Source organism: Narcine bancroftii, chromosome 3, assembly GCF_036971445.1.
Source record: "Narcine bancroftii isolate sNarBan1 chromosome 3, sNarBan1.hap1, whole genome shotgun sequence".
In the NCBI taxonomy this organism is placed as follows: domain Eukaryota; kingdom Metazoa; phylum Chordata; class Chondrichthyes; order Torpediniformes; family Narcinidae; genus Narcine; species Narcine bancroftii.
This window is the reverse complement of record NC_091471.1, coordinates 370,734,685-371,888,117: the sequence shown is the minus strand read 5'-3', so window position 1 is coordinate 371,888,117 and position 1,153,433 is coordinate 370,734,685. Positions and strand designations below refer to the sequence as shown.

General features: G+C 48.9%; 5 protein-coding genes and 3 long non-coding RNA genes across 19 annotated transcripts; 4 read left to right on the top strand and 4 right to left on the bottom strand.

The window, feature by feature from the left end:
- Positions 1–645,446: 645,446 nt before the first annotated feature.
- On the bottom strand, positions 645,447–694,077 carry narf (nuclear prelamin A recognition factor). 2 transcript variants are annotated; one of them, XM_069930329.1, is made up of 12 exons: positions 693,607–694,077; positions 693,137–693,234; positions 679,295–679,378; positions 679,060–679,200; positions 676,227–676,359; positions 669,614–669,748; positions 663,515–663,633; positions 660,448–660,577; positions 657,518–657,590; positions 657,296–657,433; positions 650,401–650,558; positions 645,447–645,873 (listed from the first exon to the last, which is right to left on the bottom strand). In XM_069930329.1, exons 2-12 carry the CDS (start codon positions 693,161–693,163, stop codon positions 645,632–645,634), a joined length of 1,380 nt encoding a protein of 459 aa, XP_069786430.1. In that variant the 5' UTR covers positions 693,164–693,234; positions 693,607–694,077; the 3' UTR covers positions 645,447–645,631. The 2 variants fall into 2 exon arrangements, with proteins under 2 accessions (XP_069786430.1, XP_069786428.1); XM_069930327.1 differs by having other exon boundaries at positions 693,726–694,077.
- LOC138759609 (uncharacterized) lies at positions 664,002–676,133 on the top strand. Its single transcript, XR_011354991.1, has 4 exons — positions 664,002–664,071; positions 667,878–668,042; positions 671,773–671,884; positions 675,717–676,133. It is a non-coding gene; the product is annotated as an uncharacterized lncRNA (long non-coding RNA).
- Positions 692,942–701,105, top strand: cybc1 (cytochrome b-245 chaperone 1). 3 transcript variants are annotated; one of them, XM_069930331.1, is made up of 7 exons: positions 692,942–693,028; positions 697,922–698,072; positions 698,407–698,448; positions 699,192–699,265; positions 699,345–699,441; positions 700,046–700,190; positions 700,775–701,105. In XM_069930331.1, exons 2-7 carry the CDS (start codon positions 697,985–697,987, stop codon positions 700,884–700,886), a joined length of 558 nt encoding a protein of 185 aa, XP_069786432.1. In that variant the 5' UTR covers positions 692,942–693,028; positions 697,922–697,984; the 3' UTR covers positions 700,887–701,105. The 3 variants fall into 3 exon arrangements, with proteins under 3 accessions (XP_069786432.1, XP_069786431.1, XP_069786433.1); XM_069930330.1 differs by lacking the exon at positions 692,942–693,028 and adding an exon at positions 693,620–694,091; XM_069930332.1 differs by lacking the exon at positions 692,942–693,028 and adding an exon at positions 694,111–694,193.
- A 2,092-nt stretch (positions 701,106–703,197) lies between these two features.
- Positions 703,198–762,601, bottom strand: LOC138759604 (hexosaminidase D-like). 6 transcript variants are annotated; one of them, XM_069930323.1, is made up of 13 exons: positions 762,425–762,601; positions 760,209–760,357; positions 733,120–733,229; positions 725,239–725,326; positions 724,359–724,523; positions 722,500–722,683; positions 721,116–721,187; positions 716,739–716,940; positions 713,227–713,309; positions 711,093–711,168; positions 708,996–709,100; positions 704,267–704,356; positions 703,198–704,047 (listed from the first exon to the last, which is right to left on the bottom strand). In XM_069930323.1, the coding sequence occupies exons 2-13, from the start codon at positions 760,326–760,328 to the stop codon at positions 704,014–704,016; spliced, it is 1,329 nt and encodes a 442-aa protein (XP_069786424.1). In that variant the 5' UTR covers positions 760,329–760,357; positions 762,425–762,601; the 3' UTR covers positions 703,198–704,013. The 6 variants fall into 6 exon arrangements, with proteins under 6 accessions (XP_069786424.1, XP_069786422.1, XP_069786423.1 ...); XM_069930321.1 differs by having other exon boundaries at positions 703,198–704,115; positions 762,425–762,600; XM_069930322.1 differs by lacking the exon at positions 762,425–762,601 and adding an exon at positions 753,771–753,871 and having other exon boundaries at positions 703,198–704,115; positions 760,209–760,298.
- LOC138759603 (uncharacterized) lies at positions 762,309–1,137,200 on the top strand. 3 transcript variants are annotated; one of them, XM_069930320.1, is made up of 18 exons: positions 762,309–762,444; positions 767,412–767,626; positions 771,856–771,931; positions 781,096–781,138; positions 791,721–791,785; positions 795,099–795,155; positions 807,796–807,949; positions 821,815–821,938; positions 846,305–846,387; positions 852,271–852,364; positions 900,106–900,153; positions 1,025,953–1,026,021; positions 1,103,937–1,104,020; positions 1,104,106–1,104,423; positions 1,105,620–1,105,874; positions 1,111,977–1,112,117; positions 1,136,898–1,136,979; positions 1,137,069–1,137,200. In XM_069930320.1, the coding sequence occupies exons 1-18, from the start codon at positions 762,362–762,364 to the stop codon at positions 1,137,112–1,137,114; spliced, it is 2,037 nt and encodes a 678-aa protein (XP_069786421.1). In that variant the 5' UTR covers positions 762,309–762,361; the 3' UTR covers positions 1,137,115–1,137,200. The 3 variants fall into 3 exon arrangements, with proteins under 3 accessions (XP_069786421.1, XP_069786420.1, XP_069786418.1); XM_069930319.1 differs by having other exon boundaries at positions 1,136,895–1,136,979; XM_069930317.1 differs by lacking the exons at positions 1,136,898–1,136,979; positions 1,137,069–1,137,200 and adding an exon at positions 1,114,274–1,115,667.
- On the bottom strand, positions 846,249–883,070 carry LOC138759610 (uncharacterized). Its single transcript, XR_011354992.1, has 3 exons — positions 883,009–883,070; positions 873,180–873,279; positions 846,249–846,483 (listed from the first exon to the last, which is right to left on the bottom strand). It is a non-coding gene; the product is annotated as an uncharacterized lncRNA (long non-coding RNA).
- LOC138759602 (urotensin-2 receptor) lies at positions 1,000,349–1,011,600 on the bottom strand. Of its 2 annotated transcripts, none has more exons than XM_069930315.1 (2): positions 1,009,815–1,011,600; positions 1,000,349–1,004,381 (listed from the first exon to the last, which is right to left on the bottom strand). In XM_069930315.1, the coding sequence occupies exons 1-2, from the start codon at positions 1,011,027–1,011,029 to the stop codon at positions 1,004,373–1,004,375; spliced, it is 1,224 nt and encodes a 407-aa protein (XP_069786416.1). In that variant the 5' UTR covers positions 1,011,030–1,011,600; the 3' UTR covers positions 1,000,349–1,004,372. The 2 variants fall into 2 exon arrangements, with proteins under 2 accessions (XP_069786416.1, XP_069786417.1); XM_069930316.1 differs by having other exon boundaries at positions 1,009,923–1,011,594.
- LOC138759608 (uncharacterized) lies at positions 1,053,188–1,064,866 on the top strand. The gene is made up of 3 exons (XR_011354990.1): positions 1,053,188–1,053,541; positions 1,059,205–1,059,395; positions 1,064,571–1,064,866. It is a non-coding gene; the product is annotated as an uncharacterized lncRNA (long non-coding RNA).
- Positions 1,137,201–1,153,433: the final 16,233 nt, after the last annotated feature.

Here is a 1,153,433-nt window from a genome sequence, read left to right as displayed (position 1 = left end):
CAGAGGCGGGTAAACATAGGCGGAAAAATAGAGGCGGGGAAAGTGATGGGTGAAACATAGTTGTTGGAACTTGTGTGTTGAAAATGAGGTACACAGAACAGATCAAACAGAGTTGTTGAAATTGAGGGAGGGAAAGAGAGGCGCGGAAAGAGTGTAGGGGAAAAAGCGGAGGCGAAAGAGAGGCATACAGACAGAGGTGGGGAATCAGAGGCGGGGAAACAGAGGCGGGGAATCAGAGACGGGCAATCAGTGGCAGGCAATCAGAGGTGGGGAATCAGAGGCGGGGAATAAGAGGCCTGGAATCAGAGGCAGGGAATCAGAGGCGGGGAATCAGAGGCGGGGAATCAGCGGGAGGAAAAGAGATGTGGGGAAAGAGAGGCAGAGAAAGAGGCGCGGAAATAGAGGCAGGGAAAGAGAGGCGGGGAATGAAAGGTGGGGAATCAGAGGCGGGGAATCAGAGGCGGGCTATCAGAGACACGGAAAGAGAAGCGTGGAATCAGAGGCGCGGAATCAGAGCCGGCGAATCTGAGCCGGGAAATAAGAGGCAGAGAAACAGAGGCTGTGAACCATTGGTGAGGAATCGGAGGCGGGGTATCAGAGGCGGGGAATCGGAGACAGGGAATCTGAGGCAGGGAATCTGAGGCAGGGAATCTGAGGCAGGGAATCTGAGGCAGGGAATCTGAGGCGGGGAATCTGAGGCGGTAAATCTGAGTCGGGGAATCTGAGGCGGGGAATCTGAGGCGGGGAATCTGAGGCAGGGAATCTGAGGCGGGGAATCTGAGGCATGGAATCTCAGGCAGGGAATCAGAGCCGGGGAATCTGAGGCGGGGAATCAGACGTGGGGAATCAGAGGCGGGGAAACAGAGGCAGGGAATCTGAGGCAAGGAATCTGAGGCAGGGAATCTGAGGCAGGGAATCAGAGGCGGGGATTCAGAGGTGGGGAATCAGAGGCGGGGAATCAGAGGCATGGAGTCAGAGGCGGGTTATCAGAGGGGGCAAATGAGATGTGGGAAACTAGATGCAGAGAAAGAGGCACCGAAATAGAGGCAGGCAAAGAGAGGCAGGGTATCAGAGGCAGGGAATCAGAGGCGGGGAATCAGAGATACGGAAAGAGAGGCGTGGAATCAGAGGCGCGGAATCGGAGGCAGGGAATCAGAGGCAGGGAATCAGAGGCAGGCAATCAGAGGCAGAGAATCTGAGGCGGGGAATCTGAGGCGGGGAATCTGAGGCGGGGAATCTGAGGCGGGGAATCTGAGGCGGGGAATCAGAGGCGGGGAATCAGAGGCGGGGAAACAGAGGCAGGGAATCAGAGGCGGGGAATCAGAGGCTGGGAATCAGAGGCGGGGAATAAGAGGCGTGGAATCAAAGGCAGGGAATCAGAGGCAGGGAATCTGAGGCAGGGAATCTGAGGCAGGGAATCTGAGGCAGGAATCAGAGGCGGGGAATCAGAGGCAGGGAATCAGAGGCGGGGAATCAGACGCAGGGAATCTGAGGCAGGGAATCTAATGCAGGGAATCAGACCCGGGGAATCTGAGGCAGGGAATCAGATGCGGGGAATCAGATGCGGGGAATCAAAGGCGGGGAATAAGAGGCGGGGAATCAGAGGCGAGGAATCAGAGGCAGGGAATCTGAGGCAGGGAATCTGAGGCAGGGAATCTGAGGCAGGGAATCAGAGGCGGCGAATCAGAGGCAGGGAATCAGAGGCATGGAATCAGAGGCGGGTTATCAGAGGGGGCAAATGAGATGTGGGAAACTAGATGCAGAGAAAGAGGCACCGAAATTGAGGAAGGCAAAGAGAGGCAGGGTATCAGAGGCAGGGAATTAGAGGCGGGGAATCAGAGCTACGGAAAGAGAGGCGTGGAATCAGAGGCGCGGAATCAGAGGCAGGGAATCAGAGGCAGGGAATCAGAGGCAGGGAATCAGAGGCAGGGAATCAGAGGCAGGGAATCAGAGGCAGGGAATCAGAGGCAGGGATTCAGAGGCAGGGAATCTGAGGCGGGGAATCTGAGGCGGGGAATCTGAGGCAGGGAATCTGAGGCGGGGAATCTGAGGCGGGGAATCTGAGGCGGGGAAGCTGAGGCGGGGAATCTGAGGCGGATAATCTGAGGCGGGGAATCGGAGGCGGGGAGTCAGAGGCATGGAATCAGAGGCGGGTTATCAGAGGGGGCAAATGAGATGTGGGAAACTAGATGCAGAGAAAGAGGCACCGAAATAGAGGCAGGCAAAGAGAGGCAGGGTATCAGAGGCAGGGAATCAGAGGCGGGGAATCAGAGATACGGAAAGAGAGGCGTGGAATCAGAGGCACGGAATCAGAGGCAGGGAATCAGAGGCAGGGAATCAGAGGCAGGGAATCAGAGGCAGGGAATCAGAGGCAGGGAATCAGAGGCAGGGAATCTGAGGCGGGGAATCTGAGGCAGGGAATCTGAGGCGGGGAATCTGAGGCGGGGAATCTGAGGCTGGAAAGCTGAGGCGGGGAATCTGAGGCGGATAATCTGAGGCGGGGAATCTGAGGCGGGGAATCTGAGGCGGGGAATCTGAGGCGGGGAATCTGAGGCGGGGAATCTGAGGCGGGGAATCTGAGGCGGGGAATCTGAGGAGGGGAATCTGAGGCGGGGAATGTGAGGCGGGGAATCTGAGGCGGGGAATCTGAGGCGGGGAATCTGAGGCGGGGAATCAGAGGCGGGGAATCGGAGGCGGGGAAACAGAGGCAGGGAATCAGAGGCGGGGAATCAGAGGCTGGGAATCAGAGGCGGGGAATAAGAGGCGGGGAATCAAAGGCTGGGAATCAGAGGCAGGGAATCTGAGGCAGGGAATCTGAGGCAGGGAATCTGAGGCAGGAATCAGAGGCGGGGAATCAGAGGCAGGGAATCAGAGGCGGGGAATCAGAGGCAGGGAATCTGAGGCAGGGAATCTAATGCAGGGAATCAGACCCGGGGAATCTGAGGCAGGGAATCAGATGCGGGGAATCAGAGGCGGGGAATCAGAGGCGGGGAATAAGAGGCGGGGATTCAGAGGTGGGGAATCAGAGGCAGGGAATCTCAGGCAGGGAATCTGAGGCAGGGAATCTGAGGCAGGGAATCAGAGGCGGGGAATCAGAGGCAGGGAATCAGAGGCATGGAATCAGAGGCGGGTTATCAGAGGGGGCAAATGAGATGTGGGAAACTAGATGCAGAGAAAGAGGCACCGAAATTGAGGAAGGCAAAGAGAGGCAGGGTATCAGAGGCAGGGAATTAGAGGCGGGGAATCAGAGATACGGAAAGAGAGGCGTGGAATCAGAGGCGCCGAATCAGAGGCAGGGAATCAGAGGCAGGGAATCTGAGGCGGGGAATCAGAGGCGGTGAATCAGAGGTGGGGAAACAGAGGCAGGGAATCAGAGGCGGGGAATCAGAGGCGGGGAATCAGAGGCGGGGAATAAGAGGCAGGGAATCTGAGGCAGGGAATCTGAGGCAGAGAATCAGAGGCAGGGAATCAGAGGCGGGGAATCAGAGGCGGGGAATCAGAGGCGGGGAATAAGAGGCAGGGAATCTGAGGCAGGGAATCTGAGGCAGAGAATCAGAGGCGGGGAATCAGAGGCAGGGAATCAGAGGCGGGGAATCAGAGGCGGGGAATCAGCTGGAGGAAAAGAGATGTGGGGAAAGAGAGGCAGAGAAAGAGGTGCGGAAATAGAGGCAGGGAAAGAGAGGCGGGAAATGAAAGGTGGGGAATCAGAGGCGGGGAAACAGGCGGGTAAACAGTGGCAGGTAAACATAGGTGGATAAATAGAGGCGGGGAAAGAGGCGGGCAAAACATAGTGGTTGGAACTTGTGTGTTTAAAATGAGGTACACAAAACAGATCAAACAGTGTTGTTGAAATTGAGGGAGGGAAACACAGGCACGGAATGAGTGGAGGGGAAAGAGTGGAGGCGAAAGAGTGGCGTAGAGACAGAGGTGGGGAATCAGAGGCGGGGAATCAGAGGCGGTGAAACAGGTGGGTAAACAGAGGCGGGTAAACATAGGCGGATAAATAGAGGCGGGGAAAGAGATGAGTGAAACATAGTGGTTGGAACATGTGTGTTGAAAATGAGGTACACAGAACAGATCAAACAGAGTTGTTGAAATTGAGGGAGGGAAAGAGAGGCGCGGAAAGAGTGGAGGGGAAAAAGCGGAGGCGAAAGAGAGGCATACAGACAGAGGTGGGGAATCAGAGGCGGGGAATCAGAGGTGGGGAATCAGAGGCGGGCAATCAGTGGCAGGCAATCAGAGGCGGGGAATCAGAGGTGGGGAATAAGAGGCCTGGAATCAGATGCAGTGAATCAGAGGCAGGGAATCTAAGGCAGGGAATCTGAGCCAGAGAATCAGAGCCAGGGAATCTGAGGCGGGGAATCAGAGGTGGGGAATCAGAGGCAGGGAATCAGAGGCAGGAATCAGATGAAGGGAATCAGATGAAGGGAATCTGAGGCAGGGAATCTGAGGCAGGGAAACTGAGGCGGGGAATCTGAGGCGGGGAATCTGAGGTGGGGAATCTGAGGCGGGGAATCTGAGGCGGGGAATCTGAGGCGGGGAATCTGACGCGGGGAATCTGAGGCGGGGAATCTGAGGCGGGGAATCTGAGGCAGGGAATCTGAGGCGGGGAATCTGAGGCATGGAATCTCAGGCAGGGAATCAGAGCCGGGGAATATGAGGCGGGGAATCAGACGTGGGGAATCAGAGGCGGGGAAACAGAGGCAGGGAATCTGAGGCAAGGAATCTGAGGCAGGGAATCTGAGTCGGGGATTCAGAGGTGGGGAATCAGAGGCGGGGAATCAGAGGCATGGAATCAGAGGCGGGTTATCAGAGGGGGCAAATGAGATGTGGGAAACTAGATGCAGAGAAAGAGGCACCGAAATAGAGGCAGGCAAAGAGAGGCAGGGTATCAGAGGCAGGGAATCAGAGGCGGGGAATCAGAGATACGGAAAGAGAGGCGTGGAATCAGAGGCGTGGAATCAGAGGCAGGGAATCAGAGGCAGGGAATCAGAGGCAGGCAATCAGAGGCAGAGTATCTGAGGCGGGGAATCTGAGGCGGGGAATCTGAGGCGGGGAATCTGAGGCGGGGAATCTGAGGCGGGGAATCTGAGGCGGGGAATCTGAGGCGGGGAATCTGAGGCGGGGAATCTGAGGCGGGGAATCAGAGGCGGGGAATCAGAGGCAGGGAATCAGAGGCGGGGTATCAGAGGCTGGGAATCAGAGGCGGGGAATAAGAGGCGTGGAATCAAAGGCAGGGAATCAGAGGCAGGGAATCTGAGGCAGGGAATCTGAGGCAGGGAATCTGAGGCAGGAATCAGAGGCGGGGAATCAGAGGCAGGGAATCAGAGGCGGGGAATCAGAGGCAGGGAATCTGAGGCAGGGAATCTAATGCAGGGAATCAGACCCGGGGAATCTGAGGCAGGGAATCAGATGCGGGGAATCAGATGCGGGGAATCAAAGGCGGGGAATAAGAGGCGGGGAATCAGAGGCGAGGAATCAGAGGCAGGGAATCTGAGGCAGGGAATCTGAGGCAGGGAATCAGAGGCGGCGAATCAGAGGCAGGGAATCAGAGGCATGGAATCAGAGGCGGGTTATCAGAGGGGGCAAATGAGATGTGGGAAACTAGATGCAGAGAAAGAGGCACCGAAATTGAGGAAGGCAAAGAGAGGCAGGGTATCAGAGGCAGGGAATTAGAGGCGGGGAATCAGAGCTACGGAAAGAGAGGCGTGGAATCAGAGGCGCGGAATCAGAGGCAGGGAATCAGAGGCAGGGAATCAGAGGCAGGGAATCAGAGGCAGGGAATCAGAGGCAGGGAATCAGAGGCAGGGATTCAGAGGCGGGGAATCAGAGGCGGGGAATCTGAGGCGGGGAATCTGAGGCGGGGAATCTGAGGCGGGGAATCTGAGGCGGGGAATCTGAGGCGGGGAAACTGAGGCGGGGAATCTGAGGGGGGGAAACTGAGGCAGGGAATCTGAGGCAGGAATCAGAGGCGGGGAATCAGAGGCAGGGAATCAGAGGCGGGGAATCAGAGGCAGGGAATCTGAGGCAGGGAATCTAATGCAGGGAATCAGACCCGGGGAATCTGAGGCAGGGAATCAGATGCGGGGAATCAGAGGTGGGGAATCAGAGGCGGGGAATAAGAGGCGGGGATTCAGAGGCGGGGAATCAGAGGCAGGGAATCTGAGGCAGGGAATCTGAGGCAGGGAATCTGAGGCAGGGAATCAGAGGCGGGGAATCAGAGGTAGGGAATCAGAGGCATGGAATCAGAGGCGGGTTATCAGAGGGGGCAAATGAGATGTGGGGAAACTAGATGCAGAGAAAGAGGCACCGAAATTGAGGAAGGCAAAGAGAGGCAGGGTATCAGAGGCAGGGAATTAGAGGCGTGGAATCAGAGATACGGAAAGAGAGGCGTGGAATCAGAGGCGCGGAATCAGAGGCAGGGAATCAGAGGCAGGGAATCTGAGGCGGGGAATCAGAGGCGGGAAATCAGAGGTGGGGAAACAGAGGCAGGGAATCAGAGGCGGGGAATCAGAGGCGGGGAATCAGAGGCGGGGAATAAGAGGCGGGGAATCAGAGGCAGGGAATCTGAGGCAGGGAATCTGAGGCAGGGAATCTGAGGCAGAGAATCAGAGGCGGGGAATCAGAGGCAGGGAATCAGAGGCGGGGAATCAGAGGTGGGGAATCAGCTGGAGGAAAAGAGATGTGGGGAAAGAGAGGCAGAGAAAGAGGTGCGGAAATAGAGGCAGGGAAAGAGAGGCGGGGAATGAAAGGTGGGGAATCAGAGGCGGGGAAACAGGCGGGTAAACAGTGGCAGTTAAACATAGGTGGATAAATAGAGGCGGGGAAAGAGGCGGGCAAAACATAGTGGTTGGAACTTGTGTGTTTAAAATGAGGTACACAAAACAGATCAAACAGTGTTGTTGAAATTGAGGGAGGGAAAGACAGGCACGGAATGAGTGGAGGGGAAAGAGTGGAGGCGAAAGAGAGGCGTTGAGACAGAGGTGGGGAATCAGAGGCGGGGAATCAGAGGTGGTGAAACAGGTGGGTAAACAGAGGCGGGTAAACATAGGCGGATAAATAGAGGCGGGGAAAGAGAGTGGTGAAACATAGTGGTTGGAACTTGTGTGTTGAAAATGAGGTACACAGAACAGATCAAACAGAGTTGTTGAAATTGAGGGAGGGAAAGAGAGGTGCGGAAAGAGTGGAGGGGAAAAAGCGGAGGCGAAAGAGAGGCATACAGACAGAGGTGGGGAATCAGAGGCGGGGAATCAGAGGTGGGGAATCAGAGGCGGGCAATCAGTGGCAGGCAATCAGAGGCGGGGAATCAGAGGTGGGGAATAAGAGGCCTGGAATCAGATGCAGGGAATCAGAGGCAGGGAATCTAAGGCAGGGAATCTGAGCCAGAGAATCAGAGCCAGGGAATCTGAGGCGGGGAATCAGAGGTGGGGAATCAGAGGCAGGGAATCAGAGGCAGGGAATCAGATGAAGGGAATCAGATGAAGGGAATCTGAGGCAGGGAATCTGAGGCAGGGAAACTGAGGCGGGGAATCTGAGGCGGGGAATCTGAGGCGGGGAATCTGAGGCGGGGAATCTGAGGCGGGGAATCTGAGGCGGGGAATCTGAGGTGGGGAATCTGAGGCGGGGAATCTGAGGCAGGGAATCTGAGGCGGGGAATCTGAGGCATGGAATCTCAGGCAGGGAATCAGAGGCGGGGAATCAGAGGCAGGGAATCAGAGGCAGGGAATCTGAGGCAGGGAATCAGAGGTGGGGAATCAGAGGTGGGGAATCAGAGGCGGGGAATCAGAGGCATGGAATCAGAGGCGGGTTATCAGAGGGGGCAAATGAGATGTGGGAAACTAGATGCAGAGAAAGAGGCACCGAAATAGAGGCAGGCAAAGAGAGGCAGGGTATCAGAGGCAGGGAATCAGAGGCGGGGAATCAGAGATACGGAAAGAGAGGCATGGAATCAGAGGCGCGGAATCAGAGGCAGGGAATCAGAGGCAGGGAATCAGAGGCAGGGAATCAGAGGCAGGGAATCAGAGGCAGGGAATCAGAGGCAGGGAATCAGAGGCAGGCAATCAGAGGCAGAGAATCTGAGGCGGGGAATCTGAGGCGGGGAATCTGAGGCGGGGAATCTGAGGCGGGGAATCTGAGGCGGGGAATCTGAGGCGGGGAATCTGAGGCGGGGAATCTGAGGCGGGGAATCTGAGGCGGGGAATCTGAGGCGGGGAATCAGAGGCGGGGAATCAGAGGCGGGGAAACAGAGGCAGGGAATCAGAGGCGGGGAATCAGAGGCTGGGAATCAGAGGCGGGGAATAAGAGGCGTGGAATCAAAGGCAGGGAATCAGAGGCAGGGAATCTGAGGCAGGGAATCTGAGGCAGGGAATCTGAGGCAGGAATCAGAGGCGGGGAATCAGAGGCAGGGAATCAGAGGCGGGGAATCAGAGGCAGGGAATCTGAGGCAGGGAATCTAATGCAGGGAATCAGACCCGGGGAATCTGAGGCAGGGAATCAGATGCGGGGAATCAGATGCGGGGAATCAGAGGCGGGGAATAAGAGGCGGGGAATCAGAGGCGGGGAATCAGAGGCAGGGGATCTGAGGCAGGGAATCTGAGGCAGGGAATCTGAGGCAGGGAATCAGAGGCGGGGAATCAGAGGCAGGGAATCAGAGGCATGGAATCAGAGGCGGGTTATCATAGGGGGCAAATGAGATGTGGGAAACTAGATGCAGAGAAAGAGGCACCGAAATTGAGGAAGGCAAAGAGAGGCAGGGTATCAGAGGCAGGGAATTAGAGGCGGGAAATCAGAGATACGGAAAGAGAGGCGTGGAATCAGAGGCGCGGAATCAGAGGCAGGGATCAGAGGCAGGGAATCAGAGGCAGGGAATCAGAGGCAGGGAATCAGAGGCAGGGAATCAGAGGCAGGGAATCAGAGGCAGGGAATCTGAGGCAGGGAATCAGAGGTGGGGAATCAGAGGTGGGGAATCAGAGGCGGGGAATCAGAGGCATGGAATCAGAGGCGGGTTATCAGAGGGGGCAAATGAGATGTGGGAAACTAGATGCAGAGAAAGAGGCACCGAAATAGAGGCAGGCAAAGAGAGGCAGGGTATCAGAGGCAGGGAATCAGAGGCGGGGAATCAGAGATACGGAAAGAGAGGCATGGAATCAGAGGCGCGGAATCAGAGGCAGGGAATCAGAGGCAGGGAATCAGAGGCAGGGAATCAGAGGCAGGGAATCAGAGGCAGGGAATCAGAGGCAGGGAATCAGAGGCAGGCAATCAGAGGCAGAGAATCTGAGGCGGGGAATCTGAGGCGGGGAATCTGAGGCGGGGAATCTGAGGCGGGGAATCTGAGGCGGGGAATCTGAGGCGGGGAATCTGAGGCGGGGAATCTGAGGCGGGGAATCTGAGGCGGGGAATCTGAGGCGGGGAATCAGAGGCGGGGAATCAGAGGCGGGGAAACAGAGGCAGGGAATCAGAGGCAGGGAATCAGAGGCAGGGAATCAGAGGCAGGGAATCAGAGGCGGGGTATCAGAGGCGGGGAATCTGAGGCAGGGAATCTGAGGCGGGGAATCTGAGGCGGGGAATCTGAGGCGGGGAATCTGAGGCGGGGAAACTGAGGCGGGGAATCTGAGGCGGGGAATCTGAGGCGGGGCATCTGAGGCGGGGAATCTGAGGCAGGGAATCTGAGGCGGGGAATCGGAGGCAGGGAATCTGAGGCGGGGAATCTGAGGCAGGGAATCTGAGGCGGGGAATCAGAGCCGGGGAATCTGAGGCGGGGAATCAGAGGCGGGGAATCAGAGGTGGGGAAACAGAGGCAGGGAATCAGAGGCGGGGAATCAGAGGCGGGGAATCAGTGGCGGAGAATAAGAGGCGGGGAATTAGAGTCGGGGAATCAGAGGCAGGGAATCTGAGGCAGGGAATCTGAGGCAGGGAATCTGAGGCAGGGAATCAGAGGCGGGGAATCAGAGGCAGGGAATCAGAGGCGGGGAATCAGAGGCGGGGAATCAGCGGTAGGAAAAGAGATGTGGGGAAAGAGAGGCAGAGAAAGAGGTGCGGAAATAAAGGCAGGGAAAGAGAGGCGGGGAATTAAAGGAGGGCAATCAGAGGCGGGGAAACAGGCGGGAGTAAAATAGATGTGGGAAACTAGATGCAGAGAAAGAGGCACGGAAATAGAGGCAGTCAAAGGGAGGCAGGGTATCTGAGGCAGGGAATATGAGGCGGGGAATCTGAGGCAGGGAATCTGAGGCGGGGAATCTGAGGCAGGGAATCTCAGGCAGGGAATCAGAGCCGGGGAATCTGACGCGGGGACTCAGAGACAGGGAATCATAGGCAGGGAATCTGAGGCAGGGAATCTCAGGCAGGGAATCAGAGCCGGGGAATCTGAGGCGGGGAATCAGAGGCGGAGAATCAGAGGCGGGGAAACAGAGGCAGGGAATCAGAGGCAGGGAATCAGAGGCGGGGAATCAGAGGCGGGGAATAAGAGGCGGGGAATCAGAGGCGGGGAATCAGACGCAGGGAATCTGAGGCAGGGAATCTGAGGCAGGGAATCTGAGGCAGGGAATCAGAGGCGGGGAATCAGAGGCGGGGAATCAGAGGCGGGGAATCAGAGGCGGGGAGTCAGAGGCATGGAATCAGAGGCGGGTTATCAGAGGGGGCAAATGAGATGTGGGAAACTAGATGCAGAGAAAGAGGCACCGAAATAGAGGCAGGCAAAGAGAGGCAGGGTATCAGAGGCAGGGAATCAGAGGCGGGGAATCAGAGATACGGAAAGAGAGGCGTGGAATCAGAGGCGCGGAATCAGAGGCAGGGAATCAGAGGCAGGGAATCAGAGGCAGGGAATCAGAGGCAGGGAATCAGAGGCAGGGAATCAGAGGCAGGGAATCTGAGGCAGGGAATCTGAGGCAGGGAATCTGAGGCGGGGAATCTGAGGCGGGGAGTCTGAAGCGGGGAATCTGAGGCGGGTAATCTGAGGCGGAGAATCTGAGGCGGGGAATCTGAGGCGGGGAATCTGAGGCGGGGTATCTGAGGTGGGGAATCTGAGGCGGGGAATCTGAGGCGGGGAATCTGAGGCGGGGAATCTGAGGCGGGGAATCTGAGGCGGGGAATCTGAGGCGGGGAATCTCAGGCGGGGAATCTGAGGCGGGGAATCTGAGGCAGCGAATCTGAGGCGGGGAATCTGAGGCGGGGAATCAGAGGCGTGGAATCAGAGGCGGGGAAACAGAGGCAGGGAATCAGAGGCGGGGAATCAGAGGCTGGGAATCAGAGGCGGGGAATAAGAGGCGGGGAATCAAAGGCAGGGAATCAGAGGCTGGGAATCTGAGGCAGGGAATCTGAGGCAGGGAATCTGAGGCAGGAATCAGAGGCGGGGAATCAGAGGCAGGGAATCAGAGGCGGGGAATCAGAGGCAGGGAATCTGAGGCAGGGAATCTAATGCAGGGAATCAGGCCCGGGGAATCTGAGGTAGGGAATCAGATGCGGGGAATTAGAGGCGGGGAATCAGAGGCGGGGAATAAGAGGCGGGGATTCAGAGGCGGGGAATCAGAGGCAGGGAATCTGAGGCAGGGAATCTGAGGCAGGGAATCTGAGGCAGGGAATCTGAGGCGGGGAATCTGAGGCAGGGAATCTCAGGCAGGGAATCAGAGCCGGGGAATCTGACGCGGGGACTCAGAGACAGGGAATCATAGGCAGGGAATCTGAGGCAGGGAATCTCAGGCAGGGAATCAGAGCCGGGGAATCTGAGGCGGGGAATCAGAGGCGGAGAATCAGAGGCGGGGAAACAGAGGCAGGGAATCAGAGGCAGGGAATCAGAGGCGGGGAATCAGAGGCGGGGAATAAGAGGCGGGGAATCAGAGGCGGGGAATCAGACGCAGGGAATCTGAGGCAGGGAATCTGAGGCAGGGAATCTGAGGCAGGGAATCAGAGGCGGGGAATCAGAGGCGGGGAATCAGAGGCGGGGAATCAGAGGCGGGGAGTCAGAGGCATGGAATCAGAGGCGGGTTATCAGAGGGGGCAAATGAGATGTGGGAAACTAGATGCAGAGAAAGAGGCACCGAAATAGAGGCAGGCAAAGAGAGGCAGGGTATCAGAGGCAGGGAATCAGAGGCGGGGAATCAGAGATACGGAAAGAGAGGCGTGGAATCAGAGGCGCGGAATCAGAGGCAGGGAATCAGAGGCAGGGAATCAGAGGCAGGGAATCAGAGGCAGGGAATCAGAGGCAGGGAATCAGAGGCAGGGAATCTGAGGCAGGGAATCTGAGGCAGGGAATCTGAGGCGGGGAATCTGAGGCGGGGAGTCTGAAGCGGGGAATCTGAGGCGGGTAATCTGAGGCGGAGAATCTGAGGCGGGGAATCTGAGGCGGGGAATCTGAGGCGGGGTATCTGAGGTGGGGAATCTGAGGCGGGGAATCTGAGGCGGGGAATCTGAGGCGGGGAATCTGAGGCGGGGAATCTGAGGCGGGGAATCTGAGGCGGGGAATCTCAGGCGGGGAATCTGAGGCGGGGAATCTGAGGCAGCGAATCTGAGGCGGGGAATCTGAGGCGGGGAATCAGAGGCGTGGAATCAGAGGCGGGGAAACAGAGGCAGGGAATCAGAGGCGGGGAATCAGAGGCTGGGAATCAGAGGCGGGGAATAAGAGGCGGGGAATCAAAGGCAGGGAATCAGAGGCTGGGAATCTGAGGCAGGGAATCTGAGGCAGGGAATCTGAGGCAGGAATCAGAGGCGGGGAATCAGAGGCAGGGAATCAGAGGCGGGGAATCAGAGGCAGGGAATCTGAGGCAGGGAATCTAATGCAGGGAATCAGGCCCGGGGAATCTGAGGTAGGGAATCAGATGCGGGGAATTAGAGGCGGGGAATCAGAGGCGGGGAATAAGAGGCGGGGATTCAGAGGCGGGGAATCAGAGGCAGGGAATCTGAGGCAGGGAATCTGAGGCAGGGAATCTGAGGCAGGGAATCAGAGGCGGGGAATCAGAGGCAGGGAATCAGAGGCATGGAATCAGAGGCGGGTTATCAGAGGGGGCAAATGAGATGTGGGAAACTAGATGCAGAGAAAGAGGCACCGAAATTGAGGAAGGCAAAGAGAGGCAGGGTATCAGAGGCAGGGAATTAGAGGCGGGGAATCAGAGATACGGAAAGAGAGGCGTGGAATCAGAGGCGCGGAATCAGAGGCAGGGAATCAGAGGCAGGGAATCTGAGGCGGGGAATCAGAGGAGGGGAATCAGAGGTGGGGAAACAGAGGCAGGGAATCAGAGGCGGGGAATCAGAGGCGGGGAATCAGAGGCGGGGAATAAGAGGCGGGGAATCAGAGTCGGGGAATCAGAGGCAGGGAATCTGAGGCAGGGAATCTGAGGCAGGGAATCTGAGGCAGAGAATCAGAGGCGGGGAATCAGAGGCAGGGAATCAGAGGCGGGGAATCAGAGGCGGGGAATCAGCTGGAGGAAAAGTGATGTGGGGAAAGAGAGGCAGAGAAAGAGGTGCGGAAATAGAGGCAGGGAAAGAGAGGCGGGGAATGAAAGGTGGGGAATCAGAGGCGGGGAAACAGGCGGGTAAACAGTGGCAGGTAAACATAGTTGGATAAATAGAGGCGGGGAAAGAGGCGGGCAAAATATAGTGGTTGGAACTTGTGTGTTTAAAATGAGGTACACAAAACAGATCAAACAGTGTTGTTGAAATTGAGGGAGGGAAAGACAGGCACGGAATGAGTGGAGGGGAAAGAGTGGAGGCGAAAGAGAGGCGTAGAGACAGAGGTGGGGAATCAGAGGCGGGGAATCAGAGGCGGTGAAACAGGTGGGTAAACAGAGGCGGGTAAACATAGGCGGATAAATAGAGGCGTGGAAAGAGATGGGTGAAACATAGTGGTTGGAACTTGTGTGTTGAAAATGAGGTACACAGAACAGATCAAACAGAGTTGTTGAAATTGAGGGAGGGAAAGAGAGGCGCGGAAAGAGTGGAGGGGAAAAAGCGGAGGCGAAAGAGAGGCATACAGACAGAGGTGGGGAATCAGAGGCGGGGAATCAGAGGTGGGGAATCAGAGGTGGGCAATCAGTGGCAGGCAATCAGAGGCGGGGAATCAGAGGTGGGGAATAAGAGGCCTGGAATAAGATGCAGGGAATCAGAGGCAGGGAATAAGAGCCAGGGAATCTGAGCCAGAGAATCAGAGCCAGGGAATCTGAGGCGGGGAATCAGAGGTGGGGAATCAGAGGCAGGGAATCAGAGGCAGGGAATCAGATGAAGGGAATCAGATGAAGGGAATCAGAGGCAGGCAATCAGAGGCAGAGAATCTGAGGCGGGGAATCTGAGGCGGGGAATCTGAGGCGGGGAATCTGAGGCGGGGAATCTGAGGCGGGGAATCTGAGGCGGGGAATCTGAGGCGGGGAATCTGAGGCGGGGAATCTGAGGCGGGGAATCTGAGGCAGGGAATCTGAGGCGGGGAATCTGAGGCATGGAATCTCAGGCAGGGAATCAGAGCCGGGGAATCTGAGGCGGGGAATCAGACATGGGGAATCAGAGGCGGGGAAACAGAGGCATGGAATCTGAGGCAAGGAATCTGAGGCAGGGAATCTGAGGCAGGGAATCAGAGGCGGGGAATCAGAGGTGGGGAATCAGAGGCGGGGAATCAGAGGCGGGGAATCAGAGGCGGGGAATCAGAGGCGGGGAGTCAGAGGCATGGAATCAGAGGCGGGTTATCAGAGGGGGCAAATGAGATGTGGGAAACTAGATGCAGAGAAAGAGGCACGGAAATAGAGGCAGGCAAATAGAGGCATGGAACCTGAGGCAGGGAATCTGAGGTGGGGAATCTGAGGCAGGGTATCTGAGGCGGGGAATCTGAGGCAGGGAATCTCAGGCAGGGAATCAGAGCCGGAGAATCTGACGCGGGGACTCAGAGGCAGGGAATCATAGGCAGGGAATCTGAGGCAGGGAATCTAAGGCAGGGAATCAGAGCCGGGGAATCTGAGGCGGGGAATCAGAGGCGGGGAATCAGAGGCGGGGAAACAGAGGCAGGGAATCAGAGGCAGGGAATCAGAGGAGGGGAATCAGAGGCGGGGAATAAGAGGCGGGGAATCAGGGCGGGGAATCAGATGCAGGGAATCTGAGGCAGGGAATCTGAGGCAGGGAATCTGAGGCAGGGAATCAGAGGCGGGGAATCAGAGGCGGGGAATCAGAGGCGGGGAATCAGAGGCGGGGAATCAGATGCATGGAATCAGAGGCGGGTTATCAGAGGGGGCAAATGAGATGTGGGAAACTAGATGCAGAGAAAGAGGCACCGAAATAGAGGCAGGCAAAGAGAGGCAGGGTATCAGAGGCAGGGAATCAGAGGCGCGGAATCAGAGGCAGGGAATCAGAGGCAGGGAATCAGAGGCATGGAATCAGAGGCAGGGAATCAGAGGCAGGGAATCAGAGGCAGGCAATCAGAGGCAGGGAATCTGAGGCGGGGAATCTGAGGTGGGGAATCTGAGGCGGGGAATCTGAGGTGGGTAATCTGAGGCGGGGAATCTGAGGTGGGGAATCTGAGGCGGGGAATCTGAGGCGGGGAATCTGAGGCGGGGAATCTGAGGCGGGGAATCTGAGGCGGGGAATCTGAGGCGGGGAATCTGAGGCGGGGAATCTCAGGTGGGGAACCTAATGCAGGGAAACTGAGGCAGGGATTCTGAGGCGGGGAATCAGAGGCGGGGAATCAGTGGCGGAGAAACAGAGGCAGGGAATCAGAGGCGGGGAATCAGAGGCTGGGAATCAGAGGCGGGGAATAAGAGGCGGGGAATCAAAGGCAGGGAATCAGAGGCAGGGAATCTGATGCAGGGAATCTGTGGCAGGGAATCTGAAGCAGAAATCAGAGGCGGGGAATCAGAGGCAGGGAATCAGAGGCGGGGAATCAGAGGCAGGGAATCTGAGGCAGGGAATCTAATGCAGGGAATCAGACCCGGGGAATCTGAGGCAGGGAATCAGATGCGGGGAATCAGAGGCGGGGAATCAGAGGCGGGGAATAAGAGGTGGGGAATCAAAGGCGGGGAATCTGAGGCAGGGAATCAGAGGCGGGGAATCAGAGGCAGGGAATCAGAGGCATTGAATCAGAGGCGGGTTATCAGAGGGGGAAAATGAGATGTGGGAAACTAGATGCAGAGAAAGAGGCACAGAAATTGAGGAAGGCAAAGAGAGGCAGGGTATCAGAGGCAGGGAATTAGAGGCGGGGAATCAGAGATACGAAAAGAGAGGCGTGGAATCAGATGCGCGGAATCAGAGGCAGGGAATCAGAGGCAGGGAATCAGAGGCAGGGAATCAGAGGCAGGGAATCAGAGGCAGGGAATCAGAGGCAGGGAATCAGAGGCGGGGAATCAGAGGCGGGGAATCTGAGGCGGGGAATCTGAGGTGGGGAATCTGAGGCGGGGAATCTGAGGCGGGGAATCTGAGGCGGGGAATCTGAGGCGGGGAATCTGAGGCGGGGAATCTGAGACGGGGAATCTGATGCGGGGAATCTGAGGCGGGGAATCTGAGGCGGGGAATCTGAGGCGGGAAATCTGAGGCGGGGAATCTCAGGCAGGGAATCTGAGGCGGGGAATCTCAGGCAGGGAATCTGAGACAGGGAATCAGAGCCGGGGAATCAGAGGCGGGGAATCAGAGGCGGGGTATCGGAGTCGGGGAATCAGAGGCAGGGAATCTGAGGCAGGGAATCTGAGGCAGGGAATCAGAGGCGGGGAGTCAGAGGCAGGGAATCAGAGGCGGGGAATCAGAGGCGGGGAATCAGCGGGAGGAAAAGAGATGTGGGGAAAGAGAGGCAGAGAAAGAAGTGCGGAAATAGAGGCAGGTAAAGAGAGGCGGGGAATGAAAGGTGGGGAATCAGAGGCGGGGAAACAGGCGGGTAAACAGTGGCAGGTAAACATAGGTGGATAAATAGAGGCGGGGAAAGAGGCGGGCAAAACATATTGGTTGGAACTTGTGTGTTTAAAATGAGGTACACAAAACAGATCAAACAGTGTTGTTGAAATTGAGGGAGGGAAAGACAGGCACGGAATGACTGGAGGGGAAAGAGTGGAGGCGAAAGAGAGGCGTAGAGACAGAGGTGGGGAATCAGAGGCGGGGAATCAGAGGCGGTGAAACAGGTGGGTAAACAGAGGCGGGTAAACATAGGCGGATAAATAGAGGCGGGGAAAGAGATGGGTGAAACATAGTGGTTGGAACTTGTGTGTTGAAAATGAGGTACACTGAACAGATCAAACAGAGTTGTTGAAATTGAGGGAGGCAAAGAGAGGTGCGGAAAGAGTGGAGGGGAAAAAGCGGAGGTGAAAGAGAGGCATACAGACAGAGGTGGGGAATCAGAGGCGGGGAATCAGAGGCGGGGAATCAGAGGTGGGGAATAAGAGGCCTGGAATCAGATGGAGGGAATCAGAGGCAGGGAATCAGAGCCAGGGAATCTGAGCCAGAGAATCAGAGCCAGGGAATCTGAGGCGGGGAATCAGAGGTGGGGAATCAGAGGCAGGGAATCAGAGGCAGGGAATCAGATGAAGGGAATCAGATGAAGGGAATCTGAGGCAGGGAATCTGAGGCAGGGAATCTGAGGCGGGGAATCTGAGGCGGGGAATCTGAGGCGGGGAATCTGAGGCGGGGAATCTGAGGCGGGGAATCTGAGGCGGGGAATCTGAGGCGGGGAATCTGAGGCGGGGAATCTGAGGCGGGGAATCTGAGGCATGGAATCTCAGGCAGGGAATCAGATCCGGGGAATCTGAGGCGGGGAATCAGACGTGGGGAATCAGAGGCGGGGAAACAGTGGCAGGGAATCTGAGGCAAGGAATCTGAGGCAGGGATTCTGAGGCAGGGAATCAGAGGCGGGGAATCAGAGGTGGGGAATCAGAGGCGGGGAATCAGAGGCATGGAATCAGAGGCGGGTTATCAGAGGGGGCAAATGAGATGTGGGAAACTAGATGCAGAGAAAGAGGCACGGAAATAGAGGCAGGCAAAGAGAGGCAGGGAACCTGAGGCAGGGAATCTGAGGTGGGGAATCTGAGGCAGGGAATCTGAGGTGGGGAATCAGAGGCTGGGAATCAGAGGCGGGGAATCAGTGGCGGAGAAACAGAGGCATGGAATCAGAGGCGGGGAATCAGAGGCTGGGAATCAGAGGCGGGGAATAAGAGGCGGGGAATCAAAGGCAGGGAATCAGAGGCAGGGAATCTGATGCAGGGAATCTGTGGCAGGGAATCTGAAGCAGAAATCAGAGGCGGGGAATCAGAGGCAGGGAATCAGAGGCGGGGAATCAGAGGCAGGGAATCTGAGGCATGGAATCTAATGCAGGGAATCAGACCCGGGGAATCTGAGGCAGGGAATCAGATGCGGGGAATCAGAGGCGGTGAATCAGAGGCGGGGAATAAGAGGTGGGGAATCAAAGGCGGGGAATCTGAGGCAGGGAATCAGAGGCGGGGAATCAGAGGGAGGGAATCAGAGGCATTGAATCAGAGGCGGGTTATCAGAGGGGGAAAATGAGATGTGGGAAACTAGATGCAGAGAAAGAGGCACAGAAATTGAGGAAGGCAAAGAGAGGCAGGGTATCAGAGGCAGGGAATTAGAGGCGGGGAATCAGAGATACGAAAAGAGAGGCGTGGAATCAGATGCGCGGAATCAGAGGCAGGGAATCAGAGGCAGGGAATCAGAGGCAGGGAATCAAGGGCAGGGAATCAGAGGCAGGGAATCAGAGGCAGGGAATCAGAGGCGGGAATCAGAGGCGGGGAATCTGAGGCGGGGAATCTGAGGTGGGGAATCTGAGGCGGGGAATCTGAGGCGGGGAATCTGAGGCGGGGAATCTGAGGCGGGGAATCTGAGGCGGGGAATCTGAGATGGGGAATCTGATGCGGGGAATCTGAGGCGGGGAATCTGAGGCGGGGAATCTGAGGCGGGAAATCTGAGGCGGGGAATCTCAGGCAGGGAATCTGAGGCGGGGAATCTCAGGCAGGGAATCTGAGACAGGGAATCAGAGCCGGGGAATCAGAGGCGGGGAATCAGAGGCGGGGAATAAGAGGCGGGGTATCGGAGTCGGGGAATCAGAGGCAGGGAATCTGAGGCAGGGAATCTGAGGCAGGGAATCTGAGGCAGGGAATCACAGGCGGGGAGTCAGAGGCAGGGAATCAGAGGCGGGGAATCAGAGGCGGGGAATCAGCGGGAGGAAAAGAGATGTGGGGAAAGAGAGGCAGAGAAAGAAGTGCGGAAATAGAGGCAGGTAAAGAGAGGCGGGGAATGAAAGGTGGGGAATCAGAGGCGGGGAAACAGGCGGGTAAACAGTGGCAGGTAAACATAGGTGGATAAATAGAGGCGGGGAAAGAGGCGGGCAAAACATATTGGTTGGAACTTGTGTGTTTAAAATGAGGTACACAAAACAGATCAAACAGTGTTGTTGAAATTGAGGGAGGGAAAGACAGGCACGGAATGACTGGAGGGGAAAGAGTGGAGGCGAAAGAGAGGCGTAGAGACAGAGGTGGGGAATCAGAGGCGGGGAATCAGAGGCGGTGAAACAGGTGGGTAAACAGAGGCGGGTAAACATAGGCGGATAAATAGAGGCGGGGAAAGAGATGGGTGAAACATAGTGGTTGGAACTTGTGTGTTGAAAATGAGGTACACTGAACAGATCAAACAGAGTTGTTGAAATTGAGGGAGGCAAAGAGAGGTGCGGAAAGAGTGGAGGGGAAAAAGCGGAGGTGAAAGAGAGGCATACAGACAGAGGTGGGGAATCAGAGGCGGGGAATCAGAGGCGGGGAATCTGAGACGGGGAATCTGATGCGGGAAATCTGAGGCGGGGAATCTGAGGCGGGGAATCTGAGGCGGGAAATCTGAGGCGGGGAATCTCAGGCAGGGAATCTGAGGCGGGGAATCTCAGGCAGGGAATCTGAGACAGGGAATCAGAGCCGGGGAATCAGAGGTGGGGAATCTGAGGCGGGGTATCGGAGTCGGGGAATCAGAGGCAGGGAATCTGAGGCAGGGAATCTGAGGCAGGGAATCAGAGGCGGGGAGTCAGAGGCAGGGAATCAGAGGCGGGGAATCAGAGGCGGGGAATCAGCGGGAGGAAAAGAGATGTGGGGAAAGAGAGGCAGAGAAAGAAGTGCGGAAATAGAGGCAGGTAAAGAGAGGCGGGGAATGAAAGGTGGGGAATCAGAGGCGGGGAAACAGGCGGGTAAACAGTGGCAGGTAAACATAGGTGGATAAATAGAGGCGGGGAAAGAGGCGGGCAAAACATATTGGTTGGAACTTGTGTGTTTAAAATGAGGTACACAAAACAGATCAAACAGTGTTGTTGAAATTGAGGGAGGGAAAGACAGGCACGGAATGACTGGAGGGGAAAGAGTGGAGGCGAAAGAGAGGCGTAGAGACAGAGGTGGGGAATCAGAGGCGGGGAATCAGAGGCGGTGAAACAGGTGGGTAAACAGAGGCGGGTAAACATAGGCGGATAAATAGAGGCGGGGAAAGAGATGGGTGAAACATAGTGGTTGGAACTTGTGTGTTGAAAATGAGGTACACTGAACAGATCAAACAGAGTTGTTGAAATTGAGGGAGGCAAAGAGAGGTGCGGAAAGAGTGGAGGGGAAAAAGCGGAGGTGAAAGAGAGGCATACAGACAGAGGTGGGGAATCAGAGGCGGGGAATCAGAGGCGGAGAATCAGAGGTGGGGAATAAGAGGCCTGGAATCAGATGGAGGGAATCAGAGGCAGGGAATCAGAGCCAGGGAATCTGAGCCAGAGAATCAGAGCCAGGGAATCTGAGGCGGGGAATCAGAGGTGGGGAATCAGAGGCAGGGAATCAGAGGCAGGGAATCAGATGAAGGGAATCAGATGAAGGGAATCTGAGGCAGGGAATCTGAGGCAGGGAATCTGAGGCGGGGAATCTGAGGCGGGGAATCTGAGGCGGGGAATCTGAGGCGGGGAATCTGAGGCGGGGAATCTGAGGCGGGGAATCTGAGGCGGGGAATCTGAGGCGGGGAATCTGAGGCGGGGAATCTGAGGCATGGAATCTCAGGCAGGGAATCAGATCCGGGGAATCTGAGGCGGGGAATCAGACGTGGGGAATCAGAGGCGGGGAAACAGTGGCAGGGAATCTGAGGCAAGGAATCTGAGGCAGGGATTCTGAGGCAGGGAATCAGAGGCGGGGAATCAGAGGTGGGGAATCAGAGGCGGGGAATCAGAGGCATGGAATCAGAGGCGGGTTATCAGAGGGGGCAAATGAGATGTGGGAAACTAGATGCAGAGAAAGAGGCACGGAAATAGAGGCAGGCAAAGAGAGGCAGGGAACCTGAGGCAGGGAATCTGAGGTGGGGAATCTGAGGCAGGGAATCTGAGGTGGGGAATCAGAGGCTGGGAATCAGAGGCGGGGAATCAGTGGCGGAGAAACAGAGGCAGGGAATCAGAGGCGGGGAATCAGAGGCTGGGAATCAGAGGCGGGGAATAAGAGGCGGGGAATCAAAGGCAGGGAATCAGAGGCAGGGAATCTGATGCAGGGAATCTGTGGCAGGGAATCTGAAGCAGAAATCAGAGGCGGGGAATCAGAGGCAGGGAATCAGAGGCGGGGAATCAGAGGCAGGGAATCTGAGGCATGGAATCTAATGCAGGGAATCAGACCCGGGGAATCTGAGGCAGGGAATCAGATGCGGGGAATCAGAGGCGGTGAATCAGAGGCGGGGAATAAGAGGTGGGGAATCAAAGGCGGGGAATCTGAGGCAGGGAATCAGAGGCGGGGAATCAGAGGGAGGGAATCAGAGGCATTGAATCAGAGGCGGGTTATCAGAGGGGGAAAATGAGATGTGGGAAACTAGATGCAGAGAAAGAGGCACAGAAATTGAGGAAGGCAAAGAGAGGCAGGGTATCAGAGGCAGGGAATTAGAGGCGGGGAATCAGAGATACGAAAAGAGAGGCGTGGAATCAGATGCGCGGAATCAGAGGCAGGGAATCAGAGGCAGGGAATCAGAGGCAGGGAATCAAGGGCAGGGAATCAGAGGCAGGGAATCAGAGGCAGGGAATCAGAGGCGGGGAATTAGAGGCGGGGAATCTGAGGCGGGGAATCTGAGGTGGGGAATCTGAGGCGGGGAATCTGAGGCGGGGAATCTGAGGTGGGGAATCTGAGGCGGGGAATCTGAGGCGGGGAATCTGAGACGGGGAATCTGATGCGGGGAATCTGAGGCGGGGAATCTGAGGCGGGGAATCTGAGGCGGGAAATCTGAGGCGGGGAATCTCAGGCAGGGAATCTGAGGCGGGGAATCTCAGGCAGGGAATCTGAGACAGGGAATCAGAGCCGGGGAATCAGAGGCGGGGAATCAGAGGCGGGGAATAAGAGGCGGGGTATCGGAGTCGGGGAATCAGAGGCAGGGAATCTGAGGCAGGGAATCTGAGGCAGGGAATCTGAGGCAGGGAATCACAGGCGGGGAGTCAGAGGCAGGGAATCAGAGGCGGGGAATCAGAGGCGGGGAATCAGCGGGAGGAAAAGAGATGTGGGGAAAGAGAGGCAGAGAAAGAAGTGCGGAAATAGAGGCAGGTAAAGAGAGGCGGGGAATGAAAGGTGGGGAATCAGAGGCGGGGAAACAGGCGGGTAAACAGTGGCAGGTAAACATAGGTGGATAAATAGAGGCGGGGAAAGAGGCGGGCAAAACATATTGGTTGGAACTTGTGTGTTTAAAATGAGGTACACAAAACAGATCAAACAGTGTTGTTGAAATTGAGGGAGGGAAAGACAGGCACGGAATGACTGGAGGGGAAAGAGTGGAGGCGAAAGAGAGGCGTAGAGACAGAGGTGGGGAATCAGAGGCGGGGAATCAGAGGCGGTGAAACAGGTGGGTAAACAGAGGCGGGTAAACATAGGCGGATAAATAGAGGCGGGGAAAGAGATGGGTGAAACATAGTGGTTGGAACTTGTGTGTTGAAAATGAGGTACACTGAACAGATCAAACAGAGTTGTTGAAATTGAGGGAGGCAAAGAGAGGTGCGGAAAGAGTGGAGGGGAAAAAGCGGAGGTGAAAGAGAGGCATACAGACAGAGGTGGGGAATCAGAGGCGGGGAATCAGAGGCGGGGAATCAGAGGTGGGGAATAAGAGGCCTGAAATCAGATGGAGGGAATCAGAGGCAGGGAATCAGAGCCAGGGAATCTGAGCCAGAGAATCAGAGCCAGGGAATCTGAGGCGGGGAATCAGAGGTGGGGAATCAGAGGCAGGGAATCAGAGGCAGGGAATCAGATGAAGGGAATCAGATGAAGGGAATCTGAGGCAGGGAATCTGAGGCAGGGAATCTGAGGCAGGGAATCTGAGGCGGGGAATCTGAGGCGGGGAATCTGAGGCGGGGAATCTGAGGTGGGGAATCTGAGGCGGGGAATCTGAGGCGGGGAATCTGAGGCGGGGAATCTGAGGCGGGGAATCTGAGGCATGGAATCTCAGGCAGGGAATCAGATCCGGGGAATCTGAGGTGGGGAATCAGACGTGGGGAATCAGAGGCGGGGAAACAGTGGCAGGGAATCTGAGGCAAGGAATCTGAGGCAGGGATTCTGAGGCAGGGAATCAGAGGCGGGGAATCAGAGGTGGGGAATCAGAGGCGGGGAATCAGAGGCATGGAATCAGAGGCGGGTTATCAGAGGGGGCAAATGAGATGTGGGAAACTAGATGCAGAGAAAGAGGCACGGAAATAGAGGCAGGCAAAGAGAGGCAGGGAACCTGAGGCAGGGAATCTGAGGTGGGGAATCTGAGGCAGGGAATCTGAGGCGGGGAATCTGAGGCAGGGAATCTCAGGCAGGGAATCAGAGCCGGGGAATCTGACGCGGGGACTCAGAGGCAGGGAATCATAGGCAGGGAATCTGAGGCAGGGAATCTCAGGCTGGGAATCTGAGGCAGGGAATCTGAGGCAGGGAATCTGAGGCAGGAATCAGAGGCGGGGAATCAGAGGCAGGGAATCAGAGGCGGGGAATCAGAGGCAGGGAATCTGAGGCAGGGAATCTAATGCAGGGAATCAGGCCCGGGGAATCTGAGGCAGGGAATTAGATGCGGGGAATCAGAGGCGGGGAATCAGAGGCGGGGAATAAGAGGCGGGGATTCAGAGGCGGGGAATCAGTGGCAGGGAATCTGAGGCAGGGAATCTGAGGCAGGGAATCTGAGGCAGGGAATCAGAGGCGGGGAATCAGAGGCAGGGAATCAGAGGCATGGAATCAGAGGCGGGTTATCAGAGGGGGCAAATGAGATGTGGGAAACTAGATGCAGAGAAAGAGGCACCGAAATTGAGGAAGGCAAAGAGAGGCAGGGTATCAGAGGCAGGGAATTAGAGGCGGGGAATCAGAGATACGGAAAGAGAGGCGTGGAATCAGAGGCGCGGAATCAGAGGAAGGGAATCAGAGGCAGGGAATCTGAGGCGGGGAATCAGAGGAGGGGAATCAGAGGTGGGGAAACAGAGGCAGGGAATCAGAGGCGGGGAATCAGAGGCGGGGAATCAGAGGCGGGGAATAAGAGGCGGGGAATCAGAGTCAGGGAATCAGAGGCAGCTAATCTGAGGCAGGGAATCTGAGGCAGGGAATCTGAGGCAGAGAATCAGAGGCGGGGAATCAGAGGCAGGGAATCAGAGGCGGGGAATCAGAGGCGGGGAAACAGGCGGGTAAACAGTGGCAGGTAAACATAGTTGGATAAATAGAGGCGGGGAAAGAGGCGGGCAAAATATAGTGGTTGGAACTTGTGTGTTTAAAATGAGGTACACAAAACAGATCAAACAGTGTTGTTGAAATTGAGGGAGGGAAAGACAGGCACGGAATGAGTGGAGGGGAAAGAGTGGAGGCGAAAGAGAGGCGTAGAGACAGAGGTGGGGAATCAGAGGCGGAGAATCAGAGGCGGTGAAACAGGTGGGTAAACAGAGGCGGGTAAACATAGGCGGATAAATAGAGGCGTGGAAAGAGATGGGTGAAACATAGTGGTTGGAACTTGTGTGTTGAAAATGAGGTACACAGAACAGATCAAACAGAGTTGTTGAAATTGAGGGAGGGAAAGAGAGGCGCGGAAAGAGTGGAGGGGAAAAAGCGGAGGCGAAAGAGAGGCATACAGACAGAGGTGGGGAATCAGAGGCGGGGAATCAGAGGTGGGGTATCAGAGGTGGGCAATCAGTGGCAGGCAATCAGAGGCGGGGAATCAGAGGTGGGGAATAAGAGGCCTGGAATCAGATGCAGGGAATCAGAGGCAGGGAATCAGAGCCAGGGAATCTGAGCCAGAGAATCAGAGCCAGGGAATCTGAGGCGGGGAATCAGAGGTGGGGAATCAGAGGCAGGGAATCAGAGGCAGGGAATCAGATGAAGGGAATCAGATGAAGGGAATCTGAGGCAGGGAATCTGAGGCAGGGAAACTGAGGCAGGGAATCTGAGGCGGGGAATCTGAGGCGGGGAATCTGAGGCGGGGAATCTGAGGCGGGGAATCATGAGGCGGGGAATCTGAGGCGGGGAATCTGAGGCGGGGAATCTGAGGCAGGGAATCTGAGGCGGGGAATCTGAGGCATGGAATCTCAGGCAGGGAATCAGAGCCGGGGAATCTGAGGCGGGGAATCAGACATGGGGAATCAGAGGCGGGGAAACAGAGGCAGGGAATCTGAGGCAAGGAATCTGAGGCAGGGAATCTGAGGCAGGGAATCAGAGGCGGGGAATCAGAGGTGGGGAATCAGAGGCGGGGAATCAGAGGCATGGAATCAGAGGCGGGTTATCAGAGGGGGCAAATGAGATGTGGGAAACTAGATGCAGAGAAAGAGGCACGGAAATAGAGGCAGGCAAAGAGAGGCATGGAACCTGAGGCAGGGAATCTGAGGTGGGGAATCTGAGGCAGGGAATCTTAGGCGGGGAATCTGAGGCAGGGAATCTCAGGCAGGGAATCAGAGCCGGGGAATCTGACGCGGGGACTCAGAGGCAGGGAATCATAGGCAGGGAATCTGAGGCAGGGAATCTCAGGCAGGGAATCAGAGCCGGGGAATCTGAGGCGGGGAATCAGAGGCGGGGAATCACAGGCGGGGAAACAGAGGCAGGGAATCAGAGGCAGGGAATCAGAGGCGGGGAATCAGAGGCGGGGAATAAGAGGCGGGGAATCAGGGCGGGGAATCAGATGCAGGGAATCTGAGGCAGGGAATCTGAGGCAGGGAATCTGAGGCAGGGAATCAGAGGCGGGGAATCAGAGGCGGGGAATCAGAGGCGGGGAATCAGAGGCGGGGAATCAGATGCATGGAATCAGAGGCGGGTTATCAGAGGGGGCAAATGAGATGTGGGAAACTAGATGCAGAGAAAGAGGCACCGAAATAGAGGCAGGCAAAGAGAGGCAGGGTATCAGAGGCAGGGAATCAGAGGCGGGGAATCAGAGATACGGAAAGAGAGGCGTGGAATCAGAGGCGCGGAATCAGAGGCAGGGAATCAGAGGCAGGGAATCAGAGGCAGGGAATCAGAGGCATGGTATCAGAGGCAGGGAATCAGAGGCAGGGAATCAGAGGCAGGCAATCAGAGGCAGGGAATCTGAGGCGGGGAATCTGAGGCGGGGAATCTCAGGCAGGGAATCAGAGCCGGGGAATCTGAGGCGGGGAATCAGAGGCGGGGAATCAGAGGCGGGGAAACAGAGGCAGGGAATCAGAGGCAGGGAATCAGAGGCGGGGAATCAGAGGCGGGGAATAAGAGGCGGGGAATCAGGGCGGGGAATCAGATGCAGGGAATCTGAGGCAGGGAATCTGAGGCAGGGAATCTGAGGCAGGGAATCAGAGGCGGGGAATCAGAGGCGGGGAATCAGAGGCGGGGAATCAGAGGCGGGGAATCAGATGCATGGAATCAGAGGCGGGTTATCAGAGGGGGCAAATGAGATGTGGGAAACTAGATGCAGAGAAAGAGGCACCGAAATAGAGGCAGGCAAAGAGAGGCAGGGTATCAGAGGCAGGGAATCAGAGGCGGGGAATCAGAGATACGGAAAGAGAGGCGTGGAATCAGAGGCGCGGAATCAGAGGCAGGGAATCAGAGGCAGGGAATCAGAGGCAGGGAATCAGAGGCATGGTATCAGAGGCAGGGAATCAGAGGCAGGGAATCAGAGGCAGGCAATCAGAGGCAGGGAATCTGAGGCGGGGAATCTGAGGCGGGGAATCTGAGGCGGGGAATCTGAGGCGGGGAATCTGAGGCGGGGAATCTGAGGCGGGGAATCTGAGGCGGGGAATCAGAGGCGGGGAATCTGAGGCGGGGAATCTGAGGCGGGGAATCTGAGGCGGGGAATCTGAGGCGGGGAATCTCAGGTGGGGAACCTGATGCAGGGAAAGTGAGGCAGGGAATCTGAGGCGGGGAATCAGAGGCGGGGAATCAGTGGCGGGGAAACAGAGGCAGGGAATCAGAGGCGGGGAATCAGAGGCTGGGAATCAGAGGCGGGGAATAAGAGGCGGGGAATCAAAGGCAGGGAATCAGAGGCAGGGAATCTGATGCAGGGAATCTGTGGCAGGGAATCTGAAGCAGAAATCAGAGGCGGGGAATCAGAGGCAGGGAATCAGAGGCGGGGAATCAGAGGCAGGGAATCTGAGGCAGGGAATCTAATGCAGGGAATCAGACCCGGGGAATCTGAGGCAGGGAATCAGATGCGGGGAATCAGAGGCGGGGAATCAGAGGCGGGGAATAAGAGGTGGGGAATCAGAGGCGGGGAATCTGAGGCAGGGAATCAGAAGCGGGGAATCAGAGGCAGGGAATCAGAGGCATTGAATCAGAGGCGGGTTATCAGAGGGGGAAAATGAGATGTGGGAAACTAGATGCAGAGAAAGAGGCACAGAAATTGAGGAAGGCAAAGAGATGCAGGGTATCAGAGGCAGGGAATTAGAGGCGGGGAATCAGAGATACGAAAAGAGAGGCGTGGAATCAGATGCGCGGAATCAGAGGCAGGGAATCAGAGGCAGGGAATCAGAGGCAGGGAATCAGAGGCAGGGAATCAGAGGCAGGGAATCAGAGGCAGGGAATCAGAGGCGGGGAATCAGAGGCGGGGAATCTGAGGCGGGGAAACAGGCGGGTAAACAGTGGCAGGTAAACATAGTTGGATAAATAGAGGCGGGGAAAGAGGCGGGCAAAATATAGTGGTTGGAACTTGTGTGTTTAAAATGAGGTACACAAAACAGATCAAACAGTGTTGTTGAAATTGAGGGAGGGAAAGACAGGCACGGAATGAGTGGAGGGGAAAGAGTGGAGGCGAAAGAGAGGCGTAGAGACAGAGGTGGGGAATCAGAGGCGGAGAATCAGAGGCGGTGAAACAGGTGGGTAAACATAGGCGGATAAATAGAGGCGTGGAAAGAGATGGGTGAAACATAGTGGTTGGAAATTGTGTGTTGAAAATGAGGTACACAGAACAGATCAAACAGAGTTGTTGAAATTGAGGGAGGGAAAGAGAGGCGCGGAAAGAGTGGAGGGGAAAAAGCGGAGGCGAAAGAGAGGCATACAGACAGAGGTGGGGAATCAGAGGCGGGGAATCAGAGGTGGGGAATCAGAGGTGGGCAATCAGTGGCAGGCAATCAGAGGCGGGGAATCAGAGGTGGGGAATAAGAGGCCTGGAATCAGATGCAGGGAATCAGAGGCAGGGAATCAGAGCCAGGGAATCTGAGCCAGAGAATCAGAGCCAGGGAATCTGAGGCGGGGAATCAGAGGTGGGGAATCAGAGGCAGGGAATCAGAGGCAGGGAATCAGATGAAGGGAATCAGATGAAGGGAATCTGAGTCAGGGAATCTGAGGCAGGGAAACTGAGGCAGGGAATCTGAGGCGGGGAATCTGAGGCGGGGAATCTGAGGCGGGGAATCTGAGGCGGGGAATCTGAGGCGGGGAATCTGAGGCGGGGAATCTGAGGCGGGGAATCTGAGGCAGGGAATCTGAGGCGGGGAATCTGAGGCATGGAATCTCAGGCAGGGAATCAGAGCCGGGGAATCTGAGGCGGGGAATCAGACATGGGGAATCAGAGGCGGGGAAACAGAGGCAGTGAATCTGAGGCAAGGAATCTGAGGCAGGGAATCTGAGGCAGGGAATCAGAGGCGGGGAATCAGAGGTGGGGAATCGGAGGCGGGGAATCAGAGGCATGGAATCAGAGGCGGGTTATCAGAGGGGGCAAATGAGATGTGGGAAACTAGATGCAGAGAAAGAGGCACGGAAATAGAGGCAGGCAAAGAGAGGCATGGAACCTGAGGCAGGGAATCTGAGGTGGGGAATCTGAGGCAGGGAATCTGAGGCGGGGAATCTGAGGCAGGGAATCTCAGGCAGGGAATCAGAGCCGGGGAATCTGACGCGGGGACTCAGAGGCAGGGAATCATAGGCAGGGAATCTGAGGCAGGGAATCTCAGGCAGAGAATCAGAGCCGGGGAATCTGAGGCGGGGAATCAGAGGCGGGGAATCAGAGGCGGGGAAACAGAGGCAGGGAATCAGAGGCAGGGAATCAGAGGCGGGGAATCAGAGGCGGGGAATAAGAGGCGGGGAATCAGGGCGGGGAATCAGATGCAGGGAATCTGAGGCAGGGAATCTGAGGCAGGGAATCTGAGGCAGGGAATCAGAGGCGGGGAATCAGAGGCGGGGAATCAGAGGCGGGGAATCAGAGGCGGGGAATCAGATGCATGGAATCAGAGGCGGGTTATCAGAGGGGGCAAATGAGATGTGGGAAACTAGATGCAGAGAAAGAGGCACCGAAATAGAGGCAGGCAAAGAGAGGCAGGGTATCAGAGGCAGGGAATCAGAGGCGGGGAATCAGAGATACGGAAAGAGAGGCGTGGAATCAGAGGCGCGGAATCAGAGGCAGGGAATCAGAGGCAGGGAATCAGAGGCAGGGAATCAGAGGCATGGTATCAGAGGCAGGGAATCAGAGGCAGGGAATCAGAGGCAGGCAATCAGAGGCAGGGAATCTGAGGCGGGGAATCTGAGGCGGGGAATCTGAGGCGGGGAATCTGAGGGGGTAATCTGAGGCGGGGAATCTGAGGCGGGGAATCTGAGGCGGGGAATCTGAGGCGGGGAGTCTGAGGCGGGGAATCTGAGGCGGGGAATCTGAGGCGGGGAATCTGAGGCGGGGAATCTGAGGCGGGGAATCTGAGGCGGGGAATCTCAGGTGGGGAACCTGATGCAGGGAAAGTGAGGCAGGGAATCTGAGGCGGGGAATCAGAGGCGGGGAATCAGTGGCGGGGAAACAGAGGCAGGGAATCAGAGGCGGGGAATCAGAGGCTGGGAATCAGAGGCGGGGAATAAGAGGCGGGGAATCAAAGGCAGGGAATCAGAGGCAGGGAATCTGATGCAGGGAATCTGTGGCAGGGAATCTGAAGCAGAAATCAGAGGCGGGGAATCAGAGGCAGGGAATCAGAGGCGGGGAATCAGAGGCAGGGAATCTGAGGCAGGGAATCTAATGCAGGGAATCAGACCCGGGGAATCTGAGGCAGGGAATCAGATGCGGGGAATCAGAGGCGGGGAATCAGAGGCGGGGAATAAGAGGTGGGGAATCAGAGGCGGGGAATCTGAGGCAGGGAATCAGAAGCGGGGAATCAGAGGCAGGGAATCAGAGGCATTGAATCAGAGGCGGGTTATCAGAGGGGGAAAATGAGATGTGGGAAACTAGATGCAGAGAAAGAGGCACAGAAATTGAGGAAGGCAAAGAGAGGCAGGGATTCAGAGGCAGGGAATTAGAGGCGGGGAATCAGAGATACGAAAAGAGAGGCGTGGAATTTGATGCGCGGAATCAGAGGCAGGGAATCAGAGGCAGGGAATCAGAGGCAGGGAATCAGAGGCAGGGAATCAGAGGCAGGGAATCAGAGGCAGGGAATCAGAGGCGGGGAATCAGAGGCGGGGAATCTGAGGCGGGGAATCTGAGGTGGGGAATCTGAGGCGGGGAATCTGAGGCGGGGAATCTGAGGCGGGGAATCTGAGGCGGGGAATCTGAGGCGGGGAATCTGAGGCGGGGAATCTGATGCGGGGAATCTGAGGCGGGGAATCTGAGGCGGGGAATCTGAGGCGGGAAATCTGAGGCGGGGAATCTGAGGCAGGGAATCTGAGGTGGGGAATCTCAGGCAGGGAATCTGAGACAGGGAATCAGAGCCGGGGAATCAGAGGCGGGGAATCAGAGGCGGGGAATAAGAGGCGGGGTATCGGAGTCGGGGAATCAGAGGCAGGGAATCTGAGGCAGGGAATCTGAGGCAGGGAATCTGAGGCAGGGAATCAGAGGCGGGGAGTCAGAGGCAGGGAATCAGAGGCGGGGAATCAGAGGCGGGGAATCAGCGGGAGGAAAAGAGATGTGGGGAAAGAGAGGCAGAGAAAGAAGTGCGGAAATAGAGGCAGGTAAAGAGAGGCGGGGAATGAAAGGTGGGGAATCAGAGGCGGCGTAACAGGCGGGTAAACAGTGGCAGGTAAACATAGGTGGATAAATAGAGGCGGGGAAAGAGGCGGGCAAAACATATTGGTTGGAACTTGTGTGTTTAAAATGAGGTACACAAAACAGATCAAACAGTGTTGTTGAAATTAAGGGAGGGAAAGACAGGCACGGAATGAGTGGAGGGGAAAGAGTGGAGGCGAAAGAGAGGCGTAGAGACAGAGGTGGGGAATCAGAGGCGGGGAATCAGAGGCGGTGAAACAGGTGGGTAAACAGAGGCGGGTAAACATAGGCGGATAAATAGAGGCGGGGAAAGAGATGGGTGAAACATAGTGGTTGGAACTTGTGTGTTGAAAATGAGGTACACTGAACAGATCAAACAGTGTTGTTGAAATTGAGGGAGGCAAAGAGAGGTGCGGAAAGAGTGGAGGGGAAAAAGCGGAGGTGAAAGAGAGGCATACAGACAGAGGTGGGGAATCAGAGGCGGGGAATCAGAGGCGGGGAATCAGAGGTGGGGAATAAGAGGCCTGGAATCAGATGGAAGGAATCAGAGGCAGGGAATCAGAGCCAGGGAATCTGAGCCAGAGAATCAGAGCCAGGGAATCTGAGGCGGGGAATCAGAGGTGGGGAATCAGAGGCAGGGAATCAGAGGCAGGGAATCAGATGAAGGGAATCAGAGGCAGGGAATCTGAGGCAGGGAAACTGAGGCAGGGAATCTGAGGCGGGGAATCTGAGGCGGGGAATCTGAGGCGGGGCATCTGAGGCGGGGAATCTGAGGCGGGGAATCTGAGTCGGGGAATCTGAGGCGGGGAATCTGAGGCGGGGAATCTGAGGCGGGGAATCTGAGGCATGGAATCTCAGGCAGGGAATCAGAGCCGGGGAATCTGAGGCGGGGAATCAGACGTGGGGAATCAGAGGCGGGGAAACAGAGGCAGGGAATCTGAGGCAAGGAATCTGAGGCAGGGAATCTGAGGCAGGGAATCAGAGGCGGGGAATCAGAGGTGGGGAATCAGAGGCGGGGAATCAGAGGCATGGAGTCAGAGGCGGGTTATCAGAGGGGGCAAATGAGATGTGGGAAACTAGATGCAGAGAAAGAGGCACGGAAATAGAGGCAGGCAAAGAGAGGCAGGGAAACTGAGGCAGGGAATCTGAGGTGGGGAATCTGAGGCAGGGAATCTGAGGCGGGGAATCTGAGGCAGGGAATCTCAGGCAGGGAATCAGAGCCGGGGAATCTGACGCGGGGACTCAGAGGCAGGGAATCATAGGCAGGGAATCTGAGGCAGGGAATCTCAGGCAGGGAATCAGAGCCAGGGAATCTGAGGCGGGGAATCAGAGGCGGGGAATCAGAGGCGGGGAAACAGAGGCAGGGAATCAGATGCAGGGAATCTGAGGCAGGGAATCTGAGGCAGGGAATCTGAGGCAGGGAATCAGAGGCGGGGAATCAGAGGCGGGGAATCAGAGGCGGGGAATCAGAGGCGGGGAATCAGATGCATGGAATCAGAGGCGGGTTATCAGAGGGGGCAAATGAGATGTGGGAAACTAGATGCAGAGAAAGAGGCACCGAAATAGAGGCAGGCAAAGAGAGGCAGGGTGTCAGAGGCAGGGAATCAGAGGCGGGGAATCAGAGATACGGAAAGAGAGGCGTGGAATCAGAGGCGCGGAATCAGAGGCAGGGAATCAGAGGCAGGGAATCAGAGTCAGGGAATCAGAGGCATGGAATCAGAGGCAGGGAATCAGAGGCAGGGAATCAGAGGCAGGCAATCAGAGGCAGGGAATCTGAGGCGGGGAATCTGAGGCGGTGAATCTGAGGCGGGGAATCTGAGGTGGGGAATCTGAGGCGGGGAATCTGAGGCGGGGAATCTGAGGCGGGGAATCTGAGGTGGGGAATCTGAGGCAGGGAATCTGAGGCAGGGAATCTCAGGCAGGGAATCAGAGCCAGGGAATCTGAGGCGGGGAATCAGAGGCGGGGAATCAGAGGCGGGGAAACAGAGGCAGGGAATCAGAGGCAGGGAATCAGAGGCGGGGAATCAGAGGCGGGGAATAAGAGGCGGGGAATCAGGGCGGGGAATCAGATGCAGGGAATCTGAGGCAGGGAATCTGAGGCAGGGAATCTGAGGCAGGGAATCAGAGGCGGGGATTCAGAGGCGGGGAATCAGAGGCGGGGAATCAGAGGCGGGGAATCAGATGCATGGAATCAGAGGCGGGTTATCAGAGGGGGCAAATGAGATGTGGGAAACTAGATGCAGAGAAAGAGGCACCGAAATAGAGGCAGGCAAAGAGAGGCAGGGTGTCAGAGGCAGGGAATCAGAGTCGGGGAATCAGAGATACGGAAAGAGAGGCGTGGAATCAGAGGCGCGGAATCAGAGGCAGGGAATCAGAGGCAGGGAATCAGAGGCAGGGAATCAGAGGCATGGAATCAGAGGCAGGGAATCAGAGGCAGGGAATCAGAGGCAGGCAATCAGAGGCAGGGAATCTGAGGCGGGGAATCTGAGGCGGGGAATCTGAGGCAGGGAATCTGAGGCGGGGAATCTGAGGCGGGGAATCTCAGGCGGGGAATCTCAGGCGGGGAACCTGATGCAGGGAAACTGAGGCAGGGAATCTGAGGCGGGGAATCAGAGGCGGGGAATCAGAGGCGGGGAAACAGAGGCAGGGAATCAGAGGCGGGGAATAAGAGGCGGGGAATCAAAGGCAGGGAATCAGAGGCAGGGAATCTGATGCAGGGAATCTGTGGCAGGGAATCTGAAGCAGAAATCAGAGGCGGGGAATCAGAGGCAGGGAATCAGAGGCGGGGAATCAGAGGCAGGGAATCTGAGGCAGGGAATCTAATGCAGGGAATCAGACCCGGGGAATCTGAGGCAGGGAATCAGATGCGGGGAATCAGAGGCGGGGAATCAGAGGCGGGGAATAAGAGGCGGGGAATCAGAGGTGGGGAATCAGAGGCAGGGAATCTGAGGCAGGGAATCTGAGGCAGGGTATCTGAGGCAGGGAATCAGAGGCGGGGAATCAGAGGCAGAGAATCAGAGGCATGGAATCAGAGGCGGGTTATCAGAGGGGGCAAATGAGATGTGGGAAACTAGATGCAGAGAAAGAGGCACAGAAATTGAGGAAGGCAAAGAGAGGCAGGGTATCAGAGGCAGGGAATTAGAGGCGGGGAATCAGAGATACGAAAAGTGAGGCGTGGAATCAGATGCGCGGAATCAGAGGCAGGGAATCAGAGGCAGGGAATCAGAGGCAGGGAATCAGAGGCAGGGAATCAGAGGCGGGGAATCAGAGGCGGGGAATCAGAGGCAGGGAATCAGAGGCAGGGAATCAGAGGCGGGGAATCAGAGATACGAAAAGTGAGGCGTGGAATCAGAGGCAGGGAATCAGAGGCAGGGAATCAGAGGCAGGGAATCAGAGGCAGGGAATCAGAGGCAGGGAATCAGAGGCGGGGAATCAGAGGCGGGGAATCTGAGGCGGGGAATCTGAGGTGGGGAATCTGAGGCGGGGAATCTGAGGCGGGGAATCTGAGGCGGGGAATCTGAGGCGGGGAATCTGAGGCGGGGAATCTGAGGCGGGGAATCTGATGAGGGGAATCTGAGGCGGGGAATCTGAGGCGGGGAATCTGAGGTGGGAAATCTGAGGCGGGGAATCTGAGGCAGGGAATCTGAGGCGGGGAATCTCAGGCAGGGAATCTGAGACAGGGAATCAGAGCCGGGGAATCAGAGGCGGGGAATCAGAGGCGGGGAATAAGAGGCGGGGTATCGGAGTCGGGGAATCAGAGGCAGGGAATCTGAGGCAGGGAATCTGTGGCAGGGAATCTGAGGCAGGGAATCAGAGGCGGGGAGTCAGAGGCAGGGAATCAGAGGCGGGGAATCAGAGGCGGGGAATCAGCGGGAGGAAAAGAGATGTGGGGAAAGAGAGGCAGAGAAAGAAGTGCGGAAATAGAGGCAGGTAAAGAGAGGCGGGGAATGAAAGGTGGGGTATCAGAGGCGGGGAAACAGGTGGGTAAACAGTGGCAGGTAAACATAGGTGGATAAATAGAGGCGGGGAAAGAGGCGGGCAAAACATATTGGTTGGAACTTGTGTGTTTAAAATGAGGTACACAAAACAGATCAAACAGTGTTGTTGAAATTGAGGGAGGGAAAGACAGGCACGGAATGAGTGGAGGGGAAAGAGTGGAGGCGAAAGAGAGGCGTAGAGACAGAGGTGGGGAATCAGAGGCGGGGAATCAGAGGCGGTGAAACAGGTGGGTAAACAGAGGTGGGTAAACATAGGCGTATAAATAGAGGCGGGGAAAGATATGGGTGAAACATAGTGGTTGGAACTTGTGTGTTGAAAATGAGGTACACTGAACAGATCAAACAGAGTTGTTGAAATTGAGGGAGGCAAAGAGAGGTGCGGAAAGAGTGGAGGGGAAAAAGCGGAGGCGAAAGAGAGGCATACAGACAGAGGTGGGGAATCAGAGGCGGGGAATCAGAGGCGAGGAATCAGAGGCGGGCAATCAGTGGCAGGCAATCAGAGGCGGGGAATCAGAGGTGGAGAATAAGAGGCCTGGAATCAGATGCAGGGAATCAGAGGCAGGGAATCTAAGGCAGGGAATCTGAGCCAGAGAATCAGAGCCAGGGAATCTAAGGCGGGGAATCAGAGGTGGGGAATCAGAGGCAGGGAATCAGAGGCAGGGAATTGATGAAGGGCATCAGATGAAGGGAATCTGAGGCAGGGAATCTGAGGCAGGGAATCTGAGGCGGGGAATCAGACGTGGGGAATCAGAGGCGGGGAAACAGAGGCAGGGAATCTGAGGCAAGGAATCTGAGGCAGGGAATCTGAGGCAGGGAATCAGAGGCGGGGAATCAGAGGTGGGGAATCAGAGGCGGGGAATCAGAGGCATGGAATCAGAGGCGGGTTATCAGAGGGGGCAAATGAGATGTGGGAAACTAGATGCAGAGAAAGAGGCACCGAAATAGAGGCAGGCAAAGAGAGGCAGGGTATCAGAGGCAGGGAATCAGAGGCGGGGAATCTGAGGCAGGGAATCTGAGGCGGGGAATCTGAGGCAGGGAATCTCAGGCAGGGAATCAGAGCCGGGGAATCTGACGCGGGAACTCAGAGGCAGGGAATCATAGGCATGGAATCTGAGGCAGGGAATCTCAGGCAGGGAATCAGAGCCGGGGAATCTGAGGCGGGGAATCAGAGGCGGGGAATCAGAGGCGGGGAAACAGAGGCAGGGAATCAGAGGCAGGGAATCAGAGGCGGGGAATCAGAGGCGGGGAATCAGAGGCGGGGAAACAGAGGCAGGGAATCAGAGGCAGGGAATCTGAGGCAGGGAATCTGAGGCAGGGAATCTGAGGCAGGGAATCTGAGGCAGGGAATCAGAGGCGGGGAATCAGAGGCAGGGAATCAGAGGCGGGGAATCAGAGGCGGGGAATCAGATGCATGGAATCAGAGGCGGGTTATCAGAGGGGGCAAATGAGATGTGGGAAACTAGATGCAGAGAAAGAGGCACCGAAATAGAGGCAGGCAAAGAGAGGCAGGGTATCAGAGGCAGGGAATCAGAGGCGGGGAATCAGAGATACGGAAAGAGAGGCGTGGAATTAGAGGCGCGGAATCAGAGGCAGGGAATCAGAGGCAGGGAATCAGAGGCATGGAATCAGAGGCAGGGAATCAGAGGCAGGGAATCTGAGGCGGGGATTCTGAGGCAGGGAATCTCAGGCAGGGAATCAGAGCCGGGGAATCTGACGTGGGGACTCAGAGGCAGGGAATCATAGGCAGGGAATCTGAGGCAGGGAATCTCAGGAAGGGAATCAGAGCCGGGGATCTGAGGCGGGGAATCAGAGGCATGGAATCAGAGGCGGTTTATCAGAGGGGGCAAATGAGATGTGGGAAACTAGATGCAGAGAATGAGGCACCAAAATAGTGGCAGGCAAAGAGAGGCAGGGTACCAGAGGCAGAGAATCAGAGGCGGGGAATCAGATATACGGAAAGAGAGGCGTGGAATCAGAGGCGCGGAATCAGAGGCAGGGAATCAGTGGCAGGGAATCAGAGGCAGGGAATCAGAGGCAGGGAATCAGAGGCAGGCAATCAGAGGCAGGGATTTAGAGGCGGGGAATCAGAGGCAGGGAATCTGAGGCAGGGAATCTGAGGCAGGCAATCTGAGGCAGGGAATCAGAGGCGGGGAATCAGAGGCAGGGAATCAGAGGCAGGGAATCAGAGGCAGGGAATCAGATGAAGGGAATCAGATGAAGGGAATCTGAGGCAGGGAATCTGAGACAGGGAATCTGAGGCAGGGAATCTGAGGCGGGGAATCTGAGGTGGGGAATGTGAGGCGGGGAATCTGAGCTGGGGAATCTGAGGCGGGGAATCTGAGGCGGGGAATCTGAGGCGGTGAATCTGAGGCAGGGAATCTGAGGCAGGGAATCTGAGGCATGGAATCTCAGGCTGGGAATCAGAGCCGGGGAATCTGAGGCGGGGAATCAGACGCGGGGAATCAGAGGCGGGGATACAGAGGCAGGGAATCAGAGGCGGGGAATCAGAGGCGGGGTATCAGAGGCGGGGAATAAGAGGCGGGGAATCAGAGGCGGGGAATCAGAGGCAGGGAATCTGAGGCAAGGAATCTGAGGCAGGGATTCTGAGGCAGGGAATCAGAGGCGGGGAATCAGAGGCGGGGAATCAGAGGTGGGTTATCAGAGGGGGCAAATGAGATGTGGGAAACTAGATGCAGAGAAAGAGGCACGGAAATAGAGGCAGGCAAAAAGAGGCAGGGTATGTGAGGCAGGGAATCTGAGGCGGGGAACCAGAGACACGGAAAGAGAGGCGGGGAATCAGAGGCGCGGAATCAGAGGAAGTGAATCAGAGGCAGGGATTTAGAGGCAAGGAATCAGAGGCAGGGAATCAGAGGCAGGCAATCAGAGGCAGGGAATCTGAGGCGGGGAATCTGAGGTGGGAATCTGAGGCGGGGAATCTGAGGCGGGGAATCTGAGGCGGGGAATCTGAGGCAGGGAATCTGACGCGGGGATTCTGAGGCAGGGAATCTCAGGCAGGGAATCAGTGCCGGGGAATCTGACGTGGGGACTCAGAGGCAGGGAATCATAGGCAGGGAATCTGAGGCAGGGAATCTCAGGCAGGGAATCAGAGCCGGGGAATCAGAGGCGGGGAATCAGAGATACGGAAAGAGAGGCGTGGAATCAGAGGCGCGGAATCAGAGGCAGGGAATCAGAGGCAGGGTATCAGAGGCAGGGAATCAGAGGCGGGGAATCAGAGATACGGAAAGAGAGGCGTGGAATCAGAGGCGCGGAATCAGAGGCAGGGAATCAGAGGCAGGGAATCAGAGGCAGGGAATCAGAGGCAGGGAATCAGATGCAGGGAATCAGAGGCATGGAATCAGAGGCAGGGAATCAGAGGCAGGGAATCAGAGGCAAGCAATCAGAGGCAGGGAATCTGAGGCGGGGAATCTGAGGCGGGGAATCTGAGGCGGGGAATCTGAGGTGGGGAATCTGAGGCGGGGAATCTGAGGCGGGGAATCTGAGGCGGGGAATCTGAGGCGGGGAATCTGAGGCGGGGAATCTGAGGCGGGGAATCTGAGGCGGGGAATCTGAGGCGGGGAATCTCAGGCGGGGAATCTGAGGCGGGGAATCTCAGGCGGGGAATCTCAGGCAGGGAATCTGAGGCGGGGAATCAGAGGCGGGGAATCAGAGGCGGGGAAACAGAGGCAGGGAATCAGAGGCGGGGAATCAGAGGCTGGGAATCAGAGGCGGGGAATAAGAGGCGGGAAATCAAAGGCAGGGAATCAGAGGCAGGGAATCTGATGCAGGGAATCTGTGGCAGGGAATCTGAAGCAGAAATCAGAGGCGGGGAATCAGAGGCAGGGAATCAGAGGCGGGGAATCAGAGGCAGGGAATCTGAGGCAGGGAATCTAATGCAGGGAATCAGAGGCAGGGAATCAGAGGCAGGGAATCAGAGGCAGGCAATCAGAGGCAGGGAATCTGAGGCTGGGAATCTGAGGCGGGGAATCTGAGGCGGGGAATCTGAGGTGGGGAATCTGAGGCGGGGAATCTGAGGCGGGGAATCTGAGGCGGGGAATCTGAGGCGGGGAATCTGAGGCGGGGAATCTGAGGCGGGGAATCTGAGGCGGGGAATCTGAGGCGGGGAATCTGAGGCGTGGAATCTCAGGCGGGGAACCTGATGCAGGGAAACTGAGGCAGGGAATCTGAGGCAGGGAATCTGAGGCGGGGATTCTGAGGCAGGGAATCTCAGGCAGGGAATCAGTGCCGGGGAATCTGACGTGGGGACTCAGAGGCAGGGAATCATAGGCAGGGAATCTGAGGCAGGGAATCTCAGGCAGGGAATCAGAGCCGGGGAATCAGAGGCGGGGAATCAGAGATACGGAAAGAGAGGCGTGGAATCAGAGGCGCGGAATCAGAAGCAGGGAATCAGAGGCAGGGTATCAGAGGCAGGGAATCAGAGGCGGGGAATCAGAGATACGGAAAGAGAGGCGTGGAATCAGAGGCGCGGAATCAGAGGCAGGGAATCAGAGGCAGGGAATCAGAGGCAGGGAATCAGAGGCAGGGAATCAGAGGCAGGGAATCAGAGGCATGGAATCAGAGGCAGGGAATCAGAGGCAGGGAATCAGAAGCAGGCAATCAGAGGCAGGGAATCTGAGGCGGGGAATCTGAGGCGGGGAATCTGAGGCGGGGAATCTGAGGTGGGGAATCTGAGGCGGGGAATCTGAGGCGGGGAATCTGAGGCGGGGAATCTGAGGCGGGGAATCTGAGGCGGGGAATCTGAGGCGGGGAATCTGAGGCGGGGAATCTGAGGCGGGGAATCTGAGGCGTGGAATCTCAGGCGGGGAACCTGATGCAGGGAAACTGAGGCAGGGAATCTGAGGCGGGGAATCAGAGGCGGGGAATCAGAGGCGGGGAAACAGAGGCGGGGAATCAGAGGCGCGGAATCAGAGGCAGGGATTTAGAGGCGGGGAATCAGAGGCAGGGAATCTGAGGCAGGAATTCTGAGGCAGGCAATCTGAGGCGGGGAATCAGAGGCGGGGAATCAGAGGCAGGGAATCTGAGGCAGGGAATCAGAGGCAGGGCATCAGATGAAGGGAATCTGAGGCGGGGAATCTGAGGTGGGGAATGTGAGGCGGGGAATCTGAGCTGGGGAATCTGAGGCGGGGATTCTGAGGCAGGGAATCTCAGGCAGGGAATCAGTGCCGGGGAATCTGACGTGGGGACTCAGAGGCAGGGAATCATAGGCAGGGAATCTGAGGCAGGGATTCTCAGGCAGGGAATCAGCGCCGGGGAATCAGAGGCGGGGAATCAGAGATACGGAAAGAGAGGCGTGGAATCAGAGGCGCGGAATCAGAGGCAGGGAATCAGAGGCAGGGTATCAGAGGCAGGGAATCAGAGCCAGGGAATCTGAGGCGGGGAATCAGAGGCGGGGAATCAGAGGCAGGGAAACAGAGGCAGGGAATCAGAGGCAGGGAATCAGAGGCGGGGAATCAGAGGCGGGGAATAAGAGGCGGGGAATCAGGGCGGGGAATCAGATGCAGGGAATCTGAGGCAGGGAATCTGAGGCAGGAAATCTGAGGCAGGGAATCAGAGGCGGGGAATCAGAGGCGGGGAATCAGAGGCGGGGAATCAGAGGCGGGGAATCAGATGCATGGAATCAGAGGCGGGTTATCAGAGGGGGCAAATGAGATGTGGGAAACTAGATGCAGAGAAAGAGGCACCGAAATAGAGGCAGGCAAAGAGAGGCAGGGTATCAGAGGCAGGGAATCAGAGGCAGGGAATCAGAGATACGGAAAGAGAGGCGTGGAATCAGAGGCGCGGAATCAGAGGCAGGGAATCAGAGGCAGGGAATCAGAGGCAGGGAATCAGAGGCATGGAATCAGAGGCAGGGAATCAGAGGCAGGGAATCAGAGGCAGGCAATCAGAGGCAGGGAATCTGAGGCGGGGAATCTGAGGCGGGGAATCTGAGGCGGGGAATCTGAGGTGGGGAATCTGAGGCGGGGAATCTGAGGCGGGGAATCTGAGGCGGGGAATCTGAGGCGGGGAATCTGAGGCGGGGAATCTGAGGCGGGGAATCTGAGGCGGGGAATCTGAGGCGGGGAATCTCAGGCGGGGAATCTCAGGCGGGGAACCTGATGCAGGGAATCTGAGGTGGGGAATCTCAGGCAGGGAATCTGAGACAGGGAATCAGAGCCGGGGAATCAGAGGCGGGGAATCAGAGGCGGGGAATAAGAGGCGGGGTATCGGAGTCGGGGAATCAGAGGCAGGGAATCTGAGGCAGGGAATCTGAGGCAGGGAATCTGAGGCAGGGAATCAGAGGCGGGGAGTCAGAGGCAGGGAATCAGAGGCGGGGAATCAGAGGCGGGGAATCAGCGGGAGGAAAAGAGATGTGGGGAAAGAGAGGCAGAGAAAGAAGTGCGGAAATAGAGGCAGGTAAAGAGAGGCGGGAATGAAAGGTGGGGAATCAGAGGCGGGGAAACAGGCGGGTAAACAGTGGCAGGTAAACATAGGTGGATAAATAGAGGCGGGGAAAGAGGCGGGCAAAACATATTGGTTGGAACTTGTGTGTTTAAAATGAGGTACACAAAACAGATCAAACAGTGTTGTTGAAATTGAGGGAGGGAAAGACAGGCACGGAATGAGTGGAGGGAAAAGAGTGGAGGCGAAAGAGAGGCGTAGAGACAGAGGTGGGGAATCAGAGGCGGGGAATCAGAGGCGGTGAAACAGGTGGGTAAACAGAGGCGGGTAAACATAGGCGGATAAATAGAGGCGGGGAAAGAGATGGGTGAAACATAGTGGTTGGAACTTGTGTGTTGAAAATGAGGTACACTGAACAGATCAAACAGAGTTGTTGAAATTGAGGGAGGCAAAGAGAGGTGCGGAAAGAGTGGAGGGGAAAAAGCGGAGGCGAAAGAGAGGCATACAGACAGAGGTGGGGAATCAGAGGCGGGGAATCAGAGGCGAGGAATCAGAGGCGGGCAATCAGTGGCAGGCAATCAGAGGCGGGGAATCAGAGGTGGGGAATAAGAGGCCTGGAATCAGATGCAGGGAATCAGAGGCAGGGAATCTAAGGCAGGGAATCTGAGCCAGAGAATCAGAGCCAGGGAATCTAAGGCGGGGAATCAGAGGTGGGGAATCAGAGGCAGGGAATCAGAGGCAGGGAATTGATGAAGGGCATCAGATGAAGGGAATCTAAGGCAGGGAATCTGAGGCAGGGAATCTGAGGCAGGGAATCTGAGGAAGGGAATCTGAGGCAGGGAAACTGAGGCTGTAAATCTGAGTCTGGGAATCTGAGGCAGGGAATCTGAGGCAGTGAATCAGAGGCATGGAATCAGAGGCGGGTTATCAGAGGGGGCAAATGAGATGTGGGAAACTAGATGCAGAGAAAGAGGCACGGAAATAGAGGCAGGCAAAGAGAGGCAGGGTATCAGAGGCAGGGACTCAGAGGCGGGGAATCAGAGACAAGGAAAGAAAGGCGTGGAATCAGAGGCGCGGAATCAGAGGCAGGGAATCAGAGGCAGGGAATCAGAGGCAGGGAATCAGAGGCAGGGAATCAGAGGCAGGGAATCAGAGGCAGGGAATCTTAGGCAGGGAATCTGAGGCAGGGAATCTGAGGCAGGGAATCAGAGGCAGGGAATCTGAGGCAGGGAATCTGAGGCAGGGAATCTGAGGCGGGGAATCAGAGGCAGGGAATCAGAGGCAGGGAATCAGATGAAGGGAATCAGATGAAGGGAATCTGAGGCAGGGAATCTGAGACAGGGAATCTGAGGCAGGGAATCTGAGGCGGGGAATCTGAGGCGGGGAATGTGAGGCGGGTAACTTGAGGCGGGGTATCTGAGGCGGGGAATCTGAGGCGGGGAATCTGAGGCGGTGAGTCTGAGGCAGGGAATCTGAGGCTGGAAATCTGAGGCATGGAATCTCAGGCAGGGAATCAGAGCCGGGGAATGTGAGGCGGGGAGTCAGACGTGGGGATTCAGAGGCGGGGATACAGAGGCAGGGAATCAGAGGCGGGGAATCAGAGGCGGGGAATCAGAGGCGGGGAATAGGAGGCGGGGAATCAGAGGCGGGGAATCAGAGGCAGGGAATCTGAGGCAAGGAATCTGAGGCAGGGATTCTGAGGCAGGGAATCAGAGGCGGGGAAGCAGAGGCGGGGAATCAGAGGCGGGCAATCAGAGGCATGGAATCAGAGGCGGGTTATCAGAGGGGGCAAATGAGATGTGGGAAACTAGATGCAGAGAAAGAGGCACGGAAATAGAGGCAGGCAAAGAGAGGCAGGGTATGTGAGGCAGGGAATCTGAGGCGGGGAATCAGAGACACAGAAAGAGAGGCGGGGAATCAGAGGCGCGGAATCAAAGGCAGGCAATCAGAGGCAGGGATTTAGAGGCGGGGAATCAGAGGCAGGGAATCTGAGGCAGGAATTCTGAGGCAGGCAATCTGAGGCGGGGAATCAGAGGCGGGGAATCAGAGGCAGGGAATCAGAGGCAGGGAATCAGAGGCAGGGCATCAGATGAAGGGAATCAGTTGAAGGGAATCTGAGGCAGGGAATCTGAGACAGGGAATCTGAGGCAGGGAATCTGAGGTGGGGAATCTGAGGCAGGGAATCTGAGGAAGGGAATCTGAGGCAGGGAATCTGAGGCTGTAAATCTGAGTCTGGGAATCTGAGGCAGGGAATCTGAGGCAGTGAATCAGAGGCATGGAATCAGAGGCGGGTTATCAGAGGGGGCAAATGAGATGTGGGAAACTAGATGCAGAGAAAGAGGCACGGAAATAGAGGCAGGCAAAGAGAGGCAGGGTATCAGAGGCAGCGACTCAGAGGCGGGGAATCAGAGACAAGGAAAGAAAGGCGTGGAATCAGAGGCGCGGAATCAGAGGCAGGGAATCAGAGGCAGGGAATCAGAGGCAGGGAATCAGAGGCAGGGAATCAGAGGCAGGGAATCTTAGGCAGGGAATCTGAGGCAGGGAATCTGAGGCAGGGAATCAGAGGCAGGGAATCTGAGGCAGGGAATCTGAGGCAGGGAATCTGAGGCAGGGAATCTGAGGCAGGGAATCTGAGGCGGGGAATCAGAGGCAGGGAATCAGAGGCAGGGAATCAGATGAAGGGAATCAGATGAAGGGAATCTGAGGCAGGGAATCTGAGACAGGGAATCTGAGGCAGGGAATCTGAGGCGGGGAATCTGAGGCGGGGAATGTGAGGCGGGTAATTTGAGGCGGGGTATCTGAGGCGGGGAATCTGAGGCGGGGAATCTGAGGCGGTGAGTCTGAGGCAGGGAATCTGAGGCTGGAAATCTGAGGCATGGAATCTCAGGCAGGGAATCAGAGCCGGGGAATGTGAGGCGGGGAGTCAGACGTGGGGATTCAGAGGCGGGGATACAGAGGAAGGGAATCAGAGGCGGGGAATCAGAGGCGGGGAATCAGAGGCGGGGAATAGGAGGCGGGGAATCAGAGACGGGGAATCAGAGGCAGGGAATCTGAGGCAAGGAATCTGAGGCAGGGATTCTGAGGCAGGGAATCAGAGGCGGGGAAGCAGAGGCGGGGAATCAGAGGCGGGCAATCAGAGGCATGGAATCAGAGGCGGGTTATCAGAGGGGGCAAATGAGATGTGGGAAACTAGATGCAGAGAAAGAGGCACGGAAATAGAGGCAGGCAAAGAGAGGCAGGGTATGTGAGGCAGGGAATCTGAGGCGGGGAATCAGAGACACGGAAAGAGAGGCGGGGAATCAGAGGCGCGGAATCAAAGGCAGGCAATCAGAGGCAGGGATTTAGAGGCGGGGAATCAGAGGCAGGGAATCTGAGGCAGGAATTCTGAGGCAGGCAATCTGAGGCGGGGAATCAGAGGCGGGGAATCAGAGGCAGGGAATCAGAGGCAGGGAATCAGAGGCAGGGCATCAGATGAAGGGAATCAGTTGAAGGGAATCTGAGGCAGGGAATCTGAGACAGGGAATCTGAGGCAGGGAATCTGAGGTGGGGAATCTGAGGTGGGGAATGTGAGGCGGGGAATCTGAGCTGGGGAATCTGAGGCGGGGAATCTGAGGCGGGGAATCTGAGGCGGTGAATCTGAGGCAGGGAATCTCAGGCAGGGAATCTGAGGCATGGAATCTCAGGCTGGGAATCAGAGCCAGGGAATCTGAGGCGGGGAATCAGACGCGGGGAATCAGAGGCGGGGATACAGAGGCAGGGAATCAGAGGCGGGGAATCAGAGGCGGGGTATCAGAGGCGGGGAATTAGAGGCGGGGAATCAGAGGCGGGGATTCAGAGGCAGGGAATCTGAGGCAAGGAATCTGAGGAAGGGAATCAGAGGCGGGGAATCAGAGGTGGGGAATCAGAGGCGGGGAATCAGAGACACGGAAAGAGAGGCGGGGAATCAGAAGCGCGGAATCAGAGGCAGTGAATCAGAGGCAGGGATTTAGAGGCAGGGAATCAGAGGCAGGGAATCAGAGGCAGGCAATCAGAGGCAGGGAATCTGAGGCGGGGAATCTGAGGTGGGGAATCTGAGGCGGGGAATCTGAGGCGGGGAATCTGAGGCGGGGAATCTGAGGCAGGGAATCTGAGGCGGGGATTCTGAGGCAGGGAATCTCAGGCAGGGAATCAGAGCCGGGGAATCTGACGTGGGGACTCAGAGGCAGGGAATCATAGGCAGGGAATCTGAGGCAGGGAATCTCAGGAAGGGAATCAGAGCCGGGGATCTGAGGCGGGGAATCAGAGGCATGGAATCAGAGGCGGTTTATCAGAGGGGGCAAATGAGATGTGGGAAACTAGATGCAGAGAAAGAGGCACCAAAATAGTGGCAGGCAAAGAGAGGCAGGGTACCAGAGGCAGAGAATCAGAGGCGGGGAATCAGATATACGGAAAGAGAGGCGTGGAATCAGAGGCGCGGAATCAGAGGCAGGGAATCATAGGCAGGGAATCAGAGGCAGGGAATCAGAGGCAGGGAATCAGAGGCAGGCAATCAGAGGCAGGGATTTAGAGGCGGGGAATCAGAGGCAGGGAATCTGAGGCAGGGAATCTGAGGCAGGCAATCTGAGGCAGGGAATCAGAGGCGGGGAATCAGAGGCAGGGAATCAGAGGCAGGGAATCAGAGGCAGGGAATCAGATGAAGGGAATCAGATGAAGGGAATCTGAGGCAGGGAATCTGAGACAGGGAATCTGAGGCAGGGAATCTGAGGCGGGGAATCTGAGGTGGGGAATGTGAGGCGGGGAATCTGAGCTGGGGAATCTGAGGCGGGGAATCTGAGGCGGGGAATCTGAGGCGGTGAATCTGAGGCAGGGAATCTGAGGCAGGGAATCTGAGGCATGGAATCTCAGGCTGGGAATCAGAGCCGGGGTATCTGAGGCGGGGAATCAGACGCGGGGAAGCAGAGGCGGGGATACAGAGGCAGGGAATCAGAGGCGGGGAATCTGAGGTGGGGAATCTGAGGCGGGGAATCTGAGGCGGGGAATCTGAGGCGGGGAATCTGAGGCGGGGAATCTGAGGCGGGGAATGTGAGGCGGGGAACCTGAGCTGGGGAATCTGAGGCGGGGATTCTGAGGCAGGGAATCTCAGGCAGGGAATCAGTGCCGGGGAATCTGACGTGGGGACTCAGAGGCAGGGAATCATAGGCAGGGAATCTGAGGCAGGGAATCTCAGGCAGGGAATCAGAGCCGGGGAATCAGAGGCGGGGAATCAGAGATACGGAAAGAGAGGCGTGGAATCAGAGGCGCGGAATCAGAGGCAGGGAATCAGAGGCAGGGTATCAGAGGCAGGGAATCAGAGCCAGGGAATCTGAGGCAGGAAATCTAAGGCAGGGAATCAGAGGCGGGGAATCAGAGGCGGGGAATCAGAGGCGGGGAATCAGAGGCGGGGAATCAGATGCATGGAATCAGAGGCGGGTTATCAGAGGGGGCAAATGAGATGTGGGAAACTAGATGCAGAGAAAGAGGCACCGAAATAGAGGCAGGCAAAGAGAGGCAGGGTATCAGAGGCAGGGAATCAGAGGCGGGGAATCAGAGATACGGAAAGAGAGGCGTGGAATCAGAGGCGCGGAATCAGAGGCAGGGAATCAGAGGCAGGGAATCAGAGGCAGGGAATCAGAGGCATGGAATCAGAGGCAGGGAATCAGAGGCAGGGAATCAGAGGCAGGCAATCAGAGGCAGGGAATCTGAGGCGGGGAATCTGAGGCGGGGAATCTGAGGCGGGGAATCTGAGGTGGGGAATCTGAGGCGGGGAATCTGAGGCGGGGAATCTGAGGCGGGGAATCTGAGGCGGGGAATCTGAGGCGGGGAATCTGAGGCGGGGAATCTGAGGCGGGGAATCTGAGGCGGGGAATCTCAGGCGGGGAATCTCAGGCGGGGAACCTGATGCAGGGAAACTGAGGCAGGGAATCTGAGGTGGGGAATCAGAGGCGGGGAATCAGAGGCGGGGAAACAGAGGCAGGGAATCAGAGGCGGGGAATCAGAGGCTGGGAATCAGAGGCGGGGAATAAGAGGCGGGGAATCAAAGGCAGGGAATCAGAGGCAGGGAATCTGATGCAGGGAATCTGTGGCAGGGAATCTGAAGCAGAAATCAGAGGCGGGGAATCAGAGGCAGGGAATCAGAGGCGGGGAATCAGAGGCAGGGAATCTGAGGCAGGGAATCTAATGCAGGGAATCATACCCGGGGAATCTGAGGCAGGGATTCAGATGCGGGGAATCAGAGGCGGGGAATCAGAGGCGGGGAATAAGAGGCGGGGAATCAGAGGCGGGGAATCAGAGGCAGGGAATCTGAGGCAGGGAATCTGAGGCAGGGAATCTGAGGCAGGGAATCAGAGGCGGGGAATCAGAGGCAGGGAATCAGAGGCATGGAATCAGAGGCGGGTTATCAGAGGGGGCAAATGAGATGTGGGAAACTAGATGCAGAGAAAGAGGCACAGAAATTGAGGAAGGCAAAGAGAGGAAGGGTATCAGAGGCAGGGAATTAGAGGCGGGAAATCAGAGATCGAAAAGAGAGGCGTGGAATCAGATGCGCGGAATCAGAGGCAGGGAATCAGAGGCGGGGAATCAGAGGCGGGGAATCTGAGGCGGGGAATCTGAGGTGGTGAATCTGAGGCGGGGAATCTGAGGCGGGGAATCTGAGGCGGGGAATCTGAGGCGGGGAATCTGAGGCGGGGAATCTGAGGCGGGGAATCTGATGCGGGGAATCTGAGGCGGGGAATCTGAGGCGGGGAATCAGAGGCGGGAAATCTGAGGCGGGGAATCTGAGGCAGGGAATCTGAGGCGGGGAATCTCAGGCAGGGAATCTGAGACAGGGAATCAGAGCCGGGGAATCAGAGGCGGGGAATCAGAGGCGGGGAATAAGAGGCGGGGTATCGGAGTCGGGGAATCAGAGGCAGGGAATCTGAGGCAGGGAATCTGAGGCAGGGAATCTGAGGCAGGGAATCAGAGGCGGGGAGTCAGAGGCAGGGAATCAGAGGCGGGGAATCAGAGGCGGGGAATCAGCGGGAGGAAAAGAGATGTGGGGAAAGAGAGGCAGAGAAAGAAGTGCGGAAATAGAGGCAGGTAAAGAGAGGCGGGGAATGAAAGGTGGGGAATCAGAGGCGGGGAAACAGGCGGGTAAACAGTGGCAGGTAAACATAGGTGGATAAATAGAGGCGGGGAAAGAGGCGGGCAAAACATATTGGTTGGAACTTGTGTGTTTAAAATGAGGTACACAAAACAGATCAAACAGTGTTGTTGAAATTGAGGGAGGGAAAGACAGGCACGGAATGAGTGGAGGGGAAAGAGTGGAGGCGAAAGAGAGGCGTAGAGACAGAGGTGGGGAATCAGAGGCGGGGAATCAGAGGCGGTGAAACAGGTGGGTAAACAGAGGCGGGTAAACATAGGCGGATAAATAGAGGCGGGGAAAGAGATGGGTGAAACATAGTGGTTGGAACTTGTGTGTTGAAAATGAGGTACACTGAACAGATCAAACAGAGTTGTTGAAATTGAGGGAGGCAAAGAGAGGTGCGGAAAGAGTGGAGGGGAAAAAGCGGAGGCGAAAGAGAGGCATACAGACAGAGGTGGGGAATCAGAGGCGGGGAATCAGAGGCGAGGAATCAGAGGCGGGCAATCAGTGGCAGGCAATCAGAGGCGGGGAATCAGAGGTGGGGAATAAGAGGCCTGGAATCAGATGCAGGGAATCAGAGGCAGGGAATCTAAGGCAGGGAATCTGAGCCAGAGAATCAGAGCCAGGGAATCTAAGGCGGGGAATCAGAGGTGGGGAATCAGAGGCAGGGAATCAGAGGCAGGGAATTGATGAAGGGCATCAGATGAAGGGAATCTGAGGCAGGGAATCTGAGGCAGGGAATCTGAGGCAGGGAATCTGAGGAAGGGAATCTGAGGCAGGGAATCTGAGGCTGTAAATCTGAGTCTGGGAATCTGAGGCAGGGAATCTGAGGCAGTGAATCAGAGGCATGGAATCAGAGGCGGGTTATCAGAGGGGGCAAATGAGATGTGGGAAACTAGATGCAGAGAAAGAGGCACGGAAATAGAGGCAGGCAAAGAGAGGCAGGGTATCAGAGGCAGGGACTCAGAGGCGGGGAATCAGAGACAAGGAAAGAAAGGCGTGGAATCAGAGGCGCGGAATCAGAGGCAGGGAATCAGAGGCAGGGAATCAGAGGCAGGGAATCAGAGGCAGGGAATCAGAGGCAGGGAATCTTAGGCAGGGAATCTGAGGCAGGGAATCTGAGGCAGGGAATCAGAGGCAGGGAATCTGAGGCAGGGAATCTGAGGCAGGGAATCTGAGGCGGGGAATCAGAGGCAGGGAATCAGAGGCGGGGAATCAGAGGCAGGGAATCAGAGGCAGGGAATCAGATGAAGGGAATCAGATGAAGGGAATCTGAGGCAGGGAATCTGAGACAGGGAATCTGAGGCAGGGAATCTGAGGCGGGGAATCTGAGGCGGGGAATGTGAGGCGGGTAATTTGAGGCGGGGTATCTGAGGCGGAGAATCTGAGGCGGGGAATCTGAGGCGGTGAGTCTGAGGCAGGGAATCTGAGGCTGGAAATCTGAGGCATGGAATCTCAGGCAGGGAATCAGAGCCGGGGAATGTGAGGCGGGGAGTCAGACGTGGGGATTCAGAGGCGGGAATACAGAGGCAGGGAATCAGAGGCGGGGAATCAGAGGCGGGGAATCAGAGGCGGGGAATCTGAGGCAAGGAATCTGAGGCAGGGATTCTGAGGCAGGGAATCAGAGGCGGGGAAGCAGAGGCGGGGAATCAGAGGCGGGCAATCAGAGGCATGGAATCAGAGGCGGGTTATCAGAGGGGGCAAATGAGATGTGGGAAACTAGATGCAGAGAAAGAGGCACGGAAATAGAGGCAGGCAAAGAGAGGCAGGGTATGTGAGGCAGGGAATCTGAGGCGGGGAATCAGAGACACGGAAAGAGAGGCGGGGAATCAGAGGCGCGGAATCAAAGGCAGGCAATCAGAGGCAGGGATTTAGAGGCGGGGAATCAGAGGCAGGGAATCTGAGGCAGGAATTCTGAGGCAGGCAATCTGAGGCGGGGAATCAGAGGCGGGGAATCAGAGGCAGGGAATCAGAGGCAGGGAATCAGAGGCAGGGCATCAGATGAAGGGAATCAGATGAAGGGAATCAGAGGCAGGGAATCAGATGAAGGGAATCAGATGAAGGGAATCTGAGGCAGGGAATCTGAGACAGGGAATCTGAGGCAGGGAATCTGAGGCGGGGAATCTGAGGTGGGGAATGTGAGGCGGGGAATCTGAGCTGGGGAATCTGAGGCGGGGAATCTGAGGCGGGGAATCTGAGGCGGTGAATCTGAGGCAGGGAATCTGAGGCAGGGAATCTGAGGCATGGAATCTCAGGCTGGGAATCAGAGCCGGGGTATCTGAGGCGGGGAATCAGACGCGGGGAAGCAGAGGCGGGGATACAGAGGCAGGGAATCAGAGGCGGGGAATCAGAGGCGGGGTATCAGAGGCGGGGAATAAGAGGCGGGGAATCAGAGGCGGGGAATCAGAGGCAGGGAATCTGAGGCAAGGAATCTGAGGCAGGGATTCTGAGGCAGGGAAACAGAGGCGGGGAATCAGAGGCGGGGAATCAGAGGTGGGTTATCAGAGGGGGCAAATGAGATGTGGGAAACTAGATGCAGAGAAAGAGGCACGGAAATAGAGGCAGGCAAAAAGAGGCAGGGAATGTGAGGCAGGGAATCTGAGGCGGGGAACCAGAGACACGGAAAGAGAGGCGGGGAATCAGAGGCGCGGAATCAGAGGAAGTGAATCAGAGGCAGGGATTTAGAGGCAGGGAATCAGAGGCAGGGAATCAGAGGCAGGCAATCAGAGGCAGGGAATCTGAGGCGGGGAATCTGAGGTGGGAAATCTGAGGCGGGGAATCTGAGGCGGGGAATCTGAGGTGGGGAATCTGAGGCATGGAATCTGAGGCGGGGATTCTGAGGCAGGGAATCTCAGGCAGGGAATCAGAGGCGGGGAATCAGAGGCAGGGAATCAGAGGCATGGAATCAGAGGCGGGTTATCAGAGGGGGCAAATGAGATGTGGGAAACTAGATGCTGAGAAAGAGGCACAGAAATTGAGGAAGGCAAAGAGAGGCAGGGTATCAGAGGCAGGGAATTAGAGGCGGGAAATCAGAGATACGAAAAGAGAGGCGTGGAATCAGATGCGCGGAATCAGAGGCAGGGAATCAGAGGCAGGGAATCAGAGGCAGGGAATCAGAGGCAGGGAATCAGAGGCAGGGAATCAGAGGCAGGGAATCAGAGGCGGGGAATCAGAGGCGGGGAATCTGAGGCGGGGAATCTGAGGTGGGGAATCTGAGGCGGGGAATCTGAGGCGGGGAATCTGAGGCGGGGAATCTGAGGCGGGGAATCTGAGGCGGGGAATCTGAGGCGGGGAATCTGATGCGGGGAATCTGAGGCGGGGAATCTGAGGCGGGGAATCTGAGGCGGGAAATCTGAGGCGGGGAATCTGAGGCAGGGAATCTGAGGCGGGGAATCTCAGGCAGGGAATCTGAGACAGGGAATCAGAGCCGGGGAATCAGAGGCGGGGAATCAGAGGCGGGGAATAAGAGGCGGGGTATCGGAGTCGGGGAATCAGAGGCAGGGAATCTGAGGCAGGGAATCTGAGGCAGGGAATCTGAGGCAGGGAATCAGAGGCGGGGAGTCAGAGGCAGGGAATCAGAGGCGGGGAATCAGAGGCGGGGAATCAGCGGGAGGAAAAGAGATGTGGGGAAAGAGAGGCAGAGAAAGAAGTGCGGAAATAGAGGCAGGTAAAGAGAGGCGGGGAATGAAAGGTGGGGAATCAGAGGCGGGGAAACAGGCGGGTAAACAGTGGCAGGTAAACATAGGTGGATAAATAGAGGCGGGGAAAGAGGCGGGCAAAACATATTGGTTGGAACTTGTGTGTTTAAAATGAGGTACACAAAACAGATCAAACAGTGTTGTTGAAATTGAGGGAGGGAAAGACAGGCACGGAATGAGTGGAGGGGAAAGAGTGGAGGCGAAAGAGAGGCGTAGAGACAGAGGTGGGGAATCAGAGGCGGGGAATCAGAGGCGGTGAAACAGGTGGGTAAACAGAGGCGGGTAAACATAGGCGGATAAATAGAGGCGGGGAAAGAGATGGGTGAAACATAGTGGTTGGAACTTGTGTGTTGAAAATGAGGTACACTGAACAGATCAAACAGAGTTGTTGAAATTGAGGGAGGCAAAGAGAGGTGCGGAAAGAGTGGAGGGGAAAAAGCGGAGGCGAAAGAGAGGCATACAGACAGAGGTGGGGAATCAGAGGCGGGGAATCAGAGGCGAGGAATCAGAGGCGGGCAATCAGTGGCAGGCAATCAGAGGCGGGGAATCAGAGGTGGGGAATAAGAGGCCTGGAATCAGATGCAGGGAATCAGAGGCAGGGAATCTAAGGCAGGGAATCTGAGCCAGAGAATCAGAGCCAGGGAATCTAAGGCGGGGAATCAGAGGTGGGGAATCAGAGGCAGGGAATCAGAGGCAGGGAATTGATGAAGGGCATCAGATGAAGGGAATCTGAGGCAGGGAATCTGAGGCAGGGAATCTGAGGCAGGGAATCTGAGGAAGGGAATCTGAGGCAGGGAATCTGAGGCTGTAAATCTGAGTCTGGGAATCTGAGGCAGGGAATCTGAGGCAGTGAATCAGAGGCATGGAATCAGAGGCGGGTTATCAGAGGGGGCAAATGAGATGTGGGAAACTAGATGCAGAGAAAGAGGCACGGAAATAGAGGCAGGCAAAGAGAGGCAGGGTATCAGAGGCAGGGACTCAGAGGCGGGGAATCAGAGACAAGGAAAGAAAGGCGTGGAATCAGAGGCGCGGAATCAGAGGCAGGGAATCAGAGGCAGGGAATCAGAGGCAGGGAATCAGAGGCAGGGAATCAGAGGCAGGGAATCAGAGGCAGGGAATCTTAGGCAGGGAATCTGAGGCAGGGAATCTGAGGCAGGGAATCAGAGGCAGGGAATTTGAGGCAGGGAATCTGAGGCAGGGAATCTGAGGCGGGGAATCAGAGGCAGGGAATCAGAGGCGGGGAATCAGAGGCAGGGAATCAGAGGCAGGGAATCAGATGAAGGGAATCAGATGAAGGGAATCTGAGGCAGGGAATCTGAGACAGGGAATCTGAGGCAGGGAATCTGAGGCGGGGAATCTGAGGCGGGGAATGTGAGGCGGGTAATTTGAGGCGGGGTATCTGATGCGGGGAATCTGAGGCGGGGAATCTGAGGTGGTGAGTCTGAGGCAGGGAATCTGAGGCTGGAAATCTGAGGCATGGAATCTCAGGCAGGGAATCAGAGCCGGGGAATGTGAGGCGGGGAGTCAGACGTGGGGATTCAGAGGCGGGGATACAGAGGCAGGGAATCAGAGGCGGGGAATCAGAGGCGGGGAATCAGAGGCGGGGAATCTGAGGCAAGGAATCTGAGGCAGGGATTCTGAGGCAGGGAATCAGAGGCGGGGAAGCAGAGGCGGGGAATCAGAGGCGGGCAATCAGAGGCATGGAATCAGAGGCGGGTTATCAGAGGGGGCAAATGAGATGTGGGAAACTAGATGCAGAGAAAGAGGCACGGAAATAGAGGCAGGCAAAGAGAGGCAGGGTATGTGAGGCAGGGAATCTGAGGCGGGGAATCAGAGACACGGAAAGAGAGGCGGGGAATCAGAGGCGCGGAATCAAAGGCAGGCAATCAGAGGCAGGGATTTAGAGGCGGGGAATCAGAGGCAGGGAATCTGAGGCAGGAATTCTGAGGCAGGCAATCTGAGGCGGGGAATCAGAGGCGGGGAATCAGAGGCAGGGAATCAGAGGCAGGGAATCAGAGGCAGGGCATCAGATGAAGGGAATCAGATGAAGGGAATCAGAGGCAGGGAATCAGATGAAGGGAATCAGATGAAGGGAATCTGAGGCAGGGAATCTGAGACAGGGAATCTGAGGCAGGGAATCTGAGGCGGGGAATCTGAGGTGGGGAATGTGAGGAGGGGAATCTGAGCTGGGGAATCTGAGGCGGGGAATCTGAGGCGGGGAATCTGAGGCGGTGAATCTGAGGCAGGGAATCTGAGGCAGGGAATCTGAGGCATGGAATCTCAGGCTGGGAATCAGAGCCGGGGTATCTGAGGCGGGGAATCAGACGCGGGGAAGCAGAGGCGGGGATACAGAGGCAGGGAATCAGAGGCGGGGAATCAGAGGCGGGGTATCAGAGGCGGGGAATAAGAGGCGGGGAATCAGAGGCGGGGAATCAGAGGCAGGGAATCTGAGGCAAGGAATCTGAGGCAGGGATTCTGAGGCAGGGAATCAGAGGCGGGGAATCAGAGGCGGGGAATCAGAGGTGGGTTATCAGAGGGGGCAAATGAGATGTGGGAAACTAGATGCAGAGAAAGAGGCACGGAAATAGAGGCAGGCAAAAAGAGGCAGGGAATGTGAGGCAGGGAATCTGAGGCGGGGAACCAGAGACATGGAAAGAGAGGCGGGGAATCAGAGGCGCGGAATCAGAGGAAGTGAATCAGAGGCAGGGATTTAGAGGCAGGGAATCAGAGGCAGGGAATCAGAGGCAGGCAATCAGAGGCAGGGAATCTGAGGCGGGGAATCTGAGGTGGGAAATCTGAGGCGGGGAATCTGAGGCGGGGAATCTGATGCGGGGAATCTGAGGCATGGAATCTGAGGCGGGGATTCTGAGGCAGGGAATCTCAGGCAGGGAATCAGTGCCGGGGAATCTGACGTGGGGACTCAGAGGCAGGGAATCATAGGCAGGGAATCTGAGGCAGGGAATCTCAGGCATGGAATCAGAGCCGGGGAATCAGAGGCGGGGAATCAGAGATACGGAAAGAGAGGCATGGAATCAGAGGCGCGGAATCAGAGGCAGGGAATCAGAGGCAGGGAATCAGAGGCAGGGAATCAGAGGCAGGGAATCAGAGGCAGGGAATCAGAGGCATGGAATCAGAGGCAGGGAATCTGAGGCAGGGAATCAGAGGCAGGCAATCAGAGGCAGGGAATCTGAGGCGGGGAATCTGAGGCGGGGAATCTGAGGCGGGGAATCTGAGGTGGGGAATCTGAGGCGGGGAATCTGAGGCGGGGAATCTGAGGCGGGGAATCTGAGGCGGGGAATCTCAGGCGGGGAATCTCAGGCGGGGAACCTGATGCAGGGAAACTGAGGCAGGGAATCTGAGGCGGGGAATCAGAGGCGGGGAATCAGAGGCGGGGAAATAGAGGCAGGGAATCAGAGGCGGGGAATCAGAGGCTGGGAATCAGAGGCGGGGAATAAGAGGCGGGGAATCAAAGGCAGGGAATCAGAGGCAGGGAATCTGATGCAGGGAATCTGTGGCAGGGAATCTGAAGCAGAAATCAGAGGCGGGGAATCAGAGGCAGGGAATCAGAGGCGGGGAATCAGAGGCAGGGAATCTGAGGCAGGGAATCTAATGCAGGGAATCAGAGGCAGGGAACCAGAGGCAGGGAATCAGAGGCAGGCAATCAGAGGCAGGGAATCTGAGGCTGGGAATCTGAGGCAGGGAATCTGAGGCGGGGAATCTGAGGTGGGGAATCTGAGGCGGGGAATCTGAGGCGGGGAATCTGAGGCGGGGAATCTGAGGCGGGGAATCTGAGGCGGGGAATCTGAGGCGGGGAATCTGAGGCGGGGAATCTGAGGCGGGGAATCTGAGGCGGGGAATCTCAGGCGGGGAACCTGATGCAGGGAAACTGAGGCAGGGAATCTGAGGCAGGGAATCTGAGGCGGGGATTCTGAGGCAGGGAATCTCAGGCAGGGAATCAGTGCCGGGGAATCTGACGTGGGGACTCAGAGGCAGGGAATCATAGGCAGGGAATCTGAGACAGGGAATCTCAGGCAGGGAATCAGAGCCGGGGAATCAGAGGCGGGGAATCGGAGATACGGAAAGAGAGGCGTGGAATCAGAGGCGCGGAATCAGAGGCAGGGAATCAGAGGCAGGGTATCAGAGGCAGGGAATCAGAGGCGGGGAATCAGAGATACGGAAAGAGAGGCGTGGAATCAGAGGCGCGGAATCAGAGGCAGGGAATCAGAGGCAGGGAATCAGAGGCAGGGAATCAGAGGCAGGGAATCAGAGGCAGGGAATCAGAGGCATGGAATCAGAGGCAGGGAATCAGAGGCAGGGAATCAGAGGCAGGCAATCAGAGGCAGGGAATCTGAGGCGGGGAATCTGAGGCGGGGAATCTGAGGCGGGGAATCTGAGGTGGGGAATCTGAGGCGGGGAATCTGAGGCGGGGAATCTGAGGCGGGGAATCTGAGGCGGGGAATCTGAGGCGGGGAATCTGAGGCGGGGAATCTGAGGCGGGGAATCTGAGGCGGGGAATCTGAGGCGTGGAATCTCAGGCGGGGAACCTGATGCAGGGAAACTGAGGCAGGGTATCTGAGGCGGGGAATCAGAGGCGGGGAATCAGAGGCGGGGAAACAGAGGCGGGGAATCAGAGGCGCGGAATCAAAGGCAGGCAATCAGAGGCATGGATTTAGAGGTGGGGAATCAGAGGCAGGGAATCTGAGGCAGGAATTCTGAGGCAGGCAATCTGAGGCGGGGAATCAGAGGCGGGGAATCAGAGGCAGGGAATCAGAGGCAGGGAATCAGAGGCAGGGCATCAGATGAAGGGAATCAGATGAAGGGAATCTGAGGCAGGGAATCTGAGACAGGGAATCTGAGGCAGGGAATCTGAGGCGGGGAATCTGAGGTGGGGAATGTGAGGCGGGGAATCTGAGCTGGGGAATCTGAGGCGGGGAATCTGAGGTGGTGAATCTGAGGCAGGGAATCTCAGGCAGGGAATCTGAGGCATGGAATCTCAGGCTGGGAATCAGAGCCAGGGAATCTGAGGCGGGGAATCAGACGCGGGGAATCAGAGGCGGGGATACAGAGGCAGGGAATCAGAGGCGGGGAATCAGAGGCGGGGTATCAGAGGCGGGGAATAAGAGGCGGGGAATCAGAGGCGGGGAATCAGAGGCAGGGAATCTGAGGCAAGGAATCTGAGGCAGGGATTCTGAGGAAGGGAATCAGAGGCGGGGAATCAGAGGCGGGGAATCAGAGGCGGGGAATCAGAGGCATGGAATCAGAGGCGGGTTATCAGAGGTGGCAAATGAGATGTGGGAAACTAGATGCAGAGAAAGAGGCACGGAAATAGAGGCAGGCAAAGAGAGGCAGGGTATGTGAGGCAGGGAATCTGAGGCGGGGAATCAGAGACACGGAAAGAGAGGCGGGGAATCAGAGGCGCGGAATCAGAGGCAGTGAATCAGAGGCAGGGATTTAGAGGCAGGGAATCAGAGGCAGGGAATCAGAGGCATGGAATCAGAGGCGGGTTATCAGAGGGGGCAAATGAGATGTGGGAAACTAGATGCAGAGAAAGAGGCACGGAAATAGAGGCAGGCAAAGAGAGGCAGGGTATGTGAGGCAGGGAATCTGAGGCGGAGAATCAGAGACACGGAAAGAGAGGCGGGGAATCAGAGGCGCGGAATCAAAGGCAGGCAATCAGAGGCAGGGATTTAGAGGCGGGGAATCAGAGGCAGGGAATCAGAGGCAGGGAATCAGAGGCAGGGAATCAGAGGCAGGGCATCAGATGAAGGGAATCTGATGAAGGGAATCTGAGGCAGGGAATCTGAGACAGGGAATCTGAGGCAGGGAATCTGAGGTGGGGAATCTGAGGTGGGGAATGTGAGGCGGGGAATCTGAGCTGGGGAATCTGAGGCGGGGAATCTGAGGCGGGGAATCTGAGGCGGTGAATCTGAGGCAGGGAATCTCAGGCAGGGAATCTGAGGCATGGAATCTCAGGCTGGGAATCAGAGCCAGGGAATCTGAGGCGGGGAATCAGACGCGGGGAATCAGAGGCGGGGATACAGAGGCAGGGAATCAGAGGCGGGGAATCAGAGGCGGGGTATCAGAGGCGGGGAATTAGAGGCGGGGAATCAGAGGCGGGGAATCAGAGGCAGGGAATCTGAGGCAAGGAATCTGAGGAAGGGAATCAGAGGCGGGGAATCAGAGGCGGGGAATCAGAGGCGGGGAATCAGAGGCATGGAATGAGAGGCGGGTTATCAGAGGTGGCAAATGAGATGTGGGAAACTAGATGCAGAGAAAGAGGCACGGAAATAGAGGCAGGCAAAGAGAGGCAGGGTATGTGAGGCAGGGAAACTGAGGCGGGGAATCAGAGACACGGAAAGAGAGGCGGGGAATCAGAAGCGCGGAATCAGAGGCAGTGAATCAGAGGCAGGGATTTAGAGGCAGGGAATCAGAGGCAGGGAATCAGAGGCAGGCAATCAGAGGCAGGGAATCTGAGGCGGGGAATCTGAGGTGGGGAATCTGAGGCGGGGAATCTGAGGTGGGGAATCTGAGGCGGGGAATCTGAGGCAGGGAATCTGAGGCGGGGATTCTGAGGCAGGGAATCTCAGGCAGGGAATCAGAGCCGGGGAATCTGACGTGGGGACTCAGAGGCAGGGAATCATAGGCAGGGAATCTGAGGCAGGGAATCAGAGGCAGGCAATCAGAGGCAGGGAATCTGAGGCGGGCAATCTGAGGCGGGGAATCTGAGGCGGGGAATCTGAGGTGGGGAATCTGAGGCGGGGAATCTGAGGCGGGGAATCTGAGGCGGGGAATCTGAGGCGGGGAATCTGAGGCGGGGAATGTGAGGCGGGGAATCTGAGGCGGGGAATCTGAGGCGGGGAATCTCAGGCGGGGAATCTCAGGCGGGGAACCTGATGCAGGGAAACTGAGGCAGGGAATCTGAGGCGGGGAATCAGAGGCGGGGAATCAGAGGCGGGGAAACAGAGGCAGGGAATCAGAGGCGGGGAATCAGAGGCTGGGAATCAGAGGTGGGGAATAAGAGGCGGGGAATCAAAGGCAGGGAATCAGAGGCAGGGAATCTGATGCAGGGAATCTCTGGCAGGGAATCTGAAGCAGAAATCAGAGGCGGGGAATCAGAGGCAGGGAATCAGAGGCGGGGAATCAGAGGCAGGGAATCTGAGGCAGGGAATCTAATGCAGGGAATCAGAGGCAGGGAATCAGAGGCAGGGAATCAGAGGCAGGCAATCAGAGGCAGGGAATCTGAGGCTGGGAATCTGAGGCGGGGAATCTGAGGCGGGGAATCTGAGGTGGGGAATCTGAGGCGGGGAATCTGAGGCGGGGAATCTGAGGCGGGGAATCTGAGGCGGGGAATCTGAGGCGGGGAATCTGAGGCGTGGAATCTCAGGCGGGGAACCTGATGCAGGGAAACTGAGGCAGGGTATCTGAGGCGGGGAATCAGAGGCGGGGAATCAGAGGCGGGGAAACAGAGGCGGGGAATCAGAGGCGCGGAATCAAAGGCAGGCAATCAGAGGCATGGATTTAGAGGTGGGGAATCAGAGGCAGGGAATCTGAGGCAGGAATTCTGAGGCAGGCAATCTGAGGCGGGGAATCAGAGGCGGGGAATCAGAGGCAGGGAATCAGAGGCAGGGAATCAGAGGCAGGGCATCAGATGAAGGGAATCAGATGAAGGGAATCTGAGGCAGGGAATCTGAGACAGGGAATCTGAGGCAGGGAATCTGAGGCGGGGAATCTGAGGTGGGGAATGTGAGGCGGGGAATCTGAGCTGGGGAATCTGAGGCGGGGAATCTGAGGTGGTGAATCTGAGGCAGGGAATCTCAGGCAGGGAATCTGAGGCATGGAATCTCAGGCTGGGAATCAGAGCCAGGGAATCTGAGGCGGGGAATCAGACGCGGGGAATCAGAGGCGGGGATACAGAGGCAGGGAATCAGAGGCGGGGAATCAGAGGCGGGGTATCAGAGGCGGGGAATAAGAGGCGGGGAATCAGAGGCGGGGAATCAGAGGCAGGGAATCTGAGGCAAGGAATCTGAGGCAGGGATTCTGAGGAAGGGAATCAGAGGCGGGGAATCAGAGGCGGGGAATCAGAGGCGGGGAATCAGAGGCATGGAATCAGAGGCGGGTTATCAGAGGTGGCAAATGAGATGTGGGAAACTAGATGCAGAGAAAGAGGCACGGAAATAGAGGCAGGCAAAGAGAGGCAGGGTATGTGAGGCAGGGAATCTGAGGCGGGGAATCAGAGACACGGAAAGAGAGGCGGGGAATCAGAGGCGCGGAATCAGAGGCAGTGAATCAGAGGCAGGGATTTAGAGGCAGGGAATCAGAGGCAGGGAATCAGAGGCATGGAATCAGAGGCGGGTTATCAGAGGGGGCAAATGAGATGTGGGAAACTAGATGCAGAGAAAGAGGCACGGAAATAGAGGCAGGCAAAGAGAGGCAGGGTATGTGAGGCAGGGAATCTGAGGCGGAGAATCAGAGACACGGAAAGAGAGGCGGGGAATCAGAGGCGCGGAATCAAAGGCAGGCAATCAGAGGCAGGGATTTAGAGGCGGGGAATCAGAGGCAGGGAATCAGAGGCAGGGAATCAGAGGCAGGGAATCAGAGGCAGGGCATCAGATGAAGGGAATCTGATGAAGGGAATCTGAGGCAGGGAATCTGAGACAGGGAATCTGAGGCAGGGAATCTGAGGTGGGGAATCTGAGGTGGGGAATGTGAGGCGGGGAATCTGAGCTGGGGAATCTGAGGCGGGGAATCTGAGGCGGGGAATCTGAGGCGGTGAATCTGAGGCAGGGAATCTCAGGCAGGGAATCTGAGGCATGGAATCTCAGGCTGGGAATCAGAGCCAGGGAATCTGAGGCGGGGAATCAGACGCGGGGAATCAGAGGCGGGGATACAGAGGCAGGGAATCAGAGGCGGGGAATCAGAGGCGGGGTATCAGAGGCGGGGAATTAGAGGCGGGGAATCAGAGGCGGGGAATCAGAGGCAGGGAATCTGAGGCAAGGAATCTGAGGAAGGGAATCAGAGGCGGGGAATCAGAGGCGGGGAATCAGAGGCGGGGAATCAGAGGCATGGAATGAGAGGCGGGTTATCAGAGGTGGCAAATGAGATGTGGGAAACTAGATGCAGAGAAAGAGGCACGGAAATAGAGGCAGGCAAAGAGAGGCAGGGTATGTGAGGCAGGGAAACTGAGGCGGGGAATCAGAGACACGGAAAGAGAGGCGGGGAATCAGAAGCGCGGAATCAGAGGCAGTGAATCAGAGGCAGGGATTTAGAGGCAGGGAATCAGAGGCAGGGAATCAGAGGCAGGCAATCAGAGGCAGGGAATCTGAGGCGGGGAATCTGAGGTGGGGAATCTGAGGCGGGGAATCTGAGGTGGGGAATCTGAGGCGGGGAATCTGAGGCAGGGAATCTGAGGCGGGGATTCTGAGGCAGGGAATCTCAGGCAGGGAATCAGAGCCGGGGAATCTGACGTGGGGACTCAGAGGCAGGGAATCATAGGCAGGGAATCTGAGGCAGGGAATCAGAGGCAGGCAATCAGAGGCAGGGAATCTGAGGCGGGCAATCTGAGGCGGGGAATCTGAGGCGGGGAATCTGAGGTGGGGAATCTGAGGCGGGGAATCTGAGGCGGGGAATCTGAGGCGGGGAATCTGAGGCGGGGAATCTGAGGCGGGGAATGTGAGGCGGGGAATCTGAGGCGGGGAATCTGAGGCGGGGAATCTCAGGCGGGGAATCTCAGGCGGGGAACCTGATGCAGGGAAACTGAGGCAGGGAATCTGAGGCGGGGAATCAGAGGCGGGGAATCAGAGGCGGGGAAACAGAGGCAGGGAATCAGAGGCGGGGAATCAGAGGCTGGGAATCAGAGGTGGGGAATAAGAGGCGGGGAATCAAAGGCAGGGAATCAGAGGCAGGGAATCTGATGCAGGGAATCTCTGGCAGGGAATCTGAAGCAGAAATCAGAGGCGGGGAATCAGAGGCAGGGAATCAGAGGCGGGGAATCAGAGGCAGGGAATCTGAGGCAGGGAATCTAATGCAGGGAATCAGAGGCAGGGAATCAGAGGCAGGGAATCAGAGGCAGGCAATCAGAGGCAGGGAATCTGAGGCTGGGAATCTGAGGCGGGGAATCTGAGGCGGGGAATCTGAGGTGGGGAATCTGAGGCGGGGAATCTGAGGCGGGGAATCTGAGGCGGGGAATCTGAGGCGGGGAATCTGAGGCGGGGAATCTGAGGCGGGGAATCTGAGGCGGGGAATCTGAGGCGGGGAATCTCAGGCGGGGAATCTCAGGCGGGGAACCTGATGCAGGGAAACTGAGGCAGGGAATCTGAGGCAGGGAATCTGAGGCGGGGATTCTGAGGCAGGGAATCTCAGGCAGGGAATCAGTGCCGGGGAATCTGACGTGGGGACTCAGAGGCAGGGAATCATAGGCAGGGAATCTGAGGCAGGGAATCTCAGGCAGGGAATCAGAGCCGGGGAATCAGAGGCGGGGAATCAGAGATACGGAAAGAGAGGCGTGGAATCAGAGGCGCGGAATCAGAGGCAGGGAATCAGAGGCAGGGTATCAGAGGCAGGGAATCAGAGGCGGGGAATCAGAGATACGGAAAGAGAGGCGTGGAATCAGAGGCGCGGAATCAGAGGCAGGGAATCAGAGGCAGGGAATCAGAGGCAGGGAATCAGAGGCAGGGAATCAGAGGCAGGGAATCAGAGGCATGGAATCAGAGGCAGGGAATCAGAGGCAGGGAATCAGAGGCAGGCAATCAGAGGCAGGGAATCTGAGGCGGGGAATCTGAGGCGGGGAATCTGAGGCGGGGAATCTGAGGTGGGGAATCTGAGGCGGGGAATCTGAGGCGGGGAATCTGAGGCGGGGAATCTGAGGCGGGGAATCTGAGGCGGGGAATCTGAGGCGGGGAATCTGAGGCGGGGAATCTGAGGCGGGGAATCTGAGGCGTGGAATCTCAGGCGGGGAACCTGATGCAGGGAAACTGAGGCAGGGTATCTGAGGCGGGGAATCAGAGGCGGGGAATCAGAGGCGGGGATACAGAGGCGGGGAATCAGAGGCGCGGAATCAAAGGCAGGCAATCAGAGGCAGGGATTTAGAGGCGGGGAATCAGAGGCAGGGAATCTGAGGCAGGAATTCTGAGGCAGGCAATCTGAGGCGGGGAATCAGAGGCGGGGAATCAGAGGCAGGGAATCAGAGGCAGGGAATCAGAGGCAGGGCATCAGATGAAGGGAATCAGATGAAGGGAATCTGAGGCAGGGAATCTGAGACAGGGAATCTGAGGCAGGGAATCTGAGGCGGGGAATCTGAGGTGGGGAATGTGAGGCGGGGAATCTGAGCTGGGGAATCTGAGGCGGGGAATCTGAGGCGGTGAATCTGAGGCAGGGAATCTCAGGCAGGGAATCAGAGGCGGGTTATCAGAGGGGGCAAATGAGATGTGGGAAACTAGATGCAGAGAAAGAGGCACGGAAATAGAGGCAGGCAAAGAGAGGCAGGGTATCTGAGGAGGGGAATCAGAGACACGGAAAGAGAGGCGGGGAATCAGAGGCGCAGAATCAGAGGCAGTGAATCAGAGGCAGGGATTTAGAGGCAGGGAATCAGAGGCAGGGAATCAGAGGCATGGAATCAGAGGCGGGTTATCAGAGGGGGCAAATGAGATGTGGGAAACTAGATGCAGAGAAAGAGGCACGGAAATAGAGGCAGGCAAAGAGAGGCAGGGTATGTGAGGCAGGGAATCTGAGGCGGAGAATCAGAGACACGGAAAGAGAGGCGGGGAATCAGAGGCGCAGAATCAGAGGCAGGCAATCAGAGGCAGGGCTTTAGAGGCGGGGAATCAGAGGCAGGGAATCAGAGGCAGGGAATCAGAGGCAGGGCATCAGATGAAGGGAATCAGATGAAGGGAATCTGAGGCAGGGAATCTGAGACAGGGAATCTGAGGCAGGGAATCTGAGGTGGGGAATCTGAGGTGGGGAATGTGAGGCGGGGAATCTGAGCTGGGGAATCTGAGGCGGGGAATCTGAGGCGGGGAATCTGAGGTGGTGAATCTGAGGCAGGGAATCTCAGGCAGGGAATCTGAGGCATGGAATCTCAGGCTGGGAATCAGAGCCAGGGAATCTGAGGCAGGGAATCAGACGCGGGGAATCAGAGGCGGGGATACAGAGGCAGGGAATCAGAGGCGGGGAATCAGAGGCGGGGTATCAGAGGCGGGGAATTAGAGGCGGGGAATCAGAGGCGGGGAATCAGAGGCAGGGAATCTGAGGCAAGGAATCTGAGGAAGGGAATCAGAGGCGGGGAATCAGAGGCGGGGAATCAGAGGCGGGGAATCAGAGGCATGGAATGAGAGGCGGGTTATCAGAGGTGGCAAATGAGATGTGGGAAACTAGATGCAGAGAAAGAGGCACGGAAATAGAGGCAGGCAAAGAGAGGCAGGGTATGTGAGGCAGGGAAACTGAGGCGGGGAATCAGAGACACGGAAAGAGAGGCGGGGAATCAGAAGCGCGGAATCAGAGGCAGTGAATCAGAGGCAGGGATTTAGAGGCAGGGAATCAGAGGCAGGGAATCAGAGGCAGGCAATCAGAGGCAGGGAATCTGAGGCGGGGAATCTGAGGTGGGGAATCTGAGGCGGGGAATCTGAGGCGGGGAATCTGAGGCGGGGAATCTGAAGCAGGGAATCTGAGGCGGGGATTCTGAGGCAGGGAATCTCAGGCAGGGAATCAGAGCCGGGGAATCTGACGTGGGGACTCAGAGGCAGGGAATCATAGGCAGGGAATCTGAGGCAGGGAATCTCAGGAAGGGAATCAGAGCCGGGGATCTGAGGCGGGGAATCAGAGGCATGGAATCAGAGGCGGTTTATCAGAGGGGGCAAATGAGATGTGGGAAACTAGATGCAGAGAAAGAGGCACCAAAATAGTGGCAGGCAGAGAGAGGCAGGGTACCAGAGGCAGAGAATCAGAGGCGGGGAATCAGACATACGGAAAGAGAGGCGTGGAATCAGAGGCGCGGAATCAGAGGCAGGGAATCAGAGGCAGGGAATCAGAGGCAGGGAATCAGAGGCAGGGAATCAGAGGCAGGCAATCAGAGGCAGGGATTTAGAGGCGGGGAATCAGAGGCAGGGAATCTGAGGCAGGGAATCTGAGGCAGGCAATCTGAGGCAGGGAATCAGAGGCGGGGAATCAGAGGCAGGGAATCAGAGGCAGGGAATCAGAGGCAGGGAATCAGATGAAGGGAATCAGATGAAGGGAATCTGAGGCAGGGAATCTGAGACAGGGAATCTGAGGCAGGGAATCTGAGGCGGGGAATCTGAGGTGGGGAATGTGAGGCGGGGAATCTGAGCTGGGGAATCTGAGGCGGGGAATCTGAGGTGGGGAATCTGAGGCGGTGAATCTGAGGCAGGGAATCTGAGGCAGGGAATCTGAGGCATGGAATCTCAGGCTGGGAATCAGAGCCGGGGTATCTGAGGCGGGGAATCAGACGCGGGGAAGCAGAGGCGGGGATACAGAGGCAGGGAATCAGAGGCGGGGAATCAGAGGCGGGGTATCAGAGGCGGGGAATAAGAGGCGGGGAATCAGAGGCGGGGAATCAGAGGCAGGGAATCTGAGGCAAGGAATCTGAGGCAGGGATTCTGAGGCAGGGAATCAGAGGCGGGGAATCAGAGGCGGGGAATCAGAGGTGGGTTATCAGAGGGGGCAAATGAGATGTGGGAAACTAGATGCAGAGAAAGAGGCACGGAAATAGAGGCAGGCAAAAAGAGGCAGGGTATGTGAGGCAGGGAATCTGAGGCGGGGAACCAGAGACACGGAAAGAGAGGCGGGGAATCAGAGGCGCGGAATCAGAGGAAGTGAATCAGAGGCAGGGATTTAGAGGCAGGGAATCAGAGGCAGGGAATCAGAGGCAGGCAATCAGAGGCAGGGAATCTGAGGCGGGGTATCTGAGGTGGGGAATCTGAGGCGGGGAATCTGAGGCGGGGAATCTGAGGCGGGGAATCTGAGGCATGGAATCTGAGGCGGGGATTCTGAGGCAGGGAATCTCAGGCAGGGAATCAGTGCCGGGGAATCTGACGTGGGGACTCAGAGGCAGGGAATCATAGGCAGGGAATCTGAGGCAGGGAATCTCAGGCATGGAATCAGAGCCGGGGAATCAGAGGCGGGGAATCAGAGATACGGAAAGAGAGGCATGGAATCAGAGGCGCGGAATCAGAGGCAGGGAATCAGAGGCAGGGAATCAGAGGCAGGGAATCAGAGGCAGGGAATCAGAGGCAGGGAATCAGAGGCATGGAATCAGAGGCAGGGAATCAGAGGCAGGGAATCAGAGGCAGGCAATCAGAGGCAGGGAATCTGAGGCGGGGAATCTGAGGCGGGGAATCTGAGGCGGGGAATCTGAGGCGGGGAATCTGAGGCGGGGAATCTGAGGCGGGGAATCTGAGGCGGGGAATCTGAGGCGGGGAATCTGAGGCGGGGAATCTGAGGCGGGGAATCTGAGGCGGGGAATCTCAGGCGGGGAATCTCAGGCGGGGAATCTCAGGCGGGGAACCTGATGCAGGGAAACTGAGGCAGGGAATCTGAGGCGGGGAATCAGAGGCGGGGAATCAGAGGCGGGGAAACAGAGGCAGGGAATCAGAGGCGGGGAATCAGAGGCTGGGAATCAGAGGCGGGGAATAAGAGGCGGGGAATCAAAGGCAGGGAATCAGAGGCAGGGAATCTGATGCAGGGAATCTGTGGCAGGGAATCTGAAGCAGAAATCAGAGGCGGGGAATCAGAGGCAGGGAATCAGAGGCGGGGAATCAGAGGCAGGGAATCTGAGGCAGGGAATCTAATGCAGGGAATCAGAGGCAGGGAATCAGAGGCAGGGAATCAGAGGCAGGCAATCAGAGGCAGGGAATCTGAGGCTGGGAATCTGAGGCGGGGAATCTGAGGCGGGGAATCTGAGGTGGGGAATCTGAGGCGGGGAATCTGAGGCGGGGAATCTGAGGCGGGGAATCTGAGGCGGGGAATCTGAGGCGGGGAATCTGAGGCGGGGAATCTGAGGCGGGGAATCTGAGGCGGGGAATCTGAGGCGGGGAATCTCAGGCGGGGAACCTGATGCAGGGAAACTGAGGCAGGGAATCTGAGGCAGGGAATCTGAGGCGGGGATTCTGAGGCAGGGAATCTCAGGCAGGGAATCAGTGCCGGGGAATCTGACGTGGGGACTCAGAAGCAGGGAATCATAGGCAGGGAATCTGAGGCAGGGAATCTCAGGCAGGGAATCAGAGCCGGGGAATCAGAGGCGGGGAATCAGAGATACGGAAAGAGAGGCGTGGAATCAGAGGCGCGGAATCAGAGGCAGGGAATCAGAGGCAGGGTATCAGAGGCAGGGAATCAGAGGCGGGGAATCAGAGATACGGAAAGAGAGGCGTGGAATCAGAGGCGCGGAATCAGAGGCAGGGAATCAGAGGCAGGGAATCAGAGGCAGGGAATCAGAGGCAGGGAATCAGAGGCAGGGAATCAGAGGCATGGAAGCAGAGGCAGGGAATCAGAGGCAGGGAATCAGAGGCAGGCAATCAGAGGCAGGGAATCTGAGGCGGGGAATCTGAGGCGGGGAATCTGAGGCGGGGAATCTGAGGTGGGGAATCTGAGGCGGGGAATCTGAGGCGGGGAATCTGAGGCGGGGAATCTGAGGCGGGGAATCTGAGGCGGGGAATCTGAGGCGGGGAGTCTGAGGCGGGGAATCTGAGGCGGGGAATCTGAGGCGTGGAATCTCAGGCAGGGAACCTGATGCAGGGAAACTGAGGCAGGGTATCTGAGGCGGGGAATCAGAGGCGGGGAATCAGAGGCGGGGAAACAGAGGCGGGGAATCAGAGGCGCAGAATCAAAGGCAGGCAATCAGAGGCAGGGATTTAGAGGCGGGGAATCAGAGGCAGGGAATCTGAGGCAGGAATTCTGAGGCAGGCAATCTGAGGCGGGGAATCAGAGGCGGGGAATCAGAGGCAGGGAATCAGAGGCAGGGAATCAGAGGCAGGGCATCAGATGAAGGGAATCAGATGAAGGGAATCTGAGGCAGGGAATCTGAGACAGGGAATCTGAGGCAGGGAATCTGAGGCGGGGAATCTGAGGTGGGGAATGTGAGGCGGGGAATCTGAGCTGGGGAATCTGAGGCGGGGAATCTGAGGCGGTGAATCTGAGGCAGGGAATCTCAGGCAGGGAATCTGAGGCATGGAATCTCAGGCTGGGAATCAGAGCCAGGGAATCTGAGGCGGGGAATCAGACGCGGGGAATCAGAGGCGGGGATACAGAGGCAGGGAATCAGAGGCGGGGAATCAGAGGCGGGGTATCAGAGGCGGGGAATTAGAGGCGGGGAATCAGAGGCGGGGAATCAGAGGCAGGGAATCTGAGGCAAGGAATCTGAGGCAGGGATTCTGAGGAAGGGAATCAGAGGCGGGGAATCAGAGGCGGGGAATCAGAGGCGGGGAATCAGAGGCATGGAATCAGAGGCGGGTTATCAGAGGTGGCAAATGAGATGTGGGAAACTAGATGCAGAGAAAGAGGCACGGAAATAGAGGCAGGCAAAGAGAGGCAGGGTATGTGAGGCAGGGAATCTGAGGCGGGGAATCAGAGACACGGAAAGAGAGGCGGGGAATCAGAGGCGCGGAATCAGAGGCAGTGAATCAGAGGCAGGGATTTAGAGGCAGGGAATCAGAGGCAGGGAATCAGAGGCAGGCAATCAGAGGCAGGGAATCTGAGGCGGGGAATCTGAGGTGGGGAATCTGAGGCGGGGAATCTGAGGCGGGGAATCTGAGGCGGGGAATCTGAGGCAGGGAATCTGAGGCGGGGATTCTGAGGCAGGGAATCTCAGGCAGGGAATCAGAGCCGGGGAATCTGACGTGGGGACTCAGAGGCAGGGAATCATAGGCAGGGAATCTGAGGCAGGGAATCTCAGGAAGGGAATCAGAGCCGGGGATCTGAGGCGGGGAATCAGAGGCATGGAATCAGAGGCGGTTTATCAGAGGGGGCAAATGAGATGTGGGAAACTAGATGCAGAGAAAGAGGCACCAAAATAGTGGCAGGCAAAGAGAGGCAGGGTACCAGGGGCAGAGAATCAGAGGCGAGGAATCAGATATACGGAAAGAGAGGCGTGGAATCAGAGGCGCGGAATCAGAGGCAGGGAATCAGAGGCAGGGAATCAGAGGCAGGGAATCAGAGGCAGGGAATCAGAGGCAGGGAATCAGAGGCAGGGATTTAGAGGCGGGGAATCAGAGGCAGGGAATCTGAGGCAGGGAATCTGAGGCAGGCAATCTGAGGCAGGGAATCAGAGGCGGGGAATCAGAGGCAGGGAATCAGAGGCAGGGAATCAGAGGCAGGGAATCAGATGAAGGGAATCAGATGAAGGGAATCTGAGGCAGGGAATCTGAGACAGGGAATCTGAGGCAGGGAATCTGAGGCGGGGAATCTGAGGTGGGGAATGTGAGGCGGGGAATCTGAGCTGGGGAATCTGAGGTGGGGAATCTGAGGCGGGGAATCTGAGGCGGTGAATCTAAGGCAGGGAATCTGAGGCAGGGAATCTGAGGCATGGAATCTCAGGCTGGGAATCAGAGCCGGGGAATCTGAGGCGGGGAATCAGACGCGGGGAATCAGAGGCGGGGATACAGAGGCAGGGAATCAGAGGCGGGGAATCAGAGGCGGGGTATCAGAGGCGGGGAATAAGAGGCGGGGAATCAGAGGCGGGGAATCAGAGGCAGGGAATCTAAGGCAAGGAATCTGAGGCAGGGATTCTGAGGCAGGGAATCAGAGGCGGGGAATCAGAGGCGGGGAATCAGAGGTGGGTTATCAGAGGGGGCAAATGAGATGTGGGAAACTAGATGCAGAGAAAGAGGCACGGAAATAGAGGCAGGCAAAAAGAGGCAGGGTATGTGAGGCAGGGAATCTGAGGCGGGGAACCAGAGACACGGAAAGAGAGGCGGGGAATCAGAGGCGCGGAATCAGAGGAAGTGAATCAGAGGCAGGGATTTAGAGGCAGGGAATCAGAGGCAGGGAATCAGAGGCAGGCAATCAGAGGCAGAGAATCTGAGGCGGGGAATCTGAGGTGGGGAATCTGAGGCGGGGAATCTGAGGCGGGGAATCTGATGCGGGGAATCTGAGGCAGGGAATCTGAGGCGGGGATTCTGAGGCAGGGAATCTCAGGCAGGGAATCAGTGCCGGGGAATCTGACGTTGGGACTCAGAGGCAGGGAATCATAGGCAGGGAATCTGAGGCAGGGAATCTCAGGCAGGGAATCAGAGCCGGGGAATCAGAGGCGGGGAATCAGAGATATGGAAAGAGAGGCGTGGAATCAGAGGCGCGGAATCAGAGGCAGGGAATCAGAGGCAGGGTATCAGAGGCAGGGAATCAGAGGCGGGGAATCAGAGATACGGAAAGAGAGGCGTGGAATCAGAGGCGCGGAATCAGAGGCAGGGAATCAGAGGCAGGGAATCAGAGGCAGGGAATCAGAGGCAGGGAATCAGAGGCATGGAATCAGAGGCAGGGAATCAGAGGCAGGGAATCAGAGGCAGGCAATCAGAGGCAGGGAATCTGAGGCGGGAAATCTGAGGCGGGGAATCTGAGGCGGGGAATCTGAGGCGGGGAATCTGAGGCGGGGAATCTGAGGCGGGGAATCTGAGGCGGGGAATCTGAGGCGGGGAATCTGAGGAGGGGAATCTCAGGCGGGGAATCTCAGGCGGGGAATCTCAGGCGGGGAACCTGATGCAGGGAAACTGAGGCAGGGAATCTGAGGCGGGGAATCAGAGGCGGGGAATCAGAGGCGGGGAAACAGAGGCAGGGAATCAGAGGCGGGGAATCAGAGGCTGGGAATCAGAGGCGGGGAATAAGAGGCGGGGAATCAAAGGCAGGGAATCAGAGGCAGGGAATCTGATGCAGGGAATCTGTGGCAGGGAATCTGAAGCAGAAATCAGAGGCGGGGAATCAGAGGCAGGGAATCAGAGGCGGGGAATCAGAGGCAGGGAATCTGAGGCAGGGAATCTAATGCAGGGAATCAGAGGCAGGGAATCAGAGGCAGGGAATCAGAGGCAGGCAATCAGAGGCAGGGAATCTGAGGCTGGGAATCTGAGGCGGGGAATCTGAGGCGGGGAATCTGAGGTGGGGAATCTGAGGCGGGGAATCAGAGGCAGGGAATCAGAGGCGGGGAATCAGAGGCGGGGAATAAGAGGCGGGGAATCAGGGCGGGGAATCAGATGCAGGGAATCTGAGGCAGGGAATCTGAGGCAGGGAATCAGAGGCGGGGAATCAGAGGCGGGGAATCAGAGGCGGGGAATCAGAGGCGGGGAATCAGATGCATGGAATCAGAGGCGGGTTATCAGAGGGGGCAAATGAGATGTGGGAAACTAGATGCAGAGAAAGAGGCACCGAAATAGAGGCAGGCAAAGAGAGGCAGGGTATCAGAGGCAGGGAATCAGAGGCGGGGAATCAGAGATACGGAAAGAGAGGCGTGGAATTAGAGGCGCGGAATCAGAGGCAGGGAATCAGAGGCAGGGAATCAGAGGCAGGGAATCAGAGGCATGGAATCAGAGGCAGGGAATCAGAGGCAGGGAATCAGAGGCAGGCAATCAGAGGCAGGGAATCTGAGGCGGGGAATCTGAGGCGGGGAATCTGAGGCGGGGAATCTGAGGTGGGGAATCTGAGGCGGGGAATCTGAGGCGGCGAATCTGAGGCGGGGAATCTGAGGCGGGGAATCTGAGGCGGGGAATCTGAGGCGGGGAATCTGAGGCGGGGAATCTGAGGCGGGGAATCTCGGGCGGGGAATCTCAGGCGGGGAATCTCAGGCGGGGAACCTGATGCAGGGAAACTGAGGCAGGGAATCTGAGGCGGGGAATCAGAGGCGGGGAATCAGAGGCGGGGAGACAGAGGCAGGGAATCAGAGGCGGGGAATCAGAGGCTGGGAATCAGAGGCGGGGAATCTGATGCAGGGAATCTGTGGCGGGGAATCTGAAGCAGAAATCAGAGGCGGGGAATCAGAGGCAGGGAATCTGATGCAGGGAATCTGTGGCAGGGAATCTGAAGCAGAAATCAGAGGCGGGGAATCAGAGGCAGGGAATCAGAGGCGGGGAATCAGAGGCAGGGAATCTGAGGCAGGGAATCTAATGCAGGGAATCAGACCCGGGGAATCTGAGGCAGGGAATCAGATGCGGGGAATCAGAGGCGGGGAATCAGAGGAGGGGAATAAGAGGTGGGGAATCAGAGGCGGGGAATCTGAGGCAGGGAATCAGAGGCGGGGAATCAGAGGCAGGGAATCAGAGGCATTGAATCAGAGGTGGGTTATCAGAGGGGGCAAATGAGATGTGGGAAACTAGATGCAGAGAAAGAGGCACAGAAATTGAGGAAGGCAAAGAGAGGCAGGGTATCAGAGGCAGGGAATTAGAGGCGGGGAATCAGAGATACGAAAAGAGAGGCGTGGAATCAGATGCGCGGAATCAGAGGCAGGGAATCAGAGGCATGGAATCAGAGGCAGGGAATCAGAGGCAGGGAATCAGAGGCAGGGAATCAGAGGCAGGGAATCAGAGGCAGGGAATCAGGGGCGGGGAATCTGAGGCAGGGAATCTGAGGTGGGGAATCTGAGGCGGGGAATCTGAGGCGGGGAATCTGAGGCGGGGAATCTGAGGCGGGGAATCTGAGGCGGGGAATCTGAGGCGGGGAATCTGATGCGGGGAATCTGAGGCGGGGAATCTGAGGCGGGGAATCTGAGGCGGGAAATCTGAGGCGGGGAATCTGAGGCAGGGAATCTGAGGCGGGGAATCTCAGGCAGGGAATCTGAGACAGGGAATCAGAGCCGGGGAATCAGAGGCGGGGAATCAGAGGCGGGGAATAAGAGGCGGGGTATCGGAGTCGGGGAATCAGAGGCAGGGAATCTGAGGCAGGGAATCTGAGGCAGGGAATCTGAGGCAGGGAATCAGAGGCGGGGAGTCAGAGGCAGGGAATCAGAGGCGGGGAATCAGAGGCGGGGAATCAGCGGGAGGAAAAGAGATGTGGGGAAAGAGAGGCAGAGAAAGAAGTGCGGAAATAGAGGCAGGTAAAGAGAGGCGGGGAATGAAAGGTGGGGAATCAGAGGCGGGGAAACAGGCGGGTAAACAGAGGCGGGTAAACATAGGTGGATAAATAGAGGCGGGGAAAGAGGCGGGAAAAACATATTGGTTGGAACTTGTGTGTTTAAAATGAGGTACACAAAACAGATCAAACAGTGTTGTTGAAATTGAGGGAGGGAAAGACAGGCACGGAATGAGTGGAGGGGAAAGAGTGGAGGCGAAAGAGAGGCGTAGAGACAGAGGTGGGGAATCAGAGGCGGGGAATCAGAGGCGGTGAAACAGGTGGGTAAACAGAGGCGGGTAAACATAGGCGGATAAATAGAGGCGTGGAAAGAGATGGGTGAAACATAGTGGTTGGAACTTGTGTGTTGAAAATGAGGTACACTGAACAGATCAAACAGAGTTGTTGAAATTGAGGGAGGCAAAGAGAGGTGCGGAAAGAGTGGAGGGGAAAAAGCGGAGGCGAAAGAGAGGCATACAGACAGAGGTGGGGAATCAGAGGCGGGGAATCAGAGGCGAGAAATCAGAGGCGGGCAATCAGTGGCAGGCAATCAGAGGCGGAGAATCAGAGGTGGGGAATAAGAGGCCTGGAATCAGATGCAGGGAATCAGAGGCAGGGAATCAAAGGCAGGGAATCTGAGTCAGAGAATCAGAGCCAGGGAATCTAAGGCGGGGAATCAGAGGTGGGGAATCAGAGGCAGGGAATCAGAGGCAGGGAATTGAAGAAGGGCATCAGATGAAGGGAATCTGAGGCAGGGAATCTGAGGCAGGGAATCTGAGGCAGGGAATCTGAGGAAGGGAATCTGAGGCAGGGAATCTGAGGCGGTAATTCTGAGTCTGGGAATCTGAGGCAGGGAATCTGAGGCAGTGAATCAGAGGCATGGAATCAGAGGCGGGTTATCAGAGGGGGCAAATGAGATGTGGGAAACTAGATGCAGAGAAAGAGGCACGGAAATAGAGGCAGGCAAAGAGAGGCAGGGTATCAGAGGCAGAGAATCAGAAGCGGTGAAACAGGTGTGTAAACAGAGGCGGGTAAACATAGGCAGAAAAATAGAGGCGGGGAAAGAGATGGGTGAAACATAGTGGTTGGAACTTGTGTGTTGAAAATGAGGTACACTGAACAGATCAAACAGAGTTGTTGAAATTGAGGGAGGCAAAGAGAGGTGCGGAAAGAGTGGAGGGGAAAAAGCGGAGGCGAAAGAGAGGCATACAGACAGAGGTGGGGAATCAGAGGCGGGGAATCAGAGGCGGGGAATCAGAGGTGGGGAATAAGAGGCCTGGAATCAGATGCAGGGAATCAGAGGCAGGGAATCTGAGCCAGAGAATCAGAGCCAGGGAATCTGAGGCGGGGAATCAGAGATGGGGAATCAGAGGCAGGGAATCAGAGGCAGGGAATCAGATGAAGGGAATCAGATGAAGGGAATCTGAAGCAGGGAATCTGAGGCAGGGAAACTGAAGCAGGGAATCTGAGGCGGGGAATCTGAGGCGGGGAATCTGAGGCGGGGAATCTGAGGCGGGGAATCTGAGGCGGGGAATCTGAGGCGGGGAATCTGAGGCGGGGAATCTGAGGCGGGGAATCTGAGGCAGGGAATCTGAGGCGGGGAACCTGAGGCATGGAATCTCAGGCAGGGATTCAGAGCCGGGGAATCTGAGGCGGGGAATCAGACGTGGGGAATCAGAGGCGGGGAAACAGAGGCAGGGAATCTGAGGCAAGGAATCTGAGGCAGGGAATCTCAGGCAGGGAATCAGAGCCAGGGAATCTGAGGCGGGGAATCAGAGGTGGGGAATCAGAGGCGGGGAAACAGAGGCAGGGAATCAGAGGCAGGGAATCAGATGCATGGAATCAGAGGCGGGTTATCAGAGGGGGCAAATGAGATGTGGGAAACTAGATGCAGAGAAAGAGGCACCGAAATAGAGGCAGGCAAAGAGAGGCAGGGTATCAGAGGCAGGGAATCAGAGGCAGGGAATCAGAGATACGGAAAGAGAGGCGTGGAATCAGAGGCGCGGAATCAGAGGCAGGGAATCAGAGGCAGGGAATCAGAGGCAGGGAATCAGAGGCATGGAATCAGAGGCAGGGAATCAGAGGCAGGGAATCAGAGGCAGGCAATCAGAGGCAGGGAATCTGAGGCGGGGAATCTGAGGCGGGGAATCTGAGGCGGGGAATCTGATGTGGGGAATCTGAGGCGGGGAATCTGAGGCGGGGAATCTGAGGCGGGGAATCTGAGGCGGGGAAACTGAGGCGTGGAATCTGAGGCGGGGAATCTGAGGCGGGGAATCTGAGGCGGGGAATCTCAGGCGGGGAATCTCAGGCGGGGAACCTGATGCAGGGAAACTGAGGCAGGGAATCTGAGGCGGGGAATCAGAGGCGGGGAATCAGAGGCGGGGAAACAGAGGCAGGGAATCAGAGGCGGGGAATCAGAGGCTGGGAATCAGAGGCGGGGAATAAGAGGCGGGGAATCAAAGGCATGGAATCAGAGGCAGGGAATCTGATGCAGGGAATCTGTGGCAGGGAATCTGAAGCAGAAATCAGAGGCGGGGAATCAGAGGCAGGGAATCAGAGGCGGGGAATCAGAGGCAGGGAATCTGAGGCAGGGAATCTAATGCAGGGAATCATACCCGGGGAATCTGAGGCAGGGAATCAGATGCGGGGAATCAGAGGCGGGGAATCAGAGGCGGGGAATAAGAGGCGGGGAATCAGAGGCGGGGAATCAGAGGGAGGGAATCTGAGGCAGGGAATCTGAGGCAGGGAATCTGAGGCAGGGAATCAGAGGCGGGGAATCAGAGGCAGGGAATCAGAGGCGGGTTATCAGAGGGGGCAAATGAGATGTGGGAAACTAGATGCAGAGAATGAGGCACAGAAATTGAGGAAGGCAAAGAGAGGCAGGGTATCAGAGGTAGGGAATTAGAGGCGGGGAATCAGAGATACGAAAAGAGAGGCGTGGAATCAGATGCGCGGAATCAGAGGCAGGGAATCAGATGCGGGGAATCAGAGGCGGGGAATCAGAGGCGGGGAATAAGAGGCGGGGAATCAGAGGCGGGGAATCAGAGGGAGGGAATCTGAGGCAGGGAATCTGAGGCAGGGAATCTGAGGCAGGGAATCAGAGGCGGGGAGTCAGAGGCAGGGAATCAGAGGCGGGGAATCAGAGGCGGGGAATCAGCGGGAGGAAAAGAGATGTGGGGAAAGAGAGGCAGAGAAAGAAGTGCGGAAATAGAGGCAGGTAAAGAGAGGCGGGGAATGAAAGGTGGGGAATCAGAGGCGGGGAAACAGGCGGGTAAACAGAGGCGGGTAAACATAGGTGGATAAATAGAGGCGGGGAAAGAGGCGGGAAAAACATATTGGTTGGAACTTGTGTGTTTAAAATGAGGTACACAAAACAGATCAAACAGTGTTGTTGAAATTGAGGGAGGGAAAGACAGGCACGGAATGAGTGGAGGGGAAAGAGTGGAGGCGAAAGAGAGGCGTAGAGACAGAGGTGGGGAATCAGAGGCGGGGAATCAGAGGCGGTGAAACAGGTGGGTAAACAGAGGCGGGTAAACATAGGCGGATAAATAGAGGCGTGGAAAGAGATGGGTGAAACATAGTGGTTGGAACTTGTGTGTTGAAAATGAGGTACACTGAACAGATCAAACAGAGTTGTTGAAATTGAGGGAGGCAAAGAGAGGTGCGGAAAGAGTGGAGGGGAAAAAGCGGAGGCGAAAGAGAGGCATACAGACAGAGGTGGGGAATCAGAGGCGGGGAATCAGAGGCGAGAAATCAGAGGCGGGCAATCAGTGGCAGGCAATCAGAGGCGGAGAATCAGAGGTGGGGAATAAGAGGCCTGGAATCAGATGCAGGGAATCAGAGGCAGGGAATCAAAGGCAGGGAATCTGAGTCAGAGAATCAGAGCCAGGGAATCTAAGGCGGGGAATCAGAGGTGGGGAATCAGAGGCAGGGAATCAGAGGCAGGGAATTGAAGAAGGGCATCAGATGAAGGGAATCTGAGGCAGGGAATCTGAGGCAGGGAATCTGAGGCAGGGAATCTGAGGAAGGGAATCTGAGGCAGGGAATCTGAGGCGGTAATTCTGAGTCTGGGAATCTGAGGCAGGGAATCTGAGGCAGTGAATCAGAGGCATGGAATCAGAGGCGGGTTATCAGAGGGGGCAAATGAGATGTGGGAAACTAGATGCAGAGAAAGAGGCACGGAAATAGAGGCAGGCAAAGAGAGGCAGGGTATCAGAGGCAGAGAATCAGAAGCGGTGAAACAGGTGTGTAAACAGAGGCGGGTAAACATAGGCAGAAAAATAGAGGCGGGGAAAGAGATGGGTGAAACATAGTGGTTGGAACTTGTGTGTTGAAAATGAGGTACACTGAACAGATCAAACAGAGTTGTTGAAATTGAGGGAGGCAAAGAGAGGTGCGGAAAGAGTGGAGGGGAAAAAGCGGAGGCGAAAGAGAGGCATACAGACAGAGGTGGGGAATCAGAGGCGGGGAATCAGAGGCGGGGAATCAGAGGTGGGGAATAAGAGGCCTGGAATCAGATGCAGGGAATCAGAGGCAGGGAATCTGAGCCAGAGAATCAGAGCCAGGGAATCTGAGGCGGGGAATCAGAGATGGGGAATCAGAGGCAGGGAATCAGAGGCAGGGAATCAGATGAAGGGAATCAGATGAAGGGAATCTGAAGCAGGGAATCTGAGGCAGGGAAACTGAAGCAGGGAATCTGAGGCGGGGAATCTGAGGCGGGGAATCTGAGGCGGGGAATCTGAGGCGGGGAATCTGAGGCGGGGAATCTGAGGCGGGGAATCTGAGGCGGGGAATCTGAGGCGGGGAATCTGAGGCAGGGAATCTGAGGCGGGGAACCTGAGGCATGGAATCTCAGGCAGGGATTCAGAGCCGGGGAATCTGAGGCGGGGAATCAGACGTGGGGAATCAGAGGCGGGGAAACAGAGGCAGGGAATCTGAGGCAAGGAATCTGAGGCAGGGAATCTCAGGCAGGGAATCAGAGCCAGGGAATCTGAGGCGGGGAATCAGAGGTGGGGAATCAGAGGCGGGGAAACAGAGGCAGGGAATCAGAGGCAGGGAATCAGATGCATGGAATCAGAGGCGGGTTATCAGAGGGGGCAAATGAGATGTGGGAAACTAGATGCAGAGAAAGAGGCACCGAAATAGAGGCAGGCAAAGAGAGGCAGGGTATCAGAGGCAGGGAATCAGAGGCAGGGAATCAGAGATACGGAAAGAGAGGCGTGGAATCAGAGGCGCGGAATCAGAGGCAGGGAATCAGAGGCAGGGAATCAGAGGCAGGGAATCAGAGGCATGGAATCAGAGGCAGGGAATCAGAGGCAGGGAATCAGAGGCAGGCAATCAGAGGCAGGGAATCTGAGGCGGGGAATCTGAGGCGGGGAATCTGAGGCGGGGAATCTGATGTGGGGAATCTGAGGCGGGGAATCTGAGGCGGGGAATCTGAGGCGGGGAATCTGAGGCGGGGAAACTGAGGCGTGGAATCTGAGGCGGGGAATCTGAGGCGGGGAATCTGAGGCGGGGAATCTCAGGCGGGGAATCTCAGGCGGGGAACCTGATGCAGGGAAACTGAGGCAGGGAATCTGAGGCGGGGAATCAGAGGCGGGGAATCAGAGGCGGGGAAACAGAGGCAGGGAATCAGAGGCGGGGAATCAGAGGCTGGGAATCAGAGGCGGGGAATAAGAGGCGGGGAATCAAAGGCATGGAATCAGAGGCAGGGAATCTGATGCAGGGAATCTGTGGCAGGGAATCTGAAGCAGAAATCAGAGGCGGGGAATCAGAGGCAGGGAATCAGAGGCGGGGAATCAGAGGCAGGGAATCTGAGGCAGGGAATCTAATGCAGGGAATCATACCCGGGGAATCTGAGGCAGGGAATCAGATGCGGGGAATCAGAGGCGGGGAATCAGAGGCGGGGAATAAGAGGCGGGGAATCAGAGGCGGGGAATCAGAGGGAGGGAATCTGAGGCAGGGAATCTGAGGCAGGGAATCTGAGGCAGGGAATCAGAGGCGGGGAATCAGAGGCAGGGAATCAGAGGCGGGTTATCAGAGGGGGCAAATGAGATGTGGGAAACTAGATGCAGAGAATGAGGCACAGAAATTGAGGAAGGCAAAGAGAGGCAGGGTATCAGAGGTAGGGAATTAGAGGCGGGGAATCAGAGATACGAAAAGAGAGGCGTGGAATCAGATGCGCGGAATCAGAGGCAGGGAATCAGAGGCAGGGAATCAGAGGCAGGGAATCAGAGGCAGGGAATCAGAGGCAGGGAATCAGAGGCAGGGAATCAGAGGCGGGGAATCAGAGGCGGGGAATCTGAGGCGGGGAATCTGAGGTGGGGAATCTGAGGCGGGGAATCTGAGGCGGGGAATCTGAGGCGGGGAATCTGAGGCGGGGAATATGAGGCGGGGAATCTGAGGCGGGGAATCTGAGGCGGGGAATCTGATGCGGGGAATCTGAGGCGGGGAATCTGAGGCGGGGAATCTGAGGCGGGAAATCTGAGGCGGGGAATCTGAGGCAGGGAATCTGAGGCGGGGAATCTCAGGCAGGGAATCTGAGACAGGGAATCAGAGCCGGGGAATCAGAGGCGGGGAATCAGAGGCGGGGAATAAGAGGCGGGGTATCGGAGTCGGGGAATCAGAGGCAGGGAATCTGAGGCAGGGAATCTGAGGCAGGGAATCTGAGGCAGGGAATCAGAGGCGGGGAGTCAGAGGCAGGGAATCAGAGGCGGGGAATCAGAGGCGGGGAATCAGCGGGAGGAAAAGAGATGTGGGGAAAGAGAGGCAGAGAAAGAAGTGCGGAAATAGAGGCAGGTAAAGAGAGGCGGGGAATGAAAGGTGGGGAATCAGAGGCGGGGAAACAGGCGGGTAAACAGTGGCAGGTAAACATAGGTGGATAAATAGAGGCGGGGAAAGAGGCGGGCAAAACATATTGGTTGGAACTTGTGTGTTTAAAATGAGGTACACAAAACAGATCAAACAGTGTTGTTGAAATTGAGGGAGGGAAAGACAGGCACGGAATGAGTGGAGGGGAAAGAGTGGAGGCGAAAGAGAGGCGTAGAGACAGAGGTGGGGAATCAGAGGCGGGGAATCAGAGGCGGTGAAACAGGTGGGTAAACAGAGGCGGGTAAACATAGGCGGATAAATAGAGGCGGGGAAAGAGATGGGTGAAACATAGTGGTTGGAACTTGTGTGTTGAAAATGAGGTACACTGAACAGATCAAACAGAGTTGTTGAAATTGAGGGAGGCAAAGAGAGGTGCGGAAAGAGTGGAGGGGAAAAAGCAGAGGCGAAAGAGAGGCATACAGACAGAGGTGGGGAATCAGAGGCAGGGAATCAGAGGCGAGGAATCAGAGGCGGGCAATCAGTGGCAGGCAATCAGAGGCGGGGAATCAGAGGTGGGGAATAAGAGGACTGGAATCAGATGCAGGGAATCAGAGGCAGGGAATCTAAGGCAGGGAATCTGAGCCAGAGAATCAGACCCAGGGAATCTAAGGCGGGGAATCAGAGGTGGGGAATCAGAGGCAGGGAATCGGAGGCAGGGAATTGATGAAGGGCATCAGATGAAGGGAATCTGAGGCAGGGAATCTGAGGCAGGGAATCTGAGGCAGGGAATCTGAGGAAGGGAATCTGAGGCAGGGAATCTGAGGCGGTAAATCTGAGTCTGGGAATCTGAGGCAGGGAATCTGAGGCAGTGAATCAGAGGCATGGAATCAGAGGCGGGTTATCAGAGGGGGCAAATGAGATGTGGGAAACTAGATGCAGAGAAAGAGGCACGGAAATAGAGGCAGGCAAAGAGAGGCAGGGTATCAGAGGCAGGGACTCAGAGGCGGGGAATCAGAGACAAGGAAAGAAAGGCGTGGAATCAGAGGCGCGGAATCAGAGGCAGGGAATCAGAGGCAGGGAATCAGAGGCAGGGAATCAGAGGCAGGGAATCAGAGGCAGGGAATCAGAGGCAGGGAATCTTAGGCAGGGAATCTGAGGCAGGGAATCTGAGGCAGGGAATCAGAGGCAGGGAATCTGAGGCAGGGAATCTGAGGCAGGGAATCTGAGGCGGGGAATCAGAGGCAGGGAATCAGAGGCGGGGAATCAGAGGCAGGGAATCAGAGGCAGGGAATCAGATGAAGGGAATCAGATGAAGGGAATATGAGGGAGGGAATCTGAAACAGGGAATCTGAGGCAGGGAATCTGAGGCGGGGAATCTGAGGCGGTGAATGTGAGGCGGGTAATTTGAGCGGGGTATCTGAGGCGGGGAATCTGAGGCGGGGAATCTGAGGCGGTGAGTCTGAGGCAGGGAATCTGAGGCTGGAAATCTGAGGCATGCAATCTCAGGCAGGGAATCAGAGCCGGGGAATGTGAGGCGGGGAGTCAGACGTGGGGAATCAGAGGCGGGGATACAGAGGCAGGGAATCAGAGGCGGGGAATCAGAGGCGGGGAATCAGAGGCGGGGTATAGGAGGCGGGGAATCAGAGGCGGGGTATCAGAGGCAGGGAATCTGAGGCAAGGAACCTGAGGCAGGGATTCTGAGGCAGGGAATCAGAGGCGGGGAAGCAGAGGCGGGGAATCAGAGGCGGGCAATCAGAGGCATGGAATCAGAGGCGGGTTATCAGAGGGGGCAAATGAGATGTGGGAAACTAGATGCAGAGAAAGAGGCACGGAAATAGAGGCAGGCAAAGAGAGGCAGGGTATGTGAGGCAGGGAATCTGAGGCGGGGAATCAGAGACACGGAAAGAGAGGCGGGGAATCAGAGGCGCGGAATCAAAGGCAGGCAATCAGAGGCAGGGATTTAGAGGCGGGGAATCAGAGGCAGGGAATCTGAGGCAGGAATTCTGAGGCAGGCAATCTGAGGCGGGGAATCAGAGGCGGGGAATCAGAGGCAGGGAATCAGAGGCAGGGAATCAGATGCAGGGCATCAGATGAAGGGAATCAGATGAAGGGAATCTGAGGCAGGGAATCTGACACAGGGAATCTGAGGCAGGGAATCTGAGGCGGGGAATCTGAGGTGGGGAATGTGAGGCGGGGAATCTGAGCTGGGGAATCTGAGGCGGGGAATCTGAGGCGGGGAATCTGAGGCGGTGAATCTGAGGCAGGGAATCTCAGGCAGGGAATCTGAGGCATGGAATCTCAGGCTGGGAATCAGAGCCAGGGAATCTGAGGCGGGGAATCAGACGCGGGGAATGAGAGGCGGGGATACAGAGGCAGGGAATCAGAGGCGGGGAATCAGAGGCGGGGTATCAGAGGCGGGGAATTAGAGGCGGGGAATCAGAGGCGGGGAATCAGAGGCAGGGAATCTGAGGCAAGGAATCTGAGGCAGGGATTCTGAGGAAGGGAATCAGAGGCGGGGAATCAGAGGCGGGGAATCAGAATCGGGGAATCAGAGGCATGGAATCAGAGGCGGGTTATCAGAGGGGGCAAATGAGATGTGGGAAACTAGATGCAGAGAAAGAGGCACGGAAATAGAGGCAGGCAAAGAGAGGCAGGGTATGTGAGGCAGGGAATCTGAGGCGGGGAATCAGAGACACGGAAAGAGAGGCGGGGAATCAGAGGCGCGGAAACAGAGGCAGTGAATCAGAGGCAGGGATTTAGAGGCAGGGAATCAGAGGCAGGGAATCTGAGGCAGGAATTCTGAGGCAGGCAATCTGAGGCGGGGAATCAGAGGCGGGGAATCAGAGGCAGGGATACAGAGGCAGGGAATCAGAGGCAGGGCATCAGATGAAGGGAATCAGATGCAGGGAATCTGAGGCAGGGAATCTGAGGCAGGAAATCAGAGGCAGGGAATCAGAGGCGGGGAATCTGAGGTGGGGAATCTGAGGCGGGGAATCTGAGGCGGGGAATCTGAGGCAGGGAATCTGAGGCAGGGAATCTGAGGCGGGGATTCTGAGGCAGGGAATCTCAGGCAGGGAATCAGAGCCGGGGAATCTGACGTGGGGACTCAGAGGCAGGGAATCATAGGCAGGGAATCTGAGGCAGGGAATCTCAGGAAGGGAATCAGAGCCAGGGATCTGAGGCGGGGAATCAGAGGCATGGAATCAGAGGCGGTTTATCAGAGGGGGCAAATGAGATGTGGGAAACTAGATGCAGAGAAAGAGGCACCAAAATAGTGGCAGGCAAAGAGAGGCAGGGTACCAGAGGCGCGGAATCAGAGGCAGGGAATCAGAGGCAGGGAATCAGAGGCAGGGAATCAGAGGCAGGGAATCAGAGGCAGGCAATCAGAGGCAGGGATTTAGAGGCGGGGAATCAGAGGCAGGGAATCTGAGGCAGGGAATCTGAGGCAGGCAATCTGAGGCAGGGAATCAGAGGCGGGGAATCAGAGGCAGGGAATCAGAGGCAGGGAATCAGAGGCAGGGAATCAGATGAAGGGAATCAGATGAAGGGAATCTGAGGCAGGGAATTTGAGACAGGGAATCTGAGGCAGTGAATCTGAGGCGGGGAATCTGAGGCGGGGAATCAGAGGTGGGTTATCAGAGGGGGCAAATGAGATGTGGGAAACTAGATGCAGAGAAAGAGGCACGGAAATAGAGGCAGGCAAAAAGAGGCAGGGTATGTGAGGCAGGGAATCTGAGGCGGGGAACCAGAGACACGGAAAGAGAGGCGGGGAATCAGAGGCGCGGAATCAGAGGCAGTGAATCAGAGGCAGGGATTTAGAGGCAGGGAATCAGAGGCAGGGAATCAGAGGCAGGCAATCAGAGGCAGGGAATCTGAGGCGGGGAATCTGAGGTGGGGAATCTGAGGCGGGGAATCTGAGGCGGGGAATCTGAGGCGGGGTATCTGAGGCAGGGAATCTGAGGCGGGGATTCTGAGGCAGGGAATCTCAGGCAGGGAATCAGTGCCGGGGAATCTGACGTGGGGACTCAGAGGCAGGGAATCATAGGCAGGGAATCTGAGGCAGGGAATCTCAGGCAGGGAATCAGAGCCGGGGAATCAGAGGCGGGGAATCAGAGATACGGAAAGAGAGGCGTGGAATCAGAGGCGCGAAATCAGAGGCAGGGAATCAGAGGCAGGGTATCAGAGGCAGGGAATCAGAGCCAGGGAATCTGAGGCGGGGAATCAGAGGCGGGGAATCAGAGGCGGGTAAACAGAGGCAGGGAATCAGAGGCAGGGAATCAGAGGAGGGGAATCAGAGGCGGGGAATAAGAGGCGGGGAATCAGGGCGGGGAATCAGATGCAGGGAATCTGAGGCAGGGAATCTGAGGCAGGAAATCTGAGGCAGGGAATCAGAGGCGGGGAATCAGAGGCGGGGAATCAGAGGCGGGGAATCAGAGGCGGGGAATCAGATGCATGGAATCAGAGGCGGGTTATCAGAGGGGGCAAATGAGATGTGGGAAACTAGATGCAGAGAAAGAGGCACCGAAATAGAGGCAGGCAAAGAGAGGCAGGGTATCAGAGGCAGGGAATCAGAGGCGGGGAATCAGAGATACGGAAAGAGAGGCGTGGAATCAGAGGCGCGGAATCAGAGGCAGGGAATCAGAGGCAGGGAATCAGAGGCAGGGAATCAGAGGCATGGAATCAGAGGCAGGGAATCAGAGGCAGGGAATCAGAGGCAGGCAATCAGAGGCAGGGAATCTGAGGCGGGGAATCTGAGGCGGGGAATCTGAGGCGGGGAATCTGATGTGGGGAATCTGAGGCGGGGAATCTGAGGCGGGGAATCTGAGGCGGGGAATCTGAGGCGGGGAAACTGAGGCGTGGAATCTGAGGCGGGGAATCTGAGGCGGGGAATCTGAGGCGGGGAATCTCAGGCGGGGAATCTCAGGCGGGGAACCTGATGCAGGGAAACTGAGGCAGGGAATCTGAGGCGGGGAATCAGAGGCGGGGAATCAGAGGCGGGGAAACAGAGGCAGGGAATCAGAGGCGGGGAATCAGAGGCTGGGAATCAGAGGCGGGGAATAAGAGGCGGGGAATCAAAGGCATGGAATCAGAGGCAGGGAATCTGATGCAGGGAATCTGTGGCAGGGAATCTGAAGCAGAAATCAGAGGCGGGGAATCAGAGGCAGGGAATCAGAGGCGGGGAATCAGAGGCAGGGAATCTGAGGCAGGGAATCTAATGCAGGGAATCATACCCGGGGAATCTGAGGCAGGGAATCAGATGCGGGGAATCAGAGGCGGGGAATCAGAGGCGGGGAATAAGAGGCGGGGAATCAGAGGCGGGGAATCAGAGGGAGGGAATCTGAGGCAGGGAATCTGAGGCAGGGAATCTGAGGCAGGGAATCAGAGGCGGGGAATCAGAGGCAGGGAATCAGAGGCGGGTTATCAGAGGGGGCAAATGAGATGTGGGAAACTAGATGCAGAGAAAGAGGCACAGAAATTGAGGAAGGCAAAGAGAGGCAGGGTATCAGAGGTAGGGAATTAGAGGCGGGGAATCAGAGATACGAAAAGAGAGGCGTGGAATCAGATGCGCGGAATCAGAGGCAGGGAATCAGAGGCAGGGAATCAGAGGCAGGGAATCAGAGGCAGGGAATCAGAGGCAGGGAATCAGAGGCAGGGAATCAGAGGCGGGGAATCAGAGGCGGGGAATCTGAGGCGGGGAATCTGAGGTGGGGAATCTGAGGCGGGGAATCTGAGGCGGGGAATCTGAGGCGGGGAATCTGAGGCGGGGAATATGAGGCGGGGAATCTGAGGCGGGGAATCTGAGGCGGGGAATCTGATGCGGGGAATCTGAGGCGGGGAATCTGAGGCAGGGAATCTGAGGCGGGAAATCTGAGGCGGGGAATCTGAGGCAGGGAATCTGAGGCGGGGAATCTCAGGCAGGGAATCTGAGACAGGGAATCAGAGCCGGGGAATCAGAGGCGGGGAATCAGAGGCGGGGAATAAGAGGCGGGGTATCGGAGTCGGGGAATCAGAGGCAGGGAATCTGAGGCAGGGAATCTGAGGCAGGGAATCTGAGGCAGGGAATCAGAGGCGGGGAGTCAGAGGCAGGGAATCAGAGGCGGGGAATCAGAGGCGGGGAATCAGCGGGAGGAAAAGAGATGTGGGGAAAGAGAGGCAGAGAAAGAAGTGCGGAAATAGAGGCAGGTAAAGAGAGGCGGGGAATGAAAGGTGGGGAATCAGAGGCGGGGAAACAGGCGGGTAAACAGTGGCAGGTAAACATAGGTGGATAAATAGAGGCGGGGAAAGAGGCGGGCAAAACATATTGGTTGGAACTTGTGTGTTTAAAATGAGGTACACAAAACAGATCAAACAGTGTTGTTGAAATTGAGGGAGGGAAAGACAGGCACGGAATGAGTGGAGGGGAAAGAGTGGAGGCGAAAGAGAGGCGTAGAGACAGAGGTGGGGAATCAGAGGCGGGGAATCAGAGGCGGTGAAACAGGTGGGTAAACAGAGGCGGGTAAACATAGGCGGATAAATAGAGGCGGGGAAAGAGATGGGTGAAACATAGTGGTTGGAACTTGTGTGTTGAAAATGAGGTACACTGAACAGATCAAACAGAGTTGTTGAAATTGAGGGAGGCAAAGAGAGGTGCGGAAAGAGTGGAGGGGAAAAAGCAGAGGCGAAAGAGAGGCATACAGACAGAGGTGGGGAATCAGAGGCAGGGAATCAGAGGCGAGGAATCAGAGGCGGGCAATCAGTGGCAGGCAATCAGAGGCGGGGAATCAGAGGTGGGGAATAAGAGGACTGGAATCAGATGCAGGGAATCAGAGGCAGGGAATCTAAGGCAGGGAATCTGAGCCAGAGAATCAGACCCAGGGAATCTAAGGCGGGGAATCAGAGGTGGGGAATCAGAGGCAGGGAATCGGAGGCAGGGAATTGATGAAGGGCATCAGATGAAGGGAATCTGAGGCAGGGAATCTGAGGCAGGGAATCTGAGGCAGGGAATCTGAGGAAGGGAATCTGAGGCAGGGAATCTGAGGCGGTAAATCTGAGTCTGGGAATCTGAGGCAGGGAATCTGAGGCAGTGAATCAGAGGCATGGAATCAGAGGCGGGTTATCAGAGGGGGCAAATGAGATGTGGGAAGCTAGATGCAGAGAAAGAGGCACGGAAATAGAGGCAGGCAAAGTGAGGCAGGGTATCAGAGGCAGGGACTCAGAGGCGGGGAATCAGAGACAAGGAAAGAAAGGCGTGGAATCAGAGGCGCGGAATCAGAGGCAGGGAATCAGAGGCAGGGAATCAGAGGCAGGGAATCAGAGGCAGGGAATCAGAGGCAGGGAATCAGAGGCAGGGAATCTTAGGCAGGGAATCTGAGGCAGGGAATCTGAGGCAGGGAATCAGAGGCAGGGAATCTGAGGCAGGGAATCTGAGGCAGGGAATCTGAGGCGGGGAATCAGAGGCAGGGAATCAGAGGCGGGGAATCAGAGGCAGGGAATCAGAGGCAGGGAATCAGATGAAGGGAATCAGATGAAGGGAATATGAGGCAGGGAATCTGAAACAGGGAATCTGAGGCAGGGAATCTGAGGCGGGGAATCTGAGGCGGTGAATGTGAGGCGGGTAATTTGAGCGGGGTATCTGAGGCGGGGAATCTGAGGCGGGGAATCTGAGGCGGTGAGTCTGAGGCAGGGAATCTGAGGCTGGAAATCTGAGGCATGGAATCTCAGGCAGGGAATCAGAGCCGGGGAATGTGAGGCGGGGAGTCAGACGTGGGGAATCAGAGGCGGGGATACAGAGGCAGGGAATCAGAGGCGGGGAATCAGAGGCGGGGAATCAGAGGCGGGGTATAGGAGGCGGGGAATCAGAGGCGGGGAATCAGAGGCAGGGAATCTGAGGCAAGGAACCTGAGGCAGGGATTCTGAGGCAGGGAATCAGAGGCGGGGAAGCAGAGGCGGGGAATCAGAGGCGGGCAATCAGAGGCATGGAATCAGAGGCGGGTTATCAGAGGGGGCAAATGAGATGTGGGAAACTAGATGCAGAGAAAGAGGCACGGAAATAGAGGCAGGCAAAGAGAGGCAGGGTATGTGAGGCAGGGAATCTGAGGCGGGGAATCAGAGACACGGAAAGAGAGGCGGGGAATCAGAGGCGCGGAATCAAAGGCAGGCAATCAGAGGCAGGGATTTAGAGGCGGGGAATCAGAGGCAGGGAATCTGAGGCAGGAATTCTGAGGCAGGCGATCTGAGGCGGGGAATCAGAGGCGGGGAATCAGAGGCAGGGAATCAGAGGCAGGGAATCAGATGCAGGGCATCAGATGAAGGGAATCAGATGAAGGGAATCTGAGGCAGGGAATCTGACACAGGGAATCTGAGGCAGGGAATCTGAGGCGGGGAATCTGAGGTGGGGAATGTGAGGCGGGGAATCTGAGCTGGGGAATCTGAGGCGGGGAATCTGAGGCGGGGAATCTGAGGCGGTGAATCTGAGGCAGGGAATCTCAGGCAGGGAATCTGAGGCATGAAATCTCAGGCTGGGAATCAGAGCCAGGGAATCTGAGGCGGGGAATCAGACGCGGGGAATGAGAGGCGGGGATACAGAGGCAGGGAATCAGAGGCGGGGAATCAGAGGCGGGGAATTAGAGGCGGGGAATCAGAGGCGGGGAATCAGAGGCAGGGAATCTGAGGCAAGGAATCTGAGGCAGGGATTCTGAGGAAGGGAATCAGAGGCGGGGAATCAGAGGCGGGGAATCAGAATCTGGGAATCAGAGGCATGGAATCAGAGGCGGGTTATCAGAGGGGGCAAATGAGATGTGGGAAACTAGATGCAGAGAAAGAGGCACGGAAATAGAGGCAGGCAAAGAGAGGCAGGGTATGTGAGGCAGGGAATCTGAGGCGGGGAATCAGAGACACGGAAAGAGAGGCGGGGAATCAGAGGCGCGGAAACAGAGGCAGTGAATCAGAGGCAGGGATTTAGAGGCAGGGAATCAGAGGCAGGGAATCTGAGGCAGGAATTCTGAGGCAGGCAATCTGAGGCGGGGAATCAGAGGCGGGGAATCAGAGGCAGGGATACAGAGGCAGGGAATCAGAGGCAGGGCATCAGATGAAGGGAATCAGATGCAGGGAATCTGAGGCAGGGAATCTGAGGCAGGAAATCAGAGGCAGGGAATCAGAGGCGGGGAATCTGAGGTGGGGAATCTGAGGCGGGGAATCTGAGGCGGGGAATCTGAGGCAGGGAATCTGAGGCAGGGAATCTGAGGCGGGGATTCTGAGGCAGGGAATCTCAGGCAGGGAATCAGAGCCGGGGAATCTGACGTGGGGACTCAGAGGCAGGGAATCATAGGCAGGGAATCTGAGGCAGGGAATCTCAGGAAGGGAATCAGAGCCAGGGATCTGAGGCGGGGAATCAGAGGCATGGAATCAGAGGCGGTTTATCAGAGGGGGCAAATGAGATGTGGGAAACTAGATGCAGAGAAAGAGGCACCAAAATAGTGGCAGGCAAAGAGAGGCAGGGTACCAGAGGCGCGGAATCAGAGGCAGGGAATCAGAGGCAGGGAATCAGAGGCAGGGAATCAGAGGCAGGGAATCAGAGGCAGGCAATCAGAGGCAGGGATTTAGAGGCGGGGAATCAGAGGCAGGGAATCTGAGGCAGGGAATCTGAGGCAGGCAATCTGAGGCAGGGAATCAGAGGCGGGGAATCAGAGGCAGGGAATCAGAGGCAGGGAATCAGAGGCAGGGAATCAGATGAAGGGAATCAGATGAAGGGAATCTGAGGCAGGGAATTTGAGACAGGGAATCTGAGGCAGTGAATCTGAGGCGGGGAATCTGAGGCGGGGAATCAGAGGTGGGTTATCAGAGGGGGCAAATGAGATGTGGGAAACTAGATGCAGAGAAAGAGGCACGGAAATAGAGGCAGGCAAAAAGAGGCAGGGTATGTGAGGCAGGGAATCTGAGGCGGGGAACCAGAGACACGGAAAGAGAGGCGGGGAATCAGAGGCGCGGAATCAGAGGCAGTGAATCAGAGGCAGGGATTTAGAGGCAGGGAATCAGAGGCAGGGAATCAGAGGCAGGCAATCAGAGGCAGGGAATCTGAGGCGGGGAATCTGAGGTGGGGAATCTGAGGCGGGGAATCTGAGGCGGGGAATCTGAGGCGGGGAATCTGAGGCAGGGAATCTGAGGCGGGGATTCTGAGGCAGGGAATCTCAGGCAGGGAATCAGTGCCGGGGAATCTGACGTGGGGACTCAGAGGCAGGGAATCATAGGCAGGGAATCTGAGGCAGGGAATCTCAGGCAGGGAATCAGAGCCGGGGAATCAGAGGCGGGGAATCAGAGATACGGAAAGAGAGGCGTGGAATCAGAGGCGCGAAATCAGAGGCAGGGAATCAGAGGCAGGGTATCAGAGGCAGGGAATCAGAGCCAGGGAATCTGAGGCGGGGAATCAGAGGCGGGGAATCAGAGGCGGGTAAACAGAGGCAGGGAATCAGAGGCAGGGAATCAGAGGAGGGGAATCAGAGGCGGGGAATAAGAGGCGGGGAATCAGGGCGGGGAATCAGATGCAGGGAATCTGAGGCAGGGAATCTGAGGCAGGAAATCTGAGGCAGGGAATCAGAGGCGGGGAATCAGAGGCGGGGAATCAGAGGCGGGGAATCAGAGGCGGGGAATCAGATGCATGGAATCAGAGGCGGGTTATCAGAGGGGGCAAATGAGATGTGGGAAACTAGATGCAGAGAAAGAGGCACCGAAATAGAGGCAGGCAAAGAGAGGCAGGGTATCAGAGGCAGGGAATCAGAGGCGGGGAATCAGAGATACGGAAAGAGAGGCGTGGAATCAGAGGCGCGGAATCAGAGGCAGGGAATCAGAGGCAGGGAATCAGAGGCAGGGAATCAGAGGCATGGAATCAGAGGAAGGGAATCAGAGGCAGGGAATCAGAGGCAGGCAATCAGAGGCAGGGAATCTGAGGCGGGGAATCTGAGGCGGGGAATCTGAGGCGGGGAATCTGAGGTGGGGAATCTGAGGCGGGGAATCTGAGGCGGGGAATCTGAGGCGGGGAATCTGAGGCGGGGAATCTGAGGCGGGGAATCTGAGGCGGGGAATCTGAGGCGGGGAATCTGAGGCGGGGAATCTGAGGCGGGGAATCTCAGGCGGGGAACCTGATGCAGGGAAACTGAGGCAGGGAATCTGAGGTGGGGAATCAGAGGCGGGGAATCAGAGGCGGGGAAACAGAGGCAGGGAATCAGAGGCGGGGAATCAGAGGCTGGGAATCAGAGGCGGGGAATAAGAGGTGGGGAATCAAAGGCAGGGAATCAGAGGCAGGGAATCTGATGCAGGGAATCTGTGGCAGGGAATCTGAAGCAGAAATCAGAGGCGGGGAATCAGAGGCAGGGAATCAGAGGCGGGGAATCAGAGGCAGGGAATCTGAGGCAGGGAATCTAATGCAGGGAATCATACCCGGGGAATCTGAGGCAGGGAATCAGATGCGGGGAATCAGAGGCGGGGAATCAGAGGCGGGGAATAAGAGGCGGGGAATCAGAGGCGGGGAATCAGAGGCAGGGAATCTGAGGCAGGGAATCTGAGGCAGGGAATCTGAGGCAGGGAATCAGAGGCGGGGAATCAGAGGCAGGGAATCAGAGGCATGGAATCAGAGGCGGGTTATCAGAGGGGGCAAATGAGATGTGGGAAACTAGATGCAGAGAAAGAGGCACAGAAATTGAGGAAGGCAAAGAGAGGCAGGGTATCAGAGGCAGGGAATTAGAGGTGGGGAATCAGAGATACGAAAAGAGAGGCGTGGAATCAGATGCGCGGAATCAGAGGCAGGGAATCAGAGGCAGGGAATCAGAGGCAGGGAATCAGAGGCAGGGAATCAGAGGCAGGGAATCAGAGGCAGGGAATCAGAGGCGGGGAATCAGAGGCGGGGAATCTGAGGCGAGGAATCTGAGGTGGGGAATCTGAGGCGGGGAATCTGAGGCGGGGAATCTGAGGCGGGGAATCTGAGGCGGGGAATCTGAGGCGGGGAATCTGAGGCGGGGAATCTGATGCGGGGAATCTGAGGCGGGGAATCTGAGGCAGGGAATCTGAGGCGGGAAATCTGAGGCGGGGAATCTGAGGCAGGGAATCTGAGGCGGGGAATCTCAGGCAGGGAATCTGAGACAGGGAATCAGAGCCGGGGAATCAGAGGCGGGGAATCAGAGGCGGGGAATAAGAGGCGGGGTATCGGAGTCGGGGAATCAGAGTCAGGGAATCTGAGGCAGGGAATCTGAGGCAGGGAATCTGAGGCAGGGAATCAGAGGCGGGGAGTCAGAGGCAGGGAATCAGAGGCGGGGAATCAGAGGCGGGGAATCAGCGGGAGGAAAAGAGATGTGGGGAAAGAGAGGCAGAGAAAGAAGTGCGGAAATAGAGGCAGGTAAAGAGAGGCGGGGAATGAAAGGTGGGGAATCAGAGGCGGGGAAACAGGCGGGTAAACAGTGGCAGGTAAACATAGGTGGATAAATAGAGGCGGGGAAAGAGGCGGGCAAAACATATTGGTTGGAACTTGTGTGTTTAAAATGAGGTACACAAAACAGATCAAACAGTGTTGTTGAAATTGAGGGAGGGAAAGACAGGCACGGAATGAGTGGAGGGGAAAGAGTGGAGGCGAAAGAGAGGCGTAGAGACAGAGGTGGGGAATCAGAGGCGGGGAATCAGAGGCGGTGAAACAGGTGGGTAAACAGAGGCAGGTAAACATAGGCGGATAAATAGAGGCGGGGAAAGAGATGGGTGAAACATAGTGGTTGGAACTTGTGTGTTGAAAATGAGGTACACTGAACAGATCAAACAGAGTTGTTGAAATTGAGGGAGGCAAAGAGAGGTGCGGAAAGAGTGGAGGGGAAAAAGCGGAGGCGAAAGAGAGGCATACAGACAGAGGTGGGGAATCAGAGGCGGGGAATCAGAGGCGAGGAATCAGAGGCGGGCAATCAGTGGCAGGCAATCAGAGGCGGGGAATCAGAGGTGGGGAATAAGAGGCCTGGAATCAGATGCAGGGAATCAGAGGCAGGGAATCTAAGGCAGGGAATCTGAGCCAGAGAATCAGAGCCAGGGAATCTAAGGCGGGGAATCAGAGGTGGGGAATCAGAGGCAGGGAATCAGAGGCAGGGAATTGATGAAGGGCATCAGATGAAGGGAATCTGAGGCAGGGAATCTGAGGCAGGGAATCTGAGGCAGGGAATCTGAGGAAGGGAATCTGAGGCAGGGAATCTGAGGTGGTAAATCTGAGTCTGGGAATCTGAGGCAGGGAATCTGAGGCAGTGAATCAGAGGCATGGAATCAGAGGCGGGTTATCAGAGGGGGCAAATGAGATGTGGGAAACTAGATGCAGAGAAAGAGGCACGGAAATAGAGGCAGGCAAAGAGAGGCAGGGTATCAGAGGCAGGGACTCAGAGGCGGGGAATCAGAGACAAGGAAAGAAAGGCGTGGAATCAGAGGCGCGGAATCAGAGGCAGGGAATCAGAGGCAGGGAATCAGAGGCAGGGAATCAGAGGCAGGGAATCAGAGGCAGGGAATCAGAGGCAGGGAATCTTAGGCAGGGAATCTGAGGCAGGGAATCTGAGGCAGGGAATCAGAGGCAGGGAATCTGAGGCAGGGAATCTGAGGCAGGGAATCTGAGGCGGGGAATCAGAGGCAGGGAATCAGAGGCGGGGAATCAGAGACAGGGAATCAGAGGCAGGGAATCAGATGAAGGGAATCAGATGAAGGGAATCTGAGGCAGGGAATCTGAGACAGGGAATCTGAGGCAGGGAATCTGAGGCGGGGAATCTGAGGCGGGGAATGTGAGGCGGGTAATTTGAGGCGGGGTATCTGAGGCGGGGAATCTGAGGCGGGGAATCTGAGGCGGTGAGTCTGAGGCAGGGAATCTGAGGCTGGAAATCTGAGGCATGGAATCTCAGGCAGGGAATCAGAGCCGGGGAATGTGAGGCGGGGAGTCAGACGTGGGGAATCAGAGGCGGGGATACAGAGGCAGGGAATCAGAGGCGGGGAATCTGAGGCGGGGAATCAGAGGCGGGGAATAGGAGGCGGGGAATCAGAGGCGGGGATCAGAGGCAGGGAATCTGAGGCAAGGAATCTGAGGCAGGGATTCTGAGGCAGGGAATCAGAGGCGGGGAAGCAGAGGCGGGGAATCAGAGGCGGGCAATCAGAGGCATGGAATCAGAGGCGGGTTATCAGAGGGGGCAAATGAGATGTGGGAAACTAGATGCAGAGAAAGAGGCACGGAAATAGAGGCAGGCAAAGAGAGGCAGGGTATGTGAGGCAGGGAATCTGAGGCGGGGAATCAGAGACACGGAAAGAGAGGCGGGGAATCAGAGGCGCGGAATCAAAGGCAGGCAATCAGAGGCAGGGATTTAGAGGCGGGGAATCAGAGGCAGGGAATCTGAGGCAGGAATTCTGAGGCAGGCAATCTGAGGCGGGGAATCAGAGGCGGGGAATCAGAGGCAGGGAATCAGAGGCAGGGAATCAGAGGCAGGGCATCAGATGAAGGGAATCAGATGAAGGGAATCTGAGGTAGGGAATCTGAGACAGGGAATCTGAGGCAGGGAATCTGAGGCGGGGAATCTGAGGTGGGGAATGTGAGGCGGGGAATCTGAGCTGGGGAATCTGAGGCGGGGAATCTGAGGCGGGGAATCTGAGGCGGTGAATCTGAGGCAGGGAATCTCAGGCAGGGAATCTGAGGCATGGAATCTCAGGCTGGGAATCAGAGCCTGGGAATCTGAGGCGGGGAATCAGACGCGGGGAATCAGAGGCGGGGATACAGAGGCAGGGAATCAGAGGCGGGGAATCAGAGGCATGGAATGAGAGGCGGGTTATCAGAGGTGGCAAATGAGATGTGGGAAACTAGATGCAGAGAAAGAGGCACGGAAATAGAGGCAGGCAAAGAGAGGCAGGGTATGTGAGGCAGGGAATCTGAGGCGGGGAATTAGAGACACGGAAAGAGAGGCGGGGAATCAGAGGCGCGGAATCAGAGGCAGTGAATCAGAGGCAGGGATTTAGAGGCAGGGAATCAGAGGCAGGGAATCAGAGGCAGGCAATCAGAGGCAGGGAATCTGAGGCGGGGAATCTGAGGTGGGGAATCTGAGGCGGGGAATCTGAGGCGGGGAATCTGAGGCGGGGAATCTGAGGCAGGGAATCTGAGGCGGGGATTCTGAGGCAGGGAATCTCAGGCAGGGAATCAGAGCCGGGGAATCTGACGTGGGGACTCAGAGGCAGGGAATCATAGGCAGGGAATCTGAGGCAGGGAATCTCAGGAAGGGAATCAGAGCCGGGGATCTGAGGCGGGGAATCAGAGGCATGGAATCAGAGGCGGTTTATCAGAGGGGGCAAATGAGATGTGGGAAACTAGATGCAGAGAAAGAGGCACCAAAATAGTGGCAGGCAAAGAGAGGCAGGGTACCAGAGGCAGAGAATCAGAGGCGGGGAATCAGATATACGGAAAGAGAGGCGTGGAATCAGAGGCGCGGAATCAGAGGCAGGGAATCAGAGGCAGGGAATCAGAGGCAGGGAATCAGAGGCAGGGAATCAGAGGCAGGCAATCAGAGGCAGGGATTTAGAGGCGGGGAATCAGAGGCAGGGAATCTGAGGCAGGGAATCTGAGGCAGGCAATCTGAGGCAGGGAATCAGAGGCGGGGAATCAGAGGCAGGGAATCAGAGGCAGGGAATCAGAGGCAGGGAATCAGATGAAGGGAATCAGATGAAGGGAATCTGAGGCAGGGAATCTGAGACAGGGAATCTGAGGCAGGGAATCTGAGGCGGGGAATCTGAGGTGGGGAATGTGAGGCGGGGAATCTGAGCTGGGGAATCTGAGGCGGGGAATCTGAGGCGGGGAATCTGAGGCGGTGAATCTGAGGCAGGGAATCTGAGGCAGGGAATCTGAGGCATGGAATCTCAGGCTGGGAATCAGAGCCGGGGAATCTGAGGCGGGGAATCAGACGCGGGGAATCAGAGGCGGGGATACAGAGGCAGGGAATCAGAGGCGGGGAATCGGAGGCGGGGTATCAGAGGCGGGGAATAAGAGGCGGGGAATCAGAGGCGGGGAATCAGAGGCAGGGAATCTGAGGCAAGGAATCTGAGGCAGGGATTCTGAGGCAGGGAATCAGAGGCGGGGAATCAGAGGCGGGGAATCAGAGGTGGGTTATCAGAGGGGGCAAATGAGATGTGGGAAACTAGATGCAGAGAAAGAGGCACGGAAATAGAGGCAGGCAAAAAGAGGCAGGGTATGTGAGGCAGGGAATCTGAGGTGGGGAACCAGAGACACGGAAAGAGAGGCGGGGAATCAGAGGCGCGGAATCAGAGGAAGTGAATCAGAGGCAGGGATTTAGAGGCAGGGAATCAGAGGCAGGGAATCAGAGGCAGGCAATCAGAGGCAGGGAATCTGAGGCGGGGAATCTGAGGTGGGGAATCTGAGGCGGGGAATCTGAGGTGGGGAATCTGAGGCGGGGAATCTGAGGCAGGGAATCTGAGGCGGGGATTCTGAGGCAGGGAATCTCAGGCAGGGAATCAGTGCCGGGGAATCTGACGTGGGGACTCAGAGGCAGGGAATCATAGGCAGGGAATCTGAGGCAGGGAATCTCAGGCAGGGAATCAGAGCCGGGGAATCAGAGGCGGGGAATCAGAGATACGGAAAGAGAGGCGTGGAATCAGAGGCGCGGAATCAGAGGCAGGGAATCAGAGGCAGGGAATCAGAGGCAGGGAATCAGAGGCAGGGAATCAGAGGCATGGAATCAGAGGCAGGGAATCAGAGGCAGGGAATCAGAGGCAGGCAATCAGAGGCAGGGAATCTGAGGCGGGGAATCTGAGGCGGGGAATCTGAGGCGGGGAATCTGAGGTGGGGAATCTGAGGCGGGGAATCTGAGGCGGGGAATCTGAGGCGGGGAATCTGAGGTGGGGAATCTGAGGCGGGGAATCTGAGGCGGGGAATCTGAGGCGGGGAATCTGAGGCGGGGAATCTGAGGCGGGGAATCTCAGGCGGGGAATCTCAGGCGGGGAACCTGATGCAGGGAAACTGAGGCAGGGAATCTGAGGCGGGGAATCAGAGGCGGGGAATCAGAGGCGGGGAAACAGAGGCAGGGAATCAGAGGCGGGGAATCAGAGGCTGGGAATCAGAGGCGGGGAATAAGAGGCGGGGAATCAAAGGCAGGGAATCAGAGGCAGGGAATCTGATGCAGGGAATCTGTGGCAGGGAATCTGAAGCAGAAATCTGAGGCGGGGAATCAGAGGCAGGGAATCAGAGGCGGGGAATCAGAGGCAGGAAATCTGAGGCAGGGAATCTAATGCAGGGAATCAGAGGCAGGGAATCAGAGGCAGGGAATCAGAGGCAGGCAATCAGAGGCAGGGAATCTGAGGCTGGGAATCTGAGGCGGGGAATCTGAGGCGGGGAATCTGAGGTGGGGAATCTGAGGCGGGGAATCTGAGGCGGGGAATCTGAGGCGGGGAATCTGAGGCGGGGAATCTGAGGCGGGGAATCTCAGGCGGGGAATCTGAGGCGGGGAATCTGAGGCGGGGAATCTGAGGCGGGGAATCTCAGGCGGGGAACCTGATGCAGGGAAACTGAGGCAGGGAATCTGAGGCAGGGAATCTGAGGCGGGGATTCTGAGGCAGGGAATCTCAGGCAGGGAATCAGTGCCGGGGAATCTGACGTGGGGACTCAGAGGCAGGGAATCATAGGCAGGGAATCTGAGGCAGGGAATCTCAGGCAGGGAATCAGAGCCGGGGAATCAGAGGCGGGGAATCAGAGATACGGAAAGAGAGGCGTGGAATCAGAGGCGCGGAATCAGAAGCAGGGAATCAGAGGCAGGGTATCAGAGGCAGGGAATCAGAGGCGGGGAATCAGAGATACGGAAAGAGAGGCGTGGAATCAGAGGCGCGGAATCAGAGGCAGGGAATCAGAGGCAGGGAATCAGAGGCAGGGAATCAGAGGCAGGGAATCAGAGGCAGGGAATCAGAGGCATGGAATCAGAGGCAGGGAATCAGAGGCAGGGAATCAGAAGCAGGCAATCAGAGGCAGGGAATCTGAGGCGGGGAATCTGAGGCGGGGAATCTGAGGCGGGGAATCTGAGGTGGGGAATCTGAGGCGGGGAATCTGAGGCGGGGAATCTGAGGCGGGGAATCTGAGGCGGGGAATCTGAGGCGGGGAATCTGAGGCGGGGAATCTGAGGCGGGGAATCTGAGGCGTGGAATCTCAGGCGGGGAACCTGATGCAGGGAAACTGAGGCAGGGAATCTGAGGCAGGGAATCAGAGGCGGGGAATCAGAGGCGGGGAAACAGAGGCGGGGAATCAGAGGCGCGGAATCAAAGGCAGGCAATCAGAGGCAGGGATTTAGAGGCGGGGAATCAGAGGCAGGGAATCTGAGGCAGGAATTCTGAGGCAGGCAATCTGAGGCGGGGAATCAGAGGCGGGGAATCAGAGGCAGGGAATCAGAGGCAGGGAATCAGAGGCAGGGCATCAGATGAAGGGAATCAGATGAAGGGAATCTGAGGCAGGGAATCTGAGGCGGGGAATCTGAGGTGGGGAATGTGAGGCGGGGAATCTGAGCTGGGGAATCTGAGGCGGGGATTCTGAGGCAGGGAATCTCAGGCAGGGAATCAGTGCCGGGGAATCTGACGTGGGGACTCAGAGGCAGGGAATCATAGGCAGGGAATCTGAGGCAGGGAATCTCAGGCAGGGAATCAGAGCCGGGGAATCAGAGGCGGGGAATCAGAGATACGGAAAGAGAGGCGTGGAATCAGAGGCGCGGAATCAGAGGCAGGGAATCAGAGGCAGGGTATCAGAGGCAGGGAATCAGAGCCAGGGAATCTGAGGCGGGGATTCAGAGGCGGGGAATCAGAGGCAGGGAAACAGAGGCAGGGAATCAGAGGCAGGGAATCAGAGGCAGGGAATCAGAGGCAGGCAATCAGAGGCAGGGAATCTGAGGCGGGGAATCTGAGGCGGGGAATCTGAGGCGGGGAATCAGAGACAGGGAATCAGAGGCAGGGAATCAGATGAAGGGAATCAGATGAAGGGAATCTGAGGCAGGGAATCTGAGACAGGGAATCTGAGGCAGGGAATCTGAGGCGGGGAATCTGAGGCGGGGAATGTGAGGCGGGTAATTTGAGGCGGGGTATCTGAGGCGGGGAATCTGAGGCGGGGAATCTGAGGCGGTGAGTCTGAGGCAGGGAATCTGAGGCTGGAAATCTGAGGCATGGAATCTCAGGCAGGGAATCAGAGCCGGGGAATGTGAGGCGGGGAGTCAGACGTGGGGAATCAGAGGCGGGGATACAGAGGCAGGGAATCAGAGGCGGGGAATCTGAGGCGGGGAATCAGAGGCGGGGAATAGGAGGCGGGGAATCAGAGGCGGGGATCAGAGGCAGGGAATCTGAGGCAAGGAATCTGAGGCAGGGATTCTGAGGCAGGGAATCAGAGGCGGGGAAGCAGAGGCGGGGAATCAGAGGCGGGCAATCAGAGGCATGGAATCAGAGGCGGGTTATCAGAGGGGGCAAATGAGATGTGGGAAACTAGATGCAGAGAAAGAGGCACGGAAATAGAGGCAGGCAAAGAGAGGCAGGGTATGTGAGGCAGGGAATCTGAGGCGGGGAATCAGAGACACGGAAAGAGAGGCGGGGAATCAGAGGCGCGGAATCAAAGGCAGGCAATCAGAGGCAGGGATTTAGAGGCGGGGAATCAGAGGCAGGGAATCTGAGGCAGGAATTCTGAGGCAGGCAATCTGAGGCGGGGAATCAGAGGCGGGGAATCAGAGGCAGGGAATCAGAGGCAGGGAATCAGAGGCAGGGCATCAGATGAAGGGAATCAGATGAAGGGAATCTGAGGTAGGGAATCTGAGACAGGGAATCTGAGGCAGGGAATCTGAGGCGGGGAATCTGAGGTGGGGAATGTGAGGCGGGGAATCTGAGCTGGGGAATCTGAGGCGGGGAATCTGAGGCGGGGAATCTGAGGCGGTGAATCTGAGGCAGGGAATCTCAGGCAGGGAATCTGAGGCATGGAATCTCAGGCTGGGAATCAGAGCCTGGGAATCTGAGGCGGGGAATCAGACGCGGGGAATCAGAGGCGGGGATACAGAGGCAGGGAATCAGAGGCGGGGAATCAGAGGCATGGAATGAGAGGCGGGTTATCAGAGGTGGCAAATGAGATGTGGGAAACTAGATGCAGAGAAAGAGGCACGGAAATAGAGGCAGGCAAAGAGAGGCAGGGTATGTGAGGCAGGGAATCTGAGGCGGGGAATTAGAGACACGGAAAGAGAGGCGGGGAATCAGAGGCGCGGAATCAGAGGCAGTGAATCAGAGGCAGGGATTTAGAGGCAGGGAATCAGAGGCAGGGAATCAGAGGCAGGCAATCAGAGGCAGGGAATCTGAGGCGGGGAATCTGAGGTGGGGAATCTGAGGCGGGGAATCTGAGGCGGGGAATCTGAGGCGGGGAATCTGAGGCAGGGAATCTGAGGCGGGGATTCTGAGGCAGGGAATCTCAGGCAGGGAATCAGAGCCGGGGAATCTGACGTGGGGACTCAGAGGCAGGGAATCATAGGCAGGGAATCTGAGGCAGGGAATCTCAGGAAGGGAATCAGAGCCGGGGATCTGAGGCGGGGAATCAGAGGCATGGAATCAGAGGCGGTTTATCAGAGGGGGCAAATGAGATGTGGGAAACTAGATGCAGAGAAAGAGGCACCAAAATAGTGGCAGGCAAAGAGAGGCAGGGTACCAGAGGCAGAGAATCAGAGGCGGGGAATCAGATATACGGAAAGAGAGGCGTGGAATCAGAGGCGCGGAATCAGAGGCAGGGAATCAGAGGCAGGGAATCAGAGGCAGGGAATCAGAGGCAGGGAATCAGAGGCAGGCAATCAGAGGCAGGGATTTAGAGGCGGGGAATCAGAGGCAGGGAATCTGAGGCAGGGAATCTGAGGCAGGCAATCTGAGGCAGGGAATCAGAGGCGGGGAATCAGAGGCAGGGAATCAGAGGCAGGGAATCAGAGGCAGGGAATCAGATGAAGGGAATCAGATGAAGGGAATCTGAGGCAGGGAATCTGAGACAGGGAATCTGAGGCAGGGAATCTGAGGCGGGGAATCTGAGGTGGGGAATGTGAGGCGGGGAATCTGAGCTGGGGAATCTGAGGCGGGGAATCTGAGGCGGGGAATCTGAGGCGGTGAATCTGAGGCAGGGAATCTGAGGCAGGGAATCTGAGGCATGGAATCTCAGGCTGGGAATCAGAGCCGGGGAATCTGAGGCGGGGAATCAGACGCGGGGAATCAGAGGCGGGGATACAGAGGCAGGGAATCAGAGGCGGGGAATCGGAGGCGGGGTATCAGAGGCGGGGAATAAGAGGCGGGGAATCAGAGGCGGGGAATCAGAGGCAGGGAATCTGAGGCAAGGAATCTGAGGCAGGGATTCTGAGGCAGGGAATCAGAGGCGGGGAATCAGAGGCGGGGAATCAGAGGTGGGTTATCAGAGGGGGCAAATGAGATGTGGGAAACTAGATGCAGAGAAAGAGGCACGGAAATAGAGGCAGGCAAAAAGAGGCAGGGTATGTGAGGCAGGGAATCTGAGGTGGGGAACCAGAGACACGGAAAGAGAGGCGGGGAATCAGAGGCGCGGAATCAGAGGAAGTGAATCAGAGGCAGGGATTTAGAGGCAGGGAATCAGAGGCAGGGAATCAGAGGCAGGCAATCAGAGGCAGGGAATCTGAGGCGGGGAATCTGAGGTGGGGAATCTGAGGCGGGGAATCTGAGGTGGGGAATCTGAGGCGGGGAATCTGAGGCAGGGAATCTGAGGCGGGGATTCTGAGGCAGGGAATCTCAGGCAGGGAATCAGTGCCGGGGAATCTGACGTGGGGACTCAGAGGCAGGGAATCATAGGCAGGGAATCTGAGGCAGGGAATCTCAGGCAGGGAATCAGAGCCGGGGAATCAGAGGCGGGGAATCAGAGATACGGAAAGAGAGGCGTGGAATCAGAGGCGCGGAATCAGAGGCAGGGAATCAGAGGCAGGGAATCAGAGGCAGGGAATCAGAGGCAGGGAATCAGAGGCATGGAATCAGAGGCAGGGAATCAGAGGCAGGGAATCAGAGGCAGGCAATCAGAGGCAGGGAATCTGAGGCGGGGAATCTGAGGCGGGGAATCTGAGGCGGGGAATCTGAGGTGGGGAATCTGAGGCGGGGAATCTGAGGCGGGGAATCTGAGGCGGGGAATCTGAGGTGGGGAATCTGAGGCGGGGAATCTGAGGCGGGGAATCTGAGGCGGGGAATCTGAGGCGGGGAATCTGAGGCGGGGAATCTCAGGCGGGGAATCTCAGGCGGGGAACCTGATGCAGGGAAACTGAGGCAGGGAATCTGAGGCGGGGAATCAGAGGCGGGGAATCAGAGGCGGGGAAACAGAGGCAGGGAATCAGAGGCGGGGAATCAGAGGCTGGGAATCAGAGGCGGGGAATAAGAGGCGGGGAATCAAAGGCAGGGAATCAGAGGCAGGGAATCTGATGCAGGGAATCTGTGGCAGGGAATCTGAAGCAGAAATCTGAGGCGGGGAATCAGAGGCAGGGAATCAGAGGCGGGGAATCAGAGGCAGGAAATCTGAGGCAGGGAATCTAATGCAGGGAATCAGAGGCAGGGAATCAGAGGCAGGGAATCAGAGGCAGGCAATCAGAGGCAGGGAATCTGAGGCTGGGAATCTGAGGCGGGGAATCTGAGGCGGGGAATCTGAGGTGGGGAATCTGAGGCGGGGAATCTGAGGCGGGGAATCTGAGGCGGGGAATCTGAGGCGGGGAATCTGAGGCGGGGAATCTGAGGCGGGGAATCTGAGGCGGGGAATCTGAGGCGGGGAATCTCAGGCGGGGAATCTCAGGCGGGGAACCTGATGCAGGGAAACTGAGGCAGGGAATCTGAGGCAGGGAATCTGAGGCGGGGATTCTGAGGCAGGGAATCTCAGGCAGGGAATCAGTGCCGGGGAATCTGACGTGGGGACTCAGAGGCAGGGAATCATAGGCAGGGAATCTGAGGCAGGGAATCTCAGGCAGGGAATCAGAGCCGGGGAATCAGAGGCGGGGAATCAGAGATACGGAAAGAGAGGCGTGGAATCAGAGGCGCGGAATCAGAAGCAGGGAATCAGAGGCAGGGTATCAGAGGCAGGGAATCAGAGGCGGGGAATCAGAGATACGGAAAGAGAGGCGTGGAATCAGAGGCGCGGAATCAGAGGCAGGGAATCAGAGGCAGGGAATCAGAGGCAGGGAATCAGAGGCAGGGAATCAGAGGCAGGGAATCAGAGGCATGGAATCAGAGGCAGGGAATCAGAGGCAGGGAATCAGAAGCAGGCAATCAGAGGCAGGGAATCTGAGGCGGGGAATCTGAGGCGGGGAATCTGAGGCGGGGAATCTGAGGTGGGGAATCTGAGGCGGGGAATCTGAGGCGGGGAATCTGAGGCGGGGAATCTGAGGCGGGGAATCTGAGGCGGGGAATCTGAGGCGGGGAATCTGAGGCGGGGAATCTGAGGCGTGGAATCTCAGGCGGGGAACCTGATGCAGGGAAACTGAGGCAGGGAATCTGAGGCAGGGAATCAGAGGCGGGGAATCAGAGGCGGGGAAACAGAGGCGGGGAATCAGAGGCGCGGAATCAAAGGCAGGCAATCAGAGGCAGGGATTTAGAGGCGGGGAATCAGAGGCAGGGAATCTGAGGCAGGAATTCTGAGGCAGGCAATCTGAGGCGGGGAATCAGAGGCGGGGAATCAGAGGCAGGGAATCAGAGGCAGGGAATCAGAGGCAGGGCATCAGATGAAGGGAATCAGATGAAGGGAATCTGAGGCAGGGAATCTGAGGCGGGGAATCTGAGGTGGGGAATGTGAGGCGGGGAATCTGAGCTGGGGAATCTGAGGCGGGGATTCTGAGGCAGGGAATCTCAGGCAGGGAATCAGTGCCGGGGAATCTGACGTGGGGACTCAGAGGCAGGGAATCATAGGCAGGGAATCTGAGGCAGGGAATCTCAGGCAGGGAATCAGAGCCGGGGAATCAGAGGCGGGGAATCAGAGATACGGAAAGAGAGGCGTGGAATCAGAGGCGCGGAATCAGAGGCAGGGAATCAGAGGCAGGGTATCAGAGGCAGGGAATCAGAGCCAGGGAATCTGAGGCGGGGATTCAGAGGCGGGGAATCAGAGGCAGGGAAACAGAGGCAGGGAATCAGAGGCAGGGAATCAGAGGCAGGGAATCAGAGGCAGGCAATCAGAGGCAGGGAATCTGAGGCGGGGAATCTGAGGCGGGGAATCTGAGGCGGGGAATCTGAGGCGGGGAATCTGAGGCGGGGAATCTGAGGCGGGGAATCTGAGGCGGAGAATCTGAGGCGGGGAATCTGAGGTGGGGAATCTGAGGCGGGGAATCTGAGGCGGGGAATCTGAGGCGGGGAATCTCAGGCGGGGAATCTCAGGCGGGGAACCTGATGCAGGGAAACTGAGGCAGGGAATCTGAGGTGGGGAATCAGAGGCGGGGAATCAGAGGCGGGGAAACAGAGGCAGGGAATCAGAGGCGGGGAATCAGAGGCTGGGAATCAGAGGTGGGGAATAAGAGGCGGGGAATCAAAGGCAGGGAATCAGAGGCAGGGAATCTGATGCAGGGAATCTGTGGCAGGGAATCTGAAGCAGAAATCAGAGGCGGGGAATCAGAGGCAGGGAATCAGAGGCGGGGAATCAGAGGCAGGGAATCTGAGGCAGGGAATCTAATGCAGGGAATCATACCCGGGGAATCTGAGGCAGGGAATCAGATGCGGGGAATCAGAGGCGGGGAATCAGAGGCGGGGAATAAGAGGCGGGGAATCAGAGGCGGGGAATCAGAGGCAGGGAATCTGAGGCAGGGAATCTGAGGCAGGGAATCTGAGGCAGGGAATCAGAGGCGGGGAATCAGAGGCAGGGAATCAGAGGCATGGAATCAGAGGCGGGTTATCAGAGGGGGCAAATGAGATGTGGGAAACTAGATGCAGAGAAAGAGGCACAGAAATTGAGGAAGGCAAAGAGAGGCAGGGTATCAGAGGCAGGGAATTAGAGGCGGGGAATCAGAGATACGAAAAGAGAGGCGTGGAATCAGATGCGCGGAATCAGAGGCAGGGAATCAGAGGCAGGGAATCAGAGGCAGGGAATCAGAGGCAGGGAATCAGAGGCAGGGAATCAGAGGCAGGGAATCAGAGGCGGGGAATCAGAGCCGGGGAATCTGAGGCGGGGAATCTGAGGTGGGGAATCTGAGGCGGGGAATCTGAGGCGGGGAATCTGAGGCGGGGAATCTGAGGCGGGGAATCTGAGGCGGGGAATCTGAGGCGGGGAATCTGATGCGGGGAATCTGAGGCGGGGAATCTGAGGCGGGGAATCTGAGGCGGGAAATCTGAGGCGGGGAATCTGAGGCAGGGAATCTGAGGCGGGGAATCTCAGGCAGGGAATCTGAGACAGGGAATCAGAGCCGGGGAATCAGAGGCGGGGAATCAGAGGCGGGGAATAAGAGGCGGGGTATCGGAGTCGGGGAATCAGAGGCAGGGAATCTGAGGCAGGGAATCTGAGGCAGGGAATCTGAGGCAGGGTATCAGAGGCGGGGAGTCAGAGGCAGGGAATCAGAGGCGGGGAATCAGAGGCGGGGAATCAGCGGGAGGAAAAGAGATGTGGGGAAAGAGAGGCAGAGCAAGAAGTGCGGAAATACAGGCAGGTAAAGAGAGGCGGGGAATGAAAGGTGGGGAATCAGAGGCGGGGAAACAGGCGGGTAAACAGTGGCAGGTAAACATAGGTGGATAAATAGAGGCGGGGAAAGAGGCGGGCAAAACATATTGGTTGGAACTTGTGTGTTTAAAATGAGGTACACAAAACAGATCAAACAGTGTTGTTGAAATTGAGGGAGGGAAAGACAGGCACGGAATGAGTGGAGGGGAAAGAGTGGAGGCGAAAGAGAGGCGTAGAGACAGAGGTGGGGAATCAGAGGCGGGGAATCAGAGGCGGTGAAACAGGTGGGTAAACAGAGGCGGGTAAACATAGGCGGATAAATAGAGGCGGGGAAAGAGATGGGTGAAACATAGTGGTTGGAACTTGTGTGTTGAAAATGAGGTACACTGAACAGATCAAACAGAGTTGTTGAAATTGAGGGAGGCAAAGAGAGGTGCGGAAAGAGTGGAGGGGAAAAAGCGGAGGCGAAAGAGAGGCATACAGACAGAGGTGGGGAATCAGAGGCGGGGAATCAGAGGCGAGGAATCAGAGGCGGGCAATCAGTGGCAGGCAATCAGAGGCGGGGAATCAGAGGTGGGGAATAAGAGGCCTGGAATCAGATGCAGGGAATCAGAGGCAGGGAATCTAAGGCAGGGAATCTGAGCCAGAGAATCAGAGCCAGGGAATCTAAGGCGGGGAATCAGAGGTGGGGAATCAGAGGCAGGGAATCAGAGGCAGGGAATTGATGAAGGGCATCAGATGAAGGGAATCTGAGGCAGGGAATCTGAGGCAGGGAATCTGAGGCAGGGAATCTGAGGAAGGGAATCTGTGGCAGGGAATCTGAGGCGGTAAATCTGAGTCTGGGAATCTGAGGCAGGGAATCTGAGGCAGTGAATCAGAGGCATGGAATCAGAGGCGGGTTATCAGAGGGGGCAAATGAGATGTGGGAAACTAGATGCAGAGAAAGAGGCACGGAAATAGAGGCAGGCAAAGAGAGGCAGGGTATCAGAGGCAGGGACTCAGAGGCGGGGAATCAGAGACAAGGAAAGAAAGGCGTGGAATCAGAGGCGCGGAATCAGAGGCAGGGAATCAGAGGCAGGGAATCAGAGGCAGGGAATCAGAGACAGGGAATCAGAGGCAGGGAATCAGAGGCAGGGAATCTTAGGCAGGGAATCTGATGCAGGGAATCTGAGGCGGGGAATCAGAGGCAGGGAATCAGAGGCGGGGAATCAGAGGCAGGGAATCAGAGGCAGGGAATCAGATGAAGGGAATCAGATGAAGGGAATCTGAGGCAGGGAATCTGAGGTGGGGAATCTGAGGCGGGGAATCTGAGGTGGGTAATTTGAGGCGGGGTATCTGAGGCGGGGAATCTGAGGTGGGGAATCTGAGGCGGTGAGTCTGAGGCAGGGAATCTGAGGCTGGAAATCTGAGGCATGGAATCTCAGGCAGGGAATCAGAGCCGGGGAATGTGAGGCGGGGAGTCAGACGTGGGGAATCAGAGGCGGGGATACAGAGGCAGGGAATCAGAGGCGGGGAATCAGAGGCGGGGAATCAGAGGCGGGGAATAGGAGGCGGGGAATCAGAGGCGGGGAATCAGAGGCAGGGAATCTGAGGCAAGGAATCTGAGGCAGGGATTCTGAGGCAGGGAATCAGAGGCGGGGAAGCAGAGGTGGGGAATCAGAGGCGGGCAATCAGAGGCATGGAATCAGAGGCGGGTTATCAGAGGGGGCAAATGAGATGTGGGAAACTAGATGCAGAGAAAGAGGCACGGAAATAGAGGCAGGCAAAGAGAGGCAGGGTATGTGAGGCAGGGAATCTGAGGCGGGGAATCAGAGACACGGAAAGAGAGGCGGGGAATCAGAGGCGCGGAATCAAAGGCAGGCAATCAGAGGCAGGGATTTAGAGGCGGGGAATCAGAGGCAGGGAATCTGAGGCAGGAATTCTGAGGCAGGCAATCTGAGGCGGGGAATCAGAGGCGGGGAATCAGAGGCAGGGAATCAGAGGCAGGGAATCAGAGGCAGGGCATCAGATGAAGGGAATCAGATGAAGGGAATCTGAGGCAGGGAATCTGAGACAGGGAATCTGAGGCAGGGAATCTGAGGCGGGGAATCTGAGGTGGGGAATGTGAGGCGGGGAATCTGAGCTGGGGAATCTGAGGCGGGGAATCTGAGGCAGGGAATCTGAGGCGGTGAATCTGAGGCAGGGAATCTCAGGCAGGGAATCTGAGGCATGGAATCTCAGGCTGGGAATCAGAGCCAGGGAATCTCAGGCGGGGAATCAGACGCGGGGAATCAGAGGTGGGGAATTAGAGGCGGGGAATCAGAGGCGGGGAATCAGAGGCAGGGAATCTGAGGCAAGGAATCTGAGGAAGGGAATCAGAGGCGGGGAATCAGAGGCGGGGAATCAGAGGCGGGGAATCAGAGGCATGGAATGAGAGGCGGGTTATCAGAGGTGGCAAATGAGATGTGGGAAACTAGATGCAGAGAGAGAGGCACGGAAATAGAGGCAGGCAAAGAGAGGCAGGGTATGTGAGGCAGGGAATCTGAGGCGGGGAATCAGAGACACGGAAAGAGAGGCGGGGAATCAGAGGCGCGGAATCAGAGGCAGTGAATCAGAGGCAGGGATTTAGAGGCAGGGAATCAGAGGCAGGGAATCAGAGGCAGGCAATCAGAGGCAGGGAATCTGAGGCGGGGAATCTGAGGTGGGGAATCTGAGGCGGGGAATCTGAGGCGGGGAATCTGAGGCGGGGAATCTGAGGCAGGGAATCTGAGGCGGGGATTCGGAGGCAGGGAATCTCAGGCAGGGAATCAGAGCCGGGGAATCTGACGTGGGGACTCAGAGGCAGGGAATCATAGGCAGGGAATCTGAGGCAGGGAATCTCAGGAAGGGAATCAGAGCCGGGGATCTGAGGCGGGGAATCAGAGGCATGGAATCAGAGGCGGTTTATCAGAGGGGGCAAATGAGATGTGGGAAACTAGATGCAGAGAAAGAGGCACCAAAATAGTGGCAGGCAAAGAGAGGCAGGGTACCAGAGGCAGAGAATCAGAGGCGGGGAATCAGAGGCGCGGAATCAGAGGCAGGGAATCAGAGGCAGGGAATCAGAGGCAGGGAATCAGAGGCAGGGAATCAGAGGCAGGCAATCTGAGGCAGGGAATCAGAGGCGGGGAATCAGAGGCAGGGAATCAGAGGCAGGGAATCAGAGGCAGGGAATCAGATGAAGGGAATCAGATGAAGGGAATCTGAGGCAGGGAATCTGAGACAGGGAATCTGAGGCAGGGAATCTGAGGCGGGGAATCTGAGGTGGGGAATGTGAGGCGGGGAATCTGAGCTGGGGAATCTGAGGCGGGGAATCTGAGGCGGGGAATCTGAGGCGGTGAATCTGAGGCAGGGAATCTGAGGCAGGGAATCTGAGGCATGGAATCTGATGCAGGGAAACTGAGGCAGGGAATCTGAGGCGGGGAATCAGAGGCGGGGAATCAGAGGCGGGGAGACAGAGGCAGGGAATCAGAGGCGGGGAATCAGAGGCTGGGAATCAGAGGCGGGGAATAAGAGGCGGGGAATCAAAGGCAGGGAATCAGAGGCAGGGAATCTGATGCAGGGAATCTGTGGCAGGGAATCTGAAGCAGAAATCAGAGGCGGGGAATCAGAGGCAGGGAATCAGAGGCGGGGAATCAGAGGCAGGGAATCTGAGGCAGGGAATCTAATGCAGGGAATCAGACCCGGGGAATCTGAGGCAGGGAATCAGATGCGGGGAATCAGAGGCGGGGAATCAGAGGCGGGGAATAAGAGGTGGGGAATCAGAGGCGGGGAATCTGAGGCAGGGAATCAGAGGCGGGGAATCAGAGGCAGGGAATCAGAGGCATTGAATCAGAGGTGGGTTATCAGAGGGGGCAAATGAGATGTGTGAAACTAGATGCAGAGAAAGAGGCACAGAAATTGAGGAAGGCAAAGAGAGGCAGGGTATCAGAGGCAGGGAATTAGAGGCGGGGAATCAGAGATACGAAAAGAGAGGCGTGGAATCAGATGCGCGGAATCAGAGGCAGGGAATCAGAGGCATGGAATCAGAGGCAGGGAATCAGAGGCAGGGAATCCGAGGCAGGGAATCAGAGGCAGGGAATCAGAGGCGGGGAATCAGAGGCGGGGAATCTGAGGCAGGGAATCTGAGGTGGGGAATCTGAGGCGGGGAATCTGAGGCGGGGAATCTGAGGCGGGGAATCTGAGGCGGGGAATCTGAGGCGGGGAATCTGAGGCGGGGAATCTGATGCGGGGAATCTGAGGCGGGGAATCTGAGGCGGGGAATCTGAGGCGGGAAATCTGAGGCGGGGAATCTGAGGCAGGGAATCTGAGGCGGGGAATCTCAGGCAGGGAATCTGAGACAGGGAATCAGAGCCGGGGAATCAGAGGCGGGGAATCAGAGGCGGGGAATAAGAGGCGGGGTATCGGAGTCGGGGAATCAGAGGCAGGGAATCTGAGGCAGGGAATCTGAGGCAGGGAATCTGAGGCAGGGAATCAGAGGCGGGGAGTCAGAGGCAGGGAATCAGAGGCGGGGAATCAGAGGCGGGGAATCAGCGGGAGGAAAAGAGATGTGGGGAAAGAGAGGCAGAGAAAGAAGTGCGGAAATAGAGGCAGGTAAAGAGAGGCGGGGAATGAAAGGTGGGGAATCAGAGGCGGGGAAACAGGTGGGTAAACAGTGGCAGGTAAACATAGGTGGATAAATAGAGGCGGGGAAAGAGGCGGGCAAAACATATTGGTTGGAACTTGTGTGTTTAAAATGAGGTACACAAAACAGATCAAACAGTGTTGTTGAAATTGAGGGAGGGAAAGACAGGCACGGAATGAGTGGAGGGGAAAGAGTGGAGGCGAAAGAGAGGCATAGAGACAGAGGTGGGGAATCAGAGGCGGGGAAACAGAGGCGAGGAATCAGAGGCGGGCAATCAGTGGCAGGCAATCAGAGGCGGAGAATCAGAGGTGGGGAATAAGAGGCCTGGAATCAGATGCAGGGAATCAGAGGCAGGGAATCTAAGGCAGGGAATCTGAGCCAGAGAATCAGAGCCAGGGAATCTAAGGCGGGGAATCAGAGGTGGGGAATCAGAGGCAGGGAATCAGAGGCAGGGAATTGATGAAGGGCATCAGATGAAGGGAATCTGAGGCAGGGAATCTGAGGCAGGGAATCTGAGGCAGGGAATCTGAGGAAGGGAATCTGAGGCAGGGAATCTGAGGCGGTAATTCTGAGTCTGGGAATCTGAGGCAGGGAATCTGAGGCAGTGAATCAGAGGCAGGGAATTGATGAAGGGCATCAGATGAAGGGAATCTGAGGCAGTGAATCAGAGGCATGGAATCAGAGGCGGGTTATCAGAGGGGGCAAATGAGATGTGGGAAACTAGATGCAGAGAAAGAGGCACGGAAATAGAGGCAGGCAAAGAGAGGCAGGGTATCAGAGGCAGAGAATCAGAGGCGGTGAAACAGGTGTGTAAACAGAGGCGGGTAAACATAGGCAGAAAAATAGAGGCGGGGAAAGAGATGGGTGAAACATAGTGGTTGGAACTTGTGTGTTGAAAATGAGGTACACTGAACAGATCAAACAGAGTTGTTGAAATTGAGGGAGGCAAAGAGAGGTGCGGAAAGAGTGGAGGGGAAAAAGCGGAGGCGAAAGAGAGGCATACAGACAGAGGTGGGGAATCAGAGGCGGGGAATCAGAGGCGGGGAATCAGAGGTGGGGAATAAGAGGCCTGGAATCAGATGCAGGGAATCAGAGGCAGGGAATCTGAGCCAGAGAATCAGAGCCAGGGAATCTGAGGCGGGGAATCAGAGGTGGGGAATCAGAGGCAGGGAATCAGAGGCAGGGAATCAGATGAAGGGAATCAGATGAAGGGAATCTGAGGCAGGGAATCTGAGGCAGGGAAACTGAGGCAGGGAATCTGAGGCGGGGAATCTGAGGCGGGGAATCTGAGGCGGGGAATCTGAGGCGGGGAATCTGAGGCGGGGAATCTGAGGCGGGGAATCTGAGGCGGGGAATCTGAGGCGGGGAATCTGAGGCAGGGAATCTGAGGCGGGGAACCTGAGGCATGGAATCTCAGGCAGGGATTCAGAGCCGGGGAATCTGAGGCGGGGAATCAGACGTGGGGAATCAGAGGCGGGGAAACAGAGGCAGGGAATCTGAGGCAAGGAATCTGAGGCAGGGAATCTGAGGCAGGGAATCAGAGGCGGGGAATCAGAGGTGGGGAATCAGAGGTGGGGAATCAGAGGCATGGAATCAGAGGCGGGTTATCAGAGGGGGCAAATGAGATGTGGGAAACTAGATGCAGAGAAAGAGGCACGGAAATAGAGGCAGGCAAAGAGAGGCAGGGAACCTGAGGCAGGGAATCTGAGGTGTGGAATCTGAGGCAGGGAATCTGAGGCGGGGAATCTGAGGCAGGGAATCTCAGGCAGGGAATCAGAGCCGGGGAATCTGACGCGGGGACTCAGAGGCAGGGAATCATAGGCAGGGAATCTGAGGCAGGGAATCTCAGGCAGGGAATCAGAGCCAGGGAATCTGAGGCGGGGAATCAGAGGCGGGGAATCAGAGGCGGGGAAACAGAGGCAGGGAATCAGAGGCAGGGAATCAGATGCATGGAATCAGAGGCGGGTTATCAGAGGGGGCAAATGAGATGTGGGAAACTAGATGCAGAGAAAGAGGCACCGAAATAGAGGCAGGCAAAGAGAGGCAGGGTATCAGAGGCAGGGAATCAGAGGCAGGGAATCAGAGATACGGAAAGAGAGGCGTGGAATCAGAGGCGCGGAATCAGAGGCAGGGAATCAGAGGCAGGGAATCAGAGGCAGGGAATCAGAGGCATGGAATCAGAGGCAGGGAATCAGAGGCAGGGAATCAGAGGCAGGCAATCAGAGGCAGGGAATCTGAGGCGGGGAATCTGAGGCGGGGAATCTGAGGCGGGGAATCTGAGGTGGGGAATCTGAGGCGGGGAATCTGAGGCGGGGAATCTGAGGCGGGGAATCTGAGGCGGGGAAACTGAGGCGGGGAATCTGAGGCGGGGAATCTGAGGCGGGGAATCTCAGGCGGGGAATCTCAGGCGGGGAATCTCAGGCGGGGAACCTGATGCAGGGAAACTGAGGCAGGGAATCTGAGGCGGGGAATCAGAGGCGGGGAATCAGAGGCGGGGAAACAGAGGCAGGGAATCAGAGGCGGGGAATCAGAGGCGGGGAATAAGAGGCGGGGAATCAAAGGCAGGGAATCAGAGGCAGGGAATCTGATGCAGGGAATCTGTGGCAGGGAATCTGAAGCAGAAATCAGAGGCGGGGAATCAGAGGCAGGGAATCAGAGGCGGGGAATCAGAGGCAGGGAATCTGAGGCAGGGAATCTAATGCAGGGAATCATACCCGGGGAATCTGAGGCAGGGAATCAGATGCGGGGAATCAGAGGCGGGGAATCAGAGGCGGGGAATAAGAGGCGGGGAATCAGAGGCGGGGAATCATAGGGAGGGAATCTGAGGCAGGGAATCTGAGGCAGGGAATCTGAGGCAGGGAATCAGAGGCGGGGAATCAGAGGCAGGGAATCAGAGGCGGGTTATCAGAGGGGGCAAATGAGATGTGGGAAACTAGATGCAGAGAAAGAGGCACAGAAATTGAGGAAGGCAAAGAGAGGCAGGGTATCAGAGGTAGGGAATTAGAGGCGGGGAATCAGAGATACGAAAAGAGAGGCGTGGAATCAGATGCGCGGAATCAGAGGCAGGGAATCAGAGGCAGGGAATCAGAGGCAGGGAATCAGAGGCAGGGAATCAGAGGCAGGGAATCAGAGGCAGGGAATCAGAGGCGGGGAATCAGAGGCGGGGAATCTGAGGCGGGGAATCTGAGGTGGGGAATCTGAGGCGGGGAATCTGAGGCGGGGAATCTGAGGCGGGGAATCTGAGGCGGGGAATATGAGGCGGGGAATCTGAGGCGGGGAATCTGAGGCGGGGAATCTGATGCGGGGAATCTGAGGCGGGGAATCTGAGGCGGGGAATCTGAGGCGGGAAATCTGAGGCGGGGAATCTGAGGCAGGGAATCTGAGGCGGGGAATCTCAGGCAGGGAATCTGAGACAGGGAATCAGAGCCGGGGAATCAGAGGCGGGGAATCAGAGGCGGGGAATAAGAGGCGGGGTATCGGAGTCGGGTTATCAGAGGCAGGGAATCTGAGGCAGGGAATCTGAGGCAGGGAATCTGAGGCAGGGAATCAGAGGCGGGGAGTCAGAGGCAGGGAATCAGAGGCGGGGAATCAGAGGCGGGGAATCAGCGGGAGGAAAAGAGATGTGGGGAAAGAGAGGCAGAGAAAGAAGTGCGGAAATAGAGGCAGGTAAAGAGAGGCGGGGAATGAAAGGTGGGGAATCAGAGGCGGGGAAACAGGCGGGTAAACAGTGGCAGGTAAACATAGGTGGATAAATAGAGGCGGGGAAAGAGGCGGGCAAAACATATTGGTTGGAACTTGTGTGTTTAAAATGAGGTACACAAAACAGATCAAACAGTGTTGTTGAAATTGAGGGAGGGAAAGACAGGCACGGAATGAGTGGAGGGGAAAGAGTGGAGGCGAAAGAGAGGCGTAGAGACAGAGGTGGGGAATCAGAGGCGGGGAATCAGAGGCGGTGAAACAGGTGGGTAAACAGAGGCGGGTAAACATAGGCGGATAAATAGAGGCGGGGAAAGAGATGGGTGAAACATAGTGGTTGGAACTTGTGTGTTGAAAATGAGGTACACTGAACAGATCAAACAGAGTTGTTGAAATTGAGGGAGGCAAAGAGAGGTGCGGAAAGAGTGGAGGGGAAAAAGCGGAGGCGAAAGAGAGGCATACAGACAGAGGTGGGGAATCAGAGGCGGGGAATCAGAGGCGAGGAATCAGAGGCGGGCAATCAGTGGCAGGCAATCAGAGGCGGGGAATCAGAGGTGGGGAATAAGAGGCCTGGAATCAGATGCAGGGAATCAGAGGCAGGGAATCTAAGGCAGGGAATCTGAGCCAGAGAATCAGAGCCAGGGAATCTAAGGCGGGGAATCAGAGGTGGGGAATCAGAGGCAGGGAATCAGAGGCAGGGAATTGATGAAGGGCATCAGATGAAGGGAATCTGAGGCAGGGAATCTGAGGCAGGGAATCTGAGGCAGGGAATCTGAGGAAGGGAATCTGAGGCAGGGAATCTGAGGTGGTAAATCTGAGTCTGGGAATCTGAGGCAGGGAATCTGAGGCAGTGAATCAGAGGCATGGAATCAGAGGCGGGTTATCAGAGGGGGCAAATGAGATGTGGGAAACTAGATGCAGAGAAAGAGGCACGGAAATAGAGGCAGGCAAAGAGAGGCAGGGTATCAGAGGCAGGGACTCAGAGGCGGGGAATCAGAGACAAGGAAAGAAAGGCGTGGAATCAGAGGCGCGGAATCAGAGGCAGGGAATCAGAGGCAGGGAATCAGAGGCAGGGAATCAGAGGCAGGGAATCAGAGGCAGGGAATCAGAGGCAGGGAATCTTAGGCAGGGAATCTGAGGCAGGGAATCTGAGGCAGGGAATCAGAGGCAGGGAATCTGAGGCAGGGAATCTGAGGCAGGGAATCTGAGGCGGGGAATCAGAGGCAGGGAATCAGAGGCGGGGAATCAGAGACAGGGAATCAGAGGCAGGGAATCAGATGAAGGGAATCAGATGAAGGGAATCTGAGGCAGGAAATCTGAGACAGGGAATCTGAGGCAGGGAATCTGAGGCGGGGAATCTGAGGCGGTGAATGTGAGGCGGGTAATTTGAGGCGGGGTATCTGAGGCGGGGAATCTGAGGCGGGGAATCTGAGGCGGTGAGTCTGAGGCAGGGAATCTGAGGCTGGAAATCTGAGGCATGGAATCTCAGGCAGGGAATCAGAGCCGGGGAATGTGAGGCGGGGAGTCAGACGTGGGGAATCAGAGGCAGGGAATCTGAGGCAAGGAATCTGAGGCAGGGATTCTGAGGCAGGGAATCAGAGGCGGGGAAGCAGAGGTGGGGAATCAGAGGCGGGCAATCAGAGGCATGGAATCAGAGGCGGGTTATCAGAGGGGGCAAATGAGATGTGGGAAACTAGATGCAGAGAAAGAGGCACGGAAATAGAGGCAGGCAAAGAGAGGCAGGGTATGTGAGGCAGGGAATCTGAGGCGGGGAATCAGAGACACGGAAAGAGAGGCGGGGAATCAGAGGCGCGGAATCAAAGGCAGGCAATCAGAGGCAGGGATTTAGAGGCGGGGAATCAGAGGCAGGGAATCTGAGGCAGGAATTCTGAGGCAGGCAATCTGAGGCGGGGAATCAGAGGCGGGGAATCAGAGGCAGGGAATCAGAGGCAGGGAATCAGAGGCAGGGCATCAGATGAAGGGAATCAGATGAAGGGAATCTGAGGCAGGGAATCTGAGACAGGGAATCTGAGGCAGGGAATCTGAGGCGGGGAATCTGAGGTGGGGAATGTGAGGCGGGGAATCTGAGCTGGGGAATCTGAGGCGGGGAATCTGAGGCAGGGAATCTGAGGCGGTGAATCTGAGGCAGGGAATCTCAGGCAGGGAATCTGAGGCATGGAATCTCAGGCTGGGAATCAGAGCCAGGGAATCTCAGGCGGGGAATCAGACGCGGGGAATCAGAGGTGGGGAATTAGAGGCGGGGAATCAGAGGCGGGGAATCAGAGGCAGGGAATCTGAGGCAAGGAATCTGAGGAAGGGAATCAGAGGCGGGGAATCAGAGGCGGGGAATCAGAGGCGGGGAATCAGAGGCATGGAATGAGAGGCGGGTTATCAGAGGTGGCAAATGAGATGTGGGAAACTAGATGCAGAGAGAGAGGCACGGAAATAGAGGCAGGCAAAGAGAGGCAGGGTATGTGAGGCAGGGAATCTGAGGCGGGGAATCAGAGACACGGAAAGAGAGGCGGGGAATCAGAGGCGCGGAATCAGAGGCAGTGAATCAGAGGCAGGGATTTAGAGGCAGGGAATCAGAGGCAGGGAATCAGAGGCAGGCAATCAGAGGCAGGGAATCTGAGGCGGGGAATCTGAGGTGGGGAATCTGAGGCGGGGAATCTGAGGCGGGGAATCTGAGGTGGGGAATCTGAGGCAGGGAATCTGAGGCGGGGATTCGGAGGCAGGGAATCTCAGGCAGGGAATCAGAGCCGGGAAATCTGACGTGGGGACTCAGAGGCAGGGAATCATAGGCAGGGAATCTGAGGCAGGGAATCTCAGGAAGGGAATCAGAGCCGGGGATCTGAGGCGGGGAATCAGAGGCATGGAATCAGAGGCGGTTTATCAGAGGGGGCAAATGAGATGTGGGAAACTAGATGCAGAGAAAGAGGCACCAAAATAGTGGCAGGCAAAGAGAGGCAGGGTACCAGAGGCAGAGAATCAGAGGCGGGGAATCAGATATACGGAAAGAGAGGCGTGGAATCAGAGGCGCGGAATCAGAGGCAGGGAATCAGAGGCAGGGAATCAGAGGCAGGGAATCAGAGGCAGGGAATCAGAGGCAGGCAATCTGAGGCAGGGAATCAGAGGCGGGGAATCAGAGGCAGGGAATCAGAGGCAGGGAATCAGAGGCAGGGAATCAGATGAAGGGAATCAGATGAAGGGAATCTGAGGCAGGGAATCTGAGACAGGGAATCTGAGGCAGGGAATCTGAGGCGGGGAATCTGAGGTGGGGAATGTGAGGCGGGGAATCTGAGCTGGGGAATCTGAGGCGGGGAATCTGAGGCGGGGAATCTGAGGCGGTGAATCTGAGGCAGGGAATCTGAGGCAGGGAATCTGAGGCATGGAATCTGATGCAGGGAAACTGAGGCAGGGAATCTGAGGCGGGGAATCAGAGGCGGGGAATCAGAGGCGGGGAGACAGAGGCAGGGAATCAGAGGCGGGGAATCAGAGGCTGGGAATCAGAGGCGGGGAATAAGAGGCGGGGAATCAAAGGCAGGGAATCAGAGGCAGGGAATCTGATGCAGGGAATCTGTGGCAGGGAATCTGAAGCAGAAATCAGAGGCGGGGAATCAGAGGCAGGGAATCAGAGGCGGGGAATCAGAGGCAGGGAATCTGAGGCAGGGAATCTAATGCAGGGAATCAGACCCGGGGAATCTAAGGCAGGGAATCAGATGCGGGGAATCAGAGGCGGGGAATCAGAGGCGGGGAATAAGAGGTGGGGAATCAGAGGCGGGGAATCTGAGGCAGGGAATCAGAGGCGGGGAATCAGAGGCAGGGAATCAGAGGCATTGAATCAGAGGTGGGTTATCAGAGGGGGCAAATGAGATGTGTGAAACTAGATGCAGAGAAAGAGGCACAGAAATTGAGGAAGGCAAAGAGAGGCAGGGTATCAGAGGCAGGGAATTAGAGGCGGGGAATCAGAGATACGAAAAGAGAGGCGTGGAATCAGATGCGCGGAATCAGAGGCAGGGAATCAGAGGCATGGAATCAGAGGCAGGGAATCAGAGGCAGGGAATCCGAGGCAGGGAATCAGAGGCAGGGAATCAGAGGCGGGGAATCAGAGGCGGGGAATCTGAGGCAGGGAATCTGAGGTGGGGAATCTGAGGCGGGGAATCTGAGGCGGGGAATCTGAGGCGGGGAATCTGAGGCGGGGAATCTGAGGCGGGGAATCTGAGGCGGGGAATCTGATGCGGGGAATCTGAGGCGGGGAATCTGAGGCGGGGAATCTGAGGCGGGAAATCTGAGGCGGGGAATCTGAGGCAGGGAATCTGAGGCGGGGAATCTCAGGCAGGGAATCTGAGACAGGGAATCAGAGCCGGGGAATCAGAGGCGGGGAATCAGAGGCGGGGAATAAGAGGCGGGGTATCGGAGTCGGGGAATCAGAGGCAGGGAATCTGAGGCAGGGAATCTGAGGCAGGGAATCTGAGGCAGGGAATCAGAGGCGGGGAGTCAGAGGCAGGGAATCAGAGGCGGGGAATCAGAGGCGGGGAATCAGCGGGAGGAAAAGAGATGTGGGGAAAGAGAGGCAGAGAAAGAAGTGCGGAAATAGAGGCAGGTAAAGAGAGGCGGGGAATGAAAGGTGGGGAATCAGAGGCGGGGAAACAGGCGGGTAAACAGTGGCAGGTAAACATAGGTGGATAAATAGAGGCGGGGAAAGAGGCGGGCAAAACATATTGGTTGGAACTTGTGTGTTTAAAATGAGGTACACAAAACAGATCAAACAGTGTTGTTGAAATTGAGGGAGGGAAAGACAGGCACGGAATGAGTGGAGGGGAAAGAGTGGAGGCGAAAGAGAGGCGTAGAGACAGAGGTGGGGAATCAGAGGCGGGGAATCAGAGGCGGTGAAACAGGTGGGTAAACAGAGGCAGGTAAACATAGGCGGATAAATAGAGGCGGGGAAAGAGATGGGTGAAACATAGTGGTTGGAACTTGTGTGTTGAAAATGAGGTACACTGAACAGATCAAACAGAGTTGTTGAAATTGAGGGAGGCAAAGAGAGGTGCGGAAAGAGTGGAGGGGAAAAAGCGGAGGCGAAAGAGAGGCATACAGACAGAGGTGGGGAATCAGAGGCGGGGAATCAGAGGCGAGGAATCAGAGGCGGGCAATCAGTGGCAGGCAATCAGAGGCGGGGAATCAGAGGTGGGGAATAAGAGGCCTGGAATCAGATGCAGGGAATCAGAGGCAGGGAATCTAAGGCAGGGAATCTGAGCCAGAGAATCAGAGCCAGGGAATCTAAGGCGGGGAATCAGAGGTGGGGAATCAGAGGCAGGGAATCAGAGGCAGGGAATTGATGAAGGGCATCAGATGAAGGGAATCTGAGGCAGGGAATCTGAGGCAGGGAATCTGAGGCAGGGAATCTGAGGAAGGGAATCTGAGGCAGGGAATCTGAGGTGGTAAATCTGAGTCTGGGAATCTGAGGCAGGGAATCTGAGGCAGTGAATCAGAGGCATGGAATCAGAGGCGGGTTATCAGAGGGGGCAAATGAGATGTGGGAAACTAGATGCAGAGAAAGAGGCACGGAAATAGAGGCAGGCAAAGAGAGGCAGGGTATCAGAGGCAGGGACTCAGAGGCGGGGAATCAGAGACAAGGAAAGAAAGGCGTGGAATCAGAGGCGCGGAATCAGAGGCAGGGAATCAGAGGCAGGGAATCAGAGGCAGGGAATCAGAGGCAGGGAATCAGAGGCAGGGAATCAGAGGCAGGGAATCTGAGGCAGGGAATCTGAGGCAGGGAATCTGAGGCAGGGAATCAGAGGCAGGGAATCTGAGGCAGGGAATCTGAGGCAGGGAATCTGAGGCGGGGAATCAGAGGCAGGGAATCAGAGGCGGGGAATCAGAGACAGGGAATCAGAGGCAGGGAATCAGATGAAGGGAATCAGATGAAGGGAATCTGAGGCAGGAAATCTGAGACAGGGAATCTGAGGCAGGGAATCTGAGGCGGGGAATCTGAGGCGGTGAATGTGAGGCGGGTAATTTGAGGCGGGGTATCTGAGGCGGGGAATCTGAGGCGGGGAATCTGAGGCGGTGAGTCTGAGGCAGGGAATCTGAGGCTGGAAATCTGAGGCATGGAATCTCAGGCAGGGAATCAGAGCCGGGGAATGTGAGGCGGGGAGTCAGACGTGGGGAATCAGAGGCGGGGATACAGAGCCAGGGAATCAGAGGCGGGGAATCTGAGGCGGGGAATCAGAGGCGGGGAATAGGAGGCGGGGAATCAGAGGCGGGGATCAGAGGCAGGGAATCTGAGGCAAGGAATCTGAGGCAGGGATTCTGAGGCAGGGAATCAGAGGCGGGGAAGCAGAGGCGGGGAATCAGAGGCGGGCAATCAGAGGCATGGAATCAGAGGCGGGTTATCAGAGGGGGCAAATGAGATGTGGGAAACTAGATGCAGAGAAAGAGGCACGGAAATAGAGGCAGGCAAAGAGAGGCAGGGTATGTGAGGCAGGGAATCTGAGGCGGGGAATCAGAGACACGGAAAGAGAGGCGGGGAATCAGAGGCGCGGAATCAAAGGCAGGCAATCAGAGGCAGGGATTTAGAGGCGGGGAATCAGAGGCAGGGAATCTGAGGCAGGAATTCTGAGGCAGGCAATCTGAGGCGGGGAATCAGAGGCGGGGAATCAGAGGCAGGGAATCAGAGGCAGGGAATCAGAGGCAGGGCATCAGATGAAGGGAATCAGATGAAGGGAATCTGAGGTAGGGAATCTGAGACAGGGAATCTGAGGCAGGGAATCTGAGGCGGGGAATCTGAGGTGGGGAATGTGAGGCGGGGAATCTGAGCTGGGGAATCTGAGGCGGGGAATCTGAGGCGGGGAATCTGAGGCGGTGAATCTGAGGCAGGGAATCTCAGGCAGGGAATCTGAGGCATGGAATCAGAGGCGGGTTATCAGAGGGGGCAAATGAGATGTGGGAAACTAGATGCAGAGAAAGAGGCACGGAAATAGAGGCAGGCAAAGAGAGGCAGGGTATCAGAGGCAGGGACTCAGAGGCGGGGAATCAGAGACAAGGAAAGAAAGGCGTGGAATCAGAGGTGCGGAATCAGAGGCAGGGAATCAGAGGCAGGGAATCAGAGGCAGGGAATCAGAGGCAGGGAATCAGAGGCAGGGAATCAGAGGCAGGGAATCTTAGGCAGGGAATCTGAGGCAGGGAATCTGAGGCAGGGAATCAGAGGCAGGGAATCTGAGGCAGGGAATCTGAGGCAGGGAATCTGAGGCGGGGAATCAGAGGCAGGGAATCAGAGGCGGGGAATCAGAGACAGGGAATCAGAGGCAGGGAATCAGATGAAGGGAATCAGATGAAGGGAATCTGAGGCGGGAAATCTGAGGCGGGGAATCTGAGGCAGGGAATCTGAGGCGGGGAATCTCAGGCAGGGAATCTGAGACAGGGAATCAGAGCCGGGGAATCAGAGGCGGGGAATCAGAGGCGGGGAATAAGAGGCGGGGTATCGGAGTCGGGGAATCAGAGGCAGGGAATCTGAGGCAGGGAATCTGAGGCAGGGAATCTGAGGCAGGGAATCAGAGGCGGGGAGTCAGAGGCAGGGAATCAGAGGCGGGGAATCAGAGGCGGGGAATCAGCGGGAGGAAAAGAGATGTGGGGAAAGAGAGGCAGAGAAAGAAGTGCGGAAATAGAGGCAGGTAAAGAGAGGCGGGGAATGAAAGGTGGGGAATCAGAGGCGGGGAAACAGGCGGGTAAACAGTGGCAGGTAAACATAGGTGGATAAATAGAGGCGGGGAAAGAGGCGGGCAAAACATATTGGTTGGAACTTGTGTATTTAAAATGAGGTACACAAAACAGATCAAACAGTGTTGTTGAAATTGAGGGAGGGAAAGACAGGCACGGAATGAGTGGAGGGGAAAGAGTGGAGGCGAAAGAGAGGCGTAGAGACAGAGGTGGGGAATCAGAGGCGGGGAATCAGAGGCGGTGAAACAGGTGGGTAAACAGAGGCAGGTAAACATAGGCGGATAAATAGAGGCGGGGAAAGAGATGGGTGAAACATAGTGGTTGGAACTTGTGTGTTGAAAATGAGGTACACTGAACAGATCAAACAGAGTTGTTGAAATTGAGGGAGGCAAAGAGAGGTGCGGAAAGAGTGGAGGGGAAAAAGCGGAGGCGAAAGAGAGGCATACAGACAGAGGTGGGGAATCAGAGGCGGGGAATCAGAGGCGAGGAATCAGAGGCGGGCAATCAGTGGCAGGCAATCAGAGGCGGGGAATCAGAGGTGGGGAATAAGAGGCCTGGAATCAGATGCAGGGAATCAGAGGCAGGGAATCTAAGGCAGGGAATCTGAGCCAGAGAATCAGAGCCAGGGAATCTAAGGCGGGGAATCAGAGGTGGGGAATCAGAGGCAGGGAATCAGAGGCAGGGAATTGATGAAGGGCATCAGATGAAGGGAATCTGAGGCAGGGAATCTGAGGCAGGGAATCTGAGGCAGGGAATCTGAGGAAGGGAATCTGAGGCAGGGAATCTGAGGTGGTAAATCTGAGTCTGGGAATCTGAGGCAGGGAATCTGAGGCAGTGAATCAGAGGCATGGAATCAGAGGCGGGTTATCAGAGGGGGCAAATGAGATGTGGGAAACTAGATGCAGAGAAAGAGGCACGGAAATAGAGGCAGGCAAAGAGAGGCAGGGTATCAGAGGCAGGGACTCAGAGGCGGGGAATCAGAGACAAGGAAAGAAAGGCGTGGAATCAGAGGCGCGGAATCAGAGGCAGGGAATCAGAGGCAGGGAATCAGAGGCAGGGAATCAGAGGCAGGGAATCAGAGGCAGGGAATCAGAGGCAGGGAATCTTAGGCAGGGAATCTGAGGCAGGGAATCTGAGGCAGGGAATCAGAGGCAGGGAATCTGAGGCAGGGAATCTGAGGCAGGGAATCTGAGGCGGGGAATCAGAGGCAGGGAATCAGAGGCGGGGAATCAGAGACAGGGAATCAGAGGCAGGGAATCAGATGAAGGGAATCAGATGAAGGGAATCTGAGGCAGGAAATCTGAGACAGGGAATCTGAGGCAGGGAATCTGAGGCGGGGAATCTGAGGCGGTGAATGTGAGGCGGGTAATTTGAGGCGGGGTATCTGAGGCGGGGAATCTGAGGCGGGGAATCTGAGGCGGTGAGTCTGAGGCAGGGAATCTGAGGCTGGAAATCTGAGGCATGGAATCTCAGGCAGGGAATCAGAGCCGGGGAATGTGAGGCGGGGAGTCAGACGTGGGGAATCAGAGGCGGGGATACAGAGCCAGGGAATCAGAGGCGGGGAATCTGAGGCGGGGAATCAGAGGCGGGGAATAGGAGGCGGGGAATCAGAGGCGGGGATCAGAGGAAGGGAATCTGAGGCAAGGAATCTGAGGCAGGGATTCTGAGGCAGGGAATCAGAGGCGGGGAAGCAGAGGCGGGGAATCAGAGGCGGGCAATCAGAGGCATGGAATCAGAGGCGGGTTATCAGAGGGGGCAAATGAGATGTGGGAAACTAGATGCAGAGAAAGAGGCACGGAAATAGAGGCAGGCAAAGAGAGGCAGGGTATGTGAGGCAGGGAATCTGAGGCGGGGAATCAGAGACACGGAAAGAGAGGCGGGGAATCAGAGGCGCGGAATCAAAGGCAGGCAATCAGAGGCAGGGATTTAGAGGCGGGGAATCAGAGGCAGGGAATCTGAGGCAGGAATTCTGAGGCAGGCAATCTGAGGCGGGGAATCAGAGGCGGGGAATCAGAGGCAGGGAATCAGAGGCAGGGAATCAGAGGCAGGGCATCAGATGAAGGGAATCAGATGAAGGGAATCTGAGGTAGGGAATCTGAGACAGGGAATCTGAGGCAGGGAATCTGAGGCGGGGAATCTGAGGTGGGGAATGTGAGGCGGGGAATCTGAGCTGGGGAATCTGAGGCGGGGAATCTGAGGCGGGGAATCTGAGGCGGTGAATCTGAGGCAGGGAATCTCAGGCAGGGAATCTGAGGCATGGAATCAGAGGCGGGTTATCAGAGGGGGCAAATGAGATGTGGGAAACTAGATGCAGAGAAAGAGGCACGGAAATAGAGGCAGGCAAAGAGAGGCAGGGTATCAGAGGCAGGGACTCAGAGGCGGGGAATCAGAGACAAGGAAAGAAAGGCGTGGAATCAGAGGCGCGGAATCAGAGGCAGGGAATCAGAGGCAGGGAATCAGAGGCAGGGAATCAGAGGCAGGGAATCAGAGGCAGGGAATCAGAGGCAGGGAATCTTAGGCAGGGAATCTGAGGCAGGGAATCTGAGGCAGGGAATCAGAGGCAGGGAATCTGAGGCAGGGAATCTGAGGCAGGGAATCTGAGGCGGGGAATCAGAGGCAGGGAATCAGAGGCGGGGAATCAGAGACAGGGAATCAGAGGCAGGGAATCAGATGAAGGGAATCAGATGAAGGGAATCTGAGGCAGGGAATCTGAGACAGGGAATCTGAGGCAGGGAATCTGAGGCGGGGAATCTGAGGCGGGGAATGTGAGGCGGGTAATTTGAGGCGGGGTATCTGAGGCGGGGAATCTGAGGCGGGGAATCTGAGGCGGTGAGTCTGAGGCAGGGAATCTGAGGCTGGAAATCTGAGGCATGGAATCTCAGGCAGGGAATCAGAGCCGGGGAATGTGAGGCGGGGAGTCAGACGTGGGGAATCAGAGGCGGGGATACAGAGCCAGGGAATCAGAGGCGGGGAATAGGAGGCGGGGAATCAGAGGCGGGGATCAGAGGCAGGGAATCTGAGGCAAGGAATCTGAGGCAGGGATTCTGAGGCAGGGAATCAGAGGCGGGGAAGCAGAGGCGGGGAATCAGAGGCGGGCAATCAGAGGCATGGAATCAGAGGCGGGTTATCAGAGGGGGCAAATGAGATGTGGGAAACTAGATGCAGAGAAAGAGGCACGGAAATAGAGGCAGGCAAAGAGAGGCAGGGTATGTGAGGCAGGGAATCTGAGGCGGGGAATCAGAGACACGGAAAGAGAGGCGGGGAATCAGAGGCGCGGAATCAAAGGCAGGCAATCAGAGGCAGGGATTTAGAGGCGGGGAATCAGAGGCAGGGAATCTGAGGCAGGAATTCTGAGGCAGGCAATCTGAGGCGGGGAATCAGAGGCGGGGAATCAGAGGCAGGGAATCAGAGGCAGGGAATCAGAGGCAGGGCATCAGATGAAGGGAATCAGATGAAGGGAATCTGAGGTAGGGAATCTGAGACAGGGAATCTGAGGCAGGGAATCTGAGGCGGGGAATCTGAGGTGGGGAATGTGAGGCGGGGAATCTGAGCTGGGGAATCTGAGGCGGGGAATCTGAGGCGGGGAATCTGAGGCGGTGAATCTGAGGCAGGGAATCTCAGGCAGGGAATCTGAGGCATGGAATCTCAGGCTGGGAATCAGAGCCTGGGAATCTGAGGCGGGGAATCAGACGCGGGGAATCAGACGCGGGGATACAGAGGCAGGGAATCAGAGGCGGGGAATCAGAGGCGGGGTATCAGAGGCGGGGAATTAGAGGCGGGGAATCAGAGGCGGGGAATCAGAGGCAGGGAATCTGAGGCAAGGAATCTGAGGCAGGGATTCTGAGGAAGGGAATCAGAGGCGGGGAATCAGAGGCGGGGAATCAGAGGCGGGGAATCAGAGGCATGGAATGAGAGGCGGGTTATCAGAGGTGGCAAATGAGATGTGGGAAACTAGATGCAGAGAAAGAGGCACGGAAATAGAGGCAGGCAAAGAGAGGCAGGGTATGTGAGGCAGGGAATCTGAGGCGGGGAATTAGAGACACGGAAAGAGAGGCGGGGAATCAGAGGCGCGGAATCAGAGGCAGTGAATCAGAGGCAGGGATTTAGAGGCAGGGAATCAGAGGCAGGGAATCAGAGGCAGGCAATCAGAGGCAGGGAATCTGAGGCGGGGAATCTGAGGTGGGGAATCTGAGGCGGGGAATCTGAGGCGGGGAATCTGAGGCGGGGAATCTGAGGCAGGGAATCTGAGGCGGGGATTCTGAGGCAGGGAATCTCAGGCAGGGAATCAGAGCCGGGGAATCTGACGTGGGGACTCAGAGGCAGGGAATCATATGCAGGGAATCTGAGGCAGGGAATCTCAGGAAGGGAATCAGAGCTGGGGATCTGAGGCGGGGAATCAGAGGCATGGAATCAGAGGCGGTTTATCAGAGGGGGCAAATGAGATGTGGGAAACTAGATGCAGAGAAAGAGGCACCAAAATAGTGGCAGGCAAAGAGAGGCAGGGTACCAGAGGCAGAGAATCAGAGGCGGGGAATCAGATATACGGAAAGAGAGGCGTGGAATCAGAGGCGCGGAATCAGAGGCAGGGAATCAGAGGCAGGGAATCAGAGGCAGGGAATCAGAGGCAGGGAATCAGAGGCAGGCAATCAGAGGCAGGGATTTAGAGGCGGGGAATCAGAGGCAGGGAATCTGAGGCAGGGAATCTGAGGCAGGCAATCTGAGGCAGGGAATCAGAGGCGGGGAATCAGAGGCAGGGAATCAGAGGCAGGGAATCAGAGGCAGGGAATCAGATGAAGGGAATCAGATGAAGGGAATCTGAGGCAGGGAATCTGAGACAGGGAATCTGAGGCAGGGAATCTGAGGCGGGGAATCTGAGGTGGGGAATGTGAGGCGGGGAATCTGAGCTGGGGAATCTGAGGCGGGGAATCTGAGGCGGGGAATCTGAGGCGGTGAATCTGAGGCAGGGAATCTGAGGCAGGGAATCTGAGGCATGGAATCTCAGGCTGGGAATCAGAGCCGGGGAATCTGAGGCGGGGAATCAGACGCGGGGAATCAGAGGCGGGGATACAGAGGCAGGGAATCAGAGGCGGGGAATCAGAGGCGGGGTATCAGAGGCGGGGAATAAGAGGCGGGGAATCAGAGGCGGGGAATCAGAGGCAGGGAATCTGAGGCAAGGAATCTGAGGCAGGGATTCTGAGGCAGGGAATCAGAGGCGGGGAATCAGAGGCGGGGAATCAGAGGTGGGTTATCAGAGGGGGCAAATGAGATGTGGGAAACTAGATGCAGAGAAAGAGGCACGGAAATAGAGGCAGGCAAAAAGAGGCAGGGTATGTGAGGCAGGGAATCTGAGGCGGGGAACCAGAGACACGGAAAGAGAGGCGGGGAATCAGAGGCGCGGAATCAGAGGAAGTGAATCAGAGGCAGGGATTTAGAGGCAGGGAATCAGAGGCAGGGAATCAGAGGCAGGCAATCAGAGGCAGGGAATCTGAGGCGGGGAATCTGAGGTGGGGAATCTGAGGCGGGGAATCTGAGGTGGGGAATCTGAGGCGGGGAATCTGAGGCAGGGAATCTGAGGCGGGGATTCTGAGGCAGGGAATCTCAGGCAGGGAATCAGTGCCGGGGAATCTGACGTGGGGACTCAGAGGCAGGGAATCATAGGCAGGGAATCTGAGGCAGGGAATCTCAGGCAGGGAATCAGAGCCGGGGAATCAGAGGCGGGGAATCAGAGATACGGAAAGAGAGGCGTGGAATCAGAGGCGCGGAATCAGAGGCAGGGAATCAGAGGCAGGGAATCAGAGGCAGGGAATCAGAGGCAGGGAATCAGAGGCAGGGAATCAGAGGCATGGAATCAGAGGCAGGGAATCAGAGGCAGGGAATCAGAGGCAGGCAATCAGAGGCAGGGAATCTGAGGCGGGGAATCTGAGGCGGGGAATCTGAGGCGGGGAATCTGAGGTGGGGAATCTGAGGCGGGGAATCTGAGGCGGGGAATCTGAGGCGGGGAATCTGAGGTGGGGAATCTGAGGCGGGGAATCTGAGGCGGGGAATCTGAGGCGGGGAATCTGAGGCGGGGAATCTGAGGCGGGGAATCTCAGGCGGGGAATCTCAGGCGGGGAACCTGATGCAGGGAAACTGAGGCAGGGAATCTGAGGCGGGGAATCAGAGGCGGGGAATCAGAGGCGGGGAAACAGAGGCAGGGAATCAGAGGCGGGGAATCAGAGGCTGGGAATCAGAGGCGGGGAATAAGAGGCGGGGAATCAAAGGCAGGGAATCAGAGGCAGGGAATCTGATGCAGGGAATCTGTGGCAGGGAATCTGAAGCAGAAATCTGAGGCGGGGAATCAGAGGCAGGGAATCAGAGGCGGGGAATCAGAGGCAGGAAATCTGAGGCAGGGAATCTAATGCAGGGAATCAGAGGCAGGGAATCAGAGGCAGGGAATCAGAGGCAGGCAATCAGAGGCAGGGAATCTGAGGCTGGGAATCTGAGGCGGGGAATCTGAGGCGGGGAATCTGAGGTGGGGAATCTGAGGCGGGGAATCTGAGGCGGGGAATCTGAGGCGGGGAATCTGAGGCGGGGAATCTGAGGCGGGGAATCTCAGGCGGGGAATCTGAGGCGGGGAATCTGAGGCGGGGAATCTCAGGCGGGGAATCTCAGGCGGGGAACCTGATGCAGGGAAACTGAGGCAGGGAATCTGAGGCAGGGAATCTGAGGCGGGGATTCTGAGGCAGGGAATCTCAGGCAGGGAATCAGTGCCGGGGAATCTGACGTGGGGACTCAGAGGCAGGGAATCATAGGCAGGGAATCTGAGGCAGGGAATCTCAGGCAGGGAATCAGAGCCGGGGAATCAGAGGCGGGGAATCAGAGATACGGAAAGAGAGGCGTGGAATCAGAGGCGCGGAATCAGAAGCAGGGAATCAGAGGCAGGGTATCAGAGGCAGGGAATCAGAGGCGGGGAATCAGAGATACGGAAAGAGAGGCGTGGAATCAGAGGCGCGGAATCAGAGGCAGGGAATCAGAGGCAGGGAATCAGAGGCAGGGAATCAGAGGCAGGGAATCAGAGGCAGGGAATCAGAGGCATGGAATCAGAGGCAGGGAATCAGAGGCAGGGAATCAGAGGCAGGCAATCAGAGGCAGGGTATCTGAGGCGGGGAATCTGAGGCGGGGAATCTGAGGCGGGGAATCTGAGGTGGGGAATCTGAGGCGGGGAATCTGAGGCGGGGAATCTGAGGCGGGGAATCTGAGGCGGGGAATCTGAGGCGGGGAATCTGAGGCGGGGAATCTGAGGCGGGGAATCTGAGGCGTGGAATCTCAGGCGGGGAACCTGATGCAGGGAAACTGAGGCAGGGAATCTGAGGCAGGGAATCAGAGGCGGGGAATCAGAGGCGGGGAAACAGAGGCGGGGAATCAGAGGCGCGGAATCAAAGGCAGGCAATCAGAGGCAGGGATTTAGAGGCGGGGAATCAGAGGCAGGGAATCTGAGGCAGGAATTCTGAGGCAGGCAATCTGAGGCGGGGAATCAGAGGCGGGGAATCAGAGGCAGGGAATCAGAGGCAGGGAATCAGAGGCAGGGCATCAGATGAAGGGAATCAGATGAAGGGAATCTGAGGCAGGGAATCTGAGACAGGGAATCTGAGGCAGGGAATCTGAGGCGGGGAATCTGAGGTGGGGAATGTGAGGCGGGGAATCTGAGCTGGGGAATCTGAGGCGGGGATTCTGAGGCAGGGAATCTCAGGCAGGGAATCAGTGCCGGGGAATCTGACGTGGGGACTCAGAGGCAGGGAATCATAGGCAGGGAATCTGAGGCAGGGAATCTCAGGCAGGGAATCAGAGCCGGGGAATCAGAGGCGGGGAATCAGAGATACGGAAAGAGAGGCGTGGAATCAGAGGCGCGGAATCAGAGGCAGGGAATCAGAGGCAGGGTATCAGAGGCAGGGAATCAGAGCCAGGGAATCTGAGGCGGGGATTCAGAGGCGGGGAATCAGAGGCAGGGAAACAGAGGCAGGGAATCAGAGGCAGGGAATCAGAGGCAGGGAATCAGAGGCAGGCAATCAGAGGCAGGGAATCTGAGGCGGGGAATCTGAGGCGGGGAATCTGAGGCGGGGAATCTGAGGCGGGGAATCTGAGGCGGGGAATCTGAGGCGGGGAATCTGAGGCGGAGAATCTGAGGCGGGGAATCTGAGGTGGGGAATCTGAGGCGGGGAATCTGAGGCGGGGAATCTGAGGCGGGGAAACTCAGGCGGGGAATCTCAGGCGGGGAACCTGATGCAGGGAAACTGAGGCAGGGAATCTGAGGTGGGGAATCAGAGGCGGGGAATCAGAGGCGGGGAAACAGAGGCAGGGAATCAGAGGCGGGGAATCAGAGGCTGGGAATCAGAGGTGGGGAATAAGAGGCGGGGAATCAAAGGCAGGGAATCAGAGGCAGGGAATCTGATGCAGGGAATCTGTGGCAGGGAATCTGAAGCAGAAATCAGAGGCGGGGAATCAGAGGCAGGGAATCAGAGGCGGGGAATCAGAGGCAGGGAATCTGAGGCAGGGAATCTAATGCAGGGAATCATACCCGGGGAATCTGAGGCAGTGAATCAGATGCGGGGAATCAGAGGCGGGGAATCAGAGGCGGGGAATAAGAGGCGGGGAATCAGAGGCGGGGAATCAGAGGCAGGGAATCTGAGGCAGGGAATCTGAGGCAGGGAATCTGAGGCAGGGAATCAGAGGCGGGGAATCAGAGGCAGGGAATCAGAGGCATGGAATCAGAGGCGGGTTATCAGAGGGGGCAAATGAGATGTGGGAAACTAGATGCAGAGAAAGAGGCACAGAAATTGAGGAAGGCAAAGAGAGGCAGGGTATCAGAGGCAGGGAATTAGAGGCGGGGAATCAGAGATACGAAAAGAGAGGCGTGGAATCAGATGCGCGGAATCAGAGGCAGGGAATCAGAGGCAGGGAATCAGAGGCAGGGAATCAGAGGCAGGGAATCAGAGGCAGGGAATCAGAGGCAGGGAATCAGAGGCGGGGAATCAGAGCCGGGGAATCTGAGGCGGGGAATCTGAGGTGGGGAATCTGAGGCGGGGAATCTGAGGCGGGGAATCTGAGGCGGGGAATCTGAGGCGGGGAATCTGAGGCGGGGAATCTGAGGCGGGGAATCTGATGCGGGGAATCTGAGGCGGGGAATCTGAGGCGGGGAATCTGAGGCGGGAAATCTGAGGCGGGGAATCTGAGGCAGGGAATCTGAGGCGGGGAATCTCAGGCAGGGAATCTGAGACAGGGAATCAGAGCCGGGGAATCAGAGGCGGGGAATCAGAGGCGGGGAATAAGAGGCGGGGTATCGGAGTCGGGGAATCAGAGGCAGGGAATCTGAGGCAGGGAATCTGAGGCAGGGAATCTGAGGCAGGGTATCAGAGGCGGGGAGTCAGAGGCAGGGAATCAGAGGCGGGGAATCAGAGGCGGGGAATCAGCGGGAGGAAAAGAGATGTGGGGAAAGAGAGGCAGAGATAGAAGTGCGGAAATACAGGCAGGTAAAGAGAGGCGGGGAATGAAAGGTGGGGAATCAGAGGCGGGGAAACAGGCGGGTAAACAGTGGCAGGTAAACATAGGTGGATAAATAGAGGCGGGGAAAGAGGCGGGCAAAACATATTGGTTGGAACTTGTGTGTTTAAAATGAGGTACACAAAACAGATCAAACAGTGTTGTTGAAATTGAGGGAGGGAAAGACAGGCACGGAATGAGTGGAGGGGAAAGAGTGGAGGCGAAAGAGAGGCGTAGAGACAGAGGTGGGGAATCAGAGGCGGGGAATCAGAGGCGGTGAAACAGGTGGGTAAACAGAGGCGGGTAAACATAGGCGGATAAATAGAGGCGGGGAAAGAGATGGGTGAAACATAGTGGTTGGAACTTGTGTGTTGAAAATGAGGTACACTGAACAGATCAAACAGAGTTGTTGAAATTGAGGGAGGCAAAGAGAGGTGCGGAAAGAGTGGAGGGGAAAAAGCGGAGGCGAAAGAGAGGCATACAGACAGAGGTGGGGAATCAGAGGCGGGGAATCAGAGGCGAGGAATCAGAGGCGGGCAATCAGTGGCAGGCAATCAGAGGCGGGGAATCAGAGGTGGGGAATAAGAGGCCTGGAATCAGATGCAGGGAATCAGAGGCAGGGAATCTAAGGCAGGGAATCTGAGCCAGAGAATCAGAGCCAGGGAATCTAAGGCGGGGAATCAGAGGTGGGGAATCAGAGGCAGGGAATCAGAGGCAGGGAATTGATGAAGGGCATCAGATGAAGGGAATCTGAGGCAGGGAATCTGAGGCAGGGAATCTGAGGCAGGGAATCTGAGGAAGGGAATCTGTGGCAGGGAATCTGAGGCGGTAAATCTGAGTCTGGGAATCTGAGGCAGGGAATCTGAGGCAGTGAATCAGAGGCATGGAATCAGAGGCGGGTTATCAGAGGGGGCAAATGAGATGTGGGAAACTAGATGCAGAGAAAGAGGCACGGAAATAGAGGCAGGCAAAGAGAGGCAGGGTATCAGAGGCAGGGACTCAGAGGCGGGGAATCAGAGACAAGGAAAGAAAGGCGTGGAATCAGAGGCGCGGAATCAGAGGCAGGGAATCAGAGGCAGGGAATCAGAGGCAGGGAATCAGAGACAGGGAATCAGAGGCAGGGAATCAGAGGCAGGGAATCTTAGGCAGGGAATCTGATGCAGGGAATCTGAGGCGGGGAATCAGAGGCAGGGAATCAGAGGCGGGGAATCAGAGGCAGGGAATCAGAGGCAGGGAATCAGATGAAGGGAATCAGATGAAGGGAATCTGAGGCAGGGAATCTGAGACAGGGAATCTGAGGCAGGGAATCTGAGGTGGGGAATCTGAGGCGGGGAATCTGAGGCGGGTAATTTGAGGCGGGGTATCTGAGGCGGGGAATCTGAGGTGGGGAATCTGAGGCGGTGAGTCTGAGGCAGGGAATCTGAGGCTGGAAATCTGAGGCATGGAATCTCAGGCAGGGAATCAGAGCCGGGGAATGTGAGGCGGGGAGTCAGACGTGGGGAATCAGAGGCGGGGATACAGAGGCAGGGAATCAGAGGCGGGGAATCAGAGGCGGGGAATCAGAGGCGGGGAATAGGAGGCGGGGAATCAGAGGCGGGGAATCAGAGGCAGGGAATCTGAGGCAAGGAATCTGAGGCAGGGATTCTGAGGCAGGGAATCAGAGGCGGGGAAGCAGAGGTGGGGAATCAGAGGCGGGCAATCAGAGGCATGGAATCAGAGGCGGGTTATCAGAGGGGGCAAATGAGATGTGGGAAACTAGATGCAGAGAAAGAGGCACGGAAATAGAGGCAGGCAAAGAGAGGCAGGGTATGTGAGGCAGGGAATCTGAGGCGGGGAATCAGAGACACGGAAAGAGAGGCGGGGAATCAGAGGCGCGGAATCAAAGGCAGGCAATCAGAGGCAGGGATTTAGAGGCGGGGAATCAGAGGCAGGGAATCTGAGGCAGGAATTCTGAGGCAGGCAATCTGAGGCGGGGAATCAGAGGCGGGGAATCAGAGGCAGGGAATCAGAGGCAGGGAATCAGAGGCAGGGCATCAGATGAAGGGAATCAGATGAAGGGAATCTGAGGCAGGGAATCTGAGACAGGGAATCTGAGGCAGGGAATCTGAGGCGGGGAATCTGAGGTGGGGAATGTGAGGCGGGGAATCTGAGCTGGGGAATCTGAGGCGGGGAATCTGAGGCAGGGAATCTGAGGCGGTGAATCTGAGGCAGGGAATCTCAGGCAGGGAATCTGAGGCATGGAATCTCAGGCTGGGAATCAGAGCCAGGGAATCTGAGGCGGGGAATCAGACGCGGGGAATCAGAGGTGGGGAATTAGAGGCGGGGAATCAGAGGCGGGGAATCAGAGGCAGGGAATCTGAGGCAAGGAATCTGAGGAAGGGAATCAGAGGCGGGGAATCAGAGGCGGGGAATCAGAGGCGGGGAATCAGAGGCATGGAATGAGAGGCGGGTTATCAGAGGTGGCAAATGAGATGTGGGAAACTAGATGCAGAGAAAGAGGCACGGAAATAGAGGCAGGCAAAGAGAGGCAGGGTATGTGAGGCAGGGAATCTGAGGCGGGGAATCAGAGACACGGAAAGAGAGGCGGGGAATCAGAGGCGCGGAATCAGAGGCAGTGAATCAGAGGCAGGGATTTAGAGGCAGGGAATCAGAGGCAGGGAATCAGAGGCAGGCAATCAGAGGCAGGGAATCTGAGGCGGGGAATCTGAGGTGGGGAATCTGAGGCGGGGAATCTGAGGCGGGGAATCTGAGGCGGGGAATCTGAGGCAGGGAATCTGAGGCGGGGATTCGGAGGCAGGGAATCTCAGGCAGGGAATCAGAGCCGGGGAATCTGACGTGGGGACTCAGAGGCAGGGAATCATAGGCAGGGAATCTGAGGCAGGGAATCTCAGGAAGGGAATCAGAGCCGGGCATCTGAGGCGGGGAATCAGAGGCATGGAATCAGAGGCGGTTTATCAGAGGGGGCAAATGAGATGTGGGAAACTAGATGCAGAGAAAGAGGCACCAAAATAGTGGCAGGCAAAGAGAGGCAGGGTACCAGAGGCAGAGAATCAGAGGCGGGGAATCAGATATACGGAAAGAGAGGCGTGGAATCAGAGGCGCGGAATCAGAGGCAGGGAATCAGAGGCAGGGAATCAGAGGCAGGGAATCAGAGGCAGGGAATCAGAGGCAGGCAATCAGAGGCAGGGATTTAGAGGCGGGGAATCAGAGGCAGGGAATCTGAGGCAGGGAATCTGAGGCAGGCAATCTGAGGCAGGGAATCAGAGGCGGGGAATCAGAGGCAGGGAATCAGAGGCAGGGAATCAGAGGCAGGGAATCAGATGAAGGGAATCAGATGAAGGGAATCTGAGGCAGGGAATCTGAGACAGGGAATCTGAGGCAGGGAATCTGAGGCGGGGAATCTGAGGTGGGGAATGTGAGGCGGGGAATCTGAGCTGGGGAATCTGAGGCGGGGAATCTGAGGCGGGGAATCTGAGGCGGTGAATCTGAGGCAGGGAATCTGAGGCAGGGAATCTGAGGCATGGAATCTGATGCAGGGAAACTGAGGCAGGGAATCTGAGGCGGGGAATCAGAGGCGGGGAATCAGAGGCGGGGAGACAGAGGCAGGGAATCAGAGGCGGGGAATCAGAGGCTGGGAATCAGAGGCGGGGAATAAGAGGCGGGGAATCAAAGGCAGGGAATCAGAGGCAGGGAATCTGATGCAGGGAATCTGTGGCAGGGAATCTGAAGCAGAAATCAGAGGCGGGGAATCAGAGGCAGGGAATCAGAGGCGGGGAATCAGAGGCAGGGAATCTGAGGCAGGGAATCTAATGCAGGGAATCAGACCCGGGGAATCTGAGGCAGGGAATCAGATGCGGGGAATCAGAGGCGGGGAATCAGAGGCGGGGAATAAGAGGTGGGGAATCAGAGGCGGGGAATCTGAGGCAGGGAATCAGAGGCGGGGAATCAGAGGCAGGGAATCAGAGGCATTGAATCAGAGGTGGGTTATCAGAGGGGGCAAATGAGATGTGTGAAACTAGATGCAGAGAAAGAGGCACAGAAATTGAGGAAGGCAAAGAGAGGCAGGGTATCAGAGGCAGGGAATTAGAGGCGGGGAATCAGAGATACGAAAAGAGAGGCGTGGAATCAGATGCGCGGAATCAGAGGCAGGGAATCAGAGGCATGGAATCAGAGGCAGGGAATCAGAGGCAGGGAATCCGAGGCAGGGAATCAGAGGCAGGGAATCAGAGGCGGGGAATCAGAGGCGGGGAATCTAAGGCAGGGAATCTGAGGTGGGGAATCTGAGGCGGGGAATCTGAGGCGGGGAATCTGAGGCGGGGAATCTGAGGCGGGGAATCTGAGGCGGGGAATCTGAGGCGGGGAATCTGATGCGGGGAATCTGAGGCGGGGAATCTGAGGCGGGGAATCTGAGGCGGGAAATCTGAGGCGGGGAATCTGAGGCAGGGAATCTGAGGCGGGGAATCTCAGGCAGGGAATCTGAGACAGGGAATCAGAGCCGGGGAATCAGAGGCGGGGAATCAGAGGCGGGGAATAAGAGGCGGGGTATCGGAGTCGGGGAATCAGAGGCAGGGAATCTGAGGCAGGGAATCTGAGGCAGGGAATCTGAGGCAGGGAATCAGAGGCGGGGAGTCAGAGGCAGGGAATCAGAGGCGGGGAATCAGAGGCGGGGAATCAGCGGGAGGAAAAGAGATGTGGGGAAAGAGAGGCAGAGAAAGAAGTGCGGAAATAGAGGCAGGTAAAGAGAGGCGGGGAATGAAAGGTGGGGAATCAGAGGCGGGGAAACAGGTGGGTAAACAGTGGCAGGTAAACATAGGTGGATAAATAGAGGCGGGGAAAGAGGCGGGCAAAACATATTGGTTGGAACTTGTGTGTTTAAAATGAGGTACACAAAACAGATCAAACAGTGTTGTTGAAATTGAGGGAGGGAAAGACAGGCACGGAATGAGTGGAGGGGAAAGAGTGGAGGCGAAAGAGAGGCGTAGAGACAGAGGTGGGGAATCAGAGGCGGGGAATCAGAGGCGGTGAAACAGGTGGGTAAACAGAGGCGGGTAAACATAGGCGGATAAATAGAGGCGTGGAAAGAGATGGGTGAAACATAGTGGTTGGAACTTGTGTGTTGAAAATGAGGTACACTGAACAGATCAAACAGAGTTGTTGAAATTGAGGGAGGCAAAGAGAGGTGCGGAAAGAGTGGAGGGGAAAAAGCGGAGGCGAAAGAGAGGCATACAGACAGAGGTGGGGAATCAGAGGCGGGGAAACAGAGGCGAGGAATCAGAGGCGGGCAATCAGTGGCAGGCAATCAGAGGCGGAGAATCAGAGGTGGGGAATAAGAGGCCTGGAATCAGATGCAGGGAATCAGAGGCAGGGAATCTAAGGCAGGGAATCTGAGCCAGAGAATCAGAGCCAGGGAATCTAAGGCGGGGAATCAGAGGTGGGGAATCAGAGGCAGGGAATCAGAGGCAGGGAATTGATGAAGGGCATCAGATGAAGGGAATCTGAGGCAGGGAATCTGAGGCAGGGAATCTGAGGCAGGGAATCTGAGGAAGGGAATCTGAGGCAGGGAATCTGAGGCGGTAATTCTGAGTCTGGGAATCTGAGGCAGGGAATCTGAGGCAGTGAATCAGAGGCAGGGAATTGATGAAGGGCATCAGATGAAGGGAATCTGAGGCAGTGAATCAGAGGCATGGAATCAGAGGCGGGTTATCAGAGGGGGCAAATGAGATGTGGGAAACTAGATGCAGAGAAAGAGGCACGGAAATAGAGGCAGGCAAAGAGAGGCAGGGTATCAGAGGCAGAGAATCAGAGGCGGTGAAACAGGTGTGTAAACAGAGGCGGGTAAACATAGGCAGAAAAATAGAGGCGGGGAAAGAGATGGGTGAAACATAGTGGTTGGAACTTGTGTGTTGAAAATGAGGTACACTGAACAGATCAAACAGAGTTGTTGAAATTGAGGGAGGCAAAGAGAGGTGCGGAAAGAGTGGAGGGGAAAAAGCGGAGGCGAAAGAGAGGCATACAGACAGAGGTGGGGAATCAGAGGCGGGGAATCAGAGGCGGGGAATCAGAGGTGGGGAATAAGAGGCCTGGAATCAGATGCAGGGAATCAGAGGCAGGGAATCTGAGCCAGAGAATCAGAGCCAGGGAATCTGAGGCGGGGAATCAGAGGTGGGGAATCAGAGGCAGGGAATCAGAGGCAGGGAATCAGATGAAGGGAATCAGATGAAGGGAATCTGAGGCAGGGAATCTGAGGCAGGGAAACTGAGGCAGGGAATCTGAGGCGGGGAATCTGAGGCGGGGAATCTGAGGCGGGGAATCTGAGGCGGGGAATCTGAGGCGGGGAATCTGAGGCGGGGAATCTGAGGCGGGGAATCTGAGGCGGGGAATCTGAGGCAGGGAATCTGAGGCGGGGAACCTGAGGCATGGAATCTCAGGCAGGGATTCAGAGCCGGGGAATCTGAGGCGGGGAATCAGACGTGGGGAATCAGAGGCGGGGAAACAGAGGCAGGGAATCTGAGGCAAGGAATCTGAGGCAGGGAATCTGAGGCAGGGAATCAGAGGCGGGGAATCAGAGGTGGGGAATCAGAGGTGGGGAATCAGAGGCATGGAATCAGAGGCGGGTTATCAGAGGGGGCAAATGAGATGTGGGAAACTAGATGCAGAGAAAGAGGCACGGAAATAGAGGCAGGCAAAGAGAGGCAGGGAACCTGAGGCAGGGAATCTGAGGTGTGGAATCTGAGGCAGGGAATCTGAGGCGGGGAATCTGAGGCAGGGAATCTCAGGCAGGGAATCAGAGCCGGGGAATCTGACGCGGGGACTCAGAGGCAGGGAATCATAGGCAGGGAATCTGAGGCGGGGAATCAGAGGCGGGGAAACAGAGGCAGGGAATCAGAGGCAGGGAATCAGATGCATGGAATCAGAGGCGGGTTATCAGAGGGGGCAAATGAGATGTGGGAAACTAGATGCAGAGAAAGAGGCACCGAAATAGAGGCAGGCAAAGAGAGGCAGGGTATCAGAGGCAGGGAATCAGAGGCAGGGAATCAGAGATACGGAAAGAGAGGCGTGGAATCAGAGGCGCGGAATCAGAGGCAGGGAATCAGAGGCAGGGAATCAGAGGCAGGGAATCAGAGGCATGGAATCAGAGGCAGGGAATCAGAGGCAGGGCATCAGAGGCAGGCAATCAGAGGCAGGGAATCTGAGGCGGGGAATCTGAGGCGGGGAATCTGAGGCGGGGAATCTGAGGTGGGGAATCTGAGGCGGGGAATCTGAGGCGGGGAATCTGAGGCGGGGAATCTGAGGCGGGGAAACTGAGGCGGGGAATCTGAGGCGGGGAATCTGAGGCGGGGAATCTCAGGCGGGGAATCTCAGGCGGGGAATCTCAGGCGGGGAACCTGATGCAGGGAAACTGAGGCAGGGAATCTGAGGCGGGGAATCAGAGGCGGGGAATCAGAGGCGGGGAAACAGAGGCAGGGAATCAGAGGCGGGGAATCAGAGGCGGGGAATAAGAGGCGGGGAATCAAAGGCAGGGAATCAGAGGCAGGGAATCTGATGCAGGGAATCTGTGGCAGGGAATCTGAAGCAGAAATCAGAGGCGGGGAATCAGAGGCAGGGAATCAGAGGCGGGGAATCAGAGGCAGGGAATCTGAGGCAGGGAATCTAATGCAGGGAATCATACCCGGGGAATCTGAGGCAGGGAATCAGATGCGGGGAATCAGAGGCGGGGAATCAGAGGCGGGGAATAAGAGGCGGGGAATCAGAGGCGGGGAATCATAGGGAGGGAATCTGAGGCAGGGAATCTGAGGCAGGGAATCTGAGGCAGGGAATCAGAGGCGGGGAATCAGAGGCAGGGAATCAGAGGCAGGTTATCAGAGGGGGCAAATGAGATGTGGGAAACTAGATGCAGAGAAAGAGGCACAGAAATTGAGGAAGGCAAAGAGAGGCAGGGTATCAGAGGTAGGGAATTAGAGGCGGGGAATCAGAGATACGAAAAGAGAGGCGTGGAATCAGATGCGCGGAATCAGAGGCAGGGAATCAGAGGCAGGGAATCAGAGGCAGGGAATCAGAGGCAGGGAATCAGAGGCAGGGAATCAGAGGCAGGGAATCAGAGGCGGGGAATCAGAGGCGGGGAATCTGAGGCGGGGAATCTGAGGTGGGGAATCTGAGGCGGGGAATCTGAGGCGGGGAATCTGAGGCGGGGAATCTGAGGCGGGGAATATGAGGCGGGGAATCTGAGGCGGGGAATCTGAGGCGGGGAATCTGATGCGGGGAATCTGAGGCGGGGAATCTGAGGCGGGGAATCTGAGGCGGGAAATCTGAGGCGGGGAATCTGAGGCAGGGAATCTGAGGCGGGGAATCTCAGGCAGGGAATCTGAGACAGGGAATCAGAGCCGGGGAATCAGAGGCGGGGAATCAGAGGCGGGGAATAAGAGGCGGGGTATCGGAGTCGGGGAATCAGAGGCAGGGAATCTGAGGCAGGGAATCTGAGGCAGGGAATCTGAGGCAGGGAATCAGAGGCGGGGAGTCAGAGGCAGGGAATCAGAGGCGGGGAATCAGAGGCGGGGAATCAGCGGGAGGAAAAGAGATGTGGGGAAAGAGAGGCAGAGAAAGAAGTGCGGAAATAGAGGCAGGTAAAGAGAGGCGGGGAATGAAAGGTGGGGAATCAGAGGCGGGGAAACAGGCGGGTAAACAGTGGCAGGTAAACATAGGTGGATAAATAGAGGCGGGGAAAGAGGCGGGCAAAACATATTGGTTGGAACTAGTGTGTTTAAAATGAGGTACACAAAACAGATCAAACAGTGTTGTTGAAATTGAGGGAGGGAAAGACAGGCACGGAATGAGTGGAGGGGAAAGAGTGGAGGCGAAAGAGAGGCGTAGAGACAGAGGTGGGGAATCAGAGGCGGGGAATCAGAGGCGGTGAAACAGGTGGGTAAACAGAGGCGGGTAAACATAGGCGGATAAATAGAGGCGGGGAAAGAGATGGGTGAAACATAGTGGTTGGAACTTGTGTGTTGAAAATGAGGTACACTGAACAGATCAAACAGAGTTGTTGAAATTGAGGGAGGCAAAGAGAGGTGCGGAAAGAGTGGAGGGGAAAAAGCAGAGGCGAAAGAGAGGCATACAGACAGAGGTGGGGAATCAGAGGCAGGGAATCAGAGGCGAGGAATCAGAGGCGGGCAATCAGTGGCAGGCAATCAGAGGCGGGGAATCAGAGGTGGGGAATAAGAGGACTGGAATCAGATGCAGGGAATCAGAGGCAGGGAATCTAAGGCAGGGAATCTGAGCCAGAGAATCAGACCCAGGGAATCTAAGGCGGGGAATCAGAGGTGGGGAATCAGAGGCAGGGAATCGGAGGCAGGGAATTGATGAAGGGCATCAGATGAAGGGAATCTGAGGCAGGGAATCTGAGGCAGGGAATCTGAGGCAGGGAATCTGAGGAAGGGAATCTGAGGCAGGGAATCTGAGGCGGTAAATCTGAGTCTGGGAATCTGAGGCAGGGAATCTGAGGCAGTGAATCAGAGGCATGGAATCAGAGGCGGGTTATCAGAGGGGGCAAATGAGATGTGGGAAACTAGATGCAGAGAAAGAGGCACGGAAATAGAGGCAGGCAAAGAGAGGCAGGATATCAGAGGCAGGGACTCAGAGGCGGGGAATCAGAGACAAGGAAAGAAAGGCGTGGAATCAGAGGCGCGGAATCAGAGGCAGGGAATCAGAGGCAGGGAATCAGAGGCAGGGAATCAGAGACAGGGAATCAGAGGCAGGGAATCAGAGGCAGGGAATCTTAGGCAGGGAATCTGATGCAGGGAATCTGAGGCGGGGAATCAGAGGCAGGGAATCAGAGGCGGGGAATCAGAGGCAGGGAATCAGAGGCAGGGAATCAGATGAAGGGAATCAGATGAAGGGAATCTGAGGCAGGGAATCTGAGACAGGGAATCTGAGGCAGGGAATCTGAGGTGGGGAATCTGAGGCGGGGAATCTGAGGCGGGTAATTTGAGGCGGGGTATCTGAGGCGGGGAATCTGAGGTGGGGAATCTGAGGCGGTGAGTCTGAGGCAGGGAATCTGAGGCTGGAAATCTGAGGCATGGAATCTCAGGCAGGGAATCAGAGCCGGGGAATGTGAGGCGGGGAGTCAGACGTGGGGAATCAGAGGCGGGGATACAGAGGCAGGGAATCAGAGGCAGGGAATCAGAGGCGGGGAATCAGAGGCGGGGAATAGGAGGCGGGGAATCAGAGGCGGGGAATCAGAGGCAGGGAATCTGAGGCAAGGAATCTGAGGCAGGGATTCTGAGGCAGGGAATCAGAGGCGGGGAAGCAGAGGTGGGGAATCAGAGGCGGGCAATCAGAGGCATGGAATCAGAGGCGGGTTATCAGAGGGGGCAAATGAGATGTGGGAAACTAGATGCAGAGAAAGAGGCACGGAAATAGAGGCAGGCAAAGAGAGGCAGGGTATGTGAGGCAGGGAATCTGAGGCGGGGAATCAGAGACACGGAAAGAGAGGCGGGGAATCAGAGGCGCGGAATCAAAGGCAGGCAATCAGAGGCAGGGATTTAGAGGCGGGGAATCAGAGGCAAGGAATCTGAGGCAGGAATTCTGAGGCAGGCAATCTGAGGCGGGGAATCAGAGGCGGGGAATCAGAGGCAGGGAATCAGAGGCAGGGAATCAGAGGCAGGGCATCAGATGAAGGGAATCAGATGAAGGGAATCTGAGGCAGGGAATCTGAGACAGGGAATCTGAGGCAGGGAATCTGAGGCGGGGAATCTGAGGTGGGGAATGTGAGGCGGGGAATCTGAGCTGGGGAATCTGAGGCGGGGAATCTGAGGCAGGGAATCTGAGGCGGTGAATCTGAGGCAGGGAATCTCAGGCAGGGAATCTGAGGCATGGAATCTCAGGCTGGGAATCAGAGCCAGGGAATCTGAGGCGGGGAATCAGACGTGGGGAATCAGAGGTGGGGAATTAGAGGCGGGGAATCAGAGGCGGGGAATCAGAGGCAGGGAATCTGAGGCAAGGAATCTGAGGAAGGGAATCAGAGGCGGGGAATCAGAGGCGGGGAATCAGAGGCGGGGAATCAGAGGCATGGAATGAGAGGCGGGTTATCAGAGGTGGCAAATGAGATGTGGGAAACTAGATGCAGAGAAAGAGGCACGGAAATAGAGGCAGGCAAAGAGAGGCAGGGTATGTGAGGCAGGGAATCTGAGGCGGGGAATCAGAGACACGGAAAGAGAGGCGGGGAATCAGAGGCGCGGAATCAGAGGCAGTGAATCAGAGGCAGGGATTTAGAGGCAGGGAATCAGAGGCAGGGAATCAGAGGCAGGCAATCAGAGGCAGGGAATCTGAGGCGGGGAATCTGAGGTGGGGAATCTGAGGCGGGGAATCTGAGGCGGGGAATCTGAGGCAGGGAATCTGAGGCGGGGATTCGGAGGCAGGGAATCTCAGGCAGGGAATCAGAGCCGGGGAATCTGACGTGGGGACTCAGAGGCAGGGAATCATAGGCAGGGAATCTGAGGCAGGGAATCTCAGGAAGGGAATCAGAGCCGGGGATCTGAGGCGGGGAATCAGAGGCAGAGAATCAGAGGCGGGGAATCAGATATACGGAAAGAGAGGCGTGGAATCAGAGGCGCGGAATCAGAGGCAGGGAATCTGAGGCAGGGAATCTGAGGCAGGCAATCTGAGGCAGGGAATCAGAGGCGGGGAATCAGAGGCAGGGAATCAGAGGCAGGGAATCAGAGGCAGGGAATCAGATGAAGGGAATCAGATGAAGGGAATCTGAGGCAGGGAATCTGAGACAGGGAATCTGAGGAAGGGAATCTGAGGCGGGGAATCTGAGGTGGGGAATGTGAGGCGGGGAATCTGAGCTGGGGAATCTGAGGCGGGGAATCTGAGGCGGGGAATCTGAGGCGGTGAATCTGAGGCAGGGAATCTGAGGCAGGGAATCTGAGGCATGGAATCTGATGCAGGGAAACTGAGGCAGGGAATCTGAGGCGGGGAATCAGAGGCGGGGAATCAGAGGCGGGGAGACAGAGGCAGGGAATCAGAGGCGGGGAATCAGAGGCTGGGAATCAGAGGCGGGGAATAAGAGGCGGGGAATCAAAGGCAGGGAATCAGAGGCAGGGAATCTGATGCAGGGAATCTGTGGCAGGGAATCTGAAGCAGAAATCAGAGGCGGGGAATCAGAGGCAGGGAATCAGAGGCGGGGAATCAGAGGCAGGGAATCTGAGGCAGGGAATCTAATGCAGGGAATCAGACCCGGGGAATCTGAGGCAGGGAATCAGATGCGGGGAATCAGAGGCGGGGAATCAGAGGCGGGGAATAAGAGGTGGGGAATCAGAGGCGGGGAATCTGAGGCAGGGAATCAGAGGCGGGGAATCAGAGGCAGGGAATCAGAGGCATTGAATCAGAGGTGGGTTATCAGAGGGGGCAAATGAGATGTGTGAAACTAGATGCAGAGAAAGAGGCACAGAAATTGAGGAAGGCAAAGAGAGGCAGGGTATCAGAGGCAGGGAATTAGAGGCGGGGAATCAGAGATACGAAAAGAGAGGCGTGGAATCAGATGCGCGGAATCAGAGGCAGGGAATCAGAGGCATGGAATCAGAGGCAGGGAATCAGAGGCAGGGAATCCGAGGCAGGGAATCAGAGGCAGGGAATCAGAGGCGGGGAATCAGAGGCGGGGAATCTAAGGCAGGGAATCTGAGGTGGGGAATCTGAGGCGGGGAATCTGAGGCGGGGAATCTGAGGCGGGGAATCTGAGGCGGGGAATCTGAGGCGGGGAATCTGAGGCGGGGAATCTGATGCGGGGAATCTGAGGCGGGGAATCTGAGGCGGGGAATCTGAGGCGGGAAATCTGAGGCGGGGAATCTGAGGCAGGGAATCTGAGGCGGGGAATCTCAGGCAGGGAATCTGAGACAGGGAATCAGAGCCGGGGAATCAGAGGCGGGGAATCAGAGGCGGGGAATAAGAGGCGGGGTATCGGAGTCGGGGAATCAGAGGCAGGGAATCTGAGGCAGGGAATCTGAGGCAGGGAATCTGAGGCAGGGAATCAGAGGCGGGGAGTCAGAGGCAGGGAATCAGAGGCGGGGAATCAGAGGCGGGGAATCAGCGGGAGGAAAAGAGATGTGGGGAAAGAGAGGCAGAGAAAGAAGTGCGGAAATAGAGGCAGGTAAAGAGAGGCGGGGAATGAAAGGTGGGGAATCAGAGGCGGGGAAACAGGTGGGTAAACAGTGGCAGGTAAACATAGGTGGATAAATAGAGGCGGGGAAAGAGGCGGGCAAAACATATTGGTTGGAACTTGTGTGTTTAAAATGAGGTACACAAAACAGATCAAACAGTGTTGTTGAAATTGAGGGAGGGAAAGACAGGCACAGAATGAGTGGAGGGGAAAGAGTGGAGGCGAAAGAGAGGCGTAGAGACAGAGGCGGGGAATCAGAGGCGGTGAAACAGGTGGGTAAACAGAGGCGGGTAAACATAGGCGGATAAATAGAGGCGTGGAAAGAGATGGGTGAAACATAGTGGTTGGAACTTGTGTGTTGAAAATGAGGTACACTGAACAGATCAAACAGAGTTGTTGAAATTGAGGGAGGCAAAGAGAGGTGCGGAAAGAGTGGAGGGGAAAAAGCGGAGGCGAAAGAGAGGCATACAGACAGAGGTGGGGAATCAGAGGCGGGGAAACAGAGGCGAGGAATCAGAGGCGGGCAATCAGTGGCAGGCAATCAGAGGCGGAGAATCAGAGGTGGGGAATAAGAGGCCTGGAATCAGATGCAGGGAATCAGAGGCAGGGAATCTAAGGCAGGGAATCTGAGCCAGAGAATCAGAGCCAGGGAATCTAAGGCGGGGAATCAGAGGTGGGGAATCAGAGGCAGGGAATCAGAGGCAGGGAATTGATGAAGGGCATCAGATGAAGGGAATCTGAGGCAGGGAATCTGAGGCAGGGAATCTGAGGCAGGGAATCTGAGGAAGGGAATCTGAGGCAGGGAATCTGAGGCGGTAATTCTGAGTCTGGGAATCTGAGGCAGGGAATCTGAGGCAGTGAATCAGAGGCAGGGAATTGATGAAGGGCATCAGATGAAGGGAATCTGAGGCAGTGAATCAGAGGCATGGAATCAGAGGCGGGTTATCAGAGGGGGCAAATGAGATGTGGGAAACTAGATGCAGAGAAAGAGGCACGGAAATAGAGGCAGGCAAAGAGAGGCAGGGTATCAGAGGCAGAGAATCAGAGGCGGTGAAACAGGTGTGTAAACAGAGGCGGGTAAACATAGGCAGAAAAATAGAGGCGGGGAAAGAGATGGGTGAAACATAGTGGTTGGAACTTGTGTGTTGAAAATGAGGTACACTGAACAGATCAAACAGAGTTGTTGAAATTGAGGGAGGCAAAGAGAGGTGCGGAAAGAGTGGAGGGGAAAAAGCGGAGGCGAAAGAGAGGCATACAGACAGAGGTGGGGAATCAGAGGCGGGGAATCAGAGGCGGGGAATCAGAGATGGGGAATAAGAGGCCTGGAATCAGATGCAGGGAATCAGAGGCAGGGAATCTGAGCCAGAGAATCAGAGCCAGGGAATCTGAGGCGGGGAATCAGAGGTGGGGAATCAGAGGCAGGGAATCAGAGGCAGGGAATCAGATGAAGGGAATCAGATGAAGGGAATCTGAGGCAGGGAATCTGAGGCAGGGAAACTGAGGCAGGGAATCTGAGGCGGGGAATCTGAGGCGGGGAATCTGAGGCGGGGAATCTGAGGCGGGGAATCTGAGGCGGGGAATCTGAGGCGGGGAATCTGAGGCGGGGAATCTGAGGCGGGGAATCTGAGGCAGGGAATCTGAGGCGGGGAACCTGAGGCATGGAATCTCAGGCAGGGATTCAGAGCCGGGGAATCTGAGGCGGGGAATCAGACGTGGGGAATCAGAGGCGGGGAAACTGAGGCAGGGAATCTGAGGCAAGGAATCTGAGGCAGGGAATCTGAGGCAGGGAATCAGAGGCGGGGAATCAGAGGTGGGGAATCAGAGGTGGGGAATCAGAGGCATGGAATCAGAGGCGGGTTATCAGAGGGGGCAAATGAGATGTGGGAAACTAGATGCAGAGAAAGAGGCACGGAAATAGAGGCAGGCAAAGAGAGGCAGGGAACCTGAGGCAGGGAATCTGAGGTGTGGAATCTGAGGCAGGGAATCTGAGGCGGGGAATCTGAGGCAGGGAATCTCAGGCAGGGAATCAGAGCCGGGGAATCTGACGCGGGGACTCAGAGGCAGGGAATCATAGGCAGGGAATCTGAGGCAGGGAATCTCAGGCAGGGAATCAGAGCCAGGGAACCTGAGGCGGGGAATCAGAGGCGGGGAATCAGAGGCGGGGAAACAGAGGCAGGGAATCAGAGGCAGGGAATCAGATGCATGGAATCAGAGGCGGGTTATCAGAGGGGGCAAATGAGATGTGGGAAACTAGATGCAGAGAAAGAGGCACCGAAATAGAGGCAGGCAAAGAGAGGCAGGGTATCAGAGGCAGGGAATCAGAGGCAGGGAATCAGAGATACGGAAAGAGAGGCGTGGAATGAGAGGCGCGGAATCAGAGGCAGGGAATCAGAGGCAGGGAATCAGAGGCAGGGAATCAGAGGCATGGAATCAGAGGCAGGGAATCAGAGGCAGGGCATCAGAGGCAGGCAATCAGAGGCAGGGAATCTGAGGCGGGGAATCTGAGGCGGGGAATCTGAGGCGGGGAATCTGAGGTGGGGAATCTGAGGCGGGGAATCTGAGGCGGGGAATCTGAGGCGGGGAATCTGAGGCGGGGAAACTGAGGCGGGGAATCTGAGGCGGGGAATCTGAGGCGGGGAATCTCAGGCGGGGAATCTCAGGCGGGGAATCTCAGGCGGGGAACCTGATGCAGGGAAACTGAGGCAGGGAATCTGAGGCGGGGAATCAGAGGCGGGGAATCAGAGGCGGGGAAACAGAGGCAGGGAATCAGAGGCGGGGAATCAGAGGCGGGGAATAAGAGGCGGGGAATCAAAGGCAGGGAATCAGAGGCAGGGAATCTGATGCAGGGAATCTGTGGCAGGGAATCTGAAGCAGAAATCAGAGGCGGGGAATCAGAGGCAGGGAATCAGAGGCGGGGAATCAGAGGCAGGGAATCTGAGGCAGGGAATCTAATGCAGGGAATCATACCCGGGGAATCTGAGGCAGGGAATCAGATGCGGGGAATCAGAGGCGGGGAATCAGAGGCGGGGAATAAGAGGCGGGGAATCAGAGGCGGGGAATCATAGGGAGGGAATCTGAGGCAGGGAATCTGAGGCAGGGAATCTGAGGCAGGGAATCAGAGGCGGGGAATCAGAGGCAGGGAATCAGAGGCGGGTTATCAGAGGGGGCAAATGAGATGTGGGAAACTAGATGCAGAGAAAGAGGCACAGAAATTGAGGAAGGCAAAGAGAGGCAGGGTATCAGAGGTAGGGAATTAGAGGCGGGGAATCAGAGATACGAAAAGAGAGGCGTGGAATCAGATGCGCGGAATCAGAGGCAGGGAATCAGAGGCAGGGAATCAGAGGCAGGGAATCAGAGGCAGGGAATCAGAGGCAGGGAATCAGAGGCAGGGAATCAGAGGCGGGGAATCAGAGGCGGGGAATCTGAGGCGGGGAATCTGAGGTGGGGAATCTGAGGCGGGGAATCTGAGGCGGGGAATCTGAGGCGGGGAATCTGAGGCGGGGAATATGAGGCGGGGAATCTGAGGCGGGGAATCTGAGGCGGGGAATCTGATGCGGGGAATCTGAGGCGGGGAATCTGAGGCGGGGAATCTGAGGCGGGAAATCTGAGGCGGGGAATCTGAGGCAGGGAATTTGAGGCGGGGAATCTCAGGCAGGGAATCTGAGACAGGGAATCAGAGCCGGGGAATCAGAGGCGGGGAATCAGAGGCGGGGAATAAGAGGCGGGGTATCGGAGTCGGGGAATCAGAGGCAGGGAATCTGAGGCAGGGAATCTGAGGCAGGGAATCTGAGGCAGGGAATCAGAGGCGGGGAGTCAGAGGCAGGGAATCAGAGGCGGGGAATCAGAGGCGGGGAATCAGCGGGAGGAAAAGAGATGTGGGGAAAGAGAGGCAGAGAAAGAAGTGCGGAAATAGAGGCAGGTAAAGAGAGGCGGGGAATGAAAGGTGGGGAATCAGAGGCGGGGAAACAGGCGGGTAAACAGTGGCAGGTAAACATAGGTGGATAAATAGAGGCGGGGAAAGAGGCGGGCAAAACATATTGGTTGGAACTAGTGTGTTTAAAATGAGGTACACAAAACAGATCAAACAGTGTTGTTGAAATTGAGGGAGGGAAAGACAGGCACGGAATGAGTGGAGGGGAAAGAGTGGAGGCGAAAGAGAGGCGTAGAGACAGAGGTGGGGAATCAGAGGCGGGGAATCAGAGGCGGTGAAACAGGTGGGTAAACAGAGGCGGGTAAACATAGGCGGATAAATAGAGGCGGGGAAAGAGATGGGTGAAACATAGTGGTTGGAACTTGTGTGTTGAAAATGAGGTACACTGAACAGATCAAACAGAGTTGTTGAAATTGAGGGAGGCAAAGAGAGGTGCGGAAAGAGTGGAGGGGAAAAAGCAGAGGCGAAAGAGAGGCATACAGACAGAGGTGGGGAATCAGAGGCAGGGAATCAGAGGCGAGGAATCAGAGGCGGGCAATCAGTGGCAGGCAATCAGAGGCGGGGAATCAGAGGTGGGGAATAAGAGGACTGGAATCAGATGCAGGGAATCAGAGGCAGGGAATCTAAGGCAGGGAATCTGAGCCAGAGAATCAGACCCAGGGAATCTAAGGCGGGGAATCAGAGGTGGGGAATCAGAGGCAGGGAATCGGAGGCAGGGAATTGATGAAGGGCATCAGATGAAGGGAATCTGAGGCAGGGAATCTGAGGCAGGGAATCTGAGGCAGGGAATCTGAGGAAGGGAATCTGAGGCAGGGAATCTGAGGCGGTAAATCTGAGTCTGGGAATCTGAGGCAGGGAATCTGAGGCAGTGAATCAGAGGCATGGAATCAGAGGCGGGTTATCAGAGGGGGCAAATGAGATGTGGGAAACTAGATGCAGAGAAAGAGGCACGGAAATAGAGGCAGGCAAAGAGAGGCAGGATATCAGAGGCAGGGACTCAGAGGCGGGGAATCAGAGACAAGGAAAGAAAGGCGTGGAATCAGAGGCGCGGAATCAGAGGCAGGGAATCAGAGGCAGGGAGTCAGAGGCAGGGAATCAGAGGCAGGGAATCAGAGGCAGGGAATCAGAGGCAGGGAATCTTAGGCAGGGAATCTGAGGCAGGGAATCAGAGGCAGGGAATCAGAGGCAGGGAATCTGAGGCAGGGAATCTGAGGCAGGGAATCTGAGGCGGGGAATCAGAGGCAGGGAATCAGAGGCGGGGAATCAGAGGCAGGGAATCAGAGGCAGGGAATCAGATGAAGGGAATCAGATGAAGGGAATATGAGGCAGGGAATCTGAAACAGGGAATCTGAGGCAGGGAATCTGAGGCGGGGAATCTGAGGCGGTGAATGTGAGGCGGGTAATTTGAGGCGGGGTATCTGAGGCGGGGAATCTGAGGCGGGGAATCTGAGGCGGTGAGTCTGAGGCAGGGAATCTGAGGCTGGAAATCTGAGGCATGGAATCTCAGGCAGGGAATCAGAGCCGGGGAATGTGAGGCGGGGAGTCAGACGTGGGGAATCAGAGGCGGGGATACAGAGGCAGGGAATCAGAGGCGGGGAATCAGAGGCGGGGAATCAGAGGCGGGGAATAGGAGGCGGGGAATCAGAGGCGGGGAATCAGAGGCAGGGAATCTGAGGCAAGGAACCTGAGGCAGGGATTCTGAGGCAGGGAATCAGAGGCGGGGAAGCAGAGGCGGGGAATCAGAGGCGGGCAATCAGAGTCATGGAATCAGAGGCGGGTTATCAGAGGGGGCAAATGAGATGTGGGAAACTAGATGCAGAGAAAGAGGCACGGAAATAGAGGCAGGCAAAGAGAGGCAGGGTATGTGAGGCAGGGAATCTGAGGCGGGGAATCAGAGACACGGAAAGAGAGGCGGGGAATCAGAGGCGCGGAATCAAAGGCAGGCAATCAGAGGCAGGGATTTAGAGGCGGGGAATCAGAGGCAGGGAATCTGAGGCAGGAATTCTGAGGCAGGCAATCTGAGGCGGGGAATCAGAGGCGGGGAATCAGAGGCAGGGAATCAGAGGCAGGGAATCAGAGGCAGGGCATCAGATGAAGGGAATCAGATGAAGGGAATCTGAGGCAGGGAATCTGAGACAGGGAATCTGAGGCAGGGAATCTGAGGCGGGGAATCTGAGGTGGGGAATGTGAGGCGGGGAATCTGAGCTGGGGAATCTGAGGCGGGGAATCTGAGGCGGGGAATCTGAGGCGGTGAATCTGAGGCAGGGAATCTCAGGCAGGGAATCTGAGGCATGGAATCTCAGGCTGGGAATCAGAGCCAGGGAATCTGAGGCGGGGAATCAGACGCGGGGAATGAGAGGCGGGGATACAGAGGCAGGGAATCAGAGGCGGGGAATCAGAGGCGGGGTATCAGAGGCGGGGAATTAGAGGCGGGGAATCAGAGGCGGGGAATCAGAGGCAGGGAATCTGAGGCAAGGAATCTGAGGCAGGGATTCTGAGGAAGGGAATCAGAGGCGGGGAATCAGAGGCGGGGAATCAGAATCGGGGAATCAGAGGCATGGAATCAGAGGCGGGTTATCAGAGGGGGCAAATGAGATGTGGGAAACTAGATGCAGAGAAAGAGGCACGGAAATAGAGGCAGGCAAAGAGAGGCAGGGTATGTGAGGAAGGGAATCTGAGGCGGGGAATCAGAGACACGGAAAGAGAGGCGGGGAATCAGAGGCGCGGAAACAGAGGCAGTGAATCAGAGGCAGGGATTTAGAGGCAGGGAATCAGAGGCAGGGAATCTGAGGCAGGAATTCTGAGGGAGGCAATCTGAGGTGGGGAATCAGAGGCGGGGAATCAGAGGCAGGGATTCAGAGGCAGGGAATCAGAGGCAGGGCATCAGATGAAGGGAATCAGATGCAGGGAATCTGAGGCAGGGAATCTGAGGCAGGAAATCAGAGGCAGGGAATCAGAGGCGGGGAATCTGAGGTGGGGAATCTGAGGCGGGGAATCTGAGGCGGGGAATCTGAGGCGGGGAATCTGAGGCAGGGAATCTGAGGCGGGGATTCTGAGGCAGGGAATCTCAGGCAGGGAATCAGAGCCGGGGAATCTGACGTGGGGACTCAGAGGCAGGGAATCATAGGCAGGGAATCTGAGGCAGGGAATCTCAGGAAGGGAATCAGAGCCAGGGATCTGAGGCGGGGAATCAGAGGCATGGAATCAGAGGCGGTTTATCAGAGGGGGCAAATGAGATGTGGGAAACTAGATGCAGAGAAAGAGGCACCAAAATAGTGGCAGGCAAAGAGAGGCAGGGTACCAGAGGCGCGGAATCAGAGGCAGGGAATCAGAGGCAGGGAATCAGAGGCAGGGAATCAGAGGCAGGGAATCAGAGGCAGGCAATCAGAGGCAGGGATTTAGAGGCGGGGAATCAGAGGCAGGGAATCTGAGGCAGGGAATCTGAGGCAGGCAATCTGAGGCAGGGAATCAGAGGCGGGGAATCAGAGGCAGGGAATCAGAGGCAGGGAATCAGAGGCAGGGAATCAGATGAAGGGAATCAGATGAAGGGAATCTGAGGCAGTGAATTTGAGACAGGGAATCTGAGGCAGTGAATCTGAGGCGGGGAATCTGAGGCGGGGAATCAGAGGTGGGTTATCAGAGGGGGCAAATGAGATGTGGGAAACTAGATGCAGAGAAAGAGGCACGGAAATAGAGGCAGGCAAAAAGAGGCAGGGTATGTGAGGCAGGGAATCTGAGGCGGGGAACCAGAGACACGGAAAGAGAGGCGGGGAATCAGAGGCGCGGAATCAGAGGCAGTGAATCAGAGGCAGGGATTTAGAGGCAGGGAATCAGAGGCAGGGAATCAGAGGCAGGCAATCAGAGGCAGGGAATCTGAGGCGGGGAATCTGAGGTGGGAAATCTGAGGCGGGGAATCTGAGGCAGGGAATCTGAGGCGGGGAATCTGAGGCAGGGAATCTCAGGCAGGGAATCAGTGCCGGGGAATCTGACGTGGGGACTCAGAGGCAGGGAATCATAGGCAGGGAATCTGAGGCAGGGAATCTCAGGCAGGGAATCAGAGCCGGGGAATCAGAGGCGGGGAATCAGAGATACGGAAAGAGAGGCGTGGAATCAGAGGCGCGGAATCAGAGGCAGGGAATCAGAGCCAGGGAATCTGAGGCGGGGAATCAGAGGCGGGGAATCAGAGGCGGGTAAACAGAGGCAGGGAATCAGAGGCAGGGAATCAGAGGCGGGGAATCAGAGGCGGGGAATAAGAGGCGGGGAATCAGGGCGGGGAATCAGATGCAGGGAATCTGAGGCAGGGAATCTGAGGCAGGAAATCTGAGGCAGGGAATCAGAGGCGGGGAATCAGAGGCGGGGAATCAGAGGCGGGGAATCAGAGGCGGGGAATCAGATGCATGGAATCAGAGGCGGGTTATCACAGGGGGCAAATGAGATGTGGGAAACTAGATGCAGAGAAAGAGGCACCGAAATAGAGGCAGGCAAAGAGAGGCAGGGTATCAGAGGCAGGGAATCACAGGCGGGGAATCAGAGATACGGAAAGAGAGGCGTGGAATCAGAGGCGCGGAATCAGAGGCAGGGAATCAGAGGCAGGGAATCAGAGGCAGGGAATCAGAGGCATGGAATCAGAGGAAGGGAATCAGAGGCAGGGAATCAGAGGCAGGCAATCAGAGGCAGGGAATCTGAGGCGGGGAATCTGAGGCGGGGAATCTGAGGCGGGGAATCTGAGGTGGGGAATCTGAGGCGGGGAATCTGAGGCGGGGAATCTGAGGCGGGGAATCTGAGGCGGGGAATCTGAGGCGGGGAATCTGAGGCAGGGAATCTGAGGCGGGGAATCTGAGGCGGGGAATCTGAGGCGGGGAATCTCAGGCGGGGAACCTGATGCAGGGAAACTGAGGCAGGGAATCTGAGGTGGGGAATCAGAGGCGGGGAATCAGAGGTGGGGAAACAGAGGCAGGGAATCAGAGGCGGGGAATCAGAGGCTGGGAATCAGAGGCGGGGAATAAGAGGTGGGGAATCAAAGGCAGGGAATCAGAGGCAGGGAATCTGATGCAGGGAATCTGTGGCAGGGAATCTGAAGCAGAAATCAGAGGCGGGGAATCAGAGGCAGGGAATCAGAGGCGGGGATTCAGAGGCAGGGAATCTGAGGCAGGGAATCTAATGCAGGGAATCATACCCGGGGAATCTGAGGCAGGGAATCAGATGCGGGGAATCAGAGGCGGGGAATCAGAGGCGGGGAATAAGAGGCGGGGAATCAGAGGCGGGGAATCAGAGGCAGGGAATCTGAGGCAGGGAATCTGAGGCAGGGAATCTGAGGCAGGGAATCAGAGGCGGGGAATCAGAGGCAGGGAATCAGAGGCATGGAATCAGAGGCGGGTTATCAGAGGGGGCAAATGAGATGTGGGAAACTAGATGCAGAGAAAGAGGCACAGAAATTGAGGAAGGCAAAGAGAGGCAGGGTATCAGAGGCAGGGAATTAGAGGTGGGGAATCAGAGATACGAAAAGAGAGGCGTGGAATCAGATGCGCGGAATCAGAGGCAGGGAATCAGAGGCAGGGAATCAGAGGCAGGGAATCAGAGGCAGGGAATCAGAGGCAGGGAATCAGAGGCAGGGAATCAGAGGCGGGGAATCAGAGGCGGGGAATCTGAGGCGGGGAATCTGAGGTGGGGAATCTGAGGCGGGGAATCTGAGGCGGGGAATCTGTGGCGGGGAATCTGAGGCGGGGAATCTGAGGCGGGGAATCTGAGGCGGGGAATCTGATGCGGGGAATCTGAGGCGGGGAATCTGAGGCAGGGAATCTGAGGCGGGAAATCTGAGGCGGGGAATCTGAGGCAGGGAATCTGAGGCGGGGAATCTCAGGCAGGGAATCTGAGACAGGGAATCAGAGCCGGGGAATCAGAGGCGGGGAATCAGAGGCGGGGAATAAGAGGTGGGGTATCGGAGTCGGGGAATCAGAGGCAGGGAATCTGAGGCAGGGAATCTGAGGCAGGGAATCTGAGGCAGGGAATCAGAGGCGGGGAGTCAGAGGCAGGGAATCAGAGGCGGGGAATCAGAGGCGGGGAATCAGCGGGAGGAAAAGAGATGTGGGGAAAGAGAGGCAGAGAAAGAAGTGCGGAAATAGAGGCAGGTAAAGAGAGGCGGGGAATGAAAGGTGGGGAATCAGAGGCGGGGAAACAGGCGGGTAAACAGTGGCAGGTAAACATAGGTGGATAAATAGAGGCGGGGAAAGAGGCGGGCAAAACATATTGGTTGGAACTTGTGTGTTTAAAATGAGGTACACAAAACAGATCAAACAGTGTTGTTGAAATTGAGGGAGGGAAAGACAGGCACGGAATGAGTGGAGGGGAAAGAGTGGAGGCGAAAGAGAGGCGTAGAGACAGAGGTGGGGAATCAGAGGCGGGGAATCAGAGGCGGTGAAACAGGTGGGTAAACAGAGGCGGGTAAACATAGGCGGATAAATAGAGGCGGGGAAAGAGATGGGTGAAACATAGTGGTTGGAACTTGTGTGTTGAAAATGAGGTACACTGAACAGATCAAACAGAGTTGTTGAAATTGAGGGAGGCAAAGAGAGGTGCGGAAAGAGTGGAGGGGAAAAAGCGGAGGCGAAAGAGAGGCATACAGACAGAGGTGGGGAATCAGAGGCGGGGAATCAGAGGCGAGGAATCAGAGGCGGGCAATCAGTGGCAGGCAATCAGAGGCGGGGAATAAGAGGCCTGGAATCAGATGCAGGGAATCAGAGGCAGGGAATCTAAGGCAGGGAATCTGAGCCAGAGAATCAGAGCCAGGGAATCTAAGGCGGGGAATCAGACGTGGGGAATCAGAGGCAGGGAATCAGAGGCAGGGAATTGATGAAGGGCATCAGATGAAGGGAATCTGAGGCAGGGAATCTGAGGCAGGGAATCTGAGGCAGGGAATCTGAGGAAGGGAATCTGAGGCAGGGAATCTGAGGTGGTAAATCTGAGTCTGGGAATCTGAGGCAGGGAATCTGAGGCAGTGAATCAGAGGCATGGAATCAGAGGCGGGTTATCAGAGGGGGCAAATGAGATGTGGGAAACTAGATGCAGAGAAAGAGGCACGGAAATAGAGGCAGGCAAAGAGAGGCAGGGTATCAGAGGCAGGGACTCAGAGGCGGGGAATCAGAGACAAGGAAAGAAAGGCGTGGAATCAGAGGCGCGGAATCAGAGGCAGGGAATCAGAGGCAGGGAATCAGAGGCAGGGAATCAGAGGCAGGGAATCAGAGGCAGGGAATCAGAGGCAGGGAATCTTAGGCAGGGAATCTGAGGCAGGGAATCTGAGGCAGGGAATCAGAGGCAGGGAATCTGAGGCAGGGAATCTGAGGCAGGGAATCTGAGGCGGGGAATCAGAGGCAGGGAATCAGAGGCGGGGAATCAGAGACAGGGAATCAGAGGCAGGGAATCAGATGAAGGGAATCAGATGAAGGGAATCTGAGGCAGGGAATCTGAGACAGGGAATCTGAGGCAGGGAATCTGAGGCGGGGAATCTGAGGCGGGGAATGTGAGGAGGGTAATTTGAGGCGGGGTATCTGAGGCGGGGAATCTGAGGCGGGGAATCTGAGGCGGTGAGTCTGAGGCAGGGAATCTGAGGCTGGAAATCTGAGGCATGGAATCTCAGGCAGGGAATCAGAGCCGGGGAATGTGAGGCGGGGAGTCAGACGTGGGGAATCAGAGGCGGGGATACAGAGGCAGGGAATCAGAGGCGGGGAATTCTGAGGCGGGGAATCAGAGGCGGGGAATAGGAGGCGGGGAATCAGAGGCGGGGATCAGAGGCAGGGAATCTGAGGCAAGGAATCTGAGGCAGGGATTCTGAGGCAGGGAATCAGAGGCGGGGAAGCAGAGGCGGGGAATCAGAGGCGGGCAATCAGAGGCATGGAATCAGAGGCGGGTTATCAGAGGGGGCAAATGAGATGTGGGAAACTAGATGCAGAGAAAGAGGCACGGAAATAGAGGCAGGCAAAGAGAGGCAGGGTATGTGAGGCAGGGAATCTGAGGCGGGGAATCAGAGACACGGAAAGAGAGGCGGGGAATCAGAGGCGCGGAATCAAAGGCAGGCAATCAGAGGCAGGGATTTAGAGGCGGGGAATCAGAGGCAGGGAATCTGAGGCAGGAATTCTGAGGCAGGCAATCTGAGGCGGGGAATCAGAGGCGGGGAATCAGAGGCAGGGAATCAGAGGCAGGGAATCAGAGGCAGGGCATCAGATGAAGGGAATCAGATGAAGGGAATCTGAGGCAGGGAATCTGAGACAGGGAATCTGAGGCAGGGAATCTGAGGCGGGGAATCTGAGGTGGGGAATGTGAGGCGGGGAATCTGAGCTGGGGAATCTGAGGCGGGGAATCTGAGGCGGGGAATCTGAGGCGGTGAATCTGAGGCAGGGATACGGAGGCAGGGAATCTGAGGCATGGAATCTCAGGCTGGGAATCAGAGCCTGGGAATCTGAGGCGGGGAATCAGACGCGGGGAATCAGAGGCGGGGATACGGAGGCAGGGAATCAGAGGCGGGGAATCAGAGGCGGGGTATCAGAGGCGGGGAATTAGAGGCGGGGAATCAGAGGCGGGGAATCAGAGGCAGGGAATCTGAGGCAAGGAATCTGAGGCAGGGATTCTGAGGAAGGGAATCAGAGGCGGGGAATCAGAGGCGGGGAATCAGAGGCGGGGAATCAGAGGCATGGAATGAGAGGCGGGTTATCAGAGGTGGCAAATGAGATGTGGGAAACTAGATGCAGAGAAAGAGGCACGGAAATAGAGGCAGGCAAAGAGAGGCAGGGTATGTGAGGCAGGGAATCTGAGGCGGGGAATTAGAGACACGGAAAGAGAGGCGGGGAATCAGAGGCGCGGAATCAGAGGCAGTGAATCAGAGGCAGGGATTTAGAGGCAGGGAATCAGAGGCAGGGAATCAGAGGCAGGCAATCAGAGGCAGGGAATCTGAGGCGGGGAATCTGAGGTGGGGAATCTGAGGCGGGGAATCTGAGGCGGGGAATCTGAGGCGGGGAATCTCAGGCAGGGAATCAGAGCCGGGGAATCTGACGTGGGGACTCAGAGGCAGGGAATCATAGGCAGGGAATCTGAGGCAGGGAATCTCAGGAAGGGAATCAGAGCCGGGGATCTGAGGCGGGGAATCAGAGGCATGGAATCAGAGGCGGTTTATCAGAGGGGGCAAATGAGATGTGGGAAACTAGATGCAGAGAAAGAGGCACCAAAATAGTGGCAGGCAAAGAGAGGCAGGGTACCAGAGGCAGAGAATCAGAGGCGGGGAATCAGATATACGGAAAGAGAGGCGTGGAATCAGAGGCGCGGAATCAGAGGCAGGGAATCAGAGGCAGGGAATCAGAGGCAGGGAATCAGAGGCAGGGAATCAGAGGCAGGCAATCAGAGGCAGGGATTTAGAGGCGGGGAATCAGAGGCAGGGAATCTGAGGCAGGGAATCTGAGGCAGGCAATCTGAGGCAGGGAATCAGAGGCGGGGAATCAGAGGCAGGGAATCAGAGGCAGGGAATCAGAGGCAGGGAATCAGATGAAGGGAATCAGATGAAGGGAATCTGAGGCAGGGAATCTGAGACAGGGAATCTGAGGCAGGGAATCTGAGGCGGGGAATCTGAGGTGGGGAATGTGAGGCGGGGAATCTGAGCTGGGGAATCTGAGGCGGGGAATCTGAGGCGGGGAATCTGAGGCGGTGAATCTGAGGCAGGGAATCTGAGGCAGGGAATCTGAGGCATGGAATCTCAGGCTGGGAATCAGAGCCGGGGAATCTGAGGCGGGGAATCAGACGCGGGGAATCAGAGGCGGGGATACAGAGGCAGGGAATCAGAGGCGGGGAATCAGAGGCGGGGTATCAGAGGCGGGGAATAAGAGGCGGGGAATCAGAGGCGGGGAATCAGAGGCAGGGAATCTGAGGCAAGGAATCTGAGGCAGGGATTCTGAGGCAGGGAATCAGAGGCGGGGAATCAGAGGCGGGGAATCAGAGGTGGGTTATCAGAGGGGGCAAATGAGATGTGTGAAACTAGATGCAGAGAAAGAGGCACGGAAATAGAGGCAGGCAAAAAGAGGCAGGGTATGTGAGGCAGGGAATCTGAGGCGGGGAACCAGAGACACGGAAAGAGAGGCGGGGAATCAGAGGCGCGGAATCAGAGGAAGTGAATCAGAGGCAGGGATTTAGAGGCAGGGAATCAGAGGCAGGGAATCAGAGGCAGGCAATCAGAGGCAGGGAATCTGAGGCGGGGAATCTGAGGTGGGGAATCTGAGGCGGGGAATCTGAGGCGAGGAATCTGAGGCGGGGAATCTGAGGCAGGGAATCTGAGGCGGGGATTCTGAGGCAGGGAATCTCAGGCAGGGAATCAGTGCCGGGGAATCTGACGTGGGGACTCAGAGGCAGGGAATCATAGGCAGGGAATCTGAGGCAGGGAATCTCAGGCAGGGAATCAGAGCCGGGGAATCAGAGGCGGGGAATCAGAGATACGGAAAGAGAGGCGTGGAATCAGAGGCGCGGAATCAAAGGCAGGGAATCAGAGGCAGGGTATCAGAGGCAGGGAATCAGAGGCGGGGAATCAGAGATACGGAAAGAGAGGCGTGGAATCAGAGGCGCGGAATCAGAGGCAGGGAATCAGAGGCAGGGAATCAGAGGCAGGGAATCAGAGGCAGGGAATCAGAGGCAGGGAATCAGAGGCATGGAATCAGAGGCAGGGAATCAGAGGCAGGGAATCAGAGGCAGGCAATCAGAGGCAGGGAATCTGAGGCGGGGAATCTGAGGCGGGGAATCTGAGGCGGGGAATCTGAGGTGGGGAATCTGAGTCGGGGAATCTGAGGCGGGGAATCTGAGGCGGGGAATCTGAGGTGGGGAATCTGAGGCGGGGAATCTGAGGCGGGGAATCTGAGGCGGGGAATCTGAGGCGGGGAATCTGAGGCGGGGAATCTCAGGCGGGGAATCTCAGGCGGGGAACCTGATGCACGGAAACTGAGGCAGGGAATCTGAGGCGGGGAATCAGAGGCGGGGAATCAGAGGCGGGGAAACAGAGGCAGGGAATCAGAGGCGGGGAATCAGAGGCTGGGAATCAGAGGCGGGGAATAAGAGGCGGGGAATCAAAGGCAGGGAATCAGAGGCAGGGAATCTGATGCAGGGAATCTGTGGCAGGGAATCTGAAGCAGAAATCAGAGGCGGGGAATCAGAGGCAGGGAATCAGAGGCGGGGAATCAGAGGCAGGAAATCTGAGGCAGGGAATCTAATGCAGGGAATCAGAGGCAGGGAATCAGAGGCATGGAATCAGAGGCAGGCAATCAGAGGCAGGGAATCTGAGGCTGGGAATCTGAGGCGGGGAATCTGAGGCGGGGAATCTGAGGTGGGGAATCTGAGGCGGGGAATCTGAGGCGGGGAATCTGAGGCGGGGAATCTGAGGCGGGGAATCTGAGGCGGGGAATCTGAGGCGGGGAATCTGAGGCGGGGAATCTGAGGCGGGGAATCTCAGGCGGGGAATCTCAGGCGGGGAACCTGATGCAGGGAAACTGAGGCAGGGAATCTGAGGCAGGGAATCTGAGGCGGGGATTCTGAGGCAGGGAATCTCAGGCAGGGAATCAGTGCCGGGGAATCTGACGTGGGGACTCAGAGGCAGGGAATCATAGGCAGGGAATCTGAGGCAGGGAATCTCAGGCAGGGAATCAGAGCCGGGGAATCAGAGGCGGGGAATCAGAGATACGGAAAGAGAGGCGTGGAATCAGAGGCGCGGAATCAAAGGCAGGGAATCAGAGGCAGGGTATCAGAGGCAGGGAATCAGAGGCGGGGAATCAGAGATACGGAAAGAGAGGCGTGGAATCAGAGGCGCGGAATCAGAGGCAGGGAATCAGAGGCAGGGAATCAGAGGCAGGGAATCAGAGGCAGGGAATCAGAGGCAGGGAATCAGAGGCATGGAATCAGAGGCAGGGAATCAGAGGCAGGGAATCAGAGGCAGGCAATCAGAGGCAGGGAATCTGAGGCGGGGAATCTGAGGCGGGGAATCTGAGGCGGGGAATCTGAGGTGGGGAATCTGAGTCGGGGAATCTGAGGCGGGGAATCTGAGGCGGGGAATCTGAGGTGGGGAATCTGAGGCGGGGAATCTGAGGCGGGGAATCTGAGGCGGGGAATCTGAGGCGGGGAATCTGAGGCGGGGAATCTCAGTCGGGGAATCTCAGGCGGGGAACCTGATGCACGGAAACTGAGGCAGGGAATCTGAGGCGGGGAATCAGAGGCGGGGAATCAGAGGCGGGGAAACAGAGGCAGGGAATCAGAGGCGGGGAATCAGAGGCTGGGAATCAGAGGCGGGGAATAAGAGGCGGGGAATCAAAGGCAGGGAATCAGAGGCAGGGAATCTGATGCAGGGAATCTGTGGCAGGGAATCTGAAGCAGAAATCAGAGGCGGGGAATCAGAGGCAGGGAATCAGAGGCGGGGAATCAGAGGCAGGAAATCTGAGGCAGGGAATCTAATGCAGGGAATCAGAGGCAGGGAATCAGAGGCATGGAATCAGAGGCAGGCAATCAGAGGCAGGGAATCTGAGGCTGGGAATCTGAGGCGGGGAATCTGAGGCGGGGAATCTGAGGTGGGGAATCTGAGGCGGGGAATCTGAGGCGGGGAATCTGAGGCGGGGAATCTGAGGCGGGGAATCTGAGGCGGGGAATCTGAGGCGGGGAATCTGAGGCGGGGAATCTGAGGCGGGGAATCTGAGGCGGGGAACCTGATGCAGGGAAACTGAGGCAGGGAATCTGAGGCAGGGAATCATAGGCAGGGAATCTGAGGCAGGGAATCTCAGGCAGGGAATCAGAGCCGGGGAATCAGAGGCGGGGAATCAGAGATACGGAAAGAGAGGCGTGGAATCAGAGGCGCGGAATCAGAGGCAGGGAATCAGAGGCAGGGAATCAGAGGCAGGGAATCAGAGGCAGGGAATCAGAGGCAGGGAATCAGAGGCATGGAATCAGAGGCAGGGAATCAGAGGCAGGGAATCAGAGGCAGGCAATCAGAGGCAGGGAATCTGAGGCGGGGAATCTGAGGCGGAAAATCTGAGGCGGGGAATCTGAGGTGGGGAATCTGAGGCGGGGAATCTGAGGCGGGGAATCTGAGGCGGGGAATCTGAGGCGGGGAATCTGAGGCGGGGAATCTGAGGCGGGGAATCTGAGGCGGGGAATCTGAGGCGGGGAATCTGAGGCGTGGAATCTCAGGTGGGGAACCTGATGCAGGGAAACTGAGGCAGGGAATCTGAGGCGGGGAATCAGAGGCGGGGAATCAGAGGCGGGGAAACAGAGGCGGGGAATCAGAGGCGCGGAATCAAAGGCAGGCAATCAGAGGCAGGGATTTAGAGGCGGGGAATCAGAGGCAGGGAATCTGAGGCAGGCAATCTGAGGCGGGGAATCAGAGGCGGGGAATCAGAGGCAGGGAATCAGAGGCAGGGAATCAGAGGCAGGGCATCAGATGAAGGGAATCAGATGAAGGGAATCTGAGGCAGGGAATCTGAGACAGGGAATCTGAGGCAGGGAATCTGAGGCGGGGAATCTGAGGTGGGGAATGTGAGGCGGGGAATCTGAGCTGGGGAATCTGAGGCGGGGATTCTGAGGCAGGGAATCTCAGGCAGGGAATCAGTGCCGGGGAATCTGACGTGGGGACTCAGAGGCAGGGAATCATAGGCAGGGAATCTGAGGCAGGGAATCTCAGGCAGGGAATCAGAGCCGGGGAATCAGAGGCGGGGAATCAGAGATACGGAAAGAGAGGCGTGGAATCAGAGGCGCGGAATCAGAGGCAGGGAATCAGAGGCAGGGTATCAGAGGCAGGGAATCAGAGCCAGGGAATCTGAGGCGGGGATTCAGAGGCGGGGAATCAGAGGCAGGGAAACAGAGGCAGGGAATCAGAGGCAGGGAATCAGAGGCGGGGAATCAGAGGCGGGGAATAAGAGGCGGGGAATCAGGGCGGGGAATCAGATGCAGGGAATCTGAGGCAGGGAATCTGAGGCAGGAAATCTGAGGCAGGGAATCAGAGGCGGGGAATCAGAGGCGGGGAATCAGAGGCGGGGAATCAGAGGCGGGGAATCAGATGCATGGAATCAGAGGCGGGTTATCAGAGGGGGCAAATGAGATGTGTGAAACTAGATTCAGAGAAAGAGGCACCGAAATAGAGGCAGGCAAAGAGAGGCAGGGTATCAGAGGCAGGGAATCAGAGGCGGGGAATCAGAGATACGGAAAGAGAGGCGTGGAATCAGAGGCGCGGAATCAGAGGCAGGGAATCAGAGGCAGGGAATCAGAGGCAGGGAATCAGAGGCATGGAATCAGAGGCAGGGAATCAGAGGCAGGGAATCAGTGGCAGGCAATCAGAGGCAGGGAATCTGAGGCGGGGAATCTGAGGCGGGGAATCTGAGGCGGGGAATCTGAGGCGGGGAATCTGAGGCGGGGAATCTGAGGCGGGGAATCTGAGGCGGGGAATCTCAGGCGGGGAATCTCAGGCGGGGAACCTGATGCAGGGAAACTGAGGCAGGGAATCTGAGGTGGGGAATCAGAGGCGGGGAATCAGAGGCGGGGAAACAGAGGCAGGGAATCAGAGGCGGGGAATCAGAGGCTGGGAATCAGAGGCGGGGAATAAGAGGCGGGGAATCAAAGGCAGGGAATCAGAGGCAGGGAATCTGATGCAGGGAATCTGTGGCAGGGAATCTGAAGCAGAAATCAGAGGCGGGGAATCAGAGGCAGGGAATCAGAGGCGGGGAATCAGAGGCAGGGAATCTGAGGCAGGGAATCTAATGCAGGGAATCATACCCGGGGAATCTGAGGCAGGGAATCAGATGCGGGGAATCAGAGGCGGGGAATCAGAGGCGGGGAATAAGAGGCGGGGAATCAGAGGCGGGGAATCAGAGGCAGGGAATCTGAGGCAGGGAATCTGAGGCAGGGAATCTGAGGCAGGGAATCAGAGGCGGGGAATCAGATGCAGGGAATCAGAGGCATGGAATCAGAGGCGGGTTATCAGAGGGGGCAAATGAGATGTGGGAAACTAGATGCAGAGAAAGAGGCACTGAAATTGAGGAAGGCAAAGAGAGGCAGGGTATCAGAGGAAGGGAATTAGAGGCGGGGAATCAGAGATACGAAAAGAGAGGCGTGGAATCAGATGCGCGGAATCAGAGGCAGGGAATCAGAGGCAGGGAATCAGAGGCAGGGAATCAGAGGCAGGGAATCAGAGGCAGGGAATCAGAGGCAGGGAATCAGAGGCGGGGAATCAGAGCCGGGGAATCTGAGGCGGGGAATCTGAGGTGGGGAATCTGAGGCGGGGAATCTGAGGCGGGGAATCTGAGGCGGGGAATCTGATGCGGGGAATCTGAGGCGGGGAATCTGAGGCGGGGAATCTGAGGCGGGAAATCTGAGGCGGGGAATCTGAGGCAGGGAATCTGAGGCGGGGAACCTGATGCAGGGAAACTGAGGCAGGGAATCTGAGGCAGGGAATCTGAGGCGGTGAGTCTGAGGCAGGGAATCTGAGGCTGGAAATCTGAGGCATGGAATCTCAGGCAGGGAATCAGAGCCGGGGAATGTGAGGCGGGGAGTCAGACGTGGGGAATCAGAGGCGGGGATACAGAGGCAGGGAATCAGAGGCGGGGAATCTGAGGCGGGGAATCAGAGGCGGGGAATAGGAGGCGGGGAATCTGATGCGGGGAATCTGAGGCGGGGAATCTGAGGCGGGGAATCTGAGGCGGGAAATCTGAGGCGGGGAATCTGAGGCGGGGAATCTCAGGCGGGGAACCTGATGCAGGGAAACTGAGGCAGGGAATCTGAGGCAGGGAATCTGAGGCGGTGAGTCTGAGGCAGGGAATCTGAGGCTGGAAATCTGAGGCATGGAATCTCAGGCAGGGAATCAGAGCCGGGGAATGTGAGGCGGGGAGTCAGACGTGGGGAATCAGAGGCGGGGATACAGAGGCAGGGAATCAGAGGCGGGGAATCTGAGGCGGGGAATCAGAGGCGGGGAATAGGAGGCGGGGAATCAGAGGCGGGGATCAGAGGCAGGGAATCTGAGGCAAGGAATCTGAGGCAGGGATTCTGAGGCAGGGAATCAGAGGCGGGGAAGCAGAGGCGGGGAATCAGAGGCGGGCAATCAGAGGCATGGAATCAGAGGCGGGTTATCAGAGGGGGCAAATGAGATGTGGGAAACTAGATGCAGAGAAAGAGGCACGGAAATAGAGGCAGGCAAAGAGAGGCAGGGTATGTGAGGCAGGGAATCTGAGGCGGGGAATCAGAGACACGGAAAGAGAGGCGGGGAATCAGAGGCGCGGAATCAAAGGCAGGCAATCAGAGGCAGGGATTTAGAGGCGGGGAATCAGAGGCAGGGAATCTGAGGCAGGAATTCTGAGGCAGGCAATCTGAGGCGGGGAATCAGAGGCGGGGAATCAGAGGCAGGGAATCAGAGGCAGGGAATCAGAGGCAGGGCATCAGATGAAGGGAATCAGATGAAGGGAATCTGAGGCAGGGAATCTGAGACAGGGAATCTGAGGCAGGGAATCTGAGGCGGGGAATCTGAGGTGGGGAATGTGAGGCGGGGAATCTGAGCTGGGGAATCTGAGGCGGGGAATCTGAGGCGGGGAATCTGAGGCGGTGAATCTGAGGCAGGGAATCTCAGGCAGGGAATCTGAGGCATGGAATCTCAGGCTGGGAATCAGAGCCTGGGAATCTGAGGCGGGGAATCAGACGCGGGGAATCAGAGGCGGGGATACGGAGGCAGGGAATCAGAGGCGGGGAATCAGAGGCGGGGTATCAGAGGCGGGGAATTAGAGGCGGGGAATCAGAGGCGGGGAATCAGAGGCAGGGAATCTGAGGCAAGGAATCTGAGGCAGGGATTCTGAGGAAGGGAATCAGAGGCGGGGAATCAGAGGCGGGGAATCAGAGGCGGGGAATCAGAGGCATGGAATGAGAGGCGGGTTATCAGAGGTGGCAAATGAGATGTGGGAAACTAGATGCAGAGAAAGAGGCACGGAAATAGAGGCAGGCAAAGAGAGGCAGGGTATGTGAGGCAGGGAATCTGAGGCGGGGAATTAGAGACACGGAAAGAGAGGCGGGGAATCAGAGGCGCGGAATCAGAGGCAGTGAATCAGAGGCAGGGATTTAGAGGCAGGGAATCAGAGGCAGGGAATCAGAGGCAGGCAATCAGAGGCAGGGAATCTGAGGCGGGGAATCTGAGGCGGGGAATCTGAGGCGGGGAATCTGAGGTGGGGAATCTGAGTCGGGGAATCTGAGGCGGGGAATCTGAGGCGGGGAATCTGAGGTGGGGAATCTGAGGCGCGGAATCTGAGGCGGGGAATCTGAGGCGGGGAATCTGAGGCGGGGAATCTGAGGCGGGGAATCTCAGGCGGGGAATCTCAGGCGGGGAACCTGATGCACGGAAACTGAGGCAGGGAATCTGAGGCGGGGAATCAGAGGCGGGGAATCAGAGGCGGGGAAACAGAGGCAGGGAATCAGAGGCGGGGAATCAGAGGCTGGGAATCAGAGGCGGGGAATAAGAGGCGGGGAATCAAAGGCAGGGAATCAGAGGCAGGGAATCTGATGCAGGGAATCTGTGGCAGGGAATCTGAAGCAGAAATCAGAGGCGGGGAATCAGAGGCAGGGAATCAGAGGCGGGGAATCAGAGGCAGGAAATCTGAGGCAGGGAATCTAATGCAGGGAATCAGAGGCAGGGAATCAGAGGCATGGAATCAGAGGCAGGCAATCAGAGGCAGGGAATCTGAGGCTGGGAATCTGAGGCGGGGAATCTGAGGCGGGGAATCTGAGGTGGGGAATCTGAGGCGGGGAATCTGAGGCGGGGAATCTGAGGCGGGGAATCTGAGGCGGGGAATCTGAGGCGGGGAATCTGAGGCGGGGAATCTGAGGCGGGGAATCTGAGGCGGGGAATCTGAGGCGGGGAACCTGATGCAGGGAAACTGAGGCAGGGAATCTGAGGCAGGGAATCATAGGCAGGGAATCTGAGGCAGGGAATCTCAGGCAGGGAATCAGAGCCGGGGAATCAGAGGCGGGGAATCAGAGATACGGAAAGAGAGGCGTGGAATCAGAGGCGCGGAATCAGAAGCAGGGATTCAGAGGCAGGGTATCAGAGGCAGGGAATCAGAGGCGGGGAATCAGAGATACGAAAAGAGAGGCGTGGAATCAGAGGCGCGGAATCAGAGGCAGGGAATCAGAGGCAGGGAATCAGAGGCAGGGAATCAGAGGCAGGGAATCAGAGGCAGGGAATCAGAGGCATGGAATCAGAGGCAGGGAATCAGAGGCAGGGAATCAGAGGCAGGCAATCAGAGGCAGGGAATCTGAGGCGGGGAATCTGAGGCGGAAAATCTGAGGCGGGGAATCTGAGGTGGGGAATCTGAGGCGGGGAATCTGAGGCGGGGAATCTGAGGCGGGGAATCTGAGGCGGGGAATCTGAGGCGGGGAATCTGAGGCGGGGAATCTGAGGCGGGGAATCTGAGGCGGGGAATCTGAGGCGTGGAATCTCAGGTGGGGAACCTGATGCAGGGAAACTGAGGCAGGGAATCTGAGGCGGGGAATCAGAGGCGGGGAATCAGAGGCGGGGAAACAGAGGCGGGGAATCAGAGGCGCGGAATCAAAGGCAGGCAATCAGAGGCAGGGATTTAGAGGCGGGGAATCAGAGGCAGGGAATCTGAGGCAGGAATTCTGAGGCAGGCAATCTGAGGCGGGGAATCAGAGGCGGGGAATCAGAGGCAGGGAATCAGAGGCAGGGAATCAGAGGCAGGGCATCAGATGAAGGGAATCAGATGAAGGGAATCTGAGGCAGGGAATCTGAGACAGGGAATCTGAGGCAGGGAATCTGAGGCGGGGAATCTGAGGTGGGGAATGTGAGGCGGGGAATCTGAGCTGGGGAATCTGAGGCGGGGATTCTGAGGCAGGGAATCTCAGGCAGGGAATCAGTGCCGGGGAATCTGACGTGGGGACTCAGAGGCAGGGAATCATAGGCAGGGAATCTGAGGCAGGGAATCTCAGGCAGGGAATCAGAGCCGGGGAATCAGAGGCGGGGAATCAGAGATACGGAAAGAGAGGCGTGGAATCAGAGGCGCGGAATCAGAGGCAGGGAATCAGAGGCAGGGTATCAGAGGCAGGGAATCAGAGCCAGGGAATCTGAGGCGGGGATTCAGAGGCGGGGAATCAGAGGCAGGGAAACAGAGGCAGGGAATCAGAGGCAGGGAATCAGAGGCGGGGAATCAGAGGCGGGGAATAAGAGGCGGGGAATCAGGGCGGGGAATCAGATGCAGGGAATCTGAGGCAGGGAATCTGAGGCAGGAAATCTGAGGCAGGGAATCAGAGGCGGGGAATCAGAGGCGGGGAATCAGAGGCGGGGAATCAGAGGCGGGGAATCAGATGCATGGAATCAGAGGCGGGTTATCAGAGGGGGCAAATGAGATGTGTGAAACTAGATTCAGAGAAAGAGGCACCGAAATAGAGGCAGGCAAAGAGAGGCAGGGTATCAGAGGCAGGGAATCAGAGGCGGGGAATCAGAGATACGGAAAGAGAGGCGTGGAATCAGAGGCGCGGAATCAGAGGCAGGGAATCAGAGGCAGGGAATCAGAGGCAGGGAATCAGAGGCATGGAATCAGAGGCAGGGAATCAGAGGCAGGGAATCAGTGGCAGGCAATCAGAGGCAGGGAATCTGAGGCGGGGAATCTGAGGCGGGGAATCTGAGGCGGGGAATCTGAGGCGGGGAATCTGAGGCGGGGAATCTGAGGCGGGGAATCTGAGGCGGGGAATCTGAGGCGGGGAATCTCAGGCGGGGAATCTCAGGCGGGGAACCTGATGCAGGGAAACTGAGGCAGGGAATCTGAGGTGGGGAATCAGAGGCGGGGAATCAGAGGCGGGGAAACAGAGGCAGGGAATCAGAGGCGGGGAATCAGAGGCTGGGAATCAGAGGCGGGGAATAAGAGGCGGGGAATCAAAGGCAGGGAATCAGAGGCAGGGAATCTGATGCAGGGAATCTGTGGCAGGGAATCTGAAGCAGAAATCAGAGGCGGGGAATCAGAGGCAGGGAATCAGAGGCGGGGAATCAGAGGCAGGGAATCTGAGGCAGGGAATCTAATGCAGGGAATCATACCCGGGGAATCTGAGGCAGGGAATCAGATGCGGGGAATCAGAGGCGGGGAATCAGAGGCGGGGAATAAGAGGCGGGGAATCAGAGGCGGGGAATCAGAGGCAGGGAATCTGAGGCAGGGAATCTGAGGCAGGGAATCTGAGGCAGGGAATCAGAGGCTGGGAATCAGATGCAGGGAATCAGAGGCATGGAATCAGAGGCGGGTTATCAGAGGGGGCAAATGAGATGTGGGAAACTAGATGCAGAGAAAGAGGCACTGAAATTGAGGAAGGCAAAGAGAGGCAGGGTATCAGAGGCAGGGAATTAGAGGCGGGGAATCAGAGATACGAAAAGAGAGGCGTGGAATCAGATGCGCGGAATCAGAGGCAGGGAATCAGAGGCAGGGAATCAGAGGCAGGGAATCAGAGGCAGGGAATCAGAGGCAGGGAATCAGAGGCAGGGAATCAGAGGCGGGGAATCAGAGCCGGGGAATCTGAGGCGGGGAATCTGAGGTGGGGAATCTGAGGCGGGGAATCTGAGGCGGGGAATCTGAGGCGGGGAATCTGATGCGGGGAATCTGAGGCGGGGAATCTGAGGCGGGGAATCTGAGGCGGGAAATCTGAGGCGGGGAATCTGAGGCAGGGAATCTGAGGCGGGGAACCTGATGCAGGGAAACTGAGGCAGGGAATCTGAGGCAGGGAATCTGAGGCGGTGAGTCTGAGGCAGGGAATCTGAGGCTGGAAATCTGAGGCATGGAATCTCAGGCAGGGAATCAGAGCCGGGGAATGTGAGGCGGGGAGTCAGACGTGGGGAATCAGAGGCGGGGATACAGAGGCAGGGAATCAGAGGCGGGGAATCTGAGGCGGGGAATCAGAGGCGGGGAATAGGAGGCGGGGAATCTGATGCGGGGAATCTGAGGCGGGGAATCTGAGGCGGGGAATCTGAGGCGGGAAATCTGAGGCGGGGAATCTGAGGCGGGGAATCTCAGGCGGGGAACCTGATGCAGGGAAACTGAGGCAGGGAATCTGAGGCAGGGAATCTGAGGCGGTGAGTCTGAGGCAGGGAATCTGAGGCTGGAAATCTGAGGCATGGAATCTCAGGCAGGGAATCAGAGCCGGGGAATGTGAGGCGGGGAGTCAGACGTGGGGAATCAGAGGCGGGGATACAGAGGCAGGGAATCAGAGGCGGGGAATCTGAGGCGGGGAATCAGAGGCGGGGAATAGGAGGCGGGGAATCAGAGGCGGGGATCAGAGGCAGGGAATCTGAGGCAAGGAATCTGAGGCAGGGATTCTGAGGCAGGGAATCAGAGGCGGGGAAGCAGAGGCGGGGAATCAGAGGCGGGCAATCAGAGGCATGGAATCAGAGGCGGGTTATCAGAGGGGGCAAATGAGATGTGGGAAACTAGATGCAGAGAAAGAGGCACGGAAATAGAGGCAGGCAAAGAGAGGCAGGGTATGTGAGGCAGGGAATCTGAGGCGGGGAATCAGAGACACGGAAAGAGAGGCGGGGAATCAGAGGCGCGGAATCAAAGGCAGGCAATCAGAGGCAGGGATTTAGAGGCGGGGAATCAGAGGCAGGGAATCTGAGGCAGGAATTCTGAGGCAGGCAATCTGAGGCGGGGAATCAGAGGCGGGGAATCAGAGGCAGGGAATCAGAGGCAGGGAATCAGAGGCAGGGCATCAGATGAAGGGAATCAGATGAAGGGAATCTGAGGCAGGGAATCTGAGACAGGGAATCTGAGGCAGGGAATCTGAGGCGGGGAATCTGAGGTGGGGAATGTGAGGCGGGGAATCTGAGCTGGGGAATCTGAGGCGGGGAATCTGAGGCGGGGAATCTGAGGCGGTGAATCTGAGGCAGGGAATCTCAGGCAGGGAATCTGAGGCATGGAATCTCAGGCTGGGAATCAGAGCCTGGGAATCTGAGGCGGGGAATCAGACGCGGGGAATCAGAGGCGGGGATACGGAGGCAGGGAATCAGAGGCGGGGAATCAGAGGCGGGGTATCAGAGGCGGGGAATTAGAGGCGGGGAATCAGAGGCGGGGAATCAGAGGCAGGGAATCTGAGGCAAGGAATCTGAGGCAGGGATTCTGAGGAAGGGAATCAGAGGCGGGGAATCAGAGGCGGGGAATCAGAGGCGGGGAATCAGAGGCATGGAATGAGAGGCGGGTTATCAGAGGTGGCAAATGAGATGTGGGAAACTAGATGCAGAGAAAGAGGCACGGAAATAGAGGCAGGCAAAGAGAGGCAGGGTATGTGAGGCAGGGAATCTGAGGCGGGGAATTAGAGACACGGAAAGAGAGGCGGGGAATCAGAGGCGCGGAATCAGAGGCAGTGAATCAGAGGCAGGGATTTAGAGGCAGGGAATCAGAGGCAGGGAATCAGAGGCAGGCAATCAGAGGCAGGGAATCTGAGGCGGGGAATCTGAGGTGGGGAATCTGAGGCGGGGAATCTGAGGCGGGGAATCTGAGGCGGGGAATCTCAGGCAGGGAATCAGAGCCGGGGAATCTGACGTGGGGACTCAGAGGCAGGGAATCATAGGCAGGGAATCTGAGGCAGGGAATCTCAGGAAGGGAATCAGAGCCGGGGATCTGAGGCGGGGAATCAGAGGCATGGAATCAGAGGCGGTTTATCAGAGGGGGCAAATGAGATGTGGGAAACTAGATGCAGAGAAAGAGGCACCAAAATAGTGGCAGGCAAAGAGAGGCAGGGTACCAGAGGCAGAGAATCAGAGGCGGGGAATCAGATATACGGAAAGAGAGGCGTGGAATCAGAGGCGCGGAATCAGAGGCAGGGAATCAGAGGCAGGGAATCAGAGGCAGGGAATCAGAGGCAGGGAATCAGAGGCAGGCAATCAGAGGCAGGGATTTAGAGGCGGGGAATCAGAGGCAGGGAATCTGAGGCAGGGAATCTGAGGCAGGCAATCTGAGGCAGGGAATCAGAGGCGGGGAATCAGAGGCAGGGAATCAGAGGCAGGGAATCAGAGGCAGGGAATCAGATGAAGGGAATCAGATGAAGGGAATCTGAGGCAGGGAATCTGAGACAGGGAATCTGAGGCAGGGAATCTGAGGCGGGGAATCTGAGGTGGGGAATGTGAGGCGGGGAATCTGAGCTGGGGAATCTGAGGCGGGGAATCTGAGGCGGGGAATCTGAGGCGGTGAATCTGAGGCAGGGAATCTGAGGCAGGGAATCTGAGGCATGGAATCTCAGGCTGGGAATCAGAGCCGGGGAATCTGAGGCGGGGAATCAGACGCGGGGAATCAGAGGCGGGGATACAGAGGCAGGGAATCAGAGGCGGGGAATCAGAGGCGGGGTATCAGAGGCGGGGAATAAGAGGCGGGGAATCAGAGGCGGGGAATCAGAGGCAGGGAATCTGAGGCAAGGAATCTGAGGCAGGGATTCTGAGGCAGGGAATCAGAGGCGGGGAATCAGAGGCGGGGAATCAGAGGTGGGTTATCAGAGGGGGCAAATGAGATGTGGGAAACTAGATGCAGAGAAAGAGGCACGGAAATAGAGGCAGGCAAAAAGAGGCAGGGTATGTGAGGCAGGGAATCTGAGGCGGGGAACCAGAGACACGGAAAGAGAGGCGGGGAATCAGAGGCGCGGAATCAGAGGAAGTGAATCAGAGGCAGGGATTTAGAGGCAGGGAATCAGAGGCAGGGAATCAGAGGCAGGCAATCAGAGGCAGGGAATCTGAGGCGGGGAATCTGAGGTGGGGAATCTGAGGCGGGGAATCTGAGGCGAGGAATCTGAGGCGGGGAATCTGAGGCAGGGAATCTGAGGCGGGGATTCTGAGGCAGGGAATCTCAGGCAGGGAATCAGTGCCGGGGAATCTGACGTGGGGACTCAGAGGCAGGGAATCATAGGCAGGGAATCTGAGGCAGGGAATCTCAGGCAGGGAATCAGAGCCGGGGAATCAGAGGCGGGGAATCAGAGATACGGAAAGAGAGGCGTGGAATCAGAGGCGCGGAATCAAAGGCAGGGAATCAGAGGCAGGGTATCAGAGGCAGGGAATCAGAGGCGGGGAATCAGAGATACGGAAAGAGAGGCGTGGAATCAGAGGCGCGGAATCAGAGGCAGGGAATCAGAGGCAGGGAATCAGAGGCAGGGAATCAGAGGCAGGCAATCAGAGGCAGGGAATCTGAGGCGGGGAATCTGAGGCGGGGAATCTGAGGCGGGGAATCTGAGGTGGGGAATCTGAGTCGGGGAATCTGAGGCGGGGAATCTGAGGCGGGGAATCTGAGGTGGGGAATCTGAGGCGGGGAATCTGAGGCGGGGAATCTGAGGCGGGGAATCTGAGGCGGGGAATCTGAGGCGGGGAATCTCAGGCGGGGAATCTGAGGCGGGGAATCTGATGCGGGGAATCTGAGGCGGGGAATCTGAGGCGGGGAATCTGAGGCGGGAAATCTGAGGCGGGGAATCTGAGGCAGGGAATCTGAGGCGGGGAACCTGATGCAGGGAAACTGAGGCAGGGAATCTGAGGCAGGGAATCTGAGGCGGTGAGTCTGAGGCTGGGAATCTGAGGCTGGAAATCTGAGGCATGGAATCTCAGGCAGGGAATCAGAGCCGGGGAATGTGAGGCGGGGAGTCAGACGTGGGGAATCAGAGGCGGGGATACAGAGGCAGGGAATCAGAGGCGGGGAATCTGAGGCGGGGAATCAGAGGCGGGGAATAGGAGGCGGGGAATCTGATGCGGGGAATCTGAGGCGGGGAATCTGAGGCGGGGAATCTGAGGCGGGAAATCTGAGGCGGGGAATCTGAGGCGGGGAATCTCAGGCGGGGAACCTGATGCAGGGAAACTGAGGCAGGGAATCTGAGGCAGGGAATCTGAGGCGGTGAGTCTGAGGCAGGGAATCTGAGGCTGGAAATCTGAGGCATGGAATCTCAGGCAGGGAATCAGAGCCGGGGAATGTGAGGCGGGGAGTCAGACGTGGGGAATCAGAGGCGGGGATACAGAGGCAGGGAATCAGAGGCGGGGAATCTGAGGCGGGGAATCAGAGGCGGGGAATAGGAGGCGGGGAATCAGAGGCGGGGATCAGAGGCAGGGAATCTGAGGCAAGGAATCTGAGGCAGGGATTCTGAGGCAGGGAATCAGAGGCGGGGAAGCAGAGGCGGGGAATCAGAGGCGGGCAATCAGAGGCATGGAATCAGAGGCGGGTTATCAGAGGGGGCAAATGAGATGTGGGAAACTAGATGCAGAGAAAGAGGCACGGAAATAGAGGCAGGCAAAGAGAGGCAGGGTATGTGAGGCAGGGAATCTGAGGCGGGGAATCAGAGACACGGAAAGAGAGGCGGGGAATCAGAGGCGCGGAATCAAAGGCAGGCAATCAGAGGCAGGGATTTAGAGGCGGGGAATCAGAGGCAGGGAATCTGAGGCAGGAATTCTGAGGCAGGCAATCTGAGGCGGGGAATCAGAGGCGGGGAATCAGAGGCAGGGAATCAGAGGCAGGGAATCAGAGGCAGGGCATCAGATGAAGGGAATCAGATGAAGGGAATCTGAGGCAGGGAATCTGAGACAGGGAATCTGAGGCAGGGAATCTGAGGCGGGGAATCTGAGGTGGGGAATGTGAGGCGGGGAATCTGAGCTGGGGAATCTGAGGCGGGGAATCTGAGGCGGGGAATCTGAGGCGGTGAATCTGAGGCAGGGAATCTCAGGCAGGGAATCTGAGGCATGGAATCTCAGGCTGGGAATCAGAGCCTGGGAATCTGAGGCGGGGAATCAGACGCGGGGAATCAGAGTCGGGGATACGGAGGCAGGGAATCAGAGGCGGGGAATCAGAGGCGGGGTATCAGAGGCGGGGAATTAGAGGCGGGGAATCAGAGGCGGGGAATCAGAGGCAGGGAATCTGAGGCAAGGAATCTGAGGCAGGGATTCTGAGGAAGGGAATCAGAGGCGGGGAATCAGAGGCGGGGAATCAGAGGCGGGGAATCAGAGGCATGGAATGAGAGGCGGGTTATCAGAGGTGGCAAATGAGATGTGGGAAACTAGATGCAGAGAAAGAGGCACGGAAATAGAGGCAGGCAAAGAGAGGCAGGGTATGTGAGGCAGGGAATCTGAGGCGGGGAATTAGAGACACGGAAAGAGAGGCGGGGAATCAGAGGCGCGGAATCAGAGGCAGTGAATCAGAGGCAGGGATTTAGAGGCAGGGAATCAGAGGCAGGGAATCAGAGGCAGGCAATCAGAGGCAGGGAATCTGAGGCGGGGAATCTGAGGTGGGGAATCTGAGGCGGGGAATCTGAGGCGGGGAATCTGAGGCGGGGAATCTCAGGCAGGGAATCAGAGCCGGGGAATCTGACGTGGGGACTCAGAGGCAGGGAATCATAGGCAGGGAATCTGAGGCAGGGAATCTCAGGAAGGGAATCAGAGCCGGGGATCTGAGGCGGGGAATCAGAGGCATGGAATCAGAGGCGGTTTATCAGAGGGGGCAAATGAGATGTGGGAAACTAGATGCAGAGAAAGAGGCACCAAAATAGTGGCAGGCAAAGAGAGGCAGGGTACCAGAGGCAGAGAATCAGAGGCGGGGAATCAGATATACGGAAAGAGAGGCGTGGAATCAGAGGCGCGGAATCAGAGGCAGGGAATCAGAGGCAGGGAATCAGAGGCAGGGAATCAGAGGCAGGGAATCAGAGGCAGGCAATCAGAGGCAGGGATTTAGAGGCGGGGAATCAGAGGCAGGGAATCTGAGGCAGGGAATCTGAGGCAGGCAATCTGAGGCAGGGAATCAGAGGCGGGGAATCAGAGGCAGGGAATCAGAGGCAGGGAATCAGAGGCAGGGAATCAGATGAAGGGAATCAGATGAAGGGAATCTGAGGCATGGAATCTGAGACAGGGAATCTGAGGCAGGGAATCTGAGGCGGGGAATCTGAGGTGGGGAATGTGAGGCGGGGAATCTGAGCTGGGGAATCTGAGGCGGGGAATCTGAGGCGGGGAATCTGAGGCGGTGAATCTGAGGCAGGGAATCTGAGGCAGGGAATCTGAGGCATGGAATCTCAGGCTGGGAATCAGAGCCGGGGAATCTGAGGCGGGGAATCAGACGCGGGGAATCAGAGGCGGGGATACAGAGGCAGGGAATCAGAGGCGGGGAATCAGAGGCGGGGTATCAGAGGCGGGGAATAAGAGGCGGGGAATCAGAGGCGGGGAATCAGAGGCAGGGAATCTGAGGCAAGGAATCTGAGGCAGGGATTCTGAGGCAGGGAATCAGAGGCGGGGAATCAGAGGCGGGGAATCAGAGGTGGGTTATCAGAGGGGGCAAATGAGATGTGGGAAACTAGATGCAGAGAAAGAGGCACGGAAATAGAGGCAGGCAAAAAGAGGCAGGGTATGTGAGGCAGGGAATCTGAGGCGGGGAACCAGAGACACGGAAAGAGAGGCGGGGAATCAGAGGCGCGGAATCAGAGGAAGTGAATCAGAGGCAGGGATTTAGAGGCAGGGAATCAGAGGCAGGGAATCAGAGGCAGGCAATCAGAGGCAGGGAATCTGAGGCGGGGAATCTGAGGTGGGGAATCTGAGGCGGGGAATCTGAGGCGAGGAATCTGAGGCGGGGAATCTGAGGCAGGGAATCTGAGGCGGGGATTCTGAGGCAGGGAATCTCAGGCAGGGAATCAGTGCCGGGGAATCTGACGTGGGGACTCAGAGGCAGGGAATCATAGGCAGGGAATCTGAGGCAGGGAATCTCAGGCAGGGAATCAGAGCCGGGGAATCAGAGGCGGGGAATCAGAGATACGGAAAGAGAGGCGTGGAATCAGAGGCGCGGAATCAAAGGCAGGGAATCAGAGGCAGGGTATCAGAGGCAGGGAATCAGAGGCGGGGAATCAGAGATACGGAAAGAGAGGCGTGGAATCAGAGGCGCGGAATCAGAGGCAGGGAATCAGAGGCAGGGAATCAGAGGCAGGGAATCAGAGGCAGGGAATCAGAGGCAGGGAATCAGAGGCATGGAATCAGAGGCAGGGAATCAGAGGCAGGGAATCAGAGGCAGGCAATCAGAGGCAGGGAATCTGAGGCGGGGAATCTGAGGCGGGGAATCTGAGGCGGGGAATCTGAGGTGGGGAATCTGAGTCGGGGAATCTGAGGCGGGGAATCTGAGGCGGGGAATCTGAGGTGGGGAATCTGAGGCGGGGAATCTGAGGCGGGGAATCTGAGGCGGGGAATCTGAGGCGGGGAATCTGAGGCGGGGAATCTCAGGCGGGGAATCTCAGGCGGGGAACCTGATGCACGGAAACTGAGGCAGGGAATCTGAGGCGGGGAATCAGAGGCGGGGAATCAGAGGCGGGGAAACAGAGGCAGGGAATCAGAGGCGGGGAATCAGAGGCTGGGAATCAGAGGCGGGGAATAAGAGGCGGGGAATCAAAGGCAGGGAATCAGAGGCAGGGAATCTGATGCAGGGAATCTGTGGCAGGGAATCTGAAGCAGAAATCAGAGGCGGGGAATCAGAGGCAGGGAATCAGAGGCGGGGAATCAGAGGCAGGAAATCTGAGGCAGGGAATCTAATGCAGGGAATCAGAGGCAGGGAATCAGAGGCATGGAATCAGAGGCAGGCAATCAGAGGCAGGGAATCTGAGGCTGGGAATCTGAGGCGGGGAATCTGAGGCGGGGAATCTGAGGTGGGGAATCTGAGGCGGGGAATCTGAGGCGGGGAATCTGAGGCGGGGAATCTGAGGCGGGGAATCTGAGGCGGGGAATCTGAGGCGGGGAATCTGAGGCGGGGAATCTGAGGCGGGGAATCTCAGGCGGGGAATCTCAGGCGGGGAACCTGATGCAGGGAAACTGAGGCAGGGAATCTGAGGCAGGGAATCTGAGGCGGGGATTCTGAGGCAGGGAATCTCAGGCAGGGAATCAGTGCCGGGGAATCTGACGTGGGGACTCAGAGGCAGGGAATCATAGGCAGGGAATCTGAGGCAGGGAATCTGAGGCAGGGAATCAGAGCCGGGGAATCAGAGGCGGGGAATCAGAGATACGGAAAGAGAGGCGTGGAATCAGAGGCGCGGAATCAAAGGCAGGGAATCAGAGGCAGGGTATCAGAGGCAGGGAATCAGAGGCGGGGAATCAGAGATACGGAAAGAGAGGCGTGGAATCAGAGGCGCGGAATCAGAGGCAGGGAATCAGAGGCAGGGAATCAGAGGCAGGGAATCAGAGGCAGGGAATCAGAGGCAGGGAATCAGAGGCATGGAATCAGAGGCAGGGAATCAGAGGCAGGGAATCAGAGGCAGGCAATCAGAGGCAGGGAATCTGAGGCGGGGAATCTGAGGCGGGGAATCTGAGGCGGGGAATCTGAGGTGGGGAATCTGAGTCGGGGAATCTGAGGCGGGGAATCTTAGGCGGGGAATCTGAGGTGGGGAATCTGAGGCGGGGAATCTGAGGCGGGGAATCTGAGGCGGGGAATCTGAGGCGGGGAATCTCAGGCGGGGAATCTCAGGCGGGGAATCTCAGGCGGGGAACCTGATGCACGGAAACTGAGGCAGGGAATCTGAGGCGGGGAATCAGAGGCGGGGAATCAGAGGCGGGGAAACAGAGGCAGGGAATCAGAGGCGGGGAATCAGAGGCTGGGAATCAGAGGCAGGGAATAAGAGGCGGGGAATCAAAGGCAGGGAATCAGAGGCAGGGAATCTGATGCAGGGAATCTGTGGCAGGGAATCTGAAGCAGAAATCAGAGGCGGGGAATCAGAGGCAGGGAATCAGAGGCGGGGAATCAGAGGCAGGAAATCTGAGGCAGGGAATCTAATGCAGGGAATCAGAGGCAGGGAATCAGAGGCATGGAATCAGAGGCAGGCAATCAGAGGCAGGGAATCTGAGGCTGGGAATCTGAGGCGGGGAATCTGAGGCGGGGAATCTGAGGTGGGGAATCTGAGGCGGGGAATCTGAGGCGGGGAATCTGAGGCGGGGAATCTGAGGCGGGGAATCTGAGGCGGGGAATCTGAGGCGGGGAATCTGAGGCGGGGAATCTGAGGCGGGGAATCTGAGGCGGGGAATCTCAGGCGGGGAACCTGATGCAGGGAAACTGAGGCAGGGAATCTGAGGCAGGGAATCTGAGGCGGGGATTCTGAGGCAGGGAATCTCAGGCAGGGAATCAGTGCCGGGGAATCTGACGTGGGGACTCAGAGGCAGGGAATCATAGGCAGGGAATCTGAGGCAGGGAATCTCAGGCAGGGAATCAGAGCCGGGGAATCAGAGGCGGGGAATCAGAGATACGGAAAGAGAGGCGTGGAATCAGAGGCGCGGAATCAGAAGCAGGGATTCAGAGGCAGGGTATCAGAGGCAGGGAATCAGAGGCAGGGAATCAGAGGCGGGGAATCAGAGGCAGGGAATCTGAGGCAGGGAATCTAATGCAGGGAATCATACCCGGGGAATCTGAGGCAGGGAATCAGATGCGGGGAATCAGAGGCGGGGAATCAGAGGCGGGGAATAAGAGGCGGGGAATCAGAGGCGGGGAATCAGAGGCAGGGAATCTGAGGCAGGGACTCTGAGGCAGGGAATCTGAGGCAGGGAATCAGAGGCGGGGAATCAGAGGCAGGGAATCAGAGGCATGGAATCAGAGGCGGGTTATCAGAGGGGGCAAATGAGATGTGGGAAACTAGATGCAGAGAAAGAGGCACAGAAATTGAGGAAGGCAAAGAGAGGCAGGGTATCAGAGGCAGGGAATTAGAGGTGGGGAATCAGAGATACGAAAAGAGAGGCGTGGAATCAGATGCGCGGAATCAGAGGCAGGGAATCAGAGGCAGGGAATCAGAGGCAGGGAATCAGAGGCAGGGAATCAGAGGCAGGGAATCAGAGGCGGGGAATCAGAGGCGGGGAATCTGAGGCGGGGAATCTGAGGTGGGGAATCTGAGGCGGGGAATCTGAGGCGGGGAATCTGAGGCGGGGAATCTGAGGCGGGGAATCTGAGGCGGGGAATCTGAGGCGGGGAATCTGATGCGGGGAATCTGAGGCGGGGAATCTGAGGCAGGGAATCTGAGGCGGGAAATCTGAGGCGGGGAATCTGAGGCAGGGAATCTGAGGCGGGGAATCTCAGGCAGGGAATCTGAGACAGGGAATCAGAGCCGGGGAATCAGAGGCGGGGAATCAGAGGCGGGGAATAAGAGGTGGGGTATCGGAGTCGGGGAATCAGAGGCAGGGAATCTGAGGCAGGGAATCTGAGGCAGGGAATCTGAGGCAGGGAATCAGAGGCGGGGAGTCAGAGGCAGGGAATCAGAGGCGGGGAATCAGAGGCGGGGAATCAGCGGGAGGAAAAGAGATGTGGGGAAAGAGAGGCAGAGAAAGAAGTGCGGAAATAGAGGCAGGTAAAGAGAGGCGGGGAATGAAAGGTGGGGAATCAGAGGCGGGGAAACAGGCGGGTAAACAGTGGCAGGTAAACATAGGTGGATAAATAGAGGCGGGGAAAGAGATGGGTGAAACATAGTGGTTGGAACTTGTGTGTTGAAAATGAGGTACACTGAACAGATCAAACAGAGTTGTTGAAATTGAGGGAGGCAAAGAGAGGTGCGGAAAGAGTGGAGGGGAAAAAGCGGAGGCGAAAGAGAGGCATACAGACAGAGGTGGGGAATCAGAGGCGGGGAATCAGAGGCGAGGAATCAGAGGCGGGCAATCAGTGGCAGGCAATCAGAGGCGGGGAATCAGAGGTGGGGAATAAGAGGCCTGGAATCAGATGCAGGGAATCAGAGGCAGGGAATCTAAGGCAGGGAATCTGAGCCAGAGAATCAGAGCCAGGGAATCTAAGGCGGGGAATCAGAGGTGGGGAATCAGAGGCAGGGAATCAGAGGCAGGGAATTGATGAAGGGCATCAGATGAAGGGAATCTGAGGCAGGGAATCTGAGGCAGGGAATCTGAGGCAGGGAATCTGAGGAAGGGAATCTGAGGCAGGGAATCTGAGGTGGTAAATCTGAGTCTGGGAATCTGAGGCAGGGAATCTGAGGCAGTGAATCAGAGGCATGGAATCAGAGGCGGGTTATCAGAGGGGGCAAATGAGATGTGGGAAACTAGATGCAGAGAAAGAGGCACGGAAATAGAGGCAGGCAAAGAGAGGCAGGGTATCAGAGGCAGGGACTCAGAGGCGGGGAATCAGAGACAAGGAAAGAAAGGCGTGGAATCAGAGGCGCGGAATCAGAGGCAGGGAATCAGAGGCAGGGAATCAGAGGCAGGGAATCAGAGGCAGGGAATCAGAGGCAGGGAATCAGAGGCAGGGAATCTTAGGCAGGGAATCTGAGGCAGGGAATCTGAGGCAGGGAATCAGAGGCAGGGAATCTGAGGCAGGGAATCTGAGGCAGGGAATCTGAGGCGGGGAATCAGAGGCAGGGAATCAGAGGCGGGGAATCAGAGACAGGGAATCAGAGGCAGGGAATCAGATGAAGGGAATCAGATGAAGGGAATCTGAGGCAGGGAATCTGAGACAGGGAATCTGAGGCAGGGAATCTGAGGCGGGGAATCTGAGGCGGGGAATGTGAGGCGGGTAATTTGAGGCGGGGTATCTGAGGCGGGGAATCTGAGGCGGGGAATCTGAGGCGGTGAGTCTGAGGCAGGGAATCTGAGGCTGGAAATCTGAGGCATGGAATCTCAGGCAGGGAATCAGAGCCGGGGAATGTGAGGCGGGGAGTCAGACGTGGGGAATCAGAGGCGGGGATACAGAGGCAGGGAATCAGAGGCGGGGAATCTGAGGCGGGGAATCAGAGGCGGGGAATAGGAGGCGGGGAATCAGAGGTGGGGATCAGAGGCAGGGAATCTGAGGCAAGGAATCTGAGGCAGGTATTCTGAGGCAGGGAATCAGAGGCGGGGAAGCAGAGGCGGGGAATCAGAGGCGGGCAATCAGAGGCATGGAATCAGAGGCGGGTTATCAGAGGGGGCAAATGAGATGTGGGAAACTAGATGCAGAGAAAGAGGCACGGAAATAGAGGCAGGCAAAGAGAGGCAGGGTATGTGAGGCAGGGAATCTGAGGCGGGGAATCAGAGACACGGAAAGAGAGGCGGGGAATCAGAGGCGCGGAATCAAAGGCAGGTAATCAGAGGCAGGGATTTAGAGGCGGGGAATCAGAGGCAGGGAATCTGAGGCAGGAATTCTGAGGCAGGCAATCTGAGGCGGGGAATCAGAGGCGGGGAATCAGAGGCAGGGAATCAGAGGCAGGGAATCAGAGGCAGGGCATCAGATGAAGGGAATCAGATGAAGGGAATCTGAGGCAGGGAATCTGAGACAGGGAATCTGAGGCAGGGAATCTGAGGCGGGGAATCTGAGGTGGGGAATGTGAGGCGGGGAATCTGAGCTGGGGAATCTGAGGCGGGGAATCTGAGGCGGGGAATCTGAGGCGGTGAATCTGAGGCAGGGAATCTCAGGCTGGGAATCTGAGGCATGGAATCTCAGGCTGGGAATCAGAGCCTGGGAATCTGAGGCGGGGAATCAGACGCGGGGAATCAGAGGCGGGGATACAGAGGCAGGGAATCAGAGGCGGGGAATCAGAGGCGGGGTATCAGAGGCGGGGAATTAGAGGCGGGGAATCAGAGGCGGGGAATCAGAGGCAGGGAATCTGAGGCAAGGAATCTGAGGCAGGGATTCTGAGGAAGGGAATCAGAGGTTTGGAATCAGAGGCGGGGAATCAGAGGCGGGGAATCAGAGGCATGGAATCAGAGGCGGGTTATCAGAGGTGGCAAATGAGATGTGGGAAACTAGATGCAGAGAAAGAGGCACGGAAATAGAGGCAGGCAAAGAGAGGCAGGGTATGTGAGGCAGGGAATCTGAGGCGGGGAATTAGAGACACGGAAAGAGAGGCGGGGAATCAGAGGCGCGGAATCAGAGGCAGTGAATCAGAGGCAGGGATTTAGAGGCAGGGAATCAGAGGCAGGGAATCAGAGGCAGGCAATCAGAGGCAGGGAATCTGAGGCGGGGAATCTGAGGTGGGGAATCTGAGGCGGGGAATCTGAGGTGGGGAATCTGAGGCGGGGAATCTGAGGCAGGGAATCTGAGGCGGGGATTCTGAGGCAGGGAATCTCAGGCAGGGAATCAGAGCCGGGGAATCTGACGTGGGGACTCAGAGGCAGGGAATCATAGGCAGGGAATCTGAGGCAGGGAATCTCAGGAAGGGAATCAGAGCCGGGGATCTGAGGCGGGGAATCAGAGGCATGGAATCAGAGGCGGTTTATCAGAGGGGGCAAATGAGATGTGGGAAACTAGATGCAGAGAAAGAGGCACCAAAATAGTGGCAGGCAAAGAGAGGCAGGGTACCAGAGGCAGAGAATCAGAGGCGGGGAATCAGATATACGGAAAGAGAGGCGTGGAATCAGAGGCGCGGAATCAGAGGCAGGGAATCAGAGGCAGGGAATCAGAGGCAGGGAATCAGAGGCAGGGAATCAGAGGCAGGCAATCAGAGGCAGGGATTTAGAGGCGGGGAATCAGAGGCAGGGAATCTGAGGCAGGGAATCTGAGGCAGGCAATCTGAGGCAGGGAATCAGAGGCGGGGAATCAGAGGCAGGGAATCAGAGGCAGGGAATCAGAGGCAGGGAATCAGATGAAGGGAATCAGATGAAGGGAATCTGAGGCAGGGAATCTGAGACAGGGAATCTGAGGCAGGGAATCTGAGGCGGGGAATCTGAGGTGGGGAATGTGAGGCGGGGAATCTGAGCTGGGGAATCTGAGGCGGGGAATCTGAGGCGGGGAATCTGAGGCGGTGAATCTGAGGCAGGGAATCTGAGGCAGGGAATCTGAGGCATGGAATCTCAGGCTGGGAATCAGAGCCGGGGAATCTGAGGCGGGGAATCAGACGCGGGGAATCAGAGGCGGGGATACAGAGGCAGGGAATCAGAGGCGGGGAATCAGAGGCGGGGTATCAGAGGCGGGGAATAAGAGGCGGGGAATCAGAGGCGGGGAATCAGAGGCAGGGAATCTGAGGCAAGGAATCTGAGGCAGGGATTCTGAGGCAGGGAATCAGAGGCGGGGAATCAGAGGCGGGGAATCAGAGGTGGGTTATCAGAGGGGGCAAATGAGATGTGGGAAACTAGATGCAGAGAAAGAGGCACGGAAATAGAGGCAGGCAAAAAGAGGCAGGGTATGTGAGGCAGGGAATCTGAGGCGGGGAACCAGAGACACGGAAAGAGAGGCGGGGAATCAGAGGCGCGGAATCAGAGGAAGTGAATCAGAGGCAGGGATTTAGAGGCAGGGAATCAGAGGCAGGGAATCAGAGGCAGGCAATCAGAGGCAGGGAATCTGAGGCGGGGAATCTGAGGTGGGGAATCTGAGGCGGGGAATCTGAGGCGGGGAATCTGAGGCGGGGAATCTGAGGCAGGGAATCTGAGGCGGGGATTCTGAGGCAGGGAATCTCAGGCAGGGAATCAGTGCCGGGGAATCTGACGTGGGGACTCAGAGGCAGGGAATCATAGGCAGGGAATCTGAGGCAGGGAATCTCAGGCAGGGAATCAGAGCCGGGGAATCAGAGGCGGGGAATCAGAGTTACGGAAAGAGAGGCGTGGAATCAGAGGCGCGGAATCAAAGGCAGGGAATCAGAGGCAGGGTATCAGAGGCAGGGAATCAGAGGCGGGGAATCAGAGATACGGAAAGAGAGGCGTGGAATCAGAGGCGCGGAATCAGAGGCAGGGAATCAGAGGCAGGGAATCAGAGGCAGGGAATCAGAGGCAGGGAATCAGAGGCAGGGAATCAGAGGCATGGAATCAGAGGCAGGGAATCAGAGGCAGGGAATCAGAGGCAGGCAATCAGATGCAGGGAATCTGAGGCGGGGAATCTGAGGCGGGGAATCTGAGGCGGGGAATCTGAGGTGGGGAATCTGAGGCGGGGAATCTGAGGCGGGGAATCTGAGGCGGGGAATCTGAGGTGGGGAATCTGAGGCGGGGAATCTGAGGCGGGGAATCTGAGGCGGGGAATCTGAGGCGGGGAATCTGAGGCGGGGAATCTCAGGCGGGGAATCTCAGGCGGGGAACCTGATGCAGGGAAACTGAGGCAGGGAATCTGAGGCGGGGAATCAGAGGCGGGGAATCAGAGGCGGGGAAACAGAGGCAGGGAATCAGAGGTGGGGAATCAGAGGCTGGGAATCAGAGGCGGGGAATAAGAGGCGGGGAATCAGAGGCGGGGTATCAGAGGCAGGAAATCTGAGGCAGGGAATCAGAGGCAGGGAATCAGAGGCAGGGAATCAGAGGCAGGGAATCAGAGGCGGGGAATCAGAGGCAGGAAATCTGAGGCAGGGAATCTAATGCAGGGAATCAGAGGCAGGGAATCAGAGGCAGGGAATCAGAGGCAGGCAATCAGAGGCAGGGAATCTGAGGCTGGGAATCTGAGGCGGGGAATCTGAGGCGGGGAATCTGAGGTGGGGAATCAGAGGCAGGGAATCAGAGGCAGGGAATCAGAGGCAGGGAATCAGAGGCAGGGAATCAGAGGCAGGGAATCAGAGGCATGGAATCAGAGGCAGGGAATCAGAGGCAGGGAATCAGAGGCAGGGAATCAGAGGCAGGGAATCAGAGGCATGGAATCAGAGGCAGGGAATCAGAGGCAGGGAATCAGAGGCAGGCAATCAGAGGCAGGGAATCTGAGGCGGGGAATCTGAGGCGGAAAATCTGAGGCGGGGAATCTGAGGTGGGGAATCTGAGGCGGGGAATCTGAGGCGGGGAATCTGAGGCGGGGAATCTGAGGCGGGGAATCTGAGGCGGGGAATCTGAGGCGGGGAATCTGAGGCGGGGAATCTGAGGCGTGGAATCTCAGGTGGGGAACCTGATGCAGGGAAACTGAGGCAGGGAATCTGAGGCGGGGAATCAGAGGCGGGGAATCAGAGGCGGGGAAACAGAGGCGGGGAATCAGAGGCGCGGAATCAAAGGCAGGCAATCAGAGGCAGGGATTTAGAGGCGGGGAATCAGAGGCAGGGAATCTGAGGCAGGAATTCTGAGGCAGGCAATCTGAGGCGGGGAATCAGAGGCGGGGAATCAGAGGCAGGGAATCAGAGGCAGGGAATCAGAGGCAGGGCATCAGATGAAGGGAATCAGATGAAGGGAATCTGAGGCAGGGAATCTGAGACAGGGAATCTGAGGCAGGGAATCTGAGGCGGGGAATCTGAGGTGGGGAATGTGAGGCGGGGAATCTGAGCTGGGGAATCTGAGGCGGGGATTCTGAGGCAGGGAATCTCAGGCAGGGAATCAGTGCCGGGGAATCTGACGTGGGGACTCAGAGGCAGGGAATCATAGGCAGGGAATCAGAGGCGGGGAATAGGAGGCGGGGAATCAGAGGCGGGGAATCAGAGGCAGGGAATCTGAGGCAAGGAATCTGAGGCAGGGATTCTGAGGCAGGGAATCAGAGGCGGGGAATTAGAGGTGGGGAATAAGAGGCGGGCAATCAGAGGCATGGAATCAGTGGCGGGTTATCAGAGGGGGCAAATGAGATGTGGGAAACTAGATGCAGAGAAAAAGGCACGGAAATAGAGGCAGGCAAAGAGAGGCAGGGTATGTGAGGCAGGGTATCTGAGGCGGGGAATCAGAGACACGGAAAGAGAGGCGGGGAATCAGAGGCGCGGAATCAAAGGCAGGCAATCAGAGGCAGGGATTTAGAGGCGGGGAATCAGAGGCAGGGAATCTGAGGCAGGAATTCTGAGGCAGGCAATCTGAGGCGGGGAATCAGAGGCGGGGAATCAGAGGCAGGGAATCAGAGGCAGGGAATCAGAGGCAGGGCATCAGATGAAGGGAATCAGATGAAGGGAATCTGAGGCAGGGAATCTGAGACAGGGAATCTGAGGCAGGGAATCTGAGGCGGGGAATCTGAGGTGGGGAATGTGAGGCGGGGAATCTGAGCTGGGGAATCTGAGGCGGGGAATCTGAGGCAGGGAATCTGAGGCGGTGAATCTGAGGCAGGGAATCTCAGGCAGGGAATCTGAGGCATGGAATCTCAGGCTGGGAATCAGAGCCAGGGAATCTGAGGCGGGGAATCAGACGCGGGGAATCAGAGGCGGGGATACAGAGGCAGGGAATCAGAGGCGGGGAATCAGAGGCGGGGTATCAGAGGTGGGGAATTAGTGGCGGGGAATCAGAGGCGGGGAATCAGAGGCAGGGAATCTGAGGCAAGGAATCTGAGGAAGGGAATCAGAGGCGGGGAATCAGAGGCGGGGAATCAGAGGCGGGGAATCAGAGGCATGGAATGAGAGGCGGGTTATCAGAGGTGGCAAATGAGATGTGGGAAACTAGATGCAGAGAAAGAGGCACGGAAATAGAGGCAGGCAAAGAGAGGCAGGGTATGTGAGGCAGGGAATCTGAGGCGGGGAATCAGAGACACGGAAAGAGAGGCGGGGAATCAGAGGCGCGGAATCAGAGGCAGTGAATCAGAGGCAGGGATTTAGAGGCAGGGAATCAGAGGCAGGGAATCAGAGGCAGGCAATCAGAGGCAGGGAATCTGAGGCGGGGAATCTGAGGTGGGGAATCTGAGGCGGGGAATCTGATGCGGGGAATCTGAGGCGGGGAATCTGAGGCAGGGAATCTGAGGCGGGGATTCTGAGGCAGGGAATCTCAGGCAGGGAATCAGAGCCGGGGAATCTGACGTGGGGACTCAGAGGCAGGGAATCATAGGCAGGGAATCTGAGGCAGGGAATCTCAGGAAGGGAATCAGAGCCGGGGATCTGAGGCGGGGAATCAGAGGCATGGAATCAGAGGCGGTTTATCAGAGGGGGCAAATGAGATGTGGGAAACTAGATGCAGAGAAAGAGGCACCAAAATAGTGGCAGGCAAAGAGAGGCAGGGTACCAGAGGCAGAGAATCAGAGGCGGGGAATCAGATATACGGAAAGAGAGGCGTGGAATCAGAGGCGCGGAATCAGAGGCAGGGAATCAGAGGCAGGGAATCAGAGGCAGGGAATCAGAGGCAGGGAATCAGAGGCAGGCAATCAGAGGCAGGGATTTAGAGGCGGGGAATCAGAGGCAGGGAATCTGAGGCAGGGAATCTGAGGCAGGCAATCTGAGGCAGGGAATCAGAGGCGGGGATTCAGAAGCAGGGAATCAGAGGCAGGGAATCAGAGGCAGGGAATCAGATGAAGGGAATCAGATGAAGGGAATCTGAGGCAGGGAATCTGAGACAGGGAATCTGAGGCAGGGAATCTGAGGCGGGGAATCTGAGGTGGGGAATGTGAGGCGGGGAATCTGAGCTGGGGAATCTGAGGCGGGGAATCTGAGGCGGGGAATCTGAGGCGGTGAATCTGAGGCAGGGAATCTGAGGCAGGGAATCTGAGGCATGGAATCTGATGCAGGGAAACTGAGGCAGGGAATCTGAGGCGGGGAATCAGAGGCGGGGAATCAGAGGTGGGGAGACAGAGGCAGGGAATCAGAGGCGGGGAATCAGAGGCTGGGAATCAGAGGCGGGGAATAAGAGGCGGGGAATCAAAGGCAGGGAATCAGAGGCAGGGAATCTGATGCAGGGAATCTGTGGCAGGGAATCTGAAGCAGAAATCAGAGGCGGGGAATCAGAGGCAGGGAATCAGAGGCGGGGAATCAGAGGCAGGGAATCTGAGGCAGGGAATCTAATGCAGGGAATCAGACCCGGGGAATCTGAGGCAGGGAATCAGATGCGGGGAATCAGAGGCGGGGAATCAGAGGCGGGGAATAAGAGGTGGGGAATCAGAGGCGGGGAATCTGAGGCAGGGAATCAGAGGCGGGGAATCAGAGGCAGGGAATCAGAGGCATTGAATCAGAGGTGGGTTATCAGAGGGGGCAAATGAGATGTGGGAAACTAGATGCAGAGAAAGAGGCACAGAAATTGAGGAAGGCAAAGAGAGGCAGGGTATCAGAGGCAGGGAATTGGAGGCGGGGAATCAGAGATACGAAAAGAGAGGCGTGGAATCAGATGCGCGGAATCAGAGGCAGGGAATCAGAGGCATGGAATCAGAGGCAGGGAATCAGAGGCAGGGAATCCGAGGCAGGGAATCAGAGGCAGGGAATCAGAGGCGGGGAATCAGAGGCGGGGAATCTGAGGCAGGGAATCTGAGGTGGGGAATCTGAGGCGGGGAATCTGAGGCGGGGAATCTGAGGCGGGGAATCTGAGGCGGGGAATCTGAGGCGGGGAATCTGAGGCGGGGAATCTGATGCGGGGAATCTGAGGCGGGGAATCTGAGGCGGGGAATCTGAGGCGGGAAATCTGAGGCGGGGAATCTGAGGCAGGGAATCTGAGGCGGGGAATCTCAGGCAGGGAATCTGAGACAGGGAATCAGAGCCGGGGAATCAGAGGCGGGGAATCAGAGGCGGGGAATAAGAGGCGGGGTATCGGAGTCGGGGAATCAGAGGCAGGGAATCTGAGGCAGGGAATCTGAGGCAGGGAATCTGAGGCAGGGAATCAGAGGCGGGGAGTCAGAGGCAGGGAATCAGAGGCGGGGAATCAGAGGCGGGGAATCAGCGGGAGGAAAAGAGATGTGGGGAAAGAGAGGCAGAGAAAGAAGTGCGGAAATAGAGGCAGGTAAAGAGAGGCGGGGAATGAAAGGTGGGGAATCAGAGGCGGGGAAACAGGCGGGTAAACAGTGGCAGGTAAACATAGGTGGATAAATAGAGGCGGGGAAAGAGGCGGGCAAAACATATTGGTTGGAACTTGTGTGTTTAAAATGAGGTACACAAAACAGATCAAACAGTGTTGTTGAAATTGAGGGAGGGAAAGACAGGCACGGAATGAGTGGAGGGGAAAGAGTGGAGGCGAAAGAGAGGCGTAGAGACAGAGGTGGGGAATCAGAGGCGGGGAATCAGAGGCGGTGAAACAGGTGGGTAAACAGAGGCGGGTAAACATAGGCGGATAAATAGAGGCGTGGAAAGAGATGGGTGAAACATAGTGGTTGGAACTTGTGTGTTGAAAATGAGGTACACTGAACAGATCAAACAGAGTTGTTGAAATTGAGGGAGGCAAAGAGAGGTGCGGAAAGAGTGGAGGGGAAAAAGCGGAGGCGAAAGAGAGGCATACAGACAGAGGTGGGGAATCAGAGGTGGGGAATCAGAGGCGGGGAATCAGAGGCAGGGAATCAGAGGCAGGGAATCAGATGAAGGGAATCAGATGAAGGGAATCTGAGGCAGGGAATCTGAGGCATGGAAACTGAGGCAGGGAATCTGAGGCGGGGAATCTGAGGCGGGGAATCTGAGGCGGGGAATCTGAGGAGGGGAATCTGAGGCGGGGAATCTGAGGTGGGGAATCTGAGGCGGGGAATCTGAGGCGGGGAATCTGAGGCAGGGAATCTGAGGCGGGGAACCTGAGGCATGGAATCTCAGGCAGGGATTCAGAGCCGGGGAATCTGAGGCGGGGAATCAGACGTGGGGAATCAGAGGCGGGGAAACAGAGGCAGGGAATCTGAGGCAAGGAATCTGAGGCAGGGAATCTGAGGCAGGGAATCAGAGGCGGGGAATCAGAGGTGGGGAATCAGAGGTGGGGAATCAGAGGCATGGAATCAGAGGCGGGTTATCAGAGGGGGCAAATGAGATGTGGGAAACTAGATGCAGAGAAAGAGGCACGGAAATAGAGGCAGGCAAAGAGAGGCAGGGAACCTGAGGCAGGGAATCTGAGGTGTGGAATCTGAGGCAGGGAATCTGAGGCGGGGAATCTGAGGCAGGGAATCTCAGGCAGGGAATCAGAGCCGGGGAATCTGACGCGGGGACTCAGAGGCAGGGAATCATAGGCAGGGAATCTGAGGCAGGGAATCTCAGGCAGGGAATCAGAGCCAGGGAATCTGAGGCGGGGAATCAGAGGCGGGGAATCAGAGGCGGGGAAACAGAGGCAGGGAATCAGAGGCAGGGAATCAGATGCATGGAACCAGAGGCGGGTTATCAGAGGGGGCAAATGAGATGTGGGAAACTAGATGCAGAGAAAGAGGCACCGAAATAGAGGCAGGCAAAGAGAGGCAGGGTATCAGAGGCAGGGAATCAGAGGCAGGGAATCAGAGATACGGAAAGAGAGGCGTGGAATCAGAGGCGCGGAATCAGAGGCAGGGAATCAGAGGCAGGGAATCAGAGGCAGGGAATCAGAGGCATGGAATCAGAGGCAGGGAATCAGAGGCAGGGAATCAGAGGCAGGCAATCAGAGGCAGGGAATCTGAGGCGGGGAATCTGAGGCGGGGAATCTGAGGCGGGGAATCTGAGGTGGGGAATCTGAGGCGGGGAATCTGAGGCGGGGAATCTGAGGCGGGGAATCTGAGGCGGGGAAACTGAGGCGGGGAATCTGAGGCGGGGAATCTGAGGCGGGGAATCTGAGGCGGGGAATCTCAGGCGGGGAATCTCAGGCGGGGAACCTGATGCAGGGAAACTGAGGCAGGGAATCTGAGGCGGGGAATCAGAGGCGGGGAATCAGAGGCGGGGAAACAGAGGCAGGGAATCAGAGGCGGGGAATCAGAGGCTGGGAATCAGAGGCGGGGAATAAGAGGCGGGGAATCAAAGGCAGGGAATCAGAGGCAGGGAATCTGATGCAGGGAATCTGTGGCAGGGAATCTGAAGCAGAAATCAGAGGCGGGGAATCAGAGGCAGGGAATCAGAGGCGGGGAATCAGAGGCAGGGAATCTGAGGCAGGGAATCTAATGCAGGGAATCATACCCGGGGAATCTGAGGCAGGGAATCAGATGCGGGGAATCAGAGGCGGGGAATCAGAGGCGGGGAATAAGAGGCGGGGAATCAGAGGCGGGGAATCAGAGGGAGGGAATCTGAGGCAGGGAATCTGAGGCAGGGAATCTGAGGCAGGGAATCAGAGGCGGGGAATCAGAGGCAGGGAATCAGAGGCGGGTTATCAGAGGGGGCAAATGAGATGTGGGAAACTAGATGCAGAGAAAGAGGCACAGAAATTGAGGAAGGCAAAGAGAGGCAGGGTATCAGAGGTAGGGAATTAGAGGCGGGGAATCAGAGATACGAAAAGAGAGGCGTGGAATCAGATGCGCGGAATCAGAGGCAGGGAATCAGAGGCAGGGAATCAGAGGCAGGGAATCAGAGGCAGGGAATCAGAGGCAGGGAATCAGAGGCAGGGAATCAGAGGCGGGGAATCAGAGGTGGGGAATCTGAGGCGGGGAATCTGAGGTGGGGAATCTGAGGCGGGGAATCTGAGGCGGGGAATCTGAGGCGGGGAATCTGAGGCGGGGAATATGAGGCGGGGAATCTGAGGCGGGGAATCTGAGGCGGGGAATCTGATGCGGGGAATCTGAGGCGGGGAATCTGAGGCGGGGAATCTGAGGCGGGAAATCTGAGGCGGGGAATCTGAGGCAGGGAATCTGAGGCGGGGAATCTCAGGCAGGGAATCTGAGACAGGGAATCAGAGCCGGGGAATCAGAGGCGGGGAATCAGAGGCGGGGAATAAGAGGCGGGGTATCGGAGTCGGGGAATCAGAGGCAGGGAATCTGAGGCAGGGAATCTGAGGCAGGGAATCTGAGGCAGGGAATCAGAGGCGGGGAGTCAGAGGCAGGGAATCAGAGGCGGGGAATCAGAGGCGGGGAATCAGCGGGAGGAAAAGAGATGTGGGGAAAGAGAGGCAGAGAAAGAAGTGCGGAAATAGAGGCAGGTAAAGAGAGGCGGGGAATGAAAGGTGGGGAATCAGAGGCGGGGAAACAGGCGGGTAAACAGTGGCAGGTAAACATAGGTGGATAAATAGAGGCGGGGAAAGAGGCGGGCAAAACATATTGGTTGGAACTTGTGTGTTTAAAATGAGGTACACAAAACAGATCAAACAGTGTTGTTGAAATTGAGGGAGGGAAAGACAGGCACGGAATGAGTGGAGGGGAAAGAGTGGAGGCGAAAGAGAGGCGTAGAGACAGAGGTGGGGAATCAGAGGCGGGGAATCAGAGGCGGTGAAACAGGTGGGTAAACAGAGGAGGGTAAACATAGGCGGATAAATAGAGGCGGGGAAAGAGATGGGTGAAACATAGTGATTGGAACTTGTGTGTTGAAAATGAGGTACACTGAACAGATCAAACAGAGTTGTTGAAATTGAGGGAGGCAAAGAGAGGTGCGGAAAGAGTGGAGGGGAAAAAGCAGAGGCGAAAGAGAGGCATACAGACAGAGGTGGGGAATCAGAGGCAGGGAATCAGAGGCGAGGAATCAGAGGCGGGCAATCAGTGGCAGGCAATCAGAGGCGGGGAATCAGAGGTGGGGAATAAGAGGACTGGAATCAGATGCAGGGAATCAGAGGCAGGGAATCTAAGGCAGGGAATCTGAGCCAGAGAATCAGACCCAGGGAATCTAAGGCGGGGAATCAGAGGTGGGGAATCAGAGGCAGGGATTCGGAGGCAGGGAATTGATGAAGGGCATCAGATGAAGGGAATCTGAGGCAGGGAATCTGAGGCAGGGAATCTGAGGCAGGGAATCTGAGGAAGGGAATCTGAGGCAGGGAATCTGAGGCGGTAAATCTGAGTCTGGGAATCTGAGGCAGGGAATCTGAGGCAGTGAATCAGAGGCATGGAATCAGAGGCGGGTTATCAGAGGGGGCAAATGAGATGTGGGAAACTAGATGCAGAGAAAGAGGCACGGAAATAGAGGCAGGCAAAGAGAGGCAGGGTATCAGAGGCAGGGACTCAGAGGCGGGGAATCAGAGACAAGGAAAGAAAGGCGTGGAATCAGAGGCGCGGAATCAGAGGCAGGGAATCAGAGGCAGGGAATCAGAGGCAGGGAATCAGAGGCAGGGAATCAGAGGCAGGGAATCAGAGGCAGGGAATCTTAGGCAGGGAATCTGAGGCAGGGAATCTGAGGCAGGGAATCAGAGGCAGGGAATCTGAGGCAGGGAATCTGAGGCAGGGAATCAGAGGCAGGGAATCAGATGAAGGGAATCAGATGAAGGGAATATGAGGCAGGGAATCTGAAACAGGGAATCTGAGGCAGGGAATCTGAGGCGGGGAATCTGAGGCGGTGAATGTGAGGCAGGTAATTTGAGGCGGGGTATCTGAGGCGGGGAATCTGAGGCGGGGAATCTGAGGCGGTGAGTCTGAGGCAGGGAATCTGAGGCTGGAAATCTGAGGCATGGAATCTCAGGCAGGGAATCAGAGCCGGGGAATGTGAGGCGGGGAGTCAGACGTGGGGAATCAGAGGCGGGGATACAGAGGCAGGGAATCAGAGGCGGGGAATCAGAGGCGGGGAATCAGAGGCGGGGAATAGGAGGCGGGGAATCAGAGGCGGGGAATCAGAGGCAGGGAATCTGAGGCAAGGAACCTGAGGCAGGGATTCTGAGGCAGGGAATCAGAGGCGGGGAAGCAGAGGCGGGGAATCAGAGGCGGGCAATCAGAGGCATGGAATCAGAGGCGGGTTATCAGAGGGGGCAAATGAGATGTGGGAAGCTAGATGCAGAGAAAGAGGCACCGAAATAGTGGCAGGCAAAGAGAGGCAGGGTACCAGAGGCGCGGAATCAGAGGCAGGGAATCAGAGGCAGGGAATCAGAGGCAGGGAATCAGAGGCAGGGAATCAGAGGCAGGCAATCAGAGGCAGGGATTTAGAGGCGGGGAATCAGAGGCAGGGAATCTGAGGCAGGGAATCTGAGGCAGGCAATCTGAGGCAGGGAATCAGAGGCGGGGAATCAGAGGCAGGGAATCAGAGGCAGGGAATCAGAGGCAGGGAATCAGATGAAGGGAATCAGATGAAGGGAATCTGAGGCAGGGAATTTGAGACAGGGAATCTGAGGCAGTGAATCTGAGGCGGGGAATCTGAGGCGGGGAATCAGAGGTGGGTTATCAGAGGGGGCAAATGAGATGTGGGAAACTAGATGCAGAGAAAGAGGCACGGAAATAGAGGCAGGCAAAAAGAGGCAGGGTATGTGAGGCAGGGAATCTGAGGCGGGGAACCAGAGACACAGAAAGAGAGGCGGGGAATCAGAAGCGCGGAATCAGAGGCAGTGAATCAGAGGCAGGTATTTAGAGGCAGGGAATCAGAGGCAGGGAATCAGAGGCAGGCAATCAGAGGCAGGGAATCTGAGGCGGGGAATCTGAGGTGGGGAATCTGAGGCGGGGAATCTGAGGCGGGGAATCTGAGGCGGGGAATCTGAGGCAGGGAATCTGAGGCGGGGATTCTGAGGCAGGGAATCTCAGGCAGGGAATCAGTGCCGGGGAATCTGACGTGGGGACTCAGAGGCAGGGAAACATAGGCAGGGAATCTGAGGCATGGAATCTCAGGCAGGGAATCAGAGCCGGGGAATCAGAGGCGGGGAATCAGAGATACGGAAAGAGAGGCGTGGAATCAGAGGCGCGGAATCAGAGGCAGGGAATCAGAGGCAGGGTATCAGAGGCAGGGAATCAGAGCCAGGGAATCTGAGGCGGGGAATCAGAGGCGGGGAATCAGAGGCGGGTAAACAGAGGCAGGGAATCAGAGGCAGGGAATCAGAGGCGGGGAATCAGAGGCGGGGAATAAGAGGCGGGGAATCAGGGCGGGGAATCAGATGCAGGGAATCTGAGGCAGGGAATCTGAGGCAGGAAATCTGAGGCAGGGAATCAGAGGCGGGGAATCAGAGGCGGGGAATCAGAGGCGGGGAATCAGAGGCGGGGAATCAGATGCATGGAATCAGAGGCGGGTTATCAGAGGGGGCAAATGAGATGTGGGAAACTAGATGCAGAGAAAGAGGCACCGAAATAGAGGCAGGCAAAGAGAGGCAGGGTATCAGAGGCAGGGAATCAGAGGCGGGGAATCAGAGATACGGAAAGAGAGGCGTGGAATCAGAGGCGCGGAATCAGAGGCAGGGAATCAGAGGCAGGGAATCAGAGGCAGGGAATCAGAGGCATGGAATCAGAGGAAGGGAATCAGAGGCAGGGAATCAGAGGCAGGCAATCAGAGGCAGGGAATCTGAGGCGGGGAATCTGAGGCGGGGAATCTGAGGCGGGGAATCTGAGGTGGGGAATCTGAGGCGTGGAATCTGAGGCGGGGAATCTGAGGCGGGGAATCTGAGGCGGGGAATCTGAGGCAGGGAATCTGAGGCGGGGAATCTGAGGCGGGGAATCTGAGGCGGGGAATCTGAGGCGGGGAATCTCAGGCGGGGAACCTGATGCAGGGAAACTGAGGCAGGGAATCTGAGGTGGGGAATCAGAGGCGGGGAATCAGAGGCGGGGAAACAGAGGCAGGGAATCAGAGGCGGGGAATCAGAGGCTGGGAATCAGAGGCGGGGAATAAGAGGTGGGGAATCAAAGGCAGGGAATCAGAGGCAGGGAATCTGATGCAGGGAATCTGTGGCAGGGAATCTGAAGCAGAAATCAGAGGCGGGGAATCAGAGGCAGGGAATCAGAGGCGGGGAATCAGAGGCAGGGAATCTGAGGCAGGGAATCTAATGCAGGGAATCATACCCGGGGAATCTGAGGCAGGGAATCAGATGCGGGGAATCAGAGGCGGGGAATCAGAGGCGGGGAATAAGAGGCGGGGAATCAGAGGCGGGGAATCAGAGGCAGGGAATCAGAGGCAGGGAATCTGAGGCAGGGAATCAGAGGCAGGGAATCAGAGGCAGGGAATCAGAGGCAGGGAATCAGAGGCAGGGAATCAGAGGCGGGGAATCAGAGGCGGGGAATCTGAGGCGGGGAATCTGAGGTGGGGAATCTGAGGCGGGGAATCTGAGGCGGGGAATCTGAGGCGGGGAATCTGAGGCGGGGAATCTGAGGCGGGGAATCTGAGGCGGGGAATCTGATGCGGGGAATCTGAGGCGGGGAATCTGAGGCAGGGAATCTGAGGCGGGAAATCTGAGGCGGGGAATCTGAGGCAGGGAATCTGAGGCGGGGAATCTCAGGCAGGGAATCTGAGACAGGGAATCAGAGCCGGGGAATCAGAGGCGGGGAATCAGAGGCGGGGAATAAGAGGTGGGGTATCGGAGTCGGGGAATCAGAGGCAGGGAATCTGAGGCAGGGAATCTGAGGCAGGGAATCTGAGGCAGGGAATCAGAGGCGGGGAGTCAGAGGCAGGGAATCAGAGGCGGGGAATCAGAGGCGGGGAATCAGCGGGAGGAAAAGAGATGTGGGGAAAGAGAGGCAGAGAAAGAAGTGCGGAAATAGAGGCAGGTAAAGAGAGGCGGGGAATGAAAGGTGGGGAATCAGAGGCGGGGAAACAGGCGGGTAAACAGTGGCAGGTAAACATAGGTGGATAAATAGAGGCGGGGAAAGAGGCGGGCAAAACATATTGGTTGGAACTTGTGTGTTTAAAATGAGGTACACAAAACAGATCAAACAGTGTTGTTGAAATTGAGGGAGGGAAAGACAGGCAATGAATGAGTGGAGGGGAAAGAGTGGAGGCGAAAGAGAGGCGTAGAGACAGAGGTGGGGAATCAGAGGCGGGGAATCAGAGGCGGTGAAGCAGGTGGGTAAACAGAGGCGGGTAAACATAGGCGGATAAATAGAGGCGGGGAAAGAGATGGGTGAAACATAGTGGTTGGAACTTGTGTGTTGAAAATGAGGTACACTGAACAGATCAAACAGAGTTGTTGAAATTGAGGGAGGCAAAGAGAGGTGCGGAAAGAGTGGAGGGGAAAAAGCGGAGGCGAAAGAGAGGCATACAGACAGAGGTGGGGAATCAGAGGCGGGGAATCAGAGGCGAGGAATCAGAGGCGGGCAATCAGTGGCAGGCAATCAGAGGCGGGGAATCAGAGGTGGGGAATAAGAGGCCTGGAATCAGATGCAGGGAATCAGAGGCAGGGAATCTAAGGCAGGGAATCTGAGCCAGAGAATCAGAGCCAGGGAATCTAAGGCGGGGAATCAGAGGTGGGGAATCAGAGGCAGGGAATCAGAGGCAGGGAATTGATGAAGGGCATCAGATGAAGGGAATCTGAGGCAGGGAATCTGAGGCAGGGAATCTGAGGCAGGGAATCTGAGGAAGGGAATCTGAGGCAGGGAATCTGAGGTGGTAAATCTGAGTCTGGGAATCTGAGGCAGGGAATCTGAGGCAGTGAATCAGAGGCATGGAATCAGAGGCGGGTTATCAGAGGGGGCAAATGAGATGTGGGAAACTAGATGCAGAGAAAGAGGCACGGAAATAGAGGCAGGCAAAGAGAGGCAGGGTATCAGAGGCAGGGACTCAGAGGCGGGGAATCAGAGACAAGGAAAGAAAGGCGTGGAATCAGAGGCGCGGAATCAGAGGCAGGGAATCAGAGGCAGGGAATCAGAGGCAGGGAATCAGAGGCAGGGAATCAGAGGCAGGGAATCAGAGGCAGGGAATCTTAGGCAGGGAATCTGAGGCAGGGAATCTGAGGCAGGGAATCAGAGGCAGGGAATCTGAGGCAGGGAATCTGAGGCAGGGAATCTGAGGCGGGGAATCAGAGGCAGGGAATCAGAGGCGGGGAATCAGAGACAGGGAATCAGAGGCAGGGAATCAGATGAAGGGAATCAGATGAAGGGAATCTGAGGCAGGGAATCTGAGACAGGGAATCTGAGGCAGGGAATCTGAGGCGGGGAATCTGAGGCGGGGAATGTGAGGCGGGTAATTTGAGGCGGGGTATCTGAGGCGGGGAATCTGAGGCGGGGAATCTGAGGCGGTGAGTCTGAGGCAGGGAATCTGAGGCTGGAAATCTGAGGCATGGAATCTCAGGCAGGGAATCAGAGCCGGGGAATGTGAGGCGGGGAGTCAGACGTGGGGAATCAGAGGCGGGGATACAGAGGCAGGGAATCAGAGGCGGGGAATCTGAGGCGGGGAATCAGAGGCGGGGAATAGGAGGCGGGGAATCAGAGGCGGGGATCAGAGGCAGGGAATCTGAGGCAAGGAATCTGAGGCAGGTATTCTGAGGCAGGGAATCAGAGGCGGGGAAGCAGAGGCGGGGAATCAGAGGCGGGCAATCAGAGGCATGGAATCAGAGGCGGGTTATCAGAGGGGGCAAATGAGATGTGGGAAACTAGATGCAGAGAAAGAGGCACGGAAATAGAGGCAGGCAAAGAGAGGCAGGGTATGTGAGGCAGGGAATCTGAGGCGGGGAATCAGAGACACGGAAAGAGAGGCGGGGAATCAGAGGCGCGGAATCAAAGGCAGGCAATCAGAGGCAGGGATTTAGAGGCGGGGAATCAGAGGCAGGGAATCTGAGGCAGGAATTCTGAGGCAGGCAATCTGAGGCGGGGAATCAGAGGCGGGGAATCAGAGGCAGGGAATCAGAGGCAGGGAATCAGAGGCAGGGCATCAGATGAAGGGAATCAGATGAAGGGAATCTGAGGCAGGGAATCTGAGACAGGGAATCTGAGGCAGGGAATCTGAGGCGGGGAATCTGAGGTGGGGAATGTGAGGCGGGGAATCTGAGCTGGGGAATCTGAGGCGGGGAATCTGAGGCGGGGAATCTGAGGCGGTGAATCTGAGGCAGGGAATCTCAGGCTGGGAATCTGAGGCATGGAATCTCAGGCTGGGAATCAGAGCCTGGGAATCTGAGGCGGGGAATCAGACGCGGGGAATCAGAGGCGGGGATACAGAGGCAGGGAATCAGAGGCGGGGAATCAGAGGCGGGGTATCAGAGGCGGGGAATTAGAGGCGGGGAATCAGATGCGGGGAATCAGAGGCAGGGAATCTGAGGCAAGGAATCTGAGGCAGGGATTCTGAGGAAGGGAATCAGAGGTTTGGAATCAGAGGCGGGGAATCAGAGGCGGGGAATCAGAGGCATGGAATCAGAGGCGGGTTATCAGAGGTGGCAAATGAGATGTGGGAAACTAGATGCAGAGAAAGAGGCACGGAAATAGAGGCAGGCAAAGAGAGGCAGGGTATGTGAGGCAGGGAATCTGAGGCGGGGAATTAGAGACACGGAAAGAGAGGCGGGGAATCAGAGGCGCGGAATCAGAGGCAGTGAATCAGAGGCAGGGATTTAGAGGCAGGGAATCAGAGGCAGGGAATCAGAGGCAGGCAATCAGAGGCAGGGAATCTGAGGCGGGGAATCTGAGGTGGGGAATCTGAGGCGGGGAATCTGAGGTGGGGAATCTGAGGCGGGGAATCTGAGGCAGGGAATCTGAGGCGGGGATTCTGAGGCAGGGAATCTCAGGCAGGGAATCAGAGCCGGGGAATCTGACGTGGGGACTCAGAGGCAGGGAATCATAGGCAGGGAATCTGAGGCAGGGAATCTCAGGAAGGGAATCAGAGCCGGGGATCTGAGGCGGGGAATCAGAGGCATGGAATCAGAGGCGGTTTATCAGAGGGGGCAAATGAGATGTGGGAAACTAGATGCAGAGAAAGAGGCACCAAAATAGTGGCAGGCAAAGAGAGGCAGGGTACCAGAGGCAGAGAATCAGAGGCGGGGAATCAGATATACGGAAAGAGAGGCGTGGAATCAGAGGCGCGGAATCAGAGGCAGGGAATCAGAGGCAGGGAATCAGAGGCAGGGAATCAGAGGCAGGGAATCAGAGGCAGGCAATCAGAGGCAGGGATTTAGAGGCGGGGAATCAGAGGCAGGGAATCTGAGGCAGGGAATCTGAGGCAGGCAATCTGAGGCAGGGAATCAGAGGCGGGGAATCAGAGGCAGGGAATCAGAGGCAGGGAATCAGAGGCAGGGAATCAGATGAAGGGAATCAGATGAAGGGAATCTGAGGCAGGGAATCTGAGACAGGGAATCTGAGGCAGGGAATCTGAGGCGGGGAATCTGAGGTGGGGAATGTGAGGCGGGGAATCTGAGCTGGGGAATCTGAGGCGGGGAATCTGAGGCGGGGAATCTGAGGCGGTGAATCTGAGGCAGGGAATCTGAGGCAGGGAATCTGAGGCATGGAATCTCAGGCTGGGAATCAGAGCCGGGGAATCTGAGGCGGGGAATCAGACGCGGGGAATCAGAGGCGGGGATACAGAGGCAGGGAATCAGAGGCGGGGAATCAGAGGCGGGGTATCAGAGGCGGGGAATAAGAGGCGGGGAATCAGAGGCGGGGAATCAGAGGCAGGGAATCTGAGGCAAGGAATCTGAGGCAGGGATTCTGAGGCAGGGAATCAGAGGCGGGGAATCAGAGGCGGGGAATCAGAGGTGGGTTATCAGAGGGGGCAAATGAGATGTGGGAAACTAGATGCAGAGAAAGAGGCACGGAAATAGAGGCAGGCAAAAAGAGGCAGGGTATGTGAGGCAGGGAATCTGAGGCGGGGAACCAGAGACACGGAAAGAGAGGCGGGGAATCAGAGGCGCGGAATCAGAGGAAGTGAATCAGAGGCAGGGATTTAGAGGCAGGGAATCAGAGGCAGGGAATCAGAGGCAGGCAATCAGAGGCAGGGAATCTGAGGCGGGGAATCTGAGGTGGGGAATCTGAGGCGGGGAATCTGAGGCGGGGAATCTGAGGCGGGGAATCTGAGGCAGGGAATCTGAGGCGGGGATTCTGAGGCAGGGAATCTCAGGCAGGGAATCAGTGCCGGGGAATCTGACGTGGGGAATCAGAGGCAGGGAATCATAGGCAGGGAATCTGAGGCAGGGAATCTCAGGCAGGGAATCAGAGCCGGGGAATCAGAGGCGGGGAATCAGAGTTACGGAAAGAGAGGCGTGGAATCAGAGGCGCGGAATCAAAGGCAGGGAATCAGAGGCAGGGTATCAGAGGCAGGGAATCAGAGGCGGGGAATCAGAGATACGGAAAGAGAGGCGTGGAATCAGAGGCGCGGAATCAGAGGCAGGGAATCAGAGGCAGGGAATCAGAGGCAGGGAATCAGAGGCAGGGAATCAGAGGCAGGGAATCAGAGGCATGGAATCAGAGGCAGGGAATCAGAGGCAGGGAATCAGAGGCAGGCAATCAGAGGCAGGGAATCTGAGGCGGGGAATCTGAGGCGGGGAATCTGAGGCGGGGAATCTGAGGTGGGGAATCTGAGGCGGGGAATCTGAGGCGGGGAATCTGAGGCGGGGAATCTGAGGTGGGGAATAAGAGGCGGGGAATCAGAGGCGGGGTATCAGAGGCAGGAAATCTGAGGCAGGGAATCAGAGGCAGGGAATCAGAGGCAGGGAATCAGAGGCAGGGAATCAGAGGCGGGGAATCAGAGGCAGGAAATCTGAGGCAGGGAATCTAATGCAGGGAATCAGAGGCAGGGAATCAGAGGCAGGGAATCAGAGGCAGGGAATCAGAGGCAGGCAATCAGAGGCAGGGAATCTGAGGCTGGGAATCTGAGGCGGGGAATCTGAGGCGGGGAATCTGAGGTGGGGAATCTGAGGCGGGGAATCTGAGGCGGGGAATCTGAGGCGGGGAATCTGAGGCGGGGAATCTGAGGCGGGGAATCTGAGGCGGGGAATCTGAGGCGGGGAATCTGAGGCGGGGAATCTGAGGCGGGGAATCTCAGGCGGGGAATCTCAGGCGGGGAACCTGATGCAGGGAAACTGAGGCAGGGAATCTGAGGCAGGGAATCTGAGGCGGGGATTCTGAGGCAGGGAATCTCAGGCAGGGAATCAATGCCGGGGAATCTGACGTGGGGACTCAGAGGCAGGGAATCATAGGCAGGGAATCTGAGGCAGGGAATCTCAGGCAGGGAATCAGAGCCGGGGAATCAGAGGCGGGGAATCAGAGATATGGAAAGAGAGGCGTGGAATCAGAGGCGCTAAATCAGAAGCAGGGAATCAGAGGCAGGGTATCAGAGGCAGGGAATCAGAGGCGGGGAATCAGAGATACGGAAAGAGAGGCGTGGAATCAGAGGCGCGGAATCAGAGGCAGGGAATCAGAGGCAGGGAATCAGAGGCAGGGAATCAGAGGCAGGGAATCAGAGGCAGGGAATCAGAGGCATGGAATCAGAGGCAGGGAATCAGAGGCAGGGAATCAGAGGCAGGCAATCAGAGGCAGGGAATCTGAGGCGGGGAATCTGAGGCGGGGAATCTGAGGCGGGGAATCTGAGGTGGGGAATCTGAGGCGGGGAATCTGAGGCGGGGAATCTGAGGCGGGGAATCTGAGGCGGGGAATCTGAGGCGGGGAATCTGAGGCGGGGAATCTGAGGCGGGGAATCTGAGGCGGGGAATCTGAGGCGTGGAATCTCAGGTGGGGAACCTGATGCAGGGAAACTGAGGCAGGGAATCTGAGGCGGGGAATCAGAGGCGGGGAATCAGAGGCGGGGAAACAGAGGCGGGGAATCAGAGGCGCGGAATCAAAGGCAGGCAATCAGAGGCAGGGATTTAGAGGCGGGGAATCAGAGGCAGGGAATCTGAGGCAGGAATTCTGAGGCAGGCAATCTGAGGCGGGGAATCAGAGGCGGGGAATCAGAGGCAGGGAATCAGAGGCAGGGAATCAGAGGCAGGGCATCAGATGAAGGGAATCAGATGAAGGGAATCTGAGGCAGGGAATCTGAGACAGGGAATCTGAGGCAGGGAATCTGAGGCGGGGAATCTGAGGTGGGGAATGTGAGGCGGGGAATCTGAGCTGGGGAATCTGAGGCGGGGATTCTGAGGCAGGGAATCTCAGGCAGGGAATCAGTGCCGGGGAATCTGACGTGGGGTCTCAGAGGCAGGGAATCATAGGCAGGGAATCTGAGGCAGGGAATCTCAGGCAGGGAATCAGAGCCGGGGAATCAGAGGCGGGGAATCAGAGATACGGAAAGAGAGGCGTGGAATCAGAGGCGCGGAATCAGAGGCAGGGAATCAGAGGCAGGGTATCAGAGGCAGGGAATCAGAGCCAGGGAATCTGAGGCGGGGATTCAGAGGCGGGGAATCAGAGGCAGGGAAACAGAGGCAGGGAATCAGAGGCAGGGAATCAGAGGCGGGGAATCAGAGGCGGGGAATAAGAGGCGGGGAATCAGGGCGGGGAATCAGATGCAGGGAATCTGAGGCAGGGAATCTGAGGCAGGAAATCTGAGGCAGGGAATCAGAGGCGGGGAATCAGAGGCGGGGAATCAGAGGCGGGGAATCAGAGGCGGGGAATCAGATGCATGGAATCAGAGGCGGGTTATCAGAGGGGGCAAATGAGATGTGGGAAACTAGATGCAGAGAAAGAGGCACCGAAATAGAGGCAGGCAAAGAGAGGCAGGGTATCAGAGGCAGGGAATCAGAGGCGGGGAATCAGAGATACGGAAAGAGAGGCGTGGAATCAGAGGCGCGGAATCAGAGGCAGGGAATCAGAGGCAGGGAATCAGAGGCAGGGAATCAGAGGCATGGAATCAGAGGCAGGGAATCAGAGGCAGGGAATCAGAGGCAGGCAATCAGAGGCAGGGAATCTGAGGCGGGGAATCTGAGGCGGGGAATCTGAGGCGGGGAATCTGAGGTGGGGAATCTGAGGCGGGGAATCTGAGGCGGGGAATCTGAGGCGGGGAATCTGAGGCGGGGAATCTGAGGCGGGGAATCTGAGGCGGGGAATCTGAGGCGGGGAATCTGAGGCGGGGAATCTCAGGCGGAGAATCTCAGGCGGGGAACCTGATGCAGGGAAACTGAGGCAGGGAATCTGAGGTGGGGAATCAGAGGCGGGGAATCAGAGGCGGGGAAACAGAGGCAGGGAATCAGAGGCGGGGAATCAGAGGCTGGGAATCAGAGGCGGGGAATAAGAGGCGGGGAATCAAAGGCAGGGAATCAGAGGCAGGGAATCTGATGCAGGGAATCTGTGGCAGGGAATCTGAAGCAGAAATCAGAGGCGGGGAATCAGAGGCAGGGAATCAGAGGCGGGGAATCAGAGGCAGGGAATCTGAGTCAGGGAATCTAATGCAGGGAATCATACCCGGGGAATCTGAGGCAGGGAATCAGATGCGGGGAATCAGAGGCGGGGAATCAGAGGCGGGGAATAAGAGGCGGGGAATCAGAGGCGGGGAATCAGAGGCAGGGAATCTGAGGCAGGGAATCTGAGGCAGGGAATCTGAGGCAGGGAATCAGAGGCGGGGAATCAGAGGCAGGGAATCAGAGGCATGGAATCAGAGGCGGGTTATCAGAGGGGGCAAATGAGATGTGGGAAACTAGATGCAGAGAAAGAGGCACAGAAATTGAGGAAGGCAAAGAGAGGCAGGGTATCAGAGGCAGGGAATTAGAGGCGGGGAATCAGAGATACGAAAAGAGAGGCGTGGAATCAGATGCGCGGAATCAGAGGCAGGGAATCAGAGGCAGGGAATCAGAGGCAGGGAATCAGAGGCAGGGAATCAGAGGCAGGGAATCAAAGGCAGGGAATCAGAGGCGGGGAATCAGAGCCGGGGAATCTGAAGCGGGGAATCTGAGGTGGGGAATCTGAGGCGGGGAATCTGAGGCGGGGAATCTGAGGCGGGGAATCTGAGGCGGGGAATCTGAGGCGGGGAATCTGAGGCGGGGAATCTGATGCGGGGAATCTGAGGCGGGGAATCTGAGGCGGGGAATCTGAGGCGGGAAATCTGAGGCGGGGAATCTGAGGCAGGGAATCTGAGGCGGGGAATCTCAGGCAGGGAATCTGAGACAGGGAATCAGAGCCGGGGAATCAGAGGCGGGGAATCAGAGGCGGGGAATAAGAGGCGGGGTATCGGAGTCGGGGAATCAGAGGCAGGGAATCTGAGGCAGGGAATCTGAGGCAGGGAATCTGAGGCAGGGTATCAGAGGCGGGGAGTCAGAGGCAGGGAATCAGAGGCGGGGAATCAGAGGCGGGGAATCAGCGGGAGGAAAAGAGATGTGGGGAAAGAGAGGCAGAGCAAGAAGTGCGGAAATACAGGCAGGTAAAGAGAGGCGGGGAATGAAAGGTGGGGAATCAGAGGCGGGGAAACAGGCGGGTAAACAGTGGCAGGTAAACATAGGTGGATAAATAGAGGCGGGGAAAGAGGCGGGCAAAACATATTGGTTGGAACTTGTGTGTTTAAAATGAGGTACACAAAACAGATCAAACAGTGTTGTTGAAATTGAGGGAGGGAAAGACAGGCACGGAATGAGTGGAGGGGAAAGAGTGGAGGCGAAAGAGAGGCGTAGAGACAGAGGTGGGGAATCAGAGGCGGGGAATCAGAGGCGGTGAAACAGGTGGGTAAACAGAGGCGGGTAAACATAGGCGGATAAATAGAGGCGGGGAAAGAGATGGGTGAAACATAGTGGTTGGAACTTGTGTGTTGAAAATGAGGTACACTGAACAGATCAAACAGAGTTGTTGAAATTGAGGGAGGCAAAGAGAGGTGCGGAAAGAGTGGAGGGGAAAAAGCGGAGGCGAAAGAGAGGCATACAGACAGAGGTGGGGAATCAGAGGCGGGGAATCAGAGGCGAGGAATCAGAGGCGGGCAATCAGTGGCAGGCAATCAGAGGCGGGGAATCAGAGGTGGGGAATAAGAGGCCTGGAATCAGATGCAGGGAATCAGAGGCAGGGAATCTAAGGCAGGGAATCTGAGCCAGAGAATCAGAGCCAGGGAATCTAAGGCGGGGAATCAGAGGTGGGGAATCAGAGGCAGGGAATCAGAGGCAGGGAATTGATGAAGGGCATCAGATGAAGGGAATCTGAGGCAGGGAATCTGAGGCAGGGAATCTGAGGCAGGGAATCTGAGGAAGGGAATCTGTGGCAGGGAATCTGAGGCGGTAAATCTGAGTCTGGGAATCTGAGGCAGGGAATCTGATGCAGTGAATCAGAGGCATGGAATCAGAGGCGGGTTATCAGAGGGGGCAAATGAGATGTGGGAAACTAGATGCAGAGAAAGAGGCACGGAAATAGAGGCAGGCAAAGAGAGGCAGGGTATCAGAGGCAGGGACTCAGAGGCGGGGAATCAGAGACAAGGAAAGAAAGGCGTGGAATCAGAGGCGCGGAATCAGAGGCAGGGAATCAGAGGCAGGGAATCAGAGGCAGGGAATCAGAGACAGGGAATCAGAGGCAGGGTATCAGAGGCAGGGAATCTTAGGCAGGGAATCTGAGGCAGGGAATCTGAGGCAGGGAATCAGAGGCAGGGAATCTGAGGCAGGGAATCTGAGGCAGGGAATCTGAGGCGGGGAATCAGAGGCAGGGAATCAGAGGCGGGGAATCAGAGGCAGGGAATCAGAGGCAGGGAATCAGATGAAGGGAATCAGATGAAGGGAATCTGAGGCAGGGAATCTGAGACAGGGAATCTGAGGCAGGGAATCTGAGGTGGGGAATCTGAGGCGGGGAATCTGAGGCGGGTAATTTGAGGCGGGGTATCTGAGGCGGGGAATCTGAGGTGGGGAATCTGAGGCGGTGAGTCTGAGGCAGGGAATCTGAGGCTGGAAATCTGAGGCATGGAATCTCAGGCAGGGAATCAGAGCCGGGGAATGTGAGGCGGGGAGTCAGACGTGGGGAATCAGAGGCGGGGATACAGAGGCAGGGAATCAGAGGCGGGGAATCAGAGGCGGGGAATCAGAGGCGGGGAATAGGAGGCGGGGAATCAGAGGCGGGGAATCAGAGGCAGGGAATCTGAGGCAAGGAATCTGAGGCAGGGATTCTGAGGCAGGGAATCAGAGGCGGGGAAGCAGAGGTGGGGAATCAGAGGCGGGCAATCAGAGGCATGGAATCAGAGGCGGGTTATCAGAGGGGGCAAATGAGATGTGGGAAACTAGATGCAGAGAAAGAGGCACGGAAATAGAGGCAGGCAAAGAGAGGCAGGGTATGTGAGGCAGGGAATCTGAGGCGGGGAATCAGAGACACGGAAAGAAAGGCGGGGAATCAGAGGCGCGGAATCAAAGGCAGGCAATCAGAGGCAGGGATTTAGAGGCGGGGAATCAGAGGCAGGGAATCTGAGGCAGGAATTCTGAGGCAGGCAATCTGAGGCGGGGAATCAGAGGCGGGGAATCAGAGGCAGGGAATCAGAGGCAGGGAATCAGAGGCAGGGCATCAGATGAAGGGAATCAGATGAAGGGAATCTGAGGCAGGGAATCTGAGACAGGGAATCTGAGGCAGGGAATCTGAGGCGGGGAATCTGAGGTGGGGAATGTGAGGCGGGGAATCTGAGCTGGGGAATCTGAGGCGGGGAATCTGAGGCAGGGAATCTGAGGCGGTGAATCTGAGGCAGGGAATCTCAGGCAGGGAATCTGAGGCATGGAATCTCAGGCTGGGAATCAGAGCCAGGGAATATGAGGCGGGGAATCAGACGCGGGGAATCAGAGGCGGGGATACAGAGGCAGGGAATCAGAGGCGGGGAATCAGAGGCGGGGTATCAGAGGTGGGGAATTAGAGGCGGGGAATCAGAGGCGGGGAATCAGAGGCAGGGAATCTGAGGCAAGGAATCTGAGGAAGGGAATCAGAGGCGGGGAATCAGAGGCGGGGAATCAGAGGCGGGGAATCAGAGGCATGGAATGAGAGGCGGGTTATCAGAGGTGGCAAATGAGATGTGGGAAACTAGATGCAGAGAAAGAGGCACGGAAATAGAGGCAGGCAAAGAGAGGCAGGGTATGTGAGGCAGGGAATCTGAGGCGGGGAATCAGAGACACGGAAAGAGAGGCGGGGAATCAGAGGCGCGGAATCAGAGGCAGTGAATCAGAGGCAGGGATTTAGAGGCAGGGAATCAGAGGCAGGGAATCAGAGGCAGGCAATCAGAGGCAGGGAATCTGAGGCGGGGAATCTGAGGTGGGGAATCTGAGGCGGGGAATCTGAGGCGGGGAATCTGAGGCGGGGAATCTGAGGCAGGGAATCTGAGGCGGGGATTCTGAGGCAGGGAATCTCAGGCAGGGAATCAGAGCCGGGGAATCTGACGTGGGGACTCAGAGGCAGGGAATCATAGGCAGGGAATCTGAGGCAGGGAATCTCAGGAAGGGAATCAGAGCCGGGGATCTGAGGCGGGGAATCAGAGGCATGGAATCAGAGGCGGTTTATCAGAGGGGGCAAATGAGATGTGGGAAACTAGATGCAGAGAAAGAGGCACCAAAATAGTGGCAGGCAAAGAGAGGCAGGGTACCAGAGGCAGAGAATCAGAGGCGGGGAATCAGATATACGGAAAGAGAGGCGTGGAATCAGAGGCGCGGAATCAGAGGCAGGGAATCAGAAGCAGGGAATCAGAGGCAGGGAATCAGAGGCAGGGAATCAGAGGCAGGCAATCAGAGGCAGGGATTTAGAGGTGGGGAATCAGAGGCAGGGAATCTGAGGCAGGGAATCTGAGGCAGGCAATCTGAGGCAGGGAATCAGATGAAGGGAATCAGATGAAGGGAATCTGAGGCAGGGAATCTGAGACAGGGAATCTGAGGCAGGGAATCTGAGGCGGGGAATCTGAGGTGGGGAATGTGAGGCAGGGAATCTGAGCTGGGGAATCTGAGGCGGGGAATCTGAGGCGGGGAATCTGAGGCGGTGAATCTGAGGCAGGGAATCTGAGGCAGGGAATCTGAGGCATGGAATCTCAGGCTGGGAATCAGAGCCGGGGTATCTGAGGCGGGGAATCAGACGCGGGGAAGCAGAGGCGGGGATACAGAGGCAGGGAATCAGAGGCGGGGAATCAGAGGCGGGGTATCAGAGGCGGGGAATAAGAGGCGGGGAATCAGAGGCGGGGAATCAGAGGCAGGCAATCAGAGGCAGGGAATCAGAGGCAGGCAATCAGAGGCAGGGAATCAGAGGCAGGCAATCAGAGGCAGGGAATCTGAGGCGGGGAATCTGAGGTGGGGAATCTGAGGCGGGGAATCTGAGGCGGGGAATCTGAGGCGGGGAATCTGAGGCATGGAATCTGAGGCGGGGATTCTGAGGCAGGGAATCTCAGGCAGGGAATCAGTGCCGGGGAATCTGACGTGGGGACTCAGAGGCAGGGAATCATAGGCAGGGAATCTGAGGCAGGGAATCTCAGGCATGGAATCAGAGCCGGGGAATCAGAGGCGGGGAATCAGAGATACGGAAAGAGAGGCGTGGAATCAGAGGCGCGGAATAAGAGGCAGGGAATCAGAGGCAGGGTATCAGAGGCAGGGAATCAGAGGCGGCGAATCAGAGATACGGAAAGAGAGGCGTGGAATCAGAGGCGCGGAATCAGAGGCAGGGAATCAGAGGCAGGGAATCAGAGGCAGGGAATCAGAGGCAGGGAATCAGAGGCAGGGAATCAGAGGCATGGAATCAGAGGCAGGGAATCAGAGGCAGGGAATCAGAGGCAGGCAATCAGAGGCAGGGAATCTGAGGCGGGGAATCTGAGGCGGGGAATCTGAGGCGGGGAATCTGAGGTGGGGAATCTGAGGCGGGGAATCTGAGGCGGGGAATCTGAGGCGGGGAATCTGAGGCGGGGAATCTGAGGCGGGGAATCTGAGGCGGGGAATCTGAGGCGGGGAATCTCAGGCGGGGAATCTCAGGCGGGGAATCTCAGGCGGGGAACCTGATGCAGGGAAACTGAGGCAGGGAATCTGAGGCGGGGAATCAGAGGCGGGGAATCAGAGGCGGGGAAACAGAGGCAGGGAATCAGAGGCGGGGAATCAGAGGCTGGGAATCAGAGGCGGGGAATAAGAGGCGGGGAATCAGAGGCAGGGAATCAGAGGCATGGAATCAGAGGCAGGGAATCAGAGGCAGGGAATCAGAGGCAGGCAATCAGAGGCAGGGAATCTGAGGCGGGGAATCTGAGGCGGGGAATCTGAGGCGGGGAATCTGAGGTGGGGAATCTGAGGCGGGGAATCTGAGGCGGGGAATCTGAGGCGGGGAATCTGAGGCGGGGAATCTGAGGCGGGGAATCTGAGGCGGGGAATCTGAGGCGGGGAATCTGAGGCGGGGAATCTGAGGCATGGAATCTCAGGCGGGGAACCTGATGCAGGGAAACTGAGGCAGGGAATCTGAGGCGGGGAATCAGAGGCGGGGAATCAGAGGCGGGGAAACAGAGGCGGGGAATCAGAGGCGCGGAATCAAAGGCAGGCAATCAGAGGCAGGGATTTAGAGGCGGGGAATCAGAGGCAGGGAATCTGAGGCAGGAATTCTGAGGCAGGCAATCTGAGGCGGGGAATCAGAGGCGGGGAATCAGAGGCAGGGAATCAGAGGCAGGGAATCAGAGGCAGGGCATCAGATGAAGGGAATCAGATGAAGGGAATCTGAGGCAGGGAATCTGAGACAGGGAATCTGAGGCAGGGAATCTGAGGCGGGGAATCTGAGGTGGGGAATGTGAGGCGGGGAATCTGAGCTGGGGAATCTGAGGCGGGGATTCTGAGGCAGGGAATCTCAGGCAGGGAATCAGTGCCGGGGAATCTGACGTGGGGACTCAGAGGCAGGGAATCATAGGCAGGGAATCTGAGGCAGGGAATCTCAGGCAGGGAATCAGAGCCGGGGAATCAGAGGCGGGGAATCAGAGATACGGAAAGAGAGGCGTGGAATCAGAGGCGCGGAATCAGAGGCAGGGAATCAGAGGCAGGGTATCAGAGGCAGGGAATCAGAGCCAGGGAATCTGAGGCGGGGAATCAGAGGCGGGGAATCAGAGGCAGGGAAACAGAGGCAGGGAATCAGAGGCAGGGAATCAGAGGCGGGGAATCAGAGGCGGGGAATAAGAGGCGGGGAATCAGGGCGGGGAATCAGATGCAGGGAATCTGAGGCAGGGAATCTGAGGCAGGAAATCTGAGGCAGGGAATCAGAGGCGGGGAATCAGAGGCGGGGAATCAGAGGCGGGGAATCAGAGGCGGGGAATCAGATGCATGGAATCAGAGGCGGGTTATCAGAGGGGGCAAATGAGATGTGGGAAACTAGATGCAGAGAAAGAGGCACCGAAATAGAGGCAGGTAAAGAGAGGCAGGGTATCAGAGGCAGGGAATCAGAGGCGGGGAATCAGAGAAAAGGAAAGAGAGGCGTGGAATCAGAGGCGCGGAATCAGAGGCAGGGAATCAGAGGCAGGGAATCAGAGGCAGGGAATCAGAGGCATGGAATCAGAGGCAGGGAATCAGAGGCAGGGAATCAGAGGCAGGCAATCAGAGGCAGGGAATCTGAGGCGGGGAATCTGAGGCGGGGAATCTGAGGCGGGGAATCTGAGGTGGGGAATCTGAGGCGGGGAATCTGAGGCGGGGAATCTGAGGCGGGGAATCTGAGGCGGGGAATCTGAGGTGGGGAATCTGAGGCGGGGAATCTGAGGCGGGGAATCTGAGGCGGGGAATCTGAGGCGGGGAATCTCAGGCGGGGAACCTGATGCAGGGAAACTGAGGCAGGGAATCTGAGGTGGGGAATCAGAGGCGGGGAATCAGAGGCGGGGAAACAGAGGCAGGGAATCAGAGGCGGGGAATCAGAGGCTGGGAATCAGAGGCGGGGAATAAGAGGCGGGGAATCAAAGGCAGGGAATCAGAGGCAGGGAATCTGATGCAGGGAATCTGTGGCAGGGAATCTGAAGCAGAAATTAGAGGCGGGGAATCAGAGGCAGGGAATCAGAGGCGGGGAATCAGAGGCAGGGAATCTGAGGCAGGGAATCTAATGCAAGGAATCATACCCGGGGAATCTGAGGCAGGGAATCAGATGCGGGGAATCAGAGGCGGGGAATCAGAGGCGGGGAATAAGAGGCGGGGAATCAGAGGCGGGGAATCAGAGGCAGGGAATCTGAGGCAGGGAATCTCAGGCAGGGAATCTGAGGCAGGGAATCAGAGGCGGGGAATCAGAGGCAGGGAATCAGAGGCATGGAATCAGAGGCGGGTTATCAGAGGGGGCAAATGAGATGTGGGAAACTAGATGCAGAGAAAGAGGCACAGAAATTGAGGAAGGCAAAGAGAGGCAGGGTATCAGAGGCAGGGAATTAGAGGCGGGGAATCAGAGATACGAAAAGAGAGGCGTGGAATCAGTTGCGCGGAATCAGAGGCAGGGAATCAGAGGCAGGGAATCAGAGGCAGGGAATCAGAGGCAGGGAATCAGAGGCAGGGAATCAGAGGCAGGGAATCAGAGGCGGGGAATCAGAGCCGGGGAATCTGAGGCGGGGAATCTGAGGTGAGGAATCTGAGGCGGGGAATCTGAGGCGGGGAATCTGAGGCGGGGAATCTGAGGCGGGGAATCTGAGGCGGGGAATCTGAGGCGGGGAATCTGATGCGGGGAATCTGAGGCGGGGAATCTGAGGCGGGGAATCTGAGGCGGGAAATCTGAGGCGGGGAATCTGAGGCAGGGAATCTGAGGCGGGGAATCTCAGGCAGGGAATCTGAGACAGGGAATCAGAGCCGGGGAATCAGAGGCGGGGAATCAGAGGCAGGGAATCTGAGGCAGGGAATCTGAGGCAGGGAATCTGAGGCAGGGAATCAGAGGCGGGGAGTCATAGGCAGGGAATCAGAGGCGGGGAATCAGAGGCGGGGAATCAGCGGGAGGAAAAGAGATGTGGGGAAAGAGAGGCAGAGCAAGAAGTGCGGAAATAGAGGCAGGTAAAGAGAGGCGGGGAATGAAAGGTGGGGAATCAGAGGCGGGGAAACAGGCGGTTAAACAGTGGCAGGTAAACATAGGTGGATAAATAGAGGCGGGGAAAGAGGCGGGCAAAACATATTGGTTGGAACTTGTGTGTTTAAAATGAGGTACACAAAACAGATCAAACAGTGTTGTTGAAATTGAGGGAGGGAAAGACAGGCACGGAATGAGTGGAGGGGAAAGAGTGGAGGCGAAAGAGAGGCGTAGAGACAGAGGTGGGGAATCAGAGGCGGGGAATCAGAGGCGGTGAAACAGGTGGGTAAACAGAGGCGGGTAAACATAGGCGGATAAATAGAGGCGGGGAAAGAGATGGGTGAAACATAGTGGTTGGAACTTGTGTGTTGAAAATGAGGTACACTGAACAGATCAAACAGAGTTGTTGAAATTGAGGGAGGCAAAGAGAGGTGCGGAAAGAGTGGAGGGGAAAAAGCGGAGGCGAAAGAGAGGCATACAGACAGAGGTGGGGAATCAGAGGCGGGGAATCAGAGGCGAGGAATCAGAGGCGGGCAATCAGTGGCAGGCAATCAGAGGCGGGGAATCAGAGGTGGGGAATAAGAGGCCTGGAATCAGATGCAGGGAATCAGAGGCAGGGAATCTAAGGCAGGGAATCTGAGACAGAGAATCAGAGCCAGGGAATCTAAGGCGCGGAATCAGAGGTGGGGAATCAGAGGCAGGGAATCAGAGGCAGGGAATTGATGAAGGGCATCAGATGAAGGGAATCTGAGGCAGGGAATCTGAGGCAGGGAATCTGAGGCAGGGATTCTGAGGAAGGGAATCTGAGGCAGGGAATCTGAGGCGGTAAATCTGAGTCTGGGAATCTGAGGCAGGGAATCTGAGGCAGTGAATCAGAGGCATGGAATCAGAGGCGGGTTATCAGAGGGGGCAAATGAGATGTGGGAAACTAGATGCAGAGAAAGAGGCACGGAAATAGAGGCAGGCAAAGAGAGGCAGGGTATCAGAGGCAGGGACTCAGAGGCGGGGAATCAGAGACAAGGAAAGAAAGGCGTGGAATCAGAGGCGCGGAATCAGAGGCAGGGAATCAGAGGCAGGGAATCAGAGGCAGGGAATCAGAGACAGGGAATCAGAGGCAGGGAATCAGAGGCAGGGAATCTTAGGCAGGGAATCTGAGGTAGGGAATCTGAGGCAGGGAATCAGAGGCAGGGAATCTGAGGCAGGGAATCTGAGGCAGGGAATCTGAGGCGGGGAATCAGAGGCAGGGAATCAGAGGCGGGGAATCAGAGGCAGGGAATCAGAGGCAGGGAATCAGATGAAGGGAATCAGATGAAGGGAATCTGAGGCAGGGAATCTGAGACAGGGAATCTGAGGCAGGGAATCTGAGGCGGGGAATCTGAGGCGGGGAATCTGAGGCGGGTAATTTGAGGCGGGGTATCTGAGGCGGGGAATCTGAGGCGGGGAATCTGAGGCGGTGAGTCTGAGGCAGGGAATCTGAGGCTGGAAATCTGAGGCATGGAATGTCAGGCAGGGAATCAGAGCCGGGGAATGTGAGGCGGGGAGTCAGACGTGGGGAATCAGAGGCGGGGATACATAGGCAGGGAATCAGAGGCGGGGAATCAGAGGCGGGGAATCAGAGGCGGGGAATAGGAGGCGGGGAATCAGAGGCGGGGAATCAGAGGCAGGGAATCTGAGGCAAGGAATCTGAGGCAGGGATTCTGAGGCAGGGAATCAGAGGCGGGGAAGCAGAGGCGGGGAATCAGAGGCGGGCAATCAGAGGCATGGAATCAGAGGCGGGTTATCGGAGGGGGCAAATGAGATGTGGGAAACTAGATGCAGAGAAAGAGGCACGGAAATAGAGGCAGGCAAAGAGAGGCAGGGTATGTGAGGCAGGGAATCTGAGGCGGGGAATCAGAGACACGGAAAGAGAGGCGGGGAATCAGAGGCGCGGAATCAAAGGCAGGCAATCAGAGGCAGGGATTTAGAGGCGGGGAATCAGAGGCAGGGAATCTGAGGCAGGAATTCTGAGGCAGGCAATCTGAGGCGGGGAATCAGAGGCGGGGAATCAGAAGCAGGGAATCAGAGGCAGGGAATCAGAGGCAGGGCATCAGATGAAGGGAATCAGATGAAGGGAATCTGAGGCAGGGAATCTGAGACAGGGAATCTGAGGCAGGGAATCTGAGGCGGGGAATCTGAGGTGGGGAATGTGAGGCGGGGAATCTGAGCTGGGGAATCTGAGGCGGGGAATCTGAGGCGGGGAATCTGAGGCGGTGAATCTGAGGCAGGGAATCTCAGGCAGGGAATCTGACGCATGGAATCTCAGGCTGGGAATCGGAGCCAGGGAATCTGAGGCGGGGAATCAGACGCGGGGAATCAGAGGCGGGGATACAGAGGCAGGGAATCAGAGGCGGGGAATCAGAGGCGGGGTATCAGAGGTGGGGAATTAGAGGCGGGGAATCAGAGGCGGGGAATCAGAGGCAGGGAATCTGAGGCAAGGAATCTGAGGAAGGGAATCAGAGGCGGGGAATCAGAGGCGGGGAATCAGAGGCGGGGAATCAGAGGCATGGAATGAGAGGCGGGTTATCAGAGGTGGCAAATGAGATGTGGGAAACTAGATGCAGAGAAAGAGGCACGGAAATAGAGGCAGGCAAAGAGAGGCAGGGTATGTGAGGCAGGGAATCTGAGGCGGGGAATCAGAGACACGGAAAGAGAGGCGGGGAATCAGAGGCGCGGAATCAGAGGCAGTGAATCAGAGGCAGGGATTTAGAGGCAGGGAATCAGAGGCAGGGAATCAGAGGCAGGCAATCAGAGGCAGGGAATCTGAGGCGGGGAATCTGAGGTGGGGAATCTGAGGCGGGGAATCTGAGGCGGGGAATCTGAGGCGGGGAATCTGAGGCAGGGAATCTGAGGCGGGGATTCTGAGGCAGGGAATCTCAGGCAGGGAATCAGAGCCGGGGAATCTGACGTGGGGACTCAGAGGCAGGGAATCATAGGCAGGGAATCTGAGGCAGGGAATCTCAGGAAGGGAATCAGAGCCGGGGATCTGAGGCGGGGAATCAGAGGCATGGAATCAGAGGCGGTTTATCAGAGGGGGCAAATGAGATGTGGGAAACTAGATGCAGAGAAAGAGGCACCAAAATAGTGGCAGGCAAAGAGAGGCAGGGTACCAGAGGCAGAGAATCAGAGGCGGGGAATCAGATATACGGAAAGAGAGGCGTGGAATCAGAGGCGCGGAATCAGAGGCAGGGAATCAGAGGCAGGGAATCAGAGGCAGGGAATCAGAGGCAGGGAATCAGAGGCAGGCAATCAGAGGCAGGGATTTAGAGGCGGGGAATCAGAGGCAGGGAATCTGAGGCAGGGAATCTGAGGCAGGCAATCTGAGGCAGGGAATCAGAGGCGGGGAATCAGAGGCAGGGAATCAGAGGCAGGGAATCAGAGGCAGGGAATCAGATGAAGGGAATCAGATGAAGGGAATCTGAGGCAGGGAATCTGAGACAGGGAATCTGAGGCAGGGAATCTGAGGCGGGGAATCTGAGGTGGGGAATGTGAGGCGGGGAATCTGAGCTGGGGAATCTGAGGCGGGGAATCTGAGGCGGGGAATCTGAGGCGGTGAATCTGAGGCAGGGAATCTGAGGCAGGGAATCTGAGGCATGGAATCTCAGGCTGGGAATCAGAGCCGGGGTATCTGAGGCGGGGAATCAGACGCGGGGAAGCAGAGGCGGGGATACAGAGGCAGGGAATCAGAGGCGGGGAATCAGAGGCGGGGTATCAGAGGCGGGGAATAAGAGGCGGGGAATCAAAGGCGGGGAATCAGAGGCAGGGAATCTGAGGCAAGGAATCTGAGGCAGGGATTCTGAGGCAGGGAATCAGAGGCGGGGAATCAGAGGCGGGGAATCAGAGGTGGGTTATCAGAGGGGGCAAATGAGATGTGGGAAACTAGATGCAGAGAAAGAGGCACGGAAATAGAGGCAGGCAAAAAGAGGCAGGGTATGTGAGGCAGGGAATCTGAGGCGGGGAACCAGAGACACGGAAAGAGAGGCGGGGAATCAGAGGCGCGGAATCAGAGGAAGTGAATCAGAGGCAGGGATTTAGAGGTAGGGAATCAGAGGCAGGGAATCAGAGGCAGGCAATCAGAGGCAGGGAATCTGAGGCGGGGAATCTGAGGTGGGGAATCTGAGGCGGGGAATCTGAGGCGGGGAATCTGAGGCGGGGAATCTGAGGCATGGAATCTGAGGCGGGGATTCTGAGGCAGGGAATCTCAGGCAGGGAATCAGTGCCGGGGAATCTGACGTGGGGACTCAGAGGCAGGGAATCATAGGCAGGGAATCTGAGGCAGGGAATCTCAGGCATGGAATCAGAGCCGGGGAATCAGAGGCGGGGAATCAGAGATACGGAAAGAGAGGCGTGGAATCAGAGGCGCGGAATCAGAGGCAGGGAATCAGAGGCAGGGTATCAGAGGCAGGGAATCAGAGGCGGGGAATCAGAGATACGGAAAGAGAGGCGTGGAATCAGAGGCGCGGAATCAGAGGCAGGGAATCAGAGGCAGGGAATCAGAGGCAGGGAATCAGAGGCAGGGAATCAGAGGCATGGAATCAGAGGCAGGGAATCAGAGGCAGGGATTCAGGGGCAGGCAATCAGAGGCAGGGAATCTGAGGCGGGGAATCTGAGGCGGGGTATCTGAGGCGGGGAATCTGAGGTGGGGAATCTGAGGCGGGGAATCTGAGGCGGGGAATCTGAGGCGGGGAATCTGATGCGGGGAATCTGAGGCGGGGAATCTGAGGCGGGGAATCTGAGGCGGGGAATCTCAGGCGGGGAATCTCAGGCGGGGAATCTCAGGCGGGGAACCTGATGCAGGGAAACTGAGGCAGGGAATCTGAGGCGGGGAATCAGAGGCGGGGAATCAGAGGCGGGGAAACAGAGGCAGGGAATCAGAGGCGGGGAATCAGAGGCTGGGAATCAGAGGTGGGGAATAAGAGGCGGGGAATCAAAGGCAGGGAATCAGAGGCAGGGAATCTGATGCAGGGAATCTGTGGCAGGGAATCTGAAGCAGAAATCAGAGGCGGGGAATCAGAGGCAGGGAATCAGAGGCGGGGAATCAGAGGCAGGGAATCTGAGGCAGGGAATCTAATGCAGGGAATCAGAGGCAGGGAATCAGAGGCAGGGAATCAGAGGCAGGCAATCAGAGGCATGGAATCTGAGGCTGGGAATCTGAGGCGGGGAATCTGAGGCGGGGAATCTGAGGTGGGGAATCTGAGGCGGGGAATCTGAGGCGGGGAATCTGAGGCGGGGAATCTGAGGCGGGGAATCTGAGGCGGGGAATCTGAGGCGGGGAATCTGAGGCGGGGAATCTGAGGCGGGGAATCTGAGGCGGGGAATCTCAGGCGGGGAACCTGATGCAGGGAAACTGAGGCAGGGAATCTGAGGCAGGGAATCTGAGGCGGGGATTCTGAGGCAGGGAATCTCAGGCAGGGAATCAGTGCCGGGGAATCTGACGTGGGGACTCAGAGGCAGGGAATCATAGGCAGGGAATCTGAGGCAGGGAATCTCAGGCAGGGAATCAGAGCCGGGGAATCAGAGGCGGGGAATCAGAGATACGGAAAGAGAGGCGTGGAATCAGAGGCGCGGAATCAGAGGCAGGGAATCAGAGGCAGGGAATCAGAGGCAGGGAATCAGAGGCAGGGAATCAGAGGCAGGGAATCAGAGGCATGGAATCAGAGGCAGGGAATCAGAGGCAGGGAATCAGAGGCAGGCAATCAGAGGCAGGGAATCTGAGGCGGGGAATCTGAGGCGGGGAATCTGAGGCGGGGAATCTGAGGTGGGGAATCTGAGGCGGGGAATCTGAGGCGGGGAATCTGAGGCGGGGAATCTGAGGCGGGGAATCTGAGGCGGGGAATCTGAGGCGGGGAATCTGAGGCGGGGAATCTGAGGCGGGGAATCTGAGGCGTGGAATCTCAGGCTGGGAACCTGATGCAGGGAAACTGAGGCAGGGTATCTGAGGCGGGGAATCAGAGGCGGGGAATCAGAGGCGGGGAAACAGAGGCGGGGAATCAGAGGCGCGGAATCAAAGGCAGGCAATCAGAGGCAGGGATTTAGAGGCGGGGAACCAGAGGCAGGGAATCTGAGGCAGGAATTCTGAGGCAGGCAATCTGAGGCGGGGAATCAGAGGCGGGGAATCAGAGGCAGGGAATCAGAGGCAGGGAATCAGAGGCAGGGCATCAGATGAAGGGAATCAGATGAAGGGAATCTGAGGCAGGGAATCTGAGACAGGGAATCTGAGGCAGGGAATCTGAGGCGGGGAATCTGAGGTGGGGAATGTGAGGCGGGGAATCTGAGCTGGGGAATCTGAGGCGGGGAATCTGAGGCGGGGAATCTGAGGCGGTGAATCTGAGGCAGGGAATCTCAGGCAGGGAATCTGAGGCATGGAATCTCAGGCTGGGAATCAGAGCCAGGGAATCTGAGGCGGGGAATCAGACGCGGGGAATCAGAGGAGGGGATACAGAGGCAGGGAATCAGAGGCGGGGAATCAGAGGCGGGGTATCAGAGGCGGGGAATTAGAGGCGGGGAATCAGAGGCGGGGAATCAGAGGCAGGGAATCTGAGGCAAGGAATCTGAGGCAGGGATTCTGAGGAAGGGAATCAGAGGCGGGGAATCAGAGGCGGGGAATCAGAGGCGGGGAATCAGAGGCATGGAATCAGAGGCGGGTTATCAGAGGTGGCAAATGAGATGTGGGAAACTAGATGCAGAGAAAGAGGCACGGAAATAGAGGCAGGCAAAGAGAGGCAGGGTATGTGAGGCAGGGAATCTGAGGCGGGGAATCAGAGACACGGAAAGAGAGGCGGGGAATCAGAGGCGCGGAATCAGAGGCAGTGAATCAGAGGCAGGGATTTAGAGGCAGGGAATCAGAGGCAGGGAATCAGAGGCAGGCAATCAGAGGCAGGGAATCTGAGGCGGGGAATCTGAGGTGGGGAATCTGAGGCGGGGAATCTGAGGCGGGGAATCTGAGGCGGGGAATCTGAGGCAGGGAATCTGAGGCGGGGATTCTGAGGCAGGGAATCTCAGGCAGGGAATCAGAGCCGGGGAATCTGACGTGGGGACTCAGAGGCAGGGAATCATAGGCAGGGAATCTGAGGCAGGGAATCTCAGGAAGGGAATCAGAGCCGGGGATCTGAGGCGGGGAATCAGAGGCATGGAATCAGAGGCGGTTTATCAGAGGGGGCAAATGAGATGTGGGAAACTAGATGCAGAGAAAGAGGCACCAAAATAGTGGCAGGCAAAGAGAGGCAGGGTACCAGGGGCAGAGAATCAGAGGCGGGGAATCAGATATACGGAAAGAGAGGCGTGGAATCAGAGGCGCGGAATCAGAGGCAGGGAATCAGAGGCAGGGAATCAGAGGCAGGGAATCAGAGGCAGGGAATCAGAGGCAGGGAATCAGAGGCAGGGAATCAGAGGCAGGCAATCAGAGGCAGGGAATCTGAGGCGGGGAAACTGAGGCGGGGAATCTGAGGCGGGGAATCTGAGGTGGGGAATCTGAGGCGGGGAATCTGAGGCGGGGAATCTGAGACGGGGAATCTGAGGCGGGGAATCTGAGGCGGGGAATCTGAGGCGGGGAATCTGAGGCGGGGAATCTCAGGCGGGGAATCTCAGGCGGGGAATCTCAGGCGGGGAACCTGATGCAGGGAAACTGAGGCAGGGAATCTGAGGTGGGGAATCAGAGGCGGGGAATCAGAGGCGGGGAAACAGAGGCAGGGAATCAGAGGCGGGGAATCAGAGGCTGGGAATCAGAGGCGGGGAATAAGAGGCGGGGAATCAAAGGCAGGGAATCAGAGGCAGGGAATCTGATGCAGGGAATCTGTGGCAGGGAATCTGAAGCAGAAATCAGAGGCGGGGAATCAGAGGCAGGGAATCAGAGGCGGGGAATCAGAGGCAGGGAATCTGAGGCAGGGAATCTAATGCAGGGAATCATACCCGGGGAATCTGAGGCAGGGAATCAGATGCGGGGAATCAGAGGCGGGGAATCAGAGGCGGGGAATAAGAGGCGGGGAATCAGAGGCGGGGAATCAGAGGCAGGGAATCTGAGGCAGGGAATCTGAGGCAGGGAATCTGAGGCAGGGAATCAGAGGCGGGGAATCAGAGGCAGGGAATCAGAGGCATGGAATCAGAGGCGGGTTATCAGAGGGGGCAAATGAGATGTGGGAAACTAGATGCAGAGAAAGAGGCACAGAAATTGAGGAAGGCAAAGAGAGGCAGGGTATCAGAGGCAGGGAATTAGAGGCGGGGAATCAGAGATACGAAAAGAGAGGCGTGGAATCAGATGCGCGGAATCAGAGGCAGGGAATCAGACGCAGGGAATCAGAGGCAGGGAATCAGAGGCAGGGAATCAGAGGCAGGGAATCAGAGGCAGGGAATCAGAGGCGGGGAATCAGAGGCGGGGAATCTGAGGCGGGGAATCTGAGGTGGGGAATCTGAGGCGGGGAATCTGAGGCGGGGAATCTGAGGCGGGGAATCTGAGGCGGGGAATCTGAGGCGGGGAATCTGAGGCGGGGAATCTGATGCGGGGAATCTGAGGCGGGGAATCTGAGGCGGGGAATCTGAGGCGGGAAATCTGAGGCGGGGAATCTGAGGCAGGGAATCTGAGGCGGGGAATCTCAGGCAGGGAATCTGAGACAGGGAATCAGAGCCGGGGAATCAGAGGCGGGGAATCAGAGGCGGGGAATAAGAGGCGGGGTATCGGAGTCGGGGAATCAGAGGCAGGGAATCTGAGGCAGGGAATCTGAGGCAGGGAATCTGAGGCAGGGAATCAGAGGCGGGGAGTCAGAGGCAGGGAATCAGAGGCGGGGAATCAGAGGCGGGGAATCAGCGGGAGGAAAAGAGATGTGGGGAAAGAGAGGCAGAGCAAGAAGTGCGGAAATAGAGGCAGGTAAAGAGAGGCGGGGAATGAAAGGTGGGGAATCAGAGGCGGGGAAACAGGCGGGTAAACAGTGGCTGGTAAACATAGGTGGATAAATAGAGGCGGGGAAAGAGGCGGGCAAAACATATTGGTTGGAACTTGTGTGTTTAAAATGAGGTACACAAAACAGATCAAACAGTGTTGTTGAAATTGAGGGAGGGAAAGACAGGCACGGAATGAGTGGAGGGGCAAGAGTGGAGGCGAAAGAGAGGCGTAGAGACAGAGGTGGGGAATCAGAGGCGGGGAATCAGAGGCAGTGAAACAGGTGGGTAAACAGAGGCGGGTAAACATAGGCGGATAAATAGAGGCGAGGAAAGAGATGGGTGAAACATAGTGGTTGGAACTTGTGTGTTGAAAATGAGGTACACTGAACAGATCAAACAGAGTTGTTGAAATTGAGGGAGGCAAAGAGAGGTGCGGAAAGAGTGGAGGGGAAAAAGCGGAGGCGAAAGAGAGGCATACAGACAGAGGTGGGGAATCAGAGGCGGGGAATCAGAGGCGAGGAATCAGAGGTGGGCAATCAGTGGCAGGCAATCAGAGGCGGGGAATCAGAGGTGGGGAATAAGAGGCGGAGAATCAGAGGCGGGGAATCAGAGGCAGGGAATCTAAGGCAGGGAATCTGAGACAGAGAATCAGAGCCAGGGAATCTAAGGCGGGGAATCAGAGGTGGGGAATCAGAGGCAGGGAATCAGAGGCAGGGAATTGATGAAGGGCATCAGATGAAGGGAATCTGAGGCAGGGAATCTGAGGCAGGGAATCTGAGGCAGGGAATCTGAGGAAGGGAATCTGAGGCAGGGAATCTGAGGCGGTAAATCTGAGTCTGGGAATCTGAGGCAGGGAATCTGAGGCAGTGAATCAGAGGCATGGAATCAGAGGCGGGTTATCAGAGGGGGCAAATGAGATGTGGGAAACTAGATGCAGAGAAAGAGGCACGGAAATAGAGGCAGGCAAAGAGAGGCAGTGTATCAGAGGCAGGGACTCAGAGGCGGTGAATCAGAGACAAGGAAAGAAAGGCGTGGAATCAGAGGCGCGGAATCAGAGGCAGGGAATTTGAGGCAGGGAATCAGAGGCAGGGAATCAGAGGCAGGGAATCAGAGGCAGGGAATCAGAGGCAGGGAATCTTAGGCAGGGAATCTGAGGCAGGGAATCTGAGGCAGGGAATCAGAGGCAGGGAATCTGAGGCAGGGAATCTGAGGCAGGGAATCTGAGGCGGGGAATCAGAGGCAGGGAATCAGAGGCGGGGAATCAGAGGCAGGGAATCAGAGGCAGGGAATCAGATGAAGGGAATCAGATTAAGGGAATCTGAGGCAGGGAATCTGAGACAGGGAATCTGAGGCAGGGAATCTGAGGCGGGGAATCTGAGGCGGGGAATGTGAGGCGGGTAATTTGAGGCGGGGTATCTGAGGCGGGGAATCTGAGGCGGGGAATCTGAGGCGGTGAGTCTGAGGCAGGGAATCTGAGGCTGGAAATCTGAGGCATGGAATCTCAGGCAGGGAATCAGAGCCGGGGAATGTGAGGCGGGGAGTCAGACGTGGGGAATCAGAGGCGGGGATACAGAGGCAGGGAATCAGAGGCGGGGAATCAGAGGCGGGGAATCAGAGGCGGGGAATAGGAGGCGGGGAATCAGAGGCGGGGAATCAGAGGCAGGGAATCTGAGGCAAGGAATCTGAGGCAGGGATTCTGAGGCAGGGAATCAGAGGCGGGGAAGCAGAGGCGGGGAATCAGAGGCGGGCAATCAGAGGCATGGAATCAGAGGCGGGTTATCAGAGGGGGCAAATGAGATGTGGGAAACTAGATGCAGAGAAAGAGGCACGGAAATAGAGGCAGGCAAAGAGAGGCAGGGTATGTGAGGCAGGGAATCTGAGGCGGGGAATCAGAGACACGGAAAGAGAGGCGGGGAATCAGAGGCGCGGAATCAAAGGCAGGCAATCAGAGGCAGGGATTTAGAGGCGGGGAATCAGAGGCAGGGAATCTGAGGCAGGAATTCTGAGGCAGGCAATCTGAGGCGGGGAATCAGAGGCGGGGAATCAGAGGCAGGGAATCAGAGGCAGGGAATCAGAGGCAGGGCATCAGATGAAGGGAATCAGATGAAGGGAATCTGAGGCAGGGAATCTGAGACAGGGAATCTGAGGCAGGGAATCTGAGGCGGGGAATCTGAGGTGGGGAATGTGAGGCGGGGAATCTGAGCTGGGGAATCTGAGGCGGGGAATCTGAGGCGGGGAATCTGAGGCGGTGAATCTGAGGCAGGGAATCTCAGGCAGGGAATCTGAGGCATGGAATCTCAGGCTGGGAATCAGAGCCAGGGAATCTGAGGCGGGGAATCAGACGCGGGGAATCAGAGGCGGGGATACAGAGGCAGGGAATCAGAGGCGGGGAATCAGAGGCGGGGTATCAGAGGCGGGGAATTAGAGGCGGGGAATCAGAGGCGGGGAATCAGAGGCAGGGAATCTGAGGCAAGGAATCTGAGGAAGGGAATCAGAGGCGGGGAATCAGAGGCGGGGAATCAGAGGCGGGGAATCAGAGGCATGGAATGAGAGGCGGGTTATCAGAGGTGGCAAATGAGATGTGGGAAACTAGATGCAGAGAAAGAGGCACGGAAATAGAGGCAGGCAAAGAGAGGCAGGGTATGTGAGGCAGGGAATCTGAGGCGGGGAATCAGAGACACGGAAAGAGAGGCGGGGAATCAGAAGCGCGGAATCAGAGGCAGAGAATCAGAGGCAGGGATTTAGAGGCAGGGAATCAGAGGCAGGGAATCAGAGGCAGGCAATCAGAGGCAGGGAATCTGAGGCGGGGAATCTGAGGTGGGGAATCTGAGGCGGGGAATCTGAGGCAGGGAATCTGAGGCGGGGAATCTGAGGCAGGGAATCTGAGGCGGGGATTCTGAGGCAGGGAATCTCAGGCAGGGAATCAGAGCCGGGGAATCTGACGTGGGGACTCAGAGGCAGGGAATCATAGGCAGGGAATCTGAGGCAGGGAATCTCAGGAAGGGAATCAGAGCTGGGGATCTGAGGCGGGGAATCAGAGGCATGGAATCAGAGGCGGTTTATCAGAGGGGGCAAATGAGATGTGGGAAACTAGATGCAGAGAAAGAGGCACCAAAATAGTGGCAGGCAAAGAGAGGCAGGGTACCAGAGGCAGAGAATCAGAGGCGGGGAATCAGATATACGGAAAGAGAGGCGTGGAATCAGAGGCGCGGAATTAGAGGCAGGGAATCAGAGGCAGGGAATCAGAGGCAGGGAATCAGAGGCATGGAATCAGAGGCAGGCAATCAGAGGCAGGGATTTAGAGGCGGGGAATCAGAGGCAGGGAATCTGAGGCAGGAAATCTGAGGCAGGCAATCTGAGGCAGGGAATCAGAGGCGGGGAATCAGAGGCAGGGAATCAGAGGCAGGGAATCAGAGGCAGGGAATCAGATGAAGGGAATCAGATGAAGGGAATCTGAGGCAGGGAATCTGAGACAGGGAATCTGAGGCAGGGAATCTGAGGCGGGGAATCTGAGCTGGGGAATGTGAGGCGGGGAATCTGAGCTGGGGAATCTGAGGCGGGGAATCTGAGGCGGGGAATCTGAGGCGGTGAATCTGAGGCAGGGAATCTGAGGCAGGGAATCTGAGGCATGGAATCTCAGGCTGGGAATCAGAGCCGGGGTATCTGAGGCGGGGAATCAGACGCGGGGAAGCAGAGGCGGGGATACAGAGGCAGGGAATCAGAGGCGGGGAATCAGAGGCGGGGTATCAGAGGCGGGGAATAAGAGGCGGGGAATCAGAGGCGGGGAATCAGAGGCAGGGAATCTGAGGCAAGGAATCTGAGGCAGGGATTCTGAGGCAGGGAATCAGAGGCGGGGAATCAGAGGCGGGGAATCAGAGGTGGGTTATCAGAGGGGGCAAATGAGATGTGGGAAACTAGATGCAGAGAAAGAGGCACGGAAATAGAGGCAGGCAAAAAGAGGCAGGGTATGTGAGGCACGGAATCTGAGGCGGGGAACCAGAGACACGGAAAGAGAGGCGGGGAATCAGAGGCGCGGAATCAGAGGAAGTGAATCAGAGGCAGGGATTTAGAGGCAGGGAATCAGAGGCAGGGAATCAGAGGCAGGCAATCAGAGGCAGGGAATCTGAGGCGGGGAATCTGAGGTGGGGAATCTGAGGCGGGGAATCTGAGGCGGGGAATCTGAGGCGGGGAATCTGAGGCATGGAATCTGAGGTGGGGATTCTGAGGCAGGGAATCTCAGGCAGGGAATCAGTGCCGGGGAATCTGACGTGGGGACTCAGAGGCAGGGAATCATAGGCAGGGAATCTGAGGCAGGGAATCTCAGGCATGGAATCAGAGCCGGGGAATCAGAGGCGGGGAATCAGAGATACGGAAAGAGAGGCGTGGAATCAGAGGTGCGGAATCAGAGGCAGGGAATCAGAGGCAGGGTATCAGAGGCAGGGAATCAGAGGCGGGGAATCAGAGATACGGAAAGAGAGGCGTGGAATCAGAGGCGCGGAATCAGAGGCAGGGAATCAGAGGCAGGGAATCAGAGGCAGGGAATCAGAGGCAGGGAATCAGAGGCAGGGAATCAGAGGCATGGAATCAGAGGCAGGGAATCAGAGGCAGGGAATCAGAGGCAGGCAATCAGAGGCAGGGAATCTGAGGCGGGGAATCTGAGGCGGGGAATCTGAGGCGGGGAATCTGAGGTGGGGAATCTGAGGCGGGGAATCTGAGGCGGGGAATCTGAGGCGGGGAATCTGAGGTGGGGAATCTGAGGCGGGGAATCTGAGGCGGGGAATCTGAGGCGGGGAATCTGAGGCGGGGAATCTCAGGCGGGGAATCTGAGGCGGGGAATCAGAGGCGGGGAATCAGAGGCAGGGAATCAGAGGCGGGGAATCAGAGGCGGGGAATCTGAGGCGGGGAATCTGAGGCGGGGAATCTGAGGCGGGGAATCTGAGGCGTGGAATCTCAGGCGGGGAACCTGATGCAGGGAAACTGAGGCAGGGTATCTGAGGCGGGGAATCAGAGGCGGGGAATCAGAGGCGGGGAAACAGAGGCGGGGAATCAGAGGCGCGGAATCAAATGCAGGCAATCAGAGGCAGGGATTTAGAGGCGGGGAATCAGAGGCAGGGAATCTGAGGCAGGAATTCTGAGGCAGGCAATCTGAGGCGGGGAATCAGAGGCGGGGAATCAGAGGCAGGGAATCAGAGGCAGGGAATCAGAGGCAGGGCATCAGATGAAGGGAATCAGATGAAGGGAATCTGAGGCAGGGAATCTGAGACAGGGAATCTGAGGCAGGGAATCTGAGGCGGGGAATCTGAGGTGGGGAATGTGAGGCGGGGAATCTGAGCTGGGGAATCTGAGGCGGGGAATCTGAGGCGGGGAATCTGAGGCGGTGAATCTGAGGCAGGGAATCTCAGGCAGGGAATCTGAGGCATGGAATCTCAGGCTGGGAATCAGAGCCAGGGAATCTGAGGCGGGGAATCAGACGCGGGGAATCAGAGGCAGGGATACAGAGGCAGGGAATCAGAGGCGGGGAATCAGAGGCGGGGAATCAGAGGCAGGGAATCTGAGGCAAGGAATCTGAGGCAGGGATTCTGAGGAAGGGAATCAGAGGCGGGGAATCAGAGGCGGGGAATCAGAGGCGGGGAATCAGAGGCATGGAATCAGAGGCGGGTTATCAGAGGTGGCAAATGAGATGTGGGAAACTGGATGCAGAGAAAGAGGCACGGAAATCGAGGCAGGCAAAGAGAGGCAGGGTATGTGAGGCAGGGAATCTGAGGCGGGGAATCAGAGACACGGAAAGAGAGGCGGGGAATCAGAGGCGCGGAATCAGAGGCAGTGAATCAGAGGCAGGGATTTAGAGGCAGGGAATCAGAGGCAGGGAATCAGAGGCAGGCAATCAGAGGCAGGGAATCTGAGGCGGGGAATCTGAGGTGGGGAATCTGAGGCGGGGAATCTGAGGCGGGGAATCTGAGGCGGGGAATCAGAGGCGGGGAATCAGAGGCAGGGAATCAGAGGCAGGGAATCAGAGGCAGGGCATCAGATGAAGGGAATCAGATGAAGGGAATCTGAGGCAGGGAATCTGAGACAGGGAATCTGAGGCAGGGAATCTGAGGCGGGGAATCTGAGGTGGGGAATGTGAGGCGGGGAATCTGAGCTGGGGAATCTGAGGCGGGGAATCTGAGGCGGGGAATCTGAGGCGGTGAATCTGAGGCAGGGAATCTCAGGCAGGGAATCTGAGGCATGGAATCTCAGGCTGGGAATCAGAGCCAGGGAATCTGAGGCGGGGAATCAGACGCGGGGAATCAGAGGCAGGGATACAGAGGCAGGGAATCAGAGGCGGGGAATCAGAGGCGGGGAATCAGAGGCAGGGAATCTGAGGCAAGGAATCTGAGGCAGGGATTCTGAGGAAGGGAATCAGAGGCGGGGAATCAGAGGCGGGGAATCAGAGGCGGGGAATCAGAGGCATGGAATCAGAGGCGGGTTATCAGAGGTGGCAAATGAGATGTGGGAAACTGGATGCAGAGAAAGAGGCACGGAAATCGAGGCAGGCAAAGAGAGGCAGGGTATGTGAGGCAGGGAATCTGAGGCGGGGAATCAGAGACACGGAAAGAGAGGCGGGGAATCAGAGGCGCGGAATCAGAGGCAGTGAATCAGAGGCAGGGATTTAGAGGCAGGGAATCAGAGGCAGGGAATCAGAGGCAGGCAATCAGAGGCAGGGAATCTGAGGCGGGGAATCTGAGGTGGGGAATCTGAGGCGGGGAATCTGAGGCGGGGAATCTGAGGCGGGGAATCAGAGGCGGGGAATCAGAGGCAGGGAATCAGAGGCAGGGATTCAGAGGCAGGGCATCAGATGAAGGGAATCAGATGATTGGAATCTGAGGCAGGGAATCTGAGACAGGGAATCTGAGGCAGGGAATCTGAGGCGGGGAATCTGAGGTGGGGAATGTGAGGCGGGGAATCTGAGCTGGGGAATCTGAGGCGGGGAATCTGAGGCGGGGAATCTGAGGCGGTGAATCTGAGGCAGGGAATCTCAGGCAGGGAATCTGAGGCATGGAATCTCAGGCTGGGAATCAGAGCCAGGGAATCTGAGGCGGGGAATCAGACGCGGGGAATCAGAGGCGGGGATACAGAGGCAGGGAATCAGAGGCGGGGAATCAGAGGCGGGGTATCAGAGGCGGGGAATTAGAGGCGGGGAATCAGAGGCGGGGAATCAGAGGCAGGGAATCTGAGGCAAGGAATCTGAGGAAGGGAATCAGAGGCGGGGAATCAGAGGCGGGGAATCAGAGGCGGGGAATCAGAGGCATGGAATGAGAGGCGGGTTATCAGAGGTGGCAAATGAGATGTGGGAAACTGGATGCAGAGAAAGAGGCACGGAAATAGAGGCAGGCAAAGAGAGGCAGGGTATCAGAGGCAGGGAATCTGAGGCGGGGAATCTGAGGCAGGGAATCTGAGGCGGGGAATCAGAGACACGGAAAGAGAGGCGGGGAATCAGAAGCGCGGAATCAGAGGCAGGGAATCAGAGGCAGGCAATCAGAGGCAGGGAATCTGAGGCGGGGAATCTGAGGTGGGGAATCTGAGGCGGGGAATCTGAGGTGGGGAATCTGAGGCGGGGAATCTGAGGCAGGGAATCTGAGGCGGGGATTCTGAGGCAGGGAATCTCAGGCAGGGAATCAGAGCCGGGGAATCTGACGTGGGGACTCAGAGGCAGGGAATCATAGGCAGGGAATCTGAGGCAGGGAATCTCAGGAAGGGAATCAGAGCCGGGGATCTGAGGCGGGGAATCAGAGGCATGGAATCAGAGGCGGTTTATCAGAGGGGGCAAATGAGATGTGGGAAACTAGATGCAGAGAAAGAGGCACCAAAATAGTGGCAGGCAAAGAGAGGCAGGGTGCCAGAGGCAGAGAATCAGAGGCGGGGAATCAGATATACGGAAAGAGAGGCGTGGAATCAGAGGCGCGGAATCAGAGGCAGGGAATCAGAGGCAGGGAATCAGAGGCAGGGAATCAGAGGCAGGGAATCAGAGGCAGGCAATCAGAGGCAGGGATTTAGAGGCGGGGAATCAGAGGCAGGGAATCTGAGGCAGGGAATCTGAGGCAGGCAATCTGAGGCAGGGAATCAGAGGCGGGGAATCAGAGGCAGGGAATCAGAGGCAGGGAATCAGAGGCAGGGAATCAGATGAAGGGAATCAGATGAAGGGAATCTGAGGCAGGGAATCTGAGACAGGGAATCTGAGGCAGGGAATCTGAGGCGGGGAATCTGAGGTGGGGAATGTGAGGCGGGGAATCTGAGCTGGGGAATCTGAGGCGGGGAATCTGAGGCGGGGAATCTGAGGCGGTGAATCTGAGGCAGGGAATCTGAGGCAGGGAATCTGAGGCATGGAATCTCAGGCTGGGAATCAGAGCCGGGGTATCTGAGGCGGGGAATCAGACGCGGGGAAGCAGAGGCGGGGATACAGAGGCAGGGAATCAGAGGCGGGGAATCAGAGGCGGGGTATCAGAGGCGGGGATTAAGAGGCGGGGAATCAGAGGCGGGGAATCAGAGGCAGGGAATCTGAGGCAAGGAATCTGTGGCAGGGATTCTGAGGCAGGGAATCAGAGGCGGGGAATCAGAGGCGGGGAATCAGAGGTGGGTTATCAGAGGGGGCAAATGAGATGTGGGAAACTAGATGCAGAGAAAGAGGCACGGAAATAGAGGCAGGCAAAAAGAGGCAGGGTATGTGAGGCAGGGAATCTGAGGCGGGGAACCAGAGACACGGAAAGAGAGGCGGGGAATCAGAGGCGCGGAATCAGAGGAAGTGAATCAGAGGCAGGGATTTAGAGGCAGGGAATCAGAGGCAGGGAATCAGAGGCAGGCAATCAGAGGCAGGGAATCTGAGGCGGGGAATCTGAGGTGGGGAATCTGAGGCGGGGAATCTGAGGAGGGGAATCTGAGGCGGGGAATCTGAGGCATGGAATCTGAGGCGGGGATTCTGAGGCAGGGAATCTCAGGCAGGGAATCAGTGCCGGGGAATCTGACGTGGGGACTCAGAGGCAGGGAATCATAGGCAGGGAATCTGAGGCAGGGAATCTCAGGCATGGAATCAGAGCCGGGGAATCAGAGGCGGGGAATCAGAGATACGGAAAGAGAGGCGTGGAATCAGAGGTGCGGAATCAGAGGCAGGGAATCAGAGGCAGGGTATCAGAGGCAGGGAATCAGAGGCGGGGAATCAGAGATACGGAAAGAGAGGCGTGGAATCAGAGGCGCGGAATCAGAGGCAGGGAATCAGAGGCAGGGAATCAGAGGCAGGGAATCAGAGGCAGGGAATCAGAGGCAGGGAATCAGAGGCATGGAATCAGAGGCAGGGAATCAGAGGCAGGGAATCAGAGGCAGGCAATCAGAGGCAGGGAATCTGAGGCGGGGAATCTGAGGCGGGGAATCTGAGGCGGGGAATCTGAGGTGGGGAATCTGAGGCGGGGAATCTGAGGCGGGGAATCTGAGGCGGGGAATCTGAGGCGGGGAATCTGAGGCGGGGAATCTGAGGCGGGGAATCTGAGGCGGGGAATCTGAGGCGGGGAATCTCATGCGGGGAATCTCAGGCGGGGAACCTGATGCAGCGAAACTGAGGCAGGGAATCTGAGGCGGGGAATCAGAGGCGGGGAATCAGAGGCGGGGAAACAGAGGCAGGGAATCAGAGGCGGGGAATCAGAGGCTGGGAATCAGAGGCGGGGAATAAGAGGCAGGGAATCTGAGGCAGGGAATCTAATGCAGGGAATCAGAGGCAGGGAATCTGATGCAGGGAATCTGAAGCAGAAATCAGAGGCGGGGAATCAGAGGCAGGGAATCAGAGGCGGGGAATCAGAGGCAGGGAATCTGAGGCAGGGAATCTAATGCAGGGAATCAGAGGCAGGGAATCAGAGGCAGGGAATCAGAGGCAGGCAATCAGAGGCAGGGAATCTGAGGCTGGGAATCTGAGGCGGGGAATCTGAGGCGGGGAAACTGAGGTGGGGAATCTGAGGCGGGGAATCTGAGGCGGGGAATCTGAGGCGGGGAATCTGAGGCGGGGAATCTGAGGCGGGGAATCTGAGGCGGGGAATCTGAGGCGGGGAATCTGAGGCGGGGAATCTGAGGCGGGGAATCTCAGGCGGGGAACCTGATGCAGGGAAACTGAGGCAGGGAATCTGAGGCAGGGAATCTGAGGCGGGGATTCTGAGGCAGGGAATCTCAGGCAGGGAATCAGTGCCGGGGAATCTGACGTGGGGACTCAGAGGCAGGGAATCATAGGCAGGGAATCTGAGGCAGGGAATCTCAGGCAGGGAATCAGAGCCGGGGAATCAGAGGCGGGGAATCAGAGATACGGAAAGAGAGGCGTGGAATCAGAGGCGCGGAATCAGAGGCAGGGAATCAGAGGCAGGGAATCAGAGGCAGGGAATCAGAGGCAGGGAATCAGAGGCAGGGAATCAGAGGCATGGAATCAGAGGCAGGGAATCAGAGGCAGGGAATCAGAGGCAGGCAATCAGAGGCGGGGAATCTGAGGCGGGGAATCTGAGGCGGGGAATCTGAGGCGGGGAATCTGAGGCGGGGAATCTGAGGCGGGGAATCTGAGGCGGGGAATCTGAGGCGGGGAATCTGAGGCGGGGAATCTGAGGCGGGGAATCTCAGGCGTGGAATCTCAGGCGGGGAACCTGATGCAGGGAAACTGAGGCAGGGTATCAGAGGCATGGAATCAGAGGCAGGGAATCAGAGGCAGGGAATCAGAGGCAGGCAATCAGAGGCGGGGAATCTGAGGTGGGGAATCTGAGGCGGGGAATCTGAGGCGGGGAATCTGAGGCGGGGAATCTGAGGCGGGGAATCTGAGGCGGGGAATCTGAGGCGGGGAATCTGAGGCGGGGAATCTGAGGCGGGGAATCTCAGGCGTGGAATCTCAGGCGGGGAACCTGATGCAGGGAAACTGAGGCAGGGTATCTGAGGCGGGGAATCAGAGGCGGGGAATCAGAGGCGGGGAAACAGAGGCGGGGAATCAGAGGCGCGGAATCAAAGGCAGGCAATCAGAGGCAGGGATTTAGAGGCGGGGAATCAGAGGCAGGGAATCTGAGGCAGGAATTCTGAGGCAGGCAATCTGAGGCGGGGAATCAGAGGCGGGGAATCAGAGGCAGGGAATCAGAGGCAGGGAATCAGAGGCAGGGCATCAGATGAAGGGAATCAGATGAAGGGAATCTGAGGCAGGGAATCTGAGACAGGGAATCTGAGGCAGGGAATCTGAGGCGGGGAATCTGAGGTGGGGAATGTGAGGCGGGGAATCTGAGCTGGGGAATCTGAGGCGGGGAATCTGAGGCAGGGAATCTGAGGCGGTAAATCTGAGGCAGGGAATCTCAGGCAGGGAATCTGAGGCATGGAATCTCAGGCTGGGAATCAGAGCCAGGGAATCTGAGGCGGGGAATCAGACGCGGGGAATCAGAGGCAGGGATACAGAGGCAGGGAATCAGAGGCGGGGAATCAGAGGCGGGGTATCAGAGGCGGGGAATTAGAGGCGGGGAATCAGAGGCGGGGAATCAGAGGCAGGGAATCTGAGGCAAGGAATCTGAGGCAGGGATTCTGAGGAAGGGAATCAGAGGCGGGGAATCAGAGGCGGGGAATCAGAGGCGGGGAATCAGAGGCATGGAATCAGAGGCGGGTTATCAGAGGTGGCAAATGAGATGTGGGAAACTGGATGCAGAGAAAGAGGCACGGAAATCGAGGCAGGCAAAGAGAGGCAGGGTATGTGAGGCAGGGAATCTGAGGCGGGGAATCAGAGACAAGGAAAGAGAGGCGGGGAATCAGAGGCGCGGAATCAGAGGCAGTGAATCAGAGGCAGGGATTTAGAGGCAGGGAATCAGAGGCAGGGAATCAGAGGCAGGCAATCAGAGGCAGGGAATCTGAGGCGGGGAATCTGAGGTGGGGAATCTGAGGCGGGGAATCTGAGGCGGGGAATCTGAGGCGGGGAATCTGAGGCAGGGAATCTGAGGCGGGGATTCTGAGGCAGGGAATCTCAGGCAGGGAATCAGAGCCGGGGAATCTGACGTGGGGACTCAGAGGCAGGGAATCATAGGCAGGGAATCTGAGGCAGGGAATCTCAGGAAGGGAATCAGAGCCGGGGATCTGAGGCGGGGAATCAGAGGCATGGAATCAGAGGCGGTTTATCAGAGGGGGCAAATGAGATGTGGGAAACTAGATGCAGAGAAAGAGGCACCAAAATAGTGGCAGGCAAAGAGAGGCAGGGTACCAGGGGCAGAGAATCAGAGGCGGGGAATCAAATATACGGAAAGAGAGGCGTGGAATCAGAGGCGCGGAATCAGAGGCAGGGAATCAGAGGCAGGGAATCAGAGGCAGGGAATCAGAGGCAGGGAATCAGAGGCAGGGAATCAGAGGCAGGGATTTAGAGGCGGGGAATCAGAGGCAGGGAATCTGAGGCTGGGAATCTGAGGCAGGCAATCTGAGGCAGGGAATCAGAGGCGGGGAATCAGAGGCAGGGAATCAGAGGCAGGGAATCAGAGGCAGGGAATCAGATGAAGGGAATCAGATGAAGGGAATCTGAGGCAGGGAATCTGAGACAGGGAATCTGAGGCAGGGAATCTGAGGCGGGGAATCTGAGGTGGGGAATGTGAGGCGGGGAATCTGAGCTGGGGAATCTGAGGTGGGGAATCTGAGGCGGGGAATCTGAGGCGGTGAATCTGAGGCAGGGAATCTGAGGCAGGGAATCTGAGGCATGGAATCTCAGGCTGGGAATCAGAGGCGGGGAATCAGAGGAGGGGATACAGAGGCAGGGAATCAGAGGCGGGGAATCAGAGGCGGGGTATCAGAGGCGGGGAATAAGAGGCGGGGAATCAGAGGCGGGGAATCAGAGGCAGGGAATCTAAGGCAAGGAATCTGAGGCAGGGATTCTGAGGCAGGGAATCAGAGGCGGGGAATCAGAGGCGGGGAATCAGAGGTGGGTTATCAGAGGGGGCAAATGAGATGTGGGAAACTAGATGCAGAGAAAGAGGCACGGAAATAGAGGCAGGCAAAAAGAGGCAGGGTATGTGAGGCAGGGAATCTGAGGCGGGGAACCAGAGACACGGAAAGAGAGGCGGGGAATCAGAGGCGCGGAATCAGAGGAAGTGAATCAGAGGCAGGGATTTAGAGGCAGGGAATCAGAGGCAGGGAATCAGAGGCAGGCAATCAGAGGCAGGGAATCTGAGGCGGGGAATCTGAGGTGGGGAATCTGAGGCGGGGAATCTGAGGCGGGGAATCTGAGGCGGGGAATCTGAGGCAGGGAATCTGAGGCGGGGATTCTGAGGCAGGGAATCTCAGGCAGGGAATCAGTGCCGGGGAATCTGACGTGGGGACTCAGAGGCAGGGAATCATAGGCAGGGAATCTGAGGCAGGGAATCTCAGGCAGGGAATCAGAGCCGGGGAATCAGAGGCGGGGAATCAGAGATACGGAAAGAGAGGCGTGGAATCAGAGGCGCGGAATCAGAGGCAGGGAATCAGAGGCAGGGTATCAGAGGCAGGGAATCAGAGGCGGGGAATCAGAGATACGGAAAGAGAGGCGTGGAATCAGAGGCGCGGAATCAGAGGCAGGGAATCAGAGGCAGGGAATCAGAGGCAGGGAATCAGAGGCAGGGAATCGGAGGCAGGGAATCAGAGGCATGGAATCAGAGGCAGGGAATCAGAGGCAGGGAATCAGAGGCAGGCAATCTGAGGCAGGGAATCTGAGGCGGGGAATCTGAGGCGGGGAATCTGAGGCGGGGAATCTGAGGTGGGGAATCTGAGGCGGGGAATCTGAGGCGGGGAATCTGAGGCGGGGAATCTGAGGTGGGGAATCTGAGGCGGGGAATCTGAGGCGGGGAATCTGAGGAGGGGAATCTCAGGCGGGGAATCTCAGGCGGGGAACCTCAGGCGGGGAACCTGATGCAGGGAAACTGAGGCAGGGAATCTGAGGCGGGGAATCAGAGGCGGGGAATCAGAGGCGGGGAAACAGAGGCAGGGAATCAGAGGCGGGGAATCAGAGGCTGGGAATCAGAGGCGGGGAATAAGAGGCGGGGAATCAAAGGCAGGGAATCAGAGGCAGGGAATCTGATGCAGGTAATCTGTGGCAGGGAATCTGAAGCAGAAATCAGAGGCGGGGAATCAGAGGCAGGGAATCAGAGGCGGGGAATCAGAGGCAGGGAATCTGAGGCAGGGAATCTAATGCAGGGAATCAGAGGCAGGGAATCAGAGGCAGGGAATCAGAGGCAGGCAATCAGAGGCAGGGAATCTGAGGCTGGGAATCTGAGGCGGGGAATCTGAGGCGGGAAATCTGAGGTGGGGAATCTGAGGCGGGGAATCTGAGGCGGGGAATCTGAGGCGGGGAATCTGAGGCGGGGAATCTGAGGCGGGGAATCTGAGGCGGGGAATCTGAGGCGGGGAATCTGAGGCGGGGAATCTCAGGCGGGGAATCTCAGGCGGGGAACCTGATGCAGGGAAACTGAGGCAGGGAATCTGAGGCAGGGAATCTGAGGCGGTGATTCTGAGGCAGGGAATCTCAGGCAGGGAATCAGTGCCGGGGAATCTGACGTGGGGACTCAGAGGCAGGGAATCATAGGCAGGGAATCTGAGGCAGGGAATCTCAGGCAGGGAATCAGAGCCGGGGAATCAGAGGCGGGGAATCAGAGATACGGAAAGAGAGGCGTGGAATCAGAGGCGCGGAATCAGAGGCAGGGAATCAGAGGCAGGGTATCAGAGGCAGGGAATCAGAGGCGGGGAATCAGGGATACGGAAAGAGAGGCGTGGAATCAGAGGCGCGGAATCAGAGGCAGGGAATCAGAGGCAGGGAATCAGAGGCAGGGAATCAGAGGCATGGAATCAGAGGCAGGGAATCAGAGGCAGGGAATCAGAGGCAGGCAATCAGAGGCAGGGAATCTGAGGCGGGGAATCTGAGGTGGGGAATCTGAGGCGGGGAATCTGAGGTGGGGAATCTGAGGCGGGGAATCTGAGGCGGGGAATCTGAGGCGGGGAATCAGAGGCGGGGAATCTGAGGCGGGGAATCTGAGGCGGGGAATCTGAGGCGGGGAATCTGAGGCGGGGAATCTGAGGCGTGGAATCTCAGGCGGGGAACCTGATGCAGGGAAACTGAGGCAGGGAATCTGAGGCGGGGAATCAGAGGCGGGGAATCAGAGGCGGGGAAACAGAGGAAGGGAATCAGAGGCTGGGAATCAGAGGCGGGGAATAAGAGGCGGGGAATCAAAGGCAGGGAATCAGAGGCAGGGAATCAGAGGCGGGGAATCAGAGGCAGGGAATCTGAGGCAGGGAATCTAATGCAGGGAATCAGACCCGGGGAATCTGAGGCAGGGAATCAGATGCGGGGAATCAGAGGCGGGGAATCAGAGGCGGGGAATAAGAGGCGGGGAATCAGAGGCGGGGAATCAGAGGCAGGGAATCTGAGGCAGGGAATCTGAGGCAGGGAATCTGAGGCAGGGAATCAGAGGCGGGGAATCAGAGGCAGGGAATCAGAGGCATGGAATCAGAGGCGGGTTATCAGAGGGGGCAAATGAGATGTGGGAAACTAGATGCAGAGAAAGAGGCACAGAAATTGAGGAAGGCAAAGAGAGGCAGGGAATCAGATGCGGGGAATCAGAGGCGGGGAATCAGAGGCGGGGAATAAGAGGTGGGGAATCAGAGGCAGGGAATCAGAGGCAGGCAATCAGAGGCGGGGAATCTGAGGCAGGGAATCAGAGGCAGGGAATCAGAGGCAGGCAATCAGAGGCGGGGAATCTGAGGTGGGGAATCTGAGGCGGGGAATCTGAGGCGGGGAATCTGAGGCGGGGAATCTGAGGCGGGGAATCTGAGGCGGGGAATCTGAGGCGGGGAATCTGAGGCGGGGAATCTGAGGCGGGGAATCTCAGGCGTGGAATCTCAGGCGGGGAACCTGATGCAGGGAAACTGAGGCAGGGTATCTGTGGCGGGGAATCAGAGGCGGGGAATCAGAGGCGGGGAAACAGAGGCGGGGAATCAGAGGCGCGGAATCAAAGGCAGGCAATCAGAGGCAGGGATTTAGAGGCGGGGAATCAGAGGCAGGGAATCTGAGGCAGGAATTCTGAGGCAGGCAATCTGAGGCGGGGAATCAGAGGCGGGGAATCAGAGGCAGGGAATCAGAGGCAGGGAATCAGAGGCAGGGCATCAGATGAAGGGAATCAGATGAAGGGAATCTGAGGCAGGGAATCTGAGACAGGGAATCTGAGGCAGGGAATCTGAGGCGGGGAATCTGAGGTGGGGAATGTGAGGCGGGGAATCTGAGCTGGGGAATCTGAGGCGGGGAATCTGAGGCAGGGAATCTGAGGCGGTAAATCTGAGGCAGGGAATCTCAGGCAGGGAATCTGAGGCATGGAATCTCAGGCTGGGAATCAGAGCCAGGGAATCTGAGGCGGGGAATCAGACGCGGGGAATCAGAGGCAGGGATACAGAGGCAGGGAATCAGAGGCGGGGAATCAGAGGCGGGGTATCAGAGGCGGGGAATTAGAGGCGGGGAATCAGAGGCGGGGAATCAGAGGCAGGGAATCTGAGGCAAGGAATCTGAGGCAGGGATTCTGAGGAAGGGAATCAGAGGCGGGGAATCAGAGGCGGGGAATCAGAGGCGGGGAATCAGAGGCATGGAATCAGAGGCGGGTTATCAGAGGTGGCAAATGAGATGTGGGAAACTGGATGCAGAGAAAGAGGCACGGAAATCGAGGCAGGCAAAGAGAGGCAGGGTATGTGAGGCAGGGAATCTGAGGCGGGGAATCAGAGACAAGGAAAGAGAGGCGGGGAATCAGAGGCGCGGAATCAGAGGCAGTGAATCAGAGGCAGGGATTTAGAGGCAGGGAATCAGAGGCAGGGAATCAGAGGCAGGCAATCAGAGGCAGGGAATCTGAGGCGGGGAATCTGAGGTGGGGAATCTGAAGCGGGGAATCTGAGGCGGGGAATCTGAGGCGGGGAATCTGAGGCAGGGAATCTGAGGCGGGGATTCTGAGGCAGGGAATCTCAGGCAGGGAATCAGAGCCGGGGAATCTGACGTGGGGTCTCAGAGGCAGGGAATCATAGGCAGGGAATCTGAGGCAGGGAATCTCAGGAAGGGAATCAGAGCCGGGGATCTGAGGCGGGGAATCAGAGGCATGGAATCAGAGGCGGTTTATCAGAGGGGGCAAATGAGATGTGGGAAACTAGATGCAGAGAAAGAGGCACCAAAATAGTGGCAGGCAAAGAGAGGCAGGGTACCAGGGGCAGAGAATCAGAGGCGGGGAATCAAATATACGGAAAGAGAGGCGTGGAATCAGAGGCGCGGAATCAGAGGCAGGGAATCAGAGGCAGGGAATCAGAGGCAGGGAATCAGAGGCAGGGAATCAGAGGCAGGGAATCAGAGGCAGGGATTTAGAGGCGGGGAATCAGAGGCAGGGAATCTGAGGCTGGGAATCTGAGGCAGGCAATCTGAGGCAGGGAATCAGAGGCGGGGAATCAGAGGCAGGGAATCAGAGGCAGGGAATCAGAGGCAGGGAATCAGATGAAGGGAATCAGATGAAGGGAATCTGAGGCAGGGAATCTGAGACAGGGAATCTGAGGCAGGGAATCTGAGGCGGGGAATCTGAGGTGGGGAATGTGAGGCGGGGAATCTGAGCTGGGGAATCTGAGGTGGGGAATCTGAGGCGGGGAATCTGAGGCGGTGAATCTGAGGCAGGGAATCTGAGGCAGGGAATCTGAGGCATGGAATCTCAGGCTGGGAATCAGAGGCGGGGAATCAGAGGAGGGGATACAGAGGCAGGGAATCAGAGGCGGGGAATCAGAGGCGGGGTATCAGAGGCGGGGAATAAGAGGCGGGGAATCAGAGGCGGGGAATCAGAGGCAGGGAATCTAAGGCAAGGAATCTGAGGCAGGGATTCTGAGGCAGGGAATCAGAGGCGGGGAATCAGAGGCGGGGAATCAGAGGTGGGTTATCAGAGGGGGCAAATGAGATGTGGGAAACTAGATGCAGAGAAAGAGGCACGGAAATAGAGGCAGGCAAAAAGAGGCAGGGTATGTGAGGCAGGGAATCTGAGGCGGGGAACCTGAGACACGGAAAGAGAGGCGGGGAATCAGAGGCGCGGAATCAGAGGAAGTGAATCAGAGGCAGGGATTTAGAGGCAGGGAATCAGAGGCAGGGAATCAGAGGCAGGCAATCAGAGGCAGGGAATCTGAGGCGGGGAATCTGAGGTGGGGAATCTGAGGCGGGGAATCTGAGGCGGGGAATCTGAGGCGGGGAATCTGAGGCAGGGAATCTGAGGCGGGGATTCTGAGGCAGGGAATCTCAGGCAGGGAATCAGTGCCGGGGAATCTGACGTGGGGACTCAGAGGCAGGGAATCATAGGCAGGGAATCTGAGGCAGGGAATCTCAGGCAGGGAATCAGAGCCGGGGAATCAGAGGCGGGGAATCAGAGATACGGAAAGAGAGGCGTGGAATCAGAGGCGCGGAATCAGAGGCAGGGAATCAGAGGCAGGGTATCAGAGGCAGGGAATCAGAGGCGGGGAATCAGAGATACGGAAAGAGAGGCGTGGAATCAGAGGCGCGGAATCAGAGGCAGGGAATCAGAGGCAGGGAATCAGAGGCAGGGAATCAGAGGCAGGGAATCGGAGGCAGGGAATCAGAGGCATGGAATCAGAGGCAGGGAATCAGAGGCAGGGAATCAGAGGCAGGCAATCTGAGGCAGGGAATCTGAGGCGGGGAATCTGAGGCGGGGAATCTGAGGCGGGGAATCTGAGGTGGGGAATCTGAGGCGGGGAATCTGAGGCGGGGAATCTGAGGCGGGGAATCTGAGGTGGGGAATCTGAGGCGGGGAATCTGAGGCGGGGAATCTGAGGAGGGGAATCTCAGGCGGGGAATCTCAGGCGGGGAACCTCAGGCGGGGAACCTGATGCAGGGAAACTGAGGCAGGGAATCTGAGGCGGGGAATCAGAGGCGGGGAATCAGAGGCGGGGAAACAGAGGCAGGGAATCAGAGGCGGGGAATCAGAGGCTGGGAATCAGAGGCGGGGAATAAGAGGCGGGGAATCAAAGGCAGGGAATCAGAGGCAGGGAATCTGATGCAGGTAATCTGTGGCAGGGAATCTGAAGCAGAAATCAGAGGCGGGGAATCAGAGGCAGGGAATCAGAGGCGGGGAATAAGAGGCAGGGAATCTGAGGCAGGGAATCTAATGCAGGGAATCAGAGGCAGGGAATCAGAGGCAGGGAATCAGAGGCAGGCAATCAGAGGCAGGGAATCTGAGGCTGGGAATCTGAGGCGGGGAATCTGAGGCGGGAAATCTGAGGTGGGGAATCTGAGGCGGGGAATCTGAGGCGGGGAATCTGAGGCGGGGAATCTGAGGCGGGGAATCTGAGGCGGGGAATCTGAGGCGGGGAATCTGAGGCGGGGAATCTGAGGCGGGGAATCTCAGGCGGGGAATCTCAGGCGGGGAACCTGATGCAGGGAAACTGAGGCAGGGAATCTGAGGCAGGGAATCTGAGGCGGTGATTCTGAGGCAGGGAATCTCAGGCAGGGAATCAGTGCCGGGGAATCTGACGTGGGGACTCAGAGGCAGGGAATCATAGGCAGGGAATCTGAGGCAGGGAATCTCAGGCAGGGAATCAGAGCCGGGGAATCAGAGGCGGGGAATCAGAGATACGGAAAGAGAGGCGTGGAATCAGAGGCGCGGAATCAGAGGCAGGGAATCAGAGGCAGGGTATCAGAGGCAGTGAATCAGAGGCGGGGAATCAGGGATACGGAAAGAGAGGCGTGGAATCAGAGGCGCGGAATCAGAGGCAGGGAATCAGAGGCAGGGAATCAGAGGCAGGGAATCAGAGGCATGGAATCAGAGGCAGGGAATCAGAGGCAGGGAATCAGAGGCAGGCAATCAGAGGCAGGGAATCTGAGGCGGGGAATCTGAGGTGGGGAATCTGAGGCGGGGAATCTGAGGTGGGGAATCTGAGGCGGGGAATCTGAGGCGGGGAATCTGAGGCGGGGAATCAGAGGCGGGGAATCTGAGGCGGGGAATCTGAGGCGGGGAATCTGAGGCGGGGAATCTGAGGCGGGGAATCTGAGGCGTGGAATCTCAGGCGGGGAACCTGATGCAGGGAAACTGAGGCAGGGAATCTGAGGCGGGGAATCAGAGGCGGGGAATCAGAGGCGGGGAAACAGAGGAAGGGAATCAGAGGCTGGGAATCAGAGGCGGGGAATAAGAGGCGGGGAATCAAAGGCAGGGAATCAGAGGCAGGGAATCAGAGGCGGGGAATCAGAGGCAGGGAATCTGAGGCAGGGAATCTAATGCAGGGAATCAGACCCGGGGAATCTGAGGCAGGGAATCAGATGCGGGGAATCAGAGGCGGGGAATCAGAGGCGGGGAATAAGAGGCGGGGAATCAGAGGCGGGGAATCAGAGGCAGGGAATCTGAGGCAGGGAATCTGAGGCAGGGAATCTGAGGCAGGGAATCAGAGGCGGGGAATCAGAGGCAGGGAATCAGAGGCATGGAATCAGAGGCGGGTTATCAGAGGGGGCAAATGAGATGTGGGAAACTAGATGCAGAGAAAGAGGCACAGAAATTGAGGAAGGCAAAGAGAGGCAGGGAATCAGATGCGGGGAATCAGAGGCGGGGAATCAGAGGCGGGGAATAAGAGGCGGGGAATCAGAGGCGTGGAATCAGAGGCAGGGAATCTGAGGCAGGGAATCAGAGGCAGGGAATCAGAGGCATGGAATCAGAGGCGGGTTATCAGAGGGGGCAAATGAGATGTGGGAAACTAGATGCAGAGAAAGAGGCACAGAAATTGAGATAGGCAAAGAGAGGCAGGGTATCAGAGGCAGGGAATTAGAGGCGGGGAATCAGAGGCAGGGAATCAGAGGCAGGCAATCAGAGGCGGGGAATCTGAGGCAGGGAATCAGAGGCAGGGAATCAGAGGCAGGCAATCAGAGGCGGGGAATCTGAGGTGGGGAATCTGAGGCGGGGAATCTGAGGCGGGGAATCTGAGGCGGGGAATCTGAGGCGGGGAATCTGAGGCGGGGAATCTGAGGCGGGGAATCTGAGGCGGGGAATCTGAGGCGGGGAATCTCAGGCGTGGAATCTCAGGCGGGGAACCTGATGCAGGGAAACTGAGGCAGGGTATCTGAGGCGGGGAATCAGAGGCGGGGAATCAGAGGCGGGGAAACAGAGGCGGGGAATCAGAGGCGCGGAATCAAAGGCAGGCAATCAGAGGCAGGGATTTAGAGGCGGGGAATCAGAGGCAGGGAATCTGAGGCAGGAATTCTGAGGCAGGCAATCTGAGGCGGGGAATCAGAGGCGGGGAATCAGAGGCAGGGAATCAGAGGCAGGGAATCAGAGGCAGGGCATCAGATGAAGGGAATCAGATGAAGGGAATCTGAGGCAGGGAATCTGAGACAGGGAATCTGAGGCAGGGAATCTGAGGCGGGGAATCTGAGGTGGGGAATGTGAGGCGGGGAATCTGAGCTGGGGAATCTGAGGCGGGGAATCTGAGGCAGGGAATCTGAGGCGGTAAATCTGAGGCAGGGAATCTCAGGCAGGGAATCTGAGGCATGGAATCTCAGGCTGGGAATCAGAGCCAGGGAATCTGAGGCGGGGAATCAGACGCGGGGAATCAGAGGCAGGGATACAGAGGCAGGGAATCAGAGGCGGGGAATCAGAGGCGGGGTATCAGAGGCGGGGAATTAGAGGCGGGGAATCAGAGGCGGGGAATCAGAGGCAGGGAATCTGAGGCAAGGAATCTGAGGCAGGGATTCTGAGGAAGGGAATCAGAGGCGGGGAATCAGAGGCGGGGAATCAGAGGCGGGGAATCAGAGGCATGGAATCAGAGGCGGGTTATCAGAGGTGGCAAATGAGATGTGGGAAACTGGATGCAGAGAAAGAGGCACGGAAATCGAGGCAGGCAAAGAGAGGCAGGGTATGTGAGGCAGGGAATCTGAGGCGGGGAATCAGAGACAAGGAAAGAGAGGCGGGGAATCAGAGGCGCGGAATCAGAGGCAGTGAATCAGAGGCAGGGATTTAGAGGCAGGGAATCAGAGGCAGGGAATCAGAGGCAGGCAATCAGAGGCAGGGAATCTGAGGCGGGGAATCTGAGGTGGGGAATCTGAGGCGGGGAATCTGAGGCGGGGAATCTGAGGCGGGGAATCTGAGGCAGGGAATCTGAGGCGGGGATTCTGAGGCAGGGAATCTCAGGCAGGGAATCAGAGCCGGGGAATCTGACGTGGGGACTCAGAGGCAGGGAATCATAGGCAGGGAATCTGAGGCAGGGAATCTCAGGAAGGGAATCAGAGCCGGGGATCTGAGGCGGGGAATCAGAGGCATGGAATCAGAGGCGGTTTATCAGAGGGGGCAAATGAGATGTGGGAAACTAGATGCAGAGAAAGAGGCACCAAAATAGTGGCAGGCAAAGAGAGGCAGGGTACCAGGGGCAGAGAATCAGAGGCGGGGAATCAAATATACGGAAAGAGAGGCGTGGAATCAGAGGCGCGGAATCAGAGGCAGGGAATCAGAGGCAGGGAATCAGAGGCAGGGAATCAGAGGCAGGGAATCAGAGGCAGGGAATCAGAGGCAGGGATTTAGAGGCGGGGAATCAGAGGCAGGGAATCTGAGGCTGGGAATCTGAGGCAGGCAATCTGAGGCAGGGAATCAGAGGCGGGGAATCAGAGGCAGGGAATCAGAGGCAGGGAATCAGAGGCAGGGAATCAGATGAAGGGAATCAGATGAAGGGAATCTGAAGCAGGGAATCTGAGACAGGGAATCTGAGGCAGGGAATCTGAGGCGGGGAATCTGAGGTGGGGAATGTGAGGCGGGGAATCTGAGCTGGGGAATCTGAGGTGGGGAATCTGAGGCGGGGAATCTGAGGCGGTGAATCTGAGGCAGGGAATCTGAGGCAGGGAATCTGAGGCATGGAATCTCAGGCTGGGAATCAGAGGCGGGGAATCAGAGGAGGGGATACAGAGGCAGGGAATCAGAGGCGGGGAATCAGAGGCGGGGTATCAGAGGCGGGGAATAAGAGGCGGGGAATCAGAGGCGGGGAATCAGAGGCAGGGAATCTAAGGCAAGGAATCTGAGGCAGGGATTCTGAGGCAGGGAATCAGAGGCGGGGAATCAGAGGCGGGGAATCAGAGGTGGGTTATCAGAGGGGGCAAATGAGATGTGGGAAACTAGATGCAGAGAAAGAGGCACGGAAATAGAGGCAGGCAAAAAGAGGCAGGGTATGTGAGGCAGGGAATCTGAGGCGGGGAACCAGAGACACGGAAAGAGAGGCGGGGAATCAGAGGCGCGGAATCAGAGGAAGTGAATCAGAGGCAGGGATTTAGAGGCAGGGAATCAGAGGCAGGGAATCAGAGGCAGGCAATCAGAGGCAGGGAATCTGAGGCGGGGAATCTGAGGTGGGGAATCTGAGGCGGGGAATCTGAGGCGGGGAATCTGAGGCGGGGAATCTGAGGCAGGGAATCTGAGGCGGGGATTCTGAGGCAGGGAATCTCAGGCAGGGAATCAGTGCCGGGGAATCTGACGTGGGGACTCAGAGGCAGGGAATCATAGGCAGGGAATCTGAGGCAGGGAATCTCAGGCAGGGAATCAGAGCCGGGGAATCAGAGGCGGGGAATCAGAGATACGGAAAGAGAGGCGTGGAATCAGAGGCGCGGAATCAGAGGCAGGGAATCAGAGGCAGGGTATCAGAGGCAGGGAATCAGAGGCGGGGAATCAGAGATACGGAAAGAGAGGCGTGGAATCAGAGGCGCGGAATCAGAGGCAGGGAATCAGAGGCAGGGAATCAGAGGCAGGGAATCAGAGGCAGGGAATCGGAGGCAGGGAATCAGAGGCATGGAATCAGAGGCAGGGAATCAGAGGCAGGGAATCAGAGGCAGGCAATCTGAGGCAGGGAATCTGAGGCGGGGAATCTGAGGCGGGGAATCTGAGGCGGGGAATCTGAGGTGGGGAATCTGAGGCGGGGAATCTGAGGCGGGGAATCTGAGGCGGGGAATCTGAGGTGGGGAATCTGAGGCGGGGAATCTGAGGCGGGGAATCTGAGGAGGGGAATCTCAGGCGGGGAATCTCAGGCGGGGAACCTCAGGCGGGGAACCTGATGCAGGGAAACTGAGGCAGGGAATCTGAGGCGGGGAATCAGAGGCGGGGAATCAGAGGCGGGGAAACAGAGGCAGGGAATCAGAGGCGGGGAATCAGAGGCTGGGAATCAGAGGCGGGGAATAAGAGGCGGGGAATCAAAGGCAGGGAATCAGAGGCGGGGAATCAGAGGCGGGGAATCAGAGGCAGGGAATCAGAGGCGGGGAATCAGAGGCAGGGAATCTGAGGCAGGGAATCTAATGCAGGGAATCAGAGGCAGGGAATCAGAGGCAGGGAATCAGAGGCAGGCAATCAGAGGCAGGGAATCTGAGGCTGGGAATCTGAGGCGGGGAATCTGAGGCGGGAAATCTGAGGTGGGGAATCTGAGGCGGGGAATCTGAGGCGGGGAATCTGAGGCGGGGAATCTGAGGCGGGGAATCTGAGGCGGGGAATCTGAGGCGGGGAATCTGAGGCGGGGAATCTGAGGCGGGGAATCTCAGGCGGGGAATCTCAGGCGGGGAACCTGATGCAGGGAAACTGAGGCAGGGAATCTGAGGCAGGGAATCTGAGGCGGTGATTCTGAGGCAGGGAATCTCAGGCAGGGAATCAGTGCCGGGGAATCTGACGTGGGGACTCAGAGGCAGGGAATCATAGGCAGGGAATCTGAGGCAGGGAATCTCAGGCAGGGAATCAGAGCCGGGGAATCAGAGGCGGGGAATCAGAGATACGGAAAGAGAGGCGTGGAATCAGAGGCGCGGAATCAGAGGCAGGGAATCAGAGGCAGGGTATCAGAGGCAGGGAATCAGAGGCGGGGAATCAGGGATACGGAAAGAGAGGCGTGGAATCAGAGGCGCGGAATCAGAGGCATGGAATCAGAGGCGGGGAATCAGAGGCGGGGAATCAGGGATACGGAAAGAGAGGCATGGAATCAGAGGCAGGGAATCAGAGGCAGGGTATCAGAGGCAGGGAATCAGAGGCGGGGAATCAGGGATACGGAAAGAGAGGCGTGGAATCTGAGGTGGGGAATCTGAGGCGGGGAATCTGAGGTGGGGAATCTGAGGCGGGGAATCTGAGGCGGGGAATCTGAGGCGGGGAATCAGAGGCGGGGAATCTGAGGCGGGGAATCTGAGGCGGGGAATCTGAGGCGGGGAATCTGAGGCGGGGAATCTGAGGCGTGGAATCTCAGGCGGGGAACCTGATGCAGGGAAACTGAGGCAGGGAATCTGAGGCGGGGAATCAGAGGCGGGGAATCAGAGGCGGGGAAACAGAGGAAGGGAATCAGAGGCTGGGAATCAGAGGCGGGGAATAAGAGGCGGGGAATCAAAGGCAGGGAATCAGAGGCAGGGAATCAGAGGCGGGGAATCAGAGGCAGGGAATCTGAGGCAGGGAATCTAATGCAGGGAATCAGACCCGGGGAATCTGAGGCAGGGAATCAGATGCGGGGAATCAGAGGCGGGGAATCAGAGGTGGGGAATAAGAGGCGGGGAATCAGAGGCGGGGAATCAGAGGCAGGGAATCTGAGGCAGGGAATCTGAGGCAGGGAATCTGAGGCAGGGAATCAGAGGCGGGGAATCAGAGGCAGGGAATCAGAGGCATGGAATCAGAGGCGGGTTATCAGAGGGGGCAAATGAGATGTGGGAAACTAGATGCAGAGAAAGAGGCACAGAAATTGAGGAAGGCAAAGAGAGGCAGGGAATCAGATGCGGGGAATCAGAGGCGGGGAATCAGAGGCGGGGAATAAGAGGCGGGGAATCAGAGGCGTGGAATCAGAGGCAGGGAATCTGAGGCAGGGAATCAGAGGCAGGGAATCAGAGGCATGGAATCAGAGGCGGGTTATCAGAGGGCGCAAATGAGATGTGGGAAACTAGATGCAGAGAAAGAGGCACAGAAATTGAGATAGGCAAAGAGAGGCAGGGTATCAGAGGCAGGGAATTAGAGGCGGGGAATCAGAGATACGAAAAGAGAGGCGTGGAATCAGATGCGCGGAATCAGAGGCAGGGAATCAGAGGCAGGGAATCAGAGGCAGGGAATCAGAGGCAGGGAATCAGACGCAGGGAATCTGAGGCGGGGAATCAGAGGCGGGGAATCAGAGGCGGGGAAACAGAGGCAGGGAATCAGAGGCGGGGAATCAGAGGCTGGGAATCAGAGGCGGGGAATAAGAGGCGGGGAATCAAAGGCAGGGAATCAGAGGCAGGGAATCAGAGGCGGGGAATCAGAGGCAGGGAATCTGAGGCAGAGAATCTAATGCAGGGAATCAGACCCGGGGAATCTGAGGCAGGGAATCAGATGCGGGGAATCAGAGGCGGGGAATCAGAGGCGGGGAATAAGAGGCGGGGAATCAGAGGCGGGGAATCAGAGGCAGGGAATCTGAGGCAGGGAATCTGAGGCAGGGAATCTGAGGCAGGGAATCAGAGGCGGGGAATCAGAGGCAGGGAATCAGAGGCATGGAATCAGAGGCGGGTTATCAGAGGGGGCAAATGAGATGTGGGAAACTAGATGCAGAGAAAGAGGCACAGAAATTGAGGAAGACAAAGAGAGGCAGGGTATCAGAGGCAGGGAATTAGAGGCGGGGAATCAGAGATACGAAAAGAGAGGCGTGGAATCAGATGCGCGGAATCAGAGGCAGGGAATCAGAGGCAGGGAATCAGAGGCAGGGAATCAGAAGCAGGGACTCAGAGGCAGGGAATCAGAGGCGGGGAATCAGAGGCGGGGAATCTGAGGCGGGGAATCTGAGGTGGGGAATCTGAGGCGGGGAATCTGAGGCGGGGAATCTGAGGCGGGGAATCTGAGGCGGGGAATCTGTGGCGGGGAATCTGAGGCGGGGAATCTGATGCGGGGAATCTGAGGCGGGGAATCTGAGGCGGGGAATCTGAGGCGGGAAATCTGAGGCGGGGAATCTGAGGCAGGGAATCTGAGGCGGGGAATCTCAGGCAGGGAATCAGAGCCGGGGAATCAGAGGCGGGGAATCAGAGATACGGAAAGAGAGGCGTGGAATCAGAGGCGCGGAATCAGAGGCGCGGAATCAGAGGCAGGGAATCAGAGGCAGGGTATCAGAGGCAGGGAATCAGAGGCGGGGAATCAGAGATACGGAAAGAGAGGCGTGGAATCAGAGGCGCGGAATCAGAGGCAGGGAATCAGAGGCAGGGAATCAGAGGCAGGGAATCAGAGGCAGGGAATCGGAGGCAGGGAATCAGAGGCATGGAATCAGAGGCAGGGAATCAGAGGCAGGGAATCAGAGGCAGGCAATCAGAGGCGGGGAATCTGAGGCGGGGAATCTGAGGTGGGGAATCTGAGGCGGGGAATCTGAGGCGGGGAATCTGAGGCGGGGAATCTGAGGCGGGGAATCTGAGGCGGGGAATCTGAGGCGGGGAATCTGATGCGGGGAATCTGAGGCGGGGAATCTGAGGCGGGGAATCTGAGGCGGGAAATCTGAGGCGGGGAATCTGAGGCAGGGAATCTGAGGCGGGGAATCTCAGGCAGGGAATCAGAGCCGGGGAATCAGAGATACGGAAAGAGAGGCGTGGAATCAGAGGCGCGGAATCAGAGGCGCGGAATCAGAGGCAGGGAATCAGAGGCGGGGAATCAGAGATACGGAAAGAGAGGCGTGGAATCAGAGGCACGGAATCAGAGGCAGGAAATCAGAGGCAGGGAATCAGAGGCAGGGAATCAGAGGCAGGGAATCAGAGGCATGGAATCAGAGGCAGGGAATCAGAGGCAGGGAATCAGAGGCAGGCAATCAGAGGCAGGGAATCTGAGGCGGGGAATCTGAGGTGGGGAATCTGAGGCGGGGAATCTGAGGTGGGGAATCTGAGGCGGGGAATCTGAGGCGGGGAATCTGAGGCGGGGAATCTGAGGCGGGGAATCTGAGGCGGGGTATCTGAGGCGGGGAATCTGAGGCGGGGAATCTGAGGCGGGGAATCTGAGGCGTGGAATCTCAGGCGGGGAACCTGATGCAGGGAAACTGAGGCAGGGAATCAGAGGCGGGGAATCAGAGGCTGGGAATCAGTGGCGGGGAATAAGAGGCGGGGAATCAAAGGCAGGGAATCAGAGGCAGGGAATCAGAGGCGGGGAATCAGAGGCAGGGAATCTGAGGCAGGGAATCTAATGCAGGGAATCAGACCCGGGGAATCTGAGGCAGGGAATCAGATGCGGGGAATCAGAGGCGGGGAATCAGAGGCGGGGAATAAGAGGCGGGGAATCAGAGGCGTGGAATCAGAGGCAGGGAATCTGAGGCAGGGAATCTGAGGCAGGGAATCTGAGGCAGGGAATCAGAGGCGGGGAATCAGAGGCAGGGAATCAGAGGCATGGAATCAGAGGCGGGTTATCAGAGGGGGCAAATGAGATGTGGGAAACTAGATGCAGAGAAAGAGGCACAGAAATTGAGGAAGGCAAAGAGAGGCAGGGTATCAGAGGCAGGGAATTAGAGGCGGGGAATCAGAGATACGAAAAGAGAGGCGTGGAATCAGATGCGCGGAATCAGAGGCAGGGAATCAGAGGCAGGGAATCAGAGGCAGGGAATCAGAGGCAGGGAATCAGAGGCAGGGAATCTGAGGCGGGGAATCAGAGGCGGGGAATCAGAGGCGGGGAAACAGAGGCAGGGAATCAGAGGCGGGGAATCAGAGGCTGGGAATCAGAGGCGGGGAATAAGAGGCGGGGAATCAAAGGCAGGGAATCAGAGGCAGGGAATCAGAGGCGGGGAATCAGAGGCAGGGAATCTGAGGCAGAGAATCTAATGCAGGGAATCAGACCCGGGGAATCTGAGGCAGGGAATCAGATGCGGGGAATCAGAGGCGGGGAATCAGAGGCGGGGAATAAGAGGCGGGGAATCAGAGGCGGGGAATCAGAGGCAGGGAATCTGAGGCAGGGAATCTGAGGCAGGGAATCTGAGGCAGGGAATCAGAGGCGGGGAATCAGAGGCAGGGAATCAGAGGCATGGAATCAGAGGCGGGTTATCAGAGGGGGCAAATGAGATGTGGGAAACTAGATGCAGAGAAAGAGGCACAGAAATTGAGGAAGACAAAGAGAGGCAGGGTATCAGAGGCAGGGAATTAGAGGCGGGGAATCAGAGATACGAAAAGAGAGGCGTGGAATCAGATGCGCGGAATCAGAGGCAGGGAATCAGAGGCAGGGAATCAGAGGCAGGGAATCAGAAGCAGGGACTCAGAGGCAGGGAATCAGAGGCGGGGAATCAGAGGCGGGGAATCTGAGGCGGGGAATCTGAGGTGGGGAATCTGAGGCGGGGAATCTGAGGCGGGGAATCTGAGGCGGGGAATCTGAGGCGGGGAATCTGTGGCGGGGAATCTGAGGCGGGGAATCTGATGCGGGGAATCTGAGGCGGGGAATCTGAGGCGGGGAATCTGAGGCGGGAAATCTGAGGCGGGGAATCTGAGGCAGGGAATCTGAGGCGGGGAATCTCAGGCAGGGAATCAGAGCCGGGGAATCAGAGGCGGGGAATCAGAGATACGGAAAGAGAGGCGTGGAATCAGAGGCGCGGAATCAGAGGCGCGGAATCAGAGGCGCGGAATCAGAGGCAGGGTATCAGAGGCAGGGAATCAGAGGCGGGGAATCAGAGATACGGAAAGAGAGGCGTGGAATCAGAGGCGCGGAATCAGAGGCAGGGAATCAGAGGCAGGGAATCAGAGGCAGGGAATCAGAGGCAGGGAATCGGAGGCAGGGAATCAGAGGCATGGAATCAGAGGCAGGGAATCAGAGGCAGGGAATCAGAGGCAGGCAATCAGAGGCAGGGAATCAGAGGCAGGGAATCTGAGACTGGGAATCTGAGGCGGGGAATCTAAGGCGGGAAATCTGAGGTAGGGAATCTGAGGCGGGGAATCTGAGGCGGGGAATCTGAGGCGGGGAATCTGAGGCGGGGAATCTGAGGCGGGGAATCTGAGGCGGGGAATCTGAGGCGGGGAATCTGAGGCGGGGAATCTGAGGCGGGGAATCTCAGGCGGGGAACCTGATGCAAGGAAACTGAGGCAGGGAATCTGAGGCAGGGAATCTGAGGCGGTGATTCTGAGGCAGGGAATCTCAGGCAGGGAATCAGTGCCGGGGAATCTGACGTGGGGACTCAGAGGCAGGGAATCATAGGCAGGGAATCTGAGGCAGGGAATCTCAGGCAGGGAATCAGAGCCGGGGAATCAGAGGCGGGGAATCAGAGATACGGAAAGAGAGGCGTGGAATCAGAGGCGCGGAATCAGAGGCAGGGAATCAGAGGCAGGGTATCAGAGGCAGGGAATCAGAGGCGGGGAATCAGGGATACTGAAAGTGAGGCGTGGAATCAGAGGCGCGGAATCAGAGGCAGGGAATCAGAGGCGGGGAAGCAGAGGAAGGGAATCAGAGGCGGGGAATCAGAGGCAGGGAATCTGAGGCAGGGAATCTGAGGCGTGGAATCTCAGGCGGGGAATCAGAGGCGGGGAATCAGAGGCGGGGAAGCAGAGGAAGGGAATCAGAGGCGGGGAATCAGAGGCTGGGAATCAGAGGCGGGGAATAAGAGGCGGGGAATCAAAGGCAGGGAATCAGAGGCAGGGAATCAGAGGCGGGGAATCAGAGGCAGGGAATCTGAGGCAGGGAATCTAATGCAGGGAATCAGACCCGGGGAATCTGAGGCAGGGAATCAGATGCGGGGAATCAGAGGCGGGGAATCAGAGGCGGGGAATAAGAGGCGGGGAATCAGAGGCGGGGAATCAGAGGCAGGGAATCTGAGGCAGGGAATCTGAGGCAGGGAATCTGAGGCAGGGAATCAGAGGCAGGGAATCAGAGGCAGGGAATCAGAGGCATGGAATCAGAGGCAGGGAATCAGAGGCAGGCAATCAGAGGCAGGGAATCTGAGGCGGGGAATCTGAGGCGGGGAATCTGAGGCGGTGATTCTGAGGCAGGGAATCTCAGGCAGGGAATCAGTGCCGGGGAATCTGACGTGGGGACTCAGAGGCAGGGAATCATAGGCAGGGAATCTGAGGCAGGGAATCTCAGGCAGGGAATCAGAGCCGGGGAATCAGAGGCGGGGAATCAGAGATACGGAAAGAGAGGCGTGGAATCAGAGGCGCGGAATCAGAGGCAGGGAATCAGAGGCAGGGTATCAGAGGCAGGGAATCAGAGGCGGGGAATCAGGGATACGGAAAGAGAGGCGTGGAATCAGAGGCGCGGAATCAGAGGCATGGAATCAGAGGCGGGGAATCAGAGGCGGGGAATCAGGGATACGGAAAGAGAGGCATGGAATCAGAGGCAGGGAATCAGAGGCAGGGTATCAGAGGCAGGGAATCAGAGGCGGGGAATCAGGGATACGGAAAGAGAGGCGTGGAATCTGAGGTGGGGAATCTGAGGCGGGGAATCTGAGGTGGGGAATCTGAGGCGGGGAATCTGAGGCGGGGAATCTGAGGCGGGGAATCAGAGGCGGGGAATCTGAGGCGGGGAATCTGAGGCGGGGAATCTGAGGCGGGGAATCTGAGGCGGGGAATCTGAGGCGTGGAATCTCAGGCGGGGAACCTGATGCAGGGAAACTGAGGCAGGGAATCTGAGGCGGGGAATCAGAGGCGGGGAATCAGAGGCGGGGAAACAGAGGAAGGGAATCAGAGGCTGGGAATCAGAGGCGGGGAATAAGAGGCGGGGAATCAAAGGCAGGGAATCAGAGGCAGGGAATCAGAGGCGGGGAATCAGAGGCAGGGAATCTGAGGCAGGGAATCTAATGCAGGGAATCAGACCCGGGGAATCTGAGGCAGGGAATCAGATGCGGGGAATCAGAGGCGGGGAATCAGAGGTGGGGAATAAGAGGCGGGGAATCAGAGGCGGGGAATCAGAGGCAGGGAATCTGAGGCAGGGAATCTGAGGCAGGGAATCTGAGGCAGGGAATCAGAGGCGGGGAATCAGAGGCAGGGAATCAGAGGCATGGAATCAGAGGCGGGTTATCAGAGGGGGCAAATGAGATGTGGGAAACTAGATGCAGAGAAAGAGGCACAGAAATTGAGGAAGGCAAAGAGAGGCAGGGAATCAGATGCGGGGAATCAGAGGCGGGGAATCAGAGGCGGGGAATAAGAGGCGGGGAATCAGAGGCGTGGAATCAGAGGCAGGGAATCTGAGGCAGGGAATCAGAGGCAGGGAATCAGAGGCATGGAATCAGAGGCGGGTTATCAGAGGGCGCAAATGAGATGTGGGAAACTAGATGCAGAGAAAGAGGCACAGAAATTGAGATAGGCAAAGAGAGGCAGGGTATCAGAGGCAGGGAATTAGAGGCGGGGAATCAGAGATACGAAAAGAGAGGCGTGGAATCAGATGCGCGGAATCAGAGGCAGGGAATCAGAGGCAGGGAATCAGAGGCAGGGAATCAGAGGCAGGGAATCAGACGCAGGGAATCTGAGGCGGGGAATCAGAGGCGGGGAATCAGAGGCGGGGAAACAGAGGCAGGGAATCAGAGGCGGGGAATCAGAGGCTGGGAATCAGAGGCGGGGAATAAGAGGCGGGGAATCAAAGGCAGGGAATCAGAGGCAGGGAATCAGAGGCGGGGAATCAGAGGCAGGGAATCTGAGGCAGAGAATCTAATGCAGGGAATCAGACCCGGGGAATCTGAGGCAGGGAATCAGATGCGGGGAATCAGAGGCGGGGAATCAGAGGCGGGGAATAAGAGGCGGGGAATCAGAGGCGGGGAATCAGAGGCAGGGAATCTGAGGCAGGGAATCTGAGGCAGGGAATCTGAGGCAGGGAATCAGAGGCGGGGAATCAGAGGCAGGGAATCAGAGGCATGGAATCAGAGGCGGGTTATCAGAGGGGGCAAATGAGATGTGGGAAACTAGATGCAGAGAAAGAGGCACAGAAATTGAGGAAGACAAAGAGAGGCAGGGTATCAGAGGCAGGGAATTAGAGGCGGGGAATCAGAGATACGAAAAGAGAGGCGTGGAATCAGATGCGCGGAATCAGAGGCAGGGAATCAGAGGCAGGGAATCAGAGGCAGGGAATCAGAAGCAGGGACTCAGAGGCAGGGAATCAGAGGCGGGGAATCAGAGGCGGGGAATCTGAGGCGGGGAATCTGAGGTGGGGAATCTGAGGCGGGGAATCTGAGGCGGGGAATCTGAGGCGGGGAATCTGAGGCGGGGAATCTGTGGCGGGGAATCTGAGGCGGGGAATCTGATGCGGGGAATCTGAGGCGGGGAATCTGAGGCGGGGAATCTGAGGCGGGAAATCTGAGGCGGGGAATCTGAGGCAGGGAATCTGAGGCGGGGAATCTCAGGCAGGGAATCAGAGCCGGGGAATCAGAGGCGGGGAATCAGAGATACGGAAAGAGAGGCGTGGAATCAGAGGCGCGGAATCAGAGGCGCGGAATCAGAGGCAGGGAATCAGAGGCAGGGTATCAGAGGCAGGGAATCAGAGGCGGGGAATCAGAGATACGGAAAGAGAGGCGTGGAATCAGAGGCGCGGAATCAGAGGCAGGGAATCAGAGGCAGGGAATCAGAGGCATGGAATCAGAGGCAGGGAATCAGAGGCAGGGAATCAGAGGCAGGCAATCAGAGGCAGGGAATCTGAGGCGGGGAATCTGAGGCGGGGAATCTGAGGCGGGGAATCTGAGGTGGGGAATCTGAGGCGGGGAATCTGAGGCGGGGAATCTGAGGCGGGGAATCTGAGGCGGGGAATCTGAGGCGGGGTATCTGAGGCGGGGAATCTGAGGCGGGGAATCTGAGGCGGGGAATCTGAGGCGTGGAATCTCAGGCGGGGAACCTGATGCAGGGAAACTGAGGCAGGGAATCAGAGGCGGGGAATCAGAGGCTGGGAATCAGTGGCGGGGAATAAGAGGCGGGGAATCAAAGGCAGGGAATCAGAGGCAGGGAATCAGAGGCGGGGAATCAGAGGCAGGGAATCTGAGGCAGGGAATCTAATGCAGGGAATCAGACCCGGGGAATCTGAGGCAGGGAATCAGATGCGGGGAATCAGAGGCGGGGAATCAGAGGCGGGGAATAAGAGGCGGGGAATCAGAGGCGTGGAATCAGAGGCAGGGAATCTGAGGCAGGGAATCTGAGGCAGGGAATCTGAGGCAGGGAATCAGAGGCGGGGAATCAGAGGCAGGGAATCAGAGGCATGGAATCAGAGGCGGGTTATCAGAGGGGGCAAATGAGATGTGGGAAACTAGATGCAGAGAAAGAGGGACAGAAATTGAGGAAGGCAAAGAGAGGCAGGGTATCAGAGGCAGGGAATTAGAGGCGGGGAATCAGAGATACGAAAAGAGAGGCGTGGAATCAGATGCGCGGAATCAGAGGCAGGGAATCAGAGGCAGGGAATCAGAGGCAGGGAATCAGAGGCAGGGAATCAGAGGCAGGGAATCTGAGGCGGGGAATCAGAGGCGGGGAATCAGAGGCGGGGAAACAGAGGCAGGGAATCAGAGGCGGGGAATCAGAGGCTGGGAATCAGAGGCGGGGAATAAGAGGCGGGGAATCAAAGGCAGGGAATCAGAGGCAGGGAATCAGAGGCGGGGAATCAGAGGCAGGGAATCTGAGGCAGAGAATCTAATGCAGGGAATCAGACCCGGGGAATCTGAGGCAGGGAATCAGATGCGGGGAATCAGAGGCGGGGAATCAGAGGCGGGGAATAAGAGGCGGGGAATCAGAGGCGGGGAATCAGAGGCAGGGAATCTGAGGCAGGGAATCTGAGGCAGGGAATCTGAGGCAGGGAATCAGAGGCGGGGAATCAGAGGCAGGGAATCAGAGGCATGGAATCAGAGGCGGGTTATCAGAGGGGGCAAATGAGATGTGGGAAACTAGATGCAGAGAAAGAGGCACAGAAATTGAGGAAGACAAAGAGAGGCAGGGTATCAGAGGCAGGGAATTAGAGGCGGGGAATCAGAGATACGAAAAGAGAGGCGTGGAATCAGATGCGCGGAATCAGAGGCAGGGAATCAGAGGCAGGGAATCAGAGGCAGGGAATCAGAAGCAGGGACTCAGAGGCAGGGAATCAGAGGCGGGGAATCAGAGGCGGGGAATCTGAGGCGGGGAATCTGAGGTGGGGAATCTGAGGCGGGGAATCTGAGGCGGGGAATCTGAGGCGGGGAATCTGAGGCGGGGAATCTGTGGCGGGGAATCTGAGGCGGGGAATCTGATGCGGGGAATCTGAGGCGGGGAATCTGAGGCGGGGAATCTGAGGCGGGAAATCTGAGGCGGGGAATCTGAGGCAGGGAATCTGAGGCGGGGAATCTCAGGCAGGGAATCAGAGCCGGGGAATCAGAGGCGGGGAATCAGAGATACGGAAAGAGAGGCGTGGAATCAGAGGCGCGGAATCAGAGGCGCGGAATCAGAGGCGCGGAATCAGAGGCAGGGTATCAGAGGCAGGGAATCAGAGGCGGGGAATCAGAGATACGGAAAGAGAGGCGTGGAATCAGAGGCGCGGAATCAGAGGCAGGGAATCAGAGGCAGGGAATCAGAGGCAGGGAATCAGAGGCAGGGAATCGGAGGCAGGGAATCAGAGGCATGGAATCAGAGGCAGGGAATCAGAGGCAGGGAATCAGAGGCAGGCAATCAGAGGCAGGGAATCAGAGGCAGGGAATCTGAGACTGGGAATCTGAGGCGGGGAATCTAAGGCGGGAAATCTGAGGTAGGGAATCTGAGGCGGGGAATCTGAGGCGGGGAATCTGAGGCGGGGAATCTGAGGCGGGGAATCTGAGGCGGGGAATCTGAGGCGGGGAATCTGAGGCGGGGAATCTGAGGCGGGGAATCTGAGGCGGGGAATCTCAGGCGGGGAACCTGATGCAAGGAAACTGAGGCAGGGAATCTGAGGCAGGGAATCTGAGGCGGTGATTCTGAGGCAGGGAATCTCAGGCAGGGAATCAGTGCCGGGGAATCTGACGTGGGGACTCAGAGGCAGGGAATCATAGGCAGGGAATCTGAGGCAGGGAATCTCAGGCAGGGAATCAGAGCCGGGGAATCAGAGGCGGGGAATCAGAGATACGGAAAGAGAGGCGTGGAATCAGAGGCGCGGAATCAGAGGCAGGGAATCAGAGGCAGGGCATCAGAGGCAGGGAATCAGAGGCGGGGAATCAGGGATACTGAAAGTGAGGCGTGGAATCAGAGGCGCGGAATCAGAGGCAGGGAATCAGAGGCGGGGAAGCAGAGGAAGGGAATCAGAGGCGGGGAATCAGAGGCAGGGAATCTGAGGCAGGGAATCTGAGGCGTGGAATCTCAGGCGGGGAATCAGAGGCGGGGAATCAGAGGCGGGGAAGCAGAGGAAGGGAATCAGAGGCGGGGAATCAGAGGCTGGGAATCAGAGGCGGGGAATAAGAGGCGGGGAATCAAAGGCAGGGAATCAGAGGCAGGGAATCAGAGGCGGGGAATCAGAGGCAGGGAATCTGAGGCAGGGAATCTAATGCAGGGAATCAGACCCGGGGAATCTGAGGCAGGGAATCAGATGCGGGGAATCAGAGGCGGGGAATCAGAGGCGGGGAATAAGAGGCGGGGAATCAGAGGCGGGGAATCAGAGGCAGGGAATCTGAGGCAGGGAATCTGAGGCAGGGAATCTGAGGCAGGGAATCAGAGGCAGGGAATCAGAGGCAGGGAATCAGAGGCATGGAATCAGAGGCAGGGAATCAGAGGCAGGCAATCAGAGGCAGGGAATCTGAGGCGGGGAATCTGAGGCGGGGAATCTGAGGCGGGGAATCTGAGGTGGGGAATCTGAGGCGGGGAATCTGAGGCGGGGAATCTGAGGCGGGGAATCTGAGGCGGGGAATCTGAGGCGGGGTATCTGAGGCGGGGAATCTGAGGCGGGGAATCTGAGGCGGGGAATCTGAGGCGTGGAATCTCAGGCGGGGAACCTGATGCAGGGAAACTGAGGCAGGGAATCTGAGGCGGGGAATCAGAGGCGGGGAATCAGAGGCGGGGAAACAGAGGCAGGGAATCAGAGGCGGGGAATCAGAGGCTGGGAATCAGTGGCGGGGAATAAGAGGCGGGGAATCAAAGGCAGGGAATCAGAGGCAGGGAATCAGAGGCGGGGAATCAGAGGCAGGGAATCTGAGGCAGGGAATCTAATGCAGGGAATCAGACCCGGGGAATCTGAGGCAGGGAATCAGATGCGGGGAATCAGAGGCGGGGAATCAGAGGCGGGGAATAAGAGGCGGGGAATCAGAGGCGTGGAATCAGAGGCAGGGAATCTGAGGCAGGGAATCTGAGGCAGGGAATCTGAGGCAGGGAATCAGAGGCGGGGAATCAGAGGCAGGGAATCAGAGGCATGGAATCAGAGGCGGGTTATCAGAGTGGGCAAATGAGATGTGGGAAACTAGATGCAGAGAAAGAGGCACAGAAATTGAGGAAGGCAAAGAGAGGCAGGGTATCAGAGGCAGGGAATTAGAGGCAGGGAATTAGAGGCAGGGAATCTGAGGCGGGGAATCAGAGGCGGGGAATCAGAGGCGGGGAAACAGAGGCAGGGAATCAGAGGCGGGGAATCAGAGGCTGGGAATCAGAGGCGGGGAATAAGAGGCGGGGAATCAAAGGCAGGGAATCAGAGGCAGGGAATCAGAGGCGGGGAATAAGAGGCGGGGAATCAGAGGCGGGGAATCAGAGGCAGGGAATCTGAGGCAGGGAATCTGAGGCAGGGAATCTGAGGCAGGGAATCAGAGGCGGGGAATCAGAGGCAGGGAATCAGAGGCATGGAATCAGAGGCGGGTTATCAGAGGGGGCAAATGAGATGTGGGAAACTAGATGCAGAGAAAGAGGCACAGAAATTGAGGAAGACAAAGAGAGGCAGGGTATCAGAGGCAGGGAATTAGAGGCGGGGAATCAGAGATACGAAAAGAGAGGCGTGGAATCAGATGCGCGGAATCAGAGGCAGGGAATCAGAGGCAGGGAATCAGAGGCAGGGAATCAGAGGCAGGGACTCAGAGGCAGGGAATCAGAGGCGGGGAATCAGAGGCGGGGAATCTGAGGCTGGGAATCTGAGGTGGGGAATCTGAGGCGGGGAATCTGAGGCGGGGAATCTGAGGCGGGGAATCTGAGGCGGGGAATCTGAGGCGGGGAATCTGAGGCGGGGAATCTGATGCGGGGAATCTGAGGCGGGGAATCTGAGGCGGGGAATCTGAGGCGGGAAATCTGAGGCGGGGAATCTGAGGCAGGGAATCTGAGGCGGGGAATCTCAGGCAGGGAATCAGAGCCGGGGAATCAGAGGCGGGGAATCAGAGATACGGAAAGAGAGGCGTGGAATCAGAGGCGCGGAATCAGAGGCGCGGAATCAGAGGCAGGGAATCAGAGGCAGGGTATCAGAGGCAGGGAATCAGAGGCGGGGAATCAGAGATACGGAAAGAGAGGCGTGGAATCAGAGGCGCGGAATCAGAGGCAGGGAATCAGAGGCAGGGAATCAGAGGCAGGGAATCAGAGGCAGGGAATCAGAGGCAGGGAATCAGAGGCATGGAATCAGAGGCAGGGAATCAGAGACAGGGAATCAGAGGCAGGCAATCAGAGGCAGGGAATCTGAGGCGGGGAATCTGAGGCGGGGAATCTGAGGCGGGGAATCTGAGGTGGGGAATCTGAGGCGGGGAATCTGAGGCGGGGAATCTGAGGCGGGGAATCTGAGGCGGGGAATCTGACGCTGGGAATCTGAGGCGGGGAATCTGAGGCGGGGAATCTGAGGCGGGGAATCTGAGGCGTGGAATCTCAGGCGGGGAACCTGATGCAGGGAAACTGAGGCAGGGAATCTGAGGCGGGGAATCAGAGGCGGGGAATCAGAGGCGGGGAAACAGAGGCAGGGAATCAGAGGCGGGGAATCAGAGGCTGGGAATCAGAGGCGGGGAATAAGAGGCGGGGAATCAAAGGCAGGGAATCAGAGGCAGGGAATCAAAGGCGGGGAATCAGAGGCAGGGAATCTGAGGCAGGGAATCTAATGCAGGGAATCAGACCCGGGGAATCTGAGGCAGGGAATCAGATGCGGGGAATCAGAGGCGGGGAATCAGAGGCGGGGAATAAGAGGCGGGGAATCAGAGGCGGGGAATCAGAGGCAGGGAATCTGAGGCAGGGAATCTGAGGCAGGGAATCTGAGGCAGGGAATCAGAGGCGGGGAATCAGAGGCAGGGAATCAGAGGCATGGAATCAGAGGCGGGTTATCAGAGGGGGCAAATGAGATGTGGGAAACTAGATGCAGAGAAAGAGGCACAGAAATTGAGGAAGGCAAAGAGAGGCAGGGTATCAGAGGCAGGGAATTAGAGGCGGGGAATCAGAGATACGAAAAGAGAGGCGTGGAATCAGATGCGCGGAATCAGAGGCAGGGAATCAGAGGCAGGGAATCAGAGGCAGGGAATCAGAGGCAGGGAATCAGAGGCGGGGAATCAGAGGCGGGGAATCAGAGGCGGGGAATCTGAGGCGGGAAATCTGAGGTGGGGAATCTGAGGCGGGGAATCTGAGGCGGGGAATCTGAGGCGGGGAATCTGAGGCGGGGAATCTGAGGCGGGGAATCTGAGGCGGGGAATCTGATGCGGGGAATCTGAGGCAGGGAATCTGAGGCGGGGAATCTGAGGCGGGAAATCTGAGGCGGGGAATCTGAGGCAGGGAATCTGAGGCGGGGAATCTCAGGCAGGGAATCAGAGCCGGGGAATCAGAGGCGGGGAATCAGAGATACGGAAAGAGAGGCGTGGAATCAGAGGCGCGGAATCAGAGGCAGGGAATCAGAGGCAGGGAATCAGAGGCAGGGAATCAGAGGCAGGGAATCAGAGGCAGGGAATCAGAGGCATGGAATCAGAGGCAGGGAATCAGAGGCAGGGAATCAGAGGCAGGCAATCAGAGGCAGGGAATCTGAGGCGGGGAATCTGAGGCGGGGAATCTGAGGCGGGGAATCTGAGGTTTGGAATCTGAGGCGGGGAATCTGAGGCGGGGAATCTGAGGCAGGGAATCTGAGGCGGGGAATCTGAGGCGGGGAATCTGAGGCGGGGAATCTGAGGCGGGGAATCTGAGGCGGGGAATCTCAGGCAGGGAATCTCAGGCGGGGAACCTGATGCAGGGAAACTGAGGCAGGGAATCTGAGGCGGGGAATCAGAGGCGGGGAATCAGAGGCGGGGAAACAGAGGCAGGGAATCAGAGGCGGGGAATCAGAGGCTGGGAATCAGATGCAGGGAATCTGTGGCAGGGAATCTGAAGCAGAAATCAGAGGCGGGGAATCAGAGGCAGGGAATCAGAGGCGGGGAATCAGAGGCAGGGAATCTGAGGCAGGGAATCTGATGCAGGGAATCTGTGGCAGGGAATCTGAAGCAGAAATCAGAGGCGGGGAATCAGATGCGGGGAATCAGAGGCGGGGAATCAGAGGCGGGGAATAAGAGGCGGGGAATCAGAGGCGGGGAATCAGAGGCAGGGAATCTGAGGCAGGGAATCTGAGGCAGGGAATCTGAGGCAGGGAATCAGAGGCGGGGAATCAGAGGCAGGGAATCAGAGGCATGGAATCAGAGGCGGGTTATCAGATGGGGCAAATGAGATGTGGGAAACTAGATGCAGAGAAAGAGGCACAGAAATTGAGGAAGGCAAAGAGAGGCAGGGTATCAGAGGCAGGGAATTAGAGGCGGGGAATCAGAGATACGAAAAGAGAGGCGTGGAATCAGATGCGCGGAATCAGAGGCAGGGAATCAGAGGCAGGGAATCAGAGGCAGGGAATCAGAGGCAGGGAATCAGAGGCAGGGAATCAGAGGCAGGGAATCAGAGGCGGGGAATCAGAGGCGGGGAATCTGAGGCAGGGAATCTGAGGTGGGGAATCTGAGGCGGGGAATCTGAGGCGGGGAATCTGAGGCGGGGAATCTGAGGCGGGGAATCTGAGGCGGGGAATCTGAGGCGGGGAATCTGAGGCGGGGAAGCTGAGGCGGGGAATCTGAGGCGGGAAATCTGAGGCGGGGAATCTGAGGCAGGGAATCTGAGGCGGGGAATCTCAGGCAGGGAATCTGAGACGGGGAATCAGAGCCGGGGAATCAGAGGCGGGGAATCAGAGGCGGGGAATAAGAGGCGGGGTATCGGAGTCGGGGAATCAGAGGCAGGGAATCTGAGGCAGGGAATCTGAGGCAGGGAATCTGAGGCAGGGAATCAGAGGCGGGGAGTCAGAGGAAGGGAATCAGAGGCGGGGAATCAGAGGCGGGGAATCATCGGGAGGAAAAGAGATGTGGTGAAAGAGAGGCAGAGAAAGAAGTGCGGAAATAGAGGCAGGTAAAGAGAGGCGGGGAATGAAAGGTGGGGAATCAGAGGCGGGGAAACAGGCGGGTAAACAGTGGCAGGTAAACATAGGTGGATAAATAGAGGCGGGGAAAGAGGCGGGCAAAACATATTGGTTGGAACTTGTGTGTTTAAAATGAGGTACACAAAACAGATCAAACAGTGTTGTTGAAATTGAGGGAGGGAAAGACAGGCACGGAATGAGTGGAGGGGAAAGAGTGGAGGCGAAAGAGAGGCGTAGAGACAGAGGTGGGGAATCAGAGGCGGGGAATCAGAGGCGGTGAAACAGGTGGGTAAACAGAGGCGGGTAAACAGGCGGATAAATAGAGGCGGGGAAAGAGATGGGTGAAACATAGTGGTTGGAACTTGTGTGTTGAAAATGAGGTACACTGAACAGATCAAACAGAGTTGTTGAAATTGAGGGAGGCAAAGAGAGGTGCGGAAAGAGTGGAGGGGAAAAAGCGGAGGCGAAAGAGAGGCATACAGACAGAGGCGGGGAATCAGAGGCGAGGAATCAGAGGCGGGCAATCAGTGGCAGGCAATCAGAGGCGGGGAATCAGAGGTGGGGAATAAGAGGCCTGGAATCAGATGCAGGGAATCAGAGGCAGGGAATCTAAGGCAGGGAATCTGAGCCAGAGAATCAGAGCCAGGGAATCTAAGGCGGGGAATCAGAGGTGGGGAATCAGAGGCAGGGAATCAGAGGCAGGGAATTGATGAAGGGCATCAGATGAATGGAATCTGAGGCAGGGAATCTGAGGCAGGGAATCTGAGGCAGGGAATCTGAGGAAGGGAATCTGAGGCAGGGAATCTGAGGCGGTAAATCTCAGTCTGGGAATCTGAGGCAGGGAATCTGAGGCAGTGAATCAGAGGCATGGAATCAGAGGCGGGTTATCAGAGGGGGCAAATGAGATGTGGGAAACTAGATGCAGAGAAAGAGGCACGGAAATAGAGGCAGGCAAAGAGAGGCAGGGTATCAGAGGCAGGGACTCAGAGGCGGGGAATCAGAGACAAGGAAAGAAAGGCGTGGAATCAGATGCGCGGAATCAGAGGCAGGGAATCAGAGGCAGGGAATCAGAGGCAGGGAATCAGAGGCAGGGACTCAGAGGCAGGGAATCAGAGGCGGGGAATCAGAGGCGGGGAATCTGAGGCTGGGAATCTGAGGTGGGGAATCTGAGGCGGGGAATCTGAGGCGGGGAATCTGAGGCGGGGAATCTGAGGCGGGGAATCTGAGGCGGGGAATCTGAGGCGGGGAATCTGATGCGGGGAATCTGAGGCGGGGAATCTGAGGCGGGGAATCTGAGGCGGGAAATCTGAGGCGGGGAATCTGAGGCAGGGAATCTGAGGCGGGGAATCTCAGGCAGGGAATCAGAGCCGGGGAATCAGAGGCGGGGAATCAGAGATACGGAAAGAGAGGCGTGGAATCAGAGGCGCGGAATCAGAGGCGCGGAATCAGAGGCAGGGAATCAGAGGCAGGGTATCAGAGGCAGGGAATCAGAGGCGGGGAATCAGAGATACGGAAAGAGAGGCGTGGAATCAGAGGCGCGGAATCAGAGGCAGGGAATCAGAGGCAGGGAATCAGAGGCAGGGAATCAGAGGCAGGGAATCAGAGGCAGGGAATCAGAGGCATGGAATCAGAGGCAGGGAATCAGAGGCAGGGAATCAGAGGCAGGCAATCAGAGGCAGGGAATCTGAGGCGGGGAATCTGAGGCGGGGAATCTGAGGCGGGGAATCTGAGGTGGGGAATCTGAGGCGGGGAATCTGAGGCGGGGAATCTGAGGCGGGGAATCTGAGGCGGGGAATCTGACGCGGGGAATCTGAGGCGGGGAATCTGAGGCGGGGAATCTGAGGCGGGGAATCTGAGGCGTGGAATCTCAGGCGGGGAACCTGATGCAGGGAAACTGAGGCAGGGAATCTGAGGCGGGGAATCAGAGGCGGGGAATCAGAGGCGGGGAAACAGAGGCAGGGAATCAGAGGCGTGGAATCAGAGGCTGGGAATCAGAGGCGGGGAATAAGAGGCGGGGAATCAAAGGCAGGGAATCAGAGGCAGGGAATCAGAGGCGGGGAATCAGAGGCAGGGAATCTGAGGCAGGGAATCTAATGCAGGGAATCAGACCCGGGGAATCTGAGGCAGGGAATCAGATGCGGGGAATCAGAGGCGGGGAATCAGAGGCGGGGAATAAGAGGCGGGGAATCAGAGGCGGGGAATCAGAGGCAGGGAATCTGAGGCAGGGAATCTGAGGCAGGGAATCTGAGGCAGGGAATCAGAGGCGGGGAATCAGAGGCAGGGAATCAGAGGCATGGAATCAGAGGCGGGTTATCAGAGGGGGCAAATGAGATGTGGGAAACTAGATGCAGAGAAAGAGGCACAGAAATTGAGGAAGGCAAAGAGAGGCAGGGTATCAGAGGCAGGGAATTAGAGGCGGGGAATCAGAGATACGAAAAGAGAGGCGTGGAATCAGATGCGCGGAATCAGAGGCAGGGAATCAGAGGCAGGGAATCAGAGGCAGGGAATCAGAGGCAGGGAATCAGAGGCGGGGAATCAGAGGCGGGGAATCAGAGGCGGGGAATCTGAGGCGGGAAATCTGAGGTGGGGAATCTGAGGCGGGGAATCTGAGGCGGGGAATCTGAGGCGGGGAATCTGAGGCGGGGAATCTGAGGCGGGGAATCTGAGGCGGGGAATCTGATGCGGGGAATCTGAGGCAGGGAATCTGAGGCGGGGAATCTGAGGCGGGAAATCTGAGGCGGGGAATCTGAGGCAGGGAATCTGAGGCGGGGAATCTCAGGCAGGGAATCAGAGCCGGGGAATCAGAGGCGGGGAATCAGAGATACGGAAAGAGAGGCGTGGAATCAGAGGCGCGGAATCAGAGGCAGGGAATCAGAGGCAGGGAATCAGAGGCAGGGAATCAGAGGCAGGGAATCAGAGGCAGGGAATCAGAGGCATGGAATCAGAGGCAGGGAATCAGAGGCAGGGAATCAGAGGCAGGCAATCAGAGGCAGGGCATCTGAGGCGGGGAATCTGAGGCGGGGAATCTGAGGCGGGGAATCTGAGGTTTGGAATCTGAGGCGGGGAATCTGAGGCGGGGAATCTGAGGCGGGGAATCTGAGGCGGGGAATCTGAGGCGGGGAATCTGAGGCGGGGAATCTGAGGCGGGGAATCTGAGGCGGGGAATCTCAGGCAGGGAATCTCAGGCGGGGAACCTGATGCAGGGAAACTGAGGCAGGGAATCTGAGGCGGGGAATCAGAGGCGGGGAATCAGAGGCGGGGAAACAGAGGCAGGGAATCAGAGGCGGGGAATCAGAGGCTGGGAATCAGATGCGGGGAATAAGAGGCGGGGAATCAAAGGCAGGGAATCAGAGGCAGAGAATCTGATGCAGGGAATCTGTGGCAGGGAATCTGAAGCAGAAATCAGAGGCGGGGAATCAGAGGCAGGGAATCAGAGGCGGGGAATCAGAGGCAGGGAATCTGAGGCAGGGAATCTAATGCAGGGAATCAGACCCGGGGAATCTGAGGCAGGGAATCAGATGCGGGGAATCAGAGGCGGGGAATCAGAGGCGGGGAATAAGAGGCGGGGAATCAGAGGCGGGGAATCAGAGGCAGGGAATCTGAGGCAGGGAATCTGAGGCAGGGAATCTGAGGCAGGGAATCAGAGGCGGGGAATCAGAGGCAGGGAATCAGAGGCATGGAATCAGAGGCGGGTTATCAGATGGGGCAAATGAGATGTGGGAAACTAGATGCAGAGAAAGAGGCACAGAAATTGAGGAAGGCAAAGAGAGGCAGGGTATCAGAGGCAGGGAATTAGAGGCGGGGAATCAGAGATACGAAAAGAGAGGCGTGGAATCAGATGCGCGGAATCAGAGGCAGGGAATCAGAGGCAGGGAATCAGAGGCAGGGAATCAGAGGCAGGGAATCAGAGGCAGGGAATCAGAGGCAGGGAATCAGAGGCGGGGAATCAGAGGCGGGGAATCTGAGGCAGGGAATCTGAGGTGGGGAATCTGAGGCGGGGAATCTGAGGCGGGGAATCTGAGGCGGGGAATCTGAGGCGGGGAATCTGAGGCGGGGAATCTGAGGCGGGGAATCTGAGGCGGGGAAGCTGAGGCGGGGAATCTGAGGCGGGAAATCTGAGGCGGGGAATCTGAGGCAGGGAATCTGAGGCGGGGAATCTCAGGCAGGGAATCTGAGACAGGGAATCAGAGCCGGGGAATCAGAGGCGGGGAATCAGAGGCGGGGAATAAGAGGCGGGGTATCGGAGTCGGGGAATCAGAGGCAGGGAATCTGAGGCAGGGAATCTGAGGCAGGGAATCTGAGGCAGGGAATCAGAGGCGGGGAGTCAGAGGAAGGGAATCAGAGGCGGGGAATCAGAGGCGGGGAATCATCGGGAGGAAAAGAGATGTGGTGAAAGAGAGGCAGAGAAAGAAGTGCGGAAATAGAGGCAGGTAAAGAGAGGCGGGGAATGAAAGGTGGGGAATCAGAGGCGGGGAAACAGGCGGGTAAACAGTGGCAGGTAAACATAGGTGGATAAATAGAGGCGGGGAAAGAGGCGGGCAAAACATATTGGTTGGAACTTGTGTGTTTAAAATGAGGTACACAAAACAGATCAAACAGTGTTGTTGAAATTGAGGGAGGGAAAGACAGGCACGGAATGAGTGGAGGGGAAAGAGTGGAGGCGAAAGAGAGGCGTAGAGACAGAGGTGGGGAATCAGAGGCGGGGAATCAGAGGCGGTGAAACAGGTGGGTAAACAGAGGCGGGTAAACAGGCGGATAAATAGAGGCGGGGAAAGTGATGGGTGAAACATAGTGGTTGGAACTTGTGTGTTGAAAATGAGGTACACTGAACAGATCAAACAGAGTTGTTGAAATTGAGGGAGGCAAAGAGAGGTGCGGAAAGAGTGGAGGGGAAAAAGCGGAGGCGAAAGAGAGGCATACAGACAGAGGCGGGGAATCAGAGGCGAGGAATCAGAGGCGGGCAATCAGTGGCAGGCAATCAGAGGCGGGGAATCAGAGGTGGGGAATAAGAGGCCTGGAATCAGATGCAGGGAATCAGAGGCAGGGAATCTAAGGCAGGGAATCTGAGCCAGAGAATCAGAGCCAGGGAATCTAAGGCGGGGAATCAGAGGTGGGGAATCAGAGGCAGGGAATCAGAGGCAGGGAATTGATGAAGGGCATCAGATGAATGGAATCTGAGGCAGGGAATCTGAGGCAGGGAATCTGAGGCAGGGAATCTGAGGAAGGGAATCTGAGGCAGGGAATCTGAGGCGGTAAATCTCAGTCTGGGAATCTGAGGCAGGGAATCTGAGGCAGTGAATCAGAGGCATGGAATCAGAGGCGGGTTATCAGAGGGGGCAAATGAGATGTGGGAAACTAGATGCAGAGAAAGAGGCACGGAAATAGAGGCAGGCAAAGAGAGGCAGGGTATCAGAGGCAGGGACTCAGAGGCGGGGAATCAGAGACAAGGAAAGAAAGGCGTGGAATCAGATGCGCGGAATCAGAGGCAGGGAATCAGAGGCAGGGAATCAGAGGCAGGGAATCAGAGGCAGGGACTCAGAGGCAGGGAATCAGAGGCGGGGAATCAGAGGCGGGGAATCTGAGGCTGGGAATCTGAGGTGGGGAATCTGAGGCGGGGAATCTGAGGCGGGGAATCTGAGGCGGGGAATCTGAGGCGGGGAATCTGAGGTGGGGAATCTGAGGCGGGGAATCTGATGCGGGGAATCTGAGGCGGGGAATCTGAGGCGGGGAATCTGAGGCGGGAAATCTGAGGCGGGGAATCTGAGGCAGGGAATCTGAGGCGGGGAATCTCAGGCAGGGAATCAGAGCCGGGGAATCAGAGGCGGGGAATCAGAGATACGGAAAGAGAGGCGTGGAATCAGAGGCGCGGAATCAGAGGCGCGGAATCAGAGGCAGGGAATCAGAGGCAGGGTATCAGAGGCAGGGAATCGGAGGCGGGGAATCAGAGATACGGAAAGAGAGGCGTGGAATCAGAGGCGCGGAATCAGAGGCAGGGAATCAGAGGCAGGGAATCAGAGGCAGGGAATCAGAGGCAGGGAATCAGAGGCAGGGAATCAGAGGCATGGAATCAGAGGCAGGGAATCAGAGGCAGGGAATCAGAGGCAGGCAATCAGAGGCAGGGAATCTGAGGCGGGGAATCTGAGGCGGGGAATCTGAGGCGGGGAATCTGAGGTGGGGAATCTGAGGCGGGGAATCTGAGGCGGGGAATCTGAGGCGGGGAATCTGAGGCGGGGAATCTGACGCGGGGAATCTGAGGCGGGGAATCTGAGGCGGGGAATCTGAGGCGGGGAATCTGAGGCGTGGAATCTCAGGCGGGGAACCTGATGCAGGGAAACTGAGGCAGGGAATCTGAGGCGGGGAATCAGAGGCGGGGAATCAGAGGCGGGGAAACAGAGGCAGGGAATCAGAGGCGGGGAATCAGAGGCTGGGAATCAGAGGCGGGGAATAAGAGGCGGGGAATCAAAGGCAGGGAATCAGAGGCAGGGAATCAGAGGCGGGGAATCAGAGGCAGGGAATCTGAGGCAGGGAATCTAATGCAGGGAATCAGACCCGGGGAATCTGAGGCAGGGAATCAGATGCGGGGAATCAGAGGCGGGGAATCAGAGGCGGGGAATAAGAGGCGGGGAATCAGAGGCGGGGAATCAGAGGCAGGGAATCTGAGGCAGGGAATCTGAGGCAGGGAATCTGAGGCAGGGAATCAGAGGCGGGGAATCAGAGGCAGGGAATCAGAGGCATGGAATCAGAGGCGGGTTATCAGAGGGGGCAAATGAGATGTGGGAAACTAGATGCAGAGAAAGAGGCACAGAAATTGAGGAAGGCAAAGAGAGGCAGGGTATCAGAGGCAGGGAATTAGAGGCGGGGAATCAGAGATACGAAAAGAGAGGCGTGGAATCAGATGCGCGGAATCAGAGGCAGGGAATCAGAGGCAGGGAATCAGAGGCAGGGAATCAGAGGCAGGGAATCAGAGGCGGGGAATCAGAGGCGGGGAATCAGAGGCGGGGAATCTGAGGCGGGAAATCTGAGGTGGGGAATCTGAGGCGGGGAATCTGAGGCGGGGAATCTGAGGCGGGGAATCTGAGGCGGGGAATCTGAGGCGGGGAATCTGAGGCGGGGAATCTGATGCGGGGAATCTGAGGCAGGGAATCTGAGGCGGGGAATCTGAGGCGGGAAATCTGAGGCGGGGAATCTGAGGCAGGGAATCTGAGGCGGGGAATCTCAGGCAGGGAATCAGAGCCGGGGAATCAGAGGCGGGGAATCAGAGATACGGAAAGAGAGGCGTGGAATCAGAGGCGCGGAATCAGAGGCAGGGAATCAGAGGCAGGGAATCAGAGGCAGGGAATCAGAGGCAGGGAATCAGAGGCAGGGAATCAGAGGCATGGAATCAGAGGCAGGGAATCAGAGGCAGGGAATCAGAGGCAGGCAATCAGAGGCAGGGAATCTGAGGCGGGGAATCTGAGGCGGGGAATCTGAGGCGGGGAATCTGAGGTTTGGAATCTGAGGCGGGGAATCTGAGGCGGGGAATCTGAGGCAGGGAATCTGAGGCGGGGAATCTGAGGCGGGGAATCTGAGGCGGGGAATCTGAGGCGGGGAATCTGAGGCGGGGAATCTCAGGCAGGGAATCTCAGGCGGGGAACCTGATGCAGGGAAACTGAGGCAGGGAATCTGAGGCGGGGAATCAGAGGCGGGGAATCAGAGGCGGGGAAACAGAGGCAGGGAATCAGAGGCGGGGAATCAGAGGCTGGGAATCAGATGCGGGGAATAAGAGGCGGGGAATCAAAGGCAGGGAATCAGAGGCAGGGAATCTGATGCAGGGAATCTGTGGCAGGGAATCTGAAGCAGAAATCAGAGGCGGGGAATCAGAGGCAGGGAATCAGAGGCGGGGAATCAGAGGCAGGGAATCTGAGGCAGGGAATCTAATGCAGGGAATCAGACCCGGGGAATCTGAGGCAGGGAATCAGATGCGGGGAATCAGAGGCGGGGAATCAGAGGCGGGGAATAAGAGGCGGGGAATCAGAGGCGGGGAATCAGAGGCAGGGAATCTGAGGCAGGGAATCTGAGGCAGGGAATCTGAGGCAGGGAATCAGAGGCGGGGAATCAGAGGCAGGAAATCAGAGGCATGGAATCAGAGGCGGGTTATCAGATGGGGCAAATGAGATGTGGGAAACTAGATGCAGAGAAAGAGGCACAGAAATTGAGGAAGGCAAAGAGAGGCAGGGTATCAGAGGCAGGGAATTAGATGCGGGGAATCAGAGATACGAAAAGAGAGGCGTGGAATCAGATGCGCGGAATCAGAGGCAGGGAATCAGAGGCAGGGAATCAGAGGCAGGGAATCAGAGGCAGGGAATCTGAGGTGGGGAATCAGAGGCGGGGAATCTGAGGCAGGGAATCTGAGGTGGGGAATCTGAGGCGGGGAATCTGAGGCGGGGAATCTGAGGCGGGGAATCTGAGGCGGGGAATCTGAGGCGGGGAATCTGAGGCGGGGAATCTGAGGCGGGGAAGCTGAGGCGGGGAATCTGAGGCGGGAAATCTGAGGCGGGGAATCTGAGGCAGGGAATCTGAGGCGGGGAATCTCAGGCAGGGAATCTGAGACAGGGAATCAGAGCCGGGGAATCAGAGGCGGGGAATCAGAGGCGGGGAATAAGAGGCGGGGTATCGGAGTCGGGGAATCAGAGGCAGGGAATCTGAGGCAGGGAATCTGAGGCAGGGAATCTGAGGCAGGGAATCAGAGGCGGGGAGTCAGAGGAAGGGAATCAGAGGCGGGGAATCAGAGGCGGGGAATCATCGGGAGGAAAAGAGATGTGGTGAAAGAGAGGCAGAGAAAGAAGTGCGGAAATAGAAGCAGGTAAAGAGAGGCGGGGAATGAAAGGTGGGGAATCAGAGGCGGGGAAACAGGCGGGTAAACAGTGGCAGGTAAACATAGGTGGATAAATAGAGGCGGGGAAAGAGGCGGGCAAAACATATTGGTTGGAACTTGTGTGTTTAAAATGAGGTACACAAAACAGATCAAACAGTGTTGTTGAAATTGAGGGAGGGAAAGACAGGCACGGAATGAGTGGAGGGGAAAGAGTGGAGGCGAAAGAGAGGCGTAGAGACAGAGGTGGGGAATCAGAGGCGGGGAATCAGAGGCGGTGAAACAGGTGGGTAAACAGAGGCGGGTAAACAGGCGGATAAATAGAGGCGGGGAAAGAGATGGGTGAAACATAGTGGTTGGAACTTGTGTGTTGAAAATGAGGTACACTGAACAGATCAAACAGAGTTGTTGAAATTGAGGGAGGCAAAGAGAGGTGCGGAAAGAGTGGAGGGGAAAAAGCGGAGGCGAAAGAGAGGCATACAGACAGAGGCGGGGAATCAGAGGCGAGGAATCAGAGGCGGGCAATCAGTGGCAGGCAATCAGAGGCGGGGAATCAGAGGTGGGGAATAAGAGGCCTGGAATCAGATGCAGGGAATCAGAGGCAGGGAATCTAAGGCAGGGAATCTGAGCCAGAGAATCAGAGCCAGGGAATCTAAGGCGGGGAATCAGAGGTGGGGAATCAGAGGCAGGAATCAGAGGCAGGGAATTGATGAAGGGCATCAGATGAATGGAATCTGAGGCAGGGAATCTCAGGCAGGGAATCTGAGGCAGGGAATCTGAGGAAGGGAATCTGAGGCAGGGAATCTGAGGCGGTAAATCTCAGTCTGGGAATCTGAGGCAGGGAATCTGAGGCAGTGAATCAGAGGCATGGAATCAGAGGCGGGTTATCAGAGGGGGCAAATGAGATGTGGGAAACTAGATGCAGAGAAAGAGGCACGGAAATAGAGGCAGGCAAAGAGAGGCAGGGTATCAGAGGCAGGGACTCAGAGGCGGGGAATCAGAGACAAGGAAAGAAAGGCGTGGAATCAGAGGCGCGGAATCAGAGGCAGGGAATCAGAGGCAGGGAATCAGAGGCAGGGAATCAGAGGCAGGGAATCAGAGGCAGGGAATCAGAGGCAGGGAATCTTAGGCAGGGAATCTGAGGCAGGGAATCTGAGGCAGGGAATCAGAGGCAGGGAATCTGAGGCAGGGAATCTGAGGCAGGGAATCTGAGGCGGGGAATCAGAGGCAGGGAATCAGAGGCGGGGAATCAGAGGCAGGGAATCAGAGGCAGGGAATCAGATGAATGGAATCAGATGAAGGGAATCTGAGGCAGGGAATCTGAGACAGGGAATCTGAGGCAGGGAATCTGAGGCGGGGAATCTGAGGCGGGGAATGTGAGGCGGGTAATTTGAGGCGGGGTATCTGAGGCGGGGAATCTGAGGCGGGGAATCTGAGGCGGTGAGTCTGAGGCAGGGAATCTGAGGCTGGAAATCTGAGGCATGGAATCTCAGGCAGGGAATCAGAGCCGGGGAATGTGAGGCGGGGAGTCAGACGTGGGGAATCAGAGGCGGGGATACAGAGGCAGGGAATCAGAGGCGGGGAATCAGAGGCGGGGAATCAGAGGCGGGGAATAGGATGCGGGGAATCAGAGGCGGGGAATCAGAGGCAGGGAATCTGAGGCAAGGAATCTGAGGCAGGGATTCTGAGGCAGGGAATCAGAGGCGGGGAAGCAGAGGCGGGGAATCAGAGGCGGGCAATCAGAGGCATGGAATCAGAGGCGGGTTATCAGAGGGGGCAACTGAGATGTGGGAAACTAGATGCAGAGAAAGAGGCACGGAAATAGAGGCAGGCAAAGAGAGGCAGGGTATGTGAGGCAGGGAATCTGAGGCGGGGAATCAGAGACACGGAAAGAGAGGCGGGGAATCAGAGGCGCTGAATCAGAGGCAGGCAATCAGAGGCAGGGATTTAGAGGCGGGGAATCAGAGGCAGGGAATCTGAGGCAGGAATTCTGAGGCAGGCAATCTGAGGCGGGGAATCAGAGGCGGGGAATCAGAGGCAGGGAATCAGAGGCAGGGAATCAGAGGCAGGGCATCAGATGAAGGGAATCAGATGAAGGGAATCTGAGGCAGGGAATCTGAGACAGGGAATCTGAGGCAGGCAATCTGAGGCGGGGAATCTGAGGTGGGGAATGTGAGGCGGGGAATCTGAGCTGGGGAATCTGAGGCGGGGAATCTGAGGCGGGGAATCTGAGGCGGTGAATCTGAGGCAGGGAATCTCAGGCAGGGAATCTGAGGCATGGAATCTCAGGCTGGGAATCAGAGCCAGGGAATCTGAGGCAGGGAATCAGACGCGGGGAATCAGAGGCGGGGATACAGAGGCAGGGAATCAGAGGCGGGGAATCAGAGGCGGGGTATCAGAGGCGGGGAATTAGAGGCGGGGAATCAGAGGCGGGGAATCAGAGGCAGGGAATCTGAGGCAAGGAATCTGAGGCAGGGATTCTGAGGAAGGGAATCAGAGGCGGGTAATCAGAGGTGGGGAATCAGAGGCGGGGAATCAGAGGCATGGAATCAGAGGCGGGTTATCAGAGGGGGCAAATGAGATGTGGGAAACTAGATGCAGAGAAAGAGGCACGGAAATAGAGGCAGGCAAAGAGAGGCAGGGTATGTGAGGTAGGGAATCTGAGGCGGGGAATCAGAGACACGGAAAGAGAGGCGGGGAATCAGAGGCGCGGAATCAGAGGCAGTGAATCAGAGGCAGGGATTTAGAGGCAGGGAATCTAAGGCAGGGAATCAGAGGCAGGCAATCAGAGGCAGGGAATCTGAGGCGGGGAATCTGAGGTGGGGAATCTGAGGCGGGGAATCTGAGGCGGGGAATCTGAGGCGGGGAATCTGAGGCAGGGAATCTGAGGCGGGGATTCTGAGGCAGGGAATCTCAGGCAGGGAATCAGAGCCGGGGAATCTGACGTGGGGAATCAGAGCCATGGAATCAGAGGCGGTTTATCAGAGGGGGCAAATGAGATGTGGGAAACTAGATGCAGAGAAAGAGGCACCAAAATAGTGGCAGGCAAAGAGAGGCAGGGTACCAGAGGCAGAGAATCAGAGGCGGGGAATCAGAGATACGGAAAGAGAGGCGTGGAATCAGAGGCGCGGAATCAGAGGCAGGGAATCAGAGGCAGGGAATCAGAGGCAGGGAATCAGAGGCAGGGAATCAGAGGCAGGCAATCAGAGGCAGGGATTTAGAGGCGGGGAATCAGAGGCAGGGAATCTGAGGCAGGGAATCTGAGGCAGGCAATCTGAGGCAGGGAATCAGAGGCGGGGAATCAGAGGCAGGGAATCAGAGGCAGGGAATCAGAGGCAGGGAATCAGATGAAGGGAATCAGATGAAGGGAATCTGAGGCAGGGAATCTGAGACAGGGAATCTGAGGCAGGGAATCTGAGGCGGGGAATCTGAGGTGGGGAATGTGAGGCGGGGAATCTGAGCTGGGGAATCTGAGGCAGGGAATCTGAGGCGGGGAATCTGAGGCGGTGAATCTGAGGCAGGGAATCAGAGGCAGGGAATCTGAGGCATGGAATCTCAGGCTGGGAATCAGAGCCGGGGAATCTGAGGCGGGGAATCAGACGCGGGGAATCAGAGGCGGGGATACAGAGGCAGGGAATCAGAGGCGGGGAATCAGAGGCGGGGTATCAGAGGCGGGGAATAAGAGGCGGGGAATCAGAGGCGGGGAATCAGAGGCAGGGAATCTGAGGCAAGGAATCTGAGGCAGGGATTCTGAGGCAGGGAATCAGAGGCGGGGAATCAGAGGCGGGGAATCAGTGGTGGGTTATCAGAGGGGGCAAATGAGATGTGGGAAACGAGATGCAGAGAAAGAGGCACGGAAATAGAGGCAAGCAAAAAGAGGCAGGGTATGTGAGGCAGGGAATCTGAGGCGGGGAACCAAAGACACGGAAAGAGAGGCGGGGAATCAGAGGCGCGGAATCAGAGGCAGTGAATCAGAGGCAGGGATTTAGAGGCAGGGAATCAGAGGCAGGGAATCAGAGGCAGGCAATCAGAGGCAGGGAATCTGAGGCGGGGAATCTGAGGTGGGGAATCTGAGGCGGGGAATCTGAGGCGGGGAATCTGAGGCGGGGAATCTGAGGCAGGGAATCTGAGGCGGGGATTCTGAGGCAGGGAATCTCAGGCAGGGAATCAGAGCCGGGGAATCTGACGTGGGGACTCAGAGGCAGGGAATCATAGGCAGGGAATCTGAGGCAGGGAATCTCAGGCAGGGAATCAGAGCCGGGGAATCAGAGGCGGGGAATCAGAGATACGGAAAGAGAGGCGTGGAATCAGAGGCGCGGAATCAGAGGCAGGGAATCAGAGGCAGGATATCAGAGGCAGGGAATCAGAGGCGGGGAATCAGAGATACGGAAAGAGAGGCGTGGAATCAGAGGCGCGGAATCAGAGGCAGGGAATCAGTGGCAGGGAATCAGAGGCAGGGAATCAGAGGCAGGGTATCAGAGGCAGGGAATCAGAAGCGGGGAATCAGAGATACGGAAAGAGAGGCGTGGAATCAGAGGTGCGGAATCAGAGGCAGGGAATCAGAGGCAGGGAATCAGAGGCAGGGAATCTGAGGTGGGGAATCTGAGGCGGGGAATCTGAGGCGGGGAATCTGAGGCGGGGAATCTGAGGCGGGGAATCTGAGGCGGGGAATCTGAGGCGGGGAATCTGATACGGGGAATCTGAGGCGGGGAATCTGAGGCGGGGAATCTGAGGCGGGAAATCTGAGGCGGGGAATCTGAGGCAGGGTATCTGAGGCGGGGAATCTCAGGCAGGGAATCTGAGACAGGGAATCAGAGCCGGGGAATCAGAGGCGGGGAATCAGAGGCGGGGAATAAGAGGCGGGGTATCGGAGTCGGGGAATCAGAGGCAGGGAATCTGAGGCAGGGAATCTGAGGCAGGGAATCTGAGGCAGGGAATCAGAGGCGGGGAGTCAGAGGCAGGGAATCAGAGGCGGGGAATCAGAGGCGGGGAATCAGCGGGAGGAAAAGAGATGTGGGGAAAGAGAGGCAGAGAAAGAAGTGCGGAAATAGAGGCAGGTAAAGAGAGGCGGGGAATGAAAGGTGGGGAATCAGAGGCGGGGAAACAGGCGGGTAAACAGTGGCAGGTAAACATAGGTGGATAAATAGAGGCGGGGAAAGAGGCGGGCAAAACATATTGGTTGGAACTTGTGTGTTTAAAATGAGGTACACAAAACAGATCAAACAGTGTTGTTGAAATTGAGGGAGGGAAAGACAGGCACGGAATGAGTGGAGGGGAAAGAGTGGAGGCGAAAGAGAGGCGTAGAGACAGAGGTGGGGAATCAGAGGCGGGGAATCAGAGGCGGTGAAACAGGTGGGTAAACAGAGGCGGGTAAACATAGGCGGATAAATAGAGGCGGGGAAAGAGATGGGTGAAACATAGTGGTTGGAACTTGTGTGTTGAAAATGAGGTACACTGAACAGATCAAACAGAGTTGTTGAAATTGAGGGAGGCAAAGAGAGGTGCGGAAAGAGTGGAGGGGAAAAAGCGGAGGCGAAAGAGAGGCATACAGACAGAGGTGGGGAATCAGAGGCGGGGAATCAGAGGCGAGGAATCAGAGGCGGGCAATCAGTGGCAGGCAATCAGAGGCGGGGAATCAGAGGTGGGGAATAAGAGGCCTGGAATCAGATGCAGGGAATCAGAGGCAGGGAATCTAAGGCAGGGAATCTGAGCCAGAGAATCAGAGCCAGGGAATCTAAGGCGGGGAATCAGAAGTGGGGAATCAGAGGCAGGGAATCCGAGGCAGGGAATTGATGAAGGGCATCAGATGAAGGGAATCTGAGGCAGGGAATCTGAGGCAGTAAATCTGAGGCAGGGAATCTGAGGAAGGGAATCTGAGGCAGGGAATCTGAGGTGGTAAATCTGAGTCTGGGAATCTGAGGCAGGGAATCTGAGGCAGTGAATCAGAGGCATGGAATCAGAGGCGGGTTATCAGAGGGGGCAAATGAGATGTGGGAATCTAGATGCAGAGAAAGAGGCACGGAAATAGAGGCAGGCAAAGAGAGGCAGGGTATGTGAGGCAGGGAATCTGAGGCGGGGAATCAGAGACACGGAAAGAGAGGCGGGGAATCAGAGGCGCGGAATCAGAGGCAGGCAATCAGAGGCAGGGAATCAGAGGCAGGGACTCAGAGGCGGGGAATCAGAGACAAGGAAAGAAAGGCGTGGAATCAGAGGCGCGGAAACAGAGGCAGGGAATCAGAGGCAGGGAATCAGAGTCAGGGAATCAGAGGCAGGGAATCAGAGGCAGGGAATCAGAGGCAGGGAATCTTAGGCAGGGAATCTGAGGCAGGGAATCTGAGGCAGGGAATCAGAGGCAGGGAATCTGAGGCAGGGAATCTGAAGCAGGGAATCTGAGGCGGGGAATCAGAGGCAGGGAATCAGAGGCGGGGAATCAGAGGCAGGGAATCAGAGGCAGGGAATCAGATGAAGGGAATCAGATGAAGGGAATCTGAGGCAGGGAATCTGAGACAGGGAATCTGAGGCAGGGAATCAGAGGCGGGGATACAGAGGCAGGGAATCAGAGGCGGGCAATCAGAGGCATGGAATCAGAGGCGGGTTATCAGAGGGGGCAAATGAGATGTGGGAAACTAGATGCAGAGAAAGAGGCACGGAAATAGAGGCAGGCAAAGAGAGGCAGGGTATGTGAGGCAGGGAATCTGAGGCGGGGAATCAGAGACACGGAAAGAGAGGCGGGGAATCTGAGGCGGGGAATCAGAGGCAGGGAATCAGAGGCGGGGAATCAGAGGCAGGGAATCAGAGGCAGGGAATCAGATGAAGGGAATCAGATGAAGGGAATCTGAGGCAGGGAATCTGAGACAGGGAATCTGAGGCGGGGAATGTGAGGCGGGTAATTTGAGGCGGGGTATCTGAGGCGGGGAATCTGAGGCGGGGAATCTGAGGCGGTGAGTCTGAGGCAGGGAATCTGAGGCTGGAAATCTGAGGCATGGAATCTCAGGCAGGGAATCAGAGCCGGGGAATGTGAGGCGGGGAGTCAGACGTGGGGAATCAGAGGCGGGGATACAGAGGCAGGGAATCAGAGGCGGGCAATCAGAGGCATGGAATCAGAGGCGGGTTATCAGAGGGGGCAAATGAGATGTGGGAAACTAGATGCAGAGAAAGAGGCACGGAAATAGAGGCAGGCAAAGAGAGGCAGGGTATGTGAGGCAGGGAATCTGAGGCGGGGAATCAGAGACACGGAAAGAGAGGCGGGGAATCAGAGGCGCGGAATCAGAGGCAGGCAATCAGAGGCAGGGATTTAGAGGCGGGGAATCAGAGGCAGGGAATCTGAGGCAGGAATTCTGAGGCAGGCAATCTGAGGCGGGGAATCAGAGGCGGGGAATCAGAGGCAGGGAATCAGAGGCAGGGAATCAGAGGCAGGGCATCAGATGAAGGGAATCAGATGAAGGGAATCTGAGGCAGGGAATCTGAGACAGGGAATCTGAGGCAGGGAATCTGAGGCGGGGAATCTGAGGTGGGGAATGTGAGGCGGGGAATCTGAGCTGGGGAATCTGAGGCGGGGAATCTGAGGCGGGGAATCTGAGGCGGTGAATCTGAGGCAGGGAATCTCAGGCAGGGAATCTGAGGCATGGAATCTCAGGCTGGGAATCAGAGCCAGGGAATCTGAGGCGGGGAATCAGACGCGGGGAATCAGAGGTGGGGATACAGAGGCAGGGAATCAGAGGCGGGGAATCAGAGGCGGGGTATCAGAGGCGGGGAATTAGAGGCGGGGAATAGGAGGCGGGGAATCAGAGGCAGGGAATCTGAGGCAAGGAATCTGAGGCAGGGATTCTGAAGAAGGGAATCAGAGGCGGGGAATCAGAGGCGGGGAATCAGAGGCGGGGAATCAGAGGCATGGAATCAGAGGCGGGTTATCAGAGGGGGCAAATGAGATGTGGGAAACTAGATGCAGAGAAAGAGGCACGGAAATAGAGGCAGGCAAAGAGAGGCAGGGTATGTGAGGCAGGGAATCTGAGGCGGGGAATCAGAGACACGGAAAGAGAGGCGGGGAATCAGAGGCACGGAATCAGAGGCAGTGAATCAGAGGCAGGGATTTAGAGGCAGGGAATCAGAGGCAGGGAATCAGAGGCAGGCAATCAGAGGCAGGGAATCTGAGGCGGGGAATCTGAGGTGGGGAATCTGAGGCGGGGAATCTGAGGCGGGGAATCTGAGGCGGGGAATCTGAGGCAGGGAATCTGAGGCGGGAATTCTGAGGCAGGGAATCTCAGGCAGGGAATCAGAGCCGGGGAATCTGACGTGGGGACTCAGAGGCAGGGAATCATAGGCAGGGAATCTGAGGCAGGGAATCTCAGGAAGGGAATCAGAGCCGGGGATCTGAGGCGGGGAATCAGAGGCATGGAATCAGAGGCGGTTTATCAGAGGGGGCAAATGAGATGTGGGAAACTAGATGCAGAGAAAGAGGCACCAAAATAGTGGCAGGCAAAGAGAGGCAGGGTACCAGAGGCAGAGAATCAGAGGCGGGGAATCAGAGGCGGGGAAACAGAGGCAGGGAATCAGAGGCGGGGAATCAGAGGCTGGGAATCAGAGGCGGGGAATAAGAGGCGTGGAATCAAAGGCAGGGAATCAGAGGCAGGGAATCAGAGGCAGGGAATCAGAGGCAGGGAATCAGAGGCAGGCAATCAGAGGCAGAGAATCTGAGGCGGGGAATCTGAGGCGGGGAATCTGAGGCGGGGAATCTGAGGCGGGGAATCTGAGGCGGGGAATCTGAGGCGGGGAATCTGAGGCGGGGAATCTGAGGCGGGGAATCTGAGGCGGGGAATCAGAGGCGGGGAATCAGAGGCGGGGAAACAGAGGCAGGGAATCAGAGGCGGGGAATCAGAGGCTGGGAATCAGAGGCGGGGAATAAGAGGCGTGGAATCAAAGGCAGGGAATCAGAGGCAGGGAATCTGAGGCAGGGAATCTAAGGCAGGGAATCTGAGGCAGGAATCAGAGGCGGGGAATCAGAGGCAGGGAATCAGAGGCGGGGAATCAGAGGTAGGGAATCTGAGGCTGGGAATCTAATGCAGGGAATCAGACCCGGGGAATCTGAGGCAGGGAATCAGATGCGGGGAATCAGAGGCAGGGAATCAGAGGCATGGAATCAGAGGCGGGTTATAAGAGGGGGCAAATGAGATGTGGGAAACTAGATGCAGAGAAAGAGGCACCGAAATTGAGGAAGGCAAAGAGAGGCAGGGTATCAGAGGCAGGGAATTAGAGGCGGGAAATCAGAGATACGGAAAGAGAGGCGTGGAATCAGAGGCGCGGAATCAGAGGCAGGGAATCAGAGGCAGGGAATCAGAGGCAGGGAATCAGAGGCAGGGAATCAGAGGCTGCGAATCAGAGACGGGGAATCAGAGGCGGGGTATCAGAGGCGGGGAATCTGAGGCGGGGAATCTGAGGCGGGGAATCTGAGGCGGGGAATCGGAGGCAGGGAATCTGAGGCGGGGAATCTGAGGCAGGGAATCTGAGGCGGGGAATCAGAGCCGGCGAATCTGAGGCGGGGTATCAGAGGCGGGGAATCAGAGGTGGGGAAACAGAGGCAGGTAATCAGAGGCGGGGAATCAGAGGCGGGGAATCAGAGGCGGAGAATAAGAGGCGGGGAATCAGAGTCGGGGAATCAGAGGCAGGGAATCTGAGGGAGGGAATCTGAGGCAGGGAATCTGAGGCAGGGAATCAGAGGCGGGGAATCAGAGGCGGGGAATCAGCGGGAGGAAAAGAGATGTGGGGAAAGAGAGGCAGAGAAAGAGGTGCGGAAATAAAGGCAGGGAAAGAGAGGCGGGGAATGAAAGGTGGGCAATCAGAGGCGGGGAAACAGGCGGGAGGAAAAGAGATGTGGGAAACTAGATGCAGAGAAAGAGGCACGGAAATAGAGGCAGTCAAAGGGAGGCAGGGTATCTGAGGCAGGGAATATGAGGCGGGGAATCTGAGGCAGGGAATCTGAGGCGGGGAATCTGAGGCAGGGAATCTCAGGCAGGGAATCAGAGCCGGGGAATCTGACGCGGGGACTCAGAGGCAGGGAATCATAGGCAGGGAATCTGAGGCAGGGAATCTCAGGCAGGGAATCAGAGCCGGGGAATCTGAGGCGGGGAATCAGAGGCGGAGAATCAGAGGCGGGGAAACAGAGGCAGTGAATTAGAGGCAGGGTATCAGAGGCGGGGAATAAGAGGCGGGGAATCAGAGGCGGGGAATCAGACGCAGGGAATCTGAGGCAGGGAATCTGAGGCAGGGAATCAGAGGCGGGGAATCAGAGGCGGGATATCAGAGGCGGGGAATCAGAGGCGGGGAGTCAGAGGCATGGAATCAGAGGCGGGTTATCAGAGGGGGCAAATGAGATGTGGGAAACAAGATGCAGAGAAAGAGGCACCGAAATAGAGGCAGGCAAAGAGAGGCAGGGTATCAGAGGCAGGGAATCAGAGGCGTGGAATCAGAGGCAGGGAATCTGAGGCGGGGAATCAGAGGCAGCGAATCAGAGGCAGGGAATCAGAGGCAGGGAATCAGAGGCAGGGAATCAGAGGCAGGGAATCTGAGGCGGGGAATCTGAGGCAGGGAATCTGAGGCGGGGAATCTGAGGCGGGGAGTCTGAAGCGGGGAATCTGAGGCGGGTAATCTGAGGCGGAGAATCTGAGGCGGGGAATCTGAGGCGGGGAATCTGAGGTGGGGATTCTGAGGCGGGGAATCTGAGGCGGGGAATCTGAGGCGGGGAATCTGAGGCGGGGAATCTGAGGCGGGGAATCTGAGGCGGGGAATCTCAGGCGGGGAATCTCAGGCGGGGAATCTGAGGCGGGGAATCTGAGGCAGGGAATCTGAGGCGGGGAATCTGAGGCGGGGAATCAGAGGCGTGGAATCAGAGGCGGGGATACAGAGGCAGGGAATCAGAGGCGGGGAATCAGAGGCTGGGAATCAGAGGCGGGGAATAAGAGGCGGGGAATCAAAGGCAGGGAATCAGAGGCGGGGAATAAGAGGCGTGGAATCAAAGGCAGGGAATCAGAGGCAGGGAATCAGAGGCAGGGAATCAGAGGCAGGGAATCAGAGGCGGGGAATCAGAGGCTGGGAATCAGAGGCGGGGAATAAGAGGCGTGGAATCAAAGGCAGGGAATCAGAGGCAGGGAATCAGAGGCAGGGAATCAGAGGCAGGGAATCAGAGGCAGGCAATCAGAGGCAGAGAATCTGAGGCGGGGAATCTGAGGCGGGGAATCTGAGGCGGGGAATCTGAGGCGGGGAATCTGAGGCGGGGAATCTGAGGCGGGGAATCTGAGGCGGGGAATCTGAGGCGGGGAATCTGAGGCGGGGAATCAGAGGCGGGGAATCAGAGGCGGGGAAACAGAGGCAGGGAATCAGAGGCGGGGAATCAGAGGCTGGGAATCAGAGGCGGGGAATAAGAGGCGTGGAATCAAAGGCAGGGAATCAGAGGCAGGGAATCTGAGGCAGGGAATCTAAGGCAGGGAATCTGAGGCAGGAATCAGAGGCGGGGAATCAGAGGCAGGGAATCAGAGGCGGGGAATCAGAGGTAGGGAATCTGAGGCTGGGAATCTAATGCAGGGAATCAGACCCGGGGAATCTGAGGCAGGGAATCAGATGCGGGGAATCAGAGGCAGGGAATCAGAGGCATGGAATCAGAGGCGGGTTATAAGAGGGGGCAAATGAGATGTGGGAAACTAGATGCAGAGAAAGAGGCACCGAAATTGAGGAAGGCAAAGAGAGGCAGGGTATCAGAGGCAGGGAATTAGAGGCGGGAAATCAGAGATACGGAAAGAGAGGCGTGGAATCAGAGGCGCGGAATCAGAGGCAGGGAATCAGAGGCAGGGAATCAGAGGCAGGGAATCAGAGGCAGGGAATCAGAGGCTGCGAATCAGAGACGGGGAATCAGAGGCGGGGTATCAGAGGCGGGGAATCTGAGGCGGGGAATCTGAGGCGGGGAATCTGAGGCGGGGAATCTGAGGCGGGGAATCTGAGGCGGGGAAACTGAGGCGGGGAATCTGAGGCGGGGAATCTGAGGCGGGGAATCTGAGGCGGGGAATCTGAGGCGGGGAATCTGAGGCGGGGAATCGGAGGCAGGGAATCTGAGGCGGGGAATCTGAGGCAGGGAATCTGAGGCGGGGAATCAGAGCCGGGGAATCTGAGGCGGGGTATCAGAGGCGGGGAATCAGAGGTGGGGAAACAGAGGCAGGTAATCAGAGGCGGGGAATCAGAGGCGGGGAATCAGAGGCGGAGAATAAGAGGCGGGGAATCAGAGTCGGGGAATCAGAGGCAGGGAATCTGAGGGAGGGAATCTGAGGCAGGGAATCTGAGGCAGGGAATCAGAGGCGGGGAATCAGAGGCGGGGAATCAGCGGGAGGAAAAGAGATGTGGGGAAAGAGAGGCAGAGAAAGAGGTGCGGAAATAAAGGCAGGGAAAGAGAGGCGGGGAATGAAAGGTGGGCAATCAGAGGCGGGGAAACAGGCGGGAGGAAAAGAGATGTGGGAAACTAGATGCAGAGAAAGAGGCACGGAAATAGAGGCAGTCAAAGGGAGGCAGGGTATCTGAGGCAGGGAATATGAGGCGGGGAATCTGAGGCAGGGAATCTGAGGCGGGGAATCTGAGGCAGGGAATCTCAGGCAGGGAATCAGAGCCGGGGAATCTGACGCGGGGACTCAGAGGCAGGGAATCATAGGCAGGGAATCTGAGGCAGGGAATCTCAGGCAGGGAATCAGAGCCGGGGAATCTGAGGCGGGGAATCAGAGGCGGAGAATCAGAGGCGGGGAAACAGAGGCAGGGAATTAGAGGCAGGGTATCAGAGGCGGGGAATAAGAGGCGGGGAATCAGAGGCGGGGAATCAGACGCAGGGAATCTGAGGCAGGGAATCTGAGGCAGGGAATCAGAGGCGGGGAATCAGAGGCGGGATATCAGAGGCGGGGAATCAGAGGCGGGGAGTCAGAGGCATGGAATCAGAGGCGGGTTATCAGAGGGGGCAAATGAGATGTGGGAAACAAGATGCAGAGAAAGAGGCACCGAAATAGAGGCAGGCAAAGAGAGGCAGGGTATCAGAGGCAGGGAATCAGAGGCGTGGAATCAGAAATACGGAAAGAGAGGCGTGGAATCAGAGGCGCAAAATCAGAGGCAGGGAATCAGAGGCAGCGAATCAGAGGCAGGGAATCAGAGGCAGGGAATCAGAGGCAGGGAATCAGAGGCAGGGAATCTGAGGCGGGGAATCTGAGGCAGGGAATCTGAGGCGGGGAATCTGAGGCGGGGAGTCTGAAGCGGGGAATCTGAGGCGGGTAATCTGAGGCGGAGAATCTGAGGCGGGGAATCTGAGGCGGGGAATCTGAGGTGGGGATTCTGAGGCGGGGAATCTGAGGCGGGGAATCTGAGGCGGGGAATCTGAGGCGGGGAATCTGAGGCGGGGAATCTGAGGCGGGGAATCTGAGGCGGGGAATCTCAGGCGGGGAATCTGAGGCGGGGAATCTGAGGCAGGGAATCTGAGGCGGGGAATCTGAGGCGGGGAATCAGAGGCGTGGAATCAGAGGCGGGGATACAGAGGCAGGGAATCAGAGGCGGGGAATCAGAGGCTGGGAATCAGAGGCGGGGAATAAGAGGCGGGGAATCAAAGGCAGGGAATCAGAGGCTGGGAATCTGAGGCAGGGAATCTGAGGCAGGGAATCTGAGGCAGGAATCAGAGGCGGGGAATCAGAGGCAGGGAATCAGAGGCGGGGAATCAGAGGCAGGGAATCTGAGGCAGGGAATCTAATGCAGGGAATCAGGCCCGGGGAATCTGAGGCAGGGAATCAGATGCGGGGAATCAGAGGCGGGGAATCAGAGGCGGGGAATAAGAGGCGGGGATTCAGAGGCGGGGAATCAGAGGCAGGGAATCTGAGGCAGGGAATCTGAGGCAGGGAATCTGAGGCAGGGAATCAGAGGCGGGGAATCAGAGGCAGGGAATCAGAGGCATGGAATCAGAGGCGGGTTATCAGAGGGGGCAAATGAGATGTGGGAAACTAGATGCAGAGAAAGAGGCACCGAAATTGAGGAAGGCAAAGAGAGGCAGGGTATCAGAGGCAGGGAATTGGAGGCGGGGAATCAGAGATACGGAAAGTGAGGCGTGGAATCAGAGGCGCAAAATCAGAGGCAGGGAATCAGAGGCAGGGAATCTGAGGCGGGGAATCAGAGGAGGGGAATCAGAGGTGGGGAAACAGAGGCAGGGAATCAGAGGCGGGGAATCAGAGGCGGGGAATCAGAGGCGGGGAATAAGAGGCGGGGAATCAGAGTCGGGGAATCAGAGGCAGCTAATCTTAGGCAGGGAATCTGAGGCAGGGAATCTGAGGCAGAGAATCAGAGGCGGGGAATCAGAGGCAGGGAATCAGAGGCGGGGAATCAGAGGCGGGGAATCAGCTGGAGGAAAAGTGATGTGGGGAAAGAGAGGCAGAGAAAGAGGTGCGGAAATAGAGGCAGGGAAAGAGAGGCGGGGAATGAAAGGTGGGGAATCAGAGGCGGGGAAACAGTCGGGTAAACAGTGGCAGGTAAACATAGTTGGATAAATAGAGGCGGGGAAAGAGGCGGGCAAAACATAGTGGTTGGAACTTGTGTGTTTAAAATGAGGTACACAAAGCAGATCAAACAGTGTTGTTGTTGAAATTGAGGGAGGGAAAGACAGGCACGGAATGAGTGGAGGGGAAAGAGTGGAGGCGAAAGAGAGGTGTAGAGACAGAGGTGGGGAATCAGAGGCGGGGAATCAGAGGCGGTGAAACAGGTGGGTAAACAGAGGCGGGTAAACATAGGCGGATAAATAGAGGCGTGGAAAGAGATGGGTGAAACATAGTGGTTGGAACTTGTGTGTTGAAAATGAGGTACACAGAACAGATCAAACAGAGTTGTTGAAATTGAGGGAGGGATAGAGAGGCGCGGAAAGAGTGGAGGGGAAAAAGCGGAGGCGAAAGAGAGGCATACAGACAGAGGTGGGTAATCAGAGGCGGGGAATCAGAGGTGGGGAATCAGAGGTGGGCAATCAGTGGCAGGCAATCAGAGGCGGGGAATCAGAGGTGGGGAACAAGAGGCCTGGAATCAGATGCAGGGAATCAGAGGCAGGGAATCAGAGCCAGGGAATCTGAGCCAGAGAATCAGAGCCAGGGAATCTGAGGCGGGGAATCAGAGGTGGGGAATCAGAGGCAGGGAATCAGAGGCAGGGAATCAGATGAAGGGAATCAGATGAAGGGAATCTGAGGCAGGGAATCTGAGGCAGGGAAACTGAGGCAGGGAATCTGAGGCGGGGAATCTGAGGCGGGGAATCTGAGGCGGGGAATCTGAGGCGGGGAATCTGAGGCGGGGAATCTGAGGCGGGGAATCTGAGGCGGGGAATCTGAGGCGGGGAATCTGAGGCAGGGAATCTGAGGCGGGGAATCTGAGGCATGGAATTTCAGGCAGGGAATCAGAGCCGGGGAATCTGAGGCGGGGAATCAGACATGGGGAATCAGAGGCGGGGAAACAGAGGCAGGGAATCTGAGGCAAGGAATCTGAGGCAGGGAATCTGAGGCAGGGAATCAGAGGCGGGGAATCAGAGGTGGGGAATCAGAGGCGGGGAATCAGAGGCATGCAATCAGAGGCGGGTTATCAGAGGGGGCAAATGAGATGTGGGAAACTAGATGCAGAGAAAGAGGCTCGGAAATAGAGGCAGGCAAAGAGAGGCAGGGAACCTGAGGCAGGGAATCTGAGGTGGGGAATCTGAGGCAGGGAATCTGAGGCGGGGAATCTGAGGCAGGGAATCTCAGGCAGGGAATCAGAGCCGGGTAATCTGACGCGGGGACTCAGAGGCAGGGAATCATAAGCAGAGAATCTGAGGCAGGGAATCTCAGGCAGGGAATCAGAGCCGGGGAATCTGAGGCGGGGAATCAGAGGCGGGGAATCAGAGGCGGGGAAACAGAGGCAGGGAATCAGAGGCAGGGAATCAGAGGCGGGGAATCAGAGGTGGGGAATAAGAGGCGGGGAATCAGGGCGGGGAATCAGATGCAGGGAATCTGAGGCAGGGAATCTGAGGCAGGGAATCTGAGGCAGGGAATCAGAGGCGGGGAATCAGAGGCGGGGAATCAGAGGCGGGGAATCAGAGGCGGGGAATCAGATGCATGGAATCAGAGGCGGGTTATCAGAGGGGGCAAATGAGATGTGGGAAACTAGATGCAGAGAAAGAGGAACCGAAATAGAGGCAGGCAAAGAGAGGCAGGGTATCAGAGGCAGGGAATCAGAGGCGGGGAATCAGAGATACGGAAAGAGAGGCGTGGAATCAGAGGCGCGGAATCAGAGGCAGGGAATCAGAGGCAGGGATTTAGAGGCGGGGAATCAGAGGCGGGGAATCTGAGGTGGGGAATGTGAGGCGGGGAATCTGAGGTGGGGAATGTGAGGCGGGGAATCTGAGCTGGGGAATCAGAGGCAGGGAATCAGAGGCAGGGAATCAGAGGCAGGGAATCAGAGGCAGGGAATCAGAGGCAGGCAATCAGAGGCAGGGATTTAGAGGCAGGGAATCAGAGGCAGGGAATCAGAGGCAGGGAATCAGAGGCAGGGAATCAGAGGCAGGGAATCAGAGGCAGGCAATCAGAGGCAGAGAATCTGAGGCGGGGAATCTGAGGCGGGGAATCTGAGGCGGGGAATCTGAGGCGGGGAATCTGAGGCGGGGAATCTGAGGCGGGGAATCTGAGGCGGGGAATCTGAGGCGGGGAATCTGAGGCGGGGAATCTGAGGCGGGGAATCAGAGGCGGGGAATCAGAGGCGGGGAAACAGAGGCAGGGAATCAGAGGTGGGGAATCAGAGGCTGGGAATCAGAGGCGGGGAATAAGAGGCGTGGAATCAAAGGCAGGGAATCAGAGGCAGGGAATCAGAGGCAGGGAATCAGAGGCAGGGAATCAGAGGCAGGCAATCAGAGGCAGAGAATCTGAGGCGGGGAATCTGAGGTGGGGAATCTGAGGCGGGGAATCTGAGGCGGGGAATCTGAGGCGGGGAATCTGAGGCGGGGAATCTGAGGCGGGGAATCTGAGGCGGGGAATCTGAGGCGGGGAATCTGAGGCGGGGAATCAGAGGCGGGGAATCAGAGGCGGGGAAACAGAGGCAGGGAATCAGAGGCGGAGAATCAGAGGCTGGGAATCAGAGGCGGGGAATAAGAGACGTGGAATCAGAGGCGGGGAAACAGAGGCAGGGAATCAGAGGCGGAGAATCAGAGGCGGGGAATCAGAGGCGGGGAATCTGAGGCGGGGAATCTGAGGCAGGGAATCTGAGGCAGGGAATCAGAGGCGGGGAATCAGAGGTGGGGAATCAGAGGCGGGGAATCAGAGGCATGCAATCAGAGGCGGGTTATCAGAGGGGGCAAATGAGATGTGGGAAACTAGATGCAGAGAAAGAGGCACGGAAATAGAGGCAGGCAAAGAGAGGCAGGGAACCTGAGGCAGGGAATCTGAGGTGGGGAATCTGAGGCAGGGAATCTGAGGCGGGGAATCTGAGGCAGGGAATCTCAGGCAGGGAATCAGAGGCGGGGAATCAGAGGCGGGGAAACAGAGGCAGGGAATCAGAGGCAGGGAATCAGAGGCGGGGAATCAGAGGTGGGGAATAAGAGGCGGGGAATCAGGGCGGGGAATCAGATGCAGGGAATCTGAGGCAGGGAATCTGAGGCAGGGAATCTGAGGCAGGGAATCAGAGGCGGGGAATCAGAGGCGGGGAATCAGAGGCGGGGAATCAGAGGCGGGGAATCAGATGCATGGAATCAGAGGCGGGTTATCAGAGGGGGCAAATGAGATGTGGGAAACTAGATGCAGAGAAAGAGGAACCGAAATAGAGGCAGGCAAAGAGAGGCAGGGTGTCAGAGGCAGGGAATCAGAGGCGGGGAATCAGAGATACAGAAAGAGAGGCGTGGAATCAGAGGCGCGGAATCAGAGGCAGGGATTTAGAGGCGGGGAATCAGAGGCAGGGAATCTGAGGCAGGGAATCTGAGGCAGGGAATCTGAGGCGGGGAATCAGAGGCAGGGAATCAGATGAAAGGAATCAGATGAAGGGAATCTGAGGCAGGGAATCTGAGACAGGGAATCTGAGGCAGGGAATCTGAGGCGGGGAATCTGAGGTGGGGAATGTGAGGCGGGGAATCTGAGCTGGGGAATCTGAGGCGGGGAATCTGAGGCAGGGAATCTGAGGCGGTGAATCTGAGGCAGGGAATCTGAGGCAGGGAATCTGAGGCATGGAATCTCAGGCTGGGAATCAGAGCCGGGGTATCTGAGGCGGGGAATCAGACGCGGGGAATCAGAGGCGGGAATACAGAGGCAGGAAATCAGAGGCGGGGATTCAGAGGCGGGGTATCAGAGGCGGGGAATAAGAGGCGGGGAATCAGAGGCGGGGAATCAGAGGCAGGGAATCTGAGGCAAGGAATCTGAGGCAGGGATTCTGAGGCAGGGAATCAGAGGCGGGGAATCAGAGGCGGGGAATCAGAGGTGGGTTATCAGAGGGGGCAAATGAGATGTGGGAAACTAGATGCAGAGAAAGAGGCACGGAAATAGAGGCAGGCAAAAAGAGGCAGGGTATGTGAGGCAGGGAATCTGAGGCGGGGAACGAGAGACACGGAAAGAGAGGCGGGGAATCAGAGGCGCGGAATCAGAGGCAGTGAATCAGAGGCAGGGATTTAGAGGCAGGGAATCAGAGGCAGGGAATCAGAGGCAGGGAATCAGAGGCAGGGAATCAGAGGCAGGGAATCAGAGGCAGGCAATCAGAGGCAGAGAATCTGAGGCGGGGAATCTGAGGCGGGGAATCTGAGGCGGGGAATCTGAGGCGGGGAATCTGAGGCGGGGAATCTGAGGCGGGGAATCTGAGGCGGGGAATCTGAGGCGGGGAATCTGAGGCGGGGAATCAGAGGCGGGGAATCAGAGGCGGGGAAACAGAGGCAGGGAATCAGAGGCGGGGAATCAGAGGCTGGGAATCAGAGGCGGGGAATAAGAGGCGTGGAATCAAAGGCAGGGAATCAGAGGCAGGGAATCAGAGGCAGGGAATCAGAGGCAGGGAATCAGAGGCAGGCAATCAGAGGCAGAGAATCTGAGGCGGGGAATCTGAGGCGGGGAATCTGAGGCGGGGAATCTGAGGCGGGGAATCTGAGGCGGGGAATCTGAGGCGGGGAATCTGAGGCGGGGAATCTGAGGCGGGGAATCTGAGGCGGACAATAAGAGGCGGGGAATCAGAGTCGGGGAATCAGAGGCAGGGAATCTGAGGGAGGGAATCTGAGGCAGGGAATCTGAGGCAGGGAATCAGAGGCGGGGAATCAGAGGCGGGGAATCAGCGGGAGGAAAAGAGATGTGGGGAAAGAGAGGCAGAGAAAGAGGTGCGGAAATAAAGGCAGGGAAAGAGAGGCGGGGAATGAAAGGTGGGCAATCAGAGGCGGGGAAACAGGCGGGAGGAAAAGAGATGTGGGAAACTAGATGCAGAGAAAGAGGCACGGAAATAGAGGCAGTCAAAGGGAGGCAGGGTATCTGAGGCAGGGAATATGAGGCGGGGAATCTGAGGCAGGGAATCTGAGGCGGGGAATCTGAGGCAGGGAATCTCAGGCAGGGAATCAGAGCCGGGGAATCTGACGCGGGGACTCAGAGGCAGGGAATCATAGGCAGGGAATCTGAGGCAGGGAATCTCAGGCAGGGAATCAGAGCCGGGGAATCTGAGGCGGGGAATCAGAGGCGGAGAATCAGAGGCGGGGAAACAGAGGCAGGGAATCAGAGGCAGGGAATCAGAGGCGGGGAATCAGAGGCGGGGAATAAGAGGCGGGGAATCAGAGGCGGCGAATCTGAGGCGGGGAATCAGAGGCGTGGAATCAGAGGCGGGGAAACAGAGGCAGGGAATCAGAGGCGGGGAATCAGAGGCTGGGAATCAGAGGCGGGGAATAAGAGGCGGGGAATCAAAGGCAGGGAATCTGAGGCAGGGAATCTGAGGCAGGGAATCTGAGGCAGGAATCAGAGGCGGGGAATCAGAGGCAGGGAATCAGAGGCGGGGAATCAGAGGCAGGGAATCTGAGGCAGGGAATCTAATGCAGGGAATCAGGCCCGGGGAATCTGAGGCAGGGAATCAGATGCGGGGAATCAGAGGCGGGGAATCAGAGGCGGGGAATAAGAGGCGGGGATTCAGAGGCGGGGAATCAGAGGCAGGGAATCTGAGGCAGGGAATCTGAGGCAGGGAATCTGAGGCAGGGAATCAGAGGCGGGGAATCAGAGGCAGGGAATCAGAGGCATGGAATCAGAGGCGGGTTATCAGAGGGGGCAAATGAGATGTGGGAAACTAGATGCAGAGAAAGAGGCACCGAAATTGAGGAAGGCAAAGAGAGGCAGGGTATCAGAGGCAGGGAATTAGAGGCGGGGAATCAGAGATACGGAAAGAGAGGCGTGGAATCAGAGGCGCAAAATCAGAGGCAGGGAATCAGAGGCAGGGAATCTGAGGCGGGGAATCAGAGGAGGGGAATCAGAGGTGGGGAAACAGAGGCAGGGAATCAGAGGCGGGGAATCAGAGGCGGAGAATCAGAGGCTGGGAATCAGAGGCAGGGAATCTGAGGCAGGGAATCTAAGGCAGGGAATTTGAGGCAGGAATCAGAGGCGGGGAATCAGAGGCAGGGAATCAGAGGCGGGGAATCAGAGGTAGGGAATCTGAGGCTGGGAATCTAATGCAGGGAATCAGACCCGGGGAATCTGAGGCACGGAATCAGATGCGGGGAATCAGATGCGGGGAATCAGAGGCGGGGAATAAGAGGCGGCGAATCAGAGGCGGGGAATCAGAGGCAGGGGATCTGAGGCAGGGAATCTGAGGCAGGGAATCTGAGGCAGGGAATCAGAGGCGGGGAATCAGAGGCAGGGAATCAGAGGCATGGAATCAGAGGCGGGTTATCAGAGGGGGCAAATGAGATGTGGGAAACTAGATGCAGAGAAAGAGGCACCGAAATTGAGGAAGGCAAAGAGAGGCAGGGTATCAGAGGCAGGGAATTAGAGGCGGGAAATCAGAGATACGGAAAGAGAGGCGTGGAATCAGAGGCGCGGAATCAGAGGCAGGGAATCAGAGGCAGGGAATCAGAAGCAGGGAATCAGAGGCAGGGAATCAGAGGCTGGGAATCAGAGGCAGGGAATCAGAGGCGGGGTATCAGAGGCGGGGAATCTGAGGCGGGGAAACTGAGGCGGGGAAACTGAGGCGGGGAATCTGAGGCGGGGAATCTGAGGCGGGGAATCTGAGGCGGAGAATCTGAGGCGGGGAATCTGAGGCGGGGAATCGGAGGCAGGGAATCTGAGGCGGGGAATCTGAGGCAGGGAATCTGAGGCGGGGAATCAGAGCCGGGGAATCTGAGGCGGGGTATCAGAGGCGGGGAATCAGAGGTGGGGAAACAGAGGCAGGGAATCAGAGGCGGGGAATCAGAGGCGGGGAATCAGAGGCGGACAATAAGAGGCGGGGAATCAGAGTCGGGGAATCAGAGGCAGGGAATCTGAGGGAGGGAATCTGAGGCAGGGAATCTGAGGCAGGGAATCAGAGGCGGGGAATCAGAGGCGGGGAATCAGCGGGAGGAAAAGAGATGTGGGGAAAGAGAGGCAGAGAAAGAGGTGCGGAAATAAAGGCAGGGAAAGAGAGGCGGGGAATGAAAGGTGGGCAATCAGAGGCGGGGAAACAGGCGGGAGGAAAAGAGATGTGGGAAACTAGATGCAGAGAAAGAGGCACGGAAATAGAGGCAGTCAAAGGGAGGCAGGGTATCTGAGGCAGGGAATATGAGGCGGGGAATCTGAGGCAGGGAATCTGAGGCGGGGAATCTGAGGCAGGGAATCTCAGGCAGGGAATCAGAGCCGGGGAATCTGACGCGGGGACTCAGAGGCAGGGAATCATAGGCAGGGAATCTGAGGCAGGGAATCTCAGGCGGGGAATCTCAGGCGGGGAATCTGAGGCGGGGAATCTGAGGCAGGGAATCTGAGGCGGGGAATCTGAGGCGGGGAATCAGAGGCGTGGAATCAGAGGCGGGGAAACAGAGGCAGGGAATCAGAGGCGGGGAATCAGAGGCTGGGAATCAGAGGCGGGGAATAAGAGGCGGGGAATCAAAGGCAGGGAATCTGAGGCAGGGAATCTGAGGCAGGGAATCTGAGGCAGGAATCAGAGGCGGGGAATCAGAGGCAGGGAATCAGAGGCGGGGAATCAGAGGCAGGGAATCTGAGGCAGGGAATCTAATGCAGGGAATCAGGCCCGGGGAATCTGAGGCAGGGAATCAGATGCGGGGAATCAGAGGCGGGGAATCAGAGGCGGGGAATAAGAGGCGGGGATTCAGAGGCGGGGAATCAGAGGCAGGGAATCTGAGGCAGGGAATCTGAGGCAGGGAATCTGAGGCAGGGAATCAGAGGCGGGGAATCAGAGGCAGGGAATCAGAGGCATGGAATCAGAGGCGGGTTATCAGAGGGGGCAAATGAGATGTGGGAAACTAGATGCAGAGAAAGAGGCACCGAAATTGAGGAAGGCAAAGAGAGGCAGGGTATCAGAGGCAGGGAATTAGAGGCGGGGAATCAGAGATACGGAAAGAGAGGCGTGGAATCAGAGGCGCAAAATCAGAGGCAGGGAATCAGAGGCAGGGAATCTGAGTCGGGGAATCAGAGGAGGGGAATCAGAGGTGGGGAAACAGAGGCAGGGAATCAGAGGCGGGGAATCAGAGGCGGGGAATCAGAGGCGGGGAATAAGAGGCGGGGAATCAGAGTCGGGGAATCAGAGGCAGCTAATCTGAGGCAGGGAATCTGAGGCAGGGAATCTGAGGCAGAGAATGAGAGGCGGGGAATCAGAGGCAGGGAATCTGAGGCAGAGAATCAGACGCGGGGAATCTGAGGCGGGGAATCTGAGGCGGGGAATCTGAGGCGGGGAAACTGAGGCGGGGAATCTGAGGCGGGGAATCTGCGGCGGGGAATCTGAGGCGGGGAATCTGAGGCGGGGAATCTGAGGCGGGGAATCGGAGGCAGGGAATCTGAGGCGGGGAATCTGAGGCAGGGAATCTGAGGCGGGGAATCAGAGCCGGGGAATCTGAGGCGGGGAATCAGAGGCAGGGAATCAGAGGTGGGGAAACAGAGGCAGGGAATCAGAGGCGGGGAATCAGAGGCGGGGAATCAGAGGCGGAGAATAAGAGGCGGGGAATCAGAGTCGGGGAATTAGAGTCGGGGAATCTGAGGCAGGGAATCTGAGGCAGGGAATCTGAGGCAGGGAATCAGAGGCGGGGAATCAGAGGCAGGGAATCAGAGGCGGGGAATCAGAGGCGGGGAATCAGCGGGAGGAAAAGAGATGTGGGGAAAGAGAGGCAGAGAAAGAGGTGCGGAAATAAAGGCAGGGAAAGAGAGGCGGGGAATGAAAGGTGGGCAATCAGAGGCGGGGAAACAGGCGGGAGGAAAAGAGATGTGGGAAACTAGATGCAGAGAAAGAGGCATGGAAATAGAGGCAGTCAAAGGGAGACAAGGTATCTGAGGCAGGGAATATGAGGCGGGGAATCTGAGGCAGGGAATCTGAGGCAGGGAATCAAAGGCGGGGAATCAGAGGCGGGGAGTCAGAGCCGGGGAATCTGACGCGGGGACTCAGAGGCAGGGAATCATAGGCAGGGAATCTGAGGCAGGGAATCTCAGGCAGGGAATCAGAGCCGGGGAATCTGAGGCGGGGAATCAGAGGCGGAGAATCAGAGGCGGGGAAACAGAGGCAGGGAATCAGAGGCAGGGAATCAGAGGCGGGGAATCAGAGGCGGGGAATAAGAGGCGGGGAATCAGAGGCGGGGAATCAGACGCAGGGAATCTGAGGCAGGGAATCTGAGGCAGGGAATCTGAGGCAGGGAATCAGAGGCGGGGAATCAGAGGCGGGGAATCAGAGGCGTGGAATCAGAGGCAGGGAGTCAGAGGCATGGAATCAGAGGCGGGTTATCAGAGGGGGCAAATGAGATGTGGGAAACAAGATGCAGAGAAAGAGGCACCGAAATAGAGGCAGGCAAAGAGAGGCAGGGTATCAGAGGCAGGGAATCAGAGGCGTGGAATCAGAGATACGGAAAGAGAGGCGTGGAATCAGAGGCGCGGAATCAGAGGCAGGGAATCAGAGGCAGCGAATCAGAGGCAGGGAATCAGAGGCAGGGAATCAGAGGCAGGGAATCAGAGGCAGGGAATCTGAGGCGGGGAATCTGAGGCAGGGAATCTGAGGTGGGGAATCTGAGGCGGGGAATCTGAGGCGGGGAGTCTGAAGCGGGGAATCTGAGGCGGGTAATCTGAGGCGGAGAATCTGAGGCGGGGAATCTGAGGCGGGGAATCTGAGGTTGGGAATCTGAGGCGGGGAATCTGAGGCGGGGAATCTGAGGCGGGGAATCTGAGGCGGGGAATCTGAGGCGGGGAATCTGAGGTGGGGAATCTCAGGCGGGGAATCTCAGGCGGGGAATCTGAGGCGGGGAATCTGAGGCAGGGAATCTGAGGCGGGGAATCTGAGGCGGGGAATCAGAGGCGTGGAATCAGAGGCGGGGAAACAGAGGCAGGGAATCAGAGGCGGGGAATCAGAGGCTGGGAATCAGAGGCGGGGAATAAGAGGCGGGGAATCAAAGGCAGGGAATCGGAGGCAGGGAATCTGAGGCAGGGAATCTGAGGCAGGAATCAGAGGCGGGGAATCAGAGGCAGGGAATCAGAGGCGGGGAATCAGAGGCAGGGAATCTGAGGCAGGGAATCTAATGCAGGGAATCAGGCCCGGGGAATCTGAGGCAGGGAATCAGATGCGGGGAATCAGAGGCGGGGAATCAGAGGCGGGGAATAAGAGGCGGGGATTCAGAGGCGGGGAATCAGAGGCAGGGAATCTGAGGCAGGGAATCTGAGGCAGGGAATCTGAGGCAGGGAATCAGAGGCGGGGAATCAGAGGCAGGGAATCAGAGGCATGGAATCAGAGGCGGGTTATCAGAGGGGCTAAATGAGATGTGGGAAACTAGATGCAGAGAAAGAGGCACCGAAATTGAGGAAGGCAAAGAGAGGCAGGGTATCAGAGGCAGGGAATTAGAGGCGGGGAATCAGAGATACGGAAAGAGAGGCGTGGAATCAGAGGCGCAAAATCAGAGGCAGGGAATCAGAGGCAGGGAATCTGAGGCGGGGAATCAGAGGAGGGGAATCAGAGGTGGGGAAACAGAGGCAGGGAATCAGAGGCGGGGAATCAGAGGCGGGGAATCAGAGGCGGGGAATAAGAGGCGGGGAATCAGAGTCGGGGAATCAGAGGCAGCTAATCTGAGGCAGGGAATCTGAGGCAGGGAATCTGAGGCAGAGAATCAGAGGCGGGGAATCAGAGGCAGGGAATCTGAGGCAGAGAATCAGACGCGGGGAATCTGAGGCGGGGAATCTGAGGCGGGGAATCTGAGGCGGGGAAACTGAGGCGGGGAATCTGAGGCGGGGAATCTGCGGCGGGGAATCTGAGGCGGGGAATCTGAGGCGGGGAATCTGAGGCGGGGAATCGGAGGCAGGGAATCTGAGGCGGGGAATCTGAGGCAGGGAATCTGAGGCGGGGAATCAGAGCCGGGGAATCTGAGGTGGGGAATCAGAGGCAGGGAATCAGAGGTGGGGAAACAGAGGCAGGGAATCAGAGGCGGGGAATCAGAGGCGGGGAATCAGAGGCGGAGAATAAGAGGCGGGGAATCAGAGTCGGGGAATTAGAGTCGGGGAATCTGAGGCAGGGAATCTGAGGCAGGGAATCTGAGGCAGGGAATCAGAGGCGGGGAATCAGAGGCAGGGAATCAGAGGCGGGGAATCAGAGGCGGGGAATCAGCGGGAGGAAAAGAGATGTGGGGAAAGAGAGGCAGAGAAAGAGGTGCGGAAATAAAGGCAGGGAAAGAGAGGCGGGGAATGAAAGGTGGGCAATCAGAGGCGGGGAAACAGGCGGGAGGAAAAGAGATGTGGGAAACTAGATGCAGAGAAAGAGGCATGGAAATAGAGGCAGTCAAAGGGAGACAGGGTATCTGAGGCAGGGAATATGAGGCGGGGAATCTGAGGCAGGGAATCTGAGGCGGGGAATCTGAGGCAGGGAATCTCAGGCAGAGAATCAGAGCCGGGGAATCAGACGCGGGGACTCAGAGGCAGGGAATCATAGGCAGGGAATCTGAGGCAGGGAATCTCAGGCAGGGAATCAGAGCCGGGGAATCTGAGGCGGGGAATCAGAGGCGGAGAATCAGAGGCGGGGAAACAGAGGCAGGGAATCAGAGGCAGGGAATCAGAGGCGGGGAATCAGAGGAAGGGGAATAAGAGGCGGGGAATCAGAGGCGGGGAATCAGACGCAGGGAATCTGAGGCAGGGAATTTGAGGCAGGGAATCTGAGGCAGGGAATCAAAGGCGGGGAATCAGAGGCGGGGAATCAGAGGCGGGGAATCAGAGGCGGGGAGTCAGAGGCATGGAATCAGAGGCGGGTTATCAGAGGGGGCAAATGAGATGTGGGAAACTAGATGCAGAGAAAGAGGCACCGAAATAGAGGCAGGCAAAGAGAGGCAGGATATCAGAGGCAGGGAATCAGAGGCGTGGAATCAGAGATACGGAAAGAGAGGCGTGGAATCAGAGGCGCGGAATCAGAGGCAGGGATTCAGAGGCAGGGAATCAGAGGCAGGGAATCAGAGGCAGGGAATCAGAGGCAGGGAATCTGAGGCGGGGAATCTGAGGCAGGGAATCTGAGGCGGGGAATCTGAGGCGGGGAATCTGAGGCGGGGAATCTGAGGCGGGGAGTCTGAAGCGGGGAATCTGAGGCGGAGAATCTGAGGCGGGGAATCTGAGGCGGGGTATCTGAGGTGGGGAATCTGAGGCGGGGAATCTGAGGCGGGGAATCTGAGGCGGGGAATCTGAGGCGGGGAATCTGAGGCGGGGAATCTGAGGCGGGGAATCTGAGGCGGGGAATCTCAGGCGGGGAATCTGAGGCGGGGAATCTGAGGCAGGGAATCTGAGGCGGGGAATCTGAGGCGGGGAATCAGAGGCGTGGAATCAGAGGCGGGGAAACAGAGGCAGGGAATCAGAGGCTGGGAATCAGAGGCGGGGAATAAGAGGCGGGGAATCAAAGGCAGGGAATCAGAGGCTGGGAATCTGAGGCAGGGAATCTGAGGCAGGGAATCTGAGGCAGGAATCAGAGGCGGGGAATCAGAGGCAGGGAATCAGAGGCGGGGAATCAGAGGCAGGGAATCTGTGGCAGGGAATCTAATGCAGGGAATCAGGACCGGGGAATCTGAGGCAGGGAATCAGATGCGGGGAATCAGAGGCGGGGAATCAGAGGCGGGGAATAAGAGGCGGGGATTCAGAGGCGGGGAATCAGAGGCAGGGAATCTGAGGCAGGGAATCTGAGGCAGGGAATCTGAGGCAGGGAATCAGAGGCGGGGAATCAGAGGCAGGGAATCAGAGGCATGGAATCAGAGGCGGGTTATCAGAGGGGGCAAATGAGATGTGGGAAACTAGATGCAGAGAAAGAGGCACCGAAATTGAGGAAGGCAAAGAGAGGCAGGGTATCAGAGGCAGGGAATTAGAGGCGGGGAATCAGAGATACGGAAAGAGGGCGTGGAATCAGAGGCGCGGAATCAGAGGCAGGGAATCAGAGGCAGGGAATCTGAGGCGGGGAATCAGAGGAGGGGAATCAGAGGTGCGGAAACAGAGGCAGGGAATCAGAGGCGGGGAATCAGAGGCGGGGAATCAGAGGCAGGGAATAAGAGGCGGGGAATCAGAAACGGGTAATCAGAGGCAGCTAATCTGAGGCAGGGAATCTGAGGCAGGGAATCTGAGGCAGAGAATCAGAGGCGGGGAATCAGAGGCAGGGAATCAGAGGCGGGGAATCAGAGGCGGGGAATCAGCTGGAGGAAAAGTGATGTGGGGAAAGAGAGGCAGAGAAAGAGGTGCGGAAATAGAGGCAGGGAAAGAGAGGCGGGGAATGAAAGGTGGGGAATCAGAGGCGGGGAAACAGGCGGGTAAACAGTGGCAGGTAAACATAGGTGGATAAATAGAGGCGGGGAAAGAGGCGGGCAAAACATATTGGTTGGAACTTGTGTGTTTAAAATGAGGTACACAAAACAGATCAAACAGTGTTGTTGAAATTGAGGGAGGGAAAGACAGGCACGGAATGAGTGGAGGGGAAAGAGTGGAGGCGAAAGAGAGGCGTAGAGACAGAGGTGGGGAATCAGAGGTGGGGAATCAGAGGCGGTGAAACAGGTGGGTAAACAGAGGTGGGTAAACATAGGCGGATAAATAGAGGCGGGGAAAGAGATGGGTGAAACATAGTGGTTGGAACTTGTGTGTTGAAAATGAGGTACACTGAACAGATCAAACAGAGTTGTTGAAATTGAGGGAGGCAAAGAGAGGTGCGGAAAGAGTTGAGGGGAAAAAGCGGAGGCGAAAGAGAGGCATACAGACAGAGGTGGGGAATCAGAGGCGGGGAATCAGAGGCAGGGAATCAGAGGCAGGGAATCAGAGGCAGGGAATCAGATGAAGGGAATCAGATGAAGGGAATCTGAGGCAGGGAATCTGAGACAGGGAATCTGAGGCAGGGAATCTGAGGCGGGGAATCTGAGGTGGGGAATGTGAGGCGGGGAATCTGAGCTGGGGAATCTGAGGCGGGGAATCTGAGGCGGGGAATCTGAGGCGGTGAATCTGAGGCAGGGAATCTGAGGCAGGGAATCTGAGGCATGGAATCTCAGGCTGGGAATCAGAGCCGGGGAATCTGAGGCGGGGAATCAGACGCGGGGAATATGAGGCGGGGATACAGAGGCAGGGAATATGAGGCGGGGAATCAGAGGCGGGGAATCAGAGGCAGGGAATCTGAGGCAAGGAATCTGAGGCAGGGATTCTGAGGCAGGGAATCAGAGGCGGGGAATCAGAGGCGGGGAATCAGAGATACGGAAAGAGAGGCGTGGAATCAGAGGCGCAGAATCAGAGGCAGGGAATCAGAGGCAGGGTATCAGAGGCAGGGAATCAGAGGCGGGGAATCAGAGATACGGAAAGAGAGGCGTGGAATCAGAGGCGCGGAATCAGAGGCAGGGAATCAGAGGCAAGGAATCAGAGGCAGGGAATCTGAGGTGGGGAATCTGAGGCGGGGAATCTGAGGCGGGGAATCTGAGGTGGGGAATCTGAGGCGGGGAATCTGAGGCGGGGAATCTGAGGCGGGGAATCTGATACGGGGATTCTGAGGCGGGGAATCTGAGGCGGGGAATCTGAGGCGGGAAATCTGAGGCGGGGAATCTGAGGCAGGGAATCTGAGGCGGGGAATCTCAGGCAGGGAATCTGAGACAGGGAATCAGAGCCGGGGAATCAGAGGCGGGGAATCAGAGGCGGGGAATAAGAGGCGGGGTATCGGAGTCGGGGAATCAGAGGCAGGGAATCTGAGGCAGGGAATCTGAGGCAGGGAATCTGAGGCAGGGAATCAGAGGCGGGGAGTCAGAGGCAGGGAATCAGAGGCGGGGAATCAGAGGCGGGGAATCAGCGGGAGGAAAAGAGATGTGGGGAAAGAGAGGCAGAGAAAGAAGTGCGGAAATAGAGGCAGGTAAAGAGAGGCGGGGAATGAAAGGTGGGGAATCAGAGGCGGGGAAACAGGCGGGTAAACAGTGGCAGGTAAACATAGGTGGATAAATAGAGGCGAGGAAAGAGGAGGGCAAAACATTTTGGTTGGAACTTGTGTGTTAAAAATGAGGTACACTGAACAGATCAAACAGAGTTGTTGAAATTGAGGGAGGCAAAGAGAGGTGCGGAAAGAGTGGAGGGGAAAAAGCGGAGGCGAAAGAGAGGCATACAGACAGAGGTGGGGAATCAGAGGCGGGGAATCAAAGGCGAGGAATCAGAGGCGGGCAATCAGTGGCAGGCAATCAGAGGCGGGGAATCAGAGGTGGGGAATAAGAGGCCTGGAATCAGATGCAGGGAATCAGAGGCAGGGAATCTAAGGCAGGGAATCTGAGCCAGAGAATCAGAGCCAGGGAATCTAAGGCGGGGAATCAGAGGTGGGGAATCAGAGGCAGGGAATCAGAGGCAGGGAATTGATGAAGGGCATCAGATGAAGGGAATCTGAGGCAGGGAATCTGAGGCAGGGAATCTGACGCAGGGAATCTGAGGAAGGGAATCTGAGGCAGGGAATCTGAGGCGGTAAATCTGAGTCTGGGAATCTGAGGCAGGGAATCTGAGGCAGTGAATCAGAGGCATGGAATCAGAGGCGGGTTATCAGAGGGGGCAAATGAGATGTGGGAAACTAGATGCAGGGAGAGAGGCACGGAAATAGAGGCAGGCAAAGAGAGGCAGGGTATCAGAGGCAGGGACTCAGAGGCGGGGAATCAGAGACAAGGAAAGAAAGGCGTGGAATCAGAGGCGCGGAATCAGAGGCAGGGAATCAGAGGCAGGGAATCAGAGGCAGGGAATCAGAGGCAGGGAATCAGAGGCAGGGAATCAGAGGCAGGGAATCTTAGGCAGGGAATCTGAGGCAGGGAATCTGAGGCAGGGAATCAGAGGCAGGGAATCTGAGGCAGGGAATCTGAGGCAGGGAATCTGAGGCGGGGAATCAGAGGCAGGGAATCAGAGGCGGGGAATCAGAGGCAGGGAATCAGAGGCAGGGAATCAGATGAAGGGAATCAGATGAAGGGAATCTGAGACAGGGAATCTGAGACAGGGAATCTGAGGCAGGGAATCTGAGGCGGGGAATCTGAGGCGGGGAATGTGAGGCGGGTAATTTGAGGCGGGGTATCTGAGGCGGGGAATCTGAGGCGGGGAATCTGAGGCGGTGAGTCTGAGGCAGGGAATCTGAGGCTGGAAATCTGAGGCATGGAATCTCAGGCAGGGAATCAGAGCCGGGGAATGTGAGGCGGGGAGTCAGACTGGGGAATCAGAGGCGGGGATACAGAGGCAGGGAATCAGAGGCGGGGAATCAGAGGCGGGGAATCAGAGGCGGGGAATAGGAGGCGGGGAATCAGAGGCGGGGAATCAGAGGCAGGGAATCTGAGGCAAGGAATCTGAGGCAGGGATTCTGAGGCAGGGAATCAGAGGCGGGGAAGCAGAGGCGGGCAATCAGAGGCATGGAATCAGAGGCGGGTTATCAGAGGGGGCAAATGAGATGTGGGAAACTAGATGCAGAGAAAGAGGCACGGAAATAGAGGCAGGCAAAGAGAGGCAGGGTATGTGAGGCAGGGAATCTGAGGCGGGGAATCAGAGACACGGAAAGAGAGGCGGGGAATCAGAGGCGCGGAATCAGAGGCAGGCAATCAGAGGCAGGGATTTAGAGGCGGGGAATCACAGGCAGGGAATCTGAGGCAGGAATTCTGAGGCAGGCAATCTGAGGCGGGGAATCAGAGGCGGGGAATCAGAGGCAGGGAATCAGAGGCAGGGAATCAGAGGCAGGGCATCAGATGAAGGGAATCAGATGAAGGGAATCTGAGGCAGGGAATCTGAGACAGGGAATCTGAGGCAGGGAATCTGAGGCGGGGAATCTGAGGTGGGGAATGTGAGGCGGGGAATCTGAGCTGGGGAATCTGAGGCGGGGAATCTGAGGCGGGGAATCTGAGGCGGTGAATCTGAGGCAGGGAATCTCAGGCAGGGAATCTGAGGCATGGAATCTCAGGCTGGGAATCAGAGCCAGGGAATCTGAGGCGGGGAATCAGACGCGGGGAATCAGAGGCGGGGATACAGAGGCAGGGAATCAGAGGCGGGGAATCAGAGGCGGGGAATCAGAGGCAGAGAATCTGAGGCAAGGAATCTGAGGCAGGGATTCTGAGGAAGGGAATCAGAGGCGGGGAATCAGAGGCGGGGAATCAGAGGCATGGAATCAGAGGCGGTTTATCAGAGGGGGCAAATGAGATGTGGGAAACCAGATGCAGAGAAAGAGGCACGGAAATAGAGGCAGGCAAAGAGAGGCAGGGTATGTGAGGCAGGGAATCTGAGGCGGGGAATCAGAGACACGGAAAGAGAGGCAGGGAATCAGAGGCGCGGAATCAGAGGCAGTGAATCAGAGGCAGGGATTTAGAGGCAGGGAATCAGAGGCAGGGAATCAGAGGCAGGCAATCAGAGGCAGGGAATCTGAGGCGGGGAATCTGAGGTGGGGAATCTGAGGCGGGGAATCTGAGGCGGGGAATCTGAGGCGGGGAATCTGAGGCAGGGAATCTGAGGCGGGGATTCTGAGGCAGGGAATCTCAGGCAGGGAATCAGAGCCGGGGAATCTGACGTGGGGACTCAGAGGCAGGGAATCATAGGCAGGGAATCTGAGGCAGGGAATCTCAGGAAGGGAATCAGAGCCGGGGATCTGAGGCGGGGAATCAGAGGCATGGAATCAGAGGCGGTTTATCAGAGGGGGCAAATGAGATGTGGGAAACTAGATGCAGAGAAAGAGGCACCAAAATAGTGGCAGGCAATGAGAGGCAGGGTATCAGAGGCAGGGTATCAGAGGCAGGGAATCAGAAGCAGGGAATCTGAGGCAGGGAATCAGAGGCGGGGAATCAGAGGCAGGGAATCAGAGGCAGGGAATCAGAGGCAGGGAATCAGATGAAAGGAATCAGATGAAGGGACTCTGAGGCAGGGAATCTGAGACAGGGAATCTGAGGCAGGGAATCTGAGGCGGGGAATCAGAGGTGGGGAATGTGAGGCAGGGAATCTGAGCTGGGGAAACTGAGGCGGGGAATCTGAGGCGGGGAATCTGAGGCGGTGAATCTGAGGCAGGGAATCTGAGGCAGGGAATCTGAGGCATGGAATCTCAGGCTGGGAATCAGAGCCGGGGAATCTGAGGTGGGGAATCAGACGCGGGGAATCAGAGGCGGGAATACAGAGGCAGGGAATCAGAGGCGGGGAATCAGAGGCGGGGTATCAGAGGCGGGGAATAAGAGGCGGGGAATCAGAGGCGGGGAATCAGAGGCAGGGAATCTGAGGCAAGGAATCTGAGGCAGGGATTCTGAGGCAGGGAATCAGATGCGGGGAATCAGAGGCGGGGAATCAGAGGTGGGTTATCAGAGGGGGCAAATGAGATGTGGGAAACTAGATGCAGAGAAAGAGGCACGGAAATAGAGGCAGGCAAAAAGAGGCAGGGTATGTGAGGCAGGGAATCTGAGGCGGGGAACCAGAGACACGGAAAGAGAGGCGGGGAATCAGAGGCGCGGAATCAGAGGCAGTGAATCAGAGGCAGGGATTTAGAGGCAGGGAATCAGAGGCAGGGAATCAGAGGCGGGGAATCTGAGGTGGGGAATCTGAGGCGGGGAATCTGAGGCGGGGAATCTGAGGTGGGGAATCTGAGGCAGGGAATCTGAGGCGGGGTTTCTGAGGCAGGGAAACTCAGGCAGGGAATCAGAGCCGGGGAATCTGACGTGGGGACTCAGAGGCAGGGAATCATAGGCAGGGAATCTGAGGCAGGGAATCTCAGGCAGGGAATCAGAGCCGGGGAATCAGAGGCGGGGAATCAGAGATACGGAAAGAGAGGCGTGGAATCAGAGGCGCAGAATCAGAGGCAGGGAATCAGAGGCAGGGTATCAGAGGCAGGGAATCAGAGGCGGGGAATCAGAGATACGGAAAGAGAGGCGTGGAATCAGAGGCAGGGAATCAGAGGCAGGGAATCAGAGGCAGGGAATCAGAGGCAGGGTATCAGAGGCAGGGAATCAGAGGCAGGGAATCAGAGGCAGGGAATCAGAGGCAGGCAATCAGAGGCAGAGAATCTGAGGCGGGGAATCTGAGGCGGGGAATCTGAGGTGGGGAATCTGAGGCGGGGAATCTGAGGCGGGGAATCTGAGGCGGGGAATCTGAGGCGGGGAATCTAAGGCGGGGAATCTGAGGCGGGGAATCTGAGGCGGGGAATCAGAGGCGGAGAATCAGAGGCGGGGAAACAGAGGCAGGGAATCAGAGGCGGGGAATAAGAGGCGTGGAATCAAAGGCAGGGAATCAGAGGCAGGGAATCTGAGGCAGGGAATCTGAGGCAGGGAATCTGAGGCAGGAATCAGAGGCGGGGAATCAGAGGCAGGGAATCAGAGGCGGGGAATCAGAGGTAGGGAATCTGAGGCAGGGAATCTAATGCAGGGAATCAGACCCGGGGAATCTGAGGCAGGGAATCAGATGCGGGGAATCAGATGCGGGGAATCAGAGGCGGGGAATAAGAGGCGGGGAATCAGAGGCGGGGAATCAGAGGCAGGGGATCTGAGGCAGGGAATCTGAGGCAGTGAATCTGAGGCAGGGAATCAGAGGCGGGGAATCAGAGGCAGGGAATCAGAGGCATGGAATCAGAGGCGGGTTATCAGAGGGGGCAAATGAGATGTGGGAAACTAGATGCAGAGAAAGAGGCACTGAAATTGAGGAAGGCAAAGAGAGGCAGGGTATCAGAGGCAGGGAATTAGAGGCGGGAAATCAGAGATACGGAAAGAGAGGCGTGGAATCAGAGGCGCGGAATCAGAGGCAGGGAATCAGAGGCAGGGAATCAGAGGCAGGGAATCAGAGGCAGGGAATCAGAGGCGGGGTATCAGAGGAGGGGAATCTGAGGTGGGGAATCTGAGGCGGGGAATCTGAGGCGGGGAATCTGAGGCGGGGAATCTGAGGCGGGGAAACTGAGGCGGGGAATCTGAGGCGGGGAATCTGCGGCGGGGAATCTGAGGCGGGGAATCTGAGGCGGGGAATCTGAGGCGGGGAATCGGAGGCAGGGAATCTGAGGCGGGGAATCTGAGGCAGGGAATCTGAGGCGGGGAATCAGAGGCGGGGTATCAGAGGCGGGGAATAAGAGGCGGGGAATCAGAGGCGGGGAATCAGAGGCAGGGAATCTGAGGCAAGGAATCTGAGGCAGGGATTCTGAGGCAGGGAATCAGATGCGGGGAATCAGAGGCGGGGAATCAGAGGTGGGTTATCAGAGGGGGCAAATGAGATGTGGGAAACTAGATGCAGAGAAAGAGGCACGGAAATAGAGGCAGGCAAAAAGAGGCAGGGTATGTGAGGCAGGGAATCTGAGGCGGGGAACCAGAGACACGGAAAGAGAGGCGGGGAATCAGAGGCGCGGAATCAGAGGCAGTGAATCAGAGGCAGGGATTTAGAGGCAGGGAATCAGAGGCAGGGAATCAGAGGCAGGCAATCAGAGGCAGGGAATCTGAGGCGGGGAATCTGAGGTGGGGAATCTGAGGCGGGGAATCTGAGGCGGGGAATCTGAGGCGGGGAATCTGAGGCAGGGAATCTGAGGCGGGGATTCTGAGGCAGGGAAACTCAGGCAGGGAATCAGAGCTGGGGAATCTGACGTGGGGACTCAGAGGCAGGTAATCATAGGCAGGGAATCTGAGGCAGGGAATCTCAGGCAGGGAATCAGAGCCGGGGAATCAGAGGCGGGGAATCAGAGATACGGAAAGAGAGGCGTGGAATCAGAGGCGCGGAATCAGAGGCAGGGAATCAGAGGCAGGGTATCAGAGGCAGGGAATCAGAGGCGGGGAATCAGAGATACGGAAAGAGAGGCGTGGAATCAGAGGCGCGGAATCAGAGGCAGGGAATCAGAGGCAGGGAATCAGAGGCAGGGTATCAGAGGCAGGGAATCAGAGGCGGGGAATCAGAGATACGGAAACAGAGGCGTGGAATCAGAGGCGCGGAATCAGAGGCAGGGAATCAGAGGCAGGGAATCTGAGGCGGGGAATCTGAGGTGGGGAATCTGAGGCGGGGAATCTGAGGCGGGGAATCTGAGGCGGGGAATCTGAGGCAGGGAATCTGAGGCGGGGATTCTGAGGCAGGGAAACTCAGGCAGGGAATCAGAGCTGGGGAATCTGACGTGGGGACTCAGAGGCAGGTAATCATAGGCAGGGAATCTGAGGCAGGGAATCTCAGGCAGGGAATCAGAGCCGGGGAATCAGAGGCGGGGAATCAGAGATACGGAAAGAGAGGCGTGGAATCAGAGGCGCGGAATCAGAGGCAGGGAATCAGAGGCAGGGTATCAGAGGCAGGGAATCAGAGGCGGGGAATCAGAGATACGGAAAGAGAGGCGTGGAATCAGAGGCGCGGAATCAGAGGCAGGGAATCAGAGGCAGGGAATCAGAGGCAGGGTATCAGAGGCAGGGAATCAGAGGCGCGGAATCAGAGGAGGGGAATCGGAGGTGGGGAAACAGAGGCAGGGAATCAGAGGCGGGGAATCAGAGGCAGGGAATCAGAGGCATGGAATCAGAGGCGGGTTATCAGAGGGGGCAAATGAGATGTGGGAAACTAGATGCAGAGAAAGAGGCACTGAAATTGAGGAAGGCAAAGAGAGGCAGGGTATCAGAGGCAGGGAATTAGAGGCGGGAAATCAGAGATACGGAAAGAGAGGCGTGGAATCAGAGGCGCGGAATCAGAGGCAGGGAATCAGAGGCAGGGAATCAGAGGCAGGGAATCAGAGGCAGGGAATCAGAGGCGGGGTATCAGAGGAGGGGAATCTGAGGTGGGGAATCTGAGGCGGGGAATCTGAGGCGGGGAATCTGAGGCGGGGAATCTGAGGCGGGGAAACTGAGGCGGGGAATCTGAGGCGGGGAATCTGCGGCGGGGAATCTGAGGCGGGGAATCTGAGGCGGGGAATCTGAGGCGGGGAATCGGAGGCAGGGAATCTGAGGCGGGGAATCTGAGGCAGGGAATCTGAGGCGGGGAATCAGAGCCGGGGAATCTGAGGCGGGGAATCAGAGGCAGGGAATCAGAGGTGGGGAAACAGAGGCAGGGAATCAGAGGCGGGGAATCAGAGGCGGGGAATCAGAGGCGGAGAATAAGAGGCGGGGAATCAGAGTCGGGGAATCAGAGTCGGGGAATCTGAGGCAGGGAATCTGAGGCAGGGAATCTGAGGCAGGGAATCAGAGGCGGGGAATCAGAGGCAGGGAATCAGAGGCGGGGAATCAGAGGCGGGGAATCAGCGGGAGGAAAAGAGATGTGGGGAAAGAGAGGCAGAGAAAGAGGTGCGGAAATAAAGGCAGGGAAAGAGAGGCGGGGAATGAAAGGTGGGCAATCAGAGGCGGGGAAACAGGCGGGAGGAAAAGAGATGTGGGAAACTAGATGCAGAGAAAGAGGCATGGAAATAGAGGCAGTCAAAGGGAGGCAGGGTATCTGAGGCAGGGAATATGAGGCGGGGAATCTGAGGCAGGGAATCTGAGGCGGGGAATCTGAGGCAGGGAATCTCAGGCAGAGAATCAGAGCCGGGGAATCTGACGCGGGGACTCAGAGGCAGGGAATCATAGGCAGGGAATCTGAGGCAGGGAATCTCAGGCAGGGAATCAGAGCCGGGGAATCTGAGGCGGGGAATCAGAGGCGGAGAATCAGAGGCGGGGAAACAGAGGCAGGGAATCAGAGGCAGGGAATCAGAGGCGGGGAATCAGAGGAAGGGGAATAAGAGGCGGGGAATCAGAGGCGGGGAATCAGACGCAGGGAATCTGAGGCAGGGAATTTGAGGCAGGGAATCTGAGGCAGGGAATCAAAGGCGGGGAATCAGAGGCGGGGAATCAGAGGCGGGGAATCAGAGGCGGGGAGTCAGAGGCATGGAATCAGAGGCGGGTTATCAGAGGGGGCAAATGAGATGTGGGAAACTAGATGCAGAGAAAGAGGCACCGAAATAGAGGCAGGCAAAGAGAGGCAGGATATCACAGGCAGCGAATCAGAGGCGTGGAATCAGAGATACGGAAAGAGAGGCGTGGAATCAGAGGCGCGGAATCAGAGGCAGGGATTCAGAGGCAGGGAATCAGAGGCAGGGAATCAGAGGCAGGGAATCAGAGGCAGGGAATCTGAGGCGGGGAATCTGAGGCAGGGAATCTGAGGCGGGGAATCTGAGGCGGGGAATCTGAGGCGGGGAATCTGAGGCGGGGAGTCTGAAGCGGGGAATCTGAGGCGGGTAATCTGAGGCGGAGAATCTGAGGCGGGGAATCTGAGGCGGGGTATCTGAGGTGGGGAATCTGAGGCGGGGAATCTGAGGCGGGGAATCTGAGGCGGGGAATCTGAGGCGGGGAATCTGAGGCGGGGAATCTGAGGCGGGGAATCTGAGGCGGGGAATCTCAGGCGGGGAATCTGAGGCGGGGAATCTGAGGCAGGGAATCTGAGGCGGGGAATCTGAGGCGGGGAATCAGAGGCGTGGAATCAGAGGCGGGGAAACAGAGGCAGGGAATCAGAGGCGGGGAATCAGAGGCTGGGAATCAGAGGCGGGGAATAAGAGGCGGGGAATCAAAGGCAGGGAATCAGAAGCTGGGAATCTGAGGCAGGGAATCTGAGGCAGGGAATCTGAGGCAGGAATCAGAGGCGGGGAATCAGAGGCAGGGAATCAGAGGCGGGGAATCAGAGGCAGTGAATCTGTGGCAGGGAATCTAATGCAGGGAATCAGGACCGGGGAATCTGAGGCAGGGAATCAGATGCGGGGAATCAGAGGCGGGGAATCAGAGGCGCGGAATAAGAGGCAGGGAATCTGAGGCAGGGAATCTGAGGCAGGGAATCTGAGGCAGGGAATCAGAGGCGGGGAATCAGAGGCAGGGAATCAGAGGCATGGAATCAGAGGCGGGTTATCAGAGGGGGCAAATGAGATGTGGGAAACTAGATGCAGAGAAAGAGGCACCGAAATTGAGGAAGGCAAAGAGAGGCAGGGTATCAGAGGCAGGGAATTAGAGGCGGGGAATCAGAGATACGGAAAGAGAGGCGTGGAATCAGAGGCGCGGAATCAGAGGCAGGGAATCAGAGGCAGGGAATCTGAGGCGGGGAATCAGAGGAGGGGAATCAGAGGTGCGGAAACAGAGGCAGGGAATCAGAGGCGGGGAATCAGAGGCGGGGAATCAGAGGCGGGGAATAAGAGGCGGGGAATCAGAGTCGGGTAATCAGAGGCAGCTAATCTGAGGCAGGGAATCTGAGGCAGGGAATCTGAGGCAGAGAATCAGAGGCGGGGAATCAGAGGCAGGGAATCAGAGGCGGGGAATCAGAGGCGGGGAATCAGCTGGAGGAAAAGTGATGTGGGGAAAGAGAGGCAGAGAAAGAGGTGCGGAAATAGAGGCAGGGAAAGAGAGGCGGGGAATGAAAGGTGGGGAATCAGAGGCGGGGAAACAGGCGGGTAAACAGTGGCAGGTAAACATAGTTGGATAAATAGAGGCGGGGAAAGAGGCGGGCAAAACATAGTGGTTGGAACTTGTGTGTTTAAAATGAGGTACACGAAACAGATCAAACAGTGTTGTTGAAATTGAGGGAGGGAAAGACAGGCACGGAATGAGTGGAGGGGAAAGAGTGGAGGCGAAAGAGAGGCGTAGAGACAGAGGTGGGGAATCTGAGGCGGGGAATCAGAGGCGGGGAATAGGAGGCGGGGAATCAGAGGCAGGGAATCAGAGGCGGGGAATCTGAGGCGGGGAATCAGAGGCGGGGAATAGGAGGCGGGGAAGCAGAGGCGGGTTATCAGAGGGGGCAAATGAGATGTGGGAAACTAGATGCAGAGAAAGAGGCACGGAAATAGAGGCAGGCAAAGAGAGGCAGGGTATGTGAGGCAGGGAATCTGAGGCGGGGAATCAGAGACACGGAAAGAGAGGCGGGGAATCAGAGGCGCGGAATCAGTGGCAGGCAATCAGAGGCAGGGATTTAGAGGCGGGGAATCAGAGGCAGGGAATCTGAGGCAGGAATTCTGAGGCAGGCAATCTGAGGCGGGGAATCAGAGGCGGGGAATCAGAGGCAGGGAATCAGAGGCAGGGAATCAGAGGCAGGGCATCAGATGAAGGGAATCAGATGAAGGGAATCTGAGGCAGGGAATCTGAGACAGGGAATCTGAGGCAGGGAATCTGAGGCGGGGAATCTGAGGTGGGGAATGTGAGGCGAGGAATCTGAGCTGGGGAATCTGAGGCGGGGAATCTGAGGCGGGGAATCTGAGGCGGTGAATCTGAGGCAGGGAATCTCAGGCAGGGAATCTGAGGCATGGAATCTCAGGCTGGGAATCAGAGGCAGGGAATCTGAGGCGGGGATACAGAGGCAGGGAATCAGAGGCGGGGAATCAGAGGTGGGGTATCAGAGGCGGGGAATTAGAGGCGGGGAATCAGAGGCGGGGAATCAGAGGCAGGGAATCTGAGGCAAGGAATCTGAGGCAGGGATTCTGAGGAAGGGAATCAGAGGCGGGGAATCAGAGGCGGGGAATCAGAGGCGGGGAATCAGAGGCATGGAATCAGAGGCGGTTTATCAGAGGGGGCAAATGAGATGTGGGAAACTAGATGCAGAGAAAGAGGCACGGAAATAGAGGCAGGCAAAGAGAGGCAGGGTATGTGAGGCAGGGAATCTGAGGCGGGGAATCAGAGACACGGAAAGAGAGGCAGGGAATCAGAGGCGCGGAATCAGAGGCAGTGAATCTCAGGCAGGGATTTAGAGGCGGGGAATCTGACGTGGGGACTCAGAGGCAGGGAATCATATGCAGGGAATCTGAGGCAGGGAATCTCAGGAAGGGAATCAGAGCCGGGGATCTGAGGCGGGGAATCAGAGGCATGGAATCAGAGGCAGGGAATCAGAGGCAGGGAATCAGATGAAAGGAATCAGATGAAGGGACTCTGAGGCAGGGAATCTGAGACAGGGAATCTGAGGCAGGGAACTGAGGCGGGGAATCTGAGGTGGGGAATGTGAGGCGGGGAATCTGAGCTGGGGAAACTGAGGCGGGGAATCTGAGGCAGGGAATCTGAGGCGGTGAATCTGAGGCAGGGAATCTGAGGCAGGGAATCTGAGGCATGGAATCTCAGGCTGGGAATCAGAGCCGGGGAATCTGAGGTGGGGAATCAGACGCGGGGAATCAGAGGCGGGAATACAGAGGCAGGGAATCAGAGGCGGGGAATCAGAGGCGGGGTATCAGAGGCGGGGAATAAGAGGCGGGGAATCAGAGGCGGGGAATCAGAGGCAGGGAATCTGAGGCAAGGAATCTGAGGCAGGGATTCTGAGGCAGGGAATCAGATGCGGGGAATCAGAGGCGGGGAATCAGAGGTGGGTTATCAGAGGGGGCAAATGAGATGTGGGAAACTAGATGCAGAGAAAGAGGCACGGAAATAGAGGCAGGCAAAAAGAGGCAGGGTATGTGAGGCAGGGAATCTGAGGCGGGGAACCAGAGACACGGAAAGAGAGGCGGGGAATCAGAGGCGCGGAATCAGAGGCAGTGAATCAGAGGCAGGGATTTAGAGGCAGGGAATCAGAGGCAGGGAATCAGAGGCAGGCAATCAGAGGCAGGGAATCTGAGGCGGGGAATCTGAGGTGGGGAATCTGAGGCGGGGAATCTGAGGCGGGGAATCTGAGGCGGGGAATCTGAGGCAGGGAATCTGAGGCGGGGATTCTGAGGCAGGGAAACTCAGGCAGGGAATCAGAGCTGGGGAATCTGACGTGGGGACTCAGAGGCAGGTAATCATAGGCAGGGAATCTGAGGCAGGGAATCTCAGGCAGGGAATCAGAGCCGGGGAATCAGAGGCGGGGAATCAGAGATACGGAAAGAGAGGCGTGGAATCAGAGGCGCGGAATCAGAGGCAGGGAATCAGAGGCAGGGTATCAGAGGCAGGGAATCAGAGGCGGGGAATCAGAGATACGGAAAGAGAGGCGTGGAATCAGAGGCGCGGAATCAGAGGCAGGGAATCAGAGGCAGGGAATCAGAGGCAGGGTATCAGAGGCAGGGAATCAGAGGCGGGGAATCAGAGATACGGAAACAGAGGCGTGGAATCAGAGGCGCGGAATCAGAGGCAGGGAATCAGAGGCAGGGAATCAGAGGCAGGGAATCAGAGGCAGGGAATCAGAGGGAGGGAATCAGAGGCAGGGAATCAGAGGCAGGCAATCAGAGGCTGAGAATCTGAGGCGGGGAATCTGAGGCGGGGAATCTGAGGCGGGGAATCTGAGGCGGGGTATCTGAGGCGGGGAATCTGAGGCGGGGAATCTGAGGCGGGGAATCTGAGGCGGGGAATCTGAGGCGGGGAATCTGAGGCGGGGAATCAGAGGCGGGGAATCAGAGGCGGGGAATCAGAGGCTAGGAATCAGAGGCGGGGAATAAGAGGCGTGGAATCAAAGGCAGGGAATCAGAGGCAGGGAATCTGAGGCAGGGAATCTGAGGCAGGGAATCTGAGGCAGGAATCAGAGGCGGGGAATCAGAGGCAGGGAATCAGAGGCGGGGAATCAGAGGTAGGGAATCTGAGGCAGGGAATCTAATGCAGGGAATCAGACCCGGGGAATCTGAGGCAGGGAATCAGATGCGGGGAATCAGATGCGGGGAATCAGAGGCGGGGAATAAGAGGCGGGGAATCAGAGGCGGGGAATCATAGGCAGGGGATCAGAGGCAGGGAATCAGAGGCAGGGAATCAGAGGCAGGGCATCAGATGAAGGGAATCAGATGAAGGGAATCTGAGGCAGGGAATCTGAGACAGGGAATCTGAGGCAGGGAATCTGAGGCGGGGAATCTGAGGTGGGGAATGTGAGGCGGGGAATCTGAGCTGGGGAATCTGAGGCGGGGAATCTGAGGCGGGGAATCTGAGGCGGTGAATCTGAGGCAGGGAATCTCAGGCAGGGAATCTGAGGCATGGAATCTCAGGCTGGGAATCAGAGGCAGGGAATCTGAGGCGGGGATACAGAGGCAGGGAATCAGAGGCGGGGAATCAGAGGTGGGGTATCAGAGGCGGGGAATTAGAGGCGGGGAATCAGAGGCGGGGAATCAGAGGCAGGGAATCTGAGGCAAGGAATCTGAGGCAGGGATTCTGAGGAAGGGAATCAGAGGCGGGGAATCAGAGGCGGGGAATCAGAGGCGGGGAATCAGAGGCATGGAATCAGAGGCGGTTTATCAGAGGGGGCAAATGAGATGTGGGAAACTAGATGCAGAGAAAGAGGCACGGAAATAGAGGCAGGCAAAGAGAGGCAGGGTATGTGAGGCAGGGAATCTGAGGCGGGGAATCAGAGACACGGAAAGAGAGGCAGGGAATCAGAGGCGCGGAATCAGAGGCAGTGAATCTCAGGCAGGGATTTAGAGGCGGGGAATCTGACGTGGGGACTCAGAGGCAGGGAATCATATGCAGGGAATCTGAGGCAGGGAATCTCAGGAAGGGAATCAGAGCCGGGGATCTGAGGCGGGGAATCAGAGGCATGGAATCAGAGGCAGGGAATCAGAGGCAGGGAATCAGATGAAAGGAATCAGATGAAGGGACTCTGAGGCAGGGAATCTGAGACAGGGAATCTGAGGCAGGGAATCTGAGGCGGGGAATCTGAGGTGGGGAATGTGAGGCGGGGAATCTGAGCTGGGGAAACTGAGGCGGGGAATCTGAGGCAGGGAATCTGAGGCGGTGAATCTGAGGCAGGGAATCTGAGGCAGGGAATCTGAGGCATGGAATCTCAGGCTGGGAATCAGAGCCGGGGAATCTGAGGTGGGGAATCAGACGCGGGGAATCAGAGGCGGGAATACAGAGGCAGGGAATCAGAGGCGGGGAATCAGAGGCGGGGTATCAGAGGCGGGGAATAAGAGGCGGGGAATCAGAGGCGGGGAATCAGAGGCAGGGAATCTGAGGCAAGGAATCTGAGGCAGGGATTCTGAGGCAGGGAATCAGATGCGGGGAATCAGAGGCGGGGAATCAGAGGTGGGTTATCAGAGGGGGCAAATGAGATGTGGGAAACTAGATGCAGAGAAAGAGGCACGGAAATAGAGGCAGGCAAAAAGAGGCAGGGTATGTGAGGCAGGGAATCTGAGGCGGGGAACCAGAGACACGGAAAGAGAGGCGGGGAATCAGAGGCGCGGAATCAGAGGCAGTGAATCAGAGGCAGGGATTTAGAGGCAGGGAATCAGAGGCAGGGAATCAGAGGCAGGCAATCAGAGGCAGGGAATCTGAGGCGGGGAATCTGAGGTGGGGAATCTGAGGCGGGGAATCTGAGGCGGGGATTCTGAGGCAGGAAAACTCAGGCAGGGAATCAGAGCTGGGGAATCTGACGTGGGGACTCAGAGGCAGGTAATCATAGGCAGGGAATCTGAGGCAGGGAATCTCAGGCAGGGAATCAGAGCCGGGGAATCAGAGGCGGGGAATCAGAGATACGGAAAGAGAGGCGTGGAATCAGAGGCGCGGAATCAGAGGCAGGGAATCAGAGGCAGGGTATCAGAGGCAGGGAATCAGAGGCGGGGAATCAGAGATACGGAAAGAGAGGCGTGGAATCAGAGGCGCGGAATCAGAGGCAGGGAATCAGAGGCAGGGAATCAGAGGCAGGGTATCAGAGGCAGGGAATCAGAGGCGGGGAATCAGAGATACGGAAACAGAGGCGTGGAATCAGAGGCGCGGAATCAGAGGCAGGGAATCAGAGGCAGGGAATCAGAGGCAGGGAATCAGAGGCAGGGAATCAGAGGGAGGGAATCAGAGGCAGGGAATCAGAGGCAGGCAATCAGAGGCAGAGAATCTGAGGCGGGGAATCTGAGGCGGGGAATCTGAGGCGGGGAATCTGAGGCGGGGTATCTGAGGCGGGGAATCTGAGGCGGGGAATCTGAGGCGGGGAATCTGAGGCGGGGAATCTGAGGCGGGGAATCTGAGGCGGGGAATCAGAGGCGGGGAATCAGAGGCGGGGAATCAGAGGCTAGGAATCAGAGGCGGGGAATAAGAGGCGTGGAATCAAAGGCAGGGAATCAGAGGCAGGGAATCTGAGGCAGGGAATCTGAGGCAGGGAATCTGAGGCAGGAATCAGAGGCGGGGAATCAGAGGCAGGGAATCAGAGGCGGGGAATCAGAGGTAGGGAATCTGAGGCAGGGAATCTAATGCAGGGAATCAGACCCGGGGAATCTGAGGCAGGGAATCAGATGCGGGGAATCAGATGCGGGGAATCAGAGGCGGGGAATAAGAGGCGGGGAATCAGAGGCGGGGAATCATAGGCAGGGGATCTGAGGCAGGGAATCTGAGGCAGTGAATCTGAGGCAGGGAATCAGAGGCGGGGAATCAGAGGCAGGGAATCAGAGGCATGGAATCAGAGGCGGGTTATCAGAGGGGGCAAATGAGATGTGGGAAACTAGATGCAGAGAAAGAGGCACCGAAATTGAGGAAGGCAAAGAGAGGCAGGGTATCAGAGGCAGGGAATTAGAGGCGGGAAATCAGAGATACGGAAAGAGAGGCGTGGAATCAGAGGCGCGGAATCAGAGGCAGGGAATCAGAGGCAGGGAATCAGAGGCAGGGAATCAGAGGCAGGGAATCAGAGGCAGGGAATCAGAGGCAGGGAATCAGAGGCGGGGTATCAGAGGCGGGGAATCTGAGGCGGGGAATCTGAGGCGGGGAATCTGAGGCGGGGAATCTGAGGCGGGGAATCTGAGGCGGGGAAACTGAGGCGGGGAATCTGAGGCGGGGAATCTGCGGCGGGGAATCTCAGGCGGGGAATCGGAGGCAGGGAATCTGAGGCGGGGAATCTGAGGCAGGGAATCTGAGGCAGGGAATCAGAGCCGGGGAATCTGAGGCGGGGAATCAGAGGCAGGGAATCAGAGGTGGTGAAACAGAGGCAGGGAATCAGAGGCGGGGAATCAGAGGCGGGGAATCAGAGGCGGAGAATAAGAGGCGGGGAATCAGAGTCGGGGAATCAGAGTCGGGGAATCTGAGGCAGGGAATCTGAGGCAGGGAATCTGAGGCAGGGAATCAGAGGCGGGGAATCAGAGGCAGGGAATCAGAGGCGGGGAATCAGAGGCGGGGAATCAGCGGGAGGAAAAGAGATGTGGGTAAGAGAGGCAGAGAAAGAGGTGCGGAAATAAAGGCAGGGAAAGAGAGGCGGGGAATGAAAGGTGGGCAATCAGAGGCGGGGAAACAGGCGGGAGGAAAAGAGATGTGGGAAACTAGATGCAGAGAAAGAGGCACAGAAATAGAGGCAGTCAAAGGGAGGCAGGGTATCTGAGGCAGGGAATATGAGGCGGGGAATCTGAGGCAGGGAATCTGAGGCGGGGAATCTGAGGCAGGGAATCTCAGGCAGGGAATCAGAGCCGGGGAATCTGACGCGGGGACTCAGAGGCAGGGAATCATAGGCAGGGAATCTGAGGCAGGGAATCTCAGGCAGGGAATCAGAGCCGGGGAATCTGAGGCGGGGAATCAGAGGCGGAGAATCAGAGGCGGGGAAACAGAGGCAGGGAATCAGAGGCAGGGAATCAGAGGCGGGGAATCAGAGGAAGGGGAATAAGAGGCGGGGAATCAGAGGCGGGGAATCAGACGCAGGGAATCTGAGGCAGGGAATTTGAGGCAGGGAATCTGAGGCAGGGAATCAGAGGCGGGGAATCAGAGGCGGGGAGTCAGAGGCGGGGAATCAGAGGCGGGGAGTCAGAGGCAGGGAATCAGAGGCGTGTTATCAGAGGGGGCAAATGAGATGTGGGAAACTAGATGCAGAGAAAGAGGCACCGAAATAGAGGCAGGCAAAGAGAGGCAGGATATCAGGGGCAGGGAATCAGAGGCGTGGAATCAGAGATACGGAAAGAGAGGCGTGGAATCAGAGGCGCGGAATCAGAGGCAGGGAATAAGAGGCAGGGAATCAGAGGCAGGGAATCAGAGGCAGGGAATCAGAGGCAGGGAATCTGAGGCGGGGAATCTGAGGCAGGGAATCTGAGGCTGGGAATCTGAGGCGGCGAGTCTGAAGCGGGGAATCTGAGGCGGGTAATCTGAGGCGGAGAATCTGAGGCGGGGAATCTGAGGCGGGGAATCTGAGGTGGGGAATCTGAGGCGGGGAATCTGAGGCGGGGAATCTGAGGCGGGGAATCTGAGGCGGGGAATCTGAGGCGGGGAATCTGAGGCGGGGAATCTGAGGCGGGGAATCTCAGGCGGGGAATCTGAGGCGGGGAATCTGAGGCAGGGAATCTGAGGCGGGGAATCTGAGGCGGGGAATCAGAGGCTTGGAATCAGAGGCGGGGAAACAGAGGCAGGGAATCAGAGGCGGGGAATCAGAGGCTGGGAATCAGAGGCGGGGAATAAGAGGCGGGGAATCAAAGGCAGGGAATCAGAGGCGGGGAATCAGAGGCAGGGAATCAGAGGCGGGGAATCAGAGGCAGGGAATCTGTGGCAGGGAATCTAATGCAGGGAATCAGGACCGTGGAATCTGAGGCAGGGAATCAGATGCGGGGAATCAGAGGCGGGGAATCAGAGGCGGGGAATAAGAGACGGGGATTCAGAGGCGGGGAATCAGAGGCAGGGAATCTGAGGCAGGGAATCAGAGGCGGGGAATCAGAGGCAGGGAATCAGAGGCATGGAATCAGAGGCGGGTTATCAGAGGGGGCAAATGAGATGTGGGAAACTAGATGCAGAGAAAGAGGCACCGAAATTGAGGAAGGCAAAGAGAGGCAGGGTATCAGAGGCAGGGAATTAGAGGCGGGGAATCAGAGATACGGAAAGAGAGGCGTGGAATCAGAGGCGCGGAATCAGAGGCAGGGAATCAGAGGCAGGGAATCTGAGGCGGGGAATCAGAGGAGGGGAATCAGAGGTGGGGAAACAGAGGCAGGGAATCAGAGGCGGGGAATCAGAGGCGGGGAATCAGAGGCGGGGAATAAGAGGCGGGGAATCAGAGTCGGGGAATCAGAGGCAGCTAATCTGAGGCAGGGAATCTGAGGCAGGGAATCTGAGGCAGAGAATCAGAGGCGGGGAATCAGAGGCGGGGAATCAGCTGGAGGAAAAGTGATGTGGGGAAAGAGAGGCAGAGAAAGAGGTGCGGAAATAGAGGCAGGGAAAGAGAGGCGGGGAATGAAAGGTGGGGAATCAGAGGCGGGGAAACAGGCGGGTAAACAGTGGCAGGTAAACATAGTTGGATAAATAGAGGCGGGGAAAGAGGCGGGCAAAACATAGTGGTTGGAACTTGTGTGTTTAAAATGAGGTACACGAAACAGATCAAACAGTGTTGTTGAAATTGAGGGAGGGAAAGACAGGCACGGAATGAGTGGAGGGGAAAGAGTGGAGGCGAAAGAGAGGCGTAGAGACAGAGGTGGGGAATCAGAGGCGGGGAATCAGAGGCGCGGAATCAGAGGCAGGGAATCAGAGGCAGGGAATCAGAGGCAGGGAATCAGAGGCAGGGAATCAGAGGCAGAGAATCAGAGGCAGGGAATCAGAGGCAGGCAATCAGAGGCAGAGAATCTGAGGCGGGGAATCTGAGGCGGGGAATCTGAGGCGGGGAATCTGAGGCGGGGAATCTGAGGCGGGGAATCTGAGGCGGGGAATCTGAGGCGGGGAATCTGAGGCGGGGAATCTGAGGCGGGGAATCTGAGGTGGGGAATCTGAGGCGGGGAATCAGAAGCGGGGAATCAGAGACGGGGAAACAGAGGCAGGGAATCAGAGGCGGGGAATCAGTGGCTGGGAATCAGAGGCGGGGAATAAGAGGCGTGGAATCAAAGGCAGGGAATCAGAGGCAGGGAATCTGAGGCAGGGAATCTGAGGCAGGGAATCTGAGGCAGGAATCAGAGGCGGGGAATCAGAGGCAGTGAATCAGAGGCGGGGAATCAGAGGTAGGGAATCTGAGGCAGGGAATCTAATGCAGGGAATCAGACCCGGGGAATCTGAGGCAGGGAATCAGATGCGGGGAATCAGATGCGGGGAATCAGAGGCGGGGAATAAGAGGCGGGGAATCAGAGATACGGAAAGAGAGGCGTGGAATCAGAGGCGCGGAATCAGAGGCAGGGAATCAGAGGCAGGGAATCAGAGGCAGGGAATCAGAGGCAGGGAATCAGAGGCAGGGAATCAGAGGCAGGGAATCAGAGGCGGGGTATCAGAGGCGGGGAATCTGAGGCGGGGAATCTGAGGCGGGGAAACTGAGGCGGGGAATCTGAGGCGGGGAATCTGCGGCGGGGAATCTGAGGCGGGGAATCTGCGGCGGGGAATCTGAGGCGGGGAATCTGAGGCGGGGAATCTGAGGCGGGGAATCTGAGGCGGGGAATCTGAGGCGGGGAAACTGAGGCGGGGAATCTGAGGCGGGGAATCTGCGGCGGGGAATCTGAGGCGGGGAATCTGAGGCGGGGAATCTGAGGCGGGGAATCGGAGGCAGGGAATCTGAGGCGGGGAATCTGAGGCAGGGAATCTGAGGAAGGGAATCAGAGCCGGGGAATCTGAGGCGGGGAATCAGAGGCAGGGAATCAGAGCCGGGGAATCTGAGGCGGGGAATCAGAGGCAGGGAATCAGAGGTGGTGAAACAGAGGCAGGGAATCAGAGGCGGGGAATCAGAGACGGGGAATCAGAGGCGGAGAATAAGAGGCGGGGAATCAGAGTCGGGGAATCAGAGTCGGGGAATCTGAGGCAGGGAATCTGAGGCAGGGAATCTGAGGCAGGGAATCAGAGGCGGGGAATCAGAGGCAGGGAATCAGAGGCGGGGATTCAGAGGCGGGGAATCAGCGGGAGGAAAAGAGATGTGGGTAAGAGAGGCAGAGAAAGAGGTGCGGAAATAAAGGCAGGGAAAGAGAGGTGGGGAATGAAAGGTGGGCAATCAGAGGCGGGGAAACAGGCGGGAGGAAAAGAGATGTGGGAAACTAGATGCAGAGAAAGAGGCACAGAAATAGAGGCAGTCAAAGGGAGGCAGGGTATCTGAGGCAGGGAATATGAGGCGGAGAATCAGAGGCAGGGAATCAGAGGCGGGGAATCAGAGGAAGGGGAATAAGAGGCGGGGAATCAGAGGCGGGGAATCAGACGCAGGGAATCTGAGGCAGGGAATTTGAGGCAGGGAATCTGAGGCAGGGAATCAGAGGCGGGGAATCAGAGGCGGGGAATCAGAGGCGGGGAATCAGAGGCGGGGAGTCAGAGGCATGGAATCAGAGGCGGGTTATCAGAGGGGGCAAATGAGATGTGGGAAACTAGATGCAGAGAAAGAGGCACCGAAATAGAGGCAGGCAAAGAGAGGCAGGATATCAGAGGCAGGGAATCAGAGGCGTGGAATCAGAGATACGGAAAGAGAGGCGTGGAATCAGAGGCGCGGAATCAGAGGCAGGGAATCAGAGGCAGGGAATCAGAGGCAGGGAATCAGAGGCAGGGAATCAGAGGCAGGGAATCTGAGGCGGGGAATCTGAGGCAGGGAATCTGAGGCGGGGAATCTGAGGCGGCGAGTCTGAAGCGGGGAATCTGAGGCGGGTAATCTGAGGCGGAGAATCTGAGGCGGGGAATCTGAGGCGGGGAATCTGAGGTGGGGAATCTGAGGCGGGGAATCTGAGGCGGGGAATCTGAGGTGGGTTATCAGAGGGGGCAAATGAGATGTGGGAAACTAGATGCAGAGAAAGAGGCACGGAAATAGAGGCAGGCAAAAAGAGGCAGGGTATGTGAGGCAGGGAATCTGAGGCGGGGAACCAGAGACACGGAAAGAGAGGCGGGGAATCAGAGGCGCGGAATCAGAGGCAGTGAATCAGAGGCAGGGATTTAGAGGCAGGGAATCAGAGGCAGGGAATCAGAGGCAGGCAATCAGAGGCAGGGAATCTGAGGCGGGGAATCTGAGGTGGGGAATCTGAGGCGGGGAATCTGAGGCGGGGAATCTGAGGCGGGGAATCTGAGGCAGGGAATCTGAGGCGGGGATTCTGAGGCAGGGAAACTCAGGCAGGGAATCAGAGCTGGGGAATCTGACGTGGGGACTCAGAGGCAGGTAATCATAGGCAGGGAATCTGAGGCAGGGAATCTCAGGCAGGGAATCAGAGCCGGGGAATCAGAGGCGGGGAATCAGAGATACGGAAAGAGAGGCGTGGAATCAGAGGCGTGGAATCAGAGGCAGGGAATCAGAGGCAGGGTATCAGAGGCAGGGAATCAGAGGCGGGGAATCAGAGATACGGAAAGAGAGGCGTGGAATCAGAGGCGCGGAATCAGAGGCAGGGAATCAGAGGCAGGGAATCAGAGGCAGGGTATCAGAGGCAGGGAATCAGAGGCGGGGAATCAGAGATACGGAAACAGAGGCGTGGAATCAGAGGCGCGGAATCAGAGGCAGGGAATCAGAGGCAGGGAATCAGAGGCAGGGAATCAGAGGCAGGGAATCAGAGGGAGGGAATCAGAGGCAGGGAATCAGAGGCAGGCAATCAGAGGCTGAGAATCTGAGGCGGGGAATCTGAGGCGGGGAATCTGAGGCGGGGAATCTGAGGCGGGGTATCTGAGGCGGGGAATCTGAGGCGGGGAATCTGAGGCGGGGAATCTGAGGCGGGGAATCTGAGGCGGGGAATCTGAGGCGGGGAATCAGAGGCGGGGAATCAGAGGCGGGGAATCAGAGGCTAGGAATCAGAGGCGGGGAATAAGAGGCGTGGAATCAAAGGCAGGGAATCAGAGGCAGGGAATCTGAGGCAGGGAATCTGAGGCAGGGAATCTGAGGCAGGAATCAGAGGCGGGGAATCAGAGGCAGGGAATCAGAGGCGGGGAATCAGAGGTAGGGAATCTGAGGCAGGGAATCTAATGCAGGGAATCAGACCCGGGGAATCTGAGGCAGGGAATCAGATGCGGGGAATCAGATGCGGGGAATCAGAGGCGGGGAATAAGAGGCGGGGAATCAGAGGCGGGGAATCATAGGCAGGGGATCAGAGGCAGGGAATCAGAGGCAGGGAATCAGAGGCAGGGCATCAGATGAAGGGAATCAGATGAAGGGAATCTGAGGCAGGGAATCTGAGACAGGGAATCTGAGGCAGGGAATCTGAGGCGGGGAATCTGAGGTGGGGAATGTGAGGCGGGGAATCTGAGCTCTTGAATCTGAGGCGGGGAATCTGAGGCGGGGAATCTGAGGCGGTGAATCTGAGGCAGGGAATCTCAGGCAGGGAATCTGAGGCATGGAATCTCAGGCTGGGAATCAGAGGCAGGGAATCTGAGGCGGGGATACAGAGGCAGGGAATCAGAGGCGGGGAATCAGAGGTGGGGTATCAGAGGCGGGGAATTAGAGGCGGGGAATCAGAGGCGGGGAATCAGAGGCAGGGAATCTGAGGCAAGGAATCTGAGGCAGGGATTCTGAGGAAGGGAATCAGAGGCGGGGAATCAGAGGCGGGGAATCAGAGGCGGGGAATCAGAGGCATGGAATCAGAGGCGGTTTATCAGAGGGGGCAAATGAGATGTGGGAAACTAGATGCAGAGAAAGAGGCACGGAAATAGAGGCAGGCAAAGAGAGGCAGGGTATGTGAGGCAGGGAATCTGAGGCGGGGAATCAGAGACACGGAAAGAGAGGCAGGGAATCAGAGGCGCGGAATCAGAGGCAGTGAATCTCAGGCAGGGATTTAGAGGCGGGGAATCTGACGTGGGGACTCAGAGGCAGGGAATCATATGCAGGGAATCTGAGGCAGGGAATCTCAGGAAGGGAATCAGAGCCGGGGATCTGAGGCGGGGAATCAGAGGCATGGAATCAGAGGCAGGGAATCAGAGGCAGGGAATCAGATGAAAGGAATCAGATGAAGGGACTCTGAGGCAGGGAATCTGAGACAGGGAATCTGAGGCAGGGAATCTGAGGCGGGGAATCTGAGGTGGGGAATGTGAGGCGGGGAATCTGAGCTGGGGAAACTGAGGCGGGGAATCTGAGGCAGGGAATCTGAGGCGGTGAATCTGAGGCAGGGAATCTGAGGCAGGGAATCTGAGGCATGGAATCTCAGGCTGGGAATCAGAGCCGGGGAATCTGAGGTGGGGAATCAGACGCGGGGAATCAGAGGCGGGAATACAGAGGCAGGGAATCAGAGGCGGGGAATCAGAGGCGGGGTATCAGAGGCGGGGAATAAGAGGCGGGGAATCAGAGGCGGGGAATCAGAGGCAGGGAATCTGAGGCAAGGAATCTGAGGCAGGGATTCTGAGGCAGGGAATCAGATGCGGGGAATCAGAGGCGGGGAATCAGAGGTGGGTTATCAGAGGGGGCAAATGAGATGTGGGAAACTAGATGCAGAGAAAGAGGCACGGAAATAGAGGCAGGCAAAAAGAGGCAGGGTATGTGAGGCAGGGAATCTGAGGCGGGGAACCAGAGACACGGAAAGAGAGGCGGGGAATCAGAGGCGCGGAATCAGAGGCAGTGAATCAGAGGCAGGGATTTAGAGGCAGGGAATCAGAGGCAGGGAATCAGAGGCAGGCAATCAGAGGCAGGGAATCTGAGGCGGGGAATCTGAGGTGGGGAATCTGAGGCGGGGAATCTGAGGCGGGGAATCTGAGGCGGGGAATCTGAGGCAGGGAATCTGAGGCGGGGATTCTGAGGCAGGAAAACTCAGGCAGGGAATCAGAGCTGGGGAATCTGACGTGGGGACTCAGAGGCAGGTAATCATAGGCAGGGAATCTGAGGCAGGGAATCTCAGGCAGGGAATCAGAGCCGGGGAATCAGAGGCGGGGAATCAGAGATACGGAAAGAGAGGCGTGGAATCAGAGGCGCGGAATCAGAGGCAGGGAATCAGAGGCAGGGTATCAGAGGCAGGGAATCAGAGGCGGGGAATCAGAGATACGGAAAGAGAGGCGTGGAATCAGAGGCGCGGAATCAGAGGCAGGGAATCAGAGGCAGGGAATCAGAGGCAGGGTATCAGAGGCAGGGAATCAGAGGCGGGGAATCAGAGATACGGAAACAGAGGCGTGGAATCAGAGGCGCGGAATCAGAGGCAGGGAATCAGAGGCAGGGAATCAGAGGCAGGGAATCAGAGGCAGGGAATCAGAGGGAGGGAATCAGAGGCAGGGAATCAGAGGCAGGCAATCAGAGGCAGAGAATCTGAGGCGGGGAATCTGAGGCGGGGAATCTGAGGCGGGGAATCTGAGGCGGGGTATCTGAGGCGGGGAATCTGAGGCGGGGAATCTGAGGCGGGGAATCTGAGGCGGGGAATCTGAGGCGGGGAATCTGAGGCGGGGAATCAGAGGCGGGGAATCAGAGGCGGGGAATCAGAGGCTAGGAATCAGAGGCGGGGAATAAGAGGCGTGGAATCAAAGGCAGGGAATCAGAGGCAGGGAATCTGAGGCAGGGAATCTGAGGCAGGGAATCTGAGGCAGGAATCAGAGGCGGGGAATCAGAGGCAGGGAATCTGAGGCAGGGAATCTAATGCAGGGAATCAGACCCAGGGAATCTGAGGCAGGGAATCAGATGCGGGGAATCAGATGCGGGGAATCAGAGGCGGGGAATAAGAGGCGGGGAATCAGAGGCGGGGAATCATAGGCAGGGGATCTGAGGCAGGGAATCTGAGGCAGTGAATCTGAGGCAGGGAATCAGAGGCGGGGAATCAGAGGCAGGGAATCAGAGGCATGGAATCAGAGGCGGGTTATCAGAGGGGGCAAATGAGATGTGGGAAACTAGATGCAGAGAAAGAGGCACCGAAATTGAGGAAGGCAAAGAGAGGCAGGGTATCAGAGGCAGGGAATTAGAGGCGGGAAATCAGAGATACGGAAAGAGAGGCGTGGAATCAGAGGCGCGGAATCAGAGGCAGGGAATCAGAGGCAGGGAATCAGAGGCAGGGAATCAGAGGCAGGGAATCAGAGGCAGGGAATCAGAGGCAGGGAATCAGAGGCGGGGTATCAGAGGCGGGGAATCTGAGGCGGGGAATCTGAGGCGGGGAATCTGAGGCGGGGAATCTGAGGCGGGGAATCTGAGGCGGGGAAACTGAGGCGGGGAATCTGAGGCGGGGAATCTGCGGCGGGGAATCTCAGGCGGGGAATCGGAGGCAGGGAATCTGAGGCGGGGAATCTGAGGCAGGGAATCTGAGGCAGGGAATCAGAGCCGGGGAATCTGAGGCGGGGAATCAGAGGCAGGGAATCAGAGGTGGTGAAACAGAGGCAGGGAATCAGAGGCGGGGAATCAGAGGCGGGGAATCAGAGGCGGAGAATAAGAGGCGGGGAATCAGAGTCGGGGAATCAGAGTCGGGGAATCTGAGGCAGGGAATCTGAGGCAGGGAATCTGAGGCAGGGAATCAGAGGCGGGGAATCAGAGGCAGGGAATCAGAGGCGGGGAATCAGAGGCGGGGAATCAGCGGGAGGAAAAGAGATGTGGGTAAGAGAGGCAGAGAAAGAGGTGCGGAAATAAAGGCAGGGAAAGAGAGGCGGGGAATGAAAGGTGGGCAATCAGAGGCGGGGAAACAGGCGGGAGGAAAAGAGATGTGGGAAACTAGATGCAGAGAAAGAGGCACAGAAATAGAGGCAGTCAAAGGGAGGCAGGATATCAGGGGCAGGGAATCAGAGGCGTGGAATCAGAGATACGGAAAGAGAGGCGTGGAATCAGAGGCGCGGAATCTGAGGCAGGGAATATGAGGCGGGGAATCTGAGGCAGGGAATCTGAGGCGGGGAATCTGAGGCAGGGAATCTCAGGCAGGGAATCAGAGCCGGGGAATCTGACGCGGGGACTCAGAGGCAGGGAATCATAGGCAGGGAATCTGAGGCAGGGAATCTCAGGCAGGGAATCAGAGCCGGGGAATCTGAGGCGGGGAATCAGAGGCGGAGAATCAGAGGCGGGGAAACAGAGGCAGGGAATCAGAGGCAGGGAATCAGAGGCGGGGAATCAGAGGAAGGGGAATAAGAGGCGGGGAATCAGAGGCGGGGAATCAGACGCAGGGAATCTGAGGCAGGGAATTTGAGGCAGGGAATCTGAGGCAGGGAATCAGAGGCGGGGAATCAGAGGCGGGGAGTCAGAGGCGGGGAATCAGAGGCGGGGAGTCAGAGGCAGGGAATCAGAGGCGTGTTATCAGAGGGGGCAAATGAGATGTGGGAAACTAGATGCAGAGAAAGAGGCACCGAAATAGAGGCAGGCAAAGAGAGGCAGGATATCAGGGGCAGGGAATCAGAGGCGTGGAATCAGAGATACGGAAAGAGAGGCGTGGAATCAGAGGCGCGGAATCAGAGGCAGGGAATAAGAGGCAGGGAATCAGAGGCAGGGAATCAGAGGCAGGGAATCAGAGGCAGGGAATCTGAGGCTGGGAATCTGAGGCGGCGAGTCTGAAGCGGGGAATCTGAGGCGGGTAATCTGAGGCGGAGAATCTGAGGCGGGGAATCTGAGGCGGGGAATCTGAGGTGGGGAATCTGAGGCGGGGAATCTGAGGCGGGGAATCTGAGGCGGGGAATCTGAGGCGGGGAATCTGAGGCGGGGAATCTGAGGCGGGGAATCTGAGGCGGGGAATCTCAGGCGGGGAATCTGAGGCGGGGAATCTGAGGCAGGGAATCTGAGGCGGGGAATCTGAGGCGGGGAATCAGAGGCTTGGAATCAGAGGCGGGGAAACAGAGGCAGGGAATCAGAGGCGGGGAATCAGAGGCTGGGAATCAGAGGCGGGGAATAAGAGGCGGGGAATCAAAGGCAGGGAATCAGAGGCGGGGAATCAGAGGCAGGGAATCAGAGGCGGGGAATCAGAGGCAGGGAATCTGTGGCAGGGAATCTAATGCAGGGAATCAGGACCGTGGAATCTGAGGCAGGGAATCAGATGCGGGGAATCAGAGGCGGGGAATCAGAGGCGGGGAATAAGAGACGGGGATTCAGAGGCGGGGAATCAGAGGCAGGGAATCTGAGGCAGGGAATCAGAGGCGGGGAATCAGAGGCAGGGAATCAGAGGCATGGAATCAGAGGCGGGTTATCAGAGGGGGCAAATGAGATGTGGGAAACTAGATGCAGAGAAAGAGGCACCGAAATTGAGGAAGGCAAAGAGAGGCAGGGTATCAGAGGCAGGGAATTAGAGGCGGGGAATCAGAGATACGGAAAGAGAGGCGTGGAATCAGAGGCGCGGAATCAGAGGCAGGGAATCAGAGGCAGGGAATCTGAGGCGGGGAATCAGAGGAGGGGAATCAGAGGTGGGGAAACAGAGGCAGGGAATCAGAGGCGGGGAATCAGAGGCGGGGAATCAGAGGCGGGGAATAAGAGGCGGGGAATCAGAGTCGGGGAATCAGAGGCAGCTAATCTGAGGCAGGGAATCTGAGGCAGGGAATCTGAGGCAGAGAATCAGAGGCGGGGAATCAGAGGCAGGGAATCAGAGGCGGGGAATCAGAGGCGGGGAATCAGCTGGAGGAAAAGTGATGTGGGGAAAGAGAGGCAGAGAAAGAGGTGCGGAAATAGAGGCAGGGAAAGAGAGGCGGGGAATGAAAGGTGGGGAATCAGAGGCGGGGAAACAGGCGGGTAAACAGTGGCAGGTAAACATAGTTGGATAAATAGAGGCGGGGAAAGAGGCGGGCAAAACATAGTGGTTGGAACTTGTGTGTTTAAAATGAGGTACACGAAACAGATCAAACAGTGTTGTTGAAATTGAGGGAGGGAAAGACAGGCACGGAATGAGTGGAGGGGAAAGAGTGGAGGCGAAAGAGAGGCGTAGAGACAGAGGTGGGGAATCAGAGGCGGGGAATCAGAGGCGCGGAATCAGAGGCAGGGAATCAGAGGCAGGGAATCAGAGGCAGGGAATCAGAGGCAGGGAATCAGAGGCAGAGAATCAGAGGCAGGGAATCAGAGGCAGGCAATCAGAGGCAGAGAATCTGAGGCGGGGAATCTGAGGCGGGGAATCTGAGGCGGGGAATCTGAGGCGGGGAATCTGAGGCGGGGAATCTGAGGCGGGGAATCTGAGGCGGGGAATCTGAGGCGGGGAATCTGAGGCGGGGAATCTGAGGTGGGGAATCTGAGGCGGGGAATCAGAAGCGGGGAATCAGAGACGGGGAAACAGAGGCAGGGAATCAGAGGCGGGGAATCAGTGGCTGGGAATCAGAGGCGGGGAATAAGAGGCGTGGAATCAAAGGCAGGGAATCAGAGGCAGGGAATCTGAGGCAGGGAATCTGAGGCAGGGAATCTGAGGCAGGAATCAGAGGCGGGGAATCAGAGGCAGTGAATCAGAGGCGGGGAATCAGAGGTAGGGAATCTGAGGCAGGGAATCTAATGCAGGGAATCAGACCCGGGGAATCTGAGGCAGGGAATCAGATGCGGGGAATCAGATGCGGGGAATCAGAGGCGGGGAATAAGAGGCGGGGAATCAGAGATACGGAAAGAGAGGCGTGGAATCAGAGGCGCGGAATCAGAGGCAGGGAATCAGAGGCAGGGAATCAGAGGCAGGGAATCAGAGGCAGGGAATCAGAGGCAGGGAATCAGAGGCAGGGAATCAGAGGCGGGGTATCAGAGGCGGGGAATCTGAGGCGGGGAATCTGAGGCGGGGAAACTGAGGCGGGGAATCTGAGGCGGGGAATCTGCGGCGGGGAATCTGAGGCGGGGAATCTGCGGCGGGGAATCTGAGGCGGGGAATCTGAGGCGGGGAATCTGAGGCGGGGAATCTGAGGCGGGGAATCTGAGGCGGGGAAACTGAGGCGGGGAATCTGAGGCGGGGAATCTGCGGCGGGGAATCTGAGGCGGGGAATCTGAGGCGGGGAATCTGAGGCGGGGAATCGGAGGCAGGGAATCTGAGGCGGGGAATCTGAGGCAGGGAATCTGAGGAAGGGAATCAGAGCCGGGGAATCTGAGGCGGGGAATCAGAGGCAGGGAATCAGAGCCGGGGAATCAGAGGCGGGGAATCAGAGACGGGGAATCAGAGGCGGAGAATAAGAGGCGGGGAATCAGAGTCGGGGAATCAGAGTCGGGGAATCTGAGGCAGGGAATCTGAGGCAGGGAATCTGAGGCAGGGAATCAGAGGCGGGGAATCAGAGGCAGGGAATCAGAGGCGGGGAATCAGAGGCGGGGAATCAGCGGGAGGAAAAGAGATGTGGGTAAGAGAGGCAGAGAAAGAGGTGCGGAAATAAAGGCAGGGAAAGAGAGGTGGGGAATGAAAGGTGGGCAATCAGAGGCGGGGAAACAGGCGGGAGGAAAAGAGATGTGGGAAACTAGATGCAGAGAAAGAGGCACAGAAATAGAGGCAGTCAAAGGGAGGCAGGGTATCTGAGGCAGGGAATATGAGGCGGGGAATCTGAGGCAGGGAATCTGAGGCGGGGAATCTGAGGCAGGGAATCTCAGGCAGGGAATCAGAGCCGGGGAATCTGACGCGGGGACTCAGAGGCAGGGAATCATAGGCAGGGAATCTGAGGCAGGGAATCTCAGGCAGGGAATCAGAGCCGGGGAATCTGAGGCGGGGAATCAGAGGCGGAGAATCAGAGGCGGGGAAACAGAGGCAGGGAATCAGAGGCAGGGAATCAGAGGCGGGGAATCAGAGGAAGGGGAATAAGAGGCGGGGAATCAGAGGCGGGGAATCAGACGCAGGGAATCTGAGGCAGGGAATTTGAGGCAGGGAATCTGAGGCAGGGAATCAGAGGCGGGGAATCAGAGGCGGGGAATCAGAGGCGGGGAATCAGAGGCGGGGAGTCAGAGGCATGGAATCAGAGGCGGGTTATCAGAGGGGGCAAATGAGATGTGGGAAACTAGATGCAGAGAAAGAGGCACCGAAATAGAGGCAGGCAAAGAGAGGCAGGATATCAGAGGCAGGGAATCAGAGGCGTGGAATCAGAGATACGGAAAGAGAGGCGTGGAATCAGAGGCGCGGAATCAGAGGCAGGGAATCAGAGGCAGGGAATCAGAGGCAGGGAATCAGAGGCAGGGAATCAGAGGCAGGGAATCTGAGGCGGGGAATCTGAGGCAGGGAATCTGAGGCGGGGAATCTGAGGCGGCGAGTCTGAAGCGGGGAATCTGAGGCGGGTAATCTGAGGCGGAGAATCTGAGGCGGGGAATCTGAGGCGGGGAATCTGAGGTGGGGAATCTGAGGCGGGGAATCTGAGGCGGGGAATCTGAGGCGGGGAATCTGAGGCGGGGAATCTGAGGCGGGGAATCTGAGGCGGGGAATCTGAGGCGGGGAATCTCAGGCGGGGAATCTGAGGCGGGGAATCTGAGGCAGGGAATCTGAGGCGGGGAATCTGAGGCGGGGAATCAGAGGCTTGGAATCAGAGGCGGGGAAACAGAGGCAGGGAATCAGAGGCGGGGAATCAGAGGCTGGGAATCAGAGGCGGGGAATAAGAGGCGGGGAATCAAAGGCAGGGAATCAGAGGCTGGGAATCTGAGGAAGGGAATCTGAGGCAGGGAATCTGAGGCAGGAATCAGAGGCGGGGAATCAGAGGCAGGGAATCTGTGGCAGGGAATCTAATGCAGGGAATCAGGACCGGGGAATCTGAGGCAGGGAATCAGATGCGGGGAATCAGAGGCGGGGAATCAGAGGCGGGGAATAAGAGGCGGGGATTCAGAGGCGGGGAATCAGAGGCAGGGAATCTGAGGCAGGGAATCTGAGGCAGGGAATCTGAGGCAGGGAATCAGAGGCGGGGAATCAGAGGCAGGGAATCAGAGGCATGGAATCAGAGGCGGGTTATCAGAGGGGGCAAATGAGATGTGGGAAACTAGATGCAGAGAAAGAGGCACCGAAATTGAGGAAGGCAAAGAGAGGCAGGGTATCAGAGGCAGGGAATTAGAGGCGGGGAATCAGAGATACGGAAAGAGAGGCGTGGAATCAGAGGCGCGGAATCAGAGGAGGGGAATCGGAGGTGGGGAAACAGAGGCAGGGAATCAGAGGCGGGGAATCAAAGGCGGGGAATCAGAGGCATGGAATCAGAGGCGGGTTATCAGAGGGGGCAAATGAGATGTGGGAAACTAGATGCAGAGAAAGAGGCACCGAAATTGAGGAAGGCAAAGAGAGGCAGGGTATCAGAGGCAGGGAATTAGAGGCGGGGAATCAGAGATACGGAAAGAGAGGCAGGGAATCTGAGGCGGGGAATCAGAGGAGGGGAATCGGAGGTGGGGAAACAGAGGCAGGGAATCAGAGGCGGGGAATCAGAGGCGGGGAATCAGAGTCGGGGAATCAGAGGCGGGGAATAAGAGGCGGGGAATCAGAGTCGGGGAATCAGAGGTGGGGAAACAGAGGCGGGGAATCAGAGGCGGGGAATAAGAGGCGGGGAATCAGAGTCGGGGAATCAGAGGCAGCTAATCTGAGGCAGGGAATCTGAGGCAGGGAATCTGAGGCAGAGAATCAGAGGCGGGGAATCAGAGGCAGGGAATCAGAGGCGGGGAATCAGAGGCGGGGAATCAGCTGGAGGAAAAGTGATGTGGGGAAAGAGAGGCAGAGAAAGAGGTGCGGAAATAGAGGCAGGGAAAGAGAGGCGGGGAATGAAAGGTGGGGAATCAGAGGCGGGGAAACAGGCGGGTAAACAGTGGCAGGTAAACATAGTTGGATAAATAGAGGCGGGGAAAGAGGCGGGCAAAACATAGTGGTTGGAACTCGTGTGTTTAAAATGAGGTACACGAAACAGATCAAACAGTGTTGTTGAAATTGAGGGAGGGAAAGACAGGCACGGAATGAGTGGAGGGGAAAGAGTGGAGGCGAAAGAGAGGCGTAGAGACAGAGGTGGGGAATCAGAGGCGGGGAATCGGAGGCGGTGAAACAGGTGGGTAAACAGAGGCGGGTAAACATAGGCAGATAAATAGAGGCGTGGAAAGAGATGGGTGAAACATAGTGGTTGGAACTTGTGTGTTGAAAATGAGGTACACAGAACAGATCAAACAGAGTTGTTGAAATTGAGGGAGGGAAAGAGAGGCGCGGAAAGAGTGGAGGGGAAAAAGCGGAGGCGAAAGAGAGGCATACAGACAGAGGTGGGGAATCAGAGGCGGGGAATCAGAGGTGGGGAATCAGAGGTGGGCAATCAGTGGCAGGCAATCAGAGGCGGGGAATCAGAGGTGGGGAATAAGAGGCCTGGAATCAGATGCAGGGAATCAGAGGTAGGGAATCAGAGCCAGGGAATCTGAGCCAGAGAATCAGAGCCAGGGAATCTGAGGCGGGGAATCAGAGGTGGGGAATCAGAGGCAGGGAATCAGAGGCAGGGAATCAGATGAAGGGAATCAGATGAAGGGAATCTGAGGCAGGGAAACTGAGGCAGGGAATCTGAGGCGGGGAATCTGAGGCGGGGAATCTGAGGCGGGGAATCTGAGGCGGGGAATCTGAGGCGGGGAAACTGAGGCGGGGAATCTGAGGCGGGGAATCTGAGGCGGGGAATCTGAGGCAGGGAATCTGAGGCGGGGAATCTGAGGCATGGAATCTCAGGCAGGGAATCAGAGCCGGGGAATCTGAGGCGGGGAATCAGACATGGGGAATCAGAGGCGGGGAAACAGAGGCAGGGAATCAGAGGCAGGGAATCTGAGGCGGGGAATCAGAGGAGGGGAATCAGAGGTGGGGAAACAGAGGCAGGGAATCAGAGGCGGGGAATCAGAGGCGGGGAATCAGAGGCGGGGAATAAGAGGCGGGGAATCAGAGTCGGGGAATCAGAGGCAGCTAATCTGAGGCAGGGAATCTGAGGCAGGGAATCTGAGGCAGAGAATCAGAGGCGGGGAATCAGAGGCAGGGAATCAGAGGCGGGGAATCAGAGGCGGGGAATCAGCTGGAGGAAAAGTGATGTGGGGAAAGAGAGGCAGAGAAAGAGGTGCGGAAATAGAGGCAGGGAAAGAGAGGCGGGGAATGAAAGGTGGGGAAACAGAGGCGGGGAAACAGGCGGGTAAACAGTGGCAGGTAAACATAGTTGGATAAATAGAGGCGGGGAAAGAGGCGGGCAAAACATAGTGGTTGGAACTTGTGTGTTTAAAATGAGGTACACGAAACAGATCAAACAGTGTTGTTGAAATTGAGGGAGGGAAAGACAGGCACGGAATGAGTGGAGGGGAAAGAGTGGAGGCGAAAGAGAGGCGTAGAGACAGAGGTGGGGAATCAGAGGCGGGGAATCGGAGGCGGTGAAACAGGTGGGTAAACAGAGGCGGGTAAACATAGGCGGATAAATAGAGGCGTGGAAAGAGATGGGTGAAACATAGTGGTTGGAACTTGTGTGTTGAAAATGAGGTACACAGAACAGATCAAACAGAGTTGTTGAAATTGAGGGAGGGAAAGAGAGGCGCGGAAAGAGTGGAGGGGAAAAAGCGGAGGCGAAAGAGAGGCATACAGACAGAGGTGGGGAATCAGAGGCGGGGAATCAGAGGTGGGGAATCAGAGGTGGGCAATCAGTGGCAGGCAATCAGAGGCGGGGAATCAGAGGTGGGGAATAAGAGGCCTGGAATCAGATGCAGGGAATCAGAGGTAGGGAATCAGAGCCAGGGAATCTGAGCCAGAGAATCAGAGCCAGGGAATCTGAGGCGGGGAATCAGAGGTGGGGAATCAGAGGCAGGGAATCAGAGGCAGGGAATCAGATGAAGGGAATCAGATGAAGGGAATCTGAGGCAGGGAAACTGAGGCAGGGAATCTGAGGCGGGGAATCTGAGGCGGGGAATCTGAGGCGGGGAATCTGAGGCGGGGAATCTGAGGCGGGGAAACTGAGGCGGGGAATCTGAGGCGGGGAATCTGAGGCGGGGAATCTGAGGCAGGGAATTTGAGGCGGGGAATCTGAGGCATGGAATCTCAGGCAGGGAATCAGAGCCGGGGAATCTGAGGCGGGGAATCAGACATGGGGAATCAGAGGCGGGGAAACAGAGGCAGGGAATCTGAGGCAAGGAATCTGAGGCAGGGAATCTGAGGCAGGGAATCAGAGGCGGGGAATCAGAGGTGGGGAATCAGAGGCGGGGAATCAGAGGCATGCAATCAGAGGCGGGTTATCAGAGGGGGCAAATGAGATGTGGGAAACTAGATGCAGAGAAAGAGGCACGGAAATAGAGGCAGGCAAAGAGAGGCAGGGAACCTGAGGCAGGGAATCTGAGGTGGGGAATCTGAGGCAGGGAATCATAGGCAGGGAATCTGAGGCAGGGAATCTCAGGCAGGGAATCAGAGCCGGGGAATCTGAGGCGGGGAATCAGAGGCGGGGAATCAGAGGCGGGTAAACAGAGGCAGGGAATCAGAGGCAGGGAATCAGAGGCGGGGAATCAGAGGCGGGGAATAAGAGGCGGGGAATCAGGGCGGGGAATCAGATGCAGGGAATCTGAGGCAGGGAATCTGAGGCAGGGAATCTGAGGCAGGGAATCAGAGGTGGGGAATCAGAGGCGGGGAATCAGAGGCGGGGAATCAGAGGCGGGGAATCAGATGCATGGAATCAGAGGCGGGTTATCAGAGGGGGCAAATGAGATGTGGGAAACTAGATGCAGAGAAAGAGGCACCGAAATAGAGGCAGGCAAAGAGAGGCAGGGTATCAGAGGCAGGGAATCAAAAGCGGGGAATCAGAGATACGGAAAGAGAGGCGTGGAATCAGAGGCGCGGAATCAGAGGCAGGGAATCAGAGGCAGGGAATCAGAGGCAGGGAATCAGAGGCATGGAATCAGAGGCAGGGAATCAGAGGCAGGGAATCTGAGGCGGGGAATCAGAGGCGGGGAATCAGAGGCGGGGAATCTGAGGTGGGTAATCTGAGGCGGGGAATCTGAGGCGGGGAATCTGAGGCGGGGAATCTGAGGCGGGGAATCTGAGGCGGGGAATCTGAGGCGGGGAATCTGAGGCGGGGAATCTGAGGCGGGGAATCTGAGGCGGGGAATCTCAGGCAGGGAACCTGATGCAGGGAAACTGAGGCAGGGAATCTGAGGCGGGGAATCAGAGGCGGGAAATCAGTGGCGGGGAAACAGAGGCAGGGAATCAGAGGCGGGGAATCAGAGGCTGGGAATCAGAGGCGGGGAATAAGAGGCCGGGAATCAAAGGCAGGGAATCAGAGGCAGGGAATCTGATGCAGGGAATCTGTGGCAGGGAATCTGAAGCAGAAATCAGAGGCGGGGAATCAGAGGCAGGGAATCAGAGGCGGGGAATCAGAGGCAGGGAATCTGAGGCAGGGAATCTAATGCAGGGAATCAGACCCGGGGAATCTGAGGCAGGGAATCAGATGCAGGGAATCAGAGGCGGGGAATCAGAGGCGGGGAATAAGAGGTGGGGAATCAGAGGCGGGGAATCTGAGGCAGGGAATCAGAGGCGGGGAATCAGAGGCAGGGAATCAGAGGCATTGAATCAGAGGCGGGTTATCAGAGGGGGCAAATGAGATGTGGGAAACTAGATGCAGAGAAAGAGGCACAGAAATTGAGGAAGGCAAAGAGAGGCAGGGTATCAGAGGCAGGGAATTAGAGGCGGGGAATCAGAGATACGAAAAGAGAGGCGTGGAATCAGATGCGCGGAATCAGAGGCAGGGAATGAGAGGCAGGGAATCAGAGGCAGGGAATCAGAGGCAGGGAATCAGAGGGAGGGAATCAGAGGCAGGGAATCAGAGGCGGGGAATCAGAGGCGGGGAATCTGAGGCGGGGAATCTGAGGTGGGGAATCTGAGGCGGGGAATCTGAGGCGGGGAATATGAGGCGGGGAATCTGAGGCGGGGAATCTGAGGCAGGGAATCTGAGGCGGGGAATCTGATGCGGGGAATCTGAGGCGGGGAATCTGAGGCGGGGAATCTGAGGCGGGAAATCTGAGGCGGGGAATCTGAGGCAGGGAATCTGAGACAGGGAATCAGAGCCGGGGAATCAGAGGCGGGGAATCAGAGGCGGGGAATAAGAGGCGGGGTATCGGAGTCGGGGAAACATGCGGGTAAACAGTGGCAGGTAAACATAGGTGGATAAATAGAGGCGGGGAAAGAGGCGGGCAAAACATATTGGTTGGAACTTGTGTGTTTAAAATGAGGTACACAAAACAGATCAAACAGTGTTGTTGAAATTGAGGGAGGGAAAGACAGGCACGGAATGAGTGGAGGGGAAAGAGTGGAGGCGAAAGAGAGGCGTAGAGACAGAGGTGGGGAATCAGAGGCGGGGAATCAGAGGCGGTGAAACAGGTGGGTAAACAGAGGCGGGTAAACATAGGCGGATAAATAGAGGCGGGGAAAGAGATGGGTGAAGCATAGTGGTTGGAACTTGTGTGTTGAAAATGAGGTACACTGAACAGATCAAACAGAGTTGTTGAAATTGAGGGAGGCAAAGAGAGGTGCGGAAAGAGTGGAGGGGAAAAAGCGGAGGCGAAAGAGAGGCATACAGACAGAGGTGGGGAATCAGAGGCGGGGAATCAGAGGCGAGGAATCAGAGGCGGGCAATCAGTGGCAGGCAATCAGAGGCGGGGAATCAGAGGCGGGGAATCAGAGGTGGGGAATAAGAGGCCTGGAATCAGATGGAGGGAATCAGAGGCAGGGAATCAGAGCCAGGGAATCTGAGCCAGAGAATCAGAGCCAGGGAATCTGAGGCGGGGAATCAGAGGTGGGGAATCAGAGGCAGGGAATCAGAGGCATGGAATCAGATGAAGGGAATCAGATGAAGGGTATCTGAGGCAGGGAATCTGAGGCAGGGAAACTGAGGCAGGGAATCTGAGGCGGGGAATCTGAGACGGGGAATCTGAGGCGGGGAATCTGAGGCGGGGAATCTGAGGTGGGGAATCTGAGGCGGGGAATCTGAGGCAGGGAATCTGAGGCGGGGAATCTGAGGCATGGAATCTCAGGCAGGGAATCAGAGCCGGGGAATCTGAGGCGGGGAATCAGATGTGGGGAATCAGAGGCGGGGAAACAGAGGCAGGGAATCTGAGGCAAGGAATCTGAGGCAGGGAATCTGAGGCAGGGAATCAGAGGCGGGGAATCAGAGGTGGGGAATCAGAGGTGGGGAATCAGAGGCATGGAATCAGAGGCGGGTTATCAGAGGGGGCAAATGAGATGTGGGAAACTAGATGCAGAGAAAGAGGCACGGAAATAGAGGCAGGCAAAGAGAGGCAGGGAACCTGAGGCAGGGAATCTGAGGTGGGGAATCTGAGGCAGGGAATCTGAGGCGGGGAATCTGAGGCAGGGAATCTCAGGCAGGGAATCAGAGCCGGGGAATCTGACGCGGGGACTCAGAGGCAGGGAATCATAGGCAGGGAATCTGAGGCAGGGAATCTCAGGCAGGGAATCAGAGCCAGGGAATCTGAGGCGGGGAATCAGAGGCGGGGAATCAGAGGCGGGGAAACAGAGGCAGGGAATCAGAGGCAGGGAATCAGAGGCGGGGAATCAGAGGCGGGGAATAAGAGGCGGGGAATCAGGGCGGGGAATCAGATGCAGGGAATCTGAGGCAGGGAATCTGAGGCAGGGAATCTGAGGCAGGGAATCAGAGGCGGGGAATCAGAGGCGGGGAATCAGAGGCGGGGAATCTGAGGCGGGGAATCTGAGGTTGGGAATCTGAGGCGGGGAATCTGAGGCGGGGAATCTGAGGCGGGGAATCTGAGGCGGGGAATCTGAGGCGGGGAATCTGAGGCGGGGAATCTCAGGCGGGGAACCTGATGCTGGGAAACTGAGGCAGGGAATCTGAGGCGGGGAATCAGAGGCGGGGAATCAGAGGCGGGGAAACAGAGGCAGGGAATCAGAGGCGGGGAATCAGAGGCTGGGAATCAGAGGCGGGGAATAAGAGGCGGGGAATCAAAGGCAGGGAATCAGAGGCAGGGAATCTGATGCAGGGAATCTGTGGCAGGGAATCTGAAGCAGAAATCAGAGGCGGGGAATCAGAGGCAGGGAATCAGAGGCGGGGAATCAGAAGCAGGGAATCTGAGGCAGGGAATCTAATGCAGGGAATCAGACCCAGGGAATCTGAGGCAGGGAATCAGATGCGGGGAATCAGAGGCGGGGAATCAGAGGCGGTGAATAAGAGGCGGGGAATCAGAGGCGGGGAATCAGAGGCAGGGAATCTGAGGCAGGGAATCTGAGGCAGGGAATCTGAGGCAGGGAATCAGAGGCGGGGAATCAGAGGCAGGGAATCAGAGGCATGGAATCAGAGGCGGGTTATCAGAGGGGGCAAATGAGATGTGGGAAACTAGATGCAGAGAAAGAGGCACAGAAATTGAGGAAGGCAAAGAGAGGCAGGGTATCAGAGGCAGGGAATTAGAGGCGGGGAATCAGAGATACGAAAAGAGAGGCGTGGAATCAGATGCGCGGAATCAGAGGCAGGGAATCAGAGGCAGGGAATCAGAGGCAGGGAATCAGAGGCAGGGAATCAGAGGCAGGGAATCAGAGGCAGGGAATAAGAGGCGGGGAATCAGAGGCGGGGAATCTGAGGCGGGGAATCTGAGGTGGGGAATCTGAGGCGGGGAATCTGAGGCGGGGAATCTGAGGCGGGGAATCTGAGGCGGGAATCTGAGGCGGGGAATCTGAGGCGGGGAATCTGATGCGGGGAATCTGAGGCGGGGAATCTGAGGCGGGGAATCTGAGGCGGGAAATCTGAGGCGGGGAATCTGAGGCAGGGAATCTGAGGCGGGGAATCTCAGGCAGGGAATCTGAGACAGGGAATCAGAGCCGGGGAATCAGAGGCGGGGAATCAGAGGCGGGGAATAAGAGGCGGGGTATCGGAGTCGGGGAATCAGAGGCAGGGAATCTGAGGCAGGGAATCTGAGGCAGGGAATCTGAGGCAGGGAATCAGAGGCGGGGAGTCAGAGGCAGGGAATCAGAGGCGGGGAATCAGAGGCGGGGAATCAGCGGGAGGAAAAGAGATGTGGGGAAAGAGAGGCAGAGAAAGAAGTGCGGAAATAGAGGCAGGTAAAGAGAGGCGGGGAATGAAAGGTGGGGAATCAGAGGCGGGGAAACAGGCGGGTAAACAATGGCAGGTAAACATAGGTGGATAAATAGAGGCGGGGAAAGAGGCGGGCAAAACATATTGGTTGGAACTTGTGTGTTTAAAATGAGGTACACAAAACAGATCAAACAGTGTTGTTGAAATTGAGGGAGGGAAAGACAGGCACGGAATGAGTGGAGGGGAAAGAGTGGAGGCGAAAGAGAGGCGTAGAGACAGAGGTGGGGAATCAGAGGCGGGGAATCAGAGGCGGTGAAACAGGTGGGTAAACAGAGGCGGGTAAACATAGGCGGATAAATAGAGGCGGGGAAAGAGATGGGTGAAACATAGTGGTTGGAACTTGTGTGTTGAAAATGAGGTACACTGAACAGATCAAACAGAGTTGTTGAAATTGAGGGAGGCAAAGAGAGGTGCGGAAAGAGTGGAGGGGAAAAAGCGGAGGCGAAAGAGAGGCATACAGACAGAGGTGGGGAATCAGAGGCGGGGAATCAGAGGCGAGGAATCAGAGGCGGGCAATCAGTGGCAGGCAATCAGAGGCGGGGAATCAGAGGTGGGGAATAAGAGGCCTGGAATCAGATGCAGGGAATCAGAGGCAGGGAATCTAAGGCAGGGAATCTGAGCCAGAGTATCAGAGCCAGGGAATCTAAGGCGGGGAATCAGAGGTGGGGAATCAGAGGCAGGGAATCAGAGGCAGGGAATTGATGAAGGGCATCAGATGAAGGGAATCTGAGGCAGGGAATCTGAGGCAGGGAATCTGAGGCAGGGAATCTGAGGAAGGGAATCTGAGGCGGGGAATCTGAGGCGGTAAATCTGAGTCTGGGAATCTGAGGCAGGGAATCTGAGGCAGTGAATCAGAGGCATGGAATCAGAGGCGGGTTATCAGAGGGGGAAAATGAGATGTGGGAAACTAGATGCAGAGAAAGAGGCACGGAAATAGAGGCAGGCAAAGAGAGGCAGGGTATCAGAGGCAGGGACTCAGAGGCGGGGAATCAGGGACAAGGAAAGAAAGGCGTGGAATCAGAGGCGCGGAATCAGAGGCAGGGAATCAGAGGCAGGGAATCAGAGGCAGGGAATCAGAGGCAGGGAATCAGAGGCAGGGAATCAGAGCCAGGGAATCTGAGCCAGAGAATCAGAGCCAGGGAATCTGAGGCGGGGAATCAGAGGTGGGGAATCAGAGGCAGGGAATCAGAGGCAGGGAATCAGATGAAGGGAATCAGATGAAGGGAATCAGAGGCAGGGAATCTGAGGCAGGGAAACTGAGGCAGGGAATCTGAGGCGGGGAATCTGAGGCGGGGAATCTGAGGCGGGGAATCTGAGGCGGGGAATCTGAGGCGGGGAATCTGAGGCGGGGAATCTGAGGCGGGGAATCTGAGGCAGGGAATCTGAGGCGGGGAATCTGAGGCATGGAATCTCAGGCAGGGAATCAGAGCCGGGGAATCTGAGGCGGGGAATCAGACGTGGGGAATCAGAGGCGGGGAAACAGAGGCAGGGATTCTGAGGCAAGGAATCTGAGGCAGGGAATCTGAGGCAGGGAATCAGAGGCGGGGAATCAGAGGTGGGGAATCAGAGGCGGGGAATCAGAGGCATGGAATCAGAGGCGGGTTATCAGAGGGGGCAAATGAGATGTGGGAAACTAGATGCAGAGAAAGAGGCACGGAAATAGAGGCAGGCAAAGAGAGGCAGGGAACCTGAGGCAGGGAATCTGAGGCGGGGAATCTGAGGCGGAGAATCTGAGGCGGGGAATCTGAGGCGGGGAATCTGAGGCGGGGAATCTGAGGCGGGGAATCTGAGGCAGGGAATCTGAGGCGGGGAATCTGAGGCATGGAATCTCAGGCAGGGAATCAGAGCCGGGGAATCTGAGGCGGGGAATCAGACGTGGGGAATCAGAGGCGGGGAAACAGAGGCAGGGAATCTGAGGCAAGAAATCTGAGGCAGGGAATCTGAGGCAGGGAATCAGAGGCGGGGAATCAGAGGCAGGGAATCAGAGGCAGGGAATCAGAGGCAGGGAATCAGAGCCAGGGAATCTGAGCCAGAGAATCAGAGCCAGGGAATCTGAGGCGGGGAATCAGAGGTGGGGAATCAGAGGCAGGGAATCAGAGGCAGGGAATCAGATGAAGGGAATCAGATGAAGGGAATCAGAGGCAGGGAATCTGAGGCAGGGAAACTGAGGCAGGGAATCTGAGGCGGGGAATCTGAGGCGGGGAATCTGAGGCGGGGAATCTGAGGCGGGGAATCTGAGGCGGGGAATCTGAGGCGGGGAATCTGAGGCGGGGAATCTGAGGCAGGGAATCTGAGGCGGGGAATCTGAGGCATGGAATCTCAGGCAGGGAATCAGAGCCGGGGAATCTGAGGCGGGGAATCAGACGTGGGAAATCAGAGGCGGGGAAACAGAGGCAGGGAATCAGATGAAGGGAATCAGATGAAGGGAATCAGAGGCAGGGAATCTGAGGCAGGGAAACTGAGGCAGGGAATCTGAGGCGGGGAATCTGAGGCGGGGAATCTGAGGCGGGGAATCTGAGGCGGGGAATCTGAGGCGGGGAATCTGAGGCGGGGAATCTGAGGCGGGGAATCTGACGCAGGGAATCTGAGGCGGGGAATCTGAGGCATGGAATCTCAGGCAGGGAATCAGAGCCGGGGAATCTGAGGCGGGGAATCAGACGTGGGGAATCAGAGGCGGGGAAACAGAGGCAGGGAATCTGAGGCAAGGAATCTGAGGCAGGGAATCAGAGCCAGAGAATCAGAGCCAGGGAATCTGAGGCGGGGAATCAGAGGTGGGGAATCAGAGGCAGGGAATCAGAGGCAGGGAATCAGATGAAGGGAATCAGATGAAGGGAATCAGAGGCAGGGAATCTGAGGCAGGGAAACTGAGGCAGGGAATCTGAGGCGGGGAATCTGAGGCGGGGAATCTGAGGCGGGGAATCTGAGGCGGGGAATCTGAGGCGGGGAATCTGAGGCGGGGAATCTGAGGCGGGGAATCTGAGGCAGGGAATCTGAGGCAGGGAATCTGAGGCATGGAATCTGAGGCAGGGAATCTGAGGTGGGGAATCTGAGGCAGGGAATCTCAGGCAGGGAATCAGAGCCGGGGAATCTGACGCGGGAACTCAGAGGCAGGGAATCATAGGCAGGGAATCTGAGGCAGGGAATCTCAGGCAGGGAATCAGAGCCGGGGAATCTGAGGCGGGGAATCAGAGGCGGGGAATCAGAGGCGGGGAAACAGAGGCAGGGAATCAGAGGCAGGGAATCAGAGGCGGGGAATCAGAGGCGGGGAATAAGAGGTGGGGAATCAGGGCGGGGAATCAGATGCAGGGAATCTGAGGCAGGGAATCTGAGGCAGGGAATCTGAGGCAGGGAATCAGAGGCGGGGAATCTGAGGTGGGGAATCTGAGGCGGGGAATCTGAGGCGGGGAATCTGAGGCGGGGAATCTGAGGCGGGGAATCTGAGGCGGGGAATCTAAGGCGGGGAATCTGAGGCGGGGAATCTCAGGCGGGGAATCTGAGGCGGGGAATCTGAGGCAGGGAATCTGAGGCGGGGAATCTGAGGCGGGAAATCAGAGGCTTGGAATCAGAGGCGGGGAAACAGAGGCAGGGAATCAGAGGCGGGGAATCAGAGGCTGGGAATCAGAGGCGGGGAATAAGAGGCGGGGAATCAAAGGCAGGGAATCAGAGGCTGGGAATCTGAGGAAGGGAATCTGAGGCAGGGAATCTGAGGCAGGAATCAGAGGCGGGGAATCAGAGGCAGGGAATCAGAGGCGGGGAATCTGAGGCAGGGAATCTGTGGCAGGGAATCTAATGCAGGGAATCAGGACCGGGGAATCTGAGGCAGGGAATCAGATGCGGGGAATCAGAGGCGGGGAATCAGAGGCGGGGAATAAGAGGCGGGGATTCAGAGGCGGGGAATCAGAGGCAGGGAATCTGAGGCAGGGAATCTGAGGCAGGGAATCTGAGGCAGGGAATCAGAGGCGGGGAATCAGAGGCTGGGAATCAGAGGCATGGAATCAGAGGCGGGTTATCAGAGGGGGCAAATGAGATGTGGGAAACTAGATGCAGAGAAAGAGGCACCGAAATTGAGGAAGGCAAAGAGAGGCAGGGTATCAGAGGCAGGGAATTAGAGGCGGGGAATCAGAGATACGGAAAGAGAGGCGTGGAATCAGAGGCGCGGAATCAGAGGCAGGGAATCAGAGGCAGGGAATCAGAGGCGGGGAATCAGAGGCGGGGAATCAGAGGCGGGGAATAAGAGGCGGGGAATCAGAGTCGGGGAATCAGAGGCAGCTAATCTGAGGCAGGGAATCTGAGGCAGGGAATCTGAGGCAGAGAATCAGAGGCGGGGAATCAGAGGCAGGGAATCAGAGGCGGGGAATCAGAGGCGGGAAATCAGCTGGAGGAAAAGTGATGTGGGGAAAGAGAGGCAGAGAAAGAGGTGCGGAAATAGAGGCAGGGAAAGAGAGGCGGGGAATGAAAGGTGGGGAATCAGAGGCGGGGAAACAGGCGGGTAAACAGTGGCAGGTAAACATAGTTGGATAAATAGAGGCGGGGAAAGAGCTGGGCAAAACATAGTGGTTGGAACTTGTGTGTTTAAAATGAGGTACACGAAACAGATCAAACAGTGTTGTTGAAATTGAGGGAGGGAAAGACAGGCACGGAATGAGTGGAGGGGAAAGAGTGGAGGCGAAAGAGAGGCGTAGAGACAGAGGTGGGGAATCAGAGGCGGGGAATCGGAGGCAGTGAAACAGGTGGGTAAACAGAGGCGGGTAAACATAGGCGGATAAATAGAGGCGTGGAAAGAGATGGGTGAAACATAGTGGTTGGAACTTGTGTGTTGAAAATGAGGTACACAGAACAGATCAAACAGAGTTGTTGAAATTGAGGGAGGGAAAGAGAGGCGCGGAAAGAGTGGAGGGGAAAAAGCGGAGGCGAAAGAGAGGCATACAGACAGAGGTGGGGAATCAGAGGCGGGGAATCAGAGGTGGGCAATCAGTGGCAGGCAATCAGAGGCGGGGAATCAGAGGCCTGGAATCAGATGCAGGGAATCAGAGGTAGGGAATCAGAGCCAGGGAATCTGAGCCAGAGAATCAGAGCCAGGGAATCTGAGGCGGGGAATCAGAGGTGGGGAATCAGAGGCAGGGAATCAGAGGCAGGGAATCAGATGAAGGGAATCAGATGAAGGGAATCTGAGGCAGGGAAACTGAGGCAGGGAATCTGAGGCGGGGAATCTGAGGCGGGGAATCTGAGGCGGGGAATCTGAGGCGGGGAATCTGAGGCGGGGAAACTGAGGCGGGGAATCTGAGGCGGGGAATCTGAGGCGGGGAATCTGAGGCAGGGAAACTGAGGCGGGGAATCTGAGGCATGGAATCTCAGGCAGGGAATCAGAGCCGGGGAATCTGAGGCGGGGAATCAGACATGGGGAATCAGAGGCGGGGAAACAGAGGCAGGGTATCTGAGGCAAGGAATCTGAGGCAGGGAATCTGAGGCAGGGAATCAGAGGCGGGGAATCAGAGGTGGGGAATCAGAGGCGGGGAATCAGAGGCATGCAATCAGAGGCGGGTTATCAGAGGGGGCAAATGAGATGTGGGAAACTAGATGCAGAGAAAGAGGCACGGAAATAGAGGCAGGCAAAGAGAGGCAGGGAACCTGAGGCAGGGAATCTGAGGTGGGGAATCTGAGGCAGGGAATCTGAGGCGGGGAATCTGAGGCAGGGAATCTCAGGCAGGGAATCAGAGCCGGGGAATCTGACGCGGGGACTCAGAGGCAGGGAATCATAGGCAGGGAATCTGAGGCAGGGAATCTCAGGCAGGGAATCAGAGCCGGGGAATCTGAGGCGGGGAATCAGAGGCGGGGAATCAGAGGCGGGTAAACAGAGGCAGGGAATCAGAGGCAGGGAATCAGAGGCGGGGAATCAGAGGCGGGGAATAAGAGGCGGGGAATCAGGGCGGGGAATCAGATGCAGGGAATCTGAGGCAGGGAATCTGAGGCAGGGAATCTGAGGCAGGGAATCAGAGGTGGGGAATCAGAGGCGGGGAATCAGAGGCGGGGAATCAGAGGCGGGGAATCAGATGCATGGAATCAGAGGCGGGTTATCAGAGGGGGCAAATGAGATGTGGGAAACTAGATGCAGAGAAAGAGGCACCGAAATAGAGGCAGGCAAAGAGAGGCAGGGTATCAGAGGCAGGGAATCAGAGGCGGGGAATCAGAGATACGGAAAGAGAGGCGTGGAATCAGAGGCGCGGAATCAGAGGCAGGGAATCAGAGGCAGGGAATCAGAGGCAGGGAATCAGAGGCATGGAATCAGAGGCAGGGAATCAGAGGCAGGGAATCTGAGGCGGGGAATCAGAGGCGGGGAATCAGAGGCGGGGAATCTGAGGTGGGTAATCTGAGGCGGGGAATCTGAGGCGGGGAATCTGAGGCGGGGAATCTGAGGCGGGGAATCTGAGGCGGGGAATCTGAGGCGGGGAATCTGAGGCGGGGAATCTGAGGCGGGGAATCTGAGGCGGGGAATCTCAGGCAGGGAACCTGATGCAGGGAAACTGACGCAGGGAATCTGAGGCGGGGAATCAGAGGCGGGGAATCAGTGGCGGGGAAACAGAGGCAGGGAATCAGAGGCGGGGAATCAGAGGCTGGGAATCAGAGGCGGGGAATAAGAGGCCGGGAATCAAAGGCAGGGAATCAGAGGCAGGGAATCTGATGCAGGGAATCTGTGGCAGGGAATCTGAAGCAGAAATCAGAGGCGGGGAATCAGAGGCAGGGAATCAGAGGCGGGGAATCAGAGGCAGGGAATCTGAGGCAGGGAATCTAATGCAGGGAATCAGAGGCGGGGAATCAGAGGCGGGGAATAAGAGGTGGGGAATCAGAGGCGGGGAATCTGAGGCAGGGAATCAGAGGCGGGGAATCAGAGGCAGGGAATCAGAGGCATGGAATCAGAGGCGGGTTATCAGAGGGGGAAAATGAGATGTGGGAAACTAGATGCAGAGAAAGAGGCACGGAAATAGAGGCAGGCAAAGAGAGGCAGGGTATCAGAGGCAGGGACTCAGAGGCGGGGAATCAGAGACAAGGAAAGAAAGGCGTGGAATCAGAGGCGCGGAATCAGAGGCTGGGAATCAGAGGCGGGGAATCAGAGGCAGGGAATCAGAGGCGGGGAATCAGAGGCTGGGAATCAGAGGCGGGGAATAAGAGGCGGGGAATCAAAGGCAGGGAATCAGAGGCAGGGAATCTGATGCAGGGAATCTGTGGCAGGGAATCTGAAGCAGAAATCAGAGGCGGGGAATCAGAGGCAGGGAATCAGAGGCGGGGAATCAGAGGCAGGGAATCTGAGGCAGGGAATCTAATGCAGGGAATCAGACCCAGGGAATCTGAGGCAGGGAATCAGATGCGGGGAATCAGAGGCGGGGAATCAGAGGCGGTGAATAAGAGGCGGGGAATCAGAGGCGGGGAATCAGAGGCAGGGAATCTGAGGCAGGGAATCTGAGGCAGGGAATCTGAGGCAGGGAATCAGAGGCGGGGAATCAGAGGCAGGGAATCAGAGGCATGGAATCAGAGGCGGGTTATCAGAGGGGGCAAATGAGATGTGGGAAACTAGATGCAGAGAAAGAGGCACAGAAATTGAGGAAGGCAAAGAGAGGCAGGGTATCAGAGGCAGGGAATTAGAGGCAGGGAATCAGAGGCAGGGAATCAGAGGCAGGGAATCAGAGGCAGGGAATCAGAGGCAGGGAATCAGAGGCAGGGAATCAGAGGCGGGGAATCAGAGGCGGGGAATCTGAGGCGGGGAATCTGAGGTGGGGAATCTGAGGCGGGGAATCTGAGGCGGGGAATCTGAGGCGGGGAATCTGAGGCGGGGAATCTGAGGCGGGGAATCTGAGGCGCGGAATCTGATGCGGGGAATCTGAGGCGGGGAATCTGAGGCGGGGAATCTGAGGCGGGAAATCTGAGGCGGGGAATCTGAGGCAGGGAATCTGAGGCGGGGAATCTCAGGCAGGGAATCTGAGACAGGGAATCAGAGCCGGGGAATCAGAGGCGGGGAATCAGAGGCGGGGAATAAGAGGCGGGGTATCGGAGTCGGGGAATCAGAGGCAGGGAATCTGAGGCAGGGAATCTGAGGCAGGGAATCAGAGGCGGGGAGTCAGAGGCAGGGAATCAGAGGCGGGGAATCAGAGGCGGGGAATCAGCGGGAGGAAAAGAGATGTGGGGAAAGAGAGGCAGAGAAAGAAGTGCGGAAATAGAGGCAGATAAAGAGAGGCGGGGAATGAAAGGTGGGGAATCAGAGGCGGGGAAACAGGCGGGTAAACAGTGGCAGGTAAACATAGGTGGATAAATAGAGGCGGGGAAAGAGGCGGGCAAAACATATTGGTTGGAACTTGTGTGTTTAAAATGAGGTACACAAAACAGATCAAACAGTGTTGTTGAAATTGAGGGAGGGAAAGACAGGCACGGAATGAGTGGAGGGGAAAGAGTGGAGGCGAAAGAGAGGCGTAGAGACAGAGGTGGGGAATCAGAGGCGGGGAATCAGAGGCGGTGAAACAGGTGGGTAAACAGAGGCGGGTAAACATAGGCGGATAAATAGAGGCGGGGAAAGAGATGGGTGAAACATAGTGGTTGGAACTTGTGTGTTGAAAATGAGGTACACTGAACAGATCAAACAGAGTTGTTGAAATTGAGGGAGGCAAAGAGAGGTGCGGAAAGAGTGGAGGGGAAAAAGCGGAGGCGAAAGAGAGGCATACAGACAGAGGTGGGGAATCAGAGGCGGGGAATCAGAGGCGAGGAATCAGAGGCGGGCAATCAGTGGCAGGCAATCAGAGGCGGGGAATCAGAGGTGGGGAATAAGAGGCCTGGAATCAGATGCAGGGAATCAGAGGCAGGGAATCTAAGGCAGGGAATCTGAGCCAGAGAATCAGAGCCAGGGAATCTAAGGCGGGGAATCAGAGGTGGGGAATCAGAGGCAGGGAATTGATGAAGGGCATCAGATGAAGGGAATCTGAGGCAGGGAATCTGAGGCAGGGAATCTGAGGCAGGGAATCTGAGGAAGGGAATCTGAGGCGGGGAATCTGAGGCGGTAAATCTGAGTCTGGGAATCTGAGGCAGGGAATCTGAGGCAGTGAATCAGAGGCATGGAATCAGAGGCGGGTTATCAGAGGGGGAAAATGAGATGTGGGAAACTAGATGCAGAGAAAGAGGCACGGAAATAGAGGCAGGCAAAGAGAGGCAGGGAACCTGAGGCAGGGAATCTGAGGCGGGGAATCTGAGGCGGGGAATCTGAGGCGGGGAATCTGAGGCGGGGAATCTGAGGCGGGGAATCTGAGGCGGGGAATCTGAGGCAGGGAATCTGAGGCGGGGAATCTGAGGCATGGAATCTCAGGCAGGGAATCAGAGCCGGGGAATCTGAGGCGGGAAATCAGACGTGGGGAATCAGAGGCGGGGAAACAGAGGCGGGGAATCTGAGGCAAGAAATCTGAGGCAGGGAATCTGAGGCAGGGAATCAGAGGCGGGGAATCAGAGGCAGGGAATCAGAGGCAGGGAATCAGAGGCAGGGAATCAGAGCCAGGGAATCTGAGCCAGAGAATCAGAGCCAGGGAATCTGAGGCGGGGAATCAGAGGTGGGGAATCAGAGGCAGGGAATCAGAGGCAGGGAATCAGATGAAGGGAATCAGATGAAGGGAATCAGAGGCAGGGAATCTGAGGCAGGGAAACTGAGGCAGGGAATCTGAGGCGGGGAATCTGAGGCGGGGAATCTGAGGCGGGGAATCTGAGGCGGGGAATCTGAGGCGGGGAATCTGAGGCGGGGAATCTGAGGCGGGGAATCTGAGGCGGGGAATCTGAGGCGGGGAATCTGAGGCGGGGAATCTGAGGCGGGGAATCTGAGGCGGGGAATCTGAGGCGGGGAATCTGAGGCGGGGAATCTGAGGCGGGGAATCTGAGGCAGGGAATCTGAGGCGGGGAATCTGAGGCATGGAATCTCAGGCAGGGAATCAGAGCCGGGGAATCTGAGGCGGGTAATCAGACGTGGGGAATCAGAGGCGGGGAAACAGAGGCAGGGAATCAGATGAAGGGAATCAGATGAAGGGAATCAGAGGCAGGGAATCTGAGGCAGGGAAACTGAGGCAGGGAATCTGAGGCGGGGAATCTGAGGCGGGGAATCTGAGGCGGGGAATCTGAGGCGGGGAATCTGAGGCGGGGAATCTGAGGCGGGGAATCTGAGGCGGGGAATCTGACGCAGGGAATCTGAGGCGGGGAATCTGAGGCATGGAATCTCACGCAGGGAATCAGAGCCGGGGAATCTGAGGCGGGGAATCAGACGTGGGGAATCAGAGGCGGGGAAACAGAGGCAGGGAATCTGAGGCAAGGAATCTGAGGCAGGGAATCAGAGCCAGAGAATCAGAGCCAGGGAATCTGAGGCGGGGAATCAGAGGTGGGGAATCAGAGGCAGGGAATCAGAGGCAGGGAATCAGATGAAGGGAATCAGATGAAGGGAATCAGAGGCAGGGAATCTGAGGCAGGGAAACTGAGGCAGGGAATCTGAGGCGGGGAATCTGAGGCGGGGAATCTGAGGCGGGGAATCTGAGGCGGGGAATCTGAGGCGGGGAATCTGAGGCGGGGAATCTGAGGCGGGGAATCTGAGGCAGGGAATCTGAGGCGGGGAATCTGAGGCATGGAATCTGAGGCAGGGAATCTGAGGTGGGGAATCTGAGGCAGGGAATCTCAGGCAGGGAGTCAGAGCCGGGGAATCTGACGCGGGAACTCAGAGGCAGGGAATCATAGGCAGGGAATCTGAGGCAGGGAATCTCAGGCAGGGAATCAGAGCCGGGGAATCTGAGGCGGGGAATCAGAGGCGGGGAATCAGAGGCGGGGAAACAGAGGCAGGGAATCAGAGGCAGGGAATCAGAGGCGGGGAATCAGAGGCGGGGAATAAGAGGTGGGGAATCAGGGCGGGGAATCAGATGCAGGGAATCTGAGGCAGGGAATCTGAGGCAGGGAATCTGAGGCAGGGAATCAGAGGCGGGGAATCAGAGGCGGGGAATCAGAGGCGGGGAATCAGAGGCGGGGAATCAGATGCATGGAATCAGAGGCGGGTTATCAGAGGGGGCAAATGAGATGTGGGAAACTAGATGCAGAGAAAGAGGCACCGAAATAGAGGCAGGCAAAGAGAGGCAGGGTATCAGAGGCAGGGAATCAGAGGCGGGGAATCAGAGATACGGAAAGAGAGGCGTGGAATTAGAGGCGCGGAATCAGAGGCAGGGAATCAGAGGCAGGGAATCAGAGGCAGGGAATCAGAGGAATGGAATCAGAGGCAGGGAATCAGAGGCAGGGAATCAGAGGCAGGGAATCTGAGGCGGGGAATCTGAGGCGGGGAATCTGAGGCGGGGAATCTGAGGCAGGGAATCTGAGGCGGGGAATCTGAGGCGGGGGATCTGAGGCGGGGAATCTGAGGCGGGGAATCTGAGGCGGGGAATCTGAGGCGGGGAATCTGAGGCGGGGAATCTGAGGCGGGGAATCTCAGGCGGGGAATCTCAGGCGGGGAACCTGATGCAGGGAAACTGAGGCAGGGAATCTGAGGCGGGGAATCAGAGGCGGTGAATCAGAGGCGGGGAAACAGAGGCAGGGAATCACAGGCCGGGAATCAGAGGCTGGGAATCAGAGGCGGGGAATAAGAGGCGGGGAATCAAAGGCAGGGAATCAGAGGCAGGGAATCTGATGCAGGGAATCTGTGGCAGGGAATGTGAAGCAGAAATCAGAGGCGGGGAATCAGAGGCAGGGAATCAGAGGCGGGGAATCAGAGGCGGGGAATCAGAGGCAGGGAATAAGAGGTGGGGAATCAGAGGCAGGGAATCTGAGGCAGGGAATCAGAGGCAGGGAATCTGAGGCAGGGAATCTAATGCAGGGAATCAGACCCGGGGAATCTGAGGCAGGGAATCAGATGCATGGAATCAGAGGCGGGTTATCAGAGGGGGCAAATGAGATGTGGGAAACTAGATGCAGAGAAAGAGGCACAGAAATTGAGGAAGGCAAAGAGAGGCAGGGTATCAGAGGCAGGGAATTAGAGGCGGGGAATCAGAGATACGAAAAGAGAGGCGTGGAATCAGATGCGCGGAATCAGAGGCAGGGAATCAGAGGCATGGAATCAGAGGCAGGGAATCAGAGGCAGGGAATCAGAGGCAGGGAATCAGAGGCAGGGAATCAGAGGCGGGGAATCAGAGGTGGGGAATCTGAGGCAGGGAATCTGAGGTGGGGAATCTGAGGCGGGGAATCTGAGGCGGGGAATCTGAGGCGGGGAATCTGAGGCGGGGAATCTGAGGCGGGGAATCTGAGGCGGGGAATCTGATGCGGGGAATCTGAGGCGGGGAATCTGAGGCGGGGAATCTGAGGCGGGAAATCTGAGGCGGGGAATCTGAGGCAGGGAATCTGAGGCGGGGAATCTCAGGCAGGGAATCTGAGACAGGGAATCAGAGCCGGGGAATCAGAGGCGGGGAATCAGAGGCGGGGAATAAGAGGCGGGGTATCGGAGTCGGGGAATCAGAGGCAGGGAATCTGAGGCAGGGAATCTGAGGCAGGGAATCTGAGGCAGGGAATCAGAGACAGGGAGTCAGAGGCAGGGAATCAGAGGTGGGGAATCAGAGGCGGGGAATCAGCGGGAGGAAAAGAGATGTGGGGAAAGAGAGGCAGAGAAAGAAGTGCGGAAATAGAGGCAGGTAAAGAGAGGCAGGGAATGAAAGGTGGGGAATCAGAGGCGGGGAAACAGGCGGGTAAACAGTTGCAGGTAAACATAGGTGGATAAATAGAGGCGGGGAAAGAGGCGGGCAAAACATATTGGTTGGAACTTGTGTGTTTAAAATGAGGTACACAAAACAGATCAAACAGTGTTGTTGAAATTGAGGGAGGGAAAGACAGGCACGGAATGAGTGGAGGGGAAAGAGTGGAGGCGAAAGAGAGGCGTAGAGACAGAGGTGGGGAATCAGAGGCGGGGAATCAGAGGCGGTGAAACAGGTGGGTAAACAGAGGCGGGTAAACATAGGCGGATAAATAGAGGCGGGGAAAGAGATGGGTGAAACATAGTGGTTGGAACTTGTGTGTTGAAAATGAGGTACACTGAACAGATCAAACAGAGTTGTTGAAATTGAGGGAGGCAAAGAGAGGTGCGGAAAGAGTGGAGAGGAAAAAGCGGAGGCGAAAGAGAGGCATACAGACAGAGGTGGGGAATCAGAGGCGGGGAATCAGAGGCGAGGAATCTGAGGCGGGGAATCTGAGGTGGGGAATCTGAGGCATGGAATCTCAGGCAGGGAATCAGAGCCGGGGAATCTGAGGCGGGGAATAAGACGTGGGGAATCAGAGGTGGGGAATCAGAGGCGGGGAATCTGAGGCGGGGAATCTGAGGCAGGGAATCTCAGGCAGGGAATCAGAGCCGGGGAATCTGACGCGGGGACTCAGAGGCAGGGAATCATAGGCAGGGAATCTTAGGCAGGGAATCTCAGGCAGGGAATCAGAGCCAGGGAATCTGAGGCGGGGAATCAGAGGCGGGGAATCAGAGGCAGGGAATCTGAGGCAGGGAATCTGAGGCGGGGAATCTGAGGTGGGGAATCTGAGGCGGGGAATCTGAGGCGGGGAATCTGAGGCGGGGAATCTGAGGCGGGGAATCTGAGGCGGGGAATCTGAGGCGGGGAATCTGAGGCAGGGAATCTGAGGTGGGGAATCTGAGGCATGGAATCTCAGGCAGGGAATCAGAGCCGGGGAATCTGAGGCGGGGAATAAGACGTGGGGAATCAGAGGTGGGGAATCAGAGGCGGGGAATCTGAGGCGGGGAATCTGAGGCAGGGAATCTCAGGCAGGGAATCAGAGCCGGGGAATCTGACGCGGGGACTCAGAGGCAGGGAATCATAGGCAGGGAATCTGAGGCAGGGAATCTCAGGCAGGGAATCAGAGCCAGGGAATCTGAGGCGGGGAATCAGAGGCGGGGAATCAGAGGCGGGGAAACAGAGGCAGGGAATCAGAGGCAGGGAATCAGAGGCGGGGAATCAGAGGCGGGGAATAAGAGGCGGGGAATCAGGGCGGGGAATCAGATGCAGGGAATCTGAGGCAGGGAATCTGAGGCAGGGAATCTGAGGCAGGGAATCAGAGGCGGGGAATCAGAGGCGGGGAATCAGAGGCGGGGAATCAGAGGCGGGGAATCTGAGGCGGTAAATCTGAGTCTGGGAATCTGAGGCAGGGAATCTGAGGCAGTGAATCAGAGGCATGGAATCAGAGGCGGGTTATCAGAGGGGGCAAATGAGATGTGGGAAACTAGATGCAGAGAAAGAGGCACGGAAATAGAGGCAGGCAAAGAGAGGCAGGGTATCAGAGGCAGGGACTCAGAGGCGGGGAATCAGAGACAAGGAAAGAAAGGCGTGGAATCAGAGGCGCGGAATCAGAGGCAGGGATTCAGAGGCAGGGAATCAGAGGCAGGGAATCAGAGGCAGGGAATCAGAGGCAGGGAATCAGAGGCAGGGAACCTTAGGCAGGGAATCTGAGGCAGGGAATCTGAGGCAGGGAATCTGAGGCGGGGAATCAGACGCGGGGAATCAGAGGCGGGGATACAGAGGCAGGGAATCAGAGGCGGGGAATCAGAGGCGGGGTATCAGAGGCGGGGAATTAGAGGCAGGGAATCAGAGGCAGGGAATCAGAGGCAGGGAATCAGAGGCAGGGAATCAGAGGCAGGGAATCAGAGGCAGGGAATCAGAGGCAGGGAATCAGAGGCAGGGAATCAGAGGCAGGGAACCTTAGGCAGGGAATCTGAGGCAGGGAATCTGAGGCAGGGAATCTGAGGCGGGGAATCAGACGCGGGGAATCAGAGGCGGGGATACAGAGGCAGGGAATCAGAGGCGGGGAATCAGAGGCAGGGAATCAGAGGCGGGGAATCAGAGGCAGGGAATCTGAGGCAAGGAATCTGAGGCAGGGATTCTGAGGCAGGGAATCAGAGGCGGGGAATCAGAGGCGGGGAATCAGAGGCGGGGAATCAGAGGCATGGAATCAGAGGCGGGTTATCAGAGGGGGCAAATGAGATGTGGGAAACTAGATGCAGAGAAAGAGGCACGGAAATAGAGGCAGGCAAAGAGAGGCAGGGTATGTGAGGCAGGGAATCTGAGGCGGGGAATCAGAGACACGGAAAGAGAGGCGGGGAATCAGAGGCGCGGAATCAGAGGCAGTGAATCAGAGGCAGGGAATCTGAGGCGGGGAATCTGAGGTGGGGAATCTGAGGCGGGGAATCTGAGGCGGGGAATCTGAGGCGGGGAATCTGAGGCAGGGAATCTGATGCGGGGATTCTGAGGCAGGGAATCTCAGGCAGGGAATCAGAGCCGGGGAATCTGACGTGGGGTCTCAGAGGCAGGGAATCATAGGCAGGGAATCTGAGGCAGGGAATCTCAGGAAGGGAATCAGAGCCGGGGATCTGACGCGGGGAATCAGAGGCATGGAATCAGAGGCGGTTTATCAGAGGGGGCAAATGAGATGTGGGAAACTAGATGCAGAGAAAGAGGCACCAAAATAGTGGCAGGCAAAGAGAGGCAGGGTACCAGAGGCAGAGAATCAGAGGCGGGCAAACAGAGATACGGAAAGAGAGGCGTGGAATCAGAGGCGCGGAATCAGAGGCAGGGAATCAGAGGCAGGGAATCAGAGGCAGGGAATCAGAGGCAGGGAATCAGAGGCAGGCAATCAGAGGCAGGGATTTAGAGGCGGGGAATCAGAGGCAGGGAATCTGAGGCAGGGAATCTGAGGCAGGCAATCTGTGGCAGGGAATCAGAGGCGGGGAATCAGAGGCAGGGAATCAGAGGCAGGGAATCAGAGGCAGGGAATCAGATGAAGGGAATCAGATGAAGGGAATCTGAGGCAGGGAATCTGAGACAGGGAATCTGAGGCAGGGAATCTGAGGCGGGGAATCTGAGGCGGTGAATCTGAGGCAGGGAATCTCAGGCAGGGAATCTGAGGCATGGAATCTCAGGCTGGGAATCAGAGCCAGGGAATCTGAGGCGGGGAATCAGACGCGGGGAATCAGAGGCGGGGATACAGAGGCAGGGAATCAGAGGCGGGGAATCAGAGGCGGGGTATCAGAGGCGGGGAATTAGAGGCGGGGAATCAGAGGCGGGGAATCAGAGGCAGGGAATCTGAGGCAAGGAATCTGAGGCAGGGATTCTGAGGCAGGGAATCAGAGGCGGGGAATCAGAGGCGGGGAATCAGAGGCGGGGAATCAGAGGCATGGAATCAGAGGCGGGTTATCAGAGGGGGCAAATGAGATGTGGGAAACTAGATGCAGAGAAAGAGGCACGGAAATAGAGGCAGGCAAAGAGAGGCAGGGTATGTGAGGCAGGGAATCTGAGGCGGGGAATCAGAGACACGGAAAGAGAGGCGGGGAATCAGAGGCGCGGAATCAGAGGCAGTGAATCAGAGGCAGGGATTTAGAGGCAGGGAATCAGAGGCAGGGAATCAGAGGCAGGCAATCAGAGGCAGGGAATCTGAGGCGGGGAATCTGAGGTGGGGAATCTGAGGCGGGGAATCTGAGGCTGGGAATCTGAGGCGGGGAATCAGAGGCAGGGAATCTGAGGCAGGAATTCTGAGGCAGGCAATCTGAGGCGGGGAATCAGAGGCGGGGAATCAGAGGCAGGGAATCAGAGGCAGGGAATCAGAGGCAGGGCATCAGATGAAGGGAAGCAGATGAAGGGAATCTGAGTCAGGGAATCTGAGACAGGGAACCTGAGGCAGGGAATCTGAGGCGGGGAATATGAGGTGGGGAATGTGAGGCGGGGAATCTGAGCTGGGGAATCTGAGGCGGGGAATCTGAGGCGGGGAATCTGAGGCGGTGAATCTGAGGCAGGGAATCTCAGGCAGGGAATCTGAGGCATGGAATCTCAGGCTGGGAATCAGAGCCAGGGAATCTGAGGCGGGGAATCAGACGCGGGGAATCAGAGGCGGGGATACAGAGGCAGGGAATCAGAGGCGGGGAATCAGAGGCGGGGTATCAGAGGCGGGGTATCAGAGGCGGGGAATCAGAGGCGGGTTATCAGAGGGGGCAAATGAGATGTGGGAAACTAGATGCAGAGAAAGAGGCACGGAAATAGAGGCAGGCAAAGAGAGGCAGGGTATGTGAGGCAGGGAATCTGAGGCGGGGAATCAGAGACACGGAAAGAGAGGCGGGGAATCAGAGGCGCGGAATCAGAGGCAGTGAATCAGAGGCAGGGATTTAGAGGCAGGGAATCAGAGGCAGGGAATCAGAGGCAGGGAATCTGAGGCAAGGAATCTGAGGCAGGGATTCTGAGGCGGGGAATCAGAGGCGGGGAATCAGAGGCGGGGAATCAGAGGCGGGGAATCAGAGGCATGGAATCAGAGGCGGGTTATCAGAGGGGGCAAATGAGATGTGGGAAACTAGATGCAGAGAAAGAGGCACGGAAATAGAGGCAGGCAAAGAGAGGCAGGGTATGTGAGGCAGGGAATCTGAGGCGGGGAATCAGAGACACGGAAAGAGAGGCGGGGAATCAGAGGCGCGGAATCAGAGGCAGTGAATCAGAGGCAGGGATTTAGAGGCAGGGAATCAGAGGCAGGGAATCAGAGGCAGGCAATCAGAGGCAGGGAATCTGAGGCGGGGAATCTGAGGTGGGGAATCTGAGGCGGGGAATCTGAGGTGGGGAATCTGAGGCGGGGAATCTGAGGCAGGGAATCTGAGGCGGGGATTCTGAGGCAGGGAATCTCAGGCAGGGAATCAGAGCCGGGGAATCTGACGTGGGGACTCAGAGGCAGGGAATCATAGGCAGGGAATCTGAGGCAGGGAATCTCAGGAAGGGAATCAGAGCCGGGGATCTGAGGCGGGGAATCAGAGGCATGGAATCAGAGGCGGTTTATCAGAGGGGGCAAATGAGATGTGGGAAACTAGATGCAGAGAAAGAGGCACCAAAATAGTGGCAGGCAAAGAGAGGCAGGGTACCAGAGGCAGAGAATCAGAGGCGGGCAAACAGAGATACGGAAAGAGAGGCGTGGAATCAGAGGCGCGGAATCAGAGGCAGGGAATCAGAGGCAGGGAATCAGAGGCAGGGAATCAGAGGCAGGGAATCAGAGGCAGGCAATCAGAGGCAGGGATTTAGAGGCGGGGAATCAGAGGCAGGGAATCTGAGGCAGGGAATCTGAGGCAGGGAATCTGAGGCAGGCAATCTGTGGCAGGGAATCAGAGGCGGGGAATCAGAGGCAGGGAATCAGATGAAGGGAATCAGATGAAGGGAATCTGAGGCAGGGAATCTGAGACAGGGAATCTGAGGCAGGGAATCTCAGGCTGGGAATCAGAGCCAGGGAATCTGAGGAGGGGAATCAGACGCGGGGAATCAGAGGCGGGGATACAGAGGCAGGGAATCAGAGGCGGGGAATCAGAGGCGGGGTATCAGAGGCGGGGAATTAGAGGCGGGGAATCAGAGGCGGGGAATCAGAGGCAGGGAATCTGAGGCAAGGAATCTGAGGCAGGAATTCTGAGGCAGGGAATCAGAGGCGGGGAATCAGAGGCGGGGAATCAGAGGCGGGGAATCAGAGGCATGGAATCAGAGGCGGGTTATCAGAGGGGGCAAATGAGATGTGGGAAACTAGATGCAGAGAAAGAGGCACGGAAATAGAGGCAGGCAAAGAGAGCCAGGGTATGTGAGGCAGGGAATCTGAGGCGGGGAATCAGAGACACGGAAAGAGAGGCGGGGAATCAGAGGCGCGGAATCAGAGGTGGGGAATCAGAGGCAGGGATTTAGAGGCAGGGAATCAGAGGCAGGGAATCAGAGGCAGGCAATCAGAGGCAGGGATTTAGAGGCGGGGAATCAGAGGCAGGGAATCTGAGGCAGGGAATCTGAGGCAGGCAATCTGAGGCAGGGAATCAGAGGCGGGGAATCAGAGGCAGGGAATCAGAGGCAGGGAATCAGATGAAGGGAATCAGATGAAGGGAATCTGAGGCAGGGAATCTGAGACAGGGAATCTGAGGCAGGGAATCTGAGGCGGGGAATCTGAGGTGGGGAATGTGAGGCGGGGAATCTGAGCTGGGGAATCTGAGGTGGGGAATCTGAGGCGGGGAATCTGAGGCGGTGAATCTGAGGCAGGGAATCTGAGGCAGGGAATCTGAGGCATGGAATCTCAGGATGGGAATCAGAGCCGGGGAATCTGAGGCGGGGAATCAGACGCGGGGAATCAGAGGCGGGGATACAGAGGCAGGGAATCAGAGGCGGGGAATCAGAGGCGGGGTATCAGAGGCGGGGAATAAGAGGCGGGGAATCAGAGGCGGGGAATCAGAGGCAGGGAATCTGAGGAAAGGAATCTGAGGCAGGGATTCTGAGGCAGGGAATCAGAGGCGGGGAATCAGAGGCGGGGAATCAGAGGTGGGTTATCAGAGGGGGCAAATCAGATGTGGGAAACTAGATGCAGAGAAAGAGGCACGGAAATAGAGGCAGGCAAAAAGAGGCAAGGTATGTGAGGCAGGGAATCTGAGGCGGGGAACCAGAGACACGGAAAGAGAGGCGGGGAATCAGAGGCGCGGAATCAGGGGCAGTGAATCAGAGGCAGGGATTTAGAGGCAGGGAATCAGAGGCAGGGAATCAGAGGCAGGCAATCAGAGGCAGGGAATCTGAGGCGGGGAATCTGAGGTGGGGAATCTGAGGCGGGGAATCTGAGGCGGGGATCTGAGGCGGGGAATCTGAGGCAGGGAATCTGAGGCGGGGATTCTGAGGCAGGGAATCTCAGGCAGGGAATCAGAGCCGGGGAATCTGACGTGGGGACTCAGAGGCAGGGAATCATAGGCAGGGAATATGAGGCAGGGAATCTCGGGCAGGGAATCAGAGCCGGGGAATCTGAGGCGGGGAATCAGAGGCGGGGAATCAGAGGCTGGGAAACAGAGGCAGGGAATCAGAGGCGGGGAATCAGAGGCAGGGAATCAGAGGCGGGGAATCAGATGCATGGAATCTGAGGCAGGGAATCTGAGGCAGGGAATCTGAGCAGGGAATCAGAGGTGGAGAATCAGAGGCATGGAATCAGAGGCGGGTTATCAGAGTGGGCAAATGAGATGTGGGAAACTAGATGCAGAGAAAGAGGCACCAAAATAGAGGCAGGCAAAGAGAGGCAGGGTATCAGAGGCAGAGAATCAGAGGCGGGGAATCAGAGATACGGAATCAGAGGCAGGGAATCAGAGGCAGGGAATCAGAGGCAGGGTATCAGAGGCAGGGAATCAGAGGCAGGGAATCAGAGGCAGGCAATCAGAGGCAGGCAATCAGAGGCAGGGAATCTGAGGCGGGGAAACTGAGGCGGGGAATCTGAGGCGGGGAATGTGAGGCGGGGAATCTGAGGCGGGGAATCTGAGGCGGGGAATCTGAGGCGGGGAATCTGAGGCGGGGAATCTGAGGCGGGGAATCTGAGGCGGGGAATCTGAGGCGGGGAATCTGAGGCGGGGAATCTGAGGCGGGGAATCTGATGCGGGGAATCTGAGGCGTGGAATCTGAGGCGGGGAATCTGAGGCGGGGAATCTGAGGCGGGGAATCTGAGGCGGGGAATCTCAGGCGGGGAATCTCAGGCAGGGAATCTGAGGCGGGGAATCTGAGGCGGGGAATCAGAGGCTGGGAATCAGAGGCGGGGATACAGAGGCAGGGAATCAGAGGCAGGGAATCAGAGGCGGGGAATTAGAGACAAGGAAAGAGAGGCGTGGAATCAGAGTTGCGGAATCAGAGGCAGGGAATCAGAGGCAGGGAATCAGAGGCAGGGAATCAGAGGCAGGGAATCAGAGGCAGGGAATCAGAGGCAGGGAATCAGAGGCAGGCAATCAGAGGCAGGGAATCTGAGGCAGGGAATCTGAGGCAGGGAATCTGAGGCAGGGAATCAGAGGCAGGGAATCTGACGCAGGGAATCTGGGGCAGGGAATCTGAGGCAGGGAATCTGAGGCAGGGAATCTGAGGCAGGGAATCTGAGGCAGGGAATCAGAGGCAGGGAATCTGAGGCAGGAATCAGAGGTGGGGAATCAGAGGCAGGGAATCAGAGGCGGGGAATCAGAGGCAGGGAATCTGAGGCAGGGAATCTGATGCAGGGAATCAGAGCCGGGGAATCTGAGGCAGGGAATCAGACACGGGGAATCAGAGGCGGGGAATCAGAAGCGGGGAATAAGAGGCGGGGAATCAGAGGCGGGGAATCAGAGGCAGGGAATCTGAGGCAGGGAATCTGAGGCAGGGAATCTGAGGCAGGGAATCAGAGGCGGGGAATCAGAGGCAGGGAATCAGAGGCGGGGAATCAGAGGCGGGGAATCAGCGGGAGGAAAAGCGTTGTGGGGAAAGAGAGGCAGAGAAAGAGGCGCGGAAATAGAGGCAGGGAAAGAGAGGCGGGGAATGAAAGGTGGGGAATCAGAGGTGGGGAAACAGGCTGGTGAACAGAGGCAGGTAAACATATGTGGATAAATAGAGGCGGGGAAAGAGGCGGGCAAAACATAGTGGTTGGAACTTGTGTGTTTAAAATCAGGTACACAAAACAGATCAAACAGTGTTGTTGAAATTGAGGGAGGGAAAGACAGGCACGGAAAGAGTGGAGTGGAAAGAGTGGAGGCGAAAGAGAGGCGTCGAGACAGAGGTGGGGAATCAGAGGCGGGGAATCAGAGGCGGTGAAACAGGTGTGTAAACAGAGGCGGGTAAACATAGGCAGAAAAATAGAGGCGGGGAAAGTGATGGGTGAAACATTGTGGTTGGAACTTGTGTGTTGAAAATGAGGTACACAGAACAGATCAAACAGAGTTGTTGAAATTGAGGGAGGGAAAGAGAGGCGCGGAAAGAGTGTAGGGGAAAAAGCTGAGGCACAAGAGAGGCATACAGACAGAGGTGGGGAATCAGAGGCGGGGAATCAGAGGCGGGGAATCAGAGGCGGGCAATCAGTGGCGGGCAATCAGAGGTGGGGAATCAGAGGCGGGGAATAAGAGGCCTGGAATCAGAGGCGGGGAATCAGAGGCGTGGAATCAGAGGAGGGGAATCAGAGGCGGGTAATCAGAGGCGGGGAAACAGAGGCGGGGAATCAGAGGCGGGGATTCAGAGGCGGGGATTCAGAGGCTGGGAATCAGAGACACGGAAAGAGAGGCGGGGAATCAGAGGCGGGGAATCAGAGGCGGGGAATCGGAGGCAGGGAATCTGAGGCAGGGAATCTGAGGCAGGGAATCTGAGGCATGGAATCTGAGGCAGGGAATCTGAGGCGGCGAATCTGAGGCGGTAAATCTGAGTCGGGGAATCTGAGGCATGGAATCTGAGGCAGTGAATCAGAGGCATGGAATCAGAGGCGGGTTATCAGTGGGGGCAAATGAGATGTGGGAAACTAGATGCAGAGAAAGAGGCACGGAAATAGAGGTAGGCAAAGAGAGGCAGGGTATCAGAGGCAGGGAATCAGAGGCGGGGAATCTGAGAAAAGGAAAGAGAGGCGTGGAATCAGAGGTGCGGAATTAGAGGCAGGGAATCAGAGGCAGGGAATCAGAGGCATGGAATCAGAGGCAGGGAATCAGAGGCAGGGAATCAGAGGCAGGGAATCAGAGGCAGGGAATCAGAGGCAGGCAATCAGAGGCAGGGAATCTGAGGCAGGGAATCTGAGGCAGGGAATCTGAGGCAGGGAATCAGAGGCAGGGAATATGAGGCAGGGAATCTGAGGCAGGGAATCTGAGGCGGGGAATCTGAGGCAGGGAATCTGAGGCAGGGAATCTGAGGCAGGGAATCTGAGGCAGGGAATCTGAGGCAGGGAATCAGAGGCAGGGAATCTGAGGCAGGGAATCTGAGGCAGGGAATCTGAGGCAGGGAATCTGAGGCAGGAATCAGAGGCGGGGAATCAGAGGCAGGGAATCTGAGGCAGGGAATCAGAGGCGGGGAATCAGAGGCAGGGAATCTGAGGCGGGGAATCTGAGGCGGTAAATCTGAGTCAGGGTATCTGAGGCAGGGGATCTGAGGCAGTGAATCAGAGGCATGGAATCAGAGGCGGGTTATCAGAGGCAGGGAATCAGAGGCAGGGAATCAGAGGCGGGGAATCAGAGGCGGGGAATCAGAGGCAGGGAATCAGAGGCGGGGAATCAGAGGCGGGGATTCAGCGGGAGGAAAAGCGTTGTGGGGAAAGAGAGGCAGAGAAAGAGGGGAGGAAATAGAGGCAGGGAAAGAGAGGCGGGGAATGAAAGGTCGGGAATCAGAGGTGGGGAAACAGGCGGGTGAACAGAGGCAGGTAAACATATGTGGATAAATAGAGGCGGGGAAAGAGGCGGGCAAAACATAGTGGTTGGAACTTGTGTGTTTAAAATCAGGTACACAAAACAGATCAAACAGTGTTGTTGAAATTGAGGGAGGGAAAGAGAGGCGCGGAAAGAGTGGAGGGGAAAAAGCGGAGGTGAAAGAGAGGCATACAGACAGAGGTGGGCAATCAGTGGCAGGCAATCAGAGGCGGGGAATCAGAGGTGGGGAATAAGAGGCCTGGAATCAGATGCAGGGAATCAGAGGCAGGGAATCTAAGGCAGGGAATCTGAGCCAGAGAATCAGAGCCAGGGAATCTAAGGCGGGGAATCAGAGGTGGGGAATCAGAGACAGGGAATCAGAGGCAGGGAATTGATGAAGGGCATCAGATGAAGGGAATCTGAGGCAGGGAATCTGAGGCAGGGAATCTGAGGCAGGGAATCTGAGGAAGGGAATCTGAGGCGGGGAATCTGAGGCGGTAAATCTGAGTCTGGGAATCTGAGGCAGGGAATCTGAGGCAGTGAATCAGAGGCATGGAATCAGAGGCGGGTTATCAGAGGGGGCAAATGAGATGTGGGAAACTAGATGCAGAGAAAGAGGCACGGAAATAGAGGCAGGCAAAGAGAGGCAGGGTATCAGAGGCAGGGACTCAGAGGCGGGGAATCAGAGACAAGGAAAGAAAGGCGTGGAATCAGATGCGCGGAATCAGAGGCAGGGAATCAGAGGCAGGGAATCAGAGGCAGGGAATCAGAGGCAGGGAATCAGAGGCAGGGAATCAGAGGCAGGGAATCTTAGGCAGGGAATCTGAGGCAGGGAATCTGAGGCAGGGAATCAGAGGCAGGGAATCTGAGGCAGGGAATCTGATCCAGGGAATCTGAGGCGGGGAATCAGAGGCAGGGAATCAGAGGCGGGGAATCAGAGGCAGGGAATCAGAGGCAGGGAATCAGATGAAGGGAATCAGATGAAGGGAATCTGAGGCAGGGAATCTGAGACAGGGAATCTGAGGCAGGGAATCTGAGGCGGGGAATCTGAGGCGGGGAATGTGAGGCGGGTAATGTGAGGCGGGGAATCTGAGGCGGGGAATCTGAGGCGGGGAATCTGAGGCGGTGAATCTGAGGCAGGGAATCTGAGGCGGGAAATCTGAGGCATGGAATCTCAGGCAGGGAATCAGAGCCGGGGAATGTGAGGCGGGGAATCAGACGTGGGGAATCAGAGGCGGGGAAACAGAGGCAGGGAATCAGAGGCGGGGAATCAGAAACGGGGAATCAGAGGCGGGGAATAGGAGGCGGGGATTCAGAGGCGGGGAATCAGAGGCAGGGAATCTGAGGCAAGGAATCTGAGGCAGGGATTCTGAGGCAGGGAATCAGAGGCGGGGAAGCAGAGGCGGGGAATCAGAGGCGGGCAATCAGAGGCATGGAATCAGAGGCGGGTTATCAGAGGGGGCAAATGAGATGTGGGAAACTAGATGCAGAGAAAGAGGCACGGAAATAGAGGCAGGCAAAGAGAGGCAGGGTATGTGAGGCAGGGAATCTGAGGCGGGGAATCAGAGACACGGAAAGAGAGGCGGGGAATCAGAGGCGCGGAATCAGAGGCAGGCAATCAGAGGCAGTGATTTAGAGGCGGGGAATCAGAGGCAGGGAATCTGAGGCAGGAATTCTGAGGCAGGCAATCTGAGGCGGGGAATCAGAGGCGGGGACTCAGAGGCAGGGAATCAGAGGCAGGGAATCAGAGGCAGGGAATCAGATGAAGGAAATCAGATGAAGGGAATCTGAGGCAGGGAATCTGAGACAGGGAATCTGAGGCAGGGAATCTGAGGTGGGGAATCTGAGGTGGGGAATGTGAGGCGGGGAATCTGAGCTGGGGAATCTGAGGCGGGGAATCTGAGGCAGGGAATCTGAGGCGGTGAATCTGAGGCAGGGAATCTCAGGCAGGGAATCTGAGGCATGGAATCTCAGGCTGGGAATCAGAGCCGGGGAATCTGAGGCGGGGAATCAGACGCGGGGAATCAGAGGCGGGGATACAGATGCAGGGAATCAGAGGCGGGGAATCAGAGGCGGGGTATCAGAGGCGGGGAATAAGAGGCGGGGAATCAGAGGCGGGGAATCAGAGGCAGGGAATCTGAGGCAAGGAATCTGAGGCAGGGATTCTGAGGCAGGGAATCAGAGGCGGGGAATCAGAGGCGGGGAATCAGAGGCGGGGAATCAGAGGCATGGAATCAGAGGCGGGTTATCAGAGGGGGCAAATGAGATGTGTAACTAGATGCAGAGAAAGAGGCACGGAAATAGAGGCAGGCAAAGAGAGGCAGGGTATGTGAGGCAGGGAATCTGAGGCGGGGAATCAGAGACACGGAAAGAGAGGCGGGGAATCAGAGGCGCGGAATCAGAGGCAGGGAATCTGAGGCGGGGAATCTGAGGTGGGGAATCAGAGGCGGTGAAACAGGTGTGTAAACAGAGGCGGGTAAACATAGGCAGAAAAATAGAGGCGGGGAAAGTGATGGGTGAAACATAGTGGTTGGAACTTGTGTGTTGAAAATGAGGTACACAGAACAGATCAAACAGAGTTGTTGAAATTGAGGGAGGGAAAGTGAGGCGCGGAAAGAGTGGAGGGGAAAAAGCGGAGGCGAAAGAGAGGCATACAGACAGAGGCGGGCAATCAGTGGCAGGCAATCAGAGGCAGGGAATCTAAGGCAGGGAATCTGAGCCAGAGAATCAGAGCCAGGGAATCTAAGGCGGGGAATCAGAGGTGGGGAATCAGAGGCAGGGCATCAGATGAAGGGAATCTGAGGCAGGGAATCTGAGGCAGGGAATCTGAGGCAGGGAATCTGAGGAAGGGAATCTGAGGCGGGGAATCTGAGGCGGTAAATCTGAGTCTGGGAATCTGAGGCAGGGAATCTGAGGCAGTGAATCAGAGGCATGGAATCAGAGACGGGTTATCAGAGGGGGCAAATGAGATGTGGGAAACTAGATGCAGAGAAAGAGGCACGGAAATAGAGGCAGGCAAAGAGAGGCAGGGTATCAGAGGCAGGGACTCAGAGGCGGGGAATCAGAGACAAGGAAAGAAAGGCGTGGAATCAGAGGCGCGGAATCAGAGGCAGGGAATCAGAGGCAGGGAATCAGAGGCAGGGAATCAGAGGCAGGGAATCAGAGGCCGGGAATCAGAGGCAGGGAATCTTAGGCAGGGAATCAGAGGCAGGGAATCTGAGGCAGGGAATCTGAGGCAGGGAATCTGAGGCGGGGAATCAGAGGCAGGGAATCAGAGGCGGGGAATCAGAGGCAGGGAATCAGAGGCAGGGCATCAGATGAAGGGAATCAGATGAAGGGAATCTGAGGCAGGGAATCTGAGACAGGGAATCTGAGGCAGGGAATCTGAGGCGGGGAATCTGAGGCGGGGAATGTGAGGCGGGTAATGTGAGGCGGGGAATCTGAGGCGGGGAATCTGAGGCGGGAAATCTGAGGCATGGAATCTCAGGCAGGGAATCAGAGCCGGGGAATGTGAGGCGGGGAATCAGACGTGGGGAATCAGAGGCAGGGAAACACAGGCAGGGAATCAGAGGCAGGGAATCAGAGGCGGGGAATCAGAGGCGGGGAATAGGAGGCAGGGAATCAGAGGCGGGGAATCAGAGGCAGGGAATCTGAGGCAAGGAATCTGAGACAGGGATTCTGAGGCAGGGAATCAGAGGCGGGGAAGCAGAGGCGGGGAATCAGAGGCGGGCAATCAGAGGCATGGAATCAGAGGCGGGTTATCAGAGGGGGCAAATGAGATGTGGGAAACTAGATGCAGAGAAAGAGGCACGGAAATAGAGGCAGGCAAAGAGAGGCAGGGTATGTGAGGCAGGGAATCTGAGGCGGGGAATCAGAGATACGGAAAGAGAGGCGGGGAATCAGAGGCGCGGAATCAGAGGCAGGCAATCAGAGGCAGGGATTTAGAGGCGGGGAATCAGAGGCAGGGAATCTGAGGCAGGAATTCTGAGGCAGGCAATCTGAGGCGGGGAATCAGAGGCGGGGAATCAGAGGCAGGGAATCAGAGGCAGGGAATCAGAGGCGCGGAATCAGAGGCAGGCAATCAGAGGCAGGGATTTAGAGGCGGGGAATCAGAGGCAGGGAATCTGAGGCAGGAATTCTGAGGCAGGCAATCTGAGGCGGGGAATCAGAGGTGGGGAATCAGAGGCAGGGAATCAGAGGCAGGGAATCAGAGGCAGGGAATCAGATGAAGGGAATCAGATGAAGGGAATCTGAGGCAGGGAATCTGAGACAGGGAATCTGAGGCAGGGAATCTGAGGCGGGGAATCTGAGGTGGGGAATGTGAGGCGGGGAATCTGAGCTGGGGAATCTGAGGCGGGGAATCTGAGGCGGGGAATCTGAGGCGGTGAATCTGAGGCAGGGAATCTCAGGCAGGGAATCTGAGGCATGGAATCTCAGGCTGGGAATCAGAGCCGGGGAATCTGATGCGGGGAATCAGAGGCGGGGAATCAGAGGCATGGAATCAGAGGCGGGTTATCAGAGGGGGCAAATGAGATGTGGGAAACTAGATGCAGAGAAAGAGGCACGGAAATAGAGGCAGGCAAAGAGAGGCAGGGTATGTGAGGCAGGGAATCTGAGGCGGGGTATCAGAGACACGGAAAGAGAGGCGGGGAATCAGAGGCGCGGAATCAGAGGCAGCGAATCAGAGGCAGGGATTTAGAGGCAGGGAATCAGAGGCAGGGAATCAGAGGCAGGCAATCAGAGGCAGGGAATCTGAGGCGGGGAATCTGAGGTGGGGAATCTGAGGCGGGGAATCTGAGGCGGGGAATCTGAGGCGGGGAATCTGAGGCAGGGAATCTGAGGCGGGGATTCTGAGGCAGGGAATCTCAGGCAGGGAATCAGAGCCGGGGAATCTGACGCGGGGACTCAGAGGCAGGGAATCATAGGCAGGGAATCTGAGGCAGGGAATCTCAGGAAGGGAATCAGAGCCGGGGAATCTGAGGCGGGGAATCATAGGCATGGAGTCAGAGGCGGTTTATCAGAGGGGGCAAATGAGATGTGGGAAACTAGATGCAGAGAAAGAGGCACCAAAATAGAGGCAGGCAAAGAGAGGCGGGGTATCTGAGGCAGAGAATCAGAGGCGCGGAATCAGAGGCAGGGAATCAGAGGCAGGGAATCAGAGGCAGGGAATCAGAGGCAGGGAATCAGAGGCAGGGAGTTAGAGGCGGGGAATCAGAGGCAGGGAATCTGAGGCAGGGAATCTGAGGCAGGGAATCAGAGGTGGGGAATCAGAGGCAGGGAATCAGAGGCGGGGAATCAGAGGCGGGGAATCAGCGGGAGGAAAAGCGTTGTGGGGAAAGAGAGGCAGAGAAAGAGGGGCGGAAATAGAGGCAGGGAAAGAGAGGCGGGGAATGAAAGGTGGGGAATCAGAGGTGGGGAAACAGGCGGGTGAACAGAGGCAGGTAAACATATGTGGATAAATAGAGGCGGGGAAAGAGGCGGGCAAAACATAGTGGTTGGAACTTGTGTGTTTAAAATCAGGTACACAAAACAGATCAAACAGTGTTGTTCTAATTGAGGGAGGGAAAGACAGGCACGGAAAGAGTGGAGTGGAAAGAGTGGAGGCGAAAGAGAGGCGTCGAGACAGAGGTGGGGAATCAGAGGCGGGGAATCAGAGGCGGTGAAACAGGTGTGTAAACAGAGGCGGGTAAACATAGGCAGAAAAATAGAGGCGGGGAAAGTGATGGGTGAAACATAGTGGTTGGAACTTGTGTGTTGAAAATGAGGTACACAGAACAGATCAAACAGAGTTGTTGAAATTGAGGGAGGGAAAGAGAGGCGCGGAAAGAGTGGAGGGGAAAAAGCGGAGGCGAAAGAGAGGCATACAGACAGAGGCGGGCAATCAGTGGCAGGCAATCAGAGGCAGGGAATCTAAGGCAGGGAATCTGAGCCAGAGAATCAGAGCCAGGGAATCTAAGGCGGGGAATCAGAGGTGGGGAATCAGAGGCAGGGCATCAGATGAAGGGAATCTGAGGCAGGGAATCTGAGGCAGGGAATCTGAGGCAGGGAATCTGAGGAAGGGAATCTGAGGCGGGGAATCTGAGGCGGTAAATCTGAGTCTGGGAATCTGAGGCAGGGAATCTGAGGCAGTGAATCAGAGGCATGGAATCAGAGACGGGTTATCAGAGGGGGCAAATGAGATGTGGGAAACTAGATGCAGAGAAAGAGGCACGGAAATAGAGGCAGGCAAAGAGAGGCAGGGTATCAGAGGCAGGGACTCAGAGGCGGGGAATCAGAGACAAGGAAAGAAAGGCGTGGAATCAGAGGCGCGGAATCAGAGGCAGGGAATCAGAGGCAGGGAATCAGAGGCAGGGAATCAGAGGCAGGGAATCAGAGGCCGGGAATCAGAGGCAGGGAATCTTAGGCAGGGAATCAGAGGCAGGGAATCTGAGGCAGGGAATCTGAGGCAGGGAATCTGAGGCGGGGAATCAGAGGCAGGGAATCAGAGGCGGGGAATCAGAGGCAGGGAATCAGAGGCAGGGCATCAGATGAAGGGAATCAGATGAAGGGAATCTGAGGCAGGGAATCTGAGACAGGGAATCTGAGGCAGGGAATCTGAGGCGGGGAATCTGAGGCGGGGAATGTGAGGCGGGGAATGTGAGGCGGGGAATCTGAGGCGGGGAATCTGAGGCGGGGAATCTGAGGCGGTGAATCTGAGGCAGGGAATCTGAGGCGGGAAATCTGAGGCATGGAATCTCAGGCAGGGAATCAGAGCCGGGGAATGTGAGGCGGGGAATCAGACGTGTGGAATCAGAGGCAGGGAAACAGAGGCAGGGAATCAGAGGCAGGGAATCAGAGGCGGGGAATCAGAGGCGGGGAATAGGAGGCAGGGAATCAGAGGCGGGGAATCAGAGGCAGGGAATCTGAGGCAAGGAATCTGAGACAGGGATTCTGAGGCAGGGAATCAGAGGCGGGGAAGCAGAGGCGGGGAATCAGAGGCGGGCAATCAGAGGCATGGAATCAGAGGCGGGTTATCAGAGGGGGCAAATGAGATGTGGGAAACTAGATGCAGAGAAAGAGGCACGGAAATAGAGGCAGGCAAAGAGAGGCAGGGTATGTGAGGCAGGGAATCTGAGGCGGGGAATCAGAGATACGGAAAGAGAGGCGGGGAATCAGAGGCGCGGAATCAGAGGCAGGCAATCAGAGGCAGGGATTTAGAGGCGGGGAATCAGAGGCAGGGAATCTGAGGCAGGAATTCTGAGGCAGGCAATCTGAGGCGGGGAATCAGAGGCGGGGAATCAGAGGCAGGGAATCAGAGGCAGGGAATCAGAGGCGCGGAATCAGAGGCAGGCAATCAGAGGCAGGGATTTAGAGGCGGGGAATCAGAGGCAGGGAATCTGAGGCAGGAATTCTGAGGCAGGCAATCTGAGGCAGGGAATCAGAGGTGGGGAATCAGAGGCAGGGAATCAGAGGCAGGGAATCAGAGGCAGGGAATCTGATGAAGGGAATCAGATGAAGGGAATCTGAGGCAGGGAATCTGAGACAGGGAATCTGAGGCAGGGAATCTGAGGCGGGGAATCTGAGGTGGGGAATGTGAGGCGGGGAATCTGAGCTGGGGAATCTGAGGCGGGGAATCTGAGGCGGGGAATCTGAGGCGGTGAATCTGAGGCAGGGAATCTCAGGCAGGGAATCTGAGGCATGGAATCTCAGGCTGGGAATCAGAGCCGGGGAATCTGATGCGGGGAATCAGAGGCGGGGAATCAGAGGCATGGAATCAGAGGCGGGTTATCAGAGGGGGCAAATGAGATGTGGGAAACTAGATGCAGAGAAAGAGGCACGGAAATAGAGGCAGGCAAAGAGAGGCAGGGTATGTGAGGCAGGGAATCTGAGGCGGGGTATCAGAGACACGGAAAGAGAGGCGGGGAATCAGAGGCGCGGAATCAGAGGCAGTGAATCAGAGGCAGGGATTTAGAGGCAGGGAATCAGAGGCAGGGAATCAGAGGCAGGCAATCAGAGGCAGGGAATCTGAGGCGGGGAATCTGAGGTGGGGAATCTGAGGCGGGGAATCTGAGGCGGGGAATCTGAGGCGGGGAATCTGAGGCAGGGAATCTGAGGCGGGGATTCTGAGGCAGGGAATCTCAGGCAGGGAATCAGAGCCGGGGAATCTGACGCGGGGACTCAGAGGCAGGGAATCATAGGCAGGGAATCTGAGGCAGGGAATCTCAGGAAGGGAATCAGAGCCGGGGAATCTGAGGCGGGGAATCATAGGCATGGAATCAGAGGCGGTTTATCAGAGGGGGCAAATGAGATGTGGGAAACTAGATGCAGAGAAAGAGGCACCAAAATAGAGGCAGGCAAAGAGAGGCAGGGTACCAGAGGCAGAGAATCAGAGGCGGGGAATCAGAGATACGGAAAGAGAGGCGTGGAATCAGAGGCGCGGAATCAGAGGCAGGGAATCAGAGGCAGGGAATCAGAGGCAGGGAATCAGAGGCAGGGAATCAGAGGCAGGGAGTTAGAGGCGGGGAATCAGAGGCAGGGAATCTGAGGCAGGGAATCTGAGGCAGGCAATCTGAGGCAGGGAATCAGAGGCGGGGAATCAGAGGCAGGGAATCAGAGGCAGGGAATCAGAGGCAGGGAATCAGATGAAGGGAATCAGATGAAGGGAATCTGAGGCGGGGAATCTGAGGTGGGGAATGTGAGGCGGGGAATCTGAGCTGGGGAATCTGAGGCGGGGAATCTGAGGCGGTGAATCTGAGGCGGTGAATCTGAGGCAGGGAATCTGAGGCAGGGAATCTGAGGCATGGAATCTCAGGCTGGGAATCAGAGCCGGGGAATCTGAGGCGGGGAATCAGACGCGGGGAATCAGAGGCGGGGATACAGAGGCAGGGAATCAGAGGCGGGGAATCAGAGGTGGGGTATCAGAGGCGGGGAATAAGAGGCGGGGAATCAGAGGCGGGGAATCAGAGGCAGGGAATCTGAGGCAAGGAATCTGAGGCAGGGATTCTGAGGCAGGGAATAAGAGGCGGGGAATCAGAGGCGGGGAATCAGAGGTGGGTTATCAGAGGGGGCAAATGAGATGTGGGAAACTAGATGCAGAGAAAGAGGCACGGAAATAGAGGCAGGGAAAGAGAGGCGGGGAATGAAAGGTGGGGAATCAGAGGTGGGGAAACAGGCGGGTGAACAGAGGCAGGTAAACATATGTGGATAAATAGAGGCGGGGAAAGAGGCGGGCAAAACATAGTGGTTGGAACTTGTGTGTTTAAAATCAGGTACACAAAACAGATCAAACAGTGTTGTTGAAATTGAGGGAGGGAAAGACAGGCACGGAAAGAGTGGAGTGGAAAGAGTGGAGGCGAAAGAGAGGCGTCGAGACAGAGGTGGGGAATCAGAGGCGGGGAATCAGAGGCGGTGAAACAGGTGTGTAAACAGAGGCGGGTAAACATAGGCGGAAAAATAGAGGCGGGGAAAGTGATGGGTGAAACATAGTGGTTGGAACTTGTGTGTTGAAAATGAGGTACAAAGAACAGATCAAACAGAGTTGTTGAAATTGAGGGAGGGAAAGAGAGGCGCGGAAAGAGTGGAGGGGAAAAAGCGGAGGCGAAAGAGAGGCATACAGACAGAGGTGGGGAATCAGAGGCGGGCAATCAGTGGCAGGCAATCAGAGGCGGGGAATCAGAGGTGGGGAATAAGAGGCCTGGAATCAGATGCAGGGAATCAGAGGCAGGGAATCTAAGGCAGGGAATCTGAGCCAGAGAATCAGAGCCAGGGAATCTAAGGCGGGGAATCAGAGGTGGGGAATCAGAGGCAGGGAATCTGAGGCAGGGAATCTGAGGCAGGGAATCTGAGGAAGGGAATCTGAGGCAGGGCATCAGATGAAGGGAATCTGAGGCAGGGAATCTGAGGCAGGGAATCTGAGGCAGGGAATCTGAGGAAGGGAATCTGAGGCGGGGAATCTGAGGCAGTAAATCTGAGTCTGGGAATCTGAGGCAGGGAATCTGAGGCAGTGAATCAGAGGCATGGAATCAGAGGCGGGTTATCAGAGGGGGCAAATGAGATGTGGGAAACTAGATGCAGAGAAAGAGGCACGGAAATAGAGGCAGGCAAAGAGACGCAGGGTATCAGAGGCAGGGACTCAGAGGCGGGGAATCAGAGACAAGGAAAGAAAGGCGTGGAATCAGAGGCGCGGAATCAGAGGCAGGGAATCAGAGGCAGGGAATCACAGGCAGGGAATCAGAGGCAGGGAATCAGAGGCAGGGAATCTTAGGCAGGGAATCTGAGGCAGGGAATCTGAGGCAGGGAATCAGAGGCAGGGAATCTGAGGCATGGAATCTCAGGCTGGGAATCAGAGCCGGGGAATCTGAGGCGGGGAATCAGACGCGGGGAATCAGAGGCGGGGATACAGAGGCAGGGAATCAGAGGCAGGGAATCACAGGCAGGGAATCAGAGGCAGGGAATCAGAGGCAGGGAATCTTAGGCAGGGAATCTGAGGCAGGGAATCTGAGGCAGGGAATCAGAGGCAGGGAATCTGAGGCAGGGAATCCGAGGCAGGGAATCTGAGGCGGGGAATCAGAGGCAGGGAATCAGAGGCGGGGAATCAGAGGCAGGGAATCAGAAGCAGGGAATCAGATGAAGGGAATCAGATGAAGGGAATCTGAGGCAGGGAATCTGAGACAGGGAATCTGAGGCAGGGAATCTGAGGCGGGGAATCTGAGGCGGGGAATGTGAGGCGGGTAATTTGAGGCGGGGAATCTGAGGCGGGGAATCTGAGGCGGGGAATCTGAGGCGGTGAATCTGAAGCAGGGAAACTGAGGCGGGAAATCTGAGGCATGGAATCTCAGGCAGGGAATCAGAGCCGGGGAATGTGAGGCGGGGAATCAGACGTGGGGAATCAGAGGCGGGGAAACAGAGGCAGGGAATCATAGGCGGGGAATCAGAGGCGGGGAATCAGAGGCGGGGAATAGGAGGCGGGGAATCAGAGGCGGGGAATCAGAGGCAGGGAATCTGAGGCAAGGAATCTGAGGCAGGGATTCTGAGGCAGGGAATCAGAGGCGGGGAAGCAGAGGCGGGGAATCAGAGGCGGGCAATCAGAGGCATGGAATCAGAGGCGGGTTATCAGAGGGGGCAAATGAGATGTGGGAAACTAGATGCAGAGAAAGAGGCACGGAAATAGAGGCAGGCAAAGAGAGGCAGGGTATGTGAGGCAGGGAATCTGAGGCAGGGAATCAGAGACACGGAAAGAGAGGCGGGGAATCAGAGGCGCGGAATCAGAGGCAGGCAATCAGAGGCAGGGATTTAGAGGCGGGGAATCAGAGGCAGGGAATCTGAGGCAGGAATTCTGAGGCAGGCAATCTGAGGCGGGGAATCAGAGGCGGGGAATCAGAGGCAGGGAATCAGAGGCAGGGAATCAGAGGCAGGGAATCAGTTGAAGGGAATCAGATGAAGGGAATCTGAGGCAGGGAATCTGAGACAGGGAATCTGAGGCAGGGAATCTGAGGCGGGGAATCTGAGGTGGGGAATGTGAGGCGGGGATTCTGAGCTGGGGAATCTGAGGCGGGGAATCTGAGGCGGGGAATCTGAGGCGGTGAATCTGAGGCAGGGAATCTCAGGCAGGGAATCTGAGGCATGGAATCTCAGGCTGGGAATCAGAGCCGGGGAATCTGAGGCGGGGAATCAGACGCGGGGAATCAGAGGCGGGGATACAGAGGCAGGGAATCAGAGGCGGGGAATCAGAGGCGGGGTAACAGAGGCGGGGAATAAGAGGCGGGGAATCAGAGGCGGGGAATCAGAGGCAGGGAATCTGAGGCAGGCAATCAGAGGCAGGGAATCTGAGGCGGGGAATCTGAGGTGGGGAATCTGAGGCGGGGAATCTGAGGCGGGGAATCTGAGGCGGGGAATCTGAGGCAGGGAATCTGAGGCGGGGATTCTGAGGCAGGGAATCTCAGGCAGGGAATCAGAGCCGGGGACTCTGACGCGGGGACTCAGAGGCAGGGAATCATAGGCAGGGAATCTGAGGCAGGGAATCTCAGGAAGGGAATCAGAGCCGGGGAATCTGAGGCGTGGAATCAGAGGCATGGAGTCAGAGGCGGTTTATCAGAGGGGGCAAATGAGATGTGGGAAACTAGATGCAGAGAAAGAGGCACCAAAATAGAGGCAGGCAAAGAGAGGCAGGGTACCAGAGGCAGAGAATCAGTGGCGGGGAATCAGAGATACGGAAAGAGAGGCGTGGAATCAGAGGCGCGGAATCAGAGGCAGGGAATCAGAGGCAGGGAATCAGAGGCAGGGAATCAGAGGCAGGGAATCAGAGGCAGGGAATCAGAGGCAGGGAATCAGAGGCAGGGAATCTGAGGCAGGCAATCTGAGGCAGGGAATCAGAGGCGGGGAATCAGAGGCAGGGAATCAGAGGCAGGGAATCAGAGGCAGGGAATCAGATGAAGGGAATCAGATGAAGGGAATCTGAGGCAGGGAATCTGAGACAGGGAATCTGAGGCAGGGAATCTGAGGCGGGGAATCTGAGGTGGGGAATGTGAGGCGGGGAATGTGAGGCAGGGAATCTGAGGCAGGGAATCTGAGGCAGGGAATCAGAGGCAGGGAATCTGAGGCAGGAATCAGAGGTGGGGAATCAGAGGCAGGGAATCAGAGGCGGGGAATCAGAGGCAGGGAATCTGAGGCAGGGAATCTGATGCAGGGAATCAGAGCCGGGGAATCTGAGGCAGGGAATCAGACACGGGGAATCAGAGGCGGGGAATCAGAGGCGGGGAATAAGAGGCGGGGAATCAGAGGCGGGGAATCAGAGGCAGGGAATCTGAGGCAGGGAATCTGAGGCAGGGAATCTGAGGCAGGGAATCAGAGGCGGGGAATCAGAGGCAGGGAATCAGAGGCGGGGAATCAGAGGCGGGGAATCAGCGGGAGGAAAAGCGTTGTGGGGAAAGAGAGGCAGAGAAAGAGGCGCGGAAATAGAGGCAGGGAAAGAGAGGCGGGGAATGAAAGGTGGGGAATCAGAGGTGGGGAAACAGGCGGGTGAACAGAGGCAGGTAAACATATGTGGATAAATAGAGACGGGGAAAGAGGCGGGCAAAACATAGTGGTTGGAACTTGTGTGTTTAATATCATGTACACAAAACTGATCAAACAGTGTTGTTGAAATTGAGGGAGGGAAAGACAGGCACGGAAAGAGTGGAGTGGAAAGAGTGGAGGCGAAACAGAGGCGTCGAGACAGAGGTGGGGAATCAGAGGCGGGGAATCAGAGGCGGTGAAACAGGTGTGTAAACAGAGGCGGGTAAACATAGGCAGAAAAATAGAGGCGGGGAAAGTGATGGGTGAAACATAGTGGTTGGAACTTGTGTGTTGAAAATGAGGTACACAGAACAGATCAGAGTTGTTGAAATTGAGGGAGGGAAAGAGAGGCGCGGAAAGAGTGTAGGGGAAAAAGCTGAGGCGCAAGAGAGGCATACAGACAGAGGTGGGGAATCAGAGGCGGGGAATCAGAGGCGGGGAATCAGAGGCGGGCAATCAGTGGCAGGCAATCAGAGGTGGGGAATCAGAGGCGGGGAATAAGAGGCCTGGAATCAGAGGCGGGGAATCAGAAGCGTGGAATCAGAGGAGGGGAATCAGAGGCGTGTAATCAGAGGTGGGGAAACAGAGGCGGGGAATCAGAGGCGGGGATTCAGAGGCGGGGATTCAGAGGCTGGGAATCAGAGGCGGGGAATCAGAGGCGGGGAATCAGAGGCGGGGAATCAGAGGCGGGGAATCAGAGGCAGGTAATCTGAGGCAAGGAATCTGAGGCAGGGATTCTGAGGCAGGGAATCAGAGGTGGGGAATCAGATGCGGGGAATCAGAGGCGGGGAATCAGAGGCATGGAATCAGAGGCGGGTTATCAGAGTGGGCAAATGAGATGTGGGAATCTAGATGCAGAGAAAGAGGCACGGAAATAGAGGCAGGCAAAGAGAGGCAGGGTATGTGAGGCAGGGAATCTGAGGCGGGGAATCAGAGACACGGAAAGAGAGGCGGGGAATCAGAGGCGCGGAATCAGAGGCAGTGAATCAGAGGCAGGGATTTAGAGGCAGGGAATCAGAGGCAGGGAATCAGAGGCAGGCAATCAGAGGCAGGGAATCTGAGGCGGGGAATCTGAGGTGGGGAATCTGAGGCGGGGAATCTGAGGCGGGGAATCTGAGGCAGGGAATCTGAGGCGGGGATTCTGAGGCAGGGAATCTCAGGCACGGATTCAGAGCCGGGGAATCTGACGCGGGGACTCAGAGGCAGGGAATCATAGGCAGGGAATCTGAGGCAGGGAATCTCAGGCAGGGAATCAGAGCCGGGGAATCTGAGGCGGGGAATCAGAGGCGGGGAATCAGAGGCTGGGAAACAGACGCAGGGAATCAGAGGCGGGGAATCAGAGGCGGGTAATCAGAGGCGGAGAATAAGAGGCGGGGAATCAGAGGCGGGGAATCAGATGCAGGGAATCTGAGGCAGGGAATCTGAGGCAGGGAATCTGAGGCAGGGAATCAGAGGCGGGGTATCAGAGGCGGGGAGTCAGAGGCAGGGAATCAGAGGTGGGGAATCAGAGGCATGGAATCAGAGGCGGGTTATCAGAGGGGGCAAATGAGATGTGGGAAACTAGATGCAGAGAAAGAGGCACCAAAATAGAGGCAGGCAAAGAGAGGCAGGGTATCACTGGCAGAGAATCAGAGGCACGGAATCAGAGGCAGGGAATCAGAGGCAGGGAATCAGAGGCAGGGAATCAGAGGCAGGGAATCAGAGGCAGGCAATCAGAGGCAGGCAATCAGAGGCAGGGAATCTGAGGCGGGGAATCTGAGGCGGGGAATCTGAGGCGGGGAATGTGAGGCGGGGAATCTGAGGTGGGGAATCTGAGGCGGGGAATCTGAGGCGGGGAATCTGAGGCGGGGAATCAGAGGCGGGGAAACAGAGGCAGGGAATCAGAGGCGGGGAATCAGAGGCGGGGAATCAGAGGCGGGGAATAAGAGGCGGGGAATCAAAGGCGGGAATTAAGAGGCAGGGAATCTGAGGCAGGGAATCTGAGGCAGGGAATCTGAGGCAGGGAATCAGAGGCGGGGAATCAGATGCAGGGAATCAGAGGCGGGGAATCAGAGGCAGGGAATCTGAGCAGGGAATCTGATGCAGGGAATCAGAGCCGGGGAATCTGAGGCAGGGAATCAGAGGCGGGGAATCAGAGGCGGGGAATCCGAGGCGGGGAATAAGAGGCGGGGAATCAGAGGCGGGGAATCAGAGGCAGGGAATCTGAGGCAGGGAATCAAAGGCAGGGAATCTGAGGCAGGGAATCAGAGGCGGGGAATCAGAGGCAGGGAATCAGAGGCGGGAAATCAGAGGCGGGGAATCAGCGGGAGGAAAAGAGATGTGGGGAAAGAGAGGCAGAGAAAGAGGTGCGGAAATAGAGGCAGGGAAAAGAGGCGGGGAATGAAAGGTGTGGAATCAGAGTCGGGGAAACAGGCGGGTAAACAGAGGCAGGTAAACATAGGTGGATAAATGGAGGCGGGGAAAGTGATGGCTGAAACATAGTGGTTGGAACTTGTGTGTTGAAAATGAGGTACACAAAACAGATCAAACAGAGTTGTTGAAATTGAGGGAGGGAAAGAGAGGCGCGGAAAGAGTGGAGGGGAAAAAGCGGAGGCGAAAGAGAGGCATACAGACAGAGGCGGGCAATCAGTGGCAGGCAATCAGAGGCAGGGAATCTAAGGCAGGGAATCTGAGCCAGAGAATCAGAGCCAGGGAATCTAAGGCGGGGAATCAGAGGTGGGGAATCAGAGGCAGGGCATCAGATGAAGGGAATCTGAGGCAGGGAATCTGAGGCAGGGAATCTGAGGCAGGGAATCTGAGGAAGGGAATCTGAGGCGGGGAATCTGAGGCGGTAAATCTGAGTCTGGGAATCTGAGGCAGGGAATCTGAGGCAGTGAATCAGAGGCATGGAATCAGAGACGGGTTATCAGAGGGGGCAAATGAGATGTGGGAAACTAGATGCAGAGAAAGAGGCACGGAAATAGAGGCAGGCAAAGAGAGGCAGGGTATCAGAGGCAGGGACTCAGAGGCGGGGAATCAGAGACAAGGAAAGAAAGGCGTGGAATCAGAGGCGCGGAATCAGAGGCAGGGAATCAGAGGCAGGGAATCAGAGGCAGGGAATCAGAGGCAGGGAATCAGAGGCCGGGAATCAGAGGCAGGGAATCTTAGGCAGGGAATCAGAGGCAGGGAATCTGAGGCAGGGAATCTGAGGCAGGGAATCTGAGGCGGGGAATCAGAGGCAGGGAATCAGAGGCGGGGAATCAGAGGCAGGGAATCAGAGGCAGGGCATCAGATGAAGGGAATCAGATGAAGGGAATCTGAGGCAGGGAATCTGAGACAGGGAATCTGAGGCAGGGAATCTGAGGCGGGGAATCTGAGGCGGGGAATGTGAGGCGGGGAATGTGAGGCGGGGAATCTGAGGCGGGGAATCTGAGGCGGGGAATCTGAGGCGGTGAATCTGAGGCAGGGAATCTGAGGCGGGAAATCTGAGGCATGGAATCTCAGGCAGGGAATCAGAGCCGGGGAATGTGAGGCGGGGAATCAGACGTGTGGAATCAGAGGCAGGGAAACAGAGGCAGGGAATCAGAGGCAGGGAATCAGAGGCGGGGAATCAGAGGCGGGGAATAGGAGGCAGGGAATCAGAGGCGGGGAATCAGAGGCAGGGAATCTGAGGCAAGGAATCTGAGACAGGGATTCTGAGGCAGGGAATCAGAGGCGGGGAAGCAGAGGCGGGGAATCAGAGGCGGGCAATCAGAGGCATGGAATCAGAGGCGGGTTATCAGAGGGGGCAAATGAGATGTGGGAAACTAGATGCAGAGAAAGAGGCACGGAAATAGAGGCAGGCAAAGAGAGGCAGGGTATGTGAGGCAGGGAATCTGAGGCGGGGAATCAGAGATACGGAAAGAGAGGCGGGGAATCAGAGGCGCGGAATCAGAGGCAGGCAATCAGAGGCAGGGATTTAGAGGCGGGGAATCAGAGGCAGGGAATCTGAGGCAGGAATTCTGAGGCAGGCAATCTGAGGCGGGGAATCAGAGGCGGGGAATCAGAGGCAGGGAATCAGAGGCAGGGAATCAGAGGCGCGGAATCAGAGGCAGGCAATCAGAGGCAGGGATTTAGAGGCGGGGAATCAGAGGCAGGGAATCTGAGGCAGGAATTCTGAGGCAGGCAATCTGAGGCAGGGAATCAGAGGTGGGGAATCAGAGGCAGGGAATCAGAGGCAGGGAATCAGAGGCAGGGAATCTGATGAAGGGAATCAGATGAAGGGAATCTGAGGCAGGGAATCTGAGACAGGGAATCTGAGGCAGGGAATCTGAGGCGGGGAATCTGAGGTGGGGAATGTGAGGCGGGGAATCTGAGCTGGGGAATCTGAGGCGGGGAATCTGAGGCGGGGAATCTGAGGCGGTGAATCTGAGGCAGGGAATCTCAGGCAGGGAATCTGAGGCATGGAATCTCAGGCTGGGAATCAGAGCCGGGGAATCTGATGCGGGGAATCAGAGGCGGGGAATCAGAGGCATGGAATCAGAGGCGGGTTATCAGAGGGGGCAAATGAGATGTGGGAAACTAGATGCAGAGAAAGAGGCACGGAAATAGAGGCAGGCAAAGAGAGGCAGGGTATGTGAGGCAGGGAATCTGAGGCGGGGTATCAGAGACACGGAAAGAGAGGCGGGGAATCAGAGGCGCGGAATCAGAGGCAGTGAATCAGAGGCAGGGATTTAGAGGCAGGGAATCAGAGGCAGGGAATCAGAGGCAGGCAATCAGAGGCAGGGAATCTGAGGCGGGGAATCTGAGGTGGGGAATCTGAGGCGGGGAATCTGAGGCGGGGAATCTGAGGCGGGGAATCTGAGGCAGGGAATCTGAGGCGGGGATTCTGAGGCAGGGAATCTCAGGCAGGGAATCAGAGCCGGGGAATCTGACGCGGGGACTCAGAGGCAGGGAATCATAGGCAGGGAATCTGAGGCAGGGAATCTCAGGAAGGGAATCAGAGCCGGGGAATCTGAGGCGGGGAATCATAGGCATGGAATCAGAGGCGGTTTATCAGAGGGGGCAAATGAGATGTGGGAAACTAGATGCAGAGAAAGAGGCACCAAAATAGAGGCAGGCAAAGAGAGGCAGGGTACCAGAGGCAGAGAATCAGAGGCGGGGAATCAGAGATACGGAAAGAGAGGCGTGGAATCAGAGGCGCGGAATCAGAGGCAGGGAATCAGAGGCAGGGAATCAGAGGCAGGGAATCAGAGGCAGGGAATCAGAGGCAGGGAGTTAGAGGCGGGGAATCAGAGGCAGGGAATCTGAGGCAGGGAATCTGAGGCAGGCAATCTGAGGCAGGGAATCAGAGGCGGGGAATCAGAGGCAGGGAATCAGAGGCAGGGAATCAGAGGCAGGGAATCAGATGAAGGGAATCAGATGAAGGGAATCTGAGGCGGGGAATCTGAGGTGGGGAATGTGAGGCGGGGAATCTGAGCTGGGGAATCTGAGGCGGGGAATCTGAGGCGGTGAATCTGAGGCGGTGAATCTGAGGCAGGGAATCTGAGGCAGGGAATCTGAGGCATGGAATCTCAGGCTGGGAATCAGAGCCGGGGAATCTGAGGCGGGGAATCAGACGCGGGGAATCAGAGGCGGGGATACAGAGGCAGGGAATCAGAGGCGGGGAATCAGAGGTGGGGTATCAGAGGCGGGGAATAAGAGGCGGGGAATCAGAGGCGGGGAATCAGAGGCAGGGAATCTGAGGCAAGGAATCTGAGGCAGGGATTCTGAGGCAGGGAATAAGAGGCGGGGAATCAGAGGCGGGGAATCAGAGGTGGGTTATCAGAGGGGGCAAATGAGATGTGGGAAACTAGATGCAGAGAAAGAGGCACGGAAATAGAGGCAGGGAAAGAGAGGCGGGGAATGAAAGGTGGGGAATCAGAGGTGGGGAAACAGGCGGGTGAACAGAGGCAGGTAAACATATGTGGATAAATAGAGGCGGGGAAAGAGGCGGGCAAAACATAGTGGTTGGAACTTGTGTGTTTAAAATCAGGTACACAAAACAGATCAAACAGTGTTGTTGAAATTGAGGGAGGGAAAGACAGGCACGGAAAGAGTGGAGTGGAAAGAGTGGAGGCGAAAGAGAGGCGTCGAGACAGAGGTGGGGAATCAGAGGCGGGGAATCAGAGGCGGTGAAACAGGTGTGTAAACAGAGGCGGGTAAACATAGGCGGAAAAATAGAGGCGGGGAAAGTGATGGGTGAAACATAGTGGTTGGAACTTGTGTGTTGAAAATGAGGTACAAAGAACAGATCAAACAGAGTTGTTGAAATTGAGGGAGGGAAAGAGAGGCGCGGAAAGAGTGGAGGGGAAAAAGCGGAGGCGAAAGAGAGGCATACAGACAGAGGTGGGGAATCAGAGGCGGGCAATCAGTGGCAGGCAATCAGAGGCGGGGAATCAGAGGTGGGGAATAAGAGGCCTGGAATCAGATGCAGGGAATCAGAGGCAGGGAATCTAAGGCAGGGAATCTGAGCCAGAGAATCAGAGCCAGGGAATCTAAGGCGGGGAATCAGAGGTGGGGAATCAGAGGCAGGGAATCTGAGGCAGGGAATCTGAGGCAGGGAATCTGAGGAAGGGAATCTGAGGCAGGGCATCAGATGAAGGGAATCTGAGGCAGGGAATCTGAGGCAGGGAATCTGAGGCAGGGAATCTGAGGAAGGGAATCTGAGGCGGGGAATCTGAGGCAGTAAATCTGAGTCTGGGAATCTGAGGCAGGGAATCTGAGGCAGTGAATCAGAGGCATGGAATCAGAGGCGGGTTATCAGAGGGGGCAAATGAGATGTGGGAAACTAGATGCAGAGAAAGAGGCACGGAAATAGAGGCAGGCAAAGAGACGCAGGGTATCAGAGGCAGGGACTCAGAGGCGGGGAATCAGAGACAAGGAAAGAAAGGCGTGGAATCAGAGGCGCGGAATCAGAGGCAGGGAATCAGAGGCAGGGAATCACAGGCAGGGAATCAGAGGCAGGGAATCAGAGGCAGGGAATCTTAGGCAGGGAATCTGAGGCAGGGAATCTGAGGCAGGGAATCAGAGGCAGGGAATCTGAGGCATGGAATCTCAGGCTGGGAATCAGAGCCGGGGAATCTGAGGCGGGGAATCAGACGCGGGGAATCAGAGGCGGGGATACAGAGGCAGGGAATCAGAGGCAGGGAATCACAGGCAGGGAATCAGAGGCAGGGAATCAGAGGCAGGGAATCTTAGGCAGGGAATCTGAGGCAGGGAATCTGAGGCAGGGAATCAGAGGCAGGGAATCTGAGGCAGGGAATCCGAGGCAGGGAATCTGAGGCGGGGAATCAGAGGCAGGGAATCAGAGGCGGGGAATCAGAGGCAGGGAATCAGAAGCAGGGAATCAGATGAAGGGAATCAGATGAAGGGAATCTGAGGCAGGGAATCTGAGACAGGGAATCTGAGGCAGGGAATCTGAGGCGGGGAATCTGAGGCGGGGAATGTGAGGCGGGTAATTTGAGGCGGGGAATCTGAGGCGGGGAATCTGAGGCGGGGAATCTGAGGCGGTGAATCTGAAGCAGGGAAACTGAGGCGGGAAATCTGAGGCATGGAATCTCAGGCAGGGAATCAGAGCCGGGGAATGTGAGGCGGGGAATCAGACGTGGGGAATCAGAGGCGGGGAAACAGAGGCAGGGAATCATAGGCGGGGAATCAGAGGCGGGGAATCAGAGGCGGGGAATAGGAGGCGGGGAATCAGAGGCGGGGAATCAGAGGCAGGGAATCTGAGGCAAGGAATCTGAGGCAGGGATTCTGAGGCAGGGAATCAGAGGCGGGGAAGCAGAGGCGGGGAATCAGAGGCGGGCAATCAGAGGCATGGAATCAGAGGCGGGTTATCAGAGGGGGCAAATGAGATGTGGGAAACTAGATGCAGAGAAAGAGGCACGGAAATAGAGGCAGGCAAAGAGAGGCAGGGTATGTGAGGCAGGGAATCTGAGGCAGGGAATCAGAGACACGGAAAGAGAGGCGGGGAATCAGAGGCGCGGAATCAGAGGCAGGCAATCAGAGGCAGGGATTTAGAGGCGGGGAATCAGAGGCAGGGAATCTGAGGCAGGAATTCTGAGGCAGGCAATCTGAGGCGGGGAATCAGAGGCGGGGAATCAGAGGCAGGGAATCAGAGGCAGGGAATCAGAGGCAGGGAATCAGTTGAAGGGAATCAGATGAAGGGAATCTGAGGCAGGGAATCTGAGACAGGGAATCTGAGGCAGGGAATCTGAGGCGGGGAATCTGAGGTGGGGAATGTGAGGCGGGGATTCTGAGCTGGGGAATCTGAGGCGGGGAATCTGAGGCGGGGAATCTGAGGCGGTGAATCTGAGGCAGGGAATCTCAGGCAGGGAATCTGAGGCATGGAATCTCAGGCTGGGAATCAGAGCCGGGGAATCTGAGGCGGGGAATCAGACGCGGGGAATCAGAGGCGGGGATACAGAGGCAGGGAATCAGAGGCGGGGAATCAGAGGCGGGGTAACAGAGGCGGGGAATAAGAGGCGGGGAATCAGAGGCGGGGAATCAGAGGCAGGGAATCTGAGGCAGGCAATCAGAGGCAGGGAATCTGAGGCGGGGAATCTGAGGTGGGGAATCTGAGGCGGGGAATCTGAGGCGGGGAATCTGAGGCGGGGAATCTGAGGCAGGGAATCTGAGGCGGGGATTCTGAGGCAGGGAATCTCAGGCAGGGAATCAGAGCCGGGGACTCTGACGCGGGGACTCAGAGGCAGGGAATCATAGGCAGGGAATCTGAGGCAGGGAATCTCAGGAAGGGAATCAGAGCCGGGGAATCTGAGGCGTGGAATCAGAGGCATGGAGTCAGAGGCGGTTTATCAGAGGGGGCAAATGAGATGTGGGAAACTAGATGCAGAGAAAGAGGCACCAAAATAGAGGCAGGCAAAGAGAGGCAGGGTACCAGAGGCAGAGAATCAGTGGCGGGGAATCAGAGATACGGAAAGAGAGGCGTGGAATCAGAGGCGCGGAATCAGAGGCAGGGAATCAGAGGCAGGGAATCAGAGGCAGGGAATCAGAGGCAGGGAATCAGAGGCAGGGAATCAGAGGCAGGGAATCAGAGGCAGGGAATCTGAGGCAGGCAATCTGAGGCAGGGAATCAGAGGCGGGGAATCAGAGGCAGGGAATCAGAGGCAGGGAATCAGAGGCAGGGAATCAGATGAAGGGAATCAGATGAAGGGAATCTGAGGCAGGGAATCTGAGACAGGGAATCTGAGGCAGGGAATCTGAGGCGGGGAATCTGAGGTGGGGAATGTGAGGCGGGGAATGTGAGGCAGGGAATCTGAGGCAGGGAATCTGAGGCAGGGAATCAGAGGCAGGGAATCTGAGGCAGGAATCAGAGGTGGGGAATCAGAGGCAGGGAATCAGAGGCGGGGAATCAGAGGCAGGGAATCTGAGGCAGGGAATCTGATGCAGGGAATCAGAGCCGGGGAATCTGAGGCAGGGAATCAGACACGGGGAATCAGAGGCGGGGAATCAGAGGCGGGGAATAAGAGGCGGGGAATCAGAGGCGGGGAATCAGAGGCAGGGAATCTGAGGCAGGGAATCTGAGGCAGGGAATCTGAGGCAGGGAATCAGAGGCGGGGAATCAGAGGCAGGGAATCAGAGGCGGGGAATCAGAGGCGGGGAATCAGCGGGAGGAAAAGCGTTGTGGGGAAAGAGAGGCAGAGAAAGAGGCGCGGAAATAGAGGCAGGGAAAGAGAGGCGGGGAATGAAAGGTGGGGAATCAGAGGTGGGGAAACAGGCGGGTGAACAGAGGCAGGTAAACATATGTGGATAAATAGAGACGGGGAAAGAGGCGGGCAAAACATAGTGGTTGGAACTTGTGTGTTTAATATCATGTACACAAAACTGATCAAACAGTGTTGTTGAAATTGAGGGAGGGAAAGACAGGCACGGAAAGAGTGGAGTGGAAAGAGTGGAGGCGAAACAGAGGCGTCGAGACAGAGGTGGGGAATCAGAGGCGGGGAATCAGAGGCGGTGAAACAGGTGTGTAAACAGAGGCGGGTAAACATAGGCAGAAAAATAGAGGCGGGGAAAGTGATGGGTGAAACATAGTGGTTGGAACTTGTGTGTTGAAAATGAGGTACACAGAACAGATCAGAGTTGTTGAAATTGAGGGAGGGAAAGAGAGGCGCGGAAAGAGTGTAGGGGAAAAAGCTGAGGCGCAAGAGAGGCATACAGACAGAGGTGGGGAATCAGAGGCGGGGAATCAGAGGCGGGGAATCAGAGGCGGGCAATCAGTGGCAGGCAATCAGAGGTGGGGAATCAGAGGCGGGGAATAAGAGGCCTGGAATCAGAGGCGGGGAATCAGAAGCGTGGAATCAGAGGAGGGGAATCAGAGGCGTGTAATCAGAGGTGGGGAAACAGAGGCGGGGAATCAGAGGCGGGGATTCAGAGGCGGGGATTCAGAGGCTGGGAATCAGAGGCGGGGAATCAGAGGCGGGGAATCAGAGGCGGGGAATCAGAGGCGGGGAATCAGAGGCAGGTAATCTGAGGCAAGGAATCTGAGGCAGGGATTCTGAGGCAGGGAATCAGAGGTGGGGAATCAGATGCGGGGAATCAGAGGCGGGGAATCAGAGGCATGGAATCAGAGGCGGGTTATCAGAGTGGGCAAATGAGATGTGGGAATCTAGATGCAGAGAAAGAGGCACGGAAATAGAGGCAGGCAAAGAGAGGCAGGGTATGTGAGGCAGGGAATCTGAGGCGGGGAATCAGAGACACGGAAAGAGAGGCGGGGAATCAGAGGCGCGGAATCAGAGGCAGTGAATCAGAGGCAGGGATTTAGAGGCAGGGAATCAGAGGCAGGGAATCAGAGGCAGGCAATCAGAGGCAGGGAATCTGAGGCGGGGAATCTGAGGTGGGGAATCTGAGGCGGGGAATCTGAGGCGGGGAATCTGAGGCAGGGAATCTGAGGCGGGGATTCTGAGGCAGGGAATCTCAGGCACGGATTCAGAGCCGGGGAATCTGACGCGGGGACTCAGAGGCAGGGAATCATAGGCAGGGAATCTGAGGCAGGGAATCTCAGGCAGGGAATCAGAGCCGGGGAATCTGAGGCGGGGAATCAGAGGCGGGGAATCAGAGGCTGGGAAACAGACGCAGGGAATCAGAGGCGGGGAATCAGAGGCGGGTAATCAGAGGCGGAGAATAAGAGGCGGGGAATCAGAGGCGGGGAATCAGATGCAGGGAATCTGAGGCAGGGAATCTGAGGCAGGGAATCTGAGGCAGGGAATCAGAGGCGGGGTATCAGAGGCGGGGAGTCAGAGGCAGGGAATCAGAGGTGGGGAATCAGAGGCATGGAATCAGAGGCGGGTTATCAGAGGGGGCAAATGAGATGTGGGAAACTAGATGCAGAGAAAGAGGCACCAAAATAGAGGCAGGCAAAGAGAGGCAGGGTATCACTGGCAGAGAATCAGAGGCACGGAATCAGAGGCAGGGAATCAGAGGCAGGGAATCAGAGGCAGGGAATCAGAGGCAGGGAATCAGAGGCAGGCAATCAGAGGCAGGCAATCAGAGGCAGGGAATCTGAGGCGGGGAATCTGAGGCGGGGAATCTGAGGCGGGGAATGTGAGGCGGGGAATCTGAGGTGGGGAATCTGAGGCGGGGAATCTGAGGCGGGGAATCTGAGGCGGGGAATCAGAGGCGGGGAAACAGAGGCAGGGAATCAGAGGCGGGGAATCAGAGGCGGGGAATCAGAGGCGGGGAATAAGAGGCGGGGAATCAAAGGCGGGAATTAAGAGGCAGGGAATCTGAGGCAGGGAATCTGAGGCAGGGAATCTGAGGCAGGGAATCAGAGGCGGGGAATCAGATGCAGGGAATCAGAGGCGGGGAATCAGAGGCAGGGAATCTGAGCAGGGAATCTGATGCAGGGAATCAGAGCCGGGGAATCTGAGGCAGGGAATCAGAGGCGGGGAATCAGAGGCGGGGAATCCGAGGCGGGGAATAAGAGGCGGGGAATCAGAGGCGGGGAATCAGAGGCAGGGAATCTGAGGCAGGGAATCAAAGGCAGGGAATCTGAGGCAGGGAATCAGAGGCGGGGAATCAGAGGCAGGGAATCAGAGGCGGGAAATCAGAGGCGGGGAATCAGCGGGAGGAAAAGAGATGTGGGGAAAGAGAGGCAGAGAAAGAGGTGCGGAAATAGAGGCAGGGAAAAGAGGCGGGGAATGAAAGGTGTGGAATCAGAGTCGGGGAAACAGGCGGGTAAACAGAGGCAGGTAAACATAGGTGGATAAATGGAGGCGGGGAAAGTGATGGCTGAAACATAGTGGTTGGAACTTGTGTGTTGAAAATGAGGTACACAAAACAGATCAAACAGTGTTGTTGAAATTGAGGGAGGGAAAGACAGGCACGGAAAGAGTGGAGGGGAAAGAGTGGAGGCGACAGAGAGGCGTCGAGACAGAGGTGGGGAATCAGAGGCGGGGAACCAGAGTCAGTGAAACAGGTGGGTAAACAGAGGCGGGTAAACATAGGTGGAAAAATAGAGGCGGGGAAAGTGATGGGTGAAACATAGTGGTTGGAACATGTGTGTTGAAAATGAGGTACACAGAACAGATCAAACAGAGTTGTTGAAATTGAGGGAGGGAAAGAGAGGCGCGGAAAGTGTGTAGGGGAAAAAGCGGAGGCAAAAGAGAGACATACAGACAGAGGTGGGGAATCAGAGGCGGGGAAACAGAGGCGGGGAATCAGAGGCGGGCAATCAGTGGCAGGCAATCAGAGGTGGGGAATCAGTGGCGGGGAATAAGAGGCCTGGAATCAGAGGCGGGGAATCAGAGGCGTGGAATCAGAGGCGGGGAATCAGAGGCGGGGAATCAGAGGCGGGGAAACAGAGGTGGGGAATCAGAGGCGGGGGTTCAGAGGCGTGGATTCAGAGGCTGGGAATCAGAGGCGGGGAATCAGAGGCGGGGAATCGGAGGCAGGGAATCTGAGGCAGGGAATCTGAGGCAGGGAATCTGAGGCAGGGAATCTGAGGCAGGGAATCTGAGGCGGGGAATCTGAGGCGATAAATCAGAGTCGGGGTATCTGAGGCAGGGGATCTGAGGCAGTGAATCAGAGGCATGGAATCAGAGGCGGGTTATCAGAGGGGGCAAATGAGATGTGGGAAACTAGATGCAGAGAAAGAGGCACGGAAATAGAGGCAGGCAAAGAGAGGCAGGGTATCAGAGGCAGGGAATCAGAGGCAGGGAATCAGAGACAAGGAAAGAGAGGCGTGGAATCAGAGGTGCGGAATCAGAGGCACGGAATCAGAGGCAGGGAATCAGAGGCAGGGAATCAGAGGCAGGGAATCAGAGGCGGGGAATCAGAGGCAGGGAATCAGAGGCAGGGAATCAGAGGCAGGGAAACAGATGAAGGGCATCAGATGAAGGGCATCTGAGGCTGGGAATCAGAGGCAGGGAATCAGAGGCAGGGAATCTGAGGCGGGGAATCTGACGCAGGGAATCTGAGGCGTGGAATCTGAGGCGGGGAATCTGAGGCAGGGAATCTGAGGCGGGGAATCTGAGGCGGGGAATCTGAGGCGGGGAATCTTAGGCAGGGAATCTGAGGCGGGGATTCTGAGGCATGGAATCTCAGGCAGGGAATCTGAGCCGGGGAATCTGAGGCGGGGAATCAGACGCGGGGAATCAGACACGGGGAAACAGAGGCAGGGAATCAGAGGCGGGGAATCAGAGGCGGGGAATCTGAGGCGGGGAATAAGAGGCGGGGAATCAGAGGCAGGGAATCTGAGGCAAGGAATCTGAGGCAGGGAATCTGAGGCAGGGAATCAGAGGCAGGGTATCAGAGGCAGGGAATCAGAGGCAGGGAATCAGAGGCAAGGAATCAGAGGCAGGGAATCAGAGGCGGGCAATCAGTGGCAGGCAATCAGAGGTGGGGAATCAGAGGCGGGGAATAAGAGGCCTGGAATCAGAGGCGGGGAATCAGAGGCGTGGAATCAGAGGAGGGGAATCAGAGGCGGGGAATCAGAGGCGGGGAAACAGAGGCGGGGAATCAGAGGCGGGGATTCAGAGGCGGGGATTCAGAGGCTGGGAATCAGAGGCGGGGAATCAGAGGCGGTGAATCAGAGGCGGGGAATCGGAGGCAGGGAATCTGAGGCAGGGAATCTGAGGCAGGGAATCTGAGGCATGGAATCTGAGGCAGGGAATCTGAGGCGGGGAATCTGAGGCACAGAATCTGAGGCAGTGAATCAGAGACAGGGAATCTGAGGCAGGGAATCTGAGGCGGGGAATCTGAGGCGGGGAATGTGAGGCGGGTAATTTGAGGCGGGGAATCTGAGGCGGGGAATCTGAGGCGGGGAATCTGAGGCGGTGAATCTGAAGCAGGGAAACTGAGGCGGGAAATCTGAGGCGGGAAATCTGAGGCATGGAATCTCAGGCAGGGAATCAGAGCCGGGGAATGTGAGGCGGGGAATCAGACGTGGGGAATCAGAGGCGGGGAAACAGAGGCAGGGAATCATAGGCGGGGAATCAGAGGCGGGGAATCAGAGGCGGGGAATAGGAGGCGGGGAATCAGAGGCGGGGAATCAGAGGCAGGGAATCTGAGGCAAGGAATCTGAGGCAGGGATTCTGAGGCAGGGAATCAGAGGCGGGGAAGCAGAGGCGGGGAATCAGAGGCGGGCAATCAGAGGCATGGAATCAGAGGCGGGTTATCAGAGGGGGCAAATGAGATGTGGGAAACTAGATGCAGAGAAAGAGGCACGGAAATAGAGGCAGGCAAAGAGAGGCAGGGTATGTGAGGCAGGGAATCTGAGGCAGGGAATCAGAGACACGGAAAGAGAGGCGGGGAATCAGAGGCGCGGAATCAGAGGCAGGCAATCAGAGGCAGGGATTTAGAGGCGGGGAATCAGAGGCAGGGAATCTGAGGCAGGAATTCTGAGGCAGGCAATCTGAGGCGGGGAATCAGAGGCGGGGAATCAGAGGCAGGGAATCAGAGGCAGGGAATCAGAGGCAGGGAATCAGATGAAGGGAATCAGATGAAGGGAATCTGAGGCAGGGAATCTGAGACAGGGAATCTGAGGCAGGGAATCTGAGGCGGGGAATCTGAGGTGGGGAATGTGAGGCGGGGATTCTGAGCTGGGGAATCTGAGGCGGGGAATCTGAGGCGGGGAATCTGAGGCGGTGAATCTGAGGCACGGAATCTCAGGCAGGGAATCTGAGGCATGGAATCTCAGGCTGGGAATCAGAGCCGGGGAATCTGAGGCGGGGAATCAGACGCGGGGAATCAGAGGCGGGGATACAGAGGCAGGGAATCAGAGGCGGGGAATCAGAGGCGGGGTAACAGAGGCGGGGAATAAGAGGCGGGGAATCAGAGGCGGGGAATCAGAGGCAGGGAATCTGAGGCAGGCAATCAGAGGCAGGGAATCTGAGGCGGGGAATCTGAGGTGGGGAATCTGAGGCGGGGAATCTGAGGCGGGGAATCTGAGGCGGGGAATCTGAGGCAGGGAATCTGAGGCGGGGATTCTGAGGCAGGGAATCTCAGGCAGGGAATCAGAGCCGGGGACTCTGACGCGGGGACTCAGAGGCAGGGAATCATAGGCAGGGAATCTGAGGCAGGGAATCTCAGGAAGGGAATCAGAGCCGGGGAATCTGAGGCGTGGAATCAGAGGCATGGAGTCAGAGGCGGTTTATCAGAGGGGGCAAATGAGATGTGGGAAACTAGATGCAGAGAAAGAGGCACCAAAATAGAGGCAGGCAAAGAGAGGCAGGGTACCAGAGGCAGAGAATCAGTGGCGGGGAATCAGAGATACGGAAAGAGAGGCGTGGAATCAGAGGCGCGGAATCAGAGGCAGGGAATCAGAGGCAGGGAATCAGAGGCAGGGAATCAGAGGCAGGGAATCAGAGGCAGGGAATCAGAGGCAGGGAATCAGAGGCAGGGAATCTGAGGCAGGCAATCTGAGGCAGGGAATCAGAGGCGGGGAATCAGAGGCAGGGAATCAGAGGCAGGGAATCAGAGGCAGGGAATCAGATGAAGGGAATCAGATGAAGGGAATCTGAGGCAGGGAATCTGAGACAGGGAATCTGAGGCAGGGAATCTGAGGCGGGGAATCTGAGGTGGGGAATGTGAGGCGGGGAATGTGAGGCAGGGAATCTGAGGCAGGGAATCTGAGGCAGGGAATCAGAGGCAGGGAATCTGAGGCAGGAATCAGAGGTGGGGAATCAGAGGCAGGGAATCAGAGGCGGGGAATCAGAGGCAGGGAATCTGAGGCAGGGAATCTGATGCAGGGAATCAGAGCCGGGGAATCTGAGGCAGGGAATCAGACACGGGGAATCAGAGGCGGGGAATCAGAGGCGGGGAATAAGAGGCGGGGAATCAGAGGCGGGGAATCAGAGGCAGGGAATCTGAGGCAGGGAATCTGAGGCAGGGAATCTGAGGCAGGGAATCAGAGGCGGGGAATCAGAGGCAGGGAATCAGAGGCGGGGAATCAAAGGCGGGGAATCAGCGGGAGGAAAAGCGTTGTGGGGAAAGAGAGGCAGAGAAAGAGGCGCGGAAATAGAGGCAGGGAAAGAGAGGCGGGGAATGAAAGGTGGGGAATCAGAGGTGGGGAAACAGGCGGGTGAACAGAGGCAGGTAAACATATGTGGATAAATAGAGACGGGGAAAGAGGCGGGCAAAACATAGTGGTTGGAACTTGTGTGTTTAATATCATGTACACAAAACTGATCAAACAGTGTTGTTGAAATTGAGGGAGGGAAAGACAGGCACGGAAAGAGTGGAGTGGAAAGAGTGGAGGCGAAACAGAGGCGTCGAGACAGAGGTGGGGAATCAGAGGCGGGGAATCAGAGGCGGTGAAACAGGTGTGTAAACAGAGGCGGGTAAACATAGGCAGAAAAATAGAGGCGGGGAAAGTGATGGGTGAAACATAGTGGTTGGAACTTGTGTGTTGAAAATGAGGTACACAGAACAGATCAGAGTTGTTGAAATTGAGGGAGGGAAAGAGAGGCGCGGAAAGAGTGTAGGGGAAAAAGCTGAGGCGCAAGAGAGGCATACAGACAGAGGTGGGGAATCAGAGGCGGGGAATCAGAGGCGGGGAATCAGAGGCGGGCAATCAGTGGCAGGCAATCAGAGGTGGGGAATCAGAGGCGGGGAATAAGAGGCCTGGAATCAGAGGCGGGGAATCAGAAGCGTGGAATCAGAGGAGGGGAATCAGAGGCGTGTAATCAGAGGTGGGGAAACAGAGGCGGGGAATCAGAGGCGGGGATTCAGAGGCGGGGATTCAGAGGCTGGGAATCAGAGGCGGGGAATCAGAGGCGGGGAATCAGAGGCGGGGAATCAGAGGCGGGGAATCAGAGGCAGGTAATCTGAGGCAAGGAATCTGAGGCAGGGATTCTGAGGCAGGGAATCAGAGGTGGGGAATCAGATGCGGGGAATCAGAGGCGGGGAATCAGAGGCATGGAATCAGAGGCGGGTTATCAGAGTGGGCAAATGAGATGTGGGAATCTAGATGCAGAGAAAGAGGCACGGAAATAGAGGCAGGCAAAGAGAGGCAGGGTATGTGAGGCAGGGAATCTGAGGCGGGGAATCAGAGACACGGAAAGAGAGGCGGGGAATCAGAGGCGCGGAATCAGAGGCAGTGAATCAGAGGCAGGGATTTAGAGGCAGGGAATCAGAGGCAGGGAATCAGAGGCAGGCAATCAGAGGCAGGGAATCTGAGGCGGGGAATCTGAGGTGGGGAATCTGAGGCGGGGAATCTGAGGCGGGGAATCTGAGGCAGGGAATCTGAGGCGGGGATTCTGAGGCAGGGAATCTCAGGCACGGATTCAGAGCCGGGGAATCTGACGCGGGGACTCAGAGGCAGGGAATCATAGGCAGGGAATCTGAGGCAGGGAATCTCAGGCAGGGAATCAGAGCCGGGGAATCTGAGGCGGGGAATCAGAGGCGGGGAATCAGAGGCTGGGAAACAGACGCAGGGAATCAGAGGCGGGGAATCAGAGGCGGGTAATCAGAGGCGGAGAATAAGAGGCGGGGAATCAGAGGCGGGGAATCAGATGCAGGGAATCTGAGGCAGGGAATCTGAGGCAGGGAATCTGAGGCAGGGAATCAGAGGCGGGGTATCAGAGGCGGGGAGTCAGAGGCAGGGAATCAGAGGTGGGGAATCAGAGGCATGGAATCAGAGGCGGGTTATCAGAGGGGGCAAATGAGATGTGGGAAACTAGATGCAGAGAAAGAGGCACCAAAATAGAGGCAGGCAAAGAGAGGCAGGGTATCACTGGCAGAGAATCAGAGGCAGGGAATCAGAGATACGGAAAGAGAGGCGTGGAATCAGAGGCACGGAATCAGAGGCAGGGAATCAGAGGCAGGGAATCAGAGGCAGGGAATCAGAGGCAGGGAATCAGAGGCAGGCAATCAGAGGCAGGCAATCAGAGGCAGGGAATCTGAGGCGGGGAATCTGAGGCGGGGAATCTGAGGCGGGGAATGTGAGGCGGGGAATCTGAGGTGGGGAATCTGAGGCGGGGAATCTGAGGCGGGGAATCTGAGGCGGGGAATCTGAGGCGGGGAATCTGAGGCGGGGAATCTGATGCGGGGAATCTGAGGCGTGGAATCTGAGGCGGGGAATCTGATGCGGGGAATCTGAGGCGGGGAATCTGAGGCGGGGAATCTCAGGCGGGGAATCTGAGGCAGGGAATCTGAGGCGGGGAATCTGAGGCGGGGAATCAGAGGCTGGGAATCAGAGGCGGGGAAACAGAGGCAGGTAATCAGAGGCGGGGAATCAGAGGCTGGGATTCAGAGGCGGTGAATAAGAGGCGGGGAATCAAACGCGGGGAATCAGAAGCAGTGAATCTGAGGCAGGGAATCTGAGGCAGGGAATCAGAGGCGGGGAATCAGAGGCGGGGAATCAGAGGCAGGGAATCTGAGGCAGGGAATCTGATGCAGGGAATCAGTGCCGGGGAATCTGAGGCAGGGAATCAGACACGGGGAATCAGAGGCGGGGAATCAGAGGCGGGGAATAAGAGGCGGGGAATCAGAGGCGGGGAATCAGAGGCAGGGAATCTGAGGCAGTGAATCTGAGGCAGGGAATCGGAGGCAGGGAATCAGAGGCGTGGAATCAGAGGCAGGGAATCAGAGGCGGGGAATCAGAGGCGGGGAATCAGCGGGAGGAAAAGCGTTGTGGGGAAAGAGAGGCAGAGAAAGAGGCGCGGAAATAGAGGCAGGGAAAGAGAGGCGGGGAATGAAAGGTGGGGAATCAGAGGTGGGGAAACAGGCGGGTAAACAGAGGCAGGTAAACATAGGTGGATAAATAGAGGCGGGGAAAGAGGCGGGCAAAACATAGTGGTTGGAACTTGTGTGTTTAAAATCAGGTACACAAAACACATCAAACAGTGTTGTTGAAATTGAGGGAGGGAAAGGCAGGCAAGGAAAGAGTGGAGTGGAAAGAGTGGAGGCGAAAGAGAGGCGTCGAGACAGAGGTGGGGAATCAGAGGCGGGGAAACAGAGGCTGTGAAACAGGTGTGTAAACAGAGGCGGGTAAACATAGGCGGAAAAATAGAGGCGGGGAAAGTCATGGGTGAAACATAGTGGTTGGAACTTGTGTGTTGAAAATGAGGTACACAGAACAGATCAAACAGAGTTGTTGAAATTGAGGGAGGGAAAGAGAGGCGCGGAAAGAGTGTAGGGGAAAAAGCGGAGGCGAAAGAGAGGCACACAGACAGAGGTGGGGAATCAGAGGCGGGGAATCAGAGGCGGGGAATCAGAGGCGGGCAATCAGTGGCAGGCAATCAGAGGCGGGGAATAAGAGGCCTGGAATCAGAGGCGGGGAATCAGAGGCGTGGAATCAGAGGAGGGGAATCAGAGGCGGTGAATCAGAGGCGGGGAAACAGAGGCGGGGAATCAGAGGCGGGGATTCAGAGGCGGGGATTCAGAGGCTGGGAATCAGAGGCGGGGAATCAGAGGCGGGGAATCAGAGGTGGGGAATCGGAGGCAGAGAATCTGAGGCAGGGAATCTGAGGCAGGGAATCTGAGGCATGGAATCTGAGGCAGGGAATCTGAGGCGGGGAATCTGAGGCGGTAAATCTGAGTCGGGGAATCTGAGGCACGGAATCTGAGGCAGTGAATCAGAGGCATGGAATCAGAGGCGGGTTATCAGAGGGGGCAAATGAGATGTGGGAAACTAGATGCAGAGAAAGAGGCACGGAAATAGAGGCAGGCAAAGTGAGGCAGGGTATCAGAGGCAGGGAATCAGAGGCGGGGAATTAGAGACAAGGAAAGAGAGGCGTGGAATCAGAGTTGCGGAATCAGAGGCAGGGAATCAGAGGCAGGGAATCAGAGGCAGGGAATCAGAGGCAGGGAATCAGAGGCAGGGAATCAGAGGCAGGGAATCAGAGTTGCGGAATCAGAGGCAGGGAATCTGAGGCAGGGAATCTGAGGCAGGGAATCTGAGGCAGGGAATCAGAGGCAGGGAATCTGAGGCAGGGAATCTGAGGCAGGGAATCTGAGGCAGGCAATCTGAGGCAGGGAATCTGAGGCAGGGAATCTGAGGCAGGGAATCTGAGGCAGGGAATCAGAGGCAGGGAATCTGAGGCAGGAATCAGAGGTGGGGAATCAGAGGCAGGGAATCAGAGGCGGGGAATCAGAGGCAGGGAATCTGAGGCAGGGAATCTGAGGCAGGGAATCTGAGGCAGGGAATCTGAGGCAGGGAATCAGAGGCAGGGAATCTGAGGCAGGGAATCAGAGGCAGGGAATCTGAGGAAGGAATCAGAGGTGGGGAATCAGAGGCAGGGAATCTGAGGCAGGGAATCTGAGGCATGGAATCTGAGGCAGGGAATCTGAGGCGGGGAATCTGAGGCGGGGAATCTGAGGCGGGGAATCTGAGGCGGGGAATCTGAGGCGGGGAATCTGAGGCGGGGTATCTGAGGCAGGGAATCTCAGGCAGGGAATCAGAGCCGGGGAATCTGAGGCGGGGAATCAGAGGCGGGGAATCAGAGGCGGGGAAACAGAGGCAGGGAATCAGAGGCGGGGAATCAGAGGCGGGGAATCAGAGGCGGGGAATAAGAGGCGGGGAATCAAAGGCGGGAATTAAGAGGCAGGGAATCTGAGGCAGGGAATCTGAGGCAGGGAATCTGAGGCAGGGAATCAGAGGCGGGGAATCAGATGCAGGGAATCAGAGGCGGGGAATCAGAGGCAGGGAATCTGAGCAGGGAATCTGATGCAGGGAATCAGAGCCGGGGAATCTGAGGCAGGGAATCAGAGGCGGGGAATCAGAGGCGGGGAATCCGAGGCGGGGAATAAGAGGCGGGGAATCAGAGGCGGGGAATCAGAGGCAGGGAATCTGAGGCAGGGAATCAAAGGCAGGGAATCTGAGGCAGGGAATCAGAGGCGGGGAATCAGAGGCAGGGAATCAGAGGCGGGAAATCAGAGGCGGGGAATCAGCGGGAGGAAAAGAGATGTGGGGAAAGAGAGGCAGAGAAAGAGGTGCGGAAATAGAGGCAGGGAAAAGAGGCGGGGAATGAAAGGTGTGGAATCAGAGTCGGGGAAACAGGCGGGTAAACAGAGGCAGGTAAACATAGGTGGATAAATGGAGGCGGGGAAAGTGATGGCTGAAACATAGTGGTTGGAACTTGTGTGTTGAAAATGAGGTACACAAAACAGATCAAACAGTGTTGTTGAAATTGAGGGAGGGAAAGACAGGCACGGAAAGAGTGGAGGGGAAAGAGTGGAGGCGACAGAGAGGCGTCGAGACAGAGGTGGGGAATCAGAGGCGGGGAACCAGAGTCAGTGAAACAGGTGGGTAAACAGAGGCGGGTAAACATAGGTGGAAAAATAGAAGCGGGGAAAGTGATGGGTGAAACATAGTGGTTGGAACATGTGTGTTGAAAATGAGGTACACAGAACAGATCAAACAGAGTTGTTGAAATTGAGGGAGGGAAAGAGAGGCGCGGAAAGTGTGTAGGGGAAAAAGCGGAGGCAAAAGAGAGACATACAGACAGAGGTGGGGAATCAGAGGCGGGGAAACAGAGGCGGGGAATCAGAGGCGGGCAATCAGTGGCAGGCAATCAGAGGTGGGGAATCAGTGGCGGGGAATAAGAGGCCTGGAATCAGAGGCGGGGAATCAGAGGCGTGGAATCAGAGGCGGGGAATCAGAGGCGGGGAATCAGAGGCGGGGAAACAGAGGTGGGGAATCAGAGGCGGGGGTTCAGAGGCGTGGATTCAGAGGCTGGGAATCAGAGGCGGGGAATCAGAGGCGGGGAATCAGAGGCGGGGAATCGGAGGCAGGGAATCTGAGGCAGGGAATCTGAGGCAGGGAATCTGAGGCAGGGAATCTGAGGCAGGGAATCTGAGGCGGGGAATCTGAGGCGATAAATCAGAGTCGGGGTATCTGAGGCAGGGGATCTGAGGCAGTGAATCAGAGGCATGGAATCAGAGGCGGGTTATCAGAGGGGGCAAATGAGATGTGGGAAACTAGATGCAGAGAAAGAGGCACGGAAATAGAGGCAGGCAAAGAGAGGCAGGGTATCAGAGGCAGGGAATCAGAGGCAGGGAATCAGAGACAAGGAAAGAGAGGCGTGGAATCAGAGGTGCGGAATCAGAGGCACGGAATCAGAGGCAGGGAATCAGAGGCAGGGAATCAGAGGCAGGGAATCAGAGGCGGGGAATCAGAGGCAGGGAATCAGAGGCAGGGAATCAGAGGCAGGGAAACAGATGAAGGGCATCAGATGAAGGGCATCTGAGGCTGGGAATCAGAGGCAGGGAATCAGAGGCAGGGAATCTGAGGCGGGGAATCTGACGCAGGGAATCTGAGGCGTGGAATCTGAGGCGGGGAATCTGAGGCAGGGAATCTGAGGCGGGGAATCTGAGGCGGGGAATCTGAGGCGGGGAATCTTAGGCAGGGAATCTGAGGCGGGGATTCTGAGGCATGGAATCTCAGGCAGGGAATCTGAGCCGGGGAATCTGAGGCGGGGAATCAGACGCGGGGAATCAGACACGGGGAAACAGAGGCAGGGAATCAGAGGCGGGGAATCAGAGGCGGGGAATCTGAGGCGGGGAATAAGAGGCGGGGAATCAGAGGCAGGGAATCTGAGGCAAGGAATCTGAGGCAGGGAATCTGAGGCAGGGAATCAGAGGCAGGGTATCAGAGGCAGGGAATCAGAGGCAGGGAATCAGAGGCAAGGAATCAGAGGCAGGGAATCAGAGGCGGGCAATCAGTGGCAGGCAATCAGAGGTGGGGAATCAGAGGCGGGGAATCAGAGGCGGGGAAACAGAGGTGGGGAATCAGAGGCGGGGGTTCAGAGGCGTGGATTCAGAGGCTGGGAATCAGAGGCGGGGAATCAGAGGCGGGGAATCAGAGGCGGGGAATCGGAGGCAGGGAATCTGAGGCAGGGAATCTGAGGCAGGGAATCTGAGGCAGGGAATCTGAGGCAGGGAATCTGAGGCGGGGAATCTGAGGCGATAAATCAGAGTCGGGGTATCTGAGGCAGGGGATCTGAGGCAGTGAATCAGAGGCATGGAATCAGAGGCGGGTTATCAGAGGGGGCAAATGAGATGTGGGAAACTAGATGCAGAGAAAGAGGCACGGAAATAGAGGCAGGCAAAGAGAGGCAGGGTATCAGAGGCAGGGAATCAGAGGCAGGGAATCAGAGACAAGGAAAGAGAGGCGTGGAATCAGAGGTGCGGAATCAGAGGCACGGAATCAGAGGCAGGGAATCAGAGGCAGGGAATCAGAGGCAGGGAATCAGAGGCGGGGAATCAGAGGCAGGGAATCAGAGGCAGGGAATCAGAGGCAGGGAAACAGATGAAGGGCATCAGATGAAGGGCATCTGAGGCTGGGAATCAGAGGCAGGGAATCAGAGGCAGGGAATCTGAGGCGGGGAATCTGACGCAGGGAATCTGAGGCGTGGAATCTGAGGCGGGGAATCTGAGGCAGGGAATCTGAGGCGGGGAATCTGAGGCGGGGAATCTGAGGCGGGGAATCTTAGGCAGGGAATCTGAGGCGGGGATTCTGAGGCATGGAATCTCAGGCAGGGAATCTGAGCCGGGGAATCTGAGGCGGGGAATCAGACGCGGGGAATCAGACACGGGGAAACAGAGGCAGGGAATCAGAGGCGGGGAATCAGAGGCGGGGAATCTGAGGCGGGGAATAAGAGGCGGGGAATCAGAGGCAGGGAATCTGAGGCAAGGAATCTGAGGCAGGGAATCTGAGGCAGGGAATCAGAGGCAGGGTATCAGAGGCAGGGAATCAGAGGCAGGGAATCAGAGGCAAGGAATCAGAGGCAGGGAATCAGAGGCGGGCAATCAGTGGCAGGCAATCAGAGGTGGGGAATCAGAGGCGGGGAATAAGAGGCCTGTAATCAGAGGCGGGGAATCAGAGGCGTGGAATCAGAGGAGGGGAATCAGAGGCGGGGAATCAGAGGCGGGGAAACAGAGGCGGGGAATCAGAGGCGGGGATTCAGAGGCGGGGATTCAGAGGCTGGGAATCAGAGGCGGGGAATCAGAGGCGGTGAATCAGAGGCGGGGAATCTGAGGCAGGGAATCTGAGGCAGGGAATCTGAGGCATGGAATCTGAGGCAGGGAATCTGAGGCGGGGAATCTGAGGCACAGAATCTGAGGCAGTGAATCAGAGGCATGGAATCAGAGGCGGGTTATCAGAGGGGGAAAATGAGATGTGGGAAACTAGATGCAGAGGAAGAGGCACGGAAATAGAGGCAGGCAAAGAGAGGCAGGGTATGTGAGGCAGGGAATCTGAGGCGGGGAATCAGAGACACGGAAAGAGAGGCGGGGAATCAGAGGCGCGGAATCAGAGGCAGGCAATCAGAGGCAGGGATTTAGAGGCGGGGAATCAGAGGCAGGGAATCTGAGGCAGGGAATCTGAGGCAGGCAATCTGAGGCGGGGAAACAGAGGCGGGGAATCAGAGGCAGGGAATCATTGGCAGGGAATCAGAGGCAGGGAATCAGATGAAGGGAATCAGATGAAGGGAATCTGAGGCAGGGAATCTGAGACAGGGAATCTGAGGCAGGCAATCTGAGGCGAGGAATCTGAGGTGGGGAATGTGAGGCGGGGAATCTGAGGTGGGGAATCTGAGGCGGGGAATCTGAGGCGGGGAATCTGAGGTGGTGAATCTGAGGCAGGGAATCTGAGGCAGGGAATCTGAGGCATGGAATCTCAGGCTGGGAATCAGAGCCGGGGAATCTGAGGCGGGGAATCAGATGCGGGGAATCAGAGGCGGGGATACAGAGGCAGGGAATCAGAGGCGGGGAATCAGAGGCGGGGTATCAGAGGCGGGGAATCAGAGGCATGGAATCAGAGGCGGGTTATCAGAGGGGGCAAATGAGATGTGGGAAACTAGATGCAGAGAAAGAGGCACGGAAATAGAGGCAGGCAAAGAGAGGGAGGGTATGTGAGGCAGGGAATCTGAGGCGGGGAATCAGAGACACGGAAAGAGAGGCGGGGAATCAGAGGCGTGGAATCAGAGGCAGTGAATCAGAGGCAGGGATTTAGAGGCAGGGAATCAGAGGCAGGGAATCAGAGGCAGGCAATCAGAGGCAGGGAATCTGAGGCGGGGAATATGAGGTGGGGAATCTGAGGCGGGGAATCTGAGGCGGGGAATCTGAGGCGGGGAATCTGAGGCGGGGAATCTGAGGCGGGGAATCTGAGGCGGGGAATCTGAGGCGGGGAATCAGAGGCAGGGAATCATAGGCAGGGAATCTGAGGCAGGGAATCTCAGGCAGGGAATCAGAGCCGGGGAATCTGAGGCGGGGAATCAGAGGCGGGGAATCAGAGGCTGGGAAACAGACGCAGGGAATCAGAGGCGGGGAATCAGAGGCGGGTAATCAGAGGCGGGGAATAAGAGGCGGGGAATCAGAGGCGGGGAATCAGATGCAGGGAATCTGAGGCAGGGAATCTGAGGCAGGGAATCTGAGGCAGGGAATCAGAGGCGGGCAATCAGAGGCACGGAATCAGAGGCAGGGAATCAGAGGCAGGGAATCAGAGGCAGGGAATCAGAGGCAGGGAATCAGAGGCAGGCAATCAGAGGCAGGCAATCAGAGGCAGGGAATCTGAGGCGGGGAATCTGAGGCGGGGAATCTGAGGCGGGGAATGTGAGGCGGGGAATCTGAGGCGGGGAATCTGAGGCGGGGAATCTGAGGCGGGGAATCTGAGGCGGGGAATCTGAGGCGGGGAATCTGAGGCGGGGAATCTGATGCGGGGAATCTGAGGCGTGGAATCTGAGGCGGGGAATCTGATGCGGGGAATCTGAGGCGGGGAATCTGAGGCGGGGAATCTCAGGCGGGGAATCTGAGGCAGGGAATCTGAGGCGGGGAATCTGAGGCGGGGAATCAGAGGCTGGGAATCAGAGGCGGGGAAACAGAGGCAGGTAATCAGAGGCGGGGAATCAGAGGCTGGGATTCAGAGGCGGTGAATAAGAGGCGGGGAATCAAAGGCGGGGAATCAGAAGCAGTGAATCTGAGGCAGGGAATCTGAGGCAGGGAATCAGAGGCAGGGAATCAGAGGCAGGGAATCAGAGGCAGGGAATCTGAGGCAGGGAATCTGATGCAGGGAATCAGTGCCGGGGAATCTGAGGCAGGGAATCAGACACGGGGAATCAGAGGCGGGGAATCAGAGGCGGGGAATAAGAGGCGGGGAATCAGAGGCGGGGAATCAGAGGCAGGGAATCTGAGGCAGTGAATCTGAGGCAGGGAATCGGAGGCAGGGAATCAGAGGCGTGGAATCAGAGGCAGGGAATCAGAGGCGGGGAATCAGAGGCGGGGAATCAGCGGGAGGAAAAGCGTTGTGGGGAAAGAGAGGCAGAGAAAGAGGCGCGGAAATAGAGGCAGGGAAAGAGAGGCGGGGAATGAAAGGTGGGGAATCAGAGGTGGGGAAACAGGCGGGTAAACAGAGGCAGGTAAACATAGGTGGATAAATAGAGGCGGGGAAAGAGGCGGGCAAAACATAGTGGTTGGAACTTGTGTGTTTAAAATCAGGTACACAAAACACATCAAACAGTGTTGTTGAAATTGAGGGAGGGAAAGGCAGGCAAGGAAAGAGTGGAGTGGAAAGAGTGGAGGCGAAAGAGAGGCGTCGAGACAGAGGTGGGGAATCAGAGGCGGGGAAACAGAGGCTGTGAAACAGGTGTGTAAACAGAGGCGGGTAAACATAGGTGGAAAAATAGAGGCGGGGAAAGTGATGGGTGAAACATAGTGGTTGGAACTTGTGTGTTGAAAATGAGGTACACAGAACAGATCAAACAGAGTTGTTGAAATTGAGGGAGGGAAAGAGAGGCGCGGAAAGAGTGTAGGGGAAAAAGCGGAGGCGAAAGAGAGACATACAGACAGAGGTGGGGAATCAGAGGCGGGGAATCAGAGGCGGGCAATCAGTGGCAGGCAATCAGAGGCGGGGAATAAGAGGCCTGGAATCAGAGGCGGGGAATCAGAGGCGTGGAATCAGAGGAGGGGAATCAGAGGCGGTGAATCAGAGGCGGGGAAACAGAGGCGGGGAATCAGAGGCGGGGATTCAGAGGCGGGGATTCAGAGGCTGGGAATCAGAGGCGGGGAATCAGAGGCGGGGAATCAGAGGCGGGGAATCGGAGGCAGGGAATCTGAGGCAGGGAATCTGAGGCAGGGAATCTGAGGCATGGAATCTGAGGCAGGGAATCTGAGGCGGGGAATCTGAGGCGGTAAATCTGAGTCGGGGAATCTGAGGCACGGAATCTGAGGCAGTGAATCAGAGGCATGGAATCAGAGGCGGGTTATCAGAGGGGGCAAATGAGATGTGGGAAACTAGATGCAGAGAAAGAGGCACGGAAATAGAGGCAGGCAAAGTGAGGCAGGGTATCAGAGGCAGGGAATCAGAGGCGGGGAATTAGAGACAAGGAAAGAGAGGCGTGGAATCAGAGTTGCGGAATCAGAGGCAGGGAATCAGAGGCAGGGAATCAGAGGCAGGGAATCAGAGGCAGGGAATCAGAGGCAGGGAATCAGAGGCAGGGAATCAGAGTTGCGGAATCAGAGGCAGGGAATCTGAGGCAGGGAATCTGAGGCAGGGAATCTGAGGCAGGGAATCAGAGGCAGGGAATCTGAGGCAGGGAATCTGAGGCAGGGAATCTGAGGCAGGGAATCTGAGGCAGGGAATCTGAGGCAGGGAATCTGAGGCAGGGAATCTGAGGCAGGGAATCAGAGGCAGGGAATCTGAGGCAGGAATCAGAGGTGGGGAATCAGAGGCAGGGAATCAGAGGCGGGGAATCAGAGGCAGGGAATCTGAGGCAGGGAATCTGAGGCAGGGAATCTGAGGCAGGGAATCTGAGGCAGGGAATCTGAGGCAGGGAATCTGAGGCAGGGAATCAGAGGCAGGGAATCTGAGGCAGGAATCAGAGGTGGGGAATCAGAGGCAGGGAATCTGAGGCAGGGAATCTGAGGCATGGAATCTGAGGCAGGGAATCTGAGGCGGGGAATCTGAGGCGGGGAATCTGAGGCGGGGAATCTGAGGCGGGGAATCTGAGGCGGGGAATCTGAGGCGGGGTATCTGAGGCAGGGAATCTCAGGCAGGGAATCAGAGCCGGGGAATCTGAGGCGGGGAATCAGAGGCGGGGAATCAGAGGCGGGGAAACAGAGGCAGGGAATCAGAAGCGGGGAATCAGAGGCGGGGAATCAGAGGCGGGGAATAAGAGGCGGGGAATCAAAGGCGGGAATTAAGAGGCAGGGAATCTGAGGCAGGGAATCTGAGGCAGGGAATCTGAGGCAGGGAATCAGAGGCGGGGAATCAGATGCAGGGAATCAGAGGCGGGGAATCAGAGGCAGGGAATCTGAGCAGGGAATCTGATGCAGGGAATCAGAGCCGGGGAATCTGAGGCAGGGAATCAGAGGCGGGGAATCAGAGGCGGGGAATCCGAGGCGGGGAATAAGAGGCGGGGAATCAGAGGCGGGGAATCAGAGGCAGGGAATCTGAGGCAGGGAATCAAAGGCAGGGAATCTGAGGCAGGGAATCAGAGGCGGGGAATCAGAGGCAGGGAATCAGAGGCGGGAAATCAGAGGCGGGGAATCAGCGGGAGGAAAAGAGATGTGGGGAAAGAGAGGCAGAGAAAGAGGTGCGGAAATAGAGGCAGGGAAAAGAGGCGGGGAATGAAAGGTGTGGAATCAGAGTCGGGGAAACAGATGAAGGGCATCAGATGAAGGGCATCTGAGGCTGGGAATCTGAGGCAGGGAATCTGAGGCAGGGAATCTGAGGCGGGGAATCTGACGCAGGGAATCTGAGGCGTGGAATCTGAGGCGGGGAATCTGAGGCAGGGAATCTGAGGCGGGGAATCTGAGGCGGGGAATCTGAGGCGGGGAATCTGACGCAGGGAATCTGAGGCGTGGAATCTGAGGCGGGGAATCTGAGGCAGGGAATCTGAGGCGGGGAATCTGAGGCGGGGAATCTGAGGCGGGGAATCTTAGGCAGGGAATCTGAGGCGGGGATTCTGAGGCATGGAATCTCAGGCAGGGAATCTGAGCCGGGGAATCTGAGGCGGGGAATCAGACGCGGGGAATCAGACACGGGGAAACAGAGGCAGGGAATCAGAGGCGGGGAATCAGAGGCGGGGAATCTGAGGCGGGGAATAAGAGGCGGGGAATCAGAGGCAGGGAATCTGAGGCAAGGAATCTGAGGCAGGGAATCTGAGGCAGGGAATCAGAGGCGGGGAATCAGAGGTGGGGAATCAGAGGCATGGAATCAGAGGTGGGTTATCAGAGGGGGCAATTGAGATGTGGGAAACTAGATGCAGAAGAAGAGGCACAGAAATAGAGGCAGGCAAAGAGAGGCAGGGTATCAGAGGCAGGGAATCAGAGGCGGGGAATCAGAGACACGGTCAGAGAGGAGTGGAATCAGCTTTGCGGAATCAGAGGCAGGGAATCGGAGGCAGGGAATCAGAGGCAAGGAATCAGAGGCAGGGAATCAGAGGCGGGCAATCAGTGGCAGGCAATCAGAGGTGGGGAATCAGAGGCGGGGAATAAGAGGCCTGGAATCAGAGGCGGGGAATCAGAGGCGTGGAATCAGAGGAGGGGAATCAGAGGCGGGGAATCAGAGGCGGGGAAACAGAGGCGGGGAATCAGAGGCGGGGATTCAGAGGCGGGGATTCAGAGGCTGGGAATCAGAGGCGGGGAATCAGAGGCGGTGAATCAGAGGCGGGGAATCGGAGGCAGGGAATCTGAGGCAGGGAATCTGAGGCAGGGAATCTGAGGCATGGAATCTGAGGCAGGGAATCTGAGGCGGGGAATCTGAGGCGGTAAATCTGAGTCGGGGAATCTGAGGCACAGAATCTGAGGCAGTGAATCAGAGGCATGGAATCAGAGGCGGGTTATCAGAGGGGGCAAATGAGATGTGGGAAACTAGATGCAGAGGAAGAGGCACGGAAATAGAGGCAGGCAATGTGAGGCAGGGTATCAGAGGCAGGGAATCAGAGGCGGGGAATCTGAGGCGGGGAATCTGAGGCGGGGAATCTGAGGCAGGGAATCTGAGGCGGGGATTCTGAGGCATGGAATCTCAGGCAGGGAATCAGAGCAGGGGAATCTGAGGCGGGGAATCAGACGTGGGGAATCAGACGCGGGGAAACAGAGGCAGGGAATCAGAGGCGGGGAATCAGAGGCGGGGAATAAGAGGCGGGGAATCAGAGGCAGGGAATCTGAGGCAAGGAATCTGAGGCAGGGAATCTGAGGCAGGGAATCAGAGGCGGGGAATCAGAGGTGGGGAATCAGAGGCATGGAATCAGAGGTGGGTTATCAGAGGGGGCAATTGAGATGTGGGAAACTAAATGCAGAGGAAGAGGCACGGAAATAGAGGCAGGCAAAGAGAGGCAGGGTGTCAGAGGCAGGGAATCAGAGGCGGGGAATCAGAGACACGGTCAGAGAGGCGTGGAATCAGCCGTGCGGAATCAGAGGCAGGGAATCAGAGGCAGGGAATCTGAGGCAGGGAATCAGAGGCAGGGAATCAGAGGCGGGGAATCAGAGGCGGGGAATCAGAGGCGGGGAATAGGAGGCGGGGAATCAGAGGCGGGGAATCAGAGGCAGGGAATCTGAGGCAAGGAATCTGAGGCAGGGATTCTGAGGCAGGGAATCAGAGGCGGGGAAGCAGAGGCGGGGAAATCAGAGGCGGGGAATCAGTGGCATGGAATCAGAGGCGGGTTATCAGAGGGGGCAAATGAGATGTGGGAAACTAGATGCAGAGAAAGAGGCACGGAAATAGAGGCAGGCAAAGAGAGGCAGGGTATGTGAGGCAGGGAATCTGAGGCGGGGAATCAGAGACACAGAAAGAGAGGCGGGGAATCAGAGGCGCGGAATCAGAGGCAGGCAATCAGAGGCAGGGATTTAGAGGCGGGGAATCAGAGGCAGGGAATCTGAGGCAGGGAATCTGAGGCAGGCAATCTGAGGCGGGGAAACAGAGGCGGGGAATCAGAGGCAGGGAATCATTGGCAGGGAATCAGAGGCAGGGAATCAGATGAAGGGAATCAGATGAAGGGAATCTGAGGCAGGGAATCTGAGACAGGGAATCTGAGGCAGGCAATCTGAGGCGGGGAATCTGAGGTGGGGAATGTGAGGCGGGGAATCTGAGGTGGGAAATCTGAGGCGGGGAATCTGAGGCGGGGAATCTGAGGTGGTGAATCTGAGGCAGGGAATCTGAGGCAGGGAATCTGAGGCATGGAATCTCAGGCTGGGAATCAGAGCCGGGGAATCTGAGGCGGGGAATCAGATGCGGGGAATCAGAGGCGGGGATACAGAGGCAGGGAATCAGAGGCGGGGAATCAGAGGCGGGGTATCAGAGGCGGGGAATCAGAGGCATGGAATCAGAGGCGGGTTATCAGAGGGGGCAAATGAGATGTGGGAAACTAGATGCAGAGAAAGAGGCACGGAAATAGAGGCAGGCAAAGAGAGGGAGGGTATGTGAGGCAGGGAATCTGAGGCGGGGAATCAGAGACACGGAAAGAGAGGCGGGGAATCAGAGGCGTGGAATCAGAGGCAGTGAATCAGAGGCAGGGATTTAGAGGCAGGGAATCAGAGGCAGGGAATCAGAGGCAGGCAATCAGAGGCAGGGAATCTGAGGCGGGGAATATGAGGTGGGGAATCTGAGGCGGGGAATCTGAGGCGGGGAATCTGAGGCGGGGAATCTGAGGCGGGGAATCTGAGGCGGGGAATCTGAGGCGGGGAATCTGAGGCGGGGAATCAGAGGCAGGGAATCTGAGGCGGGGATTCTGAGGCAGGGAATCTCAGGCAGGGAATCAGAGCCGGGGAATCTGAGGCGGGGAATCAGAGGCGGGGAATCAGAGGCTGGGAAACAGAGGCAGGGAATCAGAGGCGGGGAATCAGAGGCGGGTAATCAGAGGCGGGGAATAAGAGGCGGGGAATCAGAGGCGGGGAATCAGATGCAGGGAATCTGAGGCAGGGAATCTGAGGCAGGGAATCTGAGGCAGGGAATCAGAGGCGGGGTATCAGAGGCGGGGAATCAGAGGCAGGGAATCAGAGGTGGGGAATCAGAGGCATGGAATCAGAGGCGGGTTATCAGAGGGGGCAAATGAGATGTGGGAAACTAGATGCAGAGAAAGAGGCACCAAAATAGAGGCAGGCAAAGAGAGGCAGGGTATCAGAGGCAGAGAATCAGAGGCAAGGAATCAGAGGCAGGGAATCAGAGGCCGGGAATCAGAGGCGCGGAATCAGAGGCAGGGAATCAGAGGCCGGGAATCAGAGGCAGGAAATCAGAGGCAGGGAATCAGAGGCAGGGAATCAGAGGCAGGCAATCAGAGGCAGGCAATCAGAGGCAGGGAATCTGAGGCGGGGAATCTGAGGCGGGGAATCTGAGGCGGGGAATGTGAGGCGGGGAATCTGAGGCGGGGATTCTGAGGCGGGGAATCTGAGGCGGGGAATCTGAGGCGGGGAATCTGAGGCGGGGAATCTGAGGCGGGGAATCTGATGCGGGGAATCTGAGGCGTGGAATCTGAGGCGGGGAATCTGAGGCGGGGAATCTGAGGCGGGGAATCTCAGGCGGGGAATCTGAGGCAGGGAATCTGAGGCGGGGAATCTGAGGTGGGGAATCAGAGGCTGGGAATCAGAGGCGGGGAAACAGAGGCAGGTAATCGGAGGCGGGGAATGAGAGGCTGGGATTCAGAGGCGGGGAATAAGAGGCGGGGAATCAAAGGCGGGGAATCAGAAGCAGTGAATCTGAGGCAGGGAATCTGAGGCAGGGAATCTGAGGCAGGAATCAGAGGCGGGGAATCAGAGGCAGGGAATCAGAGGCAGGGAATCAGAGGCAGGGAATCTGAGGCAGGGAATCTGATGCAGGGAATCAGAGCCGGGGAATCTGAGGCAGGGAATCAGACACGGGGAATCAGAGGCGGGGAATCAGAGGCAGGGAATAAGAGGCGGGGAATCAGAGGCGGGGAATCAGAGGCAGGGAATCTGAGGCAGGGAATCTGAGGCAGGGAATCTGAGGCAGGGAATCAGAGGCGGGGAATCAGAGGCAGGGAATCAGAGGCGGGGAATCAAAGGCGGGGAATCACCGGGAGGAAAAGCGTTGTGGGGAAAGAGAGGCAGAGAAAGAGGCGCGGAAATAGAGGCAGGGAAAGAGAGGCGGGGAATGAAAGGTGGGGAATCAGAGGTGGGGAAACAGGCGGGTAAACAGAGGCAGGTAAACAGGTGGATAAATAGAGGCGGGGAAAGAGGCGGGCAAAACATAGTGGTTGGAACTTGTGTGTTTAAAATCAGGTACACAAAACAGATCAAACAGTGTTGTTGAAATTGAGGGAGGTAAAGACAGGCAAGGAAAGAGTGGAGTGGAAAGAGTGGAGGCGAAAGAGAGGCGTCGAGACAGAGGTGGGGAATCAGAGGCGGGGATTCAGAGGCGGTGAAACAGGTGTGTAAACAGAGGCGGGTAAACATAGGTGGAAAAATAGAGGCGGGGAAAGTGATGGGTGAAACATAGTGGTTGGAACTTGTGTGTTGAAAATGAGGTACACAGAACAGATCAAACAGAGTTGTTGAAATTGAGGGAGGGAAAGAGAGGCGCGGAAAGAGTGTAGGGGAAAAAGCGGAGGCAAAAGAGAGGCATACAGACAGAGGTGGGGAATCAGAGGCGGGGAATCAGAGGCGGGGAATCAGAGGCGGGCAATCAGTGGCAGGCAATCAGAGGCGCGGAATCTGAGGCAGTGAATCAGAGGCAGGGATTTAGAGGCAGGGAATCAGAGGCAGGGAATCAGAGGCAGGCAATCAGAGGCAGGGAATCTGAGGCGGGGAATCTGAGGTGGGGAATCTGAGGCGGGGAATCTGAGGCGGGGAATCTGAGGCGGGGAATCTGAGGCGGGGAATCTGAGGCGGGGAATCTGAGGCGGGGAATCTGAGGCTGGGAATCTGAGGCGGGGATTCTGAGGCAGGGAATCTCAGGCAGGGAATCAGAGCCAGGGAATCTGACGCGGGGACTCAGAGGCAGGGAATCATAGGCAGGGAATCTGAGGCAGGGAATCTCAGGCAGGGAATCAGAGCCGGGGAATCTGAGGCGGGGAATCAGAGGCGGGGAATCAGAGGCTGGGAAACAGAGGCAGGGAATCAGAGGCGGGGAATCAGAGGCGGGTAATCAGAGGCGGGGAATAAGAGGCGGGGAATCAGAGGCGGGGAATCAGATGCAGGGAATCTGAGGCAGGGAATGTGAGGCATGGAATCTGAGGCAGGGAATCAGAGGCGGGGTATCAGAGGCGGGGAATCAGAGGCAGGGAATCAGAGGTGGGGAATCAGAGGCATGGAATCAGAGGCGGGTTATCAGAGGGGGCAAATGAGATGTGGGAAACTAGATGCAGAGAAAGAGGCACCAAAATAGAGGCAGGCAAAGAGAGGCAGGGTATCAGACGCAGAGAATCAGAGGCGGGGAATCAGAGATACGGAAAGAGAGGTGTGGAATCAGAGGCGCGGAATCAGAGGCAGGGAATCAGAGGCAGGGAATCAGAGGCAGGGAATCAGAGGCAGGGAATCAGAGGCAGGCAATCAGAGGCAGGCAATCAGAGGCAGGGAATCTGAGGCGGGGAATGTGAGGCGGGGAATGTGAGGCGGGGAATCTGAGGCGGGGAATCAGAGGCAGGGAATCAGAGGCAGGGAATCAGAGGCAGGGAATCAGAGGCAGGGAATCAGAGGCAGGCAATCAGAGGCAGGCAATCAGAGGCAGGGAATCTGAGGCGGGGAATGTGAGGCGGGGAATGTGAGGCGGGGAATGTGAGGCGGGGAATCAGAGGCGGGGAATCAGAGATACGGAAAGAGAGGTGTGGAATCAGAGGCGCGGAATCAGAGGCAGGGAATCAGAGGCAGGGAATCAGAGGCAGGGAATCAGAGGCAGGGAATCAGAGGCAGGCAATCAGAGGCAGGCAATCAGAGGCGGGGAATCTGAGGCGGGGATTGTGAGGCGGGGAATCTGAGGCGGGGAATCTGAGGCGGGGAATCTGAGGCGGGGAATCTGAGGCGGGGAATCTGAGGCGGGGAATCTGAGGCGGGGAATCTGATGCGGGGAATCTGAGGCGTGGAATCTGAGGCGGGGAATCTGAGGCGGGGAATCTGAGGTGTGGAATCTGAGGCGGGGAATCTCAGGCGGGGAATCTGAGGCAGCGTATCTGAGGCGGGGAATCTGAGGCAGGGAATCAGAGGCTGGGAATCAGAGGCGGGGAAACAGAGGCAGGTAATCAGAGGCGGGGAATCAGAGGCTGGGATTCAGAGGCGTGGAATAAGAGGCGGGGAATCAAAGGCGGGGAATCAGAAGCAGTGAATCTGAGGCAGGGAATCTGAGGCAGGGAATCTGAGGCAGGAATCAGAGGCGGTGAATCAGAGGCAGGGAATCAGAGGCGGGGAATCAGAGGCAGGGAATCTGAGGCAGGGAATCTGATGCAGGGAATCAGAGCCGGGGAATCTGAGGCAGGGAATCAGACACGGGGAATCAGAGGCGGGGAATCAGAGGCGGGGAATAAGAGGCTGGGAATCAGAGGCAGGGAATCAGAGGCAGGGAATCTGAGGCAGGGAATCTGAGGCAGGGAATCTGAGGCAGGGAATCAGAGGCGGGGAATCAGAGGCAGGGAATCAGAGGCGGGGAATCAGAGGCGGGGAATCAGCGGGAGGAAAAGCGTTGTGGGGAAAGAGAGGCAGAGAAAGAGGCGCGGAAATAGAGGCAGGGAAAGAGAGGCGGGGAATGAAAGGTGGGGAATCAGAGGTGGGGAAACAGGCGGGTAAACAGAGGCAGGTAAACATAGGTGGATAAATAGAGGCGGGGAAAGAGGCGGGCAAAACATAGTGGTTGGAACTTGTGTGTTTAAAATCAGGTACACAAAACAGATCAAACAGTGTTGTTGAAATTGAGGGAGGGAAAGACAGGCAAGGAAAGAGTGGAGTGGAAAGAGTGGAGGCGAAAGAGAGGCGTCGAGACAGAGGTGGGGAATCAGAGGCGGGGAATCAGAGGCGGTGAAACAGGTGTGTAAACAGAGGTGGGTAAACATAGGCGGAAAAATAGAGGAGGGGAAAGTGATGGGTGAAACATAGTGGTTGGAACTTGTGTGTTGAAAATGAGGTAGACAGAACAGATCAAAGAGAGTTGTTGAAATTGAGGGAGGGAAAGAGAGGCGCGGAAAGAGTGTAGGGGAAAAAGCGGAGGCGAAAGAGAGGCATACATACAGAGGTGGGGAATCTGAGGCGGGGAATCTGAGGCGGGGAATCAGAGGCGGGGAATCAGAGGCTGGGAAACAGAGGCAGGGAATCAGAGGCGGGGAATCAGAGGCGGGTAATCAGAGGCGGGGAATAAGAGGCGGGGAATCAGAGGAGGGGAATCAGATGCAGGGAATCTGAGGCAGGGAATCTGAGGCAGGGAATCTGAGGCAGGGAATCAGAGGCGGGGTATCAGAGGCGGGGAATCAGAGGCAGGGAATCAGAGGTGGGGAATCAGAGGCATGGAATCAGAGGCGGGTTATCAGAGGGGGCAAATGAGATGTGGGAAACTAGATGCAGAGAAAGAGGCACCAAAATAGAGGCAGGCAAAGAGAGGCAGGGTATCAGAGGCAGAGAATCAGAGGCAAGGAATCAGAGGCAGGGAATCAGAGGCCGGGAATCAGAGGCGCGGAATCAGAGGCAGGGAATCAGAGGCCGGGAATCAGAGGCAGGAAATCAGAGGCAGGGAATCAGAGGCAGGGAATCAGAGGCAGGCAATCAGAGGCAGGCAATCAGAGGCAGGGAATCTGAGGCGGGGAATCTGAGGCGGGGAATCTGAGGCGGGGAATGTGAGGCGGGGAATCTGAGGCGGGGATTCTGAGGCGGGGAATCTGAGGCGGGGAATCTGAGGCGGGGAATCTGAGGCGGGGAATCTGAGGCGGGGAATCTGATGCGGGGAATCTGAGGCGTGGAATCTGAGGCGGGGAATCTGAGGCGGGGAATCTGAGGCGGGGAATCTCAGGCGGGGAATCTGAGGCAGGGAATCTGAGGCGGGGAATCTGAGGTGGGGAATCAGAGGCTGGGAATCAGAGGCGGGGAAACAGAGGCAGGTAATCGGAGGCGGGGAATGAGAGGCTGGGATTCAGAGGCGGGGAATAAGAGGCGGGGAATCAAAGGCGGGGAATCAGAAGCAGTGAATCTGAGGCAGGGAATCTGAGGCAGGGAATCTGAGGCAGGAATCAGAGGCGGGGAATCAGAGGCAGGGAATCAGAGGCAGGGAATCAGAGGCAGGGAATCTGAGGCAGGGAATCTGATGCAGGGAATCAGAGCCGGGGAATCTGAGGCAGGGAATCAGACACGGGGAATCAGAGGCGGAGAATCAGAGGCAGGGAATAAGAGGCGGGGAATCAGAGGCGGGGAATCAGAGGCAGGGAATCTGAGGCAGGGAATCTGAGGCAGGGAATCTGAGGCAGGGAATCAGAGGCGGGGAATCAGAGGCAGGGAATCAGAGGCGGGGAATCAAAGGCGGGGAATCACCGGGAGGAAAAGCGTTGTGGGGAAAGAGAGGCAGAGAAAGAGGCGCGGAAATAGAGGCAGGGAAAGAGAGGCGGGGAATGAAAGGTGGGGAATCAGAGGTGGGGAAACAGGCGGGTAAACAGAGGCAGGTAAACAGGTGGATAAATAGAGGCGGGGAAAGAGGCGGGCAAAACATAGTGGTTGGAACTTGTGTGTTTAAAATCAGGTACACAAAACAGATCAAACAGTGTTGTTGAAATTGAGGGAGGTAAAGACAGGCAAGGAAAGAGTGGAGTGGAAAGAGTGGAGGCGAAAGAGAGGCGTCGAGACAGAGGTGGGGAATCAGAGGCGGGGATTCAGAGGCGGTGAAACAGGTGTGTAAACAGAGGCGGGTAAACATAGGTGGAAAAATAGAGGCGGGGAAAGTGATGGGTGAAACATAGTGGTTGGAACTTGTGTGTTGAAAATGAGGTACACAGAACAGATCAAACAGAGTTGTTGAAATTGAGGGAGGGAAAGAGAGGCGCGGAAAGAGTGTAGGGGAAAAAGCGGAGGCAAAAGAGAGGCATACAGACAGAGGTGGGGAATCAGAGGCGGGGAATCAGAGGCGGGGAATCAGAGGCGGGCAATCAGTGGCAGGCAATCAGAGGCGCGGAATCTGAGGCAGTGAATCAGAGGCAGGGATTTAGAGGCAGGGAATCAGAGGCAGGGAATCAGAGGCAGGCAATCAGAGGCAGGGAATCTGAGGCGGGGAATCTGAGGTGGGGAATCTGAGGCGGGGAATCTGAGGCGGGGAATCTGAGGCGGGGAATCTGAGGCGGGGAATCTGAGGCGGGGAATCTGAGGCGGGGAATCTGAGGCTGGGAATCTGAGGCGGGGATTCTGAGGCAGGGAATCTCAGGCAGGGAATCAGAGCCAGGGAATCTGACGCGGGGACTCAGAGGCAGGGAATCATAGGCAGGGAATCTGAGGCAGGGAATCTCAGGCAGGGAATCAGAGCCGGGGAATCTGAGGCGGGGAATCAGAGGCGGGGAATCAGAGGCTGGGAAACAGAGGCAGGGAATCAGAGGCGGGGAATCAGAGGCGGGTAATCAGAGGCGGGGAATAAGAGGCGGGGAATCAGAGGCGGGGAATCAGATGCAGGGAATCTGAGGCAGGGAATGTGAGGCATGGAATCTGAGGCAGGGATTCAGAGGCGGGGTATCAGAGGCGGGGAATCAGAGGCAGGGAATCAGAGGTGGGGAATCAGAGGCATGGAATCAGAGGCGGGTTATCAGAGGGGGCAAATGAGATGTGGGAAACTAGATGCAGAGAAAGAGGCACCAAAATAGAGGCAGGCAAAGAGAGGCAGGGTATCAGACGCAGAGAATCAGAGGCGGGGAATCAGAGATACGGAAAGAGAGGTGTGGAATCAGAGGCGCGGAATCAGAGGCAGGGAATCAGAGGCAGGGAATCAGAGGCAGGGAATCAGAGGCAGGGAATCAGAGGCAGGCAATCAGAGGCAGGCAATCAGAGGCAGGGAATCTGAGGCGGGGAATGTGAGGCGGGGAATGTGAGGCGGGGAATCTGAGGCGGGGAATCAGAGGCAGGGAATCAGAGGCAGGGAATCAGAGGCAGGGAATCAGAGGCAGGGAATCAGAGGCAGGCAATCAGAGGCAGGCAATCAGAGGCAGGGAATCTGAGGCGGGGAATGTGAGGCGGGGAATGTGAGGCGGGGAATGTGAGGCGGGGAATCAGAGGCGGGGAATCAGAGATACGGAAAGAGAGGTGTGGAATCAGAGGCGCGGAATCAGAGGCAGGGAATCAGAGGCAGGGAATCAGAGGCAGGGAATCAGAGGCAGGGAATCAGAGGCAGGCAATCAGAGGCAGGCAATCAGAGGCGGGGAATCTGAGGCGGGGATTGTGAGGCGGGGAATCTGAGGCGGGGAATCTGAGGCGGGGAATCTGAGGCGGGGAATCTGAGGCGGGGAATCTGAGGCGGGGAATCTGAGGCGGGGAATCTGATGCGGGGAATCTGAGGCGTGGAATCTGAGGCGGGGAATCTGAGGCGGGGAATCTGAGGTGTGGAATCTGAGGCGGGGAATCTCAGGCGGGGAATCTGAGGCAGCGAATCTGAGGCGGGGAATCTGAGGCAGGGAATCAGAGGCTGGGAATCAGAGGCGGGGAAACAGAGGCAGGTAATCAGAGGCGGGGAATCAGAGGCTGGGATTCAGAGGCGTGGAATAAGAGGCGGGGAATCAAAGGCGGGGAATCAGAAGCAGTGAATCTGAGGCAGGGAATCTGAGGCAGGGAATCTGAGGCAGGAATCAGAGGCGGTGAATCAGAGGCAGGGAATCAGAGGCGGGGAATCAGAGGCAGGGAATCTGAGGCAGGGAATCTGATGCAGGGAATCAGAGCCGGGGAATCTGAGGCAGGGAATCAGACACGGGGAATCAGAGGCGGGGAATCAGAGGCGGGGAATAAGAGGCTGGGAATCAGAGGCAGGGAATCAGAGGCAGGGAATCTGAGGCAGGGAATCTGAGGCAGGGAATCTGAGGCAGGGAATCAGAGGCGGGGAATCAGAGGCAGGGAATCAGAGGCGGGGAATCAGAGGCGGGGAATCAGCGGGAGGAAAAGCGTTGTGGGGAAAGAGAGGCAGAGAAAGAGGCGCGGAAATAGAGGCAGGGAAAGAGAGGCGGGGAATGAAAGGTGGGGAATCAGAGGTGGGGAAACAGGCGGGTAAACAGAGGCAGGTAAACATAGGTGGATAAATAGAGGCGGGGAAAGAGGCGGGCAAAACATAGTGGTTGGAACTTGTGTGTTTAAAATCAGGTACACAAAACAGATCAAACAGTGTTGTTGAAATTGAGGGAGGGAAAGACAGGCAAGGAAAGAGTGGAGTGGAAAGAGTGGAGGCGAAAGAGAGGCGTCGAGACAGAGGTGGGGAATCAGAGGCGGGGAATCAGAGGCGGTGAAACAGGTGTGTAAACAGAGGCGGGTAAACATAGGCGGAAAAATAGAGGAGGGGAAAGTGATGGGTGAAACATAGTGGTTGGAACTTGTGTGTTGAAAATGAGGTAGACAGAACAGATCAAAGAGAGTTGTTGAAATTGAGGGAGGGAAAGAGAGGCGCGGAAAGAGTGTAGGGGAAAAAGCGGAGGCGAAAGAGAGGCATACATACAGAGGTGGGGAATCTGAGGCGGGGAATCAGAGGCGGGGAATCAGAGGCGGGCAATCAGTGGCAGGCAATCAGAGGTGGGGAATCAGAGGCGGGGAATAAGAGGCCTGGAATCAGAGGCGGGGAATCAGAGGCGTGGAATCAGAGGCGGGGAATCAGAGGCGGGGATTCAGAGGCGGGGATTCAGAGGCTGGGAATCAGAGGCGGGGAATCAGAGGCGGTGAATCAGAGGCGGGGAATCGGAGGCAGGGAATCTGAGGCAGGGAATCTGAGGCAGGGAATCTGAGGCATGGAATCTGAGGCAGGGAATCTGAGGCGGGGAATCTGAGGCGGTAAATCTGAGTCGGGGAATCTGAGGCACGGAATCTGAGGCAGTGAATCAGAGGCATGGAATCAGAGGCGGGTTATCAGAGGGGGCAAATGAGATGTGGGAAACTAGATGCAGAGAAAGAGGCACGGAAATAGAGGCAGGCAAAGTGAGGCAGGGTATCAGAGGCAGGGAATCAGAGGCGGGGAATCTGAGGCGGGGAATCTGAGGCGGGGAATCTGAGGCAGGGAATCTGAGGCGGGGATTCTGAGGCATGGAATCTCAGGCAGGGAATCAGAGCCGGGGAATCTGAGGCGGGGAATCAGACGCGGGGAATCAGACGCGGGGAAACAGAGGCAGGGAATCAGAGGCGGGGAATCAGAGGCGGGGAATCAGAGGCGGGGAATAAGAGGCGGGGAATCAGAGGCAGGGAATCTGAGGCAAGGAATCTGAGGCAGGGAATCTGAGGCAGGGAATCAGAGGCGGGGAATCAGAGGTGGGGAATCAGAGGCATGGAATCAGAGGTGGGTTATCAGAGGTGGCAATTGAGATGTGGGAAACTAGATGCAGAGGAAGAGGCACGGAAATAGAGGCAGGCAAAGAGAGGCAGGGTGTCAGAGGCAGGGAATCAGAGGCGGGGAATCAGAGACACGGTCAGAGAGGCGTGGAATCAGCCGTGCCGAATCAGAGGCAGGGAATCAGAGGCCGGGAATCAGAGGCAGGGAATCAGAGGCAGGGAATCAGAGGCAGGGAATCAGAGGCAGGCAATCAGATGCAGGCAATCAGAGGCAGGGAATCTGAGGCGGGGAATCTGAGGCGGGGAATCTGAGGCGGGGAATGTGAGGAGGGGAATCTGAGGCGGGGAATCTGAGGCGGGGAATCTGAGGCGGGGAATCTGAGGCGGGGAATCTGAGGCGGGGAATCTGAGGCGGGGAATCTGATGCGGGGAATCTGAGGCGTGGAATCTGAGGAGGGGAATCTGAGGCGGGGAATCTGAGGCGGGGAATCTCAGGCGGGGAATCTGAGGCAGGGAATCTGAGGCGGGGAATCTGAGGTGGTGAATCAGAGGCTGGGAATCAGAGGCGGGGAAACAGAGGCAGGTAATCAGAGGAGGGGAATGAGAGGCTGGGATTCAGAGGCGGGGAATAAGAGGCGGGGAATCAAAGGCGGGGAATCAGAAGCAGTGAATCTGAGGCAGGGAATCTGAGGCAGGGAATCTGAGGCAGGAATCAGAGGCGGGGAATCAGAGGCAGGGAATCAGAGGCAGGGAATCAGAGGCAGGGAATCTGAGGCAGGGAATCTGATGCAGGGAATCAGACACGGGGAATCAGAGGCGGGGAATCAGAGGCAGGGAATAAGAGGCGGGGATTCAGAGGCGGGGAATCAGAGGCAGGGAATCTGAGGCAGGGAATCTGAGGCAGGGAATCTGAGGCAGGGAATCAGAGGCGGGGAATCAGAGGCAGGGAATCAGAGGCGGGGAATCAAAGGCGGGGAATCAGCGGGAGGAAAAGCGTTGTGGGGAAAGAGAGGCAGAGAAAGAGGCGCGGAAATAGAGGCAGGGAAAGAGAGGCGGGGAATGAAAGGTGGGGAATCAGAGGTGGGGAAACAGGCGGGTAAACAGAGGCAGGTAAACAGGTGGATAAATAGAGGCGGGGAAAGAGGCGGGCAAAACATAGTGGTTGGAACTTGTGTGTTTAAAATCAGGTACACAAAACAGATCAAACAGTGTTGTTGAAATTGAGGGAGGTAAAGACAGGCAAGGAAAGAGTGGAGTGGAAAGAGTGGAGGCGAAAGAGAGGCGTCGAGACAGAGGTGGGGAATCAGAGGCGGGGATTCAGAGGCGGTGAAACAGGTGTGTAAACAGAGGCGGGTAAACATAGGTGGAAAAATAGAGGCGGGGAAAGTGATGGGTGAAACATAGTGGTTGGAACTTGTGTGTTGAAAATGAGGTACAAAGAACAGATCAAACAGAGTTGTTGAAATTGAGGGAGGGAAAGAGAGGCGCGGAAAGAGTGTAGGGGAAAATGCGGAGGCGAAAGAGAGGCATACAGACAGAGGTGGGGAATCAGAGGCGGGGAATCAGAGGCGGGGAATCAGAGGCGGGCAATCAGTGGCAGGCAATCAGAGGTGGGGATTCAGAGGTGGGGAATAAGAGGCCTGGAATCAGAGGCGGGGAATCAGAGGCGTGGAATCAGACGAGGGGAATCAGAGGCGGGGAATCAGAGGCGGGGAAACAGAGGCGGGGAATCAGAGGCGAGGATTCAGAGGCGGGGATTCAGAGGCTGGGAATCAGAGGCGGGGAATCAGAGGCGGGGAATCAGAGGCGGGGAATCGGAGGCAGGGAATCTGAGGCAGGGAATCTGAGGCAGGGAATCTGAGGCATGGAATCTGAGGCAGGGAATCTGAGGCGGGGAAACTGAGGCGGTAAATCTGAGTCGGGGAATCTGAGGCACGGAATCTGAGGCAGTGAATCAGAGGCATGGAATCAGAGGCGGGGAATCAGAGACAAGGAAAGAGAGGCGTGGAATCAGAGTTGCGGAATCAGAGGCAGGGAATCAGAGGCAGGGAATCAGAGGCAGGGAATCAGAGGCAGGGAATCTGAGGCAGGGAATCAGAGGCAGGGAATCTGAGGCAGGGAATCTGAGGCAGGGAATCTGAGGCAGGGAATCTGAGGCAGGAATCAGAGGCGGGGAATCAGAGGCAGGGAATCAGAGGCGGGGAATCAGACACGGGGAATCAGAGGCGGGGAATCAGAGGCGGGGAATAAGAGGCGGGGAATCAGAGGTGGGGAATCAGAGGCAGTGAATCTGAGGCAGGGAATCTGAGGCAGGGAATCTGAGGCAGGGAATCAGAGGCGGGGAATCAGAGGCAGGGAATCAGAGGCGGGGAATCAGAGGCGGGGAATAAGAGGCGGGGAATCAGAGGTGGGGAATCAGAGGCAGTGAATCTGAGGCAGGGAATCTGAGGCAGGGAATCTGAGGCAGGGAATCAGAGGCGGGGAATCAGAGGCAGGGAATCAGAGGCGGGGAATCAGAGGCAGGGAATAAGAGGCAGGGAATCAGATGCAGGGAATCAGATGAAGGGAATCAGATGAAGGGAAGCTGAGGCAGGGAATCTGAGGCAGGGAATCTGAGGCAGGGAATCTGAGGCGGGGAATCTGAGGCGGAGAATCTGAGGCGGGGAATCTGAGGCGGGGAATCTGAGGCGGGGAATCTGAGGCGGGGAATCTGAGGTGGGGAATCTGAGGCAGGGAATCTGAGGCAGGGAATCTGAGGCGGGGAATCTGAGGCATGGAATCTCAGGCAGGGAATCAGAGCCGGGGAATCTGAGGCGGGGAATCAGACGTGGGGAATCAGAGGCGGGCAAACTGAGGCAGGGAATCTGAGGAGAGGAATCTGAGGCAGGGTATCTGACGCAGGGAATCAGAGGCGGGGAATCAGAGGCGGGGAATCAGAGGCGGGGAATCAGAGGCATGGAATCAGAGGCGGGTTATCAGAGGGGGCAAATGAGATGTGGGAAACTAGATGCGGAGAAAGAGGCACGGAAATAGAGGCAGGCAAAGAGAGGCAGGGAATCTGAGGAGAGGAATCTGAGGCAGGGAATCTGAGGCGTGGAATCAGAGACACGGAAAGAGAGGCGGGGAATCAGAGGCGCGGAATCAGAGGCAGGGATTCAGAGGCAGGGATTTAGAGGCAGGGAATCAGAGGCAGGGAATCAGAGGCAGGGAATCAGAGGCAGGGAATCAGAGGCAGGGAATCAGAGGCAGGGAATCAGAGGCAGGGAATCAGAGGCAGGCAATCAGAGGCAGGGAATCTGAGGCAGGGAATCTGAGGCGGGGAATATGAGGCGGGGAATCTGAGGCGGGGAATCTGAGGCGGGGAATCTGATGCGGGGAATCTGAGGCGGGGTATCTGAGGCGGGGAATCTGAGGCGGGGAATCTGAGGCGGGGAATCTGAGGCGGGGAATCTGAGGCGGGGAATCTGAGGCGGGGAATCTGATGCGGGGAATCTGAGGCGGGGTATCTGAGGCGGGGAATCTGAGGCGGGGAATCTGAGGCGGGGAATCTGAGACGGGGAATCTGAGGCGGGGAATCTGAGGCGGGGAATCTGAGGCGGGGAATCTGAGGCGGGGAATCTGAGGCGGGGAATCTGAGGCGGGGTATCTGAGGCAGGGAATCTCAGGCAGGGAATCAGAGCCGGGGAATCTGAGGCGGGGAATCAGAGGCGGGGAATCAGAGGCGGGGAAACAGAGGCAGGGAATCAGAGGCGGGGAATCAGAGGCGGGGAATCAGAGGCGGGGAATAAGAGGCGGGGAATCAAAGGCAGGGAATCAGAGGCAGGGAATCTGAGGCAGGGAATCTGAGGCAGGGAATCTGAGGCAGGGAATCAGAGGCGGGGAATCAGAGGCAGGGAATCAGAGGCGGGGAATCAGAGGCAGGGAATCGGAGGCAGGGAATCTGATGCAGGGAATCAGAGCCGGGGAATCTGAGGCAGGGAATCAGAGGCGGGGAATCAGAGGCGGGGAATCCGAGGCGGGGAATAAGAGGCGGGGAATCAGAGGCGGGGAATCAGAGGCAGGGAATCTGAGGCAGGGAATCTGAGGCAGGGAATCTGAGGAAGGGAATCAGAGGCGGGGAATCTGAGGCAGGGAATCAGAGGCGGGGAATCAGAGGCGGGGAATCAGCGGGAGGAAAAGAGATGTGGGGAAAGAGAGGCAGAGAAAGAGGTGCAGAAATAGAGGCAGGGAAAGAGAGGCGGGGAATGAAAGGTGGGGAATCAGAGGCGGGGAAACAGGTGGGTAAACAGAGGCAGGTAAACATAGGTGGATAAATAGAGGCGGGGAAAGTGATGGCTGAAACATAGTGGTTGGAACTTGTGTGTTGAAAATGAGGTACACAAAACAGATCAAACAGTGTTGTTGAAATTGAGGGAGGGAAAGACAGGCACGGAAAGAGTGGAGGGGAAAGAGTGGAGGCGACAGAGAGGCGTCGAGACAGAGGTGGGGAATCAGAGGCGGGGAATCAGAGGTGGGGAATCAGAGGCATGGAATCAGAGGTGGGTTATCAGAGGGGGTAATTGAGATGTGGGAAACTAGATGCAGAGGAAGAGGCACGGAAATAGAGGCAGGCAAAGAGAGGCAGGGTGTCAGAGGCAGGGAATCAGAGGCGGGGAATCAGAGACACGGTCAGAGAGGCGTGGAATCAGCCGTGCCGAATCAGAGGCAGGGAATCAGAGGCAGGGAATCTGAGGCAGGGAATCAGAGGCAGGGAATCAGAGGGAGGGAATCAGAGGCAGGGAATCAGAGGAAGGCAATCAGAGGCGGGGAATCAGAGGCGGGGAATCAGAGGCGGGGAATAGGAGGCGGGGAATCAGAGGCGGGGAATCAGAGGCAGGGAATCTGAGGCAAGGAATCTGAGGCAGGGATTCTGAGGCAGGGAATCAGAGGCGGGGAAGCAGAGGCGGGGAAATCAGAGGCGGGGAATCAGTGGCATGGAATCAGAGGCGGGTTATCAGAGGGGGCAAATGAGATGTGGGAAACTAGATGCAGAGAAAGAGGCACGGAAATAGAGGCAGGCAAAGAGAGGCAGGGTATGTGAGGCAGCGAATCTGAGGCGGGGAATCAGAGACACGGAAAGAGAGGCGGGGAATCAGAGGCGCGGAATCAGAGGCAGGCAATCAGAGGCGGGGAAACAGAGGCGGGGAATCAGAGGCAGGGAATCAGAGGCAGGGAATCAGAGGCAGGGAATCAGATGAAGGGAATCAGATGAAGGGAATCTGAGGCAGGGAATCTGAGACAGGGAATCTGAGGCAGACAATCTGAGGCGGGGAATCTGAGGTGGGGAATGTGAGGAGGGGAATCTGAGGTGGGGAATCTGAGGCGGGGAATCTGAGGCGGGGAATCTGAGGCGGTGAATCTGAGGCAGGGAATCTGAGGCAGGGAATCTGAGGCATGGAATCTCAGGCTGGGAATCAGAGCCGGGGAATCTGAGGCGGGGAATCAGACGCGGGGAATCAGAGGCGGGGATACAGAGGCAGGGAATCAGAGGCGGGGAATCAGAGGCGTGGCATCAGAGGCGGGGAATAAGAGGCGGGGAATCAGAGGCGGGGAAACAGAGGCAGGGAATCTAAGGCAAGGAATCTGAGGCAGGGATTCTGAGGCAGGGAATCAGAGGCGGGGAATCAGAGGCGGGGAATCAGAGGCGGGGAATCAGAGGCATGGAATCAGAGGCGGGTTATCAGAGGGGGCAAATGAGATGTGGGAAACTAGATGCAGAGAAAGAGGCACGGAAATAGAGGCAGGCAAAGAGAGGGAGGGTATGTGAGGCAGGGACTCTGAGGCGGGGAATCAGAGACACGGAAAGAGAGGCGGGGAATCAGAGGCGTGGAATCAGAGGCAGTGAATCAGAGGCAGGGATTTAGAGGCAGGGAATCAGAGGCAGGGAATCAGAGGCAGGCAATCAGAGGCAGGGAATCTGAGGCGGGGAATCTGAGGTGGGGAATCTGAGGCGGGGAATCTGAGGCGGGGAATCTCAGGCGGGGAATCTGAGGCGGGGAATCTGAGGCGGGGAATCTGAGGCGGGGAATCTGAGGCAGGGAATCTGAGGCGGGGATTCTGAGGCAGGGAATCTCAGGCAGGGAATCTGAGGCAGGGAATCTCAGGCAGGGAATCAGAGCCGGGGAATCTGAGGCGGGGAATCAGAGGCGGGGAATCAGAGGCTGGGAAACAGAGGCAGGGAATCAGAGGCGGGGAATAAGAGGCGGGGAATCAGAGGCGGGGAATCAGATGCAGGGAATCTGAGGCAGGGAATCTGAGGCAGGGAATCTGAGGCAGGGAATCAGAGGCGGGGAATCAGAGGCAGGGAATCAGAGGTGGGGAATCAGAGGCATGGAATCAGAGGCGGGTTATCAGAGGGGGCAAATGAGATTTGGGAAACTAGATGCAGAGAAAGAGGCACCAAAATAGAGGCAGGCAAAGAGAGGCAGGGTATCAGAGGCAGAGAATCAGAGGCAAGGAATCAGAGATACGGAAAGAGAGGCGTGGAATCAGAGGCGCGGAATCAGAGGCAGGGAATCAGAGGCCGGGAATCAGAGGCAGGGAATCAGAGGCAGGGAATCAGAGGCAGGGAATAAGAGGCAGGCAATCAGATGCAGGCAATCAGAGGCAGGGAAACTGAGGCGGGGAATCTGAGGCGGGGAATCTGAGGCGGGGAATGTGAGGCGGGGAATCTGAGGCGGGGAATCTGAAGCGGGGAATCTGATGCGGGGTATCTGAGGTGGGGAATCTGAGGCGGGGAATCTGAGGCGGGGAATCTGATGCGGGGAATCTGAGGCGTGGAATCTGAGGCGGGGAATCTGAGGCGGGGAATCTGAGGCGGGGAATATCAGGCGGGGAATCTGAGGCAGGGAATCTGAGGCGGGGAATCTGAGGTGGGGAATCAGAGGCAGGTAATCAGAGGCGGGGAATGAGAGGCTGGGATTCAGAGGCGGGGAATAAGAGGCGGGGAATCAAAGGCGGGGAATCAGAAGCAGTGAATCTGAGGCAGGGAATCTAAGGCAGGGAATCTGAGGCAGGAATCAGAGGCGGGGAATCAGAGGCAGGGAATCAGAGGCAGGGAATCAGAGGCAGGGAATCTGAGGCAGGGAATCTGATGCAGGGAATCAGAGCCGGGGAATCTGAGGCAGGGAATCAGACACGGGGAATCAGAGGCGGGGAATCAGAGGCAGGGAATAAGAGGCGGGGATTCAGAGGCGGGGAATCAGAGGCAGGGAATCTGAGGCAGGGAATCTGAGGCAGGGAATCTGAGGCAGGGAATCAGAGGCGGGGAATCAGAGGCAGGGAATCAGAGGCGGGGAATCAAAGGCGGGGAATCAGCGGGAGGAAAAGCGTTGTGGGGAAAGAGAGGCAGAGAAAGAGGCGCGGAAATAGAGGCAGGGAAAGAGAGGCGGGGAATGAAAGGTGGGGAATCAGAGGTGGGGAAACAGGCGGGTAAACAGAGGCAGGTAAACAGGTGGATAAATAGAGGCGGGGAAAGAGGCGGGCAAAACATAGTGGTTGGAACTTGTGTGTTTAAAATGAGGTACACAGAATAGATCAAACAGTGTTGTTGAAATTGAGGGAGGGAAAGACAGGCAAGGAAAGAGTGGAGTGGAAAGAGTGGAGGCGAAAGAGAGGCGTCGAGACAGAGGTGGGGAATCAGAGGCGGGGATTCAGAGGCGGTGAAACAGGTGTGTAAACAGAGGCGGGTAAACATAGGTGGAAAAATAGAGGCGGGGAAAGTGATGGGTGAAACATAGTGGTTGGAACTTGTGTGTTGAAAATGAGGTACACAGAACAGATCAAACAGAGTTGTTGAAATTGAGGGAGGGAAAGAGAGGCGCGGAAAGAGTGTAGGGGAAAAAGCGGAGGCGAAAGAGAGGCATACAGACAGAGGTGGGGAATCAGAGGCGGGGAATCAGAGGCGGGGAATCAGAGGCGGGCAATCAGTGGCAGGCAATCAGAGGCGCGGAATCTGAGGCAGTGAATCAGAGGCAGGGATTTAGAGGCAGGGAATCAGAGGCAGGGAATCAGAGGCAGGCAATCAGAGGCAGGGAATCTGAGGCGGGGAATCTGAGGTGGGGAATCTGAGGCGGGGAATCTGAGGCGGGGAATCTGAGGCGGGGAATCTGAGGCGGGGAATCTGAGGCGGGGAATCTGAGGCGGGGAATCTGAGGCAGGGAATCTGAGGCGGGGATTCTGAGGCAGGAAATCTCAGGCAGGGAATCAGAGCCAGGGAATCTGACGCGGGGACTCAGAGGCAGGGAATCATAGGCAGGGAATCTGAGGCAGGGAATCTCAGGCAGGGAATCAGAGCCGGGGAATCTGAGGCGGGGAATCAGAGGCGGGGAATCAGAGGCTGGGAAACAGAGGCAGGGAATCAGATGCAGGGAATCTGAGGCAGGGAATCTGAGGCAGGGAATCTGAGGCAGGGAATCAGAGGCGGGGTATCAGAGGCGGGGAATCAGAGGCGGGGAATCAGAGGCGGGGAATCAGAGGCATGGAATCAGAGGCGGGTTATCAGAGGGGGCAAATGAGATGTGGGAAACTAGATGCAGAGAAAGAGGCACCGAAATAGAGGCAGGCAAAGAGAGGCATGGTATCAGAGGCAGGGAATCAGAGGCGGGGAATCAGAGATACGGAAAGAGAGGCGTGGAATCAGAGGCGCGGAATCAGAGGCAGGGAATCAGAGGCAGGGAATCAGAGGCAGGGAATCAGAGGCAGGGAATCAGAGGCAGGGAATCAGAGGCAGGGAATCAGAGGCAGGCAATCAGAGGCAGGGAATCTGAGGTGGGGAATCTGAGGCGGGGAATCTGAGGCGGGGAATGTGAGGCGGGGAATCTGAGGCGGGGAATCTGAGGCGGGGAATCTGAGGCGGGGAATCTGAGGCGGGGAATCTGAGGCGGGGAATCTGAGGCGGGGAATCTGATGCGGGGAATCTGAGGCGTGGAATCTGAGGCGGGGAATCTGAGGCGGGGAATCTGAGGTGTGGAATCTGAGGCGGGGAATCTCAGGCGGGGAATCTGAGGCAGGGAATCTGAGGCGGGGAATCTGAGGCGGGGAATCAGAGGCTGGGAATCAGAGGCGGGGAAACAGAGGCAGGTAATCAGAGGCGGGGAATCAAAGGCGGGGAATCAGAAGCAGTGAATCTGAGGCAGGGAATCTGAGGCAGGGAATCTGAGGCAGGAATCAGAGGCGGGGAATCAGAGGCAGGGAATCAGAGGCGGGGAATCAGAGGCAGGGAATCTGAGGCAGGGAATCTGATGCAGGGAATCAGAGCCGGGGAATCTGAGGCAGGGAATCAGACACGGGGAATCAGAGGCGGGGAATCAGAGGCGGGGAATAAGAGGCTGGGAATCAGAGGCAGGGAATCAGAGGCAGGGAATCAGAGGCAGGGAATCTGAGGCAGGGAATCTGAGGCAGGGAATCAGAGGCGGGGAATCAGAGGCAGGGAATCAGAGGCGGGGAATCAGAGGTGGGGAATCAGCGGGAGGAAAAGCGTTGTGGGGAAAGAGAGGCAGAGAAAGAGGCGCGGAAATAGAGGCAGGGAAAGAGAGGCGGGGAATGAAAGGTGGGGAATCAGAGGTGGGGAAACAGGCGGGTAAACAGAGGCAGGTAAACATAGGTGGATAAATAGAGGCGGGGAAAGAGGCGGGCAAAACATAGTGGTTGGAACTTGTGTGTTTAAAATCAGGTACACAAAACAGATCAAACAGTGTTGTTGAAATTGAGGGAGGGAAAGACAGGCAAGGAAAGAGTGGAGTGGAAAGAGTGGAGGCGAAAGAGAGGCGTCGAGACAGAGGTGGGGAATCAGAGGCGGTGAAACAGGTGTGTAAACAGAGGCGGGTAAACATAGGCGGAAAAATAGAGGCGGGGAAAGTGATGGGTGAAACATAGTGGTTGGAACTTGTGTGTTGAAAATGAGGTAGACAGAACAGATCAAACAGAGTTGTTGAAATTGAGGGAGGGAAAGAGAGGCGCGGAAAGAGTGTAGGGGAAAAAGCGGAGGCGAAAGAGAGGCATACAGACAGAGGTGGGGAATCTAAGGCGGGGAATCAGAGGCGGGGAATCAGAGGCGGGCAATCAGTGGCAGGCAATCAGAGGTGGGGAATCAGAGGCGGGGAATAAGAGGCCTGGAATCAGAGGCGGGGAATTAGAAGCGTGGAATCAGAGGAGGGGAATCAGAGGCGGGGAATCAGAGGCGGGGAATCAGAGGCGGGGATTCAGAGGCGGGGATTCAGAGGCTGGGAATCAGAGGCGGGGAATCAGAGGCGGTGAATCAGAGGCGGGGAATCGGAGGCAGGGAATCTGAGGCAGGGAATCTGAGGCAGGGAATCTGAGGCATGGAATCTGAGGCAGGGGATCTGAGGCGGGGAATCTGAGGCGGTAAATCTGAGTCGGGGAATCTGAGGCACGGAATCTGAGGCAGTGAATCAGAGGCATGGAATCAGAGGCGGGTTATCAGAGGGGGCAAATGAGATGTGGGAAACTAGATGCAGAGAAAGAGGCACGGAAATAGAGGCAGGCAAAGTGAGGCAGGGTATCAGAGGCAGGGAATAAGAGGCGGGGAATCTGAGGCGGGGAATCTGAGGCGGGGAATCTGAGGCAGGGAATCTGAGGCGGGGATTCTGAGGCATGGAATCTCAGGCAGGGAATCAGAGCCGGGGAATCTGAGGCGGGGAATCAGAGGCAGGGAATCAGAGGCGGGGAATCAGAGGCGGGGAATAAGAGGCGGGGAATCAGAGGCAGGGAATCTGAGGCAAGGAATCTGAGGCAGGGAATCTGAGGCAGGGAATCAGAGGCGGGGAATCAGAGGTGGGGAATCAGAGGCATGGAATCAGAGGTGGGTTATCAGAGGGGGCAATTGAGATGTGGGAAACTAGATGCAGAGGAAGAGGCACGGAAATAGAGGCAGGCAAAGAGAGGCAGGGTGTCAGAGGCAGGGAATCAGAGGCAGGGAATCTGAGGCAGGGAATCAGAGGCAGGGAATCAGAGGGAGGGAATCAGAGGCAGGGAATCAGAGGAAGGCAATCAGAGGCAGGGAATCTGAGGCAGGGAATCAGAGGCGGGGAATCAGAGGCGGGGAATAGGAGGCGGGGAATCAGAGGCGGGGAATCAGAGGCAGGGAATCTGAGGCAAGGAATCTGAGGCAGGGATTCTGAGGCAGGGAATCAGAGGCGGGGAAGCAGAGGCGGGGAAATCAGAGGCGGGGAATCAGTGGCATGGAATCAGAGGCGGGTTATCAGAGGGGGCAAATGAGATGTGGGAAACTAGATGCAGAGAAAGAGGCACGGAAATAGAGGCAGGCAAAGAGAGGCAGGGTATGTGAGGCAGCGAATCTGAGGCGGGGAATCAGAGACACGGAAAGAGAGGCGGGGAATCAGAGGCGCGGAAACAGAGGCAGGGAATCTGAGGCAGGCAATCTGAGGCGGGGAAACAGAGGCGGGGAATCAGAGGCAGGGAATCAGATGAAGGGAATCAGATGAAGGGAATCTGAGGCAGGGAATCTGAGACAGGGAATCTGAGGCAGGCAATCTGAGGCGGGGAATCTGAGGTGGGGAATGTGAGGCGGGGAATCTGAGGTGGGGAATCTGAGGCGGGGAATCTGAGGCGGGGAATCTGAGGCGGTGAATCTGAGGCAGGGAATCTGAGGCAGGGAATCTGAGGCATGGAATCTCAGGCTGGGAATCAGAGCCGGGGAATCTGAGGCGGGGAATCAGACGCGGGGAATCAGAGGCGGGGATACAGAGGCAGGGAATCAGAGGCGGGGAATCAGAGACGGGGTATCAGAGGCGGGGAATAAGAGGCGGGGAATCAGAGGCGGGGAAACAGAGGCAGGGAATCTGAGGCAAGGAATCTGAGGCAGGGATTCTGAGGCAGGGAATCAGAGGCGGGGAATCAGAGGCGGGGAATCAGAGGCGGGGAATCAGAGGCATGGAATCAGAGGCGGGTTATCATAGGGGGCAAATGAGATGTGGGAAACTAGATGCAGAGAAAGAGGCACGGAAATAGAGGCAGGCAAAGAGAGGGAGGGTATGTGAGGCAGGGACTCTGAGGCGGGGAATCAGAGACACGGAAAGAGAGGCGGGGAATCAGAGGCGTGGAATCAGAGGCAGTGAATCAGAGGCAGGGATTTAGAGGCAGGGAATCAGAGGCAGGGAATCAGAGGCAGGCAATCAGAGGCAGGGAATCTGAGGCGGGGAATCTGAGGTGGGGAATCTGAGGCGGGGAATCTCAGGCGGGGAATCTCAGGCGGGGAATCTGAGGCGGGGAAGCTGAGGCGGGGAATCTGAGGCGGGGAATCTGAGGCAGGGAATCTGAGGCGGGGATTCTGAGGCAGGGAATCTCAGGCAGGGAATCTGAGGCAGGGAATCTCAGGCAGGGAATCAGAGCCGGGGAATCTGAGGCGGGGAATCAGAGGCGGGGAATCAGAGGCTGGGAAACAGAGGCAGGGAATCAGAGGCGGGGAATCAGAGGCGGGTAATCAGAGGCGGGGAATAAGAGGCGGGGAATCAGAGGCGGGGAATCAGATGCAGGGAATCTGAGGCAGGGAATCTGAGGCAGGGAATCTGAGGCAGGGAATCAGAGGCGGGGTATCAGAGGCGGGGAATCAGAGGCAGGGAATCAGAGGTGGGGAATCAGAGGCATGGAATCAGAGGCGGGTTATCAGAGGGGGCAAATGAGATGTGGGAAACTAGATGCAGAGAAAGAGGCACCAAAATAGAGGCAGGCAAAGAGAGGCAGGGTATCAGAGGCAGAGAATCAGAGGCAAGGAATCAGAGAATCGGAAAGAGAGGCGTGGAATCAGAGTCGCGGAATCAGAGGCAGGGAATCAGAGGCCGGGAATCAGAGGCAGGGAATCAGAGGCAGGGAATCAGAGGCAGGGAATCAGAGGCGGGGAATCTGAGGCGGGGAATCTGAGGCGGGGAATGTGAGGCGGGGAATCTGAGGCGGGGAATCTGAGGCGGGGAATGTGAGGCGGGGAATCTGAGGCGGGGAATCTGAGGCGGGGAATCTGAGGCGGGGAATCTGATGCGGGGAATCTGAGGCGTGGAATCTGAGGCGGGGAATCTGAGGCGGGGAATCTGAGGCGGGGAATCTCAGGCGGGGAATCTCAGGCGGGGAATCAGAAGCAGTGAATCTGAGGCAGGGAATCTGAGGCAGGGAATCTGAGGCAGGAATCAGAGGCGGGGAATCAGAGGCAGGGAATCAGAGGCAGGGAATCAGAGGCAGGGAATCTGAGGCAGGGAATCTGATGCAGGGAATCAGAGCCGGGGAATCTGAGGCAGGGAATCAGACACGGGGAATCAGAGGCGGGGAATCAGAGGCGGGTAATCAGAGGCGGGGAATAAGAGGCGGGGAATCAGAGGCGGGGAATGAGATGCAGGGAATCTGAGGCAGGGAATCTGAGGCGGGGAATGTGAGGCGGGGAATCTGAGGCGGGGAATCTGAGGCGGGGAATCTGAGGCGGGGAATCTGAGGCGGGGAATCTGAGGCGGGGAATCTGAGGCGGGGAATCTGATGCGGGGAATCTGAGGCGTGGAATCTGAGGCGGGGAATCTGAGGCGGGGAATCTGAGGTGTGGAATCTGAGGCGGGGAATCTCAGGCGGGGAATCTGAGGCAGGGAATCTGAGGCGGGGAATCTGAGGCGGGGAATCTGAGGCGGGGAATCAGAGGCTGGGAATAAGAGGCGGGGAAACAGAGGCAGGTAATCAGAGGCGGGGAATCAGAGGCTGGGATTCAGAGGCGTGGAATAAGAGGCGGGGAATCAAAGGCGGGGAATCAGAAGCAGTGAATCTGAGGCAGGGAATCTGAGGCAGGGAATCTGAGGCAGGAATCAGAGGCGGGGACTCAGAGGCAGGGAATCAGAGGCGGGGAATCAGAGGCAGGGAATCTGAGGCAGGGAATCTGATGCAGGGAATCAGAGCCGGGGAATCTGAGGCAGGGAATCAGACACGGGGAATCAGAGGCGGGGATTCAGAGGCGTGGAATAAGAGGCTGGGAATCAGAGGCAGGGAATCAGAGGCAGGGAATCAGAGGCAGGGAATCTGAGGCAGGGAATCTGAGGCAGGGAATCAGAGGCGGGGAATCAGAGGCAGGGAATCAGAGGCGGGCAATCAGAGGCGGGGAATCAGAGGGAGGAAAAGCGTTGTGGGGAAAGAGAGGCAGAGAAAGAGGCGCGGAAATAGAGGCAGGGAAAGAGAGGCGGGGAATGAAAGGTGGGGAATCAGAGGTGGGGAAACATGCGGGTAAACAGAGGCAGGTAAACATAGGTGGATAAATAGAGGCGGGGAAAGAGGCGGGCAAAACATAGTGGTTGGAACTTGTGTGTTTAAAATCAGGTACACAAAACAGATCAAACAGTGTTGTTGAAATTGAGGGAGGGAAAGACAGGCAAGGAAAGAGTGGAGTGGAAAGAGTGGAGGCGAAAGAGAGGCGTCGAGACAGAGGTGGGGAATCAGAGGCGGGGAATCAGAGGCGGTGAAACAGATGTGTAAACAGAGGCGGGTAAACATAGGCGGAAAAATAGAGGCGGGGAAAGTGATGGGTGAAACATAGTGGTTGGAACTTGTGTGTTGAAAATGAGGTAGACAGAACAGATCAAACAGAGTTGTTGAAATTGAGGGAGGGAAAGAGAGGCGCGGAAAGAGTGTAGGGGAAAAAGCGGAGGCGAAAGAGAGGCATACATACAGAGGTGGGGAATCTGAGGCGGGGAATCAGAGGCGGGCAATCAGAGGCGGGCAATCAGTGGCAGGCAATCAGAGGTGGGGAATCAGAGGCGGGGAATAAGAGGCCTGGAATCAGAGGCAGGGAATCAGAGGCGTGGAATCAGAGGAGGGGAATCAGAGGCGGGGAATCAGAGGCGGGGAAACAGAGGCGGGGAATCAGAGGCGGGGATTCAGAGGCGGGGATTCAGAGGCTGGGAATCAGAGGCGGGGAATCAGAGGCGGTGAATCAGAGGCGGGGAATCGGAGGCAGGGAATCTGAGGCAGGGAATATGAGACAGGGAATCTGAGGCATGGAATCTGAGGAAGGGGATCTGAGGCGGGGAATCTGAGGCGGTAAATCTGAGTCGGGGAATCTGAGGCACGGAATCTGAGGCAGTGAATCAGAGGCATGGAATCAGAGGCGGGTTATCAGAGGGGGCAAATGAGATGTGGGAAACTAGATGCAGAGAAAGAGGCACCGAAATAGAGGCAGGCAAAGAGAGGCAGGGTATCAGAGGCAGGGAATCAGAGGCGGGGAATCTGAGGCGGGGAATCTGAGGCGGGGAATCTGAGGCAGGGAATCTGAGGCGGGGATTCTGAGGCATGGAATCTCAGGCAGGGAATCAGAGCCGGGGAATCTGAGGCGGGGAATCAGACGCGGGGAATCAGACGCGGGGAAACAGAGGCAGGGAATCAGAGGCGGGGAATCAGAGGCGGGGAATCAGAGGCGGGGAATAAGAGGCGGGGAATCAGAGGCAGGGAATCTGAGGCAAGGAATCTGAGGCAGGGAATCTGAGGCAGGGAATCAGAGGCGGGGAATAAGAGGCAGGGTGTCAGAGGCAGGGAATCAGAGGCGGGGAATCAGAGACACGGTCAGAGAGGCGTGGAATCAGCCGTGCCGAATCAGAGGCAGGGAATCAGAGGCAGGGAATCTGAGGCAGGGAATCAGAGGCAGGGAATCAGAGGGAGGGAATCAGAGGCAGGGAATCTGAGGCAGGGAATCAGAGGCGGGGAATCAGAGGCGGGGAATCAGAGGCGGGGAATAGGAGGCGGGGAATCAGAGGCGGGGAATCAGAGGCAGGGAATCTGAGGCAAGGAATCTGAGGCAGGGATTCTGAGGCAGGGAATCAGAGGCGGGGAAGCAGAGGCGGGGAAATCAGAGGCGGGGAATCAGTGGCATGGAATCAGAGGCGGGTTATCAGAGGGGGCAAATGAGATGTGGGAAACTAGATGCAGAGAAAGAGGCACGGAAATAGAGGCAGGCAAAGAGAGGCAGGGTATGTGAGGCAGCGAATCTGAGGCGGGGAATCAGAGACACGGAAAGAGAGGCGGGGAATCAGAGGCGCGGAAACAGAGGCAGGCAATCAGAGGCAGGGATTTAGAGGCGGGGAATCAGAGGCAGGGAATCTGAGGCAGGGAATCTGAGGCAGGGAATCAGAGGCAGGGAATCAGATGAAGGGAATCAGATGAAGGGAATCTGAGGCAGGGAATCTGAGACAGGGAATCTGAGGCAGGCAATCTGAGGCGGGGAATCTGAGGCGGGGAATCTGAGGCGGTGAATCTGAGGCAGGGAATCTGAGGCAGGGAATCTGAGGCATGGAATCTCAGGCTGGGAATCAGAGCCGGGGAATCTGAGGCGGGGAATCAGACGCGGGGAATCAGAGGCGGGGATACAGAGGCAGGGAATCAGAGGCGGGGAATCAGAGGCGGGGTATCAGAGGCGGGGAATAAGAGGCGGGGAATCAGAGGCGGGGAAACAGAGGCAGGGAATCTGAGGCAAGGAATCTGAGGCAGGGATTCTGAGGCAGGGAATCAGAGGCGGGGAATCAGAGGCGGGGAATCAGAGGCGGGGAATCAGAGGCATGGAATCAGAGGCGGGTTATCATAGGGGGCAAATGAGATGTGGGAAACTAGATGCAGAGAAAGAGGCACGGAAATAGAGGCAGGCAAAGAGAGGGAGGGTATGTGAGGCAGGGACTCTGAGGCGGGGAATCAGAGACACGGAAAGAGAGGCGGGGAATCAGAGGCGTGGAATCAGAGGCAGTGAATCAGAGGCAGGGATTTAGAGGCAGGGAATCAGAGGCAGGGAATCAGAGGCAGGCAATCAGAGGCAGGGAATCTGAGGCGGGGAATCTGAGGTGGGGAATCTGAGGCGGGGAATCTGAGGCGGGGAATCTCAGGCGGGGAATCTGAGGCGGGGAATCTGAGGCGGGGAATCTGAGGCGGGGAATCTGAGGCAGGGAATCTGAGGCGGGGATTCTGAGGCAGTGAATCTCAGGCAGGGAATCTGAGGCAGGGAATCTCAGGCAGGGAATCAGAGCCGGGGAATCTGAGGCGGGGAATCAGAGGCGGGGAATCAGAGGCTGGGAAACAGAGGCAGGGAATCAGAGGCGGGGAATAAGAGGCGGGGAATCAGAGGCGGGGAATCAGATGCAGGGAATCTGAGGCAGGGAATCTGAGGCAGGGAATCTGAGGCAGGGAATCAGAGGCGGGGTATCAGAGGCGGGGAATCAGAGGCAGGGAATCAGAGGTGGGGAATCAGAGGCATGGAATCAGAGGCGGGTTATCAGAGGGGGCAAATGAGATGTGGGAAACTAGATGCAGAGAAAGAGGCACCAAAATAGAGGCAGGCAAAGAGAGGCAGGGTATCAGAGGCAGAGAAGCAGAGGCGGGGAATCAGAGGCAGGGAATCAGAGGCAGGGAATCAGAGGCAGGCAATCAGAGGCAGGGAATCTGAGGCGGGGAATCTGAGGCGGGTAATCTGAGGCGGGGAATGTGAGGCGGGGAATCTGAGGCGGGGAATCTGAGGCGGGGAATCTGAGGCGGGGAATCTGAGGCGGGGAATCTGAGGCGGGGAATCTGAGGCGGGGAATCTGATGCGGGGAATCTGAGGCGTGGAATCTGAGGCGGGGAATCTGAGGTGGGGAATCAGAGGCTGTGAATCAGAGGCGGGGAAACAGAGGCAGGTAAGCAGAGGCGGGGAATGAGAGGCTGGGATTCAGAGGCGGGGAATAAGAGGCGGGGAATCAAAGGCGGGGAATCAGAAGCAGTGAATCTGAGGCAGGGAAACTGAGGCAGGGAATCTGATGCAGGGAATCAGAGCCGGGGAATCTGAGGCAGGGAATCAGACACGGGGAATCAGAGGCGGGGAATCAGAGGCGGGGAATCAGAGGCGGGGAATCAGAGGCAGGGAATAAGAGGTGGGGATTCAGAGGCGGGGAATCAGAGGCAGGGAATCTGAGGCAGGGAATCAGAGGCGGGGAATCAGAGGCAGGGAATCAGAGGCGGGGAATCAAAGGCGGGGAATCAGCGGGAGGAAAAGCGTTGTGGGGAAAGAGAGGCAGAGAAAGAGGCGCGGAAATAGACGCAGGGAAAGAGAGGCGGGGAATGAAAGGTGGGGAATCAGAGGTGGGGAAACAGGCGGGTAAACAGAGGCAGGTAAACAGGTGGATAAATAGAGGCGGGGAAAGAGGCGGGCAAAACATAGTGGTTGGAACTTGTGTGTTTAAAATCAGGTACACAAAACAGATCAAACAGTGTTGTTGAAATTGAGGGAGGGAAAGACAGGCAAGGAAAGAGTGGAGTGGAAAGAGTGGAGGCGAAAGAGAGGCGTCGAGACAGAGGTGGGGAATCAGAGGTGGGGATTCAGAGGCGGTGAAACAGGTGTGTAAACAGAGGCGGGTAAACATAGGTGGAAAAATAGAGGCGGGGAAAGTGATGGGTGAAACATAGTGGTTGGAACTTGTGTGTTGAAAATGAGGTACACAGAACAGATCAAACAGAGTTGTTGAAATTGAGGGAGGGAAAGAGAGGCGCGGAAAGAGTGTAGGGGAAAAAGCGGAGGCGAAAGAGAGGCATACAGACAGAGGTGGGGAATCAGAGGCGGGGAATCAGAGGCGGGGAATCAGAGGCGGGCAATCAGTGGCAGGCAATCAGAGGTAAGGAATCAGAGGTGGGGAATAAGAGGCCTGGAATCAGAGGCGGGGAATCAGAGGCGTGGAATCAGAGGAGGGGAATCAGAGGCGGGGAATCAGAGGCGGGGAAACAGAGGCGGGGAATCAGAGGCGAGGATTCAGAGGCGGGGATTCAGAGGCTGGGAATCAGAGGCGGGGAATCAGAGGCGGGGAATCAGAGGCGGGGAATCGGAGGCAGGGAATCTGAGGCAGGGAATCTGAGGCAGGGAATCTGAGGCATGGAATCTGAGGCAGGGAATCTGAGGCGGGGAATCTGAGGCGGTAAATCTGAGTTGGGGAATCTGAGGCACGGAATCTGAGGCAGTGAATCAGAGGCATGGAATCAGAGGCGGGTTATCAGAGGGTGCAAATGAGATGTGGGAAAATAGATGCAGAGAAAGAGGCACGGAAATAGAGGCAGGCAAAGTGAGGCAGGGTATCAGAGGCAGGGAATCAGAGGCGGGGAATCATAGACAAGGAAAGAGAGGCGTGGAATCAGAGTTGTGGAATCAGAGGCAGGGAATCAGAGGCGGGGAATCATAGACAAGGAAAGAGAGGCGTGGAATCAGAGTTGTGGAATCAGAGGCAGGGAATCAGAGGCAGGGAATCAGAGGCAGGGAATCAGAGGCAGGGAATCTGAGGCAGGGAATCAGAGGCAGGGAATCTGAGGCAGGGAATCTGAGGCAGGGAATCTGAGGCAGGGAATCTGACGCAGGAATCAGAGGCGGGGAATCAGTGGCAGGGAATCAGAGGCGGGGAATCAGAGGCAGGGAATCTGAGGCAGGGAATCTGATGCAGGGAATCAGAGCCGAGGAATCTGAGGCAGGGAATCAGACACGGGGAATCAGAGGCGGGGAATCAGAGGCGGGGAATAAGAGGCGGGGAATCAGAGGTGGGGAATCAGAGGCAGTGAATCTGAGGCAGGGAATCTGAGGCAGGGAATCTGAGGCAGGGAATCAGAGGCGGGGAATCAGAGGCAGGGAATCAGAGGTGGGGAATCAGAGGCAGGGAATAAGAGGCAGGGAATCAGAGGCAGGGAATCAGATGAAGGGAATCAGATGAAGGGAAGCTGAGGCAGGGAACCTGAGGCAGGGAATCTGAGGCAGGGAATCTGAGGTGGGGAATCTGAGGCGGAGAATCTGAGGCGGGGAATCTGAGGCGGGGAATCTGAGGCGGGGAATCTGAGGCGGGGAATCTGAGGTGGGGAATCTGAGGCGGGGAATCTGAGGCAGGGAATCTGAGGCGGGGAATCTGAGGCATGGAATCTCAGGCAGGGAATCAGAGCCGGGGAATCTGAGGTGGGGAATCAGACGTGGGGAATCAGAGGCGGGGAAACTGAGGCAGGGAATCTGAGGAGAGGAATCTGAGGCAGGGTATCTGACGCAGGGAATCAGAGGCGGGGAATCAGAGGCGGGGAATCAGAGGCGGGGAATCAGAGGCATGGAATCAGAGGCAGGGAATAAGAGGTGGGGAATCAGAGGCGGGGAATCAGAGGCGGGGAATCAGAGGCGGGGAATCAGAGGCATGGAATCAGAGGCGGGTTATCATAGGGGGCAAATGAGATGTGGGAAACTAGATGCAGAGAAAGAGGCACGGAAATAGAGGCAGGCAAAGAGAGGGAGGGTATGTGAGGCAGGGACTCTGAGGCGGGGAATCAGAGACACGGAAAGAGAGGCGGGGAATCAGAGGCGTGGAATCAGAGGCAGTGAATCAGAGGCAGGGATTTAGAGGCAGGGAATCAGAGGCAGGGAATCAGAGGCAGGCAATCAGAGGCAGGGAATCTGAGGCGGGGAATCTGAGGTGGGGAATCTGAGGCGGGGAATCTCAGGCGGGGAATCTCAGGCGGGGAATCTGAGGCGGGGAATCTGAGGCGGGGAATCTGAGGCGGGGAATCTGAGGCAGGGAATCTGAGGCGGGGATTCTGAGGCAGGGAATCTCAGGCAGGGAATCTGAGGCAGGGAATCTCAGGCAGGGAATCAGAGCCGGGGAATCTGAGGCGGGGAATCAGAGGCGGGGAATCAGAGGCTGGGAAACAGAGGCAGGGAATCAGAGGCGGGGAATCAGAGGCGGGTAATCAGAGGCGGGGAATAAGAGGCGGGGAATCAGAGGCGGGGAATCAGATGCAGGGAATCTGAGGCAGGGAATCTGAGGCAGGGAATCTGAGGCAGGGAATCAGAGGCGGGGTATCAGAGGCGGGGAATCAGAGGCAGGGAATCAGAGGTGGGGAATCAGAGGCATGGAATCAGAGGCGGGTTATCAGAGGGGGCAAATGAGATGTGGGAAACTAGATGCAGAGAAAGAGGCACCAAAATAGAGGCAGGCAAAGAGAGGCAGGGTATCAGAGGCAGAGAATCAGAGGCAAGGAATCAGAGAATCGGAAAGAGAGGCGTGGAATCAGAGTCGCGGAATCAGAGGCAGGGAATCAGAGGCCGGGAATCAGAGGCAGGGAATCAGAGGCAGGGAATCAGAGGCAGGGAATCAGAGGCGGGGAATCTGAGGCGGGGAATCTGAGGCGGGGAATGTGAGGCGGGGAATCTGAGGCGGGGAATCTGAGGCGGGGAATGTGAGGCGGGGAATCTGAGGCGGGGAATCTGAGGCGGGGAATCTGAGGCGGGGAATCTGAGGCGGGGAATCTGAGGCGGGGAATCTGAGGCGGGGAATCTCAGGCGGGGAATCAGAAGCAGTGAATCTGAGGCAGGGAATCTGAGGCAGGGAATCTGAGGCAGGAATCAGAGGCGGGGAATCAGAGGCAGGGAATCAGAGGCAGGGAATCAGAGGCAGGGAATCTGAGGCAGTGAATCTGAGGCAGGGAATCAGAGGCAGGGAATCTGAGGCAGGGAATCAGACACGGGGAATCAGAGGCGGGGAATCAGAGGCGGGTAATCAGAGGCGGGGAATAAGAGGCGGGGAATCAGAGGCGGGGAATGAGATGCAGGGAATCTGAGGCAGGGAATCTGAGGCGGGGAATGTGAGGCGGGGAATCTGAGGCGGGGAATCTGAGGCGGGGAATCTGAGGCGGGGAATCTGAGGCGGGGAATCTGAGGCGGGGAATCTGAGGCGGGGAATCTGATGCGGGGAATCTGAGGCGTGGAATCTGAGGCGGGGAATCTGAGGCGGGGAATCTGAGGTGTGGAATCTGAGGCGGGGAATCTCAGGCGGGGAATCTGAGGCAGGGAATCTGAGGCGGGGAATCTGAGGCGGGGAATCAGAGGCTGGGAATAAGAGGCGGGGAAACAGAGGCAGGTAATCAGAGGCGGGGAATCAGAGGCTGGGATTCAGAGGCGTGGAATAAGAGGCGGGGAATCAAAGGCGGGGAATCAGAAGCAGTGAATCTGAGGCAGGGAATCTGAGGCAGGGAATCTGAGGCAGGAATCAGAGGCGGGGACTCAGAGGCAGGGAATCAGAGGCGGGGAATCAGAGGCAGGGAATCTGAGGCAGGGAATCTGATGCAGGGAATCAGAGCCGGGGAATCTGAGGCAGGGAATCAGACACGGGGAATCAGAGGCGGGGATTCAGAGGCGTGGAATAAGAGGCTGGGAATCAGAGGCAGGGAATCAGAGGCAGGGAATCAGAGGCAGGGAATCTGAGGCAGGGAATCTGAGGCAGGGAATCAGAGGCGGGGAATCAGAGGCAGGGAATCAGAGGCGGGCAATCAGAGGCGGGGAATCAGAGGGAGGAAAAGCGTTGTGGGGAAAGAGAGGCAGAGAAAGAGGCGCGGAAATAGAGGCAGGGAAAGAGAGGCGGGGAATGAAAGGTGGGGAATCAGAGGTGGGGAAACATGCGGGTAAACAGAGGCAGGTAAACATAGGTGGATAAATAGAGGTGGGGAAAGAGGCGGGCAAAACATAGTGGTTGGAACTTGTGTGTTTAAAATCAGGTACACAAAACAGATCAAACAGTGTTGTTGAAATTGAGGGAGGGAAAGACAGGCAAGGAAAGAGTGGAGTGGAAAGAGTGGAGGCGAAAGAGAGGCGTCGAGACAGAGGTGGGGAATCAGAGGCGGGGAATCAGAGGCGGTGAAACAGGTGTGTAAACAGAGGCGGGTAAACATAGGCGGAAAAATAGAGGCGGGGAAAGTGATGGGTGAAACATAGTGGTTGGAACTTGTGTGTTGAAAATGAGGTAGACAGAACAGATCAAACAGAGTTGTTGAAATTGAGGGAGGGAAAGAGAGGCGCGGAAAGAGTGTAGGGGAAAAAGCGGAGGCGAAAGAGAGGCATACATACAGAGGTGGGGAATCTGAGGCGGGGAATCAGAGGCGGGCAATCAGAGGCGGGCAATCAGTGGCAGGCAATCAGAGGTGGGGAATCAGAGGCGGGGAATAAGAGGCCTGGAATCAGAGGCAGGGAATCAGAGGCGTGGAATCAGAGGAGGGGAATCAGAGGCGGGGAATCAGAGGCGGGGAAACAGAGGCGGGGAATCAGAGGCGGGGATTCAGAGGCGGGGATTCAGAGGCTGGGAATCAGAGGCGGGGAATCAGAGGCGGTGAATCAGAGGCGGGGAATCGGAGGCAGGGAATCTGAGGCAGGGAATATGAGACAGGGAATCTGAGGCATGGAATCTGAGGAAGGGGATCTGAGGCGGGGAATCTGAGGCGGTAAATCTGAGTCGGGGAATCTGAGGCACGGAATCTGAGGCAGTGAATCAGAGGCATGGAATCAGAGGCGGGTTATCAGAGGGGGCAAATGAGATGTGGGAAACTAGATGCAGAGAAAGAGGCACCGAAATAGAGGCAGGCAAAGAGAGGCAGGGTATCAGAGGCAGGGAATCAGAGGCGGGGAATCTGAGGCGGGGAATCTGAGGCGGGGAATCTGAGGCAGGGAATCTGAGGCGGGGATTCTGAGGCATGGAATCTCAGGCAGGGAATCAGAGCCGGGGAATCTGAGGCGGGGAATCAGACGCGGGGAATCAGACGCGGGGAAACAGAGGCAGGGAATCAGAGGCGGGGAATCAGAGGCGGGGAATCAGAGGCGGGGAATAAGAGGCGGGGAATCAGAGGCAGGGAATCTGAGGCAAGGAATCTGAGGCAGGGAATCTGAGGCAGGGAATCAGAGGCGGGGAATAAGAGGCAGGGTGTCAGAGGCAGGGAATCAGAGGCGGGGAATCAGAGACACGGTCAGAGAGGCGTGGAATCAGCCGTGCCGAATCAGAGGCAGGGAATCAGAGGCAGGGAATCTGAGGCAGGGAATCAGAGGCAGGGAATCAGAGGGAGGGAATCAGAGGCAGGGAATCTGAGGCAGGGAATCAGAGGCGGGGAATCAGAGGCGGGGAATCAGAGGCGGGGAATAGGAGGCGGGGAATCAGAGGCGGGGAATCAGAGGCAGGGAATCTGAGGCAAGGAATCTGAGGCAGGGAAGCAGAGGCGGGGAAATCAGAGGCGGGGAATCAGTGGCATGGAATCAGAGGCGGGTTATCAGAGGGGGCAAATGAGATGTGGGAAACTAGATGCAGAGAAAGAGGCACGGAAATAGAGGCAGGCAAAGAGAGGCAGGGTATGTGAGGCAGCGAATCTGAGGCGGGGAATCAGAGACACGGAAAGAGAGGCGGGGAATCAGAGGCGCGGAAACAGAGGCAGGCAATCAGAGGCAGGGATTTAGAGGCGGGGAATCAGAGGCAGGGAATCTGAGGCAGGGAATCTGAGGCAGGGAATCAGAGGCAGGGAATCAGATGAAGGGAATCAGATGAAGGGAATCTGAGGCAGGGAATCTGAGACAGGGAATCTGAGGCAGGCAATCTGAGGCGGGGAATCTGAGGCGGGGAATCTGAGGCGGTGAATCTGAGGCAGGGAATCTGAGGCAGGGAATCTGAGGCATGGAATCTCAGGCTGGGAATCAGAGCCGGGGAATCTGAGGCGGGGAATCAGACGCGGGGAATCAGAGGCGGGGATACAGAGGCAGGGAATCAGAGGCGGGGAATCAGAGGCGGGGTATCAGAGGCGGGGAATAAGAGGCGGGGAATCAGAGGCGGGGAAACAGAGGCAGGGAATCTGAGGCAAGGAATCTGAGGCAGGGATTCTGAGGCAGGGAATCAGAGGCGGGGAATCAGAGGCGGGGAATCAGAGGCGGGGAATCAGAGGCATGGAATCAGAGGCGGGTTATCATAGGGGGCAAATGAGATGTGGGAAACTAGATGCAGAGAAAGAGGCACGGAAATAGAGGCAGGCAAAGAGAGGGAGGGTATGTGAGGCAGGGACTCTGAGGCGGGGAATCAGAGACACGGAAAGAGAGGCGGGGAATCAGAGGCGTGGAATCAGAGGCAGTGAATCAGAGGCAGGGATTTAGAGGCAGGGAATCAGAGGCAGGGAATCAGAGGCAGGCAATCAGAGGCAGGGAATCTGAGGCGGGGAATCTGAGGTGGGGAATCTGAGGCGGGGAATCTGAGGCGGGGAATCTCAGGCGGGGAATCTGAGGCGGGGAATCTGAGGCGGGGAATCTGAGGCGGGGAATCTGAGGCAGGGAATCTGAGGCGGGGATTCTGAGGCAGTGAATCTCAGGCAGGGAATCTGAGGCAGGGAATCTCAGGCAGGGAATCAGAGCCGGGGAATCTGAGGCGGGGAATCAGAGGCGGGGAATCAGAGGCTGGGAAACAGAGGCAGGGAATCAGAGGCGGGGAATAAGAGGCGGGGAATCAGAGGCGGGGAATCAGATGCAGGGAATCTGAGGCAGGGAATCTGAGGCAGGGAATCTGAGGCAGGGAATCAGAGGCGGGGTATCAGAGGCGGGGAATCAGAGGCAGGGAATCAGAGGTGGGGAATCAGAGGCATGGAATCAGAGGCGGGTTATCAGAGGGGGCAAATGAGATGTGGGAAACTAGATGCAGAGAAAGAGGCACCAAAATAGAGGCAGGCAAAGAGAGGCAGGGTATCAGAGGCAGAGAAGCAGAGGCGGGGAATCAGAGGCAGGGAATCAGAGGCAGGGAATCAGAGGCAGGCAATCAGAGGCAGGGAATCTGAGGCGGGGAATCTGAGGCGGGTAATCTGAGGCGGGGAATGTGAGGCGGGGAATCTGAGGCGGGGAATCTGAGGCGGGGAATCTGAGGCGGGGAATCTGAGGCGGGGAATCTGAGGCGGGGAATCTGAGGCGGGGAATCTGATGCGGGGAATCTGAGGCGTGGAATCTGAGGCGGGGAATCTGAGGTGGGGAATCAGAGGCTGTGAATCAGAGGCGGGGAAACAGAGGCAGGTAAGCAGAGGCGGGGAATGAGAGGCTGGGATTCAGAGGCGGGGAATAAGAGGCGGGGAATCAAAGGCGGGGAATCAGAAGCAGTGAATCTGAGGCAGGGAAACTGAGGCAGGGAATCTGATGCAGGGAATCAGAGCCGGGGAATCTGAGGCAGGGAATCAGACACGGGGAATCAGAGGCGGGGAATCAGAGGCGGGGAATCAGAGGCGGGGAATCAGAGGCAGGGAATAAGAGGTGGGGATTCAGAGGCGGGGAATCAGAGGCAGGGAATCTGAGGCAGGGAATCAGAGGCGGGGAATCAGAGGCAGGGAATCAGAGGCGGGGAATCAAAGGCGGGGAATCAGCGGGAGGAAAAGCGTTGTGGGGAAAGAGAGGCAGAGAAAGAGGCGCGGAAATAGAGGCAGGGAAAGAGAGGCGGGGAATGAAAGGTGGGGAATCAGAGGTGGGGAAACAGGCGGGTAAACAGAGGCAGGTAAACAGGTGGATAAATAGAGGCGGGGAAAGAGGCGGGCAAAACATAGTGGTTGGAACTTGTGTGTTTAAAATCAGGTACACAAAACAGATCAAACAGTGTTGTTGAAATTGAGGGAGGGAAAGACAGGCAAGGAAAGAGTGGAGTGGAAAGAGTGGAGGCGAAAGAGAGGCGTCGAGACAGAGGTGGGGAATCAGAGGTGGGGATTCAGAGGCGGTGAAACAGGTGTGTAAACAGAGGCGGGTAAACATAGGTGGAAAAATAGAGGCGGGGAAAGTGATGGGTGAAACATAGTGGTTGGAACTTGTGTGTTGAAAATGAGGTACACAGAACAGATCAAACAGAGTTGTTGAAATTGAGGGAGGGAAAGAGAGGCGCGGAAAGAGTGTAGGGGAAAAAGCGGAGGCGAAAGAGAGGCATACAGACAGAGGTGGGGAATCAGAGGCGGGGAATCAGAGGCGGGGAATCAGAGGCGGGCAATCAGTGGCAGGCAATCAGAGGTAAGGAATCAGAGGTGGGGAATAAGAGGCCTGGAATCAGAGGCGGGGAATCAGAGGCGTGGAATCAGAGGAGGGGAATCAGAGGCGGGGAATCAGAGGCAGGGAAACAGAGGCGGGGAATCAGAGGCGAGGATTCAGAGGCGGGGATTCAGAGGCTGGGAATCAGAGGCGGGGAATCAGAGGCGGGGAATCAGAGGCGGGGAATCTGAGGCAGGGAATCTGAGGCGGGGAATCTGAGGCGGTAAATCTGAGTTGGGGAATCTGAGGCACGGAATCTGAGGCAGTGAATCAGAGGCATGGAATCAGAGGCGGGTTATCAGAGGGGGCAAATGAGATGTGGGAAACTAGATGCAGAGAAAGAGGCACGGAAATAGAGGCAGGCAAAGTGAGGCAGGGTATCAGAGGCAGGGAATCAGAGGCGGGGAATCATAGACAAGGAAAGAGAGTCGTGGAATCAGAGTTGTGGAATCAGAGGCAGGGAATCAGAGGCAGGGAATCAGAGGCAGGGAATCAGAGGCAGGGAATCTGAGGCAGGGAATCAGAGGCAGGGAATCTGAGGCAGGGAATCTGAGGCAGGGAATCTGACGCAGGAATCAGAGGCGGGGAATCAGTGGCAGGGAATCAGAGGCGGGGAATCAGAGGCAGGGAATCTGAGGCAGGGAATCTGATGCAGGGAATCAGAGCCGAGGAATCTGAGGCAGGGAATCAGACACGGGGAATCAGAGGCGGGGAATCAGAGGCGGGGAATAAGAGGCGGGGAATCAGAGGTGGGGAATCAGAGGCAGTGAATCTGAGGCAGGGAATCTGAGGCAGGGAATCTGAGGCAGGGAATCAGAGGCGGGGAATCAGAGGCAGGGAATCAGAGGTGGGGAATCAGAGGCAGGGAATAAGAGGCAGGGAATCAGAGGCAGGGAATCAGATGAAGGGAATCAGATGAAGGGAAGCTGAGGCAGGGAATCTGAGGCAGGGAATCTGAGGCAGGGAATCTGAGGTGGGGAATCTGAGGCGGAGAATCTGAGGCGGGGAATCTGAGGCGGGGAATCTGAGGCGGGGAATCTGAGGCGGGGAATCTGAGGTGGGGAATCTGAGGCGGGGAATCTGAGGCAGGGAATCTGAGGCGGGGAATCTGAGGCATGGAATCTCAGGCAGGGAATCAGAGCCGGGGAATCTGAGGTGGGGAATCAGACGTGGGGAATCAGAGGCGGGGAAACTGAGGCAGGGAATCTGAGGAGAGGAATCTGAGGCAGGGTATCTGACGCAGGGAATCAGAGGCGGGGAATCAGAGGCGGGGAATCAGAGGCGGGGAATCAGAGGCATGGAATCAGAGGCGGGTTATCAGAGGGGGCAAATGAGATGTGGGAAACTAGATGCGGAGAAAGAGGCACGGAAATAGAGGCAGGCAAAGAGAGGCAGGGTATCTGAGGCAGGGAATCTGAGGCGTGGAATCAGAGACACGGAAAGAGAGGCGGGGAATCAGAGGCGCGGAATCAGAGGCAGGGATTCAGAGGCAGGGAATCAGAGGCAGGGATTTAGAGGCAGGGAATCAGAGGCAGGGAATCAGAGGCAGGGAATCAGAGGCAGGGAATCAGAGGCAGGGAATCAGAGGCAGGGAATCAGAGGCAGGGAATCAGAGGCAGGCAATCAGAGGCAGGGAATCTGAGGCAGGGAATCTGAGGCGGGGAATCTGAGGCGGGGAATCTGAGGCGGGGAATCTGAGGCGGGGAATCTGATGCGGGGAATCTGAGGCGGGGTATCTGAGGCGGGGAATCTGAGGCGGGGAATCTGAGGCGGGGAATCTGAGACGGGGAATCTGAGGCGGGGAATCTGAGGCGGGGAATCTGAGGCGGGGAATCTGAGGCGGGGAATCTGAGGCGGGGAATCTGAGGCGGGGTATCTGAGGCAGGGAATCTCAGGCAGGGAATCAGAGCCGGGGAATCTGAGGCGGGGAATCAGAGGCGGGGAATCAGAGGCGGGGAAACAGAGGCAGGGAATCAGAGGCGGGGAATCAGAGGCGGGGAATCAGAGGCGGGGAATAAGAGGCGGGGAATCAAAGGCGGGGAATCAGAGGCAGGGAATCTGAGGCAGGGAATCTGAGGCAGGGAATCTGAGGCAGGGAATCAGAGGCGGGGAATCAGAGGCAGGGAATCAGAGGCGGGGAATCAGAGGCAGGGAATCGGAGGCAGGGAATCTGATGCAGGGAATCAGAGCCGGGGAATCTGAGGCAGGGAATCAGAGGCGGGGAATCAGAGGCGGGGAATCCGAGGCGGGGAATAAGAGGCGGGGAATCAGAGGCGGGGAATCAGAGGCAGGGAATCTGAGGCAGGGAATCTGAGGCAGGGAATCTGAGGCAGGGAATCAGAGGCGGGGAATCTGAGGCAGGGAATCAGAGGCCGGGAATCAGAGGCGGGGAATCAGCGGGAGGAAAAGAGATGTGGGGAAAGAGAGGCAGAGAAAGAGGTGCAGAAATAGAGGCAGGAAAAGAGAGGCGGGGAATGAAAGGTGGGAAATCAGAGGCGGGGAAACAGGTGGGTAAACAGAGGCAGGTAAACATAGGTGGATAAATAGAGGCGGGGAAAGTGATGGCTGAAACATAGTGGTTGGAACTTGTGTGTTGAAAATGAGGTACACAAAACAGATCAAACAGTGTTGTTGAAATTGAGGGAGGGAAAGACAGGCACGGAAAGAGTGGAGGGGAAAGAGTGGAGGCGACAGAGAGGCGTCGAGACAGAGGTGGGGAATCAGAGGCGGGGAATCAGAGGCAGTGAAACAGGTGGGTAAACAGAGGCGGGTAAACATAGGCGGAAAAATAGAGGCGGGGAAAGTGATGGGTGAAACATAGTGGTTGGAACTTGTGTGTTGAAAATGAGGTACACAGAACAGATCAAACAGAGTTGTTCAAATTGAGGGAGGGAAAGAGAGGCGCGGAAAGAGTGTAGGGGAAAAAGCGGAGGCGAAAGAGAGACATACAGACAGAGGTGGGGAATCAGAGGCGGGGAATCAGAGGCGGGGAATCAGAGGCGGGGAATAAGAGGCCTGGAATCAGAGGCGGGGAATCAGAGGCGTGGAATCAGAGGCGGGGAATCAGAGGCGTGGATTCAGAGGCTGGGAATCAGAGGCGGGGAATCAGAGGCGGGGAATCAGAGGCGGGGAATCGGAGGCAGGGAATCTGAGGCAGGGAATCTGAGGCATGGAATCTCAGGCTGGGAATCAGAGCCGGGGAATCTGAGGCGGGGAATCAGACGCGGGGAATCAGAGGCGGGGATACAGAGGCAGGGAATCAGAGGCGGGGAATCAGAGGCGGGGTATCAGAGGCGGGGAATAAGAGGCGGGGAATCAGAGGCGGGGAAACAGAGGCAGGGAATCTGAGGCAAGGAATCTGAGGCAGGGATTCTGAGGCAGGGAATCAGAGGCGGGGAATCAGAGGCGGGGAATCAGAGGCGGGGAATCAGAGGCATGGAATCAGAGGCGGGTTATCATAGGGGGCAAATGAGATGTGGGAAACTAGATGCAGAGAAAGAGGCACGGAAATAGAGGCAGGCAAAGAGAGGGAGGGTATGTGAGGCAGGGACTCTGAGGCGGGGAATCAGAGACACGGAAAGAGAGGCGGGGAATCAGAGGCGTGGAATCAGAGGCAGTGAATCAGAGGCAGGGATTTAGAGGCAGGGAATCAGAGGCAGGGAATCAGAGGCAGGCAATCAGAGGCAGGGAATCTGAGGCGGGGAATCTGAGGTCGGGAATCTGAGGCGGGGAATCTCAGGCGGGGAATCTCAGGCGGGGAATCTGAGGCGGGGAATCTGAGGCGGGGAATCTGAGGCGGGGAATCTGAGGCAGGGAATCTGAGGCGGGGATTCTGAGGCAGGGAATCTCAGGCAGGGAATCTGAGGCAGGGAATCTCAGGCAGGGAATCAGAGCCGGGGAATCTGAGGCGGGGAATCAGAGGCGGGGAATCAGAGGCTGGGAAACAGAGGCAGGGAATCAGAGGCGGGGAATCAGAGGCGGGTAATCAGAGGCGGGGAATAAGAGGCGGGGAATCAGAGGCGGGGAATCAGATGCAGGGAATCTGAGGCAGGGAATCTGAGGCAGGGAATCTGAGGCAGGGAATCAGAGGCGGGGTATCAGAGGCGGGGAATCAGAGGCAGGGAATCAGAGGTGGGGAATCAGAGGCATGGAATCAGAGGCGGGTTATCAGAGGGGGCAAATGAGATGTGGGAAACTAGATGCAGAGAAAGAGGCACCAAAATAGAGGCAGGCAAAGAGAGGCAGGGTATCAGAGGCAGAGAATCAGAGGCAAGGAATCAGAGAATCGGAAAGAGAGGCGTGGAATCAGAGTCGCGGAATCAGAGGCAGGGAATCAGAGGCCGGGAATCAGAGGCAGGGAATCAGAGGCAGGGAATCAGAGGCAGGGAATCAGAGGCAGGCAATCAGATGCAGGCAATCAGAGGCAGGGAATCTGAGGCGGGGAATCTGAGGCGGGGAATCTGAGGCGGGGAATGTGAGGCGGGGAATCTGAGGCGGGGAATCTGAGGCGGGGAATGTGAGGCGGGGAATCTGAGGCGGGGAATCTGAGGCGGGGAATCTGAGGCGGGGAATCTGATGCGGGGAATCTGAGGCGTGGAATCTGAGGCGGGGAATCTGAGGCGGGGAATCTGAGGCGGGGAATCTCAGGCGGGGAATCTGAGGCAGGGAATCTGAGGCGGGGAATCTGAGGTGGGGAATCAGAGGCTTGGAATCAGAGGCGGGGAAACAGAGGCAGGTAATCAGAGGCTGGGATTCAGAGGCGGGGTATAAGAGGCGGGGAATCAAAGGCGGGGAATCAGAAGCAGTGAATCTGAGGCAGGGAATCTGAGGCAGGGAATCTGAGGCAGGAATCAGAGGCGGGGAATCAGAGGCAGGGAATCAGAGGCAGGGAATCAGAGGCAGGGAATCTGAGGCAGGGAATCTGATGCAGGGAATCAGAGCCGGGGAATCTGAGGCAGGGAATCAGACACGGGGAATCAGAGGCGGGGAATCAGAGGCGGGTAATCAGAGGCGGGGAATAAGAGGCGGGGAATCAGAGGCGGGGAATGAGATGCAGGGAATCTGAGGCAGGGAATCTGAGGCGGGGAATGTGAGGCGGGGAATCTGAGGCGGGGAATCTGAGGCGGGGAATCTGAGGCGGGGAATCTGAGGCGGGGAATCTGAGGCGGGGAATCTGAGGCGGGGAATCTGATGCGGGGAATCTGAGGCGTGGAATCTGAGGCGGGGAATCTGAGGCGGGGAATCTGAGGTGTGGAATCTGAGGCGGGGAATCTCAGGCGGGGAATCTGAGGCAGGGAATCTGAGGCGGGGAATCTGAGGCGGGGAATCAGAGGCTGGGAATAAGAGGCGGGGAAACAGAGGCAGGTAATCAGAGGCGGGGAATCAGAGGCTGGGATTCAGAGGCGTGGAATAAGAGGCGGGGAATCAAAGGCGGGGAATCAGAAGCAGTGAATCTGAGGCAGGGAATCTGAGGCAGGGAATCTGAGGCAGGAATCAGAGGCGGGGACTCAGAGGCAGGGAATCAGAGGCGGGGAATCAGAGGCAGGGAATCTGAGGCAGGGAATCTGATGCAGGGAATCAGAGCCGGGGAATCTGAGGCAGGGAATCAGACACGGGGAATCAGAGGCGGGGATTCAGAGGCATGGAATAAGAGGCTGGGAATCAGAGGCAGGGAATCAGAGGCAGGGAATCAGAGGCAGGGAATCTGAGGCAGGGAATCTGAGGCAGGGAATCAGAGGCGGGGAATCAGAGGCAGGGAATCAGAGGCGGGCAATCAGAGGCGGGGAATCAGAGGGAGGAAAAGCGTTGTGGGGAAAGAGAGGCAGAGAAAGAGGCGCGGAAATAGAGGCAGGGAAAGAGAGGCGGGGAATGAAAGGTGGGGAATCAGAGGTGGGGAAACAGGCGGGTAAACAGAGGCAGGTAAACATAGGTGGATAAATAGAGGCGGGGAAAGAGGCGGGCAAAACATAGTGGTTGGAACTTGTGTGTTTAAAATCAGGTACACAAAACAGATCAAACAGTGTTGTTGAAATTGAGGGAGGGAAAGACAGGCAAGGAAAGAGTGGAGTGGAAAGAGTGGAGGCGAAAGAGAGGCGTCGAGACAGAGGTGGGGAATCAGAGGCGGGGAATCAGAGGCGGTGAAACAGGTGTGTAAACAGAGGCGGGTAAACATAGGCGGAAAAATAGAGGCGGGGAAAGTGATGGGTGAAACATAGTGGTTGGAACTTGTGTGTTGAAAATGAGGTAGACAGAACAGATCAAACAGAGTTGTTGAAATTGAGGGAGGGAAAGAGAGGCGCGGAAAGAGTGTAGGGGAAAAAGCGGAGGCGAAAGAGAGGCATACATACAGAGGTGGGGAATCTGAGGCGGGGAATCAGGGGCGGGGAATCTGAGGCGGGCAATCAGTGGCAGGCAATCAGAGGTGGGGAATCAGAGGCGGGGAATAAGAGGCCTGGAATCAGAGGCAGGGAATCAGAGGCGTGGAATCAGAGGAGGGGAATCAGAGGCGGGGAATCAGAGGCGGGGAAACAGAGGCGGGGAATCAGAGGCGGGGATTCAGAGGCGGGGATTCAGAGGCTGGGAATCAGAGGCGGGGAATCAGAGGCGGTGAATCAGAGGCGTGGAATCGGAGGCAGGGAATCTGAGGCAGGGAATATGAGACAGGGAATCTGAGGCATGGAATCTGAGGAAGGGGATCTGAGGCGGGGAATCTGAGGCGGTAAATCTGAGTCGGGGAATCTGAGGCACGGAATCTGAGGCAGTGAATCAGAGGCATGGAATCAGAGGCGGGTTATCAGAGGGGGCAAATGAGATGTGGGAAACTAGATGCAGAGAAAGAGGCACCGAAATAGAGGCAGGCAAAGAGAGGCAGGGTATCAGAGGCAGGGAATCAGAGGCGGGGAATCTGAGGCGGGGAATCTGAGGCGGGGAATCTGAGGCAGGGAATCTGAGGCGGGGATTCTGAGGCATGGAATCTCAGGCAGGGAATCAGAGCCGGGGAATCTGAGGCGGGGAATCAGACGCGGGGAATCAGACGCGGGGAAACAGAGGCAGGGAATCAGAGGCGGGGAATCAGAGGCGGGGAATCAGAGGCGGGGAATAAGAGGCGGGGAATCAGAGGCAGGGAATCTGAGGCAAGGAATCTGAGGCAGGGAATCTGAGGCAGGGAATCAGAGGCGGGGAATAAGAGGCAGGGTGTCAGAGGCAGGGAATCAGAGGCGGGGAATCAGAGACACGGTCAGAGAGGCGTGGAATCAGCCGTGCCGAATCAGAGGCAGGGAATCAGAGGCAGGGAATCTGAGGCAGGGAATCAGAGGCAGGGAATCAGAGGGAGGGAATCAGAGGCAGGGAATCTGAGGCAGGGAATCAGAGGCGGGGAATCAGAGGCGGGGAATCAGAGGCGGGGAATAGGAGGCGGGGAATCAGAGGCGGGGAATCAGAGGCAGGGAATCTGAGGCAAGGAATCTGAGGCAGGGATTCTGAGGCAGGGAATCAGAGGCGGGGAAGCAGAGGCGGGGAAATCAGAGGCGGGGAATCAGTGGCATGGAATCAGAGGCGGGTTATCAGAGGGGGCAAATGAGATGTGGGAAACTAGATGCAGAGAAAGAGGCACGGAAATAGAGGCAGGCAAAGAGAGGCAGGGTATGTGAGGCAGCGAATCTGAGGCGGGGAATCAGAGACACGGAAAGAGAGGCGGGGAATCAGAGGCGCGGAAACAGAGGCAGGCAATCAGAGGCAGGGATTTAGCGGCGGGGAATCAGAGGCAGGGAATCTGAGGCAGGGAATCTGAGGCAGGGAATCAGAGGCAGGGAATCAGATGAAGGGAATCAGATGAAGGGAATCTGAGGCAGGGAATCTGAGACAGGGAATCTGAGGCAGGCAATCTGAGGCGGGGAATCTGAGGCGGGGAATCTGAGGCGGTGAATCTGAGGCAGGGAATCTGAGGCAGGGAATCTGAGGCATGGAATCTCAGGCTGGGAATCAGAGCCGGGGAATCTGAGGCGGGGAATCAGACGCAGGGAATCAGAGGCGGGGTATCTGAGGCAGGGAATCAGAGGCGGGGAATCAGAGGCGGGGAATCAGAGGCGGGGAATCAGAGGCATGGAATCAGAGGCGGGTTATCATAGGGGGCAAATGAGATGTGGGAAACTAGATGCAGAGAAAGAGGCACGGAAATAGAGGCAGGCAAAGAGAGGGAGGGTATGTGAGGCAGGGACTCTGAGGCGGGGAATCAGAGACACGGAAAGAGAGGCGGGGAATCAGAGGCGTGGAATCAGAGGCAGTGAATCAGAGGCAGGGATTTAGAGGCAGGGAATCAGAGGCAGGGAATCAGAGGCAGGCAATCAGAGGCAGGGAATCTGAGGCGGGGAATCTGAGGTGGGGAATCTGAGGCGGGGAATCTGAGGCGGGGAATCTCAGGCGGGGAATCTGAGGCGGGGAATCTGAGGCGGGGAATCTGAGGCGGGGAATCTGAGGCAGGGAATCTGAGGCGGGGATTCTGAGGCAGTGAATCTCAGGCAGGGAATCTGAGGCAGGGAATCTCAGGCAGGGAATCAGAGCCGGGGAATCTGAGGCGGGGAATCAGAGGCGGGGAATCAGAGGCTGGGAAACAGAGGCAGGGAATCAGAGGCGGGGAATAAGAGGCGGGGAATCAGAGGCGGGGAATCAGATGCAGGGAATCTGAGGCAGGGAATCTGAGGCAGGGAATCTGAGGCAGGGAATCAGAGGCGGGGTATCAGAGGCGGGGAATCAGAGGCAGGGAATCAGAGGTGGGGAATCAGAGGCATGGAATCAGAGGCAGGTTATCAGAGGGGGCAAATGAGATGTGGGAAACTAGATGCAGAGAAAGAGGCACCAAAATAGAGGCAGGCAAAGAGAGGCAGGGTATCAGAGGCAGAGAAGCAGAGGCAAGGAATCAGAGATACGGAAAGAGAGGCGTGGAATCAGAGGCGCGGAATCAGAGGCAGGGAATCAGAGGCCGGGAATCAGAGGCAGGGAATCAGAGGCAGGGAATCAGAGGCAGGGAATCAGAGGCAGGCAATCAGAGGCAGGGAATCTGAGGCGGGGAATCTGAGGCGGGTAATCTGAGGCGGGGAATGTGAGGCGGGGAATCTGAGGCGGGGAATCTGAGGCGGGGAATCTGAGGCGGGGAATCTGAGGCGGGGAATCTGAGGCGGGGAATCTGAGGCGGGGAATCTGATGCGGGGAATCTGAGGCGTGGAATCTGAGGCGGGGAATCTGAGGTGGGGAATCAGAGGCTGTGGATCAGAGGCGGGGAAACAGAGGCAGGTAAGCAGAGGCGGGGAATGAGAGGCTGGGATTCAGAGGCGGGGAATAAGAGGCGGGGAATCAAAGGCGGGGAATCAGAAGCAGTGAATCTGAGGCAGGGAATCTGAGGCAGGGAATCTGATGCAGGGAATCAGAGCCGGGGAATCTGAGGCAGGGAATCAGACACGGGGAATCAGAGGCGGGGAATCAGAGGCGGGGAATAAGAGGCGGGGAATCAGAGGCAGGGAATAAGAGGTGGGGATTCAGAGGCGGGGAATCAGAGGCAGGGAATCTGAGGCAGGGAATCTGAGGCAGGGAATCTGAGGCAGGGAATCAGAGGCGGGGAATCAGAGGCAGGGAATCAGAGGCGGGGAATCAAAGGCGGGGAATCAGCGGGAGGAAAAGCGTTGTGGGGAAAGAGAGGCAGAGAAAGAGGCGCGGAAATAGAGGCAGGGAAAGAGAGGCGGGGAATGAAAGGTGGGGAATCAGAGGTGGGGAAACAGGCGGGTAAACAGAGGCAGGTAAACAGGTGGATAAATAGAGGCGGGGAAAGAGGCGGGCAAAACATAGTGGTTGGAACTTGTGTGTTTAAAATCAGGTACACAAAACAGATCAAACAGTGTTGTTGAAATTGAGGGAGGGAAAGACAGGCAAGGAAAGAGTGGAGTGGAAAGAGTGGAGGCGAAAGAGAGGCGTCGAGACAGAGGTGGGGAATCAGAGGTGGGGATTCAGAGGCGGTGAAACAGGTGTGTAAACAGAGGCGGGTAAACATAGGTGGAAAAATAGAGGCGGGGAAAGTGATGGGTGAAACATAGTGGTTGGAACTTGTGTGTTGAAAATGAGGTACACAGAACAGATCAAACAGAGTTGTTGAAATTGAGGGAGGGAAAGAGAGGCGCGGAAAGAGTGTAGGGGAAAAAGCGGAGGCGAAAGAGAGGCATACAGACAGAGGTGGGGAATCAGAGGCGGGGAATCAGAGGCGGGGAATCAGAGGCGGGCAATCAGTGGCAGGCAATCAGAGGTGGGGAATCAGAGGTGGGGAATAAGAGGCCTGGAATCAGAGGCGGGGAATCAGAGGCGTGGAATCAGAGGAGGGGAATCAGAGGCGGGGAATCAGAGGCGGGGAAACAGAGGCGGGGAATCAGAGGCGAGGATTCAGAGGCGGGGATTCAGAGGCTGGGAATCAGAGGCGGGGAATCAGAGGCGGGGAATCAGAGGCGGGGAATCGGAGGCAGGGAATCTGAGGCAGGGAATCTGAGGCAGGGAATCTGAGGCATGGAATCTGAGGCAGGGAATCTGAGGCGGGGAATCTGAGGCGGTAAATCTGAGTTGGGGAATCTGAGGCACGGAATCTGAGGCAGTGAATCAGAGGCATGGAATCAGAGGCGGGTTATCAGAGGGGGCAAATGAGATGTGGGAAACTAGATGCAGAGAAAGAGGCACGGAAATAGAGGCAGGCAAAGTGAGGCAGGGTATCAGAGGCAGGGAATCAGAGGCGGGGAATCATAGACAAGGAAAGAGAGGCGTGGAATCAGAGTTGTGGAATCAGAGGCAGGGAATCAGAGGCGGGGAATCATAGACAAGGAAAGAGAGGCGTGGAATCAGAGTTGTGGAATCAGAGGCAGGGAATCAGAGGCAGGGAATCAGAGGCAGGGAATCAGAGGCAGGGAATCTGAGGCAGGGAATCAGAGGCAGGGAATCTGAGGCAGGGAATCTGAGGCAGGGAATCTGAGGCAGGGAATCTGAGGCAGGAATCAGAGGCGGGGAATCAGTGGCAGGGAATCAGAGGCGGGGAATCAGAGGCAGGGAATCTGAGGCAGGGAATCTGATGCAGGGAATCAGAGCCGAGGAATCTGAGGCAGGGAATCAGACACGGGGAATCAGAGGCAGGGAATCAGAGGCGGGGAATAAGAGGCGGGGAATCAGAGGTGGGGAATCAGAGGCAGTGAATCTGAGGCAGGGAATCTGAGGCAGGGAATCTGAGGCAGGGAATCAGAGGCGGGGAATCAGAGGCAGGGAATCAGAGGTGGGGAATCAGAGGCAGGGAATAAGAGGCAGGGAATCAGAGGCAGGGAATCAGATGAAGGGAATCAGATGAAGGGAAGCTGAGGCAGGGAATCTGAGGCAGGGAATCTGAGGCAGGGAATCTGAGGTGGGGAATCTGAGGCGGAGAATCTGAGGCGGGGAATCTGAGGCGGGGAATCTGAGGCGGGGAATCTGAGGCGGGGAATCTGAGGTGGGGAATCTGAGGCGGGGAATCTGAGGCAGGGAATCTGAGGCGGGGAATCTGAGGCATGGAATCTCAGGCAGGGAATCAGAGCCGGGGAATCTGAGGTGGGGAATCAGACGTGGGGAATCAGAGGCGGGGAAACTGAGGCAGGGAATCTGAGGAGAGGAATCTGAGGCAGGGTATCTGACGCAGGGAATCAGAGGCGGGGAATCAGAGGCGGGGAATCAGAGGCGGGGAATCAGAGGCGTGGAATCAGAGGCGGGTTATCAGAGGGGGCAAATGAGATGTGGGAAACTAGATGCGGAGAAAGAGGCACGGAAATAGAGGCAGGCAAAGAGAGGCAGGGTATCTGAGGCAGGGAATCTGAGGCGTGGAATCAGAGACACGGAAAGAGAGGCGGGGAATCAGAGGCGCGGAATCAGAGGCAGGGATTCAGAGGCAGGGAATCAGAGGCAGGGATTTAGAGGCAGGGAATCAGAGGCAGGGAATCAGAGGCAGGGAATCAGAGGCAGGGAATCAGAGGCAGGGAATCAGAGGCAGGGAATCAGAGGCAGGGAATCAGAGGCAGGCAATCAGAGGCAGGGAATCTGAGGCAGGGAATCTGAGGCGGGGAATCTGAGGCGGGGAACCTGAGGCGGGGAATCTGAGGCGGGGAATCTGATGCGGGGAATCTGAGGCGGGGTATCTGAGGCGGGGAATCTGAGGCGGGGAATCTGAGGCGGGGAATCTGAGACGGGGAATCTGAGGCGGGGAATCTGAGGCGGGGAATCTGAGGCGGGGAATCTGAGGCGGGGAATCTGAGGCGGGGAATCTGAGGCGGGGTATCTGAGGCAGGGAATCTCAGGCAGGGAATCAGAGCCGGGGAATCTGAGGCGGGGAATCAGAGGCGGGGAATCAGAGGCGGGGAAACAGAGGCAGGGAATCAGAGGCGGGGAATCAGAGGCGGGGAATCAGAGGCGGGGAATAAGAGGCGGGGAATCAAAGGCGGGGAATCAGAGGCAGGGAATCTGAGGCAGGGAATCTGAGGCAGGGAATCTGAGGCAGGGAATCAGAGGCGGGGAATCAGAGGCAGGGAATCAGAGGCGGGGAATCAGAGGCAGGGAATCGGAGGCAGGGAATCTGATGCAGGGAATCAGAGCCGGGGAATCTGAGGCAGGGAATCAGAGGCGGGGAATCAGAGGCGGGGAATCCGAGGTGGGGAATAAGAGGCGGGGAATCAGAGGCGGGGAATCAGAGGCAGGGAATCTGAGGCAGGGAATCTGAGGCAGGGAATCTGAGGCAGGGAATCAGAGGCGGGGAATCTGAGGCAGGGAATCAGAGGCGGGGAATCAGAGGCGGGGAATCAGCGGGAGGAAAAGAGATGTGGGGAAAGAGAGGCAGAGAAAGAGGTGCAGAAATAGAGGCAGGGAAAGAGAGGCGGGGAATGAAAGGTGGGGAATCAGAGGCGGGGAAACAGGTGGGTAAACAGAGGCAGGTAAACATAGGTGGATAAATAGAGGCGGGGAAAGTGATGGCTGAAACATAGTGGTTGGAACTTGTGTGTTGAAAATGAGGTACACAAAACAGATCAAACAGTGTTGTTGAAATTGAGGGAGGGAAAGACAGGCACGGAAAGAGTGGAGGGGAAAGAGTGGAGGCGACAGAGAGGCGTCGAGACAGAGGTGGGGAATCAGAGGCGGGGAATCAGAGGCAGTGAAACAGGTGGGTAAACAGAGGCGGGTAAACATAGGCGGAAAAATAGAGGCGGGGAAAGTGATGGGTGAAACATAGTGGTTGGAACTTGTGTGTTGAAAATGAGGTACACAGAACAGATCAAACAGAGTTGTTCAAATTGAGGGAGGGAAAGAGAGGCGCGGAAAGAGTGTAGGGGAAAAAGCGGAGGCGAAAGAGAGACATACAGACAGAGGTGGGGAATCAGAGGCGGGGAATCAGAGGCGGGGAATCAGAGGCGGGGAATAAGAGGCCTGGAATCAGAGGCGGGGAATCAGAGGCGTGGAATCAGAGGCGGGGAATCAGAGGCGGGGAATCAGAGGCGGGGAAACAGAGGCGGGGATTCAGAGGCGGGGATTCAGAGGCGTGGATTCAGAGGCTGGGAATCAGAGGCGGGGAATCAGAGGCGGGGAATCAGAGGCGGGGAATCGGAGGCAGGGAATCTGAGGCAGGGAATCTGAGGCAGGGAATCTGAGGCAGGGAATCTGAGGCAGGGAATCTGAGGCGGGGTATCTGAGGCAGGGGATCTGAGACAGTGAATCAGAGGCATGGAATCAGAGGCGGGTTATCAGAGGGGGCAAATGAGATGTGGGAAACTAGATGCAGAGAAAGAGGCACGGAAATAGAGGCAGGCAAAGAGAGGCAGGGTATCAGAGGCAGGGAATCAGAGGCAGGGAATCAGAGGCAGGCAATTAGAGGAAGGGAATCAGAGGCGGGGAATCAGAGGCGGGGAATCAGAGGCAGGGAATCAGAGGCAGGGAATCAGAGGCAGGGAATCAGATGAAGGGAATCAGATGAAGGGAATCTGAGGCTGGGAATCTGAGGCAGGGAATCAGAGGCAGGGAATCTGAGGCGGGGAATCTGAGGCGGGGAATCTGAGGCGTGGAATCTGAGGCGGGGTATCTGAGGCAGGGAATCTGAGGCGGGGAATCTGAGGCGGGGAATCTGAGGCGGGGAATCTGAGGCAGGGAATCTGAGGCGGGGATTCTGAGGCATGGAAACTCAGACAGGGAATCAGAGCCGGGGAATCTGAGGCGGGGAATCAGACGCGGGGAATCAGACGCGGGGAAACAGAGGCAGGGAATCAGAGGCGGGGAATCAGAGGCAGGGAATCAGAGGCGGGGAATAAGAAGCGGGGAATCCGAGGCAGGGAATCTCAGGCAAGGAATCTGAGGCAGGGAATCTGACGCAGGGAATCAGAGGCGGGGAATCAGAGGCGGGGAATCAGAGGCATGGAATCAGAGGTGGGTTATCAGAGGGGGCAATTGAGATGTGGGAAACTAGATGCAGAGGAAGAGGCACGGAAATAGAGGCAGGCAAAGAGAGGCAGGGTATCAGAGGCAGGGAATCAGAGGCGGGGAATCAGAGACACGGTCAGAGAGGCGTGGAATCAGCCGTGCGGAATCAGAGGCAGGGAATCAGAGGCAGGGAATCAGAGGCAGGTAATCAGAGGCAGGGAATCAGAGGGAGGGAATCAGAGGAAGGCAATCAGAGGCAGGGAATCTGAGGCAGGGAATCTGAGGCAGGGAATCAGATGAAGGGAATCAGATGAAGGGAATCTGAGGCTGGGAATCTGAGGCAGGGAATCTGAGGCGGGGAATCTCAGGCAGGGAATCTCAGGCAGGGAATCAGAGCCGGGAAATCTGAGGCGGGGAATCAGAGGCGGGAAATCAGAGGCGGGGAAACAGAGGCAGGGAATCAGAGGCGGGGAATCAGAGGCGGGGAATCAGAGGCGGGGAATAAGAGGCGGGGAATCAGAGGCGGGGAATCAAAGGCAGGGAATCTGAGGCAGGGAATCTGAGGCAGGGAATCTGAGGCAGGGCATTAGAGGCAGGGAATCAAAGGCAGGGAATCAGAGGCGGGGAATCAAAGGCGGGGAATCAGAGGCATGGAAGCAGAGGCGGGTTATCAGAGGGGGCAAATGAGATGTGGGAAACTAGATGCAGAGAAAGAGGCACCGAAATAGAGGCAGGCAAAGAGAGGCAGGGTATCAGAGGCAGGGAATCAGAGGCGGGGAATCAGAGATACGGAAAGAGAGGCGTGGAATCAGAGGCGCGGAATCAGAGGCAGGGAATCAGAGGCAGGGAATCAGAGGCAGGGAATCAGAGGCAGGGAATCAGAGGCAGGGAATCAGAGGCAGGGAATCAGATGAAGGGAATCAGATGAAGGGAATCTGAGGCTGGGAATCTGAGGCAGGGAATCTGAGGCAGGGAATCTGAGGCGGGGAATCTGAGGCGGGGAATCTGAGGCGTGGAATCTGAGGCGGGGTATCTGAGGCAGGGAATCTGAGGCGGGGAATCTGAGGCGGGGAATCTGAGGCGGGGAATCTGAGGCAGGGAATCTGAGGCGGGGATTCTGAGGCATGGAAACTCAGGCAGGGAATCAGAGCCGGGGAATCTGAGGCGGGGAATCAGACGCAGGGAATCAGACGCGGGGAAACAGAGGCAGGGAATCAGAGGCGGGGAATCAGAGGCAGGGAATCAGAGGCGGGGAATAAGAAGCGGGGAATCCGAGACAGGGAATCTCAGGCAAGGAATCTGAGGCAGGGAATCGGAGGCAGGGAATCAGAGGCGGGGAATCAGAGGCGGGGAATCAGAGGCATGGAATCAGAGGTGGGTTATCAGAGGGGGCAATTGAGATGTGGGAAACTAGATGCAGAGGAAGAGGCACGGAAATAGAGGCAGGCAAAGAGAGGCAGGGTATCAGAGGCAGGGAATCAGAGGCGGGGAATCAGAGACACGGTCAGAGAGGCGTGGAATCAGCCGTGCGGAATCAGAGGCAGGGAATCAGAGGCAGGGAATCAGAGGCAGGTAATCAGAGGCAGGGAATCAGAGGGAGGGAATCAGAGGCAGGGAATCAGAGGAAGGCAATCAGAGGCAGGGAATCTGAGGCAGGGAATCTGAGGCAGGGAATCAGATGAAGGGAATCAGATGAAGGGAATCTGAGGCTGGGAATCTGAGGCAGAGAATCTGAGGCGGGGAATCTCAGGCAGGGAATCTCAGGCAGGGAATCAGAGCCGGGAAATCTGAGGCGGGGAATCAGAGGCGGGAAATCAGAGGCGGGGAAACAGAGGCAGGGAATCAGAGGCGGGGAATCAGAGGCGGGGAATCTGAGGCGGGGAATAAGAGGCGGGGAATCAGAGGCGGGGAATCAAAGGCAGGGAATCTGAGGCAGGGAATCTGAGGCAGGGAATCTGAGGCAGGGGATCTGAGGCAGGGCATTAGAGGCAGGGAATCAAAGGCAGGGAATCAGAGGCGGGGAATCTGAGGCGGGGAATCTGAGGCGGTGAATCTGAGGCGGGGAATCTGAGGCGGGGAATCTGAGGCGGGGAATCTGAGGCGGGGAATCTGAGGCGGGGTATCTGAGGCGGGGTATCTGAGGCAGGGAATCTCAGCCAGGGAATCAGAGTCGGGGAATCTGAGGCGGGGAATCAGAGGCGGGGAATCAGAGGCGGGGAAACAGAGGCAGGGAATCAGAGGCGGGGAATCAGAGGCGGGGAATCAGAGGCGGGGAATAAGAGGCGGGGAATCAAAGGCGGGGAATCAGAGGCGGGGAATCTAAGGCAGGGAATCTGAGGCAGGGAATCTGAGGCAGGGAATCAGAGGCGGGGAATCAGAGGCAGGGAATCAGAGGCGGGGAATCAGAGGCAGGGAATCTGAGGCAGGGAATCTGATGCAGGGAATCAGAGCCGGGGAATCTGAGGCAGGGAATCAGAGGCGGGGAATCAGAGGCGGGGAATCAGAGGCGGGGAATCAGAAGCAGGGAATCTGAGGCAGGGATTCTGAGGCAGGGAATCTGAGGCAGGGAATCAGAGGCGGGGAATCAGAGGCAGGGAATCAGAGGCGGGGAATCAGAGGCGGGGAATCAGCGGGAGGAAAAGAGATGTGGGGAAAGAGTGGCAGAGAAAGAGGCGCGGAAATAGAGGCAGGGAAATAGAGGCGGGGAATGAAAGGTGGGGAATCAGAGGCGGGGAAACAGGCGGGTAAACAGAGGCAGTTAAACATAGGTGGATAAATAGAGGCGGGGAAAGAGGCGGGCAAAACATAGTGGTTGGAACTTGTGTGTTTAAAATGAGGTACACAAAACAGATCAAACAATGTTGTTGAAATTGAGGGAGGGAAAGACAGGCACGGAAAGAGTGGAGGGGAAAGAGTGGAGGCGAAAGAGAGGCGTCGAGACAGAGGTGGGGATTCAGAGGCGGGGAATCAGAGGCGGTGAAACAGGTGAATAAACAGAGGCGGGTAAACATAGGCGGAAAAATAGAGGCGGGGAAAGTGATGGGTGAAACATAGTGGTTGGAACTTGTGTGTTGAAAATGAGGTACACAGAACAGATCAAACAGAGTTGTTGAAATTGAGGGAGGGAAAGAGAGGCGCGGAAAGAGTGTAGGGGAAAAAGCTGAGGCGAAAGAGAGGCATATAAACAGTGGTGGGGAATCAGAGGCGGGGAATCAGAGGCGGGGAATCAGAGGCGGGCAATCAGTGGCAGGCAATCAGAGGTGGGGAATCACAGGCGGGGAATAAGAGGCCTGGAATCAGTGGCGGGGAATTAGAGGCGTGGAATCAGAGGCGGGGAATTAGAGGCGGGGATTCAGAGGCGGGGAAACAGAGGCGGGGAATCAGAGGCGGGGATTCAGAGGTGGGGATTCAGAGGCTGGGTATCAGAGGCATGGAATCAGAGGCGGGGAATCAGAGGCGGGGAATCGGAGGCAGGGAATCTGAGGCAGGGAATCTGAGGCAGGGAATCTGAGGCAGGGAATCTGAGGCAGGGAATCTGAGGCAGGGAATCTGAGGCGGGGAATCTGAGGTGGTAAATCTGAGTCGGGGTATCTGAGGCAGGGAATCTGAGGCAGTGAATCAGAGGCATGGAATCAGAGGCGTGTTATCAGAGGGGGCAAATGAGATGTGGGAATCTAGATGCAGAGAAAGAGGCACGGAAATAGAGGCAGGCAAAGAGAGGCAGGGTATCAGAGGCAGGGAATCAGAGGCGGAGAATCAGAGACAAGGAAAGAGAGGCGTGGAATCAGAGGTGCGGAATCAGAAGCAGGGAATCAGAGGCAGGGAATCAGAGGCAGGGAATCAGAGGCAGGCAATAAGAGGCAGGGAATCAGAGGCAGGGAATCAGAGGCAGGCAATCAGAGGCAGGGAATCTGAGGCAGGGAATCTGAGGCAGGGAATCTGAGGCAGGGAATCAGAGGCAGGGAATCTGAGGCAGGGATTCTGAGGCAGGGAATCTGAGGCAGGGAATCAGAGGCGGGGAATCAGAGGCAGGGAATCAGAGGCGGGGAATCAGAGGCGGGGAATCAGCGGGAGGAAAAGAGATGTGGGGAAAGAGTGGCAGAGAAAGAGGCGCGGAAATAGAGGCAGGGAAATAGAGGCGGGGAATGAAAGGTGGGGAATCAGAGGCGGGGAAACAGGCGGGTAAACAGAGGCAGTTAAACATAGGTGGATAAATAGAGGCGGGGAAAGAGGCGGGCAAAACATAGTGGTTGGAACTTGTGTGTTTAAAATGAGGTACACAAAACAGATCAAACAATGTTGTTGAAATTGAGGGAGGGAAAGACAGGCACGGAAAGAGTGGAGGGGAAAGAGTGGAGGCGAAAGAGAGGCGTCGAGACAGAGGTGGGGATTCAGAGGCGGGGAATCAGAGGCGGTGAAACAGGTGAATAAACAGAGGCGGGTAAACATAGGCGGAAAAATAGAGGCGGGGAAAGTGATGGGTGAAACATAGTGGTTGGAACTTGTGTGTTGAAAATGAGGTACACAGAACAGATCAAACAGAGTTGTTGAAATTGAGGGAGGGAAAGAGAGGCGCGGAAAGAGTGTAGGGGAAAAAGCTGAGGCGAAAGAGAGGCATATAAACAGTGGTGGGGAATCAGAGGCGGGGAATCAGAGGCGGGGAATCAGAGGCGGGCAATCAGTGGCAGGCAATCAGAGGTGGGGAATCACAGGCGGGGAATAAGAGGCCTGGAATCAGTGGCGGGGAATTAGAGGCGTGGAATCAGAGGCGGGGAATTAGAGGCGGGGATTCAGAGGCGGGGAAACAGAGGCGGGGAATCAGAGGCGGGGATTCAGAGGTGGGGATTCAGAGGCTGGGTATCAGAGGCATGGAATCAGAGGCGGGGAATCAGAGGCGGGGAATCGGAGGCAGGGAATCTGAGGCAGGGAATCTGAGGCAGGGAATCTGAGGCAGGGAATCTGAGGCAGGGAATCTGAGGCAGGGAATCTGAGGCGGGGAATCTGAGGTGGTAAATCTGAGTCGGGGTATCTGAGGCAGGGAATCTGAGGCAGTGAATCAGAGGCATGGAATCAGAGGCGTGTTATCAGAGGGGGCAAATGAGATGTGGGAATCTAGATGCAGAGAAAGAGGCACGGAAATAGAGGCAGGCAAAGAGAGGCAGGGTATCAGAGGCAGGGAATCAGAGGCGGAGAATCAGAGACAAGGAAAGAGAGGCGTGGAATCAGAGGTGCGGAATCAGAAGCAGGGAATCAGAGGCAGGGAATCAGAGGCAGGGAATCAGAGGCAGGCAATAAGAGGCAGGGAATCAGAGGCAGGGAATCAGAGGCAGGCAATCAGAGGCAGGGAATCTGAGGCAGGGAATCTGAGGCAGGGAATCTGAGGCAGGGAATCAGAGGCAGGGAATCTGAGGCAGGGAATCTGAGGCAGGGAATCTGAGGCGGGGAATCAGAGGTGGGGAATCAGAGGCAGGAATCAGAGGCAGGAAATCAGAGGCAGGGAATCAGATGAAGGGAATCAGATGAAGGGAATCTGAGGCAGGGAATCTGAGGCAGGGAATCTGAGGCAGGGAATCTTAGGCGGGGAATCTGAGGCGGGGAATCTGAGGCGGGGAATCTGAGGCGGGGAATCTGAGGCGGGGAATCTGAGGCGGGGAATCTGAGGCGGGGAATCTGAGGCGGGGAATCTGAGGCAGGGAATCTGAGGCGGGGATTCTAAGGCATGGAATCTCAGGCAGGGAATCAGAGCCGGGGAATCTGAGGCGGGGAATCAGAGGCGGGAAATCAGAGGCGGGGAAACAGAGGCAGGGAATCAGAGGCGGGGAATCAGAGGCGGGGAATCAGAGGCGGGGAATAAGAGGCGGGGAATCAGAGGCGGGGAATCAAAGGCAGGGAATCTGAGGCAGGGAATCTGAGGCAGGGAATCGGAGGCAGGGGATCTGAGGCGGGGAATCAAAGGCGGGGAATCAGAGGCATGGAAGCAGAGGCGGGTTATCAGAGGGGGCAAATGAGATGTGGGAAACTAGATGCAGAGAAAGAGGCACCGAAATAGAGGCAGGCAAAGAGAGGCAGGGTATCAGAGGCAGGGAATCAGAGGCGGGGAATCAGAGATACGGAAAGAGAGGCGTGGAATCAGAGGCGCGGAATCAGAGGCAGGGAATCAGAGGCAGGGAATCAGAGGCAGGGAATCAGAGGCAGGGAATCAGAGGCAGGGAATCAGAGGCAGGGAATCAGAGGCAGGCAATCAGAGGCAGGGAATCTGAGGCGGGGACTCTGAGGCGGGGAATCTGAGGCGGGGAATCTGAGGCGGGGAATCTGAGGCGGGGAATCGGAGGCGGGGAATCTGAGGCGGGGAATCTGAGGCGGGGAATCTGAGGCGGGGAATCTGAGGCGGTGAATCTGAGGCGGGGAATCTGAGGCGGGGAATCTGAGGCGGGGAATCTGAGGCGGGGTATCTGAGGCGGGGTATCTGAGGCAGGGAATCTCAGCCAGGGAATCAGAGTCGGGGAATCTGAGGCGGGGAATCAGAGGCGGGGAATCAGAGGCGGGGAAACAGAGGCAGGGAATCAGAGGCGGGGAATCAGAGGCGGGGAATCAGAGGCGGGGAATAAGAGGCGGGGAATCAAAGGCGGGGAATCAGAGGCGGGGAATCTAAGGCAGGGAATCTGAGGCAGGGAATCTGAGGCAGGGAATCAGAGGCGGGGAATCAGAGGCAGGGAATCAGATGCGGGGAATCAGAGGCAGGGAATCTGAGGCAGGGAATCTGATGCAGGGAATCAGAGCCGGGGAATCTGAGGCAGGGAATCAGAGGCGGGGAATCAGAGGCGGGGAATCAGAGGTGGGGAATAAGAGGCGGGGAATCAGAGGCGGGGAATCAGAAGCAGGGAATCTGAGGCAGGGATTCTGAGGCAGGGAATCTGAGGCAGGGAATCAGAGGCGGGGAATCAGAGGCAGGGAATCAGAGGCGGGGAATCAGAGGCGGGGAATCAGCGGGAGGAAAAGTGATGTGGGGAAAGAGTGGCAGAGAAAGAGGCGCGGAAATAGAGGCAGGGAAATAGAGGCGGGGAATGAAAGGTGGGGAATCAGAGGCGGGGAAACAGGCGGGTAAACAGAGGCAGTTAAACATAGGTGGATAAATAGAGGCGGGGAAAGAGGCGGGCAAAACATAGTGGTTGGAACTTGTGTGTTTAAAATGAGGTACACAAAACAGATCAAACAATGTTGTTGAAATTGAGGGAGGGAAAGACAGGCACGGAAAGAGTGGAGGGGAAAGAGTGGAGGCGAAAGAGAGGCGTCGAGACAGAGGTGGGGATTCAGAGGCGGGGAATCAGAGGCGGTGAAACAGGTGAATAAACAGAGGCGGGTAAACATAGGCGGAAAAATAGAGGCGGGGAAAGTGATGGGTGAAACATAGTGGTTGGAACTTGTGTGTTGAAAATGAGGTACACAGAACAGATCAAACAGAGTTGTTGAAATTGAGGGAGGGAAAGAGAGGCGCGGAAAGAGTGTAGGGGAAAAAGCTGAGGCGAAAGAGAGGCATATAAACAGTGGTGGGGAATCAGAGGCGGGGAATCAGAGGCGGGGAATCAGAGGCGGGCAATCAGTGGCAGGCAATCAGAGGTGGGGAATCACAGGCGGGGAATAAGAGGCCTGGAATCAGTGGCGGGGAATTAGAGGCGTGGAATCAGAGGCGGGGAATTAGAGGCGGGGATTCAGAGGCGGGGAAACAGAGGCGGGGAATCAGAGGCGGGGATTCAGAGGTGGGGATTCAGAGGCTGGGTATCAGAGGCATGGAATCAGAGGCGGGGAATCAGAGGCGGGGAATCGGAGGCAGGGAATCTGAGGCAGGGAATCTGAGGCAGGGAATCTGAGGCAGGGAATCTGAGGCAGGGAATCTGAGGCAGGGAATCTGAGGCGGGGAATCTGAGGTGGTAAATCTGAGTCGGGGTATCTGAGGCAGGAAATCAGAGGCAGGGAATCAGATGAAGGGAATCAGATGAAGGGAATCTGAGGCAGGGAATCTGAGGCAGGGAATCTGAGGCAGGGAATCTTAGGCGGGGAATCTGAGGCGGGGAATCTGAGGCGGGGAATCTGAGGCGGGGAATCTGAGGCGGGGAATCTGAGGCGGGGAATCTGAGGCGGGGAATCTGAGGCGGGGAATCTGAGGCAGGGATTCAGAGGCAGGGAATCAGAGGCGGGGAATCAGAGACACGGAAAGAGAGGCGTGGAATCAGAGGTGCGGAATCAGAGGCAGGGAATTAGAGGCAGGGAATCAGAGGCAGGGAATCAGAGGCAGGGAATCAGAGGCAGGGAATCAGAGGCAGGGAATCAGAGGAAGGCAATCAGAGGCAGGGAATCTGAGGCAGGGAATCTGAGGCGGGGAATCTGAGGCGGGGAATCTGAGGCGGGGAATCTGAGATGGGGAATCTGAGGCGGGGAATATGAGGCGGGGAATCTGAGGTGGGGAATCTGAGGCAGGGAATCTGAGGCGGGGAATCTCAGGCAGGGAATCTCAGGCAGGGAATTAGAGCCGGGAAATCTGATGCGGGGATTCAGAGGCGGGGAATCAGAGGCGGGGAAACAGAGGCAGGGAATCAGAGGCGGGGAATCAGAGGCGGGGAATCAGAGGCGGGGAATAAGAGGCGGGGAATCAGAGGCGGGGAATCAGAGGCAGGGAATCTGAGGCAGGGAATCTGAGGCAGGGAATCTGAGGCAGGGAATCTGAGGCAGGGAATCAGAGGCGGGGAATCAGAGGCAGGGAATCAGAGGCGGGGAATCAGAGGCGGGGAATCAGAGGCATGGAATCAGAGGCGGGTTATCAGAGGGGGCAAATGAGATGTGGGAAACTAGATGCAGAGAAAGAGGCACCCAAATAGAGGCAGGCAAAGAGAGGCAGGGTATCAGAGGCAGGGATTTAGAGGCAGGGAATCTCAGCCAGGGAATCAGAGTCGGGGAATCTGAGGCGGGGAATCAGAGGCGGGGAATCAGAGGCGGGGAAACAGAGGCAGGGAATCAGAGGCGGGGAATCAGAGGCGGGGAATCAGAGGTGGGGAATAAGAGGTGGGAATCTGAGGCAGGGAATCAGAGGCGGGGAACCAGAGGCAGGGAAACAGAGGCGGGGAATCAGAGGCAGGGAATCTGAGGCAGGGAATCTGAGGCAGGGAATCTGAGGCAGGGAATCTGAGGCAGGGAATCTGAGGCGGGGAATCTGAGGTGGTAAATCTGAGTCGGGGTATCTGAGGCAGGGAATCTGAGGCAGTGAATCAGTGGCATGGAATCAGAGGCGTGTTATCAGAGGGGGCAAATGAGATGTGGGAAACTAGATGCAGAGAAAGAGGCACGGAAATAGAGGCAGGCAAAGAGAGGCAGGGTATCAGAGGCAGGGAATCAGAGGCGGGGAATCAGAGACAAGGAAAGAGAGGCGTGGAATCAGAGGTGCGGAATCAGAGGCAGGGAATCAGAGGCAGGGAATCAGAGGCAGGGAATCAGAGGCAGGGAATCTGAGGCAGGGAATCTGAGGCAGGGAATCTGAGGCAGGGAATCAGAGGCAGGGAATCTGAGGCAGGGAATCTGAGGCAGGGAATCTGAGGCGGGGAATCAGAGGTGGGGAATCAGAGGCAGGAAATCAGAGGCAGGGAATCAGAGGCAGGGAATCAGATGAAGGGAATCAGATGAAGGGAATCTGAGGCAGGGAATCTGAGGCTGGGAATCTGAGGCAGGGAATCTGAGGCGGGGAATCTGAGGCGGGGAATCTGAGGCGGGGAATCTGAGGCGGGGAATCTGAGGCAGGGAATCTGAGGCGGGGAATCTGAGGCGGGGAATCTGAGGCGGGGAATCTGAGGCAGGGAATCTGAGGCGGGGATTCTGAGGCATGGAATCTCAGGCAGGGAATCAGAGCCGGGGAATCAGAGGCGGGGAAACAGAGGCAGGGAATCAGAGGCGGGGAATCAGAGGCTGGGAATCAGAGACACGGAAAGAGAGGCGTGGAATCAGAGGTGCGGAATCAGAGGCAGGGAATTAGAGGCAGGGAATCAGAGGCAGGGAATCAGAGGCAGGGAATCAGAGGCAGGGAATCAGAGGCAGGGAATCAGAGGAAGGCAATCAGAGGCAGGGAATCTGAGGCAGGGAATCTGAGGCGGGGAATCTGAGGCGGGGAATCTGAGGCGGGGAATCTGAGATGGGGAATCTGAGGCGGGGAATATGAGGCGGGGAATCTGAGGCGGGGAATCTGAGGCAGGGAATCTGAGGCGGGGAATCTCAGGCAGGGAATCTAAGGCAGGGAATTAGAGCCGGGAAATCTGATGCGGGGAATCAGAGGCGGGGAAACAGAGGCAGGGAATCAGAGGCGGGGAATCAGAGGCGGGGAATCAGAGGCGGGGAATAAGAGGCGGGGAATCAGAGGCGGGGAATCAGAGGCAGGGAATCTGAGGCAGGGAATCTGAGGCAGGGAATCTGAGGCAGGGAATCTGAGGCAGGGAATCAGAGGCGGGGAATCAGAGGCATGGAATCAGAGGTGGGTTATCAGAGGGGGCAAATGAGATGTGGGAAACTAGATGCAGAGAAAGAGGCACCGAAATAGAGGCAGGCAAAGAGAAGCAGGGTATCAGAGGCAGGGAATCAGAGGCGGGGAATCAGAGATACGGAAAGAGAGGCGTGGAATCAGAGGCGCGGAATCAGAGGCGGGGAATCAGAGGCGGGGAATCAGAGCTGGGGAATCAGGGGCGCGGAATCAGAGGCTCGGAATCAGAGGCAGGGAATCACAGGCAGGGAATCAGAGGCAGGGAATAAGAGGCAGGGAATCAGAGGCAGGGAATCAGAGGCAGGGAATCAGTGGCAGGCAATCAGAGGCAGGGAATCTGAGGCAGGGAATCTGAGGCGGGGAATCTGAGGCGGGGAATCTGAGGCGGGGAATCTGAGGCGGAGAATCTGAGGCAGGGAATCTGAGGCGGGGAATCTGAGGCGGGGAATCTGAGGCGGGGAATCTGAGGCGGGGAATCTGAGGCGGGGAATCTGAGGCGGGGAATCTGAGGCGGGGAATCTGAGGCGGGGAATCTGAGGCGGGGTATGTGAGGCAGGGAATCTCAGGCCGGGAATCAGAGCCGGGGAATCTGAGGCGGGGAATCAGAGGCGGGGAATCAGAGGCGGGGAATCAGAAGCGGGGAAACAGAGGCAGGGAATCAGAGGCGGGGAATCTGAGGCAGGGAATCTGAGGCAGGGAATCTGAGGCAGGGAATCAGAGGCGGGGAATCAGAGGCAGGGAATCAGAGGCGGGGAATCAGAGGCAGGGAATCTGAGGCAGGGAATCTGATGCAGGGAATCAGAGCCGGGGAATCTGAGGCAGGGAATCAGAGGCGGGGAATCAGAGGCGGGGAATCAGAGGTGGGGAATAAGAGGCGGGGAATCAGAGGCGGGGAATCAGAAGCAGGGAATCTGAGGCAGGGAATCTGAGGCAGGGAATCTGAGGCAGGGAATCAGAGGTGGGGAATCAGAGGCAGGGAATCAGAGGCGGGGAATCAGAGGCGGGGAATCAGCGGGAGGAAAAGGGATGTGGGGAAAGAAGAGGCAGAGAAAGAGGCGCGGAAATAGAGGCAGGGAAATAGAGGCGGGGAATGAAAGGTGGGGAATCAGAGGTGGGGAAACAGGCGGGTAAACAGAGGCAGTTAAACATAGGTGGATAAATAGAGGCGGGGAAAGAGGCGGGCAAAACATAGTGGTTGGAACTTGTGTGTTTAAAATGAGGTACACAAAACAGATCAAACAGTGTTGTTGAAATTGAGGGAGGGAAAGACAGGCACAGAAAGAGTGGAGGGGAAAGAGTGGAGGCGAAAGAGAGGCGTCGAGACAGAGGTGGGGAATCAGAGGCAGGGAATCAGAGGCGGTGAAACAGGTGAATAAACAGAGGCGGGTAAACATAGGTGGAAAAATAGAGGCGGGGAAAGTGATGGGTGAAACATAGTGGTTGGAACTTGTGTGTTGAAAATGAGGTACACAGAACAGATCAAACAGAGTTGTTGAAATTGAGGGAGGGAAAGAGAGGCGCGGAAAGAGTGTAGGGGAAAAAGCTGAGGCGAAAGAGAGGCATATAGACAGTGGTGGGGAATCAGAGGCGGGGAATCAGAGGCGGGGAATCAGAGGCGGGCAATCAGTGGCAGGCAATCAGAGGTGGGGAATCAGAGGCGGGGAATAAGAGGCCTGGAATCAGAGGCGGGGAATTAGAGGCGTGGAATCAGAGGCGGGGAATTAGAGGCGGGGAATCAGAGGCGGGGAAACAGAGGCGGGGAATCAGAGGCGGGGATTCAGAGGCAGGGATTCGGAGGCTGGGTATCAGAGGCGTGGAATCAGAGGCGGGGAATCAGAGGCGGGGAATCGGAGGCAGGGAATCTGAGGCAGGGAATCTGAGGCAGGGAATCTGAGGCAGGGAATCTGAGGCAGGGAATCTGAGGCAGGGAATCTGAGGCGGGGAATCTGAGGTGGTAAATCTGAGTCGGGGTATCTGAGGCAGGGAATCTGAGGCAGTGAATCGGAGGCATGGAATCAGAGGCGTGTTATCAGAGGGGGCAAATGAGATGTGGGAAACTAGATGCAGAGAAAGAGGCACGGAAATAGAGGCAGGCAAAGAGAGGCAGGGTATCAGCGGCAGGGAATCAGAGGCGTGGAATCAGAGGTGCGGAATCAGAGGCAGGGAATCAGAGGCAGGGAATCAGAGGCAGGGAATCAGAGGCAGGCAATAAGAGGCAGGGAATCAGAGGCAGGGAATCAGAGGCAGGCAATCAGAGGCAGGGAATCTGAGGCAGGGAATCTGAGGCAGGGAATCTGAGGCAGGGAATCAGAGGCAGGGAATCTGAGGCAGGGAATCTGAGGCAGGGAATCTGAGGCGGGGAATCAGAGGTGGGGAATCAGAGGCAGGAAATCAGAGGCAGGGAATCAGAGCCGGGGAATCTGAGGCGGGGAATCAGACGCGGGGAATCAGAGGCGGGAAAACAGAGGCAGGGAATCAGAGGCGGGGAATCAGGCGGGGAATCGGAGGCGGGGAATAAGAGGTGGGGAATCAGAGGCGGGGAATCAGAGGCAGGCAAAGAGAGGCAAGGAATCTGAGGCAGGGAATCAGAGGCGGAGAGTCAGAGATACGGAAAGAGAGGTGTGGAATCAGAGGCTCGGAATCAGAGGCAGGGAATCAGAGGCAGGGAATAAGAGGCAGGGAATCAGAGGCAGGGAATCAGAGGCAGGGAATCTGAGATGGGGAATCTGAGGCGGGGAATATGAGGCAGGGAATCTGAGGCGGGGAATCTGAGGCAGGGAATCTGAGGCGGGGAATCTCAGGCAGGGAATCTCAGGCAGGGAATTAGAGCCGGGAAATCTGATGCGGGGAATCAGAGGCGGGGAAACAGAGGCAGGGAATCAGAAGCGGGGAATAAGAGGCGGGGAATCAGAGGCGCGGAATCAGAGGCAGGGAATCTGAGGCAGGGAATCTGAGGCAGGGAATCTGAGGCAGGGAATCTGAGGCAGGGAATCAGAGGCGGGGAATCAGAGGCAGGGAATCAGAGGCGGGGAATCAGAGGCGGGGAATCAGAGGCATGGAATCAGAGGCGGGTTATCAGAGGGGGCAAATGAGATGTGGGAAACTAGATGCAGAGAAAGAGGCACCGAAATAGAGGCAGGCAAAGAGAGGCAGGGTATCAGAGGCAGGGAATCAGAGGCAGGGATTTAGAGGCAGGGAATCAGAGGCAGGGAATCAGAGGCGGGGAATCTGAGGCGGGGTATCTGAGGCGGTGTATCTGAGGCAGGGAATCTCAGCCAGGGAATCAGAGTCGGGGAATCTGAGGCGGGGAATCAGAGGCGGGGAATCAGAGGCGGGGAAACAGAGGCAGGGAATCAGAGGCGGGGAATCAGAGGCGGGGAATCAGAGGTGGGGAATAAGAGGCGGGGAATCAAAGGCGGGGAATCAGAGGCGGGGAATCTGAGGCAGGGAATCTGAGGCAGGGAATCTGAGGCAGGGTATCAGAGGCGGGGAATCAGAGGCAGGGAATCAGAGGCGGGGAATCAGAGGCAGGGAATCTGAGGCAGGGAATCTGATGCAGGGAATCAGAGCCGGGGAATCTGAGGCAGGGAATCAGAGGTGGGGAATCAGAGGCGGGGAATCAGAAGCAGGGAATCAGAGGCGGGGAATCAGAAGCAGGGAATCAGAGGCGGGGAATCAGAGGCGGGGAATCAGCGGGAGGAAAAGAGATGTGGGGAAAGAGAGGCAGAGAAAGAGGCGCGGAAATAGAGGCAGGGAAAGAGAGGCGGGGAATGAAAGGTGGGGAATCAGAGGCGGGGAAACAGGCGGGTAAACAGAGGCAGTTAAACATAGGTGGATAAATAGAGGCGGGGAAAGAGGCGGGCAAAACATAGTGGTTGGAACTTGTGTGTTTAAAATGAGGTACACAAAACAGATCAAACAGTGTTGTTGAAATTGAGGGAGGGAAAGACAGGCACGGAAAGAGTGGAGGGGAAAGAGTGGAGGCGAAAGAGAGGTGTCGAGACAGAGGTGGGGAATCAGAGGCGGGGAATCAGAAGCGGTGAAACAGGTGAATAAACAGAGGCGTGTAAACATAGGCGGAAAAATAGAGGCGGGGAAAGTGATGGGTGAAACATAGTGGTTGGAACTTGTGTGTTGAAAATGAGGTACACAGAACAGATCAAACAGAGTTGTTGAAATTGAGGGAGGGAAAGAGAGGCACGGAAAGAGTGTAGGGGAAAAAGCTGAGGCGAAAGAGAGGCATATAGACAGTGGTGGGGAATCAGAGGCGGGGAATCAGAGGCGGGGAATCAGAGGCGGGCAATCAGTGGCAGGCAATCAGAGGTGGGGAATCAGAGGCGGGGAATAAGAGACCTGGAATCAGAGGCGGGGAATTCGAGGCGGGGATTCAGAGGCAGGGATTCAGAGGCTGGGTATCAGAGGCGGGGAATCAGAGGCGGGGAATCAGAGGCGGGGAATCGGAGGCAAGGAATCTGAGGCAGGGAATCTGAGGCAGGGAATCTGAGGCAGGGAATCTGAGGCAGGGAATCTGAGGCAGGGAATCTGAGGCGGGGAATCTGAGGCGGGGTATGTGAGGCAGGGAATCTCAGGCAGGGAATCAGAGCCGGGGAATCTGAGGCGGGGAATCAGAGACACGGAAAGAGAGGCGTGGAATCAGAGGTGCGGAATCAGAGGCAGGGAATTAGAGGCAGGGAATGAGAGGCAGGGAATCAGAGGCAGGGAATCAGAGGCAGGGAATCTGAGATGGGGAATCTGAGGCGGGGAATATGAGGCGGGGAATCTGAGGCGGGGAAGCTAAGGCAGGGAATCTGAGGCGGGGAATCTCAGGCAGGGAATCTCAGGCAGGGAATTAGAGACGGGAAATCTGATGCGGGGAATCAGAGGCGGGGAATCAGAGGCGGGGAAACAGAGGCAGGGAATCAGAGGCGGGGAATCAGAGGCGGGGAATCAGAGGCGGGGAATCAGAGGCGGGGAATCAGAGGCGGGGAATCAGAGGCAGGGAATCTGAGGCAGGGAATCTGAGGCAGGGAATCTGAGGCAGGGAATCTGAGGCAGGGAATCAGAGGCGGGGAATCAGAGGCAGGGAATCAGAGGCGGGGAATCAGAGGCGGGGAATCAGAGGCATGGAATCAGAGGCGGGTTATCAGAGGGGGCAAATGAGATGTGGGAAACTAGATGCAGAGAAAGAGGCACCGAAATAGAGGCAGGCAAAGAGAGGCAGGGTATCAGAGGCAGGGAATCAGAGGCGGGGAATCAGAGATACGGAAAGAGAGGCGTGGAATCAGAGGCTCGGAATCAGAGGCAGGGAATCAGAGGCAGGGAATCAGAGGCAGGGAATGAGAGGCAGGGAATCAGAGGCAGGGAATCAGAGGCAGGGAATCAGTGGCAGGCAATCAGAGGCAGGGAATCTGAGGCAGGGAATCTGAGGCGGGGAATCTGAGGCGGGGAATCTGAGGCGGGGAATCTGAGGCGGAGAATCTGAGGCGGGGAATCTGAGGCGGGGAATCTGAGGCGGGGAATCTGAGGCGGGGAATCTGAGGCGGGGAATCTGAGGCGGGGAATCTGAGGCGGGGAATCTGAGGCGGGGAATCTGAGGCGGGGAATCTGAGGCGCGGTATGTGAGGCAGGGAATCTCAAGCAGGGAATCAGAGCCGGGGAATCTGAGGCGGGAAATCAGAGGCGGGGAATCAGAGGCGGGGAAACAGAGGCAGGGAATATGAGGCGTGGAATCAGAGGCGGGGAATCAGAGGCAGGGAATCAGGGGCGGGGAATCAGAGGCAGGGAATCTGAGGCAGGGAATCTGATGCAGGGAATCAGAGCCGGGGAATCTGAGGCAGGGAATCAGAGGTGGGGAATCAGAGGAGGGGAATCAGAGGCGGGGAATAAGAGGCGGGGAATCAGAGGCGGGGAATCTGAGGCAGGGAATCTGAGGCAGGGAATCTGAGGCAGGGAATCTTAGGCAGGGAATCAGAGGCGGGGAATCAGAGGCAGGGAATCAGAGGCGGGGAATCAGAGGCGGGGAATCAGGGGGAGGAAAAGAGATGTGGGGAAAGAGAGGCAGAGAAAGAGAGGCAGGGAATGAAAGGTGGGGAATCAGAGGCGGGGAAACAGGCGGGTAAACAGAGGCTGGTAAACATAGGTGGATAAATAGAGGCGGGGAAAGAGGCGGGCAAAACATAGTGGTTGGAACTTGTGTGTTTAAAATGAGGTACACAAAACAGATCAAACAGTGTTGTTGAAATTGAGGGAGGGAAAGACAGGCACGGAAAGAGTGGAGGGGAAAGAGTGGAGGCGAAAGAGAGGCGTCGAGACAGAGGTGGGGAATCAGAGGCGGGGAATCATAGGCGGTGAAACAGGTGGGTAAACAGAGGCGGGTAAACATAGGCGGAAAAATAGAGGCGGGGAAAGTGATGGGTGAAACATAGTTGTTGGAACTTGTGTGTTGAAAATGAGGTACACAGAACAGATCAAACAGAGTTGTTGAAATTGAGGGAGGGAAAGAGAGGCGCGGAAAGAGTGTAGGGGAAAAAGCGGAGGCGAAAGAGAGGCATACAGACAGAGGTGGGGAATCAGAGGCGGGGAATCAGAGGCGGGGAATCAGAGGCGGGCAATCAGTGGCAGGCAATCAGAGGTGGGGAATCAGAGGCGGGGAATAGGAGGCCTGGAATCAGAGGCGGGGAATCAGAGGCATGGAATCAGAGGCGGGGAATCAGAGGCGGGGAATCAGAGGTGGGGAAACAGAGGCGGGGAATCAGAGGCGGGGATTCAGAGGCGAGGATTCAGAGGCTGGGAATCAGAGGCGGGGAATCAGAGGCGGGGAATCAGAGGCGGGGAATCAGAGGCGGGGAATCGGAGGCAGGGAATCTGAGGCAGGGAATCTGAGGCAGGGAATCTGAGGCAGGGAATCTGAGGCAGGGAATCTGAGGCGGGGAATCTGAGGCGGTAAATCTGAGTCAGGGTATCTGAGGCAGGGGATCTGAGGCAGTGAATCAGAGGCATGGAATCAGAGGCGGGTTATCAGAGGCAGGGAATCAGAGGCAGGGAATCAGAGGCGGGGAATCAGAGGCGGGGAATCAGAGACAAGGAAAGAGAGGCGTGGAATCAGAGGCGCGGAATCAGAGGCAGGGAATCAGAGGCAGGGAATCAGAGGCAGGGAATCAGAGGCAGGCAATCAGAGGCAGGGAATCAGAGGCAGGGAATCAGAGGCGGGGAATCAGAGGCAGGGAATCAGAAGCAGGGAATCAGAGGCACGGAATCAGATGAAGGGAATCAGATGAAGGGAATCTGAGGCAGGGAATCTGAGGCAGGGAATCTGACGCAGGGAATCTGAGGCGGGGAATCTGAGGCGGGAAATCTGAGGCGGGGAATCTGAGGCGGGGAATCTGAGGCAGGGAATCTGAGGTGAGGAATCTGAGGCGGGGAATCTGAGGCGGGGAATCTGAAGCAGGGAATCTGAGGCGGGGATTCTGAGGCATGGAATCTCAGGCAGGGAATCACAGCCGGGGAATCTGAGACGGGGAATCAGACGCGGGGAATCAGAGGCAGGGAAACAGAGGCAGGGAATCAGAGGCGGGGAATCAGAGGCGGGGAATCAGAGGCGGGGAATCAGACGCGGGGAATCAGAGGCAGGGAATCAGAGGCAGGGAATCAGAGGCGGGGAATCACAGCCGGGGAATCTGAGACGGGGAATCAGACGCGGGGAATCAGAGGCAGGGAAACAGAGGCAGGGAATCTGAGACGGGGAATCAGACGCGGGGAATCAGAGGCAGGGAAACAGAGGCAGGGTATCAGAGGCGGGGAATCAAAGGCAGGGAATCTGAGGCAAGGAATCTGAGGCAGGGAATCTGAGGCAGGGATTCAGAGGCGGGGAATCAGAGGAGGGGAATCAGAGGCATGGAATCAGAGGTGGGTTATCAGAGGGGGCAAATGAGATGTGGGAAACTAGATGCAGAGGAAGAGGCACGGAAGTAGAGGCAGGCAAAGAGAGGCAGGGTATCAGAGGCGGGGAATCAGAGACACGGTCAGAGAGGCGTGGAATCAGAGGTGCGGAATCAGAGGCAGGGAATCAGAGGCAGGGAATCAGAGGCAGGGAATCAGAGGCAGGGAATCAGAGGCAGGGAATCAGAGGCAGGGAATCAGAGGAAGGCAATCAGAGGCAGGGAACCTGAGGCAGGGAATCTAAGGCGGGGAATCTGAGGCAGGGAATCTGAGGCGGGGAATCTGAGACGGGGAATCTGAGGCTGGGAATCTGAGGCGGGGAATCTGAGGCGGGGAATCTGAGGCAGGGAATCTGATGCGGGGAATCTCAGGCAGGGAATCTCAGGCAGGGAATCAGAGCCGGGAAATCTGAGGCGGGGAATCAGAGGCGGGGAATCAGAGGCGGGGTAACAGAGGCAGGGAATCAGAGGCGGGGAATCAGAGGCGGGGAATCAGAGGCAGGGAATCTGAGGCAGGGAATCTGAGGCAGGGAATCTGAGGCAGGGAATCTGAGGCAGGGAATCAGAGGCGGGGAATCAAAGGCAGGGAATCAGAGGCATGGAATCAGAGGCGGGTTATCAGAGGGGGCAAATGAGATGTGGGAAACTAGATGCAGAGAAAGAGGCACCGAAATAGAGGCAGGCAAAGAGAGGCAGGGTATCAGAGGCAGGGAATCAGAGGCGGGGAATCAGAGATACGGAAAGAGAGGCGTGGAATCAGAGGCGCGGAATCAGAGGCAGGGAATCAGAGGCAGGGAATCAGAGGCAGGGAATCAGAGGCAGTGAATCAGAGGCAGGGAATCAGAGGCAGGGTATCAGAGGCAGGGAATCTGAGGCAGGGAATCTGAGGCGGGGAATCTGAGGTGGGGAATCTGAGGCGGGGAACCTGATGCGGGGAATCTGAGGTGGGGAATCTGAGGCGGGGATTCTGAGGCGGGGAATCTGAGGCGGGGATTCTGAGGTGGGGAATCTGAGGCGGGGAATCTGAGGCGTTTAATCTGAGGCGGGGTATCTCAGGCAGGGAATCAGAAGCGGGGAATCAGAGGCGGGGAAACAGAGACAGGGAATCAGAGGCCGGAATTCTGAGGCGGGGAATCTGAGGCAGGGAATCTGAGGCAGGGAATCTGAGGCAGGGAATCAGAGGCGGGGAATCTGAGGCAGGGAATCTGAGGCAGGGAATCTGAGGCAGGGAATCAGAGGCAGGGAATCAGAGGCAGGCAATAAGAGGCAGGGAATCAGAGGCAGGTAATCAGAGGCAGCCAATCAGAGGCAGGGAATCTGAGGCAGGGAATCTGAGGCAGGGAATCTGAGGCAGGGAATCGGAGGCAGGGAATCTGAGGCAGGGAATCTGAGGCAGGGAATCAGATGAAGGGAATCAGATGAAGGGAATCTGAGGCAGGGAATCTGAGGTAGGGAATATGAGGCAGGGAATCTGAGGCGGGGAATCTGAGGCGGGGAATCCAAGGTGGGGAATCTGAGGCGGGGAATCTGAGGCAGGGAATCTGAGGCGGGGAATCTGAGGCGGGGAATCTGAGGTGGGGAATCTGAGGCAGGGAATCTGAGGCGGGGATTCTGAGGCATGGAATCTCAGGCAGGGAATCAGAGCCGGGGAATCTGAGGCGGGGAATCAGACGCGGGGAATCAGAGGCGGGGAAACAGAGGCAGGGAATCAGAGGCGGGGAATCAGAGGCGGGGAATCAAAGGCGGGGAATAAGAGGTGGGGAATCAGAGGCGGGGAATCAGAGGCAGGGAATCTGAGGCAAGGAATCTGAGGCAGGGAATCTGAGGCAGGGAATCAGAGGCGGGGAATCAGAGGCGGGGAATCAGAGGCGGGGAATCAGAGGCATTGAATCAGAGGCGGGTTATCAGAGGGGGCAAATGAGATGTGGGAAACTAGATGCAGAGAAAGAGGCACGGAAATAGAGGCAGGCAAAGAGAGGCAGGGTATCAGAGGCAGGGAATCAGAGGCGGGTATCAGAGACACGGAAAGAGAGGCGTGGAATCAGAGGTGCGGAATCAGAGGCAGGGAATCAGAGGCAGGGAATCTGAGGCAGGGAACCTGAGGCGGGGAATCTGAGGCGGGGAATCTGAGGCGGGGAATCTGAGATGGGGAATCTGAGGCGGGGAATATGAGGCGGGGAATCTGAGGCGGGGAATCTGAGGCAGGGAATCTGAGGCGGGGAATCTCAGGCAGGGAATCTCAGGCAGGGAATTAGAGCCGGGAAATCTGATGCGGGGAATCAGAGGCGGGGAATCAGAGGCGGGGAAACAGAGGCAGGGAATCAGAGGCGGGGAATCAGAGGCGGGGAATCAGAGGCGGGGAATAAGAGGCGGGGAATCAGAGGCGGGGAATCAGAGGCAGGGAATCTGAGGCAGGGAATCTGAGGCAGGGAATCTGAGGCAGGGAATCTGAGGCAGGGAATCAGAGGCGGGGAATCAGAGGCAGGGAATCAGAGGCGGGGAATCAGAGGCGGGGAATCAGAGGCATGGAATCAGAGGCGGGTTATCAGAGGGGGCAAATGAGATGTGGGAAACTAGATGCAGAGAAAGAGGCACCGAAATAGAGGCAGGCAAAGAGAGGCAGGGTATCAGAGGCAGGGAATCAGAGGCGGGGAATCAGAGATACGGAAAGAGAGGCGTGGAATCAGAGGCTCGGAATCAGAGGCAGGGAATCAGAGGCAGGGAATCAGAGGCAGGGAATAAGAGGCAGGGAATCAGAGGCAGGGAATCAGAGGCAGGGAATCAGTGGCAGGCAATCAGAGGCAGGGAATCTGAGGCAGCGAATCTGAGGCGGGGAATCTGAGGCGGGGAATCTGAGGCGGGGAATCTGAGGTGGAGTATCTGAGGCGGGGAATCTGAGGCGGGGAATCTGAGGCGGGGAATCTGAGGCGGGGAATCTGAGGCGGGGAATCTGAGGCGGGGAATCTGAGGCGGGGAATCTGAGGCGGGGAATCTGAGGCGGGGAATCTGAGGCGGGGTATGTGAGGCATGGAATCTCAGGCAGGAAATCAGAGCCGGGGAATCTGAGGCGGGGAATCAGAGGCGGGGAATCAGAGGCGGGGAAACAGAGGCAGGGAATCAGAGGCACGGAATCAGAGGTGGGGAATCAGAGGCGGGGAATAAGAGGTGGGGAATCAAAGGCGGGGAATCACAGGCACGGAATCTGAGGCAGGGAATCTGAGGCAGGGAATCTGAGGCAGGGAATCAGAGGCGGGGAATCAGAGGCAGGGAATCAGGGGCAGGGAATCAGAGGCAGGGAATCTGAGGCAGGGAATCTGATGCAGGGAATCAGAGCCGGGGAATCTGAGGCAGGGAATCAGAGGTGGGGAATCAGAGGAGGGGAATCAGAGGCGGGGAATAAGAGGCGGGGAATCAGAGGCGGGGAATCTGAGGCAGGGAATCTGAGGCAGGGAATCTGAGGCAGGGAATCAGAGGCGGGGAATCAGAGGCAGGGAATCAGAGGCGGGGAATCAGAGACACGGAAAGAGAGGCGTGGAATCAGAGGTGCGGAATCAGAGGCAGGGAATTAGAGGCAGGGAATCAGAGGCAGGGAATCAGAGGCAGGGAATCAGAGGCTGGGAATCAGAGGCAGGGAATCAGAGGAAGGCAATCAGAGGCAGGGAATCTGAGGCAGGGAATCTGAGGCGGGGAATCTGAGGCGGGGAATCTGAGGCGGGGAATCTGAGATGGGGAATCTGAGGCGGGGAATATGAGGCGGGGAATCTGAGGCGGGGAAGCTGAGGCAGGGAATCTGAGGTGGGGAATCTCAGGCAGGGAATCTCAGGCAGGGAATTAGAGCCGGGAAATCTGATGCGGGGAATCAGAGGCGGGGAATCAGAGGCGGGGAAACAGAGGCGGGGAATCAGAGGCGTGGAATAAGAGGCGGGGAATCAGAGGCGGGGAATCAGAGGCAGGGAATCTGAGGCAGGGAATCTGAGGCAGGGAATCTGAGGCAGGGAATCTGAGGCAGGGAATCTGAGGCAGGGAATCAGAGGCGGGGAATCAGAGGCAGGGAATCAGAGGCGGGGAATCAGAGGCGGGGAATCAGAGGCATGGAATCAGAGGCGGGTTATCAGAGGGGGCAAATGTGATGTGGGAAACTAGATGCAGAGAAAGAGGCACCGAAATAGAGGCAGGCAAAGAGAGGCTGGGTATCAGAGGCAGGGAATCAGAGGCGGGGAATCAGAGATACGGAAAGAGAGGCGTGGAATCAGAGGATCGGAATCAGAGGCAGGGAATCAGAGGCAGGGAATCAGAGGCAGGGAATAAGAGGCAGGGAATCAGAGGCAGGGAATCAGAGGCAGGGAATCAGTGGCAGGCAATCAGAGGCAGGGAATCTGAGGCAGGGAATCAGAGGCGGGGAATCTGAGGCGGGGAATCTGAGGCGGGGAATCTGAGGCGGAGAATCTGAGGCGGGGAATCTGAGGCGGGGAATCTGAGGCGGGGAATCTGAGGCGGGGAATCTGAGGCGGGGAATCTGAGGCGGGGAATCTGAGGCGGGGTATGTGAGGCAGGGAATCTCAGGCAGGGAATCAGAGCCGGGGAATCTGAGGCGGGGAATCAGAGACACGGAAAGAGAGGCGTGGAATCAGAGGTGCGGAATCAGAGGCAGGGAATCAGAGGCAGGGAATCAGAGGCAGGGAATCAGAGGAAGGCAATCAGAGGCAGGGAATTTGAGGCAGGGAATCTGAGGCGGGGAATCTGAGGCGGGGAATCTGAGGCGGGGAATCTGAGATGGGGAATCTGAGGCGGGGAATATGAGGCGGGGAATCTGAGGCGGGGAAGCTAAGGCAGGAAATCTGAGGCGGGGAATCTCAGGCAGGGAATCTCAGGCAGGGAATTAGAGCCGGGAAATCTGATGCGGGAAATCAGAGGCGGGGAATCAGAGGCGGGGAAACAGAGGCAGGGAATCAGAGGCGTGGAATCAGAGGCTCGGAATCTGAGGCAGGGAATCTGAGGCATGGTATCAGAGGCGGGGAATCAGAGGCAGGGAATCAGGGGCGGGGAATCAGAGGCAGGGAATCTGAGGCAGGGAATCTGATGCAGGGAATCAGAGCCGGGGAATCTGAGGCAGGGAATCAGAGGTGGGGAATCAGAGGAGGGGAATCAGAGGCGGGGAATAAGAGGCGGGGAATCAGAGGCGGGGAATCTGAGGCAGGGAATCTGAGGCAGGGAATCTGAGGCAGGGAATCTTAGGCAGGGAATCAGAGGCGGGGAATCAGAGGCAGGGAATCAGAGGCGGGGAATCAGAGGCGGGGAATCAGGGGGAGGAAAAGAGATGTGGGGAAAGAGAGGCAGAGAAAGAGAGGCAGGGAATGAAAGGTGGGGAATCAGAGGCGGGGAAACAGGCGGGTAAACAGAGGCAGGTAAACATAGGTGGATAAATAGAGGCGGGGAAAGAGGCGGGCAAAACATAGTGGTTGGAACTTGTGTGTTTAAAATGAGGTACACAAAACAGATCAAACAGTGTTGTTGAAATTGAGGGAGGGAAAGACAGGCACGGAAAGAGTGGAGGGGAAAGAGTGGAGGCGAAAGAGAGGCGTCGAGACAGAGGTGGGGAATCAGAGGCGGGGAATCATAGGCGGTGAAACAGGTGGGTAAACAGAGGCGGGTAAACATAGGTGGAAAAATAGAGGCGGGGAAAGTGATGGGTGAAACATAGTTGTTGGAACCTGTGTGTTGAAAATGAGGTACACAGAACAGATCAAACAGAGTTGTTGAAATTGAGGGAGGGAAAGAGAGGCGCGGAAAGAGTGTAGGGGAAAAAGCGGAGGCGAAAGAGAGGCATACAGACAGAGGTGGGGAATCAGAGGCGGGGAATCAGAGGCGGGGAATCAGAGGCGGGCAATCAGTGGCAGGCAATCAGAGGTGGGGAATCAGAGGCGGGGAATAGGAGGCCTGGAATCAGAGGCGGGGAATCAGAGGCATGGAATCAGAGGCGGTGAATCAGAGGCGGGGAATCAGAGGCGGGGAAACAGAGGCGGGGAATCAGAGGCGGGGATTCAGAGGCGAGGATTCAGAGGCTGGGAATCAGAGGCGGGGAATCAGAGGCTGGGAATCAGAGGCGGGGAATCGGAGGCAGGGAATCTGAGGCAGGGAATCTGAGGCAGGGAATCTGAGGCAGGGAATCTGAGGCAGGGAATCTGAGGCGGGGAATCTGAGGCGGTAAATCTGAGTCAGGGTATCTGAGGCAGGGGATCTGAGGCAGTGAATCAGAGGCATGGAATCAGAGGCGGGTTATCAGAGGCAGGGAATCAGAGGCAGGGAATCAGAGGCGGGGAATCAGAGGCGGGGAATCAGAGGCAGGGAATCAGAGGCAGGGAATCAGAGGCAGGGAATCAGAGGCAGGCAATCAGAGGCAGGGAATCAGAGGCAGGGAATCAGAGGCGGGGAATCAGAGGCAGGGAATCAGAAGCAGGGAATCAGAGGCACGGAATCAGATGAAGGGAATCAGAAAAAGGGAATCTGAGGCAGGGAATCTGACGCAGGGAATCTGAGGCGGGGAATCTGAGGCGGGAAATCTGAGGCGGGGAATCTGAGGCAGGGAATCTGAGGCAGGGAATCTGAGGTGAGGAATCTGAGGCGGGGAACCTGAGGCGGGGAATCTGAAGCAGGGAATCTGAGGCGGGGATTCTGAGGCATGGAATCTCAGGCAGGGAATCACAGCCGGGGAATCTGAGACGGGGAATCAGACGCGGGGAATCAGAGGCAGGGAAACAGAGGCAGGGAATCAGAGGCGGGGAATCAGAGGCGGGGAATCAGAGGCGGGGAATAAGAGGCGGGGTATCAGAGGCGGGGAATCAGAGGCAGGGAATCTGAGGCAAGGAATCTGAGGCAGGGAATCTGAGGCAGGGATTCAGAGGCGGGGAATCAGAGGAGGGGAATCAGAGGCATGGAATCAGAGGTGGGTTATCAGAGGGGGCAAATGAGATGTGGGAAACTAGATGCAGAGGAAGAGGCACGGAAGTAGAGGCAGGCAAAGAGAGGCAGGGTATCAGAGGCAGGGAATCAGAGGCGGGGAATCAGAGACACGGTCAGAGAGGCGTGGAATCAGAGGTGCGGAATCAGAGGCAGGGAATCAGAGGCAGGGAATCAGAGGCAGGGAATCAGAGGCAGGGAATCAGAGGCAGGGAATCAGAGGCGGGGAATCAGAGGAAGGCAATCAGAGGCAGGGAACCTGAGGCAGGGAATCTAAGGCGGGGAATCTGAGGCGGGGAATCTGAGGCGGGGAATCTGAGACGGGGAATCTGAGGCGGGGAATCTGAGGCGGGGAATCTGAGGCGGGGAATCTGAGGCAGGGAATCAGAGGCAGGGAATCAGAGGCGGGGAATCAGAGGCAGGGAATCAGAGGCGGGGAAACAGAGGCAGGGAATCAGAGGCGGGGAATCAGAGGCGGGGAATCAGAGGCGGGGAATAAGAGGCGGGGAATCAGAGGCGGGGAATCAGAGGCAGGGAATCTGAGGCAGGGAATCTGAGGCAGGGAATCTGAGGCAGGGAATCTGAGGCAGGGAATCAGAGGCGGGGAATCAAAGGCAGGGAATCAGAGGTGGGGAATCAAAGGCGGGGAATCAGAGGCATGGAATCAGAGGCGGGTTATCAGAGGGGGCAAATGAGATGTGGGAAACTAGATGCAGAGAAAGAGGCACCGAAATAGAGGCAGGCAAAGAGAGGCAGGGTATCAGAGGCAGGGAATCAGAGGCAGGGAATCAGAGGCAGGGAATCAGAGGCGCGGAATCAGAGGCAGGGAATCAGAGGCAGGGAATCAGAGGCAGGGAATCAGAGGCAGTGAATCAGAGGCAGCGAATCAGAGGCAGGGTATCAGAGGCAGGGAATCTGAGGCAGGGAATCTGAGGCGGGGAATCTGAGGCGGGGAATCTGAGGTGGGGAATCTGAGGTGGGGAACCTGATGCGGGGAATCTGAGGTGGGGAATCTGAGGCGGGGATTCTGAGGCGGGGAATCTGAGGCGGGGAATCTGAGGCGGGGAATCTGAGGCGGGGAATCTGAGGCGTTTAATCTGAGGCGGGGTATCTCAGGCAGGGAATCAGAGCCGCGGAACCTGAGGCGGGGAATCAGAAGCGGGGAATCAGAGGCGGGGAAACAGAGACAGGGAATCAGAGGCCGGAATTCTGAGGCGGGGAATCTGAGGCAGGGAATCTGAGGCAGGGAATCTGAGGCAGGGAATCAGAGGCGGGGAATCTGAGGCAGGGAATCTGAGGCAGGGAATCTGAGGCAGGGAATCAGAGGCAGGGAATCAGAGGCAGGCAATAAGAGGCAGGGAATCAGAGGCAGGTAATCAGAGGCAGCCAATCAGAGGCAGGGAATCTGAGGCAGGGAATCTGAGGCAGGGAATCTGAGGCAGGGAATCGGAGGCAGGGAATCTGAGGCAGGGAATCTGAGGCAGGGAATCTGAGGCGGGGAATCAGAGGTGGGGAATCAGAGGCAGGAAATCAGAGGCAGGGAATCAGAGGCAGGGAATCTGAGGTAGGGAATCTGAGGCAGGGAATCTGAGGCGGGGAATCTGAGGCGGGGAATCCAAGGTGGGGAATCTGAGGCGGGGAATCTGAGGCAGGGAATCTGAGGCGGGGAATCTGAGGCGGGGAATCTGAGGCGGGGAATCTGAGGCAGGGAATCTGAGGCGGGGATTCTGAGGCATGGAATCTCAGGCAGGGAATCAGAGCCGTGGAATCTGAGGCGGGGAATCAGACGCGGGGAATCAGAGGCGGGGAAACAGAGGCAGGGAATCAGAGGCGGGGAATCAGAGGCGGGGAATCAAAGGCGGGGAATAAGAGGTGGGGAATCAGAGGCGGGGAATCAGAGGCAGGGAATCTGAGACAAGGAATCTGAGGCAGGGAATCTGAGGCAGGGAATCAGAGGCGGGGAATCAGAGGCGGGGAATCAGAGGCGGGGAATCAGAGGCATGGAATCAGAGGTGGGTTATCAGAGGGGGCAAATGAGATGTGGGAAACTAGATGCAGAGGAAGAGGCACGGAAGTAGAGGCAGGCAAAGAGAGGGAGGGTATCAGAGGCAGGGAATCAGAGGCGGGGAATCAGAGACACGGTCAGAGAGGCGTGGAATCAGAGGTGCGGAATCAGAGGCAGGGAATCAGAGGCAGGGAATCAGAGGCAGGGAATCTGAGGCGGGGAATCTGAGGCGGGGAATCTGAGGCGGGGAATCTGAGACGGGGAATCTGAGGCGGGGAATCTGAGGCGGGGAATCTGAGGCGGGGAATCTGAGGCAGGGAATCTGATGCGGGGAATCTCAGGCAGGGAATCTCAGGCAGGGAATCAGAGCCGGGAAATCTGAGGCGGGGAATCAGAGGCGGGGAATCAGAGGCGGGGAAACAGAGGCAGGGAATCAGAGGCGGGGAATCAGAGGCGGGGAATCAGAGGCGGGGAATCAGAGGCAGGGAATCTGAGGCAGGGAATCTGAGGCAGGGAATCAGAGGCGGGGAATCAAAGGCAGGGAATCAGAGGTGGGGAATCAAAGGCGGGGAATCAGAGGCATGGAATCAGAGGCGGGTTATCAGAGAGGGCAAATGAGATGTGGGAAACTAGATGCAGAGAAAGAGGCACCGAAATAGAGGCAGGCAAAGAGAGGCAGGGTATCAGAGGCAGGGAATCAGAGGCGGGGAATCAGAGATACGGAAAGAGAGGCGTGGAATCAGAGGCGCGGAATCAGAGGCAGGGAATCAGAGGCAGGGAATCAGAGGCAGGGAATCAGAGGCAGTGAATCAGAGGCAGGGAATCAGAGGCAGGGTATCAGAGGCAGGGAATCTGAGGCAGGGAATCTGAGGCGGGGAATCTGAGGCGGGGAATCTGAGGTGGGGAACCTGAGGCGGGGAACCTGATGCGGGGAATCTGAGTTGGGGAATCTGAGGCGGGGATTCTGAGGCGGGGAATCTGAGGCGGGGAATCTGAGGCGGGGAATCTGAGGCGGGGAATCTGAGGCGTTTAATCTGAGGCGGGGAATCTCAGGCAGGGAATCAGAGGCAGGGAATCTGAGGCAGGGAATCAGAGGCAGGGAATCAGAGGCAGGCAATAAGAGGCAGGGAATCAGAGGCAGGTAATCAGAGGCAGCCAATCAGAAGCAGGGAATCTGAGGCAGGGAATCGGAGGCAGGGAATCTGAGGCAGGGAATCTGAGGCAGGGAATCAGATGAAGGGAATCAGATGAAGGGAATCTGAGGCAGGGAATCTGAGGTAGGGAATCTGAGGCGGGGAATCCAAGGTGGGGAATCTGAGGCGGGGAATCTGAGGCAGGGAATCTGAGGAGGGGAATCTGAGGCGGGGAATCTGAGGCGGGGAATCTGAGGCAGGGAATCTGAGGCGGGGATTCTGAGGCATGGAATCTCAGGCAGGGAATCAGAGCCGGGGAATCTGAGGCGGGGAATCAGACGCGGGGAATCAGAGGCGGGGAAACAGAGGCAGGGAATCAGAGGCGGGGAATCTGAGGCGGGGAATCAAAGGCGGGGAATAAGAGGTGGGGAATCAGAGGCGGGGAATCAGAGGCAGGGAATCTGAGGCAAGGAATCTGAGGCAGGGAATCTGAGGCAGGGAATCAGAGGCGGGGAATCAGAGGCAGGGAATCAGAGGCGGGGAATCAGAGGCATGGAATCAGAGGCGGGTTATCAGAGGGGGCAAATGAGATGTGGGAAACTAGATGCAGAGAAAGAGGCACGGAAATAGAGGCAGGCAAAGAGAGGCAGGGTATCAGAGGCAGGGAATCAGAGGCGGGGAATCAGAGACACGGAAAGAGAGGCGTGGAATCAGAGGCAGGGAATTAGAGGCAGGGAATCAGAGGCAGGGAATCAGAGGCAGGGAATCAGAGGCAGGGAATCAGAGGAAGGCAATCAGAGGCAGGGAATCTGAGGCAGGGAATCTGAGGCGGGGAATCTGAGGCGGGGAATCTGAGGCGGGGAATCTGAGATGGGGAATCTGAGGCGGGGAATATGAGGCGGGGAATCTGAGGCGGGGAATCTGAGGCAGGGAATCTGAGGCGGGGAATCTCAGGCAGGGAATCTCAGGCAGGGAATTAGAGCCGGGAAATCTGATGCGGGGAATCAGAGGCGGGGAATCAGAGGCGGGGAAACAGAGGCAGGGAATCAGAGGCGGGGAATCAGAGGCGGGGAATCAGAGGCGGGGAATAAGAGGCGGGGAATCAGAGGCGGGGAATCAGAGGCAGGGAATCTGAGGCAGGGAATCTGAGGCAGGGAATCTGAGGCAGGGAATCTGAGGCAGGGAATCAGAGGCGGGGAATCAGAGGCAGGGAATCAGAGGCGGGGAATCAGAGGCGGGGAATCAGAGGCATGGAATCAGAGGCGGGTTATCAGAGGGGGCAAATGAGATGTGGGAAACTAGATGCAGAGAAAGAGGCACCGAAATAGAGGCAGGCAAAGAGAGGCAGGGTATCAGAGGCAGGGAATCAGAGGCGGGGAATCAGAGATACGGAAAGAGAGGCGTGGAATCAGAGGCTCGGAATCAGAGGCAGGGAATCAGAGGCAGGGAATCAGAGGCAGGGAATAAGAGGCAGGGAATCAGAGGCAGGCAATCAGAGGCAGGGAATCTGAGGCAGGGAATCTGAGGCGGGGAATCTGAGGCGGGGAATCTGAGGCGGGGAATCTGAGGCGGAGTATCTGAGGCGGGGAATCTGAGGCGGGGAATCTGAGGCGGGGAATCTGGGGCGGGGAATCTGAGGCGGGGAATCTGAGGCGGGGAATCTGAGGCGGGGAATCTGAGGCGGGGAATCTGAGGAGGGGAATCTGAGGCGGGGTATGTGAGGCATGGAATCTCAGGCAGGGAATCAGAGCCGGGGAATCTGAGGCGGGGAATCAGAGGCGGGGAATCAGAGGCGGGGAAACAGAGGCAGGGAATCAGAGGCACGGAATCAGAGGTGGGGAATCAGAGGCGGGGAATAAGAGGTGGGGAATCAAAGGCGGGGAATCACAGGCACGGAATCTGAGGCAGGGAATCTGAGGCAGGGAATCTGAGGCAGGGAATCAGAGGCGGGGAATCAGAGGCAGGGAATCAGGGGCGGGGAATCAGAGGCAGGGAATCTGAGGCAGGGAATCTGATGCAGGGAATCAGAGCCGGGGAATCTGAGGCAGGGAATCAGAGGTGGGGAATCAGAGGAGGGGAATCAGAGGCGGGGAATAAGAGGCGGGGAATCAGAGGCGGGGAATCTGAGGCAGGGAATCTGAGGCAGGGAATCTGAGGCAGGGAATCTGAGGCAGGGAATCAGAGGCGGGGAATCAGAGGCAGGGAATCAGAGGCGGGGAATCAGAGGCGGGGAATCAGGGGGAGGAAAAGAGATGTGGGGAAAGAGAGGCAGAGAAAGAGAGGCAGGGAATGAAAGGTGGGGAATCAGAGGCGGGGAAACAGGCGGGTAAACAGAGGCAGGTAAACATAGGTGGATAAATAGAGGCGGGGAAAGAGGCGGGCAAAACATCGTGGTTGGAACTTGTGTGTTTAAAATGAGGTACACAAAACAGATCAAACAGTGTTGTTGAAATTGAGGGAGGGAAAGACAGGCACGGAAAGAGTGGAGGGGAAAGAGTGGAGGCGAAAGAGAGGCGTCGAGACAGAGGTGGGGAATCAGAGGCGGGGAATCATAGGCGGGGAAACAGGTGGGTAAACAGAGGCGGGTAAACATAGGCGGAAAAATAGAGGCGGGGAAAGTGATGGGTGAAACATAGTTGTTGGAACTTGTGTGTTGAAAATGAGGTACACAGAACAGATCAAACAGAGTTGTTGAAATTGAGGGAGGGAAAGAGAGGCGCGGAAAGAGTGTAGGGGAAAAAGCGGAGGCGAAAGAGAGGCATACAGACAGAGGTGGGGAATCAGAGGTGGGGAATCAGAGGCGCGGAATAGGAGGCCTGGAATCAGAGGCGGGGAATCAGAGGCATGGAATCAGAGGCGGGGAATCAGAGGCGGGGAATCAGAGGCGGGGAAACAGAGGCGGGGAATCAGAGGCGGGGATTCAGAGGCGAGGATTCAGAGGCTGGGAATCAGAGGCGGGGAATCAGAGGCGGGGAATCAGAGGCGGGGAATCGGAGTCAGGGAATCTGAGGCAGGGAATCTGAGGCAGGGAATCTGAGGCAGGGAATCTGAGGCAGGGACTCTGAGGCGGGGAATCTGAGGCGGTAAATCTGAGTCGGGGTATCTGAGGCAGGGGATCTGAGGCAGTGAATCAGAGGCATGGAATCAGAGGCGGGTTATCAGAGGGGGCAAATGAAATGTGGGAAACTAGATGCAGAGAAAGAGGCACGGAAATAGAGGCAGGCAAAGAGAGGCTGGGTATCAGAGGCAGGGAATCAGAGGCGGGGAATCAGAGACAAGGGAAGAGAGGCGTGGAATCAGAGGCGCGGAATCAGAGGCAGGGAATCAGAGGCAGGGAATCAGAGGCAGGGAATCAGAGGCGGGGAATCAGAGGCAGGGAATCAGAGGCAGGGAATCAGAGGCAGGGAATCAGATAAAGGGAATCAGATGAAGGGAATCTGAGGCAGGGAATCTGAGGCAGGGAATCTGACGCAGGGAATCTGTGGCGGGGAATCTGAGGCGGGGAATCACAGCCGGGGAATCTGAGGCGGGGAATCAGACGCGGGGAATCAGAGGCAGGGAAACAGAGGCAGGGAATCAGAGGCGGGGAATCAGAGGCGGGGAATCAGAGGCGGGGAATAAGAGGCGGGGTATCAGAGGCGGGGAATCAGAGGCAGGGAATCTGAGGCAAGGAATCTGAGGCAGGGTATCTGAGGCAGGGAATCAGAGGCGGGGAATCAGAGGAGGGGAATCAGAGGCATGGAATCAGAGGTGGGTTATCAGAGGGGGCAAATGAGATGTGGGAAACTAGATGCAGAGGAAGAGGCACGGAAATAGAGGCAGGCAAAGAGAGGCAGGGTATCAGAGGCAGGGAATCAGAGGCGGGGAATCAGAGACACGGTCAGAGAGGCGTGGAATCAGAGGTGCGGAATCAGAGGCAGGGAATCAGAGGCAGTGAATCAGAGGCAGGGAATCAGAGGCAGGGAATCAGAGGCAGGGAATCAGAGGCAGGGAATCAGAGGAAGGCAATCAGAGGCAGGGAATCTGAGGCAGGGAATCTGAGGCGGGGAATCTGAGGCGGGGAATCTGAGGCGGGGAATCTGAGACGGGGAATCTGAGGCGGGGAATCTGAGGCGGGGAATCTGAGGCGGGGAATCTGAGGCAGGGAATCTGATGCGGGGAATCTCAGGCAGGGAATCTCAGGCAGGGAATCAGATCCGGGAAATCAGGGGCGGGGAATCAGAGGCAGGGAATCTGAGGCATGGAATCTGATGCAGGGAATCAGAGCCGGGGAATCTGAGGCAGGGAATCAGAGGTGGGGAATCAGAGGAGGGGAATCAGAGGCGGGGAATAAGAGGCGGGGAATCAGAGGCGGGGAATCTGAGGCAGGGAATCTGAGGCAGGGAATCTGAGGCAGGGAATCTGAGGCAGGGAATCAGAGGCGGGGAATCAGAGGCAGGGAATCAGAGGCGGGGAATCAGAGGCGGGGAATCAGGGGGAGGAAAAGAGATGTGGGGAAAGAGAGGCAGAGAAAGAGAGGCAGGGAATGAAAGTTGGGGAATCAGAGGCGGGGAAACAGGCGGGTAAACAGAGGCAGGTAAACATAGGTGGATAAATAGAGGCGGGGAAAGAGGCGGGCAAAACATAGTGGTTGGAACTTGTGTGTTTAAAATGAGGTACACAAAACAGATCAAACAGTGTTGTTGAAATTGAGGGAGGGAAAGACAGGCACGGAAAGAGTGGAGGGGAAAGAGTGGAGGCGAAAGAGAGGCGTCGAGACAGAGGTGGGGAATCAGAGGCGGGGAATCATAGGCGGTGAAACAGGTGGGTAAACAGAGGCGGGTAAACATAGGCGGAAAAATAGAGGCGGGGAAAGTGATGGGTGAAACATAGTTGTTGGAACTTGTGTGTTGAAAATGAGGTACACAGAACAGATCAAACAGAGTTGTTGAAATTGAGGGAGGGAAAGAGAGGCGCGGAAAGAGTGTAGGGGAAAAAGCGGAGGCGAAAGAGAGGCATACAAACAGAGGTGGGGAATCAGAGGCGGGGAATCAGAGGTGGGAAATCAGAGGCGGGCAATCAGTGGCAGGCAATCAGAGGTGGGGAATCAGAGGCGGGGAATAGGAGGCCTGGAATCAGAGGCGGGGAATCAGAGGCATGGAATCAGAGGCGGGGAATCAGAGGCGGGGAATCAGAGGCGGGGAAACAGAGGCGGGGAATCAGAGGCGGGGATTCAGAGGCGAGGATTCAGAGGCTGGGAATCAGAGGCGGGGAATCAGAGGCGGGGAATCAGAGGCGGGGAATCGGAGGCAGGGAATCTGAGGCAGGGAATCTGAGGCAGGGAATCTGAGGCAGGGAATCTGAGGCAGGGAATCTGAGGTGGGGAATCTGAGGCGGTAAATCTGAGTCGGGGTATCTGAGGCAGGGGATCTAAGGCAGTGAATCAGAGGCATGGAATCTGAGGCGGGTTATCAGAGGGGGCAAATGAGATGTGGGAAACTAGATGCAGAGAAAGAGGCACGGAAATAGAGGCAGGCAAAGAGAGGCTGGGTATCAGAGGCAGGGAATCAGAGGCGGGGAATCAGAGACAAGGAAAGAGAGGCGTGGGATCAGAGGCGCGGAATCAGAGGCAGGGAATCAGAGGCAGGGAATCAGAGGCAGGGAATCAGAGGCAGGCAATCAGAGGCAGGGAATCAGAGGCAGGGAATCAGAGGCGGGGAATCAGAGGCAGGGAATCAGAGGCAGGGAATCAGAGGCAGGGAATCAGATGAAGGGAATCAGATGAAGGGAATCTGAGGCAGGGAATCTGAGGCAGGGAATCTGACGCAGGGAATCTGATGCGGGGAATCTGAGGCGGGGAATCTGAGGCGGGGAATCTGAGGCGGGGAATCTGAGGCAGGGAATCTGGGGCGGGGAATCTGAGGCGGGGAATCTGAGGCGGGGAATCTGAGGCAGGGAATCTGAGGCGGGGATTCTGAGGCATGGAATCTCAGGCAGGGAATCACAGCCGGGGAATCTGAGGCGGGGAATCAGACGCGGGGAATCAGAGGCAGGGAAACAGAGGCAGGGAATCAGAGGCGGGGAATCAGAGTCGGGGAATCAGAGGCGGGGAATAAGAGGCGGGGTATCAGAGGCGGGGAATCAGAGGCAGGGAATCTGAGGCAAGGAATCTGAGGCAGGGTATCTGAGGCAGGGAATCAGAGGCGGGGATTCAGAGGAGGGGAATCAGAGGCATGGAATCAGAGGTGGGTTATCAGAGGGGGCAAATGAGATGTGGGAAACTAGATGCAGAGGAAGAGGCACGGAAATAGAGGCAGGCAAAGAGAGGCAGGGTATCAGAGGCAGGGAATCAGAGGCGGGGAATCAGAGACACGGTCAGAGAGGCGTGGAATCAGAGGTGCGGAATCAGAGGCAGGGAATCAGAGGCAGGGAATCAGAGGCAGGGAATCAGAGGCAGGGAATCAGAGGCAGGGAATCAGAGGCAGGGAATCAGAGGAAGGCAATCAGAGGCAGGGAATCTGAGGCAGGGAATCTGAGGCGGGGAATCTGAGGCGGGGAATCTGAGGCGGGGAATCTGAGACGGGGAATCTGAGGCGGGGAATCTGAGGCGGGGAATCTGAGGCGGGGAATCTGAGGCAGGGAATCTGATGCGGGGAATCTCAGGCAGGGAATCTCAGGCAGGGAATCAGATCCGGGAAATCTGAGGCGGGGAATCAGAGGCGGGGAAACAGAGGCAGGGAATCAGAGGCGGGGAATCAGAGTCGGGGAATCAGAGGCGGGGAATAAGAGGTGGGGTATCAGAGGCGGGGAATCAGAGGCAGGGAATCTGAGGCAAGGAATCTGAGGCAGGGTATCTGAGGCAGGGAATCAGAGGCGGGGATTCAGAGGAGGGGAATCAGAGGCATGGAATCAGAGGTGGGTTATAAGAGGGGCAAATAAGATGTGGGAAACTAGATGCAGAGGAAGAGGCACGGAAATAGAGGCAGGCAAAGAGAGGCAGGGTATAAGAGGCAGGGAATCTGAGGCAGGGAATCTGAGGCAGGGAATCAGAGGCGGGGAATCAAAGGCAGGGAATCAGAGGTGGGGAATCAAAGGCGGGGAATCAGAGGCATGGAATCAGAGGCGGGTTATCAGAGGGGGCAAATGAGATGTGGGAAACTAGATGCAGAGAAAGAGGCACCGAAATAGAGGCAGGCAAAGAGAGGCAGGGTATCAGAGGCAGGGAATCAGAGGCGCAGAATCAGAGGCAGGGAATCAGAGGCAGGGAATCAGAGGCAGGGAATCAGAGGCAGTGAATCAGAGGCAGGGAATCAGAGGCAGGGTATCAGAGGCAGGCAATCAGAGGCAGGGAATCTGAGGCAGGGAATCTGAGGCGGGGAATCTGAGGCGGGGAATCTGAGGCGGGGAATCTGAGGCGGGGAACCTGATGCGGGGAATCTGAGGCGGGGAATCTGAGGCGGGGAATCTGAGGTTGGGAATCTGAGACGGGGAATCTGAGGCGGGGAATCTGAGGCGGGGAATCTGAGGCGTTTAATCTGAGGCGGGGAATCTCAGGCAGGGAATCAGAGCCGGGGAATCTGAGGCGGGGAATCAGAGGCGGGGAATCAGAGGCGGGGAAACAGGTGGGTAAACAGAGGCGGGTAAACATAGGCGGAAAAATAGAGGCGGGGAAAGTGATGGGTGAAACATAGTGGTTGGAACTTGTGTGTTGAAAATGAGGTACAGAGAACAGATCAAACAGAGTTGTTGAAATTGAGGGAGGGAAAGAGAGGCGCGGAAAGAGTGTAGGGGAAAAAGCGGAGGCGAAAGAGAGGCATACAGACAGAGGTGGGGAATCAGAGGCGGGGAATCAGAGGCGGGGAATCAGAGGCGGGGAATCAGAGGCGGGGAATCAGAGGCGGGGAATCAGAGGCTGGGAATCAGAGGCGGGGAATCAGAGGCGGGGAATCAGAGGCGGGGAATCAGAGGCGGGGAATCAGAGGCGGGGAATCAGAGGCAGGGAATGAGAGGCAGGGAATCAGAGGCGGGGAATCAGAGGCGGGGAATAAGAGGTGGGGAATCAGAGGCGGGGAATCAGAGGCAGGTAATCTGAGGCAAGGAATCTGAGGCAGGGAATCAGAGGCGGGGAATCAGAGGCGGGGAATCAGAGGCGGGGAATCAGAGGCATGGAATCAGAGGCGGGTTATCAGTGGGGGCAAATGAGATGTGGGAAACTAGATGCAGAGAAAGAGGCACCGAAATAGAGGCAGGCAAAGAGAGGCAGGGGATCAGAGGCAGGGAATCAGAGGCGGTGAAACAGGTGAATAAACAGAGGCGGGTAAACATAGGCGGAAAAATAGAGGCGGGGAAAGTGATGGGTGAAACATAGTGGTTGGAACTTGTGTGTTGAAAATGAGGTACAGAGAACAGATCAAACAGAGTTGTTGAAATTGAGGGAGGGAAAGAGAGGCGCGGAAAGTGTGTAGGGGAAAAAGCGGAGGCGAAAGAGAGGCATACAGACAGAGGTGGGGAATCAGAGGCGGGTTATCAGAGGGGGGGAATCTGTGGCGGGGTGTCAGAGGCGGGGAATCAGAGGCGGGGAATCTGAGGCGGGGAATCAGTGGCAGGGAGTCAGAGCCGGGGAATCAGAGGCGGGGAATCAGAGGCAGGGAATCAGAGGCGGGGAATCAGAGGCAGGGAATCAGAGGCGTGGAAGCAGAGGCGGGGAAAGTGATGTGGGGAAACGGAGGCAGGGAACGTTGCGCAGAAAGGGAGGCGGGGAAATAGAGGCGGGGAATCAGAGGCGGGGAATTAGAGGCGGGGAATCAGAGGCGGGGATTCAGAGGCGGTGCATCAGAGGCGGGGAATCAGAAGCTGGGAATCAGAGGCAGGGAATCAGAGGCAGGGAATCAGAGGCAGGGAATCAGAGGCAGGGAATCAGAGGCGGGGAATCTGAGGAGGGGAATCAGAGGCGGGGAATCAGAGGCGGGGAATCAGAGGCGGGCAATCAGAGGCGGGGAATCAGAGGCAGGGAACCAGAGTCGGGGAACCAGAGGCGGGGAATCAGAGGCGGGGAATCAGAGGTGGGGAATCAGAGGCTGGGAATCAGAGGCGGGGAATATGAGGTGGGGAATCTGAGGCGGGGATTCAGAGGCATGGTATCAGAGGCGGGGAATCAGAGGGGGAATCTGAGGCGGGGTGTCAGAGGCGGGGAATCAGAGGCGGGGAATCTGAGGCGGGGAATATGAGGCGGGGAATCTGAGGCGGGGAATCAGAGCCGCAGAATCTGATGCGGGGAATCAGAGGCGGGGAATCAGAGGCGGGGAATCAGAGGCGGGGAATCAGAGGCGGGGAATCAGAGGCAGGGAATCAGAGGCAGGGAATCAGAGGCAGGGAATCAGAGACAGGGAATCAGAGGCGGGGAATCAGAGACAGGGAATCAGAGGCGGGGAATCAGAGGCGGGGAATCTGAGGCGGGGAATCTGAGGTGGGGAATCTGAGGTGGGGAATCAGAGGCACGGATTCAATGGTGGGGAATCAGAGGGGGGAAAAGAGTTGTGGGGAAAGAGAGGAGAGAAAGAGGCACACAAAAAAAGGCAGGGAAAGAGAGGAGGGGAATCAGAGGTGGATAATCAGACGCGGGGAATCGGAGGCGGGAAATCAGAGGCGGGGAATCAGAGGCAGGGAATCAGAGGCAGGGAATCAGAGGCAGGGAATCAGAGGCAGGGAATCAGAGGCAGGGAATCAGAGGCAGGGAATCTGAGGCGGGGAATCTGAGGCGCGGAATCGAAGGCATGGAATCAGAGGCGGGTTATCAGAGGGGGGAAATGAGATGTGGGAAACGAGATGCAGAGAAAGAGGCACGGAAATAGAGGCAGTGAAAGAGAGGCAGGGTATCAGAGGCGGACAATCAGAGGCGGGGAATCAGAGGCGGGGAATCAGAGGCGGGGAATCGGATGCAGTGAATCAGAGGCGGGGAATTAGAGGCATGGAATCAGAGGCGGGGAATCAGAGGCGGCGAATCAGAGCCGCGGAATCTGATGCAGCGAATCAGAGGCGGGGAATCAGAGGCGCGGAATCAGAGGCGGGGAATCAGAGGCGGGGAATCAGAGGCGGAGGATCAGAGGCGGGGAATCAGAGGCGGGGAATCTGAGGCGGGGAATCAGAGGCATGGAATCAGAGACGGGTTATCAGAGGGGCTAAATGAGATGTGGGACACGAGATGCAGAGAAAGAGGCACGGAAACAGAGGCAGGGAAAGAGAGGCAGGGAATCAGAGGCAGGGAATCAGAGGCAGGGAATCTGAGGCGGGGAATCTGAGGAGGGGAATCTGAGGTGGGGAATCAGAGGCGCGGATTCAGTGGCAGGGAATCAGAGGGGGGAAAAGAGATGTGGGAAACGAGATGCAGAGAAAGAGGCACGGAAATAGAGGCAGTGAAAAAGAGGCAGGGTATCAGAGGCGGGCAATCAGAGGCAGGGAATCAGAGGCGGGGAATCAGAGGCGGGGAATCTGAGGCGGGGAATCTGACGCGGGGAATCTGAGGCGGGGAATCAGAGGCGGGGAATCTGACGCGGGGAATCTGAGGCGGGGAATCAGAGGCATGGTATTAGAGGCATGGAATCAGAGGCGGGTTATCAGAGGGGGGAAATGAGATGTGGGAAACGAGATGCAGAGAAAGAGGCACGGAAATAGAGGCAGGGAAAGAGAGGCAGGGTATCAGAGGCGGGGAATCAGAGGCGGGGAATCAGAGGCAGGGAATCAGAGCCAGGGAATCAGAGGCAGGGAATCTGAGGCGGGGAATCTGAGGTGGGGAATCAGAAGCGGGGAAACAGGTGGGTTAACAGAGGCGGGTAAACATAGGCGGATAAATAGAGGCGGGGAAAGAGATGGGCGAAAGAGTGGTTGGAACTTCTGTGTTGAAAATGAGGTACACAGAACAGATCAAACAGAGTTGTTCAAATTGAGGGAGGGAAAGAGAGGTTCGGAAAGAGTGGAGGCGAAAGAGTGGAGGTGAAAGAGAGGCGTAGAGACAGAGGCGCGGAATCAGAGGCGGGGAATCAGAGGCGGGGAATCAGAGGCGGGGAATCAGTGGCAGGGAGTCAGAGCCGGGGAATCGGAGGCGGGGACTGAGAGGCGTGGAATCAGAGGCGGGGAAAGAGATGTGGGGTAACGGAGGCCGGGAAAGTTGCGCAAAAAGGGAGGCGGTGAATCAGAGGCGGGGAATCAGAGGCGGGGAATCAGAGGCGGGGAATCAGAGGCAGGGAATCAGAGGCGGGGAATCAGAGGCGGGCAATCAGAGCCAGGGAATCAGAGGCGTGGAATCAGAGGCGGGGAATGTGATGTGGGGAAACGGAGGCCGGGAACGTTGCGCAGAAAGGGAGGCAGGGAAATAGAGGCGGGGAATCAGAGGTGGGGTATCAGAGGCGGAGAATCAGAGGCGGGGAATCAGAGGCGGGAATCAGATGCGGGGAATCAGAGGCGGGGAATCAGAGGCGTGGAATCAGAGGCGGGGAATCAGAGACGGGGAATCAGAGGCGGGGAATCAGATGTGGGGAATCAGAGGCGGGGAATCAGAGGCGGGGAATCAGAGGTGGGGAATCAGAAGCTGGGAATCAGAGCCGGGGAATCTGAGGCAGGGAATCAGAGGTGGGGAATCAGAGGCAGGAAATCAGAGCCGGGGAATCTGAGGCAGGGAATCAGAGGCGGGGAATCAGAGGCGGGGAATCAGAGGCAGGAAATCAGAGGCGGGGAATCAGAGGCAGGGAATCAGATGCAGGGAATCTGACGCGGGGAATATGAGGCGGGGATTCTGAGGCGGGAAATCTGAGGCGGGGAATCAGAGGCACGGAATCAGAGGCGGGTTATCAGAGGGGGGAATCGGAGGCACGGAATCAGAGGCAGAGCAACATAGGCGGTGAAACACGGGTGCGGAAACGGAGGTGGGGAATCTGATGCGGGGAATCTGAGGCAGGGAATCAGAGGCAGGGAATCAGAGGCAGGGAATCAGAGGCAGGGAATCAGAGGCAGGGAATCAGAGGCAGGGAATCAGAGGCAGGGAATCAGAGGCAGGGAATCAGAGGCAGGGAATCAGAGGCGGGCAATCAGAGGCGGGGAATCTGAGGAGGGGAATCTGAGTCGGGGAATCTGAGGCGGGGATTCAGAGGCATGGTATCAGAGGCGATTTAACAGAGGGGGAAATGAGATGTCGGAGACGAGATGCAGAGAAAGAGGCACGGAAATAGAGGCAGGGAAAGAGAGGCAGGGTATCAGAGGCGGGGAATCAGAGGCGGGGAATCAGAGGCGGGGAATCAGAGGCGGGGAATCAGAGGCGGGGAATCAGAGGTGGGGAATCAGAGGCGGGGATTCAGAGGCGGGGAATCAGAGCCGGGGAATCTGAGGCGGGGAATCAGAGGCGGGGAATCAGAGGCGGGGAATCAGAGGCATGGTATTAGAGGCATGGAATCAGAGGCGGGTTATCAGAGGGGGGAAATGAGATGTGGGAAACGAGATGCAGAGAAAGAGGCACGGAAATAGAGGCAGGGAAAGAGAGGCAGGGTATCAGAGGCGGGGAATCAGAGGCGGGGAATCAGAGGCATGGTATTAGAGGCATGGAATCAGAGGCGGGTTATCAGAGGGGGGAAATGAGATGTGGGAAACGAGATGCAGAGAAAGAGGCACGGAAATAGAGGCAGGGAAAGAGAGGCAGGGTATCAGAGGCGGGGAATCAGAGGCGGGGAATCAGAGGCAGGGAATCAGAGCCAGGGAATCAGAGGCAGGGAATCTGAGGCGGGGAATCTGAGGTGGGGAATCAGAAGCGGGGAAACAGGTGGGTTAACAGAGGCGGGTAAACATAGGCGGATAAATAGAGGCGGGGAAAGAGATGGGCGAAAGAGTGGTTGGAACTTCTGTGTTGAAAATGAGGTACACAGAACAGATCAAACAGAGTTGTGCAAATTGAGGGAGGGAAAGAGAGGTTCGGAAAGAGTGGAGGCGAAAGAGTGGAGGTGAAAGAGAGGCGTAGAGACAGAGGCGCGGAATCAGAGGCGGGGAATCAGAGGCGGGGAATCAGAGGCGGGGACTGAGAGGCGTGGAATCAGAGGCGGGGAAAGAGATGTGGGGAAACGGAGGCCGGGAAAGTTGCGCAAAAAGGGAGGCGGTGAATCAGAGGCGGGGAATCAGAGGCGGGGAATCAGAGGCGGGGAATCAGAGGCAGGGAATCAGAGGCGGGGAATCAGAGGCGGGCAATCAGAGCCAGGGAATCAGAGGCGTGGAATCAGAGGCGGGGAATGTGATGTGGGGAAACGGAGGCCGGGAACGTTGCGCAGAAAGGGAGGTGGGGAAATAGAGGCGGGGAATCAGAGGTGGGGTATCAGAGGCGGGGAATCAGAAGCGGGGAATCAGAGGCGGGAATCAGAGGCGGGGAATCAGAGGCGGGGAATCAGAGGCGTGGAATCAGAGGCGGGGAATCAGAGACGGGGAATCAGAGGCGGGGAATCAGAGGTGGGGAATCAGAGGCGGGGAATCAGAGGCGGGGAATCAGAGGTGGGGAATCAGAGACGGGGAATCTGAGGCGGGGAATCAGAGGTGGGGAATCAGAGGCGGGGAATCAGAGGCGGGGAATCAGAGGCGGGGAATCAGAGGCAGGAAATCAGAGGCGGGGAATCAGAGGCAGGGAATCAGATGCAGGGAATCTGACGCGGGGAATATGAGGCGGGAATTCTGAGGCGGGGAATCTGAGGCGGGGAATCAGAGGCATGGTATTAGAGGCATGGAATCAGAGGCGGGTTATCAGAGGGGGGAAATGAGATGTGGGAAACGAGATGCAGAGAAAGAGGCACGGAAATAGAGGCAGGGAAAGAGAGGCAGGGTATCAGAGGCGGGGAATCAGAGGCGGGGAATCAGAGGCAGGGAATCAGAGCCAGGGAATCAGAGGCAGGGAATCTGAGGCGGGGAATCTGAGGTGGGGAATCAGAAGCGGGGAAACAGGCGGGTAAACATAGGCGGATAAATAGAGGCGGGGAAAGAGATGGGCGAAAGAGTGGTTGGAACTTCTGTGTTGAAAATGAGGTACACAGAACAGATCAAACAGAGTTGTTCAAATTGAGGGAGGGAAAGAGAGGTTCGGAAAGAGTGGAGGCGAAAGAGTGGAGGTGAAAGAGAGGCGTAGAGACAGAGGCGCGGAATCAGAGGCGGGGAATCAGAGGCGGGGAATCAGAGGCGGGGAATCAGTGGCAGGGAGTCAGAGCCGGGGAATCGGAGGCGGGGACTGAGAGGCGTGGAATCAGAGGCGGGGAAAGAGATGTGGGGTAACGGAGGCCGGGAAAGTTGCGCAAAAAGGGAGGCGGTGAATCAGAGGCGGGGAATCAGAGGCGGGGAATCAGAGGCGGGGAATCAGAGGCAGGGAATCAGAGGCGGGGAATCAGAGGCGGGCAATCAGAGCCAGGGAATCAGAGGCGTGGAATCAGAGGCGGGGAATGTGATGTGGGGAAACGGAGGCCGGGAACGTTGCGCAGAAAGGGAGGCGGGGAAATAGAGGCGGGGAATCAGAGGTGGGGTATCAGAGGCGGAGAATCAGAGGCGGGGAATCAGAGGCGGGAATCAGATGCGGGGAATCAGAGGCGGGGAATCAGAGGCGTGGAATCAGAGGCGGGGAATCAGAGACGGGGAATCAGAGGCGGGGAATCAGAGGTGGGGAATCAGAGGCGGGGAATCAGAGGCGGGGAATCAGAGGTGGGGAATCAGAAGCTGGGAATCAGAGCCGGGGAATCTGAGGCAGGGAATCAGAGGTGGGGAATCAGAGGCAGGAAATCAGAGGCAGGAAATCAGAGCCGGGGAATCTGAGGCAGGGAATCAGAGGCGGGGAATCAGAGGCGGGGAATCAGAGGCAGGAAATCAGAGGCGGGGAATCAGAGGCAGGGAATCAGATGCAGGGAATCTGACGCGGGGAATATGAGGCGGGGATTCTGAGGCGGGAAATCTGAGGCGGGGAATCAGAGGCACGGAATCAGAGGCGGGTTATCAGAGGGGGGAATCGGAGGCACGGAATCAGAGGCAGAGCAACATAGGCGGTGAAACACGGGTGCGGAAACGGAGGTGGGGAATCTGATGCGGGGAATCTGAGGCAGGGAATCAGAGGCAGGGAATCAGAGGCAGGGAATCAGAGGCAGGGAATCAGAGGCAGGGAATCAGAGGCAGGGAATCAGAGGCAGGGAATCAGAGGCAGGGAATCAGAGGCAGGGAATCAGAGGCGGGCAATCAGAGGCGGGGAATCTGAGGAGGGGAATCTGAGTCGGGGAATCTGAGGCGGGGATTCAGAGGCATGGTATCAGAGGCGATTTAACAGAGGGGGAAATGAGATGTCGGAGACGAGATGCAGAGAAAGAGGCACGGAAATAGAGGCAGGGAAAGAGAGGCAGGGTATCAGAGGCGGGGAATCAGAGGCGGGGAATCAGAGGCGGGGAATCAGAGGCGGGGAATCAGAGGCGGGGAATCAGAGGTGGGGAATCAGAGGCGGGGATTCAGAGGCGGGGAATCAGAGCCGGGGAATCTGAGGCGGGGAATCAGAGGCGGGGAATCAGAGGCGGGGAATCAGAGGCATGGTATTAGAGGCATGGAATCAGAGGCGGGTTATCAGAGGGGGGAAATGAGATGTGGGAAACGAGATGCAGAGAAAGAGGCACGGAAATAGAGGCAGGGAAAGAGAGGCAGGGTATCAGAGGCGGGGAATCAGAGGCGGGGAATCAGAGGCATGGTATTAGAGGCATGGAATCAGAGGCGGGTTATCAGAGGGGGGAAATGAGATGTGGGAAACGAGATGCAGAGAAAGAGGCACGGAAATAGAGGCAGGGAAAGAGAGGCAGGGTATCAGAGGCGGGGAATCAGAGGCGGGGAATCAGAGGCAGGGAATCAGAGCCAGGGAATCAGAGGCAGGGAATCTGAGGCGGGGAATCTGAGGTGGGGAATCAGAAGCGGGGAAACAGGTGGGTTAACAGAGGCGGGTAAACATAGGCGGATAAATAGAGGCGGGGAAAGAGATGGGCGAAAGAGTGGTTGGAACTTCTGTGTTGAAAATGAGGTACACAGAACAGATCAAACAGAGTTGTGCAAATTGAGGGAGGGAAAGAGAGGTTCGGAAAGAGTGGAGGCGAAAGAGTGGAGGTGAAAGAGAGGCGTAGAGACAGAGGCGCGGAATCAGAGGCGGGGAATCAGAGGCGGGGAATCAGAGGCGGGGACTGAGAGGCGTGGAATCAGAGGCGGGGAAAGAGATGTGGGGAAACGGAGGCCGGGAAAGTTGCGCAAAAAGGGAGGCGGTGAATCAGAGGCGGGGAATCAGAGGCGGGGAATCAGAGGCGGGGAATCAGAGGCAGGGAATCAGAGGTGGGGAATCAGAGGCGGGCAATCAGAGCCAGGGAATCAGAGGCGTGGAATCAGAGGCGGGGAATGTGATGTGGGGAAACGGAGGCCGGGAACGTTGCGCAGAAAGGGAGGTGGGGAAATAGAGGCGGGGAATCAGAGGTGGGGTATCAGAGGCGGGGAATCAGAAGCGGGGAATCAGAGGCGGGAATCAGAGGCGGGGAATCAGAGGCGGGGAATCAGAGGCGTGGAATCAGAGGCGGGGAATCAGAGACGGGGAATCAGAGGCGGGGAATCAGAGGTGGGGAATCAGAGGCGGGGAATCAGAGGCGGGGAATCAGAGGTGGGGAATCAGAGACGGGGAATCTGAGGCGGGGAATCAGAGGTGGGGAATCAGAGGCGGGGAATCAGAGGCGGGGAATCAGAGGCGGGGAATCAGAGGCAGGAAATCAGAGGCGGGGAATCAGAGGCAGGGAATCAGATGCAGGGAATCTGACGCGGGGAATATGAGGCGGGAATTCTGAGGCGGGAAATCTGAGGCGGGGAATCAGAGGCGGAGATTCAGAGGCGGGGAATCAGAGGTGGGGAATCAGAGGCGGGGAATCAGAGGCGGGGAATCAGAGGCGGGGAATCAGAGGCAGGAAATCAGAGGCGGGGAATCAGAGGCAAGGAATCAGATGCAGGGAATCTGACGCGGGGAATATGAGACGGGGATTCTGAGGCGGGAAATCTGAGGCGGGGAATCAGAGGCACGGAATCAGAGGCGGGTTATCAGAGGGGGGGAATCGGAGGCACGGAATCAGAGGCAGAGCAACATAGGCGGTGAAACACGGGTGCGGAAACGGAGGTGGGGAATCTGATGCGGGGAATCAGAGGCAGGGAATCAGAGGCAGGGAATCAGAGGCAGGGAATCAGAGGCAGGGAATCAGAGGCAGGGAATCAGAGACAGGGAATCAGAGGCAGGGAATCAGAGGCGGGCAATCAGAGGCGGGGAATCTGAGGAGGGGAATCTGAGTCGGGGAATCTGAGGCGGGGATTCAGAGGCATGGTATCAGAGGCGATTTAACAGAGGGGGAAATGAGATGTGGGAGACGAGATGCAGAGAAAGAGGCACGGAAATAGAGGCAGGGAAAGAGAGGCAGGGTATCAGAGGCGGGGAATCAGAGGCGGGGAATCAGAGGCGGGGAATCAGAGGCGGGGAATCAGAGGCGGGGAATCAGAGGTGGGGAATCAGAGGCGGGGATTCAGAGGCAGTGAAGCAGAGGCGGGGAATCAGAGGCAGGGAATCAGAGGCGGGGAATCAGAGGCGGGGAATCAGAGCCGGGGAATCTGAGGCGGGGAATCAGAGCCGGGGAATCTGAGGCGGGGAATCTAAGGCGGGGAATATGAGGCGGGGAATCAGAGCCGCAGAATCTGATGCGGCGAATCAGAGGCGGGGAATCAGAGGCGGGGAATCAGAGACGGCGAATCAGAGGCGGGGAATCAGAGGCGGGGAAACAGAGGCGGGGGCATCAGAGGTGGGGAATCACAGGCGGGGAATCAGAGGCGTGGAATCAGAGGCAGGCAATCAGAGGCGGGGAATCAGAGGCGGGGAATTAGAGGCGGGGAATCAGAGGCGGGGATTCATAGGCGGTGAATCAGAGGCGGGGAATCAGAGGCTGGGAATCAGATCCGGGGAATCTGAGGCGGGGAATCAGAGGCGGGGAATCAGAGGCAGGGAATCAGAGGAGGGGAATCATAGGCGGGGATTCTGAGGCGGGGAATCTGAGGCGGGGAATCGGACGCATGGAATCAGAGGCGGGTTATCAGAGGGGGGAAATGAGATGTGGGAAACGAGATGCAGAGAAAGAGGCACGGAAATAGAGGCAGTGAAAGAGAGGCGGGGAATCAGAGGCGGGGAATCAGACGCGGGGAATCAGAGGCTGGGAATCAGAGGTGGGGAATCAGAGGCGGGCAATCAGAGGCAGGGAAACAGTGGGTAAACAGAGGCGGGTAAACATAGGTGGATAAATAGAGGCGGGGAAAGAGATGGGCGAAAGAGTGGAGGCGAAAGAGTGGAGGTGAAAGAGAGGCGTAGAGACAGAGGCGCGGAATCAGAGGCGGGGAATCAGAGGCGCGGAATCAGAGGCGGGGAATCAGAGGCAGGGTATCAGAGGCGGGGAATCAGAGGCGGGGAATCAGAGGCAGGGAATCAGAGCCAGGGAATCAGAGGCAGGGAATCTGAGGCGGGGAATCTGAGGTGGGGAATCAGAAGCTGGGAAACAGGTGGGTTAACAGAGGCGGGTAAACATAGGCGGATAAATAGAGGCGGGGAAAGAGATGGGCGAAAGAGTGGTTGGAACTTCTGTGTTGAAAATGAGGTACACAGAACAGATCAAACAGAGTTGTGCAAATTGAGGGAGGGAAAGAGAGGTTCGGAAAGAGTGGAGGCGAAAGAGTGGAGGTGAAAGAGAGGCGTAGAGACAGAGGCGCGGAATCAGAGGCGGGGAATCAGAGGCGGGGAATCAGAGGCGGGGACTGAGAGGCGTGGAATCAGAGGCGGGGAAAGAGAGGCGGGGAATCAGAGGCGGGCAATCAGAGCCAGGGAATCAGAGGCGGGGAATCAGAGGCGGGCAATCAGAGCCAGGGAATCAGAGGCGTGGAATCAGAGGCGGGGAATGTGATGTGGGGAAACGGAGGCCGGGAACGTTGCGCAGAAAGGGAGGTGGGGAAATAGAGGCGGGGAATCAGAGGTGGGAATCAGAGGCGGGGAATCAGAGGCGGGGAATCAGAGGCGTGGAATCAGAGGCAGGGAATCAGAGACGGGGAATCAGAGGTGGGGAATCAGAAGCTGGGAATCATAGCCGGGGAATCTGAGGCGGGGAATCAGAGGCGGGGAATCAGAGGCGGGGAATCAGAGGCAGGAAATCAGAGGCGGGGAATCAGAGGCAGGGAATCAGATGCAGGGAATCTGACGCGGGGAATATGAGGCGGGGATTCTGAGGCGGGAAATCTGAGGCGGGGAATCAGAGGCGGGGATTCAGAGGCGGGGAATCAGAGGTGGGGAATCAGAGGCGGGGAATCAGAGGCGGGGAATCAGAGGCGGGGAATCAGAGGCAGGAAATCAGAGGCGGGGAATCAGAGGCAGGGAATCAGATGCAGGGAATCTGACGCGGGGAATATGAGGCGGGGATTCTGAGGCGGGAAATCTGAGGCGGGGAATCAGAGGCACGGAATCAGAGGCGGGTTATCAGAGGGGGGGAATCGGAGGCATGGAATCAGAGGCAGAGCAACATAGGCGGTGAAACACGGGTGCGGAAACGGAGGTGGGGAATCTGATGCGGGAAATCAGAGGCAGGGAATCAGAGGCAGGGAATCAGAGGCAGGGAATCAGAGGCAGGGAATCAGAGGCAGGGAATCAGAGGCAGGGAATCAGAGGCAGGGAATCAGAGGCAGGGAATCAGAGGAAGAGAATCATAGGCGGGCAATCAGAGGCGGGGAATCTGAGGCGGGGATTCAGAGGCATGGTATCAGAGGCGATTTAACAGAGGGGGAAATGAGATGTGGGAGACGAGATGCAGAGAAAGAGGCACGGAAATAGAGGCAGGGAAAGAGAGGCAGGGTATCAGAGGCGGGGAATCAGAGGCGGGGAATCAGAGGCGGGGAATCAGAGGCGGGGAATCAGAGGTGGGGAATCAGAGGCGGGGATTCAGAGGCAGTGAAGCAGAGGCGGGGAATCAGAGGCGGGGAATCAGAGCCGGGGAATCTGAGGCGGGGAATCAGAGGCGGGGATTCAGAGGGGGGGAATCTGAGGCGGGGTGTCAGAGGCGGGGAATAAGAGGCGGGGAATCTAAGGCGGGGAATATGAGGCAGGGAATCTGAGGCGGGGAATCAGAGCCGCAGAATCTGATGCGGCGAATCAGAGGCGGGGAATCAGAGGCGGGGAATCAGAGGAGGGAAATGAGATGTGGGAAACGAGATGCAGAGAAAGAGGCACGGAAATAGAGGCAGGGAAAGAGAGGCAGGGTATCAGAGGCGGGGAATCAGAGGCGGGGAATCAGAGGCAGGGAATCAGATCCGGGGAATCTGAGGCGGGGAATCAGAGGCGGGGAATCAGAGGCGGGGAATCAGAGGTGCGGAATCAGAGGCGGGGAATCAGAGGCGGGGAATCAGAGGCAGGCAATCAGAGGCGGGGAATCAGAGGCGGGGAATCAGAGGCGGGGAATCAGAGGTGGGGAATCAGAGGCGGGGAATCAGAGGTGCGGAATCAGAGGCGGGGAATCAGAGGCGGGCAATCAGAGGCTGGGAATCAGATCCGGGGAATCTGAGGCGGGGAATCAGAGGTGGGGAATCAGAGGCGGGGAATCAGAGGTGCGGAATCAGAGGCGGGGAATCAGAGGCGGGGAATCAGAGGCGGGGAATCAGAGGCGGGGAATCAGAGGCAGGGAATCAGAGGAGGGGAATCATAGGCGGGGATTCTGAGGCGTGGAATCTGAGGCGGGGAATCGGACGCATGGAATCAGAGGCGCGTTATCAGAGGGGGGAAATGAGATGTGGGAAACGAGATGCAGAGAAAGAGGCACGGAAATAGAGGCAGTGAAAGAGAGGCAGGGTATCAGAGGCGGGGAATCAGAGGCGGGGAATCAGACGCGGGGAATCAGAGGCTGGGAATCAGAGGTGGGGAATCAGAGGCAGGGAATCAGAGGCGTGTAATCAGAGGCGGGGAAAGTGATGTGGGGAAACGGAGGCCGGGAACGTTGCGCAGAAAGGGAGGAGGGGAATCAGAGGCGGGGAATCAGAGGCGGGGAATCAGAGGCGGGGAATCAGAGGCGGGGAATCAGAGGTGGGGAATCAGAGGCAGGGAATCAGAGGTGTGGAATCAGAGGCGGGGAATCAGAGGCGGGGAATCAGAGGCGGGGATTCAGAGGCGGGGAATCTGAGGCGGGGAATTAGAGGCGGGGAATCAGAGGCGGGGATTCACAGGCGGTGAATCAGAAGCGGGGAATCAGAGGCTGGGAATCAGATCCGGGGAATCTGAGGCGGGGAATCAGAGGCGGGGAATCAGAGGCGGGGAATCAGAGGCGGGGAATCAGAGGCGGGGATTCTGAGGCGGGGAATCTGAGGCGGGGAATCTGAGGCGGGGAATCTGACGCGGGGATTCAGAGGCATGGTATCAGAGGCGATTTAACAGAGGGGGAAATGAGATGTGGGAGACGAGATGCAGAGAAAGAGGCACGGAAATAGAGGCAGGGAAAGAGAGGCAGGGTATCAGAGGCGGGGAATCAGAGGCGGGGAATCAGAGGCGGGGAATCAGAGGTGGGGAATCAGAGGCGGGGATTCAGAGGCAGTGAAGCAGAGGCAGGAAATCTGAGGCAGGGAATCAGAGGCAGGGAATCAGAGGCAGGGAATCAGAGGCAGGGAATCAGAGGCAGGGAATCAGAGGCAGGGAATCAGAGGCAGGGAATCAGAGGCAGGGAATCAGAGGCAGGGAATCAGAGGCAGGGAATCAGAGGCAGGGAATCAGAGGCGGGGAATCAGAGGCGGGGAATCTGAGGTGGGAAATCTGAGGTGGGAAATCTGAGGCGGGGAATATGAGGCGGGGAATCAGAGGCGGGGAATCAGAGGCAGGGAATCAGAGGCGGGGAATCAGAGGCGGGGAATCAGAGGCGGGGAATCTGAGGTGGGAAATCTGAGGCGGGGAATATGAGGCGGGTTAACAGAGGGGGAAATGAGATGTGGGAGACGAGATGCAGAGAAAGAGGCACGGAAAGAGAGGCAGGGTATCAGAGGCGGGGAATCAGAGGCGGGGAATCAGAGGCAGGGAATCAGAGGCTGGGAATCAGAGACAGTGAATCAGAGGCAGGGAATCAGAGGCAGGGAATCAGAGGCAGGGAATCAGAGGCGGGGAATCAGAGGCAGGGAATCAGAGGCAGGGAATCAGAGGCAGGGAATCAGAGCCAGGGAATCAGAGCCAGGGAATCAGAGGCAGGGAATCAGAGGCAGGGAATCAGAGCCAGGGAATCAGAGGCAGGGAATCTGAGGCGGGGAATCTGAGGTGGGGAATCAGAAGCGGGGAAACAGTGGGTAAACAGAGGCGGGTAAACATAGGCAGATAAATAGAGGCGGGGAAAGAGATGGGCGAAAGAGTGGTTGGAACTTCTGTGTTGAAAATGAGGTACACAGAACAGATCAAACAGAGTAGTTCAAATTGAGGGAGGGAAAGAGAGGTTCGGAAAGAGTGGAGGCGAAAGACTGGAGGTGAAAGAGAGGCGTAGAGACAGAGGCGCGGAATCAGAGGCGGGGAATCAGAGGCGGGGAATCAGAGGCGGGGAATCAGTGGCGGGGATTCTGAGGCGGGGAATCTGCGGGGAATCTGAGGCGGGGACTGAGAGGCGTGGAATCAGAGGCGGGGAAAGAGATGTGGGGAAACGGAGGCCGGGAAAGTTGCGCAAAAAGGGAGGCGGTGAATCAGAGGCAGGGAATCAGAGGCAGGGAATCAGAGGCGGGGATTCTGAGGCGGGGAATCTGCGGGGAATCTGAGGCGGGGAATCGGAGTCATGGAATCAGAGGTGGGTTATCAGAGGGGAGAAATGAGATGTGGGAAACGAGATGCAGAGAAAAAGGCACGGAAATAGAGGCAGTGAAAGAGAGGCAGGGTATCAGAGGTGGGAAATCAGAGGTGGGGAATCTGAGGCGGGGAATCAGAGGTGAGGAATGAAGGGCAGGGAATCAGAGGCGGGGAATCAGAGGCGGGGTATCAGAGGCGGGGTATCAGTGGTGGGGAATCTGAGGCGGGGAAACTGAGGCGGGGAATCTGAGGCGGGGAATCTGACGCGGGGAATCTGAGGCGGGGAATCAGAGGAGGGAAATGAGATGTGGGAAACGAGATGCAGAGAAAGAGGCACGGAAATAGAGGCAGGGAAAGAGAGGCAGGGTATCAGAGGCGGGGAATCAGAGGCGGGGAATCAGAGGCAGGGAATCAGATCCGGGGAATCTGAGGCGGGGAATCAGAGGCGGGGAATCAGAGGCGGGGAATCAGAGGTGCGGAATCAGAGGCGGGGAATCAGAGGCGGGGAATCAGAGGCGGGGAATCAGAGGCTGGGAATCAGATCTGGGGAATCTGAGGCGGGGAATCAGAGGCGGGGAATCAGAGGCGGGGAATCAGAGGTGCGGAATCAGAGGCAGGGAATCAGAGCCAGGGAATCAGAGGCAGGGAATCTGAGGCGGGGAATCTGAGGTGGGGAATCAGAAGCGGGGAAACAGGTGGGTAAACAGAGGCGGGTAAACATAGGCGGATAAATAGAGGCGGGGAAAGAGATGGGCGAAAGAGTGGTTGGAACTTCTGTGTTGAAAATGAGGTACACAGAACAGATCAAACAGAGTTGTTCAAATTGAGGGAGGGAAAGAGAGGTTCGGAAAGAGTGGAGGCGAAAGAGTGGAGGTGAAAGAGAGGCGTAGAGACAGAGGCGCGGAATCAGAGGCGGGGAATCAGAGGCGGGGAATCAGAGGCGGGGACTGAGAGGCGTGGAATCAGAGGCGGGGAAAGAGATGTGGGGAAACGGAGGCCGGGAAAGTTGCGCAAAAAGGGAGGCGGTGAATCAGAGGCGGGGAATCAGAGGCGGGGAATCAGAGGCGGGGAATCAGAGGCAGGGAATCAGTGGCGGGGAATCAGAGGCGGGCAATCAGAGCCAGGGAATCAGAGGCGTGGAATCAGAGGCGGGGAATGTGATGTGGGGAAACGGAGGCCGGGAACGTTGCGCAGAAAGGGAGGCGGGGAAATAGAGGCGGGGAATCAGAGGTGGGGTATCAGAGGCGGGGAATCAGAGGCGGGGAATCAGAGGCGGGAATCAGATGCGGGGAATCAGAGGCGGGGAATCAGAGGCGTGGAATCAGAGGCGGGGAATCAGAGGCGGGGATTCAGAGGTGGGGAATCAGAGGCGGGGAATCAGAGGCGGGGAATCAGAGGTGGGGATTCAGAAGCTGGGAATCAGAGCCGGGGAATCTGAGGCAGGGAATCAGAGGTGGGGAATCAGAGGCAGGAAATCAGAGGCAGGAAATCAGAGCCGGGGAATCTGAGGCAGGGAATCAGAGGCGGGGAATCAGAGGCGGGGAATCAGAGGCAGGAAATCAGAGGCGGGGAATCAGAGGCAGGGAATCAGATGCAGGGAATCTGACGCGGGGAATATGAGGCGGGGATTCTGAGGCGGGAAATCTGAGGCGGGGAATCAGAGGCGGGGAATCAGAGGCGGGGAATCAGAGGTGGGGAATCAGAGGCGGGGAATCAGAGGCGGGGAATCAGAGGCGGGGAATCAGAGGCAGGAAATCAGAGGCGGGGAATCAGAGGCAGGGAATCAGATGCAGGGAATCTGACACGGGGAATATGAGGCGGGGATTCTGAGGCGGGAAATCTGAGGCGGGGAATCAGAAGCACGGAATCAGAGGCGGGTTATCAGAGGGGGGAATCGGAGGCACGGAATCAGAGGCAGAGCAACATAGGCGGTGAAACACGGGTGCGGAAACGGAAGTGGGGAATCTGATGCGGGGAATCAGAGGCAGGGAATCAGAGGCAGGGAATCAGAGGCAGGGAATCAGAGGCAGGGAATCAGAGGCAGGGAATCAGAGGCAGGGAATCAGAGGCAGGGAATCAGAGGCGGGCAATCAGAGGCGGGGAATCTGAGGAGGGGAATCTGAGTCGGGGAATCAGAGGCAGGGAATCAGAGGCGGGGATTCAGAGGCAGTGAAGCAGAGGCGGGGAATCAGAGGCGGGGAATCAGAGCCGGGGAATCTGAGGCGGGGAATCAGAGGCGGGGAATCAGAGGCGGGGAATCTGAGGCGGGGTGTCAGAGGTGGGGAATCAGAGGCGGGGAATCAGAGGCGTGGAATCAGAGGCGGGGAAACAGAGGCGGGGCATCAGAGGTGGGGAATCACAGGCGGGGAATCAGAGGCGTGGAATCAGAGGCGGGGAAACAGAGGCGGGGCATCAGAGGTGGGGAATCACAGGCGGGGAATCAGAGGCGGGGAATTAGAGGCGGGGAATCAGAGGCGGGGATTCATAGGCGGTGAATCAGAGGCGGGGAATCAGAGGCTGGGAATCAGATCCGGGGAATCTGAGGCGGGGAATCAGAGGCGGGGAATCAGAGGCGGGGAATCAGAGGTGCGGAATCAGAGGCGGGGAATCAGAGGCGGGGATTCTGAGGCGGGGAATCTGAGGCGGGGAATCTGAGGCGGGGTATCTGACGCGGGGAATCGGAGGCATGGAATCAGAGGCGGGTTATCAGAGGGGAGAAATGAGATGTGGGAAACGAGATGCAGAGAAAGAGGCACGGAAATAGAGGCAGTGAAAGAGAGGCAGGGTATCAGAGGCGGGGAATCAGAGGCGGGGAATCAGAGGTGAGGAATGAAGGGCAGGGAATCAGAGGCGGGGAATCAGAGGCGGGGTATCAGAGGTGGGGAATCAGAGGCGGGGAATCTGAGGAGGGGAATCAGAGGCGGGGAATCAGAGGCGGGGAATCAGAGGCGGGGAATCAGAGGTGGGGAATCAGAGGTGGGGAATCAGAGGCGGGGAATGAAAGGCGGGAAATCAGAGGCGGGGAATCAGAGGCGGGGAATTAGAGGCGGGGAATCAGAGGCGGGGAATCTGAGGTGGGAAATCTGAGGCGGGGAATATGAGGCAGGTTAACAGAGGGGGAAATGAGATGTGGGAGACGAGATGCAGAGAAAGAGGCACGGAAATAGAGGCAGGGAAAGAGAGGCAGGGTATCAGAGGCGGGGAATCAGAGGCGGGGAATCAGAGACACGGAAAGAGAGGCACGGAAAGAGAGGGACGGAAAGAGAGGCACAGAAATAGAGGCAGGGAATCAGAGTCAGAGAATCAGAGGCAGGGAATCAGAGGCTGGGAATCAGAGACAGGGAATCAGAGGCAGGGAATCAGAGGCAGGGAATCAGAGCCAGGGAATCAGAGCCAGGGAATCAGAGGCAGGGAATCAGAGGCAGGGAATCAGAGCCAGGGAATCAGAGGCAGGGAATCTGAGGCGGGGAATCAGAGGCGGGGAATCAGTGGCAGGGAGTCAGCGCCGGGGAATCAGAGGCGGGGACTAAGAGGCGTGGAATCAGAGGCGGGGAAAGAGATGTGGGGAAACGGAGGCCGGGAAAGTTGCGCAAAAAGGGAGGCGGTGAATCAGAGGCGGGGAATCAGAGGCGGGGAATCAGAGGCGGGGAATCAGAGGCAGGGAATCAGAGGCGGGGAATCAGAGGCGTGGAATCAGAGGCGGTGAAAGTGATGTGGGGAAACGGAGGCCGGGAACGTTGCGCAGAAAGGGAGGCGGGGAAATAGAGGCGGGGAATCAGAGACGGGGAATCAGAGGCGGGGAATTAGAGGCGGGGAATCAGAGGCGGGGATTCAGAGGCGGTGCATCAGAGGCGGGGAATCAGAAGCTGGGAATCAGAGGCGGGGAATCAGAGGTGGGGAATCAGAGGTGGGGAATCAGAGGCGGGGAATCAGAGGTGGGGAATCAGAGGCGGGGAATCAGAGGCGGGGAATCAGAGGCGGGGAATCAGAGGCGGGGAATTAGAGGCGGGGAATCAGAGGCGGGGATTCATAGGCGGTGAATCAGAGGCGGGGAATCAGAGGCGGGGAATCAGAGGCGGGGAATCAGAGGCGGGGAATCAGAGGCGGGGAATCAGAGGCGGGGAATCAGAGGTGCGGAATCAGAGGCGGGGAATCAGAGGCAGGGAATCAGAGGCGGGGAATCAGAGGCGGGGAATCAGAGGCGGGGAATCAGAGGCGGGGATTCATAGGCGGTGAATCAGAGGCGGGGAATCAGAGGCGGGGATTCTGAGGCGGGGAATCTGATGCGGGGAATCTGAGGCGGGGAATCTGAGGCTGGGAATCGGAGGCATGGAATCAGAGGTGGGTTATCAGAGGGGAGAAATGAGATGTGGGAAACGAGATGCAGAGAAAGAGGCACGGAAATAGAGGCAGTGAAAGAGAGGCAGGGTATCAGAGGCGGGCAATCAGAGGTGGGGAATCTGAGGCGGGGAATCAGAGGTGAGGAATGAAGGGCAGGGAATCAGAGGCGGGGAATCAGTGGTGGTGAATCTGAGGCGGGGAAACTGAGGCGGGGAATCTGAGGCGTTGAATCTGACGCGGGGAATCGGAGGCATGGAATCAGAGGCGGGTTATCAGAGGGGGGAAATGAGATGTGGGAAACGAGATGCAGAGAAAGAGGCACGGAAATAGAGGCAGGGAAAGAGAGGCAGGGTATCAGAGGCGGGGAATCAGAGGCGGGGAATCAGAGGCAGGGAATCAGAGCCAGGGAATCAGAGGCAGGGAATCTGAGGCGGGGAATCTGAGGTAGGGAATCAGAAGCGGGGAAACAGGTGGGTAAACAGAGGCGGGTAAACATAGGCGGATAAATAGAGGCGGGGAAAGAGATGGGCGAAAGAGTGGTTGGAACTTCTGTGTTGAAAATGAGGTACACAGAACAGATCAAACAGAGTTGTTCAAATTGAGGGAGGGAAAGAGAGGTTCGGAAAGAGTGGATGCGAAAGAGTGGAGGTGAAAGAGAGGCGTAGAGACAGAGGCGCGGAATCAGAGGCGGGGAATCAGAGGCGGGGAATCAGAGGCGGGGAATCAGTGGCAGGGAGTCAGAGCCGGGGAATCGGAGGCGGGGACTGAGAGGCGTGGAATCAGAGGCGGGGAAAGAGATGTGGGGAAACGGAGGCCGGGAAAGTTGCGCAAAAAGGGAGGCGGTGAATCAGAGGTGGGGAATCAGAGGCGGGGAATCAGAGGCGGGGAATCAGAGGCAGGGAATCAGAGGCGGGGAATCAGAGGCGGGCAATCAGAGCCAGGGAATCAGAGGCGTGGAATCAGAGGCAGAGCAACATAGGCGGTGAAACACGGGTGCGGAAACGGAGGTGGGGAATCTGATGCGGGGAATCAGAGGCAGGGAATCAGAGGCAGGGAATCAGAGGCAGGGAATCAGAGGCAGGGAATCAGAGGCAGGGAATCAGAGGCAGGGAATCAGAGGCAGGGAATCAGAGGCAGGGAATCAGAGGCAGGGAATCAGAGGCGGGCAATCAGAGGCGGGGAATCTGAGGAGGGGAATCTGAGTCGGGGAATCTGAGGCGGGGAATCAGAGGTGGGGAATCAGAGGCGGGGATTCAGAGGCAGTGAAGCAGAGGCGGGGAATCAGAGGCGGGGAATCAGAGCCGGGGAATCTGAGGCGGGGAATCAGAGGCGTGGAATCAGAGGCGGGGAATCAGAGGTGGGGAATCAGAGGCGGGGAATCAGAGGTGGGGAATCAGAGGCGGGGAATCAGAGGCGGGGAATCAGAGGCGGGGAATCAGAGGCGGGGAATCAGAGGTGGGGAATCAGAGGCGGGGATTCAGAGGCAGTGAAGCAGAGGCGGGGAATCAGAGGCGGGGAATCAGAGCCGGGGAATCTGAGGCGGGGAATCAGAGGCGGGGAATCAGAGGCGGGGAATCTGAGGCGGGGAATATGAGGCAGGGAATCTGAGGCGGGGAATCAGAGGCGGGGAATCAGAGGCGGGGAATCAGAGGCGGGGAATCTGAGGCGCGGAATCGGAGGCATGGAATCAGAGGCGGGTTATCAGAGGGGGGAAATGAGATGTGGGAAACGAGATGCAGAGAAAGAGGCACGGAAATAGAGGCAGGGAAAGAGAGGCAGGGTATCAGAGGCGGGGAATCAGAGGCGGGGAATCAGAGATGCGCAAAGAGACGCGCGAAATCAGAGGCGCGGAATCATAGGCAGGGAATCTGAGGCGGGGAATCTGATGCGGGGAATGAGAGGCAGGGAATCAGAGGCAGGGAATCAGAGGCAGGGAATCAGAGGCAGGGAATCAGAGGCAGGGAATCAGAGGCAGGCAATCAGAGGCGGGGAATCTGAGGAGGGGAATCAGAGGTGGGGAATCAGAGGCGGGGAATCAGAGGCGGGGAATCAGAGGCGGGGAATCTGAGGTGGGAAATCTGAGGCGGGGAATATGAGGCGGGTTAACAGAGGGGGAAATGAGATGTGGGAGACGAGATGCAGAGAAAGAGGCACGGAAATAGAGGCAGGGAAAGAGAGGCAGGGTATCAGAGGCGGGGAATCAGAGGCGGGGAATCAGAGACACGGAAAGAGAGGCACGGAAAGAGAGGCACGGAAAGAGAGGCACAGAAATAGAGGCAGGGAATCAGAGTCAGAGAATCAGAGGCAGGGAATCAGAGGCTGGGAATCAGAGACAGGGAATCAGAGGCAGGGAATCAGAGGCAGGGAATCAGAGGCGGGCAATCAGAGGCGGGGAATCTGAGGAGGGGAATCAGAGGCGGGGAATCAGAGGCGGGGAATCAGAGGCGGGCAATCAGAGGCGGGGAATCAGAGGCGGGGAATCAGAGGTGGGGAATCAGAGGTGGGGAATCAGAGGCGGGGAATGAAAGGCGGGGAATCAGAGGCGGGGAATCTGAGGTGGGAAATCTGAGGCGGGGAATATGAGGCGGGTTAACAGAGGGGGAAATGAGATGTGGGAGACGAGATGCAGAGAAAGAGGCACGGAAATAGAGGCAGGGAAAGAGAGGCAGGGTATCAGAGGCGGGGAATCAGAGGCGGGGAATCAGAGACACGGAAAGAGAGGCACGGAAAGAGAGGCACGGAAAGAGAGGCACAGAAATAGAGGCAGGGAATCAGAGTCAGAGAATCAGAGGCAGGGAATCAGAGGCTGGGAATCAGAGGCGGGGAATCAGAGGCAGGGAATCAGAGGCAGGGAATCAGAGGCAGGGAATCAGAGCCAGGGAATCAGAGCCAGGGAATCAGAGGCAGGGAATCAGAGGCAGGGAATCAGAGCCAGGGAATCAGAGGCAGGGAATCTGAGGCGGGGAATCAGAGGCGGGGAATCAGTGGCAGGGAGTCAGCGCCGGGGAATCAGAGGCGGGGACTAAGAGGCGTGGAATCAGAGGCGGGGAAAGAGATGTGGGGAAACGGAGGCCAGGAAAGTTGCGCAAAAAGGGAGGCGGTGAATCAGAGGCGGGGAATCAGAGGCGGGGAATCAGAGGCGGGGAATCAGAGGCAGGGAATCAGAGGCGGGGAATCAGAGGCGGGCAATCAGAGCCAGGGAATCAGAGGCGTGGAATCAGAGGCGGTGAAAGTGATGTGGGGAAACGGAGGCCGGGAACGTTGCGCAGAAAGGGAGGCGGGGAAATAGAGGCGGGGAATCAGAGGTGGGGTATCAGAGGCGGGGAATCAGAGGCGGGGAATCAGAGGCGGGAATCAGAGGCGGGGAATCAGAAGCTGGGAATCAGAGCCGGGGAATCAGAGGCAGGGAATCAGAGACACGGAAAGAGAGGCACGGAAAGAGAGGCACGGAAAGAGAGGCACAGAAATAGAGGCAGGGAATCAGAGTCAGAGAATCAGAGGCAGGGAATCAGAGGCTGGGAATCAGAGGCGGGGAATCAGAGGCAGGGAATCAGAGGCAGGGAATCAGAGGCAGGGAATCAGAGCCAGGGAATCAGAGCCAGGGAATCAGAGGCAGGGAATCAGAGGCAGGGAATCAGAGCCAGGGAATCAGAGGCAGGGAATCTGAGGCGGGGAATCAGAGGCGGGGAATCAGTGGCAGGGAGTCAGCGCCGGGGAATCAGAGGCGGGGACTAAGAGGCGTGGAATCAGAGGCGGGGAAAGAGATGTGGGGAAACGGAGGCCAGGAAAGTTGCGCAAAAAGGGAGGCGGTGAATCAGAGGCGGGGAATCAGAGGCGGGGAATCAGAGGCGGGGAATCAGAGGCAGGGAATCAGAGGCGGGGAATCAGAGGCGGGCAATCAGAGCCAGGGAATCAGAGGCGTGGAATCAGAGGCGGTGAAAGTGATGTGGGGAAACGGAGGCCGGGAACGTTGCGCAGAAAGGGAGGCGGGGAAATAGAGGCGGGGAATCAGAGGTGGGGTATCAGAGGCGGGGAATCAGAGGCGGGGAATCAGAGGCGGGGAATCAGAGGCGGGGAATCAGAGGCGGGGAATCAGAGGCGGGGAATCAGAGGCGGGGATTCTGAGGCGGGGAATCTGAGGCGGGGAATCTGAAGCGGGGAATCTGAGGCTGGGAATCGGAGGCATGGAATCAGAGGTGGGTTATCAGAGGGGAGAAATGAGATGTGGGAAACGAGATGCAGAGAAAGAGGCACGGAAATAGAGGCAGGGAAAGAGAGGCAGGGTATCAGAGGCGGGCAATCAGAGGCGGGGAATCAGAGGTGAGGAATGAAGGGCAGGGAATCAGAGGCGGGGTATCAGTGGTGGTGAATCTGAGGCGGGGAAACTGAGGCGGGGAATCTGAGGCGTTGAATCTGACGCGGGGAATCGGAGGCATGGAATCAGAGGCGGGTTATCAGAGGGGGGAAATGAGATGTGGGAAACGAGATGCAGAGAAAGAGGCACGGAAATAGAGGCAGGGAAAGAGAGGCAGGGTATCAGAGGCGGGGAATCAGAGGCGGGGAATCAGAGGCAGGGAATCAGAGCCAGGGAATCAGAGGCAGGGAATCTGAGGCGGGGAATCTGAGGTAGGGAATCAGAAGCGGGGAAACAGGTGGGTAAACAGAGGCGGGTAAACATAGGCGGATAAATAGAGGCGGGGAAAGAGATGGGCGAAAGAGTGGTTGGAACTTCTGTGTTGAAAATGAGGTACACAGAACAGATCAAACAGAGTTGTTCAAATTGAGGGAGGGAAAGAGAGGTTCGGAAAGAGTGGAGGCGAAAGAGTGGAGGTGAAAGAGAGGCGTAGAGACAGAGGCGCGGAATCAGAGGCGGGGAATCAGAGGCGGGGAATCAGAGGCGTGGAATCAGTGGCAGGGAGTCAGAGCCGGGGAATCGGAGGCGGGGACAGAGAGGCGTGGAATCAGAGGCGGGGAAAGAGATGTGGGGAAACGGAGGCCGGGAAAGTTGCGCAAAAAGGGAGGCGGTGAATCAGAGGCGGGGAATCAGAGGCGGGGAATCAGAGGCGGGGAATCAGAGGCAGGGAATCAGAGGCGGGGAATCAGAGGCGGGCAATCAGAGCCAGGGAATCAGAGGCGTGGAATCAGAGGCAGAGCAACATAGGCGGTGAAACACGGGTGCGGAAACGGAGGTGGGGAATCTGATGCGGGGAATCAGAGGCAGGGAATCAGAGGCAGGGAATCAGAGGCAGGGAATCAGAGGCAGGGAATCAGAGGCAGGGAATCAGAGGCAGGGAATCAGAGGCAGGGAATCAGAGGCAGGGAATCAGAGGCGGGGAATCAGAGGCGGGCAATCAGAGGCGGGGAATCTGAGGAGGGGAATCTGAGTCGGGGAATCTGAGGCGGGGAATCAGAGGTGGGGAATCAGAGGCGGGGATTCAGAGGCAGTGAAGCAGAGGCGGGGAATCAGAGGCGGCGAATCAGAGCCGGGGAATCCGAGGCGGGGAATCAGAGGCGGGGAATCAGAGGCGGGGAATCAGAGGTGGGGAATCAGAGGCGGGGAATCAGAGGTGGGGAATCAGAGGCGGGGAATCAGAGGCGGGGAATCAGAGGCGGGGAATCAGAGGCGGGGAATCAGAGGTGGGGAATCAGAGGCGGGGATTCAGAGGCAGTGAAGCAGAGGCGGGGAATCAGAGGCGGGGAATCAGAGCCGGGGAATCTGAGGCGGGGAATCAGAGGCGGGGAATCAGAGGCGGGGAATCTGAGGCGGGGTGTCAGAGGTGGGGAATCAGAGGCGGGGAATCTAAGGCGGGGAATATGAGGCAGGGAATCTGAGGCGGGGAATCAGAGCCGCAGAATCTGATGCGGCGAATCAGAGGCGGGGAATCAGAGGCGGAGAATCAGAGACGGGGAATCAGAGGCGGGGAATCAGAGGCGGGGAAACAGAGGCGGGGGCATCAGAGGTGGGGAATCACAGGCGGGGAATCAGAGGCGTGGAATCAGAGGCGGGGAAACAGAGGCGGGGCATCAGAGGTGGGGAATCACAGGCGGGGAATCAGAGGCGGGGAATTAGAGGCGGGGAATCAGAGGCGGGGATTCATAGGCGGTGAATCAGAGGCGGGGAATCAGAGGCTGGGAATCAGATCCGGGGAATCTGAGGCGGGGAATCAGAGGCGGGGAATTAGAGGCGGGGAATCAGAGGTGCGGAATCAGAGGCGGGGAATCAGAGGCGGGGATTCTGAGGCGGGGAATCTGAGGCGGGGAATCTGAGGCGGGGAATCTGAGGCGGGGATTCGGAGGCATGGAATCAGAGGTGGGTTATCAGAGGGGAGAAATGAGATGTGGGAAACGAGATGCAGACAAAGAGGCACGGAAATAGAGGCAGTGAAAGAGAGGCAGGGTATCAGAGGCGGGCAATCAGAGGTGGGGAATCTGAGGCGGGGAATCAGAGGTGAGGAATGAAGGGCAGGGAATCAGAGGCGGGGAATCAGAGGCGGGGAAACTGAGGCGGGGAATCTGAGGCGGGGAATCTGACGCGGGTAATCTGAGCCGGGGAATCAGAGGCAAGGTATTAGAGGCATGGAATCAGAGGCGGGTTATCAGAGGGGGGAAATGAGATGTGGGAAACGAGATGCAGAGAAAGAGGCACGGAAATAGAGGCAGGGAAAGAGAGGCAGGGTATCAGAGGCGGGGAATCAGAGGCGGGGAATCAGAGATGCGCAAAGAGACGCGCGAAATCAGAGGCGCGGAATCATAGGCAGGGAATCTGAGGCGGGGAATCTGATGCGGGGAATGAGAGGCAGGGAATCAGAGGCAGGGAATCAGAGGCAGGGAATCAGAGGCAGGGAATCAGAGGCAGGGAATCAGAGGCAGGCAATCAGAGGCAGGGAATCAGAGGCAGGGAATCAGAGGCGGGCAATCAGAGGCGGGGAATCTGAGGAGGGGAATCAGAGGCGGGGAATCAGAGGCGGGGAATCAGAGGCGGGGAATCAGAGGCGGGGAATCTGAGGTGGGAAATCTGAGGCGGGGAATATGAGGCGGGTTAACAGAGGGGGAAATGAGATGTGGGAGACGAGATGCAGAGAAAGAGGCACGGAAATAGAGGCAGGGAAAGAGAGGCAGGGTATCAGAGGCGGGGAATCAGAGGCGGGGAATCAGAGACACGGAAAGAGAGGCACGGAAAGAGAGGCACGGAAAGAGAGGCACAGAAATAGAGGCAGGGAATCAGAGTCAGAGAATCAGAGGCAGGGAATCAGAGGCTGGGAATCAGAGACAGGGAATCAGAGGCAGGGAATCAGAGGCAGGGAATCAGAGGCTGGGAATCAGAGACAGGGAATCAGAGGCGGGGAATCAGAGGCAGGGAATCAGAGGCAGGCAATCAGAGGCAGGGAATCAGAGGCAGGGAATCAGAGGCGGGCAATCAGAGGCGGGGAATCTGAGGAGGGGAATCAGAGGCGGGGAATCAGAGGCGGGGAATCAGAGGCGGGCAATCAGAGGCGGGGAATCAGAGGCGGGGAATCAGAGGTGGGGAATCTGAGGCGGGGAATCAGAGGCGGGGAATCAGTGGCAGGGAGTCAGCGCCGGGGAATCAGAGGCGGGGACTAAGAGGCGTGGAATCAGAGGCGGGGAAAGAGATGTGGGGAAACGGAGGCCGGGAAAGTTGCGCAAAAAGGGAGGCGGTGAATCAGAGGCGGGGAATCAGAGGCGGGGAATCAGAGGCGGGCAATCAGAGCCAGGGAATCAGAGGCGTGGAATCAGAGGCGGTGAAAGTGATGTGGGGAAACGGAGGCCGGGAACGTTGCGCAGAAAGGGAGGCGGGGAAATAGAGGCGGGGAATCAGAGGTGGGGTATCAGAGGCGGGGAATCAGAGGCGGGGAATCAGAGGCGGGAATCAGAGGCGGGGAATCAGAGGCGGGGAATCAGAGGCGTGGAATCAGAGGCGGGGAATCAGAGACGGGGAATCAGAGGCGGGGAATTAGAGGCGGGGAATCAGAGGCGGGGATTCAGAGGCGGTGCATCAGAGGCGGGGAATCAGAAGCTGGGAATCAGAGCCGGGGAATCTGAGGCAGGGAATCAGAGGTGGGGAATCAGAGGCGGGGAATCAGAGGCGGGGAATCAGAGGTGGGGAATCAGAGGCGGGGAATCAGAGGCGGGGAATCAGAGGCGGGGAATCAGAGGCGGGGAATTAGAGGCGGGGAATCAGAGGCGGGGATTCATAGGCGGTGAATCAGAGGCGGGGAATCAGAGGCTGGGAATCAGATCCGGGGAATCTGAGGCGGGGAATCAGAGGCGGGCAATCAGAGGCGGGGAATCAGAGGCGGGGAATCAGAGGCGGGGAATCAGAGGCGGGGAATCAGAGGCGGGGAATCAGAGGCGGGGAATCAGAGGCGGGGATTCTGAGGCGGGGAATCTGAGGCGGGGAATCTGAAGCGGGGAATCTGAGGCTGGGAATCGGAGGCATGGAATCAGAGGTGGGTTATCAGAGGGGAGAAATGAGATGTGGGAAACGAGATGCAGAGAAAGAGGCACGGAAATAGAGGCAGGGAAAGAGAGGCAGGGTATCAGAGGCGGGCAATCAGAGGCGGGGAATCAGAGGTGAGGAATGAAGGGCAGGGAATCAGAGGCGGGGTATCAGAGGCGGGGTATCAGTGGTGGTGAATCTGAGGCGGGGAAACTGAGGCGGGGAATCTGAGGCGTTGAATCTGACGCGGGGAATCGGAGGCATGGAATCAGAGGCGGGTTATCAGAGGGGGGAAATGAGATGTGGGAAACGAGATGCAGAGAAAGAGGCACGGAAATAGAGGCAGGGAAAGAGAGGCAGGGTATCAGAGGCGGGGAATCAGAGGCGGGGAATCAGAGGCAGGGAATCAGAGCCAGGGAATCAGAGGCAGGGAATCTGAGGCGGGGAATCTGAGGTAGGGAATCAGAAGCGGGGAAACAGGTGGGTAAACAGAGGCGGGTAAACATAGGCGGATAAATAGAGGCGGGGAAAGAGATGGGCGAAAGAGTGGTTGGAACTTCTGTGTTGAAAATGAGGTACACAGAACAGATCAAACAGAGTTGTTCAAATTGAGGGAGGGAAAGAGAGGTTCGGAAAGAGTGGAGGCGAAAGAGTGGAGGTGAAAGAGAGGCGTAGAGACAGAGGCGCGGAATCAGAGGCGGGGAATCAGAGGCGGGGAATCAGAGGCGGGGAATCAGTGGCAGGGAGTCAGAGCCGGGGAATCGGAGGCGGGGACTGAGAGGCGTGGAATCAGAGGCGGGGAAAGAGATGTGGGGAAACGGAGGCCGGGAAAGTTGCGCAAAAAGGGAGGCGGTGAATCAGAGGCGGGGAATCAGAGGCGGGGAATCAGAGGCGGGGAATCAGAGGCAGGGAATCAGAGGCGGGGAATCAGAGGCGGGCAATCAGAGCCAGGGAATCAGAGGCGTGGAATCAGAGGCGGGGAAAGTGATGTGGGGAAACGGAGGCCGGGAACGTTGCGCAGAAAGGGAGGCGGGGAAATAGAGGCGGGGAATCAGAGGTGGGGTATCAGAGGCGGGGAATCAGAGGCGGGGAATCAGAGGCGGGAATCAGAAGCGGGGAATCAGAGGCGGGGAATCAGAGGCGTGGAATCAGAGGCGGGGAATCAGAGACGGGGAATCAGAGGCGGGGAATCAGAGGTGGGGAATCAGAGGCGTGGAATCAGAGGCGGGGAATCAGAGGTGGGGAATCAGAAACTGGGAATCAGAGCCGGGGAATCTGAGGCAGGGAATCAGAGGTGGGGAATCAGAGGCGGGAATCAGAGGCAGGAAATCAGAGGCGGGGAATCAGAGGCAGGGAATCAGATGCAGGGAATCTGACGCGGGCAATATGAGGCGGGGATTCTGAGGCGGGAAATCTGAGGTGGGGAATCAGAGGCACGGAATCAGAGGCGGGTTATCAGAGGGGGGGAATCGGAGGCACGGAATCAGAGGCAGAGCAACATAGGCGGTGAAACACGGGTGCGGAAACGGAGGTGGGGAATCTGATGCGGGGAATCAGAGGCAGGGAATCAGAGGCAGGGAATCAGAGGCAGGGAATCAGAGGCAGGGAATCAGAGGCAGGGAATCAGAGGCAGGGAATCAGAGGCAGGGAATCAGAGGCAGGGAATCAGAGGCAGGGAATCAGAGGCGGGCAATCAGAGGCGGGGAATCTGAGGAGGGGAATCAGAGGCGGGGAATCAGAGGCGGGGAATCAGAGGCGGGCAATCAGAGGCGGGGAATCAGAGGCGGGGAATCAGAGGCAGGAAATCAGACGTGGGGAATCAGAGGCGGGGAATCAGAGGCGGGGAATCAGAGGCTGGGTATCTGAGGTGGGGAATCTAAGGCGGGGAATCTGAGGTGGGAAATCTGAGTCGGGGAATCTGAGGCAGGGATTCAGAGGCATGGTATCAGAGGCGGCTTAACAGAGGGGGAAATGAGATGTGGGAGACGAGATGCAGAGAAAGAGGCACGGAAATAGAGGCAGGGAAAGAGAGGCAGGGTATCAGAGGTGGGGAATCAGAGGCGGGGAATCAGAGGCGGGGAATCAGAGGCGGGGAATCAGAGGCGGGGAATCAGAGGCGGGGAATCAGAGGTGGTTAATCGGAGGCGGGGATTCAGAGGCAGTGAAGCAGAGGCAGGGAATCAGAGGCGGGGAATCAGAGGCGGGGAATCAGAGGGGGGGAATCTGAGGCGGGGTGTCAGAGGCGGGGAATCAGAGGCGGGGAATCTGAGGCGGGGAATCAGTGGCAGGCAGTCAGAGCCGGGGAATCAGAGGCGGGGACTAAGAGGCATGGAATCAGAGGCGGGGAAAGAGATGTGGGGAAACGGAGGCCGAGAAAGTTGCGCAAAAAGGGAGGTGGTGAATCAGAGGCGGGGAATCAGAGCCAGGGAATCAGAGGCGTGGAATCAGAGGCGGGGAAAGTGATGTGGGGAAACGGAGGCCGGGAACATTGCGCAGAAAGGGAGGCGGGGAAATAGAGGCGGGGAATCAGAGGTGGAGTATCAGAGGCGGGGAATCAGAGGCGGGGAATCAGAGGTGGGAATCAGAGGCGGGGAATAAGAGGCGGGGAATCAGAGGCGTGGAATCAGAGGCGGGGAATCAGAGACGGGGAATCAGAGGCGGGGAATTAGAGGCGGGGAATCTGAGGCAGGGAATCAGAGGCGGGGAATCAGAGTCGGGGAATCAGAGGGGGGGAATCAGAGGTGGGGAATCAGAGGCGGGGAATCAGAGGCGGGGAATCAGAGGCGGGGAATCAGAGGCGGAAAATCAGAGGCGGGGATTCAGAGGCAGGGAATCAGATGAAGGGAATCTGACGCGGGGAATATGAGGCGGGGATTCTGAGGCCGGAAATCTGAGGCGGAGAATCTGAGGCGGGGAATCAGAGGCGGGGATTCAGAGGCGGGGAATCAGAGGCGGGGAATTAGAGGCGGGGAGTCAGAGGCGGGGAATCAGAGGCGGGGAATCAGAGGCGGGGAATCAGAGGCGGGGAATCAGAGGCGGGGATTCAGAGGCAGTGAAGCAGAGGCGGGGAATCAGAGGCGGGGAATCAGAACCGGGGAATCTGAGGTGGGGAATCAGAGGCGGGGAATCAGAGGCGGGGAATCTGAGGCGGGGAATCTGAGGCGGGGAATCAGAGGCGGGGATTCAGAGGCGGGGAATCAGAGACAGGGAATCAGAGGCAGGGAATCAGAGGCAGGGAATCAGAGGCAGGGAATCAGAGGCGGGGAATCAGAGGCGGGGAATCTGAGGCGGGGAATCTGAGGTGGGGAATCAGAGGCACGGATTCAATGGTGGGAAATCAGAGGGGGGAAAAGAGTTGTGGGGAAAGAGAGGAGAGAAAGAGGCACACAAATAAAGCCAGGGAAAGAGAGGAGGGGAATCAGAGGTGGATAATCAGACGCGGGGAATCAGAGGCGGGGAATCAGAGGCGGGGAATCAGAGGCGGGGAATCAGAGGCGGGGAATCAGAGGCAGGGAATCAGATGAAGGGAATCTGAGGCAGGGAATATAAGGCGGTGAATTTGAGGTGGGAAATCGGAGGCAGAGCAACAGAGGCGGTGAAACATGGGTGCGGAATCGGAGGCGGGAAATCAGAGGCGGTGAATCAGAGGCAGGGAATCAGAGGCGGGGAATCTGAGGCGGGGAATCTGAGGTGGGGAATCAGAGGCGGGGAATCAGAGGCGGGGAATCAGAGGCGGGGAATCAGAGGCGGGGAATCAGAGGCGGGGAATCAGAGGCGGGCAATCAGAGGAGGGCAATCAGAGACGGGGAAGCAGAGGCGGGGAATCAGAGGCGGGGAATCAGAGGCGGGCAATCAGAGGCGGGGAATCAGAGGCGGGGATTCAGAGGCAGTGAAACAGACGCAGGGAATCAGAGGCGGGGAATCAGAGCCGGGGAATCTCAGGCGGGGAATCAGAGGCGGGGAATCAGAGGCGGGGAATCTGAGGCGGGGTGTCAGAGGCGGGGAATCAGAGGCGGGAATCTGAGGCGGGGAATCTGAGGCGGGTTATCAGAGGGGGGAAATGAGATGTGGGAAACGAGATGCAGAGAAAGAGGCACGGAAATAGAGGCAGTGAAAGAGAGGCAGGGTATCAGAGGCGGGCAATCAGAGGCGGGGAATCAGAGGCGGGGAATCAGAGGCGGGGAATCAGATGCGGTGAATCAGAGGCGGGGAATTAGAGGCATGGAATCAGAGGCGGCGAATCAGAGCCGCGGAATCTGATGCAGCGAATCAGAGGCGGGGAATCAGAGGCGGGGAATCAGAGGCGGGGAATCAGAGGCGGGGAATCAGAGGCGGGGAATCAGAGGCGGAGAATCAGAGGCGGGGAATCAGAGGCGGGGAATATGAGGCGGGGAATCTGAGGCGAGGAATCAGAGGCATGGAATCAGAGACGGGTTATCAGAGGGGGTAAATGAGATGTGGGACACGAGATGCAGAGAAAGAGGCACGGAAACAGAGGCAGGGAATCAGAGGCAGGGAATCCGAGGCGGGGAATCCGAGGCGGGGAATCCGAGGCGGGGAATCCGAGGTGGGGAATCCGAGGCGGGGAATCCGAGGCAGGGAATCAGAGGCAGGGAATCAGAGGCGGGGAATCAGAGGCAGTGAATCAGAGGCAGGGAATCAGAGGCAGGGAATCAGAGACAGGGAATCAGAGGCAGGGAATCAGAGGCGGGGAATCAGAGGCGGGGAATCAGAGGCGGGGAATCAGAGGCGGGGAATCAGAGGCGGGGAATCAGAGTTGGGGAATAAGAGGCGGGGAATCAGAGGCGGGGAATCAGAGGCGGGGAATCAGAGGCGGGGAATCAGAGGCGGGGAATCAGAGGCAGGGAATCAGAGGCAGGGAATCAGAGACAGGGAATCAGAGGCAGGGAATCAGAGGCGGGGAATCAGAGGCGGGGAATCAGAGGCGGGGAATCAGAGGCGGGGAATCAGAGGCGGGGAATCAGAGTTGGGGAATAAGAGGCGGGGAATCAGAGGAGGGGAATCAGAGGCGGGGAATCAGAGGCAGGGAATCAGAGGCAGGGAATCAGAGGCGGGGAATCAGAGGCAGTGAATCAGAGGCAGGGAATCAGAGGCAGGGAATCAGAGACAGGGAATCAGAGGCAGGGAATCAGAGGCGGGGAATCAGAGGCGGGGAATCAGAGGCGGGGAATCAGAGTTGGGGAATAAGAGGCGGGGAATCAGAGGCGGGGAATCAGAGGCGGGGAATCAGAGGCGGGGATTCAGAGGCAGTGAATCAGAGGCGGGGAATCAGAGGCGGGGAATCAGAGCCGGGGAATCTGAGGCGGGGAATCTGAGGCGGGGAATCTGAGGCGGGGAATCCGAGGCGGGGAATCCGAGGTGGGGAATCCAAGGCAGGAAATCAGAGGCGGGGAATCAGAGGCAGGGAATCAGATGCAGGGAATCTGACGCGGGGAATATGAGGCGGGGATTCTGAGGCGGGAAATCTGAGGCGGGGAATCAGAGGCACGGAATCAGAGGCGGGTTATCAGAGGGGGGAATCGGAGGCACGGAATCAGAGGCAGAGCAACATAGGCGGTGAAACACGGGTGCGGAAACGGAGGTGGGGAATCTGATGCGGGGAATCAGAGGCAGGGAATCAGAGGCAGGGAATCAGAGGCAGGGAATCAGAGGCAGGGAATCAGAGGCAGGGAATCAGAGGCAGGGAATCAGAGGCAGGGAATCAGAGGCAGGGAATCAGAGGCAGGGAATCAGAGGCGGGCAATCAGAGGCGGGGAATCTGAGGAGGGGAATCTGAGTCGGGGAATCTGAGGCGGGGATTCAGAGGTGGGGAATGAAGGGCAGGGAATCAGAGGCGGGGAATCAGAGGCAGGCAATCAGAGGTAGGGAATCAGAGGCAGGGAATCAGAGGCGGGCAATCAGAGGCGGGGAATCTGAGGAGGGGAATCAGAGGCGGGGAATCAGAGGCGGGGAATCAGAGGCGGGCAATCAGAGGCGGGGAATCAGAGGCGGGGAATGAAAGGCGGGGAATCAGAGGCGGGGAATCTGAGGTGGGAAATCAGAGGTGGGGAATCAGAGGCGGGGAATGAAAGGCGGGGAATCAGAGGCGGGGAATCTGAGGTGGGAAATCTGAGGCGGGGAATATGAGGCGGGTTAACAGAGGGGGAAATGAGATGTGGGAGACGAGATGCAGAGAAAGAGGCACGGAAATAGAGGCAGGGAAAGAGAGGCAGGGTATCAGAGGCGGGGAATCAGAGGCGGGGAATCAGAGACACGGAAAGAGAGGCACGGAAATAGAGGCAGGGAATCAGAGTCAGAGAATCAGAGGCAGGGAATCAGAGGCTGGGAATCAGAGACAGGGAATCAGAGGCAGGGAATCAGAGGCGGGGAATCAGAGGCAGGGAATCAGAGGCAGGGAATCAGAGGCAGGGAATCAGAGCCAGGGAATCAGAGGCAGGGAATCTGAGGCGGGGAATCTGAGGTGGGGAATCAGAAGCAGGGAAACAGTGGGTAAACAGAGGAAAGAGATGGGCGAAAGAGTGGTTGGAACTTCTGTGTTGAAAATGAGGTACACAGAACAGATCAAACAGAGTAGTTCAAATTGAGGGAGGGAAAGAGAGGTTCGGAAAGAGTGGAGGCGAAAGAGTGGAGGTGAAAGAGAGGCGGAGAGACAGAGGCGCGGAATCAGAGGCAGGGAATCAGAGGCGGGGAATCAGAGCCGGGGAATCAGAGGCGGGGACTAAGAGGCGTGGAATCAGAGCCAGGGAATCAGAGGCGTGGAATCAGAGGCGGTGAAAGTGATGTGGGGAAACGGAGGCCGGGAACGTTGCGCAGAAAGGGAGGCGGGGAAATAGAGGCGGGGAATCAGAGGTGGGGTATAAGAGGCGGGGAATCAGAGGCGGGGAATCAGAGGCGGGAATCAGAGGCGGGGAATCAGAGGCGGGGAATCAGAGGCGTGGAATCAGAGGCGGGGAATCAGAGACGGGGAATCAGAGGCGGGGAATTAGAGGCGGGGAATCAGAGGCGGGGATTCAGAGGCGGTGCATCAGAGGCGGGGAATCAGAAGCTGGGAATCAGAGCCGGGGAATCTGAGGCAGGGAATCAGAGGTGGGGAATCAGAGGTGGGGAATCAGAGGCGGGGAATCAGAGGCGGGGAATCAGAGGCGGGGAATCAGAGGCGGGGAATTAGAGGCGGGGAATCAGAGGCGGGGATTCATAGGCGGTGAATCAGAGGCGGGGAATCAGAGGCGGGGAATCAGAGGTGCGGAATCAGAGGCGGGGAATCAGAGGCAGGGAATCAGAGGCGGGGAATCAGAGGCGGGGAATCAGAGGCGGGGAATCAGAGGCGGGGAATCATAGGCGGTGAATCAGAGGCGGGGAATCAGAGGCTGGGAATCAGATCCGGGGAATCTGAGGCGGGGAATCAGAGGCGGGGAATCAGAGGCGGGGATTCTGAGGCGGGGAATCTGAGGCGGGGAATCTGAGGCGGGGAATCTGAGGCGGGGAATCAGAGGTGAGGAATGAAGGGCAGGGAATCAGAGGCGGGGAATCAGAGGCGGGGTATCAGAGGCGGGGTATCAGTGGTGGTGAATCTGAGGCGGGGAAACTGAGGCGGGGAATCTGAGGCGGGGAATCTGACGCGGGGAATCGGAGGCATGGAATCAGAGGCGGGTTATCAGAGGGGGGAAATGAGATGTGGGAAACGAGATGCAGAGAAAGAGGCACGGAAATAGAGGCAGGGAAAGAGAGGCAGGGTATCAGAGGCGGGGAATCAGAGGCGGGGAATCAGAGGCAGGGAATCAGAGCCAGGGAATCAGAGGCAGGGAATCTGAGGCGGGGAATCTGAGGTAGGGAATCAGAAGCGGGGAAACAGGTGGGTAAACAGAGGCGGGTAAACATAGGCGGATAAATAGAGGCGGGGAAAGAGATGGGCGAAAGAGTGGTTGGAACTTCTGTGTTGAAAATGAGGTACACAGAACAGATCAAACAGAGTTGTTCAAATTGAGGGAGGGAAAGAGAGGTTCGGAAAGAGTGGAGGTGAAAGAGTGGAGGTGAAAGAGAGGCGTAGAGACAGAGGCGCGGAATCAGAGGCGGGGAATCAGAGGCGGGGAATCAGAGGCGGGGAATCAGTGGCAGGGAGTCAGAGCCGGGGAATCGGAGGCGGGGACTGAGAGGCGTGGAATCAGAGGCGGTGAAAGAGATGTGGGGAAACGGAGGCCGGGAAAGTTGCGCAAAAAGGGAGGCGGTGAATCAGAGGCGGGGAATCAGAGGCGGGGAATCAGAGGCGGGGAATCAGAGGCAGGGAATCAGAGGCGGGGAATCAGAGGCGGGCAATCAGAGCCAGGGAATCAGAGGCGTGGAATCAGAGGCGGGGAAAGTGATGTGGGGAAACGGAGGCCGGGAACGTTGCGCAGAAAGGGAGGCGGGGAAATAGAGGCGGGGAATCAGAGGTGGGGTATCAGAGGCGGGGAATCAGAGGCATGGAATCAGAGGCGGGTTATCAGAGGCGGGGAATCAGAGGCGTGGAATCAGAGGCGGGAATCAGAGGCGGGGAATCAGAGGCGGGGAATCAGAGGCGTGGAATCAGAGGCGGGGAATCAGAGACGGGGAATCAGAGGCGGGGAATCAGAGGTGGGGAATCAGAGGCGTGGAATCAGAGGCGGGGAATCAGAGGTGGGGAATCAGAAGCTGGGAATCACAGCCGGGGAATCTGAGGCAGGGAATCAGAGGTGGGGAATCAGAGGCGGGAATCCGAGGCGGGGAATCCGAGGTGGGGAATCCAAGGCAGGAAATCAGAGGCGGGGAATCAGAGGCAGGGAATCAGATGCAGGGAATCTGACGCGGGGAATATGAGGCGGGGATTCTGAGGCGGGAAATCTGAGGCGGGGAATCGGAGGCACGGAATCAGAGGCAGAGCAACATAGGCGGTGAAACACGGGTGCGGAAACGGAGGTGGGGAATCTGATGCGGGGAATCAGAGGCAGGGAATCAGAGGCAGGGAATCAGAGGTGGGGAATCAGAGGTGGGGAATCAGAGGCGGGTAATGAAAGGCGGGGAATCAGAGGCGGGGAATCTGAGGTGGGAAATCTGAGGCGGGGAATATGAGGCGGGTTAACAGAGGGGGAAATGAGATGTGGGAGACGAGATGCAGAGAAAGAGGCACGGAAATAGAGGCAGGGAAAGAGAGGCAGGGTATCAGAGGCGGGGAATCAGAGGCGGGGAATCAGAGACACGGAAAGAGAGGCACGGAAAGAGAGGCACGGAAAGAGAGGCACAGAAATAGAGGCAGGGAATCAGAGTCAGAGAATCAGAGGCAGGGAATCAGAGGCTGGGAATCAGAGACAGGGAATCAGAGGCAGGGAATCAGAGGCGGGGAATCAGAGGCAGGGAATCAGAGGCAGGGAATCAGAGCCAGGGAATCAGAGCCAGGGAATCAGAGGCAGGGAATCAGAGGCAGGGAATCAGAGCCAGGGAATCAGAGGCAGGGAATCTGAGGCGGGGAATCTGAGGTGGGGAATCAGAGGTGGGGAATCAGAGGCGGGGAATCAGTGGCAGGGAGTCAGAGCCGGGGAATCAGAGGCGGGGACTAAGAGGCGTGGAATCAGAGGCGGGGAAAGAGATGTGGGGAAACGGAGGCCGGGAAAGTTGCGCAAAAAGGGAGGCGGTGAATCAGAGGCGGGGAATCAGAGGCAGGGAATCAGAGGCGGGGAATCAGAGGCGGGGAATCAGAGGCGGTGAAAGTGATGTGGGGAAACGGAGGCCGGGAACGTTGCGCAGAAAGGGAGGCGGGGAAATAGAGGCGGGGAATCAGAGGTGGGGTATAAGAGGCGGGGAATCAGAGGCGGGGAATCAGAGGCGGGAATCAGAGGCGGGGAATCAGAGGCGGGGAATCAGAGGCGTGGAATCAGAGGCGGGGAATCAGAGACGGGGAATCAGAGGCGGGGAATTAGAGGCGGGGAATCAGAGGCGGGGATTCAGAGGTGGGGAATCAGAGACGGGGAATCAGAGGCGTGGAATCAGAGACGGGGAATCAGAAGCTGGGAATAAGAGCCGGGGAATCTGAGGCAGGGAATCAGAGGTGGGGAATCAGAGGCGGGGAATCAGAGGCGGGGAATCAGAGGTGGGGAATCAGAGGCGGGGAATCAGAGGCGGGGAATCAGAGGCGGGGAATTAGAGGCGGGGAATCAGAGGCGGGGAATCAGAGGCGGGGATTCATAGGCGGTGAATCAGAGGCGGGGAATCAGAGGCGGGGATTCATAGGCGGTGAATCAGAGGCGGGGAATCAGAGGCGGGGATTCAGAGGCAGTGAATCAGAGGCGGGGAATCAGAGGCGGGGAATCAGAGCCGGGGAATCTGAGGCGGGGAATCAGAGGCGGGGAATCTGAGGCGGGGAATCTACGGCGGGGAGTCAGAGGCGGGGAATCTGAGGCGGGGAATCAGAGGCGGGGAATCAGAGGCTGGGAATCAGATCCGGGGAATCTGAGGCGGGGAATCAGAGGCGGGGAATCAGAGGCGGGGAATCAGAGGTGCGGAATCAGAGGCGGGGAATCAGAGGCAGGGAATCAGAGGCGGGGAATCAGAGGCGGGGAATCAGAGGCGGGGAATCAGAGGCGGGGAATCAGAGGCGGGGATTCATAGGCGGTGAATCAGAGGCGGGGAATCAGAGGCTGGGAATCAGATCCGGGGAATCTGAGGCGGGGAATCAGAGGCGGGGAATCAGAGGCGGGGATTCTGAGGCGGGGAATCTGAGGCGGGGAATCGGAGGCATGGAATCAGAGGCGGGGAATCAGAGGCGGGGTATCAGAGGCGGGTAATCAGAGGCTGGGAATCAGATCCGGGGAATCTGAGGCGGGGAATCAGAGGCGGGGAATCAGAGGCAGGGAATCAGAGGCAGGGAATCAGAGGCGGGGAGTCAGAGGCGGGGTATCAGAGGCGGGGTATCAGTGGTGGTGAATCTGAGGCGGGGAAACTGAGGCGGGGAATCTGAGGCGTTGAATCTGACGCGGGGAATCGGAGGCATGGAATCAGAGGCGGGTTATCAGAGGGGGGAAATGAGATGTGGGAAACGAGATGCAGAGAAAGAGGCACGGAAATAGAGGCAGGGAAAGAAAGGCAGGGTATCAGAGGCGGGGAATCAGAGGCGGGGAATCAGAGGCAGGGAATCAGAGCCAGGGAATCAGAGGCAGGGAATCAGAGGCGGGGAATCTGAGGTAGGGAATCAGAAGCGGGGAAACAGGTGGGTAAACAGAGGCGGGTAAACATAGGCAGATAAATAGAGGCGGGGAAAGAGATGGGCGAAAGAGTGGTTGGAACTTCTGTGTTGAAAATGAGGTACACAGAACAGATCAAACAGAGTTGTTCAAATTGAGGGAGGGAAAGAGAGGTTCGGAAAGAGTGGAGGTGAAAGAGAGGCGTAGAGACAGAGGCGCGGAATCAGAGGCGGGGAATCAGAGGCGGGGAATCAGAGGCGGGGAATCAGTGGCAGGGAGTCAGAGCCGGGGAATCGGAGGCGGGGACTGAGAGGCGTGGAATCAGAGGCGGGGAATCAGAGGTGGGGAATCAGAGGCGTGGAATCAGAGGCGGGGAATCAGAGGTGGGGAATCAGAAGCTGGGAATCAGAGGCGTGGAATCAGAGGCGGGGAAAGTGATGTGGGGAAACGGAGGCCGGGAACGTTGCGCAGAAAGGGAGGCGGTGAATCAGAGGCGGGGAATCAGAGGCGGGGAATCAGAGGCGGGCAATCAGAGCCAGGGAATCAGAGGCGTGGAATCAGAGGCGGGGAAAGTGATGTGGGGAAACGGAGGCCGGGAACGTTGCGCAGAAAGGGAGGCGGGGAAATAGAGGCGGGGAATCAGAGGTGGGGTATCAGAGGCGGGGAATCAGAGGCGGGGAATCAGAGGCGGGAATCAGAGGCGGGGAATCAGAGGCGGGGAATCAGAGGCGTGGAATCAGAGGCGGGGAATCAGAGACGGGGAATCAGAGGCGGGGAATCAGAGGTGGGGAATCAGAGGCGTGGAATCAGAGGCGGGGAATCAGAGGTGGGGAATCAGAAGCTGGGAATCAGAGCCGGGGAATCTGAGGCAGGGAATCAGAGGTGGGGAATCAGAGGCGGGAATCAGAGGCGGGGAATCAGAGGCGGGGAATCAGAGGCAGGAAATCAGAGGCGGGGAATCAGAGGCAGGGAATCAGATGCAGGGAATCTGACGCGGGGAATATGAGGCGGGGATTCTGAGGCGGGAAATCTGAGGCGGGGAATCAGAGGCGGGGAATCAGAGGCGGGGAATCAGAGGTGGGGAATCAGAGGCGGGGAATCAGAGGCGGGGAATCAGAGGCGGGGAATCAGAGGCAGGAAATCAGAGGCGGGGAATCAGAGGCAGGGAATCAGATGCAGGGAATCTGACGCGGGGAATATGAGGCGGGGAATCAGAGGCGGGGAATCAGAGGCGGGGAATTAGAGGCGGGGAATCAGAGGCGGGGATTCATAGGCGGTGAATCAGAGGCGGGGAATCAGAGGCGGGGAATCAGAGGTGCGGAATCAGAGGCGGGGAATCAGAGGCGGGGAATCAGAGGTGCGGAATCAGAGGCGGGGAATCAGAGGCGGGGAATCAGAGGCGGGGAATCAGAGGCGGGGAATCAGAGGCGGGGAATCAGAGGTGGGGAATCAGAGGCGGGGATTCAGAGGCAGTGAAGCAGAGGCGGGGAATCAGAGGCAGGGAATCAGAGGCGGGGAATCAGAGGCGGGGAATCAGAGGCGGGGAATCAGAGGCGGGGAATCAGAGGCGGGGAATCAGAGGCGGGGAATTAGAGGCGGGGAATCAGAGGCGGGGATTCATAGGCGGTGAATCAGAGGCGGGGAATCAGAGGCGGGGAATCAGAGGTGCGGAATCAGAGGCGGGGAATCAGAGGCAGGGAATCAGAGGCGGGGAATCAGAGGCGGGGAATCAGAGGCGGGGAATCAGAGGCGGGGAATCATAGGCGGTGAATCAGAGGCGGGGAATCAGAGGCTGGGAATCAGATCCGGGGAATCTGAGGCGGGGAATCAGAGGCGGGGAATCAGAGGCGGGGATTCTGAGGCGGGGAATCTGAGGCGGGGAATCTGAGGCGGGGAATCTGAGGCGGGGAATCAGAGGTGAGGAATGAAGGGCAGGGAATCAGAGGCGGGGAATCAGAGGCGGGGTATCAGAGGCGGGGTATCAGTGGTGGTGAATCTGAGGCGGGGAAACTGAGGCGGGGAATCTGAGGCGGGGAATCTGACGCGGGGAATCGGAGGCATGGAATCAGAGGCGGGTTATCAGAGGGGGGAAATGAGATGTGGGAAACGAGATGCAGAGAAAGAGGCACGGAAATAGAGGCAGGGAAAGAGAGGCAGGGTATCAGAGGCGGGGAATCAGAGGCGGGGAATCAGAGGCAGGGAATCAGAGCCAGGGAATCAGAGGCAGGGAATCTGAGGCGGGGAATCTGAGGTAGGGAATCAGAAGCGGGGAAACAGGTGGGTAAACAGAGGCGGGTAAACATAGGCGGATAAATAGAGGCGGGGAAAGAGATGGGCGAAAGAGTGGTTGGAACTTCTGTGTTGAAAATGAGGTACACAGAACAGATCAAACAGAGTTGTTCAAATTGAGGGAGGGAAAGAGAGGTTCGGAAAGAGTGGAGGCGAAAGAGTGGAGGTGAAAGAGAGGCGTAGAGACAGAGGCGCGGAATCAGAGGCGGGGAATCAGAGGCGGGGAATCAGAGGCGGGGAATCAGTGGCAGGGAGTCAGAGCCGGGGAATCGGAGGCGGGGACTGAGAGGCGTGGAATCAGAGGCGGTGAAAGAGATGTGGGGAAACGGAGGCCGGGAAAGTTGCGCAAAAAGGGAGGCGGTGAATCAGAGGCGGGGAATCAGAGGCGGGGAATCAGAGGCGGGGAATCAGAGGCAGGGAATCAGAGGCGGGGAATCAGAGGCGGGCAATCAGAGCCAGGGAATCAGAGGCGGGGATTCGGAGGAGGGGAATTGGAGGTGGGGAATCAGAGGCGGGGAAAGAGAGGCAGAGGAAAAGGCACGGAAATAGAGGCAGGGAAAGAGAGGCGGGGTATCAGATGCTGGTAATCCGAGTCGGGGAATCAGAGGCGGGGAAAGAGATGTGGGGAAAGAGAGGCGGGGAATCAGAGGCGGGGAATCAGAGGCGGGGAATCAGAGGCGGGGAATCAGAGGCGGGGAATCAGAGGTGGGGAATCAGAGGCGGGGAATCAGAGGCGGGGAATCAGAGGCAGGGAATCAGGGGCAGGGAATCAGAGGTGGGGAATCAGAGGCGGGGAATCAGAGGCGGGGAATCAGAGGCGGGGAAACAGGCGGGTAAACAGAGGCGGGTAAACATAGGCAGATAAACAGACGTGGGGAAAGCGATGGGCGAAACATAGTGGTTGGAACTTATGTGTTGAAAATGAGGGACACAGAACAGATAAAACAGAGTTGTTGAAATTGAGGGAGGGAAAGAGAAGCACGGAAAGAGAGGAGGGGAAAGAGAGGTGGGGACTCAGAGGCAGGGAATTGGAGGCGGGGATTCAGAGGCAGGGATTCAGAGGCGGGGAATCATAGGCGTGGAATCGTAGGCGGGGAATCAGAGGCGGGGAATCAGAGGTGGGGAAACAGAGGCGGGCAAACAGCCGGGTAAACATAGGCAGTTAAACAGAGGTGGGTGAACAGATGGGCGAAACATAGTGGTTGGAACTTATGTGTTGAAAATGAGGTACACGGAACAGATCAAACTGAGTTGTTGAAATTGAGGGAGGGAAAGAGAGGTGCGGAAAGAGTGGAGGCGAGAGAGTGGAGGCGAAAGAGAGGCGTAGAGACAGAGGCGCGGAATCAGAGGCGGGGAATCAGAGGCGGGGAATCAGAGGCAGGGAATCAGAGGCAGGGAATCAGAGGCGGGCAATCAGAGGAGGGCAATCAGAGACGGGGAATCAGAGGCGGGGAATCAGAGGCGGGGAATCAGAGGCGGGCAATCAGAGGCGGGGAATCAGAGGCGGGGATTCAGAGCCGGGGAATCTCAGGCGGGGAATCAGAGGCGGGGAATCAGAGGCGGGGAATCAGAGGCGGGGAATCAGAGGCGGGAATCTGAGGCGGGGAATCTGAGGCGGGTTATCAGAGGGGGGAAATGAGATGTGGGAAACGAGATGCAGAGAAAGAGGCACGGAAATAGAGGCAGTGAAAGAGAGGCAGGGTATCAGAGGTGGGCAATCAGAGGCGGGGAATCAGAGGCGGGGAATCAGAGGCGGGGAATCAGAGGCGGGGAATCAGAGGCGGGGAATCAGAGGCGGGGATTCAGAGGCGGGGAATCAGAGGCAGGGAATCAGAGGCGGGGAATCAGAGGCGGGGATTCAGAGGCGGGTTATCAGAGGGGGGGAATCAGAGGCAGAGCAACATAGGCGGTGAAACACGGGTGCGGAAACGGAGGTGGGGAATCTGATGCGGGAAATCAGAGGCAGGGAATCAGAGGCAGGGAATCAGAGGCAGGGAAAGAGAGGCAGGGTATCAGAGGCGGGGAATCATAGGCGGGGATTCAGAGGCGGGGAATCAGAGGCGGGGAATTAGAGGCGGGGAATCAGAGGCGGGGAATCAGAGGCGGGGAATCAGAGGCGGGGAATCAGAGGCGGGGATTCAGAGGCAGTGAAGCAGAGGCGGGGAATCAGAGGCGGGGAATCAGAACCGGGGAATCTGAGGCGGGGAATCAGAGGCGGGGAATCAGAGGCGGGGAATCTGAGGCGGGGAATCTGAGGCGGGGAATCAGAGGCGGGGATTCAGAGGCGGGGAATCAGAGACAGGGAATCAGAGGCAGGGAATCAGAGGCAGGGAATCAGAGGCAGGGAATCAGAGGCGGGGAATCTGAGGCGGGGAATCTGAGGTGGGGAATCAGAGGCACGGATTCAATGGTGGGGAATCAGAGGGGGGAAAAGAGTTGTGGGGAAAGAGAGGAGAGAAAGAGGCACACAAATAAAGCCAGGGAAAGAGAGGAGGGGAATCAGAGGTGGATAATCAGACGCGGGGAATCAGAGGCGGGGAATCAGAGGCGGGGAATTAGAGGCGGGGAATCAGAGGCGGGGAATCAGAGGCAGGGAATCAGAGGCGGGGAATCTGAGGCGGGGAATCAGAGGCAGGGAATCAGAGGCAGGGAATCAGAGACAGGGAATCAGAGGCAGGGAATCTGAGGCGGGGAATCTGAGGTGGGGAATCAGAGGCGGGGAATCAGAGGCGGGGAATCAGAGGCGGGGAATCAGAGGCGGGGAATCAGAGGCGGGGAATCAGAGGCGGGCAATCAGAGGAGGGCAATCAGAGACGGGGAATCAGAGGCGGGGAATCAGAGGCGGGGAATCAGAGGCGGGCAATCAGAGGCGGGGAATCAGAGGCGGGGATTCAGAGGCAGTGAAACAGACGCAGGGAATCAGAGGCGGGGAATCAGAGCCGGGGAATCTCAGGCGGGGAATCAGAGGCGGGGAATCAGAGGCGGGGAATCAGAGGCGGGAATCTGAGGCGGGGAATCTGAGGCGGGTTATCAGAGGGGGGAAATGAGATGTGGGAAACGAGATGCAGAGAAAGAGGCACGGAAATAGAGGCAGTGAAACAGACGCAGGGAATCAGAGGCGGGGAATCAGAGGCGGGGAATCAGAGGCGGGGAATCAGAGGCGGGGAATCAGAGGCGGGGAATCAGATGCGGTGAATCAGAGGCGGGGAATTAGAGGCATGGAATCAGAGGCGGGGAATATGAGGCGGGGAATCAGAGGCGGAGAATCAGAGGCGGGGAATCAGAGGCGGGGAATCAGAGGCGGGGAATCAGAGGCGGAGAATCAGAGGCGGGGAATCAGAGGCGGGGAATCAGAGGCGGGGAATCAGAGGCGGGGAATCAGAGGCGGAGAATCAGAGGCGGGGAATCAGAGGCGGGGAATATGAGGCGGGGAATCTGAGGCGAGGAATCTGAGGCGGGGAATCTGAGGCAGGGAATCAGAGGCATGGAATCTGAGGCGGGGAATCTGAGGAGGGGAATCTGAGGTGGGGAATCAGAGGCACGGATTCAGTGGCAGGGAATCAGAGGGGGGAAAAGAGATGTGGGGAAAGAGAGGCAGAGAAAGAGGCACACAAATAAAAGCAGGGAAAGAGAGGAGGGGAATCAGAGGTGGGGAATCCGAGGCGGGGAATCCGAGGCGGGGAATCCGAGGCGGGGAATCCGAGGTGGGGAATCCGAGGCGGGGAATCCGAGGCGGGTAATCAGAGGCGGGGAATCAGAAGCGGGGAATCAGAGGCAGGGAATCAGAGGCAGGGAAATAGAGGCAGTGAAAGAGAGGCAGGGTATCAGAGGCGGGAAATCAGAGGCGGGGAATCAGAGGTGGGGTATCAGAGGCAGTGAATCAGAGGGAGGGAATCAGAGGCAGGGAATCAGAGGCAGGGAATCAGAGGCGGGGAATCAGAGGCGGGGAATCAGAGGCGGGGAATCAGAGGCAGGGAATCAGAGGCGGGGAATCAGAGGCGGGGAATCAGAGGCGGGGAATCAGAGGCGGGGATTCAGAGGCAGTGAATCAGAGGCGGGGAATCAGAGGCGGGGAATCAGAGCCGGGGAATCTGAGGCGGGGAATCTGAGGCGGGGAATCTGAGGCGGGGAATATGAGGCGGGGAATCTGAGGCGCGGAATCGGAGGCATGGAATCAGAGGCGGGTTATCAGAGGGGGGAAATGAGATGTGGGAAACGAGATGCAGAGAAAGAGGCACGGAAATAGAGGCAGTGAAAAAGAGGCAGGGTATCAGAGGCGGGCAATCAGAGGTGGGGAATCAGAGGCGGGGAATCAGAGGCGGGGAATCAGAGGCTGGGATTCAGAGGCGGGGAATCCGAGGCGGGGATTCAGAGGCGGTGAATCAGAGGCGGGGAGTCAGAGGCAGGGAATCAGAGGCGGGGAATCAGAGGCGGGGATTCAGAGGCGGGGAATCCGAGGCGGGGAATCCGAGGCGGGGATTCAGAGGCGGGGAATCAGAGGCGGGGAATCAGAGGCGGGGAATCAGAGGCGGGGAATCAGAGGCGGGGAATCAGAGGCAGGGAATCAGAGGCGGGGAATCAGAGGCGGGGATTCAGAGGCAGGGAATCAGAGGCGGGGAATCTGAGGCGGGGATTCAGAGGCAGGGATTCAGAGGCGGGGAATCAGAGGCAGGGAATCAGGCAGGGAATCAGAGGCAGGGAATCAGAGGCGGGGAATCAGAGGCGGGGAATCTGAGGCGGGGAATTTGAGGTGGGGAATCTGAGGTGGGGAATCAGAGGCGGGGAATCAGAGGCGGGGAATCAGAGGCGGGGAATCAGAGGCGGGGAATCAGAGGCAGGGAATATGATGCAGGGAATCTGAGGCAGGGATTCTGAGGCAGGGAATCTGAGGCAGGGAATCTGAGGCAGGGAATCTGAGGCGGGGAATCTGAGGCGGGGAATCTGAGGCGGGGAATCAGAGGCAGGGAATCAGAGGCAGGGAATCAGAGACACGGAAAGTGAGGCGTCGAATGAGAGGCGTGGAATCAGAGGCAGGGAAACAGGTGGGTAAACAGAGGCGGGTAAACATATCCGGATAAAAAGAGGCGGGGAAAGAGATGTGCAAAACATAGTGGTTGGAACTTATGTGTTGAAAATGAGGGACACAGAACTGATGAAAAAGAGTTGTTGAAATAGAGGGAGGGAAAGAGAGGCTCTGATAGAGAGGAGGGTAAAGAGAGGAGGGGAAAGAGAGGCTGGGAAACAGATTGGTCGAAACGTAGTGGTTTGAACTGAGGTGTTCAAAATGACTTGGGGACTAAAAACAGATTAAACAGAGTTGTTTAAATTGAGGGAGGGAACGAGAGGCACGGAAAGATTGGAGGGGAAAGAGTGGAGGTGAAAGAGAGGAGGAGAGACAGAGGCAGCGAATCAGAGGTGGGGAATCAGAGGCGGGGAATCAGAGGCGGGGAATCAGAGGCGGGGAATCAGAGCCGGGGAATCAGAGCCGGGGAATCAGAGGCGGGGAATCAGAGGCGGGGAATCAGAGGTGGGGAATCAGAGGCGGGTAATCTGAGGCAGGGAATCAGAGGCGGGGATTCGGAGGAGGGGAATTGGAGGTGGGGAATCAGAGGCGGGGAAAGAGAGGCAGAGGAAAAGGCACGGAAATAGAGGCAGGGAAAGAGAGGCGGGGTATCAGATGCTGGTAATCCGAGTCGGGGAATCAGAGGCGGGGAAAGAGATGTGGGGAAAGAGAGGCGGGGAATCAGAGGCGGGGAATCAGAGGCGGGGAATCAGAGGCGGGGAATCAGAGGCGGGGAATCAGAGGTGGGGAATCAGAGGCGGGGAATCAGAGGCGGGGAATCAGAGGCAGGGAATCAGGGGCAGGGAATCAGAGGTGGGGAATCAGAGGCGGGGAATCAGAGGCGGGGAATCAGAGGCGGGGAAACAGGCGGGTAAACAGAGGCGGGTAAACATAGGCAGATAAACAGACGCGGGGAAAGCGATGGGCGAAACATAGTGGTTGGAACTTATGTGTTGAAAATGAGGGACACAGAACAGATAAAACAGAGTTGTTGAAATTGAGGGAGGGAAAGAGAAGCACGGAAAGAGAGGAGGGGAAAGAGAGGTGGGGACTCAGAGGCAGGGAATTGGAGGCGGGGATTCAGAGGCAGGGATTCAGAGGCGGGGAATCATAGGCGTGGAATCGTAGGCGGGGAATCAGAGGCGGGGAATCAGAGGTGGGGAAACAGAGGCGGGCAAACAGCCGGGTAAACATAGGCAGTTAAACAGAGGTGGGTGAACAGATGGGCGAAACATAGTGGTTGGAACTTATGTGTTGAAAATGAGGTACACGGAACAGATCAAACTGAGTTGTTGAAATTGAGGGAGGGAAAGAGAGGTGCGGAAAGAGTGGAGGCGAGAGAGTGGAGGCGAAAGAGAGGCGTAGAGACAGAGGCGCGGAATCAGAGGCGGGGAATCAGAGGCGGGGAATCAGAGGCAGGGAATCAGAGGCAGGGAATCAGAGGCGGGCAATCAGAGGAGGGCAATCAGAGACGGGGAATCAGAGGCGGGGAATCAGAGGCGGGGAATCAGAGGCGGGCAATCAGAGGCGGGGAATCAGAGGCGGGGATTCAGAGCCGGGGAATCTCAGGCGGGGAATCAGAGGCGGGGAATCAGAGGCGGGGAATCAGAGGCGGGGAATCAGAGGCGGGAATCTGAGGCGGGGAATCTGAGGCGGGTTATCAGAGGGGGGAAATGAGATGTGGGAAACGAGATGCAGAGAAAGAGGCACGGAAATAGAGGCAGTGAAAGAGAGGCAGGGTATCAGAGGTGGGCAATCAGAGGCGGGGAATCAGAGGCGGGGAATCAGAGGCGGGGAATCAGAGGCGGGGAATCAGAGGCGGCGAATCAGAGCCGCGGAATCTGATGCAGCGAATCAGAGGCGGGGAATCAGAGGCGGGGAATCAGAGGCGGGGAATCAGAGGCGGGGAATCAGAGGCGGGGAATCAGAGGTGGAGAATCAGAGGCATGGAATCTGAGGCGGGGAATCTGAGGAGGGGAATCTGAGGTGGGGAATCAGAGGCACGGATTCAGTGGCAGGGAATCAGAGGGGGGAAAAGAGATGTGGGGAAAGAGAGGCAGAGAAAGAGGCACACAAATAAAAGCAGGGAAAGAGAGGAGGGGAATCAGAGGTGGGGAATCCGAGGCGGGGAATCCGAGGCGGGGAATCCGAGGCGGGGAATCCGAGGTGGGGAATCCGAGGCGGGGAATCCGAGGTGGGTAATCAGAGGCGGGGAATCAGAAGCGGGGAATCAGAGGCAGGGAATCAGAGGCAGGGAATCAGAGGCAGGGAATCAGAGGCGGGGAATCAGAGGTGGGGAATCAGAGGCGGGGAATCCGAGGCGGGTAATCAGAGGCGGGCAATCAGAAGCGGGGAATCAGAGGCGGGGAATCAGAGGCGGGGAATCAGAGGCGGGGAATCAGAGGCGGGGAATCAGAGGCAGGGAATCAGAGGCGGGGAATCAGAGGCCGGGAATCAGAGGCGGGGAATCAGAGGCGGGGAATCAGAGGCGGGGAATCAGAGGCGGGGAATCAGAGGCAGTGAATCAGAGGCGGGGAATCAGAGGCGGGGAATCAGAGCCGGGGAATCTGAGGCGGGGAATCAGAGGCGGGGAATCTGAGGCGGGGAATCTAAGGCGGGGAGTCAGAGGCGGGGAATCAGAGGCGGGAATCTGAGGCGGGGAATCTGAGGCGGGGAATCTGATGCGGGGAATATGAGGCTGGGAATCTGAGGCGCAGAATCGGAGGCATGGAATCAGAGGCGGGTTATCAGAGGGGGGAAATGAGATGTGGGAAACGAGATGCAGAGAAAGAGGCACGGAAATAGAGGCAGTGAAAGAGAGGCAGGGTATCAGAGGCGGGAAATCAGAGGCGGGGAATCAGAGGTGGGGTATCAGAGGCAGTGAATCAGAGGGAGGGAATCAGACGCAGGGAATCAGAGACAGGGAATCAGAGGCAGGGAATCAGAGGCAGGGAATCAGAGGCGGGGAATCAGAGGCGGGGAATCAGAGGCGGGGAATCAGAGGCGGGGAATCAGAGGCAGGGAATCAGAGGCGGGGAATCAGAGGCGGGGAATCAGAGGCAGTGAATCTGAGGCGGGGAATCTGAGGCGGGGAATATGAGGCGGGGAATCTGAGGCGCGGAATCGGAGGCATGGAATCAGAGGCGGGTTATCAGAGGGGGGAAATGAGATGTGGGAAACGAGATGCAGAGAAAGAGGCACGGAAATAGAGGCAGTGAAAAAGAGGCAGGGTATCAGAGGCGGGCAATCAGAGGTGGGGAATCAGAGGCGGGGAATCAGAGGCGGGGAATCAGAGGCTGGGATTCAGAGGCGGGGTATCAGAGGCGGGGATTCAGAGGCGGTGAATCAGAGGCGGGGAATCAGAGGCAGGGAATCAGAGGCGGGGAATCCGAGGCGGGGATTCAGAGGCGGGGAATCAGAGGCGGGGAATCAGAGGCGGGGAATCAGAGGCGGGGAATCAGAGGCGGGGATTCAGAGGCGGGGAATCAGAGGCAGGGAATCAGAGGCGGGGAATCAGAGGCGGGGATTCAGAGGCAGGGAAACAGAGGCGGGGAATCAGAGGCGGGGATTCAGAGGCGGGGATTCAGAGGCGGGGAATCAGAGGCGGGGAATCAGAGGCCGGGAATCAGGCAGGGAATCAGAGGCAGGGAATCAGAGGCGGGGAATCAGAGGCGGGGAATCTGAGGCGGGGAATCTGAGGTGGGGAATCTGAGGTGGGGAATCAGAGGCACGGATTCAATGGTGGGGAATCAGAGGGGGGAAAAGAGTTGTGGGGAAAGAGAGGCAGAGAAAGGTGCACACAAATAAAGGCAGGGAAAGAGAGGAGGGGAATCAGAGGTGGAGAATCAGACGCGGGGAATCAGAGGCGGGGAATCAGAGGCGGGGAATCAGAGGCGGGAAATCAGAGGCGGGGAATCAGAGGCGGGTAATCAGAGGCAGGGAATATGATGCAGGGAATCTGAGGCAGGGAATCTGAGGCGGGGAATCAGAGGCAGGGAATCAGAGGCAGGGAATCAGAGACACGGAAAGTGAGGCGTCGAATGAGAGGCGTGGAATCAGAGGCGGGGAAACAGGCGGGTAAACAGAGGCGGGTAAACATATCCGGATAAAAAGAGGCGGGGAAAGAGATGTGCAAAACATAGTGGTTGGAACTTATGTGTTGAAAATGAGGGACACAGAACTGATGAAAAAGAGTTGTTGAAATAGAGGGAGGGAAAGAGAGGCTCTGATAGAGAGGAGGGTAAAGAGAGGAGGGGAAAGAGAGGCTGGGAAACAGATTGGTCGAAACGTAGTGGTTTGAACTGAGGTGTTCAAAATGACTTGGGGACTAAAAACAGATTAAACAGAGTTGTTTAAATTGAGGGAGGGAACGAGAGGCACGGAAAGATTGGAGGGGAAAGAGTGGAGGTGAAAGAGAGGAGGAGAGACAGAGGCAGCGAATCAGAGGTGGGGAATCAGAGGCGGGGAATCAGAGGCGGGGAATCAGAGGCGGGGAATCAGAGCCGGGGAATCAGAGCCGGGGAATCAGAGGCGGGGAATCAGAGGCGGGGAATCAGAGGTGGGGAATCAGAGGCGGGTAATCTGAGGCAGGGAATCAGAGGCGGGGAAAGAGAGGCAGAGGAAAAGGCACGGAAATAGAGGCAGGGAAAGAGAGGCGGGGTATCAGATGCTGGTAATCCGAGTCGGGGAATCAGAGGCGGGGAAAGAGATGTGGGGAAAGAGAGGCGGGGAATCAGAGGCGGGGAATCAGAGGCGGGGAATCAGAGGCGGGGAATCAGAGGCGGGGAATCAGAGGCGGGGAATCAGAGGCGGGGAATCAGAGGCGGGGAATCAGAGGCGGGGAATCAGAGGCGGGGAATCAGAGGCGGGGAATCAGAGGCGGGGTATCAGAGGCGGGGAATCAGAGGCGGGGAATCAGAGGCGGGGAAACAGGCGGGTAAACAGAGGCGGGTAAACATAGGCAGATAAACAGACGCGGGGAAAGCGATGGGCGAAACATAGTGGTTGGAACTTATGTGTTGAAAATGAGGGACACAGAACAGATAAAACAGAGTTGTTGAAATTGAGGGAGGGAAAGAGAAGCACGGAAAGAGAGGAGGGGAAAGAGAGGTGGGGACTCAGAGGCAGGGAATTGGAGGCGGGGATTCAGAGGCAGGGATTCAGAGGCGGGGAATCATAGGCGTGGAATCGTAGGCGGGGAATCAGAGGCGGGGAATCAGAGGTGGGGAAACAGAGGCGGGCAAACAGCCGGGTAAACATAGGCAGTTAAACAGAGGTGGGTGAACAGATGGGCGAAACATAGTGGTTGGAACTTATGTGTTGAAAATGAGGTACACGGAACAGATCAAACTGAGTTGTTGAAATTGAGGGAGGGAAAGAGAGGTGCGGAAAGAGTGGAGGCGAGAGAGTGGAGGCGAAAGAGAGGCGTAGAGACAGAGGCGCGGAATCAGAGGCAGGGAATCAGAGGCGGGGAATCAGAGGCGGGGAATCAGTGGCAGGGAATCAGAGCCGGGGAATCAGAGGCGGGGAATCAGAGGCGGGGACTAAGAGGCGTGGAATCAGAGGCGGGGAAAGAGATGTGGGGAAACGGAGGCCGGGAAGGTTGCGCAAAAAGGGAGGAAGGGAATGTAACACATCCCATCCTTGTGTTTCAGGGACAAAAGGTTCCTTATCTTTCTTGCATTCCTTTTCATTCAAAACCAGTTGATAAAACGATCCCCTGAGCCAGCAGGCTGCATATTCTCTGCTCTCAATATTATCTCTTTGATTTTGATAGAGCCAGTTGTTCATTGCCTGACACATCCAGTCATCCTCGGATCCGAGCTTTGGCCAATATACTGAATTCCCTTTTATCGGGTTTTTTTAACCCATTCCAGACAGCAATACCTGACCATGGTCTGTTTGTCTTTCCCACGGGTTTTCCCCGCACCCCAATCAGATAGCATTAATCCTAACGGACTTTGCTTATTTATCTGATTGTCCCGTCCTTCCTTAGGACTATTTCCCTTGCTACTCACACCTCCCATACTAACAGGTAAGTAAAATTTATCTTACCGGGATCCAGTAGCTATTCCTAGCGCGCTTCCTTAATATCCTCCCGTCGTTTGTTCTCAATGCCTCTTCTCGGATATCACTCGCTTCGTCCACTGACAAGTCACCCGCCATCCGTGAGTCCAACTGAATCAGCCGGGGTGCACCTACCCTCGTCGTCGGGCACTCTGTCAGTGGAGGGAGTGGGATCCCGGACGAGTCCCCATTTGTGAGAAACAGAAGTACCTTCACAGAATTTGCTCGAGACAAAAATTGAGAACAAAGAACTTTTATTATACTATTACAACAATGCAAAGTTGGGTGCTTCCCCTTACCCTGGGAATACACACATACACTGGGGCTCACCCAACTTTTATACATTTCATTTCAGTACAGAGATACCTTCCCCCCAACATTCTTCTGCCTCCTGGATTGGTTTAGCATTAGGTAATTCTGCCCACGTGGTTTCTAACTTCTTATCAGTTTATGTGTCTTCCTACAAACTTGTTAGCCAGAGAAGTATCATGTCTTTGTTCTTCACTCATTAATCAATCCCTAAGACTTGCTAAAGCTATCTACTTGTTATCCTGTTTTGAAGATCCTTAGTTTATTTCACTTTTACAACCCTTCCTCTCATTCCAGCATCCCTTCACCCTGATTTAACCCATAATACTTAATCTCTAATGAGCACTTGCTTGACTCCTCACATTCCAGTATCCCTTCACCTTAAGTTAACCCATAATACTTTATTCTTAATTGGCACTTGCTTGACTCCTAACATTCCAGTATCCCTTCACCTTAAGTTAACCCATAAAACTTTATTCTTAATTGGCACTTGCTTCCAGTATCTCTGGACTCCTAACATTCCAGTATCCCTCACAGGTGGAATCTAAGGTGGAGAAACAGAGGTGTGGAATTAGACTGGTTGAAAAAGAGAAGCAGAAAGAGGAGTAGAAACAGAGTTGGGGAAATGGAGGGGTGGAAACAGGTGTTAAAAATGAGGAAGGGAAAGAGAAGGCTGGTACAGGGTCAATAGTCAATTACTTGAAGGTGTGGATAAACAGAGGGACTTTGGGGTTCAAATCCAAACATCCCTCAACGTTGCTGCCGCACAGGTTAGTTATAGGATAGTCATGAAGGCCAATGAGCTTCATTAACTTTTCTACATGGTCGTGCGTCAAAATGATGCCATTTTGGTAAGAAAGCGCAGAAAATTACTATGATCACAGGAATGGCCTCCACGTGCATCCTCGAGCAATATCTACATGGTAATTTTATGGAAACAAGTGACAACGTGACCAAATATCCAATCATATTTATAAAAATAGCACTGGCCTTAGCGAAAGAATGGATCACGATGTCCGACTCCCCTCTACTTATAGCACGCTGGGCTGTGGAGATGAACAGCTGTTACCTATGGAAAAAAATCACATAAACATTACCCTTTGGTAAAGGTCTGTCAGCCATACCTGAACCACAAAAGGGGTCCAGACACAGTAATAAAAAGGAACAATAGAATTCTATAAAACATTTAAAGATTTATTAATTCCTCCCCTCCTGGAAGTAATCAACCAGATTGATAAAACACAAAGCTTACCAGATTCATGCAAAACAGCAATAATTACAGTAATACCAAAGACAGAGAAAGATCCACTCGCACCAGCGTCATATAGACCAATATCTTTACTTCACACAGATAGTAAGATAATAGCTAAACTATTAGCAAACAGATTAGCCGACTATGTACCAAAAATAGTAAATCTAGACCAAACTGGATTTATTAAAAAAAGATGAACAACAGACAATATTTGTAAATTTATTAACTTAATTCATGCAGAAGAAGGAAATAAAGCTCCATCAGTAGCAGTTGCTTTAGACGCAGAGAAGGCCTTTGACAGAGTAGAATGGAATTATTTATCCAAAGTACTACAAAAATTCAGTTTACCAGAGAAATATATTAATTGGATTAATATAAGGGGCCATTGGCAAAAGTGACAGTAAATGGATATATATCAAAGCAATTTAACTTAAGCAGATCAACAAGGCAGGGATGCCCACTATCACCCTTATTGTTCGCGTTAGCCATAGAACCACTAGCAGAATTGATAAGAACAGAAAATAAAATAAAAAGGATAAAAATAAAAGACAAGGAATATGAAATCAGTTTATTTGCAGATGACCTTATAGTATACTTAACAGAACCAGAAATATCAATAAAAGAATTACACAAGAAATTGAAGGAATATGGAGAAGTGTCGGGATACAACATTAACGCAAATAAAAGTGAAGCAATGCCAATGAATAATGCGGATTTCTCAAAATTTAAGAAAGAATCACCATTCAGATGGCAAATGCAAGCAATACGATACCTAGGTATACAAATAAAAAAAACCTCGGCCATCTATATAAACTCAATTATTATCCACTAATGAAAAAATTACAGGATGACTTAGAGCATTGGAAAGACTTACCACTAACACTAATAGGAAGGATAAACTGTATTAAAATGAACATTTTCCCAAGGATACAATACCTATTTCAGGCATTGCCAATACACTTGACGGAGAAATTCTTAAAGGAGTTAAAGAAAATAATAAGGAAATTTTTATGGAAAGGGGGGAAACCGAGGATAGCACTAGATAAATTAACAGAATGGTATAAACAAGGAGGCTTACAACTGCCAAACTTTAAAAATTATTATAGAGCCGCACAATTAAGATACCTATCAGATTTTTATCAAACAAGGGAAAAGCCAGATTGGACTAGATTAGAACTAGATAAAATATGGGAGAAGATACCCGAACATATATTATATAAATGGGATGAAAAATTGGTACAACGTAGAAATTCTCCAGTATTACATCATCTGCTCAATATTTGGAAGAAGATTCATGTAGAAAGGAATAAAACAAATTACCAACTACCAAAACTAATACTGATGCAAAATCAGCTAATCCCTTTTACAATAGATAACCTTTCCTTTAGAGAATGGGAGAAAAAAGGGATCAAAAGAATAGAAAATTCTTTGCAACTTGACAAGTATGACAAGTCTTACAAAATCTCTTTCCATCCTTTTCCAAATTAGGTCAGTAGAATTGTTTCATCATTTCCTTTACCCAAAGGTGCCCACCCAAATGTGTTTTATGAGCCATGTTCAAAATCTCATCTCTATAGGCTGTAGGATCTATAACCCAATGAACCTCTGCCCATTCTTCATTAGCCAATATCGCATTATATTTTCTCATCAATAAACCTCCTTTGAAATAATATCCAACTGGCCCTTTTTAATTCCTTCACCAGAGAATGATTTCTATCCATCTCCATTTTGTTTTTCTATCAATTTTCCTCGAAGTTCTGAAAAATCCTTTTACCAACTGCTGCTCACTGTCACAAACTTTAAAACCATTTTAGACATCACTGCCTTCACTGTCACAACTTTCAAATTTAAAATCAGAATCAGAATTCTGACTGAAGAAAATATTTAAAATGACTGGTGATTCACAGCTTGACTCTTTGATCTCTTAATTAGTTTGCTTCTGTACCTGACAGCTTGTTTCTTTCAGCTGCTGAATCTCTCAAGCTTTCTTGAAATCAATTGTCCAATATCTTCTTCACTGACCAAGGTTTTCAACATAACTGCCAACTTCCGTTGTTCAACTTTTAACCTCCAGAAGTTTCATCTCCTTAGCAATAAGCAACAACTCCTCCTTTTTCAGATCTGAAAAGTTTAGTGATTCCAAACACATTTTTAATTTCTATTTGGACAAGTTCACTTGGCCCACACTTAAGTTTTGTTTCCAAAACACACTCATCTGTACTTTGTGCAGAATCTCACTTCATATTGGGGTTTAAAACATTCACATTCTGCAGAAACTGACAAAGTTTCCACTTTCAAATCGACACAGATTGGAGTTGCCAAACATAGACCAAAATCCATCGCTGTACTTTAACCACACACACAATAAGCCTTTTAATGAGTTTACTAATAAATCACAAAAACTCCAAAGATTTCAGATCCCAAAACTCCAAATCGCAAGGACAAGCCCAAAATATGCTATGAACTAACAACCTTTTTAATTATTTTGGGACTAAAGGACCTTTTGACAAGAATGTGCTAAAAAGCATTTAAATCCATTTATGCCTCTGAGAAGTCTGCTTTCCTCAGAACTAAAATGGCCTGCATTTGTACAGGTGCTTCTGAACTAACACCTATTGTTTTCAATATCTCAAGAACATCATAAATCCTTTTCACCTTCTCCAAGAATGATGTGTGTTTAAAATGCTAATGCTTTGTCCTTGTGCCCCTGAAACATCAAAGCTAACTGATCAAGAATACAGGTACAATATTTTACCTCTGTGATTTACTTTACTAAGACATTTTTATATACGAGAAATATTAAATTAATATTAAAGGTTAACACAACTCCGTGACATATCTGAATAGTCAAGGTATTAAAGGTGAGTGGGAGAATGGATCAGTTCATGATGGAATGGACACAATGGGCCAAATGGCCTACTTCTGCTCCTGTATCTTATTGTCTCATATTTTACAAAGCACAGATGTTTTTTTCAACCCCAATTTGTAAATCACAGTTTTGGCTTTTGAAATGTAAATTGCACACATTTTTGCACAGCAAAGATGTCAGTTTTGACCCAAAAACAGGACATAGTTTGAAAAATACAACTTTTGTCTTTTTTTAACAAAACACTCCATACTTTCCTTCAAAACACAACCTTCAGTTTTTGTTTATTAGAACCTCCACTTCTCCCAAAACAACCATTGTACACAAATTCTCCAAAACACCACAACCATTCCTTAACTGGGGAACACTTCCCCTAAATATTGGCAACATTTATGCTGGCATTGCTCGGACGCCCTAATCAGAGTGACCCACAGTCGCCAGGAGTGGGTGCTGCCACGCGAGCCATCATTCAAGAAAATGGCTCACGAGACCATCTTGTGACTTGAAGTCAAGCTGGTGTAAATACGATCAATAATTCTCTCTGTTTTGTGCAAAGAATCTTGCATATAAGAACTAAAGAGAGTTGGGGTGTGGTTTGGTGAAACTCTGTGTTCTTCATTAATTCTCTGAGTCAACTCAAAGTGGGAGTTTGATTCCTCATCTACGTGTGCAGCCCAGACATTTTGGGCACAGTTACACCAGGTGTACACATTGCCCAAAGCCTTTGGGATCAGCATTGTGGTGCACACAATAATCACGTCAAATAGGATGGAGTGATTAAACACCTTCAATGACCAAAAACCTGAGCATTACTGATACACGACTGGGCCAGGTTCCTTGAACAGAAGCAAGAGGGGGCAAGTCCGGGAAATCCAGGGTGGAGCTAAGGGAGAAGTTGGAGAAGGTCAGGTAGATATGGACTGGCCAGTCCATACATCTATATCAAAGCCTTTCACCACTTCTTTGAGATAAAACCCAACGAGATGATGTGGCGACACAGAGCACATACTGTACTTTATGACATACATAGTTCATAGTGTCCATCACAGGTTCAGCCTGTCGGGTGGTCTTGTGATGCTCTGTGGCTTCCGAGGCACTGGGCCCTCCCAATTTTGTGCCAGCTCCCCTTCTCGCTTCAGTCTGTGTACGGACCTGAATCATTAACTGACCATCTCTCTCCATGGACACTGCCTAACCAGCTGAGTTCCTCCAGCTTCATTCTTTATTCCTCATTCTGGTGGTCCTTCACCTAAAGGCAGAATGGGCTCACGGGGAGAAACAGCCTCCTGCTCCTACTTTATTCTGTGTTGGGGAAAACCTATTCTAAATCCTCGTTCACTCCTTGAGGTGATCGGTCCTTGGCATCTGTTGGCCCTTGTACAGAACAAAGGCCACTCTTCTGCCTCTCACCCTGAAAGGACTCAGTTCAACCTTGTGCCATTTGGGGAATTAGTATTGGGGGAGTGTCAGGTATTGAAGGTTGGGGGTAAGACGTGGGTTTGTTGGGGGATCAGGGATAAGTTAAAGGTTATCTGCCCTCTCATTTCAACTGAATCCATACAGACCTGCATCATTCTGTGTCATATTAAGCCCTGACCACACAAATCCCCCCCATTCACTTTCCAATTTGATGAAGGGTGCAGAATATTAGCTGGATCTTGTTCTGATAATTGTGATGAAGACACCGTCACACAGATTTTGCCAGGAAGCTAGGAGAGAGAGTGACCAAGGACATTTCAGACAGGAATCAATTCTCAACTCCTCGACTTGAGTCTCATATCCTAATGCCTCCCTCATCTCTAAAACAATAGTGTGAATTGACTACAGATGGAGCCACTTTCAGGAGCATTCTACGTCAAGAATCAGTCTGCAGAAGCGGAAACAGCCCTGTGGAAAGTTCTTTCAGGTGGCAGCCTGAAAGGGACAGCTGCAGGAGAGGCGCCTCAGAGCGCACTCCAGTTCCTGTCAGCGCGGGATATCAGGGCAGGTGCGGCTAGCTCAGGATGTTGGGGCAGAGGAGGCTGTCAGGCAGCAGTGATGGGTGGTGTCGGGCGCGGTGATGGGGGCTCTCGGGTGAGGTGAATGGGGCTGTCGGACGCGGGAAGGGTGGGTTGTCGGGCATGAGGAGGGGGGCTGTCAGGCGCGGGGATTTGGGTCCCTGGCTGATTATCATCAGGCAGCTGCATTCAGGTTCCTCGGGGGAATTGCTCAGACACAGAGATTATACCTCCCGAAGGAAGATTGGTAAGTACTCCTCCGAGCCGCATCAGGCTCTTTCACATGGCCTCCATACAGCAGCATTCGGGTTGAATATGTGACTTTACATCGGTGGTATTCTGGCCACCTGAAGGAGGCTCATCGGGCCTGATCCAAAGGCTGCAAGAAGCCTTCAGCACCACTCAGTCCCAGAATGGCAGTTTCTGCTTTGAACTGTTAGCCACCATTGTCAACTTCAAGAATTTAAAATTACTAAGAAACTAGACATTTACATATGTAAATTGGAAACCAGAAATCAGACAGGCAGAGAATGATTACCAATGTGTACTGTGAGCAACCCTTCCAGATTTCTGTTGAAATTTTGTAGACCAGAAGGATGTTCTTAATTTTAACGGGCACATGAGATTAAATTGCCAACAACAAATCCTTTCTATGTCTTGAGGAAGAGGATGTGCAAAATGTAAAGCAGAAGCTGTACCAATACCTTCCAAGAAATGTTATCCAATTTGTTGGCAGGAAAATGTCTTAAAAGCTCTACCATGTGACTGTGTTCTTTAACTCCCGTTCAAACATTAATAGTGAGGTGAGTCTGTTCACCCACCACTGGTACCCCTCATTCTTGCTGGCATGACTCAATAAAGACTGTGTTTTAGAGTTTGTGGTTTGTTACTGTACCTTTTTGTACCTTGACAGGAACTTGACTTCAACAAGGGTGAGAAAAAAAAACACTCAAACCCCTTACATGGTGAGAGATTGAACCTGGGTCACTGTCACTAAGAACATTCTTCCAAACATGCCAAGATCAAAATTCAATTGATTGTCATGGTATAAAGTGCAATATTACACAAAATTCACTTCATTCAGACATAAAGCAGACAGGGTCACATTAGCAGGAAGTTAGACATAGTGTTCCTTGCAGTCAAGAGGAAAAGAGAATTCCCTGAGTCCCCTACAGCACCCAAACCCAGCCCTTACCCACAAACACCCAGCCCCCTGCCCCCAAAATCCAGAACAAACCATCAAATGCAGTTGCCTTGTTTAGAAAAGGTAATGGGGAGAATCTTGGGAATTATAGACCAGTATAGGATCTATGAGCATTTGCAGAAGTACAGACTTCTCAAGGACAGTCAGCATGGCTTTGTGATGGGAAGGTCACGCCTCATAATTCTAAATGAGTTTTATTTGAGGGGGGTAACAAAGGAAATGAATGAGGGTCGTGTGGTAGATGTGGTCTACATGGATTTTAGCAAGAATTTGACAAGACTCATCAGAAAGTAATTTGGCAAAGGATCAGGGTATCTTTGGCTGTGGATAAAAAAATTGTCTTGTTGGAAGAAAGCAGAGAGCAGTGGAGTGCCACAAAGATCTGTTCTGGGACCCCTGCACTTGGTGATTTTTATAAATGACCTGGATGGAGAGGCAGAAGATGGGTCAGTAAGTCTGCAGATGATGTGAAGATTGGAGGAGTTGTGGATGAAGCTGAAGGTTGTCGAAGGATACAAGAGGATACAGACAGGATGCAGATTTGGGCAGAAAAGTTGCAGATTGATTTCAATCCAGGTAAGTGTGAGGTGATGCATTTTGGAAGGACAAACCAGAAGGCTGGGTACAAGGTTACCAGTCGGTTACATGAGTGAGGATAAACAGAGGGACTTTGGGGTTCAAATCCAAACATCCCTCAAGGTTGCCGCTCAGGTTGATAGGATAGTTATGAAGGCCAATGGGATGATGAGCTTCATTAAACTTTTCTACGTGGTCATGCGTGAAAGTGAGGCCATTTTGGCAAGAAAGAACAGAAAAATTAACCACGATCACAGGAGTGGCCTCCACGTGAGACCTGGAGCAATATCTTCATGGAAACAAGCGACAACTTAACCAAATATCTAATCTCATTTATAAAAATAGCACTGGCCTTCGCGAAAAGATGTATCACGATCAACTGGATGTCCGATAGCACGCTGGGCTGTGGAAATGAACTGCTGTTACCTACGGGAAAAAAAAATCACATAAACGTGACCCTTTGGTAAAGGTCTGTCAGCTGTACCTGGACCACATAGGGGCCCAGACACTAATATAAATGAACAATAAAAGGGGATAAAAGTAACCATTATATAAACCAAAACCAAGTTTCCCCAACTGGACTCATCTACTTGTAATCTCTGAAAATGTGGATATGAAAACAAACTGCAATAGAGAGAGAAAAAATTCAAAGTGCAAAAGGAAGAGTCTTTAAATGAATCCCTGAATGTGTGTTGAGTCTGGTGGTGAAGGGGAAGCAGCTGTTCCTGAACCCAGCTATACCTCTTTCCTGATGGGAGCAGTGAGAACAGAGCGGGAGATGTGGATCCTTGATTGCTGCTGCTCTCTGACAGCAGCGTTCCCTGCAAATGTTCTCAATGGTGAAGGGTTTTTACCTGAGATGTCCTGGGCAGTGTCCATACTTTTGCAGAGCTTTTTGCTCAGGGGTATTGGTGTCACAAGACAACAGCTCAAACCTACTACAAACTGAACCTTTCACCCCTCACACCCGTAAACCCACTATTTTTCTTGCATCAATGTGCCTGTCTAAATGTTAACAGTCCCTATTATTCCAGACTCCACCATCCTGCCCGGCCATGCGCTCCAGGCAACTGCAGACTTCTGCACGTTCTCTTTCTACAAGTCCTTCAGCAGCCTTGTGTTTCCTCAGCACTGCCTGCTCCTCCACCAACCTCTGCCTCAAATCCATTCACTCTATGAGCTTTCTGCATCACTCCAGAGAAAAGCCCAAGGTTTCTCTCTCTGGATATTGCATTTACTTCATTCTGATGGGCTGAATTCCTGCAGCTTCCCAATCAAACATCTGCAATCGCCTTTAAATTGTGCACCTCTGCACAGATTTGTGCCACCTGCTTTTAAACAGGTTAAATCCTATGGGCATTCTGACAGTATCCTTCCACTCTCTCTCTCTCTCTCTCTCTCTCTCTACCGGTGGAACTAAATCCTTCTGCTCAAATTGTTGCTTGGTCTGGGCTTCCGTCCTTTTGCCTGGATTCTCATCCTCTGCTATTTCAGTCTGAACCTTGCCGTCAGCCCAAGGAATAAAAACGTGGGGATATGGATCGGAATTCTTTCTGGCTAGAGCATCTCAAACACTGCTCTCATCCTCGTGTGTGCACAGCTAGAGACAAGAACAAATCTTGTCCTTAGTCACTGTGAAATCCATCTCCAGGATGCTGGCACTTTATTCCTGTGTGTTTTTTTTGAACCTTGCTTAGTGCTAGGTGTTTGAATTAAGATTTTTCCATTAGTTTTTCCTTTTGAATTGAACATTACAATATATGTTAATGCACTTTCCAAATTGTTTTACAATGTCAACAATATTTTAAAGAAAAATCTGAAGACTTCACCATCTGAGATGCAGGAACTAATCTGTGGCTTGGGCGGGACCGCGCCCAGGGGTATTTGGATTATTTTCAACAGGACCGTCTTCCAATGTCTGCAGTGAAACTGGGAGAAAGAGGGTTGGGCTGTCGGTGTCATAGTTAATGACTTTAATTACAGAACTAAAAGCTTTCAGTCTGTGGTGAACTGATATTCCGCGGCCCCCCTCAGCATCTTGGGTATCCCTCCCCCTTCTGGGTCCTAATCCGCTCCCCCTTCTGGGTGCTCATTTCCCTTCCCTCACCCCTCTGGGTCCTGATCCCCCTCACCCCTCTGGGTCCTGATCCCCCTCACCCCTCTGGGTCCTGATCCCCCTCACCCCTCTGGGTCCTGATCCCCCTCACCCCTCTGGGTCCTGATCCCCCTCACCCCTCTGGGTCCTGATCCCCCTCACCCCTCTGGGTCCTGATCCCCCTCACCCCTCTGGGTCCTGATCCCCCTCACCCCTCTGGGTCCTGATCCCCCTCACCCCTCTGGGTCCTGATTCCCCTCACCCCTCTGGGTCCTGATCCCCCTCACCCCTCTGGCGGTCCCCCTCACCCCGCTGGCGGGTCCCCCTCACCCCTCTGGCGGGTCCCCCTCACCCCTCTGGCAGGTCCCCCTCACCCCTCTAGCGGGTCCCCCTCACCCCTCTGGTGGGTCCCCCTCACCCCTCTGGGTCCTCGTCCCCTCCCCCAGCAGCCTCACCATTCCCCTCCCCCCCTCACTCTTGCCGTTCCCCGACCCCCCCCCCTCAGCCTCGCGGGCCCCGACCCCCCTCAGCCTCTCGGGCCCCGACCCCCCTCAGCCTCTCAGGCCCCGACCCCCCTCAGCCTCTCGGGCCCCGACCCCCCTCAGCCTCTCGGGCCCCGACCCCCCTCAGACTCGCGGGCCCCGACCCCCCTCAGACTCGCGGGCCCCGACTACCACAAACCCTAATGTCACCCCGACACAAACTCCCTCACGGTTCCCCCCCCCCCACCTCACAACCATCTCCCCGCCCGTTCCCCTCCGAGCTCCGGCCACCCCAGACCCAAAGGGCGACCCGTGGAAACTCCCTCCTCCCTGGTCTCGCTCCCAAAATGCCCCGATTCCCACCCGTGAAGCACCGACACGAACCTCTCCCGCTCGCAACCAACTGCTCCAAAGGCGGGAAAGATCAACAACATGGCGGCCCCCAGGGGTCGCTCTCGCGAGAGCTTGGGCCACCCCTCCACGGGATCTCTTCGCCACCCCAGTCCCACCGGGGAAGGGTCCGAGAGCTGCCTCGGGCCTCCAGTCCATCTCCCCTTCAGGCTGCACATTTCCACACCAGGACCTGCCCCACATTCCCCCCCAAGATTCCAGTCCATCCCATCTCCACCACCTTGGCCCAAAGCTCATTCCACGCTCCCACCCCCCTCTGAGGGAATAAAATCCCCCTTCAATCTCAATCCATGTCCTCCTCTTTGAATCTCTCCCACTCTCCTTGGAAACAGCCTGTCCCCATGGACACGATCCGTCCCCCCTCACAATTTTCAAATCTTCCTCAATCTTCTACGGTCCAGGGAATAAAGTCCCAGCCTGTCCAACCTTCCCCTGGAACTCAAACCCCGAAAGACAGACCACCTTCTTGTCCCTCTCCTTGACGCGCTGTCTCATTCCTATCCTTCCTCTCCTCCGGCCACCCAAACGGCACACAACGTTCCCAAGTTGGCCTCACCCATGCCTCGTCCAACTTCCTCGTGGCCTCCCACCTCCTGCACTCAATCCTTTCATTTCTGAAGGCCAAAATATCAGAAGCTTTCTTCACTCCCCCCATCCCCCCCACCCCCCCATCTCTACATGGGACTCCACTTTCGGGCAGTTCTGTACCACAGTTCCTCAATCCCTTTGTTTGAGAACACTCCTCAATGGTCTGCCATTTAACATTCAAACTCTTACGTTTTAAGAATCAATTGCAGAGATGCATGGATGTGGGAAGTCAGGAGGGTTAGGGAGTGGCTGCAGGTCGATGAGACTGGCAGAATGATATTTCACCATGGACGAGACAAGCCGAAGGGTCTCTTTTCTTTGCTGTGGGGTTTCTAGGGTAGAGTTCACACCTTTTTCAGGAAGGAGGATGAGCAGACAGATGTCATGGTCCACGGGTAGGAAAGGTGATGAGATCCTGCCAGGAGAGATGAGGGAGTTAAGTGCGAAGGTGAAGGGCTCTACCAAGGGGTCTCTCTCTGTCTGTCTGTGTGTGTGTGTCACTACGACTGTGTGTGACTCTCTATGTCTGTGTGTCTCTCTGTGTCTATGTGTGTGTCTCTCTCTCTCTCTGTCTGTGTCTCTCTGTCTGTGTCTCCCTGTCTGTGTCTCCCTGTCTGTGTCTCTCTGTCTGTGTCTGTGTCTCTGTGTCTCTCTCTCTTTGTGTCACTCTGTGTGTCTCTCTGTCTGTGTGTGTCTGTCTGTGTGTCTCTATCTGTGTGTGTCTCGGTGTGTGTGTCTCGGTGTGTGTGTCTCGGTGTGTGTGTCTGTGTGTGTCTCTGTGTGTGTCTCTGTGTGTGTCTCTGTGTGTGTCTCTCTCTGTCTCTCTCACTGTCAGTGTCTCTCTCTCTGTCTCTGTCTGTGTGTGATTCTGTATGTGTGTGTGTGTCTGTGTATCTGTCTCTCTGTGTCTATGTGTGTGTTTGTCTCTCTGGGTATGTGTGTGTCTCTCTCTCGGTGTCTCTCCCTCTGTGTCTCAATGAGTGTCTCTGTGTCTGTATGTGTGTGTGTCTCTCTCTCTCTGTCTGTGTATCTGTGTGTGTCTCTGTATCTGCGTGTCTCTGTGTCTCTATGTGTGTCTCTCTGTGTGTCTGTGTGTGTGTGTCTCTGTCTGTGTGTGTGTCTGTCTCTGTCATGTGTGTATCTCTCTCTGTCTCTATGTGTGTCTCTCTGTCTCTGTGTGTGTCTCGCTCTCCGTCTGTGTGTGTCTCTCTCTCTATCTGTGTGTGTCTCTCTCTCCGTCTGTGTGTGTCTATCTGTCTGTGTGTGTCTGTGTGTGTCTCTGTCTGTGTGTGCCTCTATCTGTGTCTCTCTCTCGCTGTCAGTGTCTCCCTCTCTGTCTGTGTGTGTTTCTGTGTGTGTCTCTCTGTGTGTCTCTGTGTGCGTGTGTGTCTGTGTGTGTGTGTATCTGTCTCTCTGTGTCTGTGTGTGTGTGTCTGTCTGGGTATGTGTGTGTCTCTCTCTCGCTGTCTCTAATATTTGCTTATTCATTACCCACCATTGTCCATCCCTACTGGTGGTGCAGGCTTTGTTCCCCAAGGCGTCCATATTGGCTGTCCATAGACCATCTCTTCCCCAATGCATTCCTCAGTGTCACCTACATTAAAATCAAGATGGCATCAGCACCTTTTTGGGCACTTTTAGTCGTGTTTCCTCAGTTGTTCTGGCCAGTTTTGTGTTTCGTTCACACATTCCTGCTGCCTGGAGTTAATGGCACTCGTGGAAGATCGCCTGTTCCTGAAACAATTCATCATTTATCTTATTTGTAACATTTTTACATTTAATTTAACATATGCATTAAAAAACTTAAATTTCTTATTTGAAAATAAGATAAAATTAATACATAGTGATTTAAAAAGTAACCCCTCCCACAGCTGCCCAATAGAAAACAATAAAGAGAGAAAACATCTAGATAGTATTTATAAAAATTGACCAAAACTCTCAAATAAAATCTTGCTTTTCTTGGTTTTAGGAGTCAGAAAGTTCGTGTTGGGTGATTAAAACTTAATTCCTACAATTAGTAAATACACATCCCAAATCTTCAAAAGATCAGGAGCACTCAACATGGATTTGTGGGAGGAAGGTCATGTTTGACCAATCTGATTGAATTTTTTGAAGAGGTGACTAGGAATGTGGATGAGGGTAGCGCAGTGGATGTTGTCCATATAGACTTCAGTAAGGCCTTCGATAAGGTACCACATGGAAGGTTAGTTAGGAAGGTGCAGTCTTTAAGTATAAATTTTGAGATAGTCAAATGGATTGAACATTGGCTGAAAAGGAGAGGCCAGAGAGTGGTAGTGGATAATTGTCTGTCAGGTTGGAGGCCGGTGACCAGTGGTGTGCCTCAAGAATCTGTATTGGGCCCATTGTTGTTCGTTATATACATTAATGATCTAGATGATGGGGTGGTGAATTGGATTAGTAAATATGCAGACGATACTAAGATAGGTGGAATAGTGGATAATGAAGAAGGTTTTCTAGGATTGCAGAGGGATTTGGGCTGCTTAGAAAAGTGGGCTGAAAAATGGCAGATGGAATTTAATGCTGATAAGTGTGAGGTGCTTCATTTTGGTAAGAAGAATCAGAATAGGACATACGTGGTAAATGGGAGAGCATTGAGGAATACAGAAGAGCAGAAAGATTTAGGAGTAACGGTACATCGTTCCCTGAAGGTAGAAACTCACGTGAATAGGGTGGTGAAGAAGGCTTTTAGTATGCTGGCCTTTATCAATCATTGCATGGAATATAGGAGTTGGGAGGTGATGTTGAGATTGTATAAGACGTTGGTGCGGCCTAATTTGGAGTTCTGTGTGCAGTTCTGGTCGCCTAATTATAGGAAGGATATAAACAGAGTGGAGAGAGTGCAGAGAAGGTTTACCAGAATGTTACCTGGGTTAAAGCATCTAGAATATAGGGAGAGATTGGACAGATTAGGTCTTTATTCTTTGGAGCATAGAAGGTTGAGAGGGGATTTGTTAGAAGTATTTAAGATTATGAAAGGGATAGACAGAGTGGATGTGGATAGACTATTTCCGTTAAGAGGAGGAAAGATTAAAACAAGAGGACATGAGTTAAGAATTAAGGGGCAGAGGTTTAGAGGTAACATGAGGGGGAACTTCTTTACTCAGAGAGTGGTAGCCATGTGGAATGAGCTTCCAGGAGAAATAGTGGCGGCGGAGTCAATTGTATTATTTAAGAAAAGGTTGGACAGGTATATGGATGAGAAGAAGATGGAGGGTTATGGGCATTGTGCAGGGAGGTGGGACTAGAGAGCCGTGTTTGGTTCGGTGCAGACTAGAAGGGCCTAATGGCCTGTTTCGGTGCTGTAATTGTTATGTTATGTTATGTTATGAAATTCAAATTTGTTCCTGAATTCGATGTAATTATTTCAAGTGGGATACAACGGCTTATTTCAGTGTGGCCATCGACCCATTCCCAAATACGCATCGGACTTCCAAGTTACTGCCACATATTTTACCCCTATAACAATTACAGCACAGAAACAGGTCATTTGGCCCTTCTTGTCTGCACTGAACTAAATACTCTCCTCTCGTACCACCTCTCTGCATTCCCCTCCCCTCCAATTTTCCCTGAAATGACAAAATGGACCCAGCCGCCACTATTTCTCCCGGAAGCTCACTCCACTCAACCACCACTCTGAGTCAAGAAGTTCCCCCTCATGTTAATTACAAACTTTTGCCTCTTAACTCAATACCTCCTGTTTCAATCTCTGCTCCCTGCAATGAAAAAAGTCTATCCACATCAATTCGTTCTATCCTCCTAGTAATTTTAAAGACGTCGATCAAATCCCCTCTCAACCATCTACAATCCAAAGAATAAAGACTTCATTTGCTCAATCTTTCTTTGTAATCTAGTTGCTGATATCCAGGTAACATTGACGTAAATCTTCTCTGCACCCTCTCTACTTTGTTGATAGCTTTCCTCTCATTTGGTGACCAGAACTGCACACAGTACTCTCAACAGGGCCTCACCAATACCTTGTCTAGTCTCAACCTCACTGCCCGACTCCTGTATTCTATGCTATGGTTGCTCAAGGCCAGCTATTTGAACAGATTCTTTTCGAGGTACTCTCTGATTACCCTCCAATAATTAACCTATCACGGTCAGGCTCACCTGGTTGGCTTTTGAAGCCGTTTTTAAACAAAGGAACATTAGATTACATCCATTCCTCTGGCACCTCACCCGTGGATAAACAGGTTTTAAATATTTCTGTCAGAGCCCTTGCAATGTCTACTCTTCTTTCCCTCAAGGCCAAGGGAATATCATGTCAGACCTCCATCCACCAACAGACAAAAATAAGCCATCACAAGGTGAAGGCAGGACAGTCGTCCCACCTCTCCAGCACGAGTCACCCCAGGATCAAGTCAGCACTGACTGCAAGAAATTTCTACATCCTCTTGGTGTCTGTGTGGATTTCCTCCCACACTCCACAGCTCAAGGGGGCCGTAAGTTCATTGGCGATTTAGGAAGCTCAAGACCATGGGGTGGAAGTGCACATTCTGGTCCTGGGGGCATCAATTCAATTCAACAGCACAGATGAACCTTTGGGCACAACTTGATCTTTTTCTGGTTTCAGACTCATTATTTTTGAAAATTGTATGTGCACCTCTAAGGCAACACCACTGCTGCAAAACAGGCTTCATGATACATATCCATGACAAGAACTCGGGAGAATCTGATTTGGTTACTAGACTTTTGAACAGAACAGTGTCTGGACATTTTATCCCTAAACTGAAACTTTATAGACATACAGAACAAAAAGAGGGCAAAACAAGCTTGTGTCTCACCAATACCACAATTCACGGACACTTTTTAAGTTCTTAAGGGTGGCAGAAAACACAAAGAACAGACAAACTCCTTCCACACTGTCACTTTGAGAGCTTTGTTCTCACCATGATATAAATATTGCCAAGGCATCAATCTCTCTCCAAATTAATGACCAAAAGTACTGGCTGAGTGATGGATTTGAGACATTTTACCCGCTATGTAGCAATCAGGCACAAGGAAAATTGCTGCTTCCATTGTAAAGTATTTAGGGATCTCAGACCACAAACAACCTTCACCCCGAAAAACAAGCAATTCTCCACAATAAAACTAGGTTTCCTTCCTGTCTGCAAGCATCTGCTCTCTTGAGTCTGAATGGCACAACTGGGGAAACCGTTTCAAACCCATGACCTGAAACAGCATATTCTCTTCCCCTAATTGGAGCTGTCTTGCAATTGGCCACCACTGCCCGAGCAAGAATGAACTGGGAGATCTCACACTTGCTCCTTCACAGGTGAGACCTCCCTGTTCTTTGGAGCTCCATATTATCCATCTTGCTCTATTTTGTTAACCTTAATCAAGTCTCCTCTCATTCTCCAACACTCCCATGAAAAATAAAACTCATGTATCCTGTCGTTCGCGAGCCCGGACACCAGGTGGTGGTATTATACCTAGATCTCTCTCTTTCGCCCTCGCTTCATGCATGCAGTACTCGGTGTGAACAGGAGGTGGCAGCACTTTACAGCCCTTGCAATCTGCAGCTTGGACAGGAGATGGTTGGTTTGCACCTCATGGGCTCTTGCACCAAGATTGAAGATTTGGAGATTTCCCATTGATTGGCAGAGAACATACACGACATCACATCCAACCCTGAGATTCCCTTTTTCCTGCGGACACGGCCGAATTACCACGAATGGGTCGTGCAAAAATAAACGGTTCAGTGGAAACCTGGAAAGATAAAAGAATTGAAAACAAAGAAAATCAATAAAGTGCTGCAAGAGTCCTGAAATGAGTTCCTGATTGAGTTTGTTGTTGAGGAGTCTGAAGGTGGAGGGGGAGCAGCTGTTGCTGAACCTGGGGGTGTGAGTCTTGAGGCTCCTTGTGCTCCAATTGTTGCTTTGGTCTGGGCTTCTGTCCTTTTGACTGGATTCTCATCCTCTGCTATTTCAGTCTGAACCTTGCCATCAGCCCCAGGAATAAAAATGTGGAGATATGGATCGGAATTCTTTCTGGCTGGCTACACGTTGTAACACGCAGCCTGGAGCACCTCAAACACTGCTCTCATCCTCGTGTGTTCACGGCTAGAGACGAGAACAAATCTGGTCCTTAGCCACTGATAAATCCATCTCCAGGATGTTGGCACTTTATTCCTGTGTGTTTGATTTGAACCTTGCTTAGTGCTAGGGCTTTGAATTAAGATTTTTTCATTATTTTTTTCCTTTTGAATTGAACATTACTGTATATGTTAATGCACTTTTCAAATTGTTTTACAATGTAAACAAAATTTTAAAGAAAAATCTGTAGATTTCACCATCTGAGGTGGAGAAACTAAACTGTGGTTTCGGTGGGTCCACGCCCAGGGGTATTCGGATTATTTTAAACAGGACCGTCTTCCAATGAGTGCAGCGGAACTTGCAGAAAGAGGATTGGGCTGTCGGTGTCATTGTTAATGATGTCTCATTCCAGCACACAAGCCTTCCAGTCTGTGGTGAACTGATTTTCTCATCCCACTGACCAGCACCCATTTCATATCCCTTCATACCCCTCCCATCCATGCCCATATCCAAATGCTTTCTGCAGTTAAGCCATTTCTGAATCCACACATCCATAGATCCCAAGCCTTATGACTGAGTCTGTGGAGCCTATCAAATGCCTCACCAAAATGAAGACAAACCTCATCCTCTGCCAGAACTTCATCCATTCCTTTTAGTAACACTTGATGGTTGAGGTCAGGGGTCCCCAAACGGGTCAGACTGTCGACTGCCCTCATAGCATCCCTGATCCCTCATCGACCCCCACCCCTGGAATCCTGGTGCTGGATGGGGTGGGGGGAAAATCACTGCCGCATCTACTTGCGGAACAGAGAGTCCTGTGGAAAAGTGGAAGCTTTCTATTATTGGCCCCGACTACCCATCCCACTTGCAGGTCCCCATCCCCAGCCCCCTCACATCGATCACAAACTTCCCGCTCATTCCCATCCAAGGGTCCCCGACCCCCTCACCCTCACTGGTCCTCCACACCCTCACAGTTCCCAAACCCCCTCACCGTTCTGGGTCCTCAACACCCTGAGCTTCATAGGTCTGCCTCAGGCTCTCAGGTCCCCCTCACCCTTCTGGACCCCCTCCCTCCTCCCCACTCAGCCTCACGTGTCTCCGCTCCCCCTCACTTTTCTGGGTTCCGGACACCCCCCTCAGCCTCGAGAATCGCCGACCCCTCTCTCAGCCTCACAGGTCCCCAACCCCCCCTCATCCTTCTGGTTCCCCCTCACCCTTCTGGTTCCCCCTCACCCTTCTGGTTCCCCCTCACCCTTCTGGTTCCCCCTCACCCTTCTGGTTCCCCCTCACCCTTCTGGTTCCCCCTCACCCTTCTGGTTCCCCCTCACCCTTCTGGTTCCCCCTCACCCTTCTGGTTCCCCCTCACCCTTCTGGTTCCCCCTCCCTCCTCATCCTCACCAGTCCCTGAGGCCCCCTCACCTTTCTGGGTCCCTGTCCCCCCTCAGCCTCGCGGGTCCCCAACCCTCGTGAGCCTCGCGGGCCCCGACCCCCCTCAGCCTTGCAGGTCCCCCCCCTCAGCCTCATGGGTCCCCCCATCAGCCTCGCGGGACCCGACCCCCCTCAGCCTCACGGGCCCCGACCCCCCTCAGCCTCGTGGGTCCCCCTCCCCCCCACAGCCTCGCGGGCCCCGACCCAAACTCCCTCACGTTTCCCCGGCCCCACCTCACAACCATCCCCCTGCCCGTTCCCCTCCGAGCTCCAGCCGCCCCAGACCCAAAGGGCGACCCGTGGAAACTCCATCCTCCCTGGTCTCACTCCCAAAAGCCCCGATTCCCGCCCGTGAAGAACCGACACGAACCTCTCTCCCCCTCCCGCTCGCGACCAACTCCTCGAAAGGCGGGAAAGATCAACAACATGGCGGCCCCCAGGGGTCGCTCTCGCGAGAGCTTGGGCCACCCCTCCACGGGATCGCTTCTCCGCCACCCCGAGCCCCTGGATGGAGCCCCAGGGCTCGAGGTCCAGCCCTTTGGAGCCCCCTCTGTCCTGAGAACCTCGTCCCACTGGGGAAGGGTCCGAGAGTTGCCTCGGGCCTCCAGTCCATCTCCCCTTCAGGCTGCACATTTCCACACCAGGACCTGCCCCACATTCTCCCCAAGATTCCAGTCCATCCCACCTCCACCACCTTGGCCCAAAGCTCATTCCACGCTCCCACCCACCTCTGTGGGGAAAAAAAAATCCCCCTTCAATCTCAATCCATGTCCTCCTCTTTGAATCTCTCCCACTCTCCTTGGAAACAGCCTGTCCCCATGAACACGATCCGTAACCCCCTCACAATTTTCAAATCTTCCTCAATCTTCTATGCTCCAGGGAATAAAGTCCCAGCCTGTCCAACCTTCCCCTGGAACTCAAACCCCGAAAGCCAGACCACCTTCTTGTCCCTCTCCTTGACGCGCTGTCTCATTCCTATCCTTCCTCTCCTCCGGTCACCCAAACGGCACACAATGTTCCCAAGTTGGCCTCACCCATGCCTTGTCCAACTTCCTCGTGGCTTCCCACCTCCTGCACTCAATCCTCTCATTTCTGAAGGCCAAATACCATAAGCTTTCTTCACCCCACCCCCCCATCTCTACATGGGACTCCACTTTCGGGCAGTTCTGTACCACAGTTCCTCAATCCCTTTGTTTGACAACACTCCTCAATGGTCTGCCATTTAACATTCAAACTCTTACGTTTTAAGAATCAATTACAGAGATGCATGGATGTGGGAAGTCAGGAGGGTTAGCGACTGGGTGCAGGTCGATGAGACTGGCAGAATGATATTTCACCATGGACGAGACGAGCCGAAGGGTCTCTTTTCTTTGCTGTGGGGTTTCTAGGGTAGAGTTCACACCATTCTCAGGAAGGAGGATGAGCAGACAGATGTCATGGTCCACGGGTAGGAAAGGTGATGAGATCCTGCCAGGAGAGATGAGGGAGTTAAGTGCGAAGGTGAAGGGCACAAACAAGGGGTCTCTCTCTGTCTGTCTGTGTGAGTGTGTCACTACGTCTGTGTGTGTCTCTCTGTGTCGGTGTGTGTCTCTCTGTGTCGGTGTGTGTCTCTCTGTGTCAGTGTATGTCTCTCTGTGTCGGTGTGTGTCTCTCTGTGTCGGTGTGTCTCTCTCTGTCTGTGTCTCTCTCTGTGTCTGTGTCTCTCTCTCTGTCTGTGTCTCTCTCTCTCTCTGTCTCTCTCTGTGTCTCTCCTTCTGTGTGTGTCTCTGTGTCACCTTGTGTGTCTCTCTCTGTGTCTCTCCTTCTGTGTGTGTCTCTGTGTCACCTTGTGTGTCTCTGTGTCTGTGTCTCTCTCTCTCACTCTGTCACAATGTGTGTCTGTGTCTCTCTCTCTCACTCTGTCACAATGTGTGTCTGTGTGTCTCTCTCTCACTCTGTCACAATGTGTGTCTGTGTCTCTCTCTCTCACTCTGTCACAATGTGTGTCTGTGTCTCTCTCTCTCACTCTGTCACAATGTGTCTCTGTGTCTGTGTCTGCGTCTCTGTGTCTGTGTCTGCGTCTCTGTGTCTGTGTCTGCGTCTCTGTGTCTGCGTCTGCGCCTCTGTGCCTCTGCGCCTCTGTGCCTCTGTGCGTCTGTGCCTCTGCGCGTCTGTGCCTCTGCGCGTCTGTGTCTCTGTGCGTCTGTGTCTGCGTCTGTGTGTCTGTGCGTCTGTGTGTCTGTGCGTCTGTGTGTCTGTGCGTCTGTGTGTCTGTGTCTCTCTGTCTGTGTCTCTCTGTCTGTGCCTCTGCGCGTCTGTGCCTCTGCGCGTCTGTGTCTCTGTGCGTCTGTGTCTGCGTCTGTGTGTCTGTGCGTCTGTGTGTCTGTGCGTCTGTGTGTCTGTGCGTCTGTGTGTCTGTGTCTCTCTGTCTGTGTCTCTCTGTCTGTGTCTCTCTGTCTGTGTCCCTCTGTCTGTGTGTGTGTGTCTCTCTCTCTGTCTGTTTGTGTGTGTCTCTCTCTGTGTCTCTGTCTTTGTGTCTCTGTGTGTGTCTCTATATCTGTGTGTCTCTGTGTGTATGTGTCTCTGTATGTCTCTCTCTGTCTATGTTTGTGTGTGTGTATCTGTCTGTGTGTGTGTGTCTCTGTGTGTGTGTGTCTGTCTCTCTGTATCGTATGTTTGTCTCTGTCTCTGGGTGTGTGTGTGTCTGTCTGTGTGTGTGTCTCTCTGTCTCTTTCTGTGTGCGTGTCTCTCTCTCCGTCTGTGTGTGTGTCTGTCTGTGTGTGTGTGTCTCTCTCTCTGTCTGTCTCTTGGTCTGTGTGTGTCTCGCTGTGTCTGTGTGTGTCTCGCTGTGTCTCTGTGTCTCGATGTGTCTCTGTGTCTCGCTGTGTCGCTGTGTCTCGCTGTGTCGCTGTGTCTCGCTGTGTCTCTGTGTCTCGCTGTGTCTGTGTCTCTGTGTCTCGCTGTGTCTCTGTGTCTCGCTGTGTCTCTGTGTCTCGCTGTGTCTCTGTGTCTCGCTGTGTCTCTCTCTCTGTCTCTCTCTCTCTGTCTCTCTCTCTCTGTCTGTGTCCCTCTCTCTGTCTGTGTCCCTCTCTCTGCCTGTATCTCTCTCTCTGTCTGTGTCTCTCTCTCTCTGTCTGTGTCTCTCTCTCTGTCTGTGTGTCTCTCTCTGTCTGTGTCTCTCTCTCTGTTTGTGTCTCTCTCTGTCTCTCTCTCTCTATCTGTGTCTCTCTGGGTGTATCTCCTTCTGTGTGTGTGTCTGTGTGTCTCTGTCTGTGTCTCTTTGTGTGTCGCTGTCTGTGTGTGTGTCTCTCTCTCTCCCTCTGTGTCACAATGTGTGTCTCTCTGTGTCTGTATGAGTGTGCCTCTCTCTCTTTCTGTGTCTCTGTGTCTGTATGAGTGTGCCTCTCTCTCTTTCTGTGTCTCTGTGTCTGTATGAGTGTGCCTCTCTCTCTTTCTGTGTCTCTGTATCTGTGTGTGTCCCTGAGTCTGTCTGTGTGTGTGTGTCCCTGAGTCTGTCTGTGTATGTGTGTCCCTGAGTCTGTCTCTCTGTCTGTGTCTCTCTGTCTGTGTCTCTCTGTCTGTGTCTCTCTGTCTGTGTCTCTCTGTGTGTGTCTGTGTGTGTGTGTGTGTGTGTGTGTGTGTGTGTCTCTCTCCCTCTGTCTCTGTCTCTCTCTCTCTCTCTCTGTTTGTGTGTGTCTCTCTCTGTCTATGTCTGTGTGTGTGTGTGTCTCTGTGTGTGTGTCTGTCTCTCTGTATCGTGTGTTTGTCTCTGTCTCTGGGTGTGTGTGTGTGTCTGTCTGTGTGTGTCTGTCTCTGTGTCATGTGTGTGTCTCTCTGTCTCTTTCTGTGTGCGTGTCTCTCTCTCCGTCTGCGTGTGTGTCTCTCTGTCTGTCTGTGTCTGTCTGTCTGTGTGTGTCTCTGTGTCTCTCTCTCGCTGTTAGTGTCTATCTCTCTGTCTGTCTGTGTGTGTTTCTGTGTGTGTCTCTCTGTGTGTCTGTGTATCTGTCTCTCTGTGTCTGTGTGTGTGTGTGTGTCTGTCTGTCTGTCTGTCTGGGTATATGTGTGTCGCTCTCTCTCGGTGTCTCTAATATTTGCTTATTCATTACCCACCATCATCCATCCCTACTGGTGGTGCGGGCTTTGTTCCCCAAGGCGTCCGTATTGGCTGTCCATAGACCATCTCTGACCCAACGCATTCCTTGGTGTCACCTGCATCAAAATCAAGATGGCATCAGCACCTTTTTGGGCACTTTTACCCGTATTTCCTCAGTTGTTCTGGCCAGTTTTGTGTTTCGTTCACACATTCCTGCTGCCTGGGGTTCATGGCACTCGTGGAAGATCGCCAGTTCCTGAAACAATTCTTCATTTATCTTATTTGTAACATTTTTACATTTAATTTAACATATGCATTAAAAAACTTAAATTTCTTATTTGAAAATAAGATAAAATTAATGCATAGTGATTTAAAAAGTAACCCCTCCCACAGCTGCCCAATAGAAAACAATAAAGAGAGAAAACATCTAGATAGTATTTATAAAAATTGGCCAAAACTCTCAAATAATATCTTGCTTTTCTTGGTTTTAGGAGTCAGAAAGTTCGTGTTGGGTGATTAAAACTTAATTCCTACAATTGGTAAATACACATCCCAAATCTTCAAAAGAGAAATTCAAATTTGTTCCGTGAATTCGATGTCATTATTTCAAGTGGGAATCATTGGCCTATTTCAGTGTGGCCATCGACCGACCCATTCCCAAATACGCATCGGACTTCCAAGTTACTGCCACACATTTTAACCCTATAACAATTACAGCACAGAAACAGGTCACTTGGCCCTTCTTGTCTGCACTGAACTAAATACTCTCCTCTCGTACCACCTCTCTGCCTTCCCCTCCCCTCCCCTCCAATTTTCCCTGAAATGACAAAATGGACCCTGCCGCCACTACTTTTCCCGGAAGCTCACTCCACTCAGCCACCATTCTGAGTAAAGAAGTTCCCCCTCATGTTACTTCCAAACTTTTCCCTCCTGTTTCAATCTCTGCTCCCGCAATGAAAAAAGTCTATCCACATCAACTCGTTCTATCCTCCTAGTAATTTTAAAGACCTCGATTAAATCACCTCTCAACCATCTACAATCCAAAGAATAAAGACTTCATTTGCTCAATCTTTCTTTGTAATCTAGTTGCTGATATCCAGGTAACATTGACGTAAATCTTCTCTGCACCCTCTCTACTTTGTTGATAGCTTTCCTCTCATTTGGTGACCAGAACTGCACACAGTACTCTCAACAGGGCCTCACCAATACCTTGTCTAGTCTCAACCTCACTGCCCGACTCCTGTATTATATGCTATGGTTGATCAAGGCCAGCTATTTGAACAGATTCTTTTCGAGGTACTCTCTGATTACCCTCCAATAATTAACCTATCATGGTCAGGCTCACCTGGTTAGCTTTTGAAGCCGTTTTTATAACATAACATAACATAACAATTACAGCACGGAAACAGGCCATTAGGCCCTTCTAGTCCGCACCGAACCAAACTCCCCTTTTTAGTCCCACCTCCCTGCACAATGCCCATAACCCTCCATCTTCTTCTCATCCATATACCTGTCCAACCTTATCTTAAATAATACAATTGACTCCGCCGCCACTATTTCTCCTGGAAGCTCATTCCACACGGCTACCACTCTCTGAGTAAAGAAGTTCCCCCTCATGTTACCTCTAAACCTCTGCCCCTTAATTCTTAACTCATGTCCTCTTGTTTTAATCTTTCCTCCTCTTAACGGAAATAGTCTATCCACATCCACTCTGTCTATCCCTTTCATAATCTTAAATACTTCTATCAAATCCCCTCTCAACCTTCTACGCTCCAAAGAATAAAGACCTAATCTGTCCAATCTCTCCCTATACTCTAGATGCTTTAACCCAGGTAACATTCTGGTAAACCTTCTCTGCACTCTCTCCACTCTGTTTATTTCCTTCCTATAATTAGGCGACCAGAACTGCACACAGAACTCCAAATGAGGCCGCACCAATGTCTTATACAATCTCAACATCACCTCCCAACTCCTATATTCCATGCAATGATTGATAAAGGCCAGCATACTAAAAGCCTTCTTCACCACCCTATTCACGTGAGTTTCTACCTTCAGGGAACGATGTACCGTTACTCCTAAATCTTTCTGCTCTTCTGTATTCCTCAATGTTCTCCCATTTACCACGTATGTCCTATTCTGATTCTTCTTACCAAAATGAAGCCCCTCACACTTATCAGCATTAAATTCCATCTGCCATTTTTCAGCCCACCTAAGCAGGCCAAATCCCTCTGCAATCCTTGAAAACCTTCTTCATTATCCACTATTCCACCTATCTTAGTATCGTCTGCATATTTACTAATCCAATTCACCACCCCATCATCTAGATCATTAATGTATATAACGAACAACAATGGGCCCAATACAGATCCTTGAGGCACACCACTGGTCACCGGCCTCCAACCTGACAGACAATTATCCACTACCACTCTCTGGCCTCTCCCTTTCAGCCAATGTTCAATCCATTTGACTATCTTAAAATTTATACCTAAAGACTGCACCTTCCTAACTAACCTTCCATGTGGTACCTTATCGAAGGCCTTACTGAAGTCCATATAGACAACATCCACTGCGCTACCCTCATCCACATTCCTAGTCACCTCTTCAAAAAATTCAATCAGATTGGTCAAACATGACCTTCCTCCCACAAATCCATGTTGAGTGCTCCTGATCAGACCCTGTCTATCCAGATGTTTATAAGTACTATCTCTAAGAATTTTCTCCATTAATTTACCTACCACAGACATCAAACTTACAGGCCGATAGTTGCCAGGCTTCCTCCTTGAACCCTTTTTAAATAACGGAACCACATGCGCAATGCGCCAATCCTACGGCACGATCCCCATATCTAATGACATTTGGAAAATTACCGCCAGAGCCTCTGCTATTTCCTCCTTCACTTCTCTCAATGTCCTGGGGAAGATCCCGTCTGGTCCCGGAGACTTAGCCACCTTTATATTCTTCAAAAGCCTTAAAACTACACCTTTTGTAATCTCCATATTCCCCATATTTACCCAATTTGCTTTTTTTTATCTCACATCTCCCAATATCCTTCTCCTTAGTGAATACCGAAGAAAAGAAACTGTTCAATATCTCCCCCATTTCTCTAGGCTCCACACACAGTTTTCCGCTCTGATTTTCTAAGGGACCAATTTTGTCTCTACCTTTCCTCTTACCATTAACATATTTGTAGAACTCTTTTGGATTAGTTTTCACCCTGCTTGCCATAGTTTTCTCGTACTTTCTTTTAGCTTTCCTAATTCCTCTCTTAAGATTCCTCTTACATTCAATGTATCTTTCAAACATCTCCTTAACTCCATGCTTCTTATATCTAATGTACGCCTCCCTTTTTCTTCGAACCAAGTTTCCAATATTCCTTGAAAACCATGGCTCTCTCAAACCTTTTGCCCCTCCGTTTAACCTAACAGGAACATAAAGCTTTTGCACTCTCAAAATCTGATCTTTAAAAGACTTCCATCTCTCTACTACATCCTGCCCATAAAACAAATTGTCCCAATGCACACCCTGCAAGTCCTTTCGCATCTCCTCAAATCTAGCTTTTCCCAATCAAAAACCTCAACCCTTGGCCCTGACTTCTCTCTTTCCATCATGACATTGAAGCTGATGGCATTATGATCACTGGACCCGAAGTGCTCGCCAACACTAACCTCCGTCACTTGATCCATCCCATTTGCCAACAGTAGATCTAACACTGCTCCTTCTCTGGTCGGCACCTCTACATATTGTTGTAAAAAACTATCTTGCACACATTTCACAAACTCTAACCCATCCAGTCCTTTCACAGAATGTGTTTCCCAATCTATATGTGGAAAATTAAAATCTCCCATAATTACAACCCTGTGCTTATCACAAATATCCACCATCTCCCTACAGATTTGCTCCTCTAGGTCTCGGTCCCCTCCGGGTGGTCTATAATACACCCCTACAAGTGTAACCTCTCCTTTCCTACTCCTCAGTTCCACCCAAATAGCCTCCGTGGATGAGCCCTCTAATCTATCCTTCCTAGGCACCGCTGTAATATTTTCCCTGACCAGCAATGCAACCCCACCTCCTCTTGCCCCTCTGACTCTATCACACCTAAAGCAACGAAACCCAGGGATATTCAGCTGCCAATCACATTCCTCCTGCAACCATGTCTCACTAATCGCTACCACATCATACTTCCAAGTATCAATCCACACCTTCAGCTCATCCACCTTTTTTACAATACTCCTGGCATTAAAATATATGAATTTCAGGGATTTCCCAATTTTTAATCCCTGTTTTCCCTCATCTTTAAGAACAACATTATTTACTTTTCCTGCCAATTGCCCTTCATCTTCTTCCAGAGCATTTCCCTTCTCTATCACCTGCCCATCCATATTCAAATACTTACTCCAAACTTTCTTTGTTTGCATTCTAACCTTTTCCTTACTGCTCTGTACTATTTTGTTCCCTCCCCCCAACCATTCTAGTTTAAAGGATCCTGAGTAGACCTAGCAAATACCTCTGCCAGGATTCTGGTCCCCCTGGGATTTAAGTGTAACCCGTCCTTACTGTACAGGTCACATCTCCCCCAAAAAAGGTCCCAGTTATCCAGAAACTTAAAACCCTGCCCCTTACTCCACCCCTTCAGCCACGTGTTAATCCTCCACCTCATTCTATTTCTATTCACACTGTCACGTGGCACAGGGAATAATCCAGAGATTACCCCCTTTGCGGTCCTTCTTTTTAACTCCCTACCTAACTGCCTGTACTCACTTTTTAGGACCTCTTCTCTAGTTCTCCCTTTGTCATTGGTACCTACATATACCACGACCTCTGGCTCCTGTCCCTCCCACTTTAGGATATCCGGACACGAGCAGCAACATCCCGGACCCTGGCACCAGGGAGGCAAACCACCATCCGGTTCTCCTTGCTGCGTCCGCAGAATCCCCTATCCGTCCTCTTAACTATGGAGTCTCCTACCACTATTGCCCTCCTCTTCCTTTCCCTCCCTTTCTGAGCTACAGGGGCCGACCTCGTGCCGGAGGCACAGCCACTGTCGCTCCCCCCAACCTTGATGTCCCTCTCAACAGTGCTCAGAGGCGTACTTATTGCTGAGGGTTACATTCACAGGGCTCGTCTCCGGCACCTTACGTTCTTTTGTCCCTCTCCTAACAGTTACCCACCTTTCATCCTCCCGTGGCCCTGGTGTGACCACCTGGCTGTAACTCCTGTCTATGACTACCTCTGTTTCCCTAACCAGCCTGAGGTCATCGAGCTGCAGCTCTAGTTCCCTAACACGGTCCCTGACAATCTGCAGCTCGACACACCTAGTGCAGATATGGACATCCAGGAGTCTGGAAGACTCCAGGACCTCCCATATCCGGCACTCCCGACAACACACAGCCTTAACACTCATCCCTTACCCCAATGAAGTAGTAATAAAGACTATCTTAGCTTTCTCTCCGCCTGCTTTCGCCGAAGCCTGATGAGCCAAAGCCTGGAAGTCCCACTCCTTCACTGGGCCACTCACTTGCTGGGCCACTCGCTGTCCCTCTTATTTATTGGCCTTTTACCAATTAACCCATACACACTCTCCTGTATGCTCGCTCGACCAATGGCCGCCTCCGACGCCGACTCCTCCCCGCAGACCCTGGTAAGAGACTTTTTAAAAAGTTTCTTTTCTTTTCTGTCCTTCTCCTCTCTCCTCTCCTCTCCTCTCCTCTCCTCTCCCTACTGCTAGGCTCTGTCCCCAGTAAGAGTCTTTAAAAAGACCTTACCTTCCCGTCACACTCTCCTGTACGCTCGCTCGACCAATGGCCGCCTCCGACACCGACTCCTCCCCGCAGACCCTGGTAAGAGACTTTTTAAAAAGTTTTCTTACCTGCCCCGGACTCTTTCCTTTTCTGTCCTTCTCTCTCCTCTCCTCTCCTCTCCTCTCCCTACTAAACAAAGGAACATTAGATTACATCCATTCCTCTGGCACCTCACCCGTGGATAAACAGGTTTTAAATATTTCTGTCAGAGCCCTTGCAATTTCTACTCTTCTTTCCCTCAATGCCAAGGGAATATCATGTCAGACCTCCATCCACCAACAGACAAAAATCAGCCATCACAAGGTGAAGGCAGGACAGTAGTCCCACCTCTCCAGCACGAGTCACCCCAGGATCAAGTCAGCACTGACTGCAAGAAATTTCTACATCCTCTTGGTGTCTGTGTGGAGTTCCTCCCACACTCCACAGCTCAAGGGGGCCGTAAGTTCATTGGCGATTTAGGAAGCTCAAGACCATGGGGTGGAAGTGCACATTCTGGTCCTGGGGGCATCAATTCAATTCAACAGCACAGATGAACCTTTGGGCACAACCTGATCTTTTTCTGGTTTCAAACTCATTATTTTTGAAAATTGTATGTGCACCTCTAAGGCAACACCACTGCTGCAAAACAGGCTTCATGAGGCATATCCATGACAAGAACTCGGGAGAATCTGATTTGGTTACTAGACTTTTGAACAGAACAGTGTCTGGACATTTTATCCCTAAACTGAAACTTTATAGACATACAGAACAAAAAGAGGGCAAAACAAGCTTGTGTCTCACCAATACCACAATTCACGGACACTTTTTAAGTTCTCAAGGGTGGCAGAAAACACAAAGAACAGACAAACTCCTTCCACATTGTCACTTTGAGAGCTTTGGACTCACCATGCTATAAATATTGCCAAGCCATCACTTTCTCTCCAAATCAATGACCAAAAGTACTGGCTGAGCGATAGATTTGAGACATTTTACCCGCTATGTAGCAATCAGGCACAAGGAAAATTGCTGCTTCCATTGTAAAGTATTTAGGGATCTCAGACCACAAACAACCTTCACCCCGAAAAACAAGCAATTCTCCACAATAAAACTAGGTTTCCTTCCTGTCTGCAAGCATCTGCTCTCTTGAGTCTGAATGGCACAACTGGGGAAACAGTTTCAAACCCATGACCTGAAACAGCATATTCTCTTTTCTTTTTCAATCTTTTTATTATTATTATAATTTATAAACACATACAGTTCAAAGAGATATAAAAAATACATAGTAAGTAATGAATTAATACAGAAATATTAAACAATAATTTTACAGAATAAAAATATATCAAAAAAAATTTAGATCAGTTTAGGATGTGAACTATCTCTCTAAAAAAAATATATAATTAATAACAATATATGAAAAAAGAGAAAAAAAAACCCAAAAAAGAAGAAAAAACAAATCTGAATTAAAAAAACTTTAAAAAAAAACCTACAGATATAGCTAAACCATGCCGATCACTCCGATCTCATCTTACAGCCCAATTATCATACATAATCATAGAAAGAAATCAGAGCCAGATCAACTCACCACAAATGAAAATATTGAATAAATGGTCGCCAGGTTAACTCAAACTTAAAAGGGGATTCATAGACAGAGTTTCTAATTTTCTCTAAATTTAAACATAGTATAGTTTGGGTAAACCATTGGAAAACAGTGGGAGGATTAACCTCTTTCCAATTCAATAGTATAGATCTTCTAGCCATTAGTGTAAGAAAAGCAATCATACGATCCGCAGGAAGAGATAAATAAGTCAAATCTATCATAGGTAATCCAAAAATTGCAGTAATGGGATGTGGTTGTAAATAGCATATTCTATTCCCCTAATTGGAGCTGTCTTGAATTGGCCACCACTGCCCGAACAAGAATGAACTGGGAGATCTCACACTTGCTCCTTCACAGGTGAGACCTCCCTGTTCTTTGGAGCTCCATATTATCCATCTTCCTCTATTTTGTTAACCTTAATCAAGTCTCCTCTCATTCTCCAACACTCCCATGAACAATAAAAATCATGTATCCTGTAGTTCGCGAGTCCGGACACCAGGTGGTGGTATTATACCTAGATCTCTCTCTCTCTCTCTCTCTCTCTCGCCCTCGCTTCATGCATGCAGTACTCGGTGTGAACAGGCGGTGGCAGCACTTTACAGCCCTTGCAATCTGCAGCTTGGACAGGAGATGGTTGGTTTGCACCTGGTGGGCTCTTGCACCAAGATTGAAGATTTGGAGATTTCCCATTGATTGGCAGAGAACATACACGACATCACATCCAACCCTGAGATTCCTTTTTCCTGCGGACACGGCCGAATTACCGCGAATGGGTCGTGCAAAAATAAATGTTTCAGTGGAAACCTGGAAAGATAAAAGAATTTAAAACAAAGAAAATCAATAAAGTGCTGCAAGAGTCCTGAAATGAGTTCCTGATTGAGTTTGTTGTTGAGGAGTCTGAAGGTGGAGGGGGAGCAGCTGTTCCTGAACCTGGGGGTGTGAGTCTTGAGGCTCCTTGTGCTCCAATTGTTGTTTTGGTCTGGGCTTCTGTCCTTTTGCCTGGATTCTCATCCTCTGCTATTTCAGTCTGAACCTTGCCATCAGTCCCAGGAATAAAAACGTGGAGATATGGATCAGAATTCTTTCTGGCTGGGTACACGTTGTAACACGGAGCCTGGAGCACCTCAAACACTGCTCTCATCCTCGTGTGTTCACGGCTAGAGACGAGAACAAATCTGGTCCTTAGCCACTGATAAATCCATCTCCAGGATGTTGGCACTTTATTCCTGTGTGTTTGCTTTGAACCTTGCTTAGTGCTAGGGCTTTGAATTAAGATTATTTCATTATTTTTTTCCTTTTGAAATGAACATTACGATATATGTTAATGCACTTTTCAAATTGTTTTACAATGTAAACAAAATTTTAAAGAAAAATCTGTAGATTTCACCATCTGAGGTGGAGGAACTAAACTGTGGTTTCGGTGGGTCCACGCCTAGGGGTATTCGGATTATTTTAAACAGGACCGTCTTCCAATGTGTGCAGCGGAACTGGCAGAAAGAGGATTGGGCTGTCGGTGTCATTGTTAATGACGTCTCATTCCAGCACACAAACCTTCCAGTCTGTGGGGAACTGATTTTCTCATCCCACTGACCAGCACCCATTTCATATCCCTTCATACCCCTCCCATCCATGCCCATATCCAAATGCTTTCTGCAGTTAAGCCATTTCTGAATCCACACATCCATAGATCCCAAGCCTTATGACTGAGGCTGTGGAGCCTATCAAATGCCTCACCAAAATGAAGACAAACCTCATCCTCTGCCAGACCTTCATCCATTCCTTTTAGTAACACTTGATGGTTGAGGTCAGGGGTCCCCAAACGGGTCAGACTGTCGACTGCCCTCATAGCATCCCTGATCCCTCATCGACCACCACCCCTGGAATCCTGGCGCTGGATGGGGTGGGGGGAAAATCACTGCCGCATCTACTTGCGGAACAGAGAGTCCTGTGGAAAAGTGGAAGCTTTCTATTATTGGACCCGACCACCTGTCCCACTTGCAGGTCCCCATCCCCAGCCCCCTCACATCGATCACAAACTTCCCGCTCATTCCCATCCAAGGTCCCCGACCCCCTCACCCTCACTGGTCCTCCTCACCCTCGCAGTTCCCAAACCCCCTCAGCTTTCTGGGTCCTCAATCCCTTGAGCTTCACGGGTCTGCCTCAGGCTCTCAGGTTCCCCTCACCCTTCTGGGCCCCCCTCCTCCCCCATCAGCCTCACGTGTCTCCGATCCCCCCTCACCCTTTTGGGTTTCCGACAACCCCCTCAGCCTCAAGGATCGCCGACCCCCCTCTCAGCCTTGCAGGTCCCCAACTCCCCCTCACCCTTCTGGTTCCCCCTCACCCTTCTGGTTCCCCCTCACCCTTCTGGTTCCCCCTCACCCTTCTGGTTCCCCCTCACCCTTCTGGTTTCCCCTCACCCTTCTGGTTCCCCCTCACCCTTCTGGCTCCCCCTCACCCTTCTGGTTCCCCCTCACCCTTCTGGTTCCCCATCACCCTTCTGGTTCCCCCTCACCCTTCTGGTTCCCCCTCCCTCCTCAGCCTCACCAGTCCCTGATGCCCCCTCACCATTCTTGGTCCCTGACACCCCTCAGCCTCGCAGGTCACCGACCCCCCTCAGCCTCGCGGGTTCCCCTCCCCTTCAGCCTCGCGGGTCCCCGACCCCCCTCAGCCTCACGGGTCCCTGACCCCCCTCAGCCTCACGGGTCCCTGAACCCCCTCAGCCTCGCGGGCCCTAACCCAAAGTCGCTCACGGTTCCCCGGCCCCACCTCACAACCATCCCCCTGCCCGTTCCCCTCCGAGCTCCGGCCGCCCCAGACCCAAAGGGCGACCCGTGGAAACTCCCTCCTCCCTGGTCTCGCTCCCAAAATGCCCCGATTCCCGCCCGTGAAGCACCGACACGAACCTCTCTCCCCCTCCCGCTCGCGACCAACTGCTCCAAAGGCGGGAAAGATCAACAACATGGCGGCCCCCAGGGGTCGCTCTCGCAAGAGCTTGGGCCACCCCTCCACAGGATCTCCTCTCCACCACCCCGAACCCCTGGATGGAGCCCCAGGGCTCGAGGTCCAGCCCTTTGGAGCCCCCTCTGTCCTGAGAACCTCGTCCCACTGGGGAAGGGTCCGAGAGCTGCCTCGGGCTTCCAGTCCATCTCCCCTTCAGGCTGCACATTTCCACACCAAGACCTGCACCACATTCCCCCCCAAGATTCCAGTTCATCCCACCTCCACCACCTTGGCCCAAAGCTCATTCCACGCTCCCACCCCCCTCTGAGGGAAAAAAATCCCCCTTCAATCTCAATCCATGTCCTCCTCTTTGAATCTCTCCCACTCTCCTTCGAAATAACCTGTCCCCATGGACACGATCCGTCCCCCCTCACAATTTTCAAATCTTCCTCAATCTTCTACGCTCCAGGGAATAAAGTCCCAGCCTGTCCAACCTTCCCCTGGAACTCAAACCCCGAAAGCCAGACCACCTTCTTGTCCCTCTCCTCGACGCGCTGTCTCATTCCTATCCTTCCTCTCCTCCGGCCACCCAAATGGCACACAATGTTCCCAAGTTGGCCTCACCCATGACTTGTCCAACTTCCTCGTGGCCTCCCACCTCCTGCACTCAATCCTCTCATTTCTGAAGGTCAAAATACCAGAAGCTTTCTTCACTCCCCCCCACCCCCCCATCTCTACAAGGGACTCCACTTTCGGGCAGGTCGGTACCACAGTTCCTCAATCCCTTTGTTCAATGACAACTTCTCAATGGTCTGCCATTTAACATTCAAACTCTTACGTTTTAAGAATTAATTGCAGAGATCCATGGATGTGAGAAGTCAGGAGGGTTAGGGACTGGGTGCAGGTCGATGAGACTGGCAGAAAGATATTTCACCATGGACGAGAAGGGCCGAAGGGTCTCTTTTCTTTGCTGTGGTGTTTCTCGGTAGAGTTCACACCATTCTCAGGAAGGAGGATGAGCAGACAGATGTCATGGTCCACGGGTAGGAAAGGTGATGAGATCCTGCAAGGAGAGATGAGGGACTTAAGTGCGAAGATGAAGGGCACAACCAAGGGGTCTCTCTCTGTCTGTCTGTGTGAGTGTGTCACTACGTCTGTGTGTTTCTCTCTGTGTCTGTGTGTGTCTCTCTGTGTCTGTGTGTGTCTCTCTGTGTCTGTGTGTGTCTCTCTGTCTGTGTATGTCTCTCTGTCTGTGTGTGTCTCTCTCTGTCTGTGTCTCTCTCTCTGTCTGTGTCTCTCTCTCAGTCTGTGTCTCTCTGTCTGTGCATCTCTCTCTCTCTGTCTCTCTCTATGAGTATCTCCTTCTGTGTGTGTGTCTCTGAGACTCTTTGTGTGTCGCTGTCTGTGTGTGTGTGTCTCTCTCTCCCTCTATGTCACAATGTGTGTCTCTGTGTCTGTATGAGTGTGCCTCTCTCTCTGTCTGTGTCTCTGTATCTGTGTGTGTCTCTGAGTCTGTCTGTGTGTGTGTGTGTGTGTGTGTGTCTGTGTCTCTCTGTCTGTGTCTCTCTGTCTGTGTCTCTCTGTCTGTGTCTCTCTGTCTGTGTATGTGTGTCTCTCTGTGTGTGTCTGTGTGTGTGTGTGTCTGTCTCTCTGTATCGTGTGTTTGTCTCTGTCTCTGGGTGTGTGTGTATGTCTGTGTGTGTGTCTGTCTCTGTGTCGTGTGTGTGTCTCTGTCTCTTTCTGTGTGCGTGTCTCTCTCTCCGTCTGTGTGTGTGTCTCTCTGTCTGTCTGTGTCTGTCTGTCTGTGTGTGTCTCTGTCTGTCTCTCTCTCGCTGTCAGTGTCTCTCTCTCGCTGTCAGTGTCTCTCTCTCGCTGTCTCTGTCTGTGTGTCTTTCTGTGTGTGTCTCCCTGAGTGTCTGTGTATCTGTCTCTCTGTGTCTGTGTGTGTGTGTGTGTGTGTGTGTGTGTGTGTGTGTGTGTGTGTGTGTGTGTGTCTGTCTGTCTGTCTGTCTGGGTATGTGTGTGTCGCTCTCTCTCGGTGTCTCTAATATTTGCTTATTCATTACCCACCATTATCCATCCCTACTGGTGGTGTGGGCTTTGTTCCCCAAGACGTCCGTATTGGCTGTCCAGAGACCATCTCTGCCCCAACGCATTCCTCGGTGTCACCTGCATTAAAATCAAGATGGCATCAGCACCTTTTTGGGCACTTTTACCCGTGTTTCCTCAGTTGTTCTGGCCAGTTTTGTGTTTCGTTCACACATTCCTGCTGCCTGGGGTTCACGGCACTCGTGGAAGATCGCCAGTTCCTGAAACAATTCTTCATTTATCTTATTTGTAACATTTTTACATTTAATTTAACATATGCATTAAAAAACTTAAATTTCTTATTTGAAAATAAGATAAAATTAATGCATAGTGATTTAAAAAGTAACCCCTCCCACAGCTGCCCAATAGAAAACAAAAAAGAGTGAAAACATCTAGATAGTATTTATAAAAATTGACCAAAACTCTCAAATAAAATCTTGCTTTTCTTGGTTTTAGGAGTCAGAAAGTTCGTGTTGGGTGATTAAAACTTAATTCCTACAATTGGTAAATACACATCCCAAATCTTCAAAAGAGAAATTCAAATTTGTTCCGTGAATTCAATGTAATTATTTCAAGTGGGATACAACGGCCTATTTCAGTGTGGCCATCGACCCATTCCCAAATACGCATCGGACTTCCAAGTTACTGCCACACATTTGAACCCTATAACAATTACAGCACAGAAACAGGTCATTTGGCCCTTCTTGTCTGCACTGAACTAAATACTCTCCTCTCGTACCACCTCTCTGCCTTCCCCTCGCCTCCCCTCCAATTTTCCCTGAAATGACAAAATGGATCCTGGCGCCACTATTTTCCCCGGAAGCTCACTCCACTCAGCCACCACTCTGAGTAAAGAAGTTCCTCCTCATGTTACTTCCAAACTTTTACCTCCTGTTTCAATCTCTGCTCCCGCAATGAAAAAAGTCTATCCACATCAACTCGTTCTATCCTCCTAGTAATTTTAAAGACCTCGATCAAATCCCCTCTCAACCATCTACAATCCAAAGAATAAAGACTTCATTTGCTCAATCTTTCTTTGTAATCTAGTTGCTGATATCCAGGTAACATTGACGTAAATCTTCTCTGCACCCTCTCTACTTTGTTGATAGCTTTCCTCTCATTTGGTGACCAGAACTGCACACAGTACTCTCAACAGGGCCTCACCAATACCTTGTCTAGTCTCAACCTCACTGCCCGACTCCAGTATTCTATGCTATGGTTGATCAAGGCCAGCTATTTGAACAGATTCTTTTCGAGGTACTCTCTGATTACCCTCCAATAATTAACCTATCACTGTCAGGCTCACCTGGTTGGCTTTTGAAGCCGTTTTTAAACAAAGGAACATTAGATTACATCCATTCCTCTGGCACCTCACCCGTGGATAAACAGGTTTTAAATATTTCTGTCAGAGCCCTTGCAATTTCTACTCTTCTTTCCCTCAAGGCCAAGGGAATATCATGTCAGACCTCCATCCACCAACAGACAAAAATCAGCCATCACAAGGTGAAGGCAGGACAGTAGTCCCACCTCTCCAGCACGAGTCACCCCAGGATCAAGTCAGCACTGACTGCAAGAAGTTTCTACATCCTCTCGGTGTCTGTGTGGATTTCCTCCCACACTCCACAGCTCAAGGGGGCCGTAAGTTCATTGGCGATTTGGGAATCTCAAGACCATGGGGTGGAAGTGCACATTCTGGTCCTGGGGGCATCAATTCAATTCAACAGCACAGATGAACCTTTGGGCACAACTTGATCTTTTTCTGGTTTCAGACTCATTATTTTTGAAAATTGTATGTGCACCTCTAAGGCAACACCACTGCTGCAAAACAGGCTTCATGATACATATCCATGACAAGAACTCGGGAGAATCTGATTTGGTTACTAGACTTTTGAACAGAACAGTGTCTGGACATTTTATCCCTAAACTGAAACTTTATAGACATACAGAACAAAAAGAGGGCAAAACAAGCTTGTGTCTCACCAATACCACAATTCACGGACACTTTTTAAGTTCTCAAGGGTGGCAGAAAACACAAAGAACAGACAAACTCCTTCCACATTGTCACTTTGAGAGCTTTGGATTTACCATGCTGTAAATATTGCCAAGCCATCACTTTCTCTCCAAATCAATGACCAAAAGTACTGGCTGAGCGACAGATTTGAGACTTTTTACCCACTATGTAGCAATCAGGCACAAGGAAAATTGCTGCTTCCATTGTAAAGTATTTAGGGATCTCAGACCACAAACAACCTTCACCCCGAAAAACAAGCAATTCTCCACAATAAAACTAGGTTTCCTTCCTGTCTGCAAGCATCTGCTCTCTTGAGTCTGAATGGCACAACTGGGGAAACCGTTTCAAACCCATGACCTGAAACAGCATATTCTCTTCCCCTAATTGGAGCTGTCTTGAAATTGGCCACCACTGCCCGAGCAAGAATGAACTGGGAGATCTCACACTTGCTCCTTCACAGGTGAGACCTCCCTGTTCTTTGGAGCTCCATATTATCCATCTTGCTCTATTTTGTTAACCTTAATCAAGTCTCCTCTCATTCTCCAACACTCCCATGAAAAATAAAAATCATGTACCCTGTCGTTCGCAAGTCCAGACACCAGGTGGTGGTATTATACCTCTCTCTCTCTCTCTCTCTCTCTCTCTCTCTCTCTCCCTAGCTTCATGCATGCAGTACTCGGTGTGAACAGGCGGTGGCAGCACTTTACAGCCCTTGCAATCTGCAGCTTGGACAGAAGATGGTTGGTTTGCACCTCATGGGCTCTTGCACAAAGATTGAAGATTTGAAGATTTCCCATTGATTGGCAGAGAACATACACGACGTCACATCCAACCCTGAGATTCACCTTTTTCCTGTGGACACGGCCGAATTACCACGAATGGGTCGTGCAAAAATAAATGGTTCAGTGGAAACCTGGAAAGATAAAAGAATTTAAAACAAAGAAAATCAATAAAGTGCTGCAAGAGTCCTGAAATGAGTTCCTGATTGAGTTTGTTGTTGAGGAGTCTGAAGGTGGAGGGGGAGCAGCTGTTCCTGAACCTGGGGATGTGAGTCTTGAGGCTCCTTGTGCTCCAATTGTTGCTTTGGTCTGGGCTTCTGTCCTTTTGACTGGATTCTCATCCTCTGCTATTTCAGTCTGAACCTTGCCATCAGCCCCAGGAATAAAAACGTGGAGATATGGATCGGAATTCTTTCTGGCTGGCTACACGTTGTAACACGCAGCCTGGAGCACCTCAAACACTGCTCTCATCCTCGTGTGTTCACGGCTAGAGACGAGAACAAATCTGGTCCTTAGCCACTGATAAATCCATCTCCAGGATGTTGGCACTTTATTCCTGTGTGTTTGATTTGAACCTTGCTTAGTGCTAGGGCTTTGAATTAAGATTTTTTCATTATTTTTTTCCTTTTGAATTGAACATTACTGTATATGTTAATGCACTTTTCAAATTGTTTTACAATGTAAACAAAATTTTAAAGAAAAATCTGTAGATTTCACCATCTGAGGTGGAGGAACTAAACTGTGGTTTCGGTGGGTCCACGCCCAGGGGTATTCGGATTATTTTAAACAGGACCGTCTTCCAATGTGTGCAGCGGAACTTGCAGAAAGAGGATTGGGCTGTCGGTGTCATTGTTAATGATGTCTCATTCCAGCACACAAACCTTCCAGTCTGTGGTGAACTGATTTTCTCATCCCACTGACCAGCACCCATTTCATATCCCTTCATACCCCTCCCATCCATGCCCATATCCAAATGTTTTCTGCAGTTAAGCCATTTCTGAATCCACACATCCATAGATCCCAAGCCTTATGACTGAGTCTGTGGAGCCTATCAAATGCCTCACCAAAATGAAGACAAACCTCATCCTCTGCCAGACCTTTATCCATTCCTTTTAGTAACATGATGGTTGAGGTCAGGGGTCCCCAAACGGGTCAGACGTCGACTGCCCTCATAGCAACCCTGATCCCTCATCGACCTCCACCCCTGGAATCCTGGCGCTGGATGGGGTGGGGGGAACATCACTGCCGCATCTACTTGAGGAACAGAGAGTCCTGTGGAAAAGTGGAACCTTTCTAATATTGGCCTCGACCACATGTCCCACTTGCAGGTCCCCATCCCCAGCCCCCTCACATCGATCACAAACTTCCCGCTCATTCCCATCCAAGGTCCCCGACCCCCTCACCCTCACTTGTCCTCCTCACCCTCGCAGTTCCCAAACCCCTTCACCGTTCTGGGTCCACAATCCCCTGAGCTTCACGGGTCTGCCTCAGGCTCTCAGGTCCCCCTCACCCTTCTGGGACCCCTCCCTCCTCCCCCCTCAGCCTCACGTGTCTCCGATCCCCCCTCACCCTTCTGGGTTTCCGACACCCCCCTCAGCCTCAAGGATCGCCGACCCCCCTCTCAACCTCGCAGGTCCCAACCCCCCCCACCCTTCTGGTACCCCCTCACCCTTCTGGTTCCCCCTCGCCCTTCTGGTTCCCCCTCGCCCTTCTGGTTCCCCCTCACCCTTCTGGTTCCCCCTCACCCTTCTGGTTCCCCCTCACCCTTATGGTTCCCCCTCACCCTTCTGGTTCCCCCTCACCCTTCTGGTTCCCCCTCACCCTTCTGGTTCCCCCTCCCTCCTCAGCCTCACCGGTCCCTGATGCCCCCTCACCATTCTTGGTCCCTGACACCCCTCAGCCTCGCGGGTAACCGACCCCCCTCAGCCTCACGGGTTCCCCTCCACTTCAGCCTCACGGGTCTCCGACCCCCCTCAGCCTCACGGGGGTCCCTGACCCCCCTCAGCCTCACGGGTCCCTGACCCCCCCTCAGCCTCGTGGGCCCCGACCCAAAGTCGCTCACGGTTCCCCGGCCCCACCTCACAACCATCCCCCTGCCCGTTCCCCTCCGAGCTCCGGCCGCCCCAGACCCAAAGGGCGACCCGTGGAAACTCCGTCCTCCCTGGTCTCGCTCCCAAAAGCCCCGATTCCCGCCCGTGAAGAACCGACACGAACCTCTCTCCCCCTCCCGCTCGCGATCAACTGCTCCAAAGGCGGGAAAGATCAACAACATGGCGGCCCCCAGGGGTCGCTCTCGCGAGAGCTTGGGCCACCCCTCCACGGGATCGCTTCTCCGCCACCCCGAACCCCTGGATGGAGCCCCAGGGCTCGAGGTCCAGCCCTTTGGAGCCCCCTCTGTCCTGAGAACCTCGTTTCACTGGGGAAGGGTCCGAGAGCTGCCTCTGGCCTCCAGTCCATCTCCCCTTCAGGCTGCACATTTCCACACCAGGACCTGCCCCACATTCCCCCCCAAGATTCCAGTCCATCCCACCTCCACCACCTTGGCCCAAAGCTCATTCCACGCTCCCACCCCCCTCTGAGGGAAAAAAATCCCCCTTCAATCTCAATCCATGTCCTCCTCTTTGAATCTCTCCCACTCTCCTTCGAAATAACCTGTCCCCATGGACACGATCCATCCCCCCTCACAATTTTCAAATCTTCCTCAATCTTCTATGGTCCAGGGAATAAAGTCCCAGCCTGTCCAACCTTCCCCTGGAACTCAAACCCCGAAAGACAGACCACCTTCTTGTCCCTCTCCTCGACGCGCTGTCTCATTCCTATCCTTCCTCTCCTCCGGCCACCCAAACGGCACACAATGTTCCCAAGTTGGCCTCACCCATGACTTGTCCAACTTCCTCGTGGCCTCCCACCTCCTGCACTCAATCCTCTCATTTCTGAAGGCCAAATACCATAAGCTTTCTTCACCCCCCCCCCCCCATCTCTACATGGGACTCCACTTTCGGGCAGTTCTGTACCACAGTTCCTCAATCCCTTTGTTTGACAACACTCCTCAATGGTCTGCCATTTAACATTCAAACTCTTACGTTTTAAGAATCAATTACAGAGATGCATGGATGTGGGAAGTCAGGAGGGTTAGCGACTGGGTGCAGGTCGATGAGACTGGCAGAATGATATTTCACCATGGACGAGATGAGCCGAAGGGTCTCTTTTCTTTGCTGTGGGGTTTCTAGGGTAGAGTTCACACCATTCTCAGGAAGGAGGATGAGCAGACAGATGTCATGGTCCACGGGTCGGAAAGGTGATGAGATCCTGCCAGGAGAGATGAGGGAGTTAAGTGCGAAGGTGAAGGGCACAACCAAGGGGTCTCTCTCTGTCTGTCTGTGTGCGTGTGTCACTACGTCTGTGTGTGTCTCTCTGTGTCTGTGTGTGTCTCTCTGTGTCTGTCTCTCTGTGCCTGTGTGTCTCTCTGTTTCTGTGTGTCTCTCTGTGTCTGTGTTTCTCTCTGTGTCTGTGTGTCTCTCTGCGTCTCTCTCTCTCTCTCTGTGTCTCTCTCTCTGTCTGTCTCTCGGTCTGTGTGTGGCTCTGTGACTGTGTGTGTCTCTCTGTTTCTGTGTCTCTCTGTCTGTCTCTCTCTCTGTCTGTGTCTCTCTCTCTGTCTGTGTCTCTCTCTCTGCCTGTGTCTCTCTCTCTGTCTGTGTCTCTCTCTGTCTGTGTCTCTCTGTCTGTGTCTCTCTCTGTCTGTGTCTCTCTCTGTCTGTGTCTCTCTCTGTCTGTGTCTCTGTGTGTGTGTGTCTCTCTGTGTGTATCTCCCTCTGTGTGTGTGTCTCTGTGTCTGTTTGTGTGTCTCTGTCTGTGTCTCATTGTGTGTCGCTGTCTATGGGTGTCTCTACCCTGTGTCACAATGTGTGTCTCTCTGTGTCTGTATGTGTGTGTCTCTCTCTGTGTGTGTCTCTGTGTGTGTCTGTGTGTGTGTCTCTCTCTGTGTCTCTCTCTGTGTCTCTCTCTGTGTCTCTCTCTCTCTGTCTCTCTCTCTCTGTCTCTCTCTCTCTCTGTCTCTCTCTGTGTCTCTCTCTGTGTCTCTCTCTCTGTGTCTCTCTCTCTGTCTCTCTCTCTCTGTGTCTCTCTCTCTCTCTCTGTGTCTCTCTCTTTCTGTTTGTGTGTCTCTCTCTCTGTGTCTGTGTGTGTCGCTGTCTGTGTGTCTCTCTGTCTGTGTCTGTGTGTGTCTCTATATCTGTGTGTCTCTGTGTGTCTGTGTCTCTCTCTGTCTATGTCTGTGTGTGTGTATCTGTCTCTGTGTTGTGTGTGTCTGTCTCTCAGTGTCGTGTGTTTGTCTGTCTCTGGCTGTGTGTGTGTGTCTGTCTCTTTGTGTCGTGTGTGTGTCTCTCTGTCTCAATGTGTCTATGTCTCTTTCTGTGTGCGTGTCTCTCTCTCAGTCTGTGTGTCTCTCTCTATCTGTCTGTGTCTGTCTGTCTCTGTCTGTCTCTCTCACTGTCAGTGTCTCTCTCTCTGTCTCTGTCTGTGTGTGTTTCTGTGTGTGTGTGTGTGTGTGTGTGTGTGTGTGTGTGTGTATCTGTCTGTGTGTGTGTGTGTGTGTGTGTGTGTGTGTGTCTGTCTGTCTGTCTGTCTGTCTGTCTGTCTGTCTGGGTATGTGTGTGTCGTTCTCTCTCGGTGTCTCAAATATTTGCTTATTCATTACCCACCATTATCCATCCCTACTGGTGGTGTGGGCTTTGTTCCCAAAGGCATCCATATCTCTGCCCCAACGCATTCCTCGGTGTCACCTGCATTAAAATCAAGATGGCATCAGCACCTTTTTGGGCACTTTTACCCGTGTTTCCTCAGTTGTTCTGGCCAGTTTTGTGTTTCGTTCACACATTCCTGCTGCCTGGGGTTCATGGCACTCGTGGAAGATCGCCAGTTCCTGAAATTTATCTTATTTGTAACATTTTTACATTTAATTTAACATATGCATTAAAAAACTTGAATTTCTTCTTTGAAAATAAGATAAAATTAATACATAGTGATTTAAAAAGTAACCCCTCCCACAGCTGCCCAATAGAAAACAAAAAAGAGAGAAAACATCTAGATAGTATTTATAAAAATTGACCAAAACTCTCAAATAAAATCTTGCTTTTCTTGGTTTTAGGAGTCAGAAAGTTCGTGTTGGGTGATTAAAACTTAATTCCTACAATTGGTAAATACACATCCCAAATCTTCAAAAGAGAAATTCAAATTTGTTCCGTCAATTCGATGTCATTATTTCAAGTGGGAATCAACGGCCTATTTCAGTGTGGCCATCGACCCATTCCCAAATATGCATCGGACTTCCAAGTTACTGCCACACATTTTAACCCTATAACAATTACAGCACAGAAACAGGTCACTTGGCCCTTCTTGTCTGCACTGAACTAAATACTCTCCTCTCGTACCATCTCTCTGCCTTCCCCTCCCCTCCCCTCCAATTTTCCCTGAAATGACAAAATGGACCCTGCCGCCACTACTTTTCCCGGAAGCTCACTCCACTCAGCCACCACTCTGAGTAAAGAAGTTCCCCCTCATGTTACTTCCAAACTTTTACCTCCTGTTTCAATCTCTGCTCCCGCAATGAAAAAAGTCTATCCACATCAACTCGTTCTATCCTCCTAGTAATTTTAAAGACCTCGATCAAATCCCCTCTCAACCATCTACAATCCAAAGAATAAAGACTTCATTTGCTCAATCTTTCTTTGTAATCTAGTTGCTGATATCCAGGTAACATTGACGTAAATCTTCTCTGCACCCTCTCTACTTTGTTGATAGCTTTCCTCTCATTTGGTGACCAGAACTGCACACAGTACTCTCAACAGGGCCTCACCAATACCTTGTCTAGTCTCAACCTCACTGCCCGACTCCAGTATTCTATGCTATGGTTGATCAAGGCCAGCTATTTGAACAGATTCTTTTCGAGGTACTCTCTGATTACCCTCCAATAATTAACCTATCACTGTCAGGCTCACCTGGTTGGCTTTTGAAGCCGTTTTTAAACAAAGGAACATTAGATTACATCCATTCCTCTGGCACCTCACCCGTGGATAAACAGGTTTTAAATATTTCTGTCAGAGCCCTTGCAATTTCTACTCTTCTTTCCCTCAAGGCCAAGAGAATATCATGTCAGACCTCCATCCACCAACAGACAAAAATCAGCCATCACAAGGTGAAGGCAGGACAGTAGTCCCACCTCTCCAGCACGAGTCACCCCAGGATCAAGTCAGCACTGACTGCAAGAAGTTTCTACATCCTCTCGGTGTCTGTGTGGATTTCCTCCCACACTCCACAGCTCAAGGGGGCCGTAAGTTCATTGGTGATTTGGGAAGCTCAAGACCATGGGGTGGAAGTGCACATTCTGGACCTGGGGGCATCAATTCAATTCAACAGCACAGATGAACCTTTGGGCACGACCTGATCTTTTTCTAGTCTCAAACTCATTATTTTTGAAAATTGTATGTGCACCTCTAATGCAGCACCACTGCTGCAAAACAGGCTTCATGATACATATCCATGACAAGAACTCGGGAGAATCTGATTTGGTTACTAGACTTTTGAACAGAACAGTGTCTGGACATTTTATCCCTAAACTGAAACTTTATAGACATACAGAACAAAAAGAGGGCAAAACAAGCTTGTGTCTCACCAATACCACAATTCACGGACACTTTTTAAGTTCTCAAGGGTGGCAGAAAACACAAAGAACAGACAAACTCCTTCCACACTGTCACTTTGAGAGCTTTGGACTCACCATGCTATAAATATTGCCAAGCCATCACTCTCTCTCCAAATCAATGACCAAAAGTACTGGCTGAGTGATAGATTTGAGACATTTTACCCGCGATGTAGCAATCAGGCACAAGGAAAATTGCTGCTTCCATTGTAAAGTATTTAGGAATCTCAGACCACAAACAACCTTCACCCCGAAAAACAAGCAATTCTCCACAATAAAACTAGGTTTCCTTCCTGTCTGCAAGCATCTGCTCTCTTGAGTCTGAATGGCACAACTGGGGAAACCGTTTCAAACCCATGACCTGAAACAGCATATTCTCTTCCCCTAATTGGAGCTGTCTTGCATTTGGCCACCACTGCCCGAGCAAGAATGAACTGGGAGATCTAACCCTAACCCTAACCCTAACCCTAACCCTCCTTCACAGGTGAGACCTCCCTGTTCATTGGAGCTCCATATTATCCATCTTGCTCTATTTTGTCAACCTTAATCAAGTCTCCTCTCATTCTCCAACACTCCCATGAAAAAAAAATCATGTACCCTGTAGTTTGCGAGCCCGGACACCAGGTGGTGGTATTGTACCTATCTCTCTCTCTCTCTCTCTCTTTCTCTCTCTCTCTCTCTCCCCCTCGCTTCATGCATGCAGTACTGGGTGTGAACAGGCGGTGGCAGCACTTTACAGCCCTTGCAATCTGCAGCTTGGACAGGAGATGGTTGGTTTGCACCTCGTGGGCTCTTGCACCAAGATTGAAGATTTGGAGATTTCCCATTGATTGGCAGAGAACATACACGACATCACATCCAACCCTGAGATTCCCTTTTTCCTGCGGACACGGCCGAATTACCACGAATGGGTCGTGCAAAAATAAACGGTTCAGTGGAAACCTGGAAAGATAAAAGAATTGAAAACAAAGAAAATCATTAAAGTGCTGCAAGGGTCCTGAAATGAGTTCCTGATTGAGTTTGTTGTTGAGGAGTCTGAAGGTGGAGGGGGAGCAGCTGTTCCTAAACCTGAGGGTGTGAGTCTTGAGGCACCGAGACCTCTTTCCTGATGGCAGCAGTGAGAAGAGAAAGAGAGAGTGTGGATCCTTGATGATTGCTGATGTTTTCTGACAGCACCATTCCCTCTCGATAAACTCAATAGTGGGGAGAGTTTTGTCTGTGATGTCCTGGGCTGTGTCCACGACCTTTTGGAGGGCTTTATTCTCAGGGGTATTGGTGTCCCCATACCAGACCATGATGCAGCCAGTCAGCACACTTTCCACCACATCTCTGTCGAAATTTGCCTTTTCATGTCTTCAGGAGGAGGATATGCAAAATGTAAAACAAAAGCTGTAGCAATACCTTCCAAGAAATATTATCCAATTTGTTTGCAGGAAAAGGCCTTAAATGCTGTACCCTGTGACTGTGTTCTTTACCCGAGGTTCAAACAGAACAAGTGAGGTGAGTCTGTCCACCCACCACTGCTACCCCTCATTCCCGCTGCGTAACTCAATAAAGACTGTGTTTTGGACTTTGTGGTTCATTACTGAACCTTTTTTGTACCCTTAAAGAAGCTCAACTTTAACAAGGGTGGAAAAACAAACCCACACAAACTCCTTACACGGGGACAGATTTGAACCTGGGTTACTGTCACTGAGAACATTCTGCCAAACATGCCAAAATCAAAATTCAATTATCATGTTACAAAGTGCAATATTACACAAAATTCACTTAGTTCAGACATAAAACAGAGATACATGAGCAGAAAGTTAAATGAAGTGCTTCTTTCAGTCAGAAGAGAATTCCATGAGACCCTGAAGCCCCCAAACCCAGCCCTTGCCCACAAGCAGCCAGCCACTCCCCCCATGCCCCCCAATCCAGCCCAAACCATCAAATGCAGTCGCCTTGTTTAAAAAAGGTAATGGGGAGATTCTTGGGAATTATAGACCAGTATAGGATCTATGAGGATTTGGAGAGAAGTACAAACTACTCAAGGACAGTCAGCATGGCTTTGTGAAGGGAAGGTCATGCCTCATGAGTCTAAATGAGTTTTATTTGATGGGGGTATCAAAGGAAATCAATGAAGATAGGGTGGTAGATGTGGTCTGCATAGATTTTAGCAAGAATTTGACGAGACTCATCCAGAACGTGATTTGGCAAAGGATCAGAGTCATTTTGGCTGTGAATAAAAAATTGTCTTGTAGAAAGAAAGCAGAGAGCAGTGGAGTGCCACAGGGATCTGTTCTGGGATGCCTGCTCTTGGTGATTTTTATAAATGATGACCCTGGATGACAAGGAGACAGGATGCAGCGTTGGGCAGAAAAGTAGCAGATGGGCTTCAACCTGGCGAAGTGTGAGGTGATGCAGTTTGCAAGGACAAACCGGAAAGCTGGGTACAGGGTTAATGGTCAGTTACTTAAGAGTGTGGATGAACAAAGGTGCCTTGGGGTTCAAATCCAAACACCCCTCAACGTTGCCACACAGGCTGATAGAATATTTCAGGCCAATGTGACGCTAGGCATCATTAATCTTTCAATGTACTGCGTGGTCGTGCGTGAAAGTGTGGCCATTTTGGCCAAAAAAGTGCAGTAAAACTAACCGCGATCACAGGAGTGGCCTCCACAGGCGACCCGCAGCAATATCTTTGAGGTAATTTCATGGAAACAAACGACAACTTAAGCAAATATCAAATCTAATTTATAAAAATGGCACTGGCCTTGTCCTTTGACTGTTGGTTCCGTGATTAGTCAGGGATGACTAAAAAGTGGGTGGGGGGGGGGGGAAGAGAGTATTTGAAAACAATGAAATAACAAATGAAGGGCAGGGGAGTGCATGTGGGGTGTGTGGATTTTAGTGAGGCCTTTGACAGGGTTGCCCAGGGTAGATTCATTCTGATAGTCATGAGGCAAAGGATCTGTGGTACCTTGGTTGTGTGGATTCAGAATTAGTTTGCCTGCAGAAAGAGGTTCTCAACCATTATCTTCTCACTCACCTACCACCTTAAGTAATCTCTGAACATTAAGGGATTGCTTCATGTGGTAGGTGAGTGGGAAGGGAAGGTTGAGGATGACGGTTCTAGATTGTTCATATGATTATTTTAAAATAGGGTTTGAACTTTCTTTCCACCCACTTACCACTAAAAGTGGTATGTGAGTGCAAGGAAAAAGGTTGAGAACCATTGGTTTAGTACGTTATATTTCAGGAATGAATATATGGGCTAGAACAACATCAAGGCCTGAAGGGCCTGTACTGTGCGGTGTTCTCTGGACCTGCTGATCAATGGCCAGGGTTACCCATCCAGTATGGACACTGCAACTGAGTAAGGCAAGAGGAAACTTCTTCAGTATTTCCAGCCCATCTGTAACCATGACCTCAACGTCAATATTGGTCTCAGCTCAGAAAAGAACGGGGAGGCCACAACTACAATTCAGAGGTTCAGAGATTGTGGTGGATTGAGAGACAGGATCGCCCAATAGGAACTTCTCTTATTTTTGATCATTGAGCCCATGGTAAAACCTTCATTTCACTTCAAGTCACACTTTCCAAGAATGTGTCGACAACATTGAGGACCAGCTGTAGGCCCTGGTGGGTTCACCTTCAAGTCCCAGCAATATCCTAACCAATCTCTGCACTTCTTCAATCACATGGATTCTGAAATTTGGTGACTTGGTCCTCCAAATATGAAACAGCTAAAGCAACCTGTAAAAATCCCATTTAATCCAAATATTTTTAGTCTCTTCCAGGAAAAATATTCTAGGATCCATTGGGAGTGTTCAAAATTTTAATTTTGGACCAAAATGTATATATTTTGGACAAACCCAAGTAGAATATATAAACATAGAAAAATAGGTGCAGGATTCGGCCATTTAGCCCTTCAAACCTACCCTGCCATTCAATACAATCATGGCTGATCAGTACCCAGTTCCTGCCTTCTCTCCATACCTCCTGATCCCCTTAGCCACAAGGGCCAATTCTAACCTACTCTTGAACATTGACAAGGAACCAGCCTCAACTACTTTCTGTAGCAAAGAATTCCATAGATCCATCATCCTCCAAGAGAAGAAATCTTTCCTCATCTCGGTCCTAAAAACCTTCCCCCAATGCCTGAAGAGGGGGCATAAAATCAGTGAACTGGTGCGGACTCGAAAGGCCAACATGGCCTGTTTCCGCTCTGTAAATGGTTATATGCTTATAGTATGATTATCCTTAAACTGTAACCCCTGGTTCTGTTTTTCCCAGCATTGCAAACAACCTACCCGCATCTAGTCTGTCTAAACCCTTTAGAATTTTGTTTCTATAAGATCCCCCTTCAATTTCCTAAATTCCAGAGAACACAAGCCTAGTCTATCCAACCTTTCTTCATCTGCAAGTCCTTCCATCCCTGGTATCAGTCTAGTGAATCTTCTCTGCACCCACTCCATGGCGAGGATGTCCTTCCTTGGACTAAAGAGGCCAAAACGGCACGCAGTACTCCAGGTGTGGTCTCACCAAGGCCGTGTACGGCTGCAGCAGGATCTCTGTACTCAAATCCTCTTGCTATGAATGCCTTCCTCACCGCCTGTTGCACCTGCACGCCCACTTTCAACAACTGATACACTGCAACACCCAAGTCTCCCTGCATTTCCTGAACAGATACCGTTGAGATAATAGTCCTCTTTCCTGTTCTTGCCTCCAAAGTGGATCACCTCACATTTATCCACATAAAAGAACCTACTTTCTTACATCCAAGACAAATCTGATAATGTCAAATTAAATTTATTTAAATTGGGTGTCAAGTATAATCGATGTAAAAAAGATTATATTGTACCAGTCGCGACCTGACATTAATAATTATAGTTGTACTTAATGATTTTCATATTTTAACTTTCAAATCAGATTCCCATTTTAATCTTGATTTATGAATTTCTAATTTAGGAGCTTTTTTTCTGTACATTTCTGAAATAACTCCATTAGTGATCACAAAGGAACAGAATCAGGCCACTAGGCCCATCGAGTCTGTTCCATAAATCTATACTAAGCTACTCTACACTAGTTCTCATTTTTGGCCTTTTCCCCATAATCCCTTGATGCCCTCACTAATGAGATATTTGTCATTCTTTATAAAAAACTCCCAGCGATCTGGCTTCCACTGCCGTATGCCACAGTGAGTTCCACAGATCTCTTTTATATGGATAACATCTCATTTTCAGACTATGAATAGTATTCTGCCTGTTTAATATTTCCACTGGTAGACGAGGCTTGTATTATACGTTATCTTTTCTAATGGAATACAAGACCTCCTTTCTGAATGCCACCATTGAATACTCGTCATTTTCTAGCCACAGCTAAAGCCAATCTCAAAGAGCAATTTGTGACTCATCTAATTTTAATTCTAAACTCAATTTCTTCATATATCCCAATAAAAATACCTTAGGATCAAGTGAAAGTTTTAATTTTAATAAGTTCCTTGATTCTATCCCAGAAAGGTTTCACATAATCAAGTCGAGTGCAAGAAAGAGCCAACTTGCTTATGGCACCTAAAGCACCGATTTACGTGAAACTCCACGAGTTCCACCTACCTACTTCCCTTGCCCATGACCCTCCAACCCCCTCGCATCCATGTACTCATATAACCTCATCTTAAATGACAGAATTGATCCTGGCACAACTTCTTCCAGTAGATCATTCCACTCAGCCACCACTCTGAGTGAAGAAGCATCCTCTTGTATTACTTCGCAAGTTTTGCCCCTTAACTTATGACCCCTTGTTCCAATCTCTGCTCCCCTTAGGGGAAAGAGCCTATTCACAGCTACTCTATCTATTCCCTTGATAATTTTAAATACCTCTATCAAATCCCCGCTCAACCCTCTACGCTCCAATGAATGAAGTCCCAGTCTACTCAATCTTTCTACGTATTCAAAATACTGCAATCCAGGCAACATTTTCGTCAAACTTCTTTGCACTCTCTCTACCTTATTGATATCCTTCCTATAATTTGGAGACCAGAACGGCATACAATACTCCAAACTTGGCCTCACCAACACACTGAACATCACCTCCCCAGATCCTATATTCCATGCTATGATTTATAAAGGCCACCCAAAGCCTTCTATCTCCATGGGAATCCACCTTCAAATTTAAAACTAATTTGGCAGGGAGAAGGGAACAGGACTGATAGGGAAGCAGATAGGAGAGTGAATATAGGGGTGGTTCTGTTAGACGGTGAAACAATAAGGAAAAAGGGAACTAAAAGTGATAGGAGAGTAGGGGCAAGTGCATCGAGAACAAAGGTGGAGGGAGAAAGGAGATATGGTATCAAGGTATTGTATATGAATGCACGGAGTGTAAGGAATAAAATGGATGAGCTTGAGGCGCAAATGGCAATGGGAGGTTATGACATTGTCGGAGTTACGGAGACATGGCTGCGGGAAGGGCAGGATTGGGAAATCAATGTTCCTGGGTACATGTCCTATAGAAAAGACAGAAAGTTAGGAAGAGGAGGTGGGGGAACTCTGTTGGTAAGAAATGAAATTCAGGCGTTTGAAAGGAAAGACATTGAAACAGGTAGGTAGAGTCTGTTTGGATAGAATTAAGAAATTGTAAAGGCATGAGGACCATAATGGGGGTCATTTACAGGCCTCCAAAAAGTAGCTCAGATATCGGGAGAAGTATAAATCAGGAATTAAGAGTGGCATGTCAAAGTGGTAGCAATACGGTAGTTTTGGGGGACTTCAACATGAAGGTGGACTGGGATAATCAGACGGGGGCAGGAACACAAGAGAGTGAGTTTATTGAATGTCTACGAGATACTTTCTTGGAGTAGCTAGTGGGGGAACCTACCAGGGGGAAATCGATTCTGGACTTGGTGCTGTGCAGCGACGCAGAGTTAATAAGTGATCTCGATGTAGGGGAGCCACTAGGGAATAGTGACCATGGTATGGTTACTTTTGAGCTGCAATTAGAAAGGGAAAAAGAAAGGAAGTCGGAAGCATCTGTACTGCAGTTAAATAAAGGGGATTATGCAGCTATGAGGGAGGAGCTAGCCAAAATAAAATGGAAAGATACACTAGCTGGGAGGACAACTGGGGAAAAATGGCAGGTATTGTTGGACATTTTTCACAGGATTCAGGACAAATTTATTCCAAAGTGGAGGAAAGGCTCTAGGAGATGCAAATGGCATCCGTGGCTAACTAATGAAATCAAGTGCAATATCAAATCCAAAGGGTGTAAGTATAAGATAGCGAAGCGGAGTGGGAAGTTAGAGGATTGGGAAACCTTCAAAGAGCATCAGAGGGTAACTAAGAAAGTCATAAGAGAGGGGAAAATGAAGTACGAGAGGAAATTAGCAAATAATATAATGGAGGATAGCAAAAGCTTTTTTAAATATGTGAAGAGGAAGAAATTGGTTCGGTCTAAAATTGGTCCATTAAGAATGGAAAAGGCTGGAATTATAACCGGAAACAAGGAGATGGCTGAGGAATTTAACAAATACTTTGCATCTGTCTTCACCAAGGAGGATATAGGTTATGGTCAGTTAGGGGGTAGTGGTCATGCGGTATCAAGAGACTTGGGGAACTTTCCTGGGGAAGTAGGGGATCTAATGGATATCCGGATCCAGAAGCAGGAGGTTGTGAGTAAATTGTTGGGACTGAGGTCTGATAAATCCCCAGGGCCTGATGGGCTGCATCCCAGGGTGCTTGAAGAAGTTGCTATGGAAATTGTGGAGGCACTGGTCGACATTTTCCAAAGTTCCATAGATTCGGGGGAGGTCCCTGAGGATTGGAGAGTGGCTGATGTGGTGCCGATTTTTAAGAAGGGAGGGAGGGAGAAAACGGGAAATTATAGACCGGTCAGCTTGACGTCAGTGGTGGGGAAGATATTGGAATCTATCATAAAAGGAGTAATAGCAGAACACTTAGGCAGAAATAATAGTATAAGGGCTAGTCAGCATGGATTCCTTAAGGGTAAGTCATGCTTGACTAACCTTCTGGAATTTTTCGAGGATGTGACAAAGAGGGTGGACTTGGGAGAGCCAGTGGATGGGGTGTATTTGGACTTCCAGAAGGCCTTTGATAAGGCACCGTACGGGAAACTAGTGGGCAAGATCAGGGAGCATGGTATTGGAGGTAAGGTGCTGACATGGATAGGAAATTGGTTGAGAAATAGGAAACAAAGGGTTGGAGTAAGCGGGTCATTTTCAGGATGGCAGGATGTGACGGGTGGAGTGCCGCAGGGATCGGTATTGGGTCCTCAGTTGTTTGTAATTTATGTAAATGATTTGGATGAGGGGATTATTAATAACATGAGCAAATTTGCAGATGACACTAAACTGGGTGGCGGTGTGGGGTGTGAGGAGGATGTCAGGAAAATGCAGAGGGACTTGGACAGGTTGGGGGAGTGGGCTGCTGAATGGAAGATGACGTTCAATGTGAGCAAATGTGAGGTTATCCATTTTGGGGGCAATAATAGGAAAGCTGAGTATTATTTAAATGGAGACAAGCTAGGGAGTGGGGAGGTGCAAATGGATCTGGGTGTACTTGTTCACCGGTCACTGAAGGCTAACATGCAGGTTCAGAAAGCTGTGAAGAAGGCAAATGGCATGTTGGCTTTCATAAAGAGGGGATTGGAGTATAGGAACAGAGACGCCCTTCTGCAGTTGTACAGGGCCCTGGTGAGACCCCACCTGGAGTATTGCGTCCAGTTCTGGTCTCCAATTTTGAGGAAGGACATACTAGCTATAGAGGGTGTGCAGCGCAGATTTACAAGGTTAGTTCCAGGGATGGCGGGGTTGACATATGCTGAAAGGCTAGAAAAACTGGTATCCGATGGAGTTTAGAAGGATGAGGGGGGAGATGATTGAGGTATACAAAATCATCAGGGGGATAGACAGGGTGAAGTCGGATTACTTGTTCCCATTGATGGGGGAGACGAGGACTAGAGGGCATAGTTTAAGAATACAGGGTAGGCCCTTTAGGACGGAGATGAGAAAACATTGTTTTACCCAGAGAAGTGTGAATCTGTGGAATGCTCTGCCACAGAGGGTGGTCGAGGCAGATTCGCTGATTATGTTCAAAAGAGAGTTAGATAAGACTCTTGTGGGCAAAGGAGTTCAGGGTTATAGGGATAAGGCTGGAAAGGGGTACTGATAGTAGTGATCAGCCATGATCTGTAAAATGGCGGTCACTGAAGGCTCGACAGGCCGAAGGGCCTACTCCAGCTCCTATTGTCTATTGAACCATTCCTCCAAGATCCCTCTGTTCCTCAATGCCCTCCCCTTCACTGCACACGTCTTGTTATTCTTCCCAAAATAAAGCACCTCACACTTACCTCCATTAAACTCCATCTGCCATCTTTCCAAACAGTCCAAATCCTTTTGTAGTCCATGAAAACCCTCCTCACTCTCCACAACTCTTGAAAATAAGCAAAATGTATTACGTTATGTTAAGCTTCTCTTTGAAAATTTTAATTTCACATGCATTAAATGCGTACATAAATTTCTCATTCAAAGATAATGAAAAATTAATACATAGTATTTTTTTTAATTCCCCCTGCCCAACAACCCAATAGAAAAGAAAGATAACATCTGGAAAGTATTTATTAAAAAATTACTAAAAAACTATCAAATAAAATCTAACAAATTTTCTTGATTTTAGGAGTCAGAAGGTTCAGGTTGGGCGATTACAACTTAATTCCTACAGTTTATAAATAGGATTTCCAAATCTTTCCAAAAATTTCAAATTTGTTACAGAAATTACATGTAATTATTTCAAGTGTCAAGGGACTTGGGGGGTTCTCGTTCAGGAAAACATAGTGAGTGGGTAACCACCAGGTTGGATCGGCAGGAAAAGAAAGCAAATTCTATGTTGGCCTTTGTTTCAAGGGTAGGGAGGTGTTGATGGGGCATGGGAGAGACCTCATTTGGAGAACTGCGAAGTTTATCTTAAAAAGGATGTGCTGATGTTGGAGAGAGAGCAGAGATTTACCAGGATGATATATCTCCACTCTTCATTGGAGTATAGAAGAAGGAGAGGAGATCTCAGAAACCTTTCCAATGCTGAAAGGATTGGACAGTAGATGTGAATAATGTTTCCCTTGGATAAAAAGACATTGTCTTAGAATTAGAAGATACCTATTTAAAGCAGATGAGAAATTTATTTCACCAGAAGGTCATGGAATTTGTTGCTGGACTGTTGAGGGAGTTTAAGTTGGGGGGGGGGGGGCAGAATTAATAGATGTTTAATGAGTCAGGGTATCAAGGGATCAGGGGAAAAAGCCAGAACTTGGAACGAGAGGCGAGAACTGTTTAGATCAGGGGATAGCAGACACAGTGGGCTGAATGGCCAACTTCTGTTCTTTGTGATTTGACACCATTTTAACTAATGTACCTTTGAGAATTTTAACATCCATCCATATGTCCTCTGTATTTTGGATGTGAAACAACGGCTGTGCAGGAGAAGCCAATGAGTGACTGTGGCCAATTGCTCCTCAGACTGGAGGCCTGTGACGAGAGATGTGCCTCAGGGATAGGTGCTGGAACAATAATGTGGTGAATTGGATTAGCAAGTTTGCAGGTGACACCAAGAACGGTGGAGTTGTGGACAGCCAGGAAAGCTTGCAGAAGGATCTGGACCAGCTGGAGAAAGGGCAGATGGAATTTAATGCAGACAAGTGTGAGGTGTCACATTTTGAAGGGCAAACCAAGAAAAGATAGACTCGGTGAACGGTCGGGCACTGAGGAGTGAGGTTGAACAGAGGGACATGGTAAACGGGTGTCATTCCATGCAAGTGCTGTCACAGGTGGATTTGGGCGGGAATTGAAGATACCCAAGTTAACTAAAATTGAAAATTGTAAATGGGAGAAAAAAAGGGGTCTATTTCAGAAATGTTTGTGACAACAGAAAATGGCTAAACCATCTTTAGATTAAATGGGAGATTCTTCTTTAGAATTAACCCAAGAAGAACGGACTACTTACTATGTGTGAAGATGGTGGATTAAATTGATTAATGTGCGATATAATTGGGTGAATTATAATTTTTTTTTACATCAGTTGTATTTAACTCCAGGAAAAAAAGATAAGGATTTAGTCATTCAGATTTATGTTTTCATTGTGGGATTCAAATTAATACTTTTTTTTGTCTGTCTGGTTGTGTGATAAAGTTAAGCCTTTGAGGATTTATTTGAAACTACTTTAAAGAAACTCTTTTTATGTTCGATCCACTGCTTTTTCTAATGCGGTATCTCTTTGGCTTGGCTTCGCGGACGAAGATTTATGGAGGGGGTAAAAAGTCCACGTCAGCTGCAGGCTCGTTTGTGGCTGACAAGTCCGATGCGGGACAGGCAGACACGATTGCAGCGGTTGCAAGGGAAAATTGGTTGGTTGGGGTTGGGTGTTGGGTTTTTCCTCCTTTGCCTTTTGTTCGTGAGGTGGGCTCTGCGGTCTTCTTCAAAGGAGGTTGCTGCCCGCCAAACTGTGAGGCGCCAAGATGCACGGTTTGAGGCGTTATCAGCTCACTGGCGGTGGTCAATGTGGCAGGCACCAAGAGATTTCTTTAGGCAGTCCTTGTACCTTTTCTTTGGTGCACCTCTGTCACGGTGGCCAGTGGAGAGCTCGCCATATAACAGGATCTTGGGAAGGCGATGGTCCTCCATTCTGGAGACGTGACCCATCCAGCGCAGCTGGATCTTCAGCAGCGTCGACTCGATGCTGTCGACCTCTGCCATCTCGAGTACTTCGACGTTAGGGGTGTAAGCGCTCCAATGGATGTTGAGGATGGAGTGGAGACAACGCTGGTGGAAGCGTTCTAGGAGCCGTAGGTGGTGCCGGTAGATGACCCATGATTCGGAGCCGAACAGGAGTGTGGGTATGACAACGGCTCTGTATACGCTTATCTTTGTGAGGTTTTTCAGTTGGTTGTTTTTCCAGACTCTTTTGTGTAGTCTTCCAAAGGCGCTATTTGCCTTGGCGAGTCTGTTGTCTATCTCATTGTCGATCCTTGCATCTGATGAAATGGTGCAGCCGAGATAGGTAAACTGGTTGACCGTTTTGAGTTTTGTGTGCCCGATGGAGATGTGGGGGGGCTGGTAGTCATGGTGGGGAGCTGGTTGATGGAGGACCTCAGTTTTCTTCAGGCTGACTTCCAGGCCAAACATTTTGGCAGTTTCCGCAAAGCAGGACGTCAAGCGCTGAAGAGCTGGCTCTGAATGGGCAACTAAAGCGGCATCATCTGCAAAGAGTAGTTCACGGACAAGTTTCTCTTGTGTCTTGGTGTGAGCTTGCAGGCGCCTCAGATTGAAGAGACTGCCATCCGTGCGGTACCGGATGTAAAAATCTTCTACTAATGCGGTATATTACAACTTTAACAACGGGATTAAGAATGGATAAATCTCAAATTGAGTTTATTCAGTTAGTATTAGCAGTGGCCAGTAAATGCATTGCGATGACGTGGAAAATTAGGTTTGGTGTTTTCATTCTGCCGCAACAAATTGGTATGATTTTTCTCTCCCTCAGTCGAGGGAGTTTGGGGGGGGGAATTATGGGGAGGGGGGATGGAATATAGTTTTTTTGGGAGGTTGGTTTCTTTTGTTTACTATGTATTTTATATATTCATAAATAAAGTTTAAAAAAAGATACACAACCAGTGTTTCAGGCTTGAGCCCTTTATCAGGGCTACGAGTATCTGTGCTCTATAAAGGTTCACTGCTTGATCAGCTGAGCTTCTCCAGCATTTGTGTCCTTACAGAATTTGGTTGAGTTACTATATGTGGACATCAGGTCATTTTTTCACCCTTAAACTGTCCATCCACACAGACAGGAACTTGAAACATTTCTTTTTCACACAACTACCCCCATTTGGTGAAGTGTGTGGAATATTAGCTGTAGAATATCTTGTTCTGGGAATTATGATGAAGAAACCATCACACAGACTTTGCCAGAAAGCTGGGAAAGAGAGTTAAAAAGCACATTCCAGACAGGAATCAATTCTCACCTCCTCTACTGAGCCATACATATCCAAATGCCTGCCTGATCTTCAAAACAATGGTGCAAATTGTTAGACCTGATCCAAAGGCTGCAATAAGCCCCCAGCACCACTCAGACCCTAAATGGCATTGTTTCTGCTTTAAAGTTTTGAGAAACCAGTAACACTAATCATTGTGTGAGATCAGTATTACTGATCTAAAAGAAAAGTGAGGATTGTGAGAGATGAGAAAAACTGACATTGCAATATGAACATGAAGAAATGAAGAAAATAAAATTGATACATAAGTAAACGAATGAAGCCAGTGCAAACAACATGAGACATGGATATTAGAAGGCAGGAAGCTGACACTGTCGGAGTAAGATAAGAATCTCCTACAGCAGCAAGTTCACTGAATGAAGGAGAGAAGGACAGACAATTGAGAATAGAAGTAGAGTTAGTCTGAATGAGATAAGGGTCTCCAAGCCTCAGATAGAATTAGCAAGGCTTGCATAAATAATTAGAAGACCTTAGACAGTATTAGCCAGTTCTACATATATAATTAGTAAGCCATACACAGATTTATCAAGTTATGCATATTTAATTAGTAAACCTGAGACAAGATTAACGAACCCTGCAGATGAAGGGACTGTAGCTCTGAGAGTTGGAAAGGTGTGAATGGGGACAAGGGCAAGGTTGTGAATAGGACAATGGGGATAATGACATGAGAAGACACCGACAGGACACCCCCTGGTCCTCCAAGTGCACAGAAACAGCACGTAGGCAGGATTGCCTAATGCCAAATCTCTCCAGCAGGAGGCAGAAGAATGTAAGGGGGGGTTATTCCTATACTGAGATCAACTGTATAAAAGTTGGGTGAGCCCCAGTGTATGTGTGTATTCCCAGGGTAAGGGGAAGCACCCAACTTTGCATTGTTGTTTAATAAATGTTCTTTGTTCTCAATTTTTGTCTCGAGCAATTTCTTTAAAGGTAATTCTGTTTCTAACAAAGTGAACAATTTAAGACTGCTATGAAATTAAGACACTTGGGTAAATTGGAAATCAAAAATCAGGCAGGCAGAGAATAATTGCTAATGTGAACTGTGGGCAACTCTTCCAGACTCCTGTTGATTTTTTTGTGTTCCCTAACCCTAACTGGTACATGAGATTAGATGACCAACAAGAAGTCCTTTCCATGTCTTTAGGAAGAGGATATGCAAAATGTAAAATACAGTGGCAGATAGAACAGTAACAGGTCATAACAAACCCTGACCATCTGAAACAGGTCATGGGAATATAAATTTATTCAGTTGTTAGAAATTAAAGTACCTTTAAAGAAATTGCTCGAGACAAAAATTGAGAACAAAGAACATTTATTACTACAACAATGCAAAGTTGGGTGCTTCCCCTTACCCTGGGAATACACACACATACTGGGGCTCACCCAACTTTTATACAGTCAATTTCAGTATCAGAGTGCCCTCCCCCTTACATTCTTCTGCCCCCTGGATGGGTTTGGCATAGGCAATCCTTCCTGCCTACGTGCAGTTTCAGTATACTTGGAGGACCAGAGGGTATCCTGTCGGTGTTCCTTCATGTTATTGTCCTTATTCACACCTTCCTGATTCTCGGGGTTACAGTCTCTTGATATGCAGAGTTGACTCATTCTATCTAGGGTTGGCTAATTTCATATGTATAAATCTGTGTATGGATAGCTAATTAGATATGTAGGACTTGGTACTTCTGTCCAGGGCTAGGAGACCCTTATCTGATCCAGACTACCTCAACTTCCTACATTCTATTGTTCCTTACCACTCCTTATCTTAGTCTTATGGTCTTGTCACAAAGACTAGAAGATTCTTATGTTAATCGTGCTGACTCTGCTTTCCTGCATCCTCACCCCCAAGCTTATCCTGTTTGTACTGGTTACAGCCATTTACTGATGAACTGTAGTTTCTTCCATGTTCATAATTTTAGATCAATTTTCCCATCTCTCACAATCCTCACTTTTCTTTTAGATCAGTAATACTGATCTTTCACCATGATCAGTGTTACTGATCTTTGGCTACTAGTGTCAGTGTGACTGATCCCCCCCCCCCTCCTCACTTTTCTTTTAGATCAGTAATACTGATCTTTCAAGTGTAAGGTGTTGTTTTACCCAGCTGGTCAATAACCGAAATGTAACACCTGTGTAAAGTCTTTAGGTAGGGGAGCACCATGAAGGTCAGAGTAGCGAGTCCAGCTGCTTATTAGGGTTGCGAGTATCAGGCTCCAGTTCTCAGTAAAGAGTCTAGTCCATCCCACATCAGTCCGAAGTTGCCACGTCTGAACATGGGCATGGGCAGATTCACGTTGAAACATTGAAGCAGTGTCTTTTAACCACCCGACTTTTGTAAGCATTGTCCTGACGAAGTCTGTGAGAAACGCTGCCTTCAGCAGCGAACGAGTAGCAGTAGTCAGGCGGTTCCGTTGAATTGTGGCTAGTATCTGATGTCCTCTTCAGCCCCGAACCCTAGGGCCACCGATCTCCGAAGGTTGTCTGGAGCCTGATATTAAAGTGTCAAGCAGCTCACGTTGTTGGTAACTGGTGCTCCCCTTCACGGGGTGATGAAAAGAGACCAAGCTGGGGGGGGGATTGTTTCTTGTGATTTAACTGTGTGTTGCAGCTTGTCTGCTAACATTAGCATGGGTATCATTGAACTTGTGAGTTGCAGCCTGTCTGTGTACATTAGCATATATATTAACTCTCTCTCTCTGCGACATGTACAATCCTGACTACCATTCTGTCTGTCTTTGTCCCACCATGTCCTTTGTGCTATCGCTTTAAAACTCCTGTCTTTAATACCTGTGTAGGCTAAGATACAAATTAGATGTACTCCACTAAAGCTGTTCAGTTCCCCTGGTCCGTATTGGAATCCCTTGTTAACCCATATCCCACTATGACTATACATTAAATCTATGCCCTGTCTACATTCTAAAGGAGCACAATTGTAACCTCTGCTGCCCCTATTCCAGGAGGACTTAAAACATAGCGAGTAATGAAGTGACATAAACAGTTAACAAACAATACCCCAATAAATGAATAAACAGTTAAAAAAATAAACAGTTAAAAATACAACAATAAATGTATAAACAGTTAAAAAATACAACAATAAATGTAACATTACGGCACTTTGTCACGGCGCAGTGTAAGTTTCAGGTCTGAAGGATGAGGAACTGCACGCCAGGTTGAGGGTTGAATCTGTGTGTCGTGATGTTGTGGTTCAGAAGCTGGTTTAATTCTTTGAATGTGGGTCCAGCCTTTCTCTCTTGTTCTTACTGCGGTGTCTGTAATTAAAAGTACACAGAAGGGACCATCCCAGGCAGGTTTTAGTTGATCCTCTTGCCATGCTTTTACATATAACCAATCACTAGATTTTAATAAAATGAATAACAATCTAACTTTCCTTTGTGTTAGTGTAAAAATTGTAAAATGAAACACAAACCATATTTGCATGGGTTTTGAATATGTTAGACCTTATTAAAATGCAGTTGGAGCTGCTTGTCTGTATGGGGCACAACCCTCCAATTTGTTAGAGTACATAACAGACATTGTAGCACAAGAGCCTCTGCAAGAGAACTTGAAACATATTCAACCTTTAGTTCTGCCTTAAGTAAAATGCCTTGTGCCACAGCTCACAACCATATTCCATATAATAACCATATAGCAATAACAGTACGGAAACAGGCCATATTGGCCCTTCTAGTCCGCACCGATTTACATGAAACTCCAACTAGTTCCACCTACCTACTCCCTGCCCATAACCCTCCAACCCCCTCACATCCATGTACTCATCAGTGCCACTGTAATATAGTTGAACTAACCGCTGCAAGAGCCCATGCATTTTCTGACTAAAGGTCACAAGTGCAGCCAACAGACTACTTCAAGGCATTTTCAGCCTTGCTCCTCTGTGCAGCCATGTAATCTTTGAGAAGAGGCAAACATAACCAAGGGCATTAAGTGGGTAAAAATCTGGCAATTTTCTCTCCACAGAGAGCATTGGGGAGCCTGGAACCGATTGTTGATTTTGTAAAATGAAGTTGAACAGGCTTGTACACATTTTCAGACTGCTTGTGCAGTGAGTGCCATACACCATGGTCTTCTGATGCATTGGTGAGGAGGTGATCAGTAAGATGCAGCAGTGGAAGCGCTTGCTCAAAGGCTGGAGGAAAATTAGACTTAGACCTAGATTTGTCAGAATGATAAGAGTTTATCTAAAGCTGGCTTTAGATAGAAGAACATCACAGGTGCTCCTCAATTTACGATAGGGTTGCGTTCCAGCAGACCCAGCATAAGTTGAAAAAAAATCTTAATTGGAGACGTACCTTGTCTAACATTGACAGCACTGTATCAGTCCTCATACGGATCCCACTACCTTGCTCTCTCCCAACAGTCCCTGTAAGCTTTCCGAAAATGTGATTAACCAACGAGGAAATCAATGATGCTTGTGATGACCTTTAACACATTATATGAAAGTAAATGACAGTCATGCTATTGTGTCATCGTAAAATCATAAGTAGGGGAGCACCTGTATTACCTTTCATATTTTTCCAATGTTGATTGCACACACAATCATTTAAGTACCGGCTAGTTTCTATAATATTGCACTTAAAGTTTAGCTGCATGAATCCTGGAGCTTGTGGAGTCATTAGTGAATCAAGAAATATTGGTGCCATGGCAATTTCTCTGTACCATGCCAATTTCCCAGTCCTGAAGCCGGGACGTAGTGAATAGTTTCAGGTACAAGATCTGTGAGTAATTAATGCTATTATTATTCCTATGCGCCCAATTGTTCTGAACGATGCCACCAATTTAAATCATATTCCACCTATTGCAGTACTCACACACCACCATAGACCAGTTCGCAGGTTTATTTCTCCATTTAGCTGAATCCAGTTGCGCAGGGTTTACCTCTGTGATTATTTACAATGTAACTTCCGCACTACCAGATTTAAATATAAACCTGATGAATGGGGGAAAGTTATCATGAATTAAATAACAGCGGCAATACAGAGAAATTGTGCTGAGGCATTAATTTCACTCCAGAGGAAAATGCACCAGAGAAATGAATGATTAAACTTATGGGAATCCCCATAGGAATCCCCAGAGGTATCTTTATTCTCCAGAGGTGGGTGATCTTTAAACTCACAGACCTTGACTGCTGAATGTGTAGAAGAAATGTATTAAATGTGTTGATAGGGCTCCATACCTCTAACTGCAAGACAAGAGCCTGAAGCCTCAATTTCAAGTGCCACAGTGCACTTAAAGGGACATGCACACTCCCCCTTCAACTGGCTGATCCAGCCACTTTACACATCAGATCCTTTCTTTATCTTACATACACTTAAAATAAGACGTGTAGAACTTACCCTATTTGCGCAAACATTTCTCCCTGCAAATGTTATAACATCACAACTCTCAGGTACTCCCTGTGCAAAATCACATTTGAATACAATTTATTTCATAAATTGGAATTAACTGGTAGTTAAATTCGCTCATTCTACAGTATTGAAAAACGATCATTTATGACATTTAATTTTTAGCATGAATTTTAATCAATATTGGTCAGTGACTGAAGTGGGAAGTCGTGATTTATGAAATTATCTCTGGTCTCTACTCTCCCACTCCCTGCACTTCTCCCAACATTCAGGAGCTGGCACACAGTCCCTGCCTTTTTCATGTTACTCATCTACTATTCCTTTAACTGCTTGCATTAAAATTTTAGCCTTTGCTTTCTGCTTATCCTCAGATGTCTGGACAAATGCTTTTTGTGTGATCTGTAGAAGCTGGGTTATTCCCTGCTCATGCCAATTTTCTGTCTTTTGTAATTTTCTCCTAATGTCTGGGGCTGAGTTGGTAACAAAACCTGTTAGTACCAATTGTTCCCCTGCTGGGGATTCTATGTCGAGACCCCCATATTGTATATATATTTGGTCCCAAAAATTGGTCTAACTGTTCGGCACATCCCTGGGGATCTTCTATCAGGGAGGTCAGTTCTTTCTTAAAGTTACGCACTTCAGTACTGGTCAGGGGCACATTTACGAAACCGAGACCCTCTCCCATGGGAATTTCCCGCAGTGGTCTCATCCAATTGGTTTCTGGCTTATTAGGTCTGGGTTCCTGCTCCCTGGGAAATGAATCAAAGGGTTCTGCCCTTTCTTCCTGAAGAGTCTCACGCTGTTCTGAATTAAAGTTACCTCTCTCTCCTTCCAACAGAGGTGGTAATCGAGTGCTTTGTGAGCAAGTTATCATACCACTCCTGCTCTCTTCTCTCTTCTCTAGTGGTGGGGGAGGTGGGGAAGGTGCAGAAGGGTAGGTCATAGGAGGGGAAGGAAAGATAGGAGCCGGCATAGGAGGAACATAAGGTGGAGGGAGGGAATGTAACACATCCCAACCCTGTGATTCAGGGACAAAAGGTTCCTCCTCTCTCTTATCCCTGAATTCTTTCTCATTCAAAACCAGTTGTTCAATGGGTCCCTTGAGCCAGCAGGCTGCATATTCCCTGCTCTCAACATTGTCTTTCTGGTTTTGATAGAGCCATAGGTTCAAAGTTTGACACATCCATTCATCCTCGGATCCGAATTTTGGCCAGTACACGGAGCTCCCTTTAACCGGGTATTTAACCCATTCAATACAACAATACCTGACCATTGTCAGTTTGTCTTTCCCACGGGACTTTCCTGTGCCCCACTCAGATAACATCAACCCAAGCGGGCTGTACATCCTGAACCAGGACTACAACAATACCTGACCATTGTCAGTTTGTCTTTCCCACGGGTCTTTCCTGTGCCCCACTCAGATAACATCAACCCAAGCGGGCTGTACGTAGCTATCTGGTGTTCACATCCTGAACCAGGACTCTCTTCCTTGCTACTCATTATTCCCATACTTATAAACAAGTAAAATTACTCTTACCGAGTTCCAGTAGCAATTCTCTAGCGCGCTTCCTTCCGTCGTTTGTTCTCAATGCCTCTTCTCGGATATCACTCGCTTCTTCCACTGACCAGCCACCCGTCGCCCGTGAGTCCAGCTGAATCAGCCGGGGTGCACCTACTCTCGTCGTCGGGGTACTCTGTCAGTGGAGGGAGTGTGATCCCGGACGAGCCCCCATTTGTTAGAAATTAAAGTACCTTTAAAGAAATTGCTCGAGACAAAAATTGAGAACAAAGAACATTTATTACTACAACAATGCAAAGTTGGGTGCTTCCCCTTACCCTGGGAATACACACACATACTGGGGCTCACCCAACTTTTATACAGTCAATTTCAGTATCAGAGTGCCCTCCCCCTTACATTCTTCTGCCCCCTGGATGGGTTTGGCATAGGCAATCCTTCCTGCCTACGTGCAGTTTCAGTATACTTGGAGGACCAGGGGGTATCCTGTCGGTGTTCCTTCATGTTATTGTCCTTATTCACACCTTCCTGATTCTCGGGGCTACAGTCTCTTGATATGCAGAGTTGACTCATTCTATCTAGGGTTGGCTAATTTCATATTGTGAGAGATGGGAAAATTGATCTAAAATTATGAACATGGAAGAAACTAAAGTTCATCAGTAAATGGCTGTAACCAGTACAAACAGGATAAGCTTGGGGCTTAGGATGCAGGAAAGCAGAGTCAGCACGATTAACATAAGAATCTTCTAGTGTTTGTGACAAGACCATAAGACTAAGATAAGGAGTGGTAAGGAACAATAGAATGTAGGAAGCTGAGGTAGTCTGGATCAGATAAGGGTCTCCTAGCCCTGGACAGAAGTACCAAGTCCTACATATCTAATTAGCTAACTCCGTTGACAGGAGTTCATGGGGTGGAAACAGGAACCGATGCCCCCAGCTCGGGGAGGGTCGGAGGAGCCTCGACTCATGCCAGAGATCTCCTGGTTTTGGGGCTTGTCCTTGGACTGTTGCTTTGAAAGCCTTTCGTGGTCTATGACAGCTGAGAACTTCAACAAGACCCACTCGTTCCTCTCCTGATGGTCCGACAGCAGTTCAAACTTCTCCAATGCACCATTGGGTTGAATTTGAGCCCTTGGCTCTCCCAGTGCCTTGGAGCATTGATTTGGGGTGATGGCCTGGGAATATTTATGCCACAGGAGGTCGCGTTCGTGACCCTGGTTCAAATCTGGCCCCGTCTGCAAGGGGCTTGTTGTTCACCCCGTGCCAACATGGTTTTTGACCACTCTTCAAACGGCGTGGGGGTTGGTGGGGGGGTGGGGGGAGGGGGTGTCGGGGCATCTGGTTCATGGGCGTCTTGCCGTGGTGTGAGCTCTTTTGGGCCAATGACTCTGCTGTCTGTTTAAATGTAAAGATTCAGTCTGGGGTCTGTCACGTCAAGAGTCAGTCTGGGGTCTCTCTGTAGGGATGTAAAGTGACTGGGCAAAATCTCATGGCATGCATTAAAACCATAAAAAAAAACAACACGGATGAAACCCCATTTGGCCCTTCTCGTCTGCGCTGCAAACATCAGGCCACTGGTCCCACTGACCTGCACCCAGTCCATCGCCCACCTTCTCCAACCACGGATCTATCCAATTTATTCTTCAGACTGAAAACTGCCGGTGCCCACCACAGGAGATGCCAGCTCATTCCACACTCCCACGACTCACTGAGTGAAGAAGTTGCCCCTCAACGATTCCCCTTTCACCCTAAAGTTATGTCCTCTTGGATTGATCTCTCCTCATCAAAGTGGTAAGAGCCCGCTCGCCTTTTCTGTTTCTATCCCTCTCGTCGTTTTGCAAAGCTTGATCAAATCTCTCCTCATTCTTCTTTGATTCAAGGAAAAAAGTCCTAACTGGTTTAATCTATCCCTAGAACTCAACTCCTGAAGACACGGCCACCTCCTAGTCAATCCTCTCCGCACTCTTTCAATCTTCCTGATATCATTCTTGTCGTCGGGTGACCAGAACTGCACACACTACTCCAAATTGGGCCTCACCCATGTCTGACACAACCTCACCGTGACATCCCAGCTCCTGCACTCATTTCTTCGATTTCTGATGGCCAAGATGGCAAGGGCTTTCTTTACAAACCTGTGATGCCACTTTCAAGTGACAGGTACAAATTCTTTCACCCAAAATTCCATCCACCGAACATTTTCGGGTTGGGTGCCAAACATGACCGGATCCGACCCACCCTCAATTCGTGCACAAATTTCCCCTGTTGGCCACGCGGGGAACCCTAGGGACTCTTTACTTTATAGGTGCCAGTGGATAAAATAGAGTCCGGCACCACCAATTCACCGTCGATGGATGCCCAATTTGTTGTAGATGACCCGAGGCTGCCACCGCATTCTCGTGCCCCCAGCACCTTTGCTGCATTATCCCATATCCAGCACTGCCATCACCCTTCTTCCACCATTCCCCCCCCCCCCCCACCCCTGGTCCATAGACCCTTCTAGTTGGAGTGTGTCATTGTTTTGCTAAAATTTGAAATCAGCATAATCCAGGTACAAATTTATCATCCAACACCCTAGGGACCAGACACTGATCAGAATATTTTTCGATCATAGAATAGTAACAGCTTGAGCAGCTCCTGGAATGGGATGCTGCTCGGCAGTCGACTAGTTAAGCAAGTGACCTATGTTTGTGAGGTGATGAATTCAGCTCACATATGTGCTTGTGTGGCACATTTGGTCCAGGATATCTGGCCTAATGCCCTTGCCCTTATCTCTATTCCCAGCCCTGCCCCTCCTCCCCCACCCCCCTCAATATAACAAGGACAGAATTCTCCTGGTCATTGCCTCCCACCCCATATATTTTCCACCACTCCTACCATCAGACACCTCCTTCCTTTCTGTTGTGATTGCTCCACCAGTGATTCGCTCATTCCTTCCCATCAACTGTTCCCTTGGAACCTGACTCTATGAAGCAAAACTTCACTGATGAACCCGCAGGGTCCTCCACTGGATCTGTTGATCCTGACGTGGCCTCCTCTATGCTGGGTAGATTGGATGCAAACTGGAAAAATCATTTCATTGGTCACCTTCACTCTGGTGGCTCCAACAGCAGGATCTCCCAGGGGCAGACCATTTTAATTCCACATCCCATTCCCACTCAACATGGTTGTCCATGGCCTCAAGCATTGCCAAATCAAGGCCTAGTACAAATTCCATCTTGGAAGTCTCCAATCAGATAGCATCAATATCGACCTCCAAATTTCTGGTAAGACCTCTCCTCTGGTCTCTATTTCCCCACCTGCCTCCTTTCCTCTCATGTCCCTTTCCCTTCATTCTATCAGAGCTATGGTTCCCTGTCCTCTTTCCCCCCATTTTTCACTTCTACCCTCCCACCTGTATCCCCTTAACTGTTACTTTTTTGTCTTTTCCTCTCCCCTATCTTTTTATTCAGGTGTTTTCCTGCACTCCTGATGAAGGGCTCAGACTCCCCAAAAAAATCCCAACACTTCCTCTCAAAGCACCTGAACCCATGAATATGCCCAAATATCCACCATGTCCTTTTTAGTAACCCAAGATCGTGTTATATGGCGAGCTCTCCACTGGCCACTGTGACAGAGGTGCACCAAAGAAAAGGTACAAGGACTGCCTAAAGAAATCTCTTGGTGCCTGCCACATTGACCACCGCCAGTGGGCTGATAACGCCTCAAACCGTGCATCTTGGCGCCTCACAGTTTGGCGGGCAGCAACCTCCTTTGAAGAAGACCGCAGAGCCCACCTCACTGACAAAAGGCAAAGGAGGAAAAACCCAACACCCAACCCCAACCAACCAATTTTCCCCTGCAACCGCTGCAACCGTGTCTGCCTGTCCCGCATCGGACTTGTCAGCCACAAACGAGCCTGCAGCTGACGTGGACTTTTTACCCCCTCCATAAATCTTCGTCCGCGAAGCCAAGCCAAAGATGGAAAACACCCAGTCAGTACCACAACCACGTCCTCAGACTCCAAGCAACACTGTCACAGCCTCAGTGACCGGGTTTCAAATCTGGCGCTGTCCGTAAGGAGTTGGTACTTTCTCCTTGTGTCTGTGGGTTTCCTCTGGTTTCCTCACATGCTTCAAAACATACAGGGTTTGCCAATTCAATGGGGATTTGGGAAGCAGAGCCTGTAACTGTGCTTTATGTGTAATTTTTAAATTCCAAACTGACCTTGAGTGGTCCCATTCCCCCTCTGGTTTTCCATGAGGGTATAAAATGCATTGGGGCTCTCCCTACACCCACTCGCCAAGGACTCTTTTCACCTTCCCATTATGTGCTCCGCTTGAAATTTTTCCTGTAACCTTTATACAGCAGGATTTCATTCCATGGAGGGGAGACGTTCTTGGTCAGGATCTCATTTCATGGAGGGAGGACGTCCTTGGACAGGATCTCATTCCATAGAGGATAGATGTTCTTGGTCAGGTTCTCATTCCATGGAGGATAGACGTTCTTGGACAGGATCTCATTGCATGGAGGGAGGATGTCCTTGGACAGGATCTCATTCCATGAAGGGAGGATGTCCTTGGAAAGTACTTTGTGATGTCAAACAACATTTAACAAGAGCCTCAACCAGAAAAACGAGTTGCTGGTATTTATATCTGGGCACAAAGACACCACCAAATTTCTTAATGACCCAAACACTTCTAAAATTAAACATTGGAATAAAGAGTATTTTACAAATATTCAAGATTCAAAAAAACCTAAAAATGATTGAGTTAATTTTGGTGAATCAGTGAGGGTAGATGGAGATGTAGTTGAGAGAATTTGGGACCACACCGCCCTCCAGTGTCAAGATGGGCAAACTGCAAAGGTCCACATTAGGCTCAATATCTCCCCCTGGTGTCAGAATGAACTCACTGCATGATTAAACATTTTATTCAGTGGGGCAGAATTGGAGGGGCAGAGACAGATGAGAGGGCTCAAAACAGAGGGGTCAAAAGCAAGAGGAGTAGACGCCACATGGAGTCAGAGGTGTGGAAAAAGAAGGGTGGAAACAGAGATGTTGAAACCGAGATGCAACCAGAGGGCTGCAAACAGATGGATTCAAACAGAGGGGAGGGAAGAGAGGGTTGAAAACAGAGGGATGTAAAAAGAGGCGGGGAAACAAAAGGAGGAAACAGAAGATTGAATCAAGAGGCACAGAAACAGACGTTTGGAAACAAATGGGTGGAAACCCGAAGCCTCAGTGCCCAAGTGTTGGGGTACATCATTCACCAGCGTCCCAGGGAATGCATAAACCAATCGGGTGTGGCATATCATTAACCAGTGTCACATGCAAACCCTGAACCAATCAGGTGGGGAATATCATTAACCTGCGTTACAGGCACCTCACGAACCAATCGGGTCTGTCTGTGTGTCTCTCTCTCTCTCTCTCGCTCTCTCTCTCTCTCTCTCTCTCGGTGTCTCTAATATTTGCTTATTCATTACCCACCATTATCCATCCCTACTGGTGGTGTGGGCTTTGTTCCCCAAGGCGTCCGTATTGGCTGTCCATAGACCATCTCTGCCCCAACGCATTCCTCGGTGTCACCTGCATTAAAATCAAGATGGCATCAGCACCTTTTTGGGCACTTTTAGCCGTGTTTCCTCAGTTGTCCTGGCCAGTTTTGTGTTTCGTTCACACATTCCTGTTGCCTGGGGTTCACGGCACTCGTGGAAGATCGCCAGTTCCTGAAACAATTCTTCATTTATCTTATTTGTAACATTTTTACATTTAATTTAACATATACATTAAAAAACTTAAATTTCTTATTTGAAAATAAGATAAAATTAATGCATAGTGATTTAAAAAGTAACCCCTCCCACAGCTGCCCAATAGAAAACAATAAAGAGAGAAAACATCTAGATAGTATTTATAAAAATTGACCAAAACTCTCAAATAAAATCTTGGTTTTCTTGGGTTTAGGAGTCAGAAAGTTCATGTTGGGTGATTAAAACTTAATTCCTACAATTGGTAAATACACATCCAAAATCTTCAATAGAGAAATTCAAATTTGTTCCGTGAATTCGATGTAATTATTTCAAGTGGGATACAACGGCTTATTTCAGTGTGGCCATCGACCCATTCCCAAATACGCATCGGACTTCCAAGTTACTGCCACACATTTTACCCCTATGACAATTACAGCACAGAAACAGGTCATTTGGCCCTTCTTGTCTGTACTGAACTAAATATTCTCCTCTCGTACCACCTCTCTGCATTCCCCTCCCCTCCAATTTTCCATGAAATGACAAAATGGACCGTGCCGCCACTATTTTTCCCGGAAGCTCACTCCACTCAGCCACCATTCTGAGTAAAGAAGTTCCCCCTCATGTTACTTCCAAACTTTTACCTCCTGTTTCAATCTCTGCTCCCGCAATGAAAAAAGTCTATCCACATCAACTCGTTCTATCCTCCTAGTAATTTTAAAGACCTCGATCAAATCCCCTCTCAACCATCTACAATCCAAAGAATAAAGACATCATTTGCTCAATCTTTCTTTGTAATCTAGTTGCTGATATCCAGGTAACATTGACGTGAATCTTCTCAGCACCCTCTCTACTTCGTTGATAGCTTTCCTCTCATTTGGTGACCAGAACTGCACACAGTACTCTCAATAGGGCCTCACCAATACATTGTCTAATCTCACTGCCCGACTCCTGTATTCTATGCTATGGTTGATCAAGGCCAGCTATTTGAACAGATTCTTTTCGAGGTACTCTCTGATTACCCTCCAATAATTAACCTATCACTGTCAGGCTCACCTGGTTGGCTTTTGAAGCCGTTTTTAAACCAAGGAACATTAGATTACATCCATTCCTCTGGCACCTCACCCGTGGATAAACAGGTTTTAAATATTTCTGTCAGAGCCCTTGCAATTTCTACTCTTCTTTCCCTCAAGGCCAAGGGAATATCATGTCAATAGACAAAAATCAGCCATCACAAGGTGAAGGCAGGACAGTAGTCCCACCTCTCCAGCACGAGTCACCCCAGGATCAAGTCAGCACTGACTGCAAGAAGTTTCTACATTCTCTCGGTGTCTGTGTGGATTTCCTCCCACACTCCACAGCTCAAGGCGATTTGGGAAGCTCAGGACCATGGGGAGGAAGTGCACATGATGGTCCTGTGGGCATCAATTTAATTAAACAGCACAGATGAACCTTTGGGCACGACCTGATATTTTTTATGGTTTCAAACTCATTATTTTTGAAAATTGTATGTGCACCTCTAATGCAACACAACTGCTGCAAAACAGGCTTCATGATGCTTATCCATGACAAGAACTCAGGAGAATCTGATTTGGTTACTAGACTTTTGAACAGAACAGTGTCTGGACATTTTATCCCTAAACTGAAACTTTATAGACATACAGAACAAAAAGAGGGCAAAACAAGCTTGTGTCTCACCAATACCACAATTCACGGACACTTTTTAAGTTCTCAAGGGTGGCAGAAAACACAAAGAACATAGAAACTCCTTCCACACTGTCACTTTAAAAGCTTTGGATGAACCATGCGATAAATATTCCCAAGCTATCACTCCAAATCAATGACCAAAAGTACTGGCTGAGCGATAGATTTGAGACATTTTATCAGCTATGCAACAATCAGGCACAAGGAAAATTGCTGCTTCCATTGTGAAGCGTTTAGTAGAATTTAGGACTGAGATAAGGAAGAATTTTTTCACTCAGAGGGTGGTGAATTTATGGACTTCTCTGCCACAGGAAGTGATTGAGGCCGGTTCCATAGCTATATTTAAGAGAGAGTTAGATTTAGTACTTGTGACTAGGGGGATCTGGGGGTATGGAGCGAGAGCTGTAACAGGGGACTGAGTGGATGATCAGCCATGATCAAAATGAATGGCGGTGTAGGCTTGAAGGGCCAAATGGCCTACTCCTGGATCTATTTTCTATGTTTCCATTGAGGAATCTCAGACCACAAACAACTTTCACCGAGAAAAACAAGCAATTCTCCACAATAAAACTAGGTTTCCTTCCTGTCTGCAAACATCTGCTCTCTTGAGTCTGAATGGCACAACTGGGGAAACCGTTTCAAACCCATGACCTGAAACAGCATATTCTCTTCCCCTAATTGGAGCTGTCTTGCAATTGGCCACCACTGCCCAAGCAAGAATGAACTGGGAGATCTCACACTTGCTCCTTCACAGGTGAGACCTCCCTGTTCTTTGGAGCTCCATATTATCCATCTTGCTCTATTTTGTTAACCTTAATCAAGTCTCCACTCATTCTCCAACACTCCCATGAAAAATAAAAATCATGTATCCTGTAGTTCGGGATTCTGGACACCAGGTGGTGATATTATACCTCTCTCTCTCTCTCTCTCTCTCTCTCCCTAGCTTCATGCATGCAGTACTCGGTGTGAACAGGCAGTGGCAGCACTTTACAGCCCTTGCAATCTGCAGCTTGGACAGGAGATGGTTGGTTTGCACCTCGTGGGCTCTTGCACCAAGATTGAAGATTTGGAGATTTCCCATTGATTGGCAGAGAACATACACAACATCACATCCAACCCTGAGATTCCCTTTTTCCTGTGGACACGGCCGAATTCCCACGAATGGGTCGTGCAAAAATAAACGGATCAGTGGAAACCTGGAAAGATAAAAGAATTGAAAACAAAGAAAATCAATAAAGTGCTGCAAGAGTCCTGAAATGAGTTCCTGATTGAGTTTGTTGTTGAGGAGTCTGAAGGTGGAGGGGGAGCAGCTGTTCCTAAACCTGAGGGTGTGAGTCTTGAGGCACCGAGACCTCTTTCCTGATGGCAGCAGTGAGAAGAGAAAGAGAGAGTGTGGATCTTTGATGATTGCTGATGTTTTCTGACAGCACCATTCCCTCTCGATAAACTCAATAGTGGGGAGAGTTTTGTCTGTGATGTCCTGGGCTGTGTCCACGACCTTTTGGAGGGCTTTATTCTCAGGGGTATTGGTGTCCCCATACCAGACCATGATGCAGCCAGTCAGCACACTTTCCACCACATCTCTGTAGAAATTTGCCAGGGTTTCTGGTGTCATCCCAAACCTCCACAAACCCCTGAAGAAGTAGAGGTGCTGACGTGCTTTCTTCACGATGTCATTGGTGTTGCGTCCAGGAAGATTTTTTGAGATGGTGACTCCCAAGAACCTAAATTTGCTCACCCTCTCTACCCCTGATCCCCCAATGAACACTGGATTTTAAAACTCTGGCTTTCCTTTCCTGAAGTCAACAATCAACTCCTTGGTTTTGGTGACATTGAGTTGGAGGTTGTTGTTGATGCACCATTCAACTCGGTTTTCAAACTCCCTCTTGCATGTGGACTCATCCCCTTCCTTTATACAACCCACGACCATGGTATCATCAGCAAATTTGTAGGGGATATTATTGATATACCGAGCCACACAGTCGTGGGTGTAAAATGAGTAGAGTGGGGGCTAAGAACACAGCCCTGTGGTGCTCTGGTACTGATGGAGATCGTGGAGGGGATATTCTTACCAACCTTCACTGATTGTGGTCTGGAGGTGTTAACTCCCAGGTCTTGGAGTTTGCTGGTCAGTTTGGAGTGGATGATGGTGTTAAATGCTGATCTGTAGTTGATAAAGAGCATCTTTACTGTTCAGGTTCCCCAGGGCTTTGTGTAGGGCCAGTAAGACAACATCTGCTGTTATTATGAGAGGCAAACTGGAATGGATCCACATCACCACTCAGACAGGAGCCTTTTCAAACACTTCTTCACTGTTGATGCAGGTGCAACTGGTCGATAGTCATTCAGGCAGGTTATTACACTCTTCTTGGGCTCTGGTGTGATTGACACCTGTTGGAAACAGATGGGGACCGGGCAAGATGCTTTCCTTGAATTCTAGATGGCAGGAGGATGGAAACCATAATATGAGAGCAGAAGTTCAAAGCATGAGGGTACATGTTCTGAGTTTGTAAAAAAAAAGGACAGGCAGGGGAAAAAAACAGATGGAGTCAGTCAGAGGGTTTGAAATGTCTATTTCAATGCAAGGAATAAAGGGGATGAACTTTGAGCATGGATCAGTATGTACAACTTTGATGTGACTGTTACAGAGTCTTGGTTGGAGGAAGGGCAGGATTTGCTGATGCAGGTCCAAGGGTTTGGGTTTAAAAGGAATGGAGTGAGGGGTAGTGGGGTGGGGAGAATAACATTACTGGTCAGGGATAGTATCATGGCTATAGAAAGGGAGGTAACTGCAGAGGGGGTGTCCAGTGTGACAGTGTGGGTGGCAGTCAGAAACAGGGAATGTGCCAGAGGACCCCCAATAGTCCTTGGGGCACCAAGAGCAGATAAGCAGGCAGAGTTTGGAATGGTGCAGGAAACACAGTGTTGTAGTAATGGGAGACTTGAACTTCCCCTATATTGACTAGTACTTCCAGATTGCAAGAGGGATAAATGGGTCTGAATTTGCCAAGTGTTCAAGAAGCAGTCCTGACAGCCTGTGGACCAGCTGCGAGCAGGCACACTGGATCTAGGTCTGGGTAATGAACCTAGTCATGTGGCAGATTTTAGAGTGGTCAAGCATTTTGGTGAGAGTGACCACATCTCTGAACTTTCATATAGCTATGGATAAGGATAATTCAGACAAAATGGGAATCTGTTTAAGGTTCATGGATCTTAAATTTAAATGTAGGCATACAGCACAGTAACAGGCCCTTTCGGCCCACGAGCCCGTGCTGCCAAATTGGCCTCCTTTTGAAGGGTGGGAGGAAACCCACATTGACCAGGAGAACCTACAAACTGATGATGGCATGGGATTCAAACCCTTGGTCCCAATCACTGCTGCCGTGGTTGCATTGCATTAACCATGGTGCCCCATTCATCTGGGGTTTACAGATCACTTCATTCATCAGGGATTGAGTTCAAGAGCTGCAAGGTAATGTTACAGCTCTACAAAGCTCTGTGGAGACCACACTTTGAATATTATGTTCAGTTCTGGTCACCTCATTACAGGAAGGAGGTGGAAGCTTTGTAGAGGGTGCAGAGGAGATTTACCAGGAGTTGCCCAGATCAGACAACATCTTATGAGGCAAGATTAGGGGAGCTATTGGAGCTATTTCATTTGGGGAAAAAAAAGAGTCAATTTGAAAGGGTCTCAAAGATGATGAAAGTCCTTGATAGGTTGGGCAGCCTGCACATTTTTCCTGAGGCAACAGTAAAATGCCAGAGGACATCTGTTCAAGGTGAGGGGGAGCGGTGAGGAGACATTGGTAAGTTTTTTTATTTTACACATTAGTAGGGGATTGGAATGAATTGGGTGGGTGATGATGGAGGCTGCTACAATTGGGATATTTAAAAGACATGGATAGAAGAAGAGTAGTAGCCTGTATTGTCATTTAAAACCAGGACACAGTTTAAAAATGAAATGACAGCCTCCAGAAACTACAATGCTAACCAGCAAACCGTGATTCCACATCAGGCAACACAAGATGCCATTTCAACTCCAGACAAAAGATCAAAATTACACAGACTAAAATGTACCTACACAATGAGGAAGAAAAAGTGCCAACAATACAGTAAATGATGAAAGACTCGACAATAAGCACATTTCATATTTTAGAATGTGCAGTGACTTGAAAAGAAAAACCAGAGCACAGATCACGTCTAGACAAGCCCATCAGCTTCTGCACTGTAACTGTTGAGAGGACCCCACCCCGCCCCCCACGTTCTCCTCTCTGACTCCACTATCTGCCACAGGACCCCATGCTCTAAGATGGCACAGCCTCTGGAACCTCCAGGCCAGGCACATGACATGATCACTCCAGTCTCTGGGACACCTTCTCCGCAGATCAGACAGCCAGCCATACACCATTCACTCCAGGCATCCAGATGCAGATCTGCCACAGCATCTCCTCCTCGGCCACCTGCAGCACTCAATATATGGAAGCCTCAAACCCACAGCAGGAGCCCGACCACAGCAGATCAGGTCACGTGCGCTTCTTCCAGATCTTCACCTGACTTTGCGGTTCTTCTCACTTTCCCGTCTCCACAGTGCTATCTTCCAATCTTCATCCTTTCAAAATTGAGCACGGCACACTGCTTAGACCATTTCAGTAGCATTACGATCTGGGGAGGCCACTGCAGCTGTGCTGCGCCATCATCATCCAGAGGGATGTGGCTTTGCGGTAGGGAACGTTTAGGTTGTTGAGTACATATATATGGGTCAGGACAACATTTTGGGCCAAATAGCCTGCAGTGTATTATGATGTCCATATTCAACTCTGCAACAGATAAATATGTTTGATGAACAATACACACATCACACCTTGAGTCAGCTCTTTCCTGCCACAAATCTTTCTGCAGTTGTTGGACGTTCATCCACCAATAGAGACAAAACAAATCCGTGAATATCACAAGATAAGCACCCAGATTTGAAACTAAAGTTGGTTGTGTGACAGATTATAGAGACATTTTAAAGGAGATAAACTGGGGCAGAATTTTTAGTGTAGGGGTCATATACAAAGATTTCAAAACAGATCTCATTTAAAATATTGGAGCTCTGCTCAAGTCAGACAGGCTGGCTCCGAACACCTTTGCAACAGATGAAAGAACTCAGAGGAGTAGGTTCGGAGCCGCAGGCTGTCTGGGAGTGCTGCTTGCTGTTCTCAGTGGGCCATATGGTTTTGGAAGCAGAGAGGGAGTCAAATAGGCTTTTTTGTGTGAGTGAGAGAGAGAGAGAGAGAGAGAGAGAGAGAAGAGAGAGAGAGAGAGAGAGAGAAGAGAGAGAGAGAGAGAGAGAAAAGTTTTACAGTTCAGCAGCAGCTGGGACAAGAACAGGACAAGCTGCAAAGCTTGTGGAAAACCCCATTTTGAAGACTGGTTGTGAGTGTGCTTAGTTCAGCCTGGTCAAAGCCCTTGTGGTTCATACAAGGAGAGGACTGGCTGGGTAATGTTTCACTTGAAATAAGAGAACCAAAATGTTACTCTGTGGTAACCTGAAAGAAAGAGGTAATCATCTGGAAAACCCTGATGGGGCAAGTTTCTTCGGCAAGATACTGAAGTGGCTGACTATAAAGTATCAGTTGTGGGTGTCCAGTGTTGAACAAATTTCTCTCTAAAGACCAACAAGAACCTTCCTGAGCAGTAATCATTTTCCTTTCTGTGCACAGTACAAGAATTGCCTGCAACCAGTTAACTTGGAAGATTGAGAAGTGAGATTAAACAGTGATTTAAAGAAAATTTCTGAACTTCCATAAACGTACGCTTAAAATTAGAAGGGGGGGGGGGTTAAGTTAGGTTAGTTAATGGTGATAAGTTAAAATGTGATTCTGTTTTCATGTTTAAAGATAACTAAAAGCAACTTTTGTTTAAATAACCATTTGTCTTGGTGAATATCTATTGCTGATGGGTTTTGGGGTCCTCTGGGCTCATAACATTTTATACATCTTAAAACAGAACAATGTATTTCAATGCATTTTATGCATTGACTCTACATCCAGGCAGAATCCAGACCGAATCTTCAATGTTAACATCCCAAGCCATCAGTCCAAACCAATATCCAAAAGTACTGGCACAGCAAATGGTTTAAGTTGAAATATATTTGAGAAATTTTACAAACTGCATAACAATTGGCAACAAGGAAAATAAGAGCTTGCATTATTATTCAACACTCACAGACCACTACCAACAAGTACAATGATTTTTACTAACACCTGATGCCTTCCACACCAACTCAACCAACAAGGCCTGAAAACAAATGGCTTTCAACAATAAAACCAGGCTTCTTATCTTCCATCTGAATGCCACAACTGTGAAAACTCCCGTTTTAAACCCGTGAACTCCCGTCACCTGATAAACACCCTCCCTCCCATCCCCTTAATTGAGGGACAGGAGACCACCCTTGCTGGAATGTGGAGCAACAAATAGATTTCACAGGTGAAGGAGCATCAAACCCTTCAGCCCTTCTACTCTGTGCCAAACGACAACTCGGTCTCCTCCCACTGACTTGTGCCAAGACCATATCCCTCCAAACCTCTGTCAAAATTATTTACGATATGAAGTATGCTTTTGACCTGCTGAGTTTCTCCAGCATTGCGTTTTTTTTTTTGAATTGATGTCAAAATTTAGCACACAACCACCACTTCAGCTGGCAGCTCTTTCCACCCTCCCACCGATCACTGTGGGCAGAGGTTCCCCCTAATATTTTATTAAAACTCTCCCTTTTGGCCCTCAACTCATGGTAATTTTGTCCAAACCCCTGAAATCATCAAGGAAATCACAAGTTCTGTTACGTCCACACAAGAGAGGGGAATTGTGGAAAAATCATTCATTTGAAGAAACATTTCTCTGAAAATAACAAGAATTGGTGAATTTAAAGAATCTGAGTTTTGACACATGATTGGTAAGACTGAACTGTATTGGTTTGGGATCTGACACACACTTGCACATCGTGGAGTTCAATTTAAAATGAAGAAATGTTAGATTAATAAAAATGATTGCTTTGAAGATACCATTGTCTTGGTGAATTTCTATTGCCGCTGGTCTAGTTCGTAACACTTCATTCACCTGTGTAATAAGAATGTCCTCTGTATTGTGTGCACTGCCCTCCAGAGAAACTTGTATCAGGTTGTAAATGTACAAGTTATCTTTAAATTTAATTAGGACATACAGAATGGTATCAGGCCCTTTCAGACAATGAACATGTGTTTCCCAATTACACCCAAAAAGACCGACATCGCCTTATGTATCTTGAATAGTGGGAGGAAACTCGAGCACATAGGTACAAGGAAAACGTGCCAGATTTGAACCCGAGTCACAGGCACTGTGACAGAATGTGCTGACTGTCCCGCCGTGATTATAATCTTGAACAAGGTTGGAAAGGGTTAGATTAATGTTGGTTATTATGGACTAGCACGATATCATCAACTAATGTGCTCCAATATTCAGTGTTCCATGCCCACATTTTGGGTTGGGATCCTGCATCAAGAACCAGCACATTAGGGCAGAGTCGGAGTCAATCCAAAAGGAGTAATGGCGTTAACAAAGAGAAATGAGGCTAGGAAGAGATAGAGTTAGCAAGAATGCTCCTCTTGCTGGATGTGGGTTGTCAAGGAAGCCACTGATATCTCTGGTGACTTCATCTGTTAGAAATGAATTCAGATGAAGGTCCTGAAAAACCAAGTTAAGGATTGAGAGCTGGAGTTGGATAAACCTCAGAACATTTGGGAGGCAGAGGGAGCGATTGATAGGAGTTAAAGGGAAATTAACATACCTGGGAGGCAGGAGGAGGGTAGATGGGTGACATTCGGGAGAGTGAAAGGGAACAGGCACCCCTGTGGATATTCTTCTGAATAGCGAATATCCTACTTTGGATACAAGCCATGGCGATCAGATCTCTGGCATGGAATCTGGTCCTGTAGCTCAGAAGGGAAGGGGAGAGCAATTCCATAGTTTAGGGGGACAGATATGAGGTTCTGTGCAGGAAATTGAGTATCCTGGATGGTTATGTTCCCTCCCTGGTGCCAGGGTCCAAGATATCTCAGATCTTTCATAGCATTTTCAGGAAGGAGGGCGAGCAGCCTGATGTCATGGTTTGCATAGGAACCAATGACATGGGTAGGAAGGGCGAGGAGGTCCTGAGAGTTCATGGAGTTATGCACTAGGAGAGGACCTCCAACAATCTCAGGATTGCTACCCATGCCGAATGCTGTGGAGGTTAGAAATAGGAGGATAATGCATTTGAACATGTGGACATGGTGCATGTGGGAGAGGTTCCAGTTTCTTGATCTGGGTTTCCCAATCTTTTTCTTTACACTTTCATTTCCTGTGCCATAGGTGTTCTGTGAGAGAGGAAAGGAAAAGGTTGAAAACTGTTATTTTAATTGTACCTCATTGACCTGTTATGAACACGGTTTCATCACTCCAAAGGAAATGGGCCAATGTCAATTTTTCCAAAGCAAAATATCTCAGTAACAATTGGGTCCAGAGCAGGAATTGTCAACCTGTTTTTTGCACTCACATACCACCTTAAGTTATCCCTTACTCATCACAGAGCACCTATGGCACAGGGATTAGGGTTACTTGACGTCCTATTAGGAAACCAGACAGGTCAGGTGACAGGAGTATATGGAGGCAAATATTTTGTTTCAAGATGAGTTTTAAGTTAATGATGGATAAGGATAGGACTTTTCCTTGAGTTGAGATTAGAAATTGGAGAAAAACCAATTTTGTGGAAATGAGAACGAATCCAGAAAGAGTGGATTGGGATAAGTTGTTTTCTAACAAGGATGTGTTCAGTGAGCGGAACGGAAGGCCTTCAAAGGCGACATTTTGAGAGTGCAGAGTTTGCATGTTCCATCAGGATTAAAGGCAAAGATAAAAGGCAGAGGGAACCTGATTTTTAAGAAACATTGGTGATCGAGTTAAGAAGAGAGGGTCATAGAAAGCAGAGGCAACAAAGAGCTCCTCAGGTACTAGAAGAGTAAAGAAAATACTTAAGAAGGAAATTAAGAAGTAAAAATAAGGGATGCTCACTCTTAGGTTTTAATAAACTGGATAGATACATGGATGGGAGAGGTTTGGAGGGTGATAGAATAGGTACAGGTCAGTGGGACGAGCAGTATGATGTTTTCAGCACAGACAAGAAGGGCCATTTGGCCTGTGTTTCCTGTGTTGGAAAACAGAGAAGAGCTGGCAAGAGAATAGGAAGTACCACTCAAGGACAGTTTCTAATTGAAACAAAAATTATACAAACAGCACAGTAACAGGTCCTTCCGGCCCACGAGCTCATGCTGCCCAATTAACCAATGGATTGACAAAGAAAGAGTTCCACATAGTTCAGGAAGAAGAGATTTAAAAAAGTTTTCATGGGGCTTGGCACTTTAGCGGATCAAATCATAATTCATATTAGCAGGATCAAGTAAGTGAGGCGGGCATAATTGGAGCGGTCATTGTAGGAGCAGGCCATTGTGTGAGTGGCCCAGTTTAGGAGTGGGAATTTGAGACTTTTTCAGAGGCTTTGGAGTTGAGACAAGGCAAAAGAAAGGCAAGGTTAAAGTGGAGCGACCATTGTGTGACGAGTTCAGCATAGGACTGGGGATTTGGGCTGTGGCACCGGAGGTGATGGTGAGCAGTGACTGAAGTGGAGGTATAAGAATTGAGTCAAGGTAATATGTTTTTCTAAGTCTTTAATAGAGAGTGGGAATGGCAGCCAGGGTAGGGACATGTTCCTCTTGCAAAATGTAGATGGTCGGGGAAGCCAATATTATCCATGATGACTACATCTGGAAGAGGTACATCCAACTGCAGCTACTTACAGACCATATTAGGGAATTGGAGCTGGAGTTGGATGAACTCCAGGTTATATGGGAGGCTGAGGTGTGAAAGAAAGTTACAGAGATACGATCACACCTAGGAGAAAAGTAGTTGAGTGAGTCAGGAGAGGGATAGGGAATAGGCAGGCAGTGCAGGGTCCCCCTGTGGGTTTCCCCTCAGCAACACTTACCCTTTAGATACTGCGTTTGCATTTACAGTATTAATTTTGCAGTCTGAATTGGTCTTCTCCCACACAAACCTGCTGTATATTTTATAAAAATAATTTTCAAAAGACTATTCTATGAATAAAATTCCAAGTTACCGAAGGATCTCCGATATTTATGAGTGGGGAAAGCGTAACAGCCTTTCTAACCCACAGTTTGCATCCAGTGTCCCGGAAACACTCCGTGTACAATCACACAGTCAGCATACTGTGATCTTTACAGAGAATGTCATTCCAGACAAATTTACAAGCATTATTTATCCCAGTATGAGGCAGCATCATTTTCTTTATTTTTACATCCTTCATATTGATTCGCTTTGTAGAGAATCCAAAAGCAATAAAAACATACAAGGACCAGCCATAAAACAGTCAACATCTATCGGCATAACAGAAATTTAGGATTTAATTTTCCCAAAGGATCAATGGGTTTGGTGTCCAAGTACTGAAAGATTGACAGCACAAATGGAATTCAGCCATCACTGAGGACCTAGAACAGTTTTATGGAGATTGTTTCAATGTTTTTGTTTGGTTTTTTTTAAACCACAAACATTTCACATTCACATGTTGAATGTCAGACCAAATAAAGTTTTTTTTCCCAAAATTTGCTGTAAAAAAGTTATATTTACATGGTCCAAAGGAATCTCTTTCTCTGCACCAGACAAATAATTTATTCATACTCAAGACAGCTAAGACATTCCCCCATCAGGAACAGTTTAAAGGATATAGTGTTCACCAAAACAGACATCAAACAGTCTCAATACAACTGGATGGGATGAAAGAAACAGTGCCTTTTGTGCTGGTCGACAATAGGCTCCATTTCAAGGTATTTAATTACAGTCTCTACATTTTTCTTACCAACATCACTAACAATTACTTCAAGATAGACTTTTGTCATTAATGTAAAAGCCAGGAGGATTGTGAACTCTAATTCCAGTTTTATGTCAGACCAGCAGCTTTAAGATAAGTTGAACAAGGTTCAAATTAATCTCTCTCTTCCTCTAACTTGCGTGAAAACTGGAATGTAACTATACTGTTAATCTTAAATTTCCATCATTAAAGATGATTTAGGAAATCAAATCTCATGATCCAAGTTAATTTGATATTCTTTACACTTAGAAATAAAGATAGCTGCCATTCACAATGTTTGCCATTACTGTGATTAGACATTTAAACATTGAGACATGCCACAGAATTACTGTTGTGTTATATGTTTAAATTATTTTCTTTTTTTTGTTGTTTCCTAAAAGGATTGAAAAGCTTTAGCAAGTGAAACAAATCCTGGGCTCTATATTATGGTATCAGGTTTAAAAAGAACCATTAATAAAAGTTGTTAAAGTGACACGATGCCATTTTAATAGACTCTGACACATGTAACAAAGCTGCTGAAGCAAGTTGAAGCCAGGCATTGACAAGTTGGAGAAAATGTTTTCCAGATTTTACTGATGCGGTTGTAATTTTACTTTGACATAAAGCCTGTGGAAGCAAGCAAAAGGAATGCTCACTTACAAAGGGAATTCTGTGCTACAAAATATTCCCTGGTGTCTGCTTAAACTATGAGCCACTCTTCCATTCCAGTGAGCATCATGTGGAATGTGAGCACAGCCTTTATTAATATAAATGGTTGTAATGGAAGATTTAAACTGTGTTTTTACTTCTGCAGCTGCAAGGCTGAGAACCTGCTTGTTTTTTTAGAATCAGCAGACATAATCCAATTTACACCATGAGGCCCAGGATGCAGTTGAATCAGACATTATCTAATTTACACTATGGGCCCAGGGATGCATATGAATCAGTAGACATTATCCAACTTCCACCATGAAGCCCAGAGATGCAGCTTTCTTTTGTTGGTCGCAGACTGTCAGGAGACCTTGAAGATAATTAAGTCATTTGTTCAAAGAGATAAGATCTGAAGTGAGCAACTTTTGGGTAATATAAGCCATGGTCCCACTGCTGAAGTTTGAAACTCTCCAAGAGGTGGCAACATCTCTCAGCAAGAAGAACTTCAAGAGTCCAGCTAACGTCCCAGTCGAGGGAGGTGGAGAAGCTGCTACCGGTGGCCCGACAACAAGTGTGCAGTCATTCCCTCACTTCGGCAGTTGGGAACAGTCCAGGCATTGATAAGTATAATTGGGAAGGGCTTGCATATTGTAGTGTGAATTCAGCTTTCAATCTAGTAATAAAGACTTGTATAAACTGAACTGCTCTCGGTGTGTGTGTCTATTTTCTTTTGGTAGCTCAAACAATGTGACCAATCTTAAACGAACAAAGTGAGAGGTACAAGTTTACCCAAGACAATTGGCGCAGCGAGCAGGGTTGGTCTTAAGATGTTTCGCCGAAAGAAAGAGGTGAGCCCTGAGAAGTTCTTGATTCCGGGATGGACTTCCAAAGACGATGGGTTTGGCATGTTGGCCAATACCCTGTCTTTGTTGGGACCACCCATTAGTTGGGATGAGAAGTTAGACCCATCAAGTGCACCTCTGGGAGAGCGGGTTGCCACTCTCCTTCAAGAAAGTAAATTTTCTGGTAAAAAGGGGACACTGACGACGGTTTTTAGCTGCTGGCCACAGCCTTACGCCACTCCGTTCAGCGTGAAGCAGAATCAGTTCAGCGAGAAGTAGAATCTAAGCATAACAGAGAGCAACTAGAGGAGGAGCTAGAAGCCCTGCGACAACGCTGTTCCGTGATGAGTGAGATTGTTTGCGCCAGTCAGGACTGAGCCAAAGAATGGGAAGATAAGCATGTCCAAACGATCTGCCGTAATATTAAACTCTGGCAGCAGCTCTGTGCAGATAAAGAAAAGCATGGAGTAGAAGCCGATCCACATGATAAGGAATGGCGATGATCCTGATGTAATTGATGAATGGGATGGGAATATCTGGAATGATGACCATGGTAATAATGTAGATACTCCTCAGCATGTGCTTAACATACTCCCCTCTCCACCTGCTATTCACACCCTCCCCATAAGGCAGCAGACTTCCCAAACAGACGTTTTGGATGATGTAAGGGTAGAGATTGAAGGGATAGACACCCCGATCTCCCAAGCTGACCCAGGGGAAAATACCCAAACCTCTGCTTATGCTCTATGGCCTACCCCTCTACGGGATGGCCCAGGCCTCGTCCTGTCCACTGGGCAAAGGACCCTGTGGGGAAAAGTGGGAACAGAGGTCAAGATCAGTCAAGGATCCGTGACTTCTCTATAAAAGACCTGGCTTCCATTGGAGATCGATTTAGGCAAAAGGCAGGAGAAACTCTGGCAGCCTGGCTCCTGCGTGTTTGGGAGCAAGGAGGGGGCAATGTATATTTAACCCCTGAAGAATTGTTGGGATTAGGAACATTGTCTACTGATATCCGGGTCACTGCTGAGCTGCAGGGTAGAGGAAGAGAGGTGGATTACTTACTTGCCACTCTAGGGGATGCCCTGTTCAGTGGGGTAAACCATATGATTCGCTCAATCCAGCAGAACAAGAGGATGCCTGGTTTACTGATGGTAGCAGCCGGTGGGTGCAAGAAAAACAGAAGTGGAAGGCAGTGGCTTACCATCCCAGGTCAGGAACTCACTTATTGGAGGAGGGGGATGGTGGCTCCAATCAGTATACTGAGTTAAAGGCGGTCACTTTACCACTAGACCCCCCATGATCACCCTCTTTGCTTGTTTACTGATTCCTGGGCTGTGGCTAAAGGACTAGTGGTATGGATGTGTGATTGGCAAAAGAACGACTGGCTGATACATGACCGCCTAGTATGGGGCAAACAGTTGTGGCAGCTGTTGTGGGATGCTTCCCAGCATCGTGAGATATCGTATATCACGTTGACACCCATACCAATGCGACGACGAACATGACACAACATAATGCAGTAGCAGATCAGCTTGCCACTATCTGCCGCGCCGATACTGTCTCCCTGGCTCGATGGGTACATGAACAGAGTGGCCATTTGGAGGAGAAGGGATCAGCTATGTGGGCCTGTACACATGCCTTACCCATCCATCAGGACGATGTCTGCATGGTCGTGCGTACATGCCCAGCATGTGAAGTCTCGCACTGTTCCTCCTGGTCTGCATGGCTGAATAAGACGGGGTGCTCGCTCAGCTGCAGTCTGGCAAATTGATTACATAGGCCCCATGCCAGACTGTATGGGTAAACGTTACGTCCTAGTAATGGTTGACACCTTTTCGGGCCTGGTTTTTGCTTTTCCCACCAAGACGGCTGACCAAGCTAGCACTATCCATGGACTAAACCATTTAATTTCTCGTTGTGATGTACCAGAAGAAATTCAGTCTGATAATGGCTCACACTTCTCCGGGAAGGCAATCTGTGATTGGGCAACTGACAACAGTATCTTATGGGTCCACCATATTCCTTATTACCCACAGGCTGCTGGGTTAGTTGAACGAATGAATGACTTACTTTAGGAACAAATTCATTTGTTAACACCACTGGGGACCCTGAAGGGGTGGTGCCATGTGCTGCAGCAGGCAGTCGACAATTTGAATCATTGCTCTTTGAAAGGAGGTACACCTTTCCACCGACTTCTTCACGCTTCTGAACTACAGCCTATTCCAGAGGAAAAACAGTCATTGCCCCCCATTCCCGAGCTAGAGAATGCCGGACAAAAGGGATGGGTGGCACCACCAGGTAGTGGACCTCCTGTAAAAGGGGAAATAGTGACACTTGCCCAGGGTAACACTCGATGGGTAGCTATCGAGGGACAGGATGATTTAGTTTGTTTAAATACTGAACGCATACGGCATCGTGAGTATCATATGTCAGGCTTCTTTATTCCAGGTCCTCCATCTTGTGCTCCTGGTGATCTGGCTCAACAGCTGCTTTGGTGCTGTGAGAAACAGAAGTACCTTCACAGAAATTGCTCGAGACAAAAATTGAGAACAAAGAACATTTATTATACAACAATGCAAAGTTGGGTGCTTCCCCTTACCCTGGGAATACACACATACTGGGGCTCACCCAACTTTTATACAGTTCATTTCAGTGTAGAGGTATCCTCCCCCCCCAACATTCTTCTGCCTCCTGGATAAGTTTGGCATTAGGCAATCCTGTCTGCCTACGTGCTATTTCTGTGAACTTGGAGGACCAGGGGGTATCCTGTCTGTGTCCCATCATGTCATTGTCCTTATTCACCTGCCTTTGTCCTTATTCACACCTTCCCAACCCATATGCAGAACTTGCTGACTCTCTCTAATAGAAGACCCTTATCTTATTCAGACTAACTTTACTTCCTACATTCTATTATCTACCCTTATCCTATTCATACTGGCTTTATTCATTACATATATATCCATACTAGTTTTCTTCATCTTTCATATTTTCATATTAGTTTTACTCATCTCTCACACACCTAACCCCATTGACCTCCACGCGACCCATGACCCTTCATTCCTTTCCTCTCCATGAACATATCCATCTTCTCCTTAAGTGCTAATATTGAGCCTGTCTCCACCACTTCATCTGGAAGCTCGTTCCACACATCCACCACTCTCTGAGTGAAGGTTCCCCCCTCACATATCCTCTAAACCTTTGCCCCTTTCTCTCAATTCATGTCCTCTCATATTTATCTCCCCACGTCAATTCTGTCAATACCCCAATCATTTTAAATACCTCCACCAAATCCAACCTCAACCTTTTATATTCCACAGAATAAAAACCTTGCTTAACCTTTCCCTATGACTTAGACCAGTGGTCTAAACTGCCAGACTGCATGAGTTTTTCAAGCTCTGCTGGGACCAAGGAAAGCTGCCTCCAGACCTTCGTGATGCCATCATCATCACCCTGTACAAAAACAAAGGCGAGAAATCAGACTGCTCAAACTACAGGGGAATCACGCTGCTCTCCATTGCAAGCAAAATCTTCGCTAGGATTCTCCTAAATAGAATAATACCTAGTGTCGCCGAAAATGTTCTCCCAGAATCACAGTGTGGCTTTTGCGCAAACAGAGGAACTACTGACATGGTCTTTGCCCTCAGACAGCTCCAAGAAAAGTGCAGAGAACAAAACAAAGGACTCTACATCACCTTTGTTGACCTCACCAAAGCCTTCGACACCGTGAGTAGGAAAGGGCTTTGGCAAATACTAGAGTGCCTCGGATGCCCCCCAAAGTTCCTCAACATGGTTATCCAACTGCATGAAAACCAACAAGGTCGGGTCAGATACAGCAATGAGCTCTCTGAACCCTTCTCCATTAACAATGGCGTGAAGCAAGGCTGCGTTCTCACACCAACCCTCTTTTCAATCTTCTTCAGCATGATGCTGAAACAAGCCATGAAAGACCTCAACAATGTTTTCATCCGGTACCGCACGGATGGCAGTCTCTTCAATCTGAGGTGCCTGCAAGCTCAGACCAAGACACAAGAGCAACTTGTCCGTGAACTACTCTTTGCAGACGATGCTGCTTTAGTTGCCCATTCAGAGCCAGCTCTTCAGCGCTTGACGTCCTGTTTTGCGGAAACTGCCAAAATGTTTGGCCTGGAAATCAGCCTGAAGAAAACTGAGGTCCTCCATCAGCCAGCTCCCCACCATTACTACCAGCCCTCCCACATCTCCATCGGGCACACAAAACTCAAAACGGTCAACCAGTTTACCTATGGCTGCATCATTTCATCGGATGCAAGGATCGACAATGAGATAGACAACAGACTCGCCAAGGCAAATAGCGCCTTTGGAAGACTACACAAAAGAGTCTGGAAAAACAACCAACTGAAAAACCTCACAAAGATTAGCGTATACAGAGCCGTTGTCATACCCACACTCCTGTTCGGCTCCGAATCATGGGTCCTTTACCAGCATCACCTATGGCTCCTAGAACGCTTCCACCAGCGTTGTCTCCGCTCCATCCTCAACATTCATTGGAGTGACTTCATCTCCAACATCGAAGTACTCGAGATGGCAGAGGCCAACAGCATCGAATCCACGCTGCTGAAGATCCAACTGCACTGGGTAGGTCACGTCTCCAGAATGGAGGACCATCGCCTTCCCAAGATTGTGTTCTATGGCGAGCTCTCCACTGGCCACCGAGACAGAGGTGCACCAAAGAAGAGGTACAAGGACTGCCTAAAGAAAGCTCTTGGTGCCTGACTCATTGACCACCGCCAGTGGGCTGATATCGCCTCCAACCGTGCATCTTGGCATCTCACAGTTCGGCGGGCAGCAACCTCCTTTGAAGAAGACCGCAGAGCCCACCTCACTGACAAAAGACAAAGGAGGAAAAACCCAACACCCAACCCCAAACAACCAATTTTCCCTTGCAACCGCTGCAACCGTGTCTGCCTGTCCCACATCGGACTTGTCAGCCACCAACGAGCCTGCAGCTGACGTGGACTTTACCCTCCATAAATCTTCGTCCGTGAAGCCAAGCCAAAGAAAAGAAGACCAGTGGTTTTCAAACTGCTCCCAAACTCAAATTCCACCTGAAGCAATCCCTACACCAAAAGTGCTCTGTGATGAATAAGGGATTAATTCAGGTAGTACAGGATGGATTGCCAGAAATGTGTGCAAAGTTGAAGAAACTAAATTCCAAGACTGCTCTGCAGTGTTTTAACTTCACAAGTACAGCCCCTTTTCCACTCACACCCTGCCCTGGGAATTAACAGGGAATTTACTGAGACAGGATCCAGTGGAAAAGGGACAATGTTCAAACACCAGCGTCAAATTAAGTCATTTCACACCACCTCTACCCCATCTCATAACCCTGCCTTTTGCTGATGTCACCCTGCAGGTAAAACCAGTGGAACAGAAACAGCAGAGAATCACCTGCTTCCAGTCGAAGGCAGAACACTCCGATCCCTGGGAATGAGTTGTGTTCAGTGGAAAAGCAATCTGTGTCCCAGTTTAGGGTGGCCCGGTGGAAATGGCACAAAGGGCTTCCTGACCCAGGACACTGCACAGCCAATTAACTGGGATGACCGTAGAAAAAGGGCTTCAGACTGCTTTGTCAAATCTGCCTGCAGTGCTTCAACCAATAAAAAGCAACACTAACATCAGGCTGCTTTGTGCTGTGCTTGGCCAACTCCATGTGCAAAGTTTTAAAACAGTGCACAGAAAGGCCGCTTCTGAAATGTGAACGCACATCAAAAACAAGCCGCTTTGTAAAATGTGCAGAAAGCTTTCAAACTAAAATCCAAGCCGACATGTCAAAAAAGTTTATGAAAAATGCATAATAAAGCATTTTTGTTTCACAATATGTTCTGCAGAGTTTCAAACATGAAACTGCAACAAAGTCAGTTTTACAGATGGAGTACATGGGTTTAAAAAATCTTTTAAACATTAATATACATATCAAAATTTTCCATTTTTGCAATGGACATCACTTTTTTTTAACAAAACACAACAATCCCTTCCCTCCTTCCCAGTATAAACCTGTGCACTGTCAGGGCTTGCAATTTGGGTTCATAAAGAAAATTTTCATTGGTGAGGTCATTCATTTTTATAATAGAAGCACCTTTTTTACATTTGGGCCTATACGTAGTCCAGATATGGTCACCATATTTTATAAATATGTTATATTTGTTCTTTGGATTATTTGTGATTTTTTTCCCCATGGGTAAAAACTGTTCATCTCTGTCTTCCATCGTTCCAGGTGCAGAATGGAATCAGATTTCCAACACATTACTTAGCAACAGCTAAAGCTATTTTAACAAATGAAATTTGGGATTTAATTCGTTTGTTACTTATTTCAATAAAGTTGCGCAAAAGATAAAGCTCCAGGTTGTCTGCAAAGGTCACCCCTGTTCTCCTTGTTAATATTTCAGTAATATCCTGCCAGAAAGGTCTCACCTTCACACACGACCACATAGCATGTAAGAACCTTCCTATTTCGGTCCTACACCTCAAACACATCTCAGATATTTAAGATTTTGATTTAGGTAATTTCTGTGGTGTGAGGTATAATTGGTGTAGAAAATTATATTCCACTAATTGACATCATGCTGCCCAGTCACCAATCAGACCAGCAACCTTCCGTTATTGTGACTCCTAGATCTGACTCCCATCTCTCTCTCAATCTCTGTGAATCTGGCTTTGCACTTTCATTTTAGATATAAATATAGGTGTGTTCTAAGATGTGGATACATGTTCAAAACGAAGAAGCCCTAATGACACCAGGCTGCGATTTAACAAGATTGTCTGGAGTGTTTCAAACCTGACAAAGGCAGGGTTTTGCATGATGGTTTGAAGTGCTGTCGGGTGATTCACAGCATGAGACAGCACTCAGTCATTGCTTTCCAAAGATGCCCATGGCTGTGACTTGCAAAAAAGTGTCTCACTTTAAAAAAAAAACATGGGTGTTCTTTGCGAGTGGTCTGTTTGTAATAAACACCCAAAATGATGGAGGAATTCAGCTGGTCTTTACAACATCTGGAGGAGACAAATGCCCTTCTTCCACAAAAAACCCCGATTATTGGAAGTGCAAAAAAATCAGTCAATGAGCACATGCAGACAAATAAATGTGAACAAACTGTGGAATACAGAGAAAAAAAATCAATAAAGCGCAGAGGTAAATGAGTCCTGAGCCACTCTTACACAGCTGCAGTGTGAATGGGTCAAGATAAGATTTTTTACATGTGAATTCCATCCCATAATTTATCCACTGAGACCCTAAAAGTTTTTATGGAGCGGCTGCAGTGTAAAATAACTGCAGCCACTCTGTAAGAAACAGGCCAAATGATTACGACGTTCCCCCTCTGACAAACTCTGTAACACAGGAAGGCTGCATAAAAGTGTCCCTGTGTAAACAACCACATCGGGACATACCGGAGTTTAGTATCCAAATTTTTTTCAGAATAATTCCAATTTCTGTGTAAAAATGCCATCTGATTAAGTTTGTCGTTGAGTCTGATGGTGGAGGGGTAGCAGCTGTTCCTGTACCATGCGAGTTTTATGGCACCTACACCTCTCTCCTGATGGCAGCAGTGAGAACAGATCATGTGCTGGGTGATGTGGGTCTTTGATGTCAGACAGCAGTGTTCCCTGTAGATGTTCTTAATGGTCCTGGGCTGTGTCCACTATATTTTGTAGGGCCTTTTGCTCAGGGGTATTGGTGTCCCAATCAGGGTGGCCAGATGTCCAGTTTTGAGCCCTCTGTCCTCTGTGTGCTGCCACCTCGAGACAGACTTAATTTGATGCCAATGTGCTGATTAAGGAGCTTTCACAGTGGACTCTTAATTGGTAGATTGGCTGTCAATTACTGGGACAAGGCACCAGGGTGAAAAGGGGCTTCTGACTAGAAGAGGCGCTTCAGGTAATTTCTGCTAATGGCCAATCTGTCTGTTTTACAGCAGGCAAAAGCAATTTTATAAGAGGTTAGTTAGGAAGATTCAATGATTAGGTATTAATGTTGAAGTAGTGAAATGGATTCAACATTGGTTGAATGGAAGATGCCAGAGAGTAGTGGGGTGGTAAATTGGATTACTATGCAGTTGATACAAAGATTGGTGATGTCGTGGACAGGAAGGAAGGTTTTTGAAGCTTGAAGTGGGGTATAGGCCAGTTAGAAGAGTGGCCTGAAAGATGGCAGATCTAAGATCATCCACATTATATGGTAGACAATTGAGGAGTGCAGTAGAACTAAGGATTAAGGACTTCTAGTAAGGACTTTTGAAAGTGGAATCACATGTAGGTGAGGTGGGGATCGGGGGGGGGGGGGGAGTTGGTGTGTGAAGAAAACTTTTGGTATGTTGGCCTTTATTAATCAGAGTATTGAATACAGGAGTTGGGATGGCATGTTAAAGCTATATAAGGCATTGGTGAGGCCAAATTTGGAATATTGTGTGCAGTTTTGGTCTCTGAATTATAAGATGGACATCAACAAAATGTAGAGTGCAGAGATTTACAAGAATGTTGCCTGGGTTTCAGGGTTTGAGTTACAGGGAAAGGGTAAACAGGCTGGGACTTTTGTACTGCATCAATTTTCCTGCTGAACTGCTCATTTAAAATACACTTCACTATGTCCTTTGTACAATGATAGATTCTCCAAGAGTGTGGGCTTCTCCAGCAAAAGGGCAATTCGATAATTTACTCTGTAAGAAGCTTCAGTCACATTCTCATTCTCTATCTTTGCTTTCTTTCCAGTTTCCATCATAAAACCTTTACTGCCTCCAAGTGAATCTACTTTCCTTTTAAAAAAAGTTCACAACCTTATCTTTGTGCTGGGAATTTGTTTCCAGATGTCTTTTTAATTTTGTTGGGGCAAAGAACTGTTAGAATTTTACTACATAAAACACATTGGGCATCTGGTGCCTCTTTATTCCCGGCTGAAGTGAATCCAAACAACAAGTAATAGTCGTCATATTTTCATTTCTTTACGACACTTGTTTTTTCAGGTATAGGATTATTCGAAGATTCTTCATGAAAAAGCGGTGATACTTCAGTACGTTCTTTAGAGGAATTATCCTGTCTCTTAGTTTCTTTTTTAATCCATGGGTAAAACGTATTTGAAAAAAATTAACACTTTCAAGATACTATTCATAATATTGCACTTCAACTATAACCATATAACCATTTATGGAGCGGGAACAGGCCATGTCGGCCTTTCGAGTCCGCACAGGTTCACTAGAACAACTCCACTAACTCAAACCTCCTGCTCACTGCCAATAACCCTCCAACCCCCTCACCTCCAACCTTCTCTAATTTTAATAATCACATAAAAAGTGATATCAACACTGTAAACTTATCACTATGGGGAATGTCAACGTGGAATATCAGTAAAATATGGCTGGTTTCTTCGCTAGCTTCTTGTCAGTGCATGAAGAATTCGGATTCGCATTGGTTAAAAATGATACGCTGCTGATGTTAGGCCTCATGAGGCTTTTTTTTCTGGGGTGGGTGGGGAGTGTACAGTTTGCTGCCATCCTCTTTAAGAAACAAATAAAGGACAGAAAAAATAAATAAATAAAAAGAAGACAGGTATCACGTCACTACAAGCCTTTAATATTTTGAGTTTTACTCCCTTGTTCTTTAACGCGGAACCCAGTTTGGGAAACCCTGCTCTAGAAGTTTATTTCTTGTTACAGTTAACCTCTTTTTCAGGAAAAAGCAGCACCACTGCAACCTCATTGACAATTTAAATGTCTCAACTATAATCTTAGATGTTCATCTGAAATACCAGTGTGATATTTTTTCTATTTTTCAACTCGGATATTATTCCATGGCCTCTTGAATTAGAACACCGATTTTTGTGGTTACAATAAGGGAAATGACATTGACATTCATCTCAAAGCCCCTGACAGAACAATGCCTGTACAGCAAGTTTGAAATGCAACAAGCTGAATGATGAAAACCTTGCACCAAAGGCAATATTACTTTGCACTGGAGGAAGTGTGCAAACACACAATAGCCTAAAACAGGTCTGTCTTGCCACTGAGGATTCATGATTTTATAAAAACTCCGGAGCATTTATTTTTAAACTAATTTGTTCTGTTTTATGCCAACAAACTTCAAGCATATATTTTTCTAAGCAATTTTAAAAAATTATTTATTTTTACATTAAAGCCACACATGCACAAAATGGAGTGATTACAGATTTTTTTGTATACATAATCATTTTATGTAAAGTACATTAATTTGAAGCTCAAACTGTAACAATAGTTTCAAAATTTCCTTTGTCTGAATCACTTTCTCAACAGTAACACTGATGTAAACCTTCTATGTATCATCTCAAGTACAGAAAGGCTCATTTTTATAAAGAGGCAAGAAAATGTGGTAAATTATTATTCATTCATAATATATACAGAATAAGATGCAATTTTAGAATGATTCACTGGCATCTGCTGAGGATTCAAAATAGTCCTGGTGCTAATTGGGTAGTTATTATTTGTAATTAGGAAGGAATTTGACAAGGTCCCTCATGAGAGATTCATCTAGAAAGCCATGAATCATGTGATCAGCGGATAATTAGCTGTATGGATAAAAAATTTAGCTTGTAGGAAGAAACCAGAGAATGGTAATGGAGGGAAAGGATTCTGCCTGGAGGTCGGTGACTAGTGGAGGGGACGCAGGGATCTGTTCTGGGACCCCTGCTCTTTGTGATTTTTATAAATTACCTGTTTGAAGAGGCGGACGGATGGGTCAGTAAGTTTTCTGATGACACAAAGGTTGGAGGAGTTGTGGATGGAGCTGAAAGTTGTCAAAGGTTGCAAGAGGATATAGACAGGATGCAGAGATGGGCAGAAAAGTGACAGATGGATTTCAATCTGGATAAGTGTGAGGTGATGCAGTTTGGAAGGATTAACTAGAAGGCAGAGCCTTCAGTCGGTTACTTAAGAGTGCAGATGAACAGTGGGACCTTGGGGTGCAAATTCATACATCCCTCAAGGTCACCGGACAGGTTGAAAGGTTAGTTAAGAAGGGGTTATGGGATGCTGTGATTCATTAATGGGGGATTGAATTCAGTAGCGAAGTCATGTTAAAACTCTACAAATCTCTGGTAAGACCACACTTAAGAGTATTGTGTTCACTTCTAGTCACCTTATTCAAGGAAAGATGTGGAAGCTATGGAGAGGGTGCACAGGAGATTTACCAGAATGTTGCCTGAACTGGGAAACAACTCTGATGAGGCAAGATTAGCAGAGCTTGGACTTTTCACTTTGGAGCATAGAAAAATGAAAAGAGACTTGATAGAGGTCTACAAGATTATAAGAGGCAGATTATGGGCAGCCAGCACCTGTTTCCCAGGGCAGGATCAGCAAACAGCAGAGGACACATGTACAAAGTTAAGGGAGGGAGGTTTAGGGAAGACATCAGGGGTAAGTTTCTTTTTAAACACAGAGTTGTGGTTTCCTGGAATGCCTTATCAGGGATAGTCGTGAAAGCTGAAATATTGGGGGCATTTTGATGTTCAGACAGGCATATGGATGAAAGAAAAATAGAGGGTTACAGGGTAGGGAGGGTCTAGTACTTTTTATTTAAAAGGAAGGGAATATATAGGTCGGCACAACATTGAGGGTCGAAGGTCCTGTGCTGTATTGTTCTATGTTTTATATTCTAAGATTGGATTGTTTCTTAAGTTATAAATTAGGTAGGTTCTATAAATGAACAACATGAAAATAGATTTGATAATGATGAATAATTCACATTAAATTGCAAAGATGTGCAATCTTTTACTAATATCTGAATTTACTGATGCCATGTGCTTTCCATTTATTAATTTAGTATCAGTTGATGTGTATTTTGATTGGAACATTTTCATTCTTATCAATGAAATACCAGTTGGTGATCAACGAGCTCAGAAGCAATAATGTTCAAAACTTATAGTTAATGAATACAAAGCCACTTTTGTACTTACGGTACTAAATATGTTCGTTTTAAGCTTTTATCTAACAATTTTGAAGAGTTTAACAGCAAAGGTATAAAACTCCTTTCAATCGAGTCAGCAGTTATTTGCCACCAGGGTTACTGGTGAATTAAGTGCATATTTAAAATGAACAGATGACAGTAAAAGTTTATCTGATTTAAGAACTCACAGGACAAGTTGGAATCTTGTTTTGAGAGACCAAACTGAAAGTATAACTAACTTAAACTTCCACTAACTGAAAAATCCAGCAGATTTCCAGCAAGCATACCATAGATTTAAAATCAAAACAAGAGGTAGCCTTGTGGGTCCTCAATCTGAAGTGCCCCTTGTGCACAGTGTTGGATCTGAAAAGCACCAAGTTGTTGTTCATCAGAGATCGTAAATGACGTTCACTAATGACTAACCCTAACCCTTTCAAAGTACAATTCAGCTCTATAACAGTGAATTTTCTGTCTTTACTTGAAAGCATGACACAAAGAACAATAAAATAAAACAGAACGGAACCTACATGTTCTGGAATTGAACAGTAGTCGAGGAATTATTCTTTTCTTAGTGAAGGTCTGCTGCATTTCTGTACTTGTGAAAAGACTGACTTAGCTATGACCTTGTTTATGCAATATATTAATTTGAAACCAAGCATGAACAATGGAAATATTAAAGAGGCTTTGAAGACAAGCATCTCCCAGATTTATCTGATGTCTCAGATAATTAGTTTATTCAAGGTTATATTTTTTGCAAAGACAAAATGTCACATTTTAACGTGCAACTGGTCAAAGATTCGTCAGCCAAATTGCATCTTTATTAATTGACACTGCCAGTGTTCCTTGGAGACATTCAGAACTGAGGCTCCAAAACTTTGTGGCCTACCACTTGATGTCGACACCCGTCAGTGCCTCACTTAATACATGGTACTGTCTGTGTAGGACTTTGTGAACTTTGGTGGAATTTCTTCCTTCTAACCATTCCTGGTAGAGCATCTGCACATGCAGATTGGCTTCTGGCATACAAATAGGCAGAGCGCTATACATATCCTCCATCTGATGGAGCAAATCTTTGTCCATTTTCCTATCTTCAGTCATAGCTTGACCTTTTCCATTGAGGCAACCTTTTAAACCAACAAAAGAAACACAGTTTTGAGCTTGATCTTGAAATAACCAGTTCAAATGAAAGCAACACTAGATTGCATCTTGCAACCAAATTAATTAGTATTTTTGTTTCAATCTGTGTAATGACTGAAAACAAACTGATAACCAAGTTTCCATTCAAAAGGAGCAAAGTTTTGTGGCAGTCATGGAAATAGACATTGATTAAATTTTTAGTGAAATTGGAGATATCATTTATCTTTATTATTATCATTCTTTGATATTTTTATATTATTCATCTTTATAAAACCTGTACATACTTAGCAAAATTGATTAATTTTCTGTCACCCAGTAGCTGCAGATCAATGCATTTCAAATGATTAGCTGAGTGGTCTCATTTGCAAATGTCCATCTCAATCAGCAGGGGAAATCCACCTCTACTGGTATAAGTTAGATACTGACACATTTCGAATTATGTCAAACAGAGGAACTCTCAATGGAACTTCAACTTTTATATAATGCCAAGCAGGGCCAATCATCCCTCAAGTCCAAGCTGGCAACCAGAACAATCCCATTACTGGCATTCTCCCACTTACTTCACTGTTATCTAGTCATTTGCGCATGACCAAAATAAGAGCAAATTCATGTAATTGACTAATTGGTTGCACAGCTTGGCAAAAACCTCTTCCTTTGATCTGAATTTTTAAATCTAATTTTTAATGCTTTAAAAATGAAAAGCCAAACAGGAAACTGTATGGATCGGCACAACATCAAGTGTTCTATAAAATCATGCAAAAGAAGACTTTATGTCAGAATGCCATGACGTTACAAGAAAAATACAATTATATTGGATGTTGTGTTTACTTCTCTTCAGCAATACATTTCCTTTACATTTTACAGGGTGATCATTGCATTGTTTCCAATTGTAAACACTAATCACACAGATTATGATAAAAACATTCAAACAGCACAAACTAAATATTTTCATATTTGCAATAATAAACTATACAGCTTCAAGTCAATGAAGAATTGCATTAAAGTTAGCAAAATGGTTTTCTCTACTATGTAGAATCATCCATCTTACTTCTTCATGAGCTTTAAGTGCCTACTGGCAAAATAATCATTTATTGGGAAGAATGACACACATGGGGGCTTCTCAGGCTTATTTACATGTGCTGTGTAAAGAATAACGAGATGGAAATAAGCACCGTTGTGGAATTCACCACCCCAATTTGAGGCATTAAGGACAAAGTACCTCTGATTTCCAACTGGCCAAACTAACCAAGGCAGTAAAGATTGAGAATAAAGTATTGTTACATAGTCCTTAAACAAATGATACCATTTGCAATAAAGTCAAATCAAGAAGGCAGGAGAAACATTATTTTTTTCAAAAAATGTTAATACAAACTAAATTTGTCCTCTTCACCTGTTCTTATTGCCAGCCATCCACTGCCCTCAAATTGCTGATTTCAAAAAAAAAATCCACGACCTCTTTAATATTTCCAATGATCAGGCCTTCACAATAGTCCAGGACAGGCAATTCTAAAGATTCACCACCCTTTATGGGCTACTAATTTAACATTTTACAATATGACCTTCTCACCTCTCTTTTTCCTGTCTTCTTGCTCCTGGATCACATCAACCATATAGAATATTCTTTGACTTTGAATAACTGTACAATAATCAAACTTGATTTTTTTTTTAAATTTTTTATTTTTCACACCATAAATCACATTAGCCATGATATACACTATTTCTTTTTCACACATATACAGTGACTTTTTCTCCCCCCCACCCCCTTTCCTCCCAAACTACCCCCCCACCCCCCCATCTCATCCATTTTAGGTATACAATCTAGGTTGCATTAAGCCAGTCAGACAATGTTGTCATTCAACAAAATTACACCAGAAATTCTACTGAGTCCATTCTTTTCTTTCCTTCTCCTTCCATCAACTTAGGTAATGTTTGTCCCCGGTAGGTTTTCGCTATTGTATTTAATGTAAGGCTCCTATACTTGTTCGAATATTTCAATATTATTTTTTAACCTATATGTTATTTTTTTCTAATGGAATACATTTATTCATTTAAATTTAGTAGTTTCTTCCTTTTAATTTGGTTATGTATTCCATTAATATTTAAAGACATATAGTTCAGCGTAGCCCTTTTATATTTTGTTTATCTTCTCTTTCCGTTTTTCCATCATTACCTTTCCTCCTTTTCCATTTCTGTTTTCTTATTTTCAACTCTTTATAAGACAACATTCCTACAACATCCAACATTTTCCTTATTCTCCTATTTCTATCTTATTTATCCCCAATCTCCCCTTCATCTCCTGAGTTGTCCTTTATCCCTTGTCCGACAACCACATCTCCCCTCTCCATTTGGATTTGCGAATCCACTCGCGTCAACTGATTTTGCAGTGACCGCTATTTCCCCCCACCCCGCCTCCCCCAGAAAAGATTTCACTTTTCATATGTCACAAAGGTCACTCTTTTAATTCCCTCCTTATTCTCTCTATTCCTTTACCTTCCCTTATTAATTCTTGTCTATACTATCTATATTTTCCTTTAAGTACAGATACATTCATGTATGCTCATTGTCTCTATTCACTCTTATACCTCTTTACCCGCATACATATCAATCGTGATCATTTTTACTCTCATTACCCGTCTTCATCCCTCAGTCTATTTTTGTCTTTACCCACATACATATCAATCGTGATCATTTTAACTCTCATTACCCGTCTTCCTCCCTCAGTCTATTTTTGTAATTGTTCTGCAAATTTTCGTGCTTCTTCTGGATCCGAGAATAGTCTGTTTTGTTGTCCTGGAATAAATATTTTCAATACCGCTGGATGCTTTATTATAAATTTATACCCTTTCTTCCATAAAATCGCCTTTGCTGTATTGAACTCTTTTCTCTTCTTTAGGAGTTCAAAACTTATATCTGGATAAATGAAGATTTTTTGCCCTTTATACTCCAGTGGTTTGTTGCCCTCTCTTACTTTTTCCATTGTCTTCTCCAGTACCTTTTCTCTTGTAGTATATCTTAGGAATTTTACTACAATAGATCTTGGTTTTTGTTGTGGTTGTGGTTTAGAGGCCAATACTCTATGTGCCCTTTCTATTTCCATTTCTTGCTGTAGTTCTGGACATCCTAGGGTCTTAGGGATCCACTCTTTTATAAACTCCCTCATATTCTTGCCTTCTTCATCTTCCTTAAGGCCCACTATCTTTATGTTATTTCTTCTGTTATGGTTTTCAATTGTATCTATTTTTTGAGCTAACAGTTCTTGTGTCTCTTTAGTTTTTTTATTAGATTTCTCCAATTTCTTTTTTAAGTCTTCTACCTCCATTTCTGCTGCTACTGCCCGTTCTTCCATCTTGTCCATTTTCTTTCCCATTTCTGTTAAGGTCATCTCCATTTTATTTATTTTCTCTTCTGTGTTGTTTATTCTTTTTCTTAAATCCTTAAATTCCTGTGTTTGCCATTCTTTAAATGACTCCATGTATCCTTTAATAAGAGCAAGTATATCCTTTACCTTGCCTTTCTTTTCTTCTTCTATTTCACTGTACTCTTCCTCTTCTTCTTCCTCTGGGTTGATCATCTGTTGTTTCTTTGTTGCCCTTTCCTCCTCTTCTTTCTTGTTTCTATTGTCTTCTGTGGTCTCTTCTTGCTGCAGGTGTTCTGCAGCTGTCGTTGCCGGCTGTGGAGATCGACTCCCCAGCTGGTCCCCCCTCCCGTCGGTGTGTTTTTTTTCATTCGCATCGCGCATGCGCGGTTGCGCACTTTTACTCGGCTCTGCGAGCCATTTTTGTAGTCCATTATTTACCGACCTGAGGGAGCGGGTTTCTCTCTCCGCAGCGGGCCTCTTCGGACAGGTAAGGCCTTCACCTTTTTCCTCCTTTGTCTTCTCTTCCTCTCTTCTTACCGTTGCTTTCGATTTTTCTTTTTTTGTCGCCATCTTCTTTCCACCTTTATACTCACTTTTCTGTAACTTTTATTTCTGTGCCTTTGTGTTTTCTTTTGTTTTTCCCGACTTTTCTGGAGAGGGCTGGAGTTCACCGTCCGGCCACTACTCCATCACGTGACTCCTCATCAAACTTGATTTTTGAAAGAACTTTCTCCCACAGAAAATTATTCCACAGGAGGAGAAGCAGCACTTTCTCATCAAGGTGACCAGTACTGAGACGATTGCTTTCAACTTCCTTACTCTTGCAAATTTGTCTGGTTAACAAATTCCCGCTCTGCTCTCCCAATCCTCCAGTGCTCAATATGAGAAAAGGCTGAACATTTAAGAAGGGTGAAGACATTGTTCATTCCTCATCATTCAAAGCAGGCGTTTCAATCATACAATAAAAAGAAAAGGTTGGTGCCACAAGACAATCCTCTTTCTCCATTCAACGCTGATCGTGTCGTCCACACAAGCTTCATCTCCCAAAATATTTTTTTTGTTCAAAATAACAGTAAATAATTAAACAAGAGAAACTGAAATATGGTTCAGGTCACCGCAGCATCACATTAGAATGGTTGAAAGAGAAATACATTACCTCCTGGGCATGCAAGAACTTCAATGAAATGATAAGGAAACTTCCCTTTCTTCAACTTGTGAACCATATTCTGAATATTCCTGAATCCATAGGTGGCGGCGAATTGTAAAACAATCTCTCCATCTTTTTCCAAAGTAACCTCTTGAAAGTCTTTATTCCTAAACAAAAGTACAAACTTAATTAAAAAAATAACTAACAGCATGCAAAACCAACACCATCATTCAGGCCAATATCTTTCCTTTACTGTAAAAGCCATTTTCAGAGCACTGAAAAATAGCTTAAAAATGTAATAATTTGAAATCGTTTCATGTTTTCAGTGCTGAAATGCGTTCCTTTAATTTGAAAAATATTTTAAAATATTCTGTGAATTCTGGGAAAAAATCCTTGATCAGTTTTCAGCAAACATCCTGTTGACAGGGTTACCTCCACTGCAATGTGCATAAAAATGCCCAGAATTTTCCACATTCAGTCCTGACATCACCACAGTGTGCACCATCTCAAAAATGTCCTGTGGTTATTTGCCTCTGACTCAGACACCTCCCAAGTAAATGATGGGGTCTTGTCCTTCCAGCACTATAAAGATGCCATGTGTTCTTTGATCTCCCTCTTTGCCAGCTTGGGACCACCCTGCTTCACTCCAGGCCGAGAAATGTGGAAGGGCGCTTGAGAAACTGTTGGTAAGATCTGCACTGTTAAAAGGGTTGGGAGCATTTAATTAGTGTCCCTTGTAGCATAAGAGCTGTGGCTGCACTGAGTCAAGGGGTAGTGGGGCATCATCGTATGTACCAGTTCATGGTGTGTGTGCATGCACGCTCTGCATCAGGTGCCATTTTCCCACATTTGTCTTCTGTAAAAAAAATCCTTCCCTATAACAAAACTGTGTTCAGAGTCCTTGCCTTTGAGACCTACCAAACCTGCTTCTTCACTCACAATGGGGGGGGGGGGGGGTTAATTAGGACAGTATGGCGGCACTCATCTCTGTAAGTGAACCGGCCACATTTGTACTGCCACGCTGGCGGGGCAGCTACAGAAGATGGCGCCGTCAGGCCTTGTTCATTGCCTCGTGGCTTAGGCCACAGCTTGCGCTCTGGGCCATGTGATTATGTCACCACTGCGCAGGGCAGGACTCCCATTGGCTTTAAATGGGCACGAGCAAAATTCAAATAAACATTTCTACTGGAAACCCCAAGTCCGCTTGTGTTTTCTGTGTGTAGCAGTCGCTACAATGGTGACCCCGCAGAGCCCAAACGATAGTTGGTCTCCCAACATGGATTCATCGGCGATCAACGCTGTCTCTGTGAAGCTCCCCCACCCCTCACCCTTTGGACCCATCGGTCCTGCACATGGTTCGGGCAGGTGGAGGCGCAGTTTTGACTCCAGCAGATCACCTCGGAATCCAACATGTTCTACCACGTGGTGAGTGTCCTCATGAGGAAATGATGGCCAGAGTGGACGACCTGATCCACAATCCTCCTGAGGGCAAGTACGTCACCTTCAAAACCCTCCTCCTCAGCACATTCGGATTCTCCTGCTAGCAGCGCGTGGCCAGGCTGATGCACCTCGATGGCCTGGGAGATAGAGCTCCAACCGCCTTGATGGATGAGATGCTCGCACCAGCAGAAGGTCACAAACCCTGCCTGATGTTCGAGCAAGCCTTCCTTGAACAAATGCCAGAGGGTATCCAGCTCCTGCTAGTGGACAAGGACTTCTTAGACCCCAGGAAGGTCGCAGCGTTGTGCCGGATGATGCGAGAGAACTAGGCCATCATGAACCTTCAGCACATGGACTGTTCAGCTACTGTTGGAAGTTCCTACTGGCCACCATGCGAACTGCACTGTTAGCAGACTTCTTTCATGCGCAGTCTGTTAATCAACTTGAAGGGCAAAAGGCTCGTGCATGCCTGTACTTTCCAGACCCTCCGTCTCGAGCTGTCCAACGTGCACAGGCCAGGGATAGCAACTGTCTGCAAGCCCAGCGACAAGTACACACGCATCCTTGATTAATTCCCTGCCATCTTATGGCCACAGTCCATCCACAAGCACATCGCCACACAGGGCCCTCCACTCCACGCCAAGGCCAGACGACTGACGCCGGAGAAGCTGCAGTTAGTGAAGGAGGAGTTCTCCCGCCTCCAGGAGCTCAGCATAGTCCACTGGTCAGACAGCCCCGGGCATTTCCCCTGAACATTGTCCCCAAGGCCTCTGGGGGTTGGCGTCCGGGCGGGGACTACCGTCGGCTCAATGGCACGACTACGCCTAATCAATACCCCGTCCAGGACTTCACAGGCAAATTGAACAGTGCCAAGGTTTTCTCTAAGGTTGACTTAGTCAGGGGCTACCACCAGATCCCCAAATACACTAATGACATTGGCAAGACCGCCATCATCACCCCTTTTGGACTTTTCGAATTCCTTCGGATGCCTTTTGGCCTGAAGAACACAGCCCAAACCTTTCAGCAGCTCAGGGACGCAGTGGGCAGAGACTTGGACTTCGTGTTCATCTAACTCGATGACATCCTTATCGCCAGTCGAGATCACAATGAGTACAAGACCCATCTCCGCACACTGTTCGCCTGCCTGCCTGAATTCAGCCGCACCATCAACGTGGCCAAATGTCAGTTCGGGAAGGAGTCACTACAATTTTTGGGCGCACATCTCTGTGAGCAAACTGGCCCCGTTTGTACTGCCGCGCTGGCGGGGCAGCTGCAGAAGATGCTGCCGTCAGGGCTTGCTCATTGCTTAGGCCACAGCTCGTGCCCTGGGCCACGTGATGACGTCACCGCTGCGCGGAGATTCAAATAAACCGTTCTACTGGAAACCCCATCGAGTTCAGTGGTGTTTTCTGTAGTTTCATAATTTCATGTAGTGGTTTGCACAATGCTGTTTTAGTGCCAGTGCCCGGGGTTCAAATTTAAATTTTGTAAATTCCGGGAATTACCTGATTAAAGTGAATGTTACACAATTAAGGACTAAAATACTGATTTTTTTTTAGGTATTTTATATTTTGCAGTCTTTTGTCTTTTAAACTATTTATTCTTAATGCAGGTGTATTAGTTAGGCATTTGAAGAGTGTGTCTCAGGCAACCAGAAAATTTGCATATCTGGTATCTGCAATCCCCATAGGTGCCAGATACTGGTGATTTTACTGTACAGGTACACGATCCTTTATCCGGAACCCTTGGGGGACAGTGTTTTCCGAATTTTGGATTTTTCCGGATTTTGGAAAGTCCACCTGAATTTTGCTGCTGTATCCACCCCACCCCCTTCCAGTCCCTTGGCTGTCCTCCCCCAAACGCCGGTCCCTCGGCCGCCTCCCCCAAGCGCCGGCCGCCCGGCCGCCTCCCCCAAGCGCCGGCCGCCCGGCTTCCTCCCCCAAGCGCCGGCCGCCCGGCTTCCTCCACCAAGCGCCGGCCGCCCGGCTGCCTCCACCAAGCGCCGGCCGCCTTTCTCCCCATTAACCGGATTTTGGAGCTTTCTGGATTTTAGAAGTCCGGATAAAGGATTGTGTACCTGTACATAGAAACTTTGCCATCAACTAAGCCACACATCCACTGGCAGAACTGATAAGAACAGAAAATAAAATAAGAGGGATAAAAATAAAAGAGAAGGAATATAAAATCAGTCTGTTTGCAGATGACATCATAGTATACTTAACAGAACCAGAAATATCAATAAAATAATTACATAAGAAATTGAAAGAATATGGAGAAGTATCGGGGTACAAGATCAACGCAAATAAAAGTGAAGCAATGCCAATGAATAATGCGGATTTCACAAAGTTTAAGAAAGAATCACCATTTAAATGGCAAACACAAGCAATCCAATACCTAGGTATTCAACTAGATAATAATCTAGGCCATCTATACAAACTAAATTATCAGCCATTAATGAAGAAATTGCAAGACAACTGAGAATATTAGAAAGATTTACCACTAACACTGATAGGAAGGGTAAATTGCATTAAAATGAATAAAATGAATCATTACCAATTCACCTAACAGAGAAATTCTTCAAGGAGCTAAAGAAAATAATAAGGAAATCCTTAAGGGGGAAACCGAGGATAGTGCTAGATAAATTAACAGAATGGTACAAACAAGGGGGCTTACAGCGACCAAACTTTAAAAATTATTATAGAGCAGCACAATTAAGATAACTATCAAATTTTTATCAAACAAGGGAAAAACCAGATTTGACCAGATTAGAGCTAGATAAAATAGGGGAGAAGGTACCTGAACATATACTATATAAGTGGGATGAAAAGCTGGTGCAACATCGGAATTCACCAGTTCTGCACCATCTGCTCAACATTTGGAAGAAGATTCACGTAGAAAGGAATAAAACAAATTATCAACTACCAAAATTAATATTGATGCAAAATCAACTAATCCCTTTCACAATAAATAACCTTTCCTTTAGAGAATGGGAGAGAAAAGGGATAAAAAGAATAGAAAATTGTTTTTCGGGACATAAATTATTATCTTTTGAACAAATGAAGTACAAATATGGTATAACTCACGGTACAATGTTTTCATATCACCAACTGAAAACCTACTTGAAGGACAAATTGGGAAGCAGACTGAGGTTGCCAGAAGGAAGCAGTTTTGAATATGTGATTACAGACACAATGATAATTAAAAGATTTATAACAAACATGTACATCAGACTCCAAGAGAAAGAAAATGATGAAATAAGCTGTAAACCCAAACAAAAGTGGGAAAAAGATTTAAACATAAAGATAAAGAATGAAACATGGGAAAAGTTGTGCTCTGGAACTATGAGAAATACAATAAACACGAGGTTACTCATGATACAATATAATTGGTTATCATGCCCCAAAAGTTAAATAAATGGGATCCAACAGTATCAGACAGATGTTTTCACTGTAAGAAGGAAACGGGAACAACAGTACATGCAATTTGGGCATGTGAGAAAGTGGAAAAGTTTTGGGAAGATCTAAATCAGGTATTAAATAAAATCACAAAAAGAACATACCAAAACATCCAGAGATCTTTCTTCTAAGTAATACAAGAAGTAAAGGCCTCGACTTGGATGAGGCACAAAAAAGATTTATTATGATAGCCTTAGCTGTAGCAAAAAAATGTATAATGTCAACCTGGAAATCAGAAGAGAGCCTGAGAATACAGCAATGGTACAGGGAAATGAATAAATGTATTCCACTGGAAAAAATAACATAATTTAAGAAATAACATCACAGTATTCGAACAAATTTGTGAACCGTACATGGAACACATCAGAGAAGTCCTACCGCGGACCTCCACCCCCTAAAATGACAGGAGAAGAAGACAAAATGAATTGACCCAGTGTGTAAAAGTAGATGACACAATTTTCTTGTTTATTTTCATCGTGTGATGACATTGTTTAATGGGTTTAATTGTATTGTATATGTTAAACGTTGAGTGGGTGGGGAGGGGGGGTGAAGGAGGGAGGGAAGGGAGGGGGAAAAGGGGAGAAAATGACACTGCGTATATTCAGGAGGGAAATGTTTGTGTGTATTTTGGTCAGTATGGTTCATAGTGTGAAAAATAAAAAATTTAAAAAAAACTAAGCCACACATCCTAACTTGGAAATACTTGGGCATTCCTTCATCCTGGAAACCTCCCCAAAAACTTTTCAAGAATGCAGCTCACCAACATTTTTACCAAGAGAAATAAAAGTTGAGCAATTACTTTGGGCCTTGCCAGCAATGCTCAGGTCCTGAAATATGAATGAAAACGTGTGCACACTTGAGCTCGAAACCTTCTGGTATATACAGAAGAAAGCAAAGTTTCAAATTACTGTCATATACTCAGAAAATTTTAGCCTGCGAAAAAAAATGAGGCTAAATCTTCTGTAATGTGATAATAATGCACTCAATCAATGAAGTCAATAACTACTTTCAAACTGCAGCACCTGGTTTGCCCTCCGAGGACCCAAGTGCAATTACTGGGTCAAAGGTGCTGGAATCTACCCATTAAATCACCAACCCATGAAAAGTGATGCATACACACATGGAAACGATCGGCAGTCAGTCTCTCCCCCACGATCGTTGTCAGTCACCATCCCTACAACTTGCCGTCAGTCGCCCTCCCCACCGTCAGTCATTACCTCCACTGTCGGTCACCCTCCCTCCTGATTTGTCCTCCCCATCAATCACCACATCATGGTCCCCCACTCTCCCCCACTGCTGCAGCGAACTCTCTACCCCAGGCCCCGTGGCAGCGATCTCTCTCTTCTTCCCCCACTGCCGCGGCACCTCAGCCAGGGGTTTCCCTGTGACGCCAGCGTGCAGCACTGACGTCACCAGAGTAACCGGGTTGGCCACTTCCCCTTTCAAACCACTGGAGCAGGTCACCTGGGTAGGTTTTACTGGGTTCCCTGACCATCTCTGAGGTAGGTCAGGGACCTGGTTGGGTTCTGACTTGGTTGACCCAGTTGGACCTTTTCAAATCGCCATGTAACTGGGTTGCTAAACCATGCAAATTGCCTGGTTAACCACATTTTACATAGCAGTTTGAAAGGGCCTTCTGATACTGGATTTCAGAAACATAATGTTTTGTCAGAGTGTGCAATTACAGCATGTAACAGTAGGCAGAGCAGGTATTGTATTTCATGTCCAGATCACAGTAAAAATGAGATAAAATATTAAAGGCTGAAGGAAAAAAAAACTTATTTGGGTGGCCTTGGTGCAATTGGAAATAAACACATGTGAGTGGTTCAAAGCCACCCACAGGGGCAATCTCTCTCAAGTGGATCATTTGGGCAGCTTGACTGGTTCAGAGAGCAGTTTAATCTATGGAACTCAAAAAATAGGCAAAATTACTTTATTACAAGATTACACTTTATGGAAAATTGGAATTGTTTAACCATTTTAGAAAGCTTCTGCATGGATAAAATTACCTAAGTGTTTTGTAGATAATTTCTTTCACTTCAATGCCAAAGATTTCTTTAGCAGCATATTTGAAAATGTTTTCCAGGAAGCCATCAGATCCCCTTCCATCATGCCTCCCAATATCCACATCACCAATTTGTTCAAACCTGCAGCAAATAAAAAAATATAAAATGCTGATGTTTCTCAAATGGTCAGTAAAATGTCTCTGAGCAAAATCAATGACATCTTACAAATTGTCTGGAGGTGCCGGCTCCACATCTGTTATCTGGAAACCTTTCTGATCCATCATCTGAGCTATTTCACCTGAAATTATATTAAGATACTTAGAGATCAATTTCAACTTATCAATATACAGGTATTCACTGACTTACTGGGACTGAAGAACTGGTTGTATTTCAAAATGGACGCAAGTCAGAATTTTCCTTGTGTGCTTGGAGTACCAATGTCTTTAAGCCACCTTTTTAATCAAATTTTGTATTTGACAAACTATAACAGGAATACAGGATATGCAAGAGCCAAAATATGCATACTTACCTTTTTAGTTGCTGTCCCGGGTCTATAGACTGGGCACGGCCATCTTAATATTGAATTCGTGCCCTTAACTCTTGCGCAGGCGCCAACCGAACTCCAATACACAAACCCGCCATGCATGCGCCAACTGCAGGTGCACAGGAATCAAGATGGCCACACCCAGCCTATGGACTCCAGGACGCCGACTAACAGGGTAAGTATGCACACTTTGCCTCTTACATGCCCTGTATCCCTGTTATAATTTGTCAAATACAACATAAACCACATATATTTTATATTTTTTCTTTTTAAAACAAAAATTCAGATGCACGTGCAGATGGATGTAAGCTGCATAGGTCACAAGTCAGGGAGTATGAATAGAAGAAAATTACCAATAAATTCTTGACATTATATTCTGTTTTTTTTAAAATATTTTTCCAAAAAAGAACAGCATTTGGTGAGCTTCATTAAAAGCACAATAGCCAAAGTAAATCCTTCTAAAATACTTTCTCCATTTAATTTGGGAAACTGAACACAAGAAAAGAAAAAAAGAGGAGTCAGCCATCCAGCCCTGTCGAGCCTGATCCATCATTCAATAAGATCATGGGTGATCTGACCATGGACTCAGCTCAACCGATCTGCCTTTTCCCCAATACCCTCAATTCCCCTACACGTCAAAACTCAGTACAACATCAATATATTTAATGAGGTAGTCTCTACTGCATCCTTGGGCAAAGAATTCCACAGATTCACTACTTTCTTGGAAAAGCATTTCCTCCTCACGTCTGTCCTAAATCTACATCCTTAATTTTGAGGCAAGGTTTACATATATTTGTCCTACATTTATTCCATTGGAAATACCTCAAATATTTCAGTCTATATTTGAGACATGAACAATAGTGATGTAAAATACTGGTTAGCAGAGAATGTCAGATAAGCTGTGGAGAGAGATGGGATAGAGCAGTAGAGGATGGCAAGGCCTGTGGCTTGTGTTATTGATCTAGCAATCAGTTTGGACCTACAGCTGGAAGTAGAAACTGACAGATATATAATCGTTCAATCTCCAAAGAGGGTTTGGGAGAAAACAATAAAAACATCTTGTTATTCTCTGGCAGTTCCTGAGGATTGAAGATGACAACCTGCCTCTCCAGTTTTATGGGATTTGGGGTTAATATGCAAACTGCAGATTGTTCCACACATGGGGAACCAGGTGTCTGATGATGTAGACAAGAAGGCAGTTTGTAAGGTGTGGCACTCCTTTTGGTGTTTACACAAAGCTTCTGAGTCCTCCCATGGTAGGAGCTTGAAATTCTCGATGCTACCCCATGCTTTTTCCAATTTGAGTGGTCACGACTTAAGGCCCTTTCAAGCAGGGAAAACACCCATCTGTAAAGGTGGAGGTTCTTCGCTCTTTCTGAATGTGCTGTGGCCGGCTCAGAGGTGCCAATTCCAACCCTTTTCGGAGAAGGACAATCAGTGGAGCACTGAGCTCCACTGCCTGACCTGAATGTACAGCTGCTGCAAGCGGCTGGTTAGGGGCGAGCTGATGATGTTGTCAGCCTGTGAACCATCTCCCCACTTACCTCTCCCTCCATGACCCTCTCAAGGCAGGGGCAGCGGGCGGGAGCCATTGGGGCTGCAGGAGCTGGCGAGAGCCGTTGGAGCAGCAAGGTCCGTTGGGGCAACGGGAACCATCGGGAGCCGTCAGGGGGCAGCTGGTGCAGGCTGTTAACAGCCTCACTAGGACACTTCCCCTTCAGGGCTGCTCTCTACTGCACAAAACAGAGCAGAGCAATGGCAGTCTTCCCTACCCATAACCCCCCCCCCACGCAGCTGAACTGTTCTGGGAAACACAGAGCGGTTCTAGCTGCGTAGGAGATTATGGGTAGGGAAGACAGCCATTGCTCTGCTGTCTAACTATGGCACCAGTCGCCCCACTTCCATTGGCTCCGGAGGGCACTATAAGGGAGAAGGTGCTAACAAACATATGAACAAATGTATGAAACAGGAATAGACCACTCAGCCCTTTGACCTGTGGCACTATTCAACAGGATCATGGTTGAACCGACTGTAACCCCAATTTCATCTTCCTGCTTACACACTTACAGACCTAGCGATCTCTACCTTCAAAGTATTCTAAGATTTCATTTCCACTGTCCTCAAGAGTTTCAAATTTAATGCTCCGAGAGAAAAAACTGCATCAAACTGATTTTAAATGAGCAAAAAATTATTTTTAAACAGCAAGCACTGGTTTTAGCTTCCTTGCTTGCTGCTGAGTCAAATCCCAACAGCTTTGTGGATGCACCCATGTCCCAAACAATAAAACAGTTCAAGAAGGCAACTCACGTTACACCAGTGTTAAGAGTCCAAAGGCTCAACTCCCCAGCCTCCAAGTCGATCTATTCCTTTCAGTCCCATCATTCCTCATCCTCATTACCAGTCATCATCTTCACCATCTTCATCCATGTGAGTTGGTTTCTGATTCTACCCACACTTCTCTGCCACTATAAATTCCAACTGAGCTTGTGATCACAAATTAAATTTCTTTTCATTTGCCACATATTTTCCATACTGCACCTGCTTAGGAAATCTTCATCTGTAATGCTTTTCAGTTTTGATAAAGACACTTCCAAAGATATTGTGATATTACCTGAGGTTAGTACACAATCAACATCTTGTATCTTGTAAACAATGTTGTAAAAGTCTTCTCCTAGTGCCTCCAATTTTTTATCGTAGCAAGGAGTTATGACTAGATGGAAGATCTTCTCAGGAGGGAGGTGCTGAAAAACAAATTGCAACAAAGTAATACCAAAAGCCAAAATATCTTTACGGTTTCAGCATACAAAGAAAAAATGGAATTGTTTGTCTCATTCTTGCACTCCATCCTGGGCTGTATTATAACAAAATTACAAAAGGCAAACACAAAGTCATTTATAGATTTTTATACTTCAAAGGTTTCTATTATAAAAAAAACATTGAGAAATTAAATACTCTAATCTAATATGCATCTCAAATTTAAATACATGAACCTAATTTTGCAAGTCTACAGCACTGTACTGTTTTAATAACATCCCTGAAAAAAATGGTAATTTTGTTACATTTTCTTTCCTTTGTTTCATGCAGTAAAATAATTTCCATTAAATTTTGCAATAAGAACATGCAATTTCAGAATTTATTTTGCTTCTGTTCAAATTTAACGAATAATAAAGAAAAATGAACATGTATTGAGATGTAATTTATTGATTCGCTATTATCCATCTTTTAGATGAGTGGTGGACTAGCCTCACCAAGCGAACCCAGTTCAGCGCGGACATTGGCGACTTCAGGGGTTTCTACGAGGCTCTAAAGGCTGTGTACGGCCCCTCACCCCAAGTCCAAAGCCCGCTGCGCAGCTCAGACGGCAAAGTCCTCCTCAGCGACAAGATCTCCATCCTCAACCGATGGTCAGAACACTTACAATCTCTTTTCAGTGCCAACCGCTCAGTCCAAGATTCCGCCCTGCTCCAGCTCCCCACCAAGGATGAGACATATAAGGCAATCAAACAACTGAAAAGTGGCAAAGCAGCAGGTATGGATGGAATCCCCCCAGAGGTCTGGAAGGCTGGTGGCAAAACTCTGCATGTCAAACTGCATGAGTTTTTCAAGCTTTGTTGGGACCAAGGAAAACTGCCTCAGGACCTTCGTGATGCCACCATCATCACCCATTACAAAAACAAAGGCGAGAAATCAGACTGCTCAAACTACAGGGGAATCACGCTGCTCTCCATTGCAGGCAAAATCTTCGCTAGGATTCTCCTAAATAGAATAATACCTAGTGTCGCCGAGAATATTCTCCCAAAATCACAGTGCGGCTTTCGCGCAAACAGAGGAACTACTGACATGGTCTTTGCTCTCAGACAGCTCCAAGAAAAGTGCAGAGAACAAAACAAAGGACTCTACATCACCTTTGTTGACCTCACCAAAGCCTTCGACACCGTGAGCAGGAAAGGGCTTTGGCAAATACTAGAGCGCATCGGATGCCCCCCAAAGTTCCTCAACATGATTATCCAACTGCACGAAAACCAACAAGGTCAGGTCAGATACAGCAATGAGCTCTCTGAACCCTTCTCCATTAACAATGGCGTGAAGCAAGGCTGTGTTCTCGCACCAACCCTCTTTTCAATCTTCTTCAGCATGATGCTGAACCAAGCCATGAAAGACCTCAACAATGAAGACGCTGTTTACATCCGGTACCGCACGGATGGCAGTCTCTTCAATCTGAGGCACCTGCAAGCTCACACCAAGACACAAGAGAAACTTGTCCGTGAACTACTCTTTGCAGACGATGCCGCTTTAGTTCCCCATTCAGAGCCAGCTCTTCAGCTCTTGACGTCCTGTTTTGCGGAAGTTAGCCTGAAGAAAACGGAGGTCCTCCATCAGCCAGCTCCCCACCATGACTACCAGCCCCCCCACATCTCCATCGGGCACACAAAACTCAAAACGGTCAACCAGTTTACCTATCTCGGCTGCACCATTTCATCAGATGCAAGGATCGACAACGAGATAGACAACAGATTCGCCAAGGCAAATAGCGCCTTTGGAAGACTACACAAAAGAGTCTGGAAAAACAACCAACTGAAAAACCTCACAAAGATAAGCATATACAGAGCCGTTGTCATACCCACACTCCTGTTCGGCTCCGAATCATGGGTCCTCTACCGGCATCACCTACGGCTCCTAGAACGCTTCCACCAGCATTGTCTCCGCTCCATCCTCAACATTCATTGGAGCGCTTTCATCCCTAACGTCAAAGTACTCGAGATGGCAGAGGTCGACAGCATCGAGTCCACGCTGCTGAAGATCCAGCTGTGCTGGGTGGGTCACGTCTCCAGAATGGAGGACCATCGCCTTCCCAAGATCATGTTATATGGCGAGCTCTCCACTGGCCACCGTGACAGAGGTGCACCAAAGAAAAGGTACAAGGACTGCCTAAAGAAATCTCTTGGTGCCTGCCCCATTGACCACCGCCAGTGGGCTTATATCGCCTCAAACTGTGCATCTTGGCGCCTCACAGTTTGGCGGGCAGCAACCTCCTTTGAAGAAGACCGGAGAGCCCACCTCACTGACAAAAGGCAAAGGAGGAAAAACCCAACACCCAACCCCAACCAACCAATTTTCCCCTGCAACCGCTGCAACCGTGTCTGCCTGTCCCGCATCGGACTTGTCAGCCACAAACGAGCCTGCAGCTGACGTGGACATTTACTCCCTCCATAAATCTTCGTCCGCGAAGCCAAGACAAAGAAAGATGGTTATATCAGTGTTTAATTCTCAACACTGTGAACCATTACAGCAGAAATATTTTAAAATTTTGTGACAAGTGCCGCTGTTCTATCCTTCAGCAAGTTATGACCATTGCAAATAGTTGCCATCTGTGGCAGCAAGTGCATTTAGCAGTGCAAGTGAATGTTCGCAATGCTCTTGGGTATCAGAAGATATGCAGCATCAAGCACTTGGCTAAGAGAATGGGATGGGACCTTCAGTCACAAACTGGATCAAAATAATTCAAAATAATTTGATCTAACAACAGCAACAACCACCATTGTTTCTGGTCAAGCAAGTGACATTGGCTGGGAATGGAGGAATATTTCAAGGCCCTTCTCTGTGGTATTAGAAATTCTTACTGTGCAGCTGTCAAAAGAGGAGACATTTTTTAAATTATACAAAGTTCACCCACTTACCTGCTTTTTGGCAAAATAGTCCTTTATCAGAGATCCCATGACTTGTTGAGGGGATTTGGCAGTGCAGATGTGTGGAAGCACAAGGCTACCAAGGGCTTTTTCAGCATAACGAATCCAGCCTGCAATAGATCACCTCTGAATTGCATGATTAAAAATGGCACAACATTTTTACATTTATTTCATTTGTGGTAACAGCTTGGTATTAAATGAGCCATTTGTGAGTTATAAAAAAGGTGTTCCTTCAAATGTCAAGAGTTACCTCCTTACTGGAAAAAACTACTCACATTGATAGCAATGGATTTATGACTGGAATGACAACATATTTTGAGCCTTACTCATCCTGTGTTTTTAATATGTGTTACACCACATTTAGAAATATGAATGGCATTAAACCCAAGAACTTACAAGAACGACCAGGTGCTATTTAAACCTCCTGTAAAATGCAAAACAAATGAAAACAATGTAATCTGGTATCATTGTTTTGATTTGAGGTAATATTTCAGACATTGGATGGAACTGCTTTCCTGAACGAACTTTGTTGTTAAACTTGACCACAGGTAAATTTAATTTTATTCAACATTTTCCCCATTCCATACTTCATCGAAATATATCAAACGGAAGAGGGTGGCCAGAGTTAACATAGGACCCTTGGAGGATGAGAAAGGAAAACTGGTAGCAAGAAATGAGGAAATGGCCAAGGCATTGAACAAATATTTTGTGTCAGTCTTCATGGTGGAAGGCACGTCCAGCATGCCCAAGGGCGGAGTTAAGGATGCGAATGCTGGGGAGGGCCTTGATAAAATAGTTGTTACAAAGGAAGAAGTGATGGAGAAACTAATGGGACGAAAGCCAGACAAATCACCTGGTCCTGATGATATGCATCCAAGGGTTCTGAAGGAAATGGCACAAGTTAGAGTTGATGCATTGGTGGTCATAGACCAAAATTCCTTGGATTCTGGGCAGGTCCTGGCAGACTGGAAGACAGCAAATGTCACGCCACTTTTTAAGAAGGGATGTAGACAGAAGACTGGAAATTATCGGCCAATTAGCTTGACGTCTGTAGTTGGAAAAATGCTTGAAGCCGTCATTAAAGATGAAATAGTGAAACTTTTGGAACGTAAGGGTTCAATCAGGCAGACGCAGCATGGTTTTAGTAAGGCAAGATCTTGTTTGACAAACTTGTTAGGATTCTTTGAGGATATAATGGGTGCGGTGGATAGAGGGGAACAGGTTGATGTTGTCTATTTGGATTTCCAGAAAGCGTTTGATAAGGTGGCGCACAAGAGACTTCTCAGTAAGTTACAGGAAAGTGGAGTCCGGGGAAGTCTATTGGCCTGGATTGAAAATTGGTGGTCTGACAGGAGAGGCAGAGAGTCGGGATAAATGGGAGTTTTTCAGGTGGGCAGAGAGTGGTAAGTGGGGTGCCGCAGGGGTCTGTGTTAGGCCCACAACTGTTCATCATTTACATTGATGTCTTGGAGGGGGGGACAAAATGTGGCGTCGCCAAGTTTGCGGATGACACCAAATTGAGTGGACGAGCAAATTGTAATGAGGATGTGGAGAGTCTGCAGAGGGATAGAGTTAAGCTGGATGAGTGGGCAAAGGTCTGGCAGATGGAGTTCAATGTTAGTAAGAGTGAGGTTATCCACTTTGGCAAGAAAAATAAAAGAGCTGAATTTTATTTAAAGGGTGAAAAACTACAGCATGCTGTTGTGCAGAGGGACTTGGGAGGGCTTGTGCATGAATCGCAAAAAGTTAGGTTGCAGGTGCAGCAGGTCATTTAGAAGGCAAATGGAATGTTGGCCTTCATCGCTAGAGGAATTGAATTCAAGAGTAGGGAAGTAATGTTACAACTGTATAAAGTACTGGTGAGACCGCACCTGGAGTACTGTGTCCAGTTCTGGTCTCCATATTTGAGGAAGAATAGACTGGCTTTGGGGATGGTCCAGAGGAGGTTTACTGGGATGAAGGGGTTGACTTATGATGAAAGATTAAATCGTCTAGGATTGTATTCGCTCGAGTTCAGAAGAATGAGAGGAAATCTTATAGAAACATATAGGATTATGAAGGGTATGGATAGGATAGATGTAGGTTGAGCTGGCCGGGGAAACTAAAACTAAAAGGTTCGGGGGAGTAGATTTAGGACAGAGATGAGGAAAAATAGTTTTTCCCAGAGAGTAGTGAATGTTTGGAATTCTCTAACCAGGGAAGTGGTTGAGGCTGCTTCATTAAACATATTTAAAATTTGGTTAGATTAATTTTTACATGATAGAGGAATTAGGGGATATGGGGAGAAGGCAGGTAGGTGGAATTAGGTTATAAATTAGATCAGCCATGATCGTATTGAATGGCGGAGCAGGCTCGATGGGCCATTTTTGGCCTCCTCCTGTTCCTACTTCCTATGTTCCTATTACTAACTAAATGTATTTATTATAGTTGCAAAGAAGGGTCCAGTGACTGAAATAGCCAATTTGTACAAAAAGTACCAGATAAAACTATGTAAAGACCCCCATGCTGGAGAAACTCAGCAGGTCAAACAGTATACTTTATAGAGCAAAGGTACATACAACTTGATGAAGGGCTCAAACCCAAAACGTTGGTTATGTATCTTTACTCTTTCATGTACATTGTTTAACCAGCATGGGGTTTTTACTTAAATCACGGGATCTGCAGACGTTTGTGTTTTACTCTACCACCACATGGAACTATAGTGAATTTGATATATTCTTTACTTGTATCAGAAGAGGACATTGAAGACACCATTGGAAGAAGTTGTGCTCTTCTTGCAGCAGGTGCCATCTTATATAGTTGATAAAAAATCTGGCAGATGACACCCTCAGCTGTTAAACACCTTAAGTTATCCCGGAAAAATTTCACAGCACTCTTATCTACCAGCTTTTCAAGGAAAGGGTTGGGAAATAATTGTTGAGGTTGTCAACAATGCCACATACCACAAAAAAGATAATCTAAACTTATTTAATGCATCCGAATGCAAGGAACAACATGTGAATGTTTAGATCATAAACAGAACCTACTGCTAAATCCCTGTGTTACATAACAGATTATACAGTAATATGTATCAGCAAATACTTCTTAATGTAGAAAGCTTGGATAATTTAAGTAAACAGTATTTTTATACTCTGGAGAATATAAAAGGCAGACTTGAAATTTGTAACATTTTCAGATGTTAAAATGTACAAAAAAATGTCATTTCAATACATTCATAACACAAATTTCTTCAGACTACAAACACCTTGATAAAAATTTTATGCCAGGTTCCGAAAGAACCATCATAGATTAGCATTTTGTTCATGTCCGTCACAAGTTCCACTAGACAACTAACATTGAGGCACAGATCCTTCGGGATGCTCAATAATTTTGTACAAAGCTATTCATGCAGTGTATGTCAGTGAAAGTAGTTGGAAGAAACACAAAATTACAACCACCGTCCATTTTGGTTTTTTCCAAAATGATAATTTTAGATGACCTTCCCCGTAATTATGCACATTTACCACTCCATAAGACTGAACAAATTTACAAGAATTTGGTCCCACACAAACATTAACCCAAACATCCATCCAGTTTTAGAGTCAGGCTAATGATTAAGGGTTAACACAAAGTGCTTGTATTTAAATTGCAGAAAAAAAATAGTGAATCCAGTAACCCAGAGAGTTCCATGTGTGGGCATATTCTCACAACTTTGGTGCTCTCCACATTTTGTTTTCAAGTTTTTTTTTCCATTTTAATCATTTGCCAATATTACACAACAGGAAACATGTTTTCACGTGATCCTTGCAATTGCAAAATACTGGACTGATCACCAGTATCATTATCAATGTCTAACACCAACAGCAAGCAATTTTGTTGAGTAATTTTTTAAAAAGAAATACAACATGGGAACAAGTCCTTTCAGCCAATGAGTCTGTGCCGCCCAATTACACCCAATTGACTTACAAACCCCGGTATGGTTTTTATAAACAGAATTGGGTATTCAAGAGTTATTTTTAAATTTTATGTTCAGCAAGTTCATTCAAATAATTAAAAAAAGTTTTTGTTGTCAATAAATTTGCAATCTATAAAGGTGTTTAATTTTTCGTATGTTCCCTCTGAACCCTATCCACTCTTCAAGAAATTGTTGTTGTTTCAACTCTGAGCAAAGAAACAGATGAACACTTTGTCTCATACACCATGTATATTATTTAAGATGATGGGTTCCTTCAAGTTAATAGACAGACAAATGTGAATGCATCTTTGGCTGCTGAGATCAAGATGTAAATTTGTTTCTTGATACATTTAGTTTTGACTTTAAGTAATCAGAGAACATGTCCACATTTTTTAATTACCCTTTTGAAAATTTTCACAGGTTTCCACGCCATCACGTCTATCACTTGGCCAATACTATGGATGGTAGACAATAATTGTAGTGACTTCAGACATAGTGATTACTTCAACCAGAGAAGAGAAAGATGACGATTTAATGGAAATTCCTAAAAGGGAAAGGTCATTCCTTGGCTTTGGAGAATCCCAGGTGGGTCATTGTTAGGGAAGTTACTTTATCAGAGTTGTTACAACCATGGAATTGTTTGCTGAAATAGAAATGCCTTCACATTTGAAGGGATTACAGAAAGGAGAAAAAAAAGGGCTTTGGGAAGAGAGTTAGTTTTGGACTGTTGCAACAAGGCAAACAGACACAACAGGCTGAATGGGCTCCTTTTCTTCTGGAAGTTTACATTCTACTACCATGACATATGTAGATTGAATATTGGTCATAACTTATCAACTGCGCCCACAATGGCTTGGTTCCACGTTTCCCGGTATTTGTCACCTTGCATTAGAAAGCAACATTATAAAATGCCACCACATTTTAAATGCAGCTTACCTGACAATTTTCTTTAAGCACATTTTATAATAATACACATATGACATAATGTCAAAATATTGGAAGATGATCCGTAAGTAAACAAGAAGGATAAGAGAACAAGCATCGATTGGATTCCTCTAACATTGAGCATTCTTGATGAAGCTCACAGGACCATCCTGCTTGGAACTTACTACAACCATGAAATAACTAGAGAACTATCAGTTGAAAACATCGATAGAGGAACAGCAGAGAGATGTTTCATCTGGACTAGTGTGAGTTATTGCATTTTTGAAAGTTAAATGCAAGAGAAAAGTGTACAGTAAATGGCAGGAGCATCAATGTATCGAAAGTTCTTGAATCTAAGTCCATTGCTTCCTGTAAGTAGTACAAATGGACGTTGTGGCAAAGAGGGCACATGACATGCATGCTTTCATTGATCTGAGCATTCAATATAAAAGACAGGAAATAATGTTGCAGCTGTTTAAAACTTAGGTCATATTTGGGGAATTATGTACTGTTCTGGTCACCACATTATAGGAAAGATGTGAAGGCGTTGGAAAGGGTGCAGAAGAGGTTCCCCAGGATGTTGCTGGATTCGAGAGGTTGGATACACAAGAGTACTTTCTCTGGATCATTGGATATTGAGGGGAGACCTCATAATGAGAAACATAAATGGAATAAATGGTTTCACCCCTCCCCCGCAGCCCAAGGGGGGGTGGAAATGTCAAATAACAGAGGACGTAACATTAAGGTGAGAGGGGGAGAATTTAAAAGGAAATATGCAAGATGTTTTTTAAAAAACAGTGGCAGGTGCTGAAACGAGCTACTCAGGGAGATGGTGGAAGCAAATATGTTAGCAATATTTAGGAGATAGTCAGACAGGCACATGAACAGACACAGGCATTTGAATTTGGATAAATTTGACATTATGGTTAGGACAGATATTGTGGACCAAATGGTCTGTCCTGAACTGTACAATTCTATGTCCTACAGACTGTACTGATAACGCAGAGGGAGCATGTTATAAACTTCCTATGAATGACATTTACTTTACAATCATTCATTTATAACTAAAAGTTCAAAGATACGGTCATATTACAGATGGATTGTAGAATAAGATTATTTCAAAATATTATTTTGAAAAGAAAATTGGTTCCAAATGTAGCTTGGATGAAAACATTTGTCTGTTACCTCAGGAACATGTAAAAATTACTGTAATGCATTAAAGAATAAATTACCAGGGCAAGCAGAGGCAAACATTGGTAAAGCATGTTGGTTTTGACTTCTCTGGTAAAAGCGTTGAACAAACTCTCTTTGACTCTCAAGAAGGCTGAAATCAGCTGCCAATGCCATATTGAAGACATAATGGACCCCTAAAAAGAACAAATTGCATTAGTTATCAGCAAAGAGTCAACTTATCCTTCCACTGGAAAGTATATTGCAGAACTTAACTTCTTTTGAGGTATTCCAGCATCTGCTGTGACCTGATTTCATTACAGGGAGACTTCAGCATATCAGGATATTTTAAAAATCAACAGGATTTGACGGATGTAATGGAGAGGCAGCATCCACCACCGAGTAGCACTGCTGCACTCCTGTTCAGAGGACACAGTGCCTGCCAATCAAAGTCAAGGACTCATCCCAAGCCATCAAGGTGACCCTTACGATTGGCCCACCTAAATCACCAGGTGCTGCAGTCCAGGCAGCCCGCCCAAACTCAGCCCTGACCTTCACCAAATTGGCCCAGGTGAATCACCTCAGTTCATCCCTGCTGAGCCCCAGCACTTGGCTTTGAGCCTTTGGCCACAGCAACCAATGGGGCCCACACTGACCCTTACAATTGACCCCCCCCCCCCCAGCTTTGCCCCCAGAACTATGAAAGACCATGTGCCCCTTTGTTCTGTCTCTTTGGAGTCCTCATGGCACGCAAGTATCACCTTCCACACTGGGTTGGGGTGAGTCTAGAGGCGAGGTAGCTCGAGCCGTGTCTGTACTGGTCAAGGGGTGGGGGCACGTAATATCACCTTGATCTGATTGTTGAATATGCATGTTCTTGTAACTTACCCAGTTTCTGTCGGTTTCCCCCTCCTCATTCGAAAGTGTATATTTACCCCCTGCATATTGTGTCTGCGTAGAGGTTTGCTTAACATATTGACCCTGTTGTCCCATTTCCATTCCTGAAATAAATGTGTGCTTTGTACCTGCACTTTGCTCTGGTTCTTAACCCGTGGGACCCACACGAACCTGAACAACAATTGGCGCCGTGAGCAGGATCCCAAGGGTTTTGGCCAAGCACATATCAGGAGGGATAGAAACATAGAAGATAGGAGCAGGAGTAGGTCATTCGGCCCATCGAGCCTGCTCCACCATTCAACGAGATCATGGCTGATCTTAAAGTTCAGTACCCCGTCCCCGCCTTCTCTCCGTAACCCCTAATTCCCTTATACTGAAGAAATAGATCTAATTCCCTCTTAAATATATTCAATGAACCTGCCTCCACTGCTCTCTGTGGCAATGAATTCCACAGATTCACCACCCTCTGGGTAAAGAAATTCCTCCTCATCTCGGTCCTAAATGGTTTGCCTATTATCCTCAAACCATGGCCCCGGGTTCTGGATTTTCCCATTCTTGGAAACATCCCATCTACATCCATTCTGTCCAGTCCTGCCAGAATTTTATAGGTCTCTATGAGATCCCCTCTCAATCTTCTAAACTCCAGCGAGTACAATCCCAATTTGCGCAATCTTTCCTCATAAGTCATTCCTGCCATTCCAGGTATCAGCCAGGTGAATCGCCTCTGCACTCCCTCCATTGCAAGAACATCCTTCCTTAGATAAGGTGACCAAAACTGCACACAATACTCCAGGTGGGGTCTCACCAAGGCTCTGTACAACTGCAGTAAGGTATCCTTATTCCTAGACTCAAACCCTCTTGATATGAAGGCCAACAGACCATTTGCCTTTTTAACCGCCTGCTGTACCTGCATACTCGCCTTCAGAGACTGATGTACAAGTACCCCTAGGTCTCTCTGCACTTCCCCATCTCTTAATCTATTGCCATTCAAATAGTAATCTGCCCTCCGGTTTGTATTACCAAAGTGGATAACCTCACATTTATCCACATTGTAGTGCATTTGCCATGGATCTGCCCAGTCCCTCAATTTATCCAAATCACACTGGAGCTTCCTGACCCCCTCTTCCGTGCACACAACCCCTCCTAGCTTAGTGTCATCTGCAAATTTGGAGATATTCCATCCAATCCCCTCATCCAGATCATTACTGTAAATTGTGAACAGCTGGGGTCCCAGTACAGATCCCTGTGGCACCCCATTGGTCACCGCCTGCCACTCAGAAAACGAGCTGTTTATCCCAACTCTCTGTCTTCTATTTTGGAACAGGGCAAAGAAAGCCAGTACTGGCCCCAAAGACTGAATCCCTGGGTGGGCCGACAATTGTGAGGGATTTGGAAGTCTGACCAGCATGCTGACCAGCTGGACCCTCGTGGCATAGGTATGGGTCACCACATGCTAACCCTCCTTAAGGAGTCAGGATTTCTCAAGGCAAGGGGCAGTCAGAGGGGAGCCTGGTAGGGATCACCAAGCTGCAGACCCTCTCTGAGCAAAAGGACAGGGAGACAGAAGCCCTGGAATGGACCTCCAGTGGACTGCAGGAGGCCCTTTTTGCTGCCCAAGGCAGAGCAAGCAACCTAGAGACCACAGAGGTCGCCTGCCGACTGGTGCAGCTCCAGCAGGCTCAAGCAGCCTGTTGGTCGGTCTGGTGACCTGACCCGATTAAAGTTAGAATCTTGGTTATAAGGCTGGAAAGGGGTACTGATAGTAGTGATCAGCCATGATCTGTAAAATGGCAGTGCTGGCTCGACGGGCCGAAGGGCCTACTCCAGCTCCTATTGTCTATTGTCCAGTGAGGTGAGCAGCCAGACGCTTGGCTGGGGGATGGGGACATTTGGATGGAGACATCTGGATGAAGAATGAGGAGGACAGGACTCTTGGGGAACCAGAGTCCCGACACAACTGTCCTGCCCCCCCCCCCCCCACCCCACCACTGAGCCCTCACAAGCCCGACCTGTTACCACACAGTCCCAGGAGGGGAGGGGGGGGTGCTTGATGAGGGGGCAGCGGAACGCAGGCCAGGGAACCCTCAGAGATCACTGAGACATGGGACTACTTCCCCAAGGAGCTCACCCAGCTGGCAGAGTGACACTGCCAGTGAGCACTTTGCTGCTTGGCTTCTCGGGCTGTGGGACGAGGGGGGCGCAAATATTGTCATCTTCCATCAGGAGACCAGTGCCCTGGGGAATATCTCAGAGTCCCAGACCATTAACAATGCCCTGCGAGCACCACAGGAGGGGATTAGAAGTGGGTCATCCCTGTGGGAGCATGTAGTCACAGACGGTACCCCACCCGGCTGGAATGGGATCTCCAAGGGAGACTCCAGTGGGCCACAGTAGGGGAGGCACCTGGGTCATCAGGGAGAAGACACATCAATTGGGGGGGGGGGGGGGGGAGGGGGGAGGGGGGGGGGTGGTGGGCACCGACCAAAGGTACATTGAGAACACGAGGATGACCTGCGCACTCGTGGGACACCTTGTAACTACCACTGCCCCTGACCTCAGGTTGATCATTCTGCTGCTCATGGGGACTGCCACGGGGAGAACAGTACGGGACATCATCACCGTTCTGGATGCTACTGGAGGCGCCCACGCAAGTCCGCAGTGCTGAATCTAGAACCCGAGCCCCCTGGTTCCCCGCAGGCGGCTCTACTTGACCTGCTGCACGCAGGAGTGGACCCCACCAGCATTGTTAGGATCCCCACTCCTGCCCTGTATGCACACTGGAAGGAGCTGTGCAAGCAGGGGCACGGACGGGGGAAGGCAGGCGGCTGCCCCGCTGGCAAGCAGAACGCCGGGGGCACCCTCGACCCCCCCCCCCCAACCGTGCCACCCAACCAGCCCTCACTGTTGTCCCGACACCATCTCCCCAGCCCTTAAGGCTGAGATCTGGCAGCAGCTGCTGCAAGAAATGACTTCCCTCACCCTGTGTGAGCAGCCCATCAACAGTGCGTGGCACCCCCCCAATCCTCTCCCATCGGATGGAGGCTAGGGTCCCCAGTGCGTGCACTCCGCTGCTCTTTCCCACCCGGGGGACCTGAGGCCACACATCCCTGTAGCAGCACATTGGGGAAAGGGCCGTGTGCAGTGCTGGTTGGCGCTCGTGGACACAGGCGCACAGCACACCATCATCCCTGGCAACCCTGCGGGGTGGAGGGGGACCACTATGCAGATTGAGGAGGTGGGAGTCTCCCTCCAGCCTGCAAAGGAGGTCACCATCTGTCTGGCCATAGGGAACCAATCCCATGCATCCGCCATGGTCCTCAATACGCCCTCCCCTAAATGTATCTTGGCATCAGTTTATTGCGGGGACAGTCCCTCCATACCAACCAGGGCAGTTTCACCTTTGGGGTAGCATGGGTGACCGTGGTACTGGGGGCAGCTAAGTGGGAGCCTGTAGTCATACCCCTCCCTTCCAAAGTAACCAATCTGCATCGAAACTCCAGAACATGCCGATCAAGCACAAACCACTTACCCCCATCCTGCTGGACAACTCTCAGATGAACTACTTACTTAGACTCTTTGCTCCAGTGGGTTTTAGGTTGGCTGTAGGGGGTGGACCTAATGGCAGCCCACCACCCCTCACATGGGTGCTTCAGGAACTCATATTTCCCTGCCTTTAATTTGACCTCCACTCAAGTCCCGACCCTCCACATCATCCTACAGTTCCTCCATAGACCAAAGGAGTGTTGGTGCAGACTCCCCAACTTCCCAGTCAGTAACAGTGACTGTCTTCACAGATGGCACCCAGGATCCGCACTCACCACCTCCAACGGTGTCACCAAGCTGGGGGCCCTTCTGCATACCCACTGGGTATGCGGGCACCGTGTGTACCCCTAGCACCTTGCCACCTGGTACGGCTGCTGTTTCCCTGCATTTGTGGTGCCCTACATCCACTCTCTTGACGACCTGGGGGAGCACACAGCCTTTGGCGACCACCGCAACAAGAGGGCCATTACTGCGGCTGAATGGTTCTGGATGATCGCCTTCCCCTCTCCAATGAAATGATCCAGATTACTGCCCTCCTGGAGACAATAGCCAACGAGATGGCAGTGTCTCTCCACCATACACAGGGTGCTCAGACCTGGACAGCTGCGGAGCTGAAGGCGGAACGTATAGTGGCATTACAAAATCGTATGGCCCTGGACAACCTGCTGGTGGCAAAAGGTGGTACCTGTGCAGTCATTGGACAGGAGTGCTGCACCTACATTCCTGACGAATCCCCTAACATCATCCATCTGGCTGACCACATTTGGGACTCAGTGGCCAAAATTCAAATATCCAGGGACCACTTCCTCCAGCATCACTGCCTCATGGGGAGATTGGTGGCCATTTGGCTCCATAGGTGGTATTTAGGCAACTATCATTTACTGGGGATTGCCATTATTCTTGTTATCACTGTGAAAGCCATTCTATGTTGTGCTTGTCAATTTATATGTACCTCAGCATTGCCCCATTAGACCTCCTTATCACCTGTCACATTTTATTGGCGAGCAGTGTCTTCCGAAGGGGTGGATTGTAATTGACAGGCAGCGTCCACCATCAGGTGGCGCTGCTGCACTCCTGTTCGGAGGACACAGTGCCTGCCAATCAAGGTCAAGGACTCATCCCAGCCATCAAGGTGACCCTTACGATTGGCCCATCTAAATCACCAGGTGCTGCAGTCCAGACTCAGCCCTGACCTTCACCAAATTGACCCAGGTGAATCACCTCAGTTCATCCCTGCTGAGCCCCTGCACTTGGTTTTGAGCCATTGGCCACAGCAACCAACGGGGCCCACACTGACCCTTGCGACTGACCCCCAGCTTTGCCCCCAGAACTATAAAGGACCATGTGCCCTTTTGCCCTGTCTCTGGAGTCCTCGTGGCATGTAAGTATCACCTTCCCCACTGGGTTGGGGTGAGTCTCGAGGCTAGGTAGCTAGAGCCTTGTCCATACTGGTCAAGGGATGGGGGCACGTAATATTACCTTGATCTGATTGTTGAATGTGTATGTTCTTGTAACTTACCCAGTTTCTGTCAGATTCCCCCTCGTCATCCAAAAGTGTATATTTACCCCCTGCGTATTGTGTCTGTGTAGAGGCTTGCTTAACATATCGACCCTGTTGTTCCATTTCCATTCCTGAAGTAAATGTGTGCTTTGTACCTGCACTTTGGTCTGGTTCTTAACTTGTTCGAACCCGAACAACAATGGGAATGTGTTGTCTTTTTACAGATGCTGATTATAACTTCACCAATAAACACAAGAGAGTGGTTCAAAGAGCATCTAATTTCAGGTGGACAGACGAATGCACCTTTCTCAATGTAGGAATTAAATAATAATAAGAAAACATTTCACCTTAATCTGATTTTATTCCAGTCTCTCAAATCCCAAAGTATAAATCAATCCATCACTGCTATTAATATCTTGAACACTTCAGAATTTTGCAGTGAATTGTTTTAAAAGAATTTCCCTAGTATTTCTTTAAACAACAATACCAATGAATTGTCAGATCTTAATCTGATGTGGTAAGCTTGTGCTCAGAGTCAGAATGTTGTCCTATACGAACTTGAACTTCTCTGGATTTATTTCTTTGTCACAAAATTATATTTGAAAAACAGAAGCTGAATTAAATTTTCCACTTCAGAATTAAATTGTTTTAGCTAATATTTTCATGTTGTATATTAAAATGAATTTGATTTAAAACAAGAGAAATTAAATATTAAAATCAATACCATTACTTACCAAGGTTTTTCAAGAATCCAGAAAGTCTTTGGATTACATCATTAATACTTATACAGTGCTTAACAGCAAAATAAGGCACTGACTGAGGGGAAATTGAAACTACCAGCACTTTGTGTTTGGACTCATCACACCTCTGCAGAAAAAAAAGCAAGTCAAATAGTCCAACAGAAAAAGACTCTTCGGCACACCACATCCATGCCAACATTTACTCATTGACAAAAATCCCATTTGGGCCATCTCTTTTTATGCCATGACTATTTTAGCATGTCTAAATGCCTCTTAAACATGATGGAGATGCAGACATTTTCTAGGAAGTCAGGCCAATGGATGGATACAGTGCAGATTTGTATCAGATCTGTTCTAATTTGGTTGAAAAGAACCATTTTGGAAGAAATAGGCCAGGGACAGAGATCTGCTTATATTAAGTTCAAGAAAATGAGAGAGCAATAAGTACTTTGCTGAAATAAATTTGTGCTTCCCTTTTGAATCAAAGTCTCCACATCACTACACTTCGATAAAAAGTCTTTGTCGGGCCCAGTTTATCCTTTCAATAGGCTCTTAACTGAAAATAGCAGAATATTGTACTATTATCAATTCAAAACCTTTTTTAATTGTTCAAATGACATGAGTTTTCCCTGCTCATAACAATCCTCGATAAATCTGATCCCTTTTTGGGATCAGGTATCTAAAATCTTATTACCATTCTTAAGGGTATAAGTCTATTCTGAGTCAGGGGTGTTTCTGGAGATAGTTCCCCACTTATTCTCCACCTGATCATTTATTTTACTCCAAATATTAATTATATGTTTTAACAAGGGGGTTATTTTCTCACCAGACATTAATTTTGAGTCTTCTCTTCTGCTATCTTCTCACCCACTTTATACAGTTCTATTTTTACCCATGAAGACTGGTCTCCTCAAATAGGGAGGTGCCCCATCTCACCCAGGAGACCGACATTAGCATCCCCTCAAGATCCAGGTAAATTTTGAAAATGTGAACAGTCTATACAAGATGGGAATCTGACTTATATATAGGTATTGGTGATCAAAATTGGTCTCTCTTATGCTGGGACTGTATGACAAATACAATAAATGTAAGATACAGATTGGTGAAATATAATTTTTTGCACCAGCTATATCTCACACTGCAAAAGTTAAATAAATTCAAATCAGACATTTCGGATCAAGGCTTTAGATGCAGTGAGGAGATGGAACTTTTTTACATTCAACTTGGGCATGTTCCAAGGTAAGATCCTTTTGGGTAGATCCGGGGAAATTCTTAGAGCAAATTACAAGAGTTCAAATTCCACAAAACCTAGAATTATTCTTATTGGGGAATATTACTGGTATAAGACCCAAAATCAAACAATATTTGACAAGACTGCATTGGCAGTGGCCAGAAAATGTATAGCAGTTACTTGGTATAGCCCGTTGGAATGTGGAAATGCATAGCTGTGTTCCCCTTGAGAAGATTACTTATAACTTAAGAAATAAGCATGTTCTTACAAATACAGCAGCCATATTTACAACATATAGGTGAAAATCTTTAATTGTGCCCCATCTCACCCAGGAGACCTACACTAGCATCCCCTCAAGATCCAGGTAAATTTTGAAAATGTGAAATTTGTGGGTTAGGCAACAGACCCACGACAATCCCTATTTCTCTTTTCCTTTCTTCCTTTTTTTTCTTCTTCACTTCTTTCTTAGAGATGGATTTTACTAACTTTTCATGGGAGGGTGGGATGGGGGATTATAGCCATCATGTATCATAGGTATCTTTCTTAGGGATGGATTTTACTAACTTTTCATGGGAGGGTGGGATGGGGGATCATAGATTATCATTTTTATTCCTTATTGTTATTGTTGATTGTATGTTTGGCTTTAAAATTTTAAGTAAAATATTCAAAAAACAGAAAATGAGAGAGCCAGCGAAAACTTTAGAATTACATTTAACTGTATAACCATATAACCATTTACGGAGCGGAAACAGGCCACGTTGGCCTTTCGAGTCCGCACCGGTTCACTGATTTTGTGCGCCCTCTTCAGGCATTGGTCCCGGTAGATCTTCATTCAATAAGGATGAATGAATTCAATGCAGGTGGAATCAGTCGTAGAAATTCTCTGGCTTATCTTTGCTATATTTCTAGAAAAAAAATGCTGGTTTGGATGGTCTCAATGGATTAAATATAGGAATACTAAAAACTTGCACAGCATTGGGAAGAAAAAAAAGTTTGTGTCCCCATCCAGATTAGGTTAGTGATTGTGTCCATGTCCAATGCCAATATGGACGCAACTAGTTCACATGTGTCGTAGCCTCTATAGTTTTGCATAACCTCCTTCAAGGTTGACTTACCGAAATTAAAAATATTCTCTTCTGGAGAGAGGGAAAAATATTATCCTCAGGTGGCCAAACTGCAGCTTGTGAGCCACAAGCGGCTCTCTGACATAGAATGTGCGACTCGTGGAAATATGTTGGCTGAGACTGGAATTGTGTGAGTTTCTGCTCACAATTATAGTTTTAATGCTTGTGGCTTGTGATTATGTGATTGTTGCGGCTCTCAAACCTATGAAGTTTCTCATATGTGGCACTTAAATTAAGTAAGTTTGGCAACCCTTGTATTAGGCAATATCAATACATTAATACTTTGTTCTATTTATTACATGCACTATTATGGGGAATTAAATGGAGTTTGCAAGGTTCAATGACATGACTTGATGTATATATAACCAAACATTAATATGATAAAAGGAAATTCAAGCCACAAATTATAAGCACCAAACAACCTAAATCTCTAGTAGCCTTTCTTCCCTCATGAACCATGATATATTTTTACCTGATTGAGGTCAAGAACTGTGAAAAACTCCTGGCATTGCTGGGCAATCCGCAGGCTCTCTGTGGATGTCACGCAATTTTCACAGGCAAGACAGTCACTAAGGAATATTTTTGCATTTGCCAACTTATGAAATTCACTTTCCTTTAAATGAATAAAGCAAACAATCAGTAATACTGCATCATTCATTGACAATTGAAGTTTATACACACACACACACACACACACACACACTTACCTCATCTATGTCATTTGTCCCAGAGCTTTTTGTGTCGATGATCAGACTTTCGTTTTCATAATTTTTCCGTTTCTTACTACATTCCTGCATTAAAATGACAGCAATAGTCAACAATCAGTGAAGATTGCTAAGAACTTCTACAATCTCCACCAGTACCAGGGCACCACAGGGTTGTGTTCTTAGCCCCCTGCTCTACTCACTTCACACCTTAAACTGTGTGGTTCAGTATGACAATAACACCATCTAAAAATTTGCTGACGATACCACGGTAGTGGTTTGTATGAAGAATGCAGATGAGTCAGGGTACAGATGGAGCTTGAAAACCTGGCCGAATGGTGGACCAACAACAAAACTAAGGAACTGATTGTTGACTTCAGGAAAGATAAGCCAGAGGTATACAATCCAGTGATCATTGGGGGATCAGAGGTGGAGAGAGAGGGTGAGCAAATTTAGGTTCTTGGGAGTCACCATCTCGGACCCAACACACCAATGGCATTATGAAGAAAGCACGTCAGCGCCTCTACTTCCTTAGGAGTTCACGGAGGTTTGTTATGACAACAGAAACCATGGCAAATTTCTACAGAAGTGGTGGAAAGCATGCTGATCGGCTGCATTACGGCCTGGTATACGAACACCAATACCCCTGAGCGTAAAAGTAGTGAAGACAGCCCAGGACATTACAGACAAAACTCTCACCATGACTGAGTGCACTACGTGAAATGCTGTCGTCAGCAACACCCACATCACCCAGCACACACACTGCTTCTCACTGCTGCCATCATCAGGAAAGAAATAGGAGGCAACAAGACTCACACCACCAGGTTCAGGAACAGCTGCTATCCCTCTACCATCAGTCCTCAACCACAAAGTCAATCAGAGACTCATTTAGGACTCTTGTGTACTTTACTCAGTACTCCATCATGGCAAGATGGCAGCGCATGTTTATCGCGAGGCTGTGTCTTACATGATTTTGGAAAATAGCGTTAAAATACCTCTGCGTGCTTGCTTGATTTAGCTGTGTGAATTACATCGATATCAGACAGTTACTTCTGGTTGTTTATTACCATTGTAATAATACAGGTTTGGATCCTTTATTCAATTTCGACAAAATCCCTCTGGAGTTAGCAAGAACACCGCAGGCTCTTATTCAACTCACCCCACACCGGAAGGGTCTGGTGCCAGCGTTGAGACCGTAAGCAAAGGCGGGGAAGCGTGGAGGCCTGTGTACTAGGCTAAGACTAAATCCACTCCGGCCAGCGTTATCTAGTATTTCTCTCGCTAAGGTTCAGTCTTTGATGAACAAATTGGACGAATTAAGGATTTGGACCCTTTCACAAAGAAGGCTTATGGATTGCAATGTTATGTTTTTAAATGGAGACGTGGCTAAATAGCAAAGTACCAAACAACATGGTGGAACTGGAAGGGTGCACAGTCTTCAAGACTAACAGAATGGAAGTATGGAAGTAGTGACGGATGAAAGTAGAGGGGGTGGCTTATGCATCTATGTGAATGGATCATGGTGCTCTAACTCGACCATTACTGATACTTATTGGTCCGAGGATCTGGAAAACCTTCTTATTAAGTGTAGACCTTTTTAATCAACCACAAGAGTTTACATGTACCATTGCTGTCGCAGTTTATGTACCACCGGACACTAATGAAAGGCTGCTATCAGCAAGCTGCAGACATTGCATCCAGACGGAGCCTTTATTGTGGCTGGGACTTTAATCACTGCAATCTACGTACTGTGCTTTCAAGATTTTACCAAAATGTATCACGAGGGAAAATAAAACTTTAGATCAGGTTTATACAAATGTGGCTGATGCTTACAAACCACGACTCTCCCTCACCCGGAACAGTTCGACCATCTTTCACTGTTTCTGTTTCCCAAATATAGCCTAGTCATTAAACGTGTAAAATCCACAATGAAGACTATGAAGATCTGGCCTGAGGGTCCTGACTTTGTTCTTCAATAACACTTTCAAAATCCAGATTGGAGTGTGTTTGTTGCCCATGCTACTACAGATTTTCAGAATGATATCCATTTATATACCAACTTTGTCCTTTTTTTTTGTAATTCTTTATTTATCGCACTATGAACCATATCAACCAATATATTTACAGATGCATCTCTTTAATTATTCAATGACATTTTCTCTTTGTTCCCCCATCCCTCCCTTCCCCCTTCCCACCCCCTCCAAAAACAGTAAATATTGAACATATAAAATACAATAAAACAATATCTTTATACAAAAGGAATACAAACAAAAAAGACGTATCATCTTATTCACATTAAATCTGATCTTGTTTCTCATTTTAAGTGGTGGTGGTCCAAAGCCTGCATTTTCTGTTATGTTCCATATATGGTTCCCAGGTTTTTTCAAACATTGTAACTTTGTCTTTTAAATTATATGTGATTTTTTTTCCAATGGGAAACACTTAAACTGGGTTATAGATTCCGTTAATGTTGAAAGTCATATCGTGCAACATGGCCAACGTGTATCTTTATTTTCACTTCTTTTCCTCCTCTTCACCACCTCCATCCCTTTTTTCCATTACTGTTTTTTTGTTTTCCTTTTTAATCTCAATATATGACAACGCACTTAAGACATGACATACCCCAACAATCCCCACAAGCAATAACCCTTTAACCCCAAATGAACCTCCCCTCCTTGGATTGCCCCTTGTCCCTTGACGGCAACCACAACTCCCCTTTCCATTCGGTTTGCCAACTTACTCGCCAGCGTTAACCGATTTCGCAGTGACCGTTATTCTCCCCCCCCAGAGAACACTATTTACCTAAACTTATAACAAAGCTCTCTCTTTTTTCCCCTTCTCTTATCCATCTTTAAATCTTTGTATATACATATTTTTGCTTTAATTTGAAGAAACATTAATAGTAATACAAAATACATAACATAAAAGATTTTTATATGAATATATATTTAAAAAAGAAAAAAAATTAAATCAAATCCCCACCCACCCTCCCACCCCATCAGCCAGCTCTCTTAAGGAGAGCTAAAAATATAAAAACATAAACTAAAAGTATATAATAAATCAAAATATATCTAAATGCATATCTTCCAAACAGGATAACCACTTACTAACAAAAAAAAGAATAATTTTCATGCAGATTGTATGTAATTTTTTCCATAACAATAAAAGCTTTCAATTCATTTTGCCATCGCATTATATTAATCACTATCTTATCTTTCCATGGACTTTGCTGCACATTTTCAAGCTACAGACAATGCTAAATATATGAATGCAATTTGTAATTTATCCAACCCTCATCCTTTTAAAGGAATCATATAACCCACTAAAAAAATAGATGGATCTAATGGTAACTGAAAATTATATAATTTTTCCAAAATTAACTGAATTTCTTCCCAGAATGGTTGTACATGCACACAAGACCAAAGAGCATCTTAAAAAGTTCCAGTACAAACACATCTAAAACAAGAATCTGAATTACTCAAACCATATTTTTTTTCAATTTCTCTGGGGTTAAATACAACTGATGTAGAAAGTTATAATTAACCATTCCATAACCACACATTCGTCAATTTACTAACACTATCATGACACGTATCTGTCCAGGAGTCTTCAGGAAAAAAAGCTAAATCATTTTCCCATTTAAGCTTAGACTTCTCCCATTCCGGCCTATCCATATAGATTTTTTACATATTTTTGTATATTTTCTTGCAGGTCATCCTTCTTGTCACTCCTCCACCTCTCTTCTCCTGTCCTGCAAATGTTCAGCAAATTCTTGGGCTTTCTTTGGGTCCGAAAACAGTCTATTCCGTTCCCCAGGAATAAATACTTTGAGTACTGCTGGATGTCTTAATATAAAGTTATACCCTTTCTTCCATGAGATTGTTTTCGCCGTGTTGAATTTCTTCCTCTTCTTTTAAAAGTTTGAAGCTTATGTCCGGGTAAAAAAATATTTTCTGTCCCTTATATTTCAATGGCTTATTGTCCTCTCTAACCTTCTTGCTTGTCTGCTCCAGTATGTTTTCTCTTGTCGTATATCTTAGAAATTTTACCAATATGGTTCTCAGTTTTTGATGTGGTGGCGGTTTCGGTACTAGCACTCGATGCGCCTTTTCGATTTCTATTTCTTCATGTGAATCTGTCATTCCCAGCACCTTAGGGATCCATCCTTTTACAAATTCCTTTATATCTGACCCTTCTTTGCCTTCTTTCAGGCCCACAATTTTTATACTGCTTTGCCTTCTGTAGTTTTCCAATACATCAATTTTTTAATGACAATATATCTTGTGTCTTTAATTTTTTTTTTCCTCGCTCTCTTACCCTCGTAAATCATTTATCTCCATTTCTCCAGCAGCTTCTCGTTCCTCCACATTTTCTACTCTTCTCCTTCCTCCCGCTGCAGGTCGACCCGCTGCTGGGCCTCCCGCTGCAGGTCGACCCGCTGCTGGGCCTCCCGCTGCAGGTCGACCCGCTGCTGGGCCTCCCGCTGCACGTCGACCCGCTGCTGGGCCTCCCGCTGCACGTCGACCCGCTGCTGGGCCTCCCGCTGCACGTCGACCCGCTGCTGGGCCTCCCGCTGCACGTCGACCCGCTGCTGGGCCTCCCGCTGCACGTCGACCCGCTGCTGGGCCTCCCGCTGCACGTCGACCCGCTGCTGGGCCTCCCGCTGCACGTCGACCCGCTGCTGGGCCTCCCGCTGCACGTCGACCCGCTGCTGGGCCTCCCGCTGCACGTCGACCCGCTGCTGGGCCTCCCGCTGCACGTCGACCCGCTGCTGGGCCTCCCGCTGCACGTCGACCCGCTGCTGGGCCTCCCGCTGCACGTCGACCCGCTGCTGGGCCTCCCGCTGCACGTCGACCCGCTGCTGGGCCTCCCGCTGCACGTCGACCCGCTGCTGGGCCTCCCGCTGCACGTCGACCCGCTGCTGGGCCTCCCGCTGCACGTCGACCCGCTGCTGGGCCTCCCGCTGCACGTCGACCCGCTGCTGGGCCTCCCGCTGCACGTCGACCCGCTGCTGGGCCTCCCGCTGCACGTCGACCCGCTGCTGGGCCTCCCGCTGCACGTCGACCCGCTGCTGGGCCTCCCGCTGCACGTCGACCCGCTGCTGGGCCTCCCGCTGCACGTCGACCCGCTGCTGGGCCTCCCGCTGCACGTCGACCCGCTGCTGGGCCTCCCGCTGCACGTCGACCCGCTGCTGGGCCTCCCGCTGCACGTCGACCCGCTGCTGGGCCTCCCGCTGCTGGGCCTCCCGCTGCACGTCGACCCGCTGCTGGGCCTCCCGCTTCACGTCGACCCGCTGCACGTCGACCCGCTGCACGTCGACCCGCTGCACGTCGACCCGCTGCACGTCGACCCGCTGCACGTCGACCCGCTGCTGGGCCTCCCGCTGCAGGTCGACCCGCTGCTGGGCCTCCCGCTGCACGTCGACCCGCTGCTGGGCCTCCCGCTGCACGTCGACCCGCTGCTGGGCCTCCCGCTGCACGTCGACCCGCTGCTGGGCCTCCCGCTGCACGTCGACCCGCTGCTGGACTTCCTGCCACAGGTCGCCCCCCTGCCGCTCACCCTCTTCCAGCCCTTCATTCTGTTTCTCGCCACTCTTCTTTTATTCTTTCTTGCTTACTTCTCCCAGCTGAACACCCCGATACTGAGCATCTTTCAGCTGGCCGCTCCCCAGATGAATCTCCCTCCCGCCGATGTTAACTTTTCGTTTACTTGCGACCTGCGCACCTCTTCACGCATGCGCACCTCTTCTTGGCTCTGAGAGCCATTTTTGAAGTCCACCGGTCGGGAGGACACCACTCCTCAGGTGACTCACCAACATCGGAGATCGGCCGCTCCTCTCCACGGTGGCTCTCTGCTCCGATGTGCTGGAAATCTCCAGTGATTTTCCTTCTTCCCTTTTCTCTGTTATTCTTACTTTTTTCTCTTTTGGGTGTCATCTTCTATCTCTTCTCTGTAACTTTCTCTTTCTCTTCCTGTATTTTATGTTTACAGAGGTGTTTTTTTCCAGTTTTTTTTTCTTTTCTCTGGAGAGGGCTGGTTCCACTCGACCAGCCAGTGCTCCATCATGTGACTCCCCTCTACCAACTCTGTCCTTGAGTATATCAACAAGTGTGTGGATGGAGAGGCATCACAAAAACAAGTACAAATATTCACTAATCATAAACCATAGATGAACAGGGATTAAGCCTTCAAATCTGGAGACATGGCTCAGCCAGAGCCAACCTCAGGAGGGGAATTTCTCAGGCTAAACACACATACAAACAAAAGATTGAAGACCATTTCAATCTTTTACACCCCCAGCGCAAGGGGCATGGCATACAGATCATTATAGACTATAAACCATCTAATACTGTGCCCCTTTCCAGCTGTGCCTCCCTCTCTGAGGGGCTTAATTATTTCTATGCTCACTTTGACTGAGAGAACAAAGAGGTCACCTTCAAAATGGATCTTCCACCCGATGAACAGTCTCTCCCACTTCCATCTCTGATGTTTGAGTCACCCTGAGTAGGATGAATGTACAGAAGGCAGCTGGTCCGGATAGTATACCTGGCCATGTGCTTAGTCTGTGCAGAACAGTTGGCTGGGATTTTCAAGGGCATTTTCAATTTGTCCCTGACCCAAGGCAGTTCCCCGTCAGCTTTAAGATTGCCATCATCGTGCCAGGGCCGAAGTGTTCCACCACCACAAGTCTGTCTGAATAATTTCTGTCCAGTTCCATTCACCTCCATCATTGCAAAGTGCTTTGAGAGAATGGTTTTTTCACATTTGAAATTCTGTTTGCGCACCACCCTGGACGCCTATTGTATCAACGGGTCTACTGAGGGTGCCATTTCCATGGTGTTTCACTCTGCCGACCCACTTTTTTTAGCTCTAACTCATATGTTCATTGACTTTAGTCATTTTAATCACATTCAATACTGTCATTCCCTCCAAATTATCATCAAAACTACATCAGCTTGGTATCAGTGCATCCCTATGTAATTGGATTTTGGATTTTTTGACTAACAGACCCCAATCTATTAAGTTAGATATGTTACGAACTAACAACCCTTTCAATTATTTTTGAGACTAAAGGGACTTTGAAAATTCACCAGACAATGGTAAATTTAAAATAAGTTTTAAAAAATTATATTAACATAACATTTCTTACTTACCTCTAAACTTAATGTGCAAATATGAATGTATGTGTGTGTGTGTGTATAATTAAAGTCCCACTCTGAAAAGTCAAAAGTTCAGCATCAGTTTAGTCTTACTTGAAGGTCTTAAATTCTCAGTTCAGAAATAATGATAAGGTGCTTTTAAACATCACATTTTCTTCCATGATGAATTCACAAACCTAGATAAGGGTTAAACAAATGTGGTTATCTTCATCCACGATGAAGACACAAACCAGACAAGGGTTAAACGAGTGGCCACATTAAAATAGACCCAATAGAAATCTGTCCTCTTTTCCAAAGAGAGACCAAAATGGTCTTCCTTATTTCAAAAGCCGCTAATTCTGTATTCCCCCTTTCCCAGGAGTAACACTCAACAGCACCAATTCTGGTTACTGTATTCAACCCTGTCTTTAACAAGGTTTCAACCTCTGTGTCATAGTTTTGACTTCTGTATTCTCCAAACTGAACTCTTCCAAAAACTGAAACTCAAAATGTCTGAATTTGGTAAAATATTTCACCGAGGTGAGTCCCAATTCTTCGAAACCATATGACAATCAGTTTTATTTCAACCAAATTCTGTTCCTTTTTCAAAACCATTCCATATCCATAACAACCTCTGACCTCATCTCTGTTCAAGAGGCTTTGATTAAAAACAGAAGGCCCCTTGAATTCCATTAGCTCTGTCTGTCCAAGACACGTTGATTCTGAGAATGAACACTCTTCTCAGAAAACCATGGTTCTCGATAAATGTGCTGTGACCTGTGTGTGACCCTGTACCAACCCACAGCTAACTTACTAAGAATACAGATACAATATTTTAACTCCATAATTTACTCTACTAAGACATTTTTATAAAAGAAATAGTTTAACATTAAATTGAAGATTAACACATATCTATTACAGGCAATCTCCTGTATTCCCTTTTCAACTATGAATGTGTTCCTGTATATGGTTATAATTCCATAATCAAGTTTACAGACACCACGGTGGTTGGCCTGATCAGAGGGGATGATGAGACACCCTATAAGGACGAGGTGTGCCCACTCCAACTTGGCACCTAACACTCAGAAAACCAAGGAGATCATTATGGACCAGGCATGTTGGAAGCCACACTCATGCCCCTATTTACAACAATGGAGTTGGGTAGGAACGTGAATCAAGCTTCAAATTTCTTGGTGTCCACATTTCCAATGATCTAACCTGGCCCTCAAACTCCTCCATCCTGATCAAAAAGATGCAACAGCGCCTTTTTTTTCTCCTACGGGGCACGAAGAAAGTACATCTCTGTCCCAGGATATTGAAGGATTTTTACGGCTGTACCATTGAGAGCATAGTTACGTATGGCATCTCAGTAAGGTATGGAAACTGTCCTGTATCAGACAGTAAATCCCATTGCCCACCATTGAGAGCATCTATCAGGAATGCTGACTGGGCAGGGCAAAGTGCACCATCAAGGATGCATCTCACCCCAACGATGGACTTTTTACTCTTATCCCACCCAGTTGGTGCTGCAGGAAGGTTCGCTCTTGAACCAGCAGGATCAAGAAGAGCATTTTTCCTGAGGCTGTGCCCCTGCTGAATCCGAAATCCCAGCGCTGATTGGTCCTGCGCTCACATTGTACTGATCGTACTTATAGAATTGTTTGCTTGCTGAATGCACTTGTTTTTATTTGCATGTAGTTCTTTGTAGTGTTATAAGATGAAACCAGCAACCACAAAAAAGGCATATCACACAGGGATAAAAAGGAAAAATTACATTATTAACAAAAATTCACCTTCAAACTTGAATGCAAAATACCCCCTTTTATAACAATGCCCACTGGTGACTATGCAAATTCCTATAACTGTGTAAAACTAATAAATTCCTCAGCCGAAGAATCATATATGTAATTAAAGTCCAAGTTATATTTCCAACCAGCCCACAGAAAAACTTAAGACACAAAACTCACACAACTTCGATCTCAACTGAAGCAAAGGTCATAAACAAAATTCAGTTTGTTTGGTAAACTGAAGCCAAAAGATCTTTCAGAGAGAGCACAAAATTCAAAGTTGTCTTGTGTTGCTGCAGAGAGAGGAACAACGGGCTTGGCCCGGATCCTTTTGGCTGCCTTCAGAATGTTCATCCTTTTAGAAATCCCAACATTCTAAACTGTCCTCCGGACCATGGTGCTCTGGGCCTTCTTCCCTCTACTCCACAGCACCACCCCAGTGGTGGTTTATCGTCCAAATCCAGAAATTTTTAGATCATTTTCTGCACACGCTCAGTCTGTCTCCCACTCTCTCAGCAGTCCACCTTCACCATGGCTCTCTAAGGCAAACTGTCACTTGTCAACACAAAACCACACAGCACATAGGCCAATACCATATAAACCATATAACAATTACAGCACGGAAACAGGCCAATTTGGCCCTTCTAGAGCGCACTGATCACTTACCAGCACTCTGCCCATTTCCCTCCATCCCACTCCCATCCATATACTTATCCAAATCTTTCTTAAATGACAAAAATGGCCCTGCCTCCACCACCTTTCCCGGAAGCCCATTTCACACAGTAACCACTCTCTGAGTAAAGAAGTTCCCCCTCATGTTACTCCCAAACCTTTGCCCGTCAACTCTCAACCCATGACCTCTTGTATCCATCTCTCCTACTCTCAATGGGAAAAGCCTTTCCACATCAACTCTATCTATCCCTCTCATTATCTTAAACACCTCTATCAAATCTCCTCTCAGCCTTATTCCAAGGAATAAAGACCTAATTTGCTCAATCTTTCCTTGTATTCCAGATGCTGAAACCCTGGCAACATTTTTGTAAATATTCTCTGCACTCTCTCTATCTTGTTAAAATCCTTCCTATAAATCGGTGACCACAACTGCAGACAGTTCTCTAAATTTGGCCTCCCCAATGCCTTGTACAGTTTCATCATTACTTCCCAACTCCTAGATTCTATGCACTGATTTATATCGGCAAGACTACTAAAGGCCTTGGTCACCACCCTATCCACATGTGCTCCAACCTTCAGGGAACAATGCACTGTTATTCCTAGATCTTTCTGCTCCACTGCATACTTCAACGCCCTCCCATTGACCACATATGTCTTGCTTTGATTATTCTTTCCAAAATGAAGCACCTCACACTTATCAGCATTAAACTCCATCTACCATCTTTCTGCCCACTCCTCTAAGCAGTTTAAATCCCTCTGCAATCTTTGAAAACCCTCTTCATCATCCATAATTCCCCCCTATTTTAGTTTCATCTACATAGTTACTAATCCAATTTACTGCCCCATCCTCCAGATTATTCATATATATGACAAACAGCAACAGTCCCAATATCGAACCCTGAGGTACACCGCTTGTCACCGGCCTCTATCTGACAAACAATTATCTTCTACTGCCCTCTGGCACCTTCCTTCCAGCCACTGTCGAATCCATTTGACTATCACCAAATCAATTCCCAAGGACTTAGCCTTCCTAACTAACCTCCCATGCGGAATCTTATCGAAGGGTTTACTGAAGTCCATATAGACAACATCCATTGCTCTACCCTCATGAATATTCCTAGTCACCTCTTCAAAAAATTCAACAAGATTGGTCAAACACGACCTTACACGCACGAATCTGTGTTGAGTGTCCCCGATCAGACCCTCTCCCTCCATATACTATCTCTAAGGAAGCTTTCCATCAATTTACCTACCATATTTGTCAAACTTAAAGGCCGATAATTGCTAGGCTTGCTCCTCGAACCCTTTTTAAACAAAGGAACCACACGCGCAACACGCCAATCCTCCGGCACGATACCCGTCTCTAATGAAAAATCACTGCCGGATCCTCCACTATTTCCTCACTAACTTCTCTCAAGGTCCTGGGGAAAATCCTGTCAGGTCCTGGAGACTTATCCACCTTTATATGTTTCAAAAGCTCCAGTACTACCTCTTTCTTAATCACTCTAGCCTCCATATATACCCCCTTTGCTTCCTTTACCCTGCACAGTTCAATATCCTTCTCCTCAGTCAGTACTGAGGAAAAGAAATTGTTCAAGACCTCCCCCATCTCTTTTGGCTCCACACACATTTGTCCTTTCTGATTCTCTTTTGGACCAATTTTGTCTCTCACTTTCCTTTTGCTACTTACATATTTGTAGAAACCCGGCTTGCTGTCGCCACCTCGTACACAACAGAGAAATCTGTATCAGTAGGCAGTACTATTTTTTAACTTCTGACTTGATGCTTATTATATTTCATTGGCTTTGTATTTTACTGGCACAATGACAATAAAGTTGAATCTAATCTATTGATTGATCTTCTTTGATCTCTCTCCATTATAGGTTGTTTACATGTGTTATCTGTTTCCACTTCTATTATCTGTTTTCATGTCCGCGCTCTGTACCAATTCGTGGTAATTGGGTTAGGGTTAGGGTTAGAAAAAGGAATCTCAAGATTGTATGTGATGTCGTGTGTGTACTGTTACGAGCCCAGTGGCCTCAAAACCCAGCAGCAATAGATCTTCACTAAGACCTATGGTTATTTAAACAAAAGTTGCTTTTAACTATCTTTAAACATGAAAACAGAGTCACACTTTAACTTATCACTCTTGACTTCACTCACCTAACTTAACCTCCTTCTAATTCGAAGCGCACGTGCCTGTAAGGTGTGTGCAAGTTCAGAAAAGTTCATTGATTCACAGTCCAATCTCACTTCTCATTCCTCCAAGTTCACTGGTTGCAGGCCACTCTTATACTGGGCACAGAATTGAACATTTATAAAATTCACCAGGCTTTGGTGCTCGAAAGGTGAATGGTTACCACTCGGGAAGGTTCTTGTCAGTTTTCAGAGAGAGATTTGTTGTTCCGGGACATCCACAACTGATGTACTTCCGTCAGTCACTTCCGTGACTTGCTGGCGAAACTTTCCCCTTCAGGGTTCTCCAGATGATAACCTCTTGCTTTCAGGTCACTCCAGAGTTGCTTTTTGTTTCTCTTATTTCAAGTGAAACATTAAACAGCCAGTCCTCTCCTCATGCATGAGCCACCAGGGCTGAACTAAGCCCTCGCGACCCATCTTCCAAGTGGGGTTTTCCACAAGCTTGCCAGCTTGTCCTGCTCCAGTCCCAGCTGCTGCTGCTGACTGTAAAACTGCACAACTGATCTCCCTCTCTCTCCTTCTGAGAGAAAACCTGTTTGACTTGCAAAACCACATGACCCTCCTAGAACAGCAAGTTCCACTCCGCCCAGTCTGCGGCTCCGACGAGTTCTTTCATCTGTTGCCTTCTTGTAAACAACAATCCATGAGTGAAGTCTCTTGGGCACACTCCAAAACTTTTGCAAAGACTCTAGGCACTGACATGAGCTGAGCGCCAGTATTTTCAATAAGATCTGTTTGGTATGTGACCTCCACTAAAAAACCTGCCCCAATTTTTTATTTCCCCGAAACCTGGCCGATACACTCTTCGACTGTGCGCAACCACACACTCGATGGCCACACGAGGTATCCTCGAGACAACCACGTGATCTGTCACAGGGCTCTGATCATCAACCTGAATCTCATTCAGCTTGTTACAAACCGACCCACGCGATGATGGGTTGAAGACAGCTGGCCTTTTTATGGTGCAATCCCGCATGAAAGCCAGCTCAAGGGGAAAAAAAAGGTGAATGTACTTGTTCTGGTGACGGCCTCATCTGCGGATCCAGCGAGAGTTGGGAGCTGTCTTCTGGAGGGAGGGAGGGAGGGCGGGGCGGGCCGGGAGGGAGGGCCAGGGGTGCCCTCGTGACGTCCAACCTGTCCGAAATAAAACTTCTCACACATGAGTCTCTTTAAAACTGATGACACGACAAGCTTTATTTACAAGTCTGCAGAGTTGGACTCAACTGGCTTCTCAGCAGTTGAGCCCCGATACATACAGTGCATTGATTTTTATACCCTTGTTGTTTGCCCTTCCCCTTCTTATTAATACTGTTTTAATTGGTTAGTATTGCAAAAGCATTCTAAGTACAACTGCATTTTTAATGATCGCGTTCGTTACGTACGCTGCGAACTCTACACACACTAAATTCTGTTTCTCACCCTTCTTATCAATCTTTTGTCTCCTGCATGTCTCTCACTATGACCATGAAAAGATAGGTTTAAAAAAAAAACATATCCAGCTGAACTTTTTGTCCTTGGCTGCTAGTAAGCTCCCTGTCCGTTCTGGCTTCCCTTTTTAGGATTAATCATCACATTTTAACTTGAGCCATTTGAACCTAAGTTCTCTATCTCTAACACAACCCACGTGCCGGCAAGTGAGAAATCGACATGCCCTCCCTCCCAAAAGGACAAAACAAGTTAGCCATGACTCAGATCAAGGGGGTAATGAGCCTTTCGAGACCAATCACAGTGGCTCTTGTCCTGTATCTGGACACACTTTCAGATTTGAGCTGGAGGGGAGGGAGGGGAGGGGAGGGAGGGGAGGGAGGGGAGGGGAGGGAGGGTCCGCTCCACTTGCACGCGCTTTCAGTGGCGTTCCTTTTCTGAAGGAGGTGGAGCCCGGGGCGGCTGGAAGCTGGAGCGGCTTCGGCTGTGCACTGGCCTTCGGACCTTGATTGGGGGTCAGTGCAGTGGTGCCGAGACGGAGAAGCTTGGTCTCCCTGAAAAGCCCCAGAGAGACAGGGGGATTGCAGAAATACAGCAAGGACAAAGCCAGGAGCTTTACTTACGTTCTTCGTGCATTGATCACACTTCATGTCGTCTCCCTGTTCTTTTGCCCAAGAATGTCGAGCTCCGGAGTTGCCCTTGCAGTTCGAATTCGAGCAGCCTAGTAACACAAAGAGGCTGCTTTGAAGTTGAGGAGACGCCAGGCTCGGCGCTGAACGTCTCTCCCTCACGCCAGCTCAGACAAGCGGTCCAAGGCTCCCGTCGCATCTGCCGACCGATCAAGGAAGATTGGTCCACGACAGCAAGAGCCAAACCCGTCCGGGATCGTCCCTTGGCTCCGCGGGGGGGGGGGGGGGGGGGGGGCACTGTTCCAGGCGCCGGCTCGTGCGCTCGGGTCGGGAGAGGGAGGCAGGGACAGGCGGCGAACCCAGGCATTCAAGACCCCCCCCCCCGCCCGTCCGCCCGCCTGCCGCAAACACGCCCCGTCACTGAGCCGGAGCGGAGCCGCCTCCTGGCTCCGGACATTGCGAACCTGATTCACGGCACGTCTCTGGGAGGCAGCGCCGACGTGGAGCGCATCAGCCTCCCAATGCGCTGCTCTCCGACGCGGGCACACCTGCCCAGCTCGCCATCCCCAGCCTTTGGGTTCACCTTCGGCGGCTGCCAATCAACGCGCTCCAATCCCGTCGCCCGAAGCCGTTCTGCCGGCACCTCTCCGGCCCCACACGGTGCGACCGGCTTCCCTCCTTGCTTCGGCAGCGACGCCTTCTCATCGCACAAGCGGCTGGCGGAGGCGGAGCCCAGTCTCCGGCAGAAGGGAAGAGGAAGGAGTCCTGGCGAAAGCTCCTCCCCTTGGCGGCCGGCGACTCTCTGGGTTCAAGGAGAAGAGCAGCGGACCGGGCGGTAACGAGCAAAGATCAAGGGGGCACTTGGAACGGGTTCTTCCCCTCCAGGTGCCTCTCGGCTCCAGTGGCCGCTCCTTCTTCTGGTTCCGGCGCGAAACCTCGTCTTGCAAAGGTGCAAATCGAGTGGAAACTGCGCGGAGGAGAGAAATGACCGGGGCGGAGCCCGAGGGAAAGGAGAAGAGCGGGAACCCTCGGGCCGTCTCGACGCAGAGAGGCGAGGGCTCACGTCTCACTTCCAACACACTCGGCCATCACTGGGGTCGCTCGAGTTCGGGCTGGGCAAACGCTCAGCTCTCACGCATTGACCAGCTGCCCCGAGCCCACGTCCTCCCCGGTCGTGTCTCGAGCACGATCGTGCGACGACTGCGAAACCTCTTTGGAGCCACGACGCGGCGAACAGAATGGTCGCAGACCGTTCAACGCGAACGCGAGACGGGCATCCAAGAAGGAGGATTAGAAGGAAGGATAAATGACTTGTCGAGCATTCACGGGTCTTGGCAGACCAGCTGAATTCTGTTATATATATAGAATTTAGGTTAAAATGGCTTAAGTTAAAATGTGATGATTAATCATAAAAGGGGAAGCCAGAATAGACGGGGAGCTTACCATAAAAGTTCAGCTGGACAATGTTATAACAGACAGAGATCTTTCAGGGTCACAAAGAGACATGTAGGAGCCAAAGATTGTTAAAGGGGTGAAAAACAGAATTTAGTGTGTGCAGAGTTCGTAGTGGACTTGACTAACATGATCATTACAAATGCAAGTGTACTTAGAATGATTTTGCAAAAACTAACCAATTAAAACAGTGTTAAAGAGGAGGGGAAGGACAAGCAAAAAAGGTATAAAAATCAATGCACTGTATGTATCGGGGCTTGACTGGTGAGAAGCCAGTTGAGTCCAACTCTGCAGACTTGTAAATAAAGCTTGTCGTGTCATCAGTTTTAAAGAGACTCATGTGTGAGAAGTTTTATTTCGGACAAATTCCAAGGTTAAAGTCAAAAATTCGAGCTCTCAGAGTTGGGCGTGACACGAGTGAAGGGTCGCCTAATTGGTCCATCGGGAAAGGTTTGGTGGAGAGAATGAGATACTTTCCTTTGGGAGTAGAGTCAGGAAATGCCACAGCTTTGTCTCTGAATAGTTCAGTCCTTGTAAAATTATAAAGGATCTTGAAATACTTTATACAGGAGAAATGAAAGAAACTCCAGGCTGACATCATATGACAAAAGGTTGTGGTTGGATGGAAGAGGGCGAGCAAAAGGCCATGCAGTTGAGATAATGGGGCGGAACAAGAAAGTCTGCAGACCCTGCGATTGACCATGCAGTTGAGCGAATAAATGGTTGGTTCTGGTTCTCAGGACAAGAAGGAACTGCACGAGAGACCAGAGTCACCGAGGCCTGGGGCAAAGAACAGACCTTCAGAGCACCGACTCCGTGCTAAATCATTGAGCACCCATTTTAGACTCGTTCGACTCTTCCGGCATTCCCACGAGATGCCCCCGTATTTCTATCACTGATAGGAGGGGCGACGATGGCCAATTCGCCAATCGAGCTCCACTTCCCAGCCTGGGGTAAGAACTCAGAGCACTTCGGGTCAATGCACAGTCACAGGGAGAGCAAGCAAACGCCATCGGCCAGAGGTCAGGATTGAACCTGGGGAACTGAAGCTGTGAGACCGTCGTGGCACCACTGTGCTGGATGGACAGAACAAGGGGATCACGAGAAATGATGGTCATCTTGGAACAATCTTGGAGGTATTAAAGCTGGTTTATCAGAGAGTGTTCATGAGAAAAGTGTGGTGGAGGTGGTTGGCGTGTTAAAATTCCAATAATCTGGCACCCTTGGAACTTGGCAGATTTTACAAATTACTGAATGCATTAACACTCAAACCGATTTTATTTCACACCAGACTCGGACCACCCAATTCAGGAACAGCTGTTGCCCCTTCACCATTAGACTCCTCAACAACAACCTCAATCAAAGATTCATTTAAGGACTCTCACTTTTGCACTTTATGGATTTTTTTTCTCTCCCTGTGTTGCAGTTTGTTCACATTTATTGGACAGGATACTATTTCTAATTGAGCTCGTGAGTTTAAAGTGAACGGGAAATAGACCAACACACCAACCACAAAATGATGTCTGTTCCTGATCCCTGGTATTCTGAACTCCAATGCACACCTGTCCCATGGCCCTGGACACAACCTGGACTCCCAGGTTTGACCACATATCCCACTTGGACTCTGGCTCAGATTCTGGACTCGTGAGTAAGCCTGTTGCCAGACCATCAGGATTTGCAAACAACGGAATGTTGGACGATTGAAGTTTGATTGAGCAGTCTTCCAGAAGTTGTTTGATAAACTGCTCTCAAATGGGCTTGTCAATAAGGTTGAAGTCCTTGGAATTAAAGGGCAGGAATAACATGGATACAAGTTTGGATAATAGATAGGAACAATAAATTGGAAGAACAGTGGTCTTTTGGGCTGAAGGAAGTATCCAGTGGAATTCCCAAGGAGTCACTCCCAGTCCCACTGTTTTCATATCGCTCTAATTAATACTTCGACTTGCGTGCAGTTGACTCAAAACCTGCTGCTGTATTCAATTCAAAGGATAGCAATAGACTTTTGAGGACCTTTCGATAGGCTCGTGAAATAAATGAACACGTGACAGAGGAAATGCAGCGTTATATATCGTATGGAAGAATGAGAACAAAAATAAGAGGGCACCGTTTTGGTATAAGATATATCTAGGAACATAGGTGCATACCTTGTTTGAAAAATATCAAGGCAGTTTGAGGGAAAAAAAAAGGTGTACTGGCACCCAAGCACAGAGTACAAGATCAAGGAAATTGTGATAAACCTTTGAATAACTGATTGGCAATAGCTGGTGTATTGTGTTCAATCCTTGGCATAACACTTCAGGAAAAATGCAAATATTTTAGTGAAGGTTCAGAAGAGATTTTCGAAAGGACAAATTATGCCAATCAATTAGAGAAACTTTGGTAGTTTTCCTTGGAAGGTTCCAAGAGGTAGCAGTATTTCAAATGATGAAGTGTGTGGGCAGAGCAGAAAGCTCACAGAATGGCTAAGAATTTGGGGGCTGAAAATGGAAGCAAGTCCCACAAGTGACACAAGTGGGAAAGATCTGGAATTCACTGCTTGTGGTGATGTGGAGCATTCGAAAGTGAGCTGGATGAATGAATTTCCAGGTTGAGTGCACTGCAATTTAACTGGATACAGCGAGGTCAAAAAGCAGTTCTTAAAATAGGCCACGTGCATGTTTTTTCAGGAGATAAAGAATAAAAATAAGAGATGTACAGATCTTTGAACACATACGACTGTGAGTTGGTGACATTTTATATAATTGGGCCAGGAAGAAAGAGACAGTGAAACAACAGAGAACAAAAAAACTCAGGGACGTCTAATAGAAAAGTTAGGAAGTCAATGCTCAGTAGATTGACAGTTATAGGAAGGAAAGTAGATTTTCTGTATTTGTCAGAAAACAATGTCCCATTGATCTTTTGGTGCTTCTGTAAAGAGCTGTACAATAGTTTTTCTAAGCGAAAGTAAGATGATTTTGTCATTAAAACATATGACTCGATAATGCAGTTTTTAAATCTATCAGTGGCTGCATACAAAATGTATAAATGTGAATTTCAGAGATGTAAAGTATTATTTTTGAGAACATAATGATGTGTTGATGCATTGATTTTCCCCTAAGATGATAACATTTTAAGTCTGGATTTATTGGCATGGATGCTGCAAAATGATATACTGAAAGCACATACCACTCACCTCTCTAAATCCAATATCTATTGGATTATCTGATGCGAGTGCCAAAAGAGACTGTTGTTATCAGTGGGACGCCCTATCATACTTGCAAATGCTTTTTGCTGCATCTTATTTCCAATGATGTCTTATGCTGTTATTTTGTATTTCTATTACAGATCCATTTAAAAGCCATCACTTAAGAAACTTGCATTCTATATTGAGTATTATTGGTCATCAGAATGGCATACATGATTGTAGAGGAGAAAACAAATTCAGCCCTACGTCTTACAAGGTCTCCGGGTATTAGATCCTGGTCTGTGTTAGTTGGTAAGAGAATAGTAATCAAATCAGCTTGATTCAGATTGTAGCATTCTCATTTCAAACCCTTAGAATGTAGGTTTAAATTCAATGTTATTGTAGTCTAAAGGCACTTACTGAAAGTTATCTTCTGAGTGTACATTCGTATCTGCCGCATTTAGTGTTTCAGGTGAATACTAAAGATTATATGGGATTAATTATGAATTAATTAATTGAATGGAGTGCTTTTGACATGTTTCAACAATTAAAATAATTGTTTCAGACTATAGCAACAGTTGAGATTAACCCCATAAGGGCACCATTAGGGAATAATGATCAATTAAATACATTTTCTCTTCTACAGGAATTGGTTCTGTTGGTTTAGCAGCTGCCTACTACAGTACAGGTAAGAAAAAAAAAAACAGAATCTACACTCATTGGATATTGTTCTGATTGTTGTACTTTGAAATTGGGAAAACAAATATTTGCAATTTTTTTAAGGTCAACAGGAATCTAAAAAAAAATCAGTTCACAGGAATAAAAGATGGATATCAGAGATAAGTGTAATATATTAGCTTAGATTGATGCGCAATTTTTTCTGAAGTTTTTTGTTGGTTGTTAAATTATAGATTTAATATGAGAGTCGAGTAAAATGTAGGAATGAATACTGAAGAGAAATGAGTATTGAAGGATCTTCTGGCCCATCAATTCAAATAGAATATTGGACATATGTGCTTTGACATGTCTAATTTCCTGAGGTTTGATGTGTCTGTGTGATTTTGTGGTTAGATATAGACCCAGCAAAATCACCACCCAAATGTTTTTATATCGTCAAAATTGTTATGCCCAAGTATAAAGTTTTTGTGCAAAATAGGTGTCCAATAAGTCTGTGGGTTAAAAAAATTTTTGAACTTTGTTCTATTTCATCATGGGTACACAATTAATAGGAATATTAAATTAATGGATAATCTGGACCTGGATTAACATTGATCTCTGTGATGCTGCATTGTTGATAGCAGGTGTGAGTTCCAGACAAATAGACTGGATAGGAAATATAGTTGTGCAAAACATTACTTACTGTCATCAATGCAATTAAGATTATTTATGAAAGATAAGAACATCAAATAAATGTATATTTATTATTTGCAGACAGTTGGGCATGGAAATTGTTCTATGTGGCTGGGTGCTTTTTTGTGGCCATACAAAACTTGGAAGACTGGGAGGTAGGAAAGTACTTGTCTATTTAAAGTTTGCCTTAAGCTTTTCTATTTATTTAAAGCTGATACCTTTTCTGGTTTTCAGGAAGTTATGTTTGACAAGGTTAAAGGAACTGTAATTCTTAAAAACTTTAACCTTTATACAAGAATATTGACCATGTGGAGTAGCAGTCAAGAGCAAGGTGAGGAACTAACTGGTATCTCTTACTTCAAACAGCTTTTCAACTTTAGTGAAAAATTCTTTGAATGTCATGATAGAATTTCAAACATACGGCATAATAACAAGCCCTATCAGCCCACAAGCCCGTGCCGCCCAATTACACTCAATTGACTCACACCCCTGGAAACCAGAGCCCCCAGAGAAAATCCACGGGAACGTATCAACTTCTTAGACTGTGCCGGATTCAAACCCCGGTCACTGGCGCTGTAATTGGGTTGTGCTAACTGCTGCACTAACCGTGTTGGACTTGATCTTAAAAATATATTGAGGTGGAGGAATTAACTGCTCTTTTTGTTAATTGTGTTTAGTTCATATGCTTTGCAAGAAGTTGTATTCATATTTTTTAAACTATCTAAAATATTGAGGAAAGGTTAAAACAAAAATTGGGTCCTTAATATAGAGATGAACACCTTCATGCAAACTTTCACAGCAGACATCACCTTAACACAACTTGAGCCACCCCCCCCCCCCCCCCCCCCGTTATCATATTCAAAATAAATTTAGCCCCATAATTTTGTACTTTTTTGGTAAGTTCTATTTCATTGACTCACAGCCTCTATTTACAGTTGTGGCACAGCTTCATCATATTCGTGATGTGTCTGTAGAGGAAGAAAGAATCCGTTATTTGGGCAAAGGTTATGTTATAGTACTGAGATTTGCAACTGGGTTTTCACATCCCCTGACTCAAAGTGCAGTGCTAAGCAATCAAAGGTAAACTCTTCATGTTTCTTAAGACATTATGGATCGTGAACTTTATTAATCCAAGTGACACTAATTTCGTGTTGGAGAAATTAAAAAAAAGGTTTATATTGATACAATTTCACACCTCCTTGCTGAACTACTCACTTTTGTTCATCAAATTATTTTCCACAAAATGTAAGCATGCACAAAAAACTCCATAATTGCTGAAGGTTTCATGGTAATATTGACAATGAATAGCATCCCTGCCATTTAATCTTTCAATGTTGGGGATTTATTTTGTGAGCAATCCTTCAGCTCATTCCCCTTCCAGAGTTCTCCCTTTTTTCCCTCACATAATGAACTCTGAATGAAGTTTCTTCAAGCCCATATGAACTCTGTAAACGTTATGCCCAACTTGTATTCATTGTCCCAGAAAGTGACGAATGTCTGTCCCCATTTTCCAGTCAACTGAAAAGAAGACGTGTTGATTACAAGAATATGGTTTTCAGGGAGGTGTTGCAAAGATCAGTTGGCTGGGCTTGTGTTGCTGCTCCAAATGTACCATTCGACACAAATTTTGCATTTTTAATTTATTATAATTTTCTTCTTCTCAGTGATGTTGGTGCCATTGCAGAAATAATAATTACATTCCTAAACCTGAACAAATCTGCTCCTGATGAGAAACAAGAACTATCTCCAGACAGCAGTGATGGTAACTGGCAGTGACAATGAAAACAACTGAAGATAAAAGGCAGAAAGCTTTCATGGACATTAAGAACACAACCAAAGGCTTTTAGCATCTGACAGTGTTGTGAAACATTAAAAATGTATAAACACAAAAATTAAGAAACTGCACAGTGATCCATGAGTGTCTCATATTTAACAACCTGCAATAGAGCAAACCTATTTCTTGGCAAAATAAATTTTTAATTCTATTGTTGCTAATATGGACAACTTGCTTTGACAGTTTGTTGCTTTAATTCAGTGTATAGGTACTCCTGACTTGCAACCTATGTGACTTATGTCCATCTACACATACGTCCGAATTTTTAAAAGATATAGAGAAGAAAAAAATTAAAAATTTACGCCGTTTCTGTTGTATTTGACAAACTACAACAGGGATACTGGGCACGTAAGAGACAAAATGTGCATACTTGTTAGTTGGCGTCCTGGGGTCCATAGGCTGGATGCAGCCATCTGGATTCCTGGGTGCATGTGTGGAGAGTTCACGTATTGGAGTTTGGTTGGCGCACGCACTCGAGTTAAGTGCTAGGAAGTTGGGCCTGGGGAGAATGTGCGCCATAGCCCCGACTGGACACCAGGCAGGTACTGCTTCCTGTGGTAGGGACAGCAGCAGTTCCACACGTGGGCTTTGGTGGCCTAGCATTGCTCTTGGGCTACTAAATTTGCATGCTGGAGAAGCTCAGCAGGTCAAACAGTGTCCATTATCGAGGAAAGATCCAATCTGGGGTATCATTATCTGTGGACCCTGGGACGCCAACTAACAAGGTAAGTATGCACATTTTGTCTCTTACATACCCTATATCCCCGTTATAGTTGGTTTTAAGACTTCGGTGCTCCATGCACATGAGCAAAATTCTGACTTGTGTCCATTTTGAAATACTACAGTCCTTCAATCCCAATTACGGTGGTAAGAGAGTCCCTGAATGATAAAGAGTGCAAACTGTAAGAAATAACAGCCTCAGAGAATTGACATGAAGACACATGTTTGGTATTTAAGTTTGATTTTTACAGTTCAATAAGGCAGCACAATGGAGATGCAGAAAGTCACATGTTCCCCCTTTGACAATTGGGTATTCCCATTTCCTTCCACATGCAAACATTCAAAAGATCCTTGCTATGGCACTTGCATGTCTATTTAACTACAAATGGCTTGATCCAATGACATACATAGAAAATTTGAACACATTTTCAGGGTGCTTGGCTGCATATACATTAAAAGCGGGCACATTTTATCGCTATGTGTATGTACATTAGTACGCCTCCTAGTGATGTGAGGATGACATTGTGCTAATAGATTCATAATTTCTACACAGGCATCTCTCCCAACTTTAAAAAAATCGTATTATTGCTGCGCTGTATTTTCATGGCAAACAATGAGCAGCTGGAGGGACCCAACAGGTCATGCAGCCTCCATGGAGAGAAACAGTCAACTTTTCAGGTTGGGGTCCTTTCTTAAGTCAAAGGAAAGGGGAGATATTAGTGTGGGGGGGGGGGTGGGGGTGAAGGTAAAAATTAAGGTAAGAGAGGTGGAGTAAACAGGTAGGGGAAGAGACGACAGGGGTATTTAGTTGTGTAGAATTTTCCAACAATTTACATACATTCGCTATAGATCTGGCTGTTTTTTTTGGAATTACTGCAATATTTTGCCTGCACTTCTCTGAAATATCCTCATGTACAGTTACTGTCTCTGCGCAGATTAGTTGTGGAAGGGGCATTTAAAGGTCACAATCCAGCCAAAAACATGACCATCAGAGGAAACTGGCATTCTGTAAATGATAAAGATGCACTGAAAGGACTTAATTGTGGACCACTTTACAGACTATAAAGGTGTGCATTCAAGAAATAAATTTGCCATGCTTGCTATTTGCTCCTTTTGAATTGCTAGAGCAACAAGGTGAAAGAATTTCACGACAGGAGAATAGATGGATCCGACAAAAACAGATTTAACTTCTGACTGAAACAAGGAACAGTATGATAATCTGGGACCACACAAGAACCTCAGACCAACACTTGCAAGAAGTAATCTTAAATTCATGATTCAGAAAATGCAACATATCACAAGCCAAATGGAAAGTGCTATCTTCATGCCTTCATTGCATTGTACTTGCACTGTCTTTGCAATTAAAAGTCGGAATAAAGCATACATTTCTGCAGTTCCCAGTTGTGTTTCTCAAAAACAAGTGCAAATTAAGCGCAAAAGTGACCCTTCAAATTGCAGGAGTAATTTATGTGCACAGACTCAAATTTCAATGTGAAGACACAAGGTGAAAACCAAGGAAAACTAGTCCAACACTTGCATTCAAACAATTTATTAACAGTTATTCTTTCACATCAGGAAATTTTAACATTTGATTAAATTATAAGTCAAATTTAAATTGAATATTTAATAAGATAAATATGTGTTAACACCATTTTTAATATTATTAATTAAATCAGGTATGTTGAAACAATCATGTCTTGGAATTGTTATTACGCAGACATATTACAAACGTGTCCCTGTTACTTTATCACAGTCTTTAATCTTTGAGAAAAGTTTTTCAATTTTTCCATGTCTCAATATAACCAATTCTCTCCCTGGTATAGATTTTTTTTTAAAAGTTTGACTGTGTTTGACTGAAGTTATGCATTAAACAGAGCAGAATAATGGACTGAAGGTGATAGGTATGTTTCTGCTGAATCAATTCAACTGTTCACTGAAGCTGAATTGTGGTTATTGTAATTCCTTCTATCGGATTTTATGCATTTTTCCCCTTCAGCAGTTGAGATGGTGTCCATCTCACGATAGCTCAGTAGATCTCCCACTGCCTGACCTGAGCATCTGCAGTCTCCTGTGTGCCTCCAGGATTAACTCTATGTATTCTATTGGGCCTGGTAAATCTTGGTGATCTAAATGTACTCATTTCATGGTAATTTCTTGCCTATTAATTATGTGTAGGATAAACCTTGAATTTGGATTACTGTAACTCCACAAATTCAGACGTATTTAAATTAATTGAATCAATATACTGACTTTTTCTGGAGGAAAAAGAACAAACTTTATTTAATTGTCATTGATGCTAAGGTTTCATCCATATCTTGCACGAAGTTTTGCAATCTCATCAAAGCTGGGTTAACGTATTCTTCCATCCACTCTTCCACAGTATCTGGAAAATAGATTCTTTCCATTGCTTTTTGCAGGTTATTTACTGCTGTCTCCCAATGTGAACAGACACTAGAAGACATTGATTACCCATTATTATTTAGCGTAATGTTTCAGCTTAATTCAGATAACTGGTTAATTGCAGATCAATAAAGTTACATTTCAGGATTGTCAATGCATCTTAAATTGTGTAAACTAAAGGACAGACAAAATAAAATCATACCCTCTCACTTCTCCTTCAAAATTCTGAATTATACCGGGGTGGACATACTTTTTCTTTCTATGGTATTTACTGAACCATCCTTTGATATATCTAATGAATGAAAGAAGATGAGGATGTAACCAAAACAGTGACATAGTTTATAATCTACATGATTTTGTTTCAAATATCAAAAAACATCCCAGAAAAATCCAAATGCCTCTTGACTATTTGTTTACATTTTATCAAAATGTACTAATTTATATGATCTAATAATTGTGACTGCTGTATCATTTTATGATTCCATGTTAAGTTTTTTAAAAAGCCCAATGTCCTTGGGGGTTTGTTTGCTAGCGCTGTTGGGGAAAGGTTCAAACTAATGTGGCGAGGGATGGGAACCAGTCCAGAGAGTCAGAGGGGTGCAAAATGAGGAGAGAAGCAAAAGATAGCAAGGCAAAAAGCAATAATGAATGACAGGCAGGTAAGACCGGGGTGAAAATCAAAAAGAGATACTTATGTACATAATGGTAAAAGGGATAAGAGTGTGGCTCAAGTAAGTCTGAAGGTCTTGAGTCTCAATGAAAGGAGCATTCGTAATAAAGTAGATGAATTGAATGTGGAGATAGCTATTAATAACTATGATAGAGTGGGGATCACAGAGACGTGGCTTCAGGGGGACTGTGACTGGGAGCTGAACATTCAGGGTTACTCGACATTCAGGAGGGATAGACAGAATGGAAAAGGAGGTGGCGTAGTGTTGTTGGTTAGGGAAGAGGTGAATGTGATAGAAAGGAAGGACATTAGCTGGGAGGATGTGGAATTATGTGGGTAGAGCTGCGAAACACAAAGGGGCAGAAGACGCTAGTGGGACTTGTGTACAGGCCATCTAACACGAGCAGTGAGGTTAGGGAGGGGATTAGGAAGGAAATTAGTCATGCGTGCAACAAAGGGACAGCAGTTACAATGGGTGACTTTAATCTACATGTAGATTGGGTGAACCAAATGGGTAAGGGTAAGGAGGAAGAGGTTTTCTTTGAATGTAAGTGGGATTGTTTTCTAAATCAACATGTCAAGGAACCGACAAGAGAACAAGCCATCCTGGACTGGGTATTGAGTAATGGAGAAGGGTTAATTAACAATCTTGTTGTGAGGAACCCCTTGGGAAAAAGTGACCACAATATGGTGGAATTCTTCATTAGAATGGAATGTGACAGAGTTGATTCAGACACAAAGGTTCTGAACTTGAAGAGGGTATGAGATGTGATTTGGCTAAAATAGATTGGCAAATAGTACTTAAATAACTAATCTTCAGGAAATTGTTGAGGATTGGGATCTAATATGAGGGAGGGAATAAAGGAAATAATTTTAAGTCGAGAGGTTGTATTAGTTAAATTGCATGGATTAAAGGCAGATAAATCCCCAGGGCCGGATGGTCTGCATCCAAGAGTGCTGAAGGAAGTAGCCCTGGAAATAGTGGATGCATTAGTGATAATTTTTCAAACCTCCTTAGATACTGGATTAGTTCCTGAGGATTCTCTTCAAGAAGGGAGGGAGGGAGAGAGAAACCGGGAAACTACAGACCAGTTAGCCTGACGTCGGTAGTAGGGAAGATGCCATCGCAGTACATTTGGAAAGTAGTGGTATGATCGGATGGTTTTATGAGGGGAAAATCATGTCTGATTAAAAGAGTTTTTTGAGGATATAACCAGTAGAGTGGATAGGGGGGGTATCAGTGGATGTGGTATATATAGACTTAGTAAGGCATTTGATAAGGTTCCGCACAAAAGACTAGTATACAAACTTGAAAAACACGGTATAGGAGATATGGTATTAAGGTGGATAGAGAATTGGTTGAAGGACAGGAAGAAAAGAGTAAGAATAAATGGGTTCTTTTCGGAACGGCAGCCAGTGACTAGTGGGGTACTGCAGGGCTCTGTGCTGGGGCCACAATTGTTTACAATATGTATCAACAACTAAGATGTGGGAATAGATAGCAATATTTAAAAATTTGCAGACGTCACAAAGTTGGATAGTGGGATTAGCTGTGTGGAGGATGCTAGGAGGGTGCAGAGTGATTTGGACAAGTTAGGCGAGTGGGCTAGGATGTGGCAATATAATGTGGATAAATGCGACACTATCCATTTTGGAGGTAAGAACAGGAAAGACGACTATTATCTAAATGGTATCCGTTTATGAAAAGGGGAGATGCAGAGAGACTTGGGTGTTGCTGTGCATCAGTCATTGAAAGTGGGCGAGCAGGTGCAGCAGGCGGTGAGGAAGGCGAATGGAATGTTGGCATTCATAGCAAGAGGATTTGAGTACAGGAGTAGGGAGATCCTGCTGCAGCTGTACAGGGCCTTGGTGAGACCACACCTGGAGTACTGCGGGCAGTTTTGGTCTCCCTTATCTGAAGGACATCCTCACCATGGAGGGGATGCAGAGAAGGTTCACTGGACTGATACCAGGGATGGAAGGACTTGCATATGAAGAAAGGTTGGATAGACTAGGCTTGTATTTCTGGAAATATTTCTAGAGACCATATTTCTGGAGATTTATTATTTATGGAACAATTCAGACCCCCTATTTTCAGATCCAATACATTTTTTTATATCGGCTTCATGAGCCGTCACTTGACATTCTTAAAAAGAGAGCAATATTTCCAAAAGAAATGCCTATTTTATGTAGAGTCTTTCAGAGCAGGGCTTTATCTACATTCAATTATAATGCTTTTGTGGAGAATACAGCCTTGAGACTTTGTATTTAGATGATCAGAATATTAGAAGGATTAGGTGTTCCCCAATCAAAAGCTTTACATGAATCAGAGGACTCACAACCTGCTGAGGGTGAGATCAAGGCGAGTATTAGGCCAGGCATCTGGATCTCTACAAGAAGTCCAGGTATGACCTGCTGAAGGCGTCTCTGAAGCAAAGTTCAATTCCAGAGGAAGTTACAGACAGAGACAGGTACATCCCAGCAATGACAGAGAGTGCAAGCCATTACAGCCTACAAAGTGAGGGAGAACACTATAGATGGCTGTGATGCTTCATTATCCGATGAGATGAACATCTTCCATGCCCACTTTGAGAAGGAGAACCAAACAGTCACTACTAAAGTCCTTGCAAAGGTTGAAGACCCTGTGATATCTAGCCCTGAGGACAACATCTGAACATCATTCAACAGGGTGAACCCTCACAAGGAGTCAGGCCCTGATGGCATACCTGGCAGGAAACTAAAAATCTGTGCCAACTAACTAGCCAGAGTGTTCACAGACATTTTCAACCTCTAATTGCTGCAGTCAGAGGTTCCCATCGGCTTCAAAAGGGCATCAATCATCCCAGTGCCAAAAAAGAGTAGCGTGAGCTGCCTCAACGACTATCGCCCAGAAGCACTAACTTCTACTGTGATGAAATGCTTTGAGAGGCTGGTCATGGCCAGAATTAACACATACCTAAGCAAAGATCTGGACCCACTGCAATTTGTCTATCGTCACAATCGCTCTAGAGCAGATGCAATATCGCTGGCTCTCCACTCAGCTCTGGATTACCTCGAAAACAACAACTCATACATACAGCTACTCAACGTAGACGACAGCTCAGCCTTCAACCCATTATTCCCTCAGAGCTGGTCAAGAAGCTACAAACTCTGCGTCTCTGTACACCCCCCCCCCCCTCCCTCACTACAACTGGATTCTTGACTTTTTCATGGAAAGACCACAGACAGCACAAATTGAAAACATCTTCTCACTGATTATCAACACAGGCGTGCTCCAAGGATGTGTGCTTAGCCCAGTGCTCTCCTCACTTTACACCCATGACTGGTGCAGCTAGGCACAATTCCAATGCTATCTACAAATATGCTGATGACACCGCACTTGGCAGAATCATAAATAGTAACAAGGAAGTGTACAGAAGGGAGATAGATCAGCTTGTTGAGTGGACGCCAATAACCTTGCGCTCAACGTTAGCAAAACCAAGGAAATGATTGTGGACTTCAGGAGGAAGTCAAGGAAATACAACCCAGTCCTCATTGAGGACTCAGTAGTGAAGAGAGTCAAGAACTTCAAATTCCTGAATTCCTGAGGTTCTGTCCTGGAGCCTTTATGTTGATGTAATCACAAAGAAGGCACTCAAAAACTTCTATGAGCGTACCGCGGAGACCATTCTGGCTGGTTGCATCACTGTTTGGTGCAGAGGTGCCAACTCCCCGGACAAAAAAAAAACTCCAGACGGTTATTAACTCAGCCTGCGACATCACAGGCACCAGACTTCGCTCAATTGAGGACAACTACAAGACCCAGTGTCTTAAAAAAGCAGCCTCTACCTTCAAAGACCCCTCTCCACACTGCTACCATCGGGAAAAAGGTACAGGAGCCTAAGTACAAGCACTCAGCCGCTCAAGGACAGCTTCTTCCCCACTGCCATCAGATTCCTGAATAATCAATAAACCAAAGATAATGCCTTACTTTTCATGCACTTTTTAAAATTTATTGTGGTCAGGTGGTTTGCCCCGTGACGCTGCTGCAAAACACTGAATTTTGTGACTTGTTCATGACAATAAATTCTGATAAATATTCCCATAAATAAAAGCCAATTTCAAGTGGAACTTACAGATCCATCTTCCCTGGAGATGTTTACATTAAGAGAATTCAGAACCCTAAACGCTACAGTGGAATAGAATTCAGTATTTAAACCTTTCCCTGTAAATGTGTTAATTGCCAAAATGTGTTAATATTTAAAAAATATAGAATTCTTACATGTTTTCCTGAAGAAGTTTATCAACAGACTCCTGAAGGCAAGTGATAACTTGAGTTACATAGTCAAGGACTGCACTGCCTGGAAAATTGCCAGCATCTTCAATGCTGAAAAATAAGTACATTTTGATCTGTCAATTATAAAAACATTTATAGTAATTTTTTTAACATTAATTCTTTATTGAGAAATAGACATTCTGAAACTATATGGTAAGATCATTGATTCTCCCATTTCTGTTAAAATTCTTGGCTTTTATTAGATCGAAGAGATTTCAAAATATCCTAAATATCTTAAAGATAAATTATAACTAAACTTATTATTCATCATTCTTACAAGAATGAAATGAGTTTTAAATTTAAATTGGATAAATTTAAATTATAAATTTAGACATACAGCATGGTAACAGGCCCTTTCGACCTACAAGCCTGTGTCGCCCAATCACACTCAATGAAACTACAACCTCGATACATTTTGAAGGGTGGTAGAAAACTGGAGCACCCAGAAGAAACCCACACAGATATGGGGAAAATGTACAAACTCCTTACGGAGAGCATGGAATTCAAACCCTGGTCACGATCGCTGGGCTGTAACAGTGTTATGATAACTGCTCCACTAACCGTGCCTCCCCAGTGACTTTTGACACTGTCAAATTACAGCAGCGATAAACATTCTCTTTTGTTTCATGTGATTGACTTACAATTTGCATCTGCTTGGTCACATTTTACTGAACAGATGAAATATTCTATCAACATTTCTGACAATGACCCTTCATAAAGATGATTCCCTTTATCAGATTTTCTCTTAAAGGTTTTCTTATTACAAGAAAGAAAGCACCAACTTAAATTTATCCTTTTACCTCAGTAACATCCCGGCAATATACAATGCTCATTTCTCCACTTTGTTACATATTCTTCAGATTGTGAATGCCAGATTTAAATAGACTACTGCAGGATGTGCCAGAGTATACAGAAATGTTTTTGGGAGATAAATTGGGAAAGGTTTGTTAGAATAGGTCATATACAAACACTTTAAAACAGATCTTATTTGAAATAGTGGAGCTCTGTTAATGCTAGACATATCGTGGCCTCACAGCTTTTGCAAGAGCTTTAAAGAGTGCTTGAGACTTCACTAATGGATTGTTTATGAAAGGCAACAGATAAAAAAGCTTGTTGGAGCTGCATATTGTCTGGAGGAGAGCTTCCTGTTGTAAGAGTGTCATGTGGTTCTTCAAGCAGAGAGAGTCAAACAGGCTTTCTCTCAGAAAGAGAGAGGGAGACACAGAAATCACTTGTAGTGTTACAGCCAGCAGAAGTAGCTGGGACTGGAATAGGATAAGTTGGCAAGCTTATGGAAAGTCCCCTTTTGGAAGACGGCCTGGTCAAAGCCCTTGTGGTTCATGCAAGAGGAGAGGACTGGCTGTCTATTGTTTCACTTGGAATAAGAAAAACAAAAAGGAACTCTGTGATGACCTGAAATAAAGAGGTTATCATCTGGAGAACCCTGAGGGGGCAAGTTTCTTCGGCAAGACATTGAAGTGGCTGATTAAAAAGGAACCTGTTGTGGATGTTCGGCATACAACAAATCTCTCTCTGAAAACCGACAAGAACCTTACTGAGTGGTAACCATTTTCCTTTCAAGCACCAAAGCCTGGTGAATGTTATAAATGTTAAATTCTGAGCACAGTATAAGAATTGCCTGCACCAGTGAACTTGGAGGAAAGAGAAATGAGATTGAATTGTGAACCAAAGAACTTTTCTGAACACACACACACACTCATTACATCCACGTGCACTTAGAAATAGAAGGGGGTTAAGTTAGATGAAGTAAGTCAATCGTGATAAGTCAAAGTTTGATTCTATTTTCATGTTTAAAGCAACTTTTGTTTAAGTAACCATGTATCTTGGTGAATATTTATTGCTGCTGTGTTTTGGGGTCCTCTCGGTTCGTAACAAGGACAAAATTCCTTTTTGTATTTGTTTTCTCAATAACAATTGGAAGATATAAATTTTAAATAACAAAACTTCATGTAAGAATCTAATTCACCATATTTTGTTAGTGCCCTTGAAATACATCATGACAAATAGAATCTCACAAGTTACCTTGGAAAATTAATTCTCAAGCTTTTGCATCCAAGAGACTGTTTCACATATTTTTCTTCCTTTTCAGAGAACACACCTATTTAAAACACACAGTAACAGTAAGTTTTCAAATGAAGGGGAAACAATAATTTTTGATCAAGACATAGACAATTCATTTAAAATAAATTTCAAATTTGTGCCTGGGTTTATTATTTTCTCCCAAATTGACATTAGTAGAACAATTAGAGTGGAACAGAGATCTCCCAGTGAATCCATTCAAAGATAAGTGGAGATTATAGCCTTTGGTCAATCTAATTCTCAAAGAATATCATTTTGTGATTAAAGCAAGTGAAATTTCATTTCTATCAGACTTTCTATAATTGGGCTCATTCGATATTATTAAAATGATACACATAAAATATAACATTGATGTTATGGCAAATATATTTGGATGTATTAAATTAAAAATGATTCAAAACATTATCACAGCACTGATGCTGGCAGTTGGATGCATCACCCTCCCTGTTTATGATTTCCATTTATCTATCCCGCGATATTCCAAATCTCACAATTAAACATTAGTTTAAAACTAAAACTAAGTTTAATCTTATCACATCATGGAATAAAACCAATATATTCTCATTTGAGGGGCAAAGAATATTGAATTGAGAGTGTACTTTGTATATAAGTTATAATTTCTTAGGAGAATACTCAAATGCAAAGCACACTGGCTTCATTATTCGCTGCAACCGCATTGGCATTAACATAAAAGGAAGATTTAGGCTGTGGAAAAACACAAGAACTGCAGATGTTGAATCTTGAGTCAAAGAAATGGAGCTGGAGAGATTCAGCAGGCTGGACAGCATCAATGCTGAGAAATGGTCAATAAACATTTCGGGTCGGGACCCTTTGTTGAGACTGATGTAGAAAGGAGAATTTGCAAGGATGAAAAGCTAGGAGTGATGAGAATTCAATAAAAGAAGATTGGGAACATGGTCGGATAGGAACAGTGGAACTGGATTGGGTTGGGGTTTAACCAAACTTGGAAAACCTTTGGGTTCTAGGATACCCAAGAACAATATAATGTTGTTTCTTAAGTTTGGCCTCACCATGGCAGTGAACGAGGCCGATGACAGACACGATTGGATGGAATGGTGCATGGACTCAAGTGCCTGGCAACTAGAAGTTCTAGTTGCATCCAGCAGCAGAGTTGCTCTGTGATTTTGAGTAAGAATGATGAAGTATATGCTTTTCCTTTGATGTTAAGGCAGAGTCGGCAAATCCATTCATGAAAAAATTGAAACTATTGTTCTGAGTGAAATACATCCTTACTAAATATAATGGAAAGGAAACCTGTTGGAGAGATGTTTGGTATGTAACGTCGTGAGAAGATGATAAGCATGGTGGTAATAAGATGAACAAACGTAAAAATAAATGCTGGTTAATTTTCATGATATTTGGGAGAAGGAAACAATTATGAAAATATTTACAGAAAATGATTCTGTGCTGTATAACCCTCGGATTCTAAGCTAGGCAGGACTTCTATTCAACATAGTTGTTGATTGATTCCCACTGGTGGATGGGAATGGTAGCATGGTGGTTACATTATTCTACCAGTAATCTGGAGCTTTAGCCAATAGATTCTAACTGAAATAAATGCTGTTCTCTTCAGCCACAAGTCTGAGTTCAAGGTAATGTTGCCTGTATAACCCTAGTGCAGGGTTAATGGCATTTTGACTCACGAATATGTGGAGAATGGAGGGCTAAGAGTTATGTGCAGGCAGAAGAGATTTAGTTTATTTTGGTATCACGTTTTGTGCATCGAAGGGCCTGTTCCTGTGTTGATCCGTTGATGTTCTATTTTAAAATACACAGGGCAACTTCTGAATTCTCTTGGACAGGAAAGTTCTAAAACTAATCAAAGTATTTCCATGATGAAAAATAGTAATATTTCTAACCTCTCGCTGCTGCATGTCCACTCAACAGGTGGTCATGCTTTACCAATTCTAAGTAAATATCTAACAGATGTCTATACTTCAGAAACTATTCAGTCAATATATAAAAATCTCCAAACCAACAACAGATCAAATGTCTTCACAATTTGCTACTTTAGAAAGCCAAGAGGTATTTAAACGTCAATATTATTCAGACTTACCATGTCTCAAGGTCTGCAGACAGACTGCCAAAGATGGAATCCCCACAGGAAGTAATTCACACAAAACAGAGAAATGATCATATCTTGCAAAAGAGATAAATAGAAAAATAAATTGCTATTTATATTGTTTGCCTTGTAATTTGTTCGCAGCCTCTTCCAAAACTTGTTGGAGAATATTCAGTCTTCAGATTTAATCTTGCAACAAATTTGGAGGTCATTTCGACTTTCCAATTGAGATCAGGTTAAATTCTTATTAAATTGAATAAATAATGAGAGAAACAAAAAAAGGCAGTTTATACAAATATATGTTTCTATCTATTTTGTGTGTGCGCACACACACACACACACTCTCCGTCTTGGTGAATTTCTATTGCTGCTGGTCTAGGTTGTGACCCTCTAGATCTAGATCTAGATACATGTTTATTAGGGGAGCCCAGAGGCTCCAAAAACCAGCAGCAACAGAAATTCACCAAGACAATAGTTACTTCAACAGAATTGTCTTCAATTTTCTCCAAACATAATAAGATCAATATTTAACTTATAACTAGTAACTTAACTCCCTTCTAATTCCAAGCGCACATTCACGTAATGACTATGTATTCAGGAAATCTTGTTTCACTGTCCAATCATTCACTTTTCACTTCTCCAAATTCATTGGTATTAGACAGTTTAACATTTCTGATCTTCACCAGACTTTGGTGCTTTAACTTAAATTGTTACCACAAAGGAAGGTTTATGTTGGTTTCAGAGATATTCGTTGTACATTGGAAACACACACAAACTGATCTACTTCAATCAGCCACTTCAGTGACTTGCGGAAAAAACTTGTCCCCTCATAGGTTTTCTAAAAGATAATCTCTTCTTCCAGGTTACCACAGAGAGTTCTTTTCCCCCGATTTCTGGAGAAACACATTAACCAACCACATCCTCTTGCAATTGACGACAAGAGTTTTGAATAGGCTGAATTGACTACTCAAAGCCCATCTTCAAATGGGGTCTTATAACCGGTCTGCAAAAGGTGCAGTTTCCAAAACCAACTCCTGCTATAAATTGACTGTCTCTCTCTCTCTCTCTCTCTCCAAATAGCATGTTTTTGTCTCTCTCTATTTGCAAAACCACATGACCACTCTTAGAATAGGAAACTTTTCAACCAGACTTGGATCCTGGCTCAGTTTCTGAGTCTGGACATCTGTTCCTTTAAAGACAATAGTCCATTTCCATTCCACATCATCAATCCAATTAACACCAACTTGTGAAGTCTTCATTAAGCACTCTTCAAAGTCATTGTAGACTATGCTTAGGCCCAACTCTTGCATTTCAAATGAGATGTCTTTTTTGAAATGTTATGTCTCATGTGAATGTAAACTGAGATGTCTGTTTATGAAGTGTACCTAACTAATCTTTAAAATATACCCCCACAATCTATACCTTTTTAAGATATATTTTATCAGAATTTTATTAACCCATTCCATAACTCTGTTACCCCCTAGACCAGCAGTAATAGGAATTCACCAAGACAATAGTATCTTCAAAACAATATTTTTTTAATTAATAACTATAATAAAGTATCAGAGTGCAGGACCTGTGCAAATGTATGCGTGCGTGCGTGCGTATAGCAAAACCCAAACCATTACAGTTTAGGCACAATTCTGAAGAGATGATTTTAAAGTTTACACTCAAAAAGGTTTTGTGTTGAACCTCAAAAGTCTTTCCTGTTGTTCAAAAGTTCTCAAACTCACATATTCTTGTATGTTTGTTTTCAGAAAATTGCTTCTTCATTCAAATGATTTCCCTTTCTTGCATGGAGGTTTCAGAACTTCTGTTTTCTTCCACAATGATTTCACAAACCCCGGCAAGGGCTACATGAAGTGGCCATGTAAAAATGGACAGAGTGAAACTGTCCTCTTTTCAAAGAGGCAGCTGAAGTGGCTCTTCCTTACCACTGATTTGTGTATTTCCCATGGTACAATAAGAACTTATCACTGGAGGCTACTGCATTTCTGATTTCAGATGATTCTTGGTGCAATATTAAAGATGTCTTTCTGAAATGCCTTTATCATATGACATCACTGTCTTTTCAGTTTCTTCAAACCACTTCAGAAGTATATTATTCAAAAGCAAATTACTCCTTTCTGTCTTTTTAAAATATTTTTATTGAATTTAACATAATAATCTATATACATATTATTAATATAACAAAACAATATAACAGAGCATATAATTGGAGTAGATGCACAATACGACTAATTTCAAATTTCATGCCTAATTGCTAAATGTGATAGTTTGTTAAAATTATTATACATAAAGATCAGTTAAATAATATTATAATAAACCTCAATATACCTTAATATAGTACTGTATTAAAAAAATCATCTAGGATTATTATAATTAAACCCCATAAATCCGCTTAACAGAAAGAAAAACCTAAAACTTCTTCCCTCTACTCAAGGTGACAAGAAAAATTCAAAGATCAAGTCCAGAAGGCAGACGGATCAGCCCTTGAGCACCCACATCACCTCAAACTGGCAATTATGATCGTATTCTATAAATGGGCCCCATACCTTTTCAAACTGAAACTTTTTATCTTTAATATATCTAATTTTCTCTAAACTTTCCTCATGAGTTGGTGAGAGTTCATCCTTTTATTCCATTAAAATAACTTGTCTGGCTATCAACGTACTAAAAGCTGAAACTTTCTCTTCAGGTGCTGATAAAAGTTTATCCGGTTCATGTGAAAAACCAAAAAGGGCAATTAAAGAGCATGGATCTAATCTTAAAAATGGTTGGGATTGTGATCTTAATATATCTTTTTCAGACGACGATTGGTATTCTGCTTTTAGTTTGATCAGATTTTTCCTTTTGTGCAAGACAATTGAAGGCGGTACACAGAATACTATACGTCTAAACTCAAATTATCCCATTTCAATATGGACGTTGATCCATTTTGTGAAAAGTGTAAAATTCTTGAAGCCTCACTGATTTATGTTTGGGAAATGTTCTATATTAGGAGATATTGACTCCTCTCTGTCTACTGGCCATTGAATCAAAAGTACAGGTGCTTCTCCTTAGCAATCATTATTGTTCCAGCATTGAATGAACCATTCAATTCTAATTTTTATTGCTCTGTTTTCCAGATGCTGTATCTCTGAATGTGGCTTCTCTCTGTGTGTAATTGTGTGTGTCTGTATGTCCCTGTCCATCCCACAAAATCCCTTTACTAAGAAATACATATAATTTTAACCAAAGATTAAAATAACATTCTGTCACAATAGACCATGATGGATGGAGAGACATGATTGCCTACGCCAAACGGTAAGGCATTTGAACAAATCTTTCTAACTTAAGATGAAAATGATCAATCTTTATTAATGTTTAAAGATTGGCAAAATTAAGAAATGCAATAATTGCAGTTAACCCAAAGAATAATTTGTTCTACAAGTAATAACGAATAGTCAGCAAAACAGACAGGAAGATTGTTGTATGAACACTGCAAAATTAGGCTCCTTACATACCTCTGCCAACCAGTGACTGCTATCCCTTGTAAATGAATGGAATTCCTTGGCAGAGTCTGAGCTACATTCAGCCACTGCAGGTGGTTAGCTAAGTGATAGCTAATGGATGTCAAACATTGAGCTGCGCCTGTAGCTCCTTTAAAAGCACTTGCAAACCATATCTGTGAGAATCCTGCACCCTGATACTTTTGAATTTGACATACTGTGAAATAAATCAAATCAATAACACATTATGATATGTCCAATTATATTTAAATCACGTACATGTACAGTACACCATTACAGTTTAATACAAGTGCAAAATATGAGATTTTCATCACTGAGGAATTAATTTTTTTGGTGGCAAATTGATTATCATCAACATGTCTTTAAAAGCCATATACCCAAATGTTTCATTAGTAAATTATCTTAATTTTGGAATAGAGAGAGGTAAAGGTGTGAGAGATGAGTAAAACTAATATGAAAATATGAGGGATGAAGAAAGCTAGGATGGATATAGGTGTAATGAATAAAGCCAGTATGAATAGGATAAGGGGAGAGAATAGAATGTAGGAAGTAAAGTTAGTCTGAATAACATAAGGGTCTTCTAGCCTTAGAGAGAGTCAGCAAGTTCCACATATGTAATTAGTAAGCCTTAGACAGAATTAGCAAGTTCTGCATATAAGAGGTTGGGAAGGTATGAATAAGGACAAAGGCAGGTTTGTGAAAAAGGACAATAAGGACAATGACATGATGGGACACAGTCAGGATACCCCCTGGTCCTCCATGTTCACAGAAACAGCACGTAGGCAGACAGGATTGCCTAATGCCAAACTTATCCAGGAGGCAGAAGAATGTTGGGGGGGGGGGAGGGTACCTCTACACTGAAATGAACTGTATAAAAGTTGGGTCAGCCCCAGTGTGTGTGTGTGTGTGTGTATTCCCAGGGTAAGGGGAAGCACCCAACTTTGCATTGTTGTATAATAAATGTTCTTTGTTCTCAATTTTTGTCTCGAGCAAATTCTGTGAAGGTACCTCTGTTTCTCACAAAGGTGAACTCTATTCTGCCCATAAGGAGGTATTCATATTGGCATTGGCATGTTTCATTGGTTGGTATACCAGCATAATGACATTAAAGTGTATCACATCAAAGTGTATCACATTTCAATTCTGTTTCAATCCGATTTGGACAGTCATCTCTATTAATAAACTAACAATAACATATTCCTTATGTTTGTAGCCCAGTTGTAGAATTTAAAATTAGGTGACGACAGCCCTCCATCGTTTCTTGTGTTCTGAAGATAATTTTCCTTGCCATATAATGTCAAAGAAAGACTTAGAAATAAATATTGTTAATGATTGCAATAAATTTAAGCATTTTGGTAAAATATTCATTTTAACCAAGTTAATACGCCAAGTGGGGACCATCCAGAGAGTATTGTTTTAGTCTGATTAAATAAAACAGCAAAGTTTTCTTTAAAGAGATTTTTAAAATTCTTAGTTATTATAATACCTAGATATTGAAATTGTTCTAATTTTGGGATTTATATTTACCAGCCCTATCTTTTTAAACACCTATTTCAACCTGCTATTTTAGATGCAAGCTAATGAGGAATGGAATCGTTTTCAAGGATCTTTTTATCAAACAAAATTTTGCATCTTAACAACAAATGATGATGAAACTTTATCTGCCAAATAGACACTTTTTTAGGTACTAACAAATTAGACATTTTATTCATTCTGAACTTTAAGTATTTCCACACCTTCTGGATCCCAATTTCATGGACAAACCTTTTGAATTACAATTTGTACATAAAGGCATAATATCAATTTTATATTATAAAGTATTGAATCTAAAAATAGTTTTTTTAAAATCAGGATCAAAACTGAATGGGAGAATGATCTTAACACATCTCTTTCAGAAGAAGATTGGATTTCAATTTTGGCTCTTATCCATGATTCATCTCTGTGCTAGGCATAGTTTGATTCAATTTAAAGTGGTGCATAGAGTACATTTTTCTAAAGTTAAGCTCACTTGAATTTACCTCGTTATCAACTCAATGTGTGACAAATGTAAAAGTTTGAAGCCTCTTTGATACATATGTTTTGCTTTTCCCCAATTTGGAAGAATACTGGACTGATATTTGCAGAACCTTTTTGGCCATCTATGGGATCAATCTGGAACCATGTCCGTTAATTGCAATGTTTGGCTTTTCCAGAGATGTAAATGTATATTCCTTTGGCTTCGCGGACGAAGATTTATGGAGGGGGTAAATGTCCACGTCAGCTGCAGGCTCGTTTGTGGCTGACAAGTCCGATGCGGGACAGGCAGACACGGTTGCAGCGGTTGCAGGGGAAAATTGGTGGGTTGGGGTTGGGTTTTTCCTCCTTTGTCTTTTGTCAGTGAGGTGGGCTCTGCGGTCTTCTTCAAAGGAGGTTGCTGCCCGCCGAACTGTGAGGCGCCAAGATGCACGGTTTGAGGCGATATCAGCCCACTGGCGGTGGTCAATGTGGCAGGCACCAAGAGATTTCTTTAGGCAGTCCTTGTACCTCTTCTTTGGTGCACCTCTGTCACGGTGGCCAGTGGAGAGCTCGCCATATAGCATGATCTTGGGAAGGCGATGGTCCTCCATTCTGGAGACGTGACCCACCCAGCGCAGCTGGATCTTCAGCAGCGTGGACTCAATACTGTCGGCCTCTGCCATCTCGAGTACTTCGACGTTAGGGATGAAGGCGCTCCGAAGAATGTTGAGGATGGAACGGAGACAACGCTGGTGGAAGCCTTCTAGGAGCCGTAGGTGATGCCGGTAGAGGACCCATGATTCGGAGCCGAACAGGAGTGTGGGTATGACAACGACTCTGTATACGCTTATCTTTGTGAGGTTTTTCAGTTGGTTTTTTTTCCAGACTCTTTTGTGTAGTCTTCCAAAGGCGCTATTTGCCTTGGCGAGTCTGTTGTCTATCTCGTTGTCGATCCTTGCATCTGATTAAATGGTGCAGCCGAGATAGGTAAACTGGTTGACCGTTTTGAGTTTTGTGTGCCCGATGGAGATGTGGGGGGGCTGGTAGTCATGGTGGGGAGCTGGCTGATGGAGGACCTCAGTTTTCTTCAGGCTGACTTCCAGGCCAAACATTTTGGCAGTTTCCGCAAATCAGGACGTCAAGCGCTGAAGAGCTGGCTCTGAATGGGCAACTAAAGCGGCATCGTCTGCAAAGAGTAGTTCACGGACAAGTTTCTCTTGTGTCTTGGTGTGAGCTTGCAGGCGCCTCAGATTGAAGAGACTGCCATCCGTGCGGTACCGGATGTAAGCAGCGTCTTCATTGTTGAGGTCTTTCATGGCTTGGTTCAGCATCATGCTGAAGAAGTTGAAAAGAGGGTTGGTGCGAGAACACAGCCTTGCTTCACGCCATTGTTAATGGAGAAGGGTTCAGAGAGCTCATTGCTGTATCTGACCCGACCTTGTTGGTTTTCGTGCAGTTGGAAAACCATGTTGAGGAACTTTGGGGGGCATCCGATGCGCTCTAGTATTTGCCAAAGCCCTTTCCTGCTCACGGTGTCGAAGGCTTTGGTGAGGTCAACAAAGGTGATGTAGAGTCCTTTGTTTTGTTCTCTGCACTTTTCTTGGAGTTGTCTGACCAAAGACAGGTTTTAGCGATTTTCTACATGACTGGCTGGAAGAGGAATATTGCTGAAATGGAAAGAGGTCTTTCCACCCAGCCATACACATTGGCTACTGGATATTATGTCCTTTCTAAGTCTGGAAATGGTCAGATATAATGTCAAGAAGATTCAGATCTATTTTGATAAGATGAGGTCCATTTATGGCTTATTTTCACAAATGAAATGATCAAGGTGTGGGGATGCAGTAAATGGGTATGTATGGTCGGATCTCTGGAGGCTGTTGCTCAATTTCAACCTTGGTTGGTAGCTGGAGTCAGATTATTAGAATCAATCTTTTTTTTCTTTACTTATTCATTTTCTTCTTATACTACTCAATATATGTATGGATTGGAATACGAGACCATGTATTATTATTTCTATATAATATGATACCAATCTAAATGAATAATATATTTAATTTATATGTACTTATAATGTGTTTGTTTCATGATAAAAATTATTTTAAAAGAAGCAATATACCCATTGGCTCATTTTTAAAAATAGTAACACTATATTTCCAGCATGAGAATAATTTTTAAAATTCACTAAAGAAAATGGGTACCATTAATTAATTGTATCAAATTGGCAGCCACAACCTGTGATTATGGGAACATTATAGAAATTGCTCATTTATTTCTAGAGAAAATTATGTCAGCTTTGCAATACTCCATGAAGGCCTTTTAGTTATCAACATAATGATATGTCAAATGTAAAAGTGTCAAAATAATTTGACTCACACATTTTATGTACATCAAAATCAGCATTATATTCCCAGATCATTGGTTCAACCAGTTGACCCAACGTGGATCCTAGTGTGAGATAAGAGGAAAGCAAATTATTCATCAGCATATGCATCAAAAAGCAAAACCAAAATAAGTAGAAAACTTGTTCATAATGGCCTAAAACTTCCTTGATTTATTTTAAAAAAAGCCAAAGTTAATATAAATCTAGTGGCTCACTTCTCAATTCATAACTTTTTTATTTATTAATTCTTTACAATCACTTATTAAAGATATTGTCAGTCATTATCCTGGTATAAATATTATCATTCTATTTAGAGATATAAATTCTGAAGGAAAACACACTTTTAATAGCAGTTATCTGAAAAACTTAACTGATTGCAGCAAATATTTTTGAGGTGTTTCAACTTAATCATAGTTATTCTTGGAATAATGTTAAGCATTGAAATATAGATTATATCAAAAATTTAAAACTACAATTTTAAGAACAACCTGTCACATTAGTATTGGGAATCAACCCTTTAAACAACTGTAAATGATTTGTAATTTAAATGTTGTTTTAATGCTTATTTTAATTATGAATAAACCATTAATAATCATGAGATTGTAAATATTTTCTGATTTATTCTTATTTGAACATCAAAACAACGATAGTTCTTGGATAATTTTGTCACAATACCCTGGCACTGGTTGAGAGGATGCAATTGAAAATCACTAAAGAATATTATTTTGTGTAATCAAACAGCAAAAATGTGTAAAATAAGGAAACCGATCTGTTCTAGATGAGATGTACTATATCAGACAATTATCTGCATAGACCTGAAAGTTATATTAAAAATGTGAAATCTGAAATCTAAAATAAATGAAAAGTCAGTTTATTCCTACGAGGAGCAACACTGAGACCTTTCTTTACATGAACAAATTAAAATAAAGGATGAATAATATTCTTTTACAAAGAATTTATGTTTTTTTTTGTTCAAAATTTTTTTCCTATCTTCTGGAGTGGCCATTCACACACGAACAACCAAACCTTGAAATTTCTGTTCCCTTCCATGATTTTACACTGAATACTGAAAGTGCAGTAAGTAAAGAGGCAGGACTTGCAAATACATGCTATTCATTCCCCATTGTTGTGGACTACCTGCAGTTCAGTTTAGACTTCAGGCAGACTGCAAAAATGTCTAAAGATGCCGTAGGAAAAATTTCATAGTGGGAATGAGTCACTCATTTTCGTTCTGAACCTTTTACACAGCCTGCATTGCGGGAATTTTCCAAATATTTCCTGTTACTCAGCTACTGTGTAAAAACCATAAATGAAACCAACTATTTCTGGCTTTTCCATACCTTTACCTCAATACAGTCAATGAAAAATCAGATATACCTTGAAGTTTATCAAAACTGATATTTCGGAGCATGTCATCCCAAATGATAGGTTTCACACTTGAGTAAGTAGCGATGATGTAACTTGCAACTGCTTTCACATGAGATAGGAACAGACTATCTATATTTGTCTGACCTTGCTCAATCAATTTTTTGGATTCTTCACCTTCACCAAGATAATAAACCTAAAGGCAATATTGTAAATTAATCTTTTCAATTAAACTCATGTATTTAGGACAAAGCATCATAAAACTTTAAGTAAGTTAATTTCTTCTGCATCTGCTACTGTGGACATGTTGTCCAACACTGAAGAAAGCTATTTGCCTCACTGAATTAATTTCAAATAATTCCCATCAGTCCCAATCCCCCACTTGTTTTCCTGCAACCAATTCTCTTTCATACACCCATTACATGCGTGTGTCCTCTATCAGACATCTACAAAGATGTGCTCTTTGGAATGATGTAGAAAACCCAATCGTACCAGGGTTTCATATGTGAACTCAACACAAACAATACACCTATGTCATAATCATACCTAATCACTGGAACAGTGCAGCAGCAGTAGCCTAATGAATTAATGTCATTGGCATTTGTAAACAATATATCGGAGATTAATGAAACCATTCAAAACAGAATTGACATTAAAGGACTTTAAAGATAAAGCCATTCAAAAGGATCAAATTTTTTAACTAAGCTCAATTCAGAAAAAAAATTAACTCATTCTTTTCTTTTGCAGCTAATTCAGTGCATAGTATTACAGGCCCAGGGGACCCCAAAACCCAGCAGCAATAGAAATTCACCAAGAAAAATGGTAACTTAAACAAAAGTTACTTTTAATTTTCTTTAAACAGAAAAACAGGATCAAACTTTAACTTACTATTAACTTAACCCCCTTCTAATTCTAAAGTGCACGTGTTTGTAATGTGTATATGTTCAGAAAAGTTCTTTGATTCTCAGTTCAATCTCAGAGAGAAATTTGTTGCTCATTGGACACACACAAACTGATTTTCTTCCATCAGTTACTTCAGTGTCTTGCCGAAGAAACTTGCCCCATCAGGGCTTTCCAAATGATAACTTCTTCTTCCAGGTCACCACAGAATTCTTGTTTCCCTTATTTCAGGTGAAACACTTTAGTCAGCCATTTTCTCTTGTATAGATCACAAAGGTTTTCAACGGGCTGAACTCAAAACTCACAACCAGTTTTCCAAAATGGGGTTTAAACAAGCTTACAAAAGCCACTGCAGAAATCAGTTCTCTCTCTCTCTCTTAAAGAATGACTGTTTGGTCTTTTTTCTCTCTCTTCTTGCAAATCCACATGACCTTCTTCGAACAGCAAACTGCAAACAGACAGATTGTGGCACCGGACCCAAACTTCTGAGCTTGTTCATCCTGTTGCTTACAAAACAATATTTACACCTGCTTTTGAAATTCCTTAGCAAAGCATTTCCAAAATAGTTTCTTATTGTCTTTGCAAAGGCTCTCAGCGCCTCAATGTTTCACTTTCAGCAAAACTCTTGCATTTTAAATGAGATCTGGTTTGTGAAGTGTTTGTTTGTGACCTACTCTCTAACCCACCACAATCTATCTCCTTTAAAAACAGATATATCATATAAAATATATCTGTCACAATAGACCATCTACTGTAAGTGCTGGAAAACTAAATCAAGTTGACCATCTACTGAGTGTGCAAGTTAGAAATTCTTAGCATGCAATACAATGCAGGATACGGACTTCTAGGCTCATTTAGTAATCCCAAAGTTGGTCAAGTTTACATGGAGAAATGTTGGCAACCACTAACAACTTCCAGCCAGCCTATTTTTAAAACAAAACATTGAACCTTGTGAATAATCTTTGAATTACCTCATCTGATCCAATGTGTATCCATTTTATGTCATCATGTATGGCCATTATCTGGTCAATCATGGATTTTACTAATTCCAAAGACTCTTCTTTATGTGGATTGAGACTGTTAGGGAATGTTTTCATTTCACGAAGGTGAGAAAAGGCTTTATGTTTCAGTACAAACTATGAAAACAAATTTTAAAATAAAGAAAAAAAGGTCAGTTTACCATAAATAAAAAATATTCTGAAAGCATTTCTCTAATTTGAATCAAGTTCTTGTTTTTCTCAATGAGCAAGATCAACCTGGGTTGACCCCACTGTCTTGGATTTCCACTTGTGATCCTTGGTGTCTTAAATTTATCTCCGCTAGATGCAAATTCCTATCATGCTGGCATGATCCTATGTCACCTAATCTGCAGGCTCAGTATCCCAAATGAAATCAGATAGAAATTGGTCAGAGCACAATTTAAGACAATTCTCCACAGTTCAATAATAATGCAGTGTCAGACAGAGTTGAGCCATTCGATAAATCCAGAGTTACTCCACTTGAAAGCATGTACAGAAATACAGGGCGAAGAGGCAATGAAATGGTGAAACACCAGTCTTTCACATACAAATAGATCAAAGCCAATTCAGTACTTAGAAGGGATTCCACAATCTCGACTTAAAAGATTTGACTAATGTTGGTAAAATTGTGTGATATTTTATAAATATTTTATTTTGATTAGGAATTTAATTTTAAACAAGTACATGGCTGATTAAAGTTATACGTTAATAATGATCTATCTACATTTGTGTTCCTTGCTCATAATTTACAGTACATTTATTCAGAAATGATTTTCAGATTTTATGTGTTAGCTACATATGCTATTCCATTTTCTTTTGTTTGTAAACTCACCTCCATGTGGCCAAATGTTTGTACTAATGGAATTATTTCAAACTGATGTTTCCTGGCCAAATCCATAAGATCTTTTATGTATGAGGGGCTGCAATGCAGAATATACTTTGTTATTGAGCATCTACACATATTACATTTCAGTGCAAATCCTTGGTTCTTGTAGCCCATAGAGCTTAGAAATGAATGCTTTAAAAGCTGCATTGATTATTTTAAAAAACATCCAACTGAGAGAAATAGGTCACATAACTGATTTCCCCATTGGAGGCTTTGGAAGGAGTAAGGAAGAGACATCCAAGAATGGTGCTTGTGATGATACGAGTTACAAAAACATGTTGGACAAACTTGTATTGTCTTCAATGGTGCATCAAAGTCTGAGATGAGACCTGATAGAAGTTTTTCAAATTATGATAAGTGGCAATAGAATAATCAGTCATTTTTTCAGGGTAAAAATGACAAAAACCAGAGGTCATATATTTAAATTGAGGGCAAAAGTTTAAAGGAGATGTGTCAGGTGAGTTTTCTTTCAGAGCAGGAGGTGGCAGAGACAGGCTGTGAGCAATTGTGATGGAAATTAATACAGTAACAGCATTTGAGTGGCTTTTAGATAAGTCCGAAATTTGCAAGGAGTGGTATGCATCATGTACAGGTGGAAGAGATTTAGTTAAATTTGGTGTTGTGTTCAGCAATTGCCTCATGGGCTGAAGGTCATGTCCCAGTATTGTACTGTTCTAAACAGGAAAGACTTCATCTGAAGTTGCACCACACAAAAAGGCTGGAGAAATACACCATCCATGGAATGTAAAAGGCAGTCGACGTTTCGAGCCTGACCCCTGGTTCAGGAATGTCTCTCTGAAATGGTTGAATTTAGTCCCAAGCTGCAATATGCTGGTCATAAGAAGGGATATTTATTGTTCTTTGAGCAGGAAGTTGAGCATGGAGAGGTCTGAAGAGCTATGGGTTAGAAATTTCATGTGACATGCAACTGGATAGAACATAGAACAATACAGCACAGTACAGGACAGGACCTTCGGCCCTCGATGTTGTGCCATATATCCCTTCTTAAAGAAACTACTAAACCCTCCCTACCCCATAACCCTCTATTTTTCTATCATCCGTGTGTCTGAGTCCCTTAATGCCCCCAATGTTTAAGCTTCCACCATCATCCCCAGCAGTGCATTCTAGGCACCCACAATTCTCTGTTTAAAAAAACTTCCCTCCCTTCACTTTGTACAGCTGATCCTGCCCTGGGAAACAGGTGCTGGCTGTCCACCCTATCTATGCCTCTCATAATCTTGTAGTCCTCTATCAACTTTCCTCTCATTCTTCTATGCTCCAAAGTGAAAAGTCCCAGCTTTGCTAACCTGGCCTCATAAAGCTCCAGACAACATCGTGGTCAATCTCCTCTGCACTCTCTCCATAGGTTCCACAACCTTCCTATAATGAGGTGACCAGGACGAGAATTTATGCGTGGTGTTATGATGTGATAGCAATTTGTGAGACACGGTTGAAGGAAGGTTGTGACTGGCAGCTAAATATTCTACGATTTCGCTGCTTTAGATGTGACAAAATTGGCGGAAAACGAGGGGGAGATGTGGCGTTGCTTGTCAGGGAAGATATTACAGCAGTGCTGAGGCAAGAGACTGGAGAACATCTCGCGAGGCTCTGAACTAAAAAGTAAGAACGGTGAGGCTACAAATATAGGGGTATATTATAAGCCGCCAAAAGAGGATAGGGAAGAGCAAATGTGCAGGGAAATAGCTGAGATATGTAGTAGAAATAGGGTTGTGATAGTTGGGGATTTCAATTTTCCTAACATTGATTGGGAAACACAATCAATTAGAGGGCAGGATGGCTTAGTCTTTGTACAATGTCTTCAGGATTGCTTTTTACAGCAGTATGTTGCAGTATGAGGGGAGGCAGCATTAGATCTATTGTTAGGGAACGGAATAGGGCAGGTGTCAGAAGTGTGCATTGGTGAGAACTTTGAATACGTGATCATGGGTCCATTAGCTTCAACTTAAATATGGAAAGAGATAGGTCAGGTCCGAGGCTGAAGGTCTTCGAGTGGGGGAAGGCTAGATTTGAAAAAATGAGAAGGGATTTGCAGAAAATTATATGGGCTGATCTTTACGAGCCAGTCAGATCAAAAGGCAAGGCCAAAAGCCTAAGGGAACCGTGGTTTTCTGGAAAAATAAGGAAGTTGGTTCAGGATAAGAAGGGGAATTTACTAAGTTTAAGAAGCAAAAAAATGGATAAGATGTATGATTATTACATAGATTGCAGAAAAAACCTTAAGAAGGAAATTAGAAAGGCAAAAAGAAGGTATGAGGTGTCAATAGCTAATAAGGTAAAAGCGAATCTAAGGGTTTTTACAGATATGTGAATACTAAAAGGAGGGTTAAGGATAGAATAAGACCGCTGTAAAATTAAAGCAGTGAACTGTGTGAGGAACCGTATCAGATGGGAGAGATATTAAACGTTTTTTTCTCATCTGTGTTCACAAAGGAAAAGGACATTGGACTGTGTGAGATAAGTGAGGCAAATGGCTTAGTTATGGAAAAGATAGGGATTAGTAAAGAGAGGGTTTTGGAGCTTCTAGGGTCTGTAAAAGTGGATAAGACTCCGGTCCTGATGGGATTTTCCCCAGGATGTTAAAGGAGGTCAGGGACCAAATAGCAGAGGCAGTGTCAGTGATTTTTCAATGATCACTGGAGGAGAATGTGGTGCCGTGGGATTGGAGGGTTGCTAATGTAGTTCTGTTGTTTAAAAAAGGCACGATCTGTCGGCCAAGTAAGAATAGGCCTGTAAGTTTGACTTCAGTGATAGGGAAAGTTATGGAGGGTATTCTTAGAGATGGTGTGTATAAATATCTTGATAAGCAGGGATTGATCAGGAGCACCTAGCATGGGTTTGTGAAGGGGAAGTCATGTTTGACGGACCTTGCTGATTTTTTCGAAGTGACAAGGAAGGTGGTTGAAGGTCAGGCAGTTGACGTAGTCTATCTGGATTTTAGCAAAGGTTTTGATAAGGTTCTACATGAAAGGTTATTAAGGAAGGTTCAGTCACTACAGATTAATAGAGAAATAGTAAGATGGGTTCAGAGGTGGTCGAAGGAGAGACAGCAGAGGTTCATGGTGGACAACTATCTGTCAGGATGGAAGTCTGTGACGAGCAGAGTACCTCAAGGATCGGTGCTAGGTCCCCTGTTGTTCATAATTTATATTAATGATTTGGATGATGGGGTGGTTAATTGGGTAAGTAAATACGCAGATGATATGAAAATAGGGGGAGTGGTGGATAGTGAGGAAAGTTTTCAGGGATTACAGAAGGATTTGGTTAGTCTGGAGAGTTGGGCTGAAAGATGGCAGATGGAATTTAATGTAGAGAAGTGTGAGGTGCTTCATTTCGGTAAAAATAATCCAAATAGGACAAATGGAGTAAAGGGGAGGACATTGGAGAATGCACAAGAACAAAGAAATCTTGGAGTTATGGTGCAGCATTCTTTGAAGGTGGATTCCCATGTTGACAGGGTGGTTAAGAAGGCATTTGGTATGCTAGCCTTCATAAATCAATAGCATAGAATATCGGAGCTGGGAAGTAATGCTGCGAATGTTTTAGACATTGGTGAGGCCAGATTTGGAGTATTGTGTTCAGTCCTGGTCTCCAAATTATAGGAAGGATATAGATAAGGTGGAGAGGGTGCAGAGAAGATTTACAAGGATGTTGCCTGGCTTAAAATACAGAGAAAGATTGAAGAGGTTAGGACTTTATTCATTGGAACGTAGATGGTTGAGAGGGGATTTGATAGAGGTGTTTAAAATTATGAAGGGAATAGACAGACTAGATGCAAGTAGACTCTTCCCCCTGAGAGCAGGGGATGTTAAAACAAGAGGACACAAGTTGAGGGTAAGAGGGCAAAATTTTAGGAGAAACATTAAAGGATGCTTCTTCACTCAGAGAGTGGGGACTGAATGGAATAATTTTTCGGAGGAAATATTTGAGGCAGAGTCAATTCTTTCATTTAAGAGAAGACTGGCTATATACATGGATAAGAGTTAGAGGATTATGGGTGAATAGGTGTGGGGATCTAGTGGAGTTGTTTGAGTGAACTGGCGTGGACTTGTAGGGCCGAGATGGCCTGTTTCCATGCCATAAACTGCTTATACGGAGAAGTTACCTGACTGATAGGCTTTTATCATCATAAACAGAAGGCACATCTCACGTTGCTCGAGCTTGTTCTGGGGGAGGGGTTATGGCATTGCCACCTTTATTAGGGGAATCAAGGGGAGGAGCCACAGGTACAATCAGCAAGGGGCGGGCCAGCAACACACATACACCACAGAGTGGTCTTACCAAAGATTTGTAGTTGTAGCATGACCCCTCTACTCCTGAATTCAATTCCCCTATTAATCAATCCCAGCATCTCAACTATCTTAACTATCCTAACCACCTGTGTGGTGACCTTGAGAGATGTAATGGATTTATACCCTAAGATCCCTCTGTTCATCCACACTCTTAAGTAACCCACTATTAACCCTGTACTTGGCCTTCTGGTTTGTCCTTCCAAAATGCATCACCTCACATTTATCTGGATTGAACTCCATCTGCCACTTTTCTGCCCAATTCTGCATCCTGTCTTTATCATCTTGTAACCCTCGACAACCTTCAGCTCCATCCACAACTCCTCCAACCTTCGTGTCATCTGCAAACATATTGGCCCATCCATTCATATAATTTATAAAAAACAAAGAGCAGGGGTCCAATAACAGATCCCTGTGGCACTCCACTAGTCACCTACCTCCAGGAAGAATTCTTTTCTTTTACTCCTACCCTCAGCTTTCTTCCTACAAGCCACTTTATCCATGCAGCTAATTATCCATTGATCCCATGACTTTCTGACATGAGTTTCTTGTGGGGGGACCTTGTTAAATGCTCGCTAAAAGCTATGTAGACTACATCTACTGCCTACCCCAATCAATTTCTTTTGTTACTGCTCAAAAATTTAAATTAGACTCTTGAGGCACAACCTTCCCTTTAAAAAGCCATGCTTGAGTAGTCTGTACTTCTCTAAATGCTCATAGATCGTATCCTTAAGAATTCTCTCCATTAGTTTAAACACCATTGATGTAAGACTCACCAGTCTATAATTCCCTATTATCTTTTTTTAAGCAAAGGAACTACATTTGCCATTCTCCAATCCTCCAGGACCTCACCTGCAGCCAAAGAGGATTCAAAGATCATAGCTACTGCCTCAGCTATCTCTTTTCTCACTTCCCACAGCAGCCTGGGTATATCGCGTCTAGCTCCGGGGACTTAACAATCTTGATGTTTTTAAGAAGATCCAACACTTCCACTTCCTTAATTTCCACAATGTCCAGCCCACAGACCTGTTCAATTTCGACCTCATTATGATCCAGGCCCTTTTCTCTTGTGAATACTGACACAAAGTATTCTTTAGGAGCTCCCCAACCTTCTCCTCCAGGCACATGTTGCCTCCCTTATCCTTTAGCAGCCCCACCTTCTTCTTTTCATCCTTATGTTCTTCAGATACACATAGAACACCTTGGGGTTCTCCTTAATTCTACGTCAAGGCCTTCTCATGCCCCCTTCTAGTTCTCCTCAGTCATTTTTTAAGCTCCTTCCTGGTTACCATATACTTTTCATGAGCCCTTCCTGTTCATCCAACTCCAGCTCCAGGTCACTAACTCAGTTTGTCAGGAGCTTCAGCTGGATGCAACTTTTGCAGGTGTTGTCATCAGGAACAAACGTGCTGTCCATGACTTCCCACATCCTACAACTGTAGCACTGGACTGCCCTAACCACTCTCTCCATTACCCACTCCTAAGTTAATTAAATTTATTAAAGAAACTTAGCAGCTTTACCTCAGTGGGAGTAAGCTCTGCCTCTGCTCTCCAAAGCTTCTCAAGCCAAAGCCTCAGAGCTCCACTCCTTCACAAGACCACTCACACACCAGGCTGCTCCTCTTTAGTTATCCTTCCTTTTATTTGTCCCTGCTCATTATCTCAATTGCTCCCTCCCACAAATCACACTCTACTGAACCCTTCACTTGCCTAACTTTTTTTAAACACTAACCTTGACTTACCTCTCTGCCTCCCATCTGTACCTCCTCCTCTCCCGTGACTCAAATGGTGCTAGCTTCTGTTTCTAACTCTTTTTAAAGATTAACTTTGACTCATCTCTCTCTATCTTGTCTGTAGCTCCTCAACTCTTCTGTGAAGACTGGAGGGTGGCCAACGTAACTCCACTCTTTAAGAAGGGAGGGAGAGAGAGCGAATTCGGGAAACTATAGACCAGTTAGCCTGACATCGGTAGTAGGGACGGTGCTCGAATCTGTTATTAAAGATGCAACTGCAGTACATTTGGAAAGTAGTTGTATCATCACACAAAGTCAGCATGGTTTTGTGAAGGGGAACTCACGTCTGACAAATCTAATAAGAGTTTTTTGAGGATGTAACCAGTGGATGTGGTACATCTGGATTTTAGTAAGGCGTTTGATAAGGTTCCGCACAGAAGACTAATGTATAAACTTAAAGAGCACGGTATAGGAGGTATGGTATTAAGGTGGAGAGAGATTGGTTGAGGGACAGGAAGTAAAGAGTAGGAATAAATGGGTTCTTTTCAGAATGGCAGCCAGTGACTAGTGGGGTACCACAAGGCTCAGTGCTGGGGCCGCAGTTGTTTACGATATATATCGACTTAGATGTGGGAATAGATAGCAGTATCTCGAAATTTGCAGACGATACGATGTTGGGTGGCAGGGTTAGCTGTGTGGAGGATGCTACGAGAGTGCAGGGTGATTTGGACAAGTTAGGCGAGTGGGCCAGGACGTGACAGATGCAGTATGTGATAAATGTGAGGTTATCCACTTTAGAGGTAAGAACAGGAAAGAGGATTATTATTTAAATGGTATCTGTTTAAGAAAAGAGGAGATGAGTCGAGACTTGGGTTTTGCTGTGCATCAGTCGTTGAAAGTGGGCGTGCAGGTGCAGCAGGCGGTGAGGAGGGAAAATGGTATGTTGACGTTCATAGTGAGAGGATTTGAGTACAGGAGCAGGGAGATCCTGCTGCAGTTGTACAAGGCCTTGGTGAGACCACACCTGGAGTACTGCGTGCAGTTTTGGTCGCCTTATCTGAGGAAGGATATCCTTGCCTTGGAGGGGGTGCAGAGAAGGTTCACTAGGCTGATACCAGGGATGGAGGGACTTGCATGTGAAGAAAGGTTGGATAGACAAGGCTTGTATTCTCTGGAATTTAGAAGATTGAGGGGGGATCTTATAAAATTCTTAAGCGTTTAGACAGACTAGATGCAGGAAGGTTGTTTCCAATGCTGGGAAAAACCAGAAACAAAGGCCATAGTTTAAGGATAAGGGGGAAGTTTTTTAGGACTGAGATGAGGAAAAATTTCTTCTCTCAGAAAGTGGTAAATGTGTGGAATTCTTTGCAACAGGAAGTAGTTGAGGCCGGTTCCCTGTCAATATTTAAGTGTAGGTTAGATTTGGCCCTTGTGACCAAGGGGATGAGGGGTATGGGGAGAAGGCAGGAACCAGATACTGATCAGTCATGATCATAATGAATGGTGGTGTAGGCTTGAAGGGCCAAATGGCCTATTCCTACCCCGATTTTCTATGTGATTTAAATGGATACTCAAGGTCCCCATGACTAACTGATCAGACTTATTCTGAAAGGAGGTCATTCCATGTGGTTTTTTTTCAGGTGATGAGCATCAAATGCATGATCAAAATTAGAAAAAAAATGCTGCTTGAAGTGGAGGATTATTTGTACATGGAGATGAAAAGGAACAGAGGCTGCAATCTCTTGTCGTTGCATTGGAAAATGCCTTGGGAAAAGCACATAAGTTACCTGTAAGCATTTGGAGACTTTAATACTTGTAGATTTCCATCATAAGGAAACATATCTTCATACTCTAGGAGAATACCTTCTGCACCAAAATGTGCAAAGAGAGGAAAGATCTACAAAAAAAAGTCCTGTAATGAACCTCTTTCAATTTACATTAAGTCTTACATCAGAGCAGAGAGAAGCAACTTAATCAAATTGTTCGGATTTTGTTAAAAGATGGGCAATAACATGAGAAAATTCTGTTCAACAAATCTTTCCTGTAAGGTTACACCATCTTTAACTAATAGAAGAATAGAATAAGTTAAAGAACAGACATTTTAGCAATAAATGTAAAATAGTGTTTTAATAATTAGAAACAGAAAATGTGTAAGATTTCCGATCTAATAACAATACAATTCAAATTATATCAGAAAAAAATACAGTATCATTGAAATTTTTGATTTATTCATTGCTGTGAGAGCTAATATACAGTACAACTCCGATTATCCGAAGTCGGATTCTCCAAAATTCTCATTTATCCAAAAATTTTTCAGAGCCAAAATGACCTCACAGGTTGAAAAAAAATTCACGACATGAAATTAGAATGATAGTCCTCGTTTCAGGCAACTCCTTCACCTCTCTCTTTCCATTTCTTCTTTACCTTCCTCTATTGACTTTTCTCTCCAACTCTCCTTCTCAAACTGCATGCTGCAAGCGGTTGGAAGAATCCCTTATCCTCGCATCATCATGGAGAGCAGCCTCCTGGCAGGAGCAGGACCTCAGGCTCTGGGCAGGAGCGGGGATGTCGAGCTCCCAGGCAGGAGCGGTGGGGAGGTGTTAGTGATTAGCAGTGGCCAGCATTTTTTTTGCTGAGAATTAAACATTATTTTATTGCTTAAAAAGCCTTCCCTTGTTGTTTGTTGTTGTTTAAACACTGTTACAAGTGATTTGCTATTGCTACTGGGCTGTTTTTAAAAAAATGACCAGTTATCCAAGAAAACCATTTCAGATAATCCGAGTTATACTGTAGTTGGAATTGAACAATTAGGACAGGACTTTTGAGGAACAAGTCAAATTTACTATCTATTTAAAGTTACAATATTTCACTTTACAAATTTGATATGGTGACATGACTTACCTGAGGCTAATTGCAGGTCAGAAGTACTCGACCTTCACAGCAATTTTGTAAACACTCAAAAATTGCCTATCATAAATGTTGATAACCTTTTTTTCCCCATGACTGTGCAAAATTAAATCACTAGAATATCGCAAAATCATTGAGGTCCCTTTCTACCCTGCACACTGCATCTTTTAGCTGCTCCTGTCAGAAAAGAGATTAGTAGTATCAGAGCCCGGTTGAGGAACAGTTTCTTCCCAAGGGCAGTGAGAATGCTGAACGTCCAAAGGAACTGCTGAGACTAAACATCTGAGACTCTCATTGTCACAGAACAAAATTTATTTATTTATTTGTTTAGATAAATACTTGTCCTGAGTATGTATTATTTGTCTGCACATATGTTTTGTTGGGTTGTATGTCTGCATGTTACGCACCAAGGACTGGAAAACGCTGTTTTGTTGGATTATACTTGTACAATCAGATGACAATAAACTTGACTTGACTATGTTGAAGAGATCAACCAAGAACGTGACTCATGGTCAAATGTCCTTCTACTAATTTTTGTGTATTTAAAAACTTCCTTAATTTTTAAAAAATTTCACATTAACTCTTTCTATGAACTAAACCACTGAACCTGTTCCTCATTCTTTCAATGATGATCCAAACTATTCCTCAGGTTATTGAGCCACTGGATAGAGAACAATTAAACTACTTCTTGTTTCAAAATATTTTATTTTCCCGTTTATCAGTCAGAACATGAGAAACAAATAGGAATAGACTTCATATCTCCTTCAGCTGCAATTTGATTCTTTCATTATGGCTGTTCCTGTGTTCCATGTCCCCACCCAGTTCCCATGTCTCAGATTCTTCATGTCCAAAAATCTATTAATCTCAGCCACGAATGTTATCAATCAATTCACAAGACTCTGACATTTTGAATTCCAAAAATTTACTATTGTCTGTGTGAGGATTTCTTTTCTGTTCTCAATCTTGAATGCCTAAAGTCCTTTTCCTGTTACAAAATCCCACTGGTCTCAATCCTCCAACTCTTTAAAAACGTACATAGTTTGTAAGTTAATTGGTATATTTGGGTGGTAAAGGCTCGTGGGCCGGAAGGGCCTGTAACTGTGCTGTATGTCTAAATTTAAAATTAAAAAACTGCTTAAACAGCCATTTGTGGAAACTTCTGGTTGGCTGCTCATGGGGTAATGCTTCTAATTACTTTTCATTACTTCCATTTACTTAGCTCCTTATTTTACATCTAAAATCCTTGTTTGGTTATTCATAGAACATAAGAAAATAGGAGCAGGAGCAGGCCATCCGACCCATTGAGCCTACTCCACCATTCAATAAAATCGTGGCTGATCTGATCATTGCTACAACTCCACCTACCTGCCTTTACCCCATCTCTTTTAATTCTTTTTTTATGTAAAAATCTATCTAACTGAACTTTAAATATGCTAATGAGGTAGCCTCAACCACTTCCCTGGACAGAGAATTCCACAGATTCACTACTAGATGGGAAAAACAGTTTTTCCTCATCTCTGTCTCTTTTTTTTAAATAATTTTTTATTTTTCACACTATGAACCAAAATATGTACAAACGTTTCTCATTAAATTTACACAGTGGTCTTCTCCCCTTTCCCTCCCTCCCCTCAACCCACCCCCTTCCAAAACCCATAAATATTCAACATTTACAATACAATAAAACCATAAAATAATATCTTCACACAAAGGAAAATAAACAAGAAAAACACGTCATCTATTTATTACACACTGAATCTAGTCATTTTGTCTTCTTATCATTTTCATTCTCATTCTAGGGGATGGAGGTCGAGGGCAAGCTCTCTCTGTTATGTTCCATGTAGGGTTCCCAAATTTGTTCAAACATTGTGACTTTATTTTTTTAATTATATGTTATTTTTTCCAATGGAATACATTTATTCATTTCCATGTACCATTGCTGTATACTCAGGCTCTCTTCCATTTTCCAAGTTGACATTATACATTTTTTTGCTATCGCTAAGGCTATCATAATAAATTTTTTTTTTTCACTTTATCCAATTTGAGGCCTAATTCTCGACTTCTTATGTTACTTAAAAGAATTTTTTTGGTATGTTACTTTTTGTAATTTTATTTAGTATCTGATTTAGTTCTTCCCAAAAGGTATTTTCTTTTCTACATGCCCAAGTTGCATGTAGTGTTGTTCCCATTTCCTTCTTACAGTGAAAACATCTATCCGATAATGTTTAATCCCATTTTGTTTTATTTTTGAGGAGTAATATATACCCTGTGTAACCAATTATACTGTATCATGCGTAACCTTGTGTTTTTTGTATTCTTCATAGTTCAAGAACATAACTTTTCCCATACTTCATTTTGTATCTTTATGTTTAGATCCTTTTCCCACTTCTGCTTAGGTTTATAGTTTATTTCATTTTCCTTATCTTGCAGCATCTTGTACATGTTGGTTATAAATCTTTTAATTATCATTGTGTCTGTAATCATGTATTCAAAACTGCTTCCTTCAGGTAGTCTCAAGCTGTTTCCCAATTTATCCTTTAAATAAGCTTTATAGAACATGATATGCAAACATTGTACCACGAGTTATCCCATATTCATACCAACTGTTCAAAGGTTAATAAATTATTTCCCAAAAAAAATTTCTATTCTTTTGACTCCTTTTCTCTCCCATTCTCTAAAGAAAAGGTTGTCTATTGTAAAAGGGATTAGCGGATTCTGAGTCAATAGTAATTTTGGTATTTGATAATTCGTTCTTTTCCTTTCTAAGTAGATCTTCTTCCATGTATTAAGTAAATGATGCAGTACTGGTGAGTTTTTATATTGCACCAGGTTTTAATCCCACTTATAAAGTATATGTTCTGAAACCTTTTGCCCTATTTTATCTAGTTCTATCTTAGTCCAGGCTGGTTTTTCCCTTGTCTGGTAAAAATCTGATAAATACCTTAATTGTGCGGCTCTATAATAATTTCTAAAATTTGGTAACTCCAAACCACCTTGATTATATCTCTCTGCTAATTTATCTAACTTGGTTTCCTCCCTTTCCACAAGAATTTCCTTATTATTCTCTTTAGTTCCTTAAAGAATTTTTCTGTTAAAGGAATTGGTAACGATTGAAATAAGTAATGTATCCTTGGGAAAACATTAATTTTAATGCAATTTACCCTCCCTATCAACATTAACGGTAATTCTTTTCAATGTTCTAAGTCTTCCTGCAATTTCTTTATTAGTGACTGATAATTTAGTTTGTACAAGTGGCTTAAGTTATTATCTAACCTGATCCCTAGGTATCAGATTGCTTGTGCTTGCCATTTAAATGGTGATTCTTTTTTAAATTCATTATAGTCTGCATTACTCATTGGCATCACTTCACTTTTATTTGTGTTGATCTTGTACCCTGATATTTCTCCAGATTCCTTCAATTTCTTATGCAATTTTTTTACTGATACCTCTGGTTCTGTTAGGTACACTATGACATCATCTGCAAATAAGCTGATTTTATACTCCTCCTCCTTTATTTTTATCCCTTTTATTTTATTTTCTATTCTTATCAGTTCTGCCAAAGGTTCTATTGCTAAGGCGAACAATGAGGGGGATAGTGGACATCCCTGTCTAGTTGACCTACTTAATTTAAAGTGACTCGATACATATCCATTTACTGCTACCTTCGCCAAAGGTCCATTATACAATGCTTTAAACCAATTTATATATTTTTCTCGTAGATTGAACCTGTAATACTTTAAATAAGTTATTCCACTCTACTCTGTCAAAGGCTTTTTCTGTGTCTCGAACAACAGCCACTGTTGGTTTCTTATTTCCTTGAACTGCGTAGATTAGATTAATAAGTTTGCAGACATTGCCCGCTGTTCATCTTTTCTTAATAAATTTGATCTTGTTTTACTATTTTAGGTACACAATCGACCAATCTGTTTGCTAATAATTTTTGTGTTTCTTCTATCTGGTTCATTACTTCCAGGAGAGGAGGAATTCTTTGGCTTGGCTTCGCGGACGAAGATTTATGGAGGGGGTAAAAGTCCACGTCAGCTGCAGGCTCGTTTGTGGCTGACAAGTCCGATGCGGGACAGACAGACACGGTTGCAGCGGCTGCAGGGGAAAATTGGTTGGTTGGGGTTGGGTGTTGGGTTTTTCCTCCTTTGCCTTTTGTCAGTGAGGTGGGCTCTGCGGTCTTCTTCAAAGGAGGTTGCTGCCCGCCAAACTGTGAGGCGCCAAGATGCACGGTTTGAGGCGATATCAGCCTAACTCTTTAAATGTCCATACTCTCCTGATGTTTTATTGTTCGGCAGCTTTTTTATTTTATATCCTGTATTTTCTCTATTTCAAATGGCTTTATTAGTTCCTTTTCTTGCAATTTTGACAATTCAATTTTAGCTAAAAATTCCTCTATTTTGTCATCTTTCCCCTCGTTCTCAGTTTGATACAATTGTTCATAAAATTTCTTAAAATTTTGTAATTTGTTTGTCCTTTTTCCTTGATGCCAGTATCATTCTTTTAGCTTGTCCTGTTTTAAGTTGCTAGGCTAATATTTTATGTTTTTTCTCCCAGTTCATAATACTTTTGCTTTGTTTTCATTATGTTCTTCTCCACCTTGTACGTTTGTAATATTTTGTATTTAATTTTTTTGTCCACCAATTCTCTCCTTTTCGTTATATCACTCCTCTTTACTAATTCCTTTTCTGCACTTACTATCTCCCTTTCCAACTGTTCTATTTCCCAATTGTAATCCTTTTTCATCTTAGTCACATAACTTATTATCTTCCCTCTAATGAAGGCTGTCATTGTGTCCCATAATATAAATTTGTCTTTCATTGATCCTGTGTTTATTTCAAAATATGTTTTAATTTGGCATTCAATAAACTCCCTAAATTCCTGCCTTTTAAGTAGCATGGAGTTTAACCTCCATCTATATGTTCTTGGTGGGATGTCCTCCAGTTCTATTGCTAATAATAGGGGTGAATTATCTGATAGTAGTTAAAAGTAAGTTTACTCAGTTTTTCTGAGTCTCCCTTGAATATGGGCTGACAACAAAAACATATCAATCCTTGAGTAAGTTTTGTGCCTACTCGAATAATATGAAAATTCCTTCTCTCTTGGGTGTTGCCTCCTCCATATATCCATAAGTTTCATTTCCTGCATTGATTTAACCATAAATTTGGCTACTTTATTTTCTTACTTGTCTTTTGTTCAGTTTTATCCAACATTGGGTCCAAATTAAGGTTAAAATCCCCTCCTATCAATATATTTCCTTGTGTATCTGCAATCTTCAAAAAAAGAACCTCCTTGTTAGGTGCATATATATTGAGCAAATTCCAAAATTCTGAGTATATCTGACCCTTTATCATTGCATACCTCCCTGCCGGATCTATTATTTCCTCCTCTATTTTGAGTAATACATTTTTATAACTAGTATGGCTACACCTCTAGCTTTTGAATTAAATGATGCTGCCATTACATGTCCTACCCAGTCTCTCTTTAATTTGTTAAATTCCGCTTCAGTTAGATGCGATTCCTGCACAAATGCTATATCTATTTTCTCCTTCTTCAATAAATTTAGTAGCCTCTTCCTTTTAATTTGGTTATGTATTCCATTAATGTTTATAGTTATATAGTTCAACATGGCCATCTTATATTTTGCATACACCTCTTTTCTACCTCCATCCCCCTTTTCCCCATTTTCATCTCTTAGTTTTCTCTTATGACACTTAATGTACGATAACACATTTAAAACAAAGTATTCCTGCAATTTCCACATTCACTAATACCCCCTCACTGAGTTGCCCCATATCCCTTGCTGGGCAACCACAACTTCCCTTTTCATTTGGATTGCGATCTTGTTCGCAGCGTCAACTGATTTTGCAGTGATGGTTATTCCCCCTCTACCCAGCCCTCTCCAGAAAACACTTTTGTTTTAAAAACACATATAACAAAGTGCTCTTTCTCTTTTTTCCCCCCTTACTCACTTCCTTCCCTTCTCTCTCCCCTCTTTAGTTCTTTACATATACATTGTTTTTACATATTTATATATACTTTATCGCCATTCTTCATTCTTGTTACATCCCTTCATCTCTTCTCCTGTCCTGCAAACGTTCTGCGAATTCTTGCGGTTTCTCTGGATCCGAGAACAGTCTGTTTTGCACCCCGGGTATAAATATTTTAAGCACTGCTGGATGTCTTAATATGAATTTGTAACCTTTTTTCCATAAAATCAATTTCACTGTATTAAACTCCTTCGTCCTCTTTAAGAGTTCAAAACTTATGCCTGGGTAAAAAAATATTTTTTGACCCTTGTATTCCAATGGTTTATTATCTTCTCTAATTTTATTCCTTGCCCGCTCCAGTATATTTTCTCTTGTCGTGTATCTCAAAAATTTTACTAAGATGGATCTTGTGCCTGTGGTTTCAGAGTTAATGCTCTGTGTGCCCTTTCTATTTCCATTTCTTCCTGCATTTCTGTCATTCCCAGGACCTTTGGGATCCATCCTTTTATAAATTCCTTCATGTCTGTGCCTTCTTCACCCTCCTTTAGGCCCACTATTTTTATGTTGTTTCGCCTACTATAATTTTCCAACCTATCAATTTTCTGAGATAACAACTCTTGTGTCTCTTTAATTTTTTTGTCACTTTCTTCCAATTTTTCTCTTGTCATTTACTTCCATTTCTGCAGCCGTTTCCCACTCTTCCACATTCTCTACTCCCCTATTTCTGTCATTACCAGTTCTAACCTTTGCATTTTATCTTCTGTTCTTTTCATTTTCCTTTTAATTGCATTAAACTACAATGATCACCATTCTTTTACTGATCTCATTTGTTCTTCAAAAAATACTTTATCTATATTCTGTTCATCAGTTTTACCTTTTATTTCTCTTTGTCCATCAGTTTTACCTTCTATTTCTCTGTGAAGAACTTGGTCTTCTTCCTCTTCTTCTGTGTCTGTATCTGTGTTTGTGACTTCTTCTTCTCTTCTTTGTGTCTGTGTCTCTTCTGATGAGCTGCTTGTATCTCTTTGTTGAGCCTCTTGTTGCTGGTCCTCCCCTCCTGGGCTGCTCATCTGTTGTGCATTCTGACGTTGATCTTCTTGACGGTCATCCTTCGGTCTATCTCCCTCATCTTTTTCATCGCTCCCTCTTCTGCTGGCTTTCTCGTCCTCCAGCTGAGCGCCCTGGTGTTGGTCGTCCCTCAGCTGTTCGCTCTGTGACAGCCCACTCCTCTGCTGAGCCCTGCTCCCGCCGGTGTCCTCTTTCTCCTTTGATTGCGCACTTTTGTTTGGGTCCGAGAGCCATTTTTGTAGTGCACCGGCTGGTGGGTCGCGACTCCGCAGGGCAGGTACTGACCTCGAGGGTTGAGTGCTCCTCGCCACCACAGCGTCCTGTTCCTTCGTGCAGGTAAGGCCTTCTTCTATCTTCTCCGGCGACTTTTCTAATTCTTTTTTTCCAGTTGCTTTTACTTTCTCCTTTTTTGGAGCCATCTTCTTTCTCTTCTCTGTATCTTTACCTTTATCTTCTATTTCTTATATTTTATTTTTGTTATGCTTTTCTTTTTCCCAACTTTTTTCCCTATTTTCCTGGAGAGGACTGGTTTTCCCGACTGGCCACTACTCCATCACATGACTCCTCCCCTCATCTCCGTCTTAAGTCTACTCCCCTGAATCTTGAGTCTGTGTCCCCTAGTTTTGGTCTCACCTACCAGTGAAAACAATTTTCCTGCCTCTATCTTATCTATCCCTCTCATAATTTTATCTTTCTATAAGATCTCTCATTCTTCTGAATTCAATTTAGATTCTCCTTGTAGGTCAACCCCCTCATCTCCAGGATCAATTTGGTGTACCTCCTCTGGACTGCCTCCAAGGCCAGTATATCCTTCCCCAAGTATGGAGACCAGACTGCACACGGTACTCCAGGTGTGAATTCACCAGTATCTTGTACAGTTGCAGCATGACTCCCCTGCTCTTGAATTCAATTCCTCTAGCGATGAAGGCCAACATTCAATTTGCCTTCTTAATAACCTGTTGTACCTGCAACCCAACTTCTTGCAATTCATACACAAGCATTACCAAGTCCTTCTGCACCACAGCATGCTGCAGTTTTTCACTATTTAAATAGTAATCTGTTCTTCTAATTTTCCTATCAAAGTGGATGACCTCGCATTTACTAACATTGTACTTCATCTGCCAGACCTTTGTCCACTCATCTAACTTAACTATATCCTTCTGCGGCCTCTGTACAATTTGTTTTTCCACTCAATTTAGTATCATCTGCAAACATGGCTACACTACACTCTGTCCCCTCTTCCACATCATCAGTGTAAATGGTGAACAGTCAGAAAAACACCCATTTATCCCAACTCTCTGCCTTCTGTCAGTTCACCAATCCTCAATCCATGCTAACATACTTCCCCTGACTCCATTTATCTGTATCTTATTTCTAAGTCCCTTCTGCGACATCTTATCAAACACCTTCTGAAAATCCAAATATACAACATCATCCTGTTCCCCTCTATCTACTGCACCCATTATTTCCAGAAAGAACTCCAGCAAGTTTGTCAAACAAGACCTGCCCTTTCTGAATCCATCCTGAGTCTGCCTGATGGAACCCCTTTGTTCTAAATGTCTTGCTACTTCATGCTTAATGACAGCTTCAAGCATTTTCTGTCTAGACGTTAAGCTAACTGGCCAATAGTTACCCTTCTTCTGCCTACATCCCTTTTTAAAAAGTGATGTGACATTTGCTGTCTTCCAATCTGCCGGGACCTGCCCAGAATCCAGAAAATTTTGGTAAATGACTACCAATGTATTGACTATAACTCCTGCCATTTTCTTCAGTACCTGGGATGCATCCCATCAGAACCAGGGGATTTGTCTGCTTTCAGTCCTATTAGTTTACTTGTCACTATCTCTTTTGTAGCAATTATTTTATTGAGGTCCTCACCTTCATTCGCATCCCCTCTATCAACACTCTTTGGCATGCTGGACGTGTTTTCCACCATGAAGACTGATACAAAATATTTGTTCAATGCCTCGGCCATTTCCTCATTACTCAATATCAATCTCCTTTTCTCATCTTCCAAGGGATCAATGCTGAATCTAGTCAACCCTCTTCCGTTTTATATATTTATAACATTTTTTGCGATCTGTTTTTATATCTGTGCTACTTTTCCTTCATAATCCTTCTTCCCTTTCCTTATTTCCCATTTAGTTGTCCATTGTTGCCTTCAGTTTTCCACTACTTTGGCTACTTTGTATACACGAGCTTTTAATTTTATACTTTCCTTTATTTCCTTAGTTAACCAAGGTTGACTCTTCCCTCTCTTACTGCCCTTATTTTTAATGGGAATATATTTTTGTTGAGCAGTGAAAAATCTCTTTGAAAGTCTTCCACTGTTCCTCAAATTTTCTGCCAACTTGCCTGTGCTCTCAGTACATGCTGACCAATTCCTCCTTCATCCTGTTGTAGTCTCTCCTGTTCAAGCATAATAGACTAGTTTTAAATCTATTGCACCCTCCATCTGTATGAGAAATTCAATCATACTATGATCACTTTTTCCAAGAGGACCCCTAACTACTAGCTCGTTAATTTTACCTATCTCATTGCACAATACTAGATCTAAAATAGCATTCTCCCTTCTTGGTTCCTTAACATGCTGCTCAAGAAAGCCACCACAGATGCATTCTATGAAGTCATCCTCCAGACTCCCTCGACCAACTTGATTCTCCCAATCTACCTGGAGGTTAAAGTCCCCCATAACAAGTACCATTCCGTCCTTACATGCCTCAGTTATCTCTTGGGTAATTGCGCATGCCACTGTGCTATTGTTATTTGGTGGGCGAAAGACAATTCCCACCAGTATTTTTTTTTTCCTTTACTATCCTTAATCTCTACCCAGATGGACTCAACCTTCTGTTCCTGGGAGGGGGTGTACCACGTGATGATGTGGGGTTAGACTGATAATCCCTGCTCTCCTTGAAAGAGTTGAGAAAAAGTGATAAAAAAAGACTACAAAAGTTACAGAAACTATAAGGAAGAATTGTCTGAAGACATACAGAAGTCATTAATAATGCCTCCAAAGAAGGATAAAGGCCTTACTACAATACAAGAAATGGAGCAAGAAAAGGAAGAGAGGCCTACCTTGAGAAAGGATCCTGGAGCTGTCCGAAAGGTAACATCCAAAGGAGAGCGGCCAGAAGCCAGAGAGACCTTGGTTACTGCTACTCAAAGCATCCTCCGACAATGGCTGTTGACATTGACTGAAGAAGTGCGCAGAGCACATAAAATAAACGGAGGAAATTTTTAAAGATTCAAGATACCCACAGCTCCAGTAATCAAGAAGAGGACCTGGAAAAGCAAAGGAAAGATCAAGAAAAAAGCAGAAAAAGGTGCAGAGGCTTCTTTATCTTCTGGAGAAATGAAGCAATTTTTAGACTTTTTTCGACAATCTATGGAAGTATTAACTGATGAAGTAAGGAATAATGATGATAAGATAGAAAGATTAATTGCAACAAGTTGACACTAGATTTGAAATAGTGGATGGTAAAATTAAAGGGAATGAATTTAAAATTGAAAATCTCAAAGACCAAATGAAAAAAGTACAAACAGACGCTGCTGCAAAACATGATCAGATAATGCAAAAGATAGACGTTTTGGAAAACTTTAGCAGACGGAATAATATTAAGATTGTTGGACTTAAAAGAAGGGGATGAAGGTCAAGATTTGAAAAAATCTTTGGGTCAGGCTGAATTTCAAGGAGATCTGGAGATTGAACGAGCCCATAGGGCATTGAGACCTAAACCTCAGCCTGACCAAAGTTCCCGTCCAATACTTGTCAGATTCCTTCGATATGAAGTAAGAGAGAAGATATTGGGAGTTGGCAGCAAAGCCAGCTAAAGAAAGACAATCACCTTTGATTTATAATGGAAATAATTTTTTTTTATCCAGGCACAAGTTTTGAATTGCTGGAGAAGAGAGTTTAATCCGGTTAAAGATGTGTTATGCAAAAAAGGCTATGCCTATTGTTTTGAGATACCAAGCTGTATTGAAGATAATCGTCCCAGAAGGGAGGAATAGATTTTTTACTGAGCCTAATAAAGCAAAGGTATATGCCAATTCACTGCTTGCTAAAGACCAACAGATGGTTGTTGATACTTGAATTAATTGTACAATTGAAAGGTTTTTGGTGTAACTGAAAGTATATTGTGTTTCGACAGAGCTTAAAGGGGGAGGAAGGTTTAACTGATAAAGGGCGTGATCTACTATATTTAATAAGATTAATGGATTATAAGGTCTATTAAAGACTATTGTACGTGATGGTATGATTGGGGTATTTCGAATGAGTTAGTCGGGAATATAATGCTGACGACTGCGGAGTCATGGACACTAATATGATACTTTTTTTTTTATTTTATTTTTTTTAAATTTTTTATTTTTCTCACCATAAATCACAATAGCCATGATATACACTTTTTCTTTTCCACACATTTACAGTGACTTTTTCTCCCTCCCCCCTCCCTCCTCCCAAGCCACCCTCCCACCCCCCACCTCTCATCCATTTTAGGTATACAATCTAGGTTGCTTTAATTCAGTCAGACAATGTTGTCATTCAACAAAAATACACCAGAAATTCTACTGAGTCCATTCTTTTCTTTTCTTCTCCTTCCATCAACTCCAGCCCTCTCCAGAAAAGTCGAGAAAAACAAGAGAAAATACAAAGGCACAGAAATACAAGTTAAAGAAAAGTGAGTATAAAGGTGGAAAGAAGATGGAGACAAAAGGAGAAAAATCAAAATCAACGGAAAGAAGAGAGGAAGAGAAGACAACGGAGGAAAAAGGTGAAGGCCTTACCTGTCCGAAGAGGCCCGCTGTGGAGAGAGGACCCCACTACCTCAGGTCGGTAGAAAAAGAACTACAACAATGGCTCACAGAGCCGAGTAAAAGTGCGCAACCGCGCATGAAAAAAAACACACCGACGGGAGGGGGGACCAGCTGGGGAGTCGATCTCCACAGCCGGCAACGACAGCTGCAGAACACCTGCAGCAAGAAGAGACCACAGAAGACAATGGAAACAAGAAAGAAGAGGAGGAAAGGGCATCAAAGAAACAACAGATGGCCAACCCAGAGGAAGAAGAAGAGGAAGAATACAGTGAAATAGATAAAGGGAAAGGCAAGGTAAAGGATATACTTGCTCTTGTTAGAGGATACATGGAGTCATTTAAAGAATGGCAAACACAGGAATTCAATGATTTAAGAAAAAGAATAAACAACACAGAAAAGAAAATAAATAAAATGGATATGACCTTAACAGAAATGGGGAAAAAAATGGACAAGATGGAAGAACGGGCAATAGCAGCAGAAATGGAGGTAGAAGACTTAAAAAAGAAATTGGAGGAATCTAATAAAAAAACTAAAGAGACACAAGAATTACTAGCCCAAAAAATAGATATAATGGAAAATTATAACAGAAGAAATAACATAAAGATAGTGGGCCTTAAGGAAGATGAAGAAGGCAAGAATATGAGGGAGTTTATAAAAGAATGGATCCCTAAGGCCCTAGGATGTCCAGAACTACAGCAAGAAATGGAAATAGAAAGGGCACATAGAGCATTGGCCCCTAAACCACAACCACAACAAAAACCAAGATCTATTGTAGTAAAATTCCTAAGATATACTACAAGAGAAAAGGTACTGGAGAAGACAATGGAAAAAGTAAGAGTGGGCAACAAACCACTGGAGTATAAAGGGCAAAAAATCTTCATTTATCCAGATATAAGCTTTGAACTCCTAAAGAAGAGAAAAGAGTTCAATACAGCAAAAGCGATTTTATGGAAGAAAGGATATAAATTTACACTGAAGCATCCTGCGGTATTGAAAATATTTATTCCAGGACAACAAAACAGACTGTTCTCGGATCCAGAAGAAGCACGAAAATTTGCAGAACAATTACAAAAATAGACTGAGGGATGAAGACGGGTAATGAGAGCAAAAATGATCACGATTGATATGTATGTGGGTAAAGACAAAAATAGACTGAGGGATGAAGACGGGTAATGAGGGTAAAAATGACCACGATTGATATGTATGCGGGTAAAGAGGTATAAGAGTGAATAGGGACAATGGGCATACGTGAAAGTATCTGTAATTAGAGGAAAACATAGATAGTATAGACAAGAATTAATAAGGGAAGGTAATGGAATAGAGAGAATAAGGAGGGAATTAAAAGAGTGACCTTTGTGACATATAAAAAGTGAAATCTTTTCTGGGGGGGCTGGGTGGGGGAAAAGAGCGGTCACTGCAAAATCAGTTGACGCTTGCGAGTGGATTCGCAAATCCAAATGGAGAGGGGAGATGTGGTTGTCCGACAAGGAATAAAGGACAACTCAGGAGGGGAAGGGGAGGTTGGGGATAAAGATAGAAATAGGAGAATAAGGAAAATGTTGGATGTTGTAGGAATGTTGTCTGGTAAAGAGTTGAAAATAAGAAAACAGAAATGGAAAAGGAGGAAAGGTAATGATGGAAAAACGGAAAGAGAAGATAAACAAAATATAAAATGGCTACGCTGAACTATATGACTCTAAATATTAATGGAATACATAACCAAATTAAAAGGAAGAAACTACTAAATTTACTGAAAAAGGAAAAAATAGATATAGCATTTGTCCAAGAAACACACTTAACTGAATTGGAGCACAAGAAATTAAAGAGAGATTGGGTAGGACATGTAACAGCAGCATCGTATAATTCAAAAGCAAGAGGAGTGGCTATATTAATTAGCAAAAATGTGCCAGTTAAAATAGAAGAGGAAATAATAGATCCAGCAGGGAGATATGTTATGATAAAATGTCAGATATATTCGGAGCTTTGGAATCTACTTAATATATATTCACCTAACGAAGAAGATCAAAAGTTTATGCAAGATATCTTTTTGAAGGTAGCTAATACGCAAGGGAACATACTAATAGGAGGGGATTTCAATCTGAATTTGGATCCAAATATGGATAAAACGGGGAAAAAAATTAACAGGAAGAACAAAGTAACCAAATTTATAATTAAATCAATGCAAGAAATGAAACTTGTGGACATATGGAGGAAACAAAACCCAAAAGAAAAGGAATACTCATACTACTCGACTAGACATAAAACATACTCAAGGATAGACCTATTCCTGTTATCAGCCCACATTCAAGGGAGAGTTAGGAAAACAGAATATAAAGCTAGACTATTATCGGACCACTCACCCCTGTTATTGGCAATAGAGCTAGAGGACATCCCTCCAAGAATGTATAGATGGAGATTAAACCCCATGCTACTTAAAAGACAGGATTTTAGAGAATTTATTGAAAAACAATTAAAAATGTACTTTGAAGTAAATACGGAATCAGTGGAAGATAAGTTTATACTATGGGACGCAATGAAAGCATTCATTAGAGGACAAATAATAAGTTATGCAACCAAGATGAAGAAGGACTATAATCAGGAAACAGAGCAGTTGGAAAGGGAAATAATAAACATAGAAAAAAAATTAGCAATAAAGGAAGATACAACCAAAAGAAGAGAATTGGCGGATAAAAAAATAAAATATGAAACATTACAAACATATAAGGTGGAGAAGAATATAATGAAGACAAAACAGAAATATTATGAACTAGGTGAAAAAACACACAAAATCTTAGCATGGCAGCTTAAGACAGAGCAAACTAAGAAAATGGTATTGGCAACAAGGAAAAAAGACAAACAAATTACATATAATCCAAAAGAAATTAAGGAAAACTTCAGAGAATTCTATGAACAATTATACCGAACTGAAAACGAAGGGAAAGAAGGGAAAATAGATGAATTTTTGACTAAAATTGAACTACCAAAACTACAAATAGAGGAACAAAATAAATTAACAGAACCATTTGGAACAGTAGAAATACAAGAGATAATAAAAAATTTACCAAATAATAAGACACCAGGAGAGGATGGACTCCCAATAGAATTCTACAAAACATTTAAAGATCTAATAATACCGCCCCTCCTGGATGTAATCAACCAGATTGATGAGACACAAAACTTACCAGATTCATGTAAAACAGCAATAATTACAGTGATACTAAAACAAGGGAAAGATCCACTCTCACCAGCGTCATATAGACCAATATCTCTGCTAAACACAGATTATAAGATAATAGCTAAACTATTAGCAAACAGATTAGCAGAACAGGTACCGAAAATGGTAAATTTAGACCAAACTGGATTTATCAAAAAAAGACGCACAACAGACAATATTTGTAAATTTATTAACTTAATTCATGCAGTAGAAGGAAATAAAGCACCGGCAGTAGCAGTTGCTTTAGACGCAGAGAAGGCCTTCGACAGAATAGAATGGAATTACTTGTTCAAAGTATTGCAAAAATTCAGTTTACCGGAGAAGTATATTAATTGGATTAAAGCATTATATGAGGGACCGTTAGCGAAAGTGACAGTAAATGGACATGTATCAAAGCAATTTAACTTAAGCAGGTCAACGCGGCAGGGATGCCCACTATCACCATTATTGTTTGCGCTAGCTATAGAACCACTAGCAGAATCGATAAGAATAGATAATAATATAAAAGGAATAAAAATAAAAGACAGGGAATATAAAATCAGTCTATTTGCGGATGATGTGATAGTGTACTTAACAGAACCAGAACTATCAATAAAAGAACTATATAAGAAATTGAAGGAATATGGAGAAGTGTCGGGATACAAGATAAACGTAAATAAAAGTGAAGCAATGCCTATGAATAACGCGGATTTCTCAAAATTTAAGGAGGAATCCCCATTCAGATGGCAAATGCAGGCAATAAGATACCTAGGTGTGCAAATAAACAAAAATCTAGGCCAATTATATAAACTCAATTACAATCCACTAATGAAAAAATTACAGGACGATTTAGAGCATTGGAAAGAGCTACCACTGACACTAATATGATACTTCTTGCATCCCATATCAGGGGAGGAGAAACTCTTCAATTTCATGCGCCTCTGGGATTTTTCTTTATTTTTTTCTTCTCTTTTCCTTTCTCTATCTTTTCTTTTTTTTTGTTTTAAGCTTGGAATGTTTATATATGTAGATATTATATAGAGAGGGTTGTGGTGAGTAGGGAGGGGGAGGGGGAAGGGGACGCTAGATGGTCAAATGCTTTAATTTTGGTGTCTAATAGCAGGAAATTTGTCTTTTATTAGTATTAATATTAACAGAATTGAGAATCTGATAAAGAGAAAAAGGTTATTAAGCTATAAAGTAGATGTGGTTTTTTTTACAAGAAACTCATTTAACAAAAATAGAACATGCAAAATTAAAGAGAGACTAGGTAGGAATGGTATTGTCTTCTTCTTCATTTAATTTTAAAGATAGGGGAGTGGCAATATAAATTAAAAAAATTTACCATTTAAAATATTGGATGTTAATATTGAAAAAGTGGGAAGATAATGTGATGGTAAATTGTAAAATTTATTCTGAATGTTGGACTTTGATGAATATATATGCACCAAATATAGATGATTTTATGCAATTAGCTAATGCAAAGGGGAAAATAATTATGGGAGGAGACTTTTTTAATAAACTTTATTTATGAAGGGAGGAGACTTTAATTTTACTTTTGATTCGAAGTTGGATAGATCAGATGGAATTATGTAAAAAACAAGCTGGTTAAAGTTGTGAAGAATTTTATGAATGAAATGAAACTTGTGGAAAGTTAGAAGAGAATGCTGAGAGGGCAAATTATAGATATGTTTCTAATCTCTTTTCATCTGCAAGCTAGAGTTCAAAATATTCAATCTCAAGCAAGGATATGGTCTGATCATTCACCTTTGGTTATATCTATTTTGTTGGAGGAAGAGCAAAATATAAGTTATAGATGGAGGTTTCATGAATTACTTTGCCACAATTAAGTATAGAAGAGAAGGCTGAATTAAAAAAATCCTTTTACAGTAATAGAAGTATATGACATAGTGATGTCTTTACCAAATAATAAGGCTCCAGGCAAAGATGGTTTTTCTCCTGAGTTTTATAAAAAATATAAAGAGCTATTGATTCCTATATTTATGGGATTGTTAGACCAAATGGAAGATCTTTGTGATTTACCTGAGTCATTTAAAACTGCATTAATAAGTTATTCCAAAAAAAGGGAAGGACCCTTTGCGTCTATCTTCAGATAGGCCAATTTCATTAATGAATACAAATTATAAAATTTTGTCTGAACTAATGTTTACCTAAATTGATTAATATGGACCAAGCAGGTTTTATTAAGAATAGAAGATCAACTGACAATATTGTTAGGTTTTTAAGTATGTTAAATATGGCAGTAGCTTTGGCTTTAGATGTATAAAAACCATTTGATAGATTAGAATGGAATTATTTATGTAAAGTATTGAAGTTTTTTGGAATTCCAATACATTTTATAAATTGGATAAGAAAATTAGCCTAAAGGCTGGAGTGATTACAAATAGACAAATTTATTATCTTTCTTATTGGAAAGATCATCGAGACAAGGTTGTCCACTATTTCTTTTTTTTAATTTGCCTTGGCCATAGAATCTTTAGCAGAAGTGATTAGAAGAGATAATGAGATTGAAGGTTTTAAGATAAATGATAAAGAACATAAAATTAGCCTTTTTGCAGATGATGTAATATTATATATTACAAATCCTTAAAGTTTATTAAAAAAAGTAAATGTTCAATTGGAGGAGTAAGGGTAAATATTGATAAAAATGGAGTAATGCTATTGACTAAGATAGATTATACTCAAGTTAAGAAAATGACAAAATTTAAATAGCATAAGGAGATGGTGAAGTATCTAGGAATTCATATTGATAACAAATTTATCTAAATTAAATTACATTCCACTATTGAAGAAAATTAAAGAAATTTAACAAGATGGAAGGATTTGCCAATTTCTTTCATAGGAAGGATAAATTGTGTAAAGATGTATATTTTTTTCCTTGAACACAACTTATTTCAATCATTACCAATTTTTATATCAACAATGTTTTTTCAAGATTTAAATAAATGTAAAAGACGGTTCATTTGGCGAGACAAATGAGACAATGTGATGGCATTGGAAAAACGAACATGGAAATATGATCGGGGGTCTATGATTGCCCAATTTAAAAAATGACTATAGAGCATCTCAACTTAGATTTTTGTCCTCCTGTTATCAGATTGATGAAAAGACAGCACGACTACAAATTGAACTGAGTAAAATATGAGAAAATAATTCTGAGCATATTTTGTATAAATGGCATAAGACTGCTGAGAGGGCAAATTGATAGACCAATTTTAAAACATACACTTAAAATATGGAATGGAATACATGTAGAAAGGGGAATGAAGAATTATCAGTTGGCTAGAATGTTATTAAAGCAAAATCCTTTGATTTCTTTTATGGTTAATAATGTTTATTTTGACATTTTGTACAACTGCTGAATAAAAAGGATAAAGGATTGCTTTTTAGGTTCTTTTTTAACTTTTGACCAATTGAAAGATAAGAATAAAGTACCAAATAATACCATTTTTCTTATTATCAGCTTAAATCATATTTTTAAAAGTTAGGAATGAGTTTTAGACCACTGGATCAAAGTCAATTTGAATATTTAATAACAGATACGTTTATCAAAAGATTTATTACTATTATGTTTATAAAATTGCAAGAGACTATGCAGAAAAAGGATTTATTTAAATCTAAATTGAGATGGGAGAGAGATTTAAACATACAAATTCAAGAAGAAGTCTGCTCAAAATTATGTCATGAATGTATAACTAATACAATTAATGTTAGATACTAAATGGTACAATTTAATTTTTTACATCAATTATATTATACTCCATAGAAATTACATGGAATTAATTCAAATTGTTCTGATAAATGTTTTAGATGTAATAAAGAAGTAGGAACTTTTCTCCATGCAGTTTGGCAATGTGAAAAAGTAAGAATATTTTGGGAAGATATAAGTATTTTATTGGGACGGGTTATGAAGTCAGTGTAGCAATATCAATAGTAATGTATAGCCATAACATGGAAATTAGACAATAATGTGTGGGTTGAATAAATCGCAAACCGAATTATTAAATTGTATGACATTAGAGAAAATAATGTATAATTTACGGAATCAACCAGAAAATTTGATAAGATTTGGAAACCTCATATGGATTTTATTGCTATGACTTCATCTACTACATCCACCATTCCTGTTCCAACTCACCTTCATTAATTCAAGGTTCAAGGTCACTATGTAAATTTAAATTTAATGAATCAAGAGGTTATATGATTATTAGCCAGTCTTTTATTTATTTTCTTCTATCTTTCCTTTTTTGGGGAGGGAGGGGAAGGCTGGGGTGGAGAAAATATGAAATGATGTATTCTCTTTACATCGCTTTTTTAATTAATTTTCATGATTATAGATAAATACTTTTACCCCCTCCATAAATCTTCGTCCGCGAAGCCAAGCCAAAGAGAGAGAGAGATAAATACTATACTTGCATTGATGCAAATGAAAAATAGAACTTACCAAAAAGAACATTTTCTTCCTTAAATCTTGTATTGTCTCTCATTATTGCCCTGATCTCATCCTTGATTAAGAGTGCCACCCCACCAGCTTTACCATCTTGTCTATTGTGATAGAATATGTGATAGAATATGTGATAGATGTATTTGGGAGAAATTGGTAAAATTAGAGTAGGTTACATGCATACACACATTTTAAAACAAATCTTACTTGAAATACTGAAGAATTCATTTTCAGTGAACTTTACAGAAACCATGGAGAATGCTATGCTCATTCCACAAGTAGGTGCTAATTGAAATGATGTCATCAAATGAATTGACTGGAGACAGGTTGTCTGTGTTGAACATTTTTTGCAAGGCTTCTGACCTTTCTGCAAAGTGCACAGAAGGGTCACTCCTGAGAAGTTTGTTTCCCTAAAACAACAGATGGGAGCAGAAGGATAACTCCTATTGTTTGCTGGAGAAGGTCAAGGGTTTTGCAAGTGAGAGAGTCACATGGTCTTTCTAGCAGTTGGAAGATGAAGAGAGAGAGAGAGAGAGAGAGAGAGAGAGAGAGACTGAACAGTCACAGCTGAAGCAAGCAGGAAAAGCTTGTTGAAACTGAAATAGAAAGCTTCAGAGCAGCAGATGGCTGGAAGTGCTATCTGTCTGATGTTTCTCTTGGAATAAGAAGAACTCTGTGGTATCCTGAAAGAAAGAGATTATCATCTGGAGAACCATGATGGGGCAAGTTTCATCAGCAAGACACTGAGGTGACTAATGGTGGTACCTCAGTTGTGGAAATTCTGGAACAACAAATCTCTCTCTGAAAACCTCCAAAGAACCTTCCTGAGCAGTAAACATTTACCTTTCGAGCACCAAAGCCTGGGTGAACTTTATACATATTAAAATCTGTGGACAAAATAAGAATTGCCCGCAACCAGTGAACTTGGAAGAATGAGAAGTGAGATTGAACTGTGAACTAAAGATCTTTTCTTAAATTTATATACACTTAGAATTAGAAGGGGATTAATTTTGGTTAGTTAAGTTAATAGAGATAAGTTAAAGTTTGATTCTGTTTTCATGTTTAAAGATAATTAAAAACAACTTTTGTTTAAGTAACTACTTGTCTTGGTGAATATCTATTGCTGCTGGGTTTTGGGGTCCTTTGGGGTCGTAACACTATCTTTTCGTACTATTTGATACCAATAAAAGTTTAATTCCCAATCATGCCCATCTTGCAACCATGTTTCTGTGATGGCCACTAAATCATATGCCTGGGTACTGATTTGCACCTCAAGTTCACTAACCTTGTTTCTAATACTATGAGCATTCAGACAAAGTGCCCTTATACTCATTGTCCTTTTAGAATCGAGTGACCTCTGCATCCTTTGCTCTTGAGTTTCTGCCCTCTATTTTTCTTTTCTCTTTCCTAACTCTGTACCACCTTTCTTATTGTAGGTTCCCATCCCCCTGCCTCATTAGTTAAACCTTCCCCCACAGCACTAGCAAACAATCTCCCTAATACATTGATCCCAGACCTGCCCATATGTAGACCGTCCAAGTACTGGTCCCATCTTCCCCAGAACCAGTTCCAATGCCTCAAGAAACTGAAACCCTCCCTCCTGCACCAAGCCACATATTCATTCTAACTATTCTGCTATTTCTACTCTGACTAGCTTGTGGCACCCGGTGATAAACTGAGATTATTACTTTTGAGGTCCTACTCCTTAATTTCTCTCCAAGCTCCCTAAATTCAACTACATCTTTATCTGATTTGTGAAGCCTGTCGAAGAGAGACACTTGAATATTGAAGTCAACATATAAGAATTGTTGAAGATTACTGTCCTGGAGCCATGAAGCAGTGCAGAAAATATAAAGTAATGTTGCAACTATATAAACATGGTTTAAAGCCTTCCCTGTTATATCCTACACTTTCTAATGGTCAGAGGAAGCTGTTGCATTTTGCTAACAAGGGTCAGAAGAATCTATTACTACATTGTACCCCACGGGAACTTCTTTTTGAAGAATGAAGATGACTGACTATTATTAACTTTAAGGCTTTCCTACATTTATTACATAACATTTGATGGTCATGTATTGGTTGGTTCTTTCTGTCTGGGCATTTAAAAATTTTTTTTTCTGGATAATACACTTACTAGGGTTGTATTTATGTAAAAAATTAACCGTTTTTCTTTCTCCTTTTAATTAGTTATTGAATTATATTTGTTTCTGTTTCAGAACTAATGGCTTAATATTAATATTACTTAATATTTCTCCTGTCAAATTTATTGAATTATTTATTTTACAGGGAAAAGTACATGAGAAACTTGAAAGTAAATAGTGGTTGATGTGGTCAAAATAGATTTTTTTTGTATGGAAGAATAGTGTTTATTTACTTTTGTAGCAAAGGAGTTTTTGTCAACCAGCTGGGAGATAATTGGGTTTGGAATGGTTTGTTTGGGAAAGCGAGCTGCAAAATCTTTAGCAGGTGTCTGGTAATGCAGCAGGGGGGAATGGAGGTTGGATTTCTTCTTTTTTTCAAGGTTATTATGACTTTAGAAATGTATTAAACTTGGACTTAGAATGTAGCATATATATTTTACAAAATATTACCAGTTTCTTATTTTTACTTCAAGGTTGCGGTGGCTAGATATTAACTGTTTTAATCAATCTATATTAATAAGGGAAAATTATGCATAATTCTATTAACTTTATTAGTTGGAACTTAAAAGGTATGAATTATCTGGTGAAGCAGAAAAAAGTGTTCTTTCATTTAAAACAGCATAAAGCTAATACTGTCTTTTTACAAGAAACATATATTCGTAGTCGCAAAAATTCCCATCTCATGATAAAGTGGAAAGCATTTTCATTCCTTCTTCCAAACTAAAGTCGGGGGTGGGGATTCTATTCTTATTGATCAAAATATACCTCTTGTCCAACATAAAGTTATCTCAGATACAAATGGTCAATATATTATTGTTTCAGGAAAATTGAATAATAAAATGGTAGTTTTAGCTAATATTTATGCCCTTGATACAGATGATGTAGGGTTTTTTGAATGTTTTTTTTTCTTCTTTACCAGATCTGAGCTTATACTCTCTAGTACTTGGTGGGGATTTTAAGTGTTGTTTTCACCTTACTTTGAAAGGTTCTTCTCTTAAACCCACCATATTGAGTAAATCTTCCTCATTAATTTATTCTTTTTTTTAACCAGATTATAACATTTCTGATGTTTAACATTTTTTTATATCCAAGTAGTGGAAAGTATTCTTTCTTCTCACACGTTGATAGAACTTATTCGCAAATTGATTATTTTCTTATTGATAATCAATTGATCCCTTTGACTCGGCCCTGTAGATAGCAAACTATAGGAATTTCAGATCATGCCCTGATCGTGTTGACTATGACTTTTCCTGGCTTTCCTCTAAGAAGACACTGGCGTTTTATTTCAAGGTTACAAGTGGATAATGAATTTGTGAAATTTATAGAGAAGCAGATAACCTTTTTCTTCGATACACACAATTCATCGGAAATGTCCCGTCTGATTGTTTGGGATGCTATGAAAGCTTATCTGTAGGGAAAATGATCTCTTACACTGTGATTTTAAAAGGAAGGCCAATAAAGAAAGATTAAAATTAGTTAATCAAATTAAACAAATTGACAAAATGCTCAAACTAAAAATCCTGAATTGTATAAAAAAAAAGTTGAATTTCAAACTAAATTTTATCTTGTTTCTATATACCCAATTGAAAACCATCTGTTAAGGAGCAGAAGTCAGTTTTATACACGGTGATAAATCAGGTAACCTGTTAGCTGACGATCTGAGAGGTTTTGTAGCCAAGCGGCAAATTAAAAGAATTCAAATGGAGGATGGCAACTTTACTACGGATCATTCTGAGATAAATACTGTAATACATTCATGAAATAATACAAATTACTTTATAGCCCTGAATTCACAAATGATAGTAATTCGATGGAAAATTTCCTGGATTGTTTAAATATTCCTATGCTTTCTTTAGATAAATAAATGAGACTAGGTGAGCCTATATCCTATGAAGAAATAGTTACTGCTATTTCTTCATTACATTCAGAAGAGCTCCTGGACATGATGGGTTTCCTGTGGAGTTTTTCAAATCTTTTCTCATATAATTTCACCTCAGTTAAGTTCAGTGCTATCCAACTCGTTTAGGCAGGCTAATCTTCTGGCAACATTTAATTTTCACTTATTGCGCAAAAGGGTAAAGATCCAAAAGAGTGCTCCCCTTATAGGCCAACTTCTTTATTAAATGCTGATGTATAAATTTTGGCTAAAATTTTGGTCTGCAGATTGAAGAATATTTTACCATCTATCATCCTTGAAGACTAGTCCAGTTTTATTAAAAACTGATATTCTCATTTTAATATTTGTCTATTACATATTTTGTTTTTACCTTCAAGTCCGTTCCCGAATATGTTCTTTCCTTTTATGTAGAAAAAACATTTGACTGAGTTGAATGGAAATATTTATTCAGTTTTAGAAAAATTCAATTTCAGATAAGGTTTTATTTCATGGATTAAATTACTGTATTTATCCCCAATAGCTTCAATCCATAATTTTTCAACAATCACAACTTTCAATCTTCAACGGGGAACCCATCAAGGGTGTCCTCCAAGTCCATTATTGTTTGATTAGGTCTTAGAGCCATTAGCGATTGCATTTCGAGAGTGTGGTGATATTTCAGGGATTTGTAGAAATGGAATTGAACGTAAAGTTTCCCTTTCTGCAGATGATCTTTTGCTTTATTTACAAAACCCTGACACTTCTTTACTGTCCATGTTATTAACACTTTCCCAGTTTAGTAAGTTTTCAGGATATAGATTAAATCTGCATTAAAATGAACTTTGCCCTTTGAGCACACCTGCATCATTGTGTTCCAATTTCCCCATTAAGATTGAAGAAAACCAATTTAAATATCACGGTATTAAATATCATGAATACCATTTTAAAGCAAATTTTCTTACATTATTAAAGCAAGTGGAACAGTTGTATTAATTCTATTACAATGAATATCTTACCTAAATTTTTATACCTTTTTCAGTCCATACCAATTTTTATTCCTAAATCGTTTTTTGATTCACTTGATTCGATTATATTCTCCTATACATGGTACATGGAGGGGTTAGTGGCTTCATCTACACAAGGTTCATCTACAAAGACCTAAAAGGAACAGAGGCATGTCTCCACCAAATATTAGATTTTATTATTGGACAGTCAACATATGTAATTTATGTTTTGGTCGCATTTTCATAATCGAGTGGACAGTCCTGCATGGGAAGCAATGGAGTTGAATTCTGCATAAAACATTTCCTTTCCAGCACTTCTTGGATCCTCACTTCCCTTCTCTTTAAATAAATCAATTGATAATCCTATTGTCAGGCATGCCATTAGAGTTTAGGTGCAGTTTAGAAACATTTTGGACTTTATGGTTTTCTATTTCTAGTTCTATTCCATCAAATCATCTTTTTCAACCTTCCTTACAAGATTCTATTTTTCATGATTGGTTTAGATTAGATATTGGACGTTTTATATGTCATATTTGGTCTTTTGCATTTCTCTAAGATAGACATCCAACATTGTTTAGATGGAAGGATGCTGCCCCATCTACTCATGCTCAATGGCTCAGGGAAATTATGTACTGCTTAAATTTAGAAAAGATATGTTATTCAATTAATAATTCAAATATAAAGGTTCAAATGTTAAACGACTTTCATAATCTAAAGACCTTATTTTTTAAAAATTGTTATATTTGCCATTTTATTTTTTGAATGAAGTACATATTTTCTTTCATCATACACTTGCTTTAGGGAATAGGGCTTAGAATTACGCTGTACGTGGAAAAATCTTTTTTTCTCTTTTTGTAATACTTTTGAATTTTATGCTTTATAACTTGTTATTAAATTTGTCATTTGTTATTAATATTATGTTTTCCATATTTGTTTTGCATATGGAAGCTTACTTTTTAAAATTTTAATAAAAATATTTAAAAAGAAACAGCCATTTGTGATCTATTTGCTCATGGTTTTCAAATTTTGTTTTCTCAAAACGATCAACTCTAATTTTTTAAACTTGAGCGTTGACCAATCTACTCAATCTTTCCTCACAGGACATTTCCCTTACGTCAGTAATCAAATAAATCAACCTGCACTTCATTGACATCAAGGCACTGTCATAATTGAAATAAGATCCCCAAATCCAACAATTTATCCAAAATAAAAGTTAATCCTCAGTATGCATCCCTTCTAATCCTCTTCATGAAGACATGAAGCTCCTAAATACATTCAAAGCTTCAAATCATACCATTTCACCAATCAGATATCATTTGCTGGCAAAACATTATTAACAATAAATAACATTTTGAAGGTTAGAGTGATTTGTTGCATTGCACATTCAAGAATTCCATTATTCTATTTGACAAGTTACCTCTTGTAGATAGGAGATCTTTGGTGGGGCTCCTTTCAAATCCAGATGAACTAATTTCAATCCTATCTGTGGAGGTTTCACATCTTCCCTCATTGGTTTGTCGCCTTGACCGTCTGCCATTTTTCAAACAAGTTTAAGCAGTATACCCACTGAAGGAAAAAAAGATTTAAATTATTTTTGCACACTTGCATGTTTTCATCCAAATTGTAAATATTTCAAAAAATTCCCTTGAGCACAATTCATGAGAACAAAATATTTCAATGGCACTGTTAATCTTTAAAACTTTGAAATATTTAGATTTGTACCATTGTACCAATAATCTATGTGATAGATCTGCACTCAATTTGGAAAATAGTCTTTTATTGAATGCAGGGAGTATAAAAGTAGAGGGCATACATTTAAGGAGAGCAGGAAATGATTTAAAAGAGAGCTGAAGGTAACTTTTTCACAGAGGGTTGCAGCTATGTGTAACAAGCTGCCAGAGGAAGTGATAAAGACTAAAGAAAGATAATGTTTAAAGCCATTTAAGGAGGAACACTGATAGAAAAGGTTCAGAGGAATACAGCAAATAGGACGAGCTTTGGAAGACAACTTGGACCTACTGGGACAAGTGGCCTGTTTCTGTGCTGTAAAATTCTGATTCCAATGAAATATTATAAATTTAGAAATAGAAAATGGCAACAATTTTATCTGATAATGATCAAGTTAAATCACTTTGACGTATTTTCTGCATCCAAAATATTAAGGGGATTCACCCAGGTTTGATGCAAGATGACAAACCGAAATACCACTCAATTTGAGTGCAGGAAATCAGTGCATGCAGGTGTAACACACTCTTAAGAAGACTAATAGTATGAGTGCCTCAATTACAAGGGGCTGAAATACTGAATAAATTTATCTTGCCACATTTGTGCCAAGCTATTCCAAAACGACATCCATGTATATATGGTTCCTTTTTTTCTGAGATCTTTATTGCTGTAAAGACTGCAGCAATGTTTCACTGGATTGATGATGAGAATTTTCTGAAGATTAAGAGGCCTCAATGCATGAAGGGACTTGACAAGATATTTTTATTGGCTCTCTGTTCCAGAACCAATTCCTCTAGTTTTACAATAAGTTGGGGCAGTATTCCATTTTCATCCAATTTGTTAAACTGAAATTTATCCCAGATAAATCCCAGAGTTTGTGGGCTATATGATTGAGAATATTTAAGGTTCAGGTATGAGAAATCAGAAATGAAAGTAACAAGTCCTGATTTTGACAAAATGAAATGGGCCTGAGTTGATGCTTCACTTTACTCCTGGGGTTTGAAGCATCCATTGAGGATTGTACCATATTCCCACAGGATGCATTGATAATAGGGAGGTTCCAAAGGCCTGAGTTAATGTTCAGTGTGCAGGTTGTGGTGGTCACACGAGGGTTAGGGTCGTGTGTTGACACTTTGCCACCTCCTTTGATAGAGCAGGTGAGTAGCACATGAAACATGGGCCTCCCAGCCGAGGGAGGAGGGGCAGGCCTCAGGTTAAAAAAAGAGCCTTCCTCTGGCGGCCGGCCTGGTGCCTCAACTTCCAGCAAGCACAGTGAGAGCCACCTCCTCCCCCCTCCCTCCCCCCCCTCCTCCCTCCTCTCCCCCCCTCCCCTCCCTCCTCTCCCCCCCTCCCCCCCCCTCCCCCCTCCCTCCCCCCCTCCTCCCTCCCCCCCTCCCCCTCCTCCCCTCCCTCCCCCTCCTCCCCCTCCTCCCTCTCCCCCCCTCCCCCCCTCCCTCCCTCTCCCCTCCTCCCTCCCTCCCTCCCCCTCCTCCCCCCCTCCCTCCCCCTCCTCCCCCCCCTCCCCCCCCTCCTCCCTCCCTCCCTCCCCCTCCTCCCCCTCCTCCCTCCCCCTCCTCCCTCCCTCCCGCCCCCTCCCCCTCCTCCCTCCCTCCCGCCCCCTCCCCCTCCTCCCCCTCCCCTCCCCCCCCCTCCCCCTCCTCCCCCTCCCCTCCCCCCCTCCTCCCCCTCCTCCCTCCCCCCTCCCCCCCCTCCCCCCTCCCCCCCCTCTCCCCCCTCCCCCTCCCCCCTCCCCCCCCCTCCTCCCTCCCTCTCCGCCCCCTCCCCTCCCCTCCCTTGGCCGCGGTGCCTCGGTCCGGCCCCAAGGTGTCCCAACCCCGCCCCGTCATGTCTCCTCTGCGGAGAGCCAGCTCCAGAAAGGCCAGTGAGAAACAAGGCCACGACCCGCACCACCAGCAGCTCCGCTCCAGGTAGGCAGGTGGAAGAGCTTTTCCAATCGGCGGGTGCCCACAGGCTGCACGATGGCGGCGGCGCTCGGGTCGGTTCCCGGCCGTCGCTGCGCGCGTCCCCAGGCCGCTCCGAGCCCGTCCAGTGGGATCGCAACGCGCATGCGTGGCCCTGAGCTGGAGGCGTCCCGCCCGCGCACGTTCGGCTTGGGGAGATTGTGGCAGGGGCGGCAGCACTTCCACGTGCGGCCTTTAGCGGCAGGCTGGGGGGGGCCTGGGGGGCGCGGGCTGGGGGGGGGGGGTGAGGGGGGGGCTGGGTGAGGGGGGGGTGAGGGGGGGGGGCTGGGTGAGGGGGGGGGGGGCTGGGTGAGGGGGGGGTGAGGGGGGGGGCTGGCTAGGGGGGGGGGGCTGGCTGGGGGGGGGGGGCTGGCTGGGGGGGGGGGTGAGGGGGGGGGAATATCCTTAAAACTTATCCCTGCTTAAAGAGATAACATGTTAACTGTCCACTGCTGTAGATCCACTGGTGATGATAATTCACCTTGCTGCAGGCCACCATTACACCTGGACTGTTGGTAAATCAGACCTTGTACGTCAGTTTTGCAGGGATTTGAGAATTCTGCATTGCTGCAGAAAGAAGACTGCTGGAATGGCAGATTGACCAAGGAGAAATGTGCTTGTCTGTTAACTACTCCAAGGAATTGTTTTTCAGAGGAAACAATCAAATGATTTTCCCTTCAGATGTGCAACTTGAAAATGAGCATGTTGCCTAATGTTAGAAACAGAATTACCTTTAAAGAAATTGCTCGAGACAAAAATTGAGAACAAAGAACATTTATTAAACAACAATGCAAAGTTGGGTGCTTCCCCTTACCCTGGGAATACACACAGATACTGGGGCTCACCCAACTTTTATACAGTTGATCTCAGTATAGGAATAACTGCCCCCCCTTACATTCTTCTGCCTCCTGCTGGAGAGGTTTGGCATTAGGCAATCCTGCCTGCCTACGTGCTGTTTCTGTGCACTTGGAGGACCAGGGGGTGTCCTGTCGGTGTCTTCTCATGTCATTATCCCCATTGTCCTATTCACAACCTTGCCCTTGTCCCCATTCACACCTTTCCAACTCTCAGAGCTACAGTCCCTTCATCTGCAGGGTTCGTTAATCTTGTCTCAGGTTTACTAATTAAATATGCATAACTTGATAAATCTGTGTATGGCTTACTAATTATATATGTAGAACTGGCTAATACTGTCTAAGGTTTTCTAATTATTTATGCAAGCCTTGCTAATTCTATCTGGGGCTTGGAGACCCTTATCTCGTTCAGACTAACTCCTATCTTCAATTGTCTGTCCTTATCTCCTTCATTCAGTGAACTTGCTGCTTTTGTCTGAAGGGCTAGGAGATTCTTATCTTACTCAGAAAGTGTCAGCTTCCTGCCTTCTAATATCCATGTCTCATGTTTGTACTGGCTTCATTCATTTACTTATGTATCAATTTTATTTTCTTCATTTCTCATGTTCATATTGCAATATCAGTTTTTCTCATCTCTCACACTAGAAATGGGATAATTTGAGTTTAATGTGTATTCTTAAATTGTAAGAAAAAGTCATGCACAAAAGGAAGAATCCTTGATCAAACTAAGAGTAGAAAACCAATCCTCATCTGAAAAAGTTATATTAAGACCTCACTCCCAATCATTTTTAATCTTAGCCATTGGGGCTAGTTGTAAATCAAATAAATCAATATTAATTTGATAAATCAATCTGCTTTGAACAAATTGTAGATCAAAAAGTATATCCAGAATATTTGACTCTGGGAGCGCATCCAGGCAAAGGACCGAGACAGTCGTGTTTTGGTTGAGTCCTACATAAAGAGTGCTAAATAGATGGTGTGACAGAATAGATAGAAATATTTTTGGGAGATAAATTGGGAAAAGTACACACACTTTAAAAAAACATCTTATTTGAAATACTGGAGGATTCATATCCACAGTGACTGCAGAAATTGTGAAATGCCTTTGGAGACTTCACAAATAGGTGTTAATTGAAATGAAGTTGTGGAAGAATGGACAATTGTCTTTGAAGCAACAGCAAGAGACATACTGTTTTGTCTCCTGATACCTTTTTTTCAAGGCTTTTGAAGAGTGCTCGCAGGAAGGGTCATTGATGGGTTCTTGTTCCGAAAAACAACACATGGATCAGAAGATTGACTTCTATTGTATGCTGGAGAAGGTCATGTTTTGCAAACACAGGGGGTCCGGCAAGCAAGCTGGCAGTCTGTGAGTCAGAGAGAGAGAGAGAGAGAGAGAGAGAGGGGGGGGGTCAAGCAAGTTATCCTTCCCTCCCCAATGAAGATTTTCTTTTTAAACCCAATTGTAAGCCCTGCTGGTGTATGGATTTATACTGGAAAGTGGGAGGGAAGGGGTTGTTGTCTTTTGTTTTCATTTTGTAAAGGGGGAAAAAGAAAGTATATACATATATATTTTTGAAAATGGAATTAAAAAAAAAATATATATATTTATGGGGAAAAACAAAAAATATTTTAAAAAATGTTTGAGTTTGTTTGGTTTGTTTGAGTGCACTGGGTAAACTTTTATTGGCATTTCAAGAGAAAGTTTTAGCTTTCAGAAAGTTGATGGCCAGATGAGCAGTTTGAATGAAATGGAAGGATGAACTCTCACTGATTCATGCACAATGGCTACATGATTATCTAAGTTTAGAGAAAATTAGATATATTAAAGATAAAAAGTTTCAGTTTGAAAAGGTATGGGGCCCATTTATAGAATACGATCATAATTGCCAGTTTGAGGTGATGTGGGTGCTCAAGGGCTGATCTGTCTGCCTTCTGGACTTGATCTTTGAATTTTTCTTGTCACCTTGAGTAGAGAGGGGTGTTAGATTGGTATTAGTTTTAGATTTTTAAAAATTTTTGTTAATCAGATTTATGGGGCTAAATTATGGTAATCTTAAACTATTTTTTTAGTTATATCAAAGTATAACAAGTATTGGTATATATTATTTAACTGATCTATGTGCATCATCATTTTAACAATTATGAACAAAATTTAAAGTTTGTTGTATTGTGCATTTATTTTAATTATTTGATATTGCTTTGCTTTTTAAATGTATCTTGTATATGGGATTATTATGCTAAACTCGATAAAATATTTTAAAAAGAAAATTAACATGCTGTGAAAACAGAACACTTTCTGAATGACCCCAGTGGTTCAAACAGCATCTGTGGAGATGAATGGATGATTGACATTTTGGATCAATATCCTGCACTGGGACAGAGTGTGTAGAGGGAAGACAACTCTTGTAAAGGGATAAGAAGGAAGGTGAGATAGGAACTGGTAGATGAGGGGTAAAACCAGGTGAGGTGGTTGTTGATGGGCAGATGGAGCCAGCTGTAGGAGAAGGATGTTTTGAGACTGAGACAAATTGTGGGGGGGGGGGAGAGAGAATATTGGCAGATTAAACTGGGGTGGATGTAGAGACAGGCTGGCAGCTGATAAGTGGATCCAGATGAGGCAGGAATGAAGAGCAGATGGTATGTGTTCAAGCCCAAAGGACCCCAAAACCCAGCAGCAATAGACATTCACCAAGACAAGCAGTTACTGAAACAAAAGTTGTTTTTAATTATCTTTAAACATGAAAACAGAATCCAACTTTAACTTATCTCTATTTTTTAATTTACTTCACTTAACCCTCTTCTAATTCGAAGCGCACGTGGATGCAATGTGTGTGTAAATTTAGGAATGTTCTTTGGTTCACAGTCCAATCTCACTTCTCATTCTTCCAAGCTCACTGTTTGCAAGCAATTCTTATACTGTGCACAGAATTTAACATGTATAAAGTTCACCAGGCTTTGGTGCTCGAAAGGTAAATGGTTAGTGCTCAGGAAGGTTCTTGTTGGGTTTGCAGGGAGATTTGGTGTTCCAGGAATTCCACAACTGAGGTACCACCTCAATGTCTCGCTGATGATACTTGCCCCATCAGGGTTCTCTAGATGATAACGTCTTTCTTTCAGATTACTACAGAGTTCCTTTCTGTTCTACTTATTCCAAGAGAAACATCAGACAGATAGCACTTCCAGCCATCCGCCACTTGGAACCTTCTGTTTCCCACCAGCTTTTCCTGGCTTGTTTCAGCCGTGACTGTTCATTCTCTCATAGTGTCACACACACACTGGCAAACCACAGGAGTTCTGCTTCTTGAAATCTGCATTTCATTCAAAGTTCCTACAATGTTATTGAATATGAATTCCTCAGTATTTCAAATAAGTTCGGTTTATAATGTGTGTATGTATGTAACCCACTCTAATCTTACCAAATTCCTCCCAATATTTATCCATCCATTACACTAGATGGGGAGAGGATATGAAAGATGGATCAAGGGAGAAGAAACCTAGGTGGATAGGTGTTTGGGTGAGGTGAGCAGTGAATGGAACAAGGTGGAGAAGGGTAATGAATGTGGTTAATGGAATGATTGAACAAAAGGAGAGAGAACCAAGGTGTGCTGTTGAGTGTGAAAAAGGAACAGAAATGGTGTTCCTTGCCTGCAATTAGAAAAATCTAACTCTTAAATGTACTTAATGAGACAGCCTCTCCTACTTTCTTGCACAGAGATTTCCACAGATTCATTACTTTTTCTGTAGAATCAGTTCCCCTCATGTCTGAGCAAGCTTTTGATTATTTGGCCATGTAATTCCTCACATGTTCAATCCTGGTTATTTTGTTATCTTAAAATAATGTAGAGTTGCTTGATAAAAATGTAATAACTTGCTCCAAATGCAAATAAATGCTTCCGAACAATTGGTATGAAATTGATATTCTTTCAGTGTTATCTGTTTGGCAATTACGGTGGTTATTTAAGTTCAGAAAATATAATTGCAAGTGGAAAAGCAATTTGGTATCTTGCAAGTGCACTGTTGGTAATTGTTTTAGAATTTGTATCACCAATTATTAAGTTAATTTTTTAATTTTGCTTACAGTATCCAAAAGAACAGATCCAAGCAAGCAACCTGGTGGAAGCTGTTAACTGTTTTGATCTCAGTGGCTCTTTCTATTTTCTGTTTGGCTGTGCTTTGGGATTATGTTTTCAAGAATGATGTTCAAGAAGTGTTTGCTCGGCAGACTGATGTCTTTGAAGGAATTTTTTTCCAAATTCCATGTTCCAAAGATTATGAAAATTACAAACGATTTGCAGGTCAGTATTTTATTTCTTTAAAATAAAGCTGTTGCCCATATTTACAAACTGTTGGTATTAATGAATCTTGAACATACCCTTTCTCTTGTAGGTCTCTGAATATTTATGTTTAAAAGTATTGGAAAGTGAATTACACCTGTTTTGTGGTTTTCTTGTCCCTCTTTTGCTTTTTTTTTAAAGTTTGTTGAGGGATGCAGGGATTTATTGGAGGTTTTCCTTTCTTTTGTATTTACTTTTTTTCTTTTTATAAAATACCACATGTATTTGGATTAAGTTTGAAATATTGTGATATGTTTGCTAAGTGGTTTTATATTAAATAAAATATATTAAAAAAAGCTGTTTCTTCCAATTCAATTGATAGGCAGAATCAACACATCTGTAACTTCATAGCCATGTTGGTAATTAGTGGCAACTTAGTAAAGATGCAACACAGAACTGCATTAGTGTCAACAGTATAATGGACAGAATTAGACAGTCTTGCAACCGAAATTTCCAGAGCGGTGCATCCTGCCACATAGTGTGAATGATGATGGACTAATGAACAGGGAAAAGGAAGAGAAGGCACCAGTTGTGACTAGACTTGGATATGAGTGCTAAAGATGAAGCTGAGGCGAGATGACATCATGGTTATAATACTGGATCCATGCTTCACTCAGCTGAGCTTTTTGCTGGGCATTCCAGTTGAGTTAGAATACTGGCATCAACCTAACAATGAGGTTTTTTCCCCCAAAAACTAGACTTTATTCACAATAAATTATTTACAAAAATGTTCAAAATTTTCACAACCATAGTGTCGATCATATCTATCTATTCCCATCAATGAAGATTGTTACATTTGTTCTCTAAATACAACATTACCACCTCTGTGGCACCTTTATCGCTTCTCCCTTCTCTGTTGTTTGAGGCACTTGCCCTTGATTTCAGCCCCTCCGTGGGTAATCAGTGATGGGAGGAGTCAAAACTGGTTCTTCTCACATTGGCTGCACCAAGCCTCAGTACTTCCCTCAGCATGTACTGCAGCCTGGAATGTGCCAGCCGGAAGGATTTCTGGGCTGACATCTCAGAATGCTGAAAGACCAGCAGATTTCGGGCAGACAAAGAGCATCTTTTACTGAGTTGATAGTCTTCCAGCAGTTCTGGATGCCTGACTGTGTTTGTGTCCCTGAGAACAACCCGTTGATCTGTCATGCTGCTGCTGGGGATGAACTATGACCCTTGCAATACTCTCCAGGTTCTTTTTACAAATCTGCATTCGGAAAAGAGTTGGGCAGGTGTCGTGGGTTTAACCCAGATATGTCCTGTTCACAAAAAGCAGGGGAAATTCAATATGACTGATCACTCGATTGGTCTTCACTCACTGATCACCGAAGTGAAGGAAGCAGTCATAAACTGTGCTTTAAAGTGGCATTTACTCAGCAATAAATTCCTTCCCAATGCTTTGCCACTTGGCATTGTACCAATCAGCGAAGTGATGGAAGGTACTAGCAGCGGTTTACTGAGGGCTACATACAAATACTTTGCTGCTCAGTTCATGAATGAAATCTTGGTTCAACACCTTGTCAGTCATGGTCCAAATGTGAACTGTAAGGTAAAACATCATGAGATGGGAATGTGTAAGGAGTTACCCTGGGCAGGGCTGTAACAAGATGTGAATGCATCCTTGTACTTACAAGATAAGAGAGACATTGATGGATTGAGAGGCAGGAAGCTAGCAGGGAAAGGATAGCAACAGTTTTAGTCATTGGACAAGTAATGATATGATGATGTTCTAAGCACGTATCCAAGGGTATAAAAAATCACCATTTTGCTGATAACGGCAGAATGCATTCTCCGACTAACATTGTTAGTCGCAAGTGTTACAATCCAGTAATAAAGAACAAAGAACCCTGATTTCGACTCAGTCTGGTGTTTGTCTCACTCATTCATGAACAAAGCAGACCTAACAGAACCAAGAGCTAAATTCCAGAGTTGAGTTGAGGGAGAGTGCCCTTGACGTCAGACAGGATTTTACTGGTTGAGGCATCAAAAAAAACTTGAAAAACTGAACTCGAGTGGCATCGAAGGTAGAGCATTCAAGTGGTTGAAGTTGTTCTTCACTTACTTATTTTTTTTTCCCACTTGATTTTACGAATTCTATTTATAATTAATTCTCCATTCTTGTCAACTATTCTCTGATCTTTCTCCTGATTATTTTCAAAACTGAAGAATCATCAGATTCATTCCCATTTTTCTGAAAATCAGTTTTGTTTCCAAGTACAAAGTTAAAACTCCTTTGGTCAATGTTTCCTGGAATATCCAAAATTTCTAAGTCCCTTTTCAACATTTTGTACTCTGAAGGCAATTGCCCCATAATGTTAATGAAATGTTCCTTTATACCATCAGTGTTATTTTCTGTGATCGCCTGGTTTAAAATATACTGCAAGATCTTTTTCATTGATCTTCTTTACTGGTGCATCTGGGCTCTAAAAGCTACTTTCAGATTTGTTCCCAGACATTTGTTTCATTCCTGCTCCGGACTTCGCAGGAATAATCACCAGTATCTGCAGAATCTTTTAATACTCTCATTTTAATCTATTTTTGGTGAAAACAATTTCTTCTTTACAGGTTTAGATGCTCTTGATTTATTGTTATCAGGAAAATTTTCTAAGAACTGTGTTCTTTTGAAGGTTTTTAGTTGTATTGAGGCATTCAGGAAAGTCTGTCTTGAACAGATGTTTCAATGGTTTGTTGAGTTTCATGACATATTTTGACACTTGTTGTTGACTGCTTCTGAGCAATATAATTCTTTCTTTCTAATAGTCCATTGATTATTCATCCAAGCATAATTTTAATAGTGTAAGGACCATTTCTCACACCTGGTATTACTTATATTGGTTCCAGAACCTTTAGTACATTTCAATCAATTAGCATCTCCATCTCAGAGCTATCTTCTGGTATATAAACCTTCCTCAGATATGACCACAGATCCACATTTTGATGTTGGATGTCGTGGAAGACACAAGCATCGTCTTCTGTGTGTATATGCCTGGAATGTCACAAAAATGTTGTGTATTCCAGCATTCTCTAACCCTGAAACCATGCAATTTTCTACAAGCTTTTCTTGTCCCATGGTTTTCAATAGACTCCTTGATTTTTTTTTCCTTTAAAATTGAGCTTTTTGATAAATTTCACTGTGCAAGTGACGCGGTGCTACCTGGGTCAATAGATGCATGTGTACGTACTATTGCATTCCTGTTTTTGGCCTTGAGAATTCAATTATTTGAGAAGCATGATGCTCAGAAAAAAACTACATTGTGTATCTTATTCCATTGACTCGTGCTGGTGTCATCAGAAGACTGGAGCTTTGCTTAATGTTGAATTACATGAGGCAACAATTTTATTCAAAAAGTTTGCTTCCTGAAAAAAAATTGGGAATTATGATAGACCACTTGAAGATGAACACAAAGATAATTTCTGAATTGCTGCATCATGTATGAAGTTGGAGAAACATTAAATTAACTTTTATTAAATTTAGCTTGGAGTAACTGCACATGTAACACAACAAATGTGAGGAGCCCAGGGCTTGTTTATCACCAATTTTACTATTGACGTATAGTTCATAGACTTTATTAATAAGTACAGTCATGCTGTATCTTTGAGCCTGAATCATATACTTGCCGCAAATGTAGCAGAATGTATCTCATTTGTTGTGACATTGACGAGACATTTCTGCTGTATTGAATCTTCCTGAAGACAATAAATGTGGTTGTTAAGTACACTCACTGTGCTATTGCTTGAAAAACGTGTGCATCAACATGTGTTCAATCTATATTAATGTAATGCACAGCATCTATATATGTGAGCTGCTTTTATAGCCTGTCTGTACCTATCCTGGTGAAGCATGCCCAGGCTTAAGACAGAATTTGCATTGCATCTGCACTGAGTGCTTTCCCAGACAAACTTGGACTAACAAAAACAACTTGTTTTGTGGGAAATATACTCGAAAGCTTAAAATATGACAGGAAAAACAAAAATAGATTATATAGAATACAAAAAAAAGGTGTGTGATAGGAAAATGTTGAAGTGATTTTCATGATCAGCAACGCAATGTCCATGAAATATACCCAAAAGGGTTCAGTAAGCAACATTTTCATTGTCCAGTGGTATGCAAAATTTGCACAATCTTCTTAATTTGATAAGTTTGTTTTGACTTTAGATCTTTTGTTTTTAGTGATTTTTTTTCCCCACAGGTTGCACACCAACAAAATGTGGCAGGGCAGTCAAAGACACAGTGGTTAACCAAGAAGAAGCAGCAAAGATGCTACGGTACTTCTTTTAAATTAAAAAAAAGTTAACAATGTTTCAGTAATTCTGATTGAAAATGAGAAATAGACTTCAATGCTTGGTAATTTTGCTTGTTCACATGCATAATGTTTTGATGGGAACAAGGTACAATCACGTGAAATTTAGAATACTATGCAATCGGTCGATGAAGTGTTACAGAGTCACGTACATGATGCCATTAATTGGAAATGGGGAATCAACATCTTAATTCCCAATCCTCCTCCTGCAAGTGTACTGGCTCCAGTTAGTTCTGCTCTGCCTGATAGGTCACCTGAAGTCAGCAATTCAGTGGATGTCTGATCATCTTAGATTTCAGATTTGTTTTGTAGAGTACACACATGATCTCACACAACTCTGAGATTCTTTTTCCTTTGGGTGAGGCAGAATTACCATTTATTGTCTGAAAAAAAACTGATTCAAAGTACACATGTAAACAAAAAAATGTGAACAAACGAATACAAAGAGGAAAACAAAACTATGAAGTGCAAAAGTTAGAATCCTTAAATAAGGCCCTGATCGAGTTTGTTGTTGAGTGTGGTGGATCATGGTAATGCAGGTGGGGACCTCACTGTACTTCTCCCTGTAGTTTCCCAATAAAGGCTGAGAGCCCTAGTCTCCTCCCTAAAGACCAGCCTTGGATCCAGGCCAGAAGCATATAGTTTTGTGCTGGATGTTTCAGGACATTAAAGCCCTTGACCATGTACTTTGTGTCTGCTTGTGGTTATTGATTGTGCTACAAGGAGTCAGGTGGTGGAGGGGTAGGGGCTGTTCCTGAACCTGATGGGGTGAGTCATATGGCACCTGATGGTAGCAGTGGGTGGTGTGGATCCTTGATTGCTGCTGCCCTCCGATGGCAGCACTCCCTGTAGATGTTCTTGATGTTATCAGCAAACTCCATGAAAATAATGATAATTTAAAGAAGCTAGACAACTGTAAGGTGAAAATAAAAAATAAGAGGCTCATCGGCTACTCTTTGAAATTGTATGATCGTTGTAAGCTTCCAAATGAATAAATGTGCTTTTGAAAGTTTCTTGAAGTTGGACATGAAATTCAAATGGAAACTAATAACATATAACACGGACATCAGTACAGTAGTACTGGTTCTATTTTTGAATTTAGTTTAAATATTATGAGTTTGAGAAGTTTCCTGTTAAGATTATTCACTTACTCCTGAGTTGTATTTCTAATACTTGCATTATATTGATTAAAGTTGGCAGTAATATCTTTCAAAAACTTCAGGAAGCTTTTTGATGCTACAGGGAGTTCTCCAAAGACAGATTTAATTTGCTTCAATCAGAGTGTCTGCAGACTTTCGTGTTTCACTTCAAGGGTTAATTGAAAGCACTTTGGATATTTAAAATTCGGGCAGTGTAAATGAAGCTGTCTTTGGTTATGTTCTCTGATTTGAAACCTATTTACTTTTTTAATGGATTTGTATTTTGTTTACTTTGTGTTAGGATCTTTCATTAAAAGCCTGAGAGTAACTTCATGCCATGAATAACACCAATTAGTTGTAGTGTATTTGGGTAGGGGGAAGAGTAAGAAATAAAGTTAACTTGCAAATATGTGTCAGTGAATTACAGAGAAATATGAAACATGTTAAATATATTTTTAAGAATCAAAAATATCAGACATTATACAGGAAATATGAAACATCTGACGAAAATGGTGAAATTGTCAATATTTCAGTTTTATTTGAAACTTCTTGATTGTCTCCAGAATTACATCAGTTTCCATTGTTTTACTCCTATGAGGCCAGTTGACTTTTCCTTAGCTATTTCAATCCGAACCTTAGTCCAAAGTCCTGGAATTATATGCCATTAAGTCTTTTCATGTTGTCAATCTTCCTAGGAAAGATTTTGCCTATTTTTTTCAAAATTATAATGGTTCTGTTGGACATTTTGTGTGATCACAATCGATGAAAATGCTCTTTGAACACAGTGAAAGAACAGATAGATCAACTCTTTGAATGGTGTCACAACAACAACCTTGCGCTCAATGTTAGCAAAATCAAGGAGATGATGGTGGACTTCAGGAGGGAGTCAGGGGAACATGGTCCAGTCCTCATCGAGGACTCAGTAGTGGAGGTCCAAGAACTTCAAATTCCTGGTGTCAACATCACCGATTTTCTGTCCTCGAGCCTCCATGTTGATGCAATCACGAAGAAGGCCCACCAGTGGATATACTTTGTGAGGTGCTTGAGGAGATTCGATATGTCACTGAAGACTCTCATCAATTTCTACAGGTTTCCTGTGGAGAGCATTCTGGCTGGCTGCATCACTGCCTGGTACGGAGGCGCCAACTCTCAGGACAAGAATAAACTCCAGAGGGTTGTTAATTCGCCTGCGATACGAACCGGTGTCTTAAAAAAGCAGCCTCTATCCTCAAAGACCCCACCTCCCAAGCCATGCCCTCTTCAGTCTTACCATTGGGGAATAAGATACAGGAGCCTAAAGTTGAGCACTCAGCGGCAAAAGGACGGCTTCTTCCCCACTGCCATCAGATTCCTGAATGATCAATGAACCAAAGACACGGCCTTGCATTTGTGCACTATTATTTTTATTTTTTATAGTAATGTCGAAAGATGATTCTAATATGAATGTTTACACTGTGATGGTGTTGCAAAAACCCCGAATTTCATGACTTGTTCATGACAATAAATCCTGTTTCTGACTTAAAAAAGAATGTTGCTGAAGCTACTTCTTTGTCAGATTTCAAAAAGCAAGTTCCAATTATAAAATAACTGTACCTTCAGTTTAAACTTAAAAAGGTTGAGTTGTCAAAGAAGGATTTTAATGATCCATTTGTAACATATGTTTTTTGGGCTCACTCCTAAAATTTATTCTTTGACATCAGAGAGCGCTCTTCTGTAGCAGTTTCACAGTATGTGACGTCTAGCATGGTTAGTACAGGTAAGCAATCCTTTATCTGGACATCTAAAATCCAGAAAGCTCCAAAATCCGACATTTTTTTCCTGGTGCTGGTACAGCAGAGAGAGAGAGAGAGAGAGAGAGACAGCAGCGTGACTAGTTTGGGCGGGAGTGGGGGGGAGACAGGAGTGCGACTTGGGTGGGGGAGAGAGACGGCAGCGTGACTTGGGTGGGCGGGGGGAGGAGAGAGAGATGGCAGCGTGACTCGAGCGGGTGGGGGAGAGATATGACAGTACGACTCAGGTGGGTGGGTGGAGAGAGAGAGACAGCAGCGTGACTTGGGTGGGCAAGGGAGAGAGAAAGCAGCGACTCAGGCAGGGGGGTGAGAGAAGGCAGTGCAACTCGGGTGGGCGGAGAGAGAGACGGCAGAGCCATTTGGGTGGGCTTAAATCTGGGCAGCTGGCTTTTGTTCTGAAATCCGGAAAAATCCGAAATTTGGAACACACTGTTCGCTAAGGGTTCCGGATAAAGGATTGTGTACCTGCTATTAAAATATCAGCAACCCGGATTCGAATCCAGTGCTGTTTGTATGTTCTTCCTGTGTCTGTGTGGATTTCTTCCAAGTTGGTTGATTGTTTTCATGGGTGTATTTGGGCAGCGCAGGCTCGTGAGCCAAAGGCATGTTATCGTGCAGTAGCTCCGATTTTTAAAAAAAGTACAAATGCAAATTAAAAAAAATTAGTTTGGTACCTCAAACAAACCAATTTAGTCGATCATTTTCTCTATTTGCTTTGGTTTGTCCTCTCCAGATTATTTTTTAGTTTAACCTGACTTTTTTTTTAATACTGAGGTTGGTGGCAGTGGGGTGGGGTGGGGGTTGTGCAGGAAACTAAAAACCAATGTACTTTGAGAAGCTGGATGGACTCTATGGGTCAGGCAGCATCGGTGGACAGTCAAAGCTTTTGGTCTGGACCCTTTAAAGTGTGAACAGTGCATATCGTATGACGAGAGGCTTTTACCCTCTTTTATACTTGATATTTCCACTTCGCACCTTAATCTTGATAAAATGTCTCAACCTGAAGCGCTGACTGACCAGTGCTTCTGCTGACCCTCTGAATCCTCCAGCTTCTCCAGTACCCAAAGGTATTGTTTTTTTCCCCCCACAAATTTAGTTCATTTTTAAGGATTCTAATTGGTGACTGACAAGTCCGATGCGGGACAGGCAGGCACGGTCACAGCGGTTGCAGGGGAAAATTGGTGGGTTGGGGTTGGGTGTTGGGGTTTTCCTCCTTTGTCTTTTGTCACTGAGGTGGGCTCTGTGGTCTTCTTCAAAGGAGGTTGCTGCCTGCCGTCATACTGCATGTGAAAATGTTGCTTTGCAGTTGCCACCTGTCTGCATTTGCAGCAGATGGCTCCTTTTTTGATTCCTTATAGTTGTGTTTACTTGGTGCCTTCAGTGCTTCTGGTTCTGACTGCTACTCAAATTACAATACCTTGTGGAGTACCAGTATGTCAAATAAGTAACAATAGAATTTATAGCAAGCAATTGCTGAAGGTGCATGCACGGTTTCAGATGGCACCATCCTGACTTGTTCTTTTCCTTTTACACTCAAACATAATGGAGGACAATTGGTCATTCACATTTAGAGCATGGTTACAAGATGAGTTAAAACTGAGGTGCATGGAAATCCTTCAACTGGAGGGGTTATGAAAGTTTGATTATTGGGGATATTTAAAGAGGAAGTGGATTTTCTTTTTAAGATTATGGAATTGAGGGCCCTGGGAAAAGGCAGTTGACAAGAGAACTTATGGAATTCCATCAAAAGTATTGAGGAGAATGTTTCCACTTGTGGGGAAGAAACATTGTTGGAAGATAGTCAAGAAATCCCACAGAAGAGAAGTGGCCTGAAGCAGATCAACCATTCTCATAGTAAATCTCTTCTGTACTCTTTCCAAACTCTCAATATCTTTCCTATAATGGGGAATCATGAATATTATAAACTCCAATTTTAGCCATGTTTTTATATTAAGAGCTATTTTTCAATTGTCTATTGTTTTTTTTAATTATTGAGTCTTTTTGAAGATTTCCCTTGCTGTGTTTAGATTTCCCAATTTTGGAAGTTGGTATTTTTGCTATATTTAAGTGATGTGAACTTCTCGATGAAGTCAGTATGCTAGTTTTGCCATTCTTGTCGATTGATGACAAATTTGATTGAACATGAGCAGAATTAATGATAGAAATAAAATTGTTGGATCTATCAAAAACAGAAGAAGAATTTGAGTGTATTGAAAAGGATAAAATAATACTGATCAATTATACTGATTTCATAAATCTGCAGAAACCTGGAGAAGAATAAATGTACAGAACTTTTGGTCATTTAGTAAGAAAATGCACATGTTAATCATTCCAATTACCCCAAAATTAGCAAGTGAGATGGATAAAGATGATTTTCAAATAGTTTCACAATGTACAGAATTCTTATCCTATATAATATGGAAGAGTTAAATAAGAATGTTCAGAACTTGAGAGGATTCACTGCGAGATCTGGTAACTGTGATGAACAAGGACAGATATGAGAACGAAAGGTAAGGAAACAACTATGGAATATCTACCAGAATATTGTTCACTTGAAAATAATATTGGAGAAGATGAAGATATATTTTTTGAATGTTTTATTTATTAAAAAACAAAGTAATAACCACAATTACAAAATTAAAATATGAACATTTGGAGAAGTACATTCTTCTCAAGGATAGTCAGCATTGCTTTGTGAAGGAAAGGTTGTGCCTTGTTAGTCTAATTGAATTTTTTGAGGAGGTAACAAAAGAAATCAGTTTGGGCATTAGATGTGATCTCTATGGATTTTAGCAAGGCCCCCCTCCCCCCCCCCTTGAAAGACGCATCCAGAAAGTCATAAGTCATGGATCAGTGGAAAATTAGCTGAATGAATAAATAATTGGCTTGTAGAAAGAAAGCAAACAGTAGTAGTGGAAGGAAAGTATTCTGCCTGGAGGTCAGTGACTAGTGGAGTTCCGTAGGGATCTGTTCTGGGACCCCTGCTCATTGTGATTTTTATAAATTACCTGGATGAAGAGGCAGAAGGATGGGTCAGTAAGTTTGTAGACAACATGAAGAATGGAAGAGTTGTGGTTGTTGTAGGTTACTGGAGGGTATAGACAAGAGGCAGAGTTGGGCAGAAAAGTGGCAGATGGATTTCAATCTGGATAAGTGTGAGATTATGTACTTTGGAAGGCGAAATCTGAAGGCTGAGTACACGGCTAATGGTTATTTAAGAGTGTGGATGAACAGAGGGACCTTGGGATGCAAATCCATACATCCCTCAAGGTTGCTGAACAGGTTGATAGGATAGTTAAGAAGGCCTATGGGATGCTGGGATTCATTAATAGGGGAACTGAATTCAGGAGTAGAGAGGTCAAGTTAAAATTCTACAAATCTTTGGTAAGACGATACTTAGAGTATTGTGTCCAATTCTGATCACATTGTTATAGGAAGGATGTGGAAGTTATAGAGAGGGTGCAGAGAAGATTTGCCAAGATGTTGCTTGGATTGGTAAATGTCTTATGAGGCAAGGTTAACAGAGCAGGGACCTTTCACTTTGGAGCATAGAAGGATGAGAGGAGACTTGATATAGGTCTATAAGATTATGAGAGGTATAAATAAGGTGAACAGTCAGCACCTATTTTTGAGGGTGTGATCAGTAAACACCAGAGGACGTTAATAAATTTAAGGGAGGGGAGTTTGGGGGAGACGTCAGGGGTAAATATTTTATACAGAAAGTTGTGGATTCCTGGGAAGCCTGGCCTGGAATGGTAGTGGAGACTGAAACATTGTGGGCATTTAAAATACTCATAGACAGACACATGGATGAAAGAAAAATAGAGGGTTACAGGGTAGGGAGGGTTTAGTACTTTTTTTCTGGAGGTATTTGTGGGTCAGTAGAACATTGAGGGCTAAAGGACCTGTACTGTGCTGCACTGTTGTCTGTTCAGAACTATCGATAATTTTGAAGGCTTGGGAGAAAATCCTTCCCGGGTTAGTTTCTTTTTACCCTTCTCAAAGTTTTGGCCTTTTCTAAAGGACTCAGTGGAACTCCAGTTAACTGCTAGTGGGAAGGGGAGAACTGGTCTAACAAAGATGTACTGGGAAGAATTCCTTGGGGAGGCTGAGAGATGCATCCCCACAATGAAAGGAAGGACTGGACAGAGTCTCACATATCTGTCTCCACACAGGAGGATAGAATCATATTCCTATCTTTCAGTTTAAAAAATACCTTTCCCTTCTCTCACCCTAAGAATTTTCAGAACTTGAATATTTGAGAATGTGCTTAGTTTATTGTTGACTTGTATTCTTCTCTGCGCCAATATTTTCATTGTTGATGTTTTGTGCTACTTTCATTCAAAGTCAAAGTTCAGATTTTTTTGTCAGTGTCTATGGATGACATCACATACAACCCTGAGTGAGATTCATTTCTGAGGATCAGGCAAAATTTCTACTTATTGGTGGTGCAAAATACTGTACTCAAAATAAATATATACATGCAGGTATACTCGCTTTACGAAAATTTGCTTTTATGAGAAAATCTGTGTCGCTATCCGAAAGAAATTTAAATGGGTTTTGAATGGGTTTTTGCTTTTACAAAATTAGACTTCAATAGTCTCTGCCATTTTGGCTTACAAAAGTTTTCACATGAACACTCTACTTTCGTAAAGTGGGGTAAAGCTCCATAGAAAAGGAGAGAAATATAAACAAACTGTGCCATACAGAAAAAGAAAAATGTTTATTAATAAATAATGTGCCTTAAATTAGACTAGTTAAGTTGTCGTTTAGGAGTCTGATGATAGAGGGGTAGCAATTGTTTCTGAAGCTGGAGTTTCAATGTTATGGCATCTATACATTTCCTGAAGAGAGCAGCGAGAACAGAGCACGTCCTGGGTGGTATGATGATTGCTGCAACAACATTCAACGACAGCATTCCATGTAGATTTTCTTGATAGTGGGGAGAGTTTTGCCGAGGATATACTGGGATGTGTCCACTACATTTTGCGGGGCATTTTGCTCAGGCACACCTCCACTTCTAATCCTCCAATTATCACTGGATTGTACACCTTTGGTTTTCTGTTCCTAAAGTCCAGATTCAGCTCCTTAGTTTTGGTGGCAAGGTTGTTATCAGTAAACCATTCAGCCAAGGTTTCAATCTCCGTCCTGTATGTTGATTCATCACCATTTTGTGGACAACCCACTACTGTCATCAGCAAATTTGTAGATGGTCTTGTGGTACCAAGCCACAGGTGTAAACTGAGCAGAGCAGGGGTTAAAGAATTCGTTCTTTGATTCCCATGCCTTTTTAAAAGAAGTTCTCCATGCTTACTGAAAAGATGTGAGCAAAAAAAAACCAGAATTACACATGATTTAAATTTAGACATACAGCATGGTAACAGAGCCTTAAGTTCATGCCGCCCAATTAACCTACACTCCTTGTATGTTTTGAATGGTGGGAGGAAACCAGAGCCCCCAGGGTAAAACCCCACAGGCATGGGAGAACGTACAAATTTCTTACAGATAGTCTGGGATTTGAATACCAGTCCTGATGGCTGGCACTGTAAAGGCATTGTGCTAACTGTGCCGCCTTCATAAAAAAAAATTAACGTATACTTTGTCTCTGTTAAGTGAAGTTATGCCTACATAAAATCTTCTCTTCTTCTTTGGCTTGGCTTCGCGGACGAAGATTTATGGAGGGGGTAAAAGTCCACGTCAGCTGCAGGCTCGTTTGTGGCTGACAAGTCCGATGCGGGACAGGCAGACACGGTTGCAGCGGCTGCAGGGGAAAAATGGTTGGTTGGGGTTGGGTGTTGGGTTTTTCCTCCTTTGCCTTTTGTCAGTGAGGTGGGCTCTGCGGTCTTCTTCAAAGGAGGTTGCTGCCCGCCAAACTGTGAGGCGCCAAGATGCACGGTTTGAGGCGATATCAGCCCACTGGAGGTGGTCAATGTGGCAGGCACCAAGAGATTTCTTTAGGCAGTCCTTGTACCTCTTCTTTGGTGCACCTCTGTCTCGGTGGCCAGTGGAGAGCTCGCCATATAACACGATCTTGGGAAGGCGATGGTCCTCCATTCTGGAGACGTGACCCACCCAGCGCAGCTGGATCTTCAGCAGCGTGGACTCGATGCTGTCGACCTCTGCCATAAAATAAGCTATAGTTAAATGCAGATCTTTATGATTTTTTTCTAGACTTCAATATAATTTCTTTTTTATTTCAGTATAGCAAGGAGAGGACTGTCTTTGGGCGGTTCGGATGGTGGGGTAAGTGACCCATTCTCATTAACTTTCATATTTAAATAGAATTTTTTAAATACTGCTAACTGCTCGATGCTGAATGGGCTTTATCCTTTGGTCAGCTGAAAGTGGTTTTGACTTTACATGATTAGAACCCTGAATGATACAAAGAAACTATGAAGTCTGAACAGGACTTGCAAATAAGCAACTCTCTGCCTTCACGGGGTATAAATCTGTCTTCATTGCAGTGTTCTTTTTTTAAACACTGGCCCCCTCTTTCTCCCCCTCCCCCCCTTCCAGTGACAATGCTTTTGCCCATTGCAAAATTTACCCAGTTTACCTTTGGCTTTGTCTCATTATTCTGAAGCCTATCTTTTCTAAATCTAGAATCTTAACAGCTATGCAATATTTCTCCCATTTGTATTCTGTATTCAAATTTGTGTGAAATCTTACACTCCAGAACGAGCTAAACCTCCAACTAATCATTCATTTCAGGTTTTGTCACTTGAAGTAAGTTGCTATAAATTTTAATTTGGTGATGGTTCTGCAAAGTATTGTGGGATGTTTTAAACACAGTAAAGGTACAAAATTAAGGAAGGCCCATCAACTATTCTCTTTCCTGGATGATGTAGGGAATTAAAGGTTATGGGGAGAAGACCGAGCAGTGGGGCTGAGTGGGAAAAATACATCAGCTTGTGATTGAATGGTGGAGCAGTAGGCTGAATAACCTATTCCTGCTCTTGTGTATTTTTTTAGTGTATGTACGGGTGAACATTTAAAACTTGGACAAAACATGCAAGTAAGACAACAGGAAAAATCTTTTAAATAATAATACCACTGTCCTGCTTTCTCCCAGTGGCCCACATTTATATAGCAAAGATATCAGGCAGAGTTGATCTGGCAGAGTTCACTTGGGAATACCTGAAATCTCGGATATCTATGCACATTCCCATAAATGCAGAAGTCTGAAATGAGCTGTAGATGAAATGGCTGGAGATGGAGATGAATGAGCTGGTGGTAAAATCCTCAACTAGACTCGTAATTTCGTTAGGTGGCTGAAGCATTGATGTGTTTCTGGGAGGAGAATGAGAGATGATTTAATTCATAAGTACATAATTAATGCTTTGACAGGACAGGTATGGGGTGGCTGTTGGTTTTTCAAAATAGGGCTTGATCATTCATGAAAAAGATAAAAAATATGTATCAAATGGTATTGAATCTGGAAATCGACAGAAGGAGGGATTGAATGCTCAGTTATTAAATGTATTCAAGTCAGTCACTGGCAGACCTTCAGATATTAAGGGAGAGAAGATTAGTGTTAGAGAGTGGCATTGTGTTAAAAGACCAGCTCCCACACTGATCCCACTACCCTGCTCTCAGCTTCCCCAGGTGTCTGGTCTGTGGGTTTGTCCTCAGTTTGAACAGTCTGAAGCCACCACCCTGCTCGTCCCCCCCCCGACAGCCTGCCACTGCCCCTATGATAAATAACAGTGATTAGTAATGGACTACTTGCGTATCTGCTATCTTCAAAAAAATATCTTGCATAAACTTTTGATCTTCTTCGTTAGGTGAATATACATTGAGTAGATTCCAAAACTCCAAATATATCTGACATTTTATCATTACATATCTCCCTGCTGGATCTATTATTTCCTCTTCTATTTTAATTGGCACATTTTTACTAATTAATATAGCTACTCCTCTTGCTTTTGAATTATAAGACGCTACTGTTACACGTCCTACCCAATCTCTCTTTAATTTCTTGTGCTCCAATTCAGTTAAATGTGTTTCTTGCACAAATGCTATCTCAATTTTTTCTTTTTTCAGTAAATTTAGCAGTTTCTTCCTTTTGATTTGGTTATGTATTCCGTTAATATTTTTAAATTTTTTTTTTTATTTTTCACACTATAGATCACATTATTCAAGATATACACATTTCTCCTTTCAAATATATACAGTGTCGTTTTCTCCCCCCCTCCCTCCTCCCCTCCCCCCCACCTCCCCCTCCATCCATTCAAAACTCTGAGTCCAAGATGCATCAAACCCATCAAACAATGTTGTCACTCAACATTAACGAACAAAAACTTCCACTGAGTCAATTCTTTCCATTCTCTTTTCCTTTTGTCATTTTAGGTGATAGATGTCCCGGTAGGTTTTCTCTATTATATTCCATGTACGGCTCCTATATTTGTTCAAATAATGTTATATTATTTCTTAAACTATATGTTATTTTTTCTAATGGAATACATTTATTCATTTCTATATACCATTGCTGTATTTTCAAATTATCTTCTAATTTCCAGTTTGACATAATACATTTTTTTGCTACAGCTAGGGCTATCTTAACAAATCTTTTTTGTACACCCTCCAAATCAAGTCCAAATTCTTTATTTTTTATGTTACTTAGGAGGAAGATCTCTGGGTTTTTTTGGTATATTGCTTTCTGTAATTTTATTTAATATCTGGTTTAGATCTTCCCAAAATTTTTTCATCTTTTCACAAGTCCAGATTACATGAATTGTTGTTCCTATTTCTTTTTTTACAATGAAAACATCTGTCAGATACTGTTGGATCCCATTTATTTAACTTTTGAGGAGTGATATATAACCTATGTATCCAATTATATTGTATCATACGTAATCTCGTATTTATTGTATTTCTCATAGTTCCTAAACATAAACTCTCCCATGTTTCCTTTTTTATCTTTGTTTAGATCTTGTTCCCACTTTTGTTTAGTTTTATCATTTATTTCCTCATTCTCCTTTTCTTGTAATTTGATATACATGTTTGTTATAAATTTTTTAATTATCATTGTGTCTGTAATCAGATATTCAAAATTGCTTCCTTCTGGTAACTTCAGACTACTTCCCAATTTATCCTTTAAATAGGATTTCAATTGGTAATATGCCAGCACTGTATCTTCAGTTATATTATATTTATCCTTCATTTGTTCAAAGGATAATAATTTATTCCCCGAAAAACAATTTTCTATTCTTTTAATCCCTTTTTTCTCCCATTCTCTAAAAAACAGGTTATCTACCGTAAAATGGATTAGCTGATTTTGCGTCAGTATTAGTTTTGATAATTGGTAGTTTGTTTTATTTCTTTCTACATGAATCTTCTTCCAAATATTAAGCAAATGGTGCAATACTGGAGAATTCCTATGTTTTACCAATTTTTCATCCCATTTATATAATATATGTTCAGGTATCTTCTCCCCTATTTTGTCTAGCTCTAATCTAGTCCAATCTGGCTTTTCTTTTGTTTGGTAAAAATCTGATAGATATCTTAATTGTGCGGCTCTATAATAATTTTTAAAATTTGGCAGTTGTAAGCCTCCTTGTCTATACCATTCTGTTAATTTATCTAGTGCTATCCTCGGTTTCCCCCCTTTCTATAAAAATTTCCTTATTATTTTCTTTAACTCCTTAAAGAATTTTTCTGTCAAGTGTATTGGTAATGCCTGAAATAGGTATTGTATCCTTGGAAAAATGTTCATTTTAATACAGTTTATCCTTCCTATTAATGTTAATGGTAAGTCTTTCCAATGCTCTAAATCTTCCTGTATTTTTTTCATTAGTGGATAATAATTAAGTTTATATAGATGGCTGAGGTTTTTATTTATTTGTATACCTAGGTATCGTATTGTTTGCATTTTCCATCTAAACGGTGATTCTTGAATTTTGAGAAATCCGCATTATTCATTGGCATTGCTTCACTTTTATTTGCATTAATCTTGTATCCCGACACTTCTCCATACTCCTTCAATTTCTTATGTAATTCTTTTATTGATGTCCTGTTGGACTAAGTAGTTTAGCTTAGTTTGGCTCAGATGCTGTTGCAGGTCTTGAAAAATGAAGCTTGAAATTTTACCAAAGGATATAAAAAGTTATCAACTTATCAAAAGTTTTTCCAGTTATAATTTGTGTTCACAAGGTACAATGCTGTGTATGTATACAAATAAATGGTGATTATTTCTCTTTTGTTCAATACTCTTAAGTTGTATGATTTTGAAAGTTTTCTGGAAATTCCAATATACCACATCTCCTCGATGGCTGTTATTTATACTGCTCGTTACACCATCCAAAAATCCAACAGATTTTTCAAACATTATTTCCCTGTCATAATTCATGTTGATTCTTCCCTCGTCATGATCATGTTCCTTACGCTCTTTTATCACATCAATGGTGAAACATTCCAACATTTTCCGTGTGTTTCGTTGTTTATCTGTATTTGTATCAACTAAAGGTTGATTGTACATTCACTGTGTCACATCCCCACAACACCCAACTGAAGCCATTTGTTCAATTGGGTTGAGCACAGTTTTGGTGGATTTGGTGAGCTACTGCCGATTAACTTAATCAGATTGTTTTGATGTTTGATTATAAATTAAATATAAAAGTTGTGCTGCTCAAGCAGTGATGAGTGACTCTAGAGTTGTAATAATTTTTTTAATAACTTTTAACAACTCAGCTGAATTCAGACATTACTCTAAATTAAGAAAATAATTTGGCTGAAAATATTTTCTGTTGAACCATTATGTTAATTCCAAAGTGCTGAAGGCAAATAACTTTCTGGAAAGGACATTTTAAAGTGACAATAATTAATCTACTGCAATTGTAAATATTTAAAATTAATATTTGGGAAGCAGTGATGAATACATTACAGTTAATGTTTTGACAAATAAAGAATATAACTCCCAAAAGTTACTCAAGATCAGTTGTTCCAACAAGAGAAAGAGCTAACATCTGTCTGTATTTTTTTGGTGAACTCTCAGCATTGTTCTCTGACCTCATGGACACAAGTTACAGTTGACAATGTTTTTAGAATTGTTTGCATAATGTTGAGAATGCCTCTGGTTAAATGTTAAGCTTAGTATCTCACATGATGCATCAGGAACACTGGCAAAGCAAATTAGATATTCTGGCTACCAAAAATTACCAGGAGCCGTTCATAGCCAACCTTTCAAAATAATTTTTCTCAATCCTTTTCTTAACTCAGCTGAATAAATTCTGCCAAAAGTGTGAAATAAAGGCCAGATGTTGGATGAGGTAAATCTCTGAACTTGGGTAGGTTTGATAATAGATGATTAGTTTTCTCCCTTCCTTTGCTGGGGGCATTGTTTCTTGCTCTTTGAAGCACTAATCAAATGGACTTCATTCCATTCAACAGCAACAATATTCAGATGCCATCCTAAATGGAGAAAAATATCCTAAGTAATTTTGCAGAAGTGTAACTATTGAGAAATTCATAGAATGATGGAACAGTGCAATGGCCAATTCCACACCAGATAAGTGCCAGGACCTGTCATGAGGAGGTGGTGTATGTTGGTAATTTAGAGATATAGTTATACTGTACCAAAATGGGCTATTTAGCCCATTTTATTCAAGCTGGACAGATTGCTGACCTGAACTCGTCCCTTTTGTCTGCATTTGGCAATATCCATCTCAACCATTCCGAGCCGAAATGTAATTGTACATACCTCCACCACCCCCTCTGAGAGCTGGTTTCACATAGCCCTTGGTAGAGAAAATGATGCCCCACACAGATCTTTAAAATGTTCTCCTCTTACTGTCAATCTATGTCTTTTGGTTTTAGATTCTCCTATCCTGGGGTGAAACATTCACTCTATCAAAGCCCCTCATGATTTTGCATCTTTATCAGGCTTTTAGGAATGTGGCCAGTGGATGAGGTTTGTTGTCAGGCTGGAGAAAGACCGAGTAATTCCCAATACTCTGTTGGGATGGATTGAACATCCCAGCCAATTTCATCGTATTGAAGTTTTGTTCTGATCTGAGAAGCAAGATCTGAGCTAACCAGCCTGGTGCTGAAGTTCCCTCTCTTTCCAAATCAGTAATTTTCAAGCTTGAATAAACCCAAGATTTGCCCCAGAGTTGTTTTTTTCCAGCACAAAGATCCTCCAAGGATAGTTTCCATTTGTGCTGCCTGAACAGTTAAATGATAAATGGCCAGGAGTACCGAAGACTTTGAGGCCACAACATGAACTGGGAGAGGGAATAAAAACTGAAAACATGTTTGGGAAGGGGATGACCATTACAGATGTCCAAAAACTGAAGGGAATAGTCCATGTGAAATGGAGCAAATATTTTTAAAGAATTCTTTCAAAGTAACTTGGAAGAATATTTAACCCTTTGGGGGAAAATTGATGTGAGATGATCAATACTGATAAGTCTAAATATAAACTGTCAGCCATAACATGAAATAAAATACAATGAAACAAAGTAAACACCAGGTAGAAATACATTATCCGGCACCTATGGAGATTGGTAGATGCCAGATAAATGTATTTTCCGGTTACTTGAGATTTACTCTGAAAATGCTGAATGAATAAACCTGAATTAAGAATAAACTGTTTAAAAGACAAAGATGGTAGACTGTACTTACACTGAACAAACTTCACTTTTACTTTATTTTCAGTCATATGCTTTGAAAACATTTAACTGTCACAGCATCAGCAATAACATAGAAGTCAGATGGAGATTTGGGTATGGAAAGATGGCATGCAGAACTTTGTAGCTGTATACCACTTGACAACATTACTTACAATTTTCGAAACAAATATAATGTATTTTGGGTTTGTATGTTTAATAGACACTCTGAAGACCTTATTTCTTGGTAACCTCCAAAATTAAACTGCTTTATTCCCTTGGCATTGTCTAGTCCTTCACTCTTTATTTTCTTTTTTCTTTTTTTCTTTCTAGGGGGTTTGGGGAAGGGGAAGTAGGAGGGTGGTGGGGGGGGTTATATAGCATATGCATAACTTTTTGAAATAACCTGAATTTAGTGCAACATTGTTATTGTGGTTTCAAATTTGTAAATAAAATATTTTAAGAAAAGGGTGCTGAGGGCAAGGGGCTTCCACAGGACCGTCTTCCACAGGTCCGTCTTCCACAGGTCCGTCTTCCACAGGTCCGTCTTCCACAGGTCCGTCTTCCACAGGTCCGTCTTCCACAGGTCCGTCTTCCACAGGTCCGTCTTCCACAGGTCCGTCTTCCACAGGTCCGTCTTCCACAGGTCCGTCTTCCACAGGACCGTCTTCCACAGGACCGTCTTCCACAGGATCTGGATTTTAGGTTACTAATGATCTGAATAGGAGTCTATGTGGCTGCAAGAGCACTGGAGACGAATCCACGGCTACTCAGCGACTCTGCAGAGACTTTCTTTTGCTTCTCTTTCTCCCTTGTCTGTCTGTGGTGAAAGAAAGATGGTTTGGCTGAGTCGAAGAAAGTGCATTTAGGATTCATTTCATTGATTCTACCCTTTGAGAAGCAATTGAACAGAGTCGTTATTTTCTCTGCAGTTTATGAGAATGAAACTAGTGCCTATTTCACACATGCCAGTCATCCCAGGAATCAAATGCCAATCAGCCTTTAAAGTGGCAAGTGTGAAAGCAAAATCTGCTCAACGACAGCGTCAGATGACATCATCTCACGCCGGGGATTGCCGGCCCTGACCCCCTGGCATCTGTAGATGACGGTGTTGCAATCAGGCAAGCGTGAAACAGGCAATTGCATTACAGGCACTTCCTATTAAAGGTAGAACAGACCAAGTGCCAGGGATAAACCCTTGCAAGTGTGAAAGCGTTTACTGTCCCAGTTAAGAGTGATCTAGTGTGAAAGGCCAAACCCCTCCCCATTCCTATCCCAGGGACACTGAATGACCAATTTACTGGGATGCAAGTGTGAAAGGGGCTTAGATCTCCTTGAAACTTTAAAACATGACAAGCTTTTTGATGCATCAAATGGGCATGTTGGACGAGTATTGTGGCAGGACATGGTTCATGGCTGCAAACTTTACTCACACCTGAGGTCCAATGCCTGGACTTTGCAAGAGATATTGCACTTTTCCAATTGGGAAATTTGCCTTGGGACAGAGGACAAGTGAGTGTACATTTGGAAGAGGGTTAGGGGCAGCTGCCATAGGCCAAGGAGCAGTACCTGGTTGCAGACCAGCACCAAAGGTTGTGGAGAAAAGTTGAATATGACAGAGCTGAGATAAGCCATTGGCCAGAGGCATTGATGGAAACTTAAATGACCAATGATTGGATGTAGGGCCAGGAAAATTGGCCATTCTGATCGGGACAGTCATCATTGCCCTGGAGAGGAGGATAGGGTTGCAAAGTATTATTTGCTCTTCCATTTGTGTGTAGCAGCAACTAAGACTTTCATTGCCTCTGAATATTGTACTTGTAAATAATTCTTTAATTCTTCAAGATGCAATGGATGGGCATTTGAAATTTTCTCTTTTCTCTGAGTATGAATATATGTTGAGAGGCCATGTCTCATGATAAGGGATCAGCTACCTCAGTCTTCAGATGATGAGGAATTTCTTCTCTTAAGTTGTGAATCTTTGAAATGGAAAAGCTGATGTATTGAATATTCAGAACTGAGAGTTTTGAACTATGGTGCAAGGGAATCAAGAGGCCTGGGAATCAAAGATGCAATCAGCTGTGATCTTTCTGAATGGTGAAGCAGGTTCAAAACTTACTGCTACTTCAATTTCTTAAATTCTTGTGTTTCTATATATAGAGGGTGAAAGAAACTGAACTCCAGTGTGTTTAAAATAGAATCTAATATTTAATATATTTGTGGTGGGTATTGGGATAATGTAGCTTGCTTAATGTGATCTCCCCAGTGATCTGTTCCACTTGAGCAGCACATGCTCAAAAGCTGAGGAACTCGGCAGGTTAGGCAGCATCCATGGACGTGAGTGACTATCGGTGTTTCAATAACGTTGACTGCCGATTACTTTGCATGGATGTTGCTTGGCCTGTTCCAGTTTTAAATCACCTTTCTTGTTTGCGACCTGTTCCACTTGTAGCATTCCCAATAGCTGATCTCTGGTCTTCAAACTCCAGAGATGTACCCGCTGCAGAGTCCTGGAACCTTCATTGTGAAAGTCGAGACAGTTTGATTTTGAATGTTGCCACTCCATTCACACGTGGAGTTAAGAATGGCGTGGGCTACCAGCTGCACCATTGCATGCTATATCATCAGAGATGACCTTCTTCTTCAAACAATGTTGCTTCCCCTCTACTGCCATCAACTTGGCCCTCACCCATATATCCATTACCCGCATATCTGCCCTGCCCCTCCCCCCCCCCCCCACTCCCCCCGTGCAACAAGTACAGGATTCACCTTGTTCTCAACTACCACCCCACCAGCCTCTGCATCCTTGGCTTTGTCTACTGCAGCAGTGAGGGTCTCCCAATGGCTAACCTTTTTAATACTAAGTGATCCCACCGCCAAACACATCTTCCCTGCTCCTCCACTCCATCTTCCGCAGGGACCACTCCCTCTGTGATTCCCTTATGCACTCCTCCCTTCCCACCAAGCACCCCATGGCACCTACCCCTGTTTCTGCAGGAGGTGCTCCACTTGCACCCACACCTCCTCTCTTATCACCATTTTGGGCAGCAAACAGTCCTTCCAAATGAAGCAACACTTGTGAACCTGCAGTGGTCAGCTACTGCATCCAGTGCTCCCTTTGTGGTCTCCTTTACATCGGAGAGACAGGACACAGACTCGGAGATGGCTTCGTTGACCACCCTTGCTCTGTCTGCTGCAATAGCATGGATCTCCCAGTGGCCACCCATTTCAATTCTTAGCCCCATTTCCTCACCAACATGTTTGTCCATGTTCTCTTGCAACTGCAAATTGGAGGATCAACATCTTGTCTTCTGTCTGGGCACCATTCAACCAGATGGAATTAACATGGACTTCTCTTGTTTTTGTTAGCCTCCCCCTCCTCTCACCCTCCAGTTTTCCCTATGTCTCCTTTCCTCTAGCCCTGTCTCTGTCTCTCTTCCCTGTTCCTTCTCCTTCACAGAGCTAACCATCTCCTCCCCCAATTAATTTATACCTTTCCTCTCTCCTGACTTCCTCTCCATATCAATGAACATCTTTTGTCACTTGGTCTGTACTCCTCCCCCTGCCTTTTCTTTCAATTCAGGCACCAGCCTGCTTGTTACTTGTACCTTGAAGAAGTTCTCAGGCCTGAAACATCGGGTGCATTTCTTTACCTCCAATGGATGTTGCAAGTCCTGTGTTTTTACTGTAATCACAGCATCTGCAAAGTATGTGGTTGATTAGAATAAATCCATCCTATTTTTAACTTTTAACTTCCCATTTGACGGTGGAAGGGAAGTTGTAGAACTTGCATTCACTGTGAAAATACTCACCAGCTTGTGTATCTTTTGTGGAGCAAACTGCAAATTCTCCATGTGAAATGTTAATGATCACAATCTCTCCAGGCATGCTGACTGCTTAAAACAGATTTTTTTTCTGTGGTTTAAAATTGCCTTATTTTTGTTGAGTTTATAATAATTAAGCTGTTTGAATCTAACACGGAACCCGAATTTCATTTGTACAATTTCATCTAGAATAAAAAAATCAATTTAAAAAAAATCTGTACTTTCAATTTATAATGAGGATCTGTCATTGTTAAGTATTTTCACAGGATTATTTAAAATATTCAGCAATTAAATGTCAATAAGCGCTTCACTCTGCAAAGCCTATTTCAGTAAATATTATCGGGCATGAAATGACGAGCTGTTCATTACAATTATACATTCTCTCTTTATTCCTAGGCCTCCATTCTTGATCTGCATTCTGGAGCTCTATCAATGGGCAAACAGTTTGTCAATATTTACAGGTAAGAAATGGGCTTTATGTCATTATCTCTCGTTATTCATTTGGACTTCATGAGGATTTTACAAACTATTTGAAGAATATGCTAAAGGTAAGCCTTAGCACATGGTCACCCCCAGATGTATGCAGTACCTTGAGTTCACTCTTGACCCAGATGACAAATGCACACTATTTGTTTTCTCTCTCCATCTTTGGAATGCAGGTTATTATATCAAGAAAAGTTGTCCATTATTAGGTAGACATACCATATTGACTCATTCAAAGGCATCCCTGATGTTCAGCTGCAGTCAAGTAAAAGTATTAAACCACAGATTGATTTGGTCATCGTGATACAGTTCAAGGTGTCAGGCAATTATTTGGGTCTGACCCTTGCTCCAACCTTTGTCCCCATTGAACTTGCACAATTGAACATGTGTAAAGCAGCATTCATTTTTATTTTGCTTTCTCACAACATGGAAGAAGGTTATTTGGCCCATCAAGATGATGCTGCTCTCAGAATGTTCTCCACCTCGTCCCTGAAATCTACTTCTCACCCGAGTCCATCAACTTCCTGCTTGAGCTGCAAAATGTTGCATTAATCCCAATGAGAATGATTGAAAGCAACTGCTAATAGATGAGGTTTCTCCAATATATTGCAATTTTGTGCATGTTGGATGTTTTACCATTATGGTGCAAGGTTTCAGTTGTCTGCAGGGAGTGTTAGGACTGCACAGGGTGATTTGAAGGCATGTGCTTTGGGTCTTTGGGAATTGAGTAGAGCTTTCCTTCAGCATGGAGTGTCACAGAAAGTCGACTTGCTGGTGGGGGTGTGTGGTGACACATCTGCCTGCCTTCCCTTGAGTTGATTGCTCAAGGTAATTTCTGCAGGATTTTATTTTTGTTGTTGGGTAATGACTAGGACTATTAGTGGTAATTTGAGAGTCTGTCATTCTTTCTCATTATTAATTGTAACTTTAAGTGGCTGTCGCTGGATTAGCTGTATATCCTCAAGAGGAGGCTCCCATGTGGGTTTCCCTAAGCCTCCAGGGCACCTCATAATCTGTACCTGCCAGGTATAGAGGTGTGTGACACGGTATAGCACAACATAACACAAGAAATAGGAGCAAGATTAGGCCTTCCAGTCTATGGAGCCTGCTCCACCATTCACTAAGATCATCTGATCATTGACTCAACTCCACCTACCTGCTTTTTCCCCATATCCCTTAATCCTTTTGTTTAATGTAAAAATCTTAACTGAACCTTAAATATGTTTAATGACACAACTGTGGGGTGTCATCGGACCAGAAGGTGTTGGCCTGTATCTGCAGCAGTAAACCTGTGGGATCTTGCTATGTGAAGATTGGACATTGCATTGGTGACCAGAGCTATGAGGTGGTGGAGGGGGTTAGGCCATCCCGAGATGCACTGTCTGAAGACCCTGTTCCATTTAGTTCTCAGGAGTGTCAGATTAGGCGGTTTCACATCTCCCAGCTGGCCAGGCCTCCATCTTTGCACTCAATATTGATGGATGCTCATTGGGGAGGCACCTGAATCTGCAATACCTCTTGCATCACTTTCAGAGGGCCCCCACCCCTCCCAATCAGTGTAGTCTGTTCCGCATCCCAGTCCCTCCTGCCTCCTGTAGTTGTCTGCACAGCAAGATCCCAAACTAGTCTTTCTGGCAGTGACAAGGGTGGATACTAGATGGGGCAGGGCAACCTCCTGACATGGTGTCACACAAGACACCCTGCACAGTTGCAGAAAGGCAACTTTGTGTGGTCTGGCAGCCTTCTAACATCTCCAGTGATGTGACCTTAGCGTGTCTCTCCAGCAGTGCAGTTATCCCTCGCCAGAGCACTAGGCTTTTCTAGTCTAAAAACACCATGTTTCATGCAGTGCAACTGGGTGAATACTTCTGGGCTTAATATTGTTTTGGCCATGATTCCTTATCGTTTTCTGTATGTGACCCTCAATCAAAAAAGTTTGGCCACCCCTGCTTCAAAACTTGGGTATTCTGCTGGTGGCGATGTTATTGCACCCTCTCTAGTATCTCTCCCTCAGTCAGGTTAAACATTTCTATGCAGTATATTTACTGATATTATTATCTCAGCCTGGTATTCCATTTTACGTGTGTGACAGATTATAGATAATTTTTTGGGAGATAAATTGGGGCAGATTTTTTAGTGTAGACCACATACAAACACTTTAAAACAGATCTTATTTAAAATACTGGAGCTCTGCTCATGCTAGACAGTCCGGTGCCAAGCGCCTTTGCAAAGCTATGGAGAATGCCCATGAGACTTTACTAATGGATTGTTGTTTTCAAAAAGGCAGCAGATGAAAGAACTCGTCGGAGCCGCAGTCTATCTGGAGTGAAACTTGCTGTTCTAGGAGGGTCATGTGGTTTTGCAAGCAGGGAGAGTAAAACAGGCTTTCTGAGAGAGATGGAGGGAGAGAGAGAATTCAGTTCTGGAGTTTTACAGTCAGCAACATCAGCTGGGACTGGAACTGGACAAGCTTGTTGAAAACCCCACTTGGAAGACAGGTTGTGAATGCTTAGTTCAGCCTGGTTAAGGCCCTTGTGGTTCATGCAAGAGGAGAGGACTCGCTGCCTAATGTGAAATGAGAGAAACTAAAAGGAACTCTGGTGACTTGAAAGAAAGAGGTTATCATCTGAAAAACCATGCTGGGCAAGTTTCTTTGGCAAGACACTCAAGTGGCTGGTTACAAGGAATCAGTTTGTGTCCTGGAACTACAAATCTCTCTCTGAAAACTGACAAGAACCTTCCTGAGTGGTAATCATTTACCTTTCAAGCACCAAAGCCTGGTAAACTTTATAAATGTTAAATTCTGTGCACAGAATAAGAATTGACTGCAACCAGTGAACTTGGAGGAATGAGAAGTGAGATTGGACTGTGAATCAAAGAACTTTTCTAAACTTACACACTTTAAATACACATGCAATTAGAATTAGAAGGAGGTTAAGTTAGGTTAGTTAAGTTAAAGTGTGATTCTGTTTTCATATTTAAAGATAATTAAAAGCAACTTTTGTTTAAGTAACCATTTGTCTTGGTCAATGTCTATGGGTCCTCTGGGCTCGTAACTCGTGAATGTAGATTTTTTGATTATGTTACTTGCGTGTTTATCCTTTTGAGGTGGGCCAAAGTTCAAAATATATTACACATATTTTTCTGGAATATTTCTACTTGTGCTATCCTCAGATAAGGGGCTTTGAATTTTGACATGAATTGAAATTGCATAGAATATATTGGTTATAATTTAAAATGGTGATTAAATTGAGAACATTACATATTGTTAATTTTAAATTGCATTTAAAGGTACTTTGGTGAACAAGTGAAAGATTTATTTGATGAAGAAGATTTTGCCTTGTACAGGTAGGGAGATTCTGATGACGTCCTGATATAAGAATTTTCAAATATATATTTCTTTTCCTGTTCTTCTACTGTCTTTCCCAGGTTTTGATGCCTGCATTTCTGGGTCCATTCTTCCTTTCTGAGCCCAAAGGAAGATTACTGGGCCTATTTTTTTTAAAGCAATACAAAATATTAGCAATACTTTTTAAAAAAAAAATCAGATTTTTAATGGCTACGAGAGTTCTTCTGAGCTTGATTGATTGTTTGCTAGTTCCAAATCAGAAAAATAAAACATGATTGGTTTTGAATGTTGACTCATCAGTGCAACCAAATGACACAAGGCACCATGTGTGATGTCTGATTGACAGTCTCAGGTCTATCTGCACCTATTTCTCTTGCAACATTTATTTTCTTCCAAAATGCAATTAAGTAACATAATAAAAACTGTGGGAAGTATATCAAAGACCCAATATCTTCCAGGCTAGTGCAGGCCCTTTATTTTATGATTCATGAAAGTAGTGTGGTGTACAACTTATTAAATGAGTATAAATTAATGAAGGTGCCATGCTATTGACCAGAATTAAGGTGAGCTCTCGACTTTGGGTTCTAAGCGAGAATATGCAATTTATTATTCAAGAGATGAATATACTCTTCCAAATATCTTGTCATGGAAATGCCTTGTATATACTGAGAGACACAAAAGCTGCAGATGCTGGAATTTTGAACAGAGAAAGAATTGCTGGAGGAATTCATCATGGAGGAATTCATCAGGTCAGACAACATCCACGGGTCGAAATGATCAGTTACCATTTCAGGTCTGAACCTTTAATTAAGACAAAGATAAAACAGCAGAAATGTCCTTTAAAAAGAGGGAAAGAAGCCGGGGGAGGAGAAAGAATGTTTTGGACAGAATGTGTAGAAGGTGGAGAGACTATTATGGTGTGGGGGGTGGTGGGAAAGTTGGAGAGAAAATAAAAACTACTGGAATAGGTAATGAAGAGATTGAAATAGTGAACCAGCTGGGGGTTGGGGTTACCTAAAATTAGAAAAAACAAAGTCCATTACTTAACATCTCCGAGCTCCTCCTCAGCCTCTTCGTTTCCATTTCCATGGAGTCGTATAATAAAAAAGTTGGCCAAATCAACTAAAGGAAGCATGGTATTTGGTACTTTTAGAGTAGTTGCATTAAAATGGGAATAAAATAAATTATTTTTCAATTTTCTGAAATTTTTAAAGAGCATGCCTTTATCTGAATCCATCAATGAATGAAATTTGAATGAGATAAAAACACAAAATGCTGGAGAAGCTCAGCAGGTCAAACAGTGTCCTTTAAGTCGTGAAGGCAAAGACACAAAACCGATGTTTCAGGCTTGAGCTCTTCAAGGTCTGAGAGAAAGCTGGCAGGCATCCTAACAAAAAGGGTGGGGGGGGGGGGGGGCAGGGTGGCAAAGGCAGGAGATGATAGGTGAAGAAAGGAGGGAGGGGACAGCAGCAATGACGGGGAGGGGGCTGGGTGGGTGGGTGAAAGAACCAGAAGGACAGAAAAAGGGGGGAGGGCAAAGAAAAGGCGTGGTTTTAATGTCCAGAGGTTGGTGAGTTTGTGCAGCAAGTGGTTTAACATCACTTTGTGTTGCACTGATAGGGAACATGCTTAACTTTGAAATTATTTTGTAAATGATTCAGGTAAGGTTTGATATCAAAGATGAAAACCATACATCATATTCCTGTGCTCTACCTCCTGCCCCTCCCTCCACTATTTTATTTAGGCACCTGCTTGCTCTTTGTCATACCTTAATGAAAGGCTCTGGCCCAAAAAGTTGGTTATGATTCTTTGTCGCAAGAACATCGCATGACCTTTTGAGTTTCTCCAGCACTTCAGTGTATTAAACATCATATTCCTTCGATAAGGTCCCGCATAAACGACTGGCTTCCAAAATCAAGGCTCATGGGATTGGGGGCAAAGTATTGATATGGATTGAACACTGGCTGGCAGGTAGAAGACAGAGAGTTGGGATAAATGGCTCGTTTTCTGAGTGGCAGGTGGTGACCAGTGGGGTGCCACAGGGATCTGTACTGGGACCCCAGCTGTTCACAATTTACAGTAATGATCTGGATGAGGGGATTGGATGGAATATCTCCAAATTTGCAGATGACACTAAGCTAGGAGGGGTTGTGTGCACAGAAGAGGGGGTCAGGAAGCTCCAGTGTGATTTGGATCAATTGAGGGACTGGGCAGATACATGGCAAATGCACTACAATGTGGATAAATGTGAGGTTATCCATTTTGGTAATACATACTGGAGGGCAGATTACTATTTGAATGGCAATAGATTAAGAGATGGGGAAGTGCAGAGAGACCTAGGGGTACTTGTACACCAGTCTCTGAAGGCGAGCATGCAGGTACAGCAGGCGGTTAAAAAGGCAAATGGTCTGTTGGCCTTCATATCAAGAGGGTTTGAGTCGGGAGGAGTCACGTGATGGAGTAGTGGCCGGACGGTGAACTCCAGCCCTCTCCAGAAAAGTCGGTAAAAACAAGAGAAAACACAAAGGCACAGAAATAAAAGTTACAGAAAAGTGAGTATAAAGGTGGAAAGAAGATGGCGACAAAAAAAGAAAAATCGAAAGCAACGGTAAGAAGAGAGGAAGAGAAAACAAAGGAGGAAAAAGGTGAAGGCCTTACCTGTCCGAAGAGGCCCGCTGCGGAGAGAGAAACACGCTCCCTCAGGTCGGTAAATAATGGACTACAAAAATGGCTCGCAGAGCCGAGTAAAAGTGCGCGATGCGAATGAAAAAAAAACACACCGACGGGAGGGGGGACCAGCTGGGGAGTCGATCTCCACAGCCGGCAACGACAGCTGCAGAACACCTGCAGCAAGAAGAGACCACAGAACACAATAGAAACAAGAAAGAAGAGGAGGAAAGGGCAACAAAGAAACAACAGATGGTCAACCCAGAGGAAGAAGAAGAGGAAGAGTATGGTGAAATAGAAGAAGAAAAGAAAGGCAAGGTAAAGGATATACTTGCTCTTATTAAAGGATACATGGAGTCATTTAAAGAATGGCAAACACAGGAATTTAAGGATTTAAGAAAAAGAATAAACAACACAAGAGGGTTTGAGTCTAGGAATAAGGATACCTTACTGCAGTTGTACAGAGCCTTGGTGAGACCCCACCTGGAGTAATGTGTGCAGTTTTGGTCACCTTATCTAAGGAAGGATGTTCTTGCAATGGAGGGAGTGCAGAGGCGATTCACCAGGCTGATACCTGGAATGGCAGGAATGACTTATGAGGAAAGATTGCGCAAATTGGGATTGTACTCGCTGGAGTTTAGAAGATTGAGAGGGGATCTCATAGAGACCTATAAAATTCTGGCAGGACTGGACAGAGTGGATGCAGGCTGGGATGTTTCCAAGGATGGGAAAATCCAGAACCCGGGGCCATGGTTTGAGATAATCGGCAAACCATTTAGGACCGAGATGAGGAGGAATTTCTTGACCCAGAGGGTGGTGAATCTGTGGAATTCATTGCCACAGAGGGCAGTAGAGGCAGGTTCATTAAATATATTTAAGAAGGAATTAGATCTATTTCTTCAGTATAAGGGTATTAAAGGTTACGGAGAGAAGGCGGGGACGGGGTACTGAACTTTAAGATCAACCATGATCTCGTTAAATGGCGGAGCAGGCTCGAAGGGTCGAATGACCTACTCCTGCTTCTATGTTTCTATGTTTCCTATTGGACAGCCTTAAACCCAATGGCACGAACATTTTTTCAAATTAATGTAATCACGATCTATATTTACTTCCACTGTTAATGTTTCTTCTTTACCTACTCTCATTCTTACTCTTCTCTCGAACCCCCTGTTTCCTAGTCTCTCTTCACTCCCACCTTCTGTCCAATTCCCTATCACCTCTGTGCCCCTCCCATCTTCTTGACCTTGTTCCCCACTTGATATCACCCCTTCCTATTTTATTCTCGACAAAAGACTCTGAACCCGAAACGTTGACCTATTATTGCTATCCAAGGACGCTACCTGACCTGCTGAGTCCTTCCAGTTTAGCTTTATTCACTTTTTTTTGTATATGCTTTTTTAAAATAGTGACAAGAGCAGACTACTCAGCCCCTCAATTCTGTCCCACTATTTGTTTAAAGCACTGATAAATCAAACTCGATGGTCTACCCACTTGACTAAAATATATTGAGCCCAGTCTTGAATATTTTAATTGATCCAGCAATCCAGCCTTTGGAGAATGGTCTCCATCACATTGTGTGAGACATTTTAAAATATTATTCAACATGTTTTCTCATGTATAAATTTGCTGTGAAAGAAAGCTGTAGAATGTTTAGATGAGTATCAAAACAGAACAGAGTAGAAATATTTTACATCATATTTCACAAGATGCTCCCCCATATTACAAAACAAGCTAACAAAAACAAAATAAGCCAATAACTTAAAGGTACATTAAAAAAATCTTAAGTACTGTTCTGTAAATGTTAGTTCAAGAAAAAAAATCATCCCTTTGTTTCAGATATTGATTGCTCAGGAGAGTATAGTGGAGAATGATTCATGGCATCCAGTGTGATTCAGCTCTGCTGTGTGGGGTAGAAAAGGCAACAAAGATATTGGTGGAAGGTTCACAGCTGGAGGGGGTGAGGTGGAGGTTTTTCTGGCAAGAGAAGTGATTCTACGATGACATGATCATTCCTTGGTAGCAGGGTCAAGTGTATCGAGGCACAGCAGCAGAGGTTTTGTAGTGATGAACACACAGAAAATTGGGAGGCATGAGTTTAAATGCCTGGAATTGGATTTTACCACCTTGTAAATAAAATTTCGAAGAAAAATAAGGAAAAAAATTAATAAGTTAAATTTTAAAAGTGCTGCACAGGAACTTCAGGCCATGGTGTCTGTACTGATCATGATGTTAAAAGGCCTTGGAGGACCACATGTTAGAATGGAAATGGCAGGAAAAATGATGTGGTTTTTGTATGCAGATGTCAACAAGGTAGGTCTTGTGTTCTAATTCTTTTCTTTCAAGCTTAGACCTACTGGATTATTGGTGATGACGTGCTCCATTGAATACAGAACGAGAAGGATAGTTGGAGTGAGTGTGTGCTGAAGAGGAGTGGGAGGGAGTTCTTCAGATCCCTGCAGCAATGGTCTAACCACTGAAAAAGGTGGAAGTTGTAAAAGCTGGGCAGGTTGCATTCAACAGGACTGGTTTGGGTTTGATGGGTACAATGGTGGCAAATAGATTAAATCCAGAGAATTGTGGAGTAATGATGTTCTGAGGGAAAGCAGTAATAAACAGTTGAACATTAAGAAGAACAGAGACATTTTCCAGTTCCTATTCAAAAGGGTTTTTACATAGAAAAGCCATGTTATTGCTCTACTTGCGTGTAAAAGGGTAACCGTGTTTATGCTGAAAGCTGAAAAGTCAGATTGCTCAGTCCTTTTACATGGGAGAGATTCGTGAAGTGGCTTCCCAGACAAAAGGGGCGGGACATTGTACAGCAGCGCTGCCCTATACTGTGAGGCACAGAGCTGAAGTTTTGGAGACACACTCTGCATTGCTGCAGACTTTTCAAAAGGAGCACAAATATTTAAAAAAAAGTGCTTTTACTGTATTTGTCTTATTTTGCATCCCAATCAACAAATAAATTATGGTATTTAAGACTCTACTTTTCTCTGTTTGAATGGGATCACACGATATCAGAATCGACAGTGATTCTCCAGTAAAGTCAATTGCCAACAGAAGCAAACCAAACCAGACTATAAATCTTGTTAAGATAACTGTATGCTCTCTGCTACAAATGTGAAATCCACATACCTTGCTCTGTACCTCATGAGATCAACGCCATCTAGTAACATAAAGCAATACATAATAATAATGAATATTAGCGCGAGGGAAATGAGGACTCCTTCAGACCATTGATGGTCTGTTTGGTCCATTTCTGTTGGTTACAACCTTGACAAAGTTTCCCGAAAATATATTCAAGGAACAAGTTTATAAAGAAAAAGTGAGATCAGTAGTAAAAGTGTATTGCAGGGATAGTGTTAAAAGTTTGGGTTTAATTTTGACAAACGAGTTTGTGAGTTTTACACTTGACATGATTATTACTCTGTCAGGGTGATCAGTCCCAGACGAAAGCCTCATTGTCACATCCAACTTGTGCCCAGCACCCACATGAGGTTGGTTCATTTGTCTTGACTGAAACTAAAGTTAAAACGGCAAGAGTTTCGGCAGCCGGAGGAATGCTGCAAGTAGAGAGGAAAGTGATCTGAGAAGTCTGAGTCTGTTCACTGTCAGCTCCACTGACAACTCCATTTACAGCTCCACTGAACCAACTCTGACATCATCAGGAATCCCCCTTTTGAGCAACTTCGCTCCATCTCTGACAGTAGGTCCCTTAGTGGAGGAAACACGGAGGGAAATGGATCCTCCAATCCACCTTTTCTGTGTTCATGCAGGTAAGTGAAGCATATAAAAGCCAGACGAAAGCTATCTTAAAGCTTTAATATAAAAGGGCTATTGATTATTGATGCAGGATCACTGGCAGGGAAGATGGTTGAAAATATATTGGGAACATTGGTCCTTTTTAAAAAAAAAAATTAAAGTTTGCATACATGTAGTATATATGATCCACATCCATCCATCACTTTTATACAAGTTGTTACTGACAACAAAACCAAAATATATTCCCTCCCCTTAAAAACTAAAATCCTCCCTTACCCCAGCTGCCACAAAAACAAATCAATCATTACTTACACATATTAATACTAAAGAAAAGTAGAAAAAATAAAGAGAATAATAAAAAGGATGGATTGTACTAAGGCAGGTTAGAGAGCACAGAGGACTTAACTATCTGGAGAGATCATGGGGAATGGCGAGAAACAAGACTAACCCATAATACCTATCTTGTGTATGTATGGGCTCCATATTTGTTGGTATATGTTATATTTATTTCTCAAATTATAAGTAATTTTTTCCAATGGGATGGATTTTTGTATTTCTGCATGCAGTATATCTATCCCCAGGTAGGAATCCGACTTCCAAGTAACTGCAATACATTTTCTTGCCACTGCCAGTACTATTTACACAAACTTATGCTGAGTAGGTAAAAGGACTAGTTTAGGTTTAGTTCCTTCAACATTCCCTAACAAAAATAGGGTTTTGCCGATATGTAATATTAGTAATTTGTTCCAATAGTTCCCTACATTTACCCAAAACAAATCTTACTTTTGGACACATCCATGTGTAGTGCAGAAAGGTACCTTCTTCTGCACTACATCTAAAACATTTATTTGTTAAGTCTGATTTTATTTAATGCAACTTGGATGGTGTGATTAATAATTGATGTGAAAAATTATACTGTATTAATCTGTTTTGCACATTAATTGTGATCGACATGCAGTCTCTTCACAAATTCATCCATATTTGCTCATTAATTGTAATATTAAGATCCTGTTCCAATTTCTGTTTAGACTTGTTTAGTCCCGGTTTACATGTTGCTATCTGTAATGACAAGTACATTGCAGAGATATATTTTCGTACTGGCCCTGTTGAATAAGAGTTTCCACATCACTACATGGCGATAGTAAACTTTCTGGTTCCAATTTGTCCCTTAAAAATCGCTTTATTTGAAAATAACAAAAAAACATATTTCTAGATATTTCCCTCAATTGAATAAAAGACATAATTGACCTTGTTCATAAGTCTTCTATTATCTTAATTCCTTTAACATTCCACAACTTCAAAAATTTATTGTCTTGGGAAAAAGGTATCAAATTATTCTGGTGATATAACCCACTTTGTCCCAATTTCCCCATCTATCTTGCCCCAGATATCTATTAAATGTTTCAGTAAAGGTGTATCTTTAATTCTTGAAATCAATCTTGAATTCCATTTTTAAAGAAAATTCTTAGGTGACTTCTCTCCAATTTTCTCCATTTCTATATTGATCCATGACAGATTAATTCCCTCTTCAAAAAAACATGCAATAAAATGCATTTGAGCTGATCTATAATAATTGTAAAAATTAGGCAGTAGCAAACCCCCTAATTCATATTTCCATGTTAATCTTGCATGGATACTCTAGACCAGGGGGGTCAAACTCAAATTCACAGAGGGCCAAAATTAAAAACTTGGACTAAGTCATGGGCCAAACTTAAATATTTATTGAAAATTTTCAACTACGTCTGCTTTCAACATATGTAATGTTAAACTTTTTCTTATTAAAATAAATGTTTAATAACAGTTTTGGTTAAACTCTTTCCAGAAGAAGCATTAACAAATGAGAAATAAAATATTCAATCAATAATATTTCTCTATAGCCTTTAAGCTCCTTTTAAATGTATTTTTTTTCACAAGCCAACAAGTCAAAAAAATAACAACTTGCTTCAATGAAAATCCAATCTTTCAACTATGAACAGTCCAAAGTGAACCAAAGAAAATATGAATCCAAGCTTAGCTTGCTCCACTGTGATTTACTCTGATGCACCTGGGTCTAAACCAGATACTTGGCATCTCTTCTTAGATGCAAGTTCATCAAATCTGGGGTCAGAGTTTGCCTCCCACCTGTCTTGAAAGATCCTGTTTTCTGTCTTTCGTTTGGCCATTTTTCGTAAGGGGTTTATTACAAGTGAGTTAGGCGACAGGTCGCAGATTCTAATGAAAGTAAAGAGAGGAGGTGGGAGTGATTAGCGGGCTGACGGGCCGGCACCAACACATTTGCAAAGCATTCTGGGATTTCTAGTATTAGCTGTGCATGCGCTATACTGGCGCGGCGGCCAGCTCTAATACATATTTGATATGATCTTGCGGGCCAAATATAATTATATCACGGGCCAAATTTGGCCCGCGGGTCTGAGTTTGACATGTGTGCTCTAGACATTTTGCCCTTCCATAAAAATTTTCAAATTCATTTATTTAGCTCTTTAAAAAAAAACTGTTGAAATTCTAAAATAGGGAATGTTTGAAAGAGATATTGAATTCTTGGGAAAATATTTATCTTTATACAATTAACTCTTTCTATTAAAGTTATAGGTACTCTCACCCATTTCTTTAAATCTTCCTCAAACTTGTGGAGTATAGGTAAATACTTCAATTTATACAGATTCTTTAAATTATTGTTTGTCCCAATCCCTAAATATTTAATCCTATTTCTTGGCCATCTAAACTGAAAATTTCACTGGTAGGTCATATTAATCACCTTTTGTAAATAGTATAGCTTCACTCTTGTCCCAGTGTACCTTATAACCTGAGACTCTTCTCATCAGAGATGGAGTTGTCTCAAGGAAGACTCTGGTTCAGACAAATACATCAATGCATCATCTGCTAATAAACTAATTTCATGTTCCTCATGACCGATCTTAAATCCCTTAAAAAATACATCCCGTCTAATCATCTCTGCAAGATGTTCAATAGCTCGTACAAATAATGCTGGCAATAAAGGGGCACCCTGTCTACTAGATCTCTGTAAATTGAGGGAAGTTGAGATTTATCCATTAATTGCCACTTTTGCCTTTAGATTAACATTGCTTTAATCCAATTAATAAAAGATTGTCCCAAGCCAAATTTGTTAATTTACTTAAAGAGAAAATCCCACTCGAATCTATCAAAGACCTTTTCTGTGTCCAAAGCTACAGTGACACTGAAATCTCCTCTTGATTGTGCTAAATGAGTAATGCTTAATAATCTCGCTACATTATCAGCAGTTGGTCTCTTTTTAACAAAACCAGTCTGGTTGGCATTAACTAACTTTGGTAACAATCTATTTATCCTGTTAGCCAAACCTCTTGCAACAATTTTATAATCTGCATTTAATTATGAAGGAGGCTTTAAAGAATTTTTTTTTGGTATTACAGTAATTATTGCAGTGGAGAAAGATTCGGGTAGTGTATGGGTCACTGAAGAATGATGGATTATATCCATAAATAAAGGAATCAAAAAATCTTTAAATTTAAATTAAAGCCCGAAAACCGTCTTCTCTTGGTGCTTTATTGGCCTGTGATGCACTCATTGTTTCTTTAATTTTTAACTGATCAATGGGAGAATTCAGTTCTAACTATTCTTCCAAAGATAACACAGGCAAATGTATTTGGAATAAATAATCATTAATTTTATTATTGTCTTTTAAAGATTCTGAATTATACAATCTTGAATAAAAGTCCTGAAAAGAATCATTTATCTCTTGCGGTTTATAACTAATATGAGTAGGATTTATCCAGATAGCATTTGTAGTTCTGGAAGTTTGTTCCATTTTTGTTGCCATGCTAGCGCTTTGTGTGATTGTTCACGAAATTCATAGTATTTTTGTTTAGTTTTCATTATTGCTTTTTCTGTTCTATAAGTTTAGATTGTTTTTTTTTTGTTAATGAATAACCTTCTTCTTTCCTCTGATCTTTGAGTATGCAAATCTTTCTCCATATCAGTTATCTCACTTTCAAGTTTATCCAGTTCCTTCATATGGTCTTTCTCACATACAAAGGCACAGAAATCAGATCTTTTGAGAAGCAAGCTATTTAATCTCCAACTATTGATTGGCTTTTCCTTTTCAGGCATTTCAATCTGTAACATTAAAGGTGAATAGTCAGACAAAATTTGTGCTTTATAATCTGCCTGAAATACTCTATCTTGAAGCTGTGCTGAAAGTAAGAAATAGTCTATTCTGGAATATGAATCCTGTCGATTTGAATCAAAAGAATAATCCCTATCAGTTCGATGTAAACTTCGCTAAATATCTAATGTTCATATCTTTCATTAAAGTCATTGTTGTTTTTACTTTTCTGCTTCTATTAGTTCCCCTTGAAGACCTATCTAATAACAGATCTAAACAAAAATTAAAATCTCCTCCTACCACTATATTCTCATGAGCATTCACTAGGTTTAGGAACATTTGTCCTTGATGAGGCATTGAATACAATGGCATGGAAGTCACATTAAAAATGTGTAAAAAAGGAAATGGGAACAACAATTCATGTAATTTAGACATGTGAGAAAGTGGAAAAATTTTGGGAAGATCTAAACCAGATATTAAATAAAATCACAAAAAGCAATATTCCAAAAAACCCAGAGATCTTCCTCCTAAGTAATATAAGAAACAAAGAATTTGGACTCGATTTGGATGGAGCACAAAAAAGATTTGTTAGGATAGCCCTAGCTGTAGCAAAAAAATGTATTATGTCAACCTGGAAAGTAGAAGACAACTTGCGAATACAACAATGGTACATAGAAATGAATAAATGTATTCCATTAGAAAAAATAACATATAATTTAAGAAATAACATCACAATATTTGAACAAATATGGGAGCCATACATGAAATACAATAGAGAAATCCTACCATGGACTTCCACCACCTAAAATGACAGAAGGAGAAGATAACGAAAAGAACTGACTCAGTAAAATTTCTTGTTTATTTTTATTAAGTCACAACATTGTTTAACGGGTTTAATGTATCTTATAGATTGAACTTTAAATAAATGGGGAAGTGGGTGAGGGAGGGAGGGAAGGGAGGGGGAAAAAGGGGGAGAAAATGACACTGTATATATTTAAGAAGAAAAATGTCTGTATCTTGGTCAATATGGTTTACAGTGTGAAAAATTAAAAAATTAAAAAAAACATGTAATGTATTGAGTGTAACTGGAGTGTGCAGTTCACTATGTTACAATGTTACTGGAAAAGTGTAAGTGCAAAGAAATTTACACATAATGGTTGGAAATTATTTTTTATGAGAAATTTACCAGGTGCAGTTGTTTTATTCAAATTAATGAAACTGAAGGCTGTTTAATTGAAGTGGATTCAATAATGAAGGAGGACTTTCTTTCCTGACCAGAGAAGTTAATGACTTCAATTTAAATTAATTGAGAGAAATTTGAGCAACAAATACATGCCAGAGAGTGTTGGCATCAGGAACGTAGTATCTGCAGCAGTTGCTTAGATCGGCACTTTGAGCCAAAACCCACAAGGCTACATGCCAAGAGTTGGGCAGTGAGTTTAGCCAAAAGAAGATGGGCCAAATGGTCGCCTTGTGCAACAGAATTCTGTCATATCACGATTCTAAGGCCAGTTATTCCCTTACAAATTAAAGTTCACACATCTGTCCAAACTTTGCAATTAACAAAATAAATTTACTTCTTATTACAAAATAAGAGGGCATTAGGATGATTGGAATAATCCCATCAAAAGTGTGTCATGTATCGTATGTATCTGTTCCCTATCCTCTTTTCTCTGTGGCCTTGCAACTTGTTCTCTCTCACATTTCTGTCAATCTTTTATTCTTTTGTCACCTATCTGGACTGGGATGTAATTTACAGTTTCCACTGACCTGACAAACATGTCGTTGGGATGTGAGAGAAAAACTGTTTACGTCAGAAGCCCACATGTTAACAGGGAGAACATGCCAATGACACTCAGACAGCACCTGAGATCAGGATCAGACCTGGGACTCTGGAGCAATGAAGCAGTGGCACATGCACCTTGACTTCAAACTTCAAATCTTGTGTCCTTCACAGGAAAACTTGAAGCCACAGATTAGAAAATTAATTTGTGCCCACAGGGGTATATTAATCAATATTTGTTATGTGGTGCATTTACCACATGCTCCACCACTATATAATGTATATTTATAATTCAAACAACATGATAAAATTATCTCTTTTTCAGTGATGTGAGATGGCGTATTCAGAAAGTAATAGCTGAAACTTTTGGGATTGACTCAACTCGCTTGCATCTCACAAAGCCAACGTTTTTCTCAAGGATGAACAATACTGAAGCCAAGACATTGCATGATGAATATTGGCATCCACACATTGATAAGGTATTTGATAATGTCTTCACAACGGATTGATAACATTGCAGTTATAATTCATTTATTTCTCTGGCTTGTATAATTTTTATAAGGATTATGTTTGCATGATAATGTATTGCAGGGCAGGGAAAATCCATCCCTCATTTTTGATGGCCTGTGAAGTGCGATGCTGAGCGCAATTTGATTATATTGTAACGCTGTGTATTCAATACAATGTGTTTCCTTGGAAATGGTTTCTACAAACATGTAAATAGAAAAAGGAAAAGGAAAGTGGGAGACAAAATTGGTCCAATAGAGAATCAGAAAGGACAAATGTGTATGGAGCCAAAAGAGATGGGGGAGGTCTTGAACAATTTCTTTTCCTCAGTATTTACTGAGGAGAAGGATATTGAACTGTGCAGGGTAAAGGAAGCAAAGGGGGTAAATATGGAAACTATAATGATTAAGAAAGAGGTAGTACTGGTGCTTTTGAAACATATAAAGATGGATAAGTCTCCAGGTCCTGACAGGATTTTCCCCAGGTCCTTGAGAGAAGTTAGTGAGGAAATAGCGGAGGCTCTGGCAGTGATTTTTCATTAAAGACTGGTATAGTGCCGGAGGATTGGCGTGTTGCGCATGTGGTTCCTTTGCTTAAAAAGAGTTCGAGGAGCAAGCCTTGCAATTATCGGCCTGAAAGTTTGACATCTATGGTAGGTAAATTGATGGAAAGCTTTCTTAGAGATAGTATATGGAGGGATAGGGTCTGATCAGGGACACTCAACACGGATTTGTGCGTGTAAGGTCGTGTTTGACTAATCTTGTTGAATTTTTTGAAGAGGTGTCTAGGAATGTTGATGAGGGTAGAGCAGTGGATGTTGTCTATATGGACTTCAGTAAGGCCTTCAATAAGGTTCCGCATGGGAGGTTAGTTAGGAAGGCTAAGTCCTTTGGTATTGATTTGGAGATAGTCAAGTGGATTCAACAGTGGCTGGAAGGAAGGTGCCAGAGAGTAGTAGTAGATAATTGTTTGTCAGGATGGAGCAAGCGGTGTACCTCAGGGTTCGATATTGGGACCGTTGCTGTTTGTCATATATATTAATAATCTGGAGGATGGGTCAGTAAATTGGATTAGTAAATATGCAGATGATATTAAAATAGGTGGGATTGTGGGGATGATGAAGAGGGTTTTCAAAGATTGCAGAGGGATTTAAACTGCTTAGAGGAGTGGGCACAAAGATGGCAGATGGAGTTTAATGCTGATAAGTGTGAGGTGCTTCATTTTGGAAAGAATAATCAAAGCAAGACATATATGGTCATTGAAGAATGCAATGGAGCAGAAAGATCTAGGAATAACGGTGGATTGTTTCCTGAAGGTTGGAGCGCATGTGGATAGGGTGGTGACCAAGGCCTTTAGTAGTCTTGCCGATATAAATCACTGCATAGAATCTAGGAGTTGGGAAGTAATGATGAAACTGTACAAGGTATCGGTGAGGCCAAATTTAGAGGACTGTGTGCAGTTCTGGTCACTGATTTATAGGAAGGATATTAACAAGATGGAGAGAGTGCAGAGAAGATTTACAAAAATGTTGCCTGGGTTTCAGCATCTGGAATAGGAGAGATTGAGCAAATTAGGTCTTTATTCCTTGGAACATAGCAGGCTGAGAGGGGATTTGATCGAGGTGTTTAAGATAATGAGAGGGATAGATAGAGTTGATGTGGAAAGGCTTTTCCCATTGAGAGTAGGAGAGATGGATACAAGAGGTCATGGGTTGAGAGTTGACAGGCAAAGGTTTAGGAGTAACATGAGGGGGAACTTCTTTACTCAGAGAGGGTTACTGTGTGGAATGGGCTTCCGGGAAAGGAGGTGGAGGCAGGGTCAATTTTGTCATTTAAGAAAGAGTTGGATAGGTATATGGATGGAAGGGGGATGGAGGGATATGGGCAGAGTGCTGGTAAGTGGGATGAGAGGAGGGTCCTTGGATCAGTGCGGACTAGAAGGCCAAATTGGCCTGTTGCCCTGCGGTAATGGTTATATGGTCATTCTTCATGATACCATCTGCCTTTTGGAGCTTTGCTTTGAATATAGGTGTGTTCTGCAGTTGTTTCTTATTGGTTGCCAAGAACAAATGGAGTTGAGGCGACATTTAAGGGTGCTCATCAACTCCATGCAAATGAAGAAACGTAATTCTCACTATTCTGTGAATTCTGTTAAATGGCTATCTCTTTCAATGCAAGATGTTATGATGAACGTCATTGGAGACGTAATGGAATGTATGTACTAATAACTTGTGATTCTAGTATATTCTTTTTTAACATTTAATCTAATCTCAAAAGCTTTTCATTGCAGATATAGTGTGGTTTGCATTTGATAGTTCTGGAATTCCTAATAAGTAATATTCTTTACAGATTTCCAAATTAATTACAAAATCACTGTTTAGTGATTCATTTGAGAGTATGCCAGACAATGTAATTTGTTCAACTTCCCTGCACAGTCTTTAAATGGCAATGGACCACAAGGGGTTGCGGACTCTAGGAGATTATCAAGGCACCAGAATTGGGAAGTTACCCCCCCCACCCCCTTCTGCTGAAGGAAACTGGGAAAAACACCCTTCAGGGAAGGTGACCATGCAGCAGACCAGCAAGGGGCTTGATGACTGTACGACACTCATAGGTTGCAGGCTGCTGGATCCTGGCTCTTGGGAACCAGGAATCGGAACCAGGATTTGTGCACTCAGGCACTGAAAGCTTCCTGGTTATATCTGAGGTTCGGAACTAGGAGCTCTGGTTTGCCAATGGGTCGAACAGTAAACTTGGCGGCTGGAGAGGTTTAGGGTGCGCTGAAGGCGAATTCACAGACACTCGGTCCCTCTGAAGGGACTCTTTTTGCATCTCTTCTCTTTTTCGTGGGGATGTCAGGTGATGGAAGTGGCTCTTTGTGTGCCTTTATGGCATGGAAAAGTTAACAAACTTTGATTTATAACTTTTTTTTTGCAATACCTTTTGTGCATTTGTTTGCTTGACTACTTGCATTCCTGTGACTGTGTTGCACTGAATATTATATGCACATATACAGTGTTGAACCTATGGGAACAAGGAAATGAACATGTAGTTACAGCAATAGTTAGGTTCATGGCTGCACCTGAAGGCACGAGGTTCATGATCTGTATTCATTAAACCTGATTTTCATCTCTTTTAAAAAATTTTATGGTCATGGACGTGCTGATTGTCAATGGGATAGCTATTGAAGTTCAACTTTGAAAGATTCTGTTGTTTTGACTGTAAAAACAAGACATTTGAATTGTCACTTCCCTGAGAGAGAGAGAGAGAGAGAGAGAGAGAGAATCAATCTTTTCAATGAGTGAATGACCTATTGGAGACTTGCTACTTGAACTTTATTTGTAGAGAAGTCCTTTCTGGATGACGTACATAGATCTTGTACACTCGGTGCTGGAAAGGGCATAATCTATGTCGGTGATCCCAGTGGGGATGGGCTTAAATTTCCAAGAATCTTCAGAAGAGATTTCACATGCATATATGTTCTCCTTGCTTTCAGGGAAAACCCATGCAGTTCACAGGCAATTGGTTGCTGTTGTAGCCTTGTCAAATGTACTAGTCAATTTTCATACAATACAAAAGTGTACAGCAAAAAAGGAGATCCTTCCACAGTCTCTCGGAGTGCTGCAGTTTCCCCTACTGTCACCTTTGACCCATACCAGTCCACCACAAGTCTTCCCCAATATGAACTGCATCAACTTTTGCTTTAAGCCAATGGTACATAGAAATGAATGAATGTATTCCATTGGAAAAAATAACATATAATTTAAGAAATAACATCACAGTATTCGAACAAATTTGGGAACCGTACATGGAACATAACAGGTTCTACCGCGGACCTCCACCCCCTAAAATGACAGAAGCAGAAAAATACGAAATGAACTGACCCAGTCTGTAAAAGTAGAAGACACAAATTTCTTGTTTATTTTCATTGTGTGATGACATTGTTTAATGGGTTTAATGTATCATATATATTGAATGTTGAGTGGGTGGTGAGGGGGGTGAAGGAGGGAGAGAAGGGAGGGGGGAAAAGGGGAGAAAATGACACTACATTCAAGAGGGAAATGTTTGTGTGTATTTTGGTCAGTATGGTTCATAGTGTGAAAAATTTAAAAAAATTTAAAAAACTTTTGCTTTAAGCCTTGCCTTTTTCTCAGAGTTGAAGCACTGAAGTTTACCGTGTGCACTTCAGAGCTCCTTCTAATTTTTCTGCATTCCCCAACTTCACACCCTGCCATCCACTTCTTTAGTCGGGCTCAGTAGTGTGTGCTGTTTCAATACAATTATGACATTGCATTAATCGTAACACAAAATATGAGCTCTGAATAAAACCAAGGCAGGTTAATTGTGTCCCTGAATTTTATTCATCCTCATTGTGGAGGGTAGGATAACAGAACTCATCATTGAGACTGAAAGACATTGAGAGTATTCTGAAATGGGCAGCAGAAAGTAACGGGGCCAGGTGAGATTTTCCCTGGGTGCCTTTTCCTTACTTATTTCAAATTTCTGGTATTCTCCATTTTCTCATTTACAAGCTTGGCCTCATCGCTGTTGAAGGTAGTACAATATCAGTTTCCAGATGTACTTCAAGGACATCCAGCTGTCAGCATCACTGCTCTCAACTCAGAATCCTCTGTTATTAGGGTTATTAGACAAATTATCAAGAATCCATACTAATGAGCAGAATTTATTTTGGAAAATGTTGGAAAAATTGGCTTTAGAACCTTTCCTGATTGCTGACTCGATTTCCATGCCTGCAAATGTGCAAAATTGTCTATCGTCTTTGTTCACCTATTGTAGTAACAGGTCTATGGCAGATGCCATCTCACTGGGTCTACACAAAGCCCTGGATGATAAAGATGCATTCATCAGGATGCTCCTTACTGAATATAGTTCGGCATTGAACACCGTCGTCCCCTCAAAACTGATCAGCAAATTACAAGACTCAGCACCTCACTATGTAATTGGATCCTGGATTTCTTCACTTCAGATCACAATCAGTGAAGATTGGTAAGGACATCTCCTCCACAATTTCCACCAGTACCAGAGCACCACAGAGCTGCATTCTTTTCCCCCTGCCCTGACTTTACACATATCGCTGTGTGGCTCAGTACAGTAACACCATCGACCAATTTGCTGACGATACCACAGTGGTGGGTTGTATAAAGGATGGGGATGTGTCAGCATACAGGAGAGAGGTTGAAAACTTGGCTGAATGGCGCACAAACAAAAATGAATGTCACTAAAACCAAGGAGCTGATTGTTGACTTCGGGAAGGGAAATCCTGGGGTATACAATCCAGTGATCATTGTGGGATCAGAAGTGGAGAAGGTGAGGAAATTTAAGTTCTTGAGAGTCACGATCTTGGAGGATCTATCCTGGACTCAACGCATTAATGGCATTGTGAAGAAAGCAGATCAGTGCCTCTAATTCCTCAGGAATTTGTGAAGGTTTGGTATGACATCATAAACCCTGGCAAATTTCTACAAATATGTTGTGGAAAGTGTGCTGACTGACTGCATCACTGTCTGATATGGGAACACCAATACCCCTGAGCATAAAGCCTTGCAAAAGGTAGTGGACACAGCCCAGGACATCATGGGCAAAACCGTCCCCACCTTCAAAAACATCTAAAGGAACACTGCTGTCAGAGAGCAGCTGCAATCGTCAAGGATCCACACCACCCTGTTCTTGCTGTTACCCTCAGGAAAGAGGTATCAGTGCCACAAGACTCGCACCACCAGGTTCAGGAACAGCAGCTACCCCTCTGCCACTGGACTCCCCAACAACAAACTCAACCAGGGACTCATTTAAGGACTCATCCACTTTATTGATTTTGTTTTTATTCTTTCCATATTGCACAGTCAGTTTGTTAACATTTCTTTATCTGTTAACAGTTCTTTATTTGTTCACATGTGTATGTTATGTACATTTTTTTTGCAGTACCAATAAATGATAATTCTGCCTCATCTGCAGGAAAAAGTATCTCAGGGTTATATGTGAAGTATGTACTCTGACACTAAGTCTGAATCTGAGATGTTGCACATTCCCTATCCCTCGACTTCACTTAGCTCATCCTCTCTACTGCACCCTCACTGAAGCTTTGTTTTAATTCCAGATTTGCATATCTCAGTGTATTTTTGGTCACCTGTCATACTACCTGTAAATTTGGAATCATTCAAAATTTTTGTCCAAACTTGCATCAGTTCTAATCACTGAAGTTCCCAAGTTTGCTCATTCACATCATGATCAGGTAATTTTCTGATTTATAAATTAATGATCGACATTTTAGAATTCCTTCAGAGCTCTCTCTCTCTCTGACTTTCTATGCAACGTCCTCCAGAACTATAGATTTGACTCCAATTCTGTCCTCTTGATCATTCCTAAATGTAATTTTTCTGCTTTTTGCCACTGTATTTTTATGCACTCTAAAACTTCTTGTTGAACATCTGAAGGCTATCTGTCAGAATGCTTCTTTTAATTATATGTTCCAACATCTGCTTATGTGGCTCACCAGCAAAATAGTTTTGATAATATTTTATTGAAGATTATTTGTCATTACCCTTTAAAATACAACTTCTAGTTGTCATTTTCTCTGCTTAAACTGATAAGAATGTGGAACGCAAATCTCAATGAAGCACGGTATTTTATCGTATCGGAATTACTTGAATCTTCGGGTAATACTTCAAAGTTTGTTGAAAGATGCTAACAGGGCAGAATCAGAATAATTTTTCAACCTTCTAAAAGGGATATTGCATCTGTCAAAACTAGCACAATTCACATAAACTGTGCAATTTGCAAATTGAAAATATAAAATTCAGCCCAAGTTTGGAAGGCCTTGGCAGAGATCAAGGCTTTACCACCATTTGGGGCCTCACAAGAAATGCTACACTTGTGCCCACACCTCTTCTCTCACCAACATTTGGGGCCACAAATAGTCCTTTCAATTTAAGCCACATTTTACTTGTGAATCTGCAGGGCTCATCTACTGCACATGGTTTTCCCATTGTGCTCTCCTCCACATGAGAGAGACTGGACACATTGACCACATTTGCACTGTCCTATTCAATAACTGGGACCATCCACTGACCAACTATTTTAAGTCCAGTTATCATTTCCACACCAACATATATAGGGTCTCATGCACTACCAAACCAAGGCTACCTGCAAATTAGAGGAACAACACCTAATATAATTTCTGGGCACTTTCCAACCAGATGACATTAACATCGACATCTCCAATATCAATTAGCCTCCTCCCCTTTGTCTCCTCTCTTACAGATCCCCACTCCTTCCCTTCCCTCTCCATTCAGAGAGCTACCCACTCTCTGTCGCCTCACCTTTTTTCTCTTTTCCCCTCCTATCAATATCCACCTGTTAGCCTGTGCTTTCCCCCTCATCTCCCCCCCCCCCTTCCTGGCCTCCCTCCATCCCCCCTTCCTGGCCTCCCTCCATCCCCACTCATTTCCCCCCCACCTTTTTTTATTAAGGCGATTGCTTTTTGCTTATATCTTGACCAACACCTTTCCACCCTACAGATGCTGCGTAATCTTCTGAGTTTCTCCAGTACTTTTGTGTATTGCATATAAAGGAGTTTGACATTCTTCTTGTATCTGAGTGGGTTTCTCCAAGGCGCTCTGGTTTCCTCCCACCCTCCAAAACGTTCAGGGTTGTTGGTTAATTTGGGTGTAATTGGGTGGCATGGGTTGAAATAGCTGTAATCAGCTTCTACCGTTCTGAAAAAAAATAAGCCTACTACTTGCAAATTGGATGTTATAATACTATAATTTTAACTGTTCTGCTTGTATTAGCATGAGAGGTGATGCATGTCAAAACCAACAAGCAATTTTGGTGGTTTGAAATAAGAATTAAAATATTTCAATTGCATTTCATTCTCAGTCCATGATTTGTAAGCAGTATATGATGGAAGAAAATTATTAATGTGGCATTACCACTTTACTAGCAAGTAGAAACACTGGCATCAAGGATAATTCGATTGGTTGATTGTCCTTGCTGTGATATTGCTCAGTAACTGGTTTCACAATTTTTGGATGAGGCGGAATGTTTGAGTTTTGGTTGGTTTTGCTGATGAGAATCTTTGATCCTTAAATATTAAAATAAGTTGAAAAGATTAAATATGCCTCTTGATTATCTTGATGTATTCATTTTAGCAGAAACAAAGTCCAATTTTTCCAGGCATTCTGTGAAATACATCCTTATCCTTTTGTATATGAATGTCAAAGATATAATTATGAATTCTGTTATGTTGATAAGTAGTCATCAGACTGCACCATTTCATATTATTCTGATTGCCAAGTAATGGCCCGAAAGGAAAACAAATAATTATTTCCTGAAATTTCTTTTGTGCTGTAAGCAAATAATCTCTCTTGGTCATTCAGTTTCAACAGTTATTTGCACTGGTTCTATTTGTGTGTAAATCACAAAGAGCTGCAATCAAGTATAAATTTTAAGATGCTTGTCAACCTAGTTTGTGAGTTTTTTTTAATCAGATGTGGAGAAACACTGCCTCAGAAATTTGCAGTTTGATTTCAACATACTGCTTGCCCTTTAGTCACCTGGCAGCTATTCACAGATGGCCTAATGAAGAATTGCATGCAACATTGGATTACTGAGTGAGAAAACTGGAGTATTTCTTGCTGTCCAACAAAATGGAAAAAGCTGGAGGAAACTCAGCAAGTCGGGCAGCATCTGTGATATGGGAAGCATTCGATGTTTTGGGTTTGCAGATTCTCTCTTTCCACACATGCTGTTGGACTTGTTGAGTATTTTCATCTTTTTTTTTCCTATTTCCAGCTCCTGCAGTCTTTTGAAAAGTTTTTTTGTGTTCTTGATTTTTATTTGGAAACTATTGTTCAAGATTTTATAAATAAGTGAGAGAACAAGTAAGAGTCAGAAGGTGATCAAGAAAAGTTCTGGTCGCCTAATTATAGGAAGGATATAAACAGAGTGGAGAGAGTGCAGAGAAGGTTTACCAGAATGTTGCCTGGGTTTAAGCATCTGGAGTATGGGGAGAGATTGGACAGATTGGGTCTTTATTCTTTGGAGCGTAGAAGGTTGAGAGGGGATTTGATAGAGGTATTTAAGATTATGAAAGGGATAGACAGAATGGATGTAGATAGACTATTTCCATTAAGAGGAGGAAAGTTTAAAACAAGAGGACATGAGTTAAGAATTAAGGGGCAGAGGTTTAGAGGTAACATGAGGGGGAACTTCTTTACTCAGAGAGTGGTAGCTGTGTGGAATCATCTTCCGGGAGAAATAGTGGCGGCGGAGTCAATTGTATTATTTAAGAAAAGGTTGGACAGGTCTATGGATGAGAAGAAGATGGAGGGTTATGGGCATTGTGCAGGGAGGTGGGACTAGAAAGGGGTGTTTGGTTCGGTGCGGACTAGAAGGGCCTAATGGCCTGTTTCCGTGCTGTAATTGTTATGTTATGTTATGTAAATGAAGAACCCATCAGATGCAAACTTTCTAAATTTGCCTTTAGGCACTTAAAATGCCGGACACCTTGCTCAATAATGAGATTAGAAAGCCAGAGTGGATATAGATGCAGGGTAAATAATCATCCCAATCTAGGTCAAGTATTTCTCATTTTATTAAGGAATTTAAAGCAGCAATGATTTTTTAATCAAAACTCTGCTGTATTTTGAAATCTGAAATAAAACTAGAAAATGCTGCATTCTCTATTGCAGTAGCATCTATGGAGAGAGGAACAGAATTGATACTTCAGGTCACAGAGCCTTCATCAGAACTAGGAAAGTTTGACATATAATAAAGTATGAGAATGTAAATGATGTCTGAGGATGTGAGAGATAAGGAACAGGAAGAGAAGATTTGTAATTGGTGAGAATACAGGAAAGGTATGATGATGCAAAGCAAAGGCTGATGAACTTGGAGCAAGTAAAGAATAGTTACTGGTAATTGTGACTGGAGTGCAAGGTTCATATCTAGTTGCTACTGTCTGAAAAATGGGTTCAGTGGTTGTGATGGGAAGTTAATGAACATTGATTCAAGTAGAATGATGTGCCAAATTGAAAGGTGACTCTTGATCATCTATTAAACATTACCAGAACAGTGTATGAGACAGAGGACAAAGGGGCCAAAGTGGAGGAGTGCTTTACCAGCATATCGGATCACAAATTTCTCTTCCACTTCCTTGCTCTCCCTGCATCATAATCCTACCTCGAACACATTCCAGAATCTGTACTTGAAAGCTTGTATGTCTTGAGTTTCCAGCATTTTCCAAATTTTCTATTTTTACAAGAAAGCTTCTTTGAATGTTATCACAAGGCTTAAACTCTGCAGCCATTTAAAAATATACACAGTAAAATCCTCATTATCTGGAATTCAAACAACCAGCAACTGGCAAAAAAAAATCAGGGAAAATAAATAGGTAAAGAAATACGCAAGTTTAAAATTGGCACTCCCTAACAGGTAGTTCGTCAATCACCGATATGCAATCTCAAGCAGCAGGAAAATTCATTTAGCCTGCACCTACCAAGCCCCATAGATGCAGAATACTGGGGCTTTTACTGTATATGCATATTTTCTATTGTACAGGAATTGTGGTTCTTGTGCAGAGCAGAATCAAGGATGACAATAGCCAGAGAGAATTTAAGATAAATCATGAAGTTTTCGTTGATCCCAATTTGTTGGAATTCTTGAAATGCACTTACTTGGAAATTCAGTTGCTGAACATTCTTTCAGTGGAATGCAACTAATAATCTTCGCTAACATTGAGTGCGATGCCATTTCTGGGACATACCAGGACTCTGAATTACCCATTGCTTTTAAGTGTTTCACTTTTCACAACATTTTGTGCTGAATGTACAGTATCACTATTATAAACCAGTTACAAAGAGACTGTTCGGTCTGCCAGTTTGTGCTCTGGAAATGTTGACTTTCTCTTCAAAATTTCTCAAATTCCATATTGGGCGTTCAATGTGGAGGATTGCTGATACCAGTTGACAGAAAAGCAGATTTGCATTTTAACAAAGCTACCTGCATTCCAAGCTCTGCCATTCGGAGTGGTTTTTTTTTAAGTGCACGTATTGTTGGAATGAAGAAAATAAAGGGAATGTGATTGACTAACAAAGGTGTAATATGACTGTAATAAAAAAACTCCTTGGTACCTGGCATCTTCTGCGATTGGTAGATGCCATTTAAGTGAGTCTTCTGGTTGCTTGAGACTTACTCCTACAGTACCTAACTAATACACCTGCATTAAGATTAAGAATAAACAGTTTAAAAGACAAAAGTACTATACCTACACTGACTAAATTTCACTTGTATTAATGTATAAACCTTAAAGCATTTTGCTTTATTTTCAGTCACATTCTTTGAAATCATTTGATGGTGATGAATGGTGGGAGAAATTGTTTGGCATGGACTAGAAGGGCCGAACTGGCCTGTTTCTGTACTGCAAATGGTTATATGGTTATTGAATCGCTGCTCCCTCTGCACAAAGCCACCCTAAAGATGAACAATAACTATAATTAACCCCCCCACCCCACGCTTATAGATAAGTCCTTACTAATATTTACTTATACTTTTAGAGAGTTACCCCAATGGCAAGTGGCATCCTCAGTGTTTCTCAACCCTTTTCTTTCCAGTCACATACCACTTTAACTAATCTCTATGCCTTAAGTGCTTAAGGTGGTATGTGAGTGGCAAGGGAAGGTTCAGAATCACTGCTCGAGACCCAATTGTTACTGAAATATTTTGCTTGAGAAAAATTGTCATTGGCCCATTTCCTTTGGAGTTATGAAAGTGTCAGTGAGGTGCAATTAAAACAGTGGTTTTCAAACTTTTTCTTTTCACTCACATGCCACCTAAAGCAATCCCTTACTAATGACCTATGGCATAGGGAATACTTAAAGTGGTATGTGAGTGGAAAGAAAAAGGTTGAGAACCACTGATCGAGCTTTTCAAATTTGCAATGCCATTTTATTCAAATAGCTGCTGCAAACAAAGCACGACTAAGGCTGAATATTTACTCCCATCTCCACCAAAGATTTACATGTCACTTCAGAGAATATCTAATTTTACAATTTTAAACTTTTATTTAAATTTTTTTTTCCTCAAATTTATTTTAAATTGTTTTTTTTTATTTATTTTCCTCGACTTTTTCCAGTTGCTTGAAGGTGCTGCTTGCTTGAATTCTGGATAACAGTTTTTTTTTAATCTGTACCTCTTTTGATGTTGATTGAGGAAACAAACCTCTCAAATAGTGCTGAAGATTTTTTATGTCCTTATTTGAAAGTCATTGCCCTGTACAGCTCAGATTCCTTGCATTGATTCATCTACTTAGATTTTGGAGTATATGAACAGTGTATGATTGATGTGGTTGTATTGATCTCCTATTTTTTTCACCATGGCAATATAACCCCAATGTTTTTTTCCTACATATGATTTGAAAAGTGAAGTGAAAGACACTTCAGCCTGATTAGCTTGATGCTGTCATCAAAATAAAATGTTTAATCATTCAGACAATTATATCACAAAGATCCTCTGTGATTTCTAATAAACAGAAGAGTATAAAAGTATTTAGACAAATGGATAGAAAACTTTGTTGGCTGGTTATAAGCTCGGGTATGATCTTGAATGTTGCTGATGATGTTTACATCATGTTTGTAGTGTGTACTGTGATGGAATTGTGCTAATATTAATCTTTGGGTATATATTATATTTTTTCTGGGTATGGACACAGGGACACACAGACATGCATAATTACATTCGGTCTTTTGAAATGGCAACTGAAAAATCTCGGAGACTGTTTGTCTGCTTATTCATTGTTCTGCTGGAAGCCAGCTTGCTTAAAGAGACAGTGTGACTGCTAATTCAAAGCTGTAAACACTCATAAAAGTCTTATGATTTTTCTCCATTGAAAACTCAAATCAGTCAGTATTTGCTATACATAGACAACCATTCTGCTGGCTGGTCTCAGCAGACAATTTGGAGTCTTATCCACTCATACTTTTGGAAGAGATAAAACTTCAAAGGAAGCAATGATGTCATGTCACATGATTAAAGACATTTTCAGAGAACATATTACTGAAATGGAGACATTTTTAAACCAGAAGGAGGTGCTTGACCATCCTGTAAGTCACACAGGATTGAAATGCAGTAATAATCCTTTGGAGAAAGAAGGCTGCTTGGTGTTCCTCCTTTTCATAAGGAGAACATGAAAAAAGTGGTTTTGTGGAAGTTAGCAACTTTAGCTGTCTCTTTGAAATGAGAACAGATTCATTGTGACCATTTATACATTGGCTCTTCATGAACCCCTTGCCTGAGTTTGAGAAATCATTGTGGAAGAAAAAACAAGTTCTGAATTTTCCATGCAAGAGAAGAAAATCATTCGTAGGAAGAAACAATTCTTTGAAAACAACTCTATAAGAAATTCATGAGTTTTGGGAAGTCTAATGCCTCATACGTACTCCATAATTGCTGTTGAACAGCAGTAAAGACTTTGAGTTTCAACACAAAAGCTTTCGGAGACTGAACTTTCAAATCATCTCTTCAAACTTGAGCTTAATCTGTAATGGTTTGTGCTTTGCCACACACACCAATATATACATTTTTGCATAGTGGGGTTAAGTTTAATGTTGAGTAAGATTTTATTTTATTAATAGTCATTAATAAAAATAATGATCTTGAAGATACCATTGTCTTGGTGAATTTCTATTGCTGCTAGTCTAGTACATAACAGCGTGCAGCATATTTTCAACTCTGAGATACATCTCCAGTATATCTATAACTATTGAACTACAGGGAAATGCAAATTGAATTAAATATGATCTGCTTCCCAATGTCTTCCACAGGTGACATACGGATCATTTGACTACACTTCATTGCTCTATTTGTCTGATTACAAGATTGACTTTGGTGGTGGAAAATTTGTTTTCGTTGACGATCTCGCTAACAGAACTGTAGAGCCTCGGACAGGTATGAATTTTTTTTACATTTTAGTATCATGGATTTTTACAGCATGGATTTAATTCCTTGGGTCTAACTTATCCATGCTAATCAAGTTACTTTCCCAAGCTAGTCCTATTGACCTTTGTTTGGCCCATATCCTTTGAAAGCTTTCCTATCCATGTATCTGTTTAAATGCCTTCTGAATGTTACAATTATATTGTTTTTCTGCCACACCTCCCTCTCTTTAATTCTATGCTTTCTAGTGCAAAATTCCTCTACCTTTGGAAACATACAATGACTGTTTACTCTTGATTCCCCTCATGATTCCCTCCATGATGTTGGGAACAAACACACTTGACATTTGCCCTTCTTCTCCACACTTTCAAATTTGTAATCAAACACGTTACGTGATTAAAGTGCACATTCCAGATTTTATTCAAGGTTATTCGTACCGATTTTGACCATGTAGGTAGCTCTCAACCTTTTTCTTTCCATTCACATACCACTTTAAGTAACCCCTATGCCATCATGCTCTGTCATTAGTAAGGGAATGTGATATGTGAGTGGGAAGGGAAGGTTGAGAATCACTGCTCTGTACCCAAATGTTACTGAAATATTTTGCTTGAGAAAAATTGTTATTGGCCCATTTGCTTTGGAGTTATGAAACCATGCACATAACGAGTCAATGAGGTACAATTAAAACAGTGGTTGTCACACTTTTTCTTTCCACTCACGTACCATCTGAATCAATCCCTTACTAATCACAGAGCACAATGGCATAGGGATGACTTAAAGTGGGATGGGATTGGAAAAAAATGTTTGAGAACCGCTGATGTAACTGCTTATGGCAATAGCAAAATGAATTCTGAGGTATTTTGAAACCTGCTCAAGTTCAATCATATGCCTCCAAACTCATTGGGCAGTGCTTCATCCTACAGCTAGACAATCATCTCAAACATACTGCAACAAAGGTGTTTTGCAAAGTGAAAAATTGGAAAAATCTTGAATGGCCAAGTCAGTCACCCAATCTAAATCCAATTGAGCATGCTTTCGAAAGTGGAAAAATTTTGGGAAGATCTAAACCAGATATTAAATAAAATCACAAAAAGCAATATTCCAAAAAACCCAGAGATCTTCCTTCTAAGTAATATAAGAAATAAAGAATTTGGACTCGATTTGGATGGAGCACAAAAAAGATTTATTATGATAGCCCTAGCTGGAGCAAAAAAATGTATTATGTCAACCTGGAAATCAGAAGACAACTTGAGAATACAACAATGGTACATAGAAATAAATAAATGTATTCCATTAGAAAAAATAACATATAATTTAAGAAATAACATCACAGTATTCGAACAAATATGGGAACCATACATGAAACACAATAGAGAAATCCTACCATGAACCTCCACCACCTAAAATGACAGAAAGAGAAGACAACGAAATGAACTGACTCAGTATATAAAAGTAAAAGATAAAAATTTTTGGTTTATTTTATTAAGTGATGACATTGTTTAATGGATTTAATGTATCTTATAGATTGAACTTTGAATAAATGGGAAGGGGGGAGAGGGAGGGAGGGAAGGGAGGGGGAGAAAAAGGAGAGAAAATGACACTATATATTCAAGAGAAAAATGTCTGTATGTATTTTGGTCAGTATGGTTTATTGTGTGAAAAAAAAATTTAAAAAAGAGCATGCTTTCCATATGCTGAAGAGAAAATTTAAGGGGGAAAGCCCCTGAAACAAGAGGAGCTGAAGATGGCTGCGGTAGAGGCCTGGCAGAATATCAACCAGAGGAGATGCTCAGCACCTGGTGATGTCTCTGAATCACAGACTTCAACTAATCATGATATACAACAAAGAACTAAAGGTGACTATTTTCAAATGCATTCTGTTGCTTTGTACCAAATATTATGGTGCCTTGAAATATTTTTTATATATTTTATACATATATGCATAAAATGTGCTGTGATTTTTACATGGTCAAACCAAAATGTATACAAATAACTTTGAATAAAATCTGGAATGTGCACTTTAATCAGATGTGAATTGTGTGATTACAAATTTAAAATAGTGGAGCACAGGGGCAAATAAAAGGAAAAAGTGTGAGGTCCTCCCTCAGCCTCCTCTATTCCAGCGAGAGGTCAAAGTCTCTCCAGCCTTTCCTAATAATTCAAGCCCACCATTGTCATTTCCAAAGGAAATTCTTGAAATGTTTGCGTCCTGCAATCTTCAAATTTCTTTTCCAGTGTTGGAGTTTGTAGGAGCTTGTTCTAGTGGATAATGGACGAATCAGTAGTCAAGTGTGGTGCATACTTAAGGTTCCTTTATTAGAATTCAAGCTTCTTTTAATGGAAGGTTCCTTTATTAGAATTCAAGCTTCTTTTAATGGTATTTCAGTTACATATTAAAGTTGTTCTTTGTAGTTATATAGCCAAATACATCTAAATGACCTTAATACTATGATAATTCTAACACTTTGATTCAAAACTAAGACTATTCCAACACAGAGATGGGAGAAGTACACAAAGCTGTCCTCAGTTTCTGGAAGACTTTTGATCCTTGTTTAAAGTTCTTACATCCTTTGATTCATGACCTCTCTTTAGAAGGTCATTGAGCGAATGAGTTGACTGGGCTATAAGAGTCTGTTCAATTTTGATTAAAGTTCCAGATCTCCAGGATGTTATCAACTTCTCCACAGTGGTTGGTTGTCTAACCACCTTAATAGCCTCTGTTTTAGGTTTGTAAGAGCATCAATTCTAAATCTCTGTAGTTAGCATGTTATTTTGGCTCAGGTCTCCATCAGACAATCAATATCATAACCACCCACCCTCATGAATTCCATCCCCACTTTGATGGCATAAAGCTATAATCACTAATGAAGCCAAGAAGTGGTGGGTTCTTCTCATTTTTTGCTGCCTCCAGTAGGACTTCCATTCACTTTTTTTCCCAGATACTTAAATTGTTTCATCAGTTCCTCACCACTATCATCAAGTTTGTCTGATGGTCGCTGTCATCTGTATTGTACTCTGCATGTTCCAGGCCAGTATCTTAGTTTGCTGCATTTTCCAGGTACCTTTTGGATCTGTCACCTTCTGGGATCTTGTTGGAAGACTTCAGCTTGCCAAACCACTCTTTACAAAAACTGGGAGTCTTGTTCCAGTAGGTTCAACTGATTGTGCATCAGCATCAGTGGTTCCACGCAGGTTCCACATTGGAAGAATTAGCTTTAAAGTTTTGGCTATTACAGCTTTCAGCCCAGATAACATGCTTCAAGAGTCCAAAGTTACTTTTATCAATTAATTCAGGGGCATATCAGCATTCTCTAACCTGACTGTTTTCAAATGCTCGTCAAAATTCCTGGTTACCCTCAGTACCTTTTTGTTGGCAGGATTCTCTTTTGGACCATTCTGCCCTTCCAGGTCCTATTTCCTCCAGCCTTCTTTGGATAATTGCCCAACCTGCCTCCACATTGTGACCTTCGCCCAGCACTCCTTGTACTTGAATCTGGAGTTCTTATCCTTGGGTAGTGACCCACACACTAATAACCTGCACTACATCTAATGGATGTAGTCCATATATTTTAACTAGCCTCTGTAATTGCAGCCAGGTGCCCCCAACTCCCTTTGACAGATTTGGTTGGCTATTTGTTCAGGGGTCGCTGAATGATGTCTTCTAATCTCGTATGCCTCCTACTTATCCATCACTTTTTACCTTGTGCTTCTCGTTTCTTTTGTATGATCCCTTGTGATTGAGACTTAATAAATCACTTCCCATATCTCCTTTACTGTGATCATATGAGAGGGGTATTGAGTCAGAACCTGCAGTTATGGGTTGGGAAGAATCCTCCTTCTCTGTTCCATTAATAGCCATTATTTCTTTCCCACGTACTGCATTCTCTGTCTTGGTCTCTTTACTGATTTTAGTTCTTCACAGTTTGCCTGCAGTCTGGTTTTGGGCTCTTTATATACTCCAGAGTCGATTGACCTGTGGAGGTTCCACATTTATTGGCTATGTTCGACGCTGGTTCTTTCATCTGTTGCCTTTTGTAAACAACAATCCATTAGTGAAGTCTCTTGGGCACTCTCCAAAGTTTTTGCAAAGGCTCTTGGAGCTGGCCTGTCTATCATGAGCAGAGCTTCAGAATTTTAAATAAGATCTATTTTAGCGTTTGTATGTGACCTACACTTTAAAAAAAAAACCTTCCCCAATTTATCTCCCAAAAACATATCTATACACAATACAAACACAACATAATCTGTCACACCACTATTAAAGGGCCTTGTTGTTTTCTGGCATTTTGGACTGTCAATCTTAATATAATTTCTTTATCTTGATAATGTAAATATTTAATCAGAATTGAGTGTGGTGCTTGTCCCGGGAATGGTTTCTTTCTATTAGCTCTATGTGGTCTATGAAGTTCCAATCCATTCTGAAAGTTTTCAAGGCCCATAAGCTCCAGAATTCATTTTTGAAAGAATTGTACTGAATTGGGTCCAAAATCTTCAAGCAACTCAACAATTTTAACATTATTTATGCCGATATGATTATCTAACACATAATTTTTTCGTAAATGTTCTTTCCTTTGAAATCATAAAAGAATTTTCCATTTTATTCATTGTTTTGGAATAGAACAGTGTAAAGATACAATAATCTTGTATATCTTCTTCAATTTTCTGGACTTCAACTTTAACCTTATCCACAGTTTTAGCATAGTTTGCCATTTCTTGTTTAATAAAATTAATTTCACCCTTGAGATATTGAATTTGTGTATTAGCATAAGATCTAACAGACAAAAATTGTGCATCCATATGTTTAATCATTTTATCCATCCAATTCATAATTAAGGAGGTCTGAACTAAAGAACCTGTACCTTTAAGTTTAACTTCAGAGTATTCAAACTTTGTTTCTTCCATAACTTGAATAAACTGGAGTTCTTCTCCTCTGTTTCCACTCCCTCCATTTCTTCATACATTTCTGCGTCTTCATCTCTTCCTTCTTCCTCTTCACTCGATGAAGAAATTAACCTAGCATATTTGTGAGCCAATTGTTTTACCGTGGTCTGACTCGCAATGCTGGCTCAGTCAATTCCCGTAGCGACATTGATTCAGTTGTGTGCCTGCGTGCAATTGTTTTTGCAGTGGTTATAAGTTCTACAACCTTTTTCTGAATTCCAGCGCCATCTTCGCCAGCTCCCCGGAGAAGTGGCGCTGGAGTTACATTAACCTTGACTATTGCAGCATGGGTTGATCTCGGAGGGAGAGGAGGCAGGTCCATAGGTGAAGGTGAGATGCAGAGATAATGAGCAAGGATATGTGAGAACCATAGGTGGGGAGAGAAAGGATCAAAAAGTTGAACGATGTGAAAAATGAGCAAACATTCAGAATGTCCGTCTGACTTCAATGAGTTTGGTACTAATCACTTGAAAAATAACCAGGATACAAACAGAGAAAGTATAAAGGTCAATCAGAAAGCACAAATCTTTTTTAGACTGATTACAGGAATCTTAGAAATCTGCAATGATTAGCAGGAGGCCTGGGTGAATTTAATACACATTGAAGCTATTTGCATGTTATTTCAAGATTTAATTCTTGTCCGTTTAATGCCTGTGGCTGACATTGAATCATTGCAATTATCTTGTGAAATTGTTACATTTTCATTTTCCTGAGTCATGACTGAAATGATCATTTTCATTGTGTGATGTTCATTAATCTTAGTGATTGATATTTGAATAAGAGTATTTGAATAAGAGGGTAGAAATTCTTACTCTGTTGAAATGTGGGACAAGATTAGGCTGCACTTAAAGCAGAGTACAATGTATCACCACTGCTACAACAGGCAGAGTACAATGTATCGCCACTGCTACAACAGGCAGAGTACAATGTATCACCACTGCTACAACAGGCAGAGTACAAAGTATCGCCACTGTTACAACATGCAGAGTACAATGTATCGCCACCGCTACAACGTATCGCCACTGCTACAACAGGCAGAGTACAATGTATCGCCACTGCTACAACAGGCAGAGTACAATGTATCGCCACTGCAACAACAGGCAGAGTGCAATGTATCGCCACTGCTACAACAGGCAATGTATCGCCACTGCTACAACAGGCAATGTATCGCCACCGCTACAACAGGCAATGTATCGCCACTGCTACAACAGGCAGAGTACAATGTATCGCCACCGCTACAACAGGCAGAGTACAATGTATCGCCACCGCTACAACAGGCAATGTATCGCCACCGCTACAACAGGCAATGCATCGCCACTGCTACAACAGGCAATGTATCGCCACTGCTACAACAGGCAATGTATCGCCACTGCTACAACAGGCAATGTATCGCCACCGCTACAACAGGCAGAGTACAATGTATCGCCACCGCTACAACAGGCAATGTATCGCCACCGCTACAACAGGCAATGCATCGCCACCGCTACAACAGGCAATGTATCGCCACTGCTACAACAGGCAATGTATCGCCACCGCTACAACAGGCAATGTATCGCCACTGCTACAACAGGCAATGTATCGCCACCGCTACAACAGGCAATGTATCGCCACCGCTACAACAGGCAATGTATCGCCACCGCTACAACAGGCAATGTATCGCCACCGCTACAACAGGCAATGTATCGCCACCGCTACAACAGGCAATGTATCGCCACCGCTACAACAGGCAATGTATCGCCACCGCTACAACAGGCAATGTATCGCCACCGCTACAACAGGCAATGTATCGCCACCGCTACAACAGGCAATGTATCGCCACCGCTACAACAGGCAATGTATCGCCACCGCTACAACAGGCAATGTATCGCCACCGCTACAACAGGCAATGTATCGCCACCGCTACAACAGGCAATGTATCGCCACCGCTACAACAGGCAATGTATCGCCACCGCTACAACAGGCAATGTATCGCCACTGCTACAACAGGCAGAGTACAATGTATCGCCACCGCTACAACAGGCAGAGTACAATGTATCGCCACCGCTACAACAGGCAATGTATCGCCACCGCTACAACAGGCAATGCATCGCCACTGCTACAACAGGCAATGTATCACCACTGCTACAACAGGCAATGTATCGCCACTGCTACAACAGGCAATGTATCGCCACCGCTACAACAGGCAGAGTACAATGTATCGCCACCGCTACAACAGGCAATGTATCGCCACCGCTACAACAGGCAATGCATCGCCACCGCTACAACAGGCAATGTATCGCCACTGCTACAACAGGCAATGTATCGCCACCGCTACAACAGGCAATGTATCGCCACTGCTACAACAGGCAATGTATCGCCACCGCTACAACAGGCAATGTATCGCCACCGCTACAACAGGCAATGTATCGCCACCGCTACAACAGGCAATGTATCGCCACCGCTACAACAGGCAATGTATCGCCACCGCTACAACAGGCAATGTATCGCCACCGCTACAACAGGCAATGTATCGCCACCGCTACAACAGGCAATGTATCGCCACCGCTACAACAGGCAATGTATCGCCACCGCTACAACAGGCAATGTATCGCCACCGCTACAACAGGCAATGTATCGCCACCGCTACAACAGGCAATGTATCGCCACCGCTACAACAGGCAATGTATCGCCACCGCTACAACAGGCAATGTATCGCCACTGCTACAACAGGCAATGTATCGCCACTGCTACAACAGGCAATGTATCGCCACTGCTACAACAGGCAATGTATCGCCACCGCTGCAACAGGCAGAGCTCATCTATTAAATCTGTCCTCACTGATCACTCCTTCCGTTTCCAAAATCATTCTAATAAATCCTGATGGCCTGTCATATTTTAGTTGATGAAACTAGTGTCTCAAGATTTGTCATAATTGACATTTCATGAATCTGTAAAATATCTTTCACATTCTTTTTTGGGCAAAAGTTATCCAGGACATTTTAACCAATGGATTCTCACAAAAGGCAGCGGATGGTGTTGGAAGAGTTTTATTCTGTCTAAAAGTCCCAAACAGTGATGTTTTGCTGGAATTCCTGTTCTTTATGATATACAATAAAGATCCTTGCAACTGGCAAAAACATTTGAGGAAAACAAATAAAGTAACAAACAGACATATAAATTAATCGAATGAGAATAATAAAAATTTAAATAAAACTTGAAAATTGCAAAAATAAATATTCTCTGAAGTAACACACAAGATGGGAGCAAATATTCATCCAATGGAGTGCCTTGATCGTGCTTTGCTCATAGCAGTTGTTTGAATAAATTTGTGTCAAACAGCAAGGGTGTTGCCCAGGATAAAGAGCTGGTTGATGTTGCTCGCTGTTGGGGTGACTCTCTTAAAGTGTCTCTTTATCCCTGCTTTGTAAGAGTCATCATCTTCAATAGTAAACCTTTATCTTTAAACTTGTGGGGGGGGGTTAATTATCTATAATGTTATTGTTCATTTTTTGGGTGGCTCGGAGGAGGGGTCAAATATACAAATGCCATGATGGATGTTTTCAAAGAATGTGATTTGAAAATAAAGTTAAATGCTTTAAGGTTTATATGTTCATGAAAGTGAGGTTTGTTCATTGTACAGTACAGTATATTCTATGGTTGATGCCATCTCACTGATCTACACAAACCCCTGGAATACTTCGACAGCAAAGATGCATACATCATGGTGCTTTTTATTGACTACAATTTGGCATTTAACACCATTATTACCTGAAAACTGATCATCAGACTCCCAGATCTGGGAGTCAACACCCCACTAGGTAATTGGATCCTTGATTTACTCACCTCTGGAACATGTTCAGTGAGGATTTATAAGAATGTCTCCTCCACAATGTCCATCAGTCCTCGAGTCCCCTGCTTTACTCACCTATGACTGTGTGGCTTGGTACGACAACAGTACTATCTTCAAATTCGCTGATGATACCATGGTAGTGGGTTCTTTCAAAAGGGGCAATGAGTCAGTAGATAGGAGGAAGATTGAAAACTTGAACAAACTTGCACCAAAACCAAGGAGATGATGTTGACTTTAGGAAGAGTCAACCAGATGTGTGTGATCCAGGATCAGACATGGAGATTGTGACCAAATGCAAGTTCTTGGGAGTCACTATTTCGTAAGATCTTTACGCCCCAAAACACTAATGGCATCATGAAGAAAGCACATCAATGAATCTACTTCCACAGGAATTTGATGAGTTTTGGTATGACATCAGAAGCTCTCGCAAATCTTTTTACAAGTGTGGAATGGAAGGTATGCTGACCAGTTGTATCATGGTCTGGCATGGGGACCTCAGTACTCCTGAGTGTAAAACCCTGCAAAATGTAGTGAAAACCCAGGACATCACAGGAAAAACCCTCCCCACCATCGAGAACATCCACGAGGAACGCTGCCATTGGAAGCAATAGCAATCACCAAGGATCTACACCAACAAGCACATGCTCTGGTCTCTATCAGGAAAGAGGTCTAGGTGCCACAAGACACATTCTACCAGGTTCAGGAACAGCTGTTACCACTCCACCATCAGACTCCTCAATAATAAACTCAACCAGGGTCTAATTTAAGGACTCTTTATTGAGCTTTATTGATTTTTTCCCTCTCTGTATTGCAATCATTTTGTTTACATTTCTTTATTTGTTGACGTGTGTACATTGCGTACAGTTTTTTTGCACGACCAATTTGTGGTAATTCTGCCTTACCTGCAGGAAAAAGAATCTCAGGGTTTTTTCATGTATGTCCTCTAATAATGAATATGAAATCTGAGAGTTGATAGTAATAGCATTCTTTCTATTTAGAATATGGTCATGAACTTGTTCTCCTGCAAAGGGAAAGGGTTTTGATGAAACTGTATATTACTGAACTCTCTGTTCAAATTTAGAGAAATATTTGCTATTCACATGTTACTTATAGTAAAGTGTTTAAGTGCTGTGGTTTCATTTCCATATTTTCCCCTAAACGTTGTTGCATTATTTGTTGATAAGAAATTGTTTAACTTATTCAGGGGAAATTCATGCTCCTTCAGCCATCTTTGGGCTGAGGATATTACAATTTGATGTTGTGCCTGTTTGAATAATCGGTAAGACAGTACAGTCAGCAGTGATCTCATACTCAGTGTGTAGGCTTTTGAGAGACCTGTTAATTCATGCATTGAATGCTACAATTTCAGCCAGAACCATTACTTTGGATCAGATATTAATGGTATGAATCCTACAATAAAGGAAAGATAAAAGTAAAATTCTAGCTTGCTGCTGTGAGTTTACTGTGTTAATTATGTCATAGAAGATTTTGTGATCAGTCAGTGGAATGGATCCTAAAGTTTTATCTCAAACAATTTCCATGTGAAATCTTTTCAAATGCTGACTGCCTTTTTTATTCATAAATTAGAATTTGTTTTGTGGTTAAACGAACATTGTATTTTGCATCTAAAATAAACATTTTGCCACTACTTAAAACAAAAATCACATTGTACTGTTATGGGCCCAGAGGACCCCAAAACCCAGCAGTGATAGAAATTCACCAAGACAAATGGTTACTTAAAAGTTACTTTTAATTTTCTTGAAGCAGAAAAATAGGATCAAACTTTAACTTATTACTATTAATCTAACCCCCTTCTAATCTGAGTGCACGTGTACGTAATGTGTAAATGTTCAGGCAAGTTATTTGATTCACGTTCCAGACACACTTCTCACTCCTCCAAGTTCACCGGTAACTGGCAATTCTTATACAATGCACAAAATTTAACATTTATGAATTTTCACCAGGATCTGGTACTTAAAGGTAATTGGTTACCACTCAGGAAGGGTCTTGTTGGTTTTAGAGAGATTAGTTGCTCATTGGACACACACAAACTAATTGACTTCCATCAATCACTTCAGTGTCTTGCTGAAGAAACTTGCTCCATCAGGATTTTCCAAATGATAACCTCTTCTTCCAGGTCACCATAGAGTTCCTCATTTACCTTATTTCAGGTGAAACACTCTAACCAGCCATTTCCTCTTATAAGGACCACCAGGCTGAACTCAGAACTCACAACCCATCTTCAAAATGGGGTTTTCCACAAGCTTCCAAAAGCCACTGTAGAAGACAGTTCTCCCTTTTTTAAAAAAGAATAAGCCTGTTTGGTCTTTTTTTCTTTCTCTCTCTCTCTCTCTCTCTCTCTCTCTGCTTGCAAAACCACATGACTTTCTTGCAGGGCTGCAGACCCAGTCTTTGAAAGATCTTATCATTCTCTGAGCATGAACTGTTCCATTTGCACCTGGTTTTGAAGTTCTCTGGCAAAGCATTTCCAAAATAGTTCTTATTGTCGGCACTTCAATGTCTCACTTTCAGCAAAGCTCTTGCATTTTAAATGAGATCTGTTTTGTGAAGTGTTTGTTTGTGACCTACACTCCAACCCCACCACAATCTATCTCCTTTAAAAACATTTTGTTTTGATATAAAATATAATATACCCATCGCAGTACACAGTTTATTTTTTTTTTCAACCAATAAAGACCTCTTTTGAGATGAAGTTCCTGAATTTTACAGTTTTTCATTTACTATCCTTGCATGTTATCTTCACATTTGGTTAACAACTCAATCTTCAGTGGATTTGCTCCAGATTAGGGCAAAGGATTTGCTATTTTCTAGAAAGAAACACTATTGGGTCTTTTTCGTGCAAGCATGGTAGGAACAATAAATAAAGGTGACTTGAAAGCAGGCTATGCCATTATGCCAGGAACATTTTGCAATATTTTTGCTTCATTTCTTACTATTTCAATTCTTCTATAGATCCCAATGCATATTTGGAATTTCATTAAACAACTGATACAATGAATATAGATTTTGTGCTTTATTTATTTTTTGATATCTCAGTGTTACTGCCCAGCTTTTACCTGCCCTCCTGTAAATGTCCTGAAGAATGGTGTTGAAATTCTTCTTCCTACTGGTAAAGGTAATGCCACCACATATGCAGCTCCAGTGAAGGAGTGTGGAAATACTTTCAAATCAGCATGATGTGCAACTTGGAGAGGAATCTGCATGTACGAGTGTTCCCATTCACCTGCTGCCTTTGCCTTTCTTGGTGGTGAAGGGCACTGTCAACTAACTTGGGTAAGCAGCAGCAAGACACTTTGCCCAGCTCTTACTATAGGTGGGTATGAACTGGTTGTGCAATTATCAGCAGATATCCCTGTCACTGACTTTCTGATGCAATCAAGGTAATTGTTTGTGCAGCTTCTGGTAGTTGTGTTTTAGATGCTGCCCTGGAGAACTTCTGCAGTGATGTTCTGGAGCCAGGATCATTCACCTCCAAAAACCATAAAATCTATGAGGCATGACTACAACCATCTGTATGTTTTTAGGCCTGTTGATTCATTGACTTCAGCCTTGCCATATTTCCTAGATGACATGTAAATCAAATTCAGCTCTTTGACCCATCTTTAGACCAAGGCTATGATAAAGTCTGGAGGTGAGTGGTTCAGGTAGAATTTGATCTCAGCATCATTAAGCAGGTTATTGGTGAGGAAGTGTCACTGAACAGGATTGTGGGTGCTTCATCTCTCGTCTCACATCATCGGTGCTGACGTTGTGGAGGAGGGGGTTATTCTTGGAGTTTCCTCCCATATTAAGTGTTTAATTGACCCCCATTATTCCTAACTGGATGTGGAAGGATTGTTGTACTCTCTAAGAATAATAGGACTTAATAGAGTTAGCTTGGATTTGTAAAAGGAAAACCATGTTCGATAAGTTTGCTGGTGTTGTTTGAGGATGTAATACAAGGAAACCAGTGGAGGATGATGTATTTTAGAAGCTTGTGGATAAGATGCCATTCAGAAGACTGGTCAATAATGTTGTAGCATTTGTAATTGGGAGTAATATACTGGCAGGGACTTAAAATTGGATAGAAAACAAAGATTAAATGGATCTTCTACTGTTTGCAGCTGTGACTATTGGGCTACCAGGAGGATGTGTGCTTTGATGCCAGCTTTTTGCAATAAAGATCAAATATTTTGCTTGGAGGATGGTAAATCTGTCAAATTCTCCATCTCAAAGAGCTATGGAGACTCAGCTGTGGTGTTCATTCTAAGCAAAGATTGAAACACAGGGTTGTAATTATGGGTGATTTCAACTTCCCTTGTATTGACTGGCCCCAAACTGACTGCAAGAGGAATAGATATAACCATATAACAATTACAGTACAGAAACTGGCCATCTCGGCCCCTCTAGTCCATACTGATTTGTGATCTCCTCTAGTCCCATTTACCTGCACTCTGCCCATAACCCTCCAATCCCCTCGTATCCATGCATCTATCCATCTTTTCCTTAAATGACAAAATTGACCTTGCTTCAACCACCTCCTCCAGAAGTTCCTTCTCATGTTACTTCTAAACTTTTTCCCCCAACCCTTAACTCATGTCCTCTCGTTTCAATCTCACCTACTTCAAGGGGGAAGAGCCTGTTCACATATACTCTATCTATCCCTCTCATAATTTTAAATACCTCTATCAAATCCCTCTTCAACCTTCTACGCTCCAATGAATAAAGACCCAGTCTACACAATCTTTTTTTGTATTCGAGATACTCCAATTCAGGCAACACTAAATCTTCTCTGTACCTTCTCTACCTTATTGATATCCTTCCTATAATTTGGGGACCAGAACTGCACACAGTCTTCCAAATTTGGTCTCACCCATGCCTTGAATAGTCTCAACATCTCTTCCCAACTCTATATTCTATGCTTCGATTTATAAAGGCCAGCATACCAAAAGCCTTCTTCACCCTCTATCCACGTGAGTTTTCACTTTCAAAGAACGACGAACTATTATTCCTAGATCTCTATGTTCCTCTGCATTCTTCAATGCCCTCCCCATTCACTGCTTATGTCCTGTTTTGATTATTCTTTCCAAAATGAAGCAAGTCACACTTATCGGTATTAAACTCCATCTGCTGCCATCATTCAGCCCACTTTTCTAAGCAGTCAAAATCCTTCTGCATTCTCCAAAAAACATTTTCACTATCCACAACACCCCCTATTTTTGTATTGTCCGCATATTTACTAACTCAATTTACCACTCCATCATCCAAATCATTAATGTAAATGATGAACAACAAGGGAACCAACACCGAGCCCTGAGGCACACTGCTCGTCACCGACCTCCGTCCTGACAGAGTTATCCACCATGACTCTTTGGCTCTATCTTCTAGCCATTGTTGAACCCATTTGACTATTTCAACATTAGTACCTAACTCCTGAACCTTCCTTACCAACATTCCATGTGGAACCTTATCGAAAGCCTTACTGAAATCCATATACACAACATCTACTGCTCTACCCTCATCAACCTTCCTAGTCACCTCCTTAAAATATTCAGCAAGATTTGTCAAACGTGATCTTCCCTGCCCAAATCCATGTTGAGTGTTCCTGATCAGTCCCTGCCTCTCTAGATACTTATACATATTATCTCTTAAGAATACTTTTCATTAGTTTACCGACTACCGACGTCAAACTTACAGGCCTATAATTGCAAGACCTACAACCTGGAGCCCTTTTTAAACAGGAACCACGTTTGCGATACACCAATCCTGCAGCACCATGCCCCCCACTAGTGACTTGAAAAAATCACTGTTAAGAGCCTCCGCTATTTCCTGCCTGACTTCCCTCAAGGTCTGGAGGAAAATCCAATTGGGACCCCAAGACTTAATCACCTTTCTATGCTTCAAAAGTTCCAATAACCCCTCTTTCCTAATCCCTACATTTTTCATAATTACCCATTTTGCTTCTCTTATCCTACACAATTCCATATCCTCTTCCCGAGTGAATACCGAAGAGAAGAACTTGTTCAGTATCTCCATCATCTCATTCTGCTCTGCACACAGCTCGAACTTTTGGCTCTGCCTTTTATCCCAACAGGAACATGAAGATTCTGCACCCTCAAAATCTTAGTTTTAAAAGATCTCCAATTCTCCTCTACCTCCTTCGCATAAAACAAATCGTCCCAATCCATTCCCTGCAAATCCCTTCTCATCTCTTCAAATCTCGCTTTTCCCCAGTCAAAAACCTTAATCTTTGGATCAGACCTATCCCTTTCCATAATTATGTTGAAATTAATGGCCCCTTCACAGAATGTGTTTCACAATCTATATAAGGAAAATTAAAATCCCCAACTAATACAACCCTGTGCTTATTACAAATCTCTGCTATTTCCTTACACATGTGCTCCTCTATTTCTCACTCCCCACTAGGTGTTCTATAATACACCCCTATAATTGTAACTTCTCCATTTCCATTTTTTAAATTCCACACATACCACCCTCCAATATATCTCGCATCAACACCTGACAAGCAATGCTGCAGCACCCTCTCTTACCCTTCCAATTCTATCACACCTAAAGCAGCAAAATCCCAGAATATTTAGCTGCCAATCACAACCCTCCTGCAACCACGTCTCACTAATCGCTATGACGTCATACTGCCAAATGTCTATCCACACCTTCAGCACCTAATTCCTGACAATACTCCTAGCATTGAAGCAATTGCATTTCAGAGATTTCCCACATCTTTTCCACTGTTTGTCCCTATCTTTACAGTCAACTCTTATTTATTACCAACATTCCCCCTTCATCACTGCACTGATCCTTTTCCTTCTCGATTACCTGTCTTTCCACCCCCAAACTTTGTCTACAAGCCCTCTCTATTTGCAGTCTAACCTCTCTTTGCTGTTCTCCTTTATGTGGATCCCTTCCCCCAACTATTCTAGTTTAAATCCTCCTTAGTAGCCCTAGCAAATGCCCCTGCCAGGATCCTGATTCCTCTGGGATTCAGATGCAACCCATCCATTCGGTGCAGGTCCCACCTCCCCAAAAAAGGTCCCTGTGATCCAAGAACTCAAAACCCTGCTGGTTACTCCACCCCTTCATCCTCTTCCTGATACTATTCTTGCCGTCACTGTCGCGTGGTACAGGAAGTAATCCAAAGATTACTCCCTTTGCAATCCTTTTTAGCTTCCTACCTAACTCTCTATATTCATTTTTTTTTAGGACCACTTGACTCTTGCTTCCTATGTCGTTGGTACCAACATGTACCATGACCTTTGGCTCATTTCCTTCCCCCCCCCCCCCCCCCAAGATGGGGTTTAACTTGTCAGATGTGTTCAAGAATGAGTCCTGATACTGTATGTGGACTGGCCCAAAAGAGGAGAGGCCATACTGGATCTGGTACAGGGGAATGAGCCTGGCCAGGTTGCAGACCTCTCGGTGGGGGAGCATTTTGGTGAGAGTGACCACAACTCCATTAGCTTTAATATAGCTACGGAAAAGGATATAAACAGACAAAGTTAGTGCTTAACTGGGGAAGGGATAATTATGAAGGGATGAAGCAGGAACGAACAAAAATAAATTGGAAAGGGATGATTAAGAGTGAAAGCACAGAGGTAATGAGGAGAAAGTTTCGGGACCACTTGAGCAAGTTTCTGGATCGGCTTGTCCCACTGAGACAAGGAAAAGATGGTAGGAAAAGGGATGAAACAGGCCAGGCAACAGTCAAGAGGAAGAAAGAAACAAACATTAAATATAGGAAGCAGGAAACAGGAAGGACTCATGAAAAGCATAAGGTAGCCAGGAGGGAGCTTAAGAAAGGACTTAGCAGAGCTTGAAGGGGGCATGAGAAGTCCTTGGCATGTAGAATTAAGGAGAACCCCAAGATGTTCTATGCATATGTGAAGAACAGAAGGATGATGAAAATGAAGGTAGGGCCACTAAAGGATCAGGGAGGGAATGTGCCTGGAGGCAGAAGACTTTGGGGATGTCTTAAATGAATACTTTGTGTCAGTATTCACAAGAGAAAAGGACCTTGGGATCACGATGAGTTTGAAATTGAACAGGCCTGGATGCTGGACAATGTGGAGATTAAGGAAGTAGAAGTGTTGGATATTTTTAAAAACTTCCAAGATTGCTAAGTCCCCAGTACTGGACGTGATGTGGGAATTGACCACAGGGGAGGTCCCAAAGGATTGGCAAATGTAGGCCTCTTGTTTAAAAATCGTAAATGGGGAGTCTTATGTCATTGGTGTGCAAACGAATGGAGAGGATTCTTAAGGATAGGATCTAAGAGTATTTGGAGAAGTCCAGTCTACTCAAGAATAGTCAGCATGGCTTTGTAAAAGGAAGGTTGTACCTCATGAGTCTATATGAGTTCTTTTGAGGAGATAACAAAGAAATTGATGAGGGTTGGGCGATAGATGTGGTCTACATGGATTTTAGCAAGGCGTTTGACAAGGTCCCCCCTGAGAGCCTCATCCAGAAAGTCATGAGTTACAGGATCAGTGGAAAATTGGTTGTGTGGATAAAAAATTGGCTTGTAGCAAGAAGGTGTAGAGTAGTAGTGGAAGGGAAGTATTTTGCCTGGAGGTCAGTGAATGAGCTGACAGTAGATTGAAATTGATTAACAGACATGCAAAATTTAAACTGTTAATGAATGTTACACTTTAATGATTTAGATCATTAAAGAAAATTCTAAATTATTGATTTTAAAAAAGATTTTCTGTTTGTTTAAAGTATGCCTCAGATAACCTTATTTTTAAATACACAAAAGTGCTGGAGAAACGCAGTAGGTCTCACAGCGTCCAGAGGAAGCAAAGATATAAACCAATATTTTGGGCCTGAGCCCTTTGTCAAGGTTTTTAATAAAAAAAGTAGACAGGTGCCTGAATAAAAAGGTAGGGGGAGAAGGGAAAAAGAGGTGGGGGTGGGGTGGGAGGAGAGCACAGACCAAGAGAACAGGAGGGCTGGAGATGAAAACACCTGTAGATTTTCTTATTTTGTTACTTTTTTGGACAACTATTACAAACGGGAATTGTTCATGCTTTCTGTTCTGGAGTGACGTGATTAAACTTTAACGTGTGCGTAAAATAGGATGACCTGACCCAAATTATTACTATTTATTCTAATTACTTTCCAAACTGCTGTCAGATGTTCCAGTATGATCATTAACAAAGAGGCCAACACGAGATAGTGACCCAATTCTCTCTGATCTGTTGTTCACATTGCACTCTGAGTACAGGAAAAAGGCAATGGAACCAGTCAATTATCATTCAGCAACTCCCTGTCCTTGCCAAGAAAAGTTCATCTCTTGGCTGGAGAGAAGAAAAATTTGTGTTGAGAGTTAGAGACAATTTGCATACACTTCTGCTTGAGTGTTTGTAATGCAGACTGCCCTTAAATAACTCACAGCTCAGAGATGGACCCCTTAACCCACTGTGTCCACCTATACAAATTTAATTTTGCAGTATTTGATCCCGAGCCTTCTATGTCATGTTTGTTCAGGTGCTCATCTTGATACTTTTTAAGTATTGTGAGCCTCTTCCCTCACCGCACCCTCAGGTCGTGCATTTTGTATTTCAACCTCTCCTCGTGGGGAAAAAAATTATTTCTTGGGGCTCCTGTGAACCTCTTCCTTAAACCTATGCCCTTCAGTTTTATACATTGGTCCTATGGAAACAGTTTCCTTCCACCTCACCTATATTTATCCCTCAGTCCCCTCCATGGAAAGCAAACCCAATCTGTCGTATCTTTAATAATGCTGTAACTGAAACATTAAAAACAGGCAGCATTCTGGTGTATATCCACTGCATCTTCTCAAGTGAAATAAAATCCTCCTCTGAGTGTTGTGGCCAGAAATACATTCAGTACTTCAAATTTGGCCAAAGAAATGTTTTATGAAGTTGTTCCATAACAACTCTGCTCTTGGATTCAATCCTTCAGTGGATAAAGGCAAGTATCTCATTTATCTCTTTCACCACCTTATCTACCTGTACTGTTACTTTCAGGGATCCTTGAGCTCCTTCTCTGAAGGCCTTCTATTCCTCATCACTCGCAAGGTCTTTCCATTTAATGCAGGTATGCCCAAACATTTTTGGTTGTGGGCCACATACAGAAAAATATAAACAATATTAAGCCTGGCAGTTTTCAACCAGTTACCCTGCAAGAAAAACAGCATCACTTCTATCTATCTATTTATTTATTTATTGAACTGTGCCTGCTGCACCTAGTCTTGAAATTAAGTAGAATGTACATGTAGTGCAATTTATTGTTAGTGACAATGTTCAATCTTGCCGAAGAAGCGGAAGAGTGAGGCTGGAAAGTGAGGGTGTGCCTAGTTGAAGTCAGTTGTAGACGATGTTTTGCCACATCCATGACGAAGCTTCTGACGAAAGTAGGAATCATAGGCCCTCGGAAAGGCAGTTCAATCCCTCTGCGACTTAAATGAAATGAGCAGTCACTGCCTCTGGTTGAAGAGAAGGAATCCTATCTCGGCTCCAAATGACCACTAGGAGAAATGGATATAGGACACGTACACAGGTCTGATTACCCTATGATTAGCCTTGGTAGGGGGTGTCTTGTGTTTAAAAGGCCGAAAAATTCAATGAATACAACTGAAGATGCATTCAATACTGAATAATGTTCCCTCTTGGTCAGCCTCCATTATTGTAAGTGAGGCAATGGACCATACTACCTCTATGAGAAAGGATCAATCTAAACAATACTGAAACGTCAGGGATTGTAACACCTTTTGTGTACGCAAATCTAACGGGCCACTTAAAAATAGGCAATGGGCCACAGTTTGGCCACCCCAAATAATAATGTGTTATCATACCCTAATTAGCCTGACCAAAGTTCATCACTTTGCATTTGTCCAGATTAAATTCCACCTGCCATTACTATGTTTGTGTTACAAACTCATTAAGATCTTCCTGCGGTCCAAGTCTGCCCTGCTCATTATTAATAACTCCACTTTTCTTTTGGGCAATATCATGTTAGATTTTATCATATCCAAATGATCATTGTAGCTGACAAACAGTAAGGGTTCCAACACTGACGCCTATTGACTCCTATCAGTGATTACAGACTTCCAGTAACGAAACCTTCAATCATTGCCCTTAGCCTCCTTTTGCCAAGACAATTTTGGAGCCAATTTACTATCTCATAATGGATTCCAATGGCTCAAACTCTTTGGATCAGTCCACCATGTTGGACTTTGTCAAAGACTTTAATGAAAACTACGTTGATTACCTCTACACCATTGTCCTCAATGATGCACTGTGGTCCCTCTTAAAATTTAAATCACAGGATCTCTCCCTTACAAAGCTATGATAACTATGTTGATCAATCCATGTTTTTTGAAGTGTTGATTGGATCTGTAGAATATTTTCTAATTAAATTCCATACGTTAAACTCACATGTCAGGAGTTATTTGACATCTCTCCACACTTCTTAAATGAAGTGCAAAGATGGCAATTTAAAAAATTCTTTACATGATACTATTCCTTTGGTAAAAAGGAAACAACAAGAAGGTTGGAATGAAATGGTTGTCGGTTATAGCAATCTTGTGTAGAATGTGCCTCATGAATCTATCTCTGTTACATCATTACACGATATATGACGATGAAATTCAACCAAAGGAACAGTTTGTCTTGCTGTCTACTTGGCAATTATTCTTTTTATGGAATCTATCTCCATAAGTGTACAGACATTTACAAAGTAAATAAACTGTGAATAAAGTGCTTCAGAAGCTTTTTGTCTCCTGTTTTGTGGAAGATGGTCATTTTATCATTATATTTTGGATCCATCTTCATCATAACCATAAAATGTAAAATGCAGTACTCTCATGACATTGTGAGCGTATACTGCTGTTGTTTTGGAAGGTCTTAAATTCTTGGACTGCAAGAATGTAGTCCACCACTTCCTGTGAATTTAGTTATCCAAGTTGATTCCAGGTCATCTCTGAGTTTATAACTGGAGAAGTTGGCGGAGACTTAGAATTGTTTTGTATATTCAGCAGAGCAAATTGGTCAATAATGAAAATTAGAAACTTGTGGAATGTATACTGAAGATATTATGAATTGCCTAATGCATAACAGAAAAAAATACCCAAATAACTGGCAAAGGAGGTGCTGAGGAGTGTGTGGAGGATGCTAATATGCAAACTTTTTGCCATAACCGTTCATTTTCTCTTTCATTTTCATGTGTGCAGTTAAAGTCTGCTGGCCAAATGGAGTTTTCGGCTATTCCAAAGTAACCAAGCAAAATTGTCTGTGGTGGCAAATGCTAATTTTACTTCTGAGGGGCTGAGATTATTTGGACTGCAAGGCATTTCAAACATGATTAAGTTAACAAATTGAAGTTTTAAGGAAAGATTGTTGTGTAGCATTGCTTAAAAGTGTAGCTACATTTTGGTAGGAACATTTATAGTGTAGATGCTTAAAAGTGTAGCTACATTTTGGTAGGAACGTTTATAGTGTAGATGCTATTTACTTGGTTACTTATCACAAACTTTTTTTCAACATCAAAATTGCACCAATAAAATCCAGTTTGAGAAATTACACCTCTTACTAAAAATTATGCAAAAATTGACATTAAACTCTCAGAAATAGAGTAGATATTTTGGAGATGATTGAATTTCAAAAGCCAGTGTGTCAACATTTACAAAAGTTTATGAATATTATCCCAGTGTTGCTGGCAGGATATGAAGCTGAAATTGATGACATGAGCTCATGGAAATTTCAGAATCACCTCTTTTTTGTGGTTAATGACTATAAATAGTTATCTTGCTGCCAACTTTGGTGCTGGGAGTCCATTTTACCAATAAAATCATGATAAGTTCCAGTAGCAGCTCCATCTCTTGTTCTACAACAGTGGTTCTCAACCTTTTTCTTTCCACTCACATACCACTTTAAGGATTCCCTATGCCATCGGTACTCTGTGATTAGTAAGGGATTGCTTAAGGTGGTATGTGGGTGGAAAGAAAATGTTTGAAAAATACTGTTTTAATTGTACCTCATTGACTCGTGATGTGCACGGTTTCATAACTCCAAAGGAAATGGGCCACTGACAATTTTTCTCAAGCAAAATATTTCAATAACAATTGGGTCTAGAGCAGTGATCTTCAATCTTCCCTTCCCACTCACATCCCACCTTAAGCAATCCCTTACTAATCACAGAGCACCGATGACATAGGGATTCCTTAAAGTGGGATGTGAGTGGAAAGAAAAAAGGTTGAGAACTACTGGTCTTTGAATCTTAAAATTGTCACCCGAAAACCAGGGAATGTGTCTGATCTTGTTATTCACGTGGGAATCAGACAAAGGTTCACTTGATTTATTCCTAGAGTGTTGAGTGAGTGGGAAAGAGGCTTGCCCCATTAGTAGAGAATAATCAGACTTGGCCTATGCCCTGTGTTTAGAAGAATGAGAGGTGATTTCATTGAAGCATATTGAATTGTTTTGGGTACATAGAATAGATACAGGTATATAAGCAGGTGTCATAGACCAACTTTGAAGGTTGCCTCTTTTGTACTGAGAATGTTTCTTAATTAAGAAGTGAAACCACTACCAAAGTGCATAGTTACTGCCACATCTTAAGAAAGCAGTCTTTATCCTTAAGAACCCTCACCACCCAGGCCATGCCCCTTCACTCTGCTACCATCACAAAGGATTTACAGGAGCCTGAAGACGAGCACCCAGTGGCAAAAGGACAGGTTCTTCCCCTCAGATTTCTTCAAGGGCAATGAACCACAGACTCTGCCTCACTTTTCCCTAATTTTGGCATTATTTATTTATTGTAAAAGGTCATTTACACTGTAATGCTGCGCCAAAATAACAAATTTCATGACATGTTCATAACAATAAATTCTGATTAATGATGGTATTCAGTTGAATTTTAGACATTCAAGGGATATGGAGTTAAAGGGGCTTCATCGTTTTCTTCTGCTCACTGCAGAAGCAACCACAAGAAATCAAAATATTGTTATTGCAATAATAGAAACTTTGCCATGTAAGACATTTTGAAACATTCGTCTCCACATGGGGAAGTACAGTTGCCAATTTGTGCATAGCTCAGTTCTTCCAGTTATATTGAGTCTGACTGTGCAGAAACAGGCTCCTTGGTTGACAGTCCACTCACCAACCATGAAGCTCCTGTTTACCCTATCTGTATTTTTTTTCTAGATTCCATCCCTGGTAATTGGATGCACAAGTAGCTAATATGTGGTTTTGGTTTTGTTTGCTATGGGACATATATTCTGGTTAGAAGAGAACTAGAAATGTTGATCTGGGATTATTTACATATGAGAGAAGGAGAAAAAAGAGTCGGGGGGGGGGGGAGGCAAATAGAGATTTTAAAACCTTAAAGTGTCAGAAGCAGTAACTGCATTGTGATGTTAGACGATGTGTGCAGATTTAGGATAGATAGAACCCATGATTTCTTATTTAAATGACAGTGCAACTCTGAACTAATGTAAGCATTATTCACAGGCAACCAAACCTTCCTAACATGATCATTGTCAAAAATATTTCTTTTAGCAGATAATGAATCAATTTTTATGTTTTTAACATGTACCTTAATGGTATTACATCATTGCTGTCAACTTTGCTATAAACCAGGGGTTTATATTTGTTAACACTGTAATGTTGTGATTTGTTATTCTTTGTTATTATTATCATGTATATGTTGATTAAATAAAATATTTAAAAAATCAGAGGTGGGCATCTTTTTTTAAACTCGCATTCCTCTTAAGTAATCTAAGCCATCGGTGCTCTGTGATTAGTAAGGGATTGCTTGAGGTGGTATGTGAGTGGGAAGGTAAGGTTGAGAACCTCTCCTCTCTCCACCCAATTGACACTGAATTATTTTGCTTGAGAAAAATTGTCATTGGCCCATTTCCTTTGGCGTTATAAAACTGTGCATATAGCGAGTCAATTAGGCACGATTAAAACAGTGGTTTTCAAACTTTTTCTTTCCACTCACATACCATCTTAAGCAATCCCTTACTAATCACTGAGCACTTATGGCATAGGGATTACTTAAAGTGGAATGTGAGTTTTTAAAAAAAGGTTGCCCATCTCTGCTAAAAACAAACCAGAGGAATCATGGGAAGTGCAATTTCTTCCAAAATGCACAGAAAATTTTGCTGTGCTTCACCATTTGAGGGATGAAGGAAATATTTGTAATGTACATAAACCTTCTTGCTGTGTAATGTTTTTACTTCACTGCAAATGTTGCTTTTGTATTATGTCCAGTTACATGAATGAGAAGTCTTCTGCATTCTTTTGGGTATGTGGCTACTATACATTCATAGTTTTACATTGACAGACATGATTATTGTTAACCTCAACACATTCCAAAAGAATCCCTACTTCATAAAATTGTCAGCTTCCATTCTCCTTTGCTTGCATTTAATTACTGTGGCTGACATTATATGTGCATTCACAAATTGTGCTCCACAATAACTGATTTTTAAGTATTTTATGAATAATATATTGATATGTTAAAACAAAAATAAAACCATCAAAATGATTCTAATTGTAAACACAAGTCATATAAGACATTAGGTCTCACTCAGAGTTAACCGTTACTCATCTTACATATTCCAGGTCGAGTTTCATTCTTCACATCTGGCTCAGAAAATCTCCATTACGTGGAAAAGGTGGTGTGGGGTACCCGGTATGCCATCACTGTATCCTTCACATGTGATCCAGCCCACGCCATTGAAGACCCTTCGTTACCATGAACTGGTTGGTGTAGCAAATTAAAAAGGGCAAGCATCTTATCCCTGGAAAGTAGTTAATGAAAACACAATAGTAAATCAATTATACATTGGAATTTGGATTATATGATGATTGGAACTAAAATAGTAAAAGGAGAATTCAGTATTGTTATTCAGTTGGGCGCTATTGTCTGTGATCATCAATATTTCAAGAATAGTTCATTTAAAGGTGTATGTTTTTGAAAATCAGAACTATTAAACAGTCAATATTGATAAGCACTTGAGAACTAATTGATGGACACAACCATGTAGTTTATTGATCAATTATTCTCACTTTACATCAACTTCTCGTAGTTCTCTGATAGGAATATTGCAATTAACAGGCTCGGCAAATATTAGTTGGCGGATTAAATAATCATGTCATTAAATGTCTGACCAAATAAATATTTATTTGGTGATCAGTCATTCTTAGTACTGAGAAACACTCCAAGAGAGAGCTGGCTGATCGAGCACCAAAATTACTGTCTGATGGCAAAAAAAAAACTGAAGATGCGAGAAATCTGAAATAAAAAATGATGAATTGAGTATCATTAGACCATTTGGATTTCTTTTTGGTGAAATTTAACATTTTACCTTTTGAAGCTTAGATGTATTGGGTCCAAAACCTTTTGCTTTTCCACAACAGGAAATAGAAAAGAAATCATATTTCTTTCTTAAAAATTATATTAGGTCAGCACTGTTCTATGGGGGAGCTTTCAAGACTGTTTCAGAACTAGAAACAATTGTCATATCAACATATGGCACTATTCGTACCTGAGTAAATTTGATAAGAGTATCTTTTTAAATCAATGTTATGCATTTTGGGATTTAATACATGATCCTGTGTTTAGCTTATTCAATTTAACATTTTTAAACAATTCTCCCAATGCCTTAATAAATTTTAGCATTTATTTATAAAATATCTAATTTTTGCTTTCAGAGGTTGAGAAATAACCAGTACGATGGTGTTGCAAGCTTCTGCTTTTTAGTGGTTGTTACTTTGGGTTTAGTTCAGGGTGCAAACTACTCACAGATTTTATAACATTTTTCCAGACAGCCTGGCACCATTGAGTCCAAACCATAAACAGAGTTAATGCTCTCAACTAAGAACCAGAACAATGGATTGTTTACTCAAGGAAAGTCACCTGGTGAGAGAGAGGTCGATTATGAGTCATATTTTTTGGACATTGAAACAGTCTTTGTGTGAAATGAACACTTCTGCTGCTTCTCCTTGAAAGAGGAAACGATGATCCACTGTGACCATTTTGATTGACCCATATTTGGGTAAAGGAAGCAGGAGAATTGCTTGATTTGGATCATGACCATTCTGATGGTCATTTCGTCTGATTGGGTTTTTGGAAGCATTGTGGAAGTCACACATTTTGTTTCCCTGATGCAAGGAAGATTGAAGTTGTGACAATCCTTCGTATGAAAGAATATTTCTCTGGAAGCAACACAACAAGGATTCATGAAATTTTGAGTAGTCTGATCACTTACTGTCTCACCTACTTCATAATTACTTCTGAACATCAGTTTAAAAGTTCTGAGTTTCAACACAGGATTTGTTAGATTGAACTTTGATTCGACTTTCCAGAATTGTGCCTTAGTTCTAATGTTTTGGGTAATACACACACACACACACACACACACACACACACACACACACACACACACACATACATAGTTGGGGTTAAGTTTAGATTTAAATAAGATGTTAGATTATTAGAAATTATTAATAAAAATATTTTTAAAATAACATTGTCTTGCTGAATTTCTATTGCTGCTGGCCTGTGACGTAACAGATGAAGACATCTCAATTCAGTCTATTTTGTTTCTTTAGCTGATACAGTACTTCTGCTCATGCTGGGTTTGATGGAACTGATGTAATTTTGAATTTTGTACAATGGGTAAATTAGCTGTCAATCAAATTGCTTGTGGACTATTAAGTTCCTGTTGATGTTTCTTTAAATTAATTTCCTTATTCTGCATCATTAGGTCTCTAATTTTTTTTTCCAGGAATGGAATAGTTTTTACCACCAGCATTACTAGGTTAGATAACTGTAGTGCAGAACTTATTGAGCTCAAATGATTATTTACCTCTTTCAAAATGTCATCCATATAGGTCAAGTAACATTTATTGTCATCTGATTGCACAAGTACATCCCGATGATACAGTGTTCTCTGGTCTTCAGAGCAAAACATGCAGTAACACAACCAGACATAAAACACATACGGAAAAACAATGCATATGAAGGACAGGTATTCATATATACAAATAAATAAATAAAATTGTTTCATGAATATGAGAGTTTTGGATGGTTAATGTGAGCAGCTCCTTTGGGCATTCAGCATTCTTACTGCCCCTGGGAAGAAGCTGTTTCTCAGCCTGGTGGAGCTGGCTCTGATCCTACTGTAGCTCTTTTCCAGTGGAAGCAGCGGGGTGGAAGGGATCCTCAACAATTTTGCGCACCATCTTCAGACAACAATCTTGGTAGATCATGTCGATTGGGGAGGACGGGGAGGATACTCCAGTGATCTCTGCCATTGTTATGGTCCTGTGAATTGACTTCCAATCCATTTCTCTGCAGCAATTGTACCACACTGTGATGCAGCTGACCAGGACACTCTTGAGGGAGCACCTGTAAAAGGTTGGCATGCTGGCCGGTAGCCTTGCCCGCTTCAGTCTTCTCAGGAACTGCTTTTACAGTTGCTCCTTCCTGACAAGTGAGGAGATGTGTGTCTACGATAGTTAGGCACTAGTTAAGTGGACTCCAAGGAATTTGGTGCTCTCTACTCTCTCCACGACAGAGTTATTGATGTGTAGTGGAGGGTGGTTGTTCCTGGTCCTCATGAAGTCTATAATTATGTTGAAACTTAGGTTGTTGCTCTCTCAGCATATCACAAGATTTTTCATCTCTGTAGTGCAAATTATCATTGTTGCTGATGAGGCCAAATACTGTTGTGTCATATGCAAACATGATGACACTGTTGGAGTTGGATCTGTAGATGCATTTGTAGGTCATTAGCTTGAACAGGAGTGGGCTGACCTCACAGCCCTGAGACAGTTTCTCCACCAGCCGAGCTGAAGTTGATGAACAGCAGCCTGGTGTATGAGGTATCATTCTCCTGGTGGGTCAGGACAGAGTGTAGGGACAAGGTTACAGCATCATCAGTGGAGTGGTGAATTAAAATGGGTCCAATATCTCTGGGAGCAGTGTTTTGAAGCATGAAATTACCAGACAGTCGAAGCATTTTATAATTGTGGATCTCTGCGACAGGGCAGTAGTCATTTAGACCAATTATTGTTGCTCTCTTTGATACCAGAATAATGGTGGCGGTTTGAAACCTGCAAGGTCATTGGACTGCTGCAGTGAGGCATTGAAAATGTCCATAAACACTTTCAATACCCAACCAGGTATATTGTCTGGTTCCGCTGCCTTGTGTGGGTTCACCTCACCTCGGCATCAGCAATGTAAGGAGTCTGTTCATCAGAGGGGCACTGAAATTTCTTCATCCTCATCTTATTCATCTCAACTGTGCATAGAAGATGTTCAGTCTATGTGGAAGGGAGGCATCATTGTCTTTAACTCGTATGGTTGATGTGATACGTTAGTCTTTTTTTTTGAATATTTAAGTTTTCATACATGCATTAATATCTAGATACAGAAAATATCCCTCATACATCTCAAATCTCAATATACCCCCCAACCCATCCCACCCCTTCCCCCAAAGAACATAAAAAAAGATTAAAATAAAGAAAAGAGAGAAAAAGATACAAGAAAAAGAAAAGAAACATGTATGGTTACTAAAGATTTAATACAATCAAATTTTGCCTTTACAATGTTAAGCATATACTAATTCCAAGGAGTTGATAAGGTTCTTTGAGGATTAGGGGATAGTTTTCATAATGTAATACCTACAATATGTAAATACAGGCACCAAATTTTAAAGAAAATATTATGTTTATTAAATTATATGTAAATCTCTAAAAAGGTATATAACTATGTATTTACATATGCTATCTATCCATTGCCAAATGAGAAATCTTTTCTCCATGTCACTGATACACATTTTCTTTTGACCTGCTAATGCAATTTTCACAAACTCCTTTTGAAACAGTAGGTTTCAGTTTTGGCCTTAACCCAGGTATATTACCTAATAGGAAAAGTGTTGGATCTTGAGGAGATTTAATTTTAGTGACCCGGTTTAAAAATGTTCTTAATTATGTCCAAAATGGTCTCAATTTTGGACATTACCAATGGAGTGTAAAAAAAAAAATCTTGTTCCAGATATTAATCAAATGTTTCAACATTGGAGTATCCCTAACTCCAATTATTAATCTCTCATCCCATTTATATTTATCCATCTCTAAGAAGGAAGAGAGAAATCTCATATGCTTGATAACAATTTTTAAAATTTGGAATTTGTAAACCACCCAATTCAAATTTCCAAGTTAATTTTTCAAACAAGACTCTTGACATTTTACCCTTCCAAAGAAACTTTCTTACATGTTTATTCAATTCCTGAAAAAAGTTCTAGGAAAAAAGATTCCTTTTTATACATTTAACTTTTCCCAATAAGTTATAGGCAGTTCCATCCATTTTTTAAAATCTTCATCAATTTTCTAAAGGGGTTATAATTCAATTTAAGTATGTTTTTAAAATGATCTATTCATATTTTATTCCATTCACTGGCCATTTAAACGGAGTACCTCTTTTACACTATATAATCATTCATAGTAAGAGGCACAATCTCACTTTTGTCCCAATTTACTTTAAAACCAGATACTGTTCCATATTCTTTTAATCTTGAATATAATTTACGTAATGAACTTTCCAGTTTCATCAAATAAATTATTACATCATCTGCAAATAAACTAATCTTAAGTTCCTCTCTACCATCTCTTAAACCTTTAATATCAGGATCAGCCCAAATCAATTCTTCCAGTAGTTCTATTGCTAAAATAAATAAAGCCAGTGACAATGGACACCCTGTCTACTGGATCTAGTTAAATGAAAAAAGTCAGAGACTTGTCTATTTGTTACCACCTTAGCTTTTGGTCCATTATACAGGGCTTTAATCCAATTAATAAATGTTCCAGTCTAAACTTTTTGAGTACTTTAAGTAAAAAGTCCCATACTAATCTATCAAATGCTTTTTCTGCATCTAAAGCCACTGCTACACATATCTTTTTTCTGTGCTAAGTGTATTATACTCATTAATCCAGTCACATTATCTGCTGACTTTTTTTAACAAATCCAGTTTGATCCCCATTTATTAACCGGTAAGTATTCTGCTAACCTATTTGCTAACATTTTTGCTACTATTTTATAATCTGCATTTAACAAAGATATAAGACTAAATGAAGAAGGCTTTAAAGGAACTCTATTACTTATTATTGCTGTTTTAAAGGATTCTGGTAATGTATGTATTTCTTTTGCCTGGTTTAATACTTCCGTAAATGGAGGAATTAATAGATCCTTAAACTCTTCACAAAATTCAGATGGGAAACCATCCTCTCCCGGAGACTTGTTACTTTGTAAAGATCTCAGTGCCTCTCTAACCTCTATTAATATGAAAAGAGCAGCCAACTCTCTTTGATTATCCAAATTTAATTTAGGTAAATTAATTTGAGATTAAAAATATCTATTTTATTGTCATCTTTTAAAGACTGATGCAGCTTGTTTAAAATTATTAATTTCTTGAGGTTTTTAAAGAAATTAAATTTGTATAATTCTTAGTTGAATAATTGTTCTCGATGCTTGCTCTATCTTTAATTGCCATATATGTTACAGTCTTAACCCATTCCACAAGCGCCACGTGTTACTGGTGTCTCACAGCTGTCCATGGATCTTCTGTGCATATCCACACTGCTATCATAAAGGTATTCACCTACACATCTTATCAGGTAGGTGTTCACAAATTAACAGAATGTGTTGGGAAACTGAAACCAATTAGGCTTGCCCTTCATCATTATTGTCCAACAATCAGTATTAGAAATGCATATATGTACTTATTGAAGCTAATTGAGTTGCAACTTCACTGTCCATTCTTGAAACCAATATTAATTTATGTTTCAGGGAAAATGTATTCATGCAATTGGCCACAACTATTGCATTTCTTTCTCCTGACATATTTGCATAATTCTGCTTGCCAGCAATTAATTGTTTGTAGTGGTACATAAGCAAATATTTTCATCTTCCTTACTGAGGGACACAAGTCATTTCAGAATAACACATGACATAATTCAGTTGCATGAATAGCTTAAACAAAAATTATACATTTTCCAAAATAACCATGCATTCCTGCAAATTATTTGAGATTTAAAAAATTTAAAACTTGAGTTATTTTCATATTGAAAGTCAAGGTTTTAAGGGTGCATTTTGGAGAGTTTCTACAAAAATGCAGTTTGGAAAACTTACTCTTTTTATAATAAATATGAGAAAGTAAGGTAATTTTCATAAATCTAATAACTTTAATACTGTGTAATTTGAGTTTATTTTATTTCACTTTGCTTGTGATTAGTATTTTGCTTTTAAATCTACTTTGTTATATAATTGAGAGGTATTAATTATATATAATAGAAACTTTATGTTTAACTTATGAGAGCCAAGCTGATTTTATATTGACAACTTATTCAATTGCACAACAGTGCATTTGGACTGTTGTGTTCAGTATCGAGTACTTAATCTCCAGGAAAATATTTTTCCTTTGGAGAAACTTGCCCATGAATGATTTATGTGATTCAGTGACAGCCATGGTTGTCTCAGATAAGAAGCAAGGTAATGTTAGATTATGTTCTCTTGAGGGGAATTTTGTTTGAAGGTCATTTGAGAGTAAACAGTGAAAATATCCCATTAGGTACAGAATTAGGAACAAGCAGTCACTATCTGAGAATCCAGGTCAAGCTCAGCATGGATAAATTCAGAAAATATTGCTGCATAACAGGAAATTTAACATATATGTGGAATACCTTGTACAAGACATTAACATAGAATAATATTAAGATAAAATAAACTGGAATATTTTTAAGTGAGGTATTTATGTGGATAAAGGGAATTTTGATAAAAAGTCTTAGACATTATTAAATTGTATGAATAATTTATTGTACTAGGGTTGATGGCCCTCAAAATTCTCAGCATTGAAGACACATTGAGTGCAATGATTGAACCCTGGATTATTGCCATGTTTCTATTAATCACATATCCGCTTACCTTTTCAGAATAAATTTATTTTACTGAGAAGCTGAAATAATTGACATGATATTTTCATGTCACAGTTCAAATGCAAGTTACAAAGAAGAAATGTCTGACACATTTATGTTAAGTCTGCTGTTATTCTCGTAATAATTTTGTATGGTATGGTTCACTGCCATACAATGCCAAAGATGCCATCATTCATTGGTTTGGAGTGGGAAGAAACATCAATCAAATGGCCTTGCAATGGCTGCCATTTGAGTGTTTAATACATTTTGACTGAAGAATTTAAGCTAGCTTTCCACTTTGAGTGAAGGTTAAAAGGGATGATGATTTCCTGATGAAAAATAATCCACCACTGAATGTTGTCTTCTCAAAAAAACATTTTGGAGTAAAGAAAATCTCATCATTCTGTAACCACTTGAACTTTGCTTTTGTTTCTATGGAGGGACTATTGTGGATGGTTGCTCTGAGGGTAGGATGTTGGAGCTGAAGGTGATCCTGGTGATCTGAAGAAAAATATGTTGTAAAAAATGCAAATGTACTAGTCTGCGAAAACAAAGTGGCATTTCAAAGGAGAATATGAAATTTCCCCAAATTAAGCCATTTCCACTATTTCTCACAGACTATACTCTCAGTAAAGAATATACATTAGGAGAAAAATTACAATGAAAATCATTTCAATGTTCAGCTTTTCCTGTAGCATTCAAGATTTCTTTTAAAAAGTTGCTTTATTTTAGAAAAGGCTCATCATTTTATTATTACTTTTCCTCCCTGTTGAGCTTTCAGCTAATTGAATGACAGAGACCATAAAACATAGGAGCAAAAATGGGTCATTCAGCCTTGCCATAGATGATCCATTTCCCCATTCTGCCCCACTGCCTGGCCTTCTCCCTCTAACCTTTGATACCCTGGCTAATCAGAAACCTATCAATCTCTCTTAAATACTCCCTATAACTTGCCTCCACAACTGCCTGTGGCAACAAAGTTCACAGATTTAACACCTTTTTATCAAATTCCTATGCCTTTCTGTTCTAAGTGAACACCAGCTCTAAAATGCCAAACATGGAATTCCCATGGGACCTGGAATCTGATATTTTGGGTATCATATGTTGCTTGTCACTGCATATGCAAACCGCTTCACCCATAATAATGTCTAGTGAATTATACCAAAGAAAATCCTTTTGAATAAACACCTTTGTGTTTCTACGTGAATATTTCCAAATGCCATCATTGGGATTTCACTGTGAATCAAGGACCCGTTAAAATCCATACCTGTAAAGATTATATTGTGTTAACAACTTTAACAACAATTCAATATAGAATAGCAGGCATTATGAGAGAAATTTTCTTCCATGGGCTGCAGAGATTCAAGTGGCTCAACACCGTTCAGAAATGGAAATAAATGTGGTCCTGGTGAGTGATATCTCTGTCCTCAGTCTGAGTGAATAACATTACGCAAGAATAAGAGTAGTAAATAATATGGATATATTCTTAGTGCCTTTTAATGTGTTTTTAGATCCTCTTGTTTCTTATTTTCATTTTCTATTGCTTTTGACATTCTTGGCATTGAAATTTTGATAAAATAAACTACAATATAAGTAGAAAAGTCCTGCTAATACTCTGCAAATGAGGCAGTATCAGTGAAACATGAAAGCGGCAGGACTAAGAAAACAAATTAATTTTAGGTTGTGAAGTGTGTTAGGACAAAGGAAATATCTCTGATTAGTAAGACCAGGATTGCCATGGTGATAAACAGTTGATCAATCTTCCTGGTTGATGTTAATGATGGAAATGTAAAGAGAAAGGCAAACAGATCACGTTTGTAAAAAGCTGAAAAATGCAAGAGAGAGTTACAGGAATGATTAAAACTGAGATAACATTACAGAAAGATAACCTCCTGCAAAACTGGCCATTTCGAGAACAAACACCAAACCTTTGATTTTTGTTCAACAAGATGTCTATGTTTTAAGAGTTGTGAAATAGTTTAAACAATTGCAGGCATAATGGGCAGTGAGGAAGGCTTTCAAAAGTTTGCAGAGGAATGTGGACCACCTGGAAAAAATGGGCTGCAAAATGGCAGATAGAATTTAATTGAACAATTGTGAGGTTTTGCACTTTGGAAAGACAAACCAAGGGCGGACGTACACTGTAAATGGTAGGGCACTGAGGAGACCGGGAGAACAGAGGGATTTGGGAAAACAACTATCAAATTTCCTGAATGTGGCATCACAGTAGATAGGGTTTTCATCATAAGTCATTGTATTGAGTACAGGATGTGATGTTGAAGTTGCATAAGAGATTACGTAAGACAGGGGTGTCAAATTCAAATTCACGGAGGGCCAAAATTAAAAACTTGGACAAAGTTGAGGGCCGAACTAAATATTTATTGAAAATTTTCAACAACATCTGCATGTTTTCTCTTCTTTCAACATATGTAATGTTAAACTTTAGGATATAACTTTAGGAGGATAATGTTACAGGTCAGGAGGAGGTAGCTCAAGTTCACCCTTTGCTTGACCTGAGGGAAACCTATTTGGTCCCTGTGGAGATGTCGTCAGCATTCACAGGCTGTGTCCATTTTGGCCTGCATCAGGACTCAGCATTTCCTGCTCACTCCTCAGGCTCTAGGCCTCTATTCACCCTCGACCCACCATCCCTCTACCTGACCAGTCCTTTACCCAACCTCTACTCACCCCTCACTCCACTCGCTCTGCCTCTACCCACCCCATCCTATACACGCCCCTCTACTGCCTCTCCCCTCAACCTGTTCCTCCCTCTACCCGTATCTCACCCTCTAATCACCCCTCACCTACTCGCCCTTCCCCTCCCCTTTTACCTCTTCCCTATCCACCCCTCCTTCTACTCATCCTTCCCTCTAACTGCCCCTCACACCACCATAACTTCCCCTGCCCATTACTCCTCACCTACACCCTCTGCCCACCCCTGCTTACCCACCCACTCAGGCCCAGCGCGCTGCCGATCAGCCTTTGTGGAACAGCGGGGGCCGTGCACAGTCTGCCATATCCGTCGCGCTAACAGGAAATCACAGGTGCTCGCCAATCTGCCACACCGCTCGACAGGTGGGAGAAGTGACTGGTTGTGCGGGGAGCCTTCCAACTGGCTTGCCGGCTGATGACATCGACAGACTTCTCGTGTTACAATTTTGTTTTCTCCGTTCTCAAAGTTTGCACGGTCAACCTGCAACACTCTTACTCCCTCCGCGTCCCGTGGATCTGATGCCCGGGTGTTGTTAGGATTCCCAGCAGAAGGTTTGTGGAACTTTACCATTCTGGATTCCTTTTTGAGAATATTCTGGCCATCTTTTAAGAGGGGTGGTTTTAGGGGGGAGGAGATAGTTAGGGGGTGGGGAAGGATGTGCAATGAAGGGGGAGGATGGTGGGGGTGACATTACCAAAAAACAGCATCGGCTCTCGCTGCAGGGCGGGCCACCTCTAATACATTTTTGAAATGATCTTGCGAGCCAAATATAATTATATCGCGGGCCAAATTTGGCCCGTGGGCCAGAGTTTGACATGTGTGGCATAAGAGATTAGTGAGGCAAAATTTGGAGTATTGTGTGATGTTTTGGTCACCTAACTACAGGAAGGATATCAATAAGATTGAAAGAGTACAAAGGAGACTTAAATGAATGTTGCCGGGACTTAAATAACTGAGTTACAAGGATAGGTTAATTAGGTTAGGACTTTACTTCCTGGAGGGTAGAAGAATAAGAAGAGATTTGACAGAGTTATACAAAATTATGAGGGTTATGGATAAGGTAAATGCAAACATCTTTTTTCACTGAAGTTTGGTGAGGTACAAACCAGAGGACATGATTTAAGGGTGAAAGGAAAAAAGTGTAAAGGGGGAATTTCTTCATGCAGCGAGTGTTGGGAGTGTGGAACGAGCTGCCAGTTGAATAAGTAAATGCAGGCTCAAATTTCACATTTCAGAAAAATTTAGACAGGTACATGGATAGGAGGTGTATAGAGGGATATGGTCCAGGTGAAGGTCAATGGGACTAGGCAAAAAAAAGTTCACAGACTAGATGGGGCAAAGGACCTATTTCTGAGGTTCTCTGATTCAGTGTCACATTATTGTATTTATTGAAGCAGACAAATATTTTCAGGGTCTTGTGGCTTTTCTATTTACAGCACGGTAATATGCCATTTTGGCCCACGAGCCCATGTCGCCTAATTTACACCCAATTAACCTACACACGTGATAGGTTTTGAACGGTGAGAGGAAACTGGTGCCTCCTGGAAAAATCCATGCAGAATGGGGAGAATGTACAAACTCATTACGGACAGTACGGGATTCGAACCCCAGTCCTGATCACTGGCGCTGTATAGGCAGTGCGCTTACCGCTACACCAACAATGACACTCCATTTTGATATCAGCACATGCACGGTCTTAACTTGTCTTTTTTCTTTGGCTTGGCTTCGCGGACGAAGATTTATGGAGGGGGTAAAAAGTCCACGTCAGCTGCAGGCTCGTTTGTGGCTGACCAGTCCGATGCGGGACAGGCAGACACGATTGCAGCGGTTGCAAGGGAAAATTGGTTGGTTGGGGTTGGGTGTTGGGTTTTTCCTCCTTTGCCTTTTGTCAGTGAGGTGGGCTCTGCGGTCTTCTTCAAAGGAGGCTGCTGCCCGCCAAACTGTGAGGCGCCAAGATGCACGGTTTGAGGCGTTATCAGCCCACTGGCGGTGGTCAATGTGGCAGGCACCAAGAGATTTCTTTAGGCAGTCCTTGTACCTTTTCTTTGGTGCACCTCTGTCACGGTGGCCAGTGGAGAGCTCGCCATATAATACGATCTTGGGAAGGCGATGGTCCTCCATTCTGGAGACGTGACCCATCCAGCGCAGCTGGATCTTCAGCAGCGTGGACTCGATGCTGTCGACCTCTGCCATCTCGAGTACCTCGACGTTAGGGGTGTGAGCGCTCCAATGGATGTTGAGGATGGAGCGGAGACAACGCTGGTGGAAGCGTTCTAGGAGCCGTAGGTGGTGCCGGTAGAGGACCCATGATTCGGAGCCGAACAGGAGTGTGGGTATGACAACGGCTCTGTATACGCTTATCTTTGTGAGGTTTTTCAGTTGGTTGTTTTTCCAGACTCTTTTGTGTAGTCTTCCAAAGGCGCTATTTGCCTTGGCGAGTCTGTTGTCTATCTCATTGTCGATCCTTGCATCTGATGAAATGGTGCAGCCGAGATAGGTAAACTGGTTGACCGTTTTGAGTTTTGTGTGCCCGATGGAGATGTGGGGGGGCTGGTAGTCATGGTGGGGAGCTGGCTGATGGAGGACCTCAGTTTTCTTCAGGCTGACTTCCAGGCCAAACATTTTGGCAGTTTCCGCAAAGCAGGACGTCAAGCGCTGAAGAGCTGGCTCTGAATGGGCAACTAAAGCGGCATCATCTGCAAAGAGTAGTTCACGGACAAGTTTCTCTTGTGTACTTCCTTGTTAACTGGTACAACATTATGGTGATCCCATAAACATTGCAAAACTTTGAAATGAGAAATAATTGCTGTTCATTTGATCTTGTTTGCAAAGTCAAAGTTTTACTCATTGCAGTCAGCTCATTAGCCCGCAAAAGTCTGGCTATGTATCAACTGGCACTTGCTTATAATGATGAATTTCAATCAGCTACTCAAAGTGTGTTGCTGCCAGACGTCTATTTTAGTCAGGGAAATGTATTCTTGAAATCTCATCAAAGTGCAAACAAAATCATGTCTTAAAATCCTTATTTCAAAAAAGTGTGAGGTAAAAATCTGAATTGCCTGTATTTGCTCTTCATCTCTATACTATCTGTGTGCTTGTCTCAATGGCTTTTGAACTAAACCATTGTCCTGGTTTCTATTCCCCCCCCCCCCCCCGCCCCAACCCTCTCATTGTGAACAAAGTTCACTTCATAACTGTACTTCAAACAGGACCTTGAGTTTCAAGCTGTGTAGGATGATGCTTGATAACTTCATGCATTTTGTCAACTTCACAGCAGATGGTGAGGATGTCCTTGAGTAAGATTTCAAGTTAGGAAGGATCCCTGTTCTATCTTGATGAATAGAAAAGACGGAGACTGAGTTTTGTCTTCTAAAAAAAGTTTTTCTTTCAACCTGCTGAGAACATGTGTCTGCTGATACAGTCTTGAGATCACTCAAAATGGTATTTACCAAAGGGAAAACAGTAACCTGAGGTAAGATCCAAAATTATCATGGAGGACAACTATTAAATCAAATACATTCAATTGCTATATAAATGGTAAGCTTTAGTAACTTTCCAGTCACCTGGGGCTTGCAATGCAGGGTGCTTTTCAACAGTCTTATCCACTTAAAAGTAACCTTTTTTCTAAAATGACTGAATATATTTTAATGTTTGAACTTGGGATTGGTGCAATATGTTTACAGCACGATGAAACCGTCATTGAAAGATCAGGCTGAACCTAGTGAGTTGATGTGAACACAATTATAGTCGAAGACCGTAACAAAATTATGGAGAGGGATTAATGGAAATGTTTTTAAAAATCATTCACAACACAGGAGAAGCCAATTCCAGCCATTAAATTTTGTGCACTGAATTAGCTGACAACCCTGTTTTGGGTGGGGGTGGGTGGGCCTGGAGGCAGAGAACGGATCGTGGGCAGAACTTGCAAACTCCTTGTAGTTCTTTTGGATGAGCTTCCAGAGCTATTTGGAAGCATAAATTATTGTTATGAACTCGGTGATACAGAAGATTAGTTAGAAACAAATGTCAGAATCAGAATTTACTGTCGTGATCACGTCATGAAATTCGTTTTTTTGCAGCAGCAGGCTTCATTGTAACAAACACTCATGTAAATCACTTCACAAAAAAAATTAAAAACTCAAAAGTCAGGCCGTGTCTTTAGTTCATTGATCATTCAGGAATCTGATGGCAGCGGGGAAGAAGCTGCCCTTGTGCCGCTGAGTGCTCAACTTTAGGCTCCTGTGACTTTTTCCCGATGGTAGCGGAGTGAAGAGGGCATAGGCTGGGTGGTGGGGTCCTTCAGGATAGAGGCTGCTTTCTTAAGATACTGCCTTTTATAGATGTCCTCGATGGAGTGGAGTCTGGTGCCTGTGATGTCACAGGCTGAGTTAACAACCTTCTGGAGTTTTTTCTTGTCCTGAGCATTGGCACCTCCATACCAGACAGTCATGCAATGGCCAGAATGGTCTCCTTGGTACACCTGTAAAAATTTTGAAAGTCTTCATTGATATACCAAATCTCCCCAAGCACTTCACAAAGTATAGCTGCTGGCGAGCCGTCTTATTCTGTATTGTGTAGTGAATACAGAAATCTGTCCATTGTATACAAAACGGTTTGAATAGTGAAGAATGAAGACTCAAGCAATTAAGTTCCTTCATAATGGAGATTGAGGTTTCTGGATATTAAGCAAATCAAGGGCATAAAGCAGGTAAATGAAGTGGAGCTTGATCTTGAACATTGGAGCATGGTTAAAGATCAAGCAGGCCTTTCTTAATTATGTCTGATAGCTTGGAAAATGTAATGATCTAACTGTTATGCCCATTTGTCTGAATTAAGCCATAAGCCGTCTGCCATATCTGCGACAGACAATTCTCATTTCATGTGAATCACACAGCAAGAAGCAAAGTATTTTGTAAAATCTCTTGCTCTTGGCTTTACTTAAATGCGACTGTCTTGAATTTCTTGACTTTTAGCGCACGTAATTACTTTTTACCATTTTTATACCAGGTTTAAATGGAGAGAAATGACACTACAGGGAGATCTGTGCATGTTACTTGTACATCATAAAATGGAAACATACAGGAAAAGCATTCAAAATAAGGACACAAAATGCTGGTAATGGGTTGGCCAATATCCATGGAAAGAGAGTTGACGTTTTAGTCAATAAACTTTCATCGGAACTCTCAGTCTGCTCAGATTTGGTATAACATTAAAAAATTTGGCAAACTTACAAATGTGCAATGGAATGTGTGCTGACTGTCTGTATAGTAACCTGGTATGGGGGCGCCAATGCCTCTGAGTGGAAAGCCATGCAAAAGGTAATGGAACGCTGCTGTCATAGAGCAGCAGCGATCATCAAGGGTCTGTACCACCAAAGACATGCTCTCTTCTCGCTACTGCCATCAGGAATGAGGAATAGGTGCCAGAAGACTTGCACCACTAAATTCAGGAATAGCTGCTACCCCTCCACCACCAGACTCCTCAACAATTAATTCAATCAGAGATTTATTTAAGGTTTCTGACTTTGCACTTTAATTTCTTTTCCTCTCTGTATTGCACAGTCAGTTTGTTTGCATTTATTTATTTATTTACATGTGTATCTTCAATTTAATTTTTAAAATTTAGACATACAGCACGGTAACAGGCCATTTCAGCCCACAAGTCCGTGCCACCTAATTTACACTTCATTAGCCTACACTTCCAGTACATTTTGAATGATGGAGGAAACAGAGAAAATCACACAGACACAGGGAGAATGTACAAACACTCCTTACAGATACCCCAGTCCGGTCCCAATCGCTGGTGCTGTAAATGTGTTCCATCAATCATACTGCCCTTATGTACAGTTTTTACACGGCCAAGAAGTTGAATTCTGCCTCACCTTCAGGAATAAAGAATCTCAGGGTTGTATGTGAAGTCATGTATGTTCTCTGACAATAAATCTGAATTTTGAACTTTGAACCATCCTGTCTTCATTTTCACTGGAAGTCTGAAGCCAATAGCACTTAGTACAGATCTTCACCAAAAGAATTGCAGTGGTTTCAGGGATGACTCACAGTCACTCAAAGTTTTGATCCCCGGTTTGAACATCTTAACTGACAAAATTCAAATTTTGTGAGATACTGTTACGCCATTTAAAGATGTGTGAATGAAAGTTTTGCATTTCTGTTTGCTTTATTTAATTTTCAGCTATAGTTAGACCCTGAACACGAGAATTTTCTTTGCTATCTTTGTTCTGGAGCTGAAATATCTTATAATGTCAGATTCAGGCTTTGCAATATCTCAAATTATTACCTTCACAATCAATAAACCACAAACATGATATGGGAGTGTCACTATATATAAAAATGAAAACATTATACAGAGAGGCACAGGTTTTCAGTCTTAATTTAAATAATCTTAAATTGTTGCCACAGATGTCTGTGGAAGACAAATCACTGAGTGGATTTAAAACCAAAGTTTATTGGTTCTTGATCCGTTTGGGGTCAAACCTCAGATGCTGGTGCGAGAGGAAAAAAAAAATCAGTCAACCATGATTTTAATGGCAGAGCTGATTCAATGGGTTGAGTTCTCATCCTATGGCCTCAAATCGAAAGACAACCACTTCCATTCAATGTAATATTGAATATGCACAAAATATTACACAATTAGATTTTAATTAAGCATATTTCAGTATTGTATTCTCCCAACTTTTAATTACTTCAATTCACATCTTTCTGACTATTCAAATCAGCTTCATGAAAAAAACATGTATCAAATGTTGGTTGCCACATTTGAGATGTAATAACTCTTCTGACAGAGGCCAAAATTGTTTGAGATACAAGTGTGTGTATGAAAAAGTCAGAGGGCAGCCAAGCCAGTCTTACTTTTTGGCTGCTAAACATTCAAGTTCGTATGTATATACACTCTACTTTTTCTATACACATACCTATGTGTATGTTTCAATTCTTGGTGAGAATAAATGGTTCTCCCTCATTGTGCATTTAATCCATGTTTTAAAGATCACTCGCGCTTAATCTCACACCAGAGATTTTTTTTTTATGTGCATGTGTATAATAGCCTTTTTTGTCAACATTTTGAATTAAGCATTTAGAATCCTGAAACTGAGTAAAATGTCTAATTTCCCCTCTTGATCTTTTTGGCAAGGTATTTAGTATCATTCACTCCCATATCATAGTTTTTCCTCTATCAGAACCAAAAGAGTTCTCATCAGTTTGAGAATCTTCACTGGTACAGATTTTAATCTGATCTCACAACAGATATGCAACAGTTTGACCAAACCTTTGCTATAACAGAGGCTTTAACATATTCCTAACAATATAGACCTAAATTTGCTGACAATTGTCCTTTTAGGATCTAAGCTCAAGTTACTTTATTTTGTTTCAATATGCTGCAACCCCATCTGTAAACACAAATAACCCATTATGGTATTAGATTGAATCAGAATTTTCAGAATCAAAATTTATTGTCACGATCCTATTACAAATTCATTGTTTTGTGAGAGCAACACAGTGCAAATATTGCTATAAAATACAATTTTTATTTTTTTTAACATGCAAAGAGAAGAGAAAGTGAGGCAATGTTTGTAGTGCATTTTGCATTCAGAAATCTGAAGGCAGAGGAGAAGAAGCTATTTTAACGCCTTCCTGATGGTAGCAGAGTGACAAGGACATGGTCAGGCTCCTTGAAGCTAGAGGCTGCTTTCATAAGACATATCCTTTTGTAGGTGAGCTCGATGGAGTGAAGACTGATGTCTGTAATGGTGCTGGCTGAGTTCACCACTCTCTGTAGTCTTCTCCTATCCATTGCATTGGCATCTCCAAACCAGACAGTGATGAAATCGGTCAGAATGCTCTCCACAGTTCACCTGTAGAAATTTGCAAGAATCTTTGGTGACAGATCAAACCTCCTCAAACTCCTCATGAAGTATAGCCACTGGCGAGCTTTCTTTGTGATTGCATCGACCTTAAGGCCCAGGACAAATCTTCAGAGATGCTGCCACACAGGAAGTTTGAAGTTGTTTACCCTCTCCACTGCTGACCCCTTGATGAGGACTAGTTCATGTTCTCCTGATTTACCCCTCATTTTTTTTTTCACACCATAAATCACATTAGCCATGATATACATTATTTCTTTTTCACACATATACAGTGACTTTTTCTCCCCCCCCCTCATCCATTTTAGGTATACAATCTAGGTTGCATTAAGCCAGTCAGACAATGTTGTCATTCAACAAAATTACACCAGAAATTCTACTGAGTCCATTCTTTTCTTTCCTTCTCCTTCCATCAACTTAGGTACTGTTTGTCCCCGGTAGGTTTTCGCTATTGTATTTAATGTAAGGCTCCTATACTTGCTCGAATATTTCAATATTATTTCTTAACCTATCTGTTATTTTTTCTAATTGAATACATTTATTCATTTAAATTTAGTATTCTTCCTTTTAATTTGGTTATGTATTCCATTAATATTTAAAGACATATAGTTCAGCGTAGCCCTTTTATATTTTGTTTATCTTCTCTTTCCGTTTTTCCATCATTACCTTTCCTCCTTTTCCATTTCTGTTTTCTTATTTTCAACTCTTTATAAGACAACATTCCTACAACATCCAACATTTTCCTTATTTTCCTATTTCTATCTTATTTATCCCCAATCTCCCCTTCCCCTCCTGAGTTGTCCTTTATCCCTTGTCGGACAACCACATCTCCCCTCTCCATTTGGATTTGCGAATCCACTCGCAAGCGTCAACTGATTTTGCAGTGACCGCTATTTCCCCCCACCCCGCCCCCCCAGAAAAGATTTCACTTTTCATATGTCACAAAGGTCACTCTTTTAATTCCCTCCTTATTCTCTCTATTCCATTACCTTCCCTTATTAATTCTTGTCTATACTATCTATATTTTCCTCTAAGTACAGATACATTCACGTATGCACATTGTCTCTATTCACTCTTATACCTCTTTACCCGCATACATATCAATCGTGATCATTTTTACTCTCATTACCCGTCTTCATCCCTCAGTCTATTTTTGTCTTTACCCACATACATATCAATCGTGACCATTTTTACTCTCATTACCCGTCTTCATCCCTCAGTCTATTTTTGTAATTGTTCTGCAAATTTTCGTGCTTCTTCTGGATCCGAGAATAGTCTGTTTTGTTGTCCTGGAATAAATATTTTCAATACCGCTGGATGCTTTAGTATAAATTTATACCCTTTCTTCCATAAAATCGCCTTTGCTGTATTGAACTCTTTTCTCTTCTTTAGGAGTTCAAAACTTATATCTGGATAAATGAAGATTTTTTGCCCTTTATACTCCAGTGGTTTGTTGCCCTCTCTTACTTTTTCCATTGTCTTCTCCAGTACCTTTTCTCTTGTAGTATATCTTAGGAATTTTACTACAATAGATCTTGGTTTTTGTTGTGGTTGTGGTTTAGAGGCCAATACTCTATGTGCCCTTTCTATTTCCATTTCATGCTGTAGTTCTGGACATCCTAGGGTCTTAGGGATCCACTCTTTTATAAACTCCCTCATATTCTTGCCTTCTTCATCTTCCTTAAGGCCCACTATCTTTATGTTATTTCTTCTGTTATGGTTTTCCATTGTATCTGTTTTTTGAGCTAGTAGTTCTTGTGTCTCTTTAGTTTTTTTATTAGATTTCTCCAATTTCTTTTTTAAGTCTTCTACCTCCATTTCTGCTGCTACTGCCCGCTCTTCCATCTTGTCCATTTTCTTTCCCATTTCTGTTAAGGTCATCTCCATTTTATTTATTTTCTCTTCTGTGTTGTTTATTCTTTTTCTTAAATCCTTAAATTCCTGTGTTTGCCATTCTTTAAATGACTCCATGTATCCTTTAATAAGAGCAAGTATATCCTTTATCTTGCCTTTCTTTTCTTCTTCCATTTCACTGTACTCTTCCTCTTCCTCCTCTTCCTCCTCTGGGTTGACCATCTGTTGTTTCTTTGTTGCCCTTTTCTTCTCTTCTTTCTTGTTTCTATTGTCTTCTGTGGTCTCTTCTTGCTGCAGGTGTTCTGCAGCTGTCGTTGCCGGCTGTGGAGATCGACTCCCCAGCTGGTCCCCCCTCCCGTCGGTGTGTTTTTTTTCATTCGCATCGCCCGAAGTATCGCGCATGCGCGGTTGCGCACTTTTACTCGGCTCAGCGAGCCATTTTTGTAGTCCATTATTTACCGACCTGAGGGAGCGTGTTTCTCTCTCCGCAGCGGGCCTCTTCGGACAGGTAAGGCCTTCACCTTTTTCCTCCTTTGTCTTCTCTTCCTCTCTTCTTACCGTTGCTTTCGATTTTTCTTTTTTTGTCGCCATCTTCTTTCCACCTTTATACTCACTTTTCTGTAACTTTTATTTCTGTGCCTTTGTGTTTTTCTTTGTTTTTCCCGACTTTTCTGGAGAGGGCTGGAGTTCACCGTCCGGCCACTGCTCCATCACGTGACTCCTCACCCCTCATTTTTGTTAACGTTGAGTGCAAGGTTGTTGTTGTGACACCACTATACATCTCCTCATTGCTGTCTATGACTGTGGACAACAGTGGTATCAGCAAATTTGTAGATGACATTTGAGTTGTGCCAAGTCACACAGTCATGGATTTAGAGCGAGTAGAGCAATGGGCTAAGCACGCATCCTTGAGATGCGCCTATGAGAAGGAGACATGGTATCTGATTCATACTGACTGGTCTTCTGATGAGGAAGTCAAGTTTATTGTTATTTTGTATTAATAATTCTCTGGTACATCACTTCACCTCGTGCTTATTGTACTGATAAATATTGCTACGTGGTTTTTCATGTACAAACGTTATAATGTTTCACTTTATAGCCAACTCTAGGTTGTATCCAAAAAATGAAAAGATGAATGGCACTGTTTGTCTTCACCCCCATGTCTTGGGTAAACTTGTACATCTCACTTTGTTCGTTTTAGATTGGTCACAGTGTTTGAGCTACCGAAAGAAAATAGACACACTCACCGAGAGGAGTTCAGATTATACAAATGTTTGTTACAAATTCAAAAGCCCAGAACATCACAGGCAAAACCCTTCCCACCATCAAGAACATCTACAGGGAATGCTGCTGTCAGAGAGCAGCAGCAATCATCAAGGATCCACGTTACACCACACACACTCAGTTATCGCTGCTACCATCAGGGAAGAGGAATAGGTGCCCCAAGACTCACACCCCCAGGTTCAGGAACAGCTGCTACCCCTCCACTGTCAGACTCCTCAACAACAAACTCAATCAGGGACTCATTTAAGGACTTTTACTTTTGCACTTTATTGATTTTTTTTAATATCTCCGTATTGCACCATCATTTTGTATTTCTTTATTTGCTTACATGTGTATGTTGTGTCCATTTTTTTTTTTTGCACTGCCAATTAGTGGTAATTCTCCCTCACCCACAGGAAAAAGGATCTCAGGTTTGTATGTAATGTCATGTATGTAAATTATAAAATAAAATTTAGACATCTAGCACCGTAATAGGCCTTCTTGTCCCACAAGTCCATGCCACCCAATTAACACCCAATCAACCTCCATCCCCGGTGCGTTTTGAATAGTGGGAGGAAACTGGAGACCCTGGGGAAAACTCATGCAGACACAGGGAGAACATACAAACTTCTTATAGATAGCGCAGGATTTCAACCCCTGTCCTGATCGTTGGTGTTGTAAAGGTGTTGCAGTAACCGCTACACCAACTGTGCCACCCGATAAATTTGGAATCTGAAAAATAATGGTGTTAAAAATTGAGTTGTTTTCAGTGGTTGAGGTGACCCAATGCAGAGTTAGAACAACTTGTTCTTTTAAGTATTCAGTGCTATTAGAGCATTGCTTCAAAAGGTAATAATGCCAAGTTAAAGCCTCCATTCATTATGAATGATAATTGGAAGCTTCTATGTAATTTTACTTGACAGGCAATTTTTACCTTTTCTGCTGCATTGTCCTCATAGGCCACAATAAAAATAATTATTTTACATCAGAATAGAAAATGTAATTGAAATAAGAATCAATCTTACTGATTCATTTGGTTAATGAAGGTTTTATTGGTAATTTAGTCAAAATGCTACTTGTTAAATCTCTCACTTCAACACATATTTGAAAATGGTGTATTTAAATGTGTTTATCTTCACCTGACTGCCCTGGTCATCACAGGATTTTACAGTTCAATTAAAAATTACAGTGGTGCTCATGCATGGTTGCAAAATGCTCACAGAAAGGTCACTCTTGGGTTTTGTTGATCTAAGACAACATCTTGACCAAGGAGAAGAACTCCTGTTGTTTGCTGAAGAAGGTGGGGGTTTTGCAAGTGAGAGAGTCACATGGGCTTCCTGGCAGTTGGAGAGAGAGAGAGACAAGTTAACAAGGTCTCCCAGCTAGTGTGGGTGACTGAAAATGGCTGAACAGTGCAAGCCAGGAAGGTGGTTGAAACTGATGAAAAGTTCCAGAGCAGTGGATGGCTGGAAGTGCTATCTGTCTGATCTTTCTCTTGGAATAAGAGGAACAGAACGGAACTCTGTGGTGGCCTGAAAGAAAGAAGTTACCTTCTGGAAAACCCTGATGGAGCAAGTTTCATCAGCGAGACATTGAGGTGACTAATGGTGGTACCTCAGTTGTGGAAATCCTGGAAGAACAAATCTCTCTCTGCAAACTCTACAAGAACCTTCCTGAGCGGTAAACATTTACCTTTCGAGCACCAAAGCCTAGTGAAATTTATACATGTTAAATTCTGTGCACAGTATAAGAATTGCCTGCATCCAGAGAACTTGGAAGAAGGAGAAGTGAGATTGAACTGTGAACCAAAGAACTTAACTTTACACACACATTACATACACGTGCACTTAGAATTAGAAGGGGGTTAATTTGGATTAGTTAAATATAGGGATGTTAAAGTTTGATTCTGTTTTCATGTTTAAGGTTGATTAAAAACAACTTTTGTTTTAAAAACTACTTGTCTTGGTGAATGTCTATTGCTGCTGGGTTTGGGGGTCCTTTGGGCTTGTAACAAATTCTTCAAACTAAATTTACAATAAGAAAATGTAATATTTATCTGCTAAAACACTGCAAACTAATATCCAATTACCTCCTCCAATTTTATAGAAAACTTCCAGAATAAGGTTAGGAGTTGCTGCCTCAAAATTCCACTACTCCCTCACCTAACTCCATCGATCCATCATCTTCCTCTTCACCAGGTTCCATCAATCAGCTTCCAGGCCTTACCTCATCTCTATACTGGCTATCTCATGCTTACACTCACAGACCTGATATAGGGCGTCAGCCTGAAATGTCAACCTTTCCTTTGCCTTTCCCGATTCTGCCTGACTCAAGTTCTTTCAATAGTTTGTATTTTGAATAAGGATGGGACTTTCTTACCAAGCCTAACTAGAAGCTCAAAACAAAATGTGTTGTTGTGAACTCAACAAAGGAAAACAATCTCAGGCTTCCAGGATTGTCTCTCTCATAGTGCTGACCTACCAACCAGCGTGGCCAAGAATCTGCTGGTTTTGCTTCTTTCTCTTGTCCTCAAACAGGACCGGGTTGCCAGCCTGATGTCCACAGCTTTCTGATGCAATTTAATGCACTTATAAAAGGTGTTGGACTGAATTTTGCTGTGGAAACACAGCATTTGTGGTTGCACCAACTTTGCATGACAGATCTAGGACAATGTGGGTTTCAGACTCTGTCAAGATAATGCAAGGAAAGTTAAGTGTGTGAAGGTCAGGCTGGAATCTGGGAAAACACTGAAGTTCAGAATGATGATTAAGATGAGCTGTCTCTTTTAATTATTAAATCAAGAGAGGAGTATGGAAATCTCTCAGTCATGACACCACATATTGTGGTGTCAAATAAGAGCTAATCAAGTATTTAATCTGCAGAGAGATATCTGACCAACGGTGACCAAGCGCCAGAATCTGACAATCAGGAAGCAAAGCTGTTTAGAAAAATTAAGCATTTCATTTTTTAACATTGAACACATCTGTGCTACTGTTACAAACTTAACAACCCTTTCGATTATGTTTGAGACTAAAGGGACTTTGTTAGCACTAACACAGGAACACCAATGGTAGATTCAAAATAATTAAACTATTAACAACATAACATTTCTTACTTATCTCTAAACTTGCTTAACACTAAACTTAACCCCACTATGCACAAATATAAAATTGTGTGTGTGTGTGTGTGTGTGTGTGTGTGTGTGTGTGTGTGTGTGTGTGTGTAATTAAAGACCTGCTCTGAAAAGTCAGTCTTTAAAAGATCAACATAATTTTAGTCTTGCTTAAAGATCTTGAATTCTCAGTTCAGAAATAATAATAAAAGTGCTTTTAAACATCAGGCCTTTTTACTCACAATGTAGTTTAAATCTATTTGTTCTGACCTTTCCAGATACATCAACTCCAAAAATGAACACTCTTTTCTGAAAACAATGTGCTATGACTTGTGTGTGACCCCATACTAACCCACAGCTAAGAACACAAATACTATATTTTAACTCTAAAATTTACTTTACTGAGACATTTTTATCAAAGAAATGTAGTTTAACATTAAATTAAAGGTTAACATCTCTGCCTAAAGAAATCTCTTGACTGCCTAAAGAAATCTCTTGACTGCCTGAAGAAATCTCTTGGACTGCCTAAAGAAATCTCTTGGTGCCTGCCACATTGACCACCGCCAGTGGGCTGATATCGCCTCAAACCGTGCATCTTGGCGCCTCACAATTTGGCGGGCAGCAACCTCCTTTGAAGAAGACCGCAGAGCCCACCTTACTGACAAAAGGCAAAGGAGGAAAAACCCAACACCCAACCCCAACAAACCAATTTTCCCCTGCAGCCGCTGCAACCGTGTCTGCCTGTCCCGCATCGGACTGGTCAGCCACAAACGAGCCTGCAGCTGACGTGGACTTTTACCCCCTCCATAAATCTTCGTCCGCGAAGCCAAGCCAAAGAAAGGTTAACATAAATCCATTACACTACCTTTTTATGAACATGCTAGTTAATAATTCTAACCTCAGTCTGGCATGGTGAATCTGTTCTCCATATCCAATTATTACCTTTGGTTTGTTGGTCTGTACTCCTCCCCCTGCTATTTCTTTTATTCATGTGCCTACCTATTTCTTCCCATACTTACTTTAACAAAGCGCTCAGGCCTGAAACGACAGGCCTTCTTTATCTCCTATGGATGCTGAGAAACCTGGTGAGTCACAACAGCATTTGTGTTTTTACTACAATCACAGTGTTTACAGACTTCCGTGTTTCACTCAGTGCAGACTGGATCGGTGTTCTTGCTCATGACACTGACATCTTCATTCCTGACTTCATAAAAAAAGTTATAGCTTTTGTAAACTTTCTGTCAAGTTCACTTCGTTAATACTTTCAGCGAGATGGCTCTTTTTGCAAAATCCATTGCCTGTATACAAATGACTTCAGTCAATGAGGCTTTGTACTATTTTCTCTGTCCTGTGTCCAAATCAGTGCACACAATCAGTACTCAGTCTTTTCAGGTGGTTAAGCATAACCCTGTACTAATTCATGTGGCAGGAGCATCAGTTTGGGTCTGGTGCTCAGTTTTTGAATATTTGTTTGAAAGTTGTATCTTCAATTTCCATTCAATGTGGGAAATATGTTTATACTTAACCTTCACTTAAGAATCAGGGAGCATAAAATATACATCTCTTGAAATTAACTAGCCTGAAGGAAAGTTCAATTGTGAATCAGGCCCAAGGAACTGTATGTTACTGAGTAAGCCCTTCACGCATGAGCTCCATTAAAAAGTAAGATAATTCCATGAGTGGGGCAAGGTCGGTGGGTTGTGGGGGGAAAGGGTCTGAAAGGGTGAGATGCAAGATTGGGAATCACAAAGGGGAGCTCTGAACTAACAATGATCGATATCTAGATAAGTTGGGGTGAGTGGTGACCACAAAAATCGGTGAGGGTAAGAACAGTAAAAGGGGGATGATGGTAGCAATGTAGGGTTGGGATTCTGAGGTAATTTGGGATTCTCGGAGCATAGAATTGATCACAGGGATGTCAGGCACATTTTTCCGTTTGGTTGGTAGGTCGGGACATTGCAAGTTATATGTTAATTGCTGGGAATAGGGTGGTTGAGTCGTGGGGTTATCAGATCTTAAAGAATTGGGTGGTCTGGAAATGAGTGTGATCAAAAGGGTGGATTGTGGTTCTTCATGACCCATGGCATTGGTGGGCAGTGGGATACCTGTGGGTCGGGTAAACATCACTCCCATGATTTTGGGGAGTTATGTTTGGTTGAGTGTGAAGATTGCAGAGTGAAGTGATTTTTGGGCAAAAATCATGAGCTTTTATTTTGTTGTGAGAAGGGATAGAGTTGACAGAAAGTTGATTAACTACTTATCTTAAAGAGGACTGACTTGAATCAATCTTCTCGCACCAGCCTGGGCTCATTTCCCTTTAAATATTTTAAGTTGGTATATGCGTGTACTGTATAAATGTGCACAAGGCCACTGTAGGCTTGGAGTCAGTGCATATGATACATGGAGATCCAGAAAAGAATGGTGTGCTTCATGCAAAAATGCCCAGATTCCAATGACATTTATCATTAAACTTGGAGCACACAGCATGCAGAAAGAAAATGTTTATACAGTGTGGTTCACATTATCCCAAAGCAGTTTACAGTTCAATGAGTAGAAGGTCAATAAAAGAATCACAGATTTAAGATAACTGGCTACAGAATCTGTGGGGAGTGAATAAAATATTTTTACCAATATCTCATAAAATAAATGAGATTTGAGCCAAATTTCCTAATAACATAAAAAAGAGGAATTGGATACTCACAGAGGAATTGCTTGAAGGGTTATGAAGAGTGGAGAATGCAGAACCAATTGGAAATCTATCAGAGAGTCTACTTCTGAGCCATTGGATTCTGTGCTATACTCTGAAAGTACAACATGCAAACAATAATTGTGGTACAAATTGCACAAGATTTGTACTATTAATCAATTGGAATAGAGACGAGCAATCTCATACCTACCACAGTGAAACTATCAAACAAATACATTGCTTGAAATAGAATGCATTGAGAAGATATACTTTCAATAAAGAGGCTAGTTAGAGCCTTTCTTTCAAGGTACTAAATTAAACCATTAACTTCTATATCTCTATTACAACAGGGCATTTCATACTTCAATGAATTAGCATTAAATATACATTTATATTCCCACTGATATTTTCTTTATGCCAACATTTCAGTTATTGAATAGTTTCATTAGCCGTAGGCAATTCAGTAGGGCAGCAACACCTTTGGAATTCTGTCAGAATGATGTCCTCTGTTTGTAAAAATCAATGGTAATCTCGAGATATTTTTGGAATCAGGTGAGGAGATTCAGGACCTAAGTTTTGATTTTGGCAAAAATGGTGTGGATTAATTTAGAACTACAGTAAAATCCCTGGGATCCAGCACCAATGGAGATTGGTAGGTACTGGAAAAGTGTATATTCCAGTTGCTTGAGACTTATTCTTGCAACATCTAACTAATGCACCAGCAGTAAGAATAAAGTTTTAAAAACTTACACTGAACAAACTTCACTAGCGTGAATATAAAAACCTTAAAGCATTTTAGTTTATTTTCAGTCATATTTTTTGAAAAATTTAAATGTCGCTGCATCTGCAGGTTCTACCCCTTCAGAGAACGTCCCCAAAAAAGACAATAACATTATAGATAATTCACCCTCCACCTTCCCCAAGTTTACAGATAAAGCCTCTGACCAGGGTGACTTACTAAGTAGGGATAAGGAGCCATTTTAAGAGAGTCACCCCAACGGCGAGTGGCATCAACCAGCTCTTCGTCCTGGGTGAAGCCATTGCTGTTTCACACAACTTTATTCAAACAACTGCCATGAGCAAAGTCCGACCAAGGTACTCCACTGGCTGAATGTTTTCTCCCATCTTCACCAAAGTTTTATGTACCAGCGTCGTCTCCGCTCCATCCTCAACATTCATTGGAGCGACTTCATCCCTAACATTGAAGTACTCGAGATGGCAGAGGCCGACAGCATCGAGTCCACGCTTCTGAAGATCCAGCTGCGCTGGGTGGGTCACGTCTCCACAATGGAGGACCATCGCCTTCCCAAGATTGTATTATATGGCGAGTTCTCCACTGGCCACCGTGACAGAGGTGCACCAAAGAAGAGGTACAAGGACTGCCTAAAGAAATCTCTTGGTGCCTGCCAAATTGACCACCGCCAGTGGGCTGATATCGCCTCAAACCGTGCATCTTGGCGCCTCACAGTTCGGCGGCAGCAACCTCCTTTGAAGAAGACCCACCTCACTGACAAAAGCCAAAGGAGGAAAAACCCAACACCCAACCCCAACCCACCAATTTTCCCTTGCAACCGCTGCAACCGTGTCTGCCTGTCCCGCATCGGACTTGTCAGCCACAAATGAGCCTGCAGCTGACGTGGACATTTACCCCCTCCATAAATCTTCGTCCGCGAAGCCAAGCCAAAGAAGATTTATGAATGTATGTATGTATGTATTTATTTATTTATATCCCTTGATTTTTTTTTTTTTGCTGGTTGCTTGAATTCTGGATATGAGGGGTTTTATTGTAATCACAAAAATGTTGAAAACCTCATTTGGCCTTTGTCTTTGTAGGAAAATACTTACCAGGTAACTCAATTGATTGAAAGTCCAATCCTTCTACTATTATCCACATCAGTCTTTTTTATACTTTCTCCAGTAATCAGTGCATTTTTTTGCAATTTGCAAGGTGTTCCTACTGGATGTAATAAAGGTTCTAAATAAGTTGACCTCATTGCTATATTAATATTGGCAATGAACACCAGTATTTTCCACTTCATATAATCTTGTTCAGGACATCAAGGGTTATTGGGAGATGGCTGGGGAATGGGGGTGAGCGATAAGGATCAGCTCTTGATTAAATGGCAGACAGACCTGAATGTCTGATTGGCCTACTTCTGATCTTATATCTTGTGATATTGTGATCATATTTGTTAAATTCGGTGATTTGTGAATTTGCATTTCCCAATCATTTTTGTTCCTCTAAAAACTAATATGGTTTCTTACCTTCCAAAGAATATTGCACTGCACTGCATTGAAATTTATCTCAATTTTCTATGTCTATTTCCATTTTCAGCACTTTTGCACAATTTCAAGATGATAACTTGAATTCTGGTTTGGTATGATCTGTCAATTGAAATTCTTATCAAGTTAGGAGTCAAAATCATTTATGTAGCTGGCAAATAACAAGTGGTTCCAAGGGAGGCCTTTGCCACATGACCAACTCCTTTAACTCTTATCCTTGGATGTCTGTTTCAGTCCACACATGCTCATGATCTTTGACATATCAGTGTAATGTAATTGGGAAAATCAACAAAATATTATTGATTTTCAAGGAAAATTAAACATGAGTAGGCCAGTTTTGAATCAGATATATTGGGTGCTTAAGAAATCACATCTACAGTATTTAATGTGTTTATTGAAGGAAGAATTGTATTAAAAGCAGTTCAAAGAAGAATCCAAGATGATATGGCTCATTGAATTCAAAACTGGCTTGATGATGGAAGGAGACAGAGTGTAATAGTTGAGGGTTCCTTTTCTGATTGGTGGCCTATAACCGATGATGTGCTGCAGGCCTCACGGCAGTTGTTTGTTATTTATATGAATGATTCGGATGACAATGTGGTTAATATGGTTTGTAAATATGCAGATGACACCAAAATTGGTGGTTTTGTGGACAGTAATGAAGGAAATCTAAGCTTTCAACAGGATCTAGACTTCAGCATCTCAGATTTCTTGTTTACTTACAACAGGATTTAGATCAGTTGGGATGTTGAGCCAAGGAATTGCAAACTGAATTTAATTCTGACAAGTGTGTTTGTAAATCAACCGTGGCAGGACTTGCACAGTAAAGGAAGGGCTTCAAAGAGTGTGACAGAAGAGAGAGATGTAAAGATGCAAATCAAGTTTATTGTTATCTGATTGCACAAGTGCCACCCAACGAAGCAGCCTTCACCGGTTCTCGGTGCAAAATACGTAAATACACAATCAGAAATAAAACACATTCAGACAAACAAATACACATGCAACACAAGTATGAATATGTATAAATAAATAAATATTGTTTTGTGAATATGAGAGTCTTGGATGTTTGATGTGAGCAGTTCCTTTCGTCGTCGTTCAGCGTTCTCACTGCCTGTGGGAAGAGGCTGTTCCTCAGGCTAGTGGAACTGGCTCTGAAACTCTTGTGTCTCTTTCCTGAGCCGGGAGCAGCCTAAAGATGTTGGGTGCAGGATGGAAGGAGTCCTCATTGATTTTGCGTACCCTCTTCAGACAATGATCCCAGTAGATCACATCACGGAGTGGGGGGAGAGGGGGAGGGAGAGAGTCTCCAATGCTTTTATGGTCCTGTGGATTGACCGCTGATCTATTTCTTTGCAGCGACTATACCAGCCAGGACGCTCTTGATAGAGCTCCTGTAGAAGGTTGACGTCATGGTGGCCTGTAGTCTTGCCTGCCTCAGTCTTCTCAGGAAGTGCAATCACTGTTTTGACAGTGAGGAGATGTGTGTTTAGGATAGATCAATAATTAAGTGAATTCCAAGGAACATTGTGCTCTCCACTCTCTCCACTGCAGAGCTGTTGATAGTGGAGGGTGATTGTTCCTGGTCCTCCTGAAGTCCTCAATCATCTCTTTCGTCTTGTCCACGTTGAGACTCAGGTTGCTATTTTCGGACCATGTCACAAGGTTTTCCACCTCTTCTCTGTAGTCTGACTCATCATTGTTGGTAATGAGGCCAACTACTGTTGTGTCATCTGCAAATTTGGTGACATTGTTGGAGCTGGATTTGGCGATGCAGTCATAGGAGAGTAACATGAACAGGGTTGGGCTGAGCACACATTGTCTCTGACTGGAGATTCAGGTGGATAGGATGTTGAAGAATATGTTTGGCATGCCAGCCTTTTTTGGGTAGGCTGTTGAGTACAAAAGGTATGATTTCATGATACAGCTGTACCAGGTCTTGCACATTGTGATACCACACTAGAAGTACAGTGTATTGTTCTGGTTGCCTAACTGAAGAAATGATCTCATTAATTGGGTCTTTGTTTCCTGGGGCAAGGTCATGGAGTGACCTGATGGAGCTATTTAAAACCAACAGGGGTATGGATAAAGTGAATGGTCAATCTTTTTCCCACGTTGATGGGTTTGGAACTAGAGAACAAAGGTTTAATGTGAAAATGGAAGTATTAAAGAGGATCCTGAGTGGCAACTCTTTCACTCAGAAAACTATCCGGTTTAGAGTGATGTAGACCAAATGCAGATATACGGCATGAGTGCAGAATCCCAATTTGGTCAGCAGGGATAAGATGGGTTGAAGGGTCTGTTATGTGCTATATGCCTCCATGATTCTAATTAATAACTTGAATAGGCAGATTACTTTGAGGAAAGATTTGACAGGCTAAGTTTGATCCACGGGTGAGGGAGCAGTTTTGATTGAAACATATACTAGACTGTTCAGATGTGGAGATGATGTTTCTCTTGTGGGATTAGGGGGTGGCTGATTTACTCACTTATATTGTTCAGAAGTTTGTGAGTGTTTGGAATCTGCTTCCTTTTTATCAGTGATGGTAGCAAAGTTTTTAAATATGTTTAAGTTAGAATTGATGTGAAAGAGGTATAAAGTTGCAAGAGATAGATGTAGGGTTGAGGTTATAATCAACTCAGCCATGACTTTATTAAATGGAGAAGACTTGAGGGACTGATTACTGCTTTGAATTCAAATATTGATGTCTCGCTTAATGTCATTATTCTGACTTAGGATCCCTGGAAGCGAATAAACACAACGTCCACTGCATTCTCTGTTATTACCTGTCTTTTCTACTATTCTAACTATTGGTTAGACATAGTATTTCTTTCAAATGTTGTTCATGCTGACTAACCTTTGCAGTATTCTCCCATTTCTAGATGTTTTATACCTATTTTTTTGCAAATGTTAAACTAAATGTTGTTAGGTTGGTTGGATGAGTTCTTTCTATTTATTGGTCACCCTTTCTATGGGTCCATGATTCCAACAATAGAACAAAATTTATCAAACTGTTCCCAGATTGATGAAGTTTGAATTGAAGTAATTCTGAAACTCTGTATTTTATGTAGCATGTGCAGGTACACAATTAAATATCTTATTTCTCAAGCTGAATATGACTGAATTATGGCACCACACTCCCTCTGATCCCCTATCTTTTCTCCTAATTTCTAAGGTACCCCATGATCCTTTGCCCATCTCTCATGGGCTCTCTCACTCACTCCTTAATGTCCACCCACCACCCAGCTGAGGGTTGCCCAGTTGTGCTTTGGGGCTTAAGATATCCCACCCTAACAAGTACTGCAAATAGACTTTGAAGGACAAGAAAATCCCATTCTTCTTTTTCCCAACCACTTGCTTCCCATGGATGCCAAGGATATTTTTCTTTAAATTAGTCTAATGATATTGGAACCCAGACAATTTTATTTGATGATTTGCTTTTGAAATAAAGATAAACTATTTTACAACATATCACTTTGATTGAAATTCCTCTTCAAAACAGAACAGTTCCTTTTTAAATGATGCTGGTGTAAAATTTCAAGCCAATTTCTCCTTTCTGCGAACAGCTTGGCCATAGTTTAGGAATGCTCAGCTTGACTAATTAGATATTTAATTGTGTCCATGCACCTGTTACATAAAATGCAAACTATCAGAATTATTTCATGTGTTTAGCACAATTATAATTTTTATGAACTTTGGTTGTTTTATCCTGTAAAATTGTTCAATTACCTGCAGAGATAGAAATCAATTCATGTGATATTATCCCAAAATAAGTTGTGTTATGTGAGCCTTTCCTTCAAGAAAAACAAACTCTTTTTCCCCAAGTAGGATGCTGGGTTTCTTTCCCAAATGCAATTTGTGTTCGAACAGGCAATAAGAAATGTATGGGTTCTTCTGATATTCATGGTACCAGCACTCTTTCGGGGCAGTCTGCAGAGCAGGGAGTTCAGCATTTCAAGGAATGTATGCAGCATCGATATCGTTCTTTCAATGAGTCACATACATTGAGTCTCATACACTGAGTCTGTCTCTCCAAAATGAACGACACCTTGAAAGATCAGAGAGATCCTTTTACTTTACTAAGCTGTTAATGTCTAAACCAAGGCAAGTACTGGTAATTAAACATGCAAGATTGCAATTTGCAAATAAAATTATTCATTTTCTCTTCAATCTAGTTGACTTCAGAGCTGCCAATCATTGTTCTCTTGATTTAACATTTCAATGTACTTTATTGTCAGAAAATATTGTGAACAGAACCAGAGAATAATTTAATACAATATATTAATGAATTGGAAAAAAAATCAGGCAGCAACTCTTCGATGGTAAATGAAAGCTCAATTCCACAGCTTTCAGCAATTGCCTTTGGCCAGTTACAATTAACTGAATGAAATGTTATCATTATTTGATTTTGTTTTCAAAATCTATTTCGATTAGACTCTGGAGGTTGGATTATTATTTCAGGATGTCTTTGTTTAATAAGAAGATGCCACAGTGGCAAATAAGAATGAGATGTTGAGGTTTTCAATTATACATTTTAATTGCAAAAGGATGTTCATTCATTTTATTTATTGCAAAACTGATTATAAATCTCCCTCAAATATCTAAAAATAATTTGACATCAGTGGTTATGATATATTTTGTAGTTCTGCCATGTACAAATTCTGATTTGCAAGTTACGTGAATGAAAAATAGTGCAAGCAAAATGTCAGAATAAATCCTGACAAAATTACCATGAGGAACAAATTTTCTGATGTTAGTCATTGAATTAAAAAAAAATTCAATTTGTCATGGTAAGTTAGTTAAGAGCCACATTTTCATCTGTTACTTACATCGATTATGAATTCAGACAAAATCCCCAACTTCTTCAGAGCACTGCCAGCAAACAAAAACATCTACATTTTCATGGTTCTACAGCCTAAACTTGCAATGTGTATTGTTATGGCTTTGGACACAGAGGAACTCGACTTGCTAACTTCTTAATGATATCGAGATATCCTTAATTTAGTTGAGTTAGTCACCCAACTGAATTCATGATGGGACATCCAATAAATTATGTCCAGTAAACAGCACATATTAAAGATTTTATCTCTCCATCTGCTGCAATAGAGATGTCACTTTATCTGTTAAAGATGAATTATAGCAAAGCTCAGCAACATCCATTATTTTTCTGAGAGATTAAACTGTGTTCCTGACCATCCATTTATGCTGATATAAAATATTCCAGAGCATGGGAATACAATCCTGCCTTGCCCAGTATTTAACCCTCAACTAACATCACTCTCAACAGATGATCTGGTCAATTATCATATGATTTGTGGCATTTTGCTCTTCACAAATTGCTACTGTGGCTGTCTGTGTTCCTGCATTGCAATGATAAATAAATGCGTGGAAAGTTCCTCCTTTGCTATTGACATTAGAACAACCATTACTAAAATATCACATATAAATGTATTTTTTTACTTTTTTATTGGCCATTGATTTATACAAGAATCTATTTTGCCCTTAAATGTCAAAGGATCTTCATATTTCTTTTTATAAAATCAAAAACAGCAACAATTTTATAAACAAGAATCTAGAAATTATTTGCTCATTTCCAAAACAATGAGCTGAGTCATGAAAAGTTCACTTAATGTGAGTAGAAAACACGAAGGTTCTGGAGAAACTCAGGAGGTCATAGATCATCCATAGGAAGTAAAAGGCAATGAACGTTTTAGGCCTGAGCCCTTTGTTGGGAATCTAGTGGACGACTAAATGAAATGGGGAGGAAGGGGGTGGAGGAGAGGAAAGATGATGGGGAGGGGAGGAGCACAGAGGAACAAGTAAGTGGTAATAGGGTAGGTACAGGTGGGAGGGTGGAAGAGAAATAAGCTCCAAAGTGATATGGGTAGAGGGTAAAGGGCTGAAGTTTAGTTTTTAGACTGTAATGTCAGGAAAATCGTGGAAAAAATTAACATAATTACTGCCAGTGTGGTCATTCAAAATGGGCACCTTCTTAGACTGCCAGTACCTGAGTGCATCAGTCATGGGGGTTGGATGTGCAGTAGAGTAGATGACCATCCATGAATTTTTACGGTACGATTTACACTGCAGGCTTCCTCTAAAAAGTTGTAAGGTTCCTTCAGGATAATCGCGGTGCAGGAACTGACTCCAAATTCCTACACATTCCTTTTCAGATTGGCTGTGTGGCAGAAAAATTCCTTGATTATGCCACTACATGCCTGCAGTGTAAAAACCATGTGGTAACTCTGATTGGAGAAAGGGGGTGGGGAAAGGGGACTGAAGGCTGAGGGAAGTGGGAGAACGGGGGAGGGGGTTATCGCAAATTAGACAAGTTGATATTGATGCTGTCTGGTTGGAGACCTGCTGAAATGGAACATAAAAATGGGTGGGCGCAATTGATTTGGCAGTAATAGCAATGCTGGGTGGAATTAAAATAGAGTCTTTGAACTTTCAATGAATTTCAATAAAATTATTAAGGTTACTAAAGAAAGTTAGAACACTTAGAATTGAGGAAAGTTTACTTTTGTGGACTAGAAATGGTTAAAGACAAAAATTGAGAATAGGAAAGATTGTTTGCTTGTGAGCCAGTGACTAGTAAAAAATTCTAATGAAAGGACATTGACCTGAAATAGTAACTTTGTTATCTCTCTGTACATGCAGTAAAACATGAAAGTCTGCAGATGCTGCGGTTGTAGTAAAAACACAGAAATACTGGAGGAACTCGGCAGGTCTTGCAGCTTCCACAAGGCGGTAAACATATATAACTGATGTTTCAGGCCTGTGCTCTTCTTCAACGTATGAGCAAGAAGCAGGCAGGTGTCTGAATAAAAAGGCTGGGAGAGGAGAGAGGCAAGGGCAGAAGGGGTTGGGGGTGTAGTGGTGAGCACAGGCCAACAGGCAAAAGGCGATAATTGGACATAGATAGCACAGGAGATTTGACGGGGAGAGTCAGAGAGAGATAGAGAGGCAGCTAGATGAAAGGAGAAATAGGGAAATGGGATAGATGGAGGGGGAAGGAGCTAGAGGAAACTGGAGGTCGATTTTAATGCCATTTGGCTGAAGGATGCCCAGATGGAATGAGGTACAACACAAAAGTCTGCAGACACCACGATTGAAAGGAATGTGAGGTGTTTGTTCAAATTGCAAGTGGTCTCAGTCTGGCAATGCATAAGACCATAAACATACAAGTTGGTTTGGGAATAGGATTGGGGAATTAAAATAGGTGCCCAATTGAAGATCCCTGCTATGGCAGCAGGCAGAGCAAAAGCGCTGAATAATGCGATCTTCATTCTGCATGTAGTCTCTCCGATGTAGAGCTGACCACAATTGGAGTACCAGATGCAGTTGATGACCTGCAGATTCACAAGTGAAGCATTGCTTCATTTGAAAGGACTGTTTGGGGCCCCGAATGGAGTTGAAGGAAGGTGAGTTGGCGTGTGTAGCATTTCTTTCAGTCACAGGGGTAGGTGCCAAGGGGGTGTTGTGTTTGGGAATGTATTAGGTTGGGTGGGAGCACAGGTCTGGATACAAGTGTTACAATCAAAATGGGTTATATATCTTTACCTCCTGTGGATGCTGTGACACCAGCTGAGTTCCTCCAGGATTTCTGTGTTTTTACCAGCTCTGCTCAACCTGAGGACTTCTAGTATCCACTGCTATGTATTTGCTGGCTGATGACACATATCTGTGAGAGATATGAATGGACAGGTGAAGTGTTGACATCCAATGCGAGTGTTGAAAAATTTGAGGTCAGAATCAGAATTTATTGTCATGAACAAGTCATGAAATTCAGTGTTTTACAAGCAGTGTCACTGGAAACATTTGTAATTATGAACCATCTGACAACAATAATATGGATAAAAATAAATAACAATAAAAGTGCACAAAAAGTAAGGCAGTGTCTTTGGTTCCTTGATTATTCAAGAATTTGATGACAGCAGGAAGAAGCTGTCTTTGTGTCATTGAATGCTCGTCTTTAGGCTCCTGTACCTTTTCCCTGATGGTAGCAGAGTGAAGAGGTCATGGCCTGGCTGGTGGGGTTCTTTGAGGATGGAAGCTGCGTTTTTATGAGGGTTAGGGTTAGGGTAGATGTCCTCAATGGAGTAAAGTCTGGTGCTCATGATATCACAGGCCTAGTTAACAACCCCCTGGAGTTTTCCTTGTCCTGAGATTTGCCTCCTCCATACCAGGCAGTGATGCAACCAGTCAGAATGCTCTCCACAGTACATCTGTAGAAGCTTTTGACAGTCTTTGGTGATGTACCAAATCTCCTCAAGCACCTCACAAAGTATAGCCACTGACGATCCTTCTTTGTGATTGGATCCACATGGAGCCACCAGGATAGACACCCAGGAATTTGAAATTCTTGAGCCTCTCCACTACTGAGCCCTCAATGAGGACTGAGTCATGTTCTCCTGTCTTCCTTCTGAAATTTACAATCATCTCTTTGGTTTACTGATGTTGAGTGCAAGGTTGTTGATGTGACACCACATGATGTGATTCTGCCAACAATTGCAATGTCATAGGCAAACGTAGACAGCATTGGAATTGTGCCTGACCTCACAGACATGGGTGTAAAGTGAGTAGAACAGTGGGCTAAACACACATCCTTGGGGTGCACCTGGGTTGTGTAAGGTAAAACATCATGAGATGGGAATGTGTAGGGAGTTACCCTGTACAGGGCAGTAACAAGAAGGGGAGGTGTCCTTGTACTCCTGTTAGGTAAAACATCATGAGATGGGACCGGAGAAGGAGTCACCCAGTACTAAGGAGTAACAGAATGCATCCTTGTACTTACAAGATAAGAGAGACATTGATGGATTGAGAGGCAGGAAGCTAGCAGGGAAAGGATAGCAACAGTTTTAGTCATTGGACAAGTAATGATATGATGATGTTCTAAACATGTATCCAAGGGTATAAAAAATCACCATTTTGCTGATAACGGCAGAATGCATTCTCCGGCTAACTTTGTTAGTCGCAAGTGTTACAATCCGGTAATAAAGAACAAAGAACCCTGATTTCGACTCAGCCTGGTGTTTGTCTCACTCATTCATGAACAAAGCAGACCTAACAATTTGGTGACCCCGACGTGATGGGTGAGTGAACACTGGACGACGGTTTCTGTTTTTTCTGACAATCATCTCAGCCGGCTGATAAAAAGGTCCAGAGAAGCCTGTTTTAACAAAATTCTCTTTTTTTTTTTAAATCTTTATGATTGTCAGTAAGAACTGGAGATCGGACAAATTAGACGACCACAATTGAAGGTCGCATGCCAGGATTGTAACACGTAAGTGATTACAGACAAGATAAAAGTCCTTAAGGTGTTTGAATGACATTTATTAAGTGCTTCGCAAGAAACTACTAGAGTTTAAAAGTCTTTATTGTGTCGTTGCAAAGTCCAATAGAGTGAGAAGGTGGTCTATAAACAATTGAGGACCTGAGTTTTCTGCCCTAAACTGGTTATTAAGAGGAGAAATCTCCCACGTGAAGGTTGGGCTTTGAAAGAAAACAAAGGTTCAGGCTTATTGGCCTCAATTGTATCTGAGAGACTGACTTATAAATGTCCGGTAGGTATGATAATGTCTGTACACTTGAGAAGTTAAGAATTTATTTCCCCAATTCGCCGTGGTGGAATACCACAGCAGACACTAGAGACCTTGAGACAACAAAAAAAAAGTACTCAGGGACGCCTGCCTGGTGAACAAGAACGACGACAGAAGGCTGCGACAGCTGTGTCCGGATCAGGTAGGAGATATTAATGAAAAAGTTGACAAACTCCTAAGAGACACCCAGTTTATTCGAAATACTTTTGATAAGTTAAATGAGGGTATTCCCAACATCACCAAGGAGATAAAGTTACGTAAATTCATAGATTGGTACAGGGAAACAGGACAAAAGTATAGCCCAAATATTTGGTTTTCTAGTTGTAATTTAACTTTCAGACCCCTTTGGGAAAACAGAGAGTGGAAAACGAGCAATCAGAGTATACAGGACAGTCTGAAGTCAATTGGAGGACAAGACTTAGAGACTGTTCTTTTAAAAGATATTAGTCATCCAGCTTGCAAGGGGACATTTTTAAAAGCAATTTTCGTTGACATAGATCCCCTAAACGGACAAAAACCTAAATTAAAACAGGCATTAGAAAGCGGTCCCGCAGCTATGGCTGTACAGTTGCCTGCTAAGACTTTTGACCAAGTTATTAAGGAAATTAATCAGGAATTAGAGGAGCGAAATACCAGTAATGCGGCATTGGAAAAACAAAAAATGCTCCGAAAATGTGTAGACCGCTGGAGGAAGAGGGGTTGGTTACCCGGGGGCACTGAGATGTTCCTGACAGGTGAGGGAAAAAAAAATTTTAAAACGTAGTGTCTTAGATAAGCTGGAAGAAACAAAACACAGAAGGGAAAGGAAAAGTGCCTGTTTCCAGTTTCCAGCCACGAAGTGTCCGGGTTTGCTCTCTCCCTCCCTCCTTTCACCCTCCCCCCTCTCTCTTCTCTCCCCCTCTCTCTCTTCTCCCCCCCCTCCTCTCTCACCCACTCCCCCTCCCAATCCCAATCTGTGGTGGTGCTGCCCTGAAATCCCCAGGTTGGGCAGGGCAGAGAAATACAATTTGGTTTTAATTTTGTGCCCACAATTCCAGCTCCGCATCAAATGGGATCCTGTTTTATCCTCTCTCCCTCCCTCTTTCCCGCACCCCCACCATTGCGGGATCAGGGCAGACATTGTGGGCTGACGTGTAGCTCACTCGAGGTGGGAGGGAAGGAAGGAGTGATAGTTCCCAGTGGTGGGAGACCCAATGTGATCCAGACCAGTGATCACAGGATGAGAACCTTTTAAAACCTTTGAAACGAAAGTGTTAATCTGAAGACTTTTCTCCCAGTGGGGCCAGTGCAAGGCATTTTCTCTCTCTATCTCTTGTGCTCTGTGTATCTGCCTCTCTATCTCTTTCTCTCGCTATGCTCTCTCTCTCTCTCTCTCTCTCTCTCTCTCTCTCTCTCTGGCACCCCAGATGGGACACTGGAGTCACGTCCCTTATATTCAGATATTGAGACACTGGGGTGTGACAAGAACCACGGGAATAGGGACACATCAGACGAGGTACAGGCCCCTTTAATAAAAATAGAAGGGGGAGTAATAGATGTAGAGACCCCTCTGGAGTCCAAGAAAATAGAAAAGGAGTTAGAGATACAGAAATGGAACATGAAAAAGGTTCAGGATAACATTAAAAACTTAAACAGAGATATTAATGTGCTGGGGCAGATCAGTGAGGATCAAAAAGAATTAATGGTAGGTGTATTGAAGGAAGTGGAAAAGATAACTACAACACTGTCAGGAGAAATTAAAGCTGAAGGAATGGTAATAGGAGTAAAGGACGAAAAGTGTAGTACAGATGAGGAAACGAGATACGATCCACCATGGGAGGAAAGTAAAAGGAAAAGACTCAGGAGGGAGAAAAATAGACATGCCTACCTGGACATAGTTAGAACAAAAGAGAAAGATGTGAAACAACTAAACTATGGCCGAAAAGATTATCTTAGAGATGAACGTGACCAATATACCTTTGACCCTGAGACATTGGAAGCTGATAGGGACAGTGACAGTGACGAAGAAGAGTCAGAACAAGGTGGGATAAATAAATGCATGCCAAGAGTAAAGAAGGAGCAGAAATCCCCAAAATTGAGATATCAATGCCCATTACTGATCACGGGACGGGGAACTCAAAAATATGTACCCTGGTCACGAATGGACTTAGAGAGTTTAATGAAAAAACTACCTCCGTTGAGTAATGGGGCTAGTCCATGGATTTCTTGTTTTGAGCGAGAAACCTGCCAAGAACAATTAGCACTCGCAGATGTCAGAACTATCATGATAAAATTAAAGGCAGAAGGGGCCCTGAAGCAAATAGAGAAAATTGTAAGAAGCAGTAAATTGGGGGATGAAATAGAATTTAACCCACTTCGGAATAAATTTTGGGAAGCACTTAGAGAAACATTTCCTACACCCTATAGTTTGGATGCCTTGGTAACCCTTCAACTAAAGGAAGGAGAGACTGCACACGAGTATTTCACTCGAGCATGGGACTTATGGGAAACAGGGACTGGAGAAAGACCCGACCACAGCCCCTTAGGAAGGGCTCACTTTCGTAATGGGATAATAAACGGACTACCTGCTACGGTTCAAGCAAAATTAAGGGACATTGTGGGAGTAGAGACAATGTCAGAGGATTTGTGGAAAAGACACCTGACACATGCAATCAAACGACATCGTCAATCAGAGCATGCTAAGTCAGAAAGTGCGTCCCAGAAGGAGGTGGACAAAACAACCGATAAATTGGTGAGAGCCATAGAACATATAGGGGTTAAATTAGCGGCCCAACAGATAGTCCCACAGGTCATGGGGCCAGTGATAAATCCGGGACCCCAAGTAAGAAATGGTTGGGAAAGACAGCTAGGTACAATGTATAGAGGGGAACATGCAGTATGCTGGTACTGCCAAAATCCTGGACACTACCAGCGGAACTGTCCGGAGGCTGGGAGAGCAAGGGGAAAAAGATTACCCTCTATTAGAGGCTATCGGGGAAGAGGAGGAAACTTAAGAGGACAAGCAAGGGGTAGGGATGGACACATTGATGGGCCCCAGAGAATCGGGGGGTGGCAGAGTGATCAACAAGTCCAGGCACCTCAGTGTAATGACTATATTGAGGAAGGTGCTGAATTTGATTATTGACGGTGCCCAGGAGAATCAAAAATCACGCCTCCCTGGGAGCCACCAAAAATTTGGGGGACGGTAAATGGAGAAAAAATTGAATTTATGGTTGACACAGGGGCAGCAGTTACGACAGTGATTAAAAAACCCCCAGGGAGCACATTTTCGGGCAAAACATTATCTACAATAGGATTCTCCGGGATAAGGGAAACACAGCCCTATACAGATAACATCGACATGACATTTGGACGACAAAGGGTTAAAACGCCTGTCCTGGTTGTGCCAAGTTGCCCCATTAATTTATTAGCAAGGGACATTCTTACCAAACTAGGAATAACCATACAATGTTCTGAGAAGGGCCTTCGGTTAACATACCCAGGGGATACAATAAGAAGGGGAGGACAGTTTATAGTAATGACCCCATCTAACGCTTCAGAAGACTCTGTGGAGGTTAGTATTTTCTGGAGTCGGCTACTGTATGATGAACCAGGCCCAGGGCTGATTAAACAGTTTTTTGAGTGGAGGGCCAGTATTCCTCGGTATGGGGATTACCATTATCCACTAGATCCTATGCATGTTACATTAAACTACACCATCCACCCGGACCAGGAATATGAGGAGAGGTGGGACTCTCTAAAAGAAGGGAAGACAGAAACGATACATTGTCCATTTATCTTTGTAGGTAAGGAGGGAATAGCTGCTATGGTTGTCATGACAGAAGAACAAATGGAGTGGTTCTGCTTAGGAGTAGAAAGTGTGCCTCATGTGACCTTGGGTATTGACAAAGATCATCACGCTCGACAGCTGGGTCCGATGGTAAAGGAAGCGATAGGGTGTGAATACAGGCAGACAGAAATCCCGGGATATTCCACCCCGGAGGGAGGAAAATTTGTCAGACTGAATATTGAAGCATGGGACCAGGTAGTGAATGAGAAAGTAGAAAGAGACCGAGCCATAGAAGGAGAAAATATTGATCACAGAGACTCAGACAAATATCTTTCTAATCTGAGTCCACATATATGGACAACGGGGCCCTATGATGTGGGAGTAATAAAAGGAGAGGTATTTCTAGAATTGGCCAACCCCGGGCAGAAACCAATATGGAGAAAACAATACCGCTTGTCGCCCAGTCAGGAGGAGGGTATTAAAGGAACGATAGAAGGGTTAATGGAGTCAGGGGTTTTAAGGGCGGCACCTGACAGTATGTGGTACACGCCCATCATGCCTGTTCCCAAACCGGGTAGAAAAGACTGGAGGATGGTACACGACCTCCGGGAGATTAACTTGGCTACCAAGACCATCGGGAGACCAGTCCCAGACCCATATGTAGCACTTAGGGCTCTGAGTCCGGAGCACGAATACTATACTGTCATTGATCTGGCAAACGCATTCTTCTGCTTGAAATTAGCTGAGGAATGCCAAGACTGGTTCACTTTCACTTACCAAGCACATCGGTACACATACACTAGATTACCTCAGGGTTATAAGGACAGTCCAGGACTGTTCAATCAGGCCCTTAGCGAAATCCTAATGAAATTAAAGCTCCCGGAAGATGTTACACTGATTCAGTATGTAGACGACCTACTATTAGCAGGGAAAACGCCACATGGGTGCCTGACAGGGCAGCCAAACAGGTTACTGGTTATCATGAACATATACAGGGGATGATTTTGAGGTCCCATAACAAAAAAAATGAATCTGAAACTAAGGAGACTTGTAGCAGATTGCATGACTACACAGATGAGTTTTGTGGAGGAAGAGTGCTGTACAACTGGCTCCCCGCTAACTGGGATGGTCGGTGTGCTCTAGTAACCCTTAATGCGCCAGTGCTGATTGTCAAAAGGCAGGAGGGAGACGAGGATTCACTAGAATTGCGCCACACAGAGAGTTGGCTGTGGAGAAAAAGGAGGAGTGTTGGACTCTTGGGGCCGGGAGGAAGGAACCCTGATGGGGTATGGATTGATGCCATTGGCCAAGCCCGGAATATTCCGGACGAATTTAAATTAGCCGATGAGATTGCAGCTGGGTTTGAAAGCTTTCCTGTTTTTAGTGCAATTTTTCCCATCACTGTAAATAAAAATGTTAATAGGATCAACCTTATTCACTATAATGTCCAGCGCCTTGCAAATTTGACCAGGGACGTTGTTGAGGCAATACATCAACAACTGTCAGAAACTTCCCTTATGACACTTCAGAATAGGATAGCGATTGATATGGTCCTGGCAGAGAAAGGTGGAGTGTGTGCTATGTTTGGAGATCTATGCTGCACTTCTATCTCTAATAACACAGGGCCAGATGGATCACTCACTAAGGGGTTAACGAAACTTAGGGCATTGGCGAAAGAATTAAAAGCCCAGTCTGGAGTCTCCAATCCTGTTTTATCCTGATTACAGGGAGTGTTTGGGAGATGGAGCACATTGTTAGGACAACTTTTGCTGGGTTTGTTCATTTCTGTATCAATTTTTATCACTTGTGGCTGTTGTTGTATTCCATGCATTCGAACGCTGGTCACGAGGACCATAGAGAAAGCCTTTGCTGACCGTGATGAACTGCCTCCGAAATATCAAGCTGTGCAGGCTGTGGAGCAAGACTATCTCACATTACAGGAGACGGAGAAAGTTGCTGAGATCGATCTGGAGTCTGAAGGGGAATGTGATGGGAAGGAGGGATTGTGAATTAGATTGTTACACATATAATTTTAACCTTGCTTGTAACCCAAATATTATAACATTGATTGTAACACAAACATTATTAATCAGATTGTAGAACAAGTATTATGAATTAGATTGTAGACCATATGTTAACTTGGGAATTTACTAACGTACGGGGGGTTAGCTAGTTTTTTGCTTGGGGGCAAATGGGATGAAACTTGTAAACGGGCAATGGGATCGGGGTGACGGATGGGGGGTGTACGCAAAGGAGGGTTGGGGGAACCCTCGCCCACCAGCCGAACTACCCTGTGAACAGAACCCGTATAGAGCTTGGCAATAATAGGCGAAATAATGTAACGCGGTGGTAGCATAGTCAGGGCGAGATTGTCCTCTAAAGAGGACAAAGGAGGGATTGTAAGGTAAAACATCATGAGATGGGAATGTGTAGGGAGTTACCCTGTACAGGGCAGTAACAAGAAGGGGAGGTGTCCTTGTACTCCTGTTAGGTAAAACATCATGAGATGGGACCGGAGAAGGAGTCACCCAGTACTAAGGAGTAACAGAATGCATCCTTGTACTTACAAGATAAGAGAGACATTGATGGATTGAGAGGCAGGAAGCTAGCAGGGAAAGGATAGCAACAGTTTTAGTCATTGGACAAGTAATGATATGATGATGTTCTAAACATGTATCCAAGGGTATAAAAAATCACCATTTTGCTGATAACGGCAGAATGCATTCTGCGGCTAACTTTGTTAGTCGCAAGTGTTACAATCCGGTAATAAAGAACAAAGAACCCTGATTTCGACTCAGCCTGGTGTTTGTCTCACTCATTCATGAACAAAGCAGACCTAACAATTGATAATCAGTGAGGAGGAGATGTTGTTTCCAATTCTTACTGACTGTGGCCTTCCAATGAGGAAGTCGATCCAGTTGCAGAGAGGGGCACAGAGGCCCAGAGTTTGTAGCTTCTTGACCAGTACTGAGGGAATAATGGTATTGAAGGTTGAGCTGTAGACGATGAAGAGCAGCCATATGTATAAGTTGTTGTTTTCAAGGTGATCCTGAGCTGAGTGGAAAGCCAGCGATATTGCATCTGCTGTGGAGCGATTGTGACGATAGACGAATTGTAGTGGGTCCAGATCTTTGCTTAGGTATGTGTTAATTCTGGCCATGACCAGACTCTCAAAGCATTTCATCCCAGTAGACGTTAGTGCTACTGGGTGATAGTCGATGAGGCAGCTCCCACTACTCTTCTTGGGCAGCAGGATGATTGATGCCCTTTTGATGCAGGTGGGAACTTCTGACTGCATTAAGAGGTTGAAAATGTCCATGAACACTCTGGCCAGTTGGTTGGCTCAGATTTTTAGTACCCTGTCAGATACACTGTCAAGGCCTGATGCCTTGCGAGGGTTCACCCTCTTGAATGATGTTCTGACATTGTCCTCAGAGACAGATATCACAAGGTCCTCAGCCTTTGCAGGGATTCTAGTAGCTACTGTTTGGTTCTCCTTCTCAAAGTGGATATAGAAGGTGTTCAGCTCATTGGGTAATAAAGCATCACAGCTATTGCTTTGTAAGCTGTAATGTCCTGCACTCCTTCCATAGCTGGTGTGTTTCCATCTCTGTCTCTAACTTCTTCCGGAATGGCCACTTTGCATCAGGGATGGCCTTCTGCAGGTTATACCTGGACTTCTTGTAGAGATCTAGATCCCCGGACTTAAACGCCCTTGATCTTGCCCTCAGCAGGTTAGGTATTCTCTGATTCATCCAGGACTTCTGGTTGGGGAACACCCGGTTTATGCATGTGGGCACACACTCATCCACACAGGACTTGATGAAGTTGGTGAATCCTGTTGCATATTCATTCAAGTTTATGGATAAGTTCTTGTATATGTTCCAGTAAAATGGTGAGAAGCAGTAAGTGCCAGTTTTCCAATAATCTGGCTGTTTGTTTGCATATTTGCATAGAAATGGATCAGAGGTGAATCCACAGGTCCATGAGTGGTAGAGAGGACCACTGGAGTCTCCCTAACCCACCCCCGCCACTAATGTGATCTACAAGGATCATTGTCTGCAGACAGTGCACAAAATTATTGAGAATGCCTACCACCCCACATACAACATATTTCAGCTGCTCCCATCGGGAAAGATATACTGGAATATCAGAGCTGCACCATCTGGATGAGAAACAGCTTCTTCTCACAGGCAGTGAGAATGCTGAACGACCAAAGGAATTGCTCACACTAGCCATCTGAGAATTCCATATTTATGAAACTATATTTATTTATTTGTATATATGAATACTTTTCCTGCATATGTATTATTTGTATGTGTGTTAGATCTGTTGTGAGTCTTTGTGTTTTGTACAGAGGACTGGAGAACAGTTTTGTCAGGCTGTATTTGTCCAATCAGATGACAATAAACTTGTCTTGGTGTAGGAAGGTAATTCGGAAAGTAAACAATGCATTGGCCCTTATTGCAAGAGTATTTGAGTTTTAGAATAAAAATATGTTCCTGTTATTTGTACAGAGCTCCAGTGAGACCGCTGAAACAAAGGAGCTGATTGTACCAGAGGGCTACAATCCAGTTATCATTAGGGGATCAGAGGTGGAGAAAATGTAAGTTCTTGGGAGTCACTATCTTGGAAGATCTTTCCTGGACCTTACACATTAATGCATCGTGAAGAAAGCAGATCAGTGCCTCTACTTCCACAGGAATTTGTGGAGGTGGTTTGGTATGACACCAGAAACCCCTGGCATGTGTAGTGGAAAGTGTGCTGACCGGCTGCGTCAAGGTCTGGTGCAGGGACATCAATGCCCTCTAAAATGTAGTGGACACAGCCCAGGAAATCACAGACAAAATCCACCCCACCATCGAGAACATTTACAGGGAATGCTGCCATCGGAGGGCAGCAGCAATCATCAAAAATCCACGTGACCCAGCACAAGCTTTGTTCGTGCTGCTGCCATCAGGATAGAGGTGCAAGTGCTACAAGACTCACACCACCAGGTTCAGGAACAGTTGCCACCCACCCCTCCATCATCAGACTCCTCAGCAACAAACTTAATCAGAGTTAAGTCGTAGCTCATTGAAGGACTGGTACTTTTTCACTTTATTGGGTTTTTTAAAAAATTCTCTTTGTATTGCAGCCAGATTGTTTACATTTCTTCATTTGTTTACATAGGTACGCTGTGTGCAATTATTTTTGCACTACAAATTGTATGTGATGACATGCAAGTTCTCTCACAATAAATCTGATATCTTAACAAATTTGGTCTGTCGAATCCCCTCTCTAATGAGGAATATCCTTGTGAAAGAGTATTTCTGGAAGGTTCATCACATTTAGTTCTGTTTTGGTAGTTCATTAGCGAGGAGAAATGAAAACACTGGGCCTTTTCTCTCTTGAATAGAGAAGAGTGAGAGCTGATCTTATTTATTAGTACAATGTTCTTGTTATACTCAGGTTTCCCTTGGGAGAAAGTGCTTGACTTTCGGGAAATGCCTTCAAATATTGGGGATTCAGATACAAATGATCGGCGACTGAACGACATCACTGCAGCAGATCGCTATCCGGCTCTCCATATACAGGATTTTTTTAAAAACTTTATTTATTTAAAAGATCATTAAGAAAAAACAGTATACAATTCAATAAGAACAATTTTGTATAAGTGTATATATATATATATATATATATATATATATAAAAGAAAACAACAAAAAACAAACCCCCCTCCCACCCCATCAGCCTGCTCTCTTAAGGAGAGCCAAAAATATAAACAAAAAAAAAGTATTTAATAAATCAAAGTCCATCCAAATGCATATATAGGTAACCACTTATTAACAAAAAAAAGAATAATGATCATGCTGATTAGATGTAAATTTATTCCATAATAATACAAGCTTTCGATTCATTCTGCCACCGTATTATACTAATCGCTATATTATCTTTTCATGTTCTAGCTACACATTTTCATGCCACAGACAATACTAATCTTACAAATACAATTTGAAGCTTATCCAACCCTAATCCCCTTAAAGGAACCATGTAGCCCATTAGAAAAATAGATGGGTCCAATGGTAACTTAATATTGTATAAGTTTTCTAAAACTAACCTCATTTCTTCCCAAAATGATTTTACTTTAACACAAGACCAAACAGCATGTAAAAAAGTTCCAGTACATAAACCACATCTAAAACAAGAATCCGAATTACGAAAACCATGTTTTTTCAATTTCTCCAGAGTTAAATATAACTGATGTAAAAAATTATAATTAACCTTTCCATATCGTACATTCATCAATTTAGTTACACTATCATGACACGTATCCGCCCAATTATCTTCCGGAAAACGAAAGGTTAAATCATTTTCCCATTTAAGCTTAGAATTCTCCCATTCCAGTTTATCCATACTATCTTGTAACACTTGATAAATAACTGAAATATAACCCTTTTTTTGGTATAGAGGAAATCAAAGATTCAAATTTCGTCAACACAGGTAGAATCATCTCTTTACCATAGATATCTTTTACTAAAGCTCTAAGTTGGTAATAAACAAACAAAGAATTTTCAGAGATATCAAATCGTTCCCTCAATTGATGAAAAGAAAGTGGAACATCTTTATACCCTTAGAATCCCAACTCTTTAAATGATTATTAAACATTGAAAAAGGAATAAGCTGATTATTATATAATGAGATTAAAATTGATAATTTAGCTTTTGATCCTAAAACCTTATTTCTTCTAGTCCATACCTTTAACAAATGTTTTAATACTGGCATATTATATTCCCGCAACAAATTCATATTCCATTGAAATATAAATTGATGCCCCTCAACTTCAGAAATACAAGCCATCTCCACTTTTGCCCAACTTGGAGGTTGGTCCAAGTCCATCAATCTACTATCTACTATATTTCAACTGAGTTGCTTCATAATAATTTTGAAAATGAGGTAACTGAAGTCCACCTAATGCATATTTCCATGTAAGTTTATACAATGCGACTCGCGGTAATTTACCTTTCCATAAGAATTCCCTCACAACTTTATTCCATATACAGGATTTCTCTGCGATCCTTCACGGCGCTATTTTCTCTAAAATTGGCCTGATCCACAGATACCATCAGTTCCTTCCTTCCCCCTATATGGGTGCCATTTCCCATGAATTGGAACCCAATTCTCTCACACCAATCCTTGAGCCATGCATTTAATTTTCTAATCTTTTGGACCCTTGTGCCAATTTGCATGTGGCTCAGGCAGTAATCCAGATATTACCATTTTTTGTGTTTTTTTTTAAAAGTTGGTCCCTAGCTCCTCAAATCCCTTAGTAGAACCATTTTCCTGGGTCTACCTACATGTTAGTACCCACAAAGATAACAACAGCAGAATTTTTCCCGTCCCACTGCAAATTTCTCTGCACATCAGATAAGATGGCTTGGATCTGGGCACCAGGCAGGCAACACAGCCTTTGGACGCACTATCCCTGCGACCGAGAACTTTGTCTATTCCTCTAACTGTACTATCCCCGACTACAAGTACATTTCTCTCCCCATCTTGAATGGCTTCTTGAACCAAAGTGCCACTGTCAAGTTGCTCAGCCCACACTCTTATCCACACAAGGAGTAAGAATCTCAGACTTGTGAGATGAGATCAAATACTGAGACTCCTCCAGCACTGTACCCTGGATCACACTACGTACCTCACTCGCAGTCACACCCTTTTGTCTCTGTCCACTGGCCAAATTTGAGGCAGTTATTTTGATGGGTGTGACTGGCTCCTGAAACAGTGTCCAAGTGCCTGATGTGTTGCTGTGTTTGAAGCTCAGATTCAAGTTCAACAATTTTGAACCTGAGTTTTGAGCAACCAACACTTGCTGTAGATGTTGTCATCAGGAACTACAACAGGGCCCACCAGTGCCCACATCATGCAGCTACAACACATCACCTGATTTTGCATGGCCACTTTATTTAATTACGTCAAATTTGGTCAAGAAAGTGGGTCAAAAAGCTACATACTCTAGGCCTCTTTACCCCTCTCTGCAACTGGAAGACCACAATCAGTATGAATTGGAAACAACATCTCCTCACTGCTCTACTCATTATACACCCATGACTGTGTGGCCAGGTGCAATTCCAATGTCATCTACAAGTATACCGATGACACCACAATTGTCGGCAGAATCACAAATGGCAATGAGGAAGCGTACAGGAGGGAGATAGATCAGCTAGTTGAAAGGTGTAATGACAACAACCTTGCGCTCAACATAAGCAAAACCAAGGACTTCAGAAGGAAGCCAGGGGAACATGACCCAGTCCTCATCGAGGGCTCAGTAGTGGAGAGGGTCAAGAGCTTCAAATTGCTGGGTATCAACATCTCCAAGTATCAGTCCTGGAGTCTCCATGTTGATGCAATCACAAAGAAAGCTCGACAGCGACCATACTTTGTGAGGTGTCTGAAGAGATTTGGTATGTCACTGAAGACTTCTACATGTGGACCGTGGAGAGCATTCTGGCTGGTTGCAGCACTGTCTGATATGAAGACGCCATCTTTCAGGACAAGAATAAACTCCAGAGGGTTGTTAACTCAGCCTGTGACATCACAAGCACCAGATTTCACTCCATTGAAAAAAGCAGCGTCTATCCTCAAAGACCCCAACCACCCAGGCCATGACCTCTTCACTCTGCTACAATCAGGGAGCCTAAAAATGAGCACTCACTGGCACAAGGACAGCTCCTTCCCCACTGCCATCAGATTCTTGAATAATCAATGAACCAAAGACATGGCCTTACTTTTCGTGCACTATTATTTTTATTTTTTGTATCTATAATTTTTGTGAGATGATTCATAATCTGAATGTTTGCACTCTGAGGGCTGCTGTAAAACACTGAATTTCGTGACTTGTTCATGACAATAAATTCTGTGTCTGATTCAAAATGCAAAGCACTTTGCAAAGGCAGCTGATGAGATGCGACAGTCCAGAAACACAAAATAAACGGCATGAAACCACATCATTGTTTCTGTAGATGATCACTGAGTTCACCGAGTGGTAATGTTTAGCTGACACATGTATCTTTCAGATGCAGTGACTTGCGTAAAACTCTGCACAACAGACAGTGCTAATTATTTTATTAGAGGTGTGTCAGAAAAAAAGTTTTCAAGCAACAAAAGGAAGATATTGTCATCATTGATCGTAGAGCTGACCAATAAATCTAACTCACCAAAGAGCAAGAAAGAAAGCAAACTTGTTGGTATTGATTCTTGTCAGATCAGGGCTCTCTACAAGTGTCTTGAAACGGGAACATTGGCATTGGTGGGTAAAAATGCAACAGTTATGTTTTTTTACATAGAATACATGATTTTTCCGATCTAAAGTGTCTCCCTATCTTCCGGAGTGGCCGTCGGCATAGGAACAAGCAACATATTTGTATCACACCACAAGTTTAGACAGACTAGCTAGTGCAATCTTTAAGGAGGCTGGTCATCCTATTCATTAGCCTGTTGTTCATAGATCACTTATAGTTCAGTTGAGACTGCAGGTGATCTGTGAAAATAACTAGGGGTTGAGGAGGTAAAATATCAGAATGGGAATGTCCTTATTCTTGTTCTGATCTTTTTACACAGACTGCGTTGCAGGAAATTGAGAATAATTTCCTGGAACACAGCAGCTGTGTTTTTTAAAAAAAATGACGACTTAGTTCTTCACTCCCATTATGACTAATGATCAAAATTAAACATTATTTGCAACAAACATAGACTGAAGAGTTTGAAAACATGATGAGCCACCAAGAAGCTCACGAAACTAATGAGTCAGAGGATAGGGTAGAGGTGGAGAATCTGGTTGAATGTTGCCACGATAATAATCTTGCAGACCAAGATCAAGCAGTTCATTGTTTATTTTAGAATTGAGATATTGAGGGACCGCACACCTGCCCTCATTAATGGGATGGAGATGGAGAAGGCTGAAGCCATCAAGTTCCTGGGAGTCCATATTTCAGAAGACCTCTTTTAGATCCATCACATCAAGGCAACCGTGCAGAAAACACACTAATGCCTTACATATCTGACAAAGGGCCCAGGCCCTTTCCTTACTTATGGAAGCTATGATTCTAAGTTTCTCCAGCATGTTTGTGTATTGAACACCAATGTCGCTACTTTCCAAGAAGTCTGAAGAGATTTGACAAATTGTAGAAAACATTTAAGTTTCCACCAGTGCATGGTGGAAGGTAGACTCACTGGTTGTATGGCAGTCTGGTTTAGTAATTAGAGTGCTCAGGAAAGCAGAAAACTCCATAGTCAGGTCCATCACAGAATCCAACCTCCCACCATGGAATGTATCTGTGTGAAGTGCAGCCTCAAGAAAAGAGCCAACATCTTAAAGGACCCCATCGCCTTGGTCACCCTATCGTCTTTACTCACTGCTATCTTCGGGCAGGAGATACAGAAACCTGAAGACTAGTATCTCGAGGCTCAAGAACAATGTCTTTCCAACAACTATCGAGCTCATGAACACTTTCTTGTTACACAAATCAGGGACTGCTCTAACATAACAAGACGAAGGTCTGCACAAATGTTAAGTTACTTGTTTTGCATCGAATAACTGTGAATATTGTCTATTTTTTGTATTTATTTTCTCTTCTTAATTCAACTAAGTGGACTATTGTAGATTTTAGTTGTTTTGTTGGTATATTTTCAAAGTATCCATTTAGCTGCATCTTAAGAAGTTTGATACATATGCACACTGCACAATGTGTACAATAAACTCATTTTCGTTATCAAGAATTTCGCTCCTCAATAGTGTCTTTGTGCAACATGTTCTGATCTGTATTTTACATTTCCATTGAACTTCACTAACATTTTTTACTTCGATCATTTAGTTTTCATTAGTAGTGCATTTAATCAATGTTTACAATTCATATTTTTCTAAAAATTGCTGCAGACAAATTTAAAATAATGTGAAGATTAAAAGAAACTGTTTAATGCTGTACCAGCTTAAAAGATGGAGGCAAATTCTTAGCACATAGTTCACAAAACTATTCATCTGGTAGTGTGATTGTAACAATATATCTGTAATGGTTAAGAGTTAAGTGATCAAGGACAGCTTCTCAACTCTGCCATCAGATTCCTGAATGAAATGATGCTGTCTCACTTTATCTTTTTCTTGCACTAATTATATTGATTTATATTTATTTTGTAAGGTGGTTGATATAAAATTTGCAGTGAGATGATGCTGCAAAAAAAAACAACAAATTTGTGACATGTTCATGTCAATAGATTCTGATTTGGTTCTCTGTTTCTCCCTTGCGATAGATAGAAGAAAACTGAAGGAATCTTTGATGAATGTACATCACCACAAAGGTAGGAGGATGAACCATTTTATTGATGTGTGTGTTTCATGATATAAAATACATTTTAAAGACAATTTCTCCCAGTTTCAACAAGGTTATGATATTTGCAAATAAAATAGAAACATAGAAATAAGGAAATGCAGATAATTAATCATTTACCCTGTTAGAACTCAATGAATTATATTTTAAAAGGAATCTACCTAATTTTCATTTATTTAATATTTATATGTATAGCTGTTATTATCTCCTGAAGGTGTCTTTTCAATACACAAACAACAGCAAACACTGAGGTACTCTTTTCATTGTTTATTTTCAATTTAATTCACCTTCCCTTCATGACTAATCAATCTCCAAACTTACTTCAAGCTCAGAACATATCATCTCGTTCCTCTGTGTGGTGAAGCAGGTTATTTTATCTTTATGTTATCTATTTATCTTCTTCTCAGTAATGTGGAATTTGAGATTTAAAGCTGGATGAACCTCCTCTTGACAACCTCTGAATGTAATATGTCAATTCCTAATAGGCACTGAACCAGACTTGTTTTTTATGTGATATATCAATTGGAACCTTTTTCTCCTGTAAGATATCAAATGATCAGGAATGTTACAGTTCCATGTGCGTAATAAACCAGCATTAACCTAATTTTACCATGTTCTTTATTTACATATGTACTGGTCACCATGTGGTTGATGATCAGAGGAAGATACTCTTTATTTAGCAGGATCGAAATTCTCTTTGTGATGGTTCCTATTGTAATAACTTCGCAGTGTCACAAGATAAAGAGTTGCACATCATGTACTGTCTAGACAGCAAGATTTTAAACAAGTAACTGGATTAAAACTGAGATGTCTGAACACCAAATCAACCATTTTCTCTGCTTTATTGTAAAATCTGGATCATACATTTTGCAGAGACAATTCCATGGAACATTTTCAGTTATACTTGAAAGTTTCATTTGGGGCAGATATTCTTCAAGATGGCAGTGGTGCCGGAGCTGCTGGAGCAGCAGCCCTGCCGCTGGTACAGACCCATGGGGAGCGAGGGAGCGGAGATGCAGCACTCCCGTGGGTTCCAGTCACCCAGTCAACTGCCATTGGCTCCAAACAGGTTTTGAACGACCTGTTGAGAGAGCCGACAGGGGGTTTTATTTGAAATCCTGTGCCTGCGGGCCTGTGCCCAAGATGGTGGCAGCTACTAATCAGTAGTAGCCACGAGTGGCTGCAGAGTCCAGGGAAGCAAAGAACTGGAACGGGGCACCAGAGGACAGGAAGAACATCACCCTCTCCCCCTCCCCCCAGTGAAGAGGACCCTTGCAATGATTTTCCTGTGGCATGCATCAAGGAGGCCCTTCTGTAATCACTACAGCTAGCATAATACATAGATAAAACTTCAGTGATAACTTTCTGTTTCATACATAACCTTTAGAAATAAATGGCCTTCTCTTCCTTTCCACTTGAATGCTGAGATTTTCTGGCTGACATTTGATGAATGATGGACCTGTTATTGTACATCTTTAATGACCACTTTGCTTTACTGCATAAATGATGAAAGAATGATCACATAAATGAAAACCAACAAGTTTTTAATCAGCTTGTAATTATAGGTTGTATGAATTCTCATCCAAATGTAATTCTGATCTAAGTATGAAACATTTTGGTGATTTTTATTTAATGAATATTTCAAATTCTAACCATGTTTCTATAAACCCATCTCTGTTATGCTGTTCTTGTTGTATCTCATGTTTTCTGCAATAATTTGTACCTTGCATAAATGGAACATTTTTGGCTGGTCAGGCTGGTACAACAAAATATATAAAATCTATTTTAAGTTGTTTGGTTATGACAGCTGGTTTATGTCTGTATTCACCACTCAGTGTAGTGATAGGATACAACATCTTGTTTTTAAGAGACTTGCATTTATAGTGCTCATTTCAGGATTATACCAATGCAGTTTACCTCGGTGTAATTAAACTGTGGAACCGCATTATAACGCAATAGTTCGGGTCCAAAAAATCGCATTGTGATAAAAGCAGGGTCGTGCTAAATCAAGGTTTCACTGCTGTGTACAATATACACCACCCATCCACCCCTCTGATCCATGCGGTGAATTTCCCACCAGATTAAACGTGACTGTACTTACCTTAATCATACAGACACGACACTTCTAAACATTTGCTGCGCCACGGGGCGGCCATCCCAGGTACTGCAGCTTTTTAAATAAGTTCCCTTCACATCTTATCTCAAAGCATGGAATGTGGACAATAAGGGGTCCAATGCCTCATTGTGTTATATTTGCGTTAAATTAGGGCGTGTTAAATCGGGGTTCCACTGTAGTTGCAATGTGGAAAATAAAGGAATAATGACTTGATAATATATTTTTTTAGCATTGATTGCAGGATATTAGTATACCTATTAACAGTATCACCCTGAAATCTTTTACATGCACCTAGGAGAACAGAGAGAACTTCAATTAACATTTTATCCAGAAAGGTGCCAATCCTAATAGTTCAGCAATACCTCAGCACTGGACTTGAACACAGAACCGTTTGACACCGAGCAAAAACATTGAGTTGAAATGTGACTAAAAGCTAACATGAAGGTCATTAACAGCACAATGTGCAGTACAAACTTGCTTGTGTATTTTATGCTTTATATTTGAAGTTGTACAATCTATGACCTGTTTTTAATAACTTTGTTTTTATCCGCTAATTTAACAGTAAATTGACATGTGTATCATTTCATTTCAGTCTCAAAACATTCCAGAGTTCTTTTTAGGCTTAAAGGACAATTGAGGATCATTTGAATTGCTAATATTCAAGTACTAGAATTTGGCAAGGCAGGGAGGCATCTGCAAATGGTTCCGCAATTAACTTCTCTACGTGAAGTTATATTTTTGCAGAATTCTAATTCACAATGCAGATTTGTAGTTGCAAACATAAATCTAATTACTCTGAATGGAGGAGATGAAAGATATTATTTCATTTTCCAAAGAGGAAAAATGAACATAATTTTCATACATTTCATTGAAATAAAGGTGCATGTTTTTGTTGGCACTAGATTAGTGGTTTTCAAACTGCCCCCCTAAACTCACATTCCACCTTAAGCAATCCCTATGCCATAGGTGCTCTGTAATTAGTAAGGGATTGCTTAAGGTGGTATGAGAGTGGAAAGAAAAAGGTAGAAAACCACTATTTTAATAGAACCTAACTGACTCATTATGTGCCCGGTTTCATAACTCCAAAGGAAATGGACCAATGACAATTTTTCTCAAGCAAAATATTTCAGTAACAATTGGGTCTAGAGCAGTGACTCTCAACCTTCCCTTCTCATTCACATACCACCTTAAGCAATCCCTTACTAATCACAGAGCACCGATGGCATAGGGAATACTTAAAGTGGAATGTGAGTTTAGGGGTGCAGTTTGAAAACCACTGTACTAGATTAAAGTACATCTGCTAAAATGAAATCCAGGATTACTTGGAACAGATGCGTAGGAACTTCTTCAGCCGGAGGGCGGTCAGTCTGTGGAATTTGTTGTCACAGCCAGTTGGGGAGGCCAGGTCATTAAGGCAGAGATTGATGGGTTTTTGCTTAGCTTGGACATCAAAAGTTACGGGGAGAAGTGGGCAGTGGTGCGGTGGGAAAGAGGATCAGTTCACAATTAAATGGTGAGTCAGACTCAATCGACAGAATAGCCTATTTCTGTTCCTATGTCTTATGTCTTAAATATGTTACTTCTGAAATGAAATTGGAGTGTATTGATTTGGTGAAGTTTTCAACATTATTTCCAAATTATTCAAAAGGGAAGTTTCGCTACCTTCGATGACATCTGGAATGATCTTCTCTGCAAGATAAAATACGAATGTATCAGAGACATTGGTGTACTTTTGTAGTTTAGCAACTCTTACATTATCTTTTGAAATGACCTCCATGTTATTTTCCTTGGGTTTAACCAGATTATTGGTGTCTTGGATTTCAATTCCATTAAAGTAGAGATGTTTGCACTGAAGTCCCCTGGCATGATTTACAAAATTGTATTTTGAATGTTTCTCTTTTTCCCTTTTCTGCCATTTAGTGATCATCGTTTCTGCACAGTGTGCAGATCATCCCGTCAGGATCTGAACGGGTATTCGCTTGGGGTGGTTATGACAGAGTTATTTTTTTCTGAATAAGTGGAGTTGGCTCTCCCACGAATAGTTGATTCGAAAGACACCAACACTGACAGCAAAACAAAATGCATCAAGAAAGCTGATGAAGAGAAAAAAACCCAACAAAATCTAATTAAATAATTAATTGTTGAGGAGTACGGTAGCCACGTGTTGGGACATTACAATTTCTTGAATGAATGATGAACATCTCATGCTACCTAAATCAAGAAACATGGCTGATGCCATGTTAACAAAAGGCAGTATCATTCCTGCATCAAGCACTTGGCTGGAAAATAGCTTATTTGAATTGATCCAGGCAATTTGTATTCTCCTTAGAAGAGGATTAAATGCTCAATGAAATTGCGTGGCTCAAGGCGTAAACAACAAAAAACAGTATATTGTTATTTTTTTTAAGCGGAAAATCAGTGCAACAGATATAATTTAGATTTATTCTTAGAGTTATGAGCACCTCTTTGGATTCTTGGAGTATCTTAAAAATGACACTGCTAAATCTCAAAGCATAGTGTAGAGATCAGGTGTGTTTCAACCAAACAAATTTCGTTTGGATTTCCTGGCTGAAAATATTATTCTGTTCAAGGTCAGAATGTTCATGTTTAACTGAGAGGTGTGGGCGGTGGGGGGGGGGGGGGGGGGCGGTGAAGTGAAATAATTGATCACAGAATCTACAGATTGAGGTCATTAGTTAAGAATAGTTAGGACAGCCAAGAAATCTTCAAGAACCTGGTGTGACACATAGTATATTGAAATTCAATGTAATATCAAAACCAAGGACACCGTAATGTTCATCTACAATTCTTGGGTTTTGAATGTGGCTGGAACTCAATTTATTGTAATACTGACACAGAGTCTTCTCACCCTATGATTTATGGAGATTTGTGAGAGGATCAGAAGATGGACTGTGAAGGTTTAAAGCATGAATGGAGATAAAGAATTTTGCATAAAAGAGGCTTGAATCTATTTGGAAGATTTACTTAATTACAACAAATATTTATTTTACGTTTTATAAACTAAGCAGTTTGTCTAATTCTGTACAAAATCTTCAGACCTCCCCCAGAGATGCAAGTTGAATTGTTTCATTATCTACTCGAGATATCCAGCAATGAATTTCAAAAACCTTATTGGCTTTTTAATTTATCTCCACTTTATCATGCACTTCGTGATGCTTTTTTTCTCAGTATTGCGGCATTAGTGGTGTTTGCCTGCTGGCATTTTGTCTTTCATTTAATCAATATTATGAGATGATGAACTTTTCAATGAATTGATACAACAAAAATTCCAGCTCTATTTGTATTGTCTCTGCTCTAATACTGGATTCACTGCTTTTCATTTTTAGCAGAATTTCAGAATTGATTTTCCTTGTGCTAATTACCCTTTCCCTTCTGTCTCAACCACCAATTGAATGGCTCGACCTGATGGATTTCAGAATTGTTGTAAAAAAATTTTCGTTTCATGTCCCACTGCAGAATTAATATGTCAGTAAAACAAGGGAGTTTTTGAAAACTTCACAGGAAGATTAACTGATAATTAGTGTTCTGTGGATCCGTAAAAAATAATTATTAAATGTTTTTTTCTGGACATTTAAGCAAAGCAAAGATTGGCTACTCCCCAATGAAGTTCAGCCAGTCTTTATACAGTGGAAACACTTGGGAAACATTAAACATTTGTTTGATGCTTCCTGCAGGTTCAGTAAAATCCCCATTATCCATAATTCAAACAAACTTAAGCAACCGGTAAAAAAACGCGGATAATTATTAGGTAAAAGCATGAACATTTAAAATTGACACCCCCAAGTGGTCAGTTTGCCAATCACACAACACACAATCTCAAACAACCAGAAAATTCACTTATTCATCATCGATCAACCCCCACAGATGCTGAAAACTCGAGGTTTTATTGTATATCTATTCCTCAGTTCTAATTAAGAGTTTTGGCCTGGAACGTTGACTCCCCCACCCCATCTCCCACTGCTTCTTCATCCGCTGATTTCCTCCAAATTGTCCTTGATTTAGATTCCAGCACCTGCCGTCTCCTGTGTGTCTCCATAACACATTTAAAATTGGTAATGGTATTCTGCTTCCTGTATCAATTTAAAGGGGATTATCTTCTTAAACATTAAACTTCCATTTCCCTTTATTACCCATGAGTCTCCATTAAAACTTGCCTCTTTGATTGGGCTCTTGGTCAGTCTCCAGCCTATATCAGAGGCATCTCACATTTATTTCGTGCCTATTACACAAACATTTTTGGGTGCTTTATAGGAATACAAGCACATTTTATAGCCATCCAGTCAAGGAAATAAGGTAGGTAAACCAAAGTTTTATTTTTGACTGTTTATTTGTGAAATATATTGATTATTTTGCACCATAGTTACTTTATAAATCCAAGAGGTTTTTGCTGGTGTTTTCTAGTGCTCTCTGGTTACATTCTATGGGATTAATTAATAATAAGATTTTTCTTTCCCATCAAAAAAAGTAATTGCCAAGAGATGCTCTTTAAACTTTTTAACCTCCTCTTACTTGCGCTATGTTCCTCCAGAGGCCAATATTTCTAGATCTGAGCAATTATAACTTAGAAATTCCTTCTGTTGCAACAGAAATTCTAGAAATCAAAGAAAATTTGTGAAGCATGTGTACAACCTGCTGCATTCTGTTGGAGAGGCACTCCATGAGCCTTCATCTTTGGTAAGGAATGATTGGGGACATAAACCTGGTGAAAAGGAAACCTGTTAAGAATGGCAAATGCAAACATTCAGGCATATGAAGAAGCTAATAAACAGGAAAGTTAAATGGCACTTTTAATTTCTGTTTATTTGCTGCATTTAGTTTTATTTTCTCGTATATTATTACTAAATTTATCCTCTTCTTCCAAAATGGTTGCTTCTTTTTTTTTGGATATCTCAGAAGCAGCAATTCCTTGTGTAGATTCAAGGAGGGACAGTCAGCTGAAGCATCAAATATCTTGGAGTTGTGCAGGTGGTAGATATTATTCATCAGGAAATCTGATGTTGAATAGAGAGGTTCCATGGTCTGATCCATTCTGACAACAATCCCATCTTAATTTACCAGGTCTGAGTGGCAAATAAGGTTTTGAATGAACATGAGTGGGAATCTCATTCAGATCATGAATCTCAGGGACTCCAGTGATTCTTTAATGTGCAGCCATGTTCTTAGTAGGTAGCCAGCAGACCCATTGAAAAGTTAATAAACTTGCCCAGATGTTTGATATGACATCATAAATCCTGACAAATTTTTAAAGATGTAAGGTGGAAAGTGAACCTGGCTGCATCACAGTCTGATATAGGGTCGCCAATATCCCTGAGCAGAAAGCCCTGCCAAAGGCAGTAGAAACAGCTCAGGACATCATAGGCAAAACCCTCCCCACCATCGAGAACATCTATGGGGAACGCTGCAGTCGGAGAGCAGCAGCAATCATCAAGGATCCTCACCATTCAGCACACGCTCTGTTCTCACTGCTACCATCAGGAAAGAGGTATAGGTGCCACAAGACGCACACCACCAGGTTCATGAAGGGCTGCTACCCCTCCACGATCAGAATCCTCAATGACAAACTCAATCAGGGTCTCATTTAAGGACTCTTACACTTTATTGATTTTTTCCACTAAATCGCACAGTCAGTTTGTTTATTTTTATTTATGTGTTTAAATATGTACATTGAGTAGATTTTTTGCAAGTCAAGTTTAATGTCATCTGATTTTACAAGTACAACCTGATGAAATAATGTTCTCCGGTCCTCAGTGCAAAAACATGCAAACACACAACCAGAAACAACACACATCCAGACAAATAATACACGTGCAGGACAAGTGTAACGTCTAGAAAAACAAACAAATAAATAGATATTGTTTTGTACAAACGAAAGCCTTGGAGGGTCAGTGTGAGCAGTTCCTTTGGTTGTTCAGCATTCTCACTGCCCGTGGGAAGAAGCTGTTCCTCAGCCTGGTGGTGCTGGTTCTGTTCCTCCCATTTCTCTTTCCTGATGGGAGCAGCTGAAAGATGCTGTGTGTGGGGTGGAAGGAGTCCTCAATAATTTTGTGCGCCCTCTTCAGACAATGGGGGGGGTGAGGGAGGGAGGAGACTCCAGTGATTCTCTCTGCCACTCTTATGGTTCTGTGGATTGACCTCCGATCCATTTCTCCACAGCAACCACACCACACTGTGATGCAACCCGCCAGGACACTCTTGATAGAGCTCCTGTAGAAGGTTGACATAATGATTGCCAGTAGCCTTGTCCACTTCAGTCTTCTCAGGAAGTGCAGTCACTGTTGTGCCTTCCTGACAAGTGAGGAGATGTTGAGTGTCCACATTAGGTCAATCGTGAAGTGAACTTCCAAGAACTTGGTGCTTTCTACCTAGTGGAAGGTGGTTATTCCTGGTCCTCCTGAAGTCTACGAACATCTCCTTCGTCTTGTCCACATTGAGACTCAGGTTGTTGCTCTCACACCGTCTCACGAGATTTTCCACCTCTTCCCTGCAGTGCAACTCATTGTTGTTGCTCTAATGAGCCCAACGACTGTTGTGTCATCTGCAAACCTGATTTCACTGTTGGAGCTGAATCTGGTGATGCAGTAGTGGGTCAGTAGCATGAATAGGAGCAGGCTGAACACACAGCCCTGAGATGCCACCATGCTCAATGTGACGGCGCTCGATATTCTGCTACCAACCCGGACAGACTGTGGTCTTTCTGTTAGGAAGTTCAGGATCCAGTTACAGAGGGGTGCTGAGCCTTAGTGAGGACAGCTTCTCCACCAGCCTCTGGGGGATGATATTATTAAATGCCAGCTGAAGTCAATTAACAGCAGCCTGGCGAATGAGGCATCGTTCTTCACGTGGGCCAGAATGGAGTGAAGCGATAAGGCTACCATCATCAGTGGAACTTTCTTCTATAGGAAAATTGAAAAGGATTCAGCATCCCCGGGAAGTGTGCTTTGATGCATTCCATCATCATAATGGTGGAGGTCAGTGCCACAGGGTGGTAATCATTGAGGCCTGTTATTGCCCCTTCTTGGGCTGTCTTGAACCCTGTGGGAATGATGGATTGCTGCAGAGGTTTTTTTAATAAATTTTCGTTATAAATTTAAAACCACAAAAATTCACGTAATTAATAATACAAAATCAAATACAGATACACGTGGCTGATCTAAAAAAGAAAGAAGAAACCCCCTATAGACCACTCCCTCCCCCGCTCCCTCAATCCCCCTACCAAAAGAAAAAAGGGGGACAAGAGACCCTCAACAGGAGCGCCGGTTACTTTAAAGTTTCTTTTAATATACTAAATGAATGTAAACAATCTGACTGCAATACACAGCTGTTCCTGAACCTGGTAGTGCAAATCTTGTGACTCCTATACCTTTTTCCTGATGGTAGTAGTGAGAACAGAGCGTGTGCTGGGTGGTGTGGGTCACTTGATGTAATTGCACACTTTTTTTCCCCAAATAAAGTGCTTGAAAAGCAACAAAAAAGCTAATATGATGGGCTCTTGTGATGTTCCATTGATTCTATTCTTGACATTATTAACACTCACAATTGATTTATTCAACTATTAAAATACACTGAAATGAAAGAAGCAGTCTGTCACAAATGTAAGTTAAAATATTTTGAATTGATGGGAGATATTTTTTAATTCCACTCAAGTTGGATTATTGCATTATGCATTTTAAACAGTTATTTAATCAATCTGTGATTTGGGCAATCAAATGTGTAATTAGAATTCCAATTAAAAATAGAATCTTCAAAACAGTATTTTCAAACGGAAATGTGCGTGGGCTAATTGAGTAGGACAATGAGTTTTAATTTCAAGACATCTGAGTTAATTCTTAGGGATAAATGCCATTAGAAAAACAAATAACTTCCTTGAACAAAATTTGTATTATTGCAAAGCAAGCAAATGCAAAATTAATGTTTCAGTTCAACTTTAAATGTGTTTTCAAAGAAGAGAATGCTGGAAATTATTTGATCAGTTATAATCTTTGGAGAGAGAAAAAGCACAGTTAATGAAACACCGTGCTTCTGACCTGGCCTGTCCTGACGCACTGTCCTGGGCATCTGAAATTGAATTCAATGTTGAGTTACCGAAGAAAGAAAAACTGCAAGCTTGTATTCCAGTCAATGTCAGAGTCAAAACAGTAAAGCCTGGGTTGGAATGGGATGAGAATTAAAATCAAAGACAATTAGGGTCACCCTTGGAGACTGAATTGAGATATCATTCAGTCATTGCCACTCATTTAATCTGATTGGAGTTTCTTTACCGTAGAAGGAATCACATCATTATGTGCAGTTCACTTACTTACCTTAGCAAGAAAGGAGGTCCTTTGGCTCATCATTTAATTGCTGGCATCCCATAGAGCAATCCTATTTGCTTTCCCTTTATTTTTCGGCAGTGCGACATCTATTTATAGCTCCCTTTGACTTATTTTTTGCCAAGTATCTGCACAGTCCTGTTGCTTTTGCACCTTTCCATCATACTGGGGAAGCAAATCATCCAAACAGAGTGACTGTATTTTTCTTACTACTAACCTCTACCTCTACTGCTTCAGTGGATGAGCCTTTCATTATGTTCTCGGAGTGCAGCTGTGACATTTTCTCTGATTGGTAATATAACCCCTCCACCTCTTTCACCCCCTTTTCTATCATGTCTGAAAGAATGAAACCCAGGAACATTGAGTTGCCAGTTTTGCCCCTCTTGCCACCTCTCTCTCGAAAGGTTGCAACATCATAATTCCAAATACTCTTTCAGGCTCTGTCCGTGCTTCTCAATATTTGTTTCAAAAAAATTTAACTGACCAAAGGAATTCACAAAACAATTTTGATTTAGAACACATTATTTGGCCACATTAAACTAAAAGTTGGAGTACTATAATACACTATTAAAAATATTGTTTTATTATTGAAACCATCAAAAAGACAGTTTTAAAGTTGTCTGGCACTTTCCTTAGATTTGGTGCACTTATTTGGGAGTTCAGTAGTACAGCTGACACATCTTATGCTTGTGACAGTCATTCCAATGCAGAAATATGAAAGTTATTAATAATTTGTTTTTGTTGCAACACATGACACATAAATAACCATCTGCAAGAGTATAATTTTTCAATTTACTTATCATGTAGTAGAATGAAACCATATTATTGAAGTTAGTGTCTTTTTTTGTTTTACTGAAGCTGACTTCCAGAATTACAGTCATGATCAATAAACTTCCTTAATAAAACTTTCCATTTAATGTTTGAAGATAGGAGGCTCAGTTGGTGTAAATCAACATTGTGATATAAAATCGGATACAGATAACAACATTATACTTGAAAGGGAGATGTGGTACTAAACAATTTTTTGAATTAAATGCTTGAATTTTTCTCTTGTCCAAAAGTTGGAATGGATTCTCAACGTCGTATTTTTTTAGACATACCCTTAAGATGTCAATAAGAAAAATGGACAAAATTACACTCATCAAAAATCCCTTGCAGATTTTTCATGTTCAAGAACCTACATATGAACCAGACCTGAAAAGCCATCTCACCCCCTTTATTTTAACAGATGTCATGACTGGAAGAATTGACTGCACGTTTCTGCCCATGGATGCTGAGTTTCTCCAGCAGCTCACTGTTTGCTGAGGTTAATTATTTTTCTTTTCAAAAATACTGCTTGATCATAGTGACTTTTTTAAAATATTTTTTTAGAATTCCAGCATTTGATTAAAAAAAAATTCATCAGCCGATGTTCAAAGAAGAAATAAAAAAGGGTCAGATTTCAAATTGAAGCCCAGGGAATGGTTCTATAAATGAGCGGGCTATTCTTTTATTTTAAAGTGTTCAATATAATTGAGATCAGACAATTAATAAATTGGAGTGGTTCTGCACTTTCATGTAAACCGCTTAAATCTAAAAATAAAATTATAATCCTTGAGAGTTGGTTAATCCTTTGCAGTGAACTGTGTTTGCATTAGAATAATTCAGATGGTTAATTCAACTGTCGCTTTTCATCCCGCAGCACTTAGGACCTTTTGATTAATGTTTGAACAAACTGGAGGAAATGTTGGGAATTGCCATGAGTATATGAATTTCTGAGTTCTTTGAAATGTTTCAGATTTCAGATACACAAGGAGGCTTTAATGGAAACATAACAGCTTGGTTATATTTGGGAATCTCATTGAAAATTAAAAAGTGCATCAACTGAAAACACCTGGTCATAATTTGATATGTTTCTTTTATACAAAAATATGTTTCTATTTAACTGCATGGTACTTGCGAAATATTGTAACAGAATTCCAAATGAAAACACTGTTATGATTTTACTCCCTTAAGCCCATTAAAGGGATAGAAAAGATAAAAGATTAGAGTGTTTCATGTGGCTGTATGATTGCCAGAGCCAATCACTTCTCTAATTGAACATTGGTGGAGGATGTGAGGATTTAGCATTATGTATGTCACATGCCCTTTGTTAAAGGACCACTATTCTTGTAAAAATAGTAAAACTAATTGCAAGTTGAGAAATGATAAATACAATCTTTATTTTTCAATTTAAAACTTCCCTAATCCAAATAAAATCAGTACTGGATCGTAAAACAGCAACTTCAAGGAATCTGTAATTTACGAGGTGAACCATTCAGCCCATCATTTGTGTCAATCAGGAAAGAGTTCTCCAGTCTCCTCCCACATTGCAGCATTAGTTCTTTGCCCTAGAAGTCACTGTTCTCCAACTTACATATTCAAGTCTATTCAACTGCACTCGGGGTTGTGTCTGGGCCTCTGTTTCAGGCAGTAAATTTCATACCTGCACCATGCTCTTTGATGGAAAATAAAATCCTCATCCTCTCTCACCAATTCTTTAAAACCATGCTCCTGTTTTTTTGGCTACTCTGTTGGTGTAACTATTCTTTCCCAGTTACTGGCCTAGGTCTTTCAAAACTTTGTGCAACTCTACTATAATCTCACTCCTCTATTCCAAAGAAAACAATCCTATCAATGGAATCATTCATTTGGCAACAGTTTTGCTCTGCTGGTAAGCCTCTGCTTCACCCTTTCCGCTGTAATCCGATTTTTCTCTGCAGTAATTAAAATTGTTTTCAGTCCTCAGCTTGTGGCTTCATCAGCCTTGAATATAATTCTCACCTCCTTTAGCTTTTTTATGCTTTGGCTCTTAAAGGAACCCATCACACGCACCTTTTTTAATACCCGCCGACTTGTCCCGTTACATTCAAGGAAATATGGATATTCACATCACTGAATATCTTCATGTTATGGGTGCCTTTATTTCCTTAGAAATCTGGGGAAATTTGACCTGTCATCACCATCCTTTAACTTCTGCAGGTGCATCAATAGAAATATCTATCAGGGTGGACCATTGAATGGTATGGGTACTGCTCCAAGACCAAAAAAACCTGCAGAGGGTTGTGAAGTAAAAGCACAATGCTGGAGAAACTCAACAGATCAAATAGTTAAGGCCCTTCATCGAAGTATTACCAACTATCGGCAGGCACCTGAACAAAATGGTGGGAGGAGGGGCAGGGGGAGCAGCACAGTCCCACAGCCAGGAGATAATAGGTGGACAAGGCAAGGAGGGCACTCCAGTAAACAAGGGGAGGGGAGATGACTTTGTGAATGGAGACTGAAGAGGTGGAAAGCTGGAAGAATGAAGACTGAGGGAAAGGGAAGGGAGGGAGAACGGGGAGTAGGCTAGCAGAAACCGGAGAAGTCCATGTTAATGCCATCCAGTTGGAGAATGCCCAGATGGAAAATTTAGAGTTGCTCCTCCAATTTACAGGTGGTCTTAGACATGAGTCCATGGACAGACATGTCAGCGTGGTAGTGGGGTGCAGAATTGAAATGGTTGCCCACTAAGAGATTCCTGTTACTGATGTGGACAGAGCAATGGTGACACCCGTGGATACACAAGAGAAGTATTCCTTCACTTGAAAGGGTTGTTTGGGGCCTGACTGGTGGTGAGAAAGGGGAATGGGTGGTTGTGAACATTGCTCGTCTATCATCTGTATATCACCCTTACCCCCTCCTTCATCTTCATGTGAAGCTTCTGGTGCCTTGGAAAACCAGCCAACGTTTTGAAAGATTCATGCCACTCGGGCCACACTATCTCCACCCCCCTCCTGTCAGGGATAAGATTCCCAAAATGAGATCATGTCCCACCAGATTTAAGACTTGTGAATGAACCCCAAAATAGTAAAATTATGCTGCCTTTGCTCCATGCTAACTGATCTCTATCTCTAATTCTGTACTTTTCATAATCAGAATGTATTGTCATGAACAAATCATGAAATCTTGTTTTGCCACAGAATCATTTACAACAATAAGTAAAAATGGTGTCCGAAAAGTCAAAGTAAGGCAGTACCTTTGGTTCATTGATCACTCAGGAATCTGATGACAGAAGAGAAGAAGCTGACCTTGTGCCAGTGAGTGCTTGTCTTTAGGTTCCTGTACCTTTCCCCGATGGTAGCATTGTTAAGAGGCCATGGCCTGGGTGGTTGGGGTCCTTGAGGCTAGAGGCTGCTTTCTTAAGACACCACCTCCTGTAGATATCCTCGATGAAGTGAAGTCTGGTACCCATGATGTCGCAGGCTGAGTTAACAACCCGCTGGAGTGTTTTTCTTGTCCTGGGCAATAGCACCTCCAAACCAGAGAGTGATGCAACCAGCCAGAATGCTCTCCTTGGTACAACTATCGAAGTTTTCAAGAGTCTTCAATGACAAACCAAATCTCCTCAAACACCTCTCAAAGTATAACTGCTGGTGAGACTTCTTTCTGATTGCATCAACATGGAGGCTTGGAGATGTTAACACCCAGGGAATTGAAGTTCTTGGACCTCTCCACTACTGAGTCCTCGATGAGGACTGGATCATGTTCTCCTGACTTCCTCCTGAAGTCCACAATCATTTCCTTGATTTTGCTAAAGTTGAGTGCAAGGTTATTGGCGTGGCACCAGGCAATGAGCGGATCTCTCTCATTCCTGGACGCTTCCTCAGTGCTGTTTGTGATTCTGCCAACACCAGTGATGTCATCAGCAAACTTGCAAATAGCATTGGAATTGTGCCTGGCCACACAGTTGTGGGTGTATCATGAATAGACCAGTGGGCTAAGCACGCATCCTTGAGGTGTGTCTGCGTGTGACGAGACGGTGTTCCCAATTCGTACTGAATGAGGTTTTTCGATGAGGAAGTCAAGGATCCAGTTTCAGAGTGAGTTGCAGAGTGAGTTGGAGTTGGAGTTTCCTACCAAGCACTGAGGAAATAATGGTGTTGAAGGCTGACCTGTTGTCTATGAAGAGCAGCTGTATGTATGAGTTGCTGTTTTCAAGGCGTTCCAGAGCTGTGTGGAGAGTCAGCGTCTGCTATGTAGTGATTGTGACAATAAGCGAATTGCAATGGGTCCAGATCTTTGCTTAGGTATGTGTTAATTTTGGCCTTGACCAACCTTTCAAAGCATTTCATTGCAGTAGATGTTCGTGCTAGTGGGCGATAGTCATTGAGGCAGCTTACACTACTCCTCTTGGGCACTGGGATGGTTTATGACATTTTGAAGCAGGTGGGAACCTCTGACTGCATCAATGAAAGGTTGAAAATATCCGAGAACAGTCCAGCTTGTTGGGTGGCACAAATTTTCAGTACCATGCCAGGTATACCGTTAGGATCTAATGCCTTGTGAGGGTTCGCCCTCTTGAATGATGTCTTGATGTCAGCCTCAGAGAGAGATATCACAGGGTCCTCAGCCTTTGCAGGGACTCTAGTAGAGACTGCTGGGTTCTTCTTCTCAAACCGGACATGGAAGGTGTTCAGATCATCGGATAATGAAGTATCACAGCTATCTATGGTGATCACCCTTTTGTACTATCTCATATTATGTATTTCCAAATCATTCACTGTTTTCTCCAACCAGAAGCCGTCGATGAACAATGAAATCCAGCCTGCTGTGAGCTGATAAAGACTTTAGGAAGGGAAAATCATAGGTGTGTGGTCCAGTGATCATTGGGGGTTCAGAGGTGGAGAGGGTGAGCAAATTTAAATTCATGGAAGTCACTATCTTGGAGGGCCTTTCCTGGACCCCAACATGCTCATGTCATCATGAAGAAAGCATGCCATTACCTTTTCTTTTTAGGAGTGTGCGGAGGTTTGGTATGACATTGTAAACCTTGGCTAACTTCTATAGATATGTAGTGGAAAGTGTGCTGTGTGGTTGCATTGCGGCCTGGTATGAGGGCACCGATACCTCTGAGTGGAAAGTCCTGCAAAAGATCATGGACACAGCTCAGTACTTCACAGGCTGACAACCTTCTGGCAAAGTGTATAAAACAAAAAGAATCAATGTCTGTCATCCCAGCTGTTAGATCAGCAACTGTTGATATTTTGATAACACCTAAAGATATTAATGATGCATTTCAAGAGTTTTATAAGGACCTAAATATGTCAACCTCCAATTCTAGTGAGGATGAAATTGATAGTTTTCTGAGCCCATTAGGGTCACCTAAGTTGACGAAAGAACAACAATGATAGATTCCACTAAAACGGTGGAAAAAAATTATATCAGTGATTAAGATGTTACCTACTGGGAAAGTTCCTGGTCCAGATGGATTTACTGCAGAATTTTTTAAATGTTAAGTGGATGAGCTGGCCCCACTACTGTTGAGTATGTTTCATGAGTCTATAGAGTGGAGTAATTTACCCCCTATTTATTACATTGATCCTGAAAGAAAGTAAAGACCTGTGTGAATGTAAGAATTATGGTCCAATTTGCCTAATTCCAATAGATGTGAAAATTTTATCAAGGTTCTTACAAAATGTTTAGTTACAGTAATAACTTGCTTGATACATAGTGATCAGGTGGGATTTATTGGGGACCACAGCTCATCTGAAAATATTAGGTGTCTTGTGAATATTATGTGGTTGACGGCTAATAAACAGTCACCTAAAGCAGCTATTCCACTCAAAGCTGAAAAAACATTTGATTGGGTGGAATGGGGATATTTGTTTATTCTTCAGTTTTTGAATTTTGACCTGTCTTTTGAAAATGGATTATAATTACCCTGAGGGAATGGTTCAAACTAGTGGTTACATTTCACCTAATTTCTCTCTTAGGAGGGATACCCAACAGAGTTGCCCATTTTCCCCAATGTTGTTCTGTTTAGATTTGGAGCTCCAGCAACAGCTATTGGAGAGAATGAAAATAGAGATATCTGTGGAAGTACAGGATCATAAACTGATCCTTTCTGCGGATGATATTTTACTATTTGTGTCAGTCCCTGGTCAGTCGGTGGGTGTCATGACATTTGTATATTATAAAGTCTTATTCTAGATTCTCAGGTTGTAAGGTTAATTGGACAAAATTAGAAGCATTACTGCATACTGTCCTGCATCTGCTTTTTATCCTGGCCAATTTCATTGGGCCAAAGAAAGGTATATGATATGTAGGTACTAAATTTTCCCCTCAACTGAAGGATTTAGTCAAGGTAAATTTTGAGCTGTTATTGCAGAAATATTCACGTGAAGTAGATGGATGATCATCAATGAACTTGTCAATGTCAGGAAAGATAAACGCCTTGAAGATGAATATTATTCCAAAAGTTAATTACCTGTTCCAATTGTTACCAGTGAAAATCCCATAAACATATTTTAAACAATTTGATAAAATAATTAAGGGTTTTATTTGGACAGAACAGCATTGGGGAAAGTGGGGAACTCTGTTGGGTATCCCTCCTAAGAGAGAAATTAGGTGAAATGTAACCTTTGCCCCAGACTCTTTGTCTTGCGAGACACACTTGGGTTATTTGGGAATAAATAGTCTCAAAATTGGATTCATACATGAACAATTGTAGGAATTCAAATTATACTTAGAGGTTATGTAATGGAATGTTATTATTAATCTTTAGTTATTACATATTTCTTAGTAAAGTTAATTTTAGGATGGACATGGCACACTTAAGCCATAGTTTGGTGGAAGCTGGGTAAACAGTCATAGAGCTGGAGTGATTGTCCATTTGCTTGAGAAACACCTGTGGATGCAAGGAAGCCATTTACTGGTTTGCTGGGAAAAGAGAAACTTCAAATAGAAATTAGCAGGTGCTGTCCTGTCACCTGATGAAAGACATTTGAAAAGCTGCATTTTAATATTGCACCAAAAACATCTGGGGTCAGAAATTGCAGAGACACGCTCAGGAGAGGGTATTTGATTGTATTCTCTTTACTATGAGAGACAAACAAACAGTGACAAGGAAGAGCCACTTCAGCTGTCTCTTTGAAAAGAGGACAGATTCATTGTGTCTATATCTACATGGTACTTCATGTAACCTTGCCTGGGTTTGTGAAATCATCGTGTAGAGATCACAAGTACTGAGGAGGAGAAGAAATCATTTGTATGAAGAAACGATTCTCTGAAAACTATTCTACAAGAAATTTGTGAGTTTTGAGGTCTGATGCCTCACACCTGCTCCATAATTGCTGTTGAGCAACAATTTAAAGAATCTGAGTTTCAGAATAAAACTGAATGACCTTTAAAATAATCTCTTCAGAATTAAGCTTAAACTGTAATGGTTTTGGTTTTTCTGCACACCCACCCACCCACACACCCACCCACACACACTCACACACATACACACACCCCACTCACCCACCCACCCACACACACACTCACACACACACACACACACACACACAAATATATATTCACTCACACATTCACCCACCCACCCACCCACACACACATATATTCACTCACACACATTCACCCACCCACCCACACACACACAGACAATATATATATTCACGAATCATGGGTCCTCTACCGGCATCACCTACGGCACCTAGAACGCTTCCACCAGCTTTGTCTCCGCCCCATCCTCAACATTCATTGGAGCGACTTCATCCCTAACATCGAAGTACTCGAGATGGCAGAGGCCAACAGCATTGAATCCACGCTGCTGAAGATCCAACTGCGCTGGGTAGGTCACGTCTCCAGAATGGAGGACCATCGCCTTCCCAAGATCGTGTTCTGTGGCAAGCTCTCCACTGGCCACCGTGACAGAGGTGCACCAAAGAAGAGGTACAAGGACTGCCTAAAGAAATCTCTTGGTGCCTGCCACATTGACCACCGTCAGTGGGCTGATATCGCCTCAAACCGTGCATCTTGACGGCTCACAGTTGGCGGGCAGCAACCTCCTTTGAAGAAATCCGCAGAGCCCACCTCACTGACAAAAGACAAAGGAGGAAAAACCCAACACCCAACCCCAACCCACCAATTTTCCCTTGCAACCGCTGCAACCGTGTCTGCCTGTCCCACATCGGACTTGTCAGCCACAAACGAGCCTGCAGCTGACGTGGACATTACCTCTCCATAAATCTTCGTCCGCAAAGCCAAGCCAAATAAGAAGATATTCACACACATACACACATATATTTGCCCATAGTGGATTAAGCTAGAGTTAAGTAAGAAGTGTTGTTATTAATAAAAAATAGTGTTTTGAAGATGCCATTGTCTTGGTGAATTTCTATTGTTGCTGATCTAGTACATAAAAGTTGGATGAATTTAGGGAACCGTCATTTCGGGAGTGGACCTCAGAAATGACCAAAGTGGCAGCATTTGAATGCACGTCTTACAAACAGTTTGATAAATTGGACACATCTGTACACAAAAATGGGGCAAATATTTAGGTTACTTTGGAGGGGAGGGGAAATAGTGCTGGATATAGTGGTGGTATATTAATGAATGGCAGTTTTTTTCTGTTATTTGAGGTCTAAATAGACACATATGGTTACTGTTTTGATATTTTTTGCTGCCATGTTTGTTTCAGTTTTATGGAGGTTCATGTTTTGAAACTTATGATTTACACAACTTTAACACTGACTCGGGTTTGATGAAACTCTTTTTTAAAGAACTCAATAAAATTTAAATCATTAAAAAAAAAGACCATGTCAGACCAAGCTTTGGCAGTATGCAATCATGTCACATTGGGAAAGAGAAAGTCAACAACTTGTTTAATGTATTTACCAAATGTCATGTCCTGCAGAAACCAAAAATAAGAAAGCTGTAGTATTCATTGCAGGTTATTCCACAGTCAAACTGGAATTGTTCCCCTCCACCCCTTCATAATTATTGTTCTGACCATGAGGGAACCGATTGTATCACAGTCTTCTACATCTACACGATGTATTTGCCGTAACAGTGCTTTAGCGAGTTGGTAGAAGGATTTGAGGTTGACTCCTTTCCTACTTGTCCTGAATAAATGAAAATTGATGGACTCTCAACAGCATATTAATCAAAGAATGTTAATACAAAACCAATCTAACTAGCTCCAAGAAAGTACTCCTGGCAACTGTGGAGAATTGTGTGTTTGAATCTGCCTGACTTGCAATTAGCCAAGATTGTTCATGAGATGGATAAAAGTGGCAGACTATCTTTAGCATTTTTAGCTGGTACAATAGCTGTAATCTTGTATGGAACTTTGTATTTATCTAAAATGCATTAGTGGCCATTAACATGGAATGTTACTTCAATTTCCAGAACCAACAGGCATTGGAGTAAATTAGAAGAATTTAAACAGCAATATCCATTATATCTTAAAATATTTTTTGAGATAATATAGGAATTTCTTCTTATTATCAGTAATTGTATTTCATTGCCATTTGCCAAGAAATGAAGAAACAGCATTCAAACAAATCTGCACTTGACTGAGTCAAGATGGCAGATTTGCTTCTTTTGAAGGACATTGGTGATCCAGGGGAGTCTGAACAACAATTCATTACTAAGATCAGATTTTTATTCCACTCATTTGATTAAATTATTTTAATTTAATATCTGCTGCTGCTTTGAGAGATTCAATCCCATAATTCCAGATACTCTAAGTAACGAAATGATAATAGTACTGGAGTTAGTTCTTTTATTGTTTATTCCAGATAAACTCCTGATAATTTGCCTAAAAATTGTACAAATGGCTAATTAATGTAAATGAGTTTTTGATGCACATTCCTCCTGCCTTTGAAAGAATCGTGTTGAAAAACACAATTAGAACAGGATCCAAAGTATCACCACATGTTCAAGTGAAAAAAATTATGTAAAAACTATCTTTTCTGAGCAATGTGTGATTGTTTCCCCCCCACCCCCACACCGACTCCTCCAATCCATCTCTGTTGCATGAAAATAGAGGATTCTAGAGGGTGAAATTAGTCTCTGATCCTTGTGGAAAACATTATATTTCATATGTGTGTGTATATATGAATACCTGTATTTTATATATTTATTTTTGGTACATGCAGCCAATGGGAAAAAAGGACAACACAGCATAAAACTAGATGTCAGTTCACTTTGACAGGTCTATATTCTGGTAACTTCTAAATTTACCACTGCTCTGAACTGCACTCATGTACTTTACATTCTTCCCTCTGATAAAAGTAATTGAAGTTCACAAAATCACAAGATAAAGTAGGTCATTTGGCTCATTGAGTCTGATCTGTCCCTATCTGCAGGTTATTTATGTAATGTTCATGTCTCACTGATTTCTCAATTAAAATCCTTTTCAAATCTCATTTGAACGATCTGCAATATTTTTTGAGCAGCTGTTCTTGGATTTTAATATTTTTAGCATATTTGTCATACTGATGAGCTATTGGAAATTCAGGAGATTATGGTTATCCATGTATTTCTGAGACCAAGGTATTACTGGTGAGGACTGCCTTTGTTGCATGTTTCTGATTCTCCTTGTGATAGTAGCGGTGAGCCGTCTTCTTGAATGGCTGCAGTCCTTCTGGTTCCGTAACTCCCACTGTTAGTTAAAGAATTCACGCAAAAATGAAGGACCCAACATGCATTTCCAAGTCAGAATAGTATTACACTTGGAAGGAAATCTGCAGTTGGTTGTGATTCGAAAATCCTTCGTGGTAGAGGCTGCAAATTTGGGAGGAGCTGTCAGAGGAAACTAGATGAGTGACTACAGAAAATACACACCATGACTACTGGACATCAGCCATAGAGAGAGTGACTGTGGAGGGTTGTGGATGGACTAGCAGTCCATTGCATTGTTTTTTTGCTGTATGTTGTCTAATTTGTTGAAAATGATTGAAGCTGCTCTCACTTCGTCTCCCATTATGCACATGCATGTGCCTGGTAGATGATGGAAAGGCTTTGAGCAGTCAGGAAGTTAATTAGTCACCACAGGATTCTTGGGCTGTTTTACACTTGTAGCCATGATATTTACATGACTGTTCCAGGAGAACTTTTGGTCAATTGCAGTTCAGAATATTCATATTAATGATGGGGGACTAGGCAATAGTAATGCTATTGAATGTCAAGAGTCATGTCTAGTCTCTCTTTTGTCACTGCTTGGGACTTGGGTACAAATTGTTTTTGCCACTTTTTAATCCATGCCCAATGGGGGTATTGGCCTTTCTGCATTTTGTTTTGATAGTCAACTCTTCAATTCCATATTGAGAGCTCAATTCAAACTAGATCTTTTAAATAGCAATAGAATTCAACCAACTCCCTTTAAGTATGTTTTTGTTTAATTTCAGATTAATGGCATTCAACTTATGGATTGCCAACCTCTGGAAGTAGTATCTCTTTACTTATCTGAAACCTTTATGATATTGAGAACTGCATCTGGCTTTGAATTGCTTTCTACCTTAATGTGATTTTGTTAAATACATGATTAGAGTTGACTTTTTTATTTCACTTTAATTTCTGGACAAGTGAAGGCATCTGTCTTATCAAATGATTGAAGAGTTCTTCAGCATGTTTGTAAATAGTTAAAGGCTCTTGACATCAGCAAACCCATTTTTAAACTCAGTTTCAAAATTAATTATGATACGGAGGACATCAAAAATTCAGAAGTGTTTTTCAGTTCCAGAAGGGCTTGAGAATTCCTCACTTTTTCATACTTTGTACAGAGAAGATCAAACCATGTTGGCATCAATGAACAAAAGGCTTTTTATTCAGATAAAAAGTTAACTGGAGTCTCATAATGGTCCATTATAATATTGTAGTGTTAATTTCATAACTGCATATTCCTAATAAACCTTCCATTATATAAGCATGGTCTGGAACTCTTCATCCAGAAGGAACCTTTTTTTCGAAACACATCAAGCTGCCTAATTAGTTTAATGCTATCACTAAATTCCCAATTGCAAGGTGAAAGTTAGAAATTAATCACATGGAATAAACTCTTCACATAACCAGAAGATAGGCAGAGAATATCCTAAGCAAGAGGACATAAACTTAACAAGTTAGATCTTTCCAGTACAAAAGTCATAATGCAACTAATTGCAGTAGGAGAGTGAAAACCTGGAACCCTCACTTTGGGAAAAGATGCTGAGTTAATCATTTGTTAACCTAAAAACTAAGATTGGAATTTGTTTTTATTAATGTAAGTGGTTTAAAAGGTACAGGGAGAAAGAGTTACTGTTGGGATATTATTACCCCTGAAACACACACTCAGAAAAATTATCCCTATCCAGTCTTCTAAAGTAGGTAATTAACTACTATTCCTAAAATATGAATACAATAAAAATATCGTAGATTGGTTAGCAAACTCAAAACTTACGAATAGTGCTTTTTTGTCCCATCCTAATCCAAATTTACTGTGGATGACTATGTGAATCTGCCATTTTTGGCTGAAGATCTAACCAAAGATAACCGAGTCCACCAGAAGATTAATGTTGCAACAAAGTAAATAAACTTTGTAGCTTTTATAAAGTTAGCTTTAACTAGAAGGATACCTGGCATTCCCCAGGAAACAAACTACTCAGTTGTTGACATACCTCTGACATGGAGTCAATTACAGCTGCATTAATGGAAGGATACCCAATGTCAACTGAGTAATTGAATGAAGCATTTAGCAGGTTGGCTGTAGTAAACGGTGCTGTCCTTCGGCTGGTGGATTTTGTTTGCTTATTCTTTCTCAGTAGACTCATGTTGTCTGCTCCTGGAAGGCCTGGTGGCATCAGCACTGAGGCGGGCTTGGCGTGGTTCCTTAGTTTCCTGCTGCCTGGTCCTTGGCTCTCTGGAAGCATCAACAATGAGGCGAGACAAATGCTCCTCTGTTGTCTCTTGCTTTCTCCTTGTCTAACTCTATGGGGTTGTAAAGAGCTTCTGCCAATGTTGCGTCACTTTTTTGGACCTATATTGAACTGGGGTTGGCCAGTTCTTATTCTGAATGTACATTGATGCAGAGCACTCTAACTAATTGAGGTGTCCCTGGTGCAAGTTCAGTTTTTACTTAGAACTTTTGAACCTCAAATGATACCCCTACTGAATCTCCTTGGACATTTCTAGAGTGCTCCACATTGATTTGCGCGGAGAACAGACAAGCAGACAAACATGCACAAATATATATTAGATAACAGTGTTGATTGAATTCTCTCAACAGCTGTACCTACTTGAAACATTTTTAAAAAATTCTTGAGCAAGTTAATTCAATTAAACATGTACCTTCTTTAGTGGTACACTATCTTGTATTAAAATGTCTGAATCAAGAATGTTGTATGATTGTTGAAAATGCTGGAGAAACTCGGCAGGTCAAGCAATGCACTTTATAAAAAAGAAGTTTTTATAAACTACACTGTTTGCTGAGTTTCTGTAGGATTGGGGTTTTACTTCAATCACTGCATCTACACTTTCATGTTTTACTCAAGTTTCATGATCAGTTTGTTCTGCTGCCTTCTCTACTCAATTTAATGCCCTAAATGTTAAAGCGATTTTAGTACATGGATCACAATATTGTTATGTCATCAAATGCACAACCAAATCTTAGGATAATGTTTCCATCACTGAAATAAATATCTGAATTCTGCTTTGGTGACTTTCATTAATACAGTAATACCTCTGGTATTTGGCACCTACGGGGATTGGTAGATGATTTTCAGGTTGCTTAAGACTCACTCTTACAAGGCCAAACTAATATACCTGCATTATGAATAAACAGTTGAAAAGACAAAAATACTATTCTGTATTTAAACTGAACAAACATCACTTGCATGAATATTTAAACATAAAAGCATTTTATTATATTTTCAGTCACATTCTTGGGAAACATTTAACTGTTGCTGCATCTGTAGGTTTCTCCCCTCCACAGAGCTGCCCAAAAGAATAACAATCAAAGATAATCAACCCCCCCATGTTTACAGTTAAAACTTAATTTTATTCAAACAAACCATGTGTTTCTTCCTGCGTAGTCCAAACTGCTATGATGAAGATATATTGGGTTGGGCACTTCACTTCATCTCCAAAAAGAGAAAAGAGAAAGTAATTGATTTTTTTGTAGAGAAAATGTCAGGTTCAGTGGGTTCAAAGAGAGACGAGTCTGGACACAAGGGGTTGCAATCAAACTTAACTTTATTAACACAACAATTAATAAGAGACTATGGGAATATACGCGCACAATTTAGAAGGGAGTGTGGGAAGAAATCATAATGGGAAACAAACAGGGAAGAATGTCCAACAGTACACAACTATTAATTCACACAGGCAGTGCAGACATTCTCACACTATAAGCAGGGATTCTAAACACCTTCCTCTCCCTAGACCCCAATTGAGAGGTGGATCTAGTACCATTGTAACTGCAGGGGTATATACGCAAGCTCTCAGACCCCTGATCCGTTGAGAGCAGCGGCTCTACTGCAGTATCGATCTATAGCAATTTGAGCTAGAGCTCAGCTTCAGCGCAGTGTGCACCTTACCCGTGACTCTTTCAAGCAACGTCTACAGTCGTGACCTTGCATGGAGCAGCTATCACCACAAGGCAGAGAGAGCGAGTGTCCTCTGTGCTGCAGCTAAATGCATAGCTCTAGCCAATAAGGATGCTAGGTGATTTGAACCAGCCAATGTCAATGTGTGCACTGACCAGTGGGCAGAGCCCAATCTTAACCGACACTCCACCTGCAAACTGTAACTTTGACTCCAACTTGTAACTTCAGAGTGAAACAAAAAGCACACCAAAAAGTGATGTGACTTCCGAATGAGTTTCAGACGGGGCAGTCACGTGACCACCAGCAATAGGCAGGGAGGCCACGCCTCCTCCACACACAACACCGAATCATGTCTGGTCCTGAGCGTTTCGAATAATCGAAAACATACTACACTAGCCACTAGCTTACAGAAATATTACAACTATTACATTACAACATTAATATCCAGAGTTAAAATAAAAGAATTCTTCTATTATTAATTTGCATGATAATAAGACTGTCCATTTTTATCAAACATTTTTGCAGAAAAATAGAAAGGAAAAATTACTGGTGACAATGTGCTCGTCTAATTGAAAAGAATACTTCAAAGGACATCAGTGAAATAGTAACTTGTATCTGTAAAATTCTCAGAAACAGCTGATAAAATATTCAATGTGCCACCTACAAGAACACAAGTGTGGTTAACAACAGAGATTTGGCATAGTCTAGAAATCTGCCATGTGATCCAATTATACCTGATGCATTGATCAGTCAATTCATCTTTAAGTGGGCTGCAATAAATATTACATTATGTTGTGCTTTGATGTGGCAGATGGTATTTCCATTGTGATGGAAATCAGTGGCAAAGAAAGAATGAAAGGAAAAGTATTCTGTTCATTACCACTGCACCATCTTTGTGCATCATTTGTCTTGCTGCGATGCCAGGATTCCATTTTACTGGGGGAAAGAGAGGCAATTCAGAAAACAAAACTATGATCACCTTATGGGAACATCAGGATGAGTTGAAATGAGACACCATTTTAAGTTTTTATAATTTGGGCTGCTTTCCAAAATATTGTCAAAAGTGAATGTTAGGTTCAGTAAACAAAAAGAGAGTTCAGTTGGATCAAACATTGAGCTTACCTCAAAAATATTTAGCACAGCATTTGACAGGATGAATAACAATACTTTCAATATTGTGTGAAACATTGGTAATAACAGAGAAGAGCACAGCACGGGAACAAACCCTTCAGTCCATGATGTCTGTGCTGACTATGAGGCCAAATTAAACTAATCAGATCTGGAATACAGGTGCTCCCTTCTTGGGCACATACCCCGTGGTTGCAGGATTCCTTTAACAGGCTATTTAAAGCTTACATGGAGCCGTCGGTATTATGACCGGGTAGTAGGACCCTGCGGAGCAGCGTTTTTCTCCACTGCCTACTCTCTCAGGTATGCACCAATGGTAGCACTGCCATTTATTTCTCAGTGGCAGCTTGATATTGGAATCAGATCCTTGTCCAATACATTGAAGCCAGTTAGTCAGATACATGCTTCGGAATGCTCTTTCAGCATTTGCATTAACCTGCATTATTCAGGGCTGGTATGATGTGATATCTTTATTTCTCTGCAGTTTTGCTTCTTTGACATTAAGGGTGTTTATTAATTTTATGTCCAAACTGATAGTGACATCTATGCTTGCCAAATTATTAAAAGTAGTTACTGCTCAAGGAGAATTCCACATCAGCGCATGAAGATGTCGGTGAGGGAACGCTGCCAACTGGCACATTCCAATATGCAGGAGTAGGTGCAGAAGGCTTGGTGCAGCCATCACAGGGGTGCTGTGGGGAAGGCCCACAGACTAGAGTACTCCCATTACTGGGCATTAAGGGGCTAAGACCGAGGGGAAGCCCCTCAAACAACAGAGAGGGGAGAAGCGACAAGGTGCCACAGTGTAGCAAGGAACAGTGACGTGAATTTATGGGCATGAAGTTAAAGGTGGGAACAGACTCTGAATGGTTTTCCTTTTGTAAATAAAGTTATTGTGAATGAAGTCTATGTTTGGAAAAAATAATTCCACATGGTGGGTGAAACCCAGGAATATGTCATTATTTCTTCACTGGTAGAATGCAATTCACAATATATCATATGGCTCATAGAACAATACAGCACAGTACAGGCCCTTTGGCCCTCGATATTATGCGACCCATATGTTCCTTAAAAAAAGTATTAAACCCTTCCTACCCCATAACCTTCTATTTTTCTTCCATCCATGAGTCTGTCTAAGAACCTCTTAAATGCACCCAATGCTTCAGCTTCCTCCACCACCCCTGGCAAGGCATTCAGACACCCACATCTCTCTGTGTAAAAAAACTTACCCCTGATGTCTCCCCTAAACTTCCCTCCCTTCATTTTCTATGCATGTCCTCTGGTGTTTGCTGATCCTGCCCTGGGAAAGAGGTGCTGGCCGTCCACACTATCTATGCCTCTCATAATCTTGTGTTCCTAAAACTGAAACAAAAATCAGTTTAACTGCTGATATTTTTGTGATTAGTTAACAATTCTAAGAAGTGATTCAGAAATTTGAAAGTGGCAAGAAAGTGTCAGTTCTCAAATAATAAACCCATCTCATTTAAGGCAGCATATTTTCTAATAGAACATTTACGTTCTGTGGTTTCACTTCTCAGTATATCAGAAGATGTTTTGCTAAATATTTGTTAGTTTGCTTTAATTGATGAAGCTCAAGGACCAATAATGATTAACCAGGGTGATGGTCCTCGCTTCTGATCTCCAAGAAAGCTAAGGAAAGCTGAACAAAGATCTTGAAAACAGGGTCTTCCCCTTTTTTGACATTGGCAAGCATCTGTTTAAAGGTATCGTCCAACATAATTATGCCCTCGATCTGGCTGCACAGTCAAATACTCTCAGGGGCAACGTAACAAGAAAGAGAAAGCACAATGCTTATTTAGTACCTAAACCAATTAAATAAATGTTGGAATACATGCACACAACAGAGGCAACATCTGAGATTTTTAAAAAGCATATCTTATTTTAGAATACAACCTATCTTGAAGTATTTACCAATGGAAAGTAAAAGCTACAAGAGTACATTATAGCTTAAGGAAGTTGTGTAGCAGTAATTATTGCCACAATATTAAAATCTTATGTTCATCTTCTTTAAATGAACATAATATTTTCAGTGTTTTACAGTGAGAATAATTCATAAATTCCCTGAGTTTTCATCAGATCATTAAGTTTCCTTAATTACAGTGTTTAATAAATGTAGAAGGATGGAATTACTATTTGTGCATGGGAATACTCAAGTAGAAAATCATTCAATGGTTCAAAGGTTCTTTTTATTGTCAGGTAATAAATACAAAGAAATGGTAATATATATGATTTACTTCAACTTTTTCTTGCCCTAGAGCCCAACTTAAGGCCCTTTTACACAGAGCATGAAAGCCAAATTTTCTCAACTTCTGTGCAAAAAAATCAAAGACGGGTTGGGGTGGGGGGTGGGGGGTGTGGGGGGGGGGGGGCAAACTCACCTGTCTTTGATCCGCTGCCAAGAGGGGCTCTGCTAGTGGTGGAACGTAGCACTCCACGACCAATCTAAAATGATACACCCGTCTTGCCGGGTCGAACCGGAAAGGGCTGATGACGTTGTGAGAATGTCTTCAGCCTGTGACTAAAGTGTGGGAAATTCAAATTCATTTTGAGTGTGTAGTAGTGACACTTTTGGGCGCATATGTTTTTAGTCACAGTTGGGGCTGACGTTGATGCGATAAGTGTCCTGCCTCCTTTGCTTCGAGAAGCTGGCTAACAGTGTGGAATATCTCACGTAGCCAGCTTTTTGTGTTCAGACGCAAGCCGGCTTCCAAGACAGGTCATGACTACAGAGATACTGCAGTTTTGCAGTCTAAAAAGATCCAAAGAGTCGCCTTGAGCATTGCCACCAGCCTCAATAATAAGAGAAAGGAAAGCAAAATAAATTCTGTGTCTGTTTTTCTATCGTTACAACTACTGAGTGTGTTCTGTAGAATTAAGTACTGATATCACATTTAAAGAAAGTGCAAAGTCAATTTGAGTTTTCATGCTATTTTAGTGATCCATGGTCTCTGGAATCAAAATCCTGACAAGTTAAAAATAAATTCACTGTCAGCACATAATTTATAGGAACTTCTGGGGATATGGATATCACTGTTTTCACAGGAAGAACAGCTGGATCAGGGCAGAAAGAGTTTTCTGATTTGGAGATTCGCATGTCAGCTTGGGAAAATAGTATTGGAGATGAACCAACACTTGTGCTTCCATTCCACTCAGATCCATTGCTCCTCAATAAATTTGCCTTCTGTATATGTGCTTGTACGTGAACTCAAAATCTTAGCCTGCAGTAACTTGCTAATTAATGTAACAACTAACGTATCTTTGCCATGCAAGGTGAGATCGGAACACCCAGAAGAATTCTACTTGAAAAGGTGTAAAAATGAGAGTGCGAGATTGCGAGTGATAGAGAATGCAAGAGAGAGCACACGAGAGAGAGAGAGAGAGAGAGAGAGAGAGAGAGAACTGGAGATTAGGTCAGGTTCAAACCTGGGTCATTAAAGTGAAACAAGAAAATCTGCAGACAGGGTGAATGAAGTAAATACACCTTCATGGGAAAAGGATGATGACCATCCGCCCTTCCTTTGCCCCTCATGATCATATAGACCCCGAAGATCATCCCTCACTCCTTTCCGCTGGAGGAAAAATCTCCCAGACTAACTCAAGTCCTCCATTGCTGATAACATAAGCCACTTTCAGGTGCTCGGACGCAGATAATGCACCAGCAGATGCGGCTGGGGAGTGCAGCTGGGGCTTTCAGTTGGCCGTGGAGAAGACGCCTTTCTGTCACCTGAACGTGCCAGCTGAAGGAGAGCCGCGTCCAAGTGAACACGGCTCCTGTGGACTGTCTGTGTCCTGTGAGCATATTTAGGAAACTCGCTTCTGTACCAAGAGAGGAAAACTTCTTCACTGATCTCAACCCTTGACACGCACCCAACAGAGAGACCGCTTTAAGAAAGCCTACATGAATACATTTGCAGAAAGCAAAGGATGGCGAAAGAGACTTTTTTAAAAATAAAAGAAAATACAGACTGTGTTTGAAGTGTTGGTCGGCGCCGCGGTGGGAAAATGGTGGCAGCTGCCTAATGAATTACAAGCCTCTGTATTGCGTATATCAGAGCACTTCTGTTAGTCTGGAAATGAACGGACGGCCATCACTAATGTAAGGAAATCAAATTACATTGTCGAGAGTTAATAATTTATTGACTGTTTTCCTAATTGCATTGAAACGTATTGTACGTACATGCACCATTCGTAGACCCCAGATTTCTGTAGTCACTGTTGTGTTCGCGTTCAGGTGCAATGGGGGATGCTCCAAGCTGGAGAATATACCTACCTGAGGAGGGTTAGGTAAGTGCTCCTCGGGGCCGGGTTCTCCACTTCCAGGTGGCCACCCGACAGCTGCATTGGGGTGGAATAGGTGGATTAACAGTCGGGTATTCTGGCCACCTGAAAGTGGCTATAGTTATGTATCTTTTCTGCACCTTTATCATCTTAATGGCATCTACCCTATAGCTGCTTGACCAGAACTGTGCACAATGCTCCGTGTAGTTCTAGCAGCATCTTTTCTGATTGCAATATTAAATCCCAGCTCCTGTACTCATTTTCCTCACATATGAAGCATGTGTGTCAAATGCCATTTTCACCTCCCTGCGAACATGTGTTACCATTTCCAAGGAGCACTACATATCTGTACCCCTCAGTCTCTCTATTCTACCTCACCCTCTCGAGCCCTCCATTTACTGCTCAATTCTTGACCTGGATAGACTTCCTTAAAATGCAATTCTTTGCATTTGTCCAAGTTAAATTCCATTCATAAATAACAAACATATCGTTGCTCTTAATGTTTATAGAGTATCGATAATATTGTCCCAAACTACATTCCAATTAGCTACTTGTGAATGAAGATTAACTTCATCATGATAACATTGAACAAAGAATAAAATAAATATGCAGTAACTCTAATTTTGCTTTCAACAATGAAGGAATCGACCTCGCTGTTCTCAATAACACTGGTTTTCCCAGTTTATCTCCATAATCTTCTGATGTCAGACTGATGGAGCATCTTGACCACAACAGAGGTTAAGTGGTAGGTTAAATGATGCAGTGAAGTTCTGCAATAAATCAAACTGAACATTCTTCACCACATTAAGGCAGGGTTTTAATGATGTGCAAAAACAAAATATTAGGAAATGCAGATGGAGTTAGGAGCGAGAGAGAGATCAGAATTAGGATTTATTGTCGTGAACAAGTCATGAAATTCAGTGTTTTGCAGCAGCTTCACAGGGAAAACATTCATATTAGAACCATCTTACAACATTACTATTAAAAAAATTTAAACAATAGTGGATGAAAAGTAACACAGTGTCTTTAGTTCATTGTTTATTCAGGAATCTGATGGCAGCAGGGAAAAAGTTGTCCTTGTGCCGTCGAGTGCTCGTCTTCAAATTCCTGTACCTTTTTTCCGATGGTAGCAGAGTGAAGAGGGCGTGGCCTGGTGGTGGGGTCTTTGAGGATAGAGGCTGCTTTTTAAAGACACCGACTCATATAGGTGTGGTCTGGTGCCTGTGTAGTTGTAAGCCAAGTTAACAACCCTCTGGAGTTTATTCTTGTCCTGAGAGTTGTGTCTCCATACCAGGCAGTGATGCAACCATGGTACACCTGTAGAGGTTTATGAGAGTTTTCAGTGACGCACCGAATCTCCTCGGACACCTCACAAAGTCTAGCTGCTGGCAAGCCTTCTTTGTGATTGCATCATCATGGAGGCTCCAGGACAGATCCTCTGAGATGTTGACACCCAGGAATTTTAAGTTCTTGACCTTCTTCACTACTGAAACCTCAATGAGGACTGGGTCATGTTCTCCTGACTTCCTCTTCCTCCTGATCCACAATCATCCCCTTGGTTTTGCCGTTGTTGAGCGCAACATTGTCATTACACCATTCATCGAGCTGATCTATCTCCCTCTATACACTTCCTCATTGCCATTTGTGCTTCTGCCGACAACTTTGGTGTCATCAGCCAACTTGTTGATAGCATTGGAATTTAACTTGCCCACACAGTCATGGGTGTATAAAGAATAGAGCAGTGGGCTAAGCACGCATCCTTGGGGTGTGCCTGTGTTGATAATCAATGAGGAGGAGACATTGTTTCTAATTCTACTGACTGTGGTCTTCCGATGAGAAAGTCAGGGATCCTGCTTCAGAGGGATGTTATGGTAAAATTGTATAAGACATTGGTGAGGCCATATTTGGAAAATTGTGTGTAGTTTTGGTCACCTAACTACAGATAAGATATCAATAAGATAGAAAGAGTGCAAAGAAGATTTACTAGAATGTTGCCTGGACTTCAGGAACTGAGTTATAGGTAATGTTAAACAGATTAGGACTTTATTCTTTGAAGTGCAGAGAATGCGGGGAGATTTGATCGAGGCATTTCAAATTATGAGGGGGACGGACAGAGTAAATGTAAGTTGGCTTTTTCCACTGAAAGTAGGTGAGATACAAACCAGAGAACACGGGTTAAGAGTAAAAGGGCAAAAGTTTAGGAGGAACATGAGGGGGAACTTCTTCACACAGAGAGTAGTGAGAGTGTGGAACAAACTGCCAGCTGAAGTGGTGAATGCAGACTTGATTTTAACATTTAAGAAGAATTTGGACTGATGCATGGATGGGAGGGGTATGGACTGGGTGCAGGTCAGTGGAACTAGGCAGAAAAATAGTTCAGCACTGTTCACAAGGGCCTGTTTCTTGCTGTAATATTCTATAGTTCTGTGGTTCCATGGAAGGAGATCAGTATTTGTTGAAAGGAGTTGGCTTGACAGAAATTATATAACCTATTCTACAGGAGAGAAGTAACATAGAGTCTTGTTAATTCTGTAAGAAATCACAAATTTGAAACCTGCCAAATTGTTCAAATTGTTCTTTGTTCTCTTAGATAGAAATATTTCATCTTGGGAATGTATTAGCATGTTAAAGTTGTAAGGCCAAGATTTAAATGGATTATGATTTTGGACATGCTGAACATTCCTTTCTGATGTCACAAATCAAAACCAAAGGAGCGAAGCAACTTTTATCTTAAAAAGGCTGCATTTGCTAGATCATTGCGCTTTGTAACAGATGGCCCTTTTATGAAACTACACTGGAAAAGGAAAGAATATCCAGAGCAACTGAAACAAAAGTGGGGTTCATTATTCTGAAAATGAAGATCTTAAGGAAATAACAAGAAGAAAACCAATTTTGGCAAAATATTATCCAATTTTAAAAAAACAATTCAAAGAGTTATTCTCACTCTGTCTGAAAAATGAAAGGAAACCGAGAACTCATTTGATTAGTATTGTGTTAAAGTATCTGTTAATATGTGCCATTATGAGAAATACTGGAAAAGTTGAATAAAAAAATTTGATGCAAAAGTCCTTTTTTTATGTAATTGAGGAAGGAGCACTGGATATTTATTTAAGGTTGCTGGAAAGAGTATATTTGTGTTTTTGATTTGTTAATTTTAACTGGCATGAATGAATAACACTGGTGGTAATTTTACATAATGGCTAATGTACACTTGATAAAATGGTTCATTTTGGATGTGTCCATTAACTATGTGGGTTTGTATCTATCTATCAATGTATATATTTATATAAGTGTGTAGAAATAGATAGATAGATAGATAGATAGATTTAGATAGTTAGATAGATAGATAGATAGATAGATAGATAGATAGATAGATATGAGAACATCAATTAGGTTCAGATGAAGATCAAGCCAAGTAAGTCCAGAAACATCTCCATCATTGAGAAGCTGGTAGTCCAAAGTTTCTACGTGGGCAATGAGATGATTCCAACAGACCGAGAAACCAGCGAAAAGTTTAGGTCGGTGATATAATGCACCCCTCAAAGATACAGAGCAGGTACATCAGGTTAGGAAGGATGCCGTCAGTGGCCTTGAGAGCATTGACAGAACCACACTACTTGGCAAGTTGAAGCTCTGGTGTATGCAGTTTGGGCTCTTTCCACGCCTCATGCAGCCACTTAACCATGTATGAAGTTCCAGTATCAAACATGGAAAAGCTGGAGAGACTGATCAACTCATACATAAGGAAGTGGCTTGGTCTTCCCAGTTACCTCAGCAACAGAGGGCTTTTCAGCAAAGGAGTCCTAGAGCTACCTATTCCCAGTCTTTCAGAGGAGTATAAGGGTGCCAAAGTAAGACTGGAGATTATGTTTACAGAGGGGAATGATTCATTTGTGGCTCAAGCTGCCATCATCCTGGATTCTGGGAGGAAATGGATTCCATCAGAAGCAACAAAGGAAGTGCAATAGTACAGATTCTATCACCAATGTGTATATGTACAGATGGTCGTGTAGGATGACTGTGATTGGCTGAGAGTGTAGCCACACCTACTGCCAGGTCTTAAAGGATTGCTCCTAGCCAGACCAGGTCACTCTGGACTGGTCGACCTACTTGGTTTGGATCAACAAGTCTTTGGTTCTTTCGACATGCTCTGCAGGAAGTAAAGGTGTTACAGAGTCCAGAGGAACCCCCCCACCCCAGCAATAGATACGTACCACAACACAGGGTTACTTCAACAAAGTGGTTTTTAATTATAATTGAACAAGAAAACAGAATAAAACTTTAATTTATTACTTAACCGACTAGCTTAACCTACCTAACCCTCCCTCTAATACTAAGTGTGTGTGATGTATATTTAAAATTAGAAAAGTTCTTTGGATCAGTCCAATCTCACTGGTTGCAGGCAATTCTTGTACTGTGCACAGAAGTTAGCATGAACAAAGTTCACCAGTCTTTGGTGCTTAACAGGCAAATGGTTACCACTCAGGAGGGTTCTTGCTGGTTTTCAGTGAGAGATTTCTTTTGTTCCAGTACATCCGCATCTGATTCCTTTCCCATCAGTCTTATTGATTAAACTTTCCCCCTTCAGGGTTCTCCAGATGATCCTCTTTCTTTTGGGTCACCTCAGACAGCTAGTCCTCTCCTTTGACCAGACAGCCTTCCAAATGTTTGCCAGCTTTGTCCTTCTGGAACTGATTTCTGTAGCCGCTTTCAGGTGGCCACAATACCCAACTGTAAAGCCACATATTATACTCCTGTGCGACTGTTGGGTGACCATCTGAAACCAGAAAAGCCGGCCAGGAGGTCTACTTCCTTAACCCTCCTCCAGGAGGTATAATATCCTGCTTTGAGTCTCGGTGGCAGCTGAAAGCGGCCCGTGCTGCCATGGAGCGGGCTGATGACGTCGTAGTGACGTCGTCAGCCATCGACTCCTGAGACCAGCATCGGGAGTTAAAGCTGTTAAAGTTACGTTCATCACCCAAATGTATTTAAAATATCATTGCCATTAAGTAGCAGAGATACTTTCTTGTCAGTAGGTCTAGTTGCAGGCAATTTCTGTACTCAGCTGTCTCGGGCTGCTGGCAGCCTGGCTGCGCGCTGCCTCGCACCCTCTCCCATATATCTGCTCACTCTGAGCTGGGGGTGCGCTTGTCGGCTGCGGGAGTTGGCCGGGTGAGGAGGGGGTGAGTGGCAGCGGGAGTCGGGCGGGCGATGGGGGGAGAGCAGCAGTGGGAGTTGGGAGGGTGAGGGGGGGGAGGGAGACCAGCAGTGGGAATGGGGCGGGTGAGGGGTGGCAGAGCGGCAGCGGAAGTCGGGCGGGCTGGGGGGGGAGAGCTGCAGCGGGAGTTGGGCGGGCGAGAGGGGGGGAGACTGGCACCGGTAATCGGGTGGGTGAGGGGGGAGAGTATGGCAGCGGGAGTCCGGCCGGCGAGGGTGAGTCAAGTCATGCCTGTGTTGTTTGTCAGGCATGCCTTGACGCGCTGCTATGACATGAGGTCAGCGTGGGCAGGACTTGCCATGTCCCGAGTAGCCAGCTTCGGCTGCTAGACAGCTAGCAGTCGGCTGGCACGTTTAGGTGCCAGAAAGCCATCCATTCTGTGGCCACCTAAACATGCCAGCTGAACTCTGCTAGCCACGCCAGAAGGCAGGTAATCTTCATCGGAACATCTGAAAGCGGCTTGTGTCTCTCCTCTCTGTTTCACTCCCTCCCTCTCTGAGAGCAAAACTGTTCTGCTCCTGCCTACAAAAATCACCTGCTCTCCCAGGCCAACTGTATCCTGCAACTTGGTTGCTCTTTCTGCAAAGAACTCTCTGCAAAAATTATGTGTTTTGAAATGTGCGTGTGCAAGCTGCTCTAGCAATTCCTCCCAAGCCACCTCAAAATACTCTGTCACAAAGGCAGCACTCAAGCATAGAGACGTTGTGGGCTGAGTGCATCAAGGGAGGAATGGTCTTGGGGCCAGTGCACTAGACTAGAATACAGGAGATACAAAGTATCAAGGTATGCAAAGACCGTCACTCAGGCAAGGCAAGGGTAATGGATGATAAGGGAGAGAGTGGAGAAAAGGAAGATTTCCTGGAAAGAGCTTTGGGAGATGGAGACAGTCAGAGTGAGCTTCACCATCAGGGCTACATATGATATCTTGCTGTTTGCCACTAATCTCAGCCAGTGGAATGGAGAGAACCCTACATGCTCCCTCCAAATTCAGTAACAAGAAAACATATTTTGGTGGGCTGAAAAACCAGCCTCACTCAAGGCTGATACACCTGGCATCACAACCAGGTTCTACAATGAGTCTAGGTCCCCCTTCATCCTGCTGGCTGTTAACAGCATTTGTCCAGGAATGTGATGGTCGAGCCGGAATCACCACATCAAGATCAGACTCCAGGTAGCTAGGTGGGGCACATTATTGGAAGATGGCGGCAGACTTAGGCCAGAGGCTCTGCTTCCCAAATGAAATTGCAGAAACAAACTTCAGACCAGACCTTGTGCTGTAAGTAAATCTCAAAATTCTGTGGACACTATGGTTGAAATGTGGAGAAGCTCAGCAGGTCAAACAGTGTCCTTTATGTAGCAACGGCAAAGATACAGAACTGACGTTTCAGGCTTGAACCCTTCATTAAAGACCTTGTGCTGTGGTCGGGCCTCACTCCATCTCATTTACATAATTGAGCTTACAGTGCCCTGGGACAATGCAGTGGAGGAGGCCTATGAGCGCAAGAAATGGAGGTACACAGAGATTTCAGCTCTTGTGCAGCAAAGTGGCTGGAAGGCAAGGGTCCGACTGGTCAGGGTCAGCGCCAAGGGGGCATTTGCAGGCATCAATGCCCCCCCCCATCCAAGGTGCTGTGCCCCCATACGCTCATGGTCATCGCTCAATGTCAGACCTGCCCCTGGTCCCGTCTGTGTCACTAGTAAGCGTCGAGTGTCACTAGTGTCCAGCTGGACGCACGCTAGGGACTCTCCATGCAATAAAAGCAGCATTTTCAGCTGCTATGTCAGAGGAATGAAGAAGGTTTACGTACGTTCGGCAGGTAGGCCACCAGAAATATCCCCCCACTGCAGAGCAAATTTATGTCCATCAGACTGTGCCCCTACCCCCCACCCCAGTTACCCTAATGCCCCTCTAACATTCACCATCCCTGTAACCAGTTGAAGTCGGCTGCAGAGGATTTGGAGCCACAGTGACATCAAGGTTACTCAGGGAGTTGGGAGTGTGAGAACAAAGATACACCAACAAGCAGTCAAAGATCTCTTCAGAGCTGTTAAAAAGTGTAGTCAGTGACTCTGGATGAGGAGAAAGGATTCCACCTGGGCCCACAAGTGAATGATGGCATCTAGGGGATGAATCCAGGATGCTGGGATTCACTGCAGAACCCACTGGATGTATTGTGGGTCTATCAGCGAAACACTGATGAAGGAGGGTGCCCACTTGATAACCCAGAAGATGCCACCACTCACAGCTACCCCACAGAGACTAGGCAGCAAGTCTGAGGAGTGCAATGATGGATATTAACATCTAATCCTATATAACATGCCATAGATAGATATAGATATAAAAACAATAAGCCCCAAAAAACTGTCAATAAGTCAATAAGGGCCATCTCATTGCGGCATCTTTCCCAGAGCTGGTTGGTAGCTTTGAGTGAGATTGGATTTGATTTTTCTGAATTTTGCTTCTGCTAATGGTAATTTTGTCATCATGGAAAGACATCAGAAAAACCATTGAGAAAATTGTTAGCTAAAATATTTAAGGTTTTAATGTTTGAATGAAAGAACTGAATTTATTTGTAAGTAATTTTGTGACACACAGATGCTAGCTTTTGTCCACAGTTGACTGCTGCAGTGAAATTGGATGGAACCCATTTTACACAGAACTAATTTGCAAGTTTACTTGTTTTGAATAATGAGAAAGCAAAGGCAAGATTGATGTAAGCTGTGGCCCTTTTATCCCTTGTCAATGGAATAATTTATGCTCTGTTTAAACTGCAAAATTGTTTTGGATTGGCCCGAGAAAGAAAATTGAAGTTTGTATAGTTCATCATAAAATGATTAACATATCTGTTTGAAGCATAGAAAAGAACAAATGATTGTACATGAATGAATCATCAATTCCACTTGTATTAAAGAGAATGTGCAGTTTCAATCTGGATTAGGAACAGTTTCATCAAGCAATGTTAAAGGCTTTGTGAATACAATAAGACACATTTCTTTTGTGTGATTAAAGTAATATCTTCCTTGATATCTGTTAGATTGATATAATAAAGTTTCTTGCATTTTTCAGTATGATGTAAAGAATGAATCACTCTTTGTTCTTTCAGAATTGATTAACATGCTTAATAAAGGAACAGCTTATCCTTATGTATTTTGTGAAATGAAAGTCAAATTAATTTTTTGCAAAACAACTCATTTAAGTAGACAATGACCAAGTCACTTTTTCCCATTTATGTTTTGTTGTGGGGTAGCTGGATAATCTGATGTAAAAATAATGATAGAATAATTAATTAAAAATCAGTAATCTAATGTCATTACAGGTGATTGAAACATTGCCAAATATTTGTGATTTATTTGTGGATTTTCTGGTGCTGTTCTTTTTACTCACTCTGTGTCAACAATGATGTACATTATAAGTTATATGGGGTTTCCCATTTAAAAGAATTTAAGGTAGCATGTATATTTTTAAAATTTAGTTTTCATGTTAGTTCCTCCATTTTCCTCATCCCAATTGTGAGTAAATTGTTGGGACTGAGGGCTGATAAATCCCCAGGGCCTGATGGGCTGCATCCCAGGGTGCTTGAAGAAGTTGCTATGGAAATTGTGGAGGCACTGGTCGACATTTTCCAAAGTTCCATAGATTCGGGGGAGGTCCCTGAGGATTGGAGAGTGGATGATGTGGTGCCGATTTTTAAGAAGGGAGGGAGGAAGAAAACGGGAAATTATAGACCGGTCAGCCTGACGTCAGTGGTGGGGAAGATATTGGAATCTATCATAAAAGGAGTAATACCAGAACACTTAGGCAGAAATAGTATAAGGGCTAGTCAGCATGGATTCCTTAAGGGTAAGTCATGCTTGACTAACCTTCTGGAATTTTTCGAGGATGTGACAAAGAGGGTGGACTTGGGAGAGCCAGTGGATGGGGTGTATTTGGACTTCCAGAATGCCTTTGATAAGGTACCGCACGGGAGACTAGTGGGCAAGATCAGGGAGCATGGAATTGGAGGTAAGGTGCTGACATGGATAGGAAATTGGTTAAGAAATAGGAAACAAAGGGTCGGGGTAAGCGGGTCTTTTTCAGGATGGCAGGATGTGAAAAGTGGAGTACCGCAGGGATCGGTATTGGATCCTCAGTTGTTTGTAATTTATGTAAATGATTTGGATGAGGGGATTATTAATAACTTGAGCAAATTTGCAGATGACACGAAACTGGGTGGCGGTGTGGGGTGTGAGGAGGATGTCAGGAAAATGCAGAGGGACTTGGACAGGTTGGGGGTGTGGGCTGCTGAATGGAAGATGACGTTCAATGTAAGCAAATGTGAGGTTATCCATTTAGGGGGCAATAATAGGAAAGCTGAGTATTATTTAAATGGAGACAAGCTAGGGAGTGGGGAGGATCAAATGGATCTGGGAGTACTTGTTCACCGGTCACTGAAGACTAGCATGCAGGTTCAGAAAGCTGTGAAGAAGGCAAATGGCATGTTGGCTTTCATAAAGAGGGGATTGGAGACGCCCTTCTGCAGTTGTACAGGGCCCTGGTGAGACCCCACCTGGAGTATTGCGTCCAGTTCTGGTCTCCAATTTTGAGGAAGGACATACTAGCTCTCGAGGGTGTGCAGCGCAGATTGACAAGGTTAGTTCCAGGGATGGCGGGGTTGACATATGCTGAAAGGCTAGAAAAACTGGTATCCGATGGAGTTTAGAAGGATGAGGGGGGACATGATTGAGGAATACAAAATTATCAGGGGGATAGAGAGGGTGAAGTCGGATTACTTGTTCCCAATGATGGGGGGAGACGAGGACTAGAGGGCATAGTTTAAGAATACAGGGTAGGCCCTTTAGGACGGAGATGAGAAAACATTTTTTTACCCAGAGAAGTGTGAATCTGTGGAATGCTCTGCCAGAGAGGGTGGTAGAGGCAGATTCGCTAATTATGTTCAAAAGAGAGTTAGAAAAGACTATTGTGGGCAAAGGAGTTAAGGGTTATGGGGATAAGGCTGGAAAGGGGTACTGATAGTAGTGATCAGCCATGATCTGTAAAATGGCGGTGCTGGCTCGACGGGCCGAAGGGCCTACTCCAGCTCCTATTGTCTATTGTCTATTGTCTAATTAAACTTTGGGCCAGGACGACCAATATCTGCAGTTAGAAGCAAAATAATTAATTCTGCCAATGTGACTACTTCTCACCATCAATAATATTTATACATGTGCCTGATTACGCTTGGAAATAGGAAAAGACATGGCAGGCTGTTGATTCATTGATACTTAACTAAGATGATGTTCCTACAAGCATGCATATATCAAAGTGTATCCACGTCATCACATACACGTGATAGTGTCATACCTAACAGATGTCAAGGATCCAGTTCCAGAGTGGGTGTATTGGAGGATTTAAACCATGGTTTTCGCACCTGCAAGGCTGAGAATCAGTAACCTGCTTGAGACTCAGCAGACATAAGCTAAATACCACCATGGGGCCTAGAAATCCAGTTATCTGACAAAAAGACATCTGTGTACCAAGAACATTTAATCTTCCTGCTTATTTTGGTCACAGTCTTTCAGGCAAAGACCTAACCTTGACGCAAAATAAAAATTGTAGTCAAAGTGATAAGCTCAAAGTTGTGTTATTCGATAGAAGCCTAGGCATGCTAGCTTGCTCGCTATTCTTTCTTTTTGTGCTGGTGCTTGGGTAAGCAGTTTTTGGGTAATATGAGCCATGGTCCCGCTGCTGAAGTTTGAGACTCTCCGAGAGGTGGCAACATCTCTCATCAAGAAGAATTTCTAGAGCAGGGGAGGTGGAGAAGCTGCTACCGCCACCCCGACAAGTGTGCAATCGTTGCCTCACCTTGGCAGATGGGACCAGTCCAGGCGTTGATAAGTATAATTGGGAAGGGCTTGCAAATTGTAGTTTGATATCAGCTTTAGAATTTGTAATAAAGATTTGTATAAACTGAAGTGCTCTCAGCGTGTGTGTCTATTTTCTTTTGGTAGCTCAAACACTGTGACCAATCTAAAACGAACAAAGTGAGAGGTACAAGTTTACCCAGGAATCAGTAAAAAGGCGAAGAGGGTGATTATGGGGGTCTAGTGGTAAAGTGATCACCTTCAACTCAGCATACTGGCTGGAGACACCATCCCCCTCCTCCGATAAGTGAGTTCCCGACTTGGGATGGTAAGCCACCGCCTTCCACTTCTGCTTTCCTTGCACCCACCGGCTGCTACCATCAGTAAACCAGGCATTCTCTTGTTCTGCTGGAGAGAACGAATTATATGGTTTACCCCACTGAACTGGTGAAGGGGGTAGGGAAGGGGGCAAGGCGGGTTTAATGTCCTCCTGACGAGACGGAAGATCAGCCATCTGTTCGTGTTTGCGGCCCACCCCTTCAGGTCCTCTGGTCGCATGACTCTGAATATACCACTTCCATTTAACAATAGAAGACTGTTGAGCCCGCCTGATCTTTAGATTAGCATCATTAGCCAGGACCCAGTTCATTATTGGAAGTGCAGGTCTCAACTGAACATCTGCATTTCCTATCATTCTTTCCGTCTCCAGCAGGGCCCAGTAACAAGCCAGTAACTGTTGTTCAAAAGCAGAATAACGAGTGGCAGCCTCGGGCATGGTTCGTGACCAGAATCCCAGTGGGACTCGGCGACCCTCTTGTTTCTGCCAGAGGCTCCAGGAGGCCACATCATCAGTAACAGAGACCTGTAGTTCGTAGGGGGTATCTGGGATGCGGGAAGCAATGGGCAGGGCCTGAAGAAAATTAGGGTTAGGGTTAGGGTTAGGGTTAGGGTTAGTCCTTCTTGGTGGACTGGAACGCCCTTTCCTGATCATTACCCCATAAAAAGTCTGCTTTCTTTTGAGTAATCTTGTATAGAGGACGTAAAAGCAATGCCAAGTGTGGAATATGGCGTCGCCAGTATCCCAATAACCTTAGGAAACGCTGGGTCTGTTTTTTGTTAGTAGGAGTGCCCAAGACTGCGATCTTATTGCAAACTTTATCGGAACCACCTGTTCTCCAGCATGCCACTGAATTCCAAGGAAGATAATCGTTTGGGATGGGCCCTGCACCTTGGCGGGGTTAATGACCCCTTTAATACTCTTTACGTCAGGGTATCTTGGACACTCTCCATACCTTCTTGCACCATCTCTTCCGTGGCCCCTTGGATCATCACATCATCAATATAATGGTGACTCGAGAGAGAAGGTGATACTGGCATCGTCTCCAAATCACGGGCAATTAGGCTGTGGCAAATAGTGGGAGAGTGTACATAGCCCTGAGGGAGGTGGGTGAAGGTAAAGGTAAAGGCGAACTGGTCCTGTGAGACCTCAGCTATAAGAATACTGAAGAAGGCGTTAGCGAGATCAATGGCAACATACCATGTTCCTGAGTTCTCAGTAGCAATGTTTTCAATAAGGGTAACAATGTCCGGAACTGCCGAAGCAAGTGGTGGGGCATGTTTGTTCAAGAAATGATAATCAACTGTCATTCTCCAGGAGCCATCTGGCTTCTGGACTGGCCAAACAGGACTATTAAATGGCGATGTCGCGGGCCTCACTACCCCTTCTTGCAAAGCATCGATGGTGGCAGTAATCTCTTCTTGTCCTCCAGGGAGACGATATTGTGGAATGCACATTGGTTTCATTGGGGGGGGGGGGGCACCATCACAGGATCCCACTTAGCCCAACCCACCACTAGTCTTTTTGTAATAGTCTGAATTCCAAATGCAAATCCCCTTGGCTAGTATTAAGGGCCGTACCGGCCAACATATTAATACCCAGGATACACTCGTCAGTGGCAGCCACCAGGGCATGTAACCATACAGGGGAAGGGCCATCACCCACCGTGGCGCGGACTTTTATTTCCTTCGCCAGGGTGATCGCTCCTCCCATTCCCTCTATTTGAAATGTCGGTCCAGTCCAGAGGTCGGGATTACCCGGAATCACCGAGTGCTCCGCTCCGGTATCGACCAAGGCCAAATATTGGCAGTCATTACCCCCACCCCAATGGATTGTTAATGGTATGTTGGGCCGCGGGACCACGTGTATCTGCCTTATCTCAATGGAGTAGACACAGGAACCCTGCCCACACCCTCATGCCTTAATAGAGTTCGGGGCCTTCCAGGATCACATGCTACTACTATCCATTAGAGCCTTTTTAACCAACTGTTGTATCTCATCATGTGTTACTGGAGCAAGAGAAGCCGGCTCGATAGGAGCAGCAGTAGGAGAAGAAGGCACAGCTGGGCCAGGAGGACTCAGCAGCTGGGGATGATGTTCCCCTGCCTTCCTCTTATAAAGGGCATAAAGGACCGCGGTAGGTTTCCCATCACTTTTAGGTACGCCTAACTTTAACAAGGTTAGAAAAAGATCCTTTCTTGTCGGTCCGTTATTAGTAGCAGCCCCTATCTTTTCATCCTGCTTGTCTGATTTAACCTTAGCTGTACGTGAGTGGATTTTACCTCCCAGTTCTAATTCTCGAAACCCAGATAAGGCATACTCCGCCTCAGACACAGGGTGCCCAATTAGCGGACTAGTTACGGACAGAACCAATCCCCGTGCGGTGGGTTGGGCGGAACGAACCAATCTGGTATGCATTCCGGCAGTGAACATCTTTTCATCAGGGCTCCCCCCATGTACCCACAGCCTCAAACGCCCTGCATACAAGGCAGAGGCCAGGGCCTGTTGACGAATTACTGCTTTTCCCCTCCTCTGGGGTGCCCCAATTATTCTGCAAATGTAAATCCCAGTCTACTGGTGATGGGTATACTCGTAACAGGGCATCCCCTAGAGTGGCAAGTAAGTAATCCACCCCTTTCATTCAACCACATAGCTCAGCAGTGACCCGGATATCACTAGTCAGCGTTCTTAATCCCAACAATTCCTCAGGGGTTAAAAATACATTATCCCCTCCTTGTTCCCAGACACGCAGGAGCCAGGCTGCCAGAGTTTCTCCTGCCTTTTGCCTAAATCGATCTCCAATGGCAGCCAGGTCTTTTATAGAGAAGTCACGGATCATTGACTGATCTTGACCCCCGTTCCCACTTTGGCCCACAGGATCCTTTGCCCAGTGGACGGGACGAGGCCTGGGCCATCCCGTAGAGGGGGTGGGCCATGAGCATAAGCAGGGGTTTGGGTATTTTCCCCTGGGTCCTCTTGGGAGATCGGGGTATCTATCCCTTCAATCTCTACCCTTACATCATCCCCCCTTCCGTCTGTTTGGGAAGTCTGCTGCCTTCTGGGGCGGGGATGAACAGCGGGTGGAGAGGGGAGTATGTCAGGCACATGGCAAGGGGTATCTGCATTATTACCATTGTCATCATTCCAGATATTCCCGTCCCAATCATCAATTACATCAGGATCGTCGCCATTCCTCATCATGGCACGAATATGATGCAGATCAGGTTCTTCTCCATGCCTTTCCTTATCTGCACAGAGCTGCTGCCGGAGTTTAATATTACGGCAGATTGTTTGGACATGCTTATCCTCCCATTCTTTGGCTCGGTCCTGACTGGTGCGAACAATCTTGCTCATCATGGAACAGCGTTCTCGCATGGCTTCTAGCTCCTCCTCTAATTGCTCTCTCTTGTGCTGGGATTCTACTTCTCGCTGAACTAATTCTGCTTCACTCTGAACGGCACGGTGTAAGGCTGTGGCCAGCAGCCAAAAACCGTCCATCAGCGTCCCCTTTTTAACAGGAAATTTACTTTCTCGAAGGAGAGTGGCAACCCACTCTCCCAGAGGCGCACTTGATGGATCTAACTTCTCATCCCAACTAAGACAGGGAATTGGCCAACATGCCAAACCTATCGTCTTTGGATGTCCATCCCGGAATCAAGAACTGCTCAGGGCTCACCTCTTTCTTTCGGCGAAACATCTCGAGACCAATCCTGCCGACTACGCCAATTGTCCTGGGTAAACTTGTACCTCTCACTTTGTTCATTTTAGATTGGTCACAGTGTTTGAACTACCGAAAGAAAATAGACACATCTGCCAAGAGCACTTCAGTTTATACAAATCTTTATTACAAATTCTAAAGCTGATATCAAACTACAATTTGCAAGCTCTTCCCAATTATACTTATCAACGCCTGGACTGGTCCCATCTGCCAAGGTGAGGCAACGATTGCACACTTGTCGGGGTGGCGGTAGCAACTTCTCCACCTCCCCTGCTCTAGAAATTCTTCTTCTTGCTGAGAGATGTTGCCACCTCTCGGAGAGTCTCAAACTTCAGCAGCGGGACCATGGCTTCTTTTACCCAAAATCTGCTTACCCAAGCACCAGCACAAAAAGAAAGAATAGCGAGGAAGCTCGCATGCCTCGGCTTCTATCGAATAACACAACTTTCAGCTTATCACTTTGACTACAATGTTTTATTTTGCGTCAAGGTAAGGTCTTTGCCTGAAAGACTGTGACCAAAACAAGCAGGAAGATTAAATGTTCTTGGTACACAGATGTCTTTTTGTCAGATAACTGGATTTCTAGGCCCCATGGTGGTATTTAGCTTATGTCTGCTGAGTCTCAAGCAGGTTACTGATTCTTAGCCTTGCAGGAGCGAAAACCATGGTTTAAATCCTCCAATAAAGTGGGATACAGAGGCCGAGAGTTTGTACCTTCTAAACCAGCACTGAGAGAATAATGGTATTGAAGACTGAGCTGTTGTCAGTGAAGAGCAGCCGTATGTATGAGTTGCTGTTTTCGAGGTGATCCAGAGCTGAGTGGAGAGCCAGTGATATTGCATCTGCTGTGGAGCGATTGTGACGATAGACAAATTGCAGTGGGTCCAGATCTTTGCTTAGGTATGTGTTAATTCTGGCCATGACCAGCCTCTCAAAGCATTTCATCAAAGTAGAAATTAGTGTTACTGGTCTGTTTTCTTTGAGGCAGCTCACTCTACTCTTCTTGGTACCGGGATGATTTATGCCCTTTTGAAGAAGATGGGCCCTTCTGACTGCATTGAGAGGTTGAAAATGTCCATGAACACTCCAGCTATTTGGTTGACGTAGATTTTTAGTACCCTGTCAGGTACGCCGACAGGGCCTGACGCCTTGCAAGGGTTCACCCTCTTGAATAATGTTCTGATGTCACCCTCAGAGACATATATCACAGCGTCCTCAGCCTTTTCAGGGATTCTAGTAGGCAGTGTTTCGTTCTTCTTCTCAAGGTGTTCAGCTCATCGGGTAGTAATGCATCACAGCCATCTATACTGTTCACCCTTGCTTTGCAGGCTGTAATGGCCTGCACACCCTGCCATAGCTGGCATGTATCTATCTCTGTCTTTAGCTTCCTCTGGAATTGCCACTTCGGAGAGGGATAGGAAAGGTTCAGAGAAATATGGGCTGAATGCAAACAAATGTTACCAGATTGTTTGGCATGAACAAGTTGAGCAAAATATCTTTTTTTAGTGCTTTAAAACTTTCTGACTCTCACCTTGCAAAATCCTTCAAATTTTCTGGCTGAATTAGCAAACAAGAGCAGCATCTATCCCAGGTCAACTTCCCCAGCAAAGAGTCTCTGGTTACTTTGACATGGCCTGTCCATCAGAGCTGCTTCATTCATCTACCTGATACTGCACCTCTGATGCAGACCCTCCGGTGCAAGCTGCCTGATTGTAAGTGATCACCTGCTGGACAGAGGAAGCTATTCCAGGCTATTTTTGAAGTAACCTTTCTAAAAGAAATTCAACACCACCACCAAATTGCACAAGCCAGTGGCCCATAGCTCTCAAGGTGTAGTATGACTTTCCTGGATTGCTGTGAAAATTTTGATTCCCTTCACAGAACAAAAATGGCTGGAAGAACACACTGCACTCACATCACATGCTCTCCACACCCCCCTGCCCAACCCGTAACATCATCGATCTCCTCCGAAGTAGAGTGAAAACTCTGGAGTGTTCCAGCATGGTGCTTCGGCCCAACTCGTCCAGCCTTGATGATGCTGGTGTGCCTGAGGAGAAGCAAGAACCTTACAATTTTAAATAATCATTGCACACTGCCATGGAAAGATAAATAATATCAACCCTATGATCTGTATCCAAGGGATGTCGTGATGAGAAGGGCTTTTTAAATTCATTGTTTTCAAGAGTAATTTTTTTTTAAGTAGTTTTTTCTTGGTCTCATTATTTGCAATGTGCCTGCTCACATTTGGCTTTTCTGCAAAATCAATTTGTGCAACAACAAGAAATAACATTATGTCTGTATTTAAAATGATGAAGTGTTTCATGAATTAAAGATCAATTTGCTTGCAGAAAGCCAAAATCTAATTGTCAGAATTCTGTTGAAAATGCATTTGAGGACCAAACATTATTGATTTGTTTTACTTTTGATTTCTAAAGAAGATTTTTGGAACTGAGACTGTTTATTTTCTTCAAGGATGTGATAGGCTTGATGAATTCACTTCCCTTTCTTCTTTTCTGCCAGTCTATTGCAATGGCTAGCTTGACATTATCAGTTGTGAGTGTTTACCTCGGCATCTTGCCATTCACATATTTATTAGGGAATGGTGCAAGGAGACATTGTCTAGCAACATACTCATTGGTGTTCCCAATTTTGATTTATTTGTGGGAAGCTCTGCTAGGTCACCATTTTAAATAGATCAACTGTGGTTCCAATACTGCACTTTTCATCTCCTAATTTTGGAACAAAAGGGGAAAATAGAAAATTGTAGGCATTTCCAAATCATAAATTTAACAGTAGATTTGCAAGTGTCAGATCATGAAACATCAATTCTTCTCACCAGGATTTCAAATCCTTGTTTTAGGTCTTTCCCAAAGCATAAAACAACAATCCACAAATCCCAAGCAATTGATTCTTAACTGCCCTCTGAAGTATCTTTGCCATCATGTTTAAAAAGAAACAGAATAAAACTGGATGGACCATCTGGCACCATCCTAGACAACAAATTCAGGTACAGTATTCTCCTCAAGGCAATGTGGGGCACTGTTCAGCATCCAAATGAATTAAAGTAAAATAAAGACTCAAGTGTTCTTAGGGGAAATCTAAAATTTATACCAAAGGAAAATGCCCGCAGTTTTATTGAGAATAATTAAAACGTAGTAATGCTGGGGACTTTGAATATTTTACCTACATTTTAAGCTTTTAAGCCAAGGAAAATATTTAATGATAAATGTATCTTAAAGGAGTAACAAGTCATATGGCAGATGATGGAAATCTGAAAGAAAACAGGGCACTGTGGATTAAGTTCAGAACTTTATAGATTTGTCCTCAACAGCATATGCAGAGACAAAAATAGGCATTTAAAATATTAAGAGACTATTCAAATAACGAGTTCTATTCCCTGAAAAATATCTAGTGGACCTTAATGTTCATTCTTTACCAGTGTATTTTGAGGGAAATGAAGAGTGGTAGTTAGTTCACTCACAATGCCTGTGATTCTCATCTGTTGAATTCTTACTGGTTTACTGGCATTATATTGATATTTCAGGCCCGAGCCCTTTATATTACCAGCATTTGAAGAAGAACTTGGAACATCATTATTATATCTTCACCTCTTATAGATGCTGTGAGATCAGCTGAGTTCTTCCAGTATTTCTGTGTGTTTTTACTACAATCACAGCATCTGCAGATTTCCATGTTTCACTGAGGTATTTTCTTCATTTGAGAGGTTATTGTTGAAGTAATAGATCCTGACATCAGAGAACCTTGGGCTGCAACCATTTTTGACACGGAGTCTCAATCCCTATTATGTTCATCTACGCAAGGTAAATGTCAAAGTCTGGAAGGGTTATCCAATGGATCAAAGGTTTGAGGAATAAAATCTGATGCAGGTGTCTGCTTCACAGTGATAGGAATTTAACCACAGTGTAATTTCTCAGATTCTCCCAAGATGGGTTGTCAAACTGTGCTGAAATATAGCAACATAATTGAGGAATAAAACTGACAGAGAAAGAAAATAATTAAAGGAATTAAAATAAAACATGGAAATCGTGGTGGGGAGGAGAGTATGGGAACAAAAGTGAAAAAAAAAATACAGCAGCAATTGTCACAAGCAGGAAAAGAAAGATAAAGATACAGCAACGCATTGTAGCCAGTATAATAGGACATCAACATAGGTGACCTTGGAAATGCAGCATTGCATAGATGCCAAAATAATCTTGAATCATATCCCAAACTAATTTGAGAAAGCATTCAAGTGACCTCCTACCAGGTCCTTTCCCCAATGTATTTCATGTGATTTGAGCTTCACATCAGGTAGAGTTGAATTGCACTGTGAGAATTGTTTTTATCAGCTTCTAGTTTTATTCCTTCAAATGAATTCCACTCCCTGGAGGATCATTTAATCAACCTCAATGCTCTTTCCTACAAAATTATGTTCCCTCAAAGGCCAAACCAGTAATTCTCTCTGGAGAGCTTTGACTGACTTTGCTTTCATCACCTTTACAGACAGTGAGTTCGAGCTCACAGTCACCATCTGCATATTTTCTCACAATCCTCTTGATGTGTTTTGTTCGTCATTTAAAATCTCGATTCAGGCCATCTATTAATGGGCACATTTCCCAACTAAATACTGTATGTTGTGGTCTTTTTCACTATTAATTCTCTCTTCATTCGCTCTGCTCAAAGGAGAAAGATCCTAACTTCTCCATTCTAATCTCATTGCTGAATTCCCTCATTCATTCAAGATTAAAGATTCAATTTATTATAATAGTAACAAAACAGTGTCACATTTCATGAAATTTCTTTATTTCCTGCTGGAAACAGATTCAGCACTGGCAGGAATTGCTTAAGCGCCTCTTATAGACTTACAGTCGGATTTACTGACAGTCATAGAGACAGAGAGAGAATGAGAGAAACAAAGGAGTCACCGAGTGTCCGTCGTTTCGGCTCCAGCACTTCTGCAGCCACACAGAGTCCGGTCCAAATCTTTAGCAACCCGAACTCCAGATCCAAACCTCCGACATGATCAGGAACCCTTTCGGCGCCGTCGGCACTTCCTTTCATCCCGGTTCCGATACTTGGGTTTCCTCCATCCAGTTCGAGCCAGTCTCCAGCAGCCTCATCTTCTGTGGGCTCCTCATCTTGAGTCTCCAGCAGCCCACCGAATGCACTGGTCCTCACTGGTCCACTGCTGTGGTCACCATCCCTGCGGTTTGTTTCCTCTGCTTCTCCCTCTCAGATGGTGCATGATCTCCCAGTCTCTGGTTCCCTGCATCAATCCTCCACTTCCCTGGAGTCTGTAGCCCCTCGTGGCTGCTGCCGATTAATAGGGAGTAGACTCGCGGTCACGGGATTTCAACTAAAACCACCGTCAGCTCCCTCAACGGGCCATTCACAGGCCATGTGGAGCTGACAGCAGTCGACTGAGCGGCTAGACCCCATGGGAGAACTGCATATCTGCTCCTTCACTCCCCGCGGGTCCTTGTCAGCTGCAGCGCATGAAAACTGTTCTCACAAATCTCTTGCTGCATCAACTCCACATCCAGAAACCGGAAGTGACTCTTCATATGTGACAAACTGATATTTTATGCAAGTTAATCGAGTCATTGGTCAGAGCAGCATGGTTTTATGAAGGGAAAATCGTGTCTGACTAATCTTACTGAATTTTTGGAGGATGTAACTAGTAGAGTGGATAGGGGAGAACCAATGGATGTGGTTTACCTGGATTTTCAGAAGGCTTTTGATAAGGTCCCACACAGGAGAGTACTATACAAACTTAAGGCACACAGTATAGGGGATATAGTATTGAGGTGGATAGAGAATTGGTTGACAGATAGGAAACAAAGAGTGGGATTAAATGGGTACTTTTTGGAATGGTAGTCAGTTACTAGTGGGGTACCACAAGGCTCAGTGCTAGGACCCCAGTTATTTACGATATATATTAATGATTTAGATGAGGAAATAGAAAACAGTATTTCCAAGTTTGCAGACGACACGAAGCTGGGTGGCATTGTAAACTGTGTAGAGGCTGTTAAGAGTGTGCAGGGTGACTTGGACAGGTTGGGTGAGTGGGCAAATGCATGGCAGATGTACTATAATGTGGATAAGTGTGTGGTTATTCACTTTGGAGGAAAAAATGGGAGGGCTGAGTACCATCTTAATGTATCCAATTAAGAAAAGGGGAGATGCAAAGTGACCTGGGTGTCGCTGTGCATCAGTCATTAAAAGTGGGCATACAGGTGCAGCAAGCAGTAAGAAAGGCAAATGGTATGTTGGCGTTCATATCAAGAGGATTTGAGTACAGGAGCAGAGAGGTATTGATGCAGTTGTATAGGGTCTTGGTGAGACCTCACCTGGAGTATTGTGTTCAGTTTTGGTCTCCTTATCTGAGGAAGGACATCATTGCCACGGAGAGAGTGCAGAAAAGGTTGACCAGATTGATACCAGGGATGGCGGGACTTGCATATGAAGAAAGGCTAGAATGACTGGGCTTGTACTCGCTGGAGTTTAGACGATTAAGAGGAGATTTAATAGAAACATTCAAAATTCTTAAGGGATTTGACAGGCTAGATGCAGGAAGATTGTTCCCAATGTTGAGCAAGTCTAGAACAAGGGGTCACAGTTTAAGGATAAAGTGGAAGTCCTTTAGGACTGAGATGAGGAAGAATATTTTCACTCAGAGGGTGGTGAATTTATGGAATTCTCTGCCACAGGAAGTGATTGAGGCTGGTTCCATAGCTATATTTAAGAGAGAGTTAGATTTAGTACTTGTGACTAGGGGGATCAGGGGGTATGGAGAGAGAGCTGGAACAGAGTACTGAGTGGATGATCAGCCATGATCAAAATGAATGGTGGTGTAGGCTTGAAGGGCCAAATGGCCTACTCCTACACCTATTTTCTATGTTTCTATGAGCCACTCCCTTTTTTTGAAATGCCATGGCTTTATTTATGAATCCCAATTGCTCTATTTACTCCTCTCTTTAAGTCCTGCCTCTTTCAAACATTTAAGCACATGAGAAATTGAGTTCTTCTGTCTTGTATATCTATTGGAATAATATTTATAATTGTTCTGTCTCAAGAAAACAACTGTTTGCTGAGAACTCTGCCAGATAAGGTACATTTTTACAGCCATATTGCTACTGACTTTTTTATTCTTCAGGTTCTCTGACTGGTTTCATTATTTAGTTGAATAATAATAAACTATTTGAATAATTCATGAAAATGATGACCCAGAATTGTATCTTTAAACAGGAAATATATTGACTGGAATTAATATGAGATTATAGATGACAACTTATATTGCACTTCCACTGTGGTCAAATTTCTACCTTATGGGTTTAATAAGTAATTCATTAGGAAGCTGATCATTAAAATATTTGCTCAGATTTTTCTGAGATGAGTCTTGTGAGTCCTCCTAGTTTGTCTTTGCCTCTTGCTGTCATGCAATCTGATAATGATGTGCCAGAGGATATGAACAGCTCAGTCTCTGTTGTTGCTGTGCCCTCTTCACTTTGCTACCATTGAGAAAAAGGTACAGGAGCCTAGACGAGCACTCAATGGCACAAGGACAGCTTCTTCCCTGCAGCCATCAGATTCCTGAATCAATGAACCAAAGACACTGTCTCACTTTTTGTACACTATTGTTTTTGGTTTTTTTATTGTCATGGTGTAAGATGGTTGTATTATGAATGTTTGCACTCTGACACTCCCACAAAACATCGAGTTTCATGACAAAACATTCGTATTCTGATTCTGCCTATTTGAACAATGCCTCTAACCATCTTCTGGGAATGGAAATTATAGGGCCAACTGTTGGATTCACTGAAACCAGTCATGTCAAAGGGAAGAGAATACGGTGGATTAGAGTAATTGATAAAGAAACATTTCCAAAACAATTTGTTATTTTCAGGAATAGGAGCCTTCAGTTTAAATTTGTTTCTTTCTGGGATAGAGGGTTCAAGTACATTGTTTAGTGCCAGCTCTTTCAGAGAGTTTAATGTAAAACAAAGCAATCTTCTGAAACCCTGTTATGAACCCAGAGGACCACAAAACCCAGCAGCAGTAGATATTCACCAAGACAAATGTTTACTTAAATGAAAGTTACTTTTAATTATCTTTAAACATGAAAAGAGAATCACACTTTAACTTAACACAATTGACTTAACTAAACTAATAACCCCCTTCTAATTCTAAGCGCAAGTCTATGTAATAGTGTGTAAGTTCAGAAAAGTTCTTTGATTCACAGTCCAATCTCACCTCTCATTCCTCCAAGTTCACTGGTTGCAGGCAATACATACTGTAGACAGAATTTAACATTTATAAAGTTCACCAGGCTTTGGTTCTTGAAAGGTAAATGGTTACCACTCAGGAAGGTTCTTGTTGGTTTTCAGAGAGATTCCTTTTTAATCAGCCACTTCAGTGTCTTGCCAACAAAACTTTCCCCCTCAGGGTTCTCCAGATGATAACCTCTCTTCAGGTCACCACAGAGTTCCTTTTTGTTTCTCTTTTTCCAAGTGAAATATTAGACAGCCACTCTTTTCCTCTTGCATGAACCACAAGGGCTTTAACCAGGCTGAACTAAGCACTCACAACCAGTCTTCCAAAATGGGGTTTTACACAAGCTTGCCAGCTTGTCCTGTTCCAGTCCCAGCTGCTGCTGATTACTATAAAATTGCAGAACTGATCTTGTCTCTGTCTCTGTCTGTCTCTCTCTCTCTCTCTCTCTCTCTCTGTCTCTCTCTGTCTCTCTCTCTCTCTCACTCACACACACACACACACACACACACACACACACACACAGAAAACCTGTTTTACTCTCTCTGCTTGCAAAACCACATGACCCTCCAAGAACAGCAAGTTCCACTCCAGACAGAATGCGGCTCTGACAAGATCTTTAATTTGTTGCCTTTTTGTAAACAACAATCCATTAGTAAAGTCTCTTGGGCACACTCCAAAGCTTTTGCAAAGGCTCTGGGGCTGACATGTCTAGCATGATCAGACATCCAGTATTTTAAATAAAATCTGTTTTAAAGTGTTTGTATGTGACCTACACTAAAAAACCTGCCCCATTTTATCTCTCAAAAGCATATCTATAATGTCACATCCACAGGTTTGATTGCGGATAAAGCTGTAAAGTTTCACAAGAGTAAAACATCTGCATATCATCAAGAAAATTGTGGAAATTCACAAATTGTGGGTAATAATCTTACCAGGAATAGCAGAGTGATTTGTAAATCAATATCGCTGGTACTTTGGTGGTGATGCCTGGACTAAAAGGTGAATTGAGATGATTGGAAGTTTCTATTTTAAGGCATACTCCCAAATCAATAAAAGCATTTAGTAAGTGAGGCCCTGCCATCAAACCCTGTTCAGGTTTGCTCTTGCATGAGAGCCAGAATGTAATGTCTGGAAGAAAACTTTGCCATTGAAATGTACTTTGCCTTTTTAGCCAATAAGTAGTTCAAGCTGCAGAATGATAACAAGTAATATAATTGCCATCTAATCTGTTATGTTTAATAATATATAATAAAAGCATTGATAAGTTGCCACCTCGTATTATTGCTGGAAGTTATGATGAAGAATTTCACTGCTGGTCCACAAACTAAAATTAAAACTTGAGAGAAAATCAACTGGAAGGGGAATAGCATTCTGATGCAATTCCAGAAATGAAAGAGCAGCATTTATTGCTCTCATTTTCATATAAACTTCCAAATATAATACTTGATATGTGTATTGGCTAGACCACTAAATTTGGCCTATTTTCAGGGAATGAGTCACTCATCTATAATTTATGAGCCAGAAGGAGGCCATTTGCCCAACTGTGTCTGTAGCAGTAAAATGGAAGCATCCGGCACGATCCCACCTTTCATCGTGTCATGACTCATGAACTGCACTTTTTTCACAAAACAGAATGCAAAGGTCAGTATTTATTACTCAGCCCAGATTCCCACGAGTAGGTGGGGATTGACCATTGGGCTAACTGGCACTGCTTCTCGTTATTGTATTTCTACACTGCTATTGTGGCAAGAATTCCAAGACTTTGACCCATCAATGAGGAAGGACTGGCAATATACTGCATTTTAAAGTTAGGATCGTGCACATCTTTGAGGGGAACTGGCAAATCTTGGTTCTCCAATGCAACTGATGTCCTTTTCCTTGATGCAGTGGAGGTCATGGGTGTAGGAGGCATTGTCAGTGAGTAAATTATGCCCTCTGCAACCTCTGTGTTCTCTGGTAGAGACAGTGACAGTTTAAGGGGGTTGAAGTACAAATCTAACTGGTACTGAGGTTCCTGAGATTTGTTGAACCTGACCTTGGCAAGTGAAGGGGATTCTATCATGTTCCTAATTTTTATCTCTTATTTGGTGGAAACCAAGCAATTGCCCTGCTCGTGAAGCAATAGTATTGACAAGGATGGTCCCTATGAGATTCAGACATTTGATAGTATTGAAGGTGAAGTCTCAGCATTGGTAATGCCATGGATGTTTAGGATCATAGATGGTCTTTGCCTGGCATTTGTGAAGCAACATGTTAGTAGTTTTAAAATAGGATGAGTACTTCTGTCTCCCCAGTGAGTTCAAGACCCCTCACACTAAAATCAGTCCCCTAAAATTTCTCCTTTTAGTTTTTGATCACTCGGAAAAGGGCAATAGAGCTTACCTTTACATTCCATCGAGGTCACCCATAATATACTTCAGCCTTCTGTTCCAAATAAAGTAATCAATCTCTCTCAGAACAAAGATTTTCCGATCCTGGCACCATCCTTCAATATCTCCTGTTCTGCATCTGTTCCACTGCAAGAGATAATAATCATGATGTGTATTCAATGAAAGCTCTTCCATGCTCTCATCTACTTACTGCGATAATTATTAGGGCCCTTGCTACTTTTTTAAAAATGCAGTGACTTAAGTGGGGAAAAAGAACATCAAAGCTTATTTGACTGTTGTTTGCCTTTAATATTTTGCATGGATTTTAAAAATCTGCAATTTGGTTTACTCTCCTCTGTCATACTTGGTAGGTTCAGGTTGATAGAAATAAAAAGAGCATTGGTTTTGGTATCACCTGATACTCTTAACTGAAGAAATCATCAGTTGAACAATTAGACGGAGTTGGAGTAGCTGGGGAAGATACAATGAAGAGTAAGTGAAGAAAGCAAAAATGAAGAACTCCCAAAAGGTCATTAAAATTAATAATACACATGACAAATCGATACAGTTTCTAACATGTGGTCTTTTATGTTAAAATAGAAAGCTACATTGTTCATTTTGGACCATATTTTATTTGTCCATTTTTTAATGCTCACTGAATTTACCAGAAAGTAATAGAATGATATTTGTGGGCATCATTTTGTGAGTGTAATCAAAGATGCATTAATGCTGTGCCAGCAAATCAATTTAAAAAAAATAATTCAACAGCTCTGTAGGTGAAAAAAATCAATAAAGGTGGCTGAGAAAGCATCTATCATGTCAATTTAGAGTCAGTTTACCTCATTGAGCTGTTAAATAAAGAAGAATGGATGCCGAAATACTCTTCATGTATTTTTTTTTTCTAATTTCTGGGAATGAAGAGCAGAAAATCAGTGGTGTTCAATCTTCTTTTATTCGTAAATCTTTGGCTTGGCTTCGCGGACGAAGATTTATGGAGGGGGTAAAAAGTCCACGTCAGCTGCAGGCTCGTTTGTGGCTGACCAGTCCGATGCGGGACAGGCAGACACGATTGCAGCGGTTGCAAGGGAAAATTGGTTGGTTGGGGTTGGGTGTTGGGTTTTTCCTCCTTTGCCTTTTGTCAGTGAGGTGGGCTCTGCGGTCTTCTTCAAAGGAGGCTGCTGCCCGCCAAACTGTGAGGCGCCAAGATGCACGGTTTGAGGCGTTATCAGCCCACTGGCGGTGGTCAATGTGGCAGGCACCAAGAGATTTCTTTAGGCAGTCCTTGTACCTTTTCTTTGGTGCACCTCTGTCACGGTGGCCAGTGGAGAGCTCGCCATATAATACGATCTTGGGAAGGCGATGGTCCTCCATTCTGGAGACGTGACCCATCCAGCGCAGCTGGATCTTCAGCAGCATGGACTCGATGCTGTCGACCTCTGCCATCTCGAGTACCTCGACGTTAGGGGTGTGAGCGCTCCAATGGATGTTGAGGATGGAGCGGAGACAACGCTGGTGGAAGCGTTCTAGGAGCCGTAGGTGGTGCCGGTAGAGGACCCATGATTCGGAGCCGAACAGGAGTGTGGGTATGACAACGGCTCTGTATACGCTTATCTTTGTGAGGTTTTTCAGTTGGTTGTTTTTCCAGACTCTTTTGTGTAGTCTTCCAAAGGTGCTATTTGCCTTGGCGAGTCTGTTGTCTATCTCATTGTCGATCCTTGCATCTGATGAAATGGTGCAGCCGAGATAGGTAAACTGGTTGACCGTTTTGAGTTTTGTGTGCCCGATGGAGATGTGGGGGGGCTGGTAGTCATGGTGGGGAGCTGGCTGATGGAGGACCTCAGTTTTCTTCAGGCTGACTTCCAGGCCAAACATTTTGGCAGTTTCCGCAAAGCAGGACGTCAAGCGCTGAAGAGCTGGCTCTGAATGGGCAACTAAAGCGGCATCATCTGCAAAGAGTAGTTCACGGACAAGTTTCTCTTGTGTCTTGGTGTGAGCTTGCAGGCGCCTCAGATTGAAGAGACTGCCATCCGTGCGGTACCGGATGTAAACAGCGTCTTCATTGTTGGGGTCTTTCATGGCTTGGTTCAGCATCATGCTGAAGAAGATTGAAAAGAGGGTTGGTGCGAGAACACAGCCTTGCTTCACGCCATTGTTAATGGAGAAGGGTTCAGAGAGCTCATTGCTGTATCTGACCCGACCTTGTTGGTTTTCGTGCAGTTGGATAATCATGTTGAGGAACTTTGGGGGACATCCGATGCGCTCTAGTATTTGCCAAAGCCCTTTCCTGCTCACGGTGTCGAAGGCTTTGGTGAGGTCAACAAAGGTGATGTAGAGTCCTTTGTTTTGTTCTCTGCACTTTTCTTGGAGCTGTCTGAGGGCAAAGACCATGTCAGTGGTTCCTCTGTTTGCGCGAAAGCCGCACTGTGATTCTGGGAGAATATTCTCAGCGACACTAGGTATTATTCTATTTAGTAGAATCCTAGCGAAGATTTTGCCTGCAATGGAGAGCAACGTGATTCCCCTGTAGTTTGAGCAGTCTGATTTCTCGCCTTTGTTTTTGTACAGGGTGATGATGGTGGCATCACGAAGATCCTGAGGCAGTTTACCTTGGTCCCAACAAAGCTTGAAAAACTCATGCAGTTTGGCATGCAGAGTTTTGCCGCCAGCCTTCCAGACTTCTGGGGGGATTCCATCCATACCTGCTGCTTTGCCACTTTTCAGTTGTTCGATTGCCTTATATGTCTCATCCTGGGTGGGAACCTCATCCAGCTCTAGCCTTAGGGGCTGTTGAGGGAGCTGGAGCAGGGCGGAATCTTGGACTGAGCGGTTGGTACTGAAAAGAGATTGGAAGTGTTCTGACCATCGGTTGAGGATGGAGATCTTGTCGCTGAGGAGGACTTTGCCGTCTGAGCTGCGCAGCGGGCTTTGGACTTGGGGTGAGGGGCCGTACACAGCCTTTAGAGCCTCGTAGAAACCCCTGAAGTCGCCAATGTCCGCGCTGAGCTGTGTTCGTTTGGCGAGGCTAGTCCACCACTCATTTTGGATCTCCCGGAGTTTGCGCTGAAGATGGCTGCATGCGCGACGGAAGGCTTGTTTCTTCTCTGGACAGGACGGCTTTGTAAGGTGAGCCTGGTGGGCAGCTCGCTTCTTTGCCAGCAGCTCCTGGATTTCCTGGCTGTTTTCGTCAAACCAGTCCTTGTTTTTCCTGGAGGAGAAGCCCAGTACCTCTTCAGTGGATTGCAGTATGGTAGTCTTCAACTGATCCCAGAGGGTTTCAGGGGACGGGTCCGTGAGGCGGGTTGCAACGTCGAGCTTTGCTTTGAGGTTTGCCTGGAAGTTTCCTCTCGCTTCGTCTGACTGCAGTTTTCCAACATTGAACCTCTTTCTGGGGGCTTTATTGTTCCTGGGCTTTGGCTTGAAGTGAAGGTTGAGCTTGCAGCGAACCAGCCGGTGGTCAGTGTGGCATTCCGCGCTAGGCATGACCCTGGTGTGGAGCACATCTTGTTTGTCACTTTCTCGCACCAGGATGTAGTCCAGGAGGTGCCAGTGTTTGGATCGGGGATGCATCCAGGTGGTCTTAAGGCTGTCCCTCTGCTGAAAAAGGGTGTTTGTAATGACAAGCCGCTGTTCTGCGCAGAGCTCCAACAGGAGGCGCCCATTGTCGTTGCACTTGCCGACGCCATGCTTGCCCAGGATTCCTGGCCAGGTTTCTGAGTCTTTGCCGACACGAGCGTTGAAGTCGCCCAGGATGACAACCTTGTCGGCTGTAGGGGTACGTTGGATGAGGTTGCGCAGGTCGGTGTAGAACTTGTTCTTTTCTGCTGGTTCCGCCTGGAGGGTTGGAGCATAGACACTGATGAGGGTGATGTGACGCTTGTTTTGAAGTGGGAGTCGCATGGACATGATTCGGTCCGAGAGGCCTGTCGGAAGGTTTTCGAGTTTGGAGGCAATGAAGCTCTTGACCATGAAGCCTACACCAGATAGGCGTCGTTCATCCGAAGGCTTGCCAGACCAGTAGAGTGTGTAGCCCGCGCCGCGTTCTTGGAGGCTGCCTACATCTGCCAGGCGGACTTCACTGAGAGCGGCTATGTCGATGTCAAGTCTGAGGAGTTCATGTGCAATGAGGGCAGACCGACGTTCAGGTCGGTGGCTGTCAGTCTTGTCTAGCATGGTTCTGATGTTCCAGCATGCTAGCTTGAGTTTGTGAGCATCTTTTGAGGGGGAGGACGTGGAGGGGGAGGACGTGGAGGGGGAGGACGTGGAGGGGGAGGACGTTGAGGGGGAGGACGTGGACCTGTCCTCGGGCCTGCGCAAAGGAGCTTTTAGGTGGAGTGCAGTGCGCGCAGTACTGGCCCCACCCTTTACACCCATGGTTCGTGTGCCGTGGCCAAGCATTTATTTCGTAAATAAAGTGTCCATAAATGAAGCCCCAATTAATTAAGTATTTTTCAAGGTATTCTGTTATAGAATAGATCAATGTTTTTTTGAAGAGAAATTAGGTGAGCTTGATAATGTTTCAACGTAAACTGACATTTTGACAGTGAGATAAATAACCTAGCAATTGACATCTGGAAATTTGGCAAAATTCCTCGGATTTAACTGCAGGCAACATCTGGTGTAGTTACATCACCAAGAATAACCAGACTACAGTTTCCATGTCAGTGTCTGCAGCTTATTCCAATTCTAAAATAGTACCTTTAATTACATGATCAATTCTCATGTTTTTTTAGTCTACACAACCTTAGCTTTTTGTGCAAATATTGGATGCAACTGAAAAACAAAAAAGATGGCTGGTTTGAATAGCTTCGATAGTTTACTTTTATATTTCCAGTCACAGAGAACCACTGAACTTGTTTAAGTTATCTATTTGTAAGTCGGATGTAGCAGCTAACAAGACTTTTTAACTATTTCTCCAACACACTCACCATTAATTTTAAATTCCAAGCCTGAAGTGATAAGATTATTGTCAAATTTCACATGTGCAAAATAGTATTGACAAGTTGCCATTTCTGACGGGAAATCTATTTGTGTTCAATGCACACAAAATCTTATTATTTAAAGAAGGTAGATTTCAATTTGTGTGAAGAGGACAGGTTTGTGACCCCCTCACATGGTCATTTTACACTGAAACCATTTCCTTAACATTTCTCTCCGTGGTTTTTGACCACTCTTGAGAGGAGACAGAACTGTGTGTGTTCCTCTGTAATCATTGTCTTTCATTTAATAGAATAATCATCAACAATGACCTTTACTGAGGTCAGTAAAGGTTGAAAATTTGATCAATGCTCATGTAATTTCAGGTAATTTATTGGTAATTTTATAACATAAGAATATTCTCAGCGACACTAGGTATTATTCTATTTAGGAGAATCCTAGCGAAGATTTTGCCTGCAATGGAGAGCAGCGTGATTCCCCTGTAGTTTGAGCAGTCTGATTTCTCGCCTTTGTTTTTGTACAGGGTGATGATGGTGGCATCACGAAGGTCCTGAGGCAGTTTTCCTTGGTCCCAACAAAGCTTGAAAAACTCATGCAGTTTGACATGTAGAGTTTTGCCGCCAGCCTTCCAGACCTCTGGGGGGATTCCATCCATACCTGCTGCTTTGCCACTTTTCAGTTGTTCGATTGCCTTATATGTCTCATCCTGGGTGAGGACCTCATCCAGCTCTAGCCTTAGGGGCTGTTGAGGGAGCTGGAGCAGGGCGGAATCTTGGACTGAGCGGATTAAATAGAATAATACCTAGTGTCGCCGAGAATATTCTCCCAGAATCACAGTGCGGCTTTTGCGCAAACAGAGGAACTACTGACATGGTCTTTGCCCTCAGACAGCTCCAAGAAAAGTGCAGAGAACAAAACAAAGGACTCTACATCACCTTTGTTGACCTCACCAAAGCCTTCGACACCGTGAGCAGGAAAGGGCTTTGGCAAATACTAGAGCGCATCGGATGCCCCCCAAAGTTCCTCAACATGATTATCCAACTGCACGAAAACCAACAAGGTCGGGTCAGATACAGCAATGAGCTCTCTGAACCCTTCTCCATTAACAATGGCGTGAAGCAAGGCTGTGTTCTCGCACCAACCCTCTTTTCAATCTTCTTCAGCATGATGCTGAACCAAGCCATGAAAGACCTCAACAATGAAGACGCTGTTTACATCCGGTACCGCACGGATGGCAGTCTCTTCAATCTGAGGCGCCTGCAAGCTCACACCAAGACACAAGAGCAACTTGTCCGTGAACTACTCTTTGCAGACGATGCCGCTTTAGTTGCCCATTCAGAGCCAGCTCTTCAGCGCTTGACGTCCTGCTTTGCGGAAACTGCCAAAATGTTTGGCCTGGAAGTCAGCCTGAAGAAAACTGAGGTCCTCCATCAGCCAGCTCCCCACCATGACTACCAGCCCCCCCACATCTCGATTGGGCACACAAAACTCAAAACGGTCAACCAGTTTACCTATCTCGGCTGCACCATTTCATCAGATGCAAGGATCGACAATGAGATAGACAACAGACTCGCCAAGGCAAATAGCACCTTTGGAAGACTACACAAAAGAGTCTGGAAAAACAACCAACTGAAAAACCTCACAAAGATAAGCGTATACAGAGCCGTTGTCATACTCACACTCCTGTTCGGCTCTGAATCAATGGTCCTCTACCTGCATCACCTATGGCTCCTAGAAGGCTTCCACCAGCGTTGTCTCCGCTCCATCCTCAACATTCATTGGAGCGCTTTCATCCCTAACGTCAAAGTACTCGAGATGGCAGAGGTCGACAGCATCGAGTCCACACTGCTGAAGATCACGTCTCCAGAATGGAGGACCATCGTCTTCCCAAGATCATGTAATATGGCGAGCTCTCCACTGGCCACCGTGACAGAGGTGCACCAAAGAAAAGGTACAAGGACTGCCTAAAGAAATCTCTTGGTGCTGCCACATTGACCACCGCCAGTGGGCTGATATCGCCTCAAACCGTGCATCTTGGCGCCTCACAGTTTGGCGGGCAGCAACCTCCTTTAAAGAAGACCGCAGAGCCCACCTCACTGACAAAAGGCAAAGGAGGAAAAACCCAACACCCAACCCCAACCAACCAATTTTCCCCTGCAACCGCTGCAACCGTGTCTGCCTGTCCCGCATCGGACTTGTCAGCCACAAACGAGCCTGCAGCTGACGTGGACATTTACCCCCTCCATAAATCTTCGTCCGCGAAGCCAAGCCAAAGACAAAGAAAAGATAACATAAGAAAAATGGTGCAGAAATCTTCTAGAGAATGGAATAATGAGGCCTGAAACAGAAATGAAAATTAATTGATTCTTCTTTGAAATATCAATTGAATTTGATTTATTTATGACTGAAACATTGACAGTGTAGCGGCGGCTCCACCGCTAACTGAAAGATTGCACAACCAGACGGGTTGAGTGCAGTGAGCAAAAACTGATTTATTGCAGGCTCCCTAGTTGGTCTTATACTCCCAGCCTGGACCTGGCTGAGAACTGTGCTGGGGGGCCCCGATGTCACCAGGGTGTCACATAGGTCCCCAAGCGTGGGCTTCTGAGCCCGGTGCCAAGGTCGGGAGGAAACCCCCGAGGGCACCATTTTAGCCGGCTGCCCGCCGCTTACGTGACAAGCGGGGCCAGTTCATCTGCCTAATGGCGTACCACCACACAGTCCCTCCTCTCCCAGAACCGGCGCCAATGTCCTTTTTTGCCGGGCAGCCTCGCTTCTTGGGTTGGGCCACAACTACTGGTTCCGTGGGGTCGAGGTGGGCTGGCTTTAACCTGTCCACTGTAAACAGTTTCCTCTTACCACCGATGTCCAGCGTGAAAGTGGATCCTGAACCCTGGACGACTTTGTACGGCCAAGTGGTCTTTGTAGAGGTGCTGTGGATGGGCCCCGCCTGATGAAAATGTACTCTGCAGAGTACAGCTGGGCCCGTGTGCCGTGTCTGGGCGGCGGTGGGGCTGTGAAGGAGTCCAACTGGGCCTGGAAGCAGGGAAGTAGACCGTGCGGTGACTGCTGGGGGTTGTGAGGTGCGTTGATGAACTCACCAGGTAGGGCTAGCGGTGCACCGTAGACCAGCTCGGCTGATGACGCCTGTAGGTCTTCTTTGGGTGTCAAGTGGATGCCCAGGAGCACCCAAGGCAGCTCATCCACCCAGTCGGGGCTGGAGAGGCGGGACATGTGCCGACTTAAGGTGGCGGTGCAATCGCTCAACTAGCCCAATGGTCTGTGGGTGATAGGCCTTGGTGTGGTGTAGCTTGATCCCCAGCCTGTTGGTAAGCTGTGCCCAGAGCACAGAGGTGAATTGGGCGGCCCGATCACTGGTGAGGCGGTTCAGGATGCCGAACTGGACAACCGAACCATTCAAAAGCGCTTGGGAGCAGGAGTCTGTGGAGGCATCTGGCATCGGGATTGCCTCGGGCCAACATGTGGTGCAATCTACCTCTGTGAAAAGGTAACGGTTACCTCAAGAAACGGGTAAGAGTCCGACGATGTCCACATGTATGTGGCTGAACCATTCCCGGTCGTGTTTGAAATCTTGTACGGGTGCTCTGGTGTGCCTGTGTACCTTGGAAAGCTGGCAATGGGTGCAGGTTCTGGCAATTTGCAATTTGCAATTTGCTTCCGAAGCCCATGCCAGACGAAATGTTCTGCAACCATACGAACCATAGACCTGGTGGAAGGGTGGGAAAGGTCATGGATATGGAGGAAGACTTGCCTGCGCCACTGCTGGGGAACCACTGGTCATGGTGTGCCCATGGAGACATCGCACAGGACAATGCCCTCACCATGAGGAGTCAGGAGGTCCTGGAACTGCAGGCCCGTAATGGCAGTCCTGAAGGCCCGCGTCTCCTTGTCGGACTTCTGGTCCCGGACGAGCTGGTCGAAGTCGAGGCCGGGTGTCAGCGCCCAAATGGCTGGTCGTGAGTGGCCTTTGGTGACCATCTTGTCTTTCCCCGCCTTGAGCCGAATGTCAGTGGTGAACTCTGAACCGAAGGAGAGGTGACGCTGTTGGCGGGCCGACCAGGGATCTCTTGCCACAGCGAGCACCTGAGTGAGGAGTTTGTGGTCAATAACAATGGTGAAAGGCCTCCCCTCCAAGAAATAGCGGAAATGATACCCGATCATTTGCCCAGCAACGCATGATCGAAACCACTATACTTGTGCTCTGACTTGCGAAGAAATCGGCTAAAGAATGCTAGTGGTTTCCACTGTCCATTCACGTGCTGCTCCAGGATAGCACCGACAGCTATGGCAGAGGCATCGACGGAGAGCACCATATGTAGGTTGGTGTGTGGGTGGACGAGCAGGGTAGCCTTTACGAGGGCATTTTTCATGGCTTCGAATGCCCTGCCGCCCTCTGGAGACCAGGTGAGTGTCTAGTCTTTGGCCGTGATGAGGGCGAAGAACGGCTGCATAATGCGTGCAGCGTTTAGAATGAAGCGGTTATAGAAATTGTCCATACCCGTAAACTCCTGTAGCCCCTGGAGGTTGTCCGGGCGTGGGAACTCAATGATTGCAGCAACCTTCGTAGCGGCAGGTGTGGCTCCTTCGGCGGTGTAGTGTGGCCCAGGAACTGCATGGACTCTTTCCCGAATTGGCACTTGGCCGGATTGATTATTAGGCCGAAGTCGGCCAGTCAGGAGAAGAAGGTGCGCAGGTGAGACTTGTGTTGTGCCCGGTCTCTGTTGGCGACAAGGATGTCGTCCAGGTAAATTAATACGAAATTCAAATCCCTGCCCACTCTGTCCATAAAGCGCTGGAAGGTCTGGATGGTGTTCTTCAGCCCGAACAGCATGCGTAGGAATTCAAATAAGCCGAAGGGGGTGATGATGGCCGTTTTGGGTATGTCCTCGGGGTGCACCGCGATTTGGTGATACCTGCGCACCAGGTTGACCTTGGAGAATACCCTCTTGCCGTTGGCTGTAAAGTCCTGGATGTGATTGATCGGGTAACGGTCAGGTACCGTCACATCATTAAGCCGTCGATAATCTCTCCATCGGCGCCAGCCACTGGAGGCTTTCGGGACCAGGTGGAGTGGTGAGGCCCAAGGACTGTCTGAGCGTCGAATGATCCCCAGCTCCTGCAGATGCGAGAGCTATTCCTTCACTTTCTGGAGCTTATCCAGCGGGAGCCATTGTGCCTTGACATGGATCGGTAGGCCTTGGGTGGGGATGTAATGAAACAACCCATGGCGAGGTGAGGGGTGGACTGAGGCTTGAGGAGGGATGGAAACTCTTCCAGGATATGCTGAAACTCGTCCTTGGGCATGCTGACCGTGCCCATGTGCAGCTGTTTTGTGCGGGAGGCGTTGAGGCAAATGGATTGGTAGGTACGGGCATCTACCAGTCACCTACCTTGAATGTCGACCAGGAGTCTGTGGGCGAGGAGGAAGTCGACACACAGGATTGCAGTTGGAAGGGACAAAATGGTGAACCTCCACGAGAACTTCCGCTGGCTGAACTGGAAGTCGATCGTCTTGTCTCCATACGTTTGGATCTCCATCGAATTGGCTGCATGGACGGGAGGTCCTCGAGGCCTGTTCCGGGACTCAATGGCTGTGGCCGGGATGACATTGATCTGGGCCCCAGTGTTGACGAGGAAGCGTCGGCCGCTGACTGAATCCCACAGGTAGAGAAGGCTGTGTTTTTGGCCAGCCGCCGCAGCCATTAACAGCGGCTGTCCTGTTCGTTTCCCTGGAACAAGCAGGCCTATGACACTTCTGAGCCTTGACTCCCCAGTGCTGATAGAAGAAGCAGAGGCCTGAAGTGGATGACTTGCTTTTGGCTATGCTCTTTGAGGCCCCTCCAGGGGCCGGGTGTTCCACCGCAGTGCTAGAGGAAGGCTTGGCGTGGTCATGCCCATGTCTTGTAACCTGCTGGACTGCTGAGCCCTCCAGGAATTGTTCGAGCCGTAGCTCCTGAGCCTTTTGAGCGACCTTCCGAGGGTCGACAAAGCTCTCCTGGGACAGTAACGGCTGGATGTCTTCAGGCAGATTGGAAGATCAAGGAAGATGCGCTTGAAGAGTGGGCAGTTGGTGTGATTGCCCATGAGCCCGAGCATCTCGTCCATCAACTCGATTGGAGTTCTGTCCCCCAAGGCGTCAAGGCACAGCATCCGAGCGGCACGCTGATGCCTGGAGAGGCCGAGGGAGCCAGTGAGCAACTGCTTGATGGTCCCGTACTTATCTTCCGCGGGTGGGTGCTGAACAAGGTGCAGCACTCGTTTGCTGGTGGCCTGGTCCAGGGCACTGACCACATGGTAAAACTTGGTCGAATCCGATGAAATCTGGCGGAGGTGAAACTGAGCCTCTGCATGGCTGAACCAGGTCTTTGGGTCCTGAACCCAGAAGTCTGGAAGCTTGATGGCTATAGCGTTGATCGAAGGGTCGTTCATGTTGGGTTCAAATATGTTTTAACCTGTTGGGGTCACCAATTGTAGCGGTGGTTACACTGCTAACTGAAGGATCGCACAACCAGATGGGTTGAGTTCAGTGAGCAAAAACTGATTTATTGCAGGCTGCCTGGCTGGTCTTATACTCCCATCCCAGACCTGGCTGAGAACCGCGCTGGGGGGCCCCAACATCACCGGGTCATCAGGTGGGTCCCCCAGCGCGGGCTTCTGAGCCTGATGCTGAGGTTGGGAGAAAACCCCCGACGGTGCCATTTTGGCCGGCTGCCCCGCCGCGTGCGTGACAAGTGGGGCCAGTTTGTCTGCCTAATGGTGTACTGCCACAACAGCTTCATTTGTCTAGTCTAATTTACCATCAGGTATAACAAGGTTAGTTAAGGAAATATTTTCCAGTTATCCTTGACTGATCCAAAATATTTTGAATAATTTTCCTCTTCGTTTGATTCTGTGTTTGCTGCCATTGACTGTCGGTGTGAGTCATGCAAAGTGGCCTTTAACTTCCTATAATGAACTTCTGGGAAGAAATGATTAATTCACAATCTAACAAAATTAATTACTTTTCACATATTGAACATTAATTGCATGCAAAAAATATAACATTTATTAAGTTGATAGCAATGTAATCTCAAAATATTGTTCCATATTGTTTGTTTTGGTGGCAGATCTTGGAAAATTTTTGTACTGTCTATCATCTATTAACATAACATAACATAACATAACAATTACAGCACGGAAACAGGCCATTAGGCCCTTCTAGTCCGCACTGAACCAAACACCCCTTTCTAGTCCCACCTCCCTGCACAATGCCCATAACCCTCCATCTTCTTCTCATCCATATACCTGTCCAACCTTTTCTTAAATAATACAATTGACTCCGCCGCCACTATTTCTCCCGGAAGATCATTCCACACGGCTACCACTCTCTGAGTAAAGAAGTTCCCCCTCATGTTACCTCTAAACCTCTGCCCCTTAATTCTTAACTCATGTCCTCTTGTTTTAATCTTTCCTCCTCTTAACGGAAATAGTCTATCCACATCCATTCTGTCTATCCCTTTCATAATCTTAAATACTTCTATCAAATCCCCTCTCAACCTTCTACGCTCCAAAGAATAAAGACCCAATCTGTCCAATCTCTCCCCATACTCCAGATGCTTAAACCCAGGTAACATTCTGGTAAACCTTCTCTGCACTCTCTCCACTCTGTTTATATCCTTCCTATAATTAGGAAGGATTGTGGTTGCAGTGGTTGCAGGGGAAAATTGGTTGGTTGGGGTTGGGTGTTGGGTTTTTCCTCCTTTGTCTTTTGTCAGTGAGGTGGGCTCTGCGGTCTTCTTCAAAGGAGGTTGCTGCCCGCCGAACTGTGAGGCGGGCAAACCTTGGAAAACACTAAGTGTCTCTATGGGACAAGAGATTATTAAACATTGAAGTTAATGGGAAGGTGAAGAAATCAGGAAGAGAGAAGTGGAGCATATGAGTCTTGCCCTTTTTTAGAAAAGGGCATAGAGGTTAGTGCAACACTGTGAAAGGCCAGCAATCAGGACCAGGGTTTGAATCCCATGCTGGCTGTAAGGAGTTTATACATTCTCCCCTTGTCTACGCTGATTTTCCCTGGGGGCTCTGGTTTCCTCCCACTATTCAAAACGTACCAGGGTTGTAGGTTATTTAGGTTTAAGTTGGGCAGCAAGAACTCGTGGGCCGAAATGGCCTGTTACCATGCTGTATGTCTAAATTTAAACAAAATTTAAATGTAATTTAGAGACCTTTGTGCATTAGGTCCTCTGGGCAATCAAAGATCGCGTAATGGTTGCAAATGTTTTACAATGTGCAATTGATATCATGGATGTGATTTTTATTAACATGCACAAAGGTCCAAATGAAGAGTGTGATCCTTGACCATAGACACAATTCTTAATTGGAAGATTAAGGCACTCTCCTGCTATTCTTTCAGGATCTGTTCCTCCTGGGATGATGCTAGTGAATTTGGCAGTGAAGAATTTTCAAAGATATATTCTTCTGAAGACGTTTGCTTTTTTTTTCATGTTCCTAGTGATCATCCTATTGCATCTCAACTCTAAAGTAAGATAGATTTCAAAGTAATCCATTCTGATCTTTTCATTAGCCATCCTCCTCACCCCTCTGGCCATTCCTCCAATCCTCACTCTGGTCTTCACACTGACTTCCCACAATCTTCTCATTTGATCATCTTCTTTCCACAATATTCTCCCAATTCCCAACTATCTCTCTCACAATTGTGAACATTTCACCATCCTCTTTATCCTCTTCTATCCTGATCGCCCTACTCCATCCCAGCCTCTTTGCCATCTTCTCTTGGCTAGGAGATCATGTAGAAAAGACTCTCTATTTGGGATTTATATCTGTTTCAATGTTTGGACTGTATTGCCCCACTTTTTTTAAGTATGCAAACCAGAGGTCAAGAATATCCATCCCAGGAAGTTTGAAAAGATTTTAGTTAGAAGTGGGGATGAGGTCCTGAAACAGGATTATGTGGAATTAGGTAAGAAGTTAAAAAACAGGACCTCCAAGGTAGTAATCTCTGGATTGCTGCCCGTGCCATGCGCTAGTGAGGGTAGAAATAGGAGGATGTGGAGGATGAATTTGTGGCTAAAGAGATGGTGCAGGGGGCAAGCAATAAGATTTCTGGATCATTGGGATCTCTTCTGGGGAAGGTCGGACCTGTACAAAAGGGACGGACTCCACTTGAACTGGAGGGGGACCAACATGCTGGCAAGCAGATTTGCTAGAGGTGTGGGGGAAGGTTTAAACTAGTTTGGCAGGGGGAGTGGGGAACAGAGTGTCAGAGCAGTGTCAAGGGAGCATGGCCACCTAGATAGGAATAATCATGATAACAAAGGTAGGATCTTTCTTTCTCTTTGCCTTGGCTTCGCAGACGAAGATTTATGGAGGGGTAAATGTCCACGTCAGCTGCAGGTTCGTTTGTGGCAGGCCAAGTCCGATGCGGGACAGGCAGACATGGTTGCAGTGGTTGCAGGGGAAAATTGGTTGGTTGGGGTTGGGTGTTGGGTTTTTCCTCCTTTGTCTTTTGTCAGTGAGGTGGGCTCTGCGGTCTTCTTCAAAGGAGGTTGCTGCCCGGCGAACTGTGAGGCGCCAAGATGCACGGTTTGAGGCGATATCAGCCCACTGGCGGTGGTCAATGTGGCAGGCACCAAGAGATTTCTTTAGGCAGTCCTTGTACAAAGGTAGGATGGAGATTAGGGTAAAAAGTAGAAAGGAGAATATAGGTGAGGGTCATTCTCTGAAATGCATATATTTTAATGCAAGAAGCATAGTGAACAAGGTAGATGAGCTTAGATCATGGACAGATACTTAGGGTTATGACATTGTGGCAATTAGTGAGACCTGGCTACAGGAGGGGCAGGACTGGCAACTTAATATTCCAGGATACATTTGTTTTAGATGTGATAGATCAGGGGGTAAAAAAGAGGGAGGAGTTGCTCTGCTTGTTAAGGAGGACATTACTGCCGTGAGGTGGCAGGATGGTCTGGAGGGATCGTCCAGTGAGGCTGTTTGGGTGGAATTGAGGGGTAAAGGGGGCATGAGGGTGCTAATAGGGGTGTATTACAGACCACCAAATGGGCCAAGAAAATTAGAGGAACAAATTTGTAGGGAGATAACGTATATGTGTGAGAATCATAAGGTAGTGATCATGGGAGATTTTAACTTCCCTCACATTGATTGGGATACCCATACAGTTAGAGGGCTGGATGGGCTAGAGTTCGTTAAATATGTTCAAGATTGTTTTCTAAATCAATTAGTAGAAGAACCGACTCGGGACGGTGTAATACTAGATCTCCTATTAGGGAACGAGCTAGGTCAGGTATCGGTCATTAATGTTGGAGAACAAATTGGGTCTAGTGATCATAACTCTGTTAGTTTTAGGGTAGTTTTAGGGAAGAGCAAGGAGGGGCCTAAAGTTGAGGTTCTGGATTGGAGAAGAGCAAATTTTGAAGGAATAAGAAGGGATTTGGTGAGTATTGAGTGGGACAGGATATTTTGAGGTATGGATGTAAATGAAAAATGGAGGATATTCAAAAAAAAAATTTTTGAGGGTACAGAGTAGATGTCCCAATGAGGATGAAAGGAAAGGCTGGAAGTCATAGGAAGGCTTGGTTTTCTAGGAATATTGGAAATTTGGTGAGGAGAAAAAGGGAGGTGTACAAGAGGTATAAAGAGCAAGAAGCTGAGAATTTGAAGGAGGACTACAAGGAGTGTAGAAGGAATCTTAAGAAAGAAATTAGAAAGGCCAAAAAAAGGCACGAAGAGGCTTTGGCAGACAGAGTAAAAATAAATCCAAAGGGTTTCTATAGGTACATTAAAAGTAAAAGATTAGTGAGGGATAAAATTGGACCCCTTGTAGATAACGAGGGTAGGCTGAGTGAGAAGTCAGAGGAAATGGGGGAAATTTTGAATGATTTCTTTGCCTCGGTATTCACTCAGGAAAAAAATACTGAACCAGTTGAAGTAAAGAAAAATAGTGGGGAGGTCATGAAGCATATAAGGACAACCGAGGAGGTAGGGATGGGTGTGTTGAAAAAGATAAAGGTGGATCAATCTCTGGGACCGGACAAAATATTCCCAAGGACACTCAGGGAGGCTTGTGGACAGATAGTGGGGCCATTAACAGAGATATTTAGGATGTCACTGGCCACGGTGGTAGTGCCAAAGGATTGGAGGGTGGCGCATGTGGTTCTGCTGTTTAAGAAAGGGTCCAAATGTAAACCTGGGAATTATAGGCCCGTGAGTCTGACGTCTGTGGTGGGCAAGTTGATGGAAAGTGTTCTGAGGGATGGTATTTACAAATATTTGGAGGTACAGGGATCAGCATGGTTTTGTCAGGGGTAGATCATGCCTGACAAACCTGATTGAGTTTTTCCAGGGGGTTACAAGAAAGGTTGATGAAGGGAAAGCTGTGAATGTTGTCTATTTAGACTTTAGTAAAGCTTTTGACAAAGTTCCCCACAGGAGGTTAGGAAAAAGGTGGAGGCATTAGGTATAAATAAGGAGGTAGTGAAATGGATTCAGCAATGGTTAGATGGGAAGTGTCAGAGAGTAGTGGTAGAAAATTGTTTGTTCAATTGGAGGCCAGTGACTAGTGGAGTTTCTCAGGGATCGGTCCTGAGTCCACTATTGTTTATTATATATATTAACGATCTGGAAGTAGGGGTGGAGAATTGGATAAGCAAGTTTGCGGATGATACAAAGATTGGTGGTGTTGTGGACAGTGAGGAAGATTAAAAGGTGATTTAGGAAGGCTGGAGGTGTGGGCTGAGAAATGGCTGATGGAATTTAATATAGATAAGTGTGAGGTGTTACATTTTGGAAAGGCAAATCTAAATAGGTCATATGCATTAAATGGTAGGCTATTGAGATGTGCAGAGCAACAAAGGGATTTAGGAGTTATGGTAAATAGTACCCTCAAGACTGATACTCAGGTAGATGGGGTGGTGAAGAAGGCATTTGGAATGTTGGCCTTCATAAATTGGAGTATTGAATTCAAGAGTAAGGAGGTTATGATGAAATTGTACAAGGCATTGGTGAGGCCAAATTTGGAGTACTGTGTATAGTTTTGGTCACCAAATTATAGGAAAGATATAAACAAAATAGAGAGAGTGCAGAGAAGGTTCACGAGAATGTTGACAGGATTTCAAGGTTTGAGTTACAGGGAAAGGTTGTGCAGACTGGGGCTTTTTTCTCTGGAGCGTAGAAGATTGAGGGGGGACTTGATAGAGGTGTTTAAGATTTTAAAAGGGACAGACAGAGTAAATGTGGATAGGCTTTTTCAATTAAGAGTTGAGGAGATTCAAACTAGAGGACATGGTTTCTTGAACACCATCTCTTGTAGATGTCTTTTACTGAGCGAAGGCTAATGCCATACCAGTCAGAATGCTCTACAGTCCATGGTACACCTGTAGAAATTTGCAAGAGTCTTTGGTGACATATCAAGTCTCCCCAAACTCCTCACAAAATATAGCTGCTGGCAAGCCTTCTTCATTATTGCCCCAGGATAGATCTACAGAGATATAGACAGATTAGGAGACTGAGCAAAATTATGGCAGATGAGGTTTAACATAGAGAAATTTACAGTTGTACATTTTGGCAGTGGAAACAAACAGCCAGAATACTATTTGGATGGAGTGAAAATTCAGACCTCGGATGTGCAAAGGGACTTGGGTGTCCTCGTGCAAGGAAACCTCAAAGTTAATGACCAGGTAAAATTGGTAGTGAAGAAAGCGAATGCTATGTTGGCCTTCATTTCAAGAGGGATAATGTACAAGAGTAAAGAGGTGTTGATCAGACTCTATGGGGCACTAGTGAGACCTCATTTGGAGTATTGTGTGCAGTTTTGGGCCCCCTATCTTAGAAAGGATGTGATGTTGTTGGAGAGGGTGCAGAGGAGATTTATTAGGATGATTCCCGGAATGCAAGGGCTAATGTACGAGGAACATTTGGCAGCTCTTGGGTTGTATTCATTGGAGTATAGGAGAATGAGAGGAGATCTCATAGAGGCTTTTCGTATTTTGAAAGGTTTAGATAGGGTGGATGCGGGTAAGATGTTTCCCTTGGTGGGTGAATCGAGGACAAAGGGTCATAGTCTGAAAATTAGAGGTTATTCATATAAAACAGAAATTAGGAAGAACTTCTTTAGCCAGAGAGTCGTGGATCTGTGGAACTCGCTGCTGCATTGATCTCTGGGAGTATTTAAACAAGAAATAGACAAGTATCACATTAGTGAGGGCATCAATGGGTATGGGGAAAAGGTTGGAAATTGGAACTAGTGTAGAGTAGCTTAGTGTAGTTTTACAGAACTGACTCAATGGGCCTAGTGGCCTGCTTTTGTTCCTTTGTCTCGTGATCTTGTGACACCCAAGAATCTGAAGTTCTTAACCCTTTCTACCTCTAACCCTTTGATGAAGACTGGATTGTGTTTGAATTTCTCCTTCCTGAAGTCCACATCAGTTCCTTAGTTTTGCTAACATTGAGTGCAAGGTTATTGTTGTGACACCACTCAGCTTGCTGATCTATCTCCCTTCTCTCTGCTTCCTCATCGCCATCTGTGATTCTGCCACCAAGCATGGTGTCATCAGCAAATTTGTAAATGGCATTTGAATTGTGCCTCGACACACAGTCATGAGTTTAGAGTGAGTAGAGTTAAGGGGTAAACATGCATCATTGAGGTGCACCCGTGTTGATTGTCAGCAAGGAGGAGATTTTGTTTCCAATTCTTACTGACTGTAGTCTTCTACTGAGGAAATCAAGGATCCAATTGCAGAGGGTGGTGCAAAGGCACAGATTTTGCAACTTGCTGTCTAGTACTAAGGGTATATAATGCTGTTGAAAGGTGACAGTAGTGAATGAAAAGCAGCTTCATGTATATGTTGCTGTTGTCTGAGTGATCCAGGGCTGAGAGGAAAACCAGTGAGATTGCATCTGCTGTGGAGCAATTGTGACGCTAGGCGAATTGCAGTAGGTCCAGATCTTCACTTAGGTTCGAGTTAATTTTGACCATGACCAACCTACTTAGGTTCGAGTTAATTTTGACCATGACCAACCTCTCAAAGCATTTCATCGCTGTAGATGTGAGTGGTACTGGCCGATAGTCATTGAGGCAGCCCATTCTTCTTGGGGACCAGTAGGATTGATGCCCTTTTAAAGTAGGTGTGAACCTCAGGAAAGCAAACTAAATGCCATGCCTAATGCAAAATGATTCAAATATCAAGATGAGAATTACTGAACATTTTAACAAATTTTACAAACTCCATAAAGCTGCCCAATGTCCAACTTCAGGAAAACTGCGCTTAATATCACTGGAATGCAAACAAACAGTGGCATCAGGAGTCCAGACCCAATGATCGACAAATTCCTGTTTTGAACCTTGTCCACCTACTTCCCTGCTTTGAAAAATTCCCTCAAGCTTTCCTTTTAACTGAGCTCTCACATACCTTTCCTGATCTGGTTCTTTGGTTTAACATTTAGTTTTGATTATTCCTGAAGCATTTTGTGAGTTTTCCATGTTGATAAATGGCAGGCAAGTTCAATTGAATTTCAAGATCTATGTTGCAGAAAACCTTGAGTTTAAGTGGAATTAGAATTTCGAGCACAAAGCAATTCAAGCTCCATTTCATTGCTGCATCTACAAGAAGTCAAGGGCAATCGACTGATGAAATGTTGGCTGCTATTTACTTGCTATGGATACTGCGTGATCTGCTGCATTTTTCCAGCACGTTTGTGTATTGCACTCAACACAAGCATCTGTACATTCATTTGTTTACCTTCATGCTCCATTGAAATCTCCTCCCAGATATTTCCCCATGATTACGATAATTTGGGTAGACAGTTGATGCAGCAGTTAATGCAACGCCTCTACAGCACCAACAACCGAGACTGCAGTTCGAATCCCATGCTGTCTGCAAGGAGTTTGTACATTCTCCCTGGGTCTGCTTTGGTTTTCCCAGGGGCACCGATTTCCTCCCACTGTTCGAAAAGTACTGGGTTGTAGGTTAATTGGGTGTAAAATTGGATGGCATGGACTCACGGGCCGAAATGATCTGTAACTGTGCGATATGTCTAAATTTAAATTGAAAAATTTACAATGTAAAAATATCTTCAAACACATGTTCTGTGATGCAGCAGGTGCATTGTTTCCTTAAATACAACTGAGCTCTTTGCTTCAACTATCTGTGTGATAGCTCATTCCACATTCGAAGTTCACTGTTTTGAAGGGCAAAGTAGGTTTTGGGATCAATTCCAGATACTTAGGATGTTTGTCATATTCAAGGTGGTGGTAGGACTGCAGAATGTCTGAGGGCCCTCAAAGCTGGGCAGAAGGAACTGGCCTCATTTTCGATGGAGAATATGTGCATGCCGTGTGAGGACCTGATTAAGTTTGGATGTGAAGTCTAATAGTCTGCCAGGCTAATGTACAAAGGATTGCTTTTTGGATGAGGTGCCAGAGGGTTGTCAATGGGCATTGACAAAGGATCAGCTTCAAAAAGAAAAACAACCAAGTTACAGGAGAAATTATGCTAAATATTTCTGGCGTTTATTGATAATCATTGCTCACTCTTTCATTGCAAACGATAGTTACAGTTATTTTGTTCAGTTATGTTGCTGCACCTCAGTCATGAAATAGAAGCGCTGGTTTCAACGGAATGAGTGAAAATCCACATTATGCTAATAAGGTGAACAATATAACCAGGTGCTTTAGGGCCGATAAGCAAGTCTCTCTAATGATGCAGTGAATATTTAAATTTACTCTTTGAATTAGGTCCAATGAACACTTTTTTCTCCCTGTTTACGTGAAAAGACTCTTAAGAAATTTGCAGTGCAGAAAGAGGCCATTCAGCCTCTTATCTGTGCCAGGTCATTTCCAGGCTGACCCAAAGCAATTGCCACTGTATTTTTCTCTGCTTGTTGCCACACCTTTCTTTAAGCATTCAACCATTTTACTTTAAAACAATCCAAGCACATCAACCCTATTCAGTAAAAATACTGTAAACTGTTTCTCTGCCTTCTCTCACTATATATTTTTTCTCTTTTACACTAATCCCACATTCTAAATCCCATGTTTATCTCTCCCACTTCAAAGGGAAAAATCAACTTGGCTGTACACAACTGTTTGGAAATATTAGAACCTTTGGTGGTGAGTACAACTATGATGTGGAAATATGTGCTTGTGTTGTGACTCATTCCACACACTCTGCTGGTGAGTCTATTAACTTCTGTGCATTGACTGACCTCTCGCAGTTGACTGACAATGAGATCAATAAGGTACGACAGTGGTTTGATGCCAGTGTTACTCTTTTGGAGCTCAGTGCTTAAATGTTTCCTTGCTTTGAAACAGCAGATATCGAGGTGACTTGCCAAAAACCTTCTGTGCATTCACTCCCTTTACATCAATGGCTGGAACTATTTGCAATATCTTTCAATTCTTATCCACTATTCAATATCCAATATTTTAAGGAGTCCGGCTACATTTCATTTTTTCTTTCAAGAAATGGGATGAAAAGAGAAGATTTTTATGAGTGCAGGCCTCTCATTTGTGTGCACTGTGTTGACTGCACAACTATTGTGTGGTGGGTATCAGATGACAACTCCAACTGAAATATGATCGAAAACAATTGCTTGCACAGGGGTGCAGCTAGTGGAGCTACTCCCTCACCACATCATCCTGGCCTCCAGTGCTGTATGTATGAAAGTTGAAAGTTCTCCTTGTGACTGAGTCGTTTCTTCCAGTTGCATCCCAAAGACGTGTGATTTGGAAAGTTAGTAGGCGACTGCTATTTGCTACTGGTAGGGAAATGAGTGTTAGAATCTGGGAGGAAGTTGACAGAGAGAGATAAAGGGAGAGTAAAATGAGATTAGTGTAGCACTAATATAAATGGGTATATGATGGTCAGCATGAACACAGTGGGCTGAAGAGCCTGTTTGCTTCATGATGCTGAAAATTCACCCTGGCTCAGCATCTAAGTGGTGTGTAAATGCAAGCAAAGAGTCAGTGCCTGTCTCCTGCCAGCGGGCATGATGCCTTAATTCTGCACCAGCCTGCAGTGAAAGTTGGTTTTGAGCCATCTTGGAAAGGGTGGCAATTCCATGGCATGGTGCAACTGTGAAATGCAATAGTCTGCAAACGCTGTGATTGTAGTCAAAACACAGAGATGTTGGAGGAACTCAGCTGGTGTCGCAGGATCCATTGGAGGTAAATATATATTACTGACGTTTCGGGCCATAGAACATAGAATACTACAGCACAGATTCTTCATTCCACAATGTTCTGTCAACCTGTGGAAACCTACTCCACCACAATCTAATTTGCCCCTACTCACATCCATAGGCTTATATTTTTCTTATATCCATGCGCCTATGTGAGAGTCTTTTGAATGTCCCATTTGTACCAGCATCCACCGCCACCTCCAGCAATGCATTCCAGGCACCCATCACTCTCTGAGTAAACAACCTACGTCTGATATCTCCTCTAAATGTTCCTCACCTCACTTTAAACAGATGTCCTTTGGCATTTGCTCTTATCACCCAAGGAAAAAAAGGTGCTGGCTGTCCACTGTCTCTAAGCCCCCTCGTAATCTTATGTACCTCTATAAAGTCACCTCTTATCCTTTGACACTCCAAAGAGAACAGCCCTAGGCCTGTTAATGTTGTTTCATAACATGCTCTTGAATTCAGGCAACATCATGGTACATCTCGTATACATTTTCTCCAAAGTATTTATAAAAATGAGGTGACCAGAACTGATCATTATACTCCAAGTTTAGTTTCACCAGTGTGTTATAGATCTGCAACATTACATCATCGACAATCTTCTGCATTACCTACAAAACCTCCAACCTTTATCTTCTGCATTCTTACTGCTTCCACCTTCCACTGCTTCAGCCAAGTCATTTATAAAAATCACAAAGAGCAGGGGTTCCTGTGGAATGCCACTGACCTCCAGGCAGAATATGTTCAACCTACTATATTACTTTCTGTTTTCTGTTCATAAGCTAATTCTGAATCCATGCAGCCAAGGTTTCTTGGATCCCATTGTTCCTGACTTTCTGAATGAGAATTAGGACACTAAAACCTAAATTAAGGAATGATGAAAAATTAGGAAGAATAGAAATCAAATGGATACCAAAGAAAATAAAAAGCATTTGAATATGAAGTGTATTTAAAAATTTAACCACTCATAAAGAAATGATAAATCTTGTTAACTCTTTCGCAGTGTACGCGCTGCAAGATTTTAAATAATTCAAGCATAGAGAAGTTAAAATTATGAGAGTTATTGCATTGTATTTTGTCTTTTAAAGAGAAGGCCCATGTTTGCTATTAACCAGTTCAGGATTGGCTGCAGCTCGCTATGAAATTTACCATTATTCTAAAGTCTACATGGGTCCTCTACCGGCATCACCTACGGCTCCTCGAACGCTTCCATCAGCGCTGTCTCTGCTCCATCCTCAGCATTCATTGGAATGACTTCATCACCAACATCGAAGTACTTGAGCTGGCAGAGTCCACAAGCATCGAATCCACGCTGCTGAAGACCCAACTATGCTGGGTGGGTCACGTCTCCAAAATGGAGGACCATCGCCTTCCCAAGATTGTGTTCTATGGCGAGCTCTCCACTGGCCACCGAGTCAGAGGTACACCAAAGAAGAGGTACAAGGACTGCTTGAAGAAATCTCTTGGTGCCTGCCCCATTGACCCCCGCCAGTGGGCTGATCTCGCCTCCAACCGTGCATCTTGGCGCCTCACAGTTCGGCGGGCAGCAACCTCCTTTGAAGAAGACCCACCTCACTGACAAAAGACAAAGGAGGAAAAACCCAACACCCAAACCCAACCCACCAATTTTCCCTCGCAACCGCTGCAACCGTGCCTGCCTGTCCCGCATCGGACTTGTCAGCCACCAACGAGCCTGCAGCTGACGTGGACATACCCCTCCATAAATCTTCGTCCGCGAAGCCAAGCCAAAGAAAAAAGAAGAATATTGTGGAGGGAATGAGTAAAAAGCAAAGACTGGAAAGTTGGCAAACTTGGTTGGAAATGAAACAGTGAAATATCAAAAAGTAAGAATCATGAGAGAGAAGAAGAATCCATTTGAAAATTGAAAATCCCTCCCTCTTACCTCATGTCTCATTGTGCTTTGTTTTCATGACTCTTTCTTCACTTCCATTTAGCACAGCTGCTAAATTATTTCCAAGTATTTATAATTCACAGAATATTTGGAAGGACTTGACAATTGAGAATGATAAGCAGATGCACGAAAACCATATAAATTAATGGGAACTAACAATAGAATTGCCATTCAGGATATTTAGAAGGGAGTTAATCCCAATGAAATGGTATCATAAGGACATGAGTCCACCATTAATTGAATTTTTTGTCACTCATTCAGTGCAGAGATAGCATCAATTGATTGAAAAATAATTCACATTTTTGTTTCTAGAATGATCAGAAATGTATTCTCTCGTATTATTTGCACCTGATGGGAGAATGATTAGAATTTATTATATAAAAGAAGTAAATACATTTAATAAGCAAAGATACTAACTGGACTCCATCAAAATATGACTTCTTGTTAGATGTGAATAATACTTTCACAAAGGATACTCCACCTCAACACTGCCTATTTATTAGAATTTATGCAGAACAAACTGTCTTCAGCATCAGATTAGAACAGTGGTTTTCAAACTTTTTCTTTCCACTCACATTCTGGAAGTCAATCCTATGCCATATGTGCTCTGTGATGAGTAAGGGATTAATTAAGGTGGAATGTGAGTGGAAAGAAAAAGTTTGAAAACCACTTGTTTAGAATATGTTGATTAAAATTAAATAAAATTAATGCATATTTTAGTGATGGGGATGGTTGGAGGAGGCAAAATAGATTGCATGCAGAATATGGCACAGATCTCTGGTCCTTGATTATCCATACACATGGATTGCAGCAGTTTTTCACTGAGTCTCAGGACACGTGACAAGAAGTAAACAATTCAACAATTCATTGGAGAGGCTGGGTGCAGACTGGGAGATCGCTTTGTTTAACACCTCGGCTCTGTCCACTGCAAAAATGTGGATCTCCCAGTAGCCATCCATTTCAATTTCATGTCCTATTCCCTTCCTTACTGTCGGCCCATGGTCTCATGCACTGCCAGACAGACCATCTCCAAACTGGAGGAAAACACCTCTCCAACCGAATGGCATTAACATCAACTTCACCGGTTTCTGTTAAACTCCCCCCCCCCCTTCCTTCTGTCATCTTTATCTGTCTCACTCTTTCCTTTTCCCTCTGTCTCCTCTCACACAGCTGAAATCAATTTCACCTCTCCTTTTATCATATCCATTTATCACCTCGTTTAAGAAAGGTGGGAGACAGAAAAAAGGAAACTATAGGCAAATTAGTCTGATGTCGGAGGTTGGGAAGATATTAGAGTCGATCCTCAAAGATGAGATGATGAAATACCTAGAGATTCATGGCAAGATAGGTCCAAGTCAGCATGGTTTTTTAAAGGGTAGATCCTGCCTGACCAACCTATTAAAGTTTTTTGAAGAAATCTCAAGTAGGATGGACAAAGGAGAGGCTGTGAATGTTATCTATTTAGATTTTCAAAAGGCTTTCAAAAAGTGCTGCATATTAGGTTGTTAAATAAGATGAGGGCCCATGGAATTATAGGGAAGTTATTAAAATGGATAGAGAAGTGGCTGATAGGCAGGAAGCAAAGGGTTGAAATTAAGGGTTCTCATTCTGGATGGCTGCCCGTAACTAGCGGTGATCTGCAGGGGTCGGTATTGGGGCCGCTGCTGTTTACAATTTATATTCATGATTTGGATTGTGGTATAATTGCTTTTGTGGCCAAATTTGAGGATGACACCAAGATACTTGGTGGAGCAGGAAGTGTAGTAGAAACTGTAAAGTTGCAGAAGGGTATAGACAGATTAGGAGACTGGGCAAAATGAGGGCAGATGAGATTCAGTGTAGAGAAATGTACAGTTGGACACTTTGGCAATGGAAACAAACTGGCAGAATACTGTTTGGATGGGGTGAAAATTCAGAGCTAAGATGTGCAAAGGGACCTGGGTGTCCTTGTGCAAAGAAACCTCAAAGTTAATGACCAGGTGAAATTGGTAATGAAGAAAGCGAATGCTATGTTGGCCTTCATTTCAAGAGGGATAGTGTACAAGAGTAAAGAGGTGTTGATCAGATTCTATGGGGCACTAGTGAGACCTCATTTGGAGTATTGTGTGCAGTTTTGGGGCCCCTATCTTAGAAAGGATGTGATGTTGTTGGAGAGGGTGCAGAGGAGATTTATTAGGATGATTCCCGGAATGCAAGGGCTAACGTACGAGGAGCTTTTGGCAGCTCTTGGGTTGTATTCATTGGAGTATAGGAGAATGAGAGGAGATCTCATAGAGGCTTTTCGTATTTTGAAAGCTTTAGATGTTTTCCTTGGTGGGTGAATCGAGGACAAGGGGTCATAGTCTGAAAATTAGAGGTTATCCATATAAAACAGAAATTAGAAATAACTTCGTTAGCCAGAAGGTCATGAATCTGTGTAACTCGCTGCTACATTCAGCAGTGGAAGCCAGATCACTGGGAGTATTTAAACAAGAAATAGGCAAGTATCTCATTAGTAAGGGCATCAAGGGATATGGGAAAAAGGCCAGAAATTGGAACTAGTGTAGAGTAGCTTAGTAGACTCGATGGGCCTAGTGGCCTGCATCTGTCCCTTTGTCTTGTGATCTCTGCTGGCCAATTTTCACTCTTTATTCTTACACCGGTTCTTTGCTTATTCCTTGAAGAAGGGCTCTGGCCTGAAACTTGGTCATATATCTTTACCTCCTATGGATGCTGTGAGACAGGCTGAGATCCTCCAGCATTTCAGTGTGTTTTTACCATAATCACAGCATCTGCAGACTTTTGTATTTCATTCAACAATTCATCGAAAGCAACCATTCATACTCCCAGAAGGTTCACATTTTATGTGACGAGCTCCAGTGGGAATTAGTTTTCAGGTGTGAAAGATGAGACATGCCATGACTGGAAGAAATGCTGGCATTATTGCAGCAAGTAAATCTAACCTGGAAGTGTTGAAGAACAGGACAAATGAGAGAGAACAATATCCAAGTGTTTCAAATGTTACATTGGTCATGATGGCAATGAGAGCTGGTGACCATTGGCCAGATGTTAAGCCCTAAGATCCTAGATGCAGTCTGAAAGACAGGTGAGGAACACTAGTAAATAGCTCATAAAATGCTACATCCTGCAACAAATGTTTGATCTGGAGTCCTTGACATGGCACCCAATATCTGTTTCTTCCATAAGCAAAACCATGTAGTTGCAGGATATTCGATCAAGGCTCTTATGGCATTAGAGCAATTCATAAAATTTACTTCACTCTTGCAGCTTCTGTTGCTGTGAAAGGAAGTAGAAAAGGAATGACCTGAAATCATTGTTATGATTGAAATTTTCTCAAACATGTGCCATCTAAGCAAACACATTACAGCTTCTCCTTTGTTGTTGGTTTCAAATCTTGAATTGTTAAGGAACTATATTAGTGAAGAATCCCAGTGGAGTAAGGAGAAGATCTAATGACATGAAGAATCAATTGTCAATGTAATAAAGTAAAGCAAACTGTGAAGGCACCATGCTTAGAAATTGGACAACGTCTATTCTGGTGCTCTAAATCATATTGTATTTCCAAAATAGAAGTAGGACCAGAGAACACTACACCACAGAACAGGTCCTTGGTCCTTCTAACTTGTGCCGAACTACTATTTCAGTTAGACCCTGTCCTGGGTAAACTTGTACCTCTCACTTTGTTTGTTTTAGATTGGTCACAGTGTTTGAGCTACCGAAAGAAAACAGAGACACAGACGCCGAGAGCACTTCAGTTTATACAAAATCTAAAGCTGATTTCAAACTACAATATGCAAGCCATTCCCAATTATACTTATCAACGCCTGGACTGGTCCCCACTGCCGAGGCGAGGCAACGACTGCACACCTGTCAGGGCGCCGGTAGCAGCTTCTCCACCTCCCCCGACCAGGACGTTGGCTGGACTCTACAAGTTCTTCTTATTGAGAGACGTTGCCACCTCTCAGAGTGTCTGGAAACTTCAGCAGCGGGACCACGGCTTATATTACCCATTCTAGCTTATCACTTTGAATACAATGGTTTACTTAGCTTCATGGTCTTGCCTGACAGTCTGCGACCAACAATACCATCAATCTCAAACAGCAACCGGCTAACAAGCAGGAAGATTAAACGTTCTTGGTTCCAGATGTCTTTTTGTCAGAGAATTGCATCTCTGGGCCCCACGGTGGAATTTAGCTTCTGCCTGCTGATTCCTACATTATTCTCCAAGTAGGTCACTGATACTCAGCCTTGCCTAAGCAAAAGCAGGGTCTAAATCCTCCATTACAGACCCACTGACCTGCACCTGGAAAATATCCTCCATTTAGCCTGGATTGAAGATTGGTAGAAAAGAGACTTGTATGGTCTTTTTGGGTTGGCATACTGTAATTGGTGGGCTGCCACAGGGATAAATGTTTGGGGTCAGTAAGTTCCACACTGACTTGTCTCTTGACATTCCATGATCACAAATATTATGAGCAACCGTTTCACCAGATTTTTGGGTTGGTTAATACTACTTCAAAATGTGCTCGTCATAATTTCATTCAATTTAAAGTGGTAACATTGGGCTCATATTTGGCCGGAATTTTTTTCTAATGTTATTCAGCACCTTCACCATGTCCAGGTTCAATCAGTTGGTTGAAAACTCACTGCTTGGATGGTGTTTCCTGGGATCTTATAAAACCACTAAGTCTCTTACGTCAAATTTTACTCCATTTTCCACACCTGGCCAAGGGCTACAATATAGTATCAAGCATAAATGTACTTTACATTTCTCTATGTCCAAAAGTGAAATCAATTCTGAAGTACACACCAATGGCATCATGAAGAAAGCCTCTACTTCCTTTGGAGTTTGCGGAGAAGCTAGTGGAGTTGTTCAAGTGAACTGGTACGGACTTGAAGGGCCTGTTTCCGTGCTGTAAACAGTTCTATGGTTATATGGTTAGACATCTCCCATCCATGTACATATGTTCTCTGGTGCTTGCTGATCCTGCCCTGGGAAACAGGTGCTGGCTGTCCACCCTATCTATGTCTCTCATAATCTTCTAGACCTTATTGTCTACTCTTATCCTGCTTCACTCCAAAGAGAAAAGTCCCAGGTCTGCTAACATTTTCTCATGAGACTTGTTTCCCAATCCAGGTAACTTACTGGTCAATATCCTCTGCCCCCTCTCCACAGCTTCCACAACCTTCCTCTAATGAGGTGACCAGAACTGAACACAATACTCTGTGTGGTCTTACCAGAGATTTATAGAGTTGCAATATGTCCTCTCTACTCCTGAATTCAATCCCTCTGCTCATGAATCGCAGTATCCCATAGGTCTTCTTAACTATCCTATCAACCTGTGTGGTGATCTTGAGGGATGTTGGATTTGAATCCCAAGGTCCTTCTGTTCATCCACACTCTTAAGTAACCGACCATTAACTGTTTACTCAGCCTTCTGGTTTGTCCTTCCAAAATATATCACCTCACACTTATCCAGATTGAACTCCATCTGCCACTTTTCTGCCCAACACTGTATCCTGTCTATATTCTCTTGTAACCTTCAACAACCTTCAAATCCATCCACAACTCCTCCAACCTTCGTGTCATCCACAAAATTATTAGCCCATCCATCTGCCTCTTCATCTAAGTCATTGATAAAAGATCACAAAGAGCAGGGGTTCCAGAACAGAACTTTACAGCACTTCACAAGTCACCGACCTTCAGGCAGAGTATTTCCCTTCCACTACTACTCTCTGGTTTTTTCCTACTAGCCAATTTTTTCCCCACAGCCAAGGTTCCACTGATCCCATGCCTCATGACTTTCTGGATGAGTCTCTCATGGGGAACCTGTTCAAATGCTTTGCTAAAATCCATGTAGACCACATCTACCACCCTACCCTCATCAATTTCTTTTAACTCCTCAAAAAGCTTAATTAGACTCATGAGGCATGACCTTTTCACAAAGTTATGCTGACTATCCTTTAGACTATACTTACTCAAATACTCATATATCTTATCCTTAAGAATCCTCTCCTTTAGTTTACACACCACTGATGTAAGACTCATCGATCTATAATTGCTAGGATTCTCCCTATTACAGGTAGACGATCCTTTATCCGGACATCCAAAATCCGGCAAGTGTAGACCGGCAGTTGGGGGATGTGGCCAAGGGACCGGCAGTTGGGGGAGGCAGCCGAGGGACCTATGGTTGGGGGAGATTGCTGGGTGGCCGAGGGACCGCAGTTGGGGGAGACATCTAAGGGGACCGGTGGTTGTGGGAGGCAGCCGGGTGGCCGAGGGACTGCGGTTGGGGGAGGTGGCTAAGGGGGAGGTGGCTGAGGGACTGGTGGTTGGAGGAGACGGCCAGGCGGCTGAGGGACCATGGTTGGGGAGACAGCCGAGGGACCGGTGGTTTGGGGAGACGGCCAGGCGACTGCAAGAGGGTGGGTGTGGATACAGCAGCACAATTCAGGTGGGCTTTCCAAAATCCGGAAAAATCTGAAATTCGGGACGCACCGTCCCCCAAGGGTTCCGAATAAAGGATTGTGTACCTGTTCCTTTTTTAAACAAGGGGACTACATACTGCAGTCAAAGAGGATTCAAAGATCATAGCTACTGCCCCAGCTATCTCTTCCCTCACCTCCCTCACAGCAGCTTGGGGTTTATTATGTCTGGCCCTGGGAACTTATAAATCTTTATTTATCCAACACTTCAGCTTCCTTAATCTCCACATTGTTGAGCACACAGGCCTGTTCAATTTCGACTTCACCATGATCAAGGTTCTTTTCTCTTGTGAATACTGACACTAAGTATTCATTTAGGACCTCCTCAACCTCCCTCGCCTCCAGGCACATGATTCCTCCCTTATCCTTACACAGCCCCACCTTCATTCTTGTCATCCTTCTGTTCTTCACATATGCATAGAACACCTTGAGGTTCTCCTTAATTCTACATACTAAGGGCTTCTCATGCCCCCTGTGAGTTCTGCTAAGTCCTTTCTTGGAGGAAATTAGATACAACATTATAGATAAAAAGTTTCAATTTGAAAAGATGTGGGGCCCATTCATAAAATACGATCCATAATTGGCAGATTTAAGTAATTTGGGGGATGCTCCAGAGATTCTCTGTCTTGTTTCTGAAGGTCACAATTTGTTCCATAGCTTTAATTTTTTTTTCTACAAGGTAACCTTGATTAGAGGGAGGGAGTCGATTAGAACTTAAAGTCTGAAGGAACCATTGAAAATTCATTTGTTATCTCCCTTACATAATTGATTTATGATATACAGGACTATCATGGACCTCGGATCAACTCTGACATCCAATGCTGTCTGGGTGGAGTTTTCACATTCATTGAGTTTACTCCGGTACGATGTGGAAAACAAGTTTGGATGGTTTAAGAAGTGATGTGTCTGAACACAATTCAAAAACAAACCAACTCACTTCCCCCTCATTGCATGTGCGTCATCTGGCACTTCATGCGTGCCGTCACACTTCTCCCTCATCACATTCGCCAGCTGGCACTATTTAGGGCCCCTTTAAAATAAACACGACAGGCCCTGCACTACCTTAATCCGGCACTGCTTGCAACAATTGAGGTATGAAAATCAGTGAAACTATACCTTAATTGAAAGCATTGGGTGGGTGAAATCTCATGGTGTTTTGCTGTCGTTCTGATCAGAACTGATCTCTTCATTGTCTCTAAGTCTCACACCTCTTTGAAGCGTTTTCAGGTTTGTTATCCCAGGAGTCATTAAATTGCATTGCATCTATCATTTTGCTCAGTCACTGGAGTGGAGCAGCAGTGAGCAGTCTCACTGGGATTCCTCAACACTACACTGGGAAATTATCTCTCAGATCTGGTGCAGGTTTTGAGATTTATTGATTTCAGTTGGCCCCTGGATTAGAATGCAAATTGCAATGTTTTTTTTAATTCAACTTAATATTTTGAATTATTTATAAAAGTATTTTATGTACTTCATATTGTATTTTTGAAATTACTTTTCCATTGATTTATTGCAATTTTATTGGTTTATAACTACAGAAACAGAAAGGTTTAAAAATTATCAAGATCATTTCGAGTTTTCAAAACAAGCAAAAGCTATCCCAGGTGTGCTCAGGGTAGAGCCAAGCCAGATGTGTTGAATTTGTTCGGGTTATGCACATACTTTGATAAAAACATTTGGGTTCTGGTTGATTTGGGAAGAGATGGACTGTCTCAGATACATGCTTAGTATCAGATCATGCAATCTGTGTTTTTAACCAGCCTTTGTTGCTTTGTCATCAAACATACTATTAGGAAATTAGATACAACATTATAGATAAAAAGTTTCAATTTGAAAAGATGTGGGGCCCATTCATAAAATACGATCCATAATTGGCAGATTTAAGTAATTTGGGGGATGCTCCAGAGATTCTCTGTCTTGCAATAAATCAATGGAAAAGTAATTTCAAAAATACAATATGAAGTACATAAATTGTTCCTTTTTACATCAATGATCAGATGTGAAAAAAACTATTAATATTCAGATTTGTGTTAGGTTTGACAGATCAGGATGGGTTTGGTCTAATTCCATACTCATGTTCCCTCCCTAACTTATCTTCTGTGTCACCCCCCAGGCCAGCTGTGCTTTGGATCTCACAGCTGGGGTCAGAGACCCAGAAATTGAGTCCCTCGTCTGGGTAAATGGAGATGATGTTGAGACTGTGGGCAGCTCTGATTCAGCGTAATCAAGCCCATTTTAAATGTATGAGATTAATAATGAAGTTTCTAGTCCATAAAATCACTAATAGTTTATTCAATGCTTTGATACACAGTACAATTTCAAAAACTAAGAAAAATTTTCAAATTTGTTCAGAAATCCACTTGGTGTGAATACTTCTCAGAGGGGTTCCAAAATGTTCAAGCACCATTTATTGCCTGCAATTGCAATCTAATTCTCTGCATACTAAGCACCTGGAGAAATCTAAAGCAATATTCTTCGGTCGGTGTAGGAAACTTTCACAGTTTCATAGATGAGACGAAAATGATGTGCTTTGCAAATTGAAGAAAGGTATTAAAAAATAATCGGACTCTCCTGAGCAGAAATTCTGAAGGAGTGTTTTCAATGTATTTGAATAGAATTGATATCAAGCGTTGTGTTTGGTCATGAGCAATTTATGGTGTCTCTTTCTTGGGAGCTTTTGATATTAAAATACATTTTTATCTTCCATTAGACAGATTTTTGGAAGTGAAAACTATTATCCCAGGAAATAGCTGACTTGTTATTAACATTTTTTTTTAAAGTTTGTGACGAGAAAACAGCCTCATAAATATTTATAAATCTTCTTTGGCTTGGCTTCGCGGACGAAGATTTATGGAGGGGGTAAATGTCCACGTCAGCTGCAGGCTCGTTTGTGGCTGACAAGTCCGATGCGGGACAGGCAGACACGGTTGCAGCGGTTGCAGGGGAAAATTGGTGGGTTGGGGTTGGGTGTTGGGTTTTTCCGCCTTTGCCTTTTGTCATCCAACAAACAACTAATAAAAGTTGAAGAAAATGAGGGGAAATTTCCCCTGCTCTCTTTATCTCTGGTTAATCACACAATGTTGTAGAAACTACAATTCAAGGTTCAAGATTTCTTGATTGTCAATTAATAAAAACAATGCAATATTACACGGAATTTGCTTTTATCTGCCGTAAGGGCTCTTACTGTCAGAGGAGGAGAAGCGAAAGCGAGTCCTCTCAGGGTCCCTGAGTGTCTGTGGATTTGCATCCAGTGAAGCTGGAATGCCTGCAGCCACACAAAGTCCAGTCCAAACCATCAGCAGCGCAAGCTCCAGATCCAAACCACTGGCACAAACTGGAAACCTTCAGCGCCCTTGGCACCCTCTCGGATCCCAGTTCCAATACAAGGTACCCCTTCAGCCAGTCTCGAGCCAGTCTCTAGCCGTCTTCCTCCTGGTGTGAATCCCTTGACCACAGCCAGCACAGGTTCCTCGCCTCCTATCGCCAACAGCCCGCCACCACCTGTATGTTCTTCAGCCGCAGAACCTCGAACTGGTCTGCCCCCAAGCTCACCTTCCCGTGGGTCATCTCCTCTGCTACTCCTTCTCAAACTGAGGGTGTACTCCCTATATTCTGGTCCCCATTCATTTTCCACTTTCAAAATTTCGATGGGAATTTCAGAATAAAGTGCAAAGTGCTGCTTTTCTGAGGATGATTTCTGTTATACGAGATACTTAAAACAAAAGAAAACATTTAAAAAAATAAATTCTGGAAAATTATGCTTTAATTTACTTTTTGGCGTGAGAGTCATTTGCAAGGCTGACATTTATTGTCCATTCCTAATTGTGTGATAAATGGTATGGTGTTTTTTTTTAAACTGGTGTGGTTTTGTGATATTTCCAGAATTCATTTTGGCTGGGAGTTTGACCCAGTATTGATGAAGAAGTGACAATCAATATCCTAGTGCCTTGCAAGGAATTTTCAAGTAAAATTGATTCTAAATCTGAGCTCTCCATGTTGTTATCAGTCATTAAGAAGACTGAGGAAGATTTGATGTGTTTCTCCATCTCATCCTACAGTCACATTATTCCAGTCAGAGTGAATGTTTAAGATAGTGGATAGGAGGATCAAGTGGACTGTTTAATTGAAGATTTTTGAGTTTCACAAGTGTGGTGAGAGCTGCAAGTGCAGTGCATTACATGATATTTCTGATATGAACTTTGTGGATGCAGCAATAGTCAGCAAATTTATAAATTGTAATGTGTATTTCAGAATATTTAGTCTTTAACTTACACTTCTTGCCAGTTTTCAGATTGTTTCAATCGATTCTGTCAATGCTGTTCTTTTGGATAGAGGGAAAAGTGGTGTTGAATGCAAGGGAGAATACCTTTTGTTGAAAATTGCTTGACACTTAGGTGCCATGAATCTTACTTTCCACTTATCCATGTTATTGTCTTACTGAATAGTATAGAGGCTCACCAGAGGCTTAATCGAACTGGCTCGGAAAGTTCTGAGTGATGTCATGATGTCACGATACAACGACGTCATTTGGATTTTGGGCCCAACATGGACAACGCAGCGGTTTCACTAAAACTGCCTATCTTTTAGACCACTCAACCTGAAGTTGGGTTCGGGCAGGCTAGGGGTTAGGTCCACATTCATAAGATAGAAGTAGACGCCACTAAGAATGTACGGAAGGGGCACTGCAATTGAGGGAAAATGTCTTCAGCCACTAGCAATGACTTTCCAAGACCACTCTGTAGTTACGAGAACTAGATTTGTGCACTGTAGATTCACTCCATCTGCTGAAAATATTGTTTGCACCTAAAGTTAAAAATTATTTACATTGCAAAAAGCCGGTTATTTTCCCTGAGGGAGATTTTTAGAAACTGCATAAATAATGGCTCCTTAAAAAAGAGTTGAATTAAATGTGGAAATCATTGAACTTATTTTTTTAATGGATTCATTGATAACTTTAACATTGTCAAAACAAAATCTGAAACTGAATTTACTTTAAAATGCAGATTCCATCATTGTTCAGGTGATCATAACAAGGATTTTCTAAACTCCAAATCAACATAGACAGTGTGATAGATGATTGGTTCATTTCATTTTGGTGTTAAAGGACATTGTCTCCACAACACCAACTTAATCCACTTCCGACAATATATTCAGAATTCTGGAATTTGGTCAATATTTATGCACCTAATGAAGAGGATCAAAAGTTTATGCAAGATATTTTTTTGAAGATTGTAGATATGCAGGGGAATATGTAGGATAGGAGGGGATTTGGATAAAAACTGGACAAAAGACTAGCAAAAAGAATAAAGTGGCCAAATTTATGGTTAAATCGATGCAGGAAATGCAACTTTTGGATATCTGGAGGAGGTAGCACCCAAGGGAGAAGGAATACTCATATTATTCGAGTAGACATAAAACATACTCAAGGATTGACATGTTCCTGTTGTCAGCCCATATTTAAGGGAGAATTAGGAAAATGGAATATAAAGCTAGATTGCTATCTGATCATTCACCCCTGTTATTAGCAATAGAACTGGAAGACATCCCACCAAGAACATATAGATGGAGATCAAACTCCATGCTACTTAAAAGACAGGAATTTAGAGAATTTATTGAACGCCAAGTTAAAATGTACTTTGAAATAAATACGGAATCAGTGAAAGACAAATTTATATTATGGGATGCAATGAAAGAGGGCAGATATGTAACTAAGATGAAAAAGGACTACAATTGGGAAATAGAACAGTTGAAAATGGAAATAGTAAGTACAGAAAAAGAACTAGCAACAAGGGCAGATACAACAAAAAGAAGAGAATTGGCGGACAAAAAAAATAAAATACACAACTTACAAACGTATAAGGTGGAGAAGAACATAATGAAAATAAAGCAGAAGTATTACGAGCTGGGAGAAAAAACGCACAAAATATTAGCCTGGCAACCTAAAACAGAACAAGCTAAAAGAACTGTATTGGCATCAAGGAAAAAGGACAAACAAATAACATATAACTCAACAGAGAATAATGAAAACTTTAAGAAATTTTATGAACAATTATACCGAACTGAGAAGGAGGGGGAAGAAGACAAAATAGATGAGTTTTTAGCTAAAATTGAACTACCAAAATTGCAAGAAGAGGAGCAAAACAAATTGATAAAACCATTTGAAATAGAGGAAATACAGGATATATTAAAAAAGCTGCCGAACAATAAAATGCCTGGAGAGGATGGACTCCCAATAGAATTCTATAAAACATTTAAAGAGTTACTAATTCCTCCTCTCCTGGAAGTAATGAGCCAGATAGAAGAAACACTTGCCAGATTCATGTAAAACAGCAATAATTACTGTAATACCAAAGACGGGGAAATATCCACTAACACCAGCATCATATAGACCAATATCTCTACGAAATTCAGATTATAAGATAATAGCAAAACTATTAGCAAACAGATTGGCCGACTGTGTACCAAAAATAGTAAAACAAGATCAAACTGGATTTATTAAGAAAAGACGAACAGCGGATAATGTCTGTAAGTTCATTAATTTAATCCATGCAGTACAAGGAAATAAGATACCAACAGTGGCTGTTGCTTTAGACGCAGAAAAAGCCTTTGACAGGGTAGAATGGAATTATTTATTTAAAGTATTACAGAGGTTCAAACTACCAGAGAAATATATTAATTGGATTAAAGCATTATATAAGGGACCATTGGCGAAGGTGACAGTAAATGGATATGTATCGAACCAATTTAAATTAAGTAGGTCAACTAGGCAGGGATGTCCACTATCTCCCTCACTGTTCGCTTTAGTAATAGAACCATTGGCAGAACTGATAAGAACAGAAAATAAAATAAAAGGGATAAAAATAAAGGAGAAGGAGTAAAAAATCAGTCTATTTGCAGATGACATCATAGTATTCTTAACAGAACCAGAAATATCAATAAAAGATCTACATAAGAAATTGAAGGAATATGGAGAAATATCGGGGTACAAGATCAACGCAAATAAAAGTGAAGCGATGCCAATGAATAATGCGGATTACACAGAGTTTAGAAAAGAATCACCATTTAAATGGCAAACACAAGCAATCTGATACCTTGGTATTAGATTAGATAATAATTTAGGCCACCTATACAAATTAAATGATCAGCCATTAATGAAGAAATTACAGGATGACTTAGAACATTGGAAAGAATTACCACTAACATTGATATAAGGGAGGGTAAATTGCATTAAAATGAATGTCTTCCCAAGGATACAATACTTATTTCAATCGTCACCAATTCCCTTAACAGAGAAATTCTTCAATGAACTCAAGAGAATAATAAGGAAATTCATATGGAAAGGGGGGAAACCGAGGATAGCGCTAGATAAATTAACAGAGTGGTACAAACAAGGTGGTTTGCAGCTGCCAAACCTTAAAAATCATTATAGAGCAGCACAATTAAGGTATCTATCAGATTTTTATCAAACAAGGGAAAAACCAGATTGGACCAAGAAAGAGCTAGATAAAATAGGGGAGAAGGTACCAGAACATAGAGTTCATAAGTGGGATGAAAAACTGGTGCAATATTAAAGTTCACCAGTACTGCACCATTTACTCAACATTTGGAAGAAGATTCACGTAGAAAGGAAAAAACAAATTACCAACTACTAAAATGATTATTGACGCAAAATCAACTAATCCCTTTCACAATAGATAACCTTTCCTTTAGAGAATGGGAGAGAAAAGGAATTAAAAGAATAGAAAATTGTTTTTTGGGAAATAATTTATTAACATTTGAACAAATGAAGTACAAATATGGAATAACTCACGGTACAATGTTTGCACACCATCAACTGAAAGCCTACTTAAAGGACAAATTGGGAAGCAGACTGAGGTTACCAGAAGGAAGTAGCTTTGAATAGGTGATTACAGAAACAACGATAATAAAAAGATTTATAACAAACATGTACATCAACCTGCAAGAGAAAGAAAATGATGAAATAAGCTATAAACCCAAACAAAAGTGGGAAAAAGATCTAAACATAAAGATAATAAATGAAATATGGGAAAAGTTATGCTCCGGAACGATGAGAAATATAATAAACATGAGGTTACGCATGATACAATATAATTGGTTCTTTCTTCTTTGGCTTGGCTTCGCGGACGAAGATTTATGGAGGGGGTAAAAAGTCCACGTCAGCTGCAGGCTCGTTTGTGGCTGACCAGTCCGATGCGGGACAGGCAGACACGATTGCAGCGGTTGCAGGGGAAAATTGGTTGGGGTTGGGTGTTGGGTTTTTCCTCCTTTGCCTTTTGTCAGTGAGGTGGGCTCTGCGGTCTTCTTCAAAGGAGGCTGCTGCCCGCCAAACTGTGAGGCGCCAAGATGCACGGTTTGAGGCGTTATCAGCCCACTGGCGGTGGTCAATGTGGCAGGCACCAAGAGATTTCTTTAGGCAGTCCTTGTACCTTTTCTTTGGTGCACCTCTGTCACGGTGGCCAGTGGAGAGCTCGCCATATAATACGATCTTGGGAAGGCGATGGTCCTCCATTCTGGAGACGTGACCCATCCAGCGCAGCTGGATCTTCAGCAGCGTGGACTCGATGCTGTCGACCTCTGCCATCTCGAGTACCTCGACGTTAGGGGTGTGAGCGCTCCAATGGATGTTGAGGATGGAGCGGAGACAACGCTGGTGGAAGCGTTCTAGGAGCCGTAGGTGGTGCCGGTAGAGGACCCATGATTCGGAGCCGAACAGGAGTGTGGGTATGACAACGGCTCTGTATACGCTTATCTTTGTGAGGTTTTTCAGTTGGTTGTTTTTCCAGACTCTTTTGTGTAGTCTTCCAAAGGCGCTATTTGCCTTGGCGAGTCTGTTGTCTATCTCATTGTCGATCCTTGCATCTGATGAAATGGTGCAGCCGAGATAGGTAAACTGGTTGACCGTTTTGAGTTTTGTGTGCCCGATGGAGATGTGGGGGGGCTGGTAGTCATGGTGGGGAGCTGGCTGATGGAGGACCTCAGTTTTCTTCAGGCTGACTTCCAGGCCAAACATTTTGGCAGTTTCCGCAAAGCAGGACGTCAAGCGCTGAAGAGCTGGCTCTGAATGGGCAACTAAAGCGGCATCATCTGCAAAGAGTAGTTCACGGACAAGTTTCTCTTGTGTCTTGGTGTGAGCTTGCAGGCGCCTCAGATTGAAGAGACTGCCATCCGTGTTACACAGGCTATATATCACACCCTAAAAGTTAAAAGAATAGGATCCAACGTTATCAGACAGGTTTTCACTGTAAGAAGGAAACGGGAACAACAGCACATGCAATTTGGGCATGTGAGAAAGTGGAAAAGTTTTGGGAAGATCTAAACCAGGTATTAAATAAAATCACGAAAAGCAACATACCAAAAAATCCAGAGATATTTCTTCTAAGTAATATAAGAAGTAAAGAATTAGGCCTCAAACTGGATGAACCGCAAAAAAGATTTATTATGGTAGCCTTAGCAGGAGCAAAAAAATGTATAATGTCAACCTGGAAATCAGAAGAGAGCCTGAGAATAGAGCAATGGTACATAGAAATTAATAAATCTATTTCATTGGAAAAAAATAACATATCATTTAAAAAATAAAGTCACATTATTTGAATAAATTTGGGAACCGTACATGGAACACAACAGAGAGGGCTTGCCTCGGACCTCCAGCCACTATAATGTTAGAATGAGAAGAAGGCAAAATGACTTGACCCAGTCTGTAAAAGTAGATGACACAATTTTCTTGTTTATTTTCATGGTGTGATGACATTGTTTAATGGGTTTATTGTATTGTATATGTTGAACATTTTAATGGGTTTGGAGGGGGGTGGGGAGGGAAGGTAGGGGGAGAAAAAAGGGGAGAAAATGCCACTGTGTAAATTTAAGACGGAAATGTTTGTAAGTATTTTGATTGATATGGTTCATAGTGTGAAAAATAAAAAAAAAGAGGTCACCTTTGGGACAGAAGGAGCTCAGACATTAAAGGCTGAGATCACACATCAGTTCTGCTCTGGAGAACTCAGATTTCCTCCAGAAATGGGGACCACATGCAGGAAGGCAGCTGGAACTATATGAAAGGAGGAACATGACGTGGGACTGTTATCACTGGGTGACTACCCATTGCTTGATGCCAATCTAGTCAAAGATGCTCAATTCTTGAGAAATACCAGAATGTATTGCACATCACCAGGGCTCAGAGGAAGATCATTCACTGCCTTGGCAAGTGTAAAATTATTGGTGTTCAGGATCTGTCACCCATTGTTGATCAGTTGCAGATCTGGAATCTCCTCTGGCTGTGTGTGCTGCAGCAGAACGTAAGAATGGTTACAAGCCTAGACAGTTTATGGTGAGACTTTATTCTGTCATCCACGGTCCTATGATTAAGTAAGAGAAAGACATGCTGTGATGGCACTTTGAGTCAACCACTCATGCAGGTGTCTGGCTGTTCTGTGAATGTCCCTAGGCTGTATCAGAAGTGATTCTACTGGAATTCTGAACAAGGATTTTGTGAAGGCAAGGCAAGAGCTTAGAGATTGTAGAAATATGGCTGAATGTTTCTGACAAATGGCTTCTCGCCATTCAGATTGTCATCCACTAATTGATGCTGTCATTACCAAGAATATACATGTATCTCTGCAAGTGATTAACCCGGTGGCTTGCCAGATTAGCCGAACATTCAGTTAGCATGACCTCTCTGAGAATGGAAGTAGTTGGATCATGATTCCTTCCATGTTCACCTCATTAAGAGAGGCCCATAAGACCAAGTAATTGCAAAACACACTGACCGGCTGGAATGCACCAGCAGAAATTGTTGAGCCAGTAATAGTAAAATGCTGCTGACTGCTTGCATTATGGAAAACAAAAAATCCTTTAGGCTGCCTTCCCTATTCAGAATATCCATCTGAGTTGGCACCAAAATCCCTGTGGGATAAGACTAACACTGGGAGATGGGCATTTTGAAAGAGTGGGAGAAGAGAAGTTCCTGACAAATATTGTTTTCGAGTTTACATCCTCCGAGCTTATAGTCACAGCTGTATCCTCAAGGCAGAAAGAAATTTCATGGAATATGACCCTGTTTTATTACGAGATAATAAATGGAATCTTGAATCTTGGGCTTCATTTCTTTCAGACCATTATTGACAAAACTGATCCAGACAATTGGGTTGATTACTATAAGTTCAAAAGCCAGAGGACAAGTTAAAAAACATGGAAATTAAAATGGGAAATCAAGAACATTTGTGTTGACTGAAGAGCTATGGAATAATTGAAATTGTTTTGAAATGCTTCAGGGCATAATTAGGTGAATATCAAGAAAAGGAATAAATATGAAGCTAAAATACAGTCATAAAAAAGGATGAAGTTTGTGGGCCTTATCGCTGGATAACCTTCCGGAACCCTTTAAATTTCAGTTGACATCAGAAGACTAAATGCTATATAAATAGTACTGAAATGTTGATTGGATTTTCTCTCTGTCCAAATGTTATGAATAAACTTACATCTCTTGCTGTCATTATTTGTCAATTGAAATGGAAACTGCTGATAACCTTTATAAAAGTTTTGTGCTACATCGATCGACATACTAGGCCACAGCCTTACTTAATAACTCATGGTCTGAACATTCTGCAAGTACCCAAATGAGAAAGCTTGTCCAAGTATTGGAGGTATATGGGAAGTTCACGGTCTAACTGATTCACATCAGCGACTCACTGGTTTACTTCTGCCTCTTTACAGGCTTTTGTGGAAGTCAGCCCGCTCTTCTGAAATGAAATCAGACTGCCAAAGAACGCACAGAAAATATCTATCTTCAAAGCATGCAGGTTATATTATAAATGTTCAATTCGTCTCTGGGAAGTGAGGATGACCAGTCAGGAGATGTCTCAAGCAGACGTCTTTCTGGAGTCTCAGCTCTCACTTCAAAGATACAGATGCTTGCTTCTACATTTATACAATTTCAAATGAGTAAGGGGGGAAAAACGACCCTCACTCTTAATGTTACATCATTCTATATATGAAACAATGATTTCCCAGCCTTGGTATCTGGCTTTTTGGTGTTTACTTTTCATAAGGACAAAATAGAACATGTTCTGGTCTGAGATCACACCAAAAAATACAAAACTAATAATGTTATGCTAACTTTATCTTCCTTTTCTTTGTATCTGTCCTTGCATATTCCCAAAGCATGCTTGCAAGGTCATATTTGCAGCTGTCTAACTGTTTTCAGCCATCTTATGTCACACTAAAGGTTTGCAGCCATCTTGTGTTAAAAGCAAAAGCTTTAGCATTGAGATATAAGTTAAAAGCATTAAAATGTAAGTGAAATATAAATCATTCTTCTACATTTTTGTTCTGCTTTTCCTTTGTGGTCTTTATTGTCTCATAAAATCTCTGCACTGGTGCATTTGGCTGATTTGAAAGTGGCCACGGATGGCCAGGTAGGTTCCAAAACCATGTTACCAAGCAGCAGTCAAAATTTGACAACAATTTCGCGATGTGCTTGATTGGTTACAACACGTGAAAAACACTTTTTCAATGTTTCCATGTGTTCGAGCGGATTACAGTAAATGGACAAAACATTTTTCACCGCAGATGATAATGATAATAAAGTAACCAGAAAACAAAATGTTCATGATATAGTGTCATATTTATTAAGAACCTTTAATCAAGATTATAATAGGGATGGAAAACATCTGGATTTTTTTGGCGAAACATCAATCCTCATTTACACTTGCTTTAATGTCCCCGTTTTCTGGGACTGGCTTTATATCCAACCACCTGCTGATTCGTACTGGTGCTTGTACTGTCATTACCCATGGACCCGGTGCAGAGTGTATCTTATGAAAGGTTATAGATGGCAAGAGTCTAAAGGGTTACAATATCAAAGAAATATTCTCTTCTACAAGTCCATTTGACATTGATAACACTTGAAATATCCAAACACATGAAAACCTTACATAAAACAACAACAGTTATTCCAATTTTACACTTTCAAATAAACTTGGCCCCTTCACATGAAATTTACATAAAGCTGCAGGCAACTACTTGGGAATGTTTGATAATATTTTGAAAATATGGACATTAAAAAGCTAGTTATTCAATTAAAAGTCACCTCGTGTTTAATATCTATCTTCTAATTGATGATAAAAAGTTACCTGTATTTGAAGCAGCAGGCAACAATTAGCTGATTTGTTCTTGATGAATCCTAAAACAATTATTCTTAAGGAAAATTCATGTTCAACAAAATATTGCACAACACTCCTTTGAATACACAGACTGCCAATGTTTCAATATATGTTTTACATTGATGAACACTAGTATTGAATAAGAAAAACTCTATTTTGCTCCATAAAAACATTTTCTTCACCCTTTCTCCAGATGGAGATGGAATTCCTCATTTAACTGAATGGAACAGTATGCTTTCAAATTCAATGATTTACATGGTTCTTTGTTTGAAATGATCTGTTTCTACTTATATCTGAAAGGGAAAAGTAACTCAATTTAAAAGAAGATCCTTTTCCATATTTTGAAACGCAGTTATGTGGCTGTTCACCACTTGTACTTCAGTGAGACCTGGAATTTATCTTTGAACATTTGAACAGATGGCTGATGCCACTGACAGCAAAGACCTGACATTGTGTTCAGCTAGTGAGAATTGGGTGTAAGACTGGCAGCAATGCTGCATGTTTGAGGAAATAGCACAATGTTTACATGTTTGCTTTGACTTTTAGATCAGCGGTTTTCAAACTGCCCCACTAAACTCGCATTCTAACTTAGGTCCTCTGTGATTAGTAAGGGATTGCTTAAGGTGGTATGTGAGCGGAAAGGAAAAGTTTGAAATGCACTGTTTTAATCGTACCTGATTGACTCATTATGTGCACGGTTTCAGAACTCCAAAGGAAATGGGCCAATGACAATTTATCTCAAGCAAAATATTTCAGTCATAATTGGGTCTAGAGCAGTAGTTCTCAATCTTCCCTTCCCACTCACATCCCACCTTAAGGAATCCCTTACTTATCACACAGCACTTATGGCATAGGGATTCCTTAAGGTGGAATGTGAGTTTAGGGGGGCAGGTTGAAAACCACTGGTTTAGATTGACAGTTTATCAGTAAATGAATAATGAAGCTATGGTACAGTGTCAGAAGTTAGTTACACAGTTGATGGGATGTAATATTTGAAAGTGCATTTGTATCCTTGACTCTATGCAAGATTGTTCATACAGCTACCCAGTTCCTTGCAACTTGACGACAGCTTCCTGATCACCCATGGATTTTGACCATTTCTCCACATCTTCTCGCAAGCGTCTCAGTCAGAGAAACTTGAAACTGTGGTCTCTCCTGTGCTGCACCATTTTCCTACATTTCCCAATCTCATTCCCACCAGAATACCCACCAGCACATTTAATGAACCTCCTCCTCTTCAAGATTTACAGACTCACCTTAACGGTGTTAGCAGTAATATGCTGCTGTATTCAATATAAGAAGCAGGCTGCAGAGTTAAACATCACATTTAGTCCCCTGCAAGTGGGGAAGAAGGTTTTATTCTACCTGGACGTAAGTGTGGTACTACTGAAATGCAGGAGGGAATTTGACCGGTTAAAGAGTCTTAAACAAAAAGGAATCGAGTTTACCCTCCTTCACCCGGCAATGCTAAAGATAGGAAGGGCAGGAGGGGAAAGAAAGGTTTTTAGGGATCCAAGAGAGGCAATGGAGTTTGTAAGAACCTTGCCACTACTTTGGGATTAAATGTAAATGTAAATAAGGCGGAAAGAGGGAATCAGGGGAAAGATGGACTGTAAATATTGTAAATGTGAGGAATACAAGGGGAATATGTGTGTGTGTGTTTTCATAGTTAATGTTTAAAGATGAATGTATTTTAGATGTAAGAATGAATACAGGGAGCTCAAGGAAAGGGAGGGAGGTACGTGGTTGATAGGTGCAATAGGCACATCATAAAACGGCAGGAGGATTGGCACCAATAGCTTGGTTGTTGGTGCCCTGGGGGTAAAGGTAAACTGGGAGGGGGAAAAAAAGAAGGGGGAATTTATAAGGTGTTTTTTGTTTCGCTTTCAAGGTAATTTAATTGATGGTACTTTTAGATCTATGAGGATGGGGGGGGGGGGGTGATAAATACAGACTCTGAATGTTCAATTAATGTTTTAAAAAAAGATTATAATGTTTGACAAGTCAATCAAAATTAAAATATTAAAACAAAGAAGTCATGAATAGGACAGAGAAAGGAGAGTCAGTGGATGTTATTCACTTGCTGACTGGTAGAAGGCAAAGAGTGAGACTAAAGGTAGCTTTTCTGGCTGGCTGCTGGTAACCAGTGGTGTTGGGTCTGGTACTTTTTATGCTGATTGTCAATTATTTAGATGATGGAATTGATGGCTTTGTGGCCATTTGAGACGAAAATAAATGGAGGGAGTCTTGACTTGGTGGGAAGAATGGGCAAAGAAGTGGCAGATGGGATGCACCATTGGGAAGTGTATAGTCATGAACTCTGGTAGAAGGAATAAAGTAGACTATTTTCTTACTGGGGAGAGAATTCAGAAAACAGAGATCTGAAGTGACTTGCCAGTCCTTAGGATTCCCCCAAGGTTAACTTAAGGTTGAGTCAATGGCAAGGAAGGCAAATGCAATGTTACCATTTCTATCAAGTGGACTAGATTATTAAGGGAAAGATGTAATACTGAGGCTTTACAAGGCATTGGTCAGACTACATGTGGAGTATTGCGAGCAGTTTTGGACCCCATACCTAAGAAAGGGATGTGCTGGTGTCATAGAAGATCCAGAGGAGGTTTACAAGATTGATGCCAGGGATGAGAGGATTAATGCATGAGAAGTGTTTGTTGGCTCAGGATTGGTACTCACTGGGTTTCGAAGGGCAAGAAGGGATCTCATTGAAACATTCCAAACCTTAAAGGGCCAGATAGAGTGCATATGGAGAAGATGTTTCCAGTGGTGTGATCATCTAGGACCAGAGGGCACAGCCTCAGAATAAAAGGACTTGCCTTTTGAACAGAGATGAGGAGAACTTTCTTCTTCAGAGGGTTGTTAATCTGTGGAATTCATTGTAACATGTCTGTAGAAATCATTCGATTTATTTCAAAACAGCGGTTGATAGGTTTTGATTATTAAGAATGTCAAAGTTTATGGGGGAAAAGGTAGGGAAATGGGGTTGAAAGGAAAAATACATCAGCCATGATTTTAATGGCAGAACACACTTGATAGGCTGAATGGCCTAATTCTACTCCTTTGTCCAATATTCATGTTAATAATTTTTTTTTAAATTTGTGAGTTGCTTTTTGAAATTGCTTGAATCTGATTCATTTCTTTGCACTTTGGCCACAGAAAACAGATGTGTGTTTGCATGTTTATGTAAAAATGATACAAACCATAGAAGCTTCAGAAATGACAATTTTGGATGCCAGATTTTTTTTCTGACCAGCTTCTGAAGCCATAAATACTCCAGTGTTATTTTTGTTCAACACATTCTTCCGTATGTCATCATTGTGTATGCAGTTTCCTTCATCATAGGTGTCTGGGTCTTCAGCATCAGGAAGAAAATAGAGAGGGCAGGTTTCAATTGGTGATATTGTAGCTTCGCAGTCAAAGTAAGACCTCTTCTTACTGATGATGGATGCTTGTCATTTTCTCTGCAACATAATAACATGATTCCAATAATTTCCAAAATGTACTCAGGGCATATTTTCTAGTTCTTCCTCATAGACCAAAACTCTTTTGCCTTTGTCCTTGGAGTTACTTATAAAATGATCATGTGCTATGTCATTAAGCTTGCTGACTGTCTTTGCACAGAGAGTGGTTAGGATGTGAATAGGGTGGAAATGATTGATGCATTTGAGTTTTTAAAAAAATAGCTAAGTGCATGGAGAGGAAGGAATAGACAAAAAATCCTGACCAAGAGCAGTGAAAAGAGGAAAAAACTGCAATATGGATCTGCTGGGCTAAATGGTCAATTATTTTGTGACATCTTTAATAGTTCCTGACTGCCAATTTGCAAATAATATTTCTAGAATATCATTAATAATTTAACCATCTGAAGAGCTGTGCATCAAATAATTGTTAATGATTTGTTTAGTATGCCTGCACCCTAAAGATTCATGAGACAATGAATGTATTTATTTGCTGTTGTGAGTGTTTCTGTTTGTGTAAAGGAAAGAAAGAATTTAGTTGGAATTGGATTTTAAAGACATTTTGTCCTGAAGCTTCCTTGAAACAGAATTACTTTTGGTAAACTTCACTTCATAAATGTGGAGGATATACAAGTATATTTACCTCAAGTTTGCTGACCAATACAGTAAATGGACATGTATCAAAGCAATTTAACTTAAGCAGGTCAACGCGGCAGGGATGCCCACTATCACCATTATTGTTTGCGCTAGCTATAGAACCACTAGCAGAATCGATAAGAAGAGATAATAATATAAAAGGAATAAAAATAAAAGACAGGGAATATAAAATCAGTCTGTTTGCGGATGATGTGATAGTGTACTTAACAGAACCAGAACTATCAATAAAAGAACTATATAAGAAATTGAAGGAATATGGAGAAGTGTCGGGATACAAGATAAACGTAAATAAAAGTGAAGCAATGCCTATGAATAACGCGGATTTCTCAAAATTTAAGGAGGAATCCCCATTCAGATGGCAAACGCAGGCAATAAGATACCTAGGTGTGCAAATAAACAAAAATCTAGGCCAATTATATAAACTCAATTACAATCCACTAATGAAAAAAATTACAGGACGATTTAGAGCATTGGAAAGAGCTACCACTAACACTGATAGGAAGGATAAACTGTATTAAAATGAACATTTTTCCAAGGATACTATACTTATTTCAGGCATTGCCAATACAACTGACAGAAAAATTCTTCAAAGAGTTAAAGAAAATAATAAGGAGATTTTTATGGAGAGGGGGGAAACCGAGGATAGCACTAGACAAATTAACAGAATGGTATAAACAAGGAGGCTTACAATTGCCAAACTTCAAAAATTATTATAGAGCCGCACAATTAAGGTACCTATCAGATTTTTATCAAACAAGGGAAAAACCAGACTGGACGAGACTAGAATTAGATAAAATAGGGGAAAAGATACCTGAACACATATTATATAAATGGGACGAAAAATTGGTACAACATAGAACTTCTCCAGTATTACACCATCTCCTCAATATATGGAAGAAGATTCATGTAGAAAGAAATAAAATAAATTACCAAATACCAAAACTAATATTGACGCAAAATAAGCTACTCCCTTTTACAATAGACAACCTTGCCTTTAGAAAATGGGAAAAAAAAGGGATTAAAAGAATAGAAAATTGTTTTTCAGGAAGTAGATTCTTATCCTTTGAACAAATGAGAGATAAGTACAATATAACGGGAGATACAGCGCTGGCATATTACCAACTGAGATCCTACTTGAAAGATAAATTAGGAAGCAACTTGAGTTTACCAGAGGGAAGTAACCTTGAATATGTGATTACAGATACAATGTTAATCAAAAGATTTATAAAAAATATGTATATTAAACTGCAAGAAAAGGAAAATGAGGAAACAAATGGTAAAACTAAACAAAAATGGGAACAAGATTTAAATATAAAGATAAAAAAGGAAACATGGGAGAAGATATGCTCTGGAACGATGAGAAATACAATAAATACGAGGCTGCGTATGATACAATATAATTGGTTACACAGACTATACATTACACCGCAAAAGTTAAATAAATGGGACCCAACAGTATCTGATAGATGTTTTCGATGTAAAAAAGAAAGGGGAACAACAATTCATGCAATCTGGACATGTGAGAGAGTAGAAAAATTTTGGGATGATCTCAATCAGATATTAAATAAAATAACAGAAAACAATATACCAAAGAATCCAGAGATCTTTCTCCTAAGTAACATAAAAAATAAAGAATTTGGAATTGACTTGGAGGATGCACAAAAAAGATTTGTTAAGATAGCCCTAGCCGTAGCAAAAAAATGTATTATGTCAACCTGGAAATTGGAAGATAATTTGAAAATACAACAATGGTATATAGAAATGAATAAATGTATTCCATTAGAAAAAATAACATATAGTTTAAGAAATAATATTGAAATATTCGAACAAGTATGGGAGCCTTACATTAAATACAATAGCGAAAACCTACCGGGAACAAACATTACCTAAGTTGATGGAAGGAGAAGAAAAGAAAAGAATGGACTCAGTAGAATTTCTGGTGTATTTTTGTTGAATGACAACATTGTCTAACTGAATTAATGCAACCTAGATTGTATAACTAAAATGGATGAGAGGGGGGGGGATGGGGGGGTGGCTTGGGAGGAGGGAGGGGGGAGGGAGAAAAAGTCACTGTAAATGTGTGGAAAAGAAAAAGTGTATATCATGGCTATTGTGATTTATGGTGTGAAAAATAAAAAATTTAAAAAATAAAAAAAAAAAGTTTGCTGACCAATAACAAATTAAGTAAGATGGCGTAAAGTTATAATTTATTGTTCAGACAATTGAATACTAGAGTTATGTTTAAGACAAAGTTAGGGGGACTATTTATTCTATTATTAGCTCATTTGTTTAAAAATGAATTAAATGTGTTGGAAGCAGTTGACATAAGATTTACTGGCCAGAAACCTGGAAGGGCCTAGTATTGTTATGGAGGAAAGGTTGGACAGGCTAATCTTGTATCTATTAAGTTCAGATGAGTAAGGAGGTGACATTGAAATAAATAAGATCATGACGTATCTTGATAGTGAGGATGCGCAAAGGATATTTTTTCTTGACTAAGTACATGGATCCAGGATCACTGTTTGCAAATGAAGGTTGTCCATTTCATTCAGAGATTAGGCAATTTTTATCTTTGATGGTCAAGAATCTTTGGAATTATCTTTATCAAAGGGCACTGGAAGTGGTGTGCACTAGTGATTTTTTAAGGTAGAAGTAGATGTCTTCTTGATGAACAAAGAGTTAAAGTTCAAATTAAATCAGCTGTGATTTCAGTAAATGGCAGAACAGTCTTGATTCCTTTATTCATTCTCTGGTCTGACTACACAGAGAATTTTAAATTTTCATGCGTATATTTAAATTGCTGCTTGGGCTTCTCTTCACATTTCACTCCCTCACTCTCTCTGTAATTTTCTCCAGCCTCAACAGTTACAAACTGATGAAAGACCAAGCAAGCTCGAAGTCCCAAATTATCTACTCCTGCCCCTACTTCTTAAATTCTTAAAACTTTCTGCATATATAATATCTCCTGCTCTTTTCATGGCTTTTCATTTTTGAGAAGCCAATTTATAGGAGAACTCCATGTAAGTGCCTTGTTAAATTAATCCAGACCAGTCAATACCATCTGGGAACAGACTGCTAATTGGAGAAATAGGTGATCCAACAGAGTGAATTTACATTCCAAGATGCTATTTTACTGGATTTCTCATTTTCAAATTAAAATTTCATCAGTTTCTCAGTGGCCCATTGTTGAATTGTGGATAATCTTAGTCCTTGGTTTTACTCCCTTCTCTTTTCCAGCTTTTCCTTTAATTTGATTCTATTTGATTGCTAGCCTTGGCCAAATCACGTTTCCTTTTATTCTGAAGGAGCATGTTTTTAGTGTCAACTATGTAATTCTAATTTGAACATTGGTCATGCCTTCCGAAGAAGTTTTCCAATCTGCCCTCAACAGCTTACACCTCATACCCTGTAATATGCAATATTTTGATTTTTGACCCAGTTTGGAATGAACTAAATCACTTTCAATCTTCATACAAAAATATTTCCATACAATGATCATTTTTCTTTAAATACCTTTTAATCAACAAGAATATTAATTAATCCTTTCTTATGACATGAGATCGACAGAAAACTGCAGAACTCAGATAGGCAACTCGGCCCATCAATCTGCTCTGAATTATTTTTCCATCTAATCTGCATGGCCTCATCATGTCCATAACCATCCATAACTCTTTCATCGATGCACCTTTTCAAATTTCTCTTAAATGTCATTACTAAACTTGCTTCCATTAGCATCTTGTTCCACACTTTCACCACCATCTGTGTGCTGAAGTTCCTTCGAATGTTCCCATTAAATATTTCACCTTTCATCCTTAACCCATATCTTCTCGCTCTTGACTCACCAAATCTCATTGAAAAAATCCTGCTTGTATTTATCCTCTTTATACCCTTCATATTTTTGTATACCTCTATCAAATTTATCTTCTTTCTCTGCCATTCCAGTAAATATAGAACATAGAACATTACAGTACAGTCCAGGCCCTTTAGCCCATGATGTTCTGCTGACCTATATATACCTACTCCAAAAAAACTAAACCCTCCCTACCTCATGACCCTCTATTTTGCTTTCATCTATGTGCCTGAGAGTCTCTGTTCCAGGCTCCTTCACAACCCCTGGTAATGCATTCCAGGGACCCACAACTGGTATGTAAAAAAAAACATACCCCTAATGGCTCCCCTGAACTTTCCTCTCTTCACTTTGTACAGATGTCCTCTGGTGTTTGCTACTCCCACCCTGGAAAAAGTGCTGGCTGCCTACCTTATCTTGGTCTAACTTATTCAACTTTTTGCTATAACTCATCTCCTCAAGTCCTAGCAAGATCCTTAAAAATTTTCTCTGCACTCTTTCCATCTTATTGATATCTTTGCTATAGGCAGGTGAACACAATCCCTCTGCTCTACTTCATTAAAATATTCATATATAATACACAATGAATATTTTAATGAAGTTTAACAGCTATGAGGTTAACCAGCCACGCTATCACAAAGTTATTCAACCCCAATAACTTGAACGTATCTATAGCCAAAGTTTTAGTGACTTAGATAGGCAAAGAATGTTTTCTTCTGGATTCTGTGTGAGATGCAGATGGGCTTACTCCTGTATCATGTTTTGACATGAAAGTGGGTATTCTCTGTCATCTGTGCTAGCAATGGAATAGGGATTCGAGATCAGACGCAGGGGAATGAAACGTTTTCCGTTAAAGTAGTGAAGAGTTAAAGTCCTGAAAATTCCATTCGATTAAATCAGGAACAATGGACGCCCGGGTGTGTTGGAGTCACCTTGAACTGGACGCTGAGGAATGAATCTTCTGCAGAACTGGATGATGGTGAAGAGCGCTGACGCCGCGGGGATCGAACTCGAGGGTGCAAGTTTCCTGCCGGCCTTACCTCGACGCAGTTCCTGTTTGATCCGGAGACGTGGCTCAGAGTCACGGACTCGGTGCACTGCCGGCTGCTGGTGGACAGGGAGCGACGACACGAGCGCTGGAAGCGGCGGCTTCTCCCGTGGAAGGAAGCGCTGCTGCGGGAAGAGCGGTGCTGGTTGCCCACGTACTCCTTGTAGTTCTTGGTCAGCAACGTGTAGAGGAACGGGTTGATGCAGCTGTTGCTGTAAGTCAGACAGGTCATCAGGTAGTTCATGTGGCTCTTTGTCCTCCGGGTCAGCGAGAGACGAGGCTGATAGTGTTCGATCATCTGCCAGATCCAGAAAGGCAGGAAGCAAGTCCAGAAGACCAGGACGATGGTGAAGATCATGTAGAGGACTTTCTGGTTGGGCGAGCGCCTGCTTTGTTGATCGTGAAACGTGGTGACCTGGGACGTCCAGTAAGTCTTGGCCAACCGAATGTACAAATATCCAATGATTATCCCGGGAGCCAGGATACTGGTGGTGAACAAGACGCTCAGGTAGATTCGGTCGCCGCGGCTGCTCCAGGTGGGAGCGCACATCGCTTTGCCTCGGGTTCGCGTCAACCGGATGGTAATAATCATCGGCAGGGCGAGCAGCAAGGAGGTGGACCAAATGGCCAGGGCAGTGGCCTTCCTGTAACGCTTGGACCTCTTGACCGTATCCAAGGGCTTGACAACGGCCAGGTAGCGCTCCGTGCCCATCACGGTCAGCGTGAAGATGCTGGCGTGCATGGTGAGGAAGTCAATGCTGAAGAGGACCCGGCAGCCAATGTCCCCGAAGGACCAGTCTTTCAGAAAGTAAGTGCAGACAATGAAGGGGATGGTGGAGAGATAGAGAAGGTCAGCAAGCGCCAGGTTGATGATGTAGATGGACATGGATGCGGCCGATCTCATGGACTGACACATCACCACCAGAGTGTAGATGTTGCCCGTCACCCCGACGAGAAACATGAGAGACAAGATCGTCCCGATGGAACAGGTCACCACCAGCTCTTCCAATGAATCTGTCGTGGGCAGCCGCTCACTGTCCGATACGTTGGTGGAGAAGGTACTGCTATTCCATTCGGGAAGGTCAACATCAGTGGTCATCTCTCTGGAGAAGTCCTCGCCCCCTCTAATTTCAGCGGTTGACACCAATGACCTGAAAGTGATTTGAAGTTCGTTCTTTGGAAGAAAAGTTTTCCCCCCCTTGATAAGGCAGCATTGGGTAGCCCTTCAGCCAGATCTGAGGCTTTCCGCTGCTATTGACCGGGTATTTAGTGTGGCCGAACGAACCTTGAGGATGTCTGTTTGTGTCCGCGTCTTGGTGCCCGAGCTCAGCGAGTCAGCGCACAGTCCCGGACGGAGGCGGCTGGCCGCTGTTCACAGGCGCGGCTGCCCGGCTCCGGGCTCCCGATGTCTGTGCTGCGCCTTCCCTCTGCCCGGCTGCCGATCTCTTCTTTCTGCCGCAGATGACGCGGGCTTTCGTCAGCTTGGAAAGGCCGACACCGGGAGCCGTGTCTTCCATGTGTGGCTCGCATGGCTGTGTCGGGAAGAAGAGGTTTTGTTGGGGATGGGGCGTGCCGCTGTGCCGCGCTCACTCAGCCCCAGCCGTGGGATGAATGGGCGGACCTCAGGCGCGCAGCCGAAAGGAAATCCCAGGCAGGAAGGAGCCTGAGCCCCTCGTCCACAGTGCGCGTTGCCTCCCCCCGGGACGTTTGGGGACACAGTCCTCTGGATCACTCAGGGAATTCTGCCCCTTCCCCCGTCTCACATTTTCTCAATCTCTTCGGGCTCTTTTCCAATTCCCCTTTGTTCACGATTATTTCCGATAGATCAGAACCATTGGCGGGGTTTTATTGATTGTCGAGAACCATTGGCGGGGTTTTATTGGTTGTCAAGAACCATTGGCGGGGTTTTATTGATTGTCGAGAACCATTGGCGGGGTTTTATTGATTGTCGAGAACCATTGGCGGAGTTTTATTGGTTGTCGAGAACCATTGGCGGGGTTTTATTGATTGTCGAGAACCATTGGCGGGGTTTTATTGATTGTCGAGAACCATTGGCGGGGTTTTATTGATTGTCGAGAACCATTGGCGGGGTTTTATTGATTGTCGAGAACCATTGGCGGGGTTTTATTGATTGTCGAGAACCATTGGCGGGGTTTTATTGATTGTCGAGAACCATTGGCGGGGTTTTATTGATGGTCGAGAACCATTGGCGGGGTTTTATTGGTTGTCGAGAACCATTGGCGGGGTTTTATTGATTGTCGAGAACCATTGGCGGAGTTTTATTGGTTGTCGAGAACCATTGGCGGGGTTTTATTGATTGTCGAGAACCATTGGCGGGGTTTTATTGATTGTCGAGAACCATTGGCGGGGTTTTATTGATTGTCGAGAACCATTGGCGGGGTTTTATTGGTTGTCGAGAACCATTCGCGGGGTTTTATTGATTGTCGAGAACCATTGGCGGGGTTTTATTGATTGTCGAGAACCATTGGCGGGGTTTTATTGGTTGTCAAGAACCATTGGCGGGGTTTTATTGATTGTCGAGAACCATTGGCGGGGTTTTATTGGTTGTCGAGAACCATTGGCGGGGTTTTATTGATTGTCGAGAACCATTGGCGGGGTTTTATTGGTTGTCGAGAACCATTGGCGGAGTTTTATTGGTTGTCGAGAACCATTGGCGGAGTTTTATTGGTTGTCGAGAACCATTGGCGGGGTTTTATTGATTGTCGAGAACCATTGGCGGAGTTTTATTGGTTGTCGAGAACCATTGGCGGGGTTTTATTGATTGTCGAGAACCATTGGCGGGGTTTTATTGATTGTCGAGAACCATTGGCGGAGTTTTATTGGTTGTCGAGAACCATTGGCGGGGTTTTATTGATTGTCGAGAACCATTGGCGGGGTTTTATTGATTGTCGAGAACCATTGGCGGGGTTTTATTGATTGTCGAGAACCATTGGCGGGGTTTTATTGGTTGTCAAGAACCATTGGCGGGGTTTTATTGATTGTCGAGAACCATTGGCGGGGTTTTATTGGTTGTCGAGAACCATTGGCGGGGTTTTATTGATTGTCGAGAACCATTGGCGGGGTTTTATTGGTTGTCGAGAACCATTGGCGGGGTTTTATTGATTGTCGAGAACCATTGGCGGGGTTTTATTGGTTGTCGAGAACCATTGGCGGGGTTTTATTGATTGTCGAGAACCATTGGCGGGGTTTTATTGATTGTCGAGAACCATTGGCGGGGTTTTATTGATTGTCGAGAACCATTGGCGGGGTTTTATTGATTGTCGAGAACCATTGGCGGGGTTTTATTGATGGTCGAGAACCATTGGCGGGGTTTTATTGATGGTCGAGAACCATTGGCGGGGTTTTATTGATGGTCGAGAACCATTGGCGGGGTTTTATTGATGGTCGAGAACCATTGGCGGGGTTTTATTGATGGTCGAGAACCATTGGCGGGGTTTTATTGATTGTCGAGAACCATTGGCGGGGTTTTATTGATGGTCGAGAACCATTGGCGGGGTTTTATTGATTGTCGAGAACCATTGGCGGGGTTTTATTGATTGTCGAGAACCATTGGCGGGGTTTTATTGATTGTCGAGAACCATTGGCGGGGTTTTATTGATTGTCGAGAACCATTGGCGGGGTTTTATTGATTGTCGAGAACCATTGGCGGGGTTTTATTGATTGTCGAGAACCATTGGCGGGGTTTTATTGGTTGTCGAGAACCATTGGCGGGGTTTTATTGGTTGTCGAGAACCATTGGCGGGGTTTTATTGGTTGTCGAGAACCATTGGCGGGGTTTTATTGGTTGTCGAGAACCATTGGCGGGGTTTTATTGGTTGTCGAGAACCATTGGCGGGGTTTTATTGGTTGTCGAGAACCATTGGCGGGGTTTTATTGATTGTCGAGAACCATTGGCGGGGTTTTATTGATTGTCGAGAACCATTGGCGGGGTTTTATTGATTGTCGAGAACCATTGGCGGGGTTTTATTGATGGTCGAGAACCATTGGCGGGGTTTTATTGATGGTCGAGAACCATTGGCGGGGTTTTATTGATGGTCGAGAACCATTGGCGGGGTTTTATTGATTGTCGAGAACCATTGGCGGGGTTTTATTGATTGTCGAGAACCATTGGCGGGGTTTTATTGATGGTCGAGAACCATTGGCGGGGTTTTATTGATGGTCGAGAACCATTGGCGGGGTTTTATTGATTGTCGAGAACCATTGGCGGGGTTTTATTGATTGTCGAGAACCATTGGCGGGGTTTTATTGATTGTCGAGAACCATTGGCGGGGTTTTATTGATTGTCGAGAACCATTGGCGGGGTTTTATTGATTGTCGAGAACCATTGGCGGGGTTTTATTGATTGTCGAGAACCATTGGCGGGGTTTTATTGATTGTCGAGAACCATTGGCGGTGTTTTGCACAGGCGCACAGTGCAAACATTCAAAGAACCATCTTCCAACATTACTATCCACATTAGAGTGCCCGAAAAGTGAGGCCATTGATTATTCGCGAGTCTTGTGCCACTGAGATTACAATATATGGAATAAAATTGTTCATTCCATCCTGCAGGTACGAGTAACACCTTATTGTACTTCGTCGATTCTTGTCCTCACAACAACACGAGGTCGTGTTATTTCTAAACCAGCTCTTGCATCTGACTTTTAATAACATTATGAAACGTCTCTGTCGGCTCCTTCCAATTGGTCCCGTTTGCTTTCTCCACAATTCAAGAAATGCTTCCTGTTTAAACCTGTTCGTTTTCGCCCACACATTCATATTGTTTCATTTGTCTCGGGGCATACAATACTAAAGGCAAAACTGGTCTGTTTCCTGCCCTCGTTCCGACCTCTAAACCTGCAGCACAAAGATGGAGTCACACACGCAGTGCAGTGGCCTTGGCCTGAAGATCCGCGCATCCATTCACTGTAAGCTCAGTAACAGTTTACCCCTCAGAATTTATTCAAATTCACATTCATAGTTGTGAGAAACAGACGTACCTTCACAGAAATTGCTCGAGACAAAAATTGAGAACAAAGAACATTTATTTTACAACAATGCAAAGTTGGGTGCTTCCCCTTACCCTGGGAATACACACAGATACTGGGGCTCACCCAACTTTTATACATTCCATTTCAGTACAGAGATACCTTCCCCCCAACATTCTTCTGCCTCCTGGATTGGTTTAGCATTAGGTAATTCTGCCCACGTGGATTCTAACTTCTTATCAGTTTATGTGTCTTCCTGCAAACTTGTTAGCCTGAGAAGTATCATGTCTTTGTTCTTCACTCATTAATCAATCCCTAAGACTTGCTAAAGCTATCTACTTGTTATCCTGTTTTGAAGATCCTTAGTTTATTACACTTTTACAACCCTTCCTCTCATTCCAGTATCCCTTCACCTTAAGTTAACCCATAATACTTTATTCTTAATTGGCACTTGCTTGACTCCTAACATTCCAGTATCCCTTCACCTTAAGTTAACCCATAATACTTTATTCTTAATTGGCACTTGCTTCCAGTATCTCTGGACTCCTTCTTTTTTTCTTTGGCTTGGCTTCGCGGACGAAGATTTATGGAGGGGGTAAAAAGTCCACGTCAGCTGCAGGCTCGTTTGTGGCTGACCAGTCCGATGCGGGACAGGCAGACACGATTGCAGCGGTTGCAAGGGAAAATTGGTTGGTTGGGGTTGGGTGTTGGGTTTTTCCTCCTTTGCCTTTTGTCAGTGAGGTGGGCTCTGCGGTCTTCTTCAAAGGAGGCTGCTGCCCGCCAAACTGTGAGGCGCCAAGATGCACGGTTTGAGGCGTTATCAGCCCACTGGCGGTGGTCAATGTGGCACTCCTAACATTCCAGTATCCCTCACAATCCACCCTTTTTCTTTAGCTACGCTTAGTAAATCCCCATTCGGTAGTGTTCTGTTAAGCTTGGTCCTTTTCCCAGCGTGTGAGTAAACGAACTGCGGCCTCAGCATCATCAGACGGAGTTTGGGAAGCATACATCATTTGGGTTGTAGTGACCTGCCGAAGGGCCCGTTGGATTAAACACTGCACACAAGTCTTTAGGCAGGGGAGCACCATAATGGCCAGAATAGTGAGTCCAGCTGCTATAAGGGCTATGGATATCAGACTCCAGTTACCAATAAAAAGTCTAGTCCATTCCACACCGGACGGACCAAAGTTGCCCCGTCTGAACCTGGGCATGGGAAGATTTTCGAACTCCTGAAGAAGTGTCTTTAACCGCCTGACCGTTGTGAGCATTGTCCTTAACCAGTCTTTCACAAACGCTGCCTTCAGCAGCCAACGAGTAATCGAGAGCCAGGTGGTTTTGTTGAACTGTGGCTCGTATCTGTCGTTTTTCTTCAGCCCCTAAATTCAGGGCCATTGCTATCTGTTCGGTGATGATCTCCAAGGCTGCCTGGAGTCTGATTAAACGATTTAAATGCCAAGTAGCTTTAGTATTCTGGAGCAGCTTACTTCGTTTACAGCGGGAACTCCCCTTACAGTGGTGGTTTTTTTTAACATTCCGAATGTCTGTGTGACCCAAAGGATGCTTTACAGGAGACCAAGTTGGGGAGGGGTGTTTCTTGTCACTTAACCTGTGAGTTGCAGCTTGTCTGCGAACATTAGCATAAGTATCACTGAGCCTGTGAGTTGCAGCCTGTCTGTGAACATTAGCATATGTATTAACTCTCTCTCTCTGCCACATGTACAACCCTGACTACCATTCTGTCTGTCTTTGTCCCACCATCTCCTTTGTGCTATCCCTTTAAAACTCCTCTCTTTAATACCTGTAGAGGCCAAAATACAAATCAAATCTACTCCTCTAGAGCCGTTCTGTTCCCCTGGTCCATGTTGGGATCCTATATTAACCCATACCCCACTATGACTATACTTTATATCTATGCCCTGTCTACATTCTAAAGGTAAATAATTGTCACCTCTGCTGCCCCTATTCCAGGAGGACTTAATACATCGTGAGTAATTTAGGGATGTTCCAAAAACGGGGAACCAACAAGTAAACAATACAGTAAATGGTAAAAACAACATTACAGCACTTTTTCCCGGCGTAGTGTAACTTTCAGATCAGAAGGATGAAGGACGGCACGCCCGGTGGAGGGTAGATTATCAATGTCTTTAGTCCGTGGATCAGCAGCTTGTTTAATTCGTTGTATATGAGTCCACCCCTTTTCTTTCGTTCGCACTGCAGTGTCTGTAATCAAAAGTACACAATAGGGGCCATCCCAGACAGGTTTTAGTTGGTGATCTTGCCATGCTTTTACATATACCCAATCACCAGGTTTAAGAATGAATAGGATACTCCAGGGGTGGGCAGTAACAGCTGCATGTCTATTTTCTCCGTGAGCGCAGCCTGTTTGGCAGCTGCATCTGCCTGTCTGTTCCCCTGTGCTTCAGGACTGTCACCACTTTGATGGCTCCGTACATGAACTACAGCTATTTCCTCAGGTAATGTAAGAGCATCTAGAGATTGGACAATTAAGTTTTCATGGATCAACTTTTGTCCTTTTCCAGTTATCATTCCCCGCTCTTTCCATATCTCCCCAAAGGTGTGCACTACACCAAAAGCATACTCTGAGTCTGTGTAGATCGTGCCCACCTTGTTTTCTAGACCCTGGAGCGCTCTACAAGATTGTGCGGACCAATGACCGGGAAGGTGACCGGCTTCAGTCACCACTCCTTCTTTCCCATCCACTACACTATACCCGCTATAGCAAGTGCCATCAATGCAACGAGAAGATCCATCAATAAACCACCTTTCACCCTCCTGTAAAGGCTCATCACTTAAATCCTCTCTAATTTTGGTCTGTAAATCTATTACCTCTAAACATTCATGCTCTAACTCATTTATGGTATTGTCAGAATTTGGAGAAACCAAGAAAGCTGCTGGATTGTGTTCTTTATTCGTAATCAGGGTCAAATCATCCCTATCCATTAGGATCGCTTCATATTTTAAAATTCTAGAGTCTGTGAGTCACCTTCCAGAACGTCGTAAGAGAATATTGTGGACTGTGTGAGGGGTGTGAACTATCATCGGGGCACCAAACATAATCTTTCGTCCTTCCTCATCTAAAATAGCAGTGGCTGCGATGGCTTGCACACACTCTGGCCAACCACGACAAACAGGGTCTAAAACTTTTGACAGAAAAGCAACTGGCTGTCTACAGCCTGCCCTCTCTTGTTTTAGTACTCCGGTGGCTACACCTCCTTTCACATTGGTATATAGGTCAAATGGCTTATTTAGGTTGGGTAAAGCCAACACTGGGGCACTAATAATCTTTAATCTCTTCCTCTGTCCAGACAACAGCTTCACCCCCTAGAATCGTGAGTTTATAATAGAGAAATCTGACTAGGCTAGAATAATTTTCAATCCAGATTCTACAGTATCCCACTAAACCAAGGAATTTCCTAAGTTCTTGGGCATTCTTGGGAGGGGGGGGGGAATCTGTACAATACCACGTATCCTCTCTGGTCCTATTTTCCTAGTTCCCTGACTTACCAGATGACCTAAGTATTTAACTTCTGATTGAACAAATTGTAATTTGGATTCGCTCACCCTGAGACCCTTATTCTCCAGAAAATTCAAAATTTCAACAGTATACTGTTTAACTAATTCGTAAGTTTTTCTCGTAATTAACAAATCATCAACATATTGTATCAACTGACAATTCTCTCTCCGAGGAGCCTCATCTAGTATTTGTTCTAAGACCTGGCCGAATAAATTTGGTGATCCTGTAAAGCCCTAGGGAAGGACCGTCCACCGGTATTGATTCTTGCGTCCAGTAAAAGGATTTTCCCATTCAAAGGCAAACATGTCTCTGCTCTCCGTTGCTAACGGACAGGTCCAGAAAGCATCTTTGAGGTCAATCACACTAAACCATTTACTATGTGGATCGATTTTACCCATTATCGTATAGGGATTAGGTACAACCGGGTGACAGGTGAGAATAATTTTGTTCAGCTCCCTCAAGTCCTGCACTAATCGATAGGTACCGTCTGGTTTTTGGACAGGTAAAATTGGGGTATTAAAAGGTGACATACAAGGTTTGAGTATACCATCTTTCACCAACTGGTCAATTACTGGCTGCAGCCCCTTTCGGCCAGCCATCGGAATTGGATACCATTTTCGTCTAATTACTTGTTCAGAATCTTTTAAAGTAACTTGCAGGGGAGGAATATCTAACACTCCTCTATTGCCTCTTTCTGCCCATACTCCAGGATTTATTAGTTCTCGATCTTCCTCGCTTAATACATACAATTGAACCCCGATACTTGATTCCTGTGGTCTGTTGCCGATAGCCAATTGGTCCTGTAAATCTCGTCCTAACAAACAAACTCCAGCTTGGGGAACTAGTAAAATATCCTCTGTTATTATCTTTTCTCTCATTTGTATTCTTACATCTCTTAATACAGGGACTGTAAAGTCTCTTCCTCCTACTCCCGAAATCATCACGGTCCCCTCTATCTTAACACCCTCGGGTGGTTGTAAAATACTAGACCGGGCTGCCCCAGAATCTACTCAAAAGGTCATCTTGTCACTATGGGGTTCTATGCTTAAATTTACCAGTGGTTCTTTACTACCCTCAATTTAGTCTATGTGTCGTCTGAGTCCAGCGTGCTCGTTGAATGAAGTGATAGGAGAAGGTATTCAGTTCAACAATCAGTTTATTACACAGCACAAGAATAAAGCTTAACAGAGCTCTGGTTCAGTCATTAGTTCATAGGTCACCTGCACAGTGAGCTATTCCCCAAGACTGACCTCTACTGTCCAGTCTCTACAGTTTATATAGCTCAACCTTATCATACAGAACAAAAGTTGGCTTCCTTTGCTAGATCTCATTATCATACAGAACAAAAGTTGGCTTTCTTTGATAGATTTCTTGCATAAGATTTATCACAAGTAATTTCCTGCTCTGCAGTTATCTGGGGTGTAGAGCTCCCATCTAAATCCTCAAGGTCAGAATATCCTGTTGTTTTGATCAGAAATCAATTCATACCCCAGATATTTCTAATTATTTCTTTGTTCTCATCTGGCCATATTCTTCTGTTCTACTCAACACCTCCTTCTGTCTTAGCTTCTTACTGATTCCATTCTCTTTGTTTCTGACAGTCTCAGTCAGGATTCTTTTTGTTTGTGCTAATCAACACCTCCTTTTGCCTTAACCTTCCTACTAAATTGTTTCATACATATTCTCTTTTGTATTTTGGGAGCCTGCAATTCTAAACCGACTGTAATCAGCCAACTTTGCTACATACTGTGGCTGCCCCTTACTTACATTACTCTTTCCCTTCACCATGAGGTAAATATTAAATTGTTACATAGTACTGAATTCATGTATACAAACTGAATAGTACATAAGCACATATTCTACATATTTTCTATGATTAATTAACCCCTATATTCCAACACATCAGTGCGTAAGGTCGCGTCTCCCTGGCTTGCATTGGGCATTCTCTCTTAAAATAACGCACCTCCGGACTAGTCAGGGGCACATTTACAAAACCGAGACCCCCCTCCCATGGGAACTTCCCGTAAAGGTCTCATCCAGTTAGTTTCTGGCTTATCCTCTCCTTTATAATGTCTAGGTTCCTGCTCTCTGGGAAATGAATCAAAGGGTTCTGCCCTTTCTTCCCTGAGGGTCTCACACTGCTCTCAATTAAAGTCGCCTCTCTCTCTTGTCAATAGAGGTGGTAATCGAGTACTCTGTGAAGGGTCATCATACCATCCCTACTTTCTTCTCCTTTCTTTAGATGTGGGAGAGGAGGGGAAGGTGCAGAAGGTTAGAGCATAGGGGGGGGGGGGGGGAAGATAGGAGCCGGCATAGGAGGAGCATAAGGTGGAGGAAGGGAATGTAACACACCCCATCCTTGTGTTTCAGGGACAAAAGGTTCCTTATCTTTCTTGCATTCCTTTTCATTCAAAACCAGTTGATCAACCGATCCACTGAGCCAGCAGGCTAGGCTGCATATTCTCTGCTCTCAATATTATCTCTTTGATTTTGATAGAGCCAGATGTTCAATGCCTGACACATCCAGTCATCCTCGGATCCGAGCTTTGGCCAATATACCGAATTCCCTTTTATCGGGTTTTTTTAACCCATTCCAGACAGCAATACCTAACCATGGTCTGTTTGTCTTTCCCACGGGTTTTCCCCGCACCCCAATCAGATAGCATTAATCCTAACGAACTTTGCTTAGTTATCTGATTGTCCCGTCCTTCCTTAGGACTATTTCCCTTGCTACTCACACCTCCCATACTAACAAGTAAGTAAAATTTCTCTTACCAGGATCCTTAGCTATTCCTAGCGCGCTTCCTTAACGTCCTCCCGTCGTTTGTTCTCAATGCCTCTTCTCGGATATCACTTACTTCGTCCACTGACAAGTCACCCGCCGTCCGTGAGTCCAGCTGAATCAACCGGGGTGCACCTACCCTCGTCGTCGGGCACTCTGTCAGTGGAGGGAGTAGGATCCCGGAGGAGTCCCCATTTGTTAGAAACAGAAGTACCTTCACAGAAATTGCTCGAGACAAAAATTGAGAACAAAGAACATTTATTATACAACAATGCAAAGTTGGGTGCTTCCCCTTACCCTGGGAATACACACAGATACTGGGGCTCACCCAACTTTTATACATTTCATTTCAGTACAGAGATACCTTCCCCCCAACATTCTTCTGCCTCCTGGATTGGTTTAGCATTAGGTAATTCTGCCCACGTGGATTCTAACTTCTTATCAGTTTATGTGTCTTCCTGCAAACTTGTTAGCCAGAGAAGTATCATGTCTTTGTTCTTCACTCATTAATCAATCCCTAAGACTTGCTAAAGCTATCTACTTGTTTCCTGTTTTGAAGATCCTTAGTTTATTACACTTTTACAACCCTTCCTCTCATTCCAGTATCCCTTCACCTTAAGTTAACCCATAATACTTTATTCTTAATTGGCACTTGCTTGACTCCTAACATTCCAGTATCCCTTCACCTTAAGTTAACCCATAATACTTTATTCTTAATTGGCACTTGCTTCCAGTATCTCTGGACTCCTAACATTCCAGTATCCCTCACACAGTGGTTTCTGTGTTGATTTGATGGGTGAAAAGTGCAACAGCACACAGTGTGGAGAAACAAGGTAACACTGATGGAAGTTTCTGAATTTTTGCTCTTGATCAGATATCAATTTTACATGGTTATTGCATCCAGCATTGGTCACCTCTCCATTCCTGGCACAACAAATTCCAGGCCATTTCCTGCAGTTGTTATTTTCATTGCCTCATCCCAATTTTAACCAGACAACAATTTTAATCATTTCCCAACCCATGGAATACCAGTGATTATTTATTTCAGTTTTAAACCTCAATGTTAACATTTCAATGGAATATTATGTGAGAATAGACAACGGACTCGCCAAGGCAAATAGCGCCTTTGGAAGACTACACAAAAGAGTCTGGAAAAACAACCAACTGAAAAACATCACAAAGATTAGCATATACAGAGCCGTTGTCATACCCACACTCCTGTTTGGCTCCGAATCATGGGTCCTCTACCGGCATCACCTACGGCTCCTAGAAGGCTTCCACCAGCGTTGTCTCCACTCATCCTCAACATTCATTGGAGCGACTTCATCCCTAACATCGAAGTACTCGAGATGGCAGAGGCCGACAGCATCGAATCCACGCTGCTGAAGATCCAACTGCGCTGGGTAGGTCACGTCTCCAGAATGGAGGACCATCGCCTTCCCAAAATCGTGTTATATGGCGAGCTCTCCACTGGCCACCATGACAGAGGTGCACCAAAGAAGAGGTACAGGACTGCCTAAAAAAATCTCTTGGTGCCTGCCCCATTGACCACCACCAGTGGGCTGATCTCGCCTCAAACCGTGCATCTTGGCGCCTCACAGTTCGGCGGGCAGCAACCTCCTTTGAAGAAGACCGCAAAGCCCACCTCACTGACAAAAGACAAAGGAGGAAAAACCCAGCACCCAACCCCAACCCACCAATTTTCCCCTGCAACCGCTGCAACCGTGTCTGCCTGTCCCGCATCGGACTTGTCAGCCACAAACGAGCCTGCAGCTGACGTGGACATTACCCCTCCATAAATCTTCGTCCGCGAAGCCAAGCCAAAGAAAGAAATAACTGCTGATCAGAGATATATGTGGGAGCCATGTTAATAATGAACACTTAATCCCACTATAGAAAAGGGAAAGCATTAAGTCCAATTACTCACTGCTGCCTTTGTGTTTAATTTGAATTTACTAATGTAAAATAAATGGAATAATTATGCAGATACTCCTATTCATTTCAAAGATATTCTGTAAATAGGTTTCAGATTGCAAAATACTCTTCCCAATTTGTTCGAGTTAAAATGTTTAAAACTTTTAATGTTCTCGTGAACTCTATGTGAGCCTGAAAAGGAAGGTGAAGTTTCTCTACATCCAAGTCCTACACAGGATCATGTTTGCACCCACTTTATTGAATCAGTCTTCCAAATAACATTTATTATCATAGAATTTAGATGCTAATCCATTTTTTAGCTAGTATTCTGATTCCCTTTTTATCTTACAATGCAGTTTGCACAATCACAATCTTAGCACAAGGTTTGGAGCCAGACAAATTCACCTTCCCAGAGATGATTTTGTAGATTTTGCTGCACAATTGAAATGAGATCAAGGATAACTTAATGATGTCGAACCACTTTGTTTTCCATGAGGAATTAATGCAAATTTTTAATAGGTGAATGTGACAATGTGCTTCATTAATAATTTTCAAATAAACTAACTTTAAGTTTACAACGATGCTACCTGAGGTGGGTGTGCTTGTGGTTTAAAACTAGTCAAGTCACCTTTATTTATTGTTCATACCACACTCGCACGGTAAAGATTAAATAGTATTTCTCCAGGACCATGCAGCATATTTACATCAATATAAGTTCTTCTTTTCTTTGGCTTGGCTTCGCAGACAAAGATTTATGGAGGGGTATGTCCACGTCTGCTGCAGGCAGAAAAGAAGTTAAACACATTAAAACATTAAGACATATACAGTAAAAGTCCATAGTACACTATCCACACATGTTCTGGGAATTAAGAAGCCTGATGGCTTGGGGGAAAAAAACTGTTGCCCAATCTGGACGTAAGGACGCAAGTGCTACGGTACCTCCTTCCAGGTGGCAGAAGGGAGAACAGTTTACTTGAGGGGTATGTGGAGTCCTTAGCAATATTTATTGCCATTCACCTGCATTGAATGTTGTAGACATCCTTCATGGTAGGAAGTCATCCCACAATGATTTTTCCCCTGACTTCACTATCTTCTTTCTGTAGGGTCTTGCGGTCTGCGGAGGTGCGGCTTCCAAACCAGGCAATGATGCAGTTGCACAGGATGCTCTCAATACATCCTCTGTAGAATGTAGTGAGAATGGACTTTTCTCAGCCCTTGCAGGGAGTAGAGGCGCTGCTGGGCTTTCTTGGCCTTGGAGCTGGTGTTAAGGAACCAGGGGTGAGATTCTTTGGAAAGTGCACACCGAGGAACTTGATACTTGACCACCTCAATGGTCGAGTTGTCAATAGTAAGCGAAGCATTGCCCTCCTGAAGTTGACAGCCGTCTGTTTTGTTTTATTAATGTTCAGCTACAGGTTGTTAGCTCTGTAGTGGTCCGTTAGCAACTACACCTCATCACTGTATGCTGACTCCTCAATCTTGCTGTCGCCAGTGAACGATGTAGTTCGAGCTGTGTTTAGCTGTCAGCCCACAGCCCTGGGATGGGCACCCCCATTCTCAGTGTGATGGTTTTAGAAGTGCTGTTTCTGATCCACACTGCTTGAGGTCTCCCCATCAGGAAGTCAAGAATCCAATTGCAGAGGGAGGTGTTTAGACCCAGCAGCTCAACTTCCTTATCAGGTACTGAGCTATGATTGGGTTGAATGCCAAACTGAAGTAAATGAACAGCAGTCGAACATACACGTCCTTATTTTCCAGGTGGTTGAGGGCTAGATGGAGGGCATCTGCAGAGTGGTTGGATCTGTATGTGAACTGAGGGGGTCCAGTGACAGGGGCAGCAGGATGTGCGCCATGATTAGTCTCTCAAAGTACTTCATGACGATGGACATGAGAGCAGCAGGACATTAGTGATTGAGGCAAGGCCAAGATGACTTCTTCGGCACCGGGACAATAATGGCAGCTTTGAAGCACATTGGGACCACAGTGCTTCTCAAGAAGACATTGAAGATGTTGGTGAGAACATCTGCCAGCTGAGCCACACATCCCCTAAGCACTCTGCTGGGTGTATTGTCGGTCCAGCAGCTTTCTGTGGGTTGACCTTGCCTAACGCTCTCTTCACATTGGCTACTGCACGACACAGCACTTGATTTATTTGGAGGAGAGGTGGTCTTCTTCGCTGCCATGTCTTTCTTTTTGCCTCAAAATGCATGTACAAATTTTTCAGTACATCTGGGAGGGAGGCATCACCAGCACAGGCAGATGGTGGAGTCTTGTGGTTGGTGATATCTTGGATGCACTTCCAAGATTGTAACTTCTAGTTACTAATGTCACTTGCTATGCAACACTTGATGTTATAATATCTACAAGAAATATGGCTTTAATTTTTCTTTTAATTTTTGTTTAGGAATGTTCTTTTGGTTTTCATTGTTATTTCTCATAATCTGTTATTTCAGGACCTAAGAAAAGAGCCAGAAATAAAATTGGTAATGACACTGAATAATATCTGCACATTTAAAGCTATGCATTGCTGCCTACAGTTTTTTCAAATCCAGACGTATTCCCTTGAACGACCCTGCAGAACATTGTCTAGACTATCCTCTTGCATATTAACATATGGACATGATTGGTCAATGTCCTAGGTAAAATATGCAATCCTTAAAACACATTTTTTAAACAAGGGAAAGTATATTTCCAGCATACTATGGATGAATAAACACTTACTTAGCTTGTTTTTGAGAGTGCTTTTTAGTTGTTATTGGCAAAAGAAGATAAAATATAGCCCTCTGCTGTTAATTTTTTGCAGAACTAAAATCTCACAAACAACATCAGCACGTCAGGACAGAGATGAGGAAAAAAATTCTTCCATCAGGTGGTGAGTCTGAGATATTTCAGAGGGTTGTGGAGGCTCATCCATTACATATTGAAAAGAAATTGGGTGGTAACTTGGTAAATTGGGTTAGTAACTATGCAGAAGATACTTAGATAGGTGGCATTGCGGATAATGAAGAAGGTTTTCAAAGCTTGCTGAGGGATTTGGGGATGTTGGAAGAGTGGCCTGAAAGTTAGCAAATGGAGTGTAATGCTGACAGATGTGAATGTTACATTTTGGTAGGATTAATCAAAATAGGACGTACATGGTGAATGGAAGGGCATTAAATAATGCAATCTATGAACAATGGTACACAGTTCCCTGAAGGTGGATTCTCAGGTGGATAAGGTAGTGTGACAGAATATAGATATGTTTTGGGGAGATAAATTGGGGCAGGGTTTATTAGTGTAGGTCACATACAAGCACTTTAAAACAGATCTTATTTAAAATACTGGAGCTCTGCTCATGCGAGACATGTTGGGGCCCAATAGACTTTGCAAAAGCTTTGGAAAGTGCCCAAGAGACTTCACTAATGGATTGTTGTTTACAAAAGGGCAACAGGTGAAAGAACTTGTCAGAGCCGTATTGTGTCTGGAGTGGAACTTGCTGTTCGCAGAGGGTCACGTGGTTTTGCAAGCAGAGAGAGTAAAACAGGTTTTTCTCTCAGAGAGAGAGCGAGAGATCAGTTCTACAGTTTTACAGTCAGCAGCAGTAACTGGAACTGGAAAAGGACGGCAAGCTTGTGGAAAACCCCATTTGGAAGAAAGGTTGTGAGTGCTTAGTTCAGCCTGGTCAAAGCCCTTGTGGTTCATGCAAGAGGAGAGCACTGGCTGTCTAAGGTTTCACTTGGAATAAAAGAAACAAAAAGGCTGACCTGAAAGAAAGAGGTTATCATCTGGAGAACCCTGAGGGGGCAAGTTTCTTCGGCAAGACATTGAAGTGGCTGATTAAAAAAAGGAATCAGTAGTGGGTGTCCAGCGAACAACAAATCTCTCTCTGAAAACCAACAAGAATCTCCCTGAATTGGGTATAGCACCAAAGGCTGCTGAACTTTAGAAATGTTCAATTCTGTGCACGGTATAAGAATTGCCTGGAACCAGTGAACTTGAAGGAATGAGAAGTGAAATTGGACTGTGAATCAAAGAACTTTTCTGAACTTACACACATACATTACATACACATGCACTTAGAATTAGAATGGGGTTGTTAGTTAAGTCAATAGTGATAAGTTAAAGTGTGATATTGTTTTCATGTTTAAAGAGAATTAAAAGCAACTTTTGTTTAAGTCACCATTTGACTTGGTGACAAATGCATTGAAATTCTTCTTCCATGCACTTATCCTAGCCACAGGGATTTGGGAATGTAAAGCATCACTGCCAGTGGAATTGCTAATTTGCAGCTCCTTGGTTTAATCCTGACCTATATAATGATCCGCATGTTCCACTGGGTGAGCCTATGGGCTCCCACCTCTCAATGACATTACGGCTACATGAAAATGGAAAAGGCCATTATGTCATACCCATTGACTGTCTTCTCATTTGTAAGACTATCACCAACAAATATTTATCTGTTTCTGTCAATAGTATTTATATCAAAACAGAAAATATTGGAAATATTCAATTAGTCAGGCAGCGCGTGTGGAGAGAGAACCAGTCAAAATATAGGTTTTGTTATAGTGCTGTGTAACACTGAGAAAGGAGTCTGACTTGAGTGGCGTCCAGTTGGAAAACTCTTTACTTGTTCACATGCATGTTTGAAGCATTTCTCCCAGGAACCCCCCCATGTGCTGCAATCAGAGCCCTCCCAATTGCTGACATCAGTGGTTCACTGCAACTTTCTGAGCCGGTTCGAACTGTGCTTAGGCGAACTGTCACATGCACCCCCCCCCCCCCCCCCCCCACCCCTTCCACAGAACTGGTGATCAAAGCTGAAATGTCCTGCGTCTGCTCTGGTTGTTTGGGCTTTGCAGTGTGGGCACTGTTACTGGTCAGCCAAGGTCTATGTGTGCTGGGTTGAGGCGATCAATGGTGAATGTCTCTTCACGTCTGCCAGTGTCCAGGATGCAAGTCATGCTGTTGTGGCATACGACCTTGAACAACCCCTCATAGGTGGTCTGTGCGTGCCTCTCCAGACAAAGACTCACTCACAGCCCTGTAAGTCCTTAGGCACAAAGGGTGTCATAGTGCCATGGCAGGATATTGGAATCAGGTCCAGTTTACCGAGCCACTCACACGCTTGTTGAGAACCTCTGATGGTGCGTCTTCTTGCCCTCCAGCTGCGGGCACAAACTCTCCAGGCACCATGAGCGAGGCACCATATATTAGCTCTGCTGACGAAGACCAAGTCCTCTTTGGGCACTGTTCGTATATCAAGCAGCATCCAGGGTAGTTCGTCTAGCCCGTAGAGGCATGCCATCGGAGCCGCCTTTAAATGCCTGTGGAAGTGCTCAACCAGGCCATCCAACCATGGGTGCTAGGCCGTTGGGCAGTAGCGCTGTGTTCCCTGGTCCAATGGCAATGTCTTCCAGGCGAAGGCCCGGGACTGTAGTCCTGTATGCTGGGATTTCAGTGTCCTGGCATGAGGTTCAGCTAGTGCTGTGTAGTCCATCCCAGAGATGGGGAATGCACCATTTACACGGAGGCACGTGACAGTGTGATGACAACCACATTGTTCTTCCCGGAAATGTGTGTTATCATGATGGTAAACTCCGAGACATGAGAGGTAGCATTGTTGGCAGGATGACCATGGGACCGACGCTTTGGCAAAGGCGAAGGTTAGGAGCTTGTGATCAGTGAAGACTGTGAACTCCCTTCCTTTGAGGAATACTGAAAATGCTGGATGGCCAGATACAGGTCTAGCAGCTCCTTGACAAAGGCGCTGTATTTGACCTCCAGGGTAATAGGTGCTGATTGAAGAACACCAGGTGGAATCGAATATGTGGTTTAATGCGGGTGGATGTTACTGAGGGTATTGGTGATAATTTTGATGGAATGGGGGGTGGGGGGGTTGCAAATGAAATGATCCTAGATTTGCCTTCATTTAGTTGCAGAAAGTTTTGATCATCCAACTCTTTGTCCTGCAGACACTAGATGAGGCTGGTTATCTTTGCTTGGTCATTGGGCTTCAAAGGGAGATTGGGCTGGGTGTCATCAGCATAGCAGTGCACGGAGATGCCGTATTTTTGGATCATATGGCCGAGGGGAGGCACGTACAAGGAGAAGAGAATGGGGCCAGAATAGATCTTTGTGGGACACCACAGGATAGGGTAGCAGGCAAGGATGAAAATTTGCCCACATTGACTGAGAAAGTCGTATCACTGAGATATGATTTAAACCAGTTCAGGGCTGTGCTGTTGACACCGACCCTCTGCTGGAGGCGATCTATTAAAATGGCACGATCCACAGTATTGAACGCTGCGCTAAGGTCCTGGAGAATTAGAATGACGGAGCTTCCTGAGTCAGTGGCGAGGAGCAGGGCATTGTGTACTCTTGGTCGGGCTGACTGAAATTTTTTGGATCTCTTGTTTGGATGTAGGTAGGGCAACAATTGGATAGGAACAAGTGTTTTGAGGACCTTTGACAGGAATGGAAGTTTAGAAACCAGTTTGTAATTTTTGGGTGTGGAGGGGTCCAGGTTGGGAGTTTTCAGGAGGGGCTGGACCACAGCACACTTGAAACAAATTAGAACTGCCCCAGTGATGGGGGATCTGTTAATAATAGAGGATGCCAGAACCTGCTGCATCGAAAACATCCCTCAGGAGGGAAGTGGGGATAATATCGAGGAGACAGGCTGTCGGCTTCATAATCTTTCTATGGGTGGGTAGTGTGAGTGGGCTAAAACAGTCCAGGTTGGATGAACAGCGCTGTGGTCCAGTCAGATTGTGGGTGGAGGGGAGAATGTTGATCCTGATGTTCTCAACTTTGAGATAGGGAGCCTATTTTAAAAACTGCAGTACCAGGGATGGCCACACTGTGGCGCAGTGGATGTTCGGAAGTGTGTCTGAATGATTAAAGGGTATGTCTGTGGTGGTACATTATTCTTTGGCTTGGCTTCGCGGATGAAGATTTATGGAGGGGTGAAGTTCACGTCAGCTGCAGGCTCGTTTGTGGCTGACAAGTCCGATGCGGGACAGGCAGACACGGTTGCAGCGGTTGCAAGGGAAAATTGGTGGGTTGGGGTTGGGTGTTGGGTTTTTCCTCCTTTGTCTTTTGACAGTGAGGTGCGTTATTACACCACTATAAACTGGTGGAGACCCATCCCCCCTTATTCTGGCCTAGGCTTGCACAGAGGCAAGACCTAACTGTATACATTAGTCTATTAAAATTATAGTTTTACCTGCACTCTGCTTTGTGTGATTTGATGCTTGTCGCCATCAGTCACGTTTATTTTGGTGGGAAATTCATCTCATGGTGTGGAGGTGGTGGGTGCTGCCATGTATGGGGGGGGAATGGGTGTTGTTGTGTATGAGGGGAGGGGGAGGAGTTGGGTGCTGCTGTGTATGGGGGCGAGGGGGTGGGTGCTGCCGAGTATGGGAGATGGAGGGGGGCTTCTGCCGTGTATGAGGGGAGGGGAGGGGTTGGTTGCTGCTGTGTGTGAGTGGTGAGGAGGGGATGGGTGGGCACTGCCATGTATGGGGGTGGTGGGTGGGTGCTGCCATGTATGGAGGGGAGAATGGGGAGTGCTGCCATATGGGGGGGGAGTGGGTGCTGTTGTGTATGAGGAGAGGGGGAGGTGTTGGGTACTGCCATGTATGGGGGTGGTGGGTGGGTGCTACCGTGTATGGGGGGTTGGGTCCTGCCATATATGGGGGAGAGGGGGTGCGTGGGCGCTGCTGTGTAGGAGGGAGAGGGTTGAGTCTGCCATGTATGGGGGGGTGGGACTGGTGTGGGGGGGGCGGTTGGGCGGGTAACCAAATAAATTCTCCATGAGCTGCGAAAGTTGAAACGATGGGCGATGTGCCCATGTCAATATCACGTGGGACTTGGTTCTCCTCCGAGCTTCATGAACCTGTAGCTTCATCAGAGGCAGAAATGGGCAGGTCGGTTCGTGCAAGGCCAGAACATAACCCTCGTCCTGCGTAGGAATCTGGTGCTGCCTCGAGTAAAGAAACCAGCTCCTGATGTGACCAGCCAGATGCTCCTGGCAGTATCCTGTAAGATACTAATGGCACACAACATCTTTGGCTTCCAGTCAGACAATATTGCAGACCAGGCAATGAGTTCCTATTTTTTAAATTCTTACACTTCCAGAAATTAGAAGGCAATTCAGTAGAGAAGATTGTTAGTTAAAATAATTGGTATCGGTTTGTGGGGATGAATCACAGTCCAGCGCAGGAACAAAGCCTTCAATCCACGTCTGTGCCCAACACGATGCCTAAACTAAACTAAAACTCTGCTGCCTGCACTCATTCATATCCCTCCATTTCCTGTGTTACGAGCCCGGAGGACCCGAAAACCCAGCAGCAATAGATATTCATCAAGACAAATGGTGACTTAAACAAAAATTGCTTTTAATTATCTTTAAATATGAAAATAGAATCACACTTTAACTTATCACTGTGGACTTACTTAACCTAACTTAACCCCTTTCTCATTCTAAGCGCACGTGTATGTCATGTGTGTGTCAGTTCAGAAAAGTTCTTTGATTCACAGTCCAATCTCACCTCTCATTCCTCCAAGTTCACTGGTTGCAGGCAATTCTTATACTGTGTCCAGTATTTAACATTTATAAAGTTCACCAGGCTTTGGTGCTTGAAAGGTAAATGGTTACCGCGCAGGAAGGTTCTTGTCAGTTTTCAAAGGGAGGCTTGTTGTTCCAGGACCTTCACATCTGATTCCTTTTTAATCAGCCACTCTTGCTGATGAAATTTGTCCCTTTTGGGTTCTCCAGATGATAACCTCTTTCTTTCAGGTCACCACAGGGTTCCTTTTTGTTTCTCTTCTTCCAAGCAAAACATTAGGCAGCCAGTCCTCTCTTTTTGTATGAACCACAAGGGCTTTGAACAGGCTGTCTTCCAAATGGGGTTTTCCACAAGTTTGCCAGCTTGTCCTTTTCCAGTCCCAGCTGCTGTTGCTGGCTGTAACACCGTAGAAATGAATCTCTCTCTCTCTCTCTCTCTCTCTCTCTCCCTCTCTCTCTCTCTCTCTCTCTCTCTCTCTCGCTCTTGCAAAGACTGTTGGCCCTGACATGTCTAGCTTGAGCAGAGCTCCAGTATTTTAAATAAGATTTGTTTTGAAGTGTTTGTATGTGACCTGCACTAAAACCTGCCCCAATTTATCTCCCAAAAACATATCTATATACTCTGTCACACCTGCTTGTTCGTGTCTATCTAGAAGCCTCTTAAATGCTCATATTGCATCTGTTTCCACCATAACCCCTCTCAATCCATTCCAGACAATAACTACTGTGTAAAAAGACAACCTGCATATCTTTAAACACACCCTCAAAATTGAAATGGAATTTGATGTAAACTGAGAACTTCAAATTATTTCAGTATATATAAAAGCACTCAATTCTTTACAGAGCTAATTCAGAGGTTTGTAAATGCTATTCTGTTCTTCTAACTTATTAATTAAATTTATAAAGACTCAATATATATTCCTGGATTAGCATTGATCTCTGTAAATGCATCTGATATTGCTTTTAATGCTCAATATAACTGCAATAACACTTGTAATCCTGCTGTAAGATTTCTGAACTTTTTTCCTCAGTCATTTCAATTAATAAACAGTTCAGAAACGTTTTAGTGGGTGTGAATCCTAAAAAATCCTTAAAAATCCATTGAATATTAACAGGAAGGGACAATCTAATTTGTATTCATGGTGTCTGGCAATATTTGTAAATACTGTAATGACATAATTTCTTGCTTCCCTGATTTGTGCTAGTTTTTTGAAAAGAAGGGTTGAATCCTTCTGTCATTCATTGTCAATTTGTATCCAACATTCCAGATTCACTGGTCGATGTGCAATGACAAGGTCAGATTTAGTCAGCTTTATATGCACCACACAGTCCACTGCACAAAATAATTGGAAGTTCTGCCTTCAGCTCTTCTTCAGGACAACCTTTATTTGCAATTTTATTTATTTTGTGGCGCAGTCATATCATTGAAAAATCCCTCTAAAGTAGTCATCTTTTCAAAATCCTCCTGTTGTTAGCAACAATGAAATAAATCTACCCTTGCTAACAAAAAATGGTTACTTCTAGGTTAGTTGAAGGTTCTGGCAGGGCTGGGAAATTACTTGTTGACAGAACAAGTTGGAAGTAGGTAATATTCTGATGAGGCATGTTTGATGTATTACTTTAAGGAAATATTCTCTGAAACAAATTATTATTTTTATTCTAAGGAGATGCTCATTACTCTTTAGGGTGGCACATTGGGGTAGCGGTTAGTGCAATGCCTTGACAGGGCCATAAATCGCGACTTGGGTTCGAATCCCGTGCTGTCTGAGTGGATTTTTCCCGGGGCTTTCGTTTCCTCCCACCATTCGAAATGGACTGGGGGTTGTAGGTTAATTGGGTGGCATGGGCTCGTGGGCTGAAATGGCCTGTAACCATGCTATATGTCTAAATTTCTTTCATGACTGTTTTGGAAATATAAATGATTACTTGCATGGATCTGAAGTCTGAACATAATGATACAATTTGAAAATAAAGTACAATTTTAATAATTGATTATTGTTTCATAATTTACAAATTAGCACTAAGCCTAAATACTGTATAAACGTTGAGATGCAAATTAATAATTTGAGTTATTTGATAATTATAATTGCTGTGATTTTTCTTTTATATGTTTCTCATCTAAATTTAGAGCAGCATTTCATTTGATTGAAGTCTTGGATTTGAACATTGTCTCTGCATGAATATTACATAAAAAATATAAAAACTAGACAATACATGGAAAATTGTCCTTAATTCTATGTCGGAAATATGTGAAAGCAGGCAATAAGGAAGATAATACTGGACTTTAGAGTTTCTGGTGGAATGGGCTGTTGTGTGATGAGACATTTTGACATGTAATTATGTGTAAACGAATCTCAGGGTTGGATGTGACAATAGCTCTGAAATCTGAAAGCAGGGAGAAACTGGTATGTATTTAACCAAGGTCAAGAGCACCCATAGATGTTTGCACAAACATAAGGGCATTTTGGAGCTCAATAATGTATGCAGGATCATGGATTACGATGCAATCTCACAACTCCAGTGGTCCAGGTTCAACCCTATACTTCAGCTTTACTTGCAATGGCTTTCATGTTTTCCCCTGTGACCATGGGGCTTTCCTCCAAATGCTTTGGTTTTCTCCCACATGCCAAAAAAGTTCTGCTTGATAAATTGTCCACTGTTAATTGCCCCTAGCATTGAGGTAAGTGGTAAAATCTGGAAGGGTTGGGAATATTTGGAGAATAAAATAGTTCGGGGTGAAATTAATGTAAACGTATTGATGTGGATTTAATGAACCACGGAATCTGATTCAAAGCGGTGCCTTTCTATAAGTCCCTAAGATTTCTTTTAAAAGTAGAGGCTTCAAATGCAAAAGCCAGGATGTTCTGCCAAATGTGCAGAGACATGAGTTTGGCTCAGCTATAACCTTCCCCACACTTTCGGAAGAATATGAAAACACTGAAAGTTTTAATCAAAATACTTGGAAAGATATGAGATCATAACTGCATGGAAAGACTGAAGAAACAGAAGTTATTCTACTTGGAGCACCGAAGTCTATAGAGTGTTGGTCGAGCTGTATTAGATTATAGATTGTAAAGGCTGAGTAATCAAAGACTATTGAAGGATGAAAGGGGCCATAAAGTTCAAGCTGGCAAATAGGGGGAAGAAGGTTGAGATAATGAATGGTTTTCAGTTGGAATGGAATAACTGATTCAATGGTCATTAAAAAAAAACTTTATATGGTGGAAAACTGAAAAGAAAAATAATGCTGCAAGTACTCAGGTCAGGCAAGACCTGAAGGGAGCGAGAAATTGAAGAGATGAAAGGTAATTTTCCAGCAAATTTAACTTTGTGGTTAACGTGACTAATCTGCTGAGTATTTCTGGTGGTTCCGATGGATTTCAAAAATAAATTGGATAAGTAACAAAAAAACCAAGGATTTGGGGACAGAGTAGAGGAATGGGAAAAATGTGATTGGCCTTTGAAATGACTTACATGGACATGATGGGTTGAGAAGTCTCCTTCACTGGTGTACAAGTATATGCACACAAGGATCTGCTCTAAATACTTCAGAAAACACAAACAATATATTCAACCCATACTGGAATTACGCATCCTTTTTATAAAATTATAGATGAAGCCAGATAACAGAGTGAAAGGAAAAATGATCAGGAACAGCACTTTGGCACCATCTGCAAAGAAGGAAATTCCTTGCACAGATGATGCTGAGTGTTTCTGACTCTTGAAACAGTAGGATAATTAAAAATAAAATAGATAAGGGATTATGAAAGAGATGTTGCAGGCCAAACTAGCGTCAGTTCTATCATTCAGTGGAATCATGACTGATCATCATCAATTCCACTTACTCCTCCTAATTCCCAAACTCCCAAAATTTCCTTTGTGCTCTAAAATATGTTAGTGGCAGTTTTGAATATGTTCATCAACTGATCACCAACAGTCTTCCGAGACTGGAAATCCCAAAAGAAATTCAGTCTTGAACTAAAGACTCCCCCACCCCCCCAACAGTTTTTAAGGACTGATTTTCTATCCTAACACTATTCCCTACTCTAATGTTCCAGCCGTGGAGTCACCACTCAAAATTGACCTTCTTCAGTTTTGTTCGGGGTCCAATAACATGGATAGGAATCAGCATGAGGTCCTGAAGAGGAAATATAGGGAGTTAGGAAAAAAGTTAAAAAGCAGGATCTCAAAGGTGGTAATCTCAGGATTCCTGCCTGTGCCATATACTAGAGGGGGTAGAAACAAGAAGTTGTGGCAGATGAATGTGTGGCTGGAGAGTTGGGATAACATATGAGGAATGTTTTATCAGCTCTTGGACTGTAGTTGTTGTATAGAAGATCTTAGTTGTGGTCCAATCACTGGGGGAGTTTAAGGAGGAGATTGACAGGAATCTAATTAGTCAGAATATCGAGGGATATGGGGGTAAAGTCCAGAAACTGGAACTAGATGTGAGAACATTTATCTCAGGGTAGAGTTGTGGAGTAGACTTGATGGGCCAAATGGCCTACCTCTGTTCCTTTGTTTTGTGGTCTTGTGAATGCCAGGCTAGTGTGTCATTTTGTACAGCAAGCTGCATTCCGGGATCAAAACAGGCGGGCGTAAAACATATGTGCACAATTTAGAAGAGTGTAGGAAAATTTTTACATAATTGAATAAAACATACATACACAATTTATTAAATAGCGTAGGGAAAATCGTAACGGGAACAAACAGGGAAGAACATTAAACAGAGCACAATTACTAATTCACACAGGTGATACAGACATTTGCACGTTATATACAGGGATTCTACACACACCCCCTTCCCCGAACCCCTGGTCATTGGGAAGCAGCTCTTGTACACACAGTACCCACAGGGTTATACACACGCTCTTGGACCCATGGTTGTAGTGAGCAGCGGCTCTACTGTAAGTATTGATTATAACAATGGCTTTCAAACTTTCTCTCCACCCACATCCCACCTTAAGCAATCTCTTCCTAATTACAGAGAACCGATGGCATATGAAATACTTAAAGTGGTATGTGAGTGGAAAGAAAATGTAAACTACTGGTCTAAAATACTTTGATATATAGCAGTACTATGGCTCAACTTCAGTGCAGTGCACACCTTAACCGTGACCCTTTCAAATGACGTACACATTAGAGACTTAGCTTGGTGTGGTGTCCGGGGCTATCACCACCAAGTTGGGAGGGAAGGGGGTTTATATGCCCGTGAGTCTTGTACGTTGTCAAAAATGGTACACATACACATCTTTTCCTGTCCTGGTCCAGACTTGCCAAATCACACTTTATACACTTTTATTCGGCACTGTGACTAATGTATTTGATGGCATATAAAACCCCCATTTTTCCTAAAAAATCTCTTCAAAAAGCCCCCTGGGTCTTGTATGTGAAGTTTGCATTTTTGAAAGGACAAACCAAGAAAGGACACACATGGTGAATGGTCTGGCACCGAGGAGTGCGGTAGAACAGAGAGACCTAGGAATACAGATACATAATTCCCTGAAAGTGGCGTCAGAGGTGGACAGGGTTGAAAAGAGAGCTTTTGACATATCGGCCTTCATAAATCAAAATATTGAGTACAGGAGTTGTGATGTTATGATAAAGTTGTTTAAGACATTAGTGAGGCCAAATTTAGGATATTGTAAGCAGTTTTGGTCACCAAACTGCAGAAAAAATATTCGTAAGATAGAAAGAGTGCAGAGAAGATTTACTAGGATGTTGCATGGACTTCAGGAACTGAGTTACAGGGAAAGGTTACACAGATTAGGATATTATTCCCTGGAGAATAGAAGAATGAGGGAAGAATTGACAGGTATTTAAAACTATGTGGGGGATAGACAGAGTAAATGTAGATGGACTTTTTCCATTGAGGGTAAGTGAGATGTAAATCAGAGGACATAGGTTAAGAGTGAAAGGGGAAAAGTTTAGGGGAACCTCTTTCCAAAGAGTGATGGGAGTGTGGAATGAGCTGTTAGCTCATTAACATTTAAGAAAAATTTGGACAGGTACATGGTTGGGAGGGCTATGGAGGGCAATGGACTGGGTGTAGGTCAGTGGGACTTGGCACAAAAAATTGTTCGGCACAGACTAGAAGGGCTGAATGAGCTTGTTTCTGTGTGTAGTGTTCTATGGTTCGATGGTCTCGTTTCTAGCTCTCTTATTTGTATAATTCAAACCCACCAGCATCAATTTTTAATGTTTTAACAGTTTTCATTAACATAGCCTGAATTATCAATCCTCTGCTACCACCATCACACTCTGTCTGTTTCTGTTATAATCTCCTTGATTTAACCCAAATTATTAATGTATTTCAAGTAAGGATGGTTTTTTTTACCCATTTGTAGAATAAATATTTTTAATTGTTTTCCAGATGCAATCACAAACAATTGCAACCATGATTATTCTCTTCAGATTTACCCTGTTCAGAGGCATCCATCACTTTACTAGTTTAGTAACCTACCTAATGTCTTGGGTATTTTATTTGCCAGATTCTCATGGAGTCTATTAAAAGAGTACCCCACCTCTTTCCCCTGGCCCATGAATTGAAACCCTCGTCTTCTTTCATTCATGCATCTGAGCTTCTAAACTTTTTGCCCGAGTCTATTTCCACATCATTCAGGTAATATTCCTGACATTACCTTACAATTCCCCTCTACTTCTTAAAAGTCCTTTGATTAAAAACATCTCTGCATCTTTTGCTGGCTCCTTCTCCTCCTTTCCAGCTATGAGATGATGTTCTAACCAAGGCCCCAACAGTCAGTACAACATTTGGGACCTGGTTCAAGCTGAAGAGAACAAAGTCCATTTGGGTTCCTATGCTATCCACTATTACAGCCATGTCCCTTCCCCCCCATCAACTTTACAGGCTTCCTGCACTTCAATCTTTAGTCTCACCCACACTATCAGGATGTGCATGTAACTACTAAACTGGAGTAGGTGGGTGGAACTTGTTGCCACAGGTGGCTGTGGAAGCGAGGATGTTGGGTGTATTTAAGGCAGAGATTGACAGGTATTTGATTAGTCAGGGCATCAAGGGTTACAGGGAGAAAGCAGGGGAGTGGGACTGAGGTGGAGGATGGATCAGCTCATGATTAGAATGATGGTGCAGACGTGATGGGCCAATGGACCTACTTCTATATCTTGTGAAAACCACAATAAACAATAATGTTGGTCAGAATACCTGGGTAATTGTACTGCTGAGATTTTTGAAAGCTTTTGGTGATAAGGCCCCATAGTTGCCTGTTGCAGATCAGATGGTTAGAGTGGAGGCAAGCACGAATTACCCTGTTACCAATACATGGAGGTCCAGGTGATTTTATTGCATCATCCTCCCTCATCTCCCCAAAGGGGGTGATGATGATTTGGTTAACAAGTTAGAAGTGGGATAGAAGGTCACAAAGAGCTGGTGAAGGGCATTCATTCAATCAATTGAATGAGAAGTAAAATATAAGATGTAAGAACTTGTTTGTGTGGCCTGGACCTGTTCTTTCTGTCCCCTGATTGTGCTCTGGGGTCTCCTTCCTATTTTCAGTTCCTGGCAGAAAGCTGTATTGACTCCACTGCTCAGGTCCTCTGCCTTGTTCCTCTGTTCACATTCAGTAGTTACAGTGAGAATGCCAGAAGCTGTTAGGCAATTTTCACTTCCTGCCATTAGTGAAACTGAAAAAACAACCCACTCTCAATTTAATTGTAAACTTCATGAAATTGTGGATTAAGTACCCACAAAACTTCTCACTAAGATCACAAAAATTGCAAATAAAAGTCTAGAAGTGCAATTTTAAAATGAGGAAATTGTTCTTAGATTTTTGAGAAATAATATTTAGCTCAGAAGGAGAGGAAGTGCACGGTTCAGCATGTATCATTCTCTTCAAGACCAGTTAAGAGTTTTCTATTTGACGCTGAAATATAACAATAGCATTTCAAGAATTTAGATTTGGCTCATTCCATGAGAACATGACAAATAAATGCAGAATAAATTTCCAGAGCTTCATGTCAATGTCAAATTTCAGTCTATATTCTGTAATTGTCCTTTTGGACATTATTATTTAAGAAGTTAATAGAAAGAACTTGGTTTAACTACTGATCCTTCCAATTACTGACAATTCTGAAGATGGCACTGGTGGTAATTTTTAGAAAACGTGCTCAATATCATGGATTTACTCCTTCTTTGCTTTAAAATTTTGATGCCAATCACTAACCTAATGAGTGGAGTGTTTCCATGGATATGACTTACGTGGATTTCCAGAATTAATTTTCTAAAACTTGTATCAATAGTGATGCAAATGAAAGGACTCAGAATTATTTAACTTTCCATTGTTAATGATTTGGGATGGAACAAGTGGTGATGCCTGGTGTGGGGACTGGAGCCTCAACACTTCATTCCATGTGTCAGTTCCATGGATAAAGAGCAAGGATTTGGCTTCAGGTTAGAAGATGCATTGAACTAGGTGGATATAAGCAGAGTGAATGTTTCAAGTCATCCACAGAGGATCTTTTGATGAAGAACTTTGACCTGAAATATTAGCTTTGCTTTTCTCTCTGCAGATTCTGCCTGACCTTCCTTAGTGTTTTCCCTATTTTCTTTTTTGTTAGTCACCTATTGTCCAAATATTGCTGCAAACATCTTCAACTCTTTCATATCTCCCACTTGTTCATTGTGCAGTTTCGTCAGTGACATCTTCATCCTGCAGAAAGTTCACAGGGCTCCAAGTCACATCTCCATTGCAGTGTTAAATTATGGATGAGCTTAAATCCACTCTGAGGAGGTAGTAATGCACATAGCCCATTTATGTATCACAATTATTGTGCCTCGGCCTCACAGAAGCTATGATCCAGTTCTCAAACAGTTGGTTCACAATTTGTAGGTTTATTAGAGGAGTCACAAAACAAATAATTTGGGAATACAGCTCGTCTCCAAGTTTTTATTGCCTTTGATTTCAACTGCAGGAGCAAATGAGGAGCTTGTGTATGATATCGAAATGCAAAAGCAGCTGGCAGGAATGCTGGAACAGATTTAACTGAGCACTGATGGTGATCATGTAAATGTCATGTTCTAATAGAGCGGAGTTCATGGAAATTTATGAAAATAGACATGTCTGATAGAGCACGTGGGCCTATCCTGCTGCATCCTCAATGATAGAAAAAGTGCTGAAAACCTTCCTTTTAGTAAACGGGGTATCAGTAATTTACTTCGTTTTGCACTGATTGATGAAATTGTTGACCTCAGCAACAGTCAGGAGGTAAATGAAGGCAAAGATATTCATCTTTGTTAAGATGATGGTGTTCATAATGAGACCACTTTCCCAGTGTTTTCACTCTGTTTTATTCCTTGCTCTTGCCAAAGTCGCATTGCCAGGAAGCATCTCCAGTAAATGAAAGCACATCAATGAAAAGCTTGTAAGATTTGAAAGGTTGTACAACATTTCAAGTAATTTCAAATTGATGCCAGTGAAACCCAGGTCTCTGGAAGATTAGGAATGAGCTGCCTTGTGATTTGTACTTTGTGTGGCTTTTGATGAAGGCAGGAATTAGACAATTAAGTTACATGCAAATGATGTTGAACTTGATGGAAGTTCCCTGGATGGAATATTTTAAATTCTCCATCTATTTCTGGTATAAATGTTGTTTAAATAATTCAAAAGTAAAACATAAAAATCTGCGGACACCCAGGTTGAAGTAAAAACACAATCCTGGAGAAGCTCAGCAGGTCAAATATTGGACGTTATCTTCTTTGGCTTGGCTTCGCGGACGAACATTTATGGAGGGGTAATGTCCACGTCAGCTGCAGGCTCGTTTGTGGCTGACAAGACCGATGCAGGACAGGCAGACACGGTTGCAGCGGTTGCAAGGGAAAATTGGTGGGTTGGGGTTGGGTGTTGGGTTTTTCCTCCTTTGTCTTTTGTCAGTGAGGTGGGCTCTGCGGTCTTTTTCAAAGGAGGTTGCTGCCCGCCAAACTGTGAGGCACCAAGATGCACGGTTTGAGGCGAGATCAGCCCACTGGTGGTGGTCAATGTGGCAGGCACCAAGGGCTTTCTTTAGGCAGTCCTTGTACCTCTTCTGTGGTGCACCTCTGTCTCGGTGGCCAGTGGAGAGCTCGCCATATAACACGATCTTGCGAAGGCGATGGTCCTCCATTCTGGAGAAGTGACCTACCCAGCGCAGTTGGATCTTCAGCAGCGTGGATTCGATGCTGTCGGCCTCTGCCATCTCGAGTACTTCGATGTTGGTGATGAAGTCGCTCCAATGAATGTTGAGGATGGAGCGGAGACAACGCTGGTGGAAGCGTTCTAGGAGCCGTAGGTGATGCCGGTAGAGGACCCATGATTCGGAGCCGAACAGGAGTGTGGGTATGACAACGGCTCTGTAAACGTCAATCTTTGTGAGGTTTTTCAGTTGGTTGTTTTTCTAGACTCTTTTGTGTAACGTTATAGAGCAAAGGTAAAGATAGGGAACCAACATTTTGAGCTTGAGCCCTTCATCAAGGTACGAAAAAAATGTAGGCAGATGTCTGAACAAAATGGTGGGGGTAAGGGAGGAGCACAGTCCCAAAGGCAAGAGGTAATAGGTGGATAAGGGAGGGAGGGCACAGCAGCAAACAGGGGAAGGGCAGATGACTTTGTGAAGGGAGAGGGAAGGGGGTGGAGAGAAGAAGGAAACCAGAGAAGTTTTTTTTTTTTTTTTTTTTTTTTAATTTTTTATTTTTCACACCATAAATCACAATAGCCATGATATACACTTTTTCTTTTCCACACATTTAGAAACCAGAGAAGTTCATGTTAATACCATGCAGGTGGAGAGTTCCCAGACAGAAAAAGGAATCTCAGGGTTGTATGTGATATCATGTATGTACCCTGACAATGAATCTGAAAATTAAGTGGTGCTCCTCCAATTTACGCATAGACTTGGTGAGACAGTACATGAGGCCATGGGCAGACATGTCAGCATTGGAGTCGAGTGCAGAATTGAAGTGGTTGGCCACTGCGAGATCCCTGTCACTGATGTGGACAGAGTTCAGATTAAGTTTAGATGAATGCTAAAATGATGTATCTCTAAATGATGCATCACCATATTAAAGAAACTCACAAAATGCTGGAAGAAAGTGGTTCAGACAGCATCCATAGAAGGCAACGGGCAGGCAATGTTTCAGGATGAAAAGCTTCATCTTGAACAGGAATGAACAGTCAGATGCCTGGGAGCCCAAGTTGGCAGATGATAGGTGAATACAGGTGGGTGGAGGAAATGGGTTAAGCACAACAATGTGTGACTGCCTCAAGAAATGGAAAGGAAGTTTTGAGGTTACCCTGCCACAGACTCATGAATCGTGGGCCTTCAGGCTGCCATTCCAACAATACTGCTTTGTCAAACTGCATCCCAGTAGCACAAACTATTCTGCAGCCGACTGCTAAATTCCTCTTCAGAATAGCTTTAAACTCCAAACATTTGTAAGGATCTGTGGCATTTCATTTCAGATGAGATGGATGACACTGATGAGAGAATCCATCCAGCATCAAATTTTGAAGTCCAACTCCAAAAAAAACAGGGCAAAAGAGTTCAAAGAACATTCGTGCTCAATTTAAGAATAACAAGGAAAACATGACAACAGAAAGTAGAATTAAGTATTATGTAAGTATTATTATTCAATATTTAAGCTTTGACAAGATTAACATAACTTCGTTATAATTCATTATATAATTGAATTTATAGCAGCACCAATGTATTCATTTAAAAGTTAATGTTACGTTTGAAAAGATTGTAATGGATTATTTAATAGAATAGTGAATTTTAAACTGGTTTTCATATTTGTACCTCCTGAAAAATAAGTCAATCAAACAGGAGTCATTTTACGTTAGACCATTTATCATGACAGACACACGACATTCACAGAATGAAGAATGACCATTTCAGGTCTATTCCCAGGAGATTCAAAATCCTCTGACGGGTTTGATCCTTGCCAGTTGTTGGTTGCTATGGTTCACTAATTAACTAGGTAGCTAAGCCCTATAGCACTCGATATGAACTTGACTGGTATGTTTTTTAACTGGTTGTGCAAAGAAACATGCTTGAGTGATTAGAGCTCATTTACAATGAAATATAAACAAGTGCAGTTGACAGCAATATAATTTAAGCAATGCATCTTCAAGCACAAGCCAAGCACACCGAACAATCAATGGCATTTCAATTAAATAAGAAATGGAAACATTCACGGATAGTCAATAAAGCATATTTACCAATACATCAAACTGCAAATAGCATGACACTGACAACATTTTACATGGTGGGATAGTAATACTGGTTTTATTCTTCTAATTTCTGACTGTTCAGCATTTAATTTGGGTATGAAAAAAAGTCTCCAGTTTATTAGAGACAATAAGCTGTGCTGTAGTACTTTTCAATGCTAGAAAATTATTGATGAAAGTATAATTCCAAAAAGAATTAAAATTTTGATTTTGCTGAAACATACGAGCACATACCTAAAACTTTGAAGAAGAATAAGGTTGTGTCTGCCTCATCTAGGGACTGAAATCAATGATAAGATTTAGAAATGCCAAGAAAATTAAATGATGGTCCCATATCTTGGGGAATATTTTGAAAAATTACCATCAAAATAGATAAACTGTAATTCATTTTAATTACCTTTGGGCTTAAATGGTTCATTAATTTGGAGATACAGCATGGTAACGAGGGCTTCCAAACCCCAAGCCTACATCACCCAAATTAATCCATGTGACCTACTAACACCACACACCTTTGGAATGTAGAAGGAATCCAGAGCACCTGGAGGAAACAAATGCATTCGCATGAAGAATGTACAAACTCCTTACAGACTGTACTGGATTTGTACCCGAGTCACTGGCCCCATAATCCAGTTGTGCTAATCACTGTGCAACACTGACCATGCTGCCCCAGTTTGTAGCAAGAAACATAAAATATATTTAACATGTTTTTAAAGGAATCAGATGTACAAGGACTAAGGACAAAATAGTTCCCATTAAGAATTTAAAACTTTTTCTGTTGTTACCAATGATGGTAAAAATTTCAAATGCAAAGTTAGTCTGACAAGCTGAGGAATGTAGGAAGCAAGTTTGGCTTGGGCAAATTGAATGAGATAGAGGAGACCTCATTTTTCTCAGGGAGGTGACATTGAAATTACTGGGCAAACAGAAGTGAATGAAAAGCAATTAATAGAAGTTATTATTCTCAAGAAAAGTGGTGACATGCTGCTTGAACAAAGAAATGAATTCACTGAGATTTGATGGGTTGCACTTGGAGATCGATCACAAGAGCAGAAGTTCCAACAGCAGTGTTTAAAGATCAATATTGTGCTGTGGTCCTGGTTAAAAATTTAACTTGTTTAAATATGGGATGCAGATAAACATTAAGAAACAAGTAACACTGAAATATCCAGCAAAAATAGAATCTTCAAAATATAATCTGATATTTTCAAATATACAGTATATCCACTCTTCTGAACTCACCAACTCTGAATGTTTGGTTTGAATTTAACATGCAAGCCATGATGATTCCAAAAACAAGGATATTTGTGATTACCTTTCATGTTGATAATGTACAGGTTCACAATATCTGTTATTAGTTACCAACTGGCTTCTGGATTTCAAAGTGATTGCAAATGGATACACGAGGAAGCCAGGCAACAAATATATTCAACTGTGCTTAACCCATCATTATTTGAAGAATAACTGAAACTTGCATAACAACTGCAATGGCTATGGCATGTAAGTTTCCATTTTTTCATAAAAATACCATACAAAATAATTTGATCAATCATAAATGCAGTTAGTGCAATAATGTGGCAAATCCAATGCTATCTGTAAGCAATTTTTACGTTCTCCTCGTGCCTGCATGGTTTCGTCTGGGTGCTCCGGTTACCTCCCACCATTCAAAATGTACTGGGGTTGTACATCGATTAGCTGTAATTGGGTGGCATGGCCCTTTAGCTGAAATGTCTTAAATTTAAAATTAAAATAATAATACAGGATTGTGGTCATGTGGATGAAGTGACAAACGGCTCAAGTTGAATCTGTTGTATCTGCTCGCCTGTTACCATGCATCCCAATATCTGTTTGAGCATAATTTTCCATAATGTTATGACAAGGTCAACACAAAGCAAAATTTGAAACTCCATTGACAAATCAAACTTTCCAAATTGGAAGAACTTGTCAACCAATCATTTCTGTCCGTTCACTGGTCCTCAATGTCCCAGCGGTTGGACAGATGGGGATCTTTTGCAGGAGACTGAAGATGACTTTTAAGGATGATATTGAAGAATGAGCTGATAACATCTGTTCTCAGAATGAATTACCGCCTTTTGTTAGGGCTGTAAGACAAAGACAGCGGAGGGGGAGGGGGGAACAGAGTAGCGGAGGGGTGGCATCACGATATGAGAGACAGGGTCATGGAGGCAGGCCCTTCAATCCCATTTGCCTCTGATCTCTAAACTATCTCCCCTCCATACTAATCCCGACAGCCTGTGTTTGATCCATATCCTTCTAATCCTAGCGGATCCAGTTTTTTTTCTTAAAAGTTGAAATAGTACCTGCCTCAACTACCTCCTCCAACAGTTAATGCTATGTACCCACCACCTTCTTTTTTTATTAAACCTCTGCCCTTCACCTTAAACCTATGTCCAAGTTTGGGCATCACCAATGGATTGCATTAGCTGAATTTTGCAGTCAGTATACAGTGCACTGATTTCTTTAGTTACTTAGTCCAATTAGCAAAGTATGAATTTCCAGGTATAAACTCAAACCCAGGGTTAATGATTTACTGTTTTTGTAAGTTAAGATGAATTGTCTCACCTTTCTCACTTCTGAAAATGATATCATCGAAAAATGCAATTGTTTGATTATTTCCAGCTCTCAAAGTTCCAACAAAAGGGTGTTCCTTTGCTTCCATTCCTTTCCAAAATATTGATCCCAATAATAAGTAATCCTTATTTGAAACATATAAAATGTCCCTTTTGATTAAAATAGTTTTTGTATCAATAGCAGGATGCAGGAAAGAAAAGGTTGGCATAGAGCCAACTGACAGACAGAAATGTATTCAGTGACTTTTCTCAGCAAAGTTCAGAAATATGACTGCAATGGTGGCATTAGACCATTGATTCTGCTCACATGCAAAGAAGGCTGAGAAAGAAATCAATATTGGAGTCTTGCAATCTGTTCAATGTTAAACCCATTTGGTAGTAGGTTAATATTCTCACAGTTCAATTTTTAAATAATATGCACCAATTAATCTAAAACATCAAATTCTAAAAGATCAATGGAGAATTCACTTGTGGTCTTGCTTATTGGTATTAATGGAGACAGTTTATTTATATGATGTATCAACAGAACACAAGATACAAAATGACTTTAATATTCATGATACGGCATTAATGGTTCAGTTTCAGACATCAAACCTCAAATAACTGTTTCAACCTGCTTCCAAATGAAGCCAGATATATTGTTTTCTCTGTGACAGCTAACCATTTAAAATATCCCCAAGGCAGAAGAATTTGGCTACCTGTCTCTTCCAATTCTGCTTCTGTTGAAATTTCCTCAAATAAAAAAAAATGCTAATTGCCAGCTGACATTTTGAAAGATGATCTTTGAGGGAAAATCTGACAGTCACTTGGTTCCTAGAAAATCCCATGTGAAGACTGTCAAGCTAAATAAGTAAATTGTCATATATGTGAGTGAAACTGATGTGAGAACTGTCAATCCATTCAAGCCAAAGTGACTTCTGTTAATCAAGTGGGCAATTTCGTGCAGTTTGAGTGATGTGTTTGAGTTCAAATACACAGTTCAAATTCATTGTCAGAAGTTGTATCCAACACTGAGATTCTTTTTTCCTGTGGACCAGGTAGAATTTATAATTACTGGTAACTGTAAACTCGACGCAAAAAGGAAATGTCTACAAAAGGAAGAAATATTTACAAGAAACAGTGCAAATACAGAAATAAATACTAGTAATAAATAATGAGTAAAGTATGAGTCCTTAAATAAGTCTCTGAGTTTGTTGTTCAGGAGTCTGATGGTTGAGAGGTAGCTGCTATTCCTAAACCTAGAGCTATTTGTCTTGTGGCACCTGCACCTCTTTCCTGATGGCAGATGCAAAGACAGAGCATGTACTGACTGAGTGGTGTGGATCCTTGATAAACTGAGCTGCGTCCATGACATTTTGCAGGCCCATACTAAGCCTTGATGGTCAGCACCCTTTCCAGTACACATCTGTCGAAGTTTGCCAAAATCTCTGATGACACACCGAACCTCTGCAAACTCTTGAGGAAGTAGATTGCAGCATCTGCAGTCTCTTGTGTCTCTCTAAAGCCCCTTTCACACTTGCTCCCCACTAAATTGGCCATTTAGAGTCCTGGGATAGGAATGGGGGTTTGGCTTTTGACACTTGACCACTCCTAAATGAGACCCTGTACACTTTCACACTTGCAAGAAGCCATCCCCGAGGTTAGGACTGTTCTACCTTCAACCGGTGATGTCATGATGCATCGAGCGATGGAGGACCTGCCCTAAATCCTGATCAATGTATTATGATCTTGAATAACAAAATTAATCATGTCCAATTATAACATGATTAAGCTTTATGTACAGCACAGAATGAGCCCTTCAGCCCCTGTTGTTATGCTGATCTATATAAACCTTTATAAGTGACCGTTGGAAAGTTCTAACAATAAATAGCAATAATGGACAATTTTTAAACAGGGTGGGAAAGTTGGTAGTGCTTCAGCACACAATTTATCGACCGTGGGAGAGTTGGTAGCGCCATTGGGGAAAAAGCAATGACGGACCAGCCCTCCCAGAATTCCATATGGCAGAGAAAGGGCTCTATGCCTACTGCATGCATGGAGCATTCCTGGAGGGGTTTCTTTGCCGCACATCGTTCTGGGAAGTAAAGTCCGCCGTCACTTTTCCCCGTGAACTTTATAAATTGTGCACTATAGCGCTACCAACTTTCCCACGTTGTTTAAAAATTGACCACTATTGCTATTTATTCCTATTTATTTCTTCTCTCTCTCCTGCTATGACTTTTCCACGGCAAACTTTATACTTTCATTTTAATCCTTTCTTCCTTCATGTTCCTGCGCTCATGCATAAACGGGTCATTGCAATCCCACAATGCAATTGCCCATTCAACACTTGTCTGATTACAACACTGGCATCTACAGATATTGGGGATTGTACTAGGGATCAAGGTCAGCAATCCCTGATGTGAGTTGACATGATCTGATGCCAGTGTTGAGCTGATTTTGCTTTCACACTAGGCACTTTAAAGACCGATTGGTGGTTAATTCCTGGGATCATTTGCGTGTAAAAGTGGCTTGAGTTTCTCTGGTGAGGTTATTCAGATACTAAGTAACTATATATGTGTAAGACCTCCCATTTCATAAAGTAACTTGCTAATTTTCTCATTGACACAAATTATGTGTGTACATCTAATGTTAGTGTCCGCACTGTGCATAAGCAGTCACGAGCATTGTAAACTTTAATATGATTTCCACAAACTACAAAAAATATTCATGATATTTCAAGAGATCTTTCCACTCTGAATTACTGGAATCTAGTGTTTCCTGGCCCTCCACAGTGCAGAAGTCGCCAAAACATCTGAAAAACACTCATTTTATATTCCCTAAATTATGCACTTGTGTGGTGGTGGTGATTGGGATAGGCAGAAAGGGTATAAAGTAGTGATGAATTTAATGATCTATTGTGGGTCTGATAAAGAGTTCACTCTCTTCAAGGACTAACTGTGAAGTGTGCAATGATTCATATAATAAGAAGCTGAAAATTACCAGAAACAAACCAAATGTAAGTGCCGTGTGAATTAAGTACCAGACTATCAATTAAACCAACAATTAAAATTAAACACGTTTCTTAGGTTTGTTATAAAATATGAATTACACTTTGACCATATTGGTCAGTGGCAGTTGCGTAAAATAGTGCAGAGTCTTCATTCACTTCATTCACAAGGATCTTAAACATTAGAAAGGTCTGGAAGAAATACCTGTCAATATATCTTATCTCCCCATTTTACCTTTGAAAGACGACTTGATTTTCTGTGTGAGGAACATTCTCAATCTCTTATTGTGAAAGTCACAGACTTCTGCAGTTTTGGCAGTCCAAAAATAGCATACTATTAAATGAACTGCTACATATCTACTGCAATTCTGGAAAGAAAATGTTGGAAAAGCCTTGAAATTATCGATGAATGCAGAATTCTGGAAATGCCAGATCTGGTACCAACTTCAGCTGTTCCATTTACCCCACCACAGTAGATGGGCTCTCAATCTTGTTTGTTCTATGTTCCTCAGTTTTGCTCTCTTTTCCCCTCACCCAGAATAATGTGACCTCCACAGTCTTAATTTCTACCACCTTCAAAATAATATCTTCCCCTCCCCATGGAGGTTCCAAATGAACTGTTCCCTCCTCTTCAATTCATTCTTCCATCACTATTAATATTCACACTCCTTCTCTTAGCATCTTCTCATTGCACCCACAGAAGTTGTGATACTTCTTAAAAATTTTATTTATTAGTTTAAAGCGACACAATAAAATGCATAATTAAATATAATTCAATACAAATACATGTGGTATATAAAAGACAAAGAAAAATAAGAAACCCCGCACATACCACCCTTTTCCCCCTCTATCCCCTACAAAAGAAAAAAAGTAAGAATGGGAAAAGAGACCCTCAACAGGGGTATCTATTACTTTAAAGCCTTTTATAATATACCGAGACCTTAAGGAGAAGGGAATGTCAGAGCTTCATTTAAATATTAATGCCCATATTTTGTAAATAAGGGCTCCATATCTTCCAAAATATATAATATTCATTTCTTACATTATAAGTAATTTTCTCAAGTGGTATACAACTCTGAGCTTCAGCATGCCATCTTTCTTTACCCAAATCTGTATCAGATTTCCAAGTTATGGCAAAACATTTTCTTGCTATTGAAAAAGCAATTTGAACAAACTTCTTTTCATACATTTTCAGTTTCAACTTGGGTTCAATATTCTTAATATCACTCAAAAAAAAAATATTGGATCCTGTGGGAATTTAATCCCTAATATTCATTCCAATAAATTACCCATTTCTAACAAAAAAAAAGTTTTAACTTTAGGAGACTGCCAAGTAGAATGCAACGTTGTACCAATTTTCTGTGCACATCTAAAACATAAACCTGAAAGGGTCTGATTCTTTTTTTTTTTAACTTGTATGATGTCAAATATAACCAATGAATAATGTTATATTGTACCCATCTTTTTCCACATTTATTGTACTTTTCGTATTTTCTCTACATATACCAATCCAATCTCGTTCATCTATTTTTTAATTCAAATCTATTTCCCATCTTTGTCTAGATTTATGAAGCTCTTTTTTTTGGGGGGGGGGGGGGCTTTCTTTTGTATTAACTTATACATCATTGAAATAAATTTCTTCATATTTCCATTATGTAACAATAATTCTAATTCCATCTCTGCTCGTAGTAATGGCTCTTGAACATAATTTTCACATTAAAAATTCATAACTTGATAATTACAAAATATAGTATTTTCAGATATTTTGAACTTCTTCATTCTATAAAAGAAATAAATTTCTCTGCTTTGAAAACATCTTCTATCTTCTTAATTCCCTGACATTGCCAAGTCTTTAAAATTTTATTTCCTAAGTAAAATGGAATCAATCTATTCTGGTATTTTCCAGACAATAATCCTCCTCCCCCAATTTATCAACATTATTCCAAAGCTCAATTAAATGCTTCCATATAGGAGTCTCACTATTCATTATTAACAAACTTAAATTCAATTTATAAATAAAATCTTATAGGTTTGGTTCCCCTATTTTACTAAGTTCTATATACACTCACGCTGGAGTTTTATGTAAATCATACATTACAAGTTGTGATTATTGCCTCCCCTTTTGCACTTCGCACCATCCAACACTTCTTCAAAGTGATGGAGGGTCTAATTTGGTTCTTCCCATTTAATATATTCTGTCAAGGGCCCAAGATTGGGTCTGCCCTAGACAGCAGAAATAAATTAATAGTTGGGTGAATGTTCCCTTTCAATCTGCAATTGCATTAAATTGTCGGCATCGCAACAGTCATAGTTGGTGATGACAAACATATTTTCTCCTGAGCTGTTAAAAATTATGTGGAAAAACTGTTTCTACAATGTTGCTAAGTTTGGTAGTGAATGATAATAATTGAACCGTGATATATTTCCAAGCAAGGTTCTGTGTGACCTGGAGGAAATTTGCATGTACGTGCAACCTTTTGTTTGGGATTCGGGAGGTTCTGTCTCCTCGCTTCAGAACGCCCTGGAGGTAGTGCACCCGCCATTGTGCTGATGGGGGTTGGGGGTAGACTGAAGACCTGATTGCTTTTTCTTGGGTGGTCTTAAGCTCCTTAAGCTATTACTGGTCCAGATGTGTTTGTTTCTAATCAACGGCAAATCCCAAACAATAGATTGTGAGAGCATATACATTTAATGGGAGATTGTTAGGCTTTCCTTGCCATTGCCTGACATGTGCATGCCTTGTATGTTCCTTGAGACAAATTGGTAATTGCCTAAATGATAGATTTTAATAAGCAAGTGATGAAAGTTTATTGCGGAAAACAGAAATAGGGAGATATAATCAGATCAACCACGACCTTATTGAATGATAGCACAGATTAATAATTTAAGAGCCAATTCTAACTCCTAATACTCCTGCTAGTATTATGAAACCATCACTGGGCATGATGACCTCACATTGAAAGAAAGGTCACTTGTGAAAAATTTGGAAAAATATTTCCATGTGAAGGTGAATACTGCACAGTTGGTATTCCGGTACATGCATAGAAAAGACAGATAAACTGTCATGCATAATTTATAACTAATTATATTCTAAAATTATGCAATCATTCATATTCCTGAAGTAACAAAATTATATTTCAGACCATTTGGAAAATACACTGATTAACCATATAGCCATATGACAATTACAGTACGGAAACAGGCCATCTCGTCCCCTCTCGACTGCACCGAATTAAGTGAACTCCTCTAGTCCCATCTACCTGCTCTATAACCCTTCACTCCCCTCACATACATATACTCATACAACCTTCTCTTAAATGAAAAAATTGACCCTGCTGCAACTACCTCTTCCGGAAGGACAAAGAGAAGAAGAAGAAGAGGAGGAGGAGGAAGAGGAGGAGATGCACACATCACCCTCCGCTGACGCTCATCCTGGTTGCTCATTTGTATAATACCCCCCCCCTCCAATCGGTACCCAGGGTCGGCCTGTCTGTCAAAGGGTCCGGAGGTCGGGTTCCAGACCAATCAATAGGTGGAATGATGGGGGCAGGGGGAATTGCGCAGCCAATCACTGAGCCGCAGCCCCACTGTGATGTCAGTAGGGAGACAGGCTTGACTGGGGGGATCTCACCTCGTCTGTCAAATCACACTGGTGGTGGTGGGTGACATCACCAGTGTCCTACCCCGGCCGATTACCTGGGTGAGAGGGGGTGGGGGGGTGGGGTTGTGACGTCCCTGCAGCCAAACAGTGGACAAAACCCTCATTGTGATGCTCAGTGGGGGTTGTGGCCCATCTCCCCACTGTGACATTGGTGGGAGGACCAACTCCCACCCACCTCACCAGCCATGGCAGAGGAGGTGAGATTAGCAGCAGACTGGTCTTGTCAGTCACCAACTAGATCAACTACCAAGCGAGGACCCCCCCCCCCCCCCCATTGTGACATCAGAGGGTGGACAGACAAGAAACAATTCCATTCATCCTATTAAGTGTAAATTAAAGGCAAGAAATGATTTCAACATGGAAGATGGTGAGTTTATTTACTTTCTTACTATGCTTGTGTACATAACAAGTTTTTTAAACTGGAATTGATGGTTGGGGTTCAACGATTTCCAAGTCCAAAAGGGTTCTGTGAGCTAAAAAAGGTTTGGAAGCTCTGGTCTAGATCATTTAGAAAAATCACAAAGTGCATAGAGTCCTAAAACGGATCCTTGCAGAACTCCACTAGTTACTGGCCTCCAGGCTGAATATCTTCCAACTACTACTATCCTACACTCTGGTTCGTGCAGGTGAGCTAATTCTGGATCCACACAACCAATGTTCCATGGATCCCGTGCCACCTGACCTTCTGAATGAGTCTACCATGTGGGACCTTGTCCAATGTCTAAAATCCACATACATCGTATCTACTGCCAAAACATTTTGTTTTGCTCCTTCCTCAAAAAACTCAGTTTGGCTCATGAGACATGACCCCTCAAAGCTAGGGTGACTAGCCCTGAGAATAAAAAGATATTGTCTGGCACACTGGCAATGTATTTTGTACCAGGCATATAAAATGCAACTCTTTTATTCTAGGTAGGAATAAAAATGCTCCAGAGCTTTCAACTCTCAGACCTGTTGTTAGCTCGCAAACATGCAGCCTATGTTGACGGCAACATTAATTCTGATGACCTGTATTTCAACATACTCTGTATTTTTTTTAAGGTTTGGACTTTATTCCTTGGAGCACAGAAGAGTGAGGGGAGATTTGATAGAGGTTTACTAAATTAGGATGGGAATAGACAGAGTGAATTCAAGCAGGCTCTTTTCATTCAGATTGGGAGAGATAAATAGGAGAGGACATGGCTTTAGGGTGAAAGGTTTAGGGGGAACATTAGGGGGAAACTTCTTCACTCAGAGACTGTTGGAAGTTTTAAATGAGCTATCATCTGATATGGTAAATTTGGGCTCACGTCTTTTTTGAATATTTTAAAGTCAACTCATAACAATTAATGAAAATCATATATCATGTTATTATAAAACTGTTGATTTATATAAAAGAAAAAAGAATCCTGACTTATTCCTCCCTCCCAAACCCTACTAAAAAATCTAGATTGCTAAAATATATAATAAATATAATTATATATATTAAATTGGATTGCTTCAGAAGGTGCTCAAAGATCCAAAACAGCATTTCAATAAAAAACATTATTTATTTTTAAGGGAAGACCTTTCAGTTCAGGAGGATTCAAAGGAATTATTTATAATTTCAAACCCAATGTTCAAGCATATGGGTTCCAGATCTGTAAAAATACAGAATATTTACCCCTCAAATTATATGTAATTTTTTCTAAAGGAAGACAGCTTGGAATCTCTGTTTGCAATCTTCCTAATGTTAATAAAACATTTGATTTCCAAATAACAGCAATACATTTCCTTGCTGTCACCAAAGCTAGTTTAACAAATTTCAATTAAAAATCTGATAAAGATAATTTATGAGTTATATTTTCAAAATTTCCCATCAACAATTATTCAAGATTCAATGGAAAAGCAATACCTGTAACCTGTTGTAAAAATTTACTAACTTTTGAACAAGAATGAATAAAAGTTCCAATATCTTCTCCACACCTAAAACATTGATTCGACGTATTCAATTTCCAAGGTGTAATATATAACATGTAAAAAATTATAATGAAGTAATCTATATCTTACATTAATTGTATTAGACATAACCTCTTTATATAAATCTTGCCAAATTTGTTGATCTGTTTATATCTGCCTTTCTCTTGACTTAAATAAACCTAATTTAGGTGTTTTTTTTTTGCAACATCATACATGCTATTGAAATAAACTTTTTAACCATTCCATCAACAATTAACTATTCTAAATATGTAAGATCTTTTAAAACCATTTCTCTCTTGAATAAGCTCTTAAATGAAAATAACAAAAAAGTATTACCTGAAATATTGTATTTAATTTTTAACAAACCAAGAATGATTAATGCAATACAACAAGATAATAAGAAAGTGGCATTTAAACCACAAGAAATAAATGAAACTTTCGGGGAATTTTATTAAAAATTATATACATCAGAATCATTACAGGATGAAACTATTATAGATAATTATTTGTCACAAATAACATTACCTAGATTAACTGAGATAGAAAAAGATGATTCGAATAGACCTTTTACTGAGCAAGAGGTTTATGAAGAACTTAATTGTTTACAAAATAATAAGTCTCCTGGAGAGTATGGATTTCCAGTTGAATTTTATAAAATAAATTAAAGATTTAATAATTCATTTATTTATGCAGGAAGTAGAACAAGTTTTTAGATTGCATATTCTTCCAGAAACTTTTTCCAGAATGATAATTACGGTTATTCCTAAAAAAAGATAGACCCATTAAAACCAGCTTCATATAGACCTCTTTCTTCTTCTTTTGGCTTGGCTTCGCGGACGAAGATTTATGGAGGGGGTAAAAAGTCCACGTCAGCTGCAGGCTCGTTTGTGGCTGACAAGTCCGATGCGGGACAGGCAGACACGATTGCAGCGGTTGCAGGGGAAAATTGGTTGGTTGGGGTTGGGTGTTGGGTTTTTCCTCCTTTGCCTTTTGTCAGTGAGGTGGGCTCTGCGGTCTTCTTCAAAGGAGGTTGCTGCCCGCCAAACTGTGAGGCGCCAAGATGCACGGTTTGAGGCGTTATCAGCCCACTGGCGGTGGTCAATGTGGCAGGCACCAAGAGATTTCTTTAGGCAGTCCTTGTACCTTTTCTTTGGTGCACCTCTGTCACGGTGGCCAGTGGAGAGCTCGCCATATAACACGATCTTGGGAAGGCGATGGTCCTCCATTCTGGAGACGTGGCCCATCCAGCGCAGCTGGATCTTCAGCAGCGTGGACTCGATGCTGTCGACCTCTGCCATCTCGAGTACTTCGACGTTAGGGATGTAAGCGCTCCAATGGATGTTGAGGATGGAGCGGAGACAACGCTGGTGGAAGCGTTCAATGTTGATTATAAAATTATAGCAAAGGATTTAGCAAATAAAATTATTGATTGTCTTCCTAAATTAATAAATATGGATCAAATGGGTTTTGTTAAAAATAGACAAACTTCTGAAAATAAATAAGGTTATTAAATATAATTCATTTAGCACAAAAGTAAAGGGATTTAAGTGTTGCAGTGACATCGGATGCAGAAAAAGTGACAGATTAAAATGGGATTTTTTTAATTTAAGGTTTTAAGTAAATTTGGTTTAGGATTTAATTTTGTAAATCCTAAAACTAAGGTAATAACTAATAGACAGATATCACATTCATTTAATTTGATTAGATCAAGTAGGCATGGATGTCCCTTAACTCCATCTTTGTTTGCTTTGGCTATAGAACCCCTTACACAAATGATGCGTCTGGACAGCAATTGAAAGGTTTTGTGGTAAATCAAACCAAGCATAAGATTAGTTTATTCGCAGATGATGTGTTGGTATATTTAACTCAATCACAATTATCCAACTGCACGAAGGTCGGGTCAGATACAGCAATGAGCTCTCTGAACCCTTCTCCATTAACAATGGCGTGAAGCAAGGCTGTGTTCTCGCACCAACCCTCTTTTCAATCTTCTTCAGCATGATGCTGAACCAAGCCATGAAAGACCCCAACAATGAAGACGCTGTTTACATCCGGTACCGCACGGATGGCAGTCTCTTCAATCTGAGGCGCCTGCAAGCTCACACCAAGACACAAGAGAAACTTGTCCATGAACTACTCTTTGCAGATGATGCCACTTTAGTTGCCCATTCAGAGCCAGCTCTTCAGCGCTTGACGTCCTGCTTTACGGAAACTGCCAAAATGTTTGGCCTGGAAGTCAGCCTGAAGAAAACTGAGGTCCTCCATCAGCCAGCTCCCCACCATGACTACCAGCCCCCCCACATCTCCATCGGGCACACAAAACTCAAAACGGTCAACCAGTTTACCTATCTCGGCTGCACCATTTCATCAGATGCAAGGATCGACAATGAGATAGACAACAGACTCGCCAAGGCAAATAGCGCCTTTGGAAGACTACACAAAAGAGTCTGGAAAAACAACCAACTGAAAAACCTCACAAAGATAAGCGTATACAGAGCCATTGTCATACCCACACTCCTGTTCGGCTCCGAATCATGGGTCCTCTACCGGCACCACCTACGGCTCCTAGAACGCTTCCACCAGCGTTGTCTCCGCTCCATCCTCAACATCCATTGGAGCGCTTTCATCCCTAACGTCGAAGTACTCGAGATGGCGGAGGTCGACAGCATCGAGTCCACGCTGCTGAAGATCCAGCTGCGCTGGATGGGCCACGTCTCCAGAATGGAGGACCATCGCCTTCCCAAGATCGTGTTATATGGCGAGCTCTCCACTGGCCACCGTGACAGAGGTGCACCAAAGAAAAGGTACAAGGACTGCCTAAAGAAATCTCTTGGTGCCTGCCACATTGACCACCGCCAGTGGGCTGATAACGCCTCAAACCGTGCATCTTGGCGCCTCACAGTTTGGCGGGCAGCAACCTCCTTTGAAGAAGACCGCAGAGCCCACCTCACTGACAAAAGGCAAAGGAGGAAAAACCCAACACCCAACCCCAACCAACCAATTTTCCCCTGCAACCGCTGCAATCGTGTCTGCCTGTCCCGAATCGGACTTGTCAGCCACAAACGAGCCTGCAGCTGACGTGGACTTTTTACCCCCTCCATAAATCTTCGTCCGCGAAGCCAAGCCAAAGAAAGAAATTATCACTAACTGGACTTTATTAAAAATTGATAGAGCATGGAAGAGTTTCAGGTTATAAAATAAAATGGGATAAAAGTGAGGTAATGGAATTAGTACAGGGTGATTATTCACAATGTCAAAAAGATATTCAATTCAAGTGGACTGATACTGGAACTAAATATTTAGGAATACATACGTAAATTTGAAATAGTTATATAAATTAAATTATATTCCATCATTCAAGAAAATAAATTAATATTTTTTAAAAGTGGACAAATTTACCTATAACTTTAATTGGAAGGGTTAATTGTATTAACATGAATATTTCTTCAAGAATTCAAAATTTGTTTCAGACTTTACCAATCTCTGTACCTCAAAAGAGTTTTCAGGATTTAAATAAACAAGTTAGGAAATTTCTTTGGAATATTGTTAGAAAAATTAACATGGAAATATGAATTAGGTGGATTACCATTTCCTAATTTTAATAATTATTATAAAGCAGCCTATTAAGGTTTCTTGTTTCTCTATTTGGGAATGGAGTTAAATAAGATCGGAACAACTATATCTGAGGAATTTATTTATAAATGGGAACCAACGCTAATGGTTACTGACAGAGATGCTCCATTATTGAAACATTGGATTAATGTTTGGAATAAGGTTAAGTTAGAAAATGAAGGAAGTCTTCTGTCATTTAAAAACACAATTAATTAATACTTAAGTTTTTAATAGTTGCATTTCAGAGGGACTAGAGAAATGATATTTTGGCACGGATTAAAAGGATCGAATGACCTGTTTTCTGTGCTGCAGTTTTCTATGGTTCTAATTGAGTGGATTAGGTAGGGGTCAGACCAGCTGTTATCAATAAAGAAACACAAGAATTGCAGATGCTGGAAACTTGAGCCAGAAAATAGTGTCACGACCCAAAGCATTGATGAAACATATCTCTCATGTTCAGCTTCTTATTTTTTTCTGCAGCTCTTGCCATTATCATCAGTGATGCTCATGCTGTTGACAACTTTAAGGTCCCTCATGGAGACAGTAATGTAACCCCGAATATACCAGGGCTTAAAGCCAGATGTTGTGATGTCTGAGCCAATCTCTCTGACAAAACAGGGTGTTCATTGGGACAAACTCAGCAGATCTCAGTATCTTGAGGAAGTAAAGAGGTGACGACTTTTTAATTTAAATTTTAAAAAGATCATGCTTCACATATGTTATTAAGAGGAGGTTGGGGTAGGAGGTGGTCTTTCCTTCTCCTTCCTTGATAATCAGGCCCTGACAAAGGATTGAGTTCCTTTCCACGCTTGTGTTGAGATCATTCAGAAGCATCAGTTTGCTTTTTTGCTTTGAATGTTTCCAAGATTAGTGCATATAGACCCCCCTCAACTTCATCAGAAACTCCAGATCGAGGGTGTATACATTGGTAACTGCAACCTGTTGGTGCGAGGTTATAGTGAGCTGAGGTAATTGAAGGCATTTACTAATTTTGATGAGTAGAGCTGCCAGTAATACTGGGCTAGGCTATTCCAGTTGGTAAAGCTCACTCTGTGAAGTCAGTATTTCATCTTCAGTTTGCTTTAGCATTTTGTTCTTTAAATTGACCATCGCCTGCTTATCCTGCTTTACTCAATGCAGAGAGGTTGATGTCAAAAAAGTCTGAGTTCATGAGCTTTGAAAGCAGAATAATGTTGAGGTCAGTCACTCTTGGGATTGTCCATGAAAGTCCTCACATTCCAGGTGTAGCTGGAGAGGTTGTTGGCTCTGGATGATTTCCTTCATCAAAGCACAACTAGTGCACAGTAAATGTCACACAGGCTTCACAGGTGTGATATCAAGAAGTTACAATAAAAATTAAAGTTGTACTCTGAGAATCATTAACAAACTTCACCATGCAAGGTACAAAATTATCTGCTTTTCACAACACTTACTGCTTGATGACATGGAATTTGGACTGACGTCTCCACGGTACAAACAAGCTAAATAGATTACTACACATTGGAGGTCAATGGCACATGCACCCTGGCTTCTTTCTGCTGGCAGGCTGTTCCTTGAGACGAACTCATTACTAAGATCTCAGCATCATTATCATTTGACTCCTGTGCATAAGTTAAGAATTGCAGGATGAACTTGGCAGGTCAGAGAGCATCCATTGGAAGAAATGGTCAGCCAATGTTTCGGGTATGGAGCTAAAGGAAAGGAGATGATTTTATGTATATAACAGGTAAAAGAAGCTGGGGGAGAGGCCCAGACCTGATAGGATAAAGAACAAGGTTTGAGAGATGGAGTGAGAGATCACTTGCACTGTTGGAATAGTTTGGGAATTAAAACGGTTGGCTATAGGAAGCTCAAGTTTAGAACAAGAAACAGAACACAAGTGTTTCATGAGGCAGTTACCCAATCTGTTTTTGGTCTCTGTGGTGATATGATTATGTGCACTGGCTGGCCCGCCCTCCGGGTGTCTTCCTGTCCTTGACTCCTCCCTGGTCCTGCCCATTTGACCCCGGGCCATAAAGGTCGAGTCCCCTCTCCTTCCTGCTCATTTTCCTAGCCTGGACCCAGACCAGCAGTCTCTAGTACAATAAAGCCCATCATTCCCCTCAGCCTTTTGTCTGTGTCATTACTGGGGCTACAGATAACACCCAACAATTTATTGTACGAGAATTTAGAGGTCTCCAGTAATGGAAAAATTGCTGTGCTCAGAACGGCTGGAAGTAGTTTGAAGGGAATGTGAAAAATGGAGTCCAATCAGTCAGATGTTGAACCATTATGAGTTCTGAAAATCTTCCCAAAATCGTGACCATTCCCTCAGGTGTGTAAATAATTGTATTCATCACTATTTTGGTGCAACATCTTAGGCTTTTTGAAGGGATCACAGAGGTAAAATTTGATATATTTCAGCATCCATTAGCCTGACTTCCATTCCTCAAAACCTTTTGATTTTTGGAGCACAGAGACCTCGGTTCATAAAATGTTAATATCTTTGCTCCAATACTCTGTCCACTTACTTTTAGGACCATAGAATTACACAGCATAGAAGCAGATACTTTAGCCCAATTCATCCATGTCACCCCAGATACCTACATGAGCCAATCCCATTAGCCTGCATTTGGCCCATTTCCATAATCGATATCCATATATTGGTGGAAATGTCATATACACTGTAATTGCAACCATCTCAACCACCTCCTCTGGCAGCTCATTCCAAATATCCACCATTCCCTGTCCCTTAGGCCCCCTTTAAATATTTCCCCTCTCTATCGAACAGTTTTAGACTTCATTACACTGGGAGAAAGACAATGACCATTCACATTATCCATACCCCACATTATTTTATATACCTTCACAAGGTCACCCTCCTATACTTCACGGAAACATGTATGTTTTATAATCAGATCTGATATTTTACCTTAAGTCATGCAGTTTGTCACAATACAAATGCAGCTATGGTTTACAAAAGCTCCTTTTGAAAATTGAGACATAATCTTCAAATGAATTAGTCTCTGGCTCTGATAGTTGCGTATAAATTCCCAGTGTGGAGGCATTTCCTCGTACAGACCAAGGCATTGTGCATGTGAAATTGTTTGCCTTTGTGAATGAGTAGGTGCTTTTATTGAAGTGCTTTATTGGTTTTGAAATTTTCCTTACAGTAAACCTGCCCTGTGAATAAGAAATGTGGTTACATCATGCTTATTTCTTTTAGTTTCATACACAAACTTCAGTCCCAATACTGATAATATATACAAGAAATATAAAGACAATGCTGTAGCGGCAGCTACACGGCTAACTGAAGGATCACACAACCAGCTGGGTTGAGTTCAGTAAGTAAAACTGATTTATTGCAGGCTGCCTGGCTGGTCTTATACTCCCAGCCCGGACCTGGCTGAGAACCGCGCTGAAGGGCCCCGATGTCACCAGGGCGTCACGTAGGTTGCCAAGCGCAGGCTTCTGAGCCCAGTGCCGAGGTCGGGAGGAAACCCCTGATGGCACCATTTTGGCCAGCTGCCCCTTCACATGCGTGACAAGCAAGGCCGGTTCGCCTTCCTAATGGCCTACCGCCACACTCCCCCCTGCCCCACCCCCAGAACAGGTGCCAATATCCTTTATTACCGGGCGGCCTTGCTTCTTGGGTTGGGCCACAACTACTGGTTCGGTGGGGTCGAGGTGGGCTGGCTTTAACCTATCCACCATAAACAGTTCCCTCTTACCACCGATGTCCAGTGTGAAAGTGGATCCCAAACGCTGGATAACTTTGAATGGCCCTTTGTTTAGTCTTTGTAGAGGTGCTGTGGACGGGCCCCGCCTGATAAAAATGTACTCTGCCAAGTACAGCTCACTGGGGACGTAAGAGGCCATGTGCTGTGTCTGGGCAATGGTAGGGGTGTTAAGGAATCCACTGGGCCCAGAGGCGGGGAAGTAGACTGTGCGGTAACTGCTGGGGGTTGTGAGGTCCATTGACGAACTCAACGGGTAGGGCTAGCAGCGCACCATGGACCAGCTCGGCTGATGATGCCTGTATGTGTCCACCCAGTCAGGGCCGGTGAAGCGGGCCATAAGTGCCGACATTAGGTGGAAGTGCAATCGCTCGACTAGCCCATTGGCCTGTGGGTGATAGGCTGTAGTGTGATGTAGCTCGATCCCCAGCCTGTTGGCGAGCTGTGCCCAGAGAGCAGAGGTGAATTGGGTGCCCTGATCACCGGTGAGGTGGTTCGGGTCGTCAAACCGGGCAACCCAACCATTCAAAAGTGCTCAGGTGCAGAAGTCCATGGAGGCATCTGGCATCGGGATCGCCTCAGGCCAACGAGTGGCGCGGTCTACCACTGTGAAAAGGTAACAGTTACCTCAGGAAACGGGTAAGGGTCCAACGATGTCCACATGTATGTGGCTGAACCATTCCCGGACATGTTTGAAATCTTGTACGGGCGCTCTGGTGTGCCTGTGTACCTTGGAAAGGTGGTAATGGGTGCAGGTTCTGGCACTGAGGCGCAGCATACGAGGGGCACGATGGTGCCTGGAGAGGCCGGGGGAGCCAGTGAGTACCCACTTGATGGCCCCGTACTTATCTTCCGCGGGTGGGTGCTGAACGAGGTGCAGCACTTGTTTGCTGGTGGCCTGGTCCAGGGCATTGACCACGTGGTAAAACTTGGTCGAATCCGATGAAAACTGGTGAAGATGAAACTGAGCTTCTACGTGGCTGAACCAGGTCTCTGGCTCCTGAACCCAGAAGTCAGGAAGCTTGATGGCTATAGTGTTGATCAAAGGGTCGTTCATGTCGGGTTCAAAGACGTTTGAACCTGTCGGACTCACCAATTGTAGCGGCGGCTACGCTGCTAACTGAAGGATCGCACAACCAGTCGGGTTGAGTTCAGTGAGCAAAAAGTGATTTATTGCCGGCTGCCTGGCTGGTCTTATACTCCCAGCCTGGACCTGGCTGAGAACCGCGCTGGGGCCCCCGACGTCACCGGGGTGTCATGTGGGTCACCAAGCATGGGCTTCTGAGCCCTGTGCCGAAGTCAAGAGGAAACACCCGACGGCGTTATTTTGACGGTGTCACGTCACGGCGCTTGCGTGACAAGCGGGGACGGTTCGCCTGCCTAATGATGTACCGCCAAAGTGCATTCATTGTGTCATCGGTCTGTACTCACATATTGATTCATTTATGGTGTTACCACATTTTATGTACCAGATACAATCACCATTTATATGTCTTCACACTGAGACAAAGTGCCTCATTGCCAATATGCACGAGTCTCATGCACATGTTCTTGGTGTTTCAGCTTGTATTCGTATGTGTGAGTTCTTAGACAACACATGGATGAAGGAAAAAGTTCTTTAATTTAAAGATGATGTAAAGAGCCCTGTGCGGCAGTCCACGAGGCTGCGAGTCTCCATTATAGATCTTGCATACTGTCTCTTGCTCTAATCAAACAGGAACTATAATCAAGGTCTTGCTAGTGGCCATATAAACATGATCACTATCATTACACATGGGTTGAAATCTTAGTCTTTTCACCACATTTCCTGATTCATTTAGGATGACATTATACATAAAGTTGAGGAACAGAGCTTCATCTTAATTCTGGGCACATTGCAACATTTGAACTCAATAGGAAAGATCACAACTTCAAGTAACTCTCTCTCCCTCACACTTTCTATCTCTCTCACTCTCTCTCTCTCTCCCCCCCCCTTCTTTTTATTTAGAGACCCAAAATGTCAACCATCTATTTGCCTCCAAAGACACTGCTTGACCCTTAGGTTTCTTTCAGTAGTTTGTAGTTCGCTGCAGGTTCCAGCAACAGTAGTTTTCAGCTCAGATCTCACATTATTTCTCTTTTTTTCCTCAGTTGTGACAACAGAAGCTGATATTAGAGAACATCTGCAAGAGGGGTTCATGGGGACATAATGGAACATAAAAGTTGTGAAATGTAGAGTTGAAGGACATGCCCAGAAGGTCAGGCTATATCAATGAAGAAGGAATGACTAATGGCCAATTCTGGTACAGGTTGAAAGTGAGTTACCAGAAGTTTTAGAATTTGATTATCAAGAGTAGCAAGGGATATGAAATTAATGCCAGCTGTCGGTCATGAATTGGTCATAAAAATGAATGACAAAAATAAACAGCAACTTTAATCTTGCAAAACATCTTGTGATATTTGAAAGGAGCGGTGCTAAATTAATTGTGCGGTGAACACAAAAGGAGGCATCATGCCCAAAAGGCAAAAGTCTGTCAATAGATTATTAATTTTTCAAAGCACTAAACAATGTATTCTTTCTTTTCAATCTTTTTCATTGTTTATTAATATTTTATTTTTATTTTCACACAAGCCTGTACAGCCATATACAGTGTCCTGCCAGCAAAGGCCGTTCACATTCAAATAAACATATATTCATTTTCTTTATAACTATATATACAACCCCATGTCTCTACCAATCCCCCTCCCCCCACACATAAAACAAGGCAACTCACTCAAACTTCAACCAACAACAAAACTTTAACAGTAGGAAAATAAATAACAAGGGTCAGGGATTGTCGCAGCTCAGTGGGCAGCCTCTGGACCGATATTCATTCCTGACTTTCCTTGGGATTGGGATCAGTACGAGGGAGAGGAAGCCATGGCAAGGAACGGGGAAACCAATCACTGCCATGTATGGCTGCCAGATCTTATGACAGGACTGTATTTGTTTCTCCGTTTTTGTTATTTTCTCCAGGGGAACACAGCTCTACATTTCCTTGTTCCATTGTTCAATACGAAGACTAGAGTCAGATTTACAAGTCACCACAATGCATTTCCTGGCCACTGCCAATGCGATTAACACAAATTGGATTTGAAATTTGAATGCCTTCATTGTTAGCCTTATGTCCATTATATTTCCAAACAGGAACAACTTTGGGTCCTGTAGGAATCACTTGCCTATAATTTTCTCCAGAACTTGGCCTAGATCGACCCAAAAGGGCCTCATCTTGGCACATGACCAGGTTGCCTGCATGAAAGTCCTGGTCGCAACACCACATCTGAAGTATTGGTCCGAGAGTTCTGGTTTTGATCTGTTTATTTTCTGCAACGTTATATACAACTGATGTAAAAAGCTATACTGGACCAGCCAGTCCCTTGCATTGATGACCATGTTATGGGAAGGGACATCCACCTCTTTAGGTCCTCCTCGGTATTAACTTCCAAGCAAAGGGGAACGGAGTGAGAGAACCCTTGCCTTATACTCGGCTTCCATGTTTCTACCTTCTAAATGGCTGAAGCCAGAACAAAGTCTATTCTAGAGTAGGAGTCATGTTGCTTCGAGTAAAACGAGTAATCCCTTAATTCTTGGATGCTTTCTTCACCAAAATATCATTACAGTCCATAACCCATCTGCACACCCCTGTGGCCTAAATTCGCAATGTAATAAAAACCACTGTAGGCTGATCCCCATTCAGGCTTTACTTCTTCTTTGTACTCCCCAGTGTGGGCAGAACCTTTGGCAAATTCCCACGCCTTCTCAGTATCTTTGGTAATATCACCTTCAGGGTAGCTAGATGTCTCAGTACACATTTGTACCCCTCTTGCTTGATCTGCCTCTTAGCTGTCTCAAACGCTTTACTCAAACGCTAATGTCTGGGTAGAATGAGATTTTATTCCCCCTCTACCTCTCAGGGGGACCCTCTTTTCTTTGCACCTGTCGCTGCTGCTCCCTAACATTCTCTCCCAGTCGGAACGTGGTCTCTGCCCGGGACCTGGACTTGGCAAAAGGCCTCATTTGCTGTTTACAAAAAGACAACAGATGAAAGAGCTTGTCGGAGCCACATATTGTCTGGAAGAGAACTTGCTGTTCTAAGAGGGTCATGTGGTTTTTGCAAGCCGAGAGAGTCAAACAGGCTTTTCTCTCAGGGAGAGAGAGAGAGAGAGAGAGAGAGACACAGATCACATCTATAGAGTTACAGTCAGCAACAGCAGCTGGGACTGGAACAGGACAAGCTGGCAAGCTTGTGGACAACCCCATTTGGAAGACGGGTTGTGAGTGCTTACTTCAGCCTGGTCAAAGCCCTTGTGGTTCATACAAGAGGAGAGGACTGGCTGTCTAATATTTCACTTGGAATAACAGAAACAAAAAGGAACTCTGTGGTGACCAGAAAGAAAGAGGTTATCATCTGGAGAACCCTGATGGGGCGAGTTTCTTCTGCAAGACAATGAAGTGTCTGATGGAAGTAAATCTACAACAAAACTCTCTCTGAAAACCGATAAGAACCTTCCTGAGCAGTAACCATTTACCTTTCAAGCACCAAAGCCTGGTGAACTTCATAAGAATTGCCTGCAACCAGTGAACTTGGAGGAATGAGAAGTGAGATTGGACTGTGAATCAAAGAACTTTTCTAAACTTACACACATATTACATACACGTGCAATTAGAATTAGAAGGGGGTTAAGTTAGGTTAGTTAAGTCAATAGTGATAAATTAAAGTGTAATTCTGTTTTCATATTTAAAGATAATTAAAACCAACTTTTGTTTAAGTCACCATTTGTCTTGGTGAATCTCTATTGCTGCTGGGTTTTGGGGTCCTTTTGGCTCATAACAATATGTGTGTGTGTGTGTGTGTGTGTGTGTGTGTGTGTGTTTGTGTGTGTGTGTGTGTGTGTGTGTGTGCGTGCGTGCGTGCGTGCGTGCGTGCGTGCGTGTGTGTGTGTGTTTATATATTTAAAAACCCCACCTAACCTACTCTATTTATAAAAGACAACTAACTAAAAAAACAAAATGTGAGTATCTTACCCTGAGGGTTACATATATTCCATAGCTTTTGATTCATACCGTGAATCAAAAAAAAATCTTTATCCAAGAGTTGGGGTTTAAAGTCTTCAAAATTTATAGTGGATTAATTTTCCATATGTTGGAGGAAACGATAGAGATAGGGATGGCTGAAACCATTGAAATGTTCCAAAAATATGCAAATTTCTTTCAATCAAGATGCTTCTTCTCCTAAGTCAATGTAGGTCAATGCAAATTGGGATTATGTCAAAATAAGTGAAAAGAATGTGGTGCAAATTAGGACACAGCAGATAGGATTGTCAGGTCTCGAGGAAATGTTTTTTACACAAGTGAGTCTGCAAATGCAATCCATAAATGTGCTGGAGAAACTCAGCATCCATCAGAAGTAAAGGATGACCAATGTTTCGGGCTTGGGCCTTTCATCAGGTACAAGCAAAACCAGGTAGATATGAGAATAAAAAGGTGGGAGGAGGGTGGAAGGGGAGAGGATGGAGAAAGGAGGAGGAGCACAGGCTCACAGGTAAGAGATCACAGATGGGAAGAAGTGAAAGGAGAGAGGGTAGCTCCCAATAGGGCAGGGAAGGGAAAGCGGTGGGGAGCTGGAGGAATAGGGAATAGGGAAAAAGAAAAACTCGGAAGGGGCCTAATGGAGCAGAGGACTTGTTGCCATCAGGATGGAGAGGCCCAGATGGAAAACAAGGTGTTGTTCCTTCATTTGTGTGCAGCCTTAGTTTGGACAGACAAATCGGTGTGAGAATGATGTGTAGAACTGAAATGGTCAGCCACTGGGAGATTCTTGCTGTTGTAGCAGGGAGAGGGGATGTACTCAACAAAACAATCTCTCAGTCTGTGCCCAGTCTCACCAATGTAGTTAAAGCCACATCTGGAGCATTAAATGCAGAGTATGACCCTGCAGATTCAGAAGCGGTGTTCCTTCACTTGGAAGAACCATTTGGACTCCGAATGGTGATGAGTGAGGACATGTAGGTGCAAGTGAAGCATTTCTTGCAGACAAGATAAGCTTATTTTAGTGATCATTGTTTAAGATATAATTTTCATCTGAAGAGGTTAATTTCCTGTCGCTATGTATTGATTTCTAATTTCATGCAAAGTTCCTTTGGGCATTGTTTCAACATTGTTTCAATTAATCAAGCCAATTTTAAATGACTAAATGAACAAGAGAAAGGTGCATTTGTGGATATAAGGCAAACATAATATGAATACTAAAATAATATTTTAAATTCCGAGATAATATTGCAATCGGACCAAAGGTATCTAAATTAACAAGGCAATCCTATGAAAGTTAAAATCTGATGAGAAGTTTCCCTTCTAATATTGAATCTTTCATAAATTTCCTTGCTGAAATTTTCAACGTTACGGTTTCCATTGCGCTGATCATTGTTTTTTTTGCTGACTCAAGAAGCCTGAGGTATTTTCCTTTATCTGAGCATTTGATCTGTTCATACAAAAGCCCTAAGAATCAAACAGAATTAACTCAATGGAAAGATTTATCTTGCTCATTGAGTTAAACATGAAGATTAGGTTTGACCAAATTACATATTTTGACAGATATTAATTTCCAACCTGATCATTATAAAACTGAACTTAGTGCTTCAACTGTTGAATAGCTGACAAAATATAAATCACAAGTGAAATTAAATACTAGATAAGCTGTGGATGAAAAATAAAATACATAAAATAAACTAAATGTTTATTTGAAACAAAGCAAAAAATGCTTGCGATATATCTTTAATCAAGCAGCATCAGGAGGAAATCAAAATTTCAGGTCAAGGATCCATCAAACTTGAGAAGGGAGAAGATGAGCATGTCTGAGGTTGCAAAAGGGAGAAAACTGAGAAAGCATGAATTATCTGTGAGGGATGCAGTCAAATGTGGATTTCAAAACTGACCAAAGGAGAAAGGAAAAGAACACACACACACACACACACACACACACACACACACACACACACACACACACACACACACACACACACACACACACACACACACACACACACACACACACACACACACACACACACACACACACACACAATAAATTTACAGAGGGGCTGTCACATATTGGTGAAAATATTAGTCCAGAATCATGGGGAATGGTCAGGAGCTTTAAATTTATGAAATGCAATAAGGAATTGAAGGAAATACAGTAAAACTCTTGTTATCTGGAATTCAAGCTACTGGCAGCCTCAAGCAACTGGGAAAAAAAAATCACAGAGAATAAATCAGGAAAAAAGATGTAAATTTAAAATTGACATGCCATTAGTTTGCTAATTGCACAGCATGCAATCTCAAGCATCTGCATAATTCACTTATCCAGATTCTACGAATCCCCATTGGATCCGATCCGGGTATCCAGGGGTTTTACTGGAGTTGGTGAATACACAATAAGCGTGAAGATATTGGCACAATCTTTTCAAACATTTTTAAATCAGACTCATAAGCTTTTGCCAAACTTACTGACTTTACTTTATGAACTGATGAGTGAAAGAATTCAGGAAATTTATTTGTAGAGTGGAACTAATATTCTCGGGAAGATATATTGGTAATTTTCCAATCTCACCTAGATCCAGTAGCACTTTCCCCATAATTTCAGCATGAAGACTGCAGAGAGCATGAGGACTGCAGAGAGCATGAGGACTGCAGAGAGCATGCTGCTAGTTTGTCCAGTTTTTCATTGGGACTTAACAGTCACACCTAAGCACACTGCTCGAGGGCATGTCCTCCGGTGCTATATAGTCTGATATATTATGATTGGAGAAACTGAACTATACAGAATTTCATCGCTGTCATGAGGCAACATGCCTTCACTATCTGCTGATTGAATGGTCAACACTATGAATCTTCGATCCTCGAAGAACAGCATCAGTATGCTCTTGAGTCTATTTTCACTGCACATATATTTGGAGATATCATGTGTCCTTTGTTATTATTATTGCTCATGTTTGAATGTTGGTGTTAATGGCAGGGCCAGAAAACAAAAGATGCCAAGGAGCTCAACAAACCGATCTCCCAGTCTGGCCCTACTCACTCCAATGTAGAGGAGAATACAATGGGAGCACTGAATCCATGTCAAATCACTAGAAATGTCTTCCTTCTTCAAACAACTTGGCTTTCCCCTCCCACCATCAACTCGGGCCTCACCCATATATCCTCTATTACCCACACATTTGCCTGGCCCTTTCATCCCCACACGCAACAAGGACAGGATTCCTCTCATCCTCACTGACCAGCTTCTGCATCCAACATGTCCCCCTCTGCCATTTCCGCCACCTACTACGTGATCCTACCACTGGACACATTTTCCTCTCTTCTCCCCTGTTCGCCTTCCACAGGAACTATTCCCTTGACCATTCCTCCCTCCTCACCAATCATCCCCTTGATATCTACCCCTGAGACTGCAGGAGATGCTCCACTTGTGCCCACACCTCCTCCCTCACAATGTTTTACTTGTGAATTTTCAGGGTTCATCTACTCCATCCAGTGCTCCTGTTGTGGTCTTCTCTACATCGGATAAACTGGGCAAATTCTGGGAGATCACTTTATTGAGCACCTTGGGTCTATCCATCACAATAGCGTGCCCAGTGGGCACCCATTTCAATTTACCCATCCCATTCTCTTGTTGACATATCTGTCTCTGGTCTCATGCACTGCCAGACTGGGACCACATGCAAATTGGAGGAACAACACCTCATCTTCCAACTGGGCACCTTCTAACCAGATGGCATTAATATCAACATCTGTGGCTTTCATTCAAACCACCCTTCCACCTCACTTCTTCCCCTGTTGCCTTCCTCCAACATCTCTCTCCTTTTTCCCTGTCTCCCTTGGCCAGGACATAATCCATTCTCACCTCTTTCCTTATTATATCTAATTAACACCTTTTGTTGGTCTGGACTCCTCCCCCAGTAGCACTGTCATTCTGCTTATTCCTTGAAGACGGGCTCAGGCCACAAATGTCAGCGATATATCTTTGTCTCCTATGGATGCTGAAAGACCGGCTGAGTTCCTCCAGCATTTTGGTGTGCTTTTACTACAATCACAGCATCTACAGACCTTTGTGTTTCACTGCAACAGGACAGAGAACAAATAGATTCATCAGAGATGAGAGTCTTAGAGAATTAATGAAAGGAGGTGACTTTGTGCCTCCAAAATTCAAAGCAGGAAGGAGTAAATGTTTGGTGATCACATTGAGTCAATGCGGATATTAGGTTCTGTGATGATGGAAAACTAAAGGCATCAATCAACCTGCAAATGCTTAAAGTCCAAAACTGAAACAGAAAGTGCTTAGTGTGCTCAGTAGAGAGAATAAAGTCATCATTTGAAGTCAATAAATTTTCACTGAAGTTGAAGAAGCAAGAAAACCAGTTGTGGAGGGAAGAAATTGAGAGAACTGGAGTGAACAGGACTGTCCCTGTTGGAAAGCACAATTACCAATTTTCCATTAGTCAGAAACAATTGAAACAAAAACTAAAGTTAAGTCCTTATGTTTCCCCCCCCCCCCCACCTCTCTCTCTCTCTCTCTCTCTCTCTCTCTTTTTCCACAGATTTACCTGCATGTTTCAGTTTCAATTTGTTGAATTTTATTTTTCTATCTCCAAGTGCTAGTGTTTAAATTGATACTTCCACATTTTCTACGTTAGAAGAGTCTCTTGCAACTGCTGCAGTTAAGTTCAAGGTTCCTTTTATTGTCTGTAATAAGACATTAAAAATGTAACATACATGATATACTTTAACCTTTGCCTGCCATAGAGCAGACAAGATATTGCCATTAGTATTACCTGATGCCCTTTTCAGAATGAGAGAAAAAGATACAAAAGAGAGTCCCTTCAGAGTCGCTGAGAGTCTGTGGATTTGCCTTGAGTGTTCCCATAGTCTCTGAAGCCGCACAGAGCTCCTGATCCAAACCTGCATCACAATTAGGAGGCCTTCAGTGCCCAAGGCCCTTCAGAAGCCCTTCTAGCCCTCAGTCCCTCTCGAATCCCAGCTACGATACCTGGTTTCCACGAGGCAGTGTCCAGCAGTCTGTGCAAGTCCCTCAACAGTGTCGCCCACAACCTGTGTGGTTCACATGTAAGTTCATTGTTCAAGGAAATGCAGTGAGAGGTGAATTAAAGTGGATCCAAACTGAGTGAGAAGCTCGAGTTTACCTGAGCCACGGCTCAGCTCGTGTATCTTGACGATGAATGTCAAACCCACTGGGAGGAAGTAATTTTGATCCATGTTTTTTTTGGCACCAAGCTTAAAGCAGGTGGGTAATTTTGCTTCCAAAGATTGAATATGTCTGCTAATACTCCTGTCTGCTGGTCTGCACAGACTCACACAATACACCTGGAGACTCCACCTGGGCCAGTCATTTTCCACAGGTTCACTCTCAGGAAGGCCTATCTGATGTCTGTGTTGGTGACAGCATTGAAACATAGAAGATAGGAGCAGGAGTAGGTCATTCGACCCTTCGAGCCTGCTCTGCCATTCAACGAGATCATGGCTGATCTTAAAGTTCAGTACCCCGTCCCCGCCTTCTCTCCGTAACCTTTAATACCCTTATACTGAAGAAATAGATCTAATTCCCTCTTAAATATATTTAATGAGCCTGCCTCTACTGCCCTCTGTGGCAATGAATTCCACAGATTCACCACCCTCTGGGTCAAGAAATTCCTCCTCATCTTGGTCCTAAATGGTTTGCCTATTACCCTCAAACCATGGCCCCGGGTTCTGGATTTTCCCATCCTTGGAAACATCCCATCTGCATCCATTCTGTCCAGTCCTGCCAGAATTTTATAGGTCTCTATGAGATCCCCTCTCAATCTTCTCAACTCCAGCGAGTACAATCCCAATTTGCGCAATCTTTCCTCATAAGTCATTCCTGCCATTCCAGGTATCAGCCTGGTGAATCGCCTCTGCACTCCCTCCATTGCAAGAACATCCTTCCTTAGATCAGGTGACCAAAACTGCACACAATACTCCAGGTGGGGTCTCACCAAGGCCCTGTACAGCTGCAGTAAGGTATCCTTGTTCTTAGACTCAAACCCTCTTGATATGAAGGCCAACATACCATTTGCCTTTTTAACCGCCTGCTGTACCTGCATGCTCGCCTTCAGAGACTGATGTACAAGTACCCCGAGGTCTCTCTGCACTTCCCCATCTCTTAATCTATTGCCATTCAAATAGTAATCTGCCCTCCGGTTTGTATTACCAAAGTGGATAACCTCCCATTTATCCACATTGTAGTGCATTTGCCATGGATCTGCCCAGTCCCTCAATTGATCCAAATCACACTGGAGCTTCCTGACCCCCTCTTCCGTGCACACAACCCCTCCTCGCTTAGTGTCATCTGCAAATTTGGAGATATTCCATCCAATCCCCTCATCCAGATCATTACTGTAAATTGTGAACAGCTGGGGTCCCAGTATAGATCCCTGTGGCACCCCTCGGGTCACCGCCTGCCACTCAGAAAACGAACCATTTATCCCAACTCTCTGTCTTCTACCTGCCAGCCAGTTCTCAATCCACATCAATACTTTGCCCCCAATCCCATGAGCCTTGATTTTGGAAGCCAGTCATTGCAGGTGTGGCTGAGGTTGGTGTGGTGTGTGCTGCATGCTCATTGGAAGCAAGTGTAAAGTGAAGTGATCTTAATTTAAAAAAAAATTTAAGACATACTTTGTAGTGTGGTTACAGGCCCTTCTGGTCCATGAACCACCCAAATACCTCAATTAACTAACAATCCCATATGTTTTGACTGATGAGAAGAAACCGAAGCACCCACAGGAAAACCACGCAGACATGGGGAGAATGTACAAACTCCTTACAGATCGTGCTGGATTTGAACCCAGGTCACTGGTGTTGTATAGGTTTGTGCTAACCGCCACACTGGGGGTGGTCAAACTGTGACTCACGTAACACACGTGGCTCTTTGACATATATAATGTGCAGCTCGCAGGAATATGTTGGCTGAGACAGGAATCGTAAAGGCCAGTGTTCACAATGGTAGTCTTGGCTGGCAAATTGAAAATATTTGATATACATGCATGTAATAGTCGCTCTCCCACCCTTCCCCCCATCCAAACCCCGATCACAGATTCTCACCTAGGCCCCAGATGCTCACCATCTGAACTCTCGATGCCCCAAATGTGGATTTCCTACCCAGTTCTGCCAACCGCCCAGCCAGCCGAGCTCCCGTCACCTCAAACAATGCAGGCACTTTCCGCAGTCAAATGTAGTATGCACGTAATAGTCGACCCCCTAAATTTGACCCTAAAAATTGCTTCTCAAAATCTGACTATTAAAGGTGTATATATGGTATGTGCACGTTTTGATTATTGAAACTAATACAAATTAGCAATTTAAAAACTACCTACTTGCATAAATGTTATTACATTAGGGTTCAATATTGATGTACATTTTTTTTAAAATGTAGATTTAAGACTAAAAAAGTTCATGTCATATTTTTCATGTTTTGCAGCTCTCCAAAATCTCGTTTATCACACGTATCTCTTACTTGAAGCAAGTTTGACCACCTTGCGTGACACTAACCGTGGTGCCATATCTCCAAACTTGTGGAGCTTTGCTGCTTGTTATTCAGCCCGATTTTACATTTTATGGCCTGGTATCTGTGACATAGATCTGGGGCTCAGAGTTAGTTCGGTCCTGCCACTTGGCATCTCTGATGGCCTTGCATACCTCATGTCTGGATTTCTTGTGTAGGCCACAGCATCTGATTTAAATGCGTGAAGTCATGAGTGGACTTTGCAGTTCACCCATTGTTTCTGGCTGAGAAACACATGAGCTGCTGACTTTGGCACATGGTTTTCTGATGAAGTCATGGAAGTTGTGGTACACTCATTGAAGTTGGTTGCCGAATCTTTGATTATGGACCAGTCTACTTCTGCAAAGTGGTCCTGTGGGATGTCATCTATTTCCTCAGACGAGAGAATCTCGGCTTCACCTCGAAGAAGAGTTTAGGTTGCTGAAGGTGAGGTGAGGAGATTAAAGAGAAGGTTAGGTGATAAAATTTTATGAAAAGAGGAGAAGGTGTTGTTGATGCTGGAAGAGTGGACCAAAGCATCATAGGAAAAATGGAGTACTGAACAAGGAGGTAATGGATTCCTGAACAAGGAGGTAATGGATTCCTGAACAAGGAGGTAAGGGAAAACTCTGTTGGAAATTACAGAAGATGATCTGCTTAATGTGGAAGCTGATGGGTGGAAATTGAGTATACTCTGTCCTTGTTCTCCAGGGGAAAAGGTGGAGTGGGAACTGAAGGGGAGAGGCCTGAATTTATGTTATTGGGAGCTCTGCCAATGAACGACGCAATAAGCAAATCTACAGCTGAGAAAATTACTGGCAGGACCAATACACATTCTTTAAACACTCTCACTTTTTCTGTTGCATCCTGATGTCATCTTCCACCTCATGTGCTTCCACAAAATCTTCCCATCTGAGTTCCAATTGTTTATGCACACTTTATCTTGAAGTTCTCAAAACAAAGACATTTCTCTTTTGCCTGAGGGTCAAGGATAGTTTCATTCACAAAAATCAAATTCACCAACTTCAGAAAAATCTCTGAATTATAGTGTAAACGAGAGTGATTCAATAGAATTTAACATGCTGATTTCTGTTCATTTTTGCTGCAAAATTGCAAATATAATTTTGAAATGCTTAGTATCAAACGTTGATTGTCATGCGGCTTTAGTTATTTTCTTTCAGTGACATCTTTGCTTGACATTGCCTTACTTTGACTTTCTGTGCACCAGTTTTATTTATTTGGTTTATTTGGTTTATTTGGTTTATGTGACGCTGCCCCAAAACATCATTACAATAAATTCTGATTCTGTTTGGATGATGTCCAAAAGAAATTTGTTGAATTGCGTAATGCAAGTTTTGCTCCTGGAACGTAGCCCCAGAATTATAGAACGCACAGCCATTTATTCGTGATACCAATCTATGCCAATTTTGTATAGCGACATTTAAAAAATCCTTTAAGAAAAATAAGTATCAAAATCAGATCATGAACATGTCACAAAATTGTTTGTTTTGCAGCAACAGGGGTTGGACATCACAGGTACAAGTTTGCTATAAATTGCAATAGGGTTCAAGTTTGATTTCTTTTCAGTCAACCTCACAAGTTCAAGTTTATGGTCAAATCGATCAAGTGAGCGGTTTGTTTTGTGAACAGTTAGTAAACATTTATTCATGGTACAACAAGTAAGACACAGTATAAGTACAGAGTTACAGAGAGAGATCAATTGGCATGGAGCAAAGGCAATATAATTTTATTACTGGGGTTCATTCAGAAATCTAATAATGGAAGGAAATAAACTGTCCTTGAATCTGGAGGTGCAGGAACTCCTACGTGAATCTTCTTGCCGATGGGAGGGGGTTGAAGGGAGTATGACCTGAGTGGGATGAGTCTTTTAATATGTTGACTGCTTTTCCAAGGCAATGGAATTGGAGATAGAGTTGATGAAGAGGTGGGGGCGATGTAGGATGGACAGAGCCGCGTCCACAACCCTCTCCAGTTGATTACAGTTTTCGGCAGAGCAGTTCCCATTCCACACAGTGGTGCACTCTCTCAGGATGATTTCAATGGTTCACCGTCAAAGTTGTTAATGTCAAATTGCCTCAGGCTGCTGAGGAGGTTGAGGCCTGTGTGTACCTTTTTGGTCATTGCATCAATGTGGGTGGATCAGAACAAGCCACTGGAGATGTTTACCCCAAGGAAGTGCATACTGTCTCCACCTCAACACTATTGATGCAGTCTGGGGAATGAGTTCCACCTCTCCTCTGCAATCTGTAATCAGCTGCTTAGTCTTGACATGCCTGAAGAAGGACTCAGACCCAAAATGTTGACTTTTTTTTTACTTTCTATGGATGCAACACATGTGTAGAATTTCTTGTTTTCCTTTGGTCTTGCTGACATTGAGGGAATGGTCGTTACTCTGGCACCTGCTGCAATTCTCTCTATCTTCCTTCTTCCTTGTCTATGATGGTGGAGATATCCACAGATTTATCGATGGAGCCAGAGCTCTGTTTGGCTCCATGCAGTCATGGGTGTACAGGGAGTATAATGAAAGGCTGAATGCATTGGTGCTAAGAATGATTGTAAAAAAAAGTGCTGTCACTAATCCTCTCCGATTAGGACCTGAAGGATTGAAAATTAAGGAACGAATTGCAGAGAGGGGAGCTGAAACAAAGAGCACATAGCTTGGGGACCAGTTGTTTGGTACCTTTATGTTGAAAGTGGAGCTGTAGTCCATTATTCTTTCTTTGGCTTGGCTTCGCAGACGAAGATTTATGGAGGGGTAATGTCCACGTCAGCTGCAGGCTCGTTTGTGGCTGACAAGTCCGATGCGGGATAGGCAGACAAGGTTGCAGCGGTTGGAAGGGAAAATTGGTGGGTTGGGGTTGGGTGTTGGGTTTTTCCTCTTTTGTCTTTTGTCAGTGAGGTGGGCTCTATGGTCTTCTTCAAAGGAGGTTGCTGCCCGCCGAACTGTGAGGCGCCAAGATGCACGTTTTGAGGCGAGATCAGCCCACTGGCGATGGTCAAAGTGGCAGGCACCAAGAGATTTCTTTAGGCATAGGTTTGACATAGGTGTCCAGGGGTATCAGAGCTGAGTGTAGGGTCAGGGAGATAGGATCTTCTGTGGACTTGTTTCAGTGGTAAAAGGACACATCAAAAATGCTCTCATGTGGGTGACTGGGAGTTATCTACATTTAAGATAACGAATATTTGAAATGATTATTCAAAATGGTTATATTGAATATCTTTTTTTAAATTTTATTTTTCAATTTTTCCAAAACATAGTATCGCATCTGAAAAAACAATTCTTTTTAACGTATTTACACTTTCTTTTCGTATAATTCACTTTTCAGATACAAGCACGATGTCAGCTTACTTACAATTTCCTTCCCTCCCCCTAAACTTTGAAAATTAAACAACTAAAACAATTAAAGAGACAAAAAAAGTTCAAAACAAAGAGAAATTCAGCATCCCACCAGCCTTTCTAAGGGACTTCCACTCTTTGAGGTGCTTCACTGCTGTTGCCTTTATGTATTTTGTTAGCTTTTTACAAATGTGGGCTGATGTTATCGCTGCGCACCAAAGTGCTCTAGATAAGGTTGCCATGCTGTTGTGTTTCTCCATAGGACATTGAGTGATGAGTGGGGGAGTGTCAGACTTCCAAGTGATCTATTTTCTTGATATATCTACAAATTTAATTTGGAATATAATTAGTGTTCTGCCCACGTCCTCTGGGTTTCCCAATAAATACAGCTCCAGATCCAGCGAGATCTGTTCCCATTAACCTACTTAATGCATTAGATAATTCCAACCAAAAGGGTCTCACTTTTATGCAGGTCTCTGTGATGTGTATAAAGGTACCAATTTCTAACCCACACCTGAAGCACATTTCCGATACCTTATGGTTTTCCTTAAAGTAATTTTTGTGGTGTGAGATATAATTGGTGTAAGAAATTATATTGAACCCATCTAAGTCTGGTGTTGATCACCATTTTTACCCTTTCCCTACATAAATCTCACCAACACTTTTCATCGATCATTATTCCCAAGTCTGACTCCCACCTCTCCCTCGATGATTGCAGACCCAGATTTGGGCTCTCACTTTGAAGTACAAAGTACATTCTACATATAAATTTGAAAGCGCTTCCCAGCTGAATACTCCCTTCAGGTGGGGTCATGGTCAGGCCCCATTTTTTCCCCTCAGGAAGGATCTTAACTGCAGAAAGTAGTGAAAGGTTCCATTAGGCAAATCATATTTATCCTTCAGTTGTTCAAAGGACATGAGATGGGTCAGTAAGATGCAGGTTCTAATGGATCTTTATTTTTCTTTGGTAACATCACAATTATTGCTGTTGAAAAGGTATCCTGGAGAGTTTTTGTCTCTGCCACTTGGATAACCACACCCATTATGAGTGGATTCAACAAATCTTTACATTTTTTTGTAAAACTCAGGTAGGAAACCGTCCTCCCCCAAGAGACTTAGTAGTTTGTAACAGTCCCAAAGCTTTTTCAATTTCCTCCCTAGTGAGGGGAGCATCTAACCTCACCTGGTCCTCTTGTCTCAATCTCGGCAGCTCAATTCCATTCAGAAAGTCATCTATTTTTGTTTGATCCTGTCATGATTCTGATTTATATTTTGTTCTGTGTAGAATTGTTTAAAAGTATCGTTAATTATTTTTGGATCGTGAGATATCGCATCTGACTCCAGTTGAACTGTGCTGATCATCCTTGAGGTTTCCTCTGCCTTTAGCTGCCAAGACAAAACTTTATGCGCTCTTTCTCCCAATTCATAATATTTTTGCTTTGATCTCATTATGTCTTTTTCCATTTGACATGTTTGCATTGTATTAACCATATAACCTTATCACCATATAACCACTTACAGCACAGAACAGGCCAGTTCGGCCCTACTAGTCCATGCCGTAACAAATTCCCACCCTCCTAGTCCCACTGACCAGCACCCACTGGTCCCACTGGTCCATACCCCTCCAGTCCTCTCCTCTCCATGTAACTATCCAGTCTATCCTAAATGTAACCAATGATCCCGCCTCAACAACGTCTGCCGGAAGCTCATTCCACATCCCTACCACCCTTTGCGTAAAGAAATTTCCCATCATGTTCCCCTTATAATTTTCCCCCTTCAATCTTAAACCATGCCCTCTAGTTTGAATCTCCCCCACTCTTAATTGAAAAGCCTATCCACATTTACTCTGTCTGTCCCTTTTAAAATCTTAAACACCTCTATCAAGTCCCCCCTCAATCCTCTACGCTCCAGAGAAAAAAGCCCTAGTCTGCACAACCTTTCCCTGTAACTCAAACCTTGAAATCCTGTCAACATTCTCGTGAACCTTCTCTGTATTCTCTCTATTTTGTTTATATCTTTCCTATAATTTGGTGACCAAAACTGTACGCAGTACTCCAAATTTGGCCTCACCAATGCCTTGTACAATTTCATCATAACCTCCTTACTCTTGAATTCAATACTCCGATTTATGAAGGCCAACATTCCAAATGCCTTCTTCACCACACCATCTACCTGAGTATCAGCCTTGAGGGTACTATTTACCATAACTCCTAAATCCCTTTGTTGCTCTGCACATCGCAATAGCCTACCATTTAATGCATATGACCTATTTAGATTTGCCTTTCCAAAATGTAACACCTCACACTTATCTGTGTTAAATTCCATCAGCCATTTCTAAGCCCACACCTCCAGCCTTCCTAAGTCACCTTTTAATCTACGGTAATCTTCCTCACTGTCCACAACACCACCAATCTTTGTATCATCCGCAAACTTGCTTATCCAATTCTCCACCCCTACCTCCAGATCATTAATATATATAACAAACAATAGTGGACCCAGGACCGATCCCTGAGGAACTCCACTAGTCACCGGCCTCCAATTGGACAAACAATTTTCTACCACTACTCTCTGACACCTCCCATCCAACCATTGCTAAATCCATTTCACTACCTCCTTATTTATACCTAATGCCTCCACCTTTTTTCCTAACCTCCTGTGGGGAACTTTGTCAAAAGATTTACTAAAGTCTAAATAGACAACATCCACAGCTTTCCCTTCATCAACCTTTTTTGTAACCCCCTCGAAAACTCAATCAGATTTGACAGGCATGATCTACCCCTGACAAAACCATGCTGATTACTCCCTATCAATCCCTGTACCTCCAAATATTTGTAAATACCATCCCTCAGAACACTTTCCATCAACTTACCCACCACAGACGCCAGACTCACGGGCCTATAATTCCCAGGTTTACATTTGGACCCTTTCTTAAACAGCGGAACCACATGCGCTACCCTCCAATCCTTTGGCACTACCCCCGTGACTAGTGACATCCTAAATATCTCTGTTAATGGCCCCACTATCTGTCCGCAAGCCTCCCTGAGTGTCCTTGGGAATATTTTGTCCGGTCCCGGAGATTTATCCACCTTTATCTTTTTCAACACAGCCATCACTACCTCCTCGGTTATCCTTATATGCTTCATGACCTCCCCACTATTTTTCTTTACTTCAACTGGTTCAATATTTTTTTCCCTAGTGAATACCGAGGCAAAGAAATCATTCAAAATTTCCCCCATTTCCTCTGACTTCTCACTCAGCCTACCTTCGCTACCTACAAGGGGTCCAATTTTATCCCTCACTAATCTTTGACTTTTAATGTACCTATAGAAACCCTTTGGATTTATTGTATTTAAGTTTTCTATTTATTAGAATTCATCCTTTGAGCTGGATTTTTGTTATTCTTTCATAAATGCCGTAATTTATTTTTACAGACTGTTAATTTCCACCATATACTTTTCTTGACATTTTTAGTGTATGACATTATCTGTTCAAACTACAGAGGAATCACGCTGCTCTCCATTGCAGGCAAAATCTTCGCTAGGATTCTCCTTAATAGACTAATACCTAGTGTCGCCGAAAAAGTCCTCCCAGAATCACAGTGTGGCTTTCGCGCAAACAGAGGAACTAATGACATGGTCTTTGCCCTCAGACAGCTCCAAGAAAAGTGCAGAGAACAAAACAAAGGACTCTACATCACCTTTGTTGACCTCACCAAAGCCTTTGACACTGTGAGCAGGAAAGGGCTTTGGCAAATACTAGTGAGCCTCGGATGCCCCCCCGCCCAAGTTCCTCAACATGGTTATCCAACTGCACGAAAACCAACAAGGTCAGGTCAGATACAGAAATGAGCTCTCCGAACCCTTCTCCATTGACAACGGCGTGAAGCAAGGCTGTGTTCTCGCACCAACCCTCTTTTCAATCTTCTTCAGCATGATGCTGAAACATGCCATGAAAGACCTCAACAATGAAGACGCTGTTTACATCCGGTACCGCACGGATGGCAGTCTCTTCAATCTGAGGCGCCTGCAAGCTCACACCAAGACACAAGAGCAACTTGTCCATGAACTACTCTTTGCAGACGATGCCGCTTTAGTTGCCCATTCAGAGCCAGCTCTTCAGCGCTTGATGTCCTGTTTTGCGGAAACTGCCAAAATGTTTGGCCTGGAAGTCAGCCTGAAGAAAGCTGAGGTCCTCCATCAGCCAGCTCCCCACCATGACTACCAGCCCCCCCACATCTCCATCGGGCACACGAAACTCAAAACGGTCAACCAGTTTAACGCAAGTTCCAGTTTAGGGTTTGTCCCTTCTACATTCCCTAATAAAAATAAATCAGGATTTTGTAGGTATAGAATTCCTGTAATTTGATCGAACAATTCCCCTACTTTCACCCAAAAAGTACACATCCTTGTGGAATGTAAAAAGGTACCTTCTATATCGCATCTAATACACTTACTTGATAAATCAGATTTTATTTTATGCAACTTGTACAGCGCGATATATAATTGATGGAAAAAGTTTTACTGCACCAGTCTATATCGTACATTAATTGTATTAGACATACAGTCTCTACACAAATCCATCCATTTTTGTTCATCAGTAGTAATATTGAAATCCTGTTCCCACTTCTGTTTGGATTTATAAAGTCCTGGTTTATAAGGTGCTCTGCAGAAAAAGATTCATTGGAGAAGTAAATTTCCATACTGTTCCTTGTCTAACAACTTTCCATTTCACGACATGGGCTAACAAACTCTCTGTTCCTAATTTATCTTACAGAAATCGCTTTACTGGAAAGTAACAAAAAAGCGCATTCCTAGTTTCCATATTTGTTCCTTCATTTGAATAAAGGACATCAACTGACCTGTTCATAGCAATCTTCAATAAGTCTAACTCCTTTATCAGACCAGAATTTCAAGAATTTATTATCTTGTGAGAAAAGTATCAAACTATTCTGGAACAAAGGGTTATGAGGTGATATACCTCTCTTAGTTCCAATTTCTCCATCTATCTTTTCCCAAATGTCTATTAAATGCTTCAACAAAGGTGTATCTTTATTTCCTGTCATCAATCTTGAACTCCATTTATAGATAAAGGCCACAGCTGAAATTTCCCCAATTTTCCTCAATTCTATATTAATCTATGCCAGTGTGGTCTCTTCTTCAAAAAAAGACGCAATAAATCGCATCTGATGTGTTGCTCCTCTTGATGTACTGGTTGGCATCAGTTGTCTTAGAATGTGTCACAGCCCATTTAGGAGACTTCTGAAATACAGATAAAATTAAACCACAGGAACAAGAAGTAAAATCCTGCTTATCTAAGATAATCTAAGATAGAAATGCTTAGTGAGTGGTTCAAGCCGCTAGTGTCAAGAAATTACTGCATTGGATGCAGAATTCTACCTTCTCTAAACAATTACTTTTTCAAGACTAAGGACGCTGTAAAGTCAGATTTACAACAGGTGCCATTAGCAAGACCTGAGATTAAAATTTGAGGATAATTATGCTTCACTGAAATGTTGATCAGCCAGCAGAAGGATCCTGGATGCTGACATTCAGCTGGATGGGCTCACTTTATTTCGGGCTGACAGAGACACTGCTCTGTGTAGTAAAGCCCATGGTAGCGGCCTGAGCATTTACATCAACATGGAATGGTGGAAGGATTCTGTACGAGTGTCCGGTCACTGCTAAACACTGGTGAAATTTGTGACTGTCAGACGTAGACCATTTATTGTGGGAATTCATCATGGTCCTCATATATGGAGTGTACATCCCCACTTCCACTCCCCAGTGCTAACGTTAAGGAGGCAGTCTGGGAACTGTATGGGGCTAAAAATGATCTGCGGACCACACACACTATGGACTGATTATGATCACTGGGGATTTCAACCAGGCAAACCTCAAGTCAGGGCTACCTAAATGCCATCAGTATGTGGACTTTGCTATGAGAGGGGAAAACACTTGAGGGCAATGTAGAGGGCAGAGCCCTTCCTACCTCGGATACTCAGACCACATCTCTGTAATGCTAATCCCAACACACAGACCACTCGTCAGATGCTCCAGACCAGCCTTGATGCAGGTTGAAGCCTGGGGTCATTCACACACTTAAGGACTGCTTTGAGTGCACTGACTGGAACATGTTCAAGGAAGCAGCAATCGATGGTGATTGGATCAATCTGGAGGAGTATATGACATCAGTGACTAGTTACATTAATAAGAGCACTGACATCACTGTGCCCAAAACCATCATTACTCACTCTACTCAAAAGCCATGGATCACTGCAGGGATGCGTGTGCCGCCTTCAGAGCAGGTGACAAGGTAGTCCTAGATATTGCAAGAGCCAAGCTGTCTAAGGCCATCAGGGAAGCAAACCGTCCACATGCCCAGCCCATTCATCGTCACTTCCTGGACAGCAAGGACACACGATGCAGGTAGAAGGGCATCCAAGATATTATCAACCACAAGACTCCACCGTCTGGCTATGCGGACTCAGGAGATAATGAGTATGCTGGGATGCACAGCTACCACACAGCTGGCTGATGACAGAAACCTACTTTATGTTCATCTGTACGAAGCAGCATTGAGTAAAAAATGATGGATAATGACACTAAAAAATTCTTATCTTGTCACTTTTAGTCCATGACTTTATTCTCCCACATGGCTTTCACCCATAACAGGGCAATTCACTCATTCTAATAGAATACCTCAAAACACTCAAGCTTATTATATATTAACGCAGGCATATGGGGCCTGAGAAGAGAGAATGTTGAATTTTCATAAAGGTGTACACATCCCAAAGGTGATAACAGATAGGCAGCAGCAGGATACCATCGGGGTCTTTGCATTAAAGAACATAGAAAGTGACAAGCTCTACTTATCAAGATGTTGGACAATTTAAGGTGGGGTTCCTGCCTTTCATTCCAAGAAGTCAGTCCTTGTATCTGATTTGGGGGTGGCATGATTAGGGGAGCAGTTAGCACCAATGCTATTACAACACCAGTTATCCTGTAAGGAGTTTGTATGTTCTCCCCATGACCGGCATGGGTTTTCCCTGGGTGCTCTGGTTTCCTCCCACCCTCCGTGGTTATAGTCTAATTGGGTATAATTTGGCAGCACGGGTTTAAATGGCCAGAATCAGCTTCTCCCATCTTGTAAATGAAAATTAAAACTTAGTTTGTGGTTTGAATATATTTAAACAGCAGTAAGGTTTTTCACCACTTTCTGCAATTGATCGTAACTGATCTGTGACTTCGCTCCAGAATTCTAACTTTATCCCACATCAAAGCATTAGCTAATAAAATGCAAACAATCTCAGGTTTAAAATTAACAAATGATCTCGTATTAATTAATTCCTGTTTGTGAATTGGAATTCCAAACTTCTACAATACTTTGTGTAAAGATGTTTCCGAACTTCACTGCTGACACAGCCCCTTCACTTGTAATCGAATCCTGCATTTCCCAAATGGTGCAAAGAGCTATCATTCCATTTTGAGCAAGTTCTCGAAGAACTTTTTCTCTTGGTCTCCATGTTAGATCCCTGCTAAATCTATTGATGCAATTGATGCATTACTATGTCCTCTGGTCAGATACCCAACTCACACATCAGGCTACCATTATTTAACAAAGGAAAACTTATCTTAATGCAGAGCCACTTGCATGCTATTTGTTCTTCTGTCTCCTTGAAAATTTGTACCAAAAGGTAGACTGGCTTCAGACAAATAATTTCCACATATCTGGAGAAAAATCATCTTGTAGGGTGCAGGATGTCTGAAAGTAAATGGAAAGAAAGACTTTCCCATTAATGAAATCTCCCAAGTGATCAAAGTGTGTGCATAATGTCTGTTTTATACTGGAACTGTGAGAATGGTGCCAGATAACAACCCTGACAGATCACTCATTCTTCTTTCAATATTTATGTATATGTATATGTGTGTATGGCTCATACATAGGTAATAACAAGAATATATATCCAACAAAGTCAACATGTATTAACAAATTGCTGTAAACAACCTATGAGAAACAAAAAAAGTATATAAAGTAAAAACCATTCTAATAATCCAACCCCTCCCTTGTGAAATTACAATTAAACATAAACATTTCATTAATGAATGAAAGAAAGGCCAACCAAACCATAAAATGGGATCTAATAATCTTAAATTCTGAAAATAATGAAAGAAAGAGCCCATAAATATTAAAAAAATAAAGTTCATTTTATTAGTAGAACGTCTAATTTTTTCCAGATTCAAGCATGCCTTCACAACAGAGAACCATTGAGTCTCTGTCGGAGGGACAACATCCTTCCATCTCATAAGTATGGGTCTTCTGGCAATAAGAAGAGCAAAGGCAACATGTCGCCCAGACAAATTTATATCAGCTGACTTGCTTACTCCAAATTGGGCAAGGAAAGGATTAGGAGCCAAATTAACATTAAGAGCTAAAGGCAAGGTTCGGAAGATACTTTCCCAATAATTGGAAAGTGAGGAACATGACCAAAACATTGGAAACATATGAACATATCACTCATTCTGATTGGTCTTATAGGTAGTAATACATCCATTGGCTGCCGGATGTGTGCACAAGCAGCCTGCAGAATATTCTACAAATCCCTCCTGCTGAGCCCTGGAAGAACGCCCTGGAAGAACGCCAAGTGTTTAGCCTGCAGAACATTCTACAAATCCCTCCTGCTGAGCCCTGGAAGAACGCCAAGGGGTGGGGGGGGGGGCGGGCTCAATGGTGATTGTCACTTTCATTGTGTCCTCAGGTTCAGCAGGTTGTATATAATCATGTAAATGTGCCCCTACCACCCATGACACCCTGAACAGCTTCAGGCATGGATGATCAAGCAAGTCAATAAAGCTCACCTCTGCCTGCAGATCCTTAAGTATTGATGATGTTTTCCTGCAGGAAAGATGTCTCTTGTGATCAGCTCCATCGTGGGCTGAAGACAGTAGAGAAGCAGCCAAGTGCTGTTACCAAGCTCCGTGACAATCTGATCACCCACGTTAGATCCAATGAGTAAAACATGAACATCTGCTGACACCGTGATTGAAGTAAAAACACACAGCTGGAGGAACTCAGCAGGTTAAACCATGTACTTTATAGAGCAAAGATAGAGACTTAAGGGGTCTCCTAATCTGACTCCTAATTTGTGTGTTTGTGAATTTGAAACTTTGGCAAGCAGCCATGATTGTATGATTTTACATGCAGATACAATGTGAGCAAATCCAAAGGTTAAAACTTGCACTTCACCCTTCACTAAATTAGTATAATTCTTCAAAAGCTTCCCCAAACATAAAAACAACATAATGATTGTGAAGGAAGTTTTTTTTCTCAAAGAAATGCTCAACTGAGGAGGAGTCTTGTGATGGAGTAAAACCAGCCCTCTCCAGAAAAAAAGTCAAGAAAAGACAAAGTTCAACAAATGTAAAATATAAGAAATAGAAGATAAAGTAACAGAGAAGAGAAAGAAGATGGCACCCAAGAAGGAAAAAGGAAAAACAACTGGAAAAAAAGAAGAAAAGTCACTGGAAAAGAAAGAAGAAGGCCTTACCTGCAGGAAAAAAACAGGGAGCCGTGATGGCCAAGAACGCCCGTTCTCTGAGGTTGGTGTCGGCCCTGTGGAGTCGCAACCCCCCCCCGACCGGTGGACTGCAAAAATGGCTCTCTGAGCCAAACAAAAGTGCACAACTACGCATGCACGAGGAGTCGCGCATGAGCAGTGTGCAATCCAAGGTAAAAGAAAACGCCGACGGGAGGGGTGCTCAGCCAAGGAGCGGGCAGCTGAGGGACGTCCAACACCAGGGCTCTCAGCTGGAAGATGAGGAAGGCAGCAGAAGAGGGAGTGAAGTACCAGGCAAGAAAGAAAGTCAATGGGGTGAACGACAGATGAGCAGCTCAGAAGGAGAGGACTAACAGCAAGAGGCCCGACAAAGTGATACAAGCAACTCATCAGGAAAATCAGAAGAGACACAGAAACGTTTGTACATATTTTGGTTGATATGGTTCACAGTGTGAAAAATAAAAAATTATTTAAAAAAAAGAAATGCTCAACTGAACCTCCAGAAATCAGGGATGTCGATTATCCATGGAGATAAATGCTCAGTCAACATTTCTGGTTGAGACCCCTTATCCAGAATTTCCATTTATGAATTATTTTGTTTCTCAAATCTAGCCAAAATCAAGAGCTCACAGAATGGTTTTAGTGCTTAGTTCTGGGAACCAGGAAAACCTATGGGCCTTGAATTAAACATCAAGATTATTCTGTGGTTTAAAGAGGACAACATTTTTCAATAGATTGCTTGCCTCTCTTTTGTGTGGAGAGAATGTCTTAATTCTGTCCTGATGAGCTCAGTTTAAATCTGCAAGTTGATGTGTTTGTGTGATTTCTGATGTCCTGTTGATGCTTACCAAGTCAACCCCCCCAACACAAACCATGTTCCTCATAACTAATATCTTCACTCACACGTATAATTCAAACAAGATTTTTTTATGATTTGTAGTGGTACCTCTCTGTCCTCCCACTTAATACAACTTTGATTTACGCCTATGTGCTCAGTCACCAACCTGAATAAATATCACTGTAAAAGTGTTTTACACCTAGCACATTAAACAAGATTGAGCCCAAACTGAAGAGGGAGGAGGCAGCCACATGAAAAGAAAAGATGGCCCTTATACCAAAAGGTCATATGATCATTAGAACCTTGAGTGTAATAAGAATACAGAAACAAAATACAATACAACCTGTTATACAACCGCCTACACTCTCCTTGGGCCTAATGCCAATCTCGTTTCACAAAGGAATTTATGTATTCAACTGTTTAAATAATTCCTGTAAATTATGTTTATAAATGGCACCAAAATAGGTGGATGTAACAGAATTTCCTTCCATAGTTCAGAAAAGTAAACAACAGCCTGAGGCCATTCAGCCCATCAGAGAATGCTGGATCCCTAGAGATTGATCCTATTAGTCCTCTTTGCAGTGCTACAAGTTATTCACCTCACACATTTTGATTTGTTTTATGTTTCAATTCTCTGTATTTATTTTTATCACTATGCAGAAGAAGGATTAATCACCTGCAGCCTATTGATTATGTCCTCTGATTTTTAATTTCAATTCAAATTTAGTCGACAGTTGTGATCCTAAACCTTGAGTTGCTTGTCACTTTATTTCTCCCTTCCATTTCCACTTCAGCCACTCAATCTTTGGCCTCTTGGCCAGTTCCAACCAAGCCTTACGCAAGTTAAAAGAAGAGCACTGTCTTTCATTGGAGCATGTGACTGAATATCAAATTCACTCATTTCAGATTTCCATTGTATTGTAAGAACTATTTTAAATGAAAGGTAATTAATGTAACATTGACTCGGTTTTTATCTTTCCACATTTGCCACCAGGCACTTTCAACATTTGCAACTTTCACTTTACTTTATATTGCAGGCAAATGCTCTGTTCTGTCTCCTATCATTCCAATCACACTTCTTTCCTTTCTCCTCTGTTCTCATCCTCCTCTCTCAAACGGATTCCATGCCATTAACAAAACTTCCTGAACGATGAGAAAGAAAGCAGCAGTCAATGCTATCACCTGTCTGTAAATAAGAATTGTGAAAATGTACTGACTATAAAAGTAGGGCCTCCATTTATTTATTAGAATCAGGTTGTTCTTAATTTTATAAAAGGAAAATGCTGTTAATTTTAACCATCTGGCTACATTTTATCATGAAATATATTGGACTCATTTGAACAGGTTGAATAACTCTGTGAAAAAAAGATTGGCATCAGTCCCAAGGAAATTACAGATAATTAGTAAGGCGCAGTAAGCTGAACTCCGGAGGCATTTATTTAAAAAAAAGTCTGACAAATCTGTGCAGTAAAAAAATTGTAAAATACAAAAATGAATCAAAATGTGGCTCATCACAGTAACTGAGAGTGAATATTAAAAAGGATTAAAATGTTCAGGTAGGTGAGAAGAAATGGAATGTTTTATGTCAGGAAAGTAGAGACTGAAGAGTAAAAAAATCCCTCAAAAGTTGCTCTGCCTTGTGCTTCACATCCAAACAGGTGTTGCATCACAAAATCAGGATGAGAAGGCCTCTGGAGTTAATGTACAGTATAGATGGATCAGCACAAAGTATCTCAGCATAGATCAGGGAACTTTAACTATTGAAATGAGAATCTTCAAGCACCTTAAAATTTGAATTTGGGAATGTAATCCTTGGTTATTTCTGTGTCCTCTGCATCATGGGAAGCTGAGAAAGGCTGACATTTGGGAATAGCAACAGAAAATTTATTTTAGATAATAATCAATAAATTATCTGAAATGAATTAAAAAGAAAGTGAAATTTGGCAGAGGAATTTTGAATGTAACGTCTGAGCAATAGTGAAACTTAAGATGTGCTGATGTAAGGTTTGGGAGTGTAATGAAAGCTTGACTGGTTAAACCAAGTACGAAGTCTAGAAATGTATCTGAAGAAACTATTCAGATTCAAAAAAATAGGCCTTACCCCCAGGAGAGAGAGAACATTTTTAATGTCCATGCAAAAAGATCTTGCAGAATGCCAAAATCCAATATTTGACATTATCTCATTGTGACAGATTATGTTGTGTTTGTATTGTATATAGATATGTTTTGGGAGATAAATTGGGGCAGGATTTATTTAGTGTAGGTTACATACAAACACTTCAAAACAGATCTCATTGCGCTCTGCTCAAGCCAGACAGGGTGGCTCCTGGCGGCCTTTGCAAAAACTTTGGGGAGTGCCTAGGAGTCTTCACTAATGAATTGTTGTTTTGAAAAGCAACAGATGAAAGAGATTGGAGGAGTAGTTCGGAGCAGCAGGCTGTCTGGGAGTGCAGCTTGCTGTACAAAGGGGGTCATGTGATTTTTGCAAGCAGAGACAGTCAAACAGCTTTTTCTCACAGAGAGAGAGATCATTTCTACAGTTTTATAGTCAGCAGCTGGGACTGCAACAGGACAAGCTGGAAAGCTTGTGGAAAACCCCATTTGGAAGACGGGTTGTGAGTGCTTAGTTCAGTCTGGTCAAAGTCCTTAGGGTTCATACAAGAGGAGAGGACTGGCTGCCTAATGTTTTACTTGAAATAAGAGAAACATAAAGGAACTCTGTGGTGACCTGAAGAAAGAAGTTATCATCTGGAAAACCCCGATGGGGCAAGTTTCTTCGGCAAGTCACTGATTAAAAGGGATCAGTTTGTGTCCAGGAACAACAAATCTCTCTCTGAAAACTGACAAGAACCTTCCTGAGTGGTAACCATTTACCTTTGAGGCACCAAAGCCTGGTGAACCTCATAAATGTTAAATTCTGTACACAGTATAAAAATTGCCTGCAACTAGTGAACTTGGAGGAATGAGAAGTGAGATTGGACTGCGAATCAAAGCGCTTTTCTGAACTTATCCCCCCCCCCCCCATGACAAACATGTGCGCTTTGAATGAGAAGGGTGAGTTAAGTTCATAGTTGTGAGAAACAGAGGTACCTTCACAGAATTTGCTCGAGACAAAAATTGAGAACAAAGAACTTTTATTCTACTATTACAACAATGCAAAGTTGGGTGCTTCCCCTTACCCTGGGAATACACACAGATACTGAGGCTGACCCAACTTTTATACATTTCATTTCAGTACAGAGATACCTTCCCCCCAACATTCTTCTGCCTCCTGGATTGGTTTAGCATTAGGTAATTCTGCCTACGTGTCTTCTAACTTCTTATCAGTTTATGTGCTTTCCTGCAAACTTGTTAGCCATTAATCAATCCCCAAGACTTGCTAAAGCTATCTACTTGCTATCCTGTTTTGAAGATCCTTATTTTATTATACTTTTATAACCCTTCCTCCCATTCCAGCATCCCTTCACCCTGATTTAACCCATAATACTTCATTTCTAATGAGCACTTGCTTGACTCCTCCCATTCCAGTACCCCTTACATAGTGATAAGTGAAAGTTTGATTCTATTTTCATGTTTAAAGATGAATTCGAAGCAACTTTTGTTTAAGTCACCATTTGTCTGGGTGAATATCTATTGCTGCTGGGTTTTCGGGTCCTCTGGGCCCAGTAACTACACATGATTGAAATCAGTTGAAGTTTCCTTCTGTGAGAGATACTGGAATGTTAGGAGTCCAGAGATACTGGAAGCAAGTGCCAATTAAGAATAAAGTATTATGGGTTAACTTCAGGTGAAGGGATACTGGAATGTTAGACACTTCTTCAGGAGTTCGAAAATCTTCCCATGCCTAGGTTCAGACGGGGCAACCTTGGTCCGGTGTGGGATAACATAACATAACATAACAATTACAGCACGGAAGCAGGCCATTAGGCCCTTCTAGTCCGCACCGAACCAAACACCCCTTTCTAATCCCACCTCCCTGCACAATGCCCATAACCCTCCATCTTCCTCTCATCCATATACCTGTCCAACCTTTTCTTAAATAATACAATTGACTCCGCCGCCACTATTTCTCCCGGAAGATCATTCTTGATCTTTTTATTGGTAACTGGAGTCTGATATCCATAGCCCTTATAGCAGCTGGACTCACTATTCTGGCCATTATGGTGCTCCCCTGCCTAAAGACTTGTGTGCAGTGTTTAATCCAACGGGCCCTTCGGCAGGTCACTACAACCCAAATGATGTATGCTTCCCAAACTCCGTCTGATGATGCTGAGGCCGCAGTTCGTTTACTCACACGCTGGGAAAAGGACCAAGCTTAACAGAACACTACTGAATGGGGATTTACTAAGCGTAGCTAAAGAAAAAGGGTGGATTGTGAGGGATACTGGAATGTTAGGAGTCCAGAGATACTGGAAGCAAGTGCCAATTAAGAATAAAGTATTATGGGTTAACTTAAGGTGAAGGGATACTGGAATGTGAGGAGTCAAGCAAGTGCTCATTAGAGATGAAGTATTATGGGTTAAATCAGGGTGAAGGGATGCTGGAATGAGAGGAAGGGTTGTAAAAGTGTAATAAACTAAGGATCTTCAAAACAGGATAACAAGTAGATAGCTTTAGCAAGTCTTAGGGATTGATTAATGAGTGAAGAACAAAGACATGATATTTCCTGGCTAACAAGTTTGCAGGAAGGCACATAAACTGAGAAGAAGTTAGAATCCACGTGGGCAGAATTACCTAATGCTAAACCAACCCAGGAGGCAGAAGAATGTTGGGGGGAAGGTATCTCTGTACTGAAATGAAATGTATAAAAGTTGGGTCAGCCTCAGTATCTGTGGGTATTCCCAGGGTAAGGGGAAGCCCCCAACTTTGCATTGTTGTAATAGTATGATAAAAGTTCTTTGTTCTCAATTTTTGTCTCGAGCAAATTCTGTGAAGGTACCTCTGTTTCTCACACTTCTGTTGATTGTTGAACATTTGAGTTGCTTGAAACTGAACTTTTCACAAGACATTTGATTCAATCTCCTTCGTGAGTCTCGGACAGTGAACCTTTGCTGAGCAAGATTTCACCCAGGTCAGTCAATGGGCGGAGCACAAGCTCCTCGTTGGTTTTCACGCCCCCGGCTGAAAGGTGGAGTTTCTGCGAGTTGCTTGTTCTGTGTCAGATTTAATGGGAAGATGGTCGACGAGGATTAACGCAGAGGGGCTCAGAATATCCTGGGAGACGGTGAGTGGTTTGTTCTCCGAACCATTGGATAAAGTTGGAGCCGGTCGGAGGGAGTTCCTGAAAGTGGCCCCGCATTCAGCCCCGGGGGAAGCGCTCTCGTGTGGTCCACCCTCTCAGTCGGGATACGCTCCGGCATTCGGCCACTCCTCGCTTCCAGCGAGAGTCCGGATGCGAACAGGCGACGTTGTCGGGGCAGACGGTGGACACGCACTTGCTTGTGGAGGGAGATTGACGGGCTCAGACAGGCACGTCCTTGTGCTGCAATCCAGTGTCGGGGAAGGCGCACCGTTTCCGCACGGAGCTTCGGTCCAAGGACTGGACCTGAAGATTGTGGAACATCAGCCGCCGCCCCATCCCGTTCAAACCCCCACTCAGCAACTCCCCCTCACTGCGGCTTCCCGACCTGTCCTCACTGCCAATCCCACCGGACTCATCGTTCCATTCCCTCTGTCCAGAACACCCTGCATGCAAACTCTGTGGAACACTTTAATTCTTGAAATTAAGACTCATTGAACATGATTGCAAACATCATATAAATAGTATTTTTAAATTCCAGTGTCATATAATTGTCCAAATCTCTTCTCCCACCCCCCCACAAATGCTCACAGGAAAAAGGAAGGGGTGTTGGAGATGCCTTCATTAATTAGTCCATATCTTCACCTTCAGGAATTCAGCGCTATAAACCGAACTATATAATTTAAACCTTTTTGGGGAAGTCAATTATATCCTTCAGCCAGTAGGATTCAAATAAAGTTGTCCTATTTCTTTCTAAGATTATACATTCTATTTTCTGCAGGGGCCCAACTTTGTATTTCCTTATTCCAGCGAGGAATAAGTAAGGGGCGGTCGGACTTCCATGTCACCGCGATCCATCTGGCCACAGTGAGCAAGTGAGATCCTCACAAACTGGATTTATTGTTTTGTGCCAATGACCATAAGGTTGCTCAATAAATCAGTTCGGGTTCCATTATAAAATCCACTTCTACAATCGATGTCAACATTTCTTCCAAGTTATACCAAAAGGGACCTACCTTCAGGTCCCTCTAGGTTGAATGTAACCTCTATACTGTACTTAAAACATGAGACCGGAATTTCAGATTTGAAGTCGTGTAGTTTTTGCGGTGTTCCGTATAATTGGCGCATAAAGTTGTATTGTACCAATCCCTATCTGACATCATAAATTATGTCATCAGAGCACAATTTTGACCAATGTTGTTCTTACATCCGTCTCCCACCTTTCCCTTGATCTGTGCAAGCCCAGGTTTGGGCTATTGCTCTACAATAGGAATACATTTTGGATATCAATTAACTTTAGCGTTAGGATCCCCTTTGGAAGAAGAACCTCCATGTCATTACACATTGGCAGGGTCATGGCTGGTCCCAAACTATCTCTTAAAAAATCTTCATGGAAGAGAGCAGAAGAAAGCTCTAGTTGACAAATCATATCAATTTTTTAGCTGTTCAAATGTCATACATTGTCCTGGTTCACAAAAATCCTCAATACACTTCATCTTTTTATGGTGCTAAGTGTCCAGGATTTTATTTCCTAATGTAATTGGTATGAACTCACTTTTTGACCTATACATTTATTAATTTGTTTTAGAATGGGGTTATCTGTCTTTCCAGACAATAATTTAATATTCCATTTTTGTCAATGAAATCTTTTGCTCTCTTCTCTGCACACAGAAACTCTTACTTGAAGCAGCCGATCAGGTACTGTCACAAGGCAGCCGGTGGGGCTGTCACAGGGTGGATGCGTGGTGGGTAGACATCCCAGGGCTGGCATGTCTACCAGTGTGCCTGCACCCTAGACTGGGTCGATGGGCTTGTCTCGGCTCTGGCAGCAAACGGTTGGAACTGAAGCCAGCACATGCACAAAGGAGCACATGTGGGTGGAAGTTTGGTGCGCGTTTAAATATAGGTTGCCCCGTGTGAGCCGTCAGTTGGAGATCTGAGGAGGGGGAGTTAGGCGGTGATGATTTCTTTTAACTGCTTTGCAATGTTAAATAACAAGTTGCTGTACAAGGACTGTTCATTAAGAACATTATAACAGAAAGTTAATTGTTTGTAATATTTTTATCATTTTAAATATATTTATCAATCAACAATCATACCAAACAAAACATCACGAGAATCTCTCCCTCCACCCCCCACGTCTTATTAAACAGGAAAAGCGAAGGAAAAAAAAATCATCCATTGTCAGTGCATACAATAAAACATATGGAGACACAATAATACCACAGAGTTTAAAATCTTTAGAGGTCTACTGGCTGCCTAGTAGCAAGTAACCTAGTAACCTGGCTGCCTCGTACCAGTGAGGTACCTATATGCTCTAAATAAAGCTGCCAGATCTTTAGGAAGGTGTTAGATCCCTTCCTGAGATGGAAAGTTGCTTGTTAAGCTAAATCAGTATTTTACAGATTTGTAGAGGCATATATAAGGTGACAGCCAGTCCCTTTTTCCCAGGGCAGTAATAGCAAACATCAGGGGATATCTGTACAAAGTGAAGGGCGGCAAGTTTATTGGGACACATCAGGAATGTTTTTTTTTTAAACATAGACCTGTGGTGCCGGGAATGCCTTGCTGGAGGTAGTGGTAGAGACTGAAACATTTGGGCATTTAAGAGACTCTTAGACACTTGGATTAAATAAAAATAGAGGGTTACAAGGTAGGGAGGGTTTTGTATTTTTTGGTAGGAATATAACATTGAGGGGTGAAGGGCCTATACTGTGCTGAATTGCTCTATGCCAAAAGCTCCTTTTACAACCCTGCCTACACCATTTACTGTGAATGTCCCACCTTAGATTGTCCTTGACTTTTCCTCCTGCTCCTGTTCACGCTACTGACCCATCGTGAGCTAGTGGAGTTGTTCTAGTGAACCGGTGCGGACTCGAAAGGCTGACATGGCCTGTTTTCGCTCCGTAAATGGTTATATGGTTATATGACTGCATCACCAGATCCAACTCTAACAGCATCAGCAAGTTTGCAGATGACACAACAGTTGTCGGCCTCATCAGTAACAACGATAAGTTGCACTACAGAGAAGAAGTGAAAAATCTTGTGAAATGGTGCGAGGGGAACAACTTGAGTCTAAATGTGGACAAGAGGACCAGTAATGGCCACCCTCCACTACACATCAACTCTGTAGTGGACAGCACTAAGTTCATTGTAGTTCACTTAACTAGTGACCTATCATGGACACTCGACATCATGTCTCCTGTCTGGAACTGACTAAGGGGTCAGCAGTGGAGAGGGTCCAGAACTTCAAATTCCTTGGTGTCAGCATCTCTAAGGATTGTCCCGGAGCCTTAATGTCAATGGTACACCAGGTGCCAATTCCAAGGACAAGGAAAAAATTCTCCAGAGGGTTAACCCAGCCTCTGACATCATGGGCACCAGTCTTCATCTTCATTCCATTGAAAACATATGGCCAGAATACTGATCCCCCTTCAGTTCAGGAACAGGTCACCTCTGCCCTAGAAGAGATCCCAATGATCCAAGAACATGAATCCCTGTGTTATGTACTCCTATTTTTTGGTTCATTATAATTATGTGAAACTGTCCTTTTAAGGGAATAGATTTGGCAGGGCCCTGCAGGATTTAACCATATAACAGTTTATGGCATGGAAACAGCCATCTCAGCCCTACAAGTTCACGCCAGTTTACTCAAACAACTCCGCTAGCTCCCCCTGCCTATTCTCCGCCCATAACCCTCCAATCCCCTCTTATCCATGTATATAACCAGCTTCCTCTTAAATGAAAGAATTGACTCTGCCTCAACTATTTCCTCCAGAAGATTATTCCATTCAGTCCCCACTCTCTGAGTGAAGAAACATCCTCTAATGTTTCTCCTAAAATTTTGCCCCCTTACCCTCAACGTGTCCTCTTGTTTCAACCTCCCCTGCTCTCAGGGGGAAGAGTCTACTTGCATCTAGTCTCTTCATAATTTTAAACACCTCTATCAAATCCCCTCTCAACTGTCTACATTCCAAGGAATAAAGTCCTAACCTCTTCAATCTTTCTCAGTACTCCAGGTGTTTTAAGCCAGGCAACATCCTTGTAAATCTTCTCTGCACCCTATCTATATACTTCCTATAATTTGGAGTCCAGAAATGAACACAATACTCCAAATTTGGCCTCACCAATGCCTTAAACAGTTGCAGCATTACTTCCCAGATCCTATACTATATGTTATGATTTATGAAGGCCAGCATACCAAATGCCTTCTTAACCCACCCTGTCAACATGGGAATCCACCTCCAAGATTTTTTTGTTCTTGTGCATTCCCCAATGTCCTCCCCTTTACTATTGTCCTATTTTGATTATTTTTACCGAAATGAAGCACCTCACATTTCTCTACATTAAATTCCATCTGCCATCTTTCAGCCCAACTCTCCAGACAAACCAAAACCCTCTGTAATCCCTGAAAACCTTCCTCACTCTCCACTACTCCCCCCACTATCCACCACTCCCCCTATTTTTGTATCGTCTGCGTATTTACTCACCCAGTTAACCATCCCATCATCCAAATCATTAAAATTATGAACAACAGGGGACCTAGCACCGATCCTTGAGATACTTCACTCATCACAGGCTTCCATCCAGACAGACAGTTGTCCACCATGACCCTTTGCTGTCTCTCCTCCAGCCACCTCTGAACCCCTTATTATTTCTCTATTAATCCCGAGTGACTGAACCTTCCTTACTAACCTTTCATGTGGAACCTTATCAAAAGCTTTGCTAAAATCCAGATAGACTACATCAACTGCCCTACCTTCATCCACCTTTCTTGTCACTTCTTCGAAAAACTCAACAAGGTCCGTCAAACATGAATTCCCCTTCACAAACCCATGCTGGGTGCTCCTGATCAATCCCTGCTTATCTAGATATTTATACACACCATCTCTAAGAATACCCTCCATAACTTTCCCTACCACCGAAGTCAAGCATACAGGCCTATAATTATTTGGCCGACAGCTCGTGCCTTTTTTAAACAACAGAACTACATTAGCAATCCTCCAATCCCGCGACACCACACCCTCCTCCAGTGATCGTTGAAAAATCACTGACACTACCTCCGCTCTTTGGTCCCTGACCTCCCTTAACGTCCTGGGGAAAATCCCATCAGGACCAGGAGACAATCACTTTTACTGACCCTAGAAGCTCCAAAAACCTCTTTTTACTAATCCATATCTTTTCCATAACTAAGCCATTTGCCTCACTTATCTCACATAGTCCAATGTCCTTTTCCTTCATGAACACAGATGAGAAAATATGGTTTAATATCTCTCCCATCTGATATGGTTCCTCGCACAGTTCACCGCTCTCATTTTCCAGCGGTCCTATTCTATCCTTAACCCTCCTTTTAGTATTCACATATCTGTAAAAACCCTTTGGATTCACTTTTACTTTATCAACTATTGACACCTCATACCTTCTTTTTCCCTTTCTAATTTCCTTAAGGTTTTTTCTGCAATCTATGTAATAATCATACATCTTATCCATTTTTTTCATCTTAAATTTAGTAAATGTCCCCCTCTTATCCCGAACCAACTTCCTTATTTTTCCAGAAAACCACAGTTCCCTTAGGCTTTTGGCTTTGTCTTTCGATCTGACTGGCATGTAAAGAACCTGTGCTCTCAATATCTCTTCTTTAAATACCCTCCAAATCTCCTCTACATCTTTTCCAGTAAAAAGATCAGCCCATATAATTTTCTGCAAATCCCTTCTCATTTTTTCAAATCTAACCTACTCCCACTTGAAGACCTTCAACCTCAGACCTGACCTATCCCTTTCCATATTTAAGTTGAAGCTAATGGACCCATGATCACTGGATCCAAGGTTCTCACCAACGTACACTTCCATCACCTGCCCCATTCTGTTCCCTAACAATAGATCTAACTCTGCCTCCCCTCTAGTAGGCACTTCAACCTACTGGTGTAAAAAGCAATCAATGTTCAGAAAATTGAAATCCCCAACTATCACAACCCTATTTCTACTATACATCTCAGTTATTTCCCTGCACATGTGCTCTTCCGGTTCCCTATCCTTTTTTGGTGGCCTAAATTATACCCCTATATTTGTAGCCTCACCTTTCTTATTTTCTAGTTCAACCCACAGAGCCTCACGTGATGAGTCCTCCAGTCTATCTTGCCTCAGCACTGCTGTAATATCTTCCCTGACAAGCAACGCCACACCTCCCCCTCATACCCGCCAATTCTATCATGTCTAAAGCAGCAAAATCCTGGAATATTTAGCTGCCAGTCACAACCTTCTTCCAACCATGTCTCACTTATTGCTATCACATCATAAGGCCACATGTCAATCCACACCATTAGTTCATCCACCTTATTTACCACACTCCTTGCATTGAAATAAATGCATCTCAGAGATCTTCCACCTTTAACTTTCTGCCTCTCACCCTCTCTACAATTGTTACTACGGCCACTATTTATCACCTGCTGCTGTTCCACCTCCAGATTGTGTGAAAAAGCCTTTTTTCTTTGCCTAATGATTTTGTTATTACTATCCTCCCTGGCACGAACCCTTGTCCTCAACCTTACTAGTTTGTCTTTGGCTTGGCTTCGCGGACGAAGATTTATGGAGGGGGTAAAAAGTCCACGTCAGCTGCAGGCTCGTTTGTGGCTGACAAGTCCGATGCGGGACAGGCAGACACGATTGCAGCGGTTGCAGGGGAAAATTGGTTGGTTGGGGTTGGGTGTTGGGTTTTTCCTCCTTTGCCTTTTGTCAGTGAGGTGGGCTCACTTACTAGTTTAAAGCCCTAGCAAATGCCACCTCACTTACTAGTTTCTTTCTTTGGCTTGGCTTCGCGGACGAAGATTTATGGAGGGGGTAAAAAGTCCACGTCAGCTGCAGGCTCGTTTGTGGCTGACCAGTCCGATGCGGGACAGGCAGACACGATTGCAGCGGTTGCAAGGGAAAATTGGTTGGTTGGGGTTGGGTGTTGGGTTTTTCTTCCTTTGCCTTTTGTCAGTGAGGTGGGCTCTGCAGTCTTCTTCAAAGGAGGCTGCTGCCCGCCAAACTGTGAGGCGCCAAGATGCACGGTTTGAGGCGTTATCAGCCCACTGGCGGTGGTCAATGTGGCAGGCACCAAGAGATTTCTTTAGGCAGTCCTTGTACCTTTTCTTTGGTGCACCTCTGTCACGGTGGCCAGTGGAGAGCTCGCCATATAACACGATCTTGGGAAGGCGATGGTCCTCCATTCTGGAGACGTGACCCATCCAGCGCAGCTGGATCTTCAGCAGCGTGGACTCGATGCTGTCGACCTCTGCCATCTCGAGTACCTCGACGTTAGGGGTGTGAGCGCTCCAATGGATGTTGAGGATGGAGCGGAGACAACGCTGGTGGAAGCGTTCTAGGAGCCGTAGGTGGTGCCGGTAGAGGACCCATGATTCGGAGCCGAACAGGAATGTGGGTATGACAACGGCTCTGTATACGCTTATCTTTGTGAGGTTTTTCAGTTGGTTGTTTTTCCAGACTCTTTTGTGTAGTCTTCCAAAGGCGCTATTTGCCTTGGCGAGTCTGTTGTCTATCTCATTGTCGATCCTTGCATCTGATGAAATGGTGCAGCCGAGATAGGTAAACTGGTTGACCGTTTTGAGTTTTGTGTGCCCGATGGAGATGTGGGGGGGCTGGTAGTCATGGTGGGGAGCTGGCTGATGGAGGACCTCAGTTTTCTTCAGGCTGACTTCCAGGCCAAACATTTTGGCAGTTTCCGCCCTGCTCCAGCTCCCTCAACAGCCCCTAAGGCTAGAGCTGGATGAGGTTCCCACCCTGGATGAGACATATAAGGCAATCGAACAACTGAAAAGTGGCAAAGCAGCAGGTATGGATGGAATCCCCCCCAGAAGTCTGGAAGGCTGGCGGCAAAACTCTGCATGCCAAACTGCATGAGTTTTTCAAGCTTTGTTGGGACCAAGGTAAACTGCCTCAGGATCTTCGTGATGCCACCATCATCACCCTGTACAAAAACAAAGGCGAGAAATCAGACTGCTCAAACTACAGGGGAATCACGTTGCTCTCCATTGCAGGCAAAATCTTCGCTAGGATTCTACTAAATAGAATAATACCTAGTGTCGCTGAGAATATTCTCCCAGAATCACAGTGCGGCTTTCGCGCAAACAGAGGAACCACTGACATGGTCTTTGCCCTCAGACAGCTCCAAGAAAAGTGCAGAGAACAAAACAAAGGACTCTACATCACCTTTGTTGACCTCACCAAAGCCTTCGACACCGTGAGCAGGAAAGGGCTTTGGCAAATACTAGAGCGCATCGGATGTCCCCCAAAGTTCCTCAACATGATTATCCAACTGCACGAAAACCAACAAGGTCGGGTCAGATACAGCAATGAGCTCTCTGAACCCTTCTCCATTAACAATGGCGTGAAGCAAGGCTGTGTTCTCGCACCAACCCTCTTTTCAATCTTCTTCAGCATGATGCTGAACCAAGCCATGAAAGACCCCAACAATGAAGACGCTGTTTACATCCGGTACCGCACGGATGGCAGTCTCTTCAATCTGAGGCGCCTGCAAGCTCACACCAAGACACAAGAGAAACTTGTCCGTGAACTACTCTTTGCAGATGATGCCGCTTTAGTTGCCCATTCAGAGCCAGCTCTTCAGCGCTTGACTTACTAGTTTAAAGCCCTAGCAAATGCCACCTCACTTACTAGTTTAAAGCCCTAGCAAATGCCCCTGCCAGGAGACTGGTACCCCTGGGATTTAGATGTAACCCATCCTTACAGTAGATGTCCCATCTCCCCCAGAAACGATCCCAGTGTTCCAAGAATTTAAAACCCTGTCTTTTACTCCACCCCTTCAGCCACACATTCATTCTCCACCTGACTATTTTTGCCCTCACTATCATGTGGTACAGGAAATAATCCGGAGATTACACCCTTAGTGGTCCTTCTTCTGAGCTCCCTGCCTAACTCCTTATATTAATTTTGCAAGACCACTTCTTCCTTCCTACCAATGTCGTTGGTACCAACTTAAACCATGACCTCAGGCTCTTTCCCTTCCCCCTTTAGGATGTTCTGGACTCGTGTAGCCACATCCTGGACCCTGGCATCAGGGAGGCAAACCACCATCTGGTTTTCTTTATCTCTTCCATAAAAACCTCTGTCTATCCACCTCACCAACGAGTCCCCTATAACTATCGCTCTATTCTTTCTAATACTTCCTTTCTGGGCTACAGAGGCTAACCCTCTGCCTACCTTAGCCTGACTATTCCCCTTCCTCAGTACTCAAGGAGGAGTACCTATTTCTAGGATTTCAGGCTCAGATGCTCTCTCTGGAACCTGACCTTGCTCTTTATTTCTTCCTAACAGTAACCCACTGCCCTTTCTCCCGTGGGCCAGGAGTGACCACCAGACTATAACTCCTATCTATGACTGCCTCGCTCTCCCTGACCAAGGCGAGGTCATCGAGGTGCAGTTCAAGGTCCCTGACTCAGACCCTTAGACACTGCAGCTCAGCACACTTAGTGCACATGTGGACATCCGGGAGGTTAAAAGACTCCATAACTTCCCACATGTGACAAAGGGAGCAGAAAACTGCCTTCACACTCATCCTTCCTCCTTCTCCTTGTGCCTTATTGTTAGTGACTGTGAAACTAGCAGCAGGGTTTGAGCATGTTCCTTTTCCTGGATACATTTGCAGAGTCAAGGTGATTATTCTTCCACCAGCTCTGACAACACCTACCTGATAGATGTTTGCAGAATGAAAGCTATGTGAAAGAGCCTCAAAGGTGTGGGGCTTATGCAATCAATTTAATTGTGTAAAACCTGCATGATGGAATATGAAGTTGTGATTAATTTTGTAAAAGTAAATTTCCATCAGTACCTTTAGATACATATCAGTACATATTAGATGGATGAGATTTTGACAAATTTTCTCTCTTGTCCTTAAACCAGTAGGTGAACGGATTCTGGAAATGGGTTTATGCTCCATATTTTTGTTTTATTTCATCATGTGCATAAGAGCATATTCTGCAAAAGGTAAGTCATGTTCTCAATAAGGAGCTCATTCAACATTGATTGTTAAACTTCCAATAGATGGTAATGAAAGTTGACGATTTTTCAGTGTTTTTGAAGTTGAATTGTGATGAGTCAGTAACGGGAATATTCAATGAGGACACTATATTACCATGCCAAACGGATGCCACACATCTGATTACACTTGATGTCGTAAAACTGCATGAAGAAGAAAATGATACACTCATATTTACCTTGAAAGAAAATGATACTGGAGCTTGGGGTCGAGCTAAATTGCGTCGTCAAGATTCACAAGATCTGGCACTCATAATTGAAAAAACACAACCATTCGATGAGGGGGAATATGAATTCCAGATGCAAACAGATCGTGGCCATGCCAAAGCATCCATCAGTTTGGTGTTTAAAGGTGGGTGATATCGTAGTTTCTATTTTTTTTAAACATTAAATTACATCTATTTGAGAATAAATTGCACATTTCCTCTCCCAAAGCATATTGATTTTCAAATTAAGGAACTGTATTCAAAATTTAAGGTTATATTTTGAGATGGGGTAATAGCTGAACTGATTGTAACATATGCAAATCATGTTATTACAAATAAATGTTTTGAAATATGGAGCAAAATCTTGTTCCATCAAATATTGAATAAAGAAAATGACTTCCAGATTGTGGATTAATTAATCTTTAATAATTGAGAATATGTAAATTTCAGATGAAACATTAAATCAGATTCCTAGACTTGTGGGCCAAGTGGCCATATTGGGTCATAAGAAAAAGAAAACCCTCTCATGACAAAGTATATCAGTTTTCTGTTATTTGAAGAATATGACAGATAGCAACATATTCAATGAATCATTTAAAATGCAAGTTAAATTTTTAAAATGGAGACAAACAGCATGATCCAGGCCCTTTCAGTCCCATAAGCCTGCAGAGCCCAATTACACCCAATTGACCTACCCCCACAGTACATATTTGAACAATTGAAGGAAATCTGAAAACCTGGATGAAACTCGCACAGATTATGGGGAGAACATGTTAACTTAGAGACCGCTGGATTGGAACCCTGGCTACTGGCACTGTTACAGCATTTTGCTTTCTGCTATTGAGTTGGTGCAATTTGTTCCTTTACTAATTTAAATACATTATTTCCCAATATTACTGCAATTATGAGAACTATAAACATATGAATTTTGCAGGTACAAGGTACATTGGGCCAGAAACTCTCGCACTCGAAATGTGCAACTGTGAATATTTGTTGGCTGCAATATTTGGCTTTGAGTTTCCATTGGATGAAACTCCTGTGACTATTCTCTCTGGATTTGGTCAAAGGCACCTCAGCTAAATAATGGAGAACTCTTGCCTTGTATCTCACCATGTTATGCTTTGGTTTGGCAATCCATTTGTGGTTTGATTGATCAAGTAAAAAGCTACAAATTGGAATTGAACAGAGTCGAATTAATGCAAACCTTTGCTGACAATATAGAGAAAACTTGAAAAACAGCATATGTTTAATGTATCTTGGATAAAGCAGCTCATCCTATCATATTTCGGTGTGTATTCCTGACCATGAACATAAAGCTAAACTTGTAAATCATGTCTTTCAGCTCCATATACTGTTCCACAGATAAAAAGAAAGGATCGAGGAAGTAAAAAAGGTCTTTTATGCACTACATTTGGATATCCAAAGGCACAACTGTATTGGAAGATTGAAAATCAAACCAACTTAAATAATAACGTTACGATTGTGCAAAGGGAAGATAAATTGTACAACATCTCGAGCTATATTCCTCTGGTCGAAGACTGGTGCTCCAAAAGCTATGTTTGTTCTGTCTGCATGGGAAATAATTGCATATCTCAAAGTAAGTTTTAGTCACATTTACCTTTGTTTGAAATGCATTTTTATGACTATTTTTATTACTATTTCTGGGACTATTGTGAATTGGCTGGTTATAAAAATAATTGACCCCCATGTTGGGTATAAGCCCACCCTCTGCTGGACATCATGATGCCCTTGTCATGATGTCACCCTCCCATATATATAACCCTGTGTGTCAGAAGCCATGTTAGTCTAATAGAAGTAAAGGGTGAGAAAGCAGCACATCTCTGAGTCTTAATTGTGTGAGTGCCAACACAACAGTGGTGATGGAGAATGAAACAAACCCACCACATACTCCATGCTCCAACTGTGCGAAGGAAAACAACAGAAGGTAGGAGACGACTACCTAACAACCCCAATAAATTTCCGCCAAAAGATCGAGGTGAAAGCGCGCCAAGATGGTAGAGGGAAAGTTTGGGGAATTCAGTGAGGTAGAAGAAAGTTGGGGTAACTAGCTAGAATGGTTTAACTACCAATGCATAGCCCACAGTATTGTGGAAGGTCCCGTAAACTGCAAATGTGCCCTCTTCCTCAGTATTATGGGCAGCAAAACATTCGACCTCCTTAAGACCTTACTGGCCCCGGAGGATCCAGGGACGAAGATATTCAATGAATTGTGCACAGCTCTAAGGAACCATTGAAGCCCCAAACCACCAGTAATGGCAGAAAGGCAACAATTCTTTGAAAGGAGACCAGGACCAGTAGAAAAAGGAAGTGAATACCTGACATCATTGTGTAAACTGGCAGAGCACTGTCATTTCGAGCAGTTTCTAAATCAGACCCTGCAAGACAGATTAGTGACGGGACTGCAAAAATTTTTAGCAATGGATGAAGACGTAACATTACAAATTGCATACAGAGCTGCCTGCAGCTCTGAAATGGCAGATTAACCAGACCTACTGGTCGGGAGGTCTTCCCACCAACAATGCTTCCGTTGTGGGAAATACAACCACTGATCAGAAAACTGTTTCTTCAGAAATTCTAAATGCAACCAGAAGGACATATCAAAGCTAAATATTCACAGGCAGTTAAAATCAAAGGGTTTAGAAAATGTTCAATACAAACATCAGCAACCAAAAACACTCACTCTCTACGTTGTAGATAGCCAGGGACCAACACTCTTCGAAAGAAACTGGCTACAACACATTCCCCTAGACAGGCTATAAATCAGTTTAATACTAAATTTTAACCACATGGACACCTCCCAGTCAGAACTCGACCAAATCCTCAACAACCACGCAGTGGTTTTCCAACAAGAATTGGGGAAAATCAAAGGTGTTCAAGCCAAACTGCAATTAAAAGATAATGCAGAATCAAAATTCTTCAAAGCCAGAACAGTCCCATTTACTATGAAAGGGAAAATTGAGGCTGAATTAAAAAGAGTAAAACATGAAGGCCCATCGTACCTGCACAAAAAGCAAACAGTGAGATTCTCATTTGCTGTGACTACAAAGTCACCATCAATCCATCACTCAAAATTCCCAAACACCCCATGCCCAAGTTAGAAGAATTGTTCCAACCACTAAACAGAGGGGAAAATTTACAAAACTAGATTTGTCACAAGCATATCAATAGATAGAATTGAACAAAAAACAAGGGAACATGTGACAATCAATCCCCATCTGGGACGATTCACTATACACGGTCCTTACGGGATATCAGGCAGTACCTGCGATTTTACAAGCAACAATTGACTCTCAGTTGGGTGGTACCTAGATGACATCATCATCACGGGCCAAAACGACACTCAACACTTACAAAACCTTGAAAAGGTTTTAACCAGATTACAGCAGGCCATATACGATTACAAAAGGACAAAGGTGTCTTCATGCACCCCTCAGTAACATATTTTGGTTTTACAATCGACAACGAGGGGGTGCCAATGAATCTATCAGGAACAGAAGCTGTTCACAAGGCCCCATATCCAACCAGCAAATCGAAATTACAGTCCTTCCTAGGACTTGTTAATCAGGACCGAAAAAATATCTTTAATATGTCTTCACTATGCAGCCCGCTGAACCAATTACTCAAGAAAGATCAAACATGGTATTGGACACAGAAAACAAAAACACAGTCGATCAACTAAAGGCAATAGTAACATCAATAAATAAGGGACCCTAGTAAAGAAGTTACACCGGGTGTGATACTTCACCAGTGGGACTAGGAGCATTACTATCTCAGATCACAGAAAAAGGTTAGCAACCAGTAGCGTATGCTTCGTGAACATTAACCACAAGCGAATGCAATTACGCCCAACTGGAAAAAGAAGGATTGGCAATAATTTTTGGTGTTTTTAAAAAATAAAAATAAAAAAAAAATTCACCACTATCTTAACAGAAAAAAATTCCACCTGATCACAGACAACAAGCCTCTTAATTTAATCCTGGGGCCACACAAAGGTCGACCAGTATTAGCTGCGGCCAGAATTCAAAGATGGGCCATGCTACTAGTGGAGTATAACTATGATCTAAAACATAAACCAGGAACACTCAACGGCAATGCAGGTGCCTTATCACGCCTGCCATTACCTGAGACAGAACAACGAGAATAAATTATTAAATGGACAGTAGAGGCAGCACCCATTAACCAAACAACTTCAACAACTGCCCATTACAGCCCAGATGATCAGAAAGGAAACCCAAAAAGAGGCAACATTAAGCAAGATCCTATACTTCACCCTTAATGGATGGCCCGAATCTGAAGTCATTCCAGAAGATCTAAAACCTTACCACACACACTGCTATGAACTATCAATTGAAGAAGGATGTTTACTTTGGGGTTCCTGTACAATTATTCCAGCCAAATATTATTAGTACTGCACCACAACCATCCGGGAATGGTACGAATGAAGGCATTGGCCCAGACGCATGTCTGGTGGCCCTTCATAGACAGAGACATTGAAACAACGTAAGAGAATGCAAAGTACGTCAGTCAACGCAGCCAAAACTGCCGCAAGGCGAAGTTAACCCATGGAAATGACCATCCAAACCCTGGTATCGGATTCATGTCGACTTCGCTAGACCATTCATGGGTGAGACTTTCCGAATAGCTGTGGACCCACACTCCAAAGGGCCAGTCGTTTCACAGCTGAAAAATACCAAAGCAGATCCCAAGATTGACTATCTATGAGCAATCTTTGCCAATTATGGATTCCCTCATGGATTAGTTACAGATAATGGGCCTCAATTTACATCAGAACATTTTTAAAATTTACATGCGACAACAATATCAGACATGTTTTGTTTGCACCCTATCACCCAAGTGCTAATGGGGAAGCAGAACATTTTGGACAAACATTCCAAAAAGCAATGAAAATCTGAAACTTCTAAATGCCTCCTGGACACACAATCCCCAGATTTCCTGTTGGGATACAGAAACACGTCACATTCTACCACAAAACACACGCCAGGAGTATTAATGTTTGGCTGCAACCTGCAGACCAGGCTGTTCACAGATCATCCAGATCTGGGTCTCTGACAGCAAAAAACAGCATCTCCACAAACCTCTCCTAGAACATTGGAAGTGGGCGAGAGGGTTCTGGTACAAGATTATAGACAATATTAAGACCCATGGGTGGAAGGAGTAATCTTACTAACATTGAGCCCCTGCTCATACTTTGTTCGAGTGGGGGACAGATTGTGGAATAGTCTTCATTGACTATTTACGAGCATTGATCGATACTAAGGTCCATGAATTGCCTCATGAACTGGAGGAGGTGGAACCGGACCTGCCGTGGTGGGGGCAGAGACGGTCGCAGAGCCGAGCAGTCCATTTACTGAGACACACAGCCAGGAGGGCAGCAAAGACAGGCAGTCGCTGCCGACCCGAATACCTATGGGTCCCAAGCAAAGACCAGCACAGCAAACCACACTGAGGTGGTCCAAAAGAGAAAGAAGACCACCTGAAGACTTTAAAGACTATTTGCCCTGATTATTATTAAATACTTTCCCTTTTATAATTATAATTACTCATGAGATGTATTCTAATTCTCACTGATAGTCCTGGGCCCAATGTAATCTCATTAGTTCGAAGAGGCTCAGCCAGCATTTACTGTACCAGGAGGGATGGGGGGAAGTGTTGGGTGTAAGCCCACCCTCTGCTGGACATTATGATGCCCTTGTCATGATGTCACCCTCCCAAATATAACCTTGTGTGTCAGTAGCCATGTTAGTCTAATAGAAGTAAAGGATGAAAAAGCATTACGACTCCAAGTCTTAATTGTGTGAGTGCATACACAACAGCACACCTGTACCGTAATAATTTCAATTTATGATTTGAGAGGGAAAAAACTTGTATTTATTTATTTTATTACTACCTTTCATTACTGATATGTAATCAGAGACCCTGATAGATCAGTGGTTAGAGCACTGGGGTCTTGTAAACCAGATCATTAATTCTTTCTTCGTTGGGGCCCCATTTCTGTAAGGCGTGCTGGACAAAGTGGCAACTCTGTCTTCCTTATAGTAGAGAAAGTTAAAGAATTCCATGCATGTTACATTTTAAACGTAGTATTACATGACAATAATTAACCTTGATATTGGAGCTTCAGTTCTGTCGCAGTCATTTTATATGAAGCAAGCCCATGTCCATAGCACATTGTGATAATGCCCAAGTGATGTGGTGAGGAACATGGGAGCCTAACTATCGTTAACAAAGATGTAAATGTGAGTGTCAAGACAGGGCAAAGAACAGGAAGCTGGTGAAGGGAGGAATCCTCGAGTTGGAAGAAAGTCAGGAAAACTACAATTACTGAATGGAATTCAGGGTTACTTTAAGAATCAGGAATAGCAAATATAATGGTTTTTTTTGCATGATTCATTCCAAGTTAAATTTATAGGGAAACAGAAGTCATCAGCTTTGTATTTAGAAGCAGTTCCTACTCTGCATTGTCCCACATAATATCATTACATAATTCAAGCAGAAAGATGGAATTGTGTTTTCCTTATTTCTAGAATGATTTGTAATTTGATATTTTTCTAATTTTGCAACATGTTAAATGTTTGTATTTATTTCCGCTTTCTTGGTTACGCACTTCAAATTAATTTGGATACCCTTGATTGCATAAGGAACCTATTGAAATGAGGTCATCTAAAATCTTTCAGGCTCTGCTCTCTTAAGATTTCCATCCTCCCAGTAATAAATTATCACTAATTTCATGAATTATCTAAGACTGAGGTATCTGTTCAGTGAACTCCCCACACGATCACTGCTCTGTCAGAGTTGAATCCCTATTTCATATGTTCCAGAAAATTGTACCCATTCGTTGTCACGAGCGACAGTTAATTAAGGGAAACCCTATTTTGACCAGAAATTTCTGTAAAATGTAAAGTGAAGTTATCATACAGTTCACTTGGTTTATGGCACTGTTGTCTCATTGATATTTAATATCAAGTCTAGTCAAGTCAAAGTTATTGTCATTTGATGCACAAGCACAACCTGACGAAACCGTGTTCTCCAGTCCTTGGTGCAAAAAACACAGACACACAATCCAAATATTCATAGATGCAAATAAATAAGCTTGTTTCATGTATATAAGAGTTCAAGATGATCAGTGTGAGCAGCTCCTTTAGGCGTTCAGCATTCTTTCTGCCCGTGAGAGGAAACAGTTCCTCATCCTGGTGGCGCTGGCTCTGATCCTCCTGTATCTTTTCCCCGATGGGAGCAGCTGAAATATACTGTGTGTGGGGTGGAAGGGGTCCTCAACGATTTTTCACGCCCTCTTTAGACAATGATCCCAGTAGTTCACATTGATGGTGGTAGGAAGGGGAGACTCCAGTGATCCTCTCTGCCACTGTTATTGTCCTGTGGATTGACCTCCAATCCATTCCTCTGGAGCCACCGTACCACACTGTGATGCAGCTGGCAAGGACGCTCTTGTTTGAGCTCCTGTAGAAGGTTGACATGATGTTGGCTGGTAGCCTTGCCCAGTTCAGTCTTCTCAGGAAGTGCAGTCACTGTTGGGCCTTCCTGACAAGTGAGGAGATGGGTGTCTCACGCATACAGACAACTAAAATGGAGTGTTAGCTTCATTTTTAGGCCTCATTTAGTGTATTCAATATCTTGAATCTTTTTTTTTCCATTTCAGGACCAGCCTGCTCCATGTCTGAAGCATTATCTGACCAACCAATTAAAAAAGATAGATCAAATCTTAATGTTTTTCTCTGCCTGGGTGTCTTGATCTTTCTGATATCTTCAGCATATTTTTACAGCAGAATTAAAATTCCAGGTAAAGTATTAATTCTGATAATTAAAGGGAAGAGCTAACATTTCATAAGCTTGCTTTCCATTCCATTCACTGATTCATTAACATAACCCCCACCAATATCGTTCTCCTCTTCAACTGTGGTTGTGGTAAAATTGCAGTCTTTTCCATAGTCTGTCCAAGTGTTACTGTTTCATAGGGAAGTGAAAGAGCATTGAACGTGATCAAGAAATATAAAAGTAGCCATAGCTGACCCCAGTTCTGTTTTCCCTCAAAGTCAATGTATATTCTCTATAGATGAGGAATTCCAGAATGAAAGGCCTGGACAGATGAAAACGCACTTTTGAAATAAAACTGCACTAGAAGTTGAGGATGGAAGGACACAGGTTTCAGGAGGTTAGAGGGATTCTATGCCTCTTGGAAAGAGGAGGCACATGCTTGGGAAAGGATTCAAATGTAAGGATGAGAAATTTGAGGCATTTCTTAACATAGAACATGGAACATTACAGCATGGAACAGGCCCTTTGGCCCACAATGTTGTGCTGACCCATGAGCCATTGTAGATCAGCACATTTAAATATAAGATAAACATGAAAACAATGAAACATTGTGCCAGGCTCCTGTCCTTATTTTCTAAATCTTTTCAGCTTGTATGACCATGATTATGGATGACCATCACTTGGGTATTTCTTGAATCTATTTAATGGCTTTGTCTCCACTCTCCTCAGGGTTTGCACATTTATTATCCTATTGGTGAAGAAATGTCCCTGTTTGATGTTTGAATTGTCTATGCCTTAGCCTGAGCCTGTGATCCATGCTTTTGCATTCCCCAGCCATAGGATCATGATTCCTTTACCTTGTCTGTTCAATCCTGTTAGAATGTTGGAGGTTTCTAAGCCATCACCACTCATTCTATTAACTCTAGTGAATAGAGACCTAACTGACCCAGTCTTTCCCATACATCAGTCCTTCCTTCTCTTGAGTCAGTCCAGTGAACCTTCATTCACTCCATGACCACTGCATTCTTTCTCAGATAAAGAGATCAAATCAGTGAGCAGTTGCAACAAGACAGTTTTGCTCCAGCATTCAAACTATTTTGCAAGGCAGGCCTTCTTAAATAATGCTGCTTGTTAACAATTAGTGTACAAGGACACCAGTTCCTTGAACCTTTATCACCTCTCAGATGATCTTTCTGTGTTTTTATCCAAAGTGGTTAACCTCACATTTATTTATATTAAACAACATCAGCCTTGCATTTACCCACTCACCCAACGTATCAGGCAAATGTATGGGTTTGCAGAAAAAGATGAGTGTTTCAGCAGTATTGTCTGGCAAATGCATGGTTAAGAATTTAAACAAATATATTGAATTCTTTTTGATCAAACTTGATGCTAACCTATGTCGAATGCCGTTTTCTCCATAACATACAAGTGGACACCATCTAAGTAGTCATTCGCACATTTAGTAGGTATATAACTTTTGAAAATTTGTTTTGCCTTCTCTAACAAGAAGGGTTCCTTTACCGTAAAGATTAATGAATTTTCTTTCCCAACAGATATCACAAAAATAATGTGACAAGACTTTACCTGATCTGTATTCTGCTAGAAAGTTAAATGTCAGAAGTATCAGATTCTAACATCCAAAATTCCTCTATCTCTGTCATTACTCATGAGGACAATGCTTGTCAATGTACTGATGTCATGATTTCATTAGCGAGTCAACTCTTCCAGTGTTTCCAAAGTAATGGACTAAAATCTGAGCTATTGATTGGAGAGAATGTGTCGAGAAGCAGTCAGATTTAGAAACCTGCATTTTCTGAATAGACGATGTGTATATAGGGTTTGGCAACCAGGACATGTGCCCTGGGCACCACTGTCCTCGCCCACTATTCCTTGTAAGAGTTTAAAAGTGAGCTTGTATGTGCTATTTAGGAGCAGGAGTGCACGTTGGGTGTTCCCAGTCCAGGTGCTTGGTGTGTTCCTGGCCCCCCTTGGCTGATTCGGTACCAAACAGGGAGAAGTAGACCTTCTCTGAACACAAAGTTGTAACAGTAATGCAACAGCCCTCTTGCTTCTATTCCTTGTTGCTGTCTGGTGAAACATCAGTTTCTGCAGATTCATCATCACGGTTTACGTCACGTCCACCAATCTGCTTTTTCTCCTTACCCCCCCCCCAATTAGGTATTTATTACTCAGTACTGCCAGAAACTTGTGGTCTTCCTCCAGCTATGATATCCAAATGCCTTAGCCACCACTCCACCGCAAACTTCTCAAAATCGAGCGTGGACCTGGATGCCTTCAGCTCAGCTCCGTAGGACAGCGAGTCCATCAAGAAGGTGATGTAAAAGTTGGGCTGCAAATATATCCCCCTGCTTTTTCTGCAGGATGTTCCTTTGGAAGGGCAGGACATGGCTGAGGTTCAGCAGGCAGCACATCCAGCCTCCATCTCCTCAAAGCATCCAAGAAGTAAAATAGGACGATGAGAAGGATTGTCCATCTCAGTAGAACAGACACCACATAAGCCATAATCTTGAAGATTCTTCTTGCAATCCAGTGCCAAGACTAATGTGCAAGGCATTGTTAACGTCAGTCAATTGCCTCAGGTCAATTTGGGAGCAATGGCTGTCTTTGTTACCCACAATCCCCCATGCAGTGGCAACTGCTCAGCCAGTGCCAGGGAAATGCAGAGGGTTCCCACTGCTTGGGGATTATGGGTGACAAAGATGGCCATTGATCCCACATGCCGCCAGCTGCCACCGCCTGCTTCTCTTCCATCAGGTGCTTGGCGCCAAGAGTCACCTTTCCTCCCAATGGAAGAGAGGGTGCCTGCGGAGATGGTGACAGCAATTCAACACCTGTAACTTTGGCTGCTCCACCCTGGCACGGGGAACACCATTCACTGCTTTCATTCAGCTAATGCTGGCCTTTTTAATTAAAACAGCTGTTGTGTTTGTTAGTGTAGATTACTTTCCAATATCTCTAAGTCCACCACAACGTTGGATATGGACTATTTCCAGGTTCAACAGCAGCGAGGACAGGTAGGGAAGGCAAAGTGGATGGCGTAGCAGCTGCGAGGGATGGTCATGGGTTGAAGTTGGTTTTAATGGGGGGGGGGCAATTTCAGAGTTTTCCATAGGCTCTCTTTTCCCTAGGTACACGCCACTGATCCCAATCATCCCCTTTGGTCTGTTGGTCGCTTCTCCTCCCCTGCCCTTTCTCTGCCCCAGCCTTTTATTCAGGTGCCTGTCTGCTTATTATTCATTCCTTGAGGCAGGGCTCAAGCCCAAAACATTGGTTATGTATTTTTACCTCCTTTGGGCGCTGCGAGACCCGCATTAAATCTCCAGCATTTGAGTGTTGGGTTTTTTTTTACATTCTCCTATTTGATTATTTAAAGTCTTGGAAATGGAGTAAGTTTTGATTATTAAAATGCTTCAAATTGTAGACACATTTCAGCCTGTTTAAATTGTGATACCAGATAACAACGTTTTCAGTAATTTTCTTTGTTCATTATGAAATCCAAGTTCAGAGCAAATCAACTTCCAGACTTCCATTAATCAGATGAAGTCCAAAACTTTAACTGAGTCAGAATGAGACCAATTTATTGGTTGTGTACTCAAGCTTTGATTAAAAAAATGTGATGAACATTAAAATAAAATGCTCCAAATTCTGGGAAGTTTTCACTGTCTTTGTTGCATTGCCAGGTTAACCAGATTTGATAGAAGATGAGATTAAATTCCCAGTTCCGACCCATCCTGCCTATCATATAAGCTTCTAGCCTGTTATTCAAGACATTGAAGAATGAGATAGAGGTGGTTGTCATATTAGTACAATGTTTAAATGCACTGAACTTCTTGCTTTCTGCAGCCACTCGGGGCACAAAATACACTGCACTAAGTGTGCATTTAATTACTACATAATAGAAAAAAGGGTTGGTGCCAGAACACAGCCTTGCTTCACGCCATTGTTAATGGAGAAGGGTTCAGAGAGCTCATTGCTGTATCTGACCCGACCTTGTTGGTTTTCGTGCAGTTGGATAATCATGTTGAGGAACTTTGGGGGACATCCGATGCGCTCTAGTATTTGCCAAAGCCCTTTCCTGCTCACGGTGTCGAAGGCTTTGGTGAGGTCAACAAAGGTGATGTAGAGTCCTTTGTTTTGTTCTCTGCATTTTTCTTGGAGCTGTCTGAGGGCAAAGACCATGTCAGTAGTTCCTCTGTTTGCGCGAAAGCCGCACTGTGATTCTGGGAGAATATTCTCGGCGACACTAGGTATTATTCTATTTAGTAGAATCCTAGCGAAGATTTTGCCTGCAATGGAGAGCAACGTGATTCCCCTGTAGTTTGAGCAGTCTGATTTCTCGCCTTTGTTTTTGTACAGGGTGATGATGGTGGCATCACGAAGATCCTGAGGCAGTTTACCTTGGTCCCAACAAAGCTTGAAAAACTCATGCAGTTTGGCATGCAGAGTTTTGCCGCCAGCCTTCCAGACTTCTGGGGGGATTCCATCCATACCTGCTGCTTTGCCACTTTTCAGTTGTTCGATTGCCTTATATGTCTCATCCAGGGTGGGAACCTCATCCAGCTCTAGCCTTAGGGGCTGTTGAGGGAGCTGGAGCAGGGCGGAATCTTGGACTGAGCGGTTGGCACTGAAAAGAGATTGGAAGTGTTCTGACCATCGGTTGAGGATGGAGATCTTGTCGCTGAGGAGGACTTTGCCGTCTGAGCTGCGCAGCGGGCTTTGGACTTGGGGTGAGGGGCCGTACACAGCCTTTAGAGCCTCGTAGAAACCCCTGAAGTCGCCAATGTCCGCGCTGAGCTGGGTTCGTTTGGCGAGGCTAGTCCACCACTCATTTTGGATCTCCCGGAGTTTGCGCTGAAGATGGCTGCATGCGCGACGGAAGGCTTGTTTCTTCTCTGGACAGGACGGCTTTGTAAGGTGAGCCTGGTGGGCCAGCTCGCTTCTTTGCCAGCAGCTCCTGGATTTCCTGGCTGTTTTCGTCAAGCAAGGCTGTGTTCTGGCACCAACCCTCTTTTCAATCTTCTTCAGCATGATGCTGAACCAAGCCATGAAAGACCCCAACAATGAAGACGCTGTTTACATCCGGTACCGCACGGATGGCAGTCTCTTCAATCTGAGGCGCCTGCAAGCTCACACCAAGACACAAGAGAAACTTGTCCGTGAACTACTCTTTGCAGACGATGCCGCTTTAGTTGCCCATTCAGAGCCAGCTCTTCAGCGCTTGACGTCCTGCTTTGCGGAAACTGCCAAAATGTTTGGCCTGGAAGTCAGCCTGAAGAAAACTGAGGTCCTCCATCAGCCAGCTCCCCACCATGATTACCAGCCCCCCCACATCTCCATCGGGCACACAAAACTCAAAACGGTCAACCAGTTTACCTATCTCGGCTGCACCATTTCATCAGATGCAAGGATCGACAATGAGATAGACAACAGACTCGCCAAGGCAAATAGCGCCTTTGGAAGACTACACAAAAGAGTCTGGAAAAACAACCAACTGAAAAACCTCACAAAGATAAGCGTATACAGAGCCGTTGTCATACCCACACTCCTGTTCAGCTCCGAATCATGGGTCCTCTACCGGCACCACCTACGGCTCCTAGAACGCTTCCACCAGCGTTGTCTCCGCTCCATCCTCAACATCCATTGGAGCGCTTACATCCCTAACGTCGAAGTACTCGAGATGGCAGAGGTCGACAGCATCGAGTCCACGCTGCTGAAGATCCAGCTGCGCTGGATGGGTCACGTCTCCAGAATGGAGGACCATCGCCTTCCCAAGATCGTGTTATATGGCGAGCTCTCCACTGGCCACCGTGACAGAGGTGCACCAAAGAAAAGGTACAAGGACTGCCTAAAGAAATCTCTTGGTGCCTGCCACATTGACCACCGCCAGTGGGCTGATATCGCCTCAAACCGTGCATCTTGGCGCCTCACAGTTTGGCGGGCAGCAACCTCCTTTGAAGAAGACCGCAGAGCCTACCTCACTGACAAAAGGCAAAGGAGGAAAAACCCAACACCCATCCCCAACCAACCAATTTTCCCCTGCAACCGCTGCAATCGTGTCTGCCTGTCCCGCATCGGACTTGTCAGCCACAAACGAGTCTGCAGCTGACGTGGACTTTTTACCCCCTCCATAAATCTTCGTCCGCGAAGCCAAGCCAAAGAAGAAAGAATAGAAAAAATATAATAAATATGAAAACCTAGGTATCGGGAGATACCGAGCAGTCCTCCTTGAGGGGTCAGTGGTGGAAATGGTAAAGAACTTCAAGTTTCTGGATGTCAATATCTCTGATCTATCCTGGGGCCTCCATGTCGCTTGCTAGCAACTAAAATTCATGAGGAGATTGAGGAAATTTGATAGGTCGCTAAAGCATCTTTCAGATTTCTACAGCTGTACTGTGGAGACCATTCTAACTGGTTAATTGCTGTCAATTCACAGGACAAAAAAAATTAGAGTTGTGAACTCAAGCAGTGTCATCTCTGGCATCAGCCCCCACTCCACTGAGGACATCTATGCGAGGTGGTGTCTTTAGAAAGCACCCTTTACCCTCAAGGACCCCCACCACTCAGGCTATGGGCTCTACACAGCTACCATCAGGAAGGAGGCAGGGGGCCTGAAGGTGAACATCCCAGTGACACAAGGACAGCTTCTTCCCCTCTGGATTCAGATTTCTGAATGGATAATTAACCATGAGCATTACCTCAGTTTGCCTTTTTGCACTCATTTATTTATTTGAACTGCAATTTTATGGCAATATTTGCACTGTGTATCGCCACTGCTGAATGAGTTTTGTGACACATTCATGACAATAACTTCTGGTTTGGATCTTCATTTGCTGTTAATACCAAGACTGATATTAGAATTGTGTAGATGTTGCTTGGTTCTGAACTGGTGATCGTTATAGTAAAATAGGGAGGCTCAAGAGCCTGATGGATGTTTGGGGGGAAAAATATCTTTTTAAATTTGGAAGTACAGGATTTCTGCCTGAAGGTAACAGCAAAAGAAGAGCAGGGCTGGGGTGATGGACCTTCTTTCTGATGTTGGCTGCTGTCTTCAATGGATGGAGGCTGCATATAGTTAGGTTTGCCACTTTCTGAATCATTCTGCACTCCTGTGCACTCGAGTTTCTTTGATGTGCCAAATCTCTTAAGTAAGTGAAGGTATTGGTGTGCCACCTGACCCCAGTGCTACAGAGTGGATCACGTGCTCTCGGCATGTACCACTACACTCAATGGACTCGTCTTGAATTCAAATGCACCAAATACAGATGTAGCAATTTTTGTGCATTGTTGGAGCTGGACTGATGATCATGGACTTCAGGAAGGCCAGGAATTACTATCCTTTTCCACATGACTAACTGGAGTGGAGACTACAAAGTTCATTAGTGTTCAGTTAACGAGTTCCTATCATAGACACTTAACATCTCACTTGTCAGGAAGCTGCAGCAGCGACTGCACTTCCTGAGAAGACTGAAGCAGGAAAGGCTACCGGCCACCATCATGTCAACCTTCTACAAGTCCTCGATCAAGAGTGCCTGGCTGGCTGCAGCACAGGGTGGTACAGTGGGCAGAGAAGATCACTGGAGTCTCCTTCCCACCTGCATCAATGTGATCTATTGGGATTGTTGTCTGAAGAGGGCACACAAAATCACTGAGGACCCCTTCCACCCTGCACACAGCATCTTTCAGCTGCTCCTGTCATGGAAGAGATGCAGGAGTATTGGAGCCAGCACCACCAGGCTGAGGAACAGCTTCTTCCCACGGGCAGAGAGAATGCTGAACAACCAGAGGAAATGCTCCCACTGACCCTCTGAGACCCTCATATTTGCAAAATGTTTATCTATCTGAATACTTGTCCTGCATGTGTAGTTTTGTCTGGTCTGACTGGTTGTGTGTTTGCATGTTTTTCCACTGAGGACCAGAAAATGCTATTTCATCAGTTTGTACTTGTACAATCAGATAGCAATAAACTTGAGTTGTCCTGACTTGCTTGTGGATAAAAGAGCAACATGTGAAATTGAATAAAAGATTCCTAAAATCCCCAGAATGTAGGAACATCGAACCCAGTTATCCTATAAATTCTTTCTGGGTCCAAACTTGCTGTGGGATTTGTTCCTTGTTTCACACTTGATGAGAAAAAAAACCATTGTTCTTCATTTTCAGTTACGCAACAATAATGTGGTCTGATTGTGCCAATATGTGAATGATGAAGGGAGGTAACAGTTGCACCAAGGTAAGGAAAGACCAAAGATGTTTGGTCCAATTTCCTGCTATGCAGGACTGCCCCAGAAATGGAAGGATTACAAGCAAAAACAATATTCAGTGGGAATTTACCCATTATTAAGTGTACTTTCATCAAGCAAATTAATCCTCACCAGTCTTTAATTGATAAACCATTCCCCTTTAACATTTATTTTCTCTTAACATTTTGTATTAAACTTCTCTTTAAATGTATCTGATTTCCCCTTTTCAAATTTAGTGACTCGTGTTTGTATTCTGTTACTTTTTAAAGCTCTCCCAGTCATCTGGATTTTGACTTCTCCTTGTTAACTTAATGCCTTGCTCTCTCTTATGCTCTTTATTGATCTTTGTGACGTCATCAGAATGATTCATTGTTGTCCTTTATTTGCTTTCTCCATTAGTCCAAAGTTTTAATTGTTGGATTTGGAGGGGTCCGTGTATTTTTAAGATTAGGAAAGATAATTGCTGACCCTTCACATTCCGAATTCACACCTTTTTCTCCCCCACCCACGTACATTTGGAGACTAACAAGTTACACTGAGAGGGCGCACAGTGAATTGACCTCTTTATTGTACGAGATGAGCAAAAACTGGCCTACGAGCCACTTGCAAATATAATTTATAAATACCAATGCCTTTGGACATGCCTAAGCCAGTTGCATTAACAAAATGTCTGAAGTGAGCAGGCTGCCTGCTGCCAGTGAGTAGATTTAATAAGTATGCTTTGGAAACTGGCTGTAGTCCAGGACCAGATTTGGGGCTGTTCTTCCCCTCTTTCCCCCCCCCCAAAAAAAAATTATGATCCAGGAGATCTTTGTCTCAAAGGAATCCACCCTCTGGGAACATAGAACAATACAGCACAGTACAGACCCCTTGGCCCACAATAATGTGCTGACCTCTATAGAGTGAGATGTTGAGTGTGTCCATGAATATGTTGGTCAGTACAGAATTTTATTACTCAGCTGGGTACTCCATCTGGACTGGAATCTTCGGATGCTTTCCAGCCTTCACCAGCACCCCTGGCAATGCATTCCAGAAACCTACAGCACTCTTGGTGGTAAAATAAAATTGAACTTCTGATGTCTCTAAACTTTCTTCCCACCACTTTGTACAGATGTCCTCTGGTGTTTGCTACTCCTACCCTGGGGGAAAACGTGTTGGCTGTCCACCTTATCTATGCCTCTCATAATCTTGTAGACCTCTTAAATCAACTCTCCTCCTCCTTTTCTCCAAAGACGAAAGCCCAATCACTTGCTAACCTTCCCTCATAAGACATAGTTTCCAATCCAGGCAACATCCTCCAAAGCTTCCACATCCTTCCTGTAATGAGGTGACTAGAATTGAACAAAACATTCCAAGTCTATAGAGCTGCCACATTAACTCATGACTCCTGAACTCAATCCCCTGAATAATGAAGCCCAGCATCCCATAGGCCTTCTTGACTATCCTATCAACCTGTGCAGCAACCTTGATAGATTTGTAGATTTGGAAACCAATGTTCCTCTGTTCTTCCACACTGATTAATATCCTACCATTAACCATGTACTCTGCCTTCCCAAAATACATCACCTCATGCCTATCCAGATTGAACTCCATCTGCCACTTTTCCATCCAACTCTGCATCCTGTTCAAATCCTGTTATAACTTAAGACCATCAACGCTCTCCACAACACCTCCAACCTTTGCATCATCTGCAAACTTAATGCCATTTCCCTGTACTTATTCATGTAGGTCATTTATAAAAATCACAAACGGGTCCCAGAACAGATCACTGATTTCCAGGCAAAATACTTTCCATTCACTACAAGCAAGCCAATTCTAAATCCATAGAGCCAATGTTCCATAGATCTCATGACTTTCTGACTAAGCCTCCAATAGGGGAACTTTGTCAAATGCCTCACTAAAATGCACACAAATCATATTTACCATCCGAACTTCATTTTTCTTTTGTTACCACCTCAATAAACTCAATTAGGCTCATGAGGCACAGCCTTCCCCTCAAAAAGGGAAACTGACTATCCCTGAGAAGACTGGACTTCTCTAAATGCTCATAAGTCCTGTCCTTAAGAATCCTCTCCAATAGTTTTCCCATCACTGATGCAAGATTTACTGATCTATAATTCCCAGGATTCTCCCCATTACCTTTTTAAAACATGGGGACCACATTTGCCATTCTCCAATCCAATGGCTCCTCCCCTGTGGCCAAAGAGGATTTAAAGATTATTGGCATACATCTTGTCTGGTCCTGGGGATTTATCATCCTTAATGTTTTTAAGAAGAACTAGCACTTTTTCTTATTCTCAATATCTATTCTGGCCTCACCTTGACCAGTGTCCTCCTCTCTGGTGAATATCGAAGAAAAGTATTCATTTAGGACCCCATCTCTCTCTGCCTCCAGACACATGTTGCCTCCTTTATCCATAAGCGGCCCTACCTTCACTCTCGTCATCCTTCTGTTCTAATGTATGCATAAAACACCTTAGTGTTTACCTTATTCCTACTTGCGTAGCCCTTCTCATTCTCCCTTCTGGATCTCCCAAGCCCTTTTTAAAGTTCCTTCCTGGCTACCATATATTTCTCATGAGCCCTTCCTGTTTTTTATTTTGCTTCCTAAGCTTGCTTCTTCCTCTTATCTAGCTGCCTCATCCATTTTGTCAATCACGGTTCCCTTTTCCTACTATCCTTTCCCTGTCTCAGTGGGAAATAGCCTCCATATTACATCTGTGCTTTCTCCTGAGAAACATCTGTTCCCAATTTACTCTCCCTTGCTTCTGACTAAAACCATTGTAATTGGCCCTTCCACAATGTACCATTTGATCTACTTTTATCCTTGTCCATATCCATGCTAAAGGTCAGGGAGTTGTGGTCACTCTCACCAAAATGCTCCCCCACAGAGAGATCTGTTATGTCCAGAAGACCCCAAAACCCAGCAGCAATAGAGATGCACCACAACAAAGGGTTACTTAAACAAAGGTTGCTTTGAACATGAAAACAGAATCAAACTTTAACTTATCTCTATTGACTTAGTTAACCTTAACCCCTCCCCCTCTAATTTTAAGTGCACGTGTATATAATTTTTAAAAAGGTTCTTTGTTTCACAGTCCAATCTCACTGGTTGGAGGCAATTCTTGTACTGTGCACAGAAGTTAGCATTAATAAAGCTCACCAGGCTTTGGTGCTTAACACGTAAATGGTTACCACTCAGGAGGGTTCTTGTTGGTTTTCAGAGAGAGTTTTCCAGGACAGCCACTCCAGTGTCTTGCTGACGAAACTTGCCAACTTCAGGGTTCTCCAGGTCACCACAGAGTTCCTTTCTGTTTCACCTATTCCAAGGGAAACACCAGGCAGCCAGTCCTCTCCTTTGACCAGGCCGTATTCCAAAGCTTGCCAGCATGTCCCTCTGGAACTGAAGTGTCTGTCTTTCCTCTCTCTCACACCCTCCCGCTCTGAGAGCATAGCTTGTTCTGCCTTTGCCTGTAAAGATCACAGGCTCTTCCAAACAGCAAACTTTTTCAGACAAAGCTGTTGGTGCATTGTTGCTTTTTGCAAATAGTCTATCACGAGTCTGTGAGCATCCTGCAAAAATTCTGTTTTAAAGTGTTTGTGTGTGACCCGCTCGACAAACCTCCAAATTGATCTCCCATACACCTCTATATACTCTGTCACAGATCTGTCACCTGATCAGGTTCATTACCCAATACTAGATACAGTATGGCCTCTCCTCTGGCTGGCTGGTCCACATACTGTGTCAGGAATCCTTCTTGGACATACCTGACAGATTCTGCCCCATCTATCCATCTTGAAGTAAGGGGGTGCCATCAATATCTGTGAAGTTTCCCATGATAACCCTGTTATATCTGCACCATTCCAAAATCTACCTGCTTATCTGTGCCTGAGCCAGGAAACTGTACTGCATGTTTGGTGAATGTTGTCCTCAAATTACAATGGAGATCAACACCAGGACATTAAATGTATGCAAGGTGAAAGGTGCCTGGTGATATGTCAACAACCTGCATTACCTTGAAAGGCCAAGGCAGATGTGGCTTTCATGCAGGAGTATTTGCCTGCTGACTTCAGGAACAGTCAGACACGATCCCGATGGCAGCCCTCTCAATATGGTTGTGAGGGTGAGAGATGACGGGGAATAACCCTGGAGCACCACTCTCCCGACAAGGGTGCTATATCCTTCATACGCTATCAACAGCTCACAGCAGATTAGAAGTTGTGATTGAATAGACTTTAATCACCATAAATTACAGACATCTCACATGTTGCTGGTCCAGTTCCAAGGCAGGTGCTGATGGAGAAGTCTCAGCTTAACCACCTTTATGGGAATTCCCAGGGGAGCAAGTACAGGGGTAGGCCAACCCATACAATACATTCATATTAGATAACACTAGCAGGTCATACAGTGGTTCCACCCCTTTTAAAACAGAGTCTGGCAGGGTGAAGTGGATTAAAGTCCAATACAGGGTCAGCCTGACCGATAACATTGTTATGTGACCTTTGTAATGTCGGCTGTGATTCAGCTATTGATTCTGAGTAGTGTTTTGCAGACAGGCTGGTAGCTGAAAAGAGTTAATGTGGGGGTTGTGGGTTGTTCGGTCTGTGGTTGAGGTGGGTGCCATTAGTGAGGCCAGGTACCCAATTCTGTCACCAGTAGTATTGGGGAGAGGGGTACTGCATGGACCAGGTCCTGGACAGAAATGGTGTCTTCCATCCATCCTGGTACTCCACGTAAGTGTACTGGGGGTTTGCGGAGAGGAGATGGACATTCTTGACCATGGGATCTGTCTTATGTCTCTGGAGCAGAACTGGACTTGGGGTCATCAGCCAGAACAGCAGCCTGGAGCACCTCTGAGAGGACTACTTGCCATTGGGAAATGGGCAGGCCTTTTGACCTGAGGGCTAGGAGCACTGCCCTCTAAATGGTGGTGTTTTCCCTTTCCACCTGGCTGTTCTTTTGGGTTGTAGCTGGTGGTCCTGCTCATGGCTATTCCCTTGGCCAGCAGGTACTGGCACAACTCATCATTCATAAAGGAGACCCCCGGTCACTATGAATATAACAGGGGAATCTGAACAAAGTGAACAGGTTGCTCATTTCCTTGATGGGTGTGGTCATGTCTGGGCTGAGGATGGCGAATGGGAAACATGAGTACTTGTCAATGATGTCGAGAAAGCTCACATTCTCCAGTGGTGCACTGCTTTCATTATTGCCAGTCTCAATGGCTGAAATGCCCTGGAGAGTGCAGGAAAAAATATGGCACAGACCTGCCCGCCTGGTTAAGCGTGACAGCCGGGGCAAAGTCAGATGCATCACTCTCTACCTGGAACAGGATGGATTTGTCCTTGGTGTGCATTGCTGCCTTGACGATGTCATCCTTGTGTGTGAAGGCCACTTTGCCTTCTTCTGATGAAAGACAAGGTGGTTGTTTTCATCAGGGGGTGGGCCTTATCTGCGTAATTAGGGACCCACTAGGCATAATAGGAGAAATACTCCAAGCACCTTTTCAGGACCTTGAGGCAGTGGGAGCTCCAGCAGGGGCCCCATAAAGTCAGGGTTGGGCCCAATGACTCCATTCTCCACCACACAACTGAGGATGGCCAGCCATGAAGTACGGAACATGCATTTCTTCCGGTTATATGTGAAGTTGAGCTTTTTGGCTGTCTGGAGAAATTTTTGGTGGTTGGTGTCATGGCTGCAGATAGTCACATTGTTCAGATAGGGGAACATGGCTTTAACCCGTGGTCGTCCACCTCCTGGTCCATCTTCCAGAGACTCAGTTGGTGACCCCAAAGGGGACCTGGAGGAAGTGAAAGAGGCAGAAAGTGTACTGGCTGTCCTCTGGGCAGATCGGGAGCTGGTGGTCTGCTGACTTAAGGTTGAGAAGACCCAGTACTTTGTGATCTTGTTCACCAAGTCAGCTATGTGAGGGAGTGGATAGGCATCCAGTTGGGTGTATCAGTTGATGGTCTGATTGTAGTCTAGGATGAAGTGGTGCCTCTTCCTGCTCTTTACCACTACCACCTGTGCCCTCCAGGGGCTGGTGCTGGGTTCTCTGACCCCTTCAGCCAAAAGTCTATTGATGTTCATAATGAAGTTATGAACCTTCATTCATAACTTCTGCATGAATGAAGGTTCCCCAGGCCTTTGGTGGTGACAGGCTTGTAAGGGTTACTGGAATGGGAGGAGTCAAGCAAGTGCTCATTAGAGATGAAGTATTATGGGTTAAATCAGGGTGAAGGGATGCTGGAATGAGAGGGTTAGGAAGGGTTATAAAAGTATAATAAAATAAGGATCTTGAAAACAGGATAACAAGTAGATAGCTTTAGCAAGTGTCTTGGGGATTGATTAATGAGTAAAGAACAAAGACATGATATTTCCTGGCTAACAAGTTTGCAGGAAGGCACATAAACTGAGAAGAAGTTAGAATCCACGTGGGCAGAATTACCTAATGCTAAACCAATCCAGGAGGCAGAAGAATGTTGGGGGGAAGGTATCTCTGTACTGAAATGAAATGTATAAAAGTTGGGTCAGCCCCAGTATCTGTGTGTATTCCCAGGGTAAGGGGAAGCACCCAACTTTGCATTGTTGTATAATAAATGTTCTTTGTTCTCAATTTTTGTCTGGAGCAAATTCTGTGAAGGTACTTCTGTTTCTCACAGGCTTGCAGTCAGGGGTGTGATTCTCAAACAGGGGCAGTGGTGGGACCCAAAGAGTGGACAAACCACTGGTCATGTGCGATGGGCAGGCTTCAGGTTGCCAATTGGCCACGTTTGAAGGGGAGGGCAGGGGGTTTTAAAATTCGGTCATCGTGAACACTCTTGAATTGACACTCAGGTCCCAAGATGACTGGCGGGCATAACAAGGAGTTTAAAGTTTTGGCATTTATTGCCACACGAGGTCAATGTCATCGTCCAGTTGCCATGAATCTCAATCGAGTGGGATCTGGAAGCCGAAGAAACTTCCCAGTTCGCTGGGGTTACCACAAGGGAGTCGTGCCGATCTGTGACTGGGCGAATGAAGGTCTCTGCGCTCCTGGGATCAAACAGGCAGCCCGTAATGTGACCGTCATCGACCTGGCGAGTCGATGCAGGGGTTCTGGCCCAGGATAATCGAGGCCAACGTCTGGACACTGTCCAATTCGCTGCTCCTGTACTGAGTTGGGGGCGCTTTCCAAGATGGCAGTAGTGCTGGCCCAGGTTCTCATTCCCAAGGTCCTGCTGAGCCGTCCTCCCCGACGAGAGGTGGCACCGGGTCCAAGATGTCGACGGCTGCCTGCTGGAGGAGAGTTTGGACCCTCATCCCCTTTCAAAGTGCCCCGGAGCCGGAGCAAGTCGCGTCTCTGGCTGGGCAGCTCCTCTGTGGATGCCTCATGTGGCTGCAGTGTCTTGGGAATCCTGTCTTCCAAGATGACAGTGCCCATGTTCCCCAGGCAGCAGCCAGTTGCCAGAGAAGACCTCTCCATTTTGCTACAGGCAATTTGGCCAGGTCCATGACCTCCCGGAGGCTCCGGTCACCCTTTTCCAGGAGGCTCTGGCGGACGTGATCTGACCTCAAGCCGACTCCGCACGGGTGTTGGATCATCTCCTTCAAGTGGACTGCAGCCACAGGCTCGCCCCAGCTCCCAGATCCTTGTCCACGGATCCACCAGGCACTGGCCGGCGGTGTCATCTGACCCGTGCAAAGAGCTGGACCTGTTTCTCTTCTTGTTTTGACTCGTGAAGACGATGAGGCAGTGCAGCCACCGGTTGAGTTTTCTGGAGGCCTCCAGAGCTTCAGGGTCGGTGCCTAGTTTATCCACCTGGATCGCCTTGTCCACGACACAGAATTAAATTGATATCAATGACTCGTCTCAGACCAAGAGTCACCATTGATCGGCTTGAATCACCATAAACTGTTGCAAGGTCGGTCCTGAGGGAGGGATTGAGCTCTCAGCCTTGATGGGCTTTCCAGTGGCACAGATGGAAAGAAATGGTTAACATTACAATGTGCTGGACTGAACGAGAACGTTGGCGTCCCCTTGAGTTTTGACTGTTGACATGGGATGTGGTTTCTGCCACAAATTCGCCCTACCTCCCGCCGTCAGGTGTTGGGATCCGCAGCCTGTTTGCAAAGGCTGAGGTCAATCCGCAAGCTCAGTTGTCGGACTTCGGATGGACCCTGCATCTGGTCTCCGTCTTCTCGGAAAGTGAAAGCGGGAGAAGTGCGGCCAGGCTGGGAAAAGCGAGTTGTTTCAAGAAATGGGAGTGGTTTGCGAACTTGCCCAATGCTGGGGATTTCCTGCACTTTTTGCTGGTGTCCTGGATCATTTCCAGGCTCCCATTTCCTGGAGCGGTCTGGTGGGCAGCGAGTGACGGGAGTTGCGGCCGGACAACTGGGGAAGTTCAAGGTCAGGTACAAAGCTTCGGGATCGCGTTTTGGCAGCGAAAGAGCAAGTCGGAGAGGAAGAGGTCGGCTGGGTCCGATTCACGCAATCGCAGCATCTGACGGCGCTGCTCTGCCCAGGTCAAGTCGGCTCACACTCCACGCCCCAAGGAGAGAAACTGGAAGCGTTTGGCTTCCATTTCAACAATGTTTGTCTCTCTCGACAGCTGGGCTTGCGAATGATGAAGGTGACATGCCAGACCGCGGTTGGAACTTGTGCAGATGAGTGGGTGGCTTGACTGGGCTGTTCAAGAGCACTGGAAGTGAGAACTTTCAAATATTAACGTGTCCTCTCATTCCCGACCCTTGCCCTCTATTTGTTTTCCATCATCTCGGCAAACTCCTGCTTCAAAATTCCCAACACAGTTCTCCTGTCAAGTTGGGTGATTGAGAAGCAGACGCTCTGCCATCCATTGTTGAGCAATTAGAGAGTGGTGACCACAAATGCACCAATCAGCTGGAGGGAACAATGCGGAAAGTTTTGCTCAGGGAATTGGAATGCACTGTTCTTGGACACTGGGACCGTTTCTGGGGGAGATGGGACCTCGACTGTCAGGATGGGTTACATCTAAATCCCAGAGGTACCAGTCTCCTGGCAAGGGCTTTAAACCAGTAAGGTTGGGGACCAGGGTTCGTGTCAGGGAGGATAGCAAGAACAAAGTCTTTAGGCAAAGAAAAATGGCTTTTTTACGATCTGGAGGTGGAACAGCAGCAGGTAATAAATAGTGGCCGTAGTAACAATTGTAGAGAGGGTGAGAGGCAGGAAGTTAAAGGTGAAAGATCTCTGAGATGCATTTATTTCAATGCAAGGAGTGTGGTAAATAAGGTGGATGAACTAATGGTGTGGATTGACACGTGGCCTTATGATCTGAGAGCAATTTGTGAGACGTGGTTGAAGGAAGGTTGTGACTGGCATCTAAATATTCCGGGATTTCGCTGCTTTAGACATGACAGAATTGGCGGGGTACGAGGGGGAGGTGTGGCGTTGCTTGTCAGGGAAGATATTACAGCGGTCCTGAGGTAGACTCATCGCGCGAGGCTCTGTGGGTTGAACTAAAAAATAAGAAAGGTGAGGCTACAAATATAGGGGTCTATTATAGGCCACCAAAAAAGGATAGGGAACCGGAAGAGCAAATGTGCAGGGAAATAACTGAGATGTACAGTAGAAATAGGGTTTTGATAGTTGGGGATTTCAATTTTCTGAACATTGATTGGGAAACACAATCAGTGAGAGGGCAGGTTGGCTTAGTCTTTGTGCAGGATTGCTTTATACACCAGTAGGTTGAAGTGTCTACTAGAGGGGAGGCAGAGTTAGATCTATTGTTAGGGAACGGAATAGGGCAGATTGGTGAGAACTTTGGATCCACTGATCATGGCTTCAACTTAAATATGGAAAGAGATAGGTCAGGTCCGAGGTTGAAGGTCTTCGAGTGGGGGTAGGCTAGATTTGAAGAAATTAGAAGGGATTTGCTGAAAATTATATAGGCTGATCTTTTTTGCTGGAAAGGATGTAGAGGAGATTTGGAGGGTATTTAAAGAAGAGATATTGTGAGTTCGGGATCTTTACGTGCCAGTCAGATCGAAAGGCAAGGTCAAAAGCCTAAGGGAACCGTGGTTTTCTGGGAAAAAAACGAAGTTGGTTCGGGATAAGAGGGGGACATTTATTAAATTTAAGAAGCAAAAAATGGATAAGATATAATTATTACATAGATTGCAGAAAAAACCTTAAGAAGGAAATTAGAAAGGCAAAAAGAAGGGATACATAGGACATAGGAAGTAGGAACAGGAGTAGGCCAAAAATGGCCCATCGAGCCTGCTCTGCCATTCAATAAGATCATGGCTGATCCAATTTATGACCTAACTCCACCTACCTGCCTTCTCCCCGTATCCCCTAATTCCTCTATCTTGTAAAAATGTATCTAACTGAATTTTAAGTATGTTTAATGAGGCAGCCTCAACTACTTCCCTGGATAGAGAACTCCAAACATTCACTACTCTGAGAAAAACTATTTTTCTTCATCTCTGTCCTAAATCTACTCCCCCGAATCTTGAGACTGTGTCCTCTCATTTTAGTTTCCCCGGCCAGCTCAAAAAACCTTCCTACATCTATCCTATCCATACCCTTCATAATCCTATATGTTTCTATAAGATCTCCTCTCATTCTTCTGAACTCGAGCAAATACAATCTGAGACGATTTAATCTTTCATCATAAGTCAACCCCTTCATCCCAGGGATCAACCTAATAAACCTCCTCTGGACCGTCTCCAAAGCCAGTGTATCCTTCCTCAAATATGGAGATCAGAACTGGACACAGTCCTCCAGGTGCGGTCTCACCAGTACCTTATACAGTTGTAACATTACCTCCCTACTCCTGAATTCAATTCCTCTCGCGATGAAGGCCAACATTCCACTTGCCTTCTTAATAACCTGCTGCACCTGCAATCTAACTTTTTGCGATTCATGCACAAGCCCTCCCAAGTCCCTCTGTACAACAGCATGCTGTAGTTTTTCACCCTTTAAATAATATTCAGCTCTTTTATTTTTCTTGCCAAAGTGGATAACCTCACACTTACTAACATTGAACTCCATCTGCCAGACCTTTGCCCACTCATCCAGCTTAACTCTATCCCTCTGCAGACTCTCCACATCCTCATTACAGTTTGCTCTTCCACTCAATTTGGTGTCATCCGCAAACTTGGCTACAGCACATTTTGTCCCCTCCTCCAAGTCATCAATGTAAATGGTGAACAGTTGTGGGCCTAACACTGACCCCTGCGGCACCCCACTTACCACTCTCTGCCAACCTGAAAAACTCCCATTTATCCCAACTCTCTGCCTCCTGTCAGACAACCAATTTTCGATCCATGCTAATAGACTTCCCCGGACTCCACTTTCCTGTAACTTACTGATAAGTCTCTTGTGTGTCATCTTATCAAACGCTTTCTGGAAATCCAAATAGACAACATCAACCTGTTCCCCTCTATCCACCGCACCCATTATATCCTCAAAGAATCCTAACAAGTTTGTCAAACAAGATCTTGCCTTACTAAAACCATGCTGCGTCTGCCTGATTGAACCCTTACGTTCCAAAAGTTTCACTATTTCATCTTTAATGACGGCTTCAAGCATTTTTCCAACTACAGACGTCAAGCTAATTGGCCGATAATTTCCAGTCTTCTCCCTACATCCCTTCTTAAAAAGTGGCGTGACATTTGCTGTTTTCCAGTCTGCCAGGACCTGCCCAGAATCCAAGGAATTTTGGTCTATGACCACCAATGCATCAACTCTAACTTGTGCCATTTCCTTCAGAACCCTTGGATGCATATCATCAGGACCAGGTGATTTGTCTGGCTTTCGTCCCATTAGTTTCTCCATCACTACTTCCTTTGTAACAACTATTTTATCAAGGCCCTCCCCAACATTCGCATCCTTAACTCCGCACTTGGGCATGCTGGACGTGTCTTCCACCGTAAAGACTGACACAAAATATTTGTTTAATGCCTCGGCCATTTCCTCATGTTTTGCTACCAGTTTTCCTTTCTCACCCTCCAAGGGTCCTACGTTAACTCTGGCCACCCTCTTCCATTTTATACATTTATAAAATTTTTTGCTTTCTGTTTTTATATTTTGTGCCAATTTACTTTCATAATCCTTTATCCCATTTCTTATTACCCGCTTTGTAACCCCTTGTTGTCTCTTAAAGTTTTCCCAATCTTCCAGTTTCCCACTGCTCTTTGCAGCTTTGTACACCTGCGCCTTCAATTTTATACTCTCCTTTATTTCCTTTGTTAACCACGGTTGATTTTTCCCTCCCTTGCAGCCCTTTTTCCTGACCGGAATATATTTTTGTTGAACATTACAAAATATTTCTTTGAAAATCTTCCACGGTTCCTCAACTGTTTCATCAATTAGCCTGTGCTCCCAGTCCACTCTGCCCAATTGCTCCCTCATCCTAGTCACCCCTGTTTAAGCATAATATATTAGTTTTAGATCTAACTATTTCCCCTTCCATCTGAATGGGAAATTCAATCCGACTATGATCGCTATTTCCCAGATGATCTCTGACGATTACATCATTTACTCACCTATCTCATTGCACAACACGAGATCCAGGAGAGCATTTTCTCTTGTGGGTTCCTTAACCTGCTGCTCAAGAAAGCTATCGCGGATGCATTCCATGAAGTCCTCTTCCAGACTCCCATGACCAACTTGACTTTCCCAATCTATGTGAAAGTTAAAGTTCCTCATGACTACTGCTGTATCATTATTAAATGCCTCACTTATCTCTCTATTTATTTCTTGTGCCACTAAACTATTGTTATTTGGTGGGCAATAGATAACACCCACCAATAATTTTTCCCTTTGTTATTCTTTATCTCTATCCAAATGGACTCAACATTATGCTCTTTAGATCTTATATCATCCTTCACTATTGCCTGGAGATCATCTCTGATAAAGAGTGCAACTCCACTTCCCTTACCATCCTGTCTATCTCTTTGCACCACCTGATACCTTTGAAAGTTTAATTCCCATTTAGGGTCAGCTTGTAGCCATGTTTCCGTGATGGCTACCCAATCATAGGCATGGGTACCGATTTGCGTCTCAAGTTTACTAACCTTATTTCTAATACTGCTGGCATTCAGATAAAGTGCCCTTATGCTCTTTGTCCTTTTAATATCTAGTGACTTCTGTAACCTTTCCTTTTGATTTTTCTGCCCACTATTTTTCTTTGTAATTTTCTTAACACTCTCATTGACCCGAAAACTCACTGCACCATCTGATTTTTTACTTTCTCCTCCCAACATTACTTTTCCTATTTTACTTTTCCTGGCCATTTCTTTGTCTTCCCTACCCTTTTCCCTATCACTCAGGTTCCCATACCCCTGCCAAATTAGTTTAAACCTTGCCCCACTGCTGTACCAAACATACTTGCCAAAATGTTGACACCTTTTGGATTTAGGTGCAACCCGTCCCTCTTGTAAAGATCATGCCTTCCCCAAAAGAGATCCCAATGATCCAAGAATCCAAATCCTTGCCTTGTACACCAGCCCCTCAGCCACACGTTCATTTTCCTTATCCTTACATTCTTTTCATCTCTTGCATTTGGAACAGGTAGTAATCCCGAGATCACCACCCTAGCGTTCCTGTCTTTCAGCTTTCGTCCCAGCTCACTGTAATCCCTTTCCATTACCTCCTCCCTTTTCTTGTCAATGTCATTTGTACACACATGTACCAAGACATCAGGCTGCTCTCCCTCTCCTCTCAGAATATTTTGGACCTGATTTGTGATATCTCGTACCCTTGCACCAGGGAGGCAGCACACCATGTGGGTATATTTATCTGGCTCACATAGCTGTCAATAGCTGATAAGGTAGAAGTGAATCTAAGGGTTTTTACAGATATGTGAATAGTAAAAGGAGGGTTAAGGATAGAATAAGACCGCTGGAAAATGAGAGCGGTGAACTGTGCGAGGAACCGTATCAGATGGGAGAGATATTAAACGATATTTTCTCATCTGTGTTCATGAAGGAAAAGGACATTGGACTAAGTGAGATAAGTGAGGTAAATGGCTTAGTTATGGAGAAAAGATAGGGATTAGTAAAGAGAGGGTTTTGGAGCTTCTAGGGTCAGTAAAAGTGGATAAGACTCCGGTCCTGATGGGATTTTCCCCAGGACATTAAGGGAGGTCAGGGAGCAAATAGCGGAGGCAGTGTCAGTGATTTTTCAACAATCACTGGAGGAGAGTGTGGTGCCGTGGGATTGGAGGGTTGCTAATGTAGTTCCATTGTTTAAAAAAGGCACGAGGTGTCGGCCAAATAATTATAGGCCTGTAAGCTTGACTTCGGTGGTAGGGAAAGTTATGGAGGGTATTCTTAGAGATGGTGTGTATAAATATCTAGATAAGCAGGGATTGATCAGGAGCACCTAGCATGGGTTTGTGAAGGGGAAGTCACGTTTGACAAACCTGTTGAGTTTTTTGAAGAAGTGACAAGAAAGGTGGATGAAGGTAGGGCAGTTGATGTAGTCTATCTGGATTTTAGCAAGCTTTTAATAAGGTTCAACATGAAAGGTTAGTCAGGAAGGTTCAATCACTAGGGATTAATAGAGAAATAGCAAGATGGGTTCAGAGGTGGCTGGAGGAGAGACAGCAGAGGGTCATGGTGGACAACTGTCTGTCAGGATGGAAGCCTGTGACGAGCAGTGTGCCTCAAGGATTGGTGACTGAATGGAATAATCTTCTGGAGGAAATAGTTGAGGCAGAATCAATTCTTTCATTTAAGAGGAGGCTGGATATATACGTGGATAGGAGGGAGTTGGAGGGTTATGGGCGGAGAATAGGTGGGGGGATCTAGTGGAGTTGTTTGAGTGAATCGGCGTGGACTTGAAGAGCCGAGATGGCCTGTTTCCATCCCATAAACTGTTATATGGTTAAATATGTTCTTACAAGTTCTGGATAGGACTGTGCTCTGAAGCATCGGAATCTCAGGGGATCTCATAAAATCTTGAGGAGCAGAGATAGGTTAAATAGTCATAGTCTTTTTTTCCCCAGAATAAGGGAATATAAAACTCAAGGCACAGACTTAAGGTGGGACTGGAAAGATTTATTAGGGACTTGAACGGTGCAGATGGTGATGGGTGTATGGAATGAATTGCCAGAGGAAGTAATAAAGGCAAGTAAAATTGTAATGTTTAAAAGACACTTGGGTAAAGGCAGGAAAGGGTTAGAAGGATATAAGCCCCCAGTGGAATGAGGCAAATGCAACTAGCTTGGTCAGCGGGCACAAGTTGGGGCTTGCGGACTGCTTCTGTGCTGTGGAGCTCTCTATAATTGTATGAAAAGTGGAGAGGTAATGCTTCAGTGATAATAGGGTATCAGTGATTCAAAATCCAAATTATTGTGAGGATTTAAGAAAGAATGCAAATGTTTGGGGTTCTCCAAAGAAGATTCATTAGGCCCAGTGGTTCTCATCTTTTCAGTCTAAGGCCCACGTGGCTTCTGGCCTAACATGCCTTGGCCCACTGTGACAATGACTGAGCAATATTTTCAAGTTAAAGGAACACAACTTTATCTAATTTATTTTATTCAATATTTTTAAAGACCCAAACCCTAAATCTAGTAATGAGCAGGTGAAGTTAGACAGACAAGACAAATCTTTGCTGGAAGTTCAAAGAATGAGAGGGATATTAGTTAAAAGGTATAATATCTTGAGTTTTCCTCATGTGATAGAGAAAGGATGTTTCCTCTTGCAGGAGAATCTAAAGTTGAATCTAAAGAAAGAAATGAGGTGAATTTTATTTTTCTCTGAAGGTGTGGGTCTCTCGGAGCCTCTTCATCAAAGAGTGATAAACAGAGACATGGAATATTTTTTAGGAAGAGTTAGCCAATTCTCGATATGAAGCGAGGGGTGAAAAGTTACTTGGTGTGATTGGGAATGCAGAGATGATGTTACAATAAAGCAAATCATGGTGAATTGCACCTGATTTGAATGTTTGCATCTGCACTTTGAAGTCACACAGCAAATGAAACTTCCAGGAGCCTCAAGGAGATCATTAAATGCTGAGAAAACTGGAGGGTTACTTTATGGAGGCTTTCCTGATTGCTCAAGTTGCTTGTCCAATATTTGTCTCAGCTCACGTCAGTCTAGGGAAGTATATTGTTTATTCTTGAATGAGAAACCCAAGATTCTGATAGGATATCATGGAATAACATGACCAGAAATTAATCTGTTTTTCTAATATTCCATTTGAGTTATGGAAGGAAATTCTGCCACTTCCTGTTAGAGCTAACTCAAGTACTCACGGCGAGTTGAATAAAGCGTCTGAAGCCAATAGTTGGTGGATGGGAAATTCTCTTGGAGAAATACAAGTTATTAACTGTTTGTGTTGATGTAGGGATCTTGCTGTGATACTTTTAGGAAAGCAACAAATAAAATTATTTGATTTAACCGTAGTTATTAATTCTGATCAGTCATTTTTTTTAGCAACACCAATGTAGTTGACGTGATTTATTGTTCCTTATATGTTCCTTATGATATGCAATATACTGTGTCACACAAGCAAAACAAAAAGAGGCTTTGTTTGATTTCTGGATGTTTAATGTTTTTTGTGTATCAGCAGGAGAACTGAATTCTGTAAATGGACGTAGACCTAAAAATATGCTTTGTTTTCATGCTGTATGCAAGTACTCAATCTGCACAACGTAAGTAGTGAACCACTTCTCGATCAATGGCTCATTCTCCACTAATTGTAAACAGAAGATAGATGTTAATGGAAGTTGTTGATTTTCAGAGTTCATGACTTTGAAGTGCGACAAGACTGTGACAGGAACATTTAATGAGGATACTATTCTACCATGCAGTTTGGAAACAATAAAGCCAAGTACATTTATAAAACTTCAACTATTTAAAGATGAAGGAAATGAGTCTGTTTTTTACTTTAACACTCTTGAAAGTGGCAGCGAAAAACAGAATCGAATTAAATTACTTTGTCAAGATTTACAAAATATATCGCTGGTAATTCAGAAAACACAAGTCTCTGACGGAGGGAGATACCACTATGATTTGGAAACAAACCTTGGCTTCAACTCTGCTGCTATCAGTGTAACATTTAAAGGTGGGTAATGGTCCTACTTCCCCGTGATTATTTTTCTTTTTGAAAACTGGCTACTCCTAATTGTTCCAGAGTTTGAGGTAGTGAAATATCTGGCCAATGTTATTCAGTAACAAGATGTGATCCTTTTTTAGCTCCGTACACTTTGCCAAAAATGACAATCCAAAATTTCAGAAAAATGGAAAAAGCGATCTTTTGTCAGACAATTGGATATCCTTCTGCTCAGATTCACTGGAGTGTTGATGGAAGAAGGAGCTTCGCACCTGATGTAGAAACCAATATAGAAGAAACCTCTCAAGGGCTGTTCAATATCACCAGCGTACTTCCAATCGGAATATCGGATAGCAACTCAGAGCATAACTATACCTGTGCCGTGTGGAATGATGCTGAGAATAAATATGAAGTGAAGAAATATTTCTCAAGTACAGGTATACCCCATTTTACGACAGACATACCCTGCTTTATGAATACTTGGTTTATGCAAATTCTCTTTTTACTAAGAAATGTGTTTGGTTTTACAAAAAGATTTTCATTTTATGAAAAAGCAGCCAGTGGAGCTGTTATCGGGCTACTTGGGTAGTGGGGGTAGGGGGAGGTCACGGGGTTGTCACATGTTGGCCAGTGGGGTGGTCACAGGGTGGCCGGCAGGGCAGTTACAGGGCGGCTGGCGGGAGAGTCAGTGTGGGGCAGTGGTGGGGAGGTCCGTGTGGGGTGATGGTGGGGCAGTCAGTGTGGGGGAGTGGTGAGGCGGTCTGTGTGGGGTGGTGGCAGGTTGCCACAGGGTGGCGGTGGGGCAGTCAGTGTGGGGCAGTGATGGGCCGGGTCCATGTGGGGTGGTGGCAGGTTGCCACAGGGTGGTGGTGGGGCAGTCAGTGTGGGGCAGTGGTGGGGCGGTCCATGTGGGGTGGTGATGGGGTGGCCACAGGGTGGTGGTGGGGCAGTCAGTGTGGGGCAGTGGTGGGGCGGTCCATGTGGGGTGGTGGTGGGGTGGCCACAGGGCTGTCAAAACTCGCTGTCTTCCTGATTTTGGTAAGTGAAACTACACGGTATGTACATTATTTCTACTTTATATAGGCTGTGTATTTATCACATAATTCCTGCTTTTACTATATTATTTTAGGTTTTAGGTGTTATTTGGTAGGATTTGTTGTGCTGTTTTTTGGGTCTGGGAACACTAAAAAAAATTTTTCCCATGGAAATCAATGATAATTACTTCTTTGCTTTCCACCATTTCAGCTTTTGAAAGGTTCCGTAGGAGCACTCTAGTTTTGTAAAGTGGGATATACCTCTGTGTTCATAAACATTTTCATGATAAATATTTGTGATGAATCGGTGTCGAGCTGTCAGTCTTTCACTGTGCTTAGACTGCTCTACTGACATTGGACATGTATTATCTCTACCACTAAAGACACTCCCCTTGGCCCATCATCATTCATTATTGTACTACTGAGTTTCTACTAATAAAAGCCATGATTACAGGTTAATTACATAGATTTCTTAATTAACTGGCACTTCAATTTTATTGGTAGAAGGCGAGCAGAGAGGGTGAACTAGGCGGGGCTAGATCTCTTAGGGGTACTGTGTCCGTGCTCCCATCTGGAAATTTAACATGGACATAATTGGGATTAGTGTGCAGTAGTTGAACTGGCTGGACTAGAGGGTCCGTTTTACGCTTCCGAGCGTGTCTCTTCAGCAGCATGGTTCCAGGTTCAGATAGACAGGCTGGCCAGTCCATCACAGTCCCTGATTTCCTAGGAAAAGTAAACATAAGGTGTTTGATTTGTGGTTGTACATAATAGGGACCAAATAGAATGTAGCGCCTCAGGCAGCACCTCCTGCCACCGGGTAACAGGGTAACCATGTGTCTTTAGCGCGAGGTTAACAGTCTTCCAGACAGTGGCGTTAGCCCTTTCGACCTGCCGATTGCCCTGGGGGTTGTAGCTCGTGGGGCGGCTGGTGGAAATCCCCTTGTGTAACAGAGCCTGGCGTAGCTCTGCGCTCATAAATGCTGAGCCTCTGTATGAATGTAACTGGGAAAAACAAAAATACTGAAGATTCAGTTAAGTGCTTTAATAACAGACGATGACGAGATGTCAGGGCAGGATATCGTGAAGGGAAACCTTGAATATTTGTTGATTTCTTTGGCTAGGCTTCGCGGACGAAGATTTATGGAGGGGGTAAAAAGTCCACGTCAGCTGCAGGCTCGTTTGTGGCTGACAAGTCCGATGCGGGACAGGCAGACACGGTTGAAGCGGTTGCAGGGGAAAATTGGTTGGTTGGGGTTGGGTGTTGGGTTTTTCCTCCTTTGCCTTTTGTCAGTGAGGTGGGCTCTGCGGTCTTCTTCAAAGGAGGTTGCTGCCCGCCAAACTGTGAGGCGCCAAGATGCACGGTTTGAGGCGCTATCAGCCCACTGGCGGTGGTCAATGTGGCAGGCACCAAGAGATTTCTTTAGGCAGTCCTTGTACCTTTTCTTTGGTGCACCTCTGTCACGGTGGCCAGTGGAGAGCTCGCCATATAACACGATCTTGGGAAGGCGATGGTCCTCCATTCTGGAGACGTGACCCATCCAGCGCAGCTGGATCTTCAGCAGCGTGGACTCGATGCTGTCGACCTCTGCCATCTCGAGTACTTCGACGTTAGGGATGAAAGCGCTCCAATGGATGTTGAGGATGGAGCGGAGACAACGCTGGTGGAAGCGTTCTAGGAGCCGTAGGTGGTGCCGGTAGAGGACCCATGATTCGGAGCCGAACAGGAGTGTGGGTATGACAACGGCTCTGTATACGCTTATCTTTGTGAGGTTTTTCAGTTGGTTGTTTTTCCAGACTCTTTTGTGTAGTCTTCCAAAGGCGCTATTTGCCTTGGCGAGTCTGTTGTCTATCTCGTTGTCGATCCTTGCATCTGATGAAATGGTGCAGCCGAGATAGGTAAACTGGTTGACCGTTTTGAGTTTTGTGTGCCCGATGGAGATGTGGGGGGGCTGGTAGTCATGGTGGGGAGCTGGCTGATGGAGGACCTCAGTTTTCTTCAGGCTGACTTCCAGGCCAAACATTTTGGCAGTTTCCGTAAAGCAGGACGTCAAGCGCTGAAGAGCTGGCTCTGAATGGGCAACTAAAGCGGCATCGTCTGCAAAGAGTAGTTCACGGACAAGTTTCTCTTGTGTCTTGGTGTGAGCTTGCAGGCGCCTCAGATTGAAGAGACTGCCATCCGTGCGGTACTGGATGTAAACAGCGTCTTCATTGTTGGGGTCTTTCATGGCTTGGTTCAGCATCATGCTGAAGAAGATTGAAAAGAGGGTTGGTGCGAGAACACAGCCTTGCTTCATGCCATTGTTAATGGAGAAGGGTTCAGAGAGCTCATTGCTGTATCTGACCCTACCTTGTTGGTTTTCATGCAGTTGGATAATCATGTTGAGGAACTTTGGGGGACATCCGGTGCGCTCTAGTATTTGCCAAAGCCCTTTCCTGCTCACGGTGTTGAAGGCTTTGGTGAGGTCAACAAAGGTGATGTAGAGTCCTTTGTTTTGTTCTCTGCACTTTTCTTGGAGCTGTCTGAGGGCAAAGACCATGTCAGTAGTTCCTCTGTTTGCGCGAAAGCCGCACTGTGATTCTGGGAGAATATTCTCGGCGACACTAGGTATTATTCAATTTAGTAGAATCCTAGCGAAGATTAATCCTTTAGATTAAGGTTCTTGCTAAAGCACAATCTGAGGCATCAGTTTCCACGGAGCAGAAAATCCTTGTCGATGGACGAGAGTGCAGCTTTGGCAATATCAGTTTTAATTCTCTTGAAAGCTTTCAGGGCTGCTGGAGAGAGAGGGAAAGATTTTGTGTCAAACAAGGAGTGTGCCTTCGTAGCGTAGTCACGTACTCATTTGCAGTAGTAGGAAAAGAATCCCATACACCTCTTAAGAGCTTTTGCGGAGTCTTGGGGTGGCAACTTCTTAAGGGGTACCATTCTTTCAGGATCGGGGTGGATTTTGCCCTCGCGAACAATGTAGCCCAGAATGGGTAGTTCTGTTGCATTGAAAACACATTTACCCTAGATAAATGTAAGATTGCGTTCTTTGTCCAATACTAGAATTTTTTTAGGTCGTTATCATGCTCGGTCTGGGTCTTACCACAGATGGCAGGGCTTCTGGACCCATATAACCATATAACCATATAACCACTTACAGCACAGAACAGGCCAGTTCGGCCCTACTAGTCCATGCCGTAACAAATCCCCACCCTCCTAGTCCCACTGACCAGCACCCAGTCCATACCCCTCCAGTCCCCTCCTCTCCATGTAACTATCCAGTCTTTCCTTAAATGTAACCAATGATCCCGCCTCGACCACGTCTGCCAGAAGCTCATTCCACATCCCTACTACCCTTTGCATAAAGAAATTTCCCCTCATGCTCCCTTTATAATTTTCCCCCTTCAATCTTAAACCATGGCCTCAAGTTTGAATCTCCCCCACTCTTAATTGAAAAAGCCTATCCACATTTACTCTGTCTGTCTCTTTTAAAATCTTAAACACCTCTATCAAGTCCCCCCTCAATCTTCTACGCTCCAGAGAAAAAGCCCCAATCTGCACAACCTTTCCCTGTAACTCAAACCTTGAAATCCTGTCAACATTCTCGTGAACCTTCTCTCCACTCTCTCTATTTTGTTTATATCTTTCCTATAATTTGGTGACCAAAACTGTACACAGTACTCGAAATTTGGCCTCACCAATGCCTTGTACAATTTCATCATAGCCTCCCTACTCTTGAATTCAATACTCCAATTTATGAAGGCCAACATTCCAAATGCCTTCTTCACCACCCCATCTACCTGAGTATCAGTCTTGAGGGTACTATTTACCATAACTCCTAAATCCCTTTGTTGCTCTGCACATCTCAATAGCCTACCATTTAATGCATATGACCTATTTAGATTTGCCTTTCCAAAATGTAACACCTCACACTTCTCTGTATTAAATTCCATCAGCCATTTTTCAGCCCACACCTCCGGCCTTCCTAAATCACCTTTTAATCTACAGTATTCTTCCTCACTGTCCACAACATCACCAATCTTTGCATCATCCGCAAACTTGCTTATCCAATTCTCCACCCCTACTTCAATATCATTAATATATATAACAAACAATAGTGGACCCAGGACCGATCCCTGAGGAACTCCACTAGTCACCGGCCTCCAATTGGACAAACAATTTTCTACCACTACTCTCTGACACCTCCCATCCAACCATTGCTGAATCCATTTCACTACCTCCTTATTTATACCTAATGCCTCCACCTTTTTCCTAACCTCCTGTGGGGAACTTTGTCAAAAGATTTACTAAAGTCTAAATAGACAACATCCACAGCTTTCCCTTCATCAACCTTTCTTGTAACCCCCTCGAAAAACTCAATCAGGTTTGTCAGGCATGATCTACCCCTGACAAAACCATGCTGATTACTCCCTATCAATCCCTGTACCTCCAAATATTTGTAAATACCATCCCTCAGAACACTTTCCATCAACTTACCCACCACAGACGTCAGACTCACGGGCCTATAATTCCCAGGTTTACATTTGGACCCTTTCTTAAACAGTGGAACCAGATGCGCCACCTTCCAATCCTTTGGCACTACCCCCATAACCAGTGACATCCTAAATATCTCTGTTAATGGCCCCACTATCTGTCCACAAGCCTCCCTGAGTGTCCTTGGGAATATTTTGTCCGGTCCTGGAGATTTATCCACCTTTATCTTTTTCAACACAGCCATCACTATCTCCTCGGTTATCCTTATATGCTTCATGACCTCCCCACCATTTTTCTTTACTTCAACTGGTTCAATATTTTTTTTTCCCTAGTGAATACCAAGGCAAAGAAATCATTCAAAATTTCTCCCATTTCCTCTGACTTCTCACTCAGCCTACCCTCGCTATCTACAAGGGGTCCAATTTTATCCCTCACTAATCTTTTACTTTTAATGTACCTATAGAAACCCTTCGGATTTATTTTTACTCTGTCTGCCAAAGCCTCTCCGTGCCTTTTTTTAGTCTTTCTAATTTCTTTCTTAAGATTCCTTCTACACTCCTTGTAGTCCTCCTTCAAACTCTCAGCTCCCTGCTCTTTATACCTCTTGTACACCTCCCTTTTTCTCCTAACCAAATTTCTAATATTCCTCAAAAACCAAGCCTCCCTATGACTTCCAGCCTTTCCTTTGATCCTCACTGGGACATATCTACTCTGTACCCTCAAATTTTTTTTTGAATATCCTCCATTTTTCATTTACATCCTTACCTGAAAATATCCTGTCCCACTCAATACTCCCCAAATCTCATCTTATTCCTTCGAAATTTGCTCCTCTCCAATCCAGAACCTCAACTTTAGGCCCCTCCTTGCTTTCCCTAAAACTACCCGAAAACTAACAGAGTTATTTTCTTGGAGACTAGACCCAATTTGTTCTCCGACCTTAATGTCCGATACCTGACCTAGCTCATTCCCTAACAGGAAATCTAGTATTACACTGTCCCGAGTCGGTTCTTCTACTAATTGATTTAGAAAACAATCTTGAACACATTTAATGAACTCTAGCCCATCCAGCCCTCTAATTGTAGGATATCCCAATCAATGTGAGGGAAGTTAAAATCTCCCATGATCACTACCTTATGATTCTCACACATATACGTTATGTCCCTACAAATTTGTTCCTCTAATTTTCTTGGCCCAGGACTTCTGGACCCGCTCCAGAATCACCATCGTGAGGCTGTGGAGCCTCCACACGCCCCCACTCAGAGTGATCTTGAGAGGATGGACGCACCACCCCAACCTGCGACCCCTAGTAAGCATTCAGATGGCCACGCTGAGGCCCCACAGCCTCACGCTAGTGATTCTGGAGCAGGTCCAGAAGTCCTGCCGTCTCACACTACAGACCAGGGAACTGTATCAACGCCGCCAGTTCCCAAGGTCATCACTCCTGCAAAGCCTCCACCTGCTCCGCTAGGGAGGTCTTCTCGTGTTTGAAAACACCGAGAGGCTCCCCTATTCATAAACATCTCGTTATATTCTGATTGCGCTGATAGTTGCTAGCCTTGTTTTGGCTCTGTCAGTAAATTCTCAATGCCATTTCTTTGACTGTTTTGTGTTATGTTTACACTAGAATTGCTTGATTGATAGTCTAGAAGTTGTTCTTTTAATATTAATGCAACTTTTGCCGGGGGGAGACTGTAATGAATCTGTGTCATGCTGTCATTCTTTCGCTGTGCTTAGTCTACTCAACTGGTATTGGACGTGTATTATCTCTACCACTAAAGACAGTCCCCTTGGCTATAACTATGTATGCACCCATTATCATTCATTATTGTACTACTGAGTTTCTATTAATAAAAGCCATGATTACTGGTTAGCTACACAGCCTTCAGTTTCTTCACTAATTGGCACTTCACTATTGAAATAATTGGTGGGTTTGAACTTCCAGAAGATCTTTGATCAGCCATTACACATAAGTATTAAACGGATTTAACCACACATTATGATAAAATGTATTAGCCTGATCTGAGGACAAAACATCAGAAAATAGGAATAAGTTGGTCATTTTTAGGCTGAGAGGCCACAATAAGTGAGATCTGCCAGGAACCAGTGCTGGGACACGAGCTATTCACAATGTGCTTCAATGACTTGAATGAAGGAATCAAGTTGCACATCTTCAAATTTCCTGAAGATACAAAAATGAGAAGGTTCCACTATTAGGAGGATGCAAAAAGGTTTCTGAATTGGATTGAAAGGGATATGGGTGAAAGGTTAAGAGCGTGGCAAATGGAATGTGATGTGAAAATATTTAAGATCCCATTTCGGAAAGCTCTGGATGGTCAAGACTTAAGATTCAAGATTCTTTTTTATTGTCATGTAAAAATGTAATATACACAAATTTGTTATCTTTTGCCTGCTGCAAGGCAAACAAAGAGTCACAATTGGCATTGCCTGGTGCCCCTAACAATAAGAGAAAGAGAAGCAAAATAGAATCCCTTCAGAGACCCCGAATGTCTGTGGATTCACCTGCTGTGCCCCCGCAGCCTCACGGATGCCTGTTTAATCCATTAGCAACCTGAGCTGATTCTGGTGATAGCCACGTGGCAGTGGCTGCAGCGGCTTCTCCAGACCTGATGCTACTGCAATGGTTAAGTGCCGTGCAACAATTCTTAATTGGACAGTAGAGCACTGTGGAAATGTGAGAAACGTGAAATAAGGTACAGACCAGTGGATGCAGGCTGCGCAGCCTGGTCTGCTGTGGTGATTGGGCCTCTGTTATGGAGACGAGGCCTTTAAACTTCGACATCGTTTGCAGCTGGTGGCCGAGGAGGAGACGCTATGGCAGGTTTTGCAGAGGTGTGCTGGAGCGGTCTGTGTCGTGTGCCTGGCTGGGAGGATTTGGAGGTCTGTGTGTTCTGCGGTGGAAGTGTTGCAGAGCCGTTTCGAGTGCTTGGCCCAGAGATTCTGGAAGCTGTGCCATCTTGGAGAGCAGGGCCCTGCGGAGGATGGCGGGGTCTGTGAGGAGGTCGCTATGGTGCCGAAGCTTGCAGGACTGTATGAATATGTGAACTGTGTGGCGGTTCTTCACTTCAAACTACTAGATTTTTGAAAATCTAAGTCTACGAAAATGTAACTTGTTTCATTTACTGCGCTGTTTGTACTCTTTTTATTCACGATGCAGCTCTGTGTTGGCATGTTTCAGTCTTGTAGAGGTTTGGTGTAGGTGTAGGAATGGTGTAGTCTTGTGTGGCCTACGTTGTTTTTGTGTAATCTCATGATGAGTAGGTACCAGTATGGTTGGGAAGAATGTTATCTCTTTTTTTTTACTGTGTGCTGTTTTACAGTCTGGTCTTAAATGACAATAAAGGTATCGTATTGAGCTCTGGTTCCAAACCTCCAATGCAAGCAGGTACATTTCAGGACTAAAGACCCTTCTTGCCCTCAGCACCCTCTCGAATTCTGGTTCTGATATCTGTTTCCCATGAGCTAGTCCCTAGCAGCCCGCAGACTGGTGTGAGTTCTTCGATCACAGAGGAACATTATAATACTTTTACACAGAAACTTAAAAGTTTAACATCCAATAAGAGAGAAGCCAAGTGATTGCTGAGTTCTTACTGAATGATGTTTTGAGTTCAGCAATATGAATGTCTTGCTCCAATTATTGCCAGGCTCTGGTGAGAATACTTTTGGAATATTATTTAAATACCCAAGAGACAGTATAGATTATTTGTAATAGGGATACTGGTGCAAAGATCACCAAGTTACTTCCTGGGCCAGCAGTTTTGAAATATGACTCCTCAGAGTTAGATAAAATTGCACCGACGAAGTATGAGCTGGCAAAGGGCTTAGTCCGGAAACGTTAGTTATCCTTTACTTCCTTTAGATGTTGTGTGACTTGCTGAGTTTCTCCAGCACTTTTGTGTATTTTACTGGATATTTTCAGAATCATGGATTACATTGGAAAAGAAGAGTTGGGGGAAAAGTCAAGATCGATCTGAGTGGCAGAAAAAAAATCAAGATCTAATTATTTCACTATTTTATTTCTAATGATATGTTTATCTGTCCTGAAGACTCCTCCTCCTCCTCCTTACAGACTATCAACACAGGAACACCCCAAGGATGCCCACTGTCCTACTCATTATACACCCACAATTGTGTGGACAGGTGCAATTCCAATGTTACAAATTTGTCAATGACATCACAGTTGTCGGCAGAATCACAAACGGCAATGAGTAAGTGTACAGGAGGGAGAAAGATCAGCTCGTTGAATGGTGTCACAACAACCTGCACTCAATGTTAGCAAAACCTTGTCCTCCTGTTACCTACAAATGAAAAACCAGCTTGGATTCAAATAGAAATGAATAAAATTGGTGAAACTATTCCAGAGTTAATTCTGTATAAATGGAATAGTGAGTCGTTTAAAGGAACTAAAGATTTTTGAAACATATTTTAAACATATGGAACAGAATTCATATTGAGAGAGGAATTAAAAATGATCAATTTCCTTTTCTTACTTTTGGGTATGAGAGGGGATGGGGAGAAAATATTTAAAAATATTTTTTGTATTATTGGCTATGGATATTTGATTGATGTTTTATTCAATTTTTTCCTAATAATGATCCCAACAATTAAATAATTTAAAAAAAAAATGTTAGCAAAGCCAAGGAGGTGATTGTGGACTCCAGTCCTCATCGAGGGATCAAGTACTTCAAATTCCTGGGTGTCAACATCTCCAAAGATCTGTCCATGTTGATGCAACCATGAAGAAGGCTATAGTTTGTGAGGTGTTTGCAGAGATTCGGTACATCACTGAAGACACTCAAACTTCTACACCTATACCTTGGAGAGCATTCTGGCTGGTTGCATTATTGTCTGGTATGGAGGTGCCAATGGTCAGGACAAGAAAAATATTCCAGAGGGTTGTTAACTCAGCCTGCGACATCACAGGCACCAGACTCCACTCACTCAAGAACATCTACAATAGGTGGTATCTTAAGAAAGCAACCTCTATTCTCACGAACCCCCACCACCCAGGCCATGCCCTCTTCACTCTGCGACCATTGGGGGAAATGGTACAGGAGCCTAAAGACAAGTGCTCAGTAGCACAAGGACAGCTTCCCCACTGCCATCAGATTCCTGAATAATCAATGAACCAAAGACACTGCCTCACTTTAACTTTTCAGGCACTATTTTTTTTTGTAAGGTCATTTATATGAACATTTGCACTATGATCCATTATCCCCATGCACCCAATGAGGAAGACTGACTTTGGCGGGAAAGCATCTTATTGGCTGGGGGGCTGCCCAGCTTGAGGCAGGTGGTAGCTGTCCAGTGAAATGAAATGCAATGGTCTCTCCCTCCATTGGATGCAACCTCTGGTGCCAATGCTCTCTGCCAACCAATCATTATGGCATAACTGGTAGGTGCTGCTCTTGTGTTTGTCTGATACAATTTAATGCCAGCAGGATCGCAGGAGTTGCTGAGGCAGTGCTGGGTATAACAGGCAGCCGCCTTCAGCACTCCAACTTCGGTTTTTTTGGGGGGGTTTACTCCTGTGAGTGGGTAGAGCCACAAGGCAGCGGAGGTTTGAAATTGAACTTTTCCCTCTCCTAGATGGTTGACGAGCCCCATCTGCCCAGAGCAACTGGTTTCAAGGTGCCAGTGACCCGCTTTGGTCCCTTCTGTCAGTGAGAACAGCTCCGCTGGGCGCAAGGACAATGCCATGAGTTGGATTTAGGTTGTCAGAGGCTGTTCGAGGCGCACGCCATGAAGGGCGTTTGTGTAACAGTGGAAGCTCGTCCCCCCACCACCCTTCAGCCATGACAACCTTTAGAACCAGTGGTGGCGCTGAAAAACAACCAATTTTGTGACTTGCTCATGACAATAAATTCTGATTCTGACTATATTTAAAACCTCTGAGTATTTGTCCTGGAATGGTTTTGAGAATCTTTGTCAACCGTTGCAACCTTTTCCCTCAGTTTTGTTTGAACATCAACATATAATTAATTTAGCTGTCTTGGGAGTAAATAACATTTGTGCTCTGACAAAGATTGATGCTGAAATTTACAATTTCTTTACATTTTTAGATTCAAGCTTGAATAAATCAAGTCATCAGCAAAATGAAGCAAAGAAGAAGAAAGATATTACTGTGGTCTGCATTGTTTTTGGAGGCCTGTTAGCAGCGATATTTATCCTTGTTGGTTGCAGACTCAGGAGAAAGTATTTTCGTGGTACGATGTTTCAGCAAATGCTTCTGATTCCAAGTGAACTTTTTGAATCTTTTTTGCATAAAATATGAACTGTTTTAATTTCTGGAATTAAAATACCCAAGGATAACCAATCTTTAATGTAAAATATAATTTGGTGATGTGAAATACTTAAAAAAATTAAGTTTATTATAGTCTTTCGATGTTTGGAGAAAGTAATTGGTAGAGCTGAGTTTCAGGACAGAGCGAGCATGGACTTTAGGCACTCAGTAATGATTAAAGAAAATATGTCCAGCAAGAGCATGTGGATGCACATCCAGGGCCCTCCATGATGTTTGGGACAAAGATACTTTTTCTTTACCTTTATTTGGCACTTTGCTGCATCAATTTAAATTTGTAATCAAGTCATTCCTCTGTGATTAAAGTGCACATTCCAGACTTTATTCAAGATTGTTGGTGCCATTTTGATTTGACCATGTAGAAACCACAGGAATTTTTAGACATAGACTCCTCATTTCAGGGCAGCATAATGTTTGGGACCCTTGGCTTCATTGATGCAAGTGTAAGAGAGCTAGGCTTGCTTCTAAGCTTTTGATCACCTTTGGAGTCTGTAGTTGCCATTTTTCTACATGAGGACCAGAGTTGTGTCATTAAACGTTAGAGAAGCCACTGTGAGCTGAAAAATAAGAAAGAAACAGGAAGCAACATTGCCCAAACCTTTGGTTGACCAAAATCAAGAGTTTGGAACATCGCTAAGATGATAGAGCGTACTGGGAAACTCAATAATCATAAAGGGACTGGAATTCCAAAACCTCCACTGCCGAGGACAGAAAAATTCTCATTATAAATGAAGAAAAAAATCCAAGACATATGCCCAACAGATCAGAAACACACTTCAGGAGGCAGGTGTGGATATGGCATTGACCACTGTCTGCAGAAGACTTCATGAACACAGTACATCTCCATAATCCAGAAATCAAGCAACAGGCATCCTGAAACAACTGGCCAAAAATAAATCACTGAAAATAAGTAGGTAAAAAAGGCAAAAATTTAGATTTGGTGTCCTCTAGTGGGCAGTTCGCTAATCATGAAACACACAATCTCAAGCATCTGGAAAATTCACTTATCTGGTTTAAATTGTATATTGTCAAAAGAAAATGGTGCCAGAGAAGAAAATCTTCAACTGAATTACTGCATGAGTAAGTGTTTATGGCTGTCTATACGAGTTTACGGAGTCACTTGCTAGTTCGTCGAGTAGTTCTGAGAGTAGTGTAGGAATGTTGTCAGGTAAAGGACAGATTAGATAGGGGTTGTTGCTTTTCTTTGCTTAAAGACCTGAATAAGCAAATTAGTTCTTTCCCACAAAGATCCAAAGATGATTAAATCTTCATGGTCTCATTGACTGGTAGCAGATGATATCTCTTGAGCTGGATTCCAATTCCCACATTGCTGGGCGATGAGTTGAATTAGTTTATTTACATTTTTTAGAAGTATGGTAACAGGGCCTCACGATTAACTGAATTAACATAGAGCCCTGATATGTTTTGAAGTGTGGGAGGAAAGTGCAGTCACGGGGAGAACATACAAACTCCTTTCAGACAGCACTGGATTCGAACCTGGGCTGCTGGCGTTGTAATAACATGGCGCGAACTATGCTGCCCCCTTCACTAACCATTCATCTGGATTATAAACTAAGCTCTTTGAACTGGTGAATTGTTAACATAGTTTCCATTCCTATTGAATAGAGGGAGGAACGCATTGTATGTACGATGGTCCCAGTGTTAAAGTTTCCTCTACTTGGTATTCAGATTGTTTTTTTAACCATTTTTATAATTGGAATGACTCGAAGGAAACAAAATGTGTACGAATTGTTATTATCGCAATCTAACTATGCATGATTAGGAGTTTAATAACTATTAGAAAAATTAACTGAATCTTTTGAATCCAGAAATATTAACTTCAATGAGATATCACATGAATAACAAATGACTTGTTTTCCTTTTTTGCCTTTAATTCAACAAATCTGAAGGTAATCTGGTCTCCTCACATGAGACTACATCACATCAACAATTATTCATATTTTGATGAGATATTTCCAAAATTTGTTTTTCTCATTGTGAAACTTGACTCTCCATCTGACAAACCTCTTCTTCAATAAATTGAATGCAAAAAATGTGTTTTTATAATTCAGTTATTTAGCAGAATATGAATCTAGTTTTTAGCTCGTGCACTTTGCTCTTCACCAGAAAGATGAGATCACTTTTTAAAAATTTGCACATTGGAAAATCACCAAAAGATTTGACACTGAAATGATTGGTCTTTAGTCCCAAGGAATGGCACTATTTTATACTGGGAACACTGTATGGATCAATGTGTAATATAACAAAATACCTATGAAAAGAAATTCTCGGGCGAAGTTGCACTTTGAAAGTTTGCTTCCTGTTGGCTTATTACAAAAACACTCGTGAGAAGTTTGCGGAAATGTATTTTTCATGAAATAAAAAAGGAAATGTGGTTTTCAGTCAACTTTAATAGAAAACATAAGGAGAAGGGGAGCTGTCTATAGTTTTAGAAATGTGTAAATAAAAAAATATATCTCGCGTTTATACCATTCATGTATATTCTGTTGTTTTTCTGCTTTGTTGCTTTATACAGTTGGAGTCAGATGCAGATGAAATATATTCTATTAGCAATATTGGACACATTTGACTAGTGATCATTGTTTTGAATTTAAGGAGTAGAATGTCTAAATTTACTTTTACGAAGTATCATTAAGTTTCTACTTTGATCTGGTTGTATGTAATAATCCACTTGCAAAGCTGTTTTGATTTGTGCGACGTGTATTAAAATTTCTGGCTATTTTCAGGACAAAAATTTTTCTCCCAAAATATTTCAATTCTTTAAGAGATTGAACCATCTCATGTTTTTTACACAGCAATCCCACAATATTTTTGCAATGAAGACCATCCAGTATGCCAGCATTTGTTGTTCACTCCGAAATGAACAAAATCGGCATTTTTCTGGCTCATTTTTTCACAGCAAGATGGGGTTCCACAAACAAAAGGGGCAGGATGTGATGGTCTGATCTCGGAAGCTAAGCAGGCTCAGGATTGGTCAGTAGTTGGAGGGGAGACCGCCTGGGAACACCAGGTGCTGTAGGTTTCTGTGAGGGGGCACTGGACAAAGTGGCGACTCTGTCTTCCTTACAGATGACAAAATTAAAGAATTTCATGTATAACATTCTGAATGTAGTATTATGTGACAAAAAAAGGTGTTACTCAACAGCGTCTGCATCTAGAGTCATGTGTAACATACTATATTTAATGGCATTTTAGACCCACTTGTTTTTTCCCCAAACAATGGCTCAAAAATATTCCCCCTGTCTTGGAGGCAGGTTGAAATTAGGGTGATAATGTTGAATATTGCCGACAGTAACACTGTCAATCCCCGCACTGGTCACTGTTGTACTGAGAAAGTCCATGAGAGATGAGTCTGGACACAAGGGTTTGCTATCAAACCTCACTTTTATTAACACACAACAATTAATAGAAGAGCATGGGAAAATCATAGCGGGAATAAAACACATGCTCACAATATATAAAGTAGCATGGGAAAAAGCGGTCACATACCACCTTAAGCAATACCTTGCTAATCACCACTGTCTATTGTTGGGGCCTGGTGGTGGGCTGTCGGTGGGGGAGCGGGGCAGTGGGCTTCAGACATCAAACTGAGGACAGACTTACAGACCAGCTTACTTACCAGCCTCCACAACTGCTTATATGAGCCATGTAAATGGAAAGTGAACTGGCGACTTGATATTGTACTGTTTCATGATCAGTCCCTAACACTTGGAGATTCCAGTGAGACTGGGTTACTGAAACCTTTAAAACACAAGTAAGATCAGTGCTTCCAGTATTTTAACAAAGATCCACTATTCAGGTGAAGTGATCGAATCTGATTCAATGAAAGTGAATGTCGTGAAATTTATATGCAAAGTGAGGTCTGACCATCAGGAAGAGCCTGTTAGGTCAGGGTGGGCCTAGTTGAGTTTATTTTGATTATTTTTACATTCTGAAAAGTTGTGAAAAATGTATGTTGCTTTTAGTTATTTTGTGGTGTAGGTGAAGAAACTGCTTTTGTTCAGGAAATATTTTGGCGCCACCTTTGCTTCTCCTCTGTTCCAGGATACTTTGCTGATGTGATCTTTTCCCCAGTCTCCACCTGGAGATGTTTGGCCTGCATCTTGAATTGATCACGATTTCATCACGCCCATTCCATTCCCAAACATCCATGATGGGATTTATATTTTGTGATTCCAGATGGTCTGGGCCTTTGG

What these genes read in the sequence shown, in the direction of transcription:
- narf (XM_069930329.1), bottom strand. Translation starts at nt 693,163, where the DNA reads ATGAAGTGTGATCAATGCACGAAGAAC. An exon ending in GTTTGCCTCTGCTTGCCCTG is followed by an intron (nt 663,634 to 669,613) that starts GTAATTTATTCT and finishes GATCTATTGCAG; the next exon opens with GCTGGATTCGTTATGCTGAA. An exon ending in AGTTCTTGCATGCCCAGGAG is followed by an intron (nt 645,874 to 650,400) that starts GTAATGTATTTC and finishes TTGGTTTAAAAG; the next exon opens with GTTGCCTCAATGGAAAAGGT.
- cybc1 (XM_069930331.1), top strand. Translation starts at nt 697,985, where the DNA reads ATGGCATACATGATTGTAGAGGAGAAAACAAATTCAGCCCTACGTCTT. An exon ending in AGCTGCCTACTACAGTACAG is followed by an intron (nt 698,449 to 699,191) that starts GTAAGAAAAAAA and finishes TATTATTTGCAG; the next exon opens with ACAGTTGGGCATGGAAATTG. An exon ending in GCAGTGCTAAGCAATCAAAG is followed by an intron (nt 700,191 to 700,774) that starts GTAAACTCTTCA and finishes TCTTCTTCTCAG; the next exon opens with TGATGTTGGTGCCATTGCAG.
- LOC138759604 (XM_069930321.1), bottom strand. Translation starts at nt 760,328, where the DNA reads ATGGCAGACGGTCAAGGCGACAAACCAATGAGGGAAGATGTGAAACCT. An exon ending in AAGTCTCCAAATGCTTACAG is followed by an intron (nt 725,327 to 733,119) that starts GTAACTTATGTG and finishes TCTGCATTGCAG; the next exon opens with CCCCTCATACATAAAAGATC. An exon ending in TTTTGATGTACATAAAATGT is followed by an intron (nt 716,941 to 721,115) that starts GTGAGTCAAATT and finishes TTTATTTCACAG; the next exon opens with TATGTCAAATTCAAAAGTAT.
- LOC138759603 (XM_069930317.1), top strand. Translation starts at nt 762,362, where the DNA reads ATGTCTCCTCTGCGGAGAGCCAGCTCCAGAAAGGCCAGTGAGAAACAA. An exon ending in CACCAGCAGCTCCGCTCCAG is followed by an intron (nt 762,445 to 767,411) that starts GTAGGCAGGTGG and finishes TTTTGCTTACAG; the next exon opens with TATCCAAAAGAACAGATCCA. An exon ending in AAATTACAAACGATTTGCAG is followed by an intron (nt 767,627 to 771,855) that starts GTCAGTATTTTA and finishes TTTTCCCCACAG; the next exon opens with GTTGCACACCAACAAAATGT.
- LOC138759602 (XM_069930315.1), bottom strand. Translation starts at nt 1,011,029, where the DNA reads ATGACCACTGATGTTGACCTTCCCGAATGGAATAGCAGTACCTTCTCC.